At 34.7% G+C, this 1,153,433-nt stretch overlaps 1 protein-coding gene and 1 pseudogene across 1 annotated transcript; one reads left to right on the plus strand and one right to left on the minus strand.

Annotated features, from left to right (window-relative positions):
* Positions 1-260: 260 nt before the first annotated feature.
* On the minus strand, positions 261-3,684 carry LOC130456306 (sorting nexin-6-like). Its single transcript, XM_056810600.1, has one exon. It carries the CDS (start codon positions 3,137-3,139, stop codon positions 2,258-2,260), a length of 882 nt encoding a protein of 293 aa, XP_056666578.1. The 5' UTR covers positions 3,140-3,684; the 3' UTR covers positions 261-2,257.
* A 621,045-nt stretch (positions 3,685-624,729) lies between these two features.
* Positions 624,730-626,392, plus strand: LOC100016639 (eukaryotic translation initiation factor 3 subunit L-like; annotated as a pseudogene).
* Positions 626,393-1,153,433: the final 527,041 nt, after the last annotated feature.

The following is a 1,153,433-nucleotide window of genomic DNA, read 5'->3' on the forward strand; positions in this document are numbered from 1 at the left end:
TCCCATTCACAGCTATGATTTATTAACTATGCAGTTCCTTCCATGCTTTCTTTTATCCTCTCTCTTTACCCTATATCCTTCCTCTAAAATCTGCTTTGGTTCTTATTGTTGCCTCTCTTAAATCTTCCCTCCCTTTTACCATTCATCCACCCCTTTCTTTTATCTCCTTCCCCTAAGATTTCTATACCCAATTGAGGATATATATATATATATATATATATATATATATATATATATATATATGTTCTTCAGTCTTTGAACCAATTCAAATAAGGGTGAAATTCAAGATCCCCTCTCTCCCTATAAAAGCTTTTATGTTAAAAAAAAATTGCCCCATTTTTCCTACTTTCCTCTGTCTCTCAATTCATCCTGCTTCCTCACTTTATTTCAACTCATCCAAACATAAGCTTACCTTTTCATCAGGAATATTTGAAAGTTCTCCATTTCACTAAATATCCATTTTTTCTACTTAAGGATTATACTCAATTTTATTAGGTTCATTATAGTTTGTCATAATCCTAGCTACTCTGCCTTCTAAAATATATTCTAAGCCCTTTACTCCTTTAATGTGGAAGGTGCTAAATCTTGATTATTTTCCCTTGATCTGGGAGCTCTGGAATTTTGACATCAAATTTTTGAGATCTCTTTGAAAAGGAGATGGGTGAGTTCTTTCCATTTCTATTTTATCCTCTGATTCTAAGAAACCACTGCCAGTTTCCATAATTTCTTGAAATGTGATGTTTGCACTTTTTTTGGTCAGTCTTCAGATTTTCTAATAATTTTAAAATTATGTCTGCTGAACTTATTTTCCACATCAACTGTTTTTCTGATAATTCACATTTTTCTATCTTTTTTCACTTTCTTGACTTCGTTTCTTAAATGTCTCAGCATCATTAATGTTCTCTTGCCTAATTTTAATTTTTAAGAAATTTTATCTCAATTAATTTTTGTTCCATTTGACCAATTTTCTTTTTGTGAAGTTCTTTTCATTAGTGAATTTTTGGGTCTCTTTTACCACTTGGTCAATCCTGTAAGGTATTGTTCTCTTTAGAATTGTGTGTGACTTACTAAGCTAATTAATTTTCATCATTTTCTTACATCAATCTTATTTCTTTTGCCATTTTTTATCCTACAGTTCTTTTCTTTAATGCTTCCAGAAATCCTTGTTGGGCTTTATGGCCAACTGAAATTTTTCTTTGAGGCTCGGCTTGTAGATGTTTTCACACTTATTTTCTTCTGAGTTCCGAGTTATGGGTTTTCTCTGCCACTGCAGTAGATTTTAAGTCAAATTCTTTTTTTATCTGTTCATTTTTCTCAGCCCATTTCTTGACTTTCAACTTTAAGTTAAAGTTGGGCTCTGATCAATCACCTGAGGGTGAAGAGGCATTGCCCCAAGCTTTTTGTGTGCTACTGTTTCCAGTTATTTATGGGAGTCTGCAAGTTTTTATTGCTTCCAAAGTGGTGTGATTCAGAAAGAGGTTTGGTCTGTACTCTGATCTTCATCCAGGAAGGCCCCTTGCTTCCCACTGCAGTCACAAGTGCTAGTGCTACTCCTTTGGGCCCAGGAATTGTGACCAAGACCCTTAATATCCTGCACTTATAAGAGCTAGTGTTCCTTTCTTCTATGGAACTGTGACCCTTTTCCCTTGTAACCATTCACAATCACTCCTCTCCATCCTGACACTGACTCATAACTGTATATGGGCCAAAAAGCTCCCAGTTCTGTGCCCAATATTACTTCAAGGTCTCCTGAAAACAAACCAGTTGTCCAATTCCATTACCATCTACAGATTGGGAGATCCCAAAGCTGTAACTGTTTTAGCCATCTCCAAGGTCTACTGCTGGTGTTGTTGGCTGCATCACTTGACATCACTTTAACCTGGCTCCCATCCCAGTGTCACACAGAGTTCATACTAACCCTCTTAAGTTGCCCCGGGAAGGATAAATGTCTCATCCATTTCTTTTGATGAGTATTCACCTCTTCAGAAGGTTAGAAGTAGTTCCCACAGACAATGCCCCCTGGGCAGTGCTGGGCAATTTGGAAGCTATGATTGGCCCTTGTGATAAGGGGAAGGGACAAGAAGCCAATATAAAAGGCCCTGAATTTCTGGGGCTAGAGAAGTCAACTCCAAGAAGGAAGATGGCTTCAAGAAAGAGTTGACCTTCAAGAAGGAAGTCAGTTCAAGAAGAAGATTGGCTGAAGAAAGAAAGTAGGCTTCAGGAATCAGATTCCGCTCAAGTCATTGTTTTGATCTTATTATTGGCGGGAACTTGGGTCAGTGGATCGCTGGTTTTCCATTCCTGTTTTCTTTGCATGTTTTAGTTCCAGTTCTGCCAGTTCCACTAAATTTTTTCTGAATGCTGCAACTCTTCTTGTCTTAAAGTCAATAAGTTCTTGTTTTGCAGATTCTGATATCTTTTCAAATTTCTGACAACACACTTGCTGAGAGGTTTCAGCCTGTAGAACATCTTTATTTTTCGCTCTTGCTTTATCCAATGCCTTATTAGCATTTTCATAATCTACTAGTGACCTAGATCTTCTGTACAAGAGGTCCTTAGCAGCTTGAGATTCTCTTAAGTAGTATTTTAAAAGGTCAGAAAGTTTGAGGTCCTCATCAGCAGATACTCGTGCTTCTATCTTCCGTGTCTTATCAAATAATTCTGAAACCTTAAGAAAAAATTTGCATATCTCTGTAGAATCCTGTGTTCCTAATGCATAAAGTGAAGATCCAATTCTATTGTAATCATCTGCAGCACTTTTATGGGACCTTGTCATTCTATCCGATTTAGCAGATGCATCTTTAACGCGATTGTGATATTCTAAAAGGAATGTCCGTTCATGTTCAAAGAAATCATCTACATCCTTTACCCCTGAAACAATGACACCATCTGCTGATTTAACCATATTTTTAAAGAAATCTTCAAGTTTCTCTTTCTTATTTTTTCCACGTACACTCAAATCTTGATTATATTCCAAGAAGACATGAAAATTTAAATCTTTTCTCAAAATAGGATGTGCTGCAACACGACACAAGAAGACTTCATGCATTGCAACTGTCTTCTTGAATATTGCCAAATACTCACAGGAAACCAGCAGGATCAATGTTGGGAGAAGTTTGATCTCTGTGAGGGTAGTCATTCAGTGAAGACAAAAAAGAAGGATGCAGAGGATGGAGGTGGCAGTAGAAGAAACCCAAGGTTTCTGTGTTATCCAACCCGCTTCTAGTTCTTGTTTCATCTTTGTGAATTCTTCTTTAGTCATTGACCCTTCTCCTTCACCAAGTTTCTGTAGTTTTTCTCTTGAAGCATCGAAATCAGGTCTTGGTGGTGCTGGTGGGATCTGGAATGGTGTCATTCAGGAATGGGTAGCTACTCAGTTTTAAGTTGTTTCATTTCATAAAGAATGTAACCTGCATAATCTTCATTTTCAACAAAGGAATCATGAAGCCATATAAACTCCTCATGTTGTCGAACAACAGAAAATTCATTTTGTTTAAAATTTGGTAATGAACTCTTTGTATGAACAGTGAATTTCACTTTATCCCTCTCACTAAGAGCATCAGAAATATCCACTTGCAGGGCAGCATCACTTTGAAGATCTACATTTATTGCTCTAAGCAGAAGGACTAGCTTCCTGGGCTGGGCGAGAACTCCGGGCTCCAGGGGACCTCAGCGTGAACAGAGAACGCTTTCCCCGCCTGCTGTGCCCGCAGTCCCCGCCGTCCCCAAAGCCCCAGTCGCGCGGCTGGACACTCCAAGAAGAACTAGATGTGTGAATTTCTTTTGCATTATTTCCCACCTTTCTTCCCAGAAGGCTTCCATCTTTTTTATCCATTCCTATTCAAATTCTTCATGGGTTTGTGTAGAGTTTCCATTTCCTTTGGAAGGTTTCGGAGCATTTACTTGTGTTTTCTCTTCTATCTCCTCTGTATTTTGTATTTTTTCTCCATAAAATGTGTCCAAAGTTGCCCTCTTCTTCTTGTTTTTTCTTGGAATTTTGGGGCTTTTGTGTTCCTGTGTAGTTTGCCATCTCTCTCTGAGTGAGGAGGACTAGCTTTTCTTATCTCTGTCTGATGTTCAGAGGTTTTAGCCCTAGGCAGATTGTCCATTCTATGCAGTTGTTGTTCTCTCTTCCAGGGGAAGCCAGGAATTGCTGGTGTTTCCGTGTCACTGCCCTCCTCGGTTCCCTCCTGATGCTTCTCCGTTGCCTTACTTCCAAGCTTTGAGCCTGGCTTGGCCCTTTCCATGGGGTGTTTGTTTCTGTGCCTTAGCGGGCCAGAAGACCCAGCACTCTGAGGGCGGAGGGGCCGCGGCTTCCAGGAGCTTGGAGGGCTCCTGATAGGATTAGATTTCCTTGATTTGAACTGAGTATGCCCTTAAGCAGGGACCTTCCATGAGACTAGGATGGAAAGATCCAGCCAGGGGGTTACAAGCTCCCCCCATCTCTCTCTGTTTCCCTGCTGTCTGTGTTGGGTGCCCCCTCATCTGAGTCAGGTTGTTTTCAGGTAGAGCCCTTCAGGATAGTCGGCCCTGAGGCTCTGAGTTTCCCTCTGCTGCCTTGAACTCAGAGTTCTGGGTTGGAGGGGTGGGTCCTTGGACCTTCCTTCTGCCTACCCCTTAGGTTCAAGTGATCTCGGTTTCTGGCTTTGGGGGGGGGGGGCTGTATCTTTTCATCCAGGTCCAGGTCCAGGAGGAGGATTCCCAGGGTCTATGCTGTTGTTCCTTTTGAATTTCGGTGCCTTAGGATCATATAGTTTGAGTTCAGTAGGGAAAGGTTTCCAGAGAACTGAACTTTAGCTTTCTATAAGCCTCCATCTTGACTGGAAGTTCTTGTTCTTGGTAATTCTTGACTCCCAATGCCGCCAGCATTTCTTCTAATGATATCATGTAGTTTATGTCCTTAATTAACTCTTCTGACCAGATTGTTTGTTCTTGATTTGAACTGTTAATGAAATCATCTGTCTCCCCCTCTTGTAAAGCTTTGTAATCTTGATTGTAAAGTTTGATAAGGTTCTTGGTCATTTTCTGAATCAAACATTATTGAATATACTGATTCTGTGTGATTTGTGTCTTGCACTGACTCTTGCTTGGTGATTTCTATATTCCCCAAGTATTTTGCAAGCTCTTGCCTATTAGAATGCTGTAACTCTGTGTTATGTGTTGATAAATGTGGTTCTTGTGTGTTTGTTCCTTCCTGTGGATGTGCTATCATATCCCAATTTTTTTCTTTAGCTATAGATTTCTTTTGTTGTTTTAAACACTCATTTTGCAATCCATCATCAGCTTGCAAAGGAATTGCATTATAATGGAGACTTAAGGATGGCATAATAATGTTTGTGTTTGCTTTTTCTTGTGCAGTTACTATTGTTTGGAATTCTTTTGCATAAGGATTTATTGTTGACTTTTCTATTATGTCATTGGTATTTTCTTTTGTAATATCATCCCTACTTTCAGTGTCATTGTCTTTAGGAGGTCTGCTAATTTGAATGTTTTCTATTATTACATTTTCCTCCCCATTGGACCCTTCTGTTGTTAGGTCATTTGCTTCAATTAATTCATTTACAGTTTGTGTATTACAGACTGTTTCCAGTTCTGTTCCTTCCTCTTTCTTAGTAGCTTATTCCACTGTTCCAAAAATTTTCTCTTTAATCTCTGTTACATCATTATCTAATTGGATTTCTTCTTCTATCTGCTCTTTAGTTTTACTTTATGCTGTTGGAACCCGAAGTTATATTTTCATGCCATCTCCTTCCTTTTAATTTTTCCCATTCCCTTTCCCATTTTTCCTTTTTGATGTTTCCCCATATGCCTGGCTTCATAACCAACTTTGTTTGGCAGCACCTGAGACTACTTGAGAATAATGTGGTTTCACTCCTTTTTTGGATGTATCTCTCCATAGTTTCTAAATTGGGTACTTGCAATGAATTCTTGTAATTACAATCACAACATTTTGTATTTGTCTGTGTATTATTGCTGCTATACTTACTTTGCTTTTCCAGGACCTCTTTTTGTGATTAGCTTGGCCTTTAAATAATAGTCTCAAACCATGTGACCCATTTTTCCACAAAAGAAACATTTGGGTACATTTCTCCTTTGATTACTTTGTTTGTAATTTCTTGGGGGTTTGTATGATTGCAGAGTGGCTAGATTTTTTTATTTCTTCAATTTCTTTATGTTTACTTGAGCTATTTGCCTCCTTGGGCTTGGCATTAAGCTCTTTTATTATTTCTTCCTTTTCCTCTAGGATTTCTTTATGACCTGAAAATATTAAATTTCAGTTTTCTTAAATCTTCCAGACTTAGTGTTTCACAATCTTGGCAATGAAGTTTAAAATATCATCTTATAGGTGTATTACTGCCATTCACAAATTGTCTCCTCATGTGTTGGAGATTTTGTTCAGTTAAATTTTCAAAACCAACCACATCCTCTGTTACTTCAATCATTCTATCAAGGAACTTAAATGGATATTCCCCATTTTCCTCTCTCAATTCTCAAATTGTCCCCAAGTATCTGCTCTTTTTGAAAAACTTTTCATTGCTTCTAAAAATCTTCTCTGGCCTTTCTTATATAATGTAGATTTTCATTATTAGATAACTCTAAGTCTATTCCTTCCTCTGGCCATGATGTTAAATTTGGATTATTTCTAGTTTCATCAATGAATTGTTGTTTTTCCCTTTTTGAATATAATTCTGAGAGAAGAATTTCAGTGTCCTGGAAGTCTGTATCATAAAGTCTTATTGCTCTTTTAAATTCTTTTAAACATCTCATAGATTCTGGAAACCCGGAAGGAATCCATTTTTTCAGACTTTCAATATCAGCCTACAACCAGATAGAGGCATAATTCATATTAAAACACATAAACCATTGTGAATTTCAAAATGTGTTTTAATATGAATTGTGCTGCTATCTGGTTGTAGGCTTGTTTGATCTCTTAGTAGCAAAACTGGTATTCTACCTTCAGCCCCATCTGTATTTTCTTGCTTAACTACATTGTTATTTTAAGTTATGTCTTGTTGTGTGTTAATACATTTGCCACATTGTTTCTCCTCAGTCAGTTGCTTAATCATTTGCTTTAGTTATATCATCTCCTCCCTCATGGCTAAAATCATCACAACCATTTCATTGTCTTGCTTTTTTCCCAAAAATTACATGCACACCTTTTTTTAGGGTATAGTATAATTGGATTGAGAAGAATAATGCACCAGCATATATGGGAATGAATGAAATCAAGCGATATCTACTTATATTTAGCCATTGCAAACTTTCATAGATCCTAAGCAGAAAATAAATATAATCTGGAATCATGACAAAAAAAAGTTGTAAAACATATTAAAGAAATGTCCAATTCAGGCTAGATAATCCATGGCAAACAATAGTTTCTTTGTCGTATTGTATTTTGAAAAGCCTTTTGCAACAGAAAATAATGTTTTTAAGTCTGGCCCTTTAAGAGTTGCCTCCTCCCTTCAGAAGGAGCAGTTTCTTTTGGGTATGTTATCACTAGGCAGATTAGTTGCACTCAACACTGCTCTCAAAATGGTTACTTTCCACAGTCACACAGGCTTTTGAAATGTATGTAGGCCCAATTTCTTTGAAACCTCTCTGACACCTCCAAGTAACTTCTACTTCCAAATTTCTGGCAAAATAGGTTGGAAAATCTAGCTGTCTCTGCCAACAACTGTAATATTATTTGAGGAAAGATGGGAAAAACATGGTACCCAACCCTTGAGCGCCTGATATGGGGTAGGGGTGTGGCCTGCTCTTGGCTTGTTCTTCACTTCATATTACAACTTCTTGCTGGCTCTGTTCTCCTCTCACCCACTGTGGCCCAGATTTTCTTTGCCTATTTTGTGGGTTATTCTTTTCTTGATAGTTGTTTCACTCTTTCTCCTTGTAGGTTCTTTCACTCTTGTATTCATTTTGTGGTTATATTTTAATCTTGGTATGATAGTTTCATGGTGGCACAGGGCTACTTTGGATTACTCTATCATCTTGGCTCCACCCCCAGAACCTGTTATTCTTAATTGAAATCCCAGTTCTTCTGTAATATCATATAACAACCTTATGAAAATTTAATTAATATAGCTGCTAAATCTTGTGTGGTCTTACTTTTATCTCATTAATATTTGAATGGCTTCTTTCTGGCTGTTTGACTAGAGAGCTTTGGGGTTTGACTTATATTCTTTTTAGTTTTCATTTTGGGTTTTCTTTCAGGTAGTTTATTGGTTAAATCTTCTATTTCCTTTTTTATCCTTTTTCAAATATGTTGGGCAGTTTAATTTGACTGTTGCTTGAAACATGATATCTAGACTCTGTCTTTCATCATAGTTTTCCAGATGCCCAATAAGTCTTAATTTATCACTCCTTTTTTCCAGGTCAGTTTTTTAAATTCAAATGGCTTTTCATATTTTCTTTTCTTTATCATTATTGCTTTTGAGGGAATCTTCAAGCCATAGCTTCTAGCTTCCCAATTCTAATGTTTAAGAATTTTTAGTATTTTTTGTATGCCTTTTTCATTTGGCCAATCTTTCTTTGAAAATAATTATTTTTATCAGTAATTTTTTACCTCTTTTTCCAGTTTGGACAATTCTGATTTTAAATGTTATTTTCTTCAGTACTTTTGTGCCTCATATAAAATTATTCATTGAGTTGTTATGATTAAAATTGAGTATGGTGATAGATTTTAATATCTTATTAATTAGAATGGAGAGAATTATTCTTAAAGAGAGGGTATAACTTCCATTTTTCTGACTAAGTCTTTAACCTCTTATTCTCGCAAGTACTGATCTATTTGTCCCATAAGCCAAGAAATGGAAATCCACTTGGGCTTCAGTTTATTTGACTTTCTCTCTGCCCAGTGCCTCTCCCATGTCATGCCTTGTGATCCAATTGCCTCCCTTTTTCCTTTGCCTGGGCCACCCAGGGAACGTTTTGCCTGCCTCATTGTCCCCTACCTCAATTGCTGGCACAAGACTTTCAATTCTACCCCCATTATCAAAGTCCCTTCAATAATTTCCTTCACACAGTGTTTTTATAATTCTATTTTTTTCTTGTAATTTCTTTGCTTCACATTTACTTTACAATTTTTACTTGATTTTGAAAAGTATTTTTAGTTCTTCCAGGAATTCCTGTTGGACTTGTTTCTAATTCACATCTTTGCTTTTAGACATTGCTTGGAGCTTTTTTGACCTTGTGGCCTGCTGAGTTTTTGTCTTAATCTTACCTGTCACCAAAGAAAATTTCAATGGTCAGGAATTTTTTTGTTGTTGTTTGCTCATTTTTCATACTATTACTTGATTCAGAACTTTATGCTAATGTTAACTGTGTTTCTATCATATGATGTGGGGGCATCCTCTTAAGCTTCAAACTTCCCAACTCTGCTATAGACTAGAAAGGATTCCTTGTACACAAGTCATTTAACCCCTCTTGATTATTTTATCCTATATTTTGTAAACCTCTGTTCTATTTAGACAGCATGTGGCAGAGTGAATAGACTGCTGAACTTGAAGTTTGTAAGACTCATCTTTGTGTGTTCAAATCTGACTCCACACTTTCTAGCTATGTGACCTTGATGAAGTCACTTAACCCTTGCCTCAGTTTCTTCATCTCTACATGAGCTGAAGGAGGAAATGGCAAACTACTCCATTATGGTTGTCAAGAAAATAAAAAACGTGGTTAGAAAGAGTTGAATTTAATTGAAAAATGACTGAAGAAATCCATGTTATGTGAGAGGGATTTAAAGATTAATAATACTATATTTGCACTCTAGAAGTGTGTAGTAATTGACCTTTGATCTTAACAAGTTGATCTTAACAAATCAACTTGACTGCCAAGAAGCCAAAATGTCTTCCTATTTAATCAGATCTGGAGTAAATAAGATCCATTCAGTCATTTCTTATTTCTTGACTAGGAAAAGGAGAGTTTACTATAAGTCTCACAGGGATCAGGTAAATGTAAAAGTTCCTAAATAAATGAATGTCAGGGTAAGTGCTGATGGAATTCTCAGTGGCAATGCATCAGTACAACAGACATTCCAAATTTTCTTCCATATTCATTTTCTAAATGCCATACATTCACAAAATCTTATAACCTTTTAATAAATAACACTGTTGAATGGCAATTCCATCTCTAACTCTGGCATGTGTTCGTGTGATATTTACAACAGAACAATTAATTCCATTAATTATAGACCATTATGAACTAACTCCTGGTGGGCATGGAATGTAAAAGTGTCTAAATGCAATAAGGAGACCTGGAATGACTCCTATTGATTTTTATTTTATATAATATTGAATTTAGTTTCAGAACACTCATTATATCTTAAATTATCAGCAGAAACACACTTAGAACTTTCCAATACTACAAACTTTAGTGCTGAGAATGGTGATGTACAGCTAATGATAGTAGTACCTGAAGAGAGAGATGGAGAAAAACACTATTTCATAAACTAATATTAAATAATGGGTAACAAGGAGGAAACAGTGGCATAATTTTGCATGGGATATTTTCTCAGATGGTAAATGCTTACAGTCTTTTTTAATGTATTGTTATTCCTTCTTCTTAGTACTACTGAAAAGGGCAGGAAATATTTGCAATGATCCAAGCAAGCCTTAGTGAAAAGGAAATGATTAAAGGCTCATTGACCTAATAAGGTCTTAAATGAGGAACCAGAAATTTTAGTGGCATTAAAAGAAGTTCTGGTGTTTACAACAGCCAACAGCAAGTGATCAAAGCTAGTTAACAGAGACCTGGTCAATATAATTCCCACCTTCAAAGCAAAAGTCCTGATGATGACTCAAAGCAGATATATTACATGTCTTCCCAAGCTACATTATTTGGCTTTGAGTCAAGAATATCATAAAATACAAATTAGAGTGACAGAAAACATAAAAGAAAGTAGTTTTCTGAAACAGAAAGTTGGCCCAAACTGCTTTACAAGCATTAAAAAGAAATATCAATACAGATCAGCAACTAAATTATGCCAGCAATGAATTTAATAGGAAACCTCAAAATTATGTCTTTGGGCTTATTTATGTTCATGAAATAGTTTCTGTGACACAGAAACAAAATATCTCTGGTTCCCTAGCACTACTACTGCTACCTGGCTAAAAGGATACAGACATGTAGTTAAAGATACTATTTAATTTTAGTTTTTTTTTTTTTAATCAGATTTTTCTTTAATGTACTTGGTACGTAGAAACATTACTCAGTTTAAGAATCTTTCCACATACACAGCTAAACTGATTTTTAGTATGACAGTAGCAGGAAGTCAATTCAGCCAAATCATTTCCATGTCCTTCCACCTTATTGACCTATATGATTGGGCTCTTAGTCTCTAAGTTTTCATTTACTTATTTTTTTTCTTATTTCCCTCCAGGAGAATGATCATTTAAAGTGAAAAGGACAAAAATAACTTACATAAGATTGAAACCAATATAGAGATATAGGAAGAAAGCACTTAGCTAATCTTACAGATCATCAAGCCTGGGCAATGTTTACTCAAGATTAATAACTTTGCATAATGAGGTGTCAGAGGACTGGGTTTGGAGGTAGGAAGGCCTGAGTTTGAATTCTTCCTCCAATGCTTAAGCATTTTTATCTCTGGACACTCTGAGAAAATCATTTAAATTTGTTTAGTTTCAGTTTTCTTATCTGTGAAATCTAATAACAGGGCCTATTTCACATAATTGTAAAGTTCAAATGGCAATAATAAATATGAAATGTTTTACATCCCTTTGAGGGATATATAATTGCCATTGTTTATTATTATAAGTGAGGTATTTCAAGTGATTTATTTTTTTTTTATAAACCCTTACCTTCCTTCTTGTAGTCAATACTGTGTATTGGCTCCAAGGCAGAAGAGTGGTAAGGCCTAGGCAATGGGGCTCAAGTGACTTGCCCAGGATCACACAGCTAGGAAGTGGCTGAGGCCAGATTTGAACCTAAGACCTCCCGTCTCTAGGCCTGGTTCTCAATCCACTGAGCTACCCAGCTGCCCCCCATTTCAAGTGATTTTTGAAAGAAGATCAGTAATGGGAGAAATGTCACAGGATTGTAATGTTCTGATGTTGACATGACTCTCCCCTTCATGCCTGAAAGCCATTACAGACTGTGTTCTGACCTTGTAGAAAAGAAACAAACCCATGTCTTGTTTTTCTAGCTTTAAACTAAACACCTTTTTTTTTTCTGGCATAGAGACTGTGCCCCAGGACTGTGTCCCTGACAGCAAAACATCCTATTCTTCTAACTGTTAAACCACTGACACATAATCAACACCCAGTTCATTACACCCTTTATCACAAGAAGTAAGATAGGGGTCCATCCTTGGACTCCTAGTACCTGCTTTCGCTGTAGAAAAATGGACCAGTGGGCCAGGGAGTGCATTCGGGCCCCAGGAAATGGGAAACCACCACCTGCCCCTGCTCTCAGTGCCCTTGAGGACAATAGAAACCTGACTGCCCAAAAGGCAAGTTGAGTTGGGAACATAGTAGGCCTGCCACCTAGCTTCTTTGTATATAAGATTCTCAAGTTCCAGATTGATGAGGCCCTGAGGAGTGCCAGGCTCCAGTGACAACCATTTCTATGGTTGAATGCAGAGTAAAAGTCAAAATGGCAGGAAGATTTGTTTCTTTTCCTAATTGATATGAAGGCCAGCATTTCAGTCTTAACTCATTTTCCCTGGCTGTTCCCTTAGAACTCCCATTGTTGGGGATTTCTAGTCAGGTCAGAACTGGGAGAAAAAAGGGTTATTTCACCTGCCAAAATCAGGATTAGGTTTTCTCTCACCAATTCTTGGTCCTTCCATTCTGGTCTATTCCCCTTTTTGGCAGAGATCTTTGGAAAAACTGGGCCCCACTTTTTCTTTGATCCCTTTGACTTCCCTGAATTCCCCAAACTTGAAATGTCCACCATTCTCTCCCATTGAATTCTGGTCAGAGGTGAATCCCATTGTTCCACATTAGAGTATCCCTGGGGAGCACTTCCGGTTAAGATGGCGGCTTAGAGAAATCTAAAGTTCAGATCTCCGGAAAACCCTTCCCGACTGATCTCAAACTATAAGCTCCTAAGGCACCGAAATTCAAAACGATCAACAGCACAGACCCTGGGAACCCTCCTCCTGGACCTGGACCCGGTTCAAAAGGTACGGCTCCCCTCAAAAGCCAGAACTCGAGATCACTCGGACCTCAGGGGTAGGAGCGCAGAGTACAAGGCTCCCGGAAGCCGCAGCCTGGCCCGGCTCAGAGAGCAGGGTCTTCGGAACAACAACCCTCAGGGCCTTCTACCCGAGTCCCGGTGAAAGTTACTGCCTGGGGCTTCTGCTGCCGAGAGCTGGTCGAAACAACAGCAACCCTCAAGGCGGGCAAGACAGCCTCACGGGCTGGATCCTGCTATCCAAGTCTCAGTGAAAGTCCTTGCCCTAGAGCTTGGGAAAGCTGCAGCCCATCCCCCCGCAGGCCGACGAAACAGCCTCACGGCCAGCGATTCTGAAGGCAACTTCCAGAAAGCGAGCCGGGGGGAGAGTGTGGCCTCGTGGTCCGACCCTTCAATTCCAGTTCCAGTGAGGCATATTCAGTTTAACCCAGGGAAAGCTCATAGAACCAACATCTGCCCAGGACTAAAGCCTCTGATCACCAGACAGAGATAAGAAAAGCTAATCCTCCACATTCAGAGATGACAAACTCCACAGAAGCACAGAAGCCCCAAAATACCAAGAAAAATAAGAAGAAAGGGGCGACTTTGGACACATTCTATGGAGCCAAAATACAAAATACAGAGCAGATAGAAGAAGATATACAAGAAAATTCTCCAAAATCTTCCAAAGGAAATAGAAACTCTCCACAAACCCATGAAGAATTTGAATCAGAAATGACCAAAAAGATGGAAGCCCTGTGGGAGGAAAAGTGGGAAATAATGCAAAAGAAATTCATGCATCTAGAGTATCCCTGGAAAAGTCCATCATGTCACTACAATTCAAATATTTCTCAAAGACAACAGTCAACTCCCTAATCATTGCCAAAATCCATTAAAACTGAGGGATTACTAGGGCTCCAGACTCTGGCAAGTTTTTACATCATGGCTTTTTAACTCCTTACCAATTTTTCTGAAACAACCCTACTCTTCTAGTCCTCAAATATAATGGCATTTACTGTATGGTGTATCACCAGTAGGCCATTAATGAGTCTGTTGTCCCCATCCACTATATAGCACCAAACCCATATCATCTCTGTGGCCAAGTCTCCAGCAATACTGCTTGATTTACCACTCTGATTCTGAAGGAAGTCTTTTTTGTACTCTCTTTCATCCAAACTCTCACTTCTTGTTTGTTTTTGAGTGGGCAGTTCCTAATGAGCATAATTTTCATCAGGACTAATACACTGTCCTTCCATAAGGATAGCAGGACAGCACTCACCTTTTCACATAGATTCTCAGCAAAGATCTAAGGGATCTATATATGAGAGAAACCTTTCTTCTCCAATATGTGGATGATATTTTTATTTGTGGTCCTTCAAGGGACTTTTCCCTTTCAGCCACTGTGACTGTTTGGAGAACATGGCTATAGGGTTTCTCTTTCAAATACACATGCCATCAAATAGTCAGTTAAATGCTTAGGGCATGACCTCACACTCTCTCTTTCTAAAGGAGAGATAAATTAAATTATTCTGCACTGTCCTACTCAAAGGACAAAGAAACATCTCTGGTACTTCTTAGGACTGACTGTTTTCTGTCACCTTTGGAACTCCAATTTTGGCCTTATTGCTAAACCTCTTTATGAGGCCACTCAAGAGCCACACTCTTATCTTTTGATATGGGGCACTGAGTAGAAGAATACTTTTTATAAAAATCAAGAAGTGGACTTCTGGGTAAACATAACTGCAATCTAGACACGAATAGCTTCCTCTCCCCTGGCATGGAATGAAATAGAATACCTCAAAAGAGCATAAGAATCATCCTTGGAAGAATGGAGGGACTCTCCAGTATGCCACAGCAACGAAGGTACCTGAGGTTTGAACATTTCTGCACAATAAGAAGGAGGAAAAGCTTGCACAAAAATGTCAGCTAAGCTACCCTCCCCCACCTCACCTACTGAACCAGAGTAGGGGCCAGCAGGCTCATCGGAGACAGGGAGTGAGTGAGGAATGTCTCTGTCTTGGGGGTGCACACCAGGGTCCTTGGGATCTAATAAAGACTGCCAGGGATCTACCCCTCAGAGCTGTTTCACTGGAGACCCCTGAGCACTAGAGAGTGCGCAGACTGCAGGGGCTTTTGAAAACTGTGAACACTGTGGAGACACGAGAAACTGTGGAAACTGTCTGAGGCAAAAGCTCAGCTCCTTGCTGGAGTGAGGGGGGGCATGCCAGGGTCCCTGGGAAATGACAAGGGCTACCACGGAACTACCACTCAGAGTGGTATTACAGGAGACTCCTGCACACTGGAGAGAAGGGATCACAGAGCATGGGGGCAGGCGCTTTAACAAACTCCAGAGTCTGGGAAGAACTAGTCTGAGGCTAACACACCGCCCCTTAAATCCACAGAAAACCCACCCATATAACCCAGACCTCTGACCAAAAAGGAAAGAGAAAACCACCAAAGGGATGGCTCACACTGCCCAAGATCAACCCTCCAAAAAGAAAGGGGAAAAAGTGACTATTGAAAACGTTTATGGAGGGGCAACAGGCTACAGAGGAAAAAGAGGATGAAATTCAAACAAAATCAAAACATGAACAAAAAAACTTAAATCATTCACAAGCTCTGGAAGAACTCAAAATGGAGCTTATCCAAAAGATGGAAACCTTCTGGCAAGAAAAATGGGAAAAATTCAGAAAGATGTAAGCAGCTGGACAGAAAAGAACTCCCAATTGTTGAAAGAGCTGGAATCCTCAAACAGAAGAGTAAACCAAACTGAAAAGCAAAATCAGTCCTTAAAGATCAGAATTAAGCAACTGGAAAACAATAATCTTGCAAAACAACAAGAATTAATGAAGCAAAGTAAAAAAAAATAATGAATTAGAAGAAAACATAAAATATCTCAATGACAAGGTGACAAACCAGGAAAACAGAGGAAGGAGAGAAAGCTTGTGAATAATTGGTCTACCTGAAAAACCAGAGATAAACAAATACCTTGATGCCATACTATAAGAAATAATCAAAGAAAATTGCCCTGATGATCTCAAGCAAAGGGGCAAAATAGAAATAGAAAGGTTCATAGAACACCCTCTATACTAAATCCCCAAAAGACAACCCTGCAGGAATATAATCACCAAATTCAAGAGCTTCCAACCTAAGGAGAAAATCTTACAAGAAGCTAAGAAAAGGAACTTCAGATACAGAGAAGTGCCATTAAGGATTACACAAGACCTAGCAGCGAACACACTAAGGGACCACAAAGCCTGGAATACGATATTCAGAAAGGTAAGAGAACTGGGTCTTCAACCAAGAATCAGCTATACAGCAAAACTGACTATATACTTCCAGGGAAAGGTATGGGCATTCAACAAAATAGAAGATTTCCAAGTATTTGCAAAGAAAAGACCAGAACTCAGTGGAAAGTTTGACATCCAAACACAAAGAGCAAGAGAGACATGAAAAGGTAAATATCAAAGAAAGAGAAAAGAAGAAAAGTGTTTTTTTTTCTTTTATTCAAACTCTCTTCTATAGGGGCTACAATTAGATCAAATCATATATACTAACATATGGTGGAAATGTTATCTGTAACTTTCAAAAATTGCATGCATTAAAACAATAATCAGAAGAATCAATCATAGGGAAAGATCGGGGCATTAACATGAATTGGATGGGAAAATGATGAAAAAGGGAGGGGGGATGAACAATAGTACTGAGATATACTTGAAGAAATAGAAGTAAATTACATAGAATAATCTTTGTCACACAAAGATCCTCATGGGAAGGGGAGGAGAAGAATTATCTTATGAGAAGGAGAGGAAAAGAGTGCTAATTGGTATTACTTAAATCTTACTCTCAGTGAAATCAACTCTGAAAGGTAAGAGCATCTAGATCTATTGGGATCTCAAATTCTATCTTATCCAAAAGGGTAAGGGAGAAGGGAAAACCAAGGAGGGTGAGGGGGAGGGAACACAATAAGGGAGGGAAGGAGAGGGAGGAGGGGAAGGGAACAAAAAGGGAGGGGCCAGAAAGGGAAGCATAACAAGAGAGGGGACTAGGGGGACTGATTTAAAGTAAACCACTAGTTTAAAAGGGTATACCTAAAGAAGAAAGGTCAGAATTAGGGGAGGATATCAAAATGCTGGGGAATTCACAAATGACAATCAAAACATTGACCATGAATGGGTTGAATTGACCCATAAAATGTAGAAGAATAGCAGAGTGTATTAGAATCCAAAACCCTACCATATGTTTTCTTCAAGAAACAGACAGGAGGCTGGTGGATACTCACAAAGTTAGAATTAAATGTTGGAGTAAGAACTACTGGGCCTCAACTAACAGAAAGAAAGCAGGAGTAGCAATCATGATATCTGAGAAAGCCAAAGCCAAAATAGACCAGATTAAAAGGGATAGGGAAGGTAAATACATCCTGATAAAAGGGAGTATAGACAATGAGGAAATATCACTAAACAACATGTATGCACCAAATGGTATAGTACCCAAATATCTAATGGAGAAACTAGGAGAATTGAAGGAGGAAATAAAAGATAAAACTATACTAGTGGGAGATCTGAAACAACCACTATCAAATATAGACAAATCAAATGAATAAATAAATAAGAGATAAATGAGGTGAATGAAATCCTAGAAAACTTAGAGTTAATAGATATATGGAGAAAAATAAACAGGGACAAAAAGGAATACATCTTCTTTTCAGCAGTACATGGCACAGTCACAAAGATTGACCATACACTAGGTCATAAAAACATGGCATACAAATGCAGAAAAGCAGAAATAATTAATGCAAACTTTTCAGATCATAAGGCAATAAAAATAATGATCAGTAAGGGTACATGGAGAGCAAACTAAAAAATCAATTGGGAAATAAATACTATGATGCTCCAAAATTGGTTAGTTAGAGAACAAATCAAAGAAACAATTAAAAATTTCATTGAAGAAAATGACAATGGCGAGACATCAATTCCAACATTATGGGATGAAGCCAAAGCACTACTCAGAGAAAATTCATATTCTTGAGTGCAAATATTAACAAATTAGGGAGGTCAGATATCAATGAATTGGACATGTAAATCAAAAGACTTGAAAGCAAACAAATTAAACCGCCCCAGAAGAAAACCAAATTAGAAATCCTAAAAATAAAGGGTCAAATTAATAAAATTGAAAGTGATAGAACTATTGAACTAATAAATAATACTAGAAGTTGGTACATTGAGAAAAAAAAACAAAATAGACAAAGTACTGGTCAATCTTATTAAAAACAGGAAAGAAGAAAAGCAAATTAACAGTATTGTAGATGAAAAGGGGGACATCACCTCCAATGAAGAGGAAATTAAGGCAATCATTGAAAACTTCTTTGCCCAATTATTTGGCAATAAATATGCAAATCCAGGTGAGATGGACAAAAACTTACAAAAATACAAAATGCCTAGACTAACAGAAGAAGAAATAGAATTCTTAAATAATCCCATATCAGAAAATGAAATCCAACAAGTCATCAAAAAACTCCCTAAGAAAAAATCCCCAGGACCTGATGGATTCACAAGTGAATTCTATCAAACATTCAGAGAAGAGTTAACACCAATACTATACAAACTATTTGACATAATAAGCAAGGAGGGAGTTCTACCAAATTCCTTTTATGGCACAAACATGGTACTGAATACAAAGCCAGGCAGGTCAAAAAAGGAGAAAGAAAATTAGAGAAGAATCTCCTTAATGAACATAGATGCAAAAATCTTAAACAGGATACTAGCAAAAAGACTCCAGCAAGTGATCAGGAGGGTCATTCACTATGATCAAGTAGGATTTATTCCAGGAATGCAGGGCTCGTTCAATATTAGGAAAAACATCCACACAATTGACCATAGTAACAAGCAAAATCAAAAAAATCACATAATTATTTCAATAGATGCAGAAAAAGCCTTTGATAAAATACAACATCCATTCCTATTAAAAACACTAGAAAGCATAGGAATAGAAGGGTCGTTCCTAAAAATAATAAACAGTATATATCTAAAACCATCAGCAAATATCATCTGCAATGGGGATAAACTAGATGTATTTATAATAAGATCAGGAGTGAAACAAGTATGCCCATTATCAGCTCTATTTTTTGACATTGTACTAGAAACACTAGCTGTAGCAAATAGAGAAGAAAAAGAAACTGAAGGCATTAAAATAGGCAAGGAGAAGACCAAGTTATCACTCCTTGTGGATAATATGATGGTGTACTTACAGAATCCTAGAGAATCAACCAAAAAGCTGGTCAAAATAATCAACAACTTCAGCAAAGTTGCAGGATACAAAAGAAACCTGCATAAGTCATTAGCATTTCTATATATTTCCAACACAGCTCAGAAGCAAGAATTAGAAAGAGAAATTGCATTCAAAATCACCTTAGACAAATAAATACTTAGGAAAACTTTCTCCTGAGACAAATACAGGAACTATATGAACACAACATCAAAAGACTCTCCACATATCTAAAACTAGACTTGAGTAATTGGAAAAATATTAACTGCTCATGGATAGGACAAGCCAATATAATAAAAATGGCCATCCTACCCAAACTTATCTATCTATTTAGTGCCATACCCATTGAACTTCCTAAAATTTTTTTAATGAATTAGAAAAAAAAAAACATAATGAAGTTCATTTGGAAGAAGAAAGGATCAATTATATCCAGGGAAATAATGAAAAAAATTACAAAGGAAGTTGGCCTTGCAGTCCCAGATCTCAAACTATATTATAAAGCAGTGTTCATCAAAATAATTTGTTACTGGCTAAGAGACAGAAAGGAAGATCAGTGTAAAAATTTGGGGTAAGTGACCTTAGCAAGACAGTTTATGACAAACCCAAAGATCCTAGCTTTGGGGACAAAAACCCTCTATTTGACAAAAACTGCTGGGAAAACTGAAAGACAACGTGTGAGAGATTAGGTTTGGAGCAACACCTCACACCCTACACCAAGATAAACTCAGAATGGCTGAATGACTTGAAAATAAAGAAGGAAACTATAAGTAAACTAGGTAAACACAGAATACTATACATGTCAGACCTTTGGGAAATGAAAGTCTTTAAGGCCAAGCAAAACATAGAATGAGTCACAAAATATAAAATAAACAATTTTGATTATATCAAATTAAAAGATTTTGTATAAACAAAACTAATGTAAACAAAATTAGAAGGGAAGCAACAAACTGGGAAACAATCTTCATGAGAAAAACCTCTGACAAAGTTCTAATTACTCAAATATACAAAGTGCTAAATCAATTGTACAAAAAATCAAGCCATTATCCAATTGATAAATGGACAAGGGACATGAATAGGCAGTCTTCAGCCAAAGAAATCAAAACTCTTTATAAACAAATGAAAAAAGTACTCTAATTATCTGATTATCAGAGATATGCAAATCAAAACAAATCTGAGGTATCACCTCACACCTAGCAGATTGGCTAACATGACAACAAAGGAAAGTAATGAATGTTGGAAGGGATGTGGCAAAGGTGGGATATTAATTCATTATTGGTGGAGTTGTGAATTGATCCAAACATTCTGGAAGGCAATTTGGAACTATGTCCGAAGGGCGATAAAGACTGTCTGCCCTTTGATCCAGTCATAGCACTGCTGGGTTTGTACCCCTAAGAGATAATAAGGAAAATGTCATGTACAAGAATATTCATAGCTGCACTTTTTGTGGTGGTAGAAAATTGAAAAATGAGGGTATGCCTTTCAATTGGGGAATCTGAAATGAGATTCCCCATTCCCAATAAGATCAGGAGTGAAACAAGGATGCCCATTATCACCTCTACTATTTGGCATTGTACTATAAACACTAGCATAAGCAATTAGAGAAGAAAAAAGAAATTGAAGGCATTAAAATATGCAATGAGGAGACCAAGTTATCACTCTTTGTGAATGATATGATGGTCTACTTAAAGAATTCAAGAGATTCAACCATAAAGCTAATTGAAATAATCAACAACTTTAGCAAAGTTGCAGGATATAAAATAAACCTACATAAGTCATCAGCATTCCTATACATTTCCAACACATCTCAGCAGCAAGAATTAGAAAGAGAAATCCCATTCAAAATCACCTTAGATAAAATAAAATGCTTAGGAATCTATCTCCTAAGACAGACACAGGAACTGTATGAACAGAACTACAAAACACTGTCCACACAACTAAAACTAGACTTGAGCAATTGGAAGAACATTAACTGCTCATGGGTAGGATGAACCAATATAATAAAAATGAACATTCTACCCAAACTTATTTATCTATTTAGTGCCATACCCATTGAACTTTCAATTTTTTTTTACTGATTTAGAAAAAAAAACATAACAAAGTTCATTTGGAAGAACAAAGGATCAAGGATATCCAGGGAATTAATGAAAAAAAAATACAAAGGAAGGGGACCTTGCAGTCCCAGATATCAAAAAATATTACAAAGTAGTGGTCATCAATACAATTTAGCACTGGCTAACAGACAGAAAGGAGGATCAGTGGAATAGACTTGGGGAAAGTGACCTCAGCAAGACAGTATATGATAAAACCAAAGATCCCAGCTTTTGGGACAAAAATTAAGTATTTGATAAAAAACTGCTGGGAAAATTGGAAGACAGTGTGGGAGAGATTAGGATTGTTTCAACACCTCAAACCCTACACCAAGATAAACTCAGAATGCCTGAATGACTTGAACATAAAGAAGGAAACTATAAATAAACTAGGTGAAAACAGAATAGTATACATGTCAGACCTTAGGGAAGGGAAAGATTTTAAAACCAAGCAAGACATAGAAAGAGTCACAAAATGTAAAATAAATAATTTTGACTACATCAAATTAAAAGGGTTTTGTACAAACAAAACCAAAGTAACTCAAATAAGAAGGGAATCAACAAATTGGGAAACAATCTTCATAAAAACCTTGAACAGGACTTCCGGTCAAGATGGCGGCTTAGAAAGAGCTAAAGTTCAGATCTCTGAAAACTCTTCCTTACAGATTTCAAACTGTATGCTCCTAGGGTACTGAAATTCAAAAAGAACAACAGGATAGATCCTGGGAATCCTACTCTTGACCTGGATCAAAAGGTATGGCCCCACCAAAAGCCAGAACCCTAGTTCACTTGAATGAAAGGGGTAGGCAGAAGGAAAGTCCCAGGACCCATTTCCCCCAACCCAGAGAGCAAAAGCTGAGGCAGCAGGGGGAACCTCAGAGCCAGCAAAAGGAAATCAGGTTGGGCTATTCTGAAGGCTGCATCCTGAAAACAACCTGACCCAGTTGCGGGGGCACCTAACACAGAGAGCAGGGAAAGAGAGAGAAGCAGCGGGAGCCTGTAGCCCCCTGCCTTTATCCTTCCATCTGAGTCTCAAAGAAGGTCACTGAGTCAGGGCATACTCAGTCCAACCCAGCTGAAGTTAATCCTATCAGGAGCACTTGTAGCTCCTGGAAGCCACAGCCCCCCGCCCCCTCAGAGTGCAGGGTCTTCTGGCCAGCAAAGGCACTGGAATATCTTGCGGACAGTGCCAAGCCAGGTTCAGAGTGTGGAAGTAAGGCAATGAAGAAGCATCGGGAGGGAATTGAGGAGAGCAGTAACACCAAAACACCAGCAAACTCCTGGCTTCACCAGAAAGACAGAATAGCTGCTGAGAACAGACAATTTGCCTGGAGCTAAAGCCTCTGAACACCAGACAGATATAAGAAGAGCTAGTCCTCCCCACTCAGATAGAGATGGAAAACAGCACAGAAGCACAAAAGCCTCAAAACACCAAGAAAAACAAGAAGAAGGGGGCAACTTTGGACACATTTTATGGAGCAAAAATACAAAATAAAGAGGAGATAGAAGAGGAAACACAAATAAATGCTCTGAAATCTTCCAAAGGAAATGGGAAATCTCTACAAACTCTTGAAGAATTTGAATTGGAAATGATCAAAAAGATGGAAGCCCTCTGGCAGGGAAAGTGGGAAATAATTCAAAAGGAATTCACACAACTATAAAACTTGTTTGACCAAACTGAAAAGGAAAACCAAGCTTTAAAGGTCAGAATCAGGCCACTGGAAGACAATGATCCTGCAAAAGAGCAAGAATTAACAAAGCAAAGCCAAAAGACCAAGACATTAGAAGAGAACATAAAGTATTTCACTGACAAGGTGATAGACTTGGAAAATAGAGGAAGAAGAGATAATTTGAGAATAATTGGACTACCAGAAAAGCCAGAAATAAACAGCAAATTCAATATCATAATATAAGAAAAAATCAAAGAAAATTTCCCAGAGATTCTAGAACAAGGGGGCAATACAAGCATTGAAAGAGCTCACAGAACACCTATACACTAAACCCCCAAAAGAAAACTCCCAGGAATGTAATTGCCAAATTCCAATGATTTAAAGCAAAAGAAAAAAATCTTACAAGAAGCCAGAAAAAGACAATTTAGATATAATGTCATGCCAATCAGGGTCACACAAGACCTTGCAAGTTCCACTCCAAATGATCGTAAGGCATGGAACATGATTTTCAGAAAGGCAAGAGAGCTGGGTCTTCAGCCAAGAATCAGCTATCCAGCAAAACTGACTATATACTTCCAAGGGAAAGTATGGGCATTCAACAAAATAGAAGATTTCCAAATTTTTGCAAAGAAAAGACCAGAGCTCTGTGGAAAGTTAGATATCGAAAAACAAAGAGCATGGAATACCTGAAAAAGTAAATATTAAGGAAATGGAAAAGGAGAAATTGTTATGTTTCCTTTTTTCAAACTCTCTTCTATAAGGACTACATTTATATCAATCTATATATATATATTAATATGTGGAAAATGCAATGTGTAAATTGGGGGATAAGAAAAACCAAATAGAATAATGTTTCTCACACAAAGACTCACAGGGGAAGGTGAAGGGAAGAAAACTCCTATAAGAAGGAGAGGATAAGAGTTTTTACTCAAACCTTACTCTCAGGGAAATCAACTCTGAGAGGGAAGAGTATTCAGATCCATTGGGATATTGAATTCTTTCTTACCCAAGAAGGGTATGGAGAAGGGAAAACCAAGGGAGTTAGGGGGGAAGGGAACACAAAAAGGGAGGGAAGGAGAGGGGGGAGGAGGTGGGGAAAAGGGAGGGGCTAAAAGGGAAACATATCAAGGGAGGGGACGAGGGAGACTGATTTAAAGTAAATCACTGGATTAAAAGGTTAGAGCAAAAGAAGAGAGGTTAGAATTAGTGAAGGACATCAAAATGCCAGGGAGTCTACAAGTGACAATCACAACTTTGAACGTGAAAGGGATGAACACACCCACAAAAAGTAAACGAATAACAGAATGGATTAGAATACAAAACCTTACCACATGTTGTCTTCAAGGAACACACATGAGGCAGGTAGACACCCATAAGGTCTGAATTAAAGGATGGAGTAAGACCTTCTGGGCCTCAATGGATAGAAAGAAGGCAGGAGTTGCAATCATGATGTCTGATAAAGCCAAAGAAAAATAGATCTGATTAAAAGGGTTAGGGAAGATAACTCTGTTTTGTTAAAAGTGACTTTAGATTATGAGGAAATATCACTAATCAACATGTAAGCACAAAATAATATAGCACCCAAATTTCTAATGCAGATACTAGGAGACTTGAAGGAAGAAATAGACAGTAAAACCATATTAGTGGGAGAATTGAACCAACCTTCATCAAATTTAGATAAATCAAATCAAAAAATAAATAAGAAAGAGGTAAAAGAAGTGAATGAAATCTTAGAAAAATTAGAGTTAATATACATATGGAGAAAAATAAATAGGGACAAAAAGGAATACACCTTCTTCTCAACACCACATGGCACATTCATAAAGATTGACCATACAATAGATCACAGAAACATGGCGTACAAATGCAGAAAAGAAGAAATAATAAATGCAGCCTTTTTCAGATCACAAGGCAATAAAAATAATGTTCATTAATGGTATGTGGAAAACCAAATAAAAAATAAATTGGAAATTAAACAATATGATACTCCAAAATCATTTAGTTAGAGAAAAAAATAATAGAAACAATTAATACTTTCATTGAGGAAAGTGAAAGTGGCGAGACATCCTTTCTCTTTTAGAATGAAGCCAAAGCAGTAATCAGAGGTAAATTTATATCCCTGAATGCATATATTAACAAACTAGGTAGAGTAGACATCAATGAATTGGAAATGCAAATAAAAATACTCAAAAGCAAACAAATTAAAACCCCCCAAAAGAAAACCAAACTAGAGATCCTAAAAATTAAGGGAGAAATTAATAAAATAGAAAGTGATAGAGCTATTGATTTAATAAGTAAGACTAGAAGCTGGTACTTTGGATAAACAAACAAAATAGACAAAATACAGGTCAATGTAATTTAAAAAAGGAAATAAGAAAAGCAAATTAACAGCATCAAAGATGAAAAGGGGTACATCACCTCCAAAGAAGAGGAAATCAAGGCAATCATTAAAAATTACTTTGCCCAATTATATGGCAATAAATATGCCAATCCAGGGCATATGGGCGAATACTTACAAAAATACAAACTGCCTAGACTAACAGAAGAAGAAATAGAATTCTTAAATAATCCCATCATATAAAATGAAATGCAACAAGCCATCAAAGAACTCCCTAAGAAAAAATCCCCAGGACCTGATGGATTCACAAGTGAATTCTATCAAACATTCAGAGAATAGTTAATTCCAATACTATACAAAGTATTTGACATAATAAGCAAAGAGGCAGTTCAGCCAAATTCCTTTTATGGCACAAACATGGTACTGATTCCAAAACCAGGCAGGTCAAAAACGGAGAAAAAAATTAAAGACTAATCCCCCTAATGAACATAGATGCAAAAATCTTAAATAGGATATTAGCAAATAGACTCCAGCAAGTGATCAGAAGGGTCATCCACCATGATAAAGTAGGATTTATGCCAGAGATGCAGGGCTCGGTTAATATTAGGAAAACCATCCACATAATCGATGATATCAACAAGCAAAATAAAAAAAAATCACATAATTATTTCAATAGATGCAGAAAAAGCCTTTGATAAATTACAACATCCATTCCTATTAAAAACACTAGAAAGCATAGGAATAGAAGGGTCATTCCTAAAAATAATAAACAGTATATATCTAAAACCATCAGCAAATATCATCTGCAATGGGGATAAACTAGATGTATTTTCAATAAGATCAGGAGTGAAACAAGGATGCCCATTATCACCCCTATTATTTGACATTGTACTAGAAACACTAGCAGTAGCAATTAGAGAAGAAAAAGAAATTGAAGGCATCAAAATAGGCAAGGAGGAGACCAAGTTATCATTCTTTGCGGATGATATGTTGGTCTACTTAAGGAAGCCTAGAGAATCAACCAAAAAGCTGGTCAAAATAATCAACAACTTTAGCAAAGTTGCAAGATTCAAAATAAAGCTGCATAAGTCATCAGCATTTCTATACATCTCCAACAGAGCTCAGCAGCACAATCTAGAAAGAGAAATCCCATTCAAAATCACCTTAGATAAAATAAAATACCTACGAATCTATCTCCCGAGACAAACACAGGAACTATATGAACACAACTATGAAACACTCTCCACACAACTAAAACTAGACTTGAGCAATTGGAAAAACATTAACTGCTCATGGGTAGGACGAGCCAATATAGTAAAAATGACCATCCTACCCAAACTTATTTATCTATTTAGTGCCATACCCATGGATCGTCCAAAAAATTTCTTAATGATTTAGAAAAAAATATAACAAAGTTCATTTGGAATAACAAAGGATCAAGGATATCCAGGGAAATAATGAAAAATTTACAAAGGAAGGGGACCTTGCAGTCCCAGATCTCAAACTATATTATAAATCAGCAGCCATCAAAACAATTTGGTACTGGCTAAGAAACAGAAAGGAGGATCAGTGGAATAGACTTGGGGCAAGTGACCTCAGCAAGACAGTATATAATAAACACAAAGATCCCAGTTTTGGGTACAAAAACCCTCTATTTGATAAAAACTGCTGGGAAAATTAGAAGACAGTATGGGAGAGATTCAGTTTGGATCAACACCTCACACCTTACACCAAGATAAATTCAAAATGGGTGAATGACTTGAACATAAAAAGGAAGCTATAAGTAAACTAGGTGAACACAGAATAGTATACATGTCAGACCTTTGGGAAGGGAAAGACTTTAAAAACAAGCAAGACATAGAAAGAGTCACAAAATGTAAAATAAATAATTTCAAATTATCAAATTAACTTAAATTAAATTAAATCAAATTAAAAAAACTTTTGTACAAACAAAACCAATATAACTAAAATGAGAAGGGAAGCAACAAATTGTGAAACAATCTTTATAAAAACCTGTGACAATTACTCAAATTTACAAAGAGCTAAATCAATTGTACAAAATTCAAGCCATTCTCCAATTGATAAATGGGCTAGGGACATGAATAGGAAGTTTTCAGATGAAGAAATCAAAACTATTTATTAGCACAAGAAAAAGTGTTCTAAATCTCTTATAATCAGAGAGATGCAAATCAAAAGAACTTTGAGGAATCACCTCACACCGAGAAGATTGGCTAACATAACAGCAGAGGAAAGTCATGAATGCTGGAGGGGATGTGGCAAAGTAGGGACATTAATTCATTTCTGGTGGAGTTGTGAATTGATCCAACCATTCTGGAGGTCAATTGAAACTACACCCAAAGGGTGATAAAAGACTGTCTGTCCTTTGATCCAGCCATAGCACTGCTGGGTTTGTACCCCAAAGCGATAATAAGGAAAAAAAGGCTCGTACAAAAATATTCATAACTGCACTCTTTGTGGTTGCCAAAAATTGGGAAATGAGGGTATGCCCTTCAATTGGGGAATGGCTGAACAAATTGTGGTATATGTTGGTGATGGAATGCTATTGTGCTAAAAGGAATAATAAGGTGGAGGAATTCCATGGAGACTGGAACAATCTCCAGGAAGTGATGTAGAGCAAAAGGAGCAGAACCAGAAAACATTGTACACAGAGACTTATATACTGTGGTACAATCGAAGGTAATGGACTTCTCCATTGGGGCAATGCAATGTCCCTGAACAACTTGCAGGGATCTAAAAAATTCTATCCACAAGCAGAGGATAAACTGTGGGAGTAAAAACACCGATGAAAAGCAACTTCTTGATTACAGGGGCTGAGGGGATATGACTCAGGAGAAGCTCTAAATCAGCACTCTAGTGCAAACACCAACAACATGGAAATTAGTTCAAATCAAGAACACATGTGATACCAAGTGGAATCATGCATTGGTTGTGGGAGAGGTGGTTGGAGGTGGCTGAGGGAAGAAAAGAAAATGATCATTGTTTTCAATGAATAATGTTTGTAAATGACCAAATAAAATAATGTTTAAAAAAAACAACAAAAAAAATACAAAAAATGTGGACAAAGGTCTAATTACTTAAATTTACAAAGAGCTAAATCAATTGTACAATAAATCAAACTATTCTCCAATTGATAAATGGGCAAGGGACATGAATAGGCAGTTCTCAGCCAAAGAAATCAAAACTATTAATAAGCACATGTAAAAGTGTTCTACATCTCTTATAATCAGAGACATGCAAATGAAAACAACTTTGAGGTATCACCTCACACCAAGCAGATTGGCTAACATTACAGCAGAGGAAAGTCATGAATGCTGGAGGGGATGTGGCAAAGTAGGGACATTAATTCATTGCTGGTGGGGTTGTGAATTAATCCAACCATTCTGGAAGGCATTTTGGAACTATGCACAAAGGCCGATAAAGACTGTCTGCCCTTTGATCCAGCCATAGCACTGCTGGGTTTATACCCCAAAGAGAAAAAAAAAGAAAAATGCATGTACAGAATATTCATAGCTGTGCTCTTTGTGGTGGCCAAAAATTGGAAAATGAGGGGATGCCCCTCAATTGGGGAATGGCTGAACAAATATGGTATAGTTTGGTGATGGAATATTATTGTGCTCAAAGGAATAACAAAGTGGTTGAATTCCATGGAGACTGAAGCAACCTCCAGGAACTGATGTAGAGGAAAAGGAGCAGAACCAGGAAAACATTGTACACAGAGACTGATACACTGTGGTACAATCGAAGGTTATGGACTTCTTCATTAGGTCAATGCAATGTCTCTGAACAATCTGCAGGGATCTAGGCGAAAAAACACCATCCACAAGCAGAGGATAAATTGTGGGAGTAAAAACACTGATGAAAAGCAATTGCTTGACTACAGGTGTTGATGGGATATGCCTGAGGAGAGACTCTAAATGAACACCCAAATACAAATATCAACAACATGGAAATGGATTTGAATCAAGAATACTTGTGATACCCACTGAAATCACGCTCCAGCTTTAGAGGGTTTGGGGGGAGGAAAAGAAAATGATCTTTGTCTCCAATGAATAATGTTTGGAATTGACCAAATAAAATAATGTTAAAAAAAGTCAAGAAAATAAATGACACTTTGAAAAGCACCTTGACAAAACTTTCTATCAATATCAAATCTGTCTGAGTCAGTCTTCTCCTTGCTGTCCTCATGTACATTCACCCAGCCCCTACAGGAATGCTAATCTCAGCCCCTTTGAGCTTCCGTACAGTCAACCATTCCATACTAGTTTCCTTTTCTTTGAATCTAAGTTATGGACACTATCCACTTATGCCAATTCCCCAGGCCCAGTCAGACAAGCTATTGAAAATTATACTGAGTTCCACATGGTAAAGGTAGGCATAACCACAGATCCACCTTGTTGAATGGTCCCAGGAAATTGTGTGTATCTTAAGTCTTGGAAACCTTTTAACCAATAACCCCTCTGCCTGGTGAGTGCAATGGGTCTCATAAGGTCATCGTTACAAATCTCACAGTTGTCAAACCCTAGACTCTCCAGTTGGACTCATGTATCCATTCTCCCTTTCAGACACATCCTAGGTAAATTAGGGCAAGTCATCTAACCCCCATTACATAACTCCTATTGTCTACTCCTTTTGGCTCTTCCTCCTTGGATCTAATACACAATATTGATTTTACAATGAAAGGTAAAGTTTTAAAATAAAATATTCTAAAGGAGCCCAGAGATAATGGCATTTTTTTGGAATTACTGAGAACAAACTCATTAAATTCGAGTATTTCTAATTCTCCTTTTTCTAGACAATAAAACATGATTTTTAAAAAGAATGGTTGGCAAACATATACAAAAAGAAAGATTAATCAGGTAGAAAAAATTCAGCAAAAATGAGTGATATTCCTCATTCTTTTTTGGCAAGTTGTTAAAGTGGTAGTAGGGGAATTCTATAGAAAGAATTTACTTGACTATAACAGCAAAATATTTGATGAATCTTTTCATACTCTCTGTGGGCAAAAAGGAGAAATGTTGGCTAGAACATTGTATAGTTAGCTAAGTTTGGAGTTTGGAAATAGTTGAATAAATGAAACCAAAGAGTTGTTTTTAATAGTCTGTTGTCAGTCTGATATAAGGCCTCCAGCAGAGTGTCCCAGGCATCTGCAATTAGCCTGTGTATTATAGTAGTTACTTCTATAGTAATATCTGTCCTCCACATTTAGTATGGAAGTGTCATGTGACTTGAAGAGGCAGAATATACGTCCTAGCTTCTACTTCCTCCACCCTTCTCCAAAGGAGACTTTATTTCCTGCCATGAGGAAAAAATAGTTGGGGACAGAGAGTGAACAACAAGCTAGAATTACATTTACTTGCTCCATTAAATATTTTTAGTCTAGGTGATATGCTTTTCAGTTTCAAACTAAACTTCTGGTTGCCATGTATGTGAAAGAAGAACTCTAAACTCTCTATCCAAGGCTTGATTTTCTTCCAAGAAATGCTAGTTTCACAATGAACATTTACATGCCAGATAGAAAACAAATCCGTGTCTACACATCAATAGAAAAACAGATATAAAACGTAAAAATGATAGTTTATAATAGACAATATAGAATGAAGGAACTTTCCCATTGAGAAAAAAGTAACTCAAATCAAGCAAAAAGAGATTCCCAAGTCTCCTTCAATGGGAAAATTCTCCAAAGTTTCTGGTATAGTAATATCAGGATAGGTACATGATAGAGATTTCTAGTTTTCTGATGTAGGTTTCTTCCCAGAGGCTTTATCAACCTTAAACAACCTAAAGTGGGATTAGGTTCATTCATCTCTTTTCTCAAGGGTAATAGAAGTGCCTGGACCAAGTGCTGTGCCAAAGAAGAGTAAAAATACTGAAGAGAACTAAGGCACCAATTACACTGCCCCCATCAAATAGGGCAGAATATGAATCTCCACCAATAAGGAAAGAATTCCATAAAAATGGGCTTGGGGAGGGGCTATAGCTAGGTAGTTCAATGATTGGAGAAACCTGCCTAGAGACAGGAAGTATTAAGTTCAAAATGCTTCCTAGTTAAGTGGCCCTGCACAAGTCAATTAAGTTCCATTGTTTAACCTCTATTACTTATTCCTTATTGTTCTTCTGCCTTGGACCCAACCGACAATATTCACTCTATGATGGAAGGTAAGGGTTTAAGAAATGGACTTTGAGACATAAGTTAGTTACATTTTGATGACAAATAATGGCACACAAGAAATTTTATCAAATTTGGGGAAGACACAAAACCTGAAAGGATTTCTAATATTATAGATGTCAGTAAAGACTCCAAAAAATGTTTAGTGAGTTAAATTTTTGGTTTAAAATCCAAAATCGTAACAAAAAAAACTTTATTTACAAATTCCCTGATTTCAGTTGTACTAATATAGGACATTTATTAGTTTCAGAAAAAGTCTCTCTATTGGTTGATGGAGACTGTCTTTTAGTCATTCCTTTTTGTTAACCTATATAGTTACATAGAAAGTTCATCCACTGACATGCAAGAAGAGATCTATGGAACACAATTCATTATATATAAACTCTATGTAAGCTGAAATAAATGACATTTAAGAGATTGTCATTAAGAAGACATGTACAAACTTTGAACTCATGAGTGACCAATTCTAATAGCCTCAGGTTCAATTTACTAAAAGACAAATTTTAAATGTTACATGTGGTTTCAAAATTTCAACCTCAAAAAGGAAAGACTGACTATATAGTGGTTCATTTTGGAAAACTAAGTCCTCAAATCTTTAATGAAATGCAAGTTCAATATAAGTCAATTGTGTGATGCAGTAATTTAAAAAGTTAATTCAATCTTAGACTGCACTGCATTAATGGAATCATTTTCTAGTCTTAAGGAAATTATAATTTCATTGAATTCTACATTAGTATAATGAGATCTAATATATATATATTCACTTCTAGATATCATATTTTAGAAAGGAATTTGATAAAAAGAAAATCAGGGGAGAGTAAATATTACAGTGATTATCCATAAGATCATTTCATATGAAAATTTCTGTGTGACAATAAATACTCTGGCTACCACTGCTTGAAGGCCAGATATGTTCACATCACCCAAGGTTCTCCAGCAACTCTAGGGGGATTAAGGAAACATCTAGTCTGTCATTGATTCAAGCCCCTTTAAATTGTGTAACTCAAGTTTTCAGGGTTCCTAATGGCCCACTTCCATTTAATTCCCTAACAGATTCACTTTTTACAGGAATGTTATTTTAAAGGAATAATAGGTACAAACCTACAAATTTGTGTCCATTTAGAGGCATATTACATTCATCAGTTTCTAAATTAATGGAGACTAGAGTGGGATTAGATTTGCAGATTAACTCAGTTCCTATATAGCATGCTCCTAATAATTCCAAGTCCAAAATTCTTACTGAGCTCAAGATCTGGCACCTTGGTTCCTCAAAATTTTCCTGCTAGGCTAATGGCTTGAACTTCTATGTCTAGGATCCACATTTGTCACCTAAAAGTGAAAAGATTATATCAAAACAAAACAAAACCAAAAAAAAAAACTAATTTCAAGGCCATCTTTGGGAAACACAGGGCCTTAGGACAAAGCCAAACAGCTTAGGACATGATGCCTATGCTATGCATGAGTAAAACTTTCATCTCTGGATACCACCCTTAAAGAAGAACAATTAAATTTCAATCTAGTAAATTTAAGGACACAGTCATTTCCACCCACAAAACCAAAGGAAATAGCCTGCTCTGATTGACATAATAGTGGAATGCTAAATATCTTCTCCCAGAAGTAGGTTACTGGCATCTTCCATTGGAGTGCAGTGTCAAAGCTCTTAAATTAATCAGGGAGTTTAAGTGTTTTGGAAAGTTTGGGATTGAGTGGCATTATATCTACCTTCAAGTATTTCAAGGGCTATTATATCCAACAGTAATCTTTCTTTTTCCTTTGGGTCCCATAGGGTATAAGTCCCATTAAGAAATTGGGATCCTAAAATCTCCAAGCTCTTGTAGAATGGTTACATCAGGGATGGTAACAAAAAGGCAATTTTCTTTCTCTTTGAATTTCTTCCATCCTAATATTCTGGAAATTATTTTGGGGCAATCTCTAAATAAAGTATATATAGGATTTTGGGTATATTTAGGCTTTTTTTAAATATGCATAACAGGATTTCTTATTCCAAAAAAATGCATAAAGGTAGAAATAGGGAAGATAATGTACATGTAAGCTGAATGATTCACAGAGCTTATGAACAGGTGAAGAAGGACACAAAGCATTTAAATAGTCCATCATTTCAATGCAGAAAGGAAATGAACTTGAGATATGTGATCTGAACAATTCTTTTTTATTCTGGCTAAACCTTAAGCTGTTCCATAGAAGGTAATTCATTATGGTATTAAAAAAAATGAAATTGACTAATCATTTTTGGCTATTTTTTCACATTATTTTCTATACAGTTTATACTATTTACACATATAGAACATATACCTATGCATACGTGTGTATATGTACATATATATGTAGGTATGTATATATATTATGAAATCATATGTACAACAGCTTCCATTAATTTCTTAAGATCATTATAATAAAGTTTTAATACTTGAGTTTTCATAAGTTTCTTAAAATTTGTAAATATTTTTCTCATCTTTCCTTTTTAAATATTTCAATGATAGTCAACATATGTGATTACTCATAGCCTTCAAAATTAAAATAACATGCAAATTCTATGTTTTTCAGAGGAAAAAATTAAAAAAACAGGACAAAGAGTGCCTTTGGTGCAGTTAATATACAGAAACATGTCCTTTGGAGGCAGCTCAGTATTGCTAAGGCTTGAGTCAAGTAGACTTGATTTCAAATATGGCTTCAAACACCAGCTGTGTGGCAAGTCATTTGTCATATTTCTATCTGCCTCAAATTTCCTATCTCACAGGTTGTTGTGACTCTAAAATGAGGCAATATTTGAAAATACCTCAGAGTTTGACTATGTAGTTAGTAAATTTCTTCTTTTTTCCCTCCTTCCTTCTTACCTCCCATATTCCCCTAATTCCTTCCTTCCTTATCCAAATATTTAGTTGTATCATCTATGGATTAAAGCTCTGATTAGACCTTCAAAGAATAAACAAACTCTTGAAGAATAAAAACTGGGGGCAGCTGGGTAGCTCAGTGGATTGAGAGTCAGACCTAGAGACGGGAGGTCCTAGGTTCCAATCTGTCCTCAGACACTTTCCAGCTGTGGAACCCTGGGCAAGTCACTTGACCCCCATTGCCTATCCCTTACCACTCTTCTGCCTTGGAGCCAATACACAGTATTGACTCCAAGATTGAAGGTAAGGGTTTAAAATAAAAGAATGAAAAATATCTAATTTATCTATTTTAGTATCTTTACAATATTTTTTTAATTTTGAATTTTAGCATCTACCTCTTAATAAGAAATTTGCTTTTTTATGTCATTATTCCCTTTAAAATTTATATTACTATTGTAAGAGTAAAATTAATATCCACTATTTCAAGTATTATATATTATAAAGTTTTTTATCCAACAAAATAGAGCCACATAACTAAGTTTTTATACCTGTTCAAAAAAGACAATGTCTAAAGGAAGAGCACCACAGCAAAGAAAAAGGACTAAACAGGGAACTCCACCCAATTTATCTTCTGTCTATGTCAGCATGGAATGACAGGAAGTGAGTGGGCTCCTAGATAATGTAGTTCAAAGGTACAAGATTTCTAATTACACACTATTGTAGTCAATATCTCATTATTCAACCTTTAAAATAAATTTTAATACTTTCTTGTGTGTTAGCCATGTTGTTCCAACTATAATACATTATCCTTCAAATAAAAAAATCTAACATATAATTATAAGCCTATGCCATTGTACCTAAAAATAGTGAGGAAAAATTGTAATGAAAAAGACTTCTCAAGGCACAGAGTAGGAGAAAAATTACCAGTAAAAATTAGTTCTGTTAAATAAATAAATAATAAATAAATAAATAAATAAATGAATGAATGAATTCTGTTAAAAGTATTATATTTTTATGAGGTTTATTTAAAGATTAAGAAATAGAGAAAATCCAAAAAAGAAAGCATGTGCCTAGGAGGGTCCAAAGGCCTATTCAATTTTTTCAATTTCACTTACACTACATCTTGAGAGAAGCATGTACTTGGAAGCGGAAGCAGGAAGAGCGCCTTAGTAGGCATATTTATAGCCAGTTTAAATAGAAATTTTTGATCTGTCCCATGTGAGAATCTCATTGAGATTAGAGGTCATCTTGGGAACTAGAGCAAGGACTTCTGGGGATTGATGTCCGGGATTCAAATCTCCATTTTTACAAAAGTACTGTTACATTTCTCTTTTTTTAAATTTCTAAATATTTTATTTTTCCGATTATATTCAATAACAATTTTTGACAAATATTTCCCAAACCTTTCCTCCCTCCTTTATCTCCCTTATCCAGATGGTAAGCAATTTTATGTGGGATATAGATACATTATCTTGCAAGGAATACTTTCATATTGATCATTGTTGTAAAAGAATACACATATAAAACCAAAATACCAAATAAAAATACAAATAAACTAAAGTGAAAATAGTATGTTTAGATCTGTATTCTGACACCCAACAGTTTTTTTTTTTTATCGGGGTGGATATCATTCTTTGACCTATGTCCTTCAGTTTGATCTTGAATCATTGTATTGTTGAAAATTACTAAGTCTTTCATAGTTGATCATTGTAATATATTACTTTTACCATGAATACTGGTCTCTTCTGTTAGTTTCATCTGCATTTGTTCATGTAGGTCTTTCCAACTTTTTTCTGAAATCATCCTGACAATCATTTTGTTTAGCACAGTATCATTTCATCACTATCATATACCATAGAATCCATCCCCCATTTGATGGACATTCCCTTAATAGCCTATTCTTTGCCGCCACAAAAAGAGATGCTATAAATATTTTTGTACACTAGGTCCTTTTCTTCTCTTTCATTTCCTCTTCCTCTCTTTTCTCCCCCCCCTTTTATTTCCTTTTCTTTTCTATCATTTTGGTATACAGATCTAGTAGAGGTATTCCTGGTTCAAAGAGTATGCATAGTCTTACAGTTCTTTGGGATAATTCCAAATTGCTCTTTAGAATGGTAACATCAGTTCATAATTCCACCAACAGTACAGTAGTGCCTCAATTTTACCACATCCCCTCCAACATTTATCATTTTCCTTTACTATAATATTGGCCAATCTGGTAGATGTAGAGTGGTTCCACAGATATTTTTTTTTAATTTTCATTTATCTAATCAAAAGTGATTTAGAACATTTTTCCATATGTTTATTGATAGCTTTAACTTCATCTGAAAACTGCTTATTCATATCCTCTGACCATTTATCAACTGGAGAAATGACTAATGTTCTCATAAACTTGACTCGGTTCTCTATATATTTGAGAAATGAGGCCTTAATCAGAGAAGTTTTTAATATTTCCCCAAAAATTATTGTTTCCCATCCAATCTTGGTTTTTTAGTTTTGTTTGTACACAATAATTTTAATTTAATATTATTAAATTATTAATTTAAAAGTTTATAATGTTCTGTATCTTTCATTTGCTCATATCATAAATTCCTCCCCTCTCTATATATCTGGCATTCCTATACTTCTCCAATTTTCTCATGACATCATTCTTTATTTCTAAATGACAAACCCATTTTGACTTTATCTTTGTATAGGGCACTAAATTGGTCTATTTCTAGTTTCTACCATACCATTTTCTGGCTTCCCATAAGTTTTGTCAAATCAATCTATAAAGCAGGGATCTTTGGATTTATCAATTACTAGATTACTAAGATCATTTATCCTAATATATTCTATTGTTCCCCCATTTTATTTCATAGCCAGAGAAATGCAAATCAAAACAACTCTGAGGTATCATCTCACACCTAGCAGATTGGCTAACATGATAGCAAAGGAAAGTAGTGAATGCTGGAGGGGTTGTGGCAAAGTAGGGACATTAATTCATTGTTGGTGGGGTTGTGAATTGATCCAACCATTCTGGAGAGCAATTTGGAACTATGCCCAAAGGGTGATAAAAGACTGTCTGCTCTTTGATCCAGCTATATCACTGCTTGGTTTGTACCCCAAAGAGATAATTGACAAAAAGACTTGAACAATAATATTCATAGCTGCGCTCTTTGTGGTGGCCAAAAATTGGATAATGAGGGGATGCCCATCAATTGGGGAATGGCTGAACAAATTGTGTTATATGTTGGTGATGGAATACTATTGTGCTAAAAGGAATAATAAAGTGGAGGAATTCCATGGAGACTGGAACCACCTCCAGGAAGTGATGCAGAGTGAGAGGAGTAGAACCAGTGTAAATCTTGAAATTTCTCAGAGTTGTGAATGTTAAAAAATTTCCTCATAGAAGAATCCTCCATTGGAACAAATTCCCTACTGAGAAACATTCCCCATTTTGATGTGAGAACTCGCCAGGATCAGAAATGGGAGGACCTCTGCTCCACCCGTATTTAAGACTACTTTAGGGGAGAAAACTCCTTGCTAAACAATGAAAGTACTTGGACCCATGCTTATAATAAAGCAAGGAGTTCTTTGAGCCATGCCTGTTTTTAGAATTGATACAATGGGATGCTAGGCACCTATAAAGGTTGGGCAATTTGTAAACTTGCCAGGAGCAAAGAGGTGAAAACTTATTTAGAGATTTTCTCTCGTTGGGATTAGTCGACTCAGCTGTGTTTTCTCTGGTTCAGACTTACTGAGGGGATTAGTCAACCCAGCAGTGTTTTTAGAATGGAAAACGTCTACTGTGATTGGTGGATGTAAGGACTTAGGGGAGGTCACATAGGAGAAAACCCCCTATATAAGAAAAAGCAGAATCTCTTGAAAGACAATCCTTTTGGAGAAATCTCTTATGAGGATCTCTTGAGGAGGGTCTCTTGAGAGAGGCTCTGGAGAAGGGAAGCTCTTGAAGGACAATTTCTAAGGAGGTCTTGCTGGAGCTCCTCTGAGGGGACTCTGTCCCTCTGGAGGCTCTGGAGAGAGGCCCTTTGAAACAGTCTCTGGCTGGATCTCTCTTTGAGTAGGACTCTGGCTGGAACTCTCTCTGGTGAAGTCAGCTGACATCGAGCTGGCCTGGTGTCATTAGACTTCTTTCTTAGACAGACCTTGTGGTGAGTGATAAAAGACTGACTGACTGATTCTCTCTCTCTTAAGACTCAGGTCTCAGCCATGTTGGCTTAAGGCCCTTCATACTTATACTTTTTTTTTTCCCTCTCTCTCTCTTTCTTTGATTACTCATTGTATTGTTAATTAAAATCTCTATAAAACCCAATTGACTTGGGTATATACATAATTGGGAATATATTCCCTGGTGACCACCTCATATTTGATTTAAAACCAAGACACTGTAGTGAAACATATTTTCTGTGGTCAAATTTACTCACCCACTATTATATCTAGCATAATTTGTATCTTCCACCATTTTAGTTCACTACAGTTCATGGCATCAACAATTTTAATTATAACACCAGGCAAACATTGTACATAGAAACTGATACACTGTGGTACAATCGAACATAATGGACTTCTCCTTTAATGGCAATGCAATATCCCTGAACAATCTGCAGGGATCTTGGAGAAAAACACTATCCACAAGCACAGAACCAACTGTGGGAGTAAAACATTGAGGAATAGCAACTGCTTAACTACTGGGTTTGAGGGGACATATCTGAGGAGAGACTCTAAATGAACACTCTAATGCAAATACCAACAACATGGAAATGGGTTCGAATCAAGAACACACATGATACCCAGTGGAATCCCGTGTCAGCTATGGGAGAGGTGGGGGTTTTGGGGGGGGGAGTAAAAGAAAATGATTTTTGTCTCCAGTGAATAATGTTTAGAATTGCTCAAATAAAAAAAAATAAAATAAAATAAAGTATACATCCGCAATCATAAAAAAAAAAATTATGGAGACTACTTCCCATTTTCCATTTGATGAAGTAAGACAGTAATTTTTCAAAATTGAATCTTTTTTATGTTTATGTAATATAACTTTCTTTGACCTGAATAAATTATATCTCCCAAAAATAAGGATAGCATTAAACTATGTTGACTTTGGTAGAGAGAAGTCCCAGATGAGGAGACTCTCTCTGATAATACAAGGTGGCAAGTTTTCTGAAACTTATAATCTTAGAAATGTGCCTAAAACACAGAGAAGATAAAATGACATAGTTAAAGTTGTACTCAGTATGTGTTAGAGGCAATATTTGAATACAGGCTTTCAGGCAGTCAATCTAATATCTATACAACATTGCTTCACAACAAAAAATAAATGTATTTAATAATGGATTTCCTGTACAATACATTTACAATGAATGTGATATTTACACAGGTTTCATTTACCAAAATCCTTTGGCAAAATTCATGAACTTGTTTTCTTTTTCTTTTTTCCCCCTTTTAAACATTATTTTATTTGGTCATTTTCAAACATTATTCATTGGGGAAAAAATATCACTTTCTTTTCCTTCCCCCCCCCCACCCCTCCCATAGCCAACACCTGTTTCCACTGGGTATTATAGGTGTCCTTGATTTGAACCCATTTTCATGTTGTTGGTATTTGCATTAGGGTGTTCATTTAGAGTCTCTCCTCAATCACATCCCCTCAACCCCTGTAGTCAATCAGGCGTTTTTCCTTGGTGTTTTTACTCCCACAATTTGTCCTCTGCTTGTGGATAGTGTTTTTTCTCCAAGATCCCTGCAGATTGTTCAGGGACATTGCATTGACATTAATGGAGAAGTCCATTATGTTCGATTGAACCACAGTGTATCAGTCTCTGTGTACGTTTTCCTGGTTCTTCTCCTTTCACTCTTTATCACTTCCTGGAGGTTGTTCCAGTCTCCATGGAATTCCTCCACTTTATTATTCCTTTTAGCATAATAGTATTCCATCACCAACATATACCACAATTTGTTCAGTCATTCCCCTATTGAAGGGCATCCCCACATTTTCCAGTTTTTGGCCACCACAAAGAGTGCAGCTATGAATATTCTTGTACAAGTCTTTTTCCTTATTATCTGGATCAAAGGACAGTCTTTTATCTCCCCTTGGGTATAGTTCCTAATTGCCCTCCAGAATGGTTGGATCAATTCAGAACTCCACCAGCACTGAATTAGGGTCCCAACTTTGCCACATCCCCTCCAACATTCATTACTTTCCCTTGCTATCATGTTAGCCAATCTGCTAGGTGTGAGGTGATACCTCAGAGTTGTTTTGATTTGCATCTCTCTGATTATCAGAGATTTAGAGCAATTTTTCATGTGCTATTAATAGTTTTGATTTCTTTGAAAACTGCCTATCCATGTCCCTTGCCCATTTATCAATTGGAGAATGGCTTGATTTTTTGTACATTTGATTTAGCTCTTTATAAATTTGAGTAATTAGACCTTTGTCAGAGGTTTTTGTTATGCAGATTTTTCCCAATTTGTTGTTTCCCTTCTAATTTTGGTTACCTTGGTTTTGTTTTTGCAAAACCTTTTTAATTTGATGTAATCAAAATTTGTTATTTTACATTTGGTGACTCTTTCTATGTCTTGCTTAGTTTTAAATTCTTTCCCTTCCCACAGGTCTGACATGTATACTATATTGTGTTTACCTAATTTACTTATAATTTCCTTCTTTATGTTCAAGTCATTCACCCATTATGAGTTTATCTTGGTGTGGGGTGTAAGGTGTTGATCCAAACCTAATCTCCCACACTGTCTTCCAATTTTCCCAGCAGTTTTTATCAAATAATGGATTTTTGTCCCAAAAGCTGGGGTCTTTGGGTTTGTCATAGACTGTCTTGCTGGGGTCACTTACCCCAAGTCTATTCCACTGGTATGGCAGTAAATAGATATGTAAGTTTGGGTAGGGTGGTCATTTTTATTAAATTGGCTTGTCCTACCCATGAGCATGAACATGTTTTCTTAAGTTCTATATTCAATTCAAGAAGGAGAAAAAGAATTTTTTTAAGTACTCTGTCATACTCTTCCATTCAACTTATAGAATAACTATATTTTGTATAAACAAATAAGTAATTTATGATTTATTCCACTATAAATTCTCTAATTCTCCTCTCAGGGTTAAACTCCTTCAGTTAAACATTTTAAACAATGTTTCAATGAAAAATAATTTCTTGTATAATATTGAAATTAGGAAGAGGAAAAGAGGAATGGGAAGGAGAAATTGATCTGGCTTGTTATAGAGGAACCAAAAGATAAGAGTCATGTTTTTTTAATGAGTTATTATTATGATATATTTCAAAAAATATTAGGTGAATTGAAAAACTTACATTGAATAGAATTTAGAGAGTCAAATAAAAGAATAATTTGTGTTCCAAGAACTATCTTCCAAAATAATAGCAATTTGAATAAGAAGTCTTTTGGTTATGAAAATAATGATATCTGAGATCAGAAAATAAGTAAATAGTTCACTTTGCTGTTTAACATCAAATGTTTGTAAATCACTGAATATGCTGACAAAAATGGAAAATTAAGTATATTTTGTCCATGTGTTTGGAAATACCCAGATAATTAAAAGATCAAATCAGTTTTATTTGTTTATCTGCTCTTACATTGAAAAATGTAAAGCTATATATGAAATACACATATATGTCTGTTTGTATATACATGTATTAATTTGCTGTTTTAATTCATATAGTTTGTATGATGTAAATAACCCTCAGGACTAAAAACTAAAGGTGAGATTTGATTATCCATCTTAATTGTCTAGTGAACATGAAAATACTGTGCAGCTTAATTTTATATGGTTGCAATTACCTTCAGTATAAAAGTTATAAAATGCATCCAACCCAGAATGTTTTATTTAGCAATTTGAAGCCCCTCAGGGATATTTAAGTTTTGCATGTTCATGTGCATTCAGCTAATGATGATCTAAGGTCTGAGACTATTTTAAGTTTGGCATCCTGCCTTTAAGAAGATGTGTTAGATGAATTATTACTGTTCAGAATCTGCTGACTATAATCCAAGATCCCCCAAATGGAATTGTCCAGAATATGACCATAAAGTTCATTTTAATATATCCTTTGCTTACACTAAAAAGACCAATTGTCCACAAAGCTGTGTATTCAGCAATCCGTTTCCAGAGATCCCATCATAGTGTTTAACCTTTTAATAAGTGTGTATGTTTAATTTTCATTCAATAACTTCTCATATCTTCTCAGATTGCACATTTTCATAGCTTACAATGATTTATTTTATTTTTAATTTGATTATCAAGTGATATATTTATTCAGATTCTAAAGATCTCACTCTGTGTGTTTCTCCATCTAACTCTGTCTTTCTATTTTCTATAATATTGCTAATTATTTACTTTTTAAAAGATAATACTTTCATACACATCAGAAATTGTTACAATACTCTAAAATGAAGGTTTGGTTATGTTTCATATATATTAATTATTTAATTTATATTTGTTTGCTTCTTTTCTACCTTTGATTATCACTCCTCTTTCAAAACCCTCACTTACAACAAAGGAAAACAGTTTAGCAAAACTACATTTCCAGAAACTACATCAGAGAGTGAGTGCAACATTATTCATTAGAAATCCATGAACTCTCCATCAGGAGGAAAATTATGTTTCTTTTTTGGTCTTCTATAACCCAGTAAGATCACCTAGGAAATAAACATAAATTGTTCTGTTCTCCTGGAATATTGCATTACAGACTCTAACTTTTAGACCAAATAAGTATTTTATACATTGCTTGCAAAAAGAATCAACCCAGATATTCTCCTTAAAGATGGTTGTGAATATCTTATTTAAAAGACAAATTACATTAAAAATCACTTATTCATATCTTCATTACCCCCACAATCGAAACAAGTGATTATTTTTCTGATGATTTGTACAAAACCAGTAATCCTTTTTAACTTGGTTTGAAAATTACTTTTTCATGAATATATTATAAAGATTATTATGATTTATTTGTAGTAAAATATGAAGGCAGTCCTTATTTTCCCTTCTTTATGACAAAATGAGTTTAAAACTGTTTATTTTTAGGTTTAACAAGATGTATTTCAAAGGTTTACAATTATTCTTTACTTTCTCAGAATCAAAGGGGAAAACAGATAATTGTATGATATAATTTTACTTCTTTTAATAATAAGTATGGAAAGAAATACCAAAGCAGATCAACTAGGCTTAGGATAGAGTTTTGTGACCCTTAGGAGGAGTAGGAAATAGAGTACCTGAGCAGTAGTCAGGAAGATTTGAGTTCAAATCCAGAATCAGATATTGTGTGATATGGACAAGTCACTAAAATTGTGGCATCAGTTTCCTCAAATGTAAAGTGAGCTGTAGAAAGGAAATGGCAAACCAATTCATTATGTCTGCAAGAAAACCCTAAAGAAGGTCATGAAGAGTACGATATGCTTAAAGTATAATAATTTGGGGCACAAAAATATTTCTATATTTCTATTTTTTCTATAATTTCTATAATTTCTATAATTATTCTTAATGGCTACAACAATGATGATTATTATGATGATGATGATGATGGTAGGTGGCTGCAGTAATAATAATTACCATAATTATTTCAAATTATTTTGGAAGAAGAAAAAGTCTATTTGCCTAAGTTCAATTTCCTGGAATCTAATATTATAATAATTTTATTTTTCTTACTCTTACACACACACATATGGAATATTAATATTTCTTTTTTCTGAAAACAGATGGACACTTGGGACATGCATAACAGGACAAACTGAAAAGAAATTTATTTCTCTGTTCTTTTCTAGCAGAAGCAGAGAGAAGGTGAATAAAGTAGAAAGATTTCTTGATTTGTCCTTCCTCCTGAACTTTGAAACCTTGGATATAAAACTAATAGCTAGAAGCAAAAATAATGATAAAGTCTGAAGAAATTTCTTGGATGTTCCCAAACAAAAGTGAGATGATAATTATGAAATTTCAAAGAAGTGATGCTGAAATTTACAAAGAAAAGCAGCTGTTTTTTTAGGTGAGTTTAGAAAACCATTGAATGAGATTTCTTTGCCAACTAAAGCCTTTTCCTTTAGGATTCTTACAAATACGGTTATTTTAGAGCTTTTGTTCTTTGCAAACTTTTGATTTTTAATTGTAAGTCCTGTTTTTGTGTCTTTGCCTTCTTTTACAACCACCTATATTTTAATAGTACTAAGAAGGCTCTAAAGTCTGAGTGATGATTCCTCATTACTGCTAGTTGAAAAACATTTTTGATCCTCTTCTTTCTTGGATGAGGACAAAAAGATCTGTATTTCCTCAGACTTTTGCAGTTTCATGTTCTGTGTTTAAAAGAATGAATCCTAAAAGTATTTCCACTCCTCAAAACAAATAGCAGAGTTAAGTTACTAGAAAACATGCTCATTATTTTTCTCTGTTTCTTCCTGCTAATACGCAGGAATAATAATTTCTTTTTGAAAGATAGCATGGGGTTCTATATAGAACACTGTAAGCTTGAAAAATTGATGACTTATCTGAACTCTGTTGGCTAACAGTTATATAAGGAACTTGACTATGACTGCTAATGAGGCCAGGGTTTGTATAGCTTTCTGTTTTGTAATCCACACACCTTACTTCTGATTCTGACCAGGATATTTTTGAAATGAAAGAATTTTCCAGAAAACAAAAATGAGTGTCTTAGAAATTATCTAGATCAATGTTCTTCATATAAAGGTTAGGAAATGGATCCAAAATTGTAAGTTATTTGATCAAGATTGCATTATTCTTTATGGAGTGGCTATAACGTGTTACCTCTTGAGGTGGTTATGAACATATAACAAGAATATTTTGTTAAATTTAAATTAATATCTAATAACTACAAGTATTATATTTTATAAAGTTTATTAATAATCACTTGAAGTAGAATAAGTAAAAGAACAAAAATTAAAAACCTGAGTAAAGTCACGTGAGTAAATTTCTCCTGTCTGGCACTTACCCAACTGCCCCAGCTAAAAGAGAAAGAGAGAGTGGAGCTACATCAAAATATATCCTCTCTACATACGTATACATGTGTGAATATGCAAATGGAGTTGCTGGAAGAGAGAATTCCTGGGGAGCAAAATTATAATTATACAGTATTAATAATTCATGCAAACTTGTGTTTTTTTAGAAAACAGACTTCAAAGACCATGAATCATATATCTGTAATGAAGTAATCTTCTACAGAGGTAAATGACTTTGCCAATGTAGTCAAAGAACATGTATTCTGAGGAAAAATATCTCCACCCACCTTCTGTGCATCCATCATGACCTAGCATTCCCTGACTGCAACCTAAATGGCTATTGTGAGTATGGGCTAGGTGTCTCCAGCAACCTAACATCCAGTCACTGTGCAATTCCAGTAAGGAGAGCAGAGCCAGGGGATTATATCAAGATTGAACCAGAAAGCTTGTTTTTAGTTCCTTTTGGTGCAGGCACAAGTTGCTGTAGGACAATCAGCCAAATTGGGAAACTAGATTAGGGTAAAACTTTTCCAGGTCGCCTACCCCCCCTTTATTCCATTCTTTTCTCCTACTACTTTCTGATTAAATAAAGTTATTAAATTTGTTGCCATTTCCACAATTTTTCTCCTTACAATCTGATCAGTTTCTGTCTCTGGCACTTATATTAATTGTATTATCAGAAATAATATATTGTACTATTTCATTTTTTTAACCATCTGCCTCATTGAATTAATCTTTCCCCATCTTTACCTTGTATTTAGGTCATATAGTTTCCCTGGCTTAAAATACTTGGGTTCAAATACTGACTTTTAGTTTTGGGGCAAGTGCCAAATTCTCTGACTCTTAATTTATTTACTAGAAAAATGTAGATAGTAATGTTTGCTATCTGTCCCAAAGAATGATCATGTGGATTATATATTTGAAAGTGATTTAAAAGTAGAAAGCATTAAAAATCATTAGTCATTTTCATTCTTATATGGACTAGAGAGAAATCTTTCATATGCTATTATAGAAAAATATATAATAGTATAAATTTATTCCATTTATATTAAGATTTAGCAGAGAACACCTACATGAATGTCATAAAGTCCAAATAAATAGGACCTCTGTGTCAAAAAATGTTTAGTAGAGAGTTAAATAATGGATAGAATAAAAGCCTGCCAAACGACAAAGAGTACATCTATGGTTAGTAACATGACTGAGATGGAAATCATTGTACCAGGCTAGAACAAGTATGAGAAATTAGTTAAAATATCTGTGACTCATTTTTGTCCCTAAATGTGCATGTAATGAAATAAGTTTTGGAAACATATCTTGACATGAATGAGGTCAATAGGATAATGAGAATGTCAAAATAGGCTGTGTTTTGTTGTGAAGTGGATATAGAAGATGCAATTTGCCTTTTCTCAGAACTTTCAAGAAAATTTGTTGCATTTACTAGGTGGTGTTTTTGGATGTACTTTGCCAATATGTCTCCAATTTATTGCCCCCCTTTCAGAAAAGTAATATTCTTCTGACTTAGAAATTACAAATAGCACTTTCCAGAACATAAATTGTATGAATTAAAGTATTTGAGTAAAGAAAAAAAGGTTTACTATGGTAAAGTGAGCTCATTACCACCTCACTCATATCCTAAAGCTTAATAAAAGTACCTACGAGTAAGGAGGTAAGATATTAGTCCCTATTCCTTCCATATCCTTTAACTAAATTAGTCTCATTCCATTTAAAGACAGAATCAAGGGGGAAATACTTCTGTAGAAAACTTCTAGTAAAGTCAATTTCAAAATTATTATTTATTTATTTATTTTTTTATTTTATTTAAACATTATTTTATTTGGTCGTTTTCATACATTATTCATTGGAAACAAAGATCGTTTTCTTTTCCTCCCCCCCTCCCCCGCCTTTCCCTCTCCCATAGCTGACGCATGATTCCACTGGTTATCACATGTGTTCTTGACTCGAACCCATTTCCCTGTTGTTGGAATTTGCATTATAGTGTTCATTTAGAGTCTCTCCTCAGTCTTATCTCCTCCAACCCTGTAGTCAAGCAGTTGTTTTTCATCCGTGTTTTTACTTCCACAGTTTATCCTCTGCTTGTGGGTAGTATTTTTTTTTTAGATCCCTGCAGATTGTTCAGGGAAATTGCATTGATACTAATGGAGAAGTCCATCACCTTCGATTGTACCACAATGTATCAGTCTCTGTGTACAATGTTCTCCTGGTTCTGCTCCTCTCGCTCTGCATCACTTCCTGGAGGTTGTTCCAGTCTCCATGGAATTCCTCCACTTTATTATTCCTTTTAGCACAATAGTATTCCATCACCAACATATACCACAATTTGTTCAGCCATTCCCCAATTGAGGGGCATCCCCTCATTTTCCAATTTTTGGCCACCACAAAGAGCGCAGCTATGAATATTCTTGTACAAGTCTTTCTGTCCATTATCTCTTTGGGGTACAAGCCCAGCAGTGCTATGGCCAAAATTATTATTTAAAATGGCAGCATTGTTAATAAGGAAAATTAATAGTCCTTATTGGTGGTGGGTCTAGGGCCATGTTGGCAGTCTTGGTATGTGTGCCCTGGTGTGCTAGAGGGGTTGCACTGTTCCCCCTCTCCACTGTACTGAGGACATTTTTTGCTTGCCCTATCCTTCTGTCCAGCAGACAAATACAAGCACTTCCTCCTCCACTCTTTAGGGTAATGTTGGGACTCTTAGGCAGCTTGAAGATGAAGTCTGGACATGAGATCTTCAAAAGGTTACCCAATGCTGGCCTAGAGTGTGAGGTTCTGTTTTTGGAACTCTCCAAAGAATTCCCAGAAAATAGTATAGACATACTTATCCTTTTTCTTTTCCTCTGCAATGAATGCAAGGGGCAATAAAATATGTTTTTATTTATGTTGGGGAAATTGGCAAATGAAAGAAGGAATAAGATCATTGATCAGGAGTATGCAGAGCAAGGTACTTTGCCAGGAAGCAAAATGGTCTATAGCAATTCCATTCCCTGCAAATACTTGACAGAATTGTCTAAAAACTTCAAAATATGGGAGCTACAGTTGAATTGCTTGTAAACTCTAGGAGATGGGAAGGAAGAGGAGAGGGAGACAGCATGAATCATGTAAAATGTGAAAACTTATTTGTAAATTTTTCACTGGAATAAAATTTAAAAAATTAAAAATTAAATTAAAAAAATTTCAATTTAAAATTTGGGAATTGGGTCATTCCAAAATATTCATTTTCCTTTTCTGTCTTGCATATTTTCACCTTTCTTTATGATAATGAAAGCAGACAAATGGATTTTATATGGCATTCATTTGGTTTCCTTCTCTGATTATGACATAGCAACCTGTGTGGTTTTTCTTTTTGACTGGATTGAATATTTACATACATTAGAGATCCTTTACTTCAGTCATTTTATTTTGGAGATGTAGATGTGTGGGAATGTAAATGTGTGTCATCAGTGGTCTACAGGACCTGCTATGACCTGGCTACTAAAGCCACATTATTTCCATAGCAGTTCCTTTAAATCTTAACATTTAGAGATCTACTGTAAGTCTTACAGTGCAAATCCCACAGAAACACAAGCAACCAACTAGTAGATGTACATTCGTTTTTGATTAACTAGTGGTTTTAGTCAGTCAGACAAAACCAGAAATGTCAAGTTCCAAATTATGAGTTAACAAAAGTCAACATATTATGTGATGTAAAGATTACCAGACAAAATCAGAAGGCATGAGTTTTAGCTCTTATATCTACTGGTTATGAGACTTTGGGGAAGTAATTTAATAAACCTCAGCACTATCATATGTAATATGAGACTAATTGTATTGGATATATTACCACACAGGGCTGGTCTAAGAAAATCTCATCAAATTCAAAGTACTACAGAAATGTTAGTTATTCATTCTAATATTTGATAAATTTGTATGCTCATCCTTTCCAACTGTAAAAAAAATATGAATATTTAAATGTTGAGTGATGGCTGTTTCCCTACTAAAATTTTAGCTCTCTAACTGAAGCAAAAAAATTATTCTCTTCTCATTTGGATTACTCTTTCATTTATTTTGTTATTTCAATTTTCTTTCACTTATGGAAGTTTTCCATCCAATGACATAAGTAGAAATCCTGCTATCTTTTAATCAATTTCCTCAAACTTTTAGCCAAACTTATTATGATCTCCAAAAGTATGGGAGTCCTTGCACAACAGCTCTAGTAATCCTTCATTAGACCTAAGTCAAAGGATTTCCAACATGGTAAGTGTTTGTCTTACATTGACAAAGTCTTCAAGAACACTACACAACATGATGAAGAACTGAAGTGGAATATTAAAGGGACCTAATAGATTACTTCCATTTAAAAAAAATTGAATTCCTATTAATCCTTAGACATATAGAAGAAGGAAGGGCTTTCTCTAAATTAGAGAGGAAGAAAGAGGATTATGTAAGTATCCATCCCCTTTTATGATAAAAAAAATTAACAAGAATTGCTCCCAGTACCAAGAAAGAGATAAAAAGGGGGAAAATAATGAAAAGTTCCATCAATGGTATTTACATAAACAGAAATATATGTAGAGATAAGTCCTCTGATATAGTCAGGCAGGGGCAACAGGAATTCTCTTTCCTGTAGTGATTGATGACACACCCAGAGAAAGCATAGTAGAGAATTTGAGAACAGTTACTGATGCATATATTCTACTTACAGACTTATGAGAAAGACCAAAAACCCACAGACCAATGTCTACTCTTCACACCTTCAAAAATAGTGAGATGTTCCATTATTCAATAATCCATGAATTTGGAATACAAGCTTCTAACTTGCTAAGATTCTATTCATTGTAGATATGACATCAATCAAGCTAGGGAAAATGGATCCTTTTACATCTGGCTGGCCATAAAAGATAGATTATCCTTTCCAATATTTATGTTTAGGCAAACATCAATGAAGGAATACTTTATACCATTCCAACTTTTTCTTTGTTTTTTGAAGTATCTGTGTTAACTCATTGATCAAGTGAGGTTATTGAGAGTTACCTTATAGGAAATCATCATTTTACTTTCTAACATGGAGGAGAAAATATTAGCTGGGTGTTTTTTGTTTGTTTTTTTTTTATGGAAATTCCTTTTTACTGGATAAGTGGAAATATAGAAAACAGGCACAAAAAGACAAAACAGATGGAAAACAGTAAGGGAGTTGACCTAAAATATTTTGGAGACCTTTGAAAAGATCTAGGAAATAGAGAAGATTAAAAAAAAAGATCTTGTGTTCTAGTTTCTGGTTTCAATTAGTTATTGCATTTCATTCTTTCATCAACTTCAGCCCATAAAAACATTCATTATTTCCCATAAGACTCACTTTTCTTCCCTTGGAAAAAAATCCTGAGCAAGGGTGTGTATTTTATTTTACTCTAGCTCCCCAGAAACCTAGGATATTCTAAGACCAAGAATACCCTGGAAGCCAAATATCCCTATAATTAAAAACAAACATTTCCTATATTTTGAAAATCAGATGCCAATTTAGGAATTACATTGATGACAGGGTAGCTGGAGGAAAAGTGAAGTACCTGCATTAATTAATTGGATCAATTAATATTAGCTTTCTCTCCAAAACTCACTTTTCTTCATTGTTTTGGGTTGTTACTTAAAAGCACAATTGAAAAATCATTATCTAAAATGCTATTTTTCATGTGAAAAAAGTAAATTATTCTAACTGCTACTTTAAGGTTCCCATATTCTTGGCTTGGGTAAATTTTAGTTTAGTTATACAAAACAACCTGAGGCATGATTCAAGAAAGTGGCAATTGGAGTGAGGTAGGAGCGAGGTTGGCTTGGAGAAAGGAAAAGTTAATTATTGAGTGCTTAATGCATGTATAAGTTGGTACAAACAGTTAAAAGTATTGTACAAAAGATCATGTCACTTTTATGTCCTAGTTTCTATTCTCAATCCCATGGATATCATAAAATGGTCTATATAACTCATAGGGTCTAGAGTGGAAATGAACTTTTGAGATCATTTTATTAAGGCACTCATTTTTATAGAAAAGGATATTGAATCCCCAATATCATGATGCTTATATCAGAATGATGTAAGCAGAAAAGTCAGAATTGAAAGACAAGTTTCCTTCTTGTAAAATTGAATATTATTTCCACTACTCCATCAGGCTTCTAAATAAACAGAAAAAAGAACAAATAAAAATATTAGAAACAATTTGCTAATCGATAAAATGAAATGACTACATTAAATACTCTATGACTTCATTTTAGTAATTTATCCAAATCACACATGTAGTTACCAAGTGGCAGAATCAGATTTAAAATTCATATGTACCTATTTTGAAGCTTTCATGAATATATTTAGATATATTTTCTCATTTTATGTAATAAAAAATGTAAGCATAAATTTTCTGAAATTAAAAGATTCAAAATATATCCCTCCTTTCTTTCTCTCCCCCATTTCAGAGATGCAAAGCAATTTGATCTGGGTTATACATGTATTATCATGAAAAAACACTTACATATTGATCATTAGTGTAACAAAATACCAAAGCTAATAAATAAATAAATAAATAAATAATAAATAAACTAATGTAAAACAGTGTAAGCTTTGATCTACATTCAGACTCCAGCAGTTCTTTCCATAGAGGTGGAAATCATTCTTTTTTAATAATTCAGAATTGTACTGGATCATTAAGGGTTTTTTTTAAGTTTATTTATTTATTTAACTAATTTACAATATTTTCCATGGTTGCATGATCCATGTTCTTTAATTCCTCTCTTCCCAACTCCCTCCCATAGCCAACAAACAATTCCACTGCATTTTACATGTATCATTGATCAAGACCCATTTCCATATCATTAATATTTGCAAAAGAGTAATTATTTAGCATCTATATCCCTAATTATGTCCCCATTGAACCATATGATCAAGCAGTTGTTTTTCTTCTGTGTTTCTATTCCCACAGTTCTTTCTCTGGAAGTGGATAGTGTTCTTTCTCCTAAGTCTCTCAGAATTGTCCTGGATCATTGCATTGCTGCAAGTAGAGAAGTCCATTACATTTGATTGTGCCACAGTGTATGAGTCTCTGTGTATGACATTCATCTGGTTCTTCTCCTTTCATTCTGTATCAATTCCTGGAGGTCTTTCCAGTTCACACGAAATTCCTCCAGGTTTTTATTCCTTTTAGCTCAATAGTATTACATCACCAAACAGATACACAACTTGTTCAGCCATTCCCCAATCAGAGGGAATTCCCCACTTTCCAATTTTTTGCCATCACAAAGTGTGGCTATAAATGTTTTGTACACATAATTTTCCATATAATCTCTTTGGGATACAAACCCAACAGTGGTATGGCAGGATCAAAAGGCAGGTAGTCTTTTAATTCCCTTTGGTCATAGTTCCAAATTGCTATCCAGAATGGTTGGTTCAATTCACAACTCCAAATGCATTAGTGTCCCAATTTTGCCATATCCCCTCCAACATTTATTACTTCCCTTTGCTATCATATTAGCCAATATGCTAGGTATGAGGCAGTATCTCAGAGTTGTTTTGATTTGCATTTGTTTAATTATAAGAAATTTAGAACACTTTTTCATGTTTCATGCTTATTGATAGTTTTGATTTCTATATCTGAAAACTGCCTATTCATGTCCCTTACCCATTTATCAATTGGGAGATAGCTTGTTTTTTTTTTTTTTGGTACAATTGATTTAGCTTCTTGTAAATTTGAGCAATTAGACCTTTGTTAGAAGTTTTTGTAATGAAGACTTTTCCCCAATGTATTGCTTCCCTTCTAATTTTGGTTGCATTGGTTTTCTTTGTACAAAAACATTAATTTAATGCAATCAAAATTACTCATTTTACATTTTGTAATGTTATCAATCTCTTGCTTGCTCTTACAAACTTTCCTTTTCTACAGATTGGAGTGATATACTATTATATGTTTATGTAAATTGTTCATGATTTCATTTTTTATATTGAAGTCATTTAACCATTTTAAATTTATCTTGGTATAGGGTGTAAGATGTTCCTTGCTGCATCATCCCAAAGAAAGTGGATGTGGTCTGAGTTACTGCCAGTTAAATACCAATAATGTGATTCCCTCCAACATGGAGAAGCAGGAGAGCTTATAGGAAATTCTTGGAAATACTAATAACTTCTGGGGAATGAAGTCAAAAGTTAAAATATCCATTTATACAGTACCATATTGGTTGGATGACCATTGTTTTATTGCACAGTTTAAGATTAAATACTGTTAGGCCCCCATCCTTTACATTTTTTTTCATTATTTCCCTCCATATTCTTGATCTTTTATTCTTCCAAATGAACATTATTATAATTTTTTCTAATTCAGTAAAAAAGCTTTTTGATAGTTTGACAGGCATGTCACTAAATAAGTAAATTAATTTGGGTAGGATTGTCATTTTTATTATATATTCTCTCATCCTACCCATGAACAATTAATATTTTTTCCATTTATTTAGATCTAGTTTTAATAGTGTGGAAAGTGCTTTATAGTTGTTTTCACATAGTTCCTGTGTTTGTCTTGGTAAACAGATTCCTAAATATTTTATTGTGTCTAGGAATATTTTAAATGGAATTTCTCTTTCTAACTCCTTCTGATGAGTTGTGCTGGAAATATATAGAAATGCTGATGATTTATGGAGGTTTATTTTTTATCCTGCAACTTTACTAAATGATAATTTCCACTAGGTTTAAATTTGATTCTCTAGAATTCTTTAAGTAGACCTTCATAACAACTGCAAGGAGTAAGAATTTAGTCTCTTCTTTGCCTAGTTTAATCCCTACAATTAATTTTTCTTCTCTAATTGCTACTGCTAACTTTTGTAGTGCAATGTTAAAAAATATAGGTGATAATGGACATCCTTGCTTCATTCCTGATCTTAATGGGAATGCTTCTAGTTTATTCCCATTGCAGATAATCTTTTTTTGATGGTTTTAGATATATACTGTTTATTATTTTCAGGAAAGTCCCTTCTATTCCCATACTTTCTAGTGTTTTCAATAGGAATGAGTGTTGTATTTTGTCAAAGGCTTTTTCTGCATCTATTGAGATAATCATATGACTTTTGTAGGTTTGCTTATTGATATGGTCAGTTATGTGAATGGTTTTCCTAATATTGAACCATCCTTGCATTCCTGGTATAATTCCCACTTGATCATAGTGAATAACCCTCATGATCACTTGCTGGAGTCTTTTTGCTAGTATTTTATTTAAGAATTTTATATCTATATTCATTAAAGAGATTGGTCTTTGGTTTTCTTTCTCTATTTTTAGTCTGCCTAGCTTTGGAATCAGTAGAATATTTGTGTGATAAAAGGAATTTGGAAGAAATCCTTCTTTGCTTATCATGTCAAATAGTTTGTTTAGTACTGGGAATTAGGAAGTTCTTTTCATGTTTGATAGAATTCATTTGTGAATCCATTTGGACCTGGGGATTTTTTCTTAGGGAGTTCCATAGAGGCTTGTTTGCCATGTTTTTATGCCTTAGTACATCTTTGTGAATGTACCATGAACTGCTGAAAAGGTGTATTCCTTTTTGTCCCTACTTAATTTTTTCCACATATTTTTCTAAAATTTATTACCTCTTTCTCATTTATTTTTTGTTTTGATTTATCTAGATCTGATAGAAGAAGGTTAAGGTCCCCCATTAGTATGGTTTTACTATTTCCTCCTTAAGCTCTCTTATTTTCTCTTTTAGATATCTGACTGCTATGCCATTTTGTGCATATATATTAAGTATTGATATTTGTTATTTATACTGCCTTTCATCAAGATATAATTACTTTCCTTATCTCTTTTAATGAGATCTATATTTACTTTAGGTCTTTCTGAGATCATAATTGCTACTCCTGTTTTATTGTCTCAGTTGCAGCCCAGTAAATTCTGCTTTATTCTCTTACCTTTACCCTGTGTATATCTACCTACCTCAAGTGTGTTTCTCATAGACAAGATATGGTAGGTTTCTGGATTTTAATCCATTCTGCTATATACTTCCTTTTTAATTGTTGAATTCATGCCATTCTCATTCACAGTTATGATTACTGTCTGTGCATATCCATCTATTTTTACTTCCTCCTTAGGTTTCGCATTTTTTCTTATCCCTCTTACCCTTCCTACAACTTTTTGCTTTTAATGAGTTCCCACTTTCCCCTTCCTAATTTTATTCCCTTTTCCAGGACCTTCCCTTTTATTGATTTCCATCTTACTATAGTGTCTTTTGAACTACTCCTCAACCTCTTTCTCTCTTGTTTTGCTTCCCTCCCCAACAATCCATGTATTACCCTTCTACAAGGGCACAACACAATTCTCTGCCCCAATGGATGTGATTTTTCTTCCCCCTTTGAGTCAATTTCAATGCACCTAAGAATTAAGTATTACCTGTCTCCAACCTCTTTCACCCTTGTGTTGAATGGGTCTTCTCCCCAACCCCCTTCATGTGCTTCTTTATGAAATATAAATTCAACCCATTTTGTCTCTTCCCCCATTTCTCAGCATTATCCTCTTTTCCCACAGTTGTATATATGTGTATACATATATGTATATATATATATATATATACATTTCATCCTATACAGTTTGTCAATGCTTCCTTTATGTATACTTCTGCTACTCTAATTATAATAACAATTTTTACAAGTTACTGATATCATCTTTTCTTATAGGAATACAAATTATTTTAACTTATTGTAACACTTTCAAAAGTTTATTTGTTTGTTTTTCCCTTTCTTGATTACAAGTAATTCTCTTCAATTCTGTGTTTAGGCATCAAATTTTCTGTTTTAAGTCTGGTCTATTTTTTTATGAATGCTTGGAAATCTTCTATTTTATTAAATGACCATATTTTCCCCTGCAAGAACATAGTCAGTTTTTATGGGTAGTTGATTCTTTGTCATATATCCATTTCCCTTGCTTTCTGAAATATCATATTCCATGCCCTCAATCCTTCAGTGTGGATGAAGGCAGGTCCTATGTTATCCATACTGTGGTTCCATGATATCTGAATGACTTCTTCCTTACAGCTTGTAATATTTTTCCTTGATCTGGTAGTTATTGAATTTGTCTATAACGTCCCTCAACATTATCAATTGGAAATTAAATGCAGGAGGTAATCTGTGGATTCTTTCAATCTCCATTTTTTCCCCTCTTGTTCAAGGCCTGGAGTAGTGTTCTTGGATAATTTCCTGTAGGATGATGTGCAGGCTTTGTCTTTTGTCATGATCTTACAGTAGTCCAATAATTCAGAATTGTCTCTCCTGAATCTATTTTCCAGGTCTCCAGTTTTGTCAATGAGGTGTTTCATATTTTCCTCAATTTTGGATTCTTTTGATTTTGTTTTATAGACTCTCGCTGCCTTGTGAAGTCATTTGTTTCTAGTTGCTGGATTCTATTTTTAAAGACCGAATTTCATACCTGGCTTTTTGGTCATCCTTCTCATTTTGATCTGATTTTCTTTGTAGGTTATCTTTTACTTTCTTTGCCTCATTTTCAAGCTGGTTAATTCTGGCTTTCAAGACACTTTTTTCTTGTTTTAGTTCATGTGCCTCTCTTTCCACATTATTTATTTTGCTTTTTTAAGTTCTTTTCCCAATTGTCTTCAGCCTCTATTAATTGTTGTTTTTTTTTTTATTGTATTTTGATTTCTTCCAAAGACCATGACCAATTTGTTGAAATTTCTGCATTTTTGTTTGATGTTTCTTGGTCCTCCTCTGTTTCATTTGCTTTTTGTTCATTATCGAGGATAGAAGCTGTCAATTGTAATCTCTTTTTTTTATTTTTCTGTTTTTGACTCATTTTCTTTCTTTCTCCCCTTCATTGGCTCTAATCTTGCTCTCAGTGGAGTTAATGGGGGAGGGGTGTTGGAGATTGAGTTCCCTGTCCTCTGAAGGATTCTTATCTGCTCCATTGATAAGATTAAGCCATAGATGAGCTTATCTGAGAAGTTACATATGCCCTGAGTCCAAAAACTGGAGAAGTCTGGAAGGCAAAGATGGAGAGTTTTGTCTGTGACTAGGCTGCTCTCTCTGTACTTTTCCTCCACCTTCCTCCCTGCTGATTGTGGTCAACATCCTGAGTCTTCCACAGATTTGCCAACAAGGCACTCTCTCCAGGCTAGAGCCTTCACCCTGAGATTCCACGGACCACCAGACACTCAGCATAGTAGGGGGGGGGGACGGTCCTGGGATGTCCCTTCTTCCTTTTCCTTAAACTTGAGAATTGAAGAATTTAGGCTTTTGGGGGGCAGATGGGTGGCTTAGTGGATTAAAAGACAGACCCAGATATGGGAGGTCCAGGGTTCAAATCTGACCTCAGACACTTCCTAGCTGTGTGACCCTGGGCAAGACACTTGACCCCTTTTGTCTAGCCCTTACCACTCTTCTGCTTTAGAACCAATACCCAGTATTGATTCTAGGACAAAAGATAAAGGTTTAAAAAAAAGAATTCAGGCATTTTTTGTCATACCTTTTAAGTTGAAACCAGCAGGAGGGTCCCCCAGATCTGTCTTGTTGTTAGATTTGTTTTTCTGTCCCCTCAAAGCACTTTGTTTTTGATTTGTGTGTAAGGGTTTTCACAGAGATCTGGACTTTTGTTGCATCTAAGCTGCCATCTTGGCTCTGTACTTTCTGGATCATCATGTTGACAAGAATATCTAGGTCTTTCACAGTTTATTATCATACAATACTACTGTTACTGTGTACAATGTTACCTGTTTCTTTTTATTTCACTTTTTGTCAGTTCATGTAGGACTTTCCAGCTTATTCTGAAATCATCCTGCTCATTGTTTTTATAACACAATAGTATAACATCACCATCATATATCACAATTTGTTCACCCATATCCAAAATGATGGACCTACCCACAATTTCCATTTCATTGCAAGAACAAAGTCAGCTGTCATAAATATTTTTTTTTGTACAAGTAGATCCTTTTTACTTTTTTATGATCTCTTTGGGATAAAGAACTAATACTATTATTAATGAATCAAAGAATATGAACAGCTATATAGCCCTTTCCATAATTCTAAATTGTGTTCCAAAAGGTTTACATTAGTTCACAACTCTGCCAATAATGCATTAGAGTCCCAATTTTGCCACATCTCCTTCAACATTTATCTCCATTCTATAACTCAGTTTGGCTTATCAGATTGGCCAATATGACAGTAAAAAAAGGAGATGAATGTTGAAGAAGATGTGGCAAAATCTCACAATTGTTTTTATTTGCATTTCTCTAACTTAGAATGATTTGGAATATTTTAATTTGATTATTGATAGCTTTGAATTCTTCATTTGAAAACCACTTCTTTATATGCTTTGTCCATTTGGACAAGGTTCGAGATATTGTAATCTTCTCTGTCTTTGTTTAGTCATCAGTTCTTCTCTTATGCACAGAACTTCCAGATAAACTATGTTCCCCTAACTTGTATAAAATATTACTCTTTGTTTCTAAATCATATATCCACTTTGACCTTATCTTTGCATGGGATGTGAGGTATTGGTTTATTCTTACTTTCTGTCATATAATTTTTCCATATTCCCAGCAGTTTTTGTCAAATAGTAAGTTCTTTTCCCCAAAGTTGGGATCTTTGGGTTTGTCAAACACTACTTTGCTTAGGCCATTTAATCCTTTATATTGTATATCAAATCTATTCCAATGATCTTCCATTCTAATTCTTTGTCAGCACCAGACTGTTTTGAAGATTATTGCTTGACAGCAGTTTGAGATCTGGTATTGATAGACCATCTTCTTTTACCTTTTTTCACTAATTCTCTTGATATTTTTGATATTTTGTTCTTGCAGATAAATTTTGTCATTTTTTCTAGTTCTATAAAATAATTATTTGGTAATTTGGAATGACACTGAATAAATAAATTGATTTAGGCAGAATTATTATTTTATTATATTAGCTCAACCTATTCATAAGCAATTAATATTTCTCTAGTTGTATAGATCTGTAAAAATTAAAATTTAATCTCAAATAATAAAATATTATATTTAAGAGGTTTATTAAATGAGCATTAGAAATCAAGGGAAAAAGAGGATACAAAATAAAAACCACATTCCCAAGGCTGATTAGACATTTCAAAATCCCTACCTTATCACCATCACCACTGATTCCCACATCATGCCAAAAAGGAGGATGAGCCTCAACTCCCACTCCCTTTATCCTCTGTCTACAGGAAATACATAATGACAGGAAGTCAGTGGGCTCTCAGAATATGTAGTTCATTTTTAGGGTAACAGATTTTCAAATATACAGATCTGACTTTATTTGTGTGGAAAGTGTTTTAAAATTTTATTCATAAATTTCTGTTTTTGGCTTGGCAAGTATATTCTCAGGTATTTTATATGGTCAAGAATTATGTTAAATGTATGTTTTTCTTGTTGCTGCAACTTTGGTAAAGTTATTAATTATTTCTTAGGTCTTTTTGTGGTTTGTCATGGATTCTTTAAGTAAACCATCACATTATCTGCAGAGAGAGATAGTCTAGATTACTAATTGCCTACTTTAGTTATTTCAATTAATTTTTCTTCTCTTATTGCTAGTACTGGCATTTCTAGTACAATATAATATAATGATGATGATGATAATGGTAATCCTTGCTTCATCTACGATCTTATTCAGAGGACTGGTAACTTATCCCCATTAAAGATAATTCTTGCTGATGGTTTTATATAACTACTATTATCATTTTAAGGAATGGACTATTTATTCCTATGCTTTCTAGTTTTGTTAATGGCAATCGGTGTTGATTTTTTGACAAACTTTTTCTCTATATTTTTTGAAATATTCGTGTGATTTCTATTAGTTTGATTATTGATATACTCAATTATGCTGATGATTTTTCCTAATATTAAACCAGTAGCATTCTTTCTATAAATCCTAACTGATCATGGTGAATGATCCTTCTAAAATATTGTTGTAGTGTACTTCCTATTATTTTATTTTACATATTTTTCATCTATATTTATAATGAAATTGGAGTAGATTTTTTTTTGGTTTTGCTCTTCCTGTCTTAGATATCTATACCATATTTGTGCAACTAAAAGAATTTTGTAGGATTCCTTCATTCCTTATTTTAACAAATGATTTATATTGTAGCGGGATTAATTATTCTTTAATGTTTGATAGAATTCCATGGTGAATGTATATAGACCTGGGAATGTTTTTAAGAAGTTGGTTGAAGGCCATGAACTATTTTATGTAGTGACTTTGGAGGCATAGTTCCAAATTGCTTTTTAAAATTTTTTATTTATTATTATTTTTTAAAAACCCTCACCTTATATCCTAGAATCAATATTGTGTATTTGTTCAAGGCCGAAAAGCAGTAAGGGCTATGCAAAGGGAATTAAATGAATTGCTTAGAGTCACATAGCTAGAAAGTATCTGAAACCAAATTTGAATCTATGACCTCCCATCTCTAGGCCTGGCTCTCAATCCATCCAGTCACCTAGCTGTCATCTTCCAAATTGATTTGAGGATTGACAAAAGCAATTTGAAGTTTTTCCAATAGTACAATAATGAATCTGTTTTCCCTCAGTTTCTCCAGCATTTATCATTTTCTTTTCTTGTTAACCATGGCTATTTAGATGTTTTGGGTTCCTTTCTTTGTTTTTCTTTAATTATTCATGATTTGGATTTTCTTTATATAGTTATCAATAACTTGGCTTTCTCTTATTACTATCATAAGATCATTTATCAATTTATCATTCTTTTTTTCCTTGAAATTCATATTTTATTATCTTAATTGCAAAGGTAGCTTTGTCCCTGGACAACATGGGAAGAACAAAGATGAAGAAGCATGCGAAGTAAGTATGGAAACTTGATTTCTATATAGAGTCACCAACAACTTGTATAACTAATCTTTTAAGCAAGTCACTTCACCTCTGTAAAATGTAGAAATGTAAAATAATGAAAGGATTTCCAAGGTTTCTGTGTACATTCTGCAACTGCATTTTATTAGTTTTTATGAGTAACTTCTATCATGTACTAGGAACTGCGAATTTATTTCTCATGACTAGGTTTAAGAGATAGCTGTTTAATTGAGGTTATTTCCCTGGCAGAATATCTTTCTAGCATATTCAAGTTCCTCCCTTTTCAACCTGGTTTAAACTGATCTCTATCAGGCTGATTTTCATGATGAATCCCTCACTTCATGTGGGGGACACCATGTCCTAGTTATTACAAATCAAACTTACAGAATGATTCATGGAATATAATTCTTCATTCATCGATATGTCTTAAAGCTGCTTTTATTTCCTCTTTGCCATACTTTAAGGGGCATAGAGCTTGTAGATAGTCAGTGAAACAGGTTCCTTTTACTCTGGTACCAATGCTTTTCCCATATTACAAGTTGTGTCAAAGATATTAGGCTTTGTTCACTAGAGTTCTTAGCTCTTGAAAACACTGTCTATTCATTGGATACCCAAATAAGAGGCAGGACAAAAGTTTATTTGAATGAGGTTCCATATTTCCTAGGTTGTTGCCTCAATGTTATTGTATTTTGGGGTTCTGATGCTCTGAGTTCCCCCCAGAAGGCTAGACTTGAACTGGATGACTTCTGTGTGCCACAGGCCTATTCAATTTGGGATCAGCCTGATTTCCCAGGTGTGCTTCAGGTCCATTGCCCCAGAGCTGTTGTTTGGGGTCATGGAGGTATCTCAGCTTTGATGGCATGTTAGACAAATCTGGACTGTCCACTGCTGGCCTAGGCAATGCCTCTTCTGCTGGTTACAAGTGAGACCAGGGATGAGGAGGGAGAAGCAGCCATAACAGAGGGTCCTTTTCACCGAGGGGTCCCTGATATAAGAAGCTGAGTCCTTGAAAAACCTCCTTCTCCTTCACCTGGCCTGCCATTTGCCCAGGAGCTCTTACCAGAATCATTCTTTTTCTTATAAATTTGAAACTCTTCCTTACACATCTTAGAAATGAGACCTTCATCAAGAAAAATTTTTATACTGATTTCATTTAAACAGTTAGTTTTTCTATATTCAACTATATTCAACAAATATCTTCCTTACATTTTTGAATCTATTAAAACAACCTTCTCTCCCTCCTTCTTCCCAAAAATGAAAATGAAAGAAAAAGAAAATCCTTCTAACAAGTAGGTGAAGTACATTATTGTGATGAATATCCCAAGGATAGCTATGTTCTATGGGGTCAAGAAGATTTAGACACAATTTAACAACTGAACAGTAACAACAAAAATATGTTAGACACTGTGCTTGTTTTTTCAAACATTATCTCATTTAATCCTCACCAACATGTGTGGAAACTTGATGCTATTATTAGCCCCATTTCACATTAAAGAAACTGAGGGAAATAGAGTTTGTGTCTTGCCCATGATCATAACAGTAAATTGTCAGAGACCACATTCATACTTTCTCAATATGCACACTGAATCTATAATTTCTCTTTCAGGAGGTGCCTAGTGTGTTTCATCAAGAGTCCTTTGGAATTAAGGATGATGATTGTGTTGTTCAGTTTCTCATTTATTGTTTATTAAGAATTCAGTGAGAGGAAAGGAGGTTATTCAACACTACTGTTCTTAATTTGATGCAACGTGCTTCCCTTCCTTTGTTTCCCTTTCTCTTAAGGTTGTTATTCTTTCTTACCTCTTTGCAATCCACTAATCATTGTTAGAATTTGTTTTGTCTAGAAATATCTCCTCTTTTAATTTTCCTACTTTCTAATATTAACCTTTCCCTTCTACCAATTCCCTCTTGCTTTCATGTTGAGTGAAACCTATTTTTATACCAAGCTATGTAACCATGTGTTTAATTTTCCCTGCTTTGACAATTTCAAATAAAAAGAGAGATTCAAATATAACCTGCTTGCTATTCATCTCTTCTACCTTGTTTGTATTACCTTCTACTTATACTGCAAAATTAGCATCCATTAATAGGAAAGATCTGATTAACTGAGGTGAGATGGGGGGAGCAAAGATTGAGCAGTCTGAGTAAGGGAAGACTGTATACCAGGGGACAGTGAGGCTCCTTACCTCACAGAATTATCTGTAATAGTTCCTTCTACATGCTTCCTTCCCCTTATCCATATTACTCAATATTACCTTTATTTATAGAAGGCCACCAACAAAAAAAGAAAATATTTTGAAGTCTTATTAGAGTTTCCCTAAGAGACTTGTCAACAAAAGAGTTCAAAGAGGACACATGCAACAGCCTTTCAAGTAGCAAAAAATTGTCCAAAAGATGATGAAACTGATGTGTATTGTATGATAACATATGTGCAAACTATCACATTATATGCCTTCTTTCTTTCTTTCTTTCTTTCTTTCTTTCTTTCTTTCTTTCTTTCTTTCTTTCTTTCTTTCTTTCTTTCTTTCTTTCTTTCTTTCTTTCTTTCTTTCTTTCTTTCTTTCTTTCTTTCTTTCTTTCTTTCTTTCTTTCTTTCTTTCTTTCTTTTTAAACAATATTTTATTTGGTCATTTCAAAACATTGTTCATTGGAGAAAAGATCATTGTCTTTTCCTCCCCCACCCCCAACTCTCCCATAGCCAATGCATGATTCCACTGGGTTTCACATGTTTTCTTGATTCGAACACATTTCCATGTTGTTGGTATTTGCATTAGAGTGTTCATTTAGAGTCTCTCTTCAGACATGTCCCCTCAAACCCGTTAGTCAAGAAGTTGCATTTCCTTGGTGTTTTTACTCCCACAGTTTGTCCCCTGCTTGTGGATGGTGTTTTTTTTTTTTTCCTAGATCACTGCAGATTGTTCAGGGACATTACACTGCCACTAATGGAGAAGTCCATTACATTCGACTGTACCACAGTGTATCAGTCTCTGTGTACAATGTTTTCCAGCTTCTGCTCCTTTTGCTCTGCATCACTTCCTGGAGGTTGTCCCAGTCTCCATGGAATTCCTCCACCTTATTATTCCTTTTAGCACAATAGTATGTCATCACCAACATATACCACAATTTTTTCAGCCATTCCCCAATTGAAGGGCATACCCTCATTTTCCAATTTTTGGCCACCACAAAGAGTGCAGCTATGAATATTCTTCTACAAGTCTTTTTTCCTTATTGTCTCTTTGGGGTACAAACCCAGCAGTGCTATGGTTGGATTAAAGGGCAGACAGTCTTCATCTCCCTTTGGGCATAGTTCCAAATTGCCTTCTAGAATCGTTGGATCAATTTACAACCCCACCAGCAATGAATTAATGTCCCTACTTCGCCACAACCCCTCCAGCATTCACTACTTTCCTCTGCTGTCATGTTAACCAATCTACTAGGTGTGAGATGAAACCTCAGAGTTGTTTTGATTTGCATCTCTCTGAGTATAAGAGATGTAGAGCACTTTTTCATGTGCTTATTAATAGTTTTGATTTCTTTATCTGAAAACTGCCTATTCATGTCCCTTGCCCATTTATCAATTGGAGAATGGCTTGATTCTTTGTACAGTTGATTTAGCTCTTTGTAAATTTGAGTAATTAAACCTTTGTCAGAGGTTTTTATGAAGATTGTTTCCCAATTTGATGCTTCCTTTCTGATTTTAGTTACATTGGTTTTGTTTGTACAAAAGCTTTTTAATATGATGTAGTCAAAATTATTTAATTTACATTTTGTGACCCTTTCTAAATCTTGCTTGCTTTTAATGTCCTTCCCTTCCCAAAGGTCTGACATGTATACTATTCTGTGTTTGCCTAATTTACTTATAAATTCCTTCTTTATGTTCAAGTCATTCACTCATTTTGAATTTATCTTGGTGTAGGGTGTGAGGTGTGGAACCAAACCTAATCTCTCCCACACTGCCTTCCAATTTTCCCAGCAGTTTTTATCGAATAGTGGATTTTTGTCCCAAAAGCTGGGATCATTGGGTTTATCATATACTGTCTTACTGAGGTCACTTGCCCCAACTCTATTCCACTGATCCTCCTTTCTGTCTCTTAGCCAGTACCAAATTGTTTTGATGACTGCTGATTTGTAATATATTTTGAGATCTGGGACTGCAAGGCCCCCTTCCTTTGTATTTTTTTTTTCATTATTTCCCTGGATATCCTTGATCCATTGTTCTTCCAAATGAACTTTATTATTTTTTTTCTAAATCAGTAAAGAATTTTTTAGAAGTTCAATGGGTATGGCACTAAATAGATTAATACGTTTGGGTAGGATGTTCATTTTTATTATATTGGCTCGTCCTACCCATGAGCAGTTAATGTTTTTTCCAATTGCTCAAGTCTAGTTTTAGTTGGGTGGAGAGTTTTTTGTAGTTGTGTTCATTTGTTCCTGGGTTTGTCTTGGGAGACATATTCCTAGGTATTTTATTTTGTCTAAGGTGATTTTGAATGGGATTTCTCTTTCTAGTTTTTGCTGCTGATCTGTGTTGGAAATATATAGAAATGCTGATGACTTATGAGGGTTTATTTTGTATCCCTCAACTTTGCTAAAGTTGTTGATTATTTCGACCAGCTTTTTGGTTGCATCTCTAGGATTCTTTAAGTAGACCATCATGTCATCTGCAGAGAGTGATATCCCATTCAAAATCACCTTAGACAAACCCAGGAACAAATAACTATTGGCATTAAAGTTGGTAGAGGTAAATTTGGAAGAAAGTAAATCTAAATTCCTCCCTGAAACAAAAGCTTAACTTTAATGACAATAGTAGACTGAAATTTTTGTATGGCTTTGAGTCATGGATCACCATAGTTCCTTAAAGAGCCTATATTTCAGAAGAATTAAGAGAGTGAGAAGGTGGCAATACATTGCAAATAGGGAAAATAAATAAGGATCATTAAGCACATTCATAATTAGAAAAAAATACATTGTTTATATGAAGGCAAGACAAAATCATTAAACAATCTATCCCTTTCAATTGTATTATTCAAGACATCAAATCTTCAAGGATTTCAACAGATAGGGTATCTTTCCCTTCTTCCACAGGGCATTTAACATGTAGATATAGGTGTGAATAGAAGGATGAGAAGCCATGTATAAATTCCAATACATATGACTGGATAGCTTTGCTTTTCTGAGATCACAGCTTCATTTCAGTACATGAGAGGAAAGAACCTTGACAATTATCTTAACTCTATTTTTGCAAAGAATAATGTCATAGAGGTTAAATCACATATCCTGGCTCACACAGTTTCCAAGTCTTAAGATTTCCCCTCCCATTCTATTTCCACTATATTCTGCTCTTATTCCAGTAACACATTCTCATCATAAACTTCCTAAAGTCAAAGCCCAATATCAGTTATTTTCTCTCATGAGGATTACAATTAGCACATAAAGAGACAGTGATTTGATTTTAGTTTTGAATATCTCTTTGACGTCATAGCTCTTCAATCCTTGGGGTAAGGGATTACTATAATAGAAATTAGGATGATGTACTATAATAGTATATATAGACTATAATGAAAATTAGAAAAATGGCCTCTAGAGACTGGTTTAACAGTGGTAGGACTTGATCCAGAAATTTTCACATTGTTTGACTTGACTTGACTTCCTCTCCCCTACACTAAATCTTGACTACAAATCAGAAGACAGTAATATATGGCTCTGTCTTAGCAGAGTCCAAAGTGAAAACAAATTCAGTAAGAAAGAAAAACATCTCTCTTTGCTGTTCTGATTCTTCCCAGGCTTGCCTAGAAGAAGGTGCCAGTCATACAGGGAGACCAAATCCACAGCTAGAGAGAATATTTCCAGGAAAAATGACCCATCTGCCTTTTTGAATGTGGAGAATGCTGCTCAGCCCTGCAGAGTTCATGTAAAAGCAAAACATATAATTATAGAAAGATCCTGGGGGAAATATTGCTCACCTGGGGAGAATCTGTGCCCTCCAAACTATGCTCACTATGGACCATGTTGTTCCATGCAGGGACAAAGATTATAGAACACAGATTTTTAACAGGGATTGTGATCACAGCTATGAGAGTTGGGAACATCCTGTTAAGTCATCAAAATCCATTCCCTTCTCTTTAAAAGGAAACCACTTGAGACAACATTCTCTGCTACTTATTTTTTTTCAGAGGAGGGATATTTATAGTTTCTTACAGTGAGTGAAAGCAAATATTTTAAGCACAATTCTCCAGGTTCACCACATAAACAGTATAGAATATAACTAGTGTAAAACTTAAATTAGACTTTTTATTTCTATCTTTTTAATTTTTTTCTACTTCATGTGGTTATTAATAAACAATTTAAATTTTACACTAAGAAACCTAGGAGTTATAAATGCTTTCCAATAGTTTTACCTCTCTGAAGACATTCTTCTCTATCTGTCTCTGTCTCTCTCTCTAGCAAACACACCCCTACTTATTTTTCTGTGCTGTCTAGGTCTCATAACTATCTTAATTAGGTTTCTGTCTTTATCTGTTATCTATTTTTCTTTCTATCTTTATCTATATTTCTTATATATCTATATATCTATCAATTTACCTATTGTAATCACATATATACAAACATATATATGTATACATATGCATATATACACACTAGCTGTTAGCTATCTTGCTACTCATATAGGTCTCTAACCCTACCCTAGGCTATCTTTCTATCTATGTAATTCTGTGTATGTATATCTATTATTACAATTAAAAAGTTCAAGAGACTGGTTTCTGGATAAGAATATTAATGTATTCTTAAGCTAACATTTAATCAATAAATTTGGTGATTTATTATCCATTCAATAAGATAATGAAAGATAAGGACATTTTTTATGTAGGTCTTAAAAATTCAGTTTGGGAGCTATTATGGTAGGATTTGGGGTGAGAAAAGAACAAGAGGGAAACATAAATTCTGATTCATTGTTTGAGAAGGATAGGAAGGAATAAGGGTTTAGGAATAAACTTAATTTAAAAACTAATATCTATAACTAACTAAACTATATTAGTAAGCTAAACATTGACTTCCCAATATCCAAGTCTCACACCAGGAATCCAATCAAATAAGGCCAGGATCTTAAGTTTATAGATATCTAAGTAGTTCCAGAGATCTTCTTACTGATACTGCCACAGATCCAGAAAACCTCTATTCTCTGTTGGTCACAGGAGAAAATCCTCTTCTAGCCTTAATCTCAAATCCTTCAGGAGAGAAGACAGTTGGGCAACCCCTCTCTAGCCCTATAGAGAATGGTGAATACTAAAATACCCAGTAAGAAGATCCTTATATATTAATCAGGTTTTATGGGGAAAAGCATTCCTGAGAGTACTAAGAACAAAAGAAATTTAAAAGTCACCATGTTGATTGGAGCCTCTACTCTAATCTAACCTAATCCAGATATAGCAATAATACAGAATATTAAAAATAAAATCCTTATACTATTTACCTATCTTTCATATTTGCCTTCATTCTATACACTTGAGTAAATATACATTTTTATAAAAGAATAATGAGCTATTTAAGTGGAATGAAAAAATGATTGAATAAGAAAGTATGTACTGTGTTAGAGTGCTTTAGTTGCAGGTAGGAAGTTCTAAATTCAATATCTATTTTTGAAACTTTTTAGCAAAGTGACTTTGGGTATATTTTGGGTTAATTTCCCTATACCTCAGATGACTTTTTTTGGATCACCAGAGAACAAATTTTATTTACAAGGATTGTGAATAGAGCTATATGTAAGGCAATTCACTGGCACATACCTTATTTTTTAAACTTTTTTTTTTAGAATATTATCCCATGGTTACATGATTCATGATCCCCCCCTTTTTCCCTCCCCCTCCAGGAGCTAAAAATCAATTCCACGTTGTTATACCTGTATCATTGTTCAAAACCTATTTCCATGTTTTTCATATTTGCAGTAGAGTGATCTTTCAATATTAAAACCCTAATCATATCCCCATCAAACTGTATCATTAATCACATGTTTTGCTTCTGAGTTTCTGTTACCACAGTTCTTTTTCTGGACATGGATAGTGTTCTTTCTCATGAGTTCCTCTGGATTGTCTTAGTCCTTGCATTGCTGCTGGTAGAAAAGTCTATTACATTCAATTGTGCCATAATGTATAAGTCTCTGTGTACAATGTCAAATGATTCTTTAAGACATTCCTGTCTCAGGAATGGGTTGTGATCTAGAAGAGTTTTGAAAGTGATTTTTTACTAATTGAGAATTGCTTAAAATAAGGAAATCAAATATATTTCCTACATTTGCATATAGAAAATACTTCATTTGATTGAAGAAATAATGATAATTCATAGTCAAAAAGGCAAGAGAAATGTAAAAATGCTTATAGGGTATAAACTCCAAGTACAACTAGAGTTCTGCCCTAATGTTGAAATGCAGCAAATACTATTGTTAGAGTGCTTATAATGGCAAAATCACTAGTGAATCATTTACTCTTGCATAAGTATACTCTTCAGCAATAATATGTATGGATATTAATCCTTTCGGCTAAGTACTATATTTCATTTTTTATAAAATTCATATGAATTAATTTTTCTTTTACTCCAAAATATATATGTCTGAACTAGTTACATTCAGTCCTGAAATTGGAGAAAACATATCTTTTCTGACAATCAAATTAAAACCCATAAAACATATTAATGGTGTTCCTGAAGGACTCAAACATTTTCATATACCTATACCAATTGTACAAATGAAAGTAAGAACATCAACAGTAATAGCACTGATAGCAGTAACAATACCAACAAATCTGTCATGGAAGTTATTTTGGAGAACTTGCAGAACCAATATATCAACAAGTTAACTGAGTGTTCCCCAATTTGTTTTCAGTTGAAAGTATCTTTGAATGTATGCTGCAAGGATGTACTTTAGTGAATTGTTCATGTGAGCTACCTTATTTTACTTATATTATTGCTCAATATTAACACATATAGGGGCAACCTGATAGCTCATTGGATGGAGAACTAAGGCTGAAGACAGAAGGTTCTGGGTTAAAAATCTGAAACTCAACCACTCCCTGGCTACATGACCCTAGACAATTCACTACCCAATTGTCTTCTCTTAACACTCATCTGTCTTGTAATCAATACTTAATATTGATTCTAAGATGAGGTATTAAAAGAAGGTGAGGGTTTTAAAAGGAAAGAAAACATACCTACATATATATATGTAGAATGCACACTAAATAAACAAATAAATGCACAACCATTTAACATTGTACTAATAAAGTTAAATATTTCTGGTGGAATCCTTTGGGGATTAAAGTAAATGAAGTCAGGTTAGAAAGAAAAAAGATTTGACTAATGATACAATTCTACATTTATATAGAGATTTAAATAAATATATGTATATATGTAAATAAATTATTTGATCATCACAACTTTGGGAAATGCTTTTCTACATTTTTTAGATGAGGAAACTCAGGATCAGAGAATTTAAGTGACTTGTCTAGTGACACAAAATAAGTAAAAATCTCTGCTGAAATTTATCAGGTCTTCCTTAATTCAGGTGCATCATGCTCCTGCCATTTTACCATACTGTCTATCTTCATAACATGAATTAAAACAAGAGTTTTAGTTCATCTATACCTATTTCAACATAGAAACAAAATAATTCAGGGGACAGGATTAAACCTTGGGAAACTTTTACAGTTAAGAGGTGTTTTGATTGTATGTTTGATGAACTGGCAAATGAGACATATGAGAAACTCCTATCTCTTTTCCTAAATTCCACTTTCTGATCCCAGACAAAACAAATGCCTTTCACATGACATCCTTTCAAATACTTAAAATTATTTGTTATGCTAGAACTCTTCTCTTCTAAAGGCTAAATATCCCTTCTGTTTTCAAATAATTCTCATTTTATTTTTTGCCAGTGTCTTTACTATCCTGGTTTCCTTCTTAGGTCTATGCCCAATATCTGAACAATCTTCTTTGATTTCCTGCTATATAAGTACAACTCTCTAGCCTTCACTTTTCTTTTTAGACATCTAAATGATGAGCCTTTAATTACTGGGGCACAGATTTTGGCATCCTATAGAGAGATCTCTAGCCTTTTATATGCTTGCTGATAGATCTTTGGGTCTTCTACTTTTTGAACAGCGTCCAGGCTATTCACTTAAAGACAATACTTGACATCTCTCTCTCTCTCTCTCTCTCTCTCTCTCTCTCTCTCTCTCTCTCTCTCTCTCTCTCTCTCTCTCTCTCGCTCTCTCTCTCTCTCTCTCTCTCTCTCTCTCTCTCTCTCTCTCTCTTTCTCTTCTCTCTCCCTCACCCTGGTTGCTCATGTTTAGATAAGCAGCAAGCAACGCATGATATATACCTATATATACCACCTTGGCCAAGAAGTAAACTGTTTATTACTTTTATTTGGGCAATTATTTTAATAGAACACCCAGAATTTAGACTTGAATGTAGCCCTATAAGTTATCCAAAATACTCTTCTCTTTAGATATAGATGAATTAACTGAGGTCTAGACACTTTAAGTGACTTTCCCAATATGACTCATCCACTAGTAAAATATCTAGGTGTGTTAATTCATTCAATGATTATGTATTGAATAACAACATTTGAAAAAAATTAGCTTGGTGAGACACAAAGATAATGAAAATATAGTCCCTGCTCCAATGGAGACCATATAAACAAATATACAATAGTTTAAGTTTAGCATATAATGTAGATGAATATAATATAAAAGTAACAATTTATGGGGGTATGGGAAGGAAAGATCATCTCTAACTGGGTCTATAAGCATTGGTTACATGGAAAAGGTAGCATTTGAGACTAATTTTAAGAAACTGGCATGATTTATTTTAAGAGACACTGGAGAAAATGGAGTCAGAACTCTACTTTCTTGATGTTCAATTTAATTTTCAACCACACTAGCCAACAAATATTTATTAAGCATTCACCATTTTCCAGGTACTATAGATATAAATACAAAATATAAACATTCCCTGCTCTCAGTGAGCTTATATTTAAAATAAGGCAATTAGAAAGTATATACATAATTAGTAAAAGACAACTCAAAGGAGAAGAAATGATCAGACAGCTCAGGGAGGAATAGGAATACCTTCATGTAAGAAGTGATATTTAAACAGAGCTTGAAAGAAATGAAATTCTTAGAAATAATGGATAAATTATATTTTAGGCATGGGGGACAGTCTATGCAAATGTAAGGAAATATAAGACGTGAAGAACAGGAAGAAAGTCCAGTTCAGATATACTAAAGATGTGAGGAAAATAATAAATAATAATTCTAGAAATATAGAAAAGAGCCACATTATGAAGAGTTTAAATGTCAAATAGGGAAGTCTGTGTTTTATACAAGGGGGAAATGAGGAACTATTGGAGTTTATTGAGCAGGATATTAAAATATTCACTAATCTTGTATTTTGGGAATATTGCTTTGAGAGCTTGATAAAAGGTGGATTGGAGAAAAGAAATTACTATTTCAATAATATTAACAAAATATATGTGTATATGTGTACATATATGTATATGCACATGCTTATGTATATATATATATATATACATAAGGTAAAAGGGAAAGGAGGAGTTAATCCAAAGGTATCCTGAATCCTAAAAACTAAACTTAGATGTAAACATGAAGATGGCACAATGGAAAGATTACTGCTTCTTACATTGGCATATTTTATTTCCAATGCCATCTCTGACACCTTCTGCCTGTGTGAAAATAGAAAAGGCCCTTAGGCTCCCTAGGTTTCAATTTCCATATATATATAAATAATTTGGACTAGATGCCATACAAAGTCTATGATCCTTTAAGTAAAGAGGGTAGGTACTAAAGCATAAAAATATTAGATTTTTAAAACTTCAAATTCTATAACATATTAGCTTTGTGACTGAGAAAACTCAACTAACCTCTCTGTTCCATCTACATATGTAAGATGAGAAGAGTTTGACAAAATGAATTCTAATGTTTCTTCCAGCTTTGGATCTATGGCACTTTGTGATACAATAATCATAATATAATTAATGTCTATATGTAGTATGTAGGTATATACACATGTGTGCATGTATGTGCATACACATAAAGAGATAGAAAAAGGGAGATAAAGAGAAAGATGTATTTTTCCCTCAAAACATAAAAATTTCTATCCATCAACATATTTGATCATTCTGAGGGTCATCAAGGATTTAGGGGAGAGTCATTAAGACTTTTACCACCATGGAAAGTCTCCCTTGCATATAGTAAAACAAAACAAAACAAAATCCTGAAGTTTAGAATCTGACATAGTTTTTTTAAATATGAAATAAAAAGTAAATTCTGTCTAATTTAGGAAGGTCTGCAGTATATTATGTTAGTACGAGTTTATTTTCCCTGAGGCAGGTCAGATTCCATCCTGGAATAGACAAGTTTCTTAAGGAAGGTGAATGGAGATTAGCCATCCTACCATTTGCCTGGTGACTACTGTGAGCTTGTTGTCCTAAAGCCCTTTTGAAGACAGCAGTAAAATCAACTTTGGTATTTTGCTAAAATTAAACTTTTAAAGACTATGCCATCCATTGACTTTGTGAGTATGACAGTGAGAGTAAAGAGAATTGGAACCTTAAAAATGTTTAGTTTCTCTGAAGGCTATATTCCCTTTAAATATTAAAATAATATTTACATTATATGGTGCTCAGAAGAAATGATTAGATTACTCTACTGAAGCCAGACAAAAGGGAATAACAATTTAAAAGCCAGAATGGTACTTCTAACTATGAACAACACAAATATAATAAAAAAAAATACCAAACCAAAATGATGGAGATTTATTTGTTTGCTTATTTGTTTATTAATATTTGCTTAAAGAACAATAAGATTAAATGTACTTCCTGCAGCAGAGGCAATCCACAATATTCTTGCATAGATATAATTGATAACTTGCATTTTTAGATGTATGAGAACTACAATTGTTCATTTATAACTTCCATCTTGACTTTTAGATCATTCTTCTTTATCCAAAAATATCAACTTTAATTCTACTTTGACTTCAGTCTATCAAATACTAGAAAAAATACTATAATAACTTAAAATGTATACATTCCCCTCCAAACAAATTTAAAACAACACCTAAAATGATTCCAGAGTGAAAGAGGAAAAATAATGAAAACTCAGAGTGGGACATTTTTCCTACCCTAAACAATTACTTTAACCAGGTCAAAAATGGAGATTTGTGACATGGGGTAGAGGCTAGACCAGAGCTCTTGTGGATAAAGCAACAGTGGTGGGTCTGAGTGGTGTTAACAGAAGCAGGAGCAGCTTTGTAAGTGCTAGAGCCAGAGATGACAAAGGGACCCAGCATCTGGCCAGAAAGAGATTACAGAATACCACTGTGCTAACACTAGACACAGGGACTAGATACTGTTTGGCAACACTGGGTAAGAGTTAGTGAAAAGTCTAAAGGGAAATAATATTTTCAGGCCCCAAGGCATCAGAGACACTGAAGAAAAGTATCCTTTCCAGTATCATGGAAAGAAAGGCCCTGAGCAGGAGTACTGATAGTTATCCTAAGGAATCAGGGAACTTTCCTGGATAAAGACCAGAGTACAGAAAAAAAAATGAATAGTGACCACATTTGTTCTCAGATCACAACAACTGAGAAATATGAAAAACTTACAAACTCCTAGAACTATCTCTGAAACAATGCTGTGAAAAACAGTGAAGCTTGAGCAAAAGAGCAGCTCACCAGGAAAAGAATCATTAACATTAATTTTTGAATAAAAAATAGAATGAAAAATGAGTAAAAAATAAAAGGAATTGTAACATATGAGGCTACTATGAGGACAAAGAAGATCAAGAGATAAACTCAGAAGATAATTTGTCAAAACTTCTATGAGCAAAGTCACCAGAATTGGACACAAGACCAACAATAATTTCTGAAAGATTTAAAAAATAAATTTCAAAATCAAATAAGAGTGCTAAAAAGTAGGTAAAGAAATAAAAGCAAAGCATGAAATTATAAAGACAATTAACAACATAGAAAAAGAAATTTGAAAAGTGCTGAAAATAACAATATCTTTAAAAAAAAGAACTGATAAAGTGAAAAAATAGGGATTAAAATTCTTTTATGAAAATACCTTTCTAAAAATTAAGATTTGGCCAAGCATAAAAGGTGGTATGAAAGTTCACTAGAGAAAATGATTCCTTAAATATTAGAATTTAGCAACTGAAAGCTAATGACTTCATAAAAACATCAATGAAGAATAAAACTGATTCAAAAAATGCAAAAATAAAGAAAATGTGAAATATATTACTGAAAACAATTGACATGGAAAATAGATTGAGAAGAGATCATTTTATTTTATTTTATTTTTGTTGTTGTTTTTAACCATTTATTTATTTTAAGTATTTTTACATGGCTACATGATTCATGTTTTTTCTCTCCCATTTTCCCCTCCCTTCTCCTGGGGCCAACAAGCAATTCCATGGGGTTATACATATATTATCACTCAATACCCATTTCCATATTATTCATTTTTTTAATAGAGTAACCTTTTAGAAACAAAAACCCTACATCCTATAACCATATGAGCAAGTGATAAGACATTTTTTTTATGAATTTCTACTCCCACAGTTCTTCCCTCCAATTGGATATCATTCTGAGAAGAGATTATTTTATTATATATTATTAAATTTTATATAATTAGTCAATTTGAAACATTTTTCCTTGGTTAAAAGAATTATATTCTTTCCCTCCATACTCCTACCCCTTCCCATAAACAACACAAAATTCCACTGGGTTTTACATGTGTCTATGATAAAAATCTATTTCCATGTTGTTGATGTTTGCACTAGGGTGATCATTTAGAGTCTACATTCCCAGTAATATCCCCATCAACCCATGTGATCAAGAAGTTGTTTTTCTTTTGTGTTTCTACTACCATAGTTTTTCCTCTGAATGTGTATAGTGTTCTTTCTCATAAATTCCTCCAAATTGTACTTGATCACTGCATTGCTACTAATGGAGAACTCCATTACATTTGATTGTACCAAACTGTATCAGTCTCTGTATATAATGTTCTCCTGGATCTGTGCCTTTTACTATGCACCAGTTCCTGGAGGTCATTCCAGTTCATATGGAATTCTTCCAGTACATTACTCCTTTGAGCACAATAGTATTCCATCACCAACATATACCACAATTTGTTCAGCTATTCCCCAGTTGGAGACTATTCCCTCATTTTCCAATTTTTACCACCAGAAAGAATACAGCTGTGAATATTCTTGTACAAGAATTTTTCTTTATTATCAATTTGGGGTACAAACCCAGTTGTGCTATGGCTGGATCAAAGAGCAGAGAGTATTTAAGTGCCCTTTGGGCATAGTTCCAAATTGCCCTCCAGAATGCTTGGATAAATTCTCAACTCTATCAGCAATGCATTAATAACCCAATTTTGCCACATCCCCTCCAAAATTCCTCATTTGTCTTTGCTGTCATGTTAGCCAATCTGCTAAGTGTGAGGTGATACCTCAGAGTTGTTTTGATTTGCATTTCTCTGAGTATAAGAGATTTAGAACACTTTTTCATGTGCTTAATAATACTTTTGATTTATTTAAATGAAAATTGCCTATTCATGTCCCTTGCCCATTTATCTTTGGGTAATTGCTAGATTTTTTTACAATTGATTTAGATCTTCATAAATCTGAGTTATTAGACCTTTGTCAGAGGTTTTTGTTATGAAGATTTTTCCCAATTTGTTGTTTCCCTCTTAATTTTGGTTGCATTGTTTTTGTTTCTGCAATTTTTTAATTTAATGTAATCAAAATTATTTATTTTACATTTTGTAATTTTGTCTAACTCTTGTTTGATCTTAAAATTTTTCCTTTTCCAAAAATCTGACGTACACTATTCTGTGTTCACCTAATTTACTTATAGTTTCTTTCTTTAGATTTAAGTCATTCACTCATTCTGAGTTTATCTTTGTGTAGCTTGTAAGATGTTGATCCAAACCCAATCTAACCCATACCATCTTCCAATTTTCCCAAAAGTTTAAATCAAATAGTGGATTTTTGTCCCTGAAACTGTGATCTTTGAGTTTATCATTGATTGCCTTGCTAAGGTCAGTTACCCCAAGTCTATTCCACTGATCCTCCTTACTGTCTCTTAGCCAGTACCATATTGTTTTGATGACCACTACTTTATACTATAGTTTGAGATCTGGTACTGCAAGGTCACCTTCCTTTGCACTTTTTTCTGTTATTTCCCTTGGTATCCTTGATGTTTTGTTCTTCCAAATTAATTTTGTTATGTTTGTTTTTTCTAATTCAGTAAAAAAAAGGGTTTTGGTAGTTCAATGGGTATGACACTAAATAAGTAAATAGGTTTGGGTAGTATTATCATTTTTATTATGCTAACTCATCCTACCCATGAGGAATTGATATTTTCCAATTATTTAGAACAAATTTTAATGGTGTGGAAAGTGTTTTATAGTTGTATTCGTAGAGTTCCTATGTTTGTCTTCACAGATAGATTCCTAAGTATTTTATAGTGCCTAGGGTGATTTTAAATGGAATTTCTCTTTCTAATTCTTGCTGCTGAGATGATTTGGAAATACGTAAAATGCTGATGACTTATGTGGGTTTATTTTGTATCCTGCAACTTTGCTAAAGTTGCTGATTACTTCAACTAGCTTTTTAGTTGATTCTCTGGAATTCTTTACATAGACCATCATATCATCTGCAAAGAGTAATAGCTTGGTATCCTCATTGCTTATTATAATACCTTCAGTTTCTTTTTCTTCTCTAATTGCTATTGCTAGTGTTTCTAGTACAGTGTTAAATAATATAGATGTAATGGGCATTCTTGTTTCACTCCTGATATTATTGGGAATGTTTCTAGTTTATCCCCATTGCAGATGGTTTCATCCTATAGAGTTTGTCACTTTTCCAAGTATAATTCTTCTAGCTACCTAGGTGATAATGACAATTTTTAAGAAATACTAATATCCTCTTTTCTTGTAGGGATACATATCATTTTAACTTACTGGGTCCCTTAAAAATGTCTTTTTTATTGTCATTGTTTTTTCCTCTTTCTTAATTACCTTTTGATGATTCTCTTGAGTTCTAGGTTTGGGCATCAACTTTTCTGTTCAGGTATGATATTTTCTTTACAAATGCATGGAATTATTCTATTTTATTAAATGACCATACTTTCCTCTGTAAGAATATAGTCAGTTTTGCTGCATTGTTGATTCTTAGTTGTAGACCTAATACCCTTGCTTTCCAGAATATCATATTTCATGCCTTTTGGTTCCTCAGTGTAGATGCAGCCAGATCCTGTGTTATCCTCACTGTAGTTCCATGGTATCTGAATGACTTCTTCTTAGCAGTTTGTAATATTTTTTCCTTGGCCTCGTAGTTCTTGAATTTGGCTATATGATTCCTGGGTATTGTCAATTGAGGATTAAATGCAGAAGGTGATCTGTGGATTATTTCAATCATCACTTTTCCCTCTTGCTCTAGAATGTTGGGGCAGTCTTCTTGGATAATTTTCTATAGAGTGATGTTCAGGCTTTTTTTTTTTGTCATGATCTTCTGGTATTCCAATGATTCTTAAGTTGTCTCTACTGATCCTGTTTTCTAGATCTTCCTTTTTGTGGATGAGGTTTTATTTTCCTCAATGTTTTTCATTCTTTTGATTTTTTTAATAGTTTCCTGCTGCCTTGTGAAGTTGTTTGCTTCTAGTTGTTGTATTCTAGTTTTTAATGATTGAATTAATACTTGGCTTTTTGGTCATCCTTCTCCTTCTGGTCAAATAGTCTTTGTAGGTTATCTTTTACATTATTTGCCTAATTTTCAAGCTGGTCAATTTTAGCTTTAAAGACACTATTTTCTTTTTTTAGTTTATGTTCCTCTATTTCCAGATGATTTATTTTGCTTTTTAAGTTCTTTTCCCAATTGTCTTCAGTCTCTCTTAATAATTTTTTGAATTGTATTTTTAGTTCTTCCAAAGCCTGTGTCCAATTTGCTGGAGTTTCTGTGTTTTTCCTTGATGTTCCTTGATTCTCTACTTTTCCATTTGCTCTTTGTTCATTGCCTGGATAGAAGCTGTCGATTGTAATTTATTTTTCCTTTTTCTATTGTTTACTCATATTCACCCCCTCCCCCATGAGTTGCCTGTGTTCTTGCTCCTCTCATTATGTGCTGGATCTGTGGGTTCTGGATGTTGTGTTCTGAAGAGCCTTCTTCTTTCTTCTGCTGATTGATCAAGTTAATAAGATCTTTCCCAGCTGACAGAATAAGCTGAAAAGGAGCAGCAGCTTCATTTCCCACCTTGTTTTCAAGGTTATTGCCTGTAGTTTGTTGCAGCTGTTGCCCTTGGAGTTTACTCAGCAAGGCTCTCAGATCCATCTTTGGGTGAGGGATGTTAGAGCTTGAGGTTCCATGCCTTCTGAAGGCTTTTATCTGCCTTATTGATGAGATTGAGCCAGGGTGTAGTTAGTCTGCAAAACAGGATGTGCCCTGAAACTAAAACCTTGAGGGAGGAGCAAGATGTAGCATATTAGGTGAGAGCAGGCTGCCTGACCTGTGCTTATCCTCCAGCTGCCTCTACTTCACCTGTGTTCAATGCCCTGAGTCTGGCACAGCTGTACCAGCATGGTACTCTCTCCAGATTAGCAACATTGCCTGCCCAGAGATTCCAGCCACTGCTGGACTCTCAGTATGGTAGGTGGGGGAGGGGTCCTGGGATCTTCCTTCTTCCTTCCCCTTAATCTTGCATATTCTACAATTCAGGCTTTTTTGGGGACATACCTTTTCAGTTGGGTTCAGAAGGAGGGTTCCCTAGCTCTGTGCTGTTGTTATATTTGGTTTTCAGTCCCCTCAAAACATGGTGTGTTTGATCTGTAAGGAAGGGTTTGTGGAGGTTTGAACGGTTGCTTACTCTAAGTCACCATCTTGACCAGGACTGAAAAGAGATAATTTGAAAAGTACTGGACTATCTGAATGCCAAGATGAAAGAAAGAGCATAGACATAATATTTCAAGAAATTATCAACTAAACCTACCCATATATCTTAGAATCAGTTGTTAAAATAGAAAATGAAAGAATCTATCATTTTTTTACCTCAACAAAATTTTAAAATGAAAAAACCATTAGTCTAGTATAATTTCAGAGCTCTAGGTAAAAAATTAAATAATTTAAGCAGCAAATGAAACATCATTCAAATACCAAAGATCCATAGTCAGTCTCACTGAGTTTAATTATTCAAAGTAAAATAATAGATATTCATTGAAATAGTGATATTCAAGCACTCCTGATTAAGAGCAGAATTAAAAAGAAAAAATGGACTTTCAAATATAAAGCTCAGTAGAGACATGCAAAAAATAAAATAAACCTGAAAAAGAAATCACAATGCATTCAGCTTCTCTATATATGAAAATATTACATGTATAATCTGAGTTTTAATCATTTCTAAGGTACTTAGAAGGAATGTAGAGGGTATAAGAGTAAGCTGATTATATTGCCATGACATAAAAATGGATATGCATAAAAGAGGGATTTCTGGGAAGGGTGAAGGGAAAAAGGAAGAATGATGAAAATTATTTCACATAAAAGAGTATGTCAAGAAAGAGCTTTTACAGTTTAGGTGGAAATGGTGAAAATTGCCAAGCAAAACTTGAAACTTAATCCCAATGGAACTGGTCCAAAAAAGAGAGTAAGATAGAGAGATAGAGATATATTTTGTATATATAAATACACACACACACACACACACACACACACACACACACACACACATATATATATATATTATGTGTCTATATATGTATGTATATATATGTATATGATTAGTAATAGAAAACTATCTTAAAAGAGAAACAGGAGGGGAAGGAGATAAGGGAAAGAGGAAGGGAGGTCAAATAAAAGAAGGCAGTGGTACAAAGTAAAAGAGATTTTAGAGGAGGAACATGATAAAAGAAAGAGAAGCATAAACAGGAAAAAGTAGGATAAAGAGAATGCATATTTAGTGATCATTTATATGAATGTGACCAGAATGAACTTGGACATAAAATAGAAGAGAATGACAGACTGTATTAAAAACTAGAATCAAACAAAATAACATTCATAAGAAAAATACTTTATACAGACACACACAGGATTAAAAATAAGAGGCTGGAACAGAAACTGTCATACTTCAACTCAAAAAAGTAGGTTAATAATGATGATTTCCAACAATGGAAAAATAAATTAAAAAAAAATTAAAACAGAAACAAAAAGAAAACAACAAAACTTTTTAAAGAGACCCAAGAAATCAAAATGATATGTATCCCTATAAGAAAAGAGGACATTGGAAACTCTTTAAAATTGCTATTATCACATGGGTAGCTAGAAGAATAATACTTAGAGGGAATAATACTTAGAGGGAACAGTGACCAATTGCATAGGATGAAATTCCGATATAAATATGTACTATATATGTATATATTTATTTATATACATATCTACATATCTACATATTTATATACATATACATATAAACATATTTATATAAATATTTATATACATATATGTATACAACTAGAGTTTAAAAAAGGGTTAATACTAAGAAAAATGTGAAAGGAAATAAAATGGGGTAAATTTATATGTCACAAAGAAGCACATGGTGGGAGGGGGGAGAACATAAATACACTGGAAGTGTAAAGTGGTTGGAGAAAGGAAATACTCCACTCTTACTTGCATTGAAATTGACTCAAAAAGGGAAGACCACTCAAATACATTGAGGCAGAGAATTTAATTCCACCCTATAGGGAAGTAGAAGGGTAATAAATGTAATGGTGGGGAGGGAAGCAATGCAAGGGAGGGAGAGGGTGAGGGTAGTTTAAAAAGACTGTAAAGAAAATAAAAGGGGGATAAGAAGGGAGGGGGTACAAAGGAAAGTAAAATAAGGGTGGGAATTAGGAGAACCAATTAAAAACAAAACACAGGTGTAGAAGGAAATAGTGAAAGGTGAAAGGGCAGGACTAGGGGTGGAAATCAAAATGCTGGGAAATACACATTTGTTAATCATAACTCTGAATGTGAATGGAATGAACTCAACCATACAATGCAAGCAAATAGCAGACTGGATTAGAAACAAAAACCCCACCATATTCTGTCTATAAGAAACACACATGAGGAAGGTAGACATGCATAGGGTGAAAGTAAGAAGATGGAGCCAAATCTATTGGGCTTCAATTGATAAAAAGAAGACAGAAGTCACAATCATGATATCTGACAAATTCAAAATGTAAAAATGTAAAAATAGATCTAGTCAAAAGAGATAGGGAAGGAAATTATAAAATCAATATACACAATGAGGAAATATCAGTACTCAACATGTATGGACTAAATGGCATAACATCCAAATCTCTAAAGGAGAAACTAGTAGAGCTCAAGGATGAAATAGATAGAAAAACTATACTAGTGGGGGAACTAAACATTCCTCTATCAGTACAGATAAATCAAACCAAAAAAATCAATAAGAAAGAGTTAAGAGTTAAGAGAAGTGAATGTAACCTTAGAAAATTAAGAGCTAATACATATGTGGAGAAAAATAAATAGGAACAAAAAAGAATATACTTATTTTCAGTAGCAGATGGTACTTTCACAGAGATTGACCATGTAATAGGGCATAAAAACATTGCAAAGAAGTGCAAAAGAGCAGAAATAAGAAATACAACCTTCTTAGACCACAATGCATTGAAAAAAAAATAATTAGTAAGGTTACATGGAAAGGCAAATCAAAAATTAATTGGAAATTAAACAACACAATTCTCCAAAATTTGATAAAGAACAAACAATACAAACAATTAATAATTTCATTGAAGAAAATGACAATGATGAAACATCCTTTCAACATCTATGGGATGCAGCCAAAGCAGTATTCAAGGGGAAATTTATGTCTTTGAGTTCATATATTAACAAATTAGGGAGGGCAGAGGTCAATGAATTGGGCATGCAAATTAAAAAAATTAGAAAGTGAACAAATTAAAAATCCTCAGATGAAGCCTAAATTAGAAATCCTAAAAAACAAAGAAAAAATTAATAAAATTGAAAGTCAAAGAACTAAGACAAGCAGCTGGTACTTTGGAATAACAAATAAAATAGAGAATGCACTGGTCAATCTAATTAAAAAAAGGAAAGAAGAAAACCAAACTGACATTATCCAATATAAAAAGGGAGACCCTACCTCTAAGGAAGATGAAATTAAGGCAATCATTAAAATTATTATGCCCAATTATATATCAATAAATATGACAATCTAGGTGATATGGATGAATATTTCCAAAAATATAAATTGCCTAGACTAAAAGAGAAAGAAATAGATTACCTAAACAACCCCATATCAGAAAAAGAAATCAAACAAGCCATCAAAGAATTCCCTAAGAAAAAATCCCCAGGGCCAGATGGATTCACAAATGAATTCTATCAAATATCCAAAGAAAAACTAATTCCAATTTTATACAAACTATTTGACAGAATAAGCAAAGGAGTTACCAAATTCCTTTTACCACACAAATATGGTACTATTTCCAAAACCAGGCAGATCAGAGAAAGAAAACTACAGACCAATCTCCTTAATGAACATAGATGCAGAAATATTAAATAGGATATTAGCAAAAAGACTCCAGCAATTGATCATGAGGGTTATTCATTATGACCAGGTAGGATTCATAGCAGGAATGCAAGGATGGACCAATATTAAGAAAACAATCTATATAATTGACCATATTCACAAGCAAATCAACAAAAATAACATGACTATCTCAATATATGCAGAAAAAGCCTTTGACAAAATACAACACACATTCCTATTGAAAACACTAGAAAGCATAGGAATAGAAGGGCCTTTCCTAAAAATAATAAACAGTATATATATATACATATATATATATATATATGTATATATATATATATATATATAACCATCAGCAAAGAGCATCTGCAATGGGGATAAACTAGAAACTTTCCCAATAAGATCAGGAGTGAAACAAGGATGTCCATTATCACCTCTATTATTTAACATTGTACTAGAAACACTAGCTATAGCAGTTAGAGAAGAAAAAGAAACTGATGGTATTAAAATAGGCAATGAGGAGACCAAGCTATCACTCTTTGCAGATGATATGAGAGTCTACTTAAAGAATCCTAGAGAATCAACTAAAAAGCTAGTGGAAATAATCAATAACTTTAGCAAAGTAGTAGGATATAAAATAAACCCACATAAGTCATCAGCATTTTTACATATTTCCAAAACATCTCAGCAGGAAGAATTTGAAAGAGAATTTCCACTTAAAATCATCCCAGATAATATAAAATACTTAGGAATCTATCTGTGAAGACAAAAATAGGAAGTATATGAACACAACTATAAAACGCTTTCCACACAAATAAAAGTAGATCTGAACAATTGGAAAAAACATCCATTGTTCATGGGTAGGACAAGCTAACATAATAAAAATGACAATCCTACCCAAACTTATTTACTTATTTAGTGCCATATCAATTGAATTACCAAAAACTTTTTTTTCTTATGAATGAGAAAAAAAAAACATATCAAAGTTCATTTGAAAGAAAAAAAGTTCAAGAATATCCAGGGAAATCATGAAAAAATATTCCAAGGAAGAAGGCCTTGTAGTCCCAGATCTCAAACAATACTATAAAGCAGTTCAGGTCATCAAAGCAATTTGGTACTGACTAAGAGACAGAAAGGAGGATCAGGAAATAGACTTCAGGTAAGAGACCTCAGCAAGACAACATATGATAAGTCAAAATATCTCAGTTTTTAGGACCAAAATCCACAATTTGATAAAAACTGCCAGGAAAATTAGAAGACAGAATGGGAGAGATTTGGTTTGGAACAACATCTCACACCCTACAAGATAAACTCATAATGGGTGAATGACTTGAATATAAAGAAGGAAACTATAAATAAATTAGGTGAACAGGGTATTCCCAGGGTATATTTTTCAGATCTTTGGGAAAAGAAAGATTTTAAAACCAAGCAAGAGCTAGAAAAAAATCACAACATATAAAATAAATAATTTTGATTACATCAAATTAAAAATATTTTGTACAAACAAAATCAATGCAAGTATAATTAGAAGGGAAGCAACAAATTGGGAAACAATCTTCCAAACAAAAAACTCTGACAAAGGTCTAATTATTCAAATTTATAAAGAATTAAATTGATTGTACAAAAAATCAAATCATTCCCCAATTGATAAATAGGCCAGGGGTATGATTAGGCAATTTTCAATTAAAGAAACCAAAACTATTAATAAGCACATGAAAAAGTGTTCTAAATCTCTTATACTCAGAGAGATGCAAATCAAAACAACTCTGAGGTATAACCTCACACCTAATAGATTGGCTAACATGACAACATTGGAAAGCAGTGAATGCTGGCAAAGTTGAGGCATTAATGCATTGCTGGTGGAGTTGTGAAATGATCCAACCATTCTGGAGGACAATTTGGAACTGTGCCCAAAGGGCTCTAAAATACTGTTTGCCTTTTGATCAACCCATAGCACTGCTGGGTTTATAGTGCAAAGAAATAATAAGGAAAAATACTTGTAGAAGAATATTCATAGCTGTGCTCTTTGAGGTGGCAAAAATTTTGGAAAATGAGGAGATGCCCTTCAATTTGGGAATGGTTGAACAAATTGTGGTATCTGTTGGTGATAGAATTCTATTGTGCTCAAAGGAATAATAAACTGGAGCAATTCCATGTGAACTGGAATGACCTCTAAGAATTGGTGCAGAGTGAAAGTAGCAGAACCAGGAGAACATTGTACACAGAGACTGATACACTGTGGTACAATTGAACGTAATAGACTTCTCCACTAGTGGAAAGGCAGTGATCCTGAACCTCTCAGAGGGATCTATGAGAAATAACACTATCCACATTCAGAGGAAAAACTGTGGGAATAGAAACACAGAAGGAATAGAACTACTTGATTACATGGGTTGAGGGCATATGATTGGAGATATAGACTCTAAATGAACATCCTAATGCAAACATGAACAACATGGAAATAGTTTCTGATCAAGGACACATGTAATAACCAGTGGAACTGTGCTTCAGCTATGGGAAGGGAAGGAGGAGAGAAGGGAGGGATAGAATATGATTCTTGTGTCCAAGGAATAATGTTCTAAATTGACTAAGAAATAATGATAAAAAATTTAATATAAAAAGGAAATAATGAAAACTATGTTGCTAAAATGCATCAGAGCCCATGATGTTATATAAATATTAACATATATCCATGGAATACTATTGCTTTCAAAATGATAAAGGAAAGATTAAATGAATAACCTGAGGAAATAGACAGTAAAAATTAAAGAAGATTTTGATTTTTCCTTCTCACATCTAGATAAATTGAATCATCAAACAAATAATACAAAAATCAAGAAGATAAACAGAAACTCAGAAATTTAAATATGACAGACTTCTGGATAAAATTGAGTATGAATATGAAAGAATATACATTTTTCTCAGTTTACAGCTTTCACAAAAATTGACCATGAATCAGGGTATAAAACTCAAATAATTTTAGAATATAGAATATATTAGACATAAACTTTTCACACCATAATGAGACAAAAATTATAGTTTATAAAGTGTTGTGGAGGGATAGATTAAAAGAAAACTAAATAGTCTAATCCTAAAGAATGAGAGTGTCAAAGAACAAAGCATAGAAATAATCAATAACTTCACTTAAAAGAATAGCAACAATGAGACAACAATATCAAAATCTGTGGGAGGAAACCAGAGCAGTACATAGGAGAAATTTATGAGATTAAACAAACACATCAATAAAATAAAGCTCATAAAAATAAATTGTGTATACAACTAAAAACTAGAAAGGGAACAAATTTAAAACCCCAAATTAAATACCAAAAGCATATCATAAAAATCACATGAGGGATTAATAAGATTAGAGCCAAATAACTATTGAACAGATTAATAAAACTTGGAACTGGTTTTATAAAAAAGCAATAAAATAATAAAGCATTGTTTAATTCAATTTTTAAAAGAAGAAAATTAAATTGTTATTATCAAAAATGAAAAGTATGAATGCATCAGTGATAATTAAATTAAAGCAATATCTACAACAGACTTTTAAAAACACAGTTAAAGTTTTGATACCTAAATAATGGAGAGCAAAAACAGAGAATGAAAACTATAGACTAATTTCCTTAATGAGTCTTGATGCAAAAAAAAATTAAATAAAATACTAACAAGGTGATTTTTGAAGTATATCACAAATATCATACACTATGACCAAATGAAATTTAAGGTTGGTTCAACATTAGGAAAAATATCAGTATATTTGACGTATTAATAGCAAAAACAAGAAGTCATATGATTATATCAAGGGTTGAAGAAAATTCCATTGACAAAATATTACACCCATTCCTATTAAACACTTTATAAAGCATGGGAATCAATAGAACTTTTCTTAAAAGGACCAATAGATAAAACAAAGAGCAAGCATTCTATATAATGATGAGAAGTTTGAAGCCTTCCTAATAAGTTTAAGAGTGAAGAGAGTGAATGTCCATTTTCACCATTATTATTCAGTATTATACTAGAAATACTACCTGTAGCAAGAAGAAAAGAAACAGAAAATGAAGAAACAAAATCAGACAATGAGGAAGCAAAATTAGCACTCTATCCATTTTAGCACCTAGTTACTAGCTACACAATTGTTAGTATTTATCCTTTATCATCAATGACATCATGGGTCATATAGTGTCATATCATATAATGACTTTTACAAGTTAGATTTAAATGAGACAGAGTTATAAAAAAATCATCAGCCTCAATCTCTATTCCATAGTTATTCTAGTTCAATGGCAAGGCAAAAATCAGGATGACTCATGATGGCCTGGGATTCAGTAAATCCCCTTGGGATCTTTGATGTCTGACCAAACTCTAAGCATTTCACAGAATCCATACTTCAACCACCTTCATGGCCATTGGAATAGCTTCTTTTCATCTACCAAATCCCATTGGGGAAAGTCTTCACATCCTTGGGGTAAACATTCCCCTAATTCGTAGATGGATGTGAGTGCTGTTGGTTGCCCTCAACCTGGTTTGGCTCTGTTTCTGAGATGGTTTACCTTATAGTCACTCCTTTTGCTACAGCTTCTCAGAGTCACAGGTGAAGTTTGAGTGCCAGGTCATTTTAATATATTTTCAAAAATTATTTGCTTTTGATTTTAGTCAGTAGATGTTGCTACTGGCTAGGGGTTAAAACCAGGGAGTGAAAACAAAAAAAAATTGGGTGTACTGTACTTTTTGTTTGTTTATTTGTTTTGGTCAATTTCAAACATTATTCCTTGGTTACAAAAATCATTTTCTATTCCTCCTACAACACTCACTTCCACTGGGTATTGCATGTGTTCTTGATCAGAACCCATTTCCATGTTGTTGGTATTTGCACTAGGATGTTCATTTAGGGTCTACATCCCCATTCATTTCCCCCTTGACCCATGTCATTAAGCAGTTGTTTTTCTTTAGTGGTTTTACTCCCACAGTTTTTTCTCTGAATGTGGATAGTGGTTTTTCTCCTGTAACCCTCTGGGTTGTTCAGGATCAATGCATTACCACCAATGGAGGAGTACATTACATTCAATTGTACCACAGTGTATCAGTCTCTATGGACAATGTTCTCCTGGTTCTGCACCTTTTTCTCTGCATCACTTCCTGGAGGTTGTTCCAGTCTCCATGGAATTCCTCCACTTTATTATTCCCGCACAATAGAATTCCATCACCAAGATATACCACAATTTGTTCAGCCATTCCCCAATTGAAGGGTATCCCTTCATTTTCCAATTTTTCTCCACCACAAAAAGCACAGCTAAGAATATTTTTATACATATATTTTTCCATATTACCTATTTGGGGCACAAACCCAGCAATAATATGGCTGGATCAAAGGGCAGATAGTCTTTTAATGCCCCTTGGGCATAATATACTAGTCCTTCTTGAACACTCACAATACACTAGATATAATTAAAAGTAAAAGATCAAAGGCATTTAATAATAATAAACCCAAAGCTCTAAAATTTGGACATAAGACATCAACATTTGACAAAAATTGCTGGGAAAATTCAAAAGCAATTTATCAGAAACCTTAGACTAACATTTCATACTATCTACCAAGATAAGGTCAAATAGGATACATGATTTGGATAAATAAGGATACCATATATCAATGAGAGAGCATTGGAAAATGTACTTGTTCAATCTGTGAATAATAGAAGAGTTCATGAGAAAAGAGGGAAATATAGAAAATAAACTAGATAATTTTGATTGCATGAAAAATAATAAACTAAAGGAAAAGGAAAACAGGAAAGAGGCAAACAATGTAACAAGTTTTTATGAAAAGGGTCTTATATCTCAAATAGGTCAAAAATTAAGGCAAATTTATAAATAAAAGAGACATTTCCCAGTAGATTAAATATCATAAGATATGAACAGTCTCTTTTCAGAATAAGAAATAAAAGTTATCAATAGTTATATGAAAAGAATATTTTAATCTCTACTAACTAGAGAAAAGCAAATTAAATTAACACTGAGATACCTTTCCCCTTCAGAATGTATAATGTGACAGAAAAGGAAAATGACTAGTCCTGGAGAGGATATGAAAAAGTTGAGATAGTGATGCATTGTTAATGACATTGTTAACTAGTCCAACCATTCTGCAGAATAATTCGGTACTACATCCAAACAGCCATAAAATTGTACATACCTTTTAATCCAGCAATACCACTACTAAATCTGTATCCTAAAGAAATATAAAAAAAATAGTAAGGACACATCTGCACAAACATATTTATAGCAACTCTTTGTGGTGACAAAGAATTTGAAATTGAGGAGATACCCCTTAATTTGAGAATGACTAAGCAAGTCATGGTGTTCTATTAGGATGTAATAATATTGCATTATAAGGATTGAAGAGCAGGATGGTTTCACAAAAACTCGGGCAAAATGAAATGAATAGAAGAAGCAAGACAACATCATATACACTAAAAAATATTGTATGGATGATTGACTGTGAAAGATTGAACTACTCTGATCAACATGATACAAAACTAGAATGTTAACTTCATAATTTATTCAGACTCCTATCTGAATTATAAATTGCAACTGTGTAAAAACAAAACAAAGCAAAGACAGTGATCCAAGATAATTCCACAGGAGCCAAGATGAAACATGTTTTCCACCTGCAGAGAGAACTGATGAAATCTGAATGTAAATTGAAGCATTTTATGCTTTATTATTTTTGCTTTATTTGTTGTTTTCTATTGCAAAATAGCTAATGTGAATATATGTTTTCTATAGTCTCACATGCATAACTGAAATAACATTGCTTGCCTTCTCAAGGAATGTGGTGGTGATGGAAAGGAAGTAAGGAGAGAATTTGGAACTCTGTTTTTAAAATGGTCATTAATTTTTCTTTAAATGTAAGAAATATTTATCAAAAGCAATAAAATATTTTAAAATTCAATCTATGCTTTTTCTAAGTCTGTTGGATAAAGTTTCAAGTACATAAACACAAACACAAAAAAAAAAACTGTGGACATTCTGCTGGTTATTTCCTTCAATTCAATTCAGTAGGTATATTTAAGTACTTATTTTGTACTGAAGTATATGTTGACGATATAAAGACAAAAAAAGAAAAAAATATTTCCAGAAAAGTCTGTTGTGGAATACATTTCGTACATATTCAATTATTACCAAATATATCATAAAATCATGAGAAAGGAAGACAAAACCACTACAGTAATTAGAAAGAAATATTAAAAAGGAGATAGTAATTGAGCTTATTCTTAAAAGGAGTTTAAGGTCCTTAGAAGTAGAAATGAGAATGAATAGCATTCCATATAAGAGGGATAGCTTTTGCAAAATCACTAAGCCTGAAATTGGAGTATGACATGTAGAGATTAGTAAATCAACCAGGTCTACATGTAGGTGAATAATGAAATATCAATCCAAAAGGAGTGGTTGGAGCCAGATTTTGAAGGTATTTTAAAGCCTTAATATTTCCTGCCAAAATTGAGATGACATCACTAAAATGTACTCAATTTAAGATTCAGATTTTCCTAACTGTATCATAGTCTAGCCTTCACCTTGTTATAATGTATAAAAATGACACAAGAAATATTCATGCATAATGCAGAATTTCCCAAAAGTTTTATTTACTCTATTAAAGTTGAAAATAAGACTTTTTGAGACATCCTCTTCATGTGATTCATACTAGCTATGTGCAAAATACATAGCACTTACAAAGTACCATGCTAGGTAAACAATCTGTATAAAATGCAACAAAATCAGAATTTAATAGTAAGAAGGCATGATTCAGTACTATCTCTTTCTCTCATTTGAAAGATGAAAAAATAAGTCCCAGAAAACCCATTTTCTCCACTGCCACATATTTATTTAGTAGCCTATCTAGGACATGAAATCAAATCTCTTGATTCCCATGTAGTTATTTAATTATTTATTTTATTTTTTTATTTATCATTTATTTTATTTTATTGAATTTAATTTTCATCTGTTTGTAAGATCAATAGGATTCATCAGAGCCATACATACATGAATACACACATGTATATGTTTGTGCTTATGTGTTTATATATAGAGTATATATGTACATATATAAAGAAAGGAAAAGAGAGAACATTAAATCATTAATTTTGATATGTAAAGGAGAAATAAAAAGTCTAAAAAGAAAGATATATTGTATTCTAGTTTTGGAGGCATTTACAATTCTTCCAAAGTTTTGATGTAGAAACTACTCCATTCAAATTCTAACCATATTATAAATTAGACCTTTTCTTGCTATATATTCTGTAAAAATCACATAAGAAATATTCTTGCATTATGTGTAGTCTCTTAAAAGTCTTATATAAGCTATTAAAGATGAAAACTTCACTAATATTTTTGACTCATGGTAAGCATGCATTAATTACTTGCTATGTTCAAAATGCACATTATTACATGCTTCTCATATATATGTATATATATATGTACATATATAATTTCATTATTATCTGTATTTTAACCCAAATATATGACATTAATTGTAAAATGAGTTTAAAACCAAATTCCTTATAAATGACAAATGTGTAGGTTTCATTATGATTCTCAGTTACGAGTTTACCCCTGCGGAAACTGAAAAAAGCTTAGGGAATCCTAAACCTTGGCTCAGATCCTTCTCCTTGCTCCCCTTACACATGTCAGTATTTTAGTAAAAATTTTATTTTGTAATAAAATATTGTGTTGGTGACTGGTTAAGGTTTCACTTAGTATGCCTAGAAATTGGCAGTTGATATTATAAGGAGTGAGCCTCTAGGCCATTATATTTGTAGATGTGTTGCTTGGTCCTCTTCTCCTTCCCAAGAAGCACCAGGGAAATTTCAACTGGAGTTGTACACAGATCTGTCATTCTCTGTTCTCCTGCTGAGCTCTACTCTGATGTTCCATTTGTTTTTATAATGTTATTATAACAGCCGTTTAGCTGTCTGCCTCAGTCAAGGAGCAGCATTTTGATATGAGCCCTGTTGTAGTCTCCTAGATTTAGTATCTCAAAGTGTCTTGGGGCAAATTGGAAAGGCATATGGATCCAGATGATTTACTACAGGAGCTCATAAAGTTGCCACTTATCTAAGTTTGTTTTCATGCCTTAAGTTGTTATTATTGCCATTTGGGTTTAATCCACCAGCACACAATTGAGCTGAGTTACAACTTATATCTACAGGGCTTCCTTATGAGACTGATGAAATGGAGAAGGATATGGACCAAAAGACTAATGGCAGGTTGGGTTCCAGCTACACCACTTACAACCCAAACACATAATTTGCAGTCTTAGTTTATAAACTGCTTCCCTTATAACAACCTATTGAAATGGAAAGGACAAGTACTATTATCATCAATTTTACTGATGAAACATCTGAGTCAGGATGGTTCATGAATGTTCTTTTCAAAGCATTAGTTTCTCCTTCTATAAAATGAGGATGAGAAGTAACATGACATAATGAATGCATAATGACATGTTATGAGTATGAGAGTAATACATTACAGAGTTTAAAAATAATATCATACTATAAAGCTAGTCTTAGAGACAGGAAGGCTTGTTTGGGGTCTTTCCTCTGGCAGGCATTATAAACATAAGAAAAAAATACTCACATTGTAACTATATCTCAATGCTAACACTGAATACTCTAAGACTATATAAATTGCAGGTAAATTGCTAGACTGCAGTAGAGGAGCAACATTGATTGTTTCTAATACTGATAAAATCACATGTCAAAATAAAAATAAAAAACAACAAAAAACAAGGTTATATGTTTCCTATTTCAAAGTATTGTAATAAGAATCAGATGAGTCAATATTTACATGAACGTTTTTAAATACTATGAGATGTTCATACAATGTCATTTGATTTCTTTGGATCTCAGCATCCTCAACTGTAACTACATATATATATATATATATATATATATATATATATATATATATATATATATATATATATATATATATATATATATATATATCGTTGACACTAGATTATGCCCAAGATATGTTTGTTTGTTTCTTTAATTTTGGATATTCACTGTTTTAATGAGATCAGGAGGCATAAAATCATGAACATTCTATATTCTATTCCTTGTTGAATGACATCAATTAGAATTCAAAGCTTAATTTAAAATTGTCATGACATTGATCTTCAAACAGAAAGGATATTTATTGTTTAAAAATTTGGAAGAGTTTAGAATGAATCTACATTATTCAGGGTGAACCTCAAGCAAAATTATGATGCAGCTCATGTATATAACAAGTTGTTTCATGTTTCTCAGCAGTTCTTTCATCTGTAAAATAAAGAGGGAGCAGACAAAATGGTTTTTGGGAGCCTGTTTTAGCTCTTAATCATCTAAGAAACACAATAATACATAATAAAAAAGCCAGGTTTTGCTACTTATTACCTGTATTAACCTACGGAATTCAATTCATATCTCTAGGCTTCAGTTTCCACATATATTAATGGGCAAGGATGGACTAGATAATCTGGAAAATCACTTATTGTCCTTGTAATCACTCACTTTCCTTTTGCCACTATTATTTTCATTATAGATCATTCCTCCATTTTCACTATATACTGTGTTACTGTTTAAAAAAAAATAAAAAAAGAGAAGAGGGAGGGGAAAGAGAGGAGAACTCCCTTCTCCACAAAGTGGGATTCAGGGGAGACAGCAGATGTAACAGGTTGGCTCAGAGAGAGGAGAGGGGGTTTGAAGATTTTCCCCGTTCTGCCTTCCCTCCTTAGCTAAAGCTGCTCTCCCCAATTTGCTCTTGTCCTTCCTGTACCCCCTCCACTAGTTGAGACCAAAAGTTCTCCCCTCAATCTATTTATTCATACTCAGTTTGGGGAACACATAACCTTTTAAAGTTAACTCAATTAGATAATACAAAAGGAATAACAGGCAGGGAAGAATGAGAAAAAGAAAGTGGGAAAATGGGGTCCCTGTCTCTATCTAAACCCTTTTCCTCCCTCTTCAAATTTGGGGGAGGGGACTCAGACCTTGTCAGCCTGAGACTCCTGAGAGAAAGTCAGGTTGACTCACCCCTGGGCAACAGGAGCTGAGGTTAAAGTCTGCTCAGGTTTCTCTTCAGAAAGTCCCTTAAATTGGGAAGTATTGGGGGGAAAGATTTCTAGTCACCAGCAGAAAAAGTGGGTAACCCTTAGGAGAAAGTCTTTATCCACCTCCTGTCTTTGGCTTCCCGAGTCCAATGAGATGACCAACTCCTCCTTCAGCCAGAGTCTTCATTTCTCAGGAAATTCACTTCTGGGGCCCCTGCCCCGTCGAGGTGATCAATTTCATCGACTCTTCAGTCTGGCATTTTTTCTCTAGTGCCAACCTCTATCACAATAAAAAGGTTTTGTGCTACTCCATACTTTTTTCTGTGTTTTCTCATAAAGGGTTTTAAAATATGACCATTTTGAGAGATATTTTTATCTTAATGGTACAGACTAGTGAAATTCATTAAAGGGAGGAATAGATGGTTCATAAAAGCCTTCCCAAAGAAAAGGCAAAACAAAACTATCAACCTTCTGATCTCCCACTTTCCCTTCAACATTTAGATCCTTCCTCAGCCTTCCATTTTTTCTTTTGTATTCACAAAGCCAAATAATTGTTTACTTAATTGAATATAAACAGAAAAACTAGGCAAAGATATATATGTATAGTCTTTCTATATATTTTATAATATACAGTCTCCAAAGAACTGAAAATTAATATCTATAGGTGATACAAGTTGCAACAAATCAGCAAGAAGGAATTTTGCAGAAAATGAAAAAAAATTTTCATCAGGAATAGGAAAAAAGTGGTCTTGTTACATGGCAAACATGATAGCTGGTAGAGATTAAATCAGTGGCTTCACTTTTAATGTCAAGAATAAATGAGGAAGGCAACAAGGTGGCTCAATGAATACAAAGACAGGCCTGGAAATGGGAAGCCCTAATTTCACATCTGGTCTCAGACAATCCTAGCTGTGTGACCATGGACAAGTCACTTAAACACAGTTGCATAGCCCTTTACACACTTCAGTCTTGGAACCAATACTCAGTATTGATACAAAGATAGAAGGTAAGGTTTAAAAAGTGTTAAGTGAGGAAGAACTCTGATGTTCTAGGTAAAAATAATGTGGCAAACTTATGGAAATGCACCCAGAAGAGTTGTGCAAGATTAGCAGGTATATAATTGAGTGTTAGCAATTTCCATTGTCAAAGGGTACTTTCAAATTTATAAGATCACAAATCCATTTGATCATCTGAGAGTTCTATTACATGTTGCCTTGAGAAATGTCAAAAGTAGTTGAGATTTTCACTTAAGAACAAGAAAAACAAACAAAAATTCAACTTTTTTTTCCCAATAAGCATTTATTAAGGCCTACTTATGTGCAACAAAAGTCTAATACAATTCAAGTAGTAATTCAGATTACTTCACAAGCTCCTGAGAGAATAAAAGGGAAAAAAAATCCTGGCTATAAACAAAATTATGTGTCTAAGGCATCCACTTATTTCCACCATTACCTGAAACTTAATGTGACTCTCTCTGTAGGGATTTTTTGTAGAGTTTATTTAGATCTTCTAGAAAGCTCTATGGAAGGAATTAAAAAACTAAAGTGGGGGAAATTTATAAACTAAACCATTGAAAAATTCCACTGACTATTGTGCTAAAAGGAATAATGACCTGGAATAATTCATATGTGAACTGGAATGACCTCCAGGAATTGATGCAGAGTGAGAGGGGCAGAACCAGGAGAATATTGTAAACAGAGACTGATACACTGTGGTACAATCAAATGTAATGGACTTCTCTACTAGAAGTAATGCAATGATCCAAAAGATTTCTGAAGGACTTATGAGAAAGAACACTATCCACATCCAAAGGAAGAATAGTGGGAGCAGAAACTCAGAAGAAAAACAACTGCTTGATAACACGGGTGGATGGGAATATTATTGGGAATGTAAACTCTAAATGATCACACTAGTGCAAATAGCAATAATATGAAAATAGGTCTTGATCAATGACACATGTAAAACCCAGTGGAATTGTTTATTGGCTATAGGAGGGCGTGGGAGGAGGAGAGGAAAATTGCATGAATCATGTAACCATGGAAAAATTTTCTTAATCAATAAAATTAAATTTAAAAAAAAAAGAGAAAAATGCCAGAGATTTGGCCTCAATATTAGGGGGGCCATTAAAATGGAGTCATCCTTTGTGGCAATTAGAGATGGCAAACCTTATATTAGACTTAAGTTTGAAATCTACTTTACCCACATATTAGCTGTGTGATCATGGGAAAGTCACTCACCCTATCTAATCCTCAGTTTCTCCATCTGTAAAAAGGGAAAGTAGACAATAATAGTACCTACCTTATATTGTTTCTGTGGGCTTCCATTGACATAGGATATTTAAAAGCTTTGTAAATCTTAAAAGCCTATTTAATGTTCTTATTATTTAACTTTTTAAATGCATTGACAGAAATGATTAATATTCTTCCCTATTTATATACATCTAAACATAGTAATATTTGAATATTGCTCCATAAGGAACTTTTCTTCTGAAGCTTCTTAAGAAAGTATTAATTGCTATTTTCCCAGCCCATGTAAAGGGAACAGATGGGGAGTTTGAAGGAAAACTTAAAGTAGGTACAGCAAATCCCAGCATTTTAAAGCCATGTGTCAAGTGGAAATATTTCAAAAGCTACAGTCAAAGAGACTTGGATTTTAACATGACTTTAGACACTCACTAGCTGGGTTATTCTAGATGAATTACTTAACCGCTCTGGGTTTCAGTTTGCACAGGTGAAAGGATGAGGTTAGGCTCAATGTCCTCCAAGTTCCTACTGTCTCTTAATCCACAATTCCATGTGAATAGTTTGAAAGATATTTTTAGCAAACCTTCAGAAAAGATTTCATAGATTATTCAATTGATCCCTTCATTTTACAGTTGAGGAAACTGAGAATCAAATGACTTTCCCACAGCAACAAGATTATTGGCAGAGCCGGAACTAGAACCCAGTTTCTAGATCATTAGCAAATTTATGTTATATAATCCTTGCAATGTGGTAGCTAAGGCTGCTGTCATCACTATCTAAAAGCCATAGTGGGTCTCAGGAGGAGTGACCTGCAAGCAAATTTGCTTTCTGTTATTAAATGATTAAAAATTAATTTCCATCTAAAGAATTCTCTCCATTTGGCTGTGTGTAGTCCAGGCCATGGAACAAGGCTTCCTGAGTCTTGGTAAATGGGCTCCAAGGAACAGAGACTGATTTATAGTAACAGCTTGCTTTTATGATCACTGGTACTTTTACCCTGCTGTGAGTTCCACTTGTCCAGCTCTCTCTGGAAGCAGTATAACCTTCTTGCTTGTGTAGTTGAATTAAATCTCTCAAAAACCCAATTCTTTTATTAAGTACAGGTTCTGAGGCCCTGGACTAGCCCTGAACTAGTCACTGAGCAGTCTTCTCTTCATGGCACGCCACTGCCCTCTACTGGCTAAATGTGATCAGACTCTTCCACCTCATCCCTTCCAGACCAGACCAAGGGGTTTGTTTAGCAAAGGGGCAAATGGCCAAACTTTCCAAATGCTCCCAGCCTTCCTGGCCCTTGGCTATATACCTCAGAGGACCCCTGCTGATAGCTATGACCACTTGAAAGTTTTAATTTAACAAATTAAATTTGAATTCACTGCTTTCATTCCCCTTTAAACAAAGGTTTAGATCCTGAGTGTAGAAAGGGAACTTTTGTTGAGATTTTTTTTTTTAAGCAAGATAAAGCATAAAGTCCTAAAAGTGAGAAAATTCATTTTGGGGGAAGTAATCTTGGGACATATTGGGAAGGGTAGTGGGAAAGGAAGTAACCTATAAGAACACGGGGAGTGACATGGTTTATAGTTAGCATTCAACGGGGAAGAATTTTAGGTTCAGGTAAAGTATTTGTATGAGCTTGTGTCTCTTCACTGCCTGAGGATGAGCTAGATATCCAAACTGGCTGAGGAATATCATTAAACCCCAAGTTGTGAATGTTTCTAAGTAGCAGATGTCTATGCCCAGCCTCCTGAAATTAGAAGCGTGCTCTCTTGGCTCACACATTAGAGTTGAAAGAGTGAAAGCTGGGTTTCTACTGTAATCATAGCACACGTCATATACTGAAAAGATCATGCAAACTCATAGCAGGGAAAAACAGGATCTATGTTAACACTACCAAGATTTCTGCAGTTTCTTTGTTATTAATATGCCTCAAAATTCTGCAGGAGCTCCATGTGTGTCAAATCAGCAAAATACTACTGACTTGCTAAGCCTATTTAATCCCCCCCACACATACACACATTCCCTTTCCTCACCCCCTACACAGCTATATGCATTTCTCTAACACCAAGATACACAGTTTTCAATACTAGGTGAAAGGAAAACAAGCATCAGTTCACCCGGACTTGTACCACATGGCAAACACCACCAGATGATTAAATGCTAACTGCCTTGCTTCCGATGCAGTTAGGAAAGTCAGATTTTGCAAAGTTCATTCTACTTGTAAGTTAACTTATTATTAGAATTTTCTTATTCTCAAAATGTGATAATAACCTTTCTCTCCCTGTATTGATAAAATCTATGGATGACCTTGTTCATGTATTTGCTTCTTATTACAGTGGTTTACTTTGAGATTATCTGTAAACTCTGCAAATGATGAAGTTAGATGACGAGAAGCCATCCTGAATGTCCTTAACCTTTACATTTTGTCAAAAGTGATTTGAAATTTACAATTCTATTGCTCTGGTTCAGCCTTGTGAGAAACTTTCATTAAAAAGGGTATAGACTTATGCCTCTCTTCTGGACACAGCTAATAGCTGTATTGTCTAGTTTCTTGAATATATAATCATTGCTGAATCAAATGGGATAAAACATTCTGCTCCTGTCTGATTTGCTGATTTTCATCTAAGAGAACCTTGTAGTTTAAGAGGAGATTGAGTAACAAGAGGTTAATTATTCAGTGTTCACTATGAGACAGGCATTGTGAGAGGTGCTCTGAATATACATATAAGTAAAAGGTCCTGCCTTCAAGGAGTTTACATATTAAACAGATGAAAACACATAAAAAGAAACTGAATAGGGCAGAGGATAAGGCACTCAGAATACATACATGATAGAGAAAATCTAGAGAGCCAGGAGTGGAACCTAGAGAGGAATGAAGCCTAAAGACTTACCCAGAAGTTTTCCTGACAACAGAGGTTCTATGAGGAATCAGTCATTCAGAGGAAGGGATCCCAGTGGAATAGTACTCCCAGTTGGAGTTCAGGAGTTGAGTGAACTGGGTAAAGAGGCTTCTGTGGCATGACTGATAGAGTCCTGAGAATCAGAAATGGATTCTGAATTGGAATTCTTCTGTGATATTAAACAGATTCCAGTAATTGAATTGTGCGAAAAATATTGCCCAATACAACTTGACTTAAAATTTAGATAAAATCAAAATACTAGGGGAATCTAAGTTTCTCTAATTTAGCAGTTCCTGAAATTTATACTTAAACACTTTTCCCCTGAAGATAGACTTGGATTGCTGTCACTGAATCTCATTCCTTTCTGAAGTCATACTCCACATGGAATTTTCCTTTTCCAAATTCCTCTGTCAGGTACCACTACTGCCTCTCTTAAACCCAATTAATAATCAAATTTTGTATCTAACAGAATTGTTAGTTTAAAAATCTTTCTTAAAAAATCCTTAGCTTTCATCTTATAATCAATATTGATTGCAAGGAAGAAAAATAGCCTGAATTTTCTCTTTAATATACTCAATAAAGGTGATCTAATCTCTACCTGATAGAAATCCACTGGAAAGCAACATGCCATCTCACAAACTAATTCAATCTATTTTTTTCTTTATTTCACACTCTTAGGAACCCATTGACATAGTGAGCCAAATTCTTTGACCCTGCTCTTTTCACTCATTTATCCTAACTCTGTTTTAGTGAATGTGATGTTAAAAATAAAACAAAACAAAGAGAAAGGCATCTCAATTCTTTTGGAGTCAAGACTCTTTTGAACTAGGTTCTGTCTCCTCTAGACTCACCATTCATGTAAAATCTCATTCTGTCCTTTTCTGAAAATGTGAATGTTTCATAATTAGGTATACTGATGAATAAATAAACTTGATCTATACAAGGAATTTATCTGAATATTTTACATGATATATATTTATATATCACCTTGCCTAATTTCTTATAATTCTTTAGCACCTAGCTTACACTATTTCTCTTCCTTTCATCACTGTCTTTATCCACAGTGACCTTCATTATCATGTCTGTATCATTTCTACCTCTCCAGTTTCTTAATCAATCAAGCAACAATATTTTTGTCATATACTAATTGTAGAAACAATAACAGAAATGAAACAGTTCCTGCCCTCAAAAATGACATGATAATGGGCTAGATAGCAAGTAAAAATGACATGTGTGTTTTATAAGTTTATATTCATATCTGTGTGTATATATATAAATATATATATATGTAATTAACCCAAGGAACTTTCAGGGAAATGGGGAAGAGGTTACCTAAAAGCTCAAATGACTAGGAAAGCTGTCATGAAAAAAATGAAAATGTTTAATGAGTATTGGTAGAAACCAGAGTCCAAAGAACAGAGCATAGTTATTGGAGATAGCAAGGGCAAAGGTAAGGGAAGATGGAATGTCATATCTGCCAAAATGCAAGTAGGCAAGAAGAGCTGAAATGTGAGGTACAGAAGGAGATTAATGTATGAAAAAGATAAAAGGTAGGAAGAAGCCAGATTTTTAAGAGCTTTAAAGTTCAAATAGTAGAGATTATAGTGGATCCTCAAAGCACTGGAGTTTGTGGAATAGAAGATGACAAAATCTGACCTGATCTTTAGGAAAATTACTTTGACAGCTTTATGGAAAGGCATACAAACTGAATTGGTAGAGGCTTAAGACAGAGAGACAATTATTTTATTGAAGTAACTCGGGCAACAGCTGTTTAGGGACGAGGTGATTGAAGGACCATATGCAAGAAATGCTGTAGTCAATTAGAATTTATTAAATCAAAAAGCATTTATTAAGTACTTTCTATGTGTCATATATTATACTATGCACTGGGGATGCAAAGAAAAGCAAAATAAGTTCCTCACCTCATAATTTGGGGAAATAATAATATGCAAAAAGCTATATATAAGATATATATATATATAGAAACATATATGCATATAAAATTTATATGTTCATTCAGAGAGACAGAGAGAGACAGGAGAAGGGATGTTAAGGGTATTTTACCTGGTACTTATAGGTATTCAAGGAAAAAAAGGAAGTAGAGACAAGGAAGGAAATCAAAATCATTCCTGGTATGGGAGAAAATCTGCGAAAATTCAAGAAAAAAAAATCACACAATTTGGCAACATATTAGACATGGCAGTTCAGTGACCTTGAGAAACTGGTAATGACACCAGTGTTAAGGACCTATATACATCAAAGGAAGATGGTGGCTAGCCTTGAGAGGATAATGGAATTTGGAAGAGGTATAGGAGATTTTGGGTGAAAGTCAATGAGTACTATTTTTGGAAACGTTTGAGATGCTTCCAGAACATCTAGTTTAAAATGTTTAGAGGCTGTTGGTTTGTGTAACTAGAAGTCCAGAAGAGACACTAGGACTAGACATATAAATCTAGAAGTTTTCTCCTGAGAAATTATAAGTAAAATTTTGGGAGATGAGAACATCCACATAGAGAGAATAAAGAGCAAAAAAAGACAGGGGTTCAAAATAGATGCTTCTACAATGATTACCTCTACTACTATTTCTACTACTACTACTACTACTACTACTACTATGACTACTACTACATACACACACACACACACACACTTAAGAAATATGAATTGGATGGTATATCAAGGAAGAATACTGAGGAGAAGTCTGACAAGTGTACAAGCAGGGCAAGTAGCCTTCCCAAATCCCAAAAATGAGAGGCCATGCAGTAAGAAAGAGTATCCATTAGTTTCAAATTCAGAAAAGAGGTCAAAATGGATGAAATATCAAGAAGCAACTATTAAAATTGGAAGTGAAATGATCATTGCTAAATTTAGAGATAATACTTTTAATGGAATGATTATGTTGGAAACCAGATTACATGGGGTTAAAAAGAAAATGAGAGGAGAAAGCTGAAGCATTGACTTCAGTTGGCCTCTTCAAGGACTTGTCTCAGAAATGGAGGAGTATAACAAGGTATATATTGTAGCTTAAAGGAACTGGTGAGAGATTTTTTTTTTAATGAGGAAAAATTAATTAGGTCTGTAGGTAGAATTTACAGACAAGGAGAAATTAAAGGTTATACATAGTATCTAAAGGGATAATAGTAAGAATATTTTGGTAGAAAAAATATAAAGAATTGGATCAAATATGAGTATACAGGGATGGGATTTGAAAAAGGCCATTTTTCCATCTAAAGTTGGAGTAAAGGAGCTAATGATTAGGAATGGTGTGAGAGGTTTGTGAGATGTAATATAGGGTCATCAGTGTGGTAATGTGGGCTTTAGTATCTCATAGTGTGAGACCCTTCTCATATTCATCAATTTACTCAATTCTCATGACCACTCTCTCCACTTTACCTCATCAACTCACAGAAGACACCTAAGCATCATCTGAAACTACTTTACATTAGAGATCATGAACTCTGAAATTATAGTCTCAAATCGAATAATCTCTGTTTTTTTATATTTCTTACTCTGCTTAATTTCTCTTGAAACACCATCGTAAAATCTAATTTGTTGTTTCTTTGGTGTCTCATCACTGTTCTTTCTTTCTTTTTCCCTCTCTCAAGAACTATTTATCTAGTACCTTTGCCAGCCTTCACCTTTGCCTATCAACCAATGCCCTAGAATATTTTTTCTCTATTCCTAAACCAAAAATATTAACCATTTTTCTAGTAACACTGAAACTGCCCTGATTTGGTCCACTACAATTTTATGCTTGGCTGAGCCTTCAGCTGATATACATCTTTTGTTCACATCTCTCACTGACTGCCTATTACACTTACAATATTTTCTTCTAAAACAACCTTCTCTTCTCTCCCTAATATCCTTACTCCAGTACTTCCCCTTTTCAGTAGATGATTGTACATCTTTACTTAGAAGGTAGAGAATATCCATAAGGAGCTCATTATACACTCCTGTTCAAAACTCAGTTTATTTCCATAGCCATACTCATTTCATTTGTTCTGTTCAATGAGAATAAAACAATTCTCCTTTTGTCAAGGTTAGCACATGCATTTCTTGATTCCATTTCCTCTGGGGTTCCTTGAGAACCTTGTACCTGTTTTTTCTCTTTGTCATCTATTATATTTGCCTCTTTATTAAATTCTTTCCCTTTGCTTATGCTGATGTTTTCTCTTTTCTTAAAATAAAATGAACCAAACTAAACATTCCCTTCCCTTGACTATTTTATTATCTTATTTTATATTTCTGTTTTTCTCCCCTTTATTTCAATGCTAAATTTTAATTAAAAATGGGCTATAACCCAGTGGCTAATGCTATGTAATCTGACTTCTGATATGCTCACTCTGTTAGAACTTCTTTCTCCAAGGTCACCAATGGTTTCTTAACAGTTAGATTCAATTGTGTCTTCTATGTCATTTTTAACCATTAACTTTTCTACAAAAATTGAGGCTTTTACTATATTTTTGCATCTATCTATTTAGCTATCTATCTACCTATCTCTCTTAATTTTATTTATCAGTCTACTCCCTCTTCTTGCAACATACTATTTTATATTTTGCCTTCTAATACTGGTCTCCTGATTATTCCCTTATCTGACCCTCTTATCTGACTCCTGGAGTCTTTTGGATTAATATTTTTTGACTAAAAACTAAGTATCATTGTTTACAAATAGTTATTTCTCTTCTGTCCTTGTTGTCCTTTCTATGATACTCTCTCCTTTGAGTGAAAACAAGCCAAACTTAACTAGAATGTTTTGATTAGGAGTTTTCTTGATTATCTAATCTCTTCACCTCAATTTAATCTTAAGAAATGACTTCTCTTCCCTTTAAAAGGAAACTTCAAAATCTAAAACACTTTTAAAGCAGATTTTGAAAACTGGTTTTATTTTCACTCACTAATCAGTTGGTCAAAGGGGTTATATTTATTATATCTCACATTCAAAATAGAGCTTTCTTTAATACTAATAATGCAGACATTTTCCCACATAAACTGTTCATTTCCATCTTGTTTCTCTTTGGCTGTTTAAAATTGTTCACTTTTTACATGGTGACTCCAAAGAACACATTAAAAAGTATAAATGCTTCATGCAGAATTTTTAAAAGACTTTCTCCTTCCCCATCACAAATTATGGTTATTTTCTTTTCAGACACCTCCTTAAGCTAGAAACATATAGTTAAAAATCATGTGTTCCTTTGTAAAACTCAGCAGAAAGCCTAGCCCCTTAGCCAGTGACTCTCCACAGAGTACTTTCCAGGTTCCACATGTTATATGCATGCCTACTCGAGGGATAGATGAATGAGAAGAGGAGACTATTGAAATGACAGAAATAAGTTGTAATGTTGATGGAGAGAGAAATAAACAAGTTGTTAGGATAAGACAAAAGAAGCTTTTTTTTTTTGTCCTTCCAGGCATGGGTATGTGGGATTGTGAAATGCTAAAAAATAGGAGTCATGGTGCATAGTAATTGTTTTACAAGAATCCAAGAAGAGATAGATTTAATTCTAATGAGTCCTAGATGAATCACAGAATTTTAAAATAGGAAGGATCCTGAAAGTCACTGAGGCCAACCTTCAAAATTTTATATGTGAGGAAACTGAAGGCAGCTTAAAATAAAGGTGGCATTTTCCAAGTTGTAGATGCTATAATTAAAATATTCAAGAGACTTGTTTTGGGCTAAGAATATTAATTTATTGATTAGGTTACCATAAAACAAATTGGTTGATAGGTCATTGTCCTATAGACGACCAAAGATCCTGAAGGTTCCTTAGGCAAAGACGAAAAATTTGTTTTTGAGAACTATTTATTTATCCCCTCCTTTGAACATTCTAAAATATCACTAATTGGTTAAATAGCTAATTAGGAGGTAGTCCATTAAAATTTCATCCCCTCTTCCATGGAGACTGGAACAACCTCCAGGAAGTGATGCAGAGCAAGAGGAGCAGAACCAGGAGAACATTGTACACAGAGACTAATACACTGTGGTATAATCGAACGTAATGGACTTCTCCATTAATGGCGGTGTAATGTCCCTGAACAATTTGCAGGGATCTAGGAGAAAAAAACACCATTCATAAGCAAAGGATAAACTATGGGAGTGGAAACACCGAGGAAAAGCAACTGCCTGAATACAGCGGTTGAGGGGACATGACAGAGGAGAGACTCTAAATGAAACCTCTAATGCAAATATTATCAACAAAGCAATGGGTTCAAATCAAGAAAACATGTAATGCCAGTGGATTTACGCGTCGGCTATGGGGGTGGGGGGAAGGAAAAGAAAATGATCTATGTCTTTAATGAATAATGCTTGGAAATGATCAAATAAAATATATTAAAAAAAATTTCATCCCCTCCCCATCCTATTGGTTACAGAGGTCACATAAAGGGTAAGAGAATCATTGTCTCCTTTGCCTATTAATGTTGATTTATAAAATGGAAAACATTCCTTGGAATTTCCAAGAACAAAGACAATTTTAAAAATCAGCAGATTCGATAAAGTCTATGATTCAAGACCATGACAGTAATTCTTTCTAATATATAGAAATCATCACTAATACCAGACTCTGATAAGTATGTAGGTGAAGAGCCAGATCTAAATAATATCCCTTCTGATTCCAAGTCTAATGGACTTCTCACATTAATATAAGATTAAAATATTTTAGCTTGTTCAGAATACTTTCATTTGAAGAGAAGCAAGTTGGATATAACAGAACTGAAAGAAAAAGCTAGGTTAGGTTGATGTCATCTCATATTCAATTTTTGTGGTTATTCAGTTCTTTCAATCTTGTCCAACTATTCTGACACCCTGTTAAGTTGTGTGTGTGTGTGTGTGTGTGTGTGTGTGTGTGTGTGTGTGCAAAATTACAGGAGTGATTTGACATTGTCTTTTGCAGTTTGTTTTACAGATGAAGAAATTGAAGCAATTAGAGTTAAGTGACTTGCCTAGAATCAGAGGGCCAGTAAGTGTCTGAGCCTGGTCCAGGTCTTCCAGACTCCAGGTGTGGCACTATCCACTATGCCACCTACTGCCCCTCTCATATTCCATATTTTATCAAAACTGTTTTTTTTTGTTTATTCATTTTACTACCTACCTTGCAAAGTTCATGTATCATTAAACATGAATAAAACAATGAATGGGACTGAAGATAAAGTATTGAAAAATTAATAAATGGCATTTCTATATCATTGAATGCTTACAAAGTATTTCTACACAGTAACCCTGATAAACAAATAATTGTGTTCCAGAAAAAAAAAAGTTGTCTCTATATTTTCCCAGTCTGATATTCTTTCTCCTATCCCCATGTATTTTCCCAGGATCTCCCTCATGTATGGCACTCTCTTCTTATATTCATCTATTAGAATCCTTAATTTCATTCAAGGCTCAGCTCAGGTGCCACTTCCTACAATGAGTGCCTCTCCCTCATTTCCTCTGTTTAATCCTCTCTCCCTCTTCAAATTAACTGGTGTTTATTTCTTCATTTTCTGTAGCTATTGTGTGCTTCACTCCAAAAGAGAATATAAGTTACTTAGGGCAGGAATATTTAATTTTTTCTTTCCATCCAGAGCACTAAACACAATGCCTTGTATAGCTCACACTTAATATTTGAGTTGGACTATAAACCACATTTTAAATATAAGAGCGTTAACAAGACAGCTGATTTACTCATAGACAAAACAGAAAAGAATGAGTGATGAATTTAGATTCTTGAATTTAAATTCCATCTGTAATACTGATTATTCTTGTCTCCTGTCGTTGAGTCCAATGACATATTGATTATTCTATAGAATGCTTTTCTTCCAAGGCAGCAATTGAAATGAATATATCATTACTCAAATCCATCCCCCAACTAGTTCCAATGCTGAGATTTGTAAACACCTCATGAATAATTTCTCTAATTATGAGCTGTTTATAATAATTATAGTTCCCAGGATGTCAATTATTCCACCTGTATCCCAAGCCATTTACAAAAGCAGGTAGAATTTGCTATTGATTTTCCATGCAGTATAATGAGACCATATGCTACTTTCCACAGTATTATTTTCAAATACCAGGGCATCATAGGTGGTAAACTACGAATGTCTTGTAAAGAGCTGACAAATGTTTATCTCAGTTGAACTGGGTTTAAAGGAAACCTAAGAACATCCCTGCAATAAGAAACATAGTGGGGACACTAGAAAAAGAAACAGGCTAGCTCAAAATACTCTACTCTGAAACCTGACCTCTGAAAATAAGAGGTCTTGGATCATTTCAAATGAAAAATGAAATAGATTTAACTCAATGTCTGGGTGGAATTGTACTTGGACCAGGAGAAACCAATAGTGCAGAACTAAAATAAGAGTATCATGAAGGTCAAAAGGCAAATGACTGGGAATGTAGTAAATCAGGAATAGGGCACACTGGCAGAGTCAAGGGAGCCAAGGGGCAAAGACAATGATGTGGCCAATATTGAAAGGGTAAGGTAAGGAGTTGATAACTGTCATTTTATAATAACTCTTCAAAATGAGAATAATATTCTTCATCATTTCATTCTCTCTTCTCCATGTTCCATACATAAAGCAGACTTTTTACTGCTTTAGAAGCACAATTAACACATAACAGAATAATTTAACAGAAGAATATTCAGTTTCTTTTTTCCTCATGAATCAATTTTAATGGTGATATTTTTGGAATAAGTTTGCACATTTTTATCAGTCTTTCCAGAGAAGATTAACCTTCTTTGCTTTCATTCTGTATCAAATTGAAACAAAAAATTCCTGAAGATTTTTAAAGAGTAGGAAGCAAAATCTTTCTCCCCTTTCTTAACTTACCAAAACTCCTCTGAAACTAGACTCTCACTTTGTCAAATGATATGCAAAATTCTGATAGATGACTTATAGGAATAATGGAAAATTGATTACAGAATCATAAAATTTTACTTCTTTACCTGACAGAAAAAGGAACTATTAGAACTATAGAAGTAGATGGAATAAAAAAGATTCAATATTTCAAGATGTTTTTAGTTTCCAGAGAAAGGAAATAATATGCTCTACCCCACAAGCAAAATCATAGAATCAGATCTAGAAATTACCTAAATCATTCCTACTCATGTAATATATAAGGGAATTGAAGGCCAACGAGTGAAACACTTACCACTAGATCAGATTTATAATCAGAGGAAGAGTCAAAATTTGAACCCATGTCTTCTGATTCTAATTCAACACACATATAATTTAATGACCTTTACTAGAAATATCTAATTACTACAAGAAAACAAGTCTCAACATGTACATATTAATCTCCTCATCATATTTCTTAGAAATCAAGCTTTTTTTGGATTGTTAGGAACTTGATCATAAGATTAAAGTTGAATTTCTCTAGATTAAAAAATATTTTCCCTTCTGTTTTACACATTGTTGTAATTTCTCATTGTTCCTGATAAACTTCCCTTATAAAAACCTTACTTATGATATAGTTAAGCAAACCAAGCTGACATATTAGGTATATCTGAAAATATTTTCCATTACACACCTACAGCCTCCCTCTTTTCTCTCTAAGGACAAGCTTGTCAATATGCTTGTCACTCTGTTGTTGCTAAGTCATTTTTAGTAAAGTCTGATGACCCATTTGGGAGATTTTCTTGGAAAAGGTAATGGAGTAGTTTTCAATTTCCTTCTCCAGCTCATTTTACAGATGTGGAAACTGAGGTCAATAGAATAAAGTGACTTGCCCAGAGTCATACATGCAGTAAGTATCTGAGATTAGATTTGAACTCACAAAGATGAATCTTACTGATTGTAGGCATAAGACTCTATCCATTGTGCCACCTAACTGTCCATAGTCACTTTTGATTTTACCAATTTTCACTCCTTTTCAGTGGTTCCTATTTCCCTCTCTCCATGTTAAAAGGCTGCCAAGTTATCCTTCCATTTCTGCTTTTGTCCCAAACCTAATTCTAATTAAAGTTGCCTTTATCTACATCCCAAATTGGCATGTCTTTAGTCAAGTTTTCATCATTTTATCCATGCTTTCAGTAGATGAAGCAAGCTGTCTCTGGATATGACATCCCTCTAACAATATTTTTATAGCACACTTTTTCTTGAAAACCTTGCTTAAAGAGGCAGGTGGAATTATATTGCTCACTGACACATTGAATCTGAAACCTGAGATCCTCTTAACTTCATCTGATCAAGGAAATCAAGATCCCATAAAGTAACAGATGATACCATTGTTGCTGTTGACACATTTGTTATCAACTAAATATATTATTGATATAACTGCTCACAATAGGAGTCATAAATGCATCAGAGAAACATTTTAAAAAACAGTTAATATTATTAACAAAAGGCAAAATATAAACATGATTTACCTCTTGACTATGAACAATAAATATCAATTTGATAGGTATTGAGAAACAGAGACATAACAGTAGTGGATAAAATTACAGTATTGGAATAAGGAATCAGTTTAAATCCTACCTCCAACATTTTTAGCTGTGTAACGATGCATCACATGAGATCCCTATGTCTTAGACAAAACTCTAAGTTATTTCTAATAAATGATAGAGCAGTTACACCTTCTTGTTAGAAATGGTCCCCAGAAGGAGACTTTTGTCTGTTTTGCTGCAATCACTGATACTTTAGGTATGTTGAATGACTGTTAAAGTAAGCTCCATTACTTAGATATATATTTGTGATTATGTATGAATTTACTTGAATGGCAGTTTGTCATAGAGCACATAGATTCAGACTTGAGTCTTGAGTCAGGGAGAACTGAATTTAAATGGCACCTCTGGCATTTACTAGCTTTGTAACTATTTGGGCAAGTCAGTTAACCATTTAGTGCCTCATTTTCCACATCTGAAAAATAAGCAGGTTAAATATGAAGGCATCAAATGTCCATTTCAGCTCAAAATCTATGGCCCTATGATCCAAAACACTTTCTATACGAACCTAGGCAAATTGTTTAACCCCTCAGTTCTACAGTAAATTATTTAAGACTATAAATTCCAAAGTAATTTCTGATATGAAAGGATTTAAGGAGTTCACTATTCCAAATGAAAACTCTGATGTAGAGAGGAAGAAAAGTGTGGCTAAAATAGTATTTTCATGAAATAATGAAGTCAAAGAATTATTTCAGAAAGGGAGGGAAAGAAGGAGGGAGGGATGAACAGAGGGAGGAAAGGAAGAATGGAGGAAGAAAACATAGAAGGTTGAAGTGAAGAAGAGATGCAGACAAAGTAGTTTAAAATAGTTTAAAGACTAGAATTCACTTTTAAATTGTGAAAAACAAGGAAGGTTCATGAGGCCATTAATTTATTTTTAATTATATAAAATTTGTATTACCTTTCTGTGGCAAAATATTAAAATATCTGACTCTTAGCTTTTTCTGCTTACCTAGTCACTTAATCCCACCTTTAAAAACACTTCAATAATATTCTTTAAGTAAATCTTTCCATGACCTCTCATATAAATTCCTTTATAAATCAACAATCTCTCTCCCATAATTCCCTAGGGCTTGGCCATTTCAAGCTTGAGCTATGATGAAGCCCTTAGCCACAGGGCAAAATAGCCTAGAGTTCTGAGTCCATCAAGCCATCAGTAAAGGAGACAGAACAATAAACTTTCAGAACACCTTGGCAACAATAAAAAAGAAGGTTTGGAATATGAGCAAAAAGCAAAAGAAATAACTAACCATAGAAAATTTCTATGCAGATAAATAGCAAGGCACAGAGGCAATAGGGGACAGTGAAATTGAAGCAATCACATTAAAAAGTGGCAACTGGTCTCAGCCACTGGAAAAACTAAAAAAGGAATTCAAAAACAAATAGGATGGGTGGAAGAAAATGGGAAGAAAATGAGAAAAAGAAATGCAAGTAATGTAAAAACAAAATAATATCTCAAAAGGCAAAATTGATCAAATGGAAAAAGAGGCAAAAAAATCCTATGAAGCAAAGATTTTCCATGAAAACAAGAATGGATCAAATAGATCAAAAGATCATAAAAGGAAATAATTTTTAAAAAATCAGAACTGGGCAAATAGAAGCTAATGACTTGATGAGATATCAAGAAACAATAAAAAAATCAAAAGAATGAAAAAATAGAAGAAAATATTAACTATCTCATTTTTAAAAAGCTGACCTGGAAAATAGATCCAAGAGAGACAATTTTAAAATTATCGGACTGCCTAAAAATCATGATAAAAAAACAGTCTATATATCACATTGCCAGAAATTATCACAGAAAACTGCCCTGACATTCTTGGGAAAGACAGTAAAATGGAAATTGAAAGTGTCAACAAATCATTTTCTGCAATAAATCCCCAAATTATGACTCCCAGAAATGTTATAGCCAAGTTCAAGAGCTCCCAGATCAAGGAAAAAGTATTGCAAGCATCCAGAAAGAAATGACTCAAATACCATGGAGCCCCAGTCACTATTACTCAGATCTGGCAGCTTCCATATTGAAGGATAACAAGACTTGAAATATGATATTCCATCTGCAAGGAAACTGTGCTTATAACCAAGAATCACCTATCCATAAAATAATTATATTCTTTCAGGGGAAAATATAATAATTTAATAAAATAAAAGATTTTCAAGCATTATTGAAGAAAAGCCCAGACAAACAGAAAATATGCTAAATACAAAATTCAAGAGAAGCATAAAAAGTAAGATAAAATATTTAAGATTCTCAATAATTTTATAACTTTTATATTCCTATATGAAAAGGTAATATTTGTAATTCTCAATTTTTGTTATCATTATCATGGCAGTTAGAAGAAGTATACATTGTGTAATTGAAAATAAAGATTTCATCTTTCAGTATAGAGAGGGAAAAAGAGTGGAGATCTCCCTTCTCAAAGTGGGGTTTAGGGGAGATAGCAGATGTTTAGGGTTGGCTCAGAGAGAGAGGAGAGGGGTTTTGAAGATTTTTCCCCCTTCTGCCTTCCCTCCTTAACTATGGCTGCCCTCCCATATGTGTTCTTGTCCCTCTTGTCCCCTCTCCACTACTAAAGACCAAAGGGTTTCTTCCTAGGAAGATGTCTTTCCCCTTTAACTATTCACTCACACTTGATTCACAGATTGGGGAAAAGATAACTACTTTGATATCAATTAAATCATGGCAATACAAAGGAATAACTGGCAGGGAAAGAATGGGAGAGTATACTGGGGAAAAAGGGGTCCCTGTCTCTATGTAAAACCCTTTCCCTCCCTCCTTGAATTTGGGGGGAACTCAGGCTTTGGCAGCCTGAGCCCCAGGACAGAAAGTCAGATTGACTGACCCTGGGTTTGGCCCCTTGGCCACAGTTCAGACCCAGGGCAACTGGAGCTGAGGTAAAGTCTGAAAGAGACTAAAAATGCCTTTTCTCAGGTCTTTCTTCTCTGAGTATCTTCAATTGGCAAGTGTTGGGGGAAAGGGTTTCTAGTCACAAGCAGGAAAAGTTGGTTAACCCTCAACAGAAAGCTTATTCCACCTTCTCTCTTTGTATTCTCCAGACTGAGAGACCAACTGATCTTCAGAAGGAATCTTCCTGCCTCCCCTCAAGATTCCATCCTCCTGGGGCTTCTCCCCCATTGAGGTAATCAAATCCACACACTCTTCAGTCTGGCCCTTTTCTTATATGCCAGCCTCTGTCACAATAGAAAGATATTGTGATAGTAAGTTGTTTAGGATGATCTCAAAAAAATTGGAATGAAAAATAGTACTTCACTAAGAGAAACACGAAGAAGAAGTAAAATGTGGTAAATTATATCACATAAAGAGGCAAGGGGGAAAATTATTACAGTGGAGGGGAGGATGAGGGTGCTGACAGGTAATACTTAAAACTTATTCTCATTGGAAATGGTCAAAGAGGGAAAGACAGTGAGATTCATTGGGGCAAACAATCCTTACCCTATAGAGAAGTAAAAGGGGAATAAGGAAGAAGGTGGTGGCAAGGAAAGTAATATAAGGGAGGGGAAAGTTGTGGGGTGATAAAAAGACCCTGTATTCAAGTATGAGGGGAATAGGAAGGGTGATGGTAGGAAAATGGATTAATATAAAGAAATTGTAATTGGGGGGAGTAATTAAAAGTAAAACTTTGGTGTGGAGGGAAAGAATGAAAGGAGAAAGGGAAGGATTAAAAGAGGAAAACAAGATGGAGGGGAATATACAGTTGGTAATCATGCCTGTGAAAGTAAATGGAATGACCTTATCCCTAAAATGGAAGCAGATAGCACAGTGCATTAAAAATGGAATTTTACCATATGTTGCTTACAAGAAACACATTTGAAACATTTATACACACTCAGTGTAAAGATAAGGGGATGGAACAAAATAGAGTGCACTTCAGCTGAAACAAAGAAGGCAGAAATAGCAATCATGATCTCAGGGAAAGCTAAAGGAAGAAATAGAACTGATTAAAAGAGATAAGGAAGGTAATTACACCTTGATAAAAGGTATTATAGACTTAACACATATGCACTAAATGGTACAGCATCCAGATTTTTAAAGGAGAAATTAAAGGAGCCTAAGGAGGAAATAGTAAAACTATACAAGTGAGGGACATAAATTTTACCCTATCAGAATTAGAACACTCTAATGAAAAGATAAATAAAAAGAAATAAGGGAAGTGAATGATTTTTTTGGAAAGTTAGCTTTTATATAAATATATATATATATATATATAGGGAAAATTGAATAGAGATAAAAAGGAATGTATTTTCTTCTTATCATCACATGGTAACTAACTTCATCTTTAAATTTCCTGCAGCACAAACACCCCATCCTTCATTTTAAGTTCTTAAAAGATTGTTTTAAAAATTAGTGCTTTTGAATTTTTAAAAAGGGAAGAATTTCAATGAGTAGTAGGACACATGATATGACAATGATTCTTTAAAATAGCCAAGAATGACACTAACAGTGGCCTTTTAAAAATTATTATTATTTTAGTTTTTGCTGACAATAACTACTAAACTGATTTTTCCCTGTCTCTTCTGTTTTCCTTAGTATCCCTCTACCCCTAGCTTTTTCCAAAATTTCTTTTATTTATTTCCTCTTTGCAGACCATGGTTTGCTTTCCGCTGATGGTAAACAAACTTTTTTTCTTCCCCCCCTTGATTATATTGGCTAAATCACAAGTAAATTTGTCTAGTTTAATCACAACTTCCTCCCAAACTTATGGTACACTAATCACGAGCTCTTACATGAGTCTTTACCTATGATTCACTAAACAATGTTTCATCTCTGCTTCATCTCCGATATTTTCCAATATCATTGTGAGTTTCTAAGGGTTGTGCACATATAGACTTGAAAAAAGGCTCTTTTCTTTGGTGATTTATAATATCTCTGCAATTCTCCCATGGAATCCAGTGATAACTTTTCCTTCCCCTTAATGCATATGTGTTAAGTCCATAATATCTTTTCTCAAAGTGAAATTACCTTCCTTATCTCTTTTAATTAGATCTTTTTTTTTCTTTTCCTTCCCCTTGTTCCCTGTCTACTAAATTTTCAGGCAGCTGCCTTTATGAGAAAAAGCATAAGTGAAAAGCATATGGATACAATGAAAAAGAAAACAGAGATCTGACTTGTAATTTCATATAGTCATATATCGGGAATGAGAGGGAAAGGGAGACATTTCACAGATATTGGCTAAGTGATCATTTTCTCAGTCAGAAAGGTTAATTAAAAGAGAATATCAAATTGAATTTAAATTCATGTTGGTCTTAATTTGTAATATTATTGTCTTGGTAAATATAAGTTCTTACAAGTTAGGTAGTGAATTCAATTTTATAGACATTTAGTAAGTACCAAATGTGTATAAGGTACTGTTTGAGTTTCTACTAATATAATTGAGCTAGGAGGAGTCTTAGATATTATCTAATCCAAATTCTGCCTTTTGAAAATGAGGCAAGCAGAACCCAGATAAGTCAATTCCCTTACCCATGGTCACACAGTCAGTTAATGGCAAAGCCAGAAATAGAATCTATGTATTTTGAGGTTTTCTACACCGTCATGTTATCTTTAATGCATTAAGTTGCCTCTCTAATGTTCTATTTTGATGAATAGGAAAAATGAAACTCAAAAAAAATTATATTTTATGGTTCAAGAAATTGAAGGCCAAAGAAATTATTTGCCCAAAATTAAGCATTTAACTCCAGAACCAAAACTAGAATGATGATATCACAGCATCAGGTTGCTATTTATATACCAATTACCTATCCCCTCTTTTAATCAATGAGGAAATAAAACTCAGAAGAGAAAAAGATATCTAGAGATCCTAACTGTTAGCATTTAAATAAACCATCATTTCATGGAATTTTAAATCAATTTTTACCCAGGATTGCTAAAGGAGCATGTATTATCCGCATTTTTAAGAGGCAAAACTAAGTATTAATTCCCACAATAAAAAAAGAAAAAAGCTTTGCTCCATTGTTGAACCAAAAAGTATCATTAACAGTGACATAAGTCTTAGATTTATTCTTCTGATAGATGAGAAAATTTAGGCTTTTTGAGGCTATGTTTTTGCTGGTAAGAAATACTCCTTTCCAAAGCTAGTGAAAACAGATCTTTTGTAGAATTCTTTGTTGAATCTTAAAAGATTTCTACTCCCTGCATCCTACTTTACTGGCAGGAAAAAAAATCTTTTTCACCTTAATATTGAGAGCCAACATGGATTGGAATGATAAATTATTCATTAGTAAATAATTTTACTCTATAATAATGTTACCTGGAATGATATAATCCCCAAGCTATTAGAGAATGAACTGTTTAATCCTTAGGGGAACAGGCCTTTTGGAGTCTACAGGAAAGTAAAGGATGGAACCAAAGAAGTAATGTGGATAAAACCAAGGCTCTTGTGTGGCAATAATATCTTAAACTTTTCTTCCATGTAAGTTTTTCCCTGAAAAGTGATAAAGCTGTCCATTGGTTGTTGTTGGCTGAGAGGGCTTAAACTCAAATTGTGTATCTTTTGATTTGCATTCTTAGTAGCCTGTGGTCTCCCTTGCCATTAGAATATAGTGAATGCTTTCCAGACAGTGGGTGTTCCATTGCCCAAGTAAATACACTCTGCCCTCAACAATACATGTTTCCAAAGTGACCCAAAGATTATTTATTGAGGTGTCAAGTGTTTGGGGATATTTCTTGAATATCCATCCTAGGTTTTGCTTTTGTAAATCTCTTTTTTAGTAAATATCAAATGACTGAAGAATGTTTTATTTTTTTCTAGCTTCAAACTTAAATTAAGTTACCTTTCTGAGTCAGGCCCCACTATTAACCACAATGAATTTCTTATGACAATTATGGTTTTAGGCAAAGATTTTGAAAAGTAACTATTTCTCAATTCTTCAGAAGAGAATCCTCAAACATGAGCATTTTGAGGTGCACATAATTGATCAGCAAAAGGACTTGAGAAAGATGGTGAGTGTGAAGAAGGGTTTGGCATAGGAAAAAATACTATGGAGGAGGAAAGTAACAAGATTTTGCTTACAATTGTGATATATAATATTTGTAGAAAACACCTAAAGAATGACTAAAGGAATGAATAAAAGAAAAGAAAAACCTCTTGCTATGATCATATTAAAGTATATTTTCATCAGATCTTGAACGACCCACACACGTCTTTACCAGTTACAGAAATCAGAATAATGATCATATCATAGATTAGATTCCAGAAGTATGGGCTAGGAAAGGGAATAGTTAGCACCAATATCAGTGGCCACTCAGATTCACCTCATAATAGTATCCAAACTGCTCACCTTCACCTTTAAGTACTAAAGATTTAATCAAACTGTAGTGTTATGAAATAAAAGTGAACTTGTAAAAATGACTGAAAAAGGACCAATTAATGATAGGCCTACAGATGGAATAGAATAAAGCAATTTTACATAAAGACACTTTAGGAGAAAAAAATATCACAATGATGGACAAAAAATAGTAAAACTAAAGGAGGAGGAAAAATGAAAAAGTTTGAAAAGTGTCATAAAAATAAATACTTTACAGCAAGAATAATGAGCTACATTTTTCTATGTGAAACTGGAGGTAATAAAACAAGTTTTTCAAGAGATTCTGAAAAAAGACTAGAAGAATTCTCAATACCTCCACAATAGTTCAGAAGAAATCTGGATGAATTAAGTTCAAACACCAAAGAACTACAGAGAGATTTTAAGGGAGAAAATCATGAATATAATAAGATATTTAGGAATTTTGAATTTTGAAAGAGAGATGCTTTCCAAAGCAGAAGTTTCTCTGAATAAAGAGAAACAGAATTACAATACAAAGTGTGAAGGAAAAAAATCAACTCAAAATATAATAAAGGTTAGAAAATACAAAAATATTTTCAAGCTAAGAACTCTAACCTTGAAATTAAAAATGGTGATTTAATATGTGTAAAGATAATTTTAGGGTTGTGACTTAAAGTCTAGAGTTAACTGGTCACTGGGGAAAATCCCAAATAAAATACCAGTCAGTCTAGAAATTTATTGTAATTTAATTAATATAGAGGGAAGGAATTTAAGGAGGAGGAAGAGAATATAGGATTTCTCCTTGCAGGCATGTGCCAGGGGGCATTTAAAATCCCCACCTCTAGGTGTCTGAAGAAGATTAGAGGCTTCTAAGAGGATAAAATTGGAAAGTAAGGAAGGAAAATTCAGCCAGAAACTCAACACCAAACTGGACAATAGCATGTAGCTACACTAAGATGCCAAAAGTCCCAGCACGCTGCTATAAGCCAACTCTCCACCACAAAAGGTACCAGAGAGAGGAAATGAGTCAATATATAAATCTTTCACTCTTGTGTCTCCTCCTCTTAATACCCATTCTTTTTAGTTCTCATCTTCTTGAGTTACTTAACACTTCTTTGTTAAGTTCACCTTTTGTGAGTTACTTAACTTTTTGTGATTAATTTAACCTTTATAGTAACTTAACATCTTTTTGTATTAAGATCTTAAAACAGACTTAGCTTAAAGTTCTAGCTTCACTATAAGGTAAGAGTTAAGTACGTTCATTGTTCAATCAGGAGATTACAACTTTATCTTCCACTAAAGTACAGTCTAAGTAGGGTGGAGTAATTCAGACTTCTCAAGACATTCCTGATTTTGTTAAACTAAGTACATTAGTTGTTACTATCAGGAAATAGCTAAATCCAATCTTCACATATGAACTTAATAAATCTTTTAGGAAATATATTGAAAAAGTAAAAATATAACTATATACTTTAGAATATCATATAAGAAAAAATGCCTAGAAATATTGGAAGTGGAAAGCAGAGGGAACCTGAGAAAACCTATAGAGTACCAATTAAAAGAAACTCAAAGATTAAGTTACCAAGAAATTTAGGAAAACCATAATTGCAATTGCAAATAGCAAATTTTTAGCCCTTAAAGGGTGGTATGAAACCTCTAGATTCTATGAACAAAGAAAATAGCATTATATTTTCTCATTGAAAGAAATGAAAATGAAAATTGGAATATAATTTTCTGAAGAGTAGAGACTGGTTAGCATAAAAAATTACATATACTGAAAAATTGAGCCTAAGCATGAATAGAAATTAGATGTCCAGGAAAAGGGAAGAATTTGAGACATTCCTAAAAAGAAACCAGAGGTAATCAAATTATTCAACTTGCAAACTGATAAAAGAGAAGAAAGTTAAATTTTCAAATGGCAATGAAAGAGTAAGAAATTAAATGCTAATTTTAAGTTGCATAATTCTAGATATTTCAATGGATGCAGAATGTTTGAGTTCCTTTGTTCTTTAATATTTCCTTAACATATATGTACAACATCTGAAAGATATTGAGAAGCCAAAGGGAAGGAAAATTTTAGGGAGGAAAATATTTACAACAAATATTGCTGATAAATATGTGATATTAATGATATATATATATATATATATATATATATATATATATATATATAGGGAATGAACACAAATGACATAAAGAAATGTTTTTGCATACCAAAATGTCCTTAGTAGCACTCCATCATAGTAAAGAACTAAAAAAGAAATGTAACCATATTTTTATTGCTCCTAGAATTCTGACTGTCACACTCATTTACAGTAGTTTTAAGTGAACATTACTCAAGTTATTGAGTTGTACTTATAATTTTTTTAATTAAAATATTTGGGAAAATATTATAACTCCTTACTCTCTGATTATACATGGCAATGTGTGACAGTAGAAAAGTAGAGTACCACTAAAGTAAGAGGATTTAAATTTAAACTTTGTCTCTGCTACTTAATTATTACCCTTGTGACTTTGGATAGCATCTGAGGACCTTAATTTATTCACCTGTAAAATGAAAGCTTGGAACCGAAAGATTAAAGAATTCTTCCATCTCAGAATCTGACAATAGTATCCAAATATTTTAATCTAATAGATTCCTACGTTAAAAAATAAAATTCTGGCCATGAATGTGGTAGTCAAATGCATTGGAAAGCTTTCAGCAATATCTGTTTATATTCAAAAGATCACAATTCCATGTCCAAGTCCTTGCAATTGTTCATTCAACATTTTCACAATCATAATTTGCTTACTACAAACTTTTTAAAGATCTCCCATGTTGGCCATCTTGAAATCCAATTTTTTGTTGTTGTTGTTGTCAATAGAATAAAACATTGATAATTGGCTGAATAGAAAATGTTACCTATCAAAATTGAATGAACTTCAAATCATTATAAAATTTGAGAAAAAAAAGTAGTTTAAAAAATATGGGACAGTCATAGAGTAGTCTGACACCCACTGTATTATCTTGCTTCTAATTTATTTGAAAAGTTTTATTATCACAATACTTATAAATCCATATTCATTTGAAAGAAATCAAACCATGAATATATTTTCTTTATCAAATGGTTGAGTCAACTGCAGTATATGGCTCCAACTCATTTTCTTTAATGGCATTTAAAATAAATGTTTTCCATAGTTTGCAAAACACTTACTTTGTCCATAAAGTAATAATAAAGATATTGGGCATGTTGGAAAATTGTTTGGTTATTCTAAAAGTCAAGCAACAGAAATACAATAATCATCATAATAAAACACCCACATTTTTTTGGATGTGAAAATTAAGAGGGAAAACTATGTCAGGGCAAGAAAGTTTTATTCTGTTAGATAAATTGGGACTTTTCTAAAATGTCACTTAGAGTGCTATCTTTCATCTGATGGATAAATGTGGACCAGCAGACTGCAAACTGCTAGAAAGATTCTCTAGAAAACACTGAATTAGACCCTAGCATGGAACAGTACCTTGTCAATATAATCCTTGACCTCTACTGTCTAGAAGTAAGCTTGAGTGATCATGCCAGTTTTTACCACTTGCCACCTGCCCTGTTCTTTGCTCCAGGGAAAGGGATTTCTATCAGTCAGAATTTCTATTTGATGGTGAGAGTTTTGGGGTCAGGGATGGGAGGAAGAGAGCAAAGAGGAAGAATTGAATAGGAACCTCATAGGTAATGGTGTCCTGCCTGCACACTCCATGAAGTTGCCATATTTTTTATACAACTCTTCACTCTTCCTTGTTAGGCATCACTAAGCATGTCTTTGAAAGTTTAAGATAAAAAACAGAAAGTAGCTTTTTATAGTTCTGTACATGTTATATTTCCATCCAACTGTGTTCTTAGTACATTCTATGCCAATCATTTAAAATCTTTCTTTCAATTTGATTTTAGGAAACATAAAAACCTGAATAAAAGAAAAGAAATGTGACCTTATAATGTATAGTTCTGAATTTAGTTTTCTTAACCTAGCTTAGTGTAATTATTTAATAGCTTATGATATCTGTAAAATTGGTCATATTTCTTTTTTTCCTAATAGGTAAAAAACTATCTTAAATGAAGATATGGGGATCTTCATTCTGTATTTGGGCAATACCTCATTTCTCTAGATGAGGCCTAAGAAATTATTAATCATGATAATATATTTCTTATATATGCATATATATATATAATATAATTTTTCAAGGTTTCTTTTTTGGATATTTCATGCAATCCAAAGAGATAATTCATATTCTGAAGGAGTTATGAAGATTAAAAATAACTCTCCCCTGATTGTGAAGATTAAAATTATAACCCCTGCTTGTTTTTAGAATACCTTACTTAAAGTTGAGTGGGAAGATCCACCCATTTTTTAGATCTATTCACCAAAAGTTTAAACAGGTCTGTGACCCATATGTGCAATAATGGGTGACAAATCAGAATCAATTAACTGACACCTGGGTAGTGCTAAGCAAGGTTTTTGACTATGATTTGTCCATGTAAAAAGTGGAGGAAGACAGAGGAAGTGTCTTTAAAAGTGTCATTAAAACAAGTGGTGACTTCCTGTGAGAGAGACTTCTTCATTCTTTGGATTGGAGGCTGAAGGAGAAATCTGCTGCCTGGGTCTGAGACACTGTTCCTGATGAGACTGTTGGACTGGCATGTGGTGAGTAAAAGAGCTAACTCCTTTACTGGATATTTTCTGAAAAAACTAGCCTCAGTAGAGACTAGCCTCTTGAGAGAGTTTTTCCTCCAGGTCTTCAACTTTGCTGAGGCCTGCTAAGAATCAACTCTCCCTGCTCTGGTTGGGCTATGGGTGGTAAGAAAATTACTTAGTGTTTAGGCTAGATATCTTACCCTATCTTCTCTCAGATTTTCCTTACTTTATTCTTTCTCCATTTTGTAAATGAATTGTAAATAAATCTCTTTGGAATTAATATAAATTGCTAGATACTATACTCCTAAATAATCCAGTCAAAAATCTATATACATTAAGCCCTTTTTCCCCCTTAAAGGATATAAGTTAAGGATTTATATATTTATATATATATATATATATATGGACATAAGGATAAGATGTTGACATATAAACAGATAAGAAAAAAATGATCATGATCATAACTGCTAAATAATTGATTAAAATATTTAAAAATTAAAAAAATATAGTTTTGTCAATGCTGCGGTATTAAGACTCTATAGAGAAGATTAAAAATTACTTTTTTCATACATGAATGGGATATGGATAAATGGAAAGAAGTGCAAAGGCATTCCAAATATAAGCAATCATATAGATTATACTGCCATCTAGAAAGGAAGCATTAGTCAAATTGTATAGATTATAAGTAAAGCAATTTAGTTAAGTGTGTTTTGTGCCAATAGAATGCATAAAGGTAAATGAATACCAGAATGTAGTAAAGCTAACTGGTACGCTAAGTGGTTTGGCTTTTATCTTTTAGGCAATAAAATATCCATTTCAGGTTCTGAAACAAGGGAGTGATAAGGTCAAAACAAGAGTTTGAAATAATTATATATGAATGTATATATATAATTATACATAAATATATATAGGAGGTGGTGTGGATATTGAGCAATGGGAAAGGTCAGATTCAGGGACCCAGTTAGAAAGAAGTTAGAAAAGAAAAAAAAAACTGAAAATAGGCAGGGTCAAGTTGGTGGCATAGAGGCAGCAGAGTTCAGACCTCTGAAAAACATTCCTCACTGATTAAAAACAAAATGATTGTAGGGGACTGAAAACCAAACTGAACAACAGGATAGAGCTAAGGAACCCTCCTACTGGACTCAACTTAAAAGATGCACCCCCCAAAAGCCTGAATTTGAGAACACTCGGCGTTTAAGGGAAAGAAAGAATGAAGGTGCCAGGACCCCTCCCCCACCTACAGTACTGAGCCTCCCGAAGTGGCTGGAATCTCTGGACAGGTGAGGGCTCTAGTCCAGAGGGACTACCTTGAGGGCACAGATGTGCCTGGCTCAGGGCTTTGAAATGAGTTGGCAGAGAGGCAGCTGGAGGAGAAGCACAGAGCAGGCAGCTTAATCATAGTGAAGATACTACATCTTGCCTCTCTTCCTTTCATGAGGTTTTTGCCTCAGGGCACATGCAGTTCTGCAAGATCAACTCCACCCTGGATTAATCTTAGCAATAGGGCAGATAAGAAGCCTTCAGAGGGCAAGGAAGGCCAAGCTCCAACACCCCTCCCTCACTGACTTCATTGAGAGCCTACTGAATAAACTCCAAGGGTGAAGGCTGCAATTACTACAGAACACCATACTAACAAGGTGGGAATCCCAGCTCCTTTTCAGCTTCTGCTGACAGCTGGGGAAGTTCTGGCATCAGGGCTCAAGCTGACCAATCAGCAGAGCAGAGAAAAAGCCCCTTTATGACAGAATAGCCCAAAGCCACAGATCCAGCACATAATTAGAGGAACAAGACTACAGGCAAATACAGGGAGAAAAGAAGGAGAAAATGTGAACAAACAACAGAAGAAGAAAAAAGAAATTACAGTTGACAGCTGCTATCCAGGAAATGAATAAAGAGCAAATGTAACAGAGGAAGATGAAGGAACACCAAGCAAAAACACAGATACTCCAGTAAATTGGACACAGGCTTTGGAAGAACCCAAAAAACAGTTTAAAAAACAATTAAAAGAGGGTGAAGACAATGAGAAAATTAGTTAAAAAGAAAGATATTCACTTGAACTAAATTGAGAAAATTGTGTCTTGAAAGCCAAAATTAACCAGCTTGTAAATGAGTCAAAGGAGATGAAAGATGACCTTCAAATAAAATTGAACCAGAAAAAAGATGACCAAATAGCCAGGGATAAAATTCAGCCTTTATAAACTAGAATAAAGAAACTACAAGCAAACAACTTCACAAGGTTGTAGGAAACTATGAAACAAAATCAAAAGAATGAAAAAAATTGAGGAAAATATGAAACCCCTAATCTACAAAACAGGAGATTTAGAAAACAGGTTCAGGAGAGACAACTTAAGAATCATTTGCCTACTGGAAGATCATGACAAAAGAAAAACCCTGGACATCATTCTAAAGGAAATTATCCAAGAAAACTGCCCTGACATTCTGGACCAAGAGGGAAAAGTGGAGATTGAAAGAATCCACAGATTACCTCCTGTATTTAATCCCCAAATGACAACAACCAGGAATGTTATAGCCAAATTCAAGAACTACCAGACCAAGGAAAAAATATTACAAGCTTCAAAGAAGAAGTCATTCAGATAGCATGGAACCAGAATTAGGATAACACAGGATCTAGCTGCAACTACCCTGAAGGACCAAAAGTCATGGAATATTGTATTCTGGAAAGCAAGGGAACTAGGTCTACAACCAAGAATCAACTACCCAGCAAAATTGACTATATTCTTACAGGAAAAAGTATGGTCATTTAATAAAATAGAAGATTTCCAACATTCATAAAGGAAAGACCAGACCTGACCAGAAAATTTGATGCCCAAACAAAAGAATCATCAAAAGGTAATTAAGAAAGGGGAAAAAACAAAACAAACAAAAAAAATTTAGGGACCCAATAAGTCAAAATGATATGGATCCCTACAAGAAAAGAGGATATTGGTAACTCTTAAAAATTGTTATTATCACCTGGGTAGCTAGAAGAATTATACTTAGAGGGAACAGTGACAAACTGTATAAGATGTCATAAATATTCATATAGATATATGTATGCATGCATATATATGTATATATATATATAACTAGAGGTAAAAAAAGAGGTTAATACTAAGAGAAATGGGAAAAGAAACAAAATGGAATAAATTTATATATCTTAATGAAGTTCATGGCAGAGTGGGGGATAACACCAATACACTGGAAGGGTAAAGAAGTTGGAGATAGGAAATACTCAACTCTTATGTGCATTGCAATTGACTCAAAGAGGAAAGAACAATTAAATCTATTGGGGCAGAGAATTGATTTGTGCCTTATAGAGAAGTAGAAGGGTAACAAACAGACTGGTGGGGAGGGAAATAGACAAGGGAGAGAGAGTATGACGGATAGATTACAAAGACCATAAAGCAAATAAAACAGGAAAAAGAAGGGAGGAAAGGTAGAAAGGGAAATAAAATAAGGGCGGGAATTAGGGGTATGATTAAAAACAAAATACTGGTATAGAAGGAAATAGTGAAAGAAGAAAGGGCAGGACTAGGAGTAGAAATCAAAATGTTGGGAAATACACAGCTGGTAATTGTAACTCTGAATGTGAATGGAATGAATTCACACATAAAATGCAAGCAAATAGCAGAGTGGATTAGAAACCAAAGTCCTACCATATGCTGTACACTGTGGTATAATATAATGCAATGGACTTCTACATTAGTGGCAATGCAGTGATCCTGAACAACTCAGGGGGGTGTTATGAGAAAGAACACTGCCTACATTCAGAGGAAAAACTGTGGGAGTAGAAACACAGAAGAAAAACAGCTGCTTAATTACATGGGTCAAAGGGTATGTGATTTGGGACATAGACTCTAAATAATCACTCTAGTGCAAACATCAACAACATGGAAATAAGTTCTGATCAAGGACACATCTAAAACCCAGTGGAATTGCATATCTGCTACAGGAAGGGATAGTGGGATGGGAGGGAAAGAATATGATTTTTGGAACCAAGGAATATTATTCTAAATTGACTAATTAAATAAAAATAATTTAAAAGAAAGCTACTGAACAAAGAACTAAAAAGAACTAAATAATGAAACCAAACATTACTTTCTCCATATTTGGCAACACATTTCTCTAGAGTTTTAAGTTTAGTTTGGCTTAAATGTTTTTTAGGTATATAACAGGATTTTAGTAATGAAATAGGATTGTGTTCATGTGTTCAGAGGTTCAGAGAGAGGATGATATTTTGTTTTGTTTTCATTTGAATCAGATGTAAGAGCAAAGTAAGCATCAAGTATTGTTTTCTTTTTCTCACTTTCCTACTAGAACCTTTTTTTTTTATTGAGAAGGGTATATATGGAGTGTTCAGATAAAATTTCTACCTCTCGTGTGAGAGTTTGATATGTCTTTTCCAGGCCTGCTTTCCTCTTTCAGTGTCTATCTTCTACCCAACTAACACCCACAGCTCCAAGGAGCTGTAGCATGTGCAGTGGCCAAACCTGAGTAAGCCATCTTGGTAGATGTGTCAGTTTGTACCAGGTTAAGGTTAATTGAAAGGCCTCAAACCCATCAATGAATTAGAATTTCATCTTCCCCAGGCAAAGATTTCTCTCTGTGGAAAGGACAGAGGATAAAGATTTGTGCCAACAGCCATGGAGGTGGTAGAAGCAGGCACTGTGGAATCCTTAGAGCTTTTTTAGTCATAGAAGATCCCTATCATCTTCTTCATCATCATCACCACTATTTTTATAGCATAATAGATGGATTCGATCAAGAAATTCACTTAACTGGTTAAGGGATCAAGGTATAGCTTTTTATTTGTTATAACTGAAGTGGGGTAATTGATCGAATTATTCAATAGTCACTCACAAATTAGTATTGCTCATTCTTAAATTGGGACCAGCATTCATTTCTGTGAAATAATTTGATTATATGATAAAACTGTATTTAGGTTAAGGATTGTATAAATGGAGATTTTGAACATTTGGACTTCATCCCCCCAAAAGTTCCTTAGTATTTGCCAAAATTCCTCTCCTGTGCTTCCATGTTTGCATGATCACTTTATTGTTTTATAAGTTCTGTAGATCCTCCCTCTTTCCTCTCTTCTCTCATGAGCAGTCTGGGTTGTTTAGGTAGCTTTTACTCTAGTTGTTGATTAATAAAACTTTTAAAATACAATACTTAGTCATTCTATGTTAATTTTAATCCACAGAATAAATTGAGATAAAAGAAGTGTAGGGGTGGGGGTGTCTATTGATAGTTGTGTCTATTCTCTGTAATCATTCACCTATTATCCACACTTGTAGGTGATTTGAGGAAGCATTCATGTTATATATGTCTCTGCATGGATAAGAAATTTAAGATGAGAGTGGGCACTCACATTGATCTAATCCCCTCAGTCCCAAAAGGTGAATTTCATCAGTTTAGAAAAATTCCTTGAGTAGAAACCCCTTCCACATATACAGATCAGTAGTTCACTTATAATATAGTTTTAAAGAACTGCAACTTAAAAGTTCAACAACTTCGTCATTGCCGTATAATATTGGGAGAAAATAGCAGATTGGGAGAAAATAGCCAAGTCTTTCTGACTTGGCTGCTGACAGTTATCTGCTATATCATATTGTCTCATTATACCATGTTATCTTTTAAGCTTATTTACCTAAAAATAATTAAGGGATGTGTGCCTAATCAGAGCTAATATTGACATTGGTAACTGATAGAAGAAGGGGGAAATGAGTTTGTATATTTGTTGCAGAGCAGTTAAGTGATGAAGTGGTTAGAGCATTGGATTTAGTCAGGAAAATGTAAATTCAAATCTGCCCTCAGATACTAACTAGCTGTATGACCCTGGGCAAGTCACTTAACCTCATTTTCCCCAGTTTCATCATATGTAAAATAAGCTGGAGATAAAAATGGGAGACCACTATAGTATCTTTGCCAAGAAAACTCCAAATGGGGTCATGAAGAATGAGATAAAACTAAGTAAGATTTTTTTCAATCTCTCTGTCTCTGTCTCTGTTTCTGTCTCTCTCTCTGTCTCTCTGTCTCTCTGTCTCTCTGTCTCTCTGTCTCTCTGTCTCTCTCTGTCTCTCTCTGTCTCTCTGTCTCTCTCTCTCTCTGTCTCTCTCTCTGTCTCTCTCTGCCTCTGTCTCTCTCTCTCTCTCTCTCTCTCTCTCTCTCTCTCTCTCTCTGTCTGTCTGTCTCTCTCTCTCTCTCTCTCTTATTTTACTTCCCTTTCTAACCTCCTCCTTTTTTATTCCACTCTTATTTTCTTAACAGTCTTTTTAAACTACCCTCCACACTCCCTCCCATGTACTGCTTCCCTCCTCAACACTCTGTTTGTTACCATTCTACTTCCCTATAAGGCACAAATCAATTTCCTGCCCCAATGAATTTGATTGTACTTCCCTCTTTGAGTCAATTTCAATGCACGTAAGCATTAAGTATTCCTTTTCTCCAACCAACCTCTTAACCCTTCCAGTGTATTGGTGTTCTCCCCCAATCCCACTATGAGATTTTTTTATCATGTATACATTTATCCCATTTTCTCTATTTTCTCATTTCTCTTAGTATTAACCTCTTTTATCACATCTAGTTATATATGTATGTATATATATATACATAAGTGCATTTATGCATGCATATATCTATGTACATATTTATGTCTTGGCAGTTAATCATATACAGTTTGTCACTGTTCCCTCTAAGTATAATTCTTCTAGCTACCCAGGTGATGATAAGAATTTTTAAGAGTTACCAATATCCTCTTTTCTTATAGGGTTACAAATTATTTTAACTTATTGGGTCCCCTAAAAAAAATTTTTTTTGTTGTTCTTGTTTTGTTTTTTTCCCCTTCCATAATTACCTTTTGGTGATTCTATTGAGTCCTGTGTTTGGGACTCAAATTTTCTGTTCAGATCTGCTTTTTTCATTATGAATGTTTGGAACCCTTCCATTTCATTAAATTACCATACTTCCTCCTGCAAGTATATAGTCAGTTTTGCTGGGTAGTTGTTTTCTGGTTGTAGACCTAGTTCCCTTGTTTTACAGAATATCATAGTCTATATCTTTCAGGCCATTCAGTGTGGATGCAGCCAGCTCCTGTGGTACCCTAATTGTAGTTCTATGGTATCTGAATGACTTCTTCTTAGCAGCTTGTAATATTTTTTTTTCCCTTGGTCTGATAGTTCTTGAATTTGACTATAACATTCCTAGGTATTGTCAGTTTGGTTTAAGTACAGGGGGTGATCTGTGCATTCTTTCAATCTCCACTTTTCCCTCTTGCTCTAGAATGTCAGGGGAATTTTCTTGGATAACGATGCCCTGTAGAATGATGTCCAGACTTTTCCTTTTGTCATAACCTCCCGACTGACCAATGATTATTAAGTTGTCTCTCCTGGACCTGTTTTCTATATCTTCCATTTTGTGGATGAGTTGTTTCATACTTTTATCAATTTTTTCACTCTTTTGATTTTGTTTTAGTTTCCTACTGCCTTGTGAAGTCATTTGCTTGTAGTTGTATTCTAGTTTTAAAGACTGAATTTCATCCCTGACTTTTTGATCATCCTTCTTCTTCTGGTCTGATTTTATTTGGAGATCATCTGTTATCTTTGCCTCATCTTTCATCTCTTTTTCCCCATTTTCAAGCTGATTAATATGGCTTTCAAGACACTTTTGTCTGAGATGGAGGTAGCCTAATACTGATCCAGTGCTGATGCTATCAACTTAAAAATTCTGCTTGAAAACCAGAAGGGGTGAAGTTTCTTTTATCCACACTGTAGAAAAATGGCTAGGGCAGGCTAGAAAAACCCACATGGAGTGGAATGAAGATGTGGCCAAAAGGATTGGGGAATGTCCCCTTCCAGAAGGGGAAAATATGAGTCATATTGACAGGAGGTTCTGGTTGAGGGCTATCAGAGAGCTAGAGACTGGGCAGACACAGTTCAGGCTAAATCAACAGCAAGAGTACAGGAAGATGGCAGAGCAGCAGTGGCTGTGATGGTGCAAAGTTAGGAGGGCTGGGTGACTGGTGAACTTATTAATTTAACTGAAAACCTCTTTAATAAAATATTTGAGAATGCTGTCTCTTTGTGATAAACCATATTGTGGAGTTTAAAATTAATATTCAGTAACTAAGTATTATATTTTATAATTTTTTATTAATAATAACTAAAATAAAAGAACTATCTGTACTCAGACCAGTTGTAAGTAAAAGAGAGGGAGGCAGAGACTCAAAACTTATATAAACATGACCATGCTACATGGTAGAAAGAATAAAAGGAATATTGGGAAATACTAAGGGACTTCTGGGGGAATCAAGTCCAAAGGTTCAAAATCTCCATTTGTACATTACCCATCATGAATTTATCCTAGTATAAAATGTGAGATATTGATCTAAACCTACATTTTTCCATACTGTTTTCCAATTTTCCCAGAAGTTGTGGTTGAATAATGAGTTCTTGTCATAAAAGCTGGGATATTTGGTTTTCTTCCATGATTTTTGATTCTCCTTTCTGATTTGGTCTATTCTACTTTTCAGGACACTCTTTTAATCATTGGAATTCTTTGCCTGTTCTTCCAGAAGATAAATTCTGGTATTTATTCTGATTATTACTTCATCTGATTTCTGTATCTCTCTTTCCATTTTGCCAATTTTACCTTTAAAGCTGCTATATTCTGTTTGCATTGTTTTCAATTATTTTTTCCACTTTCTTCCAATTTTTCTTTTATCTGTATTACTTGATTCTTGAACTCACAATTTCATTGAGTTCCTCCAGAACTTCAGAACAATGTCCATTTCTTTCAGAGATTTTGCATGTTTTTGCTTCTTTCCTAATCCTCTCCTGTTCCTTCTGTGTTTCTTTTTTGTCTTGATAGAAATTTTGAAGGGTCAAGGCCTTGCTTTGGAGCTATTTACTCATTTTTCTGTGACAGGTCTTGTGTTCCTGGAAAATCTATGGTCTTTTTTTTAAACATTATTTTATTTGGACATTTCCAAACATTATTCATTGGAAATAAAAATCATTTTCTTTTCCTCCCCCTGCCACTACCACCATGTCTCCCATAGCTGGTGCATGATTCCACTGGGTATCACATGTTTTCTTGACTCCAACACATTTCGGTGTTGTTGGTATTTGCTCTAGAGTGTTCATTTAGAATCTCTCCTCAGTCATATCCCCTCCACCCCTATAGTCAAGCAGTTGCTTTTCTTCAGTGTTTTTATTCTCACAGTTTATCCTCTGCTTGCCAATAGTGTTTTTTAGATCCCTGCAGATTGTTCAGGGACATTGCATTGACACTAATGTAGAAATCCATTACCTTCGATTGTACCACAGTGTATCAGTCTCTGTGTATAATGATTTCCTGGTTCTGCTCCTTTCGCTCTGCATCACTTCCTGGAGGTTGTTCCAGTCTCTAAGGAATTCCTCTACTTTATTATTCCTTTTAGCACAATAGTATTCCATCACCAACATGAACCACAATTTGTTCAGCCATTCCTCAATTGAAGGGCAACCCCCTCATTTTCCAATTTTTGGCCACCACAAAGAGTGCAGCTATGAATATTCTTGTACACATATTTTTTTTTCTCATCATCTCTTTGGGGTATAAACCCAGTAGTGCTATGGCTAGATCAAAGGGCAGACAGTCTTCTATCACACTTTGGGCATAGTCCCTCCAGAATGGTTGGATCAACTCACAACTCCACCAGCAATGAATTAGTGTCCCTAATTTGCTGCATCCCCTCCAGCATTCATTACTTTCCATTGCTGTCATGTGTTAGATTTAAAATGGTTGAAGTCTTAAACTGTAGTTATTAAAATAGTGGGAGATATAAATTGTGATAGATATAAGAGAGGGTAAGTAAATTTGAACACAGAAATATGTTTCACTACAGTGTCTTGGTTTTTAAATCAAATATAAGGTGGTCGCCAGGGAAATATTCCCAATTATTCAAATACCCAAGTCAACTGGGTTTTATAGAGATTTAAATTAATACAAATGTGGAATTAAAGAAAAGAGAGAAAGAGAGAAAAAGGAAATAAGTATGAAAGGCCTTAAGCCAACATGGCCTAGACCTGAGTCTTAAGAGAGGGAGATCAGTCAGTCAGTCTTTTAACACTCACCACAATGTCTGTCTAAGCAAGGATTCTAGTGACACCAGGCCAGCTCCATCTCAGCTGACTTCACCAGAGAGATTTCCAAAGGGCCTCTCTCCAGAGCCTCCAGAGAGACAGAGTCCCATCACAGGACCTCCAGCGAGATCTCCTTAGATGTTGTCCTCCAAGAGCTTCCCTTCTCCAGAATCTCTCTCAAGAGATTCTTCCCAAGAGATCCTCATCAGAGATCCTCCAAAAGGATTTTTTCTCAAGAGATTCTGGTTTTTCTTATATAGGGGTTTTTCTCCTTTGTCACCTCCCCTAAGTCCTTACATCTACCAATCACTGTAGACCTTTTCCAAAGGACTGCCCATCTGAATTCCTGATAAGTCGACTAATCTCCTCAGTAAGTCTGAACAAGTGAAAACACAGCTGAGTCAACTAATCTCATTAAGAGAAACCTGCCCAACTCTTTTAGGTACCTAGCATTTCATTGTATCAATTCTAAAAAACAGGCATGCCTCAAAGAACTCCTTGCCTTATTATAAGCATGGGTCCAAGTACTTTCATTGTTTAGCAAGGAGTTTTCTCCCATAAAGCAGTCTTAAGCACAGGTGGAGTAGAGGTCCTTCCCATAAAAAGGAGTTTTCTCATCAAAATGGGGAATGTTCCCAGGCCAATGGGGAAATTTTTAACATTCACAAGTCTGAGAAATTTCAAGGTTTACACATGTTAGCCAATCTGCTAGGTGTGAGGTGATTCCTCACAGTTGTTTTGATTTGCATCTCTCTGATTATAAGAGATATAGAGCACTTTTTCATGTGCTTATTAATAGTTTTGATTCTTTGGCTGAGAACTGCCTGTTCATGTCCCTTGCTCATTTATCAATTGGAGAATGGCTTGATTTTTTGTATAATTGATTTAGCTCTTTGTAAATTTGAGTAATTAAACCTTTGTCAGAGGTTTTTATGAAGATTAATTGCTTCCCAATTTGCTGCTTCCCTTCTGATTTTAGTTACTTTGGTTGTGTTTGTACAAACCCTTTTTAATTTGATGTATTACAAATTATTTATTTTGCATTTTGTGACTCTTTCTATGTCTTGCTTGGTTTTAAAGTTTTTCCCTTCCCAAAGGTCTGACATGTATACTATTCTGTGTTCACCTAATTTTCTTATAGTTTCCTTCTTTATGTTCAGGTCATTCACCCATTTTGAATTTATCTTGGTGTAGTGTGTGAGGTGTTGATCTAAACCTAATCTTTCCCACACTGTCCTCTAATTTTCCCAGCAGTTTTTCTGAAATAGTGTATTTTTGTCTCAAAAGCTGGGTTCTCTGGGTTTGTCATATACTGTCCTGCTCAGGTCACTTACTCCGAGTCTATTCCACTGAGCCTCCTTTCTGTCTCTTACTCAGTACCAAATTGTTTTGATGACCTCTGCATTATAATATAGTCTGAGATCTGGGACTGCAATGCCTCCTTCCTTTGTATTTTTTTCATTGTTTCCCTGGATAGCCTTGATCCTTTGTTCTTCCAAATGAACTTTGTTATGTTTTTTTTTTCTAAATCAGTGAAAAAAAAATTGGAAATTCATTGAGTATGGCACTAAATAGTTAAATGAGTTTGGGTAGGATGGTCATTTTTATTATATTGGCTCATCCTACCCATGAGCAGTTAATGTTTTTCCAATTGTTCAAGTCTAGTTTTAGTTGTGTGGAGAGTGTTTTGTAGTTGTGTTCATATAGTTCCTGTGTTTCTTTCAGGAGATAGATTCCTAAGTATTTTATTTTGTCTAAGGTGATTTTGAATGTGATTTCCCCTTCTAGTTCTTGCTGCTTTTCTGTGTTGGAAATATATAGAAATGCTGATGGCTTATGTGGGTTTATTTTGTATCCTGCAAATTTGCTAAAGTTGGTGATTATTTCTATTAGCTTTTTGGATGAATCTCTAGGATTCTTTAACTAGACAATCATGTCATCCGCAAAGAGTGATAACTTGGTCTCCTCCTTGCCTATTTTGATGCCTTCAATTTCTTTTTCTTCTCCAATTGCTACTGCTAGTGTTTCTCGTACAATGGAAAATAATAGAAGTGATAATGGGCATCCTTGTTTCACTCCTGATCTTATTGGGAATGCATCTAATTTATCCCCATTGTAGATTATAGTTGATGGTTTTAGATATATACTGTTTATTATTTTTAGGAATGGCCCTTCTATTCCTATGCTTTCTAGTGTTTTTAATAGGAATGGGTATTGTATTTTATCAAAGGCTTTTTGTGCTTTTATTGAAATAGTCATGTGATTTTTGTTGGTTTGCTTGTTAATGTGTTCCATTATGTGGAAGTTTTTCCTAATATTGAACCAGCCCTGCATCCCTGGTATAAATCCTACTTGATCATAGTGAATGACTCTTCTGATCACTTGCTGGAGTCTTTAATCTAGTATCCTGTTTAAGATTTTTCCGTCTATATTCATTAGGGAGATTGGTCTATAATTTTCTTTCTCTGTTTTTGACCTGCCTGGCTTTGGGATCAGAACCATGTTTGTGTCATAAAAGGAATTTGGTAGAACTCCCTCTTTGCTTATTATGTCAAATACTTTGTATAGTATTGGAGTTAGCTGATCTTTGACTGTATGATAGAATTCACTGGTGAATCCATCAGGCCTGGGGATTTTTTTTAGGATGTTCTTTAATGGCCTGTTGTATTTCTTTTTCTTATATGGGATTATTTAAGAAATCTGTTTCTTCTTCTGTTAGTCTAGGCAATTTATATTTTTTGTAAATATTCAAGCATATCACCTAGGTTGGTATATTTATTGCCATATAGTTGGGCAAAGTAGTTTTTAATGATTGCTTTAATTTCCTCTTCATTGGAGGTGAGGTACCTCTTTGCATCCTTGATGCTGTTAATTTGCCTTTCTTCTTTCCTTTTTTAAATTAGATTGACCAGTACTTTGTCTATTTTGTTTGTTTTTTCAAAGTACCAGCTTCTTGTCTTATTTATTAAATCAATAGTTCAATCACTTTCAATTTTATTAATTTCTCCCTTAATTTTTAGGATCTCTAGTTTGGTTTTCTTCTGAGGGTTTTTGATTTCTTCTTTTTCAAGTTTTTTGATTTGCATTTCCAATTCATTGATCTCTGCCCTCCCTAATTTGTTAATATATGCACTTATGGATATGAATTTTCCTCTAAGTACTGCCTTGGCTGCATCCCTTAAGGTTTGAAAGGATGTCTCACCATTGCCATTTTCCTCAATGAAATTATTAATTGTTTTTATGATTTCTTCTCTGACTAACAGATTTTGGAATATTATTTTATTTAATTTCCAATTAATTTTTGATTTGGCTCTTCATGTACCCTTTCTGATCAGTATTTTTATTGCTTTATGATCTGAAAATGTTGCATTTGTTATTTCTGCTTTTCTGCATTTGAGTGCCATGTTTCTGTGACCTAGTGTATGATCTATTTTTGTGAATGTGCCATGTGGAGCTCAAAAGAAAGTGTATTCCTTTTTGTCCCTATTTATTTTTCTCCAAATGTCTATTAACTCTTATTTTTCTAAGATTTCATTCACCTCTTTTACCTCTTTCTTATTCATTTTTTGGTTTGATTTATCTAAATTTGAGAGTGGTTGGTTCAAGTCTCCTACTAATTTGGTTTTACTGTCTATTTCCTCCATCGATTCTCCTAGTTTCTTCATTAAAAATTTGGATGCTATACCATTTGGTGTATACTTTTTGATCAGTGATATTTCCCCATTTGTCTATATTTCCTTTTAACAGAATATATTTACCTTCCCTATCCTTTTTAATCAGGTCTATTTGTGCTTTGGCTTTGTCAGATATCATGATTGCAATTCCTGCCTTCTTTCTATCAGTTGAGGCCCAAAAGGTCTTACTCCATCATTTAATTCTAACCTTGTGAGTATCAACCTGCCTCATACGTGTTTCTTGAAGACAACATATGGTAGGGTTTGGGGTTCTAATCCAATCTGCTATTTGTCTACATTTTATGGGTGAATTCATCCCATTCACATTCAAAGTTATGATTGTCACTTGTGGATTCCCTTGCATTTTGATATCTTCCCCTAGTTCTGACCTTTCTTCTTTAGCTATATCCTTTTGAACCAGTAATTTACTTTAGGTCAGTCCCCCTAGTCCCCTCCCTTGGTATGCTTCCCTTTCTAGCCCCTCCCTTTTTATGCTCCCTTCCCCTCCCCCCTCTCCTTCCCTCCCTTTTTATACTCCCTTCCTCCAACCCCTCCTTAATTTCCCTTTCTTTCTTACCCTGTTGGATAAGATAGAATTCAGGATCCCACTGGATCTAGATGTTCTTCCCTCTCAGAGTTGGTTACACTGAGAGTAAGGTTTAAGTAATACCACTTCACGCTCTCTTCCTCTCCTTCTCATATGAGAGTTCTTCCCCTCCCCTTCCCATGTGTATCTTTGTATGGGAAAGGTTATTCTATTTTGACCCCCCGTATTTCTTAAAGTAAGTCTTAGTATTCTCGATGCTTCCCCCCTTCCCTTTTCCTTTCTTTGGCCCCCCTTTTACCAAATATTCTTGATGCTCCAATCATTTTCTATGCATGATTCTTCTGACTACTCTTATGGTGCATATAGTTTTTGAGAGTTACACAATACACTTTCCCCACATATTAATATATATAATTGATGTAAATGTAGTCCTTATAGAAGAGAGTTTGACTTAAAGAAAAAGATAAGATTTATCTCTTTTTCCCTTTCTTTCATATTTACCTTTTCATGTTTCTCTTGCTTTCTGTGCTTGGATATCGAATTTTACACTAAGTTCTGGTCTTTTCTTAGCAAATGCTTGGAAATGTTCTATTTTTGTTGAATGCCTATACTTTCCCCTGGAAGTATATAGTCAGTTTTGCAGGGTAGTTGATTCTTGGTTGGAGACCCAGCTCTCTTGCCTTTCTAAATATCATGTTCCATGCTTTGCGGTCTCTTAATGTGTTAGCTGCTAAGTCATGTGCAAAACTCAATTTTATTACTCCATTAAGCAGAAGAGTAGTCTATCACCAATATATTCCACAATTTATTCAACCATTCCCTACTTGAAGGGCATTCCCTCATATTCCAATTTCTTGCTACCACAAAGAGGGTAACTATGAACATTTTTGTACATGTCTTTTTCCTTATTATCTCTTTTGGGTACAAACCCAACAGTGTTATGGCTGTATAAAAGGGCAGATAGTCTCTTAGTGTCTTTTGAGCATAGTTCCAAATTGCCCTCCAGAATGGCTGGATCAATTAAGAACTCCACCAGCAATGCATTAATATCCTGACTTTGCCACATTCCCTCCAGCATTCATTATTTTCCTTTGCTGTCAGGTTAGCCAATCTGCTAGGTGTGAAGTGATTCCTCAGAGTTGATTTGATTTGCATTTCTCTGATTAAAAGTGATTTAGAACACTTTTTCATGTGCTTATTAATAGTTTTGATTTCTTTAGCTGAAAATTGCCTATTCATGACCCTTGCCCAATTATCAATTGGAGAATGGTTTGATTTTTTAGTACAATTGGTTTGGTTCTTCATGAATTTGAGTAATTAAACCTTTGTCAGAGGTTTTTGTAATGAAGATTGCGTCCCAATATGTAACTTCCCTTCTAATTGTGCATGCAATCGTTTTGTTTGTTCATAAATTTTTAAATTTGATGTAATCAAAATTATTGATTTTACAATGTGTGATTTTTTTTCTAGCTCTAGCTTGGTTTTAAAATCTTTCCTTTCCCAAAGATTTGACAAGTATACTATTCTTTGTCCACCAATTTTGCTTATAGTTTCTTTCTTTATATTCAGGTCATTCACCCATTCTGAGTTTATCTTGTTTTAGTGTGTGAGATGTTGATCCAAACCTAATCTCTCCCATACTGTATTAAAAATTTCCCAACAGTTTTTATCAAATAGTGTGTTTTGGTCCCCAAAACTAGGATCTTTGGGATTATAATAGACTATCTTCCTGAGGTTAGTTACCCCAAGTCTATTCCACTGATCCTCTTTTCTGTCTCAGTGAGTATCAATTTGTTTTGAGAAACACTGTTTTATAGTACAGTTTGTAATCTGGGACTATAAGTCCTCCTTCCTTTGGATTTTTTTCATGATTTCCCTGGATGTCCTTGAACTTTTGTTCTTCCAAAGGAACTTTGTTATGATTTTTTTTTCTAATTAAGTAAAAAAAGTTTTTTGGTAGTTCAATGGGAATGGCAGTAAATAAGTAAATTAATTTGGGTAGGATTGTCATTTTTATTATTTTAGCTTGTCCTACCCATGAGCAATCAATGTTTTTTTCAATTGTTTAGGTCTAGTTTTAATTGTGTGGAGAATGTTTTGTAGTTGTGTTCATATAATTCCTGTCTTTGTCTCTGCAGAGAGATTCCTAAGTATTTTATATTGTCTGAGGTGATTTTAAATGGAATTTCTCTTACTAATTCTTGCTGCTGAAATGTATTGGAGATATACAGAAATGCTGATGACTTTTGTGGGTTTATTTTGTATCCTGCAACTTTGCTAATGTTGTTGATTATTTCAACTAGCTTTTTGGTTGATGCTCTAGGATTCTTTAAGTAGACCATCATATCATCCTCAAAGAGTGATTGCTTGGTCTCCTCATTTCCAATTTTAATACTTCAATTTCTTTTTCTTCTCTAATTGCTACTGCTTATGTTTCTAGAACAATGTAAAATAATAGAGGTGATAATGGGCATCCTTGTTTCACTCCTGATCTTATTGGAAAGGCTCCAATACAGAGGTGTAATCACTGCAAAAAGCTCAAAGTGTATAACGCAGTGGTCCTCAGCTCACTCCTGTATGGTTGTGAGACATGGACACTGTACTGGAAGCACATGAAACAGCTGGAGCAATTCCACCAATGCTCTCTCCGGTCAATCATGAGGATCCGATGGCAAGATCGAATCACCAACCAGGAAGTCTCGACAGAGCCAACTCCACCAGCATCGAAGTAATGGTCCTCAACATCCAGCTACGATGGTCTGGACACGTCATCCACATGGACACACAGCAAATACCAAGACAGGTATTCTATGGTGAACTGTCAGCTGGACTCAGGAAACAAGGTCGACCAAAGAAAAGATTCAAGGATCAGCTAAAGTCAAACGTGAAGTGGGCTGGCATTATGCCAAAGGAACTAGAACTCACTGCCTCTGACAGAAGCAGCTGGCGAACCCACATTAATCATGCCACCACCACCTTTGAAGATGAGCGACGTCGACGTTTTGCCACTGCGCATGAATGCCGACACCAGGCCACAGCCGCACCTCCCGTAACAATGGGTGTACCATGCCCCATGTGCCACAAACTCTGCGCCTCAGTCTTTGGACTTCAAAGCCACATGAGGGTACATCAATAGATGATGATGCACAAAGACAATTGTCATTCTCTGTCACCGAGAGACTACCACTATACTATACACTATGGGTGAGTTCATTCCATTCACATTCAGAGTTATGATCTCACTGTGTATTTCCTAGAATTTTCATTTTTACTCCAGTTCCTGCCTTTTCTTCTTTTGTTATTTCCTTTTACATCAGTTTGTTTTTAATATTTCCCCCTGGTTCCCATCCTTATTTTACTTCCCTTTCTACCCCCTCCCTTCTCATCCCCTCCTTATTTTCCCTGAAGTCTTTCTAAAATTACCCCCTACCCTCTCCCTTCCCTCTGCTTCCCTCTCCACCAGTTACCCTTCTACTCTCCTATTTATCACTAATATATTCTCAGCCCCAATAGTTTGGATTGTTCTTTCCTCTTTGAGTCAATTCAAGTTCAAAGCATGTAAAACTTAAGTATTTCCTATCTCCAACCTCTTTACCCTTCCAGTATATTGATGTTCTCCCCCCCTCCTGCCATGAACTTCTTTGTGTGACATTTAAATTTACCCCCATTTGTTTCTGTTTCCATTTATTTTAGTATTAACCTCTTTTTTTAGCTCTAGTTGTATATTTATGTTTACATATATATATATATATATATATATATATATACACACACATATATATATATACAAGTATAGGCATTTATGCATACATATATCTATATACCTATTTAAGTCTTGACATTATATCCTATACAATTTGTCACTGTTCCCTCCAAGTGCAATTCTTCTAGCTGCTCAGTTGAAAATAACAATTTTTAAGAGTTATCAATGACCTCTTTCCTTGTACATAACATAACATACATAACATTTTGTTGTTTTGTTTTGTTTTCCCTTTTCCCCTCTTTTTGAATTGCATTTTGATGATTCTCTTCAGTTCTCTGCTTGGACATCAAATTTTCTGTTCAGGTCTGGTCTTTTCTTTACAAATGCTTGGAATTCTTCTATTTTGTTGAATGACCATACTTCCCCCTGTAAGAATAGTCAGTTTTGCTGGGTAGTTGATTCTTAGTTGTAGACCTAATTCCCTTGCTTTCCCGAATATCATATCCAATGCCTTTCAGTCCTTCAGTGTGGATGCAACCAGATCCTGTGTTATCCTCACTGTTCTTCCATGGAATCTGAATGACTTCTTGGCTGCTTGTAATACCTTTTCTTTGGTCTGGTAGTTCTTGAATTTGGCTAAAACAATCCTGGGTATTGTCAGTTGGGGATTAAGTACAGGAGGTGATCTGTAGATTCTTTCAATCTCCACTTTTCCCTCTTGTTCTACAATATTGGGGCTGTTTTCTTGAATAATTTCTTGTAGCATTATGTCCAGGCTCTTTCCTTTGTCATGGTCTTCTGGTAGATCAATTATTCTTAAATTGTCTGTCCTCAAAAGATTTTCTGAATCCTCTGTTTTGTGAATAAGATGCTTCATATTTTCCTCAATTTTTTCATTCTTTTGGTTTTGTTTTATAGTGTCCTGCTGCCTTGTCAGGTCATTTAATTCTAGTTGTATTCTGGTTCTTAAAGACTGGATTTCATCCCTGGCTTTTTTGTCATCCTTCTCCTACTGGTCTGATTGATTTTCTTTGGAGGTCATCTTTCATTCTCTTTACCTCATCTCTCACCTCCTTTTCCTCATCTTTCATCTTCTTTGCCTCATCTTTCATCTCTTTTGCTTCATTTCCAAGGGGGTTGATTTTGGCTTTCAAGACACTATTTTCGGTATCCAGATGGCATACCTAAGTTTTTAAATTATTTTCCCAATTATCTTCAGCCTCTCTTAATTGTGTTTTGAATTGCATTTTGAGTTCTTCCAATGCCTGTATCCAACTCGCTGGGATTTCTCTTTTATTGCTTGCCTCCTCCTCTGTTCTGTTTGTTCTTAGATAGTTGCCTGTACAGAAACTGTCTATTGTAATTTCTTTCTTCTTTTTCTGTGGTTTGATCATATTTACCCCTTTGCTTCCCATATTTGTTTTTGCTCTTGATCCTCTCACTTTTTTGGTTTGGGGGATTTCTGTCAGTCTCCCCTCTTGGAGCTTTGTCAGGAGATCTCTCCCTGCCTTCTGTGGAGGATGGGTATTGGGGTTTGAGCTCCCCTGTCTTCTGGATGCTTTTGATTGGATTAAACTCCAGCAGTGTGTGGGGGAGGGGTTTTGGAGCTTGGGCTTCCCTGACTGCTGAAGGCTTTTGATTGGATTAAGTTCAGTTGGGTTGGGCTCCCTGTGCCCTGAGACCAAAACTTCTTGGAAGACTGGAGCAATATGGAGGGTCTCTGAAGCTCCGACCAGGTTGCCCTCTCTATGCTCCCTTTCCTGCTCCTTCCCCCCCCACCTATGTTTGATGCTCTGAGCCTGGCACATCCCTGCCCACAAGTTACACCCTCCAGACCAGCACTTTTGCCCATCTATTGGTTCCCTCTGCTGCTGGAGGCTTAGCACTCTAGTTGGGGGGGGGGAGGAGAGTCCTGGGACGTTCCTTCTGCCTTCCCCATAAACCCTAATATTCTCGAATTCCAGCTTTTAGGGTGGCATACCTTTTGAATTGAGTCCAGCAGGAGGGTTCCTTTGCTCTGTCTTGTTTTTAGGTTTGATTTTCAGTCCCCAAGGAGCATTTAGTTTGTAATTGGTAAGGAAGGGTATTCAGAGTTCTGAACTTTTGCTGTTTCTATGCTGCCATTGACTCTGCTCGACTTCTCTCCTTTTGAGATGCTTTTTAAAGATTGGTTAAGAAGGATATCCAGAGCAGCTTTAGTATTTCCTGCTATTTTATTGCCATCTTCATTCCCATCCTTTTAAAATTTTACATAGGTAATTACTTATTGAAGGATTTTATTTTAATAGTTATCATAGTGATCAAGAATGCAGTGGAATTTCTCTACCTTGGCAACAACTCTAGACTAGTAGTTTGTTATCTGGATCCATTGATCAATGAATTTTCCATTAGAACAGGCTCAATAGAGTGATGACTAGAATAGACTGACTCAATCAGATAAGGATGATGGACTAAATCACCCAAAGGCAATGGGCAGCTCAGTGGTCCTGGAGTAGGAAATCCTGAGTTCAAATCCAGACATCAAATACTTACCAGTTGTGTGGCCCTGAGTGAGAAAAAGTCTTTCTTTTTTTTAATCCTTACCTTCTATTTTAGAATCAACACTATGTATTGGTTCCAAAGCAGAAGAGTAGTGAAGACTAGGCAATGGGGATTAAGAGACTTACCCAGTTTCACACTTCTAGCAAGTGTCTGAGACCAGATTTGAACCTAGGACCTCCTATCTCTATGCCTGCTTCTCAGTTCCCTGAGCTACCCAGCTGCCCCCCCCCAGTTTTTCTTTTTTTAAAAATAAAGTGATACATTAATTTACCAAAGCATTTAATGTATATTTTGGATTGATCTATCTTTGATAAATGGATCATTCATTACACAGGAATATGTATCAAATTGCCTTTCATTAATTAAAAATAAATATTAGAATGCATATTGAGATAGTATACAGTAATAACAACTGTTAAAAATTCCTTATATGGAGGTGATGAAAAAAAAAAAAGGAATGAGCTTCACCAATCAAATAACATTTTATCCAGGAACTAAGAAAAATTGGTCTAAAAAGTGTCCGTTTTTATTCTCAGGGAGCTATGATTTTGGTCTCTACATCTCATAACCAAATGTAGTATGTAACTGCTATGAATCTATACAAACTAATGTCTGTCAGCATTCTATCTGTAACTTTGAAGAAGTTGTTGTCAGAATATAGAGTTATATGTGATTTTTTGGATAAGATGCAGTTATGGATGAATCCACAATACCAAGATTAGCAAAATAAGAACTTTACAAGCTATTCATCCTTTGAACTTTGACATAATTTTAGACCTATCTTCCTCTATTTCTCAGTTTCCTTTTTTCTTTTTTTCTGGCTTTACTCAACAAGGTACAGTATAGTAAGCCTCTGACATCCAACACTGTAGCAGGAAAAATATAACCTAATGTATGTCAATACAGAGACAAAACCTATGATGTGTGAAAAGTTGATCTCTGTCTGCTTTTCCAAAAGGGAACTTTAAACCAAGGTAATTATTGACCCTGAATTGTCCTCCCTAGCATTTAGTGAAAAAAGTTAGTTAGTTAAAAACCTTTGGCAGAGAAGTCATATTACTTTTGCATGGCTAAAACACTGTTTTTATAACCCTATAACCTTTCACCTGTTAGTGGCTTTTCATTTGCTAGGAAATTGAAGAGCAATTACTCTGTGCATGTGCCTGATTAGAAAACATCAGGCTCAACATATGTTTCCAAGAAAGATACAATTAAAAAAAATATCTTGGAAACCTGTGAGCATATATGAAAGCTTTCAACCTTTTGTATTTACAAACAAACAAGGTTTGTTTCCTTCTACTCTAGGATAGGAATTTCTCAAAGCCATTTATTCAGACATCAGACTATTATTGGACTTTCACCTTTTCTGCTTTTACTATGCTATTGTATAGATTGTGGCTACTTGTTTATAATGAGTTTTAGAAAACATTGGCATTTTTTCATTGGACTAGAATGGCCCCAGAAAATTGGCCATGAGATCTATTAAGTAAGGCAACTGGTTTCCATTCTGCACTCCAGCTGCAATCACCACCAAGTAATAATAAATTCGATACATTTAAATTGCTTTCTGTCAACTGAAAGAGACCAAGGAATAAAGATGTTATACAGGCTAAGTTAGAATTTTTTCCCCATCAAGTCATCTAAATTTAATGTAGTTGAAATCCTCTGAAACTATTTTGAGAAAAGCTTGGCTGGTCCTTAGGTCTCAGAGATTTTCAACATCTTCCTTTCTGTACTTTAATGATATGAGTGCCTGTTTTCAAATATGAATAAGCTTTACTGAAATATGGACCACTTCAAAACTTCCAGTATGATTTCTGCTCTTGAACATAACAGATACATGAGGGCCAAATTAGAGGCCCCTGATGGAGAGAAAATTTGGCTTAATTTCTCAGAGTTCCATTCATTTTAAGGACACTGTATATATAATAGGACCTTGATCTACCTTAAGTATCAACTCTGTCCCCAAGGACTTTAGGTTCATAGAATGGATAGAACCAAACCATGTTGATCTTATTATTTAGAGATATTATAAGTTGTGAGAAAAATGTTAAACCTTAGATTCTAGATGCTGAGAATCCTATAGAACATTTATTAATTTTTTTGTCTCAATTATCTGGCCATGCTCCATCAATCTGTAAAATGGGCATAAATAACCTTCATAAACTCATTTAACCTGTTATATCTAGCCTGTCACAAATCATACTTCATATATCATCCAGCCACTCACCAGGAAAGAAGGATTTACTTAGGTATATAATTTTATTTGCATAAGCTTATATTGTGAATGATATTTCTCTGACAGCAAGTATGCTCTTTCAGGACAAAGACATTATATTTCCAGTACCTATCTACTACAGTGCCTTCCAGAGCCTCCAGCTCACCTGGTCTCCTGGGCAGACACCACCCCCCCCATTCAAATTGCACAGGTAAAAGGTAATTAAGAAGCTATTGCTTTACTTAACTCTTTCTGGGGTCCTAGGCATACACATTTTGGAGATATTAATATTGCCAACATTTGAAAATAACACATTAATTTCTCACTCCACACAATGATATTCAAGGTAACATGATTTTTAAAATCTTGTTGTATTTGGATTCTATTCTAAAGACTGGCCTGAGTGAGACAGAAACAATTTCTGTCATTGCTATATTATACAAGATATTTTTGGTGTTTTGGGATGTTTTTTGAATTTGTAATTTGGAAATGTTCAAAACTGTAGTCTAACATTGTAGGAATAGGTTTTATGGACCAGAGGCTAGGTTAATAGCCTCTTCCTGGTTCTATAAACCCCTTCCCCAGTTTAACCCTTGGCCCCTTTGATTTGCATTCTTGCCCCCCCCCCCCACCTCTTGCTGACCCTTCCTGTGCAATTTGAATTGCTAAGGGTGGTGTCTGCCCAGGAGACCAGGTGACCTGGAGGTTCTGGAATATACTCCCAATCAACCTTGCACCTGAAATGCTTGTATGTAGATTGGGCCCTGATTCTGACCCTTGACCATTAGTTAGGGGAGACTGATTTGAAGGATATCTCCTTCAAGATCTGGTCAATGTGAATGTGTCAGGATGATGTCATTTAGCCTGAGGGTTGTATTTTTCTATATATAAGGAGTGTTTCTGTAAAGTGGGGCTTTTTGCCTTTCACAGTTTCTGGGCTTTTTGATCTCTTGCTTTTTTACTTTTGGAGCTTTTTATGTTTGGATCCTGCTTTTCTCTATCAATAAATCATTTCATTTGAAAAGTCTTTTTGGGTTTTCTTGAATAGTGGTGAAGGGAGTAAACCTTGGAATTTTCAAGGTTTGCTCAATTTCCACCTCATATATCATCTAGTTAGTTAAATATTCATTTTAGAAATGAGGAAATTAAAGCACAAAAATAATGAGAGATTTGCCCAAAGGCAAAGTTTAATTGATGATCAGAACCAGGAATAAAATTCTGGTCTTTAGACTCCAAGCTTAGAGGTACTTTTCTTATAATATCGTTTTTCAAAGAGTCTTTCCTCTGCCTTTTTAAATCATACTTTCAGATCACATAAAGACAAAGTTTTTAACAATCATTTTCTGAAATTTGGTGATTCATGTTCTTTCCTTCCTTTTGACTCCTGCTCTGTCCCTGAGACAGCAGAGAGTATAATCATAGGTTACAGACATGCTATCATTCAATACATATTTCCATACATAGTTTGCTGATAATATTTAAATAATTCACGGTTAATTCTACTGTATTATTATTGTTACTGTGCATAAATTTCCCCTGTTTTTGCTCACTTTGCTTTCCGTAACTTCATATAAGGCTTTCTATTTGTTGTTGGGTTTTTTTTTTTTGTGAATATCCCATTCGTCATTTTTTATGGCACAAAATAATACTATTGCAGTCATACACCACAAATTTTTCAGCAATTCCTCAATGTATGAACATCCTTTTAGCTTCCAATTCTTTGTCACCACAAAAAAGAGCTGCTACAAATGATTTTTGTACAAATATGTTATTTTCCCTTATTGTTGATCTTTTTAAGATACAGTGGCATTGTTAGGTCAAAGGGTATGCCTGAAAGTATATTAAATTTCCACTATTTCTCAAACTTTTTGTATTTCTTCCAATAATATTTTATTTTATAGAGTCAGGAAGATCTATTTTTTGTATTTTATTTTTTCAAAAAGACCACTACGTAAGATTACATAGCTTCTATTCTAAAACATTTATTTTCTTTCTAACTTTTTTACTCCCAAACTTTCATTTCATTTATAGTTATTTATTACTTCATTTTTTTCTATTCATTCTTTTTTGTCCTTATGGTCCATCTATCGTTTTCCCTGTGGCTTTCCTTGTAATTTTGGCATTAATCCATCTTTCCATGTTGACCTTTCAGACTTCTCTTAACTCACAGTATTTCTTTATTGCATTTAGGTTTTTCTTATGTATATTCACATTTTTAGTCTGAGTTCTTGGCTTTAACTTTGTCATTGGTTCAATCTGCCTTGGAACTCCTGATTGTTTAGGCTCATTTGTACCTAACATTGCTGTTATGTGAAACTTATTACTGCTGAAGAGCTCTGGATTAGTTCCTGACTTATGTCTTAGTCTCCCATGGCCTCTTGCATGATCTGGCTATCGATGAACTTTCTGATCTGATCCAAATATAAGAGTGGAGTCTATTCCTTGTGTTATTCTTGAGAAAGTCCTGTGGGATATTAGGCATTATATTCTTCAATATCCTACACAACTCTTAATCCAGTACCAGCAATGGAGTTCAAGTATTGAATTCAACCTCTCTTTTCCTATGGTACCAAGTGCTTTAAGGGTTTCAAGGTTAGGTCCTGCTTTGTTTGTTTGATTGTTTTTCTGACAGTGATCAGTTAGGTAGCTCTATAGTTTTCTTTTGTTCCACCAGCCTAGAACCAGAATTTCCCTTCAAGTTCTTGATTGCTCAAACTTTACCAGGTTTAATGTAACAATGATGCCTTCAGAGTACTTGCTGCCTTCATATCCATTAGCAGAGGTTAACTCTGTCTTTCTATATTCACAGGGTCCTGTCCTGTTACCTTAAATTTCCCCTGGATTCCTTGGTGCAGGTCTTCTACAAGATTCTACTGGCTTATGGCTTTGTACACAGATATGGATTGGATAAAAGAGTTTAATATATGATCCTCACCAGTTTTCTTTATCATTGATCTTTCTCCAGTCCCTTTCAGAAATTTTTATATTTTATATGGAAAACATATGCTGCCTTATATCACTATATTAACCAATATATGACTCCTTGAACTTTAGTTATTTGCCTAAATAAAAATAACTAGTAATTGGTGAAAAAAGGGCTAGAAGCTAGATTACTGCTAGTATCTATCTATTACATTATTTCCTTTCAGTTTGATCTGCATAATATTCTACTTCAAACCATGGTCTCCACTTTCCTCTGAAATATAATAAAGAAATTCTGATAAATACCTAAAATGAAAATCAAACATGGTTTTTTGGGATTCTTTTAATATTTCTGGAACTGCTGGTATTTTATTAACTGGGAAGTATTTTTCAAAGATCTAAGATGTTGAACAAAAGCCAAATTCCTTTCTCATCTTGTAGGAGCCCTTGAAAAATGTTCAAAACTATATCTCAAATCTGGTGACACCTAATGTATTTTTTATGCACTTCAGGTTGGAGCTTTCATTAAGGATAAAATTTTTCCTTCAGATTAATATGACTTTTAGATCAATTGCAAAAGAAGGCCATAAGATACCCTGAGTGAAAGTCACTAGTTTCCCAGCAGTATCTATGGTAGATAGTCTTGAAAAATGGAATTTGTGGTGAAGGGGAATAAAAAGACCCCATTTTCCACCTTATTCAAAACAATATTCCAGACAGGGATAAATAAACATCTTGGTGGTTTGCTTAATTAAACCTTCAAGATAAAATCTCAAATCATAAGTGGCTCATCTTTAAAGTGATCCTCAAGTACAGAATAGAAACATCTTCACACAAGGCCTATTGAAAGTATTTTCTGGAGTCCTAGAGGTGGAGTCAATAAGGAGGCTTAGAGACAGCAAGAGTTCAGAACTCAGGACTTCCGGGTAAACATGGCTACAATCTAGACATGACTCACTTCCCCTCCCCGGCAACGAACGAAATAGACTACCTCAAAACAGCATAAAAATTACCTTTGGAAGAATGGAGGGACTCTCCAGTACCCCCACAGAAACTAAGGTACATGGGGCTTGAACATTTCCACACTATAAGGAGGAGGAAAAGTTCGCACAAAAGCGTGAACTGAGCCACCCCCTTACCTCCACCCACTAAACCAGAGTAAGCTCTCAGAGTGCTTACTGGGACAGTGAGTGAGTGAGAAGCGTCACTGACTGGGGGGCACACCAGGGTCCTTGGGATCTAAAGATTGCAAGGAAACGACCTCTCAGGGCGGTTTCATGGGAGAATCCAGCTCTCTGAACAGAGGGCTATGGAGCTGAACTCCAGGGCTGTTGCGCTGATCACCTGGGCAGAGCTGAACCCCTGGGCGGAGCTGAAAACCAGGGCAGGCCACACTGATTGTCTGACCTGTTGGGCTGAACACAGGGGCCCATGCTCTAAGAAACCTCAGAGGCTGGGAAGAACTCATCTGAGGCAACCTAAATTCACAGAAAAATGACCCATATCACCCAGAGCCCAGACCAAAAAAGAAAGTAGAATAAAATCACCAAGGGGATGGCTCACATGGCCCCAAATCATTCCTCCAAGAAGAAAGGGGGAAAAAAGTGACTATTGAAAAACTTTTATGGAGGGAGTACCCAAGGAAAAGAAGAGAATGAGGATGAAATCCAAACAAAATCAGAACATGCCTCCCAAAATGGAAACTATTCACAAGCTCTAGAAGATCTCAAAAAGGAGGTTAACCAAATGATGCAAACCTTTCGGGAAAAAAAATGGGAGAAAGAGATCAGCAGTCTGATAGATAAGACTTCACAATTGGAGAAGGAGCTGGAAGCATCTAATAAAAGGGCAGACAAAGCTAAAAAGCAAAAACCAGTCCCTAACGACCAGAATAAAGCAACTGGAAGACAGTGAGCATGCCCAAAAGATGGAAACATTTTGGAAACAAAAATGGGAGAAAGAGATCAGCAGTCTGATAGACAAGACTTCACAATTGGAGAAAGAACTGGAAGCATCTAATAGAAGAGCAGACAAAGCTGAAAAGCAAAACCAGGCCCTAACGACCAGAATTAAGCAAATGGAAGACAGCAAGATTACAAAACAGCAAGAATCAATAAAGCAAAGCCAAAAAATTAATGAATTAGAAGAAAACATGAAATATCTCACTGAAATGGTCACAGACTTGAAAAACGGAGGAAGAAGAGACAACTTCAGAATTATTGGTCTCCCTGAAAAGCCAGAGATAAACAAAAACCTCAATGCTATTCTACAGGAGATTATAGAAGAAAATTGGGGAAAATAGAAATAGAAAGGGTTCATAGAACACCCTCTATACTAAATCCCCAAAAGACAACCCCCAGGAATGTTATCGCCAAACTCAAGCGCTTCCAAGAAAAGGAGAAAATCCTACAAGAAGCCAAGAAGAGGAGATTCAGATAGAGGGGGCCTCCCATAAGGATCACACACGACTTAGAGGCTAACACACTAAGAGACCACAAAGCATAGAACACAATATTTAGAAAGGCAAGAGAGCTGGGTCTCGAACCAAGAATCAAATACCCAGCAAAACTGAGTATATACTTCCAGGGGAAATTATGGACATTCAACAAAATACAAGATTTCCAAGAATTTGCTAAGAAAAGACCAGAACTTAGTGGAAAATTTGATATCCAATCACAGAAAGCAAGAGAAAAATGAAAAGGTAAATATGAAAGAAAGGGAAAAGGAGATAAATCTTATCTTTTTCTTTAAGTCAAACTCGCTTCTACAATGACTACATTTATATCAAATTATACATATTAATATATGGGGAAAACGTATTGTGTAAATCTCAAAAATTGTATGCATCATAAGAGTAGTTAGAAAAATCATGCATAGTGAAAGATTGGGGTATCCAGAAGATTTGGTGAAAAGGGGGCAAAAGAAAGAAAAAGGGAGGGGGGTAATCATAAATAATAATAACATTTACTTCAAGAAATAGGGGGGGGACTAAAAAGAATAATCTTTCCCATACAAAGATACACATGGGAAGGGGAGGGGAAGAACTCTCATATGAGAAGGAGAGGAAGAGAGCATGAAGTGGTATTACTTAAACCATACTCGTGAAATCAAATCTGAGAGGGAAGAACATCTACATCCAGTTGAATCCTGAATTCTATATTATCCAACAGGGTAAGAAAGAAAGGAAAATCAAGGAGGGGAAGGGGGAAGGGAGTATAAAAAGGGAGGGAAGGCGAGGGGGGGGGAGAGGAAAGGAGCATAAAAATGGAGGGGCTAGAAAGGGAAGTATATGAAGGGAGGAGACTAGGAGGACTGACCTAAAGTAAATCACTGGCTCAAAAGGATATAGCTAAAGAAGAAAGGTCAGAACTAGGGGAAGATATCAAAATGCCAGGGAATCCACAAGTGACAATCATAACTTTGAATGTGAATGGGAAGAATTCACCCATAAAACAAATAGCAGATTGGATTAGAACCCAAAACCCTACCATATGTTGTCCTCAAGAAACATATATGAGGTGGTTTGTTACTCACAAGGTCAGAATTACAGGAAGGAATAAGACCTTTTGTGCCTCAACTGATAGAAAGAAGGCAGGAGTTGCAATCAAGATATCTGACAAAACCAAAGAAAAAATAGACCTGATCAAAAGGGATAGGGAAATTAAATATATTCTGTTAAAAGGGAGTATAGACAATGAGGAAATACCCTAATCAATATGTATGCACCAAAAGGTATAGCATCCAAATTTTTAATGGAGAAACTAGGAGAATTGAAAGAGGACATAGACAGTAAAACCATATTAGTGTGAGATTTGAACCAACCATTATCAAATTTAGATAAATCAAACCAAAAAATAAATGAGAAAAATTTAAAAAAAAGTTGAATGAAATCTTAGAAAAATTAGAGTTAATAGACATATGGAGAAAAATAAATAGGGACAAAAAGGAATACACCTTCTCAGCACCACATGGCACATTCACAAAAATAGAACATACACTAGGTCACAGAAACATGGCACTCAAATGCAGAAAAGCCGAAATAATAAATGCAACCTTTTCAGATCATAAAGCAATAAAACTATTGATTGGAAAGGGTACATGGAGAGCTAAATCAAAAATTAATTGGAAATTAAATAATATGATACTCTAAAATTGGTTACTTAGAGAAAAAATCATAGAAACAATTAATAATTTCATTGAGGAAAATGACAATGGTGAGACATCCTTTAAAAACTTATGGGATGCAGCCAAGGCAGTACTTAGAGGAAAATTCATATCCATGAGTGCATATATTAACAAATTAGGGAGGCAGAGATCAATAAATTGGAAATGCAAATCAAAGAACTTGAAAAAGAACAAATCAAAAACCCTCAGAAGAAAACCAAACTAGAGATCCTAAAAATTAAGAGAGAAATTAATAAAATTGAAAGTGATAGAACCATTGAGCTAATAAACAAGACTAGAAGCTGGTACTTGGAAAAAACAGACAAAATAGACAAAGTACTGGTCAATCTAATTTAAAAAAGGAAAGAAGTGCAAATTAACAGCATCAATGATGAAAAGGGGGACCTCACCTCCAAAGAAGAGGAAATTAAGGCAATCATTAAAAACTACTTAATCCAACTATATGGCAATAAATATACCAACCTAGGTGATATACATGAATATTTACAAAAATACAAATTGCCTACACTAACAGAAGAAGAAATATATTCTTAAATAATCCCATATCAGAAAAAGAATTTCAACAGGCCATCAAAGAACTTCATAAGAAAAAATCCCTAGGGCCTGATGGATTCACTAGTGAATTCTATCAAACATTCAAAGAACAGCTAACTCCAATACTATACAAAGTATTTGACATAATAAGCAAAGCGGGAGTTCTACCAAATTCCTTTTATGACACAAACATGGTACTAATTCCAAAACCAGGCAGGTCTAAAACAGAAAAAGAAAATTATAGACCAATCTCCCTTATGAATATAGATGCAAAAATCTTAAACAGGATACTAGCTTAAAGACTCCAGCAAGTGATCAGAGGAGTCATTCACCATGATCAAGTAGGATTTATAGCAGGCATGCAGGGCTGGTTCAATATTAGGAAAACCATCCACATAATTTACCACATCAACAAGAAAACCAAAAAAATCCCATGATTATTTCAATAAATGCAGAAAAAGCCTTTGATAAAATACAACACCCATTCCTATTAAAAACACTAGAAAGCATAGGAATAGAAGGGCCGTTCCTAAAAATAATAAAAAGTATATATCTAAAAGTATCAACTAATATCATCTGCAATGGGGATAAACTGGATGCATTCCCAATAAGATCAGAAGTGAAACAAGGATGCCTATTATCACCTCTACTATTTGACATTGTACTAGAAACACTAGCAGTAGCAATTAGAGAAGAAAAAGAAATTGAAGTTATTAAAATTGTCAGTGAGGAGACCAAGTTATCACTCTTTGCAGATGACATGATGGTCTACCTAAAGAATCCTAGAGATTCAACCAAAAAGCTAATCAAAATAATCAACAACTTTAGCAAAGTTGCAGGATATAAAATAAATCCACATAAGTCATTAGCATTTCTATATATTTCCAACACAGCTCAGCAGCAAGAACTAGAAAGAGAAATCTCATTCAAAATTACCTTAGACAAAAAAAAAATATTTAGGCATCTATCTCCTGAGACAAACACAGGAACTTTATGAACACAACTACTCTCCACACAACTAAAACTAGAATTGAACAATTGGAAGAACATTAACTGCTCATGGGTAGGATGAGCCAATATAAAAAAAAGACCATCCTACCCAAACTCATCTATCTATTTAGTGCCATACCCATGGAACTTCCAAATTTTTTTTTGACTGATTTAGAAAAAAACATAACAAAGTTCATTTGGAAGAACAAAAGATCAAGGATATCCAGGGAAATAATGAAAAAAAAATAGAAAGGAAGGGAGCCTTGCATTCCCAGATCTCATACTATATTATAAAGCAGTGGTCATCAAAACAATTTGGTATTGGCTAAGAGACAGAAAGGAGGCTCAGTGGAATAGACTAGGGGTAAGTGACCTGAGCAGGACAGTGTATGACAAATCCAAAGATCCCAGCTTTTGGGAAAAATACACTATTTCATAAAAACTGCTGGGAAAATTGGAGGACAGTGTGGAAAAGATTAGGTTTAGATCAACACCTCACACCCTACGCCAAGATAAATTCAAAATGGGTGAATGACTTGATCATAAAGAAGGAAACTATAAAAAAATTAGGTGAACATAGAATAGTATACTTGTCAAACCTTTGGGAAGGGAGAGGCTTTAAAACCAAGCAAGACTTAGAAAGAGTCACAAAATGCTAAATAAATAATCTGAAATACATCAAATTAAAAAGTTTTTGTACAAACAAAATCAATGTAACTAAAATCAGAAGGGAAGCAACAAACTGGGAAACAATCTTCATAAAACCCTCTGACAAAGGTTTAATTACTCAAATTTACAAAGAGCTAAATCAATTTTACAAAAAATCAAGCCATTCTCCAATTGATAAATGTGCAAGGGACATGAACAGGCAGTTCTCAGCCAAAGAAATCAAAACTATTAATAAGCACATGAAAAAGTGTTCTACATCTCTTACAATCAGAGAGATGCAAATCAAAACAACTGTGAGGAATCACCTCACACCTGGCAGATTGGCTAACATGACAGCAATGGAAAGTAATGAATGTTTGAGGTGATGTGGCAAATTTGGGACATTAATTCATTGCTGGTTGAGTTGTGATTTGATCCAACCATTCTGGAGGGCAATTTGGAATTATGCCCAAAGTGCACTAAAAGACTGTCTGCCCTTTGACCCAGCTAAAGCACTGCTGGGTTTGTACCCCAAAGAGAAAATAAGTAAAAAGACTTGTACTAGAATATTCATAGCTGCACTCTATTTAGTGACCAAAAATTGGAAAATGAGCGGATGCCCTTCAATTGGGGAATGGCTGAACAAATTGTGGTATAGGTTGGTGATGGAATACTATTGTGTTAAAAGGAATAATAAAGTAGAGGAATTCCATGGTGACTGGAACAACCTCTAAGAAGTGATGCGGAGTGAAAGGAACAGAACCAGGAAAACATTGTACACAGAGGCTGATACACTGTGGTACAATTGAACATAATGGACTTCTCCATTAGTGTCAATGCAATATCCCTGAACAATCTGCAGGGATCTAAAAAACACTATCCACAAGCAGAGGACAAATTGTGGGAGTAAAAACACTGAGGAAAAGCAAGTGCTTGAATACAGGGTAGGAGGGGATTCGACTGAGGTGAGACTCTAAATGAACACTCTAAAGCAAATACCAAAAACATGGAAATGGGTTCGAACCAAAAACACATGTGATACCCATTGGAATTGTGTTTCAGCTGTGGGAGAGGTGGTGGGAAGGAGCGGGGGTTGGGGGGGTGGGGGAAGAAAATGATCTTTGTTTCCAATGAATAATTTTTGGAAATGACCAAATAAAATAATGTTTAAAGAAAAAAAATTGAAAAAAATAAAATTGTCTTGATTTAACAACAACAAAAAATGTTCAGAACTCTGCAAACCCTTCCTCACTGAATCAAAAACAAAAAACTTCATAGGGATTGAAAACCAAATCTAACAACAGGACAGAGCTAGGGAACCCTCGTGCTGGACTCAGCTTAAAAGGTACACAACCCAAAAAATGTCTGAACTCTAGAACATACAGGTTTAAGGGGTAGGAAAATGAAGGTCCCAGGACCCCTCCCCTACCCACAGTGCTCATATAAAACTAAAGGTAAAAATAAAAGTTTTATATTAAGAGAAACGGGCAAGGAAAGAAATTGGAGTACATTTATATGTCATAAAGAAGTGCATGGCAGGAGTTGGGGAGAGCACCAATACACAGGAAGGGGAAAAATATTGGAGACAGGAAATACTTATTTCTTGCATGCATTGAAATTGACTTAAAGAGGGAAGAATAATCAGATCCATAGGGACAGAGATTTGATTAATGCCCTTTAGAGAAGAAGAAGGGTAACATATGGTCAGGTGGGGAGAGAAGTAATACAAGTGAGGAAGAGCATGGGGGTAGATTAAAAACACTCTAAAGAAAAATAAGAGGGGGATAAGAAGGGAGGGGTGGGGAAGGGAAGCAAAATAAGGGTGGGAAATAGGGGCACTGATTAAAAACAAAACACTTGTGTAGAAGGAAATAGTGAAAGATGAAAGGGCAAGACTAGGAATGGAAATCAAAATGTTTGGAAATACAAAGCTCGTAATCATAACTCTGAATATGAATGGAATGAACTCACCCATAAAATAGAGGCAAATAGCAGATTGGATTAGAAACAAAAATCCTACCATATGTTCTCTACAAAAAACACACATGAGGAAGATAGACACACCCACAGAGTCAAGGTAAGCATATGGAACAAAATCTACTTGAATTAACTGATAAAAAGAAGGCAGGAGTTGCAATGATAATATCTGACAAAGCCAAAGTAAAAATAGATCCAGTTAAAAGATATGGGGAAGGTAATTGCATCCTGTTAAAAGGCAGTATAGATAATCAGCAAATATCAGTACTCAACATGTATGCACCAAATGACATAGTAACCAAATTTCTAAAGAAGTTAGTGGAGCTCAAGAATCAAAGAGATAGTATAGACCTACCTTTTTTAGAACTAGATAAATCAAACAAAAAAAATAAAAAAGAGGCAAGAGGAGTGAATTTTAATTTTAAATTTTAAAAAGTTAGAGTTAATAGATATGTGGAGAAAAATAAATAGGAACAAAAAGGAATACACATTCTTTTCAGCAGCACCTGGTACATTCAAAAAGATTGACCATGTACTAGGGCATACAATATGGCAAACAAGTACAAAAAAAATACAAACATTTCAGAACACAATGCAATGAAAGTAATAATTAGTAAGGATACTTGGAAATGCAATCAACATTAATTGGAAATTAAATAATATGATTCTCAAAAATTAGTTATTTTAAAAACAAATAATAAAAACAATTAATATTTTTATTGAAGAAAATGACAATGATGAGACATCCTTTCAAAATCTATGGGATGCATCCAAAGCAGTACTCAGGGGAAAATGTATATCCTTGAGTTCATATATTAACAAATCAGGGAGGCAGAGGTCAATGAATTGGGCATGCAAATTGAAAAAAAGCAACTAGAAAGTGAACAAATTAAAAATCCTCAGATGAAGACTAAATTAGAGATCCTAAAATTATAGAAGTTAATAAGATCAAAAGTAAAAGAAAAAAAAACAATTAAATTAGTAAATGAGACTAGATGCTAGTACTTTGGAAAACAAATAAAATAGACAAAGTACTGGTCAATCTAATTTAAAAAGAAAGAAGAAAACTAAATTAACAGTATCAAAGGAGATGTCACCTCTAATGATATGGATGAATATTTAAAAATATATAAATTGCCTTTATTAACAGAAGAAGAAATAGAATACCTAAATAAACCCATATTAGAAAAAGAAATTAAACAAGTCATCAAAGAACTCCCTAATAAAAAATCCCCAGGACCAGATGGATTCACAAATTAATTCCATCAAACATTCAAAGAACATGTAATCCCAATATTATTCAAACTATTTGACAGAATAAGAAAAGGAGTTGTACCAAATTCATTTTATGACACAAATATTGTTGTTATTCCAAAGCAAGGCAGGTCACATTATAATTAGGTGGGATTTATAACAGGAATTCAAGAATGGTTCAGTATTAGGAAAACCATCCACGTAACTGACCATATCAACAGGCAAATCAACAAAAATCACATGATTATCTCAAAAGATGCAGAAAAAGCCTTTGACAAAATACACCACTCATTTTGAAAACACTAGAAAGGACCTTTCCAAAGAATAATACAAAATAAAACTATCTAAACCATCAGCAACATCATCTCTGTCCTTTTGTTAGGTCTGTTTTTCAGTCCCCTAGAGGCATTTAGTTATTAATTGGTATGGAATGGTCTTCAGAGGTCTGAACTTTCTCTGCCTCTAAGCCACCATCTTGAGTCTACCCCTCACTGTTGACACATTATTAAAGTCACCTGACCTCCTTGTCTATAATGTGAAGGGTTTGGTTTAAAAGGCTTCTGAGTTCCCATTACTTTACAGTGTATGATCCTGTAAACCACTGAATTGCCCTATTAATTCATTCATCAACAGAGCAGACTTACATAGTATGTATCATCCTATTTATATACACATACATTATGGGCTCTAATAAATCATTCAATCAATCATCCAGCTTCTGTTGTGAGAGATACACTATATATATAAATAGAAGAAACATTCTGACCTTTACCATAATTAAACCTGGTATAACAAGGTGCTTTATGTCAGTTTTATTATAATAAAACCATCATCATAATCATAACTCACATTTGTATAGCACATTATGGTTAAAAGGGTTTTAAAATAGAGTATCTCATTATTGAGAGTCCTTGATCAGAATTATTCTATAACAATCTTATAACTCCTATCTATTCCTTCCTTAAATGGTAATTTAGAGTAACTTGGCAAGCAATGTATGATAGTGGAAAAAGAATTGGATTGGATGTCAGAGAATCCTGGAGGGAGCATTAACCTCAATACTTAATTCTGACACAAATCAAGTCACTTGAAAAAAAAAGTTATTCTTCTTATAAATTAAAGGAAAGCATTTTTATTTTTATATATTTTTGATTCTGATTTGAATTTTCTTTCTACCAAACCTTAATTTTTCTTCTATTTGTTTTTCTTTTTAGGTTTTTGGTTTTTCTTTTGATAATAGACTCATACACCCCATAACTCAACCATGTATTCTTGAGATGATCTGTGTGTTGGTCAAAACCTGCCTTAGAGGGGATTGTATTGTATTTTCATAAAAAATCACAATTTAAAATTTTGTTTGAGAAAAATTTCATGGAAAGAAGCTTGCTAACTCCTTGAATCCAGAGAAGAAACTGGAGAAAGATGCCTGCAGAAACCTATACTGCATCAAGGACTTCATGGCCTCTATATCATCTTCCCAGTCTAAGATAATATAAATGAAATTGGACAATCTCTTCTATATCAATTTTCAGATAAATTATCATTTAATCAAAAATCCTTTATTATGTATTACATTCCAGATAGGCATGTGGAGAACTAGCACCTCTACTGTGAGAGCTTGCCAAGTCTATTTCAAGACTATTCATCTACTTTTGGTATTCATTTGGCACTCAACTCTTTCCTGTTGTTCCAAAAAACTTTAACATTACCATCGGCCATATCCTGGTTGAGTTGTAAGATGGAGGGGTATTAGAATCAGGTTTTGAATGTGGGTCTTCTTTATCCCAGTTCTGTAGCTCTAAGCTATATATCACATATGCCTACACCTCCCTCTCCCTGTACTCTTCTGTTGCAGAAAAACAATATAGTTATTAAAAATATATCAACATAGAAACTGTCTGATAAAACATTAGATAAATGAATATTTAAAGTAATTTTATTATTGAAATTATAAAACCCCCATATTCAGTATATATGTATATATATATATCTATATATATATATAGTGGTAGTCTCTCGGTGATCGAGTATGACTATTATATATATATATATATATTACCTACCTCTACTCTCCCATTTCTCTGCTGACTGGATGGAAAATTATTATCTATTCTTCTGACTCATGAAGGATCATTAAAAATTATTCAGCCTCTGCCCTCAAGGAGATTTGTATTCAACTACATTTTGGTATCATTGTCATATTTTTATATGTAATATATAAATTATTTATATATAAATATATAAATGTGTATGTTGTTCTCCTCGTTCATGTTTCATTGCCATGAAGTTCAAAAAAGTTCAAGAATTGATCACCTGACAATGATGAAGCAACTTCTAGGTGCTGGTCATCTAGTGTTATTAATATGAAGGTGAAATTACCCTCGTCATTCTAATTCCATTATATTCATAAATCAACTAACTCCTAATTCAACTAACTCCAGTCAGTGAATATCTACTTTGTTTCCTTTTATTTTTCTTACTTTCCTTCTTTGGCCATCATCAAGAGCATTACTATCTTCATAGTATTCAATTTCCATCTTTATCTGGGGACATAAAGAGTGATATTCAGGTCATGTGAAACCACATATTTTATAAAATGTTACAGTTATTATTGAGCCCCCTAAATTGGAATGTACTTTACTCCTTAAATGTGGATATATACTTAAATATGAATACTTGTGAACATATAAACATTGGATTTTAACATGCAAACATAAATGTGTAAGCGTGTATGGATATATGTGTATAGTTATTTTGAAACATATTTCTTTTGTTTTCTTTCAATGCCTGATCAGCCAAGATACAGAAAGTAGTATGTTATAAAAGTATGTTTTATCACTATCTTAATTTTTATGGTACCTAAAAGCATTTTAGTGTAATTATATAATTATTTATTTGATAACATTATTATCCAAGAAGAGGAAACTGGCAAATATAGGGTTCATGTAGACTTTTCATTACAAATTAAGACTTTTAAGGGACTCTACTGAGGGCTTATCATGGAAACAACATATTCCAATTTTCCCTATTAATAAATTTGCTAATGAGCTTCCTCATTAGGCAAATATTGTCCTTGTATTGTATAAAGAAAGAGAGGGAACTTTTGGTTTCCTACCAAGGGCAACTCGAAGAGAGGGAGTGGTTAAACCAAAACAAAAGATAAAAATCCCCTCATCCTTATATGAATCTATTCAGTCAGACAATGAACCAGAATGCTATTTTTAAGTGTTTATAATATTCTAGACAGTGTTCTAAGTACTGGACATACAAAGTAAGGCAAAAACACACCCCAGGCCTTTGCCCTATAATCTAATGGGAGAAAATATGCAAAAGATTCAGTATATGCAAGATATATGGTAGTACACATTTTCTCTGTACCTTATTTAGTAATCAATCATATCCACTAAAAATAAACAAGTAAATTAATTGATAGGTATATGAATATACACATAGTCTTGAATATTGGAACAGAGTTACATAATACATAATACACTGTTTTCATTCAGCAAGTATTTCTTGATCTCCTCCATGTGCAAAACATACAAAGGCAAAAAAGGAAAAGAAAAAAAACAATTAACAGGGGCTTACCTTCAACTGTGGAGAAGTACCTAGATGTTGAGTAAGTACACAAAGAAGTCAATCCTATGAATATATGAAGTAATCAGAAGCACTAACAACTAGAAAATTTACTCCTTGTTAGGGGCATCTGGGAAAATCTACTGGTTGTGAAATGCTTCCTTTTAGCAAGTCAATACAGCTGTGCATAACTATCGATGGCACGCAGCTTTCTAACGTCAGCACTTTCAAGTACCTGGGCAGCACCATCCCCAAAGACGGGTCCCTAGACCACGAGATTAATGCCAGGATCCAAAAGGCCAGCCAGGCACTCCGGCGGCTGCGCTGCAAAGTCCTCCAACACAGAGGTATAAGCACTGCGACGAAGCTCAAAGTGTACAATGCAGTGGTCCTCAGCTCGCTCCTGTACAGTTGTGAGACATGGACACTGTACCAGAAGCACATGAAACAGCTGGAGCAATTCCACCAAAGCTCCCTCTGGTCAATCATGAGGATCCGATGGCAGGACCGAATCACCAACCAGGAAGTCCTCGACAGAGCCAACTCCACCAGCATCGAAGTCCTGGTCCTCCAAACCCAGCTACGATGGTCTGGACACGTCATCCACATGGACCCACAGTGAATACCAAGACAGGTATTCTATGGTGAATTATTAGCTGGACTCAGGAAACAAGGCCGGCCGAAGAAAAGATTCAAGGATCAGCTAAAGTCCAACGTGAAGTGGGCTGGCATTACACCAAAGCAACTAGAACTCGCTGCCTCTGACAGAAGCAGCTGGCGAGCCCACATTAACCATGCCGCCGCCACCTTTGAAGATGAGTGACATTGACGTCTTGCCGCTGCGCGTGAAAGCCGACACCAGGCCACAACCGCACCTCCCGTAACAACTGGCATCCCATGCCCCATGTGCCACAAACTCTGCGCCTCAGCCTTTGGACTCCAAAGCCACATGAGGGCACACCGTAGATGATAATGCACAAAGACAATATCATTCTCAGTCACCGAGAGACTACCACTATAAACTATAACACTCAAGACCTTGATCAAATCTTTAAGGAGTTCCTTTTCTGTTCAATGTGAAAGATCTTATACTCATTTTAAAATGTGAGCAATTTAATAAACTCACAAATATGCTATACTGTTTTCTAGGCAAAATGTAGTTCAAGAGCCTCTTTTTTTTTCTTTTCTTTTGCTTTTACCCCTATTCCTGGAATCCTTTGACTTTCTCTTCCTTTTAGAGTTGATCTTTCTAGGTTCTGAAGAACGGCACCAAAATGGAAAATGCTAGTTTTGAATGATTTATCCTCCACTGTTTTCATTGCCAGTTAACTCCCAAGACCTTTAGGTTCCCCTTGCTCACTTCAGGGAACCCTTTGCGCACTTATTGATTATAGTGTGCTAGTTCTGGGAGCCTGCAATCTGTGTTCCCCTTGCCTGCGTGCCAGGGTTTTGGGTTTTACTACTCACAGGAGTGGGTCTTTGGTGGTCTTACTCAGGTCCCCAGACCTGTGGCTGCCCGGCTGCCCGTTGTTCAGTCCTGGGGTGCCCCTCCCTCACTTGTTGATTATGGACAGTGCTGACTTAAACTCTGGCTCCATTGGCATGGAGGGTGGGGGTGGGTAGGTCAGCTTTTTGTTCCCTTAATTCTGGAAATGCTAGAGTCCCGCCTACCTTCTGTTGCGCCTTAGTGTGAGGTCCCTCTGTTCTTATGAAGATTGTTGGTTTTTTTTTTTTTGCGGGGGCCTTTTGAGGTTGTCTGTGTCGATGGGTCTGAGGAGAGGAAGCCAGCCATGTCTACTCTGAAGCCATGCTTACCCAGAAGTCTCATTGTGTTTTTCTAGAAAATCTGATATCCATATTTCATCTAGTAATTATATTGCAAACTATAAATGAAATGGGATGATGACAATGAAATACCTTATACCTTTTAAGTGGTATCCTCACTCAATAGACTGGTTTAGTCGATCCATATCCTTTACATTGGCAGGTTTACATATTAAGATACCAGAAAAGGACTACCAACATATATTTAGATATACTCAGTGTCCTAAGGGTGATCTTGAGTGAGGAAATATACATTCCTAAATTACTATTTTGCATTTTGAGCCTTCACTGATGCTGTTGAATATGTACAAAAAAAACTATATTTATATTAACACTTTAAAAACATATAAATATTTAATGGAAAAAGAAACATACATATAATAAAGCAAGAAAAATAAATAATAAATCAATGTCCACACATAGACTCAGTAATATATTTTCTCTATTCATTCACTTTATGTGGGTAGGAAAAAAATGTACTCATTTTCAGGAAACTATGAAGGAAGAAAATTCACTTTTTCATAATAACTAAGCATTCTGGACAAAAGGCTTTGATATTATTTGATATCAAAGAGAAGCAAAAAAATACGTCTCTATGAACTGCTTGTCTGCAATTCTCTATCATTCTTAAATGAAATAAAATATCTCTCTTCTATCCTTAATCTGACAAAGCCTTAAATTCTCTTTCAATTTAGGAGAAACCCTAAAAGAGAGTTGAGCAGTTGTTATATCTTAATTTGGGCAACAGTTCCCTTTAAACCTGAAAACTTCTTATCTTTGTCCTTTTCAGAACAAACTCAGTCAACTATTCATTTACCAGGGTACTATGTTGTCAAATCACATTGTACCAAATAGAGCTCAGAGCAAAAGAGCTCAAGCTTAGTCCCTGAGCAAGATAGACAAGTCTAGTTAGCTCTTCACTCACTAGGATTCTGCTTGTACAATTAAATTTCAGTATCTGTGAATAAAAGACATCTTTTTGTTGTTTTGAAAGCAGCAACAATTGCAAAATTCATTTTCCTGGTTCCAACTTTTCCCTCGAAAAGAAAATGGGAGAGACAACAAAGATCATCAGGCACTTCTGAAAAATTTCACCTCTCAAGGTATAAGAGGTAAATGAAAAGTTATGACTGGAATTGAAGAGCTCTTTTACTCTATAGTTGAGCCTCTTTCCACCCAATCAGGAATTAAAATAGATGAAGTTTTCCTTCAGCTGATTGTTCTATCTGCCATTCCTCCTACAGAAATTCAACAGAGCTTCTTTTCTACCCACTGATATTTCTATAATCATTATTCACCACATTCTCTATTCTTCACCCTCAACTTTAGCCTAATATAATTTTAACAGCTAAAATCAGAGCATCCTGCCACTCAGTGACTCACCTTAATATAAAATGTGAAAACTCCTCAAAGTATTATAACTTTACTCTCCAAATAGTTATATTTATCATTTTAAAGTACTCTCTATATTTTAAAAGAACTGTTTGTAAGCGATCCTTAGCTCAAAGTTCTCAGTGTCAAACACCTCATTTTGTATCCTTGAAATTACTTCTTCACACCTACATTTTCTAGTTTTTAAGATGTAAAAGTTCTTTTTCTGCCTTTCTCAGACAAAAAGTATCAACATACCATTGAGGCACATTCTAATAATTTTCACAAGGTGATTTGTCTTTATAATCACATCAGAATTCATTTTGTGCCCAAAATTTGCTCAAAACACATGAGAAAAATATGGAGCATATTTAATTTATTTATTAATGCATATGTAAACATATACATACAATTTAAAAGAAAATAATGTTCTTTCAATTTCAGGCACCAAAAGTTTAATATATGATAGAAAAATATATTTTCCATGTTTTTGTTACTTTATTTTAATCTTTTTTTCTTTATGTATTTTTTTTTACCTTTAAACATACAAATTGTTCCATATGAGAGAACATTTTCTTAAAGGGACAGTATTCTCAAGTGACAGCATATTGAATTATATTCTTTGTCTTTTGCCTACGCTTACAAAAATGTCTGTCTTGATTGTACTTTCTTTCTTGCATTTGATTTCCAGCTATTTTTTTTATTACCTAATTTCTTATTTTCTCTTCAAAGCCAGTGTTCCTTCCAGTGATTTTCCATTATTTGTTCTGAGTTATATATTTACTTCATTTTTAAAAAAAAATTTCTAACCTAGCATTGGTCATCTAAAATTGTTAAAATCACTATTAATTAGAAAAATGTAAATTTAAAACAACCCTCAGGTACCACCTCACACCCACGAGACTAACTAACATGAAGAAAAGAAAGTGATAAATGCTGGAGAGGATGTGAAAAATTAAGAAACTAATATATTGTTAATGGAGTTGTGAAATTATACAGCCATTCTAGAAAGCAATTTGGAGCCATACTCAAAGGGCCATAAAATTGTTCATACCTTTTGCCCCAGTCTACTGCTAAGTCTCTATCTCAAAGAGATTTTAAAAAAAATCACGGGGAAAGTACTTACTTATACATGTATGTTTTTGGCAGCTTTTTTTGTGATGACACAAAATTGGAAACTGAAGGAATGTCATCAGGTGGAAAATGGCTGAACAAATTATGGTATATGATTGTAATTGAATACTATTGTGCTATTAAAAATGACAAACAAGATGATCACAAATATACAAACAAATTTAAAAATACAAAGTAAAGTGAGCAGAATCAGGAGAATGTTGTACAATTTGATAACAAAATTGTAATATGATTAATTGTGAATTTTATGAATATTATAGACAAAGCAAAGATCCAAGACAACTTTCAGAGATTTATGTAAAAAAAGACTTTCCACTCCCATAGCAGGAATTGATGGATTTTCAATGCAGAATGAAGCATACCATTTTCTACTTTATTTCCATTATGTTTTTTCCTATTATAAGCAATTTGTGCCTTCTTTCATAACATGATGAACACAGAAATATGCATATTTCTTATATTATATTGATATATTTCAATAATATTGCATTATAACCTATATATAACATATCAAATTCTCTGACCACTTGTGGAAGGGAGTTAGGAAAAGAGTGGGAAGAAGGAGAACATGGATTTAAAAATGTCAGAGAAGCATTATCAAAAATTTATCTGGATGCAATTTGGAAAAATATAATAAGAATTATCAATTCTTCTTTAAATCATAATATGATAGAACCAGAGAGGTAAACCTGAAAGTCTTCTTATATTTCATATAGACCTACTTACTCATTTTAAAAATGAGAAACCTTGTCCAGAAAAGTTCGGTAACTTGCCCAAAGTCACACAACTCTGGTTTAAACTTAGTTTTTCTATCTTCAATTAGAGTACTTTTTCCATCACATCATCCTGTTTTACAATTTCCAATTGTGCCTATCTTATTTTATTGTGTTTCTTTTCATTACTCTTTTGAATCACTGGAAAGGGTCTTGTAGTTGGGAAAATTTATTTTTAGTAGTTGGAATATTTTCCATTTTCAGTTAGTTTTGCTTTATTAGTAGTATTTATTCATTACACTAGAGATGGATTTTGGTTGTTTACTCATTTTAATATTTTTCTCAATTTCTTTTTAAATTACATTTTATTTTTCTAAAATACATATACATTTAATATGTTATATGCTCATATATATAATATATATTTTATATGTATTTAATTTTGAGTACCAAATACTTTTCCTCCATTCACTCTTTTCCCTTTTTGAAAAGACAAGCAATTTGATGTAGATTATGTCTGGAAAGTCATACAAAACATGTTTCCTTTTGGACCACTTAAAGAAAGCACATGAAAAAGTTTAAAAAATGCTTCAAATTTCATTTAGACTCTATCAGGGTTTTTGGTTGTTTATGTTTGTTAATCTCAGTGTTGTTTTTTTTTTTCATAAAAATCTTTCAGGAACTGTCTTGAAGTATTGCATTGCTCAGACTAGTTAAATATGTGGTGGTTGATCATTACACAGTATTGTTGCAACTATGTTCAATGTTCTCCTGTTCTGTTCACCTCACTTTGCATCAGTTTATGTATCGTCTCAGAATTTTCTGAAACCATCCCATTTATCATTTCTAATAACACAATAACATTTCATTATAATCATATACCACAACTTGTTTAGCCATTGCTCAATTATTGGACATCCCCTAAATTTCCAGTTCTTTCCTGCTGTAAATATGTTTTTCTTTTTTATTTTTATTTAGAATATTTTTCCAAGGTTACATGATTCATAGTCTCCCGTGTCCCACTTTCTCATTCCCCCTCCCAAAGCCAACAAACAGTCCCACTGGGTTTAACATGTATCATTGTTCAAAACATTTCTATGTTATGCATATTTGCAGTAAAGTGATCCTTTAACAACAAAACCCTAATCACATCCCTATCACACTTCATAGTCAATCATGTATTTTTTTCTAATACATTTCTGGTTCCAAAGTTCTTTCTCTAGACATGGATAGCATTCTTCCTCACAACTTCCTCTGGATTGTCCTTGGTCATTGCATTGCTGCTGGTAGAAAAGTTCATTACATCGATTGTGCCAGTGTATCAATCTCTGTGTACAATGTTCTCCTGGTCCTGTTACGTTTCACTCTACATCAATTCTTGGAGGTCATTCCAATTAATATGAAATTCCTCCATTTCTTTATTCCTTTCAGCACAAGAATATTCTATCATCAACATATTCCACAATTTATTCAGCCATTCCCCAATTGATGGACACCCCATCATTTTCCTATTTTGGGGGACCACAAAGAACATGGCTATAAATATTTTACAAGTCCCTTTTTCTTTATTATCTCTTTGGGGTACACATTGAGCAGTGGTATGGCTAGCTTGAAGGGCAGACATTCTTTTAAAGCCCTTTGCACATGGTTCAAATTGCCCTCCAGAATGGTTGGACAAATTTACAACTCCACCAGCAATGCATTAGTGTCCCAATTTTGCAACATCTCCAACATTTATCACTTTCATTTGCTATCATACTAGCCAATCTGCAAGGTGTGAGGTGGTATCTCAGAGTTGTTTTAATTTTCATTTCTCTAATTAGGAGGGATTTAGAACACATTTTCATGTTCTTTTCAAGAGTTTTGATTTCATCATGTGAAACCTGCCTATTCATGTCCCTTGACCATTTGTCGATTGGGAAGTGGCTTTAATTTTTGTAAATTTGATTTAGTTCTTTATATATTTGGGAAATTAAACTGTTGTCAGAGAGTTTTGTTATAAAAATATTCTCCCTGTTTGTTGTTTTCCTTCTAATTTTGGTTCTATTGGTTTTATTTGTACTAAAACTATTTAATTTGATATAATCAAAGTCATTCATTTTACATTTTAAAATGTTCTCTATCTCTTTGCTTGATCTTAAATTCCTTCCTTTCCCACAGATCTGACAGCTATACTAATCTATGTTCACCTAATTTATTTATGATTTCACTCTTTATATTTAAGAATATTTTTTCTACTATAAATTCCCTTCCTTTTTTGATCTTTTTGAGATACAGAACTAGTAGTGGAATTTTTGAGGCAAAGGTTTTATATAGTTTTTTAGCTCTCTTTGCATAGTTCTAAATTGTTCTTTACAGTGCTCTCTTCACCATGCATTAGAATTCCAAATTATTTCATATCCAATATCAACATTTTTCAAATTCCTTTTCTGTCATGATAGCCAATCTAATAGGTATGAGGTAGATGATAAATCAGAGTTGTTTATTTTCATTTCTTTATTCAATAGTGTTTAGTGCATTGTGAATATAGATAGCTTTAATTTGTTTTAAGAACTACCTATTATTATTTTTAAATTTTATTCATTTATTTAGAATATTTGTCCATGTTTACATGGCATGTTCTTTTCTTTCCCTCTTCCCTCACCACTCCTGGAGCTGATAAACAATTCCATTTGGTTATACATGTTTTATTGTTCAAAACCTATTTCAATATTATTCATATTTGTAATAGAGTGATCTTTTGAAACCCAAGTTCCAGTCAAATATCCATTGAACCAAATAATCAATCATCTATTTTTCTTCTGTGTTTCAAATCCCACAATTCTTTCTCTGGATATGGATAGCATTCTTTATCATAAATCCCTTGGGATTATCCTGGATCATTGTATTTCTACTAGTGGAAAAGTCTGTTAGATTTTATGGTGTCACAATGTTTCAGTTTCTGTGTACAGAGTTCCTATTAATATTTTTTCCTCTTAACAATAGGGGAATGACTTGTGTTCTTATAATTTTGAACTAGTTCTCCAAATATCTGAAAAATGAAATCTTTATCAGAAATACTTGCTGCAATTATTTTTTTCCATATTTTCTGCTTTCTTTCTAATCTGAAGTGCATTGATTTTATTTGTGCAGAATGTCTTTAAATTCAATATAATCTAAATTATTCATTCTATAATCTGTAATGCTCTCTATCTCTTTTTTGGTCACAAATTCTTCCATTATGCGTAGATCTGAAAGATTGACATTTTGTTGTTGTTTGCTAATTTTCCTATTTACAAAGCACTCTTATCCACCAAAGCCCTTTCAATCTGTTTAAGTACTATTGTTCCCTTTGGTACTCAAACTGCAACCGAGAAATATGTATGGGTATGCAAGTGTCCTAAACTCCTTACCCAACAAGGAGTTCTAATATAATCTCTTTCTGATCAGTTGTCCAACACCTGAATGGTCTGAAGGCTGAGTTATTGAAATTGCTCTTGCTGCTGACGCAGTCACCTCTGAGACCTAGTGAGATAGACATTTCTTGTCAACCTCTCAAAGACTTTATTTTAAAGTTGTTTGGGCACTAAATTTTGAAAGTTCTTGTGGGTTTCCACCTTTATCTTGTCTCCACCCCTGCCTTTTCTTTTTCTATCACAAATATTTCTGGATATACAGTTCCTCTGACACTTAAATAAGGCTAACTGTCACAGATATCTTAAGAGTAAATTCAATATTCCCCTATTATAATAACTGAATTCCCTAATACAAGGAGGGAAACTTTTCTTAATTTTTATCATCAATTCATTTGTTACTTTCCCCCATTTTTCTGGGAAAAAAATTCCCCAGCCCCAATTGGTTGATTGTTGTGTTTAGTATGAATACTTCTTGTTCTTCAGAATGATGAAAGGCAACTTATAAGACCACCTGCTCAGTTATCTTGATAGCAGTCTTCTTCCTGTGACTGTGAAGAAGTCACTTCTTACTCAGGTTCAGTTTCCTCGTCTGTAAAATGAAATTAGCCATCTAAAGTATCTTGTAGATGTAAGGATTTATAATATATCTCTCATAATATAAACAATTTGATGTTCTAAGGACTATATGATAATAATACCACCATTGAGCAAGATTACATTGAAATATAAAAAGTCTTCAAATCTGACACATATGCCTATCTCACTGATCCTCTATAAAAATAGGATAAATTTCTGAATAGTCTGTACTTAATTGCCTCAGGACTTGGGTTATCTGAACATTTCTTCCCTCTGTGGTGAATGAGTCAATTTATATGTTTTTGTTTTCTTTCTAGAATCCATAGGATATCTACCACACCAGTTTAAAAAATGATTATAATTAAAACTTATAGCTAAGTAACCACAGTCTATAATCATATTAAAATATCTTAGAATATTCATAGGTCAGATATGGTAATTAATGTCATAAGGAGCTTACAATGAACAATGGATACAGATGAATAAGTTGATAATTTATGATTGGTAGAACTAGACTAATTTAAAAAACTCTAGGTCTTCTCTTATGAGAAAGAAAAAAAAATTAAAGTTCTGACAGTATAAGATTTTGTCTTCAGAAAACTCTGCTTTGTATTTTGTCAATTAGGGCATAAACACATTGCCAACTTCAAGAGGTCCCTCCCTTCAAATAAAGAAACAAAGAAAACACACACAGAATCAGTGTCACATGCACATTCATTTGGTATAATTTTCTTCTTCTTTTTTTAATTTTAAACATTATTTTATTTGGTCATTTCCAAACATTATTCACTGGAAACAAAGATCATTTTCTATTCCTCCCTGCCCCCCTTCAGACCACCTTTCCCTCTCCCATAGCCGACGCACGATTCCACTGATAACCAGTACAATTTTCTTCTAATAACTTTTGATAAAATGATATATTTGATAAATATATCAAATGCTCATTCCTGTATAGAAAAGTAGACCTGGAGTCAAGAAAAATTGGTTTTAAAACCTACTTTAGATGCATACTAACTGTGTGACTTTGGTTAAATCATTTAGTTTCTATGAAGTCAAATTTATCATCTTTGAAATGAGGTTTTATGGACTAGGTAATGTCTATACTCCTGGATTTGAATTCAGTTCTTCCTGATTTCATGTGCATTACCCTATCCACTGCAAAAGTCAGGTGTATTTTTTAAAATTTTATTTAATTGATTAATTTAGATTATTTTCCAGGATTACATTAGTCCATTAAGTTCAATTGTAACAGTGTATCTGTGTACAATGTTCTCCTGGTTCTTTTCTTTTCAATCTGCATCAATTCCTGAAGGTCATTCCAGTTCACATGGAATTCCTTCAGGTCATTGTTTCTTTGAGCACAATAGTGTTCCATCACCAACATATACCACAATTTGTTCAGCCATTCCTCAGTTGAAGGGCATCCCCTCATTTTCCAATTTTTTGCCACCACAAAGAGCAAGATTATGAATATTTTTGAACAAGTCTTTTTCCTTATTAAACTTTAGGATACAAACCCAGCAGTGCTATGACTAGAACAAAGAGTATTACTGGCAGTCTTTTAGTGCCCTTTAGGCATAGTTCCAAATTGCCTTCCTGAATGGTTGGATAAATTCACAACTCCTTCAGCAATGCATGAATATCCCAATTTTGCCACATCCTCTCCAACATTTATTACTTTCCTTTGCTGTCATGTTAGCTAATCTGCTAGGTGTGAGGTGGTACCTCAGAGTTGTTTTGATTTGAATTTCTCTGATTATAAGAGATTTAGAAAATTTGTTCATGTGTTTATTGATAGTTTTGATATCTTTATCTCAAAATTGCTTATTCATGTCCCTTGCCCATTTATCAATTGGAGAATCATTTAATTTTTTTTGTACAATTGATTTAGCTCTGTAAAGTTGAGTAATTAGACCTTTGTCAGAGGTTTTGGTTATGAAGATTGTTTAACAATTTGTTGCTTCCCTTCTAATTTTAGTTGCACTGGTTTAGTTTGTACAAAATTTTTTTGTTTAATGTTAACAAAATTATTCATTTTACATTTTGTAATTTTTTCTAACTCTTGCTTGGTCTTAAAATCTTTTCTTTCCCAAAAATCTGACAGGTATACTATTCTGTGTTCACCTAATTTACTTATCATTTCCTTTTTTATGTTCAAGTCATTTACCCATTCTGAGTTTATCTTGGTGTAAGGTATTAGATGTTGATCTAAACCTATGATCTCTCCCATACTGTTTTCAAACTTTCCCAGAAGTTTTTGTCATGTAGTGGATTTTTGTCCCAAAAGCTGGGATTTGGGGTTATATTATAGACTGTATTGCTGAGGTCACTTACCTCAAGTCTATTCCACTGATCCTCCCTTCTGTCTCTTAGCCAGTACCATGTTGTTTTGATGACCACTGCTTTATAGTATAGTCTGAGGACTTGTACTGCTGGGTCACCTTCCTTCACATTTTTTTCAATACTTCCTTTGATATTATTGATTTTTTGTTCTTTCAAATGAAATTTGTTATAGTTTTTTTTCTAATTCAGTAAAAAATTGTTTCTTGATATTTAATGGATATGGCACTACATACGTTAATTAGTTTGGGTAAGATTGACATATTTATTATGTTAGCTCATCCAATCAATGTTTTCCCAATTATTTAGATCTAGTTTTAATTGTGTGGAGAGTTTTTCATGGTTTTGTTCAAATAGTTCCTATATTTGTCTCAGCAGATAGATTCCAAAGTATTTTATATTGTCTAGGGTGATTTTAAATGGAATTTCTCTTACTAACTCTTGCTACTGAGATATCTTGGAAATAAATACTGATGATTTATGTGGGTTTATTTGGTAACCTGCAACTTTGCTAAATTTGTTGATTATTTCCACTAGCTTTTTGGTGAAATCTCTAGGATTCTTTAAGTAGACCATCATATCATCTTCAAAGAGTGATAGCTTGGTCTTCTCATTACCTATTTTAATACCTTCAATTTATTTTTCTTCTCTAATTGCTCCTGCTAGTATTTTAGGATAATGTTAAATAAAGAGGTGATAATGGGAATCCTTCACTCCTGATAGTATTAGGAATGCTTCTAATTTATTCCCATTGCAGATGATGCTTGCTGATGGTTTTAGATATATACTGTTTATTATTCTTAGGAAAGTCTCTTCTATTCATTTACTTTCTAGTCTTTTCAATAGGAATGTGTGTTATATTTTGTCAAAGGCTTTTTATGCATCTTTTAAGATAATCATGTACTTTTTCTTGGTTTGCTTACTGGTATGGTCAATTATGTGGATGGTTTTCCTAATATTAAAGCATTCTTGCATTCCTGGTATAATTCCCACCTGATCATAATGAATGACTCTCAAGATCACTTGCTGGAGTGTTTTTTGCTAGTATTCTATTTAATTATCTTGTGTCTATGCTCATTAAGGAGATTGGTCTATATTTTTCTTTCTCTATTTTTTACCTTTCTGGCTTTGGAATCAGTACCATATTTGTGTCATAAAAGGAATTTGGTAGAACTCTTTATTTGATTATTATGTCAAATAATTTGTATAATATTGGGATTAGTTGCTCTTTGAATGTTTGATCGAATTCACTTGTGAATCAATCAGACCTGGGTATTTTTTCTTAAGGAGTTCTTTGATGGCTTATTCAATTTCAATTCAATTTTTTTTTCTGACATGAGATTATTTAAGTATTCTATTTTGTTTTCTGTTAATCTAAACAATTTACATTTTTGTAAGTCTTCATCCATATCACCTAGATGAGCATATTTATTGCCATATTATATGGGAAAATAGTTGTTAATGATTGCCTTAATTTCCTCTTCATTAGAAGTGAGGTCTCACTTTTCATCTTTGATACTGTTAATTTGCCTTTCTTCTTTCCTTTTTTATTTAACTGACTATTACTTTGTCTGTTTTATTTGTTTTCAAAATACCAGCTTCTAGTTTTATTTATTAATTCAATAGTTCTTTCACTTTCAATTTTATTAGTTTTTCAGGTGTATTTAATACCAAATAATTATTCTATCAACAGGAAATGACTAAAGGATTAAATGAAAAATGCTTATTAATAAAGATTTAAGCTATAGCTTTTCCCCCAAATATAAATGGTTGATAATATAGACTGAAAATGTGTTGAGTGTGGTCTGGAATTTGTTCATTCATAATTTATTTACCATGAGGAAACTATGTATTATTGCTTATGTTCAACTTACATCTTGTTTGGAGAAATATTTAATGTCCCTGAGGATTTAAGCGCCATACATTTAGTTTTGGAAGCATGATTTGAACTGATATCTTCCTGATTTATAGCCAATCATTTTTATGTATATTCAGGGAATATTCTAAGAATGAAAGTATTACACTACTTTCTACCTGTAGCAAATCCCCATGTACACCAAGTATTAAGTATGTATATATAATTTAACGTTGAAATGGGTTTGAGTTTGTTTCCGAGAGGAGAAACCCAGACAGCTTAATTTTAATGATCTTCATAATTAATAATCAATATTTATTGAGTTCACATAGAAATCTGACTTTTTATATGGAAACTATAGAAATTTATCTCTGAAGAGATTTATACACTTTTCAAATAGGAAAATAATTCATTTCCCCAATCTGGGATGATCTAGATAGATCTCTCTATGGTAAATTTAGACAAGTAACTAGAATTATTCTTATACTTTCTTGCAGCTCTAACTCCACAGATTCTTTTTTCCAAGAGTGGTAGTGTTAGACTTTGACGTACTAATTTCTTTCCAAAACTTTCCAGTCAGCTGAAATAGGATTTTTCTTTCAATCTTCTGCTGATCTGTTGAATGCTGTGTGAGTCTTCGAAATATACCATTTTCTCTTCTATTGCTGACTGATAGAATCCCCATAATTTTGCGATTTAAGATCTTTTAGGGACATCAGAAAAGAGGTGATGGAGGAAAAAAGTGTTTGTATAAACTAATAAAAATAATGGTCATATAAGACTGCTGCAATGAACACATGTATTTACTCTTGCCCCTTCCTTGAATTCCAGTGAAGGGCTTCTCCTTTCATTGCCATTTACATTTCTGTTGGTCCATTAAATGAATACCTTCTGATCTAAATATCACATTACATAAAACAATATTACTGCTTGTGCTTATTGTTTTAGGCTTGATGTTGATAGTGTGAAAGGGGATCTTATTTCCAAGAGAGGTGTTTGGGGACTAAGGTTCATATACTGTGTGAACTCAGCAAATGAAAAAATCAATGAGCACTAACTCTACTTCTGTCCTTATTGCCTTGGTAAACTGATCTTTATTTCTTCACTTTTAGTAGTCTGCGGGACCTGATCCTGAGAGTATGAGAAAGGCACAATAGCCATAACTGACTTTGGTGAAGGTTTCAGTTTTTTAGCCAATTAGCAATTACTATGTGCCAGTCACTGTGCTAAGTCCTGGAGAAAAAAAGAAATTCAAAAAGATTCCCTGCTGTCAAGGAATTCAGTCTAATGCAAGAGACAAGAGGCAATCGACTTTCTAATAAGTGACAGAGTATACACTGTTTTGAACATAATGCAAGTTCTACCATGAAAATTTACTGTCTATATACCCCCATATGCAAAAAAGACAAACGAACATAAAGACTACTTCTACTTCATTGTCAAATATTTTAAAGAATCAGACTGACAAAAATATTAGCCTTTCAGTGATTCTGTGGTTTCATTCATATCGCCACCCCCTTCTACTAATAAAGATTATATAGTTTTAAATATTGCTATGTCCCCTTATACTGTGTCCAGGTGCTTCAGTTTATTTTTTCTCAATACCAGATCTACTCAAACTATTTGAAGCCTTACTTGAGTCGTAATAATAGCTAAAACGTAATACTTATGTAGCATTTAGTATGCCAGTTACTGTGCTAAGTGCTTTTCAGTATTTTCATTTGATTTTTACCACAACCTTAAGAAATAGTTGTTATTAGTATCCTCATTTTACAGATTATAGTACTGAAACAAAAAGAGAGATTTAATAACTTGCCCATGGTCAGCCAGTTAATAAGTTTTTGAGCCTGAATTTGAAATAGATTCTTCATAATTTCAGGTGCAGTGCTCTATCCACTGTGCCATCATTCTGCTCCTTATATCCATCAAGTGTTAAATATTTATTAAGCATTACAATATCAAGTATTATAAAGAAAGTACCTTTTCAGAGTGGAACTAATAAAAAACTCAAACAACAAATATCAAAATATTTAATGAACTGAGCAAAAATGAGGGAGGGAAGGAATTTCTAGGTGAGATGTAGTATTCCTTGTTGAACAATCAGATGGCTGATTTAATTCTGGGACTTTTCAGGTATGCAATGAATCATAAGCTTCAGAAAAGGGAAATATCCTCAGATAAGTAGTCTAGCCCTTTCATTTCATAGATGAGAAAATTGAGGACCATAGTTTTAAGGTTATGTATGGCTTGGGCAATAGCATTAATCAAAAGCTACACTGAAAGCTTTTGAATTAGACCAGCATAAATGAAATTTGATTGTTATTTTTTTTCTCATAAAACCCTAGGCAAGTTACCATCATGCTGTAGGTTTCAGTTTCTTCATTTTGAAAATTAGGATTAGACTAAGTGATTGCTAAATTCCAGTCTAGCTCTAAATTTTATGTTCCACATAGGTAGCATTATTTCTTCAAATAAGAACATTTCTATAGTACACATTTTAGGACAAGGTATGTAACTCTTAGATAAAATAGGCCATAGGATTTGACTATTTTGTACATTTCTAAGGTCTAAAGATTGAACATAATAAACCTTGGACCTTCTGTTAACCATTACTATTTTTGATCATTGGGAATGCAAATTTCTAGACTGAAATTTAATATTAAAATGTATTGTTTAATATCATGCAGCATGTCTTTAAGTGAAAATACCTTCTTTATGAAAGCACACACCTACTACATTTAGAGCATAGCAGCAACAGGAAGATTAACTTGTTTATATGGGCTTTAAATTAAATAGAAAATACTGCCTACATTTCTATTTCTCAAGTACTTTCCTTTCAACACATTTCCCAAAATATTACCTTGTTACTCAAGTGTTTTCATCTAAGAATCTCCACACACATTTTAAAAGCCTCTAGAAACAGGATAATAAAGAAAGCAATATTGTTTTGCTGTTCAGCATATTTTAATTAAAGATGATTATTAAAGATTAATGATGATATAAAAACTTTTTTTCTTTTTTTACTTTTGAACATTATTCCTATTTGGTCAATTTCAAACATTATTCATTGGATACAAAAATCATTTTCTTTTCCTACCTCCCCATCTGCCATCCATCACATAGCCAAGGTGCGATTCTACTGGGAATCATGTGTTCTTGATTCGAACCCATTTCCATGTTGTTAGAATTTGCACTAAAATGTTCATTTAGAGTCTATATCCCCAATCATAACCCCTCGGAACCTGTTGTCAAGCAGTTGCCTTTCCTCAGTGTTTTTACTCCCACAGTTTGTCCTCTGCTTGTGGATAGAGTTTTTTTTTTTTTCTCACAGATCCCTGCAGATTGTTCAGGGACATTGCATTGACACTAATGGAGAAGTCCATTATGTTCGATTATACCACAGTGTATCAGTCTCTGTGTACAATGTGTTCCTGGTTCTGCTCCTTTCTCTCTGCATCAGTTCCTGGAAGTTGTTCCAGTATCCATAGAATTCTACCTCTTCATTATTTCTTTGAGCACAATAGTATTCCATCAGCAAAATATATCACAATTTGTTCAACCATTCCCCAATTGAGTGGCATCCCCTCATTTTTAAGTTTTTTGCCACCACAAAGACTGTAGCTATGAATATTCTTATATAAGTCTTTTTCCTTATTATCTCTTTGGGATACAAACCCAGCAATGCTATGGCTGGGTCAAAAGGTAGGCAGTCTTTTATAGCCCTTTGGGCATAGTTACAATTTGCCTTCCAGAATGGTTGGAACAATTCACAACTCCACCAGCAATGAATTAATGTCCTGACATTGCCACATCCCCTCCAGCATTTATTACTGCTATCATGTTATATATGTATATATATATGGCTAACATAGCTATCATGCTAGCCAATCTGCCACGTGTGAGGTAATACCTCAGAGTTGTTTTGATTTGCATCTCTCTATTATCAGTGATTTAGAACACTTTTAATGTGCTTATTAATAGTTTTGATTTCTTTAACTGAAAACTGCCTACTCATGTCCCTTACCCATTTATCTATTGGAGAATGGCTAGATTTTTTGTACAATTGATTTAGCTCTTTGAAAATTTGAGTAATTTAACATTTAGCAGAGGTTTTTGTTATGAAAATTGTTACCCAATTTGTTGCTTCCCTTCTGATTTTAGTTACATTGGGTTTTTTTAGTACAAAAGCATTTTAATTTGATGCAGTCAAAATTATTTATTTTACATTTTGTGACTCTTTATAAATCTTGCTTGGTTTTAAAATCTTTCCCTTCCCAAAGGTCTGACATGTACACTATTCGGTGTTCACATAATTTACTTATTGTTTCCTTCTTTACATTCAAGTTGTTCACCCATTCTGAGTTAATCATGATATAAGAGATGATTTATTGATCTAATCTCTCCCATACTGTCTTCCAATTTTCCCTGCAGTTTTTATCAAATAGTGAGTTTTGTCCCAAAAGCTGGGGACTTTGGGTTTGTCATAGACTGTCTTGCTGAGGTCACTTACCTCAAGTCTATTCCACTTATCCTTCTTTCTGTCTCTTAGCCAGTACCAAATTGTTTTGATGACCACTTCTTTATAATATAGTTTGATATCTTGCACTGCAAGTGCACCTTCCTTTGTATTTTTTTTCATTATTTCCCCTTATATCCTTGATATTTTGTTCTTCCAAATGAACTTTGTTATTTTTTTTTCTAATTCAATGAAAAAAAATTTTTGGAAGTTCAATGGGTATGGCACTAAATAAATAGATAATTTTGGATAGGATGGTCATTTTATTATGTTAGTTCATCCTACCAATGAGCAGCTAATGTTTTTCCAATTGCTCAAATCTAGTTTTAATTGTGTGGAAAGTGTTTTGTTGTTGTGTTCATATAGTTCCTGTGTTTGTCTCAGCAGATAGATTCCTAAGTACTTTATATTGTCTAAGGTGATTTTGAATGGAATTTCTATTTCTAATTCCTGCTGCTGAGATTTGTTGGAGATATATAGAAATGCTGATGACTTATGTGGGTTTATTTTGTATCCTGCAACTGTGCTAACATTGTTGATTATTTCCACTAGCTTTTTAGTTGATTATCTAGGATTCTTTAAATAGACCATCATATCATCTGCAAAGAATGATAGCTTGGTCTTCTCATTGCCTATTTTAATGCCTTTAATTTCTTTTTCTTCTCTAATTGCTACTGCTAGTGTTTCTAGTACAGTGTTGAATAATAAAGATGATAATAGGCATCCTTGTTTCACTCCTGATCTTATTGGGGATGCACCAAGTTTATTCCCATTGCAGATAATGTTGGCTGATAGTTTTACATAGATACTCTTTATTATTTTTAGGAAAGACCCTTCAATTCCTATGCTTTCTAGTGTTTCCAATAGGAATGGGTGTTGTATTTTGTCAAAGGCTTTTTCTGCATCTATAGAGATAATCATGTGATTTTTGTTGGAATACTTGTTGATATGGCCAATTATGTGGACAGTTTTCCTGTTATTGAACCATCCTTGCATTCCTGGTATAAATCCCACCTGATCATAGTGAATAACCCTCGTGATGAGTTGCTGGAGTCTTTTTGCTATTATCCTGTTTAAGATTTTTATATCTATATTTATTAAGGAGATTGGTCTGTAGTTTTCTTTCTCTGTTTTTGGCCTTCCTCGCTTTGGGAACAATAGCATATTTGTGTTGTAAAATGAATTTGGTATAACTCCCTCTTTTCTTATTATGTCAAATAGTTTGTATAGTTTGGGGATTAGCTGTTCTTTGAATGTTTGATAGAATTCACTTGTGAATCCATTTGCCCCTGGGGATTTTTTCTTGGGGAGTTCTTTTAAGGCCTGTTCAATTTCTTTTTCTGATATGAGATTATTTTAGAATTCTATTTGTTCTTCTGTTATTCTAGGCAATATATATTTTTGTAAATATTCATCCATATCACCTAGATTAGCGTATTTATTGCCATATAATTGGACAATAGTGTTTTTAATGATTGCCTTAATTTCCTCTTTATTGGAGGTGAGTTCTCCATTTCCATCCCAGATACTGTGAGTTTGATTTTATTCTTTCCTCTTTTTCTGTTAGTTTGACCAATATTTTGTCTATTTTGTTTTTTTTTCAAAATACCAGCTTCAAGGCTAATTTATTAGTTCAATAGTTCTATCACTTGCAATTTTATTATTATCTCCCTTAATTTTTAGGATCTATAGTTTGGTTTTCTTCTGGGGGTTTTTAATTTGTTAGCTTTCTATTTATTTGATTTGAAAGTCCAATTCATTGACCTCTGCCCTCCCTAATTTGTTAATATATCAACTCAAGGATATAAATATACACCTGAGTACTGCTTTGGCTGAATCCCTTAGAGTTTTAAAGGATGTCTCATTAATGTCTTATTATTCAGTGAAATTATTAATTGTTTCTATGACTTGTTCTCTGACTAGTCGATTTTGGAGAATCATATTATTTTATTTCCATTTAATTTTTTATTTGGCTCTCCATTTACCCTTACTAATCATTATTTTTATTGCCTTATGATCTGAAAAGGTTGCATTTATTATTTCTGCTTTTCTGTAGTTGTATGCCATGGTTTTATGACCTAGTATATGGTCAATCTTTGTGAATGTGCCATGTGCTGCTGAGAAGAAAATGTATTCCTTTTTGCACCTATATATTTTTTCCATATATCTACTAATTCTAATTTTTCTAAGATTTCATTCATCTCTTTTACCTCTTTCTTATTTATTTTTTGATTTGATTTATCTAAATTTGATAGTGGTAGGTTCAGGTCTCCGGCTAGTATTGTTTTACTATCTATTTCCTCCTTTAATTCTAGTTGTTTCTCCATTAGAAATTTGGGTGCTATATTATTTGGTGCATACATGTTGATTAGTGATATTTCCTCATTATCTGTACTCTTTTTTTATCAGGATGTATTTACTTTCCCTATCACTTTTAATCAGGTCAATTTTTTCTTTGGCTTTCTCAGATATCATGATTGCAACTCCTGCCTTCTTTCTGACAGTTGAGGCCAAATATGTCTTGCTCCACCCTTTAATTCTGATCTCATGAGTAACTACTCCCCTCATGTGTGTTTCTTGTAGACAACATATGGTAGGATTCTGGATTCCAATTCACTCTCCTATTCATCTATGTTTTATGGGTGAATTCATCCCATTCACTTTCAAAGTTATTATTGTCACTTTTGAATTTCCTAGCATTTTGATATCCTCTCCTAGTTCTGACCTTTCTTCTTTTGTTATATCCTTTTAAACCAGTGGTTTACTTTTAGTCAATCCCCCATTCCCCTCCCTTGATATACTTTCCTTTCTGGTCCCTCCCCTTTTGTTCCCTTCTTGTTTTTTTAGGGTCTATTAAGTTCCCTCCCCCCTCTCCTTCCCTCCCTTTTCTGAATTCCTTCCCCTTTACCCCCCCCTTAGTTTTCACTTCTTCCTTACCCTGTAGGATAAGATAGACTTCAAGATCCCAATGGATCTAGATGCTCTTCCCTCTCTGAACTGATTTCACTGAGAGTAATGTTTGAGAATTACCTACTAGCACTCTCCCTCTTATAAGAGTATTCTTCCCCTCCCCTTCCTATGTCCATCTTTGTGTGACAAAGATTATTCTTTTTATTTTATTTCTTCACATATCTCTTAGTACAATCATCGATTCCCCCAACCTTTTATTTAGCATATCATTTTATGGTCTTTAATGCCCCGATCTTTTCCTATGAAAGATTCTTTTTTTTCTATAATAATGAAAACATTTTTGAGAGTTACAAATAACATTTTCACCATATATTAATATATTTAATTTGATCTAATTTTAGCCCTTAAAGAGGAGAGTTGAATAAATTTATTTTTTTTCTCCTTTTCCCTCACTTTCATATTACCTTTTCATGTTTCTCTTGATCTTTGTGTTTGGATATCAAACTTTTCATGTACTTCTGGTCTTTTCCTTACAAATATTTGGAAATCTTCTATTTTGTTGAATGCCCATACTTTCCCTTGGAAGTGTATAGTCAGTTTTGATGGATAGGTGATTCTTTGTTGAAGACCCAGTTCTCTTACCTTTCTGAATATTGTGTTCCAGGCCTTGCAGTCCTTTAGTGTGGAAGCTGCCTGGTCTTGTCTTATCCTGATTGGTGCTCCTTTATATCTGAATGGTTTCTTTCTGTCTTTTTGTAGGATTTTCTCCATAGCTTGAAAGCTCTGGAATTTGGCAATTACATTTCTGTAATTTTTGTGGGGAGCTGGGTTTAGTGTAGAGGGTGTTCTATGAATTCTTTCAATGTCTAACCCCCCCTCCCCCGTTCAATAACTTCAGGGCAGTTTTCTTGGATGATCTCTTGTAGTATGGTGTCAAGGTTCCTGTTCATTTCTAGCTTTTCAGGTAGATCAATGATTCTCAAATTGTCTCTCCTTCCTCTATTTTCTTGATCTGTCACCTTGACCGTGAGATATTTTATGTTTTCTTCTATTTTGTCAGTCCTTTGACTTTGCTTCATTAATTCTTGCTGTTTTGCAAGATAATTGGTTTCCAGTTGTTCAATTCTGGTCCTTCATGCCTGGTTTTCTGTTATAATCTTTTGGTTTTCTGCTTTAACCTTTAAATATTCAGCTATGATTTCTTCATTATTTTAACTATTTCCCACTTCTTTTTCCAGAAGTCTTCCATCTTTTTGATCAACTCCAATTGAGATTCTTTCACGGCTTGTGGACAATTTCCATTTTTTTTGTAGATTTTGCCTTTGTTTTGTGTGAGTTTTGTCTAGTATTTCCTCAGTAGACTGGGTTTTTCCTCCTTAAAAATTCTTGAGGGCCACAGCCTTTTTTTTTTTTGAAGGATTGTGAGACTCCTGTGCACAATTAGCCACTTTCCTGGAAGTTTTCCCTTCCCTCTTTAGTCAGAAATCTGACTCAGTTGGTCAGGTTCTCTGTGTATGGAGTTAAGAAGCAAGGATTTTGCCTGAGACAAATTCTTGAATCTCCACAAGCCTTTGCAGCTCTTCTCGGTGCTATTTTCCCAGGGGCGCTCAAGGTCTGCACTTTCCTGCCCGCCTGGGTTTCCAGTCTAGCTGCTTTCAGAGGTAGTTCTGGGATGGTCCTTGTCAGCTCCCAAGGATCTAGAAGTGTCCCTTGCTCCCTCTAGAATTACTCCTCTCTCACTCCCTGTTTCTGGTGGGCACGCTGGCTCCAGGCACCTAAGTTCTGCGTTCTCTCATGTGTTGGGATTTCCTGCCTAGCTGCTTTCAGGGGTGGGTCCCCTATGGTCCTCATCAGCTCCCAAGGACCCAGAGGTGCCCCTTGCTCACTCATCTTGGTGTGTGCTGGCTCTGGCTCTGGTTCTGTAGGTGGGGGTGAGGGAGGGTGGATTAGCTCGCATTTGGATGGAGGCCCTTTCACCCACTTATAGAATGGAAGAGCCCCAATTCCATAACCTTTAATGCTGCGCTCTATTGTACAGCCTATCCGCTCCTCTGAAAATGATTCTTAAGTTCTTTTGGGGTAGTCCTTGTAAATGTGTCCTGGGGAGAGGAAGTGACCCTCATTTAGACTGCCGCCATGCTTACCCAGAAGTCCCCTGATCTAAAATCTTAAATAGTTAATAGAACCATTCCCCACTCCATCTATAAAATGCCTCTGCTTTCTTATGAAAACTAATACATTTATCAATCTCTATCACTCACATGTTGTTAGGCACAGAGTTATTAAAAATTTTATATCATAACTATGTAATGAAACTAATGAAAAAAGCATTATTTGATCCTTTATAAATATTCTGGGAAGAGGATATCAATCTCTTGGTTTCAGAGTCTAAATTCTAGCTTTCAAATCCTGCTGGTCTGGAAACTGTTTTTACATATAAATGGGGGAAAATAAGGTTATTTTAAAAATCCTATTGTTCAAAAAGATTTTCTCTAATGAACTACCTTATCAGGATGAATAAATATGGCATTCAACTCATCTGGTGTCATTGTTGTCTTCTTTATAATGTTATTTTCTTTGATCAATAGCCAAAAATTAAAAAAAACAGATGATAGTAATAATTCAAGGATACTTTTAATTCCCATACTTGGGAAAGGTAAAATTGTGTGATTATGAGACCCACATTTTTAAGACATTCAGGACTTCTCACAATAAATATAATATGTGTCTGCATGCAAAGTGGTATCATGACATAGAGAAAAATATGTTGAATGTGCAATAAGGAAGACGTGAAGTCAAATATTGACTGATATCTGCAAAATATGGGACCTTTGACAAAGTCTCTTACATTCCTTAAATTTCAATTGTGTTATGTATAAAATATTGACAGTAAATACAGACAATATAGATCTCACATGATTATTATGATCAAGTGAATGATTTAAAATTATTTCATGGAAACAGAATAATAATAATTATAATAACTAACTTGTTACAGGGCCATACTGTGCTAAATACTTTACAAATATCACTCTATTTGATTCTCACAAACATGGAAGGTAAATGTTATTACTATGTCCATTTTACAGAGGAGTAAACTGAGGTAAACAAGGTTATGATTTCTCTGGGTCCACACAAAAAGGAAATGACTAAAAACTGGTTTGAACTCAGATCTTCCTGACTCCAAAGCCCAGTGCACTATACATACTACTTGGCTGCCCCATAATAGATAGAATACAAGACAAGAATGAGAATAAATTAGGTCAAACTTTGGCTCAGGGACTAAATAACTTACTGACCATGAATAAGTTACTTAACACAGCTAAGGCTCAGTTTTATCATCTGTTAAATCATTTTAATAAAATACCTCATAGAGTCATTGTAGGAATGAAATGTAATACACAATATAACGTGCCTTGTAAAAAATTAAAAAAAAAAACTCTACAAATATAATTTGTTTTTATATAATACAAATACAAACAAACCCCAGTGTTTTGGAGTTTCCTAAACACAACATATATTTATTCCATTTGATTCTCATTAACCTAATAGATACATACCATTATTATCTCAATTTTGCAGATGAGGACCCTGAGGCTGAAAGAGTTTGAATAACTTGGCCCATAGAATATGAATAGGATTTGACTCAGCATCCATCAATCTAGGTGCTGCACCATCAACAGATATGTACTCATTGTCTGAACTATTTACCAAAATAAAAAAAATATTCAGAAGCAGATAAATTAATAAATTTTACCCAGATCACCTTGTCATTTAGAAGTGTGACAGGTTTTACACTCAAGGGAAATTGACAGCCTGAAGTGCTACTGAATCTTCTCACCTCCATGGGGGAGGGACCCTAGGGGATGGGATTTTTAGAAACCAGAAGGTTATGACAGGTTCAGTTAGCTCTCTATGTTGAGAAGCCTAGCAGAGAGGGTTGGTCAAGACTTTCTCCTGAAGAGATATTCACTTTTTCCTCTCCTGGTGATAGGGCATCCTTGCCCCCACCAATTCCCAAGTGAAGGGACAACTGTAGAAGATATTGAGCCTCTGTCAAACTTGCCTCACAGCCTCTAATGCCCTGGGTCTGAACTGTGGCCAGTGGGCTAAGGCCAGGGCCAGCCAAACCTGAGTCTTTCTCTTGTGGGGCCCAAGCTTGCCAAGACTTGGATTCCCCAAACTCAAGGAGGAAGGGAAAAGGAATAGAGTAGGAATATCTACTCCACTTTCCTTACCAATTCCCTTCCTGCCAGCCATTTCTTTGTGTTATCCTAGCTGACTGAGTTTAGAATAAAATTGTTTTCTTTTCCCCAAAGTGACTCAAGTGTCAGTGGGCCATCTTGAGGGGGAGAGTAATCTCCCTGAGAAGAAAATTTTAGGCTCTAGTAGTGGAGGAAGTCAAGAACAAGTCTAGGGAAGCAGCCATAGCTGAGGAAGGAAAGCTGAAGGGGGAAAACTACTCACTTCCTCTCTCCTCTCTCTGGACCAGCTTAAAATACCAGCTGCCTTTCCTGGACCCTGCTTTGAGTCGGAAGACTCCTCCTCTATCCTTTTTATCACCAACTAATTCCTTCATTACAGAAGGCAGTCTTAACCCACCTTTCCAAAAACCAGTGAAGAAGAACTTGGGCTATATCTACTCAAACCAAGACCTATTAGGTAGACAAGTAGATAATTACAACATTTCACAACTTCAATTTAATGTTCATAATTTGGATATTTCAGACAAAACATGCTTCCATTTTCAACTTCTCTTTCGATGTTTGTAGCTATTTTTAAAAATATACATCATCATTACAACTTGTGTTATTTCTTTGTTTTGATGTAATTATAGTTAACCTTATGGTTTCAGTGTCTAGTATTTCTAAAATGAACTTTGGAGACCTATAAAAAGATAGTGTACTTAATAAAACTATGTTGATGTTTCATATATAATTGCTTCCACTAGGACACTAAGTTTATTCTATAGGTAAGAAATCAATAATAACTCTTGAAAGATATTGAATATCTAAATAATATAAACATTTCTCCAGAATCAGAAAGAAAATTACAAGAATGTTGTCCTAAGAAGTACTTCATACCTTTATCTTTGTGAGTCTGATAGACAAATGGACTAAATGGACTAAAATAGCTCTTTAACTTCCTATAAGGGTTTCCCTGAATTCTTCTGTCATTTATCCAAAGAGAATCGGTGTATGTTCATTGACCATTGATTCTCTCTTGCTAAAATTGTTCTCTGAACAAAATTGCAGTTATTAACTTTCTGGACTAAAAAAGTATAAGAAATAAGATAATAAGCACTTACATGGAGATATGGTAGAGTAATAAATAGAGTGCTGGACCTATATTCAAAAAGACAGCAGTTCAAAACCTTTCTCTGATACAGTTTCATGACCTTGGGAAAGTATAAATTTTCTTATTTGAAACTGGATAGGCAAGGTGAACTAATAGTCAGAATTCATCAGTTCTTTCTCTGAGTTGGGATAGCATTTTTCATCAGGAGCCCTTTGGAATTTTCTTGGATCTTTGTATTTATTAGAGAAGCTAGATCTGTTGAAGTTGATTGTCATTATAATACTGCTGTTACTGTGCACAATAATCTCCTCTTTCTGCTCAATTCCCCCAGCATCAGGTTATACAAATCATTTCATATTTTCTGAAACCATTCTTCTCATCATTTCCTATGACACAATAGTACTCTGTCATATTTAAATGCAATAATCTATTCATTAATGCCTCAATTGTTGGATATCCCCTCAACTTTCAATTCCTTGCCACCATTAAAATAGTTTCTATAAATACCTTTATACATATATTTCCTTTTCCCTCTTTATTTGATCTCTTTTTTGGAGTACAAACCTAATAGTAGTATTGCTGTGTCAAAAGATATGCAGTGCTTTGGCATAATTCCAAATTGATCCTCAGAATGCTTGGACAATTCCATAACTCCACCAACAGTTCATCTGTGTATTAATCTTCCTTCATTCTTTCCAACATTTGTAAATTCTGATAGGTGTGAGGTGTTACTTATAATAGCTATAAGAAGTAAAAGGCAACAACCAATACAGGATTTTTTATGCAGTCTTTCAGAGGACAAGGAAATATTTTAATGGGTTATGAAGCCAGCAGATTAAGAAAAGACTCTTTGGGTGCAAGAATGGAAGAATCAAGGGCAGGCAGAGGGGTTTGAGAGAACTGAGTTTTAATTTTCATTTCTCCAAGCAATAGTGATTTTGAGAATTTTCATATGACTATAGTTAGCATTGATTTCTCCTAAAAGCTCCAAGTTCATATTTGCTGAAATCGAGGAGTTCAGTCTTTCAGAATAGAGAAAGAGGAAAAGAGAGGAGATCCCCCTTCTCAAAGCAGGGTTCAGGGTACACAGCAGATGTAAAGGGTTGGCTTAGAGAGAGGAAAGGGGATTTGAAGATTTTCCCCCTTCTGCCTTCCCTCCTTAGCTATGGCTACTCTCCCAGATTTGCTCTTGTCCCTCTTGTTTCCCCTCCACTACTGGAAACCAAAAGATCTTCCCTTGATCTGTTCACTCACACTTGATTCACACATTGGGGAAAAGATAACTATTTTAATGTCAACTCAATCAGGATAATACAAAGGAATAACTGACAGAGAAAGAATTGAAAAGGAAAGTGGGAAAAAGGGGGTCCCTGTCTCTGTAAAAAACCCTTTTCCTCCCTCCTTGGGTTTGGGGGGAACTCAGGCTTTGGCAGCCTAAGCCCCCAAAGAGAAAGTCAGTTTAACTCACTCTGGGTTTGGCCCCTTGGCCACAGTTCAGACCCAGGCAACAGGAGCTGAGGTAAAGTCTAACAGATTCAAAATGCCTTTCTCAGGTTTCTCTACAATAGTCTTTTTCAACTTGGAAATGTTAGGGAGAAGGATTTCCAGCCACAAGCAGGAAAAGTGGGTAAACCTAAGGAGAAAGTCTCATTCAACTTTTTCTCTTTGGCTTCTCTAGACTGAGAGCCACCGCTCTACCTGCCAGAATCTTCTGCTCCTCAAGATTCCAAACTCCTGGGGCCCCTCCCCCATGGAGGTGATCAGTTCCACACATTCTGTAGACTGGCACTTTTTCTTTAGTGCCAGCCTTTGTCACAGTGTTGACAATTTACCAATTGGGAAAGGGCTTTTATTTGTACAGTGTTGACTCTTTCCCCTACTTATATTAGAAAGTGAGACTTTTATGATGGAAATTTGCTTTTTTTTTAATTACTTCCCTGTCTGTGATAAGTATTAGCAAAATATATTTTTGTCTCATCTCTTTTAAATAGGCCTGCTTTTACTTTTCCTTTGTATTAGATCATACCCATTGCCTTTTTTACTTCAGATGAGGAAAACCAGATTCTGTTCTAGATCCCTATTTTAACACTGAATGTGTATCTTTCTATTTCAAGTGTGTTGTGAACAACAATTATTTTTAAAATTCTGATTTTTATTACATTCTACTCTTCACTGCTTATGGGGTACTTCAGAGATGGCAAATCTTTTAGAGAACTTGTGTCATACCAAGTGCGCAGAGACCATATGCCATGCCCTGCTCCCCTGAATGAGTGCTGGACATGCCCCACCCCACTCCCTTTACCCCAAAAAGGGGAGATACCAACCCATTGGGTTTCTGGGCAGAGAATCAAGTGATATAACAAAATGGTGTCAGTTTTGGTGGAGAGGGGAAGGGAGCAGCTCTAAGCGAGTCCCTCTGCCTTAATAGTAACAACTCTAAGGGGAGTCAGGGAGGGCATCATGCATGCCCACAGAGAGTACTCTGTGTGTCATTGTTGACATGTATGCCATAAGTTTTTCATCACTGAGATAGCTCATCCCATTCACATTCACATTTATGATCACTATGAATTTTTCTCTATCCTATTTTGTTCCATTGATCTTTCTTCCTCTTTTTATCCTATCCCTCCTCAGAGTTTTCCTTTTAACCACATAAAATTAAAATTAAATATCCAAAGAGTCCAAGTATTCTTTTTGTAAGATTTATTAGTAATAACTTGAAGTAAGGGGAAGTAAAGTGAAAGCAAGAAAGAACATTTCCTAGCCACATTATCAGGGAAAAAAATGATACATTATTATAAAATCTTTTAACAACAAAATATAAGGATGTATGTGAGGACACAGAGGAAAGGAATTCTGGGAAATACTATGGGGAATGTGGTGCTGGGGTACAAGATTCCAACTACACAACCACTGCATCCTTTAATCTGCCCTCACTTTTACCATACCCCTACAATTTTTTAACTCTTTACTCTACTTCAAACTGAGTGTGTATATGTATATGTATTTATATATATATATATACATATATACATATATATGCATATACTCTTAAAAAAGAGTGCATATGTGTACACACATTTTTTTCAACTTTGAACCTATGAAATTCCATGAAAAATCTCATATCTGCTGAATAGAATGCAAATATCTTATAGTAGATACTATCTTGTTTTTGTTTTGTATCTTCAATGCCTGGCACAGGTATATTCCATGTGTTAAGTATTTAATAATTGGTTGTTGAATTTTGTTGCAACAATAATAACAAGAAGTAAACAAAAACATTTGACTACATTAGTAATATCATGCTATCCCCCAAAAGAAGGATAATAGTGTAATCAGGAAGATTGGAAAACAGGAAATACTGATCCATTAAGATAGATAGAAAGAATAAGGAATTTTTTGAAATTAGATAAAACTTGGTTGGTAGTATGTGCAGGGCAGTTTTGAAGATATGAGTAAATTTTATTTTGTTGCTCCTAAAATGTGTAACTGGGAGCAAAGCAAAGAAGTTTGAGGAGTGAGATAGATTTCATCTTTATATCAGTGCTACTCTGATGCCTCATCATAACATAGAAGTTACTCCAGGTTCTTGAAGGCTAGTGTAAAATAATTTTAGTGTTTTTGACTTGAAATGTAGATTTAAATGGTCACCAAATAAAATTCCCAAGACATTCTGGAAATTATGGAGATTTTAATTAATATAGAGAGAAGGAATTAAGGAAAGGAGAGAGAGAGAGAGAGAGATAGAGAGAGAGAGAGAGAGAGAGAGAGAGAGAGAGAGAGAGTTAATTAAACTGCCTCTGGCTCAGGTTGAGCCAGGCTGTAGTTAAGGGCCTTGGCCAAAGTGGCCTCTCTGAGCCTAAAGGTAAGGGAGTCAGTCTTATCACTCACCATGAGACTGTCTCCAACCTGGGTTCCAGTCCTCCACTGAACTCAATCTCCAGAACTGAGTTCAGAATATCCACTCTGAACTAAATTGCCTGAACTGACTTTTTACCCGTCCTTATAAAGAAATTTTCTCTTATGTCACATCCCCTAAATTTTCACGCCTACCAATCACAGTAGACACTTTTTTTCCCAGGACTGCACATTCTTAGTTCTCACTACTCTTTAGTTCTCACCTTCTCTTCTTAGATTATATCTTCTGAGTACTTCACCCTTCTTTGTTAAGCTCATCCATTTGTGATTTGCTTGACCTTTTTGTGATTAATTTAACCTTTAGAGGTACTTAACATCTTTTTGTATTAGATCTAAAAATAGACCTAGCTTAAGATTCTAGCTTCACTATAAGATATGAGCTAAGTACCTTCATTGTTGAATCATGAGTTTACAACTTTTATCTTGCCCTAAAGTATGTCTAATTAGGGTGGAGTAATTTTAAAAAATTCCCAATACATTCCTAATTCTTGTTAGACCAAGTATCTCCATTGTTACCATAAGGGAATAGCTAAATCAAATCTTCTAAAGTACAGTCTGAGTAGTTTTTAAGATTCACATTAGAGAAAAAGTTCTACCACTCTGGATTGACTTTTTTTTTTTTTTAGTTTTTAAAACATTATTTTATTTGGTCATTTTTATACATTGTTCATTGGAAACAGATCATTTTCTTTTCCTTCCCCCCACCCTCCCCGCCACCCCTTCCCTAGGTGACAGGAGATTCCTCTGGGTATCACATGTGTCTTTGCTCTGAACCCATTTCCTTGTTGTTGATATTTGCATTAGGGTGCTCATTTAGGGTCTCTCCTCGATCATGTCCCCTCAACCTCTGTATTCAAGCAGTTGCTTTTCCTCAGTGTTTTTACTCCCTTGGTTTGTCCTCTGCTTGAGGATAGATTTTTTTTTTCCTCGTAGATCGCTGCAGGTTGTTCAGGGACATTGTAAAGCCATTACTGGAGAAGTCCATTATGTTCTCTTGTACCACAATGTGTCAATCTCTGTGTACAATGTTCTCCTAGTTCTGCTCCTCTCACTCTGCATCACTTCCTGGAGGTTGTTCCAGTCTCCATGGAATTCCTCCACTTTATTATTCCCTTTAGCACAATAGTATTCCATCACCAACATATACCACAATTTGTTCAGCCATTCTCCAATTGAAGGGCATCCCCTCATTTTCCAATTTTTGGCCACCACAAAGAGTGCAGCTATGAATATTCTAGTACAAGTCTTTTTACTTATTGTCTCGTTGGGGTACAAACCCAGCAGTGCTATAGCTGGATCAAAGGGCAGTCAGTCTTTTAGCACCCTTTGGGGATAGTTCTAAATTGCCCTCCAGAATGGTTGGATTAATTCACAACTCCACCAGCAATGAATTAATGTCCCAAGTTTGCCACATCCCCTCAAACATTCATTACTTTCCATTGCTGTCATATTAGCCAATCTGCTAGGTGTGAGGTGATACCTCAGAGATGTTTTGATTTGCATCTCTCTGATTATAAGAGATGTAGAACACTTTTTCATGTGCTTATTAATAGTTTTGATTTCTTTGGCTGAGAACTGCCTGTTCATGTCCCTTGCCCATTTATCAATTGGAGAATGGCTTGATTTTTTTGTACAACTGGTTTAGCTCTTTATAGCAAGATATCTTTAGCACCATAGAATTACCTTTAATTTATGTAGTAATAGAGGGAGTATAATGTAAAAAGCAAATAAGATGTTCTAAGAATGACACATTTTGACCTTCTGCATAGACATTCAAATCCTTTTGCTAACAGAATTATCAACTTCCTTGCCTATGAACTATGTGCTGAATGACTTCTGGACAGGACTCATATATATATGTAATATGTATTATACACATGTAATGTTTGTATAGAAAAATATATGTACATATATAAAATGCTAACAGATAGCAGGAAGATTAATATATTAATCATTAACAGACAGGGAATGATTAGATCAGGGAAGTATGGAACTAGAGGTAGACTATGGACAGATTAATATATTTTCATGATATGATTTTTAAAATGAAGAATTATTAATAGTATGTATGTTAGAAGAGTTTGAATAATTTCATAGTTATAAATATGTAAATGTTAATTGGGATAAAAAAATTTTAGATTGTTGCAGAGAGTATTACACTGTTGAAATATTGTTACTCTGTTGAAAATACCTATGTATTTAAAACACTTTCCTACCTCCCACTTTCCTATAATCCTAATCTTACATATAGAATTAATCAGAATAGGAGACTTAAGATAGGTTATGGTTTCTTATTTTGGGGGGAGGAGGAATATTTAGAGTAGTATATTTTATATGATAACAGAGGAGAATTTTTATTTTTAACTAAAACGGTAAGTACTGGACTTTGGTACAGATGTCAGGTTGAATTTGTATTACAGATAAGTGTGGAGTTGTGGATGAGAAAGTTATAGACTACATTGCAAGGACTTGGTTTGCATGAAAACATCATGCAGGAAGAGAATGGAATTTTGCAGTCAACAGGGGATGGGGCTAGAACTTCTAGCCAAGAAAAGGAGATCAGCAGTTGGAGAGAGGGTTCTTCTCTCTTTTGAACTTGAAGAGAGAGGAACATCTTGCTGAGCTCAGCCTGTTGTGATTCCTCATCTATCTGAAGAAAATCAAATTAGCCATCCCTTCATCAGTAGTGGATAGAGACTTTTTTCCCTTTGGGGAAGGTAAGAGACTATTCACCCAAGAAGATTTTCAGTTGATTTCCTCATAACTGCATATCCATCTATATCAGGAAAATTCAACAGCCTGACTCCACAATCTCACCAGGGGCTCAGGTCCCCAGACCTCAACCCTCAACCCCTGAGGGTAATTTATGACAAAATAGTAATTAGAGATTGCCTAATATTCCCTTTGTCCTAAACCCTAATATTTCTAAATACTACAAAGAATGAATAGTTCTTATTAATCCAGAAGAAATTGAACATGTTATTCATCTAATGAGCTAAGGAGATAAGGATAATATCTATCATGGGAAGAAACCAGAAACCAGAGACTGAAAGGGATTTCCTTCTGACCTTTCAGCTCAGGAAATTGACCAAATCTCTCACATTCCCTTGTGTAGCTCTACCTAAGAAAGAAAGTACTTCTTATTTTTATCTGTTCCCTCTATCTCTTAGACCTTTCAAACTTTAGTTCCTGACCCCCTACTAGTACACCTATTGACAAATGAATGGATATATCTTTAAATAAATTGAAATTTTCAATTTTGATACTTTAAAAAAATGAAATGGGGGCAGTTGGGTGGCCACTGGATTGAAAGCCATGCCCAGAGATTGGAGGTCCTAGTTTAAAATCTGGTCTTAGACCCTTCCCAGTTGTGGGTCACTGGGCAAGTCACTAAACTCTCATTGCCTAGCCCTTATTGCTCTTCTGCCTTGGAACCAATACACAGTATTGATTCTAAGATGGAAGGTAAGGGATTTTTAAATAAAATTTTTTAAATAAATAATAATAAAATTAAATTAAATTAAATTAAATAAGACAAAAAAGAGCCTAAGTTAAAAAGAAAGATGGCTCAGTTATTCTCCCTGATAACATGAATAAAGAAGTTCCTGGAGGTGGAGTTAAGATGGTGGTGTAGAGGCAGCAAAGTTCAGACTTCTGAAAACCCTTCCTTACCAATTACAAAATGCTCTGAGAGGGATGAAAATCAAACCTAACAACATGACAGACCCAAGGAACACTCTGGATGGACTCAATTCAAAAGGTATGCCCACCAACCAAAAGCCTGGACTCGAGAACACTACAGTTTAAGGGGAAGAAAGAAGGAAGGTCCCAGTTCCCTTCCCCCACCTACAAGGCTAAGCCTCCAGCAGCAGAGGGAAACTCTGAGTGGGCAAAGGCACTGGTCTGGAGGGAGTACCTTGAGGGCAAGGCTGTGCCAGGCTCATAGCTTCTAACATAGGTGGTGGGGAAGGAGCTGGAGAGGGAGCACTAAGCACACAGCCTGGTCATAATGATGGAGACCCTCCATATTGCTCCAGCCTTCCAGGAGATTTTAGCCTCAGGGAATATCCTGCCCAACCCAGTTGAACTTAATCCCATCAAAAGTCTTCAGATGTCAAGGAAGCTCAAGCTCCAACAACCTTCCCTCACAGACAATCAAAGCCTCCAGAGGACAGGGAAGCTCAAGATCCAACACTCCTCCTCCACAGACTGCACTGAGAGATCTCCTGACAAAGCTCCAAGAGAGGAGACTGACAGAAAACACAAAAAGCAAAGAAAAAAAAAATAAGAGGAGCAAGAGCATGGACAACTACAGGGAGCAAAAAAGGGGTAAATATGAGCAAACAACAGAAAAGTAAAAAAAAAATTACAATTGACATCTTCTATACAGGCAATGAACAAAGAGGAAATGGAACTGAAGAGGATCAAGGAACATCAACCAATAAAAGATAAATCCCAGTGAATTGGATACAGGCTTAGGAATAACTCAAAATGAAATTCAAAACACAATTAAGAAATACTGAAGACAATAGGGGAAATAACTTAAAAACTAAGATAAGTCATCTGGAAACAGAAAATAGTGTCTTGAAAGCCAAAATCAACCAGCTAGAAAATGAGGCAAAAGAGATGAAAGATGAGGCAAAGGAGTTGAGAGATATAAAAATGGAGATTTGAAACCCAGACTTCAATCCCCAGAAGTCCTTGGCCACTTCCCAGAATGCTTTGTAACCTCACCTGAATTCCCACCTGGGCTGAGAACAAATTATTATTTAAAGGGTCTCCTCCTATGGCTCTCTCTCCTCCTACTTCCACTTCCAAGCAGGCAAGTCTCTCATGATGTAAGTGAAATTGAATGGTCCTTTTGCCCCTCCTAGACAAGTGCTTTCTTACTTGTATTTTCTTAAATTCTTAATCCTTAATAAACTTCATAAAATATAATACTTCTAGCAGATGATCTAAATTTTAAATGTTATAGTTTGGCTTAACCACTTTGGGAATAAAAATATATATCCTCAGTCTTCTGATCTACTGTAACTAAGTTCATCCTTTAATAGTTAGTGCCTAGTTTGTTGGGTTTTTTTAAAGCCATGTTTCTCCAATATGCTTTTTTAGAAAACCATCTTGATCAGCTTTGACCTGCAGCCATCCACTTCATACTTTCTTGATTCAATATTGTTTACCTGCCTGCCCTGCCTGCCTGGCCCGCTCATGTCTGTTCCCAGCATCTGGACCTGTTTGGCTCAGATCTCAATCACCTGGTGACTCGCCCCCCCACCCCCACCCCCCGCCCAGCAAACTCTAGCCTCGGAGCAGACCTCTTATTGCCCCAGGCCTAGGACTCATTTCTATCAGCTGGTAAAAAAAACAGGGGTAATTTTCCCTAAGGCTACAATTAGCCTCCAGGTGGACTGGGGACAATGGATCACAGGAGGGGAGAAAGAAAGGGAAAGAAAGAAGAGATTTTTCCAAACAGGAATTTACAAGCAATGGTCTATTTAAAAGGATATCTTTTGACTGCTCTGGTAATTTCATATATTTCACCAACAGGCCAGGGGAAAAATTCAGCTACCTGCAACTTTTTAGCCAACTTTGAAATTCCTAAAATCCATGCTTACTATAGGGAGGAAATTCAGAGGCTCAATGAATTGAGATCCAGGCCTAGAGACGGGAGGTCCTGGGTTGGACCTCAGACACTTGCTGGCAGTGTGACCCTAAGAGGGTTACTTAAACCCCTTTGCCTAGCCAATACCAAACTGCCTTCTGACAATAGGCATCTAAATGGATAAATAACCAAGGAACTTTAAAGATACTGGAGGTTATATTTTTAAGGCATTTCAGAATCCAACGTTTTATAAAAATCTCTATATTCTATTGCACTTGCTGATTGTTTGGTTTATGGTTTAACTTTGTAATTTTAAGTTCATATATTACTGCATTCAATGCTATTCTGTTACACTTAATCATTTTAATGTAATGAGTTTTAACTACTGTTGTATTCTGTTTCTTTTCCCCTATAACCATGCTGAAGGAACAAATATTGAGTAAGCCCATATAAAAAACAGCTTTTCTATTTTTGACTTTGTAAATTGTCACATAGAGGATAGATGGACTCCATCAGAAAAAGTACCAAACCAATCTTTTGAAAATTAAGAGTTAATTATCTCAAATCAATTTTAAGGGTTTTTTAGACATGATTTTTATATTTTTTCTTAACAATCTCTGGTCATTTTTTCCTGCCCCTATCATAAGGTAAGGCCTATTTTAACAGCCGATGTGAAATACATTTTATAACCCCCAACCTTCCCACATTTCTAAAAATGTGAATGGAAGTTGGGTGATTAATCCCAGGGCATGTACCCCACGAAGCCTCCCCCCCCAAAAAAGGTAGCATCTCTAATTTATACTCTTCAGCTCATTTTGCTTCCACCAGAATGACTTCTAGATTTCTTGATGATGTCTAAACCCCAAAATGCATTTTACTTTGTTTAAAAATAAATTCACCAAGTTTGAAAGATTTGTTATGTTTGTAAAAAATTGTGACAAATATCCATCAGTTCATAGACTTTTAAAATGCCATACAGCAACTCATGTAAATATGATAGATTGTTTAAGCTATCGAGAATTGTGGGGATATTGATAACTATATATTTATACTACTGTTCTTTAAAAATGAAAAAAATGTTACCTTGTTCAGTTCATTTGCTTGCACTCACAGTGGATCATGGCCAGATATGAAGAGGAAATGGATATCATTTTTGGTGAGAAAGCCTTGTATTCTATATTTTCTTAGTTGACACACTGTGCCAATGATTATGAGCTACATTTTTGAATTTTTAAAACTCTTTTATTATATTTTTCTTGCATGTGCATTATACTATTTCAGTCTTATTTTTTCTCTCCTTTTTATATTTGAAGCACATGTCACCAGTATTAAGATTTTCTTTAACTTTTTGGTTTTGCAGTAATTTAAGTTTAAAATACATTTGCTGTAATACTAATGCATGCCCTAAAAGCTTGAGACAATAAAAAAAGATGCCACTAATTATTTAAAAAAATTATGGGACTTAACTTAATAATTCTGTCTGATTCCAGGACAAGATATACACAAAAGAGCCATTGCACAGGGCCAACGATAAACCAATACAGGACAGATTCATGCACTTCTAAGCCAATACAAAGGTCTTGAACCTAGAGTGAAGACTTGAGGTTGCTATGTTTAACATTTGTTACAATATAGGCCTTCCTTGTGTCCATACTCACTCTGAAAATACTTACAGACAAGTATCCCCAAAACTTGGCTTCTACTTGGCTCCTATAATCTGATCCATTTTTTTGTCTTTCATAGTGTGGCAAAACTTTCTGTAGTCTTGACTACTGACTGGGTAAATGCATCATTGCTTAGATTATTTTAATTGGGCCCTGAATCAAGGACCTGTTATAGATTTATTTTTCCTTTACTTAGAATTTTTACACGTAAGACTTTGATAGTCTATATTTTCATCCAGAAATCTTTTTTATTTGGATTTTTCTGATGTCTTTTTAATTTCTCTTACCAATTGATTCATATATGTCATAACTCAGCCATGTGTCCCTAAGTGATCCTGTATTTTCCAGTCACCCTTTTAAAGGGAAAATGTAAAAAAAATTATTATTTTAAATTGCAGAGTTTAAATTCCTTTTAAGAAGAATTTTAGGTAAAGTAATATGCTACCTCTCTGAATTCAGAAACTGAAATGTTAGAGAAGAGGCCATGAAGAAGCCTCCAGACCACAACCTGCACAAGAAGATCAAGAATGAACTTTGGTTGATTAAACATTCATTTATGTGTATCTATACTTTCATGCCAAAGGGAACTGCCCCCTAACTGGCTTTTTGTCAATGCATCTAGCAATTATTGGGTTTTTCCCCCTCTTATCCTCAAATTATTGTAATCTTTAAATTGATTATGTTTTCATGATCCTTTGGGAAAAACATTTTTCCCAGAGGATCACATGGGGATATGTAAAAATGGATATTTAAACCCTGGACTTCAATCCCCGGAAGTCCTTGGCCACTTCCCAGAATTCTTTGTAACCTCACCTGAATTCCCACCTGGGCTGAGAGCAAATTATTTAAAGGGTCTCCGCCTACGGTTCTCTTTCTACCTCTACTTTCAAGCAGACATGTCTCTCATGATGTAAGTGAAATTGAATGAGCCTTTTGTCCCTCTTAGGCAAGTGCTTTCTTACTTGTATTTTCTTAAATTCTTAATCTTTAATAACCCTCATAAAATATAACACTTCTAGCAGAGAAACTAAATTTTAAATGTTATAGAGATGAGGTAAAGAGAATGAAAGAGGACCTCCAAAGAAAATCATACCAGAAGCAGAAGGATGACCAAAAATCCAGGAATGAAATCCAGTCTTTAAGAAGCAGAATAGAACAACTAGAATCAAGTTACCTGACAAGGCAGCAGAACACTATAAAACAAAACCAAAAGAATAAAAAAATTGAGGAAAATATGAAGCTTCTCATTCACAAAACAGAAGATTTAGGAAATCTTTCCAGGAGAGACAACTTAAGAATCATTGGTCTACCAGAAGTCCATGGCAAAAGAAAAAGACTGGATGTCATACTATAGGAAATTATTCAAGAAAACTGCCCCGATATACTAGAACAAGAGGGAAAATTGGAAATTGAAAGAATCCACACATCACCTCCTGAACTTAATCCAAAACTGAAAACACCCAGGAATGTTATAGTCATATTCAAGAACTATCAGAACAAGGAGAAGAAGTCATTCAGATACCATGAAAACACAGTGAGGATAACACAGGATCTCACTGTATCTACATGGAAGGATCAAAAGGCATGGAATAAGATATGTTGCAAAGCAAGAGAACTAGGTCTACAACCAAGAAACAACTACCCAGCAAAACTGAATATATTCTTAGAGGGGGAAGTATGGTCATTCAACAAAATAGAAGAATTCTAAGCATTTGTAAAGAAAACACCAGAGCTGAACAGAAAACTTGATGCCCAAGCACAACTCAAGATAATCATCATAGGTAATTTAAAAAGAGGGTAAAAAGAAAAACAAAACAAAACAAACAAAAGTAAAACTTTTTTTTAAGAGACCCAATAAATTAAACTTATATATATATATATATATATATATATATATATATATATATATATATATATATATATATATATATATATATATATATATATATATGAAAAAGGGTTATTGGTAACTCTTAAAAACTGTTATTATCACCTGGGCAGCTAGAAGAATTACACTTAGAGGGAACAGTGACAAACTGTATAGGAAGAAATGACAAGACATAAATATGTATATAGATATATGTATGAATAAATAAAACGAGAGCTAAAAAAGAGGTTAAACTAAAAGAAATGGAAAAAGAAACCAAAGTGGGCAAATTTATATATCACAAAGAAGCTCATAGCAGAAGGGGATAACATCAATACACTGGAAGGTAAAGAGGTTGGAGATAGGAACTATTTAACTCTTACAGGCATTGAAACTGACCCAAAAGGTGAAGAACAATCCAATCCATTGGGACAGAGAATAGATTTGCACCCTATGGGGAAGTATAAGGGTAAAAAACAGACTAGTGGGGAAGGAAGCAGTACAAGGGAGGGAGAGGGTGGTTTGTAGTTTTAAAAAGACTGCAAAGAAAATAATGGGGGTTACAAGAAGGGAGGGGGATAGAAAGGGAATACAATAAGGGTGGAAACTAGTGAGACTTACTAAAAACAAACATTGGTGTAGAAGGAAATAGTGAATGAACAAAAGGTAGGACTAGGAGTAGAAATCAAAATGCTAGAAAATGCAAAGCTGGTAATCATAACTCTAAATGTGAATGGAATGAACTCACCCATAAAATGCAATTGAATAACAGAGTGGATTAGCATTTAAACCCCTACCATATACTGTCTACAAGAAACACACATTAGGAAGGTAGATACACATAGGGTCAAAGTAAGAGGATGGAGCCAAATCTATTGGGCATCAACTGATGAAAAGAAGACAGGAGTTGCAATCATGATATCTGAAAAAGCTTGACTGTGGGAAGGGTGGTTGGAGGGGAGGGACAAAAATAATGTAATTATTGTAACCAAGGAATAATTTTCTAAATTGACTAAATTAATTTAAAATGAAAAAATAAAGCCAACAATGGATGGTGTATCATTATGCTATTTGTAATCTCAGATTGCAATTTAAATTATAATGATGTGATCAAATATATAATAAAAATAATAATGTAATCAAAGACCACCATCAAGATAAATGAAATATGACATCTATTGTGTATGATGAGATAGAGAATTGCCATGGGGAATCCAGTAAGATTTTTAGTAGTTAATCAACATATGTTTTAAAACTACATAATGTCATGGGAAATGAAATGGAGAAGGAATAGCAGGAAAAGAAAAAATACAGAGGTTGAAAAAAACAGAAGTAATAAATGAGAAATACAAAGATTCATCTACTATAAATGAGAAAGGTAAAAGACAGAATATATAAAATCTGTTATGAGGGGAGATGATGAAATAAATACTTATTTGAAAATAAGTAATTAAAAACCCCATTACCTATACATCATGACCATTTATTATTCAGTAAAAGAATTGAGAGACATTAGACATTATAGTCACAAAAATAATAAAAACATTAAAGAGATTAAAAATTTAAAAATAAATGTGGGATTTATTTCCCAAATATCTTTTTTTGCGTACAGACCATCAACTTGTTAGAGCAAAGACAAAAATCAATACCAAATTAAAGAAAGAATAAAAGTGAAAAGCTATTACACAGAATTAAGGTAATTCAAAATGATATATTTAAATATACTATTTATTCCAAACAATGGGAAATAGATTTCCTAAAGAAGCATAAATAGTATAAATCAGTAGCCACAATGATGAGATCAAAAAAATCCAGATATGAACCTGTATAAAAAAAAGCTTATATATGTATACATACCTAAACAAACTGTAATATATATGAAATCCATAAGCAACATAAGATTAGAATATAAACTAATCTATAAACTATTGCAGCATTATTATTTGAGGTTATAATGGTATAAGATGATTAAGAATAATATTGCCTCATAAAACAGCGAGACAGCATAAGGAATATAGAAATATACATTGCATGAAGCATACAACATATCCAATTTCTTATTGCCTAAGGAAGATATAGGTGGACTCAGGGAGTTAGAGGGGGGAAAGAGAGAGAGAGAGAGAGAGAGAGAGAGAGAGAGAGAGAGAGAGAGAGAGAGAGAGAGAGAGAGAGAGATTTATAAGTAATGATTTAACTATTATCAACAAGTAAAGGGTCCAGGATAATTCCAGGAGATTCATGATGAAAAAGAGTATCTCCCTATACTATATAAGCATACCATTCTTTTCTTCATTTCCTATATGAATTGTTCTAGTGTTAGCAGTATGTATCATTTCACAAAATGTAAAAAATTACATATTTATTATATGATAAAATATATATAATTTACATAATATAATTTACTTCTTGGGGAGGTTGGTTGGGGTCAGAGGATTGGAGAAAACATTGATTACAAAATGTCAAAAAGTTAATATTAAAAATTGTATAGACCTAATCTAGAAAAAAAATACACACTTTATTTATATTATCTATTTCCTTCTGTCAAATATATTGAAATCATTATATTTAATCTCTGACATCTCCGAGAATTGTGCTGAACTGAAAAGTAGAAATGATTATAACCAAACACAGATGGATAAAGTACCTAGATTTTATCAGTTAAGTTCTGTGGTATAGTACCTTAACTACTCTACCTACATATTTAGCATCAGAAACATGCACTGACATATCAACCATATTACAGCTTATATTTTAATGTAAATTACCTTTTCTATACAATGGAAAACATATATACATAATATACTCATATATATTTTATACGTATTGTCACACAAATATATGTACATATATCATACATACATGAATACATAGCACACATATATTAAGAGATACTGAGGCATATCTCTGGTATGTTAGTAGGCTCTGCGTCCTCTTCCTGCACCAATTATATGTTTAATAAGAGCTCATGGACCAAATATGAAGGGATTTCTAGAGAATGATGGAGATCTCTGGAATCAATTCTGATATGATTAGAGAATGAAGTCAAGGTCAAAAGGAATGCTACTAGGTAAAGATTAGGGAAACTAGCAGGTCTAAGTTTCTTGGGCTTTCAAAAAACATAAACATAATAATTCCTTTTCCTTAATTCTTTCAGAATTTTTTCCTGGACATGAATCAAATTTGCATTTTTCTTTTAGGCTTTTTAATAGTTCTTTTAACATTGTCTTTTGGGTTTATATTCTTCCCAATATCATAGTAGCTTTTTGTCATCAAGTATTTTTGTACTGTTTGCTTATTTTCCTAGCCCATTTGTTCACTTTGAAAATTGTTATACTGGAGCTCTACTCAGCTGGAGGCTGGAAGGCCTGGACAAGCTTCATGGATTTGGGGGCTGATATTTTCAAAACTAATCTGAGCATTTCCAAGTTTTCAGTCCTTCCAGGGTAGGGGAATCCTGGGAGAGATGGGGTCACAACTCTCCTGGTCTGCACTCTGGTCTTTATCCAGAAAGAGCTCCTGATTCCTTGTAGCTATACTAATGCTTGTCTTGGTCCTAGAACAGTGAAAAGGGCACTTTCTCTCTTGTGACCAATCATAAGCATTCCTTTCCTCCCTTTAACCACAACTTGGCACTGCTTATTGGCAATATTCAGTGCTAACTTTACTCAATGACAGAAAAGGGTCTTCTGTAATCACTTTCTAATCAGTCGTCTGACCCATGTACCATCTCTGAGCTGACTGCCCAGAGCTCCTAATGCTGCTGCTGTGGCTACCTCCAAGACCTACCACTGGTGATATTCTTGTGCTCTGGTCCTCTTCCCATTCTGGTATTAACTCTCCTGTAGACTTCCTAAATTATTTTAGGCTGAAAAATGTCTTCCTCTGACTTTTTGTTGGTCCTGTTGTTCCAAAATTTGCTTTGAGACATTATTTTAAAGTTGTTTGCTGGGGCATATTGAGACAGTTCAGCTGGGTCCAGCCTGTACTCCACCATCTAGTTTCTTCTGACTATCTAGCCCCCTCAAAAACAAGACATGGCATGATTGAAATTCATGTTACTCACATTAGAGTTCCCAAGAAATGGATGTGCACATCCAAAATATCAATGATGATGATGATGTCATTTATATAATGCTTTAACTGTTGCAAAAATTACAAATATTATCGCTTTTTATTCTCATCACAATTATAAGGGGTTGGTTCTCTCATCTATTTTACATGTGAGAAGATTGAGGACAAAAAAAAAGCTTAATTGACTTGGCCAGAGTCTCATAGCTAGCAAACATCTCATACTGAATTTGAACTCGTTTACTGTCTAATGCACTGTCAACTGTGCCAACTGTCACCAACATATTTAATTTTCTTCATGCTTTTCTGAATTTTTGTACCTGAGCTGCTTTATGCTTTTTTAACTTCATCTTTTTTTTTCTGGTTCACTGTTTCTTGTTGACCCTTTTACTAGATTTTGCCTAGTCTACATCATTTCTAATAATGAAAAGGACAATTTTTAGAAAGAAAATACATATTATTAATTAAACCAAAAAAGAAAATCATGCACTTAGACCCAAGGATTTTACTGTAAGACATCTATGCTTAAGGAAGTGAAAACCACATTATATTAAAAAAATAATTAGCAGATCATGATTCATGATAATGATCATTGAAACAATAACAAAAATGGAAAGCAATTCCTATGGAACAGAGAATGTCTAAAATAAATAATGAGCATATACTAGAATATTACTGTGTCCTTCAAAATGAAACAAACTTAAAGTATAAGGAATTAGGGCACCATAGGATGGCTTGTATTAACTGAAATAAAAACAAAGGAAAGCACTAAGCCCAACTCTAAAAATATAAACAAAGAGTTCATTAAAGATCAATGTTGTTTGATTCTTAGTATACTGTAATATTCTTATGAATAGAGACATTTCATGTTAACTTAACAGTGCTTACTAATTTCTCAGTAATAGATTGATTTTCTCAAAGAAGTAGGGACTGATGGATATGGTTATTAAATGATTTTTTACAATCAGATTGTAATTATATATTTTGGAACATTTTTTGGGAAAAGCTGACTATTGAAGGAGTGATGGGACAGCATATATCCATAAATTATTATGATGTAAAAATAAAAGTAAAGTCATCATCATCAATAAAATAACCAACAATAATAATGATGACAATAATCACATTTATATGACACTTTAAAATTTACCAAGCACTTTATAAGTATAAATTCTTTTTAACTTTACTACAAAAATGGGATTTAAGTTATACTATTTTCTTCATTTTAGAGATGATGAATGTTGTAAAGATTAAAATTTAGGAATATGGGGAGACTGAGGCAGGTAGAAATTAGTTTCTCTCTGCAAGGAGAATTATATTTTTTAGAGGTTTATTAAAGGTTAAAGATTAAAGAAAATACAGAATAAGAAAAAACACGTGCCTAGGCCAGAGGCCTAGGCAAGATAACCTCACATCATGGAAGAGACATGTCTGCTCCAAAACAGAAGTCCAAAAGAGACCCAAAAACCTTTGCCACCAGCTTAAATCCTTCCTCGATCTCGGCCCACCTCAGAATTCCCGTGAGATTACAAAGCATTTTGGGGAAGTGGAGCAAAGGCTTGTGGGGATTGTAGTCCTGTATTCGAGTCTATTTTTTACAATGTACAAGAAAATAAAATAGAATGAGGAAATTGAAGAACGGTCATAAAGATCTGAGAAATCAGAAGACTTATATATCATCTGGTCCAACAATTGTATTCATAACACACACACACACACACACACACACACACACACACACACACACACACAATTAAAGCCTGTAGAAGTAAATTGACATGAAGATCAAACATCTATTCATTGGTTTAGATGAGATGAAAAACTATTTAAGCCATGGTTCTTTTCCAATTTAGCACATGAATTGCAAACTGCTTTGTAAAGAACTAGCATTTAAGCTCTATCCTTCAATCTTTCCAGGGAGGCCTTGATTATCTCTTCACTGGGATCATGCATGCCAATAGGACCAAGAAGTTCATCTAATACCAGTGAGACAAGTCAAAATCAAGAGAAACTGAGATAAACCAAAAGCCACTGATAACAGAAAGCCAGATTTTAATGCCCACCATTGGTTAAGGAAGCAATAAGAAGGAAAATTATATTTTTCACAGTGGATTGAAGAAACTTTGCTGCACAATGTCAAAAAACTAGAAGTGCTTTGGTTTTGCAACAATTTTAATGTGCTGAGATTACTCACAATCTTTGCTCTAAGAATGGGAAAGTCTTTTGAGAGAGTAGCTCAGCTAGACATCAATATCTCACATCCAAATGTTTAAATGAGTAAAATGCTTTGTACAATTTTATTTGTTAAAAACAAAATAAAATTTTGAAACTACAAAGAAGAACTATCATTAAAAAGTGAAATGTTAAATTCTATCTCTTGAATAGTTAAAATAGCACGAGAAAAAGTACACATGTGTGTATGTGTGTGTGTTATTGCATGAGATAGAAATGCATTATGAAGAGAGAAAAGTTTTAGTGACCTGTTTCCATCTACTGTCAAGTTTCCTGATGTTTTGGCAGGTATCAGCTACTAGTATAAAATAAAATACTTTCATCAAAGACATTTTATTTTTGTCTTTTTGACTTATCTATTTTAAGATTGAGGTTTCTCCCTACTCCATTTTCTTCCAATTTGTTTATTTTCCTGTTGAGTTTATTCAGCTCTTCCTAGAATTCTTATGATCTTGACTAACTTTAGACCATGAAGAAAATTTGCTAACTGGCGCATTTTCCCTCCAATAAGCCCTTGCAACTCTAATAATGAAACCACTTCTTTGTTGGATAAACATTTAATTTGGGAACTAATTTATCTTCCTTTGACAGTATTCATATTCCAGAGAAAGCACGTTGTACACTAATCACAAAGAATGATGCTATCATTATGTTGTTCCACTGGCTACAAGATAATGTCTAGTGATAGACACATTCAAAATTCCATTAATTATATTATTAATGATTTTAATTAAGTTCAAATGCTCCTACATCCTCCAATATATTTCCCATATTTAGGAACCAAATGAACAGATTTCTTAACTTATTGTCTCTTGTTTGTATTTATTTCCCATGGATATTTATCCAGAGCCATGAAAGTGCTGCATTGGAATTAATATAAGTTCTGTTTTATTAGCCACTTTTCCTCTTTCCTCCCCACTCAGACAATAAAATCTTAATAACAAAATAATTGGATGCATTTATTTCTGGATACCTCTCCTACTGCTTTTGATCTCTTATGCTGACACTACGCTACATTCCCCTAGCCAAGAGGATGAAGCTGTCATCTTCTGGATATTTAAAATATCAGAATCCTCCTTACTCATGAGGGCTTTCTTATTTTCAGTTGTAGTACTTAGCAGCAAATTACTGCAGCATTACCAATGTGGAGTGGCAAAAGCCTTTCTGCTTCTTGGTTTGTATATTCTATTTAGTAAGAATATAGCAGTTCTCTTTTAAAATGAGTATTAGTATCAGGAGTTATAACAAAAGCATTGACGACTAAGTAGGTCACTTTGTTTTCACTAAGAAGGTACAACAAGAGGATAATTGTGGAATACTATTACCTATGAAACTGAAGCTGCATCTATACCAAATTAATACAACCAGCTGAATAAAGGGAAATTTAGTGAATCTTGAAGTTATTTAGGCCTCATGAGAGAGAAAGAATTATGAGTGATGTGAAGACTGAATGAGGTGTAGGAGACATTATAACTTTAGAAAAAGATAACTAGATATTATTTTCCTCAGTTTCCCTTTTATAAAATGGAGACATTGGCCTTGGTGATCTTTTATAGCACCTCCACCTCTATAATCTGGATAATCTTGATTTTGAAAAATATTTTGACTGAAATTTTTGTATTCAATTATTTTAATGAGTGAGTTGTGCACCAGAGCTATTCTGAATGGTTCCTCTAAAAATAAGTAAACAAACAAACAAATGAACCAACTAATGAATGAATGAATGAATGAATGAATGAATGAATGAATGAATAAAGAAGACTCTTTGGATCCTAGGGAGTTATTTAATTTTTTATGCATTTGTTTATACTTTATCTGTAATTCATGACAACATAGACAACAACAGGTTTGAAATGATATATTTGGGAAACTTGACAATCCAGTCATTTGCTAATCATACAGATAAAAAGGATTTAGAATAAAAGTTCTTAAATTTCTGTGCATTAGTGTGTGCTTGTATGATAAATACATTTGTGAATCATAAATTAATAAAAAGTCTGCTCAGAGTAATATTTTTAAGTTTTTTTTATTTTATTAATTTAGAGTATTTTTTCCATGGTCACATGATTCATCTCTTTTCCTTGCCCTCCTCTGACCTGACTCCCATAACCAGGGAGCAACTCCACTGAATTTTACATATCTCATTGATCAAAATCTCTTTCCATATTATTAATATTTGAACTAGGGTGATCTTTTAGAGTCTAAATCCCTAATCACAATCCCATTGAACCATATAATCAAGCAATTGTTTTTCTTCTTGGTTTTGACTCCCACAGTGCTTTCTCTAGATGTTGATAGTATTCTTTCTCATAAGTCCCTCGGAAATATTTTGGATCATTGCACAACTGTTAGTAGAGAAGTCCATTGCATTTGATTTATTATTTCCACTAGATTTTTTTTATTTGATTCACTAAGATTCTTTAAGTAGACCAACATATCATCTGCAAAGAGTGATAACTTGGTCTCCTCATTGCCCATTTTAATACATTCAGTTTTTTTTTCTTCTCTAATTGCTACTGCTAGTGTTTTTTAATATAATGTTAAATAATAGAGATGATAATGGGCATCTTTAATTCACTCTTGATTTTATTGGGAAGGCTTTTAGTTTATCCCCATTGAAAATATTACTTGCTGAAGATTTTAGATATATACTGATCATTATTCTTAGGAAAGGTCCTTCTATTCCTATGCTTTCTACAGTTTTGAATAGGAATGAGTGTTGTATTTTATAAAAGGCCTTTGACAAATGGTTTTCCTAATATTAAACCATTGTTGCATTCCTGATATAAATCACACCTGGTTATAACAAATAACCGTCTTGTTCACTTGTTGGAGTCTTTTTTGCTAGCCTTCTATTTAAGATTTTTCCATCTATATTCATTAGGGAGATTGGTCTATAATTGTCTTTCTCTGTTTTTGACCAGCCTGGCTTTGGAATCAGTACCATATTTGTGTCATAAAAGGAATTTGGTAGACCTCTTTCTTTGCTTATTATGTCAAATAGTTTGTATAGTTCTGGGATTAGTTGTTCTTTGAATGTTTTATAGAATTCACTTATGAATTCATCAGGCCCTGGGGAATTTTTCTTAGGGAATTCTTTAATGGCTTGCTCAATTTCTTTTTTTTTGATATGGGATTATTTTAAGTATTCCATTTCTTCTTAAGTATTCTGTTAGTCTAGGCAATTTATATTTTTGGAAATATTCATTCATATCATCCAGATTGCCATACTTATTGCATTTAATTGGACAAAATACTTTTAATGATTGCCCTAATATCCTCTTCATTAGAGGTTAAGTCACCTTTTTCATCTTTGATACTGTTAATTTGGTTTTCGTCTTTCCTGTTTTTATTAGATTGATCAGTAAATTTTCTATTTTATTTGTTTTTTTAAGGTGTCAGTTTCTAGTCTTATTTATTAATTTAATAGTTCTTTCACTTTCAATTTTATTCATTTCTCCTTTCAATTTTAGTTGCTTTTAATCTGAGAATTTTAAATTTGTTCTCTTTCTAGGTTTCTTTTTATTTGAATGACCAATTCATTGACCTCCTCTATCTCTGATTTGTTACCATAATCAATACTCAGGGATATAAATTTTCCTGAATAATGTTTTGGCAGATACCATAGATTTTGATATGAGGTCTCCTTGTTGTCATTCTCTTCAATGAAATTATTAATTGTTTCTATGATTTGTTCTTTAACCAAACAATTTTGGAGAATCACATTTAATTTCCAATTAATTTTTGATTTGCCACTCACATATGCCCTTGCTAATTATTATTTTTAATGCATTATGACCTGAAAAGGTTGCATTCATTATTTCTGCTATTTTCATATGTTTGCAAGGTTTTCATGCCCTAATACATGGTCAATCTTTGTGAATTTACCATGTGTTACTGAAAATAAGGTATATTCCTTTTTGTCCCTATTTATTTTTCTACCTACATTTACTAACTCTAATTTTTCCAAGATTCATTCACATCTTTAACCTCTTTCTTATTTATTTTTTGGTTTGATTTATTTAGATCTCATAGAGGAAGGTTCAAGTCTCTCACTATTATAGTTTTACTATTTATTTCCTCCTTAAGCTTCAATAGTTTCTCCTTTAGAAATCTGGATGCTATACCATTTGGCAAATATATCTTGATTCCTGATAATTCCTCATTGTCTATACTGTCTTTGTCAAGATGTAATTATCTTCCCTATCTCTTTTAATCAGATCTATTTTTATTTTGGATGTATCAGATATCATGATTGATACTCCTGCCTTCTTTTTCTTAGCTGATCCCTAATAGATTTTGCTCCAGCCTTTTATCTTTACCCTCTGTGTGTCTACCTGCCTCATATGCTTATTGTAGACAACATGTTCATTTCTAATCCACTCTGCTATTTGCTTCCATTTCATGGGTGAGTTAATCTCATTCACATACGGAGTTATGAATATCACCTGTGTATTCCCCATCATTTTGATTTCCTCTCTTAGTCCTATCCTTTCTTCTTTCACTATTTCTTTCTACTCCAGTGTTTTACTTTTAATCAGTCCCCCTAATCCCCAACCTTATTTTAATGCTCTTCCCATACACTCTCTTCTTATTCCCCTATTATTTTTCTTTATGGTGTATTAATTTCCCTACCCTCTCTTTTTCTCTCCCTTTAGGTACTCCTCACCCTACTGTCCTCCCCTTGGTTTTTCCCACTCAACATCTCCATAGAGCAATAGATAATTTAATACCACAATGGATTTAGATGCTCTTCCCTCTCAGAGTTGATTAAGGTTTAGGTATTACTGATTAGCACTATCTTTTTCTTTCCCCTCTTATAATAGTATTCTCACCTTCCCCCTCCCAGTTGTATTGACTTTTGAGGATTTAGTGTAGAGAGTTATCCATGGATTATTTCAACGTCTCTTTTCCACTCTTGTTCAAGAGTATTGGGGCAGTTTTCCTGGATAATTTCTTGTAGAATGATGACAATGTTTCTCTTTATTTTTTAGTTTTTCTAGTAGACCTATCATTCTCAAATTGTCTCTCCTATACCAGTTTTCCAGGCTGTCATCTTCTCAATGAAATATTTCATGTTTCCCTCTAATTTGTAATTCTTTTGACTTTGCTTTATTAATTCTTGCTTTCTTGTGAGATCATTCACTTCTAATTGCCCATTTCTAATCTTTATAGTCTGGTTTTCAGCTATGAACTTTTTATTTTCCTTTTCAGATCAGTCTATCCTCCTTTTCATGGCTTCCAACAGGTTAGTTCTGATCTCCAATTTGCTCATCATTTCATTTGATTTCAGAGCTTCTTTTTCTAAGTGAGAGAGTCTGTCTTTTAAACTGTTATTTTATTTTTGATCTATTTCCCACTTTTCTTGACAAGTTTATTTTATCTGTCTTACTTGGTTATCCACCTCCAATCTGATTTCCTAGAGAGCACATGACCAATTTCCATTTCCTTTAAAAGTTTGGATGTGTTTGTTTGTTTGTTGCCCTCTGCTATCTCTTTTCTGGATGGTTGTTTTTCTCAATTGAAATTATCAATTGTCAAATTAATTTTTCTTATTTTTTTTTGGTGGGTGTAGATTGTAGTTCTTGGGCATTGGTGGCCATTTCTGTGTTAGTTTTTTTTTTTCCTTTCCTTTCCAGTCAGAAATCTCAGTGAGGAGGATAGGCAGTTCTCTGTGTATCAAGCTACAAAGTGGTTTTTGCCCTGAGGTTATTTTTCAGTCTCTGCAGCATCTGCTGTGGACAGCCCCTCTCTCTGCACTCAAGCTCTGCATTCCTCAGCCTCCCAATACAATACAGTCCCAAGTATTGCTGCTCTCATGGGTAAGTCTCTGATATCCTCAGCCAACCCCCCAAGAACCTAGAGATTTTCCCTTGCTCACTTTGACTCTGATGCTATAATTGCCATGGAGGAGGGGTGATGAGCTCACACTTAAGTAGGTTTAATTTTACCCCCTGCCTAAACCCTGCCTACCTTGAATGCTGCACCTTACAATAGAACAACTGATTGATAGTAAGGAAAAGAAGCCTCTCACTTCTACTCTTCAGCCATGTTAGCCCAGAAGTCCCAGAATAATATTTTTAAATGAGATAGATTTGTATGATTTTAAAGGAAAAAAAGTACGTAGAAAAAGAGCAACTTGAATATGTTTCGCGAACAGTCAGTTTTCTGTTACATTTTCATTTATTTCCACAGCTTGGGATCTCATTTCTCAAGAAATTCAGAGTAACTGATTTCTCTTAAGCCTTAATTCACATTTCACATCCCTGTGAATAATTCTTCCAGAGCACCTCTTCCAGGAGAAAACATTGTCTTCTATTGAAGGAAGTTATGTTATGAGCTAAAAATTATTATTAAAAAGATCTAAGATTTTGTGATGACAAATTCCCAAGTTCATCAGATTAAAAAAATTTGTGAATTTATAGAGTAAGAGTTTTAAATCTAATCTCACTAATTATGATGTTGGTCAAATCACTAGTTTCTATCAGCTTCAGTTTCATTTAAAATAAGGGAGCCAGATGTCTTTTTAAGCTTGAAATATGAGTTCCTATGATATTTTATAACAAATGAGAAAAATATACATAAGTTTTATAGAATCAATGACCAAACACTGAAACAAATACATGAAGTTCAATAAATTCACCTTTTCACCATGTATGAGGACACTGAAAAATTAAAAAAAAAAGTTAATAGCTTAATTTAGATATAGGACTTCTTAGAGACATTTCACACATCATTTTGCATAAATAAACAAAATATAAAGTAGGTAGCAATACTTTCTAGTCATAATTCTCTATGAGTATATCCATGGCTTAAATAATTTTTCTAAAACTCAGCTTTCCAGTGGTTTATATTCTGATCATTGCCAAGAATGGCTTTGTACTTTTCATTCCTCTATATAACTTTGCTTTTTTATATCCAGTGACATGGGCACTGTACCCCAGAAATGTAGGCAGACTATTATCAGGGAAGCTCCCTTGCTTTGCCTACTCCTGACTCTGAACTTAGAAACACCCAATGACCCCACCTAGGGTCCTGAGATATTGATCTTCTTTTGTCCTCTAGATTTAAGATGGACAAAGAGAAGAATCTTTATGCCTCCAGGCAGACCCCAGTCAGATGACCACCTCACCCCACCAAATGCCTGATGACTTACCACTCTAAGTCAAGTCCTGACCAGGGCATAGAATCTGTTGTAAAAAGGCATAAAAACCTCAGAACTGATGTCATTCAGGGGAACAGCCTTTCCTTTCATGCTGTCCTCCCAAGGAACTGCTCCCCATCTTGCTGTTCCACCTTGCTATCCTTATGGCCACTCTCAACATTACTTTCTAAATTAATAAATCTCTTTTTTGTTTTTAAGCTAAGTTTTGGAGTCTTGCATGCTTGCAAAAGGTATCCTTCCCGAAACCGAAGGGTATCCTTCAAGCCCATAACATTTTGGCTCCTGTACACATCGACTCCCATAACACCAGTCCATAGAATCCATAAGATATTCTCTGATTTTACAATGCAGGATAACACTGAATTAAATAAAAATGTCAATTAGGATTTTAGCTAAAGAAAAAGAAAAATACCTAGAAAAGGAATTGTGTCAATTAGGCCCATTTAAGGGATCTCTAAAAAGGAATAACTCATCCTCTTATAAATTGTTCAAGGCCTCAGTCAGCTGAAGAGCTGAAAAGGGAGGATGAAAGCAGAGGAAAGCATTTAGGTAAAATTTTCTTCCCCATTAGTGTCTCTATAGCTTCTACCTTTCCAATCATAGAGGGCAAAAAAGGATTGAAATAATAAAAAGAGACAGAAACTCTGTTTCCTCAGTTTAATAACCAAGACCCATCTCCCTCATAACACAAGTTTGGCATAGCATTGATCTGACAAATTAAATATTTATTCAATTAAAAAAAACATATCTTCCTGGAGGTTTATCAACTTTTGTTTTTATTATTAACTTTCTTTTGTCATCATCAGAAAGGTTTGTGTGACAGCAAAAAACTTCAGTTAGCTATTATTGTGCCTTTTTTCTTGACCAGTATAAAATTAAAAACCAGTATAGAACTTAATGGGCTAATGAAAGGTACAACTGTGTGGTGGTGGGAAATTAGTTATCTCTACTTTGACAGACCAGATAGAATTTGTGCTAATAGTTGCACAAGAAAACCCACATTTCACTCATAAATTAAGCAACTCTTTTTTTTGCTTCTATGTCATTGAGAAAGGATATTCATGAAACCCCATGAAGTCTATTTTAAAGTCACTTTTAAGATGCCTTGTTTTGACAAGTTGTAAATTAAGTTCCTTCCACTCACACCAAGGGGTCTATTGTCTCTTTGATGATCACTTAACTCCCATTAACATTAATGGCAACCTTACACAGATCACAGGGAAAACAGGCCTCTTAGAGTATATTAATACCCTATTAAGTATAAGACATTTGGAGTATAAGGCCATACTGTTAACCTATTGGCAGAAAACCAGCTTTTTTAACAAAGAGGAATAAATAACAGAAAAATGTGCCCCCAGAGCAAAAAATAAAAATCCAAGCAAAGTACTGCAAAGGCAAAGTTATTATCTTGGCAAACTGAAGGGAGTCAAGACAGAGACCTTGATTTGCTGTGGAACAGATGGCAATTCCCTCATCTTTTATGAAAAAAAATACTACCTGTAGAGATGACAGGAACCAGGCCTTATAATCAGGCAAGATAAAAGAGCTCCCTGAAGGGGAATTCAAGCTTCTATCCTAAGGATGGACCCTGACATGTTTGCCTTCTTTAGAGGATACATACATACAATTACCCTTAAACCGTGGCCTTTCTCCTTGGTTTCATTTTCTGTTGGGATATGAAAGGCATGGTGTTGTCTATGCACAATCATTGTCCTGCAAAGAAACCTATAATATTCCATATCAACTATCAGTTTACATAATGAATTAAAGGAAGAAGAGAATAAACACATTGGTGTATATGCATATTTATGTATTGTTATTTTCAAAAAATGGTTTAAGGCTAGGAGTTCATTGGAAGTGAAATGTTGTATATAAATATTTTATACATATATGTATTTATATGTTTATGGATTTGTGTGTATATAAAAAAGGGGAAGGAGAAGTAGGAATTTGTCCCAACCTTGAACACAAAGGAATCACTATTGTAGCTAGCATGCAATTGATTTAAAATAAAGGTTGAGGGAAGAAGTAAAAAGGGGAGGGAGGCTTCAAAATGTTAGATTTTATATGGGCTGCTTCTGAGGGTGGAAAGGTAAAATCTGCCCTCATGGATTCCCCTAAACCTTTCCTCCTCCATTTTGTTGTTGTTTTTTTTTTGCCATTTTGCATGAGAAATTATATTCCTGAGATTAAAAGTCTATCTGTGGAAAAAAGAAAACATCTTACCTGATTAGCAATGCTGACTAGGCTGATAAGGGGCATACCACCTCAGTGAAACTCAATTAGACTACTATTATAGTATGCATTTCTTTATTTTTCATTTCATTTCCTACCTAGGTTAGAAAAAAAAAAGTGCCACATTTCACTTTTTAAATCTACTTAAGTCTGTTATTATTTTTATTATTCCTTTAGTTTTCATGCTTTCTATCCTGCAGTGTGTTATTAGGGGCTTTTAAACCTCCCAGGAAACATCTCTATATCTTCTCCTCATTTCCACTTATTGGAAATATCTTACTTCATGGCTACAGAAAGCCCTCCCATTAACCAAAAAAAAAAAAACCCTCTAGTAATCTTATAGTGTATCTTATAATATGAGTACAAATAATACAAATGATGAGTGCCTTTGTACCACTTTAGTCATTGGTACCACGTTGGTTGGTACCAGTTTTCATTGCTTTTGACAACTGCAAGGAGAGAGGAATTGAGCACAGTGCAGAATCAGACAAAACCTCTCATAACTAGATTGCCTTTTCTGAAATACATCATTTCAAAGCTGGAAATCCTGACAAGAATATGAATGATTTGATAGGAGTAGGAGAGAAGAGGAGAGAGAAGGGGAGAGGAGGGGAGAAAAGGGGAGAGGAGGGGAGAGGAGATGAGAAGTAATCAGCAGTATACTTTGTAGACCAAAAGCAGAAGTTGATAATCAGTTACCTAATAATCACAACTTAACCTCATTCTCTGAATTTCAATCAGTAGTGCACCAGTGAGCATGTTCAAATTCCACGAGAAAGTGTCATTCAGTTGCAAAAAAAAAAGGATGAGCCTAAAAGCATCATGTTGATAGGGAAACTCAAACTAGTCAGTGACTTTATTGACCATAAACTGAGGGGAGTATATTATTATTCCCAACCAATCAATCAATAAACATTTATTATATCTATTTTATGTGTCAGTAATTTGCTATATTTGGAGCATCAAATACAATAATAATAAAAGTAAAATAAAATTATTTCTAGTTTCAAGGGACATGCATTCTAATTGGACCTGAAGGAAGGAAACAAACATTTGCTAAATACCTACTATATTCCAGACATTTTGCTAAGTGTTTTATAAATAGTATCTAATTTTATCCTTACAGCAACCCTGGAAGGTAGACACTATTACTATCTTCATTTTGCAGTTGAAGAAAGAGGGGGAAATAGACATTTTCCTGGGTTACACAGCTATTACATGTCTGAAACTGGATTTTCACATGGGTCTCTCTGATTCCAGATCCAGTTCTCTATCTACTACACCACCTAGCTGCCTCTTTGGGAAGATAATATACAAAAATAAAAGTATGTTAAAATAAGTACAAAAACAACACAAATCAAAGATAGTTAAGTATAAAATCCTTTGGCAAAGGGAATTTCAAGTACAGATGATCAGGAAAAAAATTTATAGGAAATTGAGCTTGAGTTGATGGAGTCTATGAGGACATGAGCACAGTATGAATACCACGAAATAAAGAGTAGTCTCTTCGAGGTCACAGAAAAATAAGGTAAAATGTGTAATGTTTGTGGGACAAAACTCAGTCTACGTGCTTCTTAGAGTATGGGAAGATAATTAATAGAGAATTCAGTTTGAAAGATAGTCATCAACACACATTTTTAAAGTGCCTACTATGTGCAAGGGCACTGACCTAACCCACATATGATACAAAGAAAAAAGGAAAATCTCTACACTTGCTCTCAAAGACTTCACAGTCCAATGGCACAAACAATGTAGAAACAAAATTTATTCAGGATAAATTGAGGTAGTCTCAGAGGGAAAGCATTAGAATTAAAAAAAGGATCATGAAAGCCTTCTTCAGAGAAAGGGATTTAACCTGAGATTAAAAGGAAGCTAGAGAAACCAGAAGACAGGGATAGAGTGACAAAATTCTAGGTAGGAGGGACAGAAAGTGAAAATTCATGAAACCAACCAATCATCTTTTTTTTCCTCTACTGAAGGTCTATTTTTTTTTAATTTCATAAGCTCTCTGGTATTTTTTTCTGTCCTTTTAGTTCCTCATTATGAAGGGATTTATTTTCCAAGATATCAGACTTTCAGGAGCAGCTGTAATACTTCAGGGAAAACTCATTCCAGGAACACAATTGCAGAGGACCTGAACTTGGCTTGCATGAAAATGTTTCTCTAAAAAACTAATCCCTTAATTTTTGGGGGGTGGAGGGAGACATGTGTTATTTTTTTAAGCTGTACTATTCACTGCACATTTCCCTAAAGTCTAGAGCTTACAAACAGTCACCTCTCTGGGGAACTCAAAACTGACAGGGTTGAAGCGGAGATAATAAAAGTTTAATTATTATCAGTGATGATGGTATTTAATAATTGTGATCTCACTGGGAACAATTTCCGAGAGAAATCATTTTGCTTCATTACAATATGTGAATGATGAGTCTAATAAAATCTCACATGAGAAACTTCAGAACTATAGGGCTAAGTATTCTCTAGCAAACATTTATTACAGTGATGGAAGATTCTGAAGCCTTAAGCTCAGGTCAGGAGAGCAGAGCAGCCCTTGGCTTATCTTTGGCACAATTAATTGATAAAGGTTAACCAAATGGAGCTCCAGTGAATCTATGAAAGGAGCTACTTTCCTGGGAAGGTGAGGTGCTAAAAAGAGACATTTTGGAAGGTGGACTAAAAACAAGGGAGTGTCTGGAAGGTAAATACATCAGCTTCATTGTGGTTCACTTTAAAGAGTGTGAAAGAACCTGGGTTCAAATTCCACTCTGACTCCTGCATGATGCTAAGCAAGACACAAAAACTCCTTGGACCTCACTTTTCCTTAATTTTAAGAGAAAAAGGTTAGGCTAAGTTAGGGGCTTTGAGAGGATCCTTTCAACTCTATGTAAACGATATGATAAATAAGTGGATTACCTTTTCATGTGGCATTCCCATCATAAATACAGGAAAATAAATTAAAACTCGTTATATATCAGAAGACTAGAAAATATGTCAAATAGGGAAAAGTGTTTCTAAAACTGCATCTGAGCCTAATTTGCCTCTCGGGAAGGAAGAAGCCAACCTCATTTCCTAGCCCTCTGTGAACATACAGCTCCTGGTTACCATGAGAAAAACTGGATTATAATTACCCACATCCAATTTACTCAGAGAATTTGATTTTTAGTTATGTGTATCTGTTCTTTTACTTTCCTTTTTTTTAAGCAAATGTTGGACTATAATTTGTTATAATCTTACTTGTACCTATTAGGATTAATATTGACTTCATCACTATTTGTCTTTAGAAATGTATTGCATAATACTAAATAGCATGTATACAATGCTTTAAGAGTTCACAACAGCCTCCTAAAAACTATTTGAGTTAGGTGATAGTATTACCTCATTTTACAAATGAAGAAACTGAAGCTAGCAGAGGCTAAGTAATTTGTCCAAGATCACACAGCTAGTAAGTATTGAAGGCTTAGTGGAACTCAGATCCTTCCAACTCCCGGTATAAAATTCGAACTATTGAGACATCTAGCTGCCCTCAGCATCCTAATGAAACATGGGGCAAAATAGAGGATATCTGTCTACTAGCTAAACAAAGAAAGATAGATGTTAATGGCTAGTAATGACCTTAAAAAAATAAACAACTTAGAAAAGTGATGGCAAATCTTTAAGAGATGGAATGCCAGATCTTACCCCTATCCCACCCATCAGACCAAATGTCACTCCCCTCATGCTCCCCCTACCCCCTTGATACATCACCCCCCTTACCCCAATCAGGTAGGGAGGGAGGAAGCACTCTAATTGGGCTGCTGGACAAAAGGATGGGTGATGAGAGGCACACAGGGAGAGGGGAAGGAAATGTTCTCCACACTGATTTCCCCTCCAGTTATGTGCCATGCTGTGAGCTATGCTCCCCTCAAAACTAATTTCTCTCCAAGGCCACAATAGGAATTGTCTTCACCACAGACTCAACCAGCTGCCTGCCATCTGTGCTGCTCCCTCATGCATCATGGGAGTGACCACCACCCCAGCACCTTACCCAAGTCAGGGGAGGGAGCATTCCCATTGGGCTGATGGGCAGAGGGGTGGATGAAGTGAGGAATGTCCTCTGGTGCATGAAGAGAGGGAGGAGAACAGCTCTGTCCGGAGTCCCTCTGACTTTCTAATAACAAACTCTTCCTGGTGATTGCAGATGTGCCCACGGAGAGGGCTCTGCTTTTCATCTTTGACATACATGCCATAGGTTCACTCTCACTGACTTAGAAAATCTGGCCGTAGATAGCTGACAAGATGCCAATGAATAACACAGTGAGCAGTTCAGATTTACCTGATTTGGAAAAATCAAGAACCTCCCTCAGCATAATGATGGAGGACATTAACCAAATATAGCAGGAAAAATTTCAAATTACAGTCAGTTCTCATTCTTTTAAAATTGAAGTCTTTTGTTTTTTTGCCTAAGAAGATCTTTGTGCAATATTTTTCCCCCATGAGGCCAGCAAAACTCTTGAATTTATCCCAAAACTAATTATTATATAATCAGCAAATGTTTGAAAAATAAATGAAATTTCAATATAACTCAGAAAATGTTAATAAGTGCTTTTCTAAGTCAATAAGCAGACTTAAGGATCAATTTCTATTTGAGCTGAACACTTAGTCTTAAGTGACTTTGAGTGACTATTAAAGAGAGGGATACCTCTCACAGTGTTATCAGTCCTCACCATTAACCTCATCTAATTGGATAGAAGTAATTTAAGGAGTAGATGCAGAAGACTGTCATGGAAGGAAAGATTTCCTTGAAAGACCTGCCATTTTTAGGCTAGATTCGTTTTTCTGCTAAATGACATAATATTGTTCAGTCTGTGAAGAGCATTGATGATTGATTGCAATGTGTTATAGGGAGGAAAAGAGATGAAAAAGCTAAAGAGACTACCGGGAAACAAATTATTAGGGAATTGGGATTATCTGGGATTATCCGGGAGTTGGAGAAACATCTTTCAAGAAATTATAAACAAATATGGAAGCCCACCCCCCCAAAATTTAAACAAATAAATGTGTATTTAATTGCTGAACATACTGGTATAAAAAACCAAAATTATCTCAAATCTCTATTTTAAACTTAATTGGATTAGAACTTTTCCCAACTACTCATTTAATTCACATAAATATCCCTTATGTGCATATCACTGGAAGTAGATTTGTTGAGATTTTGGAAAGAACTGCTGAGAAAGTATCTGTCAAAAGCAGACTTGGGTGAGAAGAAAATAACTTTCTGGAATCAGCATTTATAAGAAAATAGGGAAGAAATTGAAACATTATTTTCCACTATTGTTTTTCTCTCTACTAATGGAGTATTCCAGAACAGAAGAGCATTCATACTTTTTGGGATGGGTCTTTTGCAGGACAGGGACTGAATGGGGAAAATGTTTCTTTCCATTTCATTCACAAGCCTCAAATCAAAATAGGGCCAAAAGTTAATAATAGCAAAGTAGAATCAAAACCTTTATTCATATTGCTAGTTAATTTCTGGAAACAATTATGGGTGTTTTTAGGACTAAGAAAAAGACAAATTATATAAAAGATATGCATACTTTCAGTGGGGGTTGAGGGCTTGGGAGCAAATGCCTTTTTAAATTCTCAAAATCTGCTTTTTATGAGGCTCTGGAAAACTTCAAGTTGAAGAAGATATTCAGTTGGGCTGTGTGTGGATAAGCAAGGATATTGTCACTTAGGTCCTGAAAATGATTATTGTAGTCTTCTTGCTAAAAATCATAATAGAACCAGAGACAAGTTTATAATAGCTTATTATATCACCTGCATCAATTATGTCTTCTTCATTTTTATTCCCATCACCTAAGTTCATATCATCATCACGTCTCATCTGGCCCATTGTAATAGCATCAACTGCTTGTCCCATCTCCAGACTCTCTCCAATTTAATCCAGACTTCACAGTTGCCAAAAGTATCTCCTTATTGCACAGATGTGCCTAGCTCATTTTCCCTTTTTGAAATTCTCATTGTTTCTCCATTAGCTTCAGGATGAAATGCAAATTTCCTATATACATCCATTCACTGCAGCAGTGACATTCACTTGAGAATACAAGCAATTATTTTGTAACTGCCTTCAAATACCAGAAATTAACCTGAAACAAAAGATGTAAGATGAAAAAAATCATTTTGGGGTTTTATCTAAGCAAAGTTTCCCAGAAATTAGAACTGGCCCAAACTGGAATGATTACAAGTAGAGATTGGATGATTCCTTGGAACAGATGAAGAGGAGATTCTTGTTTCGGTAAGAATTTGAGTAAATGAACTAATATAATAATAAAAGAAACGATTCTGGATTTAGATTTGATAGATTCATGTTCCAATGCATTATGCTAATTAGAAGCTGTGTGAACTTGGATAAATAATTAATCATCTCTGAATCTATATAATAATAAAGATTGAATTAGATGGTTTTCAAGGTCCCATGCACTTCTAAGTTCTATTTGCTTATAAAACATCTGAGGATCTTATTATCTTGGAAATTATTCAATTCTAAATAGAATTCATTAATAATTTTAATAGTTAAAGAAACCAAAGAGACTCTGTAATAGTGGATAGAGATATAGTCTTGAAGCCAGGAAAAACTAGACTCAATTCTCAGCTCTTACAGATAACTTGCAGTGCAGTTTTGGAGAAATCACTTAAACCCAGTGCTGTATGAAATGCTCTAAGAAAATCCTTAGACTTGATAGCTTCTTTAAAGAACCTTTAGGCTAACAAGTATGTTTTTACCTTAGATTTGAGTACATATGGTATCAAAGGAACTCTGGACAGCATCTGGAAAAAAAGGGTGGTAGAGTATATGATTTCTAAATTTCTGACCAAGTATCTATACAGTCTTCCTACTGAAGACATAATTTCACATGGGGAATAGCCTTGTAACTGAATGAGGAGAAAAGGAAAAAAAAAAGATAATTCCTAGTCAAAAGTAGGCAACATTGATTAGGATAAAAAGCTTTAAATCCTCCCCTACCCCAACCTTTACTTCTTGAACTCCAAATGAAGTCAATTGTTTATTTATCAGACATTGCTATAACCACTGCTTTTGCCAGTTTACAGAGCTCTGAAAGTTTGAAAGTCATCCTTGAAGTTTGTAAATTCTGGAATGAGGAAAATAAAAAGGAAGGTCCAGGAAACAGAAAACAACAAATTGGCCTATTCTCATATTTTGATACCATCTACATAATTGGACCTTCTTTTAGATGCCATCTTTCTGTCCCTCCTCAGAATTCTCTCAATATTTAATGGGTTACAATGGAATTGTGCATCAGATATAGAAGGGGTTGGGGGGAGGGAAGGGAAGGTACATGATTTTTGTAATGCTGGAAAAATTCTCTAAATTAATCAGTTAAATACAATTTAAAAATAAAAATATATTTAATGGGTTATCTTCTACCTATTATGAAAAGAAAAACATAGTATCTTCCTGATTTTGCATGGTATTGATGGGAAATAAGTAATTTGGGAGCCATTTGATCCATAACTCTTACTTGAGAATATTCAAGACACTGTGAGTGTGTTCTACAAGATTCTCAAAACTACCGACTTCAAACTTCTCAGCTCAGCCAATCTCATCAACTTCTCCAAAGTCAGATAGATTTCCTCTTACTACACAGGAAGCCCATATAGAGAGAATGCTAACCTTTCAATCTTTCCTTCAGTTCTCATATGAGGTTTCTTATATAAAATTTTTTATATGTGTGAAACTTCTTGAATGTACTATGAAAATGAAAGATTTCAATATATGGAAAATCTAAAGAATTCTTGATTCTGACATAGCTACATTAATAAATAATTACAGTCCAATTCAGGCAATGGGATTCTTAATTTCAATCTTAAAACAAGCAATATTTAAACATCTACTCTCTACTAATATAATAACTTGTGAGTGAGTGACTGGATCCTGTGCTAAACAATGGAAAATAGTGAAAATGATTTTTAAAGATGATGTTTTTGAATAATGCTTTTTCTCCTTTCATTCTTCCAATTTTAAGAGCCAACTATATGAATGTGAAGAAACAAAACAGAAAAGTGCCAACATGAATAAATGTGCAGTATTGACATTGCATGACCTAATTTGGTGTTCCATTTCTGCACTCTGTATGTCCTGGAGTGAGTAATTAATCCCTCTGAGCTTTACTTTACTCATCAGTAAAAGACAGACAATAATGTTTACAGTATCTACCACTTTTGAGATAATATATGTAAAATAATTTGCAAACCTTAAAGTGTTAGATCTATGACAGTTATTCTTAGTAGGTAGATAATTTAATGTCACATTGTCCTCAATTAGTCCAGTTGCTAGAGTCCTATTCACTTTAAAATGAAGGTGTTCGATAGTTAACAAATAATTATAATACTGAGAAGGCATTTATTAAATACTTGCTATGTGCCAAGTATTGTGACTAAGCTCTTGGGATGCAAATACAAAAGTGAAGTCAATACTTCCTTCAAGGAGCTTATATTCTAAAAACGACAGATAGAGGCAATACATATAGAGACTGATTAATTAACCAGAATGAATATTCCTGTTTAAAAAATACTGCTACTCTACCTTGACTTTTAGTAAAATATATCACTTATTATTATTAATATTATTTCATTTGAATAAACTAAAATGCAATGTTTAAAAGGTGGGAGGTATCAGTCTCAATGTTTTGGTGTGTTCAGACTATATGTGTATTTCATAATTTCGATTTCATCACCAAACTTTTTTCCTGTCAGTAATACTTCATATTACTTTTCTGTCTCTGACTCATTGCTCTTTGAGATAAGGGTCATGCCAGTCATTGACTTCTTTGACAATTCCTTCTTCTATTGCCAGCTTGTTACATATCTTTCTTATCACCTTTGAAATCCCTTCACTGTGACATTTTACCATATAATATAGATAGGGATTTACAAAAATGGGAAACAAAATGACACTTTTTTATTTGATTTTCACACCCTTCAATCTAACACTCTGGTCTTTGAAAAACATGTGGATATATATATTTATTTATTTATTTCACCTTGAGAGTTAAAGGTTATGAGAAGAATAGAAATAAAACATTGTCCAGAGTAGACCAAGTCTATTAAATTAAGTATCCTGCCTCTAGCAAGAACAAATTTACCATGTTTCAAAGGCAGGTAAAATGATGTGGTTTCTCTCTCTCTCTATGTCCTGAGCCCCAAACATCTTGCTCTTCCCTTAGGGAAAGACTGAGGTCAAGAGAGGTTAGCTGGCTGTGTGAAAGTCATATAGCAAGTTAGAAATAAACTTAAATCCATTATACAAGTTCTGTATGTTCTATGTACCAAAGAAAGTCCTTCTCCTAGGGTTTTAAAATGAGATGGAAACAAATTCAGGGAAAATAAGTTTAAATTGTCTTTCACTGGATTCTCACAACAACCATCTGACCGAAGCAAGGATATATATCCTCAGATTTGGAATGGATCTAAAGTGCCATCTAGTTTAAATTATAATAAAAAAGAATTCTGCCAGCTCTGAACATATCCTGTAAAGATTCCCATCATTTATTAGCTCCTGATATAGAGCTGTTTAACATAGAGGTAAAGCAGCTTGTTAGAAGTCAAGAAGTTAGTAAGCAGCAAAATTATCACTTAAACACATTTCTTCTCATTCCAAATACATTGTTTCTTTCTGTAATTTCCACAGCAAATAGTCTAAATGGTAAGAGTTCTTATTATAGCAATAAGAAAAGATCAAAGATGCAACTGTTATTAGAATAAAATCTACATATGCTTGTTTTGATACCTAAATCTTTCTCCATATTTCAGGGGTTAAAGATGTTTTTGACTCTCTCCTCTAGAATTTAGTACCAGTATAAATTGCAAATGAAATCCAAAATCTGATGTTTCACAAGTCATCCATTGTTTTTACTGCCTTGTTCCTGTTACATTATGAATTCCCTTTTTCCATCTCTCACTCCCAGAACAAGGCCAATTGTTTCAGGTGTCAGAAAGGAATCTGAACTATAGGAGGACCCTTGCCCTTTGCCCTCAGTGCCTCTATAATGTTTCTTCATGACCTTTTTTTTTTGTCCTTCTCCATTTTCTTGAAGATCACCTCCCTTTATCCACGCTCTCCTACTCCTCCAGGAGCAAGCCCCCCGCCCCCCAGGCATTTCAACTCCCTTAGCTCAGGACAAGTAGATTTTACAGATATAATAACCCCATGTCTGCTTGGTATAAGGTCTTCATCTCCTTTTACCCACAGGAACATTCATCCGTGGAACTCTTTTCTACCTCCAAAGTAAGGCGTTCTTCTTTTCATCATTTTTTCAAACTTTCTAGTCCCTCCTCCTCACCAATTCCTCTAGATTTTTTCTGAGACCACAGAAATCACCTTCCTCTAAATGTTACCTTTGGATTTGAACCTGAGGCCTAACTCATTCCTCTCTGTGCCCATTCCTTCTCTGCCCATTTAATGTACTCTCCAGGTATAATGTAATTTCAGAAAAGAAGCATTTACTTGTAGGCAGAGTATTGCCAGGTCCTGCCCATAATGACTTCTGTCTGCTTCTTCACTGTTAAGTAAGTCTATCACTTTCACCTCTGTCTCCTTGTGTATATTTAGAAAGATGTTTAATACTGATCTAACTGGTGTCACTCTATTACTGTTGCAGTTTTCATTTCTCCACTATCCTTCCATTTCTTTATTTAGGGTATTTGAGGAGCAAATAAAGTCTTCAATTCTGGCTTTCTTTCTTTAAATATTATAAACTCTAATTGAATATCCATCTTTTGCTCCATATGGTTAAGCTCAGATTTATAGAATAAATGACCTGCTCTGAATCTTGTGCTCCAATATTTTCTATTTTCTCCTTTTTTCTCTAGTTGGCACAGATTCATCTTTTTTATTTTATTTTATATTGTTTTCCAGATAATGCAATTTTAATAATTGTTTTCTGTAATTTGATAATCTACGTTTTCTCCCTTTCTTGCCCCTCCCCTTCCCAAGGTGGCAGGTAATATGATACAGATTTTACATGTGCAATCTTATAATACATATTTCAAAATTTGTCACATGGTGAAATAAGACACATATCACTTTTATTAGAGAAAAATTCATGAAGGGAATAAAGTGGAGAAAGCTATGCTTTAATCTGCATTCACACTTCATCAGTTTATTCTATGGCAGTAGATAACCTTTTTCATTATGAGTCCCTTGAAGTTGTCTTTGATCTTTGCATTGCTGATAATATTTCTCATTCACAGTCAATCATCATATATTTTTGCTGTTGTGTCCTCATAATCATCTTATATTAAGTTAAATGATCTTTCCTTCATATTTAAAGACCTTTCTCTTGATGCCTTGCAGAAATTGTTCTGAATTGAATTGTTAAATTTAACTACTATATATGTCTTGGAGTTTGAAGACTACATGTTTCTTGTTTTTGGTGTTATTGTTGCTGTTTTTTTCTGAACATGATCTCTGAGTTCTTTCAAATGGAATTTCAATTTTTTGTTCACAAGTTCTGAGAAGCTCATTTTATTTTTTTCCATTACTTTCTTCATTATGGTGTTAAGGCTTTTTTCCCCCTCCTATTCTATCCTCCTGTGAGACCTATGATTCTCAAATCCTGTCTTCATGATCTGTGTATTTTTGCTTACATAATAAGCATATTTTCCTTTTTTGCTTCTCTTTTACTGATCCATTCTTCTGTTCTGTATATTTGCATTCCCAAACTATTTTTCTTTCTTGCTACTTTGGCAAGATCTGCTATTACAAATTCAAACTTTTTGCCATTCAGCTCATAATTTTTATTGTATAGGATATATTCTGGTCTCACATTTTTACTTTTTTCTTTTAAACCACTCAGGAACAGTGTAATGTAGTTTCATGATTTTCTCAAATTACACAGGGCCCTCTGCCTCATCAAGTATTGGATCATTTTCCTTCATCTTGCAGTATTTACTCAGAGATTCCTGAATTCATTAACAAGATCAAGAAACCATATTTCTTCCTATAGTTAACTGATTTTCCTGTTAAATTACCTGTTCATATTTAAAGTTTTGAGATTTCTTTGGTATTCTCATTATTTTTTCTTTTTAATTTGCTTTATCAATTGTTTTCTGATTCCCTCCCCTCTGATGGTTGTTTCTTATGGGGTTGGGGGTTGGGGGTGGATCTCAGTCTCCTTCAACACTTGGAAATTCAGTTCATCAGTCTAGGTATCTGACTCATCTGACTTTTGGTTGGTCATTACTGGCCCGAGTAGGATATCATGACTTTTTCCTATGACTTGGTAGAATGCTGAATAAATCCCCACATACATGGTATCCCATTTTGTAACCTGTTCTATTCACTATCTGTTTCCTATTTCTTTGGTCAGGCACTAACATTTCAGATTCTGCTTTCCACAGCAGATTAGTATTTCAGAGCTTTGTACTTCTGGGGCTTGCTGATTGAAAACCCAACAGGCTTTTGCTCTTGAAGGATTGTGATATCATAAAACTTCCTTGCCTATACAATGTGAAGATTTAATTAACTCTCCCCTGATTGTGAAAAATGAAATTAACTCTCCCTTGATTTTGAAGATTAAATTAATTTCCCTGCCCATTTCTAGATTTAATCACCAAAAGTGTACACATCCCACTCAATCTTTAATTGGGGAGTGTCCATGACCCACATGTGTGATAGTGGATGACAAATCAGAATCAACCAACTACCCACTGGGCAGTCCTAAGAAAAACTATAGACTATAATTTGTCCATGTAAAAAGTAGAGGAAGGCACAGGAAATGATGCAAAGAAGTGTCTTTAAAAGGAGTTACAACTTTCTGTGAAGGAACTTCTCTCATTCTTAAGAGTTCTGAGTTAGAGTTGGAGGCTGATGAAGAATCTGCTTATTGGACCTGAAACCTTGGACTTGGTGAGACTGTTCTTAGATCTCTCCCTTTTGACTGAGAAGTGGTGGGTGAATGACCAGACTCCTTTCCTGGATTTTCTGAAGGGACTAGCCTCAGGAGAGACCTACCCTCTTGAGAGAGGTTCCCTGCATCCCCAGATCCTCAACTCAAAGCCTAGGCCTCTTTGGCTAAGGAATAATTACCCCTGCCTGTTTTCAGCCAGGGGCCTGAGCAATAAAATTAGTGCTTAGGCTAGATATCTTACCCTATCATCTCTCTATTTTCTTACTTTCACTCATTCTATATTTTATAAATAAATTGTTAAAATGAATCTCTTTGGAATTTAGTAAATTCCTTGTGATCGTGTTATTAAATAATCCAGTCCAAACTTTTATAAAATATCTCACATTTTCTACTCCTTACAACAAGCAGTCTTACAGTTCTGAAAAGAGGGAGAGGGGAATGAGGTATGTGCATGTGTGTATGTATTCCTCAAAGTATATTTAATTTAATAGGTTCTTTTTAAATATTGGGACCTAAATTTTCTCCCTTATTCCTTTCCTCCCCTATACCTTAACTGAGATGGTAAACAATCTGATATAGATATTATGTATATAATCAGGAATAATATTTTACCTTATTGGTCATTTCAGTGGAAGAAAAACAAAAAAAAATTAAGAAAGTAAAATATAATATGCTTTGTTCTGAATTTAGATGCTTTCAGTTCTTTCTCTAAAAGCAGTTGTTATTATACATCATTAGTCCTTTGGGATTCTTTTGGATCATTGCATTGCTGAGAATAGCTAAGTCATTAACAGTTTTTCATTTTATAATATTGCTATACCTATGTAGAATATTCTCTTGGTTTGGCTCACTTTAGTCTGCATCAGTTCAGATAAGTATTTCCAGGTTTTCTGATATTATTCAGGTCATCATTTCCCATAGTATAATAGTATTCCAATAAAGACATATATCATTATGTGTTCAGCAATTCCCCATCTGATGATAATATCTTTACTTTCTAATTCTTTGACACCAGAAAAAGAGCTGTTATAAATATTTTTGTCTAAAGAGGTTGGATTTTTTAAAATATCTATTTGGGATTCAGGACTAATAGTAGAATTGTCAAGTCAAAAATATGTACTATTTTATAGCTCTTTGGGGCACAGTTCTAACTTGCTTTCTAAAATGATTGAAATAATTCAAAAGTCCATCAATAGTACATTAGTATCTCAATTTCCCCACAACCTCACATACATTCATTACTTTCCTATTCTGTCAAAATAGGCAATATTTCCAATATTTTTCCTTCATCTGGCACATCTGAAATTTCATTTTAATATTACTGGGAGTTTTTAATTTTGAGATCCCTTTCAAGAGATGATAATGGGTTCCTTAAATTTCTATTTTACCCTCTGGATTCTTTAATATAGCAGGAAAGTTTTCTTTGATAATTTCATGAATTAGGATTGTGGAGTCTTTTTTTGATTATGGTTTTTAGGTGATTCAATAATTTCTAAAATTATCTCTCTTCAATTTATTTTCCCCGATTAGTTGTGATGAGACATTTCATATTTTTTTCTATTTTTTTATTTTTATAATATTTTTCAATTATTTCTTGATATCTCATGGATTCATTAGCTTCCATTTACCCAATTCTAATTAAAAAATATTTTCTTCAGTGATCTTTTATACCTCCTTTTCAATTTGGCTGATTCTATTTTTTTAAAAGAAGTTATTTTTTTCATTGAATTTTTGTTTATCCTTTTCCATATGGTCAATTCTGATATTTAAAATGGTTTTGCTTCCTGTAAATTGTTGTATTTTTTTTTACATCTTTTTGGCCAATTGTTGTTTTGAGAGAGTTCTTCATTTCAGGGGATTTTGTGCTTCTTTTACCATTTGGTATATTGTATATTTTAAGGTTTCTTTTGTTCAATATTTTTGATCATTTTTCACCAAGCTCTTAAATATTTTCCCCCTATGATTTTTTTGCATTACTACTATTTATTTTTTTTTCTTTTACTTACCTTATTTGATTTTTAAAATACTTTTAAAACTCTTCCATGTATTCTTTTGAGGTTGGTAACGGTTTAATAATTTTCTTTGAAGCTTTGGATGCAGTAGTTTTGGCTTTGTTGACTTATGAGCTTGTGCTTTGATATCCTCTACCCCCCTAATAATTTTCTATTCTGACTTTCTTTTGTTGTTATCGTATGTTCATTTTCTAGGATTTTTCTGGAGGTTTAAGTTAAAAAGCTATCAAAGCTGAATTTTGTTATCTTGTTGGTGGTCGTAGGGTACATTCCTAAATTTTAGTTGTTTTTTTTATTTTTTTTATATTTTATTTGATCATTTCCAAGCATTATTCATTAAAGACATAGATCATTTTCTTTTCCTCTCCCCCACTCCCCATAGCCGATGCGTAAATCCACTGGGCATTACATGTTTTCTTGATTGGAACCCATTGCTATGTTGATAATATTTGCATTAGAGTGTTCATTTAGAGTCTCTCCTCTGTCATGTCTCCTCAATCGCTGTATTCAGGCAGTTGCTTTTCCTCGGTGTTTCTACTCCCACAGTTTATCCTCTGCTTATGAATGGTGTTTTTTTCTCCTAGATCCCTGCAAATTGTTCAGGGACATTACATCGCCATTAATGGAGAAGTCCATTACTTTCGATTACACCACAGTGTATTAGTCTCTGTGTACAATGTTCTCCTGGTTCTGCTCCTCTCGCTCTGCATCACTTCCTGGAGGTTGTTCCAGGCTCCATGGAACTCCTCCACTTTATTATTCCTTTTTGCACAATAGTATTCCATCACCAACATACACCACAATTTGCTCAGCCATTCCCCAATTGATGGGCATCCCCTTGTTTTCCAGTTTTTGGCCACCACAAAGAGGGCAGCTATGAATATTTTTGTACAAGTCTTTTTGTCCATTATCTCTTTGGGGTACATTCCCAGCAGTGCTATGGCTGGATCAACGAGTAGATATTCTTTTGTTGCCCTTTGGGCATAGTTCCAAATTGCCCTCCAGAATGGTTGGATCAGTTCACAACTCCACCAGCAATGAATTAATGTCCCTACTTCACCACATCCCCTCCAGCATTCATTACTTTCCTTTGCTATCATGTTAGCCAATCTGCTTTGTTTGAGGTGATACCTCAGAGTTGTTTTTATTTGCATCTCTCTGATTATAAGAGATTTAGAGCACTTCTTCATGTGCTCATTAATCATTTTGATTTCTTTATCTGAGAACTGCCTATCCATGTCCCTTGCCCATTTATCAATTGGAGAATGGCTTGATTTTTTGTACAATTGATTTAGCTCTTTATAAATTTGAGTAATTAAACCTTTGTCAGAGGTTTCTATGAAGATTTTCCCCCAATTTGTTGTTTCCCTTCTGATTTTAGTTACATTGGATTTGTTTGTGCAAAAGCTTTTTAATTTGATGTAGTCAGAATTATTTATTTTACATTTTGTGATTCTTTCTATGTCTTGCTTGGTTCTAAAGTCTTTCCCCTTCCAAAGATCTGACATGTATACTATTCTGTGTTTACCCAATTTACTTATGGTTTCCTTCTTTATGTTTAAGTCACTCACCCATTTTGAATTTATCTTGGTGTAGGGTGTGAGGTGTTGATCTATTCCTAGTCTCTCCCACACTGTCTTCCATTTTTCCCAGCAGTTTTTATCGAATAGTGGATTTTTGTCCCAAAAGCTGGGATCTTTGGGTTTATCGTATACTGTCTTGCTGAGGTCGCTTTCCCCCAGTCTATTCCACTGATCTTCCTTTCTGTTTCTTAGCCAGTACCAAATTGTTTTGATGACTGCTGCTTTGTAACATAGTTTAAGGTCAGGGACTGCAAGGCCCCCATCATATGTGTTTTTTTTTTTCATTATTTCCCTGGATATCCTTGATCTTTTGTTCTTCCAAATGAACTTTGTTATGGTTTTTTCTAAATCAGTGAAGAAGTATTTTGGTAGTTCAATGGGTATGGCACTAAATAGATAAATAAATTTGGGTAGGATGGTCATTTTTATTATATTGGCTTGTCCTATCCATGAGCAGTTAATGTTTTTCCATTTGCTCAAGTCTAGTTTTAGTTGTGTGGAGAGTGTTTTGTAGTTGTGTTCATATAGTTCCTGTGTTTGTCTTGGGAGGTAGATTCCTAGGTATATTATTTTGTCTAAGGTGATTTTGAATGGGATTTCTCTTTCTAGTTCTTGCTGCTGAGCTGTGTTGGAGATATATAGAAAAGCTGATGATTTATGTGGGTTTATTTTGTATCCTGCAACTTTGCTAAAGTTGTTGATTATTTCAATTAGCTTTTTGGTTGAATCTCTAGGATTCTTTAAGTAGACCATCATGTCATCTGCAAAGAGTGATAACTTGGTCTCCTCCTTGCCTATTTTGATGCCTTCAATTTCTTTTTCTTCTCTAATTGCTACTGCTAGTGTTTCTAGTACAATGTCAAATAGTAGAGGTGATAATGGGCATCCTTGTTTCACTCCTGATCTTATTGGGAATACGTCTAGTTTATCCCCATTGCAGATGATATTAGCTGATGGTTTTAGATATATAGTATTTATTATTTTAGTTGTTTTTTTAAGCTGTGTTCCAAGCTAGTTCTACCATTCTACAAGTTTTCTGTTTTTTCAGGGTGATGTAACCTATGGAGAAATGTGTTTATTACTCTTCTTGCTTGTGTTCTAGTCTGTGAATGAACACAATTCCTTTTTTTTTGCTCCAGAAGCATGATCATAGCCCCAGCTCCCCCATGGCCACAATTGCATATGTGCTTGTATTCCTCCTCACACTGCAATTAAAACCAAAGACCATGACCTTAGTGTTTCCGTGGGCAAGTAATTTCCAAAAATGGAGTCATGCAACTGATGAGAGCAAAGGGACCCCTGTATTCACTTTCTTATCAGTTATCTGACTCCCTTCCTTCCTATAGGCTAACTTGAGAAGCTGTTGCTTCTGATTCAACAATCACAAATGCTTGTGCTGGCTTCCCAGGACTGGTCTTAGCTTTAATTCCACCAATGGGTAAAAGACCTTTCCTGCTAATATCCTTCATTTCTTGGGATAAAAAGTTATTATTATATTTGTGGGTCCTGCCAATTCAGATTTTATTTAAACTTTATTCTCATTTTTCTATATATTATATGTCAATACATTTTAAAATAATTGCTTTCTAGCATTTTGCAATCCATGTTCTCTCTCTCCTTCTCACTACTCCCTTCTCCCCAAGATGGCAGGGAAAAATTTATAGGTTATTCATGTATTACAAATAATACATGTTGGCATGCTTGTCACATTGTAGGATGATACATATTGCTTAAAATGGAGAAAAGTAGCAAAAGCATAGCAAAGCTGGGTTTGTACCCCAAAGAGATACTAAGGAAAAAGGCATGTGCAAGAATATTCATAGCTGCGCTCTTTGTGGTGACAAAAAATTGGAAAGTGAGGGGATGCCCTTCATTTGGGGAATGGCTGGTCAAATTGTGGTATATGTTGGTGATGGAACAGTATTGTGCTCAAAGGAATAATAAACTGGAGGAAATCCATGGGAACTGGAAGAACCTCCAGGAACTGATATAGAGTGAGAGGGGCACAACCAGGAAAACATTGTACACAGAGACTAGATAGACTGTGGTACAATCGAATGTAATGGACTTCTCCATTAGTGGCAATGCAGTGATCCTTAACAATTTGGAGGGTTCTATGAGAAAGAACACTATACACATTCAGAGGAAAAACTTTGGGAGTAGAATCATGGAAGAAAAACAACTGCTTGAATACATGGGTCGAAGGGAAATGATTGGGGATATAGACTAAATGAACATCCTAGTGCAAACACAACAATATTGTAATAGGTTCTGATCAAGGACACCAGTAATACCCAATGAAATTTCATGTTGGCTGAGGGAAGGGTGGTTGAAGGTGATGGAGGGAAATAATGTAATCATTGTAACCAAGGAATAATGTTGTAAATTATCTAAATAAATTAATTCAAATGCAAAAAATATAAAATGTGGTAACAGACTGAGGTTTTTATGTTGTTTTTTAAACAGAATGAATAAGGTGAGAGATGAGAGAGAGGGGAGATAAATAGATTTCTCTTAAAGAAGCGTTACCCTGGTTATGGTGTCTTCATTTAGTTGAACTAAACTCTTTTGCAACAGTACTGTTCTGTAATCTGTTCAAGCACAGAAGTAGAGAGACCCTTTTGCTTCTCCTCTAGATTTATATACCCTCCCCCCACCCCTGCTTCTCCCTCTCTAGTGGCATTGTAAACTGATTTTCTAGCTGACTTCAGGGGATACTGGGGGATACTGTGAAAATTGTATTTGGCTCTCCCCTGTTTGTATCAATGAAGGTACTTAGCTCTTCCTTTGTGGGGAAGATTTAAATTATAACTCATACCTATTTTTAGATTTTAAACTCTATAAGTGTAAACACCCTACTTAAAAGTTAAGTATGGAGACCTGCCTATTTTTAGATTCAATCACAAAAAGTGAAAACACTGTACTTAATAGTTAAATATGAAGATCTGCCCATTTAAATATAATCACCAAAAGTACAAATATCACACTTATTCATTAATTGGGAGGTCTGTGACCCACATGTGCAATAGTAGGTAATGAATCAGAATTGACTAACTGCCTTCTGGGCAGTCCTAGAACAGAGTGTCAGTTGTGACTGTTAGACATGGAATTAGGGGAAGTGATGCAAGAGAAAATGTCTTTAAAAGTGGAGTTTGACTTAGAACTGGAATTCTTGGAGTGGAGTTCTAATTGGACTTCCACTTCTACGGGAATTGAATTCTTCATGCTTCAAGTTGAGGCTGGTAAAGAGGGGCAGAAGAATCTGCTTACTGGACTGACAGTTGGTGAGTTAAAAGCTGATTATTAATTGCTGAATTTTCTGAAGAGACTTCCTAGGTCCTTGGTTTTGCTGAGGTCAGCTGAAACTAATTCTCCCTTCCCAGATGGGCCTGGAGTAAAGTACTTAGTGTTCAGGTTAGATATCTTACCTTATCCTCTCTCTGATTTCTTTTTTTCACTCTTTCTACATTTTGTAAGTAAATTGTAAATAAAATCTCTTTGGAATTGATTAAATTCCTGGAGAATACAGTCTTGAATATTCATTTCCAAGCCTTTAAATATTAACTATATCCCCCTTACAATACTTGGACTGACACCAGGTATGTCTCCTGGGAACTCTATCTGTAACATCAAACAGGGCAGAGGTAATTTTCCTCACAAAGATTTAAAGTTTTTTTTTTTTAATTTCCTTTTTCCATTCATTTTTGCTTTTTAATATTCCTTTCATTAGAATGCTGAAAAAGATATTGGAATGCAGGGCTACTACAAATAATGCATTGGATAATTGATGTCTTTTAGTAATTTTTAAAGATGACAATATTATTCATTTAATGTTTTCAGTTTACAATCTGGTGAGAGTAATCAATTACATTTGTTCTGGTCCACTAATGGATTTCTGGGTGTGATTATATACTAAATCTCTTTTAATGTGTTTAGTCATTTTTTTCCATCATATCCAGCTCTTCATGATCTCATTTGGGGATTCTTTGACAAAGATACTAGAGTGGTCAATTTCCTTCTCCAAATAATCTTATAGATGAAGAAACTGAGGCAAACACGGTTAAGTGAATTTCCCAGAGTCACACAGCCAGTAAGTGCCTGAGGCAAGATTTGAATTCAGGAAGATGTCTCCCTGACTTCAGGTCCAGCAATTTTGCATCAACTAGCTCCCTTTTTACTGGGTGTCCAAGGAAGACTAATAGATCTGATATGAGGACTTTCCAACCCCTTTCAAAGGCTTCTACTCCTTTGGTGTCCACTTGCCAATCAGCTTTCTTGTGAGGCTCCAAGAAACTGTTGCATGCACAGTGGCCATAACTATCTTGATACACCAGGCTAAACAATTAATGGTAACTAATATGCCTTAAAATTGTTGGAGTGTCTACCCAAAGCATGTGAATACTTCTCCTGCCTGAAGAAGGGAATGACAACAACTTGTTCTAATGCCCATTAGTGTTGTGGAAGTAGGATCTGTGGAATATGTAGAGGTTGGTTAAATATTGAGGAAATCACTGGATCCTGATTCTACCAATACTCTTAAATTTGGTCTGGCCACTGGACTCAGATGGTTCTGCTAGGGAGAGTCAGTTTAACAACTTTGTGCAATTCTGCCTCATTCCAATTTATTTTTTAATCAAAAGATATCACCATGATGTCATTTTGGTCCTCTTTGAGTATGAAAGACAACCACCAGTTAATAATTTTGCTATATGTAATGATAATAGAGAATGTTTTTATTAGCCAAATAAAAGTTATGTTATATGGTTAACCTAGTAAGTGCATTGTTTACTGTATATTATATAACCATAGAAACAACCAAGTTTTATCTAGGAGTAGATTTAGCTTCATTAGCTAGTTAATTGAATTATAGGGATAAAACTGACTTCAAATTTAATTGGTCCTCTCCCCTACCATTACCAGCATTACTCCTCCTATACTATCTCTGACAGATGGTTGTGATCTCTCAAGTTCTTCCTTTATTTGATTTTTTTAAACACTAGGCACTGCATTTTGTACCTATTCCCCAATAACTCTAGCAGTATGTAAGGATAGCATGTAATGGAATATTCATTGGTTAATTAGGAGTTAATAAATTGGGTTGATTGACAACTTAGTGTATAAGGAGGTCTTCAGCTTGGAAAGATATGTGGAAAGGTTACCTTAAAAAAATCAGCTGGAATTTCCATGGAGTTTCCTTAGGAATTTTGTCAAGAGAAATAATTGCCACTGTGAGAGTGTCATACTCAGAGTTTGGTAGTTGTGAGTGCTTTTCCTTGGAAAATCCTGAGGGAAGTTGGTGACAATTGGTGGAGGAGATTTGGAAAATTTGGGAAAAGCTGTTGGTTTATATCATGGATCTAGAGAGAAACAGAGACTGCCTGAGTTTTTCTCTCTGTGACATCTACAGAGAAGGAGGAGGCCAACAGGCCTGAAGAGAGTTACTCCGTTAGAAACCTGTCTGGAGCTGATTTCCTAAGCTGGAAAGAAGAAAATAATTTATTTATAAGATATCTTTAAAATATTTTAGAAAGATAGAAATTGGGTTATAGACAGAGAGGAAGATAGGTTAGCCTTGCTTTTGATCAAGAAAGAGGATTTTCTTCATAGAAAAGTTTGGAATATGGGTTACAGATAGAGTGTATTAGATTTAGGGAACCTTCATAATTTAAGAAATTCTATCCTATCTATTACCTTTTTATCTCTCCTGAATTTTTATACCACAAAAAATAGTAAAATATAGTCTGAGGCAGGATTCTTTTCAGCTGCTTGGACTTTGTTATCATTTCCAACTGACAAACCTCAGGATAGAACTCCATAGAAGAAGTTTACCATAGTCACTATTAATTGTTGGTGATCCCAATATCTATCAATATCTAGTTATTTCCCCAGAATTTATAAACATGAGTCTCAATATCCCATGCCACAAAATGGATATTTTAAAATTCGATGTCCTAAAAATTGCTAGGAAGTCATGGGAGCTTAAATGAGGAGCTTATTTGGAGTGATAAAGATTCATGCGTTTCATTAACTTGGTGTTTCCGTGTTTCCAGATTCAAGACATTATGTACCTAAGGATTACCCTGTAGTACAAATGTACAGTGCATCTAATTGGGGATCCTGTCTCCCCCTAGTGATCTTGGCCAGCTGTTTCTGAGAAAGGCAGGACAGAAAAATACCTGATCAATGTACACACTAATGTTAACTCATTTTCCCCCAGTATCTATGTCTTCTATCGTTGGGGATTCTATAGTAATGGCCCTGAATCAATAACTTAGTGGACATGACCAGCTGTTAGGAAGTTAATGGCTTCACCCACTCCTATTGTTCAATTCAACCCAGAGGCTTTTTAACTTTAATGGGGAAAGGAACAAGTGATTAGATGAGAAAGGACATTGGTGTCGCATTCATGCATCATTTCTATAAGTGTTGTTCAAATCATCAGCAGAAGTAGGAGCCTTGATTATAAACAGAAACTGAAACTTCATATATTTTTTTTGCCTGTTCAGGGAATTCATATTTAGTGGAGGAGAGAGGGAAGGAGAAGGGCTGAGGTCTCCAGAGTGTTTGCAGGATTACAACTTCTCTTCCTGCTGAATATCAGTACTTGGGATCTTATTTTAATAGATCATGGGCTGGGAGGAACCTTGTTCAAAATCATTATTTATAGATGAATAAAATGGTGTGTGGCGAAGAGGAAATTGAGGGCTAAAGTAATTTATATAATTTTACATGAATGTTATAATAATGGATATCAATTATTTGATCAGGAATTTTTCCAACCTCTCTCTATATGAAAACATCTGCATACTTAACTTTGAAATAATAAAGGATACCTGAACAGATGAGCTACTCATTTTTTTACTACAGGGTCAGAATTTGAACAGGAGGAATTTAATTCCAGAATTGAAAGTCTTTACGAAGAGCAAGGATCTCATCATATACTTCTGAAACTCCGATAACCTTAGCAACATGCTATAGTTATAGTGGATACTTAGTAAGTGTGTTGATTGTTTGGACTGACTTCCTTCAAAGTAATATAGGCTACTTTCAACTTGACTCTGATTCTCTACTATTCTGACAAGAATAAATAGCCATATATTTGGAAGAATTTAAAGACAAAAACAGAGAGAAACATGGGCTAAAAATACATACTAGGATATATGTGTGACTTTTAATAAAAAATTTTAAAACAAAAAGGTATTCAAATAAAAAAAAAATAACAGGGCATTCCTGAAGCCATCTGGATCAGTTTCCACATTTTGTAAATCTAATAACTGGAAGAGTTTTGCTTTCTTGTCCCTTTAAAATACTTATCTATGAAAACAAGTATGTACTACAGTATTGAAGTGAATTTCATATAATAATATCTTGAAGTGGAAACCAGCAATAAATTCTGATTAAAATCTCACCCTTAAAATTATGAGAGGGGTGGAGAGGAGCTAAGGAGTGAGGAAGGAAGAGAGAAAAGATGAAAGAAGGGAAAGAAGGATGAAAGGGAAATAGAGAGAAAGAAAAGGAAAAAATAAAGGATAAAACAAAAGAAAAAAATTGGGCTAGAAATCAAAAATTTGCATTTGAGCACCAAGTCATTCATTTATTTACTATGTCATCTTCAATCTTCAATGTTACATAGTCTGACACTCAGTCTCCTTACTTCTTAAATGGAGATGATGATACATGGACTCTCTACTTTATAGACTTTTAATTCCAAAAGTCCAATGAATGTGTGATTTGATTTTTATGGATATATATTTTTTAATTTTGCAGTTCATAGTTCATCCATGCCTTCCTGTCATGTATTACTTTTATCTATGTCTATTCAATAAATATAAAAAGGTAATCAATTCAACATTCTGCTCACTATCTTTGAAATCTCTTGCCATCCTAAGCACTCATAATGGGCTCCTACTTTGATTATTTTGAATATCTCATCCAGGTAATTTAGCAAATGAAATTGTACAAGAGTGTATATATGATTTGACAATTAACATGCTGCTTTAAACATGATTTCTAGTCTCATTTCCTCCATTCATTGGTTTCAGGACCCTAGAGAGGTCACCTAACTTATCTAAATCCTTATTTTAAAAATTCAGCACTCAAGATCTCCAAGGATGAGATTATTTTCTATGTTGTTGTGTGTGTTCTCTCCTATGATCAGTTCATCATTTTTTTTAATCATACATTCTTTTTTCTGTTCTTTGTGGTTGTTTTTGTTGTTAAGTGTTGAAGTCTGAAGATGCAAAGGATTCTTTTTTTTGTTGTTTGTTTACCTTTTGGTTGGATTCAACTTCAGTGATTTCGAGATTGTAATATTCTATGAAATAGAAAAGCATTTATTAAATGTTCAAACTGTTTAAATCACTGAGTTAATTACTGGGAATACAAATAGGATATTAAGAGAGACTCTGATTTTAAAACCTATTATTCTGATTGGAAGAGACAATGGATAAAAGAGCTTCATGTTTGGTTTAAAGAGACAGAAAGGTTAGGTAATATTATGGCAGAGAATGAAGTCAGTCAGATTACAAAAACATGAAGGCCTTGGATAGCAGAGGTTGGGCAGATTATCTCCTACCAAGGGGAGAGTGGCTCCAAGGTTTAGAATGGAATGGAACTCTGAAATGGAAGTAGATTTAATAACACAGAGTCAGAATCCAGTGAGAATCCAGTGCCTGGTGGGAAGTGGACAATAGGAAAATGAGGAATGTTTGGGGAAAATAGAAAACATCTCTGGCTTCCTTTGGAGGTAGCAGGTGATGCTGATCTGTATTCCTATCATGTACATGCAGATTCAGGCAGTAGATGAAAAGTCAGTTCAATTAACTAATACAGTTAGATGACATAGTAGATATACAATGCCAGGTATAAAGTCTGGAAGATTGAACTACTCATTTTTCTCAATTCAAATCTGGCCTCTGAAACTTATTAGCTGTGCAATACTAAGCAACTTATTTAACCCCATTTCCCTCAGTTTCCTCACAATTAAAATCAGCTGGAAAAGGAAGTTGTAAACCACTCTAGCATATATGCCAAGAAAACCTCAAATGGGACTACCAAGAGTCAGATACTCCTGAAAAATGGCTGAAAGGAAATGCAGTTTTGTGGATCTGGGGGATGCTGAATTATGAGATGAGGTACACGAGCTATCATCAGAAGGATATTAGCATTTTTTAAAAGTGAGTCAATATAATGTGGAAAACAAAAGAAACTGTCAAATATCATAGGAATTGCATGTCGTTATTGTTTCACCCATGAGTCTAACACAGTGCCAGCCATAGACTATTAATTCACTAACCATGTGTTTATTTGATTTATACTGTTACATATTCTCTTTCATATACCCAACCCATATACTGTGCAAAAGAAAAATATAGGAGAAACTTCTAAAAATAAAGAAAAATTAGACATTGCATCTAAATTTACTTTGATTAAAATGGTATTCTTATTCCCAAAATGTTATTTACATGTATTTTTGTTGATGAACAAAATCTTTTTCCCTTTTATTCAATACTAAGTAAACATAAGTATTTCCCTAGTAATAGAAACTATTTTTTTCTTAATTCAATTCTTATTTGCTTCATCTGAATGTGAAGATTGCAGAGATCCTTAGGCTTTTTTGGAGTATAACAATGTTGGAGAATAACTATATTACCTTATTTTTTGTGCTTGAAAAAATGGGGGAGTTATATCTTTTATTTTCTGGAGATATGAGAACAAGCAGAAAAAATTGGGGGAAGAAATGAGAATAACAAGAAATATATGATTGGGGAAAATAAAAAACTGTTTTGACTAGGAATCAGGTCTCTAGGGTTCTAGTCCCAGTTTTGCCACAAATTACTTATATAGATTTGGAAAATTTAATTAAAACATTTAGGCCTTAGTTTACTCCTTTGTAGCAATTCTTATGGGATCTTAGACCAATCACACTCACTTATGTCAGTTACCTGATACATGACATATTACTAAATTTAATCTTATTATCTTTAGCTCTAGGGTAATCCAAAGGTTTATTTGTAAGTTTCTTTATTAATAATTAAAGTTTTAATATGTCTCTCAATTAATCACTTAAACTCAGAATTCTTACCTCTAGGTCATCAAAAATAATTTCTTTAGTAAACTGAAGAAACCCCCTTTCCCAATAGTAGTTGCTCTCTCTATATTAAATCCTGTAATCTCTCAAGATAAAGAGGTAAAACTGCTAAATATATACTTTGTTAGGAATGAAATAAAATAGAACAAATATATAGGTAATCATTCAAGTACAAGAGAGATATAGTGACCAAAGAACTTTAAACCAACTAAGTAATTAAATATGAGAACAAACTCACATACCATTTAATTCATCCTGAATTTTTCAAAAGAGTATCTTTTCCAGAATCTTTTTTGTCCTTTTTAAAAGATAAAAATATAAGTAATTTCATTACAAAATGAAATATTGCCATCTTATTTTTTCTCTCAATTCACCTTAGTTTCTCTCCAGATATGACAGCAAACTATCTTTAGTCTTTCTTCTAATTCTCTCCTTATAAGTTCCCTTTATAATATCTTATCATAAAATAAGAGTTTCTAACAAGAAAGACATTTTCCCCTTCCTTTTCTGTTTTATTCATAGTTTATCTTATGGTATTTCAGAAATTGTAATGATTCTTACACTCCTTGATTCCATAGGTAGAAGAATCACAAAGAATGAAAATTATAACTACTTGAATAAAAAATCATAGGGAGTGCAGAAGGACTAAACATAGATCAATTTACTTCAGCATCTGATTGTTCTTTCATTTAATTTCAAAAATAAAAAAGTAGGAGGAGTCAAGATGGTGGCTTGGAGGCAGAGTCAAGATGGTGGATTAGACCTCTGAAAATCCTTCCTTACCGATCACAAACTGAATGCTCCTAGGGGACTGAAATTCAAAGGTAACAACAGGACAGAGGCTGGGAACCCTCCTTCTGGACTCAAGTCAAAAGGTATGCACCCAAAAAGCCAAAATCCAAGAACACTCAGGTCTAAGGGGAAGGCAGAAGGAAGGTCCCAGGACCCCTCCACCCCAACCCAGAGCACTGAGCCCCCAGCAGCAGCTGGAACCTCAGGGTCAATAAAGGTGCTGTTCCAAAGGGTGCACCTTGAAAGCAACCTGTGCCAGGCTTAGGGAATCCAACACAGATGGCAGGGAAGCAGCTGGAGAGAGATGGGGGGGGTCCTTCAGCCCCATGGCTGGGTATTTCCAGCAGAGTCTCACCAGATGTTTTTGCCTTGGGGCACATCCAGACCAACCCAGTTGAACATAATCCCATCAGGAGTCCTCAGAGCTCAGGGAGGCCAGAACCCCTCCCCACCTAGAGTGCAGAGCCTCCTGAAAAGATAGGAACCTTGGGGCAGGCAAAGGCACTGTGGTGCCTTGCAGAAAGTGCTGTGCCAGGCTCAGAGCATGGAAGTAAGGCAGCAGAGAAGCAGCTGGAGAGAACTGAGAACAGTAACACCCAAAATGCTGGCAGGCAGGGGATGGCAGACCCTGGGCTTCCCCAGGAAGACAGGGCAGCTGTGGAGAACTGACAATTTGCCTGGGGCTAAAGCCTCGTTTGATCATTAGACTGATACACTGAGAAAGAGCCCTCCAACTCAGATTTCTGACTGGAAAGGGGAAGAAAAACCATAGAGATGGAAAACAGTGCTGAGGGTCAGCCTCCCAACACCTAGAAAAGCAAGAACAAGGGGGTGACTTTGGACACATTTTATAGAGAGAAAACACAAAATACAGAGGAAATAGAAGAGGAAACAAAATCAAATGCTCCAAAATCTTCCAAAAGAAATGGAAATTCTCCACAAGGTCTTGAAGAATTTAAATTGGAAATTAGCAAAAAGATGGAAGCCTTTAGGCAGGAAAAATGGGAAATAATGCAAAAGGAACACAGCAATCTGAAGGACCAAAATATGCAAATGCAGAAACAGCTCAAAGCCTCAAAAAACAGGTCAGATAAAACTGAAAAAAAACAGTCTTTAAAGGTCAGAATCAGGCAACTGGAAGGCAATGATCTTGCAAAAGAACAAGAATTAATAAAGAAAAGTCAAAAGACTAAGGAATTAGAAGATAACGTAAAATATCTCATTGACAAGATGACAGATCTGGAAAACAGAGGAAGGAGAGACAATCTGAGAATCATTGGTCTACCAGAAAATCCAGAAATAAACAGTAATCTTGATATCATAATACATGATATCATCAAAGAAAACTGCCCAGAGATTCTAGAACAAGGGGTCAATACAGGCATTGAAAGAGTCCACAGAACACCCTCCACACTAAATCCCCAAAAGACAACTTCCAGAAATGTAATTGCCAAATTCCAATCCTTCTAAGCAAAAGAAAAAATCTTACAAGAAGCCAGAAAAAGCCAATTTAGATACAAAGGAACACCAATTAGGGTCACACAGGACCTAGCAATCACTACTCTGAATGACCGTAAGGCAAGGGACATGACATTCAGAAAAGCAAGAGAGCTGGATCTTCAACCAAGAATCAGCAATCCATCAAAACTGACTATATACTTCCAGGGGAAACTATGGGCATTCCACAAAATACAAGATTTTCAAGTATTTTCTGTGGAAAGTTTGACCTCCAAACACAAAGAGCAAGAGAAACTTGAAAAGGTAAATATGAAGGAAAAGGAAAAGGAGAAAAATGTTATCTTTTTCTTTAAATCAAATTCTCTTCTATAAGGACTACATTTATATCAAATTATATATATTAATATGTTGGGAAAATATAATGTGTAACTCTCAAAAATTCTATGCATCATTAGAGTAGTAAGAAGAGTCACACATAGGGAAAGTTTGGGGCATCAAGACGATAGGGAGAAAGGCGGGGGAGGAAAGAAAAAGGGAGGGGGAGAATCATTGATGGTACTAAGATATACTCCAAGAAATAGAAAAAAAAACTAAATAGAATAATCTTTCTCACACAAAGATACACATGGGAAGGGGAGGGGAAGAATTCTCCTCTAAAAAGGAGAGTAAGAGTGGTTTTATTTCAACCTTACTCTCAGTAAAATCAACTCTAAGTGGGAAGAGCATCTAGATCCATTGGGATCTTGAATTCTATCTTATCCACCAGGGTAAGGGAGAAGGGAAAACCAAGGGGGCTACACAGAATAGTATACATGTCAGACCTCTGGGAAGGGAAAGACTTTAAAACCAAGCAAGACATAGAAAGAGTCAAAAATGTTAAATATATAATTTTGATTACATTAAATTAAAAAACTTTTGTACAAACAAAACCAATGTAAACCAAATTAGAAGGGAAACTACAAATTGGGAAACAATCTTCATAACAAAAACCTCTAAGAAAGGTCTAATTACTCAAATTTATAAAGAACTAAAACAATTGTACAAAAAATCAAGCCAATCTCCAATTGAAATATGGGCAAGGGACTTGAATAGGCAGTTCTCAGATAAAGAAATCAAAACTATTAATAAGCACATGAAACAGTGTTCTAAATCTCTTATAATCAGAGAGATGCAAATCAAAACAACTCTGAGGTATCACCTCACACCTAGCAGATTGGCTAACAATGACAGTGAAGGAAAGTAATGAATGCTGGAGAGGATGTGGCAAAGTCAGTACATTAATTCATTGCTGGTGGAGCTGTGAAATGATCCAACCATTCTGGAGGGCAATTGGGAACTATGCCCAAAGGTTGATAAAAGAATGTCTGCCCTTTGATCCAGCCATAGCACTGCTGGGTTTGTACCCCAAAGAGACAATAAGTAAAAAGACTTGTACAAAAATATTCATAGCTGCACTCTTTGTGGTGGCCAAAAATTGGAAAATGAGGGGATGCCCTTCAATTGGGGAATGGCTGAACAAACTATGGTATATGTTGGTGATGGAATACTATTTTGCTAAAAGGAACAATAACATGGAGGAATTCCATGGAGACTGGAAAGACCTCTAGAAAGTGATTCAGAGTGAAAGGAGCAGAACCAGGAAAACATTGTACACAAAGACTGATACACTGTGGTACAATCGAAAGTAATGGACTTCTCCATTAGTCTCAATGCAGTGTCCCTGAACAACCTGCAGGGACCAAGGAGAAAAAAAAAAACACTACCCACAAGCAGAGGACAAAGGGTGGGTGTAAAAACTCGGAGTAAGGACAACAGCTTGATTACAGGGGTGGAGGGGATTTGAATGAGGATAGACTCTGAATGAACACCCTACTATGGAAACCAATAGCATGGAAATGGGCTCAGGTTGAGGAAGCATGTAATAACCAGAGAAATTGCATATCGTCAATGGGAGGGGTAGGGGGAGAGGGGGAGGAAAAAAAAAAAGGCAATCTTTGTTTCTAGTGAATAACATTGGAAAATGACCAAATAAAATAAACTCTTAAAAAAAAGGAAAAAAAAAGAGAAAAGTACCAATTTTTGTCCGTGCTCTATTTCTTTCCCTGTTAAGATGATTACTACCCAAAGAAGAAAAGACACTTAGAATCATTCACTATTTTGGATTACTTATTCTAGTTTAAATTACACAGAAAAAAGTCAACAAAACTAATTGATCTACCGTTCAGATATATGTTATTATTTTTATAGTATGAGTTTATCAGTCTTTAGTAGGTTTTGTATCTAAACTTTAATTCCAAATAATTTGGCATTGCAATATTAATAATAGTCTTTATGTTTTGATGCTTGGTTGGATAGATAGACTGCTATGGGGAAACTTGTATTTTATTCTCAGGTGGCTAAAAAGGTTTATTAGCTTAGACACTTCACAACTGGATTCATTTCATCATTTATAAATCAAGGTGATTTGGACTCAGACTTTCATCTCCACTTCACTGAATGTGATTCTGTGGAAAGAATGCTGGACTTGCAGTGAGAAAACCTGAATTCTATTTCCAGCTTTGGATGTTAAGAAATTATGATTTAATTTTAAGTCATCATACTTTTAAGCCTCAATTTTTTTCTCATGTGAAATGCAGACATATGTAAAAGCTATATTTCCCTTACAAGTTTATTTTGAGAATGAAATAACATAATATTCATAATATTTTCCTAAATATTGAAGACCTAAATAAGTTTTTCATAAAAATAAAAATGTAAATACATTCATGAGTAAAGATTTTTCATTTAGGCAGCACCCATATGACCAGCAGAAGTTATTCCTCATTTGAAACAATGATTTTTAGCACATTGAATTTAACAGATATAGAAAAGATTCCAAATTAAAGAAGTTTGCTGTGTCAAAACTGTCACAGTTGTCAGAATTTTTAATTTCAAAATGAATTTATTTCATTTAACAACATTAAATATTTAAATTGAGTATAGTCTACCCACTTAAAAATTTTGTTGTAGTTTACAGAAGTGCATTTTTTCTTTGTACATTTATAATACTTCCTTTATCATTATTTAAAACATTGTTATTGAAAATCAAATTATATAATATATCGAGGATTGGGGAATATTTTTACTCCAAGTGACAAAACAAGTGCTTTCTCATACATGTAGAGGTGAGGGGAGGAATAAAACTCATTTAAATTACTAATCACACCCCTTTCTATCTTTCTGGCTTTTCACATGTATTTTACAGACAGTATAGCAATAATGTCTTATTTGCTCCTCCAAGTAAGGACCTCCTCTTCTCCATATCTGGAATGTACTTTCTTAGTACTGATTCTGGTCTTGGTATCCCAAATCTTCTTTGAGGACATGGGTCAAGGATTTCTTTTTTTTTTTTTTTACAGGAGACCTTTCTAGTCTCTCCATTTGCCTTGTTTTCATTCCATACATATCATTTATGTAACCTCTTACTCATATTTAACTTAGCCATTAAAATTTAAGATCTTTGATGCTAAGAACTTTAGTATTTGTTTTTTACTTTCTTTGAATCTCCACTCTTTAGAATACTGTCTGGTAATCCTTTAGCAAATACTTACCACTGATTAAAAAGGACAATGCAAGTTGTACTTCTCTTACCATTAAAGGTGAGATGTGTTTCACAGTTGCATTATATGGCAAGTTTATGGATTTTTTAAACTTTTTTTTTGCCTTTTCAATAGATTTATTATTATGACTTATATTTTTATTACTTAGACATTCCCCACATTTTCCCTTGCTCCTCTCAGAAAGTCATACCTTATGATAACGAAATTAAGAAAAAAGGAAAAAAACTAATTAATATATCCAGAAACTGATATTGAAGCAATATTTTATGATCATGCATCCCATGGTATCAGAAAAGAGAAGACTAGTTTCATTCTAATACTTGTTCTTTGGGGTTACACTTACCATATACAATTTTTCAAAAGGAATTTTGTAGTGTTTATGGTTTCCTAAGTAAAATATTTTCCTATAAAATCACTTATTAATTGGCATGCTTCATGTGAGAAGATAGACTGGATACTATTAGTCCCTTATTTATTGTTACCTTCAGGTAACAAAAAAAAACTATGAATATTCTGTAATACCTGAAACTGGGAATGTTTTCATTAAGAAAATGTGACGAGAGGTGAAGTAAAGATGGAGGCATAGAAGCAGCAAAAGTTCAGACCTCTGAAAACCCTTCCTTACCGATCACAAACTAAATGCTCCTACAGGACTGAAAATCAAACCTAACAACAAGAAAGAGCCAAGGAACCCTCCTGCCAGACTCAACTTAAAAGGTATGTGCCCCAAAGCCTGAATTAGAGAACATTGGGATTCAGGGGAAGGAAGAAGGAAGGTGCAGGGACCCCTCCCCCATCTAGAGTGATGAGCCTCCAGTGGTAACTGGAACCTCTGGGAGGACAAGGGTGCTGGTCTAGAGGGAGAAATTTGTGGGCAAAGCTGTGCCAGGCTCAGAACATCTAACACAGGTAGTGGGGAGGCAGAGAAGAAGCTCAGAGCTCAGAATGAGCAGCCTAGTTGCAGCAGTGGAGACACTCCATATTGTCCCAACCCCCCCTCAGATTTTGGCCTCAGGGCACATCCAGCTCTGCCACACAGCTGGGCTTAATCTCATCAAAGCTTTAAGAGGGCAGGGAAGCTCAAGCTCCAACACCTCTCCCCCACAGACTGTGCTGAGAAATTTCCTGACAAATGTCCAAGGGAGAAGGTTAACAGAAAAGCCCAAACTGACAAAAAAAAATAGAGAAGCAAAAGTACAGGCAACTGCAGAAAGTAATGAAGGGGTAAGTATGAACAAACAACAGAAAAAGAAAAATATTACAATCAACAGCTTCTATACAGGTAATGAAAAAAGAGCAAACAGAACAGAGAAGAAGGAGGAACCATCAATAAAAAAAAAAAGAAAAAACAGAAAACCCAGCAAAAACAGTACAGGCTGTGGAGGAATTCAAAATACAATTCAAAACAAAATTAAGAGAGGCATAAGACAATTGAGAAAAGAGCTTAAAAACTAAGATAAGTCATCTGGAACTAGAAAATAGTTTCTTGAAAGCCAAAATCAACCAGCTTGAAAATGAGGCAAAGGAGATGAAAGATGAGGTAAAGAAGATGAAAGATGAGGCAAAGAAAAAAATGACCTGCAAAGAAAATCAGACCAGAAGGAGAAGGATAACCAAAAAGCCAAGAATGAAATTCAGGTTTGAAGAACCAGAATACAACAAATGGAAGCAAGTGACTTCACAAGGTGGCAGGAAACTATAAAACAAAATCAAAAAAATGAAAAATTTGAGGAAAATATGAAGCACCTAATTCACGAAATAGAAGATTTAGAAAATAGTTCTAGGAAAGACAACTTAAGAATCATTGGTCTACCAGAAGACCATGCCAAAAGAAAAAGCCTGGACATCATACTACAGGAAATTATCCAAGAAAACTGCCCCCATAATCTAGAACAAAAGCAAAAAGTGGAGATTGAAAGAATCCACAGATCACCTCCTGTACTTAATCCCCAACTGACAAAATCCCAGGAATGTTATATCCAAATTCAAGAACTATCAGACCAAGGATAAAATATTACAAGCTGATGAGAAGAAGTCATTCAGATACCATGGAACCACGGTGAGGATAACATAGGATTTGGCTGCATCTACATTGAAGGACTGAAAGGCATGGAATATGATATTCCAGAAAGCAAGGGTACTAGGTCTAAAGCCAAGATTCAATTACCCAACAAAATTGCCTATATTCATATAGGGGAAAGTATGGTCATTTAACAAAATAGAAGAATTCCAAGCATTTGTAAAGAAAAGACCAGACCTGAACAGAAAATGTGATGCCCAAGCACAGAACTTAAGAGAATCATCAAAAGGTAATTAAGATAGAGGGGAAAAAGAAAAATAACACAAAACAAAAAAACTAAAAAAAAAAACAAAGCATTTTTTAAAGACACCCAATAAATTGAAATGATAGGTATCCCTATAAGAAAAAAGGTCAATGGTAACTCTTAAAAATTGTTATTATCACCTGGGCAGCTAAAAGAATTACACTTAGAAGGAACAGTGACAAAATGTATGGGATGATGCCAAGACATAAGCCTATATAGAGATATACAACTAGAGCTAAAAAAAGAGGGTAATACTAAAAGAAAGTGGGGGAGGTTTATATGTCACAAAGAAGTTCATGGTGTGAGAGGGGAGAATATCAATACACCAGAAAGGTAAATAGGTTGAAGATAGGAAATACTCAACTCTTACATGCATTGAAATTGACTCAAAGAGGGAAGAACAATCCAATCCATTGGGGCAAAAAATTTATTTGCACCCTATTGGGAAGTAGAAGGGTAACAAACACACTGGTCAGGAGGGAATCAGCACAATGGAGGATAAAGACAGAGAATAGTTTAAAAATACTGTAAATAAAATAAGGGGGAAATAAGGGAGGGGTCATAAAGGGAAGTAATATAAGGGTGGGAAATACAGGGACTTGTTAAAAGCAAAACAATGGTGTAGAAGGAAATAGTGAAATAAGAAAAGGCAGGACATGGAGTAGAAATCAAACTGATGGGAAATACACAACTGTTAATCATAACACTGAATGTGAATGAAATGAACTCACCTATAAAATGCAATTGAATGGCAGAGTGGATTAGAATCCAAAACCCTATCATATGCTGTCTACAAGAAACACATATGAGGAAGGAAGATACTCATAGGGTAAAAGTAAGAGGATAGAACAAAATCTATTGGGCACCAACTGATAAAAAGAAGGCAGGAGTCACAATCATGATATCTGACAAAGCCAAAGTAAAAATAGATCTTGTTAAAAGACATAAGGAAAGTAATTACATCCTCATAAAAGGCATTATAGACAATGAAGAAATATCAATACTCAACATGTACACACCAAATGCCATAGCATCCAAATTTCTAAAGGAGAAACTAGTGGAGCTCAAGGATGAAATAGAACAAATATACTAGTGGGAGACGTGAAGTTTCCTCTATATGAACTAGATATATCAAACCAAAAAATAAATAAGAGAGGTAAGAAAAGTGAATGAAATCTTAGAAAAATTAGAGTTAGTAGATATGTAGAGAAAAATAAATAGGGGAAAAGGAATTCACCTTCTTTTCAGCAGCACATGGTACCTTCCCCAAATTGACCATTATTAGGGCATGAAAACATAGCAAAAATACAGTGGAGCAGAAATAATAAATGCAACCTTCTCAGATCACAGTGCAATAAAATAATATATAGTAAGGGCACATGGAAAGGCAAATCAAAAATTAATTGGAAATTAAACAATATGATTCTCCAAAATCAGTTAGTTAAAAAACAAATCATAGAAAAAATTAATAACTTTGTTGAAGAAAATGACAATGATAAGACATCCTTTCAAAATCTATGGGATGCAGACAAAGCAGTAGTCAGGGGGAAATTCCTATCCTTGAGTTCAAATATTAGCAAATTAGAGATGGCAGAGGTCAATGAATTGGGCATTCAAATTAAAAAAAAAACCTGAAAGTTAAAAAATTAAAAATCTTCAGATGAAGACTAAATAAGAGATCTTAAAAATCAAAGGAGAAATTAATAAAATTGAAAGTCAAAGAATTATTGATATAATAAATAAGACTAGAAAGTGGTAATTTGAAATAACAAATAAAATAGACAAAGTACTGGTCAATCTAATTAACAAAAGGAAAAAAGTAAAACAAATTTATAGTATCCAAGATGAAAAGGAAGACCTCACCTCTAATGAAAAGGGAATTGAGGCAATCATTAGAAATTATTATGCCCAATTATATGGCAATAAATATGGCAAATTAGGTGATATGGATGAATATTTACAAAAATATAAATTTCCTAGATTAATAGAAGAAAACATAGACTACCTAAACAACCCCATATCAGAAAAAGAAATAGGACAAGCCATCAAAGAACTCCCTAAGAAAAAATCCCCAGGGCCAGATGGATTCACAAAAGAATTCTATCAAACATTCAAAGAACAAGTAATCCCAATATTATACATACTATTTGACAGAATAAGCAAAGAAGGAGTTTTAACAATTTCATTTTATGACAGAAATATGGTATTGGTTCCAAAACCAGGCAGGTCAAAAAACAAAGAAAACTAGAGACCAATCTCCCTAATGAACATAGATGCAAAAATCTTCAATAAGTTACTAGCAAGAATCCAGCAAGTCATCACAAGGGTAATTCACTATGACCAGGTAGGACTCATACCAGGAATTCAAGGATGTTTCATTATTAGGGAAACCATCCACATAATTGACCATATTAACCAGCAAACCAACAAAAATCACATGATTATCTCAAGAGATGCAGAAAAATCCTTTGACTAAATACATCATTCATTCCTATTGAAAACACTAGAAAGCATAGGAATAGAAGGGTCTTTCCTATAAATAATAAACAGCATATATCTAAAACCATCAATAAACATTATCTGCAATAGGGACAAACTAGAAGTGTTCCCAGTAATATCATGAGTGAAACAACGATGCCCATTATCACCTTTATTATTTAAAATTGTACTAGAAACATTAGCTGTAGCAATTATAGAAGAAAAAGAAATTGAAGGTATTAAAATAGGCGATGAGGAGACCACGGTATCACTCTTTGCAGATGATATGACCCTATACTTAAAAAACCCCAGAGTATCCACCAAAAAGCTCCTGGAAATAATCAACAACTTTATCAAAGTTGAAAGATATAAAATAACCCACATAAGTCATCAGCATTTCTATATATTTCCAACACATTTAAGAAGCATGAATTAGAAAGAGAAATTCCATTAAAAATCACCCTAGACATAATAAAATAATTAGGAATCTATTTGCTGAGACAAACACATGAACTATATGAAGACAACTACAAAACACTCTCCATACAATTAAAACTAGATCTAAACAATTGGAAAAACATTGACTGCTCATGGGAAGGATGAGCTATCGTAATAAAAATGACAATCCTACTCAAATTAATTCACTTTTTTAGTGACATACCCAGTGAACTATCAAAAAACTTTTTTACTGATTTAAAAAAAAAACATAACAAAATTCATTTGGAAAAACAAAAGATCAACTATATCCATGGAAATCATGAAAAACAAATGTGATGGAAGAAGGCCTTACAGTTCCAGATCTCAAATTATACTACAAAGCAATGGTCATCAAAACAATTTGGTACTGGCAAAGAGACAGAAAGGAGGATCAGTGGAATAGATTTGGGGTAAGTGACTTTAGCCAGAAAGTCTATGGCAAGCCAAAAGATCCCAGCTTTTGGGACAAAAACCCACTATTTGATAAAAACTGCTGGGAAAATTGGAAGACAGTATTGAAGTTATTAGGTCTGGATCAACATCTCACACACTACACCAAGATAAAGTTAGAATGGGTGAATGACTTGAATATAAAGAAGGAAACTTTAAGCAAATTAGGTGAACACAGAATATTATACATGTCCGATATTTGGGAAAGGAAAACTTTAAAACCAAGAAAAAGATAGAAAAGATCACAAATTATGAAATCAATAATTTTGATTACATCAAATTAAAAATTTTTGTACAAACAAAACCAATGCAAACAAAGTTAGAAAGGAAGAAACAAATTGGGAAACAATCTTCATTACAAAAACCTCTGACAAAGGTCTAATTACTCAAATTTATAAAGATCTAATCCAGTTGTACAAAAAATCAAGCCATTCTCCAATTGATAAATAGACAAGTGACAAGAATAGGCAATTTTCAGTTAAAGAAATCAAAACTATTTATAAGTACATGAAAAAGTGTTTAAATTTCTTATAATCAGTGAAATGCAAATTAAAACAATTCTGAGGTATCACCTCACACCTAGCAGATTGGCTAACATGACAGCAATGGAATGTAATGAATGCTGGAGGGGATGTGGCCAAGTTGGGACATTGACACATTGCTGGTGGAGTTGTGAATTGATCCAACCATTCTGGAGGACAATTTGGCACTATGCCCAAAGGGCACTAAAAGACTGTCTGCCCTTTGATCCAGGTTTAGCACTGCTGGGTTTGTACGCTAAAGAGATAATAAAGAAAAAGACATGTACAAGAATATTCATAGCTGTGCTCTTTCTGGTGGCCAAAAATTGGAAAATGAGGGGATGCCCTTCAATCGGGGAATAGCTGAACAAATTGTGGTATCTATTGGTAGTGGAATACTATTGTGCTCAAAGGAATAATAAACTGGAGGAATTCCATGGAAACTGGAACAACCTCCAGGAAGTGATGCAGAGCAAAAGGAGCAGAACCAGGAAAATATTGTACACAGAGATGGATACATACATTGTGGTACAATAAAATGTAACGGACTTCTCCATTAGTGGTAATGCAGTAATCCTTAACAACTTGGAGGGATCTATGAGAAAGAACACTATTCACATTCAGAGGAAAAAGTGTGGGAGTAGAAACACCAAAGAAAAACAACTGGTTGAATTCATGGGTAGAGAGGATATGGCTGGGGATGTAGACTCTAAATATACATCCTTATGCAAACAGCAACAACATAGAAATAGGTTTTGACCAAGCACACAAGTAATACCCAGTGAAATTGCATGTTGGCTGTCAGATGGGTGGGGTTAGGGGAGGGAGGGAAATAATGTGATTTTTGTAACCAAGGAATAATTTTCTTAACTGACTAAATTAATTAAAAAAAAGAAATTTGACAAGTATTCATTTTCCAGAATGCAACAAGATTTTGGATTAAAGGAATTCTGAAGGTAGATTTGAGAGTGAAAAGTGAATCAGAAACATTACCTATGTAATCTCATAATTTTTGAGTGGGAAAAGCATTTTTTAAAAGAAGTATCAATTGGTACTTTACATATGCATATACATATACATACAAATACTTATATATGTAGATATAGCTGAATTTATAAAGGAGTGGGAGGCTGTGTATGAATGTATGTATTCATACATATTATAGATACATGAACAAATATTTATGTATGTATATGTATAATACACATATATTTATGTATATATATGTGTATATATGTCTTGCAAAATAGAGACCTAGAAATATCCATAGATATACAGTTTAATATGGTAAATTGAAGGGGAAATACTAGCACTAACTCCCTATTGCTCTTTGCAGAGATGGGGTAATAATATTTTAGAACACCGTATGTGTGTTTTTTGATGTATCACTTGGTTTAACTGAATATTTTTCAGATTTTCTTCCTTTTTTTCCTTTCATTTTAAAAGATTGTTTTCTGGAAAGGTAAAAGTAATGTGAAAATAGAAATTTTATACCCCTGAACTACATTACCCAGCATCCCTTTCTTTTATATCCTGACTTTGTATCCTTATGTTTGGGAAAAAAAAAATTGCTGGAAGCACTGCCCTTGGGGCTTTTCTGATATCTCAGAGCTCTCTCCCTAGTGTGAGGTTTGGGAAGTTTTCTCTTTGATGAAGCTATTCTTTCCTTTGCTTTGAGTTATCATTTTAAATCTTATAAAAATATTACTTGGAGTATTTGGACATTAAATTTTAATCTAATAGGAGAATTAGTTGGAAATATACAGATGATGTAAAGGATTAAATATATCAGTGAAATTAATTTTATGTGGGTAATATTAAAGATTTTTTTTTATTTCATACTCTGTAAGTATAAGTGAGAAATTACCCCCCCTCACCTTAAACTAAATACCATATTCTATGACGGTTACTAAAAAGGCAGCTAGATTGCTCAGTGGATAGAGCTGGGTCTAGACTCAGGAAGACTTGAATTTAAATCTGACCTCAGATACATAGTATCTATGTGACTTTGGACAATTCACTCAAACCTGTTGCCTCAGTATTCTCATCTATAAAATGAGCTGGAGGAAATGCGAAAACATTTTGATGAAAATCCAAAATGGGTGCAGCTGGGTAGCTCAGTAGATTGAGAGCCAGATCTAGAGACTGGAGATCCTGTGTTCAAATCTGGCCTCAGATACCTCCTAGCAATGTGACCCTGGGCAAGTCATTTAACCCCATTGGCTAACTGTTACCGCTCTTCTGCCTTAGAAACAGTATTGATTCTAAGATGGAAGGTAAGGGTTAAAAAAATCAGTAAACTCTACAAATCAGAACTTAACTTATAAGGGGGAAACTGGGCAGCTCAGTAGATTGAGAGTCAGGCCTAGAGATTGGAGGTCCTAGGTTCAAATCTGGCCTCAAGACACTTCCCAGCTGTGTGACCCTGGGCAAGTCACTTGACCCCCATTGCCTAGCCCTTACCACTCTTCTGCTTTGGAGTCAATGCACAGTATTGACTCCAAGACAGAAGGTAAGGGTTTAAAAAAAATCTCAAATGGAGTCACAAAGAATTGGATGTGACTGAAACAATTGTACAACAAATATTTCTTTAGTACAGAAAAAGACCAAACTTTTTATAGAGTTATGCTTGAAATATGTAAACAAAGTAATTAGTTCATTTTAAAGCATTTTTGCCTTGTATTTGAAAGTTCTTTATTTAGAATAGTTTTATTGACAAGCTCTTAATTGCTTCTTAATTACAAATACTGTTTCAGTAAACTTTTTTCAACAAAGATCAATTTTTGTTCCAAATTCAATAGCTCAGTCATTTAAGAATCTACTATAAAGGAATTTAGTATTCTGCTTGAGTCTTCTTTGATTCTGATTATATCTCATGCATTCATTCTTTCAAAATTAAATATCTCTTTACTACTTTCTAGTTATAATGCATAAAACACAATTGTTCATCCATGTAATCTAGGAGGGGGAAATCATAGGTTTAGAAGACAACTTAGAGGCCATCCTTACCTCTTTGTTTTAACAGATGAGAAAACTGAGATTTATGGCATTATACCAACTTGCCTAAGGTCATACAGATAGTAAATGGTGTGACAATTAAAATTAACTCTCCCCTAATTGTGAAGATTGAAATTTTAACCCCTACCTATTTTTTATATTTTAATCACCAAAAGTGAAAACACCCTACTTAAAAGTTGAGTATGGAGATCTGTCCATTTATAGATCTAATCACCAAAAGTGTAAACATCCCACTTAATCATTGAGTTGGAGGTCTGTGACCCATGTGTACAATAGTGGGTGATGAATAAGAATTAAACTAATTGCCCCTGGGCAGTCTTAAAGCAAAGCTTCAACTGTGATTGGAAGTTGTAAAATTAGGGAAAGACACAGGAAATTATGCAAATGAACTGTCTTTAAAAGGGGCTTTCACGGACTTCCGGTCAAGATGGCGGCTTAGAGAAAGCTAAAGTTCAAATCTCCGGAAAACCCTTCCCGACCGATCTCAAACTATAAGCTCCTAAGGTGCCAAAATTCAAAACGATCAACAGCATAGAACCTGGGAATCCTCCTCCTGGACCTGGACCTGGATCAAAAGTTATGGCCCCCCTCAAAAGGCAGAACCCGAGATCACTCAGACCTAAGGGGTAGGAGGGCAGAGTCCAAGGCTCCTGGAAGCCGTGGCCCAGCCCCGCTCAGAGAGCAGGGTCGTCTGAAACAACAGCAACCCTCAGGGCGGGCAAGACAGATTCACAGGCTGGATCCTGCTATCCAAGTCTCAGTGAAAGTCACTGAATTGAAGGAAGAAATAGACAATAAAACCATACTTGTGGGAGACTTAAACCAACCATTATCAAATTTAGATAAATCAAATCAAAATTTAGATAAATCAAATCAAAAGATAAATAAGAAAGAGGTAAAAGAAGTGAATGAAATCTTAGAAAAATTAGAATTAATAGACATATGGAGAAAAATAAATAGGGATAAAAAGGAATACACCTTCTTCTCAGCACCACATGGCACATTCACAAAAATTGGCCATACATTAGGTCACAGAAACATAGCACACAAATGCAGAAAAGCAGAAATAATGAATGCAGCCTTCTCAGATCACAAGGCAATAAAAATAATGATTAGTAATGGTACATGGAAAACCAAATCTAAAACCAATTGGAAATTAAACAATAGGATACTCCAAAACCATTTAGTTAAAGAAGAAATCATAGAAACAATTAATAATTTCATCGAGGAAAATGACAATGGCGAGACATCCTTTCAAACCTTTTGGGATGCAGCCAAAGTGGTAATCAGAGGTAAATTCATATCCCTGAATGCTTATATTAACAAACAAGGAAGAGCAGAGATCAATCAATTGGAAATGCAAATGAAAAAACTGGAAAGCCATCAAATTAAAACCCAGCAGAAAACCAAACTAGAAATCCTAAAAATTAAGGGAGAAATTAATAAAATCCAAAGTGATAGAACTATTGATTTAATAAATAAGACAAGAAGCTGGTACTTTGAAAAAACAAACAAAATAGACAAAGTACTGGTCAATCTAATTAAAAAAAGGAAGGAAGAAAAGCAAATTCACAGCATTAAAGATGAAAAGGGGGACAGCACCTCCAATGAAGATGAAATTAAGGCAATCATTAGAAATTACTTTGCCCAATTATATGGCAATAAATACACCAATTTAGGAGAAATGGATGAATATATACAAAAATACAAACTGCCTAGACTAACAGAAGAGGAAATAGAATTCTTAAATAATCCCATATCAGAAGATGAAATCCAATAAGCCATCAAAGAACTCCCTAAGAAAAAATCCCCAGGGCCTGATGGATTCACCAGTGAATTCTATCAAACATTCAGAGAACAGTTAATCCCAATACTATACAAACTGTTTGACATAATGAGCAAAGAGGGAGTTCTACCAAACTCCTTTCACAACACAAACATGGTACTGATTCCAAAACCAGGCAGGTCAAAAACATAGAAAGAAAACTATAGACCAATCTCCCTAATGAATATAGATGCAAAAATCTTAAATAGGATACTAGCAAAAAGACTCCAGCAAGTGATCAGAAGGATCATTCACCATGATCAAGTAGGATTTATACCAGGGATGCAGGGCTGGTTCAACATTAGGAAAACCATCCACATAATTGACCGCATCAACAAGCAAACCAGCAAGAATCACATGATTATCTCAATAGATGCAGAAAAAGCATTTGATAAATTATAACACCCATTCCTATTAAAAACACTAGAAAGCATAGGAATAGAAGGGTCGTTCCTAAAAATAATAAACAGTATATATCTAAAACCATCAGCTAACATCATCTGCAATGGGGACAAACTAGACGTATTCCCAATAAGATCAGGAGTGAAACAAGGATGCCCATTATCACCTCTACTATTTGACATTGTACTAGAAACTCTAGCAGTAGCAATTAGAGAAGATAAAGGAATTGAAGGCATCAAAATAGGCAAGGAGGAGACCAAGCTATCACTCTTTGCGGATGACATGATGGTCTACTTAAAGAATCCTAGAGATTCAACCAAAAAGCTAATTGAAATAATCAATAACTTTAGCAAAGTTGCAGGATACAAAATAAACCCACATAAATCATCAGCTTTTCTATATATCTCCAACACAGCTCAGCAGCAAGAACTAGAAAGAGAAATCCCATTCAAAATCACCTTAGACAAAATAAAATACCTAGGAATCTACCTCCCAAGACAAACACAGGAACTATATGAACACAACTACAAAACACTTGCCACACAACTAAAACTAGACTTGAGCAAATGGAAAAACATTAACTGCTCTTGGATAGGATGAGCCAATATAATAAAAATGACCATCCTACCCAAACTTATTTATCTATTTAGTGCCATACCCATTGAACTACCAAAATACTTCTTCACTGATTTAGAAAATACCATAACAAAGTTCATTTGGAAGAACAAAAGATCAAGGATATCCAGGGAAATAATGAAAAAAAAAACACATATGATGGGGGCCTTGCAGTCCCTGACCTTAAACTATATTACAAAGCAGCAGTCATCAAAACAATTTGGTACTGGCTAAGAAACATAAAGGAAGATCAGTGGAATAGACTGGGGGAAAGGGACCTCAGCAAGACAGTATACAATAAACCCAAAGATCCCAGCTTTTGGGACAAAAATCCACTATTCGATAAAAACTGCTGGGAAAATTGAAAGACAGTGTGGGAGAGATTAGGAATAGATCAACACCTCACACCCTACACCAAGATAAATTCAAAATGGGTGAATGACTTAAACATAAAGAAGGAAACCATAGGTAAATTGGATAAACACAGAATAGTATACATGTCAGACCTTTGGGAGGGGAAAGGCTTTAAAAGCAAGCAAGACAGAAAGAATCACAAAATGTAAAATAAATAATTTTGACTACATCAAACTAAAAAGCTTTTGTACAAACAAAACCAATGTAACTAAAATCAGAAGGGAAACAACAAATTGGGGAAAAATCTTCATAGAAACCTCTGACAAAGGTTTAATTACTCATATTTATAAAGAGCTAAATCAATTGTACATAAAATCAAGCCATTCTCCAATTGATAAATGGGCAAGGGACATGGATAGGCAGTTCTCAGATAAAGAAATCAAAACTATTAACAAGCACATGAAGAAGTGTTCTAAATCTCTTATAATCAGAGAGATGCAAATCAAAACAACTCTGAGGTATCACCTCACACCTAGCAGATTGGCTAACATAACAGCAAAGGAAAGTAATGAATGCTGGAGGGGATGTGGCAAAGTAGGGACATTAATTCATTGCTGGTGGAGTTGTGAACTGATCCAACCATTCTGGAGGGCAATTTGGATCTATGCCCAAATGGCGACAAAGGAATATCTACCCTTTGATCCAGCCATAGCACTGCTGGGTCTGTACCCCAAAGAGATAATGGACAAAAAGCCTTGTACAAAAATATTCATAGCTGCCCTTTTTGTGGTGGCCAAAAACTGGAAAACAAGGGGATGCCCATCAATTGGGGAATGGCTGAGCAAATTGTGGTATATGTTGGTGATGGAATACTATTGTGCTAAAAGGAATAATAAAGTGGAGGAATTCCATGGAGACTGGAACAACCTCCAGGAAGTGATGCAGAGCGAGAGGAGCAGAACCAGAACATTGTACACAGAGACTAATACACTGTGGTATAATCGAAAGTAATGGACTTCTCCATTAATGGCAGTGTAATGTCCCTGAACAATTTGCAGGGATCTAGGAGAAAAAAACACTATTCATAAGCAAAGGATAAACTATGGGAATGGAAACACCGAGGAAAAGCAACTGCCTGAATACAGCGGTTGAGGGGACATAACAGAGGAGAGACTCTAAATGAACACTCTAATGCAAATATTATCAAGAAAGCAATGGGTTCAAATCAAGAAAACATGTAATGCCCAGTGGATTTACGCGTCGGCTATGGGGTGTGGGGGGTAGGAAAAGAAAATGATCTATGTCTTTAACGAATAATGCTTGGAAATGGTCAAATAAAATATATTTTTAAAAAGGGCGGGGGGCTTTCACTTCCTATGAGTGTGAGTTCTTCATTCTTTGGAGTTGAGCCTGAACCCCAGACCCTATTCCTGGTGAGGAATGTACTAAAATCCCTTCCTTTGTACTGACACCTGGTAAGTGAAAAGATGACTCTTAACTTCTAGATTTTCTGGGAAAAATGGTCTCAGGAGAAACTTACCTCTTGAGAGAGACTTCCCCAGATCCTTGCCTTTGCCGAGGCCTAAGGACTAATTCTCCATGCCTGGGTACGTCCAGGGGTTGGGAGTAAGTTACTTAGTGCTTAGGCTATATTTTTTACCTCATCCTCTCTCTGATTTTCTTACTTCACTCTTTCTATATTTTGTAAATAAATTGTAAATAAATCCCTTTGGTATTAATATAAATTCCTGACGACCCTATTTTAAATATAACTCAGTCTAACCTTTTTATATAAATCTGAAAAAAAATGGCAAAGCTCAAATTCTACCCCAGATTCTCCTGTTCTAAATTCAGGGCTCATTCCACTGTATCACATTGCCTTCTACACAAATATATACATAGCTACAAATACATAGATGATAAGAGGAACATGAAGCCCTTTTAGATAAAAGAAAATAATCTAATTTTGACAAGAATTTTATCTTAAAGACTCACTTGTCCAGAGATAGAATTTTTTTTAATTAGGAAAAGAGTAGTTTTTAGAGTGAGTGTGAAATTCAAGCATGCAAGACTTCAATCTCTGAAAGGGCCAATTAGATCCTGTAGATACTTGTTATTAGAATTTCTGCCACACCTGACATTGCTCTCCATTTTATCTTTCACAGATGTTGTCCAGATGTCTTTCATGCATATACACTATTTGTGTAGGAAAGAAAGAATGTCTAATGAAACTTAGCAGTCAGGGCTTCTGGATTCTCTGTCTGATATTTAATCTGTTTTCTTTTGCTCAGTACCCTCACATAACAAGGAGTTGTCTCATCCATTTGTAAGTTCCAAATCAAATATATTCAGCATTCAAGTCAAAAGGTTTTCTCATTTGTTAGTGCCACAAAAATCTACTTAGGATATGAAAAATCAGGTAGATCTCATTCCATTTTATGTTTAGCAATTTTAACTTTTTTTTAAAAATACAAAGCACTTGGTAGTTCTTTCTTCCCATAACAAAGAATCTACTGTTGAAACTTTTCTGATGCTATGTTAATGAATTCCAAATCAGAAGGGAACTAATTCACACCCCCACAACAATTTGGCTCTTTAAGGATACCCAGCCAATGAAATATGTCTCTGTCACTAGAGTTAGCAGAGAGACCTCATGGGGAGTCAACCTTTTGCCTCACTAAGTGTCATTTTTCTTGTACTTACATGTTCCAAGAAAAGCTTCCTGTAGCATCCTTAATCAATAGTTTCTAAGGTTTTGCCAATAGTTTCTTTGCATGTAATAGTGATCCCCTTCATAGGAAGTTTGTATCTTGGCTACTTGGCAAAGCTCTGGGGATTTCATCCAGCTATCCCTCAAGTAATAAAATGCTTAACAAAGATGAGAATCAAATGCCAACCTGTCAACCTCCCTGAGGAAGACTGATGAAACTATCAATAAACCAATAAAACAAAAGGCCAAATGATGCAAGACACTGGTGCCTGTGACAAGATAGCAGGACTTGGAGTGACAAGGTACAAGTCAATAAGGCAGTTTAGTACAGGCGAAACTGATGAGTGATATCATCATCAATAAGTAGAGAGCAGGCCACACAGGAGAATCAGAGGTCCTTTGATCATGAAAATGTGAAATACAGCCTTCCCCAACATTTCAAAATCTATTTCTATGGCTTTTTCTCCTGGAATGTAGATTCATACCTTTCTCCAAGAATAATTTTTTCTTTAAGTCTAGAAGGAAATCTGACAAATAATGAATGGTATATTTAGAGTCAGAGAATCCTGGCTCTTCTAACTATTTCTAGCTCTTAGACAAAGAGCAAGTCACTTAATGTCTTAAATCCTTCTTTTCTTCAACTATAAAATGAAGAGTTTGAGCCAGATGACCTTCAAGATCCTTTCTAAATTTATGTTTCTGTTATTTTAATACAAAGTTTATTCTTTCCCCTTTCTAGCCTCCTCAAATGAAGGAATATTTCATGCCTGGAGTAAAATTTTCAATTCTTAACCTGGGGAAAAATACCTAGTTACAGTTCAACCATTTCAGTATTCTCAGAGAATAAAGTAGTCTATTGCTTCCATAGCATGCTGGTTCATCAACTTTCTTTCTGTGGTTTATTCTTTCTGCATATGTCTTCATCATAACACTTTAAAAATCACCAATTCCCATCTTGCCTGACCCACTGAAGACAGGCACTTTCTGCAGCTCCAATTGCCTTCTTCAATCTTTCTTCTCTTCTAGATTTAATTTAAGCCTCAGGCTGTATTGCAGCATTTGTTCCACTGTTCACTTTCCTGTATGTAATTCATTCTTTGGCACATTGCTCTGTAGATTTCCACATATGGCCATATCTGAATAACCCAGGATTGGGCCATGTATCCTCAGAGCTAGTTATGTCTTACTTTCTTTTCCCTTGTAATAGCCCCCCATATTGTAATAAGGGATTATTTGAATGGTAAATGATAAGTAAAGATACACACGACCTACTGTAATGTAAATATAATTTTAAAATTCCCCAGAGTCATATGATATCAGTCTAGCTCTAATAATTTTAAGGAATCTATCTAATAATCAATTCCATTACAATAATAGGATGAGATCATTCAGGGTATAACTTTTAATAGGATGTTTCAACACACTATGGTTCACACCCAAGCCATACTCAGTCAGCTGGAATTTAATGATATCCTCTGCTTGCACTCAGGTTTGCCTAAAACTCATTTCCTCTCCTTTCCATGAGCTAGAGAATAGTACAGCATTAGAAGCTAGAGCAGCCATCCCCTTCAACTGTTGAAAATCTAAATTACAAGATGACAGAGAAAAGAAGGCCAAAGTATACATCGTGAATGTTATGTCTGATGACTGGATTAGTCATAATTTTCACCCCTGGAGGGACTCTATCATTCATTTCCTCTGACCCATGAGACAGTTTAACATTGTCTTTTGTGTGAGGGATTCCTTATCCTTCTGTCAAGTTTCTATAACTAGCTTTTCTTGGGAAATAGAAAACAAATGGAATGCAAGCATGGAAATAATAAATGTGAGGGTATTTTCTCACTAGGAAAGTTCGAAGTCAAGCTTAACCCCTGAAAAACATTTTGAACTTCATGACCTTAGGAAAGTTAACTGGTATTTCCATACATCATTTTCCTTTATGTAAAGTATTCAAAGTGTAACTTATCCTATATCTCAATGCTCAGAGATGTTCTATTAACATAAGGAGTATTAAGGGGGAAAAAAGAGAGTAGCTTGATATATAAGAAAAAAGTCAAAAGGTGTCATTTAGTCATTTTTCAGTCATGTCTGACTCTTTTCTCACCCCATTTGGGATTTTCTTTGCCTTTTTCGTCTACAGATCATTTTATAGATGGGGAAATTGAAGTAAACTATATTAAGTGGCTTACCCAGGGTCATGTACTTAAATCTGCAGGGTTGCCTTCAGAAAAATACTGTAGTGGTTGACCATTTCTTTCTCCAGCTCATTTTAAAGATAAGAAAAGTGAGGCAAACAGTATTAAGTAACTTATTCAGGATCACACATCTAATAAGTATCTGATGCCAGATTTGAACTCAAGATGAATCTTCCTGATTCCAAGCCTAATGTTCTATCCATTGTGCAACCTAGAGTCCAATCCAAGAACTTGGATTCAGATCTCACTTTTGATATTAACCAGATTTGTGACTTGGGGGTATCACAAGTACTTTGGGCTTCCATTTCCTCATCTGACAAATATCTGGGTTGGACCAGATGGTCTGTGAGATTCCTTCTAGCTCAAAATCTAACAATCTTATATCACCTTTCTCCCTGCACTCCCCATCTAAACCAGTCTTCTAATAACCTATTCTCTAAAATGTAAGCTGTCCATGAGCATGGCTTTTTTTTTCCTTTTTATTATCAGTGCTTAATGTTGTGCCTGTCACATAAGTCCTTAATGAAGATACATTCATATGAATATATATCTATATCTATCTATCTATCTATCTATCTATCTATCTATCTATCTATCTATCTATCTATCTATATATATATATCTCACATGTGAAATTATGCTTCAAATCTTGCTGACTTGGCACAGGTTTCTCAGGTTTGGAATATAACCCATTCTCTCCTCTGGCAGATAGGTTCTCTAGTCTTCCCTCAAAGCATCGCTTATGTGTCTCCCTTTAGACAAAACCTTTGCTGATCTCTCCAAAATTCTAAACACACATTTATTATCACTCTGTTCCTCTTAAAATAATCATTTATTAGTTTATATATATATATATATATATATATGTACATATACATATATTTAAATTACTTCCTTATGTATATGCATTCTATCTGCTCTGCCAGTAGAATGTCAATTGAGCACAGGGTCTGTTTCATTTTTTGTCTTTGTAATCAATTGAATTCACAAATGGCCATACCAAACTGTGTATAGCAAATGTTTATTGAATTGCATTAATAGAAAAGTAATAAAGTTGGAGGAGTTCTAGAGACAGAGTCAAGATGGCAGAGTAGAGGCACGGAAATCCTGAATCACTTTGACAATTCTATCCAACCAATTTTAAAATAACCCTTCAAAATTAATACCAGAGTGAAAGAACCAACAAGGATCTGGTTAAAGCAATTTTTCTGCAAAGAACAACTGGAAAGGTGGGCAGCGAAAAACTGGTTCACCATAATGAAAGGGGTGTACAGCCCACAGAAAGGCTGTAATAAGGAATACCATCACAAGTCAATAGCAAGCCCACCACCCCATACCTACTGTTTGAGGCTTTGAACCTGAACCCAAGTCATCTTTAAGACCCTGAGATATGCCTACGTCAATAGTAGTACAAACCCATGTCCACTCCATAAAGTTCTAAGGTCAAATGCAAGAATACAAAGTTTTTTGTAGTACTCTTTAGTACAGCCCTAGATGAACATTCTAATACCCTGCCCACACCCAAATTAAGGTCCTAGGCCCTGGTGGAAGGCAGTTGTCATGATCCTTGGCTAGGGAAAGCCAAATGAGTGGCCCAGAGCCCTTGTCCATGCTTGCAGTGAGGATCTGAATTCCAGCCTAAGAAAGTCCAGGGTATGCCTGGCCTGGTCTATGCAAGTCCAAAGAAAGGCCAGGAGCTCCAGCCCAAACTGAGACCCTTCCGAAGTCCAAGACATGCCTCTAAGGTCTAAAAAAAGCAATCAAATTGTGCCTGGCCTGTGCAAGCCCAAAGTGACCTTCAGTTTTCTGGGCTCTGCAAGTCATCTGAAGTTTCAGGGGGAGATAGAATCAGCAGTAGTTGGTGATTTCCAGAGGTCTAAACCCACAGACCATTTGTGGTATGAACTGAAAGAATTTATATTTGCAGAAAATCAGAAATAGAGCTAAGGGTAGCAGTAAGAGGGGGCAGAGCCAACATGGTAGCTTAGTAGCAGCAGAAGCTGAAACCACTTCAACAATCTCTGCAAATCAATCTTTTAAAAGCCCCTATAAAAGGCAGGAATCAAAATTCAACAAGAAGTAGGAGACAGGGGGATCTCCTATGTCAAGCAACTTAAAGGGTTGGCAGAGAGAATTGATTTTCAAGGGATAAAAGGGAAGCAGAAGTAAAAGTGCACACAGAGGAGTGCTAACTGACTACCCACACCTACTTTGCCCGGTTCTGAGCATGGGAATGGAACAGCTTCAGGAACCCAGTACCCTGCATATACCAACAACAGAACATCCTATATCCCACACCAGCCCCTTGAAGTCCCAATCCCAGGACCAACCTGCAATGAGTCCTAGAATTCTGTAGATAGGGTTTGGCACTTGCAAGTCTTTGCTGGGGTAAAGCCTTAACCCCAAGGCAAAATAGCTCACAGTGCTGAATCCTGCAAGTCATCAGCAGAGAAGACAGAATCAGGAGTTTAGAGAACTCCCAGTCCATAGGCAAAAAATATACCTAGAAAAAGAGCAAAGAACAAAAGAAAAAAGCCATCTTAAAAATTTTCTATGGTGACAAAGAAGATCAAGGCTCAGAGTCAGTAGGGGATGGTGAGATCCAAGCAACCAAATGCAAAACTTCAAATTAAAAATAAGAATTAATCTCAGGTACTGGAGAAACTCAAAAAGGAATTCAAAACTCAAATATGAGAGGTGGAAGAAAAATAGGGAAAATAAATGAAAGTAATGTAAAAAGAAATCAACTCCTTAAGAGCAAAATAGGTCAAGAGGGGAAAGAGGAACAAAAAATCCATTGAAGAACAGAGTTCCATTAAAAGTATAATCAAAAGGTCATAGAAGAAATATATTATTTAAAAATTAGAATTGTGGAAATAGAAACTAATGATTTCATGAAACATCAAGATACAATAAAATCAGAAGAACTGAATGAGAATAATCTCATTGAACAAACAAATTATTTGGAAAAATAGATCCAGGGGAGACAACTGAAGAATTATTGTACTACCAGAAAGTCATGATTAAAAAAAAGACAAACAAAACTAAATGTAATATGGCAAGAAATTATCCAAGAAAACTGCATTGATATTGTTGAACAAGAGACTAAAATACAATTTAAAGAATCCACAGATCATCTCCTGCAATAACTCTCCAAATAAAAATGTCCAGGAATGTTATAATCAACATCAAGATTTTCCAGGTCAAGGATAAAATACTACAAGCAGCCAGAAAGAAAGAACTAAAATATCATGGAACTCTAGCCATGATTACACAGAATCTATCTGATTTCACATTGAAGGATGAGATGACCAGATATATGATATTTTAGAAGGAAAAGCAACTGGGTTTACAACCAAGAATCCATCAAAACTGACTATATTCTTTGAGATAAAAAATATGGTGATTTAATGAAAGAGATTTCCAAGCATAGTGGAAAAAAAGAACAGATTTAAATAGAAAATTTAATGTCCAAATGCAAAATTCAAAAGAAACATGAAAAGATAAATGAGAAAGAGGACAAATTTAAAGTTGTCAAGAGGATCAAATTGTTCATAAATCTTTTTATAAAAAATGATATCTGAAGAAAATAACATTTTAAAAGACAGAAACTCCCACTTGAATAAAGAAGCACAGAAATCACATGAAATGATAAGCAAATTGATGACCATAATTGAACTGCTGCAAGTCATGGAAAGCAGACTAGACCAAACTAAAAAGAAAAATCAAAAGAGCATAGCTGAAAATCAGTCTGTAAAGACTAGAATTGAGTAACCAGAAGCTAATGATCTCAAGAGAGAGTAAGACTTAATAAAGAAAAGTCAAAAGAATGACAAACTAGAAGGAAACATGAAATATCTCATTGAGAGACAAAAGACTTAGAAAACAAGTCCAGGAGAAACAATTTGAGAATCGTAGGTATACCTAAAAACTTAGAAATAAAATCAAAACCTTGACATCATATTACAAGAAATTATCCAAGAAAACTGCCCTGATATTCTTGAAGAAAAGGGCAAAATAGACATTGAGAGCATCCATAAATCACCCTTTACATTAAATCCTCAAAAGACAAACCCCAGGAATATAATTGCCAGATTCAAGAGCTTCCATTCTAAGGAGAAAATATTTCAAGAAGACAGAAAGAGACAACTCAGATATCAAAAAGCAACCATCAGGATTACACAGGATCTGGCAGCCTACACACTAAAGGACTGCAATATTTAGAATATGATATTCAGAAAGGCAAAAAAATTGGATCAATAACCAAGGAACACCAATAATCAAAATTGACTATGTACTTCCAGAAGATAGTATGAGCATTTAACAAAATAGAAGATTTCCAAGAATTTGTAATGAAAAAACCAGAACTAAATAGAATATTTAATGTCTCAAAAAAAAATTCAAGAGAAACATAAAAAGGTAAAAAAGAGAGAGGACTGAAATAAGGTCAAATTATTTATATTTGTGTATGGAAAATGATATTTTTAACTTTCAAAAACTATATTCACTATCATAGTACTTAGAAGAATTATTCATAGGTTGGTGTACTAACTGCATTAATAAGATGATTTTGATTACATTAAATTAAAACATTTTTTAAAAACAAAATGAATGCAACCAAAATTAGGAAAGAAGCAAAAATTGAGAAAAATTCTTCCTATCAAATCTTTGACAAAGGTCCAATTAACCAGATTTATAAGGAGCTAAATCAATTGTGCAAAAAATCAAGCCATTCCCCAACTGATAAATGGGCAAGGGACATAAATACGCAATTTTCAGATAAAGAAATAAAAACTATCAATAAGCACATGAAATAGTGTTCTAAATATGCCCAAAAGACTTTAAAAGACTGCCTGCCCTTTGATCCAGCTATACTGCTGCTGAGTTTGTACCCCAAAGAAATAATAAGGGAAAAGACTTGTACAAAAATATTTACAGCCCCACTCACTGTGATGGGAAAAAATTGGAAAATGAGAGGGTACCCTTCAATTGGGGAATGGTTAAACAAACTATGGTATCTGTTTGTAATGGAATACTATTGTGTTAAAATGAATAAAGAACTGGAGGAATTCCATGTGAACTGAAACAACCTCTCAGAATTGATGCAGAGTGAAATGAGCACAACCAGGCTCATGTTGTACAAAGATCTGGATGCACTGTAGCACAATCAAATGTAATGGACTTCTCTACTAGCAGCAATGCAATGATCCAGGAAAATTTTGAAGGACTTATGAGAAAGAATTCTAACAACATCCAGAGATTTGTGGGAGCAAAAACACAGAAGTAAAACATTTGCTCGATCATATGTTTTGAAGGAAATGTGATTGGGGATGTAGACTCAAAATAATCACTCTAGTATGAATATTAATAGTATGGACATAGGTCTTGGTCAATGACACATGTAAAACCCAGTGGAATTACATATTGTCTATGGGAGGGAAAGAACATGAATCATGTAACCATAGAAAATATTCTAAATTAATTAATTAAAAAATAAGCAGTTTATTTTTTAAAAGATGATATTTGTAACTTAAAATTGTTATTATCATAGTAGTTAGAAGTATACATAGAGAATATGGTAGTAATCTGTTTAGGAGTATATGTAAAAATTAAAAACTATTGGTAAAAAAGAAGATTGTAATAAGATAAATAAGAAGAGAGTAGTAAAATGGGATAAATTATATCATGTAAAGGAGATTGAGAGATACTATTACAAAAGAGGGGACACTGAGATTGGAGGTGGGTAATACTTAACCCTTACTCTAATTGGAATTGGTTCAGAGAGAGAACAACAGCCAGGTTCCTTATAGTATAGAATTCTATCTTACCCTATAGAGAAGAAGAAGTGGAATAAGGATAGGAGGGAGGTGAGTAATATAAGGGAAGGGGAAGTTGAGGGAGGGTTATAAAAGATACTATAGAGAAGTAGAAGGGTAATAAGAAGGGAGGTGGTGGAAGGGGAGTAATAAAAGGGAGGGAAAAGTTTGTGTGATCAAAAGCAAAATACTGGAATGGAGGGAAAGAATAAAAGGAGAAAGTTAGGATTAAAAGAGGAAATCAAAATGGAGAGGAACACACAGACGGTAAATATAACTGTGAAAGTTTTTTTTTTAATTTTATAAAATTTTATTTGATCATTTCCAATCATTATTCATTAAAGACAAAGATCACTTTCTTTTCCTCACCCCCTAACCCCCATAGCTGACATGTGATTCCACTGGGTAGCACATGTGTTCTTGATTCGAACCCATTGCCATGTTGTTAGTATTTGCATTAGAATGTTTGTTTAGAGTCTCCTCTGTCATGTCCCATCAACCATTGTAGTCAGGCAGTTGCTTTTCCTTGGTGTTTCTACTCCCACAGTTTTTCCTCTGCTTATGAATAGTGTTTTTTCTCCTAGATCCCTGCAGATTGTTCAGGAACATTACAGCACCACTAATGTAGGAGTCCATTATGTTCGATTATACCACAGTGTATTAGTCTCTGTGTACAATGTTTTCCTGGTACTGCTCCTCTCGCTCTGCATCACTTCTTGGAGGTCTTTCAAGTCTCAATGGAATTCCTCCACTTTATTATTCCTTTTTGCACAATAGTATTCCATCACCAACATATACCACAATTTGTTCAGCCATTCCCCAATTGATGGGCATCCCCTCGTTTTCCAATTTTTGGCCACCACAAAGAGTGCAGCTATGAATATTCTGGTACATGTCTTTTTCACCATTATCTCCTTGGGGTAAGGACCCAGCAGTGCTATGGCTGGATCAAAGGGTAGACATTCTTTTATCGCCCTTTGGGCATAGTTCCAAATTGGCCTCCAGAATGGTTGGATCAGTCCACAACTATACCAGCAGTGAATTAATGTCCCTACTTTGCCACATCCCCTCTAGCATTCATTACTTTCCTTTCCTATCATGTTAGCCAATCTGCTAGGTGTGAGGTGATACCTCAGAGTTGTTTTGATTTGCATCTCTCTGATTATGAGATTTAGAACACTTCTTCATGTGCTTATTAATAGTTTTGATTTCTTTATCTGAAAACTGCCTATCCATGTCCCTTGCCAATTTATCAATTGGAGAATGGCTTGCATTTTTGTACAATTGATTTAGCTCTATAAATTTGAGTAATTAAACCTTTATCAGAGGTTTCTATGAAGATTGTTTCCCAATTTGTTGTTTCCCTTCTGATTTTAGTTTCATTGGTTGTGTTTGTACAAAAGCTTTTTAATTTATTGTAGTCAAAATTATGTATTTTACATTTTGTGACTCTTTCTAAGTCTTGCTTGGTTTTAAAGTCTTTCCCCTCCCAAAGGTCCGACATGTATACTATTCTGTGTTTACCCAATTTACTTATGGTTTCCTTCTTTATGTTTAAGTCATTCACCCATTTTGAATTTATCTTGGTGTAGGGTGTGAGGTGTTGATCAATTCCTAATCTCTCCCACACTGTCTTCCAATTTTCCCAGCAGTGTTTATCAAATAGTGGATTTTTGTCCCAAAAGCTGGGATCTTTCAGTTTATTGTATACTGTCTTGCTGAGGTCACTTGCCTCCAGTCTATTAAACTGACCTTCCTTTCTGTCTCTTAGCCAGTACCAGTACCAGTACCAGTACCAAATTGTTTTGATGACTGCTGCTTTGTAATATAGTTCAAGGTCTGGGACAGCAAGGCACTCATCATTTGTGCTTTTTTTTTTTCGTTATTTCCCTGGATATCCTTGATCTTTTGTTATTCCAAATGAACTTTGTTATAGTTTTTTTTCTAAATCAGTAAAGAATTTTTTGGGGAGTTCAATGGGTATGGAACTAAATAGATAAAAAAAGTTTGGTTAGGATGGTCATTTTTATTATATAGGCTCGTACTATCCATGAGCTGTTAATGTTTTTGCAATTGCTCAAGTCTAGTTTTAGTTGTGTGGAGAGTGTTTTGTAGTTGAGTTCATATACTTCCTGTGTTTGTCTCGGGAGATAGATTCCTAGGTATTTTATTTTGTCTAAGGTGATTTTGAATGGGATTTCTCTTTCTAATTTTTGCTGCTGAGCTGTGTTGGAGATATATAGAAATGCTGACGACTTACGTGGGTTTAGTTTGAATCCTGCAACTTTGCTAAAGTTGTTGATTATTTCAATTAGCTTTTTGGTTGAATCTCTAGGATTCTTTCTTTTTTTTTTTGTACTTGCCTCCTTTTTTATTTATTTTTTTAAAAATATATTTTATTTGATCATTTCCAAGCATTATTTGTTAAAGACATAGATCATTTTCTTTTCCTCCCCCCACACCCCATAGCCGACGCGTAAATCCACTGGGCATTACATGTTTTCTTGATTTGAACCCATTGCTTTGTTGACAGTATGTGCATTAGAGTGTTCATTTAGAGTCTCTCCTCTGTCATGTCCCCTCAACCTCTGTATTCAGGCAGTTGCTTTTCCTATGTGTTTCCACTCCCATAGTTTATCCTTTGCTTATGAATGGTGTTTTTTTTCTCCTGGATCCCTGCAAGTTGTTCAGGTACATTACACCGCCACTAATGGAGAAGTCCATTACGTTCGATTATACCACAGTGTATTAGTCTCTGTGTACAATGTTCTCCTGGTTCTTCTCCTCTTGCTCTGCATCACTTCCTGGAGGTTGTTCCAGTCTCCATGGAACTCCTCCACTTTATTATTCCTTTTAGCACAATAGTATTCCATCACCAACATATACCACAGTTTGTTCAGCCATTCCCCAATTGATGGGCATCCCCTCGTTTTCCAATTTTTGGCCACCACAAAGAGCGCAGCTATGAATATTTTTGTACAAGTCTTTTTGTCCATTATCTCTTTGGGGTACAGACCCAGCAGTGCTATGGCTGGGTCAAAGGGTAGATATTCTTTTGTCGCCCTTTGGGCATAGTTCCAAATTGCCCTCCAGAATGGTTGGATAAGTTCACAACTCCACCAGCAATGAATTAATGTCCCTACTTTGCCACATCCCCTCCAGCATTCATTACTTTCCTTTGCTGTTATGTTAGCCAATCTGCTAGGTGTGAGGTGATACCTCAGAGTTGTTTTGATTTGCATCTCTCTGATTATAACAGATTTAGAACACTTCTTCATGTGCTTGTTAATAGTTTTGATTTCTTTATCTGAGAACTGCCTATCCATGTCCCTTGCCCATTTATCAATTGGAGAATGGCTTGATTTTTTGTAGAATTGATTTAGCTCATTTTAAATATGAGTAATTAAACCTTTGTCAGAGGTTTCTATGAAGATTTTTTTCCCAATTTGTTGTTTCCCTTCTGATTTTAGTTACATTGGTTTTGTTTGTACAAAAGCTTTTTAGTTTGATGTAGTCAAAATTATTTATTTTACATTTTTTGATTCTTTCTATATCTTGCTTGGTTTTAAAGCCTTTCCCCTCCCAAAGGTCTGACATGTATACTATTCTGTGTTTACCCAATTTACTTATGGTTTCCTTCTTTATGTTTAAGTCACTCACCCATTTTGAATTTATCTTGGTGTAGGGTGTGAGGTGTTGATCTATTCCTAGTCTCTCCCCCACTGTCCTCCAATTTTCCCAACAGTTTTTATCGAACAGTGGATTTTTGTCCCAAAAGCTGGGATTTTTGGGTTTATCGTATACTGTCTTGCTGAGGTCGCTTTCCCCCAGTCTATTCCACTGATCTTCCTTTCTGTTTCTTAGCCAGTACTAAATTGTTTTGATGACTGCTGCTTTGTAATATAGTTTTAGGTCAGGGACTGCAAGGCCCCCATCATATGTGTTTTTTTTTTCATTATTTCCCTGGATATCCTTGATCTTTTGTTCTTCCAAATGAACTTTGTTATGGTTTTTTCTAAATCAGTGAAGAAGTATTTTGGTAGTTCAATGGGTATGGCACTAAATAGATAAATAAATTTGGGTAGGATGGTCATTTTTATTATATTGGCTTGTCCTATCCATGAGCAGTTAATGTTTTTCCATTTGCTCAAGTCTAGTTTTAGTTGTGTGGAGAGTGTTTTGTAGTTGTGTTCATATAGTTCCTGTGTTTGTCTTGGGAGGTAGATTCCTAGGTATATTATTTTGTCTAAGGTGATTTTGAATGGGATTTCTCTTTCTAGTTCTTGCTGCTGAGCTGTGTTGGAGATATATAGAAAAGCTGATGATTTATGTGGGTTTATTTTGTATCCTGCAACTTTGCTAAAGTTGTTGATTATTTCAATTAGCTTTTTGGTTGAATCTCTAGGATTCTTTAAGTAGACCATCATGTCATCTGCAAAGAGTGATAACTTGGTCTCCTCCTTGCCTATTTTGATGCCTTCAATTCCTTTATCTTCTCTAATTGCTACTGCTAGTGTTTCTAGTACAATGTCAAATAGTAGAGGTGATAATGGGCATCCTTGTTTCACTCCTGATCTTATTGGGAATGCATCTGGTTTATCCCCATTGCAGATGATGTTAGCTGTTGGTTTTAGATATATACTGTTTATTATTTTTAGGAACGGCCCTTCTATTCCTATGCTTTCTAGTGTTTTTAATAGGAATGGGTGTTGTATTTTATCAAAGGCTTTTTCTGCATCTATTGAGATAATCATGTGGTTCTTGCTAGTTTGCTTGTTAATGTGGTCAATTATGTGGATGGTTTTCCTAATATTGAACCAGCCCTGCATCCCTGGTATGAATCCCATTTGATCATGGTGAATGATCCTTCTGATCACTTGCTGGAGTCTTTTTGCTAGTATCCTATTTAAGATTTTTGCATCTATATTCATTAGGGAGATTGGCCTATAGTTTTCTTTCTCTGTTTTTGACCTGCCTGGTTTTGGAATCAGTACCATATTTGTGTCGTAAAAGGAGTTTGGTAGAACTCCCTCTTTGCTTATTATGTCAAATAGTTTGTATAGTATTGGGATTAACTGTTCTCTGAATGTTTGATAGAATTCACAGGTGAGTCCATCAGGCTCTGGGGATTTTTTCTTAGGAAGTTCTTTGATGGCTTGTTGGATTTCAATTTCTGATATGGGATTATTTAAGAATTCTATTTCCTCTTCTGTTAGTTTAGGCAGTTTGTATTTTTGTATATATTCATCCATTTCTCCTAAATTGGTGTATTTATTGCCATATAATTGGGCAAAGTAATTTCTAATGATTGCCTTAATTTCATCTTCATTGGAGGTGCTGTCCCCCTTTTCATCTTTAATGCTGTGAATTTGCTTTTCTTCCTTCCTTTTTTTAATTTGATTAACCAGTACTTTGTCTATTTTGTTTGTTTTTTCAAAGTACCAGCTTCTTGTCTTATTTATCAAATCAATAGTTCTATCACTTTTGATTTTATTAATTTCTCCCTTAATTCTTAGGATTTCTAGTTTGGTTTTCTGCTGGGGGGTTTTAATTTGATGGCTTTCCAGTTTTTTCATTTGCATTTCCAATTGATTGATCTCTGCTCTCCCTTGTTTGTTAATATAAGGATTCAGGGATATAAATTTACCTCTGATTACCGCTTTGGCTGCATCCCAAAAGGTTTGAAAGGATGTTTCTCCATTGTCATTTTCCTCGATGAAATTATTAATTGTTTTATGATTTCTTCTCTAACTAAAAGATTTTGGAGTATCATATTTTTTAATTTCCAATTAGTTTTTGTTTTGGTTTTCCATGTACCATTACTGATCATTATTTTTATTGCCTTGTGATATGAAAAGGATGCATTTATTATTTCTGCTTTTCTGCATTTGTGTGCCTTGTTTCTGTGACCTAATGTATGGTCAATCTTTGTGAATGTGCCATGTGGTGATGAAAAGAAGGTGTATTCCTTTTTATCCCTATTTATTTTTCTCCGTGTCTACTAATTCTAATTTTTCTAAGATTTCATTCACTTCTTTTACCTATTTCTTATTTATTTTTTGATTTGATTTATCTAAATTTGATAATGGTTGGTTTATGTCTCCCACTAATATGGTTTTACTGTCTATTTCTTCCTTCAATTCTCCTAGTTTCTCCATTAGAAATTTGGGTGCTATATTATTTGTTGCATACAGGTTGATTAGTGATATTTCCTCATTATCTAAAGTCCCTTTTAACAAAATATAATTACCTTCCCTGTCCCTTTTGATCAGGTCTATTTTTGCTTTGGCTTTATCAGATATCATGATTACCACTCCTTCCTTCTCTCTGTCAGTTGAGGCCCAGAAGTTCATACTCCATCTTTTAATTCTGACCTTGTGGGTATCAACCAGCCTCATGTGTGTTTCTTGATGACAACATATGGTAGGGTTTTGGATTCTAATCCATTCTGCTATTCGTCTACGTTTTATGGGTGCGTTCATCCCATTCACGTTCAAAGTTATGACTGTCACTGGTGGACTCCCTGGCATTTTGATATCCTTCCCTAATTCTAACCTTTCTTCTTTAGCTCTACCTTTTAGTCCAGTGATTTACTTTGAATCAGTCCCCCTAGTCAGCTCCCTTGATAAGTGTCCCTTTCTAGTCCCTCCCTTTTTGTTCTCTCCCCCTCCCCCCTATCCTTCCCTCCCTTTTTTATGTTCCCTCCCCCTTTAACCCCCTTGGTTTTCCCTTCTCCCTTCCCTTGTTGGGTAAGATAGAATTCAAGATCCCAATGGATCTGGATGTTCTTCCCTCTCAGAGTTGATTTCCCTGAGAGTAAGGTTTAAGTAAAAACTCTCTTCCTCTCCCTCTTATAGGAGTTTTCATCCCCTCCACTTCAATGGGATCTTCAATGAGCCTCAGATGGAAGGATTCGGTCAGGGGGCTACAGGCTCCCCCCATCTCTATCTGTTTCCCTGCTGTCTGGGTGCCCCCTTGACTGGGTCAGGTTGTTTTCAGGACGTGGCCCTGAGGCTCTGAAGTTCCTTCTGCTGCCTCGGACTCAGCGCTCTGCGTTGGGGGGATGGGTCCTGGGACTTTCCTTCTGCCTACCCCTTAGGTTCGAGTGATCTCGTGTTCTGGCTTTTGGGGGGGCTGTACCTTTCGGTCCAGGTCCAGGTCCAGGAGGAGGATTCCTAGGGTCTATGCTGTTGTTTGTTTTGAATTTCAGTGCCTTAGGAGCATATAGTTTGAGTTCGGTAGGGAAGGGTTTCCGGAGATCTGAACTTTAGCTTTCTCTAAGCCGCCATCTTGACCGGAAGTCCTCATAACTATGAATGTTAATGGGATGAAGTCACCCATAAAATTGAAACAGATAGCAGAATGATTTAAAAACCAGAATCCTCCCATATCCTGTTTACCAGAAACACATTTAAGGTAGATCAACACACATAGAGTAAGGGTCAAAGGCTAGAAAAAATCTAATGGGCTGCAATGTAGATAGAGAAAGCAGGAGTAGCAATCATGATATTAGACAGAGGTAAAGCAAAAATAGATTTGATAAAAAGAGATAAAAATTATAGTTTTAAAAAATTATTTCTAGGGCACAAAGGCAGTATAGATAATGGAGAAATATTAGTATTTAACATATATGCATCAAATGGTATAGCATCCATATGTTTAAAGGAGAAACTAAAGGAGCTTAAGGATAAAATGTATAGTAAAACTACACTAATGAAGGACCTCAAACTTACCCTATCTGAATTAGATAAATTAACCCAAAATAAGTGAGAAAGAAGTAAGGGAAGTGATTGAAATGTTTGAAAAATTACAGATAATGGATATCTGGAAAAATTGAATAAGGAATAAAAAGGAATATATCTTGTTTTAGCTGCACATGGTACATATACAAATATTGATCTTGTACTAGGACATAAATATATCACAAACAAATGAAGAAAAGCTCAAATAATAAATGCCCCTTTTTCAGAGCATAATGTGATAAAAATTTTAATCAGCAAGGGCTTATGGAGAGGAAAATTAAAAATTAAATGGAAAATAAATGATCTAATGCTTTAAAACTGGTGAGTCAAAGGACTTGTCATAGAAACAATTATTGATTTCACTAGCTGCACTCAGGGGAAAATATATATTCCTGAATGATTATATAAAAAAAAGAGAGAGAGAGAGAAAGGAGATACATGAATTGGGCATACAATTAAAAGAACATAGAAAAACAACAAATTAGAAAACCCCAGTTAAAGACTAAATTAGAAATCCTTAAAATCAAAGGAGAGAAAAAGAGTGAAAATAAAAGAACCACTAAATTCAATGAATAATAGTAGGAACTATTTTTTTAAAAGCAAATAAAATAAATTAAATATTGGATCATTTTATTTAAAAAAGAAAGAAAAGCATCATATAATCTGTTACAGACAAAAAAGTGGTTGCCAAAATTAAACTGTAGAGTCTGAGAATTTTTAAGATTCACAAGTCTGAGAAATTTTAAGATTCTCAAATCAGAATCAAAAAAGAAAAGTATGATTTCAACTAAATGAAGAAGAAATTAAAGCAATTATTAGGAATTATTTTACCCAATTATATGACAATACATATGACAATCTGGGTGAAATGGATGAATATTTACAAAAATATAAATTGTCTAGTTTAACAAGAGAGGAAAAGAAAGTAGAATACTTTAAAAAATCCCATGTCAGAAAGAAATTGAACAAGTCATCAAGGAACTACCCATGGGGGAAAAAAAAAACAGGGCCAGATGCATTCACAAGTCAAATATTTAGAAAACAATTAATCCCAGTACTTTACAAACTTTTAGACAAAATAAGCAAAGAGGGAGTTTTTAAAAATTATTTCTAGGACACAAATATGGTACTTATAACAAAGCAAGGAAGAACAAAACAGAAAATGAGAATTATAAACAAACCTCCTTAATGAATATAGATGCAAAAATATTAAATAAAATACTAGCAAAGAGATTACACCAAGTTATTAGAAGGATTATTCACTATGACCAGATTGGGTTTAGACCAGGAATGCAAGGATGGTTTAATATTAGGAAAACCATCTCCATAAACCAAGATAATTTTGAAATCAGTATAAGACTTAAACATATATAACAAAGTAGGTGAAAATAGAATAGTTTACCTGTCATATTTACGGTGAATGGAAGAATTAAGACCAAATAAGAAATAGAAAGCATTAGAAGAAATAAAATGAATAATTTTGAATATATTAAATGTAAAAAGTTTTTTTGACAAACAAAGCCAATGCAAATATTAGAAGGAAAGCAACAAACCGGGAAAATATAACACATTTCTCTGATTAAGTTCTAATTTGTCAAATATATAAATAAGTTAAATTTAAAGAAAAAAGTCATTCCCCAATTGACAGCTGGGGAAGGTTTATGAACAGCTAGTTGTCAGAGGAAGAGATCAATGCTACCAATAATCATATGAAAAAATGTTCTAAATCCCTCCTGATTAGAGAAATACAAAACAACTTTGCAGTACCACTTTACTCCTACAAATTTAGAACATATGACAGGAAAGGAAAGTAATAACTGTTGAAGGGAATAGAGAAAGATTGGAACACTAATGTATTTCTAATGAATTTGTGAATTGATCCAAACATCGTGGAAATCAATATATAATTATGCCCAAAAGGCTTTAAAATAATACATATTTTTTGATCCAGAATTACCATTAGCAGGTATGTATTCCAAGGAGATAAATAAAATTGGGATGAACCTGTTTTTACAAAAATATTTATAGCTGTGCTTTTTGTGGTTGCAAAAAATTAGAAACTGAGGGAATATCCCCCTATTGGGGAATGGCTGAACAAATTGAAATATGTAATCTTGATGAAATACTAAATTGTGTTATAAAGAATGGTGAAGTGGTTGATTTCTTTAAGAATTAGAAAGACCTACATAAATTGATGCAGAGCCAAATAAGCAGAATCAGGAAACGATTATGAACAATAACTGAAATATTATGGGATGATCAAATATAATAGACTTGGCTACTAATAGCAATGCAATGAACCAGGACAATTTTTAGGAACTTATGAAAAGGAATACTATCCACATCTAAAGAAAGAACTGTTGGAGTAGAAATGCAGAAGAAAATATATCATTTTGTTCTTGTTTATTTGGGCATAGGACTTGGGGTTTTGGTCTTATAAGATTAATCTTTTACAAAAGTGAATAATATGAAAATAGGTTTTATTTTCCATTTGAATTAGTTTATTTAGTCAATTTAGAACATTATTCCTTGGTTACAATAATCACCTAATTTTCCTCCCTCCTCTCCACTGACCCTTCCCATTGCCAATACGCAATTTCATTGTGTATTACTTGTGTCCTTGATCAGAACCTTTTTCCATGTTGTTAATGTTTGCACTAGGATATTCATTTAGTCTACATCCCCAACCATATCCCTTTGATCCATGTATTCAAGTAGTTGTTTTTCTTCGGTGTTTTTACTCCCACAGTGTTTCCTCTAAATGTGGATAGTGGTTATTTTGTAGATTCCTCTTAATTGTTCAGGATCACTACATTGCCACTAATGGAGAAGTCCATTACAATCAATTGTACCACAGTGTATCAGTCTCTGTGTATAATGTTTTCCGGGTTCCGCTCATCTCACTCTGCATCAATTCCTGTTGGTTGTTCCAGTCCCCATGGAATTCCTTCATTTTATTATTCCTTTGAGTGCAATAATATTCCATGACCAACATATACCACAATTTGTTCAGCCATTCCCCAATTGAAGGGCATCCCCTCATTTTCCATTTTTTGCCACCACAAAGACCACAGCTGTGAATATTCTTGTACAAGTCTTTTTTTCTTATTATCTCAAAGGGCAGACAATCTTTTATTGCCCTTTATGCATAGTTCCAAATTGCCCTCCAAAATGGTTGGATCAATTCACAACTCCACCAGAAATGCATTAATGCCCCAACTTTGCACATCCACTGCAGCATTCATTATTTTCCTTTGATGTCATTTTAGCCCATCTATTAGGTGTGAGGTGATACCTGAGAGTTGTTTTGATTTACATCTCTCTATTTCCTTCTACTCCATTGTTTTGTTTTTAATAATTCCACCTAATCCCCACCCTTATTTTACTTGCATTTCTGCTTCTTCCCTTCTTCTTCCCTTATTATTTTCTTTACAATCTTTTTACACTACCCCCACCCTTGCAATCCCTTGTATTTCTTCCCTCCACCACAGTCCATTTGTTACCCTTCTACTTCCCTATAGAGTGAAAACCAATTCTCTGCCCCAATGCACAAAGAACTGAGTATTTCATATCTCTAACCTCTTTACCCTTCCAGTGTACTGATGTTCTCCCCCTCCTATCATGAGCTTCTGTGTGACATATAAATTTACCACATTTTGTTTCTTTTCCCATTTATCTTAGAATAAACCTCATTTTTAACTCTAGTTGCATATATACATGTATATACATATATATATATGTTTATATCTTGACATTTCATCCTATACAGTTTGTCACTATTACCTCTATGTACAATTCTTCAAGCTACCCAGGTAATAATAATTTTCTTTTTTTTTTAAATTTTCCCATTTGAATTAGTTTATTTAGTCAATTTAGAACATTATTCCTTGGTTACAATAATCACATTATTTCCCTCCATCACCTCCAACCACCCTTCCTGCGGCCAATTCACAATTTCATTGGGTATTAAATGTGTCCTTGATAAGAATCTATTTCCATTTTGTTGTTTATACCAGGATGTTCATTTAGAGTCTAAGTCCCCAACCATATCCCTTCAATCCATGTATTCAAGTAGTTGTTTTTCTTTGGTGTTTTTACTCCGTCAGTGTTTCCTCTGGATGTGGATAGTAGTTCTTGTAGATTCCTCCACATTGTTCAGGGTCATTGCATTGCCACTAATGGAAAAGTCCATTCCCTTCAATTTTACCACAGTGTGTCAGTCTCTGTGTACAATGTTTTCCTGGTTCTGCTACTCTCACTCTGCATCAATTCCTGTTGGTTGTTCCAGTCCCCATGGAATTCCTCCATTTTATTATTCCTTTGAGCTCAATAGTATTCCATCATCAACATATACCACAATTTGTTCAGTCATTCCCCAATTGAAGTGCATCCCCTTATTTTACATTTTTTTTTGCCACCACAAAGAGCGCAGCTATAAATACTTTTGTATATATCTTTTTCCTAATTATATTTTTTGGGTACAAACCCAGCAGTGCTATGGCTGGATCAAATGGTATGCAGTTTTTTAGTGCCCTTTGGGCATTGTTCCAAATTGCCCTGAAGAAGGGTTGGATCAATTCACAACTCCACCAGCAATGCATTAATGTCCCAACTTTGCCACATCCCCTCCAGCATTCATTATTTTCCTTTGCTGTCATGTTAGCCAATCTGCTAGGTGTGAGGTGATACCTCAGAGTTGTTTTGATTTGCATTTCCCTGATTATAAGAGATTTAGAACACTTTTTCATGTGCTTATTAATAGTTTTTATTTCTTTAACTGAAAATTGCCTATTCATGTCCCTTGCCCATTCATCAATTGATGAATGGCTTGCTATTTTGTACAATTGATATAGCTCTTTATAAATTTGAGTATTTAGACCTTTGTCAGAGCTTTTAGTAATGAAGATTGTTTCCCAATTTGTTGCTTCCCTTCTAATTTTGGATGCATTAGTTTTGCTTCTACAAAAACTTTTTAATTTAATGTAATCAAAGTTATTGATTTTACATTTTGTGATTTTTTTCTAGCTCTTGCTTGGTTTTAAAGTCTTTCCTTTCCCAAAGATCTGACAAGTATACTATTCTATATTCACTTAATTTGTTTACAGTTTCATTCTTTATATTCAGGTAATTCACCCATTCTGAGTTTATCTTGGTGTAGGGTATAAGATGTTGATCTAAACCTAATCTCTTCCATACTATCTTCGAATTTTCCCAGAAATTTTTATCAAATAGTAAATTATGATCCCACAAACTGGGATTGTCTTGCTGAGGTCATTTATCCTAAGTCTGTTCCACTGATCCTCCTTTTTGTCTCTTAGTGAGTACCAAATTTTTTTTCTAATTACCTGTATTCTTGCTCCTCTCATTATGTGCTGGATCTATTGGTTTGGGCTTTTCTGTCTGCCTTCACCCTTAGAGCTTATCAAGGCTCTCAGAGCAGTCTGTGGGGAAGAGGTGTTGGTATCTTGAGCTTCCCTGCCCTCTGAAGGTTTGATAACATTAAGCCTGGTGGAGTTGATATTGCAGATCAGGATATGCCCTGAGGCCAAAATTTTGGGAAGGGGGGTGTAATATGGAGTGTCTCGGCTGTGATTGGGCTACCTTCCTTTAGGTACTTATCCAGCTGCCTCCCTGCCAACTATGATCAGAGTCCTGAGCCTGGCATGGCTTTCCTCCAAAGTACTCCCTCTTGACTACTGCTCTTGCCCACCCAGAGTTTCCAGCCACTGCTGGAAACTCAGTATTGTAGGTAGGGGATGTGTCCTAGGACCTTCCTTCTTCCTTCCCCTTAAACCTGAGTGTTCTCAAATTAATTTTTTTTGGGGGGGGCATACCTTTTAAGATGAGTCTAGCAGAAGGTTTCCTTAGCTATGCGCTGTTGTTAGATTTGCTTTTCAGTCCCCTAGGAACCTTTGTTTTATAATTGGTGAGGAAGGGTTTTCAGAGTTCTGAACTTTTGCTGCCTCTGCACCACCATCTTGACTCCACCTCCCTGTCTTTCTCTTTTACAATGTGAAGTGTCCTATAAAAGAGAGAACAGTATTGTTCTGCCACAGGAAAACATAATGTGGAGTAAAGGAGTAAAAAGACAGTAAGAAGCATTAAAGAAAATTTTCTTCTGCATGAACATGACTAGGGTTGGTACTGAGATCTTATGTCTTTAAATTCCAATTCCTAGGTTTAAATAAAACAGAATAAAATCCTACTAATGGAATTTTGGTGACATAGTAAGGTCAGAAATTACAAGATAAAACACATCAAAGGAAACCACTAATTCTCTATCCTGACCCTTAAGCCATAAAGAAAAAGAGAGATTAGACAAAATCAAAAAATTATTTTCATTCTGCCAAATCCTACATGAAGATCAAGAGCCTCACCTTGAGCCAGGTTAGAAGGTAAAATCTTAAAAAGCTATTTTTATTGCCTTTTGGATATGCCACACTAAAAAAAGGAGAGTCATTTACTAAATGAACCTCTCAGGATGACAGATTTAATAACTAGTATAGCCAAGCTTTTGATATAGAAAAGTGAAAAAAAAAACAATTGACAAATATATTTTGTGCATGAAACCAATATATTAAATAGATTTAAATGTTTATTTTTATAGAGTGTCCAGGATGCAATGAAATTCTTGTAGGGAAAATACAGACATTGGAGATTTGAGATTTGGCACTCATTTATTTAAAATATTTACTTATTAAGAAAATAAAATATGATAGAGGGTAGTAATTGAATGGCAGAGATGACAGATATCAGAGATCATCTCGTTCATTTCCTTCATTTTACATATGAAGGAAATGAGGCCTGGATATGAGAACAGCTTGACCAAAGTTTAGTGAGTATGAGTGAAATCCAGGTTTTTTGGACCCAAACTCATCATTCTACTAAAAAATAAAAATAAAAAGGAAGAAAATATTTAGGAAAGAATAAACTTATTTTTCTTGACAAACAGAAGTGTCCTTAAAATATCAGAGAGGAGAATAAAATATATCACAGGGGAAGAATAATGAAAAATATACATCTAAAAATAAAAATGAAGAGAATTTAAAAATCAAAATAATATAATTATATCTATGAAGTTTTAAGCTCAACTATTTAAACAGAGAATGTTAGATGTGACACAGGGAATCTAGAAAGAGAAGGACAATCTAGGTTCAAGCAGCTGGGATCCTAGGAAAATTATTTAGCACATGAGCAAGTTACTCAGTATTCCCAGGCAACCTCTTCAGTCTTGGGGTACATAGGGATCACTACTACCTCTGGTGTAAGGGACTTCTAAGATCTTTTCATGGCTGTTCATCTATGCCCTTTGGAGTCTACTGATCACCTAACTCTCACCTGTTGCTCCAAGAAGATGTAGCATGTGCAGTGACCAAACCTCAGGTAAAACTGTCTTGGAAGAAAGGCTAAACTAGGTTGAGGATAACTGACAGGCCTCCAGCTGTCAGTGACTTAGGAGGATGTCTACCCTAAGTATGTGAAGATTCCCCCTGGAGAAAAGGACTGATAACAATGATAAGTCCCAATGACCATGAAGGTGGCTGAAGTAAGTTGCATTGAAGTAAGTATACATTGCATCCTGTGCCGTCACCAGTCTTCCTGGATTTGTCTTGTACTTCACTTTGATGAATCAGGAAGAGACAGAGAGGCTGACAATTTTCTACAAATTAAGACACAAACCAGTGCACTATAGATGAATATCAGAATATACATTTTAGACAATACTTCAGATACCTTTCAACCTGGAAACTTGAACCTATCTTATCATTATGCCTTCTATTGCCCACTTTTTCCCCACCTACAATAATGTACAATCTCTGTGGGAGTATTAATTAATCCAATCATCTATGGAGCTTTGCATAAATCATAGAACCAAAAATATATTAATGAAAGGGACATTAATGTTCTTCTAGTCTAACATAATCATTTTACAAAAGAAGAAACTAAGTCCTAGAGAAATAAAGCAACTTAATTAAAATCACAAAGGTAATTCGTTTCAAAATCAAGATTTGAACTTGAAAGCTTTGCTTGATACCCAGGTCTCTTTCTAATATTCCACATTACTTCTTTGATACTGAATTATCTGGTTTGCTTAGTTAGTGAATTAAAAATCAACTAGCCCAATATACATCTTAGACTTTGGACCATTCTTAATATATCATGAATGGGTTTACAAGTGAGTTCTATAAAACATCTAAAAATCAACTAATTCTAATATAATATTATTTGAATTAACAGATAAATAAGCAGTTTTACCAAACTCTTTCCCTTTTGTATCAATAATCACCACTTAGTACAGGGCTTAGAACATAGACAATAATTAAATTATTTGTTTTTTCTCATGACATGTTAAAGTATAAAAACAGAAGTTTTAGATGGCGCCAAAATCCTACTAATGAGGATATTCCTCAGATTACTAATGGGTGAACTTCAAAAATGGTAATTGTTTTGAAAAAAAGCAACTTAATATGAAATGTGTCTGATTCTTGATTAATTCTATCAAATGTGCAAAATATTAGATTAGAGAAGTTAATGGGAAGCAAAATTTTGTGGTTCTATATCTTGGAACATTAAGTCTTAATTTGCCTTACTAGAAGTACAAAATTTATAGGTGTCCATTTTGTTCAAAAATCCTTCTTGAAAGCAAAGAATAAAAATATTCTAGTGCTTTTAAATGTCAGAAACAAATTTAAAACTAATTTGGTTTGTTTCAGAAACAAAATATTTTTTTTCTTTTTGATATTTATTTTATGAAGCAGTTTATTCAGTTCTGCCAAAGAGAAAGGTAATTTTCTTAGTGAAACATTAAAAGATAAAGTTAGTTTTAGAAAAGAAAGATTAGGTTATAGAAATAGGATGTGAAAAACAAACCCATTTTGTACCAGCAAAAATGAAATAAAACAGAATCATTCTAGTGAATTATTATCCAATTATAAACACATTGAGGAATAGGTAGAAAGAAAAATAAATAGTTGGAAAATTAGAAAGATCTTTTATGATCAGATTGTTTGAGGGATTGTTAGTCACCTTATATGTGGTTAATTATGTTTTCCTACTAACAAGGGCATATTTCAATTAGTTCTTTAATTTTAATGCTCTTTTCTTCAATTTATTGAGTGATAGTCTCCCTGAATTGATACACTATTCTGATAAATCTTTCTACATTGGGATTGATATTGTTATATTTAATTATGATATGTGAATGAATATAATTCTGACATTCTATATTCTTACAGGTCAAAATCAAAGGCAAAATTTTAAAAACATGATTTAAAAAATTCTGTCCTCTAAAATTATTCCCCGTATTTCAAGTAGTACTGAATACAACCATTCTAATAAAGAACAAAAAAATTTACAAATTTAGAACTAAAAAGGAGTATATTCTTTTTCAGTCATTTCACAATCTTCATGACCTCTTCTGGGGGTTTCTTTGCATTTTCTTCTTTTGCTCATTTTATAGAGGTAAAGAGGATTAAGTGACTTGTCCACATTCACAGAACTAGCAAGTATCTGAGACAAGATTTAAACTTAGCAAGGTGAATCTTTTTGATTCCAAACCCAGTGCTCAATCTATTTGTGCCACCTAGCTGCCTCAGAAAAAGAACTTAGAAGAAAAATCTTCATTATACACCCAGTGACCTACCAATTACACTATACTATGTTTCATAGAGAAACATGGTACAAATGTTCCTTGATGAACTTTTTAAAAGTCAATATTTTAATATTTAGTTATATTTAGTAACTGTGTGACTCCAAATCAATGAAGCTCTGAAACTCAGGCATCTCCCTAGGATTTGATTTAATCAAAGACCCAATGTGTCCTGTCTCTTCCAATCCTTACACCCTTCTACTAATGCAATCACAAAATCTATGACTATAACACAATATGTGATTGAAAATGTTAACTTATACATATGTACTCTTTGAAGATAAGTATCATATCACTTTATTTTGGTACATAGTGGTGAATGCAGTATAACATTTTGCTTTATAAATTGGTGAATTGATGGGTATTATAGAAATAAGAGACTAGATCTATGATTAATTTGATATAGAGAATTCCCAGATGAAGATGACTCAATGCTGGTCTGCATTTTTTTTTCAACTTAGAATATCAGAATTGCCTGGAGCACTAAGAAGTTACAAGATTGCCCAGAGCCACACAGTTAGAATGTGTCAGAGGCAGAACTTTGACTCAGGTTTCCTGTCTCTAAGATAGAATTTATATCTTTTCTCTTTACATTTGGTTGAAAACAGACTCAAGAGATAAATTTCTAATCTACTTTGTTAAAATAGAAAAATCTATAGCGTGGAACCAAAATTGGCTTTATGGTGACTTAAGTTACAATGGAACTCATTTATGTGGGAAGAATAGATTTCACTTGATCATTGTAAGAAGCATAGGCTTTGTCTATATGATATGAACCATTATCAAATTGGAATTAGTCAGCCATATCATGTTGTGTTTAGGCAAATAAAATACCAACAATTGAATCAATTATATATCTATTTGTCACTGAAATATGTAGTGTGGAGAGCTTGTGAAACCAGGTAATAGCAACAGCAGTGCATGGTAGTAGGTAGTTTTGGAGATTAGTAGCAGCATGAGTGTCAGCATTGGCATTTAAGCATATAGAAGTTATGGAAGGAGATTGCAACAGTAGCATCAATAGCGACAGAATTAGCAGCATGTAAATTCAGGAAAGCACAATGGAATATTTGGAGGTAAGAACAAAAGCTACAGAATTGAGACATGCATGATTATTGCAAGAAGGACCCATGTAAAGTAGAATAAATGATCATCTGGGTCAAGATGGCTCCAGAAAAGAAGCAGAGTTCTTCTTCTCCTTTCCACCAATCAAGACAGAGCACCTCAAAATGACAAAACCAAAGTCAGAGGAGTGAAGGAATTCCATGGTAGGGCACAGCATAGAAGGTAGGCAAACTTAGGGAATTTCCAAACTAAAAGGGGATGAAATTTCCCCCCCACCAAGGGGCAAGCTCACCACCACTCCCCCACTTTACCTACCTTTCCAGAGTCCGGGCCAGCATGGGACAAACTTCTAAGTTATAGGAGGGAGGCTGGCTGAGGTCGACACAGACTTATCCTTAAGAGAAACTAGACTTGGAACACTGAGAGGCTGAGGAAACATTGAGATAGGCTGCAGAGCTTGGGGAGAAGGGATGGCTCACAGAAAAACTCTACAGAGAACCCAAAAAAGCCCTTGGACAAGGACCTCTCCAGCACTCAATACAGGGACAAGGCGACCCTCTACACACAGACCTCTTCCAGGCAATTTTTAAGTTTTCAGCAGCTGGTTCTGCTCATAAGAAGAACAAGACTAGGGACCCCAAGAGGCTGAGAAAACATGGAGATAGGGTATGGAGCTTGTGCAGAGGGGGCATCTCACAGCAAGATGCCACAGAGAACCAAGGAAAGCCTTTGGTCAGAAACCTTTCTAGAGCTCAAAACAGAGACTTGCCTACACTCCATACTCAGACCTCTTCCAGGAAATCTTCAGGTTCACAGGGGTTGTACCTGCCCATAACAGTTTAAAAGACAGGATATCCCACTTGGAAATTGAAGCCCAGGAATCAAATCAAATAACAAGCAAATTGAAGGCCAGAAATTACCTGTTAGAATCCATGAAAAGCAGGACGGATCAAACTGAAAAGGAAAATCAAAAGATCTTAGCTAAAAATCAGTCATTAAAAACTAGAATCAGTAAAGTAGAAGCCAATGATCGCACAAGAAAGCAAGAACTAATAAAGCACAGTCAAAAGAATGACAGATTAGAAGGAAATACAAAATATCTCACTGAGAATATGATTGTCCAAGAAAACATGTCAAGAAGAGACAACTTGAGGATCATTGGTCTACCTGACAACCCAGAAAGAACAGAAACCTTGACATCATGTTACAAGAAATTATCCAAGAAAACTGCTCTGATGTTCTTGAACAAGAGGGCAAAATAGACATTGAAAGAGTTTATAGAATACCCTCTACACTAAAGACAACCCCCAGGAATGTAATTGTCAAATTCAAGAGTTTCCAAGCCAGGGATAAAATATTACAAGAAGCCAGAAAGAGATAATTCAGATGTCAAGGATTCCCAATAGGATTACACAGGACATTGCAACCTCCACACTAAAAGACTAAAAGAAAGGCAAAAAAATGGGTCTATAACCAAGGATCACCTACCCACCAAAATTAACTATCTACTTCCAGGGTAAAGTATGGGCATTCAACAAAATAGAAGACTTCGAAATATTTGTAAAGAAAAGCCTTGACATCAAAATACAAAAACCAAGAGAAACATGAAAAGGACAATAAGAAAGAGAGGGGTCTTTTTTTTCTTTAAGGGCCTCAATAAGGCCAAATAGTTTATATATATTCCTATATGGAAAAATGTTATTTGTAACTGTCAAAAGCTGAGATAATAAGTGGTTTAAAATCATATATAGAAAAAGAAGGGGGGGGAGAGAAGATGGCACCAAGAGAAACTTGAAGGAATAAGAAAATTAGGATAATATGCACTACACAAAAAGGAACATGGGAGTGGGAAGGGAAGAATCCAACTATAAGAAGGAGAGGAAGGGAGTACTCTAAGATAATACTAATACCTTACTCTCAGTGGAATCAGTCCCCAGAGGGAAGAGCATCTAGATCCTTTGGGGTATCTAATTTTATCTTAGTCTATAGGGAAGTTGGATGTGGAAAACTAAGGGGAGGAGTGGAGAGGGGTGTTAGAAAAGGTAAGGAAAGAGAGAGGGAAGGGAATTTAATAGACCCTAAAATATGAAGGGGATAAAAAGGGAGGGGGCAGAAAGGAAAGGTGGGGAGGGAAGCAATACTAGGGAGTGAGAGTATGTGAGGTAGCTTAAAAAGACAATCCCATAATAAGAGAGGGATAAATAGGGAGGGGGGGAGAAAGGAAAGTAAAATAAGGGTGGGGAATAGGGAGACTGATTAAAAACAGAACACTGATATAGAAGGAAATAGTGAAAGAGCAAAAAGCAGAACAGGAAGAGAAAATCAAAATATTGGGGAATACACAGTTAGTAATCCTGACTTTGAATGTGAATGGGATGAATTAAACTGTAAAGAGGAAGCAAATAGCAGGGTGGATTAGAAACCAAACTCCTACCATATGTTGTTTACAAGAAAAACACAGGAGGCAGGGAGACACACACAGGTTAAGGGTCAATGGGTAGAGCAAAATCTATTGGGCTTCAAATGAGAAAAAGAAGGCAGGAGTTGGAATCATCATATCTGACAAAGCCAAATTAAAAATATATCCGATTAAAGGAGATAGAGAAGGTAATTACATGCTGATCAAAGGTATTATAGACAATGAGGAAATATCAGTACTAAACATGTATGCACCAAATGATATAGCATTCCATTTTCTGAAGGAGAAAGTAGCAGAATTGAAGGAAAATATAGACAGTAAAAAGATACTAGTGGGAGACCTGAAATTTCCTCTATCAGATCTAGATAAATCAAACCAAAAATAAATAAGCTTGAGGTAATAAATTTGAATTAAATCTTAGAAAAATTAGAGTTAATAGATATACACAGAGACTGATACACTGTGATACAATGGAATGGAATGAACTTTTCCATTAGTGGCAATGCAATGATCCAGGACTTTTCCAAGAGACTTATGAGAAAGAACATTATCCACACCCAGAGGAAGAACTGTGGGAAAAGAAACCCAGAAGAAAAACAACTGCTTCACTTCTGGTCAAGATGGCGGCTTAGAGAAAGCTAAAGTTCAGATCTCTGGAAACCCTTCCCGACTGATCTCAAACTATAAGCTCCTAAGGCGCTGAAATTCAAAACTTATACCCAAACTTATTTATCTATTTAGTGCCATACCCATTGAACTACCAAAATACTTCTTCACTGATTTAGAAAAAAACATAACAAAGTTCATTTGGAAGAACAAAAGAACAAGGATATCCAGGGAAATAATGAAAAAAAAAAACACATATGATGGGGGCCTTGCAGTCCCTGACCTTAAACTATATTACAAAGCAGCAGTCATCAAAACAATTTGGTACTGGCTAAGAAACAGAAAGGAAGATCAGTGGAATAGACTGGGGGAAAGCGACCTCAGCAAGACAGTATACAATAAACCAAAAGATCACAGCTTTTGGGACAAAAATCCACTATTTGATAAAAACTGTTGGGAAAAGTAGAAGACAGTGTGGGAGAGACTAGGAATAGATCAACACCTGACACCCTACACCAAGTTAAATTCAAAATGGGTGAGTGACTTAAACATAAAGAAGGAAACCATAAGTAAATTGGGTAAACACAGAATAGTATACATGTCAGACCTTTGGGAGGGGAAAGATTTTAAAACCAAGCAAGACATAGAATCACAAAATGTAAAATAAATAATTTTGACTACATCAAATTAAAAAGCTTTTGCACAAACAAAACCAATGTAACTAAAATCAGAAGGGAAACAACAAACTGGGAAAAATCTTCACAGAAACCTCTGACAAAGGTTTAATTACTCAAATTTATAAAGAACTAAATCAACTGTACAAAAAATCAAGCCATTCTCCAATTGATAAATGGGCAAGGGACATGGATAGGCAGATAAAGAATTCAAAATTATTAATAAGCACATGAAGAAGTGTTCTAAATCTCTTATAATCAGAGAGATGCAAATAAAAACAACTCTGAGGTATCACCTCACACCTAGCAGATTGGCTAACATAACAGCAAAGGAAAGTAATGAATGCTGGAGGGGATGTGGCGAAGTAGGAACATTAATTCACTGTTTGTGGAGTTGTGAACTGATCCAACCATTCTGGAGGGCAATTTGCAACTATGCCCAAAGGGCGACAAAAGAATGTCTATACTTTGATCCAGCCATAGTGCTGCTGGGTCTGTACCCCAAAGGGATAATGGACAAAAAGACTTGTACAAAAATATTCATAGTTGAGCTCTTTGTGGTGGCCAAAAACTGGAAAATGAGGGGATGCCCATCAATTGGGGAATGGCCGAGCAAATTGTGGTATATGTTGGTGATGGAATACTATTGTGCTTAAAGGAATAATGAAGTGGAGGAGTTCCATGGAGACTGGAACAACCTCCAGGAAGTGATGCAGAGCGAGAGGAGCAGAACCAGGAGAACATTGTACACAGAGACTAATACACTGTGGTATAATCGAACATAATGGACTTCTCCATTACTGGCAGTGTAATGTCCCTGAATAATTTGCAGGGTTCTAGGAGAAAAAAACACCATTCATAAGCAGAGGATAAACTGTGGGAGTAGAAAAACCGAGGAAAAGCAACTGCCTGAATACAGAGGTTGAGGGGACATGACAGAGGAGAGACTCTAAATGAACACTCTAATGCAAATATTATCAACATAGCAATGGGTTTAAATCAAGAAAACATGTAAAGCCCAGTGGATTTACGCTTCGGCTATGGGGGGTGAGGGGGGGAAGAAAATGATCTTTGTCTTTAATGAATAATGCTTGGAAATGATCAAATAAAATATAAAAAATAAATTAATAAATAAATAAGAAAAACAACTGCTTGATCACATATGACTGGGGATGTAGATGCTAAAAGGTCACCCTAATATATATATATATATATATGTATATATTTATATATGTATATTAATAATATGGAAATAGGTATTGATCAATAATACATGTTAAACACAGTGGAATTGTGTGTAAGATACTTGAGGGGATGGGGGAAGGGAGGGAAAGAACATCAGTCTTGTAAGTATGGAAAAATATTCTAAATAATCTAATTAAATAAAATTTAAAAAATAAAAATAAAAACAAATCACTCTACTGCAAAATCAAAACAAAACAAACAACAACAACAACAACAAAAAACAAACTAGAGTAATATATATTTTTCCATCTTCCCTGAAATGTAGGCAGTCCTTTAACTGAAATTATTTTTTTTCCATCCTGGAACATTAGCCTGATATATTGCAATCATTTGTGTTTGGCATATGAGGATGATACCACTGTATGGTTTCTTCCTGATCATTATTTTACTCCTATAACAATCAAATACTTGCTGTTTGATTAAGCATAAGAATCAACCTCCCACTATATATTATTCCCATATTGAAGCCAAGTAAAATAAGATTCCAGATTTAAGTTGGGTAATTGTTGCCATTAATAAAACACATACATCAAGAAGACAGGTTGTATATAGAGTATACATAGGAAGTATAGAAAAACTAATAATAATCATGCTACTTAGAATTTTAGCAGATTCTAATCTCAGAGTAATATTCCATCTGAAACCCACTTGTCACCCCTCTCAACTTAAGTGACCATCTCACTCCATTTGGATTGGATTTAGAAGTTAATTTGAAAGGACATAAAATCAAATGACTTCCACTCAATAAACTTTGAGAAGCTCTTGAGTTGAGAAAACATCAATACAGAATTATTTCACATATGAGGAAACTCTGAAATGGAAAAGGAAAGTAAAGAAATATGAGACCAATCAAGTCCACATTCAGTAGCATTACCTTCACAATAGAAATTTGTCTTTAGCCAAGGTATTGTGCAGCTTTAGAATACTGTTCAAATCACTAACCCAGCAGGAAACACAAACACACACACACACACACACACACACACACACACACACACATACTCTATCAGTTTATTTTGTACTGGCTTCAACTTACATAACAAATGCTTTTGAGTTCTAGATAGACAAGGAAATTTCTTATCTATCATGACAACTGGCAGCTGAAATCCAAATCCTATTTTAATTAATCACTTTCAAAAATCTAAATGGAACCTGACTTTTCCTGCCTTTGAATCCATATCAAGAATTGTTTTAGTGGGAAGAGCAGCATGAAAAATGTATCCACATTCAGTGCAAGCAAAGACATTTGGGAATATCTGTTTCTCTGGCAGAAACTGTCAAATGAAAATCAAACTGGACAATATTTCAACCATTTCTCATCCTGTGAGGTCAGACTTACAGGGAAACTATCAAAAGTTTAAAATCATCTCTAAGTTTTCCTTCTACAAACTGAAAGGCAAAGTAATAAGATCAATCTCACTGACAAGACAAAAATCACACACTCTTCCAATATATGCTGTCCTTTCTATCTAACCCCTGATATTAAATGTAAAATTGGTCCTCTTTTTATATGTACCACATAACAACTCCTCATCAGAATCTGAAAGTGCAGCTAGGATTTAAGTCAAGATGGGTCACTCAGTTCCTATAAGACATTGACAAATATGTAAGTCAGTGAAATTACAAAAAAATGACTTTTTCTAGTTCTTTCTTATATTTAGAGACCACTTTTGGAATTAGGATAATTTGTCAACTGCACCTTCACCTACTCAGCATCCTGGATCAACTAATGTATGTTTCCTACTTTCCTTTCCCCGCCACAAAAAGTTTTATCTCAAATATAATGCTTTATTATTCAAGGTCTGCTCTGTAGAAATAATGTTTATATTTGTTTAATTTGTTTATAATAGCACTGCCATTAATAATAATAATAATAATAATGGCTATCAATATAATATTGTATGATTTTTCTGAGGAAACTCATCAGGACAAGTAGTTACAATCAGTAGTATATCTTCACTAAGAGAAGGAATTTCTTTGCTTCAAGTTCTCTAATCCAACAAAATCATGGATAGGTTCAGATTCATCGACCTCCAGAGATATAATAGATTGATAGGATATAGATACATGTTAGATAGATAGATAGAGACAAATAGGTAAAGATGATAATAAAGTTCCATATATACATATTCACAAATATATATATATATATATAATGTACAAAGCAATACATACTATTTTGATTAATGTAATTTATAAGCAGATAGAATAGAAGGAGAATTACCTTTCAATTTAAGGGGAAAATGACAATGCATTAATACATAGTCTGTCTTTCTATGAACCAATTTAAATTAAAAAAAAACAATAACAATGAAAAAAATGTCTCCTGGCAATGTTTTCAGATTGGTTGATTGTTTTCTTTTCTGCAAATGCCAAAAATCATAGCCAGGATCAGCTTTGGAATAATGGAACAGCCACTGATTTTTGAAGTAATAATCTCATAAGATCATAGAACTAAAAAGATATGAGAGATCACCTAACATAACCTAGAACTAGAATCACCTATACCATATCTGTATCTCTGTCTATCTATGTATCTATCTTTCTGCCAAACATTATATATTTTATATAACAATGTTCCTCTCTTCTTAACTTGCATTACAATGACCATAATTTTAGCCCTCATCTGACTTAGACTGCTATAACAGGTTCCTCTGCTCTTCCTGCCTTCAAACTATGCTCTCATTAATCCATCCTTCAAAATATTTCCTGTGGGTATTGCATTTTGAGGTAGTATGATATAATGAAAGAAGTAGAGTGGAACCGGAAAGACCCTAGTTCAAATCTTTGCTCAGACATTTACTAAATGCATGATAGTAGGCTAGTCACATAACCTTTTCATCTTCATTTTTTTATCTATAAAATTAAGGTATTGGAATCAATAACCTCTTGTGACCTTTACAGCTCTAAATCTTTGATCTTATGTTTATGCATAATATATTGCTCCAATCATGTCATTTTATTCATGGAATTTGTTAAGATTCAAAACCCCATTTTGCTTCCTTCAAGGTCTAACTCAAGCATGACCTTTTTATGGTCTTTTCTGACCCCTGGTCCCAGCCCAGTTAAAGGCAATTACTTCTTCATTAGACTTTTCATATAATTTTGCTTAAACTTGCCCCTTGCATCAACTACCTTGCTTTCTCTCCCTTGTATTACATCCATTTGGATATATCTTCATCTAGTTAGATTGTAACATTATTGAAATCAAACTTGTGATTCCTATTTTTTCTTATCTATAACACTTAATATAATGCCTTATACATCACGGGCACTCAGGAAAAGAATAATATATGGATGAATCTGTTACCTAGGTGATAGCAAATACTATTATTCCAATAATAAACATAACAACCAAGTTCAAGTGAGTTTATATGACAAAAAGAATACTTAGCTAGTATGTATTAAAATAAGTTTTAAAGGTAGAATGGCTTGCCTAGAAAGGTTCCCCTGTCTTAGAAGTCATGAGGTAGAAGATTGATGTCCACCTTTCAGGGGGTTGTAGAGGGGATTCTGGTTCACATGAAGGTTGTGCTAGGTAAGCCCAGGAATCTCTTTCAGCCTGTGATTCTGTGTCTCCAAAGAGCTTTACCTATACCAAAGGTAACTCTGGCTATAATCATATAGAATTCATAGGATAGAAAATAAGGAACTAGTTTGAAAATTTGAACAGTGGGCAGCAGTGCTTATACAAGGAGGCCAATAGAGAAATCAAAATCCTTTTTGTGGTTTATCACTTCTTTCAAATTGTCAGCTTTCTTTCAAATTGAGCAGGTAATTTTCTCTCTATGCTACTCAGTCATGGACTTCTGTTATCAAAACAAAGTACATTGCACATGCTTATCGTTTATGTGACTAATTGTGCTCTGAAGCCTAGCTGTACTTGAAAGGAAAAAAAATGTGTAGAGAAATGTCATGCTTTAATTTTCCCCCAATATAACATATCCATTCCCTTGGTTTGGGGGTATGGGTCACATCTGGTTATTTTATTGACACTATGTGCTTGTTCTCATTCCCTAGAAGAGGAGAGGATATCCTCTTGCCTTGATCTTATTGTAAGTATTTGTAATAGACTGTTTATTTGCAAATTTGTATGAATGTATGTATAGCTATACGTATGTGTGCATGAATGTGTCATATTCTATTTCTTGAAGTTCTCAAAGAACTTCCTTGAATAAGTGAGATTCTTATGTTATACTCAGTTCTTTTTAAAATTTATTTAGAATATTTTCCATAGTTACATGATTCATGATTTTTCTCATCCCCTGTGCCCTCTATCCTCTAAGTGCTGAAAAGCAATTCCACGGGGTACTCAGTTCTTATAATAATACTAAACTTTCCTTTATATAGCATTTTAAGGTTTCCATAGAACTTTTCAAAGGTGATCACATTTCATCCTCCCCAAAAACCTAGGTATTACGGACTATTATCCACTATGGATGTGGAAACTGAGGAAGAAAACAATTATAGGACTTTCCCAAGATCATAAAGCTAATAACCTTCTATGGCAAGATTTGGATTCTTGACACTAGGACCAGAACTAACATACGTAGAATGGATTCAATTCCAAGAACTTGAATCTCATTTCTTTGCCCCATTTCAGATTTGATGTTCTCTATTAAAAATCTCTCTCCCTACTGGTTGACAATATTATTTTGCATAGTATTGTAATATTGAAAAATATATTATACCAAATATATTATTATTTAATATTTGTTTGGAAATATGATATTAGTTTTAAAAGATTATTGTGGTCACCATTTATAAAAATAATTAACCTGTAAGTCCCAAGGATGATAGTAGGTTTTAACAATTTAATTTTAATATAAATATAGTCTAAAAAAGAGTTAATGATGGAAGGAAATAGAAAAAAAATATTTCCTAGCCTGCCACCATAATGTTACCAGCCTATGAGAGTGTCTTCCACCCCAGCCACCAATGCTAAATCACAGAAAGTCAGTCAAAGACCTCTGGAGAAGAGCCTAGCCTCCTCTATGGTCTCATTTTTATAGTTCTTTTTTTCCATGTTACATCCTTTCCTTCTGTTTTGGTCTACCACATCTCAGGAACCAATCAATGTCTTTCTGACCTGGACCATAACCCCCAGTTGTGGGTTGCTAATGGGCTGGCTCAGATGAGTAGAAAGTTCAAGATCCTGGGAGGAAGGAGTTCCCTTTACATAGCATCAAGGTTCTTTCTCTATGAAAGTATTAATATTACAAGTATAATAGTGGTAGCAAAATTTGACTGGAAAGAATCCTAGATAATTGAGTGGTGCTTTTTCTAGCCAGACTTTCAAATATAATTGTGAAAACATTTAGATAGAGGTTCAACTGAGTTCATCTTGTCTCTTGTCATATACTAGCTATGTAAATCTAGGGCAACGGGTTCGACAGGCCAGCTAAACCTTGTGAGGGTAGCCATCGGGTCGACATCAATCCCTGGTGAACTAGGGCTTTGCTCACCCAGCATGTGAAGACTGCTTCGGCGGAACAGGCGGAAGAAACCAATAAGAAGGTTCAATGGCTGAGATGGTGACGCAGCAAGGCACTGTGGAGTGCTTAGGGTGTAATGGAGCACAAAAGATAACACGGCCATCCAATGCAGCTGAGGAAGTCTCCAGGTGTAACGACTTTTCGTGCCAATGGACCCAGGCTTCCAATGCCTAGAGAGTGGGACTGTCTCTGTGCATTGACTTTTCCACTTAAATCTTCATGCACAGGTGTCTTTGTGCACAAAAACGCACAAAGACAATCATCATTCTCGGTTCGAGAGACAACCAAACAAACAAATCTAGGCAAATCACTTAAACTCTCAGAGCTTCAGGCATTTTTCTAAAAGTAAGTTGCAGAAAATATGATGATTTACTTTGGTGGATGGTATTTCCATGCTTGGAACTACTTAGACCAATGAAATTAGAAGTCAAATAAACAAACAAATAAAATCATATATGCAATATTGTTAGAAGCCTAACAAGATTCTTACTCCCTAAAGTAAATGATCATGTGGCAAAATATAAAAGAAGGATCTCTGACCTGGAGTTTAGGAGATCTAATAATCAAATTCTAGAATTACTAGGCCACTAGATTGCTCTATGATCTTTGGTGGGTCATTTCAGCTAGTCTAGTCCATAATTTCTTCATATTTAAAATAAAATGATGAGATTAGATAATCTCTAATTTCCTTGTAGATTTAAAATTGCTTAATGTTGATGATTTGAAAGCTGTGTATAGGATTCTAGAGATAAAACAGGAGACAAACAAACAAGTGTTTGTTTGGGACCTGGGAGACCCGAGTTTGTATCTCTATTCTGTCAAAATGGCTTTGTGACCCTGGCCAATTTACTTTAATATGCCTAGGACCCAGTTTTCCAATTTGTAAAAAAAAGGAGTTGAACTCAATCTCTCAGGTTCTTTTCAAATCTAAAAATCAAGATTTCTAAGAAGCTGCCAATGTCTAAGTATGTGAAACATCAGTTCTACTTAGCACAAAATATCTAATATCTATAATCAATCTGTTTTTTGCCTATGCTATTGCCACTTCCCAACCAAATAGCCCCATGAACACACAAAAGTCATCTATATTTGTATTATTATTGAAGAGGAGATAGTCTGATATAATGAAAGAGTATGGTTTTCAAGACAGAAGAACATAGGCTCAAATCTAAGTTCTACCACTAATTAAATTCTCAAAATTGGGGATATCATGTAACCCACTTAACTTACTCATTGTCATTATAAAATAATAATGATTTTCATTTGCATGCTCATTTAATGTTATCTACATCATCTTATTGAATCTATCCTATTAATATTTGAACTAAGTAGAATAAATATAATTTTACAGATGAGAAGAACTGTTGTTTTGAGAGGTTAGGGAATGTGACTGATCACAGAAATTCTAAGTAGTCTCTTCTGGTTAGTAATTTATTTTTCTCTTAAATTTGATAGAGGGACTTTCCTTCAACAATGCCTCTCCTGAAATCACAAATTTATAAACCACAGGACAATCTAAAAAGCCTAATAATGTGAGTTCATATTTGTACTTTCATCAATATCAGATTTTGAAAGAGAAAGAAAGCTAGATTTAAATTCTAAGGAGCTGAATTCAAATCTGAGTTTGAAAAATAGAATTGTGTCCACTATGTGATGGATATTGTGATAAGCACTTTATAAATATTTTCTCATTTGACCCTCACAACAACCCTAAGAGTGTGAAAAGGGAATCCTTTTTTTCCCCCCTTTGCCTATTTTGAGTTAACACACCTGTTGATTGAATCAACAAAAGCCTGAAAACTAGGTGGAGGACCTTGAAAAACCATTTATAGAATTCACTCCCTTAGAAAGTCAATCAATCAGGAAACTGTGAACCTTTTGATGAGAAATTGAGCCTTTGATAAGAGCTGACACCTTCAGAGGATGAGAGTTGTGAATCCCTTAGAAACCGTCCCCTGCACCATGCTAGACAATTTGGAAACTGTGATTGGTCCTTGTGAAAGGGGGAAGGGACAAGGAGCCACTATAAAAGGCCCTGATTTCTGGGGCTTTGGAAGTCAAGAAGGAAGTTGGCTTCAAGAAGGAGTTGGAGTTCAAGAATGAAGTCAGCTTGAGACTTCCGGTTAAGATGGCAGCTTAGATAAAGCTAAAGTTCAGATCCCCAGAAAACCCTTCCCGACCGATCTCAAACTATAAGCTCCTAAGGCGCCGAAATTCAAAACGATCAACAGCACAGACACCGGGAACCCTCCTCCTGGACCTGGACCCGGATCAAAAGGTACGGCTCCCCTCAAAAGCCAGAACCCGAGATCACTTGGACCTAAGGGGTAGGAGCGCAGAGTCCAAGGCTCCGGGAAGTCGCAGCCCGGCCCGGCTCAGAGAGCAGGGTCCTCTGAACAACAACCCTCAGGGCCTTCTATCCGAGTCCCAGTGAAAGTCACTGCCCTCGGAGCTCCCCCGGCAGAGAGCAGGGACGAAACAACAGCAACCCTCAGGGCCTTCTATCCGAGTCCCAGTGAAAGTCATTGCTCCCCTGGCAGAGAGCAGGGTCGAAACAACAGCAACCCTCAGGGCGGGCAAGACAGCCTCATGGGCTGGATCCTGCTATCCAAGTCTCAGTGAAAGTCCCTGCCCTCGGAGCTTGGGGAAGTTGCAGCCCATCCCCCTGCAGGCCAATGAAACAGCCTCAAGGCCAGCTATTCTGAAGGCAACTTCCGGAAAGCAACCCGACCCAGAGAGCCGGGAGAGAGTGTGGCCTCCTGGTCCGATCCTTCCATTCCAGTTCCAGTGAGGCATATTCAGTTTAACCCAGGGAAAGCTCATAGAACCGACAATCTGCCCAGGACTAAAGCCTCTGAACACCAGACAGAGATAAGAAAAGCTAATCCTCCACATTCAGAGATGGCAAACTCCACAGAAGCACAGAAGCCCCAAAATACCAAGAAAAATAAGAAGGAAGGGGCGACTTTGGACACATTCTATGGAGTCAAAATACAAAATACAGAGCAGATAGAAGAAGATATACAAGAAAATGCTCCAAAATCTTCCAAAGGAAATGGAAACTCTCCACAAACCCATGAAGAATTTGAATCAGAAATGACCAAAAAGATGGAAGCCTTCTGGGAGGAAAAGTGGGAAATAATGCAAAAGAAATTCACGCATCTACAAAACCAGTTTGACCAAACTTTAAAAGAAAACCAGGCTTTAAAGCAAGAACTAATAAAGCAAAGCCAAAACACCAAGAAATTAGAAGAGAACATAAAATATCTCACCGACAAGGTGATAGATCTGGAAAATAGAGGGACAAGAATGAAGTCAGCTTAAGACAGTTGGCTCAGGGAAGAAAGTCAGCCTTAGGAGTCACCTTCAGCTCCAGTCATTATCTTGACTTTGAGCAATAATACTTTGAATTGGCAAACACAATTATTACTTACAATCTTCATATATTTTAGTCAAACCAATAAAATTTAATTCTTATAAGAGGTAGGTGATATTATTATCCCCATTTTATAATTTAAGATATTGAAACAGAAGTTAAGTGACTGGTCCAGAGAGTGACAGAGCTATTAAATTTCAGAAGACTGATTTGAATTCAAGGCTTTCTGACTCCAAAGCCAGATCTATCCATTATATCATCCAACTGCCAAGGTTAAGAATTATGGACCACAGGTTAAGAAACACAATTTTAGAGTTACCTGGAGATACTGAGAAATTACATGACTAATTAGATGGCTAGTTCCTGTTGGAAGTAAGTCTCAGACTTTCTTCTTCCTAAATCCAAGGATGGCACTCAAGTCAGTACCATGTTCTAAAAAAATGTAAAATGCTTAACAACATTTTAGTCATTGCCTAATACCACATAGTTTCTTAACCTTTGGTAAACCAATAAAACCCTTTAGGTTTTAAGGTTTTCTCAGCTGTTAAAAAAAATGTTTGACTTTATGACCTTGAAATCTCTTCTCTATTATATTCTGTGTTAGCAGCTAAGCCAGTCACAAGAAGTTCTTTAACTATTTCTCCTTACTATCTCTTAAAAGAAATATATCCTAACAAATAGTACCATTTTACAAATCAAAATAACTCTGAGGTAACAGCTCACACCCAGCAGGTTGGCTAATATGACAACAAAGGAAAGTAATAAATGTTGGAGGGGATGTGGCAAAATTGGGACACTAATACACTGCTACTGGACTTGTGAATTGATCCAACTATTCTGCAAGGCAATTTGGAACTATGCCCAAAGGGCTTTAAAAGACTGTCTGTCCTTTGATCCAGCCATAGCACTGCTGGGTTTGTACCCCAAAGAGATAATAAGGAAAAAGACTTGTACAAGAATATTCATAGCTGCACTCTTTGTGGTAGCAAAAAATTAGAAAATGAGGGGATGCCTTTCAATTAGGGAATGGCTAAATAAATTGTGATATCTCTTGGTGATGCTAAAAGGAATAATGAACTGGAACAACCTCCAGGAATTGATGCAGAGTGAAAGGAACAGAACCAGGAGACCATTGTACACAGAGACTGATGCACTGTGATACAATCAAATGTAATGGAGTTCTCTACTAGCAGAAATGCAGTGATCCAGGACAATTCTGAGGGACTTATGAGTAAGAATGCTAACCACATCCAGAGAAAGAACTGTGGGAATAGAAATACAGAAGAAAAATAACTGTGTGGTCATATGGTTTTGATGGGGATATGATTGGGGATGTAGACTTTAAAGGATCACTCTATTGCAAATATTAATAATATGGAAATAGGTCTTGATCAATGATACATGTAAAATCCAGTGGAATTGCTTATTAGCTATGGGAGGGAGGTGGGAGGAGAGGAGGGAAAGAACATAAATCATGTAAGCATGGAAGAATAATCTAATTTAAATAAATGAATAAATTTTAAAAAAGTTACATTTAATTGTTCTTTTTTGTTATCTCTAAAACCTTATGTAATAGGGATCATATTTAACATGTTATTAGTCTTACCCATCAAGTTGAGACAATACAAATAGGTACAGAAATGATATAAGGCACTAGGGATTATCACATGAATTTCATGAAAAATGATGAAGAGAAGGGAAGAAGGATTTGGCAGATGGATGAGTAACTCTGTCCTGGCCTGGCCTGACATAACCTGGCCTGCTATGACCTGGCCTGGCAAGCCTTGTCTTCCCTTGACTCACATCCACCACTCAATTAGCAATGAACAAACAGCAGGAATAAATTAGAGCTTCTCATAACCCAGCCAATGAACTTCTCTCAGAAGCAATCAGAAAGTTTAATTAGATGTTTCTGCCAGAAAATGAAGTGCAGACAAAGAAAGAGCTATTTAAATAGACCTTGGTTCCTAAGTTCCTCAAGTGAATTGGATTTAATGCTCCAGAGTCAATGAATAGAAAAGCAAATGGAGGAGGCTTAGGCCATATGTGGAGGAGGAGCACTAGAGACTTTTGTTATCTCTAGCATTTGGGAAGTTTGTTAGAGCCAGTACCTGAAACATTTGCTAGTCCTGATGGAAGGGGCTTAAGATGGAAGTGAGAGATGGAGAATTACTGAATCTAGACATGTGAATATGCCAACACATTGGTTAAGGGATGCCCAGGATGTAGGGGAGTTGAGGACACAAAAAAAATGCAATAATTATGATACCTTGTCAGTTTCTTTACTTTTGATTCTATAGATATGAGAAAAATACATATATTTAGTCATGCTTCTGCGATTAACCCCCCTTATGTAATTATCAGGTACTGAAGATTCTTTGAAATTAATCATGAAGCAGGGAGAATAGGGTTTTCTTAGTCCTTCTTGAGAGAATAACTGTACAAAATCATGTGGACAATAATCTATAGCCCAGGAGTTCTTAACCTTTTATGGATCATTGATTCTTATGGTGCTCTGATGAAACTTAAGGGGCTTAGTGTGTGTGTGTGTGTGTGTGTGTGTGTTTGTGTGTGTATGTGTGTAACACATAAAATTAAATATATATGATTATAAAGGAATTTAGTTATATTAAAATTATAATTATTTTTAAATAGACCCCAGTTTAACATGCTTACCCTAGACTAACAGAATATTTTCACCTACAAAGTGATTAGACCTAAAAGACAGGGGGAACAGAATTCTGAGAACTAGAGTGACTGGCATAAAGTAGACAGAATAAATATTTATTGAACTGAATTGAATTGAGTAGTAAAGTGTTTACCCAGCATTGTTGACTAGATGGAGTACACAGTGGTTTGAAGAAGCTTGGGATTACCAGCATTTCTTTGTTCTTTTTATTTCCACAAACTAAATCAATGTCTTGTCCATATGATGCCTGAGGAAAGGGACTATTTTTGCCTTCCTTAATGGCCATAACTTAGCACAGTGCCTGGCACATAGTAAGCACATAATTAATGATTAGTGTCTTTTTGATCCTCATTACTAAAAGAATGACATAACTGTGCAGCAGCATCCCTTATGATTAAGTTAATACTGTGGTCATGGTACATTAACATCTAAATGTCATCTTTAGCAAATAAACCTGATTCTCCATGAATTTCTGCAATTCTGACGCTGCCATTGGCCTGATTAGTCTCAAGATTCCTCACTGTTATTGCATATTTATTCATTTCTTTGTATGTTTTCTCAAAACTCATCACTTTCATAAAAAGTTAGACTAATTCAGCAGACTAATACGTCTGTATTAATTATAGTAACCTTTCCTCTTTTCCCTAATTATTTAACACATATATGTATACATAACCTCTGTGGTTGTGTTATATAGATTTAAATGCTTTTATAATTTAGGAATATAAAACATTAAAAAATGGACCTTAATGATCTCTTGATTCTCTTCCCTTTTCAGAGTTGAGGAAAATGAGGCCCAGAAGGAAAATGATCAATGTAATGAGGCTTAGTGTCAGAATTAGAATGAATGTCAGTGTAAATCCCATAAGAACTTGGATTATATTTTACATTTGTCAGTTCTTTCTACCTTTTTTCTTCCCCAATCATGAATATGGGTCAAAATTAAATAAAGTAGTGACACTGGATAGAGTACTGGCCCTGGAGCCAGGAATGTCTCAGTTAATATATGACCTTCAACACCAATATGAGGAAATGATTTGTGTTTTCTTTTTAGGTGCTTTCATATCTACAGGATAAAATTAATACTTCTCATTAATGGAAGACTTTAAGAAGGACACAATTCTAGCCTTAAAATCAACCTTGTGAAAAAGAAGGGGTAAACTGTATTACTCTCATTTTGCATATGAGGGAATTGAGGCTCAAAGATATCATCAAGTTTTTAACTATTTGGTCATCTGAAGATTTGTTTGATGCTCTTTCTCCAAAATATGCTGTCTCAGAAAACAATAACCTAGCACCCCTATTTTAAAGGAAAACCCCCACAATTATCTCAATCTCTTTAAATAAATCCCAGTGCTAAGTACTGACAGTTTTAGTAGTACTTTATGTATTTAAAATGAAAATCGAAGTATGATTTCTTCTTATTGCAGTATATTACAAACTGCCTTCAAAGAACCCAGTGAATGCAGGTGGAGAACAGCAGTGAGAACATCAACTTTTTGTAGCTGCCAGACTGATTTAATTTATAGTATCCCTTACCACTAATTGTTGAAAATAAATTGCATTTTGCTCCAAAGACAGGAGCTATATTAGATTTTTGGAATTTTCGTAATGGATCATTGACCATTTCTCATCATACTCTGATGTAAGCTATATTTTAATAGTTCTAAACAGTTAATCAAGTTGCATTAAAAGGTATAAAAATCTTTAGGAAAGAATCTGACCTTAATTTATATGAACTCCTTAAATTTGAAATAATACTTTGATTTGTGACTTTAGTTGTTATAATAAAAGTGAAGGTAGTTATTAATTGTTTTCAAGTAAATTATTGAACCTGTTGAAAGGCAGGTTGCAATCAGGGAGACTCTGTGACCTTGGGTAAGTCACTGAAACTTTCAGTGGCTCCAACCTATATAGTCTGTAAGAAATTTAGGTTCCAGAGCAAAAGCTGATATTCAATGGTGGAGAGAATTTCCTTGTTAGTATTCTGAAACCAATAAAATCACAGATCTGGGTTTAAAATTAAGAAAATAGGAGCAAACTAAATAAAACATGGAATCTGTTGTCAGGAAAGTCTGACAATAGAAATATGACTCACATACTAACTCTTTAAGTACATAAAAAAAAAGTTTGTGTGTCTCAGTTTCCTCTGTAAAATGAGAATAATAATAGTACTTACATGCTAAGAATGTTTTAAGGAAACAAAATATAATATTTTTGAAGCATCATATTAATATTAATAAAACTGATATTTATTATTATTGAAGACAACATGAATTTGGATATTTTCTGACACTGAGAAACCTCAAAACTTCAAACCTCAAGAAAAAGCATATATACTTTCTCTATCTCACTACTTAATTAATATTAATGAAGCCACCTATTAATGCTAGAACACTTCTGCCAGTAGAGGGAGAACTGGGTGGCTGTGTGGGTAAATTGTCAAGCCTAGAGTCAGGAAGACTCATCTTCCTGAACTGGTATGTGACCCTCAGCAAGTCATGTAAAGCCTGTTTGCCTCAGTTGGCTCATCTGTAAAATGGACTGGAGAAGAAAATGACAAACCACTACAGTATCTTTACCAAGAAAATCCCAAATTGTAACATAAAAAAGGATGAACAATCAATCTAACAATAAAACAGTTTACAAAATACTTTTCACATACATTCTCTTTTTATTTTCTCAAGAACTCTCCAACATAGAAAGTTTCTATACTACTGATACTTCAGGAGGCTAAAAACATTTCCCAAAGTCACAAAGGTAACAAGTCCTAGATCTGGAATTGCATCTGATACCAATGCCCTTTTTCTCTCTGTGAGGAGGCTGGCATAGACTTAGACATATCCCATGCTTTTTGGGGGTCAGGGCATGTAAAGCAGTCTTAGTCCCTGAAAAAGAGATAAGGGAAATTACATAAGAAAATTACACCACCTTATATATTTTCTTTGCCTTCTGTTGAAAGGTTCAAATTAGATAATACTTTCATGCAGCTTTGACAATGAGATTCAGAATTCCCCTTCAATAGAAATCCATTCCATATATTTCCTGCCATCTCTTTATCTGTGAGGTTACAAGGTCACAAAGTAAGTGGCAGACCTGGGAATTAAATTCTGGGATCTTGACTCTTGCTCTCTCCCATTAACATCAGATACAATTGTCTCTATTTCATTTGCCATTTGCAACAAACCAGCAGTTCCACATATTGAGATCATTAACTCTTATGCTCCCTTTCTAATTATTTATCCCAAGCCTCTCAACCATCTATTTATCTTTGTTCGGGTTAAAAGGCTACCACACTGCAGACTCTGAGTTCCTAGATGTATACAATACTATTAGGTGGTTCTTAGTTCTATTTTATTTCATTAGACTTATTTTTCTATTAATTTCTCATTGAGAAATAATATGTGAAATGAATAAGACATTGGCCTTGGAATTAGGAATACTTCAGTTTATATTCCATGTTAGGCATTTCATTGAAGATGAACCCTTTTCCCCATAGGTAAAAGGAGAGATTTGATTTCACTGGCCTCTAAGACTGTCTTGAAGTCTAGAGCAACCATACTTTGTTCCATTACATATAATAATATGACATTATAGTCAACCAGCTATTTTATATCAATACTTGGTTACTGTCACATCTGAAAGGAATAACATGCTCTCATGTTTTCCATTTTTTGGACATTGCTTCTTCGGCAAATCAATTCAGAAATCACTGATCGCTGATGGCTACTATGTTAGGTATTCAGTCAACAAGCATTGGGCTTACTATATGTGGGGTACTGTGCAAAGTCCTGGGGATAAAAATGAAAGCAAAAACAGCCCCTACCCTCTAGGAGAATGTATGCAAGGTATTGTACATGACCCTGGAAATAGAAAGACAAATTTTTATAAAAGTCTCTACCCTAATGGAGCTTGAAGTCTGCTGAAGGAATACTATAGTTGAACAGAAAAATAAATGTAATTAGAATAAAGCGAACACTAAGTATGGTTATCATGAAAAGCTTTCTAATAGAGATAAAGAAAAAAAGCATTTTCTTAGCTCCTACTATCTGTCAGGCACTGAGCTAAGCAATCTATGAATATGTCTTATGAGTTAGTTGTCCTGGATCTCAAACTATATTAGAGAGCAACAGCCAACAAAACAATCTGGTGGCAACTAAGAAAAGAGTAGTGGATCAATGGAATAGATTAGGAATTCAAAAGAAAAAAGTAAATGACCATAGTATCCTAGTGTTTGACAAACCCAAAGATTTAAACTTTCAGGAGAACTCATAACTGAGAAAAACTGCTGGGAAAACTTGAAAATAGTATGGCAAAATTTAGGCATAGAGCAACAGCTCACACCATAGACCAAGGTAAAGTCAAAATGAATACATGATTTAGAAATAAAAGGTGACACCATAAACAGATTAAGGGAGCACAAAAGGATTTACCAGTCAGAGCTAAGGTAAAGGAAAAGTTTAGGTCAAAACAAGACATAGAGAACATTATCAGTTGCAAAATAGATAACTGTAACTATATTATATTCAAATGTTTCTGCACAAACCAAATCAATGTAACTAAGATTAAAAGGCAAACAACAAACTGAGAAAAATATTTATAGCAAATTCTTTAATAAAAAATTAATTCCTACATATATATGCATATATATATATATATATATATATATAGAGAGAGAGAGAGAGAGAGAAATGAGTCAAATTACAATAATGCAAAGTATTTCCCAATTAACAAGTGGTCAAGTCAAAGGATATGAACAAGCAATTCTCAGATGAAGAAATTAAAATTAGTATATAAAAAAATGCTCCTTATCATTATTGATCAGAGAAATGCACTTTAAAACAACTTTGAGTTACTGCCTCACCACCGCCAAACTAGATAACAGAACAAACAAGAAAAATGATAAATGTCAGGGAGATGTGAAAAATTGGGATAACAACGAATTGTTGGTGAAGCTGCAAACTTGTACAATCATGGGCAAAGGCCCATAAAGTTGTGCATACTCTTTGTCCCAGAAATATTTCTACTCAGTCTACATCCCAAAGAGATTAAAATAGGGGGAAATAATCTACTTATAAAATATCTATAGCAACTCTTTTTGTGGTGGCAAAGAACTGGAACCTGAAGGAATGTAAATCAATTGAGGAATGATATGCTTTTAATGGAAAACTATTATGTCATAAGAAATGACACACATATATCATCACACACACACACAAAAAAAAAAAACAACCTAAAACAAATGTATAGGAAGTGATGTGAAGTGAAATGAGAGGAATAAGGTGAAAGTTGTATACAGTAACAACAAGAATGTCTGATGATCAATTGTGAATGCCAGCTATTATAAAAAAAAAAAGGTAAGGATCCAGCATAACTTGAAGGGACTGAACATGAAAAAGCACATACACTACCACAGAAGGAATAGATAAGAGTCTGAATAAAAATTGAAGCATGCCATTCTTCACATTATTTCCTCCATAATTTTTTCTCTAGTGTAAGCAAAATGTATCTTCCTTCATAGTGTGATAAACATGGAAATATCTGTTATATGAGAATGTATGAATAACCCATATCACATTAGATAATTACTTGAGGAGAGAGGAGGGGAGAGAGGGAGAGAACATGGATTACAAAATGTCAAAAATATAAAAAAACTATATACAATATAATTTGGAAAATAAAAGTAAAACCTTCAATTAATAAATAAAAATATTTTATTCTTTGATAAATATCATCACATTTGATGGAGGAGAAGCCTGAAATGAGATGTGATGGAAACTAAGGCATGTAAAATAGAAATTAAAAAAAGAATTCATTCCAGGCACTAACAAGGGATAGAATATTTTGATTGACTAGAATGGAGTGCATAAAGGACAATTGTATTCATTTGTTTGGGATCAGAACTATAATTTCCTTGTTATGAAGAAATCTTAGTGAGGAAATATTAAGAAAGTAACTGCCCAGAGTTATAGAAAGCCCTGTTTTAGAAACAGGATTCACATATAAATGGCCTCTTTCAGAAAATGAAGCAAGTTTTCTAAAGGATCTACTTGACAATGGGCCTCTTTGCTCTGCAGGATTTCTGTGGTAGAAAAAGGATATCCCTCTCTCTAATGATTTCAACCATTGACCCTTGTTGAGCCACAGCAGGACCAATTAGTGTCAAACATGTGAGGTGGACAGAGACACCTTGGAACTGACCTTAGCTAGTCAATTTATCAAATACTAATCACAGAACAGTCATTGACCTTTAGACATTTGCAGCTCTGGTTTGAGCTCCTTATCAAAAGGGTAAAAGGGTTTTTAACTCAATATCTGTCTGTTTTTCTTCAGTCATTTAATGTTTCTCTCTGTGTGTGTCTCTCTTTTCTGTCTCTTGTCTGTCTTTCTTCTCTGACACCTTCTGCCTCTCTCTGTATCTGTCTCTATCTCTCTGTCTCTCTAACTCTTAATTTTTTTGAAAATTTTATTTAATTAGTCAATTTAGAACATTATTCCTTGGTTACAAGAATCATATCCTTTCCCTCCCCTCCACAACCACTTCCTATAGCCCACATGCAATTCCACTGGGTTTTACATGTGTCCTTGATCAGAACCTATTTCCATGTTGTTGATGTTTGCATTAAGATGTTCATTTAGAGTCTACATCTCCAGTCATATCCCCCTCACCCCAAGTAATCAAGCAGTTGCTTTTCTTCTGTGTTCCTACTCAGTTTTTCCTCTGAATGTGGATAGTGTTCTTTCTCATAAATCCCTCCAAGTTGTTCAGGATCACTGCATTGCCACTAATGGAGAAAGCCATTATAATCGATTGTGCTACAGTGCATCAGTCTCTGTGTACAATGTTCTCCTGGTTCTGCTCCTCTCACTCTGCAGCAATTCCTGGAGATCATTCCAGTTCAAATGGAACTCTTCCAGTTCATTGTTCCTTTGAACATAATAGTATTCCATCACCAACATATAACACAATTTGTTTAGCAATTCTCCAATCAGAGGGCATCCCCTCATTTTACAATTTTTTGCCACCACAAAGAGCTGTGAGATCTAAAATGGTGAAGGTCTTAAACTGTAGTGATTAAAATAGTGGAAGATATAAATTGTGATAGATATAAGAGAGGGTGAGTAAATTTGACCACAAAAATATGTTTCACTACAGTGTCTTGGTTTTTAAATCAAATATAAGGTGGTCGCCAGGGAAATATTCCCAATTATTCAAATACCCAAGTCAACTGGGTTTTATAGAGATTTAAATTAATACAAATGTGGAATTAAAGAAAAGAGAGAAAGAGAGAAAAAGGAAATAAGTATGAAGGGCCTTAAGCCAACATGGCCTAGACCTGAGTCTTAAGAGAGAAAAGATCAGTCAGTCAGTCTTTTAACACTCACCACAAGGTCTGCCTAAGCAAGGATTCTAGTGACACCAGGCCAGCTCCATCTCAGCTGACTTCACCAGAGAGCATTCCAGCCAGAGACTGTTCCAAAGGGCCTCTCTCCAGAGCCTCCAGAGGGACAGAGTCCCGTTAGAGGAGCTCCAGCGAGACCTCCTTAGAGATTGTCCTCCAAGAGCTTCCCTTCTCCAGAGCCTCTCTCAAGATATTCTTCCCAAGCGATCCTCATCAGAGATCCTCCAAAAGGATTTCTCCAAAAGGATATCTCCTCAAGAGATTCTGCTTTTTCTTATATAGGGGTTTTTCTCCTATGTCACCTCCCCTAAGTCCTTACATCTACCAATCACTGTAGACGTTTTCCAAAGGACTGCCCATCTGAATTCCTGCTAAGTCAACAAATCTCCTCAGTAAGTCTGAACCAGAAAAATGCTGCTGTGTCGACTAATCTCCTCAGTAAGTCAGAACCAGTGAAAACACTGCTGAGTCAACTAATCTTATTAAGACAAAACTTGCCTGACCCTTTTAGGTACCTAGCATCTCATTGTATCAATTCTAAAAACAGGCCTGGCTCAAAGAACTCCTTGCCCCACCATAAGCATGGATCCAAGTACTTTCATTGTTTAGCAAGGAGTTTTCTCCCCTAAAGCAGTCTTAAGTAGGGGTGGAGTAGAGGTCCTCCCATAGCAAGGAGTTTTCACATTCAAGTAGAGTTCTCACTATCTGATAGGGGATTATTTCAAGTAGGGAATTGGAGGATTCCTCAATGTGGAGTAAAATTTTTAACATTCATAAGTCTATGAAATTTTAAGGTTTACAGAGCACAGCTATGAATATTCTTGTACAAATCTTTTTCCTTACTATCTCTTTGGGGTACAAACCCAGCAGTGCTATGGCTGGATCAAAGGACAGACAGTCTTTTATCGCCCTTTGGACATAGTTAAAAATTACCCTCCAGAATGTTTGGATCAATTCACAACTCCACCAACAATGCATTAATGTCCCAACTTTTCCACATCCCCTCCAGCATTTATTACTTTCCTTTCCTGTCATTTTAGTCAATCTATTAGGTATGAGGTGGTACCTCAGAATTGTTTTGATTTGCATCTCTCTGATTATAGAGATTTAGATCACTTTTTCATGTGTTTATTAATAGTTTTGATTTCTTTATCTGAAAATTGCTTATTCATTTCCCTTGCCCATTTATCAGTTGGGGAATGGCATGATTTTTTGTACAATTGATTTAGCTCTTTATAAATTTGAGTAATCACACCTTTGTCAGAGGTTTTGGTTATGAAGATTTTTTCTCAATTTGTTGTTTCCCTTCTAATTTTGGTTGCATTGGTTTTGTTTGTATATTTTGTGATTTTTTTTTCAAACTCTTACTTGGTCTTAAAATCTTTCAGAATAAAGGAATTTTTAAGTTGTAAAGTACTGTAGAAATCTTCTGACATGATTAGTCATACTGTTATCAAGATTCTTATCAACATCATCATCATAGTTTCTATAGGTGAGAATCTTCTCCTCATTACAAATCTCTTTTTGGATATGCTATACAGTCTAAAAAGTCTTCCATAGCTGTTTAGCTCTTTGCTTCTCTGGGAAAACATATTTCTTTCTTTATTGGTAACAAGCCTATTAACTTTAGAGTATGAGCATTTGGATTCAAATCTTGTTCCTAAGACCACTTTTGAGAATTATATGTTCCTTAATTCACCTTTTCTGGGCCTCTAGTTATGCAACATTGTAAAATAATAAGAGCTAACATTTATATAGTGCCTATTATATGCAAGCCAATGTGCTAATCAGTTTATAAATATTATCTTATTTGATCCTTATAACAACCCTGGGAGGTTGATGCTATCATGATCTCCATTTTTCTGGATGAATAAACTCAGGTGAAGAGAGGTTAAGTGATGTCTTCATGGTCAGATAATAGTAAGTGTCTGAGGTCAAATTTGAACTGGACATTTCCTGATTCCAGGCCCAGTGTTCTAGCTACTTTTCACCTCACTGGGGAGTGTAATTGGTGATAGTGTCTTGTTTTAGCTAAAAGGTTTCTTCCAGGTTTAAAATTCTATATTACTACTTTGTATTTAGACATTTTGTGCCTTTATCTCATCCAGACCCCTGTCCCCAAACCACCACCACCACTTAATCAACCAAATCAAAGATGCTTCCTCCATGTTTCCTCAGTTGATTCCCAATAGATATGGCTCCATCTGCTTACTTTTACCCTATGTGTGATTACCTTTCTCATGTGTGTTTCTTGTAGACAGCATATGGTAGGGATTTGATTTCTAATCGACTCTGCTATTCGCTTACATTTTACAGGTGAGTTCATTCCATTAACTTTCAAAGTTATGATTACCAGCTGTGTATTTCCACTTCTAGTCCTTCCCTTTCTTCTTTTACTATTTCCTTCTACATCAGTGTTCTGTTTTTAATCAGTACCCCTAATTCTCATCCTTATTTTACTTTCCTTTCTATCCTCCTCCCTTCTTATTCTCCTTTTATTTTTTTACAGTCTTTTTAGACTACCCCCCCATACTCTCCCTCCCTTGTATTGTTTCCCTCACTACCATTTCATTTGCTATGCTTCTACTTCCCTATAGGGCCCAAATCAGTTCTCTGCCCAAATGTATTTGATTGTTCTTCCCTTTTTGAGTCAATTTCAATGCATGTAAGAATTGAGTTGTCTTCAGCCTCTCTTAATTGTGTTTTGAATTGTATTTTGACTTCTTCCAAAGTCTGTGTTCAATTCACTGGAGTTTCTGTGTTTTTGCTTGGTATTATCCTTGATCTTCCTCTGTCACATTTGCTCTTTTTTCATTGCCTGGATAGCAGTTGTCGATTATAATTTCTTTTTTTTTTCTTTTTCTGTTGTTTGCTCATATTTGCCCCTTCTTTCCCCTCTGTAGTTTCAGGTAGTCTTGCTCCTCTCATAACGAGCTGGATCTGTGGATTTGGGCTTTTCTGTCAGCCTTCACCCTTGGAGGTCAGCAAAGCTCTCAGAGCAGTCTGGAGGGGAGGTGTGTTGGAACTTGTTTCCCTGCCCCTGAAGGCTTGATGAGATTAAGTCCAGTGGAGTTGAACTTGCAGAGCTAGATGTGCCCTAAGGACAAAACCTGGGGGGGGGGGTTGAAATATGTAGTGTCTCAGCTGTGATGGGGGTGCCTTCTTTGAGGTTCTCCTTCAGATTCCTCCCCACCACCTGTGTTCAAAACCCTGAGCCTGGCACAGCTTTGCCTGCAAGGTACTCCCTCTAGACTAGTGCCCGTGTCTGCCCAGAGATTCCAGCCAGTGCTGGAAGCTAAGTACTGAAGGGGGGTTGGGTAGTGGGACCTTCCTTCTTCCTTCCCCTTAAGCCCAAGTGTTCTTGAATTCAGGCTTTTGGCGGGTGTACCTTTTAAGTTGAGTCCAGCAGTGGGTTCCTTAGCTGTCTTGTTAAATTTAGTTTTCAGTCCTCTAGGAGCATTTTATTTTTAATTGATGAGGAAGGTTTTCAGAGGTCTGAATTTTCGCTGCCTCTATGCTGTCATCTTGACTCTGCCTTCTCTAACTCTTTTGAAAGACTATCAATCCCTATATTAAGGGAAGGTACCTGAGTAGACACCAATTCTGGATTTAAAGTATCAAAGAACATGGGTTTAAATCCTGGGTCAGGAATTTTTACCTGTGTAATCCTGATAAAGTTACAGAATTTGTGTCTCAGACCATGGTCTACCTCCTATCCTAAATACTAAAATAAATGCTAGAGCATGTAATTTTATAAAGTTTTCCTGTTTCTGACAAAAATTATGTATCCTTATGTTTTCAAAGCCTCCATTATCATTTTCTTGCTATTGTTGGACTTCACCATTAACTCATGAAGCTAAATGATTTTCTAATTCCCATGAGATTAAAGTACTAACACTTGCTAGATTTTCTTGACCCTTTCTTTTTCATATGTGCTGACTCTTGACCACTTCAGGCTTATTTCATATGATACCCCTTTGCATATTTTTTGCTTTAAACAAATTAGAATACTCTCTATAACTCAAATATTCCAAAATTTCATATTCTTTATTATTAGAATATCACTGCTTCCCTCTTATTTGTTGGCTTTCTATCTTTATCTTGTCTCTCTGTGTCTCTGTCTCCTCTTTCTTCCCCCACCCCTCAGATTTGTTTTAATTTGTATTTCTCTGGTATAGTAGTTATTTGGAACTTTTTTTCATATGAAAACAGGTAGAAAATAGTTTTAATTTCTTCATCTGAGACCTCCTTCTTTGAACATTTGTCAATTGGGGAATGCTGTGTATTCTTATAAATTTTAGTTGGTTTTTCTCCTCTCTCTCTTTATTTGTGTGTCTCTCTGTCTGTCTCTCTCTCTCTCTCTCTCTCTCTCTCTCTCTCTCTCTCTGTCTCTGTCTTTGTGCTCATGCATACACACACACACACACACACACACACACACACACACACACACAGGATTTTGTACATGGAAAGTGTAGTAGACCAAGTGTGACTTGATCTGGTCTTTTGCTTCTAGTTTTGGAATAAGAGCAAAATGAAATATTTGCAGATTATTTAGCAGTTAATGAAAAGAAGTTATTTAGACAGAATAGGGAAAGGATATTCAGCATCAATGAAAAAAGTGTTTCATTTGGGGGCAGATTTGATGTCTCTGTGTTGGCCAAGTTAGCCAACCAGACAAAATCTGTGGGCCAGGCAGCTGCTTTCTTATACATAGACTTCTTTTCTTAGGTCATTAGGAAATTCTAGCAAAGGTTCAAGGTGTATTTTCCCAGACCAATTTGGACTCAATACTGGTTTCAGTATCTTTTAAGGCATATTATTATCCTTTTTAGCATAATGGTCTGAGTTCCTATTATTGTCATATCAAGAGTAATGGCAGAGGACAAACTTGAAGGGTTGGTAGGAAAAAATGTGTGCATTTACTCTGTCTTCCAACTTAAAATAATTTTATTTTAATTAAAATGATTGTCCAGTAAGGTGAGGGGAATCAAAGAAGGAAATTCAGGATAAGGGTACATTTGAAATGAATCTGTTCTAATTATTGCTTTATTTTCAACAAGAAATAATAGAGATTTGTAGCCATGGATGAAAGATTCCTTTTGGTTTTCCTAGAAGTTTTAGGTTAGTTGTAAGCTCTATGCCATGATCATAAGTTTTATAGTTTAGAGTTAGATAGACCTTAGAGATCATGCAATTTAATCTCTCTGTCTCATTCTGTCTCCTATCTCTGACTTTCTGTTTCTTATCTCTATCTGTCTCTTTTTAATGCTCTCACTCTTGCTCGCCCATATCCTTTCACAGAGACATGAAAAATACAAAAATACTGAATAATTCCTTATAAAAACTAGTTTCTGTTCAATCAAATGGTAAAAAAAAATCCTTCTCTATCTTCTGCTGAATACAGGTCTACTCATGTTTTTTGTCCCATTTGATATCCTACCATTCTCCCTTTTGAATTCTGTCTTCATATGTATGTATGAGATTCCTTGTGAGATCCCTCAGCTCTTTATCATTGGGTAGGAAGTAGTACCTATAGGCATGATCTATATCTATATCTATATCTATCTCATCTATCTATCTATCTATCTATCTATCTACCTATCTATCTTTCTTTCTTTCTATCTATGTTTTAAACATGTGCGTAACTTTCCTATAACAAAGTATATTCCAAATCTCTTACCTTGCCTCCTTCCATCACTGCTGGTTAACTTAATGAGGCTGTGTTCCATTTATTTTAGGAAGACCCAAATCAACTCTGTCTCTTATTTATTACATATTTTTTAAACATGTGAGAAGTTGAGTGGAATTGAAAGCCTGACATATATTTTTCCTCTCTAATTATGAATTCGTTTCCTTAGAATATGACTTTTTCCCCTTATCTGTCTCCAAAATTTATTGTTTAATGTTATTCTGAATTTTAATTATAATTAATTTTGGTGAGAATAACTTGTTCTTCTAAACTATTGTGGCAGATCTTTATGTTGTTCCATAAACATTTTCTTAATATTAATGTTATTACTTGTATTTTGCCTTCCATTTTCAATATTTTTATTCAAGTTTCCTATATCATTTCCTGAAGTATAATATTCAGTATTTTTATTTTCTGGAAAAATATATTCTTAAATTTTTGCTTATATTTTATTTTATAGTTTAAAATTTTGTTTGACAAATTATGTATTTATTATCTTTAATCATTTTTCAGTTTTTTCCCCTTTAGGGAGGCAGCATGGCATACTGGAAAGAGTGATAGGCTTAGAAGGAATCTCTGTACAATTGAATTCAATTGACCCCTTTCATCTGGGTTCAATTCCTGGCTGTGTGACCTGAGGCAAACTACTTAGCCTTTCAGAACTCTATACAACCCTCCCTAAAAGTTGAACAGAAAGTGTCAAAATGAACCCCTTGGAGAGAGTTAATTCACCTGTTATATCTCTATGTCAGTGAAACTAGGAATCAGGTAGCTCTTTTAAATTCTCTCTGATGCTGCTGTCTAGTTGTGTCATCCTCTTAGGCAGAACTACTATTTTTGGAGACTATCTCAATCTTATTCTAAATTCTCAAGTTTCCTATTAGATATTGATTTCTTTTTTGAGAGCTCTAATGTTTGTCAATTTCTTTCATATTTTCACACAATTCTTAAATTTATCTTCCAAACTCTTTTTAGGGTTTTAAAGGTGCTATATTTTTACTTATATCTAGTTGTCATGAAAAATTATTTATAGTGCTTTTGATTTCCTCGGAGGGTGTTGACTTAATTTCCTTTGATTGAAGTATTTATTATTCATTATGAAGTTTCTTCTTTTTATTTGTGATCTATTTATTTTAGATGCGGTGTATGGGGTGCTCAGGAAGGGGTAGTATCTCTGGTATGGAGGGCTTGTTGTGCCCTCCTAGGGCAGCTCTCCAGCCTCTGACCCTCACCTGACACCCAGCTCTCACTTGTGGCTCCCAGTAGCTGCTAGCATGTGGCAGCGGCCACACCCTGGGCAACGGCTTTGACAGGCCAGCTAAACCTTGTGAGGGTAGCCATCGGGTCTTTGACCCCTGGTGAACCAGGGCCTTGCTCACCCAGCATGTGAAGACTGCTTCGGCTGAACAGAAGGAAGAAACCAATAAGAAGGTTCAAAGGCTGAGAGGGCGAAGCAGCAAAGCACTGTGGAGTGCTTAGGGCGTGTTGGAGCACAAAAGACAACACAGCCATCCAATGCAGCTGAGGAAGTCTCCAGGTGTAATGACTTCGTACCAATGGACCCAGGCTTCCAACGCTGAGAGAGTGGGACTGTCTCTGTGCATCGGCTTTTCCACTTAAATCTCCTTCACGCACAAGTGTTTTTGTGCACACTCATCTAACATAGATGAAAACGCACAAAGACAATCGTCATTCTCGGCTTCTGAGAGACTACTACCATTTATTTTAGGTAATAAATGGTAAACAAAGTATCTTAAACTTATGTTATAGGATAGTTCTTATTTGTAAGTAATTCTTTTTATTAAGAAAACAAATATCTTACTAACACCTCCATTCATTATTTCTAGTTCTGATTTCTTAATAAACTGTAAATAAAATATCTCTTCACCTTGGTCAAACTTAAAAAAAATATTTGAAAGTAGTATCATGTGCCAATTATGTCTTCTTTTCACTAGGTTATAAATAAAGTAAATGCAGTCTGAGATCATGTTGCTACTCTACCCCTTGACTATGTCTGGACAGAGTTGGCAATCTTTAAAAGCTCTGGGATTAATAATTTGTTCATGCTTATAACAATGTAAAAAAAAAAAACTACCTGATTGGTGACTTTTCAATTTTTTATTTCAATATTCAATCTTTAAATATAAGTTAGCCTATAATTAATTAGACCCTAACTGAGAGAATGTCAACTAGGTGGTGTAGTGGATAGAGGACCAGGTGATTCAGGAAGATTCTTCTTTCTGAGTTCGAAAAATGGTTTCAGATTCTTATTGGTTGGGAGACCTTCAGTAAGTCATTTAACTCTGTTGGCCTCAGTTATTCACCTGTAAAATGAGCTGAAGTGACAAACCACTCCAAGATCTTTTCCAGAAAATCTCAACATGGATCATGAAGAGTTGGGTGTGACTGAAACGACTGAACAACTGAGAAAATCTATCCAGACTTCTTATGCACACTTTTGGAGATTTTCCTACTCATGTACATCTTTGGAGCTTTTTTCCTCTAACTGGGGAAGGAATTTTGTATACTTCTTCATACTTTGTAGATTATTTTCAGAAAAACACCCATTTATTGTTGTTGTTGTTGTTTTAATAAGGAGTTCACCCAGTGTTATTCTATTGTTTCTAGAATTTTTTGTGCACATTGACTAGATATTCAGCAAATTAAATCAGGCCAAATTTAGAATACACAGTGGTGTGATGTTGTTTGTTGGGATATTCAAAGGACATATGTCTTTATTCATGGAGAAGTCCCTATACTTTTCTCTATGGTCTTAAATTGTCTCTTCTATTTAAATAAAGCTGTCACTTAGATGTTATGTCCTTATGCATAATGTTAAACCTTTCTGGGACTGAAGCTACACTTTCCTTGCTCTTTTCCTAAATGAAAAATTTGGATTTCAATGACCTCTACTGCCCATTTGAGCTATATGAAACTTTTTTAAAACATACAATTCTTCATACACATGTCTTTTTTTTTTTGGTGTGTTTACTTTTAAATCTGTAAAGTTGCTATGATACCAACCCTACTTATCTCACAAGGTCATTTGTTAAAGGAATCAGAGCAGAGAAAAAGGTACTTTGAAAACCAAAATAAAAAATATTTTCAATCTGCAGGGCATTATTATTTGTGATGCAGCATCAGGCATGAAAATAGGAAGAACTAAAACAAATTTCTGTCTCTGACATCCACTGGCTTTGTGATCCTGGACAAGTCATTTAACCTCATGAATCTAAACTACTCCCTAATATTATTTTTCAGAGAAGATGCTGACTTACATGGGTGGACATAATTTCTTCATCTGGTAGTTCTCTATGCCATAGAATTCATAGTTCCAGTTCCTATCTCTATCTTAATATGTATAATGTCAAACACTACATAAAATCTGAGCGATTAAAGAGGCTAGAGGATAAGGAAGGTTATCTATAGTTGTATCCTTCTACGCAAAATGAAGTCAAATACGGAAGAAATCATATGGAAAAAAAGGCCAAAAAGACATATTTCCCTAGATATATGCAGATAACTGTTGCATGTGAAGATTAAATTTAATTCTCCCCTGATTAAAATAATGAAATTAATTAAATCTCCCCTGATTTTGAAGATTAAATTGTAACCCCTATTTTTAGGACACTTTACTTAAAGTTAAGTATGGAGATCTGCCCACTTTTAGATCTAATCACCCAAAGTGTAAACATTTTACTTAGTCATTGAGTGAGAGGTCTGTGACCCATGTGTGCAATAGTAGGTGATGAATACCAATCGATTGACTGCCTTCTGGGTAGTCTTAGAGCAGAGTGTCAATTGTGATTGGTAGATATAAAATTAGAGGAAGACACAGGAAGTGACACAAGAGAAAATGTCTTTAAAAGGGAGTGACAACTTCCTGAAGAAATTCTATTTTTGATGCTTTTGAGTTGCGGCTGGTGAAGAGGGGCAGAAGGATCTGCTGACTGGACCTAAGGCCCTGTTTCTTAGAATGATATATGGTGAGTGAAAAACTGACTCCTAACCACTGGATTTTTCTGAAGAGACTTCCCCTGCTCCTGGGCTACAAGGGTTGAAGCTTATCCAGTAGAGGACTATACTCCCCTGCCTGGGTTGAGCCAGGGGGACCTGAGATAAATTACTTAGTGTTAAGGCTAGAGAGACTCACCTTATCCTCTATCTGATTTTCTCATGTCACTCATTTTAAATTTTGTAAATACATTGTAAATAAATCTCTTTGGAAATAATTAAATTCCTGGTGATCATACTTTTAAATAATGCAGTCCAATCTTCTTATAAATAACCCCTTTCACCCCTTACATGCAGAAATAGATTTAGGATTTGATTTGTACAAGCTACCTCTCAATAACTCATTCTACTGGTAGATCTGGGCTAGTACTAGTTGTACTAACATTTTCTGAAGTTTTATTTATAGTATACTAAACTATCCCCATAGTATCAGTGATTTGCCAAGGTCTAAAGGACAGCATATAACAAAGCAAAGATTCAAACCAAGTCTCCCAAAAACTAGCTATGTTTTTTTTCATTTCATCAAAACTTTTCCATAACTCTAAATTGTCTGAAGATTCATTTTCTGGACTTAATGTGTTATAGTAGATAGAGTGCTGCCCTTGGAATTAGCAAATTAGTAAAACCTAGTTTCAGGTCCTGTCTCTGAAACCAACCGTGTGACTGTCCCTGTCCCAGAAAATCAATGCTAAAGGCAAGTCTCTGATAATATGTATTGTAGAAAAGATGACAAACATATCAGCTGCCCATTTATATCCATGAAATCAAAGATTTGCTTTCTATTCCTACAGCTAATCCATAAAATTTCTGGATTCACCTATTTCCAGTGTCATTCTCTTATTTGTATAAAAATCCTATAAATACCAACAATGAAATGATGGTTCTATTCAGGGCAAATACCACTAAGGTGCTAATGAAAAGGGAGGTTTCAAAAAGTGACAGTAGTATAGCAGCATTTGCAAAAAAGATTTAGCATTTGGTTGCTCATAAATGTGTACTGGTAGACAGGCTCCTGGGGTGGACTTACTGCTTTATAAAGAAAGCTCTTTTGATGGGAACATCTTTTAATCTCTCATCTGTATTTCTCCTCCTCCTCAAGTCCAGCCTGCTGAGTTTATGCTTAGCACACTTCTTAGAAAACCCCCCAATGGGATTCTATTGTTTTAGCTTTTCCTTAAACATTTCAAGGGAAAGAAGAGAAATAAAATTTATAGGGTAATTGATTTCTTTTAAGGAAGCATAAATGTTTTCTCTCATTTGTTGCTTGGCATGGAACACAATGCTTAAAACCTAGTCATTCTATTCTGCCTCTTAATTTCTCCTGGGATTTATTTTGCTTTTTAAAACAAATTCTAAACATAGACCTCAAAAGTCTAAATACTAAAGTTGTGCAAGGTGAGAGGTCAGTTTAAAGACTTTCTTATTCTTCATTTCTAAAATCCCAGTGAGATAGGTTTAAAGCAAGATTTGATGATTTTTTAAAATAGGATGTGTATGGTTGGGGGAAAATTACTAAAAATTATTAGAAAATTAAATCTTCCTTCATTATGTTCTAAAGTGAAAGCAACATAATCATCATTTAATCCAAAATTACTGAAATAATTTAAAAAGAAATGAATAATTTAAGAAGGATGTTAAACATTCTTAAGAGTCGCATAGTATAATTCATGTAGAAGAGTGATGAAATATATTTTAGCTGTCTTCACAGGAGTGAACATAAGGGCCAATGAGTGCAATACAGGGGCATGGATTTCTACTCACTATAAAGAAAAATCTTCTTAACTCTAACTTTTAAAAATAATATGGACAGCCTGAGGAAGTATTTCCTCAGAAGTGAAAGATTGAAAAAAAGATTTGATTCTCACTTTCTAAAATAATGTAGACCTGATTCATGCCTGATTGCCAGTAAGATCCCGAAATAAATTCTGAGATTATAAAAAAAATCAGAGTTTACACTAAATCAATCAGAATAATAGAATTTAAATATTGAAAGAATAATCTGTGGCCATCATATTCAATCCATAAACAAAAGAAAATCCAACTTGAGTATGTGAGACATACTCGAATATTCACCATGTAATCTCTACTTTCATTAGTCTTTGTGTTCACACATATTCAATTTAAGTATTATAAAATATTTACTCATGCTCAAATATTTAAGTATCTAAGCATGAGTGAAAAACTTATGCTGTAATATTTATATATATATATATCTATTAAAGTATAAGTATTTTAAATATAACACTATAGATATGAATATTTTTTTTTTCTTAAAAATTATGTGGGCAAAAGAAATTTCATTGTAGTTCCTACAAAGTTAGAAAAGATTTAAATATGGGTCTAATGGAAGACTCTCATATAGAGATCAGATGATTAATTGCCAAAAGTAAAACTAAAACTAAAATAAAACAGGGACTTCCTGGTAAACATGGCTGCAGCTTAGATGCAGGAATCTACCTCTCCTCAATGTCTACCAATATAGACTACCTCAAAAGGACAAAAAACCTGAATTCATATGAATGAAGGGACTCCACAGTAGGGCACAGTGTTTAAGGTATATGGGATTTGTGTATTTCCACATTATAATGCGGTGAAATAGCTTTCTCAAAAACACAAAACTATCTACCCTCCCCCACCCCACCTTCGGAACCAGTACACTAGATTCAGAGACAAGGAGCACTAGAATCAGTGAGCAAGACTTCCAGGTAAACATGGATGCAATCTAGACGCGACTTGCTTCCCTTCCCCGGCACTGAACATAATAGACTTCCTCAAAAGAGCATAAAAATTACCTTTGGAAGAACGAAGGGACTCTCCAGTACCCCACAGAAATGAAGGTACCTGGGGTTTGAACATTTCCACACTATAAGGAGGAGGGAAAGCTTGCACAAAAACATGAACTGAGCCGCCCCTCCCTACCCCCCAAACCAGAGTAAGCTATTAGAGCGCTCACTGGAACAGTGAGTGAGTGAGGAGCGTTTCTGTCTGGGGGGGAACACCAGGGTCCGTGGGATCTAAAGACTGCAAGGAAAAGACCTCTCAGGGAGGTTTCATGGGAGAATCCTGCACTGAGCACAGAGGGGCTATGGAGCTGAACTCCGGGGTGGTTGCAATGATTGCCTGGGCAGCTGGGCTGAACACAGGGTCCCCCACTCCAAGAAACCTCAGAGGCTGGGAAGAACTAATCTGAGGCAACCTAAATTCACAGAAAAATCCCCCATTTCACCCAGACCCCAGACCAAAAAAAAAGAAAGTGGAATAAAACCACCAAAGGGATGGCTCACATGTCCCAAAATTAAGCCTACAAGAAGAAAGTGGAGGAAAAAGTGACTATTGAAAACTTTTATGGAGGGAGTACCCAAGGAAAAGAAGAGAATGAGGATGAACTCCAAACAAAATCAGAACATGCCTCCCAAAATGGAAACTATCCACAAGCTCTTGAAGATCTCAAACTGGAGCTTACCCAAAAGATGGAAATCTTTTGGGAAAAAAATGGGAGAAAGAGATCAGCAGTCTGATAGACAAGAATTCACAATTGGAGAAAGAGCTAGAAGAATCTAATAAAAGGGCAGACAAAGCTGAAAAGCAAAACCAGTCCCTAATGAACAGAATTAAGCAAATGGAAGAAAGCAAGATTACAAAACAGCAAGACTCAATAAAGCAAAGCAAAAAATTAAGGAATTAGAAGAAAACATGAAATATCTCACTGAAAAGGACACAGACTTGGAAAACAGAGGAAGAAGCGACAAGGTCAGAATTATCAGTCTCCCCGAAAAACCAGAGATAAACAAAAATGATGATGCCATTCTACAGGAAATTACAGAAGAAAATAGCCCACATGTTCTGGAGCAAGAGGGCAAAATAGAAATAGAAAGGGTTCATAGAACACCCTCTATACTAAACCCCCAAAAGACAACCCCCAGGAATGTAATAGCCAAATTCATGAGCTTCCAAGAAAAGGAGAAAATCCTACAAGAAGCCAAGAAGAGGAGGTTCAGATATAGGGGGGCTCCCATAAGAATCACACATGACTTAGCAGCTAACACACTAAGACATCGCAAAGCATGGAACATGATATTTAGAAAGGCAAGAGAGCTGGGTCTCCAACCAAGAATCAACTACCCAGCAAAACTGACTATATACTTCCAGGGAAATGTATGGGCATTCAACAAAATAGAAGATTTCCAAGCATTTGCTAAGAAAAGACCAGAATTTAGTGGAAAATTTGAAATCCAATCACAGAAAGAAAGAGAAACATGAAAAGGTAAATAGGAAAGAAAGGGAAAAGGAGATAAATCTTATCTTTTTTTAAGTCAAACATTCTTCTATAAGGACTACATTTGCATGAAATCATATTTATTAATATGTGGCGAACATGTATTGTGTAACTCTAAAAAAATGTATGCATCATAAGAGTAGTTAGAAGAATCATGCATAGGGAAAGATTGGGGCATCAAGAAGATTTGGTGAAAGGGGGGGAAAGAAAGAAAAAGGGAGGGGGAAATTGTCGATATACTCATATTTACTTCAAGTTCATTTGGAAGAACAAAGGATCAAGGATATCCAGGGAAATAATGAAAAAAAAAATACAAAGGAAGGGGGCCTTGCAGTCCCAGATCTCAGATATATTATAAAGTAACAGTCATCAAAATAATTTGGTACTGGCTAAGAGACAGAAAGGAGGATCAGTAGAATAGACTCAGGGTAAGTGACCTCAGCAAGACAGTATATGACAAACCCAAAGATACCAGCTTTTGGGACAAAAATCCTCTATTTCATAAAAACTGCTGGGAAAATTGGAGGACAGTGTGGGAAAGATTAGGTTTAGATCAACACCTCATACCCTACACCAAGATAAATTCAAAATGGGTGAATGACTTGAACATAAAGAAGGAAACTATAAGAAAATTAGGTGAACACAGAATAGTATACATGTCAGACCTTTGGGAAGGGAGAGGCTTTTAAACCAAGCAAAACTTAGAAAGAGTCACAAAATGCAAAATAAATAATCTGGAATACATCAAATTAAAAAGGTTTTGTACCAAAAAAAAACAATTTAACTAAAATCAGAAGGGTAGCAACAAATTGGGAAACAATCTTCATAAAAACCTCTGACAAAGGTTTAATTACTCAAATTTACAAAGAGCTACATCAATTGTACAAAAAATCAAGCCATTCTCCAATTGATAAATGGGCAAGGGACATGAACGGGCAGTTCTCAGCCAAAGAAATCAAAACTATTAATAAGTACATGAAAAAGTGTTCTACATCTCTTATAATCAGAGAGATGCAAATCAAAACAACCCTCAGGTATAATCTCACATCTAACAGATTGGTTAACATGATTGCAAATGAAAGTAATGAATGCTATAGGGGATGTGGCAAAGTTGGGACATTAATTCATTGCTGATGGAGTTGTGAACTGATCCAACCATTCTGGAGGGCAATTTGGAACTATTCCCAAAGGGTGATAAAAGACTGTCTGCCCTTTGATCCAGCTATAGCACTGCTGGGCTTGTACCCCAAAGACACAATATGTATAAAAGACTTGTACAAGAATATTCATAGCTGAACTCTTTGTGGTGGCCACAAATTGGAAAATGAGGGGATGCCCTTCAATTGGGGAATGGCTGGACAAATTGTGGTATATGTTGGTGATGGAATACTATTGTGCTAAAAGGAATAATAAAATAGAGGAATTCCATGGAGACTGGAACGACCTTTAAGTAGTGATGCAGAGCAAAAGGAGCAGAACCTGGAAAACATTATACACAGAGACTGATACACTGTGGTACAATCGAAGGGAAAGGACTTCTACATTAGTGTCAATGCAACGTCCTTGAGCAATATGCAGGGATCTAAAAAACACTATCCACAAGCAGAGTATAAACTATGGGAGTAAAAACACCGAGGAAAAGCAACTGCTTCACTACAGCGGGGAAGGGGATACGAATGAGGAGAGACTCTAAATGAACACTCTAATGCAAATACCAACAACTTGGAATTGGGTTCGAACTAAGAACACATGTGATACCCAGTGGAATCGTTCATCGGTTATGGGAGAGGTGGTGGTAAGGGGTGGGGGGAGGAAAAGAAAATGATCTTTGTTTTCAATGAATAATGTTTGGAAATGACGAAATAAAATAATGTTTTAAGTGAAAATAAAAAGAAGTGTGGAAAAAGAGAGAGAACAAAAATAAGAACAAAGAAGGAAAGGGCACTTAAAAGAGAAGAAAATATATGGAGAAGGTAGAAAAGGAACAGAGAGACAATCAGAAGCAGAAAGAAGAGATAAAAAGGCAGAAGGGAAAGTTATAGAAAAAGATAGACATATAGAGAAAGGTACTGCAGCAGGGTGGCAAAATCTTTTAAAAGGAAAATGAAGTGAATAGGAAGGAAATCCAAAACTGCTTTCTCCCAGAGTACATTACTTGGATTTCTTATGATCTCAATCATATTCTAATATCCATGTAAATATTTGCATATATAACATTTTCTTCTTACTAGATTGTAAAAATGTTTGAACTAAAAGACTCTATCTTATTTAAAAAAAGAATCAGTGAGTAAGCCAGGTGCACCTCTATGTCCTTGGCAGGTGACTAAGACCACGAAAGGCCAACCCCAAATGTAGCTAGACTTGAGACCCCAATAGGCAGAAGAGTTCAGACCTGGGGCACAGAGAGTTCAGAGAAGGGCTGCAAACAGTAGAAACTAAAGTCTCAAGAGGTGGACTCAGGCCAAAATCACAATCCTTAGCTCCATACACACAGACAGCCTGCCCTCCTCACTCAGACTTCTGATTGGAAAGGGAAGAATAGTGATGGCAAAAAATCAACTTCCCAACACCAAGAAGAATTTGACCCAGAGATAATTTTTTATGGAGGAAAAATACAGACTATTGAGGAAATAGCAGAAGAGGACCTTCAGATAAATATATACAAACCTTCCAAAAAAAAGAATGGAAATTGGCCACAAGCTCTTGAAGTATTTAAATCAGAGCTTATTAAAAAGATGGATGAAAATTGGCAAGAAAAATGGGAAATAGTTCAAAAAGAAAATAGTAGTTTAAAAGGCAATAATTGGAGAAAGCAGCCCAGAAATAAAGTGAAATGATAAATAAGTTAGAAACCAAAATTAAACAGCTGGTGTCCATGAAAAGCAGGATAGACCAAACTGAAAAGGAAAATGAAAAGATTATAGCAGAAAAATCAAGATTATGGGGGACAATAAGTCTTTAAAGACCAGAATTGGGCAATTAAAAGCCAATGATTTCACAAAATAGCAAGAATTAATAAAGCAAAATAAAAAAGATTGACAAAATAGAAGGAAACATGAAATATCTCACTGAGAGAATGACTAACCAAGAAAACAGGTCAAGAAGATACAGTTTGAGAATAATTGGTCTACATGACAACCCAGAAATAAACAGAAATCTTGACATCATACTACAAGAAATTAACCAAGAAAACTGCTCTGATGTTCTTGAACAAGAAGGCAAAATAGACATTGAAAGTGTTTGTAGAATACCCTCTACACTAAATACTCATAGACAACCCCCAAGAATGTGATTGCCAAATTCAAGAGCTTCCAAGCTAAGGAGAAAAATTTACAAAAAATAAAAAAAAGACAATTCAAATTTCAAGGACACCAATCAGGTTTTAGACAAGATCTGGAAGCTTCCACCCTAAAGAACCACAAGGCTTGGAATATGATATTCAGAAAGACAAGAGAATCAAAACTGACTATATACTTCCAGAGGAAAGTTTGGGGATTCAACAAAATAGAAGATTTCCAAGCATTTATAAATAAAAGACCAGAACTAAGTTGAAAGTTTTATATCCAAACACAAAGATCAAGAAAAACATGAATATGTAAATAAGAAAGAAAAAGGAAATGGGGTAAATGTTTTTCTTTATTTAAATTTTCTTCTTTAAGGACTTCAATAACATCAAATTGTTTGTATTAATATATGGGAAATATTATTTGTAACTCACAAAATAATATTCACTACTATAGTAATTAGAGGAATCATTCATAGGTAAAGATTGGGGTAAGAAGTAGTCTAAAATGATATGCAAAAAAAAAAGAAAAGAAAAAGGGAGGGGGGAATAGAATGTGGCACCATGAGAAACTTGAAGGAATAATATAAATAGTATAATCTATATCACATAAAGAGGCATATGGGAAGGGGAGGGGAAGAATAATATTATAAGAAGGAAAGGAAGAGAGAGCTAATAGGAAATACTTAAACCTTCTCTCAGTGAAATAACTTCTGAGAGAGAAGAGCATCTAGATACATTGGGGTATAGAATTCTATCTTACCCTACAGGAAAAGTGATAAAGGAAAAACTAAGGGGAGGGGTGTGGGGTGGGGAGTACAAAAAAGGAGGGAAAGTGGGGAGAGAGGACTTAATAGATGTCAAAAAAATAAGAAGGGAACAAAGGATAGGGGTCAGAAAGGGAAGTATAATAAGGGTAGGGATTAGGAGGACTGATTAAAAGTAAGCCACTGATTTAAAAAGATACAGAGAAAGAAGAAAGGGCAGATCCAGGAGAGGTTATCAAAATGTTGGGGAATACAGAGGTAGTTATCATACCTCTGAATGTGAATGGAATGAATTCATCCATAAAACAAAAGAAAATAGCAGAGTGCATTAGAAACCAAAATCCTACCATATGTTATCTACACAAAACACACATGATGCAGGTAGACACTCACAGAATAAAGATCAAAGGCTAGAACAAGATCTATTGGGCCTCAACTGAGAAAAAGAAGGCAGGAATAACAATAATTATATCTGACAAAGCCAAAGTAAAAATAGATCTGATCAAAAGAGATAGGGAAGTTAATTGCATCCTGATAAAAAGCATTATAGACAATGAGGAAATATCATTAATCAACATATAGAAACGAAATAGTATAGCATCCAAATTTCTAATGGAGAAACTAGTGTAGTTGAAGGAGGAAATAGATAGTAAAACTGTACTAGTGGGAGACCTGAGGCTTCCTCTATCAGATCTAGATAAATCAAACCAAAAAAGTAAATACAAAAGAGGTAAGAGATGTGAAATCTTAGAAAAAAATAGAGTTAATAATTCTGGAAGGGAATTTTGAACTATGCCCAAAGGGTGCTAAAAGACTGCCTACCCTTTGATCAAGCCATACCACTGCTGGGTTTGAACACCAAAGAGATAATAAGGAAAAAGACTTGAACAAGAATATTCATAGCTACACTCTTTGTAGTGGCAGAACATTGGAAAATGAGGGGATGCCCTCAGATTGGGGAATGGCTGAAGAAATTGTGGTACATGTTGGTGATGGAACACTATTGTGCTCAAAGAAACAATGAACTGGAGGAATTCCATGTGAACTGGAATGACCTCCAGTAATTGATTCAGAGTGAAAGGAGTAGAACCAGGAGGACATTGTACACAGAGACTGATACACTGTGGTACAATTGAACATAAGTTCTTCTATACTAGCAGCAGTGCCATGATCCAGAACATTTCTGAATGACTTATGAGAAAGAACACTATCCACATTCAGAGGAAAATATGTGAAAGTAGAAACACAGAAGAAAAACAACTGCTTGATCAAATGTGTCAATGTGGATATGATTGGGGTTATAAACTTTAAATGATTACCTTAGTACAAATATCAATAATATGGAGATAGGTCTTGACCAAAGACACATGTAAAACCCAGTGGAATTGTGTGTCAGATATGAGAGGAGTCTTGGGGGGAGGGGAGGGAAAGAACATGATTTTTTAATCCTTGGAAAAGATCTAAATTAATCAATAAAATAAAATAAAATAAAACCAAGATAAAACAGCAGTAGATTTGGTTCAATGGTACCACAAAATTTAGATAGAATCAATTTGAGAAACATTGTGTGAATAGCAACTTTTTTTCTCTACTACACCGTGAGTGGGTATGGCAAAAGAAGTGACTATATGCTTAAACAGGGATGGATGATAGGAAAAACTAACCACTTCCCTAAAACAATGCTTCCATCAGCATATGAACATGAAATGTCTACTGTCTTTGGCACCAAATATCTGTACCTGGGGAAGTCAGGGAAAAGAGTTTGTTCTTCCTATGTGTGATTGTAGCCTCAACACTCTAGCCACCCCACACTAGAACCATGACAGAGAGGGTTCCTGACTCTAACATTTAAAATCTAGACACATCAGGTAAAAGGACATGGAGTTAGGAGGAGAGAAGAAAGAATGAAACAACCTTTTCCTCTATGTTCACTTAAAAATTACCATTTTTTTTATTTACCTAGAAACTACATGCTATTACACATGGCTACAGAAGATTTTAAAATTGAAGCAGTAAGTTAGTCATTACAGAACCAAATTACTTTTAATGTAAACAAAAAACTTAAAATTTCCATCAGCCATAAAAATAGCATTGTAGTGTGATTACAGATCAGCTATGTGGCAAGATAGATAAAGTGTATTGGGCATGAAATCAGGAAAAATCATATTTCTGATATCAAATCTGGCTTCAGCTATTTATTAGCTGTGTTACTCTGGGCAAGTCAGTTAATTAATCCTGTTTACCCCAGTTCCTAATATATAAAATGAGTTGGACAAGGAAATGACAAACTGGTTCATTCTTTTTTTCCAAGAAAACCCTAAACTCATGAAGATTCATACATAATTAAGAAAACAATGACTAAATGAAGTTGTCAAAAATATTTGAAACCATAACAAAAAAAGGAATATAATAAATGTTGGAGGGAATGTAGTGTGGAGTATAACTATAGTAGCAAAACTGGGACACTAACATATATTGCTGGTAGAGTTTTTAAGTGATCCATTCATTCTGGAAGGTAATTTGGAATTACTGCCCAAAGGGCCATAGAAGAATGCATACCTTTTGATCCAATAATACCACTACAAGTTCTGTATCCCTAAGAGATAAAAATGGGAAAGATCTGTTTGTACAAAAAATTTTTATAACCACTCTTTTTGTAGTGGCAGGGAATTGGAAACTAAAGGTATGTACCTCAATTGGGGAATGGCTGAACAAACTGTATTATATGATGGTGATGGAATACTATTTTGCTATAAGAAAATATTAACAGGATGATTTCAAAATGAGCTGGAAAGACCTACACAGACTGATGCAGAGTGAAATAATCAGAAACAGGAGAACATTATATACAGAAACTGAAATATTTTGGAACAAATAAATGTGATAGACTTTGCTACTAAAAGCAATACAATGATCTAGCATAATTGTGAGGGACTTATGAGAAAGAATTCTACCCACCTTCAGAGAAAGAATTGTTGAACTAGACATGCAGATTCAAACATGATTTGTCACTTGTTAATTTGGATATCTACTTTGGGGTTTTGGTTTGATAGATTATTCACTTACAAAAAGTAAAAAATATGGAAATAGGCTTTGTGTTATAATTCATGTATAATCCAGTTTAATTTGCTTATCAGCTCTGGGATGGGGAAGGGAATAATAGAGGGAGATAATATATATCATATAACTTTGGAAAACTCATATGGAAATTTGCTATTATTTAAAAATTAAATATATATGTAAATATATATGTATACACACACACACACACACACATATATATAAATATGTATAACAAAAGGAATGAAAGTCTAGGAATATTGTATCTATTCCCACAGACTGAGAGAGAACTAATAAGAAATGTTTTACCTCAGAATCATATATTGAAATATTGAAACCCAGAGAATCTGGGACACAGCAGAAAGTGATAGATTCAAATAAGGGCAAGAGATAAAAGTCTCTCCTAAATGTTTGGTTTTTAATGCAAATACCTACTTAGCCTTTGGGTCTCACCTAGGGAAGATGATTGAAATCTGAAGCTTACAAGTCCAATGTCTTCCAGTTGTTTTCATTTTTATTTAGACAATCAATTCTTCTTTCCATAGACACATCCAAATGACTCTTTTTAAAATTTTCCCAGACTAAATAAAACCACTTCCAAAAGAATTGACCTGAATACTGAATAAAATGCTTTTTCTACCAACTCCCCTGTTTTTTTTCTTACCTTCCTTGATGTTTGAATGAAAAGAAATAAAAATAATAAAATAGTAGAGGCAAAAGGGAAATATTTGAAATATATATACATATATACATACATACATATATATATATATCCTTGAATTTGGCCTGTAAATACATATTTCACTGTACTCACTACTCTCCCAATCACACAGATCAGTCTTTAATTTTTCCCATATTTTTCTTGATGCCTCTTTTTTCTCTCTACTCCCCTTTTTCCCTCTTCTCTTCTTTCCTGTTCTCTTATATATCTTCTTTCTTTTTTCTCTTTTCTCCCCTTTCTATTTTCCCTTTCTTTTCTCCTTTTTTTGTTCATTGTTCTTTTCTTCTCTTCACTTACCTTTCTCTGTATTCTTCCCCTTTTGTTCTTTTTCCCTTTTATCTTTTTTCAGCCTTTTTTCTCTCTCAATATAATTCCCTCGCCATATATATCCCCATAACTTTATGCTTAATATATTAGTTTCATATATTTGTTTTATGCTATCTTTAGCCTTTTTTAAAAAAGCTACTTTTTATTAAATCATTCTTGATTATCAGATAAATAATTTAGAAGAAAATTTCTCTGTTCTAGAAAATGTACTTTATGGAGGGAAAAACTATGAGATAGCTTTAGATATTGAAATAATATCTTATAAATGTTCAGAATAAGCAGTACTGGATCTTAAACTGTTATATAAAGCTGTGATGATCAAAACAATATGGTACTGGCTAAGAGACAGAAGGGAGGATCAATGGAATAGACTTGGCATAAATTATCTCAGCAAGATAGTATATGATAAATACAAAGATCCCAGCTTTTGCATCAAGAACCTTATATTTACCAAAATTCTTCAGGGAAAATTGGAAAACATTATGAGAGGGATTAGGTCTAGATCAATATCAATTGGGGAATGGCTGAACAAATTGTGGTATCTGATGGTGATGGCGTACTATTGTGCCATAAAGAATAATGAACTGGAAGAATTCCATGTGAACTGGAATGACCTCCAGGAATTGATGCAGAGTGAAAGGAGCAGAACCAAGAAAACACTGTACACTGAGACTGATACATTATGCAAAATCAAATGTAATAGACTTTATTACTAGCAGCAAAACAATGATCCAGGACTATTCTGAGGGACGTAGGAGAAAGAACTCTCTATATTCAGAGAAAGAACTGTGGCAGTAGAAATGCATAATAAAAATATATGATTGATCACATGGTAGATGGGGATATGATTGAGGATGTTTATTTTAAATGATCACTCTATTGCAAATATTAATAATGTGTAAATAAATTTGAACAGCTAAAGTCCAACTTGAAGTGGGCTGGCATTACACCAAAGCAACTAGAACTTGCTGTCTCTGTCAGAAGCAGCTGGTGAACCACATTAACCATGCCGCCACCACCTTTGAAGATGAGCGACGTCGACGTCTTGCCGCTGCGCGTGAATGCCGACACCAGGCCACAACCGCACCTCCTGTCACAACTGGCGTCCCATGCCCCATGTGCCACAAACTCTGCGCCTCAGCCTTTGGACTCCAAAGCCACATGAGGGTACATCAATAGATGATAATGCACAAAGACAATAGTCGTTCTCAGTCACCAAGAGACTACCACTAGTGATACATATATAACCCAGTGGAATTGCTTGTTGGCTTCAGGAGAGGGGAGAGAGGAGGGGAGAGAAAGAATGTTAATCATGTAACCATGGAAAAATATTCTAAATTGATTTATTAAAAAATATATTTTAAATGTGCATTGTATCTTCAGAGGAATCATGGACCATGGTACAATACTTCTTTCTTAGGAAACAGCTTGCTGTGAAGATACGTAGCTTATTTATAAGGAGTCACTTCTCCGGTGTCTGTGTAAACTTGCTTACATTCTTTTAAGCCAGGCCTCAGACACCCTATAAACGTCATTATAGCTTTAATGATCACTTTCAAAATTCACTGGGAAACAGAAGTGCTCATTGGTAGTGAATGGCAGTTTTGTTTAGCCAGAAACCCCATACATGTGACTGAATTTCATTCCACCATTTCTGTTTAGGCTGCAAGGCAAGGAATTGTTTATTATCACCATATTACTGATTTTTTTCTTATCTGGAGTGTTGCCAAATGAATTGGATGCTACCACCTTTCTTTATCCTCCCTCCTTCTTTGTAGTTTTTCACCAAAGTGAAGGAAAAAAAGACATTGGCACTGGGCTAAATTTCCATAAAAATTGCACCTCCATAAAAAGAGTTAAGTTTTGAGTTACATAGAATTCCAAGATACATTTTATAATTGACCTTAAAAGCAAGCATGATTATAAATCCTCATATTTCAAAGATCAGTCTGAAAAAGAACTTAATGGACATTTAATCTACACGATTCACTTTATAGATGAGGAAACTAAGATCCAACAAGGTTTAAAAAACAAAACAATACAAAACTCCAAATTTCTCTGCTCGGGTAATAGTGTTTGAATTATAAACCTAGGTTGTCTGATGCCAAAGCCATTTTTCATTCCTCTGCACCAAAAAGTTTCCAATTGTAACAATTCAATAACTATATCATAATCAACTATTGTGCAAAAAACACTGTACAAGGTACTGAAGGAAAGAAAAAAAAATTCATCTAAGACACAGTCCCTACCTTCACTGTGCTTAAAATCTGGGAATGGCAAGATATCATAGTACATATTACTCTAACATTAAAAACTAATACATTATATACCCATTAGAGAGACTAAAAATAAAAAATTGTGTGAGGTTCAAGTCATTATATAAATTGTTCTGGTCCTGCTCACTTCATTTTTCACTGGTTCATATGCATCCTCTCAAATGTTCCAGGCCAAGTATATAAGGTCAGGATTTGATGACAATCAATAAGTCAGAGAGGTACTTGCAAAACCAAAACAAAACAAAACAAAATTGACTTGGTGTCTAAAAACAACAAGGATACAAATATATTTTGACAAAAGCAGCTTTCCAAAGTTCCTCCTTCTTTTGCCTTCTCCTATTCCTCTCTTCACTGAGACTTTCCTAGATCAGTACCAATAACATTCTATAGGGAACGAGTTGTCTATCTGATCAGAAGAAGAATGTATTCCATTCTCAGCACTGACTCATATAGTCGTTATCATATCTCCAGAACTGGGCCTTATCCACTTTAGATAATCATCTCAAGAAGCACAATATTTTATGACACAACCCATATTCTAGTTCAATGTTAAAGACTAAAATTTCTACTTAAATCCTTAATTCCATGAAAACTAGTTTATATCTTGGAGTCCAAGACCTGTGATGAATACATGCCCTAATGGTATGCCACTTCTTGGTCATGGTAGGACCTGACTCTAGGATTGAGATGATATTATATTGTTGTTTAGTTACTAAGTTGTGTCCAATTCTTCAAAATGTAATGGACTGGAGCAAACCAGGATATTCTATGCTCCACTCTCTCCTGAAGACTGTCCGAGCTCATATTCATTGATTCCATGACTCAATCTATCCACCTCATCCTCTACTTATCCATCTTCTCCTTTTACCCTTAATCTTTCAAAACATCAGATTTTTTCCAAATTAGTACTATATTCTTATGATGTGATTAAAGAATTTAAGCTTTAGCTTCAGCCCTTGTCCTGCTAATTAATAATATGAATTAATTAATTTTTTAGGTACATAGTGGAAATGATAGGGACCCTATTAGAAATGTCTGGATGCAGGAGAATCACATATGAAATACACTCTAGAAAATGAAAAACAAATCTATTGTGATAAGATCCAACAGTTACTCCCTAGGGCCCCAGTAATTATTGTATCATCAGGAAAGTTCACAAACCATACTAGAAAGAATTCAGAGATTTTAATGCAACTAGAAGACAGGAACAGAAAAGCAACTGCCAAAATTGAAATGAATGGAGGTAGGAAAAAGGAGAGCATGTGTAATGTAAAATATATACAAAATTGTATCTGGACACAAGCTTATTTGCCACTTACGTAATTGCTTAAGATAGCTAATACCTAATTGTTCTCTATTTTGCCATTAGTCCTATTTTTCTTAGACCCTTTGTTACCACACCTCCCTTTCGAAGACTTGCCCCCCTTTAGTTGCTTTGAACATCATTTTCTGGCCTGTAGTTCAATAATCCTCAGATTTTCCCAGAAAGCTCATATTCTCTATTTTTGCACTTATATTGAGTTTTTATAAGAGTACATGGTATAGGAAAGAACCTTGTCTTTCTTTATTTCTTTTTTCTGTTCACTTTGAAGATGGAAATTCCAGTAATACAATTGGTCATACTAATTGATACTAACAATACTGAGAGCTTTAAGGAAAGTTAAGGATTTTTCCTATTTTCATGGTCTTGGCTAAAACAAAAAAATAGCTTCAAATTTTACTTCTATTCAGGAAAGCAAATCTATATTTGCTATATTTGCTTGCAAAAATATATATTCTATGATGCATTTAATCTGGTTTGTTTGTTTTTAATATATTTTATTTCTTTCATGAAATAATTACAATTTATACTTTTAAGATTTATAAAATTCATTTTTATAAACCTTTGAGTTCCAAATACTTTCTCTTTTTCTCACTATTATTTCCTCCTTGAAAGGGCAAAAATATAATATTGATTATACATTGAAAATCATGTAAAATATATTATTTCTATTTTAGACATATTGCGAAAGAAAATACACACACTCAAAGATGAACAAAGTGAAAAAAATGTTTGTTTGATTTCTATGAATAGGGGTATGTACTGTTAGATTTGTTCCCAGGCAATTGTTTTATGTTCTATGAGTGGATTCCCCCAATCATTTCACCTTAATGGTGGTTGCATATCTAATCCAAATAGAGTCACTAAAGATCAGAGTTATCTGATTTCATTCATCCAGAATGTTCCAAAAGGTCTGCACTCTAGTTTCTACCAAATAAATTGATAATCAAAGGTAGATTCTCTGATTCTCATTATTGTCCAGGGGTATGAACAAATGTAACCCATTTGTCCCTAAGAGCATTCTCAATCCATGAAGTCAGAGTTCAGAGGGAGAGATCCAACCATCTCTTCTTCCCTTTTTTTTCTGGAATTCCCTAATTATTAATAACAGATTATCAATAATTCTCTCATTGTTCTCTTTTGGCCTACTCTTTTCCTCTCTCAGGGGAACCATTCAGGCTATGAAGGAAGTCAAATGATCTTTTAAAATATCTTTAGTGGCCAATTAATAAATTATTTTAAAATTAAGAAATACTTGCTAACATCACTGAGGTATAAGGAGAAAGCACTAAGCAAACCTCGGTGGAACTCAAATGTGAAACAGTGCAAATTGCAAAAGAAAGAGCATAAGGGCTTGGTCCAGTCTCAGCAGGGTAAGAGTAGAAACCAACAAAATGCAAAACAAGCAGCTTTGGGAGGAAATTACTCTTGCATAGTCAACACAAAATAAAGAGAAGGTGCCATTTAATACAGGCAGTAGTGGGATGAACTCAATCCAACAAGGTCCAGACTCAGTGGGATTGGGCAGAACCTAAATCAGATAAACTGAACAGTTGCAAACCTACACACACCCAGGCCAACTAGAACACCTCTCCACTGTGCTGAATCTGATACCAATATAGTTGATCCCAGTCACAATACAAATGCCAGACAATAATCCTTCTACTCCAGGAGCAGATCAAGGGAAAAAATAACTAAAAAATTAGCAAAAGACAAAGAAAAATCCTGATGCTAAGATGTTCAAAATACAAGCTCAGAAGAGGATAACAATACAAAACTGAAAACATGTAACGACTCAGAGAAAAATATGAAAGATTGTCAAGTCCAAAATGGATGTAAGAGTGCCCTAAAAAGGATAGAACACAAATATTAGGTACCTCAGGAAAAATTAGAAAAAGCAAATGATAGATAAAATCAACAGCTTAGACATAAACTTACTGAAGAAAACAATTTCCTAATAAAAGGAAATGCAATATTCCAAACAGGAAAAAAAAATTCCTATGAAAATAAGTACAAAACCTCAAAGAAGAAAATGGCTCCCTAAAAATTAGAATTACACAAATGGAAGGTAACAATTTTTGGCACAGTAGGAAAAAATAAAGTAAATTCAAAAGAATGAAAAAAAATAGAAAAATAATTTGAAATCTCTCACAGGAGAAAATAAAAATAAAATTGGCGAGACAGAAAGGAGGATCAGTGGAATAGACTGGGGGCAAACAACCTCAGCAAGACAGTATATGACAAACCCAAAGATCCCAGCTTTTGGGACAAAAATCCACTATTTCATAAAAACTGCTGGGAAAATTGGAGGACAGTGTGGGAAAGATTAGGCTTAGATCAACACCTCACACCCTACACCAAGATAAATTCAAAATGGATGAATGACTTGAACATAAAGAAGGAAACTATAAGAAAATTAGGCGAACACAGAATAGTATACATGTCAGACCTTTGGGAAGGGAAATACTTCAAAACCAAGCAAGAATTAGAAAGAGTTACAAAATGCAAAATAAATAATCTGTATTACATCAAATTAAAAAGTTTTTGTACAAACAAAACCAATGTAACCAAAATCAGAAGGGTAGCAACAAATTGGGAAACAATCTTCATAAAAACCTCTGACAAAGGTTTAATTACTCAAATTTATAAAGAACTAAATCAATTGTACAAAAAATCAAGCCATTCTCCAATTGACAAATGGGCAAGGAACATGAACAGGCAATTCTCAGCCAAAGAAATCAAAACTATTAATAAGCACATGAAAAAGTGCTCTACATCTCTTATAATCAGAGAGATGCAAATCAAAACAACTCTGAGGTATCACCTCACACCTAGCAGATTGGCTAACATGACAGCTATGCAAAGTAATGAATGCTGGAGGGGATGTGGAAAGTGGGGACATTAATTCATTGCTGGTGGAGTTGTGAATTGATCCAACCATTCTGGAGGGCAATTTGGAACTATGTCCAAAGGGCGATAAAAGACTGTCTACCCTTTGATCCAGCCATAGCACTGCTGGGCTTGTACCCCAAAGAGATAACGGACAAAAAGACTTGTACAAGAATATTCATAGCTGCGCTCTTTGTGGTGGCCAAAAATTGGAAAATGAGGGGATGCCCTTCAATTGCGGAATGGCTGAACAAATTGTGGTATATGTTGGTGATGGAATACTATTGTGCTAAAAGGAATAATAAAGTGGAGGAATTCCATGGAGACTAGAACAACCTCCAGGAAGTGATGCAGAGCGAAAGGAGCAGAACCAGGAAAACATTATACACAGAGACTGATACATTGTGGTACAATCGAAGGTGATGGACTTCTCCATTAGTATCAATGCAATTTCCCTGAACAATCTGCAGGGATCTAAAAAAAAATACTACCCACAAGCAGAGTACAAACTGTGGGAGTAAAAACACCGATGAAAAGCAACTGCTTGACTACAGGGTTGGAGGAGATAAGACTGAGGAGAGACTCTAAATGAACACTATAATGCAAATTCCAACAACAGGGAAATGGGTTCGAGTCAAGAACACATGTGATAACCAGTGGAATCATGCGTCGGCTATGGAAGAGGGAAAGGCTGGGGGGGGGGAGGGGAGGGGAGGAAAAGAAAATGATCTTTGTTTCCAATGAATAATGTATGAAAACGACCAAATAAAATAATGTTTAAAAAAAATAAAATTGGCCTGAAAAAATAGATCCAGGAGAGATAATCTAAAAATCATTGGATTTTTTTAATTAAATTTTTTTATTTAATTAATTAATTTAGAATATATTCCTTGGTTACATGATTCATGATTTTTCCCTTCCCTCCTGACTTCCACCTCCCACTTCATTTAGAGTCTACATACCCAGTAATATCTCCATTAATCCATGTGATCAAGCAGATATTTTTCTTCTTTGTTTCTATTCCCACAGTTCTTTCTCCAAGTGTGAATAGTGTTCTATCTCATAAGTCCTTCAGAATTTTCCTTGATCGTTTCATTACTGCTAGTAGAGAAGACCATTACATTTTAATGGATTGTCAAAAAGTTATGATCAAAAAAGTATCTAAATAACCTATCACTGTGAATCTTAAAAATTCTCAGACCCTACTTCAGAACACTTGGTTAAGACCATTCCCCATTTAAAAAATGAAGGTACTTGATCAGGAATGTGGGAACTCTACTTCACCCATAATTAAGCATGCCTCAGGGGAAGATAAAGTTGTAAACTCCTTGCTGAACAATGAAAAGTACTTAGCCCATAGTTATAATAAGGCAAAACATTCTTAAGCTGGGCATATTTTTAGATCTAATACAAAAGGGTGCTAAGTACCTATAAAGGTCAGGAAAATTGTAAACTTACAACAGGCAAAGAGGGGAGAAATTACTCAGAGATTTTAGTCTACTCAGGTGTGAACTTAATTAGAAGTTTTAGTCTACTCAGGTGTGAATAAGGAATGGTCTGTCCTTTGGAAAACATCTACTGTGATTGGTAGATGTGAGAACTTAGGGGAGGTGACATAGGAGAAAATTCTCTTTAAAAGGAGGACTCTCTCTGAGAGAAGGAGGGGGGAATAAGATTGAGCTGGCCAAAGCTGAACTGGTGTCTCTCTGAACACTAGAATCTTGCTTGGACAAATTTTGTGTTGAGTTGATAAAAGACTGACTGATCTCTCTTTTAGGGCTTGGGCCTAGCCTGGCCTGGGCTGGCCTGTGCTGGCCTAGCCCTTTTCTCATTTTTCCTCTTATTCTCTCCCTTTCTTTAATTCCTTCATTTGTGTTAATTAAAATATCCATAAAAACCCAGCTAATTTGGGTATATTTCATATTTTGGAATTTTTCCCTGGTAACCACTTTATATTTGATTTAAAACATGACACTGTCTTGAAACCATATTTTCTGCAGTCACAATTTAAGCCAACCACTCTTTTAACTGCCACAGTTTATGGCAGACAACTCGTTTGATTGTTACATCAAAAAATTATCAGGGAAAACTGCCTTGATGTACTGGAAAAGACAGGAAAATAGAAAATTAAAAAACCCATTGATCACCTTTTTATTTTTTTATTTTTTTCCCTTTTAAACATTATTTTATTTAGTCATATTCAAACATTATTCATTGGGAAAAAAAAGATCATTTTCTTTCCCCCCCCCATCCCTCCCATAGCCAACACGCGTTTTCACTGGGTATCATATGTGTCTTTGATTCGAACCGATTTCCATGTTGTTGGTATTTGCATTAGGGTGTTCATTTAGAGTCTCTCCTCAATCATATCCCCTCAATCCCTGTAGTCAAGCAGTTGCTTTTCCTTGGTGTTCTTATTCCCACATATTGTCCTCTGCTAGTGGATAGTGTTTTTTCTCCAAGATCCCTGAAGATTGTTCAGGGACATTGCATTGACATTACTGGAGAAGTCCATTACATTTGATTGAACCACGGTGTATCAGTCTCTGTGTACAATGTTATCCTGGTTCTGCTCCTTTCACTCTGCATCACTTCCTGGAGATTGTTCCAATCTCCATGGAATTCCTCCAGTTTATTATTCCTTTTAGCACAATAGTATTCCATCACCAACATATACCACAATTTGTACAGCCATTCCCCAATTGAAGGGCATCCCCTCATTTTCCAATTTTTTGCAACCACAAAGAGCGCAGATAAGAATATACTTGTAGAAGTCTTTTTTCCTTATTATCTCTTTGGGGTACAATCCCAGCAGTGCTATGGCTAGATCAAAGGGCAGAAAGTCTTTTAGCGCCCTTGGGGCAATAATGGTTGGATCTGGAGCGCTAATGGGGGCACTCCAGAATGGTTGGATCAATTCACAAATCCACCAACAATGAATTAATGTCCCAACTTTGCCACATCCCCTCAAACATTCACTACTTTCCATTGCTGTCATGTTAGCCAATCTGCTAGGTGTGAAGTGATACCTCAGAGTTGTTTTGATTTCCATCTCTCTAATTAGAAGAGATTTAGAACACTTTTTCAAGTACTTATTAATAGTTTTGATTTCTTTGGCTGAGAACTGCCTATTCTTGACCCTTGCCCATTTATCAGTTGGGTAATAGCTTTATTTTTTGGTACAATTGATTTAGATCTTTATAGATTTGAGTAATTGGAACTTTGAAAGAGGTTTTTGTTATGAAGATTGTTTCCCACTTTGTTGCTTCTCTTTTAATTTTGATTCTATTGGTTTTGTTTGTACAAAAACTTTTTTAATTTGATGTAATCAAATTGTTTATTTTACATTTTGTGACTCTTTCTATGTCTTGCTTGCTTTTAAAGTCTTTAGCTTCCCACAGGTCTGACATGTGTACTATTCTGTGTTCACCTAGTTTACTTATATTTTCCTTCTTTATGTTCTATTCATTCACCCATTCTGAGTTTATCTTGGTATAGGGTATAAGGGGTTGATCCAAACCTAATCTCTCTCACACTGTCTTCCAGTTTTTCCAGTAGTTTTTGTCAAATAATGGATTTTTGTCCAAAAAGCTGGGTTCTTTGGGTTTCACATAGTCTGTCTTGCTGGGGTCACTTACCCAAGTCTATTCCACTGATCTTTCTTTCTTTCTCTTAGCCAGTACAAAATTGTTTTGATGACCACTGCTTTATAATATAGTTTGAGATCCAGGATTGGAAGGCCAACATTCTTTGTATTTTTTTTTTCATGATTTCCCTGGATATCCTTGATCCTTTGTTCTTCCAAATCAACTTTGTTACGGTTTTCTCTAATTCAGTAAAATTTTTTTTGGAGGTTCAATGGGTATGGCACTAAAAAGATATATAAGTTTGGGTAGAATGATCATTTTTATTATATTGGATCTTCCTTTCCATGAGCAGTTAATGTTTTTTTTTTCCAATTGATCATGTCTAGTTTTAGTTGTGTGAAGAGTTTTTTTTTTTTTTTGTAGTTTTGTTCATATAGTACCTGTGTTTGTCTCAGGAGATAGATTCCTAAGTATTTTATTTTGTCTAAGGTGCTTTTGAATGGGATTTCTCTTTCTAATTCTTGCTGCTGAGATGTGTGGGAAATATATAGAAATGCTGATGACTTATGTGGGTTTATTTTGTATCCTGCAATTTTGCTCAAGTTGTTGATTATTTCGAGTAACTTTTTGGTTGATTCTCTAGGATTCTTTAAGTAGACCATCACATCATCCGCAAAGAGTGATAGCTTGGTCTCCTCCTTGCCTATTTTAATTCCTTCAATTTCTTTTTCATCTCTAATTGCTACCGCTAGTGCTTCTAGTACAATGTTAAATAATAAAAGTGAAAATGGACATCCTTGTTTCACTCCTGATCTTATTGGAAATTCATCTAGTTTATCCCCATTGCAGATGATATTGGCTGATAGTTTTATATATATATATATATATATATATATATATATATATATATATATATATATATATATAGTTTATTCTTTTTAGGAAAGACCCTTCTATTCCTATGCTTTATAGTGTTTTTAATAGGAATGGGTGTTGCATTTTATCAAAGGCTTTTTCTGCGTCTATTGAGATAATCATGTCATTTTTGTTGGTTTGCTTGTTGATATGGTAAATTATGTGGATGGTTTTCCTAATATTGAGCCAGCCCTGCATTCCTGGTATAAATCCTACTTGATAATAGTGAATGACCCTCCTGATCACTTGCTGAAGTCTTCTAACTAGTATCCTGTTTATGATTTTTGCATCTATGTTCATTAGGGCGATTTGTCTATATTTTTCTTTCTCCGTTTTTGAACTGCCTGGCTTTGGAATAAGTACCATGTTTATGTGATAAAAGGAATTTGGTAGAATTCCCTCTTTGTTTTGTATAGTTTTTATAGTATTGGGATTAGCTGTTCTTTGAATGTTTGATAGAATTCATTTGTGAATCCACCTGGCCCTGGGGAATTTTTCTTAGGGAGTTCTTTGATGGCCTGATGGATTTCTTTTTCTGATATGGGATCATTTAAGAATTCTATTTATTCTTCTGTTAGTCTAGGCAATTTGTATTTTTGTAGGTATTTGTCCATATTGCCTAGATTGATATAATTATTTCCATATAATTGGGCAAAGAAGTTTTTAATGATTGCCTTAATTTCCTCTTCATTGGAGGTAAGTTCCCCCTTTTCATCTGAGATACTGCTAATTTTTTTCTTTCCTTTTTTTAATTAGATTGATCAGTATTTCGTCTATTTTGTTTATTTTTTCAAAGTACCTGCTTCTTGTCTTATTTTTTAGTTCAATAGTTCTATCACTATCAATTTTATCAATTTCTCCCTTTATTTTTAGGATTTCTAATTTGAATTTCTTCTGTTGTTTTTTTAATTTGTTCGATTTCAAGTTTTTTGATTTGCATTTCCAATTCATTGATCTCTGCCCTTCCTATTTTGTTAATATGTGCACTCAGGTATATGAATTTTCCTCTGAGTACTGCTTTGGCTGCATCCCATTAGGTTTGAAAGGATGTCTCATCATTGTTATTTTCTTCAATGAAATTATTAATTGTTTCTATGATTTGTTCTCTAACTAACCTCTTTTGGAGTATCATATTATTTAATTTCCAATTGTTTTATGATTTTGCTCTCCATGTACCCTTACTGATCATTATTTTATTGCCTTATGATCTGAAAAGTTTGCATTAATTAATTCTGCTTTTATGCATTTGCATGCCATGTTTTTATGGCCTAATGTATGGTCAATCTTTGTGAATGTGCCATGTGCTACTGAAAAGAAGGTTCATTCCTTTTTGTGCCTATTTATTTTTCTCCCTATATCTCTTAACTCTAATTTTTCTAAGATTTCATTCATCTTTTACCTCTTTTTTATTTATTTTTTATTTGATTAATCTAAATTTGATAGTGGTTGCTTCAAATATCCCACTTATCTATTTCCTCCTTCAATTCTAGTAGTTTCTCCATTAGAAATTTGAGTGCTATACCATTTTTTGCATATATTTTTATTAGTGAAATTTCCTTGTTGTCTAAACTCCAGGATGTATTTACTTTCCCTATCCCTTTTAATCAGGCCTATTTTTGCTTTGGCTTTGTCAGATATCATGATTGCTACTCCTGCCTTCTTACTGTCAGTTGAGGCCCAATAGGTCTTACTCTAACCTTTAATTCTGACCTTGTGAATATCTACCCTCCTCATGTGAGTTTCTTGAAGACAACATATGGTAGGGTTTTGGATTCTAATCCATTCTGTTATTCATCTATGTTTTATGGGTGAGTTTATCTCATTCATGTTTAATGTTATGATTGTCATTTGTGAATTCCCCAGCATTTTTGATATCCTCCCCTAATTCTGACCTTTCTTCTTTTACTATAACCTTTTAAACCAATGATTTACTTTACATCAGTCCCCCTGGTCCCCTCCCTTGTTATGCTTCCCTTTTTGGCCCCTCCCTTTTTGTTCCCTTGTCCTCCCCACTCTCCTTCCCTCCCTTTTTGTACTCCCTCACCCCCCAGTCCCCCTTAGTTTCCCCTCTCCCTTGCCCTGTTGGATAAGATAGAATTCAAGATCCCAATGGATCTAGATGTTCTTCCCTCTCAGAGTTGATCTCACTGAGTGTAAGGTTTAAGTAATACTTAGCACTCTTTTCCTCTCATTCTCATGAGAGAATTCTTCCCCTCCTCTTCCCATGTGTATCTTTGTGTGACAAAGATTATTCTATTTAATTTCTTTCTATTTCTTTAAGTATATCTTAGAACCCTCATTGTTACCCCCTTTTATCTTTCTTTTTTAACCCTGCTCCAAATCATGTTAATGCCCTGATCTTTCCCTATGAGTGATTCTTTAGTTTATTCTATTATTGCATATAATTTTTGAACCTTACACATCATATTTCCCCCATATGTTAGTATATAAAATTTAATCTAATTGTAGCCCTTATAGGAGAGAGTTTGAATAAAAGAAAAAAAAACATTTTTCTCCTATTCCCTTTCTTTCAAATTTACCTTTTCCTGTTTCTCTTGCTCTGTGTGTTTGGATGCCAAATATTCCACTGTGTTCTGGTCTTTTCTTTGCAAATACTTGGAAATCTATTTTGTTGAATGCCCGTACATTCCCCTGGAAATATATAGTCAGTTTTGATGGGTAGCTAATTTTTGTTTGTAGACCCAGTTCTCTTGCCTTTCTGAATATCAAGCTCCAAAGTTTATGGTCTCTTAGCATGATTGCTGCAACATTTTGTGTAATTTTATTGGTGCTCCACTGTATCTGAAGTTCCTCTTTTTAGCTTCTTGTAAGATTTTTTCCTTAGCTTGGAAGCTCTTGAATTTGGCGATTACATTCTTGGGGATTGTCTTGTGGTGATTTAGTATAGAGGGTGTTCTATGAATTCTTTCTATTTCTATTTTGCCCCCTTGTTTGAGAATATCAGGGCAATTTTCTTTCATGATTTCTTGTAGTATGACATTGAGATTTTTGTTAATCTCTGGTTTTTCATGTAGACCAATGACTCTCAGATTTTCTCTCCTTCCTCTGTTTTCCTGTTCTGTCACCTTGTCTGTGAGATATTTTATGTTTTCTTCTAATTCATTAATTTTTTGACTTCTCTTCAATAATTCTTCCTGTTGTGCAAGATCATTGGTTTCCAGTTGCTCAATTCTGGTCCTTAAGGCCTGTTTTTCTGCTTTAATCTTTTGGCATTCAGGTTTAAATTTTGGTTCTCTAATAAAATATGTTGGTTTTCTTTTTGAACCATTTCCCACATATCTTTCCAGAGGGCTTCCATCTTTCTGATGATAAGCTCCATTTGAGACTCTTCTAGGCCTTGTGGACAATTTTCATTTTTTTGTTTTCGGTTTTGCCTTTGTTTGATGTTCGTCCTGTATTTCCTCTGTAGCCTGGGTTTTTTCCCCCATAAAAAGTTTTTTATTCCTTGCTGTGCACAGTTAGCCATTTTTTCTGTATTTTTTCAGTTCCCTCTTTAGTCAGAAATCAGAGTCTACTGAGCAGGTTTGTGTGTGTGTGTGTGTGTGTGTGTGTGTGTGTGTGTGTGTGTGTGTGTATGGAGTTAATGTGCAGGCTCTCGATTTTCCTCAGTCCTTTGTGACTTTTCTCGGTACCTTCCTCCAGGGGACACTCAGTGTCTGCACTCTCTTGCCTGCCTGGTTTTCCGGTTTTGTTACTTTTGGAGGTGGGTCCACAGCAGACCTGGTTAATTCCCAAGGACAGAGGAAATGTTCCCTGTTCATTGCAGAGGGACTCTTGTCCCACTCCCTGGGTCCTGCAGGTGAGCTGGCTCTGGGCACCTGAAGTCTGCTCTCTCTCACAATATGAGAGTAATATAAGTAAATTAGGTGAAAAAAGAATAGTATGCTTGTCAGATCTTTGGGAAAGGAAAGATTTTAAGACCAAGCAAGGGTTAGAAAAAATTACAAAATGTAAAAGAAATAATTTTGATTACATCAAATTAAAAAGTTTTTGTACAAATAGAACCAATGCAACCAAAATAAGAAGGGAAGTAACAAATTGGGGAAAAAATTCCCTTAATGAAAAGCTCTTGACAAACTCAAATTTAAGAAGGTGCTAAAATCAATTGTATAAAATAATCAAACCATTCCCCAATTGATAAATGGGCAAAGGATATGAATAGGCAATTTCCAGATAAAAAAATCAAGACTATTAATAAGCACATGAAAAAGTGTTCCAAATCTCTTATGATCAGAGAAATCCAAAACAAAACAATTCTAAGGTACTACCTCACACCTAGCAGATTGGCTAACATGACAGCAAAGGAAAGTAATGAATGTTGGAGGGGATGTGGCAAAGTCGGGACATTAATGCATTGCTTGTAGGGTTGTGAATTGATCCAATCATTCTGGAGGGCAACTTGCAACTATGCCCAAAGGGTGCTAAAAGACTGTCTATCCTTTGATCCAGCCATAGCACTGCTGGGTTTATACCCCAAAGAGACAGTAAGGAAAAAGACTTGTACAAGAATATTCATAGGTGCACTCTTTTTGGTGGCAAAAAAATTGGAAAATGAGGGGATGCCCTTCAATTGGGGAATGACTAAACAAATTGTGGTATATGTTGGTGATGGAACACTATTTTACCCAAAGGAATAATGAACTGGAGGAGTTTTGAATAGCATTTACCAGCAGCCAGGGAGCAATGAACTAGGACATATTTTCAGCCTTCTTGTTCCTCTTCCCCATCTTCTGGGTATTGTATGTGTCTCTATATATTGCATTGAAGAGATTCATTCCATATGGTCCAGCATTCCTTTACTCTAAAATACAAAGTTGGTCTACCCCAATGTTTCCTTCTGTCATCATTGCCATTTTTTACTTTTAGCAATCCATGAACCCATCACCTCTAAACTGTTCTTGCTGGCTAAATGTTACAGCCAAGTGTAAGCTTATACAAATTGCAAGGTGAAGATATGTTGAGATTTGGTTAACAAGACAGCAACAACAAGTCTTTTACTGGATAAAATTAGGAAATTAAATATTTAATATGCAAATATATTTCTAGATATTAGTCCTTCCTATGTATGGGAACAGACTTGAACTATTTATTTAGCATTCGTAGTATGGAGAAATAGTCATTAATTAAGAGTTCTTTAGGAAATAGTTAATTAGCAAAATTTATTGATAGATACATAAGAGAAATGAATGAGTTGGTGTTTCTTTAAATCTGAATGGAATCTCAGAGATAATTGATGGAAGAGAATTTTCCTAAGGGACTTTGGGAAAGACAGTTGGTAAAACAGCTCTCTTTTGGGCTGATCTTGTTGAAAGAAGATTGTCCAAAGTGAGGCTCTGCGAGTTTGTAAAACCTTGGTGAATTCACATCCTGAAAAACTCATCTTATAAGGACTTAGGGGATTGTTGGGTATAGTACCTGTGCTTGCCCGAATAGGTGGCAGCAAAGTCTGACCTGTTGAGTGGAGAAGGCAGTGAAATTCCTGACCAACTGTAAATCAAATCTGAGCAGCAAGAAAGATAACCCTGACTTATTCTTTATTATAAATTTATATTTTATATTAGGATAGATAGTTAAGGATTTATTTATAGGAAATAGAATGAGATGATAGCCTCAACTCTGTTCGAGGGAGAAGCAAGTCCTCAAGGATCAGATTGGTTTGTGTTGTTATAGTTAGGATTTAGTAGAATAGGGACCTTACAAAAACATAAGAAGTAGTTTTCTATCTGTTTTTTCTTTTTACTTTCCCTTCCTTAAAAATTCTACCTACAATAAATAGAGTTTTATATAACTGGCCTTAGATGGAATTCTTTTAGACTGCTTTGAATATTTCTCCTCTTAACTGTCTTACTATTCCTCCTCAGTCAATATTTCATCAGTTAGTAAACTTTTATTATTTATTCTGTGCCAATCACTTTGCTAAGTAATCATTCATATGTCAGTCACTAAATATGTAATGGTAGAGAGAATGGATTAAGATAGACCTCCAAGAATATTTAGAATAACCAACCCCCATCCACAGATATTGTGAATATACTTTTTGGGAAAAAAATTTAACTTCCAAGTATTCATCAATTCATTTTTTTTAACATTTATATTTATTTATTTAATTAATTTAGAATAGTCTTCCATAGTTACAAGAATCATGTTATTTCCCTCCCCTCCTCCCACCTCCCACCTGTAGCCAGCAAGCAAATCCACTGGGTTTTACATGTGTCATTGATATGTATTTCAATATTATTAACATTTGCATTAAGGGTGATCACTTAGATTCTACATTCCCAATCATATCCCCATCAACCCATGTGATCAAGCAGTTATTTTTCTTCTGTGTTTCTGCTCCCTCAGTTTTTCTCTGGATGTGGATAGCATTCTTTCTCATAAGACCCTTCAAATTGTCCTGGATCATTATATTGCTGCTAGAAGAGAAGTCCATTATATTTTATTGTACCACAGTGTATCAGTCTCTGTGTATAATGTTCTCCTGGTTCTGCTCCTCTCACTCTGCATCAATTCCTGGAGGTCCTTCCAGTTCACATGGAATTCCTCTAGTTCATCATTCTTTTCAGCACAATAATATTCCATTATCAACATATACCACAATGTATTCAACCATTCCCCAGTTGAAGGGCATCCCCTTATTTTCCATTTTTTTTGCACCCAAAAAGAGAATGGCTATACATATTTTTGTCCAAGTCTTTTTCCTTATGATCTCTTTGGGGCTATAAACCCAGGAGTGGTATGACTGGAACAAAGGGCAAATAGTCTTTTAAAGCCCTTTGGGCATAGTTCCAAATTGCTCTCCAGAATGGTTGGATCAATTTACAACTCCACAGCAGTGCATTAATGCCCCAATTTTGCCACATCCCCTCCAACTTTTATTACTTCCCGTTGTTGTCATATTAGTCAATTCCTTTTTTTTTTTTAAATTACACCATTTCATCATTTTTTCTATTTGCCTTTGGCCTGTAGGCCTTCTTTCTACAGCTGAATTTTAAACTTGTCTAAGTCTGAAACTGTGCTCTAAAGATAATAGATTCCCTTGTATTTTGTACAAAATATTAAGAACATAATAAAAAAGTATTAAATGTAAAAATTCACAAATTTTTATAGATTGAACCTATATAGAGTATGATGTATTTATTTTTCAGATAAGTAAAGTGAAGTCCAGTGAGATAAAATGATTTGTTTATGATTTACAGAGTTTTTAGGTGATATGGAATATACAGGTATTTTTAAAAATGTAATGAATGATTTCTGTTTATTCATTTAAAAACCAGGAAATTAGATTAGTTCCCTATTGCTGAATAATCTCTTGTTAATTGAGAATTTATGTTCATTTTCCTCTTTTATTAACTTTGCCTTAGTATTGAGATGTTAGAGTGTAAATGTCTTTATAGAGAGGAAAATAGATATTCTGACATTGATTTCTTCCTGTTGAGGTGGTAAAAGTGGCTACAGTAAAACCTATTTTCCCCTACATTATCTGATAAAGTATATTTTTAGTTGAAATACTCCCATATTTCAAGATACTTTGCCATTTTGATGAGATAATTTCCTTATCTTTAAAGCACTTCTTCCAATTCTATTGTTAAAAGGGAAAGAAAAAAAATCACCTTTGGGATTTAGTAATAATGGCATTCTCAATATCTTCTAAAGAATGCTTTCTTGTGCCTGTAAGAAATAAAACTAGCCTGGAGAGTAAAGCTTCTTTATATTCATATGAGACTTAAGTTTGAATTGATATGATTCATTAAATGAAAGAACACAATGGTCCTAGCTACATGAAGTTCATTACTGTGGATATGAGTCTATAAAATTGGAATTTCAAGTAATGTTTCATTTTAACCTATTTACCTATACTTGTCTGTTGATTCCTACACATTTTACTGAAAGTGATATCCTTCTTGGTTATGGTTAACATATTTTTTTGTTTGTTTTTCTTATCAGCAAACATTGAGGCATAGAAACTCCTTTTGAATTTTCACTACCAAGGACTCTCATTTTTATCTGGAATCATCATTAAAATCTATTTAAGTTTGTTGATTGAAAATGAGGTAGACTTTGTGTTATTTTATGTTCTTTCTTACTAATTTCTCCAACAACCACCCCCTTTTCCTTCCTGGCTATCTCAATGTCTCCCACTGCTTGAAACTCTGGTTCTAATCATTGTCATGCCCTCTATCGTGATTGGTTTTTCTGTCTTAAATTCATTGATTATGTGTCACAACTAGCTTTTTTCTCTGTAAGATAAGCTTGGATTCTCAATATATTAGCTTAGAATGGAATGTGAGCCCTTTCCTTTCTCCTGGCAATGGATTTTGAAAAATTAGGTTGCCATGATCCATGTCCTTGTTCTTGGTACATCCATATTTCTCCCAATAAGTCATTTACTTTTCTCTTAAGAAACCACATGTTCCAAAGCATCTGTTATATTTTCTTTGGAAATCACCCAGGTTTCCATCTCATTGTTTTGAATGAGAGATATGGCCAAAATAATTTGAGGACTCCAGAAAGTCATGTGCTTTCCTTTACCTGCTATATATTCCACCTCTGTCCATTGTTTTACTGACATATCTAATCCCCCTTCAATCCAGTTACATGAAGTTTTCTAGAAAAATTAGGAGGTCTATTTGTTCTTACCATATTCATAAGGAAAAAAGTAAATTGCTCTATACTGACTAGTATAACCTTCTATTCAAATTCTACCTGATATTTCATGATGTCATGGGTGGATTGCCAGTAGAAACACAGTAGCTGACATATCCTACCAATCTGAAAATGCTTCATGTAGAAGTCTAATTGTGATCAGGGTTGATTCATTTTTTTTAAAGGCAGCATTTATTTTCTCATACTTCTATTTTCTCCCTAATTGAGAGGGGAAAAATATAAAAAAGAGAAAAAATATTATTGTAAAAACATGCTAAATGAATCCAAACAAATTCTTATTGTCTGTATCCAAAAATATTTTTCTCTTTCTTCATCTTGATTTCATCTCCTCTCTGTCAGAAGGTAGATGGTAATCTAAAAAACCCAGTTACCCTCTTTTGTCCCTTTTGGACTTCCTTCTCTAGTCCCTAACATCCTCAAGCTTAATAATTCTCTGGCCTTCATGCTGTTCCTGCCCAACAGAATATCGAAACTGGTTAGTCCAGGGGCCATATAAATCTATGTTGGTTTTGTATATTTTTTAATGCACTTTACTTTTTTAAAAAATAAAACCAGAAATAGAATTTTTGAAAATGCATCATCATTAGTCCTAGAAAGTCATGGTAGATAACGAGTTATTTGTTAATAACTAACATGTTAGAAAGAGTTCATCACCATGACTACTAGATGGTATTTTATTTATGAGGCATTCAAGGATGGTCAACTAATTTTTTCCTTAAGAGTTATTAAAAATTTGTCAACACTTAATTGACTCAAAGAATTTAAACTCCAATTGTTGATATAACTTATTGGTGACCTAAATACAAAAAAAATCCTACTAAATGAGTTAGGAGTACTTTTAATTTTACTATCATAATGGGAGTTGTTCTTCCTTAGCTTTGTCCAAACTGAAAGGGGGAAATTATTCTCAGCAGAATCAATCTTGTAATCTTACTGAGCACTCTTTCTATGCAATAATTAACTTGAATTTTTTGGTTATATAATTTACAAAGACAGAATGCATTCTGTCTGAATCTGAAGAACCTGATTCTCTTCAATTAGAACTGGTCTATACCAATAATTGTTTAAAAGTGTCCATTCATATATAGAAAGATTATCATCTTTAATGCTATAAACTGTATCCATACTGGTAAAATAAAATATCTTCTAAAGTTGGCATGGAGATGCCATGAAAGATAAATTGATTTGGTTCAGTGTAACCAAGTTCAATTCCTGCCTGACTCAAGCCTCTTAGAGTGTCATAGATGTTAAGTAGGGAGTAATTAAGGGGTTATTGATTATAAATCACTCAATTTATAGATGAGGAAAATAAAAGTTTAGACACAGTAAATGATTTATCCAAGGTCACACAATTGATCAACAGCGTAGCTGAGATTCCAACTCAATTCTCTAAAATCAGTCTTCTCTCTTCCTAATTATGGCATAGCCATATAACTCTTAGGAATGGAAACTTTCATGTTCATTTATTGCAAATGCATATTAATTTTCTTCAAAACCCAGGGAGAATAATTTTCAACTTCCTCTTTTAACAGGTAAAATCAAAATATATATTAGATAGGTATCAAGTGGATAAATAGTTGTTAGGTGTATATTTGTTGATGAGTAGCATCTCTCTATATGTTTTATATGTAGTATAGATTGAATAACTGTTATGTCAATGTGAGTTGCTTATTCTATTAAAATCCCTGTTTAACCCAGATCCACGATCACCTGGTGACCTGCCTGCAGATCGATCATCACTCAGGACTCATTTCTACTAACTGGTAAAAAACTGGGGGGTATTGGCCTCCACATGGGCAGTATCGGAGGGGAGAGAGAAAAAAGGGAGAGAAGAGACTTTCAAAGAAGGAACTTAAAAGCATGGCTATTTTACAAGGATATCATTTAATTGCATTGATCCTTTTATTGACTTCACCTGCGTGTCAGGGAGGATATTCAGCTCTGTACAACCTTTTAGCTAACTTTGGGGAGGCGGCTGGGTGTCTCAGTGGACTGAGAGCCAGGCCCAGAGATGGGAGGTCTCTGGTTGAAATATGGCCTGAAACACTTCATGGCTGTGTGGCCCTGAGCAGATCACTTGGACTCATTGCCTACCCCTTACCACTTTGCCTTCGGACAATAGACACCTAAATGGATGATTAAAAAAAAAAATCCTAAGGCACTTTAAAGAGACTGGAGGTTATATATATTTAAGGCATTTCAGACTCCAATGGTTTATAAAAAATCTCTGTATTTCTACTGCATTTTACTGTTTGCTTTGTTTAAGGTTTAACTTTGTGATTTAAAATTCATATATTATTGCATTCAATATTATTCTCTTACACTGAATCATTTTAATGTACTGACTTTAACTGTTATATTCTGTTGCTTTTCCCCTATAACTATATTGAACAAATATCATTGTAATTAAGCCCATATATGAAAAAACAGCTTTTCTATTTTTGTCATTGTAAATTGTTACACAGAGGATAGATGGATTTCATCAGAACTGGTTACAATTGCTATAACAACCTTTGGAAAATTTAATATGCTAAATATCTCAAATTAATTTTAAGGGGTTTTCTAAACATGAATTTTAGAAATTTCTTAACAATCTCTGGTCATTTTTCCTGCCCCTAACACGAGGTGTAAGGTCCATTCTAGTAGCTGAAGTGAAATACATTTTATAACCCCCAACCTTTCTGCATGTGAATGGAAGTTGGGGCAGTTAATCTCAGGGCATTTGTACCCCTAAAAAGCCTCCAAAAAAGGAGCACTACTTATTTATTCTCTTCAGTTCATTACTTTACTTCCACCAGAATGATCTCTAGATTTCTTGATTATGTTCTTAATCCAAGATGAGTTTTACTTTGTTTAAAAATATGTTTATTAATAAGGTTGAAAGATTTGCTACGTTTGTAAAAATTATGACAAATATCCATCAATCCATAGATTTTTTTAAATGTCATACAGCAACCTATGTGAAATATGATAGTGTGTTTGTTTGCTATTGTAACTAATTGGGCTATTGAGAATTTTGGAGATGTTAATAACTATATATTTGTACTACTGTTCTTTAACAATGAAAAATGTTACCTTGTTCACTTAATTTGCTCATACTTACAGTGAATAATGGCCAGATATGAAGAGGAAATGGATCTCATTTTTGGTGAGAAAGCCTTGCATTCTATATTTTCTTAGCTGACACAGCATGTCAATGATTATAAGCTACATTTTTATTTTTAAAGATCTTTTATTATTATATTTTTCTTGCATGTGCAATATACTTTTTCAGTTATTTTTTATTTTTCTCTCTCATTTTTATATTTAAAGCACATGTCACCAGCATTAAGATTTTCTTTAACTTTTTTTTTGCTTTTAAGTACTATAAGTTTAAAATACATTTGTCAATGCATGCCCCAAAAGCTAGAGACTATAAAAATGATGCCACTAATTATTTAAAAAATTATGGGACTTTACTTAATAATTCTGTCTGATTCCAGGACAAGATATGCACAAAAGAGCCATTGCACCGGGCCAAGAAAAAGCCAATCCAAGATGGATTGATGCACTTCCAAGCCAATGCAAAGGCTTTGAACCTAGTGTGAAGACTCGAGGTTACTGTGTTTAACTTTGTTAGACATAGGCTTTTCTTGTGTCCACACTCACTCTGAAAATACTCACAGACGAGTATCCCCAAAACCTTGGCTCCTATAATCTGGTCCCCTTTTCTGTCTTTCATAGTGTGGTACCTTTCTGTAGTCCTGGCTATTGACTGGGTAAATGCATCATTGCTTAGATCATTTGATTGGGCCCTGATTCAAGGACCTGTTATAGATTTATTTTTCCTTTACTTAGAATTTTTACACATAAGACTTTGATAGTCTATATTTTCATCCAGAAATTTTTCTTTTTTTATTTGGATTTTCTGATGTCTTTTTAATATCTCTTGCCAATTGATTCATATACCTCATAACTCAGCCATGCATCCCTAAATGATTCTTCAATCACCCTCTTAATGGGGGAATGAAAAATATCATTATTTAAAATTCAAAGTTTAAATTCCTTTTGAGAAGAATTTTAGGTAAAGAAAGATGCTACTTCCCTGAATCCAGAATCTGAACTGTTGGAGAAGACACCATGAAGAAGCCTCCAGACCACAAGCTCCACGAGAAGAACAAGAATGAACTTTGGGTGTGGTTGATTGAACATTTATTTGTATGTATACTTTCATGCCAAAGGGGACTGCCCCCTAACTGGCTTTTTGTCACTGCATCCAGCAATTATTGGTTTTGTTTTGTCCTCTTATCCTCAAATTATTGTAATCTTGAAATTGATTATGTTTTTATGATCCTTTGGAGAAGTTCTTCTTCCCAGAGGATCAAATGGATGAATGTAAACATGCAGACTTGAATCCAGGACTTCAATCCCCAGAAGTCTTTCCCTCACATCCCCAGAATGCTTTGTAATCTCAATGAATTCTCACCTGGGCCGAGAGCAAATTATGATATAAAGGGTATCCGCCATAGGCGGGGTGTCTTCTCTTCCTGTCTCCTTTGGCAAGCAGAAGCGTCTCATGATGTGAGTGAAATTGAATTGGGCCTTTCAGCCCGCCTGGCACGTGTCTTTTTTACTTGTATTTTTCTTAAATTCTCAACCTTTAATAAACGTCTAAAACTATCATACTCCTTGTAGAGAGAAACTAATTTCTACCTGCCTCAGTTTCCCCAATTTTTAACTGTTACATACTATATTAACTGGAAAAAATTCCTCATCTCCCATGTGGCCATGGCCAAGTCATTGTATCTTAGTTTCTTCATATATACAAAAAGGTGGTGGAGTTAAAGTAGTTGTTCCTCAGGGAATAAATAAAGAGACCCATCAAAGGGATAACTGAGGTCAAAAGTACTTATTTCATGCTATTAGTTCCTTCCCAAGAGATCTAATGTAGGAAAAGATTCAGGTGCCCTATGTCATGGAGACAACAATCATGTTTGAGGTTTAGGTAAAAAAGGCCTTTTTCCTTTGCTGGACTGAGGAGAATATCAGTATAGTCTTAATAATATAGACATAAGATAGAATCACTAAGATTTAGGTGATAATGAGTGTCAAGACAGCACAGATTATAACCATCTTTTCAATAAACTTTGTATCAGAACATGAAGTCTTGAGAATTGGGGATGCATCACACCCAAAATAATCAAGGACATTGGAGTCATGGGATAATGTTTTTATTTCCACCAGGATACACATGGACAAACTGAGTCTCAGTGTATAAATAACTTCCCCTATGTCACACAGCTAGTAAGAATCTGAGGCCATATTTGAATTCAAATCTTCCTGACTAAAGAGTACAGGACTCTATACATTGTACAATCTAGCTGCCTATTATGTGATACACAATGGTTACTGAGTATTTTATAAATGTGAGTGGAAATGAATCTTCATAACTTACAAAGTAGGTAATATTAAGTATTGTTTTTCATTTTATAGGTGAGGAAACAGGATCAGTGAAGTAAGCCAAAGTTCCCAAGGTCACATAACTCTCTTATAGTCAAACAAAATATACCTATTAATTTTTGTTTGTTTTTGTTTTATTCTAAGCCCAGTTCCTTTATTTGTTCATGCAAATAAGAAACATTTTTAATGTCTCCTTGAAGCACCCTGATGAAGTGAATAGAAAGCCACCCTCAGGACCAGGAAGACCTGAATTCAAGCACCTACATAAATAACATAAAATAACATAACATTACATAACACAACATAACATAACATGTCTGTCTATCTATATCTATCTATCTACCTATCTATCGATCTATCTATCTATCTTATCATCATCAATGTTGGCTATATGATCCTGGTTAAGTGACAATCTTTCACTGCTTTGTCACTTTCTAAAATTATCTTTCCATGAAAGAAATAGAACAGTGATGGTGAAATTTTTAGAGAAGGGGTGCTGGACCCTGCCCCTAATCTTCCCCCTGGTATCCTTCTTTACCCCAGACATGGGAGGGATGAAGCACTCATTTTGAGTTGCTGGGAAAGGGGATGGGTGAAGTGAGGAATGTCCTCAGGTGCATGGAGAGGGAGAAAGGAACAGATCCACCTAAGGTCCCTCTGACTTTCTAGTAACAAACTCTGGTGGGCAACTGCAGGTGTGCCAGAGAGAGAACTCTGCCTGACTTTTTTTTTTTTGGCACCTGTGCCATAAGTTCACCACGAGGGATACAGGACATTTTGGCAGCTAGAAGCAATTTAAACTATGTGAGTCATTCAAAACTCCCATTTTTCTACTTTATTTTCAGAACCCACACCCCTCAGTTACATTTTATTATTTTTATCCCCTCCTGCCACATCTTGAAATACTATAACAGAATTTTCCTGTATACATTTCTATAATAATTATGAAGAAATTATCAAAAACTTCATAATAGAACCATAAGTGAAAAGAAATGTGATTTTTTTCTAGTTCTAGCAGGCACTATGTATCCTTTTATTCACAAAATAAGAAAGAAGAATAACACCTTCATTAAGTATTTGAAAGAATGTGCATGATACAGTTATCCTGTTCTGTAAGGAAATATATTTTTGTAAATATGAATAATTTAAATATACGCATTGACCTAATGTTGGTGCACAGAGTTTACAGTGTTTTATGCTTAGGGTGTCTTGTGGTGCAGTGTAGCCATTTAATGAAAGTGCTCAATAAAAAAAAATACTATATATTTCCCCAAAAGATGTCAAACTGCATTAAGAGGGAGTTTTCTCAACAGAAAGTTCCATATATTATGGGAATATCAGTTCTAGAAACTATTCAATTTTAAGCAAGATGCTACACAGACAATATTAAAAATTATGAAAAAATACCTATCTTGGATACTTTAGGCTCTTTTATTTTGAGAGATAAGGCATAGAAACAAATGAGCAGCTAGGTGGCAGAATGGATACAGGGATATAGCACCAAACCTGGAGTCAGGAAGAGCTGAGTTTGAATCTTATATCAGACACTTATTAGCTATGTGACCCATGGCAAATCATTTAATTTCTAACTTTAACCTACTTAATTTCACCATCTTTAAAATGAGCTGGAGAAGGATATTGCAAAGAACTCCAAAGAGAAAACCCCAAATGGAGTCACAAAAAGTTAGATAAGCTTGAAATGACTAAATAACAATAAGCAGTGCCAAATAATTTTTTGTGTATTCTCTTTCAGTTATATGCTTTTGTAACCTGCCAAAAGCAAATAAAGAAATAAATGTAATTCTTTGAATTTGAAGTTGTTTTCTTCCTTAACAACTGGCATTCGTATAAACTTCTAAACTAAAGCACAGAAAATATAATGTATATGTCTATACTGCCCATATTCTGATGCACATATATAATGATTTATATATAGCTCATGTGCTTAGATAGAAGAAATATATCAGTTGAATCATGCAAGTCTACATTTTTATGATAGGTTTCAGAAAGCTATAAAAATGGTGACTGGTTCCAGAGATCAACATTTTGACTGCACTTTGTTTACAATACAATATTAAAATGTCAGCCACTAGCAAAACAATTCTCATTGATATGAAGTAAATATTCACACTTGTACTTAATAATTGAACTCATTTTCAGGCTATTCAAATATACTTGATCTTCTAAACTTGTCCCTTTTACTTTTGTGCAAAGTCAAAAATGCAAACTTCACCTTGAAATGTCTTCTTCCAATATGACATTCACCCAGATTTGCTTCTAAAGAAAAAGCTGTTCACCTCTTTTAGGAACTGCCTTGCTTTGATAAACATGACATTAAAATTTTACTTTGTACCTTGAGGAAGATGAGAGAACAAGGTCCCTACACTGTGACATTTATCAGTCCATTTAAAAAATGCAGAACAGAAAATATGATGGAGGAGGTCAAATGTTTGACAGTATGCTCAACACTTTGAAATGTTGAATAACTCATTACATGATGAGACTTTTCAGAGTTTCTTAGGGATGATATGAGAATACCTTATCTTAATTGACAACAAATGCTTAGGTTTGAATTAAGTTTGGTTGGAAGTGGCAAAATGCCATCATCAGAATAATTTATAGTAATAGTGTGAGTTAATATTTATTATGGGCTTACTATTTACCAGGCACTGTGCTAAGAACTTTACAATTATTATCTCATTTGCTATTCCCAACAATCCTAAGATGTAGGTGCTATTATTATTATTTTCAAAATGAGGAAACTGAGGCAGACAGAGGTTAAGTGACTTTGCCAGGGTCACATAGCTAGTAAATCTAGTAAATTCCTAGCTCTAAGTATGCTCTTCCTAGCTGCCTAGCTATTACATTTTTATTACAATTGGTACCTCAAGTCTGACTGAAACCCACAAACTTTCAGGCAGGATAGTTAAGGAAGATAGACAAACTATTAGAACAAATTGTTTTTGGAGTGGTGGTCATTGCAGTCATTGCCTGCTTTTGTGTTTATCACATTTTATATAGCAAATTTACCCATATGGTAGTGGAAACTCTGAACTATGTTGGCAACATAACAATGTCTGTTTTGTAGTTGCCCTTCCAAATTGAACTGGCACTCTGGAAAATCCTTGGGCAAGTGCATGTACTCTTTATAGCTGTGTGGTAGACTCTAACCCAAGGAAAGCATGTATTTAGTTTTGTGGTTCCTCTTAAGGAAGAGAATATTATGGCCATAGATAATAACCTAGAAGGCACAATTAAGGCTGTGTTTGAACAATTGATTCAGTAAAAAGGACTAGATCTGGTTATGGGCAAGGACAATGGGCAAACTGAGAATGTACCTGAGGAAAATGAAGATGACAATGAAAACAAGGCTGCTAGTGAACCTGAGAAACTCTGTCCACTAAAAGAAGTCACTAAGATATCATCAAATGCTGGTGTGATACACTCCAAAGCCCATAGACAATTCAGTCCACAGGAACGTAAGTCCATAAAGTGCTATTTCCCAAACTTTCTGGACAATCCTTTCAAATCCCAGAAGGAGCTTAAATAGGCTTTTAGGATCTTTGATCAGGATTTCAAAGATGTAGAGTTCCTATTGTCAGAACTGTTCAGCCCCCATGAACAGAGGCAATTTCTGGAGAAAATTATATGTGACAGCAATTTAACTAGCTGGTCAACTGGAGAGCAATGGATGGACATGGACTTTGCAAATCCCACCTGCATATCCTACCTTAGAAGGTGCAGGGATGATTTGCTGTGGGCCATTAAGCAATGCTGTTCAAAAATGAATGCATGGACTAAGTTTGAAAAGATCATGCAGGAAAGGGGGACATCCTGCCACATACATAGATCATCTGTCAGAGATGGCAGAGTCAATCTTAGGTCTAGAAGCTGATACTGAAGAGACAGCGAGCCATGTCTGTAGACAATTTCTAAAGGGATGCACACCCAATTTGAGAACTTTTTTCAAAAACTATTTCCCTAAGTATGACTCGGTGGGCCTTATCAAATTGAGAGACACAGCAAGTTACCTATTTGAAGATAATTCATAACAAAGTAATAAAGTCCTGGATATTAAGGAAAAATTGGAAAGGACAGAGAATGATTTGAAACAAAAAGGAGATTGAAGAAATTAAAAATCTGAACATGGTTAGGGTTTACAAAACACCTAGTTGCCAGAAACCTAGTTATAAGGACAAACCAGTGCAAAGAGAGTCTAGGGAATGCTTCTTTTGCCACAGGAAAGGTCACTTGATTAGAACTTGTTTTTAAAGAAGAAACATGAGACCAATGACAATAAGAAAATACAAAATGCACAAACTAGGTACAAGAAGTCCAATTGTTGTTCACATTGCAAGTTAAAATCCTCATAGCAAGCTCTGGACTTGAATGAAATACAATTGGCCATAAAAACTGGAGCAAAACCCAAATATTATGATATGGTTAGAAAAGAGTTATGAAGCCAGGACTATAAGATATTTAATGTGACACTTGTAGATAAAAAACATAGTGAGAAAGGCTGCAGTTGAAAGTAACAGAAAAAAGAAACTTGGGAAATAGTGAAAATTCATGCAAGAAAGTGACTGAATGATAGTACGTGCATTAAAGCAAGAGAAAGGCAGAGACAGATTAAAGAGTCAGAAACAGAAATTAAGGAAATAACATCTCAAATAGTAAATGAGATGAAAGACTTTGAAATGAGTTATAGAGTAACTAAACAGGAAAAGTCTGTAAAGGAGGAAATCAGTTCATTCCTTGAGAATCTTTTCCAGTGTAGAGTAGATAATGGCATTGAAGTATGCCAAAGAAAAAGAAATCATAAGTCACAAGGACTCAAACAAGAGTTTGTAACAGATTCAGAGACACATAATTTCAATTCCCTAAAGGTTACTGTTGCTAAAGATGGCAATGCTTTAGAAACATTCACAGATGAAGTCCCACCAAACTTAGTTAATTCTCCCAAGAGCTTTATGGCACAGGTACCCTTAGGCAATACATCTAATTTGAACCCAGAAGCTGATACCTTTCATTCAGCAATGAGTGATATAGATGAGGAAAAATTAACTGAAAATGAAACTGACATTACTTTTGAACACAATAATTATCTTATTCAAAGTATTAGAGGTGACATTTCGGTTAAATTTGAAAAGCAGGATAGAATGGAATTCTTACCAACTGGAAAAACTACCATGGATTCAAAAGACAGGCCTGGATCCAACATTCTTAGGGGCACAGGGGAAATCTAACCAAAGCAACTGCTGTGTTTTAGGTTCATATTCCATAGGGATTGAATCAAATCAAAAAGAATTAACTGAGATACATATGCAACTGGCAGAGAGTAGCAAAGATATGGACACTGAGTCAGTGGGTATGAACACCTTAGCTACAAAGTCAGAAACAGATACATGTTGTAGTGGGGGACAACATTAAGGCACACATCCTACTTCTGACACAGGGGGAAATGCAGAAGTACAGATCGTATTCCCTGAAGAAAATAATAAAATAGAGGGAAAGATTCCTATCTCTACATGGTCAAGTGAGAATGAAGATAAACATAAACCTCAGACTAGTGGTAGAGTAGGATCTTTGTTTATTAACAGTGTTGATGATCTGCAAGAAGAAGCTAACCCCATACCATCAAGTTTACCAATTCAAAATGAAGATCTAAAGCTTAGTAATAACAAACTACCTGAAACTGATTTGAGAAACACAGAAGTTAGTGACATAGGCGTAGATCAAAACACAAAGCCGAAGTTACCAACATCTGAAAAAAGTTTACATGACATTGAGCACAATTCAAAGAACATAGTGATTGGATTCAGTGATTCAGATTCAGACACTGAATCAGAAGGAATACCAGAAGGCATGATAATAATGAATGAAGATGATTTAGAACAAATGCCTTATCAGTTTTATAATCTTTATGTAGAGGTAGACAAGGTAGGGGATGTGTGGGACACAAGTAAGAATACCTGGACCCAGTGCGAACAAAATCTTACCAAGACAATGATGAGAAATTACTCTTTGGGCACAGAACAAGTTGCCTACCATTGGAAGAAATTTATGCAGCTTAGGGTTTGATAATGAAGATGACTTTATAGATAAGTTGAATTACATGGCTTGTGCAGATACAGATTTTGAATGGGAAGGAGAATATCAAGAAACATATTGAGAACTGGAGGAGGAGATATAGATACACAATTTCACTTCTATTCTCTAACTTTAAACACATGACAAGTACCATTCATGCTGTAACAGTGACACCTAGATTGGTTGGAGTTCCATAGGGTAGCATTCTACACTAAACCTTATGTGAATGAAGACTAGTCTTGGCATAGCATAGTAAACAAGTTATTCTACCAAAAGAAGAAGTTATTCAACATCTAGAACACTCTTAAACTTGTAGCAAAACTTCATCTTCATAACTAGGACAGTCACAAACATCAAGAATGCCAGAGACGCATGAATTCACACTGGTTGAATTTGTTATAACAGGACTTTCACATGCAGTTGTTGTTGAGATCTAAAAGAAGAAGGTTATCCATATCTCTCAACCTTCATACTAACATAGTTTCTACAGGGGGAAGGATGAGAGAGAGAGTACACCATGAAGATATTTCATAGCTTCAGATATCTCATTAAATACCACAATATGATCATGTCAGCAGTGAAGATACATACTGATGACATATGAGAAAAAGTCTTAGTCATGAAAAGCAACATGAATAGCCCAAAAAGAATTAAAAAGCCTTGTGAACGTAAGCCTACTGAGAACAAAAGAAAGCACTGGAGAATACTTGCCACCAGACTACTGAAAAGAGAGCCCTGCATATGTTTTAATAATGAAAACATAGCACCCCTAAATCAAATAGTACAGTTCCAGTAAGAAAAACAGTCAGTAAAAACAAAAGGAAAACTTGCATTTGAACGAGTAGCAGTCACAAAGAATATATAATTTTTATACATAGCCTCTGTCTGTCACATAGTAACAAAACAGAAAGGAACAATGTTTTTGTAAATGAATACAAAATTTTTCTATATTTTATCTCCAAGACATGATTACAGTAAGAATTCAATAAATCTTCTAGTGAATGGTGAAACAACAAGATTTAGTAAACTTGGAATCATTATTCTTATGCATAATGCTCACACCCATACATCTAACACATATACACCTGACTTGCAGGCATGAAGATGTACATGTGCAAAATCTTGCCTCCACGCATGAAGAAAACACATGTAATCCTTACTCGCAGATATGAAGAAAGATTGATAAATTCTGGCATTCATGAAGATTCCATCTTACTTCCATGCAAAAGTAATTTTCACTTTTACTTGCACACACATGTACAAATCTCACTTGCATACACTGTTCCTGTGTTCCCAGTTCCTGATTGATTATACCAGTGGATTCTGATTGGAAGGACACATCTTCAATCAAGACTAGAAGATGAAGACTGGCATACAGGCCAGATGGAGGACCAGAGTGGAAGATAGAATTTCTACAAGCAACATGAATGGAAATGGAGGGACTTTGGAAATTTGAAATTTTGGAACTTTTGACCATGAGGATATGTAAGAATGCATCGTACATGTGAACATCACATATATATGCATGCATATCCTACATAGCAAAGGAAGATATTTCATAGAATGGGTAAGTATACTACATGCATAGCTGCATGACAACAAAAGACACATTGATGAAAATTTCTGTGGAAAATTTAAAAAGTTAAAGATATTTCTTTTCTGCATGAGTTTGCACAGAAATTTAAAATGATGAAAAATTAGAAATTTAGGGTAATTTATTAATATTATTACAACAATACTGATAGCCTAGTGTATTTGTTTAAGGCTTAAGAAAGTAGAGACATAGGAGTTCTGAAGTATAGAAGTTAGATTGCATCATAATTGTAGATTAGCATTTGCTAATATTAGAATATCTTACTTAGTGAATTTATAGACATTAGGAAATGGGACATTTGCATATTATTAATGTTAGTAGAATTGTTGAGATGATTTGAACATTGTTAATTGACTTGTTGTTATGTGAAAATACCCAAAAAACTATGTTCATGTGAATTCCCTTACCTAGACCATTTTCCTATAACCCATTCTTAGCTTAGCATCAAGGTAGTCAGAATAGTTAAGATTAGTTTAGGATTTTGTTATTTTGGGGGTAAGAGAATATTTAAGATAGCAAAGGGTTAAAAATAGATAGAATTATTATACAGATAAGTATCATTAAAAATGCAAGTTGCATTTTTTGGTCAAATAAAAGGGGGGGGTTGTGGAAGAGAAATGAAGAGAGAGGATTTACAGGACAATCCAGGCATGCAGACCAAGGTGAAGGACCTGATCTGCAAAATCAAGGTGAAGATTCCAAATGGAATGTTCCCAGGAGGAGACAGTTAAAGCTGACCAGGGGGAGAGGAAAAGGTTCTGTCTCTCTCTGGGGGTGACTGACGAAAAAAGGAGACTTTGGCTCTTGGGTTGTTTTTTTTTTTTTTCTGACAAAAGGAGTCATGCCTGGCTGAAGGGGAAAGAAGCTTAGAAATAATATTATTAGCTTCTGTCCCAGGCTGAAGGACCCTTAAGGGGGGCTTCTGGAGTTAAGCTGAGAGACCTTGGTGGTTTTGTGATTGAAAGAAGAAACAGTTGTCCTCCATCTCTCTGGCTGTCTCAGAGTCACAGCTGTGACTGGACTGACTTCCCGAATCCTCAAATTCTCCTTATAGATTAGGGAAATCCTCATCCTTCATACCTCAGTTCTCTATCCTATTGTTTCCCAATAAACCCCTTACCTGAGAAAGAAAACAAGAGTATTTTATAGTCCACTCAGGGGGGAGGGAGGAAGCCAAAAGGCTTCAAGAAGTGGGTGATTAAGGAACGGAGTGAGGGAGGAAGAGGTTAGGAAATATATTGATCCATTAGCCATCGGGAGAGATCAGTAGGCAGACCCCAGAGTATTTCTTGTGGCAGCATCTCTCAGTATCTCTCAAAGTACTTCTATCCCCATTTTAACTAGGCAGCCCTCAAGTGTCCCCATACTAGCAGCTCTCTCTAGTAAGCCAGAGTATCCAGTTACAACAACAAGAAATAGTTACCACACAGATTACCCATTTACTACACCCATCAAGAGTTATAGAATTCTATGTTCAGGTAAGGTTTTCAGAAAGACATATGAAAATTGCTGTCAATTAGCAGTTTCTCCTACCCCCCTGCCATAACTACCACAATATTAGGTAAAGCCTTGGAATACTTAGTTGGCAGCCAAAAAGCCATGTCCAAACCAAGACCTGAGTAACCCTGGTTTCTAAGGAAGTTGAGCCCCATTAAAGATTAGCTAGGAGTGTGTAGCAGAAGATTTAAGAACTTCCCTTTACAGGGAAGAGGAAGGGATAGGTACTAGATCTCTGATGTCACTGGCATAATGAACTCTCTTAAAAAAGAAACTCCCTTGATTCTTATGGTATACACATTTTCTAGAATGTTTACAAAGTTATAATAACCAAGCACTTCAAGACATGAATATCTCCTGCCTCTTATTTTTTAAACTAGAACTATAATTGCAATGATATGGGGAAACTCCTTCAACCAGTGTAGAACTGTGCTCAATCAGAAAGTTATTTTCTTGATGAGAGATTTAGTGGCCCATGCAGAGTGATTGTACTACTTTGTACCAGATTATAGACACAAACCCAAGATGTCCTATCCCAAAATCTAGTTATCTAACAAGTATACCAAGTTTCTTGTTAACCTCCAGCTGAAGTTTTGAATCTGCAGTTTGTAAGTTTTTTTAATAATATTTTTGTTAACTACCTTTTGATATAACTGGTTTCCTTTATAACTCTTTGTTATTTTTTTAGACAAACACATTATTCTGAGAAGGGGTCCATTGACTTCATTAGATTGCCAGTTGAGAGTGTAAAACATACATATGCATATTTATGTACCTGCACACAGTCACAGATACACAGACACAAACACCCCTGCCCTAAAAATGGTATCCAATATCCAAGACTCATGTTAAATGGAAAAAAGACTAAACTTTGAGTGCTGAACTTCGGGGTCATCAGATCCAAGTCTGAATCATATACAAGTAGTTAACAGGAAAAAGTACTTAATTATGAATCTCAGGTTATTCATATATAAAATTATGGGATTAGAGAAGACCTAAGGTCTTTTCTAATTCTAGATATAGGATCCTAGTACATAGTAAAAATTCAAATATTAGTATTAATAATATGTAAACTACTAAAGGAAAGGGATTATCTCACCTTTGTAATGGCATCCCCAGGGTGCATGGAAAACCAAAGAGTATAAATAAATGTTTTTTGTTTGATTAATTGATTGAAGTGTTCCAAAATGATATTATTCATGTTTGCAAAAAATTACTTCCCAAGACCAACTTTTTCCTATTTTTTGACTATGAATTCTACTTCTATGAATTTTTATTATCATTAAACTATAGAAAACAGTACAAAGTGGTTATATAAATTTAACATTTTAATACTATTAACTAATATTTCTGTAGCACTTAAAAGTTTTGCAAAACACTTTAAAAACATTTTATTTGATCCTCAAAACAACCTTGGAAGGTAAGTGCTATTTTTATCACCCACATATTAAACATGAGGAAACCAACAGATGTATTTAAGTTATTTGCCCAGCTTCAGAAAACTACTAGGTGCCTATGACTAGTTCTGGATTCAAATTTCCTTAAGTCCAGATATGGCACTTTATTAACTTCCTTGCCTAACTGTTGATAAGATAAGACAAGCACACATGAATAAAAATGACTTTGTGAAATGTTTTACTATAAAAAGAACCCTGGACTTGGAGTCATAAATGCTAGTTTCGAGTCCCAACTATGTAACTTAATAATATAAATTAAAGTTCCTTGTCTATTAAGCTTTGTTCTATCTGCCTAAAAGGATAATTGTAAAGCATAAATGAGATGATTTCTCTAAAGTACTTTGAAAATAGAAAAAAAAAACCCACAACTTCTTTGTACATTTCATTTTATCTTTACAAAAAATTTGCATGGATGGTACTATAAATATCATTCACCATATTTTTTAAGCAAATAAATAAAGGTAGGCTTAGAAAGTTAAGTGATTTACTAATAGTCACACAACTTCAAAATGTCAGAGACTGGATTGGAACCTTAATTCTAAGTCTGCTATTCTTTATATTAAATAACGTTCTTTCTCTGTTACCATGGTAATGCTAGTATTCAGTGGTCCACTTTAGAAAAATCTGAAACTCAAACATTTTAGAGGGTGGTTTCAAAGAAATATGGAACTATCACTGTTTCCAGTTTGATGAAATAACCTTTATTCAAAAGTTTTTGGTTACACAGTTTCCTCCAAAGACAATTTTCTGAGCATGATATCCTCTTCATTTTATATTTCAATGTGCAGTTAAAAGGAAATTTTATCTGTATATCTATGATAATTTGTACTGAAGTCATCAAAATGAAGCCTAGTGAGAGTCATTTGATGTCCAAGAGAACTTTCATGAGTCATTTTAATCCCTTTTACCCTTAATCAAGAAGTCTTTTTAAAAACAATAGTAAATAGGACTCAAAATTCTCAAAGCTTTGAGCCTAGCTACAAATTCAAAGCCTCATAGAATCAAATGATTTAAAAATACACTATAAACACGAATTCTGATCCTTTTTGAAATATAATACAACACTCCTGAGATGATAAAATTGGTTCATTTATCTTGAGGGTGAGAAAATTAATGAGGTGATCTGTAGCAAAGCTCTTTGAATTCCTAGAGGTATGCTAGTTCATATTTATCATGTTTGTAGGTTATGTTATTTTTTATAAGGAAGATGAATTTGGTCTTAATTCATTACCACATTGTGCTTCCTATTATCATCATATTTGGCTAGGAAAGATATCCCCACATGACATGTCAGCTATTTTTTATATCTTCTATAGTATAAAATATAAATAAACAGGTATGTAATAAATATGTGTGAAATCATATTGAAAATGTCACCTATGATACTTTTGTAAAGTAAGAAAAGTTTAATAGACTATTAATTACCTTAAATAACCAGGGAATGTGAAAACACTTTAGTCATTAATAGGACTATAGTTTTACTATGGTGTACCTCAATTTCCCTAGTAGTTCCCTCTTCTGAGCTTTACACATTGGCTTTCCCACCCATTCAAGGAAGCTGGTGGCTCAGCAGAATGAATATAGGCCTGGAATTACCAAGACATGAGTTTAAATATGGCCTTAGTGACTCACTAGATTTGTGACCCTGGGTAAGTCACCTAACACATATTTGCCTCAGTTGCCCTAAGTGTAAAAAGATTTAATAATAGTACCAATCTCAAATAATTGTGGTGAAGATCAAATGAGATAATTTAAAAAATTTTAAATGCTTAGCAAAGGGGCTGGCCTATAGAAGATGCTGTATAGAGGCTTATTCCTTTCTCTACATGGAAACAAAAATTTGGTTACACATCATTCTGGGAAGTTTTAACTTTTTTTTGAGGAGATGTCTTTATCCAAAAGAGTTTATTGAATAAGAGTGTTGGTAAGGTCATATCTGTACCTAAAGGACATTCACTTTTTATCTCTGTGAATGAGAGAATGATTGGGAAGAGTTTTGAATGGGGAAGACCTAACTGAGCATGAGTCAAGGTGGGAGATGATTATTGCATGAATTAGTTAATGACTGAAAATAATAAGGAATGGAGAGAAGGAGGAGATGTGAAGATAGAAATGACAAAATTTGGTTACATATTAGATTTTTACAAAGTAAGGAAGACTAAGGATCTGAGGATAACAAAGCAAAATACTGGGAGACTAAAAGAATAGTGGTGATCTCAGCAGAAATAAAGAATTCTTGTAAGAGAAATGACTTTAATGGGAAAGGTAAAAAAAGTTGACTGTGTTGTTATTTAAAATAACATGTACATTTCTCTACCTAGGTTTAAGTGCACACTAATGGTACATAATAGCAGTATTGTTATTAGCATGATCTACTACTTATTATTTCACTTAAAACTGAATTTGCTGTGAGTTCTTTTCCCTACTGGGGGCATCTAAGGGAAAGGTAGAGAGAGTGCTAGGCCTAAAGCCAGGAAAACATCTTCCTGAATTCAAATTTGACCTCAGATACTTAATAGCTCTGTAACCCTAAGAAAGTCATGCTCTTCTTTGACAGAGTTTCTCATCTATAAAATGAGCAGGAGTAGGAAATATTACAATCTTTAAGTATCTGCCAAGAAAACCTCAAATGAACTCATGAAAAGTCATATATGACTGAAATGGCTAAAGAAAAAATTATGTTATGTAAGAATTTAAAATTGGGTTTTTATGCTAATATGAGAATTCTAAGGTAGTATTGTGGTTGCTTATTTAAAATATTATAGCTCAAGTTAAAATGACTTTTAATAGTGTTTATTTACAAAGTGGTGGAAAGAGCAAAAGTAGAGAAATGTAAGAAGAAGGTAGAGAAAATGTCTAGCCTATCACACTAAATATTGCTCTGGTGTCTTCCTTAGCCCCAGCAGGGTTCATTAACTCTCAGCCAGAGGACCCATTGGTGTCTTGTGCAAGGGTCCCATCTACATAGCCTCCTCCAGGAAAGGAAGGCCTCTCTGGACCTAATCTCTCCAATAGCCAGGAAAGGAAGGTCAGCTACTCACTCACCCAAGAAGTCCAAAAGAGAAGATCCAGGAGCAGTCCTCCAAGAAGCAGTCCAATAGCCAAAGTCAAGGTCCAAGCTGAAGGTCAAGTCCAAAGCCACCTCCAAAAGCCAGGAGAAGCTCCTCAGACAGGAAGTTCAGGACTTTATATAGTCCTTTTGCCACATAACTTCCTGTCCCTTCCTCCAATTTACAGGAACAAATTGCAGTCTTTCAATTTGCTTAGCACTGCCAAGGGGGTGGTCCATGGCCTCTGGAGTTGTTACTCATTTTAGTGATTTGGAAACTCCCTTACTTAGTGTTAAGTAGGGGTGTTTAAGTTTTTGGTTGATTAAAATTTGCTGATTGATAGACAAAGAAAGTTTGATTCACCCTTCAAAGCTACTATAAATGTTAGAAATACCATGCAGATATTTCTCTTTAAATGCTTCTTTGCACAGGAATTGGGCATGACTTCTAAAAAATTGACAGAGATATTGAGGAAGGGACAATAGATTTTCCTTTTCTTTTAATTCCATTAGGGTCTTTCTATCTAGCAACAAAAAAAAAAAATAAAATTTGCATTTTTCTCCAATGTACCTTTTTTCCCCATGAGAAATTTGTTTATCTTATGCTTTGCTCTATTGTCCTTCACCATATTTGGGACAATTAGGCTTAAATGAGAGAGAAATGAGGGAAAAATAAATTGAGTCCATTATGTGCCCAGCACTGTACTAAATGCCACTAAATAATAACTAATAATATCTCATTTCATCCTCCAAACAATCCTAGGTAATCAGTGTCATTATTATTTCATTTTATAATTTTTAGGACACTGAGGCAGAGAGTAGTGACTTCCCCAGGATCACGAATTTAGTAAGTATCTGAGACTAGATTTCAGCTCAAATTTCTTGACTCCAGTCTTAGCATTCTATTGACTTTATCACCTAGATATCTTTGTAAGCCATATACAATTTCCACTGCCTATGTTGATATGTTTTAGGAACTGGCACTTGGCAGTTCAAAATTAACATCTTAGTTTTTCTCTTTACCCTTCTCCTCTAATCTCTACATTCTTCTCCAAATACAAAGAAAAAGAAAGATCATTATTCCATTGATTCTGGTCAGGGCTATATTTTAGAGTAAACCACCAAATTGGTTGTCCATGATTTTTAGCCTTTTCAAACTAATTATATCTATTAATCATACAGATGCTGGAATTTTCCCATACCATTAAAAGCATTTTTAGAGCAACAAGTTCCCTGCCTACTCCACTTTGGGTTTTTACTATTTAAAAAAAAAAACTGTTTGACTCCCTTGGCTTAATATTTCAAAATCTTTTCTTTAACAAATTAATTAGAGTGACTATCCTGCTGTTTTGCTTAATTAAGATACTTCAGGAAGTTGCGGTCATTTGTAAAGTCAGAAAAGCTAGCAAAATGATAAAAAGAAAAAAGAAATCCCCTAAACCATTTCTCTCTCTCTCTCTCTCTCTCTCTCTCTCTCTCTCTCTCTCTCTCTCTCTCTCTCTCTCTCTCTCACATGTGTATGTGGTATATGTGTGTGTGTGTGTGTGTGTGTGTGTGTGTGTGTGTGTGTCTCTGGTTCTGGCTCTATCTCTATCTCTCATATTCTTTCCTCTCTTTTCTCTGTCTCTGTCTCTGTTACTCTCTTTCTCTGTCTCTCTTAAATGGGAGCATGGAGCCTGATATTTTCACTGTTCTGATCTTCAGTTGAAGCAGTGACCTATATTTAAAATATTCACACATATATTTTGCCAAATTACCTCTCTTCTTATATCTTCCACTATTCTTAGATCTTTTATCCATATTTGCTAGGAAAAACAAAGCAAAAGAAAACATTAAAAAAAAAAAACCAACACAGCAATTCACTCTGCCCTGTCAACAAAAGAGATTGAATAGAAACATAGTCTTATAATTGGAAGAGACTTCAGAGGTCATTTGACCTAGCTCCTACAAAAAGTAGAAATCCACTCTACAATATTCTTTCAAGGTATTTACATAGCAACTACCCAAAGAGCTATCATTACAGAGTACTAACTCCTAACTAAGGCATCCCATTTCACTTTTGTGAAGGTCTCATTTTTATGATTTATGATTTTGTATTTAGCTTGCTTTGTACATATTTGTTTGCATGTTATTTTTGACCTTATATGGTAAACTCCTTGTTGGAAGAATTTTTTTGCTCCTTTTTCTAACCCTAGCACTTAGCACTGTGCCTTAGCACATAGTAGGTGCTTAATAATTGTCTATTTTTGATCAATTGATTGCATTTTTAAACATGTTTTCAGCTACCTATTAAGCCAATGTAATTTTTAGTTTTTACCCTCTTCAGTTTTTAAAATAGCTTTTTATAAAATTATAGATTTCTATGAATTGAAAGACATTTTTAAAAGCAATGTTAAAGAGCAAGATTATAGTGTTTAAGAGAGTACATTTAATTTACACATTAAATTGCCTAAAGTAGACACACTCACAAGTTTTAGGTCTAATACTTGAGAAATTTTCTTTTTGATCTAGTACTAAAAATAGCTGAATAGATTAAAACATAACCTAAATGTTGGATTTTCAGTCACTAGAATAATAAAAATTTCTTTTCCAATGATGTTTGTCTCCAGTGAATAATGTTTGGAAATGCTCAAATAAAAATAAATAATTAAAAAAATTAAAAAATGAATAAACACCAAATGCTAAGAATGTAAACAAACAAACAAAAAAGATTTCTCTTCCTGGCTTTGAACTTTCTAATATGCCTAATTAGGTTGGCACTTATTCTTGGTATGATCACTTTTGTAAGCCCAATTTGCTCATTACCACAAGTTGTGCTATTTTGTAAAATACTGCATAATGTTGCCATTTAGCTAACTTTTTAAGAGAATATGAGATTCAGATCTGTGATTTCATTTGGTATAGGGAGCTTCCAGGTGATTAAATGCTAAGATCAATGAAAAAAAAAAAAAGAAAGCTTATAGTCGTAAAGAGTTGTGAGTCTAAAAGAGAAGATTGGGATTGTGACTGCCTAGAATAACAAAATCAGCATATGTAAGAGATGGTAGTTTCATCTAGGTTTTCCAGGCAACAAACAACAGTTCATTATCCATTACATCAATCGACCCACATCTTTGAAGTTACTTCATACATTTTAAGCTAGAACATGCCTGTCTACTACTCTAAACTGGTTTAGAAATCTTATTTTATTGATTCAGGTTTTGAAATAATCCATTGTAAATATGCTATCCTTATTTCTTATATGGCATAGTCCTCCTAATTAGGATCATTTTAACCCCAAAGATTTTATATACTTTGAACACTACTAGAGAATTGAACCTGTTGGAAAATTTGCATCCTGTTTTTATTATGCTTATCAATCAATTAATCAATCCATAAGTATGCATGAAGAGTCTACTATACTGTGATAGACACTGGATTTACAAGAAGAACAAAGCAATACCTACTTTCAAAATAACTCACTTTCAAATTAAGAAAGTAATTTTCTAATCCAGGATTGGTCTTGTTTCTTTTTTGTTTTTAAAGAGGACCAATGGCATCACAAGATGATGTCTTGACTTGTTCTTGAGTTAAATTTAGTGACATAGAATTGAACAAAATTGCCAGCCTCAGGCTTTCTCTTCCAATATTAATTGAATTCCAGTGGCAAGACAAAAATCTAGACCACTGACAATGGCCCAAGGTGCACTGGTTTGCTTTGGCATATTTGATGTCTGACCAAGCACAAAAAACTCCACAGTACCTACTTCAGCACCCTTTATCACCTTTGGAGTGAATTTTTCTCATGTACCTGTTCTTCAGAGGGAAGTTTTCACATGACTGGGCTAGACATCCCCCCAACTCACTGATGGGTCTGAGACCTATTGGTTATTCTTAATTGGGTTTAGCCTGTTTGTTGTGGTGGTTTTACCAGGCTTGGGACCACTATGCATTCAATAGCTTCTTGGAGTGGCAGATGAAAATTGAGTAAAAGATGGACCAAAAAAATGGAAGAGAAACGCTGACAAGGGCTTAGTGAACCCTCCCACAGGAGGTGCTTGTTCTTATACACCCATCTATCCCTAGTCCATGAATTCATGGCCAAAGAGAAAGTGTCAGAGATGAATGGCAAGTCCTTGTTTCCTAACTGCTCCTCTAGAATTATTTTTGCTATTCCATATTAACTTTCTGATTATATTCATTTTATAGATGGAGAACTCCCAAAAAAGAGAAGTTAAATGATGCAGCCTGGATCTAAAACCTAAACCACCTTATCTCCTAGCCCAGGTTCCATATGATAGTGACATCTTTGAAGCTTAGGCCATATGTAACATGACAGTAGCAAACGTGCCTAACCTTTACTGTATTCTTCAAGATCTATCACAATGCTTTGCACTCCATATATATTCAATTCACACTTGATGACTGACTGCCTTCTTACTGCATTTCTCTTAGGATTTGTTTTCCTTGCCTTTCAATTTAAAGAATAAAATGAGATGACATTCACTTACCTACCACAGAATATGTAAAATTAAAATAAAAAGATAAGGAAATCATGGCTTTAAACTCAAGACAATGCCAAACTAATTAAGGTTTAATGTTTATGGTAGAGGAGCATATGAAGCAATAAACTACTTTTGTGGGTGATTAAATGGTAAAAGAAATCTGAGGCATTTGATTACCACAAAAGTCATTTGCTTGGAGTAAATTTCAATGTCATATACATTACTCTTATTACCCCCACAACAGATCATAGAGCAAACAAACCACTAGCACAGGAAAAAAAGAGGAAAATCTTTTTCTTGGCCTTGTGGTAAATAGAAACTTCTCTTGATTTTCTGGCTTAGATTCATCACAGGTATCATCAAGGCTATGAGTATTATGACTTAATCATATAGGATGCCTGTAAATGGAGTATAAACAATTAAATGAATTGAGGTCAAACTCATTCAAGCACAAAAGCAATTATTTGCTTACAGAAATAAGTTCTTGCTCCTTAGTCTAATATTCAAAACCCTCTACAACACAGTTCCAAACTATTTACCTCGCACTACTTCCATTATGTCCTTTGGGAATATGACTAATTATTTTGCAACCCCTGAACATGGCCTCTGTTTTCCCACTTCTTCAACTTTGCCCTATTTCAGGAAAGTATTTGTTTCTATCTCCTTTTACTTATTATACATTATTTTCCCTTTTCTTCAGGGACAAATTTGAATGTCATCTCCTATATGTAGACTTCCATAATTCTCCCATCCAGAAAAGATATTTTCTCATTTGAACTCATGTAGTAGTGAGCAGATCTGTGGGTATATCATATTTTGTTGCATGATGGATATTTATGTGTATGTTTTACTCTCCTTCCTTCCCATTCTAAGTTTTAAACTTCTTTGTGGATATTAGGAGAGGATTACTGAATTAAAGGGATATATTATGTTAACAAGTATAATCCCATGATTTTAGAGATGAGGAAATTGAAATCCAAAGAATTCTAGCTATTGATACAAGATAATAAATGTAAATATTAAGTGGCATGGACCAGCTTCAGAACGAAGTCCTGTGATGCAAAACAACACATACTCTACTGCATTACACTGACTTTCTTTTAATTCTTTTACCTGTGACAGTTTAGTTATTCAAATTGAAATGAATCACAAACTAACAATATTAATGGAATATATAAATATATTTCAGTAAGTAGGGATATGATTTAATCATTTGAATATCCAATTTGTATTTACAAACTATGTTAAAATTGTATTCATCTTTAGCAGCTACTACTACTTAAATATCCCATGGATCAGCTCAGTATTTACATGTCTTCTAACCAGATAACTACAGCTAAATCCCAATTAGTGCCAATCATGAAAATAGTCACATTATTTGAATTTATATCATTAGAAATTATAATTATATAAAAATGTAGTATTTAGATTCAGTACAATTGAGATAGGTAATGAAAATTAAAATAAGTTGAATATTTAAGGGATTGTTTTTTTAACATTAATCCAGACTTGGTTTTATAATTATGTAATCAGTAGAGTAAGCAGATCTTGACCCATACAAAGATGCTGAGACAAAAAGATGTTAAACAACTCACAGAAACAAAAAGTAATCAACTCTCAGATTTGGAATAAAATCTATAATTCATGGACTCCTGACCAATTGCTTCATTAACTGAGAAATGCTTCTCTCCTTATAGACCTGGGTTTTATTAACTCAAAGGCTAATGAAGCCCACGTCTGATGACTTGTCTGATAAACTCTATGTTTTGGTATTTTCTCTTAGGGAAGCTCATAATAGAGAAAAAGCAAGAAAGAAAGAAAGGGAAGGGAAGGAGAAGGAGATAGGTAGTAATGATTCCAGGTAAAAAGTTAACATCATGAAAATATGTACAGTCTGTTTCATGGAGATAGTTTGATGATACTGGAGACACCACACCGGAGAGATCCCTAAATGAAAGGATGTCAAAGAAAGAATAATTGTCTATTTTCCAGAGAAGTATAGGTGAAATGACTTATTAGGGTTTCTTTCCATGAAATAGGCTGTGGGTCTATGGGGAAAGTTTCACTATATCTGAATAAGCTTAAATTCTGAGTGATTTCTAATGTTCCATCTATTTTACTAAAGGGTTCTCATTTTGTATGTAAGTGTGAATAGGGTTTTATTGCCACTATCAGCAGCATCAAAGATTACTTTCTACTTTAGATTTTGTTCTTGTTTATCATATGCTTCATTCTGTCACTGATATTTATCACCTACATTCCCAGCAAGAACAAAGAAACACTATTATCAGGAATCTTAACACTAAAAGCCCTATTTTTTTAAAAAGAATTTCCAATTCTGCTGAAGTATTCCTCCATTTTCATGTGTGCTTTCCAAAAATCTTTCAGTTTAAGTGAAACATGAGATTTCCCCCCTCCCAGTAATCATTAAAGCTGTTTTCAGAGCAATACAGGGCATCCCAGAGATATAAATCCAAGCTTTTTTTCCTAACATGAAACTAGTGAAGGTCAATGCAGCTTCTAGTCATTCTGCATAGCCATTTGGAATGAGACCCAGAGGAATAAGGCAGAGAACCAAAGTGATGTGTTTGGTCATAGAATTGCAAGTGTCAGTTTTTTTTTTTCCAAGATGAACTTTTGAAAGATTCATGCAAACTTGAAAAATAGTTACTTCCACCATTAGATGTAGTATACCTAGCTTATTTATGCATGAGGCATATTTGTTGTCTTATAGGAAGCTGAAATAGTTACAAATTAATGACCGGGTGGGGAAAGCATGGGAGGTCCAAAGTAAAGACGTGACAAGTGACAAAGATGGGATTTCAGAATAGGGCATTGAGTCAAATTCTGAGTTGTGGGTGATCCATGTGAGTGAACATAATTTGCTTCAGAATACTAAGGAGAGGAGAAAAATAAGAGGAAACATTTTCCAAAGCTCTCCACAAGCTGACTGTAGACTTCTTCTCCATCCCCATCTCACATCCACTTCTGATTGTTTACATCTACACCAGCCAAACTGAATTACTTATTTGTCACCAAATAGTTCAGCACATTCCTGACTGCTACCACTTTGCTCACATTTTTGCCTGAATTTAGAATAACCACAACAAACCCATGAAGTTGGAAAAGTACAATTAACTGTCACCACAACACCATGAGGTGTTGCACCACTGCAGACAATTTTAGTTTCATTTTCCAGGAGAGGAAACTGTGGCTGCAAGAGATTAAGTGATTAGCCAGGAAAATTAAATCCATCTACTACTCCCTTATCCCATCCCTACTCCAAGCCTGTTGACAGTTTACTTATTGCCAAGCAATCTTCTTCATAAAGTCTTCTCTAGTTCCACTAACAATAAGTAGTAACTCACTTAATTCTCGCAACTCTGAGATGCAGGTGCTGTTATATTATCCCTGTTCTGCAGTTGAGGAAACTGAGAAATAAATATTAAGTGACTTGCTCAGGGCTTGTGGCCAGATTAAAATTCAGGTCTTTCTGAGGACAGACCCATCTCTATAACCTGAGAGCTACTGAACTGCCATAGGACCTCCCTGGCAAAGCCACGGCACTTGTGTACAGCCTGCACTAGGGGAGCTGCTCCATTCTTCACCCCCCCAATCCCAGCACCCAGGGACATTTTGTGCATTCTGCACCCCTCTGTCCAGCTGTCCAAAGCAAGCACTTTCTCCCTCAACTCTCTCTGGTAATCTGGGGGCTGACAGAGAGATTGAATTTGCCCTCTGGGCACTCAAACTGGGAAAAGGTTCACCAACCCTGCAATAGGACTTTGTAATTTGCTAATTCACACATCACAGAGTAATTTGTAACAAATTGTTAATGTATCGTGTCCCTTATGAGTCAGAAAAGAGCTTGTTCAAGAAAAGAATCATTTTAAAAATCATGTTTGTAATTTCCTAAGTGACCATCATTATCCTCCACAGTATAAGCAATCCCAGATTATGGCAGGGTTTTAATAGTAATTTCTGGAATGAATAATTGATGGCAGTCTTAAAAAATGGTCATTAACATTCTAATGATCCAAAAAATTCATAGCCTCTAATGGTAAAACACAAATGGAATAAATGAACAAGATAGAGAGAAGGGGATTCATAGGTAGAGCAGGGGGTAAAGTGCTAAACTTGGAGTCTGGAAGTCATGAGTTCAAACTGTCTTTGGATATTTGCTAGCTGTGTAACCCTGGGCAAGTCACTTCCTCTCTTTGCCCCTCTGTTTCCTGATCTTTAAAATGGGGATGCTACCAAGATCTGTTTTGAGGATTAAAGGAAATAATAATTTTAGAGCATTTAGTCCAGTGCCTGGTAAATAGTAGGCATTATGTAAATGTTAGTCATCATGATTATGTCCTGTTGAAGTCCTAGCTGGGTGATTCATGGAAAGTAATTTGAAGTATATTAACCTCAATTTCATCATCTGTAAAATGTTCATAACAATAGCATCTAACTCAAACTCAAAGGGTTGTTGTGAGAATTATATATGTGAAGCACTTTGCAAAAAATGAAGTGCTATATAGATACAATAACTTATTATTCATGTCATTAAAATCTAAGTCTAGTTATATCTAGTCACTGAAAGCTACAGATTGAGTAGGTGGAGGATAACATAAAACAGGATGATTAAGTAAAGGTGAAAGTAACTAAAGAGTTAAAGTTAGCTCTCTTTGACCCCAGCCTCCTGCTGTTAGCCCTTGGGGTTGCAGGAAAGAAAGAAAGGTTAGCTCTCTTTGACCAAAGGTTAGCTATCTTATATACCAAACAATACATCATAGTACTTTAGGTGGTTGCACTTGACTGGAACCAAAATGGATACCCAATGACTGAGGAATGTTTAAACAAATTATTGTATGAGAATATAATGTTTTAGTATTGTATGAGAAAAAATTCCACAATGGCAGGTTTTAGACACACATGGCAAGTATTATATGAACTAATAAACAGCAAAGGAGGCAGAAGTAGGGAAAAATACACATCAATAGCAGAATAAATACAATAAAAAAAAGGAATTTAAATCAATGCTGTGAAATTATGATGGCCAAAATTACCCCAAGAAAGGGAATAAGGTAATGTCTTTATTTTTTTTTCCTCTTGGAGAAATGGAGGACTAAGGATATGGATATTTGTTTGTGCTGCCAAATATAATTGATATGTTACTTGGGTTCTATTCTCTAATTTTTAAATTTGGTTTTGAATTGTTTTTGAATTTCCTTTGTAATAAGCAGCTTACTAGTTGAGGGCATGATCAGAAATGCCTAGGTTATTAAATGAAAGACATCAATATTCCACAAAAATAGTTAAAAGCAGAACAAAACAAAAAAAAAGTAGAGATTTTGGTAATTATATGAACAGGGTTGGTGATGTGAATAGGGCTTCAACAGCTTGTCCTTAGGTACATAAAGATAAATGTCTTCAATTGATCAATAAGCATTTATTATATGTTTACTATGTTTCAGGAATAATATTATGTCTTGGAAATACACATAAAGAAATAAAACATATTTTCCCTAAAGCACCTTATGCTCTAAGGAAAGAGGAGGTAGGGAAATTAGTGTCTAGATAAATAAATATTTCCAAAGTATATATGAGATAAATATGAGGTCAATTTAATAGGGTTGGCTCTAGGGACAGGAATAAAATTCAAGAAAGGTTTGATATAAAATGATGATGCAGACAGTGATAGCTAGGTTGTACAGTGGATAGAGGCTTAGATAGTGAGGAAAACTTGAATCAATATACTGCTTCATATACTTAATAGTTATGAAACCTTGGGTGAGTCTCCTAACATTTAACTGCTTCAATTTCTTCAGATCTAATATGAGTATCATAAAACATCTATCACCCATGGTCATTGTGAAGATTGAATGAGATAATATTTACAAAACTCTTAGCACACTGTGTTTAATAAATTCTTGTTTCCTTCCCCATCTAAGAGATAGAGGTGATGTAAGGAGAATATTCTAGGCATAGGAAATGTCATGAATGCAGAGAGATAGGAGACAGGAGATAGAGAATTACTTATGGATAAACAACAAAAATGCCAATTTAGCCTAACAATAGAATCAGGGATGGATATGATAATGTAAAAGGCTTGAAAAAACAAAGATGGAAATGAGATTGTGAGAAGCTTTAAATGTCAAGCAAAACTGTTTATATTTGATCTTAAAAGTAATTGGGGACCATTTGAGTTTATTGAGTAGAGTGCCCTTTAGGAAAATTGCTCTGCAAACTATGTAGAGAATGAGTCAGAGAGAAAGGAAAAGGAAGCCAGGCAATCAAATAGTAGTCAATTATAATATTTGTAATTATAAGTTATTAAAGCATCAACTATGGTAATGGTTGGGAAAGTAGAGAGAAGAGTTCACATGTGGAAGTTGAAAAAACTGGCAACTGAATGGATATGTGAGAAGAAGGAAGAGTCAAGAATTACATAAAGGTTTGTGAAGTCTTCTACAAACAGAAAAATTTAGTTATGCTACAGATTTGGGGGGAAGATAATTGATTAATTCAGTTTGTGGCCTGTTGGATTTGAGATATCTATGAAACATCTAATTTGAAATGTTCATTAGGCAGTTATTAATGTAAAACTGTAGTTATAGAGAGAAATAGGGCTGTATAAATAAGCCTTGGGAATGATCAGACCACAAGTATAGAAGGAAGAAAAGGAGAAACCCATTGAAGCCTTGGAGCACACCAACAATTAGGGGTTGTGATATAGATGGTGAAATAATAATGGTAATTGAGAAATGCTTAGATGAGCAAGAAGAGAACAAGAAGGGAAGAGTGTAAGAAAAACTCAAAGAAGAACCCTTTAGGATAGGAGGGCTTCAATAGTTTCTCAAATGCATCAAAGATATTGAGAAAATTAAAAATGAAGAAATGGGCCATTAGAATTGGTGTAAAAGAACATTGATATCTTTTAAAAGAACATTTTTTATTTGAGTGATACATTTAGAAGCCAGATTGCAAATGCCTAAGAAAGAGTCAAAAGCTTGGAAGTCAGAGCAACTAGGACATAAAGATTTTCCTACAATATCGATTACAAAAATCAGGAGAGTTATATTATTATATAATTTGAGATTATATTTGATCTAGTGAGTTCTTATTAAGAATGAGATTGACAGGTGAGTGCAGACACAAGGAAAGGAAACAGAGATTATGCAGCCTCAAAATAGAAAATTTAGATAAAAAAGTTAAAAAGTCATAAAGAAAAACCCAAGCTAGATGAAGAGATAGGAGACGTCTTAAATGATTTAAGTGAAGTCTATTCTCTACTCATAAAATTGTATCTCAAAGAACTGAAAGAACTTGTTGAATGGTCATGGGGCTAGTATTGGCAATGTTGATAATACTTAAAGATAAAATGAGGAATTAGAGATTTACTAGAAGATTGCAAGTGGGAAAATATACTAATGTGCAAAATAACTAAAGGAAAAATGTTTAGGTTACAAATACTAGAAACTATAAGCTCCAAATTAATTTTTAAGGATATGCTTTATAAGCATTTAGAAGTGTTGGTTATTAGAACACATTATTCCACCTAAAATAACCATAACAACATAAATTTTCTTCCTCCTTTCCTTTTTTTTCTTTCCTTCTTTCCTCCCTACCTTCTTATCAATTACAAGCCTGATTACAAGAGAGATGACACAAAAAGAAAATAGCTGAATTTTAAAACAAAGTATTTGATGAAATCGCTCATGATAACCTTGTGGACAAAATGGAGAAATTAGTACTAAAAATAGTATAGTAAGATAGATTCATAGCTTGTAAATAACAAATCATCTTTTATGGATGTATTGCAAATCCAATAAGAGCAACAACAGTGTAGAATTACTAAAAGAGTAAATGAATGAGCAAAGGAGATGACAAGCAGAGATAGAGATAGAAGTAGAGAGAGTAAATAAAACAATAGAAAATAGCAACAGTGACATACATTCAGAAAGAGAAAGAGAGAGGCATTTGTCCTGAGAAACAAGTAGAATCAGAAAGACACACAGAGACGCAAAGAAATTCAAGAGAGAGAGGAGCAAAGGCCCAGTCACATAGACACAGATAGACATAAGAGAAAGATGAAAGACAGAGAGTATTCAATGAATATTTACAATATAAGCAAGCAATTCCTAAAAGGAGTTTACAATTTAATGGAGAAAGAAAACAACTAAGGATTTGGAGTGGGGAGGATGAAGGTTCATGCAGAGGTATGGAAGCATGGAGATGCCTGAAAGTGAGGATGTAGGCATAGTTCAAAGCAAAGTGAGGCTAAAGGTTATCTACTACCATTGGGCACCTAGGAATATAGTCTAAGTTTATAGAGTGTGAAAATGAAGATGATGATCAAACTGTTAAGTGGTAAGGCTGGTATTGACCAGAAAGTGGAATGGAGGTTTCATTTTAGGAAAGATAAAGTGAAAGTGCACCTATCAGAAAGACAGGAGACACAACGATCTTAGTTTACATTTAAAACCTAATATCCGAGAAAATAAAGATAATATTTTGTATAACTCTGAATGGTTCAGAAAATTTCTGAATATTGTATTCACCTTGGGCCCTAAATTTTTAAAGATGATAGATTGATAAATACATAGATTTATCTATGTATCAAGAGAATAGAGAAAGACAGATGGACAGATGGATAGATAGATAGATAGATAGATAGATAGATAGATAGATAAACAGACACAGGAAGTCTTATATGAAGTGATGCAGAGTGATGTGAATAGATCCAATAGAACAATGTATAGAATAACAATAATATTGTAAAGACAACCAACTTTGAAAGACCAGAAGTCTAATTAAAACACATATCAAGCATGATTTCAGAAGCCCATGATGAAGAATGACGAGAATTCTAATGGAGATGTGATGAGATCTATTTTCATCATGAGACATTTTTCTGAACATAATCAATGTGGGATTTCGTTTTATGTAATTATGCATATTTGTTTCAAGGGTTTCTTTCCTCATGCACACACATCCCATATCTATTAAAAGGCATATAGAGATTGAAAAATAAAGGTAAACAGATAGATAATTTATTAATGAAATGGAATATATCTGGAAGAGGGTGAACAGTATGGGAAATCTGCAAGCAATATTAGACAAGAATCAGTTGAAGGACATAATATTTTTAGTGTAGAGAAGAAAAAACTTTGAAGTTTTCCAATTTTCAAAGAGAAGGGGAATTAAAGTTATCCTACATTTCTCCAGAGGTTACAACTATGTTCAAGGAGTAGAAACTATGAAGGGAAAAACCTTTATAACAATGACCTATTAAAATGAAATAATAGAAATTCTGAAAAAGAAAACTATTCTCAAAATATGATCAGCTAAAAGTGGTCTTTTAAATTTGTATTGTCGTTCACAACAAAGTTTTCAAGGAAACAATGCATCAATAGATATTTATTACCCTTCTACTATGTACCAGGCATTGCAGGATTCAAAAACAAAAATAAAATAAACAAACAAAAATTAGTCTGTCTCTGACTTTGTGGAACATATCTATTCTTTGGGGAAGTACATAATTCTATGTTTATATACATGTGTACATGTGTAATATAGATCTATTTAAGTAAATATTAATATATAAAAACTGATATAGGATAAAAATAAGGTAAATTGGATTATAATTATAGTGTTGTATCTAAAAGATTCTGTGATTATTATTTTAAGGTCTGACATTGATCATCATGGTTCATATATGTAAGTCATATATAATTTATATGTATATATGTGTATGTGTATGTGTATGCATATAAACACAAACACACCCTTTTATCCCCTCTGCCCAAGTTCTCTAAGGCTAAGAATTGTATTGATCATCAGACATTAGTTGTTTAAGGAATGTCTGATCATGATAATAATAATGAAGATGAAGATGATGGTTTGATGGTTGTAATTATAGGAATTTTCTTAGTGTTCCAAGTGTTGGTTTTTTGGTTGTTGTTGTTGCTGTTTTGTTTGTTTGCTTTAGCCATTTTAAATTAGGTTCAGAACCAGTGACACAAAAGAAGCTTCAGGAAAGTTTCTTTTAACATCCCTTGAAAAAAGAGATATGATAGTGAAAGGAGAAAGAAGAAATGAAACTAATCTGAGAAGTTTCATGATTGTCAAGCTTTTAAGTGTTTCATATTGTTCCAGGCTCTGAGGCAAATGCTACATAAGAACATATCACTAGGGCCACAAAAGTAAGATATTCTGGGTGACACTCTTTTTAATATATACAGGATTTTAAAAATAGCAGTCTCATCACTTATTTTAGTGATATATGGATCATGTTTGTACATGATAAATGATCTGGGAAAACAGCAGAGCCGATCCATTTAAGGCTTGGTCAATACTGATTGCTGCAATGAGATTGATGATGCAGCAATTGTTGACAATTGAAAGGATCCAAATATGTGGCCCATTCACTTATAAGATCCACACTCTGCAATTAACTTCCAACAGTTGCATAAATGTGATAATTATGCCATCCGTAAAATGGAATGCTTTCATTTTATGAGTTTTGTAAATATCTCTCAGAAAACTCTAGTTTAGATTCTTACTTTTTTATTTCCTTTTTTATCAATATGGTGTCAAACAATCTGACAAAAGAAAATGGTCTCTATCAATAATTTGATTTTTTATTGTTACATATTTGGTGTTGTTAGGTTCAGAAATGAATTAGTTGAGGGATTATCCTCATCTAGGAATTGTCTCTATCATTGCAATCACAAATTCAATCTCAAATAATGATGATGATGATGATTAGAGAGCTTATGTTCTAGGTGCTTTGCTAAGTACTTTACAATTAATAACTACTTTGACTTACAAATCTGGGAGTTATGTGATATTATTATGCTAATTTTAAATATGAAGAAATCGAGGCAAACAGAGACAAAGTAACTTGCCTAAGGTCACATAGCTATTAAGTGTACAGAAACAGACCTGAACTCAGATTTTCCTGTTTGCAGTTCCAGAACTCTATCCATCTAGCCACCCTATATCCATCTTATAGTTCATTCAGTTCCATGTTCAGCAGAAACATATCACAGAAGACATTATACAAAAGGAAAGGGCAATATAATATTCTGAATTAAATAAGGGCTTCTTTATTAAAATTACTATTTCCATATTTTGCAGCCTTTTTTTTATTGAGAGGGTCTCCTTTTTTCCTAAAGAGAAAATAAAATAATTAAAAAAAAAACCTCTCCATGTTTCTCTCTGAATATTTATTTTGATCTAAGTTTCAGCTGCCATTTTGACAGCCTAGTGCTAGATAGGAAGAACTATATCTCAGCAGTCTGACTATTGAACACTTGATGAATTCTGCATCTTATCTCTCCAGCTGGAGTTGAGGATATTGGCAGAAGGAAACATGGGAGAAATTTAGTTTGCTGCAGCTAATCTTACAGTTCATTAGAGCCTTAGTGACTAGTAATCTCACTTCATTAAATGTGTTTATTTGGTAGTGTCAGCTTTCCTTTTGAAATGTCCTTAAATAATAACCACAGTCCCTTTTAGGCTTGTAGTACACACAGTCAGGAAGAATGAAGATGGGCTGTAATGGGAAATGGGATCATTATTGCTTTAATCTAAAATGAGCAGCCGAGGGTCATTTGGATATTTCAGATTGAGAGATTAAAACTCTTATCTCATGCTGGGAAATGTAATGCAAAACTTACAGTCTGTATCTTTTGGAACTCATTTTCTGGGGAATTTCATGACTTGCTTAACCTAGGGCAGGGTCCCTTTTTCAATTCTACACTGTAATGAGCAGATAACATTAATTTGGGGTGATTACTAAAAGATGAAAATAAATACATGCAAAAGGATTGAGAGAAATAGCTCAAGAGCACTCTCATTTTAGTGGGAAAGATACTATATGATATATACACACATAAGAATTTCTACATATAAACAAAATAATGGAAAATGATAAAATAATAATAACTAAATTAATGGGAGAATTGCAATTTATCAAAGCACTATAACTTTATATCAGGAAAGTATCCATACTAGATGTATTCTTACCCAAACCCTTCATTTGCCAATGAGGAAATTGAAGGACAGAGAAATTGAATGCTTTGAGCCCTGCTTCTTTATCTATTAATCCAAAGACTTCTTTGTAGGTCAAATTGAAGTATTTTCTTTTTCTTTCAGTGGCCAGTGATAAAGAATTTTTAGTTGATGAGAAAATGATTAACCCCTAGGAGATAATTACAAGCCAGAGAAGAATGGCCAGAAGTCTATGGTCCATATTTCCATACTACCCAAAGAAACCTCAAAGCGAAATTTGAGTTTTGGTGATTACATTAGGGACTAGTTATAGGCACTGTACATGGAATCTTTCCTTCTGTATGTGAGTAACATTCCTAGTAGATTTACCCTCTTGATTTGAGGCACCTCTGTGTGAATCAATTTAACCACAGCTTTTCAAGGAAACACATTACAGGAGGCAATTTTCTCTTCAGTTTCCTGCTGCTGCAGTTTAGGTATGTGAAGGCTATCAGGACATTTTAATAGCAGCCACAACAACTAAACTATTTATATAGACTAGTATATCCTTCTAAGTCAGTATGTTTACTGTTATTCTATTTTTACTTTCTCATTTATGTGAACTTAAGCTGGTTTTATTATTTAGATATCTCACAGTTCATTCTGTTTTCTCCATATTGCTGAATGGACAATTGCCAGTAAGTGCCCTTTGTAACTATATATTGAAAACACTTAATTGAATTTCTTAATACAAATGTAGGGGGGAAGCTTCAGAATTCTGCTTAGCCTGGCTAGTTTGTAGGTACTATTCATGGTTTACAGCTAACTGATGAAGAAACATTTTCCCCTGCTAATAAAGTAGAATAAGGGAGTGGCAAACCAAACCCACAGTAATATAGAATTATTGAATCTTAAAAACTGGAGGTGACATTAGAAATTTTGAAGTCACAATCCTGTTGGGAATCATGAAGTCTTTTTACATCCTCATACCTGCAAGAAATCTTAAAGCAATAGCCAACCTCAAATGTTAGGAGACAAAGTTTTCAAAACATGATTCTGTGCCCACCCCTTCACCTTTCTTCCCTCTTTAGCTTAATGACAGTACATTCTAAATAATAAAAAAAGAAAACTATAATTTTCAGTAATGTCTAGTGAGGAAAAAACTTAAGAATTCGACATGGAATCCAAAGTCAGGTCTTCCACTAGCTATATAATACTGAGAAAGTCATTTAACTTTGACTTCTTTTTGTGTTGGCCTTCCAATGATAACAAATTCATTAACATGGGTACTCAATTTACTAGTACATAAAACAGCATACTCATAGTTTCTCATCTTTTTTAATTATTTTACATATATTTCTATAAATCCATGATCAATTATCCACTACAACATCTCATGGAAATAAGTGAAAATTATTGAACTTTCAATATGCTCTCCCTCACTCTTTAATAGATCATCGTATAACCAATTTCATTTTCCACTCATATATGCCCTTGATTGATTGCATGTCTCCTATTGTCAATGCCATTATTGTTAGCATGCTGCATCATACTACCCCTAACATTTGTTACCCATTAATTATTCTGACTATGAATCTTTTCATTGTTCTTTTTGGGGAATTTGATACTTTTTATACTGTGCATCTAAGAAATCATATCATGGAAAGAACATTTGTATTAAAATTAAGACTTTGAACAATAGCGATGAGCCCCTTGAAATATTCCAAAATGTTGTATGGTTTCCCAAATATGATTTCTTCCAACTATATATTTTTCATTGTCACTCTGGAGCTTTTTCCTAAGACTCTCATATCCCTAGATTAACTCAATGAGTTACTTCTCCAACTGTGGTTCATAATTTAAAATATATATATATATATATATATATGTGTGTGTGTGTGTGTGTGTGTGTGTGTGTGTGTGTGTATGTATCACAATACATATACATATAGACATATGTTTTATATATGTTCCAAAATTATATATATATACAAATATATATTCATCTATGTGGTTTTTCCCCAATGAATATGAGTAACAAGGAGTCTCTCCAGTGTTCTGGAGATCATTGTATCAATTAAAATATCTAAAACAAGAGCATGAAGAACTTTGTAGGGAAACATTTGTAGAGAAATTCTCTTTCATTTATATAGAGCATTTTCCATGACAATGAGCATCCTTGGAAAGAATTTCTTTTATGCTTTATTGATATTGAAACTAAGCATAATACTGAAAAATATAATCCATATGATTATATTTGTTAAAATGCCTTATTATCTTAACACATGTGAGGAAAGAAGACATTTTATTTGAAGAGAGCTTTAAGCCTAGATTTCTGCTTTTTCAATTCCATTTTTTTTCTATCAGCAAACATACAATATGAGATTTTTGTATTTTTAATATTTTAAAATGTGACCTTATTTAAATGAATATTACCTGCTCATATCCTAAGAATTTAGGAAGGAGATAATTTTTTAAAACTGAATATATATTTTTTGAATTAGAGATTTTTTGTATATAGAAAGTGTAGCAGTCCACCCATAGCTATGGGCAAGTGAAACAGTTAGTGTGTACAGAGTGGCTTAGAAGAGAGCATGCTCAATCTTGAGCATGGCTAGGAAAGCTTCAGACCCCAGCTTCCCCCAGGTTAGGAGGGAAAACAGGTTTCTTTGTGTTCACCTGGCTAAGAGAAACCACACCTATACCTTGGCATTAACCAATGATAATCATCCCTATGTATTGTGTATATTTGCATATCAAAGAGATTAAATACCGGGCCATAGCAAGCTCCACCCCTCTTCTCTCTTTTTCACTTGGATCTCAGCTCTCACTGTCCTTGCTGGAGCTTGGCCTCTGGCCAAGCTTCATCTTTGATTCCTTTCCTGATGTACCTCTCCCACCTGGGACCTGGCCTTCGGCCAGGAACTTTCTTTTCTCTATCATGTCTCCGACCTGTGTGGTATTAAAATTGAATCATTGGACAGGTATAAGCCTTCTGAATAGTCCACTGATTGGAGTTTCTGCTGTGGCTCCTTTGTAATCAATAAGGCCTGGATTTCTGACTCACTCCTGCCACCTCATATCTCTAATTTGGCTCCACCATCCCCCTAGTGGTATACAGAACTTCTATCCTTCCTCTATCTTCCTATCTTGAGGCTTCTCACAGGTTTGAGGAAGCTTCAGAAAGTAGGGATAACATTCTTGAATTGAGTCACATGATTTTTAGGCTTATCTGAGATAAAATCCATGTAGTACATTTTAACTAGAAAATAATATATATATATATATATGTGTGTGTGTGTGTGTGTGTGTATGTATGTAAGACATTGTTATTTTACTAAAATATATCTATATACAGATCTTATGATCTCTCAGTGTTACATAACTAAATGATGAGGCATTGATCATTTAGGATATATAACTAAAGGTATATATCTAAATAACTTTTTTTTCTCTGAAATGGCTTTGTTATGCTCTTTCACCTGCTTTTCTTAAGTTAATTATGGAGATTAACCAATCAGATAATAGACTCTCAATAATCCTATTCTTCCCCAGTATTCTTGTTCAAACATAATTATCTTTATCTCTCTGCTACTTGCATTTCTTCCCCTTGTGTCATCCTGTGAATACAATTCTGATAATAAAGGCCAATGACCAGTTTTTTAATAATTTTCTTCTATTGATTGTACATTAAAGTGAGTGGATTTTGTCTAAGACTTTGAAATGTTTTTCTCCTACAGGGAAATTCCTCAAAAATATATTTTTCTATGACAGTTCATAAGTTCTCTGAACCAAGGTAAATTGCATGTAGTCAAAAAGGAGATTAAACACAAACATCTCCTTTGCTGGTGAATTTAAATGAATGGGAATGAATGAATTTAATTCAGGTGATCAACATATATACTACCGTGATCTAGAATCCCTTAGAAGAAATGGAGTATCCTTTATAGTCAATAAAAGAGAAAAATAATAATTATCTATTATCTTAAAAATAATTAAATGATATCCATTTGAATCCAATGCAAATCTTTCAACAAGTCTGTGCCCCAACCATTTGTGCTGAAGAGGTTAGAATTGATCAGTTTTATGAAAAGGTACAAGATCTTCTATAAAATGAATTCAGCTTAGATCTTGAGATTCTTATTGCAAAATTCAGACTTAAGTAGAAGAATGTAAGGGAAATTATCAGTCTATAAATACAGAAGTATATAGCTATAACCTTAATAACAACTCTCAAGAACATAAAGTGAAAGTGATGAATAGATTGTAAGTGATTAGATTTTCTATAGTGCCTAAAGAGCTATGGAGAGAGGTTTGAAATATTGTAAAGGGGGCAGCAACAAAAAACATTACAAGAAAAAAAAGCATGAAAGAAAATTGGCTATTTGAGGAGGCTTTATAAAGAGTTGAGTAAAGAAGGAAAGGGAAAAGAGAATTGGAAAGATATATCCAAATAAAAGCAGGATTCCAGATAATAGCAAGAAGATATCAAAAGTTTGTTTTGTTTTGTTGAACAAATACAAATAAATTAATATTAAAACAATAAAATGGGAAATGCATGACATCTATTAAAGAAAATCAGAGATATACAAAAATGTTTATTAAAAATGGGTGTCATCAAAGACAAAAATGTTAGAACTCAGAAGTAGAAGAGATTAAGAAGGGATGGCAAGAATACATGAAAGAACCACACAAGAAAGTTCTTAGCATCACTAATAATCATGACTGTAGAATTATTGATCTAAAGCCTGACATCCTAGAGAGTGAAGTAAACTGAGCCTTAGGAAGCATGAATCATAATAAGGGTTGTAATGGTAACAGAATTCCAGATGGGCAATTTAAAAACCTAAAAGATGATGCTATTTAAATCCTATACTCAATATACTAGTGAATTTAGAAAACTCAACAATAATTGATCAATTGGAAGAGATCAGATTATGTTCCAGTCATAAAGAAGGACAATGCCAAAGAATGTTCAAATTATTGAATAGTTCTGCTTATTTCAAATGCTAGTAAGGTTATCTTTGATATTTTGTAACCAAGACTTACTCAAAATATGAACAGAGCATTAAAGATGAAGCTGGATTTCAAGGAGTCAAAGGAAACAGAGATAAAATTGCCAACATTTTCTGGACTATGGAGAAAATAAGGGATTCTAGGGGGGGAAAATCTACTTCTGCTTCATTGATTATACTAAAGTCTTTGATGGTATGGATCAAAAAAATGTTGAAATTTCTAAAAGAAACCGTAGTTGAAGATTATTTTTATCATTCTTCTGAAGAACATGTATGCAAATCAAGAAACAACAGAACTCAACATGGAACAATTGATTGGTTTAAGATTGGAAAAGGAGGAGAATGAATTTTTCTCTTCTCATGTTAATTATTAATTTGTATGTAAATTATATCACGTGTATTGCCACGCTAGATGAATCAAATAATGGAATTAAAGTTGCCTAGAGAAATATAAATAATCTCAGATATGTAGTGATACTATTCTGAAGGCAGAATGTAAAGAATAAAGAGGCATCTTGGTGAGGTTGAAATAGGAGAGTATAAAAAATAAAATCATGGGAACTATCACTGCCTGGAAAATGAAGAAGAAATGGAAGTAGTGTCATATATTATATTCTTAGACTCAAAGATCACTGCCTAAAGTGACTGAAGCCATGAAACTAAAAGAAACTTGCTCCATGTAAGTAAAGCTGCAGCAAATCTGGATAGCATACTGAAAAGCAAAGATTTTGCCTTGCCAACACAGGTTTGTCTAGTCAAAACTGTGCTTTATCTAGTAGCAGTGTATGGCTGTGAAAGCTGAGCCATAAGGAAAGCTGAGCATCACAAAATCTATGCTTTTGAATTGTGGTGTTGGAGAAAACTTCTGAGAGTCCCTTGAAGGACAAGGAGATAAAATCACTCAATATTTAAATTAATTCAGATTATACATTGAAAGGTTGAATAATGAGGCTGAAACTTAAATAATTTGACCACTGAAAACAAAGGAAGAGACTCGGATAAAGAGAATTTGAAAGCAAAATAAGAAAATGATGGCAGAGGGGGAGATGGATAGATGGTGTAATAAAAACAATGCCCATGAGCTTGAACAGACTTTGGGAGACAGCCAGGGTAGAAAAGCCTGGAATGTGATGGTCTATGTGTTCATGAAGAGTCAGATATGACTGGATACCTGAACAACAAAATATGGCAACAAAATTTTGACACTGAAAATGCTATATTATTAACAAAAAACACAATCCATCTCACTCTTGTTCTTCTATTCAATTCTGATTAGAGCCTGAGTTATGTGTTAAGTATCTATTAATAGACTTAAGAAATAGGTCATCTCTCCAAATATATATCATAATCTGGCTAAAAATGTATTCTTTAATGAACTGGAGGAATTCCGTGTGAACTGGAACGACCTCCAGGAATTGATGCAGAGTGAAAGTTGCAGAACCAGGAAAACATTGTACACAGAGACTGATACACTGTGGTACAATCGAATGTAATGGACTTCTCTACTAGCAACAATGCAATGATTCAGAACAATTCAGAAGCACTTATGAGAAAGAATGTTATCCACATTCAAAGGAAGAACTGTAGAAGAAGAAACACAGAAGAAAAACAACTACTTGAACACATGGGGATATGATTGGGGATGTAGAGTATAAATGATCACCCTAGTGCAATTATCAATATTATGGAAATAGGTCTTGATCAATAACATAAGTAAAACTGAGTGGAATTGTGCATTGGCAATGGGGGGGGGGATAGGAGGAGAGGGAAAGAACATGGATCATTTAACCATGGGAAAATAGTCTAAATTAATTGATTAAATAATTTTTTTCAATTAAAAAAAGAAAGGAAAAATGTATTCTTCATTCACTTCATATTTCTTAGAAAGATCCATTTTGAGCATGTGTAGATTTAATTGAGGAGTCCTTATATTATTATGGATCTTGATATGACTAGGAAAATGACATACATAAATAGGAGAATCTGAAGGACTTTAGCTTCTATAGGAAGTCCTCTTCATCCCAAACTACTCTCTGACCAACCCCTCCCCCCCAGCAAACCTCTTCATTAATGACATTGTTTTCCTAGTATTGCAATAGAACTGTGATTCATGAAACAATTTAATGTTTGAACAATCAACATTGTAAATGACTCAGAGATACATAATGTCCAAGTTACCCAAAGCATTTTACTGCTTTATATGAGTTATATAACAGATATGGTCAACAAACTATATGATAAGTCAGTTAAGTTGGAAAGTATTATGAAAGAAAATTGAGTGCCACAATATAACAGGAACAGGACTAATGTCATTAGGCTCCTAATGGAGTTTATGTATTAGAAAGAAATGAGACATTTATACGTCACTGAAGAACCAACAAATTTTCATAGCCCAATACTGTAAGGATTTCAATAATATTTATCTTGAGTACTCAGCCCTACTACCCCATTCCCAATATGGAAAACCTCTAGTCAGTGGGCTGGACATATTCACTGGTGTCTTACATGGTCTCAAACATGCTCAAAACATGAAATTCAGTATCCTGGCATGGGCAAGACTTCTATTTTATGGCCCTAGATGACAAAGGAGCCAAATCAACACACATTCAGAAGCTGCTAGAAAATTGCCTCAGGATTCATTTAGATATGGCCTGAGACTTGCTCAAATCCTAGGCCAACTGAGTTCTGGCTTTGTCATATGTTAGGGAAAGTGTAGTAGAAAGGTGGAAAGAATTTTGGAAGATATAGATGCTGTCACATGGTACAAACATTCAATTTATTGCCCAATCAAAAGCATTTAAGTACTTACCATGTGTAAAGTACATTTAAGAAACAAGGTTAAAACAATAACAGTAACAATAATGATGATGTGAAAACATCCCCTGCTCTAAGGAGATCACATTATAACAGGGGAGTAAACATGTACAAAATTAGGAACACAGAAGATAAAAGCAGAATAGATGGGAAGTAATATAAGAGGAGCAGGCAATAGCAGCTGAAGGACCTAGGAAAGACTTCCTGCAGAAGGTATGATATGAAGCTTGACTTTGAGGAAGTCAAGGAAATGAAAATGTGAAAAGAAGAAAGAAGATTCCAGGCTTGTAGGTAGCATATGTGTATGGAGATGGGTTATGGAATGTATTATATAAGGAATGGCAAGTAGAGCCAGGTACTGGATCAGATAGTAGGTGGGGAGGAGCAAAATGAAAGAAACCTGGAAAAGTAAGAAGGAAATACAATGTTAAAAATCTTCAAAAAAGTATTCTAGTGTGTTAGAATAGATTTCATATATATAATTTATAGGAAAATAGAAAAAAATTCACTCAAGATAAGAAGGTATGGATAAACAGTGATCTGAACTAATAGCATATTGATCAAAGAAATAACAAATCTATACATACACTGAGTATAAGTAACACTTATTTGACTACAATAATGAATTTGAATTGTTTTTCTTAAATTTAAATGATTAGTTTAAAGTAAGTGGGAATTAAATTTTTCTTTGGTGCACATAAATCATCATATTTTGCTGAGGTCAGTGAGACAGCATAACCTATTTTCTAACATAGTTTGGAGATGAGTCAACCACTAAATATATTTGTTCAAAGGCATCTCACAATTATAGCACCTGTGTTTCCAAAGTCTCATTGAAATGTTTTGGATGAAATGAAAACTGAATTAATGTTTAGGGGAAATTTCCCCCAAGGATATTTTTCCAAGGTTCAAAGAATTAAAATAAACAAAAAATAATTAGGTTTCTGATCATGCACAATACTGCTTTTCTAATACCAAAGTAGAACAGCTGAAATATCAGCAGGAAGAACGCTCCAGCCCAGACATGCCGACCAAATAGATTGGAAAAATGTGAATCACATAGAAATTATTATCTGACTTTTTGCCTATTTTAGCTAACTGAGCTATCCATATTTCAGAATTTTCTTCATCATTTCTTATGATGTTATTTCAAAAGCTGAGTAACTGAAGTAAATTGAAGATTCTGTTGTTATCACTTTAATTCCACTTTATTTTAACTCTACTTATTTGTCCCAATTTAATGCATATTTATTGCAATTAAAGCTTCCGTTTACTTAATTTTTATTCTCTGCAGTTCTTTATTACTTTGTTGTATCTAGACACATAACACATCTTCTGCAATAAACTCTCAAGTTTGGCTTCTTTATGCAGCTGAGATGTTTATATCATTTATAATGCTCTGGTAATCCATCCATCATAATAATGTCAGGTAGAATTTATGGTCTGGATATCACTTGTAGTGTCAACATCATGAAAAGAAGATTAACCATAAGAAATCCATTGATGACCCTGCCATGAGGGTTGTTGTCTGACCAGAAACAAGGCTGACAAATTATCGTCTGCTTTAGGGTTCTGTTACTATTGGTACAAAGTAGCAAAGCTCAAGGTATAATAGCATTTATTTCGACTAAAGGTAACTACTGGATTTTCATTGAGAGGGAGCACTCAGACTGGAGGAATATTTTTTGTTAATAGTGATGGATAAAAGAAATAAAAGAGTAATGTAAAATATTAATCCCCATAGCTTTGGCAAACTAGAGCAGAATGTTAAGAAGGTAGCAAAAGAAAGATAAACAGTATAATTCATAATCACATAGCATTGTTTATCCTAAGGGATTGAAAGAAAAGTCCTGAGAGGACTGAGTGAAAAAAGCAAAGGGCAGAAAGAAATAATATTTTATTATTTGTTCTATATTCAAAATTCTCCTGTTAGTAATTATGAATTTGGGTAAGTAATTTGTTTTTCTGGATTTCTGTTTTGTTGTCTGCAAAATAAGAGTATTTGCCTATACTCAGGCTCTTTGAATTAACATATATATATATATATATATATATATATATATATATATATATATATATACTGTTGTAATCCAGATTCAAGGAGTTCTATACCAATTAGGAAAGAATATCACTTGTATGGACTTAGGAGCTTTTGGTTGCACTATATTTAGTGTATAATGATAATAATTTATAGATCTATAATGCTACATATTTTGAAAGAATGTTCCCTATTTTTATTAGAGCTTGATTTGAAACAACTGTGTGAGGAAGGGAAATACTACAAATGAAGAAAATCGGATTCACAAAAGTTTGATGACTTTTCCAGGGTCACTATGTTAGTAAGGAATATATCATGATAATAGAATTTTGCACTGAGGAGAATATAGAAAATAAAGTCTTTTAATGCACTGGAAGCCAGGGGAGATATAATAGGAGCTGCCGATATGTGCTAATAAAACAGGAATAGTATATCAGGAGAGCTAGAGAATAATGATTTTGACTTCTTAGCTTTTGTTAATAAATTAATTTGCCTCTAAGTTAATGATTATTTCTTGAACTTGGTTTTAGTTTATTTATTTTTATTTTGACATTATTTTGTTCTTGTTTTGGTAGAGTCCCTAAAATTGATTCTGAAGACATTGTACAGCCAAAGAGGTTAAAGGGAAATTATAAGTAACTTTCTAACCCATTACAAATAGTTATCTGGGACAAGGGACTTGAATTTATATCAGAAACAGATAATTAAAAGATTAGAATTAATCTCAGCCCAAGATACTCTGGCTATTTCATAACATAGATATAGCCTTAGAGAGCTTAGCTTTGCTTTACAATAATTATTCTTTTGTAGGACATTCCTTGTCAGAGAGGAGCTTTCTAATTACCACTCCTTGATGCAAAACAGTATTATATATCCATTATATGCAGAATATATGCAGAATAAATATTTTGGATTAAAATGGAGGTAAAAAATCTTTATAATGGCAAATAGCTATCTTCATAAAACTGTGGTCTGAATGTGTCCTTATCAGTTCTAAATTCTATCCAGAAATATAAATGGAAAAACCACCTTATGTGTATGTGAAAATGTGCCCCTCTTTCCCCCTGGCAATCTTGTTTTATAACAATCATATATACTTGTTGAAGCAGGTTTCAGAGCTGTGATTTTCAGTTGCTTGTAAATCTTACAATTCTATTTACCAAAGCTATTCCATTATTTTAAATATCAATATTTGAATTTTAAAAGGATTATTTATTGGTTTCATTTGGGGATAGTGGAATGGAAGATAACGTGGAGTTGAAAGATGGACTTGAGAAGTGAAATAATATAAAAATGGGGTTCTGGGATAGTGAATATGAAATGCAATTCTTATTTTATTGATTTCCCATTATATATATGTATATGTATGTATGTATGCATGTATGCATAAAATATCTGAAATGAAATGGCCTGGATCAATTTTCTTGGTAAGTAGAGTTCACACATAAGGAACAGAAAGTTTTTGACAGAAAAATGTTTCTGGAAATTCTTTCTATTTCTAATTCTTGTTACTTGAATTATTTAAACAGCATTCAAACATTTGAGGAGCATAAGTAAAGTAGCCTCTAGATTGATTATTATCCATAGAAAGCTAGGGATATAAACAGACTTGTCAATATCTAAAACTCAGATTTTGCAGTAAGAAATCCAAAGAGACCCCGTGATTGTATTCATCTTAGCACACATTGATACATTTAATGTATACTGGTGATTTCTAGTACTCTCTTGATAGGATAACAAACAGAAATTACAAATAAAATATTAATTTAATTTAAAATTTTAAAAATGCTTTGGAATACACAGAGCCGTTTGATTACAGACTGGATAAATCTCTACCCCTGAAATCAGGAAGACCTAAGCTCAAGTCTATCCTCCAACACTTACTGTGTAATCCTGTACAAGTCACTTAAATTTTGTTTTCTTCCATTTCCTCATCTATAAAGTGAGCTGGAGAAGGAAATGGCAAACCAATCTGGTATCTTTGCCAAGAAAATTCAAAACTGGTTTAATTTAGCAAATAAGCTGACATATCACAGCTTTGATAACCAATGTAACTTTATAGATATTTTCCTTAAGTTTCCTTTTATGGTTTTATTCCTTTTATGGTTTTATTACTTCATAAAATTCATCCCTGGGTTATATCTCACCTCTTCTCCTCTTCCTAAATTATTGCACACCACTGAAGAAAATAAAGCAACCCTTGGGTTTGGAACCAATTGAAAATTGTTATCTCAAATGGTACCTCACAGCCACATGACCATTCTTTTGATTCTCACTTGATTAATTCTTTATCACATTGTGGAGAAAAGCAATTACAACCCTTCCATTCTATATTCCTCAACTTCTCAACAAATTATTTTGATTACTAGTTTACTAAAAAAAAACAAAAACAAAAACAAAAGAAGCCATCCAACATGAGTTTCTCCTTCTCTGTATTCCACCACCACCTCAATTCAATATACACCATCTTCTCTTTTACACCAGCCTCTACTGCAAAGGTAACCCTTCTCCTTATCTTGCATTTATTTATGTATTTATGTTTTCTAACTTTCAAAGAGAAAGATAGAACTTTTCATTTTTGTCTTATAGTGACTAACAGATTGCCATCTAAAGTAGATGCTTGTCAAATATTTTAAATGAATAATTTCATGTAACAAACACGTGCATTTAAATATTTAAAAATGAGTATTATTAAACATTAACTATGTGCAAGCTGCCTCAGGGACTGGAGTTAGGAAGACTTAAGTTCAAATCCAGCATCAGATATGTACTATTATGTGGCCCAGGGCAACTTTCTGAACTTTTGTTTACCTTAATCCACTGGAATAAGAAATGGTAAGCTACTCCAGTATCTTTGCTGATAAAATGGCATGGACACAACTGCTATGTTGGGGACCATGGAGTCACAAAGAATCAGATATAGCTGAATAACTGAACAACAACAATAATGCCCAAAGCAAGAGACTTCTTAGTGGAATGCACAGATGATGTGAGATAACATCAACCATGATGACCAGTATTGAAATCCCAACCTGCCTCTCACTATAAATGCTGGCTTGGATGACCCTCTAAATATGACTTAATCTCTCAATTCCCTTAACACTTTCTCAGACATGTGCCTAGTAAATGGAAGTTTCCTTTCATTTTTTGGGAGGGGGAGGAGTAGTAGTGGAGAAAAGGAATTCAGGCATTGTGAGGATACAAAGATAAAAAGGAATGAGTCTTTGCCCTCCAGGAACCTGCAGAAGGAATAAAACAAATACTCTTTTAAACTTCTCACAAACTATATCCTTTGCCCCGATGAAGAGGATGAGAAAGCATCCTTTTCTATTTCAGTTTATATAACAAAACAATTTTAAGAAACACATTTTAATAATCCAGGCCAGATAAATGAGGCTGCACTTTACAATTTGATAGGCACAGCCAATTAATTCATCAGTACTGCTCTTGGGGATAAAAACACAAGGAAAAGAAAGCCTGGAAAATTTTGGTTTAGTTAAGAAGAAATGATAGAAAATGACCTATGCTTAGACTGAAATGAAGACAAATAAATGGTAACTGAGAAGAGCCAAGGATAATTACCTGAACTTTTCAACACCTGACAAGTATATATGACCCTTAATAACAATGTCTAGTGATGTAAAGGGACTCTTTTGTCTTTCATGAGATATAATGAGTCTGTGCCATTATTACTGCACTATATTCATATTTTTATCCTATGGGATATCACTTCTCATTGAATAGATAATAAATAATACTTTGAGCTTACATGATACAACACCTTTCAGAGTTCATAAGATGTCAACCATAATCACAAACCATTTTGTAAATGCTAATTACATCTTACAAATAATATCCATTTAAGGGTGTAATAATTCATCTTATGGACTTTAGGAAAGATTAAAGTATGAAAAATTTAGCTATGGGGTTATTATTACTCTGGGGAGGATATAGCTAAAAAAGAAGGCCTTTCATATTTGCATAAATTGAAGCCAGATTATAATGGAATTGTGAAATACAAATTCATTGTAATTATTCAACCATTTTGTGGTTGGACTCCTACAATCAGTCCATTCTGTTGGCCCTATTCTCTTTTCTGATGCTCCAATTTCACACTCTCACTATATTCCCTGGGTCCTGTTCTCTCCATACCAACCAGTACCTTTATGTGTCTGCTTACACTTGCTTTGAGCCCATGAATCAAATATGCCCTATGAAATGATTACAAAATAGTATGTTTTTTTAAAAATTCTTTTAAACATGTTATTTTCTCCAATTACATTACAACACTTTGAGGATTAGTCTTGTTTTTAAATGTTAGATACAAATTCATTTCCTTTACCCCGCTTGTTCCTCTGTCTTTCATTGAGAAGGCAAATAATTTGATATAAATTATACATGTGCAGTCATGCAAAACATATTTCCATATTATTAATATTATAAAAGAAAAAAGTACTCAATAAAATTAAACTTAAAGAAGTATGCTTCAGTCTGCATTCAGACTTTATCAGTTCTTTCTCTGTAAGTGGATAGCTTTTTTCATAATGAGCCCTTTGGAATTGTGTTAGAACACTACTACTACTGAAAATAGCTAAGTCATTCATGATCAATCATATAATATTGCTGTTACTGAATATAATGTTCTCCTGGTTGTGTTTACTACACTTTGCATCAGTTCATGTAAGTCCTTCCAGGTTTTTCTGAAAGTATCCTGCTCATTATTTCTTTTTCTTCAGTTTCTTCTTTTTATTTTTAAAACATTTTTCAATGTTTACATATTTAATTTTCTTTCCCTCCCCTTTTACCTCACCCATCCAAGATCCAATAAACACTTCCACTGGGTTATACAAATGTTATTACTTATAATTTTTCCATATTATTCATTTTTTCAATAAATCAATCCTTTAAAACCAAAACACCAAATCATATATCCATATAAACAAATGTTAAGTCATTTGTTTTTCTTCTGTGTTTCTACTCCCACAGTTTTTTTCTCTTTATGTAGATAATATTCTTTCTGTTTAGTCCCTTGGAATTGTCTTGTATTAGCAAAGTGCTTTACATTATATGGTTCCACAATGTTTTACTTTCTGTGAATGATGTTCTCTTGGTGCTGCTCATTTCACACTGTATCAGTTCCTAGAGATTCTTCCAGTTCACATAGAAATCCTCCAGTTCATCATTACTTACTACACAATAGTATTCCATCAACAACAGATACAAGAATTTGTTCATAAATATGTGAATAATTTGTGATATTCACACACACACACCCACACCCACAAAATACATATATATATATATATATTATATATATATATATTATATATATATATATGTATGTATGTATTTGTGTTGATATAGTTCATGAGTTTGTCTCAGCAAATAGATTCCCAAATACTTTTTATTACCTAGAGTAATTTTAAATAGAGTTTCTCCCTCTAACTCTTGTTGCTGGAGGTGGAGTTAAGATGATGGCTAAGACATAGTAAAAGTCCAGACCTCTGAACACACTTCCACACCAATCAAAAACACAGTGCTTCAAGGGGACAGAAAACTAAATCTAACAATAGAACAGAGCTGGAGAACTCTCCTGCTGTACTCAACTTAAAAGGCATACCCCCAAAATGCCTGCATTCTTGAACAATTAGGTTCAAGGGAAAGGAAGAAGGAAAGTCCTAAGACTCCTCTCCTATCTTCAGTGCTGAGCCTCTAGCAGTGGTTGGAATCTCTGGGCAGTCAAAGACGCTAGTCTAGAGGGAGTACCTTGCTGGCACAGCTGTGCCAAGCTCATGGCATTGAACACAGACAGCAGGGAGGCAGCTGGAAGAGAGTCACAGAAAGGGCAGCCTAGTTGCATCCAAAACACTTCATCTTCCCCCCGCCCCTCTCAAGGTTTTGGCCTCAGGGCATAGCCAGCTCTGCAGAGCTTGCTTAATCTTATCAATGGAGCAGATAAGAAGCCTTCAGAGGGCAGGGAAGCTCAAGCTCCAACACCCCTCTCCCATAGACTGTTCTCAGGGCCTCACTGACTCCAAGGGTGAAGGCTGCAAACAACGTTGATAACAGGGTGGGAAGTTTAGACCATTCACAGCTTCTGCTGCCAGCTGAGGAATATCTGACCTCAGGGCTCATCAATACCTTGAGCCTAACCTGGTCAATCAGCAAAGTAGAGGAGAAGCCCCTTCATGACAGAATTGCCCAAACCCACAGATCTAGCATATAATCAGAGGAGCAAGATTACAGGTAATTACAGGGGGAAAAGAAGGAAAAAATATGAGTAAAAAACAGAAAAAGAAAAATTAAGTCACAATCAACAGCTTCTATCCAGATAATCAACACAGAGCAAATGGAACAGAGGAGGAACAAGGAACACCAAGCAAAAACACAGAAACACAGGCTTTGGAAAAACTGAAAATACAATTCAAAAAACAATTAAGAGAGGTTGAATACAATTGGGTAAAGAACTTCAAAAGCAAAATAAGTCATCTGGAAACATAGGCACATGAACCAAAACAAGAAAATTGTGTATTGAAAGCCAAAATTAACCAGATTGAAAAGAGACAAAAAAGATAATAGATGACCTACAAAGAAAAATCAGACCAGATCAGGAAAGATGACCAAAAATCTAGGAATGAAATTCAGTTTTTAAAAATTACAATCCAACAACTAGAAGCAAATGACTTCACAAGGCAACAAGAGTCTATAAAACAAAATCAAATGAATGAAAAATTAAGGAAAATGTGAAACACCTCATTGACAAAACGTTAGACCTTGAAAACAGATCAAGGAGAGTCCATTTAAGAACTATTGGACTACCAGATGATCATGACAAAAGAAAAATCCTGGTCATTGTCTATAGGAAATTATTCAAGAAAATTGCCCCAACATTCTCAAGTAAGAGGGAAAAGTGGAGATTGAAAAATATCCACAGATCACCTCCTGTATTTAATCCTCAATTGACAATGCCCAGGAATGTTATAGACAAATCTAACTCTTGCTGTTGAATTTTAGTGGAAATAAATAGAAATGCTCATAATTTATGTGAATTTATTTTGTATCCTGCAACATTGAGAAAATTATTAATTTTTTCCACTATCATTTTAGTTGATTTTCTTGGGTTTTCTAAGTATGCCATCATATCATCTACAAAGAATGATATTTTAGTTTCCTCACTGTCTACTTTGTTTTCTTCAATTTCTTTTTCTTCTCTAATTGCTAAAGCTAGTGTTTCTAGTACATTATTAAATAATAGTGGTGATAATGGGCTTCCTTGCTTCACATCTGATCTCATGTGGAAGGATCCTAACTTATGCCCATTGCAGATGATTCTTACTGATGGTTTTAAATAAATACTGTTTATTATTTCAAGGAAAGTCCTTTATATTCCCTTATTTTCTAGGTTTTTTAATAAGAATGGGTATTGTATTTTGTCAGAGGCTTTTTCTGCATCTATTTAAATAAGAATGTGATTTCTGTAAATTTGGTTATTAATATGGTCAAGAATGTGGAAAGTTTTCCTAATGTTAAACCAGCCTTGAATTCTTGTTATAAATCCTACGTGGTCCTAGTGGATAATCCTTGTGATAACTTGCTATAGTCTCTTTGCTAGTATTTTATTTAAGATTGTTATACCTTAATAATTGATCTATAATTTTCTTTCTCTGTCTTGGGCCTTCATATTTTGGGAATGTAGTAAGGGATTTTGCAAATGCTGAATGCAAGTGATGTTGCAAGCCCAACATTCCACTTTGAACTCACAAGACCTGGGACTGGACAATGAGAGAGGCAGTTACTGGAAAATCAGTTAGTCATTTGTTGCTGGACTTCATAGGAGGGAGAAGTGGTTGTTCTCTTGCTCTCAAGATACTCACAGGGTAGATTTTTGGTATTTCTGGGGTGGACCCAGAAAAACACTTTGGTTCCCTCTCTTTGACTGTCTTGAGATTTCTCTGTGCTTCCTACTACTGATTTCTACAGAGAAAGTGTATTTCTACTAGAGTTGCTGATATCTCTATCTGGGACTGCTCTATGGAGCAAAGGAGGACTATTGTTTTGAGATTTCCTTTGGACCCTTGTTGTTTTTTCCAAAAAAATCCTCTCTATTTAATTACTCCCTTAATTAGGTTAAGTTAATTTAGAGAAATTTATGATTTTAATAGCTGGATAGGGTTAGCAGTAAGTTACTCCCTTGTTCCCTTCCATTCCTTTGTCCCCTTAGCAAATAAACTTTTATTTTATATTCATAAATAGCTTGTTTATCCCTTCCTTCCAACCCTATTATAACAGTACCATATTTGTGTCACAAAATGAATTTGGCAAAAGCCCTTCTTTGCTGCTCATTATTTCTTAAAACACAATAGCGTTCTATCAAAATAACTTGTCACAACTTGCTTAATCACAAAATAGATGGACATCCACTGATTTTCCATGTTTAACTATCACTACCATATTTTGTACATATGGGTATTTTTTTGAAAAATAATTTCTTTGGGATAGAAACCCAATAGTGGTATTTCTGGGTCAAAGTGCGGACATTTAGATTACAAGTTCAAATTGTCCTCTTTAATCATGGAATCAGTTTCTACTTTAGCAAATAGTACATTAGTGTCCCAATTTTTCCACATCCTATTCAACATTTTCCTTTTCTTTGTTTTTAACCATTCTGATATGTCTGACATAGTTTCTCAGATAACATGAATTTGCATTTATCTAATGAATTGTGATTTATAACATTTTTAGATAACTTTAGATACCTTGGAATTATTCATCTGAAATCTGATTTTTTATAGCCATTGACCATTTTTCTTTTGAGAAATTATTTGATTTCTTATAATTTTGACTCATTTCTAAACATATTTGAGAAATTGGGCCATCATCAAAGAAACATGTTGTAAAATCACCCCTCCCCCAAATTTTCTGCTTTCCTTATTATTCTGATTGCATTGTTTTTATTTGTGAAAAACATTTTAAATTTAATGTAATTAAATTGATTCATATTATATCCTAGAATTATCACTATCTCTCATTTAGTCATGTTTTCTCTTATTCTCTTATTTCTCTTATTATAACATATCAGTTAAGGGAATTAAGGAAAATAAATATTGAAGAATATAGCTAGCTCTAACATATCAACATATATTATAAACAAAAATCATCAAAATAATCTACAGCATCAGTGGAATAGATTAGATAATGATACACAGTGGTAAATGTCCATGTTAATCTAATATTTCATAAACCAAATGTCTAAATTTTTGAGACAGGAACTCACTATTTGCCAAAATCTGCTGGGAAAACTCTAAGGCAGTATGGTAGAAACTAGATATAGATCAAAATCCCATGCTGTATACAAAGATATGGTCACAGTGGATATCTGATTTAGACATAAAATAACATAACCATAAGCAAACTAGGGGAACATGGAATAAATTACCTGTCCGATCTCTGGATGTGAGAAGAATTGATGACCAAACAAGAGATAGAGATTTATGAGATTATGAGATAAAATATAAGTAATTTTGAGTATAATAAATTTAAAAGTTTTTGCACAAATAAAACTAATACAGACTTCTGGGTAATCATGGCTGCAATCTAGATGCCACACACTTCCTCTCCCCGGCACCGAACAAAATAGACTACATCAAAGGAGCATAAAAGTCATAAAAATCACCTTTGGTGGAACACGACTCCCCAGTATCCCACAGAGGTGAAGGTATGTGGGGCTTGAACATTTCCACACTATAATAAGGAGGAAAAGCTTGCACAGAAAAGTGAATTGGGCCACCCTTCTCCCACCCCACCTCCCCCACCAAACCAGAGTGAGCTACCTGAGCGCTCACCAGGACAGCAAGTGAGTGGGGAACATCTCTGTCTGGGGAGGGGGGGCACTCCAGGGTCCTTAGGATCTGGGGACTGCCAGGAAAAAAACATCTCAAGGGTGGTTTCATGGGAGAACCCAGTACTGAGCAGAGGGGTCTGCAGAGTTGTACTTGGTGCAATTGTGCTGAACATCTGGGGGGAACTAAACACCAGGGGCGGACCACTCGCTGATTATCTGGGCGGAGCTGAACATCTGGGCAGTGTGGCTGTGATCAGGGGCCCAGTGCTCTAAGAAACCTTGGAGGCTGGGAAGAACTAGTCTGAGGCAACCTAAATTCACAGAAAAACTGCCCATATCACCCAGCCCCCAGACCAAAAAGGAAAGGGGAATAAAATCACCAAAGGGATGGCTCAAATGGCCCAAAATCAAGCCTCCAGGAAGAAAGGGAAAAAGGTGACTATTGAAAAATTTTATGGTGGAAGTACCCAAAGAAAAGAGGAGAATGAGGAGGAAATCCAAAAAAAAATCAGAGCATGCCTCCCAAAATGGAAACTATCAACAAGCTCTGGAAGATCTCAAACTGGAACTTATCCAAAAGATGGAAACCTGGAAAGAAAAATGGGAGAAAGAGCTCAGCAGTCTGACAGATAAGAATGCTCAATTGGAAAAAAGAGCTTGAAGCATCCAATAGAAGGGCAGACAAAGATGAAAAGCAAAACCAATCCCTAATGACAAGAATTAAGCAACTCAAAGAAAGTAAGATCATAAAACAGCAAGAATCAATAAAGCAAACCAAAAAAAAAAACTAATGAATTAGAAGAAAACATAAAATATCTCACTGAGAAGGTCACAGATCTCGAAAAAAGAGGGAGAAGAGAAAACCTCCGAATTATCGGTCTCCTAGAAAAACCAGAGATAAACAATGAACTCGATATTATTCTACAGGAGATTATAAAAGAAAATTGACCCCACATTCTGGAGCAAGGGGGCAAAATAAAAATAGAAAGGATTCATAGAACACCCTCTATACTAAATCCTCAAAAGACAACCTCTAGGAATGTAATTGCCAAATTCAAGAGCTTCCAAGAAAAGGAGAAAATCCTACAAGAAGCCAAGAAGAGGAGCTTCAGATATAAGGGGGCTCCCATAAAGATCACACATAACTTAGCAGCTAGCACACTAAGAGACTGCAAAGCATGGAACACGATATTTAGAAAGGCAAGAGAGCTGGGTCTCCAACCAAGAATCAACTATCCAGCAAAACTGACTATATACTTCCAGGGGAAAGTATGGGCACTCAACAAAATAGAAGATTTCCAAGCATTTGCTAAGAAAAGACCAGAACTTAGTGGAAAATTTGATGTCCAAGCACAGAAAGCAAGAGAAACATGAAAAGGTAAATATGAAAGAAAGGGAAAAGGAGATAAATCTTATCTTTTTCTTTAAGTCAAACTCTCTTCAATAAGGACTACATTTACATCAAATTATATATATATATATTAATATGTGGGGAAAATGTTTTGAGTAACTCTCAAAAATTGTAGCATCATAAGAGTAGTTAGAAAAAACATGCATAGGGAAAGATTGAGGCATTAAGAAGATTTGGCGAAAGTGGGGGCAAAGAAAGGAAAAGGGAGGGGGGAACCGTCAATAATACTAAGATTAACTTCAAGAAATAGGGAGGGACTTAATAGAATAATCTTTCCCATATAAAGATACACATGGGAAGGGGAGGGGAAGAACTCTCATATGAGAAGGAGAGGAAGAGAGCATGAAGTAGAATTACTTAAATCTTACTCTCAGTGAAATCAAATCTGAGAGGGAAGAACATCTAGATCCAGTGGGATCCTGAATTCTATCTTATCCATTAGGGCAAGAAAGAAAGGAAAATTAAGGAGGGGGAAAGGGGAGGGAGTATAAAAAGGGAGGGAAGGAGAGGGGGGAGGGGAAGGGAGCATAAAAAGGGAGGGACTAGAAAGGGAAGTATATCAAGGGAGGGGACTAGGGGGACTGACCTAAAGTAAATCACTGGTTCAAAAGGAGATAGTTAAAGAAGAAAGGTCAGAATTAGGGGAAAATATCAAAATGCCAGCAAATCCACAAATGACAATTATAACTTTGAATGTGAATGGGATGAACTCACCCATAAAACATAGACAAATAGCAGATTGGATTAGAACCCAAAACCCTACCATATGTGTCTTCAAGAAAAACATATGAGGCGGGTTGACACTCACAAGGTTAGAATTAAAGGTTGGAGTAAGACCTTTTGGACCTCAACTGGTAGAAAGAAGGCAGGAGTTACAATCATGATATCTGACAAACCCAAATCAAAAATAGACCTGATCAAAAGGGATGGGGAAGGTAAATATATTCTGTTAAAAGGGAGTATAGAAAATGAGGAAATATCACTAATCAACATGTATGCACCAAATGGTGTAGCATCCAAAGTTTTAATGGAGAAACTAGGAGAATTGAAGGAGGAACTAGACAGTAAAATCATATTAGTGGGAGACTTGAACAAACCACTATCAAATTTAGATAAATCAAACCAAAAAATAAACAAGAAAGAGGTAAAAGAGGTGAATGAGATCTTAGAAAAATTAGAGTTAATAGACATATGGAGAAAAATAAATAGGGACAAAAAGCAATACACCTTCTTTTCAGCACCACATGGCACATTCACAAAAATAGATCATACACTAGGTCATAGAAAAATAGCACTCAAATGCAGAAAAGCAGAAATAATAAATGCAGCCTTTTCAGATCACAAGGCAATAAAAACATTGATCGGCGAGGGTACATGGAAAGCCAAATCAAAAATTAATTGGATGTTAAATAGTATGATACTCCAAAATCAGATAGTTAGAGAAGAAATCATAGAAACAATCAATAATTTCATTGAAGAAAATTACAATGGCGAGATATCCTTTCAAGCCTTATGGGATGGAGCCAAGGCAATACTTAGAGGAAAATTCATATCCCTTAGTGCATATATTAACAAATTAGGGAGAACAGAGATCAAGGAATTGGAAATGCAAATCAAAAAACTTGAGAACAAACAAATTAAAAACCGCCAGAAGAAAACCAAACTAGAGATCCTAAAAATTAAGGGAGAAATTAATAAAATCGAAAGTGACAGAACTATTGAGCTAATAAACAAGACTAGAAGCTGGTACTTTGAAAAAACAGACAAAATAGACAAAGTACTGGTTAATCGAATTTAATAAAGGAAAGAAGAAGGCAAATTAACAGCATCAAGGATAAAAAGGGGGTTCTCACCTCCAATGAAGAGGAAATTAAGGCAATCATTAAAAACTACTTTGCCTAACTATATGGCAATAAATATACCAACCTAGGTGATATGGATGAATATTTACAAAAATATAAATTGCCTAGACCAACAGAAGAAGAAATAGTTTTCTTAAATAATCCCATATCAGAAGAAGAAATCCAACAGGCCATCAAAGAACTTCCTAAGAAAAAGTCCACAGGGCCTGACTGTTTCACCAGTGAATTCTATCAAACATTCAAAGAACAGCTAACTCCAATACTATACAAACTATTTGACATAATATGCAAAGTGGGAGTTCTACCAAACTCCTTTTATGACACAAGTGTGGTACTAATTCCAAATCCAGGCTGGCCAAAAACAGAGAAAGAAAATTAAAGACCAAACTCCTAATGAATATAGATGCAAAAATCTTATATAGGATACTAGCAAAAAGACTCCAGCAAGTGATCAGAAGGGTCATCCACCACGATCAAGTAGGATTTATACCAGGGATGCAAGGCTGGTTCAATATTAGGAAAACTATCCACATAATTCACCATATCAACAAGCAAACCAACAAGACCCACATGATTATCTCAATAGATGCAGAAAAAGCATTTGACAAAATACAACACCCATTCCTACTAAAACACTAGAAAGCATAGGAATAGAAGCATCATTGCTAAAAATAATAAACAGTATATATCTAAAACCATCAACTAATATCATCTGCAATGGGGATAAACTAAATCCATTCCCATTAAGATCAGGAGTGAAACAAGGATGCCCATTATCACCTCTATTATTTGACATTGTATTAGAAACACTAGCAGTAGCAATTAGAGAAGAAAAAGAAATTGAAGGCATTAAAATAGGCAAGGAGGAGACCAAGTTATCACTCTTTGCGGATGACATGATGGTCTACTTAAAGAATCCTAGAGATTCAACCAAAAAGCTAATCGAAATAATCAACAACTTTAGCAAAGTTGCAGGATACAAAATAAACCCACATAAATCATCAGCTTTTCTATATATCTCCAACACAGCTCAGCAGCAAGAACTAGAAAGAGAAATCCCATTCAAAATCACCTTAGACAAAATAAAATACCTAGGAATCTATCTCCCAAGACAAACACAGGAACTATATGAACACAACTACAAAACACTCGCCACACAACTAAAACTAGACTTGAACAAATGGAAAAACATTAACTGCTCATGGGTAGGATGAGCTAATATAATAAAAATGACCATCCTACCCAAACTCATCTATGTATTTAGTGCCATACCCATGGAACTTCCAAAAATTTTTTTTACTGATTTAGAAAAAAACATAACAAAGTTCATTTGGAAGAACAAAAGATCAAGGTTATCCAGGGAAATAATGAAGAAAAATACAAAGGAAGGCGGTCTTGAAGTCCCAGATCTCAGACTATAATATAAAGCAGCAGTCATCAAAACAATTTGGTACTGGCTAAGTGATAGAAAGGAGGATCAGTGGAATAGACTGGGGGCAAGTAACCTCAGCAAGACAGTATATGAGAAACCCAAAGATCCTAGCTTTTGGGACAAAAATCCACTATTTCATAAAAACTGCTGGGAAAATTGGAGGACAGTGTGGGAAAGATTAGGCTTAGATCAACACCTCACACCCTACACCAAGATAAATTCAAAATGGGTTAATGACTTGAACATAAAGAAGGAAACTATAAGAAAATTAGGCGAACACAGAATAGTATACATGTCAGACCTTTGGGAAGGGAAAGACTTCAAAACCAAGCAAGAATTAGAAAGAGTTACAAGATGTAAAATAAATAATCTGGATTACATCAAATTAAAAAGTTTTTGTACAAACAAAACCAATGTAACAAAAAAAAAGGTAGCAACAAATTGGGAAACAATCTTCATAAAAACCTCTGACAAAGGTTTAATTACTCAAATTTATAAAGAACTAAATCAATTGTACAGAAAAATCAAGCCATTCTCCAATTGACAAATAGGCAAGGGACATGGATAGGCAGTTTTCAGATAAAGAAATCAAAACTATTAATAAGCACATGAAGAAGTGTTCTAAATCTCTTGTAATCAGAGAGATGCAAATAAAAACAACTCTGAGGTATCACCTCACACCTAGCAGATTGGCTAACATGACAGCTATGGAAAGTAATGAATGCTGGAGGGGATGTGGCAAAGTTGGTACACAAATTCATTGCTGGTGGAGTTGTGAATTAATACAACCATTCTGGAGGGCAATTTGGAACTATGCCCAAAGGGTGATAAAAGACTCTCTGCCCTTTGATCCAGCTATAGCACTGCTGGGTTTGTACCCCAAAGAGATAATAAGGAAAAAGACTTGTACAAGAATATTCATAGCTGCGCTCTTTGTGGTGGCCAATAATTGGAAAACGAGGGGATGCCCATGCATTGGGGAATGGCTGAACAAACTGTGGTATATGTTGGTGATGGAATACTATTGTGCTAAAAGGAATAATAAAGTGGAGGAATTCCATGGAGACTGGAACAACCTCCAGGAAGTGATACAGAGCGAAAGAAGCAGAACCAGGAAAACATTATACACAGAGACTGACACATTGTGGTACAATCGAAGGTGATGGACTTCTCCATTATTGTCAATGCAATGTCCGTGAACAATCTGCAAGGATCTAAAAAATGCTATCCACAAGCAGAAGATAAACTGTGGGAGTAAAAACACCGATGAAAAGCAACTGCTTGACTACAGTGTTGGAGGGGATATGACTGAGGAGAGACTCTAAATGAACACTTTAATGCAAATTCCAACAACAGGGAAATGGGTTCAAGTCAAGAACACATGTGATAACCAGTGGAATCGTGCATCGGCTATGGGAGAGTTTAAGGTGGTGGGAGTGGGGTGAGGGGATGAAAAGAAAATGATCTTTGTTTCCAGTGAATAATGTTTGGAAATGGCCAAATAAAATGTTTAAAATTTAAAAAAAAAACTAATACAAACAGGATTATGAATAAAGTGGAAAATTGTGGGGAAGGGGAAAAGGCAATATAGGTATCTTTGATAAAGGCCTCATTTCTGAAATATATGGAGAACTAAATCAAATTAATAGGTATACAAATCATTCCTTAATTGATAAATGATTAAAGAATATGAACAGTCAGTTTTCAGAAGAAGAAATCATAGTTATCTATAGTCATAGGAGAAAAATGTTATACACCATTATTCATTAGAAAAATTTAAATTAAAAAAAATTTGAGGAACCACTTCATATATATATATCAGATTGGCTAATATGACAGAAAAGGAAAATAAATATTGGAGGTGCTATGTGATAATGATATTAATACACTATTGGGCAAATTGTAAGGTAATATAAACATTCTACAGAAGAAGTTGGAACTATGCTACAGGTTTAACATGCACACTTTTTGACTCAGAAATTATACTGCTACCAAGGGACTTCCAGGTAAACATGGCTGCAATATAGACGCGGAATCATTTCCTTTCCCCCAGCACCAAATGAAATAGACTACCTCAAAAGAATGTAAAAATCATCCTTAGAAGAATGGAGGGACTCTCCAGAAGGCCACAGCAAAGAAGGTACATGGGGTTTGAACATTTCCACATGATGAGAAGGAGGAAAAACTTGAAAAAAAACGTGAACTGAGCTGCCCTGCCCCACCTCCCCCAAGGAACCAGAGTAGGGGCCAGCTCACACTGGAGACAGTGAGAGAGTGAGGAACGTCTCTGTCTGAGGGGGCACATCAGGGTCCTTGGGATCTAAAGAGGACAGCCAGGGAACTACCCCTCAGGGAGGTTTCACAGGAGAACCCTGTGCACTGGAGAATGAGCAGAAACTCAGGGGCCCTTGAAAACTGTGAACACTGTGGAGATGCTAGAAATTGTGGAAACTGCCTGAGGACAAAGCTCTGCTCCTCGCTGTAGTGAGGGGGGGACACACCAGGGTCCTTGGAAACTGACAGAGGCTACCAGGGAACTACCTCTCAGAGCGGTATTACAGGAGACTCCTTCACGCAGAAGAAGAGAGAACACAGAGCACGGGGGTTGGGGGGGGAAGGGGAGTGGCCGGTGCACTAACAAACCATGGAGTCGGGGAAGAACCAGCCTGAGGCAAAAAACATTGCCACATAAATCCACAGAAAACCTGCCCATAACCCCCAGACTTCTGACCAAAAAAGAAAGGGAAAACCACCAAAGGGATGGCTAATAGTGCCCAAGATCAACCCTTCAAGAAGAAAGGGGAAAAATGACTATTTAAAACTTTTATGGAGGGAAAACCTAGGCTACAGAAGAAAAAGAGGATGAAATTCAAACAAAATCAAAACATGATCAGAAATTTTCCACAAGCTCTGGAAGAACTCAAAATGGAGGTTATCCAAAAGATGGGAAAATTCTGGCAGGAAAAATGGGAAAAAATTCAGATAGAGGACAGCAGCCTGACAGACAAGAACTCAAAGTTGGAGAAAGAGCTGGAAGCTTCAAAAAGAAGGGAAGACCAAACTGAAAAGCAAAATCAGTCCTTAAAGATCATAATTAAGCAACTGGAAGACAATGATCTTGCAAATCAGGAAGAATTAATAAAGCAAAGTCAAAAAAATTAATGAATTAGAAGAAAACATAAAATATCTCACTGACAAGGTGATGGACCAGGAAAACGGAGGAAGGAGAGATAACTTGAGAATCATTGGTCTGCCTGAAAAACCAGATATAAACAAAAATCTATATGCCATACTGCAAGAAATCATGGAAGAAAATTGATGTTCTTAAGCAAGAGGGCAAAATAGAAATAGAAAGGGTTCGTAGAACACCCTCAATACTAAATCCCCAAAAGACAACCCCAAGTAATGTATTCACCAAATTCAAGAGCTTCCAAGCCAAGGAGAAAATCTTACAGGAAACTAAGAAGAGAAACTTCAGATACAGAGGAGCTCCCATGAGGATAACACAAGACCTAGCAGTGAACCTACTAAGAGACCTCAAAGCCTGGAACACGATATTCAGAAAGGCAAGAGAACTGGGTCTTCAACCAAGAATCAGCTACCCATCTAAATTGACTATATACTTCCAGGGGAAAGTATGGGCATACAACAAAATAAAAGATTTCCAAATATTTGCAAAGAAAAGACCAGAACTTAGTGGAAAGTTTGACATCCAAACACAAAGAGCAAGAGAAACATGAAAATCTAAATATGAAAGAAAGGGAAAAAGAGAAAAGTGTTTTTTTTTTTATTCAAACTCTTTTTTATATGGGCTACAATTAGATCAAACAAATATACTAACATATGGGGGAAATGTTATATGTAACTTTCAAAAATGGTATGCATTAATATAGTCATCAGAAGAATCATTCATAGGGAAATATTGGGGCATTAATATGATTTGAAGGAGAAAAGAACAAAAAGAAAGAAAAAGGGAGGGGTGATAAATGATGGTACTAATGTATAATTGAAGAAGGAGAAATAAATTCAATAGAATAATCTTTGCCAAACAAAGATAAACACGGGAAGGGGAGGAGAAGAATTCTCTAATGAGAATGAGAGGGAAAAGTGATAATTGTTATTATTTAAACCTTACTCTCAATGAAATCAACTCTGCGAGGGAAGAACATCTAGATCCATTGGGATCATGAATTCTATCTTATAAAACAGGAGAAGGGAGAAGGGAAAAGTAAGGGGGGCTCAGGGGAAGGGAGTACAAAAAGGGAAGAAAGGAGAGGGGGACAGGAAGGAAACTAAAAGGAGGGGCCAGAAAGGGAATCATAACAAGGGAGGGGACTCGAGGGACTGAATTAAAGTAAACCACTGGTTTAAAAGGCTATAGCAAAAGAAGAAAGGTCAGAATCAGGGGAGGATATCAAAATGCTGGGGAATTCACAAATGACAACCATAACATTGAGTGTGAAAGGAATGAACTCACCCATAAAATGTAGATGAATAGCATAGTGGATTAGAAGCCCAAACCCCACCATATGTTGCTTTAAGAAACACACATAAGGCAGGTAGATACTCACAAGGTCAGAATCAAAGGTTGGAGTAAGACCTATTGGGCCTCAAATGACAGAAAGAAGGCAGGAGTAGCAATCATGATATCTGACAAAGCCAAAGCAAAAATAGACCGAATTAAAAGGGATAGGGAAGGTAAATATATCCTGATAAAGGGAGTATAGACAACGAGAAAATACCACTAATAAACATGTATGCACTAAATGGTATAGCACCCAAATTTCTAATGGAGAAACTAGAAGAATTGAAGGAGGAAATAGATAATAAAATTATGCTAGTGGGTGACCTGAACCAACCACTATCGAATTTAGACAAAACAAACCAAATAAATAAATAAATAAATAAATAAATAAGAGGTAAAAGAGGTGAATGAAATCCTAGAAAAATTAGAGTTAATAGATATATGGAGAGAAATAAATAGGGACAAAAAAGGAATACACCTTTTTTTTTCAGCAGCACATGGCATATTCACAAAGATTGACATACACTAGGTCACAGAAACATGGCATACAAATGCAGAAAAGCAGAAATATTTAATGCAACCTTTTCAGATCATGGTAGTAAGCTAGTAGTCTCTCCAAAACTGAGGATGATGATTGTCTTTGTGCGTTTTCATCTATGATAGATTAGTGTGCACAAAGACACTTGTGTGTGAAGGAGATTTAAGTGGAAAAGTCGATGCACAGAGACAGTCCCACTCTCTCGGCTTTGGAAGCCTGGGTCCAGTGGTATGAAAAGTCGTTACAACTGGAGACTTCCTCAGCTGCATTGGATGGCTGTGTTGTCTTTTGTCCTCCAACATGCCCTAAGCACTCCACAGTGCTTTGCTGCATCGCCATCTCAAACACTGAACCTTTTAATTGGTTTCTTATATCTGTTCAGCCGAAGCAGTCTTCACATTATGGGTGAGCAAAGCCTTGGTTCACCAGGGGTCTATGACCCAATGGCTACCCTCACAAAGTTTAGCAGGCCAGTCGAAGCCATTGCCCCGGGTGTGGCTGCTACTGCATGCTAGCAGCTACTTGGAGCCACAAGTGAGAGCTGGGTGTCAGGTGGGGGGTCAGATCATAAGGGAATAAAAATAATGATCAGTAAGGGTACATGGAGAGCAAAATCAAAAAGCAATTGAAAATTATATAATATGATGCTCCAAAATCTGTTAGTTAGAGAACAAATCATAGAAATAATTAATAATTTCAATGAAGAAATTGACAATGGTGAGACATCTTTCCATCCTTATGGGACACAGCCAAAGCAGTACTCAGAGGAAAATTCATATCCTTGAGTGCATATATTAACAAATTAGGGAGTGCAGAGATCAATGAATTGGAAATGCAAATCAAAAAAACTTGAAAGCGAATAAATTAAACCCCCCCCAGAAGAAAACCAAATTAGAAATCCTAAAAAAATTAAAAAATTGAAAGTGATAGGAGTATTGAACTAATAAATAAGACAAGAAGCTGGTACTTTGAAAAAACAAAACAAAATCGACAAAATACTGGTCAATCTAATTTAAAAAAGGAAAGAAGAATAGCAAATTAACATTATCATAGATGAAAAGTGGGACCTTACCTTCAATGAAGAGGAAATTAAGGCAATCATTAAAAACTTTTTGCCCAATTATATGGCAATAAATATGCCAATCTAGGTAATATGGATGAATCTTTAAAAAATATAAATTGCCTAGACTAACAGAAGAAGAAATAGAATTCTTAAATAATCCCATATCAGAAAACGAAATCCAACAGGCCGTCAAAGAACTCCCTAAGAAAAAATCCCCAGGGCCTTTTAGGGATTTAGTATAGAGGGTGTTCTATGGACCTTTTCTCTTTCTATTTTGCCCCCTTGCTCCAGAACATGTGGGCAATTTTCTTCTATAATCTCCTGTAGAATAGCATCGCAGGTTTTGTTTATCTCTGGTTTTTCGGGGAGACCAATAATTCTGAAGTTGACTCTTCTTCCTCTATTTTCCAAGTCTGTGACCTTTTCAGTGAGTTATTTCATGTTTTCTTCTAATTCATTAATTTTTTGGCTTTGCTTTATTGATTCTTGCTGTTTTGTAATCTTGCTTTCTTCCATTTGCTTAATTCTGGTCTTTAGGGACTGTTTTTGCTTTTCAGCTTTGTCTGCCCTTCTATTAGAAGCTTCCAGCTCCTTCTCCAATTGTGAAGTCTTGTCTATCAGACTGCTGGTCTCTTTCTCCCATTTTTTTCCAAAAGGTTTCCATCTTTTGGGTAAGCTCCAGTTTGAAATCTTCCAGAGCTTGTGGATAGTTTCCATTTTGGAAGGCATGTTCTGATTTTGTTTGGATTTCATCCTCATTCTCTTCTTTTCCTTGGGTACTCCCTCCATAAATGTTTTCAGTAGTCACCTTTTCCCTCCTTTCATCTTGGAGGCTTGATTTTGGGACATGTGAGCCATCTCTTTGGTTGTTTAATTCCACTTTCTTTTTTTGTTCTAAGGTCTGGGTGATGTGGGCAGGTTTTCTGTGAATTTAGGTTGCCTCAGACTAGTTCTTCCCAGCCTCTGAGGTTTCTTAGAATGCAGGTCCCTGTGCTCAGTGCGGCAGCCCCTTTGCTCCACACAGCCTCTCAGTGCCCCTTTGCTCAGTGCAGCCTCTCAGCACGGCCTCTCCTTTGCTCAGCACAGCCTCTCAGCACGGTCACCCCTTTGCTCAGCTCAGCCTCTCAGCGCAGCTGCCCCTTTGTTCAGCGCAGGATTCTCCCGTGAAACCACCCTGAGAGGTCGTTTCCTTGCAGTCTTTAGATCCCAAGGACCCTGGTGTGCCCACCCTATACAGAGATGCTCCTCACTCACTCGCTTTCCCAGTGAGTGCTCTGATAGCTTATTCTAGTTTGGTGGGGGGTTGGGGGGCTCAGTTCAAGTTTTTGTGCAAGCTTTTCCTCCTCCTTATGGTGTGGAAATGTTCAAACCCCAGGTACCTTCGTTTCTGTGGGGTACTGGGGAGTCCCTCCGTTCTTCCAAAGGTTATTTTTATGCTCTTTAGAGGTAGTCTATTTCACTTGGTGCCGGGGAGGGGAAGCAAGTAGCTTCTAGATTGCGGCCATGTTTACCCGGAAGTCCCCTTTGTTTATTCTTTATGAATATGTTTACCTTTTTTCATGAATACTTGCATCACTCTCATTTCTTTTTGAAAATTTTCTTCTATCTCGCTTATATAATTTTTAAATGTGGATATTTTGACATTGATCTCCTCTTTTGAATTTGTATTTTGACTTCTCTGTTACTATAACTTTCTATGATTTTTTTTTATTTTTATCATACCTGATTTAGTTTTTTCATCATTTTTCTAGTCTTTTTCTTGACTTAATATTATGTTAAAGTTGGACTCTGCTTCTGAGGTAAATGGAGCATTATTGCAACTCTCAAGTTTTTCATTCTGATATTTTCAGACCTAAATTTTCAAATGTGTAAGTTTTCATTTCTTCCATGGATACATTTATGAAACAGAATTCTTTTAAACCATATAGGAAATTTCAGTATCTTGTCTCTATTTGGGGGGTTAAGGATGAAGGAGAAGACTTCTGCACATATATAATAAACTGATATAAAAATAAGGCATAAAATAGAGATCTTGCTGTTTTTACCATTTCCTCAATACTTAGAGATTTAATTCCAATCTTCTATATGTACAATTTAGAAGAACGGGATGGGGATACAAAGGACATGTATTCTACAAGTGATTACATGAGAGAAACAACTATTTACTAATCTAAACATTACTTAAATGTATACTTTTAGTATGCAAATAACTTTTCATAAGTTTATTCTCATCATTACTTGGCCCAAGCTGGAATAACAGATAGAGAACCTGCCATGGGTCTAGGAATATGTGCGCTCAAATCCGACCTTAGGCACTGACCTTGTGACTCTTGGCCCATCACATAAACATTATATACTTTGTTTTCCTCCATTTAAAGTGCAAATAGTAAAAAACACCTGCTTCCTAGAGTTGTTGAGAGAAATTGCAGTTCTTTATAAAACTTGAAGTAGTGTAAATGCTGAATATTATCATGCTACCTATAACATATTCCTTGAGATTATATTTCTTGATGAAAGAGAAAATATTTTACATAAATTTCTATTTCTACCAGTTCTGCCAGCCTCGAACAGTTCTTAGTCCTTAGTAGTTGTGTAGTTGGATTAAAGTATCTAATATTTGAAGTAGGAAATAGATGTAATAGAGAAACACATATAGTTCATCAAAATATTTGGTATAATAGGGTATATAATCATCAGCAAGGCATGAGTTTGAGACAAAGATAAAGTAATGCAGAGATCTAGAAATAAGCTAATATTTGTGCAGAAATACTCAAGCTCAGCCCTGCCCAATGAAGTACTGTTTTGTGCTTCATTTGGAGAAGAAACACCAATCTTATATTCTATGGGTAAAATGCAGTCTTAAAGCTGCAGTCCAATATTCCATTCAATTCCTTCCTTATAACTAGAAATGAGAAGACTTGTGAGAGGTTAGCAATTCCCGGTGGGGTATGGCAACTTTGTCTTGCAGCTTCCACCTCTTTTGTTCTTTTTCCTCTCAGAAGAACTGGTCAGAAGGAAAGGAAATCTGAGTAAGACCCTAGAGAACTGTGGTCACCATTAGAGGAATGCTATGCTAGTAATCTAGGTCTTTTCAGGGTCAGCAAAATAGAAAGAGGCAGGAAGGTAGGGATCAGATCACAAAAGATAGATTGGACTATCCAATTAAGTGAGAACCTCTAAGACAGGATAAAAAATGCTTCCAATAATTGGTATTTACCCTTTGGAGAGAGGATATAGAAATTCTGAACACAGTCCCCTTTACTGACATTTTCTATCATGTTCCAGGCAGCCAGGCTGGTCGTGGAGAATATGCAAAAGAATCTAGCACCCATTTATGGTAACCTTGTGATATTTTAATAAATAATTTCACCATTAAAATGTTGATCATGATAAACTTATTATCTAACCTCCACTGCCTGAAAAGTCAGGTAGATTTTAATTCATCTCTGCCACATTGTGGTTCTCCAGTTTCTTTAAGGAGCTTAAAAATGTCAAGGCTGTCTGCTATTGACTCTAGACCTAATTGAGTGTGTTCCCCTCAATGTAGATGTGGATCCCCTACCGATCCATTATATTTAGTTGCTTAACAGTAGGGTTCAGTCTTGCAAAGGAATATTTAATTCAACATCTATAATTGCAAATATAAACTTACTCTACACTACTTGGGTCTTGATTGTCTTGCTTCTATTCCATCTCTGTCTCTAAAAACAAAGGAATGAGGTTCATAGATTAATTAGGTTCCAATAGCACCTACTCCAAAATTCCAAGTCCAAAATAATCAGCAAGAAGGCATCCTAGATTCTCAGGGCTTCCTTACAAGGCTGTGTGGTTGCAACTTCTTGCCTGGAATCTTGGCTCCAGAGTAATGATAACTCAAATTCCAGGATCTTGTGAATCACCACTAGCACCTGAAATAAAGGATCAAAAATCCCAGAACAGATGCAAACACAATATTGGCCCATTTCCCAGAGCTAGGGTAAAAGAGAGGAAAGCAGGGGAAATAACTCCTTTCCCTTTCTCTAGTTCAGTTCTTGGGGTCTGTGATGTCTAGATACAGTGGGGTCATTTGAAATTTACTGTCCCTAGCAAAAAGTCAGAGATTTATTTTATAAACATTGTCTCTTTCCCAAACCCGGGCCCTTATATCAAATTCAGAACAATTCTCCTGTGGATTCTGGGGAGACAGTAGAAACATAAATTTACTAGCTTCCTTAGTACCATATAGTAAATGAAAATAACAATTGTCACCATATATAAAGTTTTGTAGATTCAACAAAATAAGCATCTTACAAATGTTAGTAAATATTTCTGCTTGATTAGCCTTAACCTTACAGTTTTCAATCTACAAGCCAAAAAACAAAACAAAACAAAACAAACAAACAAGACAAAACAAACTATCAAAAACTGGTTTCTCTCTTGAATGGAAGCCTGGTCCACACTGGCCTTTCAAATTTATATGTAGTTTTCCCCACAAGAATCTTGTATCAGAGGTTGATTAAATGTCATTCCTCTAATAATGAGAAAATGGTCATGAAAAAAAAAAAAACAACTTTTCAATTTCTATAAAAAAAGTGATGCTTTCTACACAAGGCATGCCAAAATTGTGTAGAGAACCCTCTATCATAAGGAATCCCCACAGTGGTCTAGGCAATTTTCTTGAAGTTCCTTATACTAAAGGGCACCTGAAATTCTCCTGTGGATCATTACTACTACCACAGTAAACCAAATGGAATTATAAATATCCCAAAAATACAATAAGACAAATAGGCCTATTTAAAAACAGTACAAGAAATGTCAGCTATTTGTAAATTTTAGACAAAGGCATATTCATACTAAGAAGTTGTAGCACATTTTGCTTTCACAAAAAATAAACTGTCTAGGTCCAATTAAATACAGAAGAGTAATATGATCATTTGCACTAGACAGCAGAAACCTAGGAATTCCAAATTTCTGACACTAAACTTAATATCAATACTTATAGAGTAGTCAGTTGCAAAAACAGTTATCAGTATCAATATGTCAGTATCATACTTCATATCATAAATGACAATATTTATAGGAAATTCAATAATACAAAAATTATTCTTATTTAAAGTCAAGAAATGAAGAAATGCAAAGTTTGCAAATTTAGAAATAATAGAGCTGACTTATGAAGACATACACACTAAGAAAAAATCAATTGTATATTCACAGACTTAAAGTAAATTGTCAGATTTCTCCATTATCTCACAGTCTAAGTACTAAAAACAGAGAAGAAAAAAAAAACATAGAAAAGAAACAAACACAAACAATCTGATTTCTTGGGATAGAAGAGAAGAACAGGGACAGTCCTTTCTTTTCTCACCAGTTAAGTTCATGGAGTCCATACACCAGCAAGATTGTTATCTTCACCCTTTGCAGCAGGAAATTGAATGAAAGAAAAAAAAAAGAACCAAGAAAAAAAAGAATGATTATCTATCTCAGTCTGACCAGTTTTAAAGATGAAATCATTTCCAGCCATGCATCTAATTAAGGGCTATACAAACCTATAGTGCAGGGCACAAAGAGTATGGCTGTAGTAGGAAATTTAAGCATGTCCAGACAAGTCTAGTTACAGTTAAATTTTAATCATAAAATCATGTTAATCTGTTGAGAACAGGAGTCTATCCAAATAAAAGATGAGTTCTTGGTGTATAGATGAAAGATTCTCCTATTTTAGCATTTTTAAGCATATCTCCCATCATGCTCTTAGTGTTACCTATAATCTGGGGCCAGTAAGCTATCCCATGAGCTCTGAAGAGCTCCCAGTAGTGGGATGGAGAAGTAGCCTAAGAATATGCAGGCATGTAACTTCTGTTGATCAGTAGAGATGCTAAAACCATTGGGAAAGAATTGTAAATCATTTGATTAGCACAAAGCAGGAATTTAATAAACACTTAATTTTCCATGTCTCTTTGCTTAGAAGACATAGCCTCAATATAATCTACTTCAGAAAAATGTGATATAATTTTATGATCTTGGCTACAGTGGCAAAAGCATGAACTCCTGTTCTGTAAATTGGAGGAAACAATTCAGAGTGAATTTTCTGGTATTATTAAAGATAGATGGCTAAAGTTGCTGATGCCTCTGATTCTTCCATCCCATAATATTCAAGTGATCTTGCCTCTCACCCATATCCTCTTAATATTCTGCCTTACCTTAGCATCATAATTCATATTACTGCATTTCATCAAAGTACTTTCACACAACTTTTTTTCTTTGATGGGTGCTACCTGCTGATATCATTTGCACCACCTCCATTTGTTTCAACATCACAGGAACCTTGTATGATTATTTCCTATTTTAGGACACAATATGATTTGTGGTTTTGCTAGGAAATTTTTTTTCAATTACATAATGTTTTGGGGATATATCACACCAACAGCATGACCACCATCACCAACAAGAGCAATATATATATATATATATATATATATATATATATATATATATATATATATATATATAATTTTCAGATTTTATTGAAGATAAAATTATTTTAGGGTAAGAGAAAAGAATTCTAGAATACAAACAGAATTTTAACAAAATCTATAGAAGTCTGGAGTTGAGGTAGTTGGGTAGCAAGATACTTAGTAATCACCTCTTTTTCCCAAAGCTTCTAATTCTCTTAGATTGACTCCAAGGTATTATTTGAATACATAAATCAGGAGAAATACACCCATAATCACTGTAGGCTTAAATATTTGTCTTCCCTTCATCACCTGCCCTATTTCTCCTTCACCTTCTCCCATTCCCTGAGGCCTTTTAAAAAACAGATTCTCTGTTTTCTAATGAGATCATCTTTTAGAGAGATAGAAGTGTTCTATAAGTCAGCACTTCAGCAGGCCTAAAATGTTCTTTTAAGTCAACAAAGTGTGAAAATGAGACTTAAGGATTAAAATTACAAATATCAATGTGAAATTTTACTTGGACACTGGGGCTTGTGGCTTGTGAAGCAACAAAAGTCATCATTTAATAGGCATCTCATGCTTTCTAATATAAAATATTAAGGTTTATCAAATGTTGTAACCAAATATAAATGTTTAAGCTTCACTTGATTTAAAAGATAAACAAAAATTAAAGACACTTCCTACATTTTTATTTAGAAATTTGAAAAGAGCAGCTTTGCTTTCTACTGCTGGATTTAGCTCAGGAACTTAGAGGAAGAGTGTTTGTACATCAAAGTAAGCTCTTCTTAAATAGTCTAATTAAATTAATGCAGCCATGTAGCAACTTGCAATGGCTGGCATTTTTCTGATACAATGCAATGTTTATTGTGATTGCATCTCCAAAGGAGACTTGCCAAAACACACAATGAATAGGTGAAATATGAAGATGAGGTTTGTGTGCATATTAATTTTTATGACATTAGGAAAATAAATAAGAGAAAGGGAGCAAGCATAGCTATAAATGCCTTTTATGAGCCATAAAAGAACTGTATGTTCATTCTTATTGGAAAGCATCTGGATATTAAGATAGAAAAAAGGAGTCCCTCTGTTAGCTGCTTTTTCCAATTATATTGGAGATAGGGCACAGATACTGCCTTCCTGGATGTATTTGGGGATACAAAGAGATTGTAGTATGTGGAAGGGGGTTGGGACACAAAGAGATGGAGCATCATAGATTCAAATACTAGAAAATATGCTGAGTATAATTCCCTAAGAAGCAAGTTGATCTTTAGTTTTATTCAAGGGTGTTCTTTTTAATTAAGTAGAAAAAATAGTAATACTCCTTTTGGACTTAACTCCCATTCCAGTAGCAAGTTAAACCTCCAGAGCATGATTAACTACTTTTCCTCTCAATGTTATAGAATAGTGATGGCAAAACTCCCCAGACAGAGTGCTGTGCCTGCCCCCCCCATCTCAGAGACTGGATGTAATGCCCCTCCCCCACATTGAGTTCTGGGAATGCCCTGCTCCCACCCTATCTCACACAGATTAGAGAGAAAGCACCCCCATTGGGCTGCTGGGTGGAGGGGCAGTTGAAGTGAGGAATAACCTCAGCTAGTGTAGAGAGGAGGAGGAGAGTAGCTGGAGTGCTCTGCTCCCCTTAAGCTCTGGCAGTTATGAGCTACCCACCTTACCAACTGAGTACTCCCATTGGACTACTAGGTGGAGGGCTGGGAGATGTGAAAAAATGTCCTCAGGAATTATGGAGAGGGGGAGTGGAGCAGTTCCACCAGAGTCCCTCTGTTTTTCTAGTAATGAACTGATTGCGGGCTCTGTGTGCCTTCTACGGCAATTGTGCCATAGGTTCACCATCACTGTTCTTGAAGTAACTCTAAAGGGTAAGGGTCTTCTCTAGTACTATTTTTCACAAACTCCTTTTGATGTGCTGACACCCACTGTTCCTTGATTTCCCATTTGATATCAATTAGCCAGTCAAAGACATTTAGAAACATTTATTAATGTGATACAGTAAGAACAGTTGGTATGAAAACATCCTCCCCCTCCAAAAGTGGGGAATATATATAAAACACTCTTATAAAAATATATTGAAAAACCAGGAGAAAGTGACTATAGTTTTAGCAAACATGTGCAGCAAAGGAATATATCACAGATCTTGGTTTCTAGAAGCCCTTTTCTCCCTTGGTAGAGCCCTCATGAATTTCCCTTAAGATTTACAGCTCTTTGTAGGGCTCCAAAGTATAAACGTCTAGAAAGTGCAAAAGTTTCCATTTCTCCACATCTTTATTTTCTTCTCTCTTAAATCCTTACTAGATGTATTGTTTGGTACTGGACTAATCTCTCTAATGATGTTGTCTATGAGGCTAGGAAAATATAGCATTTTCGCTGAGCTCATTCAGCACACCTCAAACCTATTTGCTGCCTTCTGTTAAGAGGTACCTGGTTTTTCTCCTAAAAGTGTTCTCAGACTTAGATCCTTTTTTATGGGAGTCTGGTGCATATGCATACCCCATTATATGATTCAACCAATGCCAATTCTGCATGGAACAAGGATCTATGTTTGAAAGTGACCCTCAGGATCCCAGCCTGACTCTGAGAGAAAACCAGATTTTACATAATATACCTGATAAGATCCCATCTCCTGATACAGCTAAGCCCAAAGACAAATTAATTCTTTCAATAAATTTCAATTATTTATTTATTTAATTTATTAATGTTAATTTAATTAATTAATGCATTAAATAAATTTAATATTAATTTATTTAATGATCTGATTTCTTTCTATGGCCATTCTTTCTCAATATTATCGGTTACTTTGCTTGCATCTAGTGTATATATCTTTGAAGGATTTTGTAACTCAAAGTTTTCTCTTTCTTAAGGTATCTTGGCATAGAGCATCTTGTTAGTTACATGATGGGCATTTGATTCTGGAACACAACTCTCTTCAAATGAGGATTTTTTTATAATGTTATATAAAACATCCATAAAACTATTATTATTCCTGTCTAAATTTATGTCTTTATCTCTTCCTCACTCAAAACCCTAAAAGAAGTTCTTGGTCCTTTGTTTCCAGACAGTAATAAGCTTTGTTCAAGACTGGTTCAGCCTTCTGCATTTTAAGCTGATAATCTCTTAACATAAAACTGTAGTACAGTGGAATGAACACTACCTCTGTGGTCAAAGCCTTCTGATTTCAATCTCACTCCTGAAATTTACCAACATAAATATTGTAGGTAAATCACTTTCTCATAGAGACCTAAATTTTCTAATTTTCAAAATGACATGTTCTTGTTCTGAATCTGGGCAGTTTGTGGCACAGTGGATAGAGTACTGGACTTAGAATCAAAAAGATTCATCTTTAACTTTCTGACAAGATAGAGGCGTAGAAGCAGCGAAAGGAAACCCTTCCTTACCGATCTCAAACAGAGTGCTCCTAGGCCACTGAAATTCAAACTGAAAAACAGGATAGACCTGGGGAAACCTCCTCCTGGACCTGGATCAAAAGGTACCACACCCCAAAAGCCAGAACCCTAGGTCACTCTGATCTAAGGGGTAGACAGAAAGAAGGTCCCAGGACCCATCCCCCCCAACCCAGAGTGCTGAGCGCATGGCAGCAGCTGGAACCTCAGGGCTCTGAGGACTCACCTTGAAAGCAACCTGAGCCAGTCTCCGGGGTGCCCAACACAGATGGCAGGGAAACAGAGAGAAGGGGGAAGCCTGTAACCCCCTGGCTGGGTCCTTCCATCTGAGTCTCAAAGGAGGTCCCAGCTTTAGGGCTCCACCTGAACCTAATCCCATCAGGAGCCCTCAGAGCTACTGAATGGACAGAAAACTCAGGGCTGGCAAAGGGGTTGCTCCAAAGAGCTTACCTTGAAAGTAACCCGGGCCAGTTTCCAGGCATTCAACACAGACTGTGGAAGAGGAGGTTGCTGTTTTTTATTTTCTTCCTTTTTTTGGCTCGGGGATCATTTGGCCCACACCACCTGAACCTAATCCCATCAGAAGCCCTCAGAGCCCAGGCAAGCCACGACCCCTCCCCCCTTAGAGAGCAGGGTCTTCTGAAAAAAAAAAAACAGAAACCTAGAGGCGAAGTCAAGATGGCAGCCTAGAAGGAGCATAGACCTGGAAGCCTGGCCAGAGCTTTGGAGATCCTCCATATCTGCTCCAGCCATCAAGGAAGTTTAAAACTCAGTTTAAACCCAGCCCAACTAAGCTGAACTCAATCCCATCAAAAGTCTCCAGAACACAGGGAAGCCCAGGTTCCCCATCCATCCTCATTGACTGCTGGACTTTAAGCCAATCAAAAGCTTCCAGAGGACAGGAAAGCTCAAACCCCCAACAACCCTTCCCCAGAGATTACACCAAGAGATCCTCTGTTAAAGCTCCAAAAGGGGAAGCTGATAGAAGTCCCCAAAAAACAAAAAAAAATGAGAGGAACAAGAGCACAGACAAATATGGGGAGGAAAGAAGGGGTGAATTTGAACAAACAACAGAAACATAAGAAAGAAACTACAATAGACAGCTACTACTCACCAAATGGAACAGAGAGGGAGAGATCAGCAAATGATAAACCAGAAATCCCAGAGAATTGGATACAGGCTGTGGAAGAACTCAAAACACAACTAAGAGAGGCTGAAGACAATTGGGAAAATATCTTAAAAATTAAGATAAGTCATCTGGAAACAGAGGCACTTGAACTAAAACAAGAAAATAGTGTCCTGAAAGCCAAAATCATCCTTCTGGAAAATGAGGCAAAGGAGATGAAAGATGAGGCAAAGGAGATGAAAGACGAGATAAAGAGGATGAAAGACGATCTTCAAAGAAAATCAGACCAGAAGGAAAAAGATGACCAAAAAGCCAGAGATGAAATCCAATCTTTAAGAACCAGAGTAAAACAACTAGAATCAAGTGACCTCCCAAGGCAGCAGGACACTATAAAACAAAACAAAAAGAATGAAAAAATTGAGGAAAATGAGAAGCATCTCATTCACAAAACAGATGATTTAGAAAATCGTTCAAGAAGAGACAATTTAAAAATAATTGGACTACCAGAAGACCATGACAAAAGAAAAAGCCTGGACATAATACTAGAGGAAATTAACCAGGAAAACTGTCCCAAGATCCTAGAACAAGAGGGGAAAATGGAGATTGAAAGGATCCACAGATCACCCCCTGTATTTAATCCCCAACAGACAACACCAAGACGTGTTATAGCCAAATTCAAAAACAATCAGATGAAAGAACAGGTATTACAAGCTTCCAAGAAGAAACCATTCAGATACCATGAAAACATGGTGAGGATAATACAGGATCTGTCTGCATCCACACTGAAGGACCAAAAATCATGGAATACGATATTACAGAAAGCAAGGGAACTAGGCCTACAGCCAAGAATAAAATACCCATCAAAACTGACTATATTCTTATGGGGGAAAGTATGGTCATTTAACACAACAGAAGAGTTCCAAGCATTCATAAATAAAAGACCAAACCTGAACAGAAAATTTGAAGTCCAACCACAGAACTCAAGAGAATCATCAAAAGGTAATTAAAAAAGAGGGGAAAAACAACAACAACAACAAAAGTTTTTTAAGAGACTCAATAACTTAAAATGATATGTATCCCTATAAGAATAGAAGTCATTGACAACTCTTAAAAACTGTTGCTATCACCTAAGCAGCTAGAAGAACTACACTCAGAGGGAACAGTGACAAACTGTATAGGATGAAAGGACAAGACATAAATAGGTATATAGATATATGCATGCATAAATACAAATAAAAGTGTATGTATATATGTACATGACTAAAGCTAAAAAAGAAAAGAGGTTATGACTAAAAGAAATGGGAAAGGAAACAAATGGGGGTAAATTTATATGTCACAAAGAAGCTCATGGCAGGAGGGGGGAGAACATCGATACACTGGAAGGGTAAAGAGGTTGGAGATAGGAAATACTCAACTCTTATGTACTTTGAAACTGACCCAAAGAAGGAAGAACAATCTAATCCATTGGGGAAGAGAATAGATTTGCGCCCTATAGGGGAGTAGAAGGGTAAAAAATGGACTGGTGGGGAGGGAAGCAGTACAAGGGAGGGAGGGGGGGGAATTTTAAAAAGACTACAGGAAAAAATAAGGGAGGGAATAAGAAGGGAGGGGGTAGAAAGGTGGTGGCCAAAAATTGGAAAACAAGGGGATGCCCATCAATTGGGGAATGGCTGAACAAATTGTGGTATATGTTGGTGATGGAATATTATTGTGTAAAAAGGAATAATAAAGTGGGGGAATTCCATGGAGACTGGAACGACCTCCAGGAAGTGATGCAGAGTGAGAGGTGCAGAACCAGGAGAACATTGTACACAGCGACAAACACACTGTGGTATAATCGAACATAATGGACTTCTCCATTTGTGGCGGTGTAATGTCTCTGAACAATCTGCAGGGACCTAGGAGAAAAAACACTATCCATAAGCAGAGGACAAACTGTGGGAGTAGAAACACCGAGGAAAAGCAACTGCTTGACTACAGAGGTTGAGGGGACATGACAGAAGAGAGACTCTAAACGAGTCTAATGCAAATATTAACAACATGGCAATGGGTTCGAATCAAGAACACATGTGATACCCAGTGGAATCATGCTTTGGCTACTGGGGGTAGGGGGGAGGAAAAGAAAATGATCTTTGTCTTTAATGAATAATGCATAGAAATGATCAAATAAAATAGTATAAAATTAAAAAAAATAAATAAATTTAGTAAATTAAAAAAAAAGAAGATTCATCTTTATAAATTCCAATCCAGCCTCAAACATTTACTAGTTATGTCATTCTGAGCAAGACACTTAACCCTGGTTTTTTCTCAGTTCCTTGTCTGTAAAATGAGTTGAAGAAGGAAATGGCAAACCACTCCAGTATCTTTGCCATAAAAACAGAGAAGAGTGTCATGGAGAGTCATATATGACTGAACAGCAAAAAAAGCTCTCAATCTATAATATATAGGTTGTGAGTTCCCAAGAAATAAGAATGCTTTTTTATTCTGCTGATAAAAGGAATTATAGTAAAATGGAAAGTTCACTCACTTAAGAATTAAAAGATTTAGAATCAATTATAAGTTCAGCTACTTATTTTTGGTGATGTTAGATTAAGAATAAATGATCTGGGTCCCAGGTTCCCAATTTGTAACATGGGGATTAACATACTTATAGTGATTAAGCTCAAGATTTTCATGAGGCTCAAATGAGATCACATATGTAAGGTACTTTACAATTTAAAGTCCTATGTCTATAAACACTTATGTAAATGCCATTTGGCAGTGAGCAGGGAAATTGGGTTTGTCAGGGCAATTAAAGGGCTGTCCTCATATTTCTGGGATGCTCTATGAAATTAACTACCTATATGAGATGAGGAACTATCATTTTTATAGTGCATTGAACAATACACACACTTTATCTACTTTCTCAAATGATGATCCAAAGTTTGTGCAAACTAGTGGGCCTGTGGTTAAAAGGCAGGACATGAAGTCAGGAAAGGTCAATTTCCAGTCCTGACTTAAGCACTTAACTGTCTAACTTCAATTTTCTTTTTGTAAAATTGGGAAATTAACAGCACCTAATTCCCAGAGTTGTGATGATTAAGAGAGATAAATTTCTAAAGTGCTTTGCCAATATTAAAGTATAAACTAATTTGTTATTGTATGCAAAGTCTTTCTTCAACCATATAATTCAGCTGGGAAAATTGATAAAAATATGCATTCCATTTAATAAATGACAGCCAATAAGGGAGTCAGATTGCCTGAAAAGCACTGTATATATAAAAAAAAGAAATGATGAGTACAAAATAGCACAAAGAGGGCAGAGTTTAATGACACAGCTATTATTTTATGATTGATGACTGGCTGGCTCTGAGCTACTCAATGATTTGCTCTCAAATCCTCAAATCCTCTGCACTGATAACTCAGGAGATGAGGTCTCTAAGAAATCAGATCCCTTTCAATTACCAAGAGTTTAAGAATTAATGATTTCCAAGCCATATTCTTATTGTTGCCAGTAATTGGATACAGGGAATTGAGAAGGAAGAGCAAGGAAGAGAATTGATATGCTGATGACAAAGGATACTTCCTTATTTCTTAGATGCAAGATTGGGAGTAGGTAATCTTTTAAAAATCCATCCAGGTCCATGACTGGGCCTTAGACTTAAATTTATGCTGCTAATTGGGAGAAATTTACTAGGTAGGGACCTCTATTCACAGAAGAGGAAGAAAAAATACTTATTTCCTTGTTGATTAGTAACCAGCAGGAAAGTTGGATCTTTTAAAAGTATTTTAATTCTTAGGGGGCTGAGTTTTGCTATTATTTAGCTCAAAAAAATCAATAGGATTTTCAATGTTTTGCTCATATGGTACATTTTATATTTTTCTTCCTCACTCTTCACACTGCCCTCTCCAAATCTATCTTCCTTTCTTTGCCTAGCAGATCTACTTAATATGCCTCAGATATCACAACCTTCCACCTTCAGATATCTTAAATGAATCATCAAGGTAAACTAATCTAAATTAAATGCCACCAAATGTTCATGTGACTTAAAAAGCTATGAATTTAAACATAAATTGTTGAGAAATGAGCAGGTGAAGATTCTAAAAATAGCATAAAGTCAGTTGCTTTGCTTATAAACAGTGTTATTCTGAACAAGTCAGGATTTCATAGCTTTGCATTTGCATTTAATTGGATAAACTTTTAAGTTACACTCTGGTAATTTGGTTGAATGCAATTCTCTTAACATTAAAGTAATAATTATCTAAATGGCACCATATATTAAAAGGTATACTAAACTAAAACAAGAACATGACACAGGCTTTTCAAGATAAACCGCAATTTGTATCACCTTGGGCAAGTCATTTCAGTTTTTTATTTCTCAGTTGCTTAATCTGTAAAAGAAAGAGTTAAAGAGTTAGACTATGTGGGCTGTGTATTCCTTTGCAATTGTAAATAAAATGATTCCATGTATAGATAACTTCTCAGCTCTAAAACTTTGAATGTTTTCTTGTGCCACAACCCTATCTTTATACTTTGAAAACAAATGAATTGAAGTTTTAGACATGCTATGTTTTAACTCATTTCTAGAGAGAAAAAATGAGGAAGATCTGAAGAATATATGCCAACTATTATAAATGATATTTTTCTGCCCTGATACTTTAATAGTCTCAGACTCACTTTTTCTAAGAGAATATTCTAATTCTCAAATTCTAAGACACAGGCTTTTCAGTTTTGTCTACATTTCTCAATCCTTCATGAATCCTACAATTTCATCCATAATACTTATCCACTGTGTGCTGAGCAGTGGTGGACACTGCATGTTGGGAGGTTGGGAGAGAAAGAGATAGTCAGATAGACACAGACACTGAAAGAGATAGCAATATATCTAGTTTATATTTACCATATTTCTTTTAGATCTAATACATGTAAATTAAATTGCATATTCTTTTTTTTAAAACCCTTACCTTCTGTCTTGGAGTCAATACTGTGTATTGGCTCCAAGGCACAAGAGTGGTAAAGGCTAGGCAATGGGGGTCAACTGACTTGCCCAGGGTCACACAGCTAGGAAGTATCTAAATTGTATATTCTGTTAATCCTTAAAGGACAGAGTTGTGATTTCTGATCCCTCTCTAATTCTCTACTATAGCTGTCAAAGTGACTTTATATTATTCCAAGCTCACCACATGATGCAAATTGCCTAACTGACTCTCAGATAATACAATGACTTTTCACACAAAAGTTCTTTCTCTATATTCATCTGGATCAGACTTCTACAAGCTTCATTTTCACAGTTCCATCCAAACCCTAATGTCAATGGAAATAATATAATGATGACAGCATTCATGTGAACAGGCACAATATACAGACAACTGAGAAATCACTAAACATGAATGTAAAATAAAAAAAAATGCCTACTATTGTGTATGAACTCTTGGATAGCAAGTGAAAGGAACCTTGCAAAAGGTACACATTATTCAAACATACATATTAACACAATGCATAGTCAAGGTAAAGTTGATGATATTAGGAGAAATAAACAATATTAAAAATATTTTGGAAATTTGGAGTTTTAAACAACTTTTGAATTAAGGATAATGGATATTATGGAAAATAGTGATGAGAGGGGACTTGTGTTTCATATCATGATGCAAAAGGTACTAGAGAAACTCAGAAATTCCACAGATACCCCAACAAAATATAAAAATGGTTCCAGTAAAACCAATGACAAAGTAATCCAAAAAATACACAGAAGTAAGTGGTTTACTCAAGTCAAAAACTGTGAAAATATCAATGATAAATAGAAGAGTAGAGTAAAGATGTCAATATAAAGAAGCCAGCAGGAGTGGCAATAAATGATGAAGCAGCAGGGGCTGGAATATCTTGCTAGGACAAGCAGAAAAAAAAAAAAAAACTTTTGTAACACTGCTGAAAATTAACATAGATGAAGAAAGGTTAGGAACCAGAAAAAAAAATAAAACTACCATGGATAGACATCAAATCAACTAGGTCTGTGAATAGGGACATGGCAAAGCATAGTTATTTCCAGTAAAGGAAGACCACAAATAAAGAAGCTTTTAAATATAGAAATACAATGTGGTAGGCAACCTTAAATCCTGTACACATGACCTGGGTTTAAGGAGGGTCTGTAGCAGAAAATTAATTAACTAATTAATTAATTAATCATTTACTTAATGAATAAACAGACAGACAGGCAAATATAGATATAGATAAATAGACAGACAGATAGACAGACAGACAGACAGACAGACAGATAGATAGATAGATAGATAGATAGATAGATAGATAGATAGATAGATAGATATATGGATCGATGGATAAGAAGGACATTCATAGGCTGTGGAACAGATGGAACAGATGTGGTTATAAGCTACTTAGTTATTAGAATGATGCTGCTGACAAATAAATCCCATAATGTAGACAGAAAAGACAGCATGATTTTTTTTATTTTTTGCATAATGCAAGGCTTTGCAAAGATGATGTAGTTGCTATTATATCTCTGACCTTTTAAGAGCAAAAATAAAAACAGATTTCTTTCTTCTCAGACAAGGGGGAAGCAGCACCATGTACACACTGCATTTACCCCTATTAGAAGATATTTATGAAATAAGATAATAGCTAGGTGAAGTCAAGATGTCAGATTAGAGTCAGCCAAACAACTCTAAAAATAATGAATCACATTATTTTGGGAATGAGGGAGGCAAAAATAAGTTGGGGGAGATATTTTTCCGGTCCAAGATCACAGAGAAGTTTGGAAAGAGAGGTTTGCAACACTAGGATAAAGACTGATGTGGAGTTCATGCAGTGGTACTTCTAGTGGTGGAATTTGTAATCAGCTGCAAGAACTATAGTATCCACTTCCACATATCTCAGATCAGGAATGGAAAGAGAATGGAAGACCCAGCTGGTCAGAAAGGGATTATATAGGTTTCAATTTCTTGCAACAAAGATGGCAAAGTAAGAAACACTCTAAATTTGCACAAGTCCAACCCCAAATGAATGCAAAAAAAAGAGCACTCAAAATGAATTTTAGAGTGGCAGAAAGAGCAAAAGATAGAACAAATCAGTCTTTAGACAAAAAAAAAATTGAGGAACAACAGGAAGAAATTGTTTCCCTGGGGTAAAAGGAGAGAGCAAAGAAAGTGACCAGATGAGATGCAACCCACCGGTGCAGAAGGATGCAGACCAGCCTGAAATTAGGCAAATGAACAGCCAAGAGCACTTGACACCAAGAGAACACAGACTAGGATGAGTGACCTGGTACAAACACACCTTGGGAAATTATGGATACAAAGAGTAAGGTGCCACTTTAGACATCCAGGGGACCTGGTAGTCAAAGAGTAGAATCCAGCTTAATCATTGAATGTGGCACCCAGGGGAAGCTAGGGACAGTACTCTCTCCACCCCAGGACTGGAACAGAGTTTCAATATGTCTGTGAAATTGCACCAAAAAAAGACAAAGAAAAAGTATGACCCTGGAAAAGTATTTCATCAACAAGAAAGACAAAAATGTAAGTTCAGAAGAGGACTACAATGTTGAAATAGAAATATGTGAAACTTCAAAGGAAATATGAAGGGATGTGACACCCAAAATGAATTCCTGGAAGAGGTCAAAAAAAAGAATAACAAAATGAATAATAAGAGAGGTAATAATTAAATTGCAAGAGGAAATAAGTTACATAAAATATACATTTAATAGCAAGTTTTGTATAATAGATTCATGTTTTCATATACAATCCTCCTTCTTAGGCTTCATATGTGGCATTATTTATCTTTGTTGATAATTTCGTAATGTAATTTTTCAGTTTGTTATATTTTAATCCTCTATAACACTAACAAACTACACTAAGGGAGAAATCTAGGTGGATTCTTTTATTTTATTATTATTATGGTGGAATAAAATAATGTTCACACTTTTAAATTATACTTTATTTAAAATGTAAAAAAAATCTTAGTTTGTGGCCCTGCAAAAACATAAAGAGATTTAACAAAGAATATAGGTTTTCACTCATTTTTCTATGAGAAACAAATAAAATGGAGAAGAGAAAGATATTGTGATTTGAAAGCAATATTATTTGGAGAAACAAATACTAGATATGTATTCAGCATTAAATCTGTAACTTAAAGTAAATTAGCTAGTATATCTTGACCATACCTTCCTCATTGATTATATTAAATATGTGGGCATATGAGACTGCCTCTAAAATCCTTTGATATCTAAGACAAATAAATGACTACTGTGTTACTTGAGCTATCTTCACAAAAAGGTGAAAAGAAAAGGAAAGAAGAGAGTAAGTTTCCTTGGGGAAATGAATTCAATAAATGATAAATAATTAAGGCAGGAGTATTTTAAGATGTTTCAAAATGTGTAATGGAGAATGTTTGGAAGTCAAAAAATTGAAAAATGGGATAATTACAAAAGAAAAGTTTGATATGGTCCTCATTATCAATCTCTTCAGAAAGATAACAAAACCCAAGAAAGAGAAAAGTAGTAATCATCCTTGTGGAAAAAAAGATACAATACCAGAAACATCATGTAATGATGCAATTTGAATAAACAACAAAAAGAAAAATAATATATTTAATTGACTACAATAAAGTAAATGAAAATAACATAGAAAAGCAACTCATTATTTCCAGAGGATAAATAATGAAAAGCTCTTCATTTTTTCACCATCAGGTTTTTTTTTTCCTTATAATACAAGATTTGGAAAAGGGTAGGGGAGGATATAAAGATAAATTATGGTAATGTAAAAATGTAGAGACCACAATAAGCAAAATATGTAAAAATTAAAATGTTATTTTTCTGAATACTGACAATTGCAGAGATAGAATTTCAGACTTAAGAAGGGGGCATTTCAAGAAATGTCAAAACACCATTTTATGATAGCCATTTGATAACATGTTATAATTAAATGAATGGAATATAGAAATAGGAATGGGTGGGAGTCAGAAAACTTGTATCAAATTTTGTCCCTAAATGACCAACAAGCTATAGAGTCAGGACAAATAGAAAAACATGTTTCTAATTTTCCAAACATAAGACATACAGATTTGAATCCTAAAAATACAGATATTTTCTTACACTCAATCCATCTCCAGTAGCTTTGGGTGAAATATTTATGATTTCACATTCCTAGTTAGAGATTGTAGTCTGTATGGCTTTAGATGTTATTAATTTCATTAAAATAAAGTATTTACATCATTTCTCATAAACAATGGATACCTTCTGCATTGGCATCAGTATGCAGTGTAGAGAAAATCTAAATGAGACAGAATGATTCCATAATTCTCCAAGAAGTTTCTCACCATTCTTTATGTCATAGGAAGGAGGTTAATGATTTGAAGTAACCCAAGTCAGCACCTTTGGTCTAGCTATGATCTGACTCCACTGACTATCCTAAAATAAAGTTTAATAATTTGCTCATGATACTCTTGCAACTCAGAAGTATGTCTAGAAAGACCAGTATGTACTTCACAACCCTTTCCTTTCTGTGGTTCAGCAATAAAAATGGAACCTGGGAATATATAAATATTTTAATTACTCTTCTGGTGGGAAAAGGCTAGAGAGACATTCTACAAAGAGGGAGTTAAGGTTTGCTTATATGATCTTAAATATGATCTTTCCACATACAAGCCTCCTCCAGGCACCCGCCTCCAACAGTCTGGCAAATTGTTCTGTGACAGGACTACTGATTTCTACCATTACAGCATATTGCTGTTAATTATTATTAATGATGTTATTTTGTTAACACAATAGAAGCAGTATGCAATAGTAGATGGAGTGCTGAATTTTGAATCAAAAGAAATTAGGACAAATCCTGGTTCTGTCATTTACTTTCTGTGATTATAGGCAAGTAAGTCAATTACCCTCTGAGTTACCTGAGATTCCTCATCTTCAAAGTGAGGGGATTCAACTATATAATTTCTAAGGATCCTTCTATATCTATTAGTAAGAATCTTTTCTTCATGAAATTCCCATTAAAAAAAAGGTATGTTATCCTGGGAATGGTAACATTTTAACTCAGTATTCATTAAAATATTAACAGAGTAGAAAAGAAGGGCCAGAAAGAAAAAAAGAAAAGCCAAATAAATATTTTATTGAGATTTAATATCTTTTATATCAAAATGTTTTGCTGTTAAGATAAACATATTACTACTAACATAATACTAATGAGTCTTCCCTTTTAACTAAGAAAAAAAACTATTAATACCAATTGACAATAACAATAATATCTGATAGTATATTAATATTCTATATCCATAGTGTCCCATATCTTTAAGAAAAAAGGAGGTATATATCCTCTTTTCTTATATAGATCATTAGAGTTACAAAGTATTTACACTCAATTTAATGTGAGAATTAAAATTAATATATAACAAAAGTATTATATTTATATTAATTTTGATTCTCACATTAGTTTTCCTATTCTCTACAATTCCTACTTGGTTTTCCACATTTCTCTTAATTCTTGTCATTTAACATTTCTTATTGCACCTTAGTTTAGAAGTCTCAATTTGTCAGCTTTTGGTTCTTTTTGTTGCTGTGAATAATTTGTTATATGTGGCACCTTCCTATCTTTTACTTTATCAAGATATGTGACAAGCAGTGGATCTCTCCATCAAAGAAAAAGATAAAGTGAATTGTGAGGAAAGTGAGAGGAAAAGAGTAAATGGTAGAATGAAAAAAAAATTAGAATATGAAGAATGTGACTCCAGTTCAAGTTATTCGGGTTTTTTAAAGGTATAAAAACAAGGAAGAGGATAAGTTAGTATTCTTAGCATTCAACTGAAGAGGTTATGACAGTGACTACAGATATATGACATAAAGATGAATGTTTTCTCTGTATCTTAAGCTTGGTCAGAAATAACAGTATTATTTTCAAAATATGTAAGAATGAAGAAGTAGGATTTTTTTTCCATCAGTGGTATTAGGAAAAAAGTTCTCATCATAGTGTCCCATAGAGTGAGAGAAGAAGATATGATCTTTAGAAAAAAGATGACATTTGCATAGTACTTGAAAAAATGTTAAGTTTTACATTAATTCATTTGAATTGCCTCATGAGATAAATCTTTCTCTTTTGAAATAGAATACATTGGTAAATAATTGGAAACTAAAGAAATGTCTCTCAGTTGGGGAATGACTAAACAAAAGGTGGTATATGATGGTGATGAAATACTATTTTGCTATAAGGAGTGATGACCAGGATGATTTAAAAAAGAACTGGAAAGACTTATGCAAAACTAGGAGAACATTGTATGCAGTAACTAAAATATTGTGGGATGATCAAATGTAATGGATTTTGCTAGTAAGAGCAATACAATGATCCAGGACAATTCTGAGGGATTTATGAAAAAGAATGCTATCCACCTCCAGAGAAACAACTGTGGACATAGGAAAACAGATGAAAACATATGAAAACATATGATTTATCACTTGCTTATTTGGTATATGATTTGGGATTTTGGTTTTATCAGATTATTCACTTAGAAAAATTAATAATATGGAAATAAGTTTTGTGTGATAATATATGTATAACCCTGAATGAATTACTTGTCAGATCCAGGAGGGGGAGGGAAGAAGTGAGGGAGACAATATGAATCATGTAATTTTGGAAAACTTATGTGGAAATTTATTAAAATAAAATAAAGATTAAAAAAAGAAAAAGGAAAGAATGGGCAGAAATAGATAATAAAAAGGAATAAAACTCATCATAAAAAGGAAACTCTCATCATATAAGCCATTAAATATCATGAGTATAATTTTTCCCAAAAATTGTAGATTAGGAAATTGAGACTCAGAGAGGTTAATGGGTATAACCACTGTCGCATTGCCAATGAATGTCAAAGGTGGGATTCAAATTCTTGTCATAGATGAGTGCAAGAGCTGAACTCGTTTTACTGTACCATATTTTGTATTTCCAGATGAAAAGAGATATTTATATAAGACATTTAAGTTTACACTATACATTATATAAAATTGATCCACCTGTTAAGTGGATATTATTATTATTTTTAAATCCTTATCTTCTGTCTCAGGATCAATACTATCTATTAGTTCTAAATGAGAAGAGTGGTAAGAAATAGGCATTGGAAGTTAAGTGATTTGCCCATGGTCACACAGCTAGGGAGTACTTGAGACGACATTTGAACCCAGGATCTTCCATGTGTAGGCTCAGCTCTCAGTTTTCTGAACCACTTAGCTTCCCTCTGATATGGGTATTATAAGTTAGAAATATAATTTTAGGGATTAAGAAAATGAGTCTCATAGAAACTGAGTCACACATTTAATCAGTTTATGATGAGGAAGGAAGATTTTTCCCCAGCTCCCTACAAAACCCCCAGCATTTGTCTGTCTACAAAAAGAGAGGAATGAAAATAATAGAATATCATAGTCTAAAGAAATTCCAGATATTAACTAGTCTAACATACACTTATTCAAACAGGAATAATCTAATAATAATAAGAGTACCTAGCATTTATATAGGACTTTAAGGGTTTTTTTTTTCCTTTTAAACATAATTTGACTTGGTCATTTTCAAACATTATTCATTGGAAACAAAGATCATTTACTTTTTCTCCCTCCCCCCTCCCACCACTGCTCCCATAGCCGACGAGTAATTCCTCTGAGTATCACATGTGTCCTTGATCTGAACCCATTTCCATATTGTTGGTATATGCATTGGGGTGTTCATTTAAAGTCTCTCCTCAGTCATATCCCTTGTAGTCAAGCAGTTGCTTTTCTTCGTTGTTTTTACTCCCACAGTTTGTCCTCTGCTTGTGGGTAGTGTTTTTTCTCCTAAATCCCTGCATATTGTTCAAGGACATGACACTGACACTAATGGAGAAATCCATTACCTTTGATTGAACCACAGAGTATCAGTCTCTGTGTACATTGTTGTCCTGGTTCTGCTCCTTTCGCTCTGCTTCACTTCCTGGAGGTCTTTCCAGTTCATGTGGAATTTTTTCACTTTATTATTCCTTTTAGCACAATAGTATTCTATCACCAACACATACCACAATTTGTTAAGCCATATCCCTATTGAATGGCATCCCCTCATTTTCCAATTTTTTGCCACCACAAAGAGCGCAGCTAAGAATATTCTTGTACAAATCTTTTACCTTATTATCTCTTTGGGGTACTATACCAGCAGTGCTATGGCTGGATCAAAGGGCAGACAGTCTTTTATTGCCCTTTTGACATAGTTCCAAATTGCCCTCCAGAATGGTTGGATTAATACACAACTCCACCAGCAATGAATTAATGTTCTGACTTTGCCACATCCCCTCCAGAATTCATTACTTCCCTTTGCTGTCATGTTAGCCAATCTGCTATGTGTGAGGTGATACCTCAGAGTTGTTTTGATTTGTATCTATCTTATTATAAGAGATTTAGAACACTTTTTCCATGTGCTTATTAACAGTTTTGATTTCTTTAACTGAAAACTGCCTATACATGTCCCTAGCCCATTTATCAATTGGAGGACAGTTTGAATTTTTTGTACAATTGATTTAGCTCTTTGTAAATTTGAGTAATTAAACCTTCATCAGAAGTTGTTGTTATGAAGATTGTTTCACAATTTGTTGCTTCCATTCTGATTTTAGTTACATTGGTTTTGTTTGTACAAAAATATTTTAATTTGACATATTCAAAATTATTTATTTTACATTATGTGACTCCTTCTATGTCTTGCTTGGTTTTAAAACCTTTCCCTTCCCAAAGGTCTGACATGTATACTATTCTGTGTTTACCTAATTTACTTATAGTTTCCTTCTTTATGTTCAAGTCATTCACCAATTCTGAGTTTATCTTGGTGTAGGGTGTGAGGTGTTGTTCCAAACCTAACCTCTCCCACACTCTTCCTATTTTCCAAGCATTTTTTATCAAAAGGTGGGTTTTTGTCCCAAAAGCTGGGGTCTTTGGGTTTATCATAGACTATTTTGCTGAAGTCACTTAGCCCAAGTTTATTCCACTGATCCTCCTTTCTGTCTCTTAGTCAGTACAAAATTGTTTTGATGACCACTGCTTTATAATATAGTTTGAGATCTGGGACTGCAAGGCTACCTTCCTTTGTATTATTGTTTTTCATTATTTCCCTGGATATCCTTGATCCTTTGTTCTTCCAAATGAACTTTGTTATGTTTTTTTTTTCTAAATCAGAAAAAAGTTTTTTGGAAGTTCACTTGGTATGGCACTAAATAGATAGATAAGTTTGGGTAGAATGGTCATTTTTATTATATTAGCTCGTCCTACCCATAAGCAGTTATTGTTTTTCCAACTGCTCAAGTCTAGTTTTAGTTGTGTGGAGCGTGTTTTGTAGTTGTTTTCATATAGTTCCTGTGTTTGTCTCGGCAGATAGATTCCTAAGTGTTTTGTATTCTCTAAGGTGATTTTAAATGGAAATCCCCTTTCTAATTCCTGCTGTGTTGGAGATATATAGAAATGCTGATGACTTATGTGGGTTTATTATATATCTTGCTACTTTCCTAAAGTTGTTGATTATTTCCACTAGCTTTTTCATTGATTCTCTAGGATTCTTTAAGTAGACCATCATATCATCCACAAAGAGTGACAGCTTGGTCTCCTCATTGCCAATTTTAATACCTTCAATTTATTTTTCTTTTCTAATAGCTACTGCTAGTGTTTCTAGTACAATGTTGAATAATAGAGGTGATAATGGGCATCCTTGTTTCATTCCTGATCTTATTGGGAATGCATCTAGTTTATCCCCATTGCAGATGATGTTAGCTAATGGTTTCAGATATATACTGTTTATTATTTTTAGGAAAGACCTGCCTATTCCTATGCTTTCTAGTGTTTTTAAAAGAAATGGGTGTTGTATTTTATCAAAGACTTTTTCTACATTTATTGAGATAATCATGTGATTTTTGTTGGATTGCTTGTTGATATGGTCAATTATGTGGATGGTTTTTCTAATATTGAACCATCCTTGCATTCCTGGTATGAATCCAACTTGATCATATTGAATGACCCTCCTGATCACTTGCTAGACTCTTTTGCTAGTGTCCTGTTTAAGATTTTTGCATGTATTTTGATTGGCAAATTGGTCTGTAGTTTTCTTTCTCTGTATTTGACCTGCCTGGATTTGGAATCAGTCCCATATTTGTGTCATAGGAGGAATTTGGTAGCACTCCCTCTTTGTTTATTATGTCAAATAGTTTGTATAGTATTGGGATTAGCTGTTCTTTGAATGTTTGATAGAATTCACTTGTGAATCCATCAGGCCCTGGGGATTTTTTCTTAGGGAGTTCTTTGTTGGCATGTTGGATTTCTTTTTCTGATATGGGATTATTTAAGAATTCTATTTCTTCTTCTGTTAGTCTAGGCAATTTATATTTTTGTAAAGAATCATCCATATTGCCTAGATTGGCATATTTATTCCCATGTAATTGGGCAAAGAAGTTTTTAATGATTGCCTTAATTTCCTCTTCATTGGAGGTAAGGTCCCACTTTTTATCTATGATACTGTTAATTTGCTTTTCTTCTTTCCTTTTTTTTAATTATATTGACCAGTACTTTGTGTATTTTGTTTGTTTTTTCAAAGTACCAGCTTCTAGTCTTATTTATTAGTTCAATAGTTTTATCACTTTTGATTTTATTAATTTCTCCCTTAATTTTTAGGTCTCTACTTTGGTGTTCTTCTAGGGGTTTTTAATTTGTTCGCTTTCAAGTTTTTTGATTTGTATGTCCTAATTATTGATCTCTGCCCTCCTTAATTTGTTTATATATATATATATATATATATATATATATATATATATATATATATATATATATATATACACTCAGGGATATGAATTTTCCTCTGAGTACTGCTTTGGCTCCATCCTATAAGGTTTTGAAAGGATGTCTCACCACTGTCATTTTCTTCAATGAAATTATTAATTGTTTCTATGATTTGTTCTCTAACTAACCAATTTTGGAGTATCATATTATTTACTTTCCAATTGATTTTTAATTTTGTTCTCCATGTACCCTTACTGATCATTATTTTTATTGCCTTATGATCTGAAAAAATTCCATTTATTATTTCTGTTTTTCTCCATTTGTTTGCCATATTTTTATGACCTAGTACCCGGACAATCTTTGTGAATGTGCCATGTGGTGCTGAGAAGATGGTGTATTCCATTTTGTCCCTATTTATTTTTCTCCATATATCTGTTAACTCTATTTTTTCTAATATTTCATTCACATCTTTTACCATTTTCTCATTTATTTTTTTTTATTTGATTTATCTACTTATGATAGTTGTTGGTTCAGGTCTCCCACTACTATAGTTTCATTATCTATTTCCTCCTTCAGTTTTCCTAGTTTCTCCATGAGAAATTTGGGTGCTATACCATTTGGTGCATACATGTTGATTAGTAATATTTCCTCATTGTCTATACTCCCTTTTTACAAAATATATTTACCTTCCCTATCCTGTTTGATGAAGTCTATTTTTGCTTTGTCTTTGTCAGATATAATGATTGCAACTCCTGCCTTCTTTCTATCAGTTGAGGCCCAATCGGTCTTTCTCCAACCTTTAATTCTGACCTTGTGAGTATCTACCTACCTCATGTGTGTTTCGTGAAGACAACATATGGAGGGGTTTTGGATTCTAATCCACTCTGCTATTTACGTACATTTTATTGATGAGTTTATCCCATCCACATTCAAAGTTATGATTGTCACTTGTGTCTTCCCTGGCATTTTGATCTCCTCCCCTAATTCTGACCTTTCTTCCTTTGCTATAACCTTTTACACCAGTGATTTACTTTAAATCAGTCCCCCTAGTCCCCTCCCTTGATATGCTTCCCTTTCTAGATCTTCATTTTTTCCCTTCTTTTTTTTAGGATCTGTTAATTTCCCCCCCTCTCCTTCCCTCCCTTTTTGTACTCCCTCCTCCTCATCCCCCCCCTTAATTTCCCCTTCTCCCTTACCCTGTTGGATAAGATAGAATTCAAGATCCGAATAGGTCTAGATGCTCTTCCCTCTCAGATTTGATTTCACTGAGAGTAAGGTTTCTGTAGTACCAATTAGCTCTCTCTTCCTCTCATTCTTATAAAAGAATTCTTCCCCTCCCCTTCCTACATGTATCTTTCTGTTAAAAAGATTATTCTATTTAATTTATTTCTATTTCTTCAAGTATATCTTGATACCATCATCAATTCTCTGCCTCCCTTTTTTTTCTTTCCTCTCCTTTCTCCATATCATCTTAATGCCCCAATCTTTCCCTATGAGTAATTGATTCTTCTAATTACTCTAATAATTCATATAATTTTTGAGAATTACACATAACATTTCCCATATATATATATATATATATATATATATATATATATATATAATTTGATCTAAATGTAGACCTTATAGAAGAGAGTTTGAATAAAAGAAAAAAATTCTCCTTTTCCCTTTCTTTCATATTTACCTTTTCATGTTTCTCTTGCTCTTTGTGTTTGGATATCAAACTTTCCACTGAGTTCTGGTCTTTTCTTTACAAATACTTGGAAATCTTCTATTTTGTTGAATGCCTATACTTTCCCCTGGAAGTATATAGTCAGTTTTGATGGATAGGTGATTCTTGGTTAAATACCCAGTTCTCTTGCCTTTCTGAATATCATGTTCCAGGACTTGCGGTTGTTCAGTGTGGAAGCTTCCAGGTCTTGTGTGATCCTGATTGGAGCTCCTTGGTATCTGAATTGTTTCTTTCTGGCTTCTTGTCGGATTCTTTCCTTAGCTTGAAAGCTTTAGAATTTGGCAATTACATTCCTGGGAGTTGTCTTTTGGGGATTTATTGTAGAGGGTTTTCTATGAACTCTTTCAATGTCTATTTTGTCCCCTTGTTCTAGAATCTCATGGCAGTTTTATTGGATGATATCTTCTATTATGATGTCAAGATTCCTATTCATTTCTGGGTTTTCAGGTAGACCAATGATTCTCAGACTTTCTCTCCTTCCTCTGTTTTCCTGATCTGTCACCTTGTCATTGAGATGTTTTATGTTCTCTTCTCATTTGATTTTTTTTTAACTTTGCTTTATTAATTCTTGCTGTTTTGCAAGATCATTGTCTTCCAGTTGCCTAATTCTCATCTTTAAAGACTGGTTTTCCTTTTCAGTTTGGTCTATCCTGCTTTTTGTGGCTTCCAGCTATTTCTCCAATTGGGAGTCCTTGTCCTTCAGATTGTTAAATTCTCTTTGCATTATATCCCAGGTTTTCTGCCAGAAGTCTTCCATCTTTTTGATAACCTCCAATTTAAATTCTTCAAGAGCTTGTGGACAATTTCCATTTCTTTTGGAATATTTTGGAGCATTTATTTGGGTTTCCCCTTCTGCTATTTCCTCTGTAGTCTATATTTTTCTTTTGTAAAAACTATCCAAAGTCAACCCCTTCTTCTTCCTTTTCTTGGGGTTGGGAAGTTGTTCCTGGGCACTGCTTGCCATCTCTATGGTTTTCCATTCCCTTTCCAGTCAGAAATCTGAGTGAGGAGGGCCAGCTCTCTGTGTATGAATCTGATGATCAAGACTTTTTGCCTTGGGCCAGCTCTCGATTCTCTGCAGCTGGGCTATCTTCCCCGCGGGAGTCTAAGGTCTGCCCTCTCCTCCCTTCCTGCGTTTCAGGTATTACTGCTCTTAGGGGTGGGTCCTTGGTGATCTTAGTCAACTCCCAAGACCTATAGGTGCCCCTTGCTCACTTCAGGGGTTCCCTTCACACACTCATTGATTATGGTGCCTTGGTTCTGAGAGCCCGAGATCTGATTTCCCCTTGCCTTCCTGGAGGGATTTTGGGTGTTACTACTCTCAAGGATGAGTCCTTGGTGGTCTTAGTAGCTCCCAAGACCTGGTGCTGCCCATTGCTCACTCCTGGTGTAACCCTCCCTCACTCCTTGGTTCTGGTGCAAGCTGACTTTAACTCTGTCTAAGTAGGTGTGGTGGGGGATGATAGGTCAGCTCAGGTTTGGGTGGGAGCTTTTTCGTTCCCTTATAGTGTGGAAATGCCCATGTCCCACATACCTTCAGTGCTGTGCCCTACTATAAGGGCCCTCAGTTCTTATGAGAATGGTTTTTTGGGGTCTTTTGAAGTCATATGTATCATTGGGTCTAAGGAGGGGGAGTGAGCTGCATCTAATCTGCTACCCTGCTTACATGGAAGTCCTAGTTCTTTAAGTTTTAAGAAGAGCTTTACACATATTATCTCATTTGATTCTCAAAATAACCTCATAGCTCCTATCATTACACCAGTTTTACAGATGGAAAAAAATGGAGGCATATAGAGACTTGCCTAGGGTCACATATTTAGTATGTGAGGCCAGATCTTAAATCACATCTTCCTAATTCCAAGTGGTAGACACCTTTAGACACCAGTCAATATCTAAACACCTTAAGTAATCCTGAATGAGTGCTATTGCATTCTGAAGAAGGTTTTTTTTCCCTTTTTTTACCACTCTATTAGAGGAAGCTAGGTGGTAAGGAAATAGAGTATTGGGCTTGAAGTCATGAAGTCTTGAGTTCAAATGTGGTCTCAGATATTAGCTGTGGGACCTCAGGAAGTCATTTACCTTTTATCTGACTCAGTTTTATCAACTGTAAAAAATGTGTTAATAATAGCCCATATCTTCCAGAGTTTTTGTAAGGATTAAATGAGGAGAAAGAATTATAAAACTCTTAACACAGTGCCTGAGGCATAATGGTAGCTTGATGCTCATTCACCTCCTAATTGTTCACAAGTTGTTTGTGTGTGTTATGTATGTGTGAGTGTATAGTTAAAATCTGCTTTTATGTAACATACAAATAATTTCTATCTTCTTTCCAAAGCCAATAAAACAGGTCTTATATATACTCTGTATATTTGCTGTTACAATATTGGGAACTGGGTATCAGACCTTTCTTGAATGTAAGAAAAGTGAATGGTGTTGCCTCAGGTTTCTGAGTTAGAAAATAGCATTCATTTTTACGGCACTTTTCCTGTCAGAAGTCTTGTGCTTTTGAGACCTGAGTCCTTCACTATTGGTTATTTTGCCATTTGGATGGAATGTTTCCTCTCCTATCCATACAAATACTACCCCTGTGTCAAGTTGTAAGTCACTCCGTACCTGTCCACAATACTTTCTCACTTTTCTAGCTGCTCACACAGTATCTGGCACCTAGAAAGCAGTTAATAAGTACTTGGTGATTGATTCATTGTGTGACTAACTGAGCTCATATTGATCTCTTCCTTCCCTGAATTGCTGTAGAAAAAGTACTACTTTTATTCTCTACATATAATTTGCCATGTACGTTTGTATTCATGTCAATGTCTTATGTACTATTACTATCCTATAAATGCCATAAAGAAAACAAATAATACCTTATTTGTCTATGCCTAGCCAAGACAAGATATTCCCAAGAGCAAGGGAATATCTGGGAAGAGAATCCAGGTTCCTAATTACCTGACAAATATAAAGTCTATCATTAATCAGGAGCCAGATCAATTAAAGAACAGACATGGAAAGTACATCTCTCCTATGTCATAGATCTACAACCATTGCTTATGACTAGCTTTTAATTTCATAGGTTAAGATGTTTATGTTTTCTTAAAAATACTGAAATGGTAGAATACCACATTGAAGCAATCAGTATATGTATCAATGCTTTACCCCTAAATCCCATGAAAACAATATAATTTTGAATAATTAATTCCCCAGTAAAATTAAAGTTTTTCTGTATTGTGCAATTATATTGTTAGATAAAATAATGTAAGACCAAATGCCCCTCATAATAGCATAACCAGGAACCCTCAGAAAACATATAACAAATTGAGTCCTGTTTTAGAAATTATCTTATAATAATATTCAATGTACTGAATTACTATTTTCAACATTACATTACTTTTCTTTTTACTGAAAAATAAGTGTGAAGGTCTATTAGTGAAATATTTCGAGGTTAGATGAAGATAATCTGCTAACTTTGGACAAGTTCCTTACTAGAAAGTGGGCCACCAGAAAAATCTATTTTAATTTATTAGGATATTACAGTACTTTGTTGTTTTGGTATCTTTTAGCAAAATGTTCTACCCTAATCATCTCTTTCACATGAGTCTAATTTTGCTCTTGATTTGTCTGAGATTATGATTGCTATGCCTCCTCAATACAAATGTGTCTCCTATACACAATATATAATATATTGTTGTATTCTGGTCTTCAATCCATTCTGTTGTTCACTTCTATTCTATAGGTTAGCTCATCAAATTAACAATCACAGTTATGATTACTAACAGTGCATTTCCCTCCATTATATTTTCCTCTGTTTATCCTACTGTCTTTGTCTTTTGTTTTCTGTCACTCTTTAAATGTCTTCTTACTCATGACCAATCTCTCCCACAATCTGCCCTCAACCTTATGATATGTCACTCTTTTTATTAACTCCTTAACTCCTATGTTCCAATTGGATAATGTAGATTTCTATACCCAGCTGTGTATATATATATATATATATATATATATATATACATATATATATGTTTATTGATTTATTGATCCTATTTGTAATTAATTGATTTTTATCCTATAATTATTTTTGTTCTAAGACAATTTAAGTCATGGTTCTTAGTCTCTGATATTAGTTAATAGTTCAGCTAGCCTGTAATGGATTAAGTTTAAAATTCCGGCTACTCTTGAATAAAAAACAATTGCTAACATTGGTGAATGTGTGATAAAAAAGAGAGTTGTACTTAATATTTTGATTTCACCAAGTTATCCTTCAAAAAATGTTTTATTTGCTGTCCAATAGTCTAGGCCACTATCTTCCACTTGGACTCAAATAAGAGAAGGTTTGCAATCTCATGAAAAAAGCAGGGGTGAAATCTATGTCATTTCCAGTCCCCAATAGCAAACTTCCAATCAACTATGTTGTTTTCTGCTTCTCAGTGGTGGGTTATACTTGGTTTTAATCCAGATTCTTTGCCTTCAAGAATATGATATTCTAAACCCTCTGCTTCTTTAGTGTGAAAGACATTAAAACTTCTAAGATATTGACATTTTAATAGAGAGAATATACCATCTTCACAGATGAGTACATTTATATATCCAGAAAATAAATTTACAATGAATTGGTGGAGAAAATGTACTAATAATTTTGAGATCAATAAAAGCCTCTTGAAAGACACATTACAAATTTAAACTTGAAGAGACTGAGGTAGTAAATAGTCTTATATAAGTCATACCAGGTGGATCCAAAATAATGGAAAAGGTGCAAGGATCCATCTGATTTTTACTAAATTACTCTTCAAAAAGCAATAATATAATTCCTCAAAATGATTTCCAAAGCATCATAAATCACAAAAAGACAAGGTAAAGAAATTTTTTGGACCCAAACAACTTAAAAGCCCAGCACAAGAGATCTAATATACCAGGTTGGAGATGGAGCATAGTGCACCAAGGTAGGTCCCATTGAGGCAATTGTCCCTGGGCCCAACTTAAGTGGTAGCCAGGGCTTCTGAAACTCTCAACCACAAATGGAATGGGGCTTGGACAAGTGCTCAGGAGATGATGGATGTCCCTTTGTTGACTCTTAGGGCAAGACTCTTGTTATATTGTCCATATGCAGATCAGGTCATAGTATAGGGGAGCAGTCAAAGAGTGAGGAAGAACATCAGCATGCACTAGCACTTGCAACTACAAGGGAGAGGAAATTCTGGTCATAGTTCCAAAGGGTAAAAGAGTTTTTGAGATTATTCAGAGACCAGAGAACAGGCTAGAAAAGTATGTAACATACCTTTATTTACATCATACTATGTTGTAAAAACTGAAAGCAGTTATATCCCCCATGCCAACTCTGATTAAAACTACATAAACACACTGAAACTTGAAATGGTGCTTCCTTTACCAAAATTACATAATGCACGTTTGATTTTTTAAACTTTTTTTAACTAAAAGAAATGAAATTGATGGGGGGGTGATCAAACAACAATGACAAAAAAAGACATTCAAGGTTGTTATTCTAGTGACAAAGTATAGCCATTCAGAAGATAACAAAATCATTACTGCTACATCCAAAGCCTCAAAGAAAAATATTCATTACTGTCAAGTGCAAAAATAATTAATGAAGGAGTTTAAAAAGAATTTTAGAAATCAGACATATAAGAAAAATTGGGAAAATAAATGAATGATCCTGGAAAATGATGAAAAAAGGATCAGCAGCTTAGAAAAGGAGGCATAAAAATACCAAAGAAATTGAAACCATAAAGAATAAACCAATTCTTTAAAGAAGCACAAAAATCCAAAGTAGGAGAACTCCTTGAAAAGTAGAATTGGCCAAACAGGAAAATAGAAATAGAGATAGAGATAGAGATAGAGATAGAGATAGAGATAGAGATAGAGATAGAGATAGAGATAAATATGAAAATACACTGAAGAGAAAACTTCTTGAAAGACAATTGAATTGGGTCTTTTGAAAATGAGGTACAAAAATTTACTGAGGAAAAGAACTATTTTTAAAGTATAAGTTGTCAAATTGACAAAGCTGTATAAAAGATCATTCAAGAAAATCATGTCTTAAAATTAGAATTGGGCAAGTGGAAGCTGGTGATTTCCTGAGATATTGAGAAATAAAAAAAAATTTTAAATTAAAAATTACAAAAGAATATAGAGAATGTGAAATATCTCATAGGAAAAACAACTGACTTAGAAAATAAATCTAGGAGATATAACTAAAGAATTATTGGACTATACAAAAGCCATGATTAAAAAAAAAAAAGAGCTTAGACATTGTCTTTCAAGAAACCATGAAACAAAACTATCCTGATATTCTAAAACCAGAGTACAAAATAGAAATTGCTGCTGAAAGAAATCTAAAAAAGGTAACTCTGAGGAATATTACAGTCAAATTACAAAAATCCCAGGCCAAGGAGGAAATATTGCAAGAAGTCCAAACAAAACAATACAAATATAGTGGATTCACAGTCAAGATAATAATGAGTTAACAATTTCTACATTAAATGAACAGAAATTCCTGAGGGCAAATGATCTAGGATGTCAACTAAGAATGACTTATGCAGCAAAACTGAACAAAGTCTTTCAGGAGAAAAAATGAGATTTTAATAAAAATGGAGCACTTTTAAACATTCCAGATGAAAAGACCAGAGTTGGATAGAAAAATTTATTCTTAAATATAAAATTCAAGAGAATCACAAAAAGGTAAACAAGAAAGAGAATCAAAAGACATTCAATAAAATGAAATTGCAAATATTCCTTTGTAGGGAGGTGATTCTTATAATACCAAAGAAAGAGGAATTCTTTGGTAGAAGAGGAGAGGAAAAATAGAACAGGGAGATTGTTGCACATTAAAGAGGCAAGAAACATCATTCAGAGTGGAGAGAAAAATGGAGAGGTGGAGAGGAGAGAATTTGAATCTTATTTTCATCAGAATTGACTCAATGAAGGAACAATATACACAATGAATTGGTTATAGAAATGTATCTTACTATATAGGAAAACAGGAGGGGAAAGGGATGAGAGAAGTCAGATGGGGCTTAGAGAAAAGAGGGCAAATTGGGAGTGGTGGAGGTCAGAAATTAAAAGGGGGTGAATAGGATGGAAAATTAAACTCAGTAATCATAATGAGGTAATTTTTTTGCAAGACTCTCTAATAAAATTCTCATTTCTCAAATAAATAGAAATAATAGAAAATTGAGCTGAATTATCTGCAATAATGTAAAAAAAATCTAAATTCTTATATATTACAGAAGTGCAAAATAAGGCAACTATAAGGTACCAACCTACATACACCTTACATACACATACATTGGCAATTATGAAGGAAAAGAAAAATGATAGAAAGTGTAGGGGAGGAGGGAAAATTAAGACACTAATACATAAGCTCGATGTTAATCCAATCATTCTGGTGAGCAACTTGTATCAGTGCCCTATGAAAGGTAATACATACCCTTTGATCCAGTAATACTATTACCAGATCCGACTTCCAAAGAGATTATTTAAAAGGGAAAAGGAGCTATATTTACAAAAATATTCATAGTAGCTTTTTTATGGGGGCAAAGAATTGGAAAGGGATTGGATACCCATCAATTGAAGAAAGGTTGAGTAAGTTGTGGCATATGATTATAATGGACTAATATTGTGCTATAAAAAATGACAAGCAGAAGGATTTCAGAAATACCTCAAAGGATTTCTAGAAACTGATACACAATCAGGAGAACATTGTACAGTAACAGCAATGTTGCATAATGAATTATTATTTAAAAAACTGTGCTATTCTTACAATAAAATGATCCAAGCCAATCACAGATGACTGAGGTTGAAAATGCCATCTGTTTCCAGAGAGAGAAATAGAGTTTGAATCCAGACTAAAGCATTTATATTTTACTTTCTTCCTAAATCTTTCACTTGCATTTTCTTCTATCAATAAGGAAAAAAATATTTTACCTGTTAATACATATAAAATCTAAATCTGATTGCATACTATCTCAAATAGGGTGAAGAGAGGGAGAAAGAGAGAAATTTGGGACTCGAAATTTAAGTGTGTATTTGGAGAAAAATAAAATATAATTTCTTTGAAAAGAAAGAAAAATACAAATGTTTCTGGTAGAATTTGCCTAACAGATAAAATCATATTTTTGCCTCTCTGAGATATATATAAATAGTCTTCTCTATAGAGGAAATGGCAGGATTAGTAGAGAGGAGAAGTCATTTTGAAGAAAGATTTATTTGGGGCAAATAAGGAAGCATTTTATGGAGTAACAGTAGACATACTTAAGGCAATATTAGGTAATCTATTTCAAGTAAGCATGAGAAGAAAGTGGTAAGAGAAATTGACATAATCCAAGGTGTGAGAAATACAGCAACAAATATTGACTCCAAGAGGAGGAAAGTTAAATCTTCCTCATTCTCTTCTTTTTAATCCTTCCCTGATTCCTACCAAAAGCTACATCAGGTTATAACTCTTGAGTATACAAATCTAAAATGCCCCCTCTTCAAGCCATACACCTCCAGTTATTGCCAAAGTTTAATATATTGATCATGACCAGCTTTTACTGATAGTTTAAGACATTCGGGAGATCATTTAAAAGGCAAAATGGATTATCACCTCTTTTTTCTCTTCCCTTTTCTCCTTTAATCTATTTTTTAACTTGATTTTTTTCTTATTTTTTTGGTTTCTCTTTTTTCCTTTTCTTCTCTTTCTGTCTTTTAGTTATCCTTATCTTCTTCAAATGTCCTCTTCTCCTTTTAATTCTTCAGATGAAAATAAATGTGACCCCCTCAAGAAATTTCAAAGATTTTCAGTGATTAATAATGAGGAAGAGAAAAGGGTGCTTATAAGAAAATCTTTCATTAGAGGAGCCAAAGAAAAGCAAAGCTACTCATAATCTCCTACTAACTAGAAATGCAAAAAAGTCTCAAAAAGGGATTTTCACAATTTAGAGTTTATGTGCCATTTAACCCAACACTCTCATTCTATAAGTGACAAGTAGAAGTTAATTAATAATGAAATTCTGAATAATAAATGACTAAGAAAAGAAACATTATAGTTATATGAAGGGAAATGATAGCATCAGAATGTTAGAGTCATCCTCAAATAAAATATATTCACATACACAACATGGAAGAAAAGATCAAAGAATTGTAAATGAAAATTAGCATGAAGGAAAAAAATGGAATTATAGTCAAAATAACTAAATTGGAAAACAAAAATGTATTAAATCTAATGAAAAGCACTAAAAGTTATTTCCTAGATGAAAATTTTAAAAATTGATAAGCTTTTAGCTAACCTAATTTTAAAAGTAATGTCAAATGAACAAAATGTGAATGAACAAAAGAAATAATAAAGGGAATATTTTTGTCATATAATGTATATTCAGTAAAATGCCAAAAAAACTGATATTTTAAAGAAGTAAAGGATTGTATACTGAGATAAAATATTCAAATCATCCAAAAATCTTAAAAAGAATAATTTCATGAAAGGAAATTAAATTAGGTATAAAGAAACTGCTAAAACAAAACATTTTTATTCAAAGGAATATTCTAGAAAAATTAAAATCTGATATATGCAAATTGAAATTAAAATAATCCAAAAACCAAAATAGGAAGCACTCTACTAACTCCTTTTATAAGATTTATCACCCAAGTTACAGAAAGATAATGTAAATATAGACCAATATATTAATAAATATTAATAAACATTGTTTCAAATATTTAAAATAAAATCATGACAAAACACAATAGCCATATATTCAATAATCATTCATTATGTATGGTGCATTCACTATGTGTTGAATGTATACTATGAAGGGAAAATGGTTTAATATTTGGAATGCAACTGATCATCATTTTTGAGAAAATATAGTTTCTAAACCACATGATTTTATCAAACAATACAGAAAAGCTGTTTGATAGAAGATGAAACCTATTTTGTTCAAGAATTTTATAATTCATAGATTGTAAAAGAATTATTTTAATGTATTAGTGTTTGTATACCTACAACTAGAAAACAATATGTGTGGAATGAGAAAATATTAGATTTCCCCAAAAATGCAGAAGTAAAACAAAGATTCATTCTTTCCCTCAAGTTTCTTGACATAATTTGATTGATAATTAGCAATAAAATATAACTGATTATATGATTTTTACTTAGAATGAGCAAAGAAATTAAATTATATAAAAAACAGCTTATGCTCAGTTTTTTAGTAGGAAACAAAATACCACCTCACAAACAAAAAGAAAGCAGAATTTCTATATAGTAAAAATAAAACAAACAAACAAAAACAGAGAAAGCAATAATGGAAAAAGGAATTCCCCAATTTATAGTGTTTCAAAGTTCATAACATGTTTAATAATTATTATAGCAATGAACATTGAAAACATTAAGATGAAATTACATAATAGACCTTTAAGAAATACAGATTTAAATGAGTCACTGAGTCATGGCAATATAATTAAATCAATTTTATATAAATTTATTTGAAGCTTGAATTTACACTAATTAAATTACCAACAGTATCATAAAAAATCAATTTTGAGATTCAAAGATCTAGTATCTCAAGGCAATGAATAAAGATGAAGAAATGAAGAGAAAGTATCAATTATAGACCTCAAATTATGCACTATTTTGGATTTATCTAAACTATTTTGAACATGTTAAAGATAGAAAAATAAACCAGACGAAGTCACTTTATGGGAAAGAAGAAACAAATGAACTCCACTCCATAACCTACTATTCGATTAAAGTCAAGAACATAATTTATTTAAGGAAAAAAATGCCCATATCACCATATTTTTAACAATTATAAAAGTTTCACAAAAATAAGGTTAGATCAAGGTCATATCACACTATATAATAAGATCAGAACTTTGTTACTAGAATGTTAAATATATATATATGTATATATATATATATATATATATATATATATAATTATAAGAGAGGCAGACAAATGCCTTTGGTGTCTTTGTCTAAGAGGAGAATTCTTTTTTTTTGTACATTATTTTATTTGGTCATTTTCATACATTATTCACTGGAAACAAAGATCGTTTTCTTTCTCTCCCCTCCCCTCCCCCCTCTTCCCTCTCCCATAGCTGACGCATGATTCCACTGGTTATCACATGTGTTCTTGACTGGAACCCATTTCCCTGTTGTTGGAATTTGCATTATAGTGTTCATTTAGAGTCTCTCCTCAGTCTTATCTCCTCCAACCCTGTAGTCAAGCAGTTGCTTTTCATCGGTGTTTTTACTCCCACAGTTTATCCTCTGCTTGTGGGTAGTATTTTTTTTTAGATCCCTGCAGATTGTTCAGGGAAATTGCATTGATACTAATGGAGAAGTCCATCACCTTCGATTGTACCACAATGTATCAGTCTCTGTGTATAATGTTTTCCTGGTTCTGCTCCTTTCGCTCTGCATCACTTCCTGGAGGTTGTTCCAGTCTCCATGGAATTCCTCCACTTTATTATTCCTTTTAGCACAATAGTATTCCATCACCAACATATACCACAATTTGTTCAGCCATTCCCCAATTGAAGGGCATCCCCTCATTTTCCAATTTTTGGCCACCACAAAGAGCGCAGCTATGAATATTCTTGTACAAATCTTTTTGTCCATTATCTCTTTGGGGTACAAGCCCAGCAGTGCTATGGCTGGATCAAAGGGCAGACAGTCTTTTATCGCCCTTTGGACATAGTTCCAAATTGCCCTCCAGAATGGTTGGATCAAATCACAACTCCACCAGCAATGAATTAATGTCCCCACTTTGCCACATCCCCTCCAGCATTCATTACTTTGCATAGCTGTCATGTTAGCCAATCTGCTGGGTGTGAGGTGATACCTCAGAGTTGTTTTGATTTGCATCTCTCTGATTATAAGAGATGTAGAGCACTTTTTCATGTGCTTATTATTAGTTTTGATTTCTTTGGCTGAGAATTGCCTGTTCATGTCCCTTGCCCATTTGTCAATTGGAGAATGGCTTGATTTTTTGTACAATTGATTTAGTTCTTTATAAATTTGAGTAATTAAACCTTTGTCAGAGGTTTTTATGAAGATTGTTTCCCAATTTGTTGCTACCCTTCTGATTTTGGTTACATTGGTTTTGTTTGTACAAAAACTTTTTAATTTGATGTAATCCAGATTATTTATTTTGCATTTTGTAACTCTTTCTAATTCTTGCTTGGTTTTGAAGTCTTTCCCTTCCCAAAGGTCTGACATGTATACTATTCTGTGTTCGCCTAATTTTCTTATAGTTTCCTTCTTTATGTTCAAGTCATTCATCCATTTTGAATTTATCTTGGTGTAGGGTGTGAGGTGTTGATCTAAGCCTAATCTTTCCCACACTGTCCTCCAATTTTCCCAGCAGTTTTTATGAAATAGTGGATTTTTGTCCCAAAATCTGGGATCTTTGGGTTTGTCATATACTATCTTGCTGAGGTTGCTTGCCCCCAGTCTATTCCACTGATCCTCCTTTCTGTCTCTTATCCAGTACCAAATTGTTTTGATGACCGCTTCTTTGTAATATAGTCTGAGATCTGGGACTGCAAGACCCCCTTCCTTTGTATTTTTTTTCATTATTTCCCTGGATATCCTTGATCTTTTGTTATTCCAAATGAACTTTGTTATGGTTTTTTCTAAATCAGTAAAAAAAAATTTTTGGAAGTTCCATGGGTATGGCACTAAATAGATAGATGAATTTGAGTAGGATGGTCATTTTTATTATATTGGCTCGTCATACCCATGAACAGTTAATGTTCTTCCAATTGTTCAAGTCTAGTTTTAGTTGTGTGGAAAGTGTTTTGTAGTTGTGTTCATATAAATCCTGTGTTTGTCTCGGGAGATAGATTCCTAAGTATTTTATTTTGTCTTGGGTAATTTTGAATGGGATTTCTCTTTCTAGTTCTTGCTGCTGAGCTGTGTTGGAGATATATAGAAATGCTGATGACTTATGTGGGTTTATTTTGTATCCTGCAACTTTGCTAAAGTTGTTGATTATTTCGATTAGCTTTTTGGTTGAATCTCTAGGATTCTTTAAGTAGACCATCATGTCATCTGCAAAGAGCGATAATTAGGTCTCCTCCTTGCCTATTTTGATGCCTTTAATTTCTTTTTCTTCTCTAATTGCTACTGCTAGTGTTTCTAATACAATGTCAAATAATAGAGGTGATAATGGGCATCCTTGTTTCACTCCTGATCTTAATGGGAATGGATTTAGTTTATCCCCATTGCAGATGATATTAGCTGATGGTTTTAGATATATACTGTTTATTATTTTTAGGAATGACCCTTCTATTCCTATGCTTTCTAGTGTTTTTAGTAGGAATTGGTGTTGTATTTTATCGAATGCTTTTTCTGCATCTATTGAGATAATCATGTGGTTCTTGTTGGTTTGCTTGTTGATGTGGTGAATTATGTGGATAATTTTCCTAATGTTGAACCAGCCCTGCATCCCTGGTATAAATCCTACTTGATCATGGTGGATGACCCTTCTAATCACTTGCTGGAGTCTTTTTGCTAGTATCCTATTTAAGATTTTTGCATCTATATTCATTAGGGTGATTGGTCTATAATTTTCTTTCTCTGTTTTTGGCCTGCCTGATTTTGGAATCAGTACCATGCTTTGTATCATAAAAGGAGTTTGGTAGAACTCCCTCTGTGCTTATTATGTCAAATAGTTTGTATAGTATTGGGATTAACTGTTCTCTGAATGTTTGATAAAATTCGCTGGTGAATCCATCAGGCCCTGGGGATTTTTTCTTAGGAAGTTCTGTGATGGCCTGTTGGATTTCTTTTTCTGATATGGGATTATTTAAGAAAACTATTTCTTCTTCTGTTAGTCTAGGCAATTTATATTTTTGTAAATATTCATCCATATCACCTAGGTTGGTATATTTATTGCCATATAGTTGGGCAAAGTAGTTTTTAATGATTGCCTTAATTTCCTCTTCATTGGAGGTGAGATCCCCCTTTTCATCCTTGATGCTATTAATTTGCCTTTCTTCTTTCCTTTTTTTTAATTAAATTAACCAGTACTTTGTTTATTTTGTCTGTTTTTTCAAAGTACCAGCTTCTAGTCTTGTTTATTAGCTTAATAGTTCTGTCACTTTCTATTTTATTAATTTCTCCCTTAATTTTTAGGATCTCTAGTATGGTTTTCTTCTGGGGGTTTTTAATTTGTTCATTCTCAAGTTTTTTGATTTGCATTTCCAATTCCTTGGTCTCTGTCCTCCCTAATTTGTTAATATATGCACTCAGGGATATGAATTTTCCTCTAAGTACTGCCTTGGCTGCATCCCATAAGGTTTGAAAGGATATTTCGCCATTGTCATTTTCTTCAACGAAATTGTTAATTGTTTCTATGATTTCTTCCCTAACGATCCGATTTTGGAGTATCATGTTATTTAATTTCCAATTAATTTTTGATTTGGGTCTCCATGTACCCTTGCCGATCAATATTTTAATTGCCTTGTGGTCTGAAAAGGTTGCAGTTAATATTTCTGCTTTAGTGCATTTGAGTGCCATGTTTCTATGACCTAGTGTATGATCTATTTTTGTGAATGTGCCATGTGGTGCTGAAAAGAAGGTGTATTCTTTTTTGTCCCTATTTATTTTTCTCCATATGTCTATTAACTCTAATTTTTCTAAGATTTCATTCACCTCTTTTACCTCTTTCTTGTTTATTTTTTGGTTTGATTTATCTAAATTTGATAGTGGTTGGTTCAAGTCTCCCACTAATATGGTTTTACTGTCTATTTCCTCCTTCAATTCTCCTAGTTTCTCTATTAAAATTTGGATGCTATACAATTCAGTCCATACATGTTGATTAGTGATATTTCCTCATTGTCTATACTTCCTTTTAGCAGAATATATTTACCTTCCCTATCCCTTTTGATCAGGTCTATTTGTACTTTGGCTTTGTCAGATATCATGATTGCAACTCCTGCCTTCTTTCTATCAGTTGAGGCCCAAAAGGTCTTACTCCAACCTTTAATTCTAACCTTGTGAGTGTCAACCCATCTCATATGTGTTTCTTGAAGACAACATATGGTAGGGTTTTGGGTTCTAATCCAATCTGCTATTTGTCTACATTTTATGGGTGAGTTCATCCCATTCACGTTCAAAGTTATGATTGTTATTTGTGGATTCGCTGGCATTTTGATATCTTCCCCTAGTTCTGACCTTTCTTCTTTAGCTTTCTTCTTTTGAACCAGTGATTTACTTTAGGTCAGTCCCCCTAGTCCCCTCCCTTGAGATGCTTCCCTTTCTAGCCCCTCCCTTTTTATGCTCCCTTCCCCTCCCCCCTCTCCTTCCCTCCCTTTTTGTACTCCCTCCCCCCTCCTTGATTTTCCTTTCTTTCTTGCCCTAATGGATAAGATAGAATTCAGGATCCCACTGGATCTAGATGTTCTTCCCTCTCAGATTTGATTTCACTGAGAGTAAGGTTTAAGTAATTCCACTTCACGCTCTCTTCCTCTCCTTCTCATATGAGAATTCCTCCCCTCCCCTTCCCATGTGTATCTTTATATGGGAAAGATTATTCTATTGATTCCCCCCCCTATTTCTTGAAGTTAATCTTAGTATTATCGCGGTTCCCCCCTCCCTTTTCCTTTCTTTGCCCCAACTTTCCCCAAATCTTCTTAATGCCCCAATCTTTCCCTATGCATGTTTCTTCTAACTACTCTTATGATGATACAATTTATGAGAGTTACACAAAACATTTTCCCCACATATTAATATATATAATTTGATGTAAATGTAGTCCTTATAGAAGAGAGTTTTACTTAAAGAAAAAGATAAGATTTATCTCCTTTTCCCTTTCTTTCATATTTACCTTTTCATGTTTCTCTTGCTTTCTGTGCTTGGATATCGAACTTCCCACAGATCTCTGGTCTTTTCTTAGCAAATGCTTGGAAATCTTCTATTTTGTTGAATGCCCATACTTTCCCCTGGAAGTATATAGTCAGTTTTGCTGGGTAGTTGATTCTTGGTTGGAGACCCAGCTCTCTTGCCTTTCTAAATATCGTGTTCCATGCTTTGCAGTCTCTTAGTGTGTTAGCCGCTAAGTCGTGTGTGATCCTTATGGGAGCCCCCTTATATCTGAAGCTCTTCTTCTTGGCTTCTTGTAGGATTTTCTCCTTTACTTGGAAGCTCTTGAATTTGGCAATTACATTCCTAGGCGTTGTCTTTTGGGGATTTAGTATAGAAGGTGTTCTATGAATCCTTTCTATTTCTATTTTGCCCCCTTGCTCCAGAACGTGGGGGCAATTTTCTTTTATAATCTCCTGTAGAATAATATCGAGTTTGTTGTTTACTTCTGGTTTTTCTGGGAGACCGATAATTCGGAGATTTTCTCGTCTCCCTCTGTTCTCCAAGTCTGTGACCTTCTCAGTGAGATATTTTATGTTTTCTTCTAATTCATTTATTATTTGGGTTTGCTTTATTGATTCTTGCTGTTTTATCATCTCGCTTTCTTCGAGGTGCTTAATTCTGGTCGTTAGGGACTGGTTTTTATTTTCAGCCTTGTCTGCCCTTCTATTGGATGCTTCGAGTTCTTTTTCCAATTGAGCATTCTTATCTGTCAGACAGCTGATCTCTTTCTCCCATTTTTCTTTCCAGGTTTCCATCTTTTGGATAAGTTCCAGTTTGAGATCTTCCAGAGCTTGTTGATAGTTTCCATTTTGGGAGGCGTGTTCTGAATTTTTTTGGATTTCCTCCTCATTCTCCTCTTTTCCTTGGGTACTTCCACCATAAAAGTTTTCAATAGTCACTTTTTTCCCTTTCTTCCTGGAGGCTTGATTTTGGGCCATGTGAGCCATCCCTTTGGTGGTTTTATTCCCCTTTCCTTTTTGGTCTGGGATCTGGGTTATATGGGTGGTTTTTCTGTGAATTTAGGTTGCTTCAGACTAGTTCTTCCCAGCCTCCGAGGTTTCTTAGAGTGCTGGTTCCCTGATCACAGCCACACTGCCCAGGTGTTCAGCTCCGCCCAGATAATCAGCAAGTGATCCACGCCTGGTGCTCAGCCTTGCCGGGATGTTCAGCGCAGCCTGCCCCAAGTACAGCTCCACCCTGGATTCTCCAGTGAAACCACCCTGAGACGCCTTATCCTGGCAGTCCCCAGATCCCAAGGACCCTGGAGTGCCCCCCAGACAGAGATGCTCCCCACTCACTCACTGTCCCTGTGTGCGCTCAGGTAGCTCACTCTGGTTTAGTGGGGGAGGTGGGGTGGGGGAAGGGCGGCTCAGTTCACTTTTCTGTGCAAGCTTTTCCTTCTTATTTTAGTGTGGAAATGTTCAAGCCCCACGTCCCTTTGCCTCTGTGGGGTACTGGGGAGTCCTTCTGTTCCTCCAAAGGTGATTTTATGCTCCTTTGATGTAGTCTATTTCATTCGGTGCCGGGGAGAGGAAGCGTGTGGCGTCTAGATTGCAGCCATGATTACCCGGAAGTCCCCTAAGAGGAGAATTCTTAAGCAGAAAATGTTTAAAAGTAATCAGAAAAGATAAAGCATTATTTTTGTAAATAAATATCAAAAGTTTTAGTAGATACACAGAAATGATATAATTAGAAGAGAATTGGTTGATTAAGGACACCTCTTTGCATGACAAATCTATGATATCCAAGGTATTTAAAGACCTCACAAATAGACAAATTGAAAAGTCATTCTCTAATAATAAGTGAACAAAGAATATAAAGTTATCAGAGCATAACAAGCCATAAAAAGCACATAAAATTGCTCAAAATTAATAAGATAAATGCAAATCAAAAGAACTCTGAGACTTGAAGACACAACTAACAAACTGACAAAGCTCATAAAAAAGGATATATAGCATTGAAGACTGTAGAAGGATAAACAACAAAATTCTCCTTTATTGGCACTACTGATTGCTTCAAACAAATTGGAATTATATTAAGAATGAAAATAAAATTTATGTCTTTGGACCCAGATAGTCAAATCCTAGTTAGGGTTTGCAGGCAACTTATCATTAATTCTTCAGAGATATGAAGAGAGTGTACTCTTCCTCATAATTGTGTCAATCTATAATGCCAGTTTTCTAATCAAGACCCCAACAATGCCATGAAGAGTAAGGATAGACTTTGGAGAGAGATCTTTAGGATTCCAGTACAATGAGAGTTGGAACAGTCTCATTTTAAAATCATGCGGGATTTGGATGTGAACTTGGGGGGATCAGTGTTAGTTATATAGAAACTAAGATAAATTTCATTCCTAATCTCCACCCTCAACTGAAAATATTGTGTATGGAAAGGATGAAGGGCTTGAAGCATTAAGGGGAAATATGTATAACCTATTTTTGCTCTCTCTGTGGAATAAATATCCCTTTAAAAAGCTACCTGGTGTTAAATGGTTAAATGGAAGTAGGATGCTACTTACTTCCTTAAAATGAAAGGAACATAGCTCGTTGGAGTTTTAAAGAATTACTATATAGAGAAGCAAAATCCCACCTAAATCATCTCAGGATTCTGAGACTCTAAGGGCTAGTCTGTAGTAAATCTTGGAATGAGGGAGTAAAAAAAAAGCATTAACGAAGTTACAAAAGCATATACATATGAAATAATTGCTCAATATATGAGTCAAGGAAGGCATTCCAAAGAAGAGACCATTTTTAGTTCAGATGGGCAAAGATCATTTCAAAGAGGAGATGGGCTTTGACTCTGAGAATGGAATCTCAGAATTGAAAGTAACCTCATAGACTGACTTTCTAATACATGAATTTGATCTAAAAAGGGAACTATAAAAAAGGTATCATTTAATGCTAAAACAATAGACTTTAATCCTTTCCTTTTGTTGTATCCAACCTTGTGATTGAGCCTTTAGCCTAATTTCTATACACCCACTATGCTTGGAAACACTAAAACAAAATCCAAAACAGTTCCTTTTTGAATATATGCACTACAAGTCTCTTGTTTGAAAGCTAATTCTTATAAATTATGTTGTACTTTGAAGGTGCTTTATAAAGAGTTACAATATTTTATTCTCGAATGCCATGTTTTTTTTTAGATTAACCCTTTCTTGATGGGTACGATGTTTATGTTATTGCTCCAATACTTACTTTTTAAAAAATTAATAAAATCTTTTTTATTGAAGAAAAGAAGGAAAAGGTGAAACATGAGAAATACTATTCTGATTTTTTTTGCTTTTGCCTTTGGTCAAATACTATGTCCAATAGGTATGGATTTTGAAGTATATACTTTCATTTTATTTCTAAGCTATTCTGAAATGGACAAACTATTTTTCCTATGATACTAATTAATAAATAAAATTTTATTATTTTTTTTATAGTTCTGGCATTTTGTTAAGTGGTGTGGATTAAAAAAAAAGAGTTGAAGGCCCCTGTTCTCAAGTAGCTCACAATCTTATAGGGAAAAAAAATCAAGGAAACAAATATAAATAAGCAAGTTTTATTCAGGATAAACATGAAATCTTAGAGTTAAAGTGTTAGAATTAAGAATTGTTGGAAAATATTTCTTATAAAATATAGGATTTCAGTTGAGATGTAAAGGAAACCAGGGAAGTCAGTTGGCAAAGTTGAGACCAGGGAATATTTCAGATCTAAAGAACCATGAGAGAAAATTCAAAGAACAGAGATAGTGTGGAACAACTAGGAGGACAATGTCACTGGATAGAAAACTGCATGGAAGAGAATAAAGTAAAAAGACTGGAAAGGTAGCCAAAAGTTGGGTTGTAAAGGATGGTAAACAGATAATTTTATGTTTAATCTAATAAACAGTAGGAAGTCTTTGGAATCCATTAAATTGATGAATGACATGGTCAGATCGGTGCTTTAGGAAAAGTATGGTCAATGGAGAATGAATTGGAACAGGGATAGACAAAACAGTTAAACACAGTATCAGGCTATTGTAAACAGGAGTGAAGTGATAAGAACTTGCCTGAACTAGAGTAGTGACAGTATCAGAGGAGATAAGGGACTATTTTCAAGAGATTCTGAAAAAGTAAAATCAGTAAACCTTTGCAACAGATTGGATATTAGGGTAAGAAATAGTGAGTTGTCTCAGATAACATCTAAGTTATTAACCTGTAAATCTTGAAATTTCTCAGACTTGTGAATGTTAATTTCCACATTGGAACAAATTCCCTACTGGGAAAACATTCCCCATTTTGATGTGAGAACTCGCCAGGATCAGAAATGGGAGGACCTCTACTCCACCCGTACTTAAGACTGATTTAGGGGAGAAAACTCCTTGCTAAACAATGAAAGTACTTGGACCCATGCTTATAATAAGGCAAGGAGTTTTTTGAGCCATGCCTGTTTTTTAGAATTGATACAATGAGATGCTAGGTACCTAAAAGGGTCGGGCAAATTTTCTCTTAATGAGATTAGTTGATTCAGCTGTTTTTGCACTGGTTCAGACTTAACTGAGGAGATTATTCGACACAATAGCATTTTTTCTGGTTCAGACTTACTGAGGAGATTTGTCGACTTAGCAGGAATTCAGATGGGCAGTCCTTTGGAAAGCGTCTACAGTGATTGGTAGATGTAGGGACTTAGGGGAGGTGACATAGGAGAAAAACCCCTATATAAGAAAAAGCAGAATCTCTTGAAGGAAATATCCTTTTGGAGGATCTCTGATGAGAATCACTTGGGAAGAATCTCTTGAGAGAGGCTCTGGAGAAGGGAAGCTCTTGGAGGACAATCTCTAAGGAGGTCTCCCTGGAGCTCCTCTGAGGGGACTCTGTCCCTCTGGAGGCTCTGGAGAGAGGCCCTTTGGAACAGTGTCTGGCTGGAAGGCTCTTTAAGGAGGACTCTGGCTGGAAATCTCTCTGGTGAAGTCAGCTGAGATGGAGCTGGCCTGTTGTCACTAGAATCCTTGCTTAGACAGACCTTATGGTGAGTGTTAAAAGACTGACTGACTGATATCTCTCTCTCTCTTAAGACACAGGTCTAGGCCATGTTGGCTTAAGGCCCTTCATACTTATTTCATTTTTCTCTCTTTCTCTCTTTTCTTTAATTCCACATTTGTATTAATTAAAATCTCTATAAAACCCAGTTGACTTGGGATTTTGAATAATTGGGAATATTTCCCTGGTGACCACCTTATATTTGATTTAAAAACCAAGACACTGTAGTGAAACATATTTTCTGAGGTCAAATTTACTCACCCTCTCTTATATCTATCACATTTTATATCTTCCACCATTTTAATTCACTACAGTTTACAACATCACTCTTTTAACTACTACAGTTTAAGGACATCAACCATTTTAATTTATAACAAACCAAATGGATTAGGAGAACATCACCCCTACAATAATAGGGAAGGAGAAGCTGAGGAGTATTTAGGAGGAAAGATAAAGAGTTCTGTTTGGAATATGTTTACTTTAAATGTCTACTGTTCCTTCAGTTTGAGATGTCTACAAGACATTTCTAGATATAAGATTGGAGACTGAAGGAGGGGGAGTCAGAATAGGATGAATTTTTTAAAATAAATTTTATATTGCTTTATTTACTCATTTGTGTATTTTAAATTTAAGTTAATGTATTTAATTAATTTAGAATATTATTCCTTGGTTACAAGAAATATATTATTTCCCTCCCTCCCCTATCCCCATCTTTCCTGCATTGAAAATGCAATTTCAATGGGTATTACATATGTACTTGATATAAACCTATTTCCATATTGTTGGTGTTTGCATTAGGATGTTCCTTTGAAGTCTACATCCCCAACCACATCCCCTCAAACTATGTATTGAAGCAATGCTTTTTCTCCTGTGTTTCTACTCCCACAGTTTTTCCTCTGAATGTGGATAGTGTTTTTTCTCATAGATTGTTCCAAGTTGTTTGGATCACTTCATTGCCAGTAAAGGAGAATTCGATTACATTCTATTTTACAACAGTTTATTGGTCTCTGTGTATAATATTCACCTGGTTCTTCTCCTTTCACTCTGCATCAATTCCTGGAGGTTGTTTCAGTTCCAATGGAATTCCTCAACTATATTATTCCTTTGAGCACAATAGTATTCCATCACCAACATATACCACACTTTGTTCAGCCATTCCCCAATTGAAGGGCATCCCCTCATTTTCCAATTTTTGGCCACCAAAAAGAGCGCAGCTATGAATATTCTTCTACAAGTCTTTTTCCTTATGATCTCTTTGGGGTACAAACCCAGAAGGGCTATGGCTGAATCAAAGGTCAGGCATTCTTTTAGCGCACTTTGGGCATAGTTCCAAATTGACTTCTAGAATTGATGGATTAATTCGTAACTCTACCTGCAATGCATTAATGTCCTGACTTTGCCACATCCCTTCCAGCATTCAAAACTTTCCTTTGCTGTCATTAGCCAATCTGCTATGTGTGAGATGATACCTCAGAGTTGGTTTGATTTGCATTTCTCTGATTATAAGAGAATTAGAACTTTTTTATGTGCTTTTTAATAGTTTTGATTTCTTTAAAAGAAAATTGCCTATTTATGTCCCCTGCACATTTATCAATTGGAGAGTAGAATGATATTTTGTACAATTGATTTAGCTCTTTATAAATTTGAGTAATTAGCCTTTTGTCAGAGATTTTTGTTATGAAGAATGTTTCCCAATTGATTGCTTCCCTTCTAATTCTGGTTGCATTGGTTTTGTTTATACAAAACTTTTTAATTTGATGTAATCAAAATTATTGATTTTATATTTTATGATTTTTTCTAGCTCCTGCTTGGTTTTAAAGTTTTTCCTTTCCCAAAGGTCTGACATGAATAATATTCTGTGTTAATCTAATTTGCTTATAGTTTCCTTCTTTATATTCAAGTCATTAACCCATTCTGAGTTGATCTTGGAGTACGGTGAGATATGTTGATCTAAACCTAATCTCTCCCATACTGTCTTCCAATTTTCTCAGCAGTTTTTTATAAAATAGTAGATTTTGGTCCTAAAAGCTGGCATCTTTGGGCTTGTCATAGCCTGTCTTGCTGAGGACACTTGACCCAAGTCTGTTCCACTGATCCTAATGTCTGTCTCTTAGCCAGTACCAAATTGTTTTGATAACCACTATTTTGTATTATAGTTTGAGATCTGGGACTGAAAGTCCTCCTTCCTTCCCATTTTTTTCATCATTTCTCTGGATATCCTTGATCTTTTGTTCTTCCAAATGAACTTTATTATGTTTTTTTCTAATTCAGTAAAAAAAAAAATTAGGTACTTCAATTGGTATGGCACTAAATAAATGAATTAATTTGGGTAGGACAGTCATTTTTTCTTATGTTAGCTCATCCTACCCATGAGTAGTCAATGTTTTTTCTGATTGTTTAGATCTAGTTTTAATTGCTTAGAGAGTGTTTTGTAGTTGTATTCATATTGTTCCTCTGTTTGTCTTGGCAAATAGATTCCTAAGTATTTTATATTGTCTAGGGTGATTTTAAATGGCATTTCTCTTTCTAATTCTTGCTGCTGAGATGTGTTGGAAATATATAGAAATGCTGATGACTTTTGTGGGTTTATTTTGTATCCTGCAAATTTGCTAAAGTTGTTGATTATTTCAACTAGCTTTTTGTTTGATTCTCTAGGATTCTTTAAGTAGACCATCATATCATCCAGAAAGAGTGATAGTTTGGTCCCCTCATTACCTATTTTAATACTTTTAATTTATTTTTCTTCTGTAATTGCTACTGCTATTGTTTCTAGTACAATGTTAAATAATAGAGGTGATAGTGGGCATCCTTTTTCACTCCTGAACTTATTAGGAAGGCTTCTACTTTATCTCCATTACTAATGATGTTGGCTGATGGTTTTAGATATATACTGTTTATTATTTTTAGGAAAGGCCCTCCTATTCTTATGCTTTCTAGTGCTTTCAATAGGAATGTGTGTTGTATTTTGTCAAAGGCTTTTTGTGCATCTATTGAGATAATCATGTGATTTTTGTAGGTTTGCATTGTAAAAATATTATTATTTTATATTGCAAAATTTAAATTCCTTTTGAGAAGAATTTTAGGTTAAGAAATGTGCAACCTCTCCTAATTCAGAAACTGAACTGTTTGGAGAAGACACCCTGAAGATGCCTCCAGACCACAAACTGCATAAGAAGATCAAGAATGAACTTGGGTGTGGTTGATTGAACATTTATTTGTATGTATACTTTTATGCCAAAGGGGACTGCCCCCTAACTGTTTTTTTTTTTTGGTCAAAGTATCTAGCAATTATTGGTTTTGTTCTTTTTTCCTCTTATCCTCAAATTATTGTAATCTTTAAATTGATTATGTTTTCATGATCCTTTATGGGGAAACTTTTCCAAATAAGGATCAAAGGGGAAATGTAAAAATGGAGATTTGAATCCCAGACTTCAATCCCCAGAAGTCCTTGGCACTTCCCAGAATGCCCTATAATCTCACCTGAGTCCTCAACTAAGGGCAAGAACAAAATTTGTATTTAAACTGACTGTACTAACTATTGGTCTCTCTGCTCTGCTTCTAAGCACATGGGTCTCTCAAGATGTAGAGTAAATGGCTGTGATTGAGCTATTCAGCCCTAGACATGTGCTTTTCTTATTTTGTGTTTTCTTATTTCCTTGCCTTCTGATAATCTTTAATAAACCTCTAAAAATATAATACTTTTAGGAGAGAAACTAATTTAAATGTTACAGCTTGTTAATATGGTCAATTATGTGGATGGTTTTCCTAATATTGAACCATCCTTGCATTCCTGGTATAAATCCCACCTGATCACAGTAGACAACCCTTCTAATTACTTGCTGGAGGCTTTTTGCTAGTATCCTATTTAAGATTTTTTTGTATCTATATTCATTAAGGAGATTGGTCTATAGTTTTCTTTCTCTGTTTTTGACATGCCTGGCATTAGAATCAGTACCATATTTGTGTTTTAAAAGGAATTTGGTAGAACTCATTCTTTGCATATTCTGTCAAAAAGTTTTTATAATATTGGCATGATTTGTTCTTTGAACGTTGATAGAATTAATTTCTGAAACCATTCAGACCTGGGGATTTTTCCTTAGGGATTTCTTTGATGGCTTTTTCAATTTCTTTTTCTGATATGAGATGGTTTAAGTAATCTATTTCTTCCTCTGTTAGTCTAGGCAATGTATTTATTTGTAAATATTCATCGATATCATATATATTGCCATATTTGTTTCCATATAGTTGGGCATAATAGTTATTAACAATTGCCTTAATTTCCTCTTCATTAGAGGTGAGGTCTCATTTTTCATCTTCAATACTGTTAATTTGGTGTTCTTCTTTGCTTTTTTAAATTAGATTGACCATTACTTTGTCATTTATTATTTCTGCTTTTCTGCATTTGTATGCCATATTTTTATGACCTAGTATATGGTCAATCTTTGTGAATGTTCCATGTACTGCCGAAAAGAAGGTGCATTCCTTTTGGTATCTATTTATTTTTCTCCGTATGTCTATTAACTCTAATTTTTTCTAAGTTTACATTCACATCTTTTATGTCTTTCTTATTTATTTTTTATTTGATTTATCTAAATTTGATAGTGATAGGCACAGGGCTCCCACTAGTATAGTTTTACTATCGATTTCCTCCTTCAATACTACTAGTTTCTCCATTAGAAATTTGGATGCTATAGCATTTAGTGCATACATGTTGATTAGTGATATTTTCTCATTGTCTATACTCCCTGTTAACAGGATATATTTACCTTCCATATCCCTTTTAATCAGGCCTATTTTTACTTTGGCTTAGTCAGATATCATGATTGTAACTCCTGCCTTTGTTCTATAAGTTGAAGCCCAATAGGTCTTGCTCCAACCTTTAATTCTGTCCCTGTGAGTATCTACCCGCCTCAGGTGTGTTTCTTGTAGACAACATATGGTTGGATTTTGGATTCTAATCTTCGCTCCAATTCATTTGCCTTTTAGGGTTGAGTTCATCCAATTCACGTTCAAAGTTATGATTGTCACTAGTGAATTCCCTAGCATTTTGATGTTCTCTCCTAGTTTTCTCCTTTCTTCTTTTGCTATATCATTTTAAACCAGTGGTTTACTGTTAATCCATTCCCCTAATCCCCTCCTTGATATTCTTCATTTTCTATTCCTTCCCTTTTTGTTCCTTTCTTATTTTTTTAGGGACTTTTAAGTTCTCTCCCCCCTCTCCTTCCTTCTCTTTTTGTTCTCCCTCCCCATCCCCCCTTTAGTTTTACCTTCTCCCTTACCCTGTAGGATAAGATTGAATTCAAGATCCCAATGGATCTGGATGCTCTTCCCTCTCAGAATTTATTTCACTGAGAGTAAGATTTAAGTATTATCTATTAGCACTCCCTTCCTCTCCTTCTTATAAGAGTACCCCCCCTTTCCATGGGTATGTTTGTGTGAAAATTATTATCCTATTTATTTTAATTTTTCAATTTTTCAAGTATCTGTTGGTACCATCCTCAATTCTCCCCACCATTTTTCTTTTTTTGCATATCATCTCATAGCCCTCAATGCCCCAATATTTTCCTATAAGTGTTTCTTCTAATTACTATAATAATAAATACAATTTTTGAAAGTTACAAATAACATTTCCCCCATATATTAATATATATATATATATATATATGTAATTTGATCCAATTGTATCCCTTAAAGAAAAGAGTTTGAATTAAAAAAAAATTTCCCTTTTCCTTCTCTTTGTTCTTTCTCTTTTCCTGTTTCTAAAATGGTTGAGGTCTTAAACTGTAGTGAGTTAAAATGGTGGAAGATATAAATTGTGATAGATATAAGAGAGGATGAGTAAATTTGACCGCAGAAATATGTTTCACTACAGTGTCTTGGTTTTTAAATCAAATATAAGGTGGTCCCCAGGGAAATATTCCCTATTATTCAAATACCCAAGTCAACTGGGTTTTATAGAGATTTTAATTAACAATACAATGAGTAATCAAAGAAAGAGAGAGAGAGAGTAAGAAAGGAATAAGTATGAAGGGCCTCAAGCCAACATGGCCTAGATCTGAGTCTTAAGAGAGAAATCAGTCAGTTTTTTAACACTCACCACAAGGTCTGACTAAACAAGGATTCTAGTGACACCAGGCCAGCTCCATCTCAGCTGACTTCATCAGAGCATTCCAGCCAGAGACTGTTCCAAAAGGCCTCTCTCCAGAACCTCCAGAGGGACAGAGTCCCCTTAGAGAAGCTCCAGCGAGACCTCCTTAGAGATTGTCCTCCAAGAGCTTCCCTTCTCCAGAGCCTCTCTCAAGAGATTCTTCCTAAGAGGTCCTCATCAGAGATCCTCCAAAAGAAATTTCTCCAAAAGGATATCCTCAAGAGATTCTGCTTTTTCTTATATAGGGGTTTTTCTCCTATGTCACCTCCCCTAAGTCCCTACATCTACCAATCACTGTAGACGCTTTCCAAAGGACTGCCCATCTGAATTCCTGCTAAGTCGTCAAATCTCCTCAGTAAGTCTGAACCAGGGAAAACACAGCTGAGACAACTAATCTCATTAAGAGAAAACTTGCCCGACCCTTTTAGGTACCTAGCATCTCATTGTATCAATTCTAAAAACAAGCATGGCTAAAGAACTCCTTGCCCCACCATAAGCATGGATCCAAGTACTTTCTTTGTTTTAGCAAGGAGTTTTCTGCCCTAAAGCAGTCTTAAGTATGGGTGGAGTAGAGGTCCTCCCATTTCTGATCCTGGCGAGTTCTCACATCAAAATGGGGAATGTTTCTCAGTAGGGAATTTGTTCCAATTAAGAATTCCCCGATGGGAAAATTTTTAACATTCACAAGTCTGAGAGATTTCAAGATTTACACCACTTAGTTCTGTTTTTTTCTTTACGAATACTAATAAATCTATTTTGTTGAATGCCCATACTTTCCCCTGGAAGTATATTGTTAGTTTTTATGGATAGGTGATTCTTGGTTGAAGACCCAGTTGTATTGTCATTCTGAATATCTGTCAGTCTTCCCTCTTGAAGTTTTGTCAGAAAGCCTCTCAGTGCAGTCTGTGGGGGAGGGGTATTGATGCTTTTGCTTCCCTGTGATCTGGAGGCTTTGATTGGATTAAAGTCCAGCAGTATGTAGGGGAGGTGTGTTGGAGCTTGAGCTTCTCTGCCCTCTGAAGACTGTTGATGGGATTAAGTCCAGCTGGGTTGGGCTGGATGTGCCCTGAGAACAAAACCAGCTGTAAGGAGGGAGCAATATGGAGGATTACCACTGCTGCAACTAGGCTTCCCACTCTGTGCTCCTTCTCTATCTCCTTCTCCACTGCCTGTGTTCGAGGCTCTGAGCCTGGCACAGCTTTGCCCACTAGGTACTCCCTCCAGACCTGCACCTTTGCCCACCCAGAGATTCCAGCTTCCTCTGGAGACTTAGCACTCTAGGTGTGGGTTGGGGGGGTTCTGGAACCTTCCTTCTCCCTTCCCCTTAAACTCAAGTGTTCTCAAATTCCAATTTTTGGGGGATTTATCTTTTAAATTGAGTCCAGCAGGAGGGTTCCTTGGCTCTGTCTTGTTGTTAGGTTTGATTTTAAGTCCCCTTGGAGCTTTTGGTTTGTAATAGTTAAGAAAGGGCTTTCAAAGGTCTGAACTTTCGCTGCCTCTATGCTGCCATCTTGACTTCCTAGAACAGAATGATTTTTAAAAAATAAACAAAATAATTTCTGTACAAACTTTGCTTTTTCTATGAAATATTAGTTGTTATTGATATCCTGGCTGTTTCTGAGCTACCATTATGACGAATATAATACACAGTCACAGAGGATCTCATAATGAACATAAAATTAGTCTGTAATTTCTCAGTATCCTCTTAATAGCATCATATCTAAGTGGTTGATGGATGAAACCAAACACATAAAATGAAACAGAGCCTCTTTCTAAGTTTTGTTGTCAATTAGAAAAATATTCAGAAATCTTCCAAATATGCATCTTCTATTCCATTCCTTCTGCTCTATTCCAGACTTAATTATTTACCTTCTACTTATATCATTTCAACTTTCTTCTTAGGACTTCAGCATTGCTTTCCTTCATGGCTTTCAATGAGATCTTTAAAGATATGCCTATATATTTCTTTGAGTATACTTTTTCCCTCTAGCAACTTCAATAAATAGATAAATAGATTGATAAAAGAGAGATATATATGTGTATATATAGGTATATTGAGCTGGGCAGCCAGTTGGTACAGTAATAGAGTGCCAAGCCTGGATTCAGGAAAACCTATGTCCAAATCCAACCATTGACATTTATCAGTGGGGAGCTCTTGAACAAGTCACCTAATCATGTTTTCCTCAGTTTCCTCATCTGTAAAATGAGCTAGAGAAGGAAATGGGAAACTACCCCATTAGCTTTATAAAAAAAATAAATAAATAAACAAATATCTGTATTTTGCCATACTGCTTTCCTGTATTCCTGATAAGTTTCACCAAATAGTACATTCTTATCCCCCAAACTTAAATCTTTACTTTTCTCAAGCACAAGGTAACTATAATCTTTTAGTACTACTGATTACATGTCTATACTCCTCCATTTATCTATTTTTCCATTTTGTTAGTCAGTACCAGATAATTTTGATAAATATGGCTGTGTGTGTGGGAAGATTGCCCTCCACCCCTTTTCTTGGATCAAGAGGGTACCTTAAGTCTGCCAGTCTTCTTCTCCTTCACCTGCATCACCCATGTCACCTGTTTCCACTACATGACTCTGAACTTGATCCAGAGGTAAAAGAGAGGCTAAAAAGGGCTAATAAGAAAGTGTTGGCTATCTCTGTCTTGGGTGTCCTATGAAGATACTTGGTGCTGGGGTAGCGGCTAGAAGCACTCACATGGAGAGCTAGCTTAGGTTACTTTACTCTATCTTTATATATCTCTCTTACCTAGCCAAGTAATTCTAATAAACATTATTAAATTCTAAGGACCAGACTCCTTATTTTACAATAATATGGTTTTATAATACAACTTAATATTAGGTCCTGCTTAGCACATGATACTAAAATCTGGAATTCCTTCCTTTACATAGTTTTCATTGATTCCTTTAATATTTTGACCTTTTGTTCTTCCAAATGAATTTTGTTACTACTTTTTCTAGTTCAATCAAATATTTTATTTAAATTTGATTGGGATGTCATTGAAGGAGTAGATTAGGTAAGATTGTAATTTTAATAATTATGGCTCTGCCCACCCATGAACAATTAATAATACATTTTTTTTAGAATCAGGCAAGGATCCAACAATTTTGTAGATCAATCTGGAATTATGCCCAAAGAGTTATAAAACTGTTTATACCTTATGACCCAGCAATATGACTATTAGGTTTGTATCCCAAGGAGATCAAGGAGAAAGGAAAAGATTTTGTATGCTCTTTTTTATTAATATAATTTAGGTACAAGTGTCTCAGCTCCTCACTTCCCATTCTGAATCATAGAAGTCATCACCCAAGAGGCAGATGTGTGTATATAAATTGGGTCTTTCATTTTTCCATTTTTCAGTTCATTCTCTGGGGTAAAATTCACATTTTTTTAAATACTAAATCTGTGGCTGTATATGTTGTTCTCCTGGTTTTACTCATTTTGCTATTCTTATTCCATATTCCTATCTTTGATATCTTTGGGATTCAGACCTAATAGTGATATTGTTTGTCAAAAAGGGGTGAACAGTTTTATGGCCCTTTAGGTGTGGTTTCAAATTTTTCTCCAGAATGGTCATATCTATTCATAGCTTTACTAATAGTATATTAGTGCCCCAATTTTACCACATTTCTTACAACATTTATCATATTAGCCATATGATTGATGTGATTTTGAAATAATAAGGTTTTTAATGAACATTTGTTGATTTAATTTGACATGACTCCTTATAAAAAGAATTTCAATGATCTTCCTGGAGGATTACATACAAAATATTTTTGTCAACTTATCTAGATAAGGAAGGGGAACTAATTTGTATTCATGAACAAAATTGGAACTTTTTTCTGTCCCAGTGGACAGAACAAATTGTCTGAACACCTTGACATCTGGAAAGAGAAGATAAAAAAGCCTACATTTAGTAGCTTATATTTTAGTCTTTCATTGAAAGCTTCACCCAAAAGATTAAATAGCCAAAAGTAAGTATCATCCAAAAAAAGCATGGAAGGAAGGAATGAGGTAGGGGAGAAAGGCTCAGTGATATTAACTAGGTGCTTCCAGTATCTACCACATAATGATTAAAATATTTATTAATTCTTTATATTCTAGTGCTTAAGTCTGTAATGAAAGAAAATTAGAAGCTCTGTATTTTCCCCTTTAAAAATAAAGGTTTACTATATTAGTTGTATGAACTAAGTTCATTGTCCAGTGGTGAAGCCTTGTTTCCCTAATATTGAGGAAATCCATTTTGTTAGAAAGATTGATGTGATGTAACTGGACAGTTACTTTTTAAAAAAATCCTTATTACAGTTTGTCAAAAAGTAAAGCCCATAGCATCCATATTTGTTTAGCCACATGTTATATCTTACTTCTTTTCTAATTGTTTTCTCCTAAAAATATCCCACAGGAATAAGTCACTTTGTCAACTAATGGCAGCATCTCTGTACTAATTACCTGAGGAGATAAAATATCAGAATTTTGGCTTTTTTTACCCTTTTCACAAAGTGCATTAAAAGCCTTGGGTATCCAGTGACATAGATACTAGTCTTCTAAAGAATGTTATATGAAATTTATGTCACTATCCTTTCAAAGACAAAGCCATTTTTGTGGCCTGATCATTTAAAATAATTTCAAAATTCCTGGATTGACTTTCTAATTTTTTTGGCATGTCATCAATGAGCAAATGGCAACAAGCAAGCATCCTTTGCTGCTAGTCATTGTCTTTAAAGGTGAAATTCTAGCCGACATGGGGATCATATTGAAAAGTATGATTGACATTTAACTAAGGGGTGCAAAACATATGGATGGATTTCTGACACCATCCTTTCTATACAACTGTCAGCAAGTCTGAATTGACAATCAAATAAAACAGGTTTCAATGATGGGTGAAGATAAGCAAGTCACATCACTGAAAAATTGATATGATAGGCTTTGTAGTCTATTCTGATGAGTCATTTCATTTATTTTATTTAAAAGTCAAGTAGAAGCTACTGTAAGTCATAGATATTTTGTATCTGGAATAGGAGCACTCCTCTATTAACCTCAAAGACATAATTTCCTCATCTAGGGAAAAAAAAAAGATATACTCCTGAATCTCTCCCTCTCCATAGTCTCTTAGTAGGTATGAATGTCAGTTGCAGCATAGTTTGGTGGAAACAATATTGGATTTAAATGAAAATATATGATTTTGAATCTGAATTCCAATATTTTCTAGCAGGGTGATATTGGACAAGTTACCTCTATAAGCCTCAATTTTCTCATCTATAAAAATGATAGAAAAGATACATATAAAATCTCTCTTCCAAAGTATATTAGAGCTCATTTTGACTGGTTTCAGTGTATAGTGTAGACAGTAGAGTCAAGAGCACCTAAGATCATATCCTGTTTCAGGTTTTTAATATCTATATAATCCAATCTTCCAGCAAGTTCCAAATATACATAATTACATCAACTAGCATATATCTCTCCATCTTTTCCATAAAGATAACAGCTTATACTTTTTCCTCATTCATACCTGTTGGATTCAATTGTTAATTCCATTTTGTTGGCAATTATTGGAAGTGATAGTTTCAGTAATCCATCCATATGCTTTTCACCCCTAAGTTAAACATCAATCAAACTTTCCAGTACAAGTCCTGTATTGACAAGAATTTCACTTCTAAAGACAAAGACTGACAGACTGACAGCAAAGGATGCTAGTTCCCATTCGCTCATACACTTTAGTTTTTCTTGACAAAGACACCAGAGAAGTTTTTCATTTTCCTTCCTAGCTCATTTTACAGATGAGGAAACTGATGTAGAAAGGGTAAAGTGATTTACCCAGGAACACACAACTGTTAAATGTCTGTGACTAGATTTGTACTCAGGTATTCCTAAATCCAGGACTGGCACTATATCCATTGCACCACATAGCTATCTTAAATTCAGGTATGTTACATACAAGACATATTCTGAACTATGAACTATTTATATTGCCTACATCAGTGGTGTCAAACTCAACCAGAAAACCATACATAAGTAATCCTGTGGGCTACAAATCGACTTAATTTTAAATTTTAAAATTAAATAGAATCTAATTTACTTTTATTTTGTTATATATATTCCCTATATATCTAATTAAGAAAAATAAAGTACTACAGAGTTATTAATGACCCCTGTTGGCTCTGCAGCCAATTAGGGGGTCATTCTATCATTTCAGAGGACCAATATCTTTCAACAGAGAGCTATCACAATGGCAGAAAGAGGAATGCCAGCTTCTCAAGTATCTCATAGAATAGCCATTAACTAACGAAATTCTCCTAAGAGAATGCTGAAAGAAGATCAGATCTTTAATTATGAATGTAACCTGCATTTTGTTATTCTTTGTACAAAAATAATAATGGAATGCTATGTTGGTGTTAGGAAACTATTAGATAACATAATAGGTGTTATTTTCTCAAAGATTTTTTAAATCACACCATAAAATTATGACTTCTGATATAATTGAGAACCCTAGATTTTACACTTTTCTCACCCAGTGCTTTTTGGAACTGAGAATTCAAGGAACAAATTAGCATTTTAGCAAGATCTGTATTTTAAATGACAGACATCTTAATCCAATCTTTGGAACCAGCTAGTGACAAAATAAGAGATTACTGATTCTGGATTCAGTCAGGTATATCTCAGTTCAAATTTGATCTCAGAACTTACTAACTATGTGACCCTGGACAAGTCACTTAACTTTTATTTGCCTCCATTTTATCAGTTATAAAATGAAGATAACAATAATATCTATTGATCTGAGTTGTTATGAGGGTTAAATGGCATATTTGTAAATAAGTACTTAACTCAACTATTTGAACACAGCAGGACCTAAATATATAAATACATATTTCATGCCGTTTTCTTCCCTTGGATAGTATTTAGTGTAGTCAAGTATAACTGGGATCATTGTTAACATATTTTAATAAAGAGAATCATTTAACCAACTCTTCCTAATGTGTTTTATTTTTAGGAATTTAAATAATTCTTATGTGACTAGAGACATTTCTAAAAATCAATTAAATGTGACTTGGGTCTACTCAAACATCAGACACAGTTCCCTAACTTAACTGGATGGTGCAAAGCTATTTGTGAAACCCAAGAGGATAATTTGTTGAAGGATATAAGCAAAATAGTTCCCCACAAAATCCTTAAAAATTGTCAGTAACATTAAATTATATTGTCCAAAAGTATTAAGAAGAGAAATACATACTTTAAAAAAAAGAAGTGGTAGTTCACCACCAAAAAATGATAAATATGACCAAAAGTGAGAATATATGACCAAAAGTGAGAATAATAAAGTTTGGAAGAGCTATGGAAAGGCAGACACACCAGTATACCTTTTTAAAACTACAAATTATTTCAAATATTTTGGAAATAATATGTGTGTATGCAAGGACTGACTAAAACAAGCATACATTTTAGCCTAGAGATCATACTTCTAGGCATATATGCCCAGGTCAGAGATAAAAAGATAGGTTCCATATTTGTCAAAATGACATATTTTCATTCATGGAAGCTTGTTTTTGTGGAAAAGAATTGAAAACAAATATCCTTTAACTGGGGTATGGGTAAACCATTAATGGTATATAAATGTAATTGAATTTTACTATATCATAAAAGATTATTATGAATAACCTAGTTTTTTGGAACTTATTTTTTTCTTTAAAACAAGTGACAAACAATGGCTCTCCAGAAAGAAGAAAGATATATTTGAAAATATAGATAATATAAAATTATATTGATAATTGTAAGTGGAAAAATATATACTAAAACTGAAAGACATGACTTTCTCTGTGGGAGAACTCCCATCACCAAAGTAGTTTACAAATCACCTTTACTTAATGATGTTGAAGAATAAATATGTCTGAGGTACAAAGAGATTATGTGACTTTCCTATAGTTATAATCTCATGGGTAGGATTTGAATCCAAGTCTTCTGACTCCAAATTTAATAGTGTTCATGATGTTGGATTGCCTTGATAAATGGATAATTAGATGCTAATGGATTTTGTTATTGTTTTCCAGTCATGTTCAACCCTTCCTGACCCAATTTGAGATTTTCTTGAGAAAGATGTTAGAATGACTTACCATTTACTTTTTCAGCTCATTTTATAGAAGAATTAAAGTAGACAAAGTTCAGTGACTTTCCCAGGGTCATATTTCTAGTAGGAAGTGAGATTTGAACTCAGGAAGAGGAGTCTTCCAGAGTCTAGACCTGGTATTCAATCCCCTGTGATATCTAGCAAATGGAATATTAAATATCTATGTAGCATTATTCTTCATCTGTTGTAAACTTTTGTATTCTAGACATTAAAGACAGATAATGGAAAGATTTGGAATAAGGAAATATGAGTTCAAATCTTAGCTATAATAATTTCTAGCCAAAAGACCAAAGGCCAAATATCTCTAAACTTCAGTTTATTAATCTTTAAATGAGGAATAATAACCTTTGTAAAATCTAACTCACAAAGCTATTAAGAGGAAAGTATTTTGAAAACCTTAAATTTCTACCTAGATTTAATGTTCAAAATACATTTAGATTTTAACTCAACCTATTTCAATTCAAAAATGAAGAAAAGGAAAAAATTAGAGAGATTGAACTGTTTTCCCAGGGTTAAATTAGTAGTGAGCATCAGATCCAAAATTAGAACTGAGGTCTTCCTATTTAAATCTACTGCTCTGTCCATTATATTATAGGGTGACTAAAGAGGCAGTTGATACAATGGATGGGCTACTGGACCTTGAGTCAGGAAGACTTGAGTTAAAATCCAACTACATTTACTATCTGTTTCTCTGAGCAAATCACCTAGCTGCTATCTACCTCTGTTTCCTCAACTGTAAAATGGTAATAACAGCTACTTCAACATGTTGTTATAAAGATCAAATGAGAAGATATTCTTTTAGGATTTTGCACAGTGCCTCATGCATCATAGACACTTAACACAGTCAATTCTGATCGCCTTTCTTTCCTCCTGCACACTATATACATATTATTATGAAATATATCAGTTCATAAGAAAAGTTAAAGGGAAGGGGAAAATGGAATAATAGAGAATATGATAAATAACTTATTCTTTTTGTATGTAAATCAGAAGATAAGAAGACTAACTGGGATGCTTATCCATAGATTTATCCAGTGTCCCATTTCAGAAATCATAATAAATGTTCCCTGAAAAGAAATTCTTTGTGCAAGTGATGAAAGTGACAATGATAAAATTATTTTTGTAGGATGAAATATTTCCTAATCTATTGGTATGAAAGATATGAAGTAATTATTACTCATGTACAGTAAAACCAAATGTTTGTATTTGCAACAACTTGCCCTTGGTATTTTCTGTCTGTGAAACAGAAAAGACCATTTGAGAGATAGTTTTGCAATTTTCTGTGTAACTTTTGTTGCAGTAGACTCTCAAATGGATATTTTACTGCTATAGGCTATGACAGATTGAAGTAAAGTAAATCTTAGGTACAACTCATTAACAATTAGAATGTTGTAATGAGAAATATCAAGAATCTTAGAAACTGCTTTCTGGAAGATTATAGAATTAACCATGACATATTACCTTGTTTTGATATTTCTTTGTGCTCTGCCTGTCCTTGGGAAATGGGACTTCTAAAGCAAATCTACTTAATTCATCAGGTCTGACATTATTTATTAGATAACTCCAGAGTAAGCAAGTAGATGTCCCAACAAGCCCTTTTTGTATCTAGGACAGTTATCACTTAGGCAAAATTTAAAACCTTGCTATTGGGAAACTTTACTCAAGGGATTTTGAATGAGATCATATTTACTCTAATTTCTAATATGGTTTCAAGTCTAAAACTGTTCCATCCTTACAGTAAGCACTCAGTCTCTAGTCACAGACTGAGATTTTCCTTTGGGGATCAGTTCCTCAATTTTATGTAAGTGGAATATTCTATATCTTTTCCTAATATAATGGTAATCAGTGGGAGGACAAGATGTTTTAAGTGACCAAACAAATTCCTGCCCAACAATCTCTTTATGAGATAGGCCATCCTTCTACTGGGTCAAGAAAGGATTCATTTAGCTGATTAACTCAACAAATAATCTAACTAAATCTCTTGGTGCTTCAAATACTTAGAGAAATTTCCATCAGTCAGTAGTCAGTCAGTGAGCACTTAAGTGTATTGTAATAGTAATAACTAACATTTATAGACTATCTATTATTTCTCAGGTGTTGTGCTAATTGTTGGGGATACAAAAAGTAAGGGGAAAGCATCCCTGTTTTCAAGAAGCTCATAATTCACCGAAAGGAGTCCAGCAATAAAGCAGAGTGATGGAGGACTCCAAGCTCAGGAGATCCTTAGGGATGCAAACTCTTATGTTTTAATTGAAGGAAATAAATGTAAGAAGAAAGTGAATCCAGAGACAGTGTCACATCCCATCCCATCCAATGATCCATAGACTGGATAGACAGGAGACAATATATCCAGGCAAGAATAGAGAAAGGTATTGCAAACAAACACGGAAAGACCAATATAGAAAGCACCACCCAAGGGAGGAAGAAGCTTCTGTAAGATTTGAGTGAGAGAATGAAGGATATGTACTCCAGAAAGCACCAATCCACAGAGCCTATAAGAGAGGAATATCAAAAGTGGATTCCAAAGAGTGAGAAAAAAGACTTCTTAAATCTAAAAGCTTTCACTTATGTGCCTCACTAGTTCTGTTTGTTTGAGCCCACTCTCCTCAGTAATCCTTTGTATATTTGGGGGAAATGCATTCCTAGTTAGGAAAATTATTTTGTTCCAGTTGCTCTTATTATAACACTCCTGTAAATGGTCATATGTAAAAGCTAGATATCTACTGTCTGATTGAAAAGAAAATTACACTTTTAGGGTTTATGAGTGTTGATGCAAAACTCTATCCTTCAGGTCTAGCCCTAGAACCAATGAGGCTAAGTATTCTTCAGTACTTTGGGAACTCAGTGTGCCAGTAAAAACTGTTAGTTGGGAGACTGACCTCAGCACCACTTTTACAAATGTATCATGAAACCAGGCTCATTAGCATTGGCTTAATTTGGAAACTACCTACAACTTCTAATGTGAATGTAGGACTGTGATAACCTCTTCTAACCAAAGGAAGCTTTATGAGGTTTCATGAATAAAACATTGAGCAAGGTAGCACATCATAAAGGTTGCTATGAATAACTTTTATAACCCTTGTCTTCTTTGTAAGATAGAAAAGTGCATTTGTATTATAACTCTGTAAAGTATAAAGTGTATCCACTGAAAGTGGATTGGCTCTGTAGCCATGAAAGGGTCCTTTGTTAAGTGCTTCTGCTAATGTACTTCTCCCATTTTCATGATGGATACTAATATGCATGGAAGAAGTGGCAATTAGGTTTTTTTTTGTCTAACATTCATTCTAGGAAGTTGTTCAATTAGACATAGGAAATAATTATCATCTTTAATTCTTGAAGGAAACTCCAGGACTAGATAAGTTGCAGAAATAGGATTATACATCTCAAATTGGCCTCTTTTGGACTGAACTTTAGATTCAGATATGTAATGAAGAGATAAACTTTGACAATGGCCCCAAGTTAGTTATCATGGTAGCATGGGAAGTAAATGGGATACTTTGCAATCCCACTGTCATAAGATATCCTGTCTAATATATATATTTAAAAAAAAAAACCATAAGTCTATGGTCTCTTCTAAAACAAGAAAATTTTATGATATCTTTTTTTTTTAATTTGGTCATTTCCAAACATTACTCATTGGAAATGAATATCATTTTCTTTTCTACCCTCCCCTCTCTCCCACCACCTCTCCCATAGCCCATGCGCAATTCCACTGGGTATCATATGTGTTCTTGATTCAAACTCATTTCCATGTTGTTGGTATTTGCATTAGAGTGTTCATTTAGTCTCTCCTCAGTCATATCCCCTCCACCCCTGTAGTCAAGCAGTTGCTTTTCATTGGTATTTTTTACTCCCACAGTTTATCTTCTGCTTGTGGATAGTGTTTTTTGGATCCCTGCAGATTGTTCAGGGACACTGTATTGCCACTAATGGAGAAGTCCATTACCTTCGATTGTACCACAATGTATCAGTCTCTGTGTACAATGTTTTCCTGGTTCTGCTCCTTTCGCTCTGCATCACTTCCTGGAGGTTGTTCCAGTCTCCATGGAATTCCTCCACTTTATTATTCCTTTTAGCACAATAGTATTCCATCACCAACATATACCACAATTTGTTCAGCCATTCCCCAATTGAAGGGCATCCCCTCATTTTCCAATTTTTGGCCACCACAAAGAGTGCAGCTATGAATATTCTTGTACAAGTCTTTTTCCTTATTATCTCTTTGGGGTACAAGCCCAGTAGTGCTATGGCTGGATCAAAGGGCAGACAGTCTTTTATCGCCCTTTGGGCATAGTTCCAAATTGCCCTCCAGAATGGTTGTATTAATTCACAACTCCACCAGCAATGAATTAGTGTCCTAACTTTGCCACATCCCCTCCAGCATTCATTACTTTGCATAGCTGTCATGTTAGCCAATCTGCTAGGTGTGAGGTGATACCTCAGAGTTGTTTTTATTTGCATCTCTCTCATTATAAGAGATGTAGAACACTTTTTCATGTGCTTATTAATAGTTTTGATTTCTTTGGCTGAGAACTGCCTGTTCATGTCCCTTGCCCAATTATCAATTGGAGAATGGCTTGATTTTTTGTACAATTGATTTAGTTCTTTGTAAATTTGAGTAATTAAACCTTTGTCAGAGGTTTTTATGAAGATTGTTTCCCAATTTGTTGCTACCCTTCTGATTTTAGTTACATTGGTTTTGTTTGTACAAAAACTTTTTAATTTGATGTAGTAAAAATTATTTATTTTACATTTTGTGACTCTTTCTAAGTCTTGCTTGGTTTTAAAATCTTTCCCTTCCCAAAGGTCTAACAGGTATACTATTCTGTGTTCATCTAATTTACTTATAGTTTCCTTTTTTATGTTCAAATCATTCACCCATTCTGAATTTATCTTGGTGTAGGGTGTGAGGTATTGATCCAAACCTAATCTCTCCCACACTGTCTTCCAATTTTCCCAGCAGTTTTTATCAAATAATGGATTTTTTGTCCCAAAAGCTGCAGTCTTTGGGTTTGTCATAAACTGTCTTGCTGAGATAATTTACGCCAAGTCTATTCCACTCATCCTCCTTTCTGTCTCTTAGCCAGAACCAAATTGTTTTGATAACCACTGCTTTATAGTAAAGTTTGAGATCTGGGACTGCAAGTCCTCCTTCCTTTGCATTTATTCCTTCTTTTTGTCAGTTGGTGCCCAATAGATTTGGTTCCACCCTATTACTTTCACCCTATGTGTATCTACCTTTCTCATATGTGTTTCTTGTAGACAGTATATGGTAGGGCTTTGGACTCTAATCCACTCTGCTATTCGCTTGCATTTTATGGGTGAGTTCATTCTATTCACATTCAGAATTATGATTACTAGCTGTGTATTTCCCAGCATTTTGATTTCTGCTCCTTTACCTGCCTTTTCTTCTTTCACTATTTCCTTCTACACCAATGTTTGCTTTTGAACAGTCCCCCTTGTTCCCACCCTTATTTTACTTCCCTTTCTACCCCGTCCCTATTTATCCCCCTTTTATTTTCCCTGTAGTCTTTCTAAAATTAACCCCCCACTGCCTCCCTCTCTTGTACTGCTTCCCTCCCCACCAGACTGTTTGTTACCCTTCTACTCTCCTATAGGGTGCAAATCTATTCTCGGCACCCAATTGATTGGATTGTTTTTCCCTCTTTGAGTCACTTTCAAAGCACGTAAAAGTTGAGTATTTCCTGTCTCTGAGGTCTTTACCCTTCCAGTGTATTGATTTTCTCCCCCCTCCCACCATGAGCTTCTTTATGACATATAAATTATGCCCATTTGTTTCTTTTCCCATTTCTTTTAATATTAACCTATTTTAAGTTCTAGTTATAAATATATTTATATATATGCATACTCATGCTTATGTATTTTTGCATGTATATGTCTATATACATTTTTATGTCTTGTCCTTTCATCCTATACAGTTTGGCATTTTTCCCTCTAAGTCTAATTCTTCTAGCTGGCCAGGTGATAACAACAGCTTTTAAGAGTTACCAATGACCTCTTTTCTTATAGGTATACATAACATTTTAATTCATTGAGTCTCTCAAAAAAAGTTTTTTTTTCTTTTTTCCCCTCTTTTTTAATTACCTTTTGATGATTCTCTTGAGTTCTGTGCTTGGACATCAAATTTTCTCTTCAGGTCTGGTCTTTTCTTTACGAATTCTTGAAATTCTTCTATTTTGTTGAATGACCATACTTTCCCCTGTAAGAATATAGTCAATTTTGCTGGGTAGTTGATTCTTGGTTGTAGACCTAGTTCCCTTGCTTTCCTGGAATATCGTATTCCATGCCTTTCTTTTTTTCAGTGTGGATGCAGCCAGATCCTGAGTTATCCTCACTGTGGTTCCTTGGTATCTGAATGACATCTTCTTGTCAGCTTGTAATATCTTTTCTTTGGTCAGATATTTCTTGAATTTGGCTATAACATTCTTGGGTGTTGTCAGTTGGGGATTAAGTACAGGAGGTGATCTGTGGATTCTATCAATCTCCACTTTTCCCTCTTGTTCAAGGATTTCGGGGCAGTTTTCTTTAATAATTTCCTCCAATATAATGTCCAGGCTTTTTCTTTTGTCATGGTCTTCTGGTAGGCCAATAATTCTTAAATTGTCTCTCCTTGAATGATTTTCTAAATCCTCTGTTTTGTGAATGAGATGCTTCATATTTTCCTCAATTTTTTCATTCTTTTGGTTTTGTTTTATAGTGTCCTGCTGCCTTGTGAGGTCGCTAGATTCTAGTTGTTGTATTCTGGTTCTTAAAGACTGGATTTCATCCTTAGTTTTTTGGTATTCCTTTTCCTTTTGGTCGGATTTTCTTTGGAGGTCATTTTTCATCTTCTTCACCTCATCTTTCATCTGCTTTGCCTCATCTTTCATCTCCTTTGCCTCATTTTCCAGCTGGTTGATTTTGGCTTTCAAGACACTATTTTCTGTTTCCAGATGACTTATCTTAGTTTTTAAGTTCTTTTCCCAATTGTCTTCTGCCTCTCTTAATTGTGTTTTGAATTGCATTTTGAGTTCTTCCAAAGCCTGTATCCAATTCACTGGGATTTCTGATTTTTTCTTTGCTGGGTCCTCCCCCTTTGTTTCATTCGCTCTTTGCTCATTACCTGTGCAGAAGCTGTCTATTGTAATTTCTTTCTTCTTTTTCTGTTGTTTGCTCGAGTTTACCCCTTCTTTGCTCCCCATATTTGGCTGTGCTCTTGCTCCTTTCATTTTGTTTTGGTTTTGGGGCTGTCAGTCTCCCCTCTTGGAGCTTTGTCAGATATCTTGGTACAGTCTCTAAGGGAGGAATGTTAACTTCCCTGTCCTCTGGATGCTTTTGATTGGATTGAGTTCAATTGGGTTGGGCTGTATGTGGTATGAAGCACTGAGGCTCTGAAGACTCCTGGAAGGCTGGGCCACCCAGTCTCTCTCCAGTTCTCTCCAGCTGCTTCTCCGCTGTCCACAAATGCCTTTGCCCTCCTCCCTAAACTCTGAGGAGTTCTGATGGGATTAGTTCAATTGGATTGGTCTGGATGTGCCTGAGAAAAGGGTGAGACTGGAGCCCGATGGGGCTTCCTCCCCTCTGTCCAAGCTGGATGCTCTGAGCCCGGCGCCCCGCTGCTCCCAAGGTAGAACCTGCAAACCAGTGCCTTTTCCCGCTCAGAGGTTCCTGCTACTGCTGGGGGCTCAGCCCTCTGGTTTGTGGGAGAGAGTTCCTGGGACCTTCGCTCTGCCTTCCCCTTAGCCCTGAGTATTCTCAGATTCTGGCTTTGGGGGGGGGGGCGTACCTTTTGATTTGAGTACAGAAGGAGTGTTCCCCGCTTCTGTCCTGTTATTCAGATTGAATTTTTGTGCCCTAGGAGCATTCAGTCTGTATCGGTAAGGAAGGGTCTTCCACGAGGTCTGAATTTTGCTGCTTGCTAAACTGCCATCTTGACTTCGCCCCCCTTTATGAAATCTTGCATGAAAAGCATAATGGAACTTAACATAGGTCTATAAGTTTGGTATAATATGTAGCTATCCTGCAGTGTTAATGATGCTTTCAGACTTAAATGAAAATTAAATTTAACATCTAATACTATTAAAATTGTAATAGAAATGGCATAGCTTCTAAGAACTGTTAGAAGACAGGAAGACTGAGTTCTAGTTCCACCACTGCTATTAAGTAATTTCAATATCATCCTGTTCTTTGTGAGCCCATTTGAGGCTTACTTAGCAAAGATTTTGAGAGTATTTTTCTGTTTCCTTCTCTAGCTCATTTTCAAGATGCGGAAACTGAGGCAAATATGGCTAAGTGACTTGTTCACAGACCCATATTTACTAAGTGTCTGAGATAAAATTTTAACTCAGGTCTTCCTGACTCATGGTATTATATCTACTGCTGCCCCACCTAGGTGTTCAAACTTCTGATACTTGCTAGCTACTGTACTAGAAGGGGATCAGGAACCAAAGCTTGAAAGGTCTAAGTCTGGGAACAGAAAAATAGAAGCAACACTTCCTCTTCCAGGCAGAGCTACACAAGGGAAGATGAAAGACTGGATCTATGTTCAGAGTTGAAAGGTAAAGAGGCAATCCGTTTCAGTCTCTGGTTTCTGGTTTCTTCCAAGGATGGATATTATCTTGATCCCCTTAGTACATTAGAAGAATTAATAAGGTCTATTTATTGTTTTGATATTCAAGAATGATAGGTTTAGGGAAGAGGGAAACTTGGGAAGTCCCTAATTCTCTTTTAAACTAAATACCCTTCAGGGGTTGAGAGCTCTAGTCTAGGGACCTGAGTCCCTGAGAACGTTGTGGAGTCAAGCTGGAGTAATTTCCTAATATAGAGAGACACAGGTATTGAAGGTATCAATGGAAAATCTTCTTGCATGGATAGTATCTTATCTTCCCCAAAGGGAAAAAGTTTCTATCGGCCACTATTGAGGATGGATGGCTAATCTAATTTCTTCAGATGATGAGGGAACACAACAGGTTAATCTCAGCAAGTTGTTCTTCTCCCTTTCAGTTCATAAGAGTAAAACAATGCTTTTCCAACTGTCCATCTGCTTCTTGGCTAGAGGTTCTAGCCCCATCACCCATTGCCAGCAAAGTTCAATTTTCTTCACGTATGCTGTTTCCTTGTAAATCAAGTCCTTGCAATGCAAACTGGATGTCTCTCATCCACACTATGCAATCCTGGGCTAAATTATTTGCCCATCATCACAGTCTCCCAGACAATAGGCTAGAAATATAGAGTACAAAGGAGCTATTAGAGGTATTATGATCAGGCAGTTTCTATACCAGTGAAATTAGCAAACTGAGAAAGAATATATTTTTTTTACTAAATAACACTGCCAAGTAATCATTCTGTATATTTTTTTCCATTTCCTTTTTCCTTCACTTTGCCTTAATTCATTTAAATCTTTATGTATATTTTATACAATTTTTTCATTTTGTCATTTTCAAAGGATATATATCACATGATAATATTCCATTATATTCATATATCACAGTTTATTCAAAGATTTTCTATTTAGTAAGAACTTATTATGTTTTCAAGTTTTGTTTTGCTTTGTTTTCCCATCATGAAACCTGCTATGAACATTTTGTTATATATAACAATGCCCTTCTTGTCATTAACTTCCTTGGCATATTTATATATTAGAAAGATATTTTGGCCAAGTATTATCATTCTTCCTATGATTCAGAAGTAGAAGCAAAGGATCTTTTCTCTCCTATATCCACTGAATCCTCTCACTGACCATTCCCTTCAATCCTCTGATTTTCTTAGTTGATTGTACCCACTACAATCCCTGCTCAATAGGTAACAAACTTCTCTTCTTCTTGACTTTCTTCACATTCTTTCTATTTTCTTGGGATAACAGGAATCAGGGCATGCTCTCTAGCAATGATTACTCCTCTCTTGTCTCCTTACTCAGTGAGTTAGGAGGCTATCTTCACATTCTATTTATTCCCTACTGGTATTTCTTGGCCCTTCTGTTGCCACCAAAACACAGCAAACACTTCCCTTTTATGTATCTATGTCATTTTGTCCAGAATTTTACTACTATCATCTTCCAAGCCTTAGTTTTTTGTTCTTTTACCACAGAAATTCAGCATCTGATCATGATTTTGTTTGTTTGTTTTTCTGAAAACTCATCATCAATTCTCATATTTGGAAATTAAATTTCAGTCTTCACATTCTCTAGTCTTCTAAAGTTCTATGGCTGAAAAAGTTGTGTTTTTAGTATAATGGAATATAATTGTGTCATAAGAAAGGAAAACAAAATGATCACTAAAAAACCTGGAAAGACTCAGAAATGATGCAGTGAGTGAGCAGAACCAGAAACACATTGTCCACAGTAACAACAGTAATGTCTGATGATTAACTATGAATGACTTGACTATTATTACAAGGTAAGCATCCAGCACATTTTCAATAGACTCATTATGGTGCAATTGAGGGACATACCATGATTTTCCAATTTTCGCCATCACAAAAAGCACAGGTATTTGTACAAAAATTTTTGTACAAAAATGTCATCCTAATTTTTTATCTCTTTGGGAGACAAACCTATTATTGGTGTTCCTGGAGGGCTTGGATTCTTTTAAAGCCCTTCCAGAGTGTTTCAGAACACCACCAGCAAAGTATTAGTGTCCCGATTTTGCCACATTCTTTCCAATATTTATTATTTTCCTTTACTGTGATATTGCTCAATCTTCCAGGTGTAAAGTGGTACCTCAGAGTTATTTTGATTTGCATTTCTCTAATTAAGATGGACTTAGAACATATTTTTAAAAGATTACTGATAGTTTTTATTTCTTCATCTGAAAACTGCCTATTCATATTTTTTGACCATTTATCAGTTGGGAAATGATTTGGATTCTTATAAAAAGGACTGATTTTCAATATTTGAGATATAATTAAGCCTTTATCAGTTTGTTGCTCCCCTTATAATCTTGGTTACATTAGTTTTCTTTGTACAAAAAATTTTTCAATTTAATATAATCAAAATTATTGTAATATTATTCTGTAATATTATAAATATTACAAAATCATGTAATATTCTCTATCTCTTGTTAGGTCTTAAATTCTTCACTTCTGCATAGATCTGACAGTTATACTATTCTACGTTCATCTAATTTATTTATAATAGCACTCTTAATGTTTAAATCATATACCCATTTTTAATTTACCTTCATATGAAGTTAGTTATTGATCTAAACCTAATTTTTGCCATACTATTTTCCAATTTTCCAAGCAGTTTTTTTCAAATACTGAGTTCTTATCCCCAAAACTTAAATCCTAGAGTTTATCAAACACTAGATTGCTGAGATCATTTACTCCTAGTATATTCCATTCATCCACCCTTCTATCTCTTAGCCAGTACCTAATTGTTTTGATGATCACTGCTTTATAGTACAGTTTAAGATCTGGTACTCCTAAGCCACCATTCTCCATATTTTTTTTCATTATTTCCTTGATATCCTTAAACTTTTGTTCTTCCCAATGAATATTGTTATTAATTTTTCTAGTATTATAAATTTTTTTGTAAGTTTGATAGGTATGGCACTGAATAAGTAAAAGAATTTAGCTGGGGTTGTCATTTTTATTATATTAGCTCATTTTACCTATGAGCAAATAATGCTCTTCCAGTTGTTTAGATCTAGTTTTATTTTTGTGAAAAATGTTTTGTAATTGTGTTAATAGAGAATTCCTGTTTTTGTCTTGGCAGATAGATTCCCAAATATTTTATATTGTCTAGAGTGATTTTAAATGGAGTTTTTCTTTCTAACACTTGCTAATGATTGTTGTAAATATATAGAAATGGTGGTGATTTATGTGAGTTGATTTTATTTCCTAAAACTTCACTACAATTATTTCCATTAGCCTTTTAGTTGATTTTCTAGGACTCTCTAAGCTTACCATCATATCGTCTACAAAGAGTGATAGTTTAGTTCCCTCACTGACAACTTTAATTACTTCAATTTCATTTTCATCCCTAACTCCTACAGTCAGCATTTCTAGTACAATATTAAATGATAATGGGAGTAATGGACATCCTTGCTTCATTTTTTATCTTTTTGGGAAGGCTTCTAATTCATCCCAAATGAAGATAATACTTGCTGATGATTCTAAATATATACTACTTATTATTGTGAGGAAAGTCCCTCTTATTCCTATGCTTTCTATAGTTTTCAATAGGATTGGGTACTATATTTTGTAAAAGGCTTTTTCTTCATCTATTGAGATAATCATATGATTTCTGTTAGGTGTATTATTGACATGGTCAATTATAGAGATTGTTTTCCTAATATTAAATCATTCTTGTTTGAAGAGTTAAATTTGGGTGGAATAGGAATTTGAATAAAAGCCATTGAGAAGTTTATTAAAGTCAAAACACAGTTTATTATTAGGATATATGGATAGGAAATAGGAAGGAATAAAATGAAAGTAATTATACAATAGCTTGTAACTATAACACAGATACCTATTCTAACTAAATTTCTCTAAAAAATGCCCTAAATCTATCTGCCTCAGAGGGCAGTATCTACTGCTAGGCTGCCTATTCTCATACTCTCATAATCTAATTATATAACCACTATATATCTACCTTATCTACCCAGGTTTTTAATCAGAAAGGCTATTAAGGTCTTAATTTTTTTTCTCTGTCTCCAACAAGAAAGAATGCTAGCAGCATAACCAATCCTGAGGAGACTCAGAGACAAAAAGCCTTTTAAAACTCTCTGCAACTGAATAACTCCCCTTGGCCACACCCTTCTAACAATCATTAACTGACAAGTGCAACAGAAGGGAATCACTTAATGAAAAATATTATTGCTTCATTTCCTCTTAAATATAAAAAGAAAAATTAATAAAAACTCTGCTAACACTTACATTCCTCATTTAAATACCACCTGGTCATAGTGAATACTGTTTGTGATATATTGCTGTAGTCTCTTTGATAGTATTTTTTTAACTTTTTTGTACCTATGTTTATTAATGAAAGTGGCCTATAATTTTTTTTCTCTGTTTTTGATTTTCCTGTCTTGGGTGTTAGTATCATTTATTTTAATTAAAAAAAAATTGGTAAGACTTCTCTTTGCTTATTTTGTCAGACAGTGTGTATAATATTAGGATTAGTTGTTCTTTAAATGTGTGATAGAATTTACTTGTGAATCCATCTGGCCCTGGGGATTTCTCTTGGGGAGATCATTAAGAGCTTTTTCAATTTATTTTTTCTGACATGGGCTTATTTAAATATTCTATATCCTCTTTTGTTAAACTAAACAATTTATATGTTTGTAAATATTCATCCCTTTCATCTATATTTTTATATTTACTGTCACATAATTGAGTGAAATAGCTCCTAATAATTTCCATAATTTCCACTTTATTAGAAGAGAAATCAACCTTTTCATTTTGGTACTAATACTTTAGTTCCCTTCCTTCTGTTTTTAATCAATTTAACTACTAAATTTTCTCCTATTCACTGTTTTCATGGAACCGGCTCCTAGTCTTATTTATTAATTCAATAGTTCTTTTACTTTCAATTTTATAAATTTCTCTTTTGATTTTTAGGATTTCTAAATTAGTCTTTAATTAGGGATTTTTTTCTTTTCTTAGTTTGCTTAGTTACATGCCCAATTCATTGATCTCCAATATCTCTATTGTGCTGATATTGAGGGATATTTTTTTTTCCCCTGAGTACTGCTTCGGTTGTATCCCATAAATCTTGATATAGTATCTCCTCATTGTCATTCTCTTCAGTAAAATCAATGAATGTTTCTATGATTTGTTCATTGACCCACCAATTCTTAATAATTAGATTATTTTAGTTTCCAATCGATTTTAATTTGCCCCTATATGAATACTCAGTATTATAATTTTATTGTAATATGATCTAAAAAAGTTACATTCATTATTTCTGCTTTTATGGATTTGTTTGTGATATTTTATGCCCTAGTGCATAATCAAGCATTATATATATATATATATATATATATATATATATACCATGTGCTGACTTTTTATCTCTATCTAATTGTCTCCAGATATCTATTAACTCTGATTTTTCTAAAATTTCATTCACTTCTCTTACTTCTTTCTCATTTATTTTTTAATTCTATTTATCTAGTTCTGCTATAGGAAAGTTGAAGTCCCCCACCAGTTTAGTTTTATATTGCACATATATATATTGACTACTGATTTTTTCCCATTGTGGTGTTTTTTTTTTTTAAATCAAGATATGATTATCTTCCTTATCTCTTTCAATAAAATCTATTTTTGCTTTACCTTTTCTGAGATTATGATTGCTATTCTTGCCTTCCTTTTCTCAACTGAAATCCAATAGATTCATCTCTAGGCTCTTAATTTATCCTTTGTGTGTCTACCTACTTCAAATATGTTTCTTGTAAAGAAAAAATAGTAGCCCTCTGGTTTTTAATTCATTCTGCTATCTGTTTTCATTTTATGGGTGAGTTCATCCCATTTAAATTCACAGTTATGATTGCCATCTGTGTATTCCTCTCCATTTTGACTTTCTTTTTTAATTCTGATCATTCTCCTTTCACTCTGTCCCTCCCTCCAATGTTCTGATGGAACCTTCTGCAAGTTCTGTCTACTTCTTTATATTACTCCCCTGACTTTGATCCCCCTTATTATTACCTTCCTATTTCTCTATATGGTCTTTTGATCACCACCCCCATTGCCTCTCTCCCTTGCATTACTCATCTCCTCACCAACCTATTTCTTATTCCTCTTCTACTTCTCTATAGCATGATAGGATTCTATACAACAAAGAATCTGATTACTCTTCCCTCTCTGAGCCAATTCCAATGTGAGTAAAGTTAATTTATAATCTATAATCTCCCTCTTCCTCTCTTTAATTGTAATCTTCTCCACTCCCACACCTCTTTATGTGAAGTTATTGGCCCAACTTTACTTCTCTCTTCCCCTTTCTCTTAGTACTACACTCTTTTTCACCTCTAGTTTGAATTTTTGACATATTTTCCTAAACAGTTTATTCTCACACCCCTATGTATACTTCTTCTAACTATTATGATAATGATAAAAATTTTGAAGACTTACAGATATTATCTTTCCATAGGAATATAAATAAGTTGGCCATATTGAAGCAAATATTTTTTCTTTGATTTACCTTTTTATGCTTTTCTTGAATTTCGTATTTGAATATTAAATTTTCTGTTTGTCAAGACTTTTCTTCAGGAATACTTGGAAATCTCCTATTCTGTTAAATAGCTATACTTTCTTCTAAAATATTTTAGTTACTTTTGATGGGTAGGTGATTATTGGATTTAAACAGAGGTCCCTTGCCTTACAGAATATCATAGTCCATGTCTTCCTGTCCTTCAATACAGACATTGCCAGATCATGCATGATCCTGCCTGGGACTCGATGATATCTGAACTCTTTCTTTCTGGCTACATGCAGTATTTTCTCCCTGGCCTGGGAGTTCTTTTTTTAAATACTTACTTTCCTTCTTAGAATCAATACTGTGTATTGGTTCCAAGACAGAAGAGTTGTAAGGCTAGGCAGTGTGGATTAAGTAACTTTCCCAGGGTCACACATCTGGGAAGTGTCTGAAGCCATATTTGAATCTAGGACCTCCCATATCTAGGCCTGATCCTCAATCTACTGATCCCCCCATTGCCCCACAGCCTTGGAGTTCTTTAACTTGGCTAAAACATCCCTGAGAGTTGTCATTTGGAGATTTATTGCAGGTGATCTGTGGGTTCTTTCAATCTCCATTCTAACCACTTGTTCAAACATATCAGAGCATTTTGCTTGGATAATTTCTTGTAATATGATGTCTAGGCTAGTTTTCTTATCATGACTTTCAGATAGTGCAATAATTCTTAAATTGTCTCTCTGATATCTATTTTCCAGGTCATTTTTTTAACTGGATAGTTCATATTTTCCTCTATTTTTTTCATTCTTTTGATTTTCTTTTATTTGTTTCTTGATATCTCATGAAGTCATTACCTTCTATTTTCCCAGTTCTAATTTTGAAAGAATTAATTCCTTTCATGAACTTTTGATACTCCTTTTCTTTTTGGTCCATTCTACTTTTCATGGAAACCCTTTTTTCATTGGATTTTTTGTCTCTTTTTCCAGAAGGTCACTTCTAGTTATTAAAACACTTAGATGTGTGTGCCTCTTTCCAGTTTTTCAATTTTGCTTTTTAAGCTGTTGTTTTCTTTTTAATATTCCTCTTCAATCTGTATTATTTGAATTTTTAATTCTTTTTTGAGTTCTTCCAGAGCATGAGTCCAATTCCCAGGGGTTCTTTGAGGTTTTCCTTGTAGTTCCTTGGATCCTGTCATCTTCTGTTGGTATTTTTCTTTGTCCTTTCCCCCCCATAAAACCTTTCTATAGTTACCTTCTTTTTCAGTTTATTCTTTTACCTAGCATTGTTTTTTTACCTGTGGGCTAAACGTTTCTGGATGATTCTTTCTCCTCTACTGATTTACAGTATTAGGCTGTTTGAACTATTGTGCCCTGGTAATAAATCTTCAATATAGCCAGATACTGAAGCCAGAAGTTTCTCAGTCAGATAGAAATCTGGTCCAGCCTGAATGAATCTTAAAAACTACTCAGACTGTACCTTAGAATATTTGGTTTAGATATTCCCTTATTATATCAATGGAGATACTTTGTATAACAAGAATTAGGAATGTATTGGGAACTTTTAAAATTACTCCACCCTAATTAGACATACTTTATGGGAAGATAAAAGTTGTAAATTCCTGATTGAACAATGAAGGTACTTAACTCATAACTTATAATGAAGCTAGAACCGTAAGCTAGGTCTATTTTTAGATACAATACAAAAAGGTGTTAAGTACCTGTAAAACTTAAATTAATCACAAAAAGGTCAAGTAACTTACAAAAGGCAAGCTTAACAAAGAGGTGTGAAGTACTCAGAAGATATAATCTAACCAGAGAAGGTGAGAATCAAAGAAGGTGAAAAATAAGAATGGGCAGTCCTGGAAAAAAAGTGTCTACTGTTATTGGTAGACATGAAAATTTAGTGGAGGTGACATAAGAGAAAATTTCCTTAAAAGAAAGGGGTAAAAAGTCAGGAGGCAATTGAGTTCAGAGTTGAACTGAGTTATATTCTGAATTCAGTTCAGAAAAGTGAGTTGAGTGGAGGACTGGAACGCAGCTTGGAGATGGTCTCATGGAGAGTAATAAGACTGATTCCTCTTTCCCTTAGGCTCAGGGAGACCACTTTGACCAAGGCCTTTATCTATTGCTTGGCTCAGCCTGAGTCAGAGCAGTTTAGATTAATTCTCTCTCTCTCTCTCTCTCTCTCTCTCTCTCTCTCTCTCTCTCTCTCTCTCTCTCTCTCTCTCTCCTTCCCTTAGTTCTTTCATTGATATTAATTAAAATCTCCATAAATCCCCAGCTGACTTGGGTATTTTTCATTTTTTGGAATTTCCCATGGTGACTACTTATTTAGATTTTAAGTCAAAACACTAAAAATTATCCTTACACTTGCCAGATGTTGTCAGGGCCTCAGACTTCCAGTAGTGGATCTGAGGTGGTCCTCTGCCAGTGCATCCCTCATCCCAGGATCTCATGGTCAGCCTACTCCTAAAGGAGAATGCAGAATGGTAGATGGTAGAGGTGGGAGGGATGGAGGATTTGACCAGCCATTTTGTATATGAAGTTTTGTTTCAGGTCCCCCTGCAACCCCATGAAAATAGACTCTCTCTCTAACTACATTTGAAGTTGTGTTCAGCAAGAGATTCATGTGACTACATTTATTATTGGGTTTGGGTTCCTGTCTTTTTGAAGCACTTTTTAATGATTGGTAGGGAAAGGTAGTCAGAGTGGTTTGGGCTTCTGCTGCTACTAAGCCATCACTCTGACTCTGCCCCTTTCCTCAGAATAAATTTATTCTTCACAGTTTTGCAACATTCACTTTTCATTGTCTCTTAGTGGTTCCAGCAATTTATATTAATGTAATTATATTTATTGTTTTCCTAGGTTAATTTGAATTTGCATCACTTCATGTAAATTTATAATCTCTTTATTCATCATATTTTATTAGTTTGTCATACCTAAGAATTCTAGTTAAGAACAGATAAATAACATCAGAACATGGCAACAGAAGTTCTAAAATAATTTCGAGGTATAATAAAGACAATGGCAATGATTCTATTATATTCATGTAGCAAAATTTATTTAGTCATTCCCAAATCAATGAGATTCTACTTTGCTCCAGAATTCTTTTTTTTACCACAAATATCAGAAATGTATGTGTCTGTATATATATATGTATCATATATATATATATATATATATATATATATATGATCTCCTTGAAGTATATACCTAGTCTCTGTTTCAAAGAACATAAACAATTCAGTCTTATTTTAATATTTCCAAATTATCAGTTATTTTCATTGTAAATATCTATTACCCTTGAAATGTAATATTAGACAATATAGAGCACTGATGGCAAACTTTTTAAAGATGGAGTGCTGGGCCCTACCCCTACTCCACTCCCTGGACAAGTGCTGTGCCCACTGCACAAGGGACTAAGTGTCATGTCATGTCCCCCAGAGACTAAGTGCCAATGACCCACACCACCCTGACCTCACCCCCCAGCAGGGGAGGAATGAAGCACTCTGATTTGGCTGCAGAGCAGGGGGGGAGGTGAATAGAGACATATGTGGAGAAGAGAGTGGCCCCAGCACTCTGTTCCCCTCTAGCCACCCCCTCATGCAGCATGGAAGCCCCTCAAAGGGATGGGTGAAGTGAGAAATATTCACAAGCACATGGAGAAGGAGAAGGGAACAGTTCCTCCCAGAGTTCCTCTGGCTTTCTAGTAATGAGCTCTGGTGGGCAACTTCAGGTATGCCTATGCAGAAGGCCCCACATGCCCTTTTGGGCATCTGTGCCATATGTTTGCCATCATTAATATAAGTTAAAATGTATATATTTTTTCTTATTCCTAGTGTAGCAAAGGAAAATAAAACTTATCTAAGGAATGATTGACAGGGAGTGAGATTCAGAATTCTCCCAGGACTGTCAGTATTCTAAACTGTTGAAGAGACAGTTCCCCAACTGTCACTCTGAACCTGAGAGAAGAAGGAGACAGGTGTAATTTTTAATCATCTTAAACTCATCCATCAAACAACAGGCCTTGGGGATCTTCTACCTGTGGTGAAAGAATAACTCCAGTCTTTCTGATGGACAGCCAGACTGGGGAACAGATCACTACCCTACTGTGACATCTGAAGACATCAGCTGAACCTCTGTTTCTGGTTCATCAAGAACTCTATAAGAAATTGATCCCATTCCCTGTTGGACTTGCTTTTAGGTAACCCAGGATTTAGTTTAGAGTAAGTAAGATAGGATTTATATAGTGAGTTAAAGAATTTAGATTTTACCTTTACCCCTTTCCCTTTGCTTCATCCCTTCTATGTTAAAATGAAATCAATATTTATATGTTTATCCCTCTGTATTACTTTCCTTCCCCCTATCCAAATAGATTGTAGGCAAGTACTACTTTCTCTTTCAAATTTGAATGTCCTCAGGCTTTAATTATTTGTTCTTTATAATCAATAGTAACTAAATATCGATGAATATAAATAGCAAACAACTCATTTGATGGATTTTGCGTTTGTTTGTTTTTTCCTGAAATGCCTAGAAATTTTGATATGTTTCTCTATGAATGACCTCAGAGAGAACAGCTGCAGTAATCATGTGACAGAATTCAGGGTAAAATATCTGTCAAAATACTTACCTAAGTCACTATAATATTATCTGCTTATGTTCTATATAATTGGGTGAGACAAAATCATAGATTACATTCTGTACTCAGACTATATTTTCATACACAAATTGATTTGCATATTTGATTTAAAAAATTAAAAGTTCATCAAAGACATATTTTGGCTTGTGGTTATTTGATTATTATTCTAACATACCTGGAAAACTAAAATTTGCCATAAAATAAATAACTAGCATATGTATGTAGATTCAATCTAGCATGTATGGCTGGGTATGGTAGGAAAGGTAAGCAATACTAATAATAATATCTAATATTTTAAATAGAAAATTAAGATCGGCATAACACTACATTAAAGTTAACATTTATGCAGTTATTTGAGGTTTGCATTGGCTCTATTTACAGAGTCTTCAAGAATGCTATCAAAGCTTAAAATTACACTAAAATTTTAGGGGCATCCCATATATTCTCAATTGATCCTTATAATAGGACATTTTCGATATCTTAATTGTTGTTGTTTATTATTATTCTTTTTTTTGTATCTACCTGTAAACTTAAGAGATTAAATTTTCTCTTATATCAACATCTTTGGAGAAGTCAATACTTTCTTATTCATGGAATAATAAGGGATAATTATTGTAGGCTTCTCTTATTAGCTTGAAAAAGCATTTCCTTCTCAAGATTTATGGAAAAAGGCCCATGTTGATTTAACCTGGTTGGTCAGTAGTTACAACCTCCTGGGATTTGTCATAGCTAAGAAATTTCATTAATTACTAGTGAACAACATAGGAATATACCAGAGGAAATCTTAAAATAATTTCCAGGGATAATAAATATCAATGTAATAAACTAAAGGAATCAGGGTTCATTATTGGTCTTTTCATTTTTATGGTCAATTGAAAAAATCTACAGGAAAGAAGAAAAGTTGTGAAAAGTGGACAGTTGGCTATGGGCGTTATAAAATAGAGTCATTGGAACAGATATTTAGAATGCTGAGAAATTTGAGAGGATTTGGTTTATTTGGCTATGACATAACATTACTGAGGACCATGAATAATGAGTTTGGCAGGAAATTGGATAATTGTTTATCTTATGGTCTCTGAAAATGAAATGGGAAGTAAAATATTATATATATTCAATTGTTATATGAAATACTATAGACAATAGTAATAGTGTTCCACCAAGAAAAGTGTTGATGACAGAAAAAAAGGACAGACATAATAATCAAGAACTTGTACATCTGAAAAGAAATGAATGGAGTAGAGGTAATGAGGAAAGTGATCTACAGATAAATTTATTAAAAATATTGTTGTGTTACCGGTAATCTTTTAACATTCATTTTTTTAAATTTTATTTCCAAATTCATTCCTCTAACCTCTTTAAAGGCAAGTGATTTAATAGTAATTACATATGCAAAATCATAAAAATGTCCATATTATCAGTGTTGTATAAAGAAAACAGAAACAAAAAGGAGAAAAATAAAGAATGAATACTCCAATCTGTTTTAAGAGTGTTTTAGTTATGTCCTTAAAGATAGAAAATATTTTTCATACTAGATCTTTGGAATTTTCTTGGATCATTGTCTTTCAACATCTGAAACTATCCTGCTCATCATTTCTTATAACATTAATAGCATTCCATCACAAACACATAACACAACTTGTTTAGCCATTCAAGTTGATGGGGATCCTCTCGAGTTGACTATAGTTGTGAATTTTTTTGAAGAATGGTTTCTTATAGCTCACAAACTCACTAAATGGTGTTCCAGTTTTCCCAGTCATTTTAATTTTCATTCTGATAATCAATAGTTTTTATCATTTTTTCATGTGATTGACAGTTTTGATTTCTTCTTCTGAAATTTGCCTGTTCATATATTTTTGACACTTATCAACTGGGAAATGGCTTTACTTTTATAATTTAAAATTTATATATTATAATTTTTTAATTCTAAATCTAAAATATAAATTTATAAATAATAGGTCAGCTATCTATAAGTTTTAGAGATGATGCCTTTACCAGACTAACTGTTTTCCATTTTCCTTCTAATTCAGGTTGCATTAATTTTTTATACAAAAGCTTTTTAAATTCTTTAAGTCAAAATTTTTCATTTTGCTTCCTATGTTCTTCTCTGTCTCTTGCTTGATCATAAAAGTTTCCCTCATCTACAGATCTGACAGGTACCATTTTCAATAATCTCTTAATTTACTAAAGAATTTAGTCTATAATATTTATTTTTTATTGACCTCACTTTGGTATATGGTGTGAGATGTTGATCTGTGCCTAGTTTCTGCCAAAATGCTTTTCAGTTTTCTCAGAAATTTGTTTGGATGATGCCCCCTTTGTAATGTAGTTTAGAATCTAATACTGCTAGTCCACTATCCTCTTTTTTAAAAAAAATTCCCTTGATTTTCTTGACCTTTTTCTTCATCCATATCAATTTTGTTATCATTTTTTCTGACTCTATAAAATAATTCTTTGGTAGTTTGATTACTATACTATGGAGTAAGTAAATAAACTTAGGTAAAATTGTCATTTTTATAATATTGTCTTGGCCTACCCATAAGCAATTAATATTTCTCCAATTGATTAGATCTGTCTTTATTTGGGTTAAAGTATTTTATAATTGTCAGGATACATTCTCTGGGTTTGTCTTAGCAGATAATCCTTAAAGTATTATACCATCTGCAATTATTTTAAATTAATTTTTTCTTTCTATATTTGTTAGGTTGAGTTGACAACTTATAGAAATGCTAACCATTTAAATAGGTTTATTTTATAAGGTGAAACCACTGAAGTTGTTAATTTTTTCAACTAGATTTTTAGTTGATTCTTTTGGTTTGCTATATATGCTATCATATTGTCTACAAAGATTTTAGTTTCCTCCTTGCCTCTTCTAAATTATTTTTTTAATTGTATTAGTATATTTGGTATTTTAGTACAATGTTGAAAAATAGTGGTGATAATGGACATCCTTGCTTCAAACCTGATATTAATAGACAGACTTCTAGATTAACTCCATTAGGGATAATACTTGTTCTTGGTATTATTCTATCATTATTCTATCTATCTTTTTAAAGACTCAATTGGTTTCTATGTTTTTTATTGTCTGAGATCATGATTTTTACTTTCTTTTTTATGTCAACTGAAGCATAATAAATTCTAGTCCAGCCCCTTATTTAAAGTCTGGATATTTCTGTTTCAATTTTATTTTTTACAAATAATATATTGTTGGATTCTGGTTTTTAATCCATTCTGCTATAAACTTCTGTTTTATAGGTGAGTTCATTCTAATCACACTTATTATTACTGTGTATTTCCTTCCATCTTATTTTCTTCTATCTTTTCTGTATTCTCTCTCTTTTTCTCCTGCCCCTCCTCTAAAGTATGTTTTGTTTCTGACCATTATTTCTTTTTCTTTTTAAAATCTACTCTATGTTTTCTCAGCATTTATTTTATAATTTCCTTCCCTTTCCACTTTTATTTTGGGTAATATACCTTTCTATTATCAACTGTCTATGTAGATTTTTTCTGCTATTAACCATTTTAGAAGTGAATGAGGTTCAAGTGTTGTCCCCCCAACACTATTTCCCTCTCCCCTGTAAGAGATCTTTCTTGTGTGTTTATAGTCATGTAGACATTTCTCTAATTTGAGAAAGTGATAATAGTCTATATCAATAAAACATTTTGTTACACTTATGTTCCTAGCTGTGAAGAATCCCAGTAATTAAAAAGAATCTCCTTTCCTCTTTGCATGTATTAGAAGTAGCAATACAAATAATTCATTGCTACCATTTAGCTGCTTCTTAATTTGCTACCCTCTACTAAGGAAAAAAAAAAGTTTAATTGGAGAAACTGAAAACACATGGCAAATCCAGAATTCAAGCAGATTTTTAAGAAATAAGGAGTGCTGTATATGCTAAATTTGAGAGTTAAAATAAAATAATTGAGGGAATATAAGGTTTGCAATAATTTCAAAAACAAAGAGGAAATGAAGGGAGTGAGGAAGGAAGGAAGGAAGGGAGGGAGGAAGGAGGGAGGGAAGGAGGGAAGAGAAGAAGGAGGAAGGGAAGGAGGGAAGAGAGGAAGGAGGGAAGGAAGGAAGGAAGGAAGGAAGGAAGGAAGGAAGGAAGGAAGGAAGGAAGGAAGGAAGGAAGGAAGGAAGGAAGGAAGGAAGGAAGGAAGGAAGGAAGGAAGGAAGGAAGGAAGGAAGGAAGGAAGGAAGGAAAAAGGGAAGAGTAGGTAAAAGGGGAGAGAAAGCAGAGAAGGGAGGGATGAAATGAAGGAATGTAAGAAAAGGAGCTTATAATCTCTAGTTGTCTCTCACTATCCCTCTATTCATTATTGCTCTTGTCTTTTCCCATGAATTTTTAGCTTCCTCCTTTCTTTAGGGAGAGAGAAGAGAGAAATTGTCTATACAAAAAATTCTTGAATTGAATATCCTGAAGATATTTTTCCCATCATTAAGGTATCTATTGGCTGCATTCCAATTCCTTGGATAAGGAGTTATACATGCATCTTGAGTAGAATTGTTGAAATTAAGAAAAGAAGAAATTTGTGCCAGTAAAAGAAGAGATTAATTATCTTAATCCTCATTATCTAACTTTTATCTTTGAATGGCTTCTTTTTTTTAAATATTACTGTTTACCCAAGTTTGTAATAATAACACCTCTGAATAAGCCCCTAAAGAAAGGAAGAAAGGAATGTAAAGTTGCAGAACTAATGGGTCTCAGAAACAATCATGCCTGTTCTGTGAAAAGAGTAAGAGTTTCAGCAGAAGGTCTGTTGCAAATATTGATGGACCAATTACCCTTTCTCACACATACAATTGGAACATACTCCTTTATACTTAGAGGAGAATTAAATAGGTCATCCCTCTGAGCAGACATTTTGAGTGAAATCTCTCCTAGTGAGTGACTTTTAACAACTCCCTTCTTCCTTTGTGTTGCAATTTGAAGCCTGAGTGAAGACACATTCCTTTATTGCACTAATTTTTTTTAAAAAACCTAAAAGTAGGAAAAGGGAATTTGACTGGACTGTTTTCATTAGCATGGTACCTTTAAAGTAGTAGACTTCCCACTGGCACCAACATCTGTGCCTTTTATCATTATCCATTCCCATCTTCAAGAATTTCCTCCCTCTTTTCTTGCCCTCTGATAACCTAAATTTTACCTCTCAGTCTATCCTTAACCAAGGACTTTTTTTCTGAAGTCTTTCTTACTTATTCCACTTTACATTTATCATTCTTCAACATGAACTTCTATTGTATCAGTCACAAGTACCAGAGAATTAGACTTAATTTTTGTCTTTCAAATCATTTTATGTACTTTAGTTCCCCACTCCTAGGTAGATTGTTAGTTATATTTCAGTAGGTTAATCAGTATTAAATACTAATTATATTGCTTGGCACATAAAAGACAAGAGATGTTTATTCCTTTCTTTTTTTAAAAAAAATTCATGTTATACAGTTTAATATATGTACTATACATGAGTATAGGTATAAATTAGGACTTGGACTGGCTTTCATTCACCTTTGTATCCATTGTCATATGTAGAATGACAGAAGTATCTTATGTGTAGTAGAGGACAGAGAATGATTATGTTACTTCCTTATAATAGAGAATTTCCTGAAGAGAAAATCCCTTATACCAATTTCAGGTAGCCATTCTTTGTGCTTTATAGTCATAGAGTGTTCACTAGGGCAAAGAGAGATTAAATGATTTCCTCCTGGAAAAACATCTCATATTCATCAGAGATGAGATTGAACTATGATCTTCTTTCATCACTCCCTAAGCAAGTTCTCTCTGTCCACTATGCCATGTAACTTTTAAAAAAATTATTTATTGATTAAGAAAAATTGTCCACGGTTACATGATTCATACCATCTAACTTTTTAAGAATGAACAAGAAGGGAGGCAGGGTAAAGATGGTGGCCTAGAAGGAGCAGAAGTTCATACCTCTGAATAACCTTTCTTACCGATCACAAACTGAATGCTCCTAGGGGACTGAAAATCAAACCTAACAACAAGACAGAGCAAAGGAACCCTCCTGCTGGACTCAATTCAAAAGGTATGCCCCCCAAAAAAGCTGGACACCGAGAAATCTCAGGTTTCAAAACTGACTATATACTTCCAGGGGAAAGTATGGGCATTCAACAAAATAGAAGATTTCCAAGCATTTGCTAAGAAAAGACTAGAGCTCTGTGGGAAGTTCGATATCCAAGCACAGAAAGCAAGAGAAACATGAAAAGGTAAATATGAAAGAAAGGGAAAAGGAGATAAATCTTATCTTTTTCTTTAAGTCAAACTCTCTTCTATGAGGACTACATTTACATCAAATTATATATATATTAATATGTGGGGAAAATGTTTTGTGTAACTCTCATAAATTGTATCATCGTAAGAGTAGTTAGAAGAAACATGCATAGGGAAAGATTGGGGCATTAAGAAGATTTGGGGAAAGTTGCGGCAAAGAAAGGAAAAGGGAGGGGGGAATCACGATAATACTAAGATTAACTTCAAGAAATAGGGGGGGAATCAATAGAATAAACTTTCCCATATAAAGATACACATGGGAAGGGGAGGGGAAGAACTCTCATATGAGAAGGAGAGGAAGAGAGCGTGAAGTGGAATTACTTAAACCTTACTCTCAGTGAAATCAAATCTGAGAGGGAAGAACATCTAGATCCAGTGGGATCCTGAATTCTATCTTATCCATTAGGGCAAGAAAGAAAGGAAACCCAAGGAGGGGGAGGGGGAGGGAGTACAAAAAGGGAGGGAAGGAGAGGGGGGAGGGGAAGGGAGCATAAAAAGGGAAGGGCTAGAAAGGGAAGCATCTCAAGGGAGGGGACTAGGGGGACTGACCTAAAGTAAATCACTGGTTCAAAAGGAGAAAGCTAAAGAAGAAAGGTCAGAACTAGGGGAAGATATCAAAATGCCAGCGAATCCACAAATAACAATCATAACTTTGAACATGAATGGGATGAACTCACCCATAAAATGTAGACAAATAGCAGATTGGATTAGAACCCAAAACCCTACCATATGTTGTCTTCAAGAAACACAGTGTGGGAGAGACTAGGAATAGATCAACACCTCACACCCTACACCAAGATAAATTCAAAATGGGTGAGTGACTTAAACATAAAGAAGGAAACCATAAGTAAATTGGGTAAACATAGAATAGTATACATGTCAGACCTTTGGGAGGGGAAAGGCTTTAAAACCAAGCAAGATATAGAAAGAATCACAAAATGTAAAATAAATAATTTTGACTACATCAAACTAAAAAGCTTTTGTACAAACAAAACCAATATAACTAAAATCAGAAGGGAAACAACAAATTGGGAAAAAATCTTCATAGAAACCTCTGACAAAGGTTTAATTACTCATATTTATAATGAGCTAAATCAATTGTACAAAAAATCAAGCCATTCTCCAATTGATAAATGGGCAAGGGAAATGGATAGGCAGTTCTCAGATAAAGAAATCAAAAGTATTAACAAGCACATGAAGAAGTGTTCTACATCTCTTATAATCAGAGAGATGCAAATCAAAACAACTCTGAGGTATCACCTCACACCTAGCAGATTGGCTAACATAACAGCAAAGGAAAGTAATGAATGCTGGAGGGGATGTGGCAAAATAGGGACATTAATTCATTGCTGGTGTAGCTGTGAAATGATCCAACCATTCTGGAGGGCAATTTGGAACTATGCCCAAAGAGCAACAAAAGAATATCTACCCTTTGACCCAGCCATAGCACTGCTGGGTCTGTACCCCAAAGAGATAATGGACACAAAGACTTGTACAAAAATATTCATAGCTGAGCTCTTTGTGGTGGCCCAAAACTGGAAAACGAGGGGATGCCCATCAATTGGGGAATGGCTGAACAAACTGTGGTATATGTTGGTGATGGAATACTATTGTGCTAAAAGGAATAATAAAGTGGAGAAGTTCCATGGAGACTGGAACAACCTCCAGGAAGTGATGCAGAGCGAGAGGAGCAGAACCAGGAGAACATTGTACACAGAGACTAATACACTGTGGTATAATCGAACGTAATGGACTTCTCCATTAGTGGCGGTGTAATGTCCCTGAACAACTTGCAGGGATCCAGGAGAAGAAAACACCATTCATAAGGAAAGGATAAACTATGGGAGTGGAAACGCCGAGAAAAAGCAACTGCCTGAATACAGAGGTTGAGGGGACATGACAGAGGATGGACTCTAAATGAACACTCTAATGCAAATACTATCAACAAAGCAATGGGTTCAAATCAAGAAAACATCTAATGCCCAGTGGACTTACGCGTTGGCTATGGGGGGTGGGGGGGGAGGAAAAGAAAATTATCTATGTCTTTAACGAATAATGCTTGGAAATGATCAAATAAAATATATTAAAAAAAAAAAAAGAAACACATATGAGATGGGTTGACACTCACAAGGTTAGAATTAAAGGTTGGAGTAAGACCTTTTGGGCCTCAACCGATAGAAGGAAGGCAGGAGTTGCAATCATGATATCTGACAAAGCCAAAGTACAAATAGACCTGATCAAAAGGGACAGGGAAGGTAAATATATTCTGCTAAAAGGAAGTATAGACAATGAGGAAATATCACTAATCAACATGTATGCACCAAATGGTATAGCATCCAAATTTTTAATAGAGAAACTAGGAGAACTGAAGGAGGAAATAGACAGTAAAACCATATTAGTGGGAGACTTGAACCAACCACGATCAAATTTAGATAAATCAAACCAAAAAATAAACAAGAAAGAGGTAAAAGAGGTGAATGAAATCTTAGAAAAATTAGAGTTAATAGACATATGGAGAAAAATAAATAGGGACAAAAAAGAATACACCTTCTTTTCAGCACCACATGGCACATTCACAAAAATAGATCATACACTAGGTCATAGAAACATGGCACTCAAATGCACTAAAGCAGAAATATTAACTGCAACCTTTTCAGACCACAAGGCAATTAAAATATTGATCGGCAAGGGTACATGGAGACCCAAATCAAAAATTAATTGGAAATTAAATAACATGATACTCCAAAATCGGATAGTTAGAGAAGAAATCATAGAAACAATTAACAATTTTGTTGAAGAAAATGACAACAGCGAAACATCCTTTCAAACCTTATGGGATGCAGCCAAGGCAGTACTTAGAGGAAAATTCATATCCCTGAGTGCATATATTAACAAATTAGGGAGGACAGAGACCAAGGAATTGGAAATGCAAATCAAAAAACTTGAGAATGAACAAATTAAAACCCCCCAGAAGAAAACCATACTAGAGATCCTAAAAATTAAGGGAGAAATTAATAAAATAGAAAGTGACAGAACTATTGAGCTAATAAACAAGACTAGAAGTTGGTACTTTGAAAAAACAGACAAAATAGACAAAGTACTGGTTAATTTAATTAAAAAAAGGAAAGAAGAAAGGCAAATTAACAGCATCAAGGATGAGAAGGGGGATCTCACCTCCAATGAAGAGGTAATTAAGGAAATCATTAATAACTACTTTGCCCAACTATATGGCAATAAATATACCAACCTATGTGATATGGATGAATATTTACAAAAATATAAATTGCCTAGACTAACAGAAGAAGAAATAGTTTTCTTAAATAATCCCATATCAGAAAAAGAAATCCAACAGGCCATCAAAGAACTTCCTAAGAAAAAATCCCCAGGGCCTGATGGATTCACCAGTGAATTCTATCAAACATTCAGAGAACAGTTAATCCCAATACTATACAAACTATTTGACATAATAAGCAAAGAGGGAGTTCTACCGAACTCCTTTTATGACACAAGCATGGTACTGATTCCAAAACCAGGCAGGCCAAAAACAGAGAAAGAAAATTATAGACCAATCTCCCTAATGAATATAGATGCAAAAATCTTAAATAGGATACTAGCCAAAAGACTCCAGCAAGTGATTAGAAGGGTCATCCACCATGATCAAGTAGGATTTATACCAGGGATGCAAGGCTGGTTCAACATTAGGAAAACTATCCACATAATTGACCACATCAACAAGCAAACCAACAAGAACCACATGATTATCTCAATAGATGCAGAAAAAGCCTTTGATAAAATACAACACCCATTCCTACTAAAAACACTAGAAAGCATAGGAATAGAAAGGTCATTCCTAAAAATAATAAACAGTATATATCTAAAACCATCAGCTAATATCATCTGCAATGGGGATAAACTAAATCCATTCCCATTAAGATCAGGAGTGAAACAAGGATGCCCATTATCACTTCTATTATTTGACATTGTATTAGAAACACTAGCAGTAGCAATTAGAGAAGAAAAAGAAATTGAAGGCATAAAAATAGGCAAGGAGGAGACCAAATTATCGCTCTTTGCAGATGACATGATGGTCTACTTAAAGAATCCTAGAGATTCAACCAAAAAGCTAATCAAAATAATCAACAACTTTAGTAAAGTTGCAGGATACAAAATAAACCCACATAAGTCATCAGCTTTTCTATATAATTCCAACACAGGTCAGCAGCAAGAACTAGAAAGAGAAATCCCATTCAAAATTACCCTAGACAAAATAAAATACTTAGGAATCTATCTCCCGAGACAAACACAGGATCTATATGAACACAACTACAAAACACTTTCCACACAACTAAAACTAGACTTGAACAATTGGAAGAACATTAACTGCTCATGGGTAGGACGAGCCAATATAATAAAAATGACCATCCTACCCAAACTCATCTATTTATTTAGTGCCATACCCATGGAACTTCCAAAAATTTTTTTACTGATTTAGAAAAAACCATAACAAAGTTCATTTGGAAGAACAAAAGATCAAGGATATTCAGGGAAATAATGAAAAAAAAATACAAAGGAAGGGGTCTTGCAGTCCCAGATCTCAGACTATATTACAAAGCAGCAGTCATCAAAACAATTTGGTACTGGCTAAGATACAGAAAGGAGGATCAGTGGAATAGACTGGGGGCAAGCAACCTCTGCAAGACAGTATATGACAAACCAAAAATCCCAGCTTTTGGGACAAAAATCCACTATTTCATAAAAACTGCTGGGAAAATTGGAGGACAGTGTGGGAAAGATTAGGCTTAGATCAACACCTCACACCCTACACAAAGATAAATTCAAAATGGGTGAATGACTTGAACATAAAGAAGGAAACTATATGAAAATTAGGCGAACACAGAATAGTATACATGTCAGACCTTTGGGAAGGGAAATACTTCAAAACTAAGCAAGAATTAGAAAGAGTTACAAAATGCAAAATAAATAATCTGTATTACATCAAATTGAAAAGTTTTTGTACAAACAAAACCAATGTAACCAAAATCAGAAGGGTAGCAACAAATTGGGAAACAATCTTCATAAAAACCTCTGACAAAGGTTTAATTACTCAAATTTACAAAGAACTAAATCAATTGTACAAAAAATCAAGCCATTCTCCAATTGACAAATGGGCAAGGGACATGAACAGGCAATTCTCAGCCAAAGAAATCAAAACTATTAATAAGCACATGAAAAAGTGCTCTACATCTCTTATAATCAGAGAGATGCAAATCAAAACAACTCTGAGGTATCACCTCACACCCAGCAGATTGGCTAACATGACAGCTATGCAAAGTAATGAATGCTGGAGGGGATGTGGCAAAGTGGGGACATTAATTCATTGCTGGTGGAGTTGTGAATTGATCCAACCATTCTGGAGGGCAATTTGGAACTATGTCCAAAGGGCGATAAAAGATTGTTTGCCCTTTGATCCAGCCATAGCACTGCTGGGCTTGTACCCTAAAGAGATAATGGACAAAAAGACTTGTACAAGAATATTCATAGCTGCGCTCTTTGTGGTGGCCAATAATTGGAAAATGAGGGGATGCCCATCAATTGGGGAATGGCTGAACAAATTGTGGTATATGTTGGTGATGGAATACTATTGTGCTCAAAGGAATAATAAAGTGGAGGAATTCCATGGAGACTGGAACAACCTCCACAAAGTGATGCAGAGCGAAAGAAGCAGAACCAGGAAAACATTATACATGGAGACTGATACATTGTGGTACAATCGAAGGTGATAGACTTCTCCATTAGTATCAATGCAATTTCCCTGAACAATCTGCAGGGATCTTAAAAAAAAATACTACCCACAAGCAGAGGATAAACTGTGGGAGTAAAAACACCGATGAAAAACAACTGCTTGACTACAGGGTTGGAGGAGATAAGACTGAGGAGAGACTCTAAATGAACACTATAATGCAAATTCCAACAACAGGGAAATGGGTTCGAGTCAAGAACACATGTGATAACCAGTGGAATCATGCGTCGGCTAAGGGAGAGGGAAAGGCAGGGGGGGGGGGGAGGGGAGGAAAAGAAAATGATCTTTGTTTCCAAAGAACAATGTATGAAAATGACCAAATAAAATAATGTTTAAATAAAAAAAAAGCACTTAGCACAGTGCTTGGGAAAAAAAAAAGAATGAACAAGAAGGGAGGCAGGGTAAAGATGGTTGCCTAGAAGGAGCAGAAGTTCATACCTCTGAATAACCTTTCTTACCGATCACAAACTGAATGCTCCTAGGGGACTGAAAATCAAACCTAACAACAAGACAGAGCAAAGGAACCCTCCTGCTGGACTCAATTCAAAAGGTATGCCCCCCCAAAAAGCTGGACACTGAGAAATCTCAGGTTTAAGGGGAAGGCAGAAGGAAGTTCCCAGGACCCCTCCCCCCTCTCTTAGAGTGCTAAACCTCCAGCGGCAGCTGGAAACTCTGGGCAGGCAAAGGTGCTGGTCTAGAGGGTGTATCTTGTGAGCAGAGCTGTGCCAAGTTCAGAGCATCAAACAAAAACATCGGGGAAAGAGCTGGAGAGGGAGCATAGAGCTGGCAGCCTGGTCAAAGCTGTGGAGATCCTCCATGTTGCTCCAGCCTTCTAGGAGGCTTTGGTCTAAGAGTACACCCATCCCAGCCCAGCTCAACTATATCCCATTAAATGTCTTCAGAACTCAGGGAAGCCCAGGCTCCAACATATATATGCTTAGTAAGATAAGTCATCTTCAAAGAGAAGCCCTTGAACTAAAATGAGAAAATAGTGTCTTGAAAGCCAAAATCAAGCAGCTGGAAAATGAGACAAAAGAGATGAAAGATGAGGCAAAGGAGTTGAAAGACGAGGTAAAGAGATGAATGATGAATGAAAGATGAGCTCCAAAGAAAATCAGACCAGAATGAAAAGGACGACCAAAAAGCCAGGGATGAAATACAGTGTTTAAGAACCAGAATACAACAACTAGAATTAAGTAACCTCACAAGGCAGCAGGATACTATAAAACAAAACCATGAGAATGAAAAAAATTGAGTAAAATATGAAGCATCTCATTCACAAGACAGAGGATTTAGAAAATCGTTCAAGGTGAGACAATTTAAGAATCATTGGTCTACCAGAAGGCCATGACAAAAGAAAAAGTCTGGACATAACACTACAGGAAATCATTCACTAAAACTGCCACAATGTTCTAGAAAAAGATGGGAAAGTGTAATTGAAAGAATACACAGATCACCTCCTGTACTTAATCCTGTGAATGTTAAAAACTATAAAATGCCAAACTGTAAGGATTTGGACAAACTGTAAAGGATAATTTTAGTGTTATAACTTAAAAATCTAAAATAATGGTCACCATGGGAAATTCCCAAAATGTGAAAATACCCAAGTTAGCTGGGATTTATGGAGGTTTTAATTAATAAAGAGAGAAGGAATTAAGAGAGAGAGAGAGAGAGAGAGAGAGAGAGAGAGAGAGAGAGAGAGAGAGAGAGAGAGAGAGAGAGAGAGAGAATAGCCAAGCAGTAGAAAAGCACCTAGGCAAAAATGGCCTAACCTGAATCTAAGAGAGAGAAAGTCAGTCTTTATCACTCACCATAAGATCATCTCCAAGCAAGCTCCAGTCCTCCCCTGAATTTTCTGAACTGAGTTCAGTATTTCCAAACTGAATTCAATTGGGAAACTCCATTCAAAATGTCCTCATTTCAATTCCAAACTCCAACTACCTCAATTACCTTTTACCCCTTCCTTTTAAATAAATTTTCTCCTATGCCACCTCCCCTAAATTTTTATGTCTACCCATCACAACACTTTTTAGATGCTTTTTCCTAGGACTGTCCATTCTTAGTTCTCATCTTCTTTGTTCTCACCTTCTCTGGTTTGATAAAATCTACTGAGTACTTCACACCTCTTTTGTTAAGCTTGCCTTTTGTAAGTTGCTTGACCTTTTAGTGATTAATTTAACCTTCATAGGTACTTAGCACCTTTTTGTATTAGATCGTTAAATAGACCTACCTTAAGGTTCTAGCTTTACTATAAGTATGAGTTAGGGACTTTTCATTGTTCAATCAGGAGTTTGCAACTTTATCTTCCTCTAAGGCACTGTCTGAGTAGGGTGGAATAATTTTAAAATTCTCATTCCTGATTAAGTACCTTCATTGTTAAAAATGGGGAATAGCAACTTCCAGTCAAGATGGCGGCTTAGAGAAAGCTAAAGTTCAGATCTCCGGAAACCCTTCCCTACCGACCTCAAACTATATGCTTCTAAGGCACCGAAATTCAAAACAAACAATAGCATAGACCCCGGGAATCATCCTCCTGGACCTGGACCTGGATCAAAAGGTACCGCCCTCCCAAAAGCCAGAACACAAGATCATTCGGACCTAAGAGGTAGGCAGAAGGAATGTCCCAAACCCATCCCCCCAACCCAGAGCTCTGAGTCCAAGGCACAGAGGGAACCTCAGAGCCTCAATGCCGGCTATCCTGAATGCCACTTCCTGAAAACAACCTGACCCAGTCGAGGGGGCACCCAGACAGCAGGGAAACAGAGAGATACAAGGGAGCCTGTAACCCCCTGACCAAATCCTTCCATCTGAGTCTCACTAAAGGTTCCTGCCTCAGGGTATACTCAGTTGGAGGTTAATCCTATCACCAGCCCTCAGAGCTCCAGGAACCCCCCCTCAGAGAGCAGGGTCCTCTGAAACAACAGTAACCCTCAGGGCTGGCAAGAGGGCCTCGGGAGCTGTCTATTCTGAAGGCCACACCCTGAAAACAACCTGACCCAGTCATGGGAGCACCCAGACAGCAGGGAAACAGAAAGAGACTGGGGAGCCAGCAGCCCGCTGGCTGGATGCTTCCATCTGAGTCTCAAGGTCCCTGCCTCAAAGCATACTCAATTCAACCCAGAGAAAGTTAATCTTATCAGTAGCCCTTGGAGCTCCAGAAAGCCGCAGCCCCTCCCCCCTCAGAGTGCTGGCTCTCCTGGCCAGCTAAGGCACAGAAACAAACACTCCGAGGAAAGGGCTGAGCCAGGCTCAGAGCATGGAAGTAAGGCAACAGAGATGCATCGGCAGGGAACTGAAGAGTGAAGTAACAGGGAAACACCAACATTTCCTGGCTTCCCCGGGAAGACAGAACAACAACTGCATAGAACTGACAATCTGCCTAGGGCTAAAACCTCTGAACACCAGACAGAGATAAGAAAAGCTAGTCCTTCCCACTCAGATAGAGATGGCAAACTCCACAGAAGCACAAAAGCCCCAAAATTCCAAGAAAAACAAGAAGAAGGGGGCTACTTTGGACACATTTTATGGAGCAAAAATACAAAATACAGAGGAGATAGAAGAGGAAACACAAGCAAATGCTCCGAAACCCTCCAAAGGAAATGGAAACTTTCCACAAACCTATGAAGAATTTGAATCAGGAAGGATCAAAAAGATGGAAGCCTTCTGGGAGGAAATGTGGGAAATAATGCAAAAGAAATTCACACATCTACAAAACCAGTTTGACCAAATTGAAAAGGAAAACCAGGCTTTAAAGGAAAGAATTAGGCAACTCGAAGACAACGAGAAGGTAAAAGAGCAAGAATCAATAAAGCAAAGCCAAAATATCAAGAAATTAGAAGAGAACATAAAATATCTCACTGACAATTTGACAGAGTTGGAAAATAGAGGAAGAAGAGATAATTTAAGAATGATTGGATTCCAGAAAAGCCAGAAATAAACACCAAACTCGATATCGTAATACAAGATATAATCAAAGATAATTGCCCAGAGATCCTAGAACAAGGGGGTAATACAGCCACTGACAGAGCTCACAGAACACCCTCTACACTAAATCCCCAAAAGACAACTCCTAGGAATATAATTGCCAAATTCCAAAGCTTTCAAACAAAAGAAAAATCCTACAGGAAGCCAGAAAAAGACAATTTAGATATAAAGGAATGCCAATCAGGGTCACACAAGACCTTGCAAGTTCTACTCTGAATGATCGTAAGGCATGGAACATGATTTTCAGAAAGGCAGGAGAGCTGGGTCTTCAACCAAGAATCAGCTATCCAACAAAACTGACTATATACTTCCAAGGGAAAGTATAGACATTCAACAAAATAGAAGATTTCCAACTTTTTGCAAAGAAAAGACCAGAGCTCTGTGGAAAGTTCGATATCGAAAAACAAAGAGCATGGAATACCTGAAAAGGTAAATATGAAGGAAAGGGAAAAGGAGAAAAATGTTATCTTTTTCTTTTACCCAAACTCTCTTCTATAAGGACTACATTTATATCAATCTATGTATACTAACATGTGGGGAAAATATAATGTTTAAATAGGGGGAAAAGAAAGACCAAATAGAATAATCTTTCTCACACAAAGATTCACATGGGAAGGGGAGGGGAAGTAAATTGCTATAAGAAGGAGAGGAAGAGAATTTTTACTTAAACTTTACTCTCAGGGAAATCAACTCTGAGAGTGAAGAACATCCAGTTCCATTGGGATCATGAATTCTATCTTACCCAATAAGGGTAGGGAGAAGGGAAAAGCAAGGGGGGGAGGGGGAGAGGGAAAACAAAAGGGGAGGGAAAGAGAGGGGGAGAAGGCGAGGGAACAAAAAGGGAGGGACTAGAAAGGGAAACATATCAAGGGAGGGGACAAGGGGGACTGATTTAAAATAAATCACTGGACTAAAAGGTAGAGCTGAAGAAGAAAGTTTAGAATTAGGGAAGGATATCAAAATGCCAGGGAGTCCACCAGTGACAGTCATAACTTTGAACATGAATGGGATGAACTCACCCATAAAACGTAGATGAATAGCAGAATGGATTAGAATCCAAAACCCTACCATATGTTGTCTTCAAGAAACACACATGAGGCAAAGATGGCAGCTTAGAGAAAGCTAAAGTTCAGATCTCAGGAAACCCTTCCCTACCGACCTCAAACTATATGCTCCTAGGGCGCCAAAATTCAAAATGATCAATAGCATAGACTCTGGGAATCCTCCTCCTGGACCTGGACCTGGATCAAAAGGTACGGCCCCCCTCAAAAGCCAGAACCCGAGATCACTCGGAACTAAGGGATAGGAGCGCCAAGTCCAAGGCTACAGAGGGAAATTTAGACCCAAGATTGTAAACCCCTGGCTGGATCCTTCCATCTGAGTTCCAGTGAAAGTCATTGCCCTGGGAGCTCCAAGAAGCTGCAGCCCCTCCCCCCTCAGAGAGCAGGGTCGTCTGAAACAACAGTAACCCTCAGGGCCGGCAAGACAGCCTCAAAGCCAGCTATTCTGAAGGCAACTTCCGGAAAGCAACCCGACACAGGCGAGGGGGCACCCTAACAGCAGGGAAACAGAGAGAGCTGGGGGAGATTGTAACCCCCTGGCCGGATCCTTCCATTCCAGTTCCAGTGAAAGTCACTGCCATAAGGCATACTCAGTTCAACCCAGGGAAAGCTCATAGAAAGGACAATATTCAAACGACTAAAAACTCTGTACACCAGACAGAAATAAGAAAAGCTAATCCTCCCTATTCAGAGATGGAAAACTCTACAGAATCACAGAAGCCCCAAAATCCCAAGAAAAATAAGAAGAAAGGGGTGACTTTGGACACATTCTATGGAGCTAAAATACAAAATACAGAGGAGATAGAAGACGATACACAAGAAAATGCTCTGAAACCTTCCAAAGGAAATGGAAACTCTCCACAAACCCATGAAGAATTTGAATCAGAAATGACCAAAAAGATGGAAGCCTTCTGGGAAGAAAAGTGGGAAATAATGCAAAAGAAATTCATGCATCTACAAAACCAGTGTGACCAAACTGAAAAGGAAAACCAGACTTTAAAGGTCAGAATCAGGCAACTGGAAGACAACGATCATGTAAAAAAGCAAGAATTAATAAGGCAAATCCAAAATACCAAGAAATTAGAAGTGAACATAAAATATCTCACTGACAAGGTGACAGACTTGGAAAATAGAGGAAGAAGAGATAATTTAAGAATGATTGGACTTCCAGAAAAGCCAGAAATAAACACCAAACTGGACATGGTGATACAAAATATAATCAAAGAAAATTGCTCAGAGATTCTAGAACAAGGGGGTAATACAGCCACTGACAGAGCTCACAGAACACTTTCTATACTAAACCCCCAAAAGACAACTCCCAGGAATGTAATTGCCAAATTCCAAAGCTATCAAACAAAAGAAAAATCCTACAGGAAACCAGAAAAAGACAATTTAGATATAAAGGAATGCCAATCCGGGTCACACAAGACCTTGCAAGTTCTACTCTGAATGATCGTAAGGCATGGAACATGATTTTCAGAAAGGCAGGAGAGCTGGGTCTTCAACCAAGAATCAGCTACCCAGCAAAACTGACTATATACTTCCAAGGGAAAGTATGGACATTCAACAAAATAGAAGATTTCCAACTTTTTGCAAAGAAAAGACCAGAGCTCTGTGGAAAGTTTGATATCGAAAAACAAAGAGCAAGGAATACCTGAAAAGTAAATATTAAGGAAAGGGGAAAGGAGAAAAATGTTATCTTCTTTTATTCAAACTCTCTTCTATAAGGACTACATTTATATCAATCTATGTATACTAACATGTGGGGAAAATGTAATGTATAAATAGGGGGTAAAGAAAGACCAAATAGAATAATCTTTCTCACACAAAGATTCACATGGGAAGGGGAGGGAAAGAAAACTCCTATAAGAAGGAGTGGAAGAGAGGGTTTTTTACTTAAACCTTAATCTCAGGGAAATCAACTCTGAGAGGGAAAAACATCCAGATCCATTGGGATCGTGAATTCTATCTTGCCCAACAAATTTAGGGAGAAGGGAACAGCAATGTGGGGAGAGGGAGAGGGAAAACAAAAAGGGAGGGAAAGAGAGGGGGGAGGGGGAGGGAACAAAAAGGGAGGGACTAAAAAAGGAAACATCAAGGGAGGGGACAAGGGGGACTGATTCAAAGTAAATCACTGGACTAAAAGGTAGAGCCGAAAAAGAAAAGGTTAGAATTAGGGAAGGATATCAAAATGCCAGGGAGTCCACAAATGACAATCATAACTTTGAACATGAATGGGATGAACTTACCCATAAAAAGTAGACAAATAGCAGAATGGATTAGAATCCAAAACCCTACAATATGTTGTCTTCACGAAACACACATGAGGCGGGTTGACACCCACAAGGTCAGAATTAAAGGATGGAGTAAGACCTTCTGGGCCTCAACTGACAGGGAGAAGGAAGGAGTGGTAATCATGATATCTGATAAAGCCAAAGCAAAAATAGACCTGATCAAAAGGGACAGGGAAGGTAATTATATTTTGTTAAAAGGGACTTTAGGCAATGAGGAAATATCAGTAATCAACATGTATGCACCAAATAATATAGCACCCAAATTTCTAATGGAGAAACTAGGAGAATTGAAGGAAGAAATAGACAGTAAAACCATATTAGTGGGAGACAAACTGTGGGAGTAGAAATACCAAGGAAAAGCAACTGCCCAACTACAGCAGTTGAGGGGACATGACAAAGGAGAGACTCAAAACGAACACTCTAATGCAAATACTAACAACATGACAATGGGTTCGAATCAAGAACACATATGATACCCAGTGGAATCACACGTCAGCTATGGGGGGTACAGGGGGAGGAAAAGAAAATGATCTTTGTCTTTAATAAATAATGCTTGGAAATGATCAAATAAAATATTATTTAAAAAAATAAAAAAAAATGTGGAATAGCTTAATCAAAGCTTTTAAAGTAGAGTCTGAGTAGTTTTAAGATTCACAATCCCCAACTGACAACACCGAGGAATGTTATAGCCAAATTCAAGAACTATCAGACCAAAGAAAAGATACCACAAGCTGCAAAGGAGAAGCCATTCAGATACCAAGGAACCACAGTGAGGATAACGCAGGATCTGGCTGCATTCACACTAAAGGAATGAAAGGCATGGAATATGATATTCCGGAAAGCAAGGGAACTAGGTCTATAACCAACAATCAACTACCCAGCAAAACAGTCTATATTCTTACAGGGGAAAGTATGGTCATTCAACAAAATAGAGGAATTCCAAGAATTTGAAAATAAAACACCAGACCTAAACAGAAAATTTGATGCCCAAGCACAGAACTGAAGAGAATCATCAAAAGGTAATTAAAAAAGAGGGAAAAAAATAAAACAATACGAACAAACAAAAAACTTTTTTTGAGAGACTCAATGAATTAAAAATGTTATGTATACCTATAAGAAAAGAGGTCATTGGTAACTCTTAAAAGCTGTTGTTATCACCTGGCTAGCTAGAAGAATTAGACTTATAGTGGAAAATGCCAAACTGTATAGGATGAAAGGACAAGACATAAAAAGATATATAGACATATGCATGCATACATACATATACATGTGTATATACCTATATATGTACATATATATGTACAACTGGAGCTAAAAAAAGAATAATAGAATTGGAAAAGAAACAAATGGGGATAAATTTATATGTCATAAAGAAGCTCATGGTGGGAGGGGGGGAGAACATCAATACACTGGAAGGGTGAAGACGTAAGAGACAGGAAATACTCAACTTTTATGTGCTTTGAAAGTTACTCAAAGAGGGAAAAACAATCCAATCCATTGGGGGCAGAGAATAGATTTGCACCCTATAGGGGAGTAGAAGGGTAACAAATCGTCTGGTGGGGAGGAAAGCAGTACAAGAGAGGGAGGGAGCGGGGGGTTAATTTTAGAAAGACTGCAGGGAAAATAAGGGGGGGTTAAATGGGGAGGGGGTAGAAAGGGAAGTAAAATAAGGGAGGGAATAAGGGGGACTGTTCAAAAGCAAACATTGGTGTAGAAGGAAATAGTGAAAGAAGAAAAGGCAGGGAAAGGAGCAGAAATCAAAATGCTGGAAAATACACAGCTAGTAATCATAACTCTGAAAGTGACTTACCCATAAAACGCAAGCAAATAGCAGAGCGGATGAGAATCCAAAACCCTATCATATGCTGTCTACAAGAAACACTCATGGGGAAGGTATATACACATAGGGTGAAAGTAAGAGGATGGAGCCAAATCTATTGGGCATCAACTGATAAAAAGAAGGCATGAGTCGCAATCCTGATATCTGACAAAGCCAAAGTAAAAATAAAACTAGTTAAAAGAGATAGGGAAGGTAATTACATCCTGATAAAAAAACAGTATTGACATTAAGGAAATATCAGTGCTCAACATGTATGCACCAAATGGCATAGCATCCAATTTCTAAAGGGGAAACTAGTGGAACTCAAAGATGAAATACTTAGAAAAACTTTACTAGTAGAGGACCTGAACCTTCCTTTATCCGAACTAGATAAATCAAACCAAAAATAAATAAGAAAGATGGAAAAAAGTGAATGAAATGTTAGAAAATTTAGAGTTAGTAGATATGTGGCAAAAAATAGTGACAAACATAATAATCCTTTTTTTAAGTAGCACATGGTACATTCACAAAAATTGACCATGTATTAGGACATAAAAACATTGCAAACAAGTGCAAAAGAGCAGAAATAATAAATGCAACATACTCAGGTCATAGTTTAATGAAAATAATAATTAGTAAGTGTACATGGAGAGGTAAATCAAAAATTAATTGGAAATTAAAAAATACGAATCTCCAAAACCAGTTACTTAAAGAACAAATCATAGAAACAATTAATAACTTCATTTAAGAAAATGGCAATGATGAGACATCCTTTCAGAACCTATGGGATCAGCCAAAAAGGTACTCAGGGGGAAATATATATCCTTGAGTTCATATATTAACAAATTAAGAAGGACAAAGGTCAGTGAATTGGGCATGCAAATTAAAAAAACTAGAAGTGAACAAATTAAAAATACTCAGATGAAGAATAAATTAGAGATCCAAAAAATCAAAGGAGAGATTAATACAATTGAAAGTCAGAGAACTATTGATTTAATAAATAAGACTAGAAGTTGGTTTCTTTGAAAAAACAAATAAAATAGACAAAGAACTGGTCAGTCCAATTAAAAATAGGAAAGAAGAAAACCAAATGACAGTATCCAAGATGAAAAGGGAGACTCACTTCTAATGAAGAGGAAATTAAGGTAATCATTAAAAATGATCATGGACAATAATATGACAAAAAATATGGCAATCTGGGTGATATGGATGAATACTTACAAAAATATAAATTTTCTAGACTAACAGAGAAAGAAACAAATTACCTAAAAAACATCATATCAGAAAAAGAAATTGAAAAATCCATCAAAGAACTTCCTAAGAAAAAATCCCTAGGTCCAGATGGATTCACAAATAAATTCTATAATACATTCAAAGAACAACTAATCCCAATATTATACAAACTATTTGACAGAATAAGCAAAGGAGTCCTAACAATTTCATTTTATGACGCAAACATGGTCCTGATCATAAAGCCAGGAAGGTCAAAAACAGAGAAAGAAAACTATAGACCAATCTCCTTAATGAATATAGATGCAAAAATCTTAAATAGGATACTAGCAAAAAATACTCCAGTAAGTCATCACAAGGGTTATTCATTATGACCAGGTAGGATTCATACCAGGAATGCAAGGATGGTTCAATATTAGGAAAACCATCCACCTAATTGACCATATTAACCAGAAAACCAACAAAAACCACATGATTATTTCAATAGATGCAGAAAAAGCCTTTCATAAAATACAACACCCATTCCTATTGAAAACACTAGAAAGTATAGGAATAGAAGGGCCTTTCCTAAAAATAATAAACAGTATATTTCTGAAACCTTCAGCAAATATCATTTGCAATGGGGATAAACTTGAAGCCTTCCCAATAAGATCAGGAGTAAAACAAGGATGCCCATTATCACCCCTATTATTTAACATTGTACTAGAAACACTAGCAGTAGCAATTAGAGAAGAAAAAGAAATTGGAAGTATTAACAATGGCAATGAGAAGACCAAGTTATCACTCTTTGCAGATGATATGTTGGCCTACTTAAAGAATCCTAGAGAATCAAACAGAAAGCTAGTCGAAACAATCAACAATTTTAGCAAAGTTGCAGGATACAAAATAAACCCGCATAAGTCATCAGCATTTCTATATATCTCCAACCCATTTCAGTAGCAAGAATTAGAAAGAGAAATACCATTTCAAAACACCCTAGACAATATAAAATACTTAGGAATCTATCTGCCAAGACAAACAAAGGAACTATATGAACAAAACTACAAAAAAAAAACAACTCTCCACACAATTAAAATTAGATCTAAAAAATTGGAAAAACATTGATCATCAGTGGGATGAGGTAACATAATAAAAATGACAATCCTACCCAAACTAATTTACTTATTTAGTGCCATAACCATTGAACTACCAAAAATCTTTTTTTACTGAATTAGAAAAAAAATCATAATAAAGTTCATTTGGAAAAACAAAAGATCAAGGATATCCAGGGAAATTATGAAAAAAATGCAAAGGAAGGAGGACTTTTAGTCACAGATCCCAAACTATACTATAAATCAGTGGTCATCAAAACAATTTGGTACTGGCTAAGTGACAGAAAGAAAGATCAGTGGAATAGACTTGGGGTAAATGACCTCAGCAAGACAGTCTATGATAAACCCAAAGATCCCAGTTTTGGAGACCAAAACCCACTATTTGATAAAATTGCTGGGATAATTGGAAGACAGTATGGAAGAGATTAGGTTTGGATCAACATCTCACACTCTACACCAAGATAAACTCAGAATGCGTGAATGACTTGAACATAAAGAAGGAAAGTATAAGCAAATTAGGTGAACACAGAATAGTATAGTTGTTAGATCTTTGGGAAAGGAAAGACTTTAAAATCAAGCAAGAGGTAGAAAAAATCACAAAATGAAAAATCAATAATTTTAATTACATCAAATTAAAAAGTTTTTGTACAAACATCACTAATGTTTGTAAAATTAGAAGGGAAGCAACCTATTGGGAAATAATCTTCATTACAGAAACCTCTGACAGAGGTCTAATTACTCAAATTTATAAAGAGCTAAAACACTTGTACAAAAAATCAATTCATTTTTCAATTGATAAATGAGCAAGGGACATGAATAGGCAATTTTAAGTTAGAAAAATCAAAACTATTAATAAGCTCATGAAAAAGTGTTCTAAATCTCTTATAATCAAAGAAATGCAAATCAAAACAACTCTGAGGTATCACCGCACACCTAGCAGATTGGTTAACATGACAGCAAAGGAAAGTAATGAATGTTGGAGGGAATATTGCAAAGTTTGGACATTAATGCATTGCTGGTGGAGTTGTGAATTGATTCAACCATTTTGCAGGGCAATTTCAAACTATGCCCAAAGGGCACTAAAAGACTGCATACCATTTGATCCAGCCATAGCACTGCTGGGTTTGTACCCCAAAGAGATAACAAGGAAAAAGATTTGTACAAGAATATTCATAACTGTGCTCTTTGTGGTGGCAAAAAAATTGTAAAATGAGGGGATGTCCTTCAATTGGGGAATGGCTGAACAAATTGTGGGATATGTCAGTGATGGAATACTATTTTGCTTAAAAGAATAATAAACTGGAGGAATTCCATGGGGACAGGAATGACCTCCAGGAACTGATGCAGAGTGAGAGGAACAGAACCAGGAAAACATTGTACACAGAGACTAATACACTGTGGTACCATCGAATGTAATGAACTTCCCTCTTAGTGGCAATGCAGTGACCCTTAGCAACTTGGAGGAATGTACAAGAAAAACCACTATCCACATCTGGAGGAAACACTGTAGGTTTAAAAACAAGTAAGAAAAACAACTGTTTGAATACATGGGTCAAAGGCTTATTGTTGGGGATGTGGACTCTAAATGAACATCCTAGTGCAAACAACAACATGGAAATGCGTTCTGATCAAGGATACAAGTAATATTCAATGAAATTGTGCATTGGCTGTAAGAAGGGTCTGTGGAGGAGAGGGAAGAAATAATGTAATTATTGTAACCAAGGAATAATGTTCTAAATTGACTAAATAAACTAATTTATAATAAAAAGAATGAACAAGAGAATAAACTGAACAAGGTTAATAGAGAATTTTAATTATTCTTGGGTTATCCAGGATATCCTACTTTTCGAACATGGAATCCCATAAAAATATGCCCTGAGAAGCGCCCCCTGTTTCAGAATTTACTTGCATCTTCTCCCCCACAATATAAACCTTTAAGCTAAGACTTGTTTTGATTATATTTTTCGTCTATGCCCCTTGGAATCTGAACATGGTTTCCTGAGAAAATTCCTTTGACAACCTTGAATACAGTAACAATGTTACAGCATAGAAGGCAAGTCAAGTTGGCAGAAATCAGAAAAAAACTAGGGATTTTTTGAAAAATAATCAAAATAAAATTCAAAAGTAGACACAAGGTCACAGATTATTTTTTAAATCATTATTTTTGCCTTTGAACTTCTAGCACAGTTCCCTGATTATAACAAATGTGCATGTGCTTGCATGTTCATAATAAATATTTGTGAAACTGAAGAAAATTGAAGAATATGGAATAGAAGAGAATAAAGACTTATCAAGTCCCTACTCTGTGGTAGTCCCTTTGGAAATCATGTTACAAATATTATTTTATTTGGTCCATACAACTATTAGGTGCTATTGTCTTCATTTCACAGTTTAGGAAACTGAAGCAGACAGGTTAAGTGATTTGCTCAAGATCAAACAATTAGGAAATTTTTGATGTTGGATTTGAACTCGTCTTCCTTAGTCCAAGACCATCCACTATGACGCCAAGCTGGTTTATGACAACTTTTGCCAGTATAAACTTCCCAAGAAAATAATACAGAAATCATATTATTAATGTACAGTAGTACCTTGATATAAAAGCAGCTTTAGTCACAAGGAATTTGAGACACAAGCAGTCATGATAGGGATTTTTTTTTTTTTGCTTTAAGCCACATTTGGATATTTGAATTATGAGCTTTTACCACCCTCAACTAGTCTGCCAAAAATTCAATTTCACATGTTACAGGAGGCTATCTTGTTTAGTTCAATGTTTATCTGGCCAAGTGAGCACCTTTATTGAATTGTTTTTGCTTTCTTCTTTTTTGTCTTTATTATCAGCTCTTTGGGCAAATTTCTTAACTTTTTACCATGGGTCCTGATGATGGAGAAATTGAAGGAGTTATAGCAGCAGTAGCATATAGAGGTTTTGCAGGAAATTAGTGAGGAGGAGTCCAAGATGGATAAAGTGATCAGTACAAGTGAGGTTAAGGAAATGTTGAGGATTTTGAAAAAAAATTAAATAGTTTATCAAAAAGAGACACCCAGAAAAAGTTGCAACAGGTCACAGGTTGGAGCTGTGTAATGACACTTGTTTCAAACATTATCAAAATATTCTGAAAGGGAAAAAAAAAACCAAACTTCCATGGAAAGGTTTTTTATTGAAATGACTTCAAAGTTAAATAGAAGAAAGTGTGGCAAAGAAGTCAAAATTCAGTGAAGAAAATGATGATAAATAAGTAAAGTAAAAACAAATTAGCAATGAAGTTTAGCAATAAAGTTACATATAATAAGTAATGTGTAAGATCAATTTTGTATTTAAATGTAGCATTACTTGTATAGAGAGTAAGTTATATTAAACTATGCAAGTTTATTTCTATATATTCTTTCTAATCTATAAATATATTTGTTGTTTAATAAGCTTATTTTTGTATTTAAAAGCATAACCCCCCCAAAAAAGCCATGTGTTTTTGGGGGGCCCAATATGGATTAAGTATATATCCGTTGAGTTATGAGCTTGGCCCATGGAATTAATTAAACTCATCTGTGTCAAGATACCACTGTATTTTGTTTAAGTCCTTGTTAATACTTTCTTCTAAGTCACTTATGCTAAATATCTCTTTTGTGTAGGGAGGAAAAATAGCTATTCTGTACCTGATTTACATTGGACATTAAGTACCTGTGTATTTTCCCTTTTTATGACACTAGACACAAGTCTTTAATAATTCTTTAATTAACACCTTTAAATGATTCTCCTCAGGGTTCAATGTTGGGACTGATTATTTGATACAAAAAGTTCATAGAAAAGGGAAAAAAAAAAACTGGTTTCTCTCTGTAGAGCCAGGCTTTTTCAGATCTTAACCTAATCTATATTTTCACAAATCTAGAACCTATTAGTGGTGTAAAAACTAACCACCCACCCCCATAGGCTTCCATCAGCAGGTCTGTGTTGTTATACTATCATCATACTTTAATTGTTAAACTCAAAATCTAATCTCTATTCATATGTTTACTTCCTTTCTACAATCATCTCAACCTATTAAGGTAATGCAGTTCTTTGGGGAGATTTCAGGGAATGTAAGACAAAGTAGTTACCTGTGTAATTACCTAGGGAATTGAACAAAATATGGTGTAAGGATGTGTGAAAAAAACTAAAGAGTCAAAAGAAACAAGTAATTTGAAGGTTTAGAGAAATGTAGAAACTCTTGTTTAGACTTGAATCAGATGAAAAAGGAGTCAAGAGCAAAATACACACTATTATCACTATCATCATCATCTTAAACAAAGCATAAATGTAGCATAAACTTTTTCCATGTGTTAAGTACTATGCTAAGTACTTTAAAATTATTATCTAAGTTGGTTAGGAAAACCTGGGAAGGTTTTACCCCATTTTACATATGGGGAACTAAGGCAAACAGAGGTTAAGTGACTTATACATGGTCACACAGTTACTAAGTGTCTAAAGCTTAATTAGAACTTGACTTCCTAACTAAAGGCACAATACTCTATCCACTGCACCATTTAGCTGTCCACTGACAATAGTTCTAAGAATGGGGAAAATAAAAACATTAAAAAACAGCCAAACTCAGATTAATTATGATGACTAATCACAAAATTAGGTAATATATGATGAGCCATACTTTCCGTATTTCTTAATAATAGAGACTAGTAGGAATTATTACTTCATAGTGCAGTAAAATTTGTCAATGTATTTCAACTATTTTTCTTTATTTTTAAAGAGACTTGCATGTACATTATTAAATGAATTTAAAATTAAAAAAAAAGCAATCAATAATTTTTTTCTATTAGAAAATAGTTAAGGAATAAAAGTGAATGCTGAGAGATATAGGCAGTGGAGAAACTAGTAGTAAAAAAAAAATTAAGGATCATAAAAAGCCTTCCATTGTTACTTGAGTTATGTCCAAAGGTAATTGACTTTGTTGCCCATAAATAATGTCAAACATAGATTGTCAATTCAACTTAATTCAACAAATGTTTAATAAATTTCTATAGTATGGAAAAACTCTTAACTAGGTATTAGAGACACAAAGGGAAAAAATAAATCCGTTACTGCCCTCAAGTAGTTTATTTTCATTATTTGAGACCCTAATTATAAAAATATTGAGGGCCAATAAAGGAAATTCCCTTCTCCATCCTATCCTAATCCTGAAACCTTGAAAACAATAAAGATAAGCCAATAAACTAAAAGGAAATCAACATCAATTAAAGTTAATCAAGGTGCTTAGTCTTCTCTCCAGCTTTGTAAAGCTAGTTGAGAACTTCGATGTTAATTTTTTTTTATTCTTCTCATCACCCTTCTCTTTAAAGATATGTTGGCATTTTTCTCCAGTGATGTTCTGATTTCCACTACAATAGGAATTGTTTGATCTGAGCTTTTTCTGCTTCAAAGGGGTGACAGCTTGATAGCTGAGTAATCAATTACCAGCAAAGTCTTTAATTGGGTTAGCATACTAGGGGCAATAGAAGAAGCTGTCTTTTTAAAGTCTTAAAGAACTTTATTTTGGTTGGTGTTAGACTTGACCTTATGTTAATAGCAACTTTCTTGTCCCTTGAAAACTGTACAGAAAGTCTGTCAACATCATTGACATGGGTAGTCAGAGGACAGGGACAGAAAAACCATAGGTAAAATTGAGATAACCTGAGGTGTTAATCACTTTATGTGGGATAGCAGGCTGGAAACTTCTTTATTAAATGAAAATGAGATGTCTGTGAGTTAGTGGAGTAAGAGTTAAAAGAAATCTGATCTCTGCAAAGTCTGGAAGATGAAAAATGCAAGTAAGTAATTGAATAGGAAGCATCCATGTGGCATTGAAGTTGCTGGCAAAAACATATTATTAAAGTAAACTTATTATTGAATATATTGTCCTCTATAAAATGTGCTGGTTAAAGTTGTAGCTTGGAAGGACTTTCTATTGAATTGTGTTAAATTTTGGCAACTCCTTTGGTGAAGGAATTTTGTAACTTCTACAGAACATAGTTCAGTGCATATAAATTGGAATTCACTCCAAACCCCACATATGTAACCATTTTGTCCATTAAAGACTTTCTAATTAATCACATAGATGGCTCCTAGCAACCTTCCCTGTAACCAAGATTTGCCTTAATCATTGTTTTATAATGTGTTTTATGATGTACAGTTAAAAAAGAAGTACAATGCTAGCCAGGGTACCCATGTGACACTGCCCATTCTTACCATAAAGTAGGATTTTGATCTCACATAGATGACATTTGAGCCTACAGATTTACCAGACTTCCTAGCTATTTTCCTGACTAGAAATGATGAGAAAAATTATCCATCTATAATCAGTATATAAATCATATTTAAGTTTCCCCCAATATGGGTAAAACTCTTTACTTTCTGTAATATTTATAGGGAAAGATGGGGGGATCGAAAAAACAGGGGATAAACAAAGGTTTGTAGCAGGATATGGAGGAGTTGAAGGGAGAGAGGGAATATGGCTGCTGGTGAAGCAAAGGACAGAGATGCCCCCTGCCAAGAGGCTGTTTTTGACCAAATGGGGTGTCCAAGAAATGAGCCACTTATGATAGCCTGTGGGAATGTTTTCTCACTGAATTGCTGCCAAAGTTGCCCCAGAGCAGGCTAAACACTGACCCTCCAGAGGTATAAGCCTTTCCCCCGACTTTGGTCACCCAGCAAGGGTCCAATAAGGACCAAGGACCGTTTGTAATTGGATGACTGAACTGAGTTTCAGCTCTCTTTATGACCCAGAAAATATAGTCCACTTAACTGTCTGCAATATTCTAATGAGAGAAATTTTAATAACCAGTTCAGATTGGAGAGGTATCAGGGAAAAGGGAAGAGGGAGGTCCCTAAATAAGGTTGGAGTCTTTCTCAGCTTTGGAGCTGAGACCAGGCCTTACAGGCTGGTGGAGGGTTTCTCTTGTTCATGTTTATACCATATCTGTGCTAGTTTTCTTACTTTCAGAATCTTAGCAGTAGACAGCAAGCAACAAGAACAGTTCTGATTTTCAGAGCTGATTGGGCCATCTCTTTGGCTGAAGCAGTAGAGGTACCTCAATCCCCACTCTGAAGAAAATGCTCCTCACCCTCCCCACACCAGAAAGGAAGTGGTCCTAGTCACAAGACCAACTGCCACTCCCAGTTTCCCCTTCCCCCACCAACTGTAAGTCTTGTCAATTTCTTCTCTATGGATATTCCCACTGTTGCTTATTCCAACACAGTGGCAGAAAGTCCAGAACTTGTTCTTGTTTCCTTCCCACATTTCCAAACTAATAGGTTCTTTTAGACACAGCTTCAATTTCATATCCCAGAAAATGAAGATAGCAAAAACCTAATGATAGTTCTTAATTGGATATAGATTAGAGGGCATATATACCAATTAAATGGGTCCTGGAAGAAAAAATGAACTTGAAGTTGCTATCAAGACAACCCTTTGACCTCCATAGGGGCTCTCTTTCCAAGAGAGTCCTACAAGACCTACAAGATTTGTCCTACCCCATAGTTTAAATTCTTCTAGAAAAATAAACATTTTGGGAGCTGTTGAATATTCACATTCTCATTAGACCTATGTTTTTCTCTCTTCTGAAAAGAGTAATTTCATGTCATGATATCCCTCTAGAAAAGTCTTGAACTTGCAAATTTGGGGACTCATAAAATTGGGTTATTCACAAGGCAACTCATGTAGCTGTTGCCTGTTAATCTCTTTATCTGTCTAGGAACTTAGTTCTAGTATAAAATTATACAAGAAATTCAAAATGACCCTTTTCCCACAGAATTTGGGGTTCCCACAGAAGCTGAAAGAAACATCAAGTGAAAGTCAAGATTAGAGCCAAAATTAAAAAACATTCTACTTGAAAGGAGAAATGTTTTGAGCAATTAGTAAGGAAAAAGTTGAATACCAAGAAGCCATAATCAGTATCACACAGGATTTAATATACACCACTATAAAGAAGTGGAGAACTAAGGATACAATATTCCAGAAGGCAAAAGGTACAGAATTACAGCTGAGAATAAATAACTTAGAAATATTAAGTATATAATTCTGTGGGGGAGAAGGAATACAAGAGAATAGGACAGAGAATAGACCTTTAATGAAATAGGGAACTTACAAAAATGATTAAATCACCAAAATTATTTAGAAAGCAAAAATACACATGCCAAGAGAAGCATAAAAGGAAATAAATAAATGAATGAATGAATAATTTCCCGAATTAAATAAGGATAAACTGCTTAAATTCTAATGTAAGAAAATAATTCATATCTCTCCTTTGAACTCTTGTCATCATCAGTGCTCATGAAGAGAATTGAATTTGACAGAAAGTCTCATGATAAATCTGTGTTGTCTTGATGATCTTAAACAATTAGAAAAGGAAGGGAAGATGATTACTCTGCGTGTACAATAGAGAAGTGGATGATGCTTGAACTTCAATCTCATCTGAATTTGTCTAATGAGAAAAGAACATGTATACACACTTACTTGTAGAAATATATCTCTTATAATAGGAAAACAAGGGAGAAAGAGAAAGAGAGGAAAGTGTGGAAATTAGAGAGAAGGTAGATGGAGAGTCTTAACCTCATCCTGACCTAGTTTTTTCATCTATGAGATGGGGATCATAATAGCATCTACCTCCCAGAGTTCTGGGGTTTAATGAACTAACATTTATAAAATATTTTACTGACTTCAAAACACTATATGAATGTCTCATGAATGTTCAGCCTTTTTTTCTGAAGAGGACCAATGACATCATGGAGTGCTGTCTTGATTTCACTTGAACTAGATTTAAGTGAAGGAGTTGAACAGCCATCAACCTCACTCTCTTTTTCACTCTGTCACTGAAATCAAATGACAAGATAAAAGTGAGGAGCACTGGCAATGCCTCTGGATGCAGTGGATGACCACAGTATCTACAGTATCTAATCATGCCTTAAGCACTGCAAATTGACTGCTTCAGCTGTCTTCATGGCCATTTCACCTTTCTCTTACATTCATTCAGTTGGGGTAAATTTTTATATAATTGAGGCAAACATCCCCTAATACACCAAAAGGCTTGTGTCTTTTTGGTTGTCATTAACCTGATTTGACTTGTCTGCTGAAATAGTATGACCTGAGTGTCTGCTGTGTTTGCTACAACTGAGGTGAGAGCTGGGCAAAATGTAGACTCCAAAGAAGAATGAGCAATAGCTCTATAGATTGGCAAGCCCTCACACCAGAGGTGCTAGTCCTCTTTGAATACCCCATGCATATTAATTATATTAATGCTAGCTATTATTAATATTTATTATTATTCAACTATAAGAAACAAGTTTTTTATCCATTTGTGCAAAAGTCCACAGATCACTGAATAAAAAAGTAGCATAAAAAGTCATAGGACTGTTCTTATCTGAACCCCATAAAATATGAGAATATAATAGTTATGATAATAAGTGATAGTGGTATCAGTAATAACATTATCTTTCTGAACTTCATGAGGACAAGGAAACAAAAACAACAACAATAATAACAATATTGTGGATAGTAATAATTAATTTCCAGATTTGTCTCACAGGTTTACTAAGGATCATAGGAAAAGAAGGTTTTTTGTTGATGTTGGTTTGTTGGTTTGTTTTTATATCTGAACTAGTACCTTCCATAGTTAAAAAAAATAAATTTGTAGTAGAAACTATTAATAATTAGAAGATGCAGATTTTTATCACTTCCAGATGGAATAAACATAAACTCCAAGAATAATGATATATAAGTATGTGTTTTCAGTCCTAATTTATCAATCCAAATAACTCATGTCACCATTTTCAAATTTAGGTTATCCTCTTGGGTAGAAACTTAATTGCTATACAGGCACAAATATCTGTAATTAATATCACACAACTTTTGCATAACTTTGCCAAGAAAGAGCAATCTCAGCATTTAGTTCTCTCTTTTTTCTTCCTTTTTCCCCCTTGAGAATTGAAGCTGGTTTTACTGAATAGCTCTCAGGCTTCTTTGCCTCAGGCCATTAACCTCATCTAGTTGCTTGGTGGATGGGAAGGTATCTGACTTCAAAAAATGTCAATGCTATTGTAACCTGTTTGAATTTTTTAAAAAGTAGTGTAACAGAGACGTTCTACTTTTGCAATAATAGTGACCCATTGTAATTCTCCCAACACCTGAGAGAACAAAAGGTAAATGCATTTGTGGGATATTTAAAATGGATCATGTATAATGTTCCTTTGTACTTAAAGTGAAAGGGAATCAGACTGACATTAAAAGGGATTGAATTGGAGTGAAAATACAAGACCTGCTGCCTGAATTGGAAGGAATTTTTTTTCTTTTTCTCTTCAAATTCTCATAGTAGCTAATACTGTGCTGTAGATATCATTGGACAAAACATTCCCTAGTTAAGGTTAGACATTCTCTAATTAAGGATATAAATTGCATAAAGTAGTGAATTTAAAACTCATTCCAAGCTCTACAACCTACCAAAGGAAGGTCAGATTCAAGAGATTCAGGAATGTTCAGTCTAATATTAGCTCTATTCTTTAGTTCCATGGGATGATGTAAACAAGCAACCAAACAAAAAATAACTGTACACATTTTGTTGGTTGTACATCATCTGAAGAGAAGAGAATTTTCTTTTTTCCTTAGTAAATTCTTAGGAGCAAAGTTGTTTTCTTACAAATTTGCATTAGCTCTGCAAACAAGACATTTCCATTCTTGGACCTGATGCAACACTTTAACCCCAGGTTTTCAGAAAATTTTTGTTAAGGTTATTTGTATCACTATTTTACTGACTGTGTTCTGTGAAGATTAATTCCTATGTACGGTTTACTATGTGGCAGACAATGGATGTATTATTAGTCAAAGTATAGGTATTCATACCTTTAAAACAAAAAGCACTTAGTAGGTGTGATCTTAAGGGCAGAAAATTATGGTACACTAGAATCTGGTTTGGGAACAAGAGAATGTTAGTTCAAATGAAATCCCAGGCATTTCTTAGCTATGTGATAGTGGGTCAATCCCCTATGTAAGAGAGAAGTTATAAAAGGAGAGAAAAAATCATATCCAGCAATGCAAAGGAACAGCTCAAGGAGGGGAAGTGCAAGGAAGACTCAAGATTCCAGGAAGGAACACATGAGTGGGGACAATTTTTTAAAAACTGCCAGCTTACTTCTGGTCAGCTCTCTCCTGGAGTGAACAGTTTGAGAGAAGGACCTCTGATATGGAGGATCTCTCTGCACACTGACTACCTTCCAGTGAACCCTGAAATCTCTCTGGTTCAAGCTAAAGACAAAAGTAGATTGGGACTTTGTGGAAAGCCTTCTACTGAGAAGATCTCTTTCCCCAAATTGTCCTGAAATTCAACTCATAGCTAGATTAGTTTAGGAGAAAGGACAAACCCTTAATAACTGACCAAAAGGAGATTCATGCAAACAGCCTGAACCCCTCAGGATTTGTGGGGGAGGTCAGTTGCTAATCTGTAAGGATTCCTATCTCCCACTTACCTCACCCAACACCCTCACTCTCCCTCCCCTGTGTATTCTCAAGAATAAAGTGTTACCATTAGATCAGGTCTGCTTGCTTGCTTATATCAAAGAAGGAGACTGAAGATTTTGGGAGAATCATACTGTTACCCAAAAGGGAGAACTAGTTAAAGAGCAGGGCTGAAGAGTAAACTAAGTCCCAAAGTGAAAGGTGGCAGTTGAGATAGTAGGAGGATTCAGAGACAAGAAATTTAACTACCTCTCAGCAACAGCTAAGATCAAGAAGGTAGACAGAGGTAATTTCTCTAAGAATTTCTCCTCTAGTCCTTAACCTCTATCTCCCAAACCCAATCTCTGAGGAGACATATTCTGTCCCTCTGGAAGACAAATTGTGCTATCTTTCCCAAGGGGAAGAGAGGGAAGAATCAATCTCTTCCCTCTCTCTCTCTCTCCCCAGTTACCCAGTGTGTGGTGTGTGTGTGTGTGTGTGTGTGTGTGTGTGTGTGAGACCTCCTTCTGGTCATATATTACAGATTGGCACCTCAGTTCTGGGCTTAAAATCTGCCTTCTAATATTTACTAGCTGTGCAGTCTTGGACAAGTCACTTGATTCTATCTCAGTTTTCTCATCTATAATATGAGCTGGAGAAGGAAATGGTAAAACATTTCAATATCTTTTCCAAGAAAATCTTAAATGTGATCACAAGGAGTAGGACGTGACTGAATAACAATACAAAATGACAGTGATAATTATAGGAATGTCTAATTCATAGGGATGTAAATTTAGGTGTTTTGTAAAACAGTGCCATAGAAAAATGTGAAATATTAATATTACATACTACAGAAAATAAAAATAAAAAGTACTTGGTTCCTGCCTTCAAAGTATAGAATCAAGTGCATTAATAATGTTAAAGAAGCAGTTGTGGATAGAATGAAAAAAGTTGGATCTTAAGTCAGTCTTAGCTTCCATCCCTTTCCCTGATGCTTACTATTTTTGTGAACTTGGGAAAGTAATTTCACTTCAATAGGTCTTATTTTCTTCATCTATAGACAAAAAGTTTAAATTACATGTGTTCTGAGGTACCTTTCAGTGTAATATATCCGTGAACTAGAATGAGATAAGTGGGAAGAGGACAAAAAAATGACCTACAAAAGTGGGGTGAGGGGGAAAAGTCTTTAAGGTGAAAAGTCAGAAATGGCTACTTGAAAGAAGTAATGCTTGTGGATCTTGCAGACAGGATAGAATTATTACTGGTCAAAGGATCCTGAAGATCTCCTTTTATATTTCCAGGGTGAGCATTTATGCCTCCTTGGAAATCATCAAATGCTAAATAACAAACAAAAAACCTTAGATGTATTGTTTTATCTATTGTCTAGACTTAAAAATTAATGAAGAGTTTGTTCCTGGATTTCAACAGCCTTCTCATTTACCTTTGCAGGTCTAGTTTTGCTGCTTAACTCTGAAGATTAAGAGCTGTACATGACAAGTGGATCATTTAAAGTGCTAAGCATCAGTGATAAGCTAACCATCTAAGGATGAGGACAAGCTAGTGGGGGTGGGGTGGGGAAGGGGGTTCTCCAGCCAAAGCCCAGGAATCCTATAGACATAGTTATCATAGAGCTTTAGCAATGACAGGATCACCACGTGGTTACTAGGACTGGCTGCTTAAAGAGAGAGGAAAAATGAGCAAAACATCATTTCAAAGCTATTACTACCTATTTAAAAATAGAAAGACAGACCACAAAGACTTTGCAGATGTTTTCTGTTTTATGAAAAAAAATATTGACAAACAGAATACTTAAGTAGACGTTATCAAGGGAGTTTTCATTTCTTAAGAAATGTAAGATTCCTTTGCTCCTCACTTTTATTCCATTGGATAACTATATAATTTAAACACAAAAGCTTTAAATTAGAGGTAGAAATCAAAAATATTGGCTTTTTGTATGACTTAGAGAAAGTCATTTTAGCTTATTTTCTAATATGTGGGGAACTTGGTGCTCCATTAGATGTGAATAAGAAATTCATTGTCGCTTGGATTCTAAGCTAAATTTAAGGGGAATTGAAGTTATTTTTCTAATATTACAGTTCATAAGCCATCAACAAGCAGCCAGAAAGGACTGATTCAGATATCAGGGAGCCCCAGTCAAGATTACACAGGATCCTGTAGCTTTGTAAGGATAATTTTAGGGTTGTGACCTAATCAAAATTAATTTGATAGCCAGAGAAAATCTCAAATAAAATACCCAAGTCAGTTTGGAAATTTATGGTGATTTCAATTAATATACAAGGAAGGAATTAAAGAGAAGAGAGAGAAGAGGGTATAGGATTTCTCCCACCTGGCCTGTACCAGAGGGAGTTCAAAGACCTCTGCCATGAGGTCTTTGGAGAAGATTAGTCTTTTCTAAGAGGATAGTGTTTGGAAGGTAAAGGAGAAAAAAATCAGCCTAAACTCCAAGAGAGCTCAGTGTCACCTGAACTTGACTACTCATCTTCTCCCAGTATAGCATGAAGGAAAACTCACTGCCAAAACTGGACAATAGCTGCCACCATGCCAAGATGCCGAAACATTCAGCAAGCTGCTGCCAGAACCACCTCTCTGCCCAAAGAGGCCAGAAAGTGGATGTGACGTGAAGTATATAAAGGATTTTTACATCACTTTCTTGTGTCTCACATGTACCAATGGTAGCTTAAGCTTGACTTAGGATAGCCCAGGGGCCTGTCAGTTGTTTCTGATTTGTCATTTGCTAGCACATATCTGTCATAGGCCACCCTCCTAACTACTCAATCCTTAAATATGGGTGTAGACATTCCTGTTTTTGTTAGACTAAGTAGGGTGGAGTAATCTAAAGTTCACAGCTTTCACATCGAAGGACCACAGGGTTTGGAATATCATATTTCAGAAGGCAAGGGAACTGGGGCTATAATAAAAAATCACCTACCTTTCAAAACTGGTTATATTCTTTTAAGGGAAAGTATGATCATATAAAATAAAACAGATTTCCAAGCATTCCTGAAGAAAAGACCAGACTTAAACAGAAAATTTGATGTCCCAATTCAAAATTCAAGAGAACCATAAAAAGTAAAATAAGAAAAAGAAAAACCCTAAGTGTTCCAAACAGAAAGTTTAATTGAATTTGTTTGAATTAACTATCTAGGGGACTTCCAAACCAGTCCAATCCTGGAAGTCCCACAGAATAAGGGTCACAGAATCATGTGTCTTAATTTGTCAGTGTGGCAGAAGAGATTTCTGCCTGGCAAAAGTCAAGGCATGTCATCTGTAGGGTCTGAAGTAAAACCATGTCCAATTAGAAAATCTTAGGGGAAAGGTTTAGGTTTTATCTTTCATTTTTTGGCATGTACAAGGAGCTATCTCAGGTGATCCAATGCTCATCTATGTAAGCCAGGTCTAGCAAGTGAAGCAGCAGGCAGCAAAATCTACCTCCCTACCACATGCCCAATCCAGGAACTATGACTTGAAAACTCTGCTGGGGACTCTAAGTTTATGTAGCAGTCCAGCCCATCGGTATTATGGAGAGACAAGGATTGTGAGTGAGCACATGGCCATCCTGCGCATGGCAATGAGCTCTATTCCCAGCGTGGCTGAAGTTTAGGTGCGAAACCTTGCTTCCTCCTGTCTCACTCACCTGAGGATAATAACCCCACCTTCACCTTGTCATAATTTGCAATTATCCAATGGCAATACACTAGGTAACTCATCCATATGTATTGAGGCATCATGTAATTGATCAATATGTATTGAGCTCATTTGTATATCAAAGAGAATAAAAGAAACGGGACACAGCCAGCTTGACCACTTGAAGGACATCGACAGGTTTGCAAAGGAGCAACTTCTCCCCTTTCTCTCTCCTCTCTATCTTTCTCCCTGAGGCCTGGCCCTTCGGTCAGGCCTTCCTGTCTCTCTCTCTTTTCCAATGCTAATACCTAGCATTATCTACCTCCTTTAGTTTCTAATCTCCTTTCCTTCTGAGCTAGCATTATCCTCTGACCAGTGCAGTGTTAAATTGAGATCATTGGGTGGAATAGCCTGGATAGTAATGCCCAGTGGTCGGAGCAGGCTGTGGCTCCCGAATATCAATAATTGATTACTGACTCGGTTATTTACATCTCTAAAGCTGGCTCGTTCATGCCCTTCGCGGAATCCAAAACTTCTATCCTGTTTCTATTTTCCTTCCTTAAAACTTCTCGCGGGCCGGGAGGTTTTAGTTTAGAAAGGGTAGAAACATTATTCCTCTCTTTCTTTCTCTTTACTAATAAATACATATAAATTTAGTTTAAAGTCTTCAAGATTAATTTGTATTCATAACAAATTTTAAGGGTGTTAGCCAATGGTCTGCTTCATGTGCTCACTATCTGATTTAGATTAATTCACGCAATGTGAGTATTTTTGTTTATCATTCTGAAGTAAAATGCAAATCTTGCAGTAGCAAGGTCTCCACTCCATCCCCTCTCCCAATATTTTATCTTTCTTGGCTTCAAATGATTTACTAGTACACTCTAGCCTCATTTTCCATGGAATAGACAAGATTATTTTTAAGTTTTAAGAGGAAAAATCTAAAGATGCAATATCAGAATTTTTTTATCTTTCTTCTCTTACCCCACATCCCTTTTTATAGAAGTACTACTACTTATGTTAATTCTTGTTTCTTTTTAGGGTCCATCTTCTGTGATGCTTGGAAATCAAGGAGAAATTGAACCTGACTGGTCTTTCCAACCCTCACACAAAAAATTATTATTATTTATTAGACCTAGGGGCAATTTTAAAAGGCAGAAGGGAAAGTTTGATTTCATCCCTTTGTTCAATATACAGGTCTTTTATCCTTGATATTAAAGAGACATCTTTTTAATGAAGCTGCTTGTAATGCTTTGGAGCATCCACAGAGGGAATGTCTGAAATTAATTAATGGCAATAAAAGGCTATTTTTCTAAACTAAATTAATTCTAGCAGTTTGCAGACCATTTTTGTAAAGACAAGATAATTAGAGGAGAACCTTATTATTACTCCCCTTCACATATGTCACATTCCAGTCCACTTGACCTACTAGATATTTTCCAACTTGACAGGCCATTTCTAGTTCCCATGCATTGGTCATGACTTGGAAGGTTTCCTTCTTTGCCTCTATACCTGCAATTCCATAGCTTACTTCAAGGTTTAGTTCAAGTACCATTTGCCTGTCAGTAAATAGTAAACATTTATAAAACTCCTAGTATGTGCCAGGCCTTATGCTAATCACTGGGATTATAATGAAAGGCAAATATATATTTGCTTTAAATGAACCCAAAATCTAATGGGTGAAACAATAACCATTGGGGAAAAAAAACCAACAGTCTATGTATAGAACAAATGTATATAAAATAATTTGTGAATAATCAAGATAGTGGAGGCCTAATAATTAAAAGAGCTAAGAAAAAAGATTCCTATAGCGGATGAAATTTTATTTGCAACTGGAATGAAATAAGATAAAAAGAGAAAAAAGATGAAAAGAGAGAGCATTCTTGGTTCCAGGGACAATTACTGAAAATGCCTCAGAAATTAGGAGATAAAGTATCTTGTTTGAAGAACAGCAATGGGACCAGGAAGAGGGTGGAGGAGAATAAATGAAGTTAAGGAAACTGGAAAGGACAAAGAAGATTATGAAATGCTTCAAATGTCAAAGGATTTTATACTAGTTCCTAAAGGTTACAAGGAGCCACTACAGTTTATTATGTGTGGTCTGCAATGGATAGGGGTACATGATCAGATCTGCTTTTTGGAAAGATCATCATTCAAAGGTGGTAACCAAACCATGCCAAGGGGAGGATATACTGGAGTAGAGGGAAAACTGTTACCTGGAGACCAACCAGAAAATTATTGAAAGAGTCCAGATGTAAAGTGATAAAATCCTGCATTGAGATTGACTATATCAGAGGGCAGAAGAGGGCTTATGTAAGATATATAAAATTGATGTGCCTCAGTAACAGATTAGATATAAAGGTGGGGAAGGAGGAAAATCAAATCAAGAATGACTCTAAGGTTGTCGTGTGACTGGGAGGATTGTGATACCTCAGAAGTAAAGAGGGAATTTTGGAAGAAGAGACTTTTCTAAGCCTTATATCAGTAGTGACTCCCTTTCCCTCATATTACTATTTACCTTGTATTTCTTTATCTGTGTACATGTTGTGCCCCTGCAATAAAATATGAACAAAAATTTTAGTTTTGATTTTGTTTTGCCAATGACTAGTTAATTATCTGGAACCTATTAGGTTGTTGATGAAAATTTCTTGAACTAAGTCTTGTTAAAATCAATAAAATATTTGCTGCCTCAGTTTCTCCATCAATGAACAAGAATTACTTGTTGATAGGACTAGTAAATAAATGGATAATATGATTATATGACAAATATATTGAGATTTTATGAAAAGAAAAGAGAAAGACTGAGGTCAATCAAGATAGCGTTATCATAAAGTTCAGTTTCTTACTTTTTACTCAGAGTTACCTAAATATATAGTGTGAGCTCAAAAAGTATAAGAATAATCAAAGATTACTGCTTCCTAAGGTCACCATGAATGGAAAAAAAACAAGATGTCATTATTTTTTATCATTTATTTTTTCAATTTTTATTTTAAATAGAAAATTGCAATTCCAGATATGGTAAGTAAAATAAATAGTTAATGATGCTAATTACTTAAGGAAGCAGGGAAATCTTAAAGAAGAGGAAGCTATATGGCTCAGTGGATTGAGAGCCAGGCACAGAGACAGGTATGCTGGGTTCAAATCTGACCTAAGACACTTCCTCACTAAGTGACCTTGGCTAGTCACTTAAAATCCTATTGCCTAGTTCTTACTATTCTGCCATAGAACCAAAGATGGAAGGTAACTATTTTTAATGCATTAAGAAAAGTTTTGAGAATTTACTTTAATTGTTTAAATACTAATTTCAGCCGGTATTTATATAGCATTTTAAGGTTTTCAAAGAACTTAATAAATATTATCTCATTTTATCCTTCCAATATCTCTGAGAGTTAGTTCTATTGTAATTGCTATTTACTGTTACAGAAATTTCTATAGGGAGAATTCAAGTAGTTGGATTTGAATCCAGAATTTCCTTATCCCAAATCCAACTCACTATCCATTATTATATTTGGAAATTTGACTCATAAAATGTGCTAGCTAGTCCCTTCCCCCACAGCAATCAGCAAAAGTAGACTATTAATGTCCTTCCTATACATATTCTAACATTTGAATCATTAGTATGGAAATAACCAACAAGCTGAATAGAATGAAATTGTCAGAGGCTTGAATCACATTTTCACATACTTCAAACAAGAGATTCAATTTGTTTTCCAGCTCAAAGTCATATTAGTTCCTTTTCTGGAAATATCTCCTTAAAAATTACCTTCCTGTTGTTTTGGGAAAGAAACACATAGAGTAGAACAAGAAAAGCAATCAATAAATAACTTCATTAAGTGCCTTTACTGTGCTCAGCACTGTGTTGAGGGGCAATGTTCTCCACCTGGAATATGTTTAATTTCTAACAGGGTAATTCTTTAATAAAAGAACTCCTCCTTTTGACTTTGACTCCTGCAATTTTTCCTTCCAATTCAAAAATGAGTTTATCAATGGCACATGTAAGCCAGAAAATGTTTACTGGGAGGATGTATAGCTATTCTTCAAGTATTTTAGAGGGATTTGTTGTCTTAGTCACAAAAGATTATTATTGTGTGTTGTTATTTCTTGAGAAAGACTAATCACATTACAAATAGACAGAAATAGGGGCAATAGAGAGAAACTACCCAGCAGCTTCATGAGTTCCATATAAGAGAAAATGATCGAATGGTCAAAGCTATCCAAAAGCAAAGCAGACTACCAAAAATTATTGTAAGTTCTCTATTCCTGGAGGTCTTCAAGTAAAAGCTGGATGAGAAAGTTGTGAGGTTTAAGGTGGAAAGAATACTTCCCCCAGTACATTATTTCTAACACACCTTCCAACTCTGCTTCAGTGATTTTCTGAATATTTCAATACATATTTTCAAACATGAAATGGGAATCATGTGGTAAGTATTTTTACATATTTTGCTGGATTTATTTATGTAAATCTATTCATCATGCATATTTTCATGTGTATGCAGAAAAAAATGGCAGGTAAAAGGACAGAGCCTGTAATTCTTCAGCTCTTATGTAGCTCAATGTATTTTTCAAGAAATATATGACCCTGGTTTAATAACTAATAATGAATGACAAGATTTACAGTAAGCCAAAGTCAATATGAAATTAAAGATGGCATGTGTCACTGATTCATTACAATTTAAGATAAAAACTGCATTATCTGTACTGCAGCTTGCCATATCCCTTTTTTGACTCTGCTTCCTCTAAATAAGAAATAAAATTTTAGATCAGAGGTTCTTTACATATTTTTCTATCATGAGCCTCTCTGGTACTCTGTGTAGCTTATTGGCCCTATCTTAAAATAATATTTTAATATATAAGTTTTCAAAGGTAAGCAATTAAATAGAAATGATGGTCTTTTTTCGCATCCAAGGTCAGACACACAAAGTCTATCTATCTATAGACCTGATGCAGGTCAGTGGTTCCAGGACATTTAGGTGGGCAGAGTAGTTGACAAATTTTGTAGAACTTGTATTTTATAGGGTTCTTGGGCCCTGTTCTCATTTCTTTGACTACACATTTAGGCAATAAGTATGTGTTGGACTCAAGAGAAAAGAGACAGAATGCCATAATAATTCTTATTTTAAAAAAAGATTTTAGTTCAGGGAACAATAAGAATCATAGAATACAATTGCTGAAAAGGATCTTAGAAATAAATTACCTACCTCAGATAATACTTTTTTACATATACATTTGAGAAAAAAAGAAATCTTTGGCAGTTAAATGGTTTGCTCAAGGGCACTCAGGAGGTTGGGATCACAGATAGGGCTAAAGTGTAAGACTGCTGACTTTCAGACTGATTCCCTTTCAACTATACACCACCTAAGGTGAAGGTGAAAGAACAATGCTAGCTCTAGGGAGAATCGAGAAGTCAGAAATGTCTATTTTTTTTACACCTTCGTTTTTCTCTTTTCCTGTTGATATGAGCAGATGAAATGAAATAGTTATAGATTCCTGTAAATACCGTTTAATAACAGGTGTTTTTTTTTAACAATTAAACTCCTTTACCTCATTCCTCTAAGTCACCCCAACCCTTACCCCATTCACAACATGGGGAAAGGGAGAATAAAGTTACAAAAAGAGAACATGGGAAAAATGAAAATAGCAGGACTTTTTTGTGACTGCATTAAGTGGACTAAGGAAGCAGCTTTATATATATCTCTATATAGATATATATATACACATATATATACACATACATATATGTATATATACATGTATATATACATATACATATATATGTATATGTACATATATTCATTTTCTTTACAGCATGCTTCTGTTATTTTCAATGACTATGTGCTTTTAACTTGCAAAATGTATATCTTTATCTTGCAAAATATATACATGAATAATATTATGTATATATATATATATATTCATTTTCCTTCCATTTTACTAAATTGATGTCAATGCAAAATTGACGTTCCTCAAATAAGGACAAAATCTACAATATAAAGTTAGTATAATGAGGGGCCTAGAACATATGCAGATTGTCTGGGACATCATCCCTCAATATTGAAGAGGCAAGTTATTTGTTTCCAGATGCACATTACAGAATATTCTTATTCTCCCCAGTCTCTCAGTCATTTCCATTCCAATTTATCACAAATATCCTTGAAGCAGGGGTCTTTAAAATGATAAGAACTTTCCCAAGCATTCTGTGCATGTTCCAGAATGTCTTTCACTGCCTCCACAGTTCATGTTTCTCTTTAGTTCATGGCATGCTTCTGTTGTTGGTTTCAATGACTATTTATTTGTATGCTTTCTTACCAAATTTTGCCTCTGAAAAGGTGCATATAACTCAAGTTTGGCACTTGAATCATGTCAAAATATATCAAGAGAGCTTGCTGCTTGAGAAAACAGATATTATGTTCTGTGTTGAATTGTCAAGTTCATTTAAATTGAATTGAATTAAAGCAAATAATCACCTATTAATAGATATTATCATTCTCTTATTTGTCAAACTCATGTGACATTAAATGGAGTCAGCTGAACTGTCTAGGGCTTAATTTCTTCATCTGAAATAATGAGAATTTTGGAGTGGTGTTCATTTTCCCTATTCTATGTGTAAATTAAGCTCTTTAATTTGCTTGATTTTGTTTAAATAGAGACACTATGCTACTACTCTTGTTTTATAAAGTCAAACAAAAGTGATCTAATAGAAGCATGCCAGAAGTAGAAAATACAGATGATATATCAGTTTATGGCTTATGTGAATCACAAAAATGTAGCACATATTTTGAAGCTATGGGGAACATGGAGAGAAAAATAACAAAAGATTGTAGGGCAAAAAAATAGAATTCAAAGATCAAATATGTTGGAACAATTTCTTAAAAGACTGATTTGATGAATATTAATAAAAATATATAAACTGCCACCCTCTATTATTAAATTCTTACAATTACATTTTAATAAATTTCACCAATACTTAGCCTGATATCTGTGTTTCTATCTTCCTAATATTTCCAGGGATTCACAAATTATACGGCAAGTTTGATGTACTTTGTTAAAAACTAATCTGACCCTTTGTTTCACTGTTGAAAAATCATTTCTGTTTGGGCTTCTCTGTTAATTTCACCATGTGGAGGAATTTTTAGTTTCCAAGTCAGACTTACCACTATACAAGAAAAGAATGCAATTTACAACTCTGGGAAGAAATACATCCTCTTCCACTTCATTTGTGTTTCATCTTGATTATCAACACATTTGTCAACTCCCTGTAATTTATTCATTATTTTACCAGAGGAATATGAAGGGAAAAAAGAAGATAAGTGCACTTGTCAAAATGTGAAACAGATGCTCTAACAATGATTGGAGACAATTAATGTTCTCAGTAAGAATCAACAGGCTGAGTTTATGTTTAGCTTAAGAATTTTATATCAAACACTTGTGGAAAATGTAAATATAGGATGAAGGTTTTGTTTCTTAAGTTAAAAAATTGTGTTGCTGTGCTTTTTAATTTTTATTTATTTTATTTAACGTGTGTGTTTCTATTTGTGTGTGTGTGTGTGTGTGTGTGTGTGTGTGTGTGTGTGTATGTGACAAGAAGTTGGTTTTTGGAATTATTTCAGAAAAACTATCCAGTAAGAGGAAAATATAAGATTAATGCTATGAACTCTGACTGAAACATAGAATGGCTTTCCTTTCTGTACAATCATTTTTGAAAGCTGTTGAGAAAATTTTGGGGATGGGGCCATATGTGAAGATGATATTTTGAACATGGTGAAGAAAAAACATTTTTATCTTTTTTTTCTGCTTCCCATTTCCCCTCTTTCCACACTGACATAAATTTTGTACTAGTCACTACCCAATCACTTCTTATATGTCAGGGAATGTTTCACTCATATTGTCATTTTTCCTGGTTTCCCCTTAATATACACAACTTGTACTGATTTAACAATAAATACTTTTTATTTATTGTTTTTATTAACAAGAACATGGTAAGGACCTGGGGATGGAAAGAGATAACTACAGGGAATGCAAAAAAGGCAAAAACAAATGAACACACAAATAACAATCCCTGTTCTCAAGTAGCACATGTACTAAAGGAGCAGAGAATATACAAATGGCTATACACAGACCAGAGATACACAGTATAAACTGAAGATAATTTTAGACATTCCATTATCAATGTCTCACAGTCTTTGGTTCTGATTTTGAATGTTCTAAATTATGTAGATAGAGACTAAGAGAACAACTAGTTGAAGTTCATAAATTTGATTTGCAAAGCTCAAGCATCAATCCAACACACTGAAAGATAATACAGATATGATTTTTGATTCAATGTTATTGACCTTTAGAAGACAGTATAGAATAAAATAAATGCTAAAAGCCTGGAGAATGTTAAATGTTCAAATACTTCCTTCCAAAAGGGGAGGCTATTTAAAATGGGTAAGCTCTAGGCCATTGGACTTGTATTTAAAACACAGCAAACTTCCAGATTGTATGATTGATAGGATGGGAGATTAATATCCTGAAAAGAAGAGATCATAGCAAAGAATTAACGTCTCTATATTTTTTTAAATATTGATAGGATTATTCAATGTAGTTCCTTGAGAGTTGTCTTGGATCACTGTACTGACATAGAGAGCTAAGTCATTCACAGTTGATCATTGGACAATATCACTCTTTCTATGTACAATGTTCTCATGGTTCTGCTTACTTCACTTCATATAAATTCTCATAAGTGTTTCCAAGTTTTTCTGAAAGCATCCTTCTCATCATTTCTTATTGCACAACAGCATCCTTTCACAATTATGTACTGCAACTTGTTCTGACATATCCCAATTGATGGGCATCCTCTCAATGTCTTATTCTTTGCCACTACCAAAAAACTACCACAAATATTTTATATGTATAGATCTTCTGTTCTTTTTTATTGATCTCCTTTTTAAAATTATGTATTTATTTAGAATATTTTTCCATGGTTACATGATTCATGATTTTTCCCTCCACCCCTCTCAGAGCTGACAAGCAATTCCACTTGGCTATTTATACATGTAGTAGTAGTTGTATTAGTAGTAGTGGTCTTTCGGTAACCAAGGATGAAGATTGTCTTTGTGCGTTTTCATCTATGGTGTATAGATTCGTGTGCACAAATACACTTGTGCGTGAAGGAGATTTAAGTGGAAAAGTCATTGCACAGAGACAGTCCCACTCTCTCGGCATTGGAAGCTTGGGTCCAAAGGCATGAAAAATCGTGACACCTGGAGACTTCCTCAGCTGAATTGGATGGCCGTGTTGTCCTTTGTGCTCCAACATGCCCTAAGCACTCCACAGTGCTTTGCTGCATCGCCATCTCAGCCGTTGAACCTTCTTATTGGTTTCTTCTGCCTATTCCGCCGAAACAGTCTTCACATGCTGGGTGAGCAAAGCCCTGGTTTACCAGGAGTCGACAACAACCCGATGGCTACCCTCACAAGGTTTAGCCGGCCTGTCGAAGCTGTTGCCTGGGGTGTGGCCGCTGCCGCATGCTAGCAGCTACTGGGAGCCACAAGTGAGAGCTGGGTGTCAGGTGAGGGTCAGAGGTTGGAGAGCTGCCCTAAGAGGGCATGACAAGCCCTCCATACCAGAGATACTACCCCTCCCTGAGCACCCCATACACCCCCTTTACATTTATACATGTATCATTGCTTAAAACCTATTTACATATTATTCATATTTGTAGTAGAGTAGCCTTTTAATTCCAAAACCCCAATCATATGCCCAATGAACCATGTGATCAATCATATGGGTCCAATCCTCTGAAATGTACTGGATCATTGCATTGCTTCTTCTAGAAAAGTCTATTACATTCTATTGTGCCACAGTATATCAGTCTCTTTATACAATATTCTCCTGATTCTGCTCCTTTGGGTTTGCATCAATTCTTGGAGATCTTTCAAGTTCACATGGAAATCTTCCAGTTCATTATTCTTTTTGGCACAAGACTATTCCATCACCACCAAATACCACAATTTATTCAGCCATTCACACACCAATGGACAACACCTACTTTTCCAATTTTTGCCACCACAAAAAGAATGTGGCTATGAATATGCTTAAACAAGTATTTTTCCTTATTATCTCTTTGGGATAGAAACCCAGCAATGGTATGGCTGGATCCAAGGGTAGGCAATCTTTTTTAAGCCCTTTGCACTTAATTCCAAATTGCTCTCCTGATTGGTTGGATCAATTCACAACTCCACTAGCAGTGTATTAGCAGCCCAATTTTGCCACATCATCTCCAACATTTATTATTTTCCTTTGCTGCCCTATTGGTGATTCTACTAGGTGTAAGGTCGTACCTCAAAGTTGTTTTTATTTCCATTTCTCTAATCAGGGGGGATTTAGAACACTTTTTCATGTGATTATTGATTATTTTGATTACATCATCTGAGAACTGCCTATTCATATCCCTTTACCATTTGTCTATTTGGGAATGGCTTGATATTTTTTGTAAATTTGACTTAGTTCCTCATATATTTGGGGAATTAAACATTTGTCAGAGAGTTTGGTTATGAATATTTGTTGCTTTCCTTCAAATTTTGGTTATATTTGTTCTATTTGTTCAAAAGCTATTTAATTTTATATAATCAGTCATTCATTTCACATTTTCTAAGTCACTCTTCCTTGGTCTTAAATGCTGATAATTTATGTGGGTTTATTTTGTACCATGCAATTTTGCTGAAGTTGTTGATTATTTCCACTAGTCATTCAGTTGATTTTCTAGGATACTTTAAATAGACCATCATATCTTCTGCAAGGAATGATAGTTTAGTTTCCTCATTGCCTACTTTAATACCTTCAATATCTTTTTCTTCTCAAATTGCTACAGTTAGCATTTTTAGTACAATATTAAATAATAGAAATTATAATGGGCATCTTTATTTCACTCCTGAGCTTATTGGAAATGCTTATAACATTTCTCCATTACAGATGATACTTGCTGATGGTTGTAGATATATACAGTTTATTATTTTGAGGAAGGACCTTTCTATTACTATACTTTCTAGTATTTTCAATAGGAAAACATTTTGTATTTTGTCAGATACTTTTTTCTGCATCTATTAAGATAATCATGTGATTCCTATTGGTTTGAATATTGATTTGGTCAATTCTGTGAATGGTTTTCCTAATATTAAACCATCCTTCATTCCTGGTAATGAATCCCATCTGATCATAATAAATAATCCTTGTTATAAGTTGCTGAAGTCTTTTTGCTAGTATTTGATTTAAGATTTTTGCATCTATATTCATTAAGGAGATTGTTCTGTTGTTTTCTTCTGTTTGTGGTCTGCCTGGCTTTGGAATCAGTACCATATTTGTGTCATGAAAATAATATGTTAAAATCCCTTCTTTGCTTTTTTGTGAATTAAACTGTATAGTATTCAGATTAGTTGATTTTTAAATGTTTGAGAGAATTCACTTGTGAATTCATCTGACCCTGGGAAAGCCATCCTCAATGAATTATTCAATTTCTTTTTCTGAGATGGGATTATATAAGTATTCTCTTTCCACTTTTGTTAGTCTAGTCAATTTGTGTTTTTCTAAATATTCACCCATTTCAAACATATTGTCATACTTATTGTAATATAATTGGGCAAAGTGATTCTTAATAATTACCTTAATTTCCTCTTCATTAGAGGTGAGATCACCCTTTTCATATCTGATACTGTTGATTTGATTCTCTTCTTTCTTTTTTTAAAATTAGATTAACCAGTACTTCATCTGTTTTATTTGTGTTTGTGGGAACCAGATCACACCTTCTGGAGAAAAAATACTCATTGAAAGGGTTCAAAGTTTCTGAGGCTGTGAACTCTTAAAAGAATTCAAAAGGTTCTGGCTGTTTGAATTAGAATAAAGGGTTGAGCTCTCCAAGTATCTTGCTGGCTTCTCACCTAGCACTAAATAAGGTGTGAATTCACTAAGTGGTTTGGAGCTTCTCCACCAATTCAACCTTGTGTTGATTCAATCAAAAAGTAGACAAAGGAGGTACTTAAGTTAGTGTTAACCAAAGTTTTAACTCCAACTAGACAAAAAGAATAAAGGATTCCCTTTTCACAAGTGTAAACTCAGAATAAATAAAGAGAACCAAGAATTTTGTTTCATGAAATGACTCATATTTTTATGTGATTGAATGATATTTTAATATATTTTAGAAATGAGACCTTTACCAGAGAAAATAGTTGTAATTTTTGTCCCATTTCTATAGTTTCCTTAAAATCCTCACTGTATTTGCTTCATTTGAACAAAACATATTTAATTTTACATATTTAAAATTATACATTTACTTCCTGTGAATGTCTATATCTCTTATTTGGTAATAAATTCCCCTTAAACCAAAGATCAGATAATTAAAATTTTTATGCTCCCTTATATTTCCTATATTACCTTTAATGTGAATATTGTGGAAGAGAGAGAGATACTGAAGGAAATACAAAGACTGGATTTTGCAGTGTTTTCTCATGCAAAAAGGAGATGGAAATTTGGCTGCCAGTGGGGGATGGAAATGGAATCTCCAGCTAAGAAAAGCAAGTTATCAGTTGGAGATACATCCTTTTTTACTTCTGAACTGAGGAGGAAAGTAGCAAAATCTCATTGAGCTTATCTGGCTACAAATCCCTCCTTGAACTGAAGAGATCCAGACTAACCATCTGTCTTTATAGCTGTTCCCCTTAGGGGAAGGCAATAGCCTATCCATTAGAAGATTTCCTTCAAAAGCTATATCTGTCTCAAGAAAATACATCATCTTGAATACACAAAGATCTTAAGGTCTTCTGGGACTAAGTCCCCAGACTGAACTTCAACCCCTGAAGAAACTCTAGGTGGAAAATAGATTAGTGACTTCTTATTTCCTTGTCCCTAACCTACTATACCAAACCCATTATTTAATAAATAGATCTTTTAATTTACTGAGGAACAAGACATCTTCTTCAGTGTACTAAAGGGGATCATAGATAACAATTAGCTAAAGAAGAGAATAGTAACAGATTGAAGGGGATTTTCTCTTACCCTTCAGCTCTGGTCAGAGATCCCACTCCATTTTTTCTGGGACAGCTCAGCCTGAGAAGGAAGTGGTCTATCTCTTCATGTGTTCCCTCCCTCTCAGTTACCTGTCAAACTTTGGTTTCTGATCCCCGGATAGTACAATGTCATATATCCATTTTGACCTTATCTTGGTAGATGGTGTAAAATATTGGTCTAGACTTAGTTTCTGCCAAGCTGCTTTCCAGTTGCCAGAGCAATTTTTATTAAATAATCAGTTCTTGTCCCCCAAAATAGATTTTGGAATGAATAAACATTCGGTTACAATGGACATTCAATATGTGTATATTACAATTAATCATTTTCACTGATTCACTATCCTATTTCTTAGCAGTTATCAGATTATTTTGGTGATTACTACTTTGTAATGAAGTTTGACATTTGGTACTACTAAGCCTTCCTTAATTTTTTTTCATGAATTGCCTTGATATCTTGATTTTATTCTTCCAGACCAATTAAGTTCTATTTTTTCCCTAGCTCTATAAAATGATTTTGGCAGTTTAATTGGTATGACCCTGAAAAAATAATTTAGGTAGAAATGCCTTTCCTATTACATTGGTTCAGCCTATTCACAAGCCATTAATATTTCTCCAATTGTTTAGGCCTGACTTTATTTCTGTGAAAAGTGTTTTGTAATTGTCTTCATATAGTTATTAGGTTTATCTTGACAGATAGACTACCACATTCTTTATGTCACCAGCAGTTATGTTAAATTGAATTTTTCTTTATGTTTCTTCCTACTGGAATATATTGCTAATACTTAGAAATGATGATTTACATGGATTTGCTTTATATCCTGATCTAGTTTTTTTCATTGATTCTCTTATCTAAGTATAACATCATATTGTCTGAAATTAATGACATTTTCCCTTCATCATTCCTTTCAATTTCTTCAAAAGATATCTTTTTAAAAATTATAGCCTTCATCATACTATCAATTGCAGTAATTCCTCTGATTGTAATCTTCCCCCTTCTAGAAGAGTTCCTTTATAATTAAATTAATACTCTGTGCCAGAGTCCAAAGGGGATAGACTAATTCTACTTACTATAATCATCTGTGTAGGAAGTTTATTCTTCTTTCACAAAGGTCACTTATCCTTAGTCTGGTCTTTCCTAAGGTGCTTGTAGTTTGTCTTCCCATGGAGAATTTCCCATGATCACAGCCCTTCTGTACTATGCAAATAGACCAATTATAAAACTGCATGTAGGTCTCTAGAAAATGCCTGTCATGAAGTTTATTGGAATAAACATATTTTGACAATTAGTTATTTGAATTCTGTTCAAATATGGAGTTGCCACCTTTTATAAAATGTGCTTTTCAGTGGGAGCTTTTTGCTCTCTTGTAAAGTGAATTCAATATTTTTCAAAGGTGCCAAATTAATACCCCAAAATCTTTAAATTCCTTATGTAAAACACAGAACTATAGGAATTGGTGACACCCAGAGGAATTCTATACAAACTATCCAAGCTAAATCTAGATGATGGCTCCACAATTAGAAAAATATAACTTAGTTTTAATTTGTTTGTTTTTTATGGTCAGTAATTGCTAAATTTAATGTGTCAGTTTCATATATGTTTGTACATATGTATACATACATATTTAGTGACATATTGGTTTAAATGCTGACTTTGATTTCAAGAATCCTTGTGCTCATATCAAGCCTATAATCCTATTTTCATGATGCATGGCCCATCACTTAAATACAATGTGCTTCAGATAGTCCCTAGAACTTGCTAAGACAAAGATAGGTTGAAATCTACACTGGTTGAATAATTTCTCAAATTTAGTGTTCCCCTATGAAAAAATATTGACATGCTCAAATGTCATGTAGGTCAACTTTCTCATTTTATAGATGAAAACCCTGAGGCATAAGTAGTTTCAGTGACTTTCTCAAGATCTCATCAGTAATAAACATCAGAGTCTGGATTCTGTCTTTGAATCCCCTTTCAGCACTATGAGTATAATGTGCTTTATGTTTCAACACTTGCAAATGGATAAGATTGAACTGAAAACTGTGTGAATTCATCATATCTATTTGCCTTTTTGTGTCTTTGCCTTTCTCTGCTTATTTGCTGTCCAAATCCAGAGTTCATTGTCATGCTATGGTCTCCTTTCTAACCTGAAACTTTTAGATCCCTTTATTCTTCTCAGACTTCATTTTCTTTATGTCTCACTTATCCAAGGTCTTGCTTTAGTCACCACTGAATTAATTTGATCTCAGTTTTTAGTTTAAGAAATGGCCTATGATTTCATTAATAAAATTAACTACCTGTTAAGGAATCTCTCTCTACCAGAAATATAGAATTTAAATTTTAATGAATCTATTGACATCAAGTCAAACGCCCAATGAAGAAAAGTAATACCCACTATGCTGAATGTGATGATGTTCATATATAGGTCAATAACTTGACAACTTAGTCTTAAAGGTTTGCTAAAATACAGATGTCAGAGTTTGAATTCATGGCTCCATATTTCTATAGTACTCACAAAGTAAATAAAAACATAATTGAAGTATGTTTAATAAAATAAAGAAAAATATAGTAAAACATAGATATAAGTTTAACTCTGATTCTAAGTCAATCTACAACTATAGGGGAAAATTTCTATATCAGTTTGACACCAATTAGAATTTTGAGAGAATAGGACTAGAGAACAAAACTTGGAATAAATTAAAATCCTCCAATTTAATACCAATTTAATACTAAACTGGTCTTCAGAATAGTTGGACAAGTTCACAACTCTACCAACGGGGCATTAGTGTCACATCTCATCAAATGTTTTTCATCTTCCTATTTTGTCATATTATCTAATTTTATATATGTGAAATGGTACCTCAGAGTTGTTTTAATTTGTGTTTTTCAAAACAATCCTGATTTGGAACATTTTTATAAGATTATAGATAGCTTTGACTTTTGCTGAAAACTACCTGTTCCTATACTTAATCATTTATAAATTGGGGTATGACATATTTTTATAAAGTTGACACAGTTCTCTCTATATGTATTAAAAATTAGGCCTTTATCAGAGAAACTCTCTATATATTCCACCCATGCCCATTCCTTCTAACCTTGGATACCTTGGTTTCATTTGTACAAAACCTTTTTAATTAAAAGTAATCAAAATTGATCCTTTTATTTCTCATGAGACTATCTTCTTTTGCTCATAAAATCTTACCTTCTCCATCAATTGTATAAATAAAATTTTTCATGCTCCTCTAATTTCCTTATGTTTATGTTATATCTAGGAAAGGAAAAGACTGCATTTTTATTGACAGAGACATGTGACACAGAATTACATGGGACCCTGTGTCAATATTCCAAGCAAGGAAGTTCGAGGGAGGTTTGTCTCAACTGACCACAGTCTTCCTTCTGGAGCAGAACTGTGGCTGGTAGACACAATTTCAACTATAAAAGATACCACTGGTCCTTGGAAGACATCTGCTGTGGAAAGGGATTACTTCAGTCAGACTGCAGGTCAGCTGGACTGGAGAATACATGGATGATTCATCTACTTGCCTGGGAGCTATTATCTTTTCTTTTTGACTTTGGCCCATATTGGACTCAACTCTGTGAGATATTATTAAGGTGGGACTTAACTTATTTAACTTAGGAAGTTAGCCAATAGGATAGTTATTAGTTTTGGGGATAAGATTTAGAAATTTCCCTCCTCCTTGTTAGCCTCATTCCTATCTAATTTCATCATTAATAAACTCAAAATATTTAGATGTTTATCTCTTGTTCCTTACCCTTAAACATCCCTTAATAGCAATGTTTAAATGATATATCCATTTTGACCTCATCATGATGTTTCAACCATTATAACAAGAAAATTTTACTTACATTGGAAGTATACTTTCCAGAGACATACACAAAGATGATGAGGCTGATGTACAGGTTCCCAGAGCTAACTATGTATTGGGGAGGCTCTGAAGGAATACAAGGGAGAGAAGAGATATTATGCTACTTATTAAATGTAAGATCTATAGAACAATTGTGCTCAACTCATGTTTATTCTTGTGAATACTGGACAGAATACTAGCTCCATGCTAGGAAACTGAATCACTTACACTTGAATTGTCTCGTACTTTTAAAAGTTGAATTGCCAAACTTTCAAACTCTACTGCAAAGAATGCAACTCTGATAGGTTGGCCACATTGTTCAAATGCCAAAAACTATGAATACCAAAAAGACTATTTTACAGAGAACTCACAGAAGGTTGTCAGAATAGATACAAAGACACACTAAAGGTCTCTCTGAAGGACTTTACTATTGATTGTGAAATATAGGAGACACTGCCATAGTGTCCAACATGGCATCCTCACATCAAAGAAAGCACTGTTTTCTGTGAGCAAATCAGAATTGGAGTAGTTCAAAAAAATGTGAGATGACATCTTCATTTAGAGACATCTTCATACAAATTGTTCATATGGACTATTTTTGCCTAAACTGTGGTTAGAGTCTTCCAAGCTCATATTAGTCTTATCAGCCAGAGTTGTACAGCTTGTACATTGACTTCAAATTAGATATCATTTTGGTCCTCTTTAACAACAAATGGCAAGAACTGAGTAATCTTGATTACTGTGTGAAATGTTTTACACCTAGATTCTTCAACACTGCTTTCAAGTTTTCTCAGGCATTTTTCTTAAATAGGGAGCTCCTGTCCCCTAAGTTTGGATCTTTAGAGTTATCAAATAGTAGATCACCATATTTATTTATTATTATGTATTGTGTGCCTGAGCTATTTCATAGATATACCACTTTATTAACTAGTATCAGATTGTTTTCATGAGTATCACACACATTGAGCTCTAGTGTTACTGAGCTTTTGTTCTTGTTGATAAATAAAATTGGGTAAACTTCAAGAAACAGTGGAGAATAGATGGGACTGACATACTGTGGTACATAGGGTCACAAAGAGTCAGCTATGACTGAATTTCTGAATAACAACATTGTTAAACTGAATTTCATCACATTTTTCACTGATTCCCTTGATATTCTTGACCCTTTGTTCTTCCAGATAAATTCTATTATTGTTTCTTATATATTTTTAATTGCCACTTTGATTATTTTGACACCAAATAAATGAATTATTTTAGAGGATAGAATTGTAATTTTTATTATGTTGGTTCAGCTTACTGTATTAGAAGGGAATTTAGTGAGAGATGAGAAGGGAAATCAAAAGATGTTACACCAGGAAACAGTTTGAAGGAAGGAAACTGATTTCGGAGCACACCTTACTTCCTGTTCTCCTCACTAAGCAACCTAATGAAGTTTGCCTCACAGTTGGTGAGTTAGTTCCTCCCTCTAATTCCAAAAATCTTCAGAATGGTTTCTTTAGTTGAAAAGGACCTATTTATTCTCTTGGGGGAAGAAAATAAGGGAGAAACAGTTAGAGAGAGAAAGGAGTTTTTCTCCAATTCTAGTTTGTATCATTTGTTGAAGGCTTTGGTGTAAATATCCTCAAAAGGAATAAAATTTCTTCCCCTGAAAGAAAACAGCCATAATCCTGCTGGGGTCTTTTCTGTCTCTTTTCTTCAGCTCAAGTTATGTGGAGAAAGGTAATAGCCAGAGAGAAAATGAAGTGGTGTGTCTTCAGACCACTCCCAAGCAGAAGTGAGTGTGTCCAGAATTCAGTTTGGGACTAACTGTCTCCTTCTTCAAGTTTCCATGGAATTCTCTTTCTCTCCTCCCCTGATGGGTCTTGGTCTGGATTCCATGCTTTTCTTGAGCTCTTCTCCTTTGTATGTCATTTCTTCTGTCTGTGCCCATTTCAATCACATTATTAATGAGCCATTAATATTTCTCCAAAAGTGTAGATCACTCTTTATTTGTGGGAAAAGTGTTTGTAATTTTGTTCCTAGAGTCCTTGGATTTCTCTGCCAAGTTGACTCCCATGCATTTTTATTGTATGATGATATTTTAAATGGAATTTCTGTTCTATCCTTTCCTGCTGCTCTTTGTTGCAAATTGAAATGCTGTCAAGTTATTTGGAATTGTCTAATATCCTTCAACTTAACTAAAGTTGTCAAATTTTTCTAATTATTTTTTACTTTATTCTCAAGGATTCTCTAAGTATATACTCTATAGTCTATCCACTACAATCTAGTCAGACTGAAAAGAGTGAAAATTTTGTTTTCTCATTGGATGCTCTAATTAATTTAATTTCTTTTTCTTGTTGTTATATCTAGAATTTCTAGTACAATATTGAATCATTGTATGGATAATGAATATCTTCATTTCATCCCTAATCTCAATGGGAAGGCTACTAGTTTCTGTTACAGAAAATTCTTGCTGATGGTTTCAGATAAATGCTACTTATTTTAAAGAAAGCTCCATTTATTCCTTTGTTAGTGTATTTTTAATAGGAATGAATGTTGCATTTTGTCAAAAGCTTTTTATGCATCTATTGAGATAATTAGATTTTTAAAAATTTAGTTAATTATTCTGATAGCTACTCTAATATTGAAGCAGCCTTACATTCCTGGTATAAAATGACATCTAGTAATAGTGAATTATCTTTGTGATATATTGCTTTAATCTCCTTTGTGTTTTTTTTTAATTTTTTTTAAATTGTATCATTTATCATTAGGAAAATTGGTCTATCTCTTGCTTTCTCTGTTTTCACTCTCCCTGGTTTAGATATCAAAATCATATTTTCATCATAAAATTAATTTGGTAATGATATTTTATATTTTTCCAAATAGTTTACATAGTATTAGGATTATTTCTTCATTAGTGTTCAGTAGAATACATTTATAAATCCCTCTAATCCTGGGGATTTTTTCATAGAGAGTTTATTGATCATTTGTTCAATTTATCTTTCAAAGAAAGTATTGTTTAAATATTCTATTTCCTTTCCTGTTTATCAGAACAGTTTATTTTTAAAAACTATTTATCAATATCAATTAGATTGCCAAGATTTTTGGAATATAAATGTGAAAAATGGTTCAAAATAAATCCTTTACTTTTCTCTTTATTGGTGATATGAAGACCCTTTTCTTTTTTTAAATTGTAATTTTTTTCTTTTTTAAAAATCATACTAACCAATTATTTTTCTGTTTTAATATTTTTCTAAACCCATCTTCTAGTTTTACTCATTAGTTCAATTTTTTCTTTCAATTTTATTAATTTCTTCTTAGATTTTAGGATTTCCTGTTTTGTATTTAATCAGTATTTTTGACATTCTTTTTTCTAATATTTTTAATTACCCCTTCAAGTCATTGATTTGCTTTGTGTTAATTTTACTCATGTAAGTATTTAGAAATATAAATTTTCCCAAAGCACTGTTTTAGCTGTATCCCACACATTTTAGTATGCTGTCTTATTGTTGTCATTCTCTTTCATGAAATTATGGATTGTTTCTATAACTTGTTTTTTGACCCATTCTTTCTTGAATATTGGATTTTTTTGCATTCTATGTAATTTTAAAATGAATTTTCTACAACTTTTTTGAACGTAATTTTCTTGTATTATAATCTGAAAAGTAAGTATCTAAATTCTGCTTGTCTGCATTTGTAAGTTTCTTATCCATTAATAAATGGCAATTTTTTTTTGTGAAAGTGACATATACTGCTGAGAAAAAGGTATGCTGCTCTCTATTCTCATTCAGTTTTTCTCCAAAGAACTATCATATCTAAGTTATCTAATATTCTACTCATCTTTTAAACTAATTAATTATTTTTATATTAGAATTGTCTCATTCTGAAAGAAGAAAGTTGAGGACTCAAATAGGTATATTTTATTGCCTATTTCCTCCAGGAACTCTTAACTTTTTCTTTTAAGAATGTGCATAATATGCAATTTGGCGGTTATATGTTTAGTATTGATATTACTTCATTTTTATAATAATTTATAATAAAGTTTAATTTCCCTTCTTATTTCTTTTAATTAGGCCCATTTTCGTTTTTGCTTTTTCTTAGATCATGAATGATAGCTCTGCTGTTTTCTATCTATCCATTCATCTATCTATCTATCTATCTATCTATCTATCTATCTATCTATCAGTCCATGGACTAATTGACTTATTTCAACTGAAGTATAATAGATTCTGCTCTAGCCCCTTATTTTTGCTCTATGTGTTTATTTGTTCAAGTATGTTTCTTATAAACACACTATTTTTGCATTCTGTTTTTTTATCCATTTACATTTTAGATTGAGTTCATCCCATTCTCATTCAGTTATGACTAACTGTGCTTTTACCTTATATATATATATATAGTTGTTTACCCTCTTTCTCTCCTTACCTTTCTGGCTTTTCTGATCCTCCTCAAAAGTCTTTTCCTCTTGAGCAAACCTTCCTAAATCTGCTCTCAGTTTATCACCAGCTCCTTCTTATCTCTTTCCCATTCTACTTCCCTATTGGATGATATAGATTCCTATACCCAAATCATTAAAAGTTATTCCTTTTTTTCAATCTGTCTCAATGATAAGTAGAGTGTTGATAAAATTAAACTAGATTGCTGCCTATACTCTTCCATCTTTGCTCCACCCCTCCATATTTATTTTAGAAATATAAATTTGACATTTATATTTGGGATAATGTAGAGGATTATGTAGAGGGAAGAGACTGGAGATAAGTACATTGTAATGTACCAAGCAGAAGGAAATGGAGGAGTGTCATGTGCATGATCTTCACATTTAGAAGTGTCTAAAAACTCCCAAGTAGAAGAAATAAAAGGATATTGTGGCCAAAAACCAAGAGAGAAGAGAATATACAGACACTGATTGCTAACAGTTATAATGCTACAAAGAGTTCAGGAAGCATGAGAATCTACAAACCCATATGGGAATTATGTACATACCTATCAAGGTTTTCTTTGATGAAAAATATAAGTAAGTAGAGAGAATTTCACAAATTTTCTCCTATTTCATTCTATATCATTAAAATCATACCCTTAAATGAGGAAGAATTCAGAATCCCACTGTTTCTTGGCTATAAAAATTAAACTTTTTATTGAAGAGAGTAAAAATTCCATAACACAGGGGGTCCACCTACCATTAGAGAAGATAGAATGTTGTATAGCATCTATCAGGATGTTTTCTTACTGTCTTCTTATGTCTCGTTCCATCTCTCTTAAAATAAAAAGAAATAACTTTATTTCATCTTAGATCCTGTATGTTGTTCACCACTCTCCTTTTTCCCAATATCAAAGGTAAATAAACCTTTTAATTTTATTTTTTTAATTTGCAAATTTTATGGAGTAAGAGTCCATTTGTTCTCTTTTCCACCTCAAAACATTGTTAGAGAAAGAAATCTGGAAATGCATCTGATTAATATCTATCGTTTAATCTCTCATCAGCTCTGGCTAAATAAGGACTGATGATATTAGGTGTTACTTACAACCATGGTTAAATAATGGAAGGAGTTTACAAGACAAAGACTATTGGATAGTGTTGGTCTTGAAGTCAAGAAATCTTGAGTTCAAATCCTCCCTCAGACATTTAGTAGGAGCATGCTTTCAGATGATTAATGTAATCTTAGCCCCAGTTTACTAATTTCAAAATTAAGTTAGCATCACATTCCTTACTGGATTATAAAGATAACCAAATGAGGTAATGCATTTAAACCTCTTCATTCACCTTAAAGTGCTTTATCAATGCTAGTCATACTTATCATTAGCACAGCTCTATCAATGAGTAAATATAATGATGGACACTGGGACTCTGCATCTGGATCATTATTGCTTAGAAAAAAAAAAAACAACTATAAAGCAGAAACATTGGCGAGAGTCCCCTGTATCCAAAGTGCATTATTCTTTTCACCAACAACATACTGAAGCATTTTCTTACTTGGTGAGATTAGTAATGTCTTCATGGTCTCAACCAGCTACTAAAATCAAGTGGGAAAAGGAGAAATCTCTCACATTTCACTAGCTTCTGAGGGAAACCTGCAAAGGATATTTGCAGCTTTTCATAAGCCTTAATTGACATTTACTCATCTCTAATTTCTCTTGGAAACTTTTGGTCACTCTAGTTCCTTCTCAGGGTAATACTGTGTCTTATATCCCCCTAATTTCAGCTGTCGTAGAACCAAATCCAAGGGAAAGTATCCAGGTATTAATTTCTTTAAGGAACTATTTCCCTAATCCACAAAAGGTTCTAATAATATGATCCAAGAAACATAATTTTATCAAGTTTTTGACATATGCAAAAACAGTTTTATTGTTATTAAACAATCTCCTGAGAACCAATTTTGAGGGCTAGAAATAGACACTGGACCAGTGACTTCAGTGCTATGGGCAACTCAAAGATGAGGAAAGTTCCACTGCAAACAAGGTTGGTACTTTCTCTTTAACTTGTAGTCTTACATTTTTGGCTGGGGGCACTGATAGGATAAAAGACTTACCCAGGTTCACATAGAAAGTGTATTGTCTCTTACATAGGCAATTTTTGAACCTAGAGCTCTCCGATTTTGAAACTGGCTGGCTGTCCAGTATTCTATGGTACTTTTTTTTTTTTAATGCAAGGGATATATGCTTTCAAACAAAACAATTTATCACAGTTAAAGATGTCTAATGTTTAGTACAAATAGAATAAGGTTTCCCTATCTTTGGGTAAATTCCTCATAAATTTGTTTTCAGATAGAGTTGTGTTGATTACTTTAAATCCCTGCTATGGTATAGATCTATCAATATATCCATCTATCTATCTATCTATCTATCTATCTATCTATCTATCTATCTATCTATCTATCTATCTATCTACTGACCTATCTACCTATGTTTATGTGTAGATATATAACATGTTCATGTATATATATAAAATATACATATTCATTTCTAATGTATATACATAGATACTTAATGACATTTTTATTACACAACTGTACTATTTGTTTTGAAATAAGGCCTAAAATTTTCCTTTTCTTTTTAAGACTTTTGTGTTCCCAACTAATCCATTAAGTGTAATTCTTACAGAGATAATGTGATTTAATAAGAGTACTGGGCTTAATTAAAGGAGATATAGTTAATTAACTGTGCAAATCTGAACAAGTTGTTTAACATTCATGGCACTCTTTTCTCATCTGTAAAAAGAAACTTTACGCTAGATAATATTTTTGAGTTCCTCACTATCACTGTGTTTGTGATCCTATAAAATGTTCTACCCTTAAAATTTTGTGATTCTCCTAGTGAAGGAACCCATTAAGAAATGGGAGTTGCCACTCTATAATATAAGAGAGTTTAAATTCTTCTAAACTACAATGTGGTAGAATGATACACATTATATGTAGACAACTCAATACTAAATTCCAATGATATTCAGCTTAGCTTTCAAACAGCAACTAATGTAATGAGTTCGTAGTGTTCAATGTTACTGAATGAAAAGCTAAAAAAACTAAAATCTAAAGAAAAACTAAAATGGCTCTTACTTTAAAGAGCTTCTGCCAGCACCCTGGTGTTAAATAATCCATAGTATTTATACTCTTTAAAATATAATTTTATATGACCATATTGTCAAATGATAACATTTTTTTTAAATCTAACAAGGAGAGATTAAAATAGATAAAATTCATCTCTCCTAACTTGAGTTCTTTGTACTTTCCTTTTAATTTTATAGTGCCTACTTTCATGGATCTATGATAATAATGATGTGTGCATTCCTTCCTTGAGTTTCAGATTTCAAAAAAATTCCTTCTCATCCTGAGTGATTCCTGTCAACATTTTTTCATGAATTCACAATACAGGATGCTTCTGGATTTCCTAAAATTTCATGAAACCCGAAGCAACATTTGAACCATATAACTTATATTCTTCACCTTAACCCTACTACTGTCATCACTTTTTTCTAGACTTATATGTTCTTAATAATTCCACAACTGCCATTTGTCATAATTTTAACATTGGTAGTATATCACAGACAACGTATTACTCACCATGAATCTCTTGATAGTATTCTTTCTTTGTTCTTTTGGTTTAATCACCTGCAAACTGATTGTTAAGAAAGTAAGTTGTAGCAGTGGATAGAATGCTGAACTTGTTTTTAAGAAGATCTGAGTTCAAATCAAGCCATTGCCACTTACTAGATGGCTGAACTTTGGTAAATAACTTTACCTCAGTCAATTTTAGATTATTCATTTTTAAAATTTGGATGAAAAAAGCCCCAAACTTTTAGAGTTATTATGAAGATCCAGTGAAATAAATGTTAAGTAATTAGTTTACTGCCTAGGCACAGACTAGGTGCTATATATATGCATATTACACATACACTTTCTATTATTATTGGCAAATTATATTTGAACCTTATTTTTTTTTCTTTTTTTAAACATCATTTTTTTATTTGATCAATTTCAAACATTATTCCTTGGTTACAAAAATCATTATCTATGATTCATATTTACAATATTTCAAATTCATATTTCCCATAACTGATGCACAATTCCACTGGGTATTACATGTATCCTTGATCAGAACCTATTTCCTTGTTCTTGGTGTTTGCAATAGGATGTTCATTTAGAGTCTACATCCCCAGTCATATACCCCTAGACCCATGTAGTCAAGCAGTTGATTTTCTTTGCTGTTTCTACTCCCACAGTTTTTCCTTTGGATGTAGGTATTGTTCTTTCCCATAGATCCCGTTGGGTCATTTAGGATCACTGCATTGCAACTAATGGACAAGTCCATTACATTTGGTTGTACCACAGTGTATCAGTCTCTGTGTACATTGGTCTCCTGGTTCTGCTCCCCTTACTCTGCATCACTTCCTGGAGGTTGTTCCAGTTCCCATGGCATTCTTCCACTTTATTATTCCATTGAGCACAATAGTATTCCATCACCAACATATACCACAATTTGCTCAGCCATTCCCCAATTGAAGAGCTTTCCCTCATTTCCCAAGTTTTTGCCACCACAAAGAGAGCAGCTTTGATTATTCTTGGTCATGTCTTTTTCCTTATTATCTCTTTGGGGTACAAACTCAGCAGTGCTATGGCTGGATGAAAGGGCAAATAGTCTTTTAGCGCCCTTTGAGCATAGTTCCAAATTGCCCTCCAGAATGGTTGGATTAATTCACAAGTCCACCAGCAATGAATTAATGTCCCAACTTTGCCACATCCCCTCCAGCATTCATTACTTTTCTTTGCTGTCATGTTAGCCAATCTGCTAGGTGTGAGGTGATACCTCAGAGTTGTTTTGATTTGCATCTCTCTCATTATAAGAGATTTAGAACACTTTTTCATATGCCTATTAATAGTTTTGATTTCTTTATCTGAAAACTGCCTATTCATATCTCTTACCCATTTATCAGTTGGAGAATGGCTTGATTTTTTGCACAATTGATTTAGCTCTTTGTAAATTTGAGTAATTAAACATTTGTCAGAGATTTTAATGAAGACTGATTCCCAATTTGTTGCTTCCCTTCTGATGTTAGTTACATTGGTTTTGTTTGCACAAAAGCTTTTTAATTTGATGTAATCAAAATTATTTATTTTACATTTTGTGACTCTTTCTAAGTCTTGCTTGGTTTTAAAGTCTTTCCCTTCCCAAAAGTCTGACGTGTATACTATTCTGTGTTTGCCTAATTTACTTATAGTTTCCATCTTTATGTTCAAGTCATTCACCCATTTTGAATTTATCTTGGTGTAGAGTGTGAGGTCTTGATCCAAACCTAATCTCTCCCACACTGTCTTCCTATTTTCCAGGCAGTTTTCATCGAATAGTGGATCTTTGTCCCAAAAGCTGGGATCTTTGGGCTTATCATATACTGTCTTGCTGAGGTCACTTGCCCCAAGTCCATTCCACTGATCCTCCTTTCTGTCTCTTAGCCAGTACCAAATTGTTTTGATGACCACTTCTTTATAATATAGGTTGAGATCTGGGACTGCAAGGCCCCCTTCCTTTGTATTTTTTTTTCATTATATCCGTGGATATTTTTTATTCTTTGTTCTTCCAAATGAACTTTGTTATGTTTTTTTATTTTCTAAATCAGTATAGAAATTTTTTGGTAGTTCAATGGGTATGGCATTAAATAGATAAATAAGTTTGGGTAGGATGTTCATTTTTATTAAATTGGCTCGTCCTATCCATGAGCAGTTAATGTTTTTCCAATTGCTCAAGTCTAGTTTTAGTTGTGTGGAGAGTGTTTTGTAGTTGTGTTCATATAGTTCCTGTGTGTATCTCGGGAGATAGTTTCCTAGGTATTTTTATTTTGTCTAAGGTGATTTTGAATGGGATTTCTCTTTCTAGTTCTTGCTGCTGAACTGTGATGGAAATATATAGAAATGCTGATAACTTATGTGGGTTTATTTTGTATCCTGCAACTTTGCTAAAGTTGTTGATTATTTCATTTAGCTTTTTGTTTGAATCTCTAGGATTCTTTAAGTAGACCATCATGTCATCTGCAAAGAGTGATAACTTGATCTCCTCCTTTCCTATTTTAATGCCTTCAATTTCTTTTTCTTCTATAATTGCTACTGCTAGTGTTTCTAGTACAATGTCAAATAATAGAGGTGATAATGGGCATCCTTGTTTCACTCCTGATCTTTTTGGGAATGCATCTAGTTTATCTACATTGCAGATGATATTAGCTGATGGTTTTAGATATATAATGTTTATTATTTTTAGGAACAAACCATCTATTTCTATGCTTTCTAGTGTTTTTAATAGGAATGGATGTCGTTTTTTATCAAAAGCTTTTTCTGCATCTATTGAAGTAATCATGTGATTTTTGTTGGTTTGCTTTGTTGATATGGTCGATTATGTGGATAGTTTTCCTAATATTGAACCAGCCCTGCATCCCTGGTATAAATCCTACTTGATCATGGTGAATGACCCTTCTGATCACTTGCTAGAGAATTTTTTAGTATACTATTTGAGATTTTTGCATCTATATTCATTAGGGAGATTTGTCTATAATTTTCTTTCTCTGTTTTTGACCTGCCTGATTTTGGAATCAGTACAATGTTTGTGTCATAAAATAAATTTGGTAGAACTCCCTCTTTGTTATTATGTCAAATAGTTTGTATAGTATTGGGATTGGCTGTTCTTTGAATGTTTGATAGACTTCACTTGTGAATCTATCAGGCCCTGGGGATTTTTTCTTAGGGAGTTCTTTGATGGCCTGTTGGATTTCATTTTCTGATATGGGATTATTTAAGAATTCTATTTCTCCTTCTGTTAGTCTAGGCAGGTTATATTTTTGTATATATTCATCCATATCACCTAGAATGATATGTTTATTGCCATGTAATCGGGCAAAATAATTTTTTATGATTTCCTTAATTTCCTCTTCATTGGTGATGTTCCCCTTTTCATCCCTGATACTGTTAATTTGCTTTTCTTCTTTCATTTTTTAAATTAGATTGACCAGTACTTTGTCTATTTTGTTTGTTTTTTCAAAGTACCAGCTTCTAGACTTATTTATTAGTTTAGCAGTTCTATCATTTTTGATTTTATTAATTTCTCCCTTAATTTTTAGGATCTCTAGTTTGGTTTTCTTCTGGGGTTTTTTAATTGGTTTGCTTTCAAGTTTTTCATTTGCATTTACAATTAATTGATCTCTGCCCTCCCTAGTTTTTTTTTTTAAAATATGCACTCGTGGATATGAATTTTCCTCTGATTACTGCTTTGGCTGCATCCCATGAGGTTTGAAAAGATGTCTCATCATTGTCATTTTCCTCGATGAAATTATTAATTGTTTCTATGATTTGTTCTCTAACTAATCAATTTTGGAGTATCATATTATTTTATTTCCCATTAATTTTTGATTTGGTTCTCCATGTACCCTAACTGATCATTATTTTTATTGCTTTATGATTTGAAAAGGTTGCACTAATTATTTCTGCTTTTCTGTATTTGTATACCATGTTTCTGTGACCTAGTGTATGGTCAATGTTTGTGAATGTGCCATGTGGTGCTGAGAAGAAGGTGTATTCCTTTTTGTCCCTATTTATTTTTCTCCATATGTCTATTAACTCTAATTTTTCAAAATTTCATTCACTTCTCTTACCTCTTTCTTATTTATTTATTTATTTGATTTATCTAGTTCTGGTAGGGGAAGGTTCAGGTAGTGGTTAGTTCAAATCTCTCACTAATATGGTTTTACTGTCTATTTCTTCCTTCAGTTCTCCTAGTTTCTCCATTAGAAATTTGGGTGCTATACTATTTGATGCATACATGTTGATTAGTGATATTTCCTCATTATCTAAAGTCCCTTTTTACAAAATATATTTACCTTCCCTATCCCTTTTAATCACGTCTATTTTTGCTTTGGCGTTGTCAGATATCATGATTGCAACTCCTCCCTTCTTTCTATCAGTTGAGGCCTAAAGGTCTTACTCCATCCTTTAATTCTGACCTTGTGAGTGTCTACCCAACTCATGTGTGTTTCTTGAAGATGACATATGGTAGGGTTTTGGATTCTGATCCATTCTGCTATTTGTCTACTTTTTATGGGTGAGTTCATCCCATTCATGTTCAAAGTTATGATTGTTATTTGTGGACTCCCTGACATTTTGATATCCTCCTCTAATTCTGACCTTCCTTCTTTAGCTATAACCTTTTAAGACAGTGATTTACTTTAAATCAGTCCCCCTAGTCCCCTTCCTTGATTTGTTTCACTTTCTAGCCCCTCCTTTTTTCCCTCCCCCTCCCCCTCTTCTTCCCTCTCTTTTTATTTTCCCTCCCCTCCTACCCCACCCTTGGTTTTCCCTTCTCCCTTACCCCATTGGATAAGATAAAATTCAAGATCCCAATGAATCTGGATGCTCTTCCCTCTCAGAGTTGATTTCACTGAGAGTAAGGTTTAAGTAAAAACTCTCTTCCTTTTTTTCTTATAGGAGAATTCTTCCCCTCCCCTTCCCATGTGTATATTTGAGTGAGAAAGATTATTGTATTTATTTTTTCCTATTTCTTGGAGTATATCTTAGCACCATCAACAATTCCCCCCTCCCTTTTTATTTCTATCCCCATATCTTCTTGATGCCCCAAACTTTTTCTATGTGTGATTTTTCTTACTACTCTAATGATGTATACAATTTTTGAGGGTTACACATTACATTTCCCCACATATTAATAAATATAATTTGATATAAATGTAGTCCTTATAAAATAGAGTTTGAATAAAAGAAAAAGATAACATTTTTCTCCTTTTCCCTTTCCTTCATAATTACCTTTTCATGTTTATTTTGCTCTTTGAGTTTGGATATCAAAGTTTCCAAAGAGCTCTGGTCTTTTCTTTACAAATGTTTGGAAATCTTGTATTTTGTTGAATGCCCATACTTTCCCCTGGAAGTATATAGTTAGTTTTGATGGATTGCTGATTCTTGGTTGAAGACCCAGCTCTCTTGCTTTTCTGTATATCATGTTCCATGCCTTATGGTCATTCAGAGTAGAAATTGCTACATCCTGTGTGACACTTATTGGTGTTCCTTTATATTTAAATTGTCTTTTTCTGACTTCTTATAATTTTTTTTTCTTTTGCTTGGAATCTTTGGTATTGGCAATTATATTACTGGGACTTGTCTTTTGGGGATTTCTTTCATTTCTAAACTAGGTACTTTGTTTTAATGAATTACAAACTAAATTACAAATAACATTAACAAGGATTGGTTCGGAGATAGGGAGTGAGGGAGGACACACGAGACCATAGGAAGACAAAATCTTTTTTAAGATTTCCCTTACAAAACCCCTAAAGTTGGACATGGCAGCAAAATTCCTCCCCTATTAAAAAAACAATAAAAAAAACTACTACAACCTGGAATATAAATAGTCATTCCTTCTTTCAAACAAATATTCTCTCTCATTCCCATTGCCCAGGCACAACCTTCTCTTAAAAGTGTCAGTAACTTTTTCTAGAATCTCTGGGCAGTTTTCTTTGATGATATCATGTATTATGATATCAAGATTACTGTTTCCCTCTGGTTTTTCGGGCAGACCAAAGATTCTCCTTCCTCTGTTTTCCAGGTCTGTCAACTTGTCAGTGAGATATTTTATGTTGTCTTCTAATTCTTTAGTCTTTTGACCTCGCTTTATTAATTCTTGCTCATTTGCAAGATTATTGTCTTCCAGCTGCCTGATTCTGACCTTTAATGACTGGTTTTCCTTTTCAGTTTGGTCTGACCTGTTTTTTGAGGCTTCGAGATGTTTCTGCATTTGCATATTTGGTCTCTCATATTGCTGAGTTCCTTTTGCATTGTTTCCCATTTTTCCTGCTAGAAGGCTTCCATCTTTTTGATAATTTCCAATTTAAATTCTTCAAGAGTTTGTGGAGAATTTACATTTCCTTTGGAAGGTTTTGGAGCCTTTGTTTGTGTTTCCTTTTCTATCTCCTCTGCATTTTGTGTTTTTGCTCCATAAAATGTGTCCAATGCCATCCACTTCTTGCTTTTCTTGGTGTTTGGAGGCTTTTTCACTTCTGTACTGTTTGCCATCTCTATCTTAGTGAGGATGACTGGCTCTTAGTGTATCTGTCTGATGGTGCGAGGCTTTAGCCCCAGGAAAATTTTCCATTCTCTGTAGCTGCGCTGTCTTCCCAGGGAAGCCTAGGGTCTGCCCTCCCCTGCCTGCAAGCTTTTCAGATGTTACTGCTCTCAGTTCCCACCAGTTGCTTCTCTGCTTCCTTACTTTCATGCTGTGAGCCTGGCACACCACTGTCCGCAAGGTACCTCTGTACCTTTGCCGGACCTGAGGTTTCTGTCCTTTTAGGAGACCCTGCAATCTAAGGTGGAAGAGGTCCTGGCCTCCCTGATCTCTGAGGGGTCCTGATAGGATTAGGTACAGCTGGGTTGGTCTGGATGTGTCCCAAAGCAAAAACCTTCGCTGCTTCCCTGCCCTCACCCCCCCACCCCGAGACTGGCCCAGGTTACTTTCAAGGTGTGCCCTTCAGAGCAACCCCTGTGCTGGTGCCGAGGTTTCTGTCCTTTCAGAAGACACTGCACTCTAAGGGGGAGGGGTCCTGGCCTCCCTGGGCCCTGAGGGCTCCTGATGGGATTATGTTCAGCAGGGTTGGACTAGATGTGCCCCGAAGCAAAAACCTCCAGGGAGACTCAGATGGAGCCCAGCCCCCATCTCTCTCTGTTTCCTTCCACTCTCTGTTGGACTCCCCTGAGACTGGCTCAGGTTGCTTTCAAGGTGTGCCCTTCAGAACAGCTGGCCCTGAGGCCCTTTTGCCAGCCTTGATGTTCCTGCTGCTGCTGAGGTCTCAGTGCTCTGGGTTGGTGGGGAGGGGTCCTGGCATCTTCCTTCTGCCTTCCCCTTAGACCCTAGTGATCTAGGATTCTGGCTTTTGGGGGTGCGTACCTTTTGATCCGAGCCCAAGAGGATGGTTTCCTGGCTCTGTCCCATTGTTAAGTTTGAATTTCAGTCCTCAAGGAGCATTCAGTTTATGATCAATAAGGAAGGGTTTTCAGAGGTGTGAACTTTGGCTGCCTCTAAGCCACCATCTTGACCAGAAGTCTGCATATTATCTTATAGCCCTTAATGCCCCAGTCTTTCCCTATGAGTGATTCTTCTAATTACTATAAAAATTTATACAATTTTAGAGTTACAAATAATATTTCCCCCTGTATATATATATATATAATATATGTGTATATTATATATATATATATATATATATATATATATATATATATAATTTTATCTAATGGTAGCCCTTAAAGAAGAGAGTTTGAATTAAAAAAAGAAGACATTTCCCTCTCTTTCTTATTTACCTTTTCATGTTTCTCTTGCTCTTTTTGTTTGGATATCAAACTTTCCACTTAATTCTGGTCTTTTCTTTACAAATACTTAGAAATCTTTTATTTTGTTGAATGCCCATACTTTCCTCTGGAGGTATATAGTCAGTTTTGATAGATAGGTGATCCTTGGTTGAAGACCCAGTTCTCTTGCCTTTCTGAAAATCATGTTCTGGGCCTTTTGGTCCTTTAGTGTTGAAGCTGCCAGGTCTTGTGTGATCCTGATTGGTGCTCCTTGGTATCTGAATTGTTTCTTTTTGGCTTCTTGTAGAATATTCTCCTTAGCTTGAAAGCTTTGGAATTTGGCAATTACATTCCTGGGAGTTGTCTTTTGGGGATTTATTGTAGAGCGTGTTCTATGAACTCTTTCAATGTCTATTTTTCCCCCTTGTTCAAGAACACCAGGCCAGTTTTCTTGGATGATTTCTTGTAGTATAAGGTTACGATTTCTGTTTATTTCTGAATTTTCAGGTAGACCAATGATTCTCAAATTGTCTCATTGTGATCTCTTTTCTTGATCTGTCATCTTGGCAGTGAGTTATTTTATGTTTTCTTCTATTTTGTCAGTCTTTTGACTTTGCACTATTAATTCTTGATTAATATTAATTCTTGATCTTTTGCAAAATCAAATCTGGTCCTTAAGGCCTTATTTTCTGTTAAAATATTTTGGTTTTCTTCTTTGACCTTTTGAATTTCCTTTTCAGTTTGGCCTATCCTGCTTTTTGTGGCTTCCAGCTGTTTCTCCAATTGGGAGTTCTTGTCCCTCAAACTGTTATTTTCTCTTTGAACTATTTCTCATTTTTCTTGCCAGAAGGTTTCCATCTTTTGGATAAGCTCCAATTTAAATTCTTCAAGAGCTTCTGGACAATTTCCATTTTTTGAAGGTTTTGGCATTGTTTGAATTTCCTCCTGCATTACCTCTGTAGCTTGGGTTTTTCCTGTGTAAAATTTTCTGAGAGTCAATGCCTTTTTTTCTTTGTTTTGGTGTTGGATGAAGGTTGTGATTTCTGGGTGCAATTTCCCATCACTGTCAGGTTTTTTCCTTCCCTTTTTAGTAGATCTGAGTGAGATCAGCAGGCTCTCTGTGAATGGAGTTATGAAGCAAGGATTTTGCTGTTGCAACCTCTTGAATCTCAGTGGCTTCTGCTGTTCACTGCCTTTCTCTATGCCTCCTTGCTGATAGCGCCCATAGTCTGTGCTCCCCAGTCCGCCGAGGTTTCAGGTGCATCTTCTCTCAGGAGTAGATCCTCAGTGGTTTTTAGTCAGCTCCCAATGACCTAGAGGTGCCCCTTGCTCACTCCAGAGGTATCCCTCACTCACTCGCTGATTCTGGCATGTTCTGGCTCTGACTCTGGCTTCCCTAGGTGGTGTGGGGAGGGTAGATCAGCTCACATTTGAATGGGACCTTTTTCACCCCCTTATATTGTGGAAATGCCCAAATCCCATGTACCTTCAATGCTGCCCCTACTGTAGAGTCCGTTCATTCTTATGAAAATGTTTTTTTCAGTCTTTTGAGGTGGTGTATATCGATGGGTCTGAGGAGAGGAAGTATCCCACGTCTAGATTGCCACCATGCTTACCTGGAAGTCCTGTGTTTGAACTTTAAAATGAACTTTTAAATTTTGTCAAAAAGTCTTTTTGACTAGAGATTATCTTGAAAAGTGGGTTGTATTCTTAACTTATTTGGCTACTTAATTCAGGTGTTTCTCATCCTTGCTTGTGTATTCCATTCCATTTAACTGTTTTGTTTCCCTATCATTTAACTAATCACAATGGCTTTTGGCAATTTTTAGGAGGAGAGAGCAATGATATAAGCCTAGGATTTCATTGGTATAATCAATCTCTAATGAGAAATTAATTCTATTAATGAAATTCAGCAATTGTTATTACTTTTTTTCTCCAAAAATTGAAATTATACCAAATGAGTAGAACTTTTTTTTTCTATTTCTGCCTGAAAATAAATTAAATTCAATATTTTTTAAAAATCATATTAAATCTTTACCTTAATTATTTCAGGCCTTGCTTGTTCTGGCTGTAATAACCTTTAAGTTTTATCTAACCATGCTACCCATTACACCCTAATATACTTCTGCCATCCTCTACAGTTTCCTACAGCCCTACTATATGCCTTTATTATTGTGTTTTTTCTTGATGTTATTGCTTATGCCTGCCATATCTGTTTACTTGACCCCATTGTTTATAACCTGGAATTTTACAACCTTTTCAAGACTCCAAATACAAGTTCATCCATGAACTCTTTTTTAATCCTAAATAGTCTCTTCCTTCTCTATATATCCATTATACCTTATTAATATTTTTTCTTAATAATGACAGATATTGGAAAATGTGTCATATATACAATAATTCATTGTTCTTAAATATGTGAATTGATCCAAATACTTTGGAGAACATTTTGGAACTCTGACCAAAGTGCCTGTGCACACTCTTTGATTCAGTAATATCACTACTAGAACAAAACCACAAAGAGAAGGAAAAAAGAAAAGGACCCAAAGGTACCAAAATATTTATGGCAGCTCTTTTGGGAGTGGCAAATAATTAGTAATTCTGAAGAGATGCTCATTAACTAGAGAATGACTTAAAAGTTGTCATACATGAATGTGATGGAATAATACTCTGCTTTAAGAAATAACGAAGTGGGACGTCTGGGTAAACCTGGCACCAGTGTAGACCCAGGACTCTTCCTCTCCTCAACACCTACCAATATAGACCACCTCAAAAGGCCAAAAAAAACCCCAAATTCATATGAATGATGGGACTCTACAATAGGGCACAACAATGAAGGTACATGGAATTTGGGCATTTACACACTATAAGGTGGTGAAATAGTTTCCACCAAAATTCAAGCTGTCAACCCTCCACCAACCCATGTATGGAGCCAGAGGCAGAGTCAGTGTGCTAGAATCAGTGAGTGAGCAAGAGGCACCTCTAGAGTGAGCAAGGGTCACCTCTAAGTCCTTGGTAGCTAAGACCACCAAATACCTATCCCAGAGAGTAGATAAACTGAGACCCTAGCAGACTGAGGAGCACAGACCTGGGGTACCTGTGCAGATAACACAGAGAAGGGCAGTAAACAGAAGAATCTGCAGAGACTGGAGAGGTGGCCTAAGGAAAAAAACCTCTCTCCTTAGCTCCATATAGAGATAACCTGCCCTCCTCACTCATACTTCTAACTGGAAAGGGAAGGAAAAACCAACATAGTGATGGCAAACAATGCCCAGGAAAAACAACTTCCCAACACCAAGAAAAACAAGAAGTATTGACGATGGATAACTTTTATGGTGGAAAAATCCAGACTACAGAGGAAATAGAAGAAGAGCACATAGAAATAAATGCATCCAAAACTTCCAAAAAATGGAAATTGGCCAAAAGCTCTTGAAGAATTTAAATTGGAGCTCATCAAAAAGATGGAAGGATTTTTTGCAAGAGAAGTGGGCAATAGTTAAAAAGAAAATAACAGTTTAAGGGACAGGAACTCCCAATTACAGAAACAGATGGAAGCCATGAAAAGCAGGATAGACCAAACCAAAAAGGAAAATCAAATGATTATAACAGAAAACCAGTCCTTAAAGACCAGAATTAGGCAATTGGATGCCACTGATTTTGCAAAACAAGAAATAATAAAGCAACATCAAAAGACTGCCAAAAAACCATAAACTCTCTCAGTGACAGGATGATATATCAGGAAAACTGGTCTCGAGGACACAACTTGAGAATCACTGTTCTCCCTCAAAATCCAGAAATAAACAGAAATCTTGACATCATACTACAAGAAATTATTGAAGAAAACTGCTTTGCAGTTCTTGAACAAGGGGGAAAAATAGACATTGAACATCCTATAAACCAAATCCTCAAAAAAAATAACAAAAGTGGAAGAGTTCAGAAAAACTGAGATGACATACAAAATTATATGAAATAGAATGAATATGAATATATTAAATCTATGAAATAAGCAAAAAGAGAACATTTTACATAATAACGGCAATATTGTAATAATAATTGCCTGTGAATAACTTTGTTACTTTGATGAATACATTACTCCACAACATTCCTAAGGCCTCATGATAAAAAGCCAAACCAAACAAAACAAAAAAAAATCCTACTTACCTCCAGAGAGAAAACTGATGACCTCTTAGTGCACAATGATAATATTTTCTTTCATTTTATCTTTTGTTCTTACCTTTTTCCTTCTCATTCAACATGGCAAATGTTAAGTTATGTTTTGTAAAACTTCAAATGTATAATAGGTATTGTATTTCTTGGTTTTCACAGAGTGAGGAAGGTACAAAAGAGAAAGAAAAAATTGGGAATTGAAAATAAAAATCAATTTAATATATCAGAATATTCAAAAATACTTCTCTTAATCATCTTAAAGTCAAATTTATCTAATTTCAGAATAATTTATGACACTTACCTCAGACTAAAGTTCTTGAGCGTAGGGGGTCAGGTCTTTTAGAGTCCTTTTATCACTTTTATTATCTAATATAATCTCTTGAGTTTATTTGTTGAATGACTGAAAAATACTTTAAAGTTTCCTTCAAATGATTGTGTGTAGTCAGTTAAAATTCATTTTGGAATTAAAGATAATTTACCAACATCTAGGTTAATTAATTCTAACCCATTACAACTATATAGTCATCAATATGGGTTTATATGTGAATGTGTGAGTTTGGGGTGAGGGAAATCTAAATTGAAAATTGCCTTGAGAAATTCAGTCAGGAAAAATGCCAAGGCCCCGCTACTGACAGATAAACTTCAAACCTGGCCAAGACCCCGCTACAGAGAGATAAGCATCGGCCCTTGCGCTAGGACCTGTCCAATGTCCCTGATAACCTTCAGCACCAAGACCTAAGGTGCAAAAAGCAACTTTCCAACAAGGGCATGCAACAGGGGAATTATTCATGCTGAAACGTATTTAAGAATGAATCTTCAGGAGGGTAATTGGAACTCTGATGGCAGAGGTTCCCACTGATGCACATATCAGTTCAATAAAGGGCCTTTTCCATTTCTGATTACATTGCCCGAGGTCTCTCTTGGTGATGGGTGATTTCCTGGACCCTAACAGGGGAAAGGGAGGGAAGCATGATAAACATCAAGTGGAAAGGCTGTAATTACTTAAAAATATGAAAGGTGAGTTAATCCAGAACTGATATCTAAGATATATGACATTATACACAATAAGAAATGGAGTATTTTTAGAAGATTTAAAAAGTGATTAGAAATAAGCTTCCTTCCATTGTTATAAATGAAAGAATTAGTTGATATTTATAATCATAACTATAATACCTAAAATTTATATAATTTTTAATGTTGTCAAAGCATTTTATTAATATTATCTCATTTGGTCCTCACAACAATTTTGGGAAATCAATGGTATTATTAATCTCACCTTATAAATGAGAAAACTGAAGTGGACATTGACTAACCCAAGGTAATCTAGCTAGTGTCTGTGGTTGGATATTCACTCAGGTCTTCTTAAGTCTAAGTCCATTAACACAAACTCCTTTGGGAATGTCAGATTCTTGAGTATGTATACTACACCTTTTTTGATATGCACATTATCTGGCACATAATAGGTGCTTAATAAATGTGTATTGAGAGGCAGAGTCAAGATGGTGGCATAGAGGCAGAAACAATTCAGACTTCTGAAAACCCTTCCTCACCAATTAAAATTCAAATATCCCTAGGGGACTGAAAACCAAATCTAACAATAGGACAGAGCTAAGGAACCCTCCTGCTGGACTCAACTTAAAAGAAACAACCCCCCCAAAAGCCTGAATTTGAGAACACTGGGGTTTAAGGGGAAGGAAAAAGGAAAGGCCCCTCCCCCACCCACAGTACTGAGCCTCTAGAAGTAGCTGGAATCTCTGGGCAGGCAAGGGTGCTAGTCTGGAGGTAGTACCTTGTGAGCAAAGCTATGCCAGGCTCAGGGCTCTGAATATGGGTGTCTGGGAGACAGCTCAAGGAGAAGCACAGAGGACACAGCCTAGTCACAGCAGCAGAGAAACTCCATATTGCTTCCCCCTCCCTCCCTGGGGCATATCCAGCTTTTTTTTACCTCAGGGCACATTCAGTTCTACAAGTTCAACTCAGCTGGGCTTAATCTCATCAAGTCTTCTGAGGTCAGGGAAGCTCAAGCTCCAACACCCCTCCCCCACATACTGCTCTGAGTGCCTTTTTATGTTCCAAAGGTGAAGTCTGACAGAGAGGCACAACCTCACAGATCCAGCACACAATGAGAGGTGCAGGAGTGCAGGCAACTACAGGGGGAAAAGGAGGGGCAAATATGAGCAAACAACAGAAAAAGAAAATGCAATCGACAGCTTCTATCCAGGCAATGAACAAAGAGCAAATGTAACAGAGGAAGATGAAGGAACATCAAGTAAAAACACAGAAACTCCAGTGAAATGGACACAGGCTTTGTAAGAACTGAAAATACAATTCAAAAAACAATTAAGAGAGGCTGAAGACAAGTGGGAAAAGAACTTAAAAAGCAAGACAAGTCATCTGGAAAAGGAGGCACTTGAACTAAAATGAGAAAATACTATCTTGAAAGCCAAAATTAATCAGCTTGAAAATGAGGCAAAGGAGATGAAAGATAAGGCAAAATAAATAATGAAAGCTGAGGCAAAGAAGTTGAATGATGACCTCCATAGAAAATTAGAACAGAAGGATTAGGATGACTAAAAATCCAGTAATGAAAGTCAGTCTTCAAAAACCAGAATACAGACTTCCAGTTAAGATGGCGGCTTAGAGAAAGCTAAAGCTCAGATCTCCGGAAAACCCTTCCCGACCGATCTCAAACTATAAGCTCCTAAGGCGCCAAAATTCAAAACGATCAACAGCACAGACCCTGGGAACCCTCCTCCTGGACCTGGACCCGGTTCAAAAGGTACGGCTCCCCTCAAAAGCCAGAACCTGAGATCCCTCGGACCTCAGGGGTAGGAGCGCAGAGTCCAAGGCTCCCGGAAGCCGCAGCCCGGCCGGGCTCAGAGAGCAGGGTCCTCGGAACAACAACCCTCAGGGCCTTCTACCCAAACAGTCCCCGTGAAAGTTACTGCCTGGGGCTTCCGCTGCAGAGAGCTGGTCGAAACAACAGCAACCCTCAGGGCGGGCAAGACAGCCTCACCGGCTGGATCCTGCTATCCAAGTCTCAGTGAAAGTCCTTGCCCTCGAGCTTGGAAAAGCTGCAGCCCATCCCCCCGCAGGCCAACGAAACAGCTTCACGGCCAGCGATTCTGAAGGCAACTTCCTGAAAGCGAGCGGGGGGGGGGGGGAGTGTGGCCTCGGGGTCTGACCCTTCCATTCCAGTTCCAGTGAGGCATATTCAGTTTAACCCAGGGAAAGCTCATAGAACCAACATCTGCCCAGGACTAAAGCCTCAGATCACCAGACAGAGATAAGAAAAGCTAATCCTCCACATTCAGAGATGACAAACTCCACAGAAGCACAGAAGCCCCAAAATACCAAGAAAAATAAGAAGAAAGGGGCGACTTTGGACACATTCTATGGAGCCAAAATACAAAATACAGAGCAGATAGAAGAAGATATACAAGAAAATTCTCCAAAATCTTCCAAAGGAAATAGAAACTCTCCACAAACCCATGAAGAATTTGAATCAGAAATGACCAAAAAGATGGAAGCCCTCTGGGAGGAAAAGTGGGAAATAATGCAAAAGAAATTCATGCATATACAAAACCAGTTTGACCAAACTGTAAAAGAAAACCAGGCTTTAAAGCAAGAACTAATAAAGCAAAGCCAAAACACCAAGAAATTAGAAGAGAACATAAAATATCTCACCGACAAGGTGATAGATCTGGAAAATAGAGGGAGAAGAGAAAATTTAAGAATAATTGGACCCCCAGAAAAGTCAGAAATAAACACCAAACTGGACATGGTGATACAAGATATAATCAAAGAAAATTGCCCAGAGATTCTAGAACAAGGGGGCAATACAGCCACTGACAGAGCTCACAGAACACCTTCTACACTAAACCCCAAAAAGACAACTCCCAGGAATGTAATTGCCAAATTCCAAAGCTATCAAACAAAAGAAAAAATCCTACAGGAAGCCAGAAAAAGGCAATTTAGATATAAAGGAATGCCAATCAGGGTCACACAAGACCTTGCAAGTTCTACTCTGAATGATCGTAAGGCATGGAACATGATCTTCAGAAAGGCAAGAGAGCTGGGTCTCCAACCAAGAATCCGCTACCCAGCAAAACTGACTATATACTTCCAGGGGAAAGTATGGGCATTCAACAAAATAGAAGACTTCCACCTTTTTGCAAAGAAAAGACCAGAGCTCTGTGGAAAGTTTGATACCGAAAATCAAAGAGCAAGGAATACCTGAAAAGGTAAATATTAAGGAAAGGGGAAAAATGTTATCTTCTTCTTTTACTCAAACTCTCTTCTATAAGGACTACATTTATATCAATCTATGTATACTAACATGTGGGGAAAATGTAATGTATAAATAGGGGGTAAAGAAAGACCAAATAGAATAATGGTTCTCACACAAAGATTCACATGGGAAGGGGAGGGGAAGAAAACTCCTATAAGAAGGAGAGGAAGAGAGGGGGGGGTTACTTAAACCTCAATCTCAGGGAAATCAACTCTGAGAGGGAAAAACATCCAGATCCATTGGGATCTTGAATTCTATCTTACCCAACAAGGGTAAGGAGAAGGGAAAACCAAGGGGGGGAGGGGGAGAGGGAGAACAAAAAGGGAGGGAAAGAGAGGGGGGAGGGGAAGGGAAGAAAAAGGGAGGGACTAAAAAGGGAAACATCAAGGGAGGGGACAAGGGGCACTGATTCAAAGTAAATCACTGGACTAAAAGGTAGAGCCGAAGAAGAAAAGGTTAGAATTAGGGAAGGCAATCAAAATGCCAGGGAGTCCACAAATGACAATCATAACTTTGAACGTGAATGGGATGAACTCACCCATAAAAAGTAGACGAATAGCAGAATGGATTAGAATCCAAAACCCTACCATATGTTGTCTTCAAGAAACACACATGAGGCGGGTTGACACCCACAAGGTCAGAATTAAAGGATGGAGTAAGACCTTCTGGGCCTCAACTGATAGAAAGAAGGCAGGAGTGGTAATCATGATATCTGATAAAGCCAATGCAAAAATAGACCTGATCAAAAGGGATAGGGAAGGTAATTATATTTTGTTAAAAGGGACTCTAGACAACGAGGAAATATCATTAATCAACATGTATGCACCAAATAATATAGCACCCAAATTTCTAATGGAGAAACTAGGCGAATTGAAGGAAGAAATAGACAATAAAACCATACTAGTGGGAGACTTAAACCAACCATTATCAAATTTAGATAAATCAAATCAAAAAATAAATAAGAAAGAGGTAAAAGAACTGAATGAAATCTTAGAAAAATTAGAATTAATAGACATATGGAGAAAAATAAATAGGGATAAAAAGGAATACACCTTCTTCTCAGCACCACATGGCACATTCACAAAAATTGACCATACATTAGGTCACAGAAACATAGCACACAAATGCAAAAAAGCAGAAATAATGAATGCAGCCTTCTCAGATCACAAGGCAATAAAAATAATGATTAGTAATGGTACATGGAAAACCAAATCTAAAACCAATTGGAAATTAAACAATATGATACTCCAAAACCGTTTAGTTAAAGAAGAAATCATAGAAACAATTAATAATTTCATCAAGGAAAATGACAATGGTGAAACATCCTTTCAAACCTTTTGGGATGCAGCCAAAGCGGTAATCAGAGGCAAATTCATATCCCTGAAAGCTTATATTTACAAACAAGGGAGAGCAGAGATCAATCAATTGGAAATGCAATTGAAAAAACTCGAAAGCAATCAAATTAAAAACCCCCATCAGAAAACCAAATTAGAAATCCTAAAAATTAAGGGAGAAATTAATAAAATCGAAAGTGATAGAACTATTGATTTAATAAATAAGACAAGAAGCTGGTACTTTGAAAAAACAAACAAAATAGACAAAGTACTGGTCAATCTAATTAAAAAAAGGAAGGAAGAAAAGCAAATTCACAGCATTAAAGATGAAAAGGGGGACAGCACCTCCAATGAGGAGGAAATTAAGGCAATCATTAGAAATTACTTTGCCCAATTATATGGCAATAAATACACCAATTTAGGAGAAATGGATGAATATATACAAAAATACAAACTGCCTAGACTAACAGAAGAGGAAATAGAATTCTTAAATAATCCCATATCAGAAATTGAAATCCATCAAGCCATCAAAGAACTTCCTAAGAAAAAATCCCCAGGGCCTGATGGATTCACCTGTGAATTCTATCAAACATTCAGAGAACAGTTAATCCCAATACTATACAAACTATTTGACATAATAAGCAAAGAGGGAGTTCTACCAAACTCCTTTTACGACACAAACATGGTACTGATTCCAAAACCAGGCAGGTCAAAAACAGAGAAAGAAAACTATAGCCAATCTCCCTAATGAATATAGATGCAAAAATCTTAAATAGGATACTAGCAAAAAGACTCCAGCAAGTGATCAGAAGGATCATTCACCATGATCAAGTAGGATTCATACCAGGGATGCAGGGCTGGTTCAACATTAGGAAAACCATCCACATAATTGACCACATCAACAAGCAAACTAGCAAGAACCACATGATTATCTCAATAGATGCAGAAAAAGCTTTTGATAAAATACAACACCCATTCCTATTAAAAACACTAGAAAGCATAGGAATAGAAGGGTCATTCCTAAAAATAATAAACAGTATATATCTAAAACCAACAGCCAATATCATCTGCAATGGGGATAAACTAGATGCATTCCCAATAAGATCAGGAGTGAAACAAGGATGCCCATTATCACCTCTACTATTTGACATTGTACTAGAAACACTAGCAGTAGAAATTAGAGAAGATAAAGGAATTGAAGGCATCAAAATAGGCAAGGAGGAGACCAAGTTATCACTCTTTGTGGATGACATGATGGTCTACTTAAAGAATCCTAGAGATTCAACCAAAAAGCTAATTGAAATAATCAACAACTTTAGCAAAGTTGCAGGATACAAAATAAACCCACATAAATCATCAGCTTTTCTATATATCTCCAACACAACTCAGCAGCAAGAACTAGAAAGAGAAATCCCATTCAAAATCACCTTAGACAAAATAAAATACCTAGGAATCTATCTCCCAAGACAAACACAGGAACTATATGAACACAACTACAAAACACTCGCCACACAACTAAAACTAGACCTGAACAAATGGAAAAACATTAACTGCTCATGGATAGGACGAGCCAATATAATAAAAATGACCATCCTACCCAAACTTATTTATCTATTTAGTGCCATACCCATTGAACTACCAAAATACTTCTTCACTGATTTAGAAAAAACCATAACAAAGTTCATTTGGAAGAACAAAAGATCAAGGATATCCAGGGAAATAATGAAAAAAAACACATACGATGGGGGCCTTGCAGTCCCTGACCTAAAACTATATTACAAAGCAGCAGTCATCAAAACAATTTGGTACTGGCTAAGAAACAGAAAGGAAGATCAGTGGAATAGACTGGGGGAAAGCGACCTCAGCAAGACAGTATACGATAAACCCAAAGATCCCAGCTTTTGGGACAAAAATCCACTATTCGATAAAAACTGCTGGGAAAATTGGAAGACAGTGTGGGAGAGACTAGGAATAGATCAACACCTCACACCCTACACCAAGATAAATTCAAAATGGGTGAGTGACTTAAACATAAAGAAGGAAACCATAAGTAAATTGTGTAAACACAGAATAGTATACATGTCAGACCTTTGGGAGGGGAAAGGCTTTAAAACCAAGCAAGATATAGAAAGAATCACAAAATGTAAAATAAATAATTTTGACTACATCAAACTAAAAATCTTTTGTACAAACAAAACCAATATAACTAAAATCAGAAGGGAAACAACAAATTGGGAAAAAATCTTCATAGAAACCTCTGACAAAGGTTTAATTACTCATATTTATAATGAGCTAAATCAATTGTACAAAAAATCAAGCCATTCTCCAATTGATAAATGGGCAAGGGACATGGATAGGCAGTTCTCAGATAAAGAAATCAAAACTATTAACAAGCACATGAAGAAGTGCTCTACATCTCTTATAATCAGAGAGATGCAAATCAAAACAACTCTGAGGTATCACCTCACACCTAGCAGATTGGCTAACATTACAGCAAAGGAAAGTAATGAATGCTGGAGGGGATGTGGCAAAGTAGGGACATTGATTCATTGCTGGTGGAGTTGTGAATTGATCCAACCATTCTGGAGGGCAATTTGGAGCTATGCCCAAAGGGCGATAAAAGAATATCTACCCTTTGACCCAGCCATAGCACTGCTGGGTCTGTACCCCAAAGAGATAATGGACAAAAAGACTTGTACAAAAATATTCATAGCTGCGCTCTTTGTGGTGGCCCAAAACTGGAAAACGAGGGGATGCCCATCAATTGGGGAATGGCTGAACAAACTGTGGTATATGTTGGTGATGGAGTACTATTGTGCTAAAAGGAATAATAAAGTGGAGAAGTTCCATGGAGACTGGAACAACCTCCAGGAAGTGATGCAGAGCGAGAGGAGCAGAACCAGGAGAACATTGTACACAGAGACTAATACACTGTAGTATAATCGAACGTAATGGACTTCTCCATTAGTGGCGGTGTAATGTCCCTGAACAACTTGCAGGGATCCAGGAGAAAAAAACACCATTCATAAGCAAAGGATAAACTATGGGAGTGGAAACACCGAGAAAAAGCAACTGCCTGAATACAGAGGTTGAGGGGACATGACAGAGGATAGACTCTAAATGAACACTCTAATGCAAATACTATCAACAAAGCAATGGGTTCAAATCAAGAAAACATCTAATGCCCAGTGGACTTACGCGTCGGCTATGGGGTGTGGGGGGTAGGAAAAGAAAATGATCTATATCTTTAACGAATAATGCTTGGAAATGATCAAATAAAATATATTTTAAAAAAATGTAAAAAAAATAAAATAAAAATAAAAAATGAAAAAAAAAATTAAGAGATTCAACAGAGGAAAAAAAAAAAACCAGAATACATCAATTAGAAGCAAGCAACCTCACAAGGCAGCATAAAACTATAAACAAAAGTAAAAGAATGAAAAAAAACTGAGGAAAATATGAAACATCTCATTCACAAAACAGGCGATCTAGAAAATCATTCCAGAAGAGACAACCAAAAGACCAAGGTAAAATAAAAAGCCTGGACATTATCCAACAGGAAATTATCCAAGAAAAATGCCCCAACATTCTAGAACAAAAGGGAAAAGTGGAGATTGAAAGAATCCACAGATCACCTCCTGTACTTAGTTCAGAACTGAAAACACCCAGGAATGTCATAGCCAAATTCAAGGAAAAAATATTACAATCTGCTAAGAAGATGTTATTCATATACCAATGAAGGTACAAAACAAACCTATATTATAAGTCATCAGCATTTATATATTTCCAACACATTTCAGTAGGAAGAATTAGAAAGATAAATTCCATTTAAAATCACCCTAGACAAAATAAAATACTTAGGAATTTCTCTGCCGAGATAAACACAGGAACTATATGAACACAACCACAAAACACTCCTCACAAGTAAAACTAGATCTAAACAATTGGAAAAATAGCAAATGCTCATGATAGGATGAGCTAACATAATGAAAATGACAATCCTACCCACATTAATTTACTTATTTAGTTCTATAATCATTGAAATACCAAAAACATTTTTTACTGAATTAGAAAAAAAAAACATAACAAAGTTAATATAGAAGAACAAAAGATCCAGGATATCTAGGGAAATCATTTTAAAAAAATGTGAAGGAAGGTGGCCTTGCAGTCCCAGATGCTATAAAGCACTGATTATCAAAACAATATGGTACTAAGAGAAAGAAGGATCAGTGGAATAGACTTGGGGAAAGTGTCCTCAGCAAGACAGTCTATGATAAGCCCAAAGGCCCCACCTTTTAGGAACAAAATCCACTATTGTATAAAAACTGCTGGGAAAATTGGAAGACAGTATGGGAGAGATTAGGTTTGGATCAACATCTCACACCCTACACAAAGATAAACTCAAAATGGGTGAATGACTTGAATATAAAGAAGGAAAGTATGAGAAAATTAGGTGAACACAGAATAGTATACATGTCAGATCTGAGGGAATGGAAGGAATTTAAGATCAAGCAAGACAGAAAAAAATCAAAATATAAAAAATAATTTTGTTTACATGAAATTGAAAAGGTTTTTGTACAAAGAAAACCAATTCATAAAAATTAGAAGGGAAGAAACAAATTGGAAAAAAATCTTCATAACAAAAACCTCTGACAAAGGTCTAATTACTCTAATTTTTAAAGAGCTAGATCAATTATGCAAAAAATCAAATCATTCTCCAATTGATAAATGGGCAAGGGACATGAATAGGCAATTTTCAGTTAAAGAAATCAAAACTATTAATAAGCACATGAAAAAGTATTCTAAAACTCTTATAATCAGAGAAACAGAAATCAAAACACCTCTGAGGTATTACCTCAACCCTAGCAGATTGGCTAACATGACAGCAATGGAAAGTAATGAATGCTAGAGGGGATGTGGCAAAGTTGAGACATTAATGCATTGCTGGTGGAGTTGTGAATTGATCCAACCATTCTGAAGGGCAATTTGTAACTATGCCCAAAGGGCAATAAAAGACTGTCTGCCCTTTGACCCAGCCATAGCACTTCTGGGTTGATACCCCAAAGAGATAATAAGGAAAAAGATATGTACAAAAATATTCATAGCTGAGTTCTTTGTGGTGGCAAAAAAAAAATTTGGAAAATGAGGGGGTGCCCTTCAATTGGGGAATGGCTGAACAAATTGTGGCATATGTTGTTGATGGAATATCATTGTGCTCATTGGAATAATTAACTGGAGGAATTCCATGTGAAGTGGAATGATCTCCAGGAATTGATTCAGGGTTAAAGGAGCAGAACCAGGAGAACATTATACACAGAGACTGGTGTACTCTGGTACAATGAAATATAATGAACTTCTCTGTTAGTGACAATGCAGTGATCCTGAACAACCCAGAGGTATCTACAAGAAAGAACACTATCCACATTCAGAGGAAAACTGTGGGAGTAGAAACACCAAAGAAAAACAATTGCTTTATTATATGGGTCAAGGAGGATATGCCTGGGGATGTAGACTCTAAATGATCATCCCAGTGCAAACACCAACAACATGGAAATAGGTTCTGATCAAGGACACATGTAATACCCAGTGAAAATGTGCGTTGGCTATGGGAAGGGTTGGTGGAGGGGAGGGTGGGAAAGAATATGATTCTTGTAACCAAGGAATAATGTTCTAAATTGACTAAATAAAAAAAATAAAATAAATGTGTATTGATATATTTTTATTGACATATATTTGAATGAAATTACTAATACTTCCAAATCTTACATAATTCCAAATCTTACATAATCACCAATATTGCATTCCTTTGAACTCAAAGCATTTACTACTATCTTGAGGAATCTTTTTGAAATTATCTTGTATTATTTTTCAATATTTAACCTAGGTTCCTCTATAAAGGTAATGTAAAATATTATACTCAGGGTTAAAATTTTGCTTCTAAAATTTAATATCTATATGATGAACATGTCACTTATTTTACATGTGCCTCAGACTACTCAGGTCATATTTATGCAGCCTAATTGCAACTCAAACTGGTGGAAAGAATTCCAAAACCATGAGTTTTCTACAATGACAAAACTGCAGAGTTTTTGCAAATTTTAGTTTGTCTGCTGTCTCCTGACTGATATAAGTTCCTTAAGCACTGACATTTTCTTGTCAACTTTTCTCATAAGTAATTATTTGTCAGGTGTCTACAATGTTCCAGGCACTATTGTAAATACTGAGAATGGGCAATGGTTATTCCCTGTCCTTGAAGAGCTTACAATCTAAGGAGGAAGATAACACTTAAACTCAGTATCAGTCAACTAATATGAAATAGTGCTACTCTGTACTTAGGGTGCAGAATAAATACTTAATGGATGAATAAATTAATTCATTATTAAATAAGTACTTTCTATAAAATGGTTACTATATCTTTCTTCTAAATGACTACCACTGCATGTTTTAAGCATCAGGATTGGCAAAACTATCCCATCTTAATATGGAATGAAATCTACAGCTCAACTGCTGTATGATATTTACCTTCTTTTACTTAAGGGTATCCAAAACATTTGACTCTTTTTTTCCCACAATGGCAGTTTCAGTCTTTGGCACTTTTCATTCCTCCAAGTCTACTGGAGGAAAATATGAGATAATATTTGTAAAATGCTTTCAAACACCTGGGGAAATGATGTTTTATTGCAACTATTTTTCTTCTTTAACCTTTAAATCCCTACCCAGAAGCAACAAGTAATGGAAAAAGTCTCTCAAAAGCCCATGAGAGAAGTGTGCATGCATTGTTTATAGGGGTTGTATACACGTGTGTTGGGTATATTATGTTGCATGTATTCTATGTATGTGTTATATGTGTTACCCTCTGTAATGTGCTCTGTATAAATGGGTTGTGTGTATTTGTATTGTATGTTGTGTTTTGTGTTATGCATTGTGTACTTTATGTTATATATGAGTTTGTTATGTGTTTTTGTTGTGTGTGGATTGTATTTCCAGGAGTATTTGAGCAGAGAGGGTGGTGGACAAATTCCCTAGAAACTATGCATGTTATGTCTGACTGCTTATTTCCATTAAAATTAAGAAAGTCTGGCCCATCTCTCTCCTCTTTATCCCCTCCCCATCTTCTAACTGAAAATACTGGTTACATTGTGATTACTTGGGATCTATTAAGTGTAATTATAGAGCAATCTCTAGGAAACTTTAATTAAGACTTCATTTACCATCATCCTCTTGTATTACCATGTAATTAAAGAGAGCTTGCATGGTATTTGTGTCCTGTCATATTGATCATCCTGGCGTCTCACTGAGAGCCAACATAGTCACAGTTTGGGCTTTCTAGAAATAGTTCTAAACTCTCTGGCTTCCCTTATTTCTGTTAAATTCTGAATTGTTTTGTTTCTTTCTTTTTTTAGCTGATGCTACTAAATATGTTCAGTTGTTAAGTTATTTCAGTTGTATGCCTCCTCTGCTCTAGAATCACCCATGGTTTCTTTATTTCCTTTAGGAAGAAGACACAATCTCCTGTATTGGGAATTTAAAGCACCTTTTTAGACTTAATCTCTATTATGCTGTTTATGATCCAACAAAATCACCTTTGTTGTCATTTATCATATATAAATTTCCTTGTCATCCAAAACTTCTAAATCTGTTGAGGTTTACTTTCCAACATGTAGCCAACAGGAATCTTACCAATTTATAGTACCTTAATCTACCAAAATTCCTTTTCATCTACTTTGTATATATTTTGTTTTTAATAATCTGTATATCTGATTCTACTCCCAGTTCAAAAAAGCTGAAACTATGTAATTTTGTCAATATCTCCTCAGAGACAAACACAATACTTAAAATCAATTCTTTTAGAATCAATGAAAAGATGACATATCTATAAAATCACAAATTTAGAACAAGAATGGTCCTTACCAAACAACTAATTCAACCTTTCATTTTATTATTGAGAAACTGAAGACTTGAAAAGTAAAATGATTTGTCCAAAGGTGCACAAGAAATAAATAGAAGAGACTGGAATTAAAAGTATGTCTTCTGATTCTATGTCCCCAATTGTTTACTGGAACAAAAATTCAACACAAATGAAATTTGCAAATTTAATTGGATCTTAAATATGCATGTTATAATTTCAAAGGAGTATGAAGTCATTATCTATGGGAATAATGGAGAAAAAACAAATGAAATATTTTAACTATAACACAGACAGACAGAATAAAAAAATCAGATCAGTATATGATAAAGGAAAGTAGTAAAATGCTTCATTAATACAATTTTTAGGTGTAAAGAGCAATTTAGGGAGCAGAATTTAAATAGGGAGGGAAAAATAAGTAGAGATCATTTCATTTTGTAAATACAAGGACATTCAAATAATAGAATATGAGTAGGGAAAGACTTTCCATAGAAAAGTAAGTGACAATTGTGGGCATATTTATTTGCACAAGGAAATGGCTACACATAAATAATTGCATTGATTTTTAATGTCGTGTTTACACTATTAAAAAATTAAACTGGGCAGTGATACTTTTTCTACCATCATAAGTTGATATACAATTTGTTATTGAAATCCTTGCCCTATAGCAAGACCAGTGGATCATCATTTGGTAAGAATTGTTAAGAATTTTCAGGCTTCTAAAGGAGGATTTGGAATCATTAATGGACTAAGCCTGAATTCTTCCAATATGGTTCTTATTCTGTATGTCTATGATAAAATAGCAGGTGAAAGGGCATTCCCCCAGCCCCCTGAAAAGCTCCAGGGTACTACAGTGCTTGCTTGTAAAAATATATCCAAGGAAGAAGGTATTCATCTGGTATAAAATCAAATAAAGTTCTGCTACAGGGAATAGTAGAGAGGCAAGGGAGTTCATTTCAAACTGCAATCGATGTGGCCTGACAGCAAATGACATTGAATTTAGTCTTTGCATGAGATCCCTTCTTTTACTGATGGAAATGACTGTCAGAATGTTTAATATAAAATCATGAAAAGTTTTTTTTTTTATTTTCATTTTAAAGTTTGGATTTGAGGATCAAAAACAGATTGATGGTTTCTTTCTCTGTGTGCTATTGATTAATGGAATATAGTAAATGGTGTGACATGCCCTTTAAATAGAATTTACAAGAAATATTTTGTAAAGGTATTGCATTATTAATGGCTTGAAACTTGGTATTTGTGTTGAGTTTATTTTTAATTATTCACTTTTCATTGTTCTTATTCATACATTTCAGGGCAAAGGATAAAGCAAGGACTTACTTCTTCCTTAGGCTTTGTGCAAGTGATTATACATATTTTTCCTGAAGTTAGTCTCATCATTCACATTACCTCTTAACTGCCATTTTTCCTGAGTATTTGCCAAGGGAAGAAAGAGGAAAGAAATAGTTTTAAGACTCTCCCAGGATAAGCTTCATGTCTTTCAGATGAGTAATAGCCAGGTGAAAAGAGAGCACTGTAGAACAAGTTCCTCATTTATGAGAGTTATTTATGATAGCAAATAAAAAGAATTTTAAGTGAAACTATTAAAAGACTTGAGTCCCCGTTCAGTTAAAATACTTGACATTAATGATCTTAGCATGTACATGTATTGCCCCAACTGTTATTACATTATCCATGAATATAAATCTAAAATCTAGTCAGTGATGTGTTTGTCATCCAAAAAGTTTGCCAGTACTCTTGCATAGGTAAATGTGTGTGTGGGTTTGTGTGAATAGGGAAAAGAGTGAAAGGAAAAAGAGAAAAAAGGTAGAGAAGAAAGGGATAAAAGTAATGATAAGGAGTAAGAGCAGCATCAAAAAATGAAGTGAATACAAGACTTGCTATTGAGGAGAAAATTTGAATTCAAGTTCTCCTCTGACACAAGTTATGTAAGCATAAGCAAATCACATATCCATTCAAATGAATTCCCATATCAAAGTAGATTGGTAATTTCTTTAAAGCCATTCTTTTTTTTAAAAGCCAATCTTAGAGACTAATCATTTTCAGCAGCAGCAGCAGCAGCATTTATACAGCATCTTAAATCTTGCAAATTGATTTATGTATATTTAGTTAGAACATGTTAGTCCTTAGAACATTCTAAATTTTATCCAATAAAAGGTAAATAACAATAGCTAATTGCTAGCATTTATATAATTCATTAAAGTTTGAAAAAATGTTTACAAATATTGTCCCAGTTTATCCTCAAAATCACCATGAGAGGCATGGGCGATTATTATTCTTATTTCATATATTATTAACATGAGACAGAGTTTTGGCGACTGGTCAATGGTAACATAAGTAATATGTTTCTGAGGCCCGAGGTAAAATAAAATCTTCCCACTTCCAAGTTCAGTCTTCTATCCCCTACACTGTCATGCTAACACTCTAAAATTTAGGTGAGTTGGAAAATTAAACACCTATTCACAAAGCATTTTACAAGTTTAGGATTAACTACAAAAGAATATAGACACTTTCTCATCAGGGAACCCCTGAAAAGATGTATTCTGAAAATTAATACAGTTAGTATAAGAGGGAAAAAAGCAATGATTATGTGTGTGAATGGGGTTGGTGCATCTTTCCTTCAAACACACCTGGCAGAAGTTTAAAATACAAAACAACACAAATATATAAAACAAAGAATTATACCCTAGTGATATAAAGGATATTGACAAAGATCTCAATTAATCATCAAGCATTTATAAAATCTCTATTATATTTCAAAAATGGCATTAAGGTCATCTACCACACTGAGGGTAAATTGTTGTATATAACTTGAAAAGAGTACCAACCAAGACAAAAGTGGAAGGGGAGTTGGTGCAAAACAGTTTGTTCACGGATTACTGGACACTTGATGTATCCTCTTAGGCAATTCTCTTTTGGTGCTAATTTTTGCTTGATAACACTCAGATACACACACACACACACACACAAAACAGTGATTATATGCTAGTGACAAATCATACATATGTAGAAATATTATTTATAGTACATAGAGAAATTCTGAATGCTATGGATAAATTCATTTTCCTTGACAGTATACTTTCCAAGCATGTACACATAAATAATGAAGCTAACTCACGGATTGTCTAAAAGAGGGATCTGAAGAAAAGTGTTGGAAGAGGAGCAATATTAGGTTGCCTACAAAGTTGAAGGTATATGGAAGCATTTTACTGATATCATTGTTGTATGCCTGTGAAACTTAGACTGTATACCAGTGTCATGGAAGGAAATGTAGTTGTTTACATTTGAATTGTCTTTGGAAGATTCAGTAAATCAACTGGCAAGGTAATATACTGAATACTGAGGTCCTTTCTCAAGCTGAACTGCCAAGAATTGAAACTCTAACACAGAAAGCTCATTTCTGATGGGCTGGTGGTATGTTGTTTGAATGGCAAGCATACATTTGCCCAAAAGACTATTTCACAGAGAATTCACAAAAAGCAAGTGCTCAAAATGTCAAAAGAAGTTATACAAGAATGCTTTCAATATCTCTCTGAAAAACTTTGGTATCAATTGTAAGGCATGGAAGAGATAGAAATAGGATTTCCCTGCATTACTTGCCCACATCAAAGTGCTATGCTCTTAGTGAAACATAATTGTGGTAGCTAAAAAGAAAATTAAAATATGTACATGTTTCTTAGAAAATTTCTTGATGACTTGTTCAATTTCTTTTTCTGAGATGGAATTACTTAAGTATTCTATTTCCTCTTTTGTTAATCTAGGCAATTAAAAATTTTGTAAATATTCACCCATTTCACCTGAATTGTCTTATTCATTGCCACTTAATTGGGCAATATAGTTCTTAATAATTACCTTAATTTTCTCTTCATTAAAGGTGAGATCACCCTTTTCATCTTTGATACTGTTAATTTGATTCTCTTATTTCTCTTTTTTGATTAGATTAAGTAGTACTTTATCTATTTTATTTTTTCCTCAGTTCCAGCTCATAATCTTATTTATTAGTTCAATAGTTCTTTTGCTTTCAATTTGATTAATTTCTCCTTTAATTTTTAGGATTTCCAATTTAGATTTTATATGAGGATTTTCCATTTGTTCTTTTTCTATTTTTTAAAATTGTGAGCCCAATTCATTGATCCCCTTCCTCTCAATTTTGTTGCTAATGGCCCTCAGAGATAAAAATTTTCCCCTGAGTACTGCTTTGGTTATATCCCATAGATTTTGATATGATATCTCTTCATTTTTATTCTCTTTAATAAAGTCCATAATTGTTTCTATGATTTATTTTTTGACTCACCAGTTCTGAAGAATTAGGTTATTTAGTTTCCAAGTAATTTTAAATTTCCCTTTCTATGGATTTTTACTAATTATAATTTTTATGTCCTTATGATACAAACATGTGGCATTTATTAGTTAGGCTTTTCTGCTTTTTTTACAATGTTTCTATGCCCTAGTCCATAGTCAATCTTTGTATATATACTGTGTACTGCTAAGAAGGCTATATTCCTTTTTATTGCTATTCAGTTTTTCTCCAGATATCTATTAATGCTATTTTTTCCAACATTTCATTCACTTCCCTTACTTATTTCTCACTTATTTTTCAGTTCAATTCATATCATTTGAAAGGGAAAGGTTGAGATTTCCCACTTATATGGTCTTACTATTGATTTCTTCCTTGAGTTGTCATTTGAGGATTTCTTTCTGGAGGTGATTTGTAAATCCTTTCAATTTCAATTCTGTTTTCTTCCTTGAGGATCTCTGGGCAGGTATCTTTGATAATTTCTTGTAATATGATATCCATGGTATTTTCTTCATCATAGCTTTCATGTAGTCCAACAAATCTCAGAGTATTTCTCCTATATCTATTTTCTAGGTCAGTATTTTTTTTTCAATCAGATATTTCATGTTTTCCTCTACTTTTTCATTCCTTTGATTCTGATAGATTGTTTCTTGATTCCTCATGAAATCATTAGTTTCTAGATAGTCAGTTCTGATTTTTAGAGTCTAATTTCCCATCAGTTTTTGTTTCTTTTGCAATTGGTCAGTTTCTTCTTGCATTACTTTCATTTCTTTTTGCATCAGTTTCCTTCCTCCTTGAATCACTTTAATTTCTCCTTGCTTTACTTTAATTTCTCTTTCCCACTTTTCCTCTGCCATTCTTAATTGGTTTTTAAAGTCCTTTTTGAATTCTTCCAATATCTGTGTCAAAACCATATGTTTTTTTTTTTTGGACCTTGGGTATGTTCTTTTTCTTTCACTGTCCCCTTCTCTGTCTGTACCATGCTTTTTGTCTCCATAAAGATTCTTTAGAAATAAGAGCTTTTTTTGTTGCCTGCCAATTTTTCCTATATAATTATAGCTAAGCTTGGGGGGATGATGTGATGTGCCTACATTTTGGGTTTTTTTCTTTTCTTGAAATTTCTTTTTCTCTGTCTCCTTGTTGGTTCTTTCACTGCCGTATTTGTTTTCTGGCATTTTTTTCTTGGTCAAAAAGGATTACTGAGCCATCTTGGTTCCACCCCCAAAGCTAAATTGTGCAAATTTAGCAACATCTCCATACTGTAAAAGTTAAAATTCATCTCTACCAATAAAAATATTATATTTAAGAGCTTTATTCATGATCATTAGAAGTAAAGGAATAAGAAGTTAACAAATAAAAAAAAAAGTACATATCCATGGCTAATCATTCTGTTCCAAATCCCTGTGCTTAGCACCACCATACTCCCAACAGGAAGCCAAAGGGACCAGGACTGGCTATCCCACTGCTTAATAATCCCTGTCTACAGGAAGTATGTAATGACAGGAAGTCAGTTGGCTCCTGAGAAATGTAGTTTTTAATAGTAAAAGATTTCCAATTATATATACCCCCCCAAGATCTGGTGGAAGACTGGTCTCTCCAATGGAATTTGTAAACCTAAACAACTTTTAAATTACAATAATTTTGGTATAAAAGGGAAAAGAACAAAAGAAATGATTGCTAGGTGCATTGACAAAAAGCCAATTAAGGGGCAGTCCCCTTTGGCATAGGAATATACATACAAAACAAATACATTCAACCCTACACAGTTAAAATCACCACATCCCAAAGTTCACTCTGGCTCTTCTGGTGCAGTGTGTGATCTGTGCAGGTATCTTCATGGTACCTTCTCTAAACAGTTAATTTTCTGAATTCAGAGAAGTAGCATGTTTCTTATCATCAAATTACTCTCAAAAAAATTTAAACTTTGCTTTTTAGAATAATAATAATAATACATTCCCCCCTGAAGAGGATGTTGAAAAACACCTGGCTCACTTAGGCATTCATGGCTGAGTTATGAAGTTTATGAATCAAATGACAAGAGAAATAAAAAAACATCAAAAATATTCAAATAAAAATTAAGAAAAAATAACTTCTGGATGAAATGTAGACTATCAAATCTCATGTGGAAAAATTCTAAGTAAAGGAAAGTAAAGGAAAATAAACCCTTTACAGATCCTTGAATCAGGGCCCAATTAAAGCGAATTATGCATTTATGCATTTACCCAATCAGTAGCCACGACTACAGAAAGTTTGTCACACTATGAAAGACAGAAAAGGCACTAGATTTTAGCAGCAAATGGGAACCAAGATGGAGCCAGAATTGAGATACTTGGTAAAATGTGGGACAAGGAAGACCTGCCTTTGAGATGTGATGAAACAGCCACAACTTCAAACCTCAAACAAGTTCAAGTCCACTTGTCTTGATTCAAAATTACATCAATTCCACTGAGATAGGTCCCTTTGACTTTGTACTCAATAGGCATTATGCAGTTTAGCTTTGTGCTTCTTTGGAACTGTGCAATGGCTCTTTTTGTTTTTATTAAGCAAAATCCCATCATTTTAAAACAATTATTGGCATTATTTTTATAGTCTAAAGAGTTTGGGGTATGCATTAACATTAGGGCAAATGTAGTTTACACTTATATTACTGAAAAAAATTAAAAAAAGTTATCGAAAAATATTAATACTGATGATGTGCTTCAGATTCAAAAGGAGAGAAAAAATAAAACTGAAATTTTATATTGCACAGACAGGGAAAAGCAATAATAAAATAAAAAATAATAAAAAGTTTTTTTAAAATAATAAATATATTGGTTGCAATCAGTGACACACTGTGTCAACCATGAAGAGGTAGAATACAAATGTTTCTCACCCCAAAATAAGATCCATTTCCTTTTTAAACTTGGCCATTATCCACTGTGTGAGTGCAAATGATTTTTTTACAAAGTAATAGTATTTTTTTTAAATAAAGAACAGTAGTACAACAGGTAATGTACATTCAAAAAGAATCAAAATACCCAAAGTTATAATAGCTCACTTAATTACAATTACAAAAACAAACCCACTATCCTTAGGATTCACATGAACCTGTTGTATTACATTAAAAAAAAACTAAGAATTCATGGATATTTGTGACACGTTTCTCAGGTGTAGCAATCTTTCAATCTTGATTTTTTAAAATTCTATTACTGCTATCATTACAAAATGTGGCAGGAGAGATGACACAAACCCCTGTACTATTGATGTTGGGTGGGTCTAAAAATGTCACCAAGAATCTAGATCATTCTGGTGCAAGGGTGGAATAGTTTGAAGACTTACAAATGGGAGAGGCTCCCTCTTGGGAGCCATCCAGGGGTACTTCCCAGCTCCTCTGGTATGAGACTGTGATATGTCCCATCCATTTACATTTTTAAAAATGTGGAGGTGAGGATATAATTTCACTTCACTTCAGCTAATAAAATGGACCCTTTACCTCTTGTTACAACTAACTAAGAGGCAGGCAAATGATCAGTCAGAGCTATTGAAAAAAATCTAAAAATCATGTCTGAAGACCCTCTTAAAATCAATTTGAGATATTTAGCTCATTAAATTCTCCAAAGGTCGGCCAACTTGAAGGAGGCCATCCATCATCTACGTGACAATTAACAAAGGCAAAATGGAAGAAATAATCATTTTATAGACTTATACAATGATATTTGTTCAGTAGTGTTACAGTGGAAATATAACCGAATACATCTAATAGTTAAAACACAGTAGATTAATGCGACTCAGTGTAATAGAATAGGATTGATCAGATTAATATAGGAACTCAAAACCACAAAATTAAATCTTAAAGCAGAAAATCAGCAAAATACAATAAAATACAGAGACTTTCATAAAACAATAAAATCTGAAAAGGTTAAAAAATTTCACCTCCAGGCTTTTTAAAGTTCATTTATTCATATTCCTTTTGTCACATTGCTCAGATTTCCCATAATGAGAAAGAATTCCTTGCTGAGCATAGTGTGGTAGAATCACAAACTGGATCAATTTTAGGGATTGGGCAGGCCCAAATGGTGAGGGGTTGTAGGAAGATGAATTTTTCCCCTGAATCTCCTGCAAGATAATTGAAAGCACCAGTGCACCCAGGAATTGTAGGAATAATAAACATCCTAAATCTGGAAGCTGTTTGAAATAGGCAAGATACTGCTCTTTCATAGAGTGTGCCATGCGTACAATTTTACTTACTATTTGGAAGAGTAAATTTCCTTCCCCTTCCCCCATGTGGTAAAATCTGCCAAGTAGACAGGGAGTTAGGAGGCTAATTAATGCCTTAGAAAAACACAGTCCAGTTTTTCCAGCTTCCTAGAGAGTGGCTCCAAGGACTCCCAGTTTGTGAGTTCTAAAGACACAACTGCAGCTACCAGCAGCACAATAGGACCAACAATAGTAGCCAGGGCCAGGGCGAGGGCCAGGGACTGGGACCTGACCAGGAGCAGAAGCAAGTAGTATCAGGAACAGGAGCAGGCACCATCTGTAGCACCTCTGAAAAGAGGCAGCAGTGAGGAATGCTGGCTCATTCAGATGAACAAGAGCAGCAACTTAAGCTTTCTCTACCAAGTCTCTCAAACTAAAACAGCCAGTTGTGGGGGACCAGAAAATAGTAGGGACTGCTGAAGTAAGGCAGCAGCTCAGAAGAGAGTTTGGAATTCTCTTGGAGTTTGTGAGGGTGGTTAGGTGGGCAGAAAGCCATGGCAGGAGAAACGTGGCTTAAAAAAATTATCTAAACTACCTTTAAAAAATGAGAATTCCTTTCTCCAACTTCTGGTTTTCCAAATGTAAAAGTTAAAATTAATCTCAAATAATAAAATATTATATTTAAGAGATTTATTAATGATTATTTGAAGTAAAAGGATAAGAAGGTAACAAATAAAAAAAAAACATGCCCATGGCTAATCAGCCTATTCAAAATCCCCATGCTTACCACCACCATGCTTGTGACAGGAAATCAAAGAGGCTGGGACCAGCAATCTCACTGCCTAATATCCCCTATCTACAAGATGTACATAATGCCTTGAAGTCAGTGGGCTCCTGGGAAATGTAGTTTTTAGGGTAACTGATTTTCAATTTTACAATACCAAATGTTCATATGGGTTATTTGTGCCTAACCTGTGGTTAAGTCTTCTGATCTCAAATTGATCTGATCAGCCACAGTTGTACACACTGTACATGGACCATGACATAGTAGTAACAGATAACTGCTCTTTGAATACAAAGAAAAACAACAAACTATCATGTTTCAGGCAGTATGAGAGGTATTGGTGGAGGAAAACAATGAAAGAATAAAACACCTACTCAAATATCTTAATTCTTTGCTTCTATCTTCAGAGATGAGATGAGATATGAGAGAGAGACAGAGACAGAGTCAGAGAGAGAGAGAAAGAGACAGAGACAGAGAGAGAGAGAGAAAGAGAGAGAGAGAAATGGATGGAAAAAGAAATATAAAGTGAAGAATAATGAGGATGAAAAAGATGAGTTTGTGCTTAGAATTTGAGAAGGAGTAATATTGGAGGTAGGAGAACCCAGAGAGATTACTTCTCAATTGACTTTTTTTTCTTTACCACATGCCAAAAGAAGAAAAAGGAAAGTAGTTTCACTAAACTATAGAAAGGTGAAAGTAACCTAGAGAAAGGGAGGTTAATAAGCTCAAATACATCAGCAGGATCATTAAGAATCAAGAGAAAATACAATTAGTTTGCAATTACAAAATCTTTGGCAAATTTTCAGAAAGTTGTTTCAATGTGTCAGTAAAATCAGAAGCAATTTTTCAAAGGGTTGAGGACATAAGTGAAAAGAAAAAGGAAAAAAGAATGAAAATATTCTTCCTAACACCAAGCTCACAGAAGTTGTTTTGTTTTGTCAAAATGGTAGTCTTAGATAATGAAGGTAGGAATCTAAAGCACAGGAAAAAGTTGAAGTTTAGAAAGAAAGGGAAATATGATTAAGGAAACAATCTGCTAGAAAAAGAAGAATAAGATAGGATGGGTTAAAGGGTATATATTTATTTTTGGTAAAAGTGGGGATCCACTTTATGAAAAACTATGGGAAAGAACAAAATTGGGGAGAATTATACAAAGCCATTTTGAGGTAAGGGAAGGCTCCAATTGAAGTTCCTCAATTTTCTCAATATAAGACGTGAAATTGTGAGCTGTTAAAGTGGAGGTAGAATAAATGTTTAGGATAGAGCAAAAAAAAAATTCAAATAACTTCTACGAGAATTTTAAAAAGGAGAATATTAATTAAGGAAATTAAGGATAATCTTGCTTCAGTGAACAGTATTTGAAACCAGATATCAAAATTATGGTTTATCCAGTCAACACAATTGTGTGCTTCCTCCAACTCCATTGAGATTGTGTTATAATTTCTAAAATAAATTGCCAATACATGATGTATTTGATTTAAAGGAGCTTATCATGAGATTTAAGGAAATTTAGAAAGGTGAAGGTTAGATAGTTTGAGGGAACAATATCATGGATCCTGAATTTCCCTACTATGAAGGAAGAAGATAGGAAAAGAAAAAAAGTAAGTCACATGCTGAACTACTTTATAACAGAAGGAGATTGATATACAACATCTACTCTGAGTGGAAAAGGTTCAGAAATTTGAACTGAATGATTTTCAAAGAAGGATCAGTTGGTTGGTGTTAATGACAAAGAGATATTGTATGTCAAAGAGTATTTCAATTCTTCCTCCAGATAACTGTTTCTAAGGATGTGAATGAAGGTATGGCCAGGGATGAAGAGGAGAGCAAAGCATAGTCACCCTGAAAAAGCTAGGTCTCTCTCTATGAAAACAAAAATAAGAAATATAGAAATTCACCATGAAGAGGAATTTATTCATTTTGGAAACAACATCAGAGAGTATAATGAAAATTGTAAATGTTGACAAAATTGGGGTGGGACAGGGGTGGAATGACATTGAAAAAAATAGAGATGAGAAAAGGGGAGGTGGGAGATAAAAAAAAAAAACAACTTTGCTTCTAAATGGCCAATGATTAAGAAATAAAGAGATAGGGAGAGAAATAGATAGTGGAAATTTGCTTACATATTGTGGTAATAGTAAGTGGTAGATAAATTATTAATTTTAATCATTATTATGAAAACTACTATATATCAATCACAAGAGAAATTCAAATCAAAACTACTCTGAAATTTCTTTCCACATTCATTAATTTTGCAGAAGTAACAAATGAGTAGTCAATATTGGAGGAACACAGAAACCTTTAGTTGATTTATCTCAGATGCTCTCTGAGATTTAGTAATTTGGAGACATTTTTAATCTATAAATTTATAATATCTTCCTATTCTTCTTGAATAATTACTCTACATAGAACTTTATCTTATTCATTAAGCATTCATTAATTCATTCATCTTTTGAGTGTATAGCAAAAACCTGTACCAGCCATCTATCTCATAGACAACATCATCTCAAAACCCCTAGTCAATTTGGGTGGTATAGAGACCTGAGAAAATAATAGACTATTTAAGAAAAAAATTGAGAAACATGAGTAACCAAGATGTTCATCAAAGACTGGTCAACAGATGGAGAGCTGACATGGCAGATTGCCAGACTTTCAGTCTTTGCCCTGTTCATTTCCATCTCTGCTTATTGCAACCTTCTGTTTCCCAGCCATGTTGTACTCTATGCACATCAATCAATTTAAAATCTTTTTTGCCTAGGACACCAATGTCTTTTGCAATTATGAATAGACCTTTGTTTTCTTTTCCCTGAATTGTGTTTAGGATTTCTCCCCTACCTGCTTAAGATCTCTGTTTTTATGTATTTATCTCTAATTGAGTATTGATTTGTCTTAATAATTGTCAATATATGCAAAAATTTTAAATCAGCTCTTCATAAGGTAGAAAAAGAATTAGAAACTAAGGGTATATCTTCCTATTGAAGAATGGCTAAACAAATAATGTTACATAAATATTAAATATTATTTTGCCATAAGAAATGACATCAATAATATGTGCGGAAACTAAGGAGATTTTTATGAATTCATGCAGTGAAGCAAGAACAATTTATACAATGATAATAATATTATAAAGAAAGACAACTTTGAAAGACCTCACCATTCTGATTCTCATGAGAATAAACAAGTTCAAATGAATGAAGATGAAACATGTTACTTAACATAGAGGTACTAAACTTAAAACACCAAAAAAGATATACATTTGTAAGGAAAAATAATGTAGAAATCTCTGTTGCCTAAGAAGACACATATTAATGGATTTATATTTTATGTTTTTAGTTAGTTGTTTTTTTGATCAGTAGGACAAAGGAGTAAAAAGAGGAACAAAGTCATAAAATAAATACCTCCTTCTTAAAAATGAATAAATTCTTTTCAAAAGAATTCTCTTTAGATACTTGTGAATAGTAAAGGAAAAGAAGGCATGCTAACTACAGCGATCCACAGTGTCCCATCTCCTTTGTCAACCCTAATAGCTAGAGTTCACACATGCATAGTGTAGCATCTTGGTTTATCTGCTATGTAAGGATAGGAATAGGGTCAAACATATTTCAGGACTGTGAAGTCAATTACCATAAATATTAATCAGACACACCATGTTGACATCTGGATTCAGTTCACTGATAACTCAGTCAACAATATTATTTTTGGAAGAATATGTAACACTTCCCTCATAAGTAAAAGTCAGAAAAAAACTGAAAGATAAATTTTCAGGTGTCTTTGAAATTGGATTGGAAGTGAGTGGCATTATGGAACTAGAGGAGATCAAGTGAGATAATATTTGTCATATGCTCAGAAGCATTGTTTGGCAAATTGTAGGTGTGCAATAAATGGATGTTCTCCTTCCCAAGTTACTTATTTAAACTTAAGTTAGGGAAATAGAGGGAAAAGTTTCCATATAATAGGGAAATAATACTAACTGATATTTATAAAAGTATTTACAAAACACTAAGTATACATTATATTTTTCTGTCTTCACAACCATCATGTGAGATAGATATTATTATTATTCTTTTTTGGGTAAGGAAATAGAGGCCCAGAGAGTTTAGGAGATTTGCCAAAAGTCACTAGATATTGAAATAATCAACAAACAGCGAGGAATTGAACAGCGGTTTTAATTAGTTTTTTGATTCTCAATGCAGTCCTTTTTCCCACTAGTTACAGCAAGCTCCTGCAATCTCAGGCTTGTTCCTAGTGATAGACAGGTCTGGGCACAATTAGTCTTGTCTCCACAATAGTACATCTTGTTCATAAGAGTCAGAGCATATCCCTTTATATCTGTATTGGATTCTGAATTCACTTCCTAATGAATATGTGAATTTTCAAATAGGGGAATGGATGAACAGAAAATGATCATATGTCTCCATATAGAAAATCAAAATGGGGCACAAGACCTCCCTGCATCATGGCCTTAGCAATCTGTCACTGCTCTAGCCTCACAGGAGATGGCCCTTTAATACAAGCTGGCTAATTTCTTCAGAAATATCTCATTAGGCCCTCCCTTCCTGAGATGCTTCTCTATTAAAATGTGATAAATGAATTCTGCCATTGCCAATTCCAGCCTGTCCTTCTTTCCCTTAATGAAATGAAGATGCGTTATGCTGGCAAGCACTCAGAATAAAGATAATTATTCATGGAACACTGGAAGTAGTTCAGTCACAGAAGCACCAAAGATGGTAGAAATAGGCTCTTTCTACATTTTCACAATTTTTGGATAGAAATTTAGCTTCATATTCCTAAGTAGGGAGAGGGTGATCCCTCACAATATCATTTTATAGTCTTTTTTCCACTGTTTGTTTGTTTTGTTTTGCCTTTTAACTTCCTATACTTTCTCAAAACTGATTTTGATGAACATAATTGCCATGGTGGTGGTGGGGAAACACTATAGTGTAATAAAAATAAAATAATAATAACTTTAATGAAAATATATTTAATTAGTGAAAACAATGATTTCAATAAATTCTTATGACAATCAGTCTTCCCTGGTGAGGTAGATATTTCAAGTTGTCTTATCACTCTATTTCAGACAACAAAACTGAAATTCAGAGATGTTAAATGTCTAGTAAGCTCATAAAAGTTGGAATCACTTAAAATATAAGTCTTGTGACTCCAAGGAAAGGATCTCTCTAAAATAAATCCATTTCATCAAATTCAACTTTTATAAAGATTGACTGCATTAAAATATCTCATCTATCAATTTTTTTCCATTCTTTATTTTTTAATTTATTTTATAATTTCAACCTCTTATTCTGCCAAGTATTCAGGGGTTCACACTTCTTGAAAATGGCTTTATGAGTTAGAGGAAAAAATACTAAATCTGCAATCAGAGGACTTGGGTTTGGATCCTGATTTTGCTATTTATTATCTACATGACCTTGAACAAATCACATAAGCTCTTTAGAAATCAGCCATCTGTAAAATGCAAGGTTGCCTAAGTGACCTCTAAGGTCTTTTCCAATTCTTCACCCCTATTGAAGCTGTGTTTTTTTGTTTTATGATTTGCTCTCACTCTGATGTAGTTTAAAATGGTTCATCTCTCACATAACCATCTTAGAGATGTGGGAAACTGTGAAACAGATTTAAGCTGGTCTTCAAGATCTCTTGGTTCCACATTAAACCTTTTCTTTATTTTGAAATTTTTGAAATCTAAAATGATTTTAATATTATGGTATTAAAATGACCTTTCCTATCCATACTACAAAATATCTGTGATTTTTTAAGAAAAGAAATACCCTCTGTTTGCAACTACCATAACTTACTAGATGGTCTTCAAGAATTCTTGTGAGTAAAAACTAAATAAGTATTTGAAGGAATGTGAGATTTTTTAATGAAGTTTGAGTTGAATCAGATGATCTAGAATCTTCACTGTTGGAAGGGATTTCAGAGGTTGTTATCTACTAAAACCTATATCCAAGAAAATAACAATTTACAACATTCTTAGGGTAGACATTTACTCTTTTGAAAAACTCTTAAGGCTTACAAAATTGTAAAGCTTTTTTTCTATTTATAGTTATAAATTATTATTATTATTGTTAACAATTGTTAAATGAGTATGTTTTGGTAATTGTTATTCCTTCCCACTGCATATATCCCCCACCCTTATCCCCATGTTTTGGAAATGCAAAATAATTTCTATTCCTTGTGCTGTGATCCACTTATATTCCCTGCCATCCCTCAGACTGCCTTCACATCTACTGTAAATTTATACTACCTATTATTTCCAGACAAGTCAGAATGTTGTATACTAAAATGTAACTGAGAATTTGATCGACTTTTCTTATAACTCTTCATCCTCTAAAACCTGACGTGCTGGGGAGTATTTTTTCCTGTTTTCTACAGCTGGCTAAGCTAGTCACTGATGTGTCTCAGGCTTCAGGACAAAACATTTCTACTTACTTTAGTGAAAGACAGCAGCATCTGCTGGTCAGTTAGCATTTCTTGAAAAAGGAGCTGAGAACAGGTGGAGAGATGTAGGAGAGAGAAAGGGAAAAGTGGAGGGAAAAAGAAAGGGGTAATGAGAAGAAAGGAAAGAAAGAAGGAAGGAAGGAAGGAAGGAAGGAAGGAAGGAAGGAAGGAAGGAAGGAAGGAAGGAAGGAAGGAAGGAAGGAAGGAAGGAAGGAAGGAAGGAAGGAAGGAAGGAAGGAAGGAAGGAAGGAAATATGTAGTTGGTAGTAAAGACAATTTTTAAGGTAAAGTAGTTCAATCAAAAAACAACACATATATAGGAAGAAATCTATAAACATTGGATATGAATAAAACCAGTAGAAAGACACAACAATAAAGTTTGAAAAGTGCTTTACATAAAACACTGCTATGCTTCTTGTTCTCTAGAAATTGAATGTCACTGATCACTAGTTGAATGTTTTAGATTTAGAAGCACCAAAGAAGCAGTGAAATAGTTCTTTGTGAACAAATATTCCAATGGTTCCAGATCTTCTGAACAGACAAGAAAAGAAAACAGATAAAAGAATCTATTATATGTAGTTCTATGTACCACTCACTTCTGTGCTCACTCTCCTAATACTTGTGTTCCAGGCAGCAATTGATTACTGATATTTTTCAGAATTCTTTGACAGTTTAGGGTTCCTATCACTATTGCTCACTAGCCACCATAAAATGGGTTCTTTCAGCTACAAACCAGGTGACATCAACTAAATCATATAAAATAGTACTTACCCTATTGGTGAAACTGTGAATGGATATAACTTTTCTGGAGAGCAATCTAGAAACATACCCAAAGGTCCCTGACCCAACAGTACCACTACTGGGTCTGAATCCCAAAAGATCAGAGATAGGAGGAAAGGTCCTATTTGAACAAAAATATTTGTAGCAGATCTAAGTTCTCATTGCATAATCTTTTATTACATTAATCAGTTACTCCCACTCAAACTTGTTCCTTAGCTTTCTCCATCAGGGATTAACATATGTTGAAGTGACCAGAGTTCTACAATTGCACTCAGGGAACCTGACTTTGAATGATTCTTCTACCTCTTACTAGTTGTGTGAACTCCAGCAAGTCACAACCTGAAGGTTATTATTGAGATGGGAGGGAGAGGACTAAATAACCTGTACGTACCTTTTTACCTCTAATCTATGATCCTGTGACTAACTTATTTTAATTTTACTTGGAGCTATGTGAGTACAGAACTCTGTAATAGAGATTTTTTTCCCTGCACAAATATCTCACCATGATTATCTCAAACTTACTCATAATCTTGTTGGGCATTTTTCTAATTTCTGCCTGCCTTTTCTCTACCTGTAATCTTTGAAGGAAGAATGATTTCATTCTAAAATAATATCAAAATTTTTTTTGAAAGTTAAAGCAGAAGTTAAACTTCCTAAGACCTGGCCTAAAGAGGGAAATCCCACAACAGAGACATCATGTTTCAAAAGCAAACTTCTTTATTGTGAAGCAAGGGTTGCTAAAGTAAGAACCAGCTATATTTTTGGGTGATCATTTGTCAGCCTAAAAAAACTTGTTTCCACCCACACTGTATGGCTAATTGACACTTGGGCATTCTAGCCATAATTTTTTTTTTGAGCAGGTCGGTAGGTTAAGTCTGCACATGAATCAGTAACCAATCTTCCCTTCAGAGAGAAATGCATATATCTGTGTGTGTATGTGTGAGTGAATGTGTGTGTATGTATATGTGTTTCCAGATTCTTCCAGATATCAAGGAGAGGATGAATATTTTATTTCAAAAGAAGGTGAAGGGAAAAGGATAGCTCCTTTTTGTACAACTGTCAAGAATGAGATAGCAAGAAAAACAAAATTATCTAAATCACTACTAATTAGAGAAATGCAAATTAAAACAATTCTAAGAGTCTGCCTCACACCTATCTGAATAACTGGACAGAAAAGGAAACTGACAAATTTTTAAGGAGATACAGAAAAATTGGGATACTAATGCACTACTAGTGGAATTGTGAACTAATCTAAGCATTCTGAATTGTAATTTAGAATTATGCTCAAAGAACTATAAAACTATGCATATTCTTTGAAGTCATAATATCAACACTAGTTCTATATCCCAAAGAGAGCAAAGAAAAGGGGAAAGGACTTATTTGGTCTTTTTCTTCTTTTTAAAATTATATTTTCTAGAATATGCACATATAATTTTTCACAATCATTTTCTGACATTTTCTCTCCCTCCCTCCCAACTGTTCACCTTCCCTCAGACAGCAACCAATATAATATAGGTTCTATATGTGATATCATAAAATATATATTTCCAAGTTCATCATGTTGCAGAAGAAGACATATATTGTTGATAATACTAGAAAAAAATTTCTGGAGAAAATGAAGTGAAAAGGACTTATTTATAAATACACATATGTGTCTATATAATATAAATTTATGTGTTTGTAGCCACTGTTTTTGGAATAACAAATATTTGGAAATCAAGAGGATCACAGAGTATTTGAAAAAAATATTTGATTATGATAGAATATTATAAAAAACCCTTATCATCTGTCTTATAATTGATATTAAATATTGGTTCCAAAGCAGAAAAGTAATAAATGCTAGGAAATTGGGGTTGAGCGACTTTTCTAGGATCACACAACTTAAATCTGAGGCTTGATTTGAACCCAGGATCCCCCAGGACCATCTCTCAGCCTGACTCTCTATCCACTGAGCCACCATGCTGCTCCATTAATAGAATATTATCGTGCTATAAGAAATGGTGAGCAGAATAGGTGCAGACTCCAAAGGATACCTCCTCAAGATGAGAGATAGAGTCTGCATGCAAGATTTCAAGACAATCTCCAATTCTACATTGTTGATTAGTCAGACACTATTCTACTAGAATAAATTCCCTGCAATTAAAGGATAATTTTTTAAAAGGTAGGAAAATGCAGAAACTGTCAATCTCTTGCATTTGCATTTATCAAATCAATTTATCTCAGTCATTGGGGATGACTTCATAATAGAATATTTTCAGGGGAACAATGGCTCTTCCTAGAGAAAATAAATGGCTCTTCTCTCTCTCTCTCTCTCTCTCTCAGCAGAAGACAGTCAGCCTCTCACAAGGAGGTAGTCCACTGACATCATGTCTTGATTTGAGACCACTGGGAATTAAAAGATCTTTATTTTGATGAAGTTCTCCAAAAATGACTATGGGGAGTCTAGGTGTATAACCTACAGAGTGAGCAATCTAATCCCACTGCACAAGTAAATAATTTGCACAAAAGATTGCACATCTGGAACAGAGTAAACATTCCTGTAAAAATCCCATTCAAACCACAAACACTCATAGTCTGTGGATAATGAAAAGAGCTCCATGAATATGCAAAGATGCATCTTTATTTTAAGGTAATCCCCTGGATACAGCTGCTGTCACTACCTATATCTCTGGGCCTAAAATGAATTAGATTTAACCCACAACTCAAAATGTTTAGCTTAATGGAGGCCTTTTAAAACAAGTTTCCTCCACCTTCAGTGATTTGCTTTTTCCACATCCATATGAGCAAGTTTTATATTTTACTCTTTTTGAAAGATATCCACTTGTTTGGCATCATTTGGCAAAACATATGCATAGCTTATCAAATTAATCTGGATATTATGATGTTTTATAGACACATCCAGAATAGAGGGAAAATCCAGTGGTAGTGATGTAATAGGCATTCTTGATAGCACCACCGCTTTCCTAAATTTTGACTGAGGAAAATAGATCAGTAGGAAAAATAAAGAAAAAAATATCCATAGATGTATTTTCCCCAATATTTCTGGGCTTCTATTTCCTTTGCTCATTAGATGATTTTTCTCCTAATCAATTAAGGATATAGAAGAAGAATCAGAGAAGAGGAAAACAACCTAAAGTATGAACCAGTTAGCCAGAGTCCATCTAATCACAAAGAATGGGTAATTGACTATATGTTAGGTATATTATTATAGGGATTCCTTTTGCATATGTAATGGACTAAAGAGCTGCTGAGGTCTTTTCCAACTCTTAAATTCTGTGATTCTCTTATTATGTGAATCTGTGAATCAGGGCTACTGGGACAAGTTGAGTCTAGATTCTGGGACACCTGGACAAGTAGTATTTGAGAGTGATATCTCTTAGTGAGACAAGAGTTCCAATTCAGAAGACACAATATTTCTTTGCCCTCAGTTTTTTAGATCCTTAATTCTTAGAAAGGTGGTTTCAGATGTCTAAATGCTTTTCCTAATTTCTTTCACTTTTTAGAGAAATAGAAAATGGCAATTTGAGCTTTAAAGACTGAGCAAAAGAGTTCTTAGAATAAAAAAAAATATGACCAAAGTATGGATCATCTGCATAAGATTATTAACCTACAGAATATTGAATAAGAATAGGAGACTTAAAAAACAGGAACGGGAGTGACAATTCATGAGCAGATATGATAATTTTCCCATTTTAGTAACTTTAGATTATATCTTATATGAAACTGAGGCAAGCCAGTAAAAATGTCCTTCTCTGTATAATCATTTATAATGTTTCCTGTCTTCTTAAAGAAAGCTTAGCAAGGAATGCAAACTACTATTGTTCATTTAATACTTGGGGAAAGCAATCAAATACAGACTCTACCTATATCCACTGTCAAAAAGCATTCATGTAATATATAAGCTAGGAAAGGAATAGGTAAGGAAAGAGAATGTTATATATACATAGCACCAAAGTAATTCATGTAGAGGAGTAAATGAGAGAGATCATGTGAAATGCTCTTGGTTGAAAAACATGTATTAGTGATAGAATCTTATTAAATTATATATTTTCATCTTTCCATTAACCATAGAATTCTTGTTTCTTCATTTTCCTAGAAGTTCGCATGCTTTCCTCCCTCATTTTAAGAAATAATATACTTTTTATCTTCTCCCAATTTTTTCCAGCCTATTAAAATGTCTTCCTAACTATATGATTCTCAAAAATCTTAATTTCCCAATTCTTGGACTTTTTAATTTCTCATGACCTCCACAATATCCCACTTATCTATGCAAGGAGATGACCATACTCCTGATCTTGCCATTGGCAGCAGGTTTTTTACTTACCATAAACACTAAATTTTTTATCTTATCATAAACCATTGTCATTCCATTGCACTCTGCTTTTGCAGCACTTAATATTGTTATTCACTCTAACCTATAATTGTTTCATCCTTTAATTCCTTCTAAAACCAATACCCCTATACTAACTACAATATCCTCACTTGTTCACCTTGCCTGCTTGGTGAACCATTTCTGTTCTATACTTTTTTACTTCATTCAGTCCCATGCCACCTACTATTCCTGCCAACTTTTTCTGTCAGACTTCAGCTTTGGATTCATCTTGCCCTGTTTCTTTCTTTTTTAAAGTCAGCTTAGGTTTTTTATTTAAAAGTGTCTGCTGCAGTTCTTCAAAAATTCTTGATAGTTTGAGTTCACAAAAATTGTTATATGATACATTTTTTCTATTTTAATAATTTTTAATCATGTAGATACAATTTTAATAATAATTTTCTGACATTTTTTGATCCATGTTTCCTCCTTCCTTTCTTTTCCTCTATCCCTAAGAGAGCAGGTAATACAAAATAGATGGTACATATGCTATTACACAATGTATATTTCCATATTCATCATGTTGCAAAAGAAGATACATATTACTTATATAAGAAAAAAACCCATAAGAGAAATAAAGTGAAAAATAGTTTGCTTCAATTTGCATTCATCTTCCATCAGTTTATGAAAAATAATTTTATCCCTACCTATTTTAGTAGACCCTTGCCCATCTTAAGTCAATACTTTTACCTATATGATTTCTAGTCTAATCAATTTGATCTAGTTTAATGAGATTCCATGTATGGTGATTAGTGACATTATGAAAAGGCAATAATCAGAAATAATTAGTTTATAGTTGAGTAGGTTCTTTCCCATAACAGCCTTTCCTTTCATGTTGAACTTTAACTTGTCAGTATGACTTGAAGGGGACCTCTAACCAGATATCAGAAGCTTTAGTGGAAAGACCCAGGATATATTAAGAGCCCCTTCACCTGATGCCCTTTCTTCTTCATGAGTCAGCCCAGTCAGGCTTAGACAAGAAGCTAGACCTAAAAATTAGCAACCTTACCCAACAATATCAACTCAGGGTCCATTGCTACTATGACCAGGGCCACTTGCAAAAAGTGCATGTCATGAAGATGAAGTATAGATGGTCTACTTACATCCCCATCTTATTGTTTGGTTGTAGAGTTACTTAGAGCAAAACTAAGAATTTGGAGTCCACCAAATAATGATAATGTGCTCATGCATGGACTCTCCAGGCATATAAGGATGGGGCTGGGCACTGAAGGGGATAAAAGCTATCCTGTGGAGAAAATAGATGTCTCAGAATGTGAGGAAGGTCTGTGTTCCTATTTATTAGAGGAAGAATAGTCCTTTAATAAATAGTTGTTCTCACACAGTTGTGCCTTAGTTGTTTTATTTGAATATTGGAGAATTTTACTGCCACAAGTTCCTTCTATGTGGGTAGATGTCTTTTTTCATCATGAATACCTTGGAGTTGTCTTGAATCCTTGCATTGCTGATAGTACTATAGTCATTCACAGATGATCATTGTACCTTATTGCCTCTTTTACATTTTATTCAATGTTTTTCCAGTTCTTTTCACTTCATTTTACAACACTTTATGTAAATCTATACAGGTTTGTGTGTGTGTGTGTGTGTGTGTGTGTGTGTGTGTGTGTGATCACCCTGTTAATCATTTCTGATACCACAATAGTATTCCATTATAATTGTATAATTCTTGTTCTATTGATAGCCTGAACTTATTTACCACTCTTTAGACAATTTGGTGGCCCTCTGCTTGTAAGAGATCACTGTACTGATGCCAGACTTAGTGTGACTGCTTTATTAGTTTAGCCCACTTTAGCTTCAAAACTTGTAAGTTTAAGAGATCTAGTAGTCTCAGCCTCACTGGTACAATGCCTGGCATCCTAATTTATTTTCCAGAAAAGACCTGCTATAGCTCATTATTGGTCTCAAATGGTTAATCTTCCAAAGAATATTTGAATTCAAATCATATTTCTACATGGAGTGCCTTTGCCTCCTATTAAAGGAATCTTAGACACCAGACTGCATATCATAGAGGTATTTTTTAAAAGTGAGTCCTTGCTCTTTGTTGCCTTCAAAACCGTCCCTTGCATATATTCACTTAATATTCCTACTAGAAAGACCCATTTTGGATAAGAACATATTCCAAATATCGTCTTTCTAAACTTTTGAGGCCAAGAGGGATTCTCTGTGCATTGAAACTGGAAGAGTTTGGCAGCTCATTTCATGTACAAGTGAGCTCTTAATTGCTTCACAAAGCCCCAAAACAATCTGACAAATGTCAGCTTGCATTTGGAGAAGCTTTGAGCTAAGGATTTTGGCCTGATGTTAAGTCAAAATTGACTTTTTGCAGCTCCCAGATACTCTATTCTGCACCATAAGGTGATCCTTAACATTAGTGATCCCTGAAATACATCATTTTCCAAATGCTAAAATAAAATTAGGGGAAATGTCATCAAGTTGCTCTCTATTATTATCAGTTAGAGAAGCACTATGTGGATAAGGTGAATACCCAGGATGCAACTGACATGGACTTAATGGAGCCAGTCTTTCTTCTTTTTATTTCCTAGAACTATCAGGACTGCTGGTAAATCATAATGGATCTAGATTAAAGCAAATGATCTGTTCTTTAAATACAGAAAGTCTCCTTTATATCAGAAAGTACCTATCACAAGTTTGTATCTCAGAAGGATATACCCCATCCAAACTTAAAATTGTTTGATTCATCATTAACAAACAAATAAAAATATTAATTATTTTGTGGGAGATGGGGAGAGGAGAGGACTTTGTAGTCTGTCACTCATAGAATACATAATTAAATGAACCTAGATCATGGGACTAGACATATGTCTAGAGGAGATTGAGTTGAGCAATGGAGGATTAGGAAGACAGAGGGAGTGTAGTAACTAATTCCACTGGTTCTGACAATGTTTTAGATGGTAAAAAAATTAGTGGAGAAGTGTTCTGACCATGAAAAGCAGGTTAAATTTTGATTTACCTAAATCAGAGATTCTTCACCTTTTTTTAGCATGACTTGATCCTGTTTCCCAGTCTACTGAACCTTATAGACCTTATAAACCTTTTCTCAGAGTAACATATTTAAGTGCATAAAATGAAATATATGTAATTATAAAAGAAGCCAGATACAATAATATTCAGTTACTTTTTTTAGAGCACAGATTATAGGTTAAGGACCACTGTCGTGGAAGAATAGATGTTAATTGTGTGAATTTCCTTTAGGCAATGAGCAGCTGTAGTAGTGTCTATTCACCTTTCCCCCTTTAATCTTTGTTATTTTCTGTTTTCAGCCTTGATGAAATTCATTGACTATTGTGATTTTCACTAAAATAAGAAAATTCTTCAGCATTAAGTAATGACAGCCAAAAAGAACCACCCTTGTGACTGATTATCTAGTAATGAATGAAATTTCAAATTGTAGTGATGCTGATACAATTCACCCTCTAGGGAAGTTCTTTATAAATAGTATTGATGACTCAGCAGTATAGCACATTGTTCCTTGCTATCTGAAATGGGCATAATTTAGACTTATGCTGGAGATCTGTAAATTACTAAAATGCCTTTAGAAAGGGCTACAGTATAATCTATTTGGTAAAGCATGAACAGTTGATACAATTAGTCACCTGTATTTGAGAACATTCTGGTCAAAGTTTGTTTTTCATTTTGTCATAATCTACATGACATCTGATTTCTCAATTTCAAATTAATCACTCTATATTATCCTAATACAATGTATCTTTTGACCAACTTCTTGGATGAAATTCTAAGTTAAAGGTCACTAACCACTTGTTAAGTCTCTAGAGCCTATGAACCCTTTTGTTTCATCCAGCATAAATTTTCTGAATCACCAACACTTTGAATGATTACTTTCTTAACATTTTATTTCCTTGACTTGGAAAACCAGTGCCATCTTAGATTTATTTTATGTTTCAAAAGTTCCTTCTTTCTCTTTTACTTAATTCCCTCATTTTACTCCCAATTTCAGAATTCTTAAAGACATGAGATTCAGTTCTTCTTTATCAACATTATCTCTCAGAAATTTTGTCTCTTAGTACCTCAAATCCTATAGCTTCAATTACTTGCAGGTGATTTCCAAACCAATCCTCCTGACTCTTGTTTGTCTCCTGAGCCACATTTCTGAATACCCAGTTGCTTGCTGGACACTTAACTGCAACTATTTATGTGAAACTATTCACTATAACTCGATCTCATTATACTAACATTTTAGCTTATTTTTCCAAAAATGAATCTTATCTTTGTAACTTACATAATTTTTAACAACATGGACCTCACTTTTATGAGCATCTCATTTAACCCTAATCTTTCTTTTTTTAAACCCTTTTTTACTGTGTATTGGCTCCAAAGCAGAAGAGTGGTAAGGGCTGGGCAATGGGGGTCAAGTGACTTGCTCAGGGTCACACAGGTGGGAAGTGTCTGAGGCCATATTTGAACCTAGGACCTCCCATCTCTAGGCCTGGCTCTCAATCCACTGAGCTACCCAGCTGCCCCCAATGCTATCCTTTCTAATCGTTTTTATTTCTAGTTATATTAACAAAATCACAAAATGATATGAATTTACCCCCAAATAAGACTTGTCTATCTTTTTCTACTACTACTACTACTACTACTACTACTATAAATAGTATTCAAGTTCTTTCCAAATCACATATGGACTAGTGTAAGGCCATACCAACTTATATCTGTGCCTCTAGCCCTTCCTTCCTGTAATTCATTCTACAATTATTATAACTTCTATAGAAAATTTGTGCAAATAAACAAACAAGAAAAATGCATGGTAAAAAGACAAGGATGAGGTGAAATCTTCAGTAGTGTAGGTAATTACAAAATAAAAACTTCACAAAGACATAAGTGGATCACTGTACAAAAATGTTAAGATGTAAGGCATTATTCTTATTTCAAAACTGATATTTAGAAGGTAACCATTAAAAAAAAGAAAAGGCATACTTGTAGTCAAAGAGATTCTGTATACTCTGGAAGATGTTATCAGGTTAAGGATACTAGGGTGTTTTAGAAAAGTCTAAAATCAAAGCTAAAATGGAAGGAAAATTTCCTTTTTCAATAATATATGAAGGTGGCTATAAGACCAGAAAAAAAAACTTAATATAAAGAATGTTCACACTTAAATAATACTTAAAATTTGAGGAAGCATTTTCTTTATAAGAATCATTTGAGATATGTAGCTTAAATTTTATAACCCAGTTTTAAAAATTAGGAATAATGATACTCACAGCAGTTAACTGACTTTTGCAGAGAGGATTTTAACTCAATTGCTCTGAATCTAAGCAAAGATCACTTTCCATTTTACCACAGTACCACAATAATATATTAACTTGAGATTTATAAAAGAAAAAGACATATTTTGGTAGAAATATAATTCAATAATGACTATAAACACCAACTTTTATAAATATTTTTGAAACATTTTGATATAGAAATTGCTTCTGAAAATTAGCTAAGCACTAGCCCCAATATTTTATATTAACCTTTTGAAACTAGTCTTCCAGAAACATGCCTCATGAGTTTTAATGCCTTCAGAAACACTCATTTAAGGAAGAAGAATGTTAAACATGAAGCTATATTGACTTTACATTTTTTATATCCCTTTCTTGAAACTAATATGTGAAATGGAACAAAAAAAGTGATGTTGTTTTAATGTTCATGCTGTGAATGGAAAAGCAGAAAAAAATTCCAAAATGTAAAAATATCATAAATGTGGAAAATATTTCAGGTTTGTATGGCTTATAATAACTATATTAGTGATATTAACTTGACTTGTTCATTTTGTCCCTATATTCAATTATAACTAAAATATTGTCCCAAGTCCTGGCATTTCTCAAAATGGTTAAATAATTCACAGTCTATCATTGTATGTTATTGCTGTTACTGTGTACTACCCTTCTCTTGGTTTTGCTCACTTCACTTTATATTTATTCATAAAAATCTTTCTAGATTTTATTGAAAAGATTTCTAGTTGCATCAAGAGAAAAGACAGCATCCAATGACTCACATCTATGGAGAAGGCAACATTAATCAACAATGGAACTCTTGTTAATCAAAATGGATAATATTAGCATTGGTTGTTCAGTCATTTCAGTAGTGTTCCCATTTGTTTTTTGTTGTTTTTTTTTGGGGGGGGGGTTGGCAAAGGTACTTACCTAGTTCACAATTTCTTTCACCAGATCATTCTACAGTTTAGGAAACTTTGAGGTAGACAGGGTTAAGTGACTTGTCCACGGTCACAAAACTAGTAAGTATAACATTACATCATTCAAGCAAAAAGCAGTCTTCCTTTCCATTAAAAAAGCAATAAAGACTTCCGGGTAAACATGGCTGCAATCTAGACACAACTCGCTTCCCCTCCCCAGCACCAAACAAAATAGACTACCTCAAAACAGCATAAAAATCACCTTTGGAAGAACGGAGGGACTCTCCAGTGCCCCATAGAAATGAAGGTACATGGGGTTTGAACATTTCCACACTATAAGGAGGAGGAAAAGCTCGCACAAAAATGTGAACTGAGCCTCCCCTCCCCCCACCACCCTTCACCAAACCAAAGTAAGCTTCAGAGAACTCACTGGGACAGCGAGTGAGTGAGGAGCATCTCTGTCTTGGGGGGAACACCAGGGTCCTTGGGATCTAAAGACTGCAAGGAAATGACCTCTCAGGGCTGTTTCACGGGAGAATCCTGTGCTGAGCACACAGGGCTGTGGAGCTGACCTCCGGGGTGGTTAAGCTGAACACCTGGGAGGACCATGCGGAACCCCTGGGAGGTTGGGCTGAACACAGGGGCCCGCGCTCTAAGAAACCTCGGAGGCTGGGAAGAACTAGTCAGAGGCAACTAAATTCACAAAAAAACCGCCCATATCACCCAGACCCCAGACCAAAAAGAAAGTGGAATAAAACCACCAAAAGGATGGCTCACATGTCCCAAAATCAAGGCTCCAAGAAGAAAGGGGGGAAAACTGACTATTGAAAACTTTTATAGAGGGAGTACCCAAGGAAAAGAAGAGAATGAGGATGAAATCCAAACAAAATCAGAACATGCCTCCCAAAATGGAAACTATCCACAAGCTCTGAAAGATCTCAAACTGGAGCTTACCCAAAAGATGGAAACCTTTCAGGAAAAAATGGGAGAAAGAGACCAGCAGTCTGATAGACAAGACTTCACAATAGGAAAAGGAGCTGGAAGCATCTAGTAGAAGGGCAGACAAAACTGAAAAGCAAAACCAATCCCTAATGACCAGAATTAAGCAAATGGAAGACAGTGAGATTACAAAACAGCAAGAATCAGTAAAGCAAAGCAAAAAAAAATAATGAATTGGGAAAAAAAATTAAAATATCTCACTGAAAAGGTCACAGACTTGGAAAACAGAAGAAGAAGTGACAACCTCAGAATTATTGGTCTCTCTGAAAAACCAGAGAAAAACAAAAACTTTGGTGCTATTCACCAGGAGATTATAGAAGAAAATTGCCCACATGTTCTGGATATAGGGGGCAAAATGTAAATAGAAAGGGTTCATAGAATACCCTCTATACTAAATCCCCAAAAGACAACCCCCAGGAATGTAATTCGCCAAATTCAAGAGTTTCCAAGAAAAGGAGAAAATCCTACAAGAAGCCAAGAAGAGGAGTTTCAGATATAGGGGGGCTCCCATAAGGATCACACAGGACTTAGTGGCTAACACACTAAGAGACCTCAAAGCATGGAACACGAAATTTAGAAAGGCAAGAGAGCTGGGTCTCCAACCAAGAATCAACTACCCAGCAATACTGACTATATACTTCCAGGGGAAAGTATGGGCATTCAACAAAATAGAAGACTTCCAAGCATTTGCTATGGAAGACCAGAACTTAGTGGAAAATTTGATATTCAATCACAGAAAGCAAGAGAAACACGAAAAGGTAAATATTAAAGAAAAGGAAAAGGAGATAAATCTTATATTTTTTTAAGTCAAACTCTCTTCTATAAGGACTACATTTATGCCTCAACTGATGGAAAGAAGGCAGGAGTTGCAATCATGATATCTGACAAAGCCAAAGTAAATATAGACCTGATCAAAAGGGATAGGGAAGGTAAATATATTCTGTTAAAAGGGAGTATAGACAATGAGGAAATATCACTAATCAACATGCAAGCACCAAATGGTATAGCATCCAAATTTTTAATGGAGAAACTAGGAGAATTGAAGGAGGAAATAGACAGTAAAACCATATTAGTGGGAGACTTGGACCAACCACTATCAAATTTAGATAAATCAAACCAAAAAATAAATAATAAAGTGGTAAAAGAATTGAATGAAATCTTAGAAAAATTAGAGTTAATAGACATATGGAGAAAAATAAATAGGGACAAAAAGGAATATACCTTCTTCTCAGTACCACATGGCACATTCACAAAAATACATCATACACTAGGTCACAGAAACATGGCACTCAAATGCAGAAAAGCAAAAATAATAAATGTACCCTTTTCAGATTATAAAGCAGTAAAAATTTATCAGAAAGTGTACATGAAGAGCCAAATCAAAAATTAATTGGAAATTAAATAATATGATAATCCAAAATCAGTTAGTTAGAGAAGAAATCATAGAAACAATTAATAATTTCTTTGAGGAAAATGACAATATTGAGACATCCTTTCAAACCTTATGGGATGCAGCCAAAGCAGTACTTAGAAGAATATTCATATCCATGAGTGCATATATTAACAAATTAGGGAGGGCAGAGATCAATGAATTGGAAATGCAAATCAAAAAACTTGAGAATGAACAAATTAAAAACCCCCAGAAGAAAATCAAACTAGAGATCCTAAAAATTAAGGGAGAAATTAATAAAATTGAAAGTGATAGAACTATTGAACTAATAAACAAGTCTAGAAGCTGGTACTTAGAAAAAAACAGACAAAATAGACAAAGTAATGGTCAATCTAATTAAAAAAGGAAAGAAGAAAGGCAAATTAACAGCATCAAGGATGAAAAGGGGGACCTCACCTCCAATGAAGAGGAAATTAAGGCAATCATTAAAAACTACTTTGCCCAACTATATGGCAATAAATATACTAACCTAGGTGATATGGTTGAATATTTACAAAAGTATAAATTGCCTAGACTAGCACAAGAAGAAATAGATTTCTTAAATTATCCCATATCAGAAAAATAAATCCAACAGGCCATCAAAGAACTTCCTAAGAAAAAATCCCCAGGGTCTGATGGATTCACCAGTGAATTCTATAAAACATTCAAAGAGCAGCTAACCCCAATACTATACAAACTATTTGACATAATAAGCAAAGAAAGAGTTGAGATACAAAATTATTTTAAAATATTAGAAATTGTTTTTAGACTCTCTCTTGAGCCATGACTCCAAACCACCACTATGTCCTATGTGTCCAAGGATTACGACAACTAGGCTGCATATGATCCCTATGTTTACCCTGGTGACCATGACATGCACACAGGAGACCCAAAGCAGGATCTAGCCTATGAACAACAATATGAACAGTAGACCTATCAGGTAATTCCAGAAGTGATCAAGGATTTCATCCAATACTTCCATAAAACCGTCTGCAACCTTATTGACCAGAAAGTGTATGAGTGTCCGGCAAGCCGGGTGTCCAGCAACATTATCGACCTAAAGGTGTATGATATCCAGGACATCTATGAGAACAGTTGGACCAAGCTGACTGAAAGGTTCTTCAAGAATACCCCCTGACCAGAAGCAGAGGTCATTGCCCCCTAAGTTGGCAACGATGCTATATTCTTGATCCTGTATAAGGAACTTCATTACAGACACATCTATGCCAAAGTCAGCAGTGGGCCTTCCTTGGAACAGAGGTTTGAGTCCTATTAAAACTACTGCTACCTTTTCAACTACATTCTCAATGCTGATGGACCTGCCCCCCTTGAACTACCCAACCAGTGGCTGTGGAATAACATTGATGAATTCATCTACCAGTTTCAGTCATTCAGTCAATACTTGTGGAAGATGGCTAAAAAGTCAGATGAGGAGATTGACTTTCTTTGTTCCAACCCCAAGGTCTGGAATTTCCACAGCATCCTCAATGTGCTTCATTCCATTGTAGACCAATCCAATATCATCCAATATCAACCAGCAGCTAGAAGTCTACACCAATGGAGGTGATCCTGAAAGTGTGGCTAGTAAGTATGGCCGGCACTCCCTCTACAAGATGCTTGGCTACTTCAGCCTAGTTAGGCTGCTCCAGCTCCACTCTCTCTTGGGGGATTACTACCAGGCTATCAAGGTGCTGGAGAACACTGAGTTGAACAAGAAGTGCATGTATTCCCGGGTGCCTGAATGCCAGGTCACCACCTATTACTATGCAGGATTTGCCTACCTGATGATGCGCCAGTACCAGGATGCCATTTGTGTCTTTGCCAACATCCTGCTCTACATTCAGAGAACCAAGAGCATGTTTCAGAGAACAACGTCCAAATATGAGATGATCAACAAGCAGAATACCCCTTGCATATTGATGAGAGCATCCACCTGTAGCTCTGAGAGAAGTATGGAGACAAGATGCTGCGCATGCAGAAGGGGGACCCCCAGGTATATGAGGAGCTCTTTAGCTACACCTGCCCCAAGTTCCTGTCCCCCATTGTGCCCAACTACAACAACATGTACCCCAACTACCACAAGGAGCCCTTCTTGCAGCAGCTGAAGGTGTTTGCAGATGAGGTACAGCAGCAGGCCCAGCTGTCCACCATTTGCAGCTTCCTGAAGCTCTATACCACCATGCCCGTGGCCAAGCTGGATGGTTTCTTGGACCTCACTGAACAGGAGTTCCATATCCAGCTGCTGGTCTTCAAACACAAGATGAAGAACCTGGTGAATGAGTGGCATCTCTGCCCTGGACGGAGAGTTCCAGTCAGCCTCCGAGGTGGACTTCTACACTGACAAAGACATGATCCATATTGCAGATACCAAGGTGGCCCGCCGCTATGGAGACTTCTTCATCTGACAGATCCATAAATTTGAGGAGCTCAATCGAACCCTAAAGAAGAAGGGCCAGAGACCCTGAATGGGCACCATCTCACCACATTCAACCAGAACTCCTGAGGATGTTGATATCCATGTGGCAGAAAAAAATGTGTTTGCAATCCTGAGTGTTCTGACCCTTTGATTCAGACTGGCAGGCCTTCCTTGCTGGGGTCTGTTTGAACCAAGGGCTTAAACATTTAAATAAATCCCAGGAAGAGGTAAAAAAAAAGAAACTGTTTTTACAAGTAATTGGAGGAAAATTAACTATTTTTTAAATGGGCACTGAAAGAGATGAACTTAAAAAGTCCCCTGAAATTATATGATTCTATGATAAATTTTCTCTGTGTATTATTTTTTTCTGAAAAAATATTGAGGAATTTTAATAGACTCCAAACTTAGTATGAATCAGTAGAAAAAAACAAACAACTACTAAATAAATGATGGGTGGTATCAAAGGTAGTAAGTGTCATAAGTCTCTTTCAGGAACAGAGAAAAGACCATCTTACTGAACTCTTTACCCATCAGATCATGTCAGAAATATATCAGATCTATTGTATTGGTTAATGTATTTTATTGTATTGGTTAGTGGGCACTATAATTTAAATGACTCTTTGATAATCTGGAAAAGGTATAGGGAAAATATCTGATGTTGTGCTAAGTTTTGCTTAAATTTCTGTCACTTGAGGAAGTAGGGGTATTTTACATATATAGCTATTTGGGAAAGATATGGAGAGGTATGATGGAAGTTTTAAGTATTTGAAGGGTTAACATGTGAAGGGATTGTTAGGCATGTAATCTTATCACACAAAGGGTAATGATAAACAAGTAGAAACTGAAAAGAGGCAAATTAGGGATTGATTTCTGAAAAAGACAAAAACCTTTCTCAAAGTGGTCGTATTGACTCAAGAGATATTGAATTACCCCTCTTTAAAGGTCTTCAAGCTAAGACTATTACCAAATACTGAATACTATGTAATAAGAATTTCTTTCAAATATGTGTTTGATCATAAGTCTCTTAAATTTTTTGACTCTTTCTGAGATAGATGTTCTTTACCTGCTTCTTTTTAGCACTTCAAGTTTTATTATTTAATTTTCTTTTTAGCTCTGGGTGTTTTATCAAGAATACTTAGAATTATTTCATTTCATTAAATATGCATTTCTTCCTCTGGAGTATTATACTCAGTTTCATTGGGTAGGTTATCTATTTTATTTATTTTTAATTTTTTTCAATGGTGTTGTCTCCTTCCCCCTTTTCCTTTGCCCTTCCTAGAATTGACAAGCAATTTCACTGTTATACATATATTATCACTCAAAATCTATTTCCCTATTATTAATTTTTGTGATAGAGTACAAAACAAAACCACCAAATCATATACCCATATAAACAAATGATAAATCATATGGTTTCTTATGGATTTCTATGCGTAGGTTATTTTTTATGTTAGACCTAGATCCTTTACCTTCTGGAATTCCATATCCTATGGTTTCCCATTTCTTAATATACAAATTTCTAGGCCCTGAGTAATCCTCATTGAAGTTCAACAATATTTGAATTACTTTTTCTATTGGCTTATAGTATTTTCTCCTTGACTTGGGATTTCTGAATTTTGATTATAAGTAATCCTATAATATTTAAAATTTTTAAATTTGGGTTTTCTTTCAGGAGGTGATCAGTGGATTTTTTCATTTTTTTCTCCTCTTTTTCAAGAACATCAGGGCAGTTTTCACTGTTAATTTATTTCAATAAGGTGTTCTAGTTGGTTGGTTGGTTTGATTATGGTTTTAAGGTAATCCAGTGATTCTTAGATTATTTCTCCCAGATTTTTTTTCATGGTCAGTTTTTTTTTCCAGTGAGAGATTTCAAAGTTCCTTCTATTTTTCTTATTCCTTTGAATTTGTTTTGTCATTTCCTGCTGTCTCACTAGGTTGTTAGCTTCAATTTGTCCATTTCTAATATTAGGAAAATTCCCTGAGGCTTTGTATTACCTTTTTTAGGGAGTCATTTTCTTGTTTGAAGTATTGTATTTTATTTTTTAGGGAACTGTTATCTTCAGTAAGTTTTTTCCTAAGCTGTTGATTTTTTTCTATCACCTTCTTTTCCCATTTTTCTTCTGAGTTTCATATTATTTGTTTTTGTATTCCTTAGGGAAACTTTTCCAGGATTCATTCTGGATTTGATATCCTTTCCAAATTTCCTTTGAAGCTTCATATATTTTCCTTTTTGTCTTGCTGTCATTTTCTGAGTTTTTTTATTTTAGTTATCTCTCTTGTTGAGATATTTTTTTTCTAGAATCATGCTTTTTCTCTGTCTTTTGCTCCATTTGGGGCTTAGTTTTTCCCTTTATTTCATCTATGCTTTAAAGCTATGTCCATTTGTAAAATGGAGGGAGTCCTATGGTTGTATTTTGTCTGGGATCAGCTCAGCTATACTATTCTCATATTGAGTACTCTGCAGAGTTGGTTTCATTGGCCTGCTCTGTGGAAGTCTGCAGTTGTTCAGTTGACTGGTTAGAATTGAGTTCTGCCCAAGTTGACCAAGGTTAAATCTTATTGGGCTGAGTTCTTCCCTCAGCTGTCTGCACCTCTGTTCTGTCTGGACTATGAAGGACCACTTTACCATCATTACTGCTTGGTCTGTATTGCATTGCTTTCCACTCTTACCCTGCTGAGGCTGGACCAAACAAGTTTTTCTCTTTCTCCTACCAATTTCAATATATTTCATGCAAGTTATGATGAGACTTATTCAGTTCTCCCTTCTTGTACTCCAGTGAGATGATTTCTCTTTGCTGTTACTTGCCTCACTTCTGGGTAAGAGCACTGCTTCATCCTTTGTTCTGTTGATTCTCCTGTGCTAGTATGCTTTTTGAGGTATTTTTGTTCCTTTGTGATTGATTGGAGGGTAGTTGGTGGGCTTAAAATGTTTCTTAGTCCACTATCTTTGTCTGATCTGCCATGCCATAACTGTCTCTGAAGCTTCTTTGATAGTTGGCACAGCTATCATTTCTATCGGTACTGACAACAATGTCTCTGTGTATCAATTTTGATAGCAGTTATTATTTGAACACAATATTGCAACATCAAATGGCTATTTAATTGAGCAATCAGGTGGAGAGATTATTTCCTGTATAGCACTTCTGAACAAAAGTGTAGCAGGGATAAAAGAATTATATAGCAAATATACCAAACAACAAATTGATTAATGAATATTTGATAGGTGCCTAACACATTCAATAGCATGAATTAGTCTCTGGAAATACAAAATTTAAAGAGAAACAGAACTTGACTGAAAATAAAGTAAAGTAGCACTTATTAAATTTTAATTATGCACCAGGCTACTGTGCTCAATGCTAATATAAGAAAGGTGATACAAAATGAAATAAAGGAAAAGCCAAAGCAAAATTAAAACTTAAAAAATAAAGTTCCTATTCACAGTCCAATGAGGGAAACAACATGCAAACGTCAATGTAGAAAAAGGATATATACAAAATAAACTGAAGATAATCTCAAAGGAAAAGCACTAAAAATAAGTAGCATTAGGGAAGATTTCTTGAAGAAAATAGGTCTTCACTTGAGATTTAAAGCCATAAGGAAGAGTGGAGAAGGAAGTGTGTTCCCATGATAGAGGACAATGAATGGAAATGTCCATTGTTGGAATATGAAGCGTCTAGTGTGATAAATATCAAGGAGATTAATGTCAGTGGATTACAGAATAAGTGTAGAGGAATGAGGAATAGTATTGGAAAAGCTAGGGTGAAGTTATGAAGGGCTTTAAAAAAGAAATGATTTTATATTAGATATGGTAATAATAGGGAGACACTGAGCCTCATCAAATACATTAATTACCCCAAGAATCTTATATTACATCAGGGAATGTGAACATATAAAAATAAAATATAATAATTTATTATATTTATTATGTATAATATAGTAATAAACAAAGATAATAAAAGGTAGTTGTTTCATAGAAGTCACTACTGGTTAGGAAAATCAGGAATAGCTTCATACAGAAAGTAGTGCTTGATTTAACCTTGAAGGAAACTGGCAAATATAAAAGATAAGGATAATGAATAAGAACAATGATAATTAATGCATTAATGTATTCTATGCATAGGGGAGAGATATTACGAAGGTGTAGATATGAAAGATGTAGTTTCATGAATGAAGAACCATAAGAAGGACAATTTTGTCATAGTAGAGTGTGTAAAGAGCAGCAATATGTGATGAGGCTAGAAATGTATGTCAGGGTAAGTTTATAATGGGCGTCAAAAAGCAAAGGAGTTTATATTTGATCTAGAACCAAGAGATACTTTATTGACTATGGAATGGTATGGTCAGACTTAAGATTTCAAAAACTAATTTTAGCAATTGTATCATTTTCTCTCATTGCTTTAGACTGTTTTACTACCTTTAGTAATGCTAGGTACTGTCTCCTATATACTCTTATTTTGGGGTCTCTGTGATACTATACTTTGTTCATCTTCTACCAGTTTTATCTTTTCTCAATCTTCTGTATTGATTTATACTCCACATCATGCCCTTTATCTGTAGGTGTCCTACTTGGCTCTGTCCTAGGACTTCTCTTATCTCTGTAATCTCTTTCTTTGTGATCTCACCAGTACCCAGGGTTTTAATTATTTCTATAAAGATGTCTGTCCAGACCAAATCTCTCCCCTAAGCTCTAGTTTCACATACTAATTTGTCTTTTATACTTTCAAACTGGATATCCAGGAGATATATAAAACTCAAAATGCCCTTTCCCCCCCAAGATCTCTTCCAACTTTATTTTTTAATTTTATTTAATTAGATGATTTAGAATATTTTTTCCATTTACAAGACTCATGTTATAAGACTCATGTTCTTTCTCTCCCCTCCCCCATCCCTTTCCTGTATCTGATGCACAATTCCACTGGGTTTAACATGTGTCATTGATTCAAGACCAATTGCCATATTATGAATATTTGCACTTGGGTGATCATTTAGAGTCTACTTTCTCAGTCATAACCCCATCAACCAATGTGATCAAGCATTTGTTTTTCTTCTGTGTTTCTTTTCTTACAGTTTTTCCTCTAGATGTAGATAGTTTTCTTTCTCATATGTCCCTCTGAATAGTTCTGGATAATTGCATTGCTACTAGTAGAGAAGTCCATTACATTTGATTTTACCACAGTGTATCAATCTCTGTGTACAATGTTCTCCTGGTTCTGTACCTTTCACTCTGTATCAATTCCTGGAGGTCATTCCAGTTCACATGGAATTCCTCCAATTTATTATTCCTTTGAGCAAAATAGTATTCCATCACCAGCATATACCACAATGTGTTCAGCCATTCCCCAATTGGAGGGCATTCCCTCATTTTCCAGTTTTTTGCCACCACAAAGAGCACAGCTATGAATATTTTTGTACAAGTCTTTTCCTTATTATCTCTTTGGAGTACAAACCCAGCAGTGCTATGGCTGGATCAAATGGTATGCAGTTTTTTAGTGCCCTTTGGGCATTGTTCCAAATTGCCCTGAAGAAGGGTTGGATCAATTCACAACTCCACCAGCAATGCATTAATGTCGCAATTTTGCCACATCCCCTCCAACATTCATTACTCTCCTTTGCTGTCATGTTAGCCAATCTGGTAGGTGTGAGGTGATACCTCAAAGTAAAACTCAAAATGTCTTAAACAATATTCATCATGTGTTTATCCCAAATCAATATATCTTCCAATTTCCCCTATTTCTGTCAAAAGAACTACCATTCTCTCAATTTTCCACATTCATATGGTTGACATTAATCTTAATTCCTTAATCACATCAAATTACAAATTCAATCAATTAACAAATCTTTCCATTTCTCCCATCTCTTGTATCTTACTCCTCTCTACTACCAGAGTAACTACTTCAGTGTTAATTACCTGATTTTATTGAAAAACCTTGCAATTTGTCTTGCTGCCTAAAATCTCTGAACTCTTCTCCTCCCTACATATTTTTGCTGAAGTAATTTTCCTTACAGGCACATCAGACTATGTCCTTTTTCTACTCAAGCTACTCCTTTAGTTTCCTATTAAATCAAAGATTAAATATGGACTCTTCTATTTATTTTGTGAGGTCTTTCACAATCTCACCTTCATTTGCCTTTCCTGATTCATTAAGCATTTCTTCCCTTAATGCACTCTGATTTTGATTTTGTAAAGTCCTAATTACTAGGCTCATCTTGGCAAGAAAAAATACAGAGGTGGCTTCAGAGCCATGTAATATCCTCTTTTTGATCCACTACAATATGTGTGCAGAGAATGTGTCCCACTGTATAGCTAAGATTTTGGTTTCCCATGACATTGACTCACCATTTCATTCCTCCCCACCTTTCCCTGAGGTATCACCCCAGACATAAAAAGAATCTGAGAGGTTGGTTGGGGAAGTAAGATTCTTCTCTTTTTTCTGTTTTCATGAGAAAATGAGAGCATCCTCTTCCTTAAGTCCACCTCTCAAGAACATGATTTATTCTTCCTAAGTCAGTATTAAAAAAATTAGACCCAGTATTAAAAAAACTAGGATCTTGTGAGGACCATACATAAAATTTTCACTCCTCAAGTGAGAAGGATCAATAGAACAATGTACATAGTAACAGTAATAAAGTACAATGATCACCTGTGAATGATTTAACTATTATTAGGAATTCAAAGATGCAGGACAACTCCTAGAGACTCAAGATGAAAAAGGCTATTCACTGATATGGAAGTAACTGTCAAATTCTGGATATAGTTTGAAGCATGCCTTTCTTCACATTTTTTTCTCCATGTATTTTCTCTGTTTTAAGTTATATGTCTTTTTCACAAAATGATGAATATGGAAATATGTATTGTATAATGACACATGTACAAATGATATCATATTGTATGCTTTCCTGGAGAGGGGGAAGAAATGGAAGGGAGGTAAAGAACATGAATCACAAAGTGTCAGACAATGATTATTGAAAATTGCATCAAAATGTAATCTGAAAAATAATAAGATTTAATAAAATAATATAATAATAATAAATAATAACAATTTAAAAGTATATCAAAAGGAAATTCATAATAAAACAGTTTTATATTTTTATATTGCCTTGAAATCTATATTTTTTGATATAGTAACAGAGTGAGGAATACATATATGATGATCCATGAATTATGATTAAAAGCAACCTGTAATGGAGTAATAAAGTAGAGGAAAAAAATAGGTTAGTGGAAAAGAGAAGGTAGACTAAAAGTTCTTCAGATCCTATATCTAGAAATCAAATTGTATCTAAACCAAAGTTGAAATAAACAGTCATAAACAAATTGAGACTCTAAGGAGAAGCCCAGTAAATCTAAATACTTTCCCATAGAGGCTGCCTTTGATCAATCAATAACATTAATTAAACACCACTACATATACAGAAGGCCTAGGTACTCTACAAATTTAGGAAAACATAATAGTAATCAGAAGTTATGTCTAAAAGTTAATCAAATATAAGTATAGACCAACACCTCATGTCATATACCAAGATAAAATCAAGATGAATATGTGATTTAGAAATAAAGGGTTATACTATAAACAAATTAGAGAAGGGGAAAGGAAAAAGGGAAAATTTAGGTCAAAATGAGAGATAGAGAACATTATGAGATGTAAACTAAATAATTTTTACTCATTAAATTAAAAAGTTTCTCCACAAACAAAAGCAGTACAACCATGATTAAAAGGCAAACAACAAACTGGGAAACATTTTCATAGCAAATCTCTCTGGGAAAGGTTTTATTTCTCAAATATATCAAGAAATGAGTCAAATTTATAAGTATAAAAAGAAATTCCCAATTGACGAATGTTCAAAGAATATGAATAGGCAATTCTCAGATGAAGGAATGGAAACAATCTTTAGTCATATAAAAAATGGTCCAATTTACTATCGATTAGAGAAATGCAAATTAAACCAACTCTGAGGTACTACATCATACCGATCAATCTGGTTAGCATGACAAGAAAGGGAAATGATAAATGTTTGAAGGGATGTGGAAAAATGAGGACATTAATATATTTCTGGTGTTACTTGAACTGATATAAAACCATTCTGGAGAGCAATATGGAACCAAACCCAAAGAGCCAGCAAATTGGGCACACCCTTTGACCTAGTGATACCATTATTAGATCAGTATGCCAAAGAGATTAAAGATAGAGGAAAAGAAAATATCTGTACAAAAATATTTATAGTAACTCTTTTTGTGGTGGAAATTCAATGTCCATCATGGGGAAAGGTTGAACAAAATGGTATATACTTGCAATGGAATACTATTGTGTCATAAAAAAATGACAAACAAGATGATCACAAAAGAATCTGAAAAGGCTTATATAAAGTGATACAAAGCCAAGTGAGGAGAATTAGGAGAACACTGTTCACAGTAACAAAAATAATGCATAATAATCAATTGTGAATGACAACTATTAAAAAAATAGTACAGATCTAGGAAACTTCAAGAGATTCATGCCAAAAAAGGGAAAAAAGGATATCTATAACCATGCAAATAATAGACAGAGTCTGAATAGAAATTGAAATATAGCATTCTTTATTATTGTATGGTACAAACAATGTAGAGTTTTGCTGTCTTAATAGGACATATGTCTAGTATAAAGAAGGCAATTCCAAGTCTTGTCAAACCTGACATCTATGCCTAGTAATACTTATGGGAACAAATGATAATACCAAAAGGAATACACAAATATGGTGTTTTTGATTATTGATTGAAAAGAAAGAATTGAAGAGTTAAAAAAGTATTTGGAACTAAGAATATATTTATGTGACAGGGATTTTTATTTTTGATTCATGACTGTATGGGTTCTTGTCCAGGGATGAAATTCATCTAAGAAGGGAAAATAAAAGCACATTTTGCTTGAAATGTGATTTTAGTCTAAATGAAGTTGGACCTCAGGATAAGAAGTTTATATTTTATTCTGTCTTCGCATCAATAGGAAATTACTAGATTCTAAGGAGAGAAAGATCTTGTCTTGCTTTATCAAAAAGAAAGTCACAAAAAGTGATGAGTGAAAGATTCATGTTTTGACTTGATATATGAAAAATACTTCTTGTTTATACATTGTATTTATATTGGGAAAACATAATTAGAAAAGAGAAATCACAAAACAATGATAACATGGTAAATTAATGAATAAATTTATAGGCATAATTAAGAAATGTTGTGAAGTTAATGGGTAAGGGAAAAAAGAAGTAGAGACCTGCAGAATGAATAATGTGATATTGAAACCACTTTAAAAGACTGATATATATTAATTTAAGGTCACCAAGGAATTCAGCTATATAGTTTCTAAATGGAACACTCAAGTCAGCTGCCAACTTTTTTATGGTGTTTTAATTACAAACAGGAGGAAGAAAGTATAAGAGAGAGAGAGAGGGAGAGAGAGAGAGAGAGAGAGAGAGAGAGAGAGAGAGAGAGAGAGAGAGAGAGAGAGAGAGAGAGAGAGACAGAGAGAGAGAGACAGAGAGACAGAGAGACAGAGAGACAGAGAGAGACAGAGAGAGACAGAGAGAGAATGAAAGAGGTTTTAAATACCCATTCTGCTCAGGCTGAGCCAAAGTGGACTTTAAGGCCCTGTATAGCCAAGGCAAGGAAAGAGATCAGTCCTTATCACTCATGTGACCAATCTGGAGAAAAACAGTCCACAGGCTCCTCCAACTCCAAGCACCAGCCTCCAACTGCCTCTAGCCCTCCTCACAGGAAGTCATGAGACCTCCAGAGTCTGTTCTCTACCTCACTTCCTGCATCTCACATGTGTCAATGGTGACTCTAGCTTGACCTAGGACTGCCCAGAGGTATGTCATTTTTGCACATGTCTGTTGAAGGCCATATTCTCAAATAATTAAATCTTGAGTTTTGCTGCAGTCCTTCCTAATCTTGTTACCCAGAGTAAGGTGGAGATTGTAGTTTCCAAGACTTGATTCTATTATTCCAAGTATCTCTATTTTTATTGATCAGGAAATAGCTAAATCCAATCTTCTAAAGAATGGTCTGAATAAGGTGGAGTAATTTTGAAATTCACAATAATTTAGGAAAAATTCCAAGGGAAGGTTTGAAAATTTTAATATAACTAATTAAACTTTCCACAGCATCAAATTTCACTATCAAATGGCCATGAAAGCTACCAATGGGATAACACCTTCTTGAGACTTACCTAAAACTAATATATACCCCATGTTGCCTGACATTTCTAGCATGTGAAATTTAATGAAAGCAATTCCAAAGTGATTAAAAAAAAGAGCCAGTGTGATATAGAAATCCATGGATTTCTACAATATATTCTGCTCTTGTTCCAGGACTATATTTCCACTGGTGCCAGCAGGAATTCTAAATATGAAAGGGAGGAATAAGCATAAAAGAAGCACAAGACATTACCACTGGGATCGATCATCTGTGAAAGAACTCCAGGGGTTCTGTTCTCACCTTTGAGCATTGGAGGATTAGAAGCAGTTCTGTTTTACTGTAGAGGTAGAAATCATTAGTGCCCTTCTCAGACCCTGCCCTTTGTTCAGGTATCATGTTTCACTGTGAGGATGATAATTGCAATCATTTCTCCATGACTATAATCCGCATAGTATGATCATGCTTATGAGGGATCAAGGTCAAGGATATCTTTCCTATTGTGATGGAGAGAATGGCTTAGGCCCATTAGTGCTAAATCTTTTCATGACCAGTGGCTATAAAAATGCTCAGCTGCCTTCCTCTTCATTCCTCTACCTCTCTCCTCCATTTCCCTTGTTAACTCAAAATAATGTATCTGAGGAAGAGGATATGGATAGAGCTTTCAGACCATGATCAGAATATGACCGAGAGGAACAAATACATAGAATCACACAGAATGTTAAATTATTTGACCAGCCATATAGAATTTACATCTCTAAACCTTAAGAAGTGATCTCAATATTGTCTGAGAGTACCACATTATCTGATTGGTAGAAATAAATATTATTGGTGATATAATACCATTTCAAATCTTGTGAAGCTATTTTTCCTTCAGGTAAATGACTTAAACACCCAAACTCCTGGAAAATTCACCTTCACTCTAATTCAACAAATGATTGATTTTTTATTGCATCATGTTCTGAAAAGGATACATTTCAGACATCTGCTTTTATACATTTAAGTATTGTTTTTTTGTGCATTCTTATATGGTCAATTTTTGTAAAAGGGTCAAGTGTCATTAAGAAGATGAATTCCTTCCTGTTTCCATTCTCCAGATATCTATCATATTTAACTTATCCATGATTCTATTCATCTCTTTGATTTTTTCCTTAAAATTTTGGTCTTAATTTATCTATTTCTGAGAGGGAAATATTAAAGTCACCCACTCTTATTTTTTTGGTATCTGTTTTCTTCTATAACTCATTTAATTTTTTCTTTAACAACATAGATCCTATGACATTTGGTGAATTTAGTTTTACCATCTATAAAGCTTTATTACCTATGGTATATTTTAATATAAAACATTCTCCCCAGTTACCTCTTTTGATTATATCTATTTTTGCTTTAATTTTGTCATAGATTTTGATTGCTATCCCCACACTTTCTTTGTATCTGTGATGGCATAGTACATTCTGCTCTGTCTTTCTTTTTATTCTATGTGGATCTCTCATCTTTAAGTATATTTCTTGTAAAAAATATATTGTTGAGTTTGGACTTTTGATTCAATCTGCTATCTGTTTTTGTTTTATGGGTGAATTCATTCCAATTCTCAAAGTCAAAATTGCTAGTTATCTATTTCCTTCCAATCTGTTTAACTCTTTATTCTTCTTTTCCTCTCTTTTTGCCATATTCTTCCTCAGATAACCAACTTCTATACACTTCTTAGAAACCTTCCCTACAAACTCCTTCTTAGAAGCCTTCCCTTATCCTCTCACTTTCCCAACCTACTTCTAAATGTATCCATCTTTCTAAAGGTTCTTCCCTTGTCTGTTTCCTCTTTTCTTATAGTTCTTATTCTATCTGCCTTTCTAGAAGTCCCCTCCTTATCCCCCTTAACTATATCTTTCTATTTCTTGACATAAATTTAATACTAAAAATCCCACCTACTCCTAAGAGTCACCCCTTTATCCACTTAACTAAATTCCATATTTCTTGTTTTATAATCCTCCTAGATATCCCTTAAGGATACTCTTAGTCCCTCCCTTATCCTATCCCCATTCTCTACTTTTTCTGTATAATTTGAGACTTTTATTCTTATAGTTGTATATATTGTTCTTTTTTTACCCCAGATATAAGAAGAGTAAGGTCCCAGTACTTTTAGTCCTCCACTCCCCCTTTCTTCTCTGTCACATTTCTTCCACTTATTCCTCTTTTATTTGACATATTTTTTCCATTTTACCTCTTCTGATACTATTTTATTATTTTTAGTTTATTCCATTATATTCTACTAGAACTCAAGTCTTTTATCTCTATTTGTTCTTTCAAAGTATTCAAATATTGATGTAGTTCCAAAGGATTATAGGTGACATTTTCCCACATTAGTATTAAACAAAATTTTTAACTGAGTTTGGTGCTTTTCCTCAAAAATAATTGAAACTCATTTAATTCTTTAAATATTCAACCCAATGAGAGTGATCCTTTCCTCCCCTGTCTTGAAAAAGGCTCACATGCAGAATGAGGATTGATATTTGGGCATTTGATCTCTAAAAAGTTCACCATCACTGAACTAGAGTTCCAAAATGTACAGTAGAAAAGTAAGACTTAACTAGTAACTAACTAGGCATGAATTACACTTAAATGAATAGGGATTAATGTATGAAGACAGGAACAGAACTGAAAATTTACATTGCATCTATTTTGTGCCAGACACAGTGCTAATTACTTTATCAATAGTATCTCATTTGATCCTTGTAGTAATCCTAAATGATAAGTACAATTATTGATCCCATTTTGAAATTGAGGCAACTGAGGCAATTAGAGATCAAGTTTCTTGACCAGTGTGATAAAATTAGTAAATACCTAACACCAAATCAGGAACTTCATTGGCTGGGACTTCCACAAGTGTGATGTACATAATATGCCCACTTGAGAGTTTGAAGATAAATGAGGTAGTTTCATTATGTGCTGATCTTTGGGGTATGTTCACCCAGTTACCTGAGGAGATCTTTTCCATGGGAGATGGGAATGTGAGACTCAGAACATTTAAATAACAGTGAAGGGGAAAGAGATAGATATGATATGATATGACATTAATTAGCGCATTTTTCCTTAGCTCTTCATTATCTTGAGAAATGGGAGTGATTTTTTTAAATTATGAAGCAAATTTAATTCTCAATATTTATTTCGTCACTGTATGGAGAAAACCTTCAGCTACATTGCTAAAAGGTTATTATCTCATCATTGTACTAATCCAAAATCATTTATGACTGTATGAACTCTAATAATTACACTAGTCCAGAAAATAAAAAATGATTTTTCTTCCAAAAATCTTCTTAAATACTTTTAGTAAACAATTAATATTCTTACTCTAGGGCTAAGGAATTGGGAGAACTTTGAGAATTTCATTTGGTGAGAATGAAACCCAGAGGACACTGTAGGAAACTAAGAATAAGTGTAGTTTAAAAATATGAATATACATTGGTTCACTAATGGGATCCAGGTGTGATTTAACAGTTTCTTATTAATTAGTCATTAAGGCAAGTAATGAATGAAAAAAATGGAAATGAGAATATGACTCAAGCCATGGTATTCCATGCGTGTCAATCACAGACACAATGAGGGATCAGAAAAGAAATAGCCTATAGTGGCATTACATGAATATTATCTATGATGAAAAATTAAAATCTAGAAAGATTTTACAAGAAATTTCATGTTCTCCCTTGGCAGGTTCTCATTGTAAGTATGTATTTACTCATTTTTAATGAGAGGAATAAAGAAAAGAGTTATAAAAGATGCCTCCCTAACATAATGAGCCATATGGAACAATATAGGAAGTTGAGAGATATTGATTCCAATTCAAGATTAGGAACTAAAATCATGCTTTTGTAATGGAAAGAGAATCATACTAAGAATCAAAACATATCCATTCCAGAATTAGTTTCTACTAACTCTAAACAAGTCACTTTATTTTTTAGAAACTCAATTTTCTCATGTGTAAAATGAAAGAATAAAACTAGATGAAACCTATATTCCCATTCAGTGCCAGGATTCCATGATATTTGATATAAGAGTGGGAATCTACAAAAACTTGATATTTAACCTCTAAAATCCTGAACAGTTTTAAAGAATTCAAGTTTTATGCTCTGTATCTATGACTCCTGATTTTTCTCTTAGGTTTGTGAATGTGGGCATAAAACTGATTGTTATTACAGGAAATGTCTGTTTAATCAAGGAATTGTTGCAAAGGAGAAGACGGGATAGGCTTATATCAGGTAACAGAATCCTATCTATAGCACTTACTCTTCCAATTTCTGAAAAGAATTTAAATTTTTACCAATAACTTGTCATCATCACCATGAACATCACTTACTCTAAATTATGATGTTGAGTCATTTAAAAGGGGTTAAAGTATGGTTAATATTATCTAAGAGTCAAGGGAAGTATAAAATATATTTAGTCATTTTTTATTTTGTTATTCTGAAACTGACAACAATGAACACACACATTTTCATATTCAAATACCAAAAAAATTATAGATCAGACTATGGATTTCTGTTACATAGATTTATTTTTAAATATATAATAAATGCAGATGTTAGTTTTAATTTTCTCCTACTTATCTAATTCTTCCTATTCCCGTCTGTACATTTTTTGCTTTTGCTTTGAGATCAAGATTGCTAGCCCATCTGTTTTACTTCAGCCAAATGTTATCATAACATCCAAATTCTTAAAGAAAAACAAATGAATTAAAGAAGAAAATAGACAGTAAAATTATTCTCACAAGAGACTTCAACTTTCTCCTCTTAGAATTATACAAATCTAACCATAAAATAAAAAATAAGTCAAGGAGAGAAATAGAATCTTATATAAGGTAGATAAGAGAGACCTCTGGATAAAACTGAATGAGAATAGAAAAGAGTATACCTTTTCTCAACTGATATGGCACATTAAAAAAAAAACCCTGGCCATTTGTTATTGTATATTGCCAAATTCAAGAAAGAAGATATATCAAATGCACACTTTTCAGGCCATAATAAAATAAATATTATATTTTTGTAAAGGCCTTGGGAGAATAAATTTTAAAATAATGGGAAATCAAATAATCGAATCCTAAAAATTAATGGATGCATGAAAATATCATAGAAATTAAAAATTCAATTAAAAGTATAAAAACAATCAGTTAGTAAGCAAAAATGTGTGGGATGTATCCAAAGCAGTTTTTAGAGGAAAATTTATATCTCCAAATGCATACATTAATAAAAGAGATGAAATAATTTCAATAAATAGGCAAATCCAATTAAAAATAGAAAAATAATACATTAAAATCCCTAACTAAACATTAAAATAAAAACTTTTAATATCAGAGGAGAAATTAATAAAATTGAAATAAAAAAGATGAACATTGAAGAAGCTGGTTTTAAGAAAAAATAGGTTGGTTAAATAACCTTTAAAAAGAGAAAATCATGAATTATAATTATGAAAAACATCAATGAAGATAAAATTAAACTAATTGTTAAGAGTTATTCTCCAAATTATATGCCAGTATAATTGACAAAATGGAATGGATGATTTTTTCAATAATATAAATAGCCCAGATTAACAGAAGTAAAATAGAATATTTAAATAACTCAATATTTATTAGAGAAATAAACAGAAATATCTACAAATGAATTCTCTATGAAAAATTCCTAGGACTAGATTAATTTGTAAGTGAAATCTATGAAACATCAATGATAAATTTATCCTAATGCTATGTAAATTATTTGAAAAAAATAAGTACAGTCTTGCCATATTTCTTTTATTATAAACCTATTTTTGATTTCTAAAGGGAGTTAAACAATAGATAAAATAACTCATTAAACAAGTTTTCTTAATGAATATTGTTGAAAAATTATCAAGGAGATAATAGTAATATTTCACAAATATATTATATTATGACTGATTGGGATTCATGATAGAACAAAGGACTTGTTTGATATCAGGAAAACTACCAACATAATTGACAATATCTGAAGATGGCAGCTTAGTTTCAGAAAAACTGGAACCACTCCATGAATCTTCCCAAGCCAACCATAAAATAGAGTCTCAAAATTATAGGAGTCACAAAACTAACAACAAGATGGAGTGACAGGGCTCTTCTACAGAAAAGAACTTTAAATATAGGAAGAGAAAGTTAATTTTCACAACATAAAGGAGAACAAGAAATAAAATTGCACATAGAGGAGTACCAGCCAACTCCCCCCAACTACTGTGCCAGGTATCAAACCTGGGAATAGGTTAACCTCGATATCTCAGGACCCTGCAAAAGCCAGCAGCAGAGCACCCCACACCCACCCCTTGAAGTGCATAGCCCTGGAACCAGCCCATAGGGAAGTCCTAAGATCAATAGAATTTGGCCCTTTCAAACCTGTGGTGAAGTCCCTCCCATACCCCCCCCCCCCAAAAAAAAAGCTTCTAGTGATATTTCCTGCAAGTCATTAGCAGAGGAGACAGGATCATCAGTTTTCAGAATTCTCAGTCCACAGGTTAAAAAAGACTGGGAAAATGAGCAAGCAGCTAAAGAAACACCTTATCATAGAAAATTTCTATGGAGACAAAGAACTAGGAACAAATTCATTAAGGGATGCTGAAAATAATGGAACCACATGCAAAACAAAAAAAAATCAGAATTGGTTTCAGATGCAAGAAGAACTTGAGAAAAAATTTTTAAATCAATTAGAGACATGGCTGAAAAATGGGGAAAAAATGAAAGATATGCAAAAAGTAAATAGCAGCTTAAAAATAGTCAAATGGAAAATGAGGCACAAAATCTAATTAAGAAAAGAGTCTACTAAAAAAGCAAAAGTGACCTGCTAGAATAAAAAGGCAAAAAAAAATCCAATGAAGTAAAGTATGAACTATGAAAAGTAGAATGGACAAAATTTAAAAGGAGAAAAAAATCAAAAAGAAACAATTTTTAAGTAGAATAGGGAAATTACGTTTAGAAATATCAAGAAATAATAAAACAAAATAGAAAAAATAGAAGAAAATATGAAAAATTTCATTAAATACAAAGGAATTATACTGAAAAATAAATCTAGTAGAGACAAACTAAGAATAATTGGACTTTCTGAAAGTCACGATTAAAAAACAAAACAACCACAACCACAACCACAACCAGAACCAAAAAAACCCCTAGATAATATCACTTCCAAAACCCACAAAAATCATATAATTTTATCAATAAAAGTAGGTGAGAAATACAATATATATTCCTATTAAAACACTAGAAAGCATAAAAATCAATGGAAGATTTCTGAAAATGTTAATTTTAGATAATTATCTATTTAAAACCAGGAGCAAGCATTATCTATAATGTTGATTAATTCAAAACCTCACCAATAAGATCAGTAGGGAAGCAATGATATACATTATCATCACTAATTTTCAATATTGTACTAGAAATACTATAGCAATAAGAGAAATTAAAAGAAATCAAAGGGATTAGATTATGCAAAGAAGAAACAAAACTATCCTTTTGAAGATACAAGAGTATACTTTGATAACCCTAAAGAATCAAAGAAAAAACAAGTTGAAACAAATAACAATTTTAATCAAGATGCACAATATAAAACACACACACACACACAAACAAACACACACAGAGAATCCATTAGCATTTCTATATACTAACCAAAAAATAAAAAGATAGGGAAATTCCATTTAAAACAACTTTAGAAAATATAAAATACTTACATGTCTACCTAACAATATAAACCGAGAGACAATAAGAATGCAATTACAAAACATTTTCATATGAATAATGTCAGATCTCAATAACTGGAGATATATGAATTGCTCATAGATAGACTGAGACAACATAGCAAAAATGACTGTTCTTCCTAAATTTATATATTCAATGCCATAGCAATCAAACTACCAAAGAATTATTTTGTAGAAAATATAGAAATATATAGAAAAAATCTAACAGGATTTATCTTAAAGAACATGAAGGTCTTTAAGAACATGAAGGAAATAAAGGAAAAAAATGTGAAGGAATGTGTACTAGACTACAAATTACACTATAGATTAAATTGGTACTAACTAAAAAATTGAGTAGTCAATCAGTGGACTAGATTAGGTACATAATACCTATTATAGAATGACTAGAACAATCTATTTTTTATAAATCAAAAGACAGACTTTTGTGTAAGAATTTATTAACACAAACTGCTGGGAGAACTATAAGGCAATTTGGAAGAAAATAGGGATAGACCAATGTTGACCAACATTTCATACCATATCCTTAGATAAGGTCAAAAATAGATAAATTATTTATTACTAAAAGGTGAATTCATAATTATATTATGAAGTTGGATTTTGTTAGACATAAAAATGAAGTGGAATGATAATAGAAAGGAAATATTTTCTCATCAGTGCAAGGCACTTTAACAAGAATTGACCATATAATATTATAAAAAAAATCTCAAAACAAAATGTAGAAAAGCAAAGAATGTTAAATGCCTCATCTTCAGAGTATAATGCTATAAAAATCATACACAAGCAAGGACTGCAGGAATAAAGGTGCAAAATTAAACAGAAACTAAGTAAATCCATCAAAAAGAATGAGTTAGTCAAAGAAGAAATCATAAAACAATCAACAATTTCTTTGAAAGTATAACAAGGAGACAATATACCAAAAATTTTGAGATTCAGCCAAAGCAGTACTTATGGTAACTTTATTATCGCTAAATGCTGACATAAATAAAAGAGAAAGAGAAGATCAATGAATTAGGCATACAATTAAAATAAAATTAGAAAAAGAACAAATTTTAAATCCCCAATTAAACACTGGATTAAAAATCATGGAAAACAAAGGAGAGATTAATAAAACTGAAAATAAGAAAGCCATTGAATTAATATATCAGACAAGGAGCTGTTTTATGAAAAAATAAATGAATAATTCATTGGATAATTTGATCCAAAAAAAGAAAGAAGGAAAGCAAATTAACAGTATCAAAAATAAGGATGACATCACAACCAATGAAGAGAAATTTTAGCATTTATTAAGTTATTTTATCATTTCGTATCAATTATATGCAATTATATTCTAATAATTCTGACAATCTAAGCAAGAAGATGCATTTTTAAAAATAAAATTATAAATTGCTTAGATTAACATAAGAGGAAATAGCATACTTAAATTTTTTTCAGAAAAAAGAAATTGAACATCATCCATAAATTACCTAAAAATAAATTCCCCAGTGCTTGATAGATTCACAAATGCATTCTGCCAAATGTTTAAAGAACAATTAATACCAATACTATATAAATTATTTGAAAAATATAGCCAAGGAAAGATCTCTACCAATTTTGTTTCATGACACAAATACAATATTGGTAATTAAAAAAAGAACAAAAAAAATAGAGAAAGAAACTTTAGATCAATTTGCTTAGTGATTATTGATGAAAACATTTTAAACAAAACAGTTGCAAGGAGATTACAGCAATACACAAGTATCATTTACTATGACCAAGTTGGTTTTAAAAAAGAAAGCAGGGATAAGTCAATATTAGGAAAAATATCAGTACAATGGTCCATATAAATAACAAATCCAATAGAAACCATATGATTATTTCAATACAGTCAGAAAAGGGTTTTGAAAAAAAATATATCCTGTACCTATTCCTATTAAAAACATTAGAGAATATTCAAATGAACAGAGCATTCTTCAAAATGATAAATAGCCTCTATATAAAGCCATCAGCAACCATTATCTGCAATGGGGATAAACTAGAAATCAGTCCAATAAGTGGTTTTTACTCTTTCTGTGAAACTTATCAGGATCTAAGAGGGGGGGGGGAAGTCATAAAATCAATTGAGGCACCAATATTTCAATTAAATATGTCATTGAGTAGTGACACTACAGAACCCTATTTTCTTCTTGAATTAGTATTCTCTGAGCAGGACTCACAAGAATCTCCTCCCAAAATGGAAATAAATCTTGCCATTGAAAATGAAAGATATCATAAAAATGAAAAAAATAAATGGAACCAATTACTAAACTAAAATACTAAAAATTAAAGAAACCTATTAAATAAGCATAAAGGTTTTAGAACTAGGTTTATTGATAAACATTTATCACATATTATATATGATACCCATATTGACACATATTATACCCAAATTGAGTATTAAAGAATATGACTTATTCTTTTCCACCATGAGGCAAGAAGAGGTAAGCCATGGATATAGATTTACTCCTTTCCTTGTAATATCCAAGAGTATATAGGAATAGCTTAATATATTTCTCCCTTTTTGGGAAGTAATTAAGAAAAATGTCAACTCTTTACTCTAAGAAGTAAAGTCACTGTGTCAAACAGAGTACACATTATCTTTTCACTTAAACTCCCATTTATTTTCCCTTATTACTGTAGAAGACAATCCCTAAATTTTTTCCAGTCCCTCAGGTTTACAACCTAGGGGTCATACCAACTTTTTCATTATCTCTCACTATTCTTTACTTAAACTGTTGCCAAGGTCAATCAATTTCATCTTTGTAATTTTTCTCCAACATATCACCTTTTCTCCTCTTACACAGACATCACTATGGTGCAGACACTCATTACTATATGCCTTGATCACTGCTTTTACATTCTGGTGAATTTGTCCAAAGTCCCTTTCTTTCCCAATTCATCTGTGTTTAGCTACTAAACTGATTTTCCTAAAATTAATGTCTGATCACATCACACCCCTATTCAACAATCTCCAGTTGTAATTTATTACCTAAAGGAGAAAATATAAAATGCTCTATTTGATATTTGAAGTCCTTTATTACTAAGCCCCACTCTTGTTTTCCAATCTCCTCTCAATTTACTCCCCAAGACAGTGATGCCGGCCTACTATCTATTCTATGAACAAGACATGCCATCATTCTACTATGGCATTTTCTTTGGATAACCCACATTTCTGGAATGTTCTCCCTACTGTGTTCTGGCTAATGAACTGCTTGACTTCCTCCAAGTCCCAACAAAAATTCCAAATTCTATAGCAAAACTTTGCCAATGACTCAATCCCTGTACCTTTCTTCTATTAATGACATTGCATTTATCCTGCATATAGCTTGAAATTTTATGCATATTTGTTATATACATGTATTACACATACATGTATAAATATGTAAAGCTATATATTGTAATATTTATTGGCAGGAAAGAAGTGCTAGTCACAAGACCCAACTGCCACTCCCAGCAGGAAGGAAGTCCTAGTCACAAAACCCAACTGCCACTCCCAGTTGCCTCTTCCTCCACCAACTCTTAGTCTTGTTTCCTTTCCACAATATAGGATAAATAGCAAATAAATAGATTTGTATGTAGATGTATATATGTATATTTACATGTATTCATGTATATTATGGCATATTAGTTCCCCCATTAGACCATAAGTTTCTTGAAGGCCGGATCTGTCTTTTTGCATCACCAGTGTTTAACAGAGTCCTTGGAACATAGAAGTTTCTTAATAAATGTTTATTGACTATTAATTGATTAATAGATATGGTAATACCTAATTTAAACTTATGAATTTAATCCATTCCCTGAAAATTAGCCTACACAAAAGAACACACAAAACAAGTAGAAAATCAGTCCATTGATTTATGCAAACAACTTTCAAAAGAAATATTTGAAAAGTTAGAGATTAAAATACATATATGAAGGAATACACAAGAGAATGATTTCTATAGCTTATGGTGATATGAATCTCAAGTCAAAGCAAGATAAAAACCAACTAAAGAAGCATTGTATATTCTAACAGTCTCTCAGGAGACAAATTGGAAAACTGAGACATGTTTAGACATGACACATAAAGAATTTTTTTTCTGGAACCTTTTAAGTCTCACTTCAATGAAGCCTTGGCAACAACTTCATAAAATTCTCATTCAATTTCTAAGAATTATGCATTTTTCTCCATCAAACAGGAATCATATCTCCTTCAACACACATAGTACCATGCAAAATGCTCTGCACTAAAGTAGAAATCTAGTCACAAATAAACATGGTGATGAATTTAAGCACATATTTAGCACTACAATAACTAAAATACCTATGATATCAAAGAACCAGAAATACAATAGAGGGGGCACCTGGGTAGCTCAGTGGATTGAGAGTCAGGCCTAGAGATAGGAGATCCTAGATTCAAATCTGACTTCAGACATTTCTTAGTTCTGTGGCCCTGAGCAAGTCACTTAGTCCTCATTGCCTAGCCCTTATCACTCTTCTGTCTTGGAACCATTACATAGTATTGATTTTAAGGCAGAATGTAAGGGTTAAAAAAAAAGAAATACAATAGATATCTAGATATTTGGAAATGATTAAATTATTTAACATGTATATAATTTATTATTAAGTGAGAAGAAATCATGAATATTCTGAATTCAAAGAATCAAAAGTTGATTTATATGAACACTTGCAACTGGAATCAATTAGAACTATGCAAAAGTATTTGAAATGACTATGAAGTTGTAAATGGAAATGATAGCAAAAGAAATTGAAAAAATTCATTTATAACAACCATATTTTTTTTTCCACATAAGAGATGAAAACTTTAAAGAAAGGAATTATTGGTTTGGATCATTTTGACTATGAGATTAGGTTAATGTATTGTTCTCTTTTTTTCTAAATTCTTTTCCCCTTTTTTCCCCTTCCTTCTTCCCTCTTTTTCTCCATCATCTCTTTCTCTCATTTCAATTAAGCAATCATGATGATACAGAGAAAAAAGTTATTGATATATGTGTATATGTATGTCTAATCAACCTACTAATAATTAATTTTTAATATTAGAACAATAATGGCACTCATTTGAAGAAACAAAATATTTGTATCTCAAGGGAAATAATTTTAAGGTAGATTTAAAAGCAGCATAACATTATGCCATCTCAAACTATATTATGAATTATTAATCATAAAAATTGATGCTATATGTAGAATATAAACATTGATCAATGGCATAGACCAGAATTATCATATTTAGAAGCACTAAAATATCTCGTGTTTGGTAAAACACAAAGCAACAAAGAAGAAATTCCCATTGAATAAACAAGATATAAAGTAGTTTGGAAGAAATTAGGATTAGAAAAAAATAGAAAAATATTTGTTATTCCTCATACTACTATAATTTCTAAATATATATATAATATATATATATATAATCTTATTATAAAAAGATGTGTCACATAGAATCAATTAGATGAGAAATAATGGAGATAAATTCCACAATTTTACTTAAGAATACAATTTTAGGGAACTTCTGGGTAAACATGACTGCAATCTAGACACGGATCATTTCCTCTCCCCAGCACCGAACAAAATAGACTACCTCAAAAGAGCATAAAAATCATCATTGGAAGAATGGAGGGACTCTCCAGTACCCCACAGAAACTAACTTACATTGGGGTTTGAACATTGCCACACAATAAGAAGGAGGAAAAGCTTGCACAAAAACTTGAACTGAGCTGCCCTACCCCCTCCTCCCCCACAGAACCAGAATAGGGGCTCAGAGCTCTCTCCGGGATAGCGAGTGAGTGAGGAATGTCTCCGTCTAGGGGGGCTCACCAGGGTCCTTGATTTGTAAGGACTGCTAGAGAATGGCCTCTCAGGGTGGCTTCACTGGAGAACCTTGCTCACTGGAGAGCATGCAGACCGCGGGCCCCCTGCAAACTGCAAACAGTGTGGAGTCTCGAGAAACTGTAGAAACTGCCTAAGGCCAAAGTGCTGCTCCTTGGTGTATTGGGGAGGTGGGGAGGGAAAACACCAGGCTCCCTGGAAACTGACAGAGACTACCAGAGATCCACCACTCAGAGTGGTTTTACAGGAGATTCCTGTGCACTGGTGAGAAGAGACCACAGAGAACAGGGGCAGGTGTGCTAACAAACCATAAAGGCTGGGAAGAACTAGTGTGAGGCAACTTAAATCCACAGAAAACCCTCCCATATCACCCAGACCTTGGACCAAAAAGGAGAGGGGGGGAAAAACCACCAAAGGGATGTCTCACACTGCCCAAAATCAACCCTCTGAGAAGAAAGGGAAAAAAGTAACTATTGAAAACTTTTATAGGGGGAATACCCAAAGGACAGAAGAGAAAGAGGATGAAATTCAAACAAAATCAAAACATGCCCCCCAAAATGGAAATCATCCACAAGCTCTGGAAGAACTCAATTTGGAGCTTATCCAAAAGATGGAAACCTTCTGGCAAGAAAAATGGGAAAAAATTCAGAAATACGTCAGCAGCCTGACAGACAAGACCTCACAATTGGAGAAAGAGTTGGAAGCCTCTAACAGAAGGGCAGACCAAGCTGAAAAGCAAAACCAGTCCTTAAATGCCAGAATTAAGCACCTGGAAGACAGTGATCTTGCAAAACAGCAAAAAATAATAAAACAAAGTAAAAAAAATAATGAATTAGAAGAAAACATAAAATATCTCAATGACAAGGTGACAGACCAGAAAAACAGAGAAAGGAGAGGCAACTTGAGAATCATTGGTCTGCCTGAAAAAAAAAACAGACAAAAACAAAAACATCCATGCCATACTATAGGACATTATAGAATAGAATTGTCCAAATGTTCTTGAGCAAGGGGGCACAATAGAAATAGAAAGGGTTCATAGAACATCTTCTACACTAAATCCCCAAAAGAAAAACCCCCAGAGGAATATAATCATGAAATTCAAGAGCTTCCAAGCTAAGGAGAAAATCTGACAAGAAGCCAAGAAGAGTAGCTACAGATATAGAGGAGCCCCCATAAGGATCACACATGACTTAGCAACTTGCGTTAGAAGAACACAAATCATGGAACACGATGATTAGAAATGAAAGAGGGCTGGGTCTCCAACCCAGAATCAACTACCCAGCAAAACTGACTATATACTTCTAGGGGAAAGTATGGGCATTCAACAAAATAGAAGATTTCCAAGTATTTGCTAAGAAAAGACCAGAACTTAGTGGAAAATTCGACATCCAAACACAGAAAGCAAGAGAAACATGAAAAGGTAAATATGAAAGAAAGGGAAAAGGAGAAAAATGTTATCTTTTTCTTTTATTCAAACTTTCTTCTTTAAGAACTACATTTATATCAAATTATATATATATATATATATATTAATATGTGGGGGAAATGTAATGTGTAACTCTCAAAAATTGTATGCATTATTAGAGTAGTTAGAAGAATCATGCATAGGGAAATATTGGGGCAGCTAGATGATTTGGTGAAAGGGGGGAAGAAAGAAAAAGGGAGGGGGGATCATTGATAGTACTAAGATTTACATCAAGAAATAGAGGGGGGAAAACTAAATAGAATACTATTTCCCACAGAAAGATACACATGGGAAGGGGAGGGGCTTCCTCCCCTTTTCCTCTGAGAAGGAGAGGAAGAGAACGGGAAGTGGCATTACTTAAACCTTACTCTCAATGAAATCAATTTTGAGAGGGAAGAATATCTATATCCATTGGGATCTTGAATTCTATCTTGAACAACAGGGTAAGACAGAAGGGGAAATTAAGAAGGGGTAGAAGGAGGGAATATAAAAAGGGAGGGAAGGAGAGGGGGGAGGGGAAGGGAACAAAAAAAAAGAGGGGCTAGAATGTAATGCATATCAAGGGAGGGAACTAGGGGGAATGATCTAAAATAAATCACTGGTTTAAAAGGTTATAGCTAAAGAAGAAATGTCAGAATTAGGGGAGGATATCAAAATGCCAGGGAATCCAAAAGTGATAATCATTACTTTGAACATGAATGGGATGAACTCACCTATAAAACATAGACAAATAGGAGATTGGATTAGAACCCCAAACCCTACCATATGTTGTCTTCAAGAAACACATATGAGGTGGGTTTATACTCACAAGGTCAGAATTAAAGGATGGAGTGAGACCTTTTGGGCCTCAACTGATAGAAAGAAGGCAGGAGTTGCAATCAGGATATCTGACAAAGCCAAAGCAAAAATAGACCAGATTAAAAGGGATAGGGAAGGTAAATATATTCTGTTAAGAGGGAGTATAGACAATGAGGAAATATCACTAATCAACATTTATGCACCAAATGGTATAGCACCCAAATTTCTAATGGTGAAACTGGGAGAATTGAAGGAGGAAATAGGCAGTAAAGTTATATTGGTGGGAGACTTGAACCAACCAACTTGAGCTATCAAATTTAGAAAAATCAAACCAAAAAATAAATAAAAAAGAGGTAAAAGATGTGAATGAAATCTTAGAAAAATTAGAGTAAATAGACATTAGGAGAAAAATAAATAGGGACAAAAAGGAATACACCTTCTTCTCAGTACCACATGGCACATTCACAAATATAGATCATACACTAGGTCACAGAAACATGGCACACAAATGCAGAAAAGTAGAAAAAATAAATGCAACCTTTTCATAAGGCAATAAAAATAATGATCAGTAAGGGTACATGGATAGCCAAATAAAAAATTAATTGGAAATTAAATAATATGATACATCAAAATCAGTTAGTTAGGGAACAAATCATAGAAACAATTAATAATATCATTAAGGAAAATGACAATAGTGAGACTTCCTTTCAGACCTTATGGGATGCAGTCAAAGCAGTACTCAGAGGAAAATTCATATCCCTGAGTGCATATATTAAGAAATTGGGGAGTGCAGAGATCAATGAATTGGAAATGCAAATCAAAAAATGTGAAAGCAAACAAATTAAATCCCCCCAGAATAAAACCAAACTAGAGATCCTAAAAATTAAGGGAGAAATTAATAAAATCAAAAGTGATAGAACTATTGAACTAATAAACAAAACTAGAACCTGGTACTTTGAAAAAACAGACAAAATAGACAAAGTACTGGAAAATCTAATTTCAAAAAGGAAAGAAGAAAAGCAAATTTACAACATCAAAGATGAAATGGGGGACATCACCTCCAATGAAGAGGAAAATAAGGCAATCATTAAAAGTTATTTTGCCCAACTATATGGCAATAAATATACCAACCTAGGTGATATGGATGAATATTTACAAAAATATAAATTTCCTAGACTAGCAAAAGAAGATATAGAATTCTTAAATAATCCCATATCAGAAAAAGAAATCCATCAGGCCATCAAAGAATTCCCTAAGAAAAAATCCCCAGGGCCTGATGGAATCACAAGTGAATTCTATCAAACATTCATAGAACAGCTAATCCCAATACTATACAAAGTATTTGACATAATAAGCAAAGAGGGAGTTCTACCAAATTCTTTTTATGATACAAACATGGTACTGATTCCAAAGCCATGCAGGTCAAAAACTGAGTAAGAAAACTATAGACCAATCTCCCTAATGAATATAGATACAAAAATCTTAAATAGGATACTAGCAAAGAGACTTCAGCAATTGATCAGGAGGGTCATTCACTATAATCAATTAGGATTTATACCAGGAATGCAGGGCTGTTTCAATATTAGGAAAACCATCCACATAATTGACCATATCAACAAACAAACAAACAAAAATCACATGATTATCTCAATGGATGCAGAAAAAGCATTTGACAAAATACAACACCCATTCCTATTTAAAACACTAGAAAGCATAGGAATAGAAGGGTCGATCCTAAAAATAATAAACAGTATATATCTAAAACCATCAACTAACATAATATGTAATTGGGTTAAACTAGAAATCTTCCCAATAAGATCAGGAATGAAACAAGGATGCCCATTATCACCTCTACTATTTGACATTGTACTAGAAACACTAGCAGTAGCAATTAGAGAAGAAAAATAAATTGAAGGCATTAAAATAGGCAAGGAGACCAAGTTATTGCTCTTTGCAGATGATATGATGGTCTACATAATGAATCCTAGAGAATCAAACACAAAGCTAAATGAAATAATCAACAACTTTAGCAAAGTTGCAGGTTACAAAATAAACCCAAATAAGTCATCAGTATTTCTATATATTTCCAACACAGCTCAGCAGCAAGAATTAGAAAGAGAAATACCATCCAAAATCACCTTAGACAAAATAAAATACTTAGGAATCTATCTCCCAAGACATACACAGGAACTATATGAACACAAATACAAAACACTCTACACACAACTAAAACTAGCCTTGAGCAATTGGAAAAACATTAACTGCTCATGCGTAGGACAAGTCAATATAATAAAAATGACCATCCTACCCAGTCTTATTCATTTATTGCTATGTCCTTTGAACTTCCAAAAAAAAATTTACTGACTTAGAAAAAACTATAACTAAGTTCATTTGGAAGAACACATGGTCAAGGATATCCAGGGAAATAATGAAAAAAAAAATACAAAGAAAGGTGGCCTTGCAGTCTCAGATCTCAAACTATATAATAAAGCAGTGGTCTTCAAAACAATTTGGTACTGGCTAAGAGACAGAAAGGAGGTAAGAGACAAAGGATCTAGGATTATAACCAAGCATAATATAACCATGAAATTTAATATATTCCTTCTATGTCTGGGGAATGGATATTTGATGAAACAGAGGAATTCCAACTCATTCCTAATGAAAAGACAAGAACTGAATAGAAAATTTGACCATCAAACAGAAGACTAAAAAGAAGTATGGAATAGTAAATAAGAAAGAGAATAATGTGGCCTTAATGAAGTTAAAGTGTTTACATTTTTATGTGGGAAGTTGAATCAAATAACTCTGAAGAACTTTTAGCATTTTTAGAGAATTTAGAAGGAGTCTGAATAGACAGAGAACACAGGTGTGTATGGATTATGTTGAGGTGATCTCCAAATAAACAATGTATGACTGAGAAAGGATACAATGGAAGAAAGGTGAAGTGTGAATTTTAGTTTTACTCCACTCTGCTTTGTCTTTAGAATTCTACCAATCAGGAATGTATACACCCCCCCTTAAAGATTAAGCTTTGGGGAGGAAGGCCTATGACCACCATGTGCTAACAAGTGACAAATAAATAACAACTGAATGACACCCTGGGATGTCCTAAGCCAAGCTTAACTCACCTATGGTACATGTGAGACACAGGAAGTGATTTAAAGAACTGCCACTATATTTCATACCACTTCCTGTCAGAGGAAAGCTTGGAAGACTTGGCCCTGGAACTTGACCCTGGAGGAGCTCAGCTTGAGACCTCAGACTAATTTCCTTTAGATGGTCACTTGGTGAGTTATAAGGAGTATCTCCTTTCTCCCTTGACTTCTGGAGAGGCCTCTTGGCCCTGACCACTGAACTCCTGTCTGGCTCAGCCTGGGCTGGAAAAATTCAATTCCCTTTTCCTTCTCTCTCTCATTCTTAATTTCTTCCTTCTATTGTAAATAATCCACCCTAAATTCCATTCTGACTTGTGTATTTCATTGGGATTTAGAATTTAAATTCCTGGCAACCAACTAAATTTACATTCAGTCTCAACCCCTAAATTTACCCTTAACAATCAGGAGAGAAAAAGTAAGATAGAGAGCATTCTGCACATGAAAATCAGTTAGAGATAATACCTGGATCCCAAAGATAGAATGTTTTATTCTTTATAGAGAAAGGAGGTCATTATTACTGGATAAAAGAATACATGTCAAAGAACTACGTATAAGAAGACTCAAAAATATGTGTCTGTATGTGTGTTTGTGTATATGAGTGTGTGTGTGTGTGTGTGTGTGTGTGTGTGTGTGAGAGAGAGAGAGAGAGAGAGAGAGAGAGAGAGAGAGAGAGAGAGAGAGAGAGAGGGTGAAAGAGACAGAGAGAGAGAGACAGAGTTACAAAGGACTTTGCATGCCAACCAATGAATTTAGAATTTGATTTTGGAAACCTTTAGAAGCCATTGAAGTTTGCTGAGTAGAAGTAATAAAGTTAAGCCTGTGGTTTTTAAAAATCACCTTGATTGAAAAGAGGATAGATTGAAGTAGAGACAGACTTGAGAACTATCAGGAGACTATTATAATGTTCCATGCATGAGGTGATAAGGGCCTGTACCAGGGTGATAGCAATATCAGGGTGAGAAGGGGAATATTCAGGATATGTGACAAATGTGAAATTGGCCAGCAATAGGTTGGTTGAATATGGAGATTGAGAGATAATGAAGAGTGGAGAAAATTTTCTAGGTTTCCAGCTTGATGGAGTAGAAAACAGGGTATTCTCAATATTATAATGAAGTAAAGAGCAAGAAGATTCATAGGAAAAGATAGTGAGAATACATTTTATATATATATGGTAATCTACCACATTAAAATGATGACTTGTTTGATGATTCTGATTTATAGAGGCCATATTAGAAGGCAAGCTTTAACTCACATCTGATCATTCTGTATAGTCTCCAATTTTAAGCCCAGAGGGGCAGAGTCAACATGGTGGTGTAGAGGCAACAAATGTTCAGACCTATGAAAACCTTTCCTTACCAATTACAAACTAAGTGCTCCTAAGGAACTGAAAATCAAATCTAACAACAGAACAGAGCCAAGGAACCCTCCTGCTGGACTCAACTTCAAAGGTATGCCCCTCAAAAGCCTGAATTCAAGAACACTCAGGTTTAAGGGCAAGGAAAAAAGGAAAGTCCAAGGACACCTTCCCTACCTAGAGGACTGAGCCTCCACCGATAGCTGGAAACTCTGGGTAGGAAAGGGTTCTGGTCTGGAGGAAGTACCTTGCAGGCAAAGCTGTGCCAGGCTCAGAGTGTCAAACACAGGTGATGGGGATGCAGTTGGAGAAGCACATAGAGGATAGCCCATTTGTTGCAGCAGAGACACTCCATATTGCCCCCCCCCCCCCAGGTTTTGGCCTCAGAGCATATCCAGCTCTGCACTTCAACTCTGCTAGGCTTAATCTCATCAAAGCCTTAAGAGGGCAGGGAAGCTCAAGGTCCAACACCCCTCCCCTACAGACTGAGCTGAGAGATTTGCTGACTAAGCTCTGAGGGGGAAGGCTGACAGAAAAGCCCAAAATCACACAATTAGAGGAGCAAGAGTGCAGGCAAATACAGGGGGAAAGAAGGGGCAAATATGAACAAACAACAGAAAAAGAAAAAAGGAAATTACAATAGACAGCCTCTACCCAAGCAATGAACAAAGAGCAAATGTAACAGAGAAGGATGAAGAAACACCAAGCAAAAACAAAGAAACTCCAGAGAATTTAATACAGGCATTGGAAGAACTCAAAATACAATTCAAAACACAATTAAGAGAGACAGAAGGCACCTGGGAAAAGAACTTAAAAAGCAAGATAAGTCATCTGAAACTAGAGGCAATTGAACTAAAACAAGAAAATAGTGTCTTGAAAGACAAAATTAATTGGCTTGAAAATGAGGTAACAGAGATGAAAGATGAGGCAAAGAAAATGAAACATGAGGCAAAGAAAATTAAAGATGAGGTAAAGAAGATGAAAGGTGACCTCCAAAGAAATTCAGACCAGAAGGAGAAGGATGACCAAAAAGCCAGGGATGAAATCCAATATTTAAAAAAAAAATAATACAGCAATTAGAAGCAAGCGACTTCACAAGGCAGTAGGAAAATAAAAAACAAAATAAAAAGAATGAAAAAATTGAGGAAAATATGAAGTACCTAATTCACAGGACAGAAGATTTACAAAATCATCCTAGAAGAGACAACTTAAGAGTCATTGGTCTACTAGAAGACCATGACAAAAGAAAAAACCTGGACATCACCCTAAAGGAAATTATGCAAGAAAACTGCCCCGGTATTCTAGAACAAGAGGGAAAAGTGGAAATTGAAAGAATCTACAGATCACCTCTGGTACTTAATCCCCAAATGACAATACCCAGGAATGTTATAGACAAATTGAAGAATTATTAAACCAAGGAAAAATATTACAAACTGCTAAGAAGAAATCATTCAGATACCAAGCATCTACAGTGAGAACAAGACAGAATCTGGCTGTATCTACATTGAAGGACTGAAAGACATGGAATATAGTATTCCAGGAAGCAAGGTGTAATATATGATATTTGAAGGGTATATTTGATGGATACTAGATAACTAAAAGATCAGGTAGTTATCTTCTTTTTGCCTACCTTCCCCCCTTTATACCTCCCTTCCTTCCCTCTTCCATTCTCCCTTTCTGCTCTCTTCTTCCTTTCCATTTCCCCTTCCCCATTCTTCTTCAGCCTCCTTCTAAATCACTCAGGGTGAGCTATGATGTTTCAGAGGAAATACTCTTTTCTCTTCTGTATCTCAAGTAAGGGTTTATTGGGGAAAACAGGAAAGATGGAGGATAAGGTAAGAGCAGTGGGATTTCCCTATTATCTACAATGAGTATTAGGTTGGAGGATATTGAGAGAAATGGCAATTCAGTCACTAGCATGAAACAGAGCTATATATAGTCACAGATATATAAAGACTATTGTCCTTCTGCCTTCAAATTAGCCAGGTCACCTCCAAATTGATTATCCCAAATCCCAGAGATAAAGCCAGCTTCTCCCTTCAAATCAGCCAGAAAGACCAAAGACTTTCAAGAGCCAACTCCAGAAAAACAGTTACCCTTGGCTTGGATCCAAACTGCTTTTTGGGGTAACATTCCAAATGGAATTTTCCTTTGATTGATAGCTGACCCATCTCCAGCTTCTGTCCTTTGCATGCATGCCTCTTCCATACTTCCTTCATTTTTGTCTTTAAAAAAATCGCAATCCACAATTTTAATGATACTTACCTTTTAGGCCTATTCTGTTATATTTCCAACTATCTAATTCTTAACCCTGTACTATATTAAATATTCCATTGCCTTCCCAAATAACAAATCCCTATCTTATTTTAGCTATTCTGTCTATCTAATTCTATGCTATGTTTGGGTATAGGAAAATGGCTTAGGTAATAGGAATTTTACATTAACATGGTTTTTGACATGATAACAAATCATGGAACAATTTTAAACATTTCCAACAATTTCAACAGTATTTTGATTATATAACTGTCTTATCTTCTAATGTCAATAAATTCAACTAAGTAAAATTTCTATTACTATCAATTGCTAACCTGCAATTATAATGTAATCTAACTTCTATACTTAAGTAGTTTTATGTCTGTCCCTACTTCCCTAAGACTTTGAACAAATTCTCTAAGCTGTCCCTATAGTTAGTTATTAGAACATTAATAAATTATTCTAAACTAGTTAGTTTGTTAGAACATTAGTATTCACATATGTACATAGTTTGTATTATACAGATTTACATTTGTGCATCCATATACATTTCTCTTGATTTCTGTGCAAACTCAAGGAAATATCTTTCCCTGTTTGAATTTTCCACAGAAATTTATATCGGTATGACTTGTGACAAGGAAATCACTTTAAAAGACTGATATATATTAATTTAAGGTCGCCAAGGAATTCAGCTATGTAATTCCTAAATGAAAACTCAAGTCAGCAGTCAACCTATTATGGAGTTTAATTACAACAGGAGGAAGAAAGGAATTAGAGATAGAGAGGGAGAAAAGGGAGAGAAGGGAATAGGGCTTAAATACCCCTTCTGTTTAGGCTGGGCCAAAAGGCCCAAGCCCTTAGATAGCTGGGGCAAAGAAAAGAGATCAGTCCCTATTACTCACGTGACCAAAATGGAGAAACAGTCTCAGAGGCCCCCCCTTCAGCTTCCTTCAGAGCAAGCTTCTCAGAGCACACTCCAACCACTCAGACAAACTCCTCAACCACCACCCTGAGTCTTCAGACAGCTCTATCTTTAAGGAAACCATCCAAGTTCCCTCCCCTCAGTTCTCACATCTACCAATCACTGTCCATCAATTTCCCTGTGCCAATGGAGGCTCTAGCTTAACCCAGGACCGCCCAAGGTCTCTGGCTTTGCACATGTCTGTTGAAGGTCATATTTTCAAATAATTAAATCTTTGATCCTTTGCTACAGCCCTTCCTAAATCCTGTTAACCTGAGTAGGGTAGAGATTGGAATAATTAAATTTTGATCTAGGCTGCAGCCCTTCCTCAATCCTGTTAGGACTGAGTAGGGTGGAGATTGATTCCAAGTATCTCCATTGTATCAATTCCAAAATCAATCATGACTCAAAGAAATTCCTGTTCTATGCTTAAGCATAGGTCAAAGTCCTTTCCATTGTTCAGCAAAAAGTTTCTGTCCTAAAGTAATCTTAATAAGGGAGGAGGAGGAACCTCCCATGCCAATGGGGTTCACATTCCAATAGCCAAGACCCACTATCAATAGGAAATTTTTCAAGTATGAAATTTCCCAATGGTGAAATTTCCAACATTTATAAGTCTAAGAAATTTTGAGGTTTACAGACTTTTGTGTTTTATAACTATGCATATTTCGTATATTTACCCATTCCATGAGATATCTTCCTACATTATATTTTAGTTTAGCATGTGTATGTATGTATGTGATGTTAACATGTACATCACATTCTTACAAAACCTCATGATCACAAGTCCAAACTTTCAAAGTCCTTCCATGTCCTTTGATGTGATTGTAGAAACTCTGTGTCCATCGTCATCTGGTCAGCATACCACTCTTGTCTGATGTCACTCTTGATTGTAGTCCTGTGTTCTTCAGTTCAGGAACAAACTGGAACAATCAGGAACATACTGAAACAATCAGTAACATGCATGCATGTAAGGTTTTTACATGTGCATGTATGTAAGATGGAAATTTTCATTGTGCATGGAAGTAAGCTATGAATTCTTCATGGGTGCTTGTCAGAATTCATCAGTAATTCTCCATGTGTGGAAGTATTATTTGTGTTCATCTTCATGAGTGGAAGTAAGCTTTACATGTATTAATCTTCATGCATGGAAGTAAGTGTTACATATGTGCATCTTCATGGGTGTGTGTAAGCATAATAGTCTAAGTTGTTAGAATTTTGTTAAGAAAATGAATTTGAAGTTTTCTTATCTATTTTGACTTTTGACTTTTTCACAAGGAGATTTATTATATGTTTTCTTTAGTTATATGTCTTGGAGTAAGAATTTAGATATAAAGTAATTCGTTTGGTCATGGAGTTATATAGTTATTTGAAATAATTTTGTTTCTTTCATTGCTGTTGCTATTGTATGCAGAGTTTTTATAGTATATGTAGAAATTTTTCTATGGCTGCTAAACTTTTAAATGCATATTATTTTTGTCTGTGTTACTGGCTGTTTTTATTTTTGAAACTGTTCTATTTGCTTCAGGGGTGCTTTCCTTTTATCATTTTAACATGTTCAATGCTCTTTTGTCTGTAATTTCTGTTGATACTGTAGCCTTGGGTGTGTTTTTCTTTGTTTTCTATAGGGTCTGTTATTGATTGTTTTCCGAGGACTACTAATGTTGCTGCTCATGACTAGCGCTTTTTTTTATCAGATGTAATTTGTATGTATCTTCCTTGATGGCATGATCATATTGTTGTTTCTTGTGAGGTATCTGAGACTATGAGTATCTTTATGGTATATAGACTATACTATCTTTATGGTATAGCCTACCTTTCTTCCTTCCCCCAGTAGAGATTGCTTAGGTTGAAAGTTGAGAGATATCAACTATAACTTCATGTGTCTTTCATAACAAATTCATCCAATGTGAATCTATGCTTCCATAACATTCTAGGTGTTTGTGTCTGTCATAGTTATGAAAATGGAGTTTTCTGCTACAAGCTTAGGAGTGTTCTTGTTGTTGTTGAATTACTTAGTTGTTCTTTTGCTGTGATATTTTTTTTCTACCTGAGACTTGTCTTCATTCTCATAAGATTTTGTGTAATATGTTACCCAATGGAATTTCAATTAATCTTAGTGTCAATCTTACAGCATGAATGGCATTTGTCATGTTTTTTAAGTTAGAAAATAGATGTGAAATTGTATATCTATCTTTCCTCCTCCAGTTCTCTAATATGTTCCTTGATATCTTCCATCACATTCAAAATCTGTAACTGTAAAAGCCATGTATTTCAACTTCTCTATCAAATCATCTTCATTATCAAGCCTTAATATTTTTTAACATTTTATTTGGTCATTTCCAAATATTATTCATTGGAAACAAAGATAATCTTTTTTCTTCCATCTCCTCCCTCCCACCATCTCTCCCATAGCTGATGCGCGATTCCACTGGGCATCACATTTGTTCTTATTTCTAACCAATTTCCGTGTTGTGGGTATTTGCATTAGAGTGTTCATTTAGAGTCTCTCCTCAGTCATATCCCCTCCACCCCTGTAGTCAAGCAGTTGCTTTTCATCAGTGTTTTTACTCCCACAGTTTATCCTTTGCTTGTGGATAGTGCATTTTAGATCCCTGAAAATTGTTCAGGGACACTGCATTGACACTAATGGAGAAGTCCATTACCTTCAATTGTACCACAGTGTATGAGTCTCTGTGTACAATGTTTTCTTGGTTCTGCTCCTTTCGCTCTGCTTCACTTCCCAGAGGTTGTTCCAGTCTCCATGGAATTCCTCCACTTTATTATTCCTTTTAGCAAAATAGTATTCCATCACCAACATGAACCACAATTTGTTCAGCCATTCCCCAATTGATGGGCATCCCCTCATTTTCCAATTTTGCCATATAATTGGGTATAGTAGTTTTTAATGATTGCCTTAATTTCCTCTTAATTAGAGGTGAGGTCTCATTTTTCATCTTGGATACTGTCAATTTGGTTTATTTCTTTTCTTTTTTTAATTAGGCTGAATAGTATGTTGTCTATTTTATTTGGTTTTTTTCAAAAGTACCAGCTTCTATTCTTATTTATTAAATCAATAGTTCTTTGAGTTTCAATTTTATTAATTTATCCTTTTTGAGTTTTAAGATCTCTAATTTAGTCTTCATATGAGGATTTTTATTTTTTCGCTTTCTAATTTTTTAATTTACATGCCCAATTCATTGACCTCTGCCCTCCCTAATTTGTTAATTTATGAACTCAAGGATATATATTTCCCCCTGAGTACTGCTTTGGCTGCATCCCATAGGTTTTGAAATGATGTCCCATCATTTTCATTTTTTTCAATGAAATGATTAAATGTTTCTATGATTTGTTCTTTGACTACCTGATTTTGGAGAATTGTATTTTTTAATTTCCAATTAATTTTCGAGTTGCCTCTCCATGTTCCCTTACTAATTATTATTTTCATTGCATTGTGATCTGAGAAAGTTGCATTTACTATTTCTACTCTTTTGCACTTGTTTGCCATGTTTTATGCCCTAATACATGGTCAATTTTTGTGAATGTACCATGTGCTGCATAAAACTAAGTATATTCCTTTTTGTCCCTATTTATTTTTCTCCACATGTCTACTAACTCTAATTTCTCTAAGATTTCATTCACTTCTCTTACCTCTTTCTTATTTATTTTTTGGTTTGATTTATCTAGTTCAGATAGAGGAAGGTTCAGGTCTCCCACTAGTATAGTTTTTTATCTATCTCATCCTTGAGTTCCTCTAGTTTCTCCTTTAGAAATTTGGATGCTATGTCATTTGGTGCATACATGTTGAGTACAGATATTTCCTCATTGTCTATACTGCCTTTTATCAGGATGTAATTACCTTCCCAATCTCTTTTAACTAGATTTATTTTTACTTTGGCTTTGTCAGATATCATGATTGTGACTCCTGCCTTCTTTTTGTCAGTTGATGCCCAATAGATTTGTCTCCACCTTCTTACTTTCACCCTATGTGTATCTACCTTCCTCATGTGTGTTTCTTGTAGACAGCATATGGTAGGGTTTTGGATTCTAATCCACTCTGCTATTCGCTTGTGTTTTATGGGTGAGTTCATTCCATTCACATTCAGAGTTATAATTACTAGCTGTGTATTTCCCAGCATTTTGATTTCTGCTCCTGTTCCTGCCTTTTCTTCTTTCACTATTTCCTTCTACACCAATGTTTCCTTTTAAAGTTTCCCTTTTTCACACCCTTATTTTACTTTCCTTTGGACCCCTCTACCTTCTTAATCCCCCCCCTTATTTTCCCTGTAGTCTTTCTAAAATTAACCCCCACCCACTCCCTCTCTTGTACTGCTTTCCTCCCCACCAGACCTTTTGTTACCCTTCTACTCCCCTATAGTGTGTAAATCTATTCTCTGACCCCAATGGATTAGGTTGTTTTACCCTCTTTGAGTCTATTTCAAAGCACGTAAAAGTTGAGTATTTCCTGACTCCGGCCTCTTTACTCTTCCAGTGTATTGATGTTCTCCCCTCTCCCACCATGAGCATCTTTATGACATATACATTTACCCCCATTTGTTTCTTTTCCCTTTCTTTTAATATTAACCTATTTTAAACTCTAGTTATATATATATATATATATATATACACATATATATGCATACTCATATGTATGTATTTTTGCATATATATATATATATATATATATATATATATATATATACCTATTTATGTCTTGTCCTTTCATCCTATACAGTTTGTCACTCTTCCCTCTAAGTTCACTTCTTTTTGCTGCCCAGGTAATAACAACAGTATTTAAGAATTACCAATGACCTCCAATGACCTCTTTTCTTATAGGGATACATATCATTTTAACTTATAGAGTCTCTTAAAATTCTTTTGTTTTGTTTTGTTTTTCTTTTTCCTGTCTTTTTTAATTACCTTTTGATGATTCTCTTGAGTTCTGTGCTTGGACATAAAATTTTCTGTTCAGGTCTGGTCTTTTCTTTATGAATTCTTGAAATTCTTCTATTTTGTTGAATGACCATACTTTCCCCTGTAAGAGTATAGTCAGTTTTGCTGGTTAGTTGATTGTTGGTTGTAGACCTAGTTCCCTTGCTTTCCAGAATATCATATTCCATGCTTTTCTTTTTTTCAGTGTGGATGCAGCCAGATCCTGAGTTATCCTCACTGTGGTTCCTTGGTATCTGAATGACTTCTTCTTGGCAGCTTGTAATATCTTTCCTTTGGTGTGATAGTTCTTGAATTTGGCTATAACATTCCTGGGTGTTGGCAGTTGGGGATTAAGTACAGGAGGTGATCTGTGGATTCTATCAATCTCCACTTTTCCCTCATGTTCTAGGATATCAGGGCAGTTTTCTTTAATATATAATATAATGTCCACACTTTTTCTTTTGTCATGGTCTTCTGGTAGGCCAATGATTCTTAAATTGTCTCTCCTTGAACAATTTTCTAAATCCTCTGTTTTGTGAATGAAATACTTCATATTTATCTCAATTTTTTCATTCTTTTGGTTTTTGTTTTATAGTGTCCTGCTGCCTTCTGAGGTCACTTGATTCTAGTTGTTGTATTCTGGTTCTTAAAGACTGGATTTCATCCTTAGTTTTTTGGTCGTCCTTTTCCTTTTAGTCTGATTTCTTTGGAGGTCATCTTTCATCTTCTTCCCCTCATCTTTCATCTGCTTTGCCTTATCTTTCATCTCCTTTGCCTCATTTTCCAGCTGGTTGATTTTGGTTTTCAAGACATTATTTTATTGTTTTAGTACAAGTGTCTCTGTTTCCAGATGACTTATCTTAATTTTTAAGTTCTTTTCCCAATTGTCTTCAGCCTCTCTTAATTGTGTTTTGAATTGCATTTTGACTTCTTCCAAACCCTGTATCCAATTTGCTGGGATTTCTGATTTTTCCTTTGCTGATCCCTCCCCCTGTGTTTCGTCTGCTCTTTGCTCATTACCTGTGCAGAAGCTGTCTATTGTAATTTCGTTCTTCTTTTTCTGTTGTCTGCTCGAGTTTACCCCTTCTTTGCTCCCCATATTGGTCTGTGCTCTTACTCCTCTCATTTTTTTTTTGTTTTGGAGCTGTCAGTCTCCCCTCTTGGAGCTTTGTCAGATCTCTTGCCACAGTCTCTAGGGGAGGAATGTTAGCTTCCCTGTCCTCTGGAGGCTTTTGATCGGATTAAGTTCAACTGGGTTGGGCTGTATGTGCTCTGAGGCTCCAGACTCCTGGAAGGTTGGGCCGCCCAGGCTCTCTCCAGTTTTCTCCAGCTGCTTCTCCACTGTCTGCAAGGTTCCCCAGTGCCTTTGCACACCTCCCTCAGCTCTGAGGAGTCCTGATGGGATTAGGTTCAACTGGATTGGTCTTGATGTGCCCCGAGGCAATGGTGAGACTGGAGCCAGATGGAGGGACCCAGCCACAGCCCCGGTCTCTCCCTGGCTTCCTCCTCACTGTCCACTCTGGATGCTCCGAGCCCGGTGCCCCATTAGAATTAAAGCTTATGCTTATCTCACATAAGTTTATTTGGCCAGAATCACCTCTGCCATTTAGAATGTTGGCTTCAAGTCAATTTGAATCCTTGGTTGTTCTTTCAGTTACTAAAATTTCCATTCCATTCCTTTTTTTCAAATTCAATGGTTATGTCACTTCCATTACTTTGAATAGTATTATTGTTTTCAAATGTAATATCAGCTCCATTTTCAGTAAATTTTGTATTATCTATATCAGTCATTCCTGGAGGGAAAGTTTCAGCTTCAACCAAGAATCAACTACCAGAAAAATTGACTATATTCTTACAGGGGAAAGTATGGTCATTTCACAAAATAGAAGAATTCCAAGCATTTATAAAGAAAAGATCAGACTGGAAGATAAAATTTGATGCCCAATCAAAGAACTCAAGAGAATCATCAAAAAGTAATTAAGAAAGGGGGAAAAACTTTTTTAAGAGACCCAATGAGTTAAAATGATATGTATCCCTATAAGAAAAGATGATATTGGTAACTCTTAAAAATTGTTATTATCACCTGGGTAGCTAGAAGAATTATACTTAGAGGGAACAGTGTACTGTATAGGATGAAATGCCAAGACATAAATATGTATATAGATAAACTGTAAGGATAATTTTAACACTGTGACATAAATATATTTAATTATTGGTCGCTGTGGGATATCCCAAATAATAAAATATCCAAGTCAGAAGGAAATTTATGGTGATTTTAATTAATATAGAGGAAAAAATGAAAAAGAGAGAGAGAGAGAAGGAAGAGTAAATTAAAACTGCTCCAGCTCAGGCTGAGCCAGGCAGGACTTATAGGCCTTAGCCAAGGGGGACTCCCTTGAAAGCCAAGGGAAAAGGAAGTCAGTCTTATCACTCACCATGTGACCATCTCAAGGAAGCTGTTTGAGGGAGCTCATCCATTCTCTAGTTCCAGGATTGAACTAGCAACCAGCCATACTCACAGGAAGTCATGAGCCAGATCCACCTCTCCGGGGAAAGAGACTGAAGAGAGGAATTGATGCACTCTATTTAGATGGTTTTATATCACTTTGCTATGTCTTATCTGTACCAATGGTAGCTTAGCTTGACTTAGGAGAGCCCAGGGGTCTGTCAGTTGTTTCTGTACATGTCTGTTAAAGGCCATCCTCCTGAATAATTAATCCTTTAGTATAGGTGCAGATGTTCCTGACCTTGTTAGAATAAGTAGGGTCTATGTAAACTTCACAAGACATTTCTGATTTTGTTAAACCAAGTATCTCTAATATTATAATCAGGAGGTAGCTAAATCAAATCTCCTAAAGTATGGTCTAAATAGGGTGGGCTAATTTTAAAGTTCACAATATGTATGTATAAATATATTTGTAAGTGTATATATATATATATATATATATATATATATATATATATATATATATATATATATATATATATATACACTTGACATCCAGGTCTCACTTGTGGCTCCTAGTAGCTGCTAGCATGCGGCAACGGCCTCCCAGGCAATGGCTTTGACAGGCTAAACCTTGTGAGGGTAGCCATCTGGTCGATGTCGACCCCTGGTGAACTAGGGCTTTGCTCACCCAGCATGTGAAGACTGCTTCAGTGGAACAGGCGGAAATAACCAACAAGGAGGTTCAAAGGCTGAGATGGTGATGCAGCAAGGCACTGTGGAGTGCTTAGGGCGTGATGGAGCACAAAAGACAACACAGCCATCCAATGCAGCTAAGAAAGTCTCCAGGTGTAACGACTTTTCATGCCAATGGACCCAGGCTTCCAACGCCGAGAGAGTGGGACTGTCTCTGTGCATCGACTTTTCCACTTAAATCTTCATGCACAGGTGTCTTTGTGCACAAAAACGCACAAAGACAATCGTCATCCTCGGTTCGAGAGACAACCAACAACATAACATACAACAAGAGCTAAAAAGAGGTTAATACTAAAAAAAAAATGAAAAAGAAACAAAATGGGGCAAATTTATGTGTCACAAAGAAGCACAGAGTGTGTGTGTGTGTGGGGAGAACATCAATACACCAGAAGGGTAAAGAGTTTGGAGATACAAAATACTCATTTGCATTAAAATTGACTTAGAGAGGGAAGGATAATCAAATGCATTGGGGCAGAGAATTGATTTGCACGCTATAGGGAAGTAGAAGGCTAACAAAGGGACTGGTGGGGAGGGAAGCAATTCAAGGGAGGGAGGGTGTGGGGTAGTTTTAAAAGACTGTAAAGAAAATAAGAGGTAATAAGAAGGGAAGACGTAGAAAGGGAAGAAAAATAAGGGTGGGAATCATGGGAACTGATTAAAAACAAAACACTGGTAGAAGGAAATAGTGAAAGAAGAAAAGGTAGGACTATGAGTGGAAATCAAAATGCTGGGAAATACACAGCTGATAATCATAACTCTGAATGTGAATGGAATGAACTCACCCATAAAACACAAGCGAATAGCAGAGTGGATTAGAATCCAAAACCCTACCATGTGCTGTTTACAAGAAACACACATGAGGAAGATAGATATGCATAGGGTGAAAGTAAGAGGGTGGAGCCAAATTTATTAGCCATCAATGGATAAAAAGAAGGCAGGAGTCGCAATCATGATATCTGACATATCCAAAGTAAAAATAGATTTAGTCAAAAGAGATATGGAAGGTAATTACATCCTGATAAAAGGCAGTATAGACAATGAGGAAATATTAGTACTCAATATCTATGCATCAAATGGCATAGCATCTAAATTTCTAAAGGAGAAACTAGTGAAGTTCAAGGATGAAATATACAGAAAAACTATACTAGTAGGAAACCTGAACCTTCCTCTATCTGAACTAGATAAATCAAACCAAAAAATAAATAAGAAAGAGGTAAGAGAAGTGAATGAAATCTTAGAGAAATTAGAGTTAGTAGACATGTGGAGAAAAATAAATAGAGACAAAAAGGAATATACTTAGTTTTATGCAGCACATGGTACATTCGCAAAAATTGACCATGTATCAGGGCATAAAAACATGGCAAACAAGTGCAAAAGAGTAGAAATAGTAAATGCAACTTTCTCAGATCACAATGCAATGAAAATAATAATTAGTAAGGGAACATGGAGAGGCAACTCGAAAATTAATTGGAAATTAAAAAATACAATTCTCCAAAATCAGGTAGTCAAAAAACAAATCATAGAAACAATCATTTCATTGAAGAAAATGAAAATGATGAGACATCTTTTCAAAACCTATGGGATGCAGCCAAAGTAGTACTCAGGGGAAATTTATATCCTTGAGTTCATAAACTAACAAATTAGGGAGGGCAGAGGTCAATGAATTGGGCATGCAAATTAAAAAACCTGAAAGTGAACAAACTAAAAACCTGGCAATTTGAAAAAACAAATAAAATAAAGTACTGTTCAATCTAATAAGAAAAGGAAAGAAGAATACCAAATCGACAGTATTGAAGATGAAAAGGGAGACCTCACCTCTAATGAAGAGGAAATTAACACACATTAAAAATTATTATGCCCAATTATATGGCAAATATGGCAATCTAGGTGATATAGATTAGTATTTACAAAAATATAAATTGCCTAGACTGACAGAGTAAGAAATGGACTACTTAAACAGCCACGTACCAGAAAATGAAATTTAACCAGCCATCAAAGAACTCCCTATGAAAAAATGCACAGGACCAGATGGATTCACAAATGAATTCTATCAAACATTCAAAGAAAAACTTATCCCAATATTATACAAACTATTTGACAGAATAAGCAAAAAAGGAGGTCTACCAAATTTCATACACAAATATGTTACTGATTCCAAAGCCAGGCAGTTCAAAAACAGAGACATAAAACTGTAGACTAATATCCTTAATGAATATAGATGCAAAAATCTTAAATTTGATACTAGCAGAAAGACTCCAGCAAGTGATCACGAGGGTTATTCAATATGACCAGGTAGGATTCATACCAGGAATGCAAGGATGGTTCAATATTAGGAAAACCATCGACATAATTGACCATATTAACAAGCAAACTGACAAAAGTCACATGTTTATCTTAATAGATGCAGAAAAAGCCTTTGATAAAATACAACTCATTCCTATTGAAAACACTAGAAAGTATAGTAATAGAAGGGTCTTTCCTAAAAATAATTAGTATATATATATATATATATATATATATATGTATATATATATATATATATATATAAATCAATGAACATCATCTGTATTGGGGACAAACTATAAGCCTTCCCAATGAGATCAGAAGTGAAACAAAGATAACCATTATTACCTCTATTTTTCAACATTGTACTAGAAACACTAGCAGTAGCAATTAGAGAAGAAAAAGTAATTGAAGGTATTAAAATAGGCAATGAGGAGAACAAGCTATCCCTCTTTGCAGATGATATGATGGTCTACTTAGAGAATACTAGAGAATCAACTAAAAAGCTAGTAGAAATAATCAACAACTTTAGCAAAGTTAGAGGATACAAAATAAAGCCACATAAGTCATCGCCATTGCTGTATATTTCCAATACATCTCAGCAGCAAGGATTAGAAAGAGAAATTCCATTTAAAATCACCCTAGACAAATATAAAATACTTAAGAAACTATCTGCCGAGGCAAACACAGGAACCATAGGAACACAACTATAAAACACTCTCCACACAATTAAAACTAGCTCTTAACAATTGGAAAAACATCAATTGCTCATGGGTAGGATGAGCTAACACAATAAAAATGACAATCCTACCCAAATTAATTTACTTATTTAGTGCCATACCTATTGAAGTATCAAAAAACTTTTTTACTGAATTAGAAAAAATAATTACAAAGTTCATTTGGAAGAAGAAAAGATCAAGGATATCCAGGGAAATCATGGGGGAAAATGAGAATGAAGGAGGCTTTGCAGTCCCAGACCTAAAACTACACTATAGAGCAGTGGTCATGAAAACAATTTGATACTGGGTAAGAGACAGAAAGGAGGATCAGTGGAATAGACTTGGGGTAAGTGAACTCAGCAAGACAGTCTATGATAAGCCCAAAGACCCCAGCTTCTAGGACCAAAATCCTCTATTTGATAAAAACTGCTGGGAAAATTGGAAGACAGTATGGGAGGGATTAAGTTTGGATCAACATCTCACACCCTACACCAAGATAAAATCAGAAGGGGTGAATGACTTGAATATAAAAAATGAAACTATAAGTAAATTAAGTGAACACAGAGTAGTATACATGTCAGATCTTTGGGAAAGGAAAGACTTTAAAACCAATCAAGAACTAGAAAAAATAAAAAATTATAAAATAAAACATTTTTATTACATCAAATTAAAAAGTTTTTTACAAACAAAACCAATGCAACCAAAATTAGAAGGGTAGCAACAAATTGGGAAACAATCTTCATAACAGAAAACTCTGACAAAGGTCTAATTACTCAAATTTTTAAAGTGCTAAATCAATTGTACAAAATATTAAGCCATTCTTCAATGGATAAATGGGCAAAGGACACGAATATGTAATTTTCAGTTAAAGAAATCAAAACTATTAATAAGCCCATGAAAAACTGTTCTAAATCTCTGATAATCAGAGAGATGCAAATCAAAACAACTCTGAGGTATCACCATACACCTAGCAGATTGGCTAACATGACAGCAAAAGAAAGTAATGAATGCTGGAGAGGATGTGGCCAAGGAACCATGGCATTTTAAAACTGCTACTGGTTTGCAAACAAAGCTGCTTTTCTACTGATAGTTTTAAAATCCCATCTCCAGCTGCCCAGCTGGGGCTCATTCCTCTAGATCTCCTTCCATCCTTTCAAGCCTCTGGCTATGAGTATTTGAGTATTGTTACACCCAGCTGCCCTCCCATGCCCAGCTGCCTTTATTTAGGGGACTTGTTGAAAAAAGACACTCCCAGCCCACAGCCTGGGGAGCAGTCCAATAAGCCAGATTGATCATTCCTGCCCACAACTTGACCAAATCCCAGCTAAGGAGGAGGCTCCCATTTTGCCTCAGTCATGGCACCCCGCGCCAACCCCAATGCTGAAGCCTAGTCACACCTGGCCTGGCTTCTTCTACCAGGGGCCCAAAGACCCTGTTGTTGTTGTTGTTGTTGTTTTCCTTAACCAGAGCTAGTTCCAACCTGGCCTTCACCCCCATGTTGCTGCTGCTTCTGCTGCTTCTGCTGTTGCTTCTGCCAGCAGGATCTCTGTTCCAGCTGATGACTATAAGCTTACATTTCCCCAGTCAGCTGAAAGGGAAGACCCTTTCCTCACTGGACAGCTGATTGCTCACTAGGCTCAACCAAGTTCTTTGCCTTGCCTGGGAGTGTCCTAGACCTCCTTTTTTTTTTTAATAATATTTTATTTGATCATTTCCAAGCATTATTCATTAAAGACAAAGATCATTTTCTTTTCCTCCCTCCCACCCCCCATAGCCGATGGGTGTCACATGTGTTCTTGATTCAAACCCATTTCTATGTTGTCAATATTTGCATTAGAGTTTCGTTTAGAGTCTCTCCTCTGTCATGTTCCCTCAACCGCTGTAGTCAGGCAGTTGCTTTTCCTCGGTGTTTCCACTCCCATAGTTTATCCTTTGCTTGTGCATGGTGTTTTTTCTCCTAGATCCCTGCAGATTGTTCAGGGACATTACACCACCATCAATGGAGAAGTCCATTACATTCGATTATACCACAGTGTATTAGTCTCTGTGTACAATGTTCTCCTGGTTCTGCTCCTCTCACTCTGCATCACTTCCTGGAGGTTGTTCCAGTCTCCATGGAATTCCTCCACTTTATCATTCCTTTTAGCACAATAGTATTCCATCACCAACATATTCCACAATTTGCTCAGCCATTCCCCAATTGATGGGCATCCCTTCGTTTTCCAATTTTTGGCCACCACAAAGAGCACAACTTTGAATATTTTTGTATAAGTCTTTTTGTCCATTATCTCTTTGGGGTACAAACCCAGCAGTGCTATGGCTGGATCAAAGGGCAGACAGTCTTTTAGTGCCCTTTGGGCATAGTTCCAAATTCCCCTCCAGAATGGTTGGATCAATTCACAACTCCACCAGCAATGAATTAATGTCCCTACTTTTCCACATCCCCTCCAACATTCATTAGACTTCCTTTTTTTTAACCACCCCTAGCAGTAGTAGTCTCTTGGTAACCAAGGATGACTATTGTTTTTGTGTGTTTTTGTGCACAAAGACACTTGTGCATGAAGATTTAAGTGGAAAAGTCGATGCACAGAGACAGTCCCACTCTCTTGGCGTTGGAAGCCTGGGTCCAGTGGCACGAAAAGTTGTTACATCTGGAGACTTCCTCAGCTGCATTTGATGACCGTGTTGTCTTTTGTGCTCCAACACGCCCTAAGCACTCCACAGTGCCTTGCTGCGTCACCATCTCAGCCGTTGAACCTTCTTATTGGTTTCTTCCATCTGTTCAGCCAAAGCAGTCTTCACATGCTGGGTGAGCAAAGCCCTAGTTCACCAGGGGTCAATGACGACCCAATGGCTACCCTCACAAGGTTTAGCAGGCCATCGAAGCCGTTGCCCGGGGTGTGGCAGCTGCCACATGCTAGCAGCTACTGGGAGCCACAAGTGAGAACTGGGTGTCAGATGGGGGTCAGAGGCTGGAGAGCTGCCCTAGGAGGGCACGGCAAGCCCTCCATACCAAAGATATTACTCCTCCCTGAGCACCCCATACACCCTGTTTTTAACCACCCCTAACCACTCTACAAACCCCTATCAGTTGTAGTCTGCCTCTTGGCCACTAGAGGCCAATATTGAGAAATGATTTTTTTCTTCTCTTCCTTTTCTATTTTTTTCTTTCTCTTCTCTTTTATTTTTTGACCTTTTCCTGCTTAGATAAAGTGTTTTTTTGCTGCCACTAGATGGCTGCATTAAATAAATAAATAAATTTAAAAATTTTTTTTAAATTTCCCTTTTAAAAAAAATAAAAGTCCAAAAATTATTTAAAAATTAAATAACATAAATACCCTCCCCTACTACCCCATCCTTTATAATAACAATTGAAAAATAAATCAATAAAAATAAATATACATTATTTTTTTCCTTTTCGTGATCAAAATGCTAAACAGCATAAATGCTACCATGCATGAAAGCCTTTTGCTTTTTGACCAAATAGAAGCATGTAAAATTTCAAATTCCCTCCTCCTTCTTATACTCCTAGGATATTTTATTTTTATGATCTTCATTCTTAAGACAAAAGATGCCTCTATATAAGAGATTAAAGCAGAAATGCAGGCTGACAGGAAAATCCAATCAAAAAATTTCAAACACTTACATAACCTAATGAAAAATACAGATCCCACCCAAAATAAGTTTGAATTTCAAGAGTCTGCTCCTGAACCACAAATAGAGGAAGAACATTTTTCTCCTGAAATGGAGATGAGAAACCCCTCTCCTATATATCATGTGCATACCCTTCTCTCTTGTACTCTTCAGCATCTCTCTCGTGCTCTGCAACTCCTGGATGATCTTACCTACCCTGTTCCTCCCCCATCCTTTCTTGCTCTTTCTTCTACCTCATAAGCAGCCACAACTCCAAAGAAATCTTGTTCTGCTACTATACCTGTTCCTACCTATGTTGCCTTGGCATCCCCACAGTCAATTTCCAGGGAATCACAGATATCAGATAACTATTGTGAAGGCCTTTTCCCTTTAAGGGAAGTGCCCAAAATAGGATGTAATGGGGATGTGGTGACCCTATGACATGATATTCCTTTTATTCCCCAAGAAATTAGAGAACTGAAACATAATATACCTCCATTTGAATCCAAAACTTTGGTTGTGAACAAGAAGATGGCTGATATTTTTTATCAATATGACCCATCCTATAAGGATGTTGAAAATTTTCTCAATGATTTTCTAATGGTACATGAGAAAAATAAAATCATCTCTCATGTTAACAAGGTTCTGGGCATAGTACACCACAATGACCTTCTCAGGATCCTGCAAGGGATAATAACAGTACCAGAGACTGCTTACATTTACATTGTTGTAGGGATGCCATTATAACAGCTATGTGAGACTGCTCTGAGGATATGGAAGCATGGTCAAAATTTGAAAGGCCTAGACAATCTGATGATGAGAAACACTCAGAATTCATTGATAAGTTCATTGAGCTTGGGGGTGAATATCTAGACCTTGATATTTCTAAAGACAAAGATATTAAGTAAATAAGGAGACATTTTGTCAACAACTCTTACAAGGTGGTCCAAGATTATTTTACGATGCCTTGCCCATGGTGGCCTCAGATTGACCTTAAAGAGTTACAAAACACTGCTTCTTATGTCTTTAAAAGCCAAAAGGATAAAACAGGAAGAAGCTAATTATGTCATAGAAACCTTGAGAAAACACATCAAAATTTTGGAGGAAAAGATTGATAGAACAAAGGGCATGATGATCAACCAATGGTACTAGCCCTTCCCTAAGAACCTAATTATCAGTCCCTTACCTGCCAATTCTGTCATAAGAAGGGCCAAATAATGAAGAACTATAGGAATTTTCCAGGTACTAATGAAGTATAAGAAACTCTTATAGGAACAATTACTGGACTGATAATTACAATGGTTATTTCAGGAATCATAATTTTAGGACTGATAATAATCCTAGGGACATAAATCAGGCACCTGACAACTCATACCAAATGACCCCACAGCCATATATTTTGAGTGGAGATCTCCCCCGAACCACCCAGGGAGCTACTGTCCTTCAGGGGGGAGCCCAGGGTACTACCCAAAGATTATGAAGGTGTATGGGGGGTCAGGAATCAGAGGATACAACCTTTGATATTCCAGACCATGACATCTTACTGCATGTTTTCCCTGTCCACTGGTCCCCCCATACTAATGAGCCCCAGGTAACATTAAAGGCTGGTAGCACCTATTATAATTGCCTTTTGGACACTGGGTCTTTCCAGTCTTTATTGAAAAGGACACCTGATTCATATCGCAGTTCCATTGGCTCAGTTAATGTCAGGGGGGTATCAGGGACACCCCTAAAGTTTCCCAAGCTTTCCCCTAGAATAGTGTTTGTAGGACCCCTTTCTTCTTAATGCCTGGCTCCCTTTTAAATTTGCTGGGAAGGGACCTTTTGTGCAAGCTTAGGGCCACAATAAATTGCTCTCAAGATGTCTCTATGGTTCTGGAACTGCCTGAAGAATCCTTAATTTTACTCCCTGTACTTATTTCAGATACTCATGAAATGAAGGAAACTCCTGTTTTTCATATCCCAACTAATATACCTGAGTCTCTCTGGGCCACATAATCTTCTGATATTGGCCTACTTAAATCAGCTGTTCCTGTTCAAATTCAAACAAAATCTAGTCCACCTCCTTCCATTCCTCAGTCCCCTCTTTTGAAGGAGGCAATTGATGTCATTACACCAGTAATAAATTCCCTAATTGACCAAGGCATCATAATTCCCTGTAAATCTGAATACAATATGCCCATCCTGCTTGTTAAAAAGCCAAAAATGGGGCCTGATGGCAAGCATCTCTATCACTTTGTCCAGGATTTGAGAGATGTGAACAATCATGTTATAAAGAGACACACTGTAGTTTCCAACATAAATACTGTTATTTCTTCTATTCCTAACACATCTATATACTTTACAGTAGTAGATTTGTACTCAGCTTTTTTTTTTCTCTATACCCATACATGAGAATTCTAGGCATATCTTTGCTTTCTCCTGCAAGAGCTTCAGGGGTCCTGGGCTCATCTGCCCCAGGGTTTCATGGACAGCCCTACTCTGTTCACACAATTCTTAACTGCTGATACAGATGCCCTAAAATTTAAATACAGTCATTTAATTCAGTATATGAATGATTTACTCTTGGACTCACCAAAAACTGAAACATGCCAATTGGATAGCAAATACCTCTTCTTAGGACTATATAAGAGAGGTCACAAGGTCTCCAAGGACAAATTTCAGTGGTGTCTCCCCAAGGTACAATATTTAGGCTTTATTTCAACTGTTGGGTCCCATTTAATTTCTTCCAAGCATATATAAAATATCCAAAAGTTAAATGTTCCTACCACTTAAAAGCAATTGAGAATTATTCTTGGAGCAACAGGATTTTGTCGGCAATGGATCCCTTTCAATGGGGAAATCACTAAGCCCCTTATAGCACTCCCAAAAATACTTGGTCCCTGAACCATTTAAATTGGAAATAGAACACCTAAAAGCTCTTTCAAATTTAAAACAAGTTATCCTGTCTGTCCCTGCTCTAGGCATACCAAATTATGATAAACCATTTTCCTTATATGTCCAAGAACAAAAGACAGTAGCTTCAGGTGTTATAACTCAACTTTAGGGACCTGCTCAATACCCAGTAGCCTATTATTCAGCCCAGCTTGACCCAGTAGCTGCTAGAGCACCACCATACCTTAAAGGAGTAGCTCCCAAAGCTTTACTGGTAACCAAATCTGCCGATCTGGTATTGGGATGCCCTCTGACCATAATATGCCCACATGAGGTGAAGGCATTGTTATTAAGACATAAGACACAGGCATTTTCTGACCAAAGGATTGCTAAGTATAAGATAACCCTATTAAATAATGAACATATCACACTAAAACGCTGTGGAGTTCTTAATCCTGAAAACTTATTACCTGATTTATCAATTTCCAGAGAACCTTTACTTGATTGTACATCTTTAGTGTCCACTGTTGATAATCCTCGTAATGATTTATTTGTCACCCCTTTAGATGATTTGGATTTAATATTATTTACAGATTGTTCTTCATTTATGAGGGATGGTGTGAGCTATATAGGAGCTGTGGTAGTTACTGAATTTGATATTCTGTGGTCAGATTCCTTGTCCTCAAATGTAAGCACACAGTGTGCACTCACAGGTTTGAAACAGTGCTGTATTATTACAAAGGATAAGAGTCACAATTTACACAGACTCCTGCTATGCCTTTGGCCTATGTCACTCCTTTGGCATGCCATGACTTCTTAGAGGGGGTTCTTAACATCAGCTGGAAAATGTTTTGTCAATGCAAACCTTATTACTGAACTTCTTTCTGCCATCCATATCCCCAAAGCTATAGCTGTCATTCACTGCTCTGCACATAAAGGTAGCACTGACCCTGTCTCCAGGGGAAATAATCAAGCAGATATTGCAGCAAAACTAGCAGCCTTAGAAGGCCCTGAATTAATTATGCCACTAACAATTTCTGATGACTTATCTATTCCTTTCTTATAATGACAAGGAAGTGGAAAAATGGAAGAAGAAACTCAAAGTAGAAAAGATAAATCGAGTAGGGGTATCATCAAAAGGCAAACCCTTATTTCCTAGAGTTTTCTATAACCAGATTTGTCACTCTTTTCATAAACATGGTCATTTTAGAACCCAAGGCATTGTAGACAATGCTAAAAGAGAATGGATAGCACCTGGAATAACTATAATTGCCTCCAAAGTATGTACAGCTTGTCCTACCTGCCAGGCCTTTAATCAATATGCCCTTTGAGGAAAAGGATTTGGTGGACTTCCTCTTGCTTACACACCATTTGAGCACCTACAAATTGACTTTATCTCTATGACAAAAACTGGACAGTATAAATTTTGTCTGGTCATAGTTGATCAACGGACCAGGTGGCCTAGGGCATTTTTTGGTGCTAAAATCCTTTTGAAAGAAATTATTTCTTGTTTTGGCCTGCTGGCATGTATTGTTTCAGCTAAAGGAACTCATTTTACCAATTGGGTGTTATCTCAAATTTATTTGTGTCTGGGGATAACTCCTAAATTTCATACACCATACCATCCCCAGAGCTCCAGCCAAGTTGAACAAATAAATAAAGAACTTAAACCCATGACTGGCAAATTATGCACGGGTACTCATTTAAAGTGACCTGAAATTCTACCTCTGGCCCTATTTTATAACAGAAGCAGACCCAGAGGCAATTTACACATTTATTCATTTTAGATGTTATTTTTATATCCACCTATTCAGGTTCAACCATTTGCCCCTGGCTATACCTCACTGTTAGGAGGGGATAAAACCATTACTACGTATATTAGACAATTACAAACAAAATTGAAAGAACTCCATGACTCTGGAGCTGCTGTTCAAGCAGAACCCATTGATTTCTCCCTTCATGATTTAAACCTAGGTGATAATGTGTACATAAAGAATTTCAAACATTATGCTATTGTTGTGAAATTTGACCTGAATTTGAGCCAAATTTAGAACGAGACTACCTCCAAGAATTGACTAAATAAAATTAAAAAAATAAATTCTTAGTTAAAACTAAAGCATTCATGTTGTTGGTGGAATTGTGAACTGATACAACCATTCAGGAGGGGAATTTAGAACTATGCACAAGGGCTACAAGATTATGCATACCCTTTGATACTATAATACCACTACTAGATCTGTATACCAAAGAGGTCATTAAAAAGGGGGAAAGGACCTGCTTTTACAAAAAATTTCATATCAGTTCTTTTTGTAATGCCAAAGAATTAGAAATTGAGGGAATGCCACTCAAATGGAGAATGGTTGAACAAATTGTGGTATATATTGGTGATGGAAAACTATTGTGCTATAAGAAAATGATAAACAATTTGATTTTAGGAAAATCTATATGAACTGATGCAGAGTGAAATAAGCAGAACTGGGAGAATATTGTACACAGTAACAGCAATATTGTACGATGATCAACTGCAAAAGTTGCAGTTCCAATTGCAATTGTAATTGCAAAAAATGACTACAACTCTCAGTGATATACTGATCTGGGGCAATTCTCAAGGAGTTTTGAAAAAGAATTCTATTCATCTTCAGAGAATCAACTGTTGGAGTCAGATGCAGATCAAAGCATACAATATTCACATTATTTTATTTATGGTTTTATTTTGGGGTTTGTTTTATATAATTATTCTCCTATAATTATTACCAATATGGAATGTTTTGCATGACAGTGCATGCATAATGCAGATAAAATTGCTTACCATCTGCAGGAGAAGCAAGGGAAGGGGTGGGATAGAGGGAGGAAGGAAGGGATAGACAGATGGATGGATGGATGGATGGAGGAAAAGTTAGTCTAATGTAACTATTAGTAGTAGGAGTGTAGTATTACTACAACTACTAATACCATAACCACCACCAGAAGCATCAGCACCAGAACCACTAATACATAATATATATAATGTAATAATATATATATATATATAATTATGCCATAAGGTATTATTATATTTTGGCATCTTACCCAAGTTGAAAGTAAATGAACTTTTCATGAACCCTATCCCATTACTAGTTTCAGTAGTCCAGGTTTTCTGACCCCAGTGACTCAACCATATTTATGCTGAACTTATCACATATATAAGACCCAGAAAGTCTACTACATCTCAGAATTTGTTTTAGAAATCTAATCACTTTAGCCACCCCAGTAAATGAGATTAAAGGCATTTTTACCATATCCAAAATATGATCATTTTTACTAAGACCAATTGCAATCTATTTAATAATAGCTTCTTCTTCTAGATGTTCATTAACTCTATTAAATGTCCATTCTGCATTTTTTTCCAAATTTGAGATCAAACTCACTGTATACAATTTTTAGACAATTCTCTTCTAATTTTCTTCTCTTCCCAATTTCCAGTTTTTTTATTGAAAAAGAATCAACAATATATATAGCAATTTAGAATCAAAAGATATAATTTTTAAGTGCAAGTGATTTAAATTCATTGAATTATATGACAACTAATTTTTCAAAGGGAATTTAAGGTTGTCTTAAATTTTAAAATTTAAATTTAAAAATCTTAAAAATTTTAAACAAAATTAAAAACAAAATTTAAAAAATTAAAAAAAAATTAATTCTGTCTACTTTGCTTACATTAATTCACTTGTCAAAGGTGTTATTTGAACTTACATGTTTCCAAATTCTGATTGCATTCTCCCATTACTGCAATAAATTGTTAAAATATAATACCCAAATCACACAAACATTTTGCAACAGATTCAGGACAAGCACTTACATATCCTAGCTGAATGGGCAGTTTTCATTCCACTAAACTACATTCCCTGAGCAAAGACCTTAAGTTAACAAATGATCGCCCTTTCAAATAAAACTATAAAAAGGGCAGGAATTAATAATTGTGCCAATTGTTTTCCCCATTTATATAGATTAGCCTCTGAGTCTTCCTGATCCTGACATTTTTCTCTGTCACATCCTTACCTTCAAATCATATGTGTCACATAAATTGGAGCAACCAAATTAGTATACTCCTCCAACTCTTCTCATCCTGTATTCTATAAAAGGGACAGAAATAGCAAGATATGCCCTTAATATTCTTTTTACTTATATAAATGTGCAAAATCTATTTTTAAAATAATTTAAATTACCTCAAGGAAGTACACTTATGTGCATATGGCATATGTTTATATATGCGTAGTGTGTGATATTATGCATACTTAATGATGCACATGTATATTGTTTATAGGGGAGTGAAAGTTAGATGACATTGTCCATTCTAGGTGGGCCTGGGAGTCAGAAAGACTAATCTTCCTAGTTCAAATCTGACCTCAGACACTTACTGGCTTTGTGATGCTGGGCAAATCATTTAATTCTGTCTGCCTCAATTCCTTATTTTTAAAATGAGCTAGAGAAGGAAATTGCAAAACACTCTAGTATCTTTTCCAAGTAAATTCCAAATTCAACACCAATTGTGTCAGAATCTCTGTGTGTGTATGTGTGTGTATGTGTGTGTGTGTATAAGGAATTTCTTACAATTGATCTTTTTGTGTGTGAGAGAGAGATTTGAACATTAACCAGAAAGAAACAAAGTTAATAGGAAGCCTTGGATTTAGCATGTGGAAGTACACCTTTCCCTAGGCTGCAGTAACAGCTTCCTTGAGAAATATGTATATTTATGTATCTGTGTAGCTAGTTAGATCTGTATATGTGTATACAAATATATTAATAAATACTACAAATTAAAACATAACATGCATAAAGAATAGATTTCAGTATGCATATATGTATATATACATATACACACATATATGTATGTGTGTATGTATCACAAATATGTACATTTGTCCTGGACTTGTGATTTCATATTGTATAATAGTAGCTAACATGCCTCTTGACTATAGTTTCTGAAAGTAAACTCCTAGAGGAGAATTTGTTAATTTTGGAACTAGTGGCCATTTGCCACTAATTTGGTGTGTTTGGGGGATTTTTTTACTCTTTTTCTCTTGACAATTCTTTTCTATAATAAGTTTAAGAGACCCTCTAGGTTCATCTAGTAAGTCTGAGTAACTTTGATATGCTAAGAGCAGTAACAGCTACATTAGCACATATTTAACTCTTGATTTATCTAATACCTGTTTTACCAACAATAGCAACCTAAGAAAGAAATGCCAACAGAAACCATAATGATTAAGGGTTTCTATGATATATATATATATATATATATATATATATATATGAATGTTTCTTATTCAAAAACATCTATTAAATATTTTGGTGTCCTAGGGCCCAGATATCAATTTATATGTTAATAGGGACTCAGCCAATTCTAGCTGCTCTACCTCTATTCCCTCTCCCCTATCCCCATCATTTTTTCTTTGGCTCATACTTGCCTTTAACTAAAACCATCTTTGGATAACCATAGAATTAAGCTTGAATATAACTTACATATTTTGTCTATACAAAGAGTAGAAAGAGAGTTGAGGGAATTGCAAATATGTAGTAATAATGACTATACTAAACCTGTTTAACTAAGATTCAGAAGAGTACTAAGCATTAACAAAGTAAAATAATTGAGTCTGTGATTCTTAGTTTCATGTAGTATTAAAAGTTTGGTTTTGTCTTTGGTTTCAGGAAGAAACATGACATTATTAAAATAATTTTATAATTTTCAAAGGCAAGCAAGCAAGCATAGAGAGCAGGACAAGGAGTGCTAGATTTGTAGTTAGAGGACCTAGGTGTGAATCTGAGGAAAATTAATAGTCAATTGAAACCTTTCTTAAAACTTGGGATTCAAAAGTCACCCAACTTTCAAACTAAAATAATTTATAGGATTTTGGATAAGGGAAACACAAGAGGAAAAAACATATAAAATCTACTTTATTGTTTTGGAAGGGAAAGGAATATGGGCTTAGGGATTTACTTATGCTTATTCTTATTTAAAAAAACTAACTATGCTAACTAGGTTACTAAACTAAAAGAACTTAACCAAATACCCAAATATCACAGCAGGCATCCAAAACCAGTTAGAGCCAGGATCTGTTGTTGTTAGATGTCCAAGCAAGTCCAAGTGATGTCCAAGTGAGACTGAATGCTGCAGGCAGCTAGATACAGGAACCCTTCCTCAGTTCAATACAGGGAAATACTCTTCAGACTTCAGACCTTCCTCTTGACTTCCTCAGGAGACCAGAAGAAAAGTCCATTGGGGCAAGATGAAATCTTCCCAGATCCTGCCACTCAGGCTCCTATGTGACCTTTGGTCACATGCCACTGTCAATCATACCTAGGTTTGGACTTTTCAGTTTTTGAACAGTTTTGCAAATTGCAAACTTTATCACAACTTTATCACAACTCCCAAGCTCCAAAACATCTCTCTGGGCTCTCTTTTCTTATAGTGGAGACTTGCTCATTTATCTGTAAACAAGAACTCTCTTAGATAAGAAAAATCAGCAAGTTCTGGCTATTGAACTTCATTGTGAGATCAGTCTTTCTTATGATGAAGTAATGAAGGTCAAGTTGAGGTCTCTAAGTTAGATGCCTCTCTTGAAATATCCAACAACTGGGGACTGGAAAGGGAGATCCTAAGGTCACATTGCCAGGTTAATCTGAAAGAGGTCACAGCTCCCTTTATAAACGAGGGACAGGACTCACTCATTTTGCTTAGCTGACCAGTGAAAGAGCCATTCTTTGTTAGCAGAAGAATGTATCTGTTAATAAACAATGTTATTTCCAGGAAAATGGCCTTCCATTTTTTATTAGGTAAAAAATGGCAATTCTACAAATTTCAGATCTTTTACTTAACATTTCTATGATATTGGATTACATTAAACTCTCCAGGCCAGTTTTCTCATCTTTGAAAATGGAAAGGTTGGACTATATGACTTCTAAATTCTCTTCTAACCCTAAATCTCTGATTTTTTAATCCCAAATTTGTTCATCCAATTATATAGATCTTAATTTGGTCAGTAGAAATGTTTTATCCACTTCACTACCCATGTATATAATTAGTTGTTTAGTGAAGATGGATGAGATTTTGGAGGTAGTACTTTATTTATTAGTTGTCTGACACTGGACAAATAATAAAATAATGTATTTAGACCCAAAGTGTATTTTACTTATCTAATCCTACTCCTTGTTTTAAAGATTAGGAAACTGAGATCAAGATAAGATAAGCAATGTATCCTGGGTTATACAGAGTAAAAGAAAGAGCTGTATTTCAAACCCAGGTCCACTTCCTCCAAATTAAATACTATTTACACTGTACCACATTGTTATTTAAGCTTGTTTAGCCTCAATGTTCACAAATGTAAAATGGAAACAATAGTACATATTTTACAGGTCCATGACCATCAAAATTGACTAACATTCAGTCTTAGAAAACTGTGAAATGTGGATTGATATTAAAATTCAGCCTTTCAAATCTGAGAAATATAAAAGTACTACTCAGTCATCGTGTTTGCTTCCTAAATACATTAATCAAAACTTCCCAACACACTGCTCTCAATTGAGCAAACAAAACCAAGATCAGTGTCTTTTTCTCTGGAGGATTTCTTTTCTGACAGTCAGATAATACTGAAGCTGAAACCACTTATTCAGAGCACTGATAACTCAGCAATTTCAATCAGTCTCTGTCTCTGGAGGGTTCTTTTGATTTGGGACCCTCCCTTATGGGTTGTTTCTTTTTGTCAGGGAACAAAGAGTCATAGGTTATGATTGCATAAAGGGGAAGATTAGTACTACATATTAGCTCCTATGATTTTACTCTTTCCAGGCTATTTATTGTATGCCAAATTCTCCTTGGTCTTACATAGATTTTTGGTTTTGTAATTACTGAAAGTGAAGGAAAAACACATTGGAACATGTCTTTCATTTGCATGGAACTCACTGGAAAGATTCAAAATGCTATGAATTCCTTTAGATTTCTGTCAGTTAAAGACATTTTTTAAAAAAAGTATAATATGGTTCAGCAAGATTTAGGTATGCAGTATTTCTCATTCTGGAATTTGCTTTGCAATGACTACTGATTTGGCCATTCAGGGGATGAAGATGGAAACTGTAATGATGAAAGGCTTTCAGTCATTGACAATTATAAGTCAGTGACCAAGCACAATATGAGAACATTTGCAATGTTAGAGAAAATTGAAAAAAAATCCATGTTATTTTTTAATCTAACTATATAAGTACTCATTGCTTCCCATTTTCCTAGATGGTGTTCTTTATCAGGGTAGAGGAATAAGTTAAAACGAGTGAATTAAGCCCTACTGTCAGTGTTAGCTGAGAAATCTGTATTGAAAGACCCTATGAATTAAACACTATAATGTTTGTAGGCCCTAGGCACTGACTAGGGATTAATGATGACCAGCTGGGAAGGATGAGAGCTCAAGGCAAAGCTCAAGATCATTAAGCCTAGTCAAGTATGAATCCCTAAGGAAATGTGTTGTGTTAAAATTATTGATATTACAAGATTATGTAGAGTCTTTGAAGAAAAAACTAACACTATAACATAATACCTGTTTTGTACTTTCATTTGGAATGATCAGCTCTAATTCCCAAATTACTGGAAGATTTGAGGTGTAGCTTTACATGAAAATTAGGAAAAGAATACAAGGTATGTCATTTGCGGTTAGAAAATGTAAAATACAGCTCAAGTTTAAGACTCGAGTAATTTATAATGATACCTCCACCCACCATGTGGGTTGTAACTCTTTATTCAGTCCTCACACTTTTCAATTAGAGTTTCAGATACTTTTCCCCACATTTAACCATATTGAAACTCACCTTTGAATTTTCTTCACAATCACATAGCCTCACAATATCAAGGCCTTTATGTAGATAATCATTAGTGATTTGGCATCAGAATAAAGTTTAGCATCTATGGCAAACTGGAAGACTCCACTATACACAGTCAAATCCTTTGTAAAAACCTTAATACAACAATCATATTAATGTAATGCATGTAATAGTATCCTATTGATGCTTTATCCAATGAATTACTCATTCATACATATCCTTTGTTTTCTCATCAAAATTATTCCTGTCAAGAAACATAATATTCCCTTTCTTAAAACCCTTACCCTCCATCTTAGAATTAATACTATGTATTGGCTTCAAAGCAGAAGAATGGTAAGGGCTAGGCAATGAGGGTTAAATGACTTGCCCAAGGTCACACAGCTAAGAAGTGACTGAGATCAGATTTGAACCTAAGACCTCCCTCTCTAGGTCTGGCCTTCAATCCACTGAGTTACCCAGCTGCCCCCTACATAATATACCTTTAATTCCACTCAGTGTTTATTTATTTTGCTTGTTTGTAAGTTTATTTCAGATCAACCATTTAAAAATCTTTTTGTTGTTTTCTTGGTTTTCCTTTTTATAAGGTAGGGAACTCCTACTTCATGAAGTAATCACATATATTCAAATAGGTCATTTATCCCATTTATTTATAGCTTTCAAATTAAAGAGTTGCCTGAAAGCACTGAAAGTTTAAGACACTCATCTATAGTCACTCAGCTATTATGGTATGTTTCAGAGGCAAGAAAGCATTAAGTAAAGTCTTTTTGACTTCAAAGCTATGCATGTGAAGACTGCGTAGGTCGAACCAGTGGAAGAAACCAATAAGAAGGTTCAATGGCTGAGATGGCGACACAGCAAAGCACTGTGGAGTGCTTATGGCGTGTTGGAGCACAAAAGACAACACGGCCATCCAATGCAGCTGAGGAAGTCTCCAGACGTAACAATTTTTCATGCCAATGGACCCAGGCTTCCAATGCCGAGAGAGTGGGACTGTCTCTGTGCATCGACTTTTCCACTTAAATCTCCTTCACACACAAGTATCTTTGTGCACACTCATCTATCCTAACCCCGTCCACCCTCTTCAAGACCTGCGGTGATGGGGAAGGGGCGGCACAACAGGTGGAGGTGACCCCTGGCAGTTGTAGTCATGATCCTGAACATAGGCGGCCCACAGAGCAGTGGTCGCTCGGCCCTGTAGGGCAGCAGAGATGTTCGGCAGCATCCTGGGCAACTGAGCAGCCCTCTCTAGGATAGCACTGCTCACTCTAATCAAGGGAGAGAACTAGAAAAGGTGTTCCAAACATTTCCTGCCCTACAAACACCCAGTCAGCACGCCGCGGCTGGTGGGTCATCCCTTTAAGTGGTCGAAATCAAAAGAAACAAAATACAAAGAAACTCCTACTAAGAGCATGGAACATCAGAATATTACTTGATAGAGAGAATACCCCAAGACCTGAGAGAAGAGCAGCTCTAATTGGTAAAGAACCGGCACAATATAACATCGACATCGCAGCATTAAGTGAAACACACTTACCAGAAGAGGGATCACTCAGCGAACCCACCATTGGATAGACCTTCTTCTGGATACATAGAGCCACAAATGAAGACAGAATTCCAAAGTGTTGGCCTGGCTATCAAGACCAGTTTGCTCAAACAGCTGCTAGACTTGCCTGTGGGCATCAGTGAGAGGCTCATGAAGATCCGTTTACCTCTCAGCAAAGACCGGTATGCCACAATCATCAGCGCATATGCCCCAACACTGACCAGCACAGAGGAGACCATCAAGCAGTTCTACTCTGACCTGAGTGCCATCCTGCACTCAGTGCTGTAAAGATTAAAATTTAGGGGAGACGGGGAGACTGAGGCATCTGAGGCAGGTAGAAATTAGTTTCTCTCTGCAAGGAGTATTATATTTTAGCGGTTTATTGAAGTCCCCTAAATTTTAATCTTTACAGTGCCCACAAATGACAAGCTTATACTAATGGGAGACTTCAATGCCCACGTTGGCCAGGACCATGAAAGATGGAAAGGAGTGCTCGGCAAACATGGCGTGGGCAAAATGAATAACAACGGCCTACTGCTACTCAGCAAATGGTCAGAGTTCAAACTCACCATCATGAACACTGTGTTCAGAATGGCAAACAAATATAAAACAACGTGTATGCACCCACGATCAAAACAGTGGCATCTCATTGACTACATCATTGTACGCCGGCGAGACATCCAGGATGTAAAGATCACCAGAGCCATGAGAGGAGCTGAATGCTGGATAGACCACTGATTGGGTAGAACGACTCTTCAAATGTGCATTGCGCCTTGCCATCCAAAACGCACCCAGACAGTTCACACATTTTACAACGTGAGTCATCTTAGAGATCCATCTTATTTGCAAACATTCCAGTCCTGCCTGGATGACAAGCTGTCTGCCAAGGGACCACTCACAGGAAGCTCAACTGAGAAATGGAACCAGTTCAGAGAAGCAGTGAAGGAAACATCAAAGGCAGTCCTAGGCCCCAAACAACACAACCATCAGGACTAATTCGATGAGAACAACACTGCTATTGAAGACCTATTGAGCAAAAAGAACAAAGCCTTTATGGAGTGGCAAAATAACCCAAACTCTGCTCCTAAAAAGGACAGATTCATGTCTCTCCAAGCCACGGCGCAGCGTGAGATCAGGAAGATGCAAGACCAATGGTGGGAAAAAAAGGCAGAAGAAATCCAGCGTTTTGCTGATACAAAAAACTACAAACAATTTTTCAGTGCCCTCAGGACTGTCTGTGGGCCATTAAAACCCACCACCACTCCCTTGCTATCCTCTGACAGTGACACTCTCATAAAAGATAAAAAAGGCATCAGCAAAAAGTTGAAAAATCACTTCAGTCAGCTTCTCAACTGACCGTCTTCAGTCAACCAAAGCGCCCTTGACCAGATCCCCCAAAACTGCACCATTGAACAACTTGATGTCCCTCCTTCAATAGAGGAAGTCCAAAAATCCATTAAACAAATGAGTGCAGGCAAGGCACCCTGTAAAGATGGGATCCCAACCGAGGTGTATAAGGCCTTAAATGGAAAGACACTCCAGGCATTCCACATAGTGCTAACCAGCATATGGGAAGAAGAAGACATGCCCTCAGAACTCAGAGATGTCTCCATCGTAGCCCTATACAAGAACAAAGGCTCACGAACAGCCTGTGACAACTATAGAGTCATCTCACTACTCTCCACTGCTGGAAAGATCCTCGCCCATGTTATATTCAACAGACTCCTGTCATCTGTTTCAGAGCAGAACCTGCCTGAATCACTATGTGGCTTCCAACCAGATCGCAGCACCATCGACATGGTCTTCACGGTGAGGCAAATGCAGGAAAAATGCCTTGAGCAGAACCTAATCCTCTACATTGTCTTCATAGACCTGACAAAGGCGTTCGACACAGTGAACAGGGACGCATTGTGGGTGATCCTCAGCAAGCCTGGTTGCCCAGCAAAATTCGTCAAACTGATCCAGCTCTTTCATGTCGACATGACAGGGGAAGTCCTATCTGGTGGAGAGACTTCTGACCACTTCAACATCTCCAATGGCGTGAAATAAGGCTGTGTCCTCGCTCCAGTGCTATTCAACCTATTTTTCACCCAAGTATTACGACATGCTGTGATGGATCTAGAACTGGACGTCTACATAAAATACCGACTGGATGGCTCACTATTCGACCTTCGCCGCCTGACTGTAAAAACAAAGACAACAGAGAGACTCATCCTGGAAGCTCTCTTTGCAGATGACTGTGCACTCATGGCCCACCAAGAAAATCATCTTCAAATGATTGTGGGCAGGTTCTCTACCACAACAAAACTGTTTGGACTGACTATCAACCTCAGCAAAACAAAGGTGCTGTTCCAACCTGCACCAAGGAGGCCAACTAACCAGTCGTGCATTACAATCGATGGCACCCAGCTTTCTAACGTCAACATTTTCAAGTACCTGGGCAGCACCATCGCCAACGACTGGTCCCTAGACCATGAGATCATTGCCAGGATCCAAAAGGCCAGCCAGGCACTCAGGCGGCTGTGCTGCAAAGTCCCCCAACACAGCGGTGTAAGCACTGCATTGAAGCTCAAAGTGTATGACGCAGTGGTCCTCAGCTCGTTCCTGTAAGGTAGCGAGACATGGACACTGTACCGGAAGCACAAGAAGCAGTTGGAGCAATTCCACCAACGCTCCCTCTGGTCAATCATGAGGATCTGATGGCAGGATGGAATCACCAATCAGGAAGTCCTCAACAGAGCCAACTCCACCAGCATTGAAGTAATGGTCCTCAAAACCCAGCTACGATGGTCTGGACACGTCATCCGCATGGACCCATAGCGAATACCAAGACAGGTATTCTATGGTGAACTGTCAGCTGGACTCAGGAAACAAGGCCGACCAAAGAAAAGATTCAAGGATCAGCTAAAGTCCAACTTGAAGTGGGCTGGCATTACACCAAAGCAACTAGAACTCGCTGCCTCTGACAGAAGCAGCTGGCAAACCTACATTAACCATGCCGCTGCCACCTTTGAAAATGAACGACGTCGACGTCTTGCCGCTGCATGTGAATGCCGACACTAGGCCACAGCCGCACCTTCTGTAAGAACTGGTGTCCCATGCCCCATGTGCCACAAACTTTGCGCCTCAGTCTTTGGACTGCAAAGCCACATGAGGGTACATCAATAGATGATAATGCACAAAGACAATAGTCATTCTTGGTCACCGAGAGACTACCACTATCTCTCTACTACTCCATACTATTTTAGCATTAAAGCCTGCATAGTCCTCAATATGCTATTTAATTTAAAATGTATTGAAAGTCTATGGCAGATATCACAAAAAATTTAGTAATATAGTAAATAAATAAAATCCACCTGTTTCCTATTATCTATACTCTTATTTATATGCAATGATTTCACTTTTAGCAGTTGTAATACTTTTTCTCTTCGGTTTTGCCAGGTAAAAGAGATAATAACCCTTCCTTTTGTAATGGTTTCTCCTGATTTTTCTGGTATAGAATGAAATTTTATTTTCTGTATTTTTGGTTCTTCTCTAGAACCCTTAAGGAGAGTCACAGTGGCAGCCCAACAACTATCTGGAATGATGGCTGTCTGAAACAGCAGCATTACAAAAGTTTGACAATTTCACCCTGAATTCCATCATATCTCTTGGGAAACACCATCTGTTCCTGATGATATATATGGTATTGAGAATACATCAGGTGTATAAAATGTAGAATATTTGATTAAGTTACAACATATATTTGTACAAAATGTGTGTCATGGGAACATAGATATATATGTGTATATATACATGTGTATGTATATATGCATATTTACTTATACACACACACATATATAATACCTGTTAACTAGAAGATAAAACTCGTGAAAGCCAAAAAAAATTATCATAGGTAATACAAGCTAGCACAAGATATTTGTTGGGTAAAGTCCCTTTTAGCTGCCTTAAAGGGCAGAAAGAGTAAGGAAAATTATGGGATATGGATAATATACCATTTTGGAGGGATACTAGTGGTGGTTGTAGTGGTTAACAAGCTAGTCCTTGAATTTTATTTATTTTAAGTTGCTGAAACTCACTCCTCTCACTTCAGGATGGGGCAAATAAGTAATGCCACTTGGTCTAATAAACTGGAGTTGCCCTGGGTTCACGTTCAAATGCTTTAGTACTTGTGAAAATGATGAAATGAAAGAATAAGAGTGGATTATAAAGTATGTTTTGAACATACGTATTAAACTTTCTTTAGATACCTGTTTTATGAAATTATCTCTGGGATTTAGGGTATTACACCAGTTATTAACTCATTAATAGAACAGGGAATAATAATCCCTTGCAAATCTGAATACAACAAGCCCATCCTGCCAATTAAAAAAACAAAAAGAGGGCCCGATGGCAAGCACCTCTATAGATTCATACAGGATCTAAGGGCAGTGAATAATCACGTTATAAAGAGACACTCCGTAGTTTCTAACATACATACTATTATTTCATCGATTCCTAGCACAGCTACATACTTTACAGTAGTAGATTTGTGTTCATTTTTCTTTTCCATACCTATACATGAGAACTCCAGGCATATTTTTGCTTTCACCTGGAAGGGCTCACAATATACCTGGTGTTGGCTGCCACAGGGTTATGTCAAAAGTCCGAGCTTATTTGAGCAAATTTTGAGCCAAGACACAGACAATATAACATTTAAAAATAGCAAATTAATCAAATATGTAGATGATCTACTCTTGGCTTCAACAGATGCAAAAACATGTCAAAAAGATAGCAAACACCTTCTTTTGGAATTGCACAAAAGAGGACATAAAATCTCTAAGGGTAAAGTTCAGTGGTGTCTCCAAAAAGTAGAATATTTGGGATTCATCTTGAATGCGGCTGCTCGTTATATTTCTCCAAAACGAATTGAGAATATTCAAAAATTGAGTGCACCTACCACTAAGAAACAGCTGAGAGCAATTTTAGGAGCAACAGGGATTTGCAGACTATGGATTCCTTGCTATGGGGAAATCACTAACCCCCTTATAGCATTAACAAAGGATTCGGTTCCTGAACCCCTCAAATTAGAGCCTGAACATTTGTCAGCTCTATCAGATCTAAAAACGGCTATCATGTCTGCCCCTGCTCTAGGCATCCCAGATTACAACAAACCATTTACTTTATATGTGCATGAGCGAAGAGGAGTAGCCTCGGGTGTGTTTACTCAGACTTTGGGACCTTCTCAGCGCCCAATTGCTTATTATTCTGCCCAACTAGACCCAGTAGCAGCAGGAGCACCACCATGCCTTAGAGGAGTAGCTGCTACAGCCTTACAAGTAACAAAAACCATTGATTTAGTATTGGGATGTCCATTAACAATAATGTGCCCACATGAGATAGAAGCATTATTGATAAAACATAGAACACAGGCATTCTCGGATCAGAGAATTACAAGGTATGAAATAACCTTATTAAATAGTGAAAACATTACCTTGAAACGCTGTTCAACTCTTAACCCTGCCACCTTGCTTCCAGATTTACCTACTTCAGGAGAACCATTACATAACTGTGAAACATTAGTGTCCATATCAGAAAAGCCTCGAGATAATCTCTTGGACACTCCCTTAGACAATGCAGATCTGATTTTATTTACCGATGGTTCCTCTTTTATGAGGGATGGCATACATTACACTGGAGCTGCTGTAGTCTCAGAATTTGCCACTGAATGGTCAGCTTCACTACCTTCTAACATTAGCGCTCAAGGGGCAGAACTCTTAGCTCTAAAACAAGCTTGTATAATTGCCAAGGATAAAAAGGCAACAATTTATACGGATTCTAGATATGCTTTTGGCATTTGTCACTCAGTCGGGATGCTATGGCTCCAGAGAGGATTTTTAACCTTAGCTGGAAAATCCATAGCTAATGTAGAAATTATTAATGAAGTTCTTTCAGCTCTCAAACTGCCTAAAGCCCTAGCTGTAGTTCATTGCTCTGCCCATACAGGTGGCTCTGATCCTGTCTCTAGAGGAAATGACCGAGCAGATGCTGCTGCAAAACTAGCAGCCATAGAAGGACCTGGATTAATTTTAACATTAAGAACCACTGATAATTTAAATTTATCACTTTCCTATAATGAAAAGGAAGTGGAAAAATGGAAACAAAAATTTAAAGCAAAACAGATTAATGGAGTATGGGTGTCATCTGAAGGAAAACCCCTGCTCCCTAGAAGTTTCTATAACCAAATTTGCCAATCTATTCATAAAAATGGTCATTTTGGAACCCAGGGCATTGTGGACTCTGTCAAGAGAGTATGGATAGCCCCTGGTATAACTACTATAGCCTCTAAAGTATGTTCAGCCTGCTCCATTTGCCAGGCATATAACCAACATGCATATCGTGGAAAAGTCTTTGGGGGATGTCCTCTGGCTTACACACCTTTTGTACATCTACAGATAGATTTCATAACAATGCCAAAGGCTGGACGTTATAAATTTTGTCTAGTAATTGTAGATCAACTAGCCAGATGGCCGGAAGCATTTCCTACGACCTGAGCCACAGCAGATTTTGTTGCAAAGATACTTTTAAAGGAAATTATTCCTCATTTTGGCCTGCCAGCACGTATTGACTCCGATAGAGGCAGTCATTTTACCGATTCTGTCTTAAACCAAATATATTCTTGCTTGGGGATAACTCCAAAATTCCATGTTCCATATCACCCCCAGAGCTCAGGCCAAGTGGAGAGGATGAATAAAGAACTTAAGACTATGATTGGCAAATTATGCACTGAGACCCATTTAAAATGGCCTGAAATTCTCCCTCTGGCCCTATTTTATCTTAGAAGCAGGCCTAGAGGAGACTTACATATTTCACCATTTGAGATGCTTTTTGGACATCCGCCTATACAGGCTAATCCTTTCTCCCCGGCTTATACATCGCTATTAGGGGGAGATATTACTATTGCTTCCTATATACAGGAGTTACAGCACAAACTACGTGAACTTCATGAATCCGGAGCTGCAGTACAAGCTGGACCATTAGACTTTTCTCTGCATGACCTGAACCCAGGAGATAAAGTTTATATCAAGAATTTCAAACATGCTGGAGCAACTCAACCTTCATGGGAAGGACCATTCCAAATATTATTAACTACTCCAACATCTATAAAGATTGGAGAAAGGGACTCTTGGATTCACTGCTCACATGTGAAGAAAGCATCTTCTGCTGAGTCTGATTGACTGTATCCTATCATATGAATTGTGACTCTATCTTATCATATGAATTGGAGATAATAATCCATAGACAAATGGATGCTGTTTTTTCAAGAATATATTGAATTACTGATTTTTTCTTATTTTTCTTATTTCTTTTCTTTTATTTTTTTATCAGAATATTTGATTTTTTTCTCATTTTTTGTACTGAAGGTACACATAATTAATATTAATATTATTTTTTTCCTGCAGTAATACAAGTTAATATATATATACTCTTGCTATAATATCAATATATGCCTAAAAGCTTTAAACTATGGGAACCTGCCATTTATTGATAAAATATTATAGGACTGTGATTAATATTTGTGTCTGACAACAAGGAGCACAGACTAAACCTGAATAGTGCCAATAGAGCACACAAGAAATATTAAAGTGAGACTCGAGGTTTCAACGCTTAACTTATGTTTAAGTCATAGGACTTCATTGTATCTACATTCTTTACGGAGTACTCAAACAAGTACAAAGCTTGACTATCATGCTGGCTCCCTATATCCCTGATGAAAAAAAAATCAGATGAGGGAATGACATTTCCCCATCAAAATAGAATTCTAATTCTTTTCTTCTTATATTATGCCAACTTCCTGTAGTCTTGGCTACAAATGGCTAAGTGAAATATTACTGCATTCTGTCCTACATACTTGTGGGATAGAAATTACTTTAAACTGGACCTATAGAAGGCCTATTTTGAATTTTTCTTATGTTTTTGATTATTTTTCTATTCTTTTGATAAATAACACATACACCCCCATAACTGAACATTGCATTCTGAGCTAAACTTGATTTTTTTTAATACTTACTTCAGGGGGGATTGTATTTTAATTTAAAATCTAAGAATTTTTTTTATTTTTGAATTTTTTTTGTTTGAGATTGTATTTTTATAAAAATCCAAGAATTTTGAATTTTGTTTAAGATTTTACTGTTATAAAAAAATTCAAAGATTTTGATTCTATTCGAGAAAAGATCTTCAAGAAAGAAGCTTGAAACTTTTATATCCAGAGAATGAACTGTTGCAGAAAGATGCCGAAAACCTATACTTCATCAAGAAGATCAAGAATGGACTTTGGGTATGATTGATTGGACTGAACTTTTGATTGAACATTTATTGTAATTGTACACATTTATACCAAAAGGGACTGCCCCTAATTTGGCTTTCTGTCAATGCGCCTAGCAAAACATTGGTTTTGCTTTCTTTTCTTTTCTATTTCCTCTCTCACTATTCTAATTTCTCTTAGAAAATTGAATATTGTGTATATCTATAGTTAGAAGTGCATTTAGAACTACAAAATGATTATGTTAAATGATCAATGGGGAGACTAGTCTCCCAATGATCATCAGGGGAGATTGTAAACCTTAAAATTTCTTAGACTTATGAATGTTGGAAATTTCCCCATTGGGAAATTTCATACTGGAAAACATTTCCTACTGATAGTAAGAAACTCTATTGGAAAGTGAAACCCTAGGCATGGGAGGGTCCTTCTCCTCCCTACCTAAGACTACTTTAGGACAGAAACCTTTTGCTAAACAATGGAAACGGCTTTGACCTATGCTTAAGCATAGAAGAGGAAGTTCTTTGAGTCATGATTGATTTTGAAATTAATACAATAGAGATACTTGGAATGACAGAACCAGGTCTTGGAAAATTTAATCTCCACCCTACTCAGAGTAAAAGGATTTAGGAAGGGCTGCAGCAAAGGATCAAGATTTAATTATTTGAGAATATGACCTTCAATAGACATGTGCAAAGCCACAGACCTCTGGGAGGTCCTGGGTTAAGCTAGAGCCACCATTGGCACAGGGAAGACATGTAGATGTGAGAATTTAGGGGAGGGAACTTAGATGGTTTCCTTAAAGATAGCGAGGTCTGAGGACTGGAGGGGTGCAAGAGGTTGTGCTCTGAGAAGTTTTGCTCTGAAGGAGGCTGGAGGTGGAGGCCCCTGAGACTGTTTCTTCATTTTGGTCACATGAGTGATAGGGACTGATCTCTTTTCTTTGTCTCAGCTATCTAAGGGCTTGGGCCTTTTGGCCCAGCCTAAACAGAGGGGGTATTTAAGCCCTATTCCCTTCTCTCTCTCTCTCTCTCTCCATACTCTCTCTCTCCATCTCTCTCTCTCTCTCTCTCTCTCTCTCTCTCTCTCTCTCTCTCTCTCTCTCTCTCTCTCTCTCTCTCTATCCCTATTACCTTTCTTCCTCCTGTTTGTAATTAAAAACTCCATAAAAGGTTGACTGCTGACTTGAGTTTTCATTTAGGAATTACATAGCTGAATTCCTTGGCGACCTTAAATTAATATATATCAGTCTTTTAAAGTGATTTCCTTGTCACAGGAACAATGGAGTATATGATCATGTTTTGATCTTATCTTAAAGGTAGTTAACTTTACAATAATATTTTTGGAAGCCAATGTTAATTAAGTATTTTATACACATCTAGCATTATAGGATGCTGACTAACAGATTAAATAAAAGAAGAACTGAAAAAGACATGGTCCCTGCATGAAGTAAATTAGAATCTATCTGGGGAGAACAGGGTAAATAAGTGATAATAATGTACATTATATACATGTGTGTATATATTTATGTATATACATTAAATTATTTATGTATGTATAAATATAGGCATACACATTCATATATTTGTATATTACATATAATGTATAGATGTATATAAATATATAATTCAGTTGGTCATCAGGAATATGAGGAATCAAAATAGGCCAGAGGAGTTGAAGAAAACAATTTTATTTGAAATTCTTTTTAAAAAACATTTTAAAACAGACTTTTAGAATTTAGTTTGTTTTTATATCATCTAGATTTCTTCTTTCATCTGCATATTCACCTCATTGCTCCTACAAAGCAATTCCATAATAATACGGATTTTTTTAGAAAGAGAAAGAAAACAAGCAAAAACAATCAATACATAAAAGATGTGATATCATATGCATTGTACCATATCCACAGACTGTCATTTTTTAAATTATTTTTTTCTTTTCAAGGTTACATGTAGGTATCATTTTAAATAATAATCTTCTGACATTTTACAATCCATGCTCTCTCTTGCTTTCCCTCATCTCTCCCCTCCCTAAAATGGCAGGTAATATGATATAAGTTATACATGTTCTACCATGAAATGCATATTTCCACATTCATCATGTTGTGAAAGAAGACATATATCATGTATACTATAGAAAAATTAATGAAGGAAATAAAGTGAAAATGATATGCCTCTATCTGCATTAGTACTTCATCAGTTTCTTTTATTGTAATGAATAGCCCTTTTTTTCATGACTCCCTTGGAGCTGCCTTAATTCTTTGCATTTCTGATAATAGTTGTCATTCACAGCTGAAGATCATACATTATTGGTGTTATTGTATAACATTCTCTGGGTTCTGCTCATTTCACTTTGCATCACTTCAAATATGTCTTTCCAGGTCTCTGTGTGTGTGTGTTTTGTGTGTATATGTAGAATCTTCTTTCTCTTTATTTCTTTTGAAGATAGTATTCCATTACATTTATATACTACTTGTTCAACCATTCCCCAATTGATTAGCAACCCTTCAGTTTCCAATTTGTGCCACTACATAATGCTGCAATAGATATCTTTAAACAAGTAAGTCCTTTTTCACTATATTTGATCTCTTTGGGATACAGACCTAGTGGTATTTCTGCATTTGCTGACTTATATGACCTTTTGGAAAATCTTAAGACCTCCCAGATCTCTTAGAACAAGAGGACATAGTAGAAATTAAAATAATCCACCTGACATATCGTGAAAGTAAACACAAAACAAAGACTCCCAAAATATAGGCAAATTGATGGCCAATTGATTATGTTAAGAATACTGCAAATAGCCAGAATGAAAGATTTTAAGTTCCCTGGAGTCATGGCCATGATCACACATGATTTAGCAGTGGAAAATTTGAAATAAGATCTTACAAAAGGAAAAGGATAGTGACTTATAGCAATACCTCATCTAAAAATACTAAATATAATGCTCTAGAAGAAAAAATTAGATATTTAATGAAGTGATGTCAAAACTGTGGAAAAACTTTGAAATTCAAGCACATGTGTGAAGGGATACATAAAAAGATGAACTTGAATAAAAATGATAAAATTCTAAAAAGTATAATTTGCTTATTTTAAAATATGAGATGATACATATGTTCTCCCTAAACTCTATCATCATCAATGTAATAGAAAAGAAAGGATAGGAGAAATTATCCCAAATCACCAGGTAGCATAAGTAGACATTTATTAAAAAAAAAGCAGGAGAAATTTTGTGTGCGGGGGAGTAGGCTTGCTATAGTGGTTGATACTTCAAACTCATTCATATCTTAGCTGGTCAAAAGAAGGAAGTACACACATGCATAAATTTTTTTCATTCAGTTCAATTCATATATTGTATTGAAAAAATAATTCCTTTCTAGTATGAATCTTTCATCCCTCATTAGCTCTTTGAGGTTCACTGTTCTTTGTTTACTTGTTTTTTATTTTGATTTTTGTATTAACAACATTCAATCAGTTTTAGGCACACAGCAAAATAAAAGCCTAAATACATTTTGACTTCATTTAACTTCAAACAACAGTAGGAAAAAAAGAATTCTTGAGGTTTAAAGATGCTACTCCCTTAAAATATGTGATTAAAATATTTATTTTTCCTATTAAAATCAAATTATAGTTTAGTAAGTCATTTATAATTTACTTGGTGTCTTGGTTGTGCAAATAATCTTATTGTCATTTTTGGCAACGACTCATTTTCAGAGAAGAAAATTAATGAAGTAATGGAGTTGTATTGCTGGTCAGGTCATAGCAATATAACTTATTGCATAATAGCCTTTTTGAACATATTGAGGTTTTCATGTTGAACTACTTCCTGAGACACAATAGAAACTAATTCTGGAATTAGAAAGAGTATTATTTATTTATTCCTGAAGCACGAACCAATTTCTATGTTAAATTGGTTTTTATAAAATAAGTACTTTTTTTTTTCCTTATAAAGATGGAGTTCAATCATAGCCATATGAGTTTGCATAGTCTAGGAAGATGTAGTCTAGGAACTGAAACTTTTAAACAATTACTTAGTATAAGTATGACCACCATCAGTATATTCCATAAATGCAAGATGCAAGTATCATACAGAGAAAAGAATTGCCAAGGAGCAATCCAGACAGAAATTCATTTTATAAAATGAGGCAAGGAAGAGTATAAACCAAGATCAAGGAAGTTCTTACTACATATGAACTTTTTGAGACTATCAGAGGATATCTCCAAGGAAAAAATTTCCCTGCTGAACCCAAACAAAATCTTTCTTCTGTTTAATTACAAATGTTGTTATTATAATCTCTACAAGCCGTTGACCTTGGGTTGCAGGAAGAATTGTCCTAATTGTTGGCTATTCCCCTATTGCTCTTTCATTATGTGTAGGGATAAGAAGGGGTTTGGGGCCATGTTTTCTTGTTTTTGTTTTTGTTTTTGTTTTTACAGGCCAAGATACAGAATTGAGAATTGAAAGTTAAGCATAATCACCATCAAACTCTTTAATCGAATCATTGCTTATCTTTGTTCCTGTCCTTCTCAATATCATAACTCTTCTTAAGTTAAATCTAAAATCAGGTAAACTATGCTGGAGAAAGACTTTAGCACAGCCAGCTATAATCAAATAAGAAAAGTTGGTGTTGATCCCCTACCTAGGGGAATTTAGTTATAATAATAACAGAAATACTTCATTTTTAAGTATTTTAAGCTATAAAACTGCCTTAGGGAATGAAGTTCTATTATAATATTAGAGCAGGTCTTCAACAATTAATATTAATCTAAAAGTTATTCAATATCTAATTACTAAATTGTTTGTATACTAAAGGCTTTGTGGGAGAAGTAGTATGCATGGATCAATGGAAAATATATTGAGTCTGAACTCAGAAAAATAGGGTTCAAATCCTACTTCTGCTGTTATTTTTTACCTTGATCAAAAGATCATGAATCATATATGTAAAACTAGAAGGGACTTCAGATTCTGCTTAGTTTAAACCCCTTGTTTTCTAGATGAGGGAGTTGATATTCATAGTGATTAAGTGACTTGGCCAGGGACACATACTCAAAACAAATTCTAGGGTTAAAATTTGAACTCAAGTCATTTGACTCCAGAGCCAGTGCCCTTTCTACTGGACCAAGTTTAACCTTCCTGCACCTCTACTTCTTCATTTTTAAAATGAGAAATTGAACTAGATAGGCTGGGAGTAGCCTTCTAGTTTAAAACTAATCCTGTGATCACATGTTTGAATATGAATGGTAGCAAATCAAAGACTCAGAAAGGATCAACTAAGCTTGGAACAACAAAACAACAAATGATAAAATGTAGCGTTGATTAAATAAGAATATAAAGACAATGCCATGGCTGATATATCTGGCATAAATGCTCATGGTTATGTACAAAATAGAATCCTCTCCCCTGACAAAATAGTATGCTATTATTGAGTGGAGAGCAATTTGATGAAATCATCATCCTCATCTCCTCCTCCTCCTCCTTCTTCCTCTTCCTCTTCCTCCTCCTTCCTCTTCCTCTTCCTCTTCTTTCTTTCTTTCTTTCTTTCTTTCTTTCTTTCTTTCTTTCTTTCTTTCTTTCTTTCTTTCTTTCTTTCTTTCTTTCTTTCTTTCTTTCTTTCTTTCTTTCTTTCTTTCTTTCTTTCTTTCTTTCTTTCTTTCTTTCTTTCTTTCTTTCTTTCTGACTTGAGAACCAATACTCTTTTTATAGGATCTTGCTGCCTCTTAACTCTCTTCTGGTAAACACTGAATGGATTATGGTTGTCCAGTGAGGTAAATGGCTTCAGACTTGGCCACTGTGGCTTTTTTATTTTGCTTGTCTGTAGTTCTTTGTTATAAAGGAGGCTTCTATTGTATGATGATTATTGGAAAAGGATAGTTAGTGTTGTAAAAAGCAACCAAAAATCTTTTGAAGATGTAATCTAAATTCCTTCAGTTAGAAGTGTTAGCAACAAGGCAATAAATGGTAGAATTAAAGATTGAACTTTGATTGGGTGACCAAATATCAAATAATCTTTGCACTGTGTGGTCTACCCCTTGCGACTGATTGACTGAACGAAATACATTTTGTTCCCATAAAACAAATGAACTTAGTTGTTTGCTGTGTTGTGCTCTTGTCTATGATACAATTAACTCTTCCAATCATTCACTTCATTTCTCAGCCATTTTCTATCTTCCTTCTAAATGAGAATTCCTTTCTGTCACAGTGGCCTGGATATGTCTTGATGATGTAAAAGGATCTCATGTGATATATTCTCAATTTATTACAACCTCAGTGAAACTATGAGTCAATCATACACCTTTTCTTTCATATATTATTTGTATCTACCTTTCTGACTCCATCTAATTTAGACCACAGGCTCTTCAAGGCAGGAACCTTGTCTAAAGTGCTTTATGCTTTATTCAACTCTATGCATGCTTATCATGCTCTATAAATAAAATCCCAAAATATTTATGATGTGGCAAACAACTTTACAAGGGTCACTATCCCCAGTGTATCCCAAACCAGGTAAACATCCTCCATGAATTATAATAGCTGTAGCATATAATTAACCAGAACCATCTAAACTTTAAGGTCACATTTTAATTCTACTCAATCTTTGCAAACTACTTTCTCATTTAAGCAGATAGATGAGGCAGTCTATAGAGCCTAGAATCCCAAGCTTCAAACATTTATTAGCTGAGTGACCCAGGGCAAGTCACTCAACCTTTGTTTGTCTTGGTCCTCTACCATAAAATGGGCATTAATACCAGACCTACCTTTCAGAATTGTTATGAGGATCTAATGATGTAATATTTGTAAATCTCTTAGCACAGTACATGGTACATACTAGACACTACATTAAATCTTGTTCTCTTTCCATTCCTTTTTTTTTCAACCAAATATTCATAAACATCTTTTTCAGGGACACATAGAAATAACAGCTCAATGTGTTTCATTCATATCAATGAGTAATTTATTAAGTACCTTCTACAAATGTAGTCTGGTTCATTAATCACTGTCCCCCGCTACATTAAATCTTTAAAGCCTAATTCAGTTTAGTCTTCTCATGTTAATGCTGAAAATACTCCCTATCCCTCTGATTTTTTTTTCTTCAAAAGTCTGATTTTCAATTACATGTCATGATAACCTAATGATAAAAAACAGTAACTTTTAAAAGAACAAGTAAGGTAAAGAATAAACCACCAAATTCATGCTACATACCCTGCTGCCACCTATTTCTCAAAAATAAAACCTTTTCACAACATAGGTCCTATTAGTAAGAAGGGCTGTAAGTCTCCACATCACCCTCTTCTCCCTGCTGCTTCTTCCACTTTGTAAGTAAGGGTCCAGAAAGGGGCCAGGACTTAATCAATAGATGAATGCCAATTCAGGAAAAGTTTTCCTTTGCATTTGTTTCTCCATTAAGTGCAAGTTGTTTAGCATATGGTAAATGCTTAATAAGTAATTCTCTTTCATTCATTTAATTCTTTCACACATTCATTTATTTTATTTCTCTTGGATCTCTGGATAGCATTTGAATGATCTCAATCTATCTGAAGGAATTTACCACTAGAATTAAAATATATAAAAAATGTACATAACAACAAGTCTACTTAGAAAACTCTAATTTCTTTGAGAATTGCTGCTCCTATTTAGCAACCTCTAAATCTAGCTGAAGGACACAAATGCTATAATGATGCAAATATCTATATCTATATCTATATATATATACATATATATATATATATGAAATGTCTGTTTGAATTTTGCGTCTTGTCTTGCTCCATATACTTAGAGTGTCTATATTTAGTTACAGGAATAAGATACTACTACCAGGAAAATAGAAATCTTAATGAAAATCATTTTTATAACCACATGACCAAAAAGTCACCTAGAAAAATTCAGTCCATGTTAGATTTCTTTAAACAGCTAAAATATGGGAGCCTGAAGGGAGGGATAAGTGCAACATTACCACAAAGAAGAAAACAATTTATTTCTGAATCTTTTAAGCAATTATACTGCTGAGTGTAACAAAATCATTCCAACTTTTTTGTTACTCTTAATAGTATGGATACTATAAGTAGAAGTAATCCAATTTTGTCACTCAGAAATTAGAAATATAAATGGAAAGTCAATATGCAATTACAAATCTTTTCTGAATGCTCCATTTTGTGTTTCAGTTTTATAAATAGTTATCTGGAATAGTCTAAATTTAACTACAGGTATAAAATATTGCCAGCAGCATTCTAAAAATATAAGTAAGAAACATACATATGCACAAAAAGAAACTAACCTTTAAAAGTCCAATATGAATCATTTTTTTCAATAAACACTTCACATTTTGGGAATTACAAAAATCTGCTTGCCACAAATCTCTTCCCACTTTAGACTACCAAAATGATTTTCTTAAAGTGAAGGTCCAGCCATGTCACTCTATTACAAAATAAATTCTAGTACCCCATTTTTTACATTAAGGATCAAATACAAATCCTCTACTTTGCATTAAAAACCTTCATAGCCCAGCCCTCTTTCTAACTTTTCCAGGCTTCTTATACCTTACTGAGAGACACATATTCCTCAATCTAGTGACAATGGATTGCTGTTCAATAAATAAAACATTCCATCTCTTCTCTCTAGGCCTTTTCTCTGGCTTTCCCCTACACCTGAAACACACACACTCTATCTCCATCTTCTGTATTCCCTGGTTTCCTTTAAGTACCAACTAAAATATTATCATCCAGAAGAATGAGATCTGAGAGAAAAAAAGCAATAGAAATTTGAAATTAAAAACATTAAAAACATCAAATAGTTTCAGTTAGGTGGTATATTTAGAAGATATTAGATGGGCTGAGAACTGAAGGCAATGAAAGGAAGTAGAGATGCTTGTAGATGACTTTTTCTTTCTTGGAGTTTGGTTAAAAAAGGAAGAGGTATGAGATTATAATTCAAGAGGATTTTAGGTCAAGTCACAGTCTTATTTCATTCATATACTTCATTCTATATATAAAATGGTGAAAAATAGTTTAACTAGTATTATCTTAGCAATGTACATCAAGGCTCATCTGACAGAAACCAGGACTTCCTCCCCTCCCAAATCATTTCCTTTCTGTGACACAGACTCCAATCTCCTAGATTCCTATCATTCAGTTCTCAGTCCTTATAAGAAAATATCCTTCTTTCTATGGTTGAGACTACCTCACTGTTTTACCTCACGGGTGATGGAGTATTTTACTATTTGTATCATGACAACTTTTTCTAAAACTCTTTTGAAGTTTGAGTACTGAGAAACTGTGATTTTTAGATCAGAGTCCAGTCTGTTGCTTATCTAAGCCACTAAATGTTCATGAATCTAAGGACATATTAGAGGTGGTAAAGTTGGGGTGGTGGCAAAAGTATATCTGATTTAAAGAGATAAAGAAGGTAATTACAACTTGATAAAAAGTAGTATAGACAATGAAGTAATATCACTACTTAGCATATATTCACCAAATGGTATAGCCTTAAGATTTCTAAAAGAGAAACTAAAGGAGCTTAAAGAAGAAATAGTAAAACTACACAAATTGGGGGACCATCAATCTTTCCCTATCAGAATTGGATAAATCTAACCAAAAATTTAACAATAAAGAAGTAAAGGAACTGAATTAAATTTTAGAGAAGTTAGATTTAATATTTCCAATTAAATTGAAAATAATTTGGAATTGGAAATTAAATTGGAAAATTAAAAAAATAATTTTCCAGATATAAAAAACTGAATAGGAACAAAAAGTAATATACCCTCTTTTCAGCAGCACATGGTACATGTGGGTCAAAGACCAAATCATAGAAACAATCTTTGATGTTATAAAAGAAAATAATAATGAGGAGACAACATATCAACATTTTTGGAATACAGCCAAAGCAGTACTTAATGGGAAATTTATATCCCTGAATACTTATGTCAGTAAAACAGAGAAAAAGTATATCAATGTGTCGACATGGAATCTATAAACCCCCCAAACTTGTAGGCTAGTAAGACCTGATGAACCCCAAGTTTAGTTAGCTTGAAAGCAGGAGACCCCAAGTTCATCCGTGTTCCCAAGAGAATTCTCCCTGAAGGTAATGGAAGACTAGCAGTTTCAGACTGAACAATAGTCCTTAAGACATTTAATGGACTTATCTAAGTAGAGTTAACAAATTTTAATCAAATGTTAAAAAATCCTTTTATCACAGTAGTTTCTTCCATTGTATCAGAGACCCTTTCCAAGAAGACCTATACCTGTGCAAAGACTGCTCTTTATTCTCCATTGTAAATAGTTCATTCCTTATGCCCTAGCCTCTGGCTATGGTTCCTTTCCCAAGCTTGACCATATCCTGTCAGTATAGTTTGAACACTTCTATTTCCTTGTAGCTATAGTCATGTCAATCAATCATCCTTCTCTGTCCCTGGATTCCTCAAATAATATATAGGTTCCCCAAATTCTTTTGTTCCTTGGAGCAGTCATCTAGCATGGTGGCACTCCCTGGAGTACAGAGCTGAACTCCTATCCATGATTAATGAGTGGTTTTCCTTACTATTTAATAGGTCTGTGTTTTTTTTCCAGTTTAACAATGGAATACATCCAAAGCTGTACTTAAGGAGAAATTTATATCCTTGAAAAAGCAAATCAATGAATTGAGCATGCAACTAAAAAAAATAGAAAAAGAACTAATTAAAAATTTCCAACTGAAAACCAAATTTGAAATCCTAAAAAGAAAAGATATTAATAAAATTGAAATTAAAAGAACTATTGAACTAGTGAATAAGACTAGGAGTTTATTTAATTAAAAAAAAAACAATAACATAGAGCATTGATTAATTTGATTTTAAAAAGAAAGAAGAAATTAAATTCAGTAGTATCAAAAATGAAAAGAATGATTTCACCTCCAAAGAAGAAGAAATTAAAGCAATCATTAGGAGCTATTCTACCCAATTATATGACAATAATTCTGACAATATAATTGAAATGGATAAGTATCTTCAAAAATATAAATTGGCTAGATTAATAAAAGAGGAATTTGAATCCTTAACTATTCCCTTATTAGAAAAAAAATTAAACAAGCCACCAATGAATATCCTAAGAAAAATCCCCAAGGGCAATCAATTCAGAGGTTAATTATATCAAATATTCAAAGGACAGTTAATCTCAATTATATACAAATATTTGGTGAAATAAGCAAAGAAAGAGTCCTTCCAAATCATTTTCATGACACAAATGTGCCACTGACACCTAAGTCAGGAAGGGCAAAAACAGGGGAAGAAAATTGCAATCCACTTCCCTTAATGAATATTGATACAAAAATTTTTCAATAAAACTCTACTATCCAAGAGACTATCACGAAGAATATTCATTATGACAAGGTGGAATTTACATCAGGAATACAAGGCTGATATAAATATTAAGAAAATTATCAGCAGAGCTGACCTTATCAAAATCAAATTATTAGAAATCACATGATTATTTCAAAAGATGCAGAAAAACTGTTCAAAAGATACCACATACATTCCTATTAAAAATGCTAAAAAGCATAGGATAAAGGGAACTTTCCTTAAAATAATAACTAGTATTTATATAAAACCATCAGTGAGTATGATCTGCAGTGTGAATTTTAGAAGCCTTCCCAATGAGATCAGGAGTGAAAAAAGGAACTCCTTTATTACTACTATTACTTAATATTATTCTAGAAATGTTAGCTTTAGTAATAAGAGAAGAAAAAGAAATTGAAAAAGTTGAAATTGAAAGTAGGCCAAGAAGGAATTAAACTATCATTCTTTGCATATAATACAATTGTATATTTAGAGAATTTTAGAGAATCAACTAAAAAGCTAGTAGAAATAATTAACTTTATCAAAATTGCAAGATGAAAAATAAACCCACATAAATCATCAGCACCTGAATATATTAACAAAAAATCCAGAAGCAAGAGTTAGAAAGAGAAATTCCATTTAAAAATCACTCTAGAGAATATGAAATAACTAGGAATATATCTACCAAGAGAAATTTAGGAATTATAAACACAATTACAAAACACTTCAGAGAAATAAATTTAGATCTAAATAATTAGAAAAATATTGTTTATGTGTAGGCTGAGCTAATATAACAAAAATAACAATCTTATCCAAATTTATTTATTCATAGCCATAACAATCAAACTAACACAAAACTAGTCTGTAGAACTAGAAAAAATAAAATTCATTTGAAAGAACAAGAGGTCAATATTATCAAAGGAACTAATAAGAATGTATGAAGGGTGGTGACCTAGCAGTATCAGATATTAAAATGTACTATAAAGCAGTAATTGTCAGAATAATCTATTACTGGCTAAGAAATAGAAAGTTGAATCAATTTGATATATTAAGCATAAATAATCCCAGAAATCTGATGTTTGATAAAACCAAAGACCCCAACTTTTGGAATAAGAAGCCAGTGTTTGGAAAAATGGAAAACAATATGACTAAAATTAGGTATAGATCAATACATTACAACTTATACAAAGATAAGGTGAAAATGGATATATGATTTCAACATAAAGTGACATTTTAAATAAATTAGAGAATATGTTTATTTGTTGAATCTATGCAGAAAGGAAGAATTTATGAACAAATAAGAGATAAAGAGCATTACATTATGCAAAATGAATAAATTTCATTATATTAGATTAAAAGGGTTTATAGAAACAAAATTAATGCAGCCAAGATTAAAAGGGAAACAAAAAAACTGGGAAAATTTTTATAACAAATTTCTCTGATAAAAGACTAATTTCTCAAATATATAAAGACCCAAGTCAATTTCATAAGTATACAAGGCATTCCGCAATTGAAAAATGGTCAAAGGATATGAATAATATTTTAAGATGAAGAAATCAAAGGTATCAAATGCATGTTAAAAATGTTCTAAAATCACTCTTTATTAGAGAAATACAAATTAAAACAACTCAAAGATATTATCTCCAACCTATCATATTGACCAATATTATAGCAAAGGAAAATGATAAATGTTGAAGCTGATGTAGCAAAATGGGGAGGAAAAGTTGTGAACTGATCCAAACATTCTGCTGGGCAATTTGAAATTATGCCCAAAGGGCTATAAAACAATACATACACTTTGATCCAGTAATAATACCACTAGGTCTGTATATCAAAGAGAGAAAAAAAAATTAGAGCATACCTACTTGTACAAAAATATTTATAGCTGCTCTTTTATTGTGGTGGCAAATAATTCAAAACTAAAATTATGTTTACTCAATTAGGGTATGGCTGATCAAATTGTGGTATATGATGGTTATAGAATACTATTATTCTCTAAGGAATGATGAAGAGGATGATTTCAGAAAGAACTAGAAAGACCTACGTGAACTGATGCAGAGTGAAATAAGCAGAACCAGGAAAACATTGCACATAGTAACAGCAATATTGTGTAATCATCAAATGTGATAGATCTGATTACTCCTCACAATATAATGATCCAGGACAATTCTGAGGGAACCATGAAAAAGGATGCTATCCACCTCCAGAGAAAGAACCATTACAGTAAGAATACAGATGAAAGCATATGATTTTTAATTGTTTGTTGGATATACATTTTGGAGTTTAGGTTTTATAAGATTATTCACTTGCAAAAGCAAACAAGATGGAAATTTATTAAATAAATAGACATAAATAAAATGGTGATAAAGGTGATAATTTGATTTCTGAAGGAGATTCCTCAAACTGTTTCCTATGCCAATGGAATCATAGGTCCAAACCCTTCCTATTAGAAAATAAAGGTATAATCAGAAATATCATATTATTAGCAAGTAAAAACAATCTTTTAGAAAAGTGAAGACAAAACTTTGAAAAACAGAACAAATAAAACAAGAAATTAAAACAAACTCTTACATATCCTAGAAAATCTCTTTTTATCAACAGTCTAATGAAAACACTTTTATTTTCTATGCTGATGTTATATCTTTGTAAGATATCATTTTGTTCTTTCATTATCAGAATCATACAATTCTATTATATAGACTTTTAAATTTTATTTTATTTTTAAATTTTGTTGTTCAGATCTTATCTTCTGTGAGTTTCCTCTATATGGACAATATCTTTCAACCATGATTTCAACACTAAATTGGGATGGAGAAAAGATGGCAGCATAGTAGCAGGGAAATCCTGAAACTGCTGTGAATTTCTTTCCAAACCAATATTTAAGAAGTGCCTCACAATGAAAGAAGTCAAAACAGGACAAGTGAAGGGGCCCTCCCACTAAACACAATGAGAAAGATAGGCAGAGAGAATGAACTTCCATGATATAAGGGGGAACCAAATAGAGGCAAAAATACACAAGAAAAAGTGTAGACTGACCACTCCACCCCCACCTACTGCTTCAGATGTAGAACCAGGACATAGGTAACCTCAGGATGCTGGGACGCAGGCTACACTAACAAAAAAGAACTGTAGATACCCTTGTAGGTTCCAGGCCCTGGCTATGAGATTTGGAGCTTATAAGGGTTAAAAATTAAGGTTGGACTAAATAGAAGAGAAATGTGGTCAACAAAAGCAATATATCTCAAGTCAAATGACTTCTTAGGAGTATTTATTTATAAAATAGAGAGGAAAAGAGTAAGGTAGAGAAAAGAGAGAGAGAGACAGTATCTATTCTATCACACTAGATAATTACTCCAGCCTGGTTTGAACCAGGCAGAGCTCATTAACTCTCAACCAGAAAACCATAAATCAGAGTTGTTGGTGATTAATAAAGTAAATGTTCCAGTCTCAGGGCCTCCTTAAAGACAGGGGGCCTCTCTGAAAGCTAGTCCCTTCAGGAGCCAGGAAAGAAGTCAGCCTTTTCACGCACTCACATGATAGTCCAAAGAGAAGATCCAAGAGTAGTCTTACTAGAAGCAGTCCAAGGTCCCAACCCAGAGTTCCTCCAAGGCCAAGTTCAAAGTAGAAAAAGAGCTGGTTGCAGGAAGTTGAAACTACTTTTAAAGACCTATCTTTACATCACTTCCTGTGCCTTCCTTCTACTTCAGGTGGACCAATAACAGTTTTAGAATTTTCTTAGGACTGCCCAGGGGGCAGTCAGTCATTTCTGAGTTGTCACTCACTTTAGCATGTGGGTTGCAGACCTTTCCCAACTTAAGAGTAAAGTGGGGTGTATAAGCTTCTGGTGATTAAATTTAAAAGTAGACAGAGGAGAATTCAGCAGCAAATCTGATGTCTGAATACAAAATTCAAGGGAACCATGAAAAGATAAATATGAAAGAGAAAAAGTGTAAGGGCTTTGATAAGCTCGACTTGATTAAATTCCTATTGTGATAGAGACATGAGAGAGAGAGAGAGGTTTTGCAGGACTTGTGGACCAAGGTGCAAAAGCCAGGGTTCCAATGTAATGTCCCCAGGAAGGACAGTTGGGGGTTTTCTGGCCACACTCTGAGAGGAGAAACTCAGCTTGTGGACTTTGTGTCTGACCGGGGGATGCACTATCTTCCTGGAGGTTTGAACCTGGCTGAAAGACTTTTGTGAGGCTGATTTGGTTTTTGGGAGACCAGCTAGACTGAAATTGTGAAGAAGAAGAAAAGATTTTGAACTGCTGTTGTCCTCCATTTTCATAACTGTTTAAGAGTCACACTCATGACTCCCCAAACCCTCAGTTTTATATCATTTAGATTAGGGAAATTCCTCATCCCTCTTACCTTAGTTTCCCATCCTGTATTCCCAATAAACCCCTTGACTGAAAAAGCAACTAGAGTATCATTATAGTTCAACTTAGGAGGGAGGGAAGAAGCCAAAGGCTTCAAGGTAGATTGGGGAGGTGAGGGAGGGAAGGGAGGGAGTGAGGGAGAAAGGAGGTTAGGAAATAGATTGATCCATCAGCAATCAGTAGAGACCAATAGGCAAAACCCCAGAGTAAACTCCAGGGCAGTCCTTTATAAGTCCTTTATAAGGACGCTGTGTACCAGCATCCCTGTGTGCTGGCATCCCTGTCCCCCAGCATTTATCTTTTCTGCCTCCATTACCAATAAGAAGTCTCAGGTTCCCTCAGTTTCAGGTCTCAGAAGCTGCCTCACTAGTCACAGCCAGCCAGAGAACAACAGTCACTTTGAAGTAACAGGTTCCCCTCAGTTTATCCTCTCTAGTTCAACAAGTATCAGTTTGAGTCAGTTTACATCTTTAATTCAATTGGCACCCAGTAGTCTGACGGTACCCAAGAATCCCACAGGCAGGAAAGACAGTAAAGATGTTCAAACAGGTAGTTTTTGGTGTGGTGGTTTTGGCAGCCACCGCTTGCTTTTGGGTTTACCATATTCTTTACAGCAAACTGACTCAACTGGTAGTAGAGAGTGTGGATTATGTAGGAATCTTGACTATGACTGTATTACAATTACCTTTCCAAAGTGAATTAGTTGTATGACAAGTCCTGGCACAAGTTTATGTACTATTCATGGCTGTGTTGCAGATTCTAACCCAAGTCAGGAAAATTTACGGATTCATGTTTCCCCTTAAGGCAGAGAAGGTTATGGCCATTGACAACAACTTGGACAAAATGATTAAGACAGTGTTTGAACAACTCATTAAGGAAAAAGGTTTAGATCTAGTTATGGGCAAGGACAATGGGCAATCAGAGGATGCACTTCAGGAAACTGAAGGTAGCAGTGAAAATGAGAACCAGGCTGCTAGTGCCCCTGAGAAAATACGTCCATTGAAGGAAGTCACCAAGCTAACAACTAATGCTGGTGTTATTCACTCAAAGGCCCATAGACAACTCACTCCACAAGAACTTGAGTCCATTAAATGTCAATTTCCAAAATTTGTGGACAATCCTTTTAAAGCCCATAAGGAGTTTAAAAGGGAATTCAGGATCTTTGATCCTGATTTCAAAGATTTTGATTTCCTTTTATCAGAATTAGTCAGTTCCCATGAAAAAAGGAAATTGTAGAGAAAACTAGATCTGATGGCCATTTAACAAGCTGTCCCACTCCAGATCAAAGGGAGGGTTTAGATTTCACCAATCAGACCTGTATGTCTTACCTTAAACAATGCAGGGAGGATTTTCTACAAGCAATTAAACAATGCTGTTCCAAACCTGGTGCATGGTCCAATTTTGATAAGATCAGGCAGGAAAAAGGGGAACACCCTGCCACATACATAGACCATATGTCAGAAATGGCAGAGGCAATCTTAGGTGTAGAAGCAGATAATGAAGAGACAGGTGGCCATGTACATAGACAGTTTCTGAGGGGATGCACACCAAATTTAAGGACATTTTTAAGAACTATTTCCCAAAGTATGACTCAGTTTCCCTAATAGAATTGAGAGAGGCTGCAGTTTACCTATTTGAAAATAGTTCAGATCAGAGCAAGGAAGTTGAAGATCTGAAAGAAAAGTTAGAGAGGACTGAAAAGGATTTGAAGTAGAAGGAAATTGAGGAAATCAAAAATCTGAACACAGTAAAGACATACAAAAAACCTGTTTCCCAGAAAAAAAAAAAAACCTAGTTGCCAGGCAAGATCAGTGCAAAAAGAAACTAGGGAGTGTTTATTTTGTCACCAAAAAGGGCACTTGATTAGAGACTGTTTCTTGAAGAAGAAACAGGATAGTAATAACAGAGACAAACATAATCAAGGAACTAGGTACAAGAAATCTACTTGCTGCTCACACTGCAAGTTGAAATCATCACAACAAGCTCCTAAGTTGAGGGAAATGCAAAAGGCAATAGAAACAGAAGCCAAGCCAAAATATTCTAGTATGATTAGACAGGAATTATGAAGCCAGACACTTGTAGATAGGAGACAAAATTGTGAGCAAGAGGCTGCAGATAGAAAATAATACTAAAATGTTGGGAAATAGTGCAAAATTCGTGCAAGAAAGTGATTCTGTGAATGATAGCCATTGCAATAAGGCAAGAGAAAGGCAGAGCCCGATTTTTAAAAATGAGGCAGAAATTAATGAAATATCATCTCAAATTGTAAATGAGATGAGAGAATTTGATAAGATCTACATAGTAACAACACAGGAAAAGTCTGTAAAGGAAATCAAATCATTCCTAGAAAACTTTTTCCAGTGTAGGTTGGATAATGGGATTGAATTATGTAAAAGAAAAAGAAAGAAAGAGTCACAAGAACTCAAGAAAAAGTTAGTGACAGATTCAGAGACCCATAATTTCAATTCCCTAAAGGTTACTGTTGATAAAGATAACAAGGCTCTAAAAACATTCACAGAGGTTCCACCAAACTTAGTTAATTCTGCAAATAGCTTTATGTCAGTGGTACCTTTTGTAAATGCATCTAGTTTGAATCCAGAAGCTCGTACTTTCCATCCAGCAGTGAGTAATGTAGATAAGGAAAAAATAACTGATAATGGAGCTGACATTGCTTTTGTACACAAAGATTATCATATTCAAAGTAGTGGAGGTGACATATCAGTTAAATTTGAATCTGGGAATGGAATGGCAGACTTAGTAACAACCAAGGATTCAGTTAGTGCCAGCATTCTATGGGGCACAGGGGTATCTATCCAGAACAACTGCCATGGTTTAGTTTCATGTTACATTGAAGATGTCATTGGGAATGAATCAAATCAAGAAGAATTAATTGGGTTAAATAAGCACCTAGAAGATGATAGCAAGGGTATAGACAATGGGTCATTAGTTATGAACACCTTGGCTACTAAAGCAGAAACAGATACATGTTGTTATGGGGAGGCAACATGAAGATACACATCCTATTACTAATGGTGCAGGGGGAAATGCAGAAGTACAATCTTTATTCCCAGAACAAAATGCTTTAGAGGGAAAGATTCCTATCTCTACACAGTCAAGTGGGAAAGAAAATAAACATAAATCCCAGACTAGTGTTAGAGTAGGATCTGTGATTATTAATAGTGAAGAAGATCTGCATAACATCATACCATCTAGTTTACCAATTCATATATTTCACTATATGGAAAGATGACATCTATAACTTAAAAATTGTTATCATTATCGTAATAGTTAGAAGTATATGTAGGCAGAAGATGTGTTATTAAGATGTTTAGGATGATGTGTATAAAAAGGGGGTGGAAGATTGTACTAAGAGAAATGCAAAGGAAGAAGTAAAATGGGGTAAATTATACCACATAAAGAGGTGTGGAGGGGGTGGAGAATATTATTATTATAAGGAGGAGAGGATGAGGGGGGTGACAGGTAAGACTGAAACATTACTGTCATTGGAATCAGTTCAGAGATGGAAGAGCAGCCAGATTCATTGGGATAATAAATTCTATCTTATCTTATAGTGAAGTAGAAAGGGAATAAGGAAGGGGGAGGTGTAAGAAGGGGAGTAATATTTGTGTTTGAGGAAGAATAAGATGAGAATCTGTTTTATTGGAAAAGTAGTAAAGGAAAACAAAGTAAGAAAAAAAACAGACTTCTTTTCCATATTTATCATGTATTATTTTGATGGTCTCTTACAGACTTGTAAAATTTCCAGAACCCTTGTCAAGAATGCTTTATATAAAGCTTCTTGACCTCATCATTGAAGGAAAGATAACATTTTTTTCAGTGCATTAAGCCATGAATTCTTGCCCTTTTGCTTCACATTGATTGCCATGATTGGCAGGCCTTGGCCTTTCTCTTTAGGATATGTGGCACTGGAATCTCTAAATCTACATATGGAACATTGATACTGTCCTTCACAGCTTGGGCAGGACAGATTGTCCCCATCTGGTGACATCAGCATAGTCAAATTCTTGTTCCAATAAGGTTGTGGGTGAATCTCAATCTGTCTGATTGTGACAGACAGTGTTTATGTTGGTAGCTGCAATGCTAATTTCCTTTGAGTGTAGTGATATTGTTTTGGCAGTCAAGACCTTCTCTTAAGCGATAGTGAATGACATTGAAATGCTTCATCTTGAAGCAAGTACAAAATAATGTTATCTTGTGGAATACTGCGGTGAAAATAAGACATTGGATTGAATTAGTTGACAATTAGTTGATCATTTATGAAATATAAATGTTTGAAACTATCTTTTAGCCTCAGGGAAAATTATGAAGTTATTCTATATGAGCAAATATCTTAGATTTGCAGGATTTATTGTTTCATCAGATAAAATATGGGTCAGTTAGTGAGTATTTAGTAAACATCTGCTTTGAGTTGAATATTATGTTGGGTGAAGTGGTAGTGAAAAATGAAATTGGTGATATGATGCCTGTCCTCTAATGCTTATATTGTAGCTTAAAAACACATATAACAAAAATGAGAAAATTTTGTGGAAAAAGTCTCAAATCAAATTCTACCAGTTATCTCAAATAAAAACATCTGAACTGTATTATTCCCCAATTTTCCCATCATCTCTATCCAACCTGCCACCAAATAATATTTTGCTCTATTCTATATCTTTTGCATACATTCTTTTTTTCCCATCTCTCTGCTACACCAACACTTATGACCCTTAATTCTACACAGCTAGACTAATTCTGCAGCCTCACCTATATTTTGATTTTGTACATCTACTACCTAACCAAAGTGCCTTGCAAAAAAAGCAATAGGAGTTAGGTCCTAGACTTTTAATTTCATTGGTTTAGAGACCTTCCAAGTAAAGGAATTCCTTTGACCAATGCAGGTTAACACCTCTCAAACTTATACTCAAAGATAATTACCTTGAGCACTGAGAATTTAAATAGGTTTACCAGGGTTTTCATATAGACAGTATTTATCAAAGGTTTGACTTGAATACAGGTTTGATGGCCTGAAAACCTGATTTTGGTACACTATATCATGCCATTTCTTTGCTATACATATTTAGTACTTAATACATGTTTCCTGAATTGAGTTGAAGCAGAATGTTCTCCCTCTGATCTTTTTTCTTTTCCCATCAATTCTTTTCTTTGCATTTGAATTCATCTTCTTATGACACTCAGTATTTTTTTTCACTGCTTGATGGCTATAAATTGCTTAGAGAATAAAGGCTGAAGTCCTATGCTAGCATTCCAACTCTCCTCAATGTGGCACATATCTACTTCAATGTCCCCTTTCTTCTCTTATCTTCCCTTTCCTTTCTCTTTCCTTTTTTTCCTTTTTACCTTTCCTCCACCTTTCTCTTTCTCATACCTTCTCTTGGCCCACTTCACTCTCTGCGCTTTACCTTCCATTACTTCTCTTCTTCCTTTCTTGTTTTCCTTCTCTACAACTCCCTCTCCATTTCTTCATCATCTTCTCCCAAATCAATATGGAGATATCCAGGGTTTCTCATGGAAAAAAAGTTTGAAATTTAGTAGGGTAAAAAAAAAATTGTTATGAAAGACATAAGAACTCTGATCAAAGCAATCAACAACCAAAATTCCAGATGATTAATAATGAAGCATGCTTCTCATCCCTTCACAGATATGTGGGAGACTCAAAGAAATAAAATGAGACATGTATTTTTGAACATGCCCATTAATACATTTTTTCATGTTGTCAAAATGATTTGTTTTTCTCATTTTAATATTAGAGGAAAGTAGATGTTAGATGTAAAAATTAAAAAGAAAGAATACATGTACATATATGTATATACATGCACAAATATGGAGAGGTATATAGAAAAAAATTTAGTAGGCAAACTAAAATAAATCTGTAGATCATACTTGTTTGTGTGTTTCCAATAAACAATTAGCCAATAGGCAAAAATTTGTCTTTAGCAAAAGAATTTATAAAGATTAAAATTACATAACAGTAATAAAAAATAAAACATAAAAAAAACATAAAACATACTCTACCCCATGCAGACTATTCTAGCTCTAAAGTTCATACCAGTAATGGAAAGAATGGACAAAACTTTGAATATAATAGTAATGAGGAACACATAGAGGTAACTTATGTGGCATGTGGCCAAGATGACTCATGACTTCAGAACTACAGAACATTGGAAATTATTTTTTCTAATCATGTCATTTTCTCTGCATTGTCAGCTCTTTCTTACCAGGGTTAACTCTTTTTTAATTTCATTGTCAGCTTACAATTATGCTGCTAGAGGTCTCTCTTCTAGAAGTTGTTTCCTCTTTCACTTGTCTGTATCCTCACCTATCTGGAAACCATGTGTTTCTCCCCCGACTCTGCCTCAATTTTTCTCAAGACTGATCCTCACAAAAGAGGTTACATGTCATGTCTTCCTCTGATCAAGTAATTCCATTACTTGACACCAATTTTGATGGGGGGGCAGGGGGAGAAAACATCCCCTACTTAGAAGTAAAGGGCTATATATGTTCTTCCCTATTGATGGCTCATACCTCTACTGCCTAAAATTGAATGAAAATTTAAGTATTTCCAGAGGTGTTGTCACTCAAAGTTCATCCAATGGCATTGTTCTCTTCTGACTCAATTAGAGAAATAGGTATTCATAAAGGTAAAGGTATGTCAGAGTGTTAAAATCTTGCTAACTCATTTGCACCTCACCATCTCTATTTAGTGCTACTATAGCAAATGGGTTGGGCAAGGGAACAAATTTCTACTTCATACATCTTTTCAAGATAGATAGATAGACAGAGAGAGAGAGAGAGAGAGAGAGAGAGAGAGAGAGAGAGAGAGAGAGAGAGAGAGAGAGAAAATACTTATGTGTGCATGTCATATAAATATATTATGACAAAAATTAATTAGTCCTTACTATAGAACAGACATTATGCTAACTACGTGGGATACAAAAAACAAAAAAAAAAAGCAAAATAGCCCCTAACATCAAGGAACATAAATTTTAATAGAATATAAAAATACTTAAAGGGTATCTAGGAAGGGATGTGGTATAAATATTGTGTTGTGGTGGGGACATATTTGGAAAGTGACATGGAGCCTTGAATCCAGAAAAGTAAAAGCACAGGTCCAGAGCCCAGAAACCCAGATTCCAAGTGCTTCTGCTAGGAGGGAACTGACAGGTATGGCCAGAATGAAGGCAGCATAATTTGGAAATAGCTGAAAAACACCAACTTCCATTTCCACTACATATAAAGCTATTCAAAATTCTATAACCTATTATGAATCTTTATAGGATTATATGCTCTCCACTAAATTATTTCAGAGGTCAATAATAAGAAACAGCCAGGAAAAATAAGGAGAGGCTTTGTGGAATCCCAAAACTATTGATTGGCTCCTGATGAATTCCAGATCTGGGAATACTCTTGGATTAAGAGAAATTTAAGATTTCAAGATTCAAGATCCTGATTTCAATACTATGTCACTGGTAGAGAGAGGATAAGATATTCTTTTGGTTGGGGAGGATAGCATTTATATAAGAGGGAATGATCATATATATATATATATATATATATATACACATATATATGCATATCTTAAAAGGAAAAACACTTCTGATATAACCAAGTTATTGGATCATTAAGAAAAAATAATTGTAAAATATGAAGTACTATATGAGCTTCAGCCATGATGATGATGATAGAGGCTGTGCAAGAGGGAAGGATAGACAAGTAAATCAATAATAATAGCTAGCATTTACAGAACTTATAAAGTGATTACATGTTCACAAAATGATTTTAAAATATTGTTTCAATTCATAATCATAACAATCCTGGAAGGATGGTGGTATTTTTATGCATTTACTGATGAGGTAACTAAGGCTAACAGTTATTAAGTAAATTAATGAGAGTCAAATAGTATCTGAAACCACATTTGAACACTGATCATAGGTAAAATATTATTAATTAAATAATATATTTATAGACCATCCTTAAGTGCCATTTCCTTGCAACAATGAAAATTGAGTCATATAAGACACTTTGTTACACAGCTAAATATGCTGTTTTCCATCTTAGATTATTAACTGACTTTCCAGACATTATAGGAGATTTCACTAATATGACCAAGTAGACAAATAAATGTATGCTCCAAGAAAACTGGAGACATTTATTGAGTTTTAAAGAATAGAATAGTAGATAGAATATTGGGCTAGGAGTAAGAAAAACTTAGATTCAAATTCAGATTTTGATGTAAGTTCTATGATCATGGTAAAGTCACTCTATATACCCCACAAATCTTTCCAATTATATAATACATTCTGTACACACACACACACACACACACACACACACACACACACACACACCACACCATGGATAAAGTGTATTCTATCTTCTTGGAAATAATTCCCATTCCAGGAGTACTTCATGAGAACAAAATCATAGATACTATAAATATTTCCATGGTAATCAGGCTCCAAAATGTACTTAAATGCTATTGCCAAGTAAATATTCTCCTCTGAAAACTGTCCATATCTTGATTATGATATGAGAACTGAGTCATTTCCAATCCTAAATAATGTGACCTTACTAGCACTCCATATGGGATATTTATGACTTGTGTATACTGTTTCATGACACTTCCCCCTAAAGACCCATTAAATCTACTTTATGTGTATTTTTCCCAGCCCTGCACTTTGCTTAACTAGAAAAAAGAGAACAAAAACCCATTTACAATGCTACCAATCCCATTCTATGGCCCTTATTTGACATATGTTCTCCAAATGAATTATATACATTGTAAACAAATGCTGAGTGCAAGTCCAAGGTCTTCTCCACTAATTTTTCATTAATGAAATGTACCACTTAACTTGTTTGACATGTAAGTGATTCACTTAAGTTTAGAATAGAGGTCACCATTAAAAAAAAAGCATTTGGAAGTGTCAGTAAAGTAACAAGTTAACTCAGCACTCTATCTCCTTACTCATATAGTGTCCCAAATTATCTTTAAATTTAGCGCTTACCTCTTTATGCCAATTATAACAACATGACTATACTGCTATAAATGTTCAAAATGTTCAACTGCTATAAATGTTCAAAAAATAAGGTCTCTATTTGGAGAATTTTGTCAGTTGTATTATTTCTTTGTTTTGATTTCTTTGTTTTAATTCTAATTCTTCTCTAGAAACTAGAAGAATCACAGAAAATATTTAGAAAGAAAAAATAATTATACTTGTTAAGTCCAACTGGAAAACCCAGGCAAAAAAAAGTATTCTCTATTCATAGCTATGCTCTTTGTGGTGGCAAAAAATTAGAAAATGAGGGGATGCCCTTCAATTGGGGAATGGCTGAAAAAATTGTGGCATATGTTGGTGATGGAATACTATTGTGCTCAAAGGAATAATAAAGTGGAGGAATTCAATGGGGACTGGAACAACCTCCAGGAATTGATGCAGAGCAAAAGGAGCAAAACCAGGAGAACATTGTACACAGAGACTGATACACTGTGGTACAATCGAATGTAATGGGCTTCTCCATTAGTGGCAAGGCACCAATCCTGAACAACTTGGAGGGATCTATGAGAAAGAACACTATCCACATTCAGAGGAAAAATGGTGGGAGTAGAAACACAGAAGAAAAACAACTGCTTGATGACATGGGTCGAGGGGATATGATTGGGGATATAGACACTAAATGAACATCCTAGTGCAAACATCAAAAGCATGGAAATAGATTCTGATCAAGGACACATGTAAGACCCAGTAGAATTGCATATCAGTTAAGGGAAGGGAGGGAGGGGAGGGAGGAATAGAATATGATTTTTGTAACCAAGGAATAATGTTTGAAATTGACCAAATTTTTAAAAAAAATTAAAAAAGGAGAATTCTCTAGATCTTTTTTCATACATGTATGTTTTACTGTCTTGAGTCATTGAAGTTGCTTTATTGGAAAGGTGATCCCCTCATATGATATTGAAGCTATGCCAGCCTTTTGCCATGACTCCTATTTCCTTTTAGTAATATCTCAGTAGTCCTAAAAAGGTTGATAAGAGACTCATTCAAAAACACCTAATTCTTATATCATAGTCATGGAGGTGGCAATTATGGACCATGATGTCAATTGCTCAAGTTGTTAGAAAGTGGGACATTTCAGAACATTTCCATCTTGATGGAAACTTCAAGATATGAAGGAAAGGAAGATATTCAGAAAAGGGACAAGACAGAGGTAGCAAATAGGAAAAAAGAAAACACCTGCAGCAGCGAAAGCCAGCTCAAAGAATAATGAGGCCAAGGAAATCAGACAGATTTTCAGGACTATAACCACCAATTGTTCATTGAATTTTTATAAAGAAAATACTGACCAAAATGGTGTTATTAAGAGAAGTATCTAGGAAAAACACAATTTATAAATGTTATAATTACTCAATTTGCTAGTTACATATTTCATAAATTAACATTGGTGGTTGATTATAATATGCCATGGATGTCAATGTGAAAAGACTGTGCAAGATCAATAGTAAAAGGTCATAGATGGGATGGGGAACAAACTGTCCTCAATAAAAGAATTACAAATTATTTATAATCATAGGAAAATTGCTCTGACACAAACAATAAGAACAATTCAAATTAAAACAAATTTGATGTCAAGGAATTAATGATGATCATAAATGATGCAAATAATCAGTTATAGAGGCTTTAGAAAGACTGGCTCACTAATACAATATTGACAGACCTGTTAATAGGGGCATCCTTCCTCTGAAGAAATCTCAAATTATGCTAAAAATTGTTACTAAAATAGCCTTGTCTTTTGACTCAAAGATCTCAGTGTTAGATATATATCCCAAGAAAGTAAAGGAATAAAAATAGTTCTCACACACTAAAATAGTTCATCAAATCACTTTATGTCATAAAAGTGAATAGAAAATAAAGTAATTTCATATCAACTGAAGAATGGCTAAATAAATTATAATACATATATGTAATATGTTATTCTTGATCCAAAAAAATAGTTAGATAAAACACAGTAAAACTAATGTGAATTGATTCAAGTAAAGGTACCATGAAAACAATATGCACAATTTCTACCAAGGGATAAATATTAATGGTAAGGAGCTAGGTAGCTTGGTGAATTGAGATCCAGGCCTAGAGACAAGAATTCCTGGGTTCAAATTTGGCCTCAGATACTTCCTAGCTGTGTGACCCTGGGCAAGTCACTTAATCCCCATTTCCTACCCCTTACCACTCTTCTGCCTTGGAACCAATGTACAGTATTGATTCTAAGACAAAGGTTTTTATAAAGGAATAATAAGATTAAAATGAGTAGTATATTTATAATTCAACAAGCTTGATTCTTTAAAAGTTGAGAAAATGTATCTCTTTTTTCACTGGAGAAAAGGGGGTCCTAGGGGTTGCAGGGAAGTTTTGGTTGTGGAACATAGTATATGCTATAAGATACAGTTAACTTGACTGCTGGTTTTGCTGAGATCATTTTTTTCTTTTTTTTTTCTTCCATTTCTTATTACAAATTAAACTCCTTAGGAGAAGAGAGGAAATCATGATGAATGCAATGTAAAAACAAAAGTTATGAATAGTATAAAACAAAAGAGGGTAAAACAAAAACACAATCTTTGTCAGGTCAGAATAATGAAAGTAATGTTATGTTTCAAATACTAAGAACTAGATTAAGTGATTCAATGGAAGCCTATTCCTACATGCTTCAGACTGAATTTTCTGCATCTCAACGTTTTAGAGGAAATATCCTTTCATTCTGAAATTTAACAATCAGTCCATACCATATCTCTCTGATGTGACCAAAGTAAAAATCTTCCTACTTAAAATGACTCCTAGGAGAAGAGGTAAGTGTCACTATGTATTATTTCTGCGAGAAAAAAAAAAAGATGTATGAAAGGTTTTAACTACTGTTTAGGGTAATGGCATCAAAAAAAATTTTTTTAAGTATTAATTGAAGTCAACGAATGAAAAAAAATATTTTTAAGAGTACAGAAAACTGTCCTTTAAACAATCATCATATGCAAAAAACAAAACAAAATAAAACTTAAGATTGTATAGCTTTTCATGCACTAAGGCAAAATAATAGATTCCTAGCCGATTTATGATCATGAATGTGTGAAACTTAAATGGAGTTAATTAGTGTTCAATATAAAGGAAGTCTTCCTTACAATCAAAATTATCTCAATGTAGAGTGGATGGCCTGGTTTGATAGATAATGAGTTCCCTCTCACTTTCAGATTTAGGTACTGTTGAGAAGCACAAAACAAACAAACAAACCAAAACCCTGGAACAATTTATGTGAAGTGAGCAAAATCAGAGGAATATTGTCATAACGGGCAATGATCAAATGCAAATTATTTAACTATTATCAACAATTCAAGGATCCAAAACAACTCCAAAGGACTCAGGATGAAAAAAATTTTCTACCACCATAGCAGTAATTTATGGAGTCTGAATGAAGATTGAAGCATACTATTCTTCAATCTGGTTCCTTCATGAATTTTTCTCTATTATAAGCATCATGTGTCTTCTTGCATAACATGACAAATGTTGAATATGTTCTGCATGATAGTATGTGTATAGCTCTTATATATATGTAGAGACACACACACACACACATATATATATATATGTGTGTGTGTGTGTGTATATATATATGTACCAAATTATATAACCTGCTTGAGGAAGGAGATAGAGTGATGGGAGGTGAGGAGAAAGAACATAGATAACAAAATATCAGAAAATAATTATTAAATATATCTGTAAAAATATAAAATAAAGAAAAAAATAATCAGTATACTGACAGCCACCTAGTAGAATATATAGGAAAAGAAATAAAAATAAAATTGTAGAGAGGATTCCTACTTTTGGTTTGGGCTGGGCTAGATGGACTAAGAGGCCCCTTTCAACTATGAAATTCTATAAATTTTATGATTCTTCCAGTGTTCTCACACTCTTCCTTTACCAATGATAGCCTACTAAGATTTATGGCCTTTATTGTTATTTACTGGGATTGAGACATTCTGCTTCCTTTCTTCACCTTCCCTTTTCATTTTTCACAAGAGATATTTAAAAATCTTTCCTGAAGTCAAACCATCAGCATTTTGCAAGGGCACAATTTTACAAATATAAATTGCAGAGAGGAATAGAGAATTGATGATCTCCTTCCATAAGAAGCAGCATCTGTGTTGAAAATCTGTCCAAAGTCCTAAGATGACATCAGAGGCATCTTTCAAAAAACTTAATATAGTCTATGGCACCTTGGCATCTGTTTTGCAGAACTGTTGTGATAATAAAGTACAGTATAATATTTGAAATTTAATCTTCCTTATGACAATGGACAACAATAATTAACATATTTATAGACATACTGTTATATATTTATATTTAATGTTTGCATAAGTACTTTATATCTTTATCCCATGTGATCATTACAATAACTCTGTGTGTACGTGCTATTATTATTACACATTTTCTACCCCAAATATGTGAAGACTTCCCCGAAAAAAAAATAGTAGATGAGGCTATTTTGTGCCAAAGGTCAAGAAAGTAGGTGAAGTAGGTACTAGAGCACTTATAGGATCCCTATCGTAGCTGGCATATAAATAGAGCACTGGATGTGGAGTCATGAAGACATGAGTTTGAATACTATCTCAGGTACCTATTAGCTATATACCCTGAAGCAAATCATTTAAACTCTATGTGCCCCAGTTTTCTCATCTGAAAAGTGAAAGTTTTTGATTTAGTGGCATCTATAATTTCTTCCAATATTAACTCTCTGGGCTTATAATCTTCTGGTTCCAAATCTACACTATTAAGATGGTACTATGTTTCCATTTCTTATTTAATCTCACTGACTCTCAATTTTCTCAGTTGTAGAAATGGAAATAATAATACTTAAATTCCATGTTGTGGGAAAATCTCCTTAAAACCTATAAAACACTAAATAAATATACTATTATTACTGTATCAGAAGGGTGGGAAAAGACCAGACTTCTGAAATTTTGTCCTAGAGGCAAGAACTACATGTCTCTTTTACTTGTTCCCAGTCAGTGTAGAGGCAATAGCAATGATCATGAACTGTCTATTATTCTAGCATACTTTTTGAGGTTATTTTTAGTGTCTTTCCTACTAAAGGCCAAGAAAGTGAAAAGGAAATGATCTGAAAGCAAAATCAGATAGAGGGTACGAATGACAAAGATGTCAAAAAGTGTTACAGAGATGAATTGAAGAAATGAAATGTGACAAATGAACTAGCTCTGTGGTTTTTGTTTTTTTTTTCACAGCTCTATGTGACTGATTTGTTATGCTCCTTCTACCCTGCCCCCTTCTCTTGCAACCAGAGAGACATAAAAATATGTTTATGTGTAAGATATTTCTGATGAGAAAAGACACCAGGAAAGAAAAGTCTCTTTCTATTAATTCTGTGCTGGGTGAAATTCCTGTCATTCTTAAGAAATTCTGCTGCTATCAATCGGCAGGGATGATTAGCAGGACAAGCAAAATATCTAATGTAGTTTATGCAAAGAAAAAGCTCAGTCATAGTACTGATGGCATTTGCCAAAGGCAAATGGATAATGGTCTAGAACTCAGCCATCTGTATCTGTAGAAAAATTCAAGAGAGCACATAGAAGGGACTTACAGATGATCTCTTCAGATATTCTCATTTTATAAAGGAGTAGACAAGCCTAATATTTGTTTGTTGATGGATTAATCTATCAGTTAATAAATCAAACAAAATAAGAGTAAGCATCTGAACATACAAAAACAAAAATAATACCACAGGACAAGGTCATTGTGTGTGGTGGGGATGCTCTATGAGTCGAGAGATTCAGAAAAGACATCATATAGAAGGAAACATTTTCAGCTTTGCGTTGAAGGAAAATCAGTATTCCAAAGGTGTAGTTGAGGAAGAAATGCTTTACACACTTGAAGAACAACTAGGGCAAAGGTGCAGAGAGAGTAAAGAAAGTACTGTCTGTGAGGATAAGGGTAAAGATCATATTGGATGGACTGATGGGTACATGAAGTGTTTTATATACATATATGTTATATATATATGTTTGTGTGTGTGTGTGTAATATATTTATTACATAAAGTATTTTAAGTACGGAAAGTATATTTTGGAGTCAAGCTTTGAAGAGGCAAATGAAGCATTTTGTATTTGATCTTAGGTATAGTAGTGAGCTACTTGGAGTTGGTTGAGTGAAGACATGGAGAGACTTGCGCTATACAAAAATAATTTTCTTACCTGATAGAAAATGGATTAGAAAGAAGAAAGACTCAAGGAAGGAAACCAGCTAAGAAAAATACTTTTAAGTCATAGAGGAAGTATAATTAGAGTATCAACTAAGATAATAGTATGAAGTAGCATAAAAAGGAAAAATAAAATAAGATAAATATAGAGGTAGAATGAAAATAGCTTGGCAATAGATTAAATATCATTAGATTATTAACTCCTAGAAGGCAGAGACTATCTTTTTACCCTTCTTTGTATTGTCAGCTTTTAGCACAGTTCCTGACACACAGTAGGTTCTTTATAAATGCTTCTTGACTAAGTAAGTGAAGGAATGAACACATAAGGTAGAGGAAAATGGAATTATAGATGACTCCGAAGCTGTGAACCTTGGAAACCAAAAGCATGATGGAATCCTTAGCAGAAATAGGGAGGTACAAGAGAAGGGCAAAACTGTGTGTGGCAGATAATGAAGTTGTAATTTATATGTGTGTGTGTGTGTGTGTGTGAGTGCGTGTGTATTGAATTTGAAATGCCAGTAGCTTATCTATATTGAAATATCTAATAGGAAGTTGATGATATAGAACTGGAGATGAGAAGGAAAACCCAAAACAAATATTGTTATAAGATCGATTTGGTATTATAAGATCAAATTGTTGATAATTAAATCCATGGAGACTGACGAGGCCACTAAGACAGAAAAAGAAGAGAAAAGACAAGTTAAGTTAGAGACTTGGGCTTCAAAGAAAACTAAGATGGATCAGACAGGTAGAAGAGAGAAGGTCCATGAAAACTCAGAAAGAGGATTTTATTCTAGAGGAAAATATAGTCATTAGTGTCAAATGATTCAAAGAGGTCAAGAAGGATGATGAAGAGTGAAAAAGATCATAAGATCTGGCAATTGAAGGATCCCCCGTGACTTTGGAAAGAACTATCTCAATGAGCAAAGATGTTGGAAAGTCAGATTGAAAGAAGTTAAGGCAATTTGAATGTACAGATACTTTTGTTTTGTTTTTGTTCCCCCCACCCAAGGAATTTATCTGTGAAACAGAGAAGAGATATATGATGATAGCTTTAGGAAAGGATGAAGCCAAGTGAGGATTTTTAAGGCTATAGGAGGAAACATAAATTAAGTTACTTGTCTATTGTTACCCAGATAACTAGATCAAGAACTAGAACTTATGTCCCATGACATAGAGCCAAAATTTTCCAAATTTTGAGGGGACTTATTAGAAAATGTGCTACACATTGGTCAAGTATTGAAATGATTCTCACCATCCATCTGTAGATATATCAACATCTGTATTTGTGATAAAACCTTTATGCTTCAATTTCTTAAACATATCAGTCCTTAATTTGGTCATCACCCAGTGATGTCATTGGTCCTTTTTGACAATGAAGGACAAAAAAATAATATTTTAAAGGATATAAAAAGAGACTAAAATTAAATGAGAGGTAGCATATAATATTATTAGTGCAAAGGTTTCCAAGTATGGTAACTGCTATCTACCAGTAATTCAAGTAAATGACCTGTCTACAGTTTATGGTCCTAGAAAGTTACCAAGAGTTTTACAACATGATGACCATTGAAATATGTACTGTATGATAACACATATGAAACATATATATTACCAGCTATCTTGGGTAGAAATTAGATAGAATATTGATTGAAAAATATCAGAAAATAATCATTAAAATTGCATTGACATGTAATCTGGGAAAAAAATTAAAGAGAGTTACCAAGAACACTGAAAGAGCTAAGTGAATGTCCATTGGTTAATCGAACAGTTGCTGTCAAAAGCTGGTCTTGAATCAAAGTCTTTCTGAGTAAAGGTCAGTTCCCCTCTCCATTCCTCTATTTTATATTAGAATGAATAAACAGCCATGCATAGGCACAGATGCTACAACTGGAAGAAATTGTGACTTTCAAGCTGTTTCTCTTGTCATTTTATATTCTTGAATTATTTCAGTCACGTTTGACTCTTCCTTACCCTTGTGGGTTTTTCTTGTCAAAGATACTGGTGCGGTTTACAATATCCTTTTCTAGATCATTTTGTAAATGAGGAAACTGAGGCAAACATGGTTAAGAAACTAGCTCAGGATTACACAGAAAATAAGTGTATATATTTGGATTTGAACCCTGGTATTCTTGATTCCATGTGCAACAATACATTCACTGCACCAGTTATCTGTTCTACTGAGTCACAGAAGCAAATAATTCAAAACCAAACAAGCCCATTGAGGGTAAGTCCTCAGCGGACAATTATGAGTGGGTGCCAATTGAGGTTTCTCAGCAGAAGTTGAGATGTAAGAAGTTAAGAAGGCCAATGCTTGTTGTGGGCTGCACAGCTACTAACTTCTCTGGTGTCAGGGCCCTCCTTTCAGTATTAAAGTAGCACTAAAGTAACATTTCCCGCAGGTCTTTATTTGAGAGGTGAGCTGTTCTCAATTAGGTTGTTTTAATGAATAGGTCTGGCTTTCAACTTGGATCACAGGCATGGTTTATGTAAATGTTAGGACCACAAACTGAGTTAAACGATGGTGAACAAATATGCCTTAATTAGCTTTCAGTGTTGAACATCATTCCTCTTCACCTGCCAATTAGTTCAAATCCAGCCTATGGAAGGAATAAACATTTTTAATAAAGATAGTTGTGATGAAAGTAGGAAAACATTGTTAAATAATTCCCAAAGCAGCATAAAATATAGCCCACATACCATGTTGGCTCTTGATGAATATTTCACAACAATAACAATGATATTAGAAAACAACACACTTTTTCCAAAACGTATACAATGTTAAAGCAATGCATAATTCTATAAAGCATTCATTTAAAAGCATGTACAAGAAGATAAGAACATTTATTATAACTTCTAACAGGAAAAATTATGTCCATTTAGAATTGAGTAATGCTATTGACATTAAGAATCAATAGAGCATAGTCAATAAAAGGCTAGTCTTCTAGTCAAGAAGACATGTTTTAAGACCTTCTTATTACATATTTGACCAAGGACAAATTATGTAAACTCTCAGTGACCAGAAAATTAACTGAAATACAGATTGTTACTAATATGCGTCTTGGATGGAATTTTTCTACTGGAATTTTCCCATACCAATGAAATCACAGGTCCAATTTAAATGCATTAAGTTAATAACAGGGGATTTTCAGTTTACACTTATAAAATATTTTCTTGACCAAGAAGATTATTAAAAATATATAATGGAAAAAATCAGCAATATTGTTGTTTTGGGTTGTTACTTATTTTTTGCAATTCAGATTCTCACCCTACTTCCTTCCCTCCCTCCTCCAAGACAGAAAATAGTCTGATACACTTTATGCCAGTGTTTTAATGTAGTACATATTTCCATATTGCTCATGTCCTTACAGAAGACATATATGACACATACAATAAAAAACTCATGAATAAAATGAAGTAGAAAATGTTATATTTGATCTCCAGTCAGTCTTCATAAGTTGCTTTTTTAGCTACAGACAGTATTTTTCATCATGAGTACCTTGTGGATATACTAGAAACTTACTTTCTTGGTAATACTTTAGTCCATTATAGTTAATCATCATACAGTATTTTTACTGTACTGTATTTTATTCTCCTGATTCTGCTCACTTCACTTTATATCAATTTATATAAGTTTTTCAAGTTTTTTATGAACTCATCCTATTCACCAATTTTATGGCACAATAGCATTCCATTGCAACTATATATCCCACCTTGTTCAGCCATTGCTCAATTGATGAACATCTCAGTTTTCAATTCTTTGCCACTACAGCAAGAGCTGCTAAAACAGTTTTTCTACAGTATACCCTTTTCAATTATCTCTGATTTCTTTGGGATACAGCCCCAGTGTTAGTATAACTAAATTACAGAGTAATCATAGTTTTATGGCCTTTTGATCATGGTTCCATATTGTTCTCCATAATGGTAGTATTTGGTTGATAGTTCTATGAACAGTGCCTTCATGTCCCAATTTTCCCACATCCCTTTCAAAATTTATCATTTTCCTTTTTAGTCATATTAGCCAATATAATAGATGTGAGTTAGTATCTCAGAGTTATTTTAATTTGAATTTTTCAAAAACAATAGGGATTTGAAGTATTTTTAATATGTCTGTAGTTAGTTCTAGATTTGTCCTCTGAGATCTGCCTGTTCATATCATTTGGGAATTTGTCATTAAGGGAATACTTTGTATTCTTATAATTATGAGTCAATTCTATATATTTTAGAGATTAGGTTTTTGTCAGAGATATTTGCAATAAATTATTCCTCCAATTGGTTATTTTTCTTCTAATATGGGTTGCATTGCTTTTGTTTGTAAAGAAAGTTTTTAATTTAATGTCATCAAAGGTATTCCTTTCCTTTTTTAAATGTTCTTTATATCTTTTTTTTAATAAATTCTTTCCTTATCCATAAGTCTGAGAGGTGAACATTTCTATGTTCCTCTAATTTGTTTATGGTATCATCTTTTATTTCTAGATCAAGTACCCCTTTTAGCTCTATCTTGGTATATGGTGTGAGATGCTGTTCTGTGCTTAAGTTTGTTTTTGTTTTTGGTTTTTTCCTGTGCTTAGTGTCTGATACACTGTTTTCCAATTTCCCCATAAATTTTCGTTAAGTAGTCACTTCTTCACCTAAAAGCTTAGATCTTTGGATTTATATAATACTAGGTTACTATGAACTTTAGCTACTGTGTGTTGATTGCCTAACCTATTCAACTGATTCCACTACTATTCCACTACTCTACTTCTTAGTCAGTAGTAGAGAGGAGGGCAGAGTCAAGATGGAGGCTTAGCAAGCAGCAAAAGTTCAGACCTCCTGGAAGTCCCTTCCTTACCAATACAGACTGAATGCTCCTAGGGCACCGAAACCCAACCTGAACAACAGGACAGAAGGGGGGAACCCTCCTTCTGGACTCAAATCAAAAGGTAAGCCCCCCAAAAGCCAGAATCCGAGAATACTCAGGGCTAAGGGGAAGGCAGAGGGTAGATCCCAGGACCCCTCCCCCACAACCCAGAGCACTGAGCCCACAACCCAGAGCACTGAGCAACAGCAGTGGGAACCTTTGAGCGGCCAAAGGTTCTGGCTTGGAGGGTCTACCTTGTGAGCAGTGGGGCGCCTGGCTCAGAGAATCCAGCTTGGACAGCAGGGAGGAAGCCAGGGAGAGGGAGCCGCGGCTGGGTCCCTCCATCAGGCTCCAGCCTCACTTTTGCCTCGGGGCATAACCAAATCAATCCAGCCAATTCAATCAGAACTCCTCAGAGTTTAGGGAGGAGGGCAAAGGCACTTGTGGACAGTGGAGAAACAGCTAGAGTGAACTGCAGAGAGCCTGGGCAGCCCAGCCTTCCAGGTGTTTCCAGAGCCTCAGTTTCATACCACATATAGCCCAACCCACTTGAATTCAATCCAAGCAAAAGCCTCCAGAGGACAGGAAAGCTAACATTCCTCCCCTAGAGACTGTACCAAGAGATCTGACAAACTCCAAGAGGGGAGACTGACAGCCCCAAAACCAAAACAAAATGAGAAGAGCAAGAGCACAGCCAAATACAGGGAGCAAAGAAGGGGTAAACTCGAGCAAACAACATAAAAAGAAGAAGGAAATTACAATAGACAACTTCTGCACAGGTAATGAGCAAAGAGGGAATGAAACAGAGGGGGAGGGAACAGCAAAGGAAAAATCAGAAATCCCAGCAAATTGGACACAGGCTTTGGAAGAACTCAAAATGCAATTCAAAACACAATTAAGAGAGGCAGAAGACAATTGGGGAAAGAACTTAAAAACTAAGATAAGTCATCTAGAAACAGAAAATAGTGTCTTGAAAGCCAAAATCAACCGGCTGGAAAATGAGGCAAAGGAGATGAAAGATGACCTCCAAAGAAAATCCGACCAAAAGGAAAAGGACAACAAAAAACTAAGGATGAAATCCAGTCTTTAAAAACCAGAATACAACAATTAGAATCAAGCGACTTCACAAGGCAGCAGGACTCTATAAAACAAAACCAAAAGAATGAAAAAATTGAGGAAAATATGAAGCATCTCATTCACAAAACAGAGGATTTAGAAAATCGTTCAAGGAGAGACAATTTAAGAATCATTGGCCTACCAGAAGACCATGACAAAAGAAAAAGCCTGGACATTATATTACAGGAAATTATTAAAGAAAACTGCCCCGAAATCCTTGAACAAGAGGGAAAAGTGGAGACTGATAGAATCCACAGATCACCTCCTGTACTTAATCCCCAACTGACAACACCCAGGAATGTTATAGCCAAATTCAAGGACTATCAGACCAAAGAAAAGATATTACAAGCTGCCAAGAAGTCATTCAGATACCAAGGAACCACTGTGAGGATAACTCAGGATCTGGCTGCATCCACACTGAAAAAAAGTCAGTAGTAGATGGTTTTGATGATTATTGTTTATGATATAGTGTGAAATCTGGTAATCCTCCTTCCTTTGTATTCCTTTTATTAATTCCCTTGAAATAATTGGCTTTTTTGTTCTTCAGGTTGAATTTTTTATTTTTTTCCATTTATAGAAAATAATTTAATAGTGTGGTTGGTGTATTACTGAAGAAGTAAATTAATTTAGTTAGGATTGACATTTTTGTTACATCAGTTCAGCCTATGCATGAGCAATTAATATTTTTTCAGTTGTTTGGGTCTATTTCTGTGAAAAGTATTTTATGATTATGTTCATAAAGTTGCTTGGTTTATTTCAGTGAGTTTATTCCCCAGGTATTTTATATTGTTTCAAGTTATTTTGAATGGAATTTTTACTCTCTTTTCTAAAGATTAAATTTATTAATCAATACTACAATTATTATTTTAATACTATTTATTAAAATTTACTTAGAGCAAAGGGAAAAGTAAAATTAGAGAAAAAAGCAAGCCCACCTAACTCCATGCTGCTACTGCCAGTCCATGTTTCCAGGCAGAGAGAGAAAAAAAAAACCTGCTCAAAAACAAAACTGAATACAAAATTAACCCATGAAGCAAACAGGGAAAGGGAAAGGGGAATTGTGGGTAATGTAGTCTCTAGAGTTCAAGATTCTAAATGAATACACTCTCTCTTGCTATTGGTGTTTGTTGGTGATAAATAGAAATGCTAATGATTTAGGTGGGTTTATTTTGTAGCCTACAGATTTGCTAAAATTTTAAATTATATCTATTAGCTTTTTGGTTATTTTCTAGTTCTCTGTATACACTATCATATTATCTACAAAGAGAAATAATTGTTTCCTCATTATCTATTCTAATTCCTTCATTTATTTTTTTGGCTCTTTTTGCTATAGTTAGCATTTCTAGTACAGGATTAAATGCTAGTGGTAATAATGGGCATCCTTGTTTCAAGCCAGATCGCATTGCAAAGGACTCTACTTTATATTCATTACAGAAAATATTTGCTAATGGTTTTAGATAGAGGCCATTTGTCACTTTAAGAAAAGCTTCATTTATTCCAATGTTTTCTAATTTTTTATAAGAAATCGGTGTTGAATTTAGTCAAAAGCCTTTTCTGCAACTACTGAGATAATCACATGATTTCTATTGATTTTGAAATTATGCTCACAATTTTCCCAATATTGAGCCATCCCTGTATTCCTGGCATGAAACCCACCTGATCTTGACTTATCATCTTTATGTTATAATATTGTAATCTCCTTGCTAGTATGTTATTTAAAATTTTTGCATCAATGCCAATTAAGGAGATAAGTCAGTATTTTTATTTCTATATTTTATCTCTTTCTAGTTTAGGCATCAGAACATATTTGTAACATGAAAGGAATTAGGAAGAATTCCTTATTCCCCTTTTCTCCAAATAATTAATATACTATTTGAGTTATTGTTCTTTGAATTTTTGGTAGAATTCACTTGTGAATTTATATGGTCTGGGGCATTTTTTCTTACGGAATTCTTTGAAAGTTTGTTCAATTTAATTTTCTGAGATAGGTCTCTTTAAGTATTCTATTTCCTCTATTGTTAATCTGGGCAGGTTATATTTATTGTAAATATTCATCTACTTCACTTAGATCTTTAGATTTATTGGCATATATATGAGCAAAATAAGTTCTATAAATTGATTTAATTCCCACTTCATTGTTTGTGATTTTTCCTTTTTGATATTAATTCTTTTCTTTCATCAATTTGAGCAATGGTTTATCTATTTTCTTTTACTATTAATAAGCCAGCTCCTTGTCACATTTGTTAGTCCAATGATTTTCTAAATCTCAGTTTTATTAAACTCTCCTTTGATTTTCAGTATTTCTAATTTGGTCTTTCACTGGGGATTTTAAATTTGTTCTTTCTCGAGGTCATTTTTTTAGTTGCATGCCCAAGACATTGATCTCTTCTTTCTCTATCTTATTGATGTAATTAGAGATAAATATTTTCTCTTAAACAGCTTTGACTATATCACATAAATTTTGGTACATTGTCTCCTCATTGTGATTATCATTAGTGAAATTGTTGACTGTTCCATAAATTATTTTGGGGTAAATATTTTCAAATAAAATTATTTAGTTTCCAATTGATTTTTAGTTTTTCTTTGTGTTGTCATTTGTTGAGTATAATTTTTATTATATCATGAACAGAAAGGAGTACATTTAATATTATATTTTCTACATTTACTTCTAAGAATTTTATGTCATTGTTGTGAAGGTGCCAAGCATTCATTATTTTCCTTTCCTATCATGTTAGCCAATCTGCTAGGTGTGAGGTGGTACCTCAGAGTTGTTTTGTTTTGCATTTCTCTGATTATAAGAGATTTAGAACACTTCTTCATGTGCTTATTAATAGTTTTGATTTCTTTATCTGAAAACTGCCTATCCATGTCCCTTGCCCATTTATCAATTGGAGAATAGCTTGGATTTTTGTACAATTGATTTAGCTCTTTATAAATTTGAGTAATTAAACCTTTGTCAGAGGTTTCTATGAAGATTTTTTCCCAATTTGTTGTTTCCCTTCTGATTTTAGTTACATAAGTTTTGCTTATGCAAAAGCTTTTTAATTTGATGTAGTCAAAATTATTTTACATTGTGTGACTCTTTCTAATTCTTGCTTGGTTTTAAAGTCTTTCCTCTCCCAAAGGTCTGACATGTACACTAATCTTTGTTTACCCAATTTACTTATGGTTTCCTTCTTTATGTATAACTCATTCACCCATTTTGAATTTATCTTGGTGTAGGGTGTGAGGTGTTGATCAATTCCTAATCTCTCCCACACTGTCTTCCAATTTTCCCAGGAAATTTTTATCGAAAAGTAGATTTTTGTCCCAAAAGCTGGGATCTTTGGGTTTATCGTATACTGTCTTGCTGAGGTCTCTTGCCCCCAGTCTATTCCACTGATCCTCCATTCTGTCTCTTAGCCAGTACAAAATTGTTTTCATGACTGCTGCTTTGTAATATAGTATAAGGTCTGGGACTGCAAGGCCCCCATCATTTGTGTTTTTTTTTCATTATTTCCCTGGATATCCTTGATCTTTTGTTATTCCAAATGAACTTTGTTATGGTTTTTTTCTAAATCAGTAAAGAAATTTTTTGGGAGTTCAATGGGTATGGCACTAAATAGATAAAAAAGTTTGGGTAGGATGGTCATTTTTATTATATTAGCTCGTCCTATCCATGAGCAGTTAATGTTTTTCCAATTGCTCAAGTCTAGTTTTAGTTGTTTGGAGAGTGTTTTGTAGTTGTGTTCATATAGTTCCTGTGTTTGTCTCAGGAGATAGATTCCTAGGTATTTTATTTTGTCTAAGGTGATTTTGAATGGGATTTCTCTTTCTAGTTTTTGCTGCTGAGCAGTGTTGGAGATATATAGAAATGCTGATGACTTATGTGGGTTTATTTTGTATCCTGCAACTTTGCTAAATTTGTTGATTATTTCAATTAGCTTTTTTATTGAATCTCTAGGATTCTTTAAGTAGACCATCATGTCATCTGCAAAGAGTGATAACTTGGTCTCCTCCTTGCCTATTTTGATGCTTTCAATTTCTTTTTCTTCTCTAATTGCTACTGCTAGTGTTTCTAGTACAATGTCAAATAGAAGAGGTGATAATGGGCATCCTTGTTTCACTCCTGATCTTACTGGGAATGTGTCTAGTTTATCCCCATTGCAGATGATATTAGCTGATGGTTTTAGATATATACTGTTTATTATTTTAGGAATGACTCTTTTATTCCTATGCTTTCTAATGTTTTTAATAGGAATGGCTGTTGTATTTTATCAAAGGCTTTTTCTCCATCTATTGAGCTAATCATGTGGTTCTTGTTGATTTGCTTGTTGATGTGGTCAATTATGTGGATGGTTTTCCTACTATTGAACCAGCCCTGCATCCCTGCTATAAATCCTACTTGATCATGGTGGATGAACCTTCTGATCATTTGCTGGAGTCTTTTTGCTAGTATCCTATTTAAGATTTTTGCATCTATATTAAATTAATATAGTTTGGTCTATCGTTTTCTTTCTCTGTTTTTGACCTGCCTGGTTTTGGAATCAGTACCATGTTTGTGTCATAAAGGAGTTTGGTAGAACTGCCTCTTTACTTATTATGTCAAATACTTTGTATAGTATTGGGATTAACTGTTCTCTGAATGTTTGATGAAATTCACTGGTGAATCCATCAGGCCCTGGGGATTTTTTCTTAGGAAGTTCTTTGATGGCTGGTTGGATTTCATTTTCTGATATGGGATTATTTAAGAATTCTATTTCGTCTTCTGTTTGTATATTTTATATATTCATCCATATCACATAAATTGGTGTATTTATTGCCATATAATTGGGCACTGTAATTTTTAATCATTGCCTTAATTTCCTCTTCATCAGAGGGGATGTCCCCCTTTTCATCTTTGATGCTGTTAATTTGCTTTTCTTCCTTCCTTTTTTAAATTAGAATGACCAGTACTTTGTCTATTTTGTTTGTTTTTTCAAAGTACCAGCTTCTTGTCTTATTTATTAAATCAATATTTCTATCACTTTCAATTTTATTAATTTCTCCCTTAATTTTTAGGATTTCTAGTTTGGTTTTCTGCTGGGGGTTTTTAATTTGATCGTTTTTGAGTTTTTTTTATTTGCATGTGTAATTGATTGATCTCTGCTCTCCTTAGTTTGTTGATATATGCATTCAGTGATATGAATTTACCTCTGATTACCTCTTTGGCTGCATCCCAAAAGTTTTGAAAGGATATCTTGCCATTGTCATTTTCCTCAGTGAAATTATTAATTGTGTCTATGATTTCTTCTCTAACTAAATGATTTTGGAGTATCATATTGTTTAATTTCCAATTAGTTTTTCATTTGGTTTTCCATGTATCATTACTGATCATTATTTTTATTGCTTTGTTATCTGAAAAGGTTGCATTTATTATTTCTGCTTTTCTGCATTTGTGTACCATGTTTCTGTGACCTAATGTATGGTCAATCTTTGTGAATATGCCATGTGGTGCTGAGAAGAAGGTGTATTCCTTTTTATCCCTATTTATTTTTCTCCATATGTCTATTAATTCTAATTTTTCTAAGATTTCATTCACTTCTTTTACCTCTTTCTTATTTGTTTTTTTATTTGATTTATCTAAATTTGATAATGGTTGGTTCAAGTCTCCCACTTATATGGTTTTACTCTCTTTTTCTTCCTTCAATTCTCCTAGATTCTCCATTAGAAATTTGGATGCTGTACCATTTGGTGCATAAATGTTGATTAGTGATATTTCCTCATTATCTAAAGTCCCTTTTAACAAAATATAATTACCTTCCCTATCCCTTTTGATCAGATCTATTTTTGCTTTGGCTTTATCAGATATCATGATTGCCACTCTTGCCTTCTTTCTGTCAGTTGAGGCCCAGAAGTCTTACTCCATCCTTTAATTCTTAACTTGTGGGTGTCTACCCTCCTCATTTGTGTTTCTTGAAGACAACATATGGTAGGGTTTTGGATTCTAATCAATTCTGCTATTCGTCTACATTTTATTGGTGAGTTCACCCCATTCAAGTTCAGAGTTATGAATGTCACTGGTGGACTCCCTGGCATTTTGATATCCTTCCCTAATTCTAACCTTTCTTCTTCAGCTCTACCTTTTAGTCCAGTGATTTACTTTAAATCAGTCCCCCTCGTCCCCTCCGTTGATGTTTCCCTTTTTAGTCCCTCCCTTTTTGTTCCCTCCCCCTTCCACCTCTCTTTCCCTCCCTTTTTGTTTTCCCTCTCCCCCTCCCCCACTTGGTTTTTCCTTCTCCCTTCCCTTGTTGGTTAAGATAGAATTCAAGATCCCAATGGATCTGGATGTTCTTCCCTCTCAGACTTGATTTCCCTGAGAGTAAGGTTTAAGTTAAAACTCTCTTCCTCTCCTTCTTATAGGAGTTTTCTTCCCCTCCCCTTCCCATATGAATCTTTGTGTGAGAAAGATTTTTTTATTTGATCTTTCTTTTCCCCCTATTTAGACATTACATTTTCCCCACATATTAATATACATAGATTGATATAAATATAGTCCTTATAGAAGAGAGTTTGAATAAAGGAAAAAGATAACATTTTTCTCCTTTTCCCTTTCCTTCATATTCCCCTTTTCAGGTATTCCATGCTCTTTGTTTTTTGATATCAAACTTTCCACAGAGCTCTGGTCTTTTCTTTGCAAAAAGTTGGAAGTCTTCTATTTTGTTGAATGCCCATACTTTCCCTTGGAAGTATATAGTCCGTTTTGATGGGTAGCTGATTCTTGGTTGAAGTCCCAGCTCTCTTGCCTTTCTGAAAATCATGTTCTATGCCTTACAGTCATTCAGAGTTGAACTTGCAAGGTCTTGTGTGAACCTGATTGGCATGCCATTATATCTAAATTGTCTTTTTCTTGCTTCTTGTAAGATTTTTTCTTTTGCTTGAAAGCTTTGGAATTTGGCAGTTATATTCCTGGGAGTTGTCTTTTGGGGATTTAGTGTAGAGGGTGTTCTGTGAACTCTTTCAGTGCCTGTATTACCCCCTTGTTCTAGGATCTCTGGGCAATTTTCTTTGATTATATCTTGTATTACGATGTCGAGTTTGCGGTTTTTTTCTGGCTTTTCTGGTAGTCCAATTATTCTTAAATTGTCTCTTCTCCCTCTATTTTCCAAGTATATGATCTTGTCAGTGAGATATTTTTTGTTCTCTTCTAATTTCTTGGTCTTTTTGCTTTGCTTCATTAATTCTTGCTCGTTGTCTTCGAGTTGCCTAATTCTGACATTTAAAGCCTGGTTTTCCTTTTCAGTTTGGTCAAACTGGTTTTGTAGATGCTTGAATTTCTTTTGCATTATTTCCCACTTTTCTTCCCAGAAGGCTTCCATCTTTTTGATTCTTTCTTATTCAAATTCTTCATGTGTTTGTGGAGAGTTTCCATTTCCTTTGGGAGGTTTCAGAGCATTTGCTTGTGTTTCCTCTTCTATCTCCTCTGTATTTTGTATTTTTACTCCATAAAATGTGTCCAAAGTCACCCCCTTCTTCTTGTTTTTCTTGGAATTTTGAGGCTTTTTTGCTTCTGTGGAATTTGCCATCTCTATCTGAGAGGGGAGGACTAGCTTTTCTTATCTCTGTCTGGTGTTCAGAGGTTTTAGCCCTAGGCAAATTGTCGTTTCTCCTCAGCTGTTCTGTCTTCCCAGGGAGGCCAGGAATTGCTGGTGTTCCTGTGTTACTGCCCTCTTCGGCTCCCTTGCAATGCTTCTCCTTTGCCTTACTTCCACACTCTGAGCCTGGCATGGCCCTTTCTGTGAGGTGTGTGTTTCAGTGCCTTAGCCGGCTAGAAGAGCCTCCACTCTGAGGGGGGAGGGGCCTTGGCTTCCCGGAGTGTCAAGGGCTCCTGTGATGATTAAGTTTCTCCAGGTTGAACTGAGTATGTCTTGAGGCAGGGACCTTCCCTGAGACTGGGATGGAAGGATCTGGTCAGGGGGCTGCAGGCTCCCCCATCTCTCTCTGTTTCCCTGCTGTCTGGGTGCCCCCACAACTGGGTCAGTTTGTTTTCAGGAATTGGCCTTCAGAATAGCTGGCTCCTGAGGCCCTTTTGCCAGCCCTGAGGGTTACTGTTGTTTCGGATGATCTTGCTCTCTGAGGGGGGAGGGGCCACGGATTCTTGGAGCTCTGAGGGCTGGTGATAGAATTAACATGAGGCTCTGAGGTTCCCTCTGCTGCCTTGGACTCAGCACTCCGGGTTGGGGGGATGGGTCCTGGGACCTTCCTTCTGCCTACCCCTAAGATCCGAGTGATCTCAGGTTCTGGCTTTTGGGGGGGCCTTACCTTTTGATCCAGGTCCAGGTTCAGGAGGAGGATTCCAGGGGTCTATGCTGTTGTTCGTTTTGAATTTTGGTGCCCTAGGAGCATATAGTTTGAGTTCGGTAGGGAAGGGTTTCCGGAGATCTGGCCTTTAGCTTTCTCTAAGCTTTCTCCATCTTGACCTGAACTCAAGAAATTATATATTCTTTTCTATTCCCATTCTTTTTTTTTCCAGAAGCCTAACATGTCAAAATATTCTAAAGCCCTATTTACCTTCTTTCTTATTTATTTTTTCTTTAATTTATCTAATTTTGAAAGTGGAATTATGAGGTCCTACACTAGTAATTTTTCCTGTCTATTTTCTCCCATAATTTGTGAAATTTTGATACAATTTTTTATACATATGTATTGAGCATTGCAATGGTTTCATTGTCTATGGTGCCTCTTCTCAAATTGAAATTTCATTTGATTACAATATTTTTGGCTTCTGCTTTGTCTGAGATTTTCTTCTAACATTTTTATTTTATTTTATTTTATTTAAGTTTTGAGAAATTTTATTTAATTAGTTAATTTAGAATATTTTTCAATGGTTACAAGATTCATGTTCTTTCTCTGCTCTCATTGCCTGTAGAGAAGCTGTCAATGTTTATTTCTTTTTTTCTTTTTTTGTTGTTTGCTCATATTTACATCTTCTTTATTCCCTGCTCTTGCCTGAGTTCTTGCTCCTCTCATTTTTTTTGGTGGATTTGCCTTGTTCTTTTCACCTTCACCATTGGAGTTTTGTCAGTCAATCTCTCAATGCAGTCTGTGGGGGAAGAGTGTTGGAGCTTGAGTTTCTCTGGCCTCTGGAAGCTTTGGTAGGATTAAGTCTGGCTGGTTTTCTGGATGTGTCCTGGGCCCAAAACCTGGGAGGGGTGATAATACGGAATGCCTCTGCTGCTTCAACTATGCCTCCCTCTCTGTACTCTGCATTTTTCCTCTATCGGCTTCTCCACTGCCTGTGTTGGATGCTCTGAGCCTCGCACAGCTTTGCCCAAGAGGTACTGCCTCCAGATCATTGCCTTTGCCCACCCAGAGCTTTCAGCTGCCCCTGGAGGCTTAGTGGTCTAGGTGGGGGAGGGGTCCCAGGACATTTCTTCTTCCTTTCCCTTAAACCATATTTTTCTTGAATTCTGGCTTTTGGGTGTATATCTTTTAAGTTGAGTCCAGCAGGAGTGTTCCTTGGCTCTGTCATGTTGTTAGATTTGATTTTCAATCCCATATGAGCATTTAGTTTGCAATCAGTAAGGAAGCGTTTTCAGAGGTCTGAACATTTGATGCCTCTATGCTGCCATCTTGATTCTGCCCTCCTCTCTTTCTAATTCTTGCTACTGAGATGAGTTGGAAATATAGAGAATTGCTGATGACTTGTGTTGATTTATTTTGTATCCGGCAAATTTGCTGAAGTTGTTGATTATTTCCTCTAGCTTTTTAGTTGATTCTCTAGGATTCTTTACTTAGACAATCATCATATGCAAAGACTGATACCTTGGTCTCCTCATTACCCATTTTAATCCTTTCAATTTCTTTTTCTTCTCTAGTTGCTGCTGCTAGTGTTTCTAGTACAATTTTAAACAATAAAGCTGATAATGGGAATCCTTGTTTCACTCCTGGTCTTTTGGGGAATTTCTAATTTATCTCCTTTGCAGATGATACTTATTGATGGTTTTAGATATATACTGTTTATTATTTTAAAAAAGGTCCTTCTATTCCTATACTTTCCAGTTTTTTTTTCTCAATAGGAATAAATGTTGTTTTTTGTCAAAGACTTTTTCTTCATCTTTTGAGATAATCATGTAATTATTTTTGGTTTTCTGCTACCATTTTTTAAAAGTTTTTATTAACTGAAGTATAGTAGATTTTGCTCCAGTCCCTTACTTTTACTCTGTATGAGTCTCTCTGTTTTGGATGTCTTTTTTATAGACCATATATTGTGGGATTCTGATATTAATCTATTCCATCATCATTCTTCATTTTTGGATAAATTAATGCCATTCATATTTGCAGTTATGATTACTATTAGTTGTTTTCCTTTCATCTTATTTTTGCCGTTAACTCTTCTTCGTCTTTCCTTAAGCCATTGTCTTCACAGATATTTTGCTTGAAATGACTGCTTCCCCAAATTTGCCCTAATTTTTGTATAATTCTCCTTTTTCAATTCCCCCCCTTTTTTTGAAACCCTTACCTTCCGTCTTAGAGTTAATACTATGAATTGGCTCCAAGGCAGAAGAGTGGTAAGGTCTAGGCAATGGGGGTCAAGTGACTTGTCCAGGGTCACACAGCTGGGAAGTGTCTGTGGTCAGATTTGAACCTATGACCTCATGTCCCTGGGTCTGACTCTCTATTCCCTGAGCCACCCAGATGCTCCCAATAACATAAGGCAGCTTACTTCCCTATATCATAAGGCAGGTTTTTATAACTTATTGTGGGTATTATTCTCATTCTGAGATCATTCCAATAAAAGTAAGGCTCATTACCCTGCAAACATCAATGTATGGATTCCTGTGCTATGTTCATGAAAAATAATTTACTCTTTTCTATAGATCTTTTTTCTCTTCTCTGTGTTTTCTCTTTTCAATAATTGATTTTTTATTATCAGGCCATTATATCTGGCTTACTCCCTTCTTCTTTAAAAAGAAAAAAAAATTGTAGGCAGAGTCAAGATGGCAGTGTAGATTTAGTGAAATTTCAAACCTCTGAAAAACCTTCCTCACCAATTAAAAATTGAAAAGCAAAAGCTCTTAGGGGACACAATGCTTCAAGGGAACGGAAAACCAAATCTGACAACAGGACACAGCAAAGGAACCCTCCTGCTAGACTCAAATTCAAGGTATACTACCCAAAAGACTGAATTTCAAAAACACTCAGGTTTAAGAGGAAGGAAGAAGGAATTTCTCAGGACCCTCCCCCCAACCTAGAGTCCTAAGCCTCCATCAGTGGCTGGAATCTCTTGGCAGGCAAGGGAGCGATTCTAGAGGGAGTAACCTTATAGGCAAAGCTATGCCAGGCTCAGAGGTTTGAACATGGGCAGCAGGGAGTCAGCCAGAGGAGAAATTCAAAGAAGGCAGCCCAATCACAGCTGAGACACTCCATACTCCCACACACACACACCATTCCCAAATTTTTGGCCTAAGGGCACATCCAGCTCTGGAAGTTCAACTCCACTGGGCTTAATCTTTTCAAGTCTTCAGAGGGCAAGGAAGCTCAAAGCTCCAACACTCCTCCCCCACAGACTGCTCTGAGAGCCTTAATAAGCTCCAAGGGTGAAGGTCAACAGAAAATCTCAAACCCACAGATCCAATACATAATGAGAGAAGTAAGACTATAGGCAACTACAGGGGAAAAGGAGGGGAAAATATGAGCAAACAACAGAAAAATGAAATTACAATTAAAAGCTTCGATCCAGACAATGAACAAAGAGCAAATGTAATGTAGGAAGATCAAGGTAATACCACACAAAAAAACAAAAACTCCAGAGAATTGGACACAGGCTTTGGAAGAAGTCAAAATGTAATTCAAAACACAATCAAGAGAGGCTGAAGAGAACTGGAAAAAGAACTTAAAAAGCAAGAAAATTCATCTGAAAACAGAGACACTTGAACTAAAATGAGAAAATCTTGTCTTGAAAGCCAGAATTAATCAGCTTTAAAATGAAACAAAGGAGATAAAAGTGGAGGCAAAAATGAAAGATGAGCCAAAGGAGATGAAATATGAGGCAAAGAAGATGAAAGATGAACTCCAAAGAAAATTATACCAGAAGGAGGAGGATGACCAAAAAGCCAGGGATGAAATTCAGTCTTTAAAAACCAGAATACAACAATTAGAAGCAAGGGACATTACAAGGCAGCAGGACACTATAAAACAAAATCAAAAGAATGAAAATATTGAGGGAAAAATGAAACACCTCGTTCGTAAAATAGAAGATTTAGAAAATCAGTCCAGGAGAGACAACTTAAGAATCATTGGCTTACCAGAATACCATGACAAAACAAAAAGCCTGGACATAGTACTACAGGAAATTATCCAAGAAAACTGCTCCAACATTCTAGGACAAGAGGGAAAAGAGGAGATTGAAAGCATCCACAGATCACCTCCTGTATTTAATCCGCAACTGGCAACACCCTGGAATGTTATATGTACATACATTTATAAGTAGAGATTTTATAAAAAGAGGTTAATGCTAAGAGAAATGGGAAAAAAACAAAATGGGATAAATTTATATGTCAAAAAGGAGTTCAAGGGGTGAGGGGACATCAATGCGATGGAAGGATAAAGAGTTTGGAGATAGGAAATATTCAATTCTTACATTCATTGAAATTTACTCAAAGAGGGAAGAATAATCAAATACATTGAGGCAGAGAACTGATTAGCACCCTATTGGGAAGTAGAAAGGTAACAAAGGGACTGGTGGGGAAGGAAGCAATACCACAGAGGGGGAGGTTGGGGGTAGTATAAAAAGACTGTAAAGAAAATAAGAGGGGAATGAGAAGGGAGGGGTTAGAAAGGGAAGTGAAATAATGGTGGGAATTATGGGGACTGATTAAAAACAAAACACTGGTGTAGAAGGAAATAGGGAAAGAAGAAAGGGTAGTGCTAGGAGAGGAAATCAAAATTCTGGAAATTACACAATTGGTATTCATAACTCTGAATGTAAATTGAATGAACTCACCCATAAAACGCAGGCAAATAGCAGAGTAGATTAGAAGCCAAAACCCTACCATATGCTGCCTACAAGAAATACACATGAGGAAGTTAGGCACACATAGGGTAAAAGTAAGAGAATGGAGCCAAATCTATTGGGCATCAATGGAGAAAAAGAAGGCAGGATTCACAATCATTATATATGACAAAGCCAAAGTAAAAATAGATCTTGTCAAAAGAGATAGGAGTCAACATGGCAGCCTAGAAGGAGTAGAAGCTCACACCTCTGAAAACCCTTCCTTACCAAACAGAAACTAAATGTTCCTCGGGGACTGAAAAATCAAGCCTAACAACAAGACAGAGTCGGGGAACTCTCCTGCTGGGCTCAATTCAAAAGGTACCCCCCCCAAGCCAAAATCCGAGAACGCTCGGGCTTAGAGGAAGGCAGAGGGAAGGTCCTAGGACCCATCCACCCAACCTAGAGTGCAAAGCCTCCAGCAGCAGCAGAACCTCTGGGCGGGCAAAGGTGCTGGTATGGAGGGTATTCCTTGTGGGCAAGGCTATGCCAGGGTCAGAGTATTGAACATAGGTGGCTGGGAAGCAGCTGGAGAGGGAGTGAAGAGCTGGCAGCCTGGACAGGAGGGCTGACACTGTCCATATTGCTCTAGCCTTCCAGGAGGATTTAGCCTCAGAGCACATCCAACCCAACCCAGCTGAAATTAAACAAACAACCCCATATCAGAAAAAGAAATTGAAACAAGCCATCAAAGAACTCCCTAAGGAAAAATTCCCAGGTCCTGAGGAATTCTATTAAACATTCAAAGAACAACTAATCCCAATATTATACAAACTATTTGACAGAATAAGCCAAGAAAGAGTTCTACCAAATTCATTTTATGACACAAATATGGTACTGATCCCAAAGCCAGGCAGGTCAAAAACAGAGAAAGAAAACTATAGACCAATCTCCTTAATGTATATAGATGCAAAAATCCTAAATAGGATACTACCAAAAATACTCCAGCAAGTCATCACAAGGGTCATCCACTATGACCAGGCAGGATTCATACCAGGAATGCAAGAATCCTAGTTTTGGGGTAGTTGATTTCTTCAGTGTAATATTCCCCCAGTTTTTGAAACTTTCAATTCTCTTATTGATTGTGAACTGCCTTTCAAGCTCTTCAAAGGTTTCTTTTGTAGGTTGACATCCTTTCACACTTTTCTTTGAAGCTTCACATGTTTCCTTTTTTGCATTGTTGTCACCTTCTGTTTATATTTTGGTCTTCCTTGTCACTAAATTAACTTCCTACGATTAGAATTTTCTTTATCTTTTGCATATTTTTCTGATTATTTTTTTTTCTCATTACCTTATCTCTCTTTTGATGTTCTTTACTCCTGGGTGGAGGAAGCACTGTTGAACCTTACAGAATCTACTTCAATGGTACTTGGGATAGGCCCAGATACCTTTGTTGACTTCACTGTGTTTATTGATTGGTTGGTCCTTCTGACTTGCTGTAGGGAGTTATGAAGCTGTCTTGTTTAACAAGTCCATGATCCTTGTTTTTCCAGTTCCCCTATTGTCTCATGGGGTGAACTGTTCCCCACTCTGTTGCTTTATTGCATCAAATGCTCTATAATTTCAGTGTCTCCGACCACATGGGAGTATGTTGGTTACATGTCTGCTAATGGTGAGTGGATTGCCAGTTCCACACTCTGCCACTTTGGTGTCTCAGAGTTATTGCCTCAGGTCAAATGTAAGTGTTTTGGCTTTGTGCCATGTCTGGTTTCACTATCAATAATGAGTGACTTCAGTCAGGTTTCATCCTATTCTGCCACTTCATTGATTCTGGCTGCATAGAAGCATGTTGGAATAGTCTGTATTATACCAGTTCACACAGATGCTGTACATCCTGGCCTTCTCTGTCTCCTTACCTCAGTAAGATGTGTTTCTCTTTGTGTATGTGCATAGAGGGTTCAGGCAAGTAGAATATTCTTTAGTTCATCTTAACTCCTAATATAAAACTACTCTAGCTCCATTACTTTTTGGTTTTGTAACAAGGGAATCATTTTAAAAGACTGATATATATTAATTTAAGGTCGCCAAGGAATCAGCTATGTAATTCCTAAATGAAAAACTCAAGTCAGCCGTCAGCTTTTTTTGGAGTTTAATTACAATAGGAGTAAGAAAGGAATTAGAGATATAGAGAGAGAGAGAAAGGGGAGAGAAGGGAATAGGGCTTAAATACCCCTTCTGTTTAGGCTGGGCCAAAAGGCCCAAGCCCTTAGATAGCTGGGGCAAAGAAAAGAGATCAGTCCCTATTACTCACGTGTCAAAAATGGAGAAACAGTCTCAGAGGCCCCCACCTTCAGCTTCCTTCAGAGCAAGCTTCCTCAGAGCCCAGGAACCACACCGCTCAAAAAAAACTCAACCTCTCCCCCGAGTCTCCAGACCCTCCTATCTTTAAGGACACCATCCAAGTTGCCTCCCCTCAGTCCTCACATCTACCAATCACTCTTCATCAATTTCCCTGTCAATGGAGGCTCTCGCTTAACCCAGGACCGCCCAGAGGTTTCTGGCTTTTGCACATGTCTGTTGAAGGTCATATTTTTCAAATGATTAAATCTTTACTCCTTTGTTCCAGCCCTTTCTAAATCCTGTTAACTTGAGTATGGTAGAGATTGGAATAATTAAATTTTGATCTAGGCTGCAGCCCTTACTCAATCCTATTAGGACTGAATAGGGTGGAGATTTATTCCAAGTATCTCCATTGTATCAATTCTAAAATCAATCAAGACTCAAAGAAATTCCTGTTCTATGCTCAAGCATAGGTCAAAGTCCTTTCCATTGTTCAGCAAAGGGTTTCTGTCCTAAAGTAATCTTAAGAAGGGAAGAGAAGGAACCTCCCATGCCAATGGAGTTCCCATTCCAATAGACTATCAGTAAGAAATTTTCCAAGTATGAAATATCCCAATGGTGAAATTTCCAACATTTATAAGTCTAAGGAAATTTGAGGTTTACAATCCCCCCTGATGATCATTGGGAGACTAGTCTCCCCATTGATCATTTAATATAATCATTTTGTAGTTCTAAATTCACTTCTAACTAAAGATATATACAATATTCAATTTTCTAGGAGAAATTAGAATAGTGAGAGAGGAAATAGAAAAGAAAAGAAAGCAAAACCAATGTTTGCTAGGCGCATTGACAGAAAGCCAAATTAGGGGCAGTCCCTTTTGGCATAAATGTTACAATAAATGTTCAATCAAAAGTTCAGTCCAATCAATCACATCGAAAGTTCATTCTTAATCTTCTTGATGAAGTGTAGGTTTTTGGCATCTTTCTGCAACAGTTCATTCTCTGGATATAAAAGTTTCAAGCTTCTTTCTTGAAGATCTTTTCTCGAACAAAAAAAAAAAATTTTTTTTATAACAGTAAAATCTTAAACAAAAGTCTTGGATTTTTATAAAAATACAATCTCAAACAAAAAAAATTCAAAAATTCTTAGATTTTAAATTAAAATACAATCCCCCCTGAAGTAAGTATTAAAAAAAAATATCAAGTTAAGCTCAGAATGCAATGTTCAGGTATGGGGTTGTATGTGTCAATTATCAAAAAAATAGAAAAATAATCAAAAACATAAGAAAATTTCAAAATAGACCTTGTATAGGTCCAGTTTAAAGTAATTTCTATCCCACAAGTATGTAGGACAGAATGCAGTAATATTTCACTTAGCCATTTGTAGCCAAGACTACAGGAAGTTGCCATAATATAAGAAGGAAAGAATTAGAATTCTATTTTGATGGGGAAATGTCATTCCCTTGTCTGATTTTTTTTCCTTCAGAGATATAGGGAGCCAGCATGATAGTCAAGCTTTGTACTTGTTTGAGTACTTCGAAAAGAGTGTAGATACAAGGAAGTCCTACGACTTAAACATAAGTTAAGCGTCGCAACCTTGAGTCTCACTTTAATATTTCATGTGTGCTCTATTGGCACTATTCAGGTTTAGTCTGTGCTCCTTGTTTTTATCCCTTTTCCTGGAATCAGACACAAACATTAATCACAGTCCTATAATATTTTATCAATAAATGGCAGGTTCCCATAGTTTAAAGCTTTTAGGCATATATTGATATTATAGCAAGAGTATATATATATTAACTTGTATTACTGCAGGGAAAAAATATTAATATTAATTATGTGTACCTTCAGTACAAAAATGAGAAAAAAAATCAAATATTCTGATCAAAAAATAAAAGAAAAGAAATAAGAAAAAATAAGAAAAAAAATCAGTAATTCAATATATTCTTGAGAGAAAAAAAACCAGCATCCATTTGTCTATGGATTATTATCTCCAATTCTTATGATAAGATAGAGTCACAATTCATATGATAGGATAGAGTCAATCAGTCTCAGCAGAAGATGCTTTCTTCACATGTGAGCAGTGAATCCAAGAGTCTCTTTCTCCAATCTTTATAGATGTTGGAGTAGTTAATAATATTTGGAATGGTCCTTCCCATGAAGGTTCAGTTGCTCCAGTTCGCTTGAAATTCTTGATATAAACTTTATCTCCTGGGTTCAGGTCATGCAGAGAAAAGTCTAATGGACCAGCTTGTACTGCAGCTCCGGATTCATGAAGTTCACGTAGTTTGTGCTGTAACTCCTGTATATAGGAAGCAATAGTAATATCTCCCCCTAATAGCGATGTATAAGCCGGGGAGAAAGGCTTAGCCTGTATAGGCGGATGTCCAAAAAGCATCTCAAATGGTGAAATATGTAAGTCTCCTCTAGGCCTGCTTCTAAGATAAAATAGGGCCAGAGGGAGAATTTCAGGCCATTTTAAATGGGTCTCAGTGCATAATTTGCCAATCATAGTCTTAAGTTCTTTATTCATCCTCTCCACTTGGCCTGAGCTCTGGGGGTGATATGGAACATGGAATTTTGGAGTTATCCCCAAGCAAGAATATATTTGATTTAAGACAGAATCGGTAAAATGACTCCCTCTATCGGAGTCAATACGTGCTGGTAGGCCAAAACGAGGAATAATTTCTTTTAAAAGTATCTTTGCAACAAAATCTGCTGTGGCTTGGGTCGTAGGAAATGCTTCCGGCCATCTGGTTAGTTGATCTACAATTACTAGACAAAATTTATAACGTCCAGCTTTTGGCATTGTAATGAAATCTATCTGTAGATGTTCAAAAGGTGTGTAAGCCAGAGGACGTCCCCCAAAGGCTTTTCCACGATATGCATGTTGGTTATATGCCTGGCAAATAGGGCAGGCTGAACATACTTTAGAGGCTACAGTAGTTATACCAGGGGCTATCCATACTCTCTTGACAGAGTCCACGATGCCCTGGGTGCCAAAATGACCATTTTTATGAATAGATTGGCAAATTTGGTTATAGAAACTTCTAGGGAGCAGGGGTTTTCCTTCAGGTGACACCCATACTCCATTAATTTGTTTTGCTTTAAATTTTTGTTTCCATTTTTCCACTTCCTTTTCATTATAGGAGAGTGATAAATTTAAATTATCAGTGGTTGTTAATGTTAAAATTAATCCAGGTCCTTCTATGGCTGCTAGTTTTGCAGCGGCATCTGCTCGGTCATTTCCTCTAGAGACAGGGTCAGAGCCACCTGTATGGGCAGAGCAATGAACTACAGCTAGGGCTTTAGGCAGTTTGAGAGCAGAAAGAACTTCATTAATAATTTCTGCATTAGCTATGGATTTTCCAGCTGAGGTTAAAAATCCTCTTTGGAGCCATAGCATCCCGACTGAGTGACAAATGCCGAAAGCATATCTAGAATCTGTATAAATTGTTGCCTTTTTATCCTTGGCAATTATACAAGCTTGTTTTAGAGCTATGAGTTCTGCTCCTTGAGCGCTAATGTTAGAAGGTAGTGAAGCTGACCATTCAGTGGCAAATTCTGAGACTACGGCAGCTCCAGTGTAACGTATGCCATCCCTCATAAAAGAGGAACCATCGGTAAATAAAATCAGATCTGCATTGTCTAAGGGAGTGTCCAAGAGATTATCTCGAGGCTTTTCTGCCATGGACACTAATGTTTCACAGTTATGTAGTGGTTCTCCTGAAGTGGGTAAATCTGGAAGCAAGGTGGCAGGGTTAAGAGTTGAACAGCGTTTCAAGGTAATATTTTCACTATTTAATAAGGTTATTTCATACCTTGTAATTCTCTGATCCGAGAATGCCTGTGTTCTATGTTTTACCAATAATGCTTCAATCTCATGTGGGCACATTATTGTTAATGGACATCCCAATACTAAATCAACGGTTTTTGTTACTAGTAAGGCTGTAGCAGCTACTCCTCTAAGGCATGGTGGTGCTCCTGCTGCTACTGGGTCTAGTTGGGCAGAATAATAAGCAATTGGGCGCTGAGAAGGTCCCAAAGTCTGAGTTAACACACCAGAGGCTACTCCTCTTCGCTCATGCACATATAAAGTAAATGGCTTGTTGTAATCTGGGATGCCTAGAGCAGGGGCAGACATGATAGCCTTTTTCAGATCTGTTAGAGCTGACAAGTGTTCAGGCTCTAATTTGAGGGGTTCAGGAACCGAATCCTTTGTTAATGCTATAAGGGGTTTAGTGATTTCCCCATAGCAAGGAATCCATTGTCTACAAAACCCTGTTGCTCCTAAAATTGCTCTCAGCTGTTTCTTAGTGGTAGGAGCACTCAATTTTTGAATGTTCTCAATTCGTTTTGGAGAAATATAACGAGCACCCGCAGTCAAGATGAATCCCAAATATTCTACTTTTTGGAGACACCATTGAACTTTATCCTTAGAGATTTTATGTCCTCTTTTGTGCAATTCCAAAAGAAGGTGTTTGCTATCTTCTTGACATGTTTCTGCATCTGTTGAAGCCAAGAGTAGATCATCTACATATTTGATTAATTTGCTATTTTTAAATGTTATATTGTCTGTGTCTTGGCTCAAAATTTGCTCAAATAAGCTCGGACTTTCGACATAACCCTGTGGCAGCCGACACCAGGTATATTGTGAGCCCTTCCAGGTGAAAGCAAAAATATGCCTGGAGTTTTCATGTATTGGTATGGAAAAGAAAGCTGAACACAAGTCTACTACTGTAAAGTATGTAGCTGTGCTAGGAATAGATGAAATAATAGTATGTATGTTAGAAACTACGGAGTGTCTCTTTATAACGTGATTATTCACTGCCCTTAGATCCTGTACAAATCTATAGATGTGTTTGCCATCGGGCCCTCTTTTTGGTTTTTTAATTGGCAGGATGGGCGTGTTGTATTCAGATTTGCAAGGGATTATTATTCCCTGTTCTATTAATGAGTTAATAACTGGTGTAATACCCTCAATTGCCTCCTTTGAGAGGGGATACTGAGGGATAGAAGGAGGTGGGCTAGATTTAGTTTTTATCTGCACAGGAACAGCAGATTTAAGTAAGCCTACATCAGAAGAAGATGTGGCCCAAAGAGACTCCGGTATATCTTTAGGTATTTCAAAAATGGAAGGTTCTTTTGCCTCCTGGTTTTCCGAGAGAAGTACAGGGAGTAAATTTAAAGATTCCTCTGGTACTTCTAATGATAATGAGCCATCTGGGGAGCAGGTTATTGTGGCTCTGAGTTTGCATAGAAGGTCCCTCCCCAGCAAATTTAAAGGGGAGTCAGGCATCAAAAGGAAGGAGTGTTGTACCTCTAGGGGTCCTACAGACACCATTCTAGGAGGAAGTCTTTTAACTCTTTGGGTTATTCCTGATACTCCCATTACATTCTCTGAGCCAATAGAATAACATTGTAAATCAGGTGTTCTCTTTAATACAGACCAGGAAGCTCCGGTGTCTAATAGACAATCATAATAAGTGTTACCCACTTTTAAGGTAACATGGGGTTCATTAGTATGGGGAGGGCAGTGGATAGGGACAACGGGTAGTAGGACATCAGGGTCTGGGAAATCAAAGGTTGTATCCTCTGATTCCTGTGCCCCAGCCCCCCCCGGGCACCATCATTGTGTTTGGGATATTCCTTGGGCACCCCCCTGAAGGGCACCTCTCTGAGGGTCATTAGTACCTCGAGTAATTTTTGGACGAGCGCCATTTCTCATATATTGTTGAGTATTATCATTAAAATTTTCTTCAATTTGAGCATTGTCATTAAATTCCCAATTCCTATTTCTATAATTCTGGTTTCTAAAGTTCTTATTTCTATATTCATTATAGTTATTTCCATAGTCATTATTATAATTTCTAGAATTCTGGTTTCTATAACCATTATCATAATTTCTATAGTTATTATTTCTAAAACCATTATTAAACTGTGTATTCCTTCCAAACATCTTAAGAAAGGTTCTACATTCCATCATTTTGTGGCCCTTCTTCTCACAGAAGTGGCAAGTAATGGATTGATAATTGGATTTCTGGAGAGGGGCAATTGTCGTTGGTTCATTATCATGCCCACTTTCTAATTTAGTTATCCTATCTATTACACATCTCATTTTTTTCTTCATTTCCTCCATGTCATCATTATTCTCTTTCTCCTTTTCTTCGTTTCCCTTAAAAACATATATAGCTGTTTTTCGCAATTCTTCAAGGTCCATATCTGACCATCTTGGGCATTGTGTTTTAAAATAATTTTTAATTACTTTGCAAGAATTATTTACAAAGATTCTTCTAACTTGTCTTAAACTATTCTCTTTATTTAAGTCCCAATCTAAGTATCTGTCCCCAAACTCGATAATTCTGTCCATAAATCTGGAGGGTGTTTCGTTTTCCTTTTGCTTAATTTTTTCCAGTTCCATCCACTTATCTGTACTGTCCGCACATTCCTTCATGGCCGTGAGGATGGCCTCTCTACAACGGTATAGTTGTAGATAGTCCTCAGGATTATTATAGTCCCATTCGGGATCCTGAGATGGCCAATGTGCTGCATTACGCCCCCGGGTTTTGTTGACATGAGCAATTATTTTATTTTTTTCACGTTCACTTAAAAAAGCCTGTAGTAAGCTCTCAACGTCCTTGTAAGACGGATTATATTGAAAAAATATGTCTCCCATCTTTTTTGTTACTAGAAAAGGATCTTGTTCATATGTGGGGATATTTCGTGTAAATTCATTTATTTCTTGGGGAGTAAACGGTATCCTATGTCTTAAAGTCACCACATCCCCATTTCGTCCTATTTCAGGTACTTCTCTTAGAGGAAACAGGCCTCTAGTTGAATTTTGCACCTGTGGGTCAGTTTGACAAGGACAGGTTTCTCTAGGAGGACAAGATCTCCCTTGCATTGGAATTTGGTTTTCTGTAGGAGAAGGAACATGAGAAGCTGGGATTGCAGGGGAAGGGTTTTGGGGATTAAATTCAGACAAGATTTGCACTGCACGAGAGAAGCAGTCTGTTAACTGGGCTATAGGGAAGGTGTTTTCCATCTCTATTTCAGGGAAGGAAATTTCCTCATTCAAAGGTTCAGAAACAGGTCTGTTTCTGGTAGAGTGGGTGTTTTCCCATTGATCCTGTAAGAAACATTTTAGATCTTCTAATTGGGCTTGCATTTTATCCTCAATTTTTCCTATTTTATCTTCCATATCTCCCATTTTATCCTCAATATTTCCTATTTTATTCTCAATATTTCCTATTTTATCCTCAAGTTTTTCTATTTTATTCTCAATATTTCCTATTTTATCCTCAATTTTTTCTATTGTATCCTCAATTTTTTCTATTGTATCCTCAATTTTTTCTATTTTATCCTCAATATTTTCTATTTTATCCTCAATATTTTCTATTTTATCCTCATTTTGTTTTATTTTATCCTCATTTTGTTTTATTTTATCCTCATTTTGTTTTATTTTATCCTCATTTTGTTTTATTTTATCCTCATTTTGTTTTATTTTATCCTCAATATTTTTTATTTTTTCATCTCTAAATATAGTATTGAGGAGTACAAAAATGACAGTACCTATTAATATAAAAATTTGGAGGTATCCTTCATTCCTCAATGCCCCTACTTCTTCAGCTGCCATATAATTGTCAAAGAATGTAGTACTCATTTTTATATGTATATTTTGTAATTTCACAAAACACGTGGGGAGCAGGGCAAAGCAACAAACTTTCCACAGGGTTTTTTTTTTTTTTAAATCCAGGAAGTTGTTCCTTAAGGGAAAGGATATTTAGAAACAGTTCTTCCAGCCAGGACTTTAGAGTCCTGTTGCTGAGATTTAAAAACAGCTGTTTTCTGTCTATCAGAGTCACACAGCTGGGAAGTATCTGAGGTCCGATTTGAACCCAGGACCTTCTGCCTCTAGGGCTGGCTCTCAATCCGCTGAGCTACCCAGCTGTCCCTTAAGATTAAAGGGAAGAAAAAGAAAAAACTGCTGATTCCAATTTAACTTAAGGAGAAAAGAGAAAAAGTTTTTTATACTCACGTGTTCTAGCAGCTGTGTCTTTAAGCCAAGTTTTTTTTTTTTTTTTTAAAAAAAGGACTAAGTGGTGAAACAGTATAGTAAAAAGGCAAGGAAAAAGTTTTATTGAGAGGATTCTTTAGACTCCCGTGTGGTCAGCCACAATGTAACAAGGGAATCATTTTAAAAGACTGATATATATTAATTTAAGGTCGCCAAGGAATCAGCTATGTAATTCCTAAATGAAAAACTCAAGTCAGCCGTCAGCTTTTTTTGGAGTTTAATTACAATAGGAGTAAGAAAGGAATTAGAGATATAGAGAGAGAGAGAAAGGGGAGAGAAGGGAATAGGGCTTAAATACCCCTTCTGTTTAGGCTGGGCCAAAAGGCCCAAGCCCTTAGATAGCTGGGGCAAAGAAAAGAGATCAGTCCCTATTACTCACGTGTCAAAAATGGAGAAACAGTCTCAGAGGCCCCCACCTTCAGCTTCCTTCAGAGCAAGCTTCCTCAGAGCCCAGGAACCACACCGCTCAAAAAAAACTCAACCTCTCCCCCGAGTCTCCAGACCCTCCTATCTTTAAGGACACCATCCAAGTTGCCTCCCCTCAGTCCTCACATCTACCAATCACTCTTCATCAATTTCCCTGTCAATGGAGGCTCTCGCTTAACCCAGGACCGCCCAGAGGTTTCTGGCTTTTGCACATGTCTGTTGAAGGTCATATTTTTCAAATGATTAAATCTTTACTCCTTTGTTCCAGCCCTTTCTAAATCCTGTTAACTTGAGTATGGTAGAGATTGGAATAATTAAATTTTGATCTAGGCTGCAGCCCTTACTCAATCCTATTAGGACTGAATAGGGTGGAGATTTATTCCAAGTATCTCCATTGTATCAATTCTAAAATCAATCAAGACTCAAAGAAATTCCTGTTCTATGCTCAAGCATAGGTCAAAGTCCTTTCCATTGTTCAGCAAAGGGTTTCTGTCCTAAAGTAATCTTAAGAAGGGAAGAGAAGGAACCTCCCATGCCAATGGAGTTCCCATTCCAATAGACTATCAGTAAGAAATTTTCCAAGTATGAAATATCCCAATGGTGAAATTTCCAACATTTATAAGTCTAAGGAAATTTGAGGTTTACAGTTTTGATGACTCTTTGATATAATGAATATTTTTAACATACTTTTGAAAGTAGGTGAGTCTTGATCTTCTTAACACAAATGTCCAAAAACAGTTGGAAATTTCCAGATACTAGAATTAATTCAAAAATATTTTTATACTTTAGAAAATGCTTCCCAATTCAGTTTGGATAACAAGTATGATTAATGTTACTCTTAGAACCACAAATTGAGTTAAAACACAGTAAACAAATATGTCTTAATTACTTTTCATTGTTGAACTTTATTCCTATTAAACTGCCAATTAGTTTCAATCCAACCTTGGGAAGGGATAAATATTGTGAATTTATAGCTGTGATCAAAGTAGGAAATATTGTTAAATTATGCTAGAATTAGAATGAAGTTAGCCAGAGATAGGGACAAATGTTTTCCCTTTGTATGCACATAATGTCAAGAGAAGATAAAGGAGGACACTAAGATATTGAGTGAACTTCCTCTAGCATATTGATGGGATGTGACATCCTACATGATGAGATCTTTACAGTGGGAAGGAATGTGCACATTGACAAAAACAGAGATCCATTCAGATAATTGAAAAAAGAGTTGGCATATGCACATGCATGTATTTCTATATACACACACATACATAACTGAAAAAAAATATCAAAATGTACAATACTTCTTGTGAGATCAGTCCTGGGGGAGTGGAAGATGAATACCACTTATGTACTATAGATGTGACTTGACTAGAGAAAAAAGAAAACATATTGATGCAGTTGGAAACAGTCAAAGGATCAGAGTCAAAATGTACAATACATCAGCTTGTGGAAAGATCCCCTTCAGCAAGCCATGAAAGGCAGACAGCTAGGAGCAATTTATTAGAATGAGGCTCTGGTACATACATTTTAATGAAATTCAATTCTCTCCTTAATTAGGTCACATCAGTAAAAATTTATGCAAATTTATGGGCTCTCAATGAGTTTGTCAGTAGTGAAAATCTAATACATCATTTGTAAAAGCAACATTTTGTGTAGGTTTCTTCCTCATCCCTCCCTTAATCCTGTCATTATGCAGTCATGCCAGTGTCTTGCTGAGGCTATGATTTGGAATAGGAAAAAAAGAGTGTTGGTATCAGTTAAACAATCAAATAGTTACGTGTGGCTTTGAGTAAATTTGAAAGGTAAGAACAGGACAAGGTGGGGGAAGGAACTAAATATTGTAAATGAGTCATACCTTAAGCACTTTTAATATTAGGATTGTGTTAGTTAGAGGAACTCTTTATAAAGAACGGTGTTCCTAACAGGGAAAAATATGCCAGACAGAATCAATGGGGAAACATAAGTATTATCTAAATGTAAATGGCCTTATAATTACTATTATATCCTTACTAAAATGAGCAAATCATTTTTTCTCTCTTTTTAATATTTCATAAATACAATTAAAAAAGAATAATTCTATCTGTGCTTCCATTTTAAGATATGCTTTTTTCATTCAGTCAAATCTTATAACCCCATATTTTTAGAGCTGGAAGGGACTTTAGGAAACAAGTAATGAAATCCCCTCATTTTAGAGAGAAGGAAAATGAGGCCTAAAAAGTACACATTTTTTCAAGTGTGACAATATAGGCAAAATTCAAACTGTGGTCATTTGAGTTGATCCAAGATGCTTTCAGTTACTCAGAAGCTGTTTTCAGCTTTTATAATCTTATTAATTCATTTATCAAAGTTTAATTAAAATCCTACCATGTGCAAGGCATTATATTATGTAATAGAAGAAACAAAGGGATGATTATTTACTTAGACCTGAAAGGGACCATCTAACCCAATCTCTCCATTTTCTAGTGAAATACCTCTTTTCCCTCTAGGCTCCCAAGCAAATTGTATAGAAAGGAATTCCTTTCCTGAATCTGTAGCTTCCAAAACAGACAATACTGAAACCTATGTTCTCAGGTTCAAATTGGGATCCTCACAGATCATGGCTAAAGATTCCATAAAATATAAAAATAGATCACAATGAATTGGCCTTACATTAATCCCATGATTAATTATAGCTACTGTTGCTGAAATAGACAATGTTAAAGATTTTGAAAACACTGATTTGCAATACTAGCTTCTAAAAAAAGAGATATGATTTGAATATTCTATATTTAAGAATGATAAACTGTTTCCTATTATGACTCTCAAAATTGTACTGTGAATATAGATTGAAAATTGGGAAATTTCTCATCTTGAGGCTGAAACAAACTCAATCTAATTCCATTATTCTAATGTGAAGAGTAATACTAAACAAAGAGGAAATGATTATGTCCTCAAATTATTATTATAAAATATATGTATTACTTTAATTGCATCTTCATATCCCCAAAACATTTTTAGAAAGGACAAAGATTTATCATTTTAAAAGTTGCAATTCTCTGCATATTCATCCTCTGGTTTCAGTCAGCCTCTGTCAAGTTGGCTGTGTGCAAGCTGAATATTTATAAATGCATGCAGTCCAATACAATATATTTTAGAACCATGTACTGGGTGAATTATTCTGATACACATAAAGACACACACAGATAAAATTCCATCATTAACATGTTTCCTTGGAAGGAGCCTATTTTAGGTAGATTTTGTTAAGAAATTTAGAATAACAACCTTAATGTATAATAATTATATACAATATACATTATTATCTACTTATAAGCTATATATTTGGAATTTTCCTCTTACAGAATGTCTGTACTTTGAGGACAATTAGGTATAGAATATAGCAGACAGGTACTTATATCACATGAATGAAAAGGATGTCTTGATACAGTAATGTACATTTATTCCTATGTAATTTCTCACAATACTAGAAAAGAATTTTGTCATAGAAGATCATGATTTTAAAAGAAATGACTCATTACACATTTCTTATTTCTTTTTTATGCCCTTAATTTCTGTCTTGGAACTGATTCTAAATATGTACAGTAAAGGCTAGGCAATTGGAGTTAAATGATTTTCTGAGGGTCATATATCTAAGAAGTGTCTGAAGCTGGATTTGAACCTAAGCCCTCCTGTCTCCTTGATGGTCTCTATCCACTGAGTTACCTAGCTGCAGCTCATTTGTTACTTCTTCTTATATTCTTGTGGTGTGATATGAAGACATTCGTTCTATCTAGATTAGAAATGAATTATATTTCACATAATTTCGGGTAAATGTCTGTTTTGATCTAAATGTATCTATTGGCAGACTAGTAAAGGTAAAGACAATTGTGGGGGCTTGTAAGCCAAGGTTTGGGGAATGTGAAATCACTAAGTAATTAGTGTTAGACAACACTGCCCTCAGGGAAATGAAGTTGCAAATTGCAAGTATAAGTTGATTTATAATCTGGAACAGGTGATCCCCATATATCTTTTCTCCCTCATTTGAATATAAGGTACATTAGAAAAGTAACTATTTTGTACTTGCCCTGTTTCTCCAAAGCCTAACACACTAGATAATATTTAGTAAATACCTAAAAATGAGTCTTTACTGATTGATAAATAAAAGAAAGCCTCATGCCATTGAAGTTTACAATCTATAGTATAGTATGGCACCTAAAGAGATTTTACTTTAATTGAAATTTAAAATAGTGCATATAAAGTTAGCAAATGAAATCTATGTATTACACAGTTGTTTCGGGGCTTCTCAGATGATTTCTTGTTATTAGATTTTCCTATTTATCGATACTATCTGTGGCTCATGTAATTTTATATGGAGAAATAAACAAACACATGGAAAGGAAGATTATTAAAGAAACTCTTAATATTAGGTCATTACATATGGAGTACTTCTGTGTCATCTTAGATTACTAATGATAGAAGATGTGATTTTAAAAACATAATTTTGTTCAATAGTATTGTTTTTTTAATCCTCCATAACCAACTTATTTCAATCAATTTTCACCAGGTACCTGTGGATATATATATTATTGAAATACATTACACTTTTCAACATCAAGAACATCACAGCAGAGCTGTTTAATGGAGTAGCTTCCAGACTGAAACAAAAGCAAATGTCAGCAAAGATATAAATTAAGAATAATAAATTATGAAATTCACAATCCCTCCTGCCCATGACAATTTAGTTAACTGAAGAATGACAGCTTGTCCTGTATTGTTATTTTCTCAGTGACACAGTTTCATAGGGGTGATTTAAGATCCCAGGTCATTATCTTATTTGTATTAAATAGAGTGATAAAAACAGAAGAGAGAGACGGGGAGATAAAGAAAGGATGGCAGCAACAACTGACAACAAGATGATGGAGAGAATAATAAAAATGACCCTTTATATGCATAAATGCTTTAATTATTAGCCTGGTTACCCATTGTGTAGCTGTCATAATAGGCTAAATATGTACAGATAAGCTTAGGATTAAAAGGTTTGACAACAATTTTTTTCTGTATACAGCATTTATCAAAGATCACTTTCTAAAATGAGAAGAATTGTTTACTGTAGAAATGTGTACCCCAAACAATGAAATTATCAATTATTTTTAATCATAGGTTCTCCCAATTTAAAGGTACCACAGAAGTCACCTAAAAGAAAATAGATTCAAATGCCAGTTTCTTTTTGAATATTTAGACTATACATGAAGAATTCGTACTATGTGGGACCCACCCACTCCCTTATAAACAGTCTTTTCCTCTTTAAACATTCTATCTACTTTAGTATAACTCTAATTGTTTAAAGGTTTTATATTGAGTCAAAATTTTCTTCTCTACAGTACCCATCTGATTCAGAATTATAGATATAGATATATACTAGATCTGTGACTTTATTGTTATGGGGACACCCTGAATAAGGAAATTCTCTCTACCAAAGCATATTGACATCCTTTCTGCAAATTAATAGCCTTAAAGGTTGCCTAGACCACAGAGATCTCTGCAACTTAGAGTTTTAGAGCGGCATAGATCTCTGAGACTCTAACTTTTCCAGGGTTATACATTCATTATATGCTAGGGAAAAAGTTGAACCCAAGTTTCCCCCAGTTTAAGGCTATCCCTCTAGCCACTAGATCATGCTGTCTTTCATTTGGGTCACATTGAAGTAATAGTATCTCTCAAATGCAAATCACTGTTTGGCTTTCATTGTGCTTTATTCATAACAACCCTATGAGTGACCATAAAGAGAAGTAGATTAAAAAAATTATATTATGACTTGATGCACTGCCTTTTGCAATGGCATCATAAGAGTATTTGGGGGGGGTGGCAAATGAGTTTAAATACATGAAATTTTCTTGCAGTTTTATTAAAAATAAAAATAAAAAATAAATGAATTATTAATAAAAGGGCTCATTGGTAATTTGGAAAAGACAGAAAGGACATATTTAGGATGATTGCCATCCAATCAGTGTCACCATAGCAAACTAAGGCATAACTCTGATGACTTATATATACTGTCTTGATATACTTCACCCAAATCTCAGAAACAAATTAGAAGTAAGCAGGAGAATATAGGAAAGGTCACAAATAAATGATGTGTTCCATTCTGAGGTTTCACAATTCCCTGTGATTCAGAACTAACTTTGAGAATCAGGGCTCTGCTGTCATAGTCAAGCAAAGACATCTATTTAAAGCCATCACCACAAGCTGTTGGCCGCTGCTGTTCTGATCAATGTTCTTGAATGACAAATGAGGAGACACTTATTTTTTCACAGACTCAAACTTTGTACCATAATATAATTATTTCTGGAAAAAAAGAGATGTAGGTTATTTAAAACATCAGTAATGTAAGTCAAGCTAATATAGCAGTGACTACAAAAGTCTTAACCACCTACCTTGCCTAAAGTTATGCCAAAGTGCTAACTCAATGTTTCAATGCAGAAACACTTTTGCACCACCAGTAAAGATCTGAATTGGTTCAAGTGCCCTGAAAAATTATTTGAAATTACATGAGAAAAATCACTAAATTTTTATTAATCTTTGATCAGGTATTCATCCACTGGTCATTTACACCAAGGAGAAAGAAAAAAAAAAGTCCCATACACCAAAATTTTTGCAGCAACACTGTGATAAAAGAAAAATGGAACTTGAGTATGTGTCCATGAATTTGTTAAATGCTAAATCAATAAAAAAGCATTTGTTGACTTCCAGTTAAGATGGTGGCTTGGAAGCAGCAAAAGTTCAGACCTCTGAAAACCCTTCCTTACCAATCACAAACTGAATGCTCCTAGGGGACTGAAATTCAAACTTAACAACAGGACAGAGGTGGGGAACCCTCCTTCTGGACTCAAATCAAAAGGTATGCCCCTCCAAGCCAGAATCCTAGAACACTCAAGTCTAAGGGGAAGGCAGAAGGAAGGACCCAGGACCCCTCCTTCCCAAACCAGAGCTCTGAGCCCCAGCAGCAGTGGGAACCTCAGGGCCAGCAAAGGTGCTGTTCTGAAGGGTGCACCTTGAAAGCAACTGGGCCCAGACTTGGGGCATCCAACACTGAAGGCAGGGAAGCAGCTGGAAAGAGTTGGGGGGGGGAGCCTGTAGCCCCACGGCTGGGTCCTTCCATCAGAGTCTCACCAGAGGTTTTTGCCTTGGGGCACATCCAGACCAACCCAGTTGAACCTAATCCCATTAGGAGCCCTCAAAGCTCAGGGGGGCCATGATCCCTCCCCACCCCCTAGAGTGCAGGGCCTCCCAAAAGGACAGGAACCTCAGGGTGGGAAAAGGCACTGGGGTAACTTGCAGAGAGTGCTGTGCTAGGCTCAGAGCATGGAAATAAGGCAGTGGAGAAGCAGATGGAGAGAACTGAGAACAGTAACACCGAAAATGCCAGCAGGCAGGGGAGCTCAGACCCTGGGCTTCCCCGGGAAGACCGTGCAGCTGCGGAGAATAGACAACTTTCCCGGGGCTAAAGCCTCGGATCATCAGAAGCATACACTGAGAGCCAGACCTCCTCACTCAGATTAATGACTGGAAAGGGAAGGAAAAACCATAGAGACGGAAAACAGTGCAGAGGTGCAACAGCCTCCAAACACCAAGAAAAGCAAAAAGAAGGGAGTGACTTTGGATACATTTTATGGAGCAAAAATGCAAAATACAAAGGATATAGAAAAGGAAACACAAACAAATGCTCCAAAAACTTCCATTAGAAATGGAAATTCTCTACAAGCTCTTGAAGAATTTAAATTGGAAATTATCAAAAAGATGGAAGCCTTCTGACAGGAAAAGTGAGAAACAATGCAAAAGGAATTCAGCAATCGGAAGGACCAAAATATGCAAATGCAGAAACAGCTCGAAGCCTGAAAAAAACAGGTCAGACCAAACTGGAAAGGAAAACCAGGCTTTAAAGGTCACAATCAGGCAACTGGAAGACAATGATCTTGCAAAAGAGCAAGAATCAATAAAGCAAAGTCAAAAGACTAAAGAATTAGAAGATAACATAAAATATCTCACTGACAAGGTGACAGACCTGGAAAACAGAGGAAGGAGAAACAATCTGAGAATCATTAGTCTACCAGAGAATCCAGAAATAAACAGTAATCTTGATTTCATAATACCTGATATCATTAAAGAAAACTGCCCAGAGATTTTAGAGCAAGGGTACAAAATATTCATTGAAAGAGTTCACAGAACACCCTCTACACTAAATCCCCAAAAGACAACTCCCAAGAATGTAATTGCCAAATTCCAAAGCTTCCAAGCAAAAGAAAAAATCTTAGAGGAAGCCAGAAAAAGACAATGTAGATATAAAGGAACACCAATCAGCATGACATAGGACCTACCAATTTCCACTCTGAACGACCATAAGGCATGGAATATGATATTCAGAAAAGCAAGAGAACTGGGTCTTCAACCAAGAATCAGCTATCCATCAAAACTGACTATATACTTCCAGGGGAAGGTATGGGCATTCAACAAAATACAAGATTTACAAGTGTTTGTAATGAAAAGACCAGAGCTCAATGGAAAGTTTGACATCAAAACACAAAGAGCAAGAGAATCATGAAAAGGTAAATATGAAGGAAAGGGAAAAGGTGAAAAATGTTATCTTTTTCTTTAATTCAAACTCTCTTCTATAAGGACTACATTTATATCAAATTATATATATATATATATATATATATATATATATATATTAATATGTGGAGAAAATGTAACGAATAACTCTCAAAATTGTATGCATCATTAGAGTAGTAAAAAGAATCATGCATAGGGAAAGTTTGGGGCATCAAGACATTATGGAGAAAAAGGAGGGGGAAGAAAAAGAGAAGGGGGGAATAGTTGATAGTACTAAGATATACTCCCAGAAAAAAAAAAAAACTAAAAAGAATGATCTTTCTCACACAAAGATACACATGGGAAGGGGAGGGGAAGAATTCTCCTATAAGAAGGAGAAGAAGAAGGTTTTATTTAAACCTTACTCCCAGCAAAATCAGCTCTGAGAGAGAAGAGTATCTAGATCCATTGGGATCTTGAATTTTATCTTATCCAACAGGGTAAGGGGAAGGGAAAACCAAGGGAAGAGGGGGGAGGGAACACAAAAAGGGAGGGGCTAGAAAGGGAAACATATAAAGGGATGGGACTATGGGGAATGATTTAAGGTAAATCACTGGCTTAAGAGGTTATAGCTAAAGAAGAAAGGTCAGAATAAGGGGAGGACATCAAAATGCCAGGGAATCCACAAGTGACAATCATAACTTTGAACATGAATGGGATGAACTCACCCATAAAATGTATATAAATAGCTTAAGGGATTAGAATCCAAAACCCTACCATATGTTGTCTTCAAGAAACACACATGAGGCGGGTAGATACTCACAAGGTCAGAATTAAAGGTTGGAGTAAGACCTTTTGGGCCTCAACTGATAGAATGAAGGCAGGAGTTGAAAACAGGATTTCTGACAAAGCCAAAGCAAAAATAGACCTGATCAAAAGGGATAGGGAAATTAAATATATTCTGCTAAAAGGGACTATAGACATTGAGGAAATATCACTAATCAACATGCAAGCACCAAATGCTATAGCACCCAAATTTCTAATGGAGAAACTAGGAGAAATGAAGGAGGAAATAGACAGTAAAACCATATTAGTGGGAGATCTGAACCAACCACTATCAAATTTAGATAAATAAAATCAAAAAATAAATAAGAAAGAGGTAAAAGAAGTGAATTAAATCTTAGAAAAATTAGAGTTAATAGACATATGGAGAAAAATAAATAGGGACAAAAAGGAATACACCTTCTTTTCAGCACCACATGGTACATTCACAAAGATTGACCATACACTAGGTCACAGAAACATGGCATACAAATGCAGAAAAGCAGAAATAATAAATGCAGCATTTTCAGATCATAAGGTAATAAAAATAATGATCAGTAGGGTACATGGAGAGCCAAATAAAAAATTAATTGGAAATTAAATATTATGATACTCCAAAATTGGTTAGTTAAAGAACAAATCATAGAAACAATTAATAATTGCATCGAGGAAAATGAAAATGGTGAGAAATCCTTTCAAACCTTATGGTATGCAGCCAAAGTACTACTCAGAGGAAAATTCATATCACTGAGTGAATACATTAACAAATTAGGGAAGGCAGAGATCAATGAATTGGAAATACAAATAAAAAAACTTGAAAGTGAACAAATTAAAAACCCCCAGAAGAACACCAAACTAGAGATTCTAAAAACTAAGGTAGAAATTAATAAAATTGAAAGTGATAGAACTATTGAACTAATAAATAAGACTAGAAGCTGGTACTTTGAGAAAACAAACAAAATAGACAAAGTACTGTTCAATCTAATTAAAAAAAGGAAAGAAAAAAAGCAAATTAACAGCATCAAAGATGAAAAGGGGGACCTCACCTCCAATGAAGAGGAAATTAAGGCAATCATTAAAAACTACTTTGCCCAATTATATGGCAATAAATATACCAATCTAGGCAATATGGATGAATATGTACAAAAATATAAATTACCTAGACTAACAAAAGAAGAAATAGAATACTTAAATAATCCCCTATCAAAAAAAGAAATCTAACATGCCATCAAAGAACTCCCTATGAAAAAATCCCCAAGGCCTGATAGATTCACGAGTGAATTTTATCAAACATTCACAGAAGAGCTAATCCCAATACTATACAAAATATTTGACATAATAAGCAAAGAGGGAGTTCTACCAAATTCTTTTGATGACACCAACATGGAACTGATTCCGAAGCCAGGCAGGTCAAAAACAGAAAGAAAACTATAGACCAATCTCCCTAATGAATATAGATGGAAAATTCCTAAATAGGATACTAGCAAAAAGACCCAGCAAGTGATCAGGAGGATCATTTATTGTGATCCAGTAAGATTCATATCAGGAATGCAGGACTGGTTCAATAATAGGAAAACTATCCACCTAATTGACCATATCAACAAGAAACCAACAAAAGTTACATAATTATTTCAATAGACGCAGAAAAATCCTTTGATAAAATAAAAAACCCATTCCTATTAAAAACAACAGAAAGCATAGATATAGAAGGGTCGTTCCCAAAAATAATAAACAGTATATATTTAAAACCATCAGCAAATATCATCTGCAATGGGGATAATCTAGATGCATTCCCAATAAGGTCAGGAGTGAAACAAGGATGCCCATTATCACATCTACTATTTGACATTGTACTAGAAACACTATCAGTAGCAATTAGAGAAGAAAAAGAAATTGAAGGCATCAAAATAGGCAAGGAGGTGACCAAGTTATCACTCTTTGCGGATGATATGATGGTCTACTTTAAGAATCCTACAGATTCAACCAAAAAACTAATTGAAATAATCAACAACTTTAGCAAAGTTGCAGGATACAAAATAAACCCACATAAGTCATCAGCATTCCTGTATATTTCCAACACATCTCAGCAGCAAGAATTAGAAAGAGAAGTCCTATTCAAAATCACCTTATACAAAATAAAATACTCAGGAATCTATCTCCTGAGACAAACACAGGAACTATATGAACACAACTACAAAACACTCTCCACGCAATTAAAACTAGACTTAAGCAATTGGAAAAACATTAACTGCTCATGGATAGAATGAGCCAATATAATACAAATTAACATCCTACCCAAACTTACCTATCTATTTGGTGCTATACCCATTGAACTTCCAAAAAAAATTTTTTTTTACTGAATTAGAATAAAAAAACATAACAAAGTTCATTTGGAAGGACAACTTTTCAATGATATCCAGGGAAATAATGAAAAACAATACAAAGGAAGGGGGCCTTGCAGTCCCAGATCTCAAACTATACTATAAAGCAATTGTCATCCAAAGAATTTGGTACTGGTTATGAGACAGAAAGGAGGATCAGTGGAATAGACTTGGGGTAAATGACCTCAGCAAGACAGTCTATGACAAACCCAAAGACCCCAGCTTTTGGGACAAAAATCCACTATTTGACAAAAACTGCTGGGAACCTGGAAGACAGTGTGGGAGAGTTTAGGTCTGGATCAACACCTCACACCCTACACAAAGATAAACTCAGAATGGGTGAATGATCTGAATATAAAGAAGGATACTGTAAGTAAATTAGGTGAACACCAAATAATATACATGTCAGACCTTTGGGGAGGGAAAGACTTTAAAACCAAGCAAGACATAGAAAGAGTCACAAAATATAAAATAAATAATTTTGATTACATCAAATTGAAAGGTTTTGTATAAACAAAACCAATGTAACCAAAATTAGAAGGGAAGCAACAAATTGGGATACAATTTTCATAACAAAATCCTCTGACAAAGGTCTAATTACTCAAATTTATAAAGAGCTAAAGCAATTGTACAAAAAATCAAGCCATTCTCCAATTGATAAATGTGCAAAGGAAATGAAGAGGCAGTTTTCAGCCAACGAAATCAAAACTATTAATAAGCACATGAAAAGGTGTTCTAAATCGCTGATAATCAGAGAGATGTAGATCAAAACAACTCTGAGGTATCACCTCACACCTAGCAGACTGGCTGACATGACAATAAAGGAAAGTAATGAATGATGGAGGGGATGTGGCAAAGTGGGGACATTAATTCATTGCCGGTGGAGTTGTGAATTGATCCAGCCTTTCTGGAGGGGAATTTGGAACTATGCCCAAATGGCAATAGAAGACTGTCTGCCTTTTGATCCAGCCATAGCTCTGCTGGGTTTGTACCCCAAAGAGATAATAAGGAAAAAGTCTTGTACAAGAATATCCACAGCTGCACTCTTTGTGGTGGCCAATAATTAGAAAATGAGGGGATGCCCTTCAATTGGGGAATGGCTGAACAAATTGTGGTATATGTTGGTGATATAATACTATTGTGCTAAAAGGAATAATAAAGTAGAGGAATTCCATGGAGACTGGAACAACCTCCAGGAAGTTATGTAGAGAGAAAGGAGCAGAACCAGGAAAACATTGTACACTGAGACTGATACACTGTGGTTCAATCTTATGTAATGGACTTCTCCATTAATGTCAATGCAGTGATCCTGAACAATCTGCAGGGATCATGGAGAAAAAAGCACTCTCTACAAGCAAAGGACAAACTGTGGGAGTAAATACACCAAGGAAAAGAAATTGCATGACTATATGGGTTGAGGGGATATGATTGAGGAGAGACTCTAAATGAATACCCTAATGCAAATACCAACAACATGGAAATGGATTTGAATCAAGGGCACATGTGATATCCAGCGTAATCACGCGTCAGCTATGGGAGGTTTGGTGGGAGGGGGGGGGGAGGAAAAGAAAATGATCTTTTTTTCAATGAATAATGTTTGAAAATGACCAAATAAAAGAATGTGTAAATGGGGAAAAAAAGCATTTGTTAAATACTTATCATGTACCAGACACTGAGTCTGAGAGTCTCAAAAAAACTTAAAATCAAATGCTCTATGAATTTGATGGAATATTATCCTTGGCAGTATAGAACAGTTAATATGGACCTGGATTTGAAGCCTAATAATCTCAGATTCTAGCCCTGCCTCTGACTCATTTTGTCTATATGACCTTTATAGCTATAAATCACTTAACACTTAGTAGTCTCTATCATATAATAGGGCCTTAATGGATGTTTATTGAATGACTGACAACCTTTTGGTGATTTAAATAACACTCTGAGACTACAAGTTTCAGAGATGGTACCAGCTTGGATTAGTACATGGAATTTCCTCACCTAAGAATTCCCACTCTTACTGAAAACAGAGAATCATTGATACTCTTTCTTTTCAATTATTCCTCAGCCACTGGTTGTCTGGTTATTAACTTCATCACTCAAGTAAAACCACTTTCTTTGGATTTAAACAAAACTTATAATTGCTAAATCTGATCTTAAGTTGGCTACAATTGACATTATTTTTCACCCTTTCCTTCTTTATACTCTTTGTTCTCTGAATTTTCTAGATAGTATTCTCATGGTTCACCTCCTCCTAGTCTGACCACCCTTTTCCATTTTCTTTACTGACTAACTACACGTATCATGGCCTATTTTTGGTACTCAAGGGTCTATCTTAGATCTTTTTCTAGTGTCCTTTGATATTATGTTTCTTTACAACCTCATAATCTCTTGGGTTAATGATCATCTCTCTGCTGATGACTCCAAAATTCAGCCCCACTCCTAATCTTGAATTTTGTCATCACATTAACAACTATGAATTGAGCATTTCAAACTGTATATCCCAGAAGCATATTAAATTCAATGTATCAAAAATAAATTCATTATTATTCATTCTAAACCCTATTCTCTTCTAAAGTTTCACATTTCTGTCAAAGCCAACACCATCTTTCCATTTTTCCAGGTTTATTATCATGACCAATCACATAATCTTTACTCTTCTACATCCTATATTTCCAATCAGCTATCAAATCTTCCTGTTGTGTCCTTCACAGCATGCTTAGTAGGTGCTGCTAAGAAGTCAAAAAGGTGGAAAATTGAGAAAAGGTCATCAGATTTAGGAAGTAAGATGCCACTGATAACTTTGTAAAAATATTTCCCTTGCAATAAACAAATTGTATCAGTTTAACATTTTTCATTAGTTGTACTCTGCTGTTTTGCTATTCCAGGGTGATAAATTATGAATAATCAAGACAAAGTAATCTTTATAGACATAAATATACCTAATATTAACTCTATTTAAAATGCTAAGTATTCACCTTTTTATTTTGTCTAGGTATAATTCAAAGAAAAAGAAAATACAGACACTACAATAAAGGATTAGAAAGGGAATAAATGTTTATATAAGTATAATTGAAAATCTGTTATCCCCCCCAAAAAAAAAAACCCTACATTTCCTAGGAGACGACTGATTTTCTGTCATTGTGTACTTCTTGTAGACATGGGATATTAGGCAAGGATGGGAAGGGTCCCAGCTCTTTACTTCCTGTCCTGAGTTTGGTGGTAGTAAGGCCTGCATTTGAACTTGCTGATCAGCAATGGGCACGTGCTCTTTATTTTGTAGCCTCTTTATTCCTTGATTTCTAATGATCATTTAATAAACCTCTAAAATATATAATTTTTACTATTGAGATTTAATTTTAACTTTTACATTGATGGCAATCACTAGTCAGTGAACAACCTCTCAATTTTTTAAGATAGCCTAGATTATTTTTTTTAAGCTACGTTTTTCCTGCCAAGGCTTTTCACCCACCCCATCCACACTTGCAAACTCTGAACTCTCTTTGGAGCTGCTGCCTTTTTCTTCAATCCCTATTTTTTTGCCTGGTTGCCCTTCCTACAGGCCTGGCTATTTTAAGTTTGAGGACTCTTGTCCATCTGATTTAACCTGTGTTGTGTTAGTAGTTTCTTGCTGCTGATGCTGGCATTGCTGATACTGCTTCCTCTAGGCCTTCTCGATCCAGATTGCTCATCTGGTCACAGCCCTGGGTCCCAGGCTACTGGTAGCTGTCTCTGTATCTTCAGAATCACAAACCAACTGGTAAAAACTGGGGTGTTCTTTCCTTCAGTCTTCATGTGGCAGGGGACCTTGGGGGGAGGGGAAAAAGAAGAAGGAAGTTAGTCTTCCATACCGGAAGTTGATTACAAGCATGGCATATTCTATGAAAGAACAGTGCATTACCTATTTCAAACAGCTTCCAGCTTTAGGATGTTTTTTGTTTTTGTTTTTCATGAGTGCACTGATCCATTCTCTTTTCTTTCCTAAGATTCATCTCTCTGCAACTCTTTGCCATTTGGGCCTTCCCAGTTTGAGATTCCTAAAACCCATATTCTCCCTCCCTGTGGGATATACCACAGTGCTGACAATAGGGATCTGAATTTTAGAAAAAGGAACTTTAAAAGGTCTAGAGATGAAATTTTAAACCTTTTCAGACTTCATGTTTTTTTTTAATGAAAGTCTCTATATCATATTGTATTTTGCTGGTTGTTTTAAGATTTAATTTTGTTGTTTTATGTTCATGCATTAATTTTTCCAATATTATTCTGTTACACTGAATCAGTTTAATCTACTGTGTTTTAACAAATATTATATTCTGTTACCTTTCCCCTATAACTATAGAGAACAAATGTTATTGAATAAGTCCACTTAAAAAACAGCTTTTTTTATATTTTCGTTTTGTAAATTGTCACATAGATGATGACAGATGGATTTCAACAAAACTGGTTAAATTGTGTGCAACCTTTGGAGAATTTAATTAGTTAAGAATTTAAATGATTATTCTAAGGGATCTTTAGAAATGATTCTAGATAACTAGTGGTTTCTGAATGGATGATATTTTCCATTTCTATTTATTAAAAAGAATTTTGTATTAAAGGTAGAGGACCAAAGAGATGGTCCTATCAAGGTGTTTCTATGAAGTAAGAAGCCAAAAAAAAGAGCTCCTGCCAAACTCTTCAGTTTAATTTACTTCAACCAGAACAATCTAGATTTCTTAGTGATGTTCTAGCTCCAAATAAGTTTTATTTTGTTTAAAAATATATTTGCCAAGGTAAAAAAATGTGTTACATCTGTAAAAATTGTGACAAATCCATCATTTCATAGGGTATTTTTTTTTGTCATACAGCAACTTATATTAAATATGATAGTGGGTTTGTTTGCAATTGTAATTAATCAAGCTATTGTGAATTTGGGGAAATTCAGTACTTCGTTTTTTTTTAAACCCTTACCTTCCATCTTGGAGTCAATACTGGGTATTGGCTCCAAGGCAGAAGAGTGGTAAGGGCTAGGCAATGGGGGTCAAGTGACTTGCCCAGGGTCACACAGCTAGGAAGTGGCTGAGGCCGTATTTGAACCTAGGACCTCCCGTCTCTAGGCCTGGTTCTCAATCCACTGAGCTACCCAGCTGCCCCCGAAATTCAGTTCTTCTTTGAATGTGCTTTATCTATTCTATTACTGTTTTATTCTGAAAATCATTTGTATTCACATAGTGGTTAAGTTAAAAATGAAATGGATCTCATTTTTTTTTGGTAAGAAACCTTTGTAGTTTTCCTTTCCTTAGCTGACACAGAGTGTCAATTATTGTAATATATATATATATATATATATATATATATATATTTGATTTTTTTAACTTTTTATTATTGCATTTTCTTGCATGTGCAATATACAATTTCAGTTTTATTTTTCTCACTTTTTTTGTACTTGAAGCACATATTGTCAGTATTGAGAAGATTCTAACTTTTTTTGATTTTGCAGTAATACAAGTTTAAAATACATTTGCCTTAATGTCAATGCATACCCAAAAACTTTAGACTATAAAAATGATGCCATTGATTGTTTAAGAAAATTATAGGACTTTGCTTAATGATTTTGTCTGATCCTAGGAGAAAGAAATACAAAAAGAACCTTTGCACAGTGCCAAAGAAGCATGAAGCTAATCTACATAGTGCCAATTGAGCACAAATCAAAGAGACCAACCAATTCCAATGGGATTGATGAAATTTGAGCCAAGACAAGAGGACTTAAACTTGTTTGGGGTTCAAGGTTGTGACTATTTTGACATATATCAATTACAGGTGTTCCTTGTCCCACATTCTACCAAGTATCTCAAATTTGGCTCCTATCTGGCCAATCTAGTCCCTATTCTGTCTTTCATAATGTGGCAAACTTTCTATAGTCCTGGATACTGATTTGGAAAGTGCATAATTACATAAATCACTTTAATTAGGCCCTGATTTAAGAACCTCTTATAGGTTTATTTTCCTTCATTTAGAATATTTACACATAAGACTTTGTTAGTCTATATTTCATCCAAAATTTATCTTTTCTATTTTATTTGGATTTTTTTAATGTTTTCCAACTGATGCGTATTCCTCATAACTCAGCCACACATTCCTAAGAGTTTCAGGTGTTTTTCAACTCCCTCTTAAGGTGTGTTTGTATTATTATTATAATTCTAAATTGCAAAGTTTAAATTCTTTTAAGAGTAATTTTAGGTTAAGAAACATGATACCTTTCCAAATCCAGAAAGTGAATCATTTGGAGAAGGCATCATGAAAATGCCTCCACAGACCACACACTGCACCAGAAGATCCAGAGTGAACTTTGGGATGTAGTGATCTGAACTGCATGGGGTTGAATGCAATTGTTTTGTATGTATACTCTTATGCCGAGGGGACTTCCCCCTAACTGAATTTTTGTCAATGTGACTATCAATCTTTGGTTTTGTTCTCTTTTCCTCTTATCCTCAAATTATTGTAATTTCAAAGTTAGTTATGTTTACAAGATCAATTGGAGAGACTAGTCTCCCACGGATCTCTGAGGGGTATATATAATTGAAAATCTGTTAACCATAAAAAAAAAAGACATTTCCTAGGAGCTCATTGAATTCCTGTCATTATGTACTCCCTGTAGACAAGGGATATTAGGCAAGGATGGGAAGGGTCCCAGCTCTTTACTTCCTGTCCTGAGTTTGGTGGTGGTAAGGCCAGCATTTGAACTGGCTGATCGGCCATGGGCACGTGCTCTTTATTTTGTATCGTCTTTATTCCTTGATTTCTAATGATCATTTAATAAACTTCTAAAATATAATATTTTATTATTGAGATTTAGTTTTATTTTTTACACATAGTACCTACTATGTGTCAAACTTCTTGATAAGCATTATTTCTACAAATATAATTTTATTTGATTATCCCAACAACCCTGTGAAGGACATGATAGCATTATCATCATTTTGTAGTTAAGGAAACTGAGGCAAAGATTTAATAACTTTCCCAGGGTTACTCAGTTACTAAGGCTGGATTTGACCTTATCTTCCTCAGTCCAGTATCCATACACTATAGTACCTATAATATAATAATGCTGCCTATAATATAATAATGATAAATGCAAGAAAGGATTCTAACCTCATGCAATGACTTACCTTTTACTAAATTTTCTCTGGTCATTACTCCACTAAAACCAACAGGAGAAATACTATATGCCTTTTTCCTCATCCTTGTTTACTGTTTCTCCTGCATCATCACTATTTTTCTTTTCATTATAAAAGGATTTCCTAAAGAGATTAGAAAAGCATTGCAATGGTCACTTTTTTTGGTAATTCAACTATAATTTTAATGCATCTTGATAAAAGCCTCAATAGATGAAGAGAATAATCTCTATATTTTAGTAGAACAATTTATGACTTGTGGGCCAAAAAACAAACAAATGCCATTCTCACCAAAAATAAAAATTCACTCCTACTTAATATTTGATATAACCAATGTTATGTTGGGAATTTTGGTGAGGAAAGAACAAGAGGGAACATGTAAATAATTCAGATTTATTGGTTGGGAAGGAGAGGAAGGAACAGGAGAAAATTTTACTATTTGTCTGTATTTGTCTATAAACTACCTAAAACTATCTTTCCAAGCTAAACAGTAATTTTCCCAATAGCCAAATCTCACACAAGGAGTCCAATCAAAAGGCCAGAATCTTCAGAGGTGATGTTTGCCTTCAATCTTCTTTTCCTCAAGGTGCCAGCAGCTAGAGTCAAAGATTTTCTTCTTCAGCTGATGTTAGGAGAAATAGAATAACTGTTTTTCTGAGGTCCTTCAGGAGAGAAAATGTCTGACCTTTGGGGCAGAGAATCTAATCCATCTTCAGTCTCAGGCTCCCCTGTGACTCTTAGTCACATGTTCCTGTCAATCAATCACTCTGATGTTTGCACCTCTCAGTTTTTCTGCAAAGTGTTCATTCTTCATCACACCTAACAGATTCATTCATAAAAAACACAAGGGTACAACTGATAGAAGACTGAACTTCAGTTTAGTAAGTCTCAAGTTCAAATCTTACTTCAGACACTAGCTATATGACCCTGGACTAGTAAATTAACTTTTCTTGGGTTAAATTTACTCATCAATAAAATGAGGAAGTTGAACTCAAAAACCTCAAAAGTTGAACTCAAAGACCTCTAAGATACCTCAAAATCTACTATACTTTGAGGCTATGAATAAAGTAATATGCCCATTCCTCAGTGGGGAACTAATGTTAACACTTATTGAAGAATTTTATTTTTTTTTTTAGTTCGGGAAAATTCTATGGCTGAAATATTTTATCTATGTATCTTTTGCCAATCTCATTTTGGTTTTGTCTCTAAATATATCTTATTTGAATTACAGCAAAAACCTCTTAATGTTTTACCCTTCTATACCCAATCTATTGTCCATATAATCATTGAACTTCTACTAAAATATTTCAGTGTTTCCCCATATTACTCCTATATGAAATAGAAACTCCTTATGTTAACACTGATGGCCTACAACTATCTGGTTTCAACATATATGTTTTAAATTGTATCTTATGTAACTCTTGGTCATTTACTCTATACTCTAGGTAAAGTTTGTTGCTTTTTCTAGAAAGTAAAACCTTCAACTCTTTTTAAACACTATTTTCTAAGGCATTATTCCATAGATGACTTTTGCCGAATACATCCATCTCTGAGGTGGGGTGGAGGTGGGGCCAAGGAACAAAATATTTTTCCTCCAAACTCTTTCCTTCAAAATAATGTTTTCAACCCTCAGAAAATAGACAAAAAGGGCAAGAAAAATTTTACTCAGTCATCAGCTCTACCAGTTTAGTGGCCAATGAGAGGCATAGGAATTTTCCAATCATTTCTAACTATCATGCTCCCTCAGCAAGAATCATGCCCTTATGTTTGGCTAGAAGCAAGAAGGGCAATTCTGATCATGTCCTATTAAAATACTGTTCTCCTTATGATAAGAAAAAGGAACGAATCAAAAGAAAACCATCAAGTTAATTGGGACCTACAGTATCAAGATACCAAATAAATAGCAGGATCTAGAAATAGTCTTTCTGACTTAAGCTGGATAACAAAAATAATTATAACTGGATGTATATATGAGAGAGACAGACACACACATACAGAGAGTGAGAGAGAGAGAGAGAGTAATATGCTGAGCATTTGGAATTCATATATAAGTAAACAGTCCTTGATCTCAAGGTGCTTACCTTTTAATGAGAAAACATAGAACATAAATGGGAACTTACATTATATTGATTTATTGAATGAAAAACACCAATTTTTCAGGAGATTACCCCCACTAAGGTAAGGTCTGGGGAGCTCCCTCATGAATCCACAGTTAGTAAGGATCTCCTTATTCTATTCTATATGAATAAAAATTCTGAATGAGGTTTCACCAAAACATCTATATGTAGGTATGTGAATATACACAGGCATATGGGGATATTTATTTTTGTGTGTATATATGTGTTATGCCAACATGTAAAAGAACATGGAAGGAAGCAGTCCTGGTACTTTTTTCATTGTTTGTCTTCTGTATTGCTACCGCTATGAAGCCTTCCAACCCAAATCAAGCTATTATCTGTCCATTATCTGTTTTTATTCCTGAACCATCTTTATTCTCATAGAATCACAAATTGAAAACTGGGCTAAGTTTCCCTCCCAATTAGAATATATGTGCTCCTTTATATATGTGTTGTTTTCCCCTATTAGAAAATTACCTTGTATATCCATTTCTTTTGTGTATCACCATGTCAAGGAACATAGCAAGTGCTTAATTAATGCTTTATTTCTCTAGCTATCTTTTAGTCTGTCCATCTATCTATGGGTCCTATTCTCTAGAATGGAGATCTCATTATATTATTCTATATTAAAATTATTATAAATGAAGAGGAAATATATTTATATACATGTGCAAACACACACAATGCACAAACATATATATATATGTATGTGTCTTAGAAATAGTTAATCTCATTCTTGACCTCAAGTCAATTTCTCCTGAACAGAGAAGTCGCCCTTATTATCAAGAAGAGCTAAATTAATAGATGATAAAATAATATATAACTTATTAAGATACTGATGGGGAGAGGAGAGTTGAAAATTCACCATGAAACCCTTGTGAAGTACCTTGTATCAGTTTACTCACAACAACAATTTCTCCAAATAAAATGCAAATTGGTGAGATGGAGCATTGTGTAGATTAATAAAGTAATAAACTTCCAATTCTTGCATGAACGGGTCAAAAACGAACACATGACTTTTGTTATTAATAATTAAATCAAGACTAGTTGTTTTAGTGATGATGGCACATCACTATTAGCTGTTAGCTGAAATGAACCTTCCAGAGGGACTGCCTATAAGAAATGCAATTAAGGACCATCTGAGCCATGCAGCCTCAGAGTGCATGTGGAATAATAAATGGGTTTCAAAGATTTACAAGGAAATGATTCCATTGAGGGAATCTAGTGACATATAAACCACCAGAGCTCAGCCTTCAAATGGCTTCTAATTTTTACCAGAACTCTGGGATAGAATTAATTCCATGTAAATCACTGCAAAACATCCATTCTGTGTTATAATTTGAAGATCTTACAATATGTGTGAGCTTTTTGGGAGGGAGAAGGGGGTGGCACTGAAACATTTAAAACAACCAACATTAATTATTGAAGGAGTCATGGTAGGAATTATTCAAACCATTTCAGTGCTCCAGTTGTAGCAGGCTAGAATCTGCAGTCATCAGTCAGCCCTAAATCCTCCTGACTTCAGCAAGGGCTTTGTGGGATGCAGAACCACAAAACATGATACTACATTCACAGTTGTTCCCTTAACTGATCTCTGTGAACTATAATTTATAGCCTTCTTGAAAAAAATGTTATGTTAAGGTATCTCCATATTACAATTTATCCTTTTTCACATTTCAAAATTGATTTTCCTGGCAGCTGCCAGGTATACAAGGACAGTCTTGGGTAGTGGAGGTTGAAGAAATCTATAGAAGGATTTCGGAGAAATAGGCAAATACTCAATTTGGGGTAAATGGGTTAGATACTACATTTCAAAGCACAAAATTTATAGTAAACTAGATTTGCTTTCCTCTCAGATTCTTTTACAAAAGAATTGTGCATGTTCAAGTTTTCAAAATAAAATGAAACTTTAATATTTTGAATAAGATCTGCCACATTTTTTTATTTTGATTTCTGAGAACTTCATACATTAGTCAGATTTTATTCTTAGTAATTTATCCAATGAGATTTTAGTGGCTATTAAAAATAATATTGAGTTAACCAACAAAATTAAAAGAAAATGCCAACATACTATTTCCTTTGGAAAAGACATTAAGCAGTCCAGTAAAGTGTAACTTTTATTGATGGTTTTTGTAATCCTAAGGGAATATTCTACTGTGCAAGCTATGGAGGTGATTCCACTTTTGGCATTCATGAAATAAAAGAAGCAGCAGCAAGTTATATATGCAAGTAAATTATGAATAACAATCCATCTTTCTGTCTTCAAAATGCTGCATTTATTTTAATTTTCAGAGAAGAGCATATGAAATGCAAAAAATAATGTGACCTGGTAACTACATTTTTGCAAGGATAGTGATATGTCAGAGAACAAGCTGAGGAAGAGGATCTGAGATGTGAAATCATGCCATAACAAGGAAGAACTAGAATACAGAGAAGAAAAGACAGAGGAAAGTATCAACACTGTCTGAAAGCAGACAGACTTCTGCTGAATATTAGGTGGAAGTTACTTTTCTAAAAATAGAATATCCTTACTGGGAAGGGATGGTAACAGTAGTTTTTACAAGCAACATATAGATTATAACATGCAGAACATGACATTGGTTTTTAAGCTTCCAGTAAATATTGGCCTATACTACTTATAAGGTACATTCTAATTCTGAAAATCTTTTAAAATATCTCCTGTTTCTAACTCAATTTTACTATGTTTTATCGAAATAAGTCAATCTTATGTTGCACATGCCCTTTACAACTATTCTTGTAGTCAACTTGTTCTATAAAATTTTAATTTCCTCTCATCAAAAATATCCATGCCACTTCCCACCCCTCTCTAACTCTTATTTGTTCACATACTCTTTCCTTATCCATAAACCTGACAGGTAAACTTTTCTATGCTACCCTATTTCGCCTATCACATCACTCTTTATACCTAAATCATATACTTATTTTGACTTTATCTTGGTATACAGTGGGAGATGTTGGTCTATGCTTAGTTTCTGCCAAAACTACTCTTTAGTAGCAATTGCTGGCAATTGCTGAGTTCTTGTCCCTAAAACTTAGATCTTTGGGTTTATCAAATACTATTTTACTATGGTAATTTAATATTGCATATTGTGTACCCAACCAATTCCACTAATTAACTGTTCTATTTCTTAGCTAATATCAGATTATTTTGTTGATTATCACATTGTAGTAGAGTATATCTGGTATTACTAGCCACCTTTCTCCACATTTTTTCACTATTTTCTTTAATATTCTTGACCATTTGTTCTTCCAAATGAATCTTGCTATTATTTTTTCTATTTCTATAAAATAAGTCTTTGATAGTGTGATTGTCATGTCAATGAATTAATAAATTAACTAAATTGAATTTTTATTATATTGGCCCTGCCTATCATAAACAATTAATATTTTATAGGTTTTTATATCTGACTTTTTTGTATTAAAAAAGTATTTTGTGACTCTTATAATACCTGAGTTTCTCTTGGCAGATAAACTTCCAAGTATTTTGTAATGTCTGCATTCATTTTAAATGGAATTTCTCTTTTTAAGCTCTTCCTGCTGTATTTTGTTGTAGTTTGCAGGAAAAGTGATGCTTATTTTGTTTTCTTTTATTTTTTTTATATACATGGAAACTTTGCTAAAGTTTTAAATTGTTTCTGCTTATTTTTGGCTGATTCTTTAGAGTTCTCTAAGTTTAGTGATAGTTTTGTGTCCTTGCTGCCTATTTTTATTCCTTCAATTTCATTATTTTATTTTACTGCTATAGCTAGCATTTCTAGTAAAATATTTATGAAATTTTCAACTTATTTTTCTAAGATATTTACATAGTTTATTTCCCCCTCTGTTAATTTGGGCAGTTTTTTTTTTTGGTAAATATCCATCTATTTAACTGTGATTGTAAGTTTAATAGCATATAATTAGATAAAATAACTTGTAATAATTGCTTTAATTTCATCTGCATTTGCTAATTCATTTATCTTTTTATTTTTTAAATGAATGATTTGGTTATCTTTCTTTAAAAATCAGATAAACCAATAAAATTTATTTTATCTTCATAAAACCATCTGCTAGTTTTATTAGTTGAAATGTATTTATTTTCATTTATTGATTTCTCCTTTGATTTTCAAGATTTCCAAATAAGTATTTAATTGGGGATTTTTCTTCTTTTTCTAATGTTTAGTTGCATTCCTTATTTATTGAACTGATTTTTCTCTATTTATTTTTTTAAGAATTTAGAGAAATAATAATGTCTTCAATTGCACATGACTTTGATTTCAGTGGGAAAGAATTGTACAAAATTTTTATCCTCACTCTCTTTTCCAGAGTAATCAAAGTTAAGAGGCAGTATAAATCAAGACAACTGGTGATATCCTGGGATGCAGTGAGTGACTTTGATGCCCTTGTCCTATGATCAAGTTGTAAGCCCTCCACAGTGCTAACTTGAGCCACCTTAATGGTTGTTGGCCCAGATCATCCTCATTTGATCATTCCAATAGAAGATGTCTACATATATTCAGAATAGGCATCACCCTCATCCACCAAAAGTTTTGAAGCTTTCCAATTATATTTAATCTTCTTTAGCCTATCTGCCAAAATTGTTTTATCAGGATAGTCCTGCTGCCCATGCTTCAGCCTCTTTGAGCCATAGATGAGAAATGGTTGTCAGATGGACACCAAACTTGGTTGAGAAATCCTGAAAAGTGCTTGGCAAGCCCTAAGAACATTTTTCCTTGGTTCTCTAAATATCTCTCTTCTCCTCCAATTCTTTAGTTCCTACCTAAATACTTCACATGGATATTCCTGTGGGATCTGTCTTTCACCATCTTCTCTTCATTCTCTCCATTATGTCTCTTGGAAATCTCATTGTTCCAGTAAACTGATCTGTCATCTCTATTAGAAGACCCATAAAAATCTTTCTCTTGGCTCCATTCTGACCTTTATTTTCAACTGCCTGCAGGTCAACTCTACCCACAATTAGGTCTTCTAATTATGAGATAAACATTATGTGCCTACTTCATTCTGCTTCCATACTCAAAACAATTACAACTGGCCATCTTTATTTTCTTCTCATCCTGAGTCATTCTTAATATAACAACTAGATTAATTTTCCTTGGTCTTAAATATACCTCTGTTAATTCTTTGAATTTGAATTGAATGAAATCTTTAGCAAATACTAATTCATGTCTGGTTATAGTTCAAATCTACTTTGCTTGTTATTCAAAAGCCTTCAATTGCCTGGTTTTATAATTTCTCATATTACTTCTTTCCATCTGTTCTTCCCCCAAACTATAACTACTCTCTCACAAAAATTTCTAATCTCTAAATTTCATTCACTCCAATTCACTTTATTCTTTATACCTGAAATGTTCTTTCTTTTCCTCTTTATTTGCTTACTTCCTGCAAGTTCAATGCAAATGACTACTCTAATATGGAATCTTTATCTACTAACCCGTTGTAATAGAAATGATTGTGCCTCGTGGAATATCATATAGCACTTTCCCCCCACATATCTTTAGTATGATTATTATTGTGTACCTTAAGTTATTTTCATCCCTGTTCCTTCTATAAAACTATTAACTTTGGGAGGTCAGAGATAATATTTTATCTAAATTTTATATTTTTCCTAACACAAAAGTTCTTAAAGGGATCATAGGATGATTCTTTTTTTTCCTTTTTGCTTTAAATTAAACTTTATTTGTCTTAAGCTTTATAGTGTATCCCTTTTCATCACCACTGAAAGAACAAAAAAAACAAGCCTGCTATGAACATTTTCACGCAAGCAAAATAAATTCTGATATTACCCATGTATTATATATATGTATATACATGTACATATATAAATAGGAATAAATGTATAAATACATGCATTTATAAATATATAGACATGCCTCTATCTGTGCTCTGAGTCCATCATTCTGAATAAATATAGGTGGAATGTTTCATCATGAATATTCTTGAATTTGTAATTAATCATTGTCATTGAGTCATTTTAGTCATGATTGGCTTGACGCTTTTGAATGGTTTGCCATTCTCTAGCTCATTTTACATGTGAAGAAACTGAGACAAACAGGGTATACTTACTTGCCCAGGGTCACATAACTAGTAAGTGTCTAAGGCTAGATTTGAACTAAGGTATTCCTGATTATGGGCCCAGCATTTTTTCCACTTAGTCAGATGCCCAGTTTAATCATTACAGTGAATCAAAGTTACCAAGTCTTTTGTAGTTATTTGTTTATACGAGTTTTTTTTTCACAAGTGGTTCTCCTAGTTCTACTTCTTTTTGCATCAATTCATAAGATTATTCCCATATCTCTCTGAAATTATCTCCACCATTTCATACAATATCTTATCATATTCTAGTACCATAAATTCTTTAACTAGTCACCAACTGATGGATACCCCCTAAGTTTCCACATTTTTGCTGTTACAAGAAAGCTGCCAGAAATATTTTGTACCAATCACCCATTTATATTATTTAAAATCATTGGGAATTCTACAAAGAATTTTTGTTTATGTGGGTTTCATTAGTGAATATTTATTATATTAAAATTAAAACATCTTAATATAATCCTAAAAATAAATCTGACTTTGTAGATGCACTGATAGGATCTCAAAAATCCATAGGGATCTGTAGACCCTTGGAAACCAAGGCAAACAATGATTAAGTGATGTGTTCTGGGTCTCATAGTAAGTGTCTCAGGTGGTGTATGGGATATGCAGATATGTATGAGGCCTTACTTAACCCTTTTTCAGGACTACTCATCTAACTTTCATGTTTACCTGAAATCCAACTCTCAACCATGGCTCCAAAAAGCTGTAGGATGCACAGCATTTACACTCCAGTAAAATCAAGATGTAAAAGGAATCCACTGGATTTGGGGCCGTGGCCAATATCTTAACATGTTTTGCCACTGGACTTCAGGATCTTTGGAGGAGAGAATGAGATTGATTACTTTGTGTAACTTTCTCATTTCAATCCCATTCACTCAGTAATCAAGAAGTCACCATCCCATGATACCATTGATCCTCTTTGAAATAAAGAACAAAAAAGTGTCTGAAACCATTGTTAACTTCATATTTTAGACTTAAAACCTAGAGCTCTCTCCACTGTGTCACAAAGTTGCTTCCAAAATACAGTGAAAAAAAAAAACTACCAAAACGTAATTTTCAAACTGTTTTTAATTGGTTCTCTTTTCTTTTCAATGTTTCTCTCTCCCTTCCCCCATACAACCCTCCCTTTTAACAAATAGCTATAGCTAAGTGAAGCAATAATATTGGAAAACATATGTTACACTCTTTTTCTACACTTCAGCGTTTGAGCCAAGAGATGGACATATGCTTCACCAGTATGACTAATCTTAATGTCTGAAAAATTTTGGTGCTATTTGAATGAACCGCCATCTGCTTTAATACTATGCCCTCAAGACTTTAGGAATTGTCATGTAAACTGCTGATGTAATTGAAGGATTCTTGGACTCTGCCATTTGTGTTGCTGCTATATCCTCAGGACCAACAGGTTTAACTGAAGTTAAACCAGGGGTTTGCAGTAAATTTTGGTCAACCACTTTCCTAAAATATATACTCATAATGATAGTGTGGTAATGGTAAATTGATAATAGTAGTGTGGGTAATGATACTAATGTAGATATATAGATAGACTTCTCTCTCCTCTCTCCTTTTCTCTCTCTCTCTCTCTGAGATTTTTGTTAGTAATATTTTCCCCATCACTTTCTTAAGCTTAAACAAACAATAAAACAATTTATCAAACCTCAATTTGCAATTTTTCTGATTTCTGAAATGTAAGTGGTCACAATGAAATTTCAACAGTGGGCTCTAGATTATGAATTTGAACTGGATTCATCAGTATATGTGAACTGAACCTTCTTATGTCTTCTTTCTTCCAATGGAAATGTGAGCTTCTTGAGAACAAAAAATTATACTTTTCTGTTTGTATCTCCTTCACATAGCACAGTTTTTGGCACACAGTAAGTACTTAATAAATATTTATTCATTAATTTAATATTATTTTCCAAGAAAGTATTTTTCAATACCAGGTTTTTAAATATAAATCTCTTATTTTTAGATTTATATTTTGCTTTATTTCCAAAAAGTATGTAATTTCCTTCTCACCTCTCTAAAAAGTGATCCATATATAGAATATAAAAGAAAAAGAAACATGGTTTCACAAAAGTATCAAATACATCAATATAATCTGTCAATGTGTGATTTGTTGCACCCCAATAGTAATTTCAGCAAATATATTAGGAAGATTCAACCTCATATGTTTTTTTCAGTGCCAATGTTGGTAATTATTGGAAATATGGTAATAACATAATACTCAGATTCCATTTTTTTCAGTTATTCCACCACCTTTGTTTCTTTGCTTTTCTTTATTTTTTAAATGTAATATCTCTTTGGCAATGTAGAAAATTCCATGGAATGTGGGAATTATTCACCTTCACTTCTCTTCTGAAGAAATGAGATTATATTTAGAATAGTAGTAACTTGGTCTGAGCAGAAAAAATGCTCCTAGAGATAGTTCCCTTTCAGATTTTCTGCAATTTTCCCCAAGTTCCTTTGCCATAATTTCAATTGGCAGCCTTCTTTACACCTCCTTTAAAACATCATCATACTTTTCTTCTCATTCTTATTCAGCTTAAGACATTTCCTGTCACAATCTTCAATCAAACAAAAGTTGTATTAAATCAAGTACTAAACACTCAGGAAGAGGGGGGTAGGTCAGAGGGAAGGGGGGTGGGAGGAAATACTTACTGTTGAGTTCATGTTCTCTTTAGGAAAATATTAGCATCATATTGACCATATCAAAATGAATGTTTCACAGGCACTTTAAAATTTAAAAAAAATAATCAAAATAGAAGTAATTTTCTGGAATGCCATCTGCCTTCTCAACATTGCAATTTTTGGTGAGTGAGGAGTGAAGAAGTACAAATTTTTCTTGTCATCCAGGTTCACAAAACATGGCAATTGATTGAAAATCTGTTACCCTAAAAAAGAACTACATTTATCAGGAGCTCACTGACTTCCTACAAACAGTAGGGAAACAAACAGTTCCCTAGCTTTTTACCTCATTGGGGAAGGAGAAGAGAAGTACTCTTCCAAATAGAAAGTAAAAATGCAAGCATGGTGCACTATATGACAGAGCAGTACCTTGCCTATTTCAAACAGTTTCCAGTTTTAGGATGTTCTCTACAATTCATGGATGCCCTGATTCTTTCAATTATCTTGCCTTAGATTCAGGGGAGAAATTCATCTCCCATAATCCTTTGCCATTTAAGCCTGTCCAGTCTCTAAATTTCACTGAGATTGGGATTCCTCAAACCCATGTTCTCCCTCACTATGGGAAATCTCAGAGTTCTGACAAAAGGAATCTGAACAGATAGAAAAAAGGAACTTTAAAGAGTCTGGAAGTAAAAATTTTAAGAGTTTTCAGACTCCATTGTTTTATGAAAATCTCTGTATTTTATTGTATTTTGCTTATTCTTTTGTTTATGATTTAATTTTGTTGTTTTAAGTTTATATATTAATCTAATCAATACTATTCTGTTACACTGAATAATTTTAATCTACCACTGTTTTAACTGCTGTTATATTTGGGGTACCTTTCACCTATAACTATACTGAACAAATATTATTGAATAAGTCCATAAAAACAGCTTTTTCTCCCATTTTAGCTTTGTTAATTGTCATATAGATGATGGATGAAATTCACTAAAACTGATTACAATTGTATAACAACCTTTGAAAAATTTAGTGATCAAAATATCTCAAATTGATTTTAAGGGGTCTTTAGACATGATTTTTATTTTTTTCAACAATTCTGACTGATCATTATCCCTGTAGTTATTTGTAACAAGAGGTAAAGGGTCCATTTAGTAACTGCAGTGAAGCACTATTATTATCCTCACCTTCACATTTCTAAAAATGTGAATGAGTGGGACATAACAGTCTTATACCAAAGGAGCTGGGAATTTGTTCCCAGGGCATGGTATCCCTGGATGTCTCACAAGAGGGAGCATCTCTCATTTGTAACTCCTCAGCTTCCTTTACCCTTCCATCAGAATGATCTAGATTCCTGGTGATATTTTTAGACCCAATATCATCAGTACAGAGGTTTAGTCTTTTCTAGACTCCTCTACCACATTTTTGTAATGATGGCAGTAATACTTTTTTTTTTTAATATCTCAGCAAAAGTTGAAAGATTTGCTATATATGTAAAAGATTTTGACAAATATCCACCAATTCATTGGTTTCTTTTTAAAATGTCATATAACAGATTCATGTAATATATGATAGGGTTTTTTTTTGCTATTGTCATTAAATGGGCTATTATAACTTTGGGGATATTGATACTTCATAAATGTGTATTACGTGTTGTACTACTGTTCTTTTTAAAAACCTGTTAATGGATCATAGCCAAGTTTGAAAAGGAAATGCATCTCATTTTTGGGTGAGGAACCATTTTATTCTACCTTTCCCTAGCTGACACAGTGTGTCAATTATTGTAAGCTATATATATATATATATATATTTTATTTTTAAAACTTTCATTATTGTTTTTGTTTGCATGTGCAATATACTATTTCAGTTTTATTTTTTCTCTCCTTTTTGTATTTGAAGAACATTCCACCTGTATTGAGATTTTCTTTAACTTTTTTTGATTTTGCAGTAATATAAGTCTAAAATACATTTGCCCTAATGTCAATGCATACCCAAAAAGCTTTAGACTATAAAAATGATGCCATTGTTTAAAAATATGGGAATTTGCTTAATGATTCTGTCTGATTCTAGGAGAAGGAAATACAATAAAAGCCATTGCACAGTGCCAAAGAAGTACAAAGCTACTTGCATAGTGCCAATTAAGCACAAGGTCAAAGAGACCAAATCAATCCTATGTGGATTGATGACCAACTGCACAAAGAGCACAAGGACTTAATCATGTGTGAGACTCAAGGTTGCAGCTTTTTAACATGTGTTAAATGCAGAACTTTCTTGAACCGCACACTCTATATCAAATATATATTTGTTTATTTATCAATTATTCTAACTCCATCCTGGCTGCCATTTGTTTCTATAATCAAGTCCTTAGTCTGCCTTTCATTGTGTGGCAAATTTTCTGTAGTACTAGCTACTGATTGGGTAAATGCATAATTGCATAAATCACATTAATTGAGCCCTGATTCAAGAACCTCTTATGGGTTTATTTTTTTCCTTTATTTAGAATTTTTACACATAAGATTTTGATACTTTACATTTCATCCACAAATTATTTTCTCTTTTATTTGGATTTTTTTGATGTTTTTGATTTCTCTTACAAATTGATTCACATACCTTATAACTCAGCCATGCATTCCTAAGGGATCTCTGTGTTTTTCAACACCCTCTTCAGGGAGGAATGTATTATCGTTATTATTCAAAATTGCAAAGTTTAAATTCTTTTAAGAGTAATTTTAGGTTAAGAAACATGATACTTCTCTGAATCCAAAAAGTAAACTGTCTGGAGAAAGCACCATGAAGATGCCTCCACAGACCACACACTGTACCAGAAGATCCAGAGTAAATTTTGGGATGTTGTGATCTGAACTGTGTGGGGTTGAATACATTTGTTTTGTATGTATTCTCTTATGCCGAAGGGGACTGCCTCCTAACTGACTTTTTGTCAATGCACCTATCAATCATTGATTTTGTTCTCTTTTCCTCTTATCCTCAAATTATTGTAATTTCAAAGTTGGTTGTGTTAAATGATCATTTTGGGGAGACTAGCCCCCCCCCAATCTGATCATCAGGGGGAAATGTATAATTGAAATCTGTTGCCCTAAAAAAAGAACTACATTTCCTGGGAGTCCACTGCCTTCGGTCATTAAGTACTTCCGGTAGACAGGGAATATTAGGAAGAGAATGTGAAGGGTCCTGGCCTCTCTTGGGCTTAAAGGCAAGTGTGGGGGTTTTGAAATGGGTGATTAGCCATGGGCATGTGGTCTTTTTATTGTTACCTTTTTTATTCCTTTATTTCTAGTGATCATTAATAAATCTCCTAAATATATTTTATTATTTGACATTAATTTTAATTTTTACACAAGGTATACTAGAAGCATTTATTTAGTTTCCTATATTCTATGTAGTATGCTTATCACTGGGAACACAAATTATTCAAAGTTAAGTAGAATGATAATCACTTCTTGACTCAAAGAATTTGTATACTGTTGGTGGCTAGGGGAAGAAAAGTATCTGGACATAATGTGAAAGTTCAGAAAGTCATAAAAATAGCCAGGAGAATAATGAAATTTGAATAACACATGCCCCTCTCCAAAATGTACATCCAAGGAAGAACTAATTAGAGAAGATGCCTGGAATGGAGAATGGATATTCAAGGGTGATACAAAGATGAAGGGATATTCCAGAATAAGGAGACCACAGGCACTGAGCAATGTGTGTGTGTGTGTGTGTGTGTGTGTGTGTGTGTGTGTGTTTGTATCTTTTACCTTCATCAGATTATTATTCTGAAATGGAACCAACACTTTTCATTTTGGCCTCTGCATTCCCAGCTCCTATCATAGTCCCTCACCAATAGTGAGTTGTTAATTGGTTTTGAGTGAATTTTTAATAAATTTCACAATGTAACTTGTTTTGGTAATTCATTATTTTACATTTTCTGTTTTCCATTCTTTTGTAAATGTCATGAGTTAGCAAGAACCAAATCTATTAAATATTAGCATGGATAGTACTGGATAAAGGCTACATAGAAAATATAATTTTTAAAAGCACATAGTCTTTTCTCCTACAAAATGAAATCACTAATACAAGCATGCAAATAACTGTGCTTAAGGTGGCCCAACTAATTTGTCCAATTCTCTGACCAACATTTGAAGATTATAAATTCCTAAAGCAAGAACTAAAAGGGTCCTCAAAAGCCATCTATCTATCCATCTATCTGTCTCTATCTCTCTTTGTGTCTCTGATTCTTTCTCTGTCTCTGTCTCTCTGTCTCTGTTTTGCTCTCTTTTTCTCTATCTCTGTTTCTGTCTCTCTCTGTCTCTCTCTCTTTCTCTGTTACTGCCTCTGATCTTTTTCCTCTGACTGTCCCTTCCTTTTTCACTCTTCCTGACCCTTTCACTACCACTATGTTCTTTCTCTCTGTCTTTCCCTCTTTCTTCTTCTTTCTCTTTTCCCTCAATCTTTCTTTTAGCCTTATCCAAGCCAAAATGATGAATTTAATGTGAACAGAGCAGCATTTTGTAAATCTAGTAAAGATTATGGCTAAATCTAAATACCAGACCTACACTTAATAATGAATCATGAGTGGTAGGACAGGTTTTTTTTTTTTTTAGCACTCATTTTTATCAGAAGCCAAAGCAGCATTTTCAGCTTCCAAAAGTATTGTTCAGCTGTGTAGCTGAGCCATATCAAGCCAGGCTGATTGTATTTTGCAGTACCAATTAGATTCATTATGATTGTGTAGCCAATGCCCAATATAAGGTCTGGATGATGAATTGCCTATCAATTTTTAAACCTAATTCCTTTATATACAGAAACAGTGTAAGCACATACTGAATATTTATTACATTCTATTACTGTTTCATACCTATTTCTATACACTAAGTGATTATCAATTCCATCTTTAGGAATAGTTTCTCCACAGACAGAGATCAAACCCCCTATGACTTAGTAGACAAGTTTCCTGAGAAAAATATTGGGACCAAAAAAAGGTACCTGGTAGCCAGGTGCTGAGAGTTGAATCTCTCCAAATTTAGCCTGGCCCACACTTGAATACCAGGCATATCAGCAGGCCCGAGCTAATGCAAAACCTTTCTAATGAGGTCGAAACTGCCAGCACCAATGTGCCTTTGACAAAAGATTCATGAACTCAACTCATATGCCATGCCGTGACTTCAGATCAAGACAGTGGACAATGGTATGCAAGATCCAGCTCAAACTAACCAGCTAAAGTCGATTTTTAAATTATTCCCTGTGAGCATATATAATTCAGAAATTAGTGAATGCTATAAATCAGGACTTGATTGAATATTTTCTTGAATGTTTAGGCATAATAAACTGATGGAAAATTTTTAATAATGCATATTAAACTTAAAAGTGTGTTGTGAGTACTTTTTTTAGAGGAGTTTGTAAAACATTTACCATTACAGTCCTAATATTGGGGGTGGTTTGTGAGGGGTAATTTTTCATATTATCATCAGTTATTTAGCTGGATAATTAGCAACATTTTGAATTTTGACTTCTGGATCACTCTGCAAAAATAGGAAAAGCCTGAAGGACTGAGGTCAGGAGAGTGAGCTGCAGATGAGCCTGTTGTTCAAGATCCTGCTGTGCCAGATGTTCTTAAGGAACTTGCTCCTGCTTCAATAGCAGTATTAGCCTGCATGCTAGAGTGAGCATTTGGAATGATCGGTCTGGGCTGTTTGAAAAGGATGTGGAAGCTGAGAAGAGCAGAATCAATGATCCAAGAATTCAATGTCTGGAACTGATCACATCCTGAATATTTTTTCTCAACTTTCTGCAGTCAATTGATCATCCAATGCTGCCACATCCATATGGTTTTGCTAATATGTTTCCCCTTAGCTGATTACAGTGTTGTTCTATAAGATGTCAGTAATGATTATGAAGTTTTACAAGAGACATTACTTGATTTAAGGACGTTCTTTTGAAAAACACAGTGAGTTTTTCTTTCTAAAGGGACCAAGAATGAGGTATGAAATCTTATCTGTAGGATTAAAATTAGTTGGACATCTTCCTGTCTTGTCAAAAGTATATTCTAGTCAAATCTGTTTTCCTTCAGTTAGAAATGTGGTGTTGTTGTTGTTATTTTGACCCTAGACAATTTAATGGATCATTTCCTGTGGATTCAAGAATCGTGCTGATTATCTTGAAATTTAATCCATGCTGTTAACCCATCATTGCTATTTATAATAACAAGGGTGGGGGGAATAATTGAAGAAGCATTTATTAAACACCTACTATATCCTAGGCATAAAATTCATTAGAAAAGAATATATAAAAATAATAATCCAAAAACATTTATCAAGTGCCTACTATATAAAATTATTTGTTTAAATTCATAAAACTAGGAAGGATCCTAGGCAGGATCTTTTATCATTACTGGTATTCTTGCTTTTGTGTTTGTATTTTTTTCTTAACCTTTTTTTTCCCAGTGCTTTAAGCACTTAATAAAAATTTTGTTAATTAACTAAATTACTCCTTGATCAAAACCCAATGCTTTATTCACTAGTTTGCTTTAATAATCATCATGCTGAATCATTTTTATTGCCTTTTGCTTTTGTTGTTTTTGAATCATTTCAGTCATGTCTGATTCTTAGTGATCCTATCTGGGATTTTCTTGGCAAAGATATTGGAGCGGTTTTGCTATTTCCTTCTCCAGTTCAGTTTATAGATGAGGAACTGAGGCAAATGAGGTTGTGACTTGTCCAAGGTCATGTATCTAGTAACTGTCTGAGTCCTGCTTTGAACACTAGAAGACTAGTCTTATGATGTGACATCTTGGTCAAAAAGAAACTTTAATTCTAAACACATTGCTGTATTCACTGTGCCACCTGGCTGCCCCACCTATTGGTTAAGAAAATGTTTTACTTTCTACAATTCGTTAAGATAGGCAATCTAGGCAATCTGACCATTATTTTCTCAGTTTTAATAATGAGAAAATGGACACTCAGTGTGACACCAAGTTTTGCAATTAATTGGTGTTGGAGGGAGCACTGAAACACCAGACTTTTGAATCCAAGTACACTTTCCAGTCCACAACAGCCTGTAGTTTCAAAAGCATTACAATTGTATTGACCTTGGGAATCTGAGTAAATATAGGCTCCAGGATCAGAATGATGATGATAAGATGGAGGAAGGGAACGGTGGTGTTTGATTTCTATCTGGTTCATGAGAATCTTCATATTAACAGAAAAGTCTGATTAACTCATATGATTTATAATGTTTTGTTTTGGTTTTGGAGCCATAGCTATTCAAATTTTAGCTACTGTATAAAGATGGGCCACCTGTATGCATCTACCTGCTGTCTCAAAGTGTTTTTATTGGGTGAAATGTTATTGCTATTGTAAGGTACTTTCATGCCTGCTGTTCAGAGGCTGAAAAATGCCACTTTCATATTTGTTGCTGAGAAAAGAGCTAAGCTTTTTCCTTCATTTAATGAGACCGCAGTTCAAGGTTTTTTTGTTTTACATATTCTGAAAGCCTACTGATAAGACACATGGTTTCTTACCATATTTGTTATATTATAAGGACTGTGTCGGTCCTCAATACCATTTATAATACTGACAAAATGAAATATTTTCTCTTGTAAAGTCAAGGTTCAAGCCATGTTAGGACATAAGTAAGAGAATGACATGCCATTTGGTCAATACCTATTGGATCCTCTAAATCAAGCTGAATCATGAAGTTTCAGTTAAATCTCCTCAGTTTCCCTAAAGTACACTTATTTGACACAAACTGGGACTTTTACCAATGAGGTATCCAAACAGGAGTGTATATAATTTTTAATATTTATATTTATGTCCTAGGGTTGAGGTTATTATACATAAGGAATAACACCCTTTCACTTCCAGGGACTTTGAACCCCTCTATATAATGCTCTCTTGGGGTTGAATCTTCCTCCATCTCTAATAAGATGAAAGCACTGAGTTTTTGACCCTCTTATCAGAACCTGCATAGTTCATGTAGCCCATAATAACTGTGAAAGAAAAGATCTGGGACTTTTGTTGGGTGTTGTGGACACACCATGACTTTATCTTTTACCATTCTGTTTACTCCCAATCTTGCCTAGTTGAAGTTGTTTTTTTTTTTTAACTTGATCCAATAATTTCCATTTGATCCCCTCATTCCATGAACTTTTTTCTCTTTTTCTGAGATTAAGAGATTTGGTTCAGAAACTATGAGGATTCCGATAGTAGTCCAGGAGGGGTCTACATGATTCTATATCTCTAACGTATTTTAGAGGTGATATCATTCAGGCTTTTCATTTTGCACAGTAGGAAACTGAGATATATAAGTTAAATGACTTGCCCAAGGAAGCACAGTTAATAAATAATAAAAGGCAGAATTCAAACCCAAACTCAAGAACTTTAATTCAGAATGACATTCTTCAGGGAGTCCTTAACTGCTTAAAAGCACCTGTTTTCATCCATAGCTTGACTTCTGAACTGAAGTAAACTGAAACCTATTAATTAGTTGTTGTCCCTTTCTAAGAATCTAAATCTACTCACCTTGTATGGCTGGAAGAAAAATGCATTTCTTCTTTTTTGTTCCTCTTAAAAAATTTATATATATATATATATATATATATATATATATATATATATATATATATATATATATATATACACACACACATATGACATAATATAATATATAACATAACAATACTATGACATTATGGATTTTTATGAGTATGAAATAAATTATTTTAAAAATATACTTATGCAAGAGAAATAACTTATCATATTATCTATATTTTCTGACCCTAATGTCTCCCCAGAAGGAAAAAAAAAACATATTTTTCATATGCTGAAAGGGAATTCTCTGCTACATAAAGTGTGTAGATAATAACTTGATTTCAATGATCCATCTTAGTAATAAGGGGAAAGGGGATAAAAACAAGCATTCTTATTAAGCTAGGATTTCTTCTAAATGCTCTATACATATTATCTCATTTTGTCTTCACAAAAACCCTTGGAGTTTTAATGCTATTATTACCCCCATTTTACAATTGAGGAAACTGAGGCAGAGTGACTTACTAAGGCTTATACAGCTAATATATGTCTGAAGCTGGATTTAAAATTAGAAATCCTTCATTCCACACTCAGTGCTTTTTCCTCTGAACTAACTATTGGCCAATAGAAGGAGTGAACCCATAAAGTTCTTTTATTTAAAAAAATAGATATTCTAATGATATTATCATTATGCATATTGGGATTGGATAGAAATCTATAACATGTTTAAGTAGTTTTTTGCTTTTTGTTTGTTTGTTTTGTTTTACATGATTGTATTCCAAAGAAAGTAAGGAATGAATATTATCAGGGGAAAAAATGTCAGAAAATTTTCTCCCCTGATTCATGTCCCAAGCTAATGATTTCCTTACCTTTTCAAATGCTTTTATCTCTTAACATCCTCAATATGGCATAGCTTTGATATTCACTCCAATTCCCTCCTAGTTTTCCCTTTCTGCTTCCCTGGGCTATAGATCAACTTCTGCATCTCATCTCTGGCATTTTCACAGTCTCCCCTGCCTGTCTTTCTACCACATGTAGCCCATTGAAAGCACAGCACCTAATTCATTGAACTGAACATGGGTCTTCTACATAGAAAGCAACTATATTTGTCAAAGTACCTTGATAAACCCATTGCCTTCTCTTTGGTTAACCTAGTTAGTATACAGATGCTTACTTCTCTTCTTACATCACAGAAATCAGAGATGGTGGAAGAAAATTACATATTTTCACAAATAATTTTTAAATACCCATACCTTCTGTCTTAAAACCTATCTATGTATTTTGATTCTAAGGCAGAAGAGTGGTAATGGGTGTTAAGTGTCTTGCCCAGAGTAACAAAGTTATAAAGTGTCTGAGGTCATATTTGAACGCAGGACCTCTTGTCTCTAGGCCTGTTTCTTAATCCACTGATCTGCCTAGCTGCACCAGCACACACATATTATTTAAGGAGTTCCTTCCCACATCCCTGGATTTCATGAGTTCCTGGGACAAGTGAAGGACTACGGTAGGCACTGAAGCTGTAAGGATGTGATATCCTCAGAGACTGCAATGGGTCCATCATCAGCCATCCTAGCTTGAAACTCACAGGACCTCTATGGGATAATAAAGTTATTTTACCCTCACCACAACCCTCTAAACACACACTCAGAGAAGTGTAATATACTATAAGATATAATAGTACTTAGATACTATAAGAAGTTAAAGAAGCTTAATTGTCTAAAGAACTCAAGTTTCCTCTGAATAAATTTAAAGACCTCAAGGTTCCAGAAATCATTACAACTTTCTAAAGGTCATTTGGAAGCTAGATGACGTAGTAAATAGACTACTGGGCCTGAAGTCAGGAAGACTTGAGTTCAAGTGTAACCTCAGATGCTTTTACTAGATAGACTCTGGGTAAGTCACTTAACCCCATTTGCCCTAGTTTCTTCATCTGTAAAATGAATTGCAGAAGGAAATTACAAACCATTCTAGTATCTTTGCCACGAAAAATCCAATGGGGTCATGAAGTATAGGACACAATTGAATATCTGAACAACAACAAAAGGTATTTTATATCTCCAAATCCATCCTGGCCCAAGACTAGAGTCTCCATGTTGTCTAAAGTCTTTTGATGCCATAATCCAAAATCCAGTTTTATTTAGTTTGTATTAAGTTTTGAAAATTTTATTTAATTAATTAATTTAGAATCTTTTTTCCATGGTTACAAGATTCATGTTCTTTCCCTCCCCTCCCATTAACCCCCTCAAGTAGCCAAGTCACAATTCCATTGGGTTTTATATGTGTCATTGATCAAGATCTATTTCCATATTATTGGTATTTGCACTAGGGTGATCCTTTAGAGTCTACATCCCCAGTCTTATTCTCATTGACCCATGTGATCAAGCAGTTGTTTTTCTTCTGTGTTTCTACTCGCACAGTTCTTTCTCTGGATGTGGATAGCTTTCTTTCTCAGAAGTCCCTCAGAATTGTCCTGGGTCATTGCATTGCTGCTAGTAGAGAAGTCCATTACATTCGATTGTACCACAATATATCAGTCTCTGGGTATAATGTTTTTCTGGTTCTGCTCCTTTCATCCTGCATCAATTCCCAGAAGTCATTCTAGTTCACATGTAACTTGTCCAGTTCATCAAAATCCAATTTTATAATTCATAATCTTGTCATGCAGGTCAAACAGCAAAAAGTTGGAACAAGTAACACAAAATGTTCCAGGAAATCCACTTTGTAATGTATTTATGTAAACAATGCAAAAAAAATAAGCAAGTCATAATGAATAGAGTAGGAAAGAGAATAGTTTCTATAAGTCAGTTCAGAGGCAAGGATTCTCAGTTTTGCAAGGAACCTAGGAGGTCACATTACCCAATATATGGCATCTGATATCCCTTTTTCCCTCTTATTCAGGAATAAAATCTCATGAAGTCTTTTCCCATACAGGTTAAGGGAGGATTATTTCTTTCCTCCTCTTTAGGGAAGTGTCTCTGTTTGCAGAAGAGAAGTAAAAGTGCTCTTCTACCTGGAAAAATAGAAAGTGAAGAGAATTCCCAAGTGGAAGGAAGAGAGAAGTGAGATGTATGTTCTGGATTTGCCTGTAAATGGAGGGATGAATGGAGGAAGTGAATAGGGTACAGTCTTTTTTAGCTTTCTCCATAGCTGGGGAGAATATAAATTTCATCTTCCTTCTTCTCAGTTAGCATTTGCAATCATGCTCCCTGTCCCTCACTTCCTTCCCTGCCAAAAGATCACATCTAATAAATATCTATATCTGTTCAATTTCATAGCCCCAAAATTTCCCAGCTTGGAACAAAGTCCTGAACACAAAGCCTATATGATGGTTCTGTTCATGCTTACAGGAAATGATTACAGTGATGAATTACATTGTCAATTAAGGAAGTTGGGAGTATTGGAGGTCAAGGGAAGAAGTTCTCTTAGAGGCTAGACCCTTTGAACTACCTAAAAAGAATTTTCCTTGCAACAAAGCAACACCTTTGAAAATACATCTGGATTTTGTTGCAGTTCAATTGCTATGTCAAAATGAGCCCACTCCCACAGGGGCTTTAAGTTCCAGGAACAAGTTAAGAAACAATTAATGCAATTGTTTGTAATATTCATAAATAAATGTTTTTTGATAAACAAAGCCATGGAAATTCCTTTTTGTCCAAGAAAAATAAAATCCTGCATTTTGGACTCATTTCCTCTAATAACTTTCCCGAATTTAAAACAAATACAAAAAAAAAGTCTTCTGTCAAAGTATAGTTGCTCTAACTATGCTTTCCAAAGATACCATCTAATATTACAGATACATCTTTAAACTCATGTAATGAAAATGTCATACAGGTTGCTTTGGTATATTATTAAAGAAAAAACTAAAATATAAATCAAAAGGGGTAGGAATATTGCTCCAGAATTTACTGGCTATAAAGCTGCATCTCATATTACTCATCAAAATGGAAAAAGTCATACTTATTCTCATAGGAAATTAAGGAGACTTACAATGACTTAATGAGAGTTATTCTAACATACAAGGTAACTGTGTGAAAGGAAATGGATTAAATTCCTCTTTTCTCCATCACAACCTTCAGAGAATACCAGAAGTGCACCAAGCTAAAAAGTAATAATGGAGTGCCCCAATGATGCAAGGGCTGGATAAACATTTGTTATATTAAACTTCTTCCCATCAAAACATCATTTCAAATATACAGTTGTTAGGATTAGTATCACTTGAATACATTTTTCTCAGTAGCAGAAAGGTAAGTCTAGTCAGATAATTCTTATTGAAAACATGAAATGCAATCCCTGTGATAAAACAAAACAGCAATCACTGACTTCCTTACACCTTACTCATGAACAATCTTGACCTCATTATTTTACATTTCCAGCCAAAATTAGATAGGGAGTAGATATAGATTAGCTATCAAATAGCAACACCCAACAGAGGTATTTTGAAGCCCAAATGAGACAATGGATATAAAGCACTTTGAAAACTTTAAAATAAGTGCCTATTTTTATCATTAATATTATTTGCATTAGTCTATAGTCATCAGATCTTCAGTCAGAAAATAACTTCATTTCCTGAACCTTCTAATACATTTTTACCGAGCTCAATCAACATACACAGAGCAAAACAGGAGAGTTCTAGGAAATGTTTGACAAAATAGGATGTATACACATACATTTTTAGATTTAATCTTCATTATTTACATTTTTCTACATCTAGACTGTCATCAAAATAATAAATTGAGTTCTCATTTATACTGATTGCCTATTTCTGATGTATAAGTGCTCACACCAAAAAATGGACTCTGGCATACTGGTTAAAGCTGGATCAAGCATATCCTTGCCAAAGAAATGCTGTTACTGTGGGAAAGAAGAAAAGGTCACAGTCATTGGGGAGATAATGGGGAAAGACATCACAGGCAGTCAATAGAGAGCCAGATGTTGAACTCAGGGAGGTCTGGATTTAAGTTTGGCCTCTGACTCATACTGGCTCAGTGACTCTGGGCAATTCATTTAATGTCTCAGTACCTAAGGCACATCTCTGTGATTACAAATTAAAGATAAAATACTTATTTGATTAGGCAAATTTTCTTCATTAAGACCTCTTTACACCAAAAGAAGCTGAGGCTTAACATAAAAAATTGTCAAGGGCAAAAAGGATACAAGGATACATCAAAGCAAGTCAGATGTTAGCATTAGAGCCATCTTCAAATGAGAATGGTAAGGTTGCAATTGGAAGGAAGGACCACAGGTTCGTGAAATGTTATGGCTAGGAAAAATATAGAACTCATGTAGGAATTTATATGATGGATCCTCATATAATGAACATTAGCAGTGGATAATATGACTAACTGCAATTTCACAAGGGGCACAGATATTATTCAGTTACTGGTGTGAAGGTGATAAAAGCTGAGGCCATAATGTGAAAAGGGGATTGATAGTTTGACGCAAAATGTACAGAATTTGCCAAAGCAAAAAATTCCTTGAAAATTCAAATGGACTAAAAAAACAATGACTCCCTGAGGGAAATGGTAATATCAAAATGAAGTCGAAAGCCTGGAAAAAATAGAAGAAAACATTAGGTATAATTTAGAAAAAAATAAGAAATATTAAAATAAAATCTAGATAAGATTAATCAAAAGAACAACAAATTAAAAAAAACAGCCAACTTAGTAAAGAAAATAAGAGGAAAAATAATTAAAAAAAAACACTGGACTATATGAATGGTACGACCAAAAAGAATCCTAGATATATTTCAAGAAATTTTAAAAGAAAATTGCCTGGATCTTATAACACTAAAAAATCTACTGGTCACCTCCTGAAAGAAACCCCCAAATGAAAATTTCCAGAACATCAAAGCCTAAACCCAGAACTTCCAAGTGAAACAAAAAATATTCCAATCTGCTAGAAAGAAAGAATTCAAGTATTCAAGAATAAAAAGCCATAGACAGGATAACACAGGAGCATAGAACTTGTAAATGTGATATTCTTTGAAAGGTTTAGAAAATCAGTTTTAGAAGTAATGAGAAGTGCTACTTTGTTCAACACTAATAATAGATAAATATGCAAGTATTTATTAAGTGCCTACTATGTTCTAGGCCTTGTGCTATGCACTAGACTAACACATCCCTTATTCAAAAGGAACCTAAATGTTAATGGATGATATAGTTATGTATATAAAATATAACATTTTATCTAATTTAAGATAACCTTCACATGGCATAGATGCTATTATCCTTTTTTTTTTAAGATTAGAAAACTGAGGATCAGAGAAGTCAATTACTTTACCTGGATTTACAGAACTTTAAGATCAAAGTGAATTTCAAAACCAGCTTTTCCTGAATGCAAGACCAATATTCTAACCACTGTAGCGGATGGCCTATCCACTTTGTAATATAAGTATCCTACTCTACAAGATGTTGCCCTTGCTGAAAATATTAAAAAATTTCCAAAGAATTAAACTAATAGTTTCATAATTTCTTATTCTAACTTTAAGCCAGGCTTTGTCTACAATCAAAAAAGTAAACCCACCTTTTTTCTTTAATAGCTTGGCTAAGGTCACATTAATGATGAAATGCAGATTTCCCATTAAGAAGTAAGTCCTTCATTTCAAAAGGCTAAATAAGGATGGTATTTTTAAAAATCTTCGTGGTTAAATTTAGTTCTTTTAATAACTTTTTCTGTGTCGATTGACTTTTGATTTGATTTTGAATAAAATTAATTTTCATTAACTTTTAAGTTCTTCTCATTATTTCCTTCAGAGATAATCAAAGAATTGTCAACAGGAATGCCAGGCTTGGTAATACTGCCTCCTGTACTTAAATGTTCTATTTCATTTGAATAGTTAAGGGAAGATGACCTTGTGTTTCATGCTATGTTTTCTCTGATTAGCACTTGATAAATGTAGCATTGACTCAGATCAATGGACCAATATATTCAAGCCTATGCTTCAGACAGTGTACCAGGTGTTTCATGAAAGGTGTGACTACTCTCTTCAATTACACCTCAAAAGGTTTCCAATATTCTTCCAATATCCCTTATTTCCTTTAATTGTGGTGAGTATTGGTGCTGTTTGAACATTCTGACAAATTCACAAATAACTGAACAGTTAAAGTCACATTCCTATAACTCTCAAAAAGTGCTATGCATTCACTTCCTTTGATAGGAAAAGTCTTCTTTTTTCAAATATTTTGTTTTTCCCGATAACAAATACTTTAAATAACAATCGCAATAACTTAAAAAAAAAACTTACCTCCCATCTTAAATCAATACTGTGTATTGGTTCCAAGGCAGAAGAGAGGTAAGGGCTACGCAATGGGGGTTAAAGTGACTTGCTCAGGGTCACACAGCTTGGAAGTATCTGAAGCCAGATATGAACCTAGGATCTCCCGAGACTCTAGGCCTGGCTCTCAATCCACTGAGCTACCAAGCTGCCCCCAACAATAACTTTTACCATTTATTTTTTTTTTTAATTTTGAATTCCAAACTCCTTCCCCTTCACCCTCTTTGAGAGTTTTGAGGAAGGAGGACTTTAGAAAATGGGAAAATAGAGGGACATATAAGGTAAATAAAATTAATGAGGAAGATTTTTATTCTATAGAGAAACTTCATAGACAGTCCTAGGCAGAGTTTTCCCTACTCATTCTTTGTATACATGGGCAAGAGGGCATTTAACTCTTTATTTATTTGAAACTGGGAAAGCTACATGGTACAATGGATAGAGAAGACTCTTCATGAATTCAATTATGACCTCCAATATTTAGTAGCTAAGTGACATTGGGCAAGTCACTTAACCCTGTTTGCCTCAGTTCCCTCACCTGTAAGATGAGCTATAGAAGGAAATGGAAAACCACTCCAGTATCTTTGCTAAGAAAGCCCCAAATGAGGTCACAAAGAGTCAGACTTGACTAAAAATGATTGAACAACAACAACAAATATTGAAACCACCATAACCAAGCCAGTTTGATTCAAACTCTACCTCTAACATAATGGCTGAGCAATGCAACCTTTGGCAAAACATTTATGGTCTCAGTGTCCTTGGCAGCTATTACATCTAAGTAGCCAATTTGGATGGTAGAATGAATTCCTTAACCTGGGTAATTCCCTATCCCTGCAAAATGATAAATGCAATCTCAATCTTATCCCTTATACTTGAGACAGATCAACATCATTGATGAGTCCATAAAAGAGAAGAGTCAGGAGGTAGGAGTTTCTTTATCCTTCACTGACTTTGGAGAATACAACATAGAACAATCATTTACCTGGAAAGCAGAACTAAGCTGAGCATTCTGGATCAGGATAAAGAAATGGAGTCATTGAATCAAATGCCTAAGGCCACACACCAATCAGTGGTGAGCCAGGGAAATTAGACATATGCTCATGTTTTCCATTTCAGCACACCAGCCATGTCATAGACGGGAAAAATCTTAAAAGTCCAATCACATCCAGTAAGCCAAGGAATAAAGCTTTTGCCACTTTCCCAGATAGGTAATTTCAGCTTAATAGATTTCATTAGACTCTAAAATTAAGGCTGAAAGCATTTCTAACAGCATCACTGGGGAGCAGAGCACAACATGGTTTAAAAAAATTGTTTCAAACTAAACTTTTCTTTACTTAGTTCAATCTCATTACTCCTAGTTTTACCCCTTTGGACTACCCTGAACAATTCTTGTCTTCCTCAGTGTTTACATCCTTTCAACTACTTGCATTAATTTAATAAAATCTACAGGAGGGCAAGACCTTTCTTGCTACGTTAGCATATTTAACCTCTGGGGGATGTCTGCTTTCATATAATTATGCACAGATTTTATATTTATACAAATATTTTGTGCCTGCAGGGGGGATGGATGTATCTCTCATGAATATTCAGCAGTGCCATTTCTTTGAGTAAGACAAGCATTTTTCTTTTGTGTATACATATATATGTGTGTTTATGTAATATATTATATATTTTTCTTCTCCACCTCATCAAAGTCCTCTTTGCATAAAACTGATGAGATTCAGGATGTGCCAAGGCTGACACTTATTTTCCAGGCTAGAACAACAGCCCAGTGCCTCAATCCAAAGAGCACAACTGCATTTTACCTATTCTGATCTGCAGTCTTTTCTAAGGTTTCTTCTTCCATGAATAATTTGAGATACACAACATGTGATGAAAAATGTTAAAGACTTGTTGAGAGGCTTCGGTGAAGTAGAATTGGCAGAGGATAGAGTGCCTTCATTTTCTCCTTTGTGGGGATCATTTCTTCTGGAGATCCTTATGCATGCTCAGTTTGCAAATGCTTTGAACCACTGCAGTAGTGGCAAAAGAAACAGCCAACAATTCTGAACACTTTTACACAGTTGGAGATTACAGATAAGTAAAGCTAGCTGTACAGGAGAAATGGAATTAGAACAGATTACTCATACAACTGTGATTTGTGATAATTTTATGTTACTTTTACTTATCATAGACCGGTATTAAAAAATTAAGACTTTCAGTATTGAGAGGGGAAAGAGAGGAGACGCCCCCCTTCTCAACACAGGGTACAGGGGAGATAGTTGATGTTTAAGGTTGGCTCAGAGAGAGAAGAGGGAGTTTGAAGATTTCCCCCTTCTGCCTTTGCTCCTTATCTAAAGCTGCTCTCCCCAATTTGTTCTTATCCCTCTTGTCCCCCCCCCTCCACTACTCGAGACTAAAGAGTCTCCCCTTGATCAGTTCACTCACAGTCAGCTTGGGGAACAGATAACTTTTAATGTTAACTCAATCAGGTACTACAAAAGGAATAATGGGCAGGGAAGAATGGGAAAGGAATGTGGGGAAAAGGCATCCCTGTCTCTATTGAAAACCATTTCCCTTCCTCCTTGAGTTTGGGAGGAACTCAGACCTTGGCAGCCTGAGCCCCAAGAGAGAAAGTCAGGTTGGGCAATAGGAGCTGAGGTAAAGTTTTCTCAGTTTCTCGTCAGAAGTCCCTTCAATTGGGAAGTGTTGGGGGGAAAGATTTCAAGGCACCAGCAAGAAAAATGGGTAACCCTCAGGAGAATGTCTTTATCCACTCCTTTCTTTGGCTTTCCGAGTCCAAAGAGATGACCAACTCCTCTCCCAGCCAGAGTCTTCTCTCCTCAGGATTCCCTCCCCCTTTGAGGTGATTGATTTCACACACTCTTCAGCCTGGCAATTTTCTTTAGTGCCAGCCTCTGTCACAAACCTTTGCATATTAGATCATAATTACAGCTGGAAAGGAATTTGGAGATAATAAAGATCAACCCCTTCATTTTAGAATAGGAATAGAGGCTAGACCTTTGTGGTGATTGGGACAAAGAAATTTTTATGCCAATGCAGGTTTATATCTTCTCTGTCATAACAGTCTTAGAGAAAAGAAAGTTTAAATAACTTGCCCAGGGTCATAAAGACAGAAAAATAACTTAAAATCGGGTTTATCTGGATTTAAGGCTATCACTCTACTGTGCTATCCTAGATCTCACTTACCAGATGAGAGGACTAAAGCTTAGAATGGTTAAAGGACTTGTCCAAGGGGAAAAGGTAAGTGGAAGAATCGGGATTCAAATCTTTATCCTCTAATTACAAATCTAGTAAGATTTCCTCTGTAAAACTCTACATAGATAATAATTCATATGTTTATAGTATCTTAAAGGTAACTAAGTGGTTCAGTAGAACACTGGTTCTGGAGTCAGAAAAGCTAAAGTTTCAAGTCAGCCTTAGATGGTTTACTAATTATATGACCTTGGACAAGTCACCTAGCTTCTATTTGCCTTTGTTTCTTCATCTTTAAGATGAGGATAATAGCAATACCTATCACCAAGTGTTTTTGTGAGGTAAAAATAAGAGAATATTTGTAAAGTGCTTTGCAAACCTTGAAGAATCTATATAAATGTTAGCTATTTTAGCATACAGAGTGCCCCACCTCACCACCCACCATCTGAGATGGGTAGCATCAGTTGATTAATTTCAATAGAACAGGTATTTGCCAAGTACCTTTTTTGTGCCATTCAGGGTATTAGCCCCTATGGATAAAAAAAATAAATGAAACATCTTCCTGTTAAAAAGCTTATGTTATCTTAAGAGACTGTATACATGAATTTAAACAGATAAATTCAAAATATATGGAAAATGATTTCTGAAGAGAGAGGATACTATCATGGGGGTGAGAAGAGTTAATTGGGGGATGAAAGTAGAGAATGTATCAGGAAAGTCCTTGGGCTGGGGGCCTCATACACTGATCCTTGAAGGAGTCTTAAGTGGATTAATAGGTGAGTACATTCCAGGTACAGAGGGCAGTGCAAGCAAAGCCATGGAAATGGTTACAAGCATTAACTCTTCCTTTTTGATTGAAGAGTCTGGTCAGACAAGGCTCTTCCTTTAAATGGAGGAGGAAGTACAAGAACCCAGAAATACAGAGACTGATGAATCTTTAGGCAAGAGCACTAAGCACCTAATGAATTTTGTCATTCTTGATATACATTGTTATGTATTATCAGGATTAGAACAACAAAAATTGTAGGGGTGGTAAAAGAGGCAGAGAGGAAAATGGCAATGAAGTATTTACTCTACCTTAATGCATTTGGAAGTGGCTCAGGTCTTTCTACAGTTTGGCAGTTGGTCAACTACTACTTGGACCTTGGACATAGAATAAAGACAAAAATTTGACTATATCAGTCTGGCACATATCCTCATTAAGTGCTTAAACAAGTATAAATTATAACTACCTCTATCCTAGGAATGGGTACTATACAGAAAAAAAACTGAAGCTCACAATTGCTGGTAGTACCACAGCTTCACAGAACCATGAAATTTTAAGAAGCCATCCCTGTGGCCATCTAGTCAGACCCAGGCCCCAAAAGAAAACCCCATCCTAATAGACTTTGTATGTGTTTATGCAGTTTCCAACTGAAGGCTTCCTATGGGGGGGGGGAACACTGCTGGGCACATATCATTTCACTTTTGGAAGGCTCTAATTCTTGGACATCTTCTCATTACAACCAAAAGTGGCCTCTGTAACTTCTGATTGCTTTCTTATCTACCCTCGCAGGCAAAATAAACATTTTTTTTTATGATAGCAACTTCATTCTCTTCTGACTTTTTTTTTAATCTAAATTGAGTTAATTGTTTTCAATTTTTTGGACAGTTCCTTTACCTTTTATTCATATGACACTGACTCATGGTTCTTCAATATTGCTAATTACCTTGCTCTAGATGCTATTCTCACATTTATCAATGTCTTTCTTGAACTATAGGGTCTAGGTTGGATATATTAGACCATATACCAATCTGATGTAATTCAGATGCACTGAATCCAATTCCATTATTCTTTCCAATATACCTTGCCTTTCTCTTTCTGTGATAGGTTAGATAATGTGTGCATCACTAGTCGATTAATAGTAAAGAAATTAGTCAAAACTCAGAGATATTATATTGTATTTACAGATAAGAAACTGAGGCAAACAGGGTTAAGTACAAAGGAATGTGGAATGCATCTTCAGGTAATAGGATCAACCAACCTATATATTGTCAAGGCAGAGAGCTACAACCAAAGTGAGTAGCCACAATATACCTCCATGATATATATATATATATATATATATATATATATATGTATGTATGTATATATATATATGGTGATCAATAGTTATAAAATATATACATATTAGACATGTTGCAGAACACAAAAGAATACCAAAAAATAAAAATAAAGAGTATGATTTAATCTTCACTTAGAGTTTTTCAGTTCTTTCTCTGGAAGTAGATAGGATTTTTTATCCTAGATCCTTAGAATTGTTTTGGATCATTGTCTTGTTCAGAGTAACTAAGTCTTTCATAGCTGATACATTTTATAATATTGATGTGACTACATACAATATTATCTTGGTTCTGATCACTTCATGTTACATTAAGGAATTTAAGTCTTCCTAGATTTTTTTTTGAAACCATCCTTCTCAACATTTCTTATAGCACCACAGCATCCCAACAAAATAATATACCACAACTTGCTCAACCATTCACCAGTTGATGGACCAATTTTTTACCACCACAGAAATACCTGATATAAATACTTTGCACAAATGATTCATTTCCCCATTTTTTAATCTCTTAGTGTATATCACTGTACATTCATGCCATTTAACCACTCTGGGCCTTAATTTTCCTCATCTGTAAAATGAAAAGGTTTATCAACATGGTCTTTGAGATGCCTTTCAGCTCTAGATGTCCAATACTATAATCATAAATTACAGGCAAGATGTTAAATTATATCATTAGAGGAAGTGTCCTCCTTTGTGTTCCCTTGAGAAAATCACAGGCATAGGTTCAGATACTGTTTCTACCAACTCCAACTCACTCCAACTCACATATAAAAAAGGGTGAATTGAATAAAGGCTCAGAACAATGAAACATAAGGCAAATAAAAATGTAATGCCATTAAAAGATATTTTAAGAAGGAATAATTCATTTTGGAGATTTCAGAATCTATTTCATATCATAAATGAAAAAATTCTATATTTTTAAATAACCAAAAAAAGGAATTTTGGGAGAAAATGACAATGTTTTCTTTGTATATAAAAAACCTTGCAAATATTTATAATCATTCCCAACTTCAATTAATATTCCCAATCCAAATTGTTTGACAAGGAAATGAATGAGCTCAAAATTAGGTATATGGGAAGAGAGTTAGTTTATCTCTATTTGAAGTGTTGGTAGGTAAGAGGTTTAGAACAAAGTGATTTGAAACCTAGTTGTTTTCTTCCTACTAATTAACACTCTAGGCAGAGACCAAGCCCACATTCTCATTAATCTTTTATTCTAGAGTGCTAAAGTACATACTTATCCAAATATAACAGCAAGAATTCACTCATCCAAAATGTTCCCTAAGGCACAGACCAACTTCACAAGTTCATTCTGGGAACTACAGGCTGCCAAGCAGTTCTACCATCATGGGAATTAAAAAGACAGCACCCATGACCTTGGATCCAACTAATCTTGCCATTAAAAGCCTGAATTTTTGTGTTTATGACACTGAATGAAAAATTCACAATTTCTAACTATAACATACTGGCCTCTATAAAACATCTCCAATCCTATAATGACCACCAGCCTGTTAGTATATAATATTTATAGTGAGTTATCATAGTATTATACTTGAAGTCAGGAAGACACTTATAAATCTAACCTTAGACATTTACTCTTATCTAATTCACTTTAATTTCTCTTAGCCTCAGTTTCTTTATCTTACAATGGGAATAATAATAACCCTTATCCTTTAGGGCTTTTGGTAAGGTTCAAATAGAATTAGATATGCATATATAGCTATGTGTTTGAAAACATATATATGCATACAAAGATATTTGTATGAAAACATATATATGTGTGTTTCTGTGTATATACAGATATACACACATGTATAATATATGTAATTTTTTTGCAAAACTTAAATTGATGTTTTTACTTGAGGTTCTCTTCTATAGACCAAACAGTATTTATGAGAATATTAAGAATTAATACAAATGTATGATAGATTTACTATGGTTTCTGGCAATTGTAGCAATATATTGTCAAAATAAGGTGTTAATGAGATGAGTCACAGTCTTCCCACTACAAAGTGTATATACATAACAGCCTAACGGATAGAATGAGGAGCTAGGAATTGGGAAAATGTGGGGATTGAATCTCTGTAAGACACTTAGAAGTCCATAGGTTCATAGATTTAATGCTGGAGGAAACTAAGTAAATCACTGAGTTCAATGACCACATTCTACAAATAAGGAAACTGATACCAAGAGACATTATGATACTTTCAAGGTTATCTGTGTCATAAGTGGCACAGCAGTTTTTTGACTTTGGCTATCATTGAATGTGTGATTCTGAGCAGTTCCCACCTTTAAGTTCTTTATCTTTAAAATAGGAACAAAGACAGCATTTGCTTCACAAGGATACTGTGAAGATCAAATAAGCTAATGCATGTGAAGCGCTTTGCTGGCCATAAAGTGTTATGGCAATATCATCTGTTATTAGCCCACAACTTCTTAATCCTATTCTTTACGCTTGTACTCTTCTGTTCATTCTGGTGATTTGGTGGATGGTGATTGGTAAAAGAAGGAGGCTAAGGAAAAAGGACTATGGGAATAAAGAAGATTTTGGGGGGAGATAAATTATGCTATGAGTTGAAGTTGATAGCATAGGCTATACCTATTAATACAAATTTATCAGAGGTTATCATAGAGTACTAGAAATTTGTCACAATAGACAAATGCTCCCTTAGCAAGTTCACCTACCTGTAGAAAGAGGGTAAACTTATAACTCCTCACTACAAACATACACATCTTTGTAGTTTTCTTGGGAGGAGATGAATTATCATTGGTTAAAACCTTTGCTTTAAGTAGCTCAGACATTCCAAATTGACACCATAGATCTCCCTCCTTCTGTTGCTGAAACTCCAAGAGAGAGCTCTTGGTTTGTACATGAAGAATTTCTAATAATTAGAGTTTTCCAAAAGTGAAATGGTCTGCCTGTGGAAGTGTTTTTCCTCTTAGAAATGGTCTTCAAGAAGAGACAAGATAATGGGCATGTTGTGGCAGATATTATTTTTTTAGGACTAAGAAGTACTGAGTAAGTAGATCAGGTGCCCTTCAACTCTAAAATGTGATTCTGCAAAGGCCCAGGGACGTTACCTCCAAAGTAAAAGAATTACTGTCCAATTCCTTATATCTGGTTAACAAAGAATAACTTCTAAAATAATTCTGTTTGTGTTCTAACTCATAGACACAGCAAGACACAAGGGAATATCCCTGACATTAATTTAAGAAAAACTAACCACCCACCATTCTGGTTCCCAGGTCCAACAATCTGGATTGGTTTAACATTCTTTATTTCTGCTGCTCAGAATTTTCTCAAAAATGACAATGAAATAATTTCAAGGGATCAAGAAAGAATATTTAACAGAGAAAAGATAATCTTTCTTCTTCAGAAAACCATTATATAGAAACCAGAACTATAGTCTTAAGTAAAGAGTAGGCACTCAGAAATACTTGACAAGCAAACTAATTCAAAGTACCCAGTTATTGGCTATAGGTATTTGAAGTTTTGGTTGAGACTTTTCTTCCATAAATATCTCATGCCCTTCATTTGTTGTTGTGAGTGCACCAAAGAGTGAACTTTCCTACCATAGGACACTTTTGCCATATTTTGAGTTGGTATTTCTGGTGTGTTTCTTTATTTTCTCTTCTCTTTAACTCAGAACATCTAGTTCATTTCAAAAAGGTAGCAGCCCCAGTTAAGGGCTAGGAAATAATGTCTGAGCAAGTATGGCATTACATATTGTTCTGTTGTAAAATTTTAGAGAGAGTGTTTAATATGAGCTAAAGGACTTACCAGCCTAATAAGTTCTGTTCAGTTAACCTGTCATAGTATTTCCTTCAGGCATTTCATCCATAGTACCAACTGTAAAAATAACCCTAGGTACAAGGAGACCTGAATTAACTAGAACTTAACTAATCAAAACACTCAATCATTTCTATTGTTTTTGTGCACTCCACTTTTATGAGAAAGAAGCAAATGACAAGACAATGAGTTCATAAGTTATTTTTAAAAAGAAATTTCAAAACTATGCCTGAGGGTCAAAGGAGATTATTTTTTTTGTACTTCCATTCCACTTCCTACAAAATGAAAATAATATTCAGGAAAATGATACTGCAAGTACTTCAATCATCAAAGGTCTGATTACATGCTAAGGGAGGAGAAAGGACTCAGACAATTTAGATATTTATCCAACAACACTCAACAGCAAAATGGTTTTCTAGTTATTGCTCATCAAAAGAGAATGTTGTCTTAACCACATCCCCCATTATGTGTCTGAAGAGGCAGCAGGGTGGTTTAATGGATGGAGCATTGAACTTAAGAGACAGAAAGACCTGAGTTTTAATATGGATTCATATATTTTCTAGTTGCATGACTCCAGGCAAATCATTTAATCTAGGTCTGCCTGGGTTTCCTCACTTGTAAAATGGGAATAATAATAGTAACCATCTCCCAGAGTTGTTATAAGTATAAAATAAGAATATCTATGAAGTATTTTAAAATTTCAAATTACTAAAAATATACTATATAAATACTATTATTAAAATACTATTAACTTTCATAATTACAGCAAGTCCACTCTTCTTTTATGTTTTCTTCATTATTCATGATTTATTTTGAGAATGAATGAAAAATTATAATCATCACTTTCCTCATCCTTTGTTTTCTGCACTTTGATTTTATTATACTTTTGACCTCCATATTTTCCCAGATAAAAAAAAAGCTGGCTTAGATAAATATTTGACTAGCCATAAACAACTAGAGAAACACAAAACTATTCAGAAGTATAAAGAAGAACATTTTTAAATGCAGACTACAGACAATAGTTGCAGTCAGTCAGGCAACTGAATTTATTTAGTCCTTACTATGTGCTGGCATTATGATAAGCCCCTAAGAAACAAAGACCAAAAAAACACCAACCACCCCATATATCAGGAAGCAGACATTCAAAGGAGGTGATGTCATGAAGATAACTAGATATGCAAAAGATCTTTACAGAAAAATGAAAATAATAGTGCTTGGCATATAGTAAGTATAAATGCTTAATAAATGCTACTTGATTAATTTACCTGATAAACACAAAATCTTATGCAAGATTAAAGATCATTTATTTGTATACTGTTATGTTCTCTTTTAATTTGGAGATAATGTATACCCACTCACAGACATGCACACAAAAATTCCTGGATATACAGACCCAGATATTTAGACCTAAACGTAGCCTAGGAAACTTCAGTTGGATGCAAAATGAAGAAATTAATAAAAACAACACCCCCAAAATGGGTATTTAGGATAACAACTAGTGTCAGATGTCTCTTGAAAGCTTTGAAAACAAATTAGAAAGTCAAAGCCTACCTACCTCTCCAGGAGAATCAGGAAATCTGAAGTATAATAAATACTTACCCAACTGGAAGTATGATTTCAATGGAAAAAGAAAAAGGTAAGAAGCAGGGAAAAAAAAACTATCATCATGGCCCAGGCTTTTCCATATGAACTCTCCAATAGCAATAATCTGTAGTTTGGGCTGACCAGTCATGACTAATGTAGCATCAGAGAGTCCTCAGTCACAAAATAGCAAAAATGGAGTAGTCATTGCCGGGGTGAGGAAAGATCAGCAAGAGGGAAATGGGGCAAGACAGCAAGAGAAAGAAGTAGAGAAAGTGACTTTCCTACAGGTATGGTCAGATACACAAAGAAAGCCAAGTAGAATGTCATCAGTCTTCTCATTGCCCTATAAAATAAGCCCCTTGTCTGGTGGCAAGGCTAGCAACAAAGTTTCCAAAGGGAATAAATGGCTTTTGCATTGTCTTTATGTTCTGTCATTATGTTCTGTCATTTCATAGGGAGGACTGTTTTTTCCCATGTGTGTTGTTTAGGGGGCTATTATATTTATAAATATAACTTTGTTAAGTAGATAGTGCTCCGGATCTGGAATCAAGAAAAACTTGAATTCAAATCCAGCCTCAAAAACTACTGTGTGATCTTGGAAAACTTAAAACTTCTACATCCTTTAGTTTCTTCATCTTTTAAAGAAAGACATTAATAGCACCTACCTGCTAAGTTGGCATGAGGATATGAAGATATAATATTGGTTAAATGATTTGTAAAAATTAATATTACAGAAATACTAGTTGTTTATTGTTGTTTATTATTATGCTTGTAGATTCTGAGCACATATATATGTATGTATAATAGCTACCCAACAAAATTGTTTTTTAATCAACTGATTAAATTTAGGGAAATGTGTATATAAGTAGTTGAATTGTCTTTTATACAGATGGTTGATATTTTCACATGTTTTTATCCAAATGTTTCTCATGATAAACTAAAGCATGGTCAAGTGGAAAGAGAATTGTCACAGGATAAAAAATTAGTTGTGTATTGTGTCATTGTTTTGCTTTGGATTTAAAGTTATGATCTCAAGTATCTCAAGAATGAGATGAAATCTCCCCAAGGTTACTACTTGTTTTTTTTTCAATTTAAACATTATTTTATTTGGTCATTTTCAAACATTATTCCTTGGAAAAAAAAGATCCATTTCTTTTCCTCCCACCCCTCCCACCAACCCTCCCATAGCCGACGCATGATTCCACTGGGTAGCACATGTGTCCTTGATTGAAACCAATTTCCATGTTGTTGGTATTTGTATTACGGTGTTCATTTACAGTCTCTCCTCATTCATGTCCCCTCAATCTCTGTAGTCAAACAGTTCCTTTTCTTCAGTGTTTTTACTCCCACAATTGGTCCTTTGCTTGTGGATAGTGGTTTTTTTTCTCCTAGATACCTGAAGAATGTTCAGGGACATTTTAATGACACTAATGGAGAAGTACATTGTGTTCTCTTCTACCAGAGTGTTTTTTTTAATCTCGGTGTACAATGTTTTCCTGGTTCTGCTCCTTTCTCTCTGTATCACTTCCTGGAGGTTGTTCCAGTCTCCATGGAATTCTTCCACTTTATTATTCCTTTTAGCACAATAGTATTCCATCAGCAATATATACCACAATTTGTTCAGCCATTCCCCAATTGAAGGACATCCCCTCGTTTTCCAATTTTTGGCGACCACAAAGAGTGCAGCTATGAATATTCTTGTACAAGTCTTTTTCCTTATTATCTCTTTGGGGTACAAACTCAGCAGTGCTATGGCTGGATCAAAGGGCAGACAGTCTTTTATTACCCTTTGGACATAGTTCCAAATTGCCCTCCAGAATGGGTGGATCAATTCGCAAATCCACAAGCAATTAATTAATTTCCCCACTTTGCCACATCCCCTCCAGCAATCACTACTTTCCTTTGCTGTCATGTTAGACAATCTACTAGGTGTGAGGTGATATCTCAGAGTTGTTTTGATTTGCATCTTTCTGATTATCAGAGTTTTAGAGCACTTTTTCATGTGCTTATTAATAGTTTTGATTTCTTTGGCTAAAAACTGCCTGTTCATGTCCCTAGCCCATTTATCAATTGGAGAATGGCTTGATTTTTGTACAGTTGATTTAGCTCTTTATAAATTTGAGTAATTAGTCCTTTGTCAGAGGATTTTGTTATTAAAATTGTTTCCAAATTTGTTGCTTCACTTCTCAATTTGATTACATTGGTTTTGTTTGTACAAAAATTTTTTAATTTGATGTAATCAAAATTATTTATTTTACATTTCATGACTCTTTCTATGTCTTGCTTGGTTTTAAAGTCTTTCCCTTCCCACAGGTCTGACATGTATATTATTCTGTGTAAACCTAATTTACTCATAGTTTCCTTCTTTATGTTCAAGTCATTCACCGATTTTGAATTTATTTTGGTGTAGGGTGTGTTGATCCAAACCTAATCTCTCCTACACTGTCTTCCAGTTTTCCCAGCAGTTTTTGTCAAATAGTGGGTTTTTGTCCCAGAAGCTGGGCTCTTTGGGTTTCTCATATACTGTCTTACTAGGGTCACATACCCAGAGTCTGTTCCACAGATCCTCCTTTCTGTCTCTTCATCAGTATCAAATTGTTTTGATAACCACTGCTTTAAAATAGAGTTTGAGATCTGGGACTGCAAGGTCACCTTCCTTTGTATTTTTTTTTCATTATTTCACTGGATATCCTTGACCATTTGTTTTTCCAAATGAACTTTGTTATGATATTTCTATGTAAGTAAAAAAAAAATTTTGGAAGTTCAATGGGTATAGAACTAAATAGAAAAATGAGCTTGGGTAGGATGGTCATTTTTATTACATTGGCTTGTCCTACCCATGACCAGATAATATTTTTCCAATTGCTCAATTCTAGTTTTAGTTACACGGAGAGGATTTTGTAGTTGTGTTCATATAGTTCCTGTGTTTGTCTCAGGTGATATATTCCTAAGTATTTTATTTTGTCTAAGGTGATTTTTAATGGTATTTCTCTTTCTAATTCTTGCCGCTCAGCTGTGTTGGAAATATATACAAATGCTGATGACTTATGCGGGCTAATTTTGTAACCTGCAACTTTGCTAAAGTTGTTGATTATTTCGACTAGCTTTTTGCTTGATTCTCTAGGATTCTTTAAGTAGACCATCATAGCATCTGCAAAAAAGTGATAGCTTGGTCTCCTCCTTGCTTATTTTGATGCCTTCAATTTCTTTTTCTTCTCTAATTGTTTACTGCTACTGTTTCTAGTACAATGTCAAATAATAGAGGTGATAATGGGCATCCTTGTTTCACTCCTGATCTTAATGGGAATGGATTTAGTTTATCCCCATTGCAGATGATATTAGTTGATGGTTTTAGATATATACTGTTTATGATTTTTAGGAACAACACTTCTATTCCTATGCTTTCTAGTGTTTTTAGTAGGAATGGGTGTTGTATTTTTTCAAAGGCTTTTTCTGCATCTATTGAGATAATCATATGGTTCTTGTTAATTTGCTTATTCATGTGGTCAATTATGTGGATGGTTTTCCTAATATTGAACCAGCCCTGCATCCCTGGTATAAATCCTACTTGATCATGGTGGATGACCCTTCTGATCACTTGCTGGAGTCTCTTTGCTAGTATCCTATTTAAGATTTTTGCATCTATATTCATTAGGGAGATTGGTCTATAATTTTCTTTCTCTGTTTTTGGCCTGCCTGGCTTTGGAATTAGTACCATGTTTGTGTCATAAAAGAAGTTTGGTAGAACTCCTTCTTTGCTTATTATGTCAAATAGTTTGTATAGCAATGGAGTTAGCTGTTCTTTGAATGTTTGATAGAATTCACTGGTGAATCCATCAGGCCCTGGGGATTTTTTTTCTTAGGAAGTTCTTTGATGGCCTGTTGGATTTATTTTTCTGATATGGGATTATTTAAGAAATCTATTTCTTCTTCTGTTAGTCTAGGCAATTTATATTTTTGTAAATATTCATCCATATCACCTAGGTTGGTATATTTATTGCCATATAGTTGGGCAAAGTAGTTTTTAATGATTGCCTTAATTTCCTCTTCATTGGAGGTGAGATCCCCCTCTTCATCCTTGATGCTGTTAATTTGCCTTTCTTCTTTCCTTTTTTTAATTAGATTGACCAGTACTTTGTCTATTTTGTCTGTTTTTTCAAAGTACCAGCTTCTAGTCTTGTAATAAATTAGTTCAATAGTTCTGTCACTTTGGTTTTATTAATTTCTCCCTTAATTTTTAGGATCTCTAGTTTGGTTTTCTTCTGGGGGTTTTTAATTTGTTCGTTCTCATGTTTTTTAATTTGCATTTCCAATTCCTTGAACTCTGTCCTCCCTAATTTGTTAATATATGCACTCAGGCATATGAATTTTCCTCTAAGTACTGCCTTGGCTGCATCCCATAAGGTTTGAAAGGATGTCTCAATATTCTCATTTTCCTCAAAGAAATTATTAATTGTTTCTATGATTTCTTCCCTATCCAATTTTGGAGTATCATATTATTTAACTTCCAATTAATTTTTGATTTGGCTCTCCATGTACACTAACAGATCAATATTTTTATTGCCTTGTGATCTGAAAAGGCTGCATTTATTATTTCTGCTGAAAAGCAGAAAAACATTTAGTGCAATGTTTCTGTGACCTAGTGTATAATCTATTTTTGTGAATGTGCCATGTGGTGCTGAAAAGAAGTTGTATTCCTTTTTGTCACTATTTATTTTTATCCATATGTCTATTAACTCTAATTTTTCTAAGATTTCATGCACCTCTTTTACCTCTTTCTTGTTTATTTTTTGGTTTGATTTATCTAAATTTGATAGTGGTTGTTTCAAGTCTCCCACTAATATGGTTTTATTGTCTATTTCCTCCTTCAATTATTCTAGTTTCTCTATTAAAAAATTGGATGCTATTCCATTTGGTGCATACATGTTAATTAGTGATATTTCCTCATTGTCTATACTCCCTTTTAACAGAATCTATTTACCTTCCATATCCCTTTTGATCAGGTCTATTTTTGCTTTGGCTTTGTCAGATATCATGATTGCAAGTCCTGCCTTCTTTCTTTCAGTTGAGGCCCAGAAGGTCTTACTCCATCCTTTAATTCTAACCTTGTGAGTGTCAACTCGCTTCATATGTGTTTCTTGAAGACAACAAATGGTAGGGTTTTGGGTTCTAATCCAATCTGCTATTTCTCTATGTTTTATGGGTGAGTTCATCCCATTCATGTTCAAAATTATGATTGTCATTTGTGGATTCGCTGGCATTTTGATATCTTCCCCTAGTTCTGACCTTTCTTCTTTAGCTTTCTCCTTTTGAACCATTGATTTACTTTAGGTCAGTCCCCCTAGTCCCCTCCCTTGAGATGCTTCCCTTTCTAGCCCCTCCATTTTTATGCTCCCTTCCCCTCCCCCCTCTCCTTCTCCCCCTTTATATACTCCCTCTCCCCTCCCCCTCCTTAATTTTCATTTCTTTCTTGCCCTATTGGATAAGATATAATTCAGGATCCCACTGGATCTAGATGTTCTTTCCTCTCAGATTTGATTCCACTGAGAGTAAGGTTTAAGTAATTCCACTTCATGCTCTCTTCCTCTCCTTCTCATATGAGAGTTCTTCACCTCCTCTTCCCATGTGTATCTTTATATGGGAATGATTATTCTATTAAGTTCCCCCCCCTATTTCTTGAAGTAAATCTTACTGTTATCGACGGTTCTGCCCCTCCCTTTTCCTTTCTTTGCTCGCACTTTCCCCATATTTTCTTAATGCCCCAATCTTTCCCTATGCATGTTTCTTCTAACTACTCTTATGATACATACAATTTTTGAGAGTTACACAAAATATTTTCCCCACATATTAATATATATAATTTTACGTAAATGTAGTCCTTATATAAAAGAGTTTAACTTAAAGAAAATAATAAGCTTTATCTCCTTTTCCCTTTCTTTCATATTTACCTTTTCATGTTTCTCTTGCTTTCTGTGATTGGATATCAAATTTTCCACTAAGTTCTGGTCTTTTCTTAGCAAATGTTTGGAAATCATCTGTTTTGTTGAATGCCCATACTTTCCCCTGGAAGGATATAGTCAGTTTTGATGGGTAGTTGATTCTTGGTTGGAGACACAGCTCTCTTGCCTTTCTAAATATTGTGTTCCATGCTTTGCGGTCTCTTAGTGTGTTAGCCACTAAGTCATGTGTGATCCTTATGGGACCCCCCCTATATCTGAAGCTCCTCTTCTTGGCTTCTTGTAAGATTTTCTCATTTTCTTGGAAGCTCTTGATTTTGGCAATTGCATTCCTAGGGGTTGTCTTTTGGGGATTTAGTATAGAGTATATGACCCCTTTCTATTTTTATTTTGCCCCCTTGCTCCAGAATGTGTGGGCGATTTTCTTTTATAATCTCCTGTAGAATAACATTGAATTTATTGTTTATCTCTGGTTTTTCTGGGAGACCAATCATTCGGAAGTTGTCTCTTCTTCCTCTCTTTTCCAAGTTGGTGACCTTTTCAGTGAAATATTTTATGTCTTCTTCTAATTCATTAATTTTTTGGCTTTGCTTTATTGATTCTTGCTGTTTTATGATCTCACTTTCTTCGAGTTGCTTAATTCTGGTCGTTAGGGACTGGTTTTGCTTTTCAGCTTTGTCTGCCCTTCTATTGGATACTTCCAGCTCTTTTTCAAATTGAGCAATCTTAACTGTCAAACTGCTGATCTCTTTCTCCCATTTTTCTTTCCAGGTTTCCATCTTTTGGGTAAGTACCAGTTTGAGATCTTCCAGATCTTGTTGATAGTTTCCATTTTGGGAGGCATGTTCTGATTTTTTTTTTTGGATTTCATCTTCATTCTCCTCTTTTTCTTGGGTACTTCCACCATAAAAGTTTTCAATAGTCACCTTTTTCCCTTTCTTCCTGGAGCCTTGATTTTGGGCCCTGTGAGTCATCCCTTTGGTGGTTTTATTCCCCTTTCCTTTTTGGCCTGGGGTCTGGCTGTTATGGGTGGGTTTTCTGTGAATTTAGGTTGCCTCAGACTAGTTCTTCCCAGCCTCCGAAGTTTCTTAGAGAGCTGGGCCCCTGATAACAGCCACACTGCCCAGGTGTTGAGCTCTGCCCAGATAATCAGCGCATGATCTACCCCTGGTGTTTAGCTCCACCCAGATGTTCAGAGCAACTGCCCCAGTACAGCTCCCTGGGCCCCCTTTGATCGGTGCAGGATTCTCCCTTGTTTTTTTTCCTGGAAGTCCCCAGATTCCAAGGACCCTGGAGTGCCCCCCCTCCCCCAGACAGAGACGTTCTCCATTCACTCGCTGTCCCAGTGAGCGCTCAGGTATCTCACTCTGTTTTGGTGGGGGAGGTTGGGGGGGGAGGGCGGCTCAGTTCACATTTCTGTGCAAGCTTTTCCTCCTTCTTATTATAGTGTGGAAATGTTCAAACCCCACTTACCTTCACTTCTGTGGGGTACTGGGGAGTACTGGGGAGTCCTTTTGTTCCTCCAAAGGTGATTTTTATGCTCCTTTGATGTAGTCTATTTCGTTCGGTGCCGGGTAGAGGAAGTGTGTGGCATCTAGATTGCAGCCATGATTACCCGGAAATCTCTTCTTTCCTTTTTTAAATTAGAATGACCAGTACTTTGTCTATTTTGTCTGTTTTTTCAAAGTACCAGCTTCTAGTCCTGTTTATTACTTCTATCACTTTCAATTTTATTAATTTCTCCCTTAATTTTTAGGATCTCTAGTTTTGTTTTCTTCTGGGGGTTTTTAATTTTTTCGCTTTCAAGATTTTTGATTTGCACGTCCAATTCATTGATCTCTGCCATCCCTAATTTGTTAATATATGCACTCAAGGATATGAATTTTCCTCTGATTACTGCTTTAGCTGCATCCAATCAGGTTTGAAAGGATGTCTCACCTTTGTCATTTTCCTCAATGAAATTGTTAATTGTTTCTATGATTTGTTCTCTAACTACCCAATTTGGGAGTATCATACTATTTAATTTATAATTAATTTTTGATTTGGCTCTCCATGTAGCCTTCCTAATCATTATTCTTATTGCCTTATCATCTGAAAAGGTTGCATTTATAATTTCTACTTTTCTGCATGTGTATGCCATGTTTCTGTGACCTAGTGTATGATCTATCTTTGTGAATGTGCCATGTGGTGCTGAGAAGAAGGTGTATTCCTTTTTGTCCCTATTTCTTTTTCTCCATATATCTATTAACTCTAATTTTTCTAAGATTTCATTCACTTCTTTTACCTCTTTCTTGTTTATTTTTTTTGTTTGATTTATCTAAATTTGATAGTGGTTGGTTCAAGTCTCCCACTAATATAGATTTACTGTCTATTTCCTCCTTCAATTCTCCTCGTTTCTCCATTAGAAATTTGGGTGCTATACCATTTGGTGGATACATGTTGATTAGTGATAATTCCTCATTGTCTATACTCCCTTTCAACAGAATATATTTACCTACCCTATCCCTCTTGATCTGGTCTATTTTTGCTTTAGCTTTGTCAGATGTCATGATTGCAACTCCTGCCTTTTTTCTATCAGTTGAGGCCAAAAAGGTCTTACTCCATCCTTTAATTCTAACCTTGAGATTATCAACCCGCCTCATATGTTTTTCTTGAATATAACATATGGTAGGGTTTTGGGTACTAATCCAATCTGCTATTTGTCTATGTTTTATGGGTGAGTTCATCCCTTTCACTTTCAAAGTTATGATTGTCACTTGTGGATTCGCTGGCATTTTGATATCCTCCCCTAATTCTGACCTTTCTTCTTTAGCTATAACCTTTTGAACCAATGATTTACTTTAGGTCAGTCCCCCTAGTCCCCTCCCTTGATATGCTTCCCTTTCTTCCCCTCATTTTTTCCCCTTCTCTCTTGCCCTGTTGGATAAGATAGAATTCAGGATCCCAATGGATCTAGATATTCTTCCATGTCAGAGTTGATTTCACTGAATCTAAGGTTTAAGTAATACAACTTCGCGCTCTCTTCCTCTCCTCATATGAGAATTCTTCCCCTCCTCTTCCCATATGTATGTTTGTGTGGGAACGATTATTCTATTTAGTCATTTCCCCCCCTCTTTTTTTTTTAAGTAAATCTTAGCATCTTCAATGATTCCCCCATCCATTTTTCTTTCTCCCCCCCCTTTCACCAAATCATCTTGATGCCCCAATCTTTTCCTATGCGTGATTCTTCTAACTACTCTTGTGATGTGTACAATTTTTGAGAGTTACACATTACATTTTCCCCACATATTAATATATATAATTTGATATAAATGTAGCCCTTATAGAAGAGAGTTTGACTTAAAGAAAAAGATAAGATTTTTCTCCTTTTCCCTTTCTTTCATATTTACCTTTTCATGTTTCTCTTGCTCTCTGTGATTGGATGTCAAATTTTCCACTAAGTTCTGGTCTTTTCTTAGCAAATACTTGGAAATCTTCTATTTTGTTGAATGCCCATACTTTCCCCTGGAAGTATATAGTCAGTTTTGATGGGTCGTTGATTCTTGGTTGGAGACCCAGCTCTCTTGCCTTTCTAAATATCATGTTCTATGCTTTGCAGTCTCTTAGTCTATTTGCTACTAAGTCATGTGTGATCCTTATGGGGGCCCCTCTATATCTGAAGTTCCTCTTCTTGGCTTCTTGTATGATTTTCTCTTTAGCTTGGAAGATCTTGAATTTGGCAATTACATTCCTAGGGGTTGTCTTTTGGGGATTTAGTATAGAGGGTGTTCTATGAACCCTTTCTATTTCTATTTTGCCCCCTTGCTTGAGAACATTGGGGCAATTCTCTTCTATAATTTCCTGTAGTGTGGCATAGAGGTTTTTGTTTATCTCTGGTTTTTTGGGCAGACCAATGATTCTCAAGTCTTCTCTCCTTCTTCTGTTTTCCTGGTCTGTCACCTTGTCAGTGAGATATTTTATGTTTTCTTCTAATTCATTAAATTTTTGGTTTTTCCTTTATTAATTATTGTTGTTTTGTAAGATCACTGTCTTCTAGTTACTTAATTCTGATCTTAAGAACTGGTTTTGCTTTTCAGCTTCCTTTGCCCTTCTGTTACGAGACTTCCAGCTCTTTCTCCAATTGTGAGGTCTTGTCTGTCAGGTTGCTGACCTTTTTTTCCCTATTTTTCTTGCCAGAAGGCTTCCATCTTTTGCATAAGCTCCAATTTCAGTTTTTCCAGAGCTTGTGGATAATTTCCATTTTGGGGGGCATATTTTGATTTTGTTTGAATTTCATCCTGTTTCTCTTCTTTTCCTTGGGTACTCCCACCATAAAAGTTTTCAATAGTCACTTTTTCCCCTTTCTTCTTGGAGGCTTGATTTTGGGCTGTGTGGGCCATCCCTTCAGTGGGTTTTTTTTCCCCTTTCCTTTTTGGTCAGAGGTCTTGGTGATATGGACGAGTTTTCTGTGGATTTAGGTTCCTTCAGACTAGTTCTTCCCAGCTTCCATGGTTTTTTAGCATGCCAACTCCCTGTGCTCTGTGGTCTCTTCTCACCAGTGAGCAGGAATCTCCAGTAAAACTGCTCTGAGGAGTGGATCTCTGGTATTCCCTGTCTGTTTCCAGGGGCCCTGGTGTGCCCCCCCTTCACTACAGTGAGGGGTGATGCTTTGGCCTTAGGCAGTTTTTACAGTTACTCGAGACTCCACACTCTTTGCAATTTGCAGGTTCCCCATGGTCTGGGTGCTCTGCAGTGCACAGGGTTCTCTCGTAAAACCACCCTGAGAGGTCATTCCCTGGCAGTCTTTAGATCCCAAGGACCCTGGTGTGCCCCCCCTTACCCCCTGACAGAGACGTTCCTCACTCACTCACTGTCCTTGTGATTGCTCTGATCCCCTACTCTGGTTCTGTGGGAGAGGAGGGGGAAGGAAGACTCAGTTCACGTTTTTGTGCACGCTTTTCCTTCTTCTTATAGTGTGGCAATGTTCAAACCCCAAGTACCTTCATTTCTATGGGGTACTGGAGAGTCCCTCCGTTCTTCCAAAGGTGATTTTTATGCTCCTTTGAGGTAGTCTACTTCATTTGGTGCTGGGGAGAGGAAGTGATTCACGTCTAGATTGCAGCCATGTTTACCAGTAAGTCCCCGCTACTACTTCTTATAATCCTTCTTCCTTTCTCCTATCTTTCTCCTGATAATAACACATATTGGTTGAGTATTTACAATGAGCCATGCTTTATTCTAAATATGATCTAGATACAGAGATGTGAAAGACTTTGTTCCTATTTTCAAGGAACTTATAACCAAATTAAGATGAAAATAAATAGACAAATGGCAAGCTATGTTATAAAATAAAATAGAAATATAGGATAAATGCTGTGAATTTGCATTCTGTTGAGTATATTTGAAGCCATCTCACAACAAAATGGGGCTAGTAGTGATACAGGATTTTAATAAATGCATAACATGTAAAGTGTTTATTTTCTGTAGGATATTTTGTGACAGGGGATAATTTCTTATTTGAGATAACGTATCTCACACAAATAAGCTAGGAAGAATACTGAAGAAGGATAAAAATCAATGGATAGATCATTCTAACAGAACAGATCTAAAGGAACTAACAATTGTCCCTTCAGATTTCAAATCATGGAACTACTTTGACAAATAAGGGATACAGCAGATTTTATTAGAATACATTATTTTCAATGAGATGCTACAAAAATTTTAATTGCTAAATTATTTTGTATGTAATGAGTGGTTAGTATGATTTGCTAAGAAATGGTTGATATTATTGTGATCTGTGATCTTATCTTATCCTTCACTTCCTCTCCTCTCCCTCTCTTTAGGACCTTCTATAGTCTGGTTTCAAAACTTATTGAACTGAAATTGCTATCTCTAAAGTTATTAGTAATTAGTTTATCCTGGCTCCTCTTCTCTCCCATATCATTTTGCTTAGTTAACTCCTCAGCTCCCTTGGCTTCAAATAACATCCTGATGCAGAAGATTTTCAGACCCATTTAACTAGCTTTATACTCTGTTGCTTTCCAGTTTCACATCATGTTCTGCTTATGGGACATCAATGTGCAATGTCCTATAGAGATCTCATCCTCAATATATCCCCAACAGAATTTGTAATTTTTTTCTTCAGTGCCTACCTTCATTCTAACTTTGATATTTAAGTAAAAGAAAATACCCTCTTCTCATTAATCCAGGCTTTTAACCACAGTGTTCTTTTTCCATTTCTCACTAATATTTATACTACATATCCAATCTGCCACCAAATCTTGTTATTTCTTCCTTCATAACAAAGCTTGTATATTCCCTCTTCTTTCCACTCACACATCCACCATTTTAGTGTGGATCTTCATTACTTGATGAGTAGATTGTTATAATTATCTTCTGGTCAGTTTTCCCTCTACTCAAGTGCCAAATTTATCTTCCTAAAATGCAAGTTTGACCATATAATTCTCCTGCTCCAGTGACTCACTATTACCTCCAATATCAAATAAAAAACCCTGTCTTTTGACATTTAAATCCCTTCACAAATTGGCCCTTTGTAATTTTTAAGCCTTCTTAAACTTTCATCTCTTCCACAAATTCTATAGTCTAGCAACATTGACCTTTGAACTCATCCTTGCACATAACATCAAACTACCTGATCCTATATATTTTCAGTGCATGTCTACCATGCCATTAATGCTCTCCCTCTCTACTTCTGCCTCCTACCTCCTTTTTTTAAAAACCATCATCTTCTGTATTAGAATAGTTACTAAGAATTGGTTTGAAGGCAGAAGAACAGTAAGGGCTAAGGAAATGGAGTTAAATGGTTTACCTAAGATCACTCAGATAGGAAGGATGGGAGGTCACATTTGAACCCAGAACCTCAATGGGCCTGACTATTTACTGAGTCATGTAGCTCCTCCAATAATAAGCTATTATTGAATCATTATTGTATTAATCAATCTAATGGGGTCAGAGAAGACTTCGGAGAAGAGAGAGAAATCTGGCTGGACTTTTGAAAAATGTATGGGACATTTAAGTGGTAGTTGTGAAAAAGGCATTGACATTCCTAGATGGTTGGAAAGATCTTTGTAACAAATGGTTTTGTGGAAATTCATTTTTTTTCTCCAATGGATCTAATTGATTTGGGTAATCAATACAATGGATCAGATCATAACTCATCTATACTTGCCTATACTATGCAAGTATTGCACTTATTTTTTCTTCATAAATCACTATTGGTAGGTGCCTCTCTTTAGATTTCTAGATATTGTGTGGAAAATGGTGAAACCAAAAGAAGAAACATATCTTGTTGTGTTACATTTAGTGCAGGAAGAAATCTTTTAATAAGCTTAAATATCAATGGCATGGAGAAGTAGAACAGTGAGTAAGAATATTTTATAACTCTGGAGAGGACATGGGGAAATTGTAAAACAATAAAGCTGGATAAACAATGATAGATAAAATAAACAGTGCTTAGTGTTTTATTTCCTGCATGCTTGTGCTTTAGTGGCCAATAAATATATTACTTGTACAGTAATCATAGTATTTAGTGGAATTTTTTTTAGTTGAGTTCCAACATTGTAGATCTGGTAACAGCTCCATGGTCTTGTGGTAAGTCATGCTGCCATTAAGAAAAAGAATCAGTTATAAAATAGGTCTTAATTTCAATGGAGGAATTTATGGCTCCAATAAAAAAGAAAGCCCCATAGGTTCACTGACTCTACCATACTGAAGAAAGAAAAAGTAAAGCTTAGGGAATTTGCTGTATAAAATTACTAGGTCATTTTACCAACCAGAAAAATGGGAGGAAACAGACAAATAGTTCAAGATATTAATAAAGAAACTATAGCCTAAGGGAGAAAATAAGAGGGAGGAACATTTAGTCTATAGAAATAAAAATGAACACTCTTTGGGAGGTTGTGAGATAGAAGCTATTTTATTCATGTTTTACTAACAGAATAAGAAATGGATGTTCTTAAAAATGTTCTAGTAAATAACTTTGAGAAAGCAGGCTACTCTAGACAATAAACACCTTGCTTGCTTTGCTTGATTGTTTGCATTCTGATGTGAAACAAAGTTTAAGCTGCACATTTTCTATTTTTCAGGATTCATAAGATCATCCTAAAATCAAAATTGCATTCTTTTTAGGTAGTTCTTGTATTGTCAGAAAGTAAAATTGACCAGGAGAATTTATTTATACAATCATTTTTTGGACTGTGGTTACACAAAAGCTTTATGCTAATGCTTTAACCATGGAGTCATTAAGTATGAAGGTCACAATGGATTTTCAAAAGCTATGCTAGCCAGGTCAAAGGATGGGCAGATCTACCAAGCTGAAAACCCTTTGAAGAGGAGCTTATTAATGGATAGTTGGTGTATTCATGGAAAGGCTGATCATGAGAGGGCAGGATACCTGGGAATTACAAGCTTTCTTTGTTCACAACACACAGTAAGAGACAATAAAAAGGTACTGGGAAGTTGTGATTTTTTTAATCATAAAGAGACCATGCACACTGATGAAATTAGAAACGCTTTGAAGTATTTTTTGACAGAGTGCCAAGGACAAATAAATAATCCACTTTAATATTGTGTGCCTCCTAAGGCTACTGTAGAATTACTCTAGCTGGATAGATGGATAGATAGATAGATAGATAGATAGATAGATAGATAGATAGATAGATAGATAGATAGATAGATAGGAAGAAAGAAATAGGTAGGTAGGCAGGTAGGTAGAAAGATAAATAGATAGACAGACCGACAGACAGACAGACAGACAGATAGATAGATAGATAGATAGATAGATAGATGATAGATAGAGATGAAATAGATATATCACCTAAGGATTATAAATTTAAAATGATAGGAAATTAACTTTATTTTAGATCATCTTGTTTTTTGCTTCTCTCAAAAATATAATAACTGAACATAGAATTAAATTTTACATGAGAAGGGCTACTTAAAAGGGAAAGGAATCACCATGAAGATAATGTACCAATATTAAATTGTGTATGTATTATCTTAAAACAGTAATTACACTTGGCAGTCTAGCATTCTGACACAGAACATATTAGATTGCAATTCATTAAACTTTGTAATGAAGTAGCTACCAGATACAAAATAATAAGTTGGGTAATGAGGATGCCTAGGAAAAAAAATCAGTCTCTGTCCTCAAGAGAAATATAACATATCTGGAGAAAACAGAATATATATAGTTAAGTGGCATGTTGAAATCGTTAAAGAAGGAAGAGTTATTTAATAGTTGTGTGGATAATGAATTAAAGAGAGGATGGCAGAAATTATAGTCAGGGATATGTCTGAAAACTTTTGGAATTTTCATGGAAAGAGGTGATAGGACTCAAGCTAACTGCTATATGACTGGAAGGAAGATTATAGATATAGCATGTCACATATATAGAGTTAGCAAGACTGCAGCTGATTGTGATCCTAATTGAATAGAAATTTAATAGGAAAAAAGAAATTGAAAAAGATATATAATGAGGGGATAAAAACTTCCCTTTTAGACATACAAAATTTGATATACCTATGGGCCATCCTAGTGGAAATGTTGAAAATCTGTGATGGGCACCAACATTCAAGAGGTAACATTTTGTAGTCTGGATATAAAGGGAGTCATCTGCAGAGTGATGGCAATTTAATACAATGTAGCTGATGAGATCACCATCAGAAAGATTATAGACAGAAAAATAACCAGGAGAGAATCCTAGGGTCAACTCCTTATCTATGGGATGAGACATGGATTATGATTCAAACAAAAAGTTTGAGAAAGAAAGGAGGTTGAAGAACAGAGAATATATTTATTAAGCACTTCCCATGTGCCAAGTATTTGCTAAGCATTTTACAATATAATCTAATTTAATCACTACAACAACTTCTGAAACTTGTGTTATTATACCTATTCTACAGTTGAAGAAAGTGAGGCAATTATAGGTTATATGACTTGCCCTACATCATATATAATTATATATATATATGTATGGTGCTATTTTAAAAATGTAATAAAATACATATACACAATACAATACATACATATTCACATATATACATATTATATATATATATACACACATAAATGGAAGGGTAAATATAAATGTAATAAATCAGGGTTATAGAAGATAAAGATACTATTAAGGGATAGTAGTTGCAAAAGAGAATGCACGTGATTATTAAAAAGGTTATTAACCTTTCTTATTATTAAATACATTTATTTTTTTAATTAAAGGAAATTTAAATAAATATTTAAAAAATAAAAAATAAATAAATAAAGGAAATTTAAATAAAAGGAAAATTAAAGGAAATGAATCCCAAGCTTCAAGAGTCACATATTAGAGTAGATGGCTCAGTTCTTTTCAAGGGCTATATTTTAAAGTATACCTATTTAAAATGCACCATGTAGATTCTTCTGAGAGATCATAGTGTTCTGTGAGAAACAGACCAAGACAAAATAAAGTATGTTGAAAACATTACCTTAGGTAAAAAGAGGTTATTCTTATCTGAAAGTCAGGTACCATGAATAGCATTCAAAGGTATGTTACAAAATTCTGTTCTAGCCTAACAAAAAAACTTTGGAAATGATCAATTTTATTAATGAAAACATGGATGGAGAATGAGGAAATCAGTCAGTAAATAAACACTTACTGAGCTTTTATTTTTTAAACTTGTGATGGGAGTATCTGAGCAGAATCTGTTGTCAGAAAGATGAGTTCAAATTTTGATACAACCACTTTACAAATTGTTAAATTCTGTGCAAGTCAATTAACCTGTTTGCCTTGGTTTACTCATCTATAAAATGAGTATAATATCAATTATATTCCAGAGTTGTGAGAATAAAATAATTTAAAGCACTTTAATACAGTGCCTGGAACAGAATAAGAACTATATAAATATTATCATTGTTTTATTATTTGCAATTAATTTTGCTATATACTAGAGATATAAAAAAGGGAAAAACACAGCCCCTAGCCTCAAGGAGCTCAAATTCTAGTGAGGATGACAACATGAAAAAAATAAAAAAAAGGTACACACAAAGATTAGATTCAGAGTACATGGAAAGTAAAGTCAGAGAGAAATCATTTTAAAGATAATGGGAGGTCACTTAAGGCCTTTTGTAGAATGTGAAATTTGAGCTGTCTTGAGGGAAGACAGGGAAGCCAAGGAGCAGAGAGGAGAGGGCATTTTGGGCAAGTGAGACAAGGAGAGAAAAGGCCTGGATTGCATGTTTTGTAAATAAAAGAACTCCAGAGTCCAGAAAACTGGCAGGGCGGGAAGGGGAAAAGTTGGAAAAGGCTTTAAAAGTCAAACACATAATTATATATATATATATATATATGATCCTAAAGTGGCAAAAGGGAGTCAATGGATTACATTGAGTAGGCAGGTGAGATGGTCAAATCTACACCTCAAACTAAATGCTCCAGAAGCATCTCAAACTCAACATGCCTAAAACAGAACATTTAGTTTGAGATGTCCAACAGACTGTAGACTATCAATGATGAGAGACTAGTGACCAGGAGAGTATTAATAGATTTAAGAATAATCTGCATAAAAATGAAAATTGAGCCCACTGAAGCTGATGAGATAAACAATAGAGAAAATGCAGGAAAAATAGTTCTTAAACTTTTTGACTTATAGACCCTTCTGACAGTCTGTTAAAACCTATGAAACTTGTCTTAGAACAAAATGGATTCCCAATGTGAACATTTAAAGTAATGTAATTAAAAAGAAGCAAATCAGATCATAAAACTTTCATTGCTTTTGATAAGGAGATGTACTCTTAACTAAGAGAGGTGTAATTGCAAAAGCTAAGATAGATCATTTTGATTATATGAAATTTAAAATATTCTGCACAATCAAAATATCTATAATATGAGGGGAAGTGATTGAGGGGAAACTTTTTGGGGAAAATTTTATTTAATTAGTTTAAAATATTTTTTCCATGGTTACAAGATCCATGCTCGTTCCCTGCCCTACCTCAAACCTCCTCCTGTAGCCAAGGCACAGTTTCTCTGGGTTTTACATATGTCATTGATCAAGCCTAATTTCCATACCATTAATATTTGCACTAGGGTGATCTTTTGTAGAGTCTATATCCTCAGGGGAAACTTTTAAACAAATTTCTCAAATAAGTTGTTAATATCCAAAAAGTAACAAATACATTAAACCAAAAGCTGTTCCCCAACAAATAAGTGGACAAAAAGATAAGAATAAACAATCCTCAAAAGAGGAGTTGCACACTACTAAGATCTGAAAGAATACTGCAAATCACTAATGATGAAAGAAATCTAAATAAACATAATTATCACCCAGAAAATAAGCAAAAACAATAAAAGATAAAATAATAATTGGAAAGTTATATACACATTTTGTTTTATAGTTTTATATGTTTTATAGTTGTAAAGGACTATAAAGAAAGCATATTCTCAGGTGATCAATGAACACATTGTTGTAGATGAATACAATAAATTTACTAGATCTAAAAATTATTAATATGAAGAATGAGAAGCATGACACAACTTATAGGATAAACAGAATGACTATACCAGGAAAATAAAAAAAAATCTCTCCAATAAATTTAAATGGAAAGAACAACAGAGTTCTATAATTGTAATGACCAAACGAGAATTATCTCAATTCTTTGCAAAGGTGAATTTCTATATTTATAGATTATTGGATAAACCTGTGATGTCAAACTTATGCATGCATGCCAGAAAAAGCCAAAAAGCAGAGTAATAATAATTATCCTTTGTGCTCAGAGATCCAAAATGACATAATTGTTGATGTTTTATGGTTCATCCATAAACTGTATTTAAGTGAAGCAGAGTTGCACAAAGTCTTCTGCCTCAACATCTCTTTAAGAGTCTACAGAGTCCAATGGCAAGACAGTGACAATATTATACTATGGAAAAAAATTACCCTTAATACCTTATTATTTGATTTCTAATACTAATCTATACCATTGCTTTCCATCTCCAGACCATTCTCTCATTTGTTCATCTTGATAGTCCCAGGAATATCCTTGCATTCCTTGCAACAGAGTATTTTTATTAAGAATATTTTCCATGGTTACATGATTAATGAAACATGCCTCTCTTACCTCCCCACTCCTGGAGCTGACAAGCAATTCCACTGGGTTATACATGTATGATTGTTCAAAACCTATTTCCATGTTACTCATATTTGCAGTGGAGTAATCTTTTACCATCAAAACTCTAATCTCCAATCATATCCCTAACAAACTATGCAATCAATCATATGTTTGTCTTCTGTGTTTCTGTTCCCACCGATCTTTTTCTGGATGTGGATAGTGTCTTTTCTCATAAGTTCTTCTGGATTGTCCTGAGTCAAAACATTGCTACTAGTAGAAAAGTCTATTACATTTGATTGTACCACAGTTTAAAAGTCTCAGTGTACAATGTTCTCTTGGTTCTGCTCCTGTCGCTCTGTATCAATTCTTGGACGTCTTTCCATTTCACATGGAATTCCTCCAGTTCATCATGCCTTTCAACAGAATAGTATTCAATAACCATCAGATACCACAATTTGTTCAGCCATTCCCCAATCAAGGAACACTCCCTCATTCTCCAGTTTTTTTTACCACCACAAAGAGCACAGCTATCAATATTTTTTATTTCCTTATTATCTCTTTGGGGCACAAATCCATCAATGATATGACTGGATCAAAAGGCAAGCATTCTTTTCAAGCTCTTTGGGTATAATTCCAAATTGCTTTCCAGAATCGTTGGATCAATCCACAACTCTACCAGCACTATATTAGTGTTCCAATTTTGTCACATTCCCTCCAGCATTTATCACTTCCCTTGGCTGTCATATTGACCAATCTGCTAGGTATGCGGTGGCATCTGAGTTGTTTTGATTTGCATTTCTCTTATTATGAGTGATTTAGAATACTTTTTGTGTGCTTATTGATAGTCTTGATTTCTTCATGTGAAAATTGCCTATTCATGTCCGTTGCCCATTTATCAATTGGGGAATGGCTTGATTTTTTTTTTGTAAATTTGACTTAGTTCCTTATATATTGGGAATATTAAAATTTTGTCAGAGAGTTTTGTTATAAAAATATTCTCCCAGTTGCAACAGAGTATTTTCCATAATTGGGGCAATTGAGATTGATAATATAAGTTCCATTCTTTGCCATAAGCAGAACTGGCTCCAAACAAATATGTCCAGAGACATGGCCATTTCCTTGATTTCTTCCACTGGAATGAATGATGGAGATAGAATCTTAACCAATTCTAACTTAATTTCTCTACAGTCTTGTGATTAGGCATATGACTTTTAAGGAGAGATTGGAAAATACTGAACCACCTCCTCATTGATATGTTGTCTTGTGCTGTCTGGGGCAGGGGAGCTGAATAATTAGTTGTCAGAATTATATTTAATTAAAAAAAACCTATATGACTGTCTCTAGACTGAGAGAAACCTTAAACCATCAATTTATTGATTGTCTGCTCTGCCTCTCAGAACTTTCATTTGTTACATTGATAACTCCATTGGGTTGTCGTGAATAAAGTATTTTGCAAACCTAAAGTCTTATTAAAAAGTAAGTCACATTTATCAAATTGTATTAAGACAGTTTGACAGTCCCTGTAAAAGTAGTATGGTAAAAAGACTGGATGATCCTGGACAAGTCATAATTACGATAAGAATTTAAATTTAGCTTTTATGCTAAATTTGAGAATTCTAAAGTAATATTGTGGTCATAGATTTAAAAATATTATAGCTTAAATCAAAATGACTTTTAGATTTCTAGTTCCAAATTCTCTCCTTCCCTCCTTTAATCCCTGTTCCCCCTTCCCACTTCCTGAAAGAGTAAGCAATCTTATATAGATTTTACATGAGCAATCAGGTAAAACATTTTTTCCAGATTGATCATAATGTAGAAGACCTCAAACAAACAAAAAAGCAAATAAAAAATTACTTTTAGCAGCTTTATTTACAAAGAGGTGGAAAGAGTGAAAGTGGAAATATATAGATACAGAAAGAACTGCTTATCTACAAATAACCTAAGTTTAACCCTAATGTCTCTAGACCACAAATGTGAATCTAAAATTGAATCTCACCAGAATCCAAAGTCCACCTTCAGTGAACACAAGGCTAAGTCCATCAAGAATATCACCAGAACTAATGCTAAAGGAAGTGTCCCATAGAAGAGCCAAAGAAGAGAGAGGATATCCTCAGGAAAGAACCAAGGAAGGAATCACTCCACTCACCTCTGCAGGATCTAAGGAAAGAGTCTCCTCCAGTCTGGCTCACCTATGCAGAGTCCATGACTGAATCATCAAGCTGGTCTTTTTAAAGCAGTTTTCTCAAGGTCACTTCCTGTTGCTCCCCACTATGAGAACCAAATTTGCCTACTACTGCCCAAGGGGTTCAGTGACCTTTGGAGGCATGAGCTTACTCTAGTAAGTGACTTGTGAACTCTCTTACTTAGTGTCTGGTAAGTAACTAAGTAGGGATACTTAAGTTTTTGATTGATTAATCTCAGATACAGAGAACTAATGATGAAACATTCTCTTTCCTCTTAGAGAAATGGTAGATTATAGCTGCAAAATGAGTTACATGCTAGAAAGATGAAGTCAATGTGTTAGGTTACTTTGCTTTGGGTCATAAAAGGTTTTCTATTAGGAGAGTGAATAGTGAAAATCAGTGATGTAGAAGTATTAATAAAATATTTTTAACACAGATTTATGTTTTGCAAGTCAATGTCCTGCATAAATTAGGGGAGAAAATGGGCAAGTATCTGAAAACCAGTTTAGATTTTTCACACAACCAAATCAGTTTTTATTTCATTTTACAAAGTCTTTTTACATTATTTTAAAGCAGAGAGACATTACAAAACTGTTTCAAATGTGGCAAGAATGAAAAAAAAATCATTTAAAAAAACCAAGAATAAAGAAAAATGGTTTATGATTCCATTCAAACAAAACTTGCTGCTATTAAATGTGGGACCAAAAAAAAAAAATCAGTGCTAAATCAGTAGATAAGATACTATATGTAGTTTTGATTGGTGCTTATTATCACTTAGTTTCTTGGCCTTTTCTATGATTGGCACTACACTGCCATTTCCCCCATATTTATATCCATTCTTTGAATATAATGTATACTTCAAAGAAGCTCATTTCTTGGTGAGATGGAAGGAGTGTGTTGATATGGCACTTCTATAAAATAGAAGAATATGAGGTGGAGAAATATAAGAGTGAGATTTAACTCATAAATGGAAGTAATTAAAAATTAATGCTGCTTTTTACTGAAAACCAAGGAGGGGAATAAAATTTTATTGGAACTTCTACTTCTTAACTGAGATGGTATTTGTAGACTACAGAAGTTAAGCATGTATCTTTTTTATGTGCATTACAACTTATCACGTCTTTCTTTCATATGGCAATGACTGATTCCCCTTCCGTTGACCATGACTGTCACTGGAAAGGAGAATTTGTAGGCAAACCATTTGATCTCTGTCTACCTCAGCAATTTTCTTCATTTGTAAAATGAAGATAATATCAATTGCCTCTCCAGATTGTTGTGAAGATTAAGGAAAATATTTGTAAACTGCATCATGAAACTTAAATTGCTATCATAATTATAATTTATTATTACATTGGTGTATATCTGCTGAAATTATGAATATGTCCAGCTACCTTAGAGAATAAAATTTTCCTTATTCCACCCAATGCTAGTACACCATTCCCTCCACACAAACTCCAAAGTATCTTCTTTTTACTTTATATCAACTTATTTTTTGTTCTTCAGTAATTTCATTTGTGTTCAACTCTTTGTAACCTCATTTGGTTTTTGTGGCAAATATAGTAGAATGGTTTGCCATTTTCCTCTCCAGATCATTTTATAGATAAGGACAACAAAGCAAACAAGGTTAATTGATTTGCCCAAGTCATTCAGCTAATAAATGTAATAAGTAATAATAAGCTAATAATTCTGAGGGCAGAATTGAACTCAGGACTTTCTGACATCAAATCCAGTTGTCTTTCCATGGCACCACCCATGGATTTACACACACACACACACACACACACATATATATATACACCCACACATTTTTCAGCACTATAAGTGCTGGCATTATTTTATTTCATGCTTTAGTATCCCCAGCACCTGGCACAGTTCCTGGAACATTGTAGGTGTTTTACAAATGATTCTTCAATGAAATTAATATTTCCCTTTGCAATAAAAAAGCTTTGTAAACCTTAATAATTTCTATAAATGTGAGCTAGGAGCAGCACTGATAGAAATGGTAGAAAATAGAAGTAGCAGTTTGTATGTGTGAACCGATCTTCAACTATCATGGAGAAGTCATTTCCTGTGTTCTGCTGACCTTATTGGCAAGAAGTCTGTCTGTTATGGATTCTGTGTCTGTTACGTATTTTTAGGCTGTTATTTTCAATTCTGACAAGTAGTGGTTCAGTCTTACTGACATAAGCTACCATAAATGTCAGATATAGTTCAGTTAAGAGGCATTATTGAAATGTGAACTCCACATACAAGGTGATCCAACGACATGATCTGAAAAGATATTCCAGCTTGCAGCTATGATATGGGGGCACAGGATACAGTTTTAGGAAAGGCCATTGATTGTGAGTGTGAAATTTTCTCTGAATAACTATGGAGAGTAATCATGAGCTGTGCTTCCAATTACCTCACAAATTAATTGAAAGCTCTTGTCTTGGGTGAAGCCAAAATAAATAAATATATAAATAAATAAATGAATGAACAAATACATAAATAAATAAGCAAACAAAAAAAATAAGTAAACAAATCAGTAGGCTCCTGCTGACATTTTTCAGACTCAGAGATTATCAGGAAGAAAGTATATTTCTTTGGTGGGATAGGATGAAGACTATATTCTCTTCCTCTTTAGAGTATTTTCAAGTGTGAACTTAGATTAAATGAGTTTGTGGGGCTTCATCCTTATCAGCAAAATGGTAAATTTTGTCAGCAATAGCCAAATCATGAACAGCCTTCAACATGACTGAACTTAATTGCCACAGAACTACTCTAAATTTACCATTAAAATCAACTGATGAATTAAAAGGGACAAAACAATAAATGATAAGAAAGAATTAATTTATATACAGTTTTAAGTTTTGCTAATCATGTAACAAATAACTCATTTTATTCTCCTCATAGCATTAGAAGATACGTATTATTATTATCCCCATTTTATAAATGAGAAATTAGAGTCTCAGAATTAAAAATTGTCTTAAGCTGGATTTGAACTCAAATGCTCCCTTACTCTGTGTCACCTAGTTGCCTAAGGATCTCAGAGGAAATAGTATTGCTCCATTGTACTAGTCTCCTAACAATATATATGACACAAAAGTATCCCTTCATCAGCTTTAATTCCTCATTTCTACTTATATTTCTGCATTCTGAATGATCACATGACTTTTGACCCACCCACAAGTATATCATGGTGGAGCAATTTCATTTGTAAAGATAAGTCAACTGTGTGACTTATATTTGAGTCAGGGCTAATTCAAAGAAAATTTTTGAAGTAGAAAAACATTATTCATTATCCCTCAAGTCTCCCTCCCATAATTTAAAGCCATGGATGTGTTGTTAAATATTTAATATTGGGCTCTCAAAAATCGTGCATGACAACATTTTAATCTTAATTATCATTAACTATCTCCATCACTTTCTTAAGTCTAGACAATGAACAAAAAAATAAATTGAAAAATATTTTTTAACTTTTGTTGATATCCAAGAGTATTTGAAATGAAAATTTAACTATCACTTTTCATTATCTCTGAGCTGGCTCCAATGGATCACTAGATTCTCAACCACAGAAACCCACTAGAGTCCCATACTGCCTGACCAGCATTTCCATTATAATATATCTCTCCAGACCACCTTCCCTAACAAAAACTTGCCTACCCCATTTATGAGGGCCTGTTCTGTATTAGAAAATTTCTGAACAAATCCTCAGTGAAGTGTTAACAGGTGGTAATGGATTAATGTAGAATCCTCCTGAGTAATGTATTTGCATTTTAACAGAGATTTCTTGGAAGAAATGCTTATTTTAATGCAAAGAACAGCTTTTACTTGGTGGAAATTTTAGGCACTAGGTCAGAGTTAAGCAGCAGATTTGAGGGGTCAAGAAGGCCCTTCAGCACTCATCAAGTCACACTGTTCAGAGTTGCAAGGAAAGGTTAGAGTGTGGAAAAAAAGGTCAAGAGAGGAAGTTAACTAGATTCCTCTGCTTATTTCAAAGTCCCTCTGCTCTATTTTCATAGGCCCTGGAGGACTATATTGCATATAAGTTCAAGCTGCTCTTGTGTATAAGGGGATGCTTTAAAATTTTTAGGTAAAAATAAGTCCTCTTTCATTTGCAGAAGATGCATTAAAAGAAAAAAGATAGTGTGTGGCCCTTGAGACAGAAAGATTTCTTTGCTACTGTTCATCCCAGAGGTAGAAATTCTGAAGTAAAGTCTCATAAATAAAACCTATCACTACTTTTTGGCTTTTAAAAATTAGTTGGTGCTGTCAGCCTCAAACTAAATAGCAAATGTATATTGTTTCTTAAAATGAACTTAACATGACCTGACAGCTCATCAGAATTACTCAGACTTCTTCCCATAATCTAATTTACTTGTAATGTTGTTTGAGTAAATCTGCTAAATATAGATATAATATATTTCTATGAATTGGACCATATTTATCTATTTATATCATATATTATTTTATATTAAGAACGTATATGTATTTCTGACTAGAGAAAGCATCTAAATGAGCAGTACATGGTAAAATAAGTCTTGTATACATCTGGTACTCAAACAAAGATATTTTCTTATCTTTCCTTTTCACACATTAGACTTTTCAGGAGTAATTCCATCCATGAGAAATTAATCGGTTTAGGCTTTTTTAAATAATATTATAATGGTTACCAATGCAGACAGTGAGAGTTTGAAGGGATTTCAGGGGCCACATAGAATATCCTATTCCTGTTGGAATCTCTTCTATATCCTACTTCATAAATGACCTTCCCATGCTTGCTTCTAGATCTCTCCTAAAGGAAAACCCACTATCACACCAAGCAAACCATTCCACTTTTGGATAGTTCTAACTGTAAGGAAATTTCAAATTTCAATAAGTTTAGATATGCATTTCTGAAACATTCAGCTCTTCCTTCTAGTACTGTTCTATGGTGCCAAGAAGAATAATTTTATTCTTCTTCCACACAACTGTCTTTCCAGTATTTGAAGACAACTATCATACCTCCTTAATCCTTTCTTCTCCAGGTTAAACATATCCAATTCTTAATTGATTCAAGATGGCACAATATCAATGACCTTAACTGTCTACACTACAAATTGACTAAGACTTAGAACTCTTTGGATAATCTTTAATAATTACTGAGACTGAATTACAAAAATTAAACATACATATTTTAATCAAGATGAGAAAGAAAGAGAAAAACAGAGACAAAGACAGTCAGGACAGACAGACAAAGGGACAGAAACAGAGAGAATTCCATTTCAGTGTCGAGTAGGATAATGGATAGAACACCCTTTGTGTAGGAAAGAGATAGTGCTTAATCTTAAATCATCATCCCACTGATTTGTCAAAGAACCCAGTGAGAAAAATGTGAGCCCATATAAGAAAAGCATAAGTTAGTATGAAGGCTAGAGGATTTAAGTGCCATTAGAAGCTCCAAAGTCGGGTACTACTGTTAGTTTTACCCCTAGTAGGAAGGAACTCTAATACAAACCTTGTTCTCCATCAGCCCTCTCCAAGGACATTCAAAATGCATATTGTTATTCCTCCAGCATATTTCCCTATGCTACACATGGGAATTCATGGTAATGGTCCATCCGGAAAACATTTCAGTTAAACCAAAATCCTAAGAAGATCCTATTTGGATGGCTTGATAAAGAAGCATGGGCAATAGATATAGATATAAATTGAGTGAGTTCAGCAATTCAATTGCTAAAGGAAAAATACAAGTCAATGTCCTTATCATGCCATTGAAGTATTTAGGTGATATGACATTTGGATCTGACCCTATTAAATTTCATGATAGAAATATGCTCATAGCATTTAGAAATGGAGAGATCTGGGGTCAGCTGGAAAGCTCAGTGGATTGAGAGCCAGACCTAGAGGTCCTAGGTTCAAATCTGGCCTCAGACAGTTCCCAGCTGTGTGACCCTGGGAAAGTCACTTGACCCCCATTGCCTAGCCCTTACCACTCTTCTACCTTGGAGCCAATACACAGTATTGACTCCAAGACGGAAGGTGAGGGTTTAAAAAAAAGAAATGGAGAGATCTTTGAGACTTTTGAGGCAAAATATCTCATTATACAGATGAAGAAACTGAGGTTGAGAGAACTTAGATGACTTTTTTTTTAATTCATAAAACTCCATGGTGTTACAAAATGTGTTTCTAAATTACCCAGAACACATCCTATTATTTATTATTTAATAATATTATATTATTTAATATGCTCTCCATTGGTGGTTTGAGGTCCTCAAGGATTCAGTTTACTACTACTCTTTTAGAGTACTATTAGGTAACCCTAATGGAATGGGAGTTTGAATGCCATTACTCAAAAGCACCCTCTGATGTGCTCCTCATCAAAGATTAATAAATCATATGAATTCTATTAGCTTTTAGGAAAAAGTATAAGGTATAAGAAGAATAGTTAGTACAAAACATTCACCTCATGCTATAGGCATACTGTCCCCTCCCTCATATCAAGTTCCTGGGGAGAATGGAGTCAATGGTAGTAAGGCACGCATGAAGAGAACACTTGTTGCTCTCTTGGCCCCAGAGTACCTAGAAGTCCTTGAAAGGGTCATAATGAAGTTTTCTTTAAGCTTAGCTCTCTGTTTGGCAAGGCCAATCTGCCATGACTACTACTCCTCCTAACTCCCAGTTTATACTCTGATTCTACAGAGGGGAATAATGAGTTACAGTCTCACTTCTCTATCTTTTTTCCTGGTTTGTCTGTTGTGGGATTAGATCATTCAACTGTTACCTGCAGTATCTCAAACCTCTTGATGTCCAAAAGGTTGCTGCCTCAAAGTGTTCATCTCAGAGTTACTGTTCACTTAAGCCCTCACTCCTAGGACTACTAGTATATCCTCTAGGGCAGAAGTGTTAAGCATGTGGGTGGACCAGAACCAGGTTAAAATGTAATCTGGTGGGGGTGAAGCAGATAGGTAGCTCAATGATTAGGGAGCCTGCTTGTAGTCAGGAGAACCTGGGTTCCGATTTGGCCTCAAATATTTTCTGTGGTGTGACCCTGGACAAGTCACTTAATCTCATTGCTTAGCCTTTCCCATTCTTCTGCCTTATACTTACTTATAGTATAGATTCTAGAATAGAAGATAAAGGGTTTTTATATAATTAGGAAGTATTTAACAAAAAAATTACAAAAGAACATAGAAAATATTAATATGTGATTTTCTAAGGCAATATGTGGCTACAGAGAGCCTTATCCATTAGAAGTACTATTCTCATTTTAGTTTCATACTATTGTTCTATGGGACTCTCAACAAATTTGGTTGCTTAATAGGACATTTGGGAGCTTTTCAATGAAACCTGAATGAATCCATCTTCTAAATATTTGCTCATCTAATAACAAGAAAGAATAAAGACAAAAGGAAATATGGCCACCTTGTGCTCATAGACTCATGACAAGAGAGTGGATTAATGGAGTCAATTGCCCCTTGCCTCTCATCCAGCTTAAAGTAGTCTTCTTTACTCAAAGTCACTAAGGAAAATAAATTGAAAAGTGAATTGTAGCTGCCTGAAGCCACAAATTAATATCTTCATGATTGGACACCTGAGAAGGAAAGTTAGAAACCAAGGAAAAATGGGTGAAGTGAATAGAGAGAGAAAGAGAGAATACTATAAAGGAAGAAAGACTCAGAGCAAAGAGTTCAACAACTTGTACTCCAGCATGTGTGGTCCTCTGAGGGTGGAAAAAAGAGAGAGCTCCATATGTCCCCAATCTTTTTTTGGAGAATAAAGGAATGGGGAATGGGAGGTAGCTAATGAACATGTGACATGGCATAAGATTTAACAATGGCTCAATAGACAACCAGAAGATCAAAGAGGAGAAGGTTAATCAAACATGTGACCTGGTAGGGAATCTGGACTGTCAGGACCCTGTGGCACCTAACGTCCTACCCATGAATTCTCCTTACCTTTGGACTGTAGGTTTGGAGAGTGGTCAGAATTAATAGAGTACCAATTAAATACAATGATCAAGAAATAATATGCCAATAAGTCTGGCACATGAGCACATAGGTTGCAATATTAATATATCAATAATATTTTAGAATATACCTGGGATGCCACATGAATAGATTGTATAATTTTGTATGAATACTCAGTTCTGGTTTATCAGTATCCAAATTCTAAGTTCATTAAATACACAACTATTTTGAAGATTTTTTATCATTACATGGTACCAGCTCCTGAGTCTTCATGGCCAAAAAGTGACTTCCAAAGTTTCCTTGCAGTAGCTGTGTATATCTCAAAGCTTGAAACTATGGAGTGAATATCTTACTGATTGAGGACTTACTTAGAGTCCAGTCCACTTGTATTGCATTAATAAAGCCAAGGAAGAATAAAATTCCTTCACAACCCTCTACAAATTAAAACATAATCACTTTGTGATGAATTCTCTAACTTCTGCATTACTAGTTTCCTTTATTATTTTGAAATAAGCTTTGTGTTATTTTATATTTTAAAATTAAAAATAGCCTTCAAAAGAAAAAAAATTATTTTTTTTCTTGAATTAGATACTTTTAAAACTCCTAGGCTGTTTTAGTCATCCTCTATATCAGAGCTTTCAAATACTGGATTCCAACTCTTCTTTCAGTGTTCAGTACATCTCCCTTCTCTCATCTAGTCCTACATTTAGCATCTCTTTATTCTCAGATTATGTCATGTGTTGGCTCTTTCCCTCCTTATTCCAGGTCACTAAATCATTCTGAGTACTGGAGGCCCCTTAGGGCCCTACAACCACTTTAGTCCGCAATAATAATATACCTGTTTAAATTCCATAATTTTTTTTACTTTCTTACTTTTTTAGATAGAGAAGCTAGGAACAGAATTTTAATTAACAAAATTAGCAAACATCTTCTTTCTCATCTGCTGTTTCTGAAGAGCTTCAGTGAAATGATTATTGCCTGTCTTCTTGGTCTCAGCTATTGTTGATAGGCAGTATAGACTTTCCTGCCTCTGGATCCTTCCAGTACCCCAACTGCCACTTCTTCCCCTTAAGACCTGAGGTTATTCCTCAGCCCAGGGGAAAAATGCTCTTTGCATCTAGCTTTTGGATCTCTAGGGTTTAAGCTAACCCTCCTCTTTGGGAAGAGGTATAGTTACCTCCAAATCTTCAGTCCCCTTCCTCAGTGTCAGAAACTATGCAGACCTGATCTAAATAGGAGCACTTTAATTGGGATCACTCAGGGAAAAGAGAGATGAGGGTATTTGGAGAGGAAAGTGGGTACCAGGAATCCCTATGGACTGGCAGACTGATCCCCCAAATATCAGGGGTCCAGGCTCTCAGTCTTGACCCCTCTTCTAGTCAGCTGCTGGTTTGACCATGCTCCTGATCTAATCTAGTTAGAAAATGAAGTTCAAGACAAGTTGGGGAGAGGGAGGTGGAGAATAATCTTTTGAAAGGATTCTCTCAGTAGATGGATTCTTTCAAAGTCCAGTCTACAATATTTGAGCTTAGTAAGAGATTTCAGGGTTCACTAGGAAGCAGTTGATGTCCAGAGGGACCTCCAGCCTCAAAGATATTCTCAAGCTCTCAGCTGGAGGAATGAGTTGAGCTGGCAGTTTCTGAGTTCTCACAGCTTCTATTCTCTCACTGGAATCTTGAGTTTTTTCCTTCTGCCCTTCCCCCACATGGGCTACTCCTTGAACGACTGGATCTGATTTCTCTCTTTTGAAAATTCCTCTCTTACATCCCAAATCTGAGTTTTATAAAGAGGGATACTCTGATACTCTGGAATTTTAAATTGTTGTCACCCAGAAGCTCCAGAACTTTTTTACTGCTTTCACTGACTGTCACGAAGTATGATTCTGTTCTCAACTCATTGCCTAGCTACATACTGCAAATATATTAAATATCCCAAATATAATGAGAATGCTAAAGTAAATGATGTCCAATTAGAAAACTTATTTATTTGAAATATTTTGCCAACATTTATAATTTTAGAAACAACATATGTAATGTGACAATTTTCAGTGTTAGTTTAAAAAAAATATGATTTTGCTTGGCCTTAGGGCCATTATAATCACTCCTAAATAGAACTAAGAACAGCTTTCATAGTTAGGATGGAGGCGAACTAAAGTATGTTTTGTTTTTTTTCAATTTATTCTATATGTGAAATCAAACTGTGTTACTCCAGTAAGAATACATAAAATAGTTACTGCATATCATGGATTCTTTTGCCAATGATATCAAACTTTCATCTGAACTTGATAAATATAAAGTTCTCAATGCACTCCAAGGAAATATAAAGAATGAAGACTTCAAACCTGAATCTAGAAATAGAATTGGACCATATTACCAAAGACATACTAATCCCATGGTCTTCTCCAGGAGCATATAGAATATAAATCTATCAAGATAACTGTAGCTGAATATGTTAAGAGATTTATTGGCATCCTCAAATCACAACTGAATGGATAAAATATGTTTAAAGAAATTAAGAGCTAATTAACTCAATTCTTAATGTACACTTTTGTAATCCTAGAATATGGCTTAGCAATTTTGGGATATATTTAAGTACTATTTTAATCAAATATAGGACATTACCTTAAGGCAATTATGAAAAAATGATATTGCTTCATAAAGAGAGGGAATGGGATTAATAGGCATTGCCAGAAGACAGATCAAGTCTATAAAATAGCTAAGATTCAATAAAAGGATAAAAAGACCCTTCATAGGCAATAATCATATTAATTCAAGGAACAACAAGTTAATAAGAAAAATCAAGCAGATGTGCATTTGTTTGAGGAAAATAAATGTTTCCTGATGACAATTCAGGACTAAGCTATCACCCCCTAAAAATACAGAGCATTTCCCTTAAGGATTCTATACTTAATAATGAATATAGAATTTGCAAGAAATTATAACAACTATGCAACACATTAACTGCAAGCCTAATAATTACCTCATTAGATTTTAAGTGGTACCTACAATTATATTTCAGAAGTTTACTATCTTTTAGAAAATGACAATGACAAATTCTCATATTAAGCATAGTGACTTCAAAGAATTCTTAAGCATTCAATCAAAAATTGTATTGCAACTAAATCTATTTCAGACTAAAATGTTGCTTACATTCACCTAGACATAATATTGATCCATAAAAACCTAAGAACACTGTATTAAATAGATATAGTAATATGAAACAATTATAAGTATCTAAGTAGATAAAACATAAAGTGTTCTAATTATGGAGAACTCATATGAAACCAAAATTATGTAGGAGTAATATGAAGCACATATTATCTCTATCATCCAGTCTTGTACTAGAGGGAAGCAGGACATTTTTGGTGAGTCTACAGAGTATATGCTTAAATCCTAACACTCAATTAAAAATAAATAAGCCCCACCCACCTCCAAAAGTGATTTTATCTAGCTAGCTAGATATTCCACAAAACTAGGTCATCATGTCGAAAACTTGTTAGCTAACTAGCAAAAATTAATCATTTACTATGTGGATCGAGGGTAACCAATAAGTTTCAAAATCATCTAAAAGTTAGGGGGATGTGAACTCATCCCCCAGCATAATGTGAGGATGAGAATAATTCATTTCAATAGTCATGAAGGTAGCTGGTACAGGCATTGTGTAGTACTTAGAGTTAAATTATATATCAAATATGCCAAGGTTATCCACTATATCGTGAGGAATCATCAGTGGTCATAACATTTGTCTTGTCACTGGACTTCAATGACTTTAGAAGATGACTCCATGCAATTCTGCCTCCCTTCACTCTAGTTCAAAATACATTATCTTATTGTAAAAACAATTATACATGGGTACTGTAGGTATAATTAGTCTCAGAAAGATGAAGTTTACTTAAGGTCATTCTTTTTGCTAATAAGCAGTACTCAAAAAGATATCTAAGAATACCAGAATAACAGAAAAGGCATTAGAAAAATCTAAGAGGGTATCAGTACTTATACTATAGAAGCCAGATATGGCTCTAGTTTCACACCAGTTATTTTTCCATACACAGAGTCACAGGTGTCCCATAGTATTCTCAATGCCAGGGAATTGTGTTCACAAAACTGTAAGGCTATTCAGCTAACAACTTACTTTTTAAGAGCAATGTAGTATGTATGTTCATAATCTTTTTTTTTCCATTCAAATGTTATACTCATAATAGACTGTATGGATTGTACTAAAATGCCATCTGCAGAGTTTCAGACTATCCTATCCTATGGAATGATAGATCCTATGCATGATTTAGCTTTTGACCTGAGTTGTTGGACTGGTAGTATTTTTTTTTAATTTCTCCTTTAAGTCATCTTTCTCTCGCCATACACATATTTAAATATTATATGTTTTTAATTTTTTTCTTGATTGTTCCTCCTCCCTCACAGGAATATGAGTAGGCTGTAAATGTGTGCCTCCAGACACCTAGACAAAAGCAGCAATCTTAATTAGTCAAATTAAAACAGTAAGACACATCCGATTATCCCTTTTTAGTCTAAACCGGCTTCTAAAATGACAACTGATGCAAAAATAATTAAACCAAGACAGACTGGAAAAGAGGAGAAGTAATGTATTTAGATTTTGAAGAGAAGTAATTAGTTTTGGCAGGTTATTTATTTATGTAAATTGAAAAATTAGCTGTACTAGGCAGAGGCAGTGCATTCAAGTGTCTGTATCTTTGGCTCAACATCAAGGAAGAAAAAGTTACTGTAAAAAGCAACAAGATGAATTTCAAATACCAGAAGACTTTCAAATTATTGTGTTTTTAAGGAAGACATATTCTCAAAGAAAACACAATTAAAAGCCTTAGAAGTAATATAGTTTTTACCAAAGAGGATAAAAGAATTTGACTAATTTCATAAATGAATTTTCTACAATGAAAAGATAGTTTTAATTTTCTTATTGTTGGTTTTCATTTGTTTTGTTTTGTATTTCCAGAATCAACTAGTTGGGTTTTTGTTTTGTTTTTTAATCTCTTTCTTCCTGAATCGCATTGATGTGAGTTTTTTTCTTTGGAATGTCTTTTTTGTATATGATAACCATGAGCAAATGTACTGTAAGAAATTAAATTTAGGTTTTATGTTAAATATGAGAATTCTACAGATATACTGTGGTCTCTGATTTAAAGATATTATAACTTAAGTCAAAAATATTTTTTAGTAGCTTTATTTACAAGGTGGTAGAAAGAGGCAGAATGGAAAAAGGTAGGTAAAGAGACAAGTTTTAATAAGCCTACTGGCCCTCCTCTGGTGAAATGAGACTCAGCCCCACAGGGGCTTTCTCACTTCCAGTGGTGTCTTCAGCTAGAGTTCCACCAACACAGCCTCCTCCAAAAACAAAGCCAGAATCTCTGGAGCCAATCTCTCCAGAAGCCAGGAAAGGAAGGCCAGGTACTTACCTACCCAAGAGGAATTCCAAAGAAGAAGACCAAAGGCCAAGTTCAAAGGTGAAGTCCTACAATTCTGAAGTCCAAAGGAGAAGATCCAGGAGCAGTCCTCCAAGAAGCAGTCCAAGGTCAAAGGTCCTGAAGCTGAAGTTCCCTGGACAGGAAGTTCAGGACTTTTTATAGTTCTTTTTCCATGTCACTTCCTCCACTTTAAAAGAACCAATTGCAGTCTTTCAACTTGTATAGCACTGCCCAGGGTCAGATCAGTGGCCTCTGAAGTCACCCATTTTAGTAAGTGATCTGGGAACTCTCTTACTTAGTGTTAAGTAAGGGTGTTTAAGTTTTTTGATTGATTAATTTAAAAAGTTGCTGATTGATAAAATGATAGATGAAGAAACTTTTATTCACTCTTCACAGCACCTAATACACCCCTGTTAACTTGTTGCAAAGGTTTCATACTGACAAAATTGTCCACTACAGAAGGCAAGATATATAAAAAAAATTGAAGCAGAAGATACCAATAACAGAAACGGAGTTGTCATTCAGCTATTATTCATGTTTGTCTAAGCCAAAAGGGAGTAGTGAAGGGGCAAAATTCAGTATGAGTCACAAATTCGATAACTAGGAGATGATGAAGAGGGCAGCACTGGGAAGGACCAAAGGAGATTAAGGGAGAAGTAAGTTAGATTGGAAGAGATTGAAATAATTTCCTTCATGTTTTTGCTCAAAGACTACTTTTCTGACAACCTGGGATGTTCTTCCTATTCCTTTACATTTTACAATAATTCCTAATCTTCACTTAAGACTGAAATCTAATACAACTGCTTTATTTTATACATAAGGAAATCAAGAATCAGAGAGAGGTAAGTGACTTGCCTATGATGACCTAATCAGTTATAGGCAAAGTTGTTAAATTTCTTTCAAAAATAAGGTTGAGTAAATTGCCTTCTCTCTTTTTTTCATGGTGCATTGGCATCATTGTCAGAAATTAGGTAGAGTTTTAGATAATATATTATCCTTTGACTGAATATCTTTATCCTTTTTGTGTTTTAAGTTGTTTTCCTTTCCCAATGTTCCCCATTCTCTCAATAGTAATGCACAAAATTCAGGGCATCAGTAATATTATAAACATTTTCACTGAAGCTGTAAAAAGGTGTTGCCATTGCCCATAAAGCTCCATTGACACAACAAGGATCTAGCAATTTATAAAGAATTTCATGTGGCTACCCATGTTTTCTCCAAGCTGCAGAATTATCAGGTACTCTCAATATAATCCACAATTTATAAAATGGGAAACACTACCTTTCATATCATATGGTAGGAAATCTATCATTCTCTAAAGACCAAACCCCAAAAGATACCACACATTCCTATTAATAATGACATATTGTACAACACTTCAAGAACACCAACTCTCATTCAGCTAGTTGTATTGATTCCCGAACATCCCAGTGATGGAGAAGAGACTATTAGTAGGTGGGCATTTTTTTAAAATTTTGATAAGAAAAAAAAATTAACTATATAAAGGTTAAGTACATGTTTGTTGAACTGAATTAAATTAAATGACTTGTTTGGGGCCAGACTGTTTTTGTCTGTGGTGGTGCCAGAAACAAAAATCATATCATATCTCTTTTTTAATACTCTCATTTTTTTGTCATTTTTTTTCTTATCCAAGATTCAGAGAGTAATATTTAAGTATAAGTTTTCTATCTCTAGACTTCTTCCATCTCTGGGGACCAGATTTATGTATGTATGGAAATGAGGAGGACATTTTCTAGAGAGTCAGTAGACAAAAACATATACATGAATAATTATGTGCATATGTGATTATTAATACATAATCAGTAACTTATTAATGCATCTATATATTAAGTAATTAGATTGTATATATATGCATGTATATATATACATATATATATATATATATATATATCCCTCTCCAATAAGTGATACCTTACCTAAAGACAAACTGAAATGTACCTATGAATAGAATGATCTTTAAGCTTTAAGGGTGAAATCCTCTACCTGAAAATAGACTAATTGGATAATTATTTAGATATGGAAGTGATTTTAGGGGACATTTAGACCATCATTCTCATTCAACAGAAGAGGAAACTGATCCCAAAAGATACAAATGGCTTTCCCAGGGTGGGTAACAAAGACAAGATTTGAGCCTAGGAACACTGATTTAAACTTTTGTGATCTAAATGTGGAATCCAGGAATCATAGTATAAAAAGACAAGCTGGATTTATACCAGGGTTACTTTGGGATGCAAAAATGCAAAGTTTTTGGATGGGATAAGGAAAACAATTAAGGAAACAAAACTTATGGTGTCAAACCCCAAAAGATACCACGCATTCTAATTAATAATGACATTTTGTACAGTATTTCAAAAACATCAATATTCAGCATCCTGGTGACTGAAGGAAGGAGCTAGCCATTAATCTACCTCAGCTTTTTTCTCTAAGGTATTGGCATATTTTCTGGCATCTTGAATTCCTATCCTGGTCCTATTCTGATATGGTAATGATGATATGGACAGGGTTAATTATAGTTCAATACAGCTAGAAACCTTTGCCTATTTGCTTTTATTTTCCCTTACCTATGAAAATTATTCTCAATCTGAGTGCTGACATCATTTTAGGTCTAATTACATGGCCATGGCCAAAACTGACATTTTGGACCACTTTACCCTAGCCCAGTAACTAAAGTTAGAATAGTCAACCTTTATCTGAAACTTTCAGGGGGTCTGTTACTGAGTTTCAAAGATAGTTTATATATCTTATATAGGCATTGTTATTTTCATGTTATCTCCTTCGCTCAAATGAATACCTTGAGGGAAGGAAACATTTTTATTTTTGTTTTTGTCACCCCAAGAAAGAGTTGGCACATATTTAATTCTTTAAACTTGTTGAATGACTTGACACTTTGCTGTTCCATGGTGTTGTATAAACTCTGTCCACATAAGAAAGAATTTACTTTCTTACTACACCTATTTCTCTCAAGCAGATTTTTCAATTAATCTAGTCTTCACCTATATCCACAAGATACTTAGACACTTCACAAAATCATATTCATCAGTTAATGGTTCACTCTTTGGTCAAAACCTCCCAAAATGGAGCCTGACAAGTTCATGTAAAATAATACCAAGGTAGCCTTCCTTCAATAATGATCAGAACTAATCTGCTATAGCATGGATTTTTGATTGTCTATTTTAAATGAAAGAAAACAATGATACAATACAGGTAAAATTTGAAAGTATAATTATATGTCAAATAAAGTGCTATTGAAGGAAGGAGATAATGCTTCCTGCTAGAATAATTTTTAAAAAGACCTCCTCAGAGAAGTAACATCTCAGCTGAAGTTCAAAAGATAGGTAGAAATTTTATAAGTAAGCTGAGAAGTATCATGACTATTATTTTGACTTTTGACTGTCTTGAAAACCATGTACACCTTGAGGTACAGGAAGTTGACTGTTCATGAGGGACACTTCCCATGAGCAAATTGTGAATCTTCGTCAAAGCAGTCCCAAGTCTGATAGGACATTCTACCACTCTGCCCCTCTTCCTAGATGCACTCATAAATCCTGAGGCTGAGACTCTCTTCTTCTGCTTCATTATTGTTGTAGACCTTTACTGCCAGACCTTCCCTCAATACTGCTCCAGAATTATCTTCTGTAAGTTAATTTAAAATTTTTCTTGCCTAATACACATTCTGTGCATTCTGAAATCCAGCCACCCTCAATGGTCTACTTAATTTCAAAACTAATAATACATTGCCCAAATTGGTGTTCTTGCATTGACCCTACCCCATGCATATAAGGTGCTCTCATAATATACCCAGATCCTAGCTTTCCTTGCTTGCTTTAAGAGTCAATTCAAATCCCATCATAAAGAGAAGGCTTTTCTTCAGGCCCATTTCAGATAACCTTCTACCCCCTTTTTACAATTAGATCATCCATTAAAATGGATGTTCTTTGTATTCCAAGCACTTAACACAATGCCTGGCACAAACTAAGTGCTAAATAAATAATAAATAACCTTAAATAAATAAATAAATGATGGTTGATAAATAAATAACAAATGATGGTTGACTGATTGATGAAAGAGGGGTGCACTTCAGTTATCCTTCCCCTAAAACTCTACTTCTCTTTAACTCCTAACAATAGTAACAATTCTTGTTTGTTGTCTTTTTGAATGTTTTTGCTCCTACCTTCTCCAGTTCATTTCATTTCTAAAAAGAACAAGTAATGACCCTCTCCCAAAACTGCTACATTTCTAGCCAAGCAAGCATTGAAGAGGAAATGGTAGAAAATAGTCTTTGCTCCTTTCTTTAAGCAATCTTTGTGACCTTATCCTTAAATCTACCTTATATAGACTGGAGGATTTGAACATATTGTCCTATCCTTCCTTCATCAAGTGTTTTAACCCCTAGACCTCTCTAATAAGAGATAAAGACAGTACAAATAAAGGACACAACATGAATAAAGGCCTAAATAACCAATTTAAATTCAGAAAATGTACAATGTTCTAATTCAAGTTCAGAATGTGAGCTCTGAACCTGCTCTTAAGAACTTATTCTATTTGGGGTGACAGTTCTGTCAGTAGCCGTACTGGCTTTTGGCAAGACAAATATATCAATTACATAGTGCCCTGCACACAACAAGTGCTTAATAAATGTTTGTTGATAATGATGGATTAGGATAAATTATAATATATGAAATACTCAGTCAACTCTCATTAAAATTCCTATCCACATTGACTGATAAAAATGAAGCCTTGAAATCTAGGGCTGTTACAGATTGTAAAAAGGTATTCTTTATTCCTTTTTTAATGTAATTGGGGACTTGGAGGTCCATTTACCATAGAGATGTGTAGGGATTAATCAGCCCACAGTGACATAAAGTAGGAACTGGGGAGTCCCCTGCTGAAACAGCATCAGTTGCAGGCTGTGAGTTACTGACAGTTTGTTGGTAAGTTGAGGACACTTAGGGCTGGGAGTTTCAGGGAAGTTGGCGGCTGGGCATGAGTTGGTCATTGGTTGATGGTAGTGTGGGTTAATTGCTAGAATATAAAGGCAGGCCTGAGCTTACTGAGAGGGTTTTTGGCTTTTGCCTTTAAAGGGCTTTTGTCTCTGGGATCTCTAGAGAGCAGGAGGACTGTCGCATAGGCAAGGATCTTCTGTCAGTTGGCTACTGACAATTGGGCTGCTATCAAAAACTGATTGAAGGAGTGAGTGAGTGTTGGCTATCCATTATTTTAGGGAGTTAGGTAGTTAGTGAATCATTTATCAATAGTGTAAGTTAGATAGGCCTGATGTTTGCCAGGCAAGAAGAAGCTGTACTCAGAAGACAGAGGTAGTGTTAGGAATTTTAGTTTATTTATAGGGTATAAGATTAGTAATCTTTCTTTCCTCCTTTCTATCTGTACTTTTTTCTTAAATTGAACAAAGATTTCTTTTTAATTAAATTGCTATCTTCACTTTCTTTCTCATTAAAACTTAAATTATTAAAAGCTGCTCTCACTTTGTCAAAACCCCTATTTTAACCCTTATAAGATGAAGGCAGAGGTGACTATTAAGAAAGGTAAAATTTTGTTCTATAACTAGCTGAATGAGGGCAGATATGCTTTGTTGGCTAATACAACAACATCTTATTGTTCTGGGTTCATTGTGGAAAGAGGCATTCCATGTAAGTGAATTTCAACAGATGAATGAAACTTAAGAAGAAACATTATGTAATGTCTAAACATCAGGATAACTTGAATTTTAATCCTCTTTCAGACACACACTAACTGCCTGACCCTGAGTAATTATATTAATAGTTACCCAGCCAGTTTTCTTGAACTATGCCTGGATTTGTGGAGGGAGTTTTCATACTGGAAATTTCTTTCACTAATCAATTATAATTCTAGACCAAAAACAAGTGATGGTTGAAATCCTCTGGGGACTGTATATTAATTTATAATTATTTATTAGTAATTTTTAGGGAGAGAGAAAAAGATCACTGATCACCTGGCTGCATCTAACTAAAAGCCTCTTCCATACTGTATTACATCTGCTCAACTCTCAAGTAAGTGATAGCTACAAGATAAGCAAGTGTGTGCCAAGCCTTAAAAGTTCCAGAGAAGGGAGAAAGACTGACTAGAGTCTAGCAAAAGAGAAAGCACTGACTCTCTCCCTCTCTTATTAAGCCAGTTTTTGCTATTCCTGAGTCTCTCCAGTTGGACAGGCTTAACCTCAGTCTGTGTCCAAGTCCTACTTTTTTTTTTTTTGCCACACCACCTATAATACAGGGACTTTTGCCAGATCCTTTCCATATACTAGGATACCCACAGGTATTCAAAGGGAGGTACTGTTTCTAATCAAAGATGAATTTTTATGGGAATAAGGGGGTATAGTTTATATTAAATTCACCCAATACCTCCTCTAATTCTTTGAGAAAATAGCATGCTAGTATCTCCAGTGACTCCTCCCATGTATAATATCTGTATATTTCAAGATTATCTAACCAGGGTGCATAAGGGCAAAAAGATATACATTTCTTTGAGGACCTGACTACAATTTGGGTGTTTCAAAGCATATTAAAAATGATTGATAGGCAATTTGACAGGGAGTCAGGGTCATTTCTCCTTTGGGTATAAGGGTTTTACAATCAGGACAAAATAGCAACACATGGGAAGAACAAAAATGGATAGAGGGCTTAACCCCACACAGTTCAGTTCATTATATCCTAAAGCTCACCCAAAATCTCATTATGTAGTATTTGATTTTGGGGGACATTCTCTATTGCTATCATTTTTAAGTCCAATTATGATTATGATGGTACTTATAGCATCTTCTCCAAGAGATCTGTTTTCCTGGTCCAAGTTAATAGTGATATCTTTCCCTAAAATTGCTTTAAAAAGATGGACTTTTAAGACAACTTCACAATCCCCCCTCAGGAGGATAAGATACTGCCCTGGATCTAAGATGAACATAACCTGATGGTAACACAAAATAATGTGTCAACATGGTGAATATTCATTTATATCAACACTATCACTTAATAAAAGATGCATGGCTAGGCTACTAGATTACTGATCTAAGAAGGCATTGAATAAGATATGAATCACTTCTCCCAAAAACAAGAAGATAGAGAAAAAATGTATACATATAAATTAAAATCATAAAAAGTGCCTCATACTTATTCAAAATCTAGTGGAGCTAGTTTGCACAAGTAAATGAATATAACAAAGGAGTAACCATTGAACTGATAATTAAAAAAAAAAAGTATTTCTGATGAAAAACTTTGGAGAATATAATTCATTTACTTTTCTGACATCTTTAGAAACAATTATTGTGAATATCTCAGCATTACCATTATAATAAGCAATTATTGTGCTGTACTATAATACAGAGATATTTTCAAGACCTCTTGAGATGTAAAGTGTTTTTTGTCCCTACAATGGAATGGCCCCGGGATGCCATGTCTTTTGAGTTTTCATTTGTTTTGTATAGTAAGACAGCTATTATTTTTTTAATCCAGTATATCTACCTCTGGAAGCATTTTCCTTTTACCACATCTTTTTGACAGTCAGTCACTAAATAATTTTTTTTTTGGCACTTGCTATATAGCTGCTAGCACAATGCTAAGCTATTATATATTGTTAACAGTATTTAATATATGCTTCCTACTTAGGCGTAATGTTTTATATAGTTGAGATAACTTGATGTAGTTGAGACAAATAAGGACTTACATGTTGGTAAGACACTTCAGTGTCCATGACATGGGGTTAATTTAAAAAAAATTCCCCCTTCACCTGCCACAAACATAGGATCCACATTCCTGAGGGCCTAATAGAGCTGTGATATGGCTAAATAAAGAGTGTGGTATTTCCTGGAGTTCATTTTTCAGGATATAGTTTAAAGATTTTAGACTGTGAAGTGACCTTAGAGGTCTTCTAATCAAGACTTTTCATTTAAAATATGAGGAAACTGAGGCTTCCAGGTCACATTACTTAAATAACTGGTTTATAAAATAATAACTACACTGTGTTAAGTATTGGGAATACAAAAACAAAAATGTTTTGTATAGTTTTTGTAGAGTCTTCAAGCTCAAGAAATTTTGATTCAATCAGCAAGATAATATGAACATGAATACATATAGAAATTGAGAAAAATAGAGGAGCAATATGAGCTAGAGAGATCAGGAAAAGCATGAAGTGGGAGATGTTGTTTGAAAGTATTTGTGAAGGAGGCAAGGGATGTTAAGAGTGCCTAGTTGTTATATATAGTGTAGTCCAGAGACAGGCATTGTATTTAAGAATAATACAGAAGTGTTTGGAATTAGTAATGAAGCTCAAACCACATCAAAAAAGGGATAATAGCCACCATTTACATATCACTTTAAGTTTGCAAAATGCTTTACATATGTTAGCTCATTTGACTTCACAAATGCTCTGATAAGTAGATGCAATAGTTAATCCCATTTTATAGCTGAGGAAACTGAGTTTAAGTGAGTTACCCAGAATTAGTAAGGATTTGAGGAAGGATCTGAACTCATATTTCCTAACTTTTGGCCTGACCATACATCTAATATACTGTCTTACTTCCTAGATCAGAATATTATTTGGGAGAGAGGGGAATGGAGAACAAAGCCAAGATGGTGGCTTAGTAGCAATAAAAACTGTAACCACTCTGAGAATCCTCCAAAACCAATCTTACAATAGTACCTAAAAACAGCAAGAGTCACAAAAACAAGACAGAGTAAAGGGATTCACCTGCAGAAAACAACTTGAAAGATAGGCGGAGAGAATTGGTTTTCATGGGATAAGGAGGAACCAGAAGTAAAACTGCAAACAGATTCTTTGTGTACCTACCTACTGCACCAGGTTCTGAGCCTGGGCATAGGCCAACTTCAGGACCCTCAAAATCCTTGCTAAGTCAACAGCAGGCCATGCCACAATGACCCTTTGAAGTTCCAAGCCTGGGCACCAGCCTGCAGTGAGACACTAAAGTCCATATTGCTTAGCTCTTTCAGGCTTGTGGTGAAGCTTCTAACCTCAGGGTAAAATAGCTCACAGTGCTAAGTACTACAAGCCATCAGCAGAGGAGACAGAATCATCTGTTTTTATAAATCCAGTCCACAGACAAAAAAGGCTGGGAAAATAAACAAACAGCTAAAGAAACACCTAACTATAAAAAAATTTCTATGGACACAAAGAGCAAGGAACAGGTTTAGTAGGGGATAGTGAGAACAAATAAGTCACATTCAAAACTTCAAGGAAGAATGGGAGTTGGTCTCAGGAACTGGAAAAACTCAAAAAGGAATTAAAAAGTTAACAAAGACAGGTGGAAGAAAAATGATAAAAAGAAATAAAAGTAATTGAAGAAGAAAATAGCTTAAAAAGAAAAAAATGAGAAGAGGCTCAAAATCCCATGAAGAAACGTTTTATTAAAAACAGAATTGACTAAATGAAAAGAGAGGCAAAAAATTACAATGAAAAAAAAAAGAATTTTATGAAAAGTATAAAGGACTAAATGGAAAAGGAGAATCAAAATCTCATGAAAGAAAATCATTTTTAAAAAATTAGAATTGAACAAATAGAACCTAGATCTGAATATTGAGGTCTGCTCCCTCATAATATACATCAAATAAAGAACAGAGATATAATTTGAATCCAGATCTTCTGACTCCAAATCAAGTAGTCCTGCCATTCTATGAACTGACTTTCCAAAGTATAGACACTGCAAAAGATTTATCAAAGGCACCAGTGTATGTTTATACTTGTATATGTGTGTATAAATATATATATATAAACATTCTAGTCACTTGAAATGTACACATATGTGTACACACATATATCTGATGAACTTGGAAAGACTATCTAAAACGTACAAAATTGTAGAAAGCAAAATAAGATTTGAGATGATGTTAGAAATGCTCCTTCTCTTTGAGAAACAGACAGTAGAAAATGAAATAAATATGAGAAATTATCAGCTGAATGTTTAGGTGAAATAAACTAACAAGATTTGGTAGATCAAGGCCTAATGTAGTAGAATTATGGACCCTTGGCTAGGAAGAGAGAATATCTGTTAAGGACTCAGAAGAATTTGTTTGGGTGGGACCTGATTATTAGTAAAATCCTGCTCAGTTATCTGGAACCAACAAATTAATAACTATTTAGGAATCAAAGGAGATGTTATAAACACTGAAAAAGATATATAGTCATTCCTCACTATGTTGTGGATCACTTATTGTCACTTCATTGTATCACAGACTTATATATATATATATATATATATATATATATATATATATATATGATTCTGCATTTCAGAGTTTTGCTATATCACAGGATTTTGTGGATAAGTACCATACTGTACACAATGGAAAGGCAGTACACCACTACCACTTGCACAATTTTGCCAACATGAGATTGTACACGGCACACTATTGGCTTATGGAATGAAAGACTACCAACTATAGGGCTGTGTTTTGTACCCTGGGAGCTGATTGACTCAGTGACCATACTTCTCAGGTTTTCATCTATCATCAGGGTCTCTGGAAAATAACTTCTACAATAGGTGAAGGATCATTGTACACGTCAACAGTTTCCCCAGCCTACAATTTGTTACTGATTTATTCTCTTAGATGTGTCTGACTGCCTTAATTCCGGTATCCAGTCTCTGAATGAGACCTACTTTCCATTATGGGACCTTTTGGCTTCCTCAAATCTATATTCCATTTGGTTAGCCAAATGTCTAGGGGGAATCCCCTTGCTTGTGCTTTGGTCTTTGACTTCCAGCTACATTTCTACATCCTTGGAGTCTTCTTAAACCCATACCTGAAAATTACACTCCAGGATTTATCATCATTGCTATTGGCTAAGGCCTTTGTGAGTAAAAACTATGCTACCTTCTACTAACACCAGTAAAACCCTTGAGCCTATACTGCCTCTTTTCATTCTGTCACCTGTAAATCATAGTCTCATTGGTTGAGAAGAAAGGACAATCCTTAATATCTAAATTGAGAAAACTAAAGACCTGGAAAATCGTGTTTCTTGTCCATGGTTCAAATAGTAAACAGAAAAAAGGAAGATTGGAAAAAGGCATCAGAAGCAATTCTCTTTCACCTGCACAATGCTCCCTTCAGATGTATGGCAATAGGTTTTAACACACATTTGTGGAAAATTTTATTATCTTCTATTATATTCCAGGTTCTGAAACCCAAAGTAAAGGTGAAAATATTAATCAAATATGAAGAATAAAAAAGAGGAGTCTTATTTAAAATAAAACTGAAGGATGAAGGTTTAAAAAAAGTCCAGGTGAGAGCCAATTATCATGTGGAAATAGAGATGACAAATTTAAAAAAATAATAATTTCTAAGAGAAAATAATCTACAAGGACCCTTCAATCTGCAAAATCTATTATCTTCCTATGGAAAATCTATTAATTCTTTGATGGCAAAAGAGAAGTATTCAAAGGTTAATTATAATAACTAAAATATATATGATACTTTAAGGTTTTCAAACACTGCAAACATACAATATTTGTTTTGATGGTTAAAACATTAGGTGTTACAGATATTATTATTACTACTATTATTGGTAGTTAAGTAATACTTAGATGATAGGGGCAGTGAGGTCAATTAGGAGAAGATTATCATAGTCCAAATGAAAAATAATAATAGCTGGGATTTATATTTTGCTTTATTTTATGCAAAGTGCTTTACAAGTATTATCTCATGTTACCCTAACAATATCCCTGTTAGATGAGTAGCATTATAATGTCATTTTACAGATGATGAATCAGAACCAGACAGGTTAAGTGACTTGCTCAGGGCATATGCGGTATGCTGTTCACATGACTAGAAAGTGACAGAATTGTGAAGGGAAGTCAGGAACATCAATTCTGAAGACAGTGTTCTTTCCACTGCTTCATATGGTCTTAATATTTAAATTCTTAGATATCAACATACTAAGACACATAGCATGGGATTATTGTGTTTTAGAGAAGTGCAGTAAGTACAACCTCATATGACTCATTGAAGTCTAAGCAATTTTTACATCTGGAAGACATCACTGTGTTCAAATTCTTTAAGTGCTACCTGATGAGAGAGAAACTAGGTTTTTATCTTTTCTTTTGAGGATTTAGTTAGGCAAAATTGAGTCTAATGGGAACAGGATGCAGCAAGGCACATTTTATTCAATATGAAGATCTTTCCAATAATTGGTACAACTAAGTGGCACAGCAGATAAAATGAGTTCCAATCTGGTCTCAGACACATAACTAGCTGTGTGATTCTGGTCAAGTCACTTAAGCCTGTGTACTAATTCTTCATCTATAAAATGATCTAGAGAAGGAAATGCAAATAATTTCAGTATCTTTGCCTAGAAAACCCCAAATGAGATCACAAATAACCAGACATTACCAAAAAGACTGAATAATAAGAAATGAGATGAGTTGCCTAGATGGGGAGCAAGTTCCTTGCTTCTGGGGGTGTACAGGCATAGTTACATTATAACTGTGTGTATTCCACCATAAGAGATTTCAGATTGCAATATAATTTGGTCTATATGGGGCCTTAGGACCCTTTCAGCTGTAAGATTCTATAAATCTCTGTCCATAGGCACACCCACACTTCATTTCAACTAAATTTCCTATCTTAGTTTGTACCGTAGCTATAATATTTGTCTGGATTAGCTTGTTCACCATTCCAGGGACAGTATGTCCCTGAGCATCTCAGCTCGATATAAAACTTTCAAGCGTAACTAATATGACAGCAAAATGAATTTCATTTAAATGAACAATCCATTTCTTGGCATTCACGGGTCAAGGTCACTCTGGGGAAAACTGCCTTTGTTTACAATTGGTTCTTGTCTTTCTGCAAAAAGCTACTTAGCCTAGAATACCTTATTTCATACTTTTAATTCACAAAAATGGTTATTTCTTTTCCTTCCTCCTCCCCCCCTCTCCCTGATTTTCTCCCAGAGAGCGAACCAGCACACAATGAGGTCACTCTTTAAATCAATAAGGAGCTGTCCTTTTCTGGGTTTTTAACTGGAGAAAATAATAAAATGATTTATACAATTAATTTTTTTTCCTTTTCAATTTGAGTTTTAGAAATTTCATTATAATGAGCAATAGGTCTACTGTTTATAGGAATTAAGTTCTGTAGCTGCACATGTCAATAGAATCAGCTTCTACAGTCTGTAGACATGCAGCAAGTATTTGTAACCTAGTCAATTTAATACACTTCATCCAGGTTACTTAAAAGTTCATGACATCATGAAAATTCATAGCTAACACAAGGTAATTCATGCTTTGTCCCAAGTGCTGCCATTCAGGGCAGTGAGCTTCCTTCTAAGGCATATATATATTTCCTCCATGTGGCCATTACTGTCTCACACTGTGTCATGCTTTATTGGTCTCTCCATTGTCTAAACTTGTGCAGGGCAACTGAGCCCAGGTCATCAGCTCTATGGTCCCATCAGTGTGGTCTCTCTATTCCCTGCTTATTCCCCCTATCCCAAACCAAAAGAGATGAGAATCAGACTCTTTGAGAATGAACTAATCACTTTCCCAATGGAACTTCACCTGTGTTCAGAGTTCTGCAACCCATTACATAACCTCCAACTTAAAAGCATTTGCCACAGTAACAAGAATCCCTTAAGAATGTTCTAACATCATGATGCCTTCAATAAAATGGTCAAGCAAGATTGTGGCATAAAGGAAAAAATTCTAGACTAAAATCAATCAGACTGTTATCGAATGTTAGTGTACTGGACAATAGGAATATAAAGATAAAGAGTAAATACTCCCTGACTTAAGGAGAATATATTCTTTCAGGGATGATAATTTGCACATATATATCTACATAAAGAATAAAAATAGCTAAATACACCTTAGGTCAGCTAGGTTGTACATTGGATAGAGTACTGGCTTAGAGTCAGAAAGACAAGCTTAAATCCAGCCTTAGACACTCACTACCTGTGTGAACCTTGACAAGTCACTTAATCTTGTTTCTTATCTGGGAAATGAACTGGATAAGGAAATGGCAAACCACTGCAGCATCTTTGCCAAGAAAGCTTCCAATAGAATCACAAATTATCAGGCATAGCTGAAAACAACCAACAATAAACAAAAAAAATATATACAATGTAGTTTTGGAAGCAAGGATGTTGCTAGCTAAGGGCTTCAGGAGTGGTTAGTATTAAGAAGTACTTTAGTAGGTGAATATTTAAGGAAAACAAGTGTTTCTGAGAAGCATTTTGAGGATAGAGTATATTCTAACTATGGGGGATAACCAAAGCACAGGTAGAATAGAAAACAATTGATATATCAAAAAGGCATGATACTGGGTAATGAGTATACAAAAACAAAAATGAAATAGCTCTTGCCCCATAGGAACTTCAATTTTATAAGAAGACATATCATGTACCATAAATGTGTTTACATACAATTTAGAAGTTAAGAGATGTAAGTTCTTGTCTTGGCTCTGTCACTAATTGACTATTTGATTATTTAATTGATCGATTTACTTTTCTTCTTTTGGATGCCAGTTTCCTTATCCTTAAGATCAGAAGTTTGGAGTGAATGACTAGACCTGTAGAAAGACCACTGGCTCTGTATTTGGAAGATTAAGATTCAAATGCTGCCTTTTATGCTTACAAATTGTGTTGTCACTCAACATTGGTTTCCTCATCTCTAAAATAAGGGAGTTGTAATAGATGGTTTCTGAGTTTATCTGAGATTCAGTTTTATATGATGATCTGAAGTTCTATTAAAACATTAACAATCGATGATATGACCATCTGTATCTCCTTCTTATGGCCCTAAGGGAATAGCTTTATGTAAAAATGTAATCAACTCTCCAACCCCCCCACCATGGATGGTAGAGAGGAAAACTATGAATAATACAATAGAGTGAATACTTATCATATATGATAATGATTTTATAGGATTATAGGATTTAACTTTAAAATCATTATTTTAAAATCATTATCTTGTATGATTACTTGAAGCTATCACAATATGAGAATTAAGTGATTAACTTGGAGTCAGGAAGATCTAGGTTCAGATACCAGTTCAGATTCTCATTAACAATGTGATACTGGCCAATTGCCTTAAATTCTTTGTGTTTCAATTACCTTGCCAGTAAAATGAAACCATTGAGTTTGATGCTCCTTTCAATTCTAAGTATGTAAATCATACAATCAAGTCATACAATAGCTTAATTGAGAAACTTTGGCAACCTATGGCCTGTGAAACAATTATGGTCATTAAGATGTAAAAAAAACTCAGGGTGTTCTCAAAGTCATAATGTTAACTGATAGGAAGAAAGAAAGAAAGAAAGAAAGAAAGAAAGAAAGAAAGAAAGAAAGAAAGAAAGAAAGAAAGAAAGAAAGAAAGAAAGAAAGAAAGAAAGAAAGAAAGAAAGAAAGAAAGAAAGAAAGAAAGAAAGAAAGAAAGAAAGAAAGAAAGAAAGAAAGAAAGAAAGAAAGAAAGAAAGAAAGAAAGAAAGAAAGAAAGAAAGAAAGAAAGAAAAAAGAGAGAGAAAGGAAGGAAGGAAGGAAGGAAGGAAGGAAGGAAGGAAGGAAGGAAGGAAGGAAGGAAGGAAGGAAGGAAGGAAAAAAAAAGACATAACTCATAGCCAACCCCTGGATGTGTATAAGCCTAACAGAAAATAAAGACATAATATCAGTGTAGTAGGAGAAATAGTGCTTAATTTAGAAGTAGAGAATATGGTATTGGATCCTGGCTCACTAGCTCAGTGTTCTTGGGCAAACTTTCTAGACATTCCAGGCTTCCATTTTTCAATTTAGATCTGTCATTTGCAGTGGCCTTGTTAGGTGGTAACTAGAAGGAACGAAGATGCATGATCAGTTACATGGGAAGTGGGATTTTCCCTGCGGGACCTTCATGTCCCATTTAAAAAATTCTCAAAAAACTTTGCATTTCTAAACTATATGGAACCTATGAAGAGCACTTTACCAAGGGTAGAAATGATAGAAACTATCACTAAAATCAGGACTACTGATCAATCAATAGGCAAAAGAATGAAGGCAGCAGCTGTTGCTGATAAACCTGAAGAGGGCAACAGCATCTCTGCCCTTTTGAGGTTATCTGTAGGCTATATATAAAAGTGATACTTTTTAGCCAATATTTCTTAACTGGCCCTTGTATTGCAGAACTGATTGTGTTGTCAGTAGGGACAACAAGAAAGCCAGGAATGCAGGTAAGACCTCTGACTACCAGAATAGTACAGCTCTGTAAGTCTAATTACCTGGACAGCTTTACCCATGGACTGGTATTTACATTTTCCCATATTATGCCTGTCTGTTGTTCTGATGGTTATAAGAGATCTTAAGGCACAGGAAAAGTACAGTGATTGATGTCATGGTGTCATCCATGTCCTGTACAAAATGTTTTTAATTTTCTTCTGTTTTCTCAGGGAGGCCTATGATAGGACTTGTGGGACTCTGACACATACGGATGTAGTCTTTAGGATTGGGGTTCTGATACAATGGAATTTCTGCAAGAGTATTTTAGGAAGAAAGAGTTGAAGTGTCCTTGGATTGGTCAATTTCCTCAAAATCAATCCCTTCTACTCTCTGCCTTCCCTTACTATTATATTGCAGCCCTAGAGTTAGTGTGAGCTCTTTTTCTTCAAGTTTGGCAGAAAATTTTAAGATAATCTAAACACAAGCCTACTTGTAATCTCCTTCCTTTTCCATCACCACCTTTTTTGAACATTAATAATTCTCATAAGATTATTAGTCTAGAACTAAAAGTGATTTCAGAGGCCATTCATAGCCTCAGATATCACAGCTGTTGTTCAATCGTCTGATTTTCCACATTAGGAAACTGAAGCCAAATGAGATAGTCCAGGCACATATTATTACCATTTTACAGAAGATGAAATGGAAACTCATACAGACTTTTCCAAGACTATAAAACTGGTAAGTGTTATACAAAAGGACATTTTTTTTTATTTTTTACAATATTTTTTACTTATTACTTATTTTTTATTTATTATTTACAAAGTTTTATACAAAAAGCAAAAGGATGCTGTCTCACATAAGATCAACACACTATTCTATATTCCATGTGAGAAATATAAAAGTGTAAGAAAAGTCTGTCTTCACGGCATTTATGTTCTGATTGGGGAGATGTGAAATTGTTGCATGAGTAGATAACAGAATAAGGAATCAAATCTAAGGACAAAATGAATGGCACAAACAATCTGATTGCATTCTTACTCAAACTAATAGGTACATCTCAAAAATAAGCATAGAAATTATTAAATATTTATTTTAGATAACAAAAATGTGGCATTGGCCACATGCAAGTTCTTTACGACTATGATACAAATGTAGTTTAAGCTCCATCTTTTCATTTCTGATGAGTAGTTTTTCCACTCAAACAACTAATTCCTATTAAGAGACCTGAGATCATAAGTAGAGGGCTCTTCAGTTCCAGAAAAAGAATACCAGGAAGGTCTTTAGTAATGTAAGTAAGTATCAGAATGATCAAAACATGTTCACAAGTATGCTTTGATTGTGCTTTATGGAGAGAAGACAGATGGAGAGAAATGGACACATTTCTAAGGAAATGGAAATGCTACTATTGGAGTACAACAATGAAAAACATCAAAGCAGTCTAAAACATCCTTCAGTGACTCCCTTATGAAACCTGCATGATTGTCTTACTTAAGAAAGCCTAAGACAATAGAATATGTCCCATAAAATCCCAGATAATTCTTAATGGAAACAGAATGGATGGTAGCATTTAGAGCCTGAGTTGTTCACTTTCCTTGGTCCAAGAATCATGGTTGCTGTCTCACTTCAGTTCTGTTTAAGGAGAAAACAAGAGAAAGAATGTCTTTCTCTTTGAAGGTGGCATTGCAAACCTGAAAGGAAAGAATTAATTAAGTATTATCCATATCCTAATATTAAACCCTATAACAATATTTAACAGAAATCATATGCATGCACTATTCATGGGTATCTCCCCTAAGTGCTGTCAAGGGGCTGATGCTTATAAGTGCTCTAGTCCAAGGTTTAAGCCATATAACAGTATATAACAGCCTCTTTCTATGAGAGTTGGTATATGTGAGATGTACAGTTTGGCTCACTTTGAAAAAGTGAGAACAATAGAATTGCTTTAATAAATCACCACAAAATTATAGGAAATCTTGTAAAAATGATGGCTAAGTCAAGGGATATTCACTTTCCTCCAGGGTTTAAGTCTCTTTAAGTCTGCTGTGCAAATTCAGCATTTCCTTGTATATTATTTTATATTCTTATAATTATTTCTTTATTATATGATCCATATATTCTGCTCCTAACCAGATGTTTTTTGTTTCCATTTAAAGAGCCAATAATCTCCTATTTTCCTACTTCCATTACTCAAAAGGATACAACTGCCAAAAAAAAAGGATGTATGTGCATTTTGTTTCCAGGGCACCAACACAGCGCTTTGCACACTGAAGGGATTTGATAAGCTCATGTTCATTAATGCTACATATAAGATAAAAATTTGAGATTCTAAAATTAACCTGTGCACATTTATATATTGCTTCTTAAGACACTGAAAAGTTTGGGATGATAATCTAGTTGATTTTATAGAAGGAAATCTAAAACGTCAAACGACTTCTATTAGCAGCAGTTTTAAAATTTTCCACTACCCATCATAAGGGACCAGATCTCACTTAGAGTACACTCTAAAAGTGCACTTGGAAAGACAAATTGACATCATGAAAATTCCACTGATTCTTGGTATCTTAGAATGTGAAGGTACATTAAAGGCCATCTGGTTATACAACATTCTAGCCCACTCATGAATGCCCTCTATGAGATACCAGACAACAGGTCATAAATTGAAATCCTCCCATGAGAGGAAATCCATCCCAGTGTTGAACAGCTCTAATTATTAAGAAAATCTTACACTGAGCCCAAAGTCTTTGTTTCTGTAACTATGAGGTGCTGGTACTGAGTCTAGCTTTGGGACATGCACAAAATAAGATTAATCCCTATGTTATATCATGGCAAAAGTAATCAATAAATGTTTGTTGAATCAAATAGTTGTAAATTTTTGTGATCCCTTCACCCAAAGATGATTGTCTTTATTTCCTTTATTTTTCATGAGAAGTCATTGTAAGTTTCCTAAACCATCTGAAGAAATTCTGATGAATTCCCATGTTCTTTTGAAATTGTGATGTCCAAGCCTGAACCCAGTTCCCCATGAATGTTCTAGCCAGAGCAGGACAATACAGAAGAGTCACCTCCTTTAACCAGGACATTACCCTTTTATCTATTCAAAAAGGAAAAAAAAACTGCATTAGCTTTTTTGACAGCCATACCACACAGGATTTATATTGAACTTGAAGTCAAAGGATATCCCAAGTTTATTTCTTTGCTTAACATAAACTGTTTTGCATTTATCGCTAACAAATTCTCTCTTCTTAGATTTTACTAAATACAATTCCTTCCAGATCCTGATTCCTTTATCCAATATATCACCTATGAAACCCAGTCATTTCGATCACAAATTTGATAAATATACCATCTATCTTATATTCAATTAAATGATTGAACTGAAGAGGCCTGAGATCTGTGGCATTCTAGTATAGACTTTCTTTAAACTTATAGCAATGGATTAATCAACACATAATGTCATAGATTTAAAGATAGTGTGACTTTAGGGGGCATTCAGTCCAGCCTACTCATTTTATGGATTTGAAAACTGTGATAGATAATCTATAATCACAGAGGTACTAAGCATCTAGAAAAATATTTGAATTCAGGACTTCTTGACTCTCAGCTCAGTGAGTGGTCCACTATACTCTTTGGATACAGTCATTCAAATACTAATAAAGAAATCTATCCACTCATTATATTACTCAATTTTAATTATGTATTTTTCTGTGGCAAAAAAGGAAGTTTCAATTTGGAGACAGAAAAAAAAACAATACAAAGACATTTGGAGGTAAGGCAGGACTAGAAAGGAAAGGTAATGAATTGTTTTGGATCTGGAGCTTTTGAGAGGTCTATATTACATTCACTTTAATATGCCAGTAGTTTGTTGGAAATTCGGTATTATGGCTCAAAAGAGAGGCTAGAGCTGAATATATCTATTTGGAAGTTATTAGTATAGAGATAATAAATAAATGCATGGAATATAATAAGGGCATCAAGAAGGAAAATTAAGAGAATTTTTAAAACTAGTACTCCCTGAACAGATCCTTAGCATTAATCCATAATTGGTAGATATAGAAGGATGATTACTCCAAGATCCCACATTACCCCATTGATCACTCAAGAGGGTATGGTCACAGAGGTAGAATGAGAACAATGCCAGAAAAGTCACAAAAATTCTAAGGGGAGAATAATCAGAAAGGTAGGGTAAACAAAACTTTCAAATGCTACATGGATGTCAAATAGAGTAGAAGGGCCATTAGTTTTGGCAATTCAGACACTGGCAAGGAGAATCATCGGATAGTTGAACCAGAGGGATTCTACATTGAGCTATCGGTCAGTAGATGCTATCCTTCCACTGCAATAATAATGTCGTTGGTTAGATTATAAATCCCTAAGAGAGAAGTAGAAGTGTGCACTGTTGTACAGATGACAAAGGTTGACAGTCAGAAGAAAGTTACATGGATTCCTGGGGTGTGACTTCCCAGTGAATGTGTTTTCTGTTTCATTTAATGTTGTAGTGTATTGGAGAGGATTGCAATTGTTTCTGTTTTCCATTTTGGGGAGTTAAAAAAAAAAAAGCTGTACATTTCAGCATGAATTCAACTAAGCAGGAGAGAAAAAGAAAAGAAAAGAAAAAGAAGATTATGCCCCTGGGTATTTCCAGCCAAATGAAACTTGAGAATGGGAGCTGAAATGCAAACTGTTATCAGTTCATTCTCTCATTTGCTCACCACTGACACTTCTGAAGAATGTCATTCAGTCAAAGCCCAAATGTGCACTTTAAAGTAAAAAGCACATTGAAACATTCAACATGGGGCGAGGATGGTAAAATAAGAACCTGATCTATAAAATCTCATACGTCTGATATTCAGACTGATATTAAGACTCATACATGCTGCAAAAGGTCAATTGGTCTCCAGACTACCAGAATTATCTCATCCAAGTCCCTCTACAGAGATTGATGACTCATTCACTAGCTGTCTATTGCTGACTCTGGCTTATTATTATTATTCCTAAGGGTAGAACACACTTCCAAAGTGTAGCTTCTTCTCTTTCTCTCAAATGTAAAATCATTAGGTAGAGATTTTAGTTGTTTACTTGCATGGAGTCTGATGATTTCTACAATCACAGATTCTCAGGAGAATTCAGAAATACCAACATTGGAATGGGCGACAAGCCAGTGAATTGCAGCTGTGGTCCCACTGGAGACAGAAGAGGTGTGTGTGGGGGTCATTTTATGCTGTGTAGCACACAGCTTTAAATCTTTAATGCTCAAAAGGGATTTCATCATTATTTCCTCCCATGGGCCTTCTGAGATTAGTAACAAGATGAGAAAGAAATGAATACATATATACATATGTATATGGAAACTGTTAGAACATATTAAAAGGAGTAACAAACAATAGAAGTATTGGGAGAAAGCATGTTTATAATATGTACATAAGTATATAATACATAATGTAATATACATAATATATCTCTCTCATTTTTATTCTTCATATATATATTATCCATCATATATCACATCAAAATTCCTTTCTCATGTCTTATTCACCATATATACATGAATATGAAAAACAAAATGTGAGAAAAGAACTAGTATAACAATTGAAGAGGATTAAAAAAAGGTCTAGAAGAAAACATTTATTGATATCCATCTGTCCTAGGTAGAAACTGTGTACAAATTAGGTACCAAACTTCATCCTATTTTTATAATTGAAATGTTGTTCATTTTCTAGAACTCTGAACTTCAGACATAGGAGTGGAAGCATCAAGATGATCAATGATGAATTAAAGTTTCACACTAATAGCTAAGAACCAAGAATCTCAGATTGAAAAGTTACTCACTGAAAGTACAAATCTGTATCCTCCATAGAAATTTGATATATCAGAAGCTGCCAGAAATTTTCTTCCTTCCATATCAGCTAAAAGGTAGACGATATTTTCTTAGATGATTTTTATTCTACCATAGTAACTGGATCGCCGCTTTTCATGTCATTGTAAATAAGCCTGTTCAGATATGGTTTGGCTTATGTGACCTCTGAGATTGCTTCCAATTCTAAGATTCCATGATGCCTTGATACATAGAATTTCATATTAAATCCAGTAATTGATAACACTAATTATGACCACATGTGATGATAACATGTATAAAGCACCTTCCAAACCTTAAAATTCCTTAGAAATACTAGCTATTTTTATTTATGTAAAGGTAAAAGATTAATCCATGCTCAGCAATATGGTTCTAATTTTCCTTTTCTTTTTCTTTTCAAAAAAATCTTTCTGGAATTAAAAGGAATTTTGAAGAAGCTATAAAATTAAACCATATATTAAGGTCAAAAAGACTAATAGTGGGTGGTTTGAGGGCAAAGAAGGTTAACCAAAATCTAGATTGGCTGGGAAGAGAGGGGGTGAAGTTACTTTGTAACTGATTTACCATTGTGTCCAAATTTCAAAGGTAGGATTTAGGAAGGATATTTAAAGAGAAACTTAACTAAAGGTCCAATCTCACTTTTTTCCTTGGAAAGGAACAAATTGTGATGTAAATAATCCAGATTCAGACTAGGCTGCATATCTGTTTAAGTATAATGAGACTTCCTCATTCTCTTCAAAGCTTATGTTTAAGAGAAAGATCCTAAGATACTATAGTAAAATATCACTGGAGACATAGTAAATTTAGCCATGGTGTATATAATCACCACACCATCTCCATAGCATGCCTGAATTTCCCCAGTTAGAAAATGGTATATCAAAGGAGAGGCATTCCTGATTCCATCCCAAACATCCATCAGAACTGGCAAGAGGCTCAGTGGTATATGTGATTCCTTTCAGTAAATAATCTTTTATTCTGTTTCTCTCTCACCACTATTTTTCAAAAATGAATACACTAAAGATGAGTGGATTCTTTTCTTCCTGTTATGCATGTAAAATGTGAACCAAATGCAAGAAAAACAATGATAGAAATCTCAAGTGAGTATACTGTCAAGCTTAATTTAATTCTTATTCTTCAACCTAATTGGTGAAACTTTGCTTTTCTAAAGTCAAGAAGTGTAGTTCCAGAATCATATAATGTGTTAGGTTCAAAGTGTTTGACACAACTGGGTGAAAAATAGCAGCTGAAGTTGTGCGGCCATGAGCAAGCCCCTAAAATCTCAGCACTTCAGTGTCATCATCTATAAAATCGGGGTGATAATACTTTCCGTAACCAAACTAACTCATAGGAAGGTGCTTTGCAAGAACAATAGTAAAGACCAACTTTCCAGTTGCTCTACACTAGGCGGTTTCTTGGCAGATGCTATCTTTTAAGTGTGAGAATTGTATAGTTTGGGCGAATTTTTTGGATGGAGGAGAAAGCAGAACCCATCTCTTGTTTTCACTAATCTGCTTCCTAGTCTTATTTATTTCTGATTTGGACAAGTTCCCCAAATAAAAGATGTAGATTTGAGATTTGGTCCCTTTAAAATTTCCACAGAGTGACAATTCATAAAAAGGTATCAAGATGAAACTTAGCAAACACATAGAAGCTATTATGAGAAAATTGTAATGCATTAAATCTGCTCAAGACTGCAGGGTGCTTAACTGATAGTCACATTTGTTTTGGGACTTTTGCCTAGAAATGTTAGGAGATCTTTTAATAAATGGACTAAATAAGATGCATAATTTAGCTCCTTCTCAGTGGAACACTGGCTGACTGCCAGTTCAGGGCTCTCATTCCCTTCTTCTCTCTATTTCTTGATTCCTTCCTGTCTTTCTCAGGTTTAACTCACCACCAAGGTTACCCGCTGGCTAGTACAAATAGTCTCATTAAAAGTAGTCATTGCTGTTCCTGATTGTTTCATTTCTTCCCCAGTGGCTCAATTTATATCTTTTCCTCTTCAACATATCAAGAAAAAGCTTCTCAAGGGTATGATTTTCCCCTATACTCACCCAGAATCTTTTGGAAAAAGAGAGAACAACATACAGCCTCTTTGTTTTGTTTGAAAGAAAAAATGTTCATGGTCTTCCTTAAGCTGATTACTTAGTTTCACATTTCCCTACAACAGCAATGGCCTGGATTTCCTACTTGTTAACAAGAAAACCTCAATGGACAAAAACTCAAAGGGCCTCATTTCAAGTTCGAGAATCATATTAATAGCCTTTAATCTCTAACCTTTGTTTTTTTTTTAACCAAACCAGTTTTTTCACCACTCACAATTCCTATAAGAAACTGTTTTGCAACTTGTACCTTTAAATAGTTTCCCAGTAGGTAAAATCTAGATATTACTTGAGTTTTGATATCCACCTACATGGTGCTGACTTCTTTTAAGAGGCTCTAACGTTCGACTTAGAGTCTAGAGAACTGAATTTACTTGCATGCTTGAATCTAACTTCTGATGCTTACTAATTGTCTTTCAGAGTATAAATTATTTAATTTCTCTGAGTCACAATTTACTTATATTAAAGAATGTGATAATAATACCTGTTACCAAACTTGCAAAACTATTATTAGGAAAGATCTTTGTAACTATTATTGTAAATATTATTGAATATATAGAATTATAGATAATTATTCATAGGAGGAAAATGCCATTCATTTTCAAGGTAAGATTTTATTTGAATCTACTTTTTAAACCAGGGAATATACATTCCATGAGCTCAGAAACCATAGAAATCTCTATAGTACTCCTGATCAGGCAATGATTCACACAGAATTCTGCATTTGAATACTGTGAAATTAAGCTTTATATTTATTTAAGTTTGCATTTATCTTACTATTAATTTTTTGGGATACCATTTTATGAGGTCATTAATATTTTCCAGTTCTTTGTAAATAATGATCTTTTGCCACTTTTTAAAGAAATGGCTGCTGCCACCATTCTTTTAGACTTTTTTATTATTATTCTTGTTCCATCATTTCAGACCTTTAACCAAATATCTAAAACATACTAGGAAACATATAAGACATTAAAATAACAAAAGTAATGTTTTCAAGTTTAGACAAGTTTTAAGAGGAAATATTGGTCCTACATTTAAATTTTCTGGGAATTAAACCTTCCTTTATTAGTTCTTCCAATCCTTCATTTAATTCATTCTTCTAGGTCTTTGTTCTACCTGAGGCTCATATATCCCCTTCTTGCCCTGTCATCATGAGATTTCTTGAATTGCTTCCAGACACTTTTCAGAAAGAAGAAAAATCGATTCTCTCCTTCTGGTTTCACACATACACACACACACACACACACACACACACACACACACACACACACACACACACCTTCTTTCTCCTATCTAGATTCAGTAAAATAGGCAATATTCCAACCTAAGAGGGACAACTGGCCAAAACTGAGTTCACCTCAGAGTTATTTTATATCCTACAGCTCCTTTCAGGCTGGGAATTCCCAGCATCCCTATGCATCTGGCTAGAAGAATACCAGCAGGCATTTCTTCATGGCAGGTCTTATCCTCCCCTCGTCCTGGACTAAGGCATGACCTTAGATCACAATCATTTTCTTCCAATTATATGCTTGGTGGTACTGAGAAGTATCCCACACACTATCCCTGGGAGAGGAGATGGTAAAGAGTATGGCATCTAACAGGATGCAGGCAGGAGCTCCAAATGAGTACTATTCATTCCTATCTGTGAAATCTGGAGGCAACATCCTAAGTTTCTCCCACTGGGTGACAAAGAGAAACTGCAGAGCATAAGGAGACATTTTTAAAATGACAATACTTTGTTCAATTCTCCCCTGTTGAGTAGGGTGAGTTAATTCATCTCTGGGAAATTTCCTGGGGAAAAAGTGTTGTAAACATACTCCAGTAGTTGCTGTGTACCTATTTCTAAGGCCCCTGCTCTGTACAATCCTATGTACTTGAGCTTATGTAACTTGTCAAATAGTGCTATACAATATAAAAACTGCCACCCTAGATAAGACCTATCATTTATTCAGCTCAACACTCTGCCTTTAACAGAGAAACCAAAGTAAAATTTGTAAGTTGGGTCTGATGAAAATTACAAAACCCATATATTCTTCTCAAATCCTATTTTCCCTAAATGACAAATTGTTGTTCTTTTATCTATGAATTTATCTAAAACTTTTAAAGAAGAAAAAACTATTAATATTTTCATTCTATGGCCCTTATTAAAATAATGTATTCCACATTTTTCATACTTTTATGTGTCCTAAATTTGTTTATTTTCTGATGGTTGTAGAATTCTATGTCTTGAATATAGTAGATGTTGTATCAATACAGTATGTCTGGAGAAGAACAAGCCAAATGTAAACTTTACCTGACAAGAAACAGTTGAAGGGACTTGGGAATATTTTTACCTGGAAAAGAAAAAACAAAGATAGGACATTAGACCTGTTTTGTTTTAATTTTCTAATAAGTACTAAATATTGTGCTTGGTGTTGTGAAACAAAATTTAGATGAGACAAAGTTCTTATCCTCATAGATCTAATGTCTTTCAACCCTACATGCAGTGCTCTTTGAGCTACATCCTGATCTGATGCTTGATATTCTTTCTAAGTTTTGGAGTTAGTTGAAAAGCCTCTCATCTACCCTATGAGATTTCACAAAACATTTCTCTTCAACTTTTGTTTGTCCAGAACTAAAAATGTTCATCCTTTTTGTCTATTTCTACCATATTTACCCTTTTAATTATCACCAATGAGTGCCTCTCTCTGAATTCATGTCCTCAGACTTCAGTCTGAGAGCTGATGTTCCTAAACCATGTGTCATTAAATAGACTTTATATCTGAATTCCACCTAGTGATTAATTTTTCACTTCTTTGGTGCACTTATAATGTGATGTTCTAAGAAGGAATATCTTTTATTGAATACAGTACTAGACTTGAAGTCAGGGAGATGTGGATTCAAATTTTGACCCTATCCCTTGCTTTTAGTACAAGTCTGATAATTCATTTATTTTTATTGATTGTCCAATTCCACATTGAAAAATGAAGAGGTTAAACTAGATGGTCTCTAAGGTCCCTTACAACTAAAATCTATTACACTAGTATAAAGTTCATATCTCACCTCTGTCATTTGCTACTATGATTCAAAGCAAGCAACAACCTCTGAGCATCACTTTCTTCACCAACAAAATGGGGATAATAGGATATGATGAATTCATGTGAAGGTTTTATAGAGTCCTATATAAAAGTTATAAATAAATAAAAAGTTATATTTGAAATGCTTGGAAAACAATAAAATACTATTTTCTTAATGTTTTTGATATTATTTGTAGTATTATTGCTGGCCACTTAGAAGAGGTTAATATTATCCAATATGAGGGCATCCTCTCAGAACAATATAAATGTTGTCTTTGAGATTTTAAGAGATTTCCTCATAGGCTAGATAAAATTATAATTACAGTTAACCAAAAGAGATATATATCTTTTTCCTGGATCTGTATATTTTCCCACCTATAGGGGGAAAAGGTGGATTAAGAATGTTCATTTTCCTAACTAATCTAAGAATTAAACAGAAGGGGAAAATCAAGTTGGATTGAATTTGACAATACAAAATATTTTCACTGCCCCAAAGCTGCTAAATATCTTCTCCTCCAAATGACCCCATCTTTTTAACACTACTATTCTTATGGCAGCATTTTAAGATTTTTAATCATAGAACAACACAATATCAAAACACAAAAAATTGCAATTGACCCCAAGATTCAGGAAAAGGTATGAGCCAGGTATAAACAGGCTATATCTTACTAACCATAATGACTTGCTCGTTATAATAGTATAAAACAACATTAATGTTGTGTATGATTGAAAGAGGAGATTAAATTTTTATAAAATCATAGAATCATAGTTTTCAATCTGGATGAGACTTAAAGATCAACTAATCTTGTTCTCTAATTTGACAGAAGAGAAAACTGAGATCTAAACAGGTTAAGTGACTTTGTCCAATATCAAATAGTTTGAAAAACCAATGAAGTTATATAATCTTCCCTATCCCAAAAGTTTAGTAGAATTATATTATGAAAATTAACACTGATGAATCCAAAGAAATATACATCTAGATCAATAGACATACACTATATGTATTTATAGACATGTACCATGTACATGTGGGCTTTGCTCACCCAGCATGTGAAGACTGTTTCGGCGGAACAGGCAGAAGAAATATCCAAGAAGTTTCAACGGCTGAGAGGGCAATGCAGCAAAGCACAAAAGACAACACGGCCATCCAATGCAGCTGAGGAAGTCTCCAGGTGTAATGACTTTTCGTGCCACTGGACCCAGGCTTCCAACGCGAGAGAGTGGGTCTGTCTCTGTGCATCGACTTTTCCACTTAAATCTCCTTCACGCACAAGTGTCTTTGTGCACAAAAATGCACAAAGACAATCGTCATCCTCGGTTACCAAGAGACTACTACTACCATGTATACATGTATATGGAAACATGTAGAGACATGTATACATGCATGATTATATTTAGATATAGGTAGATATTTGTATGTGTATATATGATATGTGTGTAGATATTATGTCTGCCTACATATATATATATATATATAATGTTAGTATAAAGAATGTTTTCATGAAAGTTTAGCATGAAATACAATAGAACTGGTTTGCACTGAGTATTAAAAGAATGTCCTCTAGATAATTGAATAATTTATTTATGGACTATTTATGGGAAGTTATGTTTGAAAAACCATGCAGGTTTAGAAATACTTAAGGAATTGATGTTATGTGTTCCAGTGGAGAGAATTAGTCACATGGATGAGACCATGTAATGCAATATAATGGCAGTTGCTTTAAGTGCTTCAAGCATTAACCCCCATTTAATGAGGCCCAAGATGATCTGCTTCATGTAAAATTTCATACTTTAACAAATCATATTATGCATATCACTACAAACTTTTAACTTTGTTTTAGCTTTTAATTCTAATAAATGACTCATAGTAATAAGTTTTGAGATCAATTAGCAAGGCTTGAATGTCTCGGAGGCACTGTAGTATAGTGAATAGAGTTGGCCTTGGAGCCAGGAAAATCTGAGGGAAAATCATGTTACTGGTACATACTGGTTATGGGACACTGGGCAAATCATGTAACTCCTCCACGCCCTGAAAAAGTTCTCTACGCCTATACATTCTGGAGAAGATGCTGACCTGCACTGGTATGGTTTACTCATCAGTGAGATATCTATACTAAAGAAATCACAAGGCCAGTCCCCATACTCATATGATAGCATGACCCAATAACCAAGATGATATAAACACAGAAGAATACAGTGGGAACAACATGGGTTCCAGTGTCAGAAGACCTGGCTTTGAATTCCAATTATTCTATTGATTTCCTATGTGATTTGGACAACTGACTTAAAATATCTATAACTCAGGTTCCTCTTTGAGAAAATAAAAGATTGGGGGTTGCACTAGATCAGCACTTCTCAAAGTGTAGCCCATGGAATTCTAGGGGCCTTTGAGACTCTTTTAGGATGCATATAATAATACTATACTATATTAATACTATATTAATAATACTAGAATATACTAATACAATAATAATAATATTAATAAATATAATAATAGGATATTTCACTTCTAATATAGTAAATATTAATAAATATAACCCATATTAACAAAAGATTTTTGAGGTGCTCAATATTTTTTAACAATGTAAAGGAGTCCTCAGACCAAAAAGCTTGAGAACCACTTCACTAAATACCTGTGATCCCATGAAATTTTTAATCATCCAAAAAAAGAAGAAAGAAAAGAGACCATTTGTCAAAACTGATAGGTATTGGGGAGTGGGAAATCCTATTCACCCTAGGTTACATCAGTTCACCTAACTCTGTTTAATTTTTGTTCCAATTCCAAAACCTAGCTGGGCTAATTTATTAGATATTTTAGCTATCACCTGTAACTACTTATAGCAGGTTCAGTTAGTCAGCGATGACTGAAAAAAATGAACTTAATATTTTCTCCCCTTCTTAACCAAGCCAATTTAGGTTGTATTTCCAAACAGAAATGATATCATAAAAACTGAGGGGATTGAGTCTTTGGCTTTGAGTAGAGGTTTATTAAGTCTTATTGGGGAGAAGCCAAGGTGCCCTGTTTTCAGAGAGGTCCCAGAAATGTCAGCCTGTTCTCTATTTCTCAAAATGATTACTGTCTCCTTCAAGTCTCCCCAGCCTGCCACCTGTATTTTCCCTCATGTCTTTAGATAAGCTGTCTTGACAACATAGATATCCGTGATATTCTTGTCTTCTTTTCCATGCGCTTTTAACCTAAATGATTTCTCAGCACTCTAAGTAGATGGATTTCAAGTTAAAAAAGGATTTTCAAACTCAACTAATTACAAAATCTACTATTCCAGAGGAAAATGTTTCATTCTTTCTTTTTTTGAACATAATAAGTAGAATGATGGCTTCTATCAGAGTCTTTACTTCTTATTATATGAGAATTGTTTGAATGAATTGGTGTACATTTAGGGTAGAAAAAAAAAGTGTAGTAAAGCTATATCATATAATTGTATGTAGCAGTCTCTGAAACTACCCTCTCAACTTCCACTGTCTCTGGCAGAATGTGTTTTCTGAGCTTGACTACTACATCTCTCCTCAAACTTAAGAGAGAATTCCCTGAGGAAATGTCTCAGTATCTTTATAATGTTATAATTTAGAAAACATTACTGATACATCCTTCTCTTAGCTCCATTGTTATCAATTGTTAAGCCAGTAAGTTATTAATATAAATTAGCAAATTAGTCAAAGGAAAATGAATTCTATCTCATCTGATGAAAAGATAAACATACAGTTCCTGGTTATTAGTAGACCTTCCCTCCAAGCCCCCTCCCCTTATTAAGGAATACTTATGAAATTCTTCTTAGGTATAATTTAGCTCAGTCATTTTCAAAGAATGATCCAAGGACACCTGGGGGTCCCTGAGACTTTTTCAGGGCCTCTTAATGCCCTTTATTATAATGATTTTGATAAAATATTAATTCCATTGTTTTCATATTTTATATATTATATTTATTTTAACAAAATATTCCAACATTTTCTAAGTAAGGATGAGGTCAGATTTTCCTCCTATGTTTCAACCAAAATTATTTTTCAGAATGGAATGAAAGCAAACACAAACATAAGGATCCAGCTCTCTCCTATTAATGAAATTTGCAAAAAATAGCAATGCTACTTATTTCAGTATTTAATCATATTTTAATAATATGATTATTTTTTCTTAAATATTCTCATGTTAGCATATAATATGTTTATTAAAGCTATTTAAAGGAAAGAAACAATATTTCATATTGTCACTTTTATTTCATGATTCAGTAAGCAGAAAAACATAACCTACAGAATTTTTTTTTAAATCCTTGACAGCTTTGATTGATTTTAAGTATGTAAAGGGGTGCTCAATAAATTTTAAGAGTATAAAGGTTAGAATCTATTGGAAAAACAACTCAAAGAAAGATTCCTACCAAATTCTTTTTATAATACAAATATGGTCCTGATATCTAAGCCAGGAAGAACAAAAGCAGATTAACTAATTGTTGTAAAAATTTTGAATAAAAAGTTGAAATTATCTAATTTACTGACCTATATCTTGAAGATTATATTCTCAATTCTACTTTTTTTAAAAAGTTGAGTCATCAGACTTTCTTTTCACCCCTGTTCTGTGATATTGCTAATATCCACCATGATCTTTCAGATGTCATTAACAAGAGCAAAGTATACATATCTGTCTAGTCATCCAAAACCTAAGAAAATTGATATCAAGAATAATTAAGGCAACAGCAAAACTTCAAATATTGTATCCTGGGCCAGTTGAAATATAATCTTAGATTTCAAAAGAATAGATGGAAACATTTACTCAGTTACTTTCACAAAGATAGAATATTTTTTAAAAGTTATTATAAAATCAAATAACAACAGAATTCCAAGAAACATCAGAGTCTATCTAGTACAACTGACTTTTTGGATATTGCAACAAATGAAGGGACCATTGTTAGACAGAAATATATCTAAAAAAGATCTGGGGGTTTCAGTGCAACACAAGCAAAATGTCAAATAAGACTGATATTAAGAATAACTACTTAATAATAAGTACCCAAACCTGTAATAGGCACAGAATAGATTACCCTCTAGACAAAATCCTCCCCATAAGTGACAATTCAGCCTGAACTTGAAGGTCTCCAGTCACATCATCCATCATTTTCCAAGAGGGCAAGCTGCACTATAATGTTCAATGTACAGATCAATCTTCATAGAAAAATTTCATAATAAAAATTGAGAATTTCTGGTTGGAATAGAAATGTGAACGGTGCTGGAGTAGTTCAGATCTCCCTGAAAAACTCTAGAACAATTATAAAGAAATCCAAAGTTAAATATATAAGTTCTCCCATAGAGTCTGACAAACCATAAATATACTACCACAATGCATGATGCAAAATCCATAGTCTAGAAAGCTGCCAGAATATATCAGATACTGCATGGACCCACATCAGGGAAGGTTGAATCCACTCTGATAGGTATAGAAACCTAACTGGATTGGAGAGCTAAATTCATGTAGCCTCAGAAAAGATACTTACATTCCTATCAAATCAACATTCTCCTCACTGCCTTCTTTAGTCAGATAAACATTATATTTATATTTTCAGTAACTTAGAAGACCATGATGAGGTCATAATACTTGTGTATTTATTGAAGAATTTCCTTACAATATGTATTTTAGCTCCTATCATTTATAACTGCAATTTTCCACCCCACCAACATGTCCCTTCCTTTAAGAGGAAGGATCACATGGGTCTTTTCTTATATTCAGTCTACATGTCTTTTAATTTAGTCATTTGTCCCATTACTTTTGTTTTTCTGCAAAGAGAACATCCTAAAAAATGCCACCTTTTGTCTTGGCATTTCTAATCCATTTGCATATTCACAGACTGTTATGTCCTTGGTCCAACTGCTATTTCAACAAGCTCTATATGCTTATAGATCAATGATAAAAATACCATATTTCTAATGGATGAGATAGTAGCCAATTTCATCATGAAGGACCTGTATTTATTTTTCTATACCAAATGTTTCCTCCATTCAATTTTTTTTTGTGGGGTATGATTTTGTTTTTACGTCAACAGTAAATGTCTTCCTTTCTGAGCCATATTCAATTAACCAAAATAAATCTAAAGGGAAAGATGAAGATTCTACAGATCAGCAGTTCAGCAGTTGGAATTTAGCCTGATCTGGCAATGAAAATTGGCTTGAACTATAAAAAGATCTTTGAGAGGGTATGTAGCTATGAACTCCATCAACCCATATGGGTTAGTTGTTTGGATAAAACTGAAGTAATCGTACTTAACAGATAACTTTGGAACTCAATGAGGTTAAGATATATATTATTTAGAGTCAGATGCCAAAGCTCAATATTACTTTAGAGCTAGATCTGCAAACCTGCAAAACAGTTGAATAAGAGATATTACAACATGAGAGAGAATCAATTGAGTGGATAAATTGAAAAACTAAACTAATTATTTCATAAAGCTATATGGGCTTGTACTGATTAGCTGAATAGCTTCCACAATTCCAGGACACATAATGTTATGCACTCAAGTATTCTTTGAGATAACTCATTGAAGAAAAACCAATTAGGCCCTTTTTAGTTACAAGAACATAAGGGAGACAGTTTAAAAAAATAAAAACGGAAACAATAAATGCTATAATAAGAAAAATATAATAGAGAAGAAATAAATTCAGTTTCCCAGCACATTTATTGTGTTCTCATTTGCTTAGAAATGAGCTTTAATGTGTTTTCTACTAACAGTTTAATAATCATTAACCAACATATAATATGCACTAAATTATTTAGGATTTCTTTAGAAAGAGTTTTCATTTTTCATTCTTTTGAAAATATTTCTTTCAAAAAAAGTGAAAGCTTATATTTCAGTGTCCAAAGTTTAAAAGGGATGTTCATAAGTGGAAGAATAATATCTTACTTATCCAGTGAACACTCAAAAAACTCAAAATCTGAAAATATCAAGCATTTGAATAATGAAAATGTCTATTACAAAGTGAATTTGCTAAATCTAAGGTATTTTGTTTATATAATATAAACTCTGAATTCTAGGATTTTTTAAAAAAAATTTCTTGACACTTCTGGGTAAGCATGGCAGTCTAAGACAGTCTAGACATAGCTTCCTCTCCTCAGACCCACCAATATAGACTACCTAAAAAGAACTAAAAAAACATTTCCATAAGAATGAAGGGACTCTTCAGTGGGGCACAGTATTGAAGGTATGTGGAATTTGGACATTTCCACACTATAAGGGGGGGAGGGGAATGCTCTCACCCAAACGTGAGCTGATCTATCCTCCCTCACCTCACCTATGGAGCCAGAGTCAGAGTCAATGCACCAGAGTCAGCGAGTGTGCGAGGGGCACCTCTGGAATGAGCTGGGAGCACCTCTAGGTCTTGGGATCTGACAAAGACCACCAAGGACCTACCCCTGAGAGCATTTACACCCAAAATCCTGTCTGGCAGGGGGAGCACATACCATGGGCACCCCCGGAAAGTACCAGAGCTCCAGAGATTCAAGAACTTGCCTCAGGCAAAATCCTTCCTCAACTCCATACACAGAGAACCTGCCTAGCTCACTCAGATATCTGACTAAAAAGAGAAGGTAAATGCTCCACAGTGATGGCTAATTGATTATAGAAGTCCCAAACTCCTTCCAAAAAAAGCAAAAAAAAAAAAAAAAGACAGTAACCTTCGAAAATTTTTACAATGGAAAACCCAGGCTAAGGAAGATTAACAGGAAGAAATTCAAACAAAAACAAAACCTTCTTAAAAAATGGAAATTGTCCACAAGCTCTGGAAGAATTTAAATCGGAGCTTATCAAAAAGATGCAAGCCTTCGGGGAAGAGAAGTGGAAAATGGTTCAAAAAAAGATTCTAAAATTATAGCTGAAAATCATATATATATATATCAGAAAATCAAAAGGTTAAAGCAAAAAAACAGGCTTTAAGGACCAAAATTAGAAACCAATAATCTTGCAAAAGAGTAAGAATTAATAAAGTAAAGTCAAAAGACTGACAAAATAGAAGAAAACATAAAATATCTCACTGAGAAGATGACAGATCAGGAAAACAGAGGAAGAAGAGACAATTTGAGAATCACTGGTCTACCTGAAAAGCCAGAAATAAACAGAAATATTGACATCATACTACAATAAATCATCCAAGAAAACTGCCCTGATGTTCTTGAACAAGAGGACAAATTAGATATTGAAAGGGTTCATATAACACCCTCTATACTAAATCCCTAAAAGATAACTCCCAGGAATGCAATTGCCTAATTCCAGAACTTTCAAGTTAAGGAGAAAATTCTATAAGAAGCCCAAAAGAGGAAATTCAGATACCAAAGAGCACCAATTCAGATCACACAAAACTTGAAAGCTTCCACACCAAAGGACCACAAGGCCTGAAACATGATATTCAGAAAGGCAAGAAAACTGTCTTCAACCTAGTATCACCTATCTGACTGACTATATACTTCCAGGGGAAAGTATGGGCATTCAACAAAATAGAAGATTTCCAAGTATTTGAAAAGAAAAGATCAGAATTAAGTGGAAAGTTTGATATCCAGACACAAAGATCAAGAGAAACATGAAAAGGTAAATAAGAAAAAGAAGGAAAAGGAGAAAAATGTCTTGTTTTTTTTTTTTTTGGTATTCAAACTCTCTTCTTTAAGTGCTACAATTAGATCAAATTATATACATTAATATATTGGGAAATGTTATTTGTAACTCTCTAAAACTGAAATCATTATAATAGTAATTATAAGAAACATTCATAAGAAAAGATTGGGACATTAAGGACTAAAAGATGATATGCAAAAAAAGAAAAAGGGTGGGAGGATCAAAGATGGTAGCAAGAGATACTTGAAGAAACAAAATAAATAGGATACTCTTTTTCACACAAAGATACACATGGGAAAGGGAGGGGAAGAATACTCTTATAAGAAGGAGAGGAAGAGAGTGCTAATAAAGAATACTTAAACCTTACTCTCAGAGAAATCAACTCTGTGAGGGAAGAGCATCTAAATCCATTGGGACCTTGAATTCTATCTTATCCTACAGGTTAAGGGAGAAGGTAAAACTAAGGGGGATAGGGGGAAGAGGGAGTACATAAAGGGAGGGAAGGAGAGGGATGGAACATAACTGACCATAAAAAAAAAAACAAGAAGGGAACAAAAAAGGAGGGACCAGAAAGGGAAGCATATCAAGGGAGGGGGTTAGGGGAATTGGTTAAAAATAAACCACTGGTTTAAAAGGATAGAGCAAAAGAAGATAGGACAGAACAAGGAAAGATAATCAAAATGATAGGGAATTCACAAGTGACAATCATAACTTTGAACATGAATCAGATGAACTTACCCCTAAAACGTAGATGAATAGGAGAGTGGATTAGAATCCAAAATTCTACCATATGTTGTCTACAAGAAACACACCTGAGGCAGGCAGGTACTCAAAAGGTCATAATTAAAGGTGAAAGAAAGATCTATTGGGCTTCAACTGAGAGAAAGAAGGCAGGAGTTGCAATCATGATATCTGACAAAGCCAAAGCAAAAATAGACCTGATTAAAAGTGATAAGGAAGGTAAATACATCCTGATAAAAGGGAGCATAGAAAACAAGGAAATTTCACTAATCAACATGTATGCAACAAATGCTAAAGCATCCATATTTCTAATGGAAAAACTAGTAGAATTGAAGGAGGAAATAGATGGTAATACTATACTAGTGGGAAACCTGAACCTACAACTATCAAATTTAGATAAATCAAATCAAAAAATAACTAAGAAAGAGGTAAAAGAGGTGAAAGAAATCTTGGAAAAATTAGAGTTAATAAATATATGGAGAAAAATAAATAGGAAAAAAGTAATGAAGCTTCTTTTCAGTAGCACATGGTATATTCATAAAGACTGACCATATACTAGGTCATAAAAGCATGGCATAAAAATGCAGAAAAGCATACATAATAAATGTAAACTTTTCAGATCATAAGGCAATAAAAATAATGATTAGGAAGGGCACATGGAGAGTTAAATCAAAAGTTAATTAGGAATTAAACAATAGGATTTACCAAAATTAGTTAGAGAACAAATCATACAAAAAATTAATAATTTCATTGAAGAAAATGACAATGATGAGACATCCTTTCAAACCCCATGGGAAGCAGACAAAGCAGTACTCAGGGGAAAATTTATATCCTTGAGTTCATATATTAACAAATTAGGGAGGGCAGAGGTCAATGATTTGGACATGCAAATCAAAAAACTTGAAAGCAAACAAATTAAAAATCCCCAGAAGAAAACCAAATTTGAGATCCTAAAGATTAAGAGAGAAATTAATAAAATCAAAAGTGATAGAAATATTGAACTAATAAAAAAGACTAGAAGCTGGTATTTTGAAAAAAAACAAAATAGACAAAGTGCAGGTCAATCTAATTTAAAAAAGGACAGAAGAAAATCAATTTAACAGTATCAAAAATGAAAAGGTAGAAGTCATCTCCAATAAAGAGGAAATAAAGGCAATCATTAAAAATATTTTGCCCAATTGTATGGCAATAAACATGCCAATCTAGGTGATATGGATCAATATTTAAATATATATATATATATACATATATATATATTGCCTAGATTAACAGAAGAAAAAAATAGAATTCTTAAATAATCCCATATCAGAAAAAAAAATTGAACAGGCCATCAAAGAACTCCCTAAGAAAAAATCCCCAGGACCTGATGGATTCACAAGTGAATTCTATCAAACATTCAAAGAACAGCTAATCCCAATACTATACAAACTTTTTGACATAATAAGCAAAGAGGGAGTTCTACCAAATTCCTTTTATGACACAAATATGGTATTGATTCCAAAGCCAGGCAGGTCAGAAATGAAGAAAGAAAACTACAGACCAATCTCCTTAATGAACATAGATGCAAAAATCTTAAATAGAATTCTAACAAAAAGACTCCAGCAAGTGATCAGAAGGGTTATTCACTATGATCAGGTAGGATTTAAATCAGGAATGCAAGGATGGTTCAATATCAGGAAAACCATCCACATAATAGACCATATCAACAAGCAAACCAACAAAACTCATTTGATTATCTCAATAGACACAGAAAAAGCCTTTGACTAAATACAACACTCATTCCTATTTAAAACACTAAAAACTATAGGAATAGAAGGGGCTTTCCTAAAACTAATAAACAGTATCTATCTAAAATCATTAGCCAACATCATCTGCAATGGGGATAAACTAGATGCATTCCCAATAAGATCAGAAGTGAAACAAAGGTGCCTATTATCACCTCTATTAATTAACATTGTACTAGAAAGACTAGCAGTAGCAATTAGAGAAGTAAAAGAAATCAAAGGCATTAAAATTGCAATGAAGAAGCTAGCTATCACTCTTTGTGGATGATATGATGGTCTACTTAAAGAATCCTAGAGAATCAACTAAAAAGCTAGTGGAAATAATCAACAACTTTAGCAAAGTTGCAGGATACAAAATAAATCCAAATAAGTCATCAATATTTCTATTTATCTCCAACAAATCGCAGCCACAGAATTTAGAAAGAGAAATTCCATTCAAAATCACCCTAGACAATATAAAATACTTAGGAATCTATCTGCCAAGACTAACAGAGGAACTCTATGAACACAACTACAAAACACTTTCCATACAACTACAACTAGATCTGAGCAATTGGAAAAATATTAACTGCTTATGGGTAGGAAGAGCTAACATGATAAAAATGACTATCCTACCCAAACTTATCTATTTATTTAGTGCCATACCCATAAAAATTCCTAAAACCTTTTTTTACTGAATTAGAGAAACCATAACAAAGTTCATTTGGAAAAACTAAAGATCAAGGATATCCAGGGAAATAATGAAAAAAAAAAACATACCAAGGAAAGGGGCCTTGCAGTCCCAGATATCAAAATATACTATAAAGTAGTGATCATCAAAACAATTTGGTACTGGATAAGAGACAGAAAGGAGGATCTGTGGAATAGACTTGGGGTAGTTGACCTCAGCAAGACAGTCTATGATAAACGCAAAGACCCCAGCTTTTGGGACCAAAATCCACTATTTGATAAAAACTGCTGGGAAAATTGGAAGACAGTGTGAGAGAGATTAGGCTTGGATCAACACCTCACACCCTACACCAAGATAAACTCAGAATGGATGAATAATCTGAACATAAAGAAGAAAACTATAAGTAAATTATGGGAACACCAAATAGTATACATGTCAGAACTTTGGGAAGGGAAAAAATGTAAAACCAAGCAGGAGTTAGAAAGCATCAGGAAACATAAAATAAAATCTTAACTACATCAAATTAAAAACATTTTTGTACAAACAAAACCAATGCAACCAAAATCAGAAAGGAAATAACAAACTGGAAAACAATCTTCATAATAAAACCTCTGACAAAGATCTAATTACTCATATTTACAAAGAGCTAAATTAACTGTACAAAAAAATCAAGACATTCTCCAATTGATAAATGGGCAAGGGACATGAATAGACAATTTTCAGTCAAAGAAATCAAAACCATTATTAAGCACATGAAAAAGTGCTCTAAATCTCTGATAATCAGAGAGATGCAAATAAGAACAACTCTGAGGTATCATCTCACACCTAGTAGATTGGTTAACATGACAGCGAAAGAAAGTAATGAATGCTGGAGGGGATGTGGCAAAGTCTGGACCTTAATTTATTGCTGGTGGAGTTGTGATCTGATTCAATGATTCTGGACGGCAATTTGGAACTATGCCCAAAGGGCGCTAAAAGACTGTCTGCCCTTTGATCCAACCATAGAACTGCTGGGTTTGTGCCCCAAAGAGATAATAAGGGAGAAGGCATGTACAAAAATATTCATAGTTGCACTCTTTGTGGTGGCAAAAAATTGGAAAATGAGGGGATGCCCTTCAATTGGGGAATGGCTGAACAAATTGTGGTATATGTTGGTGATGGAATACTATTGTGTTCAAAGGAATAATAAAGTGGAGATATTCCATGGGAACTGGAAAGACCTCCAGGAAGTGATGCAGAGTGAAAGGAGCAGAACCAGGAGAACATTGTACACAGAGACTAATACACTGTGGTACAACAGAATGTAATGGACTTCTCCATTAGTGGCAATTCAGTGATCCTGAACAACCTGGAGAGATATATGTGAAAGAACACTATCCACATTCAGAGGAAACCTGTGGGAGCAAAAACACAGAAGAAAAAACAACTGCTTGATTGCATAGGTCAAGGGGGATTTGGCAAGGGATTTAGACTCTGAATGAACATCATAGTGCAAATACCAACAATATGAATTCTGATCAAAGACACATGTAATACTCAGTGGAATTGCACCTCAGTTACGGGAGGGAAGAGAAGGGGTGGAGGGGAGGGAGGAATAGAAAATAATTTTTGTAACCAGGGAATTATGTTTGAAATTGACCAAATTAATGAAAAAACAATATTTCTTCTCTGTGTCCAATTTTATCAGTTCAGATAAAAGTGATGTTCATTTGATATCTAATACTCCTTAGACTTTGTTTTTCAATATGGGCTTCTACTTATGTGCTACAATTAAATAAGTTCACCCCTGACTCCCCTTTTGCCTTCTGGATTATTGCACTATACATTTTTTCTAATGTAGTTAATGTCTCAATTAATACTTGTTATGTTTCCTTGAGATATGACTTTTTTTTCATTTTTTGTGATTTGAAGTTTTTCTTTGAACCACATGCTAAAAGTTCTAGATTCTAGAAACGGCATTCCTAGGTGTTTTAATTTTGGTCTTTCAGGAGATAACCCATGAATTATTGCTGTTTCATTTTGCTCTATAGTCCCAATAGGCATTTTTTAAATATAATTTCTTATAATATTATACCCTTTCCTTTTTTTAACCATGGCTTTCAGGTGATTCCTAAGGATTCTCTCTAAATTCTCTCTAAAATCTCTAGAATTTTTCACTTCCTGTATAATCTGTCCTAAATCAGTCATTTTGTGTGAATGATAGCTTGTTTTCTGTTTTTTTTAACCTTTTTGGTTTAGTTTTGATTTTTTTTTTGGTCTCATGTAGTCAGTAACTTCCACTTTATCCATTCTGATTTTGAAGAGTCTGTTACTTGGATGAGACTTCAAACTGATGCTGAGCTATTATTTCTCTTGTTTTTTTTTCCCCAAAATTCTCATTTATTTCCCATTTTCTCTAATATTGTCATTTAATTTATAATATTTTATGCTGACTTGATTTCTTCTAGTCATTTGAATTCTCTAAAATGTATTGTTTCTGTTTCAAAACTGAGGAACCAAAATCAGTATTCACCCATCACATAGAAAAATAATAGCTTTAGGTTTTTTTTTTTTCCTAAAACACTTTCACTCATATTATCTAATTGGAAACCCATAATTACTTTGTGGAATATAAGTTACTCCATTTTGTAGACCCATATGCTGTAATTAACAGTTAAAGGGAGCTAATTATTTTGAGTCAAGTGTATTATAAATACTAAAGTGATATATAAGCCTAAGTAAGTAAAGGATTATAAGACAACTTTATTTAACAGATTAATTAATGGTTAAATTGGGACCAGAAATCAAATCTTACTTTTGTCTAGTGCTCAAATAACTATAAAATGCTGCCTAAGTACTGCTGTTGGTATATTTGATCTTGTATTGGGTTATAATATTGATAGCCAGTTGATATTGATCAGGTGGTATAGATAAGCTAAAACTGTCAGGGTAACCTAATTGAAGGCTGTGGATGGAAATCAGAACACAGCTTAAAATAACACTTACTTATTTATATCTATGAGGAGAGACAGGGGCAAGACAAGAAGAGGGAGGAATGAACAGGAATATTTTACCCTAATTCTAATATTTCTAAATTTAAAAAATATCTAAATCCTCATGGATTTTCTTCTTGTTCACCAAGGTGAACCTCCTTAAACTATTCTCAAGTATCTAAGACTCAATTATTATCTAACTAAACATTCTAATAGATTAACATAAATTTATATTAACCTTTTTAAAATAATCTATAAAAATCAACAAACTGCTTGAAGCCAACTGCCAAATATGGCTGTTAGAATCTCTAGGCTATCAGATTCCCTTGGCAGAGAGCCACTCACTCATACAGGCCTGTTCCCAGTGAAAGGACCCCCTCAGGTATGTGTTTCTCTTTTTTTGGAGAAAAACTCTCAGTCCAACTAACTCTTCTTCAACTTCTTTGATGTTAATACAGGTTCTCAAAGTTCTCAAATAAAATAACTGATCTTCTCAGAGAAAATGATCCAACAACCTGTTCTTGAGAAGAAGTCCCAGAAACAGACCCAGAACTCCCCCAACTGTCACTCTCTTTATCCTAGTTTCTTAAAGAGCACACAGAAACATTTTTTTCTGACTTCTTTCTTAAAAGGGACAGAGTAAAGTGGGCAAATCATTTCTCTGATATTAAAACTTATCCTTAATAAAAGTAAATAAATCTTAATCTTAACAGTACTAGACACTAAGATGTCCATCATGACCAAAAAAGGATGATTTTTAATAAAAGTATCTACCACTTGATAAATTGCCTGAAATGTCTATGTATTGTAAGGATAAAATTATATTAAATTGAGGTCTTGTACATTTCATCTCTATAAGGTATTTCTGTGTGTATTTGGTTGTGAGTGTGCTTTATTTTATGGATAATTGATTTATATTACAATACCTTTGCCCATTAAATTAGAATGCATTGATCTTCTGATACATATATATATAAAACCACATAAGCATATATGGATATATACATGCATGAATGCATATCCACACTAGTCGGAGACATAGCTTTATGAATGCCTAATTAGCTCACACCAAATATCTTAATTGCTCTCTTAAAGCTAACTGTGACTAAATAAAGACTTTAGAACATTCAAGAAAAATGTCAAATGATATTTCTCCTTAAACTATGTTTTCGTGTAAAGAAAATAACTTTGCTGCAGAAGAAACTGGTTTCAAATTCTATCTCAGCAGCAAAGTCATTTTATTTACACAATACCATAGATAAAAGAAAAATATCATTGCTAGAAAGTAGAATTCTGAGCCATGAGGAAAAGTTTGGATCAAGGGCAAGAAAGATCTTAATTTAAATAGTTAATGACTATATTTTGTGCCCATTCCTGCCATGATTTTTTAGAGTGATTTCAGATCAATAGACATCAATGACTAACTAGATCTCCTGTCAGAAGGTGACTTCTAGTAGTTAAAGTTTCCTCAGAAGAATAAAGCTTCTTAAGAAATCATTTTTCTTTCTATCTCCTTTACCTCAAGCTGTATTAAAAATATTTGCCTAATCAAATTGAATCAAGTTGTGAACTTGATTAATTAATTTATTTATTTTGAAATTTTTATTTAATTAATTTAGAATATTTTTCCATGGTTACCAGATTCAAGACCCATTTCCATAACATTAATATTTTTACTAGGGTGATCATTTAGAATCTATATCCTCAGTCATATCCCTATCCACCTTTGTGATCAAGCAGTTATTTTTCTTCTGTGTTTCTAATCCCACAGTTCTTCCTCTGGATGTGCATAGTGTTCATTCTCATAAGTCCCTCAAAATTGTCGTTGATTATTGCATTGCTGCTAGTAGAAAAGTCCATTACATTCGGTTGTACCACAGTCTATCAGTCTCTGTGTACAATGTTCTCCTGGTTCTCCTCCTTTCACTCTGCATCACTTCCTGGAGGTTGTTTTAGTTCACATGGAATTCCTCCACTTTATTATTCCTTTTAGCACAATAGTATTCCATCACCAACATATACCACAATTTGTTCAGCCATTCCCCAATTGAAGGGCATCCCCTCATTTTCCAATTTTTTGCCACCACAAAGAGCGCAGCTATGAATATTCTTGTACAAGTCTTTTTCCTTATGATCTCTTTGGGGTACAAACCCAGCAGTACTGTGATTGGATCAAAGGGCAGGCAGTCTTTTAGCACCCTTTGGGAATATGAACTTGATTAATTTAAAGGTTTCTAGGTCTTATATTTTTCATGCATAGTTAGATTTAAACCCCTATAGAGTCATAGAATTTAGAGCAGATGAGTAAACTGAGTTTCAAATAAGTTAAGTAATAAAGAAAGTCACATACATAGGTAGCATCCTTAGCTAAAATCTAGTTCCCTTTCCATTATACCACACTCTGATGACTGGCAATTATGAGAATCTAATAATTCTGAGGAAAGACTAACCTCAATATATAGAGATGACTTTGCTAAGAACAAGCCTAGATCCCACACTCTTAGTTGATATGTGATCATATAAATAATAATAGTGATTTCAATAACATGAAAATGTTTTATGATAATATAAAAATAGTCCCTATTAATATTCAATTTTAAGATATCCACAGTGCTCTTCTCATAGTAATGAAGGTTGTGATATAGGTCAGAGGTATCAAACAGGTAGCTCACTACCTTTGAAAGTGCTATCAGAAGCAGATTACAATATACAATATAATTGGGTAATTAACAAAATAAATAAAAACTCAGTAGAATATAACTAATATTAATATGTAGTTTTCTAATTCAATATGTAGCTTCCAAGGATCCACATATATATATACACATATATGTACATATATATATATAAAATATGGTGGCTCTTGTTTCTTTTTAATTTTTATACCACTGAGTTAGATAATAAATATTTTGTTATTAGTCCCATTTAACAAATGGTGATATTGAGACTAAGGGAGGTTAAGTGACTTGCTGGGAGTTAGATAGCTATCACATATCAGAGCTAGGACTAGACTAGAGATATTTTAATTCCTAGTCTAGTTGCTTTTCTGTTTCCATTCTCAGTGAGGTATCTGCATGCCAAAGACAATTTTCTCCTTATTTTTCATTCATAGTTTCTGTTCTACCTTGAAGAAAAGAGAGTAAATCAATTTAATTTTGTTATAGATTGGTCACATTTCTGTTTATCTGATGAGGTCGCCATTAAGAAACCCTGTCAGCACAATGGCATTTCACATGACCATCATCATCATCATCATCATCATCAAAATTAATTTTTGACCTCAGTATTCACAGATAACTTGTTGTGGTTTTATTGCCTTATCAAGGTTTTAGTAGGGTTAATGGGTGAAATGTTTGAAAATACTTCTGTAGTTCTCTCTCTTTGAAGCTACATTGAATTTTTATGATTGTTTATTTTCATCCTGCTGCCCACACAGCATTGCTAAGTGGTTTGTAGAATCCTAATTGCAAACAGAATACAATACTCAGCACCATTAAAGCCCATAGATTTGTCCACTGTTGAGGCAACTACAAGTTGCCCTTGTTTGGCGTAAAGCTCAATAGCCATTTGCCAGCTTCAGAACAGATTTTTAAAGCCTGCACCAGGTTTCATCCTGGCAGCCAAACCTTACTCGTTTATATTTTGTCTGAAAGCCCACAGCTCTGCTCCTGTTTCACTAAACCTCCTGGCGATAGCAACCTTTCCTCCTGCCACACACCAGTTCCCCCAGCTCCTATGAATGATGATTCAAAGCTCCACTGGAAAGAGCAACCAAGAGGCAAAACAGCTCTTATGTTAATTCTGTTCCTCCATTTCAGAATGTTTAGTTGTTGTCCCCTTACAAGGAGAGAATTTTTCAGATGGTGCTACCAGAAAATACAGGGAACCATTTTCTGCTAAGTTTTGTAAAATGAACTGCTAATCCTATTCTTTTCTTTAAAATTTACACTTTTGAATGTGCTACCAAGAAAAATGTGCACTCCTTTTACCATGCTTTTACAGGGATCATTGGATTAGAGAGTTCCAGCTGAATTAGGGACAGATAAGGTGACATGTTCTAAAGTTGAGGTAAATTTTTAATAATGGTCCTAAAGTTGTGTGATCCTTCATATATCCTCTGCCCCCTTTTTTTTGCTGCACTGTCATTAATAAGGCCAAAGTAGTCATAGAATGCATGAAATTGGGGATTATTTAGTATTTTCATTTGGTTAATGACTTGTCATTTTGGTGACTGAAAGAGAGAACGCATTGTTTCTTCTTCAGATACAGGAATGTAGACTTAGAGTTGGGCTGGATTGTAGAGGTCATTAAGACTAGTGACTTCATTTTACAAATGAAAACCTAAGATACAAAAGAGATAAAAATGATTTACCCAGTTCACACAGGTAGAATCTGAGGAAAGCTTTGAACACAAGATTTCCTGAGTCCATTTCCAGTGTCCAACACACTAAAATGGGTTGCATCCCTTAAGTACTGTCATGCTAAAGTAAGACATTATTTTAGTATAAATGGGTAGTCCCATATAACCTATTTTTCCCACCTATGTCCCAGATCTTGGGCAAATTTGATGCAAAATAAAACAAGAGTTCACACTATTGGATGATCAAGGCCAACAACATAGTAGCAAATTAGGAAATTCCCATTCCCTTACATTAAAAAAAAAATTGTCCCAAATACCAATTGTTGACTATCTATGAACCTAGAATGATTACCTTTTCTCTATACTCTAAATACCTCTGGGAATAACTAACATTCATTTAGAAATCTGGTTGCCCATAAAAGCCTCTTGTCTCTATGCACAAACATTTACTTTTCCCTGACGACTTTTGTATGTGCACAGGAAATAAGTCCTTTTACTCACTTGTACCCAAAACTGTAAATATCAGTTTTCTTTTGTGAAATTATGCTGAAAGAATTTATCAGCAGTTTAAATGGTAATGAGTTTTCCCATTCTTGTTTGGACTGGTCTTTAAAAAGTAGATGTAGCCTATTGCTGGAACTGTCTTTGAAGTCTTTCCAGCATGAAGAGCCTTCCAGACGTGAACTATGTGTCATTAACTTAGAAATGAGCTAATGATGACAGATTATGACTCATTTCTGAAGGATAATTAATTTTAAGTATTTTAACATTTTAACTTTAACATTTTTAAAAAGCTGTGAAAGAGAAGAATAAGTCATTATTATTTAAGAGAAGATACCATGACCTAATGATTGGTCAGTACTTTATGCTTTCCTGAGTATGTGTGTGTGTGTGTGTGTGTGTGTGTGTGTGTGTGTGTGTGTGTGTGTCCCTGTTTGTATAATTGTTGGTTTGAATATATTGATTATTAAAAAAAATGGGTTGACGGAATTGAGAGAGCATATAAGAGAATTCTTCAGAGAGAAAGCAATTAATGACACATTTTAAAACTAGTATATTAATGTAGTTATTTTCAAGATTTATAGATGTAGAAGCATAGAATTACAATGACTGTAAAGATAAAATGACAATGAACATTTTATGGAAATGGTTTCATGGATTTAAGAAAGTGGGTCTTTAGAGAAAAGTTTGAATATTATTGAGAATATCTATCTGTCCAAAAGGTTTCCAAAGAAAGTGCTCTAACTTCCTGTAAGACTTAAGGAATTAAGTAATTGAATTATATTACAAGAGAATAGAGGATACACAGATAACATGCTCTCTTTTTATCTTCTTCTGAGGGTTTCAACCACTTTCTCAATTTTACCCAACTGTTACTGAAAAAAAAATGATGCTTCAATTTTGAGGAAAGAATTGGAAAAAGAATCAGACTCCTTATATTCAGTGGCCTGTTCTCTAGATAAAGATGCTGTTCATTTCTGAATCCAGCAGTTACCAGAGAATACATACATACACCCCCCCCCAGTGTTATCCAAAGACAATATCTTGCCTAAGGTTTGCCTGCCATGAATTCCTGTAGTCTGATAACATATGTCTATGAAATGCCAATTTTTTTAAAAGCTCACTTTATAAGAAAGATTCTAAAGTTGAAATTTTGTTTTTTGTTGTTGTTTCTTGTTTGAAGTTTAGTTCCCCAAGTGCTTCTCTGTTTTTGTCAACCACTCCTACTTCCCTAATTAGATGAAATATTTAATCTGGAATTATCATTCAAGTAATTAGATAAACATCCTGATGCCTAAGTAAGATGAGGTGCTTAAAAAATGTATTATTATAGGTTAAACAAACTTGTATTAAGCAACTGCTATATACAGAAGAAAAAAACACTAAATTTAAATTAGATATGGTATAAGATTAGGAAAAAAACCCCTTCATATCCTAAATTCTATAGCAGGAAAAGACGGGCCATACTAAAAGCTTTCAGTCTTAAATTGACCATATAGTAGACCTGCTCTATAGAGAGTAAAGTAGCTAAGTAGCTTTGGGCCAACCACTTCAACCATTTCCTTTTTTTTGTTGTTGCAGGGCTTCAGTGTGGGTAGATTTGGTAGGATGTTGAGCGAGGATAGATCATTGCACTCCTGGCTTCCAGTTATTAGAAAAAGAGATGTGTGATTCCAGGGACAATTCTCCTATTCAGGGAGAGGTCCATGAAGAGAGAGAAAGGCTCTGAGAATAAGGAAGCATGTAGAGGAGCTAGTATCTTGAACAGATCCCGAGATTACTGCATTAAAGACTTGACAGAATTTCTCAAATACAAATATTCAGTCTCAAAAAGTTTATTTTCTGTCATGAGAGACAGCATGTACAAGCAAATGAATGGATAAAAAATTGTAAGTTAGGGAAGAAGGACACTAGCAACTGAGGATACTAAGAAAAGCTTTGTGAAGAAGTCAATATTTGAGCTGCCTTGAAGAAAAAGGGAGATACTATGAAATGGAGATAAAGACATACATTCAAGATACATGAGTAATAAGTTCAAAGGCACAGAAACAGAAAATGGAGTACCATGTGGGTGGAACATAATGAAGATAAATGTGGGAAGGAGTATAATATGTAATCATATTGGAAAGATAGGATAATTCCAGGTTAGGAAAAGCTCTAAAAAACAGAGGAGTTCCATTTGATTCTATAAGGTAGAGGGAGCCACTGGACTTGACTGAGTAGGGCAATTGGCACAGTATGATTTTTTCTTGAGAGAAATCACTTTGTCATCTAGGTAAAGGATACAATGGAGTAAGCAAAATGCTAGTCAAGGAGACTAATGTGGAGGTCATTTCTATAGTCTAGATGATGTATCAGAAGGACCTGATAATAGCTATACAGGAGAGGAAATGATTCAGAAGTGAGAGATGATAGAGGAATAGAAATGGAAAAATTTAAGTGATTGGATATGAGTGAGGGAGAATTAGGAGTTTAAAAAAGATAAGAGTAGATAAGGAGAAGAATAAAGTCAAAGCTCAGAACCTGAAAAACTGAAAGAATGGTGGCAAGTTTGATAGTAGCATGGAAGTTTAGAGGAGGTGGCATATGCAAGAAGTTATGGTGAAAGTTGGTTTTCTTTTGGTTCTCAGCAGTGCCTCTCATAGAGGTAAATGTAATTTTAATTCATTACTTTAATGCTAATATCAAATCAAGAAAAAAAAAGCCTGATGTCAATTTTGAAATGAATAGTCAAGCAAATCCAATGCAGCTGAGGAAGTCTCCAGGTGTAACGATTTTTCATGCCAATGGACCCAGGCTTCCACAACCAAGAGAGTGGGACTGTCTCTGTGCATCGACTTTTCCACTTAAATCTCCTTCACGCACAAGTGTCTTTGTGCACACTCATCATAGATGAAAATGCACAAAGACAATTGTCATCCTCGGTTACCGAGAGACTACTATATATATATGTATATATATATATATATGGTGAAAGATGTGTTGGGTTTTGTCAAAGATTACACTTGGGGTGGACACGGGGGAATGTAAAGCTATTATTCAGAAAATATTTTGTCCCTTGCTTCTTTCCAGTTCCTGACACTTGACCTCTTGACTTGAATTAACATGTAGCCTTTGCCCCAAATCTTGTAATATGTATCCATCTCTATATAATGACTTGGGTTTCTCTCAACTCCCAATCTTTGCACTTTTCCAAGGGTTATGGATTCACCTCTCTCTTTTCTACTTTCCAGTGCAAATTGTTGGTTTTAATCTTTACTGAAAGCTTTGGTTCCACAATGGTAAATCCCATTCCTGTTCTGGTCAACCATGTACCTATCTGTTAAACCAGGAGTAATTCATAACAGCTGACCTAAATATGATTACTTAGAACAGGCTTGTATTTGTCCAATGTCAAAATCATTCATCAGTTATTAGGCCAAAAATGTCAACTAAATTACTTGGCATAATGTAAATGGAAATAAAAACACTGCAATTGACAGGATCCTTTACTTTTCATCAAGTTGAGATGGCAAAAGACAGACATACATAAGCCACATAGCGTTTGTGACATCAGAAAGCACACAAAGGTCTTCACTTGTTTGCTGGCAGGTAAAAAGTTTTTATCACTCATTGTTGAAGAATGCCCATATTATAATTGCAATAGTACACTTCAGGGGGTTCTGCAGTTCTGATTAATGTACTTCTCAGGTAAGTTGGAAGCATGAGATGTATGTTCCTGAAAGAGAGATTAATCAGCTCTACTGCTAGGGCTGTTGTGGCTGACTGATTAATTATCCTGAATGAAAAATATAGATTTAATCACCATAACTGATAGATGTTGGGGGCTCACAAATGACAGAGGCTCACCAAATCATTACTCAATAAGCTACTTTCTGACTGACTTGGAGCAGAAATTAGATGAAGCAGATGAGTTTTCCATAAATATACAATATTTTCCGCTCACCCTGTTTCAATACTCTGAATTCTACTTTTCATAGTTTGTTTTCTAATAGGCTTCTGAGGCATTATATTAAATCAGGGCTTTTTAGAAGCAATGAAGTAAAATTGTGTACTTTTAAAAGGCAACACTAATCCAGGATATTCATTGACTGGAAGAGCAGCTGTCCTATCTAAGAGCTAGGTAAAATAAATTTTTTAGCATAAATTGGATTTATTTGACTGTTTTTACATTAAAATATCTAGTTAGCTCTCTCACTACTCCTCTCCTCCCCACATTAGAGAAGGCATCATTTGACAAAATGATATATATGTATATATATAGAAAACAATGTCTTAAGATTTATTGTATTTGTATCATTGGGTCAGTAGTGCTAAGTAATAACTTTCTTTCCTGGAAGTAGAGAACAATTCAATCAAAGGAGATAGAATTCATCCAAGTGAAAACTAAAGGAAAAAGAATTGTCATGACCTGTTCTTCTAGGCATTAGAAGTTCACATCCTATCCCCATAAAGGATAATTAAGAGAATATGTAGAAAAAGTAGATAGATGTTTTTTTAAAGAAAAAAATGAATATGATTCAGATTCTATCCTCACAAATTAGTTACAGTAGATGAAGGGATTAACTTTATAATTTGCCTTCTCAGAAAAAAAAAGCCTAAAAGGTATATGAAATATGAAAATATATGAAGTTGATATGGTCACTGTACCCCCAGAAACTCAGGCAAACTATTATCAGGGAAACTCTCTTGCTCCCTTCCATCCTCATGACTCTGAGCCTAAAAACACCCCATGACCCCCCCAAGGTCCTGAGATGCCCTTTGATTGTACCCCAGGGGTACCCAGCTGCACCCCCATAACAAAGTGACTTAAAGGAATTAATTTGGTAAGAATTCTATTCATTGTTTAAAAAGCACCCTTTAAAGGGCAGCTGGGTGGCTCTGTTGATTGATAACCAGGTCTAGAGATGGGAGGTCCTAGGTTCAAAATACTTGACACCAATTGCCTAGCTCTTACCACACTTCTGCCTTAGAACCAATACATAGTATTGACTCCCAGAGGGAAGGTAGGGGTTTAAAAAATAAAATAAAATAAAACAGAGGGCACCCTATATCAAAACAAACACTGACAAGGTAAGTTATGTATCCACCCATGGCAGCAGAATGGTTTTAGAGCCAAATGAATGTGTCTAGTTCAGTCTAATCAACATTTCTTTCAACAATAATAAGAAAATCCAATCACTGATCACAATACTGTTAATACAATCTATACAAGGATATGGATGCATCTATAACATAACAACAAAGACCAATTCCATTTAATGAAGATTTAAGAATCAATAAAAGGGCAAAACCAGCATTCAAGTAACATGCATTGTCCCAATGAGGATTGTTTAGTTATTTTTAGTCATATCTGACCATTTATTACCCCTTTGGGGGTTTTCTTGGTAAATATTCTGGAGTGGTTTGCCCTTTCTTTAGCCTGTGTAATAAGGAAAACAGAGATTGTGACTTGTCTGGAGTCACATAGCTGGTAAGTGTCTGAGATCAAATTTGAACTCAGATCTTCCTAAGTTCAGATCCATAACTGTATCCAATGAGCCATTCCTTAAGGGGTGGGCACTTTAAAAAAGATAACAAATAAGAGCAAATGAAGGATAATTAGAGGAAGAATAAAGCACTGGTATCTAAAGGAGTAGGGCTCAGGGAAGTTTTCAGAAAGTTGATGACATCTGAATTGTATTCTGAAAACACAAAAAAGATTCAAAATATGGAAATAAGAAGTGAATGAATTACAATCATGGTGAATAGCTTATGCTCTCAGTAAAGAGGTATAATGTGAAATTGAGGAAATCACAAATATTTCAGTTTGGCTATAATGTAGAGAGAATAAAGAGAAATAATTTGTAATAAAGTATAAAGTGGGGATGGTAAATTGGAGCTAGATTCTGAAGGATCTTCAAAGCCAGCCTGAGGAATTTTATCCTAGAGGCATTAGGAAATAACTGAAGTTTTGTTTTTGTTGTTAACATGGTGGTGGTAAGGTTGTAGGTTGTTGTTTTTTTCCTGTTTCTTTTTTCCTTGTTTTTTTTTGTTGTTTTGTTTTTGTTTTTGTTTTCTGAAGGGATTAGAATAAAGTACATTCTGGAACTAATATCCTATGATTCTAGGAAATTCTATGAGCTAAGAAGTGCCCTCTACTTTCAATGAATATTTATAATTTTTCTCCCATATATCCAGGGTTTTAGATTACCAATCTGCATTTGGTGAATGGGAAAGAGATGAATAATAGGAAAATGAGCAATTGAAAGATATATGGGTCCGGGCTCTAGGTCTGATCTAACCACTTAGCCATCTAGCTGCCCATTCCTCTGTAGTTGTTGTTTTTTTTTATCATATTTTTTCCTCAATTCAAATTTAAATACATATGTATATGTATATATATATATATATATATAATGTATATATTTATTTATAGAATAAGCCACTATTTAAGACCACCAGTCTAATATGAAGCTGGAGATTGTCCTAAATATTGTACTAGGTACTGCTAGGAATTATTCTAGGTTCTTAGAACACAAAAGCATAATGAAGAAATCTTCACCCTAAAGTAGATTAAATTTTATTGGAGAACTCTAATACCTAAAAGAATTAGGAAAGTCCTCCAGTAATAAGTAGCATCACTGATCTAGATGCTGTAAACCTCAAAATTTCTTAGACTTATAAATGTTGGAAATTTCACCATTGGGAAATTTCATACTTGAAAAATTTCCTATTGATAGTGGGTCTTGACTATTGGAATGTGAACCCCATTGGCATGGGAGGTTCCTTCTCTTTCCTTCTTAAGATTACTTTAGGACAGAAACCTTTTGCTGAACAATGGAAAGGACTTTGACCTATGCTTAAGCATAGAACAGGAATTTCTTTGAGTCATGATTGATTTTAGAATTGATACAATGCTGAATATGTTTAGTTTAGTTTAGTTTGTTTGTTTGTTTTAACAGATATAAACGGAGGGAACTTGTTTTCCTTAGACCACTGGTTGCAACCTAATCAATGAAGTTGAAAAGCACTTCAGGACTAGAATTTTAAATGCAAAAAATCCTACTCTTGAATATTTTGCCTAGAAGCTCACATGTGAAACACTTAGAGAAAAGAGGTCTAGCAAACCACTAGTTAGTTGTAAAGGTTGATAGTAATAGTAGAAGATAATTCTAAATGAAATTGAGAATGTTGGGTAAAGGAAATGTTTCAGTGATTTGCAGATTCTATGTGTTTTTTCTAGAGTTAAAAAAAATAACCACTTTCATTAAAAATGTTGCCTTATGTTTTCCTACCTGAGAGGAGATAGAATTCCTCTCTACTTCCTTTCACATAAGAGAATGGAGTATTCCTTGGAAGAGAAAAAGTGACTGAGACAGTGCTTGGTCTTCATTAATATAGGGAACTCTCAAGTGTTAAAACTTTCCATAATAATTCTTCAGTTAATTTTCTACAGCTAAAATTTAGCCAAGAGGCACAGGTTCAAGACCTGTGACTTGAATCCAAGTTTTCTGATACTGAGATCAACTTCCTAATGTAGTTAATAAACTTTTATTTTATTTCATATATATCTTGTTTAACCCTTCCTTCCAACCCTATTATAACACTAAGCACTATTCAATGTTCCCTTTTCAAGAGGAAAATAAATAATAAAAATAATAAGAATATATAGGAATTCAAATATGTTTCAGAATTTTGGAAGTTAGAAGAATAGGACAGAATCTGCAGGATCAGTAAAATCTTAGTAATTTATCTTATAGTTATGAAACCCCCCCCAAAAAAAAAAGTGAGTCTGGACTCTCTAAGGAAGAAATTATTTCCATTGCTTCACCAAGTAATAATAAATATCCACAGGTTCTTATACAAAAGATGTCTTAAGTTTAGGTCTCAAATAGTCAATAGGAGAAACAGTGGTTAAAGTCTCTCTACCAAGGCTCTATATAGCAATCTGACATTTAAAATCAGGAATCTTGTTGTCTTTTCAGGCAGGTATCTAGAACATGACAGAGAGTCTCCTGAGACTTGTCAAACCTAAAAATGCACAACTACTGCTGGCAATTTACATGGAAATAAATGATATTGCCAGAAGGAACTTAGAATTGTGAGTTCCTGGGCAAAAAAAAAAAAACACCAAAAACTGAGAACCTCAGGTGCATACTTGTGCTATTTTCATCTCAGTTGTGATTAAAGGCAAAGGTTTCATAACATAAGGAAAGCTCATGATATAGACAATCCACTAGTTAATTAAATGTTGAGAGCAGAAATAAGATTTTTGTTTCTTAACCTGGTTTGAAATATATCTAAAAAGAACTGAGAAAAAATGTTTTTTCTGAACTAGAAGTGTCAAGCTTATCAATAAAGAATTAAGCTGAAAATGGCAAAAGGAATATGCAATTGTAAAAAATAAACTAAATGTCCTAAGAATATTAGGTATCATTCTGTAACCTCCTGCAGTTACATATTAATATTTTCATGGGTGGACACCTGGGAAGGAGATTAGAAACTGAGGCGAAATGGATAGAGAAGAGAAAGAGATTGAAAGAGAGGAAAAAGAGAAACAAAGGAATAAAGACTCAGAGACAAGGAGTTAAAAAATATGGGCTCCATTGGGCCCCTCTGATGGTATTGAGAGAAGGCTCTACACCACATGCTCTCAAATTTTTCTTGGAGAGTTTAGGAATGTGGAGTGGGAGGCAGCTAATGAACATGTGACATGGCATAGGCTTTAACATTGGCTCAATTGGCAATCACTTAATCAAAGAGGAGGAGGTTAATCAAACATGTGACTTGGTAAGGAATGTGAGCTAGGACCCTGTGACAAATCATGTCCTGCTCAGGAATTCTTTTGGCCTTTGGAATGAAGATTTGGAAATACAATAATCAATTTAAAAAAATCCATGACCATGAATCTGGTATATGAATACATAAGATACAATATCAACACATCAATAATACTTTCAAGATGCTAATATACCTGGTATTCTACAGATTCCATATGAAAAGAGTAAAATAATCTACACTCTATGGACATTGAATAAAATATCACAACATGCCAGGGATATAATAATAATAATAATAATAATAATAATAATAATAATAAATGAAGAGGATACAAGTAAAAACAAACAAAACAGACTCTTCCCACAAGGAGCTCACACTTTAATTGGTGTGAATTTTAGATTTTCTACACCCTGATTATTTTTTAAAATCCTAACAAACAGGAATATCTGCATCTCTACTTAAGGATTCAGTGTTGAGGAGGATGACCTATGACAGACATGTGCTAGCAAATGACAAATCAGAAACCACCACCTGGGCTGTCCTAAGTCAAGCTTAAGCTACCATTGGTACATGTGAGACACAGGAAGTAGGAAGTGGTGTAAAAAAAAACGGTCTATATATTTCACGTCACTTCCTCCCTCCACACTCTCTTGCAGAGATATGACTCTCTTTCTGGCTGGTGTGGCACGTGGCAGTGTGCTGGGTGTCCTGGCAGTTTGGCTGGTTGCAGCTTGCTGTGAGGTAACTGGGAGAAGCTCTGTAGAGTGTTTTAGGTGAGATGTCTTCCCTGAGCCACCTGGGCGAGTGTTTAGGTTAATAACTTTTTCCTTTACCTCCTAAAATGCTATCCTCCTAGGAGACCCCTCATCTTGGAAGAGGCCTCATGGCTGGAAGCTGAGCTAGATTAAATCTTCTGAGGAGGCCTCTTGGCTGAGTTCTCTGAACTTCCGTTGGCTTAGGCTAGGCTGTAGAAATCTTATACTTCTTTCTCTCTCTTCTTCTTCTTAATTCCTTTCCTCTATATTAATTAAACCACCATAAAATTCCCAAACTGACTTGAGTTTTTTATTGGGATTTAAATTAATCCCTGGTGACCACTAGTATGATATATTCAGTCAAAAACCCCTAAATTTACCCCTTAGAGTCAGGAAGGTAGAATATAAAAGGGTGCTAGAAATTAGGATGGGGAAGATGTAGTGAGTGATAAGTAGATGGCCAGAAAATAGTGTAGAGACCTTGGCTAAAATAATATGAAGCTTTATCTCAGCTATCCAAGTCATGAGACTCAAAAGCAAAGTGTCCAAGTCCTGGGGGGTTGTGAGGAGAGAAGAACAAAAGATTGATACTGAATGTTGAAAAAATACCTAGAAAGTATTGAGAATTTGTTATACAATGACAAAAAATGGGAGGGAAAGAAATAGTTCTTGTTCTCAGCATTCTGTTGGGGGGGGCATAGATGCATAGAAGTAGTATATGTATATACATATATATATGGAGTTCCTTTTTTATAGTCTTCCTCACTGGAGTGACTTAGTCTGACTTCAAATCTGCATTCATTCTTCACTCCATAAAAATCAAGTCATTGGTTTTGCTTAGAATTCTTTCTTTGCTCATTAGTTTGTTGTGTTTTTTCAGTCACTCAAAGGAAAGGGAATAAAACAGATGAATTTAGGAAGAGAGAAAAAAAAAACAGCAAGCTAGGATCAAGCCAGCTAAAAGGGAAGATATAAAGGATACCATGTCCAAGAAAAAGTAAAATAAAACCCACTTGGGGTCAGCCCTGTCTTCATGGATTTAATCTATATAAGAAACTACTCAGGACCCCTTCATCCCCAGTGTGAATATTCTGAAGATACCTAGCTTCAGGGTCCTGTCTGTCAGTGGAAGCAGAAGGTGCCAAAAAAAGAGCAACCCTAAAACAAAATTGTATTAAAATATAAGAAAGGCTAAAAGACAAAATGTCTAGAAAAAAAGACTGAATGGGAACTGGACTTCCAAAGAGAGAAGCTATTAGTAAAAATCATAAAGACAGAAAAAAATTAAGTGAATTTTTTTTAAAAAGAGGTCATAACACCTTGAACAAGGTCTATTAATTGAAAGAAAATCAGTCAAAAAAAATTTTTAAGCTCCTTCTGTATGTCAGGTATGGTACTAAGTGTTAGGGATACAAATAGAGACAAAAAGACAGTTCCTGATCTTAAGGAACTTATACTATAAAGGAGAAAATACAAACTATATGGGATGAATTAGACATAATAAATAAAAGGAAAGAACTAGCATTAAGGAAAAATTGGGAAAGATTTCTCACAGAGGAGAAGACAAGTTTAAACATGAAACATTCCCAGGATATTGGGAATATAAACCAAAACCTACAGCTTTAAAAATTTGTAAAATGTCCTTAGAAATCATGGAACAACAGCACAAAACCCCAGAAGTATTAAAAGATAAAAGGAAACTTTTGAAAGAAATTCTCTATTGGGCTTAGAAATTAGATTGGAAATTAAAACTCACAAGAAGAATTAAAGAAGTTAGGGGGGAAAAGATAGAAAAACCAAGATACTAAATGGAGAATTTCTCCAAATATATAGATGGTCTCAGAGAATGACATTTGGAACTCAAAAACACATATAGCAAAGAAAATTTATCAGAAGTGAAACAAAAGAAAATAACTTTAAAAGAACATATTAATTATATTGCAAAGGTGACTGACCTTGAGGTCAAAATAAAGACAGATAACATATATAATGGGTCACCCAGAAGAACATAATATATAAAAATCAAATAGCATAATGCTGGAAATGATATAAAAATTTGTCCAGAACTTATGAAAAAATATGATAATGCAAAAATCAAACTTTAAACTTCTAAGTGAGGTAAGAGTTAAATTTCACATTTTCAATATGAAACAACAAAGTATGTAAACAGTCAGAAGAAAGACTTAAGTTAGAAAAATATTAATTTAAATAACAGGATTTTTCAATTTCTGAGAAGTAATTTGTTTTAAAAGAATGGAATACAATATTCTAAATAGCACACACATGCACACACATACATTTACACACACACAAATGGATAGTTTATTCCTCATAACAAAAGATATTAAGTTGCAAGACAAAATTACAAATCTAGAAAAACTGAGTCAAATCATAAATGAAAAAAAGCTGAGCATTTGGGAAATGTCTGCAAATAAACAAAAATACAAAACAATTTATTGTTGATTTACAAACATTCCAATCAAGAGAAGTACAAGAAAAATCAATTATTAAGAAAAATCTAAGTAAGGAATGAAAATAATTCTCTTGTGTTTATAGGCTATTGTTTTAAAAAGCAAAATTTGACTATGAGAAAAAGAAAGTAAAGTGAAATATGAAAAAATAATAAGTACATGTTTAATAGAATTTCAAAAAATCAGAAATGTGGAGAAGGGGAAGTTAAATTAATATCCTAGGGGCTAAATTCCATTCTTTATTATGTATTTTATTATTTTGCAAGAATTGTTAAAGTGGAATGTCACTAAACTAAGAAAATTAGAGGCAAAACAAAAATCAACCAGAGATATAACTGAATTCAGAATGAAAGAGTAATTTCTTTAATACCTATAAAATGCAGCAGATAAAGCAAAATCAATGGAGGTAAGGAAATGGGATGAGTAATTGGAGTATAGCTCTAACCCTAGTAAGAGAAATTTAAGGATGACATTAAATAATTTCTCCATGGAATATAGGGGAAAGGGTCCTTAAAATGGATTTTATCCTCGGGGTTATGGGACTAATAGACTACATTCTTTAAGCAAAGACAATTTTCTATGTCTGCGAAACATCCTTCTCTCATGGAGTAAGATCTCTGTGTTTCTAAAAGCAACCGGCTTCCAGAATAATGGGCAGAGGAAGAGGAAAGGAAGCAGTGTACATAAATGGAGGAAAAAAAAACATGGATTCATCAGTGGTAAGACATAATGGTAAGAGTAGGGATCATAACCCTATGTTTTTATTCAATGTCCCCATTGCTGGTTATATACCCTAAGGAAGCCAAATACTGAAATACAGGTCCCATATATATGAAAATATTTTATTGAAACACTTTTGTGATACCTAAAAATGAAAACAAAGTTTGTTACTATCACAAAGCAAATTGTAGTACATGAAGGTAATAGAAAATAATTTTATCATAAGAAATGACAAATATGAAGTATTAAAGAAACTTCTATGTACTGATTGTCAGGTTAACTTCAATAAAATTGAATTTGAACATAAAAAGTGCCAGGAAAATTATACTACTAAAACATTAACAAAAAGAAAACTGAATGCAAACTAATTATAATCATCAAATGAGACCTTAGAAACAGGGTAAGAAATTACACCTTGCTCTATTCATTAGAGAGGTGAGGGACAAGGAGGGACAAGATGTTTATGTTCCATAGCAGTGATGGTGAACCTATGGCACAGGTGCCAAAGGTGGCATACAGAACACACTCTTTGGGCATATGGCCACTCTTCTCACCCCCCCCCCCAAGAGTTCATTACTAGAAGGCAAAGGGTCTCAGGCTGAGCTGCTCCCTTCCCCATCTCCACTGTGCCTGAAGAAATATTTTCACATCTCCATCCCCTCTGCCCAGTAGCCCAGGGGGACCTCACAGGGGGTAAGGTGGTATGACAGAGACTGGCACTAGAGAAAAAGTGCCAAGCTGAAGAGCAGGCGAAATTGATCACAACAATGGGGGAGGGGCCCCAGGAGTGGAATCCTGAGGAGAGAAGACTCTAGCTAGGAGAGGAGTAGGTGGTCTATCAGTCTTGAGACTCCAAAGAGAGAAGGTGGGAAAAAGACTTTCTCCTGAGGGTTACCCACTTTTCCTGCTGGTGACTGGAAATCTTTCCCCCAATATTTCCCAATTGGGGACTTTCTGAAGAGAAACCTGAGCAGACTTTACCTCAGCTCCTGTTGCCCAGGGGTGAGTCAAACTGACTTTCTCTCAGGGGGCTCAGACTGCCAAGGCCTGAGTTCCCCCCAAACTCAAGGGGAGAGGGGAAAGGGTTTAGATAGAGACAGGTACCCTTTCTCCACACTTTTCTTTTCCCATTCTTCCCTGCCCATTATTCTTTTTGTATTACCAATTGAGTTAACATTAAAAGTTATCTGTTCCCCAAGCTGAGTGTGAGTGAACGGATCAAGGGGGAGACCTTTTGGTCTCAAGTCGTGGAGGAGGGACAAGAGGGACAAGAGTGAATTGGGGAGAGCAGCGATAGCTAAGGAGGGAAGGCAGAAGGGGGAAAATCTTCAAACCCCCTCTTCTCTCTCTGAGCCAACCCGAACATCTGCTGTCTTCCCTGAACCCCACTTTGAGAGGGGGGTTCTCCTCTCTATCTGGCTCTCCATACCAAAAGTACAAACTTCTGTTTTGGACACAAAGATTCCCTCATTTATGTTTTTTTAAGACTATCCCAGATGTCCAACCCCATCTGCATGTGTGCCCCAGGTAAAGTTTCTGTTTCATGAACTGTTCAGTGATCCCCTGAACCCCACTTTGAGAAGGGGATTCTCCTCTCTCTCTCCCTTCTCCATACCAAAGGTCCAAACTCCCCTCGGGGTACCAAACTTCCCTTCTTTTATCTTTTTATTTTTTAAACAATATTTTATTTGGTCATTTAAAACATTATTCATTAGAGACAAAGATCATTTTCTTTTCCTCCCCCACCGACGTGCGATTCCACTGGGTTTCACATGTGTTCTTGATCCGAACCCATTTCCATGTTGTTGGTATTTGCATTACAGTGTTCATTTAGAGTCTCTTCTCAGACATGTTCCCCTAATCCCTGTAGTCAAGCAGTTGCTTTTCCTTTTACTTTTACTCCCACAGTTTGTCCTCTGCTTGTGGATAGTGTTTTTTCTCCTAGATCATTGCAGATTGTTCAGGGACATTGCATTGACACTAATGGAGAAGGCCATTATGTTCCATTGTACCACAGTGTATCAGTCTCTGTGTACAATGTTTTCCTGGTTCTGCTCCTTTCACTCTGTATCACTTCCTGGAGGTTGTTCCAGTCTCCATGGAATTCCTCCACTTTATTATTCGTTTGAGCACAATAGTATTCCATCACCAACATATACCACAATTTGTTCAGCCATTATCAAATTGAAGGGCTTCCCCTCATTTTCCAATTTATGGAAACCACAAAGAGGGCAGCTATGAATATTCTTCTACAAGTCTTTTTCCTTTTATCTCTTTGGGGTACAAACCCAGCACTACTATGACTGGAACAAAGGGCAGACAGTTTTTATCGCCCTTTGGGCATAGTTCCAAATTGCCCTCCAGAATGGTTGGATCAATTCACAACCCCACCAGCAATGAATTAATGTCCCTACTTTGCCACATCCCCTCCAGCATTCACTACTTTCCTTTGCTGTCATGTTAGCCAATCTGCTAGGTGTGAGGTGGTACCTCAGAGTTTTTTGATTTGCATCTCTCTGATTATAAGAGATTGAGAACACTTTTTCATGTGCTTATTAATAGTTTTGATTTCTTTATCTGGAAACTGCCTCTTCATGTTCCTTGCCCATTTATCAATTGGAGAATGGCTTGATTTTTTTGTACAATTGATTTAGCTCTTTGTAAATTTGAGTGATTAAACATTAGTCAGAGGTTTTTATGAAGATTGTTTCCCAATTTGTTGCTTCCCTTCTGATTTTAGTTACATTGGTTTTGTTTGTATAAAAAAGCTTTTTAATTTGATGTTGTCAAAATTATTTATTTTATATTTTGTGACCCTGTCAATGTCTTGCTTGGTTTTAAAATCTTTCCCTTCCCAAAAGTCTGACATGTATAGTATTCTGTGTTTGCCTAATTTACTTATAGTTTCCTTTTTTATGTTCAAGTCATTCACCCATTTTGAATTTATCTTGGTGTAGGGTGTGAGGTGTTGAACCAAACCTAATCTCTCTCACACTGCCTTCCAATTTTCCCAGCAGTTTTTATCGAATAGTGGATTTTTGTCCCAGAAGCTGGTATCTTTGAGTTTATCATATACTGTCTTGCTGAGTTCACTTACCCCCAGTGTATTCCACTGATCCTCCTTTCTGTCTCTTAGCCAGTACCAAATTGTTTTGATGACTTCTGCTTTGTAATATAGTTTGAGATCTGGGACTACATGGCCCCCTTCCTTTGTATTGTTTTTCATTATTTCCCTGGATATCCTTGATCCTTTCTTCTTCGAAATGAACTTTGTTACGGTTTTTTCTAAATCAGTAAAGAAATTTTTTGGAAGTTCAATGGGTATGGCACTAAATAGATAAATAAGTTTGGGTAGGATGTTCATTTTTATAATATTGGCTCATCCTACCCATGAGCAGTTAATGTTTTTCCAATTGCTCAAGTCTAGTTTTAGTTGTGTGGAAAGTATTTTGTAGTTGTGTTCATATAGTTCCTGTGTTTGTCTCGGGAGATAGATTCCTAGGTATTTTATTTTGTCTAAGGTGATTTTGAATAGGATTTCTCTTTCTAGTTCTTGCTGCTGAGCTGTGTTGGAGATATATAGAAATGCTGATGACTTATGTGGGTTTATTTTATATACTGCAAATTTACTAAAGTTGTTGATTATTTCAATTAGCTTTTTGGTTGAATCTCTAGGATTCTTTAAGTAGACCATCATGTCATCCGCAAAGAGTGATAACTTGGTCTCCTCATTGCCTATTTTAATGCCTTCAATTTCTTTTTCTTCTCTAATTGCTACTGCTAGTGTTTCTAGTACAATGTCAAATAATAGAGGTGATAATGGGCATCCTTATTTAACTCCTGATCTTAATGGGAATGTATCTAGTTTATCCCCATTGCAAATGATATTAGCTGATGGATTTAGATATAAGCTGTTTATTATTTTTAGGAATGACCCTTCTATTCCCAGGCTTTCTAGTGTTTTTAATGGGAATGGGTGTTGTATTTTATCAAAGGCTTTTTCTGCATCTATTGAAATAATCATGTGATTTTTGTTGGTTTGCTTGTTGATATGGTCAATTATGTGGATGGTTTTCCTAATATTGAACCAGCCCTGTATTCCTGGTATAAATCCTACTTGATCATGGTGGATGACCCTTCTGATCACTTGCTGGAATCTTTTTTCTAGTATCCTATTTAAAATTTTTGCATCTATATTCATTAGGGATATTGGTCTATAGTTTTCTTTCTCTGTTTTTGACCTGCCTGGTTTTGGAATCAGTACCATGTTTGTGTCATAAAAGGAGTTTGGTAGAACTGCCTCTTTGCTTATTATGTCAAATAGTTTGTATAGTATTGGGATTAACTGTTCTTTGAATGTTTGATAGAATTCATTTGTGACTCCATCAGGCCCTGGTGATTTTTTTTCTTAGGGAGTTCTTTGATGGCCTGTTGGATTTCATTTTCTGATATGGGATTATTTAAGAATTCTATTTCTTCTTCTGTTAGTCTAGACAGTTTATGTTTTTGTATATATTCGTCCATATCACCTAGATTGGTAAATTTATTGCCATATAATTGGGCAAAGTAATTTCTAATGATTACCTTAATTTACTCTTCATTGGAGGTGATGTCCCCCTTTTCTTCTTTGATGCTTTTAATTTGCTTTTCTTCTTTCCTTTTTTAAATTAGATTGACCAGTGCTTTGTCTATTTTGTTTGTTTTTTCAAAGTACCAGCTTCTAGTCTTGTTTATTAGCTCAATAGTTCTATCACTTTCGATTTTATTAATTTCTCCCTTAATTTTTAGGATCTCTAGTTTGGTTTTCTTCTGGGGGTTTTTAATTTGTTTGCTTTCAAGTTTTTTTTATTTCCATTTCCAATTCATTGATCTCTGCTCTCCCTAGTTTGTTAATATATGCACTCAAGGATATGAATTTTCCTCTGATTACTGCTTTGGCTGCATCCCATAAAGTTTGAAAGGATATCTCACCATTGTCATTTTCCTCGACGAAATTATTAATTGTTTCTATGATTTGTTCTCTAAATAACTGATTTTGGAGTATGATTATTTAATTTCCAATTAATTTTTGATTTGCTTTTCCATGTACCCTTACTGATCATTATTTTTATTGCCTTGTGATCTGAAAGGGCTGAATTTATTATTTCTGCTTTTCTGCCTTTGTAAGCCATGGTTCTGTGACCTAGTGTATGGTCAATCTTTGTGAATGTGCCATGTGGTGCTAAGAAGAAAGTGTATTCCTTTTTATCCCTATTTATTTTTCTCTATATGTCTATTAACTCTAATTTTTCCATGATTTCATTCACTTCTTTTACCTCTTTCTTATTTATTTTTTATTTGATTTATCTAAATTTGATAGTGGTTGGTTCAAATCTCCCATTAATATGGTTTTACTGTCTATTTCTTCCTTCAATTCTCCTAGTTTCTCCATTAGAAATTTGGGTGCTATACTATTTGGTGCATACATGTTGATTAGTGATATTTCCTCATTATCTAAAGTCCCTTTTAACAAAATATAGTTACCTTCTCTATCCCTTTTAATCATGTCTATTTTTGCTTTGGCTTTGTCAGATATCGTGATTGCAACTGCTGCCTTCTTTCTATTAAGTTGAGGCCCAGAAGGTCTTACTCCATCCTTTAATTCTGATCTTGTGAGTGTCTACCCTCCTCATGTGTGTTTCTTGAAGACAACAAATGGTAGGGTTTTGGATTCTAATCCATTCTGCTATTCATCTACATTTTATGGGTGAGTTCATCCCATTCACGTTCAAAGTTATGATTGTCACTTGTGGACTCCCTGGAATTTTGATATCCTCGCCTAATTCTGACCTTTCTTCTATAGCTATAACCTTTTAAGCTACTGATTTACTTTAAATCATTCCCCCTAGTCCCCTCCCTTGATATGTTTCCCTTTCTAGTCCCTCCCTTTTTTCCCTCCCTCTCCCCCTCTCCTTCCCTCCCTTTTTGTGTTCCCTACCCCTTTTTGCCCCCCCTTGGTTTTCCCTTCTCTCTTACCCTATTGGATAAGGTAGAATTCAAGATCCCAATATATCTGGATGCTCTTCCCTCTCAGAGTTGATTTCACTGAGAGTAAGATTTAAGTAAAAACTCTCTTCCTCTCCTCCTTATAGGAGAATTCTTCCCCTCCCCTTCCCATGTGTATCTTTGTGTGAGAAAGATTATTCTATTTAGTTTTTCTCCCCCTATTTCTTGGAGTATATCTTATTATCATCAACGATTTACCCCTCCCTTTTTCTTTCTAACCCCCCCTTTCTCCATGTCATCTTGATGCCCCAAACGTTCCCTATCCATGATTCTTCTTACTACTAGTTAATGACTTACTTCTAATCAATGATGTAGAACTTCACCAAGTTCAGGATGTATGTCCCCTTTTCCCAAAATAAATGGGCCTTTTACTGTTGAAAGAATTATGATAGAAGGTTAAAGCAAACAGAAAATATTCAGGACCTAAAAAGTGAAAAGCAAGTTTAAATTTGTTTTTTATCAACATTATATTAAGAATGTAACACAGACATCTCTGAAACATAGGTCAAAGTCTTTACCCCCATAGAATTTCCATTTAAGATTCTTTGTTACATCTTGTGGGAATGGAAGGGGTTAAGTGAGAGAAAATACTTTGCATGTTTGATACAAAGTGGATCTGACAATGACGCACCAAGGAGAAGACTGCCCTGTTTGTCAGAATCTATCTACTGCCACTCCAAGACAGCTATTCCTCCAAGTATAATACTACTGGTCAATATGGGGAAGCATCCAGCTGAAGTTAGTTTGGGGCAACATAGAATGTGCTCCTAGCACTTGGACATAAAGGTATGCACGTGCCCACAAAACCTTAGGTACTAGAAATTGTCTTGGACCCTGAAGCTTAAATACTTGCAATTTTTGAAACTTCTGCTCAAACCAGACCATATGTTGTATCTCAAGTTCTGCAGTTCCTTGTCCACTAATTCATATATGAATAAAATCCTGCCTCCCATTTGCTGATCACTCATGGGGCAGTGATTACTCTAGAACCAAAATACAGTTTAAAAACCAAATATATTCTTTTTTCCTCCTATATTAATTAAAATGTCTTTCAACATAGAAGTAATGGAGGTAGAATGTTAAAGAAAACATAGGCCATGTAGGACATAAAAATTGAAAAACAATTTTTAAATTTGCCCAAACCCAGATTATATCTTTTATATCATACTCTGGGGTCCTCTGGAACCAATTCATGTGTTTGGCTCAGACTCTGCCTCCCTTTTATAACCTACTTTTCATATAATCTTATCTCTTGGTGCTGAATCCTGGCTCTACATGACTGCCTTGGCACATCCCAGGCTCAATCATTCCTTGCTCTTAGAATCAAGTAATTTCACCTGGCAATGGGACCCTCGACTATTACTGTCACTTACTATCCCTTGGGACAGTGACATCAGAAAAATTCTAGGTGAGGAAGCAATTACAATGTTATGCTTGGCTTTATATTTTTCTTGGCCACCAGTGTTTGCCACCTGAACCCAGTGAATAGGTGGAAAAGTGAAGATAAAGGAAAACTGACAAACATATTGGCCTGAAATTTCAGCCTAAATGTAATGTCTTTTAGGGACATCAATTTTAATTCATTTCAAAACACTTATTAAGGATCTATGTGTAGCAGTTCACTGTGATAGATAATTATACAATGGTCAAAATTATACAAAAGCCAAAAAAAATAGTCTCAATGAGTTTATGTTCTGTGGCGATATGCCTGCAAATATTTTATGAACAACACAATGGGACCAAACTCATTTTGAGAGAACTTAGGAAGAAATGTGCTCTCTACTTCCAGAGAAAAAGGTGATGACATCGGAATGCAGTATGTGATCATACAAGATAGTGTATGCTCATACACTCAACATAAAGCTTAATGTAATGAGGAATGAGTAGCTTTTAGAGCATTAATTCTAAAGAACGTGTTCATGATTCCTTTTTATCCTGAGTGTTAGGAGATAGTCCCAGGCAATTTTTATCTTTGCTTCCAGTAGCTAATGGGCATAACAGAAGAACTATTGGGATTACCTGGCAATCTCTAACAACCATAGAGTGCCTTGGGAAAGGACAACTGATATTTTTCTAGGAAAGACAGCAAGGCTGGGGTGAAGCATTCATTACCCTACTTGCAGAAGGATTAAATGACAGTAACCTTGATCAGACTCAGAACAAGCCTCAGAGGAGACAGGTGTGTTTTTCTCTGTGTGAAAACACAAAGAGCCTACCCCTCTGTTTTCTGAATAGGGTAATACATGCAGGGATAATTGAAGTACAGCCAAGTGGTAGTTCATGATAAAAATCGTTTTTATTGAAAGAACTTGATTCAACAATTGCAACTCAACACATATTTTTTTTAATTTTAAAATATTTTCCATGTTTAGATATTTCATTTTCTTTTCTTCTCACCTCCCATATGAAATAAGCACTTTCAAATGCCTATTTCCATATTATTCATTTTTTTTCAATAGAACAATCTTTAAAAAAAACCCAATAATATATCCATATAAGCAAATGATTGATAATTTGTTTTTCTTCTGTGTTTCTACTTCCACAATTCTTTCTCTTGATTTAGATAGTATTATTTCTCATAATTTTCTTGGGATTGTCTTGTATTAGCAAAGTCCATTAGATTTGATTATTCCACATTGTTTCACTTCTATTTATAATGTTCTCTTGCTTCTGCTCATTTCACTCTGCATCAGTTCCTGGAGGTTCTTCAAGTTTCACATGGAATTCATCCAGTTCATTATTCCTTTGAGCACAATAATATTCCATCACCATCATATACCAAAATTTGTTCAGCAATTCCCCCATCAAGGGACATCCCCTCATTTCACAAATTTTTGCCACCACGAAGAGCAAGGCTATGAATATTTTTTAACAAAAATTTTTCATTATTATCTCTTTAGGATACAAACCTAGCAAGTGATATTGCTGGATCAAAGGGTATGCATTCTTTTAAAGCCCTTTGGGCATAATTCCAAATTGTCTTCCAGAATGTTTGAATCAATTCACAGCTCCACCAGCATTTACACAAAATCTATTCCATTGATCCCTCTCTTCTATCTCATAGCCAATACCATATTGTTTTGATGATCATTGCTTTATAGTGCAGTTTCAGATGTTTATAGCTAGTACCAAGGTCTCCATCTTTCACATTTTTCATTAGTTCCCTTGATATTCCTGATCTTTGTTTTTCGACATGAATTTTGTTATAATTTTTTCTAATTCTATAAAAAAAGTTTTTTGGTAGTTTCATAGGTGTGGCCCTGAATAAGGAAGTTGGTTTAGGTAGGATTGACATTTTAATGATATTACAAAGTTCTACCCATGAACAATTGATGTTTTTCCAGTTGTGTAGATAAAGTTTTATTTGTGTGAAAAATGTTTTCTAGTTATGTTCATAATTCCTGAGTTTATCTTGGCAGATAGATTCCCAAATATTTTATATTACCTAGAGTGATTTTAAATGGAGTTTATCTTTCTAACTTTTGCTGCTGATTTTGATTGGAAATAAATAGAAAAGTTGAGGATTTATGTGGGTTTATTTTGTATTCTGCAACTTTGATAAAATTATTAATCTTTTCCACTAGCTTTTTAGTTGATTCCCTAGAATTCTTTAAGTAGACCATCATATCAATTGCAAAGAGTGATAGCTTGGTCTCCTCATTGCCAATTTTAATACCTTCAATTTCTTTTTCTCCTCTAATTGCTACTGCTAGTGTTTCTGGTACAATGTTAAATAATAGGGGTGATAATGTGCATCCTTGCTTCCCTCCTGATCTTACTGGGAAGGCTCCTAGCATATCCTCATTGCAGGTGATACTTACTGATGGTTTTGTAAATACTGTTCATTATTTTGAGGAAAGGTCCTTTGATTCCTATATTATCTAGTATTTTTACGAGGAATAAATGCATTTTGTCAAAGACTTTTTCTGCATCTTTTGAGACAATCATATGATTTCTGTTAGTTTGGTTATTGATATAGTCAATTATTTGCATGGTTTTCTTTTATGTTAAATTAACCTTGCATTCCTGGTATAAATCCCACCTGGTCATAGTGGATAGTCCTTGTAATGACTTCCTTTGTTCTCTTTGTTAGTATTTTCTTAAATATTTTTGCATCTATGTTCGTTAAGGAGATTGGTCTGTAGTTTTCTTTCTGTTTTTGGTCTTCCTGGTTTGGGAATCAGTAACATACTTGTATCCATAAAATGAATTTGGGACATCCAGGTTAAGATGGTTGCTGCATAGAAGCAGAACTTTTCCTCTCCTAACCACCTACCAATATAAACTACCTCAAAATGTAAAAAAAAAAAAAAAAAACAGATTCAGGTGAACAAAGGGATTTCACAGTAGGGCACAGCATTGAAGGTATGTGGGATTTGGCCATTTCCATGCTATATGGGGGTGAAATAGACCCCACCAAAACATGAGCTAATCAACCCCACCTACAGAACCAGAGTCAGAGCCAGCACTCTAGAATCAGCAAGCCAGAGAGGGGCAATTCTTGATCCTTCGCAACTGACTAAGACCACCAGGGACTTACCCCTGAGAACAGCTAGACTTGAGACTCCAGCAGGCTGAAGAGTGCAGACCTTGGGCATATAGATAGAGCAGAGAGGGGAGCACACAGTAGAAGCTATGAAGACCTGATAGGTGGCCTCAGACAAAAACTGTACTCCTTATCTCCATACACAGAGGGCCTATCCTCTTCACTCAGATTTATGACTGGAAAGGGAAGGAAAAACCAGCATAGTGATGGCAATCAATGCCCAAGAAAAATAACTTCCAACCACCAATAAGAACAAGAAGAAGGCATTGACCCTGGATAATTTTTTTAATGGAGAAAATATCTATACTACAGAGGAAACAGCAGAAGATGATAAACAAGTAAATGAGTCCAAAGCCTCAAAAAATGGAAATTGACCACAAGCTCTTGAAGAATTTAAATATGAGATTATGAGAAAGATGGGAATGTTTTGGCAGAAAATGAATTTGGTAAGATTCTTTCTTTGCTCATTTTGTCAAATAATGTGTATAGTAATGAGAGTTGTTCTTTAAATCCTTGATAGAATTCATTTGTGAATCCACCTGGACCACCAAGGGATTTTTCCTGAGGAAATTCCTTAATGGCTTGTTCAATTTCTTTTTCTGAAATGGGATTATTTAAGTATTCTATTTCCTCTTTTGTTCATCTATACAATTTACATTTTTGCAAATATTCACCCATTTCACCCAGATTGTTATATTTATTGCCATATAATTGGGCAAAGGAATTCTTAATAATTCTCTTAATTTCCTCTTCCCTGTAGGTGAGATCACCCTTTTCATCTTTGGTACTGTTAATTTGATTCTCTCCTTTCTTTGTTTTATTAATTTAACCAGTACTTTATAAATTTTATATGGTTTTTAAAGTAAAAACTACTAGCCTTACTTATTAATTCAATAGTTCTTTACTTTCAATTTTATTAATTTCTCCTTTAATATTTAGGATTTCCAATTTCCTTTTTATTTGGAAAATTTCAATTTGAACTTTTTCTAATTTTTTAAGTTGTAGGCCCAATTCATTGATCTCCTCCCTCTCTATTTTGTTTCCATAGGCACTTAGTGATATACATTTTCTCCTGGGTACTTCTTTGGTTGTATCCCATAGGTTTTGATATGTTGTCTTCTCATTGTCCTCTTAAATGAAGTCCATAATTGTTTCTATGATTTCTTTTTTCACCCACCTGTTTTGAAGAATTAGATCATTTAGTTTCCAAGAAATATTAAATTTGCCTTTCCAAGATCCCTTGTTCAATATGATTTTTGTTGCATTATGATCTGAAAAAGTGCCATTTATTATTTCTGCTTTTCTGCATTTATTTGCAACATTTCTCTGTCCAAGTACATGGTTGCTCTTAGAATACATAGCATGCCCTTCTAAAAATAAAGAATATTCCTTTTTGTCCCTGTTCAGTTTTCTCCAGATACCTATTAATTCTAATTCTTCTAGCTTTTCATTCACTTCTCTTACTTCTTATTTATTTTTTGGTAAAAATTTATCTAGTTCTGAAAGGGGAAGGTGGAGATCTCCCACTAGTATGATCTTACTAATTATTTCTTCCTTTAGGTCCTTTCATTTTTCCTTTAGAAATGTAAAGGCTGTGCCATTTTGTGCACAAAGTTTTAGTAACGATATTACTTCACTGTTTATAGTACCCTTTAGCAAAGTGTAATAACTTCCTTATCTCCTTTAACCAGATCAATTTCTACTTTAGCTTTGTCTGGTATGATGATTGCTACACCTGCTTTTTTTTTTACTTTAGATGACACATAATACATTCTCCAGCCTTTTACCTTTTATCTGTGTGTGTGACCCTGCCTCACATGTGTTTCTTATAAACAACATATAGTAGGATTCTGGTTTTTAACCCACTCTGCTCTGATTTCATTTTATGGGTAATTTCATCCCATTGACATTCCACATTATAATTACTGTGTATTGCCTGCCATCATATTTTCCCCTTTAGATAATGCTCTATTCTCTTTCTCTCAGTCCTTCCTCACCAGCATTTTGCTTATTTGTCATCCCCCACTTACCCCTCCCTTCAATTACCTACCCCTTCCCTTTTCTTATTACTCTTCTACTTCTCTTTAAGGTGATAGAATTCTGTACCCCACTGAGTATACTTGTTTTGCCCTCTAAGCCAGTTATGATGAGAGTAAAGTTTAAGCATTGCCCATCAACACTCTTATCCTTCACACACTGTAATGATTTTTCACACTTTTTCATCTTATATAATTTACCCTATTATATCTCTCTCTTCCCTTTTCTCTCAGTGCAATCCTCTCTTTCACCCCTTGATTTTTATGTTTCATATGCATACATATCATACATACATATCATTTCATATAATCATATATATATATATATCATACCATCTTATATTATCATATACATCATATTATCATAATCAGCTTTCTGGCTAAATTCCTTCTAACTTCTCTATTACTTAGAATAATTTTTGAGAATTGCAGATATCCCCTTTGCATATAGACATTTAAACATTTTGACCTTAATGAGCCCCTTAAATTTTCACTTTCTTATTTAAGTTTTTGGGCTTCTATTATGCCTCATGTTTGGACTTCACATTTCTTTTTTGTTTAGCCCTGGCTTATTCTTCAGGAATGCTTGGAAATCTTCTATCTTATTGAATGTCCATTTTTTACCCTGAAATAATATTCTCAGTTTTGCTGGATATATGACTCTGAGCTGTATAAGGATACTGTTAGTGTTTTGACTTAAAATCTAGATTTTAATGGTCACCAGGGATGGTTCCCAAATAATAAAATACCCAAGTTATCTGGGAATTATGGAGAGAGAGAGAGAGAGAGAGAGAGAGAGAGAGAGAGAGAGAGAGAGAGAGAGAGAGAGAGAGAGAGAGAGAGAGAGAGAGAGAGAGAGAGAGAAAATTAATTGCTCTGGCTCAGGCTTTATTATTCTCTCACTTTAAAAAACTCCTGAAGTTGGGCTCTTTAACTGTGGTGAAGAGAGCATTGTTTCAAGCTTCAGATTTTTCTGTGTAGCTACTTTCAGAGGTAGATTTGATGATCCAACTACTTTAAATTGTTCTAAGGCAGTAAGAAGAGGAGTGAATAATACTTTTCTGATCTGTGCTCTATTATGTTAGTAACCACAAACACTCTTATCCAACTTGGAACTGCTTCCCTGTGACATCTAGATCTAGTACTCTTCCTCATCCTGAGATTGTGCCCTGGGACTGTGTCATGGATCTCTATATAGGTGATGCAACAAGTTTTGCACCCATAACTAGCAAAGGGACCCCTGTAATCTCCTTCTGAACAATTGTCTGATCTCTCTTACAGTCTGTGGCTAAGTGTGATGGATGCCTTTGATACAGATTCATCTGCCTTCCAGGATTTATTGTCATGGTGGGGCCTGCTGATTTGAGCTCCATTTCCAATCTTGTGCAATATTTTTTTTGTGTGTGTGTGTTGGCTTTCCAATTTGTTTGGACTGAAAAATTATTTTGCCCCATATTTTGCTGTATTATTCTGCTCTGGAATTCATTTTGAGGTGTTTTAACAAAGTTGTTTGGAGGGTAATTTTGTATGGGTACCTTCTCCAACATCTTGGCTCTGCTCCTGACTCTCCTCAAATCCACTTCTAATACAAGATGTTTGACTTTGGGAAAATTACTCAGTTTCTTCATCTGTAACTGATTAGCCTTTGAGGTTTATTTTAAATCTAAATCTCTGATCCTTTGATCTTCCTAGAAAAGTCTCTGACTTAAAACCCAACACTGTTTTTGCTCCCCTTTTGAACTTGAATTGTCTAACAAAAGCTAATGAATACAAAGAAGGTTGTGGGGAGGGTCCAGGATTTACTTAGGTAAAGTATCTCTTTCTCTATCTTCAATTTCTATCTCTCTATCTCCATTTCTATCTCTCTATCTCTAATCTATCTCTATCTCTTATCTCACAAGCTGGAATCATAGGTGTCACTAAAAGGTACAGAGAAACTCAAGAAAAAATAATGAAGCTTAATACAATGAAATCACTCCAAGAAAATAGGAAGTTGGAAATCCATAATAAATGATGCTACAATATAACCTGCATTCATCATCATTAGCTAAGGTCTGTTACCCTGGAGAGGGAAACAATGAAAGATTCACTTCTTAAGATGCTGAATGAACAATGCACCCAGTGAAGCCTTAGGGAACACACAGAAAATAACAATCTTATCATCAGCATCAGTTAATGTATTTTGAATTTTTGCAAGGTTCATAGCACTGAAGTAGACCCTCTGGAAACAAAGATGTATAATCTTCTGAGAAGGACACATACGAGTAGGCAAATGACCCAGCCAGAGTGAAAATCAGATCTACAAGAGTTTATAGCCTGTACTCATCAATGCACATTGGGACCAGATTAAAATGGCATAATGGTCCTCTCTTGCCTGAGTTTCCATGTGAGTGAAGTCCAATTGCTAGAATCAAGTGAGTGAAGAAATCGATGTTTGCTGTTGATTTTCTTTTTCAGGCACCTGCTACCCTAAGTTTATCTGGTGAATCCTTCAATCATAGTCTATCATGAATAAATGGAAATTCATTTCTTTTTAGACTGCCTGTTTAAATACTACCTTGACCTGTGGTTGTGCTGTAAAGTGTGTAAAACATTTATTAAAATTATATAGGAAATACTCATTGAAATCAACCTACTGCCTTATCAGCATTTCATTTTCTGAATGCTAAAGAAAGAAAGGGAAAGCAGTGAGTCATCAATAATATGATACCTAAAGAGAGGCTTTTGATATTCATTAGGAAACATCAGGAGATCATTCTTCTGCTCAAAGTCCTTGACTTGTGATGAAGCACTTCACATAATGTTTAAAATATTTCAACCCACCTAAAACTTAGATGGAGATATTTAATTCAACCATTCATTCATTCATTGGCTGGGCAGCAAATTAAGTCAGCAGTCTTAAATGTTTCATTTAATCAGTGTGGGAACTCTTTAAAGTGATATAGTTTAAAAAAAAAAACCTCCACCCACCCACCCTTTCCTAAACAGTTTGTATTCCTAAGTTGTTAAAGCTGAAAGGCTGAAAAAATATTGCCAGTTGGTACTCAAACCTCTGGTGAAGATCTGTTCTTTTCTTTTATACAATTAACTAGTCCGGTTCTTAAATGATAGACATATCATCCAAAGTTGGGCCTTTTCTTGCAGTCTTTCTAGCATGTTAGTCCTTTATAGACTTTGTAAATCTTTAGAATAATATTTATTTAATAAGGAAATTAGATGATGTCATTGTGCATTATTCCCATAATTAACATAGTAAGGGTTAATGACTAACACCAGAAAGACTTGTGTTCAAATTTGTCTTGAAATATGTATTAGCTGTATGACTGAACAAATCACTTAAACTTTCTCTCTGTGTCTCTCCCTCTGACTCTCTGCCTATCTGTCTGTCTGTCTCTGTCTCTGTCTCTGTCTCTGTCTCTGTCTCTGTCTCTGTCTCTGTCTCTGTCTCTGTCTCTCTCTCTCTCTCTCTCTCTCTCTCTCTCTCTCTCTCTCTTTCTCTCTCTCTCATTATAACAGCACAATAATAGCACCTACATCCCAGAGTTATTGTGAGGATAAAATGAGATGTTTCAAAATAGGTTTAAATATCTGATAAATTGTGACTATAATTTTTATTATATTTGCAAAACTGAACAGCATTCAATGTCTTCTTTTATATTTACCTATTTTTTTAAATGAACTTAAACAGAAAAAAATTTATTTTTATGGACAGCATAACAACAAAACATTTTTCTATGGTCTTATGAATCTTTATTATACCTTGCTTGCTTTTTTGAAGCATATAATTAATTCTGTTACTTTCAAAATGTTCTGATATTCTGTGCTTCCTTTTGAAATTCCTTCTGTTCTCTTCTTAGCATTAAAATATGCCATAATACTCTACTTTTCTGGGGCATATATCCTGGTAAACTCCTTTCCTCAAATTTTCATTTTTAATTAACCAAGAGAAAAAAAAAGCCCTTGTAGCAAATAAGCATTATCATGAAAATTGAAGCTACACAGTGGCCATTTCCAAAATCCATGTCTCCTCACCTTGTGTCTATCAACTCTATGCTTATTCATTGATTTGATGAACATTTTTGAGGATTTCTGACTTTTTTCTCTACATAGCTTTTATCCTTATATAAATTATATCCATGGGGGCAGAGCTAAGGTGGCAGTGTAGTAGCAGGGTAATTCTAAAGCTGCTCTGAATTTCCTTCCAAAGGTAGCATTACAAAGCATCTCAAAAGGACCAAAGTCAAATCAGGACAAGAAAAGAGGCTCTTCCACTGGACACAGCAAGAAAGTTAGGCAGTAAGATGGAATTTCCACTTCATAAGGGGGGAAATTTTCACAAGGAAAAGCATAGATTGAACACCCCTCCATTGCCACCTACCATTCCAGAGGGAGAGCCAGGACCAGGGCAATATCCAAATTCTATGGGACTGACTACATCAAAGAAAAAAAGAACCACAGACCTACCTCTGGAGGCTGTTCAAAGCCCTAGCTGTGAGATTCAGTTTAATAGCACCAAACTTACTCTTGGCAGCAGAGGCAGCAGAATAACATAGGAGGTAGAACCAGGAGTAGGTAAGATAACTTCAGGGCAAAACACTGAGCCACTTGGTATACCACAGAACAAGTCCTTAAAATCCTAGATCCTGGAGATGAGATTCAGAGCTCCAGAGAACTGGCCTCATATGGCAGCATGTGACAGAAGCAGTAGCAACAGGTAATGGCAACATAGCAGCAGCAGCAGTTTTCAAAGATAGCCTCAGGTAAAAACACTGCAAAAACTGCTACACCTATAAAACATACACACACACACACACACACACACACACACACACACACCAGACCGACTTGTCAGTGCAATCATAAATTTTGCCCCTTATATAACCCTCAAAATCCCAGGCTCTGGAGTTGAAGTTCTGAATTCTATAGTAGTGGACTCATTCAGGCCTCTGACAGGTAAGGGAAGGTACCCCCAAAGCAAAGTCCTGCCAGATAGAAGTTAAGATAAAAATGACCAGCAATATACAGGGCTCCTAGTACTCCGGTGGGAACATTAGTACAAAACAGCAAAGAAAGTTCTTGACCATGGAAAATTTCCAAGGGGAAAAAGATATAAAAACATAAGAAACAAGAGAAGGTGAAAAAAAAGCAAATATGCAAACTGTGCCCCCAAAATGGAAACTATTCACAAGCTCTAGAAGAACTCAAAAAGGAGTTTAACAACCAAGTAAGACAGAAAAAAAGGAGAAAAGAGCAAAAAAAGAACTGAAAGTAATACAAAAAAAAATAAGAGCTTAAAAGGCAAAATTGGCCAGCAGAAATCAAATGAAGTAATAAGCAATCAAAAACCAGAATTAGCCTGCTGGAAGAACAGACAAAGAAGTCCAATGATGAAAAGAGTACCATGAAAAAGAGAATTAACTAAATCAAAATGGAGAATCCAAAAATCATAGAGGAAAATCAATCTTTAAAGACTAGATATTTAGCCAGTAGAGGCTAATGATTTCATGAGACATCAAGAAATAAAACAAAATCAAAAGAACAAAAAAATAGAAGGAACATTAAATTTCTCACTGAAAAAAACAACAACTGACCTGGAGAATAGATATAGGAGAAACAATTTGAGAATTGTTGGACTACGTGAAAGCCATGGCCAAAAATTAATCCCAAATATCATATTGCAAGAAATTTTCCACGAAAACTCCTGTAATATTCTGTACAAGAGTGTAATAGTCAACTTCAAGATCTACAAGGTCAAGGAGAAAATACTACAGATGGCCAGAAAGAAACAATCCAGATATCATGAAGCCCCAGTAAGGATTATACAGAATGTGGCAGCCTCCATACTGAAGGACCACAGGGCTTGGAATATAACATTCTGGAAGGCAAGAGAACTGGGTATACAATCAAGAACCACCTACCCAAGAGAACCATAAAAAGGGAAATAAGAAAGAGAAAAATAATTAAGGGCTGCAATAAAGTCACATTGATTATATACTCCTAGGTGGCTCAATGGATTGTCAAACAGGCCTAGAGACAAGAGGTCCTAGGTACAAATCTGGCCTGAGATACTTCCAAACTGTGTGTCCCTGGGCAAGTCACTTGACTCCCATTGCCTAGCCCTTATCACTCTTCTGCCTTGGAACCAACACAGAGTACTGATTCCTAATAGAAGGTAAGGAATTTTTTTTAAATGGTTATACTCCTATATGGAAAAATTATATCTGTAACTCTTAAAAATGTCTTCATTATCACAGTATTATCATAATAGCTAGAATAAATATACATAGGCAAAGGGTGTGGTATTAAGCTGTTTAGGATGATGTGTAAAAAAAGGGGGGGAAGAGGATTGTACTAAGAGAAATGCAAAGTAAGAGTTGAAATGGAACAAATTATACCACATAAAGAGGCATAAAGTGGGAGGAGTAGTATTACAAGAAGGGGAGAATGAAGGTGGAGATAGGTAACATTTAAACCTTACACTCAATGGAATCAGTTCATATAGGGAAGAACAGCCAGATTTATTAGTGTATAGAATCTGATCTTACCCTATAGAGACTTAGAAGGGGAATGAAGAAGGGGATATAGGAATGAGAGTAATATAAGGGAGAGAAAAGTTGGGAGGGAGATTAAATGATCCTAAAGAGAAGTAGGAGGGGAATAAGAAGGGAGGGGTGGTAAGGAGAGTAAAATAAGGGGGAGGAGGGGAACTGATTAAAAGTAATACAATGGTGTATAGGGAAATAATGAAAGGAGAAAGGACAGGATTAAAAGAAGAAATGAAAATGATAGGGAATACAGAGATGGTAATCATAATTGTGAATGTGAAAAGGTTGAAGTCAACCATTAAACAGAAGAAAATAGCAGAGTGGATTAAAAACCAAAATTGAATGGTATGTTATTTACAAGAAACACACATGAGGGAAGTAAACAACACAGGGTAAAAGTAAAAGGCCAGAGCAACATTTATCGGACATCAACTGAGAAAAAAGAAGAAAGGAGTAGCAATCATGATATCAGACAAAGCTGAAGTAAAAATAGTTCTGATTAAAGAGATAAGGAAGGTAATTACATCCAAGTAAAAGATAGTATAGACTATGAAGAAATATCAGTACTTATATATGCACCAAATCATATAGCATTCGGTTTTTTAGAGCAGTAACTACTGTAGTTTAAGGAAATAAATAGTAAAACTATAGTATTGGGAGACCTCAACATTTCCTTATCAGCTCTAGATGAATCAAACCAAAACAATAAATAAGAAAGAAGAGAAGTGAATGAAATTTTAGAAAAATTAGAGTTAATAGATATTTGGAGAAGAGTGAATGTGGATAAAAAGGAATAAACCTTCTTTTCCACAGCACACAGGACATCTTCAGAGACTGACCATGTAGTAGGGCATAAAAATATCACAAACAAATGCAGAAAAATAGAAATAATAAATGCAACTTTTTTTCAGATTGTAATGCAATAAGAATTATTATTAGTAAGTTTTCATGGAGAGGCAAATTAAAAATTATTTAAAATTAAATAATCAAATTCATCAAAAATGGTGAGTTAAGTAACAAATCATAGGAACAATCACTGATTTCATTAAAGTGGATTATAATGAGGAAACCACATATCAAAATTTATGGGATACAGCAAAAGCAATACTCTGGGGAAAATTTATAACCCTGAGTGTTTATATTAATAGAAAAGAAAAAGAGGAGATCAGATGAAGACCAAATTGAAAATCCTAAAATTCAAAGGAGAAATTAATAAAATTAAAATTAAAAGAATTGTTGAACTAATAAATAAGACTAGGTGCTGGTATTTAGGGGGAAAATAAAAGAGAAAAGGTTTTGGTTAATGTAATTTTTAAAAAGGAAGAAGAGAATAAAATTAGCAATATCAAGAATGAAAAGGGGATCTCACCTCTAATGAAAAGGAAATTAAGACAAGTATTAAAAGCTACATCACACAATTATACAACAATAAATATGGGCAACCTGAGCAAAAGTGACTAATATTTACAAAAATATAAATTGCCTAGATTAACAAAAGAGGAAATAGAATATTGAAATAATCCCATATTTAAAAAAGTTATTGAACAAGTCATTAAGGAACTCCCTAGGAAAATTTTCTGAGGGCCAATGTATTTACAACTGAATTCTATCAAACATTCAAAGAACAGCTAATCCCAAATACTCTACAAACTATTTGACAAAATAAGAAAAGTCTTACCAGATTCTTTTTATGACACAAATATGGTACTGATTCCCAGGTCAGGAATAACTGAAAACAGAGAAATAAAATTGTAGACCAAACTTCTTAATGAATATAGATGCAAAAACCTTAAATAAAATACTAGCAAACAGACTAAAGCAAGTTTTCACAGGATTATTCACTATGACCAGGTGGGATTTATGCCAGGAATGCAAGGCTGTTTCAATATTATGAAAACCATCCACGTAATTAACTATATAAATAGACAAACTAACAGAAATTACATGATTATCTCAATAGATAGCTCAAGAGAAAAAAAAAAAACCTTTGACAAAATACAACACCCATTCCTATTGAAAACACTAGAAACTGTAGGAATAGAAGGGCCTTTCCTCAAAACAATAAACAGTATTTATTTAAAAACATCAGCAAATATCATTTGAAATGGGGATAAATTAGAAGCCTTCCCAATAATATCAGGAATCAACAAGGATGCCCATTATCACATCTATTATTTAATATTGTACTAGTAACAGTAGAAGTAACAATTAGAGAAGACAAAGAAATTGGAGGAATTAAAGTAGGCAAGGAGAAGACTAAACTATCACTCTTTGCAGATTATATGATGTTATACTTAGAGATTCTTAGAAAATCAACTAAAATGCTAGTGAAAATAATTAATAACTTTAACAAAGTTGCTGGGTACAAAATAAACCCACATAAATCAAAGCATTTCTATATATTTCCAACAAAACTCAGCAAGAGTTAGAAAGAAAAGCCCCATTTAAAATCACCCTAGACAATATAAAATATTGAAGAATCTATTTTCCAAGATGAACTCAGGAAATTACATGACTACAATTACAAAACACTTTTAACACAAATAAAACTACTTCTAAACAATTGGAAAAACATTAATTGCTCCTGGGTAGGATGAGATAATATAATAAAAATGACAATCTTACCTAACCTAATTTAATTCTGTAGTGCCATACCTATCAAACTGCCCAAAATTTTTGTTTATAGATTTAGAAAAAAAAATTATAACAAAGTCAATCTGGGCAATGGGTGCAAATCAAGAAAACATCTAATGCCCAGTGGACTTACGTGTCGGCTATGGGGGGTGGGGGGGAGGAAAAGAAAATGATCTATGTCTTTAACGAATAATGCTTGGAAATGATCAAATAAAATATATTAAAAAAAAAAAACAAAGTCAATCTGGAAGAACAAAAAAAAAACTATCAAAGGAACTAATGGGAAAAAAGTGAAGTATGGAGTCCTAGCAGTAGCTAATTTTAAACTGTATTATAAAGCAGTGATCATCAAAACAATATGGTACTGGCTAAGATCAATTGAATAGACTTCAGATAAATGACCTCAATAAACCCAAAGATCCCAGATTTTGGGACAAGAACCCACTATTTGACAAAAACTGCTGGCAAAATTGAAGAACACTATGGGGAAAATTAGATTTAGATCAACATTCTGCACTCTATACAAGGTAAATTCAAAATGGATAAATGACTTAAATATGAAGAGGGAAATCATAAGTAAATTAGGTAAACATAGAATACTATACCTGTCAGATCTATGGGAAGGAGAGTAATTAAAGACAAAGCAAGAGATAGAGAAAATTACAAAATCTAAAATTAGTAATCTTGATTACATCAAATTATAAAGGTTTTGTACAAACAAAATAAATGTAACCAAAATTAAGAGGAAAGCAACAAACTAGGGGAAAATTTCATAACAAAACAAAGGTTTAATTTCCCAAATATATAAGGAACTAAGTCAAATTTACAAAAAAATCAAGCTATTTCCCAATCAATAAATTTTTAAGGGATATGGATAGATAGTTTTCAGATGAAGAAATTGAAACTATCAATAATCACATGAAAAAGTGTTCTAATTCCCTCCTGATTAAAGAAATGCAATCAAAACAAATCTCAGGTACCACCTCCCATCTAGCACATTGATCAGTATTACAGCAAGAGAAAATAATAAATGTTGGAGGGGATGTGGCAAAATTGAGAAGCTAATGCACTGCTGATAGAATTGTGAATTGCTTCAACCATTCTAGAGAGCAATTTGGAATTATGCACAAAGGACTTTAAAAGACTACATGCCCTTTGATCTAGCAATATCACTTCTGTGATTGTACCTCAAAAAAGATAATAAGAAAAAATATACTTGCACAAAAATATTTATACCTTGGCTTTTAATTGGAAATTGAAAAATGAGGACACAAATGAGTGTCCCTCATTTGAGGAATGACTGAACAAATTGTGGTATCTGATGGTGATGGTATACTATTGTGCTGTAAGGAATGATGAAATGGAGGAATTTCATGTGAACTGGGAAGACCTCCAGGAATTGATTCAGAGCGAAAGGAGCAGAACCAGGAGAACATTGTACACAGAGACAGATACACTATGGTACAATCAAATGTAATGGACTTCTCTACTAGCAGCAATGTAATTATCTAGGACAATTCTGAGGGACTCATGAGAAAGAACACTATCCACATCCAGAAAAAAAAAACAGTGGGAACAGAAACACAGAAGAAAAACAACTGCTTGATCACATGGTTAGACTGGGATATAATTGGGGATGTAGATTTTAAATAATCACTTTAGTGCACATATTAATAATATTGAAATAAGTCTTGATTAATAACACATGTAAAATCCAGTGGAAATGCTCATTGGCTATAGGAGGGGGGTGTTAGGAGGGGAGGTAAAGAACATGAATCATGTAACCATGGAAAAATATTCTAAATTAATTAATTAAATACATAAACTTAATTTTTTAAAAAGTCCACAGATCACTTATTAAAAAGGAATAATAACAAGGTAGAATAAAAAGTCATAGGACTGTTCTTATATGAACCCCATAAAATATGAGAATATGATAATAATAATGATATTAAGTAATAATGGAGAATAATAACAATATATCTCTGAACTTAGTAAAGATAAGGAAACAAAAACACCTACAATAATAGCAATAATCTGGATAGGAATAACTGTTTTCCTGATTTCTCTCACAGGCTTACTAAGGCTCATAGGTAAAGTATTTTTGTGTTTGTTCATTTGTTTGTTTTTAATATCTCAGCTAGTACCTTCCATAGTTTAAAAAAATAAATTTGTAGTAGGAACTGTTAATAATCAGAAGATGCAGATTTGTATCACTTCCTGATGAAATAAACATGAACTCTAAGTAGAATAATATATATGTGTTTTTAGCCCTAATTTATCAATCCAAATAACTTATGTTATTATTTTCAAATTTAGGTTGTCCTCTTGAGTAGAAACTTAATCTTCAGTTATTTTTCATCATTTCCTGATTTAAATATCCAATTTACCTATCAATAAACAATAATCAACAAGCATTTATTAAGACCTTCCAATGTGCCAGGCACTGTAATAAGAGGAGAGAAGGTAAAAAATGTGAAAGGTAAAATAGTTCTTGTCCTGAAGGAGCTTATATTCTAGTGGAGTATATAAATAGATACATCTTATGTATATGGAAGGTAACCTTAGATGGGAAAGTTCTAACATCTGGAGAGAATGGACAGAAAATCCTCCTTCGGAAAGTAGAACTAGGCTTAAAGTATGGCAGGATTTCTACGAGAAATGGACCACAGCCAATGCAAAGAAAAAGAACATCTATAAGAAAAATTAATTGATATTGCTACACCTAAAAAGAATCACAAAATTCTCTTTATAGTAGGAAATAGATTATAGTAGTTATTTCATATTGAAATTGCAAAGGCACTTAAGGACTTTTAGTATTAATGAGTTGTCTTATTTTCTCTGTGTTATGTGTAACCATCAGAAGAAAAATGAAAGATTTCTTTTCATGAAAGGTGAAGCTTCAAAAATGGGCAACAGTTCAGTTTAATGTCAACTGACTTGTAAATAATTATTATCTATTGAGGTTTATATATACTATTCCTGGTATGTTTGTTTACCAAAATCTATACCCATATTTTAATATTAACTTCTCACAACTCATTCCATCTTATAATTGTCTTACTTACCAGTTCATCCATGCATCTATATTTTAGTTAATGATTTATTTTAGACTAGGAGCTCTTATTGAGTAACTCCCTTTACTATAAAAACTTCAGTTCTCTGCATTGTTTATTTTTAGAGAATTTCTTGCAGCTCTGACAAGCTGAGTGACTTATCTGGAGTTATAAATTAAGTATTTGTCAGAAGCATGATTTGAACACATGTCTTCTTAACTCTCAAGCAATTTTCTATTCTTTATGTTGCTCTGCCTCTCCATTGTAAATTGCCAAAATGTTATTTCAATACACTTTTCAAGGGTTCAATCTTATTTTAAATTTCTCCTCTGTGAAGGAGAAAGAAATTTTTTTTATCATTTCTCCATGCTTTAGTTAAAGGGTTCAATAGTCCTTTTTATGTTGAATTAATACCAAAGTCTCAAACAGAATTCCTAAATACTAAACCTTGCTTTATATTTGAAATTCTTTACCAAAACAATATGACAACACTTTTCCCCTTTAGTAAAAGAGAAGATGGTAAGAACTATAAAGAGGCATGTATACAGCTTATTCTCTATTCAAATAATCCCATTAAAAGGCTAGTAGATGGCTGAGGGGGTGACTGAAAGAGGGGAACCAAGAAAAAACACTAGTTGCCGATTATCCACAGTGGAGTGAGAAGTTTCCTTCATAAATAGTAATTGAATGCACCCATAGTATGAAGACTATTGACGAGGAGATAAACAGCTGACCTCACTGTAGAGAAGACCTCAGATCCAAGTTCTATGGCTAAGTGAGCCTTAGTAAGGTACTTATGTTATCATTTTTTCTCTCAGACAACTCTTTATCTATCACAAGACAGTTGTCCATTGGGTAGGAGGGATTTCCTCACCAGGAATTTCTTAAACTCATGAAACCAATGTCTAAGCAGTAATACACAATCTATGGTGTAATGGCAAGCAATAGTCGGAGAGAATTGGCTTTATTATTTTTTTCATTAAAAATTATATTGCTCATTCTTGGAATCTCCTCGTCATTTTCAAAACATACCTTCCCAACTTGAAACAGTAGCATGTCATGAGCAATGGATGCTCCCTTTGTTTTTATTTTTTCTCTGAGCATGAAATATCTCCAATTATAAACATGTTCTGGTGCTGTAACAGTTGTCAAATCTCCATATGGGTGTGAGTCTCTGCTGCTCTTACAAATAGCAGTACACACAATTTACATAGGTTTGCTTAAAAGTTATGAGTAATGAATCATTTGCACCTATCACTTTGTGGAATCCTCTTTACATTATTTATGAGAGAAGAGCAAAGCACCATGTTAGTTAGATCCCATGGTAGATGACTATAAATAACCCAGTGAAATACTATTTTCTCAGAAAACCTAATAGTACATTTAAAAAACCATTCACTCCTCTTTAGAGCTTCCTAAAACTGGCTTCAGAAAGAGCTGATTATAATAACTGTGAGTGAGCAACCACAAGACGCATAACCTAGATTAATTATGATTAAAGCCCCTTTTTGGTAAAAAAAAAAAAAGTAAGATTTTTGAGGCTATTCCATTAATTCTTCTCTTTTTTCCTATTAAAAGTCTATTCCAAATCCTTCAAAGAATGAGGTTCAAACTCGATTGCATCTATAATACAATAAGCTAAAATTTCTTTTTTACTATATACTTGTTACCATATGCTCTTAGGTCTGCTAATTTACTAACTCTTACAACACTATTCCAGACCTTTTGATAGACTGCTAATCATTTGAGTCACATTATTCTAATACAATACACTTGATACTATGAATTGATTTCTAGGCTGAAGGAAATGGTTCCAGGATACAGAAATATTGTCTGAAACATAGGTGAATTTCCAATGGGCCAAAATGAGGGAAAATGTCTTAGAAATAAGAATGGATCTAGGGCTCTGAACTGTTCAGGTCCCAGAGTTTGAACATTAGCTAATACCAATTAACCAACCTGATCATCACAAAGACCTCATAAGTCAAGGAAATTCAGCCTGTGAAATGGCTGCATGAGAACTTATTACTTGAATTAAAATGGTCAAACTGGCTACAAAAGAAAAATGATGTAGTGAAATAAGGGTACTGGCCCAAAGTTGGAAGTATACATCTTCATGAGTTCAAATTTAACCTCAGACAATTATTAGCTGTATGATCCTGGGGAAGTCACATAACCCAGTTTGCCTCAGTTTCCTCAAATATAAAATGAATTAGAGAAGGAAATTGTTAACTATTCTAGTACATTGCCAAGAAATCCCCAAATGGGATCATGAAATATTGGACAAAACTGAAAGATGAATATAACTACAACAATAACAAGAAGAAATATGAAAATCTCCTTTTTCTCCTTGCCATGTTTTCTTATATTAATCATATAAATGGTAGGAGTAAGAACTGATATTTCCATAGCACTTTAAGGCCTTTACATAGCCTGGGGAGAGGGATGAAGTGGAACTTGATTGTATTAGCTCTCAAAATCTGATTGTATTTAGATCTCAGAAATGAGCAAAACCTACAAATCACAGTTAACTTTTGTTGTTCCTATGGTTGATTGTCTAGATAAAGGATGGCAAACATTTTAGAGCCAGTGCTGGGCTCAATTATTTCTCATCTCTTCTAGGCTATTCTTAATCTTATGTTCTGCTTCACTGATGGCATCTTTGGTAGGGTTGAAATCCTTATTCCCCTCTGTCCTCCAACTTCTCTTTTCCCATCTAGGCAACCTCATTCTCTATCCTAAAAAAAGATCCCCTGTGGGGAGGACCAGAGAATTTAGTTCCTAGTGCTTCAATACTGACTTTCTACCTAATTTTCTTCTTGAATAACACCACAAATTCCCTCTCCTATCTCTTTGTCCCTATCTCTGACTCTTTTTGTCTTGGTTTATCTCTCTGACTCTGAATCTGTCTTTCTGTCTGTCTCTCTGTATGAGTCTTTCTGTATGTATCTCTCTCTCTCTCTCTCTCTCTCTCTCTCTCTCTCTCTCTCTCTCTCTCTCTCTTTCTATCTTTCTGTCTCTCTGTCTGTGATTAGTCTCTCTGTCTTTCCCTCCCTTTCCCTTCTCTCTCTTTCACCTTAAAAATAAATGATTTCATTAGGTATTAGTCTATCCTTGATAGTAGGACTTTCTTATGACTTTTTTTGGGATGTGCTGTGGGGTATTTACAGGTCAAATATTCTGTTCACATGTTTTCAATGGTGGTGTTCCCCACCAAGAATGTCTCAAATTATCTCTTGCTGAACAACCATCCCCTCCTCCAATTATTGTTTAGACTGGGGTTGCAGGACATGTGACTTTGGATTGAAGCCTATAGTCCTTTGTTTTGTTTGGTTTGGTTGGGTTTTTTTTTCATATACAATACTTTTCTTTCTGTGATTTCTGCTCTATTATTTAAATGTGTTTTCCTTCACATTTATAGGCGTTTTCTTCTAATCATTTGTAAATGTGTGGTTTTGATATAATTTAGCCATTCTTGGTCCTGAGGTTTTTGGGGGGTGAAGGGGAGAGAGGAAGTAATGACTCAATTGAGACTTTCTTGTCTGTTTTCATAAGGTCTAAACAATTTACCTATAGTATTTTCTGCATTGTGGTAAATAATGTGTTATACTCTACTGTAGAATCTCTAATTTTTCTGCTCTATCTCCTACCCATCTCCATACCATAGAGACCATCATTCTCATCTGCTTCCATTATAATTTTGCACTTTGCCTCTGGGACATGGTTCTAAAAGATGCACATTCATTTTAACTTACCAGAATCCAATCTCTTTTCTGTTTTCCCAGAAATCCTCATACCATGTCACTTGGCACATTTCTCTCCCCCCTTTCATCTCCCCTTTATATGCCATCTTTTCCCATTAGAATTGAAATTCCACATGGGCAAAGACTATCTTGATTACTAGTATTTTGGAACTTAGTGAACAGTACTAGGAACATAGTAAGTACTAATAAATAACCGATCTATTATTGATCATCTATCTACATATCTTCTCTTTCTAGCTCTCAGTCTATCCATATAAATCCTGTACTCAAGATCATTTGATTTGGCTTAAATAGATTTTATCTGTTATTTTAATTTTGTAGTATTTTTGCTTCTACTCCAATAAATTTTCTCCCCTTTTGGTATTTTTTGTTTATAAATTTATTAGCTCCTCACTTCTTTATAGAGATTCTCAACATTAGTTCATAATTCTGATTTTTAATTTTTCTCTGAGAAGTCTAATTAGCACCTATATTTATTTTTAATGTCTTTCTATGTGGGTTTTATTATCATTTAATCCACTCTGGAGTTTTTAATTTATGCCCTTTCAGATCACATTCTAGTTATGTGCCTTGTTCCACAAAGCCTACTAATATATAAGCTGGAATTTGCTTTTCTCTGTTAAGGTCTTTTACTTACTTATACCTTGTGAAATTTTTTAATAGATGCCAATAACTCTGTTTTATTGTTTGTTGCTGTTTTTGTATTAAATTCTCTTTTCATGGAAACTAGGTCTTATAAATTACTATTATTCCATGAAAATATTTTCTTCCTATATTGTACCTGCTCAATTATATCTGGCTTATCTGAGGTTTTTGAGGAGCTTTCTTTTTTTTTTTTTAACCTCCATTTTTATTTTAAAGCTCTCTTGACTGAACTTATAGGACTTGGGCCAAAAATGCATTCTTACGGGCCCTTATAAGTTATCACTGGTCCTTGACACTAATGTATTATCTAGAAATATAAATCCTGTTCCCAGACATGATCTTAGCTACTTTTTTATTTCTCAAATCTATTTCTCTTTTGAATCTTCAACATTTAATCAGTAGTTCCTTTCATCCTAAAGTCTTTAGTTTCTGGATCAGGACTTATTGACCTCTAGTAAAGATTTCTTGATTCCATCTGGAAGTGCCATTTGAATTGTACTCAGTTCTGATGAACTTTCAGAGCCTTTCTATTAAGTCTTAGATACATAAACACCTTTCTATCATTCATGTGATTCTGAAAAATGATTGTCTCGGGATTCTGAAACATGGAATCACCAGTTCCTCCTTATCTTTTCTTCCTCTGAGAAGTTGTGACTTCCTCAGTCTTGAAAGAGAAAAAAAAAAAGAAGCTGCTTTTTATGACACCCAAATCAGACTGTAAAAGAAAGGACTCATATTTACTATATAATTCAAATGTTCAGTAGCTATTATTTTTCTGTTATTTTTCTGAGTAATGTTCTTCCAGAGCTGCTAGATGGCAAAATGTCAACCCTGAATTCAGGAAGACTCATCTTTGTGAGTTCAAATCTAATATTTGACGTTTACTAGCTATGTGACCGTGAACTAGTCACTTAACCCAGTTTGCCTCAGTTCTTCATGTGAAATGAGCTAAAGAAAACAGCAAAGCAGTCATGTATATTTACCAAGAAAATTCCAAAGAATATTACAAAGAGTCAGGCATGACAGAAACAGCTGAACAATAATAACAATATCCTTCTATCCTCCAGAATCCCAAAAATTATTAACCCCCTTCACCTCATTTCCATTTTGTTCTTTGCTTCTTTCCTTGAATTTCTTCTTTTATTTCCACAAAAAGTTTCATTTTCCCTCCTAACCTAGAGAACTGAAAGATGTTTCTGTAGTCCTTACATTTTTCCCTAGTAAAAAAATAATTAATTTGGCAGATACATAGCTATTTCTTGTCACTCATAGAAGCATAACTAATTTGAAGTCATTGTGAAATAAGGTTTGCTCCCTATAGTTTCTGGAAATCAGATTTTCCATTTTTTATTCTTCTTTGCAACTTTTATGGACAAACCTTATGGCCAACTAATGGTTTGTTATTGCTGGTTGATATGCATTAGGGTCTTAGTCATATTAATATTATATATGACATTTCACAAATTGCAACAGGGTTTGCACTCCCAGACCACCAACATTGGGAAGCACTTGGGCCTGCTTCTGAAAAATAGGAGGAGTAGACCATGCATGAATATCTTCCACTGTGGAGGGAATTTCTACCATGTGGTTGGGTTGGCAGCTGCCTTTTTCTATTGGCTACATAATCAGAACCAGCAGTGTCTTTATGAGTACCTGAATAAACATAGTCATTTTGGCACTGGTGTCTCCAGTGAAGGACACCTCCCCTCACAACAAATGACACCATACTGTAATGAAGAAGGGCCAAAGGCCCTTCCCCAAGTCTTAGAGTAAATGAATCTGAGAAATGGATTTAGGATTAGGGTCATTTTTCATTTGTTCTGTTCAGTTCTAGTTGCAAGGAAGTTCCTCATCTGAAAGTGTAAGCCATGGTGATCTTAGAGCCTAGGATTTTATGCCAGATGTTGTAGTCAAATCAAGCAAAGGGTTTCTTTTTTTTAACTCTTGCCTTCCATCCCAGAATGAATACTGTGTATTGGTCCCAAGGCAGAAGAGTGATAAGGGCTAGGCAATGGGGGTTAAGTGACTAAGCAATGAATTTCTAAGTAGCCAGGGTCCAATACCCCTTTAGACTTGAACTTGGTAACTAAAGTAAGTAGAAATTTCATTAAACTGTGAGACTAAGCCCCATCCTTTCCCAGAGACAGAGGTGGTAAAAGAGGATAATATCCGTGAGGTGTAGGAATATCTTTATGTGTTCATTCCTGCTGTTAAGGGTAAATTTTAGGGTTGAGACTGAATATATATTTTTAGTTGGTCGCCAGGAATTTAAATTCTAAATCTCAATGAAATACTCAAGTCAGAATCGAATTTTATGGTTATTCATTTGCAATAGAAGGGAGAAATTAAGAATGAGGAAGAGAGAAAGGGAAGAAGATCTGCTCCAGCCTGGTCTGAGCCAGGGGGAGTTCAGAGACCTCAGCCAAGGGGCCTTCCCAGATGATTAAATCTATCTTGGCTTCCAGCCAGGAGGCCTCCTCCAAGATGAAAGGCCTCCTTGGAGGCTAGTGCCTCCAGAAAGAACCAAGGTAAAGGGGAGTCGGCATTAACACATACCATGTGGTCCTCTAAGGGAAGCAGTCTGAGGTCCCACACTTGAGCTCCAAGTCAAGTTCCACAGCCAAGTGCCCTCTCACAGGAAGTGATCTTCCTCCCCCACACTTAATCCTTAAGGGGAGGGGGTATATACATTCCTGGTTGCTAAAATTCTAAAGACTAAGCAGGGTGGAATAAATTTAAAATTCACATTGCTATACTTTTGAAATAAATATTTATTTGTAAAAGCAAATGTTATGATGGTGGTACATGAAACTGGAGTGATGGTCTGTTTCCCTAAATTAGAAGAATAGAATCAGTGCAGGAACTAGCTAATGATAGAGAAGAGAGATCCTTTAATCACCTCAGGATACTGGAGAACTGAGGAATGTAGGTGTGATGAAATATAGCAGACAGGCCACTCAGTCAATGGAACCAGAGCAAATAATTTTACAGTTAATATGTCATATCTTTTCCCCCTCATAATAGTACTTTTCAATTTTCTGTTTCCTTGGTCATTCACAGCTGTGGTCCATGAGACAGTCTAAAACATTTCAATTATCAACCACTTTGAATATCTTCTATTTATTTTCTCTTAATCACAAAGAGAGAATTTTGAAGCTACTTTTTTTGGGGCTATTTCTTTGTGCAAAGTCCTCTATGTCTATGATAATTACTTAAGACCAAAATTTTCTGCCACTTTGTTTTTGAACCCAGGGAAATGTTACATTGTAATACAAGGTGTCCCAAAAGTCTTTGATGATGTTTTAAACTTCACAATCTTATTAAAATACTCAGAATCACATCAAGATTGTTGGGAGAAACTATATAATCATAAGAGGTTAATAACTCAATTTTGGTAATGTTTATTTGAAACTTTTGGATTTCTAAAGAGTAAGACATGGTAAGTGTCATCGTTACTCCTAAACCTGGTCACTAGTGAAAAGATTAATCTCAAAAGTAAAAATGATTCTTAAAAAAGGATATATAAAAACATAAAATCCCAATAGAGAGGAGTCTACACCCTATTTCCAAACAACAAAATAAAAACCATCAGTTGAAAAAATACAATAAATTAAATTTTTGGTGGTGTTTATTTGTTTGTTTAATACAAAAAAAGCCTAGTTTGGTTTATTTCTCCTCTCAATGGTCTGATTGTTTCTAATATTTTGTGGCTATAACCTGTGTAGCACTGGGTGAGAAGTGTGCCAGTCAGATCTTGGTCCAGAATGTACTCTTGGCTGATGCCAATGTCTACATAAAGGAAACTGTAAGTCAGGTCTGGCAACAGGTTCTAGAAGAAGCAGGAGAGAGATTACCATTAAAATAATTTGGTTCTGCTTCACAGATAATGACAGACAATTATTGTGTCTTCAAGTAGGAAAATGTCTCAAAACATTTTAATTTTTGACATAAAAAAGGATCTAGGAAATATGCTTTCTTCAACAGATTGAAAGTGATTTTCTTTTGGAAACCAACACAAATTAAATAAAATATAGAAAGTACAGATCCTGGTTCTTTAATTAATTTGTATTTGTTACCTTTGTTTAATTCAAATCTAATCTCATTCAACAAATATCTTCTCTCTTTATTTATATATTCTCATAGCAGTTAATTGTACTATGTAGAACTGATATATAGGGAATTAATTGATAAAAGCAATTGCAGTGTACTTTAATATACCAATTCTCTTGTGTGAAATATTTATAGTTAATGACCAGCATAGACCAAACCCGAGGTCATTGTGAGTACCACCAACTCCCAAATTTAATTTCATATCCAAGGAAGAGGAAAACTATTATTAAAGTTGTATCTCTCACACTTGTTATATCTTCTGTTGATATTCAATTTTTATGATTCTTTTTAGCTTATGTTTCCTCTTATTATCCAGCATATGAGGACTGATGGTCCTAATCCCCAAATAGAATTTGATCCATAGTTGAATTAGCCTGTATTTATAGTACAAAATTATCAAATATAAGTTGTTGGTGTAATTTGTTCATATAAATTAAATTCAAGCAATAACAACTGGAATTTATAAAAAAGATTAAGGGTTTTAAACTGATTTAATATAAATCTGTGTGAGTATTTACACACATTCACACACACATACACACACACACACACACACACACACATATATATATGTATATATATATATGTTCATTCATATAACAAATACATGCATGGAAGAAGATCAGGAGCCTATTTCCAAGTGAGTTCTGATGATATGATCAGAGGCCGATTAAGAGAAAAAATGTGTAGATATTCTATAATTGAATATGAATATGCCTCAGTTACTAGATTTGGAAAAACTTTTTCAATTGAAGTCTTATCTTGTATAGCAGAGAAAGGGATCAAGGGGAGGGCACATCTTCAAAAAGGCTGTAGTTGATTTTGGATATACTCTTTTCTATTTGGCTATTTGATTTAAACAGATCTCTTTGACTCTTTTGTTAATGGCTACCTAATGATAGTACCATTAAAGAAATAGTTGTCGGGACTGCTCCCTCCAAGGCTATGTGGTCTTGGAGCTCTTAGACAACTATGACATTTGTTCTTTTCCCTCCTAAGTGAACAATTTAGAGATTCTGGTGTCCTTATACCTGAGTTTTTGCAGCCAATCCAGCATGCATAACCTAAGGAATACTCTTCAGGACTCAGTCCAGTTATCTTGGGAATAAGGACTTATCTAATAGTCGTGTCACAAATGTAATCAGCTTGGTAGAACCAATAATATATAGAATCTCAGCTAAGAGTAAAATTAACCTTCTTAGATAATGAGATGAGCGGGGAGAGAGTACTCCTGAGGTGTTTGAGAGAAATGTTTAGACTTTTGTTCTTACTCTATCTTTTAAATAAATACCTCCTGGTTGAAGCTAATCATTAAATAGAATTGGGCTGCTAGTTAGTCATTGGCATCTAACAATAGGGAGAACCAAGCCAGTGGAGACTCAAGCTAATGGTAGTAAAGAAAAATTTGCTGTTGTTTAGCAATTCAGTCATGTCTGATTCTTTGTGATCCCATTTGAGGTTTTCTTGGCAAAGATACTATAGTGGTTTGCTATTTCTTCCTTCATTTCATTTTCCATATGAGGAAACTGAGACAAACAGGGTTAATTTACTGCTCAGCATGACAGTTAGTAAGTGTCTGGAGTCAGATTTGAACTCAGAAAGATGAGTATTCCTGACTCCAGACCTGACACTATCCACTGTGCCACCTAGCTGTACCATAGAAAAATATGAACCCCTATCCAAAAACAACGAAAAACAAAAAAACCCTTCTCAGACTACCTCTGGAGCATTGAAAGGGAGATTTGCCAACCTGGCCCTGAGATAGTGAGTTGAGTACAAATGGAATAACACATATATGATTTTATTCACAAAATCCCTGTACAGTATATATAATGTATTGATGCCATTTTACCTCATGATATAAATAAGAAAACTGAGGTTCAAAGAATTTTATTGATCTAAGGACAATAGTTTTTAGATGACAATATATAATGTCTACCCAGGTAGAATCAGCATTCTGACTCTAAGTTCAGTGATATTTCTACAAGTACTATCTGCCTCAATTTAATTCATAGAATCAGAAATTTTGAGTTGGAAAGGAGTCTTAAAAGCCACTGATTCCAACTTCTTTATTTTACAGAGGAGAAAACTGAGGAATAGAGAAGCCAAGTGTCTTACCTGGGGTCACAGAGCTAGTAAACTTCTGAGGTGGGATATGAACGTAGTTCTTCTTGAATTCAAATTTCTGTTTAATCAAACAATTATGGATGTTCTTTTATTTACAGAATACTTTGACAGGGCCTTGGAAAAGACAGAATGAAGAAATTACCCCTGATTTCATGGAGTTTACCACTTAGTAAGATAGGGATCACAAATAAGTAAATGTAATGCAAAATAGTGGCAAAGTAGGGACACTAATTCATTGCTGGTGGAATTGTGAATTGATCCAGCCATTCTGGAGGGCAATTTGGAACTATGCCCAAAGGGTGATAAAAGACTGTCTGCCATTTGATCCAGCTATAGCACTGCTGGGTTTGTACCCCAAAGAGATAATAAGGAAAAAGATTTGTACAAGAATATTCATAGCTGCACTCTTTGTGGTGGCCAAAAATTGGAAAATGAGGGGATGCTCTTCAATTGGGGAATGGCTGAACAAATTGTGGTATATGTTGGTGATGGAATACTATTGTGCTAAAAGGAATAATAAAGTAGAGGAATTCCATGGAGTCTGGAACAACCTCCAGGAAGTGATGCAGAGCGAAAGGAGCAGAACCAGGAAAACATTGTACACAGAGACTGATACACTGTGGTACAATCGAAGGTGATGGAATTCTCCATTAGTGGCAATGCAATGTCCTTGAACAATCTGCAGGGATCTAAAAAATACTATCCACAAGCAGAGGATAAACTGTGGGAGTAAAAACACCGATGAAAAGCAACTGCTTGACTACAGGGTTTGAGGGGATATGACTGAGGAGAGACTCTAAATGAACACTCTAATGCAAATACCAACAACAGGGAAATGTTTTTGAGTCAAGAACACATGTGATAACCAGTGGAATTGTGCGTCGGCAATGGGAGAGGGAAAGGTGGTGGGAGGGGGGGGCGGGGAGGAAAAGAAAATGATCTTTGTTTCCAGTGAATAATGTTTGGAAATGACCAAATAAAATAAAATTAAATAAAATTTTAAAAATCAGGTTAAAAAAAACAAAAACATGAAAAATGTAATGCAAAATAGATTGTCATTAAAGCGCAGGAGAGATATAAAGGGCAAGGAGAGCTCATAGCAAGTATAATATCACTGATAACTATTACGACACATAGAATATTATACTTTCTGAAAAGATCTTAAATTGTAGTCCATTCAAAGCTGCAGACCTTTTTAAATAAAAATTTTAAACAGGAAAGACTGCCATCTTGTATGAGGGAAGGTGTTTGAGGGAACCACAGATATAAAACCTTACTTATATCTTTCTAAATTTTCATCTTATTTGATTCACCCTATGGTTCTGTCCATTTTCAATTCTTTTTGGATCTATATTTCTAGACAATATTTTAGTTATCCCTTGAAAAACATGGAATGTATATCATTATCTAAGTCATTGGTAAATGTGGTACACAGCACAGGTTCAAAAACAGCATTCAACTTTTCAGCTAAAACTTCTTTATATGTTTGCATTCACTTATAAATGACTGCTTTGCATTCAATCATTCAATGACTTTCTTATTGCTTAATACTAGATGTTCATAATCTATGAGCACCTGTGACTCAGTGCTTAAGAGCACTGGCTTTGGTCTCATGAAAATCTGAGTTCAATTCCATATACTTCCTAGCTTTGTGACCTTGGACCAGATACTATCTTCCTTCTATATGCCTAGTAGGTAGGAAGGTTGCTCAGTTGATAGAGTGCTGGGCCTGGAGTCAGAAAAACCTGAATTAAATCCAGCACTCACAAACATTTAATGGAGTCTAACATTTAGTCTTGACCTAAAACAAAGCTGATTGATCTATAGTTTACACATTTCTCTCTTTTTTTTTTCTGGAAAGCTGGGAAATTATGGGCCTTTCTCCAGTTCTGCACCAGTTTCTTTTATTCTCAAGAACCTTAAAAATTCATTGAAAATTGTCTAACAATGGGTTATGTTATTTCATTGGAAGCAAATAAAGGTCTTTTGGCTCTCCTAAAATATCTTGTCTTTTCATTCTCAGTTAGTCATTTTACTTTTGTTATTAAAGCACTAGGTTAGCTAGGGCATACAGTAGATAGAGTGCCAGGTCTAGAATTCAGTTGAGAAAGCTTCAGATTCTATGTGACCCTAAGCAAACTTAATCCTATTTACCTCAGTTTCCTCATCTGTAAAATCACCTAGAGAACAAAATGGCAAAGCACTCCAGTAATTTTGCTAAGAAAACTCCAAATGAAGTTATGAATTTCACTTTGTATGCTTCTAATGAAGCATTGTTCAAGTGATTCAAAAGTATTACCCTCTTCCCAGATTAAAAAGAGTATAAAAAAAAGATGGAGGCAAACAGGCAGCAACCCAGCTGAACTCTCTAAACTGAAATGACTGTTATTAAATCTAAAATTAAACTAATTTTAAATAATTAAAATTAATTCAAAGATTATTTTCACTGGGAGAGAAAATAAGCAAAAAAATGAATTGGTCTTCTCCTTGTCATATATTAGAATTAATCCTTTCACCCTGGAGAAGAAACCATTATGTTTTGAACTGTCTTTTGCTTCCAATATATCTAAAAAGAAAACAGAATTTTTTGTCATCTTTATCATACATAAATTTCAAAACACAGCTTATTTTGGAGTTAGATGCTTTGATATAATCCTTTCAGAGTCTGTCAATAGTTTCTCTTTCTATTCAGTTATTGACCTTTATACTTCCATCTTCTGTACATATTGATTAGATATAATAATTTGCAGTGATCCCAATTGGGATCACTGCAAATTATTATATCTAATAACACCCTGATATTTACTGCTACATGACATTCCTTCGAGTCTTTCCTGAACTATGGTCTTTCCTATATCCCAGAATATCTATTTCAAATCTTTTCTTCTTTCCTCAAACCTTCTATACTATCATGATCACTTACTATTTGCATGTTCCTTCTTGGTCTCATTTGCATGGTCATTACAATTATCTTATCGCCTATGTATCAGAGTTTCCTGAAATTCCTTTTTAAATCATATCTATTATATTGTCTTCTCTCTCTACACACATTCATTCTCTAAATGACCTTATTAACACATATGGTACAATTATCATCACTATGAAAATGAATTGCAAATCTCTCCTAAACTCTCATCTCATATATTCAACTGTCTGCTAGATATCCTTATCCAATGTTTGATTAGCATCTCAAACTCAATATATTAAAATATTTTTAAAATTTTTTTTAAATCTCACCTTCCCCTTAAATCAAATTCCTCCTTCCTCCAAATTTTTTTTAAAAAACTTCTGCTGAGGGTATTCTTGTCCTTTTAGTTACTCAGTTATATAACCACATAATCAGTTCTTTCTTTTCTCTCCTCCTTCCAAATTCCAAACAACTGATTGATTGGACTCATAGATTATGTCTCCACCACTATCACATCTATTTCCTCTTGAATCATACTGTACCAACTGTCTATAAATTCTTTGCCCTTTATCTCTCAATAACCTCTTGTTCAGCCTCCCGGGTCCTCTCCACTATCTAAAACAACCACCACAAACTTAAGTTAATAATGTTAAAACATATTTCTTATTATCTTATTCCCCCTTTTGATAATCTTTAATGGGCTCTTTTTTTACTGAGGACAAAAACCAAATTCCTCAGTTTGACATTTAAACTTCCTCACATTTTAGAACCAGCCATCATTTCATTATATTCTCTTTCATTGAACTCTACATTCCAGCCAAAGTTTCCAAATAGGATTTCTCTATATTTGGCTTTCTATATCATATTTCTATGTCTTTGTAGAGATGTCTGGAACTCATTTCTTATCTCTATTAGAAACATCAATTTTCCCCAATGTTCCCCTAATGTGCCACCTCCTAAATTATTTTCTAATCATCCAATTTGTTAATTCCTTCTACTTCTTCAAATTAACTTTGACTTATCTGTGCACATATTTTATTTGCCTACAGATTTTTTCTTTGTATACCTTCTGCATAGCTTAATTTATTTCACCTTTTATGCTTCTAATAAAAGATTGTTCAATTGAATTAAAAGTATTACTCTCTCCCCAGATTACAGAGAGTATAGAGACAAGATGGAGGAGTATAGATGGCAACCCAGCTGAGCCCTCTCAACATTCCTGTATAAATGACTTGAAAATAATTACTCAAATCAAAGACATTTTCCTGTGCAAGAAAACTTAGTAGGTTTCAGGAGAAATTTGTGATGCCAAGGAGTGGACCTGCTTAGAGTACAACAGGAATGGCAACCATGGGTATTGGAGGGGGTTAAAACAGGAGAGGCAACTGCATTAGCAGCTTCTGGAGTTCTCAACTCAAAGACTATAATGGGGTGAGAGAACTGGTCAGAAGGAAATTATAGGGCACCATTTACTGGGATTGGGTGCAACTGGCACTGATTTGAAAATTCAGCTAATAGGTCATTCTGATTCACAATTCCAGGGCAGAGAGTAGTGCCTATGGAAGGTCACAGGGGAGTAGGGCTCAGAATCACAGAGAGAATTACTAGTTATCATAGCTGCAGGATAAGAGGGGATCTGTTCACATATACAGCATCAAGAGTAGCACTAGCTCTTTTAGCTACAGGAGAACAGGGGCCTTTCCTCAGTAAAATCCAGAGAATAGCCCAGGAGAACAGTAACTACACCTCTCTGCAGACCATAACACTTTGAAGTCATTGAAAACTTACAGACATGCAGAATTACTTCTGAAAATAGTATCACAAAAAAGCCAAAAGCTAGGAAAAATACCTCTCCACCCTCAGGTGAACAGAGAACAATTTTAACATAATTCTATAAGTCAGCGAATAGGCTAAAAATGAGCAAACCACAACAAAATAAAAACCTAGTAAAAACTGCTATGGTGTAAGGTAGTACAAAGATATAAATTCAGAAAAAGACAATGATTTGAAAACAGCTACCAGCAAAAAATCAAAAATTCTCATTGGGCCCAGACTCAACAAAAATTCCTGGAAGAGATAAAGAGAGAGATGAGTGGTAGAGGGAACTTTAGGGAAAGAAATGAGAGTGGAGTAAGAAAATTATTTTAAAAATAGTAAATACCTTGCTAAGAAGCACCAAAAAAAAAAAACTGAAGAAAATAATACCTTAAAAGACTTATTTGGTCCAAGTGCAAATGATGTACAAAAAATCACTAAAGAAAGCACTCACTAAAAGGCAAAATTAGCCAAATGGAAACAAGTGGTACAAAAGTTGACTGAAGAAAATAATACTTGAGAATTAGAATTAGGCAAGTGGAAGCTAATGTCACTAAGGCACATCAAGCTACAATAAAAAATAAATAAATAGAAAGGAGTGAAGAAATAGAAGAAAATTAGAAATATAACTTTGGAAAAATTACTGATATGGAAAGTAATTCAAGTGGAAAGAATTTAATAATTATTGGACTATCAGAAAATAATGATAAAAATTAGTTTTAGACATAATATTTCAATGAATTATCAAGGAAATTTTCCTTGATATCCTAGAACCAGCAGTTAATATAGAAATTGAAAGGATCCAATTATCACATCCTGAAAGAGACTCCCAAATTAAAACTCCCATCTAAATCTCAGAGATCCAAAGTCAAAGAAAAAATGTTGCAAACAGTCAAAAAGAATCTGTTCAAATATTAGGGATCTACACTCAAGATCACACAGTATTTAGCAACTTAATCAATATAACTACTAAGTCTGTATCCCAAAGACATCAAAGGAAAAAGTAAAAGACATAAATGCACAAAAATATAGCTTTATTGGGGTGAAAAAGAAATGGAAATTCAGAGGATACTCATTAGTTGAAGAAGGGCTGAACAAAATTAGTCATATAATTGTGATGGACTACTATTTTGCTATAAGAAATAAAGAGAGTGGTTGCAGAAAACAACATAGCAATATCTATCTGAACCAATGCAAAATGAAATAAGAGGAATTAGGAGTTCACAGTTACAGCAATACTATAATAATGAACTATGAAAGATCTTGATATTCTCATTGATACAATAAGGTGAAACAATCCCAAAGGAAAACAATGTTATACAACTCCAAAGCTAAACTGATTAAAGCTTACTGTCAATTGAATTATATAATTTTCTCACTTTATTTTTTGTTTTTTTATGTTTTATAAAATGGCTAATCTGAAAATATATTTTGAATTGTTTCATGTGTATAATTGATATAATTTTGCTTACCATCATAGTGGATGATGGAGTAATGGGAAGGAAGGAGAGACTTTGGAATTCAAAACATAAAAAATACAGTTAAAATAAATATGCAATATTTTTAAAAATTAAATTTAAAAGGAAAATGTTTCCCATCTGAAATTAATTTTAATAGGCATAAAATTCTTATTTGAAACTATTAAATTCTAATGAGTAAAATTTTTAAAAATTTGTTGTAGAAAATTAGGGAGCATGAATTATGACATGAGTGATATCTACTGCTTCTCTTATACTTGGATTTGTAACTGATACATAATATCAGCTTCAATTTTTCTATCTGGTCTTTGGGTCTATTCATCAGGAAAATGAAAAGATTTATTGGCACTCTGTTGGAAATACTTGGAAAATATCTTACAACGAGGGAAGGAAAATCTCACTTTTCCAAAAGAAGAAAGAAAATAATGAAGCTGAAATGGTAAAATGAAAGTAATAGTTATGTGAATTTCAATGAATATGTCTTAGTAGAACAGAAAAACTAAGTTAAGAAGTGGAAGAAAGTTTGATTTCCATAAAAAACTTTTCTAACAGTAAAAGAGCTCAGTGCATTATTTTTTTAGATTGTTTGCAGGAATCTGCTTATAATGACAACTAAACACAAGTTTCAATACACACAATTCAATTGTGAAAAAAAATGGTTTTGGCTCTAAATAAAGAGTTACTCAAAAGCCTATAGCAGTCACAATGAGCAGAGAATTTTCCATGACAGTTTATGATGACAGACACAAGGAAAACTGAGAGTTATGCATCTTCACAGTAATCATGAAGCTTAAGTTGGAGTTTGCAGTGATCTGCATAGATGATGTGTTTCTATTTCTGCCAATGTTAAATGGAATCTATGTGTTCAAAAAGTGCACTTTGATCTCTAAGCTGAAAGAAAAGTCAGGAAAGAATTGAATAAATGATTCAAAGAGAAAATGAAGAAGAGAAAATAAGAGGAGAGGGAAATGCAACCCTCTGTTGGAAGAGTTTAGGATGAAAGGATTATGGGTTCACATTTTATAGATGAGAAAACTGAAAAGCTGGATGGTAGAGTAATTTCACCAGAATCACAAGACTAGTAAGTATTTGAGTCAGGCTTGAACCCAATCTTTCCTGACTTCAAATCTACTGCTTTATTTACCAAGATATGCTGCATTACAAAGTTGTTATTTTTTTTAAATGGAAAGAAAGACCATGTTACATTTGAATGAATGACATTCTTATCGAGAACAGAGCTGGACCTTCTGGGAAGAAAGTAGTTTCTTGCCCAATAAGAAATGATATTGTAGATCCACAAGTGCCCTCAGGAGAGAGAACAGTTAGTAGTATTCAAAGAATGATAGGAAGACTAGTGTTTACTGACTCCCTTAGGGGTAAAATGAGACATCCATATTTAAACCTGCTATGAGTCATAGTTTGCTATACAGAATATTTATTTAAAGTATCTGGCAGTTCTCCAAAAATATAAAGCCCAACAATCTTTACCTACTTCTAGAGAAGCATGAATAAACTGTTATTTGTGGAACTGTGAACTAGTCCAACCATTCTGGAAAGCAATTAAGAATTTGATTCAGATGGCTACAAAACTGTATACTCTTATATCCAGGAATACCATTCCAAATGAAAGTTGAGAAAAAGGAAAAGAAGCCATGTTTCAAGATATCTATAGCAACTCTCTTTGTCATGACAAAGAATTGGAAATTGAAAGGATGTGCATCAATTGAAGAATGGTTAAACATATTGTAATATATGATTATGATGGAATACTACTGCACCATAAGAAATGATGAGCAGGTCAATTAAAAAAGATTTGGAAAGAACTATGTGAGATAATGAAGTACGAAGAGTGGAACTAAGAGAGCATTATATAAACCTACAGATTTAATATAGGAAGGATAACTTGGGAATGTTCACCTCCCCCACCCAGAGAATGAACTAAAAATGGAAACACAAAAAAACATGTTTAAGCACGTATATGTTTGCTGGATGAAGCCTTTTATGGTATAGAGAGGTTACAGAGGGAATGAGAAAAAGAAAAATAAGATGAGAGAAGAAATTAAACACCTTCAGTATTTATGTAATAATTTCAACAAGAATGCTAACTAAAATTAAGATTTTCAGAAAAGAAACACAGCTTTGGGCAAATGAATAGTTGGGTAAATAGATCATGAAAATGGGATTTGGATCCTTAGACTACGTCTTATTTAGAAAAAATTGACTATAGAGAGAGTGATCCTAAAGGCTACAATTTTTCTAAAATCTTTTAGGCCTGATCAAGACAGATTTAAAGGGGAAAAAGAAAGAAGCTTACATGTTTATGAGTTATATACTATGGGGAATGAAAGACACATTATTATTAGAGGAATATTAGTAGAGAAAATAATGAAAGCAAAATCCACCAAAAAAGTCTGATATAATAGGTTCAAGAATGGAATTATATGAAATATATGTGGAACATCTAGTATTTAACAAAAGGAGAAATATTTAACGAGAGCAAAAAAAAAGTACATTGAGAGCAGGGAAATAATATTCAGTAAAGGAATAGTTGTGATACATTTTACTGTAACTTCCATAAGTTAGGAATAGTCATGCTGTCAGTCTACCAGTAAGAAGCCTGAAGGAAGAGCTCCTCATACCCTGAATCTTTTGTGCTCAGGTGACCTGGATACCATATCAGTGGCCCAGATCTTTAGTCTCTGAGCCAATCAAGTTATAAGGATAATTTCAGTAACATTTTAAGAAAAGAACTACTCACTATTGAGGGAAACTGATAGCCATTGTCTCTACTTCCTCCTATCTAAAATCTCTACAAGCAAATCCAAAGCACAAGTAAACACTAAATATGCTAACACAAAGAGGTAAATAGGACCATATTACCATTAGTGAGATTTGGTGGGACTGGATGCTTGGCTAGAAAATAGGAATGGCAAACTATATTTCATTTAAAAGGACCTAAATAAAATTTTAGAGTTGTGGAATAGCACCATCCATTAAATATATATAGTCCTGTGAGGAAATACATGAACTGGAACAAAGAAATTATGTGGAGAAAACTTGAGTAAGTACCAGTTGAAAAAGGAAGGCAAGCAATATTTTTGTAGGGACATATTATTGATTCTTCAGTTCAATTAAAGAAACATTTACTGAATGCTAATTACATGCCAAACATTGTGTTATGCCCTAGAGATTCAAGACAAGAACAAAACAGGGAACAATTACATGTACACAGGAATTCCTATGCATATTATATATATATATATATATATATATACACACATATATATATATATTAGAAAAAATATTTGGAGACAAGGAAGAGAACAAAAAATTAAAGGAAATAAATATTTTTCAGTAGTTCACATCTCATCTGTGTTTTGAAATATGCTAGAATTTTATAAGGTGGAAATAAGGAAAAATCATCATGAGAACAGAATATCCATTTTAAAGATAAGAAGAAGGAAGATGGAATAGTATATACAGGAATCAGCAAATAAACTTAGAGGCAATTGGAAGCTAATGAACATTCTTGAAGGAAAGAATCATGTTATGTTTGAGCTTTTGAAATATCCATTTGACACTTGTGAAAGTGAGACTGTAGAAAAGAAAAACTGACAGGTGGAAGAAAAACTTGGAAGATATTGCAATAATTATAGAAATTAAAGATGAGGGACTAATATAGGATGATGGTTACATGAGTAAAGAAGAGAAGAGGATATTTGAGAAATGTGTTGTGGATTTGGAATTGAGAAGAATTCGCAGTGAGTTGTGAAGCTGTGTGCCTGGAAAATTTACAATGTCATTGACAGAAATATGTAAGTTAAAGGAGAAATTTGGATTGTGGGGAGAAGACAATGCGTTCTGTTTTAGGCATGTTGAGGTAAAGATGCTGGTTGATTATACAGAGATATCTAATAGACTTTATGGAAGTTTGAACATCAGGAAATATATGAGGGTTAGATATGAAAAGAGCTGCTATAAATATTTTGTACAGGTAGATTCTTTCCCCTTTCTTTTGTCTCTTGTAAATGACTTATCTACTATTCTGTAAAGCAAAGATCTAAGAGAACTCTTAGGGACTCATGATGAAAAAGGATATTTACTCTCATAGCAAAAACAGTCTGAATTTGATTGAAATATACCATTCTTCACCTTATTTCCTCCATCAATTTTTCTCTAGTGTAAGCAAAATATGTTTTGTTTCATTTTGTTTCACTGCATGATGAACATGGAAATATGTGTTATATGACAATATATGTACAATCTATATCATATTAACTGCATTCTTGGGGAAGGGGTAGGATGAGAGACATGAATTGCAAAATGTAGGGAAATAAATATTAAAACATGGATCAACATGCAATCTGGAAAAAAATAAAAATGAAAAAAAACCTTGCAATCCTTTGCTATATCCGTCCTTCTCAAGGTCATTTCCATACTCTATATCTCTCTCCTCCCTTAATCTATCTTCAGAGTAATGCCAGACTTACCAGGAATAATGCAAGGCTATATTCCTGTATAAGGAAAAGGTTATAACCATCAATAATATCCTAGAGAATATGAGTAGCTCTTTCCTCTTGTTATCTTACTAATTCATCAGAGACAGTTACATTCACTCTGATTACTCTGTCTCTCCTCCCTTTTGTCATGAATGACATCCTTCCCACTGTAAATAATAATCCCAGAAACAATGATGAAGTGCATAAAGTGCAAATGAAAACTCACAGTCCAATTAAAATCCAGTTGAGTTCTCTATGACCACTGACATCCTTATAAAAGGAAAAGTACTGCTCCCACTATATCTCCTCTTCTCCCACTCTAGCTACTATTGTGCAAGAACCACATGCGTTGTATGCATATTGATAGCAATTAGGAATAAGAATAAAGTCAAAGGTACTCCAAGTAGTAAAGGATCTCAGAGAGCAATGAGGGGAGATTATTTCTTTTGGATGATCTGTAGTCAGAGACAATCCATTACTTTCCAAGCCAAATTATTTTATTTCTGCTTTCTCCCCTTTGAAAGAGGGATAATAATACCCGCTTTATAAAGTTGTTGGAGGATCAAGGAGATTAGATATGAAAATCATATTTCAAATGATAAAGGATTGTACAGATTTTAGCCACTATTACATCCTTATAAAGATTTATTACAAAGTGATATACTAAAACACATGGGAATATTATATAGAATCTGATAAGATTATCAACAGAAAAATGGAAAGAAAACATTTATAAAAGTAAGGAAAGTGGTGAAAAGAAGTAGGGATGAAAGGAAAATAGCCCTTACAGACCTCAAATTATATTATGAAACAGAAGTTATAAAAACCATCTGAAACTTGTTGAAAAACAGAGATAACAATGGAACAAACTACACAATGGAGAATCAGAAACAATAGAACTCAAAGAATCTTGTCTTTGAAAAAATGTTTAAAAAATACTAATTATCATAAAAAACTTGTAAAAACTGCTAGGAAATTTTTTAAATTATTTTTGATTTAATTAATCAATTTGAATCTGTTTGTTTATTACATTAAAAACCGTGACTATCTCCTTCCCTTCATTCCCTCCCTACACTAGAGGAGGCAGCACTCAATAAAAATTATATATGTATACATTAAACTGTTTCTTACATGCTTCTGTTCATCATTTTTCCCTTGAGATCAACATTTATAAGTTATTCTTCAAACACTAGTTCTGTACAATATTTCACAATATATTCTAATAGACATATAATATTAATATTCAACATTATATAATATAAAATTTTAAAAAGAAATCTCCATTCTAAATTTACATATAAGTTTTTTTAATCACATATTTTTTAATTACGGAAGAAATATATAGTATGCCGATCACAGCTAAGGCTAAGAAATGAATTCTTAACCAAACAAGAGGTGAAGAGAATTACAAAAGATAAAATAGATAACTTTAATTACATAAACTGAAAAGCTTTTTACTGAAATAATATATAACTAACATAATAAGATCACTTCTAGACCTTGAACAATTTTGGGGGAGGGAATCTGTATCAAATTAATCTGATAAAGGTATAGTAGCCAAGATATATGAACAATTATTTGTCTACATATGAACTAACAACAATTCCTCAACAAATAAGTGGTGTAAGGGTACAATCAAATTTTTAAAAGCAGTTTTGCCAACTGTTGCAAAGTATTCACAAATATATAAAAAATACTCTAAATCACTAATAATGAGAGATATATAAGTGAAAATTGCCCTGAGGTTTCACCTTAAACCCTGCATATTGGCAAAAATTAAAACAGTAATAAATGATAGAGGGGTTTTGGAATGGCAATCACATTACTACATAATTGATGGAGCTATAAAATTATACACTCATTTTGGAAATCAATTTGTAATTATACAAATTAAATCATTAAAATAGACATATATATTGAAAGAGAGACACCATTAATGAACTTATACTCCCAAGGAAGCTTTTCAATAAAAGAAAGTCCATATAAATCAAAATACTTATAGCATCATTCTTTGTCGTAGCTAATAATTGGGGGAAAAAGTAGATGCCATCATTTAGGGAACAGCTAAACAAATTATGGTTCATGAATGTAATCAATATTATTTTCTGTAAGAAGCAGTGTATATGATTAATATAAAATTAATATAAAAATATAAAAAGCACAAAAAATTTTATATTGAAAAAATGTAAAATGAGAGTCAAGAAAACAATATATACAGTAACTACAAAAACACAAATGGAAAGAACAACTACACATAGCCATCAAAAGTGAATATAACCAGGGGCAGCTGTGTGGCTCAGTGGATTGAGAGCCAGGCCTTGAGACAGGAGTACCTAGGTTCAAATCTGGCCTCAGATACTCTTAGCTATGTGATCCTGGGCAAGTCACTTGACCCCTATTGCCTAGCCCTTACAGCCCCTTTGCTTTGAAATCAATACATAATATTGATTCTAAGATGTAAGGTTAGAGCTTTAAAAAAACTTAATATAACAAAATATAAAGATCAAGCAGGACTAGGATGAAGAGGTATGAGAGAATGGTCATAATTCATCTATTCATGGAGTTACGATGTTCAGAGTTTTTACACATTGCACATATTGCACATATTTTCAGGCTTTTTTCAATGTTTTGATCACTTGGGCTGTTTTTATTTTCTGTAAAAAAATAATTTTCTATATGGGATAACTCTCTGAGAGTTAAAGGGGGAAGAAAACTTGCAATAATTATGATGGATAGGAATCAGAAGATATAAAAATGTGTTTTTTAAAATAAAAAGAATAAAATCTAGGGAATGACTATTGTCATCTTGAATTTACCATCATGATAGAGTCTTGTATGAAATACAAAAAAAAAAAAGCCCTAAGAGAACTGCTTTCCTGAAAAGTTTTGGAGGTATTAACTAGCACTAATGCATGCTCTTTTGAGAGACTGTGAGAGTTAACTGCCACTTTTGATAGTCTGGAGATGTTTGAAATAAAAGAGTATAACTTTTATTCAGTGGAGTAAACAAACTGTGGGGGGAACCCTAAGGAGAATTCCTGGGAGATATTAAGTACCATCTTGAGAGAACTGAATTATTGAACTGTTGTCCCATCATGATGGAAGAATCAGCGATTATTTAGAATAGCCTCTGGTTTTGATAATCCTTAGGCTTGCTACATGACTAAAATAATTATTTATATCTTTTCTGTTATTTTGATTAATAAGTTATAAAGCTAGTAATGCTGATGATTGCCTAAACCTATGAAACCAGTTTTTGGAATGAAGGAATGAAAGCAAGTAGAGAAAGAACTTTTTCTAGTGTTTAATAATAAAGTATGAGAGTTTGGATTGGGAGCTTATTAATTGTTTAATGAGACGGTTTCAGTGTTTGTGGGGATATTAAAAATATTTTCAGTACCTACTCTTTTTATTATGTTTGATCCCAGTAAGAGAAAGAATTAATACACTGTTGAAATGAATAATCTATATGAATGGATTTCCAAAATCAATATACTATCAGGCCTAATAATAAATGGTAGACACTTTATAGGCTAGAATGATCCTCATCACTATACATTTACTATATACCACTAGTCTTTTTTTCAGTCACTTTTATCCTAAACTATACTATTCTGACTACTTGTTTACCATTCAGAACCATAACTGCCAGAAAAATATAAAATTCAATCAGCCCTAAATTCACATTTGCAAGAAGATTGCCTTCATTAGCTAGTTAAGATTATTTCTGAGAATTCATCAGCTGAAAACATAGATTTCATTGAAGAAGTGAGACCTTCCCCAATATTATCCAATCACCAGAAACCATATTTTCCAATTCTACATAGGTAAATTGATGATGTTGACAAAAGGGAATAAAGGGGCTATGATCACTTATTTGCCATAAATGCAAAAGAACATATCATTGGGAAGAAAAGTTGTGAAAAAACTTTCCATTATAGTGTGCTTCCCTGACATTGTCTCTCATGTAGGTGCCTTTGGACTATAAATAAAAACTCTTCCAAACTTCAACCTAGTCCTATGAACTCTAGCTTGACATAGGATGTTATTTCCTCATTTGTATCAAAACCATTACTGTAACCTCTTTTCTAAGTAAACTTCCTTCCAAGACTGATTACCAGCGTGGGTCTACTGTATATTCCTCAGTCTGGACATAAGTAGCTAACATTGTTCCAGATGGTTGAGCTAGCCTGTCAAAGAAGTAGAAAGAGTTACTATATTAGAGGTCTGACAGAAAGGTGGAAAGCGATTCAACATATGGTTCCCTATTTCTGAATATAGAGACATTTATCTTGTAGACTGAAAAATAGCATTCAGTATTTTTGAAAATCATATGAAATGAATCTTTATATTTTTGTTATCCATTGGTCTCATTATTAGGGAGTCTGAAACCAAAAAATTAGGGAAATATATAATGCAAATTCATAACATTCTGCCAAAGTTTGATATAGCAATGATCATTACAGATTTTCTCTAATATGTCAAAAGACTCTTTTTGTAAATTAACAAATTCAGGGAAAAATTATTCTTGGTATCATTTCATACTCCAATGAGTCTAAATCATTAAAGACACATTTAGTCTGAGCTGACAAGTTTCTCTTTCAATGTAATTGGTTCATAGGGCCAGTAGAAAAAAAAATTGCCATCATCAGAACAAGTATATGCAAGTCACTCTTTTTTGCTTAAAGAAATAGAATCTTAAAGTTGAAAATGACCTAAAGGGCCATCTTATATACCCCCTGCACCCTGCCCTACCACATACACTCTTAAAAATCTCTAACCATTGATTGTCTAGCGTCTGCTTAACCATCTCCAATGAAGACAACCATTTCCTCACAGTCAGCTCATTCTAGTTTGGCACAGGTCTAAGTGTTAGAAATTTCTTAAATGGGCCTGAATCTACAGTTCCATGGGCTTCTATCAATTCTTCCTAGGTCTGCTCTCTGAAGAGATCAAACAAGAAAAATCAAAATTGAAGCTTACATCAGAAAAGTGGCCACTTAAACTGATGAGGTAACATCCTAATATAGATAAGCCCAGAAGATACTTAGAACTATAAAAGTCGGTAAGAGTTTCTACCATATACAGCATCGCTTCTGCTTTTTGCACACTTGTTCCACGTGTTGCAATGGACTCCTCTTCACTTCTTACTCTTCAGATTCCTACCTTCTTTCACAGCCACCTTATGAGAGACTTATTTTGAGCCTTCTCCAGTTAATGTCTTTCCTATGCTCATCACAAAATAAATATTTAAGTTGTAGATGTAACAGATTTTTAGAGATCAATGTCTGCTAGAAGACAGAAATCTCCCATTGTTTTATCCACTCAGACAGAAGGAATCATTGACTATTTAACCAAAAATATGGCCATTCCTCCTCAAGGGAAGGGGAGGACAGAAGTCTCGGGAAAATAGTGAGATTCAAGAATAGGAGACAGGTACAAATAGACTGGAGGCACATGTAGAAAATTATTTCCAATGCCCACATATACTTACACTTGGGAGAAGATATGACCCTGGTATCTCTAGAAGCAGCCTCACTGGATATCATCAGTCAAGAAAAAAAAAATCTGGGGAAAGTTAAAGAAACAAAAGTGTGGCAAAACTGAAGCTGCCAACTAAACTCCAAGTCCATGTTGGATGCCTGGGAAAATCCTAGCTTGTTCCTGTTTCTTTAAAATATATAAAAATATATTCACATACTTGTTAATTTAGTCTTTAATATCTATATTATTTAAATTATTTAAAATAATGCTGTGCTTAACCACTGCACTGGTGATAGGTAGGTGATTCAGTGTTTAAGGGCAGCTATAAAAGAGGAAATAGGTGGTAATATGGATTGGGAGGAGATAATTTTTTTATTATCATTGTAGTCTTTTTTGAAAAATAAAGCCTTAGAACTGAACAATAAGAGCTTTATTGACTCGTTTTATAGCTTTCCAAAAGCAGAGGAAAATTTAGATTTGTTGCAAACCTGGATTTTTTAGTTCAGAAGCCATCAGTAAGGGAAAGGTTTCAAGCAAATTGGAAGCTAGTATTGCTAAGACAGTCACTTCAGGTAAATTCTCTTCCATTAGTAGGTTTGAAAGGAAAACTATTCCCCCTGAAGAGCAGAGACAAGGGAATTGATTAGAGAAAATATACCTGAGAGGAAAAGTTAGAAGGAAACATCAAGAGGGAGTAATTACCTTCCTCATCACACTCCAGTAATACCTATTACATAAAACAACCTATTATGTAAATACAAATATGTACATGTAAAATAAAATAACATATTTTGTTTTGTGCTTAATTCTCTTGATGTATATTGTTTCCTAAACAGTAATATATGTAATTTTTGAGGAGAGGAGTCATTTTGTTTTTTTTTTCCTTTGTATCCCCAGGAATGAGCATAATGCCTGGTGCATATGAGATACTTAATAAATACTTGTTGAATAAAGAAATAGAGAAAATATTCAGAAAATATTAAATAATTTGTTGGAATTTTCAGATCTTCACATAGAATTAAATTATGTTAAATTACTAATTCCCCAAAGATGCTAGACATATGAGACAAATAAGGGCACACTTCTGTTCAAGGGGCACTAGATGTCTGATCTTGAGCAACCTCTTGACTTAATTCTTTAGCCTCTTTAAATCTTGTTTATTGTATTCATAAAATGAGTATAATAATGCATCCATTATATTCCTCACAGAATAGTTGAGAGGATGGAATGAATCATGTTTGTAAATGGATTTACCAATCTTGTGAAAATTGATGATAATTTTTATTGTCATCATCATCATCATCATCACTGCTATCATTGTATTAAAATTCTTCAATGTACTTTGCATCCAGAAGGAGGAGAGCAAAGCAGAATCAGCCAGGGTTGAAACATAGTAGGAAAAGACTATATCAGGACAACCAGAGAAAATTGTTATGGTTTCAGGAATAATGGCCTTTTTGCTTTAGTGGAAATATCATAGGACTGATGCTATAACAAATGCTAGGACCAATTTAGTGTTGGAGCAGAGTGAGAATTGAAAGGACCATTTTAAGCAAGAGATGATTTAAAAAACTACCATCTTTTGTTTTCCATCAATACTCTGTGGATTTGTAAAATACCAATCAACTCAATCATATTTTCAATACCACAGACAAACTCATCAATAGTTTAGTTAGATTTTATAGGTTAAACACAGAGAACATTTGATCTTATCTATCAATTCTGGGGGCACACTTTTAGAGGTAGCTGAGCCAATCTTTTTAAGGCAACCAGAATCATAAACACATATATAATTGATGATTTTACTTAGCAACAAAATACTTAAGAAGCAGTATTGGCAAATATTTTCTCGAATGGAATTCTGCTGAATCACTGATTTACATGTTAATAAATGTAGATGCCTGAAAACTCTTACACATCAATCATCAGTTTCAACTTACTTTAAAATAATGATAAGACAGTGGTCCAAAATTTCAAGAAATGGAGAGAGTGGCATGCTCATCTCTAAGCTAACTAGAGGGTTAATTAATAGCATCCAGACTTCCAGTGGGATATTTATCCATGGTAAAATGAACAAAGCAACATGTGCTTCTACCTAACCAACACATTTCAGTCCCAGTTTTCATCTGGTTCTGGAAAGAAAAATCCCTTGTTAAAAAACTAGACCAGTGGTCACAAACCTATGACACAAGTGCCAAAGATGGCACACAGAGCTCTCTCTGTGGGCATGTCACCCACCCCCAGAGTTTGTTACTAGAAAGGCAAAGGGACCTGAGCAGAGCTTCTACCCTCCCCACCTCCACCCTGTCTAAAAACATTTTTGCCCAGCAGCCCATCCAAAATGGGAGCTCACAAGAGATAAAGTGGCTGGCTCACCAGTGGCAGAGGTGGAGGGGAGCAGAACACTCAGGCCACTCTTCTCCCCCTCTCTACACTTGCTGAGGACATTCCTCACTTCACCTGACCAAACAGACCCTTGGGAGCACTTTTTTTTCGCTTCCCTGTGTGGGAAAAGGGGAGGTGGGGGTGGAGAGAAGGGCTTACCTAGCACAACACAAGGTCAGTGGAGGAAGGGACAAGGCATAGACACAAAGTCTATGGGATGACACTCCATCTCTAAAAGGTTCACCATCACTGACAATTATCTGTATCTCATCAATAGAAACTCATTTGAGGTTTCTTGAGGCTGAGACTGCCCAATTTTATTGTGAGGTAGACAAATTGGCTTTAAAGCTCTTTTAAAAATGAACCAGTATGGGTGAATTAAGCTTAGACATCTTTAAATGCACAATTTAGATAGACAATATAGGATAGACAATATAAGGATAAACATTTTATGCAGTACGATCTGCAGTTAAGAATTGCTTATTCATTGTAGCTATTATTGTCTATAAACTACTACCCCTTACTTCCTCCCTCTGGAGAAAAGGACCCAGTTTAAACAGTTCACAACAAATTTAGAAATACAAAGCAGCACTTCGCAGTTTATTAAATTTAACAAATATTTATTATTTTTGCTATGCACTATAGATAACCAGTATTATTAAATAGGTACCATGTTAGTCACTAGAAATATACCACCATAATTATATTGTACTTGTTCCCATAGTGGATATATTAAGGTAGGGGATATGACAGACAATTTCCCCACCAATATAGGCATATATAGAATAGACAAACATAAATTCAATGTGAGAGCCTGTAGAAGAAAAAAAGAATATATCACATAAATAAAATGGATATTCATATAGTGTTAGTATCCATTTTGAGAAATATATGTCTTGTTTCATGCCCATTTTTGCATTGAAGAAAATCTAAAAATAAAATATATACCTCTATTTCATTCTGCCCAACATACATATCAACACACATATATCCAACACACATATCAGTGTGAGAGTCCTAATGGGGATAAAGTCAACCTCAGAATCATAAAAACCAGATTCAAGACCCACATGTTACATATACTCACTTATGACTCTGGGCAAGTTACCTGATCTCTCAGTATCCCAAGCATCTCTGTAATATTATAAGTAGACTATTTGATGCTGATCATAACTGGTAGATAGAATTTCTTCACTATGAATTCCATATACAATATCAAAGGAGACATTGAATTTCTAAATTTTTAAAAATCCACCCATCATCTAGCTATCTCTCTATCTTTTGATCAATTGATCTATCAGTCTATTAATCTGTCTGTCTGTATTTCAAGATATGTCTATTTATCTATGTCTATCTATCCATCTATCAGTCTGTCTGTTTGTCTATCAATATCTCTCTCTTCATCTATCAATATGTCTATCTGCCTGTCTATCTATCTATCTATCTATCTATCTATCTATCTATCTATCTATCTATCTATCTATCTATCTATCTGTATGTCTGTCTGTCTGTCTGTCTATCTATCTATCTATCTATCTATCTATCTATCTATCTATCTACCTATCTATCTATCTATCTGTCTGTCTGTCTGTCTGTCTATCTATCTGTCTATCTATCCATCTGTCTGCCTGTGAATGTTTTCATCTACTATATCATTGGAATGAGAAATTCATTCACTCATGTAGTCATAAAAAATCATCTGAAACTTACATTCTTAGATAAAATCTTTCTCACTTTGAAGTAAGCCATGTCCAATACAATTCCTCTTGAAGGTTCACATATATAATATATCCATGTGTAAGCATACATACCCAGTGCATATGTGTATCTACATATGGGTATAAATATTTATATATGTGCACACATGTTGTTTTATATGTATCTTTGTATATGCATATATAGTACATATGTATACATAGGTACTTATATGTAAGTATCCATGTTTATGAATAGATATTAGGGAGTAGGTATAGTGAATAAATTTTTATAAGAAGTTCTATAACCCCTTCAAAATATTTGAAATTGGATTCAAGCAGACAGTATTATAGAAGACTTGACAGAACAATTAATATATATTTTCTTTATAAATTGCATTAGAAATTAAATAAGTATGTGATATGTATGTAGGTGGGCCACATATGTGGCCCATTGATTCAACTATGTTACCTGTAGGAAATCCAGGAGAAAGAACAACTAAAACATAAAAGTGTACAATCTCAATCATTTTGTTTAGCAAAACTCAGACTCATTGTCACCTGGGGGGGAAATATCATCAAATGTGTTTAACTTTTATTAATTTGTTCAGATACATTATTTTTCTGCTTTTCAGAATTAGAGAAATTAATGAATAGATTCTTAGAAATGAGAATAAAATTTTGACTTTGATAATTTGAATATGGAAAAATGGAAAAGAAGGAAAAGAAAAAGTCCCAGATATCACAAAATGTTACTGTTTCCCTATTGTCAGGTTTGATGCAATAATTACAGTAGCCTGAGGAAGAACTAAAGAGGGAACAGCATGAAAACTGCAGAACAAACCAGCACAATTAGGTATTTTAAAAGAAGTTAAAAGAGTGTCTTGAGGTAAAAAAAAAATACTTAAAGCCATAGAATTTAGTAAAAGTTTTTAGTCACAACATTATCATTAGAGAAACAAATTAAAATATTCATCTATACCTTTTTTCTCTGACTTTATATTTTATTTCACCTTTACTTCATTTGAGAGTATTTTTTTTAATTTAATAGAATATTTTCTACTTTTCACCACTCTAGTTAGAAAGAGTCTGTACTATAATTCAGACTTTCTCTAGCAATATGAATGGAGGCCAATGAGCTAGGGAGTTGTAGAAATGTAGAAATATAGGAAACTTTAGGGCATCTTTTTCTACAGTTTCAAGAAAAGCAGACCTAGAGCATTTTAAATATTTTTCAAACTGTTAAAAGAGAACTGTCTGCACTTTCCCCCCCTTTTGGCCTTTTGATTCCATGATTATGAAATGTGGCCATTACATGGAGGTTTTATCATTTTTCTTTCATTTTCTATTACTTCTGAAGTGCTGATTAGAACAGTTCTGAAAAAGACTCTTTAAGCATGAGCAGTTAGCTCAATATTTATAGAAATGTTTCTATATATACACCTAGGCTCCTACTGAAATGGTCCAATTTTTTAAAATCCTTTTTCAAGTTTTTTTGTTAATCAGAAAAATAGAATTTTATTTGTTTTTCTTCTTTTCTGAAACAGATATTTCTATATACATAGTTAAAACTAATTTATTTCCAAGTAAACTTCCCAATTTGAAACTTTAGTAAGGAATTTTAAGTATAACATGCTTTATATTAAATATCATGAAGATTAGCAGAATCATCAATTACTGAGATAATATTTTCTGGAAGATCTTGCTGCATAAAGATATCTGAACTTTCCAAGGCAGAAGAGCAGTAAAATGTATACTTTTGCAAGATTATTATAGACATTACTTATTCTTGATTCCTTGTAGTTTGTTTATGATACATAAAAACAAAATGTCATTTATGACTAGAATCATTGTCATAGTCATATATCTCCAAAAACTTCCATGGTCAACAAAAATGTTAGTGAACAATGTGGAGATCCTTTATTCAACTTTTTCAGCTTCTTTATGTCCCTTCAAGAGACAAAACACTCATATATTAAGGTTTAGCAATGACATCCAATCACTATTACTTAAAATCAAGGTTGCTATTAAACATGTCTTAAATGATTGCACCAAATTTTGATTCCAGAGTTATAATGCTGCCATTTTAAATTGGTTTGAAAAATCTATACATAGGCATTAGATATTAGATACTTTTGTGAATCTGGATAAGAAATGACCTCTTCACTATATTTCATCTCTACTGGTAAAAATTCTGTAAGGTTACTTTTAAATTTTCTCAGGATCAACCTGATGTCTTACCCAACTACTTTTTCCTATTAGTAATAAACAAGAATTTCAAGGCAAGATAGATAGACAGATAGAACATTTATTAAGTATTTAATATATGTCAGGAACTACTTTATGCACTAGTGATACAAATATGAATAGCAAAGTCTCCCAGTCTTTAAAGAGCTTACATTCTAATAAAGGAAAGATATTAAGAGAAACAGATAGCCATTCAGAAGAAGGGTTAGCTGTAGGTGTATGCTTTGATAATGGCAGAGAAAAGACTTGAAGAATAAGACAAAATCCTATCTATCCCACCAAAAACATAGGTTACATGGTCTGAAGATGACCTGGAATGAAGTGCCAATGCAAGAGCTTTTTAGATGCCTACACTGTTCGTTTTTCAGCACTGAATTATAACTGAATTCAGTTATGCTTTCTAGCTGGAGGGAGAATAAAAGTAGCATGTGGAATCTGACGTTACTCCATGTAATTAACTCTCATTATCTAGGTGTTCAAAATAAAATTGTATTCTATATATAAATGTCCAAACATGCTATTTCATTGTCCCTGCAAGAGCCTTTTAAGCATTTAAATGAGAATGTCATTGAACATAAAAATAATTCACAGCTTGACAGCATCTGGGATTTTGGAACAAAGCATGTGGGAGGCCATGATTAGAGCTTATTCTTCAGGAATATGATTTAAAGTCCACACTTTAAAAATAATGATATTGAAATGCATGTTTTTCTCTCTATTTGTTTTGTTTTCAACTTATTAAACACAGCTTTTCCAGGATTATGTAACTAGACATACATGGTAATGATGACAAGTAACTTCATCTCATGTTTAACAATTTATTTTAAAATGTGTTTTCTATCCATAATAAGATCTGATTGACATACATGATAATTCCAGAGATTGACACCACCCCAACAAACATTAAGAAACAGCCTACTATGTACCAGACACTATGCTAAATTCCAGAAGATAAATAAAGAGAATATCCAGAAGAAATTGTTCTACATCCTCTGGGATTATCTAACTCTGTCAATCCTTTTCTTTCAACCTCTGAATCAAGTCCTTCTTTGAAGCAAAATTTCTTGATTTCATTCTGAAACTATTAGTTGATTAGTGGGCTGTGATTTTATTACATGCTGCAAAGTACATGAATAGTGTCCAACAATCTGGATACCAGATTATCAGGGATAGCAGATAAGAAGAAGGTCTTCAGAATTCTGAGGGTAGATACATGAAATAAGTGTTTATACAAGCATAACGTAAACCAGAGATCTGCCCCATGTGTAAGCTGAAACCACAGAATATTTTCTCAACTGAACATGAGACCTTGGATATGTCTCAAAGGTGGAACAGACAACTTTTAAAGGAGCATAAAAAGATTGTACAGAAAACCAGTAGCATTGCTGCAAGAGAAAACAGTATATTGTCATTATAGGTTTATGGGCAAATTTATCCTAAAATATGTCAACTCTGTCAGATGTCTCCTGTAGTATCACCCTAGAAAACTTACATCTGGTCCATCATGAAGCTGTCATATTTTATCTAAGCCTTTCTCTGTTCTTCAAATATCCCAATAAAGGTGTCAAACTCAGTTATGAAAATCAAGTATAAGCATATATCATGGATGCAAATATAAAGTCAAATCAATGTTAAGTTTTCAATGCATTACACTCTGTCTAGTACAATTATAGGCCCCTCTACTCCAACCCTAAATCCCTTCATTGCTAAACACATTATGTTTGGAAAGCAAACTAGGGTCTTGATCCTAGATTGCATTTCCCAAGGACAAAAAGGATAAGAAAAATATTAATGTAAAACTGAACCACAGAATATTATCTTTCCCAAGAGAGGTAAGGTACATGTCTGTGTATGTGTATTTATATATTAAATTTAAAAAAATAAAAGCTTGAGACTTGTCTGATGACATTCCTCCAAGTTTTAGTGACTTTCTCCTTTAGCTAATATTGCTTTTACTTAAAAATTGTGTAAATTATAGATTTATCCTGTGTATAATAATGTTCTCTTGTGTTACTCATTTCACTCTTCACTACCTCAATTTATTTTCAATTCATATGATCATAGTTTCATATGGCATAGTAGTATCCCATCACAACAATATCCTTCAATTGATTTAGCCATTAACCAATCCATGGTTATCCCATTGATTTCAAGGTCTTTGCCTCTACAAAGAGAGCTGCTATAAATATTTTGGAACATATAGATTCTTTTTCTTTTCCTTGATCTCCTTGGGAAATAGACCCAACAAATAGTATACTGGGTCCAAGGATAAACTCATTTATATAGTTCCAAATCATTCTAAATGTTTAGATTAGTTCCCAGTCCCACCAACAGTGCATTAGTGTCCCCATTTAACTACATCCCCTCCAACATTTATTATTTTGACCTTTAGTCATTTTTTTCCAATATGATGTTTGTGAGAATTGTTTTAGTTTGCATTTCCCTCATCAGTAGTAATTGGGAGCATTTTTATGTACCTATATATGGCCTTTATTTCTTCTGTTTCATTTTTTATCATTTGTGCATTAATCAATTTAGGGATGGCTCCATAAATCTGACAATGTTACTTATATATTTTAGATATAAAACCTCTATCTGAGAAACTGTTTATAAATTTGCACCCCCCAATTTTCTGCTTTCCTTCTAATCTCAAAGAACATTTGTTTTATTTTTTCAAAAACTTTTCAACTTAATGTGCTCAAAATTGTCCATTTTTCATCTCACAATGTCCTCCATATTTTGTTGACTCATAAATTCCTCTCTTATCCATAACTTGAATGACTAGTTCTTTTTTCTTGTGATCTGCTTTGATATCTCCTTTTATGTCTACATTATGTATCCATTTTGATCTTTTCATAGTGAATGGTGTAAGATATTGATCTATACCTACTTTCTGCCAAACTATTTTCCATTTATCCCACAAATTTTTACCAAATAATGATTTCTTATTCTAATAACTGTATTTCTATTCTAATCATCTGTATTGTTGTCAAATACTAGGCTACTATGATATTTTACTACTGTTTGTTGCATATCTCTTCTGTTCCACTGATTTAATGTTCTATTTCTTACCAGTACTAGATAGTTTTAATAATTACTACTTTTATAATTCGGTTTAAAATCTTGTACTGCTAGACCTTCCTCTTTATCAATTATTTTGCTATTCTTGATCATTTGTTCTTGCAAAAGAATTTTATTTTTATTTTTTTCTAGCTAAATCAGATTTTTTTTTGGTAACAACCATGATGGAGTTGAATAAGTAGATTAGTTTATGTAGGGTTGCCTGGGTCAACAAGGAAAGCAGAGAAAGAATAAGGAAAAGTATTTCATGTAAAAGAAGAACTGGACCTAGAGATTTTACAGTTGTTAGGAAAAATACTGGAGAAAGGGAGGCAAGCAATGTTTAAATAACATTCTCATTTGGATTGATTCAAAGATGGAAGAACATATATGTTATTCTGCCGTGGAACCAATATACAGTATTGATTCTAAGGTGGAAGGTAAGGTTGTTTGGGTTTTTTTTTTTAAATTAATTGGAAGCTAAATAATCTAATCCTAAAGGATGAATGTGTCTAAGAAAACAAAACATAGAAACAATGATTTCATTAAAGAAAATTGAGACAATATACCAAAATTTTTGGAGTGCTACTAAGAACTATATGAGAAATTTTATATTTTGAAATACATAAAAAAAAGAGAGAGTATTCAAATAAAAGAATTGGCATGCAGCTGAAAAAATAGGAAATAAGATAGATTACATTTTAGGCTGCTGGGTAGTTCAGTGGATTGAGAGTCAGGCCTAGAGACAGGAGGTCCTAGGCTCAAATCTGGTCTCAGAAATTTTCCAGCTGTGTGACCCTGGGCAAGTCTCTTAACCCCCACTGCCAAACCCTACCATTCTTCTGCCTTGGACAGAAGGTAAAAAAAAAAGAGATTACATTGATCTTTTTGTTTCTATATCACTTAGATTTCCCCCTGTATCCCTCCTCTTTATGCCTCTGAGAGTCATTCTTTATAGCAAAATGTTTTTTAAAAGAAAAGAGAATAATCAGGAAAAAAATCAGGAAAATCAATCAATTATAGAAAAATTCTGAAATCATATGCACCTATAGATTTGCATACCATCCCTTTCCAATATCTGAAGAGAAATAAGGGGAGATATCTTTTCCATACATCCTTTTTCTGACGAAGATTGTTTTCTATATTTTTGCAATATCCATTTTTAATGTTTTGGGATTGTACTTGCCATATACTTTGTTAGTTAGTAACTGTGTATGTTATATCTCTGGCTCTGCTTACTTACCTTTGCATTTGCTCATATACATCTTTCCACAATTTTCTGAATTTATCATGATTGTATTTTCATAAAGTATAATTATGTTCTCTAATATACATGTATCAAACAAATTGATATTCTTCAAACATTAACTGTGATCAAGTTCTCTCTTCTTTAGAAGGTTCAGTGATTATGTATTACTCCAAGGAATAAATTATAAATTCTTCTGTTAATCTTTTAAATCACTTAACAGCCAAGTTGTAAACTGCCTTTTATTGCTGAACTCACATTACCCAAAGCCCTTACACTCTATGTTCAACCAAATTGGCCTGATTGCCAATCACATCCCCAACATTCCATGCTATTGCCCAAGACTAGAATGTTGCCATTTTTCACTTTCATATTGAAGACTGTCTACTTTCCTTCAAAGAAGGAAACAAGTGAGTCACCATATCCTATAGGAAATCTTTAATATTCTTTCCAGTTATTTGTACTACAATACTAAAAATTACTTTGTTTTATATCTATAAACATGGCACATGTTTCTTTGTGATTGTCATTTTCAATATACATGATGTAAGTTCCTTAAAGGCACAGACCTTTTTGCTATTGTTTTTCTGTACTTAGCACTTTAGCAGACTGTTTAACACATAGTATAAGCTCAATAAATTTTTGTTGAAATGAATTAAATTGTATTTTTATCTTTAAAAACAGAAGAACAAATGAGACATTTACTTTTCCCTTAATTCTGAACAATAAATATGTACTAGGTACTTCAATAGAAATTACTAGAGTCCTCAGCAGAAATGGTCGTTCCTTATGAAAACCTGGAGTATATAAGGAGGGGAAAGTCAGGCATGCTCTGCTGTGTGCCCTGAATTTTCCACAAATAGATATCAAAAAGTCCAAAGAAATGATAGACTTTTACATCCTAAGGGTCTCCAGTGAAATTTGTCCTGAAGATATTAAATTTTCAAAAAAAATTCTCAATTATGGCCAAGTAGACACAAATAATTCCTTTGAGAAAAAACAAGTAGAGAGAGAGAAATAATATACTGAGGTCAGGGTGGAGTCATTTAATTATTCAGGAAATTTTAACTGTTAAATAAAAGGCACTAATAGAACATGAAAATTAGGGTAGGTAAGTGAGGATGAATGTAAAAATAGTATAGACAGTCCTCTAAAAATAGTCAAAACCCTTTAACTTTAGAACAAGTTGAAATTAGTGATGATTATTCAAGACACCAAGAAGAACCAGGCCACTGCTTAGAGGTGGATGGAAAGACTTACTCATTTTATTTCCATTGTCTCTGTTCTATGTCTCTTAGTTCTTGTGCTATGTCTTCTTGTTCTTTGTTGGTCATCATCCACCTCATCCCTTTAAATATGAATGTAACCTAAGTCCCTGTCCTCTGGTTTGTTCTTTTCTCTGTCAGTACCCTCAATTAATAATTTCATCAAGCCATTTCCATAATGTTTATGGTCAGGTTTATGTAAATGAAAAATATATATATATATATATACCCAGCCCAAATAGGTAAACTGAGTGCAAATCCTGAATAACAAAATACCTTTTATGCATCTTACCTAGACCAGTGTTCTCCCAAATAATTTATTGAAACATTGGAAGAATAGATATCAGGGATATTTATATATAGTTATTTTGTCCTTAAAAATAAAATAAATTAAGCCTTCCTAATATTTAATATCTAGATTGACACTGATGGCTTAATTCAATGAATAAGTCATACAGTTATATGTCATTGACAGTATACAAGGCATCCTACTCCAAGAGGAATACTGTATTTAAGAGAAATGAACAGTAGAACCCTCACTCATCTGTTTTCTTTCAATACATTTTAATATATTATTAGTTTGCAAATTTACAAGTTTTTAAATTATATTTCCAATATTTAAACAAATTTCCACAAAATGAGCAAGTTTCTTTAAAAAATCCCTCCAAAGAAACCATTGATTAGAGATATTTTAAATAATATAAAGCAAAGTAATGACAGTAGACCCTTTTATAAGTGATTCTTTAGCCACATTATGAATTCCAAGCATTAATAACCTAATTATGTCAATCAAATATTTGAAATTACCAACAAAATTATTTAAAATATGATTTTACATTCACTATCCTTAATGATTAACCTTCTTTGGAATATATTGAACCTTGATATAGTATAAAAATATTACAACTGGAAAAAATTTTTAAATATTCTATCATCAAAAATATTATTATATTAAGTAATTTGTCCAGAGTCCCAGAGTTAATAAATGTCTAACATTGGACTTGATGTTAGGTTTTACTGACTTTAAGACTAGAACTTTATTCATTGCATCACCAGATGCATCAATAATACTGAAGGTCTTGTAGAATAAATATTGTCTTAATTTTCAAAAAAGGGAAAGGGGATAGAGCATGCAAACTAAAGGTAAGTGAGCTTGACTTCGATCTATAGCAAAATCCCAGAATTTTTAAACAATATTTTATAAGCATTTAGAGAAAGAAGCTGTGATCATTAAGAATCTGCTTAATTTCATAAAAAAAAAGGAAAGGTGTATGTTTACATAATAACTTGACTGAAAGTAGTTCATAGCACAATATACAGACTATGCCTGGATGTTAGCAGAGTTTTTCTCAAATTTCCTTATTATATCCTTTTGGATTTGCTGGGAAGATGTGAGCAATTTGCTACTTTTTTATAATTTATTTTAATTGTCATACAAAACATACTTTGTATTGATCATTGTTGCAACAGCAAACTCATACATAACCAAAACCCCAAAATAAAACCATAAACACCCTGATGTGAAAGAGAGCTCCAAGAGTTCTTTCTCTGGAAGTAGATAGTATTCCCTGTCACAAAAATTTTTAATTAGTTTTCTTTCTAGTTTTTTTTTTTCCTAGGTGCAGGGCCAATTTATTGATTTGAATTTTCTCTATTTTATCAATGTAAGTGTTTAGAGATATACTTCTTTGGTTGTATCCCATAAATTTTTTATGTTGTCTCATTGTTCTCATTAATAAAATTATTGTTTCTATAATTTGTTCTTTGACCTAACCTTTTTTGGAATTAGATTATTTAGTTTTCAATTAATTTTTATTTGTCTTTTTGGGGAGCCTTATTCATTATAATTTTTATTGCATTAGGATCTGAAAGGGATGCATTTTTTATTTCTACTTTTTTGCATTTGGTTGTTAAGTTTTTATGACCTAATACATGCTCATTTTTGTACAGCAGCTCTGTGCTGCTGAAAAGAAAGTATATTCCTTTCTATTCCCAGCAATTTGCTATTCAAAATTTTATCAGGAACTAAGATTAAGATACAATTAGGATATCTATCAAAACTTTCTAGTTCTGCAAAGCTGGGAGTTATAGCCATGACACCAAAATAGTTTTTACCTTAAATAATATTGAAAAACTGAATTAAAAGGACTCATTTAATAAGGAAAAAAGAAAACATATTCACCTGAGTTCAAAATATTAATGTATTTAATGTGGAAGACAGGGAAAGTATGCCAATGCAGTTCATTTCATTTGAAAAACAAAATGAAGTGTGAGAGAAAGTAACTTGATATGGGTTGATAATGGAACATGGCAGCTAAAAAAAAATTAAGTGAAGCTGATCTTAGGTTATATTAATTAATAAAAGTATAACCTTTATAATGAGAAAGGCATTCTGTCTTCATTCCTGATCAGAATACATCTCAAATTTTTGTTTGCATTTTGAGGTATCATATTTAAGAAAAAGCATTGGCAAACTTGAAAACATCAGAGAAAAAATTATCTAAATTAGATAGATTAGAGAACATGAAATATTTAAACTTTTTGATGAAACCAGGAATATCACCTTGTAAAATAGAAGACTTAGACTGCCCTATTGTTGATGGCAGTGATAACTATTTTTGTATAAAGAATTGTCATGCAGAAGACTAATTTTATTCCCTTATACACTCTTTATATTCCATCCAAACTGGGCTGCCAGATAACTATTCCCCAAACACAAAACCCATTTGATGTAGAAGGCTTATTATACTTTCCTTGAGACATCTGGAATTAATGACTAACTTCCTGGAGCATGGCTAGTAACAACTAGTAGACAAGCTAATGTGAATGGAGGAAATCTCAATTGTGACTTTTCATTTGCATGCTTTTGTTCATTTTATACCACTTTATTCAGAAAAAAAAAAAAAGCTTGAGGAACTCTAATTAGTAACACTCTGGCAAAAGCTTTTAGGGTAGTTTTGTTCCTCTATGAACATTAAAGAATAAAGTTGCATCTCTTTGAAATTTTCATAAGGCTTGGGATTTTCCATATTTCAAACCAATCTCTATCAAATTCAGTTATACAGTACAAATCTGTGAATTTCAACTCTGTATGTGTAAATATAACCACTAATGTACAAAATATTAAAAATTAAAATATAAAAAACTAGTCATCTGTTTTAAGTCTTGATTGGTCAAAATCTATATTTTCTGAAGTTTCATGTATAGCATGCTAATATTAGCCTTACATAAACCTTTTTAGGACAAATAACTTCCATTATTCTTTTAGATGATATCTAATTGGGTTGGTAAAAAGTGCTAGATGAGCAGGTGTTCATTACTCTTCAGTTTCTAATATGATGTCATTCAGCATTTGAATCTGTGCTTTACAGACCCAATGTTGAACCATATGGAAGAATCCGCCTACTACCAAGGGCTAAATGAAAGAAAATGTTATTCTGGTGGTAAAATATGCTTTAAATTCTCTTTTGATTAGTATTAGCCTCCAGATAAAGGGAAAGAAACTTTAAGAAACTATTTCTTCCTTTGCCTTTTGAAGAAATGAGGAAAATAATCATTAAGTGTGAAAGTTAGCAGAAGACTAGTCCAGTTGTACAGAATGTAAACATGTCACCATGCTTCATTTCTCTGAACTCTAGTGCCTTTAGATTTCAATGGGATCCAATTAGCATCATTTCCTGAAACTTTCCTAGAGCCTAAAGCAGACCTCCTCTCTACCAAATTCACTCTTTACCTCTGCAAGAATTAGCACAAACAACATCCATATTCATTAGATGCCCAATGCATGAACATATATGGTAAGATTTTAAGACAGCCTGATTGCAGAAGCAACATCAGAGAGGGGAAAAAAGATGAAAATAATGAGCATGGGGTTCAAAAGGTTCCCTTTAATGTACATCAAGCAGTTTTACGTAACACAAGTAACTACGGGAATTTTCTATTTAGCAATGATGGGTCATGTAAGAACTGGGTTTTCTTGATCTCCTGTTGAGATGACAGCATGTGCTCGGCACTAGTCATCTGCCAACATGCAGTGAATGCTAACAGATTTCCTCTTAATGAGCTCACTGGGTTGGAGCACTAGTTAAAGGAGAAGGTCAGAAATTCATGTTTGTTTAGCTGCCCCCAGCATGTCTCATTTCTTCAGAGGTACAGGAAGAGAGCTTTCTCTCATTTTCTCCTGCTTTGTGCTAAATTAGCCAACTTGTCAATGTATCAAAGTAAAAAAGGTTACAGCAGTCAAAGACATACAAATTAGATAGATGGACAAAGAGGTATATTAGCCATACCCAATAGCATAGGTCTACATGTTTAGATCTTTTATTGGGAAATGAGGTTATGTTTTAAGGAAACTCTGAGAAAAAGGGCATTTTAACAAAAGGGAAAGCTTTGTTTTCATGGAACAATTATATTATTATGGCATCCTTCATATACAGATCCTGATAGCATTTAAATACATAATTATTGTTTATCTATCATATATGAAAGTATATGAGTGGGGGAAGAGGACTCATGATTTTTTAATTGGAAAAAACTAATGAATTATTTCTTCGTCTTTTGAAGAAATGAGGAAAATAATCAAAGAATGAAAATAGACAAAGAACTGGTTCTATTATTAGAACCTGAAAATCTACACTTGACTAAATCTGATGGGAAAGAACAATGGGTATAATAAGACAAGAGTGTCTGATTTTATCTAACAAATTCATATTCAGAAATGAATGGAATAACTTTTGTTCCATATAATAATTTATATTTCAGTCCAATTCAATTCATCACAGCAAACACTTGTTAAATTCCCTCTGCATTCAAGTTATTATACTGCGTTGGAGACAAAAAGATAACTATAACATAGACCATGCTGTCAAGAAGTTTACAATCCAATAGCAAGAAAAAAAAACATATGAATAAACAATAATACAGAAGAAATTAACAGAAAGAAGAGTTTTGGAAAAGGTTCATAAAAATTTATGGGAGAGATCCTATTAAAATCAGTGGGTGGGGAAGGGCAAAACAAAATTATTTATAGCCAAGATTTTTTGTCATAACAAGCACCTGGAAATAAAGTAGATGTTCATTGGTTAGGGGAAAAGTAATCCAATTGTCATACATGAATGTAAAGGAATTCTGCTATGTTGCAAGAAATGAAATAGTCAATGAATTCAGAGAAACATGGAAAGATACAATCTGATGAAAAATAAAGAAAGCAGACAGGAAGACAGTTCAAAATTTTAAGTAATCACTAAACAATGTTTAGTGAATGTTACAAATGTTACATTTGTACATGAATGAATGTTACAAATCTATTAAAGGAGTTTAAATGAGGAGAGAGAGAGAGAAAGAGAGAGAGAGAGAGAGAGAGAGAGAGAGAGAGAGAGAGAGAGAGAGAGAGAGAGAGATTCTCTTATAATACTCCTTTGCAGAGGTGTTTAAAGGTTCCACAGATATAGAATAATACATTTAGTAGACTTTTTTTCATTATTTTAATAAGCATTTTATTAACTCTCTTCACTAATCCCTTTAATTGAACAATTTTTAAGAAAGAAAGAAAGAAGGAAGGAAGGAAGATCCTTAAAGCAAATAGGCATAATGGCTTTTTTTGTTTTGTTTTGGTAACCAGTATCAAATTGTGTTCATCATTACTCCTTTGTAGTACAGTTTAATATAGTCTGAGATCTGCCAAGGCTAAGCCTTTTTTTTATCATACTTTTATTTTTGATTTTGTCCCTGGAGATTCTTGACTTCTTTCCCTCTAGAACAGCAGTTCTCAACCTCTCAATTTGTAGCAATGAGAATACATAATGCATATCAGGTATTTACATTCCAAATCATAACTATAGTAAAATTAAAGTTTTGAAGTAGCCACCAAAATAATTTTTTGGTTTGGGGTCACTGCAACATGAGGAACTGTATTGCGGGGTCACGGCATTAGAAAGGTTGAGAAACACTGCTCTAGAATTATTTTATTATTTTGTTTAGTTTTGTTTTTAAGTAATACTTTTGTTATGGTACTGAATACTTTTATATAATAATAAAGTTATTTTTATACTAATATGATTAATCATGACCAATTAATGCCTCAAATTACTTAAGTTTTTCAGTTGAAGAGTGTTTTGCAATTGTATGTCATGTTTACTTCTGTGTGTCAATAAGTGAAATATCAAATATTTTAAACATTCTCCAGGTGTTTTGAACGGAAGTTCTAGATTTTTCCCACATTTTCTTGGCAATATTCAAATACTTAATTTTTTTTCTAAATATTATAAGTAAAATTGAAATAAATTCTTGTTTAAATTGCTGATAGAAGCCACTTGTAAGTACTTCTGGACTTTGTTTATTGTTTTGCCATTTGGAATTTGTTTTTAATGCTTAAATATTTTTTTCTGAAATTGAGCTATATCAATTATCAATTTCTTGATCTGCTAATCAGGGAATTTTATACTTTCTTTTATTGGAAAATAATTGATCCAAATAATGTAATTTCCTTTATTTCTTCATTATTTATTGTGATTATTTCTTCATTTTAAAATTGCTTATTGGGTTTTCATATCCTTTTATATATTTTATTAGTTTTTAAGCAACTTATTTCATTTTGCTTCAATATTTCATGTATTTTATGCTTTTCATCTTTTTATATTTTTTGTTTATACTTTTTTCTCAACATTTTTTAATGTCTTCTTTGATTTAAAGGATTCTTCCTTTGTGTTCTTTTGGAGATTTATAATTTGTTGCTTTTATGTATCCCATTTTTTTAATTGCACAGCTCATTTATTGGATTCTTCTTTCTTTGGTTGATGGATAGGTTTATCAGTATACACTTTCCCCCAGGCACTACTTTCAGCACATCCCCAAAGTAGTGTATGTTGTCTAGTCACTGTGATTTTCCTTGATGAAATTATCTGTTGTTTCCATGACTTATTCTTTTACCTACTGTTACAGTAAGATGAAATTATTTACTGTCTCTTTTTTCAAGAGAATTTCATTCAATATAATGATAAAGGATCAGTTTCATATTTCTGGGTTTCGTATGTTTATTTATAAGATCTTTATATCAAATCAAATGGTTAATTTTTTTGTAAAAGTATCTTGCACACTTAGCAATATGTCATGTAAAGGCAAGTTGTATACTGCTCTCTGTTCTGATTCAGTAATTCCCAAAGATTCTATTTCAGTTAATGTTTCTAAAGCCATTTTTTTAAAAAACAGACAGGCAGACCAACAGACAGATGGATATATACATGAATCTCTTCCACATCACAGGGGTTAGGGGCAGGGTTCCCCTGCAATCTGGAAATTTTGTGTAAAATTTTTGCCCTCTTTTAATATCAAAAAAGTATGTTTTTTTTTCTTTTAAGGAATATTTACAGTACTTGTAAAATTTGGGTTAAATATTTAATCAGAGGTTATATGTAGGTCAATGTTAACATTTATAGCCTATGTGTATAACCTACTGGCTTTTGAATTCTTTTGTAAACTTTTCTTATTTTAACTTTAAAAAATTTTTGTGTTTATAGTATTGAAAGTTAAATTATGTTGATATTATACAATAATAATAATTTATGCATTTCTGAGTTTCTAAACTTCTTCTGTGTCATCTGCTGGCCTTTGTGTGTCATTGCGTCTTCCTCAAAACTTCCAAAAATAAACATTTAATTTTTCATGCCAAATGGCAATATAGCTAAACTATAATGGGGAAAGGATATGGAAGGAATCCCTGGATAGTGTTTTTGTTATTTCATTGTTTATGGTGATTTTAAGCATAATATACTTTTTTTGTTTCTCTTCTTTAAAACTTATGAACTCATTTTTTTAACCCTTACCTTCTGTCTTGGAATCATTACTGTGGATTGGTTCTAATGCAGAAGGGTGTTAAGAGCTAGACAATGGAGGTTAAGTGACTTGCCCAGGGTCACACAGCTGGGAAGTGTATGAGACCAGATTTGAACCTAGGACCTCCCATCTCTAGGCCTGACTCTCAATCTACTGAGCTACCCAACTGCCCCCTAAAACTCACATCTCTTACTTTGTCTAAGATCATATTCCTTATCCCTACCTATTTGGTTCACCTGAAGTCTTCTCCAGCACACTCATGTAAACATTATGTGTGCTGGTTAGCAATTTGATTTTGATGTTTTCAGCAATATTGTCAGATGTCTTCAATGAGACTTAAAAATTCTTTTAATGTCACTTGTTAAAATGATGGTAAATTATTCAATTTGAAAGGGCTACAAGCTTAAAACAAAAGTGGAGGGAGAGTTGGTTGATGCATAACTTTCTATTTGCAGATGATTGTACACTCTGAAACCAAGATGCAATAGAGTATGGATCTAATTAATGTCTTCTACTTGCGCTAATTGAGGTCTGACAATGCCAAGAAAACAGTTCTCCACCAACTAGTCCCACTCTATCCATATATGGAAATTTCAGCAACAGCAAAAAACAATTCTGACTGCTATGGACAGGTTCACTACCTTGGAAGTATAGTTTTCAGAGATATTCACAGATTCATAAGGTTAATGCATACATTGCCAGAGCTAGCTCAGTGTTTGAGGACCTCCAGAGGAAAGTATTGGAGAGAAGAAGTATTAAATGACTGTCTACCGAACTGAAGGTCTTACAGAACCATGGTGCTGTCTTTATTGGTGTATTCCTATGAAAACTCAATGATATGACAGCAAAATGCCAGGAAGTTGCTTCCAATTCAATTGTCTTATGATGTTTCCAATCACCTGAAAAAATAAGGTACCAAACTATGAGATCCTTTTGGAGTTGAATTGCCATGTATTCAATCACAACTGCAGAGAATACAACTCTGGAAGTCTACCTTATTTGAATGGCAAGTGTTCACTTATAGGAAAGGCTTTTTTACAAAGAACTCACACAAACAAGTATTCATATGGAGGTCAGAAAAACAATATAAGGATACCCTCAAAATCTTTCTGAACAACTTTTCTTATGATAATGAGATGGGTGACACTGGCACAGGACCATCCAGCATGGCATGTTCATATCAAAGAGGGCGCTGTACTCTATGAGCAAAGCATAACTCAAATAACTGGAAAAACACATGAGATGCACAAATTTACAGACATCACTATCCAAGCTGTTCATATTGGCTACTTGTGCCCAATCTGTGGTCAAGACTTTGAAGATAATATTGGTCTTATCAGCCACAATCAGACACACTATGAAGTGATTCTGACATAGCAATGTCATTTTGATTCTCCTCAAGTATCAAGGACAATTACTAACCATCCACCAAGTTTTTGTACTTTTTTGGCTAAGCTACTAATCCTATTCCAACACTTTCTTCCACAATTCTAACTTACTTTCCATTTTCTCTAGTTGTATTATTTAATTTATAAAAATATTTAAAGTAAAAAAAAATAAAACAACTTGCTTTATCTCTTCCTGTGATACTACTTGAACAGGTTCTCAAGTTATATTTTTTCTTTGAGGCTTGGCATATAGTTGTTTTGGAGTCATCCTCTTCTGATTTTGTGTCTTCACCATCCTTTTTTTTCACTGAAATAACTTTTTTTAATAGTGAGATTCTTTTTATTTTGTTTAATTTTTTTTTTTGTTCTAACTTATGTCCTAATTTTTTTACTTCAAGGTAAAGGGAGATTCTGTACACATCTGAGTCAAGTATCTGAGCTGGGTCTGTGTACTACAAGATCCTGCTGCTTCTTTTTTCATAGTATTATGTTGTTATTACAGGTTCTCAGGGACAGATTAGGTTGAGAATTTGCAAACTCTCAATATTCCCAAATTAATCTGCTCCAGAGCAAAGAAATATCACTCCCTTCCTGTTTTAAGATCTGCAAATTCCTGATCTGGATTGGGTCAGAGTAAAACATCTGTGGATTTGTCTCTGTTTGGATATAGAAGAGAATGTTGCTGAACTCAACCATTATCAAAGGGCTTAAATGCTCTATTGCTTTGGAGTAAGAGAAGGGCAGATTTCTCTTTTTTTGGGTTTTTTGGCTTTGTTATTCTACATTGGGGTTCAAACTGGGTTGAAAATAAGAACTAAGACTCCACTGTGCTCCTGGAGTCAGAGCTATAAATCTGTGACTTGTTCTTGAATTTGCTCCTTTATCAGTTCACACACTACAACTCTGCAATAACACCCCCAGGCATGAATTCCTGAATCTATGATCTTGAAGAATGTCATGAGTTATAGAGTTTCCCTGTTGGTAAACTACACAGTCTAGACCCTTCTGATGAATCTGGGACCTCTTCTTACCTTTTTGCCCAGTCACTCCCTGTATTGGAATATTCTGCATGATAAAATCCTGGTTAGACATCCCTAATATCAGCAGACCTTTCTGTCTACCTTTGTTGATCCCCAAGACTAGAAAAAAATGATACTTTTTCCCCCTTGGATTTCCCAATCAGGACTCAGAGAGGTTTATTTCTAGTTCTGTGTTGAAGACTAGTAGGACAGAGCTCATCTGTATTCCTTCCTGCTACTACTACCATCTTGACTCCATAGACCTAAGTTAATGTTTTTTCTATACCAAACTTCCTAGGTATATATGTGTGTTTTACTGTTTTTGTCAGATAAGATAATGGCTATGACCCTACCCACTTTCTCCATGTTATATATTCTTTTTTTCTTGTGTTTCCCAACTACGATATATCATAATTGAATAATAATTAATATTATTAGTTGACCCCTTTCTTCTTCATTTCTCCTTATTTCATTCCTTTGGCCTTCCCAACAAAATGACTTTCATTTCCTCTGTTTCACCTAATTCCTTCTGAGACACTTGAATTCATGAGGTTTTTAAAGGGATAGTTATCTTTTCCCCTTCTATTAGCAGACAAGCACTTCATCATCATTTAAGCCTTTTTAATCATTTAAATTCATTTAACTTTCAAGATTTCTCTAGAATCTTGTGTTTTAAGTTTCTAATTTTCTAAACAATTTTCTTTTCATTCAAAATTATTGAAAACCTTCTATTCCATTAAAGATTCAGTATATCCCCAGTGGAATTATTTACCTTTTATTACACTTGGCTTTGGGACAGCTAAGTGGCACAGAGGTGAATAAAGTACTGGTTCTGGAGTTACAAAATTAAGAAAAATTAAGAAGACCTGAATTCAATCCAGTCTCAGAAATTTACTAGCTGTCTGACCCTACATAAGTCAGTTAACTTCCCCCTTCACCTCATTTTCCTCATTTATAAAATAAGATGGAAAACGAAATAGCAAACCAATACCTTTGCTAAGAAAATTCCATATAGGGTCATGAAGAGTTGGACACAATGGAAGCAACTGACATACAAGGATGACACTTGATTCAAAGATTTTTCTTTTCAGTTGTCATTGCTAAATCTGCCGTGAACCTTAGGATTTGAGTTCTTCCTCTAGCTATTCAAAATTATTACGTAAATTTCCTTTTGTCCTCTCACATCCCTGCATGGGAAAGTGGTAACTAGTATATTTAAGATTTCTACAGTATGGAAATAAGTAATTAATATACTTAAAGCAAGCAGGGGAAGAAATGAGGTTAAACTGATTACATTCCCACCACGGGAAAGTAACAAATAGAATACTTATGGAAAAGAGATATTCAAAATACTTAAGATATTTTAAGTTTCGCAAGGGAAACAATGGGATTAAACTGATGACAGTATTAATAAGGTGATGACTAAGATGTTCCGGATACCTATAATACTTAAAGTAGCTAAAATGCTATAAGATACTATAAGATTAAAATTAATTTCCAATAACTCCAAGTATTATATTTTATGACATTTATTAATAATTACTTGAAGTAGGAAAAATACAAGAACAAAAGTAAAAACTTGAGAAAAAACACATGAGAAAAATTCCCATGCAGGGACTCACCTCACCTGTAAAAAACATGATCAGGGGAAGAGAGAGAGAGAGGGTGGAGCTACACAAAACATATCTTCCCTATGTTGGCAGATAAACACATAAATAGGATGCTGGGATGTAGAGTCCTGGGGAGCATATTCTAATTATACAATACTTAAGATATTGAAGATACTTAAGAATTTTATCACTAATATGACAATTAATAGGAACATATATAGACAGAGAACAGGAGGAAAATTCCTTATAATGGTATATTATTTTTTTTAATCAAGGAAAGTGTAATACACTGGAAAAAAAAGAGAAAAAGAAAGTTAAGAGTAAATTATCTCACATGAAGAGGTATGAAAGAGTCAATCCAGTAGAAGAAAAGATGAGGGAGTCATAGCAATGCATAAACCTTACTTTCATTTAAATCAACAGAAAATGGGAATAAGATCCATACTCAGGGATAAAACTATATCTTACCCAATACGAAAGTAATACAGGGAGAGGAAACATAAAGAGTGGAGAACAAACAAAAAAAAGGGAGATCTCAGGAAAAGGGGTAAACAGAAGCAATAACACTTGTGAAAAGGGAAAAGGTGAAAGAAGAGAAAAAAAGAAGAAATGAAGAAAAATAAGATGAAGAGATCAGAGATGACAGGAAAGGACCTACTCAAACAAAAATATTTTCAGTATCTCTTTTTGTAGTGTCAAAGAATTGGAACTGATTCAAAATGAAGTGGATAAAAACAGGAGAATAGTGTATACAGTATCAGAAATATTGTACAATGATCAACTATGAAGGACTAATTTATATCAGCAAAATAATATTCCAAGATAACCCCAAGGAACTAATAAAATTTTTAAAAATTGTTATCCACCATCAAAGAAGTAATTCTTTGAATCTATTTAGATATTGAAGCTCATTATCTTTCAGTTTATTTCCTTCTTGAATTTTTTTATTGCATATATGATATGTCTACAATCATGACATGGGAAATATATATAGCATGAAAGCATTGATATAAGACTATTTGCCACCATGCGGAGGAAGGGAGAGAATCTGAATTGCAAAATGTCAGAAAACAGTTGCCAAAAATTGTTTCTACTTATAATTGAAAAAGTAAAAATTGGGGGCAGATAGGTGGCTCAGTGAATTGAGAGCCAGGCTTAGAGACAGGAGGCCCTAGGTTCAAATCTGTCCTCAGACACTTGCTAGCTGTGTGACTCTAGTCAAGTCACTTAACCCCCATTTCCTAGCCCTTACTGCTCTTCTGCCTTAGAATCAATGTTGATTCTAAGATGGAAGGTAAAGGTTTAAAAATAAACAAACAAATAAATACATTTCGATAAAAATAATAATAATTGGTACTTCGAACTTTATAGGTCATGATTTTAGGAAATTGCTGATTCCCAAGTTTAATGTTTTCTCCTTTAACTAAGCTTGTTTATAGTAGATAAATTTTTAATTTTTTATTCTAACATTTCTTATTATCTCATGAAATCTTTGGATTTTTTTAGTCTAATTTTCAGTGAGTCCACTTCTTGGGTAAGATTTTTTTCTTCTACTCTATAATATTTCTTCCTCCTGACATTTTTTTTCTCAAGAGGTCTTATTTTATTTTCCTTTTTCCCCCTTTAGGTACTTGTTATAGTCAAGGAATTTTCCCTATGAAGCTCTGCCTGAAATTAGTTACCTTCTTCTCTGAATTTACTTTGCAGGCATGCATGGATTCATGTTTCTTCATAATATCTTCTACTCTTGATATATATCTCCAATCTCAGCTCTCAACTTGGGATTTTATTACAGGGCCAGGTCCTGGTCCTTCTTATACTCTTAGATGGGTTGGTTGGGACTTGTTTGGTCTCCTCCTTGCTTTTGCTTGGCCCTGCCATTTCCTTCATTTTTCTATACTTGGAGTTCCAGTAGCCTTCCATGTCCTTAATCATAGTTCTGTGGTCAGGTCCACTAGGTGAAAGTGATTCTATGATTTACCATATCCCTCAGGGTCTCCCTGGCCAGAGCCTTCTGCTCCCCCAACCCTCAATCTTTCTTGTAAATGTATCATTGAAAACTTATTTCGCCTTAGGGCCACCAAAGTAAGGGGACTTCTGGAGATCTGTTCACTTGAACCCATTCTTGCTTTCATAACAGGACTTTTCTTCCAGTGTCCAACTTTTGGCTATCTTTTTGTATAGATTTGGACTAGATAAGGAAGCTAACATGTTTCTCTTTGGATTTTTTTAAGAATCATTATTCAGTCTGGAGCCCTCTTTTGATAATTGCTGAAGCTTATATAAAAAAGCTACTTTCTTTCATGCATCTTCATCTAACCATCTTAATTTTAAGTATTTCATAGACTCTTTGGTGACCTCCCCTTAAAGAAATTCATTTTATATTTACAAATATATTTACAAAAATACTTGACATTTTTGGATAGATAAAATTCTAATCTCCAAAATGACTACATGTATAAATTAAAAAAAAAACTATGTTCCAAAACTTTAAGTACAGATTATATATATATAATGCACAGATTTTTCACTGTCAAAGAAAATTCTATTTTATTTCATATTAAATAATGTATTATCTCTGGTTCTAAGACATGACTTGACTTCAATAGAATTCATATTTTTTTTCGTTTCCTAGGGCCATAATGATACTTGATGATTTAGCCTTTAATAATAATTCCTAAGAACTTAGCCTTGACACGCCATTTTCAAATAACTAGTCCCTTCTAGTGCATCTGCTCAAATATTGTGGTTTTTCTGAAAGCTTGTTAACCAAATCAATAACTTACTCATTAAGATTCTGTGATCAAAGTCCAAAGTTTTCTTGATGATTTCATTTATCTGTAAACAAACTCCATTCATCTTCCTCCCCTAATTGCCACAGAGATGTTAGGAAAACTTTCTTAAATCACTTCCCATGTGTCAGGTCTGATTTGGTCTACCAACAGAAATTGGTTGGCTACCATTTAAACTGGTCTAATACACATTTATCCCACACATTAAAGTGAATTATGTGCCATTTTCAAAGACTTGCCACACCTAAAAGTAAGAAATCTATGAACTTCTTGGGCAGGAATTAGAAAGTTATATGAGTTGATGTGTAGTCAAATGATTATGTTTGGACCTTTGGAACAGTCTCCATAATTCTCCAATCCTGAAAGAAAAGAAATTGACACAGCAAAGGGAAATATCTTCTGAAAATATCCTTTTAACTATTGGAGTAGGAAGGATGCAGATCAAAGCATACTATTCCTCATATCTGTTTTTGAGCTTTTATTTTGGGATTTTGGTTATGTGAGAGTATGCTCTTACAAAAATGGTCAATATGGAAGTATGTTTTGCATGATAATAAAAAACTTTAAAGAAACAATTTCTTAGTTCCACAAGGCCAATAAACTGACCAACAAATTCTTAACTTGCCTTGATGACTTACTACTAATGTCTTTTCTATACATAAGAAAGCTCAAAGGATAACACAGTTTTTAGGTATTAGTGGATATTGGTTTATTCCTTTAACTAAACTTGGCAGAATAATGATTTATTTCTAATAAAAAAAAACAAAGAAAAGGAACTCTGACAAATGGGCTCACATTTACTTGTTAAGGATAACCACTAATATATTCATATGAAGCAATGATAGCAGTGAAAGTCTAGTAACTACTTCTTCAGTATTCTGGGTAGGATGATGACTTTAATCTTCTAAATGTTAGAGAAAAATCATATAATTCACAAGTACAAGACAGTAGAATAAGAACTCTTGTCAAATATATCCAAAGTGATTTGAAATCACTTTAATTCCTATAATAGAAAATGTATCATTGATGTGGAACTGCCCTATGTACTGCAATATTGAAAAATTAATATAATGCCAAATGTGATATTTAGAAATTGGTTTGGAAATATAATATTAGTTCAAAATGGGTGTGGTCATCATTTATAAAATAATTAACCCTTAGGTCATAAGGATGATAGTAGCTTTTAACAATTTAATTTTAATATAAATATAGTCTAAGAAAGAAATGAGGGAAGGAAATATGAAAAATATTTCTTAGCCTACCACCCTAATCTTACGAGCCCATGAAAATATCTTCTGCCTGAACCACCAACATTGAATCAGAGAAAAGATCCCCAGGCAAAGACCTCCAGAGAAGAACCCACTCCTCCTCTATGGTCTCATTTTTTTTTAATAATAATCTTCTTTCTCCACATCACTTCCTTTCCTTGTGCAGTGGTCTGTCACATCTCAGGAACCAATCAAAGTCTCTCTGATCCAGACTCCTAACCAGTACTTTAGGGTCATGCTCATAGGGCTAGCTCAGACAAGCAGAACATTCACAATCCTTGGAGGGAGAGATTCCCTTTACACAGTAAGCAACCCAAAACATTAGGAAAAGCATTGGTTTTAGAGCATAAATCCCAGTTCTAAAACCTACCAGCTGTGTGACAGCATATCAATGAAGTCCTTTTTTACACTTCAGTTCCATGGCATGTGAAATTAAACTAATAATCTTGCACTGCGTACATACCTCAATAGATTTTTTTGTGAGCAAATATTTTTTAAATTTTAAGTAAAGGTCTGGATCTGTGATTTCATAGATATAGCACTATCAGAGGAGGAGACTCCCTTACACCAATGCATAGTTTCTACTTCTGTAAAAAGTACAATTTATACGCTTAGAGACTTTCCTAGAGCACTGGGAAGTTATGTGACTTATGTTGGTCATGAGAACAAACCCCAAACCTGAAAACATTTTAGAAAGAAATTTACTAGGTAATTTGGTAGAGGAGAATGAATGGGAAAAGAACCATGGTGCCCTGAGACAGGCTCTGGAAGGTTTTCATTATAAAGGACATACATAAGGATACCCACACATCAACCACATGTACACAGTTAAGCAGGTTTGCCAAGAGGGCAACTCATAGCGGGGTAGATTGAGATATATATAAATAATCATAAATATTCAGTAAAACTTAGGGAAAGCCAAAATACAATGAAACTCAAAGCACAAGCTTATGGGACCACAAAACAAGAATATTTGGGGTGAATCTAGACCCTGAGAGAACCCAAAACATCGTATAGATTCACAGGTCAGATAACATTCTGGTTATGCATAACCTTTAATCACATAAGGTTGGATTTAAACAGAAAAGTAATTTTCCACAAACAATATAATGAATTATGTTTTTCAAAATTGCCCTGGCTTTTCACACTTGCCATAGCTGAACTATATAGTCCTGCCTGGGAGGTCAGCTCTCTAGTCACTATAACATGCTGCCTCTTTAAAAGTTTTTGAACAATAGTTAAATCTAAGTAATCATTAGCATGCCATACAATGAACTTTATCAACCAAAGTGACATAAGATATTGTTAGTTCAATGCCCCACCATTCTTAAATTGCAAATACCGAAGACTAGCAAAATAGAACTAAATTAATATTTTTAGAAAACCAGTGGAAGAAAGAAGGGTAGAAGAAACAATCAAGCTCTCTCAACATTCCCCTCCAAACAACTTTAAAATAACATATAAAATTAAATTTTGGAGTGGCAGAGGCAACAAAGGGTCAAAGTGAGACATTCTTCTAGCCCAAGAAAACTTAGGAAGGCAGAAAGAAAATTCTCTATCATGGGAGGGTAACCTGACCCAGGTGGATAAAACAACAATGGGACTACCTGGTGGCAGCAGAAGTAGCAGCTGCTTCAGGAACTCTTAAAACAGAGATGGTAACTAGACATAGCAAAGGCTCAAAAAGAGATTACAGGAGATAACAACAAAGAGTTAGCTCTGGATGTAAGAGTAGGTGGCATTTGGATTTTTTTTCCCTTTCATCACTTGTGTGTCATTGTTTAAGGGCAAAGAGGAGAAAATTCAGTTAAGAGAGAATGGAAGATAAGAGGAACATTATCACTTTTGATCACAAGGATTCAGGGACTCTGAAGAACAGTTTTGCTGTGATTCCAAGGGGGCAAGAAACTTGAGAAAGCAATATCAAATGCAGTCCCAAGGGATCCTGTGGAGGGATCAGAGTGCAACTTAGGAGAGTAATGATCACCCACATCCTAAAGAACACAGAAACAATTTCACCTGAGAGAATGACAACAATGAAATAGCACTCCAGAATTTGTAGGATGCAATCAAAGTAGTACCTATAGGGAATTGGATTATTATAGGAATTTACTGGATTTTAGGAGTACAGGGTTATTACATATAGGATCATATAGTAAATATATAGAAAATATATAGGATTATAGGAAATGATACATCAATAAAAGAGAAAGATCACATCAATTAATTAAGTATGCAACAAAAAACCTAGAAAAAGAACAAATTAAAAATCCCATCTAAGCACTAATCTTGGAAATTCTGAAAATCAAAGGACACATTTATAAAACTTAAAGTTAAAATTTTGAAGAGCGAAAAGAGCAGAAAGAAGAGAACATTATATACAGCAACAGAAATATTGTTTAAAGAATGACTTGTGTGTATCTAACTCCAGAGAAAGAACTGATAAAGAGAAATGAGCAATACATAATTTTACATATGCATAACTTTTTCTCAAATAGTGCCTTCTCTAAAGCCAGGAATAAGGGAAGGAGGGAGTTACTCAGATTCTTTAGTGTAACAGATGAACAAATTTAAATTTTAAAAAAGTAAAGCACTGGTTGTAATGGATTTCATTCACGTTTGATTTTTATACAGTCATATAGACCAGTAGAATCAGCTAGATGGCATAGTGGAGTCAAATTCAAGGTCAAATTTGACCTATTACTTTTACTAGCTATATGACTTTGGGCTAGTCACTTAACCTCTGAATGCCTCCATTTCCTCAACTATCAAATAGGGATCATAATAACACCTCCCAGGGTTGTTGTGAGGATCAAATGAAAATACTGAAAGATTTACACAATACTTTACAAAGTGCCAACATTTTCTCTAACTCTTAAAATAACTTTGCATTCCTTTGTACATGTCTTATATTAACCTCTGGGTTTTGCACTCATCCAGTAGCAGCTAAGTGATAATGGATTGCTGGATTTATAATCAGGAAGAGCTGGGCTCAAATCTTTTCTCAAATAATCACTAGCTATATGACTCTAGGCAAGTTATATAATCTCATCTATAAAATGAAAACATAGGCTAATTGTGAAAATAAAATAAAGTAATATTCATAAAATATTTTATGAAACTTATAGCACTACATTAATGTGAATTATTATTATTTATATAAGCTCTTCATTGGCAAGATTTTTTTAATCCATAGTACCTTGCACATGTCAATTAATTTTAAAATGGAACTAAATGGTCACTGAATTACGAGAATTATTTCTCCTCTTTGATGTTCATGTAGAAGAGCAGCTACGTCAAGGAATGTATATATTCAAAGCATGCCATGGAAGCCTTTCCAACATATTTTGTTAAAATACATATTCACACATACATACCCAGTCTTTTCTTCCTATTTTTCTCAAAGAAAACACTTAGATTCCTCAAGAAGAAAAGAAAAAGGGAATAATACTGCATGGAAGATACCTATTGAGATTACCACTGATTTAACAATCAGATTGTAATCAAAAGGAGAAATGAGCTGGCTCTGTTGAAAGAAGTAAGAACAAAAATGGGAATTTACCAGTGTTATCTCCCACTATGGGAACATTCAAAATTCATTTCTCTGAAAACAAAACAAAAAAATGCCTATTCTTTTTAATTGTGAATAATTTATGGATGATCAGCAGGAATAACTAGACAGCTGATTACATGCAAACTATTTTGATACACTCAAAGATACAAGGGTTGATCTCTATTGGGGCAGAGAAGATTCCCTTGATAATGCCAATCCAAAAATTGCTAGAACCTGGCTGGTCTCTCCTATATGCAAATACTCTATTCTCCTTCCTCTGTTATTGGAAACAAATAAAAAAGTGTACCTCCTTTCTTAGTTTCCCCCCCCTGATGAAATAATAGAGGTTAAGCATAAATAAGGAAGATAATTAAAATAGACCTGTCATATGTTTGTTATTCCAATATGCCATCCTGAATTCCTTCTCTGGTGTGATCTGCCACCTAGGATGGAAATTGAAATTCATCATTGTTGACAGCTGATGACTAATACAGAGATTTTCATTACATATTCCCTTCTGACTGCAGAAAAGAAGAGTGCATATTAAACTAGAAATTGAGGCAATTATGCAGAGAGTTGAGAAGTGTGGTGAGGGGGCCAGGGAATTTAAATATTGTGCATCCCAAGAGCACAATCACATTATGGCAGGACCCACAGGCACCTCTCAAATTGGATAAAGCAAAAATAGAACATGAAGCTGTCTCTTCCTTCCTACCCTTCTATAGCATGCTGTTTTCAGCTCTGTTATGACCTAGCTGCCCAGGTGGAAGCATGCAACAAACCATCTCTAAGCTTTTGGTTGAAGGATGATTGAATGTTATATTAGAGAGTCATAAGGGATATTTTGTTTCATTCATTCTGTTTATTTTATTCAAAGGCAAAATAACCCTTCCTTTTTACATTATTTTTTAGAGAATTTTAGATGTTTTTTTTTTCTAGATTACATGTTGATACAATTTTTAATGATTGTTTTCTTATATTTTGTGATCCATGTTCTTTCCATCCCTTCTATCCCTTTCCCCTGCCCAAGATGGCAGGTAATGTGATTTAAATTGTACTTGTATTGTTATGCAATACATATTTCCATATTTGTGATATTGTGAAACAAGACACATAACTCTTACACTTGACAAAATTTCATGGAGGAAATGAAGTAAAGAATGGCATTCCTCAATTTACATTCACATTCAGCCAGTTCTTTCTATGGTGGTAGATAGCCTTTTCCTTTTTTTTTCTTAAATTAATTTATTTTTTATTATATACTTAATAACCTCCACCACCCACAAAAGAAAGAAACCAAACATTTAACTAAATAAATGTATACAAAAAGATTATGTGCAAAACCACAAACTCCACCTTGTTTACAATTTGTTCAAAAATATGTATATCATATATATATATATGTATATGCTAATATAAACATCTGCTTTTCAATTCCCTTGGATTTATTTTACTTACATTTTTCTTCATTTTGTGGCTGTTATTTTTAATATAATCATGGTATATATTATTCTTATTCTTTTCTTTTTATCTCTTCATATATATTACCTTATTTTCTTTATATTTCCAATATTTTTCATCTCTAATAGCAAAATACAATCTGTTACATTCAAATATCACAATCTATTCAGTCATTTCTTCCATTTGATGCTTTTGTGTTATTTCCAGTTGTTTTGTTATAACAAGTAAAGCTTCTATAACTATTTTCATTCATACATCGCTTTTTACGCTCTCAATAATACCCTTAGAGCCTAATGCTAGTAATGGGATCTCTAGGTCAATGAACATAAACAACTTTACAGCTCATAATGTATATTATCATCTTGCTTTCTAAAAAAAAAAAAAACATAACTGCTCTAGCAATGTAATATTAGGCCTGTTTCTCCATGTTTCTATCAGTATTTAATTCAACCACGTTAGCCCATCTGGCTCTCAGTTAACATATATCCAAGGACCATATTTTGCTAGACTGGCCCTTAGGCAGCAGACACAATCTGTAACAAGTATCATACTCTTCCTAGAACAAAAATTTCCTGCTTGGTAATACCCAGTGGAACTTTTGTTTCAGTGCTACAACCACTCAGGGATGCAGAATTACATCCATAGTATGATAAGTGTTTAAGATTTTTGCAGAATATTTATGCCCTCTAAGACTTTTTTGTCCCACTATAAACTATGTTTAGATTATGTGTATACTCAAGTTTATATCTACTACTAAACTCATGCAGGTGTGGGGATAGGGGAGCAGAATAGCCTTTTTTATTATGAGACCTTTGAAGTTTTTCTGGATGGTTGCAATGCTAATAATAGTTAAGTCATTCATATTTGATCTTCAAACATTATTGCTGTTACTGTACCTATTTACATTAACCAAACAGATCTAAATATAAATAAATAATCTATAAAAGGTTTCATCTGCTCATTTGAATTCCATTCAACCAACCTTTCTTAAATACCATATGCAAAGCACTCAACTTAGTTCTGGGAAGAATAGGAAATATTCAGTCCCTGCCTCAAAGAAATAAAACAGGTACACAAATAAATAGGGGGAAAGGAAAGAAAGAGAGAGAAAACATTAACAACCAGGTGGATAGGGAAAACTTCTCAGAGGAGATAGGGTTTGAGCTGAGTATCCAAGAAAGATGAGGATGGTGAGACCTAAAGATGAATAGTGAATTGAAAGAATGGAGGTAGAAGAGATGGCTAATTGAGTTTAGGGAATGCCTAGAAAAGTTGGTCAGAACCAAATTAGGGAGATTTAGAAGTTCCCCTAAGGAGTTTGTATTTTACTCTAGAGGCAATAAGGAGTAACAGAAGGTTTTTGAGGAAGCAAGTAGCATAGTTACTAAACCTGAACCTTTATTATTAGAGGAACTGTATGGCAAATTGATTGGAAATTGTAGAGACTGGAAGCAGTAAGACCAATCAGGAGGCAGTGACAGTAGTCAAGGTGAGAATAGTGAGTCAAGGAGGACTGATCTAGTGTAGCCACTGAGTGAATAGTTAGAAAGAAAACAGATGTAAAATATTAAGAATGATGTTAATGTTAAGAAAAACTGCTGATAATATGGATTATGTTTTGTGTGACTTCATATGTATAATTGATATCATATCATTTGCCTTCTCAATGGATGAGGGAGATTTCGAAATGAAGGAGAGAATTTAGAACCCAATTTTTTTCTAAATGAATGTCACCAAATTTTTTCTAAAGTTAATTGGGTAAGAAATGATGAGCAGGTTAATTTTTAAAAAAACTTGGAACAATCTACGTGAAATTAGGAAGAGTGTAATGAGTAGAGCCAATTATGTATATGCAGCTATGGAATTAATACCTGAAGGATCACTTGTGAATATCCACCTCCAAAGAATGAACTGATAAATACAAACTATGAAAATGAAATAAATAATGACTACTCTAATCATTTGGATTTGTTTAAGTTTCCACTTTTTCCAGGGGTCTCTGATCCTATGAAACTTTGATCCAACAACAATGCTTTGGAATTATAAGTAAGCTAGAAAAACAGCAAAAACCAGATGAACCCAAACAAGGAAGTTGCTGCAGGAAATTTCCAGATAAAGCAACTGTTATCACAAAAACATCTACTGGACTTGTTTCTAGAAAGCCCTTAAGCCTTATTCCAGGAACTGACTGAGCTACATTTACCCCTGAGCTATATGGTTTTGAGCAATAAAAACTAGAAATCTCCTGCAGCTGGTAGGCCTCTTTCTTAGGAAAGAAGCTCCACATGCATGCCATTCTGCTGAGAAGAACAAGCAGCCTGTGCCTCATCCTCTGGTTTTTGATATTTCTCTCTCGTTCATTTCAACTCCAGTTTGGGGGTTTGACATCCAGAGATGTGTGTTTCTATCTTCTTGTTCTCAATGTCTTTCATTCAGTTCAACTCCAATCTGTAGGGTCAGACACCCAGAAAGGTAATAGGTTGACAAGACATTATCAATATGCATATTTTTTATAGGATGATGATTTCTGTGGTAGGAAGAAGGGAGAGGAGTAAGAAACAAGTGATTGTTAATGTAACCAATAAACAAAAATATTAATAAAATTTAAATTTAAAAGTTATTTGGAAATATTTAATGATATAATATGCATATATATATACATATTTTTATATGTATATATATATATTAAACCTACTTTGGAGCTTAGTGGACTGGGTCACTGCACCCACTCCTTTCCCTATTAAGGAGCTCCCTTCCAACTCTGGAACTATGCATTGTTTTCATCTGGATCCAGATCTATAGTGTCTGACATCTAATTAGAAAGGCACTAGAGTCCCTATTTTTTAAATTCTTCAGCTAGCTAAACTCCAACTGCACTACTTGGAAGACAAATTATTTGGATTTAGGGTTGCCCTCATATCTAAAATAGAAAGGTGTTTGATATACAGAGTAAATGGAGCATTACTTGTAGATTTATTTCCTATACTCAAAAGAAAGACAAATGGACACAGACTTATAGCATGCCTCAATGAAACATCTCAAACCTATCCTATAACAACTTCTACCTCTTCACAGTCTGCTACTTAAAATTGGTCAGCGCATAAATCATTATACAGGGCTGATGAGAAAGCATTTACATTTTATCTCTCCCCAGCACTGGCCAGATGACTCCTGGCCTCATGGAAAAATAGGGTCGTCTTCTTGGTGGTGGTCATGTTATCTAAGAGTCCTGGCACAATTGAGGAAGATGCTTCACCTTGCTGCCAGTTAAGTATGACTTAAATAGACCTAAGGCTTCTCTACCATTTGAAAGAACGCGCAAGGCCACTTCCAATCCTTGGTATGACTGTCTTTGTATAACTAAGGATTCATTCACCCAAGGTAAGGAAAGAGTGTACACACACACACACACACACACACACACACACACACACACACACACACCATCTGAAACCAAAGCATTCAGGCATGCTTAGGCAGTAGTATTTTCTAAGTCATGACTATGGCAGTCAGTAAAGAGATAAGGCAGGTTACCCTATTGCTACCACTACTTCCAAAAAGCTATTTAACATAATCTGGACATGATCCACAGTAAAAGACAAGAAAGCTCAGAATATGGAAGATCTTTCCTTTAAATATCCACCGAGCCATTAAATTCTTCTTGCTCAGAATCCAGTAAAGGGAATAATTGTCATCTCAGAGTACAAATGTTTCAGCACTGTTACACATAGCCAGAAACAGACTCCAAAGCTGGAATGTGATTGACAGAACCCCTCAAGAATCATTTTGAGAATGCTCCATGTGGTGGTCCTTATTATACTTACAGATCTTTCTATGTAACACATCACTTCCTTAGATTGAAATTGGAAGGATGCTGATAATATCTTCTTTGAGAAAAGCTTAAACACTAGTGAGAGAGTTGGGTTTATTTTGCTGTCTTCTTAAATTTTGTTTTTGCTTTGATCTGAAATATAGATTAATTCTGTAGACCTATATATTCAGTGAGGGAGTGAGAGGAGAATACAGAAAGTCAAGGGCATATTGAAATTTGATTAAGGCTGTTCAGAACTCCAACAAAGGTCTAAGAAAAGTAGTTATTCGAAAGGAAAATATTTGCTGACCTTGACCTTGATTGGGCCCACTAAAGAATTGGGTTTCAATAGAATTACAAGTTGTCAGAATTAAAAGAGACTTAACAGAGCTAGCTAAATCCCTTCATTTTATAGATTTTTTCACTTGGGAGTACATTAGGCCTGAGGAGGCCTTTGAGTGGTGCTAAATAAGTACTGAGTTGTGATAGGAACAAAGAAGAAAATAGGGAAAAAGCTAATTGTTTTTAAAGATATGTTCACAAAAATGTGAAGAATGATTGAACTAAATATACAATCAAGTAAAATGGAGGGAAGATTGCTATATTGAAATAATACCAATATTTAAAATATCATGTTTATTAATTACATTAATAAATTTTGGTAGATTTATTTATTTGTTATGTATTATATTTTATAGTAAAAAGGTATTTATTGGGCTTATAAATTATCAATAAAACTATTATTAATCCACCATTGAATTATTAATAAATTAATTATTGATTAGTTTTAGAAATATCATTAATTAAATTATCAATCATGTTATTTCATGTGAAAGGAGAGGATGTAGAGAGAAGTAAGTATAATGAAGGAAGTAAATACACAGAATATAATCATCTTAATGAAAAGCTATGGGAGCAGCTATATAAGCACAAGTGGATAGATCAATAGGCCTTCATTCAGTAGGACCTGGGTCCAAATCTGGCCTCAGATACTTCCTAGGTGTTTGAACCTGGGCAAGTCAATTACACAATTGACTATCATATCCCTTATTGCTCTTCTGCCTTGGAATGAATACTTACAATCAATTTTAAAACAGAAGGTAAGGGTTAAAAAGAAGATATGAAAATGAATCCTAATACTATAGATTAAAATAATCATTTTAGGGCCCAAGGAAGAGACAATAGAATCCACCTCCTTTTAATTGGTGAGGTGGGTGCAAACTGTTCTTTATGCTGTCAGAAATGTTAGTACGTTTTTCGTGGCAGTCCCCAACCCAATGGAAAAAAGAGGTCAAGTGAATCAACTTATTCTGCTTCACTTAAAGTAACTAACAAGATGCCAATGCCTTCATCAAGGGGGGATACCTTCAATCAACTGAAGACAATAAACTAGATGTCAAAGCTCCTTAATCAGTTCATAAAGTGTTAAATTATATTTTATGACATTTACTAAATATTAAGAAATGAAGAAAATATAAAATAAGAAAGAACGTGCAACCTACATTTTGCAGGCTAGGTAGAGAGCCGCCTGTCCCTGGAAGCTGAAGCCAAGAGAGTGAGTCACGTGTACAATCAATTTAAATACCCCCCCTGCTCTCATCCCAGGTGAGGACCTCCAGTGAGATTAGAGGGCATTTTGGGAGCTAGCAAAAAGTTCCAAGGACTTCTTGGAATTGAAGTCCTGGGTTCAAATCTCCATTTTTACATTTCCCTGTTTGATCCTTGTTGGGAAAGATTTTCCCCAAAAGGATCATGAAAACATCATCAACTTAAAGATTACAATAATTTGAGGATAAGAGGAAAAAAGAACAAAACCGATAATTGTTAGACACATTGACAAAAAACCAGTTAGGGGGCAGTCCCCCTTGGCATGAAAGTATACATACAAATAAATGTTCAATCAACCACACCCAAAGTTCATTCTTGAGATTCTTTTTCAGCTTGTGGTCTGGCGGCATCTCCATGGTGTCTTCTCCAAACAGTTCAGTTTCAGGATTCAGATAGGTATCATGTTTCTTTACCTAAAATTCTTCTTAAAAGGAATTTAAACTTTGCAATTTAAAATAATAATATTTTAACATTTCCCCGTGAAGAGGGTGATTGAAAAACACAGGATCACTTAGGGATGCATGGCTGAGTTAATCAATTGGTAAGAGAAATTAAAAAGAAATCATCCAAACAAAAAAAGAAAATTCCTGGATGAAAATATAGACTATCAAAGTTTTATGTGTAAAAATTCCAAGTGAAGGAAAAGTAAATCTATAACAGGTCCTTGAATCAGGGCCCAGTTAAAATGATCTAAGCAATGATGCATTTACCCAGTCAGTAGCCAAGACTACAGAAAGTTTGCCACACTATGAAAGACAGAAAAGGGACTAACTAGATTATAGAAGCCAGATAGGTGCCAAGTTTGGGATACTCGTCTGTAAGTATTTTCAGAGTAAGTGTGGATACAAAGAAGGCCTACATCTTAATGTATGTTAATCGTCACAACCTTGAGTCTTCACACTAGGTTCAAGTACTTTGTATTGGCTTGGAAGTGCATCAAGCTGTCCTGGATTGGTTTATCTTTAGCCCTGTGCAATGACTCTTTTGTATATTTTGTCCTAGAATCAGACAGAATCATTAAGCAAAGTCCCATAATTTTTTTTAAAAATTAGTGGCATCATTTTTATAGTCTCAAGCTTTGGGGGCATGCATTGACATTATAGCAAATGTATTTTAAACTTATATTACTTCAAAATTTAAAAAAGTTAAAGAAAATCTTAATGCTGGTGACATGTGCTCCAAATATAAAAAGGAGAGGGAAAAATACTGAAATAATATAATGCACATGCAAGAAAAATATAATAAGGATTTTAAAAATAAAAATATAGTTTATAATCATTGACACACTGTGTCAGCTAAGAAAATATAGAATACAAGGCTTTCTCACCAAAAATGAGATCCATTTCCTCATCATATCTGGCCATGATCTACTGTGAGTACAAGTGAACAAATTGAACAGTAGTACAAATATGTAGTTATCAATATCCCCCAAATTCTCAATAGTCCAGTTAATTACAATAACAAGCACACTATCATTTTTACACATGAGTTGCTGTATGGCATTTTTAAAAGCCTATGAACTGATGGATATTTGTCACAATTTTTACAAATGTAACAAATCTTTCGGCCTTGGTAAATATATTTTTAAACAAAGTAAAACTTATTTTGGGTTTTGAACATCATCAAGAATTCTAGATATCATTACAAAAATGTGGTAGAAGAGTCTAGGAAAAACTCAGACCTCTGTAAAGTGAGCCAAAGAGTATAAATGAGAAATGTTCCCATTTTTTATGGTTTGGGAGGCTTTTTTAGGGGTACAATGCCCTTGGATTAACTTCCCAACTTCCATTCACATTCTTATAAATGCGAGAGTTGAGATTTATAATTGTATTTCACTTCAGCTACTAAAATGGCCCTTACCTCGCGTTAGGGGCAGGCAAAATGACCAGAGATTAAGAAAAAATTCTAAAAATCATTTCTAAAGAACCCTTAAAATCAAGTTGAGATATTTAGCTCATTAAATTTTCCAAAGGTTGTTATAGAAATTTTCTGATGGAGTCCATCTATTCTCCATGTGACAATTTACAAAGTCAAAAATAGAAAAGCTGTTTTTATATGGGCAGACTCAATAATGTTTGTTCAGTATAGTTGTAGGGGAAAAGCAACAGAATTTAACAGTAGTTAAAAACCAGTACATTAAAATGATCCAGTGTAACAAAATAGTATTGAATGCAGTAATATATGAAGTTAAAATCACAAAGTTAAACCTTAAACAAAACTATCAACAAAATGGAATAGAATACAGAGATTTTTATAAAACATTGGAGTCTGAAATGCCTTAAAAATATAACCTCCAGTCTCTTTAAAATTCCTTGTTTTTTTTTTTTTTAATTATCCATTTGGATGCCTAATGTCAGAAGGCAGAATATTGGTAGAAGGCAGAATATTGGTAAGAGCTAGGCAATGGGGTTTAAATGATCAGTCCAGGGCCACACCACCAGGAAGTGTCTGAGGCCAGATTTCAACCAAAGACCTCCCATCTCTAGGCCTGGCTCTCACTTCACTGAACCCCTGAGCTGCTTCCCCATAGTGAGGGTGGGTTTTAAGGAATCTCAAATTTTGCTAAAGAATTGCAGGGAGTTCAATTTTCCCCCTGGCACTCAGGTGAGATAAATGAAATTATCAGTACAGTCAAAAGATATCCTTTTAAATATCTCATGTTTATAAATTCCTGTTTGGAAAAGCCTCTTCCTTTTTTTCTTTCTTTATCCCTTCCTAGGATCCCCTGCCCCAAGTCCATGTGGAGGCTAATTGTAGCCTAAGGAAAAATCATCCCTGTTTTTACCAGCCAGTGGAACTGAGTCCTGAGCCTGGGGCAATGAGCAATCTGCTCCCAGGCTAGAGTTGCTGGGCCAGGCGGGTGGGGACTAGGTGAGGGAGAGCACAGGTCTGAATTACTGGAGTGGAGAAGCAGGCAATAGGAGCAGAGATGAGCCGGGCCAGGCCGGGCTGGAAAGGACAGGCACCAGGTGAGTGAGAGAGACCAGGAGTGGAAGCTGGAGCAGGAGTGATTTGAATCAAACAGGTCTGGATCAAGAGGCTTTTCTGAAAATTCTTGGAGGAATATGGCTTTAAAAAAAGTCATTATCTAGACTATCTTTAAATTTTAGTTTCTCTGCTAAAGTTATATTTTTATGAGGTTTATTAAAGATTAAGAAATAAAGAAAATATAAAATAAGAAAGAACGTGTGACCTACATTTTTCCGGCTAGGTAGAGAGACACCTGTCCCTAGAAGTAGAAGCCTAGAGAGCGAGTCACCTGTTCAGTCACTTTAAATACCCCCCTGCTCAGGTGAGGACCTCTGGTGCAATTAGAGGGCATTTTGGGAGCTAGCAAAAAGTTCCAAGGACTTCTGGGAATTGAAGTCTGGGGTTCAAATCTCCATTTTTTTTTACAAAGGAATGTAAACCATTAAATAAAATGAAATAATGCTGGACAGCATTGGGATTGGCTGAAATCATGGCTTGTGGATCTCAGATAAAATAGGCAACTAATTTAAAGCTGAGCATTTGGATAGTGAGCCATCCTAGAGGAGAAAACAGTTTATTTAAGTTTCTGAAAAGGAATCTCCAAGGTCCAAGGAAGAAAGGAGCCTCTATGTCTTCCCTCACCATGAATCAACAATGTCTGTGGATTTCAAAAGGCTGGAAGATTTTGACCTTCTTATCACTGTTGTTATAGCATCATTAGAACAGCATTTATAATAGCAATGCCTGTAACAGGAGCTAAAGACAAACCAGCCAAATTAAGGAGAGGTAGCTTCAGGACACTTTAAGAAGTCCAGGAAAAAAAAAAAAAGCTTTGTTGTTGATGTTGTACAGTCATATCTGACTCTTTGTGAACCCATTTGGGGTTTTCTTAGCAGAGATACTTGAGTGATTTGCCATTTCCTACTCCAGTTCATTTTAAATTTGAGAATATTGAGGCAAAAGGGGTAAAGTGACTTGCTCAGGGTCACACAGTTAGTATGTCTAAGGCTGGATTTAAACTTAGATCTTCCTAACTGCAGGCCTGGCAACATCTAGCTGTCTATAATGTAGAAAACTCCATGAAAGAGAGAAAAAGACCTCCATCATCCAGGATCTACAAATTATCCTTTTTCCATATATGCTCTCTATTGTGCCCATTTTCACCTAAACTCTGTGAACTTGTGGAAATATGTGCCTTTGGTTTGAGGGGATGTGCTATATCAATTATGTTTACAATTTTACCTTACTAAACTCATATTTCTAAAAGCTAATTATGTGTGTCTAGCTAATTTATATTAATCAATATCAATAGGGTGCTTAAAGGTAGGGATTTGTGAGCCATGATGTTAGAAAAAATAATCCCCCAAACCCTCAGTTCTATCCCTAGAACCCTAAAGAGAGAAGTAACTATCCTATAAAACTTCAAAGGTGTTAAGAATAGGGCTGGCAAAGAAATGACATGCCTGCCGTCTGAGGGTGAGCCTGGGTACATTTGTAGAAGTTCATGGAAGCAGGTTAGCCTCAGGGAAATGAGGGTTGAGAGCACAGCAGATATTAAACACCATCTAGTAGGTCAATGAGGGAACTGTGATGTTCCTTGGTAAAATAAGTACACACCATGACATTTTCATCATACTTTAATATTTGCAAAGAGCTTCCTTGTCAACAATACTATAGGATCTTAGATGGGGAGTTGGAAAGAACTTCAGAGACCATTCAGTCCAAACTCCTCACTTTACAAAAAGGCAGAAGTCCAAAGTTCACAAAAGCCTCAGAAACAAGATTTGAACCCAGCTATTATGACTACAGAGCCACTGTTCTGTCCTCTGACCTATACTGGGGGCACATGTAATTACACCCATTTTGCAATTGAATATTTTCTGCTCCAAGAAAGCAGGTGACTTATCCCAAATCATAAAAAGCCAATTATTCAAAGAACTAGAATTAAATCTTATTTGGTTCCAGTGCACTTTCCATGTCAATTGAAGCATGCTTGATACTCTATGGCTATTTATTTCTTACCAAGAGAAAAAAAAAAACCCTAGAATACTGCTTTCACTTATTTAAATAAGCTACCCCATCATCTCTTTTGGTTTCTCTTAGAGGGAGTGCTCATTCCACTGGCCTCTGTTCCAGATGTCCTTGCTTGCCCATTGCCAAACAATAGGGCTGCTTTAAATCATCAGTATTCAGAGGATGTTATTTTGCTAATAGGCAAAATCCTACAATGACAATTTAAATGGTTTGAAACATGCATGAGATAATTTGGAGTCACAGTTCTGCCAATTGCTAAACAAGTTTAGCAGGAACTGGGGCTCTCTAACTGTTATGAAGTGGTACTGAGGGAACAGGCTGTCTTTTCCTATCAGGCTTATAGCAGGGAAACTGTGCCCATATCTGCTCAGGAGATTAAAGAGGATCATGCTATCATTTCTACCTTCTAAAGTCTATGTGGGGGCAATGCTGTTTAAAAGCAGAAGACTCTAGAAATCTCCTTTATTTCACTCCATTCAATTGACATCATAGCTTTGAGTTGGATAGATTCTCAACCTTTCAGGAGTGTAGCAACTACTCCAAATTTGTTAGGTTCTTGACTCCAAATCTTTTATGCATCTGTCAAAGAACACTCATTTTTAAGCACCTACTGTGTGCTGGGCACTGTGCAAAAAGTGTTGGATTCCCAAGCATAAAAGTGGGAAGAAGGAAACGAGGAGACAAAGAGAGAGGGTTGGGGTATAATAATTTGTAAAGAAAGTTTTAACTGAGGAATTAGGAAAGACTTCATTAAGGAGGAAGAACATGAACTGAGCCTTGAAAAGAGAAACATGGGTTATAGGTGGGGAGCTGAGGAGGGAGTCTGTTCTAGACAAGGATGATGATCTATGCAAAGGAACACAGGCAGATAAAAAGAAATGTATAATGGGAATAGCAAACAAGCTAGTTAGGCTTGAATAATGACTCTGTGAATGGGAAACAAGCGTCACTTGTGTGGACTAGAGTAATTCTCTTAACCCCTCTGGGATTCAGTTTCCTCATTTTTTTTTTAATTTTAAACATTATTTTATTTGGTCATTTCCAAACATTATTCACTGGAAACAAAAATCATTTTCTTTTCCTCCCCCCCACCCCCACCATTCCCTCTCCCATAGCCAAAGCACGATTCCACTGGTTATCGCGTGTTCCTGTTTCTAACCCATTTCCATGTTGTTGGTATTTGCATTAGTGTTCATTTAGAGTCTCTCCTCAGTCATATCCACTCCACCCCTGTAGTCAAGCAATTGCTTTTCCTCGTTGTTTTTTCTCCCACAGTTTATCCTATACTTGTGGATAGTATTTTTTAGATCCCTGCAGATTGTTCAGGGACATTGCATTGACACCAATGGAGAAGTCCACTACCTATGATTGTACCACAGTGTATCAGTCTCTGTGTATAATGATTTCCTGGTTGTGCTCCTTTCGCTCTACATCACTTCCTGGAGGTTGTTCCAGTCTCCATGGAATTCCTCTACTTTATTATTCCTTTGAGCACAATAATATTCCATCACCAACATATACAACAATTTGTTCAGCCATTCCCCAATTGAAGGGCATCCCCTCGTTTTCCAATTTTTGGCCACCACAAAGAGTGCAGCTATGAATATTCTTGTACAAGTCTTTTTCCTTATTATCACTTTGGGGTACAAACCCAGCAGTGCTATAGCTGGATTAAAGGGCAGACAGTCTTTTATCACCCTTTGGGCATAGTTCCAAATTGCCCTCCATTCACAACTCCACCAGCTATGAATTAGTGTCCCAACTTTGCCACATACCCTCCAGCATTCATTACTTTCCTTTGCTATCATATAAACCAATCTGCTAGGTGTGAGGTGATACCTCAGAGTTGTTTTGATTTGCATCTCTCTGATTATAAGAGATTTAGAACACTTCTTCATGTGCTTATTAATAGTTTTGATTTCTTTATCTGAAAACTGCCTATCCATATCCCTTGCCCATTTATCAATTGGAGAATGGCTTGGTTTTTTGTACAATTGATTTAGCTCTTTATAAATTTGAGTAATTAAACCTTTGTCAGAGGTTTCTATGAAGATTTTTTCCCAATTTGTTGCTTCACTTCTGCTTTTAGTTACATTGGTTTTGTTTGTACAAAAACTTTTTAATTTGGTGTATTCCAGATTATTTATTTTGCATTTTGTAACTTTTTCTAAGTCTTACTTGGTTTTGAAGTCTTTCTCTTCCCAAAGGTCTGACAAGTGTACTGTTTGGTGTTCTCCTAATTTTCTTATAGTTTCCTTCTTTATGTTCAAGTCATTCACCCATTTTGAATTTATCTTGGTGTAGGGTATGAGGTGTTTATCTAAACCTAATCTTTACCACACTGTCCTCCAATTTTCCCAGCAGTTTTTATGAAATAGTGGATTTTTGTCCCCAAAGCTGGGATCTTTGGGTTTGTCATATACTGTCTTGCTGAGGTCACTTATCCCGAGTCTATTCCACTGACCCTCCTTTCTGACTCTTAGCCAGTACCAAATTGTTTTGGTGACCGCTGCTTTATAGTCGGGAATCTGGGACTGCAAGGCCCCTCTCCTTTGTATTTTCTTTTCATTATATACCTGGATGTTCTTCCAAATGAACTTTGTTATGGTTTTTTCTAAATCAGTCAAAAATTTTTTTGGAAATTCCATGGGTATGGCACTAAATAGATAGATGAGTTTGGGTAGGATGGTCATTTTTATTATATTGGCTTGATCTACCCATGAGCAGTTAATGTTCTTCCAACTGTTCAAGTCTAGTTTTAGTTGTGTGGAAAGTGTTTTGTAGTTGTGTTCATATAGATCTTGTGTTTGTCTCAGGAGATAGATTCCTAAGTATTTTATTTTGTCTAAGGTAATTTTGAATGGGATGCCTATTTCTAGTTCTTGCTGCGGAGCTGTGTTGGAATTATATAGAAATGCTGATGACTTATGTGGGTTTATTTTGTATCCTGCAACTTTGCTAAAGTTGTTGATTATTTCAATTATGTTTTTGGTTGAATCTCTAGGATTCTTTAAGTAGACCATCATGTCATCAGCAAAGAGTGATAATTTGGGCTCCTCCTTGCCTATTTTAATGCCTTAAATTTCTTTTTCTTCTCTAATTGCTACTGCTAGTGTTTCTAATACAATGTCAAATAATAAAGGTGATAATGGGCATCCTTGTTTCATTCCTGATCTTAATGGGAATGGATTTAGTGTATCCCCATTGCAGATGATATTACTTGATGGTTTTAGATATATACTGTTTATTATTTTTAGGAATGGCCCTTCCATTCCTATGCTTTCCAGTGTTTTTAATAGGAATGGGTGTTGTATTTTATCAAAGGCTTTTTCTGCATCTATTGAAATAATCATGTGATTTTTGTTGATTTGCTTGTTGATGTGGTCAATTATGTGGATAGTTTTCCTAATATTGAACCAGCCCTGCACCCCTGGTATGAATCCTACTTGATCATGGTGAATGATTCTTCTGATCACTTGCTGGAGTCTTTTTGCTAGTATCCTATTTAAGATTTTTGCATCTCTATTCATTAGGGAGATTGCTCTATAATTTTCTTTCTCTGTTTTTGGCCTGCCTGGCTTTGGAATTAGTACCATGTTTGTGTCATAAAAGGAATTTGGTAGAACTCCCTCTTTGCTTATTATGTCAAATAGTTTGTATAGTATTGGAGTTAGCTATTCTTTGAATGTTTGATAGAATTCACTGGTGAATCAGTCAGGCCCAGGGGATTCTTTCTTAGGAAGTTCTTTGATGGCCTTTGGATTTCTTTTTCTGATATGGGATAATTTAAGAAATCTATTTCTTCCTCTGTTAGTCTAGGCAATTTATACTTTTGTAAATATTCATCCATATCACCTAGGTTGGTATATTTATTGCCATATAGTTGGGCAAAGTAGTTTTTAATGATTGCCTTAATTTCCTCTTCATTGGAGGTGAGGTCCCCTTTTGCATCCTTGATGCTGTTAATTTGCCTTTCTTCTTTCCTTTTTTTAATTAGACTGACTAGTACTTTGTCAATTTTATTTGTTTTTTCAAAAAACCAGCTTCTAGTCTTGTTTATTAGTGCAATAGTTCTATCCCTTATGATTTTGTTATTTTCTCCCTTAATTTTATGGATCTCTTGTTAGGTTTTCTTCTGGGGGTTTTTAATTTGTTCTTTTTCAAGTTTTTTGATTTGCATTTCCAATTCCTTGATCTCTGTCCTCCCTAATTTGTTAATATATGCACTCAGGGATATGAATTTTCCTCTAAGTACTGCCTTGGCTGCATCCCATTAGGTTTGAAAGGATGTCTCTCCTTTGTCATTTTCCTCAACGAAATTATTAATTGTTTCTATGATTTCTTCTCTAACCAATTTTAGAGTATCATATTATTTAATTTCCAATTAATTTTTGATTTGGCTGTCCATGTACCCTTACTGATCAATATTTTTATTGCCTTGTAATCTGAAAAGGTTGCATTTATTATTTCTGCTTTTCTGTATTTGAGTGCTATGTTTCTGTAACCTAGTGAGTGATCTATTTTTGTGAATGTGCCATGTGGTGCTGAAAAGAAGGTGTATTCCTTTTTGTCCCTATTTGATTTTCTCCATATGTCTATTAACTCTAATTTTTCTAAGATTTCATTCACCTCTTTTACCTCTTTCTTGTGTATTTTTTGGTTTGATTTATCTAAATTTGATAGTGGTTGGTTCAAGTCTCCCACTAATATGGTTTTACTGTCTATTTCCTCATTCAATTCTCCTAGTTTCTCCATTAAAAATTTGGATGCTATACCATTTGGTGCATACATGTTGATTAGTGGTATTTCCTCATTGTCTATACTCCCTTTTAACAGAATATATTTACCTTCCCTATCCCTTTTGATCAGGTCTATTTTTGCTTTGGCTTTGTCAGATATCATGATTGCAACTCCTGCATTCTTTCTATCAGTTGAGGCCAAAAAGGTCTTATTCCAACCTTTAATTCTAACCTTGTGAGTATGAACCCACCTCATATGTGTTTCTTGAACACAACAGATGGTAGTGTTTTGGGTTCTAATCCAATCTGCTATTTGTCTACGTTTTATGGGTGAGTTCATCCCATTCACGTTCAAAGTTATGATCGTCACTTGTGGATTCGCTGGCATTTTGATATCTTCTCCTAGTTCTGACCTTTCTTCCCTAGTTATCTCCTTTTGAACCAGTGATTTACTTTAGGTCAGTCCCCCTAGTCCCCTCCCTTGATATGCTTCCCTTTCTAGCCCCTCCCTTTTTATACTCCCTCCCCCCTCCTCCTCCTTAATTTCCCTTTCTTTCTTGCCCTGTTGGATAAGATAGAATTCAGGATCCCACTGGATCTAGATGTTCTTCCCTCTCAGATTTGATTTCACTGAGAGTAAGGTTTAAGTAATTCCACATCACGCTCTCTTCCTCTCCTTCTCATATTAGAGTTCTTCCCCTCCCCTTCCCATGTGTATATTTACATGGGAAAGATTATTCTATTAAGTCCCCCCCATTTCTTGAAGTAAATCTTAGTATTATCGAAGGTTCCCCCCTCCCTTTTCCTTTCTTTGCCCCCACTTTCACCAAATCTTCTTAATGCCCCAATCTTTCCCTATGCATGTTTCTTCTAACTACTCTTATGATGCATACAATTTCTGAGAGTTATACAATACATTTTCCCCACATATTAATATACATAATTTGATGTAAATGTAGTCCTTATAGAAGAGAGTTTGACTTAAAGAAAAAGATAAGATTTATCTCCTTTTCCTTTTCTTTCATATTTACCTTTTCATGTTTCTCTTGCTTTCTGTGCTTGGATATCAAATTTTCCACTATGTTCTGGTCTTTTCTTAGCAAATGCTTGGAAATCTTCTATTTTGTTGAATGCCCATGCTTTCCCCTGGAAGGATATAGTCAGTTTTGCTGGGTAGTTGATTCTTGGTTGGAGACCCAGTTCTCTTGCCTTTCTAAATATCATGTTCCATGCTTTGCGGTTTCTTAGTGTGTTAGCCTCTACGTCATGTGTGATCCTTATGGGAGCCCCCCTATATCTGAAGCTCCTCTTCTCGGCTTCTTGTAGGATTTTCTCCTTTTCTTGGAAGCTCTTGAATTTGGTGATTACATTCCTGGGGATTGTCTTTTGGGGATTTAGTATAGAGGGTGTTCTATGAACTCTTTCTATTTCTATTTTGCCCCCTTGCTCCAGAAAGTGTTGGCAATTTTCTTCAATAATCTCCTGTAGAATAACATCGAGGTTATTGTTTACCTCTGGTTTTTCTGGGAGACCTATAATTCGGAGTTTGTCTCTTCTTCCTCTGTTTTCCACATCTGTGAACTTTTCAGTGAGATATTTTATGTTTTCTTCTAATTCATTAATTTTTTGGGTTTGCTTTATTGATTCTTGCTGTTTTATGATCTCACTTTCTTTGAGTTGCTTAATTCTGGTCGTTAGGGACTGGTTTTGCTTTTCAGCTTTGTCTGCCCTTCCATTGGATGCTTCCCACTCTTTCTCCAATTGGGCAGTCTTATCTATCAGACTGCTGATCTCTTTCTCCCATTTTTCTTTCCAGAAGGTTTCCATCTTTTGGGTAAGCTCCAGTTTGAGATCTTCCAGAACTTGTTGATAGTTTCCTTTTTGGGAGGCATGTTCTGATTTTTTTTGGATTTCATCCTCATTCTCTTCTTTTCCTTGGGTACTTCCACCATAAAAGTTTTCAATAGTCACCTTTTTCCCTTTCTTCCTGGAGGCTTGATTTTGGGCCATGTGAGCTATTCCTTTGGTGGTTTTATTCCCCTTTCCTTTTTGGTCTGGGGTCTGGGTTATTTCTGTGAATTTAGGTTGCCTCAGACTAGTTTTTCCCAGCCTCTGAGGTTTCTTAGAGTGCTGGGCCCCTGATCCCAGCCAAACTGCCCAGGTGTTCAGCTCTGCCCAGATAATCAGCTTGTGGTCTACCCCTGGTGTTTAGCTCTACCCAGATACTCAGAGCAACCACCCCGAGTACAGCTCCTCGGCCCCGTGCTCATTGCAGGATTCTCCTGTGAAACTGCCCTGAGATGTTGTTTCCTGGTAACCCCCGATCCCAAGGACCCTGGAGTGCCCCCCCAGATATTGACGTTCCCCACTCACTCGCTGTCCCATTGAGCGCTCCGGTAGCTTACTCTAGTTTGGTGGGGGAGGTATGGGGGGGGTAAGGGCGGCTCAGTTCACGTTTCTGTGCAAGCTTTTCCTCCATCTTATTATAGTGTGGAAATGTTCAAACCCCACGTACCTTCGCCTCTTTGGGGTACTGGGGAGTCCTTCTGTTCCTCCAAAGGTGTTTTTTATGCTCCTTTGATATATACTATTTCATTCGGTGCCGGGCAGAGGAAGCATGTGGCATCTAGGTTGCAGCCATGTTTACCCGGAAGTCCCCTCAGTTTCCTCATCTTAAGGGTTCCCAACTTAGGAAAATGAACACAATGGCATCTCAGTCCTCCTCTTAAACCTGTGATCCATTAAAAAAATATCCTAGGTGTATAACTGTGAGCAGATCAAAACCTCTATGTATATGACCTCTATGACTTGAAGTTAACAAGGAATAATTTATCTGTCTTTATCAGTGGAAGAATTTTCTGAACCAAGAGTTTCCCACACCAAAAAAATATATATGACAGAGTAAAATGAATAGATTAATTAATTAAAATAAATAGACACATATGCATGCAGATATAAATAAATGAATGAACAAAACAAATGAAAGAACAGATAGATTGATAGATAAATGGATTCAAGGCCAAAAAGATGTTAATCAACACATTTTTAAAATTTTCTGAGAACCTATTGATATTCCATGAAAATTAGCCACTTTCAAATATGGAAAATTGCTGGCTAACCAAGAATATTAGCTAACTAGAATTTTCAGTTACTTAAAATATATTTTCTGTTACACACTGTCAGGAAGAGTTTGTAAATAAGAATATATATATATATATGTATGTATATATGTGTGTGTATAACATAGATTCAGTAATAAAATACTAAAGTAAAACTTCATTATAAACATGTATTAGGGTCATCAATATAAAACCAATCTAATTTCTAACAATAGTTGTTCTACGTCTGAATCTAATAGTTGTGTTGATATGGTGCAGACACAAACTCTTCTATTCTGTTGTGTATTCTAGGTGCAATTTTGATCATTAACAAGATTACTTTCTACTTTTTTATGAACACCCTAAGTCCTCTATTTTTCTTTTAATAGTAGGCTGAGAACTTGACTTACTAGTGGTTCTACTGGTTTATCAATATTATTGCCTCTCTTAACTTCAATTTCCCAACACTACCTTTGCCTCTGAAAGAAGATACATGCTAAATTATTGGAGAATTTTTCCTTATATAATACCTTAGTTTTCCTATTTGCAAAATCTATCAGTTGCTTTTAGCCCTGTATGCTGTGGCCAAATAGAACAATTGTATTTCGTGTTCCATAGGACAGTCCTCAAAATACTTGAAGCCAGCTATTATATACTTCAAACCCCCAACTCTTCTTTTTTCTGGTCAAATATCTATTTCCTTCACACACAATCTCAATGCCCTTCCTTCACCATACTGTATTCCTTCATTGAAATACTCCACATTTTGAAAATATCCTCCCTAAAATGCAGTACCAACAACCGAGCACAATATTTCAGGTGTGGTATTTCCTATAAAATTTTCAATTTAATTATTAAAAACTTTGTGACTTCTAATACAACCTTAATTTGCAACTCGACTTAAAAATTCCTCAATCCAATTTTGCTTATTTCAACAAATATCTATAAAACATATATATGTAAAACATCTGTTCAAAAGTAATTGTTAGACACTTGTATATAAGCATTTAAAATAGCATAATACATATATTCAAAGAATTTATAATCTAGTAAATCTGATTTAGAAATTATATATGTATAGCTGTTATAAGATACAGAGCAACAATGGAAAATTGGATATAGAAGACATTGTTTTCAGTGAAGGTAGTTAAATCATACTTGAGCTGAATCTTGAATAATGTCCATAAGAAAAGGAAGAAAGAATTAAACTTTACTCTGCCTTGATCGTGCTGCCTTCTTGACTATGTCATTTAGCATGTTTTATTTTTCCATCAAAAAGGGGAGATGATTTTTCTTCACATCTCCCCCATCCCACTGAAATCCTTCTCTTTAGGTATTATTTCCTGCTCAAAGACAACTATGGCCCCCATATATAAAAGTGAATACTATTTTCTTGAATTGTTCACATTACTTCAACTTTTTTTATATTTAGTCATGTTCTAAATTATATTGTAGTTATCTACATTTTTCTTCTCCACTAATAGATTATAAACTTCTTGAGGACAGGAACTTTGTCATTTTTATGTGTACTTATATATATATATATATATATATATATATATATATATATATATATACAGTATACTACTGCCTACCACCGTGACCACATATAATATGTACTTAATGTAATTTTATTGAATTTTAACATTCTGAACCCTTCAGAATAAAATAGTTAACAGTAGTGATATTTTATGTTTGGAAACAAACAAAAAAAAAGGTACTGAATCATTTCAAAATAGGAATCTGAATGACACAAAATGTCATAATGAAGTAGTACTATACTGGCCCTAAGGACATCTATGATCTAGCCCTCACTATTCAATGACTGGCTATGGGATCTTGGGAAAATTGTTTTTACTTATTAAAGCAATTTTTACTTCTTCAGACTTCTGTTTCCTCAATTGTATAGTGAAGAAGGTAACATGTCAAGTTACTCTGGCAAATATTTAATAACTTTTTTTAAAAAGTATACTCAACACTCTTAAGTTTAATCAACATTATCAGCATTGTATCCATCAGTTGTGTGAGTCAGGAAAATTTAAAAAAGTGCATATCAACACATGATTTATAGTGTTTACCACTTTCTGAAATTTAAATGTTCATATTGAAATTTTACAATTGGCTCTCTGGAGAAGTTAGTAAGAGCTGAGGAACTGGTTAAAGCTGATGTCAGCACACTTCTGAGCTGTATAAAATCTGTAAGCTCTATTACAGAGAAGGAATATGGCATAGTGAAAAGAAATATGCCTTTAGAGGCAGGAAGATCTCTATTCAAGTCCTAACTCTAATTAATACTAACTGTATGGCTCTGAATAAATCATTTAACCTCTTAGTATTCCCAGAAACTCTGTTAAACTATAAGTTGTAGGCAAGTGGCTGATCTACATCAGTGGAGGATATTTACCCATTGGGAGTTCACCTGCACAGATGAACACATTGGTCTGGTTTCCATACACCTCAAATCAAACAAAAATCTTCCAAATCTAAGACTCCAGATTTTAATTATTTGGAGTTAAAATGGGCATGATTTCTAAAATATACTGCTGGATTGTTCCATATATATGTGGCTATACTAATATCTATGGTTATGTGTCTCCATTTCTAGAGAAAATATAAGGATCAAGTAGAAGAAAAATTAGAATTAGATCACTGAGAGTAAACCTAACTTAAAGAGAAATTGTTTTATGAACTACAAGGCTTTTTAAGAACCACTATTTGCCTGAAAAGGTTTGATATGAAATATCAATGCTTTAAAAACTTTTATGTTAAATCCAATTGTGATTCACTCTAATAGCATCAATAGAAATGTGATTATCTCTTACATTTGAGCACTTTCAGAAACCTCTCCTGAGCTAAAGTACAGGTATAATCTACAGCCAGTATGGGGTTGTTAAATAGCTTAACTCCCAAGGGAATGAATATTAATGGACACTTTAGAACAAAAAAATATTGACTATTAGATTTATGTTATTATCTACTCATTACAGGCTATTGACTAATGACATTATCATATTAAGTGAACTATTAGTCAAGAGATTGATGAATTTATAGATGTCATCAAGGGTATAAATATCAGCCATAAATATCTTGCATTGTAGGACAAGAGAGAAAAGAGAACTATCTGCACTAGATAGCTGTTTGTTTTGCAATAATAGAGAAAAAAATCATAGAATTTTATTGCTGAAGAGACGTGACAAATTATTTCAGTCATTTAACAATGAGGAAGCACCTTCTGAAAGATTGGGCCATTTGTCCAAGGTCACACAAATTGTTAATCCCAGAGTATGAAATGTCCCGAGAGAACATTAATCATTCATTGGCCTTGTTGTCCTTCATATTTGAAGACATCATTGTCAAGGTCAATGTAAAGTACATCCAACTGTGGCTGATCAGACCAATACAAACTTGGAAGACTCTACCACAAGTCAGGAAAAAGCATCTATATAAATGTTTGAGATGGATATGGTTCTAAATTTTCACATCTGTGATCTCATAAAAAGTCGCTTGGTTGACATATGATATATGTACTTATACACCAGCTGCCTGGATTCCCATAGAATGTAGATGAGTGAATTATAGAATCATAGATTTAGAGCCAGAAGTTATAGAGCAGCCCTTTATTTTAAAGATGAAAACATTTCAGCCAAGAGACATGAATGACCATGATGGCATAAGTTCACACATAAAGCATCTAACAAGGCTAAGATTTGAATCCAGATCTTATGTTTCCAAATTCTCTAATTTCCTGTCATTTAGGAGGATACACACACCCAGGAAGTACTTAAAAAATGTTTATTGAAACAAATCTCTTTCTGTCTCTGTCTCTCTGTTTCTCTGTCTCTCTGTCTCTTTCTGTTTCTCTCTGTCTCTTTCTGTTTCTCTCTCTCTCTCTCTCTCTCTCTCTCTCTCTCTCTCTCTCTCTCTCTCTCTCTCTCTCTCTCTCTCTCTCTCTCTCTCTCTCTCTCTCTCTCTCTCTCCCCCCCCCCCAAGAAAACTTGAAACAAAGTGATTTGAAACTGATTTACTTGATCTTCAGATACTTTATAACAGTGTGGTGTGACTTTATGTTTTAGGTGCTTCCACAAGATTGAATGGAAAGGAGGTGGATAGGGTTAATGGTTTCACTTGTCATATTTGTCTACCTTTGGGATACAATGAAGGGATAGGAAACAAAGTCTTGAACTGATATTTATTACATATTTACTCTGTGCTAGATGTTGGGGATACAAGTACAGAAAATGAAATAATTTCTGGTCTCAACAAGTATACATTCTGATGGGGCAGGTCAGTTGCCAAATGCAGAGGTATCCATTTTCAGGATAATATGATTACCTCAGGATATGGTCTGCAAATCCATTCCATGAATAACCCTATAAAAGTGCCTTGCTCATCTGCTACTATGGAAAATGCTAACTCTATTTCACCCAAATCAACACACACACATAAACACATTGACCCCAAAATTCATTATATTTAGAGAATTTATTTCACTTCAAGATAACATTTTTAAGAGAAAGTAGGTTCTTCTCTTCAACTTTAAGATGATTTCAAGTCTAGCCTTGAGGAAAAGGACTCCTCCTTTGTACTGCTTTATTGTTTTGTCCTTTTGGGTTTTTTTATTGTTTTCTTCTTTGTTTGTTTGTTTGGGGGGGGGGGTTCAGTAGCCAAAGAAGAAAATAAGAAGACATATTCCCATATTTATCCTCAATACATTTCTTTTTCTACATTAATTAAATTATTGTGTTATGGAATCGCAAATAAAAGTTTCTGTGTGATAAATATACTAAGAAATAAATTGCATTTAAAATAACTTTAGTTGTCTTTTATCCAAAGCACAGTATACCCCCAAATTCTCTAGATATAATTGTCTAACCAAATGTTACAAATTAATAATCTGGGGCAGAAATACAAACTGAGAGGAATTTCACAGTCAGTATTTGCCCCCCATCCCACCCCACCCCTGCCCCACCAAAGGCATTCAATCACTCTTCAAAAGGCTCAATGTATAAACATTTTTTGTGCATAAAATACTGTTAAATATGTAGAAATATCTGGAGACCTCTGCATCATAATGATAAATTTCTTTGGGCTAGAAGGTAATTTCTGGGTTTTTTTATTTAAAATGATATTTTGATAGATAAATTTATGTATCTGGGAGGAACAATGCCCTACTATTGACCTTCATCATGTGTTTGTAAATGTGATATATGCATAAGTACTACATGAATTCAGGGTATTATTTAGGAATCAATCTGGCCCTCAATTTCCTAAGAAGAAAAAAAATCTCCCTTTAGAGTAGAGTCTAAAGTTTACTTTATTTATGCTATTTTTTTCTACCCATAACTCTCCAGAGCAGATCAAGAAGGATCTGGTATGCCTGTACATAGTAAATATCAGAGATGAAAGTAAGACACACTCCAAAGCAAAATGGTCAAGTTTTCAAAATCTGCATCAAATCTCTCCAATTGTCCCTTCTTGTTCCAATACCTTTCCTCTTGCTCCAAAAGGTATCTTCTTCCCATATTTCAGGACCAAGAAATTCTAATTTTCTCATTCTTACCAACCCACTAAAAAGGCAAGCATTATCTAACCCATATACTGTACAACTTGGTTGATTTGTTCCTCCTCCATTTCTGTTGTTCCTCTCCCCCATGTCAAGAAAATCTAGTCTGGGGGGCAGCTGGGTAGCTCAGTGGATTGAGAGCCAGGCCTAGAGACTGGAGGTCCTAAGTTCAAATCTGACCTCAGACACTTCCTAGCTGTGTGACCCTGGGCAAGTCACTTGACCTCCATTGCCTAGCCCTTACCTCTCTTCTGCCTTGGAGCCAATACACAGTATTGCCTCCAAGACAGAAGGTAAGGGTTTAAAAAAAAAAAAAGAGTTTTTTTTTTAAGTATTCAAAAGAGTTTGGGATCTATTTCTGGAACACTCACCTCATTTTTTTTCTTAAAATTCCCACTCCAGAATATATGGGCCTGATATATGATTGAGGAGTATAGCATTTTGTGAGCCTACTACATTTTCTTCCATTTGAATTTGTTTCATTGTTTCCTGCTATCTAATGATGTGTTCACTCTCATTTGTCCAATTCTTAGGGAGACATTTTCATCTTTGATACTTTGAACTTTCTTTTTTAGGGTGTTATATTCCTGCTTGACATAATGCATTTTCTTTTTTAGGAAACTTTTCTTCAGTAAGTTTTTGATCTAAGCTGTTGATTTTTTTCTATCATTTTCTTTTTAAATTTTTCTTGTGTCCCTTATTATTTGTTTTTTCTATCCTTTTTGTGAGCTCTTTTAGAGGTTCATTTGGGCTTGACATCCTTTCACATTTCCCTTTGAGGCTTCACACATTTTCATTTTTGTATTACCATCCTCTTCTGCACTTATATTTTATTCATCTCTCTTATTGAGATAGTTTTCTAACATCAGGCTTTTGTTTCTCTGCTTTTTGCTCATTTGAAGGATATGTTTTCCTTGATTTTGTCTATATGCTGAAGCTTACCTGGGGTGGAGGGAATATTGTCTCAAGCTTGTACTGTACCTGGTGTCAGCTTAGGTGTGATGGTGAAGTGGTATACTTCACAAATGAATTCAAACATCTAGAATTTCAATTATTGGAACCATAATTTATTAATAAAAGAGAGAAATAAAGAATCTACCAGCTGGGGCAGTATTCCCTAATGGAAAACTGCCTCAGACTGACATTACAGGATAGCTTATATACTTTATAGGTTCTTATCTGACAATAAAACAAACCTTAATACAGGAATGTGGCGTCTGAGATGAGGAGGCAACCCTTAGATTTATGAGGTGGCTGTTAGCCAAGGAATGTTTATCTTCACTTAGCCAAATGTTAGTTCGCTGACACTTTGATATTCCTGAAATTCCTCTTTGTCTCCTGCCCCCCAAGCTGAGTAGAGACTAGTTTGTTATCTTCATAAACAGCTTGACCTCCTGGGGGAGAGAAGCCAGGTCTGTTCCCTAAAAATGCTGACATGAGCCTATCTGCTTTGTCTCCTTTTAATTTTTCCATCTTTAGTCTTTTGGGGGCTACTTCATTGGTCTCAGCCAGGATGACCTGTTGTGTGGAGCTTTGCAAATATTCAGTTCAACTGGTTGGAGTTGGGTTTTGCCCAATCCCAAGATTGGGTCTTGTTGGGCTGAGTTGCTCCCACTGTGCCCTCACAGGGTCATGCGAGGCCTCTGTTCTGGCTGAATTATGTGGCAGGGCCACTTTCTTCCCAGCTGCTTGTTTGTATTGTCTTGGTTTCTGCTCTTACCTGGCTGAGGTTGGAGCAAGCCAATAATTCTCTTTCTCCCACTTCTTGCACTATATTGTGTCTGAGTTCCACTAAGGCTTGTTAAGTACTTTAGTGAGATGACTCCTCCTTGAAGTCTCTTTAAGTTGTTTTGGTCTGGAGCACTGCTTCCCCCCTTCTGTTGGGTCTGCCACTCATTCCAGTATTCATTTTGAGGCATCAGTTCCTCTTTGATCATTTGGAGGGTGTTTGGCAGGTTTCAAGGGTTTCTTACTTCATCTTAGCCTGATCAGCTTCTCCCACTGCCACTGTTGCTGCCCTATATGCTGTTATTTTCTAAGTGTTTATGAAGAGTTGGTTTCAACCCTCACATTCTCCATAGCTTCTCAGGTTATTCCTAAAAAAAAAAAAACTAGTTATCTCTATGGCCTTTGACACCTGATTATGTGAAGGGGCACACTTCTTTTAGAAGATATTTCTAAGGGGGCAGCCAAGTGGCTCAGTGGATTGAGAGCCAGGCCTAGAGATGGGAGGTCCTTGGTTCAAATCTGGCCTCAGACACTTCCCAATTGTGTGACCCTGGGCAAGTCACTAAACCTGCATTGCCTAGCCCTTACTGATCTTCTGCCTTAAAACCAATACACAGTATTGATTCCAAAAGGAAAAGTAAGGGTTTAAAAAAGAAAAGATAATTCTAAAATATGTTTTCTATCTCAAGTGCTTTTTAGTAGCTTCTTAATGGCTGAAAAAACTAATAATGATATAGTGCTTACTCTGGGCCAAGTGCCATGCTAAGACATTATTTATTTAATCCTCACAAGAACCCTGGAAGATAAATGTTATCCTTACCCTCATTTTATAGTTAAAGAAACTGAGGAAGGTAGAAGTGAAGTGACTATCTCAGGTTCACACAGTATCTGAAGCCAAAATTGAGCTTAATGTTCCTGACTTCAGGCCCAGTATTCTATTCACTGTACCATTTAGGTGCTTCCAGGGACTTCTTAGATTTTTTTTAATCATAGCAAAGTGCCAATTATTAGGGGCCATGACAAGAAATAAAGTGTAAATAAAATGGGGTTGTAGTTTTATCTCGGATTCATCATGAGGTGTTGAATGTGGATGGGGGAGGTGGTTAGGGGAATAAACCTCCCCTGCATCTTAAAGAAAGAAAAAAATAAAAGGAATTCATTTGTCACAATTTAGCTAGGATTAAGGACTATCTGAAGGATCTGTTAAAAGATAAAGGCAAAAAAGAAAGTCAATGATTGACTGATTGATATTTGTATGGAGCAGCTAGGTTAGATTGCTGAAGCAGACATAATTAGACTAAAAATATGTTGACTAGACCCAGGGCATGTTGGTCATAATTGTTCTCACTCTTAAGAGAGGAACTATGTTTTCCCAAAGCTTTAGATAAACTAAAAATGGCGGCTCCAGAAGCAAGGCATAGTGGCAGAGGGTATCATCAGATATGTATAGAGGCAAAGTGATGTGCCAGCAGCCAGGGGGGATCTTTAGTAATAGCAGTCAGACTCAGCTGGCTGTCAGCATATGATCATGAGAAGTCAGGCAGGAAACACTGTCTCATCTATGATAGAAGGCAGGGACTAAGGCTAACATCCTTCCTCCCTTGTAGCATATGCTTTTCTAACAATTTGTTCTCTTCCCCTTTGGGTACATACGTCTGTGGAAGATGGACTTCTTTTATGTATAGAGATAACTGATCTCACAATAATTTTTTTCCTGTTATTTACTTTCCTATTATTTTCTAAATAATATTTTGCAACTTAATATATGGTTCTTGTTTAGAATTTTAGTAGAGTAAGCAATGGATAGGAAATCCAATCATATTTTTTTCACCTCATTGAACTCAAGTAATGTATGATTCCAGAGTTTTATAGAATATTCACTAATGAAATAAAGCCTCGTGAATATGGGACTTAGTGCTTAAAAATCAAAGCAAGTAAATACTTGACTAAGACATTCAAGACATTCAATTAAATTCATAAACACATAAAAGTTTGGTCATGAGCCCTATGATGTTGTCCAACTTTCTCCTTACTATGTTCTCTTATCAATATCTATATATTCATATTCAAATGGAAAATTTCCTCAACTTTTCACCTAAATCCAAGGAAATTATATACCTGGATAAGAGCCACCTCCTCTCATTTTCATTTTTGTTTTAAAGAATAAAGAATTTAGATATTATAAAGCTTAACAGTGAAAAAGACGGGGAATGATATATTAGCAAATCAAGTCATCATGATTAAATAAAAGTGATCAAGTAGTTTTAGAGGTTACAAAGCCTTTCGATCCCGTGACTAAATCATTAAGAATTAGATAATTTCATAATAAAAATAATAATTTTGATCTATTTAGAGATCATAGAATCTGAATTAGAAGGAACACCAAAAAAATTTAGTTCAACCTATGAATAGCAATCCCTTTTGCAACATTAAAAATCATAATGATAATAAAAAATAGATAACATTAATTTGAGCAATGAAGTGGCACAGTGCCAGGCCTGCAGTCAGGAAGTCTCATCATGAGACATCTGGTCTCAGACAATTTCTAGCTCTGTGAACCTGAGAAAGTTACTTAACCCTGTCTGACTCAGTTTTCTACTCTGTAAATAGAGCTAAAGGAAGAAGTGGCAAGAAAACTTCAAAAAGGGTCACAAAAAGTCAGACATAACTGAAAAATTACTGAACAACATTTAAATAAGAGCTTTCAGGCTCTCAAAACACTTTATAAATGTTATCTCTTTTTATCCTTACCACAACCCTATGAAGTAGGCACCATTATCACCCCATTTTAAAGATAAAGAATTTGAGACAGGCAGAGGTTAAGTGAATTGCTGCAAGTCACATAAGGTAGTGCCCAATGTTGGATTTGAACACAATTCTTTCTGATTTCTATAGTGCTCAGTATAATATATAATCTAGGTATCTAATGAACTATCATTCCATCTTTGCACAAGGGGGCATCCACTATCCTCTAAAGCAGCATATATGTCCTTAGGCAACTATAATTAATAAGGTTTTTATTTTATTTTATTTTACATTCTATGGAGCAAAACCCGACTTCTCCGTAACTTTTCATACTTCCTTCTGAGGCCAAGAAGAATTCTAATTCTTTTTCTACATGACACTCCAGAAATCTGCAGACTTATAACAGAGAAAAAATGCAACCAGGAATATTTCTGAGATTTTAAAGGTACATTAAAAATGTTAATTAGAAATGAATTATAATTTATGTTTTTGATTTTTGAATTTTACTTTGATTTATTATACTAATTTGCTATAAAGAAAGTTTCATTTTGTTCTTTATGGAAGGAGTGGCCTAAAGGAAAGCAATGACAATTAGGAGGAAGGAAGGAAGGAAGGAAGGAAGGAAGGAAGGAAGGAAGGAAGGAAGGAAGGAAGGAAGGAAGGAAGGAAGGAAGGAAGGAAGGAAGGGAGGAAAGAAGGAAGGAAGGGAGGAAGGAAGGGAGGGAGGAAGGGAAAGAGAGAGAAATGGAGAGAGAAAGTGAAAAAAGAGAGAAAAGGGAGAAAGAATGAAAGAAAGGGACATGGAAAGAGTGAAAGAAAGGAGAAAGGGATAAAGGGAGAAGGAGAAAGAGATAGAGGGAGAGGATGAGATGGAGAAAAGGAGGGAGGAAGAAGGGATTTATGAGGGAGGAAAATCATCCAATGTTTTAAATAAAAAAAAATTTAGTGTATTATCTGTCAAATCCATAAACAAAAGTTCATGGCCAAACAAGGAATTGAAGGGCTTATAAAAGAGAAAATGGGTAATTTTGACTACCTAAAATTTAAAAAGATATACACAAATTTAATAAACCAAGATTACAAGAGAAATAGTTATTCAAGGAGAAACTATTTGCATTAAGCTTTTCTGAAAAGGTATAATTTGCAAAATATATAAGGAACTGGTTTTAATTTATATAGAAAAGCCATTGACCAGTGATCAAACAATAAAATGTTTAAATAATGAATTGCTACATAAGTATCTCAGTTTTATTCCTCAAATGATTTCTAAAAAGCATCAAGAAGAGTTTTATGCTTGACTATCTCCTACTATCACAACTTCTGAAGCACAGTGCACATTTATCAAACACTACTTATCAAATGGCCGGGATCAAATCAGCTCCTCTCAAAAATCTAAAGACTGCTCAGCTGCAGTGCATTTTGGCCTACCACTTCTGAAGAATATAAATGAAAGGTTTTATTTAGAATTGAGATGACTATCATTGCCAGCCAATTCAAGCTGCTGCAAATCTCTCAGATTCAGTTTTCAAAAGCAAAATATAAGTAGTGAGAGCATTTTAGTGGATCACAAAACAAACAGGACATTGAAAATGATGCTGGAAAAGTACCTTGAAATGTCACAGGAAACACAAAATTTGAAAGTATTAGATTCACTACTATAAGTGTGATTCTTCCATGAGGAAAAATCTTGTTTCAGTCTCTTCTTCCTCTTGCCTCTTGTTCATTTGATTCCACCATCTGTGATACTTCGAAACTTCAGTGATGCTCTGATCTATTCAATGTTGCTACTTTTGTACCTATGTTTTTTACCAGGCCACACTCGGTATTTTTCCATCATGCTTCAGAAAACTCTTCATCCTAGAATATCACTTTGCCATGGAATTCACAACTCAGAAGCACTTTCTTCCCTAGGGCCTCTCCCTTGGATTAGAAGGATCCTCTTAGAAGTGTAATATTTATTGGGAAAATGGATGGGATATGAAGAACAGGGTATAGGTTTAATAGCAGGGAATGGAGGAGTTGAAGGGAGAAAGGGAATATGGATGCTGGTGAGGTAAAAGGAGAGAGAGGCCCCCTGCTGAGAGGGGCATTTGAAAAATGGGGTTTCTGAGGAATGGGTCACTTATGATAACCTGGGGGGATATCTTCTCTATAGATTGATGCTGCAGACACCCCAGAGCAGAGACCCTCCTGAGGGACAAGCCTCCCCCAAGACCAAGGTCACCCAGCAGGAGTCTAATAAGGACTGTTTAGAGTTGAATGGCTATCCTGAGGTTCAGCTTTCTCTATGTCCCCTGAAATATTAGTCCCCTTATCTGACTGTGATATTCAAATAAAGATAAACTTTATTAACAAGTTTGGATTGGGGTGGTATCAGGGAAGAGGAAGAAGGATTTCCCTAGATGAGGTTTGAGTCTCTCTCAATTTTTGAGCTGAGACCAGGCCTCACAGGCTTGTGGAGAGTTTCTTTTATTCCTGTCTAAGCTAATCTGTGCTAGTTTTCTTAATTTCAAAGTCTTAGCAGTAGACAGCAGGAGGAAGAAAAGTTCTGATCTTCACAGCTGGTTGAGCCTGTCTCTTTGGGCTGATGCCCTGAAGACTGGCCTTACAGTCCAAATTATTTCCCTTAAGCCTGTTTGTCCAATGAACACGATCACAGGGATCCAGTTAGAGCACACAGTTGGAAACTTAAGGGATAGAGGCACTTCTATCCAGAGACAGGTAGAGAGGCCTCCTTCCAATTCCAGGGCTAGGAAGGAAGTTCTTGTCACAATACCAACTACCACTCCCAGTTGCCCCTTCCCCCACCAACTGTCAGTCTTGTCAATATCTTCTCTCTAACACTCCAATTGCTGTTTGTTTCAACTCAGTGGCAGAAAGCCCAGAAATTGCTTTAGTTTTCCTTTCTACAGAAGTAACCTTCTCTTCTTATCTTACCAGCCTGTAATCCAGAATTTTCCATCATCACCTTATCAGGTACCTTCTTCCACTTTCTTCATTTTTATTTTCCTTTTATTTAATATCTTTCTACCTTAGAATGTAAGCTGCATGAAGACAGGTAATAACCATTTTTTGTTCTTTCTTTCTTTCTTTCTTTCTTTCTTTCTTTCTTTCTTTCTTTCTTTCTTTCTTTCTTTCTTTCTTTCTTTCTTTCTTCAGTGCCTAGAATATAATAAACTATTAAAAATGCTTATTAACTGACATTTATACTCATTCCTCTCTCCCCATAGGCATCAGACCAATGTATTGAAGAAGAGGTATGTCTTCCTTTATTTTTCTTAAGATTTCATGTACATGTTGCAAATACATGGGCTATTTATTTATTATCCCTTGATCTCAGTAGAAAATTAATATATCTCTATTTCTGGTCATATATTCCTTAATTGGCATATTTTAAAGTTTCTTAAGCATAAGCTATTGCGATTTTTCTCTCCTTTGTCTTTTAGGAAAATCATTATTCTCGTACTTTGGAGAAAAAAAGATATTATTCTCATCCTTTGTGGTATCCCATGATTTGCAGTCATTATTAGAAGAATATTTGTGCTTAAATCATATTTCAGGAGAAGTCTGAAGTTATTAAAAGTAGCACATGATTTCATTAATAAAATAACAACTGATTTCTTCCTTCTATTTAATTCTAAAGCTTTCACTATTCCTGTAGTTGTTATTCCTAGCTATATATTATAGTCTGGGCAATAAGTTATGTTCATCCACTCAGTTTTTCCTTCATAGATTGTTACAGAGAACTCTTTGAAGTATTTATATACTTATTATACTCATTCAAGAAACTCTATAATGTTCTAAAGCTTGATGCAGTCAGTTGAATTCTATCTACAAAGAGGAACATCTAAAGAACCTAAAAAGAATCCTGCTTTTAGTTGTACTAAGTAATTAATAACTTCTATTTGGTGACAAACACCATTGGCAAGCATACCTCTCCTAATTTATGCCTTGTTTTAAACTTAAGATTCAGAGCCTCATTGGACAGTCATTTTTGTGATCATCTCTCTCAACAAATCTGATATGATTTTAAGACACATACTTTGATATAGAAATATCTTTAAGGATGCATTCTACTCTGAGAAATGTTAAAAACTGAATCTTTTACTTTACTAATGTTGTTTATTTTGCAATTCTCTATATTTTTATGAATTTAAAAATGTTATTTTTAGAAGCAGTTCATAAGCTTCACCCTAAGTGTAAAAGAGAAGAAAAGGGGAGATTCTTTCCTTCTCTTTGAAATGGAGAGGGGTGAGTAGGTTATGTCCTGGAATATGGAACTGGAAAGATGTAACTCCAGTGAGAAGTTGAAGGCAAATGCGGAGAAACAGAAAGATTGAGGAAAAGATGGCAGTGTTTCTCCCACCTCAAGATTACTTACCTCTAGGGCTTTAGGAAACCTCAGAGAGGAAAGAAGAACTTCTATGACTCCCTCCCCAAATGATAATTATCTGGTTGTTTCCTTTGGGCACAGTATTGGCATAATCTGGAAGGAAAAATGTCAGGTTACCTTGCCAGCAGTTCTGATCAAAGGGTTTGTAACCAAAGCCTTTTCTATGGAGAGTTGTGACAAACCAAGTCTGGTTTGCCACAGATATAGATAGGATTCAGTTCTGAATCCTGTCTCCAAATTATCTAATCCTTTCCCTATTATAAAGACAGGCCCAAACCCTGGTCTGACTTGTACTAAAGAGTTTAATGAAGGAAAAGGAATGGTAGTGTCATGGGCATTGTACCCCCAGAAACTCAGACAAACTCTTATCAGGGAAATTCCTTTGCTCCCTTACACCCCCTGACTCCCAACCCAAAACACCTGGCCTTTAGAGGATTATTCTCCTTTGATTGTCCCATTGATTTGAGATGGACAAAGAGACACACCTCATCCATCTGTCCTCCAAATCATGAGACCCACCCCCATGCCTTCAGGGAAACTGCCTCCCCAACCCCTTGCTCCAGAGTCAAGTCCTCATTGATTATAAAAACCCCAGAACTGAGGCATTTGGGGAGCAAGCTCCCAGGTTGCTCCACTCATGCTGTCTTGCTTGCCAAAAATTAAACATTACTAATAGATCTCCCTTTACTTTTAAGTTAAGTTTCGGCATCTTGCATTCTTGCAAAAGGTATACTTCCTGAACCTCAGGGGTACACTTCTGCACCCCACAACATCAGGGTTTGAGGAATAAGGGAGAAGGATGGAGGGAGACGTTGCCCTACAAAACTATTTCCACAGCAGTTGGACTTCTCTTCCCAACTGACTGCTCCTTATTAATCTCTACACTATTATAACTTTATCTAAACTTTATAGTCAATTGAAGGAAAAGGAGAGAGAGAGAGAGAGAGAGAGAGAGAGAGAGAGAGAGAGAGAGAGAGAGAGAGAGAGAGAGTGAGAGAGAGAGAGAGAGAGAGAGAGAGAGAGAAAGAGAGAGAGAAAGAGAGAGAGAGAGAGAGAGAGAGAGAGAGAGAGAGAGAGAGAGAGAGAGAGAGAGAGAGAGAGAGAGAGAGAGAGAGAGAGAGAGAGAGAGAGATCCAAAGGGAAGTAGGCAGATTGGCCCTGATAAAAGAGTTCAACCAAACTCCTTAGTCTTGTGAAGTTGTAGTCAAGTAAAAGAGGAGTTGTGGAAGGATTTCCAGATGGAAGCAGGAAAACAAACAAGTGAGAAAGTTAGGTTCTTCTCCCTGTTGGGGCTTTGATTCTTCTCTGCCCCCATGAAAAGCTCCTCCTCGTTTTTCTTCCAAGGCTTAGAAGTCTTGAACTGGTCAGAATTCTCCTCAACCCTCTGTTCTCTCCCCAGAATCCTTAACTGCCACCAAGCCAGGTTCCTCCACCAGGCTAGCTATCCATCAAACAGCAGGATTCTCTTTAGAGTCTCTTCTCAATCCTTACATAAGACAGCTGGATGGTGCAATATATAGATATGTGACCCTAAGCAACTCAACTTAAATTTTCCCAGCCTCAGTTTGCTAATCTACAAAATGGGGATAATAATAATAATACTCCTTTCTCTAGATTGTTCACATAGGAATTTTTTAAGTTCCAAGTCCTAAGTTGAGATTCTGGTATTTGTATCAAACCTATGTAAAGTACTTTATCTTTCTGACCCAAAATTTCCTCATTTGAAAATAAAGTGATGGGTTTAGATTACATGATCTCTCCCATCAATTTCTAATTTCAGATTCTATGATTGTACTTCTGCTGAATATGAGAGGAAATGTTCTTTTTCAAAATGTAAAATCAGGGGTAGGTGGGGAGTAGGAATGCCACAAAAAAAGTTATAAATGTTCATAAGTCTATGTAAATGATAAGAATGAAATAGCAGAAGAGAAATTGTTCATAGTGTTACTTAAAAAAAGGAAATGATTAGACAAAATTCTAAGTTGCAAAAATTAGATTAATTCAATTTAGAGGCTTCTTTCATTGTTTTTGTTAAAAATTTTTCCTGAAAACATATAATTATTGAACAAATAAATATGTATAATAATAAAGAATATGCAATTTCTTTCATGTAGAAAACACTTTCCACTAATGCATATTACAAGGCATCTATAGTAATTCTTAATGATTTTGGTGTCACAGAAGCCTTTCATAATCTGGAAAAGACTATGGACCTCTTCTCAGGGAAGTGTTTTTAAATGAATAAAATAAAATTTCATAAGATTACAGAGAAAACTAACTACAATGTAAGTTATCAAAATATTGTTAATTAAGGTGAAGACCTCAGGTTAAGAACTTTTTATTTAGAAGATACATTCTCATTTGTTGAGGCAGCTGATACCATAATATAGTTCTGCTCCACAAGTCACTGAGAACTAAAGTTCAAATACTACCTCTGATACTTACTAGCTGAATGACTCTAGACAATTCATTTAATTTTTGCTTCAGTTTACCTCATCTGTAAAATGGAAATGAAAATAGCATCTATATCACAGGACAATCATAAGATCAAATGAGATAATTTTTGTGTAAAGTATTTAGCTCAGTGCCTAGCACACAGTAAACGTTATAGAACTATTCATTTCCTTCTCTTTTCTCCCTTTGCTTAAGACAAAAAGGGATTAAAATGTGGTTCAGGTTCATCTGACCATTCAACATCAGAGATAGGATTTGAACCCAAATGTTCCTAATTCCCTATAACACAAGATAATTTAATAAAGAATTTACAAGATTACTAACCCCAAAAAACTACTTTTACAGAAAAATCTGTCAAAGATTGAAATTAATATTTTATTTTGATTTTCCTCAAATATATTTTTCCTCCACTATATCTTATTCATGGAAGTCTTCAAAATTATTGATATGTTCATTTTAAGGTAATAACCTTAATTTTCAAATATAACTCTCCTTCCCTGTTCACATAAGCCTTCCTTCACATAAAACACACACACACACACTAAAGAGAAAAATAAAACCTAGGTAAAAATAAACAAAAAATATAGATTTTATTTTTAAGGAAGAAAATAAAGTCTCTCTCTCTCTCTACCTCCCTCTCTCTCTCTCTCTCTCTCTCTCTCTCTCTCTCTCTCTCTCTCTCTCTCTTTCTCTCTCTCTCTCTCTTTTTCTCTCTTATCTTTATAACTTCAAAACAGCCTGATATGTTATACCTGTAGATATAATAAAATCAGGACATGTATACCAAATAGTAAGTTTCATCTGGACCTATGTAACTTTTTCAGATTTCTTTGAACTGTGGAATGATAAAACAGAAACAAAATTCAGTCCCTAGCAAAAATGACTTTTCAACATTTCTAAGATGCACAATGTCACCCGCATACTCATTTCAGCATAAGCTGGAGCAGGTAAGAAATATTTTGATCTGTAATATTTTAGAGAAAATATGGCATGTAACTTGCTTAATTGGTTTCTTCTTGTTTGTGAGTGAGCATTTCAAATTATCTCTTTTGGATTACAATGGTCTAAAATCTACAGATACTTAGATGAAGAAGGACTTAATCATTCAATCAGTTAGAAATTATGCATTTGTTATGTTTCATTCACTGGGCTTTACTCTGGGGATACAAAGAAAGGAAAAAGACAAGCCTTGCTGCCAAAGAGATCAGTCTAACCAAATGAGAAAACATGAAAACAACTATGAACAAAAAAGCTACATATAGAGAATATTTGGGAGGTAATCAATAAAAGAAAGACATTAGAATTAAGGGGGTTGGGAAAGATTTCATGTAGTAGATGAAATTTTATTTGGGACCTGAAAGAAGCCAGAAAGGCTATGAGACAGAAAATCAGGAGGGAAAATTTCAGACATTAGAAGTAAATGATTAATTATAATATATCAAAATTAATTACGTTTATCAGGTAATTACAAATTAATGTTTATTATTTTCAAATCAGAAATAACTCTGAAAATTCAGACTTTATATAAATAATTTAAAGGCACTTTTTGTCTTCATCTATTCTCTATTTGAGCACTAACTTTGGTCTACTTGGTTGCCTCTATTCATGCATTCACCTAGCTAGTCTATACACCCATCTCTGTTTTTGCTTAGACTTTCTCTCCTATCTGAAATCTGCCTTCTGCTATTCACCATCTAAAAATGGCTAACACCTATAATTATCCTCATACTTTAAACTTACTCACCGCTCACCTTCTCTAGGAAGCCCTCCTTACCTACCAGCCTAGTGTGTTCTTTGTCCGTATTATTATTCTTTGACCTTATTGTCTGTATGCTCCCCTCGTCATAGCATATATAATATATTCTAGCTTTTGTTGCCAGTTGTAAATACTACCAGTAGAGTATAAACTCTTTGATGGTAGAAAATGTTTAATTTTTTTTAATTTTTTACTTTTTATCCCTAACTCTTAGCATACTTTTGAATATTCTAAATGTTTAATAAATGCTTATTGAATTCAATTTAATTTAATTATCTTTTCATGTCATACTTTGAGTAGACATGGAGGAGGAGTGGATAGAGTTCAGGTCTCCAAGTCAGGAAGATCTGGATTTGAGTTATGCTTCTGACACATCCTATCTTTGTATGAAAAATCATATAACCTCTTATGGACAGTAGGGTTAGGATTCTGACCTAGTGGGATCTCATAGTGTTGCAGGAGGTGGTGGGCACTTCAGGCTTTACCATTGCCATGCTGCTCAAGGACCTCATGAGGTTTGATGTCTCCGACCTCTTTTTCCCTGAGTATTCCCTGCTAGGAATTCACATGGTATTCACATGGATAAATATGTTTATGATCATATATGATCACCACACAAACCAGATCCAAGAGTTCATTTTTAAGTTTAAAACAATAAAGCTAACCTTTGCACAAGAGCAAGGTATGGCTCAATTCACTCTGAAGGAAAAAGAAAAAGAAAGTCACTTAACCCCTCACTGTTCTAAGAAACTCTCTAAAATTATAAATAGCAGAATAGGAGTTAAGGCATTAATATATTAATATATGTTATTATGTTAATGTTAAAAATGTTAATATGTTAAATGTTAACAATAGGAGTTAAGATTATTAAAATAATTCTCTAATTTGGGGAATTCCCCTTATGAAAGAAATCAAAGGCTTAGCCCTGCAACCTATTTCTTCATGTCTCCCTATTCCTCAACTAGATTCTAAGATCTTTGAGATTATAGACTGTCTTATCCTTCTGTTCTTTCCCTAGAAACAAACTCAGTTGTTTCTAAGGATAAATAAAATGTTTTGATTGATTTGGCTGTTCAACTAAGAAAATCTTAAAAGTAAAAAAAAAAAATCTAGATGATTATAAGCATCTTGACTTACATAGATGACAATAATATGATTTTTCCATATAGCAACTAACTCCCAATCTATAATATATCATACTTGAGAGTTACCTCAGTCTCAGAGAGCAGATTAAGGAGCTTCACCACAGTCACAAATCAAGTAAACATCATAGTCAGGATTTGAACCCAAGGTTTCCCAATTCCAATTTCAGCACTCTATGTACACAGTGCCTCTTTGGTTTATGTAGTATTAAAAATGTCTATTCAAGTGATGACGATTACTCTTTTTTATTGAGAATTTTATTTTTCTTTCACAAACAAATGACTTCCAAAAAAATAGGGAGATAACTTTTTAATCAGACCTTTAAAATCCGTTATAAAATCCACATTTTGCCAAGCACCAGGTATCCTTAACAATGTGCCATAAATAACATCAATGTTTCCCCAAGTTTATGGCACAAAGTTAGAATTGTATGCAAAATGCAATTTAAACATTTTATTTTATGGCCTGCTATTTACTGCATCAGTTAAGAGACAATAAGCAGTTGTACCCATGTGCATTTTTGCTAATCTGTTGAACACAAAATCAGGTGACTGCAGTATTCTTATAAACAAGGGTATGGCTGTATTTTCAGGGAGAGTGAACTAAGTTTTGCTGAAAAGAATACAACCACTGAAATGGGGGGAGGAACTTGAGGGGCTCAAATTGCCCATCAAATGGATGCATGCAAGTTGTACATAATGAGTCCTAACATTACCATTTCCTTATTCTACGATGCATTGGACTTAGCCTTTACACTTATTTCGGTGATTTTAAGTTGAGCCTTTTTCTCATCAACTTTTATCACCCTACTCTTACTCAGCTTCATTCACCAAATTCAATCAATGCATTTCTTTCCCTCTGACTTTACCTTGAAGCTTCCAACCTGGTTCAGTCTAACTTCCCTGAGATGCCTTTCATTCCCAGAGTAGTGATTTCTTCACAGCTGAAATCTTCTAATGTGCTTAAGATAATATCCTTCACCACTGGAACCAGAAAAAGAATAGCAATAATCACTGTTTCACAGTATGGAACCTCTAAACAGTTTATTTCTATTCTCTTTTAAGTGTCTCATAATTTTTCACCCAAATAATATTGTTAAAACTTAGGTAAAGATGAGCCTATCTTAAAGGAGGTTCTAATATTACCTACATATGCACATGAAGCCAATCCAAACTGGATAAGACTTGTATTGTATCATAATAGGTTTATGGAATTCTATCAACTGTGCATTCATCTGTTTTAACTCTGCTCCCTAACAAAAGATCTTTACAATTGTTGCAGTACCGTATACACAGCAATTTAGTTGTGAGCACTCACACTATTTGCAAATTGGAAATTGGACTCGAAACTCTGAAACCTACATCACATTATTACACCTAGAGAGTGGCTCATTAAGGTGTTTTCCAGAAGAAGGGTGAAATGGAATATGATGAAAAAAAATTCCCTAGTTAATTAAAATAGTCCTGATGCTCAGGAGGTAAGATAACTAGATCTTTTGGGTTACTTCTTCCTCTTTATCATAAAAATGTAGTTTAGGATTAAAGGTAGATCCCGGCATGATTTAACATTTATATATACCCTATAAAAGATTCTGATGGGCTTATTTATTGTTGTTACCACAAATCCATCAATAAGAATTGTTAAGTACCTACAGTGTCACAGACATTTTGTTAGATACTGAAAATATAAAGACAAAATCAAAATCATCCCTTCTTTGCAGGAGATTTCATTCATTAATAGGATATGGCATGCATGTAAATATTAACAATAATATATAAAAGAAATAAATAGCAATTTCGGAGACAAGGAATACTAGTAGCATAGGGGGATTTAAAAAGGGTCTCATGAAAAAGGAAAGTGGTGTTTGAGTTGAACTTTGAAGAAGACAGGATTTTAAGTGGTTGGATTGATGGAGTAAAAAAAAAATACTTTCAAGGCACAAGAGAAAGTCATTGCAAATGGAATATCACATGTGAACAGTAAGTAGACCAATTTGATTGGACTATGGAGTACACAAAGGGAATTAAATATATATATATATATATAATGTGTGTAATCTATAATAGTATATAATATATTAATAATGTATTATAAGAGATATATATAAAATAACATTTTATATATCCAATATATATTAGATATCATCTACACATATCAGGATGTCATCTACATTTACATCTACACACATCTCAAGAGAGAGATGGAGATAGAGATAGAGATGGCATTATTCTGACTACAACAAAGAAATTGGGATATATTGAAGATTATAAAGCTAGAACAAATATCCTAAGTAAACAAGTTAAAGATGACACCTATAGGGATTTACTTTGGCAGGGTGAAGAGCTCCTTCTTCCTCATAACCTGAGTCAAATGGGGAAAAAAATGAGTAATTGCAGAAAATTTTTAGAAAATGGATTAGTAGAGATTAGGGATCTCATAACAAGAAGAATAGAACTTTTCAGTAAGGAAGAGGCAAGGTCATTGAGTCAAGGGGAGATAGTGAAACACCAACTTAAATAAACCATAGGCCAAGTGTGCTAACAGAGGTGGAAGGGACAGTGGTATTGTTCACATAAGGAAAAGGTGACTGCAATAGAAAGTTCGAATTCTGTGAGTTTAAGAAGGTAGAAATAATATGATCAGTGATCAACTTATCAAATGGTGGAAAGATGAATCACTATAGCCAATTATGATGTTTATCTCCAAGACGACAACACTAGCCTTCATCCCACACCAGTTTCTAAAATCTTGTCATTTCTTCCTCTTCTACATTTCCTATATGCTTTCTTCTCTATATTCACATAGATACAATCTTAGTTCAAAATTTCATCACCTCTTGGCTTACTCTGTCAACTGGTATTCCTGATTCCACACAGCTGCCAAAGTGATTTTCCTAAAGCATAGCTCTAACTATCATTCATCTACTCAATAAGCTCCAATGACTCCCTATTGACTCTAGAATCAAATATAATTTCATCTTTATCACATCCATTTAAATTTTATGTTTATGTCAGTTTTATACTGTCATAATTATTAATAAATTAGTGTATGTGTACTCCTACCTGGGTCACTCTAAAATAACAGACTTAGCAGATCTCCATGATTTCTTTTTCCTCTCTATAGTCCTTAATTATATTTACAAGACTCTAGGCAAATCTGTTCTTATTGACTCCTGTTAAATCTGTGACCAAGAATCAATCATTTTTTGTATTTTTTATTTCTCTCATGTGCCTGATCATTTCTATCCTCATTGCTTCTGCCCTACTATAGTTCTTATTATCATGTGCCTCTGTATTTATAATATACTTTTTTCTGGATCTCTCTGTTTCAAACCTTCTTCTTCCAATCTATCCATCATGCCACTTCCAGCTTAATTTCCCTTAAGCATAATATTTCTCAAGTGCTTTAATCTTAGTTATGTCAAACCCTCTATTCAGAGTATCTTCAGTGGCTCCATGCTGTCTAACAAATAAAGAGTAAGATCATTTGCCTGACATTCAAGGCCCTTGACATTCTGAACTACATTTCTAGCCTTTCTATAATATTTTCTAAGCTCTAGATGAATTTAAATTCTTTCTGTATCTTAAACATTCTCTAAACTTTCCTTTCTATATATCTTAACAAATGCTATTCCCTCCACCTGTCTAGTTCTCCCTTTCTCTCATTATATCTTAAATGCCTGCCCATGCAGTAAAGCCCAATTCAAATGTCAAATTCTCAGTTAATCCTTCACTGAATCCTCTCTGTTTGAAATGATCGTTTTCCTCTTAGATATAGAACTTGGCTTGTACTTCTCTGATGTATTGATCAAAGCTTATTAACTTCATTTCTTGTTGCATAACTCCATACTAGAGTATAATCTCCCATAAGCCAAATGAAAGAATGAATGAAAGAAAAATATTTATTTAGAATTAACTATATTATTTTCCAGGTGCTGAGGATCTTACAAAAGTAGAAAGACCCCATATTTAATGAATTTATATCCTAATATGGTGACACTACACATATAAGGAAATGATGGTCCAAAAACAATAAGGTCTTTGGGTAGGTCAAAGTGATTATGAAGGAATATATTGATATGCTCTTTTAATAAGCAATGTAATTTATTTAAAGCTTACAATTTATGATGCCTCAGGGCAGATATCAAGAACATGGTCAAGGTGGGTGCTAGAAGCATAACTTAATGAACTAAGATGCCTGGATATAATGACCTATATAACACTTTCGTCACAGACTCCCCATTGAGGACATTACCAATCAAGATAGATAAAGCACATGAATCTCAAACACAATGGATACAGTCTTCTAGGACATGGTGTCTGGAGGTAGAATGATGTGAAAGATATAATAACAAGTCAGAAGGAATATGAGTTTCTGAAAGCTAATCAGAGTCCCTGGCTGCCTTCTTTTTGCTTTCTTTTCTATTACCTAAGCATAGACTAATGATCAGAAAAACTGAGAAATGAATATTTCCAGTGGGGATGTGAACTAGACTGAGAGCTTAGGAATCTTAGATGCTAGCTATTCATTGTGGCATGATTCTCATATCAAGTTTCTTGGAGGAGAAGATACCTACTGCCATGTTAGTTCTTTGTTGTTCATTTGTTTCAATCATTTCCAAATCATTGTGATCTCATTTGGTGTTTTCTTGACAAAAATAGTAGAGTTCTTTGCCATTTCCTTTTCCATCTCATTTTACAGATGAGGAAACTGAGACAAAAAGAACTAAGTGACTTGCCCAGGGTCATGCACAAAGTAGGTATCTGAGACAAACTACCATGAGGGTACCTCACAAGCCATATTAAAGAAAGCCCAAGCTAGTCTGGGCACTAACCAGGAGTTGTGTAGAATATAACATGAAATGTATATTCAGCAATTCCACAAAGTTGCCTTTACCTTTCATAGAGAATAAGTTTGGTAAGTTAGTGTTTTATGTTTTTATTTATTTGTTCTGTGCTTTTGAGTCTTTCATGTTTTAATCATTTTATGTTTTGTAAGAAATACCTATCTGATGCTCATATTTTTATAGGGGGAGTATTTTTCTGGAAGGATACTATTAATATCTTTTTAAAAAATCATGGTTACATGATATATTCTCCCCCCCCCCCCTTTTTCTCTCCTCCCTCCAGGCCTGACAAGCAATTCCTCTGGGTTATATGTGTATTATCACTCAATATCTATTTCCGTATTAATCATTTTTGTAATAATCTTTTAAAAGCCAAAAACCTATATCCAATACCCTTATACACAAGTGAAAAATCAAATGTTTTCCCTCTGCACTTCTACTCTCACCGTTTCCTCTCTCTTTGTGGATAGCATTCCTTCCCACAAGTCCCTCAGAATTGTCCTGGATCATTGCATTTCTGTCATTAACAAAGGTGATTATATATGATCATCCCACAATGTTTCAGTCTCTGTGTACAAAGTTCTCCTGATTCTGCTCATTTCACTCTGTATCAGTTCATGGTGGTCTTTCCAACTCATACAGAAATCAAGCATCTTATTATTCCTTATTGGACAGTAGCATTCTATCACCACAATATACCACAATTTGTTCAGTCATTCCCCAATCAAAGGACACCTCCTCATTTTCCAATTTTTTTGCCACCACTGAAAGTGTGGCTATGAATATTTTTGTACAAACATTTTTTCATTGTTATCTCTTTGGGATAAAAATCTAGTAGTGAGTATTGCTGGATTAAAGGGTATGCATTCCTTTAAAACCTATTTGGCATAAATCCAAATTGCCTTCCAGATTGGTTGGATCAGTTCATGTTAATATCTTTTTGAAAGTCATTAGACAGAAATTTGGAAACCATATTTTTGTGATTTTCCTGGAGTTTCACTCTGGTTTAGAGGCAAAATACCAGATTACCAGAGAGATGAAACTAATACTCCATTCCTCCTAGGTATTGGAGTTAAGTCTGTCCCTAGAAATAATTTGTATCAATGTGTGTCCCATAGCAAAGCAATACCCACCCTTTTTGTGGGAAAGGGGAGAAATGGGAAGGGAATGGAATAAACACTGATATAATGCCTTCTATATGCAATACTGTGCTAAGCACTTTATAAATATCTCATTTGATCTTCACAATAACCTTTTGAAGCAAGCATTATTTTTATCTCCATTTTACAGTTAAGAAAACTCAGACAAAGATTAAGTGACTTGCCCAAGTTCACACAACAGTAGGCTTTTTTTTTACTCTGAGCCTAACATTCTATCCACTTTATCATTTGCCACTAGAGGACCATTTGTTTGAAACTCACCTTAGACTCCCCTCACTGCTTTGTACAACGAATGTTTCAGGGATTGAAATGAATCTAAATTAAATTAACTGCTATTAATGGAATGAGAAGATGTCTTTCCAATGACCATTTCTCATTTAATACTGAGTGTTTAACATATAAGTAGAAATTAAGTTCTGAGGGTCCTGTATAAGTCAATACAGTTAAAATCGCAGCAAATCTATGCCAGATCCTTCAAATCCTTTTATATGTTTCCCTTTAATTATCCACATTCTTTTTTACTACATTATTAATACAGTCATTACTGCTTTTAAAGATGCATCCTCCAAATTAAGAAATCATTCTCACCCAAGGTTCTCCTACCATATTTCTTGGAATCCCATATCCACTAGAGAGATTCTTCCCCACAAAATGAATGGAGATATTGATTCTGTCATCTCAACCTCTAATTAGTCTGTCAGGAATGTTCCTCTTCATTATTGTCTCCAGAATACTTGTTAATACAAAGGAAAATACTTAATTTGTTTGATTGAGAACATTTAATTCTTCTACAATTATTTATGTCTGTGTTCCTCCACCCCCTTTTATTATGCTTTCAATTGAATCCATCTGGATAAACTAAGTTGCTTCATCCCCTTATTTGTTAAAAAAAAAAAAAAGTCAACCAAAAGATTTGCATGATTTTTAAATGAATATAAACTTCAACCTTTCTAGAAAATTTGAAATAAGAAAAGTCATTAGCCATTGATATATTTGGATCCAGAAGATATACCTCTGGGCATAGACAGGAAGATTGGCTTCATGTGTGTATGTATGGCAAGTTATTCACAGTCTTATAAAAATGTCTTAAAACAATTGGATGTCCAGCAAGTGGAAAACGGCAATAGAAATAGACGTACATGAATGCAATTGAATACTATTGTACTGTACAAATGTTAGAAAAGAGCAGAAATTCAGAGAGACATGTAAAGATGTAGATGAACTCATTCAGAATGAAGTAAGAACAAACAGGATAATAATATGCCCAATGTTTGTGATAATTTATAGAAAAACAACACTAATGGGCAACTAAACTCAGATTATTGCAATAACAATCCTGGTTCTGGGGAAGAGATGATGAAAAACTTCCTACTTCTCAGCAGGGAGCATAATGTGCATATGCTGCCAGAAGTTGCTATTTTGCCAATAGGTTTTACTTAACTTTTTTTCTTAGTTACAAGGGAGTGCTATACATAGGATGTGAATATATCAAGAAGTCACTCTGGTATATAAAGAAAATTCATAAATGTAATTTTAAAATAACACTAATCAACCAAAAGTAAGTCCATTGATTTTTTTTTTCCTTTTTCTGTACTGTTTCATTTGAGTTCTGTGTGGACACAGATAGCACTGCTTAGTTTGTGTAATATATTTATAAAGAAAATAGTTGCTCAACTTAGTTTATATAAAATAAATAGCCACGTGTGAGGTAGAGTTGGAAATAATTTAGCTAATAATAAAACTGAAAGTCATTGCAATCAGGTCTATTACTGAGCTAAAAAGAGCCAAAATACATAGATAGGAAATTAAGAAGCCAGGGATCAAAAAATTAATTGTTTGCTAATAGGGCTTTGGTAGATGAACTTTTTTCCTTTTTGCCCTCCCAATAGGATTCCCATCTACCTCTGTCCTGCAGAATTTGGTGGAAATTCTAAACTTTTTTAACCCTTACTATTCATCTTAAAATAGACACTAAGTATTGATTCCCAGGCAGAAGAACAGTAGGGGCTAAGCAATTAGGCTAACCAATTTGCCCAGCAAAAAGTAAAAAATTATAATAGAATGACTCACCTAATGTTTGACTAGATATATTTCTTCACCAACTATTTCTAAAGAGCTTTGTGTTTTTTTTAAAAGTTCAATATTGCTTATGAAAATATGGTTTACTCCAAAGAAGATATGCAAGTGTAACTAGTTTCTCAAAAAAAAAAAATTCTGGCCTTGCATAGGCTAGGGTTGATTCTAGGAAATGAACTCAGGAAGGCCAGTTTCTGTTTCAATAATAGTACCCATTTAGGAAAGCATTTAAAAAAAATCTCTAATATATTCTTAGTATGGTGTGCCGGATTTCCCCAAATGTGGTTAGAAGGGATCCCAAGTCCCTCCGCACCATACAAATTTTGGTTCAAATAGTAAACTTGATAGTCTACTGGACCTAGGAACAAGAAGACCTGATTTCAAATTCAGCCTCAGACACTTTCTATAACAAATCATTTAACTCTATGCCTCAGTTTCTTCATCTATTATAGGAGTATAACAATAGCACCAGCCTCCCAGGGTTGTTGTGAGGGTCAAATGAGATAACATTTGAAAAGCACTTCACAAATACTAAAGTGCTATGCAAATGCTAGCTATTATTTATCATTTAGTCTTGATTTTATCCTAAAGAAAAAACCAAAGATATTGAAAGTCACAGGAGTCCATGAACAGATGCTGGACAGATTAAAGACTCAAAAAACTCATTGAGTTGATTGAGAATTCCCTCTCTAATTCCTCTCTCTTTCTCTCTCATACACACACACACACACACACACACACACATACACACATGAAATCATCAATATCCCTGATCCATGAGGGAAGGTCCCTAAATGATGTAGATTTTCTATTTTTCATGACTACTTATTCCAAGTAATACATAACATGATCATTATGAAAGAAAAGATAGCAGCTTTTATTTTTACTGACATATCATATTGGAATAAGTTTAGTACATGACCATAAAATAAATATACCCTTGTGGGTATGCTTACATTTATTTTTTTCCTACTCATATGAAAATAAATTTAGGTCTGAAAACATATATCCTTCAAGTTCAAAAGTAGACATATTTCTTTAAAATGTAAGCCAAGTAAGATGATTTACTAAATATTGGACATAATTCAACTTCTTACAAAAGTTACCAAAAATTTCTTAATTAGAAAAAGGTTTATTTTATTGGCTATATCCCACAAATTTATGTTGCTTGTGTTGTATCTATTCTCTTTAGTGAAATTATTGATTGTTTTTATTATTTGTTCTTTTACCAGCTAATTCTTTATCATTTGATTAGTTTTGAATTAATTTTTATTCTGTGCTTTCCTTACATTGAATGTAATTTATGGTGCATTTTTGTCTTAAAAGCATGCATTTAATAGTTCTGTTTTTCTGCATTTAGTTATGAGATCTTTATATCCCAATATATAGTGTAAACCTTAAAATTTCTTAGACTTATAAATGTTGGAAATTTCACCATTGGGAAATTTCATACTTGAAAAATTTCCTACTGATAGTCTATTGGAATGTGAACCCCCCTTGGCATGGGAGGGTCTTTCTCCTCCCTACTTAAGATTGCTTTAGGACAGAAACCTTTTGCTGAACAATGGAAAGGGCTTTGACCTATGCTTAAGCATAGAACGGGAAGTTCTTTGAGTCATGATTGATTTTAAAATTGACACAATAGAGATACTTGGAATGACAGAACCAGGTCTTGGAACTTCCAATCTCCACCCTGCTCAGGGTAACAGGATTTAGGAAGGGCTGCAGCAAAGGATCAAGATTTAATTATTTGAGAATATAACCTTCAACAGACATGTGCAAAGCCACAGACCTCTGGGCAGTCCTGGGTTAAGCTAGAGCCACCATTGGCACAGGGAAGACATGGACAGTGATTGGTAGATGTGAGAACTGAAGGGAGGGAACTGAGATGGTTTCCTTAAAGATAGCGGGGTCTGAAGATGGAGAGGTGGTTGGAGAGGTTTTGCTCTGAGAGGCTGTGCTCTGAGAAGCTTGCTCTGAAGGAAGCTGGAGGTGGAGGCCCCTGAGACTGTTTCTCCATTTTGGTCACGTGAGTGATAGGGACTGATCTCTTTTCTTTGCCTCAGCTATCTAAGGGCTTGGGCCTTTTGGCCCAGCCTAAACAGAGGGGGTATTTAAGCCCTATTCCCTTCTCTCTCTCTCTCTCTCTCTCTCTCTCTCTCTCTCTCTCTCTCTCTCTCTCTCTCTCTCTCTCTCATACCTTTCTTCCTCCTGTTTGTAATTAAACTCCATAAAAGGTTGACTGTTGACTTGAGTTTTCATTAAGGAATTACATAGCTGAATTCCTTGGCGACCTTAAATTAATATATATCAGTCTTTTAAAGTGATTTCCTTGTCACAATAGTCAGTTTTGATGACACCATGTACAACTGAGGAAGAGATACATTCCTTTCTGTTTCTATTAAATTTTCTCCAGAGATCTATCATATTTAACTTTTCTAAGATTCTCCCTTAATTTTTTTTCTTATTTGTTATAATTAGATTCATCTAGCTCTGAAATAGCAAAGTTGAGGTGTTTACTATCTATTTCTTCCTGTGATTTATTTAACTTTTTCTTTAAGAATCTGGATGCTAAGCCATTTGGTGCATAAATGTTCAGTAATGAGATTATTTCATTGTCTGTGGTACCTTTAAGCAAGAAGTAGTTTACCTATGAATGTTTATTTCAGAATCCTTATCCTTTTTCAGCCTATAACACTATTAATTATGCTCTTCTCCTTGATACTTCATTCTATGTAGGTTTTTAAGACACTACTTTCTCCTGGTTCTCCTCCTACCTGTCTACGTACTCCTTAGTTTCCTTTGCTAGAGCTTCATACAAATGACACTTGTTAAATGTGGGTGTTCTTGGAATCTTTGTCCTGAAGGAGTTCTCTTTTCCTGCTATATTCGTTCACTTGGTGATCCCATAGGGTCCTAGAGAATTGATTATATTGTTCCTCTGCAGATGATTTGCAGCTCTATTTATCAAACTATAACTTTCTACTGACCTCCTGCCTCACATTTCTAACTGTCATCTTTATCTAGATTTCTCATAAATATCTAATACTCAATGTTTCTAAAAATAGTTTTATCATCTTCCTCTGAAATTCTTCCCTCTTTCTAATTTTCCTATTATCCCATTATCCCAGTCAACTAGACAAATCTAATTCATTCTATCTACACAACATCTCTCTTTTGTCCCTGTCTTGACTTTTTCCACTCCAGTCTCTCTTCTATTCAATGATCAAAGTAATCTTCCTAAATGTAGATCTCCCATGTTGCTCCTCAATAAATACAATTTGCATAATTGGAATACTAATGCATTGTTGGTAGAGATGTGAACCAAACTAACCATTCTGAATGGTAATTTGGCACTATGCCCAAAGGGCTCTACTCAGTAATTCTAGGTCTGTATCCAAATTATATTTTTTTTAAAGGGAGGTGGACCTACTTGTACAAAAATATTTATAGGTACCCTTTTGGTGGTGGTCAAAAAGTTGGAAACTGAAGGGATGTTCATCGACTGGGGAATGGCTGAACAAGCTGTAGTAATGTGATGGTGATTGAATATTATTGTGCTATAGGAAATGATGAACAAGATTATTTCAGAAAGACCTGGAAATGCCTACATGAATTAATTCAGTGTGAAATAAGCAGAACCAGGAAGTACAGAGGAAAAGTAATATTGTGGGATGATCAACTGTGAAAGACTTAACTACTCTCAGCAATACAATGATCCAAGACAATTCTGAAAGACTGCTATCCATCTCCAGAGACAGAAATGTTGGAGTTGCAATGCAGATAAAAACATGCAAATTTTCACCTTAATTTAGTTGGGTTTTTGTTTGGGGATTTTGGTTTTTTATTATTATTCATTCACAAAAAATGATCAATATGGAAATATTATTGAATGATAATAAATGTATAACTCATATTGATTTGCTTACTATCTCTGGAAGGGGGAATGGATGGAGGAAGACAGAAAATTTGGATCATATAACTTTGGAAAATGTATGTTTTTTTTATTTTATTTGTTATATTATATTATATAATATATTATATAATATATTATATTATTTGTTATAATATAGAATTGGTTAAATAAAATATCTTTATAATACAGATAAAAAAGAAAATCCCAAATGGCTTTCTATAACCTCAAAAATTAAAAGAAATACAAGTGTTTTTTTTCTTACTTTTAAAACCCTCCATAATCTAGCCTCTTCTTACCTTTCCATTCTACTTACACTTTTCTCACCTTCACTTACTCTGTTATCCAGGGACAATGGACTCCGTTGTTCCTTGAACATGACATTCTACCTCCTGACTGTGCATTTCACTGACTGTCCTCACACCTGAAATTCTTTCACTCATCACGTTTCCTAGCTTCCCCGACTTCCATCAAGTCCCAACTAATAGTCGACATTCTGCAAAAAGAAAAATATGTTTTTCAATCCCCTTTTATGATAGTGCCTTCCCTCTGTTGACCATATCCAATTTATACTGTATCTTGTTTGCTCACAACTGTTTGTATCTTGTCTCCTCCATTAGATAATATGTTACCAGTGAGCATGGACAGTATTTCTCATTACTTATATCAATAGAGATCTTAGAATAGTGTTTAATACCTTGTAGATGCTTTAAAAATGCATATTAATTTGACATAACTTCATTTTTCTAGTCATGATCAAAGTGAAGATGCATGCCCATAATAAGGAAAACAATTAGACTTAGTTGACATTTTTCTATTAATAAAAAGTCAAGAGACACTTCTGGGGATGGAGGTAAGATGGTGAAGTAATCTAGAACAGAATCTTTCACAATGATCCTCTCCAACTAAGATAAAATTATCACCACAAAACAAATAAAGGAATGAAAGAACCAACAAGGAGACAGAGTGAAACAACTTTCAAGAAAAGAATAACCTAAAAGGTAGGCAGAGAGAACATTTGGGGCACTGGGGTAAGAGGAGAGAAGAACCATCAAGAGGCTATAACAAGGAGAAAAGTACAAGCCAAGAACAAGCCACACACATACACCCCATCCCACATAGGTTGTCCCAGGTTCAGAACCTCATGCTAAGCCAACATTCAAACTCTGAAATCCTGCCTGTGAAAATAATGGTATAAGTCAACCCACACCCCTTAAAATTCCAAACCTATGGACAAGTCCAGAATTCCAGGACAGGGAAAGCTGAGCTAAAGTGGACTGAGCTGTGTGGGCCCAGAAAGAAACCAAGAATCTCAGTCTGGGCTTGGGATGAGGACATAATACACAGTTTGGGGTAGCTGATAGTCCTAAGTAGTAATCTTTTTGCCTAAAGCTCAAGGTGGAGTTCCAAGATAGGGTAATCAAGGGGGTGCCTGATTGGAGAGTACACAGTGAGACCCAAAACTCCAGCCTAACCCTGGGCTAGAATTTGATCAGTGAGAACAATAGCTTTCACCCAAGCCTGAGGCAAGTTGGTAAGCTATCAGCATATAAAGGGGTCAATTGAATCAGCACAGGGAAGGGACTCTCAGAGTTCTCAGCCTTCAGATAAATATCATCCTTCAAAAACTGAAATTGGTAAAAATTCATAAAATAAACTGAAAATGACATCAAGGAAGAACTGAAGTTTAAGCTGTTAAACCAATTTTCCAGAAAACAAACCTACCTATAATTAGATAGGAAAAATGAGCAAACAATAAAAAAGCACCTAACTAAAGAATTTTTTATGGAAATAAAGCACAAGGTTCAGACACAGAAGGGGAGTGTGAAAGCAAAGGAAACATACTCAAAGTACAAAAGAAAAATATTCTGGAAGAACTCAAAAAAGAACTTCAAAAATCAATTAAGGGAGGCAGACAAAAAGTGGGAAAGATAAATGAAAGTGATGCAAGAAGAAATGGGCCAATTTTAAAAAGGACAACCAAAAACTGAAAGAGGAAAGTCAGGACTTAAAAATCAGAATTGACAACCCAGAAACTAATGATTATATTTATTGATTTATTTTTAAACATTATTTTATTTGGTCATTTCCAAACATTATTCATTGGAAACAAAGATCATTTTCTTTTCCTCACCCCCCCCACCCCTCCCACCACCTCTCCCATAGCCAACACATGATTCCACTGGGTATCACATGTGTTCTTGACTCAAACCCATTTCAATGTTGTTGGTGGTATTTGCATTAGAGTCTCTCCTCAGTCATATGCGCTCCACCTCTGTAGTCAAGCAGTTGCTTTTCTTTGGTGTTTTTACTCTCACAGTTTATCCTTTGCTTGTGGATAGTGTTTTATAGATCCCTGAAAATTGTTCGGGGACATTGCATTGTCCCTAATGGAGAAGTCCATTACCTTCGATTGTACCACAGTATCTGTGCATAATGTTTTCCTGGTTCTGGTCCTTTCGCTCTGCATCACTTCCTGGAGGTTGTTCCAGACTCCATGGAATTCCTCCACATTATTGTTCCTTTTAGAACAATAGTATTCCATCACCAACATATACCACAATTTGTTCAGCCATTCCCCAATTGAAGGGCATCCCCTAGTTTTCCAATTTTTGGCCACCACAAAGAGTGCAGCTATGAATATTCTTGTACAAGTCTTTTTCCTTATTATCTCTTTGGGGTACAAACCCAGCAGTGCTAAGGCTGGATCAAAGGGCAGACAGTCTTTTATCGCCCTTTGGGCATAGTTCCAAATTGCCCTCCACAATGATTGGATCAATTCATGAATGCACCAGCAATGAATTAGTGTCCTTACTTTGCCGCATACCCTCCAGCATTCATTACTTTCCATAGTTGTCATGTTAGCCAATCTGCTAGGTGTGAGGTGATATCTCAGAGTTGTTTTGATTTGCATCTCTCTGATTATAAGAGATATAGAGCACTTTTTCATGTGCTTATTAATAGTTTTGATTTCTTTGGCTGAGAACTGCCTGTTCATGTCCCTTGCCCATTTAACAATTGGAGAATGGCTTGATTTTTTTGTACAATTGATGTAGCTCTTTGTAAATTTGAGTAATTAAACCTTCGTCAGAGGTTTTTATGAAGATTGCTTCCCAATTGTTGCTTTCCTTCAGACTTTAGCTACATTAGTTTTGTTTATACAAAAACTTTTTAATGTGATATATTCCAAATTATTTATTTTGCATTTTGTGACTCTTTCTAAGTCTTGCTTGGTTTTAAAATCTTTCCCTTCCCAAAGGTCTGACATGTATACTATTCTGTGTTCTCCTAATTTTCTTATAGTTTCCTTCTTTATGTTCAAGTCATTCACCCATTTTGAATTTATTTTGGTGTAGGGTATGAGGTGTTGATCTAAACCTAATTTTGCCCACACTGTCCTCCAATTTTCCCAGCAGTTTTTATGAAATAGTGTATTTTTATCCCAAAAGCTGGGTTCTCGGGGTTTGTCGTATAGTGTCCTCCTGAGGTCACTTACCCCGAGTCTATTCCACTGATCCTTCTTTCGGTCTCTTAGCCAGTACCAAATTGTTTTGATGACCGCTGATTTATAATATAGTCTGAGATCTGGGACTGCAAAGCCCCCTTCTTTTATATTTTTTTTTAATTCTTTCCCTTGGATATCCTTGATCCTTTGTTCTTCCAAATGAACTTTGTTATGGTTTTTTCTAAATCAGTAAAAAAAAAATTTTGGAAGTTCAATGGGTATGGCACTAAATAGATAAATGAGTTTGGGTAGGATGGTCATTTTTATTATATTGGCTCGTCCTACCCATGAGCAGTTAATGTTCTTCCAATTGCTCAAGTCTAGTTTTAGTTGTGTGGAGAGTGTTTTGTAGTTGTGTTAATATAGTTCCTGTGTTTGTTTCAGGAGATAGATTCCTAAGTATTTTATTTTGTCTAAGGTGATTTTTAATGGGATTTCACTTTCTAGTTCTTGCTGCTGAGCTGTGTTGGAAATATATAGAAATGCTAATGATTTATGTGGGTTTATTTTGTATCCTGCAACTTTGCTAAAGTTGTTGATTATTTTGATTAGATTTTTTTGTTGAATCACTAGGATTTTTTAAGGAGACCATCATGTCATCTGCAAAGAGTAATAACTTGGTCTCCTCCTTGCCTATTTTAATGCCTTCAATTTCTTTTTCTTCTCTAATTGCTGCTGCTAGTGTTTCTAGTACAATGTCAAATAAAAGAGGTGATAATGGGCATCCTTGATTCACTCCTGATCTTATTGGGAATCCATCTAGTTCATCCCAATTGCAGATGGTATTAGTTGATGGTTTTAGATATATACTGTTTATTCTTTTTAGGAATGACCCTTCTATTTCTATGCTTTCTAGTATTGTTAATAGGAATGGGTATTGTATTTTATCAAAGGCTTTTTCTGCATCTATTGAAATAATCATTTGATTTATGTTGGTTTGATTGTTGATGTGGTCAATTATGTGGATGGTTTTCCTAATATTGAACCAGCCCTGAATTCCTGGTATAAATCCTACTTGATCATGGTGAATGACTCTTCTGCTCACTTGCTGGAGTCTTTTTGCTAATATCCTATTTAAGATTATTGCATCTATATTCATTAGGGAGATTGGTCTATAATTTTCTTTCTCTTTTTTTGGCCTCCCTGGCTTTGGGATCAGTACCATATTTGTGTCATGAAAAGGAATTTGGTAGAACTGCCTCTTTGATTATTATGTCAAATAGATAGTATAGTATTGGGATTAGCTGTTCTTTGAATGTTTGATAGAATTCACTGGTGAATCCATCAGGCCCTAGGGATTTTTTCTTAGGAAGTTCTTTGATGGCCTCTTGGATTTCTTTTTCTGATATGGGATAATTTAAGAAATCTATTTCTTCTTCTGTTAGTCTAGGCAATTTATATTTTTGTAAATATTCATCCATATCACCTAGGTTGGTGTATTTATTGCCATATAGTTGGGCAAAGTAGTTTTTAATGATTGCCTTAATTTTCTCTTCATTGGAGGTGAGGTCCCCCTTTGCATCCTTGATGCTGTTAATTTGCCTTTCTTCTTTCCTTTTTTAAATTACATTGACCAGTACTTTGTATATGTTGCCTGTTTTTTTCAAAGTACTAGCTTCTAGTCTTGTTTATTACTGCAATAGTTCTATCACTTTTGATTTTATTAATTTCTCCCTTAATTTTTAGGATCTCTAGTTCGGTTTTCTGCTGGGGGGTTTCAATTTGTTTGTTCTCAAGTTTTTGATTTGCATTTCCAATTCATTGATCTCTGCCCTTCCTAATTTGTTAATATATGCACTCATGGATATGAATTTTCCACTAAATATTGCTTTGGCTGCATCCCATAAGGTTTGAAAGGATGTGTCACTATTGTCATTTTCCTCAATGAAATTATTAATTGTTTCTATGATTTCATCTCTAACTAACTGATTTTGGAGTATTATATTATTTAATTTCCAATTAATTTTTGATTTGGCTCTCCATGTATCCTTACTGATCATTATTTTTATTCCTTTATGATTTGAAAAGGTTGCATTTATTATTTCTGCTTTTCTGCATTTGAGTGTCATGTTTCTGTAAACTAGTGTATGATCTATTTTTGTGAATGTGCCATGTGGTGCTAAAAAGAAGGTGTATTCCTTTTTGTCCCTATTTGTTTTTCTCCATATGTCTATTAACTCTAATTTTTCTAAGATTTTATTCACCTCTTTTACCTCTTTCTTGTTTATTTTTTGGTTTGATTTATCTAAATCTGATAGTGGTTGGTTCAATTCTCCCACTAATATGGTTTTACTGTCTATTTCCTCCTTCAATTCTCCTAGTTTCTCCATTTGAAATTTGGATGCTGTACCATTTGGTGTATACATGTTGATTAATGATATTTCCTCATTGTCTATACTCCCTTTTAATAGAATATTTTTTACCTTCCCTATCCCTTTTGATCAGGTCTATGTGTGCTTTGGCTTTGTCAGATATCATGATTGCAACTCCTGCCTTCTTTCTATCAGTTGAGGCACAAAAGATCTTACTCCATTCTTTAATTCTAACCTTGTGAGTATCAACCCACCTCATATGTGTTTCTTGAAGACAACAGATGGTAGGGTTTGGGGTTCTAATCCAATCTGCTATTTGTCTACATTTTATGGGTGAGTTCATCCCATTCACATTCAAAGTTATGATTGTCACTTGTGGATTCTCTGGCATTTTGATATCTTCTCCTAGTTCTGCCCTTTCTTCTTTAGCTATCTACTTTTGAACCATTGACTTACTTTGGGTCAGTCCCCCTAGTCCCCTCCCTTGATATGCTTCCCTTTCTAGTCCCTCCCTTTTTATGCTCCCTTCCCCTCTGCACTCTCCTTCCCTCCCTTTTTATACTCCCTTCCCCCTCCCCCTCCTTAATTTCCCTTTCTTTCTTACCCTGTTGGGTAGGATAGAATTCTAGATCCCACTGGATCTAGATGTTCTTCCCTCTCAGATTTGATTTCACTGAGAGTAAGGTTTAAGTAATACCACTTCACTCTCTCTTTCTCTCCTTCTCATATGAGAGATATTCCCCTCCCCTTCCCATGTGTATCTTTGTATGGGAAAGATTATTCTATTTAGTCTCCCCCCCATTTCTTGAAGTAAATCTTAGTATTGCCTACACTTCCCCCCCTCCCTTTTCCTTTCTTTGACCCCCCTTTCACCAAATCTTCTTAATGCCCCAATCTTTCCCTATGCATGATTCTTCTAACTACTCTTATGGTGCATACATATGGTGCATACAATTTTTGAGAGTTACACAATACATTTTCCCCATATATTAATATATATAATTTGATGTAAATGTAGTCCTTATAGAAGAGAGCTTGACTTAAAGAAAAAGATAAGATTCATCTCCTTTTTCCTTTCTTTCATATTTACCTTTTCATGTTTCTCTTGCTTTCTGTGCTTGGATATCAAATTTTCCACTATGTTCTGGTCTTTTCTCAGCAAATGCTTGGAAATCTTCTATTTTGTTAAATGCCCATACTTTCCCCTGGAAGGATATAGTCAGTTTTGCTGGGTAGTTGATTCTTGGTTGGAGACCCAGTTCTCTTGCCTTTCTAAATATTGTGTTCCATGCTTTGTGGTTTCTTAGTGTGTTAGCCACTAAGTCATGTGTGATCCTTATGGGAGCCCCCCTATATCTGAAGCTCCTCTTCTTGGCTTCTTGTAGGATTTTCTCCTTTTCTTGGAAACTCTTGAATTTGGCGATTACATACCTGGGGGTTGTCTTTTCGGGATTTAGTATAGAGGGTGTTCTATGAACCCTTTCTATTCCTATTTTGCCCCGTTGCTCCAGAACATGTGGGCAATTTTCTTCTATAATCTCCTGTAGTATAGCATTAAGGTTTTTGTTTATCTCTGGTTTTTCAGGCAGACCAATAATTCTCACTTTTTCTCTTCTTCCTCTGTTTTCCAGGTCTGTGACCTTTTCAGTGAGATATTTTGTGTTTTCTTCTAATTCATTAATTTTTGGGCTTTTCTTTATTAATTCTTGCTGTTTTATGATCTCACTTTCTTCAATTTGCTTAATTCTGGTCGTTAGGGACTGATTTTGCTTTTCAGCTTTGTCTGTCCTTCTATTTGATGCTTCCAGCTCTTTCTCCAATTGTGAAGTCTTGTCTATCAGACTGCTGATCTCTTTCTCCCATTTTTCTTTCCAGAAGTTTTCCATCTTTTGGGTAAGCTCCAATTTGAGTTCTTCCAGGTCTTTTGGATGATTTCCATTTTGGGAGGCATGTTTTGATTTTGTTTGAGTTTCATCCTCTTTCTCTTCTTTTCCTTGGGTACTGCCGCCATAAATGTTTTCAATAGTCACCTTTTTCCCTTTCTTCCTGTAGGCTTGATTTTTGGCCATAAACTATCCCTTTGGTGGTTTTATACCCTTTTCCTTTTTGGTCTGGGGTCTGGGTGATATCGGTGGTTTTTCTGTGAATTTAGGTTGCCTCACACTAGTTCTTCTCAGCCTCTGAGGTTTCTTAGAGAGCAGGCCCCTTTGCTCAGTGCGGCCTCCCCTTTGCTCAGTGAGGTCGCCCCTTTGCTTAGCTCAACCTCTCCTGTGTTCAGAGTGGCTGCCCCTTTGCTCAGCCAACCTCTCCTGTTTTCAGCATGGCCCCCGCTTTGCTCAGAGCAACCTCCCCTATGTTCAGTGCATCCACCCCTTTGCTCAGTGCAGGATTCTCCTATGAAACCACCCTGAGAGGTCGTTTCCTTGCAGTCTTTAGATCCCAAGGACCCTGGTGTACCCCCCCAGACAGAGATGTTCCTCACTCACCTGCTGTCCCAGTGAGCACTCTTATACCTTACTCTGGTTTGGTGGGGGGTCGGGGGGGCAGCTCAGTTTATGTTTTTATGCAAGCTTTTCCTCCTCCTTATAGTGTGGAAATGTTCAAGCCCCACGTACATTTGTTTCTGTTGGATACTGGAGAGTCCCTCCGTTCTTTCAAAGGTGATTTTTATGCTCTTTTGAGGTAGTCTATTTCATTCGGTGCCAGGGAGAGGAAGCGATTTGCGTCTAGATTGCAGCCATGTTAACCCGGAAGTCCTAAACTAATGATTTTATGAGAAACCAAGAAACAATGAATCAGAATCAAAGGAATGAAAAAGCAAAGGAAAACATGAAATATCTTATTAAAAAAATAACTGAGCTAGAAAAACTTCTAAGAAAGACAATTGAAAATTATTGAACTAGATGAAAGCCATGATCAAGAACAAACCTTGAACATCACACTACAAGAAATTATCAAAGAAAACTGCAAAGATACCTTGAAAAATAAAATAAAATTGAAATTGAAAGAATTCACAGATCACCTCTCGAAAGAAATCCTCAAATGACAAATTCCAAGAATGTAATAGTTAATTCAAGAGTCAAGAAACTAAGGAGAAAAATCTTCAAGCATCCAGAAAGAAATTAGTCAAATATCATGGAGCTACAACAGGATCACACAGGATCTAGCATATTCTATATTAACAGATAGAAAGGCATAAAATATGATATTCAAGACAATCAAAGATTTGGGTTTACAATCCAAAAGTCACCTATTCTCCAAAACTAAGTGTATTCTTTCGGGGGGGGGGGGGAAATGAACATTCAATGAGAGAGAAGATTTCCTAAAGAATAAGCCTGACCTAGATAAAAATTTTTTTTTTGTTTTGAAATTCAAACACAAGACCCAATAGAAGCCCCAAAAGATAAATAAGAAAGAGAAAATTTAAGGGACTCATCAAGATCAAAAGGTTTATATTTCTATGTGGAAAGAGGATGTCTGTAAATCTCAAAAATTACTCTCAGTTATAGAGAAGATTGAAAGAATTTACTCAGAAAGAGGTAGGGGAAGTCAGTTGATTTTGATGATATGATGTGTATGATATTATAAGATGGTAGTATATCTATATAAATGTGATGATATGGAATGATTATATGTATGACATGTATGCATATGAATGATATGTGAAAAAGTCAAAGGGTAAAAGAGAGGGCTGCACTGAGAGAAAAGGGAAGAGAGCGATAGAATGGCATAAATTATATAACATAAAAGGACGTGAAAAATAATTAAAGAGATGGATGGATAAGGGTGGTGATGGGCAATTCTTAAACTTGACTCTCATTGTAACTGCCTCAGAGGGTAAAACAACTATACTCAGTGAGGTATAGAATTCTATCTTACCCTACAGAGAAGTAGAAAGGAAATAATACAAGGGAAGAGCGAGATAATTAAAGGGAGGGGAAAATGCGAGGGTGACAAAAAGCAAAATACTGATTAGGAGGAACAGAGTGAAAGGGAATAAATCTGGATCTAAATGGGATAATGTGATAGAGGACAATATACAGTTAGTAATCATAAAGCTGAATGTGACTGGGATGAACTCACCAATAAAACAAAAGTGGATAACAGCATAGATTAAAAAACAGAATCCTACTATCAGTTGTTTACAAAAAACACAATTCAGGAAGAGTGACACATACAGATTATAGGTAAAAGGCTGGAGCAGAATTTATTATGAATCATCTAAAGTAAAAAAAAGCAAGAGTAGCAATCATGATACTAGACAAAGCTAAAGAAGAAATTGATCTGATTAAAAGAGATAAGGAAAGAAATTACATTTTGCTATATTACTATAAACAATGAAGATATCATTACTAAATTTTTTATGCACCAAATGGTATAGCATCCAGATTTATAAAGGAAAAATTAAAGGAGTTCAAAAAGAAATAGGTACTAAGATCATACTAGTGGTTGGATCTCAACTTTCCCCTTTCAGAACTAGATAAATTGAACAAAAAATAAATAAGAAAGAAGTAATGGAAGTGAGTGAAATTCTAGAAAATTAGAGTTAATCGATATCTGGAGAAAATTGAACATGGATATAAAAGAATATACCTTCTTCTTAAACATGGTACATATACAAAGATCAAACATATACTAGGGTGTAGAAATTTTGTAAACAAATGCAGAAAGCAGAAATAACAAATACAACTTTTTCAGGTCATAATGCAATAAATTTTTTTATTTAACAAGTGTCCATGGAAAGGCAACTTTAAAATTATTTGGAAACTAAATAATCTAATTCTTCAAAACTGATAGGTCAAAAATAAAAAAGAAATCATAGAAACAATTACAGATTTCACTAAAGAGAATGACAATGAGGAGACAACATATCAAAATCTGTGGGAAACATTCAAAGCAGTACTCAGGGAAAAATTTATATCTCTGAGTGCCTATAGAGAGAGGAGATCAATTAATTGGGCTTGAAATTTAAAAAAATTAGAGGGGGCAGCTGGGTAGCTCAGTGAATTGAGGGCCAGACCTAGAGACAGGAGGTCCTAGGTTCAAATCTGGCCTCAGACACTTCCCAGCTGTGTGACCCCAGATAAGTCACTTGACCCCCATTGCCTAACCCTTACCACTATTCTGCCTTGGAGCCAATACACAGTAATGACTCCAAGATGGAAGGTAAGGGTTGAAAAAAAAAGAAAAAAATTAGAAAAAAAGAACAAATCAAAATTTCCCAGATAAAAAAATAAGTTGGAAATCTTAAAAATTAAAGGATAAATTAATAAAATTAAAAGAAAAAGAAAGATTGAACTAATATATAAGACTAGGAGCTGGTACTTTGGAAAAAATCAAATAAAATGAAATACTGGTTAATCTAATAAAAAAGAAAGAAAAAATAGAATCAAATTAATAGTATCAAAGATGAAAAGGTTGATCTCACTTATTAAGAGGAAATTAAGGTAATTATTAATAACTATTTTGCTCAATTACATGGCAATACATATGACAATCTACATGAAATTGGTAAATATTTACAAAAAATATAAATTGGCTAGATTAACTAAAGGGGAAATGGAATACTGAAATAATTCCATCTTAGAAAAAGTAATTGAGCAAGCTATCAAGGAACTTCATAGGAAAAAAACCCCAGGCAGATGGATTCACAAGTAAATTCTATCAAACATTTAAAGAAAAAGAAATCCCAGTACTATAAAAATTAGTTGGCAAAATGATCAAAGAAGGTGTCTTACCAAATTCTTTTTATGACCCAAATATGGTACTGATTCCAAAGCTAGGAAGATCAAAAACAGAGAAAGAAAACTACAGACGAATTTCCTTCATGAACATAGATTCAAAACTCTTAAATTAAATTTTAGCAAAGAGACTACAGCAAGTGATCACAAGAATTTTTCACTCTGACCAGGTGGGATTTATACCAGGAATACAAGGATGGTTTAATATTAGGAAAACCATCCACACAATTGACCATGTCAACAAGCAAACTGACAAAAATCACATGATTATTTCAATTGATGCAGAAAAAGCTGTTGACAAAATACAACATACATCCTATTAAAAACACTAGAAAGTATAGGAATAGATGAAGAATTATCCCTCAAAATAATAAACAGAATACTTTTTAAAAATCATCAGCAAGTATAATCTGCAATGAGGACAATTTAGAAGTGTTCCCAAGGGGATCAAGAGTGAAGCAAGGATGCCCATTATTACCTCTATTATTTCACATTGTACCAGAAATGCTAGAGGTAGCCATTAGAGAAGAAAAAAGAAATTGAAGGGATTGTTGTAGTCAATGAGGAAACTAAGCTATCATTCTTTTCAGATGATTTGATTATATACTTAAAGAATCATATAAAATCCATTAAAAGGCTATTAGAAATGATTAACAACTTTAGCAAAGTTTCAGGTACAAAATAAACCCACATAAATCATCAGCATGTCTATATATTTCCAATGAAATTCAGTAGGAGTTAGGAAGAGAAACTCCATTTAAAATCACCCTAGATAATATAAAATATTTAGGAATCTATGTGCCAAAGAAACACAGGAATTACATGAATACAACTATAAAACACTTCACACAATTAAAACTAGATCTAAATAATTTGAAAACTATTAATTGCTCTTTGGTAGGATGAGATAATACAATAAAAATTACAATCCTACTGCCTATCAAACTACCAAAAAACTTTTTTATAGAATTAGAAAAAAAAATATAACAAAGTTCATCTGGAAGAAAAAGAGATTAAGAATATCAAGGGAAATAATGAAAAAAATTTGTGAAGGAAGGTGACCTAGTAGTACCAGATCTGCTCTATACTAAAAAGCAATGGCCATCAAAACAACATGGTACTTGCTAAGAGACAGAAGAGTGGATCAGTGAAATATACTAGGGGTAAATGACCTCAGCAAGCTGGTGTTCAATAAACCAAAAGATCTCAGGTTTTGAGACAGGAACTCACTTTTACAAAAACATCTGGAAAAATTGGAAAACAGCATGGGAAAAATCAGATTTAAATCAACATCTCACTCCCTATACCAAGATAAATTAAAAAATGGGTAAATAACATAAATATAAAGAGTTAATTCATAAAAAAGTTAAGTGAACATGGAATATGTCAGATCAGAGGGAAAGGAAGGAATTTAAGATCAAACAAGAAATAGAGAACATTATAAAATGTAAAATGAGTGACTTTGATCATATCAAATTAAAAAGTTTTTGTAGAACAACACCAATGTAACCTGAAATTAGAAGGAAAGCAACAAAATGGGGGAAATTTTTATGACAAAACTATCTAACAAAGGTTTAATAGCCCAAAATGAATAAGGAATTAAGTCAAACTTACAAAAAAATCAAGCAATTTCTCAATCAACAAATGGTCAAGGGACATAAATAGGCAATTTTCTCATGATGAAGTCAAAACTATCAATAAGCAATGAAAAAGTGTTCAAAATCCCTCTCTGATTAGAGAAATTAAAATTAAAACAACTCTGAGGTACCACCTTATAACTATCAGATTGGCCAATATAGCTGCAAAGGAAACTAATAAATGTTGGAGGGGATATGACAAAATTGTGACACTAATACTCTCTTGGTGGGGTTGTTAATTCAACCTTCTGAAGGGCAATTTGGAATTATACGCAAATGGCATTAAAAGAACACCTGCCCTTTGAACTAGTCATACAACTGCTGTGCTCATACCCCTAGAACATAATAAGGAAAAACAGTTGTACAAAATATTTACAATCGTGCTCTTTGTGGTGGAAAAAATTGGAAAATGAGGGTGTGTCCATCGATTGAGGAATAATTGAACAAATTGTGGTGTTGATGGTGATGGAATACTATTGTGCTGAAGGAATAATGATGTGGAGGAATTTCATGTGAACTGGAAAGACCTTCAAGAATTGATGTAGAGTGAAAGGAGCAGAACCGGGAGAACATTGTACACAGAGACTGATACATTGTGGCACAATCACATATAACATACTTTTCTACTAGCAGCAGTGCAATGATCCAGAACAATCCAGAGAAACTTATGAGAAAGAATGCTTTCCACATCCAGAGAAAGAATTGTGGGAATAGAAACATATGATTGATCATAAAGCTAGATGGGGATATAATTGGAATTTTGGCATTAAAAAAATCATTCTATTGCAAATGTGAATAGTATGGAAATAGGTTTTGAACAATGATACATGTATAACCCAGTAGAATTGCTTGTCAGCTTTAAGGGGGGTGGAGCAGGAGGGAAGAAATATGGGAAAAATCATGATTCATGTTACCATAGAAAAATAATCTAAGTAAATATTTTAAAAGAGTCAACATAGTGAATTCCAGAACTTATCAGAGTGCCTGGCATATATCTGGTGATTAATAAATGTTTACTTACCTGAATCATTTGGGGCAGAGATTAACTCATAAAAATCAAGTAAAGTATTTATGGTATTTTATTAAAGTAAGCCCTTTTATCGAGAAGACCTGAGTCCAATGCAATTTCACATAAGAATATCACTACACATGTATTCTTGCATGTGTTAATTATGTACACATAACATATACATATAGCTATTCATACTTGGTAGCTTTATGTGAAATTTACTTATAAAATTATGAATACCAATCACTTTACTCAAAATATGGTATACTTTCTCAACTGATAAGACTATTCTTCAATGCATGAAGTTGATAATCAAGATCTCTGTAATTCAAAGGAGATTTTTTTCCACCTCAATTTTGCATATCTATGGGAAATTATACACATTAATGTGGGGAAAGTATATTCATGAGAGTAAAAAGTAAAGAACCAAATGTAAAATAGAGCAAAATATACATTTTATTTTACACTTCATTAAAAAACACATCATTTCCCAGAACATTCAATAATATGGTTCACAACTGAGATAAAATGCACTCATATTCACAGAGTTCATTAAAAAAATATACAATCGGAAGTCAATGGGAATTTAGCAAACACTAGGGAAATATGCAATGGGAAAATCTAGACCATTAAGATTAAAGAAGATCTATCAGTTCTATAAGTATATATGAATGCAAATTTAATTCCCCAAATAACAAGCATATATAGTGTTTATATAGTGCTTTTCATCTTCAGAGTGCATTACAAACACTTGTCTAATTAATAAAAACAGAACAATCCTGCTGTGTTTTTTAAGGTTCTCAAATAGCATTTCAAATGTTTGAAGCCTGATTAAACCAAAAATGTGCTTTCATTTCCCTTTGTAATTTTTCCATTGGAATTTTTAAAACCATATTAATTTTAGGGACATTTCACGGGAATAATTTTGATTCATTTCCTATGAAGTTCTTTAAATCTATTCCTTTTTTAGACTCATGCTGTAAAATCTTCTGGATATCTTTGTGTTTCCCCAAAGATACCCTAGGCACTTCCTGCCATTTTGCCAAATTTTGTCAATTTTTCTTCATGCAAATCTATAACATTTTTCTTCTCTCTACTAACACCTCAAACCTTAGTCCAGGTCCTCATACCTTCTATCCTGGAAAATTGTCCCCTAATTGAGATCCTGAAAGTCAGTGATTCACTGTTCCAATCCATCTTCCATAGAGCTGACAAAATAAGAAACTGAAGAAGCTTCACTTTAGGTTAAGGTATAAAATTCTCCATTTGACATTTAAAACCCCTCACAATATGACTTCAGCTTTTCTAAGACAAATACAAATTACCACTCCTCTTACTTCCTTGTGCAATGTACCAGCCAAATTAGCTCATGTGCTGTTCCCCATATACAACATTTTAACTCCTACTTTCTTGTCTTTACATTGGCTCCCAAACTTTTCCCCTCCCCAAAGAACACCTTGAATGCTATCCTTTCCCAAATCTACCACTAAGATTCCATGGTTTCTTTCAAGGCTCAACTCAAATATCACTTCCTTCAAAAGATTATTTCTTTGTTCTGTTTATTTACCTGGTCATTAACATTCATTTCTTCATCACTGTTTTTTAAAATCTTTGTATTTTAGACTTTTTTCTCTATGAACATATTGTTTCTCCCTAAAAGAATGAAAGTTCCTTGAGAAAAATAACTGTCTCATTTTGGCATTTGTTGCCCCAGTACCCAGTACCTAACACATGCTTAATAAATATTTACTGGTTAATTGATTGACAAATAACAAATTAAGTCTACTTATTTCTTTATCTCTTCGTGAAACTGAATTGTTTCACAATTTAGATCATAAGAAATCAAAACTGTGTTTTGATAGTATTTGTCTCATTAAAAATCATAATTAGAAGAATGAAAATCAAAAATTTTAATGTTGATCTTATACCTGATACTTAAGTGATATAGTATAAAGACTGCAGAAATGATTAAAGACAATTAAGATGTTTGCCAATGTGCCTTTCCTTTTCTTATAATGAATTTTAATTTCTTTAGCTAGGCTTTTGAGTTTGATTTAATATTTCTCTAAGCTCTTGGCTCCCCAAACCAAAAAGCTGATACAATACGTAAGCAGATTAGAACAAATAAATGCCCTTCCTAGAAAGATCACAAATTTTTATATAACAAAAATATTAACAAATATCAACTGAAAATGCAGCTGCTCTCACTATTAGCTCAAAGTGAAGAGGAATAGAGAAGGGATTTCCATTGCCAATTATGGAGGCAAAAAAGACCAAGAATGACAAAATATATTTTTCAACTCAAGGAACTATTCACAGAATTACTACAGCAATACAAGATAAATTGACTGAATCATTTAATAAGTGCCAAGTCTTGTTCCCTTGATTTAAAAAACCAACTATGCATACAATATAGGGAGAATATTGATAGAAATTTATATGAAAATGATCTGATTATTTCACAGGTCTTCAGTCAATATAAGTTAACAATATAACATGGTATCTAAAAGCACTAATGATAACTTCTGTATTAACAAAGACATATTATGTAGAATGAAAGAGGGAGATAATACCATTGTATTGTCCCCTAGTCAGATCACATCTGGATATTGTTTCCATTTTTTGGTCTCTATATTTTAGGAGGGAAAAAATCTGAAAAATACACAGATAAGGTGAAAGAGACATGAATTTATGCTACATGACAATCAATTAAAGGGATTTTGAATGTTTATATTTAGGAGAGAAACAATAGTGGCATGAAAAATGTTTAAGGATTATCAAATGAAAGAACTGCTGAAATTTGGAAAGCAGTTTGGCAGAAACTAGATATAGACTAATATCTTACACCATTTACCAAGATAAGGTAAAAATGGATACATGACCTAAGCCTTATGGGAGATATATAAACAAATTAGAAGAACAGAGAACATATTACCTATTAAATTTATGGATAAGAGAAGAATTTATGGGAAAAAACAATAGAAAGCATTATAAAATATAAAATTGATATTTTGAATACATTAAATAGAAAAGTTTTTGTACAAATGAAATTATGTAGACAATATTAGAAGAAAAGCAAAATTTTTCTCAGATGAAAGTCTCACATCTAAAATATATAAAGAACATTTTTAAAAATATTTAAGAATATATGCCATCCCCCAATTGAGAAATGATCAAAAAGATGTGAATAGACATTTTGGATGAAGAAATCAAAGTTTCATATCACTACATGAAAAATTGCTCTAAATCATTATTGATTAGAAAAATTCAAACCAAAACAACTCTGTGACATCATCTTGTACCTATCAGATTGTCTAAGGGGAAAATGACAAATGTTGGAAGAGATGTAGAAAAATAAGGACACTAATACATTGTTGGTGGAACTGTGAACTAATCCAACCATTTTGGAGAGAAATCTTGGAATTATACTCAAAGAGTTATAAAACTGTAAAATACCAGGTTTATTTTCAATCAGGTTTATTTTCTAAAATGATCAAGGAAAAAAGAAAATAAACTATATGTTCTGAAATATCTATAGCAGCTCTTTCTGTGGTGGCAAAGAATTAGAAATAGAAGGGATGTCCATCAATTGGGGAATGACTGAACAAATTATGGGATATGTTTGTAATGGAATACTTTTTTGCCATAAGAAATGACAAAGAAGGAACCTGAAAAGAGTTATATGAAGCAATGCAAAGTGAAATGAGCAGAACTAGGAGGATGTTGTACAGAGTAATGATAATGTATGATTATCAACTGTGAATGACTTAGTTATTATCAGCAACACAAAGGATCCAGGATAAGTCTAAAGGACTCATGACAAAAAGAATTTCAACTACCATAAAAAAATGGACAAAGTCCAAATGCATATTGAAACATATCATTCTTCACTTTATTTTCTTCATAAAGTTTCTCTAGTGTGAACACTATGTATTTTGTTTCACAAGTTGATGAACAGAAATATGTATTATTTGAAAAAAATATACATATAACCTATATCATATTACCTGTGTTCTTGAGGACCCAGAGAAGTTTGAAGAAGGAGGAAAAAAGAATGAGACATAGATTTTTGGACATAGCTAATGTGAGAATTTGTTTCTCTTGGATAAAATTTTTATTATAATTTATTACATATTTATAACAAACTGTAAATAATGTCATTTGTATATATTATATTAAATTCTTTATTTTAAAAGATAAATGGTAACAATAAAAAGAATGTAGACATGGAAGGTCTTTGTAGTGCTATTAATAGGCTCTGTGTTTGAGATATAATAAGGATTTTTAAATACTTTCTAATTCATTCATCCACTGAAATCTAGCACATTCTTCAAGGGCCAAGTCATATGTCAGCTGCTTCATCTTTCTTTGATCTGCCCTTCCTCTAGGGATTTTCCCTTTCCCCTGAAGGTAAAAATTACTCATACATTCATGAAGTTCAAATCTTAGTTTTCCTTTATTCTATTATATTCTGCCTTTTATTCTAGTTATTTGACCATATAATTTTACATAAAATGTGTCCTCTTACATTAAGCTCTCCTTGAGGTTTGTAGGCAAGAATTGTGTTATTTTTCTTCTTTCCCTATTGCCTAAGAGACATAGCAAGTAGTATATGAATACTTACTCATTTGCTTTATTGTAGAAAGAAATCATTCATGCAGAGACCTTCCTAAACTATGGAAGATATCAGAGAACATGCAGTATAAAGAGCATTTAAGCTTCCCCTATCAAAATTCCAGCAAAGAGCAGAGCTTATTCCAAGATTTATGTGGGTTTCTTTTCTATAGGAAATAGAACACAAAACTACTCTTCTCAGATTCCCATCTTATATTATAAAAAATACATAAAAATATGATGTAGGCCCTCCAGGTAATTATATTTACATTAAGAAGATATATACAGTCATAAGTAGATACTTTATAATTCAATAACAATGATTAAGTATAAAAATGAATCACACAGAAAATAGTGTTTTAGGACTTTGTGATGGGAACTGAGTTTAACCCTGAATAATAGTCAGGACTGGAATTGATTAGGAGGAGGTGAGGCAGGAGAAAGAAGGACAGTTCCAGGCAAGGGTGTGAACAAATTTTGAACAAAGATTTCTCTGTTATGGAATCTGTCTTACCCTAGAGTTTGAGAAGCTAGAATTTAGATTTTAAACTAAATAACAACAAGATATAAGGTGGTCTGGGAAAAATAGGTATAGATTGTTAACTCTTTTGCAAGACAATTTAGATTTTATCAGAAAGATAATACAGAGCCATTATATCTTTGAACAGCAGAGTGATATAGTTAAATCCCCATTCTAAGGTACCTTAGTTGATGGCATTATATAAAATTGAAGGAGTCAGAGATTGCATCCAAGGAGGCAAATTAAGAAGTCATGGCAAGTATAAGGTGATATGGACTTGTTTGGCTACAGTGGGAAAAGAGGAAATGAAATCCATGGATGAATCATTTCAAAGAAAAAATGTGCAAAACATTAGTTATATGTACTCCTATCCATTTTTTAGAATTTTAGAACTATTTAGAGCTTAAGAGCTTCAAGGAATCTTGGAGGCCTTGTCCAAACTTTTCATTTTATCCATGAGAAAATTGAGGCTTAGAGATTTTAAGAGACATCATACTGATAGTAAGCAATATAAACCCATGCCCTCTGACCTCTAATTAAATGTACTATCTTCTGTCCACATCTGATTTGTAATTTACAGGTGTTGTCTTGAAGATTGTAAGATCTCTGTCCAAACTAAACATCATCTCTCAAGAGTCCAATGATCTTCCCCACCGAATATTTTTTATTATTAAATATGTGTATTTGGTAGGGAACACACACACAGAAGAGAGAGAGAGAGAGAGAGAGAGAGAGAGAGAGAGAGAGAGAGAGAGAGAGAGAGAGAGAGAGAGAGAGAGAGAGAGAGAGAGAGAGAGAGACCACGGGAAAATGTTTTCCAAAGTGAGAATACATGATAGGATTTTTTTGAATATGTGAGATTCCAAGAGAAGTAAAGCAAGTGGTTCAGAAATCATTCAGTATCATCTAAAAAGGGATTCAGTGATCTTCTAATTTAAAACTTACTTTGAAAAGACTCTTATTTATCACACACACACAACAAAGTGTCATACAACTTGAAAATATGGAGGGAGAGGAATTTTGCTTTTTCAGACATCCCTTTCCATTACCAGAAACTTCTAATTCTTAGGAAATGACTCCTGATGTAAGGTAGTCTCTTTAAAGTACTGCTCCTCACTCTGGAGTAGTTTTTGATTGAGAAAGTAAATTCAGGATTCTAAAAATTAGTAATCGTGACTCAAAGTTTTACAATAAGCAGTTGATTAGTTCATTTTGAAGGTGATGAGTTATAATATTTGGAACCAATACCACCTGGGGAAAATGTGATATACTTAATTATAGACAGAATATGAATTTTTTAGTTACTAACCATAGTATGAAATGGGATCATTCTCAGAAAGACCTGTGTTCAGAAAGTTCAGAAAGTCTATGTTCAGAAATATGAGAGAGGGAGCAGGTGTGAAAGGACAGATTTCAAGACTGCATTAACTAAAGCTTAAAGCTAGAAATGGTGAATGTTACAGTTGCTATTGAAGCATAAGTCTATCTAAGCAGAAGAACAGCTTAGAAGTGGAGCATTTTTTTAAGTGCCCAAGAAATAAATTAATTTTGATGAGACTTCATGCTATTAAATTTAATTGCTATTAATTTATTAAATAATATTAAATTTCACTAATTAATTAATTAAATTTAATATTAAAAATTTAAAAAATAAAAAATAAATAAAATATTAAATATAAATAAATGCTATTAAAATTAATTGTGGTTGGACTAGGAATATATAATAGTGGTCACCAGGGATTTAACTTCTAAATCCCAAAATGAATTACCAAAGGAAATGGAATTTGTGGTACTTTATTTACAATATTTACAATAGAACAAAGATATTAAGAAATGAGAGAGAGAAAAAAAATTCTGGATTCTCCTGATACTAGTCAGAATCTCTAAGCCCCAGCCAGGGGAAGAAAGTCTCAAGAAGATGGGTCTTACCTGGAAGCTTCATGCCTCCAGAAAGGTGGGGTCACTAAGTCAGCTTTTTCACTCATCAGTGGTGTCACCTCCCCTAAATTTCATGTCTACTAATCACAGCAGATGCTTTTCTCCAGGACTGTCCATTCTTTAGTTCTCACCTTCTTTGGTTAGATTTTCTCCAGGACTTTCTATTCTTTAGTTCTCACTTTCTTTGGTTAGATTTTATCTTTTTGGGTTACTTAACACCTCTTTTGGTTATCACCCTTTGTAGTTACTTAACACCTTTTTGTAGTTAAATCTAAAATAGATTGTAGCTTACAATTCTAGCTTCACTATAAAGGAAGAGCTAAGTACCTTCATTGTTACAATTAGGCGATTACAATTTTATCTTCACAATGAAGAAAGAGCTAAGTATCTTCATTGTTACAATCAGGAGATAGCTAAATCCAATCTTCACAATGCCTAAAGCATGCTATTCAAGCACAGTATGGATCTGCTCACTGTAGCAATATAAATATCTGTTCAACAAAGAAAATACATTCCTCTAGGGACTTTTATTGATAGTTCCTAATATTGAAGGAGAAGAACAACATTTACACTTTGAACATTTTTAATTACTTAAGAGTACATAGGGTTTTCCTTATTTATTCACGTCAGTGAGAAATCTCTGTTTTTTTTTTCCATTCTACTTCTAAATGTTGAGGACATATTTTTTATTTTTATGCACATTGTCATCAACTTGATATTCTCACAGATTTAACATATAAGTGTGATATTCTATTTGCATTATTATTAAGTAAGGAGTTGTGTTTAAGAACTAGAAGTATCATCATCTTGTGTGGTTGATTTTGTGTTCTTTGGAAACATCAGTCAGGGTTCAAGACAATGTGTGAAAAAGGAAAAATATGGTCTCCCTCAACCTATAAAATAGATAGATCACTCATTAATTTTATAAAAAAAAAAAGAAAACCAAATTACCAGTATAAAAACTGAAAATGGCAAATTCAGACTTAACAAAGTGGAAACTAAATCAATTATTAGGTATTATTTTGTCCAATTACATGCCAATAAGGCTGATAATGCAAGTGGATCAGATGAATATTTAAAGAAATAGAAGCTTTCCATATTAACAGAAGAGGAAGTAGGAAGCTTAATCCCATCTCAGAGAAGCAAAATTGAACAAGACATCAATGAATTCCCTAAGATTAAAGCCCTGGGGATAGCTGGATTCACAAGTGAATTCTATCAAAAATTAAATATTATTTAATTCCTATTTAATTCCCATATTGTGAATCTTAAAAATTCTCAGACCCTACTTCATAAGATTTGGTCAAAACTATTCCCCATTTTAAACAATGAAGGCACTTGATCAGGGATGTGAGAACTCTCCTCCACCCATACTTAAGCATACTTTAGGGGAAGATAAAGTTGTAAACTCTTTACTGAACAATGAAAAATACTTAACTCATACTTATAGTGAGGCCAAGCACTTAAACTAAGTTTATTTTATCTAATATAAAGGGGTGCTAAGTACCTATGAAGGTCAAATTAATCACTAAAAGGTCAAGCAACTTGCAAACTTGCAAGGGGCAAAGAGGTGTGAACTTACTCAGAAGTTTTAGTCTACTCAGGTGTGAATTACTCAAAAGTTTAGTCTACTCAGGTTTGAATTAAGAATGGTCTGTCCTTTGGAAACCATCTACTGTGATTGGTAGATGTGAGAACTTAGAGGAGGTGACATAGGAGAAAATTCTCTTTAAAAGGAGGTCAGAAAGGCCTCTGAAAAAGGAGCTTACCAAAGCTGAATTGGAGAGAGGCAGCTTGCCAGAGCTGCCTTGAAGGGCTTGGTGGCTGGCTGAAAATTCAGTTTGCCAAAGCTGAATTGGAACTTGGACTAGTTGGAATAGCTGGGTCTCTCTGAACACTAGAATCTTGCTTGGGACAAATCTTGTGGTGAGTGGATTAAAGACTGACTGATCTCTCTTAGGACTTGGGCCTAGGCTGGCCTGGGCTGGCCTACCCCTTTTCTCATTATTTCCTCTTACTCTCTCTCTTCCTTTCATTAATTCCTTAATTTGTATTAATTAAAATATGCATAAAAACCCAGCTGATTTGGGTATATTTCATATTTGGGAATTTTTCCCTGGCGACAGCTTTATATTTGATTTAACTCAAGACAATATCTTGAAACCATATTTCTGCAGTCACAGTTTAGACCAACCACTCTTTTAATTGTTACAATATGATATAAACTATTTGGAAAAATAGCCTAGGAAGCAATGTTACCAAATTCCTTGGAGTTGATATCTAAACCTGTGAATTTCAAAACTACTCAACCCTGTTCAAACCATTCTTTAGAGGATGGGATTTGGCTATTTCCTGAGAAATAACAATAGAGATATTTGGAATGACAGAATCAGGTCTTGGAAACTACAATCTCCACCCTACTCAAGGTAACAGGATTTAGAAAAGGCTGCAGCAAAGCTCAAGATTTAATTATTTGAGAATATGGCCTTCAACAGACATGTGCAAAGGGGACAGACCTCTGGGCGGCCCTGGGTTAAGCTAGAGCCACCATTGGCACAAGGGAGACACGGGAAGTGAGGAGAGGAGAGCTCAGGAGTGCTGGAACTTCCTGGGTGGAGGAGAGTGTGGTGGTTGGAGCCTGGTGCTTGGAGTGGAGGCCCTCAGACTGTTTCTCCATTTTGGTCACGTGAGTGATAGGGACTGATCTCTTTTCTTTGCCTCAGCTATCCAAGGCCTTGGGCCTTTGGTCCAGCCTTAGCAGAGTGGGTATTTAAGCCCTATTCCCTTCTCTCCCTCTCTCTCTCTCTCTCTCTCTCTCTCTCTCTCTCTCTCTCTCTCTCTCTCTCTCTCTCTCTCTCTCTCTCTCTCTCACCTTTCTTCCTACAGTTTGTAATTAAAAACTCCATAAAAGGTTGACTGCTGACTTGAGTTTTCATTTAGGAATTACATAGCTGAATTCCTTGGCGACCTTAAATTAATATATATCAGTCTTTTAAAGTGATTTCCATATCACAAACCCGGAAGAGAAAAAACAGAGAAAGAAAACTAAAGGCCAATCTCCTTAAAGCATATTAATGCAAATTTTTAATAATATACTAACAAGGTATTTATAACAATATATCACAAGAATCATATACTATGAGCAAATGGGTTTTATGCCTAGAATGCAAGAATGGTTCAGTATTAGGAAAACTACCAGAATAATTGAACATATTACAAACAAAGCCAACAAAAAAACATATGTTTATATCAATAGATGTCAAAAAATCTTTTGATAAAATACAATACCTATTCCTTTACAGATATGAGAAAACATTGCAATAAATGGAACAATCCTTATAGCATCTATCTAAAACAATCAGCAAACATTTTCTATAATGAGGTTAAGATAGAAGTCTTCTCAAAAAGATCAGGAGTGAAACAAGGATGCCCATTATCACCACAGTATTGTGCAACAAATTCTAGCTATAGCAATAAGAGAAGAAAATGAAGGAATCAGAATAGGTAATGAGGAAATATAGCTCTTTGCAAATGTCATGATGGTATACTTAATAAGCACTAGAAAATCTTTAAAAAATTAATTGAGACAATTAACTTTAGCAAAGTTGCAGGTAATAAAATAACCCCACATAAGTCATCAGTATTTACCTGTAATACCAATAAAGCCCAACAGTAGATAGAAGAAGAAATCCCATTTAAAATTACTATAGACCATATAAAATACCTGGGAGTCTACAAGACAAGACAAACTCATGGATTATATGATTATTGCATTTTTCACACAAATAAAGTCAGATCTTAACAAGTAGAAAAAAATAATTATTTCTGGGTAGGACAAGTCATTGTAATAAAAATGAGATTTCAACCTAAGTTAATTTACTTAGTCAATGTTATACCAATGAAATTTCTCAAAAATTATTACAAGAGTTGGAAAATAATAATAAAATTCATCTGGAAGAAAAAGGCCAAGAATATCAAGGAAATTAATGGAAAAATATGCAAGAAGCTTATAAGCAGTACTGGATCTCAAAATGTATTATAAAGAGGCAGCCATTAAATAATCTGTTGGTGGCTAAGAAATAAAGTAGTATATCAATGGAATAGATTAGGCACTCAACACAAGGTAGTAAATAACTATAGTAACCTAATGTTTGACAAACCCCCAAATCTAAGCTTTTAGAATTTTACAAAAATGGCTAGGAAAACTAGAAAATAGTATGGCAAAAACTAGGCACCTCATGCCATATACCACAGTAAAATCAAAATGGAGCTATGATTTAGAAATAAAGGGTTATCCCATAAAAATTAGGAGAATACAAAATGTTTTACCTGTCAGATCTACAGATAAGAAAAGAGTTTATGACTCTACTAAATTAAGAAGGTTTTGAACAAACAAAACTAATGCAACCAAGATTAGAAGGAAAATTAGAATCTGGGGAAAAATATAGGAAAGGCCTGACAAAGGCCTTATTTCTAAAATTGAAAAAGAATTTAAATAAATGTATAAAATTACAAAGCATTGCCTAATTGACAAATAGACAAAGGATATGAATGGGTCATTCTCAGATGAAGAATTTAAAATTATCATTAGTCGTATAAAAATGCTTCAAATCACTATTAATTAGAGAAATTCAAATGAAAATAACTCTGTGGTACCACCTCATTCCTCTCAGACTGGTAAATATAACAAAAAAGGAAAATGATAAATGTTGGAGGGGATGTGAGAAAATCAGGATACTAATCCATTGTAGATGAAGCTGTGATTTGAGACAATCATTTTGGAGAGAAAATCAAGCTGGAACCATGCCCATAGAGTCATAAAACTGATATCTTTTGACATAAAAATAGCATTACTAAGTGTAAATATAATCCCAAAAAAGATCAAAGGGAAAAGGACCTACTAATACAAAAATATTTATATTCGGTGGTGGCAAAAAAAATAAATAAAATGAAATAAAATGGAAAGTGAAATAACAGCAATAATGTATGATGTTCAGATATAAATAACTTAATTATTATGAGCAATTTAAGGATTCAACACAAGTCAGAGTCACAACAAAAAAGACTGTCCCTGTCATAGAAGCAACTTATGGAGAAAAAATGTATATTGAAGCATAACATTTTTCACTTATTTTCCTTCCTCAATTTTTTTCTAGTATAAGCAATGTGTCTTGTTTCTCAGCATTATAAGAATGAAAATGGGTATTGCATGATAGCATATGTACAACCTATATCATATTACCTGCTGTCTTGGGGAGGGAGGGAGAAGTGAGAGAGGAGAGAACTTTCACCAAAAAATGTCAGGAAAAAATATGATTAAAATTTTATGATATCTTAACTGGAACAAAATTTTAAATACATAAAGTAGATTAATATATCTTATTGTTTGTACTATCTCCATAATACTGTTGTATTTTTTCCTTTTACTTAATTGACATTAATTGCTTTTAATGTATAAAATCTGTCTCCTTTCTTACTCAGGGTCCAGCCCCTAAACTGAGCAAGGGAGTTGGTCCTGATTTGTTAGGCATTTGTTGCATTTCTTAATAAATTGATATGCTCAAAAAATGGAACTTTGGTTTCCAGTCATTTCATCTTTTGCTCTCCACAATTGCCAATCATTACCAACTGCACCCATTGCCAATAAAGGATGATCTGTAATGTATTTCTGGCCAATGGTCTGGTGCACCTACAATCTCTAGACTGAGAGCTCCTGAAGCTATTACTGCTATTATAGCTCTTGCCTCCAAAGTCTGCTGCTCAAGCTGCCCCTCTATGTGAACTTTGGACAACCCTTCACCAAGGTTTCACAGACCTCTCCTGGCACCATCACTCCAAAATTTGATTTGATGCTTTATTTTAAAAATATCAGCCATCTTGACTCTGCTCCTCCACCCCAACTTGATTTATTTTTAACTAGATTAATCACTGTTTTTGAAAACATCTCAGAATATACCTAAAATCCATTTCCACATAGTCATTTATTCACTCAAAGTAAGTAGTTGTCCAATAGTATATTCATAATATAAGTAGTGCAAAAAAAGAAGACTGAAACCAATGTTCAGAAATATAGATGTCATGTTTCATCATACTCAACTAGGTCCCAGTCAGATAGCTAAATGAAATCCCTGAGCAGAAAATAAGGGACTAACTTAACAAGAATTTGATTTATTATTGATCTTTATGAGTTTTTTCATCCTCTTTATTACTTCTGCTTTTATTGTTTCTTGATGTCTCATGAAGTTATTAGTTTCTATGTGCCCAATTCTAATTTTTTAAAAATGAATTTCTTCCATGATCTTTTGATTCTTCTTTCCTATTTGGTCCATTCTACTTTTCATGAAAATCTTGTCTTCATTGGATTTTTTTTGCCTCTTTTTCCAGTCAGTCAATTCTGTTGTTTTTTTTTTTAATTCTTTCTTCATTGGATTTTTGTGCCTTTTTCCAGTTGACTAATTTTTCTTTTTAATTTGTTATTTTTTAAATTACTTTCATTTCTTCTTTCAATTTTTCTTTGACCAATCATATTTTATTTTTTCATTCATTTTTGAGTTCTTCCAGCACTTGAAACTAATTTCCATTTTTCTTTGAAGTTTTCTATGTGGTTGCTTGGATCTCACAGTCCCCTGTTGACTCTGTGCTTTGCTCTTTGTCTCCATAGAATTTGTTTTAGGATTAAGTGTTTCTTTCCTGTTTGCTTATCCCAGGCATTTTTTTCCTGTCTACTGTGAATTCTGAAAGCTGCTGATTCTGTCTCCTTTGATAATAGCTTCCTGTGAACTATTTTGCTCTGGATATAGTCCTTTACCCCAGCTCAGGCTTGAAAGGGCCAAGCACTATGGACTTCCAGGCCTTACTTCAGGGTGGTGCCAGGGTCTAGAACTCCAAAGGGTTTGGGTGGGATATGAAGTGCTCTGTTGTTGGCAGAGTAGGCAGGGTCTTGGGATCTCAATGTTGGCCTATGCCCAGGCTTAGAACCTCGTGCAATAGGCAGGAGGATGGTTGGCCAACACTGTTCTGTATATATTATTGCTTCTGGTTCTCTCTTATCCCATGAAAATTGCTTCTCTCTGACTACTGTTCAACTTGTATTCAGCAAGAGAGCCCCTTCAGTCTATCTTGGTTTTTGACTACTATTGTGTTGAGGCACTTTTTAAACATTAATTTGGAATAAATGTCAGAGAGGTCTCAGCTTTCACTGCTACTAAGCTGCCATCTTGGCTTCTCTCCCATTCTGCTTTTAGTGGCACAACTTGAATAATAAATAAGTATTTATTAAACATTTACTTTATGCTAGGCTTCAACGATTTGGAGCCCCACTATATGCAAAGCAACATACTTGGTACTGAGGAAAGAGAAAGAAATGCCCTTGCTCTCAAAAAGCTTACATTTTACTGAGACGATAAAGCACATGTGTATATAAATGAATGAGAAACATCAAAGAGAAATAGATTCCCTAAAGGTTAGTGTAATAGGGGGGAAATTATGAAATTGTCCATAAAATAATAATTTTATTTAATCAAAAAAAGTAGGGGAAAAGAATGGAGAGACCCCTTTCCTTGATGCTCCATTTAACTTGCTATTCTATAGCCTATTTTTGGGTCCCCCAACCAAGCTCTCACAAAATTCCAACTAGCATCAAACACAGTAGACTTGGAAATCCACTTTTGCCTCAGTTTATCAAACTTTTTCTCCACACACTAACTCTTGCATGTCATGTCTCAGTAGCCAAGTGTAGCTCCCTATTTTGCCTGGGCCCCCTAGAGAGGCAGTCCAGGGAGCAGTCCAGGGGACATCCTTTCCCCTGTCTCATGATCTCTTATCTGCTTTCTCTATTACTATCTTTTTTATGAATGACTATAGGAGGCACAAAACTGACATTCTATCCTCATGACCTGAAACCTCTCAATGATTTCCTTCACACAGAGACATTCATAAAATATTTTCTGTAGGAGGTATACCTAGGAAGATCTTTCAATATTTTGCAAAAACCTAATTTTAAATGATACATTGAAGCCTCAAGAGTAGAAAGCAACTTGCCCAAAGCCAGGTAAGCAAACAGTGGCAGAATTCCAACTAGAACCTCTGTCTTCTGATTTCCTGTAGTCTTTCATGCAGCCCAGGATACCTATATATGAGTGAATATATATATTGGTGGGACACACAAGAACACTGGACAGGCATATATTGATAGACAGGCTTTAGCATTCTTTTAGAATTCTATTTTCAACACACTCCCTATGTTTTGTTTTGTTTTAGGAACTTCACTTCATATTTCCTATATTTAAATTAGGATGCATATGTCTAGGTGGTCTTAAGGAAACAAGAATTAGTGATTTGATCGGGTTTCTCTTTACCTAGTTCTCAGTATTACTAATGATTTCCTGTCACTCCCTTAAAAGTAGGCAAGTGCCCCAATTTTTTAAAAAGAAAAACAAACATTTTTCTCTTTTGATTATACGACTGTTTAAATCTCTAAGAGTTCTATCTGCCAAGCATTTTGCTTAAGAAGAATTAAAAGTATGAAACCCCTAAAATTTTTGAAATATGGAAATAAAAGGGCCAGGTGATATGCCTCTAATCATGACATGATTATAACAAACACAACTCAAAAATAAACTGAATACTCTAGTAGGAAATGCTTCTTCCTGGGGAGCTTCTGAGTCAGCAACTGGCCCTTGAACTTAATTCTCAGTTTAATGGGCCTCCAAAGTAATTGAATAAACAATTGAGTGATGCCAGAGTCCTGAGGATCCTGGAGAATTAAGTTGAGAGGAGCAGCTTTGCATAACTAGAGGAGAGGATGGAGGAGGGATAGTGAGTTAAGAGGGAAGGTGATGGAATTAATATTCAGCTTTATTTTTATTGCAAACATCGACAAGAAGATAATGAATTCTGGGCCTGGCTCCTGAGATACAGGTTAGCTTCATCCAGGCAAAGGACCCATGAATAATTAATAATCCACTTGAAAGTTCACAACCTCCATCTTCTCCCCAAGGTAGTCATCAGAGAGATGCCAACCAGCTAATAGGAAGAGAGCTTAGCTCATGCAAATGAAGCCGCCACTGCCTCCAGGTGTTCTTACTGAGCCTGACTAAGGAAGCAGCTTGCTCTATGAACCCCAGGATGAGCATTTAGCCCCTTACACTTTCAATTACATCAGCCACAAGCCTCCACTTATTCCTAGGTTCACAAAGGCAATAGATTCAGGTCAAGGAGGCATGGTGAGGATTATGGTCTATGGTGTAGTGTAAAGGATCATTAGATCACAGAAGTAGAAGAGACCTTTTTCTGCTCTCTTGAAGTTATTTTCAGGAGGCTTAGTGGCAATAGCATCAGGTAAGTACTAGTGGTAAAATTGATTTCTACCTTCAGGGAAAATAAGTAAACTAGTAGTTCCATTGAACTCAGGATTACTCAAACTCTTGGGAGTATAAGAACTCAACAAATTCAATGAAGTTTTCTACTATTAAATTTCTAGACCATCATTATACAAAGTAAATAAAAGAAAGGGGTCAAATTGTTTAACCCCTCAGCCATGAGTCGTGGTATTGGAGGCAACTGGGAGAGTAGGTGAAAATAAAGAAGAAAAGCAAAAGGGAAGAGAAATCAAGAAACAATTACTTCCAAGATATCAATAATTACTGTGATATTGTATTTACTATGTGACAACAATGTTTTGTGAAACTCCAGATTTGCCCTTATCCCTTGGGAACTTGCCTTCAAAAAATCCCCAGATGGACCTTTATCCCAAACTGAAGAATAAACCATGAAGCACCCATTGAACTTCCTGGATAGGAGTGGTAGATGGTGTCAAATCTTAGGTACCCTTTTAGTCTTCTTAGTTTCTCTTATTTTATTAAGTCATTCCAGTCTCTGGCTACATCCTTTTTCCCAAGCTATATCCATTTTCCAAAAAATGTCAGTTCTTCATTGTCTATACTCTCTAAGGTACAAATATAAACCGAAGTTCTTTAGTTTAATGGTGTAAAATTAAAAATTATATCTCAAATAATAAAAATATTATATTTTATGAGGTTTATTAAATGATCATTCGAAATCAAGGAATAAAGAGGATGCAAAATAAAAAACACGTGCCCATGACTGATTAGCCATTTCAAAATTCTCCACCTTACTACCATCACTGCTGATTGCTACAAGCCAAAGAAGAGAGCCTTAACACCCGCTCTCTGTCTACAGGAAGTATGTAATGACCGGAAGTCAGTGGACTCTCCAGATATGTAGTTTGTTTTTAGTTTAACAGATTTTCAATTATACAATGGGAAGTGCCATTATTGGTATCTTTCCCATAGAAAGTGTTATCAGAGTCCCAGAGCTAGGCTCTGTGTAGTATGTGTATGGCTCTATGTGGTAGTGATATGAGGATTGCCTCCTTTTTCCTGATTAAAGTCTTGTTCTATTATAACCATGTTGTGAAGTTCTGTTTTTTTCAGGTTGACATATGTTTCCAAATTGTTCCATTAGGCATGAATAATACAGAGAAAAATGAAACTATATATCTGGATGGAGATTGCATTCAGTTAGGGGGTGATGATATAAAACAATTTCAGTATGTAAAAAATTAGAGAGGAGTTGGACCGCATTGGTATAGGGATATAAGGAAAATAATTTTATACCACAGATCAGCACCTTCTCTGCAATTAATGGAATTAAAAAGTTACCTAGGCCTCACAGCATTGAAAGATTAAGTGATTTGGTTAAGGCCGTAGTGGTGAACCCATGGCATGTGTGCCACAGACAGCACCCAGGATTATTATTAGAAAGGCAGAGGGGACTTGAACCAAGCTGCTCCCCTCCCCCTCTCCACCACACCTGAGGACATTCCTCACTTCACTTGCCCCTCTGCCCAGCAGCCCAGTGGGAATGCTTCTGCCCTCCCTGGTGGTGGGGAAGGGGGAGTAGTACTCAGTCTTGGGGAGGGGAAGAGCACACAGTCTCTAAAAGGTTCACCATCACTAGGGTAGGATCATACAGCCAGCAGGGATGGGAAGAAGATGAGACTTGACTGAAACTCTCTCACCTCAGTGTCTAGTTCTTCTTGACCTAGAAAATAAGTTTATAAAAATTCCACCTCATTCGATTAGGTACCCCCCATACATTCTCTTTGACTCACCATAACATTGTTAAGTCATTCTCTTCAAGATTTAAGTCATTTTTCTCAATGAAGCTTATTTGTTCCTTTTTTTCCCCCTGCTAGTTCTGGTAGTATTTGTTCTTATATCTTATATTGTCATCCTCTATTGTAAGATATCCTGGGATCTGAAACTTGACTTTACAACTTAATTCAAATAGAGAAAAGTGAAGTAATTTGCCTTATGTCATATGCTATAAATATCAGAGACAAGATTTAAACTAGGTCTTTTCATACCAAACCTAGTATTTTATAGATAGATAGATAGATAGATAGATAGATAGATAGATAGATAGAAAGATGAATAGATAGACAGGAATAGTGAAATAGAGATAGGTATATAGATAAAGATATAAAGTGCATTACAAGAAAATCATCTAAGTTGTCTGAGAAGTGTATTACTCATGTAGATTATATATCTGCCCATATCAATTTATTTGAATATGGTTTATGAGAAGGAATATAGATATTTCTGGAATTTCACTGACTCCCTTCAAAGAGAGATTTTAAATTGTTTTTACTATCTAGGAATCCTCCTCAAAGAGGGAGTACTGGAAGTAGAATTATATGCCTCCATTTCCTCAAATTATTATCTCTTAAATAGGAAGCAATACAGATATACTTGATGGCCTGACCCTTTTCCCATGAAATCTTTGTTACATATAACACCATCACAAATAGTAAACAAAGAATAATTCTATTTATTCAAGTAAATAGCAAACAAAAATCATATACATACTTTCTAATCTGAGCTGATAATAAATCATACAAATAGAAAATAATTGGGATCTAGCAACTACATTGCTGATTTTTAATGGTATTTTCCAATTGTAGTACTCTATGAGTCTATGAATGAGTTTATCTATTTGCAACCTAGCTACTTCCGCTACTGCTGTCTACTACTACCACTCCTATGAGCTGACTTTTATGTAGTGTTTTAACAAATGCAAAGCACTCTATAATTTATTTCATTTTAAAAAATTCCTTACCTTCCACCTTGGTATCAATACTCTGTATTGGTTCCAAGGCAGAAGAAAGATAAGGGCTAGGCAATGGGGAGTTGTCCAGGATCACACAGCTAGGAAGTGTCTGAGGCTACATTTGAACCCAAGACAAATGATCTCTGGGCATGCCTCTCAGTCCACTGAACCACTCAGCTGCCCCTAGTTTATCTCCTTTTTGTTTTGTTTTGTGTTTTGCTCTTCCCTTTACTCTAGGGACTTTTTCATTAAGTGATCAATGGTATCAATGCACAAACATTTCATTGTAATGTTTTTGCATTGCAAATGCAAATGCTTTTCATTGAAAATACATTAACTTTTCTTTAACTGAGAATAAGTTATTTTATTCACTCAGACATTTTATTAGTTGCAGTTTAATTTTTTCAATTAACAAAATTCATCCCTTTGTGGTTCATTCCAAGCCTTTCTATTTTGGGGGAGCTAGATGGTTTCACTATTTTAATTGCTCTCCAAAGACCTTGAATTTTTCAGTTTCCTTCACTTATCTAAGTAATTAATGATCTCTATTCAATTCAATTCATTTAATCAATTAGCAAATATTTATCAATTGTCTGTTATTTGTCAGGCTCTTTTTTAGGTGCAGAAGACAGGAACTCAATAAATCAAACAACCTCTCTTTAGATTTAATGGTTACTCTGCAAGAGGCATTGATCTATGGTAGATAGGTGATGCAGTGGTTAAAGCATAAAGCCTGGGCCTGGGATCCAGAAGACCTGAGGTTCACATCTAATCTTAGATATGGAGGAAGTCTATTTGGCTGACTCTAGGTAAGTTAATTTAGCTGTTTACCTCAGTTTTCTCATCTATAAAATGGGAATAGTAAAAACAACTATCATAGGGTTATTGTGAAGATAAAATAAGTTAATATTTGTAAAGTGTTTATCACAGCAGTAAATGATAAATTAACATATTGAGTAATTAACAAATGCTTAATAGAAATGTCCTTCACTCTTCTACCCCATATATTATACATAGTGGGAAAAAAATTTAACATCAAAGAACTTATAGCACAAGGATGGTGATTAAAGGTACATGTGCCCTCAAATAAACACAATATCTGCAAATTCACCAATCTAGAGAGTAAAGGCTACTTTTATGAAACACTATAAGAGACTATTTGTTTGTGAGGGTCAGATTCATTTCAAAGCATCAGTTACAGCAGGAATCAAGCAACAGAACAAGGTTTAATATTATTTAAGTCCATAAAGAGGGAGGACATATGTGTCACATCCACATACAAAACAAGTGACAATGGTTTACAATGGTGTAAGTAAGATATGGACTCTGGGACTGCCAGTGATGGTCAATTCTTGCTATACTGTCAACCTGAAGTTCTTTTCATGCCTGACAGATTTACACTTAGCCTTTTATCCAGTGCCTTTTAATCTAGTATATCTAATAATGTTTCTAAAAATTTATTTAATGGCTTTTCACTGGATGATTTGTACATACAATTTACAAGAAATTCCAGAGATTTACTTATTTCCATTACCATTGAAATGTTCTCTATTAATAGATTACCTTACCTAAAATGGAGGGGGAAAGTGCCTTTATATTACAGGGTGAAAGCAATCCCAATTAAAAAGGAATTCCCACCTAAAGAATTACACAGCTACACAGCACTCCAATAAATTTAAAAAGATTTATTGGTGAGTCAGAAGACCAGGAGGCAAGATGGAATTTGCTTCCCCAAAGTACAAAGCAATATAAAGCTTATAAAGGTTTCATAGGAGAGTTGTGTGGGTGACAGAAAACTTGGTTAAAGAGGGCATGTGACATACAGGAGACTTGGGGGAAGTGGGGCTTTGGGTTTACATGTGATTTACATGGGCAGGAGACATAGGGTAAGGGGAGCTTGAGATTGACATGTGGCCTGAGATTGGGAATGTTGTCTCTCAGTGAGATATGCAGATTTTAAAAGTATGGATCATGAATGCCATTTTTATTCATTTATCAGTGGTCATCACAGATGGTCTTCTCTGGTCAGAACAATTTAGAGGAAGCCTTGATTTGTCCCCTGGAACTTCAGGGTTTTCTGTATTCTGTTTCATTTCCCTTTTGCTTTATTTCTGGGTCCCACATTTACCTTTTGTATTTTTCTCATACCTGTTCTCTTTCATCTTCCTGTGATATTATCTAACACATATACCTAATACTTCCTTACTCTCTACAAGATCTTTTACCATTAAACTTATCATAAGACTGAATTTTTAAAATTTAACTAATAATTAATGCATTTTGTTTTTATATCACAGTCATTTCTAAACATAACGTTCCCTCCTACCCTACTCAAGGAATCTTCCAAATATTACAGAAGATGATTCTCTGACCTCTTTATGTTTGCTGCTCCTCACAATATAGTAATTCCTCATTATATTTTTGTACCAAAAGTTGCATAACTATTTCTCAAATAATGAATATTTAATTCATATCAGTTTCTTTGGGTGCCACAAAATTGTGCTGCATTTCATATTTTGGAGTATATAAGGCCATTGTTTCTGATTTTTATCTCCTTAGGACAGATGCTGAATCAAAGAGCATACATTTTTTTTGTATGATACATGTAAAACCCAGCTTGTTGGCTCCAGGAGGGGGAAGAGGAGAGTCAAAGGAAAGACCATGAATCATGTAACCATGGGAAAACATTCTAAATTAATTAATTAAATTTTTTAAAAAGAAAATAAATAAATAAATGCAAAAAAAAATAACAAATTGTTTGAGGTCATGGGAGTTTACACCAAGGTGATAGCAATATCCAAGGAGAGAAGGAAGATATATTTGAGAGATGTTGCCAGAGTGAACTCAACAGGATTTGGCAATAAGTTTAGAGTCTGAGGGGCCCAGGATATGGTTGGTGCCCTCTATAAAATTCAAAATTAATATGCAATAATAAAAATATTATATTTTAAGGGATTTATTAATGATCATTGGAAATAAAGGAATAAAAGGGATACAAAATAAAGACCATATGCCCATGGCTGATCAGCCAGTTCAAAATGCCTGCCTTACCACCACCAAGATTACTGTCATCAAGCCAAAGAGGCCCAAGAGGACCTTCTACTTGCTAATATCCTCTGTCTACAAGAAGTACATAACGACAGAAAGTCAGTGGGCTCCCGGGAAATTTAGTTCTTTTTTAGGGTAACAGATTTTCAATTATACATTCCCCCTGAGATCAGTGGAAGACTAGTCTCTCCAATGGATCTTTTAAACATAATCAACTTTGAAATTACAATAATTTGAGGATAAGAGGAAAAAAGAACAAAAACAATGATTGCAGGTGCATTGGCAAAAAGTAAGTTATGGGGCAGTCCCTTTCAGCATAAGAGTATACATACAAAACAAATGCATTCAACCCCACATAGTTCAAATCACCATATCCCAAAGTTCACTCTGGATCTTCTGGTGCAACGTGTGGTCTGTGGAAGCATCTTCATGGTGCCTTCTCCAAACAGTTCACTTTCTGGATTCAGAGAGGTAGCATGTTTCTTAACCTAACATTACTCCCAGAAAGAATTTAAATTTTGCATTATAGAATAATAATACATGTTCCCCTGAAGAGGGCCCAATTTAAATGATTTTTGTCCCACAAGTCTGTAGAACAAAATACAGTAATATTTCACTTTCCCATTTGCAGCCAAGACTACAGGAAGTTGCCATATTGTTAGAGAGAAAAAAGAACTAGATTTTTGTGGGATAAGGAAGTGTCATTCCCTGGTCTGATTTTTACCTTCACTCTCAGGGATAGGGGGAGCCAGGGTGATCTCCAAATTTTGGTACTTGTCTGTGAGTATTTCACAAAGAGTGTGGATACAAGGCATCCTGTATCTTAACTTATGCTAAGTGCAACAACCTTGAGTCACATACTAGGTACAAGTCCTTTGGTATTGCCTTAGATGTTCATCAGTTCTACCTGGATTGGGTTGATCTCTTTGACCTTGTGCTCATTTGGCACTATGCAAGTAGCTTTGTACTGTGCAATGGCTCTTTTTGTACTCTCTTCTCCTGGAATTAGACAGAATCATTAAGCAAAGTCCCATAATAATTTTTAAAAACAATCAGTGGCATCCTTTGTATATTATAAAGCTTTTCGGGTATGAATTGACATTAGGGCAAATATATTTTAAACTTATATTACTTCAAGATCAAAAAAATTAAAGAAAAATCTTTTCAATACTGGTGACACGTGCTTCAAATACAAAAAGGAGAGAAAAATATTACTGAAGAAGTACATTGCACATGCAAGCAAGAACAATAATAAAAAAGGTTATTTTTTATAATCAAAAATATATAGCTTATAATAATTGACACAATGTGTCACCTAAGGAAATGTACAATACAAAAAGTTTCTCACCAAAAATGAGATCCATTTCCTTTTCAAACTTGACAATGATCCACTGTGAGTACAAATAAGTGATTTTCACTAAGTAACAGTTTTTTTTATAAAGAACAGTAATACAACTGCTTATGCACATGCAAAAAGTATCAAAATCCCCAAAGTTATAAAAGCCGATTTAATGTCAATAGCAAACAAACCAGCTTTCATATTTTACATGAATCTGCTGTATGACATTTAAAACTAATGAATACATGTCACAAGTATTTCAGGTGTTGCAATGTTTCAACCTTGGCTGAGGTTTTTGTTTTAAATCTATTACTGCCATCATTACAAAAATGTGGCAGAGGAGTGTAAAAAAAACAAACCTTTATACCGATGTTTGATCTAAAAACATCATCAAGAATCTAGATCATTCTGGTCAAAAGGGTAGAATAAGCAGAAGAGTTAAAAATGAGAGTTGCTCCCTCTTGGGACCTAACCAGGGCTACCATGCCCTGGGATCAACTTCCCAGCTCCTTTGGTATGAGATTCTTATGTCCCATCCATTCAAATTTTTACAAATGCAAAGGTGGGAATTATAATAATGCATCATTTCAGCTACTAAAATGGACTCTTTACCTCTTATCACAAATTATTCAGAAGCAGGCAGAATGATCTGTCAGAGTTGTTGAGAAAAAATGCAAAGCATGCCTAAATATCCCTTAAAGTCAATTTGAGATATTTAGCTCATTAAATTTTTCAAAGTTTGTTAGCCAGGTTGAGTCCAATCATCATCAATGCATCAAATGCAAAATGGAAAAAAAAACTGTTTATGGACTTTACAATATTTTGTTCAGTATAGTTATAGGGGGAAGGTAACAGAATATATCCAAAAGTTAAAACTCAGTAGTTTGAAACGATTCAGTGTAACTGAATAGTATTGATTAGATTAATATATGAACTTAAAACCAACCAAATTAAATCATAAACAAAACAATCAGCAAAATACAATTAGACACAAAGACTTTCATAAAAAAAAATGGAGTCTGAAAAGGCTTAATATTTCACCTCTGTACTATTTAAAGTTCTTTCTCTATCCATTCAGATCCCTTTTGTCAGAACTATGGAATTTCCCATAATGAGGGAGAACATGGGTTTGAGGAATCTCAAACTGGATGAATCTTAGAGACTGGGCAGGCCCAAATGACAAAGGGTTGTAGGGAGATGAATTTCTCCCCTGAATCTCAGGTAAGATAAGTGAAAGGATCGGTGTACTCATGAATGGTAGAAGCTGTTTAAAATAGGCAAGGTACTGCTCTTTCATAGAGTACCCCATGCTTTCAATTTACTTCCTATTTGGAAGAGTAAAAACTTCTTCCCTTCCCCCCTGAGGAAAATGCTAGGGAGCAATTTGTTTCCCCAGCCATGTGGAGAGGGAGTAAGGAGGCTAATCATTGCCTAAGGAAAATACACCCCAATTTTTACCAGCTAGTTTGTGATTCCAAAGACACAGCGGTAGCTACCAGCAGCCCAACAGGACCAACAGCAGTGGTGGGTGTTGGGGGCCAGAGATCAGGAGGATGAATGATTGGGATCAAGAAGATCAAGAGGCTGGATTGTCAGCAGTAGCAAGAGCAGGAGCAAGAAGCAAGCTGCTGGGATTTAGCAGCCAAAGCGAGCAGAATCAAGAGCAGCAATGCCAGAGGCAGCAGTGAGGAACTGAGAAACATAGGCTTAAGCAGATGGGAAAGAGAAGTGGCTTATTTGTTCCTTCGCCAAGAGTCCCCCACCTACAGCTAAAAATAGCCCTGCCCATAGGGAGAGTGACTAAGCAGAAAGTAGGGAAAAAAAAAAGACAGCTTCACAGAGAGATCAGAGTTCTCTCGGGTTTCCAAGGGGGGCAGACAAAAAGCCTTGGCAGGAGAAATGTGGCCTAAAAAATTTATCTAGGCTATCTTAAAACGATTGAGAATTCCTCTCCAAGAGGTTGCCATCAATGTAAAAATTAAATTTAAATCTCAATAATAAAATTATTATATTTTAGTAGGTTTATTAATGATCATAATAAATTAAGGAATAAAATGGTTACAAAATAAATACCACATGCCCATGGCTGTTCAACCAGTTCAAAATTTCTGCCTTACCACCAACAAGCTTGCTGTCATCAGCCAAAGAGGCCCAAGAGGACTTTCCCTTCACTAATATCCTCTATCTGAAAGAAGTATGAAATGACAGGAAGTCAGTGTGCTCCTGAGAAATGTAGTTCTTTTTTTTTAATTTTATACTATTGTATTTGATCATTTCCATGCATTATTCATTAAAGACAAAGATCATTTTCTTTTCCTCCCCCCATAGCCAATGCGTGATTCCACTGGGTATCACATGTGTTCTTGATTTGAACCCATTGCCATGTTGTTAGTATTTGCATTAGAGTGTTCGTTTAGAGTCTCTCCTCTGTCATGTCCCCTCAACTGCTGTAGTCAGGCAGTTGCTTTTCCTCAGTGTTTCTACTCCCATATTTTGTCCTCTGCTTATAGTGTTTTTTCTCCTAGATCCCTGCAGGTTGTTCAGGGACATTACTCCACCATGGTGGTGGAGTAGTCCATTACGTTCAATTATACCACAGTGTATTAGTCTCTGTGTACAATGTTCTCCTGGTTCTGCTCCTCTGGCTCTGCATCACTTCCTGGAGGTCATTCCAGTCTCCATGGAATTCCTCCACTTTATTATTCCTTTTTGCACAATAGTATTCCATCACCAACATATACCACAATTTGTTCAGCCATTCCCCAATTGATGGGCATCCCCTCGTTTTCCAATTTTTAGCCACCACAAAGAGCGCACCTATTAATATTCTTGTACAAGTCTTTTTCTCCATTATCTCTTTGGGGTATAAACTCAGCAGTACTATGGCTGGATCAAAGGGTAGACATTCTTTTATTGCCCTTTGTGCATAGTTCCAAATTGCCCTCCAGAATGGTTGGATCAGTTCACAACTCCACCAGCAATGAATTAATGTCCCTACTTTGCCACATCCCCTCCAGCATTCATTACTTTACTTTGCTATCATGTAAGCCAATCTGCTAGGTGTGAGGTAATACCTCAGAGTTGTTTTGATTTGCATCTCTCTGATTATAAGAGATTTAGAACACTTCTTCATGTGCTTATTAATAGTTTTGATTTCTTTATCTGAAAACTGCCTATCCATATCCCTTTCCCATTTATCAATTGGAGAATGGCTTGGTTTTTTTGTACAATTGATTTGGCTCTTTATAAATTTGAGTAATTAAACCTTTGTCAGAGGTTTCTATGAAGATTTTTTTCCCAATTTGTTGTTTCCCTTCTGATTTTAGTTATATTGGTTTTGTTTGTACAAAAGCTTTTTAATTTGATGTAGTCAAAATTATTTATTTTACATTTTGTGATTCTTTCTATGTCTTGCTTGGTTTTAAAGTCTTTCGCCTCCCAAAGGTCTGACATGTATACTATTCTGTGTTTACCCAACTTACTTATGCTTTCCTTCTTTATGTTTAAGTCATTCACCCATTTTGAATTTATCTTGTTGTAGAGTGTGAGGTATTGATCAATTCCTGATCTCTCCCACACTGTCTTCCAATTTTCCCAGCAGTTTTTATCGAATAGTGGATTTTTGTCTGTGAATCTTAAAATTTCTCAGACTTGTGAATGTTAAAAATTTCCACATTGGGGAATTCTCCATTGAAACAATTCCCTACTGGGAACATTCCCTATTTTGACAGTGAGAACTCTACTTGGATCAGAATTGGGAGGACCTCTACTCCACCCATACTTAAGGACTGCTTTAGGGGAAAAAACTCCTTGCTAAACAATGAGGGTACTTGGACCCATACTTATAGTGAAGCAAAAAGTTCTTTAAGCCATGCCTATTTTTAGAATTAATACAATGGGGTGCTAAGTATCTATTAAAGGTCAGGCAACTTGTAAACTTGCCAGGAGCAAAGAGGTGAAAACTTATTCAGAACTTTTTTCTGGTACAAAATTACTAAAGGGATTAGTTGACCCAGCAGTGTTTTTAGAATGGGTTGTCCTTTGGAAAACATCTACTGTGATTGGTAGATGTAAGGACTTAGGGGAGGTGACATAGGAGAAAACCCCCTATATAAGAAAAAGCAGAATCTCTTATGAGGATCCTTTTGGAAAATCTCTTGAGGAAGCTCTCTGGAGAAGGGAAGCTCTTGGAGGACAATCTCTAAGGAGGTGTCGCTGGAGCTCCTCTGAGGGGACTCTGTCCCTCTGGAGGCTCTTGAGAGAGGCTCTTTGAAACAGTCTCTGGCTGGAAGGCTCTTTGAGGAGGACTCTGACTGGAACTCATCTCTGAGGAGACTCTGTCACTAGAATCCTTGCTTAGACAGACCTTGTGGTGAGTGATTAAAGACTAACTGATTGATCTCTCTCTTAAGACTCAGGTCTGGGCCATGTTGGCTTAAGGCCCTTCATAATTATTCCTTTCTTATTCTTTCTCTCTTTCTTTAATTCCTCATTTGTATTAATTAAAATCTCTATAAAACCCAGTTGACTTGGGTATATTCATAATTGGGAATATTTCCCTGGTGACCACCATATATTTGATTTAAAACCAAGACACTGTAGTGAAACATATTTTCTGCGGTCACAATTTACTCACCCACTCTTATATCTACTACAATTTATATCTTCAACCATTTTAACTCTTACAGTTTATGACCCCAACTCTTTTAACTGCCACAGTTTATGGCAGACAACACTATTTTAAATATAACATGTCCCAAAAGCTGGGATCTTTGGGTATATCGTATACTGTCTTGCTGAGGTTGCTTGCCCCCAGTCTATTCCACTGATCCTCCTTTCTGTCTCATAGACATTACCAAATTGTTTTGATGACTGCTGCTTTGTAATATAGTTTGAGGTCTGGGACTGCAAGGCCCCCCTTATTTGTGTTTTTTTTTTCATTATTTCCCTGGATATCCTTGATCTTTTGTTATTCCAAATGAACTTTGTTATGGTTTTTTCTAAATCAGTAAAGAAAATTTTTGGGAGTTCAATGGGTATGGCACTAAAAAGATAAATAAGTTTGGGTAGGATGGCCATTTTCATTATATTGGCTTGTCCTATCCATGAGCAGTTAATGTTTTTCCAATTGCTCAAGTCTAATTTTAGTTGTGTGGCGAGTGTTTTCTTGTTGTGTTCATATAGTTCCTGTGTTTGTCTGAGGAGATAGATTCCTAGGTATTTTATTTTGACTAAGGTGATTTTGAATGGGATTTCTCTTTCTAGTTTTTGCTGCTGAGCTGTGTTGGAGATATACAGAAATGCTGATGACTTATTTGGGTTTATTTTGTATCCTGCAACTTTGCTAAAGTTGTTGATTATTTCAATTAGCTTTTTGGTTGAATCTCTAGGATTCTTTAAGTAGACCATCATATCATCTGCAAAGAGTGATAGCTTGGTCTCCTCCTTGCCTATTTTGATGCCTTCAATTTCTTTTTCTTCTCTAATTGCTACTGCTAGTGTTTCTAATACAATGTCAAATAATAGAGGTGATAATGGGCATCCTTGTTTCACTCCTGATCTTATTGGGAATGCATCTAGTATATCCCCATTGCAGATGATATTAGCTGATGGTTTTAGATATATATTGTTTATTATTTTTAGGAACGACCCTTTTATTCCTATGCTTTCTAGTATTTTTAATAGGAATGGCTGTTGTATTTTATCAAAGGCTTTTTCTGTGTCTATTGAGATAATCTTGTGGTTCTTGTTAGTTTGCTTGTTGATGTGGTCAATTATGTGGATGGTTTTCCTAATATTGAACCAGCCCTGCATCCCTGGTATAAATCCTACTTGATCATGGTGGATGACCCTTCTGATCACTTGCTGGAGTCTTTTTGCTAATATCCTATTTAAGATTTTTGCATCTATATTCATTAGGGAGATTGGTCTATAGTTTTCTTTCTCTGTTTTTGACCTGCCTGGTTTTGGAATCAGTACAGTGTTTGTGTCATAAAAGGAGTTTGGTAGAACTCCCTCTTTGCTTATTATGTCAAATAGTTTGTATAGTATTGGGATTAACTGTTCTCTGAATGTTTGATAGAATTCACTGGTGAATCCATCAGGCCCTGGGAATTTTTTCTTAGGAAGTTCTTTGATGGCTTGTTGGATTTTATTTTCTGATATGGGATTATTTACGAATTCTATTTCTTCATCTGTTAGTCTAGGCAGTTTGTATTTTTGTATATATTCATCCATATCACCTAAATTGGTGTATTTATTGCCATACAATTGGGCAAAGTAATTTTTAATGATTGCCTTAATTTCCTCTTCATTGGAGGTGATGTCCCCCTTTTCATCTTTGATGCTGTTAATTTGCTTTTCTTCTTTCCTTTTTTTAAATTGACCAGTACTTTGTATATTTTGTTGTTTTTTTCAAAGTACCAGCTTCTTGTCTTATTTATTAAATCAATAGTTCTATCACTTTCAAATTTATTAATTTCTCCCTTAATTTTTAGGATTTCTAGTTTGGTTTTCTGCTGGGGGGTTTTAATTTGATAGCTCTTGTAAAAAATAGACTCGAATACAGGACTACAATCCCCACAAGCCTTTGCTCCACTTCCCCAAAATGCTTTGTAATATCACAGGAATTCTGAGGTGGGCTGAGATCAAGGAAGAATTTAAGCTGGTGGCAAAGGATTTTGGGGTCTTTTTGGACTTCCGTTTTGGAGCAGACATGGCTCTTTCCATAATGTAGGTGAGGTCTTGTCAGGGCCTCTGGCCTAAGCACATTTTCCTTATCCTGTATTTTCTTTAATCCTTAATCCTTAATAAACCTCTAAAAATATAATATTGCAGAGAGAAACTAATTTCTACCTGCCTCAGTCTCCCCTAAATTTTTTATCTTTACAGTTGGCGACCCCCAAAGTTTGGCTCATATAATCTGGTCCCCTTTTCTGCCTCTCATAGTGTGGCACCTTTCTGTAGTCCTGGCTATTTACTGGGTAAATGCAACATTGCTTAGATCATTTTGATTGGGCCCTGATAGAAGGACCTGTTATAGATTTATTTTTCTTTTTACTTGGAATTTTTACACATAAGACTTTGATAGTCTATATTTTCATGCAGAGGTTTTTCTTTTTTATTTGGATTTTTCTGATGTCTTTTTAAAAATCTCTTGCCAATTGATTCATATACCTCATATCTCAGCCATGCATCTGTAAGTGATCCTTTTTTTTTTAATCACCCTCTTAATGGGGGAATGTAAAAAATACCATTATTTAAATTGCAAAGTTTAAATTCCTTTTGAGAAGAATTTTAGGTAAAGAAGCTACCTCTCTGAATCCAGAACTGAACTGTTGGAGAAGCCTCCAGACCACAAGCTGCACAAAATTGAACTTTGGGTATGGTTGATTGAACATTTATTTGTATGTATACTTTTATGCCAAAGGGGACTGCCCCCTAACTGGCTTTCTGTCAATGAGTCCAGTAATTATTCTTTTTTTTTCTCTTATCCTCAAATTATTGTAATCTTTAAATTGATTATGTTTTTATGATCCTTTGGGGAAGGACTTCTTCCCAAAGGATCAAAGGGAGATATGTAAAAAATAGACTCGAATACAGGAGTACAATCCCCACAAGCCTTTGCTCCACTTCCCCAAAATGCTTTGTAATCTCATGGGATTTCTGAGGTGGGCCGAGATCAAGGAAGGATTTAAGCTGGTGGCAAAGGTTTTTGGGGTCTTTTTGGACTTCCATTTTGGAGCAGATGTGGCTCTTTCCATAATGTAGTTGAGGTCTTGTCTAGGCCTCTGGCCTAGGCACCTTTTCCTTATCCTGTATTTTCTTTAATCCTTAATCCTTAATAAACCTCTAAAAAATATAATACTCCTTGCAGAGAGAAACTAATTTCTACCTGCCTCAGTCTCCCCTAAATTTTTAATCTTTACACTTTCGAGTTTTTTTATTTGCATTTCCAATTGATTGATCTCTGCTCTCCCTTGTTTGTTAATATATGCACTCGGGGATATGAATTTACCTCTGATTACTGCTTTGGCTACATCCCAAAAGGTTTGAAAGGATGTCTCGCCATTGTCATTTTCCTTGGTGAAATTATTAATTGTTCCTATGATTTCTTCTCTAACTAAACGATTTTGAAGTATCATATTATTTAATTTCCAATTAATTTTTGATTTGGTTTTCCATGTACCATCACTGATCATTATTTTTATTGCCTTGTGATCTGGAAATGATGCATTTATTATTTCTGCTTTTCTGCATTTGTATGCCATGTTTCTGTGACCTAGTGTATGGTCAATCTTTGTGAATGTGACATGTGGTGCTGAGAAGAAGGTGTATTCCTTTTTGTCCCTATTTATTTTTCTCCATATATCTATTAATTCTAATTTTTCTAAGATTTCATTCACTTCTTTTACGTCTTTCTTATTTATTTTTTTATTTGATCTATCTAAATTTAATAATGGTTGGTTTCCAAGTCTATGACCTTGTCAGTGAGATATTTTATGTTCTCTTCTATTTTCTTGGTCTTTTGCCTTTGCTTTATTAATTCTTGCTCATTGTCTTCGAGTTGCCTAATTCTGACCTTTAAACCCTGGTTTTCCTTTTCACTTTGGTCAAACTGGTTTTGTAGATGAGTGAATTTCTTTTGCATTATTTCCCACTTTTCCTCCCAGAAGGCTTCCATCTTTTTGATCTTTTCTGATTCAAATTCTTCATGGGTTTGTGGAGAGTTTCCGTTTCCTTTGGGAGGTTTTGGAGCATTTGCTTGTGTTTCCTCTTCTATCTCCTCTATATTTTGTATTTTTGCTCTATAAAATGTGTCCAAAGTCGCACCCTTCTTCTTGTTTTTCTTGGAGTTTTGAGGCTTTTGTGCTTCTGTGGAGTTTGCCTTATCTATCTGAGTGGGGAGGTCTAGCTTTTTTTTATCTCTGTCTGGCGTTCAGAGGTTTTAGCCCTAGGCAAATTGTCTTTTCTCCTCAGCTGTTCTGTCTTCCCGGGGAGGCCAGAAATTGCTGGTGTTTCAGCATTACTGCCCTCCTCAGTTCTCTCCTGATGCTTCTCCATTGCCTTACTTCCACATTCTGAGCCTGGCTCGACACTCTCCATGGGGTGTTTTAATGCCTTTGCTGGCCAGAAGAGCCTGCACTCTGAGGGGGAAGGGGCTGTGGCTTCCCGGAGCTCCGAGGGCTCCTGATAGGATTAACTTTCACTGGATTGAACTGAGTATGCCCTAAGGGAGGGATCTTCCGTGAGACGTGGATGGAAGGATACAGCCAGGGGGTTACAGGCTCCCCCCATCTCTCTCTCTTTCCCTGCTGTCTGTGTTGGGTGCCCCCTCAACTGAGTCAGGTTGTTTTCAGGAAGAGGCCTTCAGAATAGCCAGCCCTGAGGCTCTGAGTTTCCCTCTGCTCACTCAGACTCAGCCCTCTGGGTTTGGGGGGATGGGTCCTGGGACCTTCCTTCTGCCTACCCCTTAGGTCCGAGTGATCTCAGGTTCTGGCTTTGGGGGGGGGCATACGTTTTGATCCAGGTCCAGGAGGAGGATTCCCAGGGTCTATGCTCTTGTTCGTTTTGAATTTCGGTGCCCTAGGAGCATACAGTTTGAGTTCGGTAGAGAAGGGTTTCTGGAGATCTGAACTTTATTTCTCTAAGCCGCCATCTTGCCTGGAAGTCTAGTGCTTTTTTAGGATAACAGATTTTCAATTATACACCTCAAAAGTAAAAAAAAAGAAATTGGGGAGAAGTTTGTGGAAAAGATAATGAGCTCAGTTTTGGACATGGTGAGATAAAAATTCCTATTATATTTGCAGTTCAAGATGTCAGAAAGGCAGTTGGAGATGACTGGAAGTCAGCAAAGAGTTTAGATGAAGAGAGATAGATTTGAGAATCATCAGAATAGAGAATATAATTAAATCCATGAAAGCTGATGAGATCACCAAGCGAAGAAGTATAGAAGAAGAATAGATTTCTCTACCAACTTTCCTTATCATCTTCCCTCAGAGAAAGGTACTAACTGACTTTGGTTTATTTTCTTTGATTCATTGTGATTATAATGTAATTCTGGGTAAAAGGAATTTGCATTCTCTAGTGTTTCTCTTGACTACTCAAAAAAAGAATGTTTTCTCTTACTGAAATTGTGATATTTAATTGTTACTTGTCTTAGAATTTTGTGCATGAAATTTATATCTAGTGCAAATCTTTGGATTTGATCAGTAAGTATTCTTTTGTATATAATCAAAATATTTAGGGTTAATTTATTTTATTCTTTCTATTATTAGAATCACTCTTTTATTTATTAAATATTTGGCAAGCTATGCACTTCAACTTTAGTCATGTTACACAGCTACTATCCAACCTTTCTGTGTCTCCGTTTCCTCATCTTTATCATTAGGAGCTTGTACTTACCTTCTAAAGTCTCATTCACTTATAAAAATATAATATTATAATCCCATTTCCCCTTTCCCTCTGTCTTCATAATCAGTTGCTTGTTTTGTATAAAATTTGTGTTCCTACAAAATTATTGCATTGAATTCTCTTCTTCCAAATTTCTTGCATTTCGGGGTTTTACACTCTATTGTCCATCAGTCTTTCTTTCAGAGTTTTACTTCTTTTGGATAGATTCTCCATTGTGTTTTCCATTTTCTGTTCTGTTGTGTGTGAATGGAGAGAGATGGTAATATATTTACATACTGTGTTGATAGCTTCAATTTACAGCCTGTTTTCATTCCTAATATCATTTAAATTTTTCATTTTTCCTTAAATCATTTTGGAATTTTAGCATTATCAGATAGAAAAAAGCATAGTTTCCACTGTCAGAGGACTTATCTGTGTGACTGTGGACAAATCACTTGACCTCCCTGAACTTCAGGGTCCCCCATCTGAAAAAAAAGGAAGAATGTTAAATAGGTATCCTCTGAATTTATCCAGTCCTAAATATATGGCATTATGATTTCTGAGGAAACTTTATAATTCTCTTTTTTTGTTAGAAATTTTTAGGCCATTCTCCTTCAAAGTATTGTTTATTCATTGTATTTTGAACTTTCTTAGAATTTTTACTAACCTTTCTGTCTTTATATGTCCCATGATTGTTTTATTGACTTATAAACTAGGTTTTTACTCATTTTTATGGCCTTGTCAGCCTCTTTAATTAGGAGTACAGTGTAGGTCCTTACCCAATCTAAATTTTATGGGCATAAGATATATCCCAGATGGGTTTCTGGTCCCTTTTCTTTCAGTCACAAAAATTCCTTCCCTTCTCCACAACTATTCATTAGCCTGACTACTGTACCAACATTCCTAGTTGCTCTTTTTTTCCTTGATTGGAAAAAATATAGTGTCTTTCATCTTTTAAAAGAAATGGGAGGTTTAGAATGAATGAGGTCTTTTCAAGCAGAAAAGAGATTAAAGAATCATTTATATTTGTATACCATGTGTATTTTTTATATAAAAATGAGAAGGCAAAGCTAGATATGAGAGGAAAAAAAGAGTAAAAATAATCATGAAAAAAAAATGTTTGGACTCGGGCAGGAAATACAAAAAAGGGGGAGGAAATAAGAGTAAATGGAGCTAGATGTCAAAATGGTATCATGGAGGAAGAGACTGCAAACTAAAAAGTAGATAGTTTTGATGGAAATTGATGAGTTTATATTTTATTTTAAAAAGGCAATTTTGCAGTGAATGCAAAAATGGATTAAGAATTATTCAATTAGGTACTCCTCTTTAGCCTAAGTCAGTTCATAAAAAGAGCTAATACATTCATTGTGGAGATAAACAAGTCTCCATAAATCTATTTTATTGTTCAAAATTTTTTTTCATAACCCTTACCTTCCCTCTTAGAATCAATACTATGTACTGGTTCTCTAAAAATGGAGATTTGAACCCCGGACTTCAATCCCCAGAAGTCCTTGGCCACTTCCCAGAATGCTTTGTAATCTCACTGAGATTTCCACCTGGGTGAGAACAAAATTTCTATTTAACTGGCTGTAAAATCTTACTGAGTCTCTCTTCCTTCCGCTTCCAAGCAGACATGTCTCTCATTATGTAAGTAAAACTGAATGGGCCTTTCGGCCCTCCTAGGCATGTGCTTTCTTACTTGTATTTTCTTAAATTCTTAATCTTTAATAAACCTCATAAAATATAATACTTCTTGCAGAGAAACTAATTTTAATTTTAACAGTTCCAAAGCAGAAGAGCAGTAAGTCCTAGACAATAAAGTTAAGTGGTTGCCCAGAGTCATACAACTATGTAGGATCTGGGGTCAGATATGAACCCAAGACCTTCTATCTCTAGATCTGGCTCTCTCTTCACTGAGTCACCTAGCTACCCACCTCAGAAGTCTATTTTAAAGGAAGAGAAAGAATATAGCAGACTGAAATGAATAGACATTCAATAGAGGCATGTGGTATTTCCTACATGCATATGCAGAAAAAAGAAGAAATGATAGACTGAGATTAGAAAACAACTCAGATTTGTTGTTTGTCTATAAAATGAAAAACATGAAGGGGAGCCTTGGGAAATATACCTACAAAAGTCGATAGATTAAATGGAAAACTGATGAGTTTATATTGTTATCCTATATATTGTGGAGATTTTGAAGGTGGAAATGAGCTGAAGGCCAGGAAAATCATTTGGGTGGCAGGATGTTTTAGGAAAATCAGACACTGGAGTCAAGTAGATCACTTTGCTGATGAAATCACCTAGGAAAGAGATGATAGCATTAAAAATAACTAATAATGGAGGACTGTGTTGCATAATAAATGGATGACACAAAGAAAAACATATTGTAATAGTACAAAGAGAAAAAATGATCACTGTAGACTGGGATGGTCAGTGAAGATTTTGTAGAAAATGTGAACATATAGGGCAATGCAACACTCTTCAGTGTACCTGAAACAGAATAAAATGTAATTGTGTAATATTTAATAAATTGAATAAAATTTATTGAACATAGATAATGTTAACATATGGTTTTCTAAGTCAATGTGTAGCTCACAGAAACCCTTATGTACTCTTTAGTGTCCCCTGTGACTATTTGAACTTCACTATCATAAAGAATGTATAAGTTTGGTTAGGTGGAGAGAAGCATGAGCACAGAGGGAACTATTTCTAATTCTATCTTCTCCTTTTTTCTACCTCATCTTCCAAGGATTATTCTGAGCATGAAATGAGATACTTATCACCCAAGGCAAGGTCACCAAAAGTGTAGACTAATGGGACTATCAATAATCAAGGTTAATAAGGAGAAGATAATTAAGGGGAGAGAGGTCACATTGAAAATACCCTAGATTAAAATACCATTTATTTTATAAGGATTGATTTGTCATTTCTACCTTGCCGAAAGGAAGAGGTTCATTTTAACATTTTCCTACAAATTATTGGACTGATAAAGGAGTCTTTTTTTTTCTAGAGAGACCTTTTAGATTTAAAGAGAAGAACCATTTCTTCCAATTTTTCAAGAATCTTCCTTTAAGGATTTAAGTGTTTAGAGAATCCTTCCTGTTGAATTAAGTTGGAGGGTGGGGGGAGAGAAGGGGTAATTGATGGGAATTATGTGTTCCCTTTCACTGTGACCTTATTTTGATATAATGTCATCTAGATTTTCAGAAAAAAGCTATAGATTAGACCACAATAGAACTCCAGTCTAGGATTCAAAAAGTTTGGGTTTTAATCCAGAATCTGCTCTTCAGGTGATAATAATAGTAATTTATTAGGACTGTAATAATGGAAGTGATTATAGATTGCAAACCACTATATAAATGAGAGTTATTATTAGCTCTAATTTAAATAACTGTTGTTTAACAGTGAACTCTGTTTCTCTACCTGAGGCAGCTTGATTTTTTTCCCTTTACATCCTGCCTTTTACATCCTGCCTTTTTGCTTTTTTTGTTTTTAATGAAGTTTTTTTTTTCATTCATATATTCACAAAAGCATAACACTTTGGGAAGACTCAGAAAAATACCTGCTTCCTCACTGGAATTCACAAAATACAGGTCACAGGAAATGTTATTGTTTCTCAGAATTCTATGGGCATTTAATTCTATTAATACAAAATGAATTCTTGGTAAAATCGAGTGATTACCAACTCTCTGTGTCTATAGGGTCCTTCTTGTTCCTTGTGCCTCTCTTCTAATTCCAGCACTCTCCCAGTTTCTTTTACCAGTTTCAGATCCTTCCCCAGGTCACAGTTTCTCTTTTGGCCCCAAGGGCTTCTAGAGACCATCACCAAGACTAGATCCAATCATCATACACATGGACTTCTTAATGTGACCCATCTCCCACTGACAAATCTTGCCTCCTAACCACTACTCTTACAAGCCATACATCTACTTACTCCTCCCTTTTCTGAAATAGGGTTTCCTAATGCCCAATACCATCACCTCCTAAGAGGTGGTACAATAAGGGAGAAACTTGAACAGCCCAATTCCTTGCTTTCCCCAAAAGACTTCTTTCTAATCACCAATGTCCCTCATGGACTCAATCCTCAGTGGTTATCAGAGTCCTTATTCTCTCCCAATCCAAGGTACTCTATTATTGAGAGCTCATATAAAAATCCTATTTCTTCTCCCCAATTTCCTAACACCTAATTCAATCTTCCTCTACCTTAGCCAGAAAATATCACATTTCAGATGTATCTGTACCTTTCACTCTGTTCTCTGGAATGTCTGATCCAGGATTAGTAAATTTTCTTTCATCTTAAGTCTTTTCCTTTCTCACACCTTTCATCTTCTGGCCTTCATTGAGATCTGGCTTCCTCTTGCCAACACTGAATCCTTTCCAGTACTAGCTACTTTCCCACACACTCTGATTCTGTATACTTATCACTCAGTAAATCCTATTTACCTAGAAATTCATGTTATCTAACTTCATCATACAAATAAGTCTGTAATTATTATCTATCAACCTGTAAGTCATTCTTCTTTCCTCAATGGCTGCAGTGCCTAGGTCACTATCCTAACCACCTTATAAGGGAATTTTATCAGACATATTCTTAGCCCTTAAATGATCTGAAGTTCTCAATAACTCAATCCACTTAGTCTTTAGAACCTCTACTCAACTTCAGCTAGAAAAAGAGATAGTGATATCGTTAATATTAAACTTTCCCACAAGTGTTCCTAAGTTTAATAACTCTGAAATTTATTTATGAGCATAATCTCTTATCATTCCATTTCCCCCTCTGGAAAAGTTGTTGACTTTGGACACTACATATTAATGTTAATTAAACAGAATTGGGCTCTCACTGTAGCAAGCCAATCTTTTTCTCCTCTACTTTATTCATTATTCTACTTAGAACAATGACTTATATACTTTTTAATACTTACTCAGGATTCTTGAATCTCAGTTGAGGATCTCATCTTTATAATTAGAGAGACAGACAGAAACACAGAGAGAGACACATCATATTTTTTCAGTTTTTTGTATTATTTTTAGTTTTACCCTTGCATAATAGTTTCTAAAACATTAGAGATCATAGATCTATAAATCTCATTCATAAATTAGCAGTGGAAAATTTTGAAAATAAATATTCATTTCTTATAAGAAGTGCTAAGATTCTCATGTAATGGATGAACATTATTAAACAAATGTAATTCAGATAGAAGTTTAATAGGCATGTAAATTAAGAGAAAATTCACTAGAAAAAATTTGTACCTTAAAGACCATCCAGCAGCCTAGTAACAGTGGTGTTTAAACAAGTTCTATTGCTGTAAAGAATATAGCTCCTACAAAAATATGGATGAAATAGTAAAACCACTTTAAATCATTAACTGTATACTACCATATGTATATAAATTTTGAAAAACATTAAGTGAAGAATGAAAATAAAGTTTATTTTTATTATTGTTGTTGTTTTAGAAGGGTTAAAAATAGAATATGTACTGTGAATTTTAGATTTACTCCACCCTGCTTAGTCTTTAGAATTTTAGCAACCAAGGAATGTATACACCCCCACTTAAGAATTAACTGTAGGGGAGGATGGCCTATGACCGGCATGTGCTAGCAAGTGACAAATCAGAAACAACTGACTATCCCCAGGGTTGTCCTAAGCCAAGCTTGAGCCACCATTGGTACAGGTGAGACACAGGAAGTGATGTAAAGAACTGCCTATATATTTTGCGGCACTTCCTGTGATCTCTCTCAGCAACATTGGGAGCTCTTGGCGGGTTTTGGTGTGCTTGCAGTTTTGGTGGACTTTGGCAGTGAAGGTCACTGGGAGGAGCTCTGTAAATGTGGTTTAAGTGAGACATCTTCTCTGAATCAGCCTTGATGAGTAATAAGGTTGACTCCTCTTTCCCTTGGCTTCTGGAGAAGGCCTCTAAACTTCCCTTGACTTAGGCCAAAGTGAAGAAAATCTTATACACTTTCTCTCTTCTCCTTTTTCTTAATTTCTTCCTTCTATTGTAATTCAACCACCATAAAATCCCAAACTGACTTGAGTATTGATTGAATTTTAATCCCTGGCAACCACTAATATAATATATTCAGTCAACAACCCTAAATTTTACCCTAACAGTACTTTGAGATCATAAATCATATAATGACTCAGTTAAGATTTTGCAAGTTTCCCTGTATCTCCATTCCTCTTCAGACAATATGGTATTTGACACTTGCTTGGAAAGTTTGTAGGCAACTAGTGTCTAGATGGCTAGATATAGCATGTACTAGTAAAGTTTAACAATTGGATCCCTCCTATCAAAAAAAAAATTACACAGGAACCACATTTGATTTAATCTATATTATTAACATTTTCTCCACTTTCTCAAATTCAGAAAACTGACAAATCAATAAAACAAGCCCTGATCTACTGATTTCTGAAATATAATTAATCACAATTAAAATTTTAACAATGGATTTTCTCACATTTCTTGTTAGATAATTAACCCAAATAGTTTTCATGGTAGGTATTCAATGCTCTCTCTCTCTCTCTCTGTGTGTGTATACATTTTTTTCTTTTATGACTATATATATATATATATATATATATATATATATATATATGTATACACATACATATATATGGCACAAAAATCACATTTTTCCCAATAGGGTAAAAGTAAAAATTAAATAAAGTCCATTTAATGGTAGATAATAAAATAATATTTACAAAATAAAAGATTAAATTTGATAAAATTTCAGTTCTGAAAGATACATTGGAAGTCATCTGGTCTACTTCAATTCAGCAATCATTTAATAATTGTCTACTATGTGCCAAGAACTATGCTAACTTCTAAGAATTGAAAGACAAAAAAGAAACAATTCTAGTACTCAAGGATCTTCTATTTTATCCATAATATTATTAATCTGAATTCAGTACTTGTACTTAAGATGACTGACAGAGATAGTTATAGAAATGCAAATTAGTCAAATCTGTTTATTTAAATGATTTTTTAAATGGGTATAGTGATTCCCAGAGAGGTGGGCATTTTTCTCTCCTACTTACCCATGGAAATCACTAATTTCTAGTCTGGTTGTACTGGATTTACATTATAATATATGACTTATTGAAAGTTAGTACTAATGTCTTATTGTTGAATCTATTTTTCCTTGTTACTTTATGTGATTTTAAACAGTTTGCTGCATACTTAAGAATTATTTTTAATGATGGCTGACAAGGGAGGGGAATAACATTTTCTATGCGAATGCATCTTTGAAATTGTGAAGAAAAAATGGGAAAAATATGAATTCTATAGACACAATTTTGATTTATACATTTCCCCCGAATACATCTATTAGGTAGTATGAGATATATCCATTTATCTCAGAAAGTTTTTTTTTAACAGTCTTACAAAACACCACAATGAGGAGTTATTATCAGAGGATTTTTTGCCTACTGTGAATTACCTAAATGTCTTGAATAATGTAATTATGCAACTGACTAAAGTTTCTATATGCTAGATCAGAGCAAAAGAAGATTTATTTCATGAACTGCAAATGATTCATCAAAGAATAAAGAAATGAAGATCTAAAGGTTCAGTTTTTGCTTTTCTAAGAATCTTAGGTTGTCAGAGAATGACAGGTTATGTTGATGTATTCTCTCCAAACTTTCTTCTATCAGCATGAAACTACTTCATAGCACACTAGAGGTAAGGTTTCTTTATCCACTCACTGCACAACAAATGCTGTACCCACCTCCAATTTCCTTAAGAACTGTCAGATAGTGAGATTATCAAAAGCTTGATTCCTTCCTGAGTCTCACAATCATGTTGCACATCAAGTTGTGTTGATTATCTACTCATTTATATTATAAAATTAGTTTGGGTCTCCTACTGCCTTTCCCCCAAAGTTACTTCCCCCACTTAAACAAGTCCTTGATTATCTGCAATTATTCAACCTCCCGCTAATCTCAGAAAATCAAGGATGCATTGTATATGTATAAGAATAATTAAAGTTGATTCTTCCTCATTAACTAGTTGGTTTTATTCTTACCCTCCTCATCTGCCTGAAATGGTTCATGTCTTGTTGTGACTCTCTCTTATTTTGGCTTTTTACTGCAGTGAGAGAAATATTACCAAGACTATGGATTAATTCAGCTATTAGACATAACAGACCTGTGCCTATAAAGTGCCTACAAAGAAGTCATTGTGTTAAGTGCTAGAGAAATAAATGTGAAAATGACTAAGTCCTTGCCTTGTAGTAGCCTGTAATTGAATATATGAAATATTTAACCTGTATTTCTTAAAAGTATGATACAAAATAGAACATACTAAAAGTCAGAACAAATGCCTTAGGAAAATTTGAGGAGAGAGATTATTTTCAGCTGAGTAGATTAGGAAATGTTTTATGAAAGAGTCCAAAAGACAGATGAGAACAGAATACAGTCTCTTCCATCTTTATTTCTCTCCAGCCTACTTTGTAGGTTCATCTTCATAAGAATTTCTCTACTGTCTTAAAAATCTCTTGACCTTGGAAATTCACTGCACCCCTGTATTACTTCTCACTTTGGAAATACCCACCCTTCCCTAAGTCTTATCTTCTGATTCACTGATTTCTACCACAATTTCCAAAATAAGGAAGAGGCCTAAGCCAAAGTTGTCTATTTCTATCCAAGATGCACTGTTGTCTTATCTCCACAGGACATTTTTTTTTATCAAGTATTCTTACTAGGTCCTTTCATCACCATTTACAACTCTTTTTGTTGTCTTTTTTACACTAGAAAGTAAACTCTTTACTTTTTCTAAGACTTAACATGCCATTAAAAAGGCAGTCACAGGGAAAAGGGATCACCCTTTTATAGATCTAGAAACAATACAGGGGAATGACATGTAGACAGAAATTGACTTTTATATTAATAATACTTTGATGCTATTTTATAAATGTTGACTCAAAAATGTAGAAAAATATAATGTCATTATATTAAATTCTTAATATTTTAGACCTGGTCAGGAACTTATTTTTGTTATCATTCAGTCATTTTTAGTCATGTCTGACTCTTTTTGACATCATTTGGGGTTTTCTTGACAAAGATATTAGAGTGGTTTGTCACTTCCTTCTCCAGCCCATTTTACAGATAAGCAAACAAAGGCAAACAGGGTTAAGTGACTTGACCAAAATCACATAGCTAATAAGTGTCTGAAATCAGATTTTAACAGATCTTTCTGCTTCCTCTCCTTGTGTTCTATCCACTGTGCCATTTTGTTACCCAGGACCTTTTAGTTACTCTAATGAAATATATTACTGCAATGTAAGAAATAACAAGCAGGTTAATTAAAAAATAACTGGAAAGACCTACATTTAATTTTCAAAAGTGAAACAAGCAGAACCAAGAGAACATTATAAACAGAAACAGAAAAAAATTTTAAGAATGACTTGTGTGATCACTTCTAGAGAAAGAACTGATAAATAGAAATAACATATATGTGTATATCTTTTATATATATATATGGAATCTGGGAGTCTCAGTGGATTGAGAATCAGGCCCAGGGATGGGAGGTCCTGGGTTCAAGTCTCATCTCAGAAACTTCATAGCTGTGTTACCCTGGGCAAGTCACTAGTCATTGGCAATGCTCTAATGAGGAACCATTTTTTTCTTATTCACAATTCAGCAATCTTATATCAAAATGCTTCTGTCAAATCTATTGTTTTTATTTTTTGGACAGATATTACAAAAAAATTCTGCCTGATTCTTGGATTTCTATTTCTTCTTGAAAAATCTTCTTGATATATAATCCTCAAACATATATATGAAGCCCTATTGTGGCTGTTAATATGTTCTATTTTGCTCCCCTGTTTGATCTATAAAATCTTTCAACCATATCACATCTTTTTCTTCTTGTTGTACTCCAAGGTTTGCCTTAAACCTTGTTTCTTACTGTCATCATGTGAAACTCTCCATCACCTATCTCTATGGCTTTGAATGGCTAAAATAAACTCCTTCCTTAATTTTACATTTAAAACTTAGTCTAAGCGCCACCTTCTGCAAGAAGCTTTCCTTGATTGTCCTAGCTGCTGGTGTCTCCTCTTCATTTGATTTGCAGTTATTTTATATTTTGATCTATATATTGGGTCCAATAAGATTAATACAGTCCCTTTCAGACTGGCATCTTTCTGCTCATTCTCCCTTTTCTACTTTCCTGTACTCTCTGCCTCCCAAGAAATCTTCATGAAGTACCATTATGCCTACTGCCTAAGAAATTAGACCCTTGATCCAAATCCCAAGTGGCTTTGACAGAACACCTCTCTCCCTGCCCTTTTCCTGACACTGTCAATGAAGCTGGAAATTTGCCTCAGAAGAGTAGAGAAGAAAAGCAATCAATAGTGGCTTTATACAGGAGATGCCATTGTCACAGAGGTCGCACTTAACCACTGCAGTGAACCACATGCTTCTGATTAAGACACCCGAGCAAGACTGATTGATTTGTCTATCCACAATGCATGCTAACCAACCTCCAGGCCCCTCTTCACTGTTTTCATTCTCTGCACAGAAAAGAGAACACTTAAGGAGAAAAGAGGTGCTCTGATCTATAGAGAGCTTTAAAAGAATTTGCTGACAGATGAGTATTTCTTCAGAATTCAGATTTTGAAATCTGTTGTGGAGGGGATAGTTGGAGGGGGAAGTCTAAATAGGAACAGGGTTCATGGAATCAGTAACAAAAAGAAGAAAATCTTCATTAGGTTACTTCATCCGGGTAGATGAAGACATGCTTCAAAATGCCTTCAAATGTTAGGATGGAATAGATGTCTATAAGAACTAATTCACTCTCCTATAACATATAAGAAACTTCTTTCAAGAATCTTGAGCAAGTGGTCACCTAACCTCTGCTTGAGCACTTCCAATGACAGGAAACTCACAAGTTAATGAGTTAGCTCATTTCACTTATGAAAAGTTTAAATTATACAGAATTTCCTAAGAGCACTTTCAATGACATTCAGTCTAGGTCAGGATAATCCAAAAGATGTAGTTTTCTCTATTCCAGGAGTCCAACAAAGTATGAAACAAATTCTACCCAACAGGATCCTTTATCAATGGAATGGAGAGATGGGGTTAGTACCCATGTTATCGGCCGACAGTATTATCAGGGTTTACCACAAGAAGTCATGTTTCTGGTGGTAAAATAAAACCCACACTATATCTTCAAATATATGTAAATTGAACTCTATTTTAATTCTGCCAGCATATTTGTAATTTGCTGTACAATTTGTAATTCAGTACAAGTTTATAGCCTTCATTCCACAAAGGTTTATTGAGCACTTGCTAAATGAATATGTCTCAAGGAAAGGATAAAAAAAAAACCTGCCCACTAAAAACTTATCTCCATTTCTTCTCAGTTTGGGAGACAACCCAAAGAAATAACACAAGACAAAAAATAAATTACAAAAATCCAAGAAATGAAGCTGGAACAGATGACATGGAGGAAGAATACAACCTTCTCTTTGAAAAGTTAGAAGTTAAATGTATAACAATTCTGATTAGAATTAGTAAATGTGCATAGAATTGGTAAGAGATTAGAGATTGGTAGAAATTTTTTAAAGTTCATATCTAAGGTCATCATAAAGAGATGCAATATTGGGTCTATTATCCCCAGAAAATGACCCTCTCTTCTCTGCTTATTGGTGAAGTAGGCCTGCATTAACACTCTCAACTCACACTGGTTTTTCTTTGGAAACTTCTTTATTGTGTTATCACATTTTACATCTGTCAACCAGAAATAAAATATTATGAAGATTGTAGTAACAAGGGTCTTTAACTGAAGCAAAGGAATTGGAATTCAAAACACTGCAAAAAACAGGAGTACTAGAGTGCCCACTGTGGAGGGGCAGGAGGGACAGGGTTTTGATACACTTCAGTAGGGAGGCAGTTCTCATGCAAGGCACAGCCTCTCAAAGCTGTTCCAGAGGTTGTTTTACAAAATAGCTGAGAGTCTATAGAGATGTTTGGGGAGACTCAGGGAGTGGTAGTCCCTTATTAGAACATTGGGCTCCAGGTGCAGCAGGAGGGAGTGGACTTGGTATGAACCTGATTTGACCATGGAGTTAAAGTCAGGTAGCCCCTCTGATGACTGCATTCAACACTTGTCTTTTACAAAGTGTTTTCACATGTCAAACATTTGCTCTCCAATGAATGCATGCTTTTAAACTCTAAGACCTTTGTTATTCCTGGTGCTACAAACTTTTGTCCTTCTCTACATTCATTATTTTTTACTTATAGTTTAATAGAATATTAGAGTTGAATGTTGCCCATCAACTGGTCAGAGCATCCCAAAGGAGATTTGATGACAATCCATATATTTTTTTTCTCTATCCTTGAGTCTAACTTTAGGATGTACTTATTCCATCAAAGGTTAAAGAAAACCAGAAAATTGGTCAAAGGGAGGCTAATAGATGAATTAATAAATGTCTTTGAAATTTTGAAGAATTTTCATGTGCAATGAGAATTGAATTAATTCTATGTTGCTCTGAAGAGATCTGTAGCATTTAGATGAACAGGAGATAGAACTTAATGCTGATCAATAATGATATGAGCAATTATATTAGTGAATTCTCCATCATTAGATGTCCTTCTGAAGTCTATATGATGGATAATGTTGAAATGATTACTGCATTAGAAGGGGGCATTGAACTAATTAATCTTTAAAACCCTTATGAACTGGAAACATTTTCCACTTTATTTATTCAATTGACTTATTTTATGCTCTTCTATATTCTTTTAACTAAGGAGGCTAAATGAGATTGGGCCTAGCACTAGTACCTTTCCTCAGCATTTCTTGAAGCTCAATTTATTCTTGTTTTTCATTGTACTTCAATTACAACCCTATGGCTACTTTTAAGTTTGTGTCAAGACCTTGTATTTATGGCTAATTGCAGATCTAAAGAGAACATTTTTAACATCTATTCCCCCCCAAGATTTAGTCAATCACTTGTTTTGCTTTTTTAATAATGATTTTTTAAAAACCACTTTACTTGCAATCTACAACTTGTCACAACATTAACTAACTTCAGACACATGCCTTTGGAGTAGGTACAGTTAAAATATTAAATAGCAGTCTATATAATTATACCTTTGGGAATTGTCCCATATCTCAACCACCAGGTGGCAATTTCATCACATTACATGTCCCATTAGGTAGTCAATGGCCTAGATGGTATGCAAAGATGAATTCTCATATTCCCCCCTCCACTTCCTCAGTTCTTGTAGTCTCAAAGATGACTAAGAGATTCTGTATGACAGAACTCTGGGGAACAGGAGGAGATAGGGTCTTTATCCAGTGCCTGGAACAGAGGACAAAAATTTCCTTTGTTTCTTTGGATTTTCCAAATCTAATTGAATAGCCCTGTGGTTACCAAATTTGTGTCTCAAGTATATGTAAAAGCAATGTAGGCACAAAATGGCTGGCAAAGTATAAAAGTGGCACTGAAATACTGATTGTTGTCTCTAAACACACTTGTATTGGCAGCTGTTGATGGGAAAATGGGGGTGGAGGGGTAGGGAAAGGAAGGGAAGGTAGTCAGGGGTCCCTTTTTGTTCCCATAGCCCAATAATGAAATTGACCAGGCTTTTCCTTCTAGCCTATAATTATGCTAAGGATTTAAATTAAAATTGAGCCAGACTTCATTGATCTTTAGATAAGTTTTATTTTTGCTCCAAAAATAAAAGTCTGTAAAGTTAAAGAAAAATTAGATCTCTCGCAGGTATGCGGGGATCCAGGTTAAGCTCTTCTCTAGAAAAGGCACCAAAACTTGTGCTTCTCCCTTCTTTTTATATCTTCTCAGACACATCCCACAAAGAAAGTGGGATGTGTCTGAGGAAGTTGGGGTAGAGGGTCCTGGGAGATGTAGTCTCCAGGCTCAAAGTCATTTTAAAATGCACACAGCAAAATGATATATTGAGAAACAAATAGATCTAGGGAGAAAGTAGTCTTGAATTCTTAAGAAAATTGAGTCTTTAAGATTTCACTTTACAGAAAAATTAGTAAGAAGTCTTGGATGCTATCTTGTCTGAATCTTACCTGATACAAAAATTCTCACTATAAGAATCCTGGAAATGTTGACAACCAACTACAACATGAAGACTTTCAATTATAGGGAGCTCACATACATCACAGCCCATTCTGATTTAGTATGATTTCCATTGTTGGGCTTCTCTTCCTTGTAGTGAGCTGAATTATGCCTTGCAATAGCATCCACCTATTTTGTTGTCCTCTCAAGTGTAGATATGTAGAATTTCCATATGACAATATTTGAAGATATATTTTGTCTTTTCCGCTTTCTCTTTTCCCAAGTCTTCTTTCAAGTCTTCTGTCTATGGCATTGATGGTGACCCTATGGCATGGGTGCCAAAGATGAAACACAGAACACTCTCTGCAGGCATGTGGCTGCCCTCTCCCCACCGTACTCCCAGAGTTTGTTACTAGAAAGGCAGAGGGACTCAGGCGCAGTTGCTCCCTTCTCCTCCACAGTGCCTGATGACATTTTTTCACATCTCCTGCCCCTCTATCCAGCAGTCCAATGGGAATTCACAGAGGGTAAGATGTGGGGTTCACAGGCAGCAGAGCACTCAGGCCACTCCTCTCCCCTTCTCTACACTCGCTAAGGATATTCCTCACTTCACCTATCTCTCAGTCCAGAAGTCCAATGGGACTGCTTTCTCCCTGCCAGGTGTGGAGTAAGAAGGAGCACTCCCAGCACTTGGTGGGGGAGGGGCACAGCATTCAGTCTCTGGGAGGAGGGCACAGCATTCCATCTGGGGGGTGAGGTTGGGGCAGGGCACAGCACTCCATCTCTAAAAGGTTTGCCATCACTGTTCTATGGGATTCCCTCACATTCTTGGTGATCTTCTTCATGAGACATGCTTCATTAAATCATAAGTGTCTTTCTTAAAATGTGGCATCTAGAATCTTCCTTTCCTCCCATAGATAGAATATAAGCTCTTTGAAGGCAGGGATGATTTTTTTTAATTTTTATTTAGAATATTTTTTCATGATTACATGATTCTTGATTCCACCCTTTTCCCTCCTCCCTTGCAAAGCCAACAAGCAGTTCCACTGGGTATCATTGTATCATGTATCACTGTTCAAAATCTGTTTCCATGTTATTCATATTTGTAGTAGAGCAGTTCTTTAACATCAAAATCCTAATCACATCCCTATCATACTATGTGGTCAAGCATATTTTTCTAATGCATTTCTGGTTCTTTCTCTGTAAATGGATAGCGTTCTTTCTCCTAAATTCCCCTGGGTTGTTCTGGGTCATTGCATTGCTACTGGTAAAAAAGTCTACTACATTTGATAGTGCCATAATGTATCAATCTCTGTTCAACCTTCTCCTGGTTCTATTCCTTTCAATCTGAATCAGTTCCTGGAAGTCATTTCAGTTTGCTTGGGATTCCTCCATTTCTTAATCCTTTCAGCACAATAGTATTCCAGTTATGATTTTTTAAATGTATATATTCCTAGGTCCCAGAAAATTACCTTAAATGTAAAGTGCCTTACCAAATGTTTGTTGAAATTGAAACAGAATACTACATGTGTAATCAGAGATTACTACAATTCAAATATAGTGCTGTCCCATTTCTAGATATTAGACTTCTAGTAATGCAGCTTGAGATTGTATCCATGAGGTAGTCAAAAGACATAGTAGATAAAGGGCTGGACTTGGGCTGAGGAGATTTCAAATCCTGCCTCAAATGCTAAAAATCTTGTTATTGCTATTTAGTCATTCAAATTATGTCTGACTCTTCATGACTCTGTGAACCAAAGCATGCCAATTCTATCCATGGGGGTTTCTTGGCAAAGGCACTAGAGTAGTTTAGTAGATTAGTAGATTAGAGTAGATTAGTAGATTAAGTAGATTAAGTTATATTCTCAAGGTTAAGTGTCTCGCCCAGGGCACTCAATTACTGAGTGCCTAAGACCATATTTGAACCTAGATCTTCCCAATTTCAGACCTAATGCTCTATTCACTGAACCACTTAGATGCCTCATATTAGCTTTGTGCCTCCTGGCAAATCACTAGGAATTCCTCAGCATCTCAGGTTGCTTCATCTGTTATGAGACTCAAACATGATCAAATATGTAAAGTGCTTTGCAAACCTTGAAGTTGATATAAATGTTAATCATTATTATTATTGGGGGACTGTTACATTTGTATGGGCAGTTGAGAACACATTTCATCTCTGTGGAAATCAGCACACTACAAGATTCATGTAATAGAAATTCAGCAATACATTAAAAGTAAGATTGTTTGAACATATAAGGCTGACTAAGAGGTCCAGACCCTAGACAAGATCTGCAAGTGAGTGTATGAGAAGGTTCTGCACTCTTTTGTCTTTTACTGGCTATATCCTTTGGAGAGACTTGTGCCATACCATTCAGTTCAAGCAAAGAGTCCAGGAAGGGGAGCACTAAAGCAATCTACCCTCTGTGCTGAAAGGTAGTCATAGAATGAATTCCCTTGGGGGAGGGATAGCATGGCCTAAGCCATTATCATAAGTTTGGGAGCAGCATTATGGAAGAGCCCAGACTGGAATGAGACTGAACTTTTCAGTCTTAGGAAATTGTTTAGAGAGCAAGGTGGAGAATGCGAGCAATTTCTTTCTTGTCCAGAAGAAATGGGGGCTTCATATGGGTTCACAGAAGTGTGGTCTCTGCTTGAATTCTATAACTTTCAGGTGATGAATGGATCTGGAAATATGGTGCAGGGTAAAGAGTCTAGGAGTAGATTCAATAGATTTGGATTAGAACCCTGGCCTCCTGTGTGACCTTGAGGAAATCACTTAACCCCTCTAAACTTTAACTGCAAAGTGAAGGGGTTAAATTGAACAACCTTTAAGATTTCGTTCATTACTAAGTCAATGATACTATTAATTTTTTCCCAGGTTCTCAAAGACTATGAATGGTAGTCAGAAAGGATTATGGGAAGACTGAGTGACTCAGAATCCTAATAATTTTCCAGATTTGGGAAGGAGGTGGAACTGTAAGGGATTTTCCCAGTAATTTGCAGCAGTATTCTATTATCATATTTGTTATTATTTAATTGTTTCAGTTGTGTCTAACTCTTCATGACCCCATTTGGAGTTTTCTTGACAAAGGTCTTGGAATGTTTTTAATCATTTCCTTCTCCAGCTCATTTTGCAGATTGAGGACACTGAGACAGAGTTAAATGACTTAAGGCTGGATTTGAATTCACATCTGCCTGTCTCCCGTCCTGGAGCTCTATCCACTGAACCACCTAGCTGCTTTCATTATATTGCTATTTTCAGTGCTATTTCAGTGCCAAAACCCACTACTTCATAATAAGCTGCATTGACATGGGGAACACGGAAAGCAGTTTCAGAATTTACAAATTTAATGACCTGTGCTGAGAATAGAAATATTGCAACCTTTTGGAAGATTTTATCAGCTGATCCAGAGAAAAGCAGAAAACAACAGCACTGCCCAGTTATAAATGCTGGAGGAGATGTGGAAAACTAGACTTCAAGGCATTGTTGGTGGAATTGTGAACTAGTCCAAATATTCTAGAGAACAATTTGGCACCTCAAGAAAAAGGCCATACATATTCTTTGACCCAGTAATATCAACACTAGATCTGTATCTCAAAGAAAAGGGTGATAAAGGAAAAGGAAAAAATAAAAAGAGGTGAAAGTGCCTATTTATACAAAAATATTTATATTAGCTCTTTTTGTGGTGGCAAAGAATTGAAATTAGGGGATACACATGAATTGGGGAATGGCTGAACAATTCATAGTATATAATTTGACAGAACACTATTATGCTTATTAGAAATGATGAACAGGATCATTTCAGAAAAAATCTGGGAAGACTTGTATGAACTTATGAGAAGGCAAGTGAACAAAACCAGGGGAACATTGTAGACAACACCAGCAATATTTTGAGAATGATTGACTGTGACTTAGCTACTCTAATCAAGAGAAAATGAGCCAAGACAGCTCCAAAGGTCACCTGATGTAGGAATATTTGAGGAAAAAGAAAGCATTCAGAGCTTGGGTACTAGAGCTAACCACTTCCAGAAAGAAAACTGATGAACTCTGAATGAATATTAAAGTGTACTTTTTAAATCTTTTTATTTTTTTTAAATCTGTTTTTTTCTGAGGCAGGACTAATATGGAAATATATTTTGTATGACTCCATATATATAATTTATATCAAATTGCTTACTTTCTCAAGAAGGAGAGAAGGGCAGGAGGGAAAATTTGTAAATAAATTATTTTAAATTAATGTTAAAATGTTTTAGGTAATTGGGAAATATTTATCAAAATAAAATAAAATTTAAAATATTAAAAGAATAAAGGAATAAAAATAAATAGTAAAATAAAAAGTATTACCAGTAAAAAAAATAAATAAAAAATACCAAAAAATATCTCTATTTCCTTGTGTTGTGTCTCCATTTTTTTCCTATCAACCTCTTTAACTAGATAGATCCAAAACAGAACTTAATACTTTTACTCCTTAAGTCTGCCTCTTTCTTCTCCCTTAAACCTAACTTTCCAAATGACAGTATAAACATCACCATGTTTCCAGTTGCCTATTATCAAACCTGTTATCTTTGATTCTCCTTTACTTTACCCCAGACATCTGATCAATTGTCAATTTCTATGAGTTTTTATCTACAAATTTTTGAGTATCCCACTCATACTACCATGACTCTATTTAAGCTCTTGTCTAGATTACTGTAATAACTTCCTAAATAGTCTTTCTCCCTGACTCAATTTGATCCTTCAGAAAGCTTTCCAAATAATCTTTTTAATACATACATGCCATGCTCCTCTTTGAAAATTTTCAGTAGCTCCCTGGAGCTAGTAGGTTAAATATAAATTCCATAGCTTGAAATTTAAAGCCCTCAATTGTCTGGCTCCAACCAACCTTATTTCATATTACTCCTCTTCAAATATTTTCTATTCCAGTCAAACCAACTACTAGCTGTTTTCTGTGCTCAAAATTCCATTAAACATCCTTGCATTCACATAAGCCATCCCTCAGGCCTTTTATGTACTCACTTCCATCTTCCAGAATCCTTATAGTCCTTCAAGGTTCAGTTCAGGGGCCACCCTGCCATTAAGCCTCCCCTTGGTTCCCAAGCTCTGAGTGCTTTCTTTTTCCTCAAGTATTTCCATAGTACTTTGACCTTATCTTTACCTTTCTCACTCTCTACTTTTTATTTTCAATTTACATGTCAGATTTTAAAACCATTGAGAAAAGAAGAAGCCTCTGTTTTTACTTTCCTATGAGGGCTTAGCAAAATGCCTTGGAAAGTGTAGAAGTTTATCAAATATTTGTTAAATTGAAGTTTCACCCAATATCAATCCACTGAGCTGGATCCTAGAGGAGGTCAATCAGTCAAAAAAATCATTAAATACCTACTATGTGCCAGACATTGAGCTATAAGAACTTGGAATATGTTTTATAGAGAAACATTAAGAGGAAATCTCTTCATATCTCTTGAAAAAGAAAGTGCATACTAATCATCTCACTGCAGATGAAATTTGAGAGGTGAACAGAGACAATATTCAAAATCAGTGGTGTTATATTGAGGTAGAAAAGCATACTTAAGTTTATCTGGAGGTAACTCATTGACTTAAAAACATGATAAAAATTACCTATGTTCTGTTTTTTTTTTTGCTTTACTAAATATTTCAAAATCATATTTAAATCGTGTTCTGGCCCCACTCAAGTATTATGGCTCCTGTCTGACACTACTGATTTAGAGACATAAAATCTTCTCCAAAAAAAAAAAATACCTAAAAGGAGGCAGCAGGAGAAAATCTACTATTGAAAGTTATGATAACTCAGTACATATTGTTTTCAGACCTGCTTTCCCATCAGTGTTGAGGAATAGATGTCCCTCAGCCTGTAAGTATGTATTCACTGATATTTGTCACTTAACCAAGTTACCTTCTACTTGTTTGTAATTGGAAATTGTTCCTTACTCTTACCTTGGGCAGGAACTGAGATGCCAAGACCCAGACCTTTTTGCTGATTTGAACTTATCCTAATTATCTTTATCTCCTAGTAAAAGTAATCAATAAAAGCTGGCCCATCTTGAAGCCACTTGCTGACCTCCAGTACTAAACTAACATACTTATTATAAACTCCTTTTAAGTCTCTTTGTCCTGAGTTTTGCCTGTTTAATACGTTTAAATGACCAGATAAAGAATTTTCTTTTCAACACTACACTAGAACTTAGAATCCCCCCCCCCCAAATAATTTCTGACACAGCATTCTTTGCTCTATTTTTCAACTGGATTTTCACTAGTCGATGAGTAAACCATCTTTCTGAGGTTATATGGAGACTAGATTTAGGTATCTCCTGATTGTAAAATTGAAGATACTTAGCTCTTCCTTTATTGTGATGATTAAATTGTAATCCCCTGATTATAACAATGAAAGTACATAGCTCTTCCTTTATTGAGAAGACTAAATTGTAATTCAAAATCTATTTTAGATTTCAATCTACAAAAAGATGGTAACTCAGTATTTGAAGTATATCTACCCATTTTAACTACAAAAAGGTGTTAACTAACTACAAAAGGTGAACTAACAAAAAAATGGTGTTAAGTAACCAAAAAAGGTATAATCTAACCAAAGAAGTGAACAGTCCTAGAGTTAGATGTGAAATTTAGGGGAGGTGACACAAGAGAAAAAGATCTTTAGAGGAGGACCAGAGGCCAGAAGAAGATATTCGATTAGAGATCAAAGAGCTCTCTGACTCAGAGGAGAGACTGTAGAACTGGACCCCTGGAGGAGCTCGTGCAGGAGAACTCAGACTGCTTTCCATTTAGACAGTCACCATTGGTGAGTAAAAGGCTGACTTAATGCCCCTGCCTTTCTTGGAGGTCTAAACCTCTGAGAAAGGCCCATCATCTTGAGACTCTTTTCCCTGATTAGGGTCTTAGAATTTCTACCTTGCTTAGAGGAAGCCGGAGTTTTCTCCCTTTTCTCTCTTCATTAATATCTTCCCTCTATTGTAAATAAACTATCATAAATCCCATTTACTTTAGTAATTCATTTTAGGATTTAGAAATTAAATCCCTGGTGACCACCTATAAAATTATTCAGAGTCCAACCACAACTAAATTTAACAGGTATCAGGACTGATATAATATTCAATAGAAATTTAAGGTTAAAAATGAGACTCAGGTTTAGATTCAAGAAAGCCACATTTTTTCTGTGTTTTTAAAATGAGTACATGTGACTGTGTCAGTTCTTTATCTTGATCATGCACAGGTTTCCAGTAAAGCTCATTTCTGATCTGTACTGTTTTGCTAACCTTCTAATTAGCATGTCCTCTTTTTGCCACCCTGCCTCTTCCAAAGGAACTGGCTCATAAAGTCTAGAACTGAAAGGGACTTAAAATAACTGAGACCAATCTTATCTTTTGCAGATGTGAAAGTTTGAGAGATTTGTTGGATTATGATCATGATAATAATATTCAAAACAAATCCTGTGAAGCTGATTGAGTAAGCCTTCCATGATAACATGCTAACTTGCCTGTTAGTCTGAACTTAACTGAAGCTATGATCTTTAACCTAATACCAGTTTCTTTAGCTATCTGCATGATATTTAGCCAGTTGGAAATAATTATTGTGACATTTTTTGTTTCATGCTCTAATGAACTGCATTAAGAACCAGCCCTAGTCTGGTAACCTTGCAGCATTCAAGTAGAAATTCAACCTTATTGATGTGTAAATTGTACAAGTGTTTCCTAACCTGGGAACAAGTACATGTCAAACGTAAAAGAGAGATGGGTAATTTTTCTACCTGAAAAAGTTCTCTGAGCTAAGGATCCAAAAAGAGGAATTAGACTATATAGCTATTACTACACCCCCAGTTTCCCACCAAGAAGTATAGTAATATTCAGTGGCATATAATGGTAGAAAGTGTTAGAAGATGATTTTTAGATAGATAACAACCCAGATACTAATATATATGATGCTTTGGATTTACAAACTGTTTTGCACATGTTGTGCTATTGGATTTTCACAAATTTGTAAAGCAGATAAGGCCAATAGTATTATTCTGCCTTTTAACAACAACAAAAAAGAAGTGGGAACTTGAGGGCAGGTACTATTTTCATTTTTATCTATCTATTCCCTGTGCCTCTAACAATGCTTGGGACATAAGAAGTACGTGTTAAATCTTCATTGGTTTGCTGATTTAATATGTATATTCAAAATCCTATGCCATATGAGTATATTTTTAAAATGATATATTTTGTAGTCTGAAAACTCAGTTTTAAATCCTGACTCAGACACTCTAACATTATCACCTTTGCCACTTCACTTAACCTTCTTGGGGCAGTTTCCTCATCTGTAAAATGAAGAGAATGGACTAGATAATCTCATAAAGGGTCAAACAACAGATAAAAGGATCTAGAGGCCCTAAAAAGGGGGAGGAGAATGACTTCAAAGGTGTCACTCAGAAGTGTGCTGGAGCCAGCTCATACTGGCTCAGGGATGACAATTGTTCTGTTTCCATTGTGAACATTTATACTTCAGAAATTAGCAAATGTCATAAATCAAGGCTTGATTTATTAGTTTCTTTGTCATATAGACTTAGAAAAGTGATTGAGAAATGTTAATTGTGCAGATTAAATTAAGAAATGTGTTGGACACACTTATGGAAGCTGATTAAATAATATTAAAATAAGACCATGCTTTTTATTGCACTTGAATTCTTAATATCCTGGGATTATAAAGTTTAGTATGATCCTGAATGATATAATTTAAAAAATAATGAATCTGGAGTCAAAGGACCTGGGTTTTATACCTGGGGTTGATTGAGTCTTCTAATCTATAAATGAGAGGGGTTGAACTGGATGATCATTTTTGGTCTTTCATGTAGAAATCCTTTTATCTCTACCCTCAAGATCACAAAATTGTACATTTCCTTTGACTAAGCAATACTTCTACTAGGATCATATCCCAAACACATCAAAGAAAGAGAGAAAATACTTATAGTGAAAGAAAATCTAATAATACTTTTTTAATTGTATCAAAGACCTGGAAAATAAAGGAGCATACTTTAATTGGAGAATAGCTAATGGCATATCAACATAATAGAATATTGTTATTTCAGAAAAAAACATCATAAGAGGAATAGTTTCAGGGAGATCTGGGAAGACTAAGATTGATTCAGAATGAAGAGAGCAGAACTGGGAGAAAAATTTATAAAATATCATAAAGGCAATGAGTTTTGGAACATTTTAGAACTCTGATAAATGTAATGACCAATCATGATTCCACAAGACCAGTGATAAACTATGCTAACTACCTTCCATTAATGAGGTAATGAATTTAAGATTCAGAATGTGACATACATTATTGTATATAGATAACGTGGTACTTTCTTTTGCTTAGCTAGGCATATTTGTTATAAAGTTTTAAACTGATTCTTTTTTTCTCTCTTTTAAATTGGAAATTTGGAGAAGTCAAAGAATGGAAAGATAACAAATACTTCTTAATTTAAAAATAAAAGGAAAAAAAGTTTTTTGATCTCCTACTGTCTACTCTTTGCTTCACTAGTCATGTTGTCATCTGACTGTTCATGTTTACAAATGAGAAAAAGGAAGAAACTTTTTCACAATGCTCAACACAGTAACATTCAGTCTTTGGTCTCAGACTGCTGGTTATTTTGAATTCAGAATGTTATATAGTAGAAGCAGGTCTGGGATTTCTCCTTGAGGCTAGAAGTTAAGTCAAGAGAGGTTTCAAGGCAGGTGCAATTTTTAAAAAGTAGTTTATTTGAGGATTACACAATCTAGCTTTCTAAGGCCCTGGGCTAACTGAGTTGGGCTAACTTTACTTGAGTAATGTTTTCATTTTCCATCATCTAAGAATGATCTGAACCTCACAATGCAAGTACTATGATACCCTCAGTATGAAGAGAGGGGCTTCCACTATGTTCCATATTGATATGACCTTCTCTTTTTATTGTTACTTTAATTTTTTTAACCCAAATAAAAAGAATCAAAATTAATGGCAAAATTGACCATTGGAATATACATCACCCTCTCACTGATTCTGCAAGTGAAAGAAGAGGAGTTTTCTGAGTTTTCAGCACAGTATGAGAGTCTCAATCAAAAGAGATAATAAGAATGTTATGCAGCCACAACCCATGCTACCAAGAGGCAACTTTTCCAACCTTCAATACTCTCAAGTTTTCTTTTCTGAACTACTGACCACATTTGTACATTTGTTAGTTAAGTACTAGAACTGGTACTGATGCAGTTAACTTTAACAAAGTATGGGTAATCTCTCTTCCTTTTTCAATAAATGCAAAGCTTCAAGCACATTTTAAAAAACAATAACTAATATCCCAGGAAACACACACATACAAATGAAATTTTACAAACCAATAAGAGCTAAAATGAGCTTCAAATCACACAATTTCAGAGTTGGAAGGTATCTCAGAGATCATCTAGTTCAACCTGCATAATATCAGCAAGTAGTCTTCTAGAAAGGCATAGCACATTACAGTAGAAAGATCACTTACCTAGGAGGCAGAAGTTGTATGCTTAGTTGTTTTTCAATCACATCTGACTCTGTGATTCTATTTAGATTTTATTAGCAAAGACTCTAGAAGAGTGGTTCTCAACCTTTCTAATGTCGTGACCCTGGAATACAGTTCCTCATGTTGCAGTGACCCCAAACCAAAAAATTATTTTGGTGGCTACTTCAAAACTGTAATTTTGCTACAGTTATGATTCGGAATGTAAATACCTGATATGCATTAAGTATTCTCATTGCTACAAATCAAACAAAATTTAAACATAGTGATTAATCACAAAAACAATATTTAATTATATGTTGAGAAATATTAATCCAGCAGGAGGCAGCCTGAGCGCTGGGGCAGGAGGTAAGTCCTGCCTGGGGAGGGGGTCCACAGACACTGCCTTCTTCTTCCTGTTGTCTCCCTCCAGCTCAAGCTGAGGCTTCACTTTGCTGGGGTTACTTGGCTCTGTTATCTGCTCCAGGACTCGTTCTTAACCCCTCCAGAGCCAGCACTGAAGTGCTCTCTCTGAGTCTCTGTTTGAGTCTGGTCTCCAGGCAACAGGGTAAATCCATCACCCCTCATAGGGGGAGGGCTGCTGATAAGTAACTAATAGTACAATGTACGGGCAGCAGGGTCCCCATTCTTTCCAAGATCTTGCTGTAAAATAGTACGATTTCTCAGTGGCTAAAGCCGTTAGAAATATGTATTTTCCGCTGGCTTTAGGCGACCCCTGTGTTTTGGTCATTCGACCCCCGCTGGGGTCTCAACCCACAGGCAGAGAATCGCTGCTCTAGAATAATTGGTTATTTCCTTTTCCAGTTCATTTTGCAGATAAGGAATCCAGGGTTAAATAATTTGTCCAGAGTGACACCGCTAGCTAGTTAGTGGGTGAAGTCAGATTTGAACTCACAAAGGTAAATCTTCAGGACTACCCACTGGGTCACCTAGCTGCTTCTGGGAATCAGAAGACCAGTGTTCAAATTTTACCTCTGATACTGTGTTGCTTATCCTCTCCAAGTCTCAGGTTCCTAATCTGAAGAATTAGAAAATTAAATTCACTTCCAACTCCAGTGAGGGGAAATATGCTACCTCTTAGGGCAATCAATCCTAATTTTAGATAGCTACAATTGTTGGGAGGTTTTTTCCTGGGTTCCTGCCAAAATCATAAATTATTATCTACAATGTTTCCTTTTGTCAGGTGGCTCTGTAAATTGTTAAATGAAATGTTGCAATAGTATCCTCATAAGCAATAAATGCTACCAACTTTCTAGAACTGACTATTTTTTTTAAGTTTTAAGAATCTTTCCTAACACATGTTTTTACTCTACTACTATTCTGTTGTACAGTGTTTTTTAATTATTTATACAACAGTATATTGCTCAACTTTCAAGTGGAAATTTTAATAAATCATCACTAACATTTATGCAACTCTTGCTGTGTATGTGAAATTTGATTCAAAGAGCATTTATTAAGCATCTTTTATGTCTAGAGCAGAGAGATACTACATAATATGGATAAGGTTTCAAAAAACTCATATTTTGCTATATATGGGATTTGGAAGCACTACCCATTATCTAGGAATGTATAAAAAGGAATGATGAGAAGGGGAAAGTCAGGAAAGATAGATGGAGAGGTGATCATAGGGGAATTGTTTTAGTTTCAGTTAACTTCATGATTGTAAAAGTATGACTGGAGAGAAGTTTATCAGAAAAAGATCTATGAAGCTTGGTAGAAAATAAATTGATCAATTCTGTGATACTGTAGTAAAAATGTTGATGAAATGAGTCTGAATTAAAATAGACACAATAAGGTATCACAAAATAAGGGAATGATTTTTAATCACAATATGCTCTGACCTAGTCACACTATATCTAAAGTATTGCATTCAATTATGTCATATCTTTTCCTTTAAACCCTTACCTTCCATCTTGGAATCAATCCTGTGTATTGGTTACAAGGCAGAAGACTGTAAGGGCTAGGCAATGGGGGTCAAGTGACTTGCCCAGGGTCACACAGCTGTGAAGTGTCTGAGGGCAGATTTGAACCTAGGACCTCTCATCTCTAGGCCTGGCTCTCAATCCACTGAGCTACCCAACTGCCACCCTAAGTTACATCTTAAAACAAAACAACAAAAACAAAAACAATGATAAGTTGGACGATGGAAAATAAAGCTTTCCACAAAGACTATGTGAAGATCATTTGCAGGAATGGTGACATTTAATTTAGAAAAAAAGGAGGAATGCAGCATGGGGAGGGGAAGAGTGCATGATATCTATCTTCAATTATTTAAAAGGCTATCATATGAAAGAAGAGTTGGCCTTGTGCCTCTTGGATCATAACTAGGGGGATGGAAGTTGTCATGAAATAGATTTTGGTCAGATGTAATGAAAAATTTTCTAATTAGATCGATTTGAATATAATGGTTGTCTTGAAAAGTTAACTGGACCTCTCATCACTTGAGCAAGGGCCAGACAACTACTTTCTGGGTAAGTTGTATAGGAGATTCTCATTCAAGCACACTTTGGAGGGGGAGATGAAACACAGCTGAATAAGGAGCACAAGGACAATTTCCAGTTCAGTCAGAAAGGATCAGAAAGTCAAGATAGGAAGGAAGGAAGAAAACTTGGTACAACTGGATAGAATCTAAGTTTCAATAATCATCCCTATGTCACTGATGTTCTACTCTGCTAACAAAGATTCCTACAACAAATTGCACTGCTAGAATTCAATCTCTTTAGGAAGTAACTATGCTATAATGGCAAGAGTACTAGATGAGATTTAGGTGATTCTGGTTTTGAGTCTTGGCAGTGGGAGCCTGGGAGCCTTAGTTTCCTCATCAGTAAAAGGAGGATAAAGTGGGATGTTTTAATCAACATTCACACAGGAGGGTTACTATATAGAAACATTTTACAAATATAAATTCCTATCAAAATGAGTTATTATTAATGGCCACATTGTATAAAAACATATTCCTTGATATGTGTAATGTGCTCACAGGTTACTCTCTGATCTTTTTGAATTATTCTCATTTTCCTCTGGACCTAGAGAGGCAATGATATTTGGAATGAAGAAAAAATTGAAAAAGCCATTTGTGATGGCATCATTTCTCCTAATAAGGCACATGGGGAGTGTAGATAGATAAAAATCATAAGGGATAAAAAAAAGATGTGCCCACTAGCATACAGGTTAGGCTCTCATCGACCCAAAGCCTTGGAGGTTTGAACATACTTCACACTTAGGTAGTTTTTAAAACCATGTGCCATAGTAAACAGTGTATGATATGGGATCAAATTCCACTTCTGATACCTTCTAACTTGATGACTGTAGGTAAGTCATCTACACGCATGAACTTCAATATTTTCATCTATAAATAAGACTCTAAGATCCTTTCCAGGTCTAAATTTATGATCCTATTAATTCAATTTTCACTTGATCCAGATTTGCTGATTGGCACATGGCAAGTGATTGCTTACTTTGAAAGCTGATATTTTTGGTTGCCACATAGTAAGTGAGGAGTTGGAAACAATTTGCTGAGATATTAATAAAAATATGAAATTATATAGTTTTCAAATTTTGAGCAATATGTCATTTTATCCCTTAGTTAAATTTTGAGCCCAGACATGGTAGGCCTATACTGACTACTCCAGGCACCTGAAGACCTATATAGAATGTCAGAGTTGGGAAATAATCTCTAGGAAACATAGAGAATTATATAAATATATACATAAATGTATAGGTATGTGTGTGTGTGTGTACTTGATAATATCCAGAGAAGAACTGAGGGGACTATTGGAGTAATGAGCCAAGGGAAAATACCAGTTAGTAGACAAATACAATGGTATTACCTCAATGGATAAGTAATGCCATGGCATCCTGAGATCTTATAGATTTAAGGAAGGCAGCACACACGTTAGTTTGGAATGCTACAAATATTTTAGCACCTCAGATGTTATAATACAATTATTTAATTAGGTAGAATTAGAAATGGAGTCTTCTCTAGGTCTTTCTTCACTTGGAGACTTCTTCTCATGGGAAGCATAGGACTATCCAAAGCACTAAATAACTATAATTATTAGGAAACATTTACTTACATCAAGATAAAATCTGTCTCTTTGCAACACCTGCCTATTACTCCTAGTTATTCTATGACCAATAAGCACAATTCTAAGGCTCCTCTATAAAATAATCCTTAGAATAGATGTTCAATTTTTTAATTCTCCAAACTAAATCTTACCAGTTCCTTATAATGATTCTATATAGCCCAAGGAATTATTTTAAAAGCTATTCACTATTCCTTATTTACTTTTACTTCCCTATGCAGTCTGAAGCCCATTAGGAGACCTTTCAAACCAAAACATTAAATTTCTATTTCTCTACCAGAGGGAAAGTATGAATTTGGAAAACATCAAGATAGAGGAGACCAACACTGGGGTAGTGTTTTATAACAATATGAAGGAATAATGCTGACTTTCTAGCACAAATTGAGAATAAAACATATTTTTGGTGAAGAAAACCTGGACAGTGACACAATGACCCTTTGAGACAGATGTTATTATTATCCCCATTTTACAGATAGAGGAAATTGAAGCCAAGAGAGGTTAAGTGATGGGCTACAGAGCTAAAAAATGCCTAAGGCAGGATTTGAGCATAGGTATTCCAATTCCAAATATAGGCTCTGTCTATTAACTTGAACACCACATTAAGGATGATTCATCTAGACCTGGTTAGTCATTGGTCTAATCTATCTTTGGACATGGCCTTTTAAAATCTTTTAAAAGTGGGATATAGGATTAGAGAAAGGGATATAGAGAGAGGGGAAAAAATGTCTATCAAAAAGATAATGTACATTCTCTAGTTACCCAGAGGAAAGCTGGAAGAATTTCATCATTCAAAAATTCCTTTTGGTGTTCAAGCCATTTCCACCAGGAAACCATGTAGCCCTAGATATGAGAATAAATGGAGATAGTAAGAAATCATGGAATAAGTAGGAGTTATAGCAGAAGTACATTGAGGACGGACCAATAAGTGGTAACCCAACAGTCAGTCTTCTCATAACTTCTCCAGAGTGGCCTATTTCCATCTTTTTTAATATTTGAAAACTTGGTCAATGTTAAAATCTCAATGCATTTTCATTTTCATTTCTGTTATAATTAGTGATGGAGAGCAATGATGTCAAACTCAAATAGAACAGCATCCATATGGACCATATATTGACTTAGAAAATCATAAATTAACATTATCTTCATAGTATTGTATTTTTATTTATTTTGTTAAACATTTCTTAATTACTTTTGAAGTTGATCTGACCTGTACTTTGAAGTTTTGCCAGTTGGCTAGGAGTTTTACAACTCTGATTTAAAACATTTTGTATAATTAGTCTTGGTTTGGTCACTAATTCAAACCTTTCCTCATGTGTAAAATGAAGGAGTTGGATTAGATGTCCTCTAAGGGCCCTTCAGCACTTGATCTATGATACTATAATCTTAATGTCCTATAATCCTTTAGGTATTTAACAGAAAAGGAATTTGTCTTGGCCTTACATATTTGTGTCAAGTCCAGGTACATTCAGGAAATCATACTTTTATCAGTGATGTATTATGCAACATTTCCCCCCGAAAAATAAAGTTTTTTATATATCTTACCTCATAGAATTCTATACAGACCAAACAATGACCTTAAGAAATACTTGATTAGGGCTGTTTGTTTAATATTTTCAAAGGTTTCTCTGCTTTTCAGAGTTTTTACTTATTTCTTAATATATAATTTGTAACACAGTTGTTTTTCCATTATCCTCTATGTGACTCATCCTTTCAAGAGAGTGCCCATTTATATCTTCCTGTTATCCCTAAGCATTCTGTGACTATCACAAGTGGGTGGTTTTGGACATAAAAATCAACTCTGCAGTACTTGAGGGAAAGAAAAATAATAAAACCACATGAAAATAATAACTGCAGACCCACATACCTTATAATGGCTTATACAATTAAACATTTACTGAACACCTACTGTGTATGACACCTTCAGGAAGCTCACAGTCTAGCATATGACCTAAATTATTCGCAATAAGAATTTCTAATACCAGAGTAGAAATGATTCAATTTCTGTTCCCAGAGGTCATGAGCTATGCTTAAAATCCAATACAACTTTTTTTATACTCACCTAAGAAGTAAAGAAATAAATATATTATTGAGACTAGACGATTGAAAGTTTCTGAGAGAAGAGTCAGGATGGCAGAGAAAGCAATCAACTGCTTCCCTTCCAAAAAACTTTGAAATAACCCTTCAAATTAAATGCTGGAGTGACAAAGCCAATAAAAGATCAAAGATACTCTTCCATCCCAAGACAACAGAAGAGGTCAGAAAGAGGGTCTTATGAAGCTGATCCAGAGCCCATATGAATAAAGCACCATTGGTAAAACTCTGTGGGTGTGACAGAAATAATAGCAGCTTCAGGTGCTCTCAAGTCAAAGAAGATAAAGAGACTTGGCAAATGGTCAGAATAGGATTTCACCATAACTTGTGGTACCACTGGACACAGAATCAGATTCAATTTGATAACTTTATTTTCTAGATCCATTTCTAGGTAATAGTTCAAGGTGTCAGAGAGGAGTATTTTCCATCAAGAGAGGATAGAAGCCTTGAAGGCATTATCACGTTTGGTTTCAGGGGAGGAGATACCCTGAGGAGTAGTATCATTGAAATCCCAAGAATTCTAAGAATCAGGAACCCTTCCTGGGTAAAGACCAGAGTACAGACCAAGAGAGCAGTGAGCACATCAACCTCAAAATCACATCAATTTGAAATCACTGAAAATTTCCCAATCTCATGAAGTAGCTCTGAAAATAGTGCGAAAAAGTCTGAAGCTTGAGCCAGAATCACTGTGCCCTTACCCTGGGGAAAAAAAAAAAAACCCAACAACAATATTAACATAAAGCTTATGATCAAGAAATAGGGTAGAAAATGAGAAATTAAAAAATATTTAAACTAATCATAAAAACTATTATTGTGACAATGAAGATCAAGATAAAAACTCAGAAGGCAGTAAAATCAAAACAAATACAAGAAAATTATCACAGGGGAAAAATATGATTTAGATACAAGACCAGAAAGAATTCCTGTAAGATTTAAAAAATATTTTCAAAATGAAATGGAAATGGCAGGAAAAAAAGTAATTAAGAAAAGAAAGCAAGAGATACATTTTAAAAAGACAATGTATAGCTTGGCAAAATAAAGAAAATAATACCTTAAAAAGAGAGAATTGGATAAATGGGGGAAAGGTACAAAAATCACTGATAAAAATAATTAATCATAAGAATGGGTCAAATGGGAAAAGAGATACAAAAAGTTCACTAAAGAAAATAATTTCTTAAAAATTAGAATTAAGTAATTGGAAACTAGTGACTCCATGAGATATTAAGAAACAATAAAATAAAGTCAAACAAAGAAAATGTTAAAAGGTAGAAGAAAATATAAAATATCTCATATTTTATTTTTTAAATATTTTAATATGTAAATAATATAAATGTAAATATATAAAATGTAAATGTAAAATGTAAAAAATGTAAAATGTAAAAATGTAAATAAAAAATGTAAATAAATATTATTTATTTACGAACCATAATTTCTCTGAAAAATACATCAAGAAGAGAAAATTTAAGATTTACTGGATAACATGAAAGCTATGATGAAAGAGTAAAGACATCATAATTCAAGAAAAAAACTGCCATGATACTCAGAAATAAAGGATTAAATAAAAATTGAAATAATATACTGAAGAAAATAGCAGAATTGATTAGAAACTAGAATTGAGCAATATGTGGTTTACAAGAAAAACATTTCAAACAGAAAGATATATGTAGAGTTAAAATAAGGGGCTGGCACAGAATTTTTATGCTTTAGTTGAAGTAAAAAAAGGTAAGAATAGTATCATGCTCTCAGACAAAGCAAAAGCAAAAATAGACCAATTTTAAACATTTAAAAAGCAGGGAAACTATGTCTTGCTAAAAGGTACTAAGAACAATAAAGTAATATCAATACTAAATACTTAAGTTTAAAATGGCATAGAATCTAAATTCTTAAAACAAAAATTAAATGAATTATAGGAGGAAATAGACAGTAAAACTTTACCAGTAGGTTATTTTTAACTTTTCCATTTTGGAGCCAAATAACAAGAAAATGAAGAAATAAGTTAAGGAGGTGAATAGAAACTCAGAAAAAAATAGAAGTGATAGCCTCTGAAGAAACCTGAATGAGAATATAAAGGAATATACTTTTTTTCTTAGCTATGTACTTTGCACCTTCACAAAAAATGACCATGTATTTATAAAATCCCACAACCAAACAAAAAAGCAGAAATATCAAATCTACCTTTAAAAACATAATGCAATAAAAATTAATTTAATAAAGAGCATGAAAAGATAGATTAAAAGTTAATTAGAAACTGGATAATCCTAAAGAATGAGTTGAGTAAAAGAAAAAATCATAGAAGCAATCCATAATTTCATTTAAGAGAATGACAAAGATTAGACAAAGTTCTAAAACTTGTGAGATGCAGCAAAAGCAGTATTTGGAGGAAAAAAAAATATATCTAAAAGCAAAGATCAATAAAAGAAAGAACAATTAATTAACTAGACTTAAAATTTTTTAAAAGAATTTCAAAATCCCCAATTTAACACCAAAATGGAAATCTTGAATATCAAGGGAAATAGTAATGATTACAAGTAAAAATATATATTGAACAAATAAGTAAAACCAGGAGCTGGTTTTGTAAAATGGATAAACCATTGATTAAATTTGAACTTTTTTTAAAAAGAGAGACTATATAATTTTCTCTATGAAGCAGTAACCTTCTTCAGAAACTTGTTGTTGATGCATGTGTTATTTGGTGTGGGTAAGAAAGTTATCTTTATGGGCTCTGCAGTAACATATTTACATACAAAGTAAAATTGAGTTTGGGAATCATGATCCTTGACTCTTGGGAAAATCTTTAATGGAATTAAATTTTATATCCATCCTTGCTGTATGGCCCCCAGAATTCTTTACTGTACCCTTCCTAAATTTGTACCTACTCCACTTGGGGTTCTAAATACTCTCTTCATTTTCTTTGCTCTCTTTAAAGGTTTGAAAACAATATTTTTCAATATATTTCATATTATTATTATTTCAATATATTGTGAGTTTAAATCCATGACCTGTTTTTACCTAATTCAAGGTGGGTACATTTAAAATTTTATGCTTAAAAGCTTCTCTTCTCTAATGGAATGGATTCTTTTCTTCAATTGTTAAGTAATTTTTGACATAAAGACACAGATGTAATTATTTGAGATTATAGGGAGACTTTTCTGAAAATAAACAAAAATAATCATGATGTCTACAACCTTTGATTATTATTGGATGAATAATAGGAGGAAAAGATAGGAATGTAGGCAGAAGGTACAATTTCCTTGGTAATAGTGAGGAAATTCCCTCTGTCAATATATAGGGAAGGTCACATTCTTTAAAACCTATATTCTTAGAAAGGTGTCTAGAGCACTGAGAGTGAGTTTTCTGAAGTCAAATAGCCCATATGAATGACTATGAGGCAAGACTTTAAACTTTTGTTTTCTTGCATCCAAATCTGGCTCTTTCTCACAATGGAATAATGCCTCTCAGGTGACTTCTTTTATGTATTTCATTATGAAATTAATATTAATCATCAGTACAACTATTTACATGTGTGTTTTAGCCATTCGATGCATAAAATGCCAAGTTTTCAGCTACTCTCATGGACTCCAATAGGATTCTTTCAAACATTTGTTCATTTATTCCCATTTTTCCTAATATATGGATACAGTATTTTCCACTCTCTTCTTTTGATTCTGATTTTTCACTTTGAATCATTTTTAAAGGTCTTTGTCAGATGTGCTTTCTTCATAGTTGTTTATGTTAATTCTGCTATAGTAGTCTATAAAATGAATACATGCCAATTTATTTCTCTTAGACATTCAAGTGACTGCCTGGTTTTCATTTTCCATTTCAATGAATTATGCTAGGAAAATCATAGAATGAGTGAATATGACTTATTTTTGATGTGTCCTTTTAGTGTATATTACACAAAATATCATTATTGGGTTAAGGAGAAAGATTACTTTTGTAATTTTTGTATTCTAATGTATTACATTCCAAAAAGATTCTAATATTTTTATCCACACTATCAATATTGGTTGTATGTGTATATCAACATCACTTTTACTTATTTTGTTAATTTAATATATGTGAGATGATCCTCAAAATTATTTTAATTTTCATCTCTTTGACCATTATTGAACTTAGATTTTTTTCAAACAATTGTGAGCAATAGGTGCTTCTTTTTTTCCCTCAAAATTGTCTGTTTGTATTCCCAAGCCATTTATCCATTGTAGACTAACATTTGCCTTTTTAGAATTTTAGCAGTTCCTTAAAAAGTTTAGATATGAAATTTTATATCATGAGTTTCTCATAATCTTGTTTTTTTATTCTTCCAGTCATATTGTCTTTGACATATAATTGTTTGTTTGTTGGTTTAACACAGTCCAATCCAAAAGGTGTTTTAAATGCCTGTTATGTATAAGTGACTGTGCTGGACATTGGGGATTCAAAGACGATATGAAAATTGTATCTGTCCTTGAAGAGTTTACATTATAATGATGGAGGGGAATACAACATGGAAAAAGGTTAGGATATACATGACAAACTTAGGAATAGGGAAAGCACATTAATGATAATCAGAAAACAAAAGGTTCCATATAAGAAATGTTGCATAAACTAAATTTTTAAAGTAGTTAGTGATTCTAACAAGCATACATAAGGAGAACACAGTGAGTGGGAGAGTCTGTGAAACCCAAGGTTGGGAGTAGAAGTATAACAGAAAATTACAAGGAGCTCATTTGATTGGAAGGTAAATTATGTGAAGGAAACAAAATAGAATACAGTAAGTATCCCTATCTGAAGTAAGATTATGAAAGATTTTAAATATCAAGTTAAGGGATTTATATTTGTTATAGAGGCAATAGGGAATGATTTCTGTCTAAATAAAATCATCCTGAGCACACACAAAAAAAATACTTCTTATCAATGAAGTAGTATTGTCAGGCTTATGTTTTAGTAAGGTGACTTTGGCCACTGCATAGCAGATAGACTAGAGACTTGCAACCTAAGAGTTCAAATAAGAATATAGTACAATTTTCTATATGAAAAGTGAGTAGGTACGAATCAGGATGAGGAATATAATATAGGAGAAATAAATATTATGGAAATCATTAGCAATATTTGACAATTCAAGTAAATGATAGGGATGAGGGAGACAGAAGTCAAGGAAGAGGCTGAAGTCTTCAATCTGAGTGACTGGGAAAATAATTGCACACACCCCAACAAAAATGAAAAAGTTTAAGGTAGGGGTGAGTTTAAGGAAGAAATGAAAGAATTTGGGTGAAACTAAGCTTTAGATACTGCTGATCATTTAAGTACAAATATTATTGTTTAGAAAAGTTTATGTATATGTGTGTATATTTATGCATGTGGGTGGTGCCCTGGTGGAGTGATAATTGAACTCACAATTTCTGATAAGATCAATAAGAAAATAGCCAAAAATAAAAGAGAACAAAAAACAGTGCTATGAAGGGCATCCGTTCTTAATAGGTAGAAAGAGATGGATGATGATACAGCAAAGAAGAATTAAAAGTAATGGAGGAACTAAGTAACAAATGATAATAAAAATAAAAGAAATGATAAAAAGCAAAGGAGGAATTAAAGCAGAGGAAGAGTAGAAAATGATGTCACAAAAACCCATGGAGAAGAGACTATCCAGGAGGAAAGTGTGGTCAATAATGTCAAATGTTCCAGATAGGTTGAGAAATATGGAAACAGATTAATTAGTACTACAGATTTATCAATTCAAAGTCATTATTAACCTTGGAGATAGATGTTTCATTTGGGTGGTCAAGTTAAAGACCAAATGCAAAAGTTTTAGGAACTAGAGGAAGGGAAATTAAGAAAATAAGTTTAAAGACTTCCTTAGAATCTCAAATGTGAAAAAGATATAGGATGAAAATGTTAGGAAATGGCACATAGTTGAATTTTTTTGAGTATGGAAAGGTCAAGGATTATTTTAGGTAATAAGGAAAGACACAGTGAATAGACTATATCAAATATTAGGGAGATAGTCATGATAGCTAACATTTTGATAAAGTTTTAAGAAGTCAAATTGCTAGTAAATGTAGTGAAAGTGTTGAAAAAAAAGTAGAGGGGCAGCTAGGTAAGTATGTGCTTAATAAATAGAGAGATCAAATCTGACCTTAGACACTTCCTAGCAGTATGACCCTGGGAAAGTCATTTAACCTCAGTTGCTTAGCTCAAATCTTTCTTCTGTCTTGAAACCAAAACATAATATTGATTCTAAAAAAGAGGATATGGGTTAAAGAAAAAAAAGAACACAAATAGAGGTTGATTTTTATAAAGGAAAAAGTGCAAATATTTGGAATAATCTCCTTTTCTTAATAATTCCATTTAATTATTTACTAGGATATCATATTTTGCAACAGATACGAACTCATTCATCCATCTTTTTTGATGATAGAGTTTTTAAAAGTTTAAGTCTATCGGCTAGTTAGAATTCACTGAAGTGTTTGTTATGAAAGTCTAAATCAAAATTTTACCCATCTATTTAAGGCAAATCCTATCAGATTTAAATAATTAGAGAAATATTAATTGTCCATGGGTGGGTTGGGCTAGTATAATGAAAATGACAATTCTACTAAACTGATTTCCTTATTCTACCACCCCAATTAAAACTACCAAAAATAATTTTATTGAGGTAAAAAATAACAAAATTTGTTTGTATGAACGAGCCAAAGAATATAAAAATAATGAATGAAAAAAACATAAAGGCAGGAGGTTTAGCAGTATCAGATTTTAAACTTATTATAACACAGTAATTATCAAAAGTATCTATTACTGGCAAAGAAACAGAGTGGTGAATCAGTATAATGAAGTATACAATACATAGTAGAGAATTATCAAAGTAAACTTGTATTTTATAAACATGAAGATCTAAAGTATTGGGAGAAAGACCCATTATTTGGTAAAAATTGCTAGGAAAACTGGAAGCAGTCTAGAAGAAATTATATATAGAACAATATCTTACATCATTTACCAAAATATGATTGAAATTGCTATATGAAAGGAAATAGCAAAAGTAAATGAGATGATCAAAGAATATATTATCTATCAGATTTGTGGATAGAAGTGTTTTTTAGATAAACAAGAGCTAGAAAGAATTGCAGGATATAAAATTATTCATTTTGATTATATTAAATTTTTAAAAGTATATAAAAAAAGCCAATGAGGCCAAGATTAGAAAGGTGCCAGATAACTGAGGGGAAGACATAGTTGTAGATAATTTTTTGGATAAAAGCCTCAAATCTCAAATATATAAAGGAGTCTGTCAAGTTCATAAAAATATAAATCATTCCCCAATTGATAAATGTTCAAAATATATGAACAGGCAGTTTTTGAAAGAAGAAATCAATGCTATATGTGGTCATATAAAATATCCTAAATAATTTTTGTTTATAGAAACCCACATTAAAACAACTTTGAAGTACTATATCATACCTATCAGGCTGGATAAATTGAGGGATAAAGTAACAATAGAAAAATTGGGACACATACCCTCTTGGTGGAATTATAAAAATCCAACCATTGTGTAAAGAAACTTATAATTATGCCCAAAGAGTTATGGAACATGGTCCCTTTGACTTAGCAATACTACTATTAGGTCTATTCCCCAAGACAATCAGAGGGGGAAGAAAAGAATTTATATATTTTAAAATATTTATAACAACTCTCTTTGTGTTGACAAAGAACTGGAAATTCAAGGCAGGAGCATCAGTTAGGGAATAGCTGAATAAAGTGTGGCATTTGATTGTGATGAAATACTACTGTGCTATAAGAAATGACTAGAAGGTTGATTTTTGAAAAAAAATATGGAAAGATTTGCATGAAATTATGGAGAGTGAAATGAACAGAACCAAGAGAACACTGTATATAACAATACTGTCATATTCTTCAAAGAATAAATGTTAATTAATAAGTCATTGAGTTATATGAATATTCAAATCAATTATGAGGGACTTGAGAAAGAAAATGCTATTCACTTCCAGAGAAAAAAACTGATATATGAAAGTATGTATTGTATGTTTCCAATTCTATGTCTGTATTAAATATTGGTTTTCTCCAGCACAGGGAGGGAAAGAAGGAAGGAGACAACTTAGAACTCAGAATGTAATAAAAATAAATTAAAGACAAAAAAATACAAATAGAGTAGACCTGGCATTATCAAGGAAAATGTGCTCATGTGTGAAAAGCATCTCTCTCATTTTTTAATAATTCTTTTAAAATGCTTACTAGAAAGTCATCTCTCTCACAACTGATGTTAACTCATAATTCCATCCTCTAATGTTTATACAGTTTTTAAAATATTTCCTATTTCAGTTAGATATTTGGTATGAGATGAAAGAATAAATCCATTTCTCACCTTCCTAGTTGACTGTTCTTTGTAGAGGGAGTTGGAAACCACCAAGCTGAATCTGAACAAAAGAAATTTCCATCTACTTCCACTTTCTGGTGAAAAAATTCGCAAAAACTGTCATAACTACTGCCATTATAGAGTAGAACTTTCAAGGTGGAAAGAAATTGACTGATCACCAAATTTAATAATTCCCCTAATGTTTTCATGCCATAGTAATTCTAAAATTGTAAAAATAGTGGATGAGGTAATGGTCATACAATTGAAAATACTGTCACTCAAACACCTCTCACTGTCTTTTAAAAATCAGCTTCAATATCTTCTAACATACAACTAGAATGTTGAAATAGAACCAAGTTGAATGAACAAAGTGATGAACAATAATGTGGTCATATAAGAAGTCTACAAGGAAAATAGTACACATCCATGAAATCTAACATTAGTGAAGAATATGGCCTTTGGTAAACAAATTTTATTATAATATAATGTAATATAATTATTATTGAACATAGTAAAAATTATTAATATTCATGATTTATACCAGAAACTTTCTGATTTGATCATCTCTGGAATCATACACAAAGAAAACAAAGGATTTTAACATCAATGTTGAGTTTTAAGGAAGACACATTCAGACAATATGAGTTGTTGTTTTCTGGTTTTTTTTTTTCGGCTACAGCATGGACAAAGATATTTCTGTAAGCTCTTTGTTGTTACATCAAAAGAAAAGGTTTAGGAACTGATAGACATGACACCTAAAAACTAAAGGTAACAAATAAAGTTTGCTAAGCCTGTTTGAGAAAACCACCAAGAAATTCATAGCTTACCTTTTTCATGACCATCATTCGATTCTATTCTCTGGGTCAGCATGACACAAAGACAATGAGGGTAGGAGGAGTATCTCACTTTGCTTCCTGAAGATGGGCATCTTAGTTTGTGAATGGATCATAGGTTTGTTCATAGATTTAGGCCTGAGAGGTTTCTGAATCCAATCTTTAAAACTCAGAAATGGGGAAAGTGAGGGTTATAAAGCTTAAACTGAAGAATATCTATAATTGTCAGAGGTAGGATTTGAACCCAGGTCTTCTTGTTTGTAGATATTGCACTTTAGTGAAGGTCCAATCAGTTTAATAATGTGCAGCTGAATTGGCATCTGAATTGGATCAAAATACTCTATTAACCCTTTCCATACCAATAGAGTATTAGAGAAATCATGGTCCTAGGAATGTTCTCCATCTCTGTTTAAAATTGATTTCATATCACTTAATTGGCAACTTTTTTTTTTCTCTTTGGCAAATAGAAAAGAAGTTTTAGAAAAGGTTCCAAGTTAGGATTTAGAAATCAGTTGGAGAGTTGTTCAAATGGAGAGGCTCTTACTACAAGACTATTAAGAGTACTCATGCATCTAGTGCTAAGTTAGAAAGCTATGAAGCAATCATTTCAATTTTCAAAATAGCCCAATTCTCCTCAGTGAACTACTGGACATGCACTAAATTTCTAAAAACTTTCAAATATCATAAAATATATGAATTAACATAAACCCAATATGCATTTTTGGTACCCTATAAAAACCTGAATGAAATACTGTCGCTGCTTTTTTGGAAGTGAAAAGAGAATCCTAATGACTAAGATGTACTTTTAATTGTTTACATCTTTAATTTTGCTTGAATTTAGCTTACCAAGACTTTTTAATACTAATATCTGTGTTGTGCCCACTCTGAAAGTACAGAAATTTTAAACAAATCAAATTCTGTGTAAAATTTGCAAATACATTATCGAAGAATTCATTCTTTATTTGTGTTAGGCTTACAATAGTTCCTGAAAAAGATAAACTAACATAAAAAAGGACCTGAAAGTCAGGAGACTTAAGTCTCACTCTTCTAACTAGTTATGAAACTTTAGTCAGGTTACATGAGCTCCATGGATCTCAGTTTTCTCTTCAGTAAAATAAGTAAATTGGATTGCATAATCTCCAGAGGCCATTACAAATGCTCAGGTCCAACAACTTTAACAGAACAGCAGACACAGAGCTTCTCTCTACTCGGCTTAACAGTTTTCATAAGACTGTTTCTAATTCCCAGACCTTCATTGGGGAAAATGACAATAAATAACAAATCACTTTATCCAGTTACCCATCCTGTAGGGTGGTCTTTATTTAAGTCTGTGCAAGCGAAATCTATGACCCAGTTTTTACATAATTTGACATTTATGGAAGAAAATCTAGTGAGTCAAAAACATCTCCATACCTTCAGAGACAAAGGGCAAAGGGAATCATTATCATCATCATCATCATCATTCTTTGATTTAGGTCCCAGTGTTGTAATGAGTAGACAGTTTTTCTGATTGAGAAATAAATTTACATTTATCTATTAGAGAAAACCAAAATGTAAGAATACTAATCACTCAAGGGTAATGCAACTTTTTTTCATAGGGGAAATCATGCAGAATTGTAATTATCTGAAGCTGCTTCCTCACATAAACTTCATCTCTTTAACACAAATTATTCTCTTGATAATGCTACAAAACTGTGATCCTGAAAGGTCATGATCTCCAAAGAATTAAAATTAAAAGTGACCCAAAGGACCACAAAGAGATCTATAAAGGAAGCAAGCTGTGACATGATACTGATCATGCTATTCAAAACTTGGCAAAAAATAAATCATCCAAGTATAGCACTGGTACCCAAAAAATGATAATAGAATCAGAAGTGGGTTGAACTATGGAGAATTTATAGGAAGACATAGACAAAAAATTCACAAACTAAGAAAGCATATGTGGAATAACCACCTTGGTGAGAACATGGATTCAAGAAAGGAGCAAAAGCAATCTATTTTTTTTTGTTTATCCCAAGCAGTGTTAAAAAGTGACTATAAAGCAGATTAAACTGATACATGTAATTCTGTTACCAAATGGATCTTCTAGAGGTAGAAGGACATTCATGGGTTTTCCCTTTCATATAACTATTGTTTCACATGTCCCAAGCCAATAAAACTGGACAACAACAACAATAAAAAAACCTGGAAAAAACTCTAGTAACTCACAAATGCAAAAAGGTATAAGTCAGTCAAGATGCATTTAATAAATACTTACTATATGCCAAGCACTGTGCTAAGAATTTGGTCCAATAATTCTCTGGGTACCAGGTCCTACTGCCCAGAGTCTAAATATTTATTTAAAGAGTTTATAAGAAGCAGAATCAAGATGGCAGAGTAGAAGCAGGAAAGCTTATAATCACCATGAGAATCCTTTCCTATCAATTTTAAAATAACTCCACAAAACGAATACTGGAATGAGAATACTAATGAGGAAATGGAGGAAAGCAACTTTCATGTTAGAACAACTTGAAAGATAGGCAGAGAGCAGAAGGCTACAACAAGGAGAAAATAGCATATAAACCACAAGTCCCCCGACCCTACCCCACATATATTGATTGTTCCAGGTTCTGAACCTGAGTTCAAGCCAACATCCAAACCAAGAGACTGCCTAAGCCAACAGCAGTGTAATCCAAAGCACACCTATAAAGTTCCAAGTAAATCTGCAGTAAGGTGTGAAATTCTAGTCCCAGGAGGTCAATTAAAAAATTAGTTGAAATAATTGATAACTTTTTTAAAGTGGCAGGATGTAAAATAAATCCACACAAATCATCAGCATTTCTAAATATTGTCCAAAAAAGTCCAGCAGTAAGAATTAGAAAGAGAAATTTCACTTAAAGTCACTCTAAACAAAATACTTGCCAAGGCAAACACAGGAATTATATGAAAACAATTGCAAAACACTTTTCACACAAATAATGTCTGAACTACACAAATGGAAAAAAATAATAATTGTCCATGGGGAGGCCTAGCTAATATAATAGAAATGACAGTTCTACCTAGATTAATTTATTTATTCAGTGACAAAGCTATCATGCTATCAAATAATTATTTTATAGAACTAGAAAAAAATTACAAAATTCATGTGGAAGAACTAAAGGTCAAGAATATCAAGGGAATTAATGAAAAAAAATATGAAGGTAGATGCCCCAGCAGCATCAGATCTTAAACTGTACAATAAAGCAGCGATCATCAAAATGATCCGTTACTGGCTAAGAAATAGAATGGCAGATCATTGGAATCGATTAGATATACACTATATAGGGACAAAAATCCTTAGCAATCTATTGTTTGATAAACTTCAAGATCCCAGCTTTTACAATAAGAACTAACTATTTAACAACAACTGCTGGGAAAATTAGAAAACTCTGTCAGAAGCTAAGTAGGGACCACTATCTCACACCATATACCAAGATAAGGTCAAAATAGATATGTGATTTACATATAAAGAATGATACCATAACTATATTAGGGGAACCCAGAATACTGGCAAGCTCCAGAGAAGGGAAGAATTTATGACTGAACATGGGATAGAGCATATTATGAGATATAAAATTAATAATTTTGATTATATTAAATTTAAAAGCTTTCATGTATACAAAACTAATGTAACCAACAAGTTGGAGGAAATTTTACAATAATTTTCTCTGATAAAGTCTAATTTCTCAAATTTGTAGAGAATGGAGTCATCTTTATGAGAATATAATCCATTCCCAGCGTTTGAAGAATATGAACAAGCAGTTTTCAGATAAAGAAATCAAAGTCACCAATAATCACATGAAAATGTTCTAAAACACTCTTGATTAGAGAAATGCAAAGTAAAACAATACTGAGGTACCTCTTCACACCTAATGGATTGGCCAATATAGCAATAAAGACAAGTAGTAGATGTTGGAAGGGATGTGGCACAATTGGTCTGTATCCTTAAAAAAAAAGAGGGAAGGGTCTACTTGTATAATAATATTTATAGCAGCACTTTTTGTAGTGGCAAAGAAATAGAAATTGAGGAGATGTCCATTAATTGGGGAAGGGCTAAACAAATCATGGGAAATATTGGTGATGGAACACTACTGTGCTATAAGAAATGATTAAACAAGATTATTTCATAAAAAGCTGGAAAGATCTGCAGGAACTGATGCAGAGCGAAATAAGCAGAAGGGGGAGAACATTGTAAACAATAACAGCAATATTATACAATGAATATCTGTGAAAACATGACCACTCTCAGTAATTCAATGATCTGGGACAATCCTGAAAGAATTATGATGGGGAATGGTTTTGTTTACTTTTTTTAGTTTGTTTTTACAACAATGACTAGTATGGAAGTGTGTTTTGCATGACAATAAAGACAAAATTTTAAAAAGAAAAGAAAAAAGAAGATATGTAAAAATTAAAATAAAATGTTTATAGCTTGCCATATTTTTTTAATCTTGACTGATAGAAGTTTCCAACCAGATAAAATATTAGATATGGCATTATAGAATCCTTCTTCTCTTCTCAAGATGAATTGATCAAGTGCAAAAAAACTTCATATGCTAAATTATTGTTGGAACCTTTCACTAGCCACACTATTTTTATAATCAAGTTTTTCTAATGAACTGACCAGAACAGCTTGCATTATTATGAATGAGGTCTCTGGATGCATTACATACACAGTGTCTATTTAAGACACACTTCATTCTTAAAGCTACATTCTGGGGATCTTTGTTTGCTTCTTTCTCCTTCAGTCCAACTCAAATATTGCCCAGATGATTTCAGAGGATCATTCACAACTTGCAAATAGGACTCCTTTCTATATTTTGTATTCTTTGGCCACTTTCCATTTCAACTAATCTCCCTAGTGTCAGGAATGCTTTTTAAAGGATTTTTTCACCAAATTACTCCTGTTCTATCTGAAAAGATTCATCCAGAGGACACATCCTCATGTATAGGACATTAAACTAGGAGTCATGTGGGCACTGACTCAATGTATGACCTTAAAAAAACTCAGTTCTCTGGGCCTCAATTCCCTCACTTGTAAATTGACATTTATATTGGATGTTCTCCTTCTAGCTCCAAAAATCAGTGTTTCTCAAAATGATAATAAAAGCAGCCTCTTGAAAATACTTTGGTTTTCTGTTTGATTTGGTTTGGTTTGGTTTGCTAAAATAGATACAGCTAAAAACAGAAAATTTCCAAAGTCTTTTTTACTAAGGATATGAAAGGGCATCTCACAGGACCGAGGGCCATCTTGCATTTTCCTTTGTTTCCTAGGTTAATATGGGAAAACAATGTATCACCAAATTATCTCCTGACTGTTTTTGAAACTATTCCTACTTAGCTAAATTAGCTATCAGTAAAAAGAAATAAGCTCTTGCCAGGACACATAAACAAGTGCTTAATAAATATTTGTTGATTGACTAATTAGTCATGACTAAAGTTTTTCACTCTTCTAGCACAGCCTTAGAGAAGCTGAGGTTAGTCAGTTCCACAACACAATGAGTCATTGGAGAGGACATTTTATTAGCAATATTATTATGGGATGATTTGTCTTAGTGACTGTGGCAGATGGGCAAAAAAAAAAAATAGGAGAGGAGAGTGGTTTAAAAACTGTCAATAAACACTGATTTAGTTAGTATACTAAATGGTAGATCCCCTTTCAATGACCAATAAGTGGAGATACTACTGTAGGAAATGAATTCTATTGAGTCACATCTTTACTGTAAATCAGACTAGAATTCAAAGGAAGTCACTGCTACAATGAAAAGGAATCATGATAACTTTTATAAGGTACTTTAAAGCTTACAAACCACTTCTCAGAGATTATTTCATATGAGCCTGGAAACATTCCTGTAAGTTAGATAAGTATTTATTAATATCTTCATTTTACAGATGACATTCAAGTCTCAGAGGTAGTCACAAGCTTAAAATCAGCCTTATCTCTTCTCTCTCCTTGACACTCAATATTTGTTAAGTTGTCAAATCCAACCTATGCAACATTTCTTAGATCTATCCTCTTCTCTTCATTGACACAGGCACCACCTTAGGTCAAGTATTCATCACTGCTCACCAAGATTAACAGTCTCCTAAATTATCATACTACCTCCATTTTTCTCCCTCTCTAATTCTTCATACACGTGCCAAGAAACTCTTGCTGATGAAGAGATTAAATTAATCAACCATCTTCTTGCTTACAAATCTTATTTGACCCTCAAACTGTCCCCAAACTGGCATTTAGGGGTCCTCCATTAAGATGGCTCCAACTTTCCTTTCCCATTCTTTTCTTTTTTCCACATTAGATGTGTGTGTGTGTGTGTGTGTGTGTGTGTGTGTGTGTGTGTGTGTCTGTGTGAAATTTATATCCTAGCTGAACAGGGCCTGGCATATAGAACATACTTAATAAATGTTCAATGGAGAGGGGAAAAGGGAGATAGATGACTGGGAACTTTAAATTAACAATAAAATTAATTTTAAAAATAAATGTTTATTGTCTACCTAATTAAACTGGACTACTAGCCTCACTGACCATTATACCTCCTAATTCAGTGTGTTCCTAAAAGTCATCTTCCATCCCTAAAATGAACTTTTTCCTCCTCTCATATTTATGAATCCTTAATTTATTTCAAGTTTCATCTCTAATATTTCACCTATTAAGTCTTCCTTGCCTCCCCAAAGCATAACTTAATATTCTTTCTCACAAACATTAGTTTTGGGGTCTTTAATATCAATATCCTTCTAGCAAAATATAAACTACTTAAGATAAATTACTGCTTTTTTCTCTTTTTTTTATCTCTACAACCTAGCCTAATGTCTTGTAAAAAGTAACGTTTTAATAAATCTTGCTGAATTTAATTGAGGCTACTTGCTAATAAGCAGCTTTCTAGATAACAAAATAAACTTCCCAAAATAATCATGTCACTATCTACATGCTGAAAAAGGGAAAACAATAGCTGGATTTTATTTTAAAGTCAATGTAACATACTGGAAGATATTAATATTGTACACATTAGGATAGATGTTTCGAGGTTTGCCAGATATATATATATATATATATATATATATATATATATACACATATGTGTGTGTGTGTGGCCCCCAAAATCACTCAGCAATGAGTGAAAAATACTTCTCCATCTAATAGTCTAATAAATATTTAATGTTTTATCATTCTAGTGTTTTAGTATAGTTCAGGTCTAAAGGAAAGAGATTTCTTCTACCAACATATTTTACCCTGGGATTTAGGAAATGTTTCCTATGTGGGTCTGCAGCTATGTCTCTTGTATTGCTGAGATTTGCTGTGTTCTAACAAAAGCAATTATTTTGTTTCTACTAATTATCAATGCTTTGCTTGTGATTTCTCTACCAATATAGTAACCAAAACTCATCTTTTGTCTCATTGTGTTGAAAAATTTGAGTGAGTAGAAAGTGGAAATTGAGATCATAGATAGTTGTAAGATCTTTTCGTCATTTATAGATGGGAAAAACCAGCAAATTATATTAAAAGATAGTGAGACACAACATATGAAAGTAGAAAAGGACTTAAGAAGTATTTATTTATTTAATCCCCAAAATACTCTCATTTTATTAAAAAAAAAAGAAAGAAAGCAAATTGAGGCCAAATCAAAAAGAAAGAATGAGAGTAACATGTCACACCAGTAATCAAAAACCTTCTGTGGCTGCTTAACTGTCTCTAGGCATTAACCATTATCATAGTTTCTATAGGAAATTTTTTCTTAAAAATTTTAAACCTTTAAAAATCACAGAAAGACCTACATGAAATTATGAAAACCAAAAGGAGTAGAACCACGAGAAAATTATACATACCTACAGAATTAATGTTTGAAAAATAGCTCGTGAATTCCCACCTCCAGAGAAAGACCTTAAAAATAGAAACATGAAAGACAGTTTATATTTACTTTTTTTGGTCAAATGATGCCTTCTCTAGTGTGAGGAGGGATAGAAGGGTATGGGGGGTGGGAAGGAGGGAGACACCTGAGAATATTAATGTTACTAACAAATAAATCAATTAATAAAAAATTAAAACATATTTGCAAAGTATTTTAAAGTTTATAAAATGTTTTCAAATTCAATAAAAATTTATTAAAAATAACATGACCAAGGCATTTCCCTGTAGAGTACTGGTCAAAGGATATGAAAAGAAAATTATCAAAAGAAATTACAAGAAAAAACAAGGGATAAGAAAGAATATGCTGAGTGGACAAAAGTTAACCGGACTTTTCCCTCTCTCTGACCATGGCCTTGGTTTTGAGGAGAAACTTGAACTATCTTGGTAGTCTTCCTTTTCTTTACTTTGGGATACTCCAGGAAGGAAACCAGTTTCTATCTGCTGTTGTGATAACATTTTGTTTTGAAGAAGAATCACCAAAGATCCTGCTTGCTTGGACTCTGAGTCTCACCTCAGAGCCAAACACTCTGCCATTTTAACTCACTGCCTTTACTTATTTGGAGACAACCTTAATATAGAGATACTTAAACTTATATATAAGGATTTAGTCAATTTAATCAGTTAGTGTTCGGGGATTTTGGTTATTGATTAGGAGATTTATAGAATAGCTTGGGTGAATTACCAAGGCCAGAAGAATTTCATCTTGTGAGGAAAGGGGAGTGGATGGAGTATTTAGTTCCCTTAGGTTTAAGATATCTTCAGTTTATAATCTTTATAAAAAGTTTTAGGAAAAGAAACACCTTCCTGGTCTTTCCCAAAGTGGACAAAAGGAAAACTGAGATACACCAGAAATAAAGTTAATATAGCTGAAAAAAGGAAGTACTTGAATCAGTGTCTTCTAATTCCAAATCCACTTTTCTTTCCTCTTCTTCTGTGATAGAATATATTTCCATTCTAATTCTGTTTTTTTCTTGATTTGGCCAATTTGTAGTCATTAAAACTATCCTTTCAGATAAATTTTTCATCCATTCCACGTCCTTATCCCCCCCACAATGAAACATATAGCAATTTAGTACTGTTCACAGGATGTATAGTGGTACAGGAACATCTCAGAAAAGTCTGCTTGCTAAATTCACTCAATTAAGTCAGGAATTATGGAAAGTGAAATTATTAGGGAAAGGTATACATCACAAATTATAATTCCTTTCAGAAATAAAGTCCTTCCCCTATGAATTCATTTTAGATTATCTAATTGACTATTGCAGATGTTTTCTGTCTCTATTAATTCTTTCAGGGAATTTCGTATCTTGCCCTGGGCTCCTGATGTCAAACTTTTCCCAGTCTTCAGCATATAACAATGTTAAAGTAATAAATTTTAAGGCTACAGGTCAATTATCATTACTTCACCCTTTTTAAAAATTCCTTTCAACTTTTATTCTATTATTTTTTTTTCATATTTTAAGACTATTCTTTCCATCCTCCAGAAAATAGTCTAGGGGAGATGTGTTTATGTGTGTATATGTAATAGACCCCTTTTGCAGTTTGTAGAAGTCTATTAACCCCTTCTTAGGACTGCTTTTAAATGTATAAAGTAAAGTAGAGGATCAAAAAAGAAATCAATTATATTAAAATAAAAATATTTTTTTCACATCCAACTCCATAGGCCCATTGATATCCATCCACAGATACATTTGGGATTGTGGATCTCTGTTTGAGAACCCCAAACTTCTCTGTAGGAGATCAGTTCTTTAGAGATCTGAAAATATATAAAATGAAACAAAGCCAATGTCAGTCCTAGGTAAATTATGAAATGGAATTTATTCTCCTTAAGGACAGAGATTTACTTTTTTTTTTGTTTCTCCATATACTTGAACACTGTCTGGAACAGAGTAAGTGTTTAATGACTGCGGATTGATTGTTGATTTGAAATTACAGTTCATATTTTACATTGATAACTTGATCTGCTCAGGCTCTAGTATGTTGCTTTTCAAAAAGAAAAAAAACAGAGGCAGAGAGATTGGATTTATTTGTACTGAGACTACATGAGACTAAATGATGTCAGACTTGTCTTCCTGAAATAGGTTGCTGCCATTCTGATAGTGAGTAAACAGAAGGATAAGTATGCAAAATATATTTCTAAGGTAAGATAGCAGACCTTAGCATCTAATTAGAGGTATGAGGTGGGAAGGGAACATGGTTAATGAAAAAAAAATTAATAAACTAGAACATTAGTTGGGAGACTGGTATAGTGTCATTCTACTACAAGAAAAACGAACTCTGATGGAAAAAGCTTTTTTTCAGAATGGCCTGAGCCTATACTGTACCTATTCAAGAGAACGTATGGATACTATCCAATTTGGGGACATGAGTCTCAGTCCAAAATCTTCATTCTTCTCTCCTTTTCCATGTTTTACCCACATGTTTTGTGCTCCAAAACTATTCTTAGAACTCCAATAATATTATGTTTTCACTTAATAAAAAATAAGGAGAAAAGGGTGAAAAAAAGCCCCAAATAGGAATTTAAATGACTTATGGATCATAGATTTAGATCTGCAAAAGTCCTTAGATGTCCTATAGATAACCTCTTTTTTTTCCAGTGAAGGCTAAAGAAGTTTAAGTAATTCACCCAAAATCACAAGTAAAAAGAGACAGAGGTAGTTAGTATTCAAACCCAGGAGTTCTGATTTTCAAACTAATTCTTTTTCCACTTCACTATGCTTTCTTTTTAATGGGGAGGAGGTAGCTAAAGAGTGGTAAAAAAAATCAAGGGAATGGCTAAGTATTGATTTGGTAGCAGAAAGGAAATAGCTGAAGCAATGGGAGTTGCTAAGCTCACAAAGAGGGAAAAAGTTGAAAAAAACAGATCACAAACAGAACTTTGGGGAACATCAAAATATAAGAAGTAGAAAGAGAATGAGTAGGCTAAGGATATATAGAATAAAAACTAAGAGAGATAGGGTAAGGACTTTGAGAGAGCAATGTCACAGAAGCCAAAGAAAGACAAAATATCAAGAAGGAGACAGTGTTAAACAATGTTTGCTGAGCACTAAAGGAGGTCATGAAAGATAAGGACAAAAATAATTCTTTGGTTTATAATTGTAAAAAATAAAGTCTTAAATAACCTAAAAGAGAACAGTTTTAGTAATGTGGTTGGAACTAGAATTCATCTTGTGAAATGCATAAAGCATTTGCCAGAGATGATAAAGAGAAAAATAGAAACAAGGTTATATTATTCTTTCTTGGGGTTTGTCAGCACCTGGGAAAAGAGAGAGGGGTATTTAAGAAAGCAGAAGGTAATGCAGTGATAGAGTTTTCCTGGAGTCAGGAAGAACTGAGTTCAAATCCAGCCTTTCACACTTATTAGCTTTGTGATCTTGGACCAGTCACTTAACCATATTTGCCTCAGTTTCCTCATCTTTAAAATTAACTGGAGAAGGAAATGGCAAATCACTCCAGCATCTTTGCCACGAAAGCTCCAAACTCCAAATGTCACAGAGTCAGACATTACTGAAATAACAGCAATTTTAAGGAGGTAACAATGATAATTGAAAGTACACACACACACACACACACACACACACACACACACACACACACACAATCATTTAGGAAATGAGAGATTGGAGTGGAAGACCTAGATAAAAGAAAGATTTTAAGATGCAAGAGAGAGAAGGAATTATCAGTGGAATAAGGTCATGAAACTTTGAGATCAAAGGTGGGTGGAAGGAAAGATTATTATTTATGAAAAAAATGTCTACCATTTTCTCTGAGCATGAAAGAAAGGAAAGGAGAGGTATAGATAGTCTGTAATCTATCAAGAGCTTTAGAACTTTAAATTATAAGAAAGATGTATTTGGCATTTGTCAAATACCATTTCAGCTTTGCCTTTTGGAACTATAGAAAGAAATCTCAGCTTTTGGTTAGCCTATCTCATAGCAAATTAGGTTGTATTTCCCAATGAAAGAATGACCACATTCTGACAAGAGTGGATTTTAAATAAATATATATTTGACTCATTGGGTGAGGGTTCAGAAAATAAACAAAGGTTACCAGCATCAATTTACTCATCAATACTCAGTGATTCCTTTGATTTTTTGCCACTCTTTGCCTACCTCCTCCCCATTAAAAAGAAAACATAGTGAAATGGAACAAGAATTAGATTGGGAACCAGAACTCCTGTGTTTTAATACTAACTACCTCTGTCACTTACTACTTGTCACTTTCAGTAAATCACTTAAACTTCTATAGGCTTATGTTTCCTCACAGTAAAAAGAAGAGGTTATACTAGATGACATCCAAAGGCCTTTGCAAATCTAAATCTATGATCTATAAGTCATATCATTCCTTATTTGGGGCTTTTTCCTCACTTTTTCCCTTTATTTTTATCAAGTAAAAACATTATCATATTGGAGTCCTAAGAATAGTTTTGGAGTACAAAATATGTGGATAAAAATATGGGCAAAGGAAGAAGAAGGAAGATTTCATACTGGGACTCATGTCCCCAAACTTGGTAGTATCCTTGTGTTCCTCTGAATAGTTATAATCTAGACTCAGGCCACTCTAAAGTAAGTCATTGTTATCAGAATTAATTTTTCCTTTGGCATTGCCAGAAGAGCTCAAGAAAAGCATGAAGAAGTGATTTTTCCCTGCAGTCAGATCAACTATTAATAGCCTTTAAAAATTTGACAATGAAGTCAGCTTTGAATGCCTTCAGTGGATTTTAGAGCTTGCCATTAAAACACTGGAACCTCTCAGTCTCCCAGAGGGAGGAAGGAGTCCAGGAAAAAATCCATGGATTCGTGAACTTCAAATCATTTTCAACCACTAAAAGTGATTCAGAGAGCAAGGGAAAATGGACTACATCTACTCAACAGCTAGAACTACGAATGATATTTTTAATTCAACTTGAAAACTTGGTCTCTTTGCTAATATTTTAATCATAATTTTTGTACCAATATCAGTTTAGTAAGTTTGTTTATAAATTTCTTCTCCTGCCTTATCTCCTGATTTTGATATAAGGCCTATAGGTATCTCATTAAAGGTATCTGGATGAGTATCTTCTTGCTTATTTATTGATTAGAGTTTCTGACTACATATTTTGGGGAAAAATAATGAGAGCTGATTTTATAGTTCTTAAGTATATAAGTTCTTATAAAGCACTTTAAATGTATTATTATATTTTATTTTCATAACAACCTGTAACAGTCACTAATGGTGTCATTATAACCATTTTAAAGGTGAAGGAACAGTGGATCACATAGGATAAGTGATTTGCTTATAATCACATAGTAATTAAGTGTCAAATGAAATTCAAGTTCAGTACTTTCCTAATACCTTATTTGGCTCTCTTTCTAATGTACCACATTGTCAGTGTGGTGACAAAATGGAAAGCCATCATGATGGTTGAGTGGAGATAAATATATTTTGTTAAAGATTGGCATCATCTGAGATGGTGTACAAGTCCAGGACAACATTTTGTAGAAATTGCTATATAAGTATCTATTGAAATGAACTAAATTGTCTATGATTACTTGGGGAACATTTCTTTGCTTTATCCTTATTTTGGGGAGATCATTAATTATTTATCTTAATATCCATGAATTTAAGAAACTAAAATTTGAATTAGCTAAACCCAGGAGTAGAAAATTTCATTCAAAATTAATATTAAAACAAAATAATCTAAAGTACAAAATTTGATAGCACTTCCCTTCTTAACAGAATTTTATCCTTGTCCTTTAGGAATCATAGGCTTTCAGGTTATATTGCTAATTTGAACCTTATATTCCTTTTGAGCTAAATTGATCACAATTAGTTATAGAATAAAATAGTTTTTGAATTTATATTCTAAAGTTAGATGAAAGTTAACTAATTCACTTAGTTACGTCATCTCAAAATCTACTTCAGGTACTCAAATTAGTCATTAGAACTCAGCAAACATTCTTTCTATCCTTTGGGACATTACCCTGTCCCCTCAAAGTTTTAGGAAAATGAGTTAGAAGAATTTGCTGAGCAATGGTGAGGAAAGAGGGAGGCAATAGTATGGGAAGGAACAACATTGTTCATGGGGAATAAACATTCTAAGTCAATATAAATAAACAATGCTATTTAGCAGTTCCCTCCCCCCCAAAAAATCCAATGCAACATTTGATTATACTAAGAGAGAAAGTGTCTATGTACAGAACATAGAATGAGATTATCCCATTACATTCTTCGTTATTAAGACCACATCTCAAGCACAGTGTTCATATTTAGAATATTGAAATAATCCCCAGGAAAACATTGAGTAAAAAGAAAAAGATGGTGTGGTGACTAGAAAATGTCATCTGAAGATCAAGTGACAGAACTATGGATATGGATGCTAAATGCAGAGAGAAAATAAGGCAATGGTGAGGTATAGGGGTTGTGAAATCACACTTCAGATATTTTAATAGCTATCATAGAAAAAATAGATGATAACTTGCTAAGTTTGTCTTCATAGGGCTTAACTAGGAAAAATGAACAGAAGTTGCATATTTAGGTTCAATATATGAAAAAATACCTAAAAATTAGACATATAAAAGAGCAGAATTAATTGCCCTGGGAAGAAATGGTTACCTCCTCTTCCATAAATGGATGGATGGATATTTATAATGTATATTACAAAGAGGATTCTTGTTGAAATATGGTTAGATTAGATGGCCTCTGAGGTCCCTTCTAGTATTTTTAGATTCTGTTTTTCACAGAAAAATAGATGGGCAGTGACATAGAAGAATCAGAAACTATTTTACCTTTTTACATCTCATAATGATAAAACATTTTTCATCCAAATGCTTTGTAAATTGTCATTAAGGTATTATGAGTTCCATTTGTCACTTCAGAATAGCAAGGATAAGAATGCCCCCATAGGGATACACTGCAGTTGGGAATTCTACCACAGTTCACTAGGGAGATATTTAATCATTCACCTCCAAGATAATTGTAGCAGGCTAGAATTTTATTCTCCTGAAGATGATCATTAAAAAGTCACATGGGATGTGCACAATATTATCAAAGTGAGAGCATTCCGGAGCTGGAAGGAACCTTGGGAGTCATCTGGGCCAACTCCCTCCTTTTATAGGTACAGAAACTAAAGTCTTGAAAAGTTAAACCACACAAATAGATAATAGCATAGAAAAGAATATATCCTGGAATCCTCAAACATAAATACCTTGCTTTTTCCCACCTGGGTCATTTTTATCCAATAGTAGTCATAGAGTTTTAAAATTAGAAAATATTCCAGAGCCAGCTAGCAAATTCCACTAGAAACATGAATGATACCTCTCCCTCCTTAATATTCCTGATGAGTGATTATTCAATCACTGCTTAAAAACTTTCAGTTCCAAGAATTTAATAACTACTTGGTTACTCAAATGACTGCTTATTCAACTGGCATTTATTAAGCACCATCTGTATGCCAGCAAATTCTCCCAAGTGCTGAAATAAATAGCAGATAGTGAATATTCAAATGGGTAGAGGGGAGGAGAGTATGCTAATGCATAAAAATACACACAGAGTAGAAACAAGGTGACATTGAATGGAAAGATAATATGTGGAAGACTAGAAAAGGCCTAATGCAAAAGGAAATGATTGAGGAAACTCTTGAAAGAAACTGAGGATTCCAATAGGCAGAGATGAGAGTGGAGATCTTTCCAAAGCTGAGGACAGTCAATACAAAGGTAGGAAGACTAGAAACATCATGTACAAGTGGGCCAGCATGTCTTGATAGTATAGTATGGAAGAATGGGAACACTATCAAGGTTAGATGAATGCAGATTATGAAAATACCTGCCAGAGGAATTCACATTTTATTCCAGAAACAACAGGAAGCCACTGAAATTTACTAGTTCATGGGCTAATACAGTTAGATCTATTTTCTAGGAAAATTCTATTTGTAAAATGAAAGATATATTTTAAGTATAGAAAACTGAGTCATGGGAGGCTATTGAGATTATCTCTGCAAGAATTCCTGAGAGTCTGACCTCTACTGGTGGTTGTGTTAGTGAAAAAGAGGGGGATGTTTAGTAGAGGTGTTGTGGAGATAGAAATGACCAAGGTGAAGTTAAGCATGACTCCATGCTTGTAAATCTAAATGACTAAAAGGAAAGTAGCACTCAACAGTAATAAGGAATTTTGGAAGAGGAAAAGATTTAAGGGGAATGGGAATTTTTTTTTTGAAATGCCTTTTGAGTTAAAATATCCTATAGGCAGTTTGTGATGCAAAATTGAAGCAGGAGACATAAATATTTCCAATCATCTGTATAGGAATTATATAGAACCTATGGAAGCTTATGAGATGACTAACAGAGAATCTAGAGAGAGAAGAGAGTATAGAGAAAACCTTTGATATATATATGTAATTAGTGACCATTATAAAGATGAAGATACAGCAAAGGAGAAAGGCACAAATTTAGCAGAAGAGCCAAGAAAGGGAAGTGTTAAAAACTAGGAGAAGAGAGTATTTGTAGGAGATGACCAAAAGTGTAAAATTCTGCTCAATAAAAATTAAGAATAAGGGAGAAGTTATTAGATTTGGTCATCAAAATAGAATTGGTAACTATGGAGATAACAATTTGTGTGTGATAGAAGAGAAAGCCAGATTTCATAGATTTTAGAAAACAGTAAGAGGAGGAAGTTCAGACACCAATCATAAATGGCTTTTCCAACGAGTTAGCTAAGAAAAGGAACAGAAATATAGGGTGACTGCTGGCAGGGCTGATAGGATCAGGCAAAGATTTCACAGAAGTACATTTCATGGATATCAAGGAAGAAACCACAAGGTGGCAAGAGAGTGAAGGTTAGAGAGATTTGGTGGATGATAATAAGGACAATCTTCTAAAGACTGTAGGCCAGATGGGATGAAAGATACCCATAAAGGATTTGCCCCTGGTAAGGAGAGACATTTCTTTATCAGAGGCTGGAGTAAAAGAGAAGATATTTGGAGATAATACTAGGGGAATAGAAGAAAAGGGGGGGGAGTGAAAAGAAGAATCTTGTGGTGAATATCCTTGACTATTCTCAATAAACTAGAAAGCACTATTCCTAGCTGAGTTGATTGGGGAAGAGAATTTTGTGGGAGAATTAAGGACAAAATGGAAGGTTTGAAACAGTCACTGTGGTGGATGGGGTAGAGACACAAATAAGAAGAGTAGGATAATTTTCTTTCTTTTTTTTAACCTTTACCTTTCATCTTAGAATCAATACTATGTATTGGTTCTAAGGCGGAAGAGCAGTAAGGGCTAGGCAATGGGGTTTAAGTGTCTTGCCCATGGTCACACAGCTAGGAAGTGTCTGAGGCCAGATTTGAAGTCAGGACCTCCCATCTCTGGGTCTGTCTCTCAATCCACTGACCCACCCAGATGCCCCCAGTAGGATAATTTTCTTTCTGCATCAAAGGCAAAGTTAAGATTATATACCATAAATTTGTAGTTGACTCTGTCAGCACAGTTGCATTACTATCTCCTGCTGTATTCAGCAGCCTGTGGTTTTAAGATGGGAACAAGAATGTACTGGTAAATGATTAAAAACTGATTATTTGTGGGGGTAAGTGGATTAGGTAAATGTCCATATACATAACACATTTTTAAGTTTAATCTGCATCATTAACATTTTCTCTATCACTGCATGTCTAAACAATGAACAAAACAATAAACAAAACCCAATTGTGGCATTTGTCAATTTCCAAGGTGAAAATTTAAGAATCAGCTCTCATGAACTGGTAAAAGTTATCTTCAGCATATCCTAAGGAAGTAACCTAAGACTGGGCTTTGGCAGAATACAAATGGCAATAATATGACAGAAATGGATTCAAAAGTATAGAATAGAATAGAGTTGAACCAGTTCACTAAAGAATCAAGATTGGAAAGGTGAAAAAGTGTCGCCAGAGCAGAAGTGAAAGCTTAGGAAAATATTGAGGTGTATAGGGACTGGAGTTTATTATGAGAAGGAAGAAACTGTTTAGTGGCATAAGGAAAGACAGAATGGTAGATGAAATTAAATAAAGGAATTTGGGATCCCTTGATCATGGAATTAGAACAGTTGTTGGTGATGGTAAGACAAGAGCTGTGTCTATGTCTGAATGTAGTTGAAAAACAAGACATAGTGATTGAACAGATTGAAAAAGTGAGAACATTTCATATTTGAGTGAATTTAGTCATATGTGTTATATTCTACCTCACTCCCTGCAGGCCAGGGAGATTACATTTTTACTCATTTTCCAGGGTTCTTCAGTATCTTTAAGGAAACTGGAGAGTGTTAGGCTCTCTGCAAATCTCTCCAGTCCCAACTGAAGATGTTCCCCCAAGTCTCAGGGGAGATCTATTACCACAGTTCCCTTTAGCCACTAATAGATTAGCTTTTACATACTTCAAAGGGTATAATCACAAATATCACAAAAAGTGTAATCATAAATCACAAAACTTACTCCCCTAAAACACGGAAGGTGCAATCCACCCTCTTCCCTTACCCCCATACACTTCAAACCACTTCAGTCTCTAGGGAGGGGAAGGGGTTTAGGTTCATAACTTACATTGGTTCCTATAGAGCATCACTTCCATGTTCCCCTCTGACTTGAGTTCCAGTTAATCTGGCTTTTCAAGGCTTCCCTCCTAGGTTGGTTGATTAAACTATCAATAATTCTGAATAGAGTTAAACCCAGAGGAGGAGACATTTCTAAAAGGAAACATGGTCTACTTATGAGCAGTTATAATTGTTAGAAAGTTCTTTTTCATCTTGAAATGAAATCCACTGTGACATTGGCCAGGTACTCTACAGACCTTGATGTGCAGTGACTGAGGTAAGCAGAACTCAAGAAGTCACTCCCTGGTTTTTCACTACTATTTGGGATTACATTGAATAGGTTCTCTACTTACAAAGTAGCTTCTGAACCAAGAATCATAACTTCAGTTTTTAAATTATACTTCCTTGTCAATAAAGCTCTTACAATCTTAAATTCTCATGCCAAAAATGGACGATGACCTTGTTGCTGCTGTCTATTACCTTTTTTCCATTGCCTACAAAACTTGGCACTGAACCCAAGAGAAACTTTTTTTGCAAAAAGGCTTTACTAAATCCTTATTCAACAATGCTCAGGTTGCATATTTCTAGGGACAGATGAATTAAAAATAAAATGCTATACCTCCACCAGAGTGTAGTTATTGAACTTAATCATAACCTAATTAGTGGGAGGAAAATTAAAATATTCCACACTAGCATAAAAATTTGCCAACCTAAACAAATGTTGTTCATTGGAACATATCATAAATATAAGACTTAATCACAGTTTATTCTTGGTATGGAGACACTTTAGAAATCATGAGACAATATCTAATTGTAGTAGGCACAAAAAGAGACAAAGAAGAGATGAGTTTTGAATTCATGTGATGACTTGGAAATTATCCTGACAGCAACTTTAAAAGAAATGGCAGTTAATTCATCAAATCATATCTCTAGAACCATCAGGTATCTTAATGGCTCCAACTGCCTTTGACATTTCTTTGTCATGCAGGGCTATACAATGAGGAATTTGTTAAAATATATGTTACACATATTTTGAAGGGTTATATGAATCTTTTCTAAATTAATCCAGAACTTTTTTTGTGTACCCAATAAATCCAGAAGTCACTGAAATGAATGTGGAAAATAATTAGGATGAATTAAACAGAACAGTCATTTTCATTTTTCCTCTCTCTACCTGGGTCTATACATTATATAATTCCTCATAATTAAAACAAATCATCAGTGGCACTAACATCATGAAGATACTTTCCAAGGCCATGAAGTCCCTTTTGACTTCCAATAAGGCAAATCAATCCAAATCATCAGAGATGTAAAAAAAAAAACTTTACCCAAAAAATTCCTTAAATTAAACAATTGTTTCTGTACTTTTATGATATATAATATTTTCTGCTATACTTATGAGGTCAATTTTTTAGAAAGAAATTAAGGGGCTTTATGAAATAGTGTCTAGAATGTTGGATGTCTCTAAATTCATGAAGACCTGGGAAAAATCTCTGACATAGTACCTGAGTGACCATAGGAAAATCATTTAACTTCTCAGTCTCAGTTTTTCCACCTATAACTTCAGAAAAATTATGTCTATAGTGATGAGGAAATATAGCATGAAGAGACAGTTTTAGAGTCAGGAAGAAGTAGGTCCAAAATCCCATCTCTGACCAACTGTGACCTTGGAATAAGTCACTCAACTCTCAGTGGCCCAGGCAATTCTTTATGACTAGAAGATACAGAGTTAAGTTGTGAATCCTTATTGGTAAAGAAGGTTCCTCATTGTGAGCCTTCTAAGCTGATAAAATAAAAAGTCCAATCTCAAAATTATTACCTATAGTAACTATCCAACATAATCATTATGATGTGCAGATCTGATGAACTGCAAAGTCAGTTACTAGTAATGAAAATTACTAAAACTGTAATTCTACAGGGTAAAGATTTGGAGAAATTTTACCTTACTTTTGCATAATTTTTGCTATTTTTTACCAATAAGCTGAAATATACATATATATATTCTTTAGTGTCATGTTTACTTCATTGAAAAATATATTAAGCATTCAAAATAATAATGTAAATTGTTAGAAATATGTTGCTTTTCTATATCATCACTAGTCATTTTTTAAAATTAGATTTAAGATTTACAGCGCAAGTTTCCCATTCCCCATTTTCAATTGCATATCAGTTGACTTTGCCCTGCTTTCAAGAGGTTGTCCTGATAATATATTTTTAAAATAAAAGAATTAATATTTCAAGATGTGATTAAGATATTAAGGCAAAATTAAGCCATACTTTGTAACTTCTGTTATAAACTAATTATAGCTTTTTGAGGTTTTGTTCAAGTCTTCATTTAACATCAATATGAATGAGAAAGTTTGAGTCACTATGGACCATTCAAACCTCTGTTCAAAGCAGCTACCAGGGCTAGTTCTCTAAATCACTTGATCAGTAGGAATAATTTTAGTGTTAGAAGGATGGAAGTCACTAATGCTTCAATACAAGTCATCAAATTGCCATTGGCAAATAATTTCATTTCATTTTTACCCAAGGTTAATTCCAAATGATGAAGAAAAAATTAAAATGATCAAGTTGAAAGATCCTATGATATACAATGTTAAGTGAGAACTGTTTGTATTTCCAATTCATCCAGCACTTGATCTTATTATATTATAATATCATTTCCTTTTTTCCACATCCTAAAACAGTTTCTCCTTGATTACACAGTGATGATAATGTTATTTTCATCTTTTAGCCTTTCCATAAGTATTTTCTAATAGGTCCATTGAGCTGGAAAATAACTTTTAAAGAGATTATCATGTCTAATAATCGTATTTTACTGGAAATCAGAGAAGTTCAATGACTTATCCAAGGCCATATAGGTACTAAGGACAAGAGTTAGGATTCACATACAAATCTCCTGACTCCATTTCCACATCCAATGGTTCTTGCCATTGCATAATACTTGCTATATGTTAATCATTATTTAATTCTTAATTTTACTTTTTTCTTATTAATGCATATTATTGAGAATAGCTCATTTAGCAAAAATGCACTAAGGTTGCCTCATAATTATAAACAGAAATCTCCATCCCCTTCCTGGTGAATTAGTCTTATATTCTCTGGCAAATTTCCATTTGGGGAAACTTCCAAAGATCTTTTCATTATGATGATAAAACAAACTTCCCTACTCTCAGAAGAATTGGATAACCACAGAAACAGCATATTGAATATGCTGTAAGACCCAATATGTTTTTCTTTTATTCTTAATTGTTTTGTATTGCTACCAGGGAGGATTAGGAAGTATTTTAGTAACTGACTTCTATTTTTAAAAAGATATTCATCAAACTTGAGATAGATGGTGGATAGAGAGATAGAAGATAGACAGATAGTTATAAATTAGACAAATGGATAGATATGGATAGATAGATAGATAGATAGATAGATAGATACATAGATACATAGATACATAGATACATAGATACATAGATACATAGATACATAGATACATAGATAGATAAACAGAATATGTGTGGATAGCTGTGTATGTGCACGTCTATCAATTCTACATCTCACCTCCAGCATGGCTATCTATAACTTTAGATATTGAAACAGGTAGTGAGATATGAATTAAAATCATAAGATCTTTATACAAAGAATGAGATAGTCTCCCTCTTTTTCAAATGGTGTTCAGGGAATAAAGGTATGATAGACGAAGATGCGATGAAAGATAAAGGATGAACAGATATCTTGTAGTAAACTGAGTAGAAATGCCTACTTTTCCCTTCCCCTTTAAACCCTCTGATCCTAAGAAACAGACTTGGGGATTTGGTCTATTTCAGTTATACTTTTCAATTCTAGTCACAGGACGGAATTCTGGACCATCCAGGCCAGATGTTCTTGCCAGCCCAGCAAGGGACCCATGAGAACCTAGAGTGCTCCAGCCTAGGGAGCCTTTGAATTTGGAAATTGTTGAATCCTTTCTATGTAAGAACTAATTAGTGAATTTAATAATCTCTGTCCCTCTATCAGGAGAATGAGGTAGTATAAGGGGGATTATGTTCCACCAAGTATTGGAAAGGAAGGTTTATTTACTTGTTCTTGCTCTACTTTTGAAAAAAAAAAGTTCCTTTCTAAATGCTAATCTGCAGGTTAAGTGGTTATATGGACCTGGAGTGCTGAGGACTCCCTAAAATTACATGAACACAATCAATGCAGATTTAAGCCAATGGCAGACTAGGCATTAGACCAATTCCTTCTCAAAAGGGAACTCTAATGGGTGAAGGGGAAAGAGAAAGCATGTCTCTCAAGAAATGGGGACCAGAATGTCACTGATAAACCTTAATGCTAGAAGGGTTCTTACGATTACAAAATAAAATCTGATTACTTAAAATTAGAAATAAAGAATGTGAAACTCAGGATAGCTCAATTACTTGCTCAAGATCACACAACTAATTAATGACAGAGCTGGGACCAGAACCTTGGGTATCCTAATTCTCATGCCAGGACCTGTTCCCAGAATATCCATCCTGCTTCCAATTAAGGCCATCAACAAATATGCTGCCTGGACAGAATAATGAGATAGCAAAGAAACTACTGGGAAACAAATTACACCAAGGACAGAATGCCTAAATCCAAGGATTAGTTCTTCCTTTGGGAAGAAATTCTGATGGTGTGGGGGTGGGGAAAGCTTTGTTTTATAATCAGAACTGGAGCATACTACAGTTTAGAAATCCAAAGAAAGGTGATTTTTCTCCTTTTCTCTCTTTTCAGACATTTTTAAAAAGGCAATTCTTTATAGTTTGTTGACTCTCTCTCTCTGTCTGTCTCTCTCTCTATCTCTCTCTGTCTGTCTCTCTCTGTCTGTCTTTCTCTGTCTGTCTTTCTCTGT

Source organism: Monodelphis domestica, chromosome 1 (assembly GCF_027887165.1).
Source record: "Monodelphis domestica isolate mMonDom1 chromosome 1, mMonDom1.pri, whole genome shotgun sequence".
Taxonomy (NCBI): Eukaryota; Metazoa; Chordata; class Mammalia; order Didelphimorphia; family Didelphidae; genus Monodelphis; species Monodelphis domestica.

Excerpts from the sequence above, each read along its gene's own strand:
- LOC130456306 (XM_056810600.1), bottom strand. The coding sequence starts at position 3,139 with ATGACTACCCTCACAGAGATCAAACTTCTCCCAACATTGATCCTGCTG.